This window comes from Microcaecilia unicolor, chromosome 4, assembly GCF_901765095.1.
Source record: "Microcaecilia unicolor chromosome 4, aMicUni1.1, whole genome shotgun sequence".
In the NCBI taxonomy this organism is placed as follows: Eukaryota; Metazoa; Chordata; class Amphibia; order Gymnophiona; family Siphonopidae; genus Microcaecilia; species Microcaecilia unicolor.
In genome coordinates, this window is record NC_044034.1 from 216,407,422 (window position 1) to 217,502,933 (window position 1,095,512).

The following is a 1,095,512-nucleotide window of genomic DNA, read 5'->3' on the forward strand; positions in this document are numbered from 1 at the left end:
AGCATTACATGCTACACCTGTAAATGAAGAACCCTCTGTCCTGCAGCAGATTCATGCTAATATCCTATAAAGACATATAAGCACCTATGTGTCTTTATCAAATAGGTTGCAAATAGGTTCCTTTTTTGCCTTCTCAATCTAAGCGACTTATCATAATTGGTTCTGTCCTACGGAGATTCCCTCACATACACACTTCTACTTTTTTGTATCATTCTTACAATGATTTCGGTTAAAGATGTGATAATGGTGTTCATGCTTCTAGTTACTTTGTGCTGCACTGAGGAAGTCCAAAAAAGTTTGAATTCCAGTATGAAAATTATAGGCAAGTGTGGGATAGTGTCTCTTGTCTCACCTAACTTCCATCATCCCCAGGTACCAGACCTGGTACAACAGGCTGAGAAACTGTCTCACCATTCATTTCATTGTTATTAAGTGCTCCCAAGCTTCAGCACTGATTATTTTCTGCTTGTCCTGTTCATGTTGCTTGGAATGTCATATCTATCTTTAGGCAGAAATAATTAAAACTGGACTGTTCTACTGCCAAAACTAAACAAGCTGTCACACAGCTGATCACAGACAGGTGACAATTTGTTCTATTTCTTTGTTGGGGGACAGGGTGAAACCTGTTATTTTTTCAAAATTAAAATAATCTAGCTCAACTTGCTACCCTATCTGATAAGAACTGGTAACAAAGGACAGTAAAATGCAAGAATATTTGAAGGAAAATGCATATTATGCTCCCTGACACAGGCAATGATAAAAGATCTACCCTTGACTTTATACCAACCTGTGCTCAACCCAGCAAATACACTTTTCCAAAGAAAACCAAGGATAGGGAGCATGTCATTAAATTACCTCCTCCTCCAATTAATAACTGTAAAAAAATAATAATAAAAAGAAGCAAGAAAGGTTTTGGGAGCATAAGAGACCTAACTGCAGCTCATTAATGCTAAAACTATGGGGCACTGGTGAAACACATATTAATAAAATAGTTTGGAGTGGGGAAAAACCTATATGAAAAGTTGTGGATTTTGTGCTGATCAGCATATATGGACGTGCAAGCATTAAACTGTGAGCACCATTTGCCTGTGGTGTACTATCAAGATGACTCAAAAGGATACAGGACACTATTCCACCCTGTAAGCCTAATATTAGACAATGCTTAAAGTACTGGGACAACTCAGCTGGGCTGGAGTTGTGGTGACCATTCATGCCAATAACAGATATTAGATCTTAAGCTAGCTATGATATGATTTAGAGCAGGCTTGTCAAAGTTAAGTTCTCAAAAAGGCTGCACTAGGTTTTCAGGATATCCCTAATGAATATGTATAAGATTTGCATGCCCACTACATCCACTGTATGCAGTTCTCATATGCATATTCATTAGGAATATCCTGAAAACCCGGTCTGCTTGCAGCCCTTGAGGACTTAATTTGGACTATTCTACTGATTTAGGGCTAACTTCAGGGCTGGCACAACCATTAGACCAGACTAGGCATCCATATAGGGCAGCAGCCTCTAGGGAGCAGCAAAGAGCAGCTGCAGCGGAAGCAAAACAATAGGTCATGATGTCCAAACAAACTCATTTAGCTGCACGAAGGGTGGGCAGTTTTCAAGTAGCCCATTTACCTGGGTAAATGACTTTTGAAAATTGCTTTCACTAAGGGCATGGAAGCTAATTGGGGAGAAGAGAGGTGTAAAACAGAAGGTTCACCTAGAGTATCCAATACCTTTGTTCTGACCCTGGCTATCTTTCAATTTTCAAATGCAGAAAATATATCTTGAGAAGGGCCACAGGTGCCTTTGTTACACCAGCAGTTAATTGGGTGATTTAAGCAGGCAGTTTCCAGAAAACGACATACTTCCAGAGTAGGTCGGAAATTCATCTAGGTGGATAGATGCATTAACCTCCAAGATATACCATGTTCCTGTTTATAAGCTTCTAACTACTAAATCAAAACCAGCACAGCTTCTTTATTGCAATAAAATACTCCAGAGTCAAATGTTGGTTAGCGAATTTCAGACACAGGTTAAATCAAGTAACTGCTTTAGTTCTGTAAACTGCTGAACAATTGCTCTGCATCACTGGATTTTGATCTTCCCAGTGGTACATGAAATTTATCTGTAGGGAAACTGATTTCCAGTGGTGGTATCACTATATAGAAGCTATGCTCGAACTGTGAGAACAAATGTTATTGGTGTGAAAAACTGAAAGGGGTGATAGTGCCATTATAGCACTCAGACTTGAAATATGAGAAATTTGAGAAATAATGGCTCATAATTGCTGCCCTGGTTAGAAAGGTCAGAATCATGTCTATCAAGCTTATTGGAACTACATCTTCAGAAATGAGGCCCATGAGATCAGAAGGGGCTTGGGAGGTCTGAAATGAAGTCAGTTGCTGTTCAATGGGAGGAGGCACTTAAGAAAGTTAAGCTAAACTTAAATTTGGAGGTAACTAGTACTGACTCTCATATCTTGTAAGCGCTGGGAGAAGCATTGACTTCTGTTGATTTAATAAGCTGTTTGTAGGAAAGATTTTTCTTCCCTTGGCTCCCAGACATACAAAGATAAAAACACACAGATACAAAAAAAATTAAGACACACATATGTCAGCTGGAAAATGTACACTGACCACAACACCATCTCTACCGGCTCTCTTGAAACTTTCTAAACAGTGTGAACTACACTGGGCAGTGGAGGAACAGATAATGAAAATTATAGATGCTGTTGCAAGAAAAACAGCCCAAACTCCAGAGGTCAAAGGCTGGCATCACCGGGTCCCTGCAGATCTTTTTATTTAAGGGCACAGGAAATGACATCTTTCTGATACTTTTATGTTTTTCTCCTTATTGTTAATTTGCTCAGTGACATGCTTGAGCTAGATTTCTACATATTAATAAAACTGTGGCATTTTTATGAATGGTTAATTAAGGGAACCTGAAAAACTGTTAGGTTACTAAGGGCTCAATGTAATAAACCATGCGTTAGAATGGTGCACTAAGCCTCTTTACACAGCATTCTAACTCATGTAAAAAAAAAAAAAAGTTACTCCCAATGCAATAAACTAATCCATGCTAATTACTGCAGAATTACAAATTGTATACTAACATGAAAAAACAGAGTACACTGCTGTGGTAATTTGTAGCAGTTGCTGCAACCAGAGTAAAATGTTTAAGTGCATGAGCAGGGATTAGCTCAAGTAATGAGAAAAGAGACATTTAAGGCAGTGGTTCCCAAACCTGGTCCTGGACGCACCCCAGCCAGTCAGGTTTTCAGGATATCCACCATGAATATTCATGAGAGAGATGTGGCTGCAGTGGAGGAGGTGAGAACCACTGACTTAAGGGGAAAAAAAAGCAGCTGGACTCCCTGTCTCCATCCCTCCCCACCCCCCAATTCCTCTCTTGAACCGGGCATCCCATGATCAGAGAAGGTCATGCTGTTAGACCCTCTTGAACCAACAATACTTACCTATTCCAGAGAGGCATCCAGCAATGTTTCTATCGCACCACCGTCATTTTGTACAATTTCTGCACCTGACCTTTATCAGTGCATCCAAATGTACCAATAGGAGTCAGTTTGCCAAATAAGACCTTGTTTGGCAGGCTGACTCCTAGCAATGCATCACAACTGCTGGGGATCAGGCACTGCCATTTTGCAAGATGGCAGTGGTGAAAGGAGAACATTGCTACATGTTTCTTTGGACCAGGTTAGTCTTAGTGGTTCGGAGGGTGGGGGAGGACCTTGGGGTGCCCTGGAGCAGATAGCTCAGGGTAGGGGTGGATTCTGGCTCCACTTGAGTTACAAATCCTCTGAGGTAATGTGCTGCACTTTACCTTAGATAACCCTGCTGCCAGGGGTAGATTGACAGTGATCTGGGTCCTCAGGCAATAAGTGTCATAGGCCCCTAACCATCTATCAAAAGTGATTAAATTAGATGGAAGCTGGGGGACAGTTGGCACCCTACTACTGTGGACCCTCAGGCACTGCCCTATTGTTCCAATGGTCAGTCTGCTCCTGCCTGCTTCAAACACACAGTTTCAGCCCCAAGCTGAAGTAAAGACTCTGCACTAAAAGGAAAGTTAAAAAAAAGAAAACCTGTTCCAAAATTCAGCATGTTTTTCACATTGGGAGCAAGTCCAGATTCAGTGTGTATATACAGGATCACATGCCAACCGCAGTACCCTTTAGCGTCATGGTTTTACTGCAGACTTTTACATGCTAAAACCTTTACTGCATTAGGAATAAGTGTTGAAAATCAAAAGTAAATCATCGCATGAAAGGATAGCACAGTTTATTACATTGGGCTGTAAGAGTGGTTTACATGAGAAAACCAGACTAAGGATTAGGCTTGCCAGATACATGCAAGTCAATTAGGAGAGGCTGATCTCATCTTGGTTTTGCTTCTACTCACAGGGGGACACATAATTCAGATTTACTTAAGATTAGTCTACCTTAGTTGAATTGGAGCTACTTGTAACCCTAGTAAGGGCTCAATTCATCCACTAAGGGCCCAATATTCAGTGCTAGTTAACCGGCAAGCAACGGCTCCTGGCAGGTTAAATAGCGCTTCGCTGGCTAAGTGCTAATATTCAGCATGAGATATAGCTGGTTGTTGAATATTAGCGCTTCTAACTGGCTATATCATGCATTATAACTGGCTATCTGCAAATATCCAAGTGCTGGCCAGCTAAGTTTAGCGGGCAAATCAGACTGCCTGAATAGCAATTCTATCTTTGCCCACTATTAACTCAACCGGCCAGCACTGAATATTCACATAGTTGGGTCAGAAAACCCCTGGATATTCAATGCCGGTCACTGGAAATGGCCCGGCATTGAATATCCGGGGTCAGCACTGGTGGCGACAGCTAACTGCGTTGCCTGTTGAATATCGGAGGGGAGGGGGGGAACCTTTTTTGCATAGAACAGGAAAAGCTTTAGTGAATAGTGTCCTAAGGGTTAGTATTACAAGACCCAGCACCAAGGTTAGTATAACCACTGGTACAATGAGACAGTGCCGAGGTAGGGTAACAGTGCTTCTACCTTGACTCATCAGCTCTTTCTTCTTTCTCTTTCCTTTGCTTCTGTGTTCACCAGAAATACCATATCATTCATGACTGCAGTAAAGCAATATAAAAGTGTTTGTATCCATATTTACTGTCTCTTCAAAGCCAAGTTCTCTGTGGCTATTCTGAAGTGATGCACAGAAGGCATATGCATGTATGAACACACGTTCACATACTTCAATATATAGTGATTACTTACCTGCAATTGTTCTCCAAAGACAGTATTTTCATGATTTCACAATAATGGTCCTTGTGACCTGTCTCATGGCACCCCAAGACATTTCTCTGTTTACAACCTAAACCTCAGCAGTGCGAGCGATGCCCAAGAATTGTTCATTCCCATCTGGACAAGTTCAGGCCAGCAGTGAACCAAATTCCCAAAATGGGAGGCAAGTGAACTGCTTGAACTTATTAAAATACTATCTTTAATAAACAGTTGTTATGGAAACATAATGACCTTTTCTTCAAAGTTAGATATATTTTTATGGTGTCATATTGATGCTCATGCTGAAAGATATCTCCAAACTTACAATAAAGGTGTTTGCCATGTGTGTTGCACACTTTAGATTTTGCAAAGTATCTGAAGGAGGAGTGTTAATGCTGGAAAAGAGATGGTAAGAGCCATCTTGAGGAGGAGGAAGAGGGAAAGTAGCAGGCAGTCCTCAGCTGGGGAGGTGGATAAGGCTGAACATTTATTTATTTTTATTTATTTTATGGCACTTGTATCCCACATTATCCCACCTCTTTGCAGGCTCAATATGGCTTACATTTCGTCATGGATACTGGAAGTAGCATTGAGTATACATTTGGTTTACAGAGGGTTTTGTGTTACATGGTAGTAAGATAGATGAGGGCGTTAGAGCAGAAAGACATTATAACACATTATAAGACAGTATAGAAATTTTAAGACTATACAGTTACACATGCTGATCTTTGTGATATATCTTGTCGAAAAGATAGGTTTTCAATAGTTTGCGGAAATTGGTCAATTCATAGACCGTTTTAAGGTTACGTGGCAGCGCGTTCCAAAGTTGCGTGCTCGTATAGGAAAAGGTAGATGCATGCATTGATTTGTATTTCAGACCCTTGCATTTGGGAGGATGTAAATTAAGGAATGTGAAGCAAGATCTACATAGATGGAATGCTTCTTGAGGTATCAAAGATCTTCACCAGAGAGGAAGATAAAACTGTACCACAACATGACAGCCAAACTCAGGTTATCAAAGCCAGTAAAATCAACATCCCAACTCCACTTTCAAGCTGAAGACTTGTATGCAGCCCTGGAACTGGAAAAGGAGAAACCATTCCAGAATGAGGAGGAACCAAATCTTGTACATCCAGAAGATGCAGGATCAGCAACCACTGTGCCTAGGAAGTGAAGGGTAGAGATAATTGACAACTTCCTCTAGACATGATGTCCCAGGAGATATACTGTCTACCAGGTACCAAAGTCAGGCATTTCAGAGACTGCTGAAACTCATCGAGCCTTCTTCTGATGCTGCTCATCCATGTTGGCATGAATGATACTGCTAGGTATCTTCCTCAACATACCAACAGCAACTTTGTAGCCCTTGTAGAGACAGTGAAGCAGACAGATTTACAGGAGGTGTTCGCCTCAATCCTCCTGTTCAAGAATAAAGTCCTAGGCAGAGAAGCCTAAATTCTGAAGATGGATGCATAACTATGTGGACTGTATCAACGAGGGTGTTTTAGCTTCCTGGACCATGGGATGATTTGAATTTCTGAGTGATGGTGTGACTTCTGGAAAAGACTGGTTATCTTTCTGAGAAGGGCTTTAAACTAGGATCAATGAAGATGGGAGAACAAAACCCTTAGGTAGGTGAAACATTAAAAACTTGTATAGAAATTAGAAAAAAGGACAATGTCTAGAAGGCTTTGGGACTCATTGTCAAAAGCACTTAGACTTACAAAGTTCCATGGGTTACTATGTAACTTTATAAGTCTAAGTGCTTTGAAAATATGCATCTATGTATACTAATATTCCTTGTATGGGAAACAAAGTCCCAGATCTTGAACTTGTAATGGAAGAGGCCAACTTCGATTTAGTAGCGGCCATGGAGATGTGGTATACAGAGAACCATGTTTAGGAAGGATAGGGAGGCCCAAAGAGGTGGAGGAGTGGCACTGTATGTGAAAAAAAATATAAGAGCAGCTGAAATAGAAGGAAACTGGGGAAAAGAAGAAGCGATATGGATCATCCTGGAAAGAGAAGATGGAACCTGTATGTACAAAGGTGTTATCTACAGACCTCTGCCACAAATGGAGAAGCTGGACAAGGATTTGATCGAAGATATCCATCAGCTTGGAATGAAAGGGGAGGTGCTTTTGCTGAGAGATTTCAACTTGCCTGATGTGGATTGGAATGTCCCTTTGACAGAATTGGACAGAAGCAGATAGATCATGGATGCCTGCCAAGGTATTTTGCTCAGACAAATGGTGATGGAACCCACAAGGGAAGGGGTGACACTGGATCTAGTGCTCACAAATGGAGGAAGTGTTTCCAACGTCCAGGTGGGTGCCCACCCAGGCAATGGTAATCAGCACACAATATGGTTTGATATAAGAGCGAAAGACGAGTGCAGATGCCCAAAACTCAAAGTATTAGACTTCAGATGTGATGATTTTGGTAAAATGGGGGAGTACCTGAAGGAGCTGACAGCTTGGGTAGGCATCAGAGAAGTGGAAGGGCAGTGGTCCAAGCTGAAAGCTGCTATAAATATGCAACACATTTTATATAAGGAAAGAAAAAAAAATCCAACAACAAGAAGAGAAACAGGAAGCTGATATGGTTCTTTAAACAAGTGCCTGAAAAAATAAGGGCAAAAAAAAGCTGAAGTTCAAGAAACACAGAAGAATGCAAGAGGATCACAGAAGAAATTGTGGATTAAAAACTGGTTAAAAGATAGAAAACAGAGAGTAGAGTTAAATGGTCAGTATTCTCAATGGAGAAAGGTAGATAGTAGGGTTCCCCAGGGGTCTGTGCTGGGACCACTGCTTTTTAACATATTTATAAATGATCTAGAGATGGGAGTAACTAGTGAGGTAATTAAATCTGCTGACGACACAAAATTATTCAAAGCTGTTAAATCGGAAGAGGATTGTGAAAAATGACAAAAGGATCTTACGAGACTGGGAGACTGGGCATCTAAATGGCAGATGACGTTTAATGTGCGCAAGTGCAAAGTGATGCATGTGGGAAAGAGGAACCAAAATTATAGTTACATAGTGCAATGTTCCACATTAGGGGTCACTGACCAGGAAAGGGATCTAGGCGTCATCGTTGATGATATGTTGAAACCATCTGCTCAGTGTGTGGCGGTGGCTAAGAAATCAAATAGAATGTTCGGTATTATTAGGAAACGAATGGAAAACAAAAATGTGGATATTATAATACCTTTGTATTGCTCTAAGATATAGTGGAATTAGAAAAGGTACAGAGAAAGGCGATGAAAATGATAAAGGGCATGGGACGACTTTCCTATGAGGAAAGGCTAAAGCGGCTAGTGCTCTTCAGCTTGGAGAAAAGACGGCTGAGGGGAGATATGATAGAGGCCTATAAAATAATGAGTGGAGTGGAACAGGTAGATGTGAATCTCTTGTTTACTCTTTCCAAAAAATACTAGGACTAGGGGGCATGCAATGAAGCTACAAAGTAGTAAATTTAAAATGAAACGGAGAAAATATTTCTTCACTCTACATGTAATTAAACTCTGGAATTTGTTGCCAAAGAATGTGGTAAAAGCAGTTTATTTTATTACATTTGTACCCCACATTTTCCCACCTATTTGCAGGCTCAATGTGGCTTACATAATATCGTAGTGGCATTTGCCAATTCGGTTGATAACAAATACAAAGTTATATTGTGGTCAGATGAGGTAGGTATGGATCAGACGTCATGGGGTCGAAGGAAGTGAAGATTATAAATTGTCCAGTACGATCATTAGTTATGCTGTGTTGCTGGGTGTGAAGATTTACGTTGGATCTGTGGGATAGGCCTTTTTGAAGAGGTGAGTTTTTAGTGATTTCCTGAAGTTTAAGTGGTCATGGATTGTTCCCACAGCATTTGGGAGGCCATTCCATAGTTGTGCGCTTATGCTGGAGAAGCTAGATGCGTAAGTTGTTTTGTATCTTAGGCCTTTACAATTTGGGTAATGTAGGTTTAGGTATGATCGTGATGATCTGATTCTGTTTCTAGTTGGTAGATCTATGAGGTCTGTCATGTAGCCTGGGACTACGCCGTAGATCATTTTGTGGACCAAAGTGCAGATTTTGAAGATGATCCGTTCTTTTATTGGGAGCCAGTGCAACTTTTCTCATAGGGGTTTGGCACTTTCGAATCATGTTTTACCATATATCAGTCTGGCTGCTGTATTTTGGGCAGTTTGGAGTTTTTTGGTGAGTTGTACTTTACATCCCGCGTAGATTCTGTTACAGTAGTCTGCATGGCTTAGGACCATTGATTGTATTAAGTTTCAAAAAGTTTCCCGCGGGAAGAAAGGTTTTATTCATTTGAGTTTCCACATCCTATATAATAATTCTCACCTCCAACGTTCTATGCTTGGGACTGTGGCTCCCTGGCTGCAAGTGGTCTGCGAGGCAGTCACGCATGGACGTCACTGACGTCAACACAGCTGATTCCAAGGCAAGGGGAGGAGTAGTTTCCCTACTCCTCCTACTGCCTCGGAATCAGCTGTCACCCCCCCGCGCTACAGCCCCCTCGAAACCCACCCCCTCCCGCGAACCTGTCGATCCCCCCCAGGAACGCCCAAAACCGCACCCCCCCCCCCTCCCGCCGCTGTTGTGCACTACCTTCGGGTGGGTTCCTCAATCATCTTCTCAGAAAGTTTAACTCCGTGCGTCTGACGTCAGACGCACGCAGAGGAACTTCCAGACAAGATGATTGAAGAACCTATGGGAAGGGAAGAACAACACGGCGGCGGTGGCGGCAGTTTTCGCTCGCACGGGGGGGGGGGGGGAATTGCCTGTCTAAGGCCCGTTTCCTTGCCTACAGAAACGGGCCTTTTTTACTAGTTGCATAGAACATTTTCTTTGTTACGGTATTTACTTGGTTCTCGAGAGTGAGGTTGCGATCGATTGTGACGCCGAATATTTTTAAGCTGTCTGAAGAACGGAGTATGTGTCCTAGGGTGCTTATGGTGGTGGGTTTGTAATTGTTATGTGGAGATGAGAGGATGAGGCAGTGTGTTTTTTCAGTGTTCAGTTTCAATTGGAATGAGTTTGCCCAAAAGTCCATGATGTTCAGGCCATCATTGATTTCATTGGTTATTTCTGTCAAGTCATGTCTGAAGGGAATGTAGATTGTAATGTCATCTGCATAGATGAATGGGTTGAGACCTCAATTAGACAAGGATTTTGCCAGTGGGATCATCATCACGTAACGTTGGTTTAGCGGGGTTTAAAAAGGTTTGGATATCTTCCTAAAAGAAAAGTCCATAAGCCATTATTCAGATGGACTTAGGAAAATCCACTGCTTATATCTAGGTTAACTACTACTACTAATACTTATCATTTCTAAAGTGCTCTAATTAGGACAAACAGGACAAACAAGAGATAAGGGAATATTAAAAGCAGCATAAAATGTATTGTACTGTTTTGGGATCTTGCCAGGTACTTGTGACCTGTATTGGCCACTGTTGGAAACAGGATGCTGGGCTTGATGGACTTTCAGTCTGTCCCAGTATGGCAATACTTATGTACTTATGTAAATTACTGGATTAAACTCAAATAAGCATAAAGGGAAATATAGCTAGTGAAAGCATAGGTGGAAGAAAAATGGCTAAAGATGTGAAGAGAGATGACAAAACCTTTTTCAGATATATTGGGGAAAGGAGAAAGGCTAGAAATAGAATTGTAAGACTGAAAGATACTGAGAACAGCTATGTGGAGGGTGAGGAGGATAAAGCAAATGTGCTAAACAAGTACCTCTTTTAGGTGTTTATCAAGGAAAATCCTGGAGAAGGACTGTGGTTGGCTGCCTAGGGTATATCTGGGAATGGAGTGGCTAGTGTTGCACCGTTCACAGAAAGAAAGCGTTTATAAACAACCTAGGGGACGACCAAAGTTCACGGGGGCATGTCAGAGGCGTAGCGAAGGCGGGACTGGGTGTGCCTAACACATGGAAGTCCTCGACCCATAATGGAAAAAAAAAGGGTGTCCCTGACGACTTTACCTGGTTCTGTTTTTCTTACAACCAAGGCACAAAAAGGTGCCCGAACTGACCAGATGACCACTGGAGAGAATCGGGGATCACCTCCCCTGTGGTCACTAACCCCCTCCCACCCTAAAAAAAAACAAACTTTAAAAATATTTTGTGCCAGCCTCAAATATCATACTCAGGTCCATCGCAGCAGTATGCAGGTCCCTGGAGCAGTTTTAGTGGGTACAGTGCACTTCAGGCAGGTGGACCCAAGACCATCCCCCCCTACCTGTTACACTTGTGGTGGTAAATGTGAGCCCTCCAAAACCCACCAGAAACCCACTGTACCCACATGTAGGTACCCCCCTTCACCCGTAAGGGCTATGGTAGTGGTGTACAGTTGTGGGTTTTGGCGAGCTCAGCACACAAGGTAAGGGAACTATGTACCTTGGAACAATTCCTGAAATCCACTGCAGTGCCCCCTAGGGTGCCCGGTTGGTGTCCTGGCATGTCAGAAGGACCAGTGCACTACAAATGCTGGCTCCTCCCACAACCAAAGGGCTTGCATTTGGTTGTTTCTGAGATAGGTGTCCTTAGTTTCCATTATCGCCGAAAATCAGAAATGACTTAGGTTTTACATGCCAAAATCCCATAGCGTGTCACCCAGAACTAGGCATGGTCATGTGTGGGTGAGGGGCATTCTGAACATTTGCAGACAGTACTACAGAATATCAGGGATGCACACAATTACAGCAGTTGTAAGTCCTGGTGCCAAAATTTGGCTGCAGGAATCAGCGCTATGCACTATTCCATAAAGGGCGCTCAGCCCGGAGCAACCTTTATAGAATAGCGCTGAGCAAAGGATATTTTTGAGCGCTATTTACTGAATGCGGCCTTAACTGGATAACACTGGGTTAACATGAGAACCCCTTAGTGCCTCCTACAGCAAAGTCTAGGGACGACCATCTCTAGGGACGATCTAAATGTCAAGATTTGGGCGTCCCCGACCGTATTATCAAAATGAAAGAAGGATTCCCATCTTGTTTCGATAATATGGGTTTTCCCCGCTCCTTCGCCAAGACGTTTTGCGAGGACGTCCTCAGCAAAACTTGGGCATCCCTTTCGATTATGCCCCTCTAGGTGACCAAAGAACTAGATAGAGGATATGAACTAGATGTAATCTACTTAGATTTCAACAAAGTCTTAAACATTGGACTCAAAGTGGTGAACTGGATTGGAAACTGATTGACCAACAGATGACAGAGGGTGGTAGTAAATCGAATTCACTTGGAGGAAAGGAAGGTGAGTAGTGGAATGCCTCAGGGATCAGTACTGGGGCTGTTTCTGTTTAATATATTTGTGAGAGATGTTGCTGAAGGGTTAGAAGAAGTTAGCCTTTTTGCGGATGACATGAAGATTGCCAACAGAGATTGACAACCTGGAGGGAGTAGAAACCATGAGAAGAGATCTCCAAATATTAGAAGAACCTGGCAGTTAAAATTTAATGTGAAGAAGTGCACAGTGATGCACTTAGGGTGCAGAAATCCAAAGGAGATGTGCCAGATGGGAGTAGACAGATTGAGCAGCACAGCCCAGGAGAAGGGCCTTGGGATGATGTTGTCAGAGGATCTCATGGTGACAAAGCAATGTGACAAGATTGTGGCCAAGGCAAAAGGATGCTAAGCTGCATAGAGAAAGGTACAACCAGCAGAAGAAAGGAAGTGTTGATGCCCCTGTACAAGTCATGAGCCCCAACTTGGAGTACTGTGATGTAAAAAAGACAAAGCAGCTCAGAGAAAAGCGACAATCATGGTATGGGATTTGTGCCACAAGACGCATGAGAAAACACTTGATGACCTGAAGATGTATACCCTGGAGGAAAGGAGAAATTGGGGTTATATGATACAGACATTCAAATATTTGAATGGTATAAATATACAAACAAACCTTTTTCAGAGACAGGATAGTAGAACTACAGGACATAAATTGAGGTTGCAGAGGGGCCGATTCAGGAATAGTGTCAGGAAGTAGTTTCTCATGAAGAGGATGGTAAATACCTTGAATGCCCACCCATGGGGGTGGTGGTGGTGGTGATGAAAATGGCAATGGAATTCCAAAATGCATGGGATAAAAACAAAGGAATCCTGTATACAAAGAGAATGAAACCAAGCAAACTTAGCAGTGTTGAGAATGCAACTTCAGTAACTGGGAAAGCAATACTGGGCAGGACTTCTATTGGTCTGTGCCTAGATCATGGCTGGACAGATCTGGATGGGGCCTCGATGACAGCGTCAGTAGCTGGGGAACAAGGCCAGTGCCAGGACTTCTATGGTCTGTGCTCTGAAAATAGCAAGGATAAATCAAGATCAAGTATACATATGTAGTATCGCATCATACCTTATGCTATGAGTTTATCTTGTTGGGCACTGAATGGACCGTCCAAGTCTTTACCTGCCATCATCTACTATGTTACTATATAGGGTCACATTAAAATCTATTCAGGAAGGACAGTGTGGAAAGTAAAGGTGGATGGGTGGCAATATATGTAAAAAAATATTAAAGCAACACAATTGTAGGGCTTATGAAATATTGAGGAGGTTCTGTGGGCTAATTTGGAGAAAGAATAAAACATTTGTACTGATGTGTTGCACAAACTTTCGAGATGGAAAAGACGGCTGAAGGGAGATATGATAGAGGTCTACAAAATCCTGAGTGGCGCAGAATGGGTAAAGGTGAATCAATTTATTACTCTTTTAAAAAGTACAAAGATTAGGGGACACTCAATGAAGTTATATGGTAATACTTTTAAAATGAATTCAAGGAAGTATACTTTTCACTTAATGAATAGTTATGCTAAGGAAATCATTACTGGAGAATGTAGTTACAATGGCTAGTGTATCTGGGTTTAAAAATGGTTTGGACAAGTTCCTGGAGGAAAACTCCATAGTCTGCTATTAAGATAGATATGGAGAAGCTGCTGTTTACCCTGGGATTGGTAGTATGGAATCTTGCTACTATTTGGGATTCTGCCAGGTACTTGTGATCTGGATTGTTCACTGTTGGAAGCAGGATACTGGGCTAAATGGACCACTGATCTGACCCAGTATGGCTATTCTTATGTTCCACGTACAGTGGAGGTGCGACGATTCCTAAGGAAAGTAGTCAGGTCAAGGAAAAGGAAGTAGGACAAGTGGGCTCTATCCAAACACGAGGAAGACGTATGAGTTTCCAAATCTTTATTGAGTAACAATCAAACGACTTGAAACAGCTGCTGTGTTTTGGCGTGATGCGGCTGCGTCAGGAGTCTTATAATGAGATAACCTGGCATTTCCTTGTTACACGATATAATTATAAGGAACAATGCACAGGAATAGCTGACAAGAAGTGCATTGGAAAAGGGCACCAGGGAAGGAGAGTCAGTAGTATAAGGTGAGACATCACGGAGGAGGTGGAAGCAGATGGTGTGTTGGAGGCGACTCCTGGTTGATGCCTTAGACCAAGACATTCTGTGCCGGTACCCAGATAAGGGCCAGCACTAAATATCCAGATAGAATTCAGTCAGAAGCAACCAGCATTTAAGGAAACGTTGATTGCCATTGGTTGAAAATTGCCCCCATTGTTTATATATACATATATATAGCTGCATACATGAGTACTTTACATACAAACATAAGCACCAATTTTTGAAAATGACTTAGTCCCAAACATTACAAATTATCCATCCTTGTACAATACTGGGGATGCTCAGCACCTACTGGCATCCAAACAATTGGCTCCTGTGCCCTTGGGACACCAGAGTAAACTTAAAGCATTGAGCCAGTCTGGAGACACTACCAATACAAATCTCCTTCCAAGGAACCACTGATGAGATGTCAGAGCAGAAATGTAAAACAGGTGCCTCATGAAAGAGAAAACCAAATGAAATTATAGGCTGCCTGAATACTCAAAGGTGTGCTGTCTCAAGAACTGAGTGGAGCAGGGGTAGTTTTCTATAAAGAAGGGATCAAGTCAGGCTGGTAGCAGCCTCCATCTTCCCTTTCAGCTACCATGAAGATAAGGAAGCAAGGTCAAAATGGCATGATGGCCTCAACCCCTTCATCTACGCTGATGATGTCACAATATTCATCCCTTTCCAATCCAAGCTTACAGAAATCTTGGAGAAAATAATCACTGCCATGAACATCCTGGCATCCTGGGCCAACGCCTTCAAGATGAAAATGAACAAAGAAAAAAATGTCTAATCCTTTCATCACAATATGCCACTCTGCTCCCAACCACTCTGATCACCCCCGACGTTACAATCCCAATATCTGATAATCTAAAAATCCTAGGAGTAACATTAGACAACCACCTAACTTTAGAAACTCATGCAAAAGCCACGACGAAGAAGATGTTCAACATGATGTGGGTACTGAAAAGAGTAAAACCATTCCTCCCACAGAAAACTTTCCGCAATCTAGTACATCCACAGTACTCACCCATGCCGACTACTGCAACAGCATCTTCATCGGTTGCAAAGCCCAAATCATGAAAAAAACTCCAAACCACCCAAAACACAGCAGCCAGACTCATTTTTGGCAAATCACAATTCGAAAGTGCAACACCACTACGTGAAAAACTTCACTGGCTCCCTATCAAGGAACGCATAAACTTCAAAGCCCACACAATGATCCACAAGATCCTTCATGGCGAATCTCCAAGCTACATGACCGACTTGATTGATCTACCAGCCAGGAACGGGTCCAGATCTTCTCGAACATATCTTAATCTCCATCTTCCCAATTGCAAAGGCCTCGAATACAAAACCTACTAGGCATCCAACTTCTCCGTTATAGGCAGCAAACTCTGGAATGCAATACCTCAACACATCCGAACAACCAATGAACATCTACCCTTTCGAAAGCTGCTGAAAACTTACTTCAAACAAGCATACCCAAACAACCCAACTTAATTCTTGAACCTAATCCACACCACTAACACTACCCATACGCCAATCCTCTCCCCCACATCTCTTCCTATTGTCCTACTCTCTATAACTGGGTTATCTTCGTGATATTTTGTACCATACTTTGTATTATCTCTGTGATACTTTGTACCATACCTTGTAAGCCGCACTGAACCTGCTATCGAGCGGGAAAGAGCGGGGTATAAATGCTATAAATAAATAAATAAATGATCTGGTAGAAAATTCCCGTGGAGAAAGGAAGATACATTCTTCTTGGTGCAAAGTAAGAAAATGCAGAAAATGCATCTTTCTGTTAAACAGAAACCAATGGTGGACATTTGGTGTGGTGCTTTGAGTACAGCTGGAGTTCTAAGATCTAGAACACTAAGCCTCAGGTGCCACGTAACATGTCATTTGACCTTAAGTGCACAATCCATGGAAAATACTGATATTTGGAGACTCCTTACCCACATTCAGAGCCAAGGTTTCCTTTCTATTCCATCCTCACACTCACCTGATAACTGTTGGACAGACGGCTGGTCATGCGTGCTTAACAACTGTGCCTGGATGGTTTCCACTACTCGTTTGAAGCGTCGACTTGGTCCTGTGAGAGGGAAGCATAGACAAACTGATTCCAAACTGGGCAGCGAACCATACAGGGTGTATATGATGTTGGGGACAACAAAAGTATTCTTATAATACAGTTAGAAATATAAACCCCTGAACAGCAGCCTCTCTTTTTGCGTCATGTGGTAAAGGTAAGTGATGCTGTTGTTATGATGATATAGTATGTTATTCTATCCACCTTCCTTTGACACCATCCAAAAGAAACACTTCCTTTTTCTATAACGTGTATTTGGATTTGCCCTTGCCCATTTCTTAACTTATATATTGATTGATTTTTGTATACCAGTCTCCTAATTAAAGATAATTCAAAATGGTTTACTCAAAGACATTAAACGATCGAAAAAGGGTTCAAGAATCAGCTAAGAACAACAAAATACAGTAATCATAGCATTTATAATCAATATATCTGTTGAGACACCAAAGACTAGATTCCAATCTTAGTTCAATAGCCAACTTATTTCACAAGGCTGGGCCAATAAGTCTCGCACTTTCCATATGCATTCAATGACTTTCAACAAATTCCCCAGAGAGGACCTTAAATATCGATTAGGAGTTTATTTCATTCTGCAATATCCTTTACCTTGGGTTCTAAAATTTCCTTGAAATAAAATGTAAATACCTCTATTACTTTTACAATTTCTTTTAAACTGGGGGACAGGGCCCAAATGGTTGTGTTTCCCCAGTGAGTGAAAGGGTGTTAACTTGTACCATATTGGGGGGGGGGGAGGAGGGAAGCTCTGAATAACTGGGCTGCATAACAAACATATTTGGTGCTGCTCAGTGGCGTACTAAGGGGGGGGGGGCAGTCTGCCCCGGGTGCACGCCGCATGCCTGTTGGTTGAGTCTGCTCGTTCCTTCCCTGCTGCTCCCTCTGTGGGGAACAGGTTTCTTCCTGTTCTGGGGCAGAGGGAGCAGCAGGGAGGGAACGAGCGGACTCAGCCAAAAGGCGCGCAGCACCCCCCCCCCCCCCAGCAGGTAAAAATGCACCCGGGCGGGGGGAGGGTGTAATTTCGCCGGTGGGGGGGGGGGGGGCACATATTTGGTTGGGCCACATATTTATTTATTTATAGCATTTATACCCCACATTATCCCAAAATTGGGGTTCAATGGGGCTTACATCAAACTTTAAAGCAAAGTATAAAAGGATTAAACAAAAGTAAAAGGCAGTAAGAGGTATAACATCATAGCAGCAGACTGACTTACTTGAAAATAAACTAGCTAAGAGAATTACAATGGTGAACAGTGGCAAAGAATTCACTAAATAACAATGCTTTCAACAATTGACAAAATTTTAGGTAATCAGAAACACACCTAATTGACTCTGGGAGGGAATTTATTTATTTGTTGCATTTGTACACCACATTTTCCCACCTATTTGCAGGCTCAATGTGGCTTACATAATACCGTGAGGCGGTATCTACCTCCGGTGATGAAACAAATCCAGAGTAATGTTATAGTCAGTGAAATAAATATGTTACAAACACAGTAGGGAATCATAGAGAAGAGGGGTTATAATGTGTTCATTATAAGTTTTTGTTTGTTGTATTGCTGAGTTAAGCATTTAAGTTCGATCAGAAGGGTATGCCTTTTCGAATAAGTTGGTCTTTAATGATTTCCGGAAGCTGAGGTGGTCGTACGTTGTCTTTACGGCTTTTGGTAGTGCATTCCAGAGTTGCTTACTTATATAGGAGAAGCTGGATCCAAAAATTGATTTGTACTTAAGACCTTTGAAGCGAGGGTGGTGAAGCTTTAAGTATGTTCGTGATGATCTAGTTGAGTTTCTGGTTGGCAGGTCTATGAGGTCATACATATATCCCGAGACATCGCTATAGATAATCTTGTGGACCAGGGGGCAGACTTTGAAAGTAATACGTTCTTTAATTGGGAGCCAATGTAGGTTTTCTCGAAGGTGTTTGAGGCTTTTGAATCGCGATTTTCCAAATATAAGTCTGGCTGCTGTATTTTGGGCGGTCTGTAACTTCCTTATGAGTTGGTCTTTACATCCCAAGTAAATTCCGTTGGTAGTCGGCATGGCTTAGTACCATTGATTGTATCAGGTTGCGAAATATTTCCCTTGGGAAGAATGGTTTTACGCGTTTGAGTTTCTACATTGTGTGGAACATTTTCTTGATTGTAGAGTTAACTTGGTTTTCGAGTGTAAGGTTCCTGTCGATAGTGACACCAAGGATTTTCAGGTTATCTGAGATAGGGAGGGTGTAATCTGGAGTGATTAAGTTTGTAGGTATGCTTTTGTAGCATTGGGATGAGAGGATAAGGCAATGTGTTTTTTCTGTATTGAGTTTTAGTAGGTTGCTTAGTAGGTTGGTATGAGAAACTGGCATCATATCTGCCCTTAAGATGATTTTCCTCCCCAAATTACTCTAACTATTCCACTATCTATTCCGAAATCCTTTTTCTTAGCCTCAAGGGAAAAAGCATTTGCTTATATTTGGAGATTGAAACCTCCCAGAGGGGACACCAAATTTTATACCAGCTAAAGCATAATAGAGGAATGGGGGTGCCTCATTTTGAACTTTATCACCAAGTTGCATTATTGCAAATTGTGGCAATTTCGCAGCAGGGTACCACAAATCCTTGGACTAGATTTGGTCAACATTCCCTGGGACGGACTCCCTTGTCAGCTCTTCTTTAGCTCCCTTTGCCAAATTTAAGACCGTTAGTAAATAAGATGGGTTGCCTAACGGGGACTCCATTATTAATTTGGGTTAAGATAAGATCTTGTTTTTTCACAGACTGTCAGTATCACCTTACACACCCATCCAGCATGGCCCCCCCTTTTTGTTCCTGGGTTGATAGATAAAACATATGCTCCCTGGGCTGCTAGATCTCTGAATACCTTGGGGCAGGTTTGGGTTGAGAGTGAGCTTCTTCCCTTCTCTGAACTCCAAGACGAATATGGATTTCTTGCTCTGTAGAGCTAAGGTGGATTTATCTCTGGCTGAAACTTCTATAGAATTAGCCATGAGATCAGGCATGGGGAAGGGAGTGTCTCTAGATTAGACAAAAATCTGTTAGAGGAGGATGCACCTGTCCAGAAATATATCGCTAGATGGGGAACACTCTTGTCTTATACTTATGACCCTAAACAATGAGAAAAAGTCTTCCAATATTTGTTCAAGATTCCTATTGTCCCTCCCCCCTATGATTGAAAATGGTTATGAGATCTTTGACCAGTGGTACTATACTCCACAAAGACTGGCCCAGATATACAAAACTGGCTCACCACTGTGTTGGTGTTACTGTGGGATGCAAGGGACCTTTTTTCCTATCTGGTGGGTATGCTTGGCAGAGCAAATGTTTTGGATAGCATTACTGAAGGAACTTAATACATTTTTGCCAGTCACCTACCCAATGCGTGCATTATAAAGTTGTGGGTATCCTGAAGGAAATACACATCCTGGTGATACATGTCTTCACAGCGGTAAGACAGTTTTGGTGCAACTCTGGAAACACTTAAGACTGTCTTTAAAAAAGTGGGTTATTATTGCTTGATGTCCCAACTCACAGCTTACAAATACAATCGTATAACATCCTACCATAAGACACAGGACATTTGTACGACTTGGAGGGCAGGTGCCATATCTTCCTAGGTTATGCTAATTTTTTCTATTGGCTTGTTTTGAACTGGTACACCCATGGCCCTTGTTCTATTGCAGACATTTGCACTCATCAGGGGAGGGGGGAATCGACATGTTTTGTTTATGTAAGACTAGTAAGAAAGGCCTATTTCTGAGGCCAATGAAACGGGTGCTAGCAAGGCCCTTTCCTTCCCATCCCCCTCCCCTTTTTCCTGGCCTTACCCTCCGTGCTTCAGAGTCGTGCCCCCCCCCCCCCGCAGTGCCACATGGAGACTGGCTGGCTGGCTCCCTCGCTGCCTCCGACCTTTAGGCTGCCTGCCTCACTCCCTCCGTTCGTCTGGGCTGGCTGGCTCCCTCGCTGCCTCCAACCTTCAGGCTGGCTGCCTCACGCCTTGCGTTCGTCCGATGTTTGTGGTTTCGGGCAAATAGCTGACTCCCCGTTGCCCGACAGCCCTGCAGGCGAAACGGCGCCCTCGCGTCAAACGTGATGACGTCGAGGGCGGAGCGATGCGATTGGTAGAGTGTCATTGCTCCGCCCTCAACATCATCACGTTTGATGCGAGGGTGGAGCAAAAGCAAACAGTCATGGGGAAAAATTCCGATCTCTGCCACCTCAGGAAAAATTCCGATCTCTGCCACCTCAAAAACCAGAAGTTGCAGCTTCATTAGAACGTTGAGGTAGCAAATTATTTGCGGAAGGGGCATGGCTGCGGGCGGGTCTATCAGTGAGAGTGAGTGGTGAATGAGTGACAGTGAGAGGTGAGTGGTGACAGCCTAAGGGCAGGGCTTCAGTGTTTCCATGCCACAGCTTCAGAATGTTTGCGGTGAGAATTATCTACATAGATAAGCATTCACAGACTGTACATTGTTGCATTGTTCTCTGTTTTACTGTATTGACTTATCATTTAAAAAAAAAAGATATGATGTATTGATAATTACAAAATTACTGACCTGTGTTCAGATACCATAGTATCTTATAGGTAACAACATTAACCAGATTTCTCCAGTACATTTATGCATTCTGTTTGCTTTCAGAAATCATGAAAATTAAGACTTAACTCCACAATACATTTTCTTGCTCAGTAATCTCTTGTTAGCAGCTTTTGGTGACTAGATGTGATTCTGGATAAACAGGAAAGTAATTGATAAAGGCAGAGGAGAGGAGAGGGGAGGGGAGGGAGGCAGGTTTTCTAAGAAGTACAGCTGTATATGTCACTGCAAAGTTGAAGCAAAAGAAATAAAGACTGCACAGGCCATGGGCAGCTCAAACCAGCTATGAAGAAGTGGTCACTGGCTGTGGGTTTGTGTGAGCTGTTTTCTGGTAACAGTCAGAGTGCACAAACTTTGCTAAATTAAGGATGCTGAATGCTTACAGTGTGAGTGAAACTGAGAATACAGGAGGTCCCGAGTCCATGCTTTGGTTACCTGACAGCAGTGTGAACGTGACAGAGTAGATGCCATTCTCTTTCTGGGCTTCACTCCCTTCCGTATACGTGATGTCCACCTGGAACTTTACCGGCTTCTGAAAGACAGCTGGGCCTCCTGTGGACTTATACTCGGCTCGGAAGCTTGTCTGGGATATAACGCTGTGGCTGAGACTAGGAATCTAAAAGAAGAGTGAAGGAAAAATAAAAGACAGGGAATAAGCAAAGCGGAAACTCCTCCTCACCTCAAATGCTGTAATCTACCTTGGTCAGAATTGTACTATAAACAAAGAAGCTTGAAATTACATTGAAGCTGAATATCAGTCTCCAGTGACATAAACCACTTTCCTTTTTTTGTCCAATTGTCTTTATGTGTAATAACCAGACATGCAAAAGTTTACAAACCAGCAAACACTTTTACAATGTATCCCACCACCAGCGAATATGCATCTGTATTCAAGCTTACATTCAAGCTAACCGAAACTGGCCTGAAATCCAGGTTAGGGTTTCAGTTGAAAACATCAGTGCAATTTCAGCTGAAACCAAAACTCTATCCCTCTCACCACCACCTGCAACCACTCTCTGTCCCCCCACTCTCCTCGGGTGCAAACCATCTGTAGGCCCTCCCTGGGCCTACATTAAGAAACCCTGATGGTCTAGTGGCCTCTTCGAGGGCAGAAATGAAGTCCATTTATTCCTGCCCAGTGCCACCTCTCAGTCAAAATGATAAAGTCTCAGCAGCCATATTGACTGAGCAGTAGCACTGGTCATGAACAACTGGGGTTCAATTCCTGCTCCCGAAGAGGTCATTAGACCACCAAGGCTTCTTAAGGTAGGCCTGGGGGAGGGCCTATGAGTGGTCAGGCAGCCAGGCCTCTACTAGGGGGTGTGTGGTATCAGCCTGGAGGGTCCCCATCTTTTGCGGGGTGGGGCCCCTGTGTTGTGCTGGGGAGGCAGGCGGGGCAGACACAACGGTTTTGGTACTGGCTGAAATTGAGTGGCGATCTTGGTAACTGATGAATTCCATCAGAACTCAAAGTTAAACACAAACAAGGAACAGTCATAAACCCCAATTCTTACCAACCAAAGTAATGCTTTGCTGTTTCTCTTATATATACTATCTGCTACCACATTTGCTTATTTCCGATCTGACGAAGAAGGGCAACCTTCGAAAGCTAATCAAGAAATGTATTAAGTTATGTCCAATAAAAAAGGTATCATCTTATTTTCTTTTCCATGTTTTATTTTGTCTGATTTCTATTGATAACCTAATCCATTACATAAACTACCTTCAATATAGTGCAAATATACAATAGACCTCAGCAGTGCCACTCACTTAATACTGATTTTGAACCAGTAAGAATTATGCAACCACCTCCTCATCGGTCCTTAGTATAAAGGGTTTTTTTTTCAATGTTTTTCAAATTTTTACAGCTCTGTTCTGACTTATTCATATTTCCTAACAATTCAATTATAATAACATTAAAATAGTTGGAATACTCATCTCAGGATGAATTATCAGTCAATCGGGGATTATTTAATTTGTAAAAATTTGAAAAAATGGGGGGGGAAACACTTTATACTAAGGACCGATGAGGAGGTGTGTGCATAATTTTTACTGGTTTAAAATCAATATTCAGTGAGTGGCACTGCCGAGGTCTATGGTATATCTGCTATTGGAGGTAGTTAAATGATATAGCATGTACGCATTTCTACTGGGGATACCTCGGCCTGCTCTTCATTAACATACATCTTTTTGGTTGGAGGAGCCAAGTAAAACAATCTCTGGTCCCACCCCTAAGCGCTCTAATTGCTGTTGATATATTGGGCAAAATAATGGTAGGGCTACGGCCCCAGTGGCTCCATTTTGCCACCAATGACACAGAAGTCCCTTCAAAGGGCAAGCATTAATTTTCTGAACTCCTGCTTGCCATAATCACAGGAAGCTCACAAAGGAGTCATAACACAGCAGTAAAGAGTGACTTCCAGGAGCTGCCTGGTAGAATGGGCCCTGAATAAAAGGCTGGAGGATTCAAGTCACCCAAATGGAAAAAGCAGTGCTCTTCCCTTATCCAGAAGCAAGTGTCCAGCAAAGCAATGACTATCATAAAGCAGCTCCTGTTTAATTTTACCCATATTTTACAGTGCTTCTCTATCTTGGAAATTATAGAGGTCAGCCCTGTCCCCGTACCCTGACTTCAACTATGCTAATAAATCTGCAAAAATCAGGGTTGCAAAGTCACTAAGATGATTCCATGAATAAAATAGTCAAACTCAATGCAGAAAAAACACAATGCCTTAAACGTACCTCACAACACAACACAAATAAATTCACTACCATAACAACACCTAACCCTTCCAGTCTCAAATACATTGAAAATTCTTGGAATAACCCTTGACCGAAATCTCATACTTGATAACCACGTGAAGAACAGAACCAAAAAGATGTTCCACTCCATGTGGAAACTTAAAAGAATAAAACCTTTCTTCCCGAGGTCCATCTTTTGCAACCTGGTACAATCAATGGTGCTAAGCCACCTGGACTATTGCAATGCACTTTACGCCGGCTGCACAGAACAGAACGTCAAGAAACTTCAAACAGCCCAAAACACCGCAGCCAGACTCATATTCGGTAAGACAAAATATGAAAGTGCAAAACCCTTAAGAGAGAAACTACACTGGCTCCCACTTAAAGAACGGACCACATTCAAGATCTGCACGATCGTTCATAGAATCATCTATGGAGAAGCTCCAACCTACATGGTAGACCTCATTGACTTACCTCCAAGAAATGCTATAAGATCTGCCCACACATCTCTTAACCTGCACTTCCCGAGCTGCAAAGGATTAAAATATAGACGAACACACGCCACCAGCTTTTCCTACAGTAGCATGCAGCTGTGGAATGCACTGCCAACAAACCTGAAAACAATTAACGAAATCACTACCTTTCGCAAATCCCTGAAAACCTATCTTTTGAATAAGGTCTACCACGAGAATCCATAGATTAACTGGGTACACTTCACCTTACTTTGAATGACGCCTCTCTATAACTGTCTGCTTAATGCCTCTTTGTTATCTTCAATCTCATTGTAATTCCAACTGTATTTCTATATTCTGACATGGCGCTGCCATAACAGGTCTTTGTAAGCCACATTGAGCCTGCAAATAGATGGGGAAATGTGGGATACAAGTGCAATAAATAAATAAATAAATAAATGTTTCCTTTGTTGTCCTGCCATTTAAAAATTGGGAAGCTGATGCTATGGTATGTTGTCTCACAATAAATACACTTCCAAAAAAACCCCAAAACCCACACCATATCCAACTGGAGCAGATTCTAGAGGTTTTATTACTTCTTCTTCAGTGTTCTGGCAAATTCCTAGTAAACCTGGGAACCCTCTGGATTTCACTCAGACTCCAAAGCTTTGCATAGATTGCAAGGTTTGAAATACCACAAAGCTCCAGGCAGGAAGCTTACTGTTCACTGCCTCCTGCTCTTCTACCCCTGGACACATAGGGGGAGCTGGAGAGGAGTTGCTGGAGAAGGGAGAAGGATGAAGGACAATTGTTTTTGCTTTCCTGTCATGTCCCTACCGTCCCTGTGCCAGTACACATCATAAGAGGAGAAACAGCACAGCCTGCAACAACCCTTTATACTCCAGGCCTGAGGTAAAATGGTGGAAAAGTTAGGAGACAACCCAGGGAGCATGTCAGGGAGCGGAGAGTGATTGGGGAGAGGGGCAGAAAGAGGAACTCAATGTTAGTGTGTGTCTGAAATTGATGGGGAGAGGAGGTTTGATATGAACCCTGGCATTCCCTCTCTTTAGAAATTTATGTAGATTTCCTTAATTTAACCAGTTTAAAGATGAATAACCCTATGCTTCCACATGTTTGCAGGAAGTGAAATTCAAGAGAGAGTGCTATAATATAAAGGGCAACAACACAATTCAGTTAAATTAGGTAAGGGGCCTATGCCTAAAGATTAGTGTGCACACCTAATAATGTCTTATGCACTAAGGCCACTGGGGTCAGAAGGCATTAGTACACACAAGATTACATAAATACATTGCTGCATATACATGAGAGAGCACCCTATGCAAATCTGACCTTAGCACATGCACCATAAAATAGGACTAAGTGTTAACAGCTGCCACGGACCAAGTCTTAACTTTTTTAGTACGTACAGGCTGCATCTACAAATCCTCTGTACTAACTGACTCAAACTTACTTCCCTCAACCCCAATCAAACCTATATATCTCTCACCTTTCCCCTCCCCCATCAAGGAGCGGCACATTCCAAGTAGCACATCTCCCTGCATTCTCCCCCCCCCCCCCCAAAACAAAAGAACAATATCCTTGACAGCCATAATTAACTTTTTTGGCATAGGTGAAGGAGCTAGCTAGCTCAGAAAGGGGACATACACTGGAACTGGGAGAGGGTGGAAAGAGAAAGGGGAAAGACACTGGAACCGAGAAGGGGAGGGAGGAGGAAAGGGGACAGATGCTAGAACTGGGAGGGGGAAGACCCTGGACCTGTGAGATGGAAGGGGAAGAGAGGTGCTGAACTGAGAGACAAGAGAGATGGACTTGCTGCTCTACTGGATCTGGGGATTAGGAAGGGACAGACAGGATGAGGTGCTGGACCCAAGAGTTGGAGGGGGAGGGAGAGGGTGAAGAAAAGATGCAGGACCAGAGGGGGAATAGAAGGATAAAAGGGCAGGAGACAGAGATTGACTGGAGAGGATAAGAGGGGGAAGGACAGTGGACCCAAGAGGGAGATATAGTGGACTGTGGAGGGGGGGGGGGGGGAGAGAGAAAAAGAGAGAGATACTGGCCCCAGGGTAGGGGGTGTGGAAGGGAAAACAGAGAAGAGGGACAGGGACAGGGATACAGAGAACAGATATTGGACATATAGGGACAGGGACACATGAGAAATACTGGGCAGAGGGACAATTACTGGACACAGGGGTGGGGGGATGCTGATCACAGGGGAGGGCATATGGACTCAGGGTGGAAATGTAGGACAGTTCAAGACAGGGACACAAAGGAGAGATGCTGCAAGGGGAGGATAAGGTCACTGAGAGAGCAGATGCTGAACATGCAGGGTGGGAGGGATAGAGACCTGGATTGGTCACTGTTGGAAGCAGGATACTGGGCTAGATGGGACATTAGTCTGACCCAGTATGGCTATGCTTATGTTCTTCGGGATACAGAGAAGAAATGCTGGCAGGACAGAGGAAAGATGGATGGTGGACATGGAGAGAGAAGAAAAGTCAAATGGACAGGAGAGACTACAAAGACAGGAAAAAACAAAACAGAAAAGCAGAAGAGACACCAGGATTAAAGCAAACAGAAAAATAAAATGCTCAGACAACAAAGGTAAAAAAAAAAGTATTGCATTCGGAATTTAAGTGGAATATGTCAGCTTTTGGAAAAGTACATCTCTGGTATTTTGCATTTCAGTTTCTATTTCTCCATTATTGTTGTGTGCAGAATCTGACTTCCTGAGGTTTCCAATTCACTTTCTTGCCTTCATACCTCTATTATTGATATGTGGTTTCTTTTTTCATATTTGTTGAGGGCCTATCTGGGGTTTGTTTGTGTGTGTAACTAAGGCAATGATTCCCAAACATTTTACTGTGACAAAAACCTTAAAATATTTTTTCATATAACGAGGAATTCTCAATTTATGTAAACATACATATGTTCATACAGATAGATTCTATAATCTAATTTCTCCCCCTGGAGAGAGTTTGAGGATCCCTAGGGTTCTGCAGAACTCAATGGGTATCACTGGAATAAAGTGTTGTATTCTGCTAGCATGTAGTGCCTATGTAAAGATCTTATAGTAGTCATGTTTGTTTTGTGTGTTTTTCACTAGGTAGTGTATTGGTGTTTTAGGGCCTGATGTAATATTTACAGTGTTGCCTTTTCATGTATAAGATTGTTGCTTTTCGAGTCTTGAGAGTTAGTGCAGTTAAGGCATGGTAAGGTTCTCAATGTCTTTTTGCACAAGTTTGTGCATAGTGTTTTGCAGTGGAGGGATTGTGTGTTGGCCTTACTCAGCTGCAGTGGTGTAGCTATGGGGGGGCCACGGGGGCTGCGTCCTCCAACCCCAACCAGCTGAAGTGTTTATCTGTTCCATTCTGGTCTTGCACTTGCCTCCTCTCCTGTTTCCAGTCGCACCATGCATGCTCAGTTTCATTAAAATGAACGTGCAGTGCATGGCGTGCTGAAAACAGGAGAGGAAGCAAGTGCAAGACCAGAATGGGACAGATAAACGCTTCGGCTGGCGGGGATTGGGGACTGCCACCAGCAAAGGTACCTTGTGTTAGCGGCAAGAGGGGGTGGAAGTGGCAGAGGGAGGGGCAGCCACTGGGGGAGGCGGGCTAAAATGTGCCCCCCTCCCGCCTATGTCTGGCTACGCCCCTGCTCAGGTGACATGCGGCTTACATGGGGCAATGGAGGGTTAAGTGACTTGCCCAGAGTCACAAGGAGCTCCTGAAGTGGGAATCGAACTCAGTTCCTCAAGACCAGAGTCCACCACCCTAACCACTAGGCCACTCCTCCACTCCATCAAAACTTTAATCTAATTTTTGTTTGTCTTAACATCAGACAGGGTTTTAGAAAATGTTGCTGAATGTTGTGTGTCGAGATGGTTGTCTTTATAACAGACATGTGTGATCAGGTTTAAATTATAAGTTACTGCCACTATTTCAGATTTATAGATTGAACGCACTGCGAGAAAAACCTCACTCACTGACCTTCAATTTCACTTCTGGATGGGCCACCCTTGACATCTCTGCACTCTGGTCCAGCATATTCCTTCACTATTCCCGTGTCCAGCAGTTTATTTACCCTTCCCCCTCTCTCCACCCCGACTACACTGTGCAGCCAAGGAGCTTTCAGACAGTTGAAGTAGAGAGTTGCACGGGGACAAAAATCCAACCCGTCCCCACTGAAATCCAACCCGTCCCTATTCGTCCCCGTGGGGAATCTAACCCATCCCCGCCCGTCCCCGTGGGGAATCTAACCCATCCCCGCCCGTCCCCATGGGGAATCTTACCCGTCCCTGCCCGTCCCCACAAGAATTTAACCTGTCCTCACCCACAAGAATTTAATGGTACATTAAAAAACATTCTTGTCAGCTCTCTCAGTCTCTGGATTTGAGCCGCAGCACTGCAGGCAAGGAAGGAAGGAACGGAAGTTGGAACACTCTGGTGCGCACATATAAGACTTCTCTGATTCACTGGCACTGTGTGCTAAGAGATCACCACATGCACATGCCAGTAGGTAAGGTGACATCTGATGCTCATGCTTATGTCAGAGCTGAGGTCTGCGCATCAGCCCGGAAGCAGAGAGGATTAATAGTAATAGTAAATGACAGCAGATAAAAACCGGATTGGTCATCCAGTCTGCCCAATAGTCACAATCATTATCAATTCATGATTAAATCAACAATGAATGTGATATTATATTTATTTATTTGTTACATTTGTATCCCACATTTTCCCACATATTTGCAGGCTCAATGTGGCTTACATATTACCGTGAAGGCATTCGCCAATTCCAGTATGGGATAAGTACAAAATGTTGTATTGGGATAGGGAAGATAAGATTCAATCAAGTTGGGTTGAGGTAAAAGAGTTTGTCAATGTCCAATACGATCTTTGATAGTGAAGTGTTGCAGGGTTGAGTCACTTAAGTTGGGTCATATATACTTGATTATGGTCTTTCTGTGGCGTTTCTGGGACATAGACCATAGAAGTTCGCCTGGCCCTATCCTTATGTTCCAACTGCTGGAGTTACTACTACTACTACTACTACTATTTAGCATTTCTATAGCGCTACAAGGCATACGCAGCGCTGCACAAACATAGAAGAAAGACAGTCCCTGCTCAAAGAGCTTACAATCTAATAGACAAAAAATAAATAAAGTAAGCAAATCAAATCAATTAATGTGACTGGGAAGGAAGAGAGGAGGGTAGGTGGAGGCGAGTTGCCCTCAAAGCCCACTCCAGCCTATTCATTTGTCCAGAACTGTCCTCATGTTCCAGCCACTAAAGTTGCTGTCTAAACCCTTTCCAGCCCATCCAAAACCAGATTGCCATATATGAGACACAGACTGTACAGGTCTCCCAGTATCGGCCCTCGTTCATCACAGCCAGAGTCACCATGTAAGTGTCACGCGGCACATCCACACACATGCAGCCATTTAAGTTTAGGTTTTTTATAATTTCCATTTTCTAAATAGAGATCCTGTGTTCATCCCATGCCTTTTTGAATTTTGTCACCATTTGTATCTCTACCACCCCCTTAGTGGAGGCTTTCAACATCTGTGCTGTTAAAGCAATGAGGAGGAGGAGGAGGAGGAGGAGACAGCACTCAAAGAACTTTGTACTCGGTAGGTGAGAGGCTGGCACACTGCAGCATACACTTCCACGGGAACCCCACAGGAACTGCTTCCGTCCCCACGGGAACCCCCACAGGAACTGCTCCCGTCCCCACGGGATCCCCGCAGAACTGCTTCCGTCCCTGCGGGAATCCCGCGGGTTCTGCGGGATTCCCGCAAACCCCATTCCCGTGCAAGTCTCTAAGTTGAAGCAACCTGAGATTCATGAAGAACCTGTTGACCTGTAGTTCCCAATTTCATGAGCCAGCAAAATCAACAAACTCTCTGAGGGACAGAGGGGAGAGGGAAAGATGTGTGTGTGAGAGAGAAAGAGAGGGGCAGATGGGCTGCAGGCAAGTGGGAATAGTGAGAGAGGAGGAGGTCGACTGGCTGCAGGCCACTATAGAGGCATAGGCATCATCTACTAACACTTTTTTTTAATCCAGTTTAATTCAGTTGCTTAACAATGTATATATTTACTGGTTTGCACTGATTAACATAGTAACATAGTAGATGACGGCAGAAAAAGACCTGCACGGTCCATCCAGTCTGCCCAACAAGATGAACTCATGTGTATACCTCACCTTGATTTGTACCTGTCTTTTTCAGGGCACAGACCGTACAAGTCTGTCCAGCACTATTCCTCACCTCCCAACCACCAGCCCTGCCTCCCACCACCGGCTCTGGCACAGACCGTATAAGTCTGCCCAGCACTATTCCTCACCTCCCAACCACCAGTCCCGCCTCCCACCATCGGATCTGGCACAGACCGTCTGCCCACCACTATCTTCGCCTCCCAACCACCAACCCCTCTTCCCCCCACCAGCATTTGATACCTTTTATTAAATTTAGATATTAAGATATGTACTGCCTACAACTATTTTGCTGATCTTTCTTCTGCATGTTGTCAGACAATTAAGGACTCTGGCCCTGCTGTCCCAGCCCTACCAAACTGCTGAGCCACTAACTGCCTATGTTGTATCCTATTTATATCTTTTTGAAAGTGTGATCCCCAGAACTGTACATAGTACTCTAAATGTGACTTCACCAGAAACTTATACAGAAACATTATCACCTTCTTTGCCTGTTATCTATTCCTCTCCCTCCCAAACATCCTTCTGGCTTTTGCTATTGCCTTTTCTACCCATTTAGCCATCCTTAAGATCATCAGATATGATCAGTCCCAGTGGTTCTAAAATCTAAACTGCAGAGTAAGCTGTCTAAACTACAAGCTTTGTCTTTGTGCTGGAAGAGGTTTACTTTATTTGATAGCTGAGAACAGGAGAAATTCCATTTTGTGCTTTTTTGTCAGGGCTCAGTGAAAGGTCAGAGTTTTCTCATCCATCCATTTTCACAGCATCTTACCTATTTTGAGGATATAATCAGACGGATGATAGACGTCATTCTTTCTTCTCTCATTTCCCCCTGTTTCATATAATCTCCTCCCCACTGTCCAGCATTAACAAATCCTGTTTATTTATTGCATGGTATTGACATCACTGCACAGCTGGGACTAACAGCTAGAGCACTAGCCATCAGTGAGAAAAGCTGTCTATGATTTGTTCCTTCATAGATTTTTCAGAACGAATATACAAGCTGTGGCCACTCTCTCTCACTATTGGGTTAATTGAAGTGTCCACCTCTGCTATTTGGAAATTTTGGTCCTTTCAATCTGTAACCCATAAATACATCTATCCAGTCAGCAGCTATGGTCATGGTGGAAAAGACAGCAGGGAAGATTTATAAGGGAATCTTTAGTATCTTTTTGCCTCATAAGCATTGGAATGGAGTGGGCCATATGGAACTTAGCCCAACTAAATTCTCAGCCGTTGAAGTGGCAAGAGCTTGTTCCTTCATTCCCACTGCTCTGCCTGTCTTCAGCTGGCTCTGCTGCCAGCATGGTAAGCAGGTTGAAATGTGAGAGCAGGTACTTCCTGTATTATGCAATATACAAGAAATATCTACTCTGCTCTCATGTTTCAGACTTACCCTCAGTATAATGCAGCAGGAGTGAAGAACAAGTGCCCACAGAGAATTGAGGCACTGCAGTAGGTGGGAGAAGAGGGCTGGTGCTGGAAGAAGGAAAATGCAGGCTAGAAGATGACAAAATGGCAGATACTAATGCAGGCAGGGGCATAGCTACCATTGAGTGAGCCTGGAAAAATGCCCAGGGCCACTCAATGATAGGGGCCACCTGTTGTTGCTCCCTCCTATCCACCCCCACAGGTCCTGGCATCTCACCCCTCACCTGCAGGTCCTGGAATTCCTCTCCCTTTATCTCTTTCCCCCTCCACAGGTCTGGTATCCCCCTGTGACCCTCAAAACCTGTGGTGAGAGACCAGCAGAGGCACATTGTGTTAACAGGGTACAAATTATAGCACAATGATAAAGTGGATCAAATTGGAGAGGGGTTTGCGCGATATGTTAAAGAGGGAACTGAGTCAAACAAAATAAACATTCTGCATGAAACAGATAGCAGTGTGGAATCATTATGGATAGAAATTTCATATGTGAAGGGAAGGAGAATACTGGTAGGGCTGTACTACCGTCCACCAAGACAGAATGGACAGATGAAGAAATGTTTACAGAAATTAGGAAAGCTAGCAAATTAGGCAACGGTATAATAATGGTTGATTTCAATTACTCCAATATTGACTGAATAAATGTTATATCAGGGTGCGCAAGGGAGGTAACATTCTTAGATATAAAAAAATTACTGCTTCGTGGAGTAACTGGTCCAGGAACAGATAAGAGAAGGAGCTATTTTTAGATCCAGTCCTTACTGAAATGCATGGCATAGTACGAGACCTAACAATGTTGGGCCCACTGGGAAACGGTGATCATAACGTGTTCAAATATGAACTAACACCTGGAGTGAAGTGACAAAGGAAATCTATTGTAGCAGCATTTAATTTTCTAAAGGGCAACTATGATAAAATGAGGAAAATGGTTAAAAAGAAGCTAAAAAGCATTGGCTGCAAAAGGTTAGGACATTAAATCAGGCACAGATGTTATACCATCTTGGAAACCCAGATGAGATGCATTCCACATAGTTACAAAGGGAAAGAAGAGCAAACGATAACCAGAAACACAGAAACATAACGGCATCCACTATCTCCTCCTCCCTAAGAGATCCCATGTGCCTGTCCCACGTTTTCTTTAATTCAGACACAGTCCACCAGGAGGCTATTCCACGCATCCACAACCCTTTCTATAAAAAAGTATTTCCTTAGATTACTACTGAGCCTATAACCTCTTAACTTCATCCTATGTCCTCTCATTCTGGAGTTTTCCTTCATTTCAAAGAAGCTCAACTCCTGTACTTTAATACCACAGAGGTATTTAAATATCTGTATTATATCCCCTCATTCCCATCTTTCTTCCAGAGTATACATATTAAGGTATATAAGTCTGTCCCCATACGCTTTATGACAGAGACCACTGGCTAATTTTGTGGCTGCCCTCTAGACCAACTCCATCCTGTTTATATCTTTTTATATGTGCAATCTCCAGAACTGCACACAATATTCTAAATGGGGCCTCACCAGAGATATCAATATCTCCCTATTCTGTAAATACACACATATGTTACACAGTGTGTACTCTGGGTGTACAAGATGGGTGGAGTCTGGGTGGGACTCACACTTGTGCAAATGACTTACTACTAAAGTTACATGTGAGCATTTACAACCTACACTCTATGACTAACCATACACATAACCATATAATACATATATACCCAATTACACCAATATTCTATAAAGTAAGGTAGGTGCCTACTTTCCTTTATAGAATAAGCTCCAAATAGGCCCTCTCTAGGCACCCAAATCTAGGTGCATCTTTAGTGAATTGCCCTCCACATGACTAGTAGGTAGAAAACAAATTGTAGAAAGATTCTTTCCACAAAGAGCATAATTAAGCTGTGGAATCTACTACTGGTGAAGATGACTAATATTTATGGACAAGTTCCTGGAGGAAAAGGCCACAGAGAGTTATAGATTTGCTTTCTATAGACTTTAAGCTTCTGACCTGAAGGCCACTGTCAGAAACAGGATGCTGGGCTTAATGGACCTTAGTCCAATTATGCATGGCGTTTTTTACGTTCTTATGACTATGATAACCTCCTCAGTATAGAATGAGCCATAAAATTCATGTAGTTTTTCTGCTATGACCTTATTCTCCCTGAGTACCCCTTTTACTCCTTCAATGGCTTTGTGTTTTAGATGTTTTTGAAAAAGGTTTTATTGCTAGTTCTTGGTTCTGCAGCAATATTCTTTTCAAAGGCTTTCTTGGCTTGCCATACAAGTTTTTTTTTTAAATCTAATTTACTAGTGCTTGTGGTAATCTCTATTTTCTTATGCTCTTTTGGCTTTTACTTCACCATTAAACCATTTGGCCTTCTTTCAACTTTTTTTAAGGCGTGGAATATATTTTAACTGGACTTCCAATACAGTCCTCTTAAATAATGTTCATACCCCATGTAAACCTTTGACCCTGGCAACTGTTCTTTTTAGTTTTTTTTTCTAATTTATTTATTATATCATAGTTGTCTTTTTTTAAAATTAAGTGCTACAACAGCAGTTTTTCTTTTTATCATCTTCCTTCCAGTGATGACAAATGTCAATACATTCTCATCACTGTTGCCTAGTGGCCCCATCCCCATTACAGTTTGCATCAAGTCTACTCCCCCATACTTTCTCTTTTCCTCAGTCCATCTCTGCCGAGCCTATTCTTCTCCCCGATACTCTTCCCTGGTACACATACTTCTACAACCTTATGTCCACCAGCAAGACAATCTCATTGCCCACTTGCTTCTCCCAGCATTTAGTCTCATAAGAATTGCCATACTGGGTCAGACTAAAAGTTCATCAAACCAAGCATTCTGCTGCAATAGTGGCCAATCCAGGTCACAAGCATGTGGTAAAATCTCAAAAAGAAGACATCCTCCTTGTTAACTTTTCCTCATGGGATAAGCAGTAGTGTTCCCCATTATCTATGTTAACAATTTATGGACTTTACCTCCATAAATTTGTCCAAACCTTTTTTAAATCCTGCTACTCTGCTTTTAGCACATCATCCAACAATAATTTTCTGAGCATAAATCCACCTGTCCGACTCCTATCCCCTCCATGATGGCTCTCCTCCCTCTGTTAATCTCTCTTTGTGTTTGCAAAGGCTTGCTTTCAGTGGGATCCTCAGTACAGCAGTTCTTGGTGGGGGGTCAGTACTATATTGCTCTCAGTGAGTTTGAACCACATGAATAGCTGTTCTGGAGACATTAGTTGCAAGCCTCCAGAGAAGATGAGAAAGAAGTAGTGTAGTGGGAAGAATCAGGGAGCCTAATTTAGGACTGACAGGAGCCACCACTGGATCCTGTGCCTTACAGTGAAGAACATGGTGCCTTGGAGGAGATAGAACCATAACATCTACAGATATAATAGGGGACAGTACTAGAACTGGCTCAGTTTGGCCCAGTGACAGATTTGTTATGCTATACTGCAAATGCTATTTCTATTGCTCTCCTATTGTGTGCCCAAGTGGTACAGACTCATACATTCTCTGCCTTTGCTTACCGAGAGGAAGGCATGGACAATATCTGCCTTGATGGAACTCAATGGTTTGTCCTTTATAACCACAAATATCTGCTCTTCTTTCTCCAGGTTAATAAAATTTCCAAACCACGATTTTTTGGCAAGCCTGGAAAAGACAACAGTGAGGGGGAGAAAGGAATAAAAGAAATTAGAGAGAGACATTTTAGAGTTGGTTTTGCAGTACTAAAGATTCCATAATGTGACATCCCCATTAGCAGAAGATGTTTCAGTACACTCTATAAACATTTTAAAAAGAAGATGATGAAATCCATATTGCAGATTATGCTATGAACTAGTTGCTTTAAATTGATTGTCTTAGTTTTGTTTTTTTTCCATTTTAAAATGGAAACGGCACCATCTCTTTGTAGCCTTATGACCCATATCCTGAGAACCGAAGACACAAAGTATCAGTGAGTGCTCTAACCACAAAGTTAGGTTATACCTTACCTGGATTTAGATTTAGCACTCACCTTTTCCAAATCCAAGTTCAATGAAAATTGCATATTCATATAAGTGACTAATTTCTCTGTCCAAACTGATTTACAATCCAGTTGTACCTTGAGCAATGGAAGGTGAAGTGCCTTGCTCAAGAACATAAGTGTCAAGAGAAGGGATTAGAACCCAGGCAACCCAATTCTCTAAGCATTGAGCTAGTCCTCCACTATCACATATAAATTACATGTTTTAAGATTGGTGACATATCTATATCTATTTATCTCTGTCTTATATAATAATTGGCCAATCTGCGTCCTTGGATGGCTGGCTGGGTTCGTAACCGTATTCTAATGAGCTTATGTCAGCTTGCCTCCAGTGTTCCCTTCCTTCTCAGTGTCCCGCCCTCACAGAAAGACGAAATGATGTCAGAGGAGGGCGGGACACTCAGAGGGAAGGCAAGGGATGGCTGGAGGCAATGCGAGCCGAGCCTGCCGCCGCTACGACCTCAGGTATGGAGGGGAGGGGAGGATTGCTGGACATGGATGAGATGGGTAGGGCAGAGGAGGGGAGGAGAAATTCGCTGGACATGGAGGGGAGGGGAGAATCGCTGGACATGGAGAGCAGGGCAGGGCAGAATTGCTGGACAGGGAGGGGAGGGCATGGCAGGGGAGAATCGCTGGACAGGGAGGGGAGGGCAGGGGAGAGAGACGAGAAAATGCTTAGACGACAGCCTTCCTAGGGCCCATTTCATTTGTTCCGAAACGGGTGTGTTTGCTTGTATAGATATAAATAAAACACAGCGCTAACTCTACTGACTGATGTAGTTCAAGACAAAATTTAAATGGGATCCCACTGTTCCCATCAGAATGGGTAGAAGAAACTGGAAAAGATGAAGTATATTTTCTTAGGCTCAAAAGAAAATTGGGACCTTTCTTTTCCCAATCTGAACTGATTTTAGAAACACTACAGAACAGGAAATGGGAACCAGATAAGCCCTCATATAAATACAAATTTCTAAATTGGAATAAAACAACTCTTCCTTATTCAGCAGATCTTCAAGATTTGGAAAGGGGGGGGGTGTCTCTTGACTTTTATATACAAGCTTGTATGTTCTTCCTTCAAAACCCCTCTGTGTCATAGGGGAATCCTTCTCCTCCTCTTAGCCTCTGATTCCTATCCCTTTCATGGCCCTGTCCTTAGCTTCTCATCTTTTTTGTTCCATGTGCTGCCCTTCTCTTAATTCTGTCTCATGAGGTATCTTATCTCAGCCTTTGTCTTTTGTAGTTTGTATGTCCTTAATCCCTTGATCCCCATCACTCTGATTCCTATCTGTTTCATGGTGTACACCCTCCAATCAGTTCATGGGCCTGTCCTGAGGGCTGTCCTCTTTCCTGCATTCCAGGTGTCTCATCCCCTATTCCCTCATCTTCCAGACTTACTCTGTCTTATAAAATGCCTCTGGTTTCTTGGACTTTGGATCTCTGCTGTCTTATAAGAGGTCCCTTTCTCTTATCCTCAGCCTCTACACCCCACCAGTCCCAGGAGGTGCCCACTCTCTTTCGGTCTCTGGATCTCCTTTCTCATAGAATGCACCCTTCTCTAGGCCTCCTCACCTCTTACTGAACAATGCCAAAAGCTCTTCTAGCATCACTTCCTGACCTGAAGAGACTGGGGAGGATGAAAAATGCTTGTGATATGATCCATCACCACAAATTTCATTTGGCCTAAGGAGGAGCAGCTCAGTCACAAATGGATAAACATGCTAGGCAATAAAGGGTCATTATTTAATCAAGATCACTAGTGACTGCCATCATCTCTCACCCATCACTCTTCTTTTCCATCCATCTCATTTTTGAAGCAGAACAAAAAAATGAGAAAGGATGCACATGAGCTTGGAATTCAATTCTGCCCCCAGATGGAAAACAAACTCCCTAAAATATTAATCAGCTTGTGCATGGTACCAGCCAGTGAGTGCTGAGCACAGGGAGCCATTAAGTGCAGAAGGTTCCAGGCTCCATTTACTGCATCATTAGGGGTTGCAGTGTAGCACTGTGAAAAGAAATGACTTGCTGATAAATGTGTGTGTCATATAAACCAGTGTATATCATAGCTGAGGCAACTGACACTTGTCTATTCTGCATCTGCTCCTAATGTTAATAAGCAGCTTCTCCCTGATGCAAGCTGCATTTTTATGATTTTGCTAGAGAGGTGTATACAGCTTATTGGACTGTACTTTAAACAAGCATTTTTTTTTTTTTTTAAGAATCTAGGTAGAGGGTCTGGTGATAGAGGATGGAAAGAGGAGATAAAGTGTGAATGCCTATAGGAAATAGCCTGCCTGCACTATGGGAAGTGATCCTGTACCAGTCACCTATACTCGTTCACCTCAAACACAATGCTTTACATGCCCTTGAATAAAGGATAGAAGAATATGGAGGAGATAACAGAGTGTGGAAAATCTGTGATGGTTCCGATACTCCGCACATTCTGGTGAACTTTGGGGTTCCCTAGAAGGCCTCATTATGGCAAGGATGCACATTACTGGCCATTTCATCACTAAGCAAATCTGGCTTTAAATCCTTTTAATGTTATAATGAAGACTACAAGGAATTGCTAATTTTTCTAATTAGTTTCAGAGAACCTTAAGAGTTCCAATAGGAAAATCTTTAAAAATACAACAATAAACTTATGCAAACATAAAATATGAGAAGCTGAGGAGGAGAGGATTGTTGTTGCATGTAGTGTCCTTGGGAGCAACTCAAAAGGTTAAAAGTGCTGTATTCTTAATTCTTCAATAACATGTGGAGATGCTCACCTATAATGAAAAGGTGTAGGAATGAAGCCTTGCCTAATATCTTGTAAAGGCAGGTTACAAAGATGGTGTTTAAAAAAATAATCATAGAATATCTAAGAGAACATTATAAGACAATGCAAAGTTAGTTCTTAAAAGAGGTCCCGATTTTTAAAAAAGGTTCCAGGGGAGATTCGGGAAATTATAGACCGGTGAGTCTGACGTCGGTGCCAGGGAAAATGGTAGAGGCTATTATCAAAAACAAAATTACACAGCACATCCAAGGACATGGATTACTGAGACCAAGTCAGCACAGCTTTTGTGTGGGGAAATCTTGCCTGACCAATTTACTTCAGTTCTTTGAAGGAGTAAACAAACATGTGGACAAAGGGGAGCCGGCTGATATTGTGTATCTGGATTTTCAAAAGGCGTTTGACAAGGTACCTCATGAAAGGCTACAGAGGAAATTGGAGGGTCATGGGATAGGAGGAAATGTCTTATTGTGGATTAAAAACTGGTTGAAGGATAGGAAACAGAGAGTGGGATTAAATGGGCAGTATTCACAATGGAGAAGGGTAGTTAGTGAGGTTCCTCAGGGGTCTGTGCTAGGACTGCTGCTTTTTAATATATTTATAAATGATTTAGAGATGGGAGTAACTAGCGAGGTAATTAAATTTGCTGATGACACAAAGTTATTCAAAGTTGTTAACTCACGACAGGATTGTGAAAAATTACAGAAGGACCTTATGAGACTGGGAGACTGGGCGGCTAAATTGCAGATGACGTTTAATGTGAGCAAGTGCAAGGTGATGCATGTGGGAAAAAAACAACCCAATTATAGCTACGTCATGCAAGGTTCCACGTTAGGAGTTACGGACCAAGAAAGGGATCTGGGTGTTGTCGTCGATAATACACTGAAACCTTCTGCTCAGTGTGCTGCTGCGGCTAGGAAAGCGAATAGAATGTTGGGTATTATTAGGAAAGTTATGGAAAATAGGTGTGAGGATGTTATAATGCCGTTGTATTACTCCATGGTGTGACCACACCTTGATTATTGTGTTCAATTCTGGTCACCGCATCTCAAGGAAGATATAGTAGAATTGGAAAAGGTGCAGCGAAGGGCGACTAAAATGATACCGGGATGGGACTACTTCCCTAGGAAGAAAGACTAAGGAGGCTAGGGCTTTTCAGCTTGGAGAAGAGACGGCTGAGGGGAGACATGATAGAGGTATATAAAATAATGAGTGGAGTGGAACAGGTGGATGTGAAGCATCTGTTCACGCTTTCCAAAAATCCTAGGACTAGGGGGCATGTGATGAAACTACAGTGTAGTACATTTAAAACAAATCTGAGAAACGTTTTCTTCACCCAACGCATAATTAAACTCTGGAATTCGTTGCCGGAGAATGTGGTGAAGGCGGTTAGCTTGGCAGAGTTTAAAAAGGGGTTATACGGTTTCCTAAAGGACAAGTCCACTACTAAATGGACTTGGGAAAAATCCACAATTCCAGGAATAACATGTAAAGAATGTTTGTAAGTTTGGGAAACTTGCCAGGTGCCCTTGGCCTGGATTGGCCGCTGTCGTGGACAGGATGCCGGGCTCGATGGACCCTTGGTCTTTTTCCAGTGTGGCATTACTTATGTACTTACGTAAAAGTGAGGGGACATATGATTGAGGTCTACAAAATCCTGAGTGGTGTAGAACAAGAAGTGAATCGATTCTTTACTCATTCCAAAGACTAGCAGGCTTATTTTCGAAAGAGAAGGGCGGCCATCTTCCGACACAAATCGGGAGATGGGTGTCCTTCTCTCAGGGTCTCCAAATCGGCATAATCGAAAGCCAATTTTGGGCACCCTCAACCGCTTTCCGTTGCGGGGACAACCAAAGTTCCTGGGGGCGTGTCGGAGGCGTAGCGAAGGCGGGACTTGGGCGCGCTTAACAGATGGGCATCCTCGGCCGATAATGGAAAAAGGAAAGGGCGTCCCTGACAGCACTTGGCTGACTTTACTTGGTCCATTTTTTTTCACAACCAAGCCTCAAAAAGGTGCCCAAACTGACTAGATGACTACCGGAGGGAATCGGGGAATACCTCCCCTTACTCCCCCAGTGGTCACCAACCCCCTCCCACCCTAAAAAAAAAATTAAAAATTTTTTTTTTGACAGCCTCTATGCCAGCCTCACATGTCATACCCAGCTCCCTGACAGCAGTATGCAGGTCTGTGGAGCAGTTTTAATGGGTACAGTGCACTTCAGCCAGGCGGACCCAGGCCCATCTCCCCCCCATCTGTTACACTTGTGGTGGTAAATGGGAGCCCTTCAAAACCCACCCGAAACCCACTGTACCCACATGTAGGTGCCCCCTTCACCCTTTAGGGTTATGGTAGAGTTGTACAGTTGTGGGGTGTGGGTTTGGGGGGGTTGGGGGGCTCAGTACCCAAGGTAAGGGAGCTATGCACCTGGGAGCAATTGTGAAGTCCACTGCAATGCCTCCTAGGGTGCCCGGTTGGTGTCCTGGCATGTGAGGGGGACCAGTGCACTACGAATGCTGGCTCCTCCCATGACCAAATGGGTTGGATTTGGCCGTTTCTGAGATGGGCGTCCTCGGTTTCCATTATCGCTGAAAACCGGGGATGACCATCTCTAAGGACGACCATCCCTAAGGTTGACCTAAATGTTGGGATTTGGGCGTCCCCGACCGTATTATCGAAATGAAAGATGGATGCCCATCTTGTTTCGATAATACGGGTTTCCCCGCCCCTTTGCTGGGACGTCCTTAGAGATGGTCATCCCCATTCGATTATGCCCCTCTAAGGGACACTCAAGGAATTTACACAGAAATACATTTAAAACAAATGGAAATATTTTTTCATTCAACGAATAGTCTTTACTATGTTGCTACTATTTGGGTTTCTGCCAGGTACTTGTGATCTGGCTTGGCTACTGCTGGAAACAGGATACTGGGCTAGATGGACCATTGGTCTGACCCAGTATGTCTATTCTTATGTTCTTAAGTGTGATATTTTGATTAACACAGTGAACTTGGAGTCACAGATGCTCAAGGTCAAGGTCGGAGGTGGGGTGGTCCTCATTTGAAACAGAAAGGAGGTAGCTTCAAAAGGAAACATAAGAATAGTCATACTGGGTCAGGCCAATAGTCCATCTAGCCCAGTATCCTGTTTCTCTCCACTCCCCTCCCAAAGATTTCATCCCTTTCCACAAACCCCTGCCACAGACCTCAGACTGCTTCTCTTCACTTTAGAAACCACACCCCTTCCTCCCCTACATGAGTTTGATCATTCCCTTTCGCCTCTCCTAGTTCCAAAACCTCAGATCACACCCAATGAACTTCTCATCAATCTTTCTATTTGCCCCATTTCCTGATAATTCACTGTAGTCAGATCGTATCCCAGTCCCAAGCTTGTCTCTTCATCCTGCATGAATCTTCAAACCGTCCTGTTACTTCTTCCTCTCTTCCCCCAAACTCCTGGCTCCAGTAGTAACAATATCAACACTAAGAAGAGCAATGAGGGGCAGTGATCTAGCCTATGTTCACAGGCCCCGCATTCTGTATGGAGCACTAGGGGGAGTGTGTGGTGGGGGGGAGGAGGATGTTGATGCTGCCAGAGGTAGAGGCAGGAAATGAGACGGGAAGCTCAGGAGCAGGACTTGTGACGTGATCAGAGGTCAGCAGGAAAATTTGTACCTAAAGAATATTATTGCCCTAGATGGGGTTCTCAACCCAGTCCTCAGGACACTCTCAGCTAGACAGGTTTTCAGTAAACTCACAATAAATATACATTAAATAGATTTGTATAAAGCAAAGGCAGTGCATGCAATTTTCTTTCATGATTAACCATGAAGAAATGGAACCTGTGAGGTGCACTGGATTCAACTCTGGCTACCTAGCTAGGCAGCCTGGATGGACTGTGCAGGTCTTTATCTGCCAACATGCACCATTGTTACTATATATATTCATTGTGGATATCTTGAGGACTGGGTTGAGAACTGCCCTAGACCCAGGTTTATTAAGACCTCTGCATAAATTCAGACCTGCCTTTTATGAGTCTCAGCCATTTTAGTACACTATTCAGCTGTTCATGCCTCATATATTGATTGCACAGCATTTTGATAGGAAACAGTAAAACGTATGAAAAATATCTGCAAACCTGAGTATGATCTTTCCCGTTTAGGTTTAACAATACTACAGAGCATGTGAGGTACTGCAGATAAAATTATATTCTTCTCAATTAAGACCTGCCATCCTTAACAAGTGCTTTATTAATAAGAAAAACAAACACTTTTGCTGCTGGCAATTGAAGAGTAGTTCTGCAACACCAGACCCCAGTCATGCATAAACACCAAGGTGAAGATCTGGGATCCTAGAGGGAGGAGTTTTGAGTTATTGTTCAACTGTGACACCTACTGGCTAGACTTAGGTCCCATGATGGTAGGTCTGTGGAAGATGCCCTGGTGCCTACTTCCCAGTATAAGCTTGTTGCAGCAATGGACTCGGCTAGGTGAATTAGGAAGGGATATAAAATAGGGGGGGGGGGGGGATCCCTGAGTACTTGTGAAGGTGTATCCCATAATAACATGCATCTTCAATGTCTAACGCACAAATGAGAAGTGGAGGTGACTGAGAAACTGCTGTAGCTGAAAGCAGAGGATCTGTGACCGGCGGATGCTACTGTTGAAAAGGAAATCAGAGAAAGCATAGAAGTGACAGTATCCAAATAAAACAAAGGAACAAAAGATGGTGGAAGACAAATGACATCCTGTGCCTTATATATCACATTTCCAGGGAGGGTGAGCATGGAGTGAAGAGTGTAGAGATATGATACAGCCAGGGGCCACTACCTGAATAGTGGAAGGCCAAACCTGACGGACCAGGCCATATAGAAACTTTGGCCAAGTTAAAAATTAGATGGCTTGTACGGCTGGAGGCCTGCTGGAAAAGTAAGGCTCAGCCTAAAGCCCAGACTGAGGCCTGAATGAGAAAAGATTGGTCAAGGAATCTGAAATCAAAATGGAATCTCAGCTATAAAATGGCTTCCTCTATATCTGTATCTGAGTTGGAGGAAGCTTGTTTTTGCAGTTGACTGGAAGGATTGTGAAATATCTTGACATCTTCAGGTGGCAACAGGGAAATAGGGAAGTCCCAAAATAAGATAGGGGTGGGACCAGCTGTCCGAAAGGGAAGGGGACTTCCTGAGGAGCATCTTGCGGTTAGGCATGAAAAGAAGTAAACAACTTTATCATGGAAAGGTATGGGGGCCCATTGATTTGAATGTAAGCAGAAGAATATAAAAGACTGACCAAATTTGGGTGGGGTTGGAGATCTCCAAGGCTGTCATACTGAGATGCTGTCAGACGGACCTCTACTCCTGCCTATGTACCTGATTGCCTTGTATTGCTTTGGTAAGAATAAAACCATATATCTTTGGAACCTATCTTCTCTCTTTCTTATACAACATTTATAGGTGTAACTAATCTCTTTGGTTGGAATGGGTAATAGGGAGCACTCATACTTTCACACACACACACAGAGTCAGATGATTAATAATAGCCTTCTAAGAGAAACCTCTCTGGTATATGGGCACCTGACCAGCATACCAGAGGGGACCCTTGGGACAGTTAGCCCCTCATAAAATTCAAGAGATACAGGAAGACTCCCCTGGCAATGAAATAACACACGTCCGAATTACCTGCTACCAAAAGAGGAGAGGATAAAAAACAACCCTCCCCCTCCAAGAAAAATTATATCTGTAGAAAAAAAATGGAAAAACTGTAAAACAGACAGACAGGAGTACAATTGGAATGAAGAAAATAAATTATGAAGGGAATAAACTAATCTTCAATAAAACAGTTAATTATTTTCAATAAAACAGTTAATTATTTTTTATGGTTATTTTTAAGTTTACCATGGGGCACAACCCAATTAAGCCATTAAGTCTAAGAATCTTAAAACCCCAGGAATCTTCTGACACCAAAGGAAAGCTATAAAAGCCCTTTTTCTCTCCCGTTCCCCACAGCCCAGCCTGCACTTATTCCATTTTCAATCTTTAACTAGGAGATTAACAAACAGAGGGAAAAAGATTTAGAACGAAAACTGAAGCAAGACAAAAGGAGTCAAGTGAAGATCGAGGGGCAGAAAATTATGTAAGGGAAGTACTGCATGTACTTCACATGAAGCAACACCTTAAAAAATACAGAATCTGCATACTAATTTGCATATTAACAATTCTTAATTATAGTGTTTGACAATACAAAAATAGAACTCAAATTAAAAGTGAGGTTCTAAGAATTATAGGAACGGGAGACAGAAAGACTGTTGTTTTGAGCGGTAAATACTCAGCATGAAGACTGGTCTCATTTCTCTGTGATTATTTCTAAAACTCACCATTGGGTCAGAGCATGGCTGAATACTTGCAGTGTGTGAACAGGACCAAGTCACAGGGTTGGATAGTGTGTACAGCCATGTTCCAGTGAGGCACATCCTTTGGTCAGTGTGTGGGTAGTTCTACAGCACGTTTTTGGGCAGTGTGCTGAGTAGTATGAGCAGGATGAAGACATCGCTGGGGAAATGTATGGTTGAGTGTGTACAGGAATGGGGGGTTGAGGAGGCATATCACCAAGATAGCGTGCATGGAGAAGCATGAACAGGGCTGAGACACTGTGGAGTAAAGACACTGTACTCAGGCATCATATGGATAATCATTTAGAGCAGGACTTAGAGGGGCATATTCAAAAGAAATGTCTAAGTTGGAATTTGGACATCTTTGTGAAACGTCCAAATTCAGAGGCGGGGAAAAGGTCATTTTTGAAAAAAGATGGATGTCCATCTGTGGCATAATGGTTAGTGCAGCAGGCCTTGATCCTGGCAACATGGGTTCAATTCTCACTGCTGCTCCTTGTAACTTTGGGCAAGTCAAATGCACAAAGGGCATTTTTGGATATGACATCTAAGTCTTTTGGACATTTTTTGTAAAATGTCCAAAATCAGAAGGAGGAAAGGTCATTTTCTACAAAAAAAAAATCTATCTTTTCCTTTTGACTTGCTGACCTGAACATGTATACCCTGGAGGAAAGGAGGAACAGAGGTGATATGATACAGACGTTCAAATATTTGAAAGGTATTAATCCGCAAACAAATCTTTTCCAGAGATGGGAAGGCGGTAGAACGAGAGGACATGAAATGAGGTTGAAGGGGGGCAGCCTCAGGAAAGATGTCAGGAAGTATTTTTTCACGGAGAGGGTGGTGGATGCTTGGAATGCCCTCCCGCTGGAGGTGGTGGAGATGAAAACGGTAATGGAATTCAAACATGCGTGGGATATGCATACAGGAATCCTGTGCAGAAGGAATGGATCCTCAGAAGCTTAGCCGAAATTGGGTGGCGGAGCAGGTGGGGGGAAGAGGGGTTGGTGGTTGGGAGGCGAGGATAGTGGAGGGCAGACTTATACGGTCTGTGCCAAAGCCGGTGATGGGAGGTGGGAAGTACTGTTGCGCAGACTTGTACAGTCTGTGCTCTGAATAAGGCAGGTACAAATCACGGTAAGGTTTACACATATGTTTGTCTTGTTGGGCAGACTGGATGGACCGTGCAGGTCTTTTTCTGCCGTCATCTACTATGTTACTATGTTTTGAAAGTGCTGTTTGGAAAAATGTTTTGTGATTTGGGGGTAGTAAGGGGAGGTAATCCCCGAGTCCCTCCAGTTGTCATCTGGTCATTTGGGACACCTCTTGTGTGGAGTAGAGGAATAGCCTAGTGGCTAGTGCAGCAGACTTTGATCCTGGGGAAGTGGGTTCAATTCCCACTGCAGCTATTCGCTATAAAAACAGATCTTGCTCAAAACGTCTTAAGTTTTAGTCTTGGACATCTTTGTTTTGTTCCATTATCGCTGAAAGACGTCCATGTCTTAAGAACGCCCAGATCCCACCTTGAATGCCCCCTTGAGATCTGGATATCCTTCTAACGTACTGGAGACGTCCAAAATTGGGTTTCGATTATACCTATTTGGACGCCCCTAGGAGATGGACGTCCATGTTCCGATTTATGTCGAAAGATGGACGTCCATCTTTTTCAAAAATGAGCCTGTTAATGACTATCTCGAACACTGGTACCTATCCACCAATTTGTTAGAAGATGAAATGTTTTAGTTCAGCAGTCAGCATATAATGGACCACATGAAGGTCAACACATCATCATCATCATCATCAAAAATTCAGTCAATGCTTTCAGAGAAAACAAGGGTGATTCCTCATTACTAATCACCATATAAAAAGAATTCTCAAATGACACTTCAATGATACAAACTCCTTCCACTGCCAGGTACGTAATGATTCAGGAATTCCCCCCTCCTCCACCAAAAAAAACACAAGCAACAAAACTCTGCAACTATGGTTCTTATTTTCAAAAGAGAAAAATGTCTCAAAGTGGCACAAAGTGGCAGATGGATATTTTTCTTGTAAAAACATCTAAGCCACGATTTTTGAAACTCAAAATTTGAACATTTAGCTCCGCAGTTCATCTAAATTGCATGGGGGTGTGTTGGAGGCATGATTTGGGCGGGCTTACAATTTGGACTTTTTTTTTTTTTTTTTGCAATAACAGAATAGAAAAAAAATAGGGCAACAAAAGCTTTTATCTAGACTTGTTTTAGTCAAGACTAAGTCAGAAAAGGTGCCCTAACTGACCAGCTGACTACTGGAGGGATTAAGGCATGACCCCCTCTTAAATCCCCCAGTGGTCATTGGCCCCCTCCCATTCCCCAAAGATGTGACAGTAGATACCGGCTCTAGATATTATGGCCATTCCTCAGAAAGCAGCAAGCAAGTTTATAAGTACATAAATATTGCTATGCTGGGACAGACCAAAGGTCCATCAAGCCCAGCATCCTGTTTCCAACAGTGGCCAATCCAGGTCACAAATACCTGGCAAGATCCCAAAAAAGTACTAAACATTTATGCTGCTCTTACCTTTTTTTAAACTCCACTAACTGCATTTACCACATTTTCTGGCAACGAATTCCAGAGTTGAATTACATGTTGAGTGAAGAAAAATTTTCTCCGATTCGTTTTAAATTTACTACTTTGTAGTTTCATCGCATTCCCCCTAGTCCTAGTATTTTTGGAAAGCGTAAACAGACACTTCACGTCTACCCGTTCAACTCCACTCATTATTTTATAGACCTCTATCATATCTCCAAGCTGAAGAGTCCCAGTCACTTTAGCCTTTCCTCATTGGGAAGTCGTCCCATCCCCTTTATCATTTTCGTTGCCCTTCTCTGCACTTTTTCTAATTCCACTATATGTTTTTTGAGATGCGACAACCAGAATTGAACACAATATTTGAGGTGCGGTCGCACCATGGAGCGATACAAAGGCATTATAACGTCCTCATATTTGTTTTCCATTCCTTTCCTAATACCTAACATTCTATTTGCTTTCTTAGCCGCCGCAGCACACTGAGTGGATGGAATAGCCTAGTAGTCAGTGCAGTGGACAGTGAACAATGGGGTTCAGTGACCTGCAAGCCTGAGGGTTATTGTTTCCCGTGTGCTGTGGCCATTTTAGTGTGGTGGAAAGATGGCCACATTTGTTTCTTTTTCTGTAATGGCCATGTGCTAATTTCTCAATTAGTGTGTGGCCATTACCATGGAAGCCCTTACTGACATCTATTTTGTAAGTGCAAAGGGCTCCTGCGCTAACTCTATGCTAATCGTGCAGTGCGCAGAAATGTGCCCATTGACTCACCTCCGGTACTAAAACACAAAACAATTTTTTAGCGTGGGATTATCATGTGCTGAATGGCACACTACCATGGGATGCCTCACCGTGGCTTAGTAAAAGGATCTCTAAGTTCTTGAGTTTACTTTGTAATACTAAATTCCCTTAAACCAAGGCAACAATATTTACTTCTAAAGCAACCAGTCTAGCCTGTTATTCCAAAATCATTGCATTACACTCCTATATTATTGTCCTGCCTTGAAAATCTGAAGGCTGTATCCGCAAAACATTTACAAAGCTGCATCAAACAATTTTATGAACTGAACTCCATCCAAGCCCATCAGACTTCAGTGTTCCAGAACAGACACCTCTCTTGAAGGGTAAAATGCAAATCTCCTCTGCCCTAGCCACCCATTCACCAAAACACACTGGGTGAAGCGGCTGCAGTACCAGAGATGACATAACTTTCTTCACATCTAACACAGCTCTTGACAGTAGAGGATTTACTCCATCCCCATACCTCTCTATATTCTCACCAAGTGTAGGAACTAATTAAAAACCTTTCATGTACAATCTTTCTAAATAAAATAAAAATGGCTTAAAGAGTTACGTGTAATATACATTGAAAAGTAAGATTATGGATCCATAGCAATCAAATCACTCCTCATAATTCCCAGCATCAGCTACTCAAATGTTCATAAACTACTACACCACAGTGTTTTTAAACAGCATTACTTGTAACAAGTCAGGTATTAAACATTCTCCTAAAGAATCGGCATTTGTAATCTCCAAAAGCAATTTCTTCCATTGTGATGGAACACCACAGCTAAGTAACCTATTTATTTTTTTAAATCTCCACTTCCCAACTAATGATACTTCTAGACAATTATCATAACAACATAAGGGTATGAACAAGTCTATAAGAACTCAGCCTGGATGACAAATAAGATGATTCATTATCTGCTGAATTTTGTGTCAGCACCAATGATTTAAAATAAATTGTTGACTGAATCCAAAGCCAATGAAAATCTTATAGACTTGGGGAAAACTCATCGCTCCAGCCAAAACCAAGCAGCAGCCGAGTTGCCACATTCCGCACTTTCTGCAATATCTTAATCGTATTCTTAAGACTTGAAAACAAAATTTTCAACTAGTGGTCCAGAGAGTTTAAAATAATCCAGTTGTGAGGCCAGTAATCTGTTTTATATTGGTAGTTCTAAACTACTGATGAAGCGACTGCAAACAGTACAAAATACTGCTGTTAGGTTTATTTTGATAGAGTTACTCCATTGTTGAGGTCTTATACTGGCTTTCAATAATGGCATGAGTTTAAAATCTGTATGCTGATATATAGAATATTGATATGTTTAGCACCATCTTATTTAAGCTGTATATGTTCTTTGGAGAACAGATATATAATTTCTGTATAATTCTGATCTGCTTATTAGCATATTATGTAATTCCTATTAATTGATCGCTTTTCTTGTATACTGTAATCCGCACTGAACCTTGCGGTATATGCAGACTATAAGACAATTTTGTATTTGTATCTTAATCATCTAAGCATAACATAATAGCATGGATTATAGATACAAAATTCTCTGTGAAAAGGAGGATGTAGAATCTTCAACTGTCAAATACAGAACAGCTATGTAGCACGCTGGACACCTGTGGAACCAAAGTGCATAGACTGTATCGATTGTCACCCATAAATTCATCACCTGATTTTTCACTTTCAATAAACGGTCCTCAGTAAATAACAAAGGACTCATACTGCATGTTGTCTTGTCTCACCCATAACATTTCCTTTTTTTATGGGCTGAGTTTCAATCTGTTCTCATATATATGTTTCACTTATATATTCTGCTATTTGCCAACATTTTCTCATTTCTGATCTGAAGAAGGGTTTTCTTCAAAAGCTAATCAAAAAATGTATTAAGTTAATCCAAAAAAAAAGACATCATCTTATTTTCTTTTCTATGTTTTATTTGTATTACTACCATTTTACTCAATTTATTCTTAGACATCTACCTCTGAATTTCCTGAAGACAATAATTCACCTTCCCTAAATTCATCTCTCTACTCTTACCCAAGGTATACACAATTGTACATCATCTGAAAAAAAAGCCTGCACTTCATGTTCTTCTCCTGGGCCTATTCCACCCCATTCCTATTCGGCTGCTATGCATATAGGGGCCCTTTTACTAAGGCGCAGGAGGGCTAACGCGTGGGTAACATGTACAAAATCGGTAATACCGCTAGGCTAGCGCATTCACCTGGCGGTAATTCTGAGTTTGGTGCGTGCCGAATCCCACAGTAGAAAATAATTTTCTACCGCGGGGGGCATTCCTGGCGGTAATCAGCAGTTAGCGTGCATGGGTGGCGGTAAGGGCTCAGGCCATAAATAGGTGTATGCTAGCTTTAATTTCAGCGCACGACCATTTCCCAGTTCATCAAAAATACCCCTTTTCCCAGCCACGGTAAAAAAAAAATGGCCCAGCGTGCGCCCACAACATGCACCCACACTACCGCAGGCCACTTTTTACCATGGTTTAGTAAATGGACCTCACAGTAAAGAGGTTTAAATTAGGACAGTGAAAAAGTTGTCCTAACAAACTGCTCGTTTATGTGGATAGCGGCTGTGGTTAGTGTTGTCTATGTATATTCTGTGCCGTCCCTTCTACTCTGTACTGCACTGCACTGCCGACTGCAGGACTTAAAATACTGACCAAAAAATTTCCCGAACCTGAGAGAAAGTTAAATAATTTTTGGATTAGCAGGTATAAATGGTTTTAAATAAACAATGTTAAAAGAAACATATGAAGATTTAAACTAAAATGAGAAAGATATGCATTTAGTCAAGTGTGACCTAGTATCATGGATTCTATATGACACAAATACATAGAAAAGGAAACTACCCAAATATGAACTTTGAAATTTTGCATGGAACATGTCTTGAATTTACTATAAAGAGTTAAGCGACAAATATATTAGACATACTAAATAAATTTTGTAAGCTGGAGAACAAATGTTTTTTCTTCATTTTCTGGCTACCAATTAGCAAGAGAATAAAATTCAAATTATGTATTACCACGTTTAAAATTCTTCAAGGGGATGCTCCTGAATACTTATCGAGTTTAGTATCTCTCTTACGACCTGATCCTTCTTCTAAGAGTAACACCCGCAACTCTCTCCAGAATAAATTTCCAATGTACAAGAACCTAAATTCAATCAGGCATCTCACTCTGTCCATTCAATACCAGCTAGCCAATCTATGGAACCAACTACCACTATCTTCAATTTAAAAAACTCCCAAAAAAACCTTCTTATTTTGCAAGGCAGATCTATCAAATGTTTAATCTATGTATTACCACCTTGATGTTTTTATGTTTTTAGCTGTACTATTTATCTGTAATTCCTGGTCTGATTAGCCCAGCTCTTTAACTAACTGTGAGCCGTCCTTGAACTGAACAGGTGCAGGCTTAATACAAGAACCTGGAAATAAATAAATAATTACTTAATTCAATGTTAGACCTTTGGAGCCTGGAGTTCAGTTTGATTTACCTGTAGAACACTGGGAACTCAGAAATTACAGGGTCGTAACCATGTCAGAGTTCTATTTGGAGCCCCAACATAGTTATGGCAGTACAAACACCGCTCTATAGGCTTATCTTTTTCCATCAGCGTTCAAGAATGTATTATACTACTTTATTTCTATATTAAGTACATATGTTGGGAACATAAAGACTGTGGGAATTACTTACTCTGGGGATGATTCTGGTGTCAGGTTGGACATCTCCTCTGGTGTGGGTACTGTATACACAGGGGAATGAAGAGAGACACAAACGGAAAATGGTAAATCTAATGTTCCCTGTCACTGTTCAACAAATGATGCAACAAGACTAATTTAGGTTTAGCTCAATAGTAGCTCAATGTGAGTTACATTCACGTACCGTAGGCATTACCTTGACTCAAGACAGCTCACAATCTAAGTCTGTACCTGAGGCAAAGGAGGGTCAAGTGATTTGTCCAAGAGCACAAATGAGATTTGAACCCTTTGATAGGACACTGACAGAGCTCAATGCATTTCTTTACCACTGTGGTACTGTCACACATGACTCTTTGTGAGAGCATCAAATGCTTTGATGGCACTTACTGTTGCTCTGGCTGCTACAGTATCTGTCCTTTTGGAACTAAAACTGTTACTGAGTCACACTCGTATATGTGAAACAACAGCGGTGACAATCAAATGATGAGATGAGCCAGTCAAGAAGTTCCAAACAGTCAAAATCAAAGTTTATTCTATGTACAAATGACCCAACATAGCTGTGTTTTGGCTTGTGTCGCCTGTGTCAGGGGTCAGTCATATTCAGCCAAGGTACACAAAGTCCAAACATTAAAATCCAAATGTCAGACCCCAGATTACACTGAGATTCTTCTTTTGAATCTCAAAATGCTATGCAGGTGACACAACCCAAAGCATGGCTGGGTCGGGTCAATCATACATAGAATAAACTAATTTAGACTGTTTGGAACTTCCTGGCTGGTTCACCTGTATTTTCTTCTGCAGAGACTTTCCTGCTGTCACACTTCTATATACCATTACGCAGCAGTCTGAAAATTGCCTGTACTGTATATGCAGGTAAAAGCATAAGTATAATGCAACAATATGTATACTTTCATCTGTATTTCACTATTGCAGACCTAGGGATAGCGTCAGGGCAAGGGCAAGAGCATATATAAGTACATAAGTATTGCCACACTGGGACAAACCAAAGCATCAAGCCCAGCATCCTGTTTCCAACAGTGGCCAATCCAGGTCACAAATATACATTTGCATTTTTAAAAATCTGCACTTTTCTTGAATCCATTCTACCACAAAATCGCCTCGGTAAGAATTAATCACCCAAACCTGCAGGAACACCTTAACGCAATCCTACTTTACAGACCACCTGGCAACTGGCAAGAGTCACAAACACACTTCATCTTACCTTAACAAGCACCCAAGAATGCAAAGAATTCCTACAACTATGGGATCTTCAAACACCAAACACACAACCAACTCACACTAAAGGACACACACTAGACATTATCACACACAAATTCGATACAGACTCAAACCTTATACTAACAGATACAAGATGGACACCCGCACTGTGGTCAGACCACTACAAAGCATACATCTCCTGCCAATGGCGAACGAAAGACACAATTAATAAACAAGAACGAAAAACCTACACCACGAGAGGAAAAATAGACCCGGTAATATTCTGGCAACTGATCTACCACAACGGATGGACAACAAAAGCAGACACAAACCAATTCCTCCTAGAATGGGACGATAGATGCAGATCAATATTAGACAATATTGCCCAAATTCAAACCAGAACCTCACACAGGAAGAACTCAACACCATGGTTCAATGAAGAGTTGAAAAAACTTAAAACACAAGTTAGAAGGTTAGAACGAGCGTGGAATAAAAAGAAAGATGACCCCACAATTAACGCCTGGAAACAACGTCAAAGAAAATATAAATATACCATAAAACAAACTAAAAGATTATTTTATAAAAATGAAATTGGACCAAACCACAAAGACACACACATAAACTCTTCCAACTCGTGAATAAACTAATAGATATCACACCAATCACAACCAACAACAAAGATATACCAGGAGCAGACAATCTCGTGAAATACTTCAATGAGAAAATCATACAACTGCGACTTAAAATACCAGTTAGCACCACCGATTACGCCGTACTCCTGGACTGCCTAGACCCAGACCCTGGTGTATGCCCAGCAGACAGAATCTGGACCAACTTTGAGACAATATCAGAGTATCTTATCTCCCAAACACTCAAAAGATTCGCCAAATCTCACTACAAATTATACATATGCCCAAACAACCTAATGACATCTGCCCCTCAACAATTTATAGCAGACCTCACGAATCACGTGAACTATATGTTACAAATTGGACTCTTCCCGAAGGAGAAAGAAAACATTCTACTTACCCCTATACCCAAAGACGCAAAGAAGAGTGCTAGTGAACTAACCAACTACAGGCCAGTAGCATCCATTCCCTTAATAACCAAACTAACGGAAGGGATGATAACCAAACAACTCGCAAATTATTTAAACAAATTCTCAATACTACATGACTCCCAGTCAGGATTCCAGTCTAACCACAGTACGGAAACGGTATTAGTTACTCTCATGAATAAATTTAAACAAATAATTGCAAATGGCAAAAACATACTACTTCTACAATTTGATATGTCTAGTGCCTTCGACATGGTTGATCATGGTATACTACTACATATCCTCGAGTACTTCGGAATTGGAGGCAACGTTCTCAATTGGTTCAAGGGGTTCCTAACCACATGATCATACCAAGTGACATCAAATTCGACTATATCAGCTACATGGATACCTGAATGCGGAGTTCCACAGGGATCCCCCCTCTCACCGACCTTATTCAACTTAATGATGATACCCTTGGCGAAACTACTATCAAACCAAAACCTCAACCCATACATATACGCAGACGACGTAACGATATACATCCCATATAAACAAGATTTAAAGGAAATCTCCAACGACATCAACCAAAGCCTACATATCATGCACACATGGGCGGACACATTTCAGCTGAAACTCAACGCAGAAAAAACCCAATGCCTAATACTCACCTCGCAACATAACATGACCAAATTCACCACCATTAACACACCAAAACTGAATCTTCCAATTTCGGACACCCTAAAAATTCTTGGAGTTACCATTGATCGACACCTAACACTTGAGAGTCACGCGAAAAACACAACCAAGAAGATGTTCCAATCAATGTGGAAATTAAAAAGAGTAAGACCTTTCTTCCCAAGGACCGTCTTCCGCAACCTGGTACAATCAATGGTACTTAGTCATCTAGATTACTGCAATGCACTCTACGCTGGCTGCAAAGAGCAAATAATCAAGAAACTTCAGACAGCGCAGAACACTGCAGCCAGACTCATATTCGGTAAAACAAAATATGAAAGTGCTAAACCCTTGCGAGAAAAGCTGCACTGGCTTCCATTCAAAGAACGCATTACGTTCAAAATATGCACCCTAGTTCACAAAATCATTCACGGAGACGCCCCAGCCTACATGTCAGACCTGATAGACTTACCACCCAGGAATTCTAAAAAATCATCCCGCACATTCCTAAATCTTCACTTCCCCAACTGTAAAGGTCTAAAATACAAACTAACGCACGCGTCAACATTTTCCTACCTGAGCACACAATTCTGGAACGCACTGCCGCGCAACCTAAAAATGATCTATGAACTAACTTCCGCAAACTACTGAAGACCCATCTCTTTACCCAGGCATACCACAAAGATCAACAAATATGAACTTCTACACATATATTCAGAACTGCCCTACAATATCTACTTGTTAAACAACTATCATGTTTTTTTTTCATTATCATGCTTTAACATGCTTTATTTTGCTCTATTATGCTTTATTATTACCTTGCCTATAACATTTGCTTTTTAAATTTACTATCATGTTTTATCATTACCATGCTACCCAAGATCCTTCTGTTATCCTAAATGTATATTTTCTTAAATACTTCCACTATTCATGATGTATTGTAAGCCACATTGAGCCTGCAAAAAGGTGGGAAAAGGTGGGATACACATGCAATAAATAAATAAAACAATAAAGTTATCTGCATAAAAAGGAGGTGGTGAGTGTGCATGAGCTATTTTTTGTAAGGCTGTTTTCAAAGTACAAGTACCTGGGTACTTTTAATTTTAAAATTTAGTGCAAAGTCTGCAGTTCAAAAATAATCTGTGTATTTTGCAGTCATGCCAGTAGTATGAAAATTTTATTTATTACAAGAATTTTGTACAGAACACAGCTATCAGTTTACTCTGTCAATGCTGTTCACTTCGATCACACATTCCCCTTACTCAAACACCAACACTGGCTTCACATGGAATTTCAAATTTATTAAAAAATCGACATGCTGACATTCAAGGCTTTTAGATTGGGTACACTAGACTATCTCTCACATCTTACTATTCCCTATTCCCCAGCAAAAGTCCTCCATTATTTAAACGATCACCATCTTGTCCTACCAGGTCCCAAATTTGCCCAGCTAGAAACAACCAGACACTGTGCCTTCTTTTTTCTTTCTCTTCGTATTTGGAACTAAGACTCTTTCCCTCCACGGAGACCTGCCATTAAAACCTTTAAGCCACTGGGTACTTGTTAAAGTGATATATGTTATAATATAACCCCGGCCAATGACAATAGGGCTTGAATGCTTGTGAAGTCCTTGGAGTAGATTTATCTTAAAACTTCTAAGGCAAACCTGAAAGCCTGGCTTTTCAGACAATCCTTTGGAGATCAAGATTAGCCAGAAGTTGCTGCCAGTTGTGTGCTTTATACTTTCCTTTGCATGAATGTATTTCTTTTCTATCTGATTAGGCTCTCCTCTGTTTTCTTCTGTGTGATTATGTCTCTTTCCTGTCAATAACTGGAGTTCCTTTCCTTTTTATTTATGTTTTAGTTATGTACACCACTCTGCTCTGCCCAGGCAGCTAGAGCAATCTAGCAAATCTAATAAAGTATAAGTAACCACCAGTCACACCACTGCCCATCAAGGTGGTTTACAACTTAAATCAACAAAAAGAGCCATGCACTCAGAATTTCTCAAAGTCTCCCTAAAAAGACCATAGTTCAAATGCTTGCTGAAAGAAGAAAGCCTTTTTTCATAAATCTGAGCAGAGAAGGCTCCTGGCATACATGAAAGGGGATCAATAAGGAGGGACAAGTAACAATATGGAATTTCCAAGCTGTATCCCAGAGGAACAGGGAACACAAAGCAAAGAAGCCTGTACTTTTTGGGATCTTGCCAGGTATTTGTGATCTGGATTGGCCACTGTTGGAAACAGGATGCTGGGCTTGATCGACCTTTGGTCTTTCCCAGTATGGCAATACTTATGTACTTAATTAGACGTGCAGACAAAAATTAAACTGGAACCAAGAAGCTGCACTCTTTATGCAATGCAACATCAGAGGAATAGAAATGGCGATACATTTCCTCCTTTATTGTGCAAAATCTAAAGATAGCAGATTCCATATGGCTTGATCATGTCTCCCTTCTGCTGGAGTCATAGCATTGGCTCCTAGTGGCTTATCACATTAAGTTCAAGATCCTTATATTGACACACTAATCATTGCGCCTTGACCAGCATTTTTATCTAGCAGACTCCGTTGATTCCTTATTGTCCTGCACCGAACCTCCACTCATCCCAGGCTTCTCTGCTTTGTGTTCCCTGTTCCTTTCATGTATGCCAGGAGCCTTCCCTGCTCAGATTTATGAAAAAAGGCTTTCTTCTTTCAGCAAGCATTTGAACTATGGTCTTTTTAGGGAGACTTTGAGAAATTCTGAGTGCATGGCTCTTTTTGTTGATTTAAGTTGTAAACCACCTTGATGGGCAGTGGTGTGACTGGTGGTTACTTATACTTTATTAGATTTGCTAGATTGCTCTAGCTGCCTGGGCAGAGCAGAGTGGTGTACATAACTAAAACATAAATAAAAAGGAAAGGAACTCCAGTTATTGACAGGAAAGAGACATAATCATGCAGAAGAAAACAGAGGAGAGCCTAATCAGATAGAAAAGAAATACATTCACACAAAGGAAAGTATAAAGCACAAAACTGGCAGCAACTTCTGGCTAATCTTGATCTCCAAAGGCTTGTCTGAAAAGCCAGGCTTTCAGGTTTGCCTTAGAAGTTTTAAGATAAATCTACTCCAAGGACTTCCAGAGTTGGGATCCTAGGTAGGGGAAGTTAGATGCATGATATGTTTTATACTTTAGTCCTTTGCAGTTGGGAAGGTGCAGGTTAAGGTATGTCCGTGAAGATGGTGACCTGTTTCTGAATGGAAGATCTAATAGATTGACCATGTAACTTGGTGATACTCCATGGATGATCTTGTGTATTAGTGTGATACATATATCACACTAATACACTAATACTAATAGATATATATTTAGGTTAATGATGCTACTGTAATTTTATGCTTTAAATGTTTACTTTGTAAACCACACTAGGTTGAAATTTGGTTTAAGGAAGGTGGTATATGAGCACAATATAACATATTTAAAAATGTCTGAACCACCTTCTCAACCCAAGGTCATCCAAAGCAATGTACAAAATAAAGATTTTAAAAAAATCCAAAACATATCAATATAAAATACACAAAACAGAATAATAGCATAAAGGAACAGTCAGAACCAGATAAACAAAATTGCCACCATGATGTTAACAGCTCCTAAGGAAAAAATCATGGGGTATATGTTTATGACTGAATAGTCAGTGAATGGTGCTGTCTGAGCTCTGGCATTGAATATTCAGACATACGCAGCCTGCTAAAATTTAGATGGTTACTTATCAAAATTTACTTATTTCTGATCCGATGAAGGGCTACCTTCGAAAGCTAATCAAAACATGTATTAAGTTAGTCCAATAAAAAAGGTATCATCTTATTTTCTTTTCTATGTTTTATTTTATTCTATTTCTAGTGACTGGCTTTTTTTCTTAGGACAACTGCTTAGCCAGTGTCCTGAATGAAGGAACTGCACCCTGCTCTCTTATCTTTTGGATGCCTTGGCATCACCATCTTATCTCTTGCCCCAAGCTGCAGATTGCCTTGAGCTGCCCCTTTGTGTGTGTGCGTGTGTGTATGGGGGGGGGGGGGGGGGCGGCAAACACAGAAGAAAGCGGACCTCTGCAAAGGAAAAACCAAGAAAAGAGCACAGCGAAGGTGACAAGATGGATGACGCCAAACAAACTTCTACTGGACTCAGAAATAAGTTCACAGCAAGAGTTTATTCTTAAAAAACTGGACTCAACACGAGTCGTGTTTCGGCCGTTCAGGCCTGCCTCAGGAGTCCCTAAAATGATATACAACAAATTATATTAACTCAAAACATTAATAAAAACGGATACATTACAAATAGTCTAAAAGCATAATCTCAAAAATGAATAGAAGCATAATCTCAAAATAATAATAATAATAACAGACACAAACCAAATACCCTAAAGAGATGTGTGTACCGATTTATAAAACATGGAAACAACATTAAAAAATGTATTAAAGAATAATATTACTAATACAATAAATTGTATTTTAAAATTATCTTAAACGTCTCTTCCATTCAATAAGTCTCATAAACACTTGATGAGGATCATAGATTTTGCAACAAGATGAATCAAAAACAGTGACAGAATTAAACCAGACCTGATCATGAACATGCAAATACATTAACAATGCAAGAATAATAATTTCTTATTAATATCTTAAAAAATAATAATTCCTTATTAATATTATAAAGAATAATAATTTCAAATTACACATTTTGCAACAATAAAAATCAAAAACAGTGACAGAATTAAACCAGACACAATCATGAACATGCAAATTCATTGACAATGCATAAATAATAATTTCTTATGTTATTAAAATAATAAAAAATAAATAATGATAATTTCAGGTTACATATTTACTCTTTTAAAACGTATGTAAACATATCTGTGACATACAAATACATTGACAATCATGAACATGTGAATACAATAACGATGTGAAATTAATTTCTTATTATTATTATAAAAAATGATAATTCCAAATTGCACATATGTTCTTTAAAAGGTATGTAAAAAATCCATATACGTGTTCATATCTTTGACATGCAAATACATCGACAATACAAAAATAATAATACTTATTGAACTGGATGTCTCTGTTTTGATTAAACCCTGTAATGTGTACCTGTATGGCAAAGTGCTATTGGTTCTCATAAGGAGAGTCTTGTGAAAACACTGGATTTCTCTAACAACACCTAGAGAAGGGAATGAAAGACGATTGTAAAATCAAACCGAATAAAGTTAAAAACAACTAAAGAAAAAATATACCTGAAAACAAACAATAGATTTTTAGGGTATTTGGTTTGTGTCTGTTATTATTATTATTATTTTTGAGGTTATGCTTCTATTCATTTTTGAGATTATGCTTTTAGACTATTTGTAATGTATCCATTTTTATTAATGTTTTGAGTTAATATAATTTATTGTACATCATTTTAGGGACTCCTGAGGCAGGCCTGAATGTCTGAAACACGACTCGTGTCGAGTCCAGTTTTTTAAGAATAAACTCTTGCTGTGAACTTTTTTTCTGAGTCCAGTAGAAGTTTGTTTGGCGTCATCCATCTTGTCACCTTCGCTGTGGGGGGGGGGGGGGGGGGGGGGGGGTCACATATATTTGAAGGTTTGCCTATGATGTCAGACATCCCTGGGCAGACCATGATTAAACTGGTTATTTGAAAACTGCTTCTTTACTCTCAACAGCTGCATTTAACAACACTGACTCTTTACATATATAAACCCTTAAGGCCATACTGTAGAGGATAATGTAAAAAATTCTAATCATGGGTGTAGAGAGTAAGAAGTGACTGCTACTTCTCATTCTCCTGTGGCTCCCTTTTCTCATAATCTATTTAGGAAATCTTCATTAGACACTAGAGGGAGACAACAACCTGTGAGGAGAAGTCAGTGTCAGCAAGCATGCTAGCCTGCTCTTTAGGAGTTTCCTGACTTCTAGCAGGAGAAATATCATTTTTCTTTTTCATACAGGCTTTGTGAGCCTGCCTGCTTTCCACAATGCCAATATGTTTGTGAGACTTGGAAAGTTTTTCCTGGTTCTTTTTGCCCAGAAAGGAGAATGTGATTCCTTTATTCTGTTTGAAATTCGGGTTAACTAATGAGTGCTTCTAAGCTGCAGCAGGGTACAGGTGCACAGGGTACTTTTGTATTTTACAAGCTCTGTGGGTGCTAACTTTGAAATGAATCTATCTCAGGAAGAGGAGAGGAAAGTATGCTCAGTGTGTGGCAGTGGCCAAAAACCCCAAACATATTAGGAATTATTAGGAAAGGAATAGAGAATAAAACAGAGAATATTATGATGCTACATGGTGAGACTGCACCTTGAGAATTTTTGTGCAATTCTGGTCACTGCATCTCAAAAAACTGGTAGTGGAACCGGAAAAGATACAAAGGAGGGTAACAAAAATTATTAAGGGGATGGAACAATTCTCATATGGAGGGAAGACTAAAGAGGTTAGTGCTCACTTGGAGAAGAGACAGCTGAGGAGGGATATGATGGAGGTCTATAAATCCTAAATGGAGTGGAATTGGTAAAGTGTGAATTGATTGTTTACGCTATCAAAAAGTACAAATACTAAGGGGTACTCTATGAAGTTACATAGAGGGGCATTTTCAATATGATGTCTCAGTCGGACTTTGAACGTTTTGCGCTAAACATCCCAAATCCGAATATGAAACATAGCCATTTTCGAAACAGTAAAACATCAATCCTTTTTTTTCAAACATGACTCCATGCTAGATGTTTTTGTGCTCTATGCATTTATCTTTTTGGTCCATTTTTGGCAAAAAAAAAAAAAAAAGTCCAAGGCAAAACTCACAAAATCAAGCCATTAGGATGTAGGAAGAGCCAGCATTCTTAGCAGACTGGCCACACAGGTATTCCCAGGATATCGATGGGGCAGCCTAGGTGGCACTGCTGAGGCCTTCATATAAGAGCTCCCAGGTACACATCTCACTCTTGCTCTCTTATCTTGTCTGCTGAGCCCTCCAAAACCCACCGCCCCCAACTGTAAACCAATACAATAGCCCTTATGGGTGAAGGTGTCACCTATATGTGGTACAGTAGGTTTTTGGTGAGTTTTGGAGGGCTGACACATTCTATCACATGTAACAGAGTGGGATATGGGGGTCCCCTTCTCCACAATGCACTGCACCGACAACTAGGCAACTCCAGGAACCTGTTTGCTGCTCTAATAGGACTGGCTATAACATCTAAGGCTGTCATAGAGGATAGTGTGTACTGTTTCTTTTACATCTTTTGGGGTGGGAGGGGGTCAGTGACCAATGGAGGAGTAAGGAGATGTCATTCCTTTATTCCTCCAGTGGTCATCTGGTCATTTAGGGCACCCTTTGTGCCTTATTCGTTCTAAAAACAGATCTAGCTCTAAAAGTCTTAGTTTTAGTCCTGGATGTTTTTCAGCCATAATGGAACAAAATGAAAACGTCCAGGTCTTAGGCATGCCCAAATCCCGCCCTTAACATGCCCCAAAAAGATTTGGATGTACTGCAGATGAACAACATGGATTTCAAAAATACCGATTTGGACATTTTGTAGAGAAAAACGTCCAAATGTTGCTTTATGACACTTTTTAGATATTTTTCTCTTTCGAAAATGAGCCCCATAGTGGCATATTTAAAACAAATAGGAGAAAATATGTTTTCACTCAACATATAGTTAAGTTCTCAAACTCATTGCTAGAGCAAGTGATAAAAGCAATTAATGTAGCTGGGTTACAAAAAAAAGGGTTGGACAAATTCCTGGAGGAAAAGCCCATAAACCATGATTAAGGTAGACCCGGGGGAAGTCACTGCTTATACCTGAGGTTCACTAGTATAGAATCTTGCTTCTTCTGCCAGGTACTTGTGACTGGTCACTGCAGAAAACAGGATACTGAGCTAGATGGACCCTTGGTGTAGCCCAGTACAGCAACTCTTATGAAGCATGTGTAGCTACCCAATTAAATCTAGGACTAGAACAGAAAAGCCTGCACTTATTTCGAGGAAGATCTTGGAAGCAAGGAAGACCATAAAGGACCTCAGGAATTACTATACTGCTGTGTTTTTGATTTTTGCTTGTTTTTTTAAAGTAATCATGAACTGTGTATTTTGGAGAATGTCAGAATTTGTAGTGGATCCTTTCGCTCTTGACATGTTGCTATATTTTTTTTTTAGAGAACTTTTCTATTTTGTCAAACCACTTCAAGGGAACATTCTTTGAGCGACTGCATCATTTCCCTGGGCATTGAAACTCATACCATTGGAAAAATCCTAATGCAGTTTTTCTTACTCTGAAGTGCTTGAAAGGGACTCTTTACTCAAAAAGGGCGTGCCCTGGGAAAAAGAGCTTTCACATAGTACCATTCGGCATCTGTCAGGGCCATGAGTATCTAGACATTCTTATGGCATTTCTGCTGATTTTCTTTGAAAGTGTGACCATTTTACTATTGACTCCTCACATTTACTCTCTGCTCATCCATGTAGGCATGGATAGTAGCTATATCCTCCCCCTAGAACATATCAAAATGCCTTAATAATTCTCAGATAGATGAATAACAGATAGGTGTGCAAGTGGTGGTCTCCTTAATCCTCCTAGTCAAGCATTAAGTTTGGGGCATGCATGCTGAAGATCAATGCATGGTTATGTAGATGATGTTGAAAGCTTTTTGCCTTCCAGGGAGGATATTACGAGAGCTGCTGCACAGAGGTTGCATTCACCTATCAAAGAAGGGGTGCTAAATGTCTACCAGAACAGACTAGGCAACCTGAGGAGGGCTTTAAACTGGGATCACTAGGGATGGGTTGACAATGTCCTCAGAAATAAGGGAACTATCTGGAAAGCTATAGGGCTTATTTTCAAAGCACTTAGACTTACAAAGTTCCATAGGTTACTATGGAACTTTGTAACCTATGGAACTTTGTAAGTCAAAGTGCTTTGAAAATACACCTCATTGTATACTAATGCCCACAGTATTGGAAATAAAGTTCCCGGTCTGACAGCTGTCATGGAAGAGGCCGATTTGGATTCAGTATGGTTTCAGGTACATGGTACACCCAGAGTGATGACTGGGATATAGTTATATCTACTACAGTCTTTTTCAGGAAGAACGGGGTGCTATAAATAAAAAATATTAAAGCAAGAGAACAGTATTGCTTAGAAGATAAAGTGGTGGGACTGTTAATCTGGAAAGATGAAATAGAACATCTATTTAAAATTGGTGCGATACACAGGCCCTCCTTCACAGGCAGAATAAATGTGGAGGGATTTAATGGAAGACATTCACAACAATTTCTACGAAAAGGAAGGTGCTATTGCTAGGTGATTTCAATCTGCCAGATGTTGACTGGATGATCCCAAGTGCAGTGTCATCTACAAGTAGGAAGTTCAGATTCAATTCAGAGAAAGTTGTTCTGGTAACAGATAATGCACCTGATGCTTATGAATGGTCAAACAAAACTCTGGCCAACGTTGGACTTTGGCTTTCAGCAGCCTGAATTGGGCATTAGAAAAAAAGATAAGTGGTTACTGGTCACGTATACACACCAATATTAGTACCAATGGGCAGTATAAAGCAATATATTCTACTAGAGGTTTTTATGCACAGTGGCAACATAGTTTTCACCTGGGTGTTCTGAGGCTTTTTCTCCTGTAATTACAAAAACAGTATCTGAATTCAAGAAAGTATGGAACAAGCATAGAATCTCTCCAAGGAAGAGGAAAGGATTGTAAAGATGAACAGTTAATGTGGATGGGCAGATTGGAGGACATTATCCTGCTTATAATCGAAAGAGAAAAATGCCTATATTGCTACCCAAATCGGGAGATGGGCGCCTTTCTCCCATGGGCGCCCAAATCGGTATAATCAAAAGCCGATTTTGGGCGTTTCCAACTGCAATCCGTTGCGGAAACGGGTAAAGTTGACGGGGGCGTGTCGGAGGCGTGGTGAAGGCGTAACTGGGGCGTGGTTATTGGCTGAGGATAGATGGGCGTCTTTAGCTGATAATCGAAAAAAAAAAGGCGTTTTAACCGCGATTTTGGGTCACTTTTTTTGGACCCTTTTTTTTCCACGAACAGGTCCCAAAAAAGTGCCCCAACTGACCAGATGACCACTGGAGGGAATCGAGGATGACGTCACCGGACTCCCCAAGTGGTCACTAACCCCCTCCCACCAAAAAAACCCCACTTTAAAAACTTTTTTTCCAGCCTCTATGCCAGCCTCAAATGCCGTACCCACCTCCATGACAGCAGAATGTGTTTATTTATTTTACAGTGCTTATATCCCACAATTTCCCACCTCTGGCAGGCTCAATGTGGCTTACAACATTGGAACAACAAAATAGACAGGGTACATTAAATGGAAAGGGGTAAGCAGGGCAGAGAGGTAAGGATAAATGAATGGGTCAGTCCATAATAGCAGTGTCAGTCCACCTTTCCCTGGTTCTGATGTGGCTCTCGGGTGAGTGTGACACCTTTTCTGTTATGCGCACTGTAGAGTCACATCAGCAATGCATTGTGGTGGGTGTAGGGTATTGGGCTCCGTGATTCCACTAGCTTGTGGCAAATGCTCACGATGTTGGTAGTTGGTAGGCTCCACTCCCATGGTGCTTTTCCCCCTGCTGACTGGGTCAGAGTGTGCCCTGTTTTGTTTCCGGTAGTCCATGAGGTAGTGGCCATTTTTGTAAGCCAGTTTTAGATCCCTTTCACGTGTTAGCCACGTTACAGAACTTAGTTCTTACCTTGAATGTGGCTGAAAGAGGGCATTGTACAGCATTCTGCCAGCTCGGACCTACTGCTAATCTCAGTACCAGGGAGACTCTTTGCCGGTGGGGCACAACCTCTGATCTGCAGTTAACTGTGAGTAAGCGTGCTTATTCCAATAAAGGACGTTTTCGGAGAGATTAGTTTTCAGGTGTCAACTGGTGTGCCAATGTTATATAGCAGCAACAAGTCCTAGAGGCCTGCGTGTATGCACGTCCCTGGAGCACTTTTAGTGGGTACCGCAGTGCACTTCAGCCAGGTGGACCCAGGCCCATCCCCCCTACCTGTAACACTTGTGCTGGTAAATGGGAGGTCTCCAAAACCCACTGTACCCACATGTAGGTGCCCTCTTCACCCCTAAGAGCTATGGTAGTGTTGTACATTTGTGGGTAGTGGGTTTGGGGGGTTGGGTGCTCAGCACCCGTGGTAAGGGAGCTATGCATGTGGGAGCGTTGTCTGAAGTCCACCGCACTGACCTCTAGGGTGCCCAGTTGGTGTCCTGGCATGTCAGGGGGGCAAGTGTACTATGAATCGTGGCCCCTCCCACGATCAAATGGCTCGGATTAGGACGTTTTTGAGCTGGGCGTCTTTAGTTTCCATTATCGCTAAAAAAAACCAAACGCCCAGCTGAAAAACGTCCATTTTTTCGAAAATACGGTCTGTCCTGCCTCTTCATGTACCTGATTTCGGACATAGACACCCATGGAGATAGGCGTTCGCGTTTATGCCCCTCATAGTCTTTTTCTGCCATTTAGTTCTGATTTTCAATTACTGTGATGGGGAGGCAGGTTACGGAAGGAGAAATGAAAGGTCTTCATCTTTGGAGGAGTAGCCTAGTTGTTAGTGTAGTGGAGTTTGATCCTGGGGAAATGGGTTCAATTCCCACTACAGCTCCTTGTGACTCTGGGCAAGTCATTTAACCCTCCATTGCTCCAGGTACAAATAAGTACCTGTATATACTATGTAAGTCCCTTTGAATGTAGTTGCAAAAGGCAGTATATCAAGTGCCATTCCCTTTCTGATTTCCAATGTTTATGTTGCTATGTTTATCATTTCATCTCCATGTTGTTTTACCCAAACTGCAACACACAATTTAACAAGGGAGACAAGCAAAGGGCTTTCTATGCTTAAAATAAGTGTAGGCATCAATTGTGGCTAGGCAGAAAGGGTAAGGAAGCAGAGACCATTTTATCTAACCCACAGACCAAAAATACTTAACAGTGTTTGGATAAGAGGCTTGGGGAGGCTAAGCCTCCCCAGCCCAGCTGTGACCTTCCACGCGGCCCCGCCTACCTCTTCTCTAAATGCAGCCTGAGACGACTCCCGAGTTCAAATCTTCTGCTGCCGCGTGCCGCCGCTTCTGTTGAGCAGCGCAGTGGCAGCCAGGAACAAGACATACAGCCAGCATAAAAGAAGAAGAAAAAGAAGCGCGGGGCCGCCCGCAGCAGCGTTCAGACATGCGCTGTCGGCTCTGCCGGTCTCTGCCCCGTGACGTCAATTTCCCGTTCCAGGGGGCAGAGGACCGGCAGAGCCGACAGCGCATGTCTGAACGCTGCTGCGGCCCCGTGCTTCTTTTTCTTCTTATGTCAGCGCTGCAGCAAAGAGGCCCGGGCCGGAGGGTGAGAAGAGAACGTGGTCACTGGCGGGAAATGGTAGGAGGAGAGAGAGGGAGAGCAGAGGAGAGCCAGGGGGCATGGATAAGAGCAGTGGAGAGCCAGAGAGCGATAGGGAGAGAAAGAGGGGCCATGGAAAAGAGCAGGGGAGAGCCAGGGGCATGGAAAAAAGCAGGGGAGAGCCAGAAAGAGATGGGGAGAGAAAGAGGGGCCATGGAAAAGAGCAGAAGAGAGCCAGGGACATGGAATAAAGCAGGGGAGAGCCAGAAAGAGATGGGGAGAGAAAGAGGGGCCATGGAAAGGAGCAGGGGAGAGCCAGGGACATGGAATAAAGCAGGGGAGAACCAGAAAGAGATGGGAAGAGAAAGAGGGGCCATGGAAAGGATCAGGGGAGAGCCAGGGACATGGAATAAAGCAGGAGAGAGCCAGAAAGAGATGGGGAGCGAAAGAGGGGACATGGGCAGGAGAGAGAGAGAAGCTGCTGGGGAGAAACTGGGGGAGACCCTAGCTGTCAGACTGAGAAATGCTGGCTGGATGAAAGGAGGGAGAAAGAGGAAAAATGCTGGAAGGAGGGGGCAGAATGAGGGAAGACGCTGGTAGGGAGGGAAAGAGGAAAGACACTGGAAGGATGGGGTGAGAGAGGACATGCTGAATGGAAAAGGGTCAAGAGAGAACTGTCTAGAAGGAAGGGGAGATAGAGGGAGACAATGGACGGAAGGATTGGGAGAGGGTAATGGGTGGAAGGATGGAGAGAGAAAGAGGGATGACACTGGATGGAATGGTAGGAGAGAAAGAGGGAAGGTGCTGGACATGGATGGAGGAGAGGGAAGTATATGCACATGGATGGAGGGGAGTGAGGAAAAATGCTGGATATGGATGGAGGAGAAACTGATGAATTTAAGAGCTGGATCAGGATACTGAAGGATAGGGACAGGGCTACATATGGTAGACAGGACGCATAAGGACACAGGAGGATGGTGGACATGGTGAGAGAAAAAAATATCAAATGGAAAGAAGACGCTGCATAAAACAGAAGACACTGGGACCAAAGCGAATAGAAAAACTAAATGCTCAGACAAGAAAGGTAGAAAAAAGTATTTTATTCAGAATTTATTAACTGGAATATGTCAGCTTTTGGAAATTTGCATCTGTGATGTTTTGCATGTATGTTTCAATTTTTCTAGTATTGCTGCATGCTGAGTCTGACTTCTTGAGGTAACTTTCCAGTTTAGTATTTTGTCTTCATATCTGTTGTGTCATGTGTTTTTCATGTGATCAAGGTGCAGTATTCTGCTAGCGTGTAGTATTTTCAGCCCTTTTGGGGTTTTTTTTGTTTCACTAGGTTGTGCACTGCTGTTTTAGAGCCCGGTGTAATTACAGTGCTGCCTTTCCATGCATAAAGTTGTAGCTTGTCCTGTCCTTGGAATTAGTACTGTTATGGTTTGGTAAGGTTATGAGTGTGCTTTTGCACAAGGTTGTGTATAGTGTTTTGCAGTGGAGAGATTGTGTATTGGCCTTACTGAGGTGGCACCAAATCATCAGAAAGGGTTTTGGAGCCAAAATCATGACACACTACCTCTTGAAGGATCTACATATAGTCATTCATAAAAGGAGCTAATTGTGAGCACTTTCCACCCTAAAAGGGTGTTTTGTGGCTCTACATGAGAATTGTGATATTATGATCCCTTGTTTCATATTGTTGACGGTCTGCATTTTCCGTATGGGTGGTATATTGGTTTATTAGGGTCTGCCCAGTGTTATGGTACAGTAAGGTTTCTGAGTGTGTTTTTGCACAAATTTGTGCATTGTGTTTTGCAGTTGAGCAATTGTGGTTAGTACATGCTTTGAGCAACCACTTTATTTTTTGACATACAATACATATTTAATATCTAAATTTAATAAAAGGTATTAATTGTGACTTATTTTTTACTTTTTTTTTCTATGTTGTCAGACAATTATGAGTGCAAGCCCCGCCCCTGGCCCCACCCTAACCCCGCCCCCTTTAGCCTCCCCAAACAGTTGGGCCACCGACCGCCTATGCCAGCAACACAAAAGACTGTGGTGGATACACATTAATATACCTATAATATGCAGGGTTATAGTGGATACAGGCTACCTACACCTACCAAGTTTCCCATGTATAAAAATTTAAAGGTCAGATTTCGTGCTTTTTCAACAGACACACTGGCCCTTGGGAATAAACGTCCAGAAGATACCACTTTGAGCAAAGCTACCTCTCACATTTTAAAAAAGGCTAAAAACATGGGGGTCAATATTAAAAGCAATTTAAACAGCCACAAATAGCTCCTGGCTATTTCAATCTCTTGTCCAGGGCTAACTGGGTATATATTAAGTAGCACTTATCAGATAGTGCCACTGAAAATGCCTAGTTAGCACCCAAGCCAAAATCAGCTATTTTGTGGAAAATCCAGGGACAGAATCAGTACTTAACTAGATGAAATAACTGTATAAACAGGACTACATAAAGCACAGTCCTATCTCTATATGGTTGTTCTTAGCTGGGTAAGTGCTGAATATTGCATTTAACCATCTAAATTTTAGCAGGCTGCGTATGTCTGGATATTCAATGCCAGAGCTCAGACAGCACCATTCATTGACTATTCAGTCATAAACATATACCCCATGATTTTTTCCTTAGGAACTGTTAACATCATGGTGGCAGTTTTGTTTGAAATCTGGTTCTGACTGTTCCTTTATGCTATTATTCTGTGTTGTGTATTTTATATTGATATGTTTTGGATTTTTTAAAATCTTTATTTTGTACATTGCTTTAGATGGCCTCGGGTTGAGAAGGTGGTACAGACATTTTTAAATATGTTATATTGTGCTCATATACCACCTTCCTTAAACCAAATTTCAACCTAGTGTGGTTTACAAAGTAAACATATAAAGAATAAAATTACAGTAACATCAATAACCTAAATATATATCTATTAAATACGATTATCTTTTCTGTTTTGAAAAATGTGACCTCTAGGTATAAAATAGAATGTGCAGCATTTAGCACATTCTAATTCTGTTAGTACGTGCTAAGCTTTAGTAAAAGGGCCTCTACGTTCACTACTACAACTCAGAGTGATGTAATAAGACTACATATACATCACCAGTAGAGTAAAACTAATCTGTCTTAGATGTTACTATGGGTGTCTTGTTAGAACAGTAATCCTACTCAGTATGAGAGGAAACAAAGGTTCAGACATTTAATCACATGATGAAACTGTGTCAAATCTAATAGAGGGCTGCGGTAAGTATAGACTCACCATACAACAAAGGGGGAAAGGGGATGGGATTCGATACGCTGCCTTTCTGTGGTTACAGTCAAAGCAGTGTCCTGTGGCAATGGACGGTTAAGTGACTTGCTCAGCATGACAAGGAACTGCAGTGGGACTCGAACCCTGGTTTTCAGGCCAATATATTAACCATTAGGTTACTCCTCCACCACAGGGTACACAAGCTCACTACAGGGCCCTTTTACAAAGACGCGCCAAAAAGTGGCCTGCGGTAGTGTGGGCACATGTGTTGGACACACACTGGACCATTTCTTCACCGTGTCTGGAAACAAAAGGGTGGGGGGGGGGGGGGTTCCCGGGAAATGGACGTGCGGCAAAATTAAAACCAGTGTGCGTCTATTTACAGCCTGAGCCCTTAACACCACCCATTGACTTAGCAGTAACTGCTCAAGTGTTACCCACACGGTAACCGTCCAGGCGGTAATGCCGATTTGACGCACAACCTTTGTAAAAGGGCCTCTATTTGCTTACAAAAATACTGAAAAGCACTTATGCAGTCAGTGGGGCCACATAAGGTTTTTTTTTTTTTTTTTAATTTGGGACACTTACATGGATAACTTGGCCCTTTAAGGTCATATAAGAGGACATTCTATAACTGGGTGCCACAATGCTGTGTTGGGACCATCTATTTATAATGCCATCTGGGTGCTCAGATTCCATCTTAATACTAGAGAGCCAAGCATCATCAACAACTAAGAAAACTCAAACGCGTGAAGCAATTCTTCCAAGGGAAACATTTGCAACCTGACACAATCAATGGTACTAAGCCATGTAGACTACTGCAATGGAATTTATGTGGGATGTAAAGAACAAACCTTAAAGAAACTTCAGACCGCTCAGAACATAACAGCGGCTCATCTTTGGAAAAAAAAACGATTTGATAGTACAAAACCCCTCCGTGAAAAACTACACTGGCTACCAATCAAAGAACGCATTGCTTTCAAAATCTGCACACTGGTTCACAAAATTATCTATGGTGAAGCCCCGGGATACATGACAGACTTGATCGACCTAGAAACACATCCGAATCAACACGAACATACCTAAACCTGCATTACCCAAGCTGCAAAGGACTCAAATACAAATCAACTTATGCATCCAGTTTTTCCTACATAAGCACACAATTGTGGAATGCATTACCAAAAGCCTTGAAAACTACGGACGACCACCTTCACTTCCAGAGAACACTAAAAACCTGTTTAAAAAGGCATACCCTAATAATCCACCATAAATGCCTGATCTCTGCAGCAGAACAAAACCAAAATACGTAATGAACATAACACAACTCTTCCGTTGTACGATTTCCTTATGTGGCTGTAACACATGAATTTTATCTTATCTCAACATCACTTTGTATTTGTTTACACCGGAGTCTGAAAACGCAATCTCCGGTACTATGTAAGCACATTGGGCCTGCAGATAGGTGGGAAAATGTGGGATACAAATGTAACAAATAAATAAATTATAGAATACTAGCGTAAACCCACACTAGCAGCAAAAGCTGGTGCAACCACGTACACCATGCAACAGCAGGTGTAAATAAGTACCCCTAAATGCAGGAGGCCACACTGCTAACTTACAGTATTTTGTAAGTGGTGTGTAGAAGTGGCAGGCCCCTCCCACATGTACGCCCCCTTCCAGTTACATGCTCTTTTAGACTAGCGTGTCTGCGCTTATGTGCACAAGTGTTGCTTTCTGTGCAGTTATGTGCCACCGTATGCACACAGTTATAGAATTGCCTTTTAAGATAGTAATTTTAATAACAGGGCACTAGGTTCAAAGGGCAGGACGGCACATATTTTATGGCAGCACGAAGGTGCTTTTATAAAATACCAGCACAAATCCTACAGAAATCATGCCTAGCTTAAAGAGCAGGGTATTTATTTATTTATTGCATTTGTATCCCACATTTTCCCACCTATTTGCGGGCTCAGTGTGGCTTACAATACATTGTGAATGATGGAAATACAATTTGTTACAGTGCGATTATGGGTTACATTGTGAGGAGTTTTGGGAAGACAAAGTCAAAACATCATTTGGTGAATAGAACAATGGAATGTAACAATGGGGAGATAAGGCGATAGAACAATAGCAAGAGAACATAGGGTATGATAATTATTATCTGTGGGTAGAGTTTTAAGTGTGGTGAAAATACGGGGGAAGAGAATTCTGAAGAGAGTGTATTGGTGCATTTCTATTAGTGTGTATGATCTTCATGTGTTTTGATTCTTGCAGTAAATTTTCACAAAGAGATGAGTTTTCAAAAGTTTGTGGAAGTCAGTTAATTCGTAGATTGTCCTCAGGTTCCGTGGCAGTGTATTCCAGAATTGCGTGCTCATATAAGAGAAGGTTGATGCATGTAGTACATGTTTGCACTAAGGGGTCCTTTTACTAAGGTGCTAACAGATTTAGCATGCACTAAATAAGATGCCCATAGGATATAACAGGCATCTTATCATTCAGCTTGTGCTAAATCTCTTAGTGCGGCTTAGTAAAAGGACCCCTAAGAGAGGTGTAAATGTACCTGTGTACAATACATGCAATGATTCATATTATACAAAATACGCTAAGTCATGACTCTGCCTGTGCTCTGCCCAAACTCTGCCCTGTGCATTTCTGCTGTAGAAGTATATACCAGTTAGCACCGTGCAAAAAAAGGTTTATAAGATTACCCTCTAAATGAGCTAATTATCTGTCTTGACTTGGGATGATCTGGGAAGGGTCTAAAAGTTATTCAGTGAGTGGCAATATTCAGTCACTCTCTAGATACTGAGTCCATCTAAGTCAGAATAGACAAGCAATATTTTCAGCAATTCTATTTGGATGGATAGGATTGCTGAAGTCAGCATAACATTCAATGGATAAGTTATTTAGTTAACTTTGTATAGCTGGCTTGCTGCTGAAAGCTGACCTCATAGCAGACAAGAGCCATGGTAGGCACAGATTCAACAGCAGGTACAGAATTATCATGCACTTGTAATACACAGGAATGTGCCGAGTACAGATTTACCTTGAGCTTGTAACAGACTCACCTTGTAATTTCCGGCGGTGGAAACGAGGTGATCCCAGGAAGCTGTTCTTGATTGAATTGAGGCGTGTCCTCCAGGGCATCCCTCCAATGCTGGGCTGGAAGGCGGTGTTGGATTGGGTGTTCCTGCTGGGCTCTCCTTGGGTGTGTGGACAGGTGTCCCCTTAGGGGTAGGGAGGGGGCTTCCCTTGGAGAGGGGTGAGGGGTAACCTGTATGATGGGGATAGATTGGTGTTTGGGTCAGTACTAGAAGGGAGTAATCTAGCAGGAGACATAATAGTGACTTGCATGGAAGGAACAACCAGTTTCCTTGCATGGTGCATTGGCAGATGAACGGCCCTTGGCATTCTGAACTTGAGAGTGCGGGGAAGGGGATGCACTGGTGTTGCTGGTTGCAGTGGATTTGATTTGGTTGATTGCAGTGGCTTCTCAGACAGTTTTGTCTTGGATGGTAGTGTCTGCGTCTGGGGATGGGCTGCTGCCCTGGGCTTAGGCTGGAGAGTGTGATCAGGCCTGGCTACATTCCTACAAGCATCTGGATCCAGGGTAACTTGGGGGCGGGGGGAGAAAGGGAAGGTTGGTGGCTTTGAGGGGGAATGAAAAACTTTCTAACAGGCTACAAGACAGACGCAGAAAGAGAGAGAGTTCATGCACATTAAGAGTAAGGGTAGGGGATTTTCACAGACACAACACAGGCCAATGCATGAGGGAGAATTGGAAACCATATCATTTAAGTGACAAAGATCCATCGACATTGACCAAGTACACACAAATAATGAGGGTAGGTGGGAAAGGGGATTTGCAAAGAAAGAAAACAGAACAACAACACAAAGAAGACATGCAATTAGCCAGAAGCACAGCGTGTTTCATCAACAGCAAACAGAGCAACAAGAGAATCAACAACATAACCTGGGCATATGTAACAAGGTCTGGCTCCCGTTAAACAACACAAAACTACAACTAAGTAAAAAGCAATCATCAAACAAAGCAAATTAAAATGAAGAGAAATCCTTAACTTGAGACTTCTCTGTAGCAGCTGCTGCAAGCAAGGCCTGATGAGAAGGAAGCACATACACCCTTGCAGAGAATGCACATGTTAATACAGGAAGATGGGAACACTTTGTTTCTTGATTCTATTATAATCTCTTCTTGATTCTATTATAATCTCCTACCCGGGTTATTACTAGAAACACCCCCTAAAACCATCATTTCAAAAAAAAAAAAAAAAAAACTAGCCCTCATGAAAAATTCAGCAACCAAATAAGCATAATGGTTTTCCCAAACTGTGCCAGTAATGCAACCCAGGCTTTCCTTGGAATATGTCACTAGAGAATGACATGGGGACCCGCAGTAACCGCGGGGATGGGGACAGAGTTTTTTCTTTCTTCATTTGAGAACTTGTTGGATACAAAGAATCGCAATGTCAAACATTTGCTACAATTATAAGAACTGGGTTTAGTGTGCCCTTGTGTTTTCTTATGGGCTCATTGACTGATCTTTATTGAGATTGTGCTCTGATGATACACCAGAGACTGAAGAAACTGCAATTTAGGGTTTATGTTTAATGTTCTTTGTGGGATTTACATATGTGAGGGCAGGTATAAGTTTGGTGTGGATGGCAGTGTGAGTGAGTTGCAGGGATATTATTAGTAATTCTTTTAAATGCACTGATTTGTTTCACTAATAAAGATTTTGTAATTTATATAGAACAGGAGTACTGTTTGTTGTTGAAGTTAAAATTTAAATGCCAAAGAAGTGTAGAGTGATGCACTTGGGGAGCAGAAACCCAAAGAGATACCGGATAGGAGGGGAGAGATTAGTAAGCTTGACTCAGGAGAGAGACATTGGGGTGTTGGTGTACGAGGATCTAAAGGTGAAGAAAATGTGACTAGGCAACGGCCGTGGCCAGAAGGATGCTAGGCTGCATAGAGAGGGGTATAACCAGCAGAAGAAAGGAGGTGTTGATGCCCCTCCACAAGTCATTGGTGAGGCCCCACTTGGAGTACTGTGTTCAGTTTTGGAGACTGTATCTTGCTAAAGATGTAAAAACTGGAAGTTTTGCAAAGAAAAGCTACAAAAATGGTATGGGATTTGCATTGCAAACCATACGAGGAGAGACTTGCCGACTGAATATGTATACCTTGGAGGACAGGAGAAACGGGATGACATGATACAGACGTTCAAATATTTGAATGGTATTAATCCACAAACCTTTTCCGGAGACAGGAAGGCAGTAGAACTAGAGGACATGAACTGAGGTTGAAGGGAGGCAGACTCAGGAGTAATCTCTGGAAGTATTTTTTCACAGAGAGGTTGGTGGATACGTGGAATGCCCTCCCGCGGGAGATGATGAAGATGAAAACGGTAATAGAATTCAAACATGCTTGGGACAAACACAAAGGAATCATGTTTACAAGGAATGGATCCATGGAATCTTAGTGGAGATTGGGTGGTGACGCCGATAATTGGGAAGCAAAACCGGAGGTGGGCAGACTTCTACAGTTTACGCCCTGATCATGACTGAATATGGAGGGCTTCAGTGTAAGTTTTAAGGGGCTTCGACATTAGCTTCAGAACTTTTAGTATAAGAAGAGTGCTGGGCAGACTTCAACGGTCTGTGCCTTGAGAATGGCAAGGACAAATCAAACTCAGGTATACATATAAAGTATCACATACCATGTAATTTGAGTTTATCTTGTTGGGCAGACTGGATGGACCGTACAGTTCTTTATCTGCCGCCATTTACTATGTTACAGAGATGGGACGGGGACAAACTATGAACTAGACTGTTATCTTTGAGTGATGCCTACAACATTTAGATTTTTTGGAAAAACAAGCAAACATGCTGGCCACAACTAGCAAAATCTGCATGGGGGATTCTGAACATCCTGCTACCAGCACACCTTCTAAGAAGACATCTTCTACTGTAGGAAAGACTGTGGAAGATAGGAGAGCTAGACTGAATCCTGAGATTGCTGATGATCATCCATAGATTAAAAAAATCTAAACAGTGCTTCATAGGACACATTTTTTCCCCTCTAGGGCATACAGAACGGGTTGTATTTTATACCCCTGGACATTTTAACAGGGTGGATTAGAATTCCTTTGGGTAACAGAAATCAGCTATTGTTGGGGTTGGAAGGGTAGAGGGTGGTGTTGGTAAGAGGGTTTATAGCTGCTTATTATTATTGTTTTCTATTTGTAATTTGTACACGTTGCATAGCATATTGTTCCTTTTTATACTTTAATAAAAAGATTTAAATATAAATCATAAGTGTTTGAGGCTTCCACATTTGAGGACAGAGCTCATGGGGCAGGGACAGAGACGGAACCTGTGGGGATGGGTGGGGATGGAGACAGAACCCACGGGGCCGGGATGGGGACAAACTTTGTTCCCATGTCATTCTCTAGATGCCACCTCTGGGACTGAGGATGTACCTGTTTCTAAGCTAAGACCATTATTGGATCTTTGCTCACAATGCATCCAAAGATGCAAAGTTAGTACCAAATTTGAGGATAGATGTGGCCATAGGTCTAATAGCAAGATAGACAGAAACCACTTCACAGAGGCCAGGAAACAGAAATGAGACAGATACGGCTCTGGTTAATACAGGGCTGTATTTTTCTAATATTACCCAAACTGTGACTGACTGGAGATTCTTTACAACTGACTGGGAGTTGACTGGAGGCCATTAATCATTAATCTTTTGAGTAACCGAATATTACCTATAATTCTTTTACCTGGGAATAATCAGAATGGTTTTATGTAGCACATCTCCAATACCTAATATTTATTTATTATTTCTTATATACCGCCTGCAAGCCCAAAGGCTATCAAAGCGGTTTACGTTCAGGTACTATAGGGCTCACAATTTAAGTTTGTACCTGAGGCAATGGAGGGTTAAGGGACTTTCCCAAGATTACAAAAAGCTGAAGTGGGATTTGAACCAGGATCTGCTGGTTTTCAGCTCATTGCTCTAACCAGGAGGCTACTCTGGATATCATCACTTTGGGGCAGTGTCTCCACATGGGTTACTTTTGTGCATACCATGTCAGTAATAAACGTCACTGCTAAGCCAGGGTTTCATAGGTTTACATCTTAGTCTCACAAGTTTAATACTTGCTCCCCTTAATATTTGTATTGTGCCAAGAGAGACACTCTTGATTATACATACTACTACTTTTATCCTATATTATCTCCTTTGTGTCATCAATAAACCGTAGTTAATCCTCTTAATTTTTGCTTCATTTCTGTGGTTCATCTCCTGTTGCAGTGGGTCCAGAAATCAGCTGACCATGGCCCTGTAATCACACCAGCAATGTTATCTTCTCCTGAAGATTTTGCTTAAGCTAAGGATGGGCACCTTTTTATCCTGGATGAAATATTACCAATATGTTTCTTCCCTTCCTACTTACTAATGTAACAATTGAAGCACTTATTTCCAAAATCTGCTAAGTTCATAATAGTTGCAATGGTCTTTGAGGATTTTGGAAATAAGCCCTTCAATTGTCTTGCTGAGATCTGGTATAGACTTTCTGAAATGTGGTCACTATGCGATGGTACTCAAGCAAGGGGATTTGATCTCTTCTTGCTCAGACATTAATCTCACCAGTGCCTAGATAACTGTTATTTTACTCAGTATCTCATCAATACTCATAGTGACTGGAGGTTATCATATACTTGACTGGCTGGGATTTGTAAGTAGCTGGACATTGCTACCTTTAGAATTTATGAACTGTTTGAGCTAATTTCTAATCCCTCTTTTCAGCAGACACTTGTGGGGCAAAGTTACAGAACTTCTAAGTCTTTTAGTCCTATTGCTATCCTGCACAGGTCAATGTATATGGCTCTGAGTAAGCACAGCAAAGGGAGGGGGCATGACCGTGAACAGATGAGCAAGATCATGCTGGTTTCCAAGGAGCGTGCAGGTATGCACAGAGCATTGCCAGTGGTAAACACACACACGCAACACACAGAGCAAAAACTAGGTGCAAAGTGCATGTACTCAGTCTCTCTCCAAGGAATATGTTTTAATCCACTGCAATTTATTAGACACCCCAAATTCATAAAGATGCATACAACAGAAGAAAGCTCATCACTTCATATTATTTAACAGTTTCTATGGCAACAAATGGCAAGAATTTTTATAGTATGCGACCTTAAATAAAATTCACTCCTAATCCTTCCAAACATCAATGTAATGCTATCATTTAGTGTAGAGTACCTCTACTCTGGGTTGCACATGTGTCTCATTTTCAGCCAAGGTTACATGCCCTTTGCTGAGAACACCCTGCTCTACTGTGTCACCCAAAGTAATCCAAAGTCACACAGCAAGCTCATAAACTCAGAGAGCTGAACTTCTAAAGTGCATCACTGCAGACTTCATCCAACTATTAAAAAAACAGTGGCTGAAAATTCCCTGCAAGTTTTGCAGCTTTTGATATGATCCAATGGCAGCCACAAGAAAGGTACAAATCCCATCCACAAAATAAATTAACATTAAACCTCAGTTCAATGTATGTTTTTTCAAAGGAGGAACAGATGCATTTGTAAAGATTTTTGATTTTGTAGCACACTCTTCAAGCCTGTTAGACAGTCTTTCTTTAACCAAGGCCTAAGTAGAGAGCATTACCAGTCACCTACTAACTGATCCCTTTGCTGTAAAGGCTCTCGTCTAATTCCACCTCTGAAAATTTTTTTAAAAACATATTTAGAGGTGTTCTAAGCAGAGCTGGATGATGTCATCATATTCCTTAGCAGCCCTGTGCTTTGAATTCTATGATGTCACACTGACACTATGATTCCCTATTATTCATGGCGTCTGTAAGACCAAAGTATACTACATAAGGAACTATATATTCAGCTCCTGTACCAGACTGGATTAAAGTGAACACTTTTACGGAATTAAACTCTATCACACTGGCATGCTACAAATATTGGTAACTGTATAATTTCTTTTTTAAAGAATTTAGTTCATAAAATAACAGCTTAATAAGAAATAAGCATGCAAAGAATCCAGTTGATGATGTGTCGGAAAACTCTTTCAGCTGTATTGGCATGTTGAATACAGGGGCCTGGGCCCCCACAGATTTCGCCCTGGACCCCCCTACTGCCGCCGTGGGTACCTTTGCTGGCGGGGAACCCCAACCCCCACCAGCCGAGGTCCGCTTCCTCCTGCCGCTGCGAGGTTTTTTAAGTTCATCGGATTCGTCCTCCGTCACTCTGTGCTGCTGTTCAAAGAAGCTGCTAGCTGAATGCAGTTTTCGGACTGAGTCTGACGTCGCTGCTGCACGTTGTACATGAGTTTGACGTCCTGCACGTACAACGTGCAGCAGCGACGTCAGACTCAGTCCGAAACTGCATTCAGCTAGCAGCTTCTTTGAACAGCAGCACAGAGTGACGGAGGATGAATCCCGATGAAGAACTTAAAAAACCTCGCAGCGGCAGGAGGAAGCGGACCTCGGCTGGTGGGGGTTGGGTCCCCCACCAGCAAAGGTACACATGGCGGGGGGGGGGGGGGTGGGGGGGGTCGGAAATGGCGGCGGTGGCAGCTGGGGGGGGGCTATAATGTGCCCCCTCACTCTGGCTTCGGCCCCCGCTACCGCCGACTTTCAGATACGCCCCTGGTTGAAAAAAAATCTTAAGATTCTGACTCCCTTTTTCTCTTCAAAGATAATGGAAAGGGGCCCAGGGAACACCTGCCAGATGTTGTTTAGCTAAAGCACAAGTTGATTTTATAATATGGGGGGCATGTGTCAACTTCCAGTGCAGGCTTACTTACAGTCTAGTTCCTGATGCATGATGGGATGACGCCCTGTGGAAAATGACCCTGCCTTGCAACAGGACCAGCCCTAGCAACTGCAAGCAAGCAGATTACTTGGAGCAAACACAAGTGCTGAGAGGCACTGAAATTAATCACAAGGGCTGGCAGTTGCTCCTCCAAGCTGCATGTTGCTTATTATTATTATTTTAGAGAGAGGAGGACTCCCCTTGATTGGGAAATATATATGCTTCAAAACAGAGGACCTGATACAGTATACAGAGGATTCAGGACTGCAACAGTTCCAGGAGACACATGTTTACGTTTATGAAGCCTATAACCAGAGAAGACACTTCTGTATTACAGTGCTTTTTCTCTTTAAACTTACAGGGTTTCAACGTCATTCACATTTGATTCCCATGACTTACTATCAAAAAGTGGTCATGTTCTTTAAAAAAAAGGTTTCAGGCTGGGAGCAGTGTCGGGGGAAGGGGGCTCCCCTTCCAATCCAGCTGCAACAGAGCCAAGGAAGCAAGTTCAAAAGGGTTCCAAGGTTAGCGGCCTGGCAGAAAATCGCCACTATTATAGAACTTTGTTAGACCCCTTTGGTGGCATTAGAGCTTGGCTAACACGATAGATTTTCTCATCTTTGCACTGTTTCAGGCTTTGCTTCTTGGTGTGAAGCTCAGCTGCAATATTGTGGAATACCTTGAAGGGAGTCCTTTGCTTAATCACCTGTCTGAGTGTTTTCAAGGCAGACTGCTGGGGTTTCAGTGAGGAAATGAATTCAGTCTCTAGAATGCAACACTATCAGTGGATTTGCTATAAAGGAGTCCTACTCACCTCAGGCATGTACTCGCAGAAAATGGAGAAAAATAAAGATTATATGGAGAGGGTTGGGACTTTGAAAAGGGAAAATATAGAAACTGAGAAAAACAATCTCCGGAAGACTGAAACTACTGCACTGAATATGGTTTAGACATGTGAATAGGGATATGTCATCACTTACCCGCGACTGCTGAGAGGGCTGGTGGAGAGACCTGATGAAGCTCCGCTTATGGATCGGGACCTAGGTGGATAAAATAGTGAAAATACAGGCCTGAGAAATTTGCACAGAACCTGAGATGAGAACAAACTGTGAATGATGGACAGCAAAGATGGAAGCAGCATACTCACCCCAAAAACTCTACCCTCCCCCCCCCCCACCCAATTTAAATTCTATGACCACTTCTTGGCAGATTTGGGATGCAGCAATACCTACTCTGAATCAAACTGAAGACTAGAAAAGAATGGAACTGGAAACATTCTTATCTCGCCTGTGTGCACAGAGAGCACTTCTGTCTCTGGTTCCCATGTATGTGCTGTACACCATTTCTACTTTTAGGAACACAGAAACAATAACTAGCTGGCGCCTGCTGAAATTCACCAGAGGGTGTTTACTATCTGCCCTTAGATCCCAGCATTCTTTCCCAACTCAACCATCCAACCCATCAGCTCCCTGCTGCCCATCTTTCACATTCTCTCCTGTAGGACAGCATGGCTCCTTGCCTCTGCTGAGCCATACTGCCCAGACTGTAGAACTGCTGCTTACAGCTTCCAAGTCCCCAGAGTCTTGTGGCACACCGCACCAGTATGTGTATCCACATCCCACCAGTCGCTAACAGACACCAAGTCTCTGGCTAAGCATATTTTATGCAGATATAGATTTACACAGAGGGTGCTTAACAGATCTCAGATCATTATTACACATATGGAGGATCCAGAATGAGAACCTTTCACTTCTGTGAAAAGGATGCAAGCTACCAACTACTGAACAACTGAAGTTGAAGATGGATGTATTTTTGAAATTTCAAGCCAAACTATAAACCTTTATCATCCTACCAGCTCCTTGTGACCTAACCCTCCATTGCCCCAGGTACAAATAAGTACCTGTATATACTATGTAAACCACTTTGAATGTAATTGCAAACACCACAGAAAGGTGGTATATCAAGTCCCATTCCCTTTCCCTACCTATTCTCAGTCAATGACCTCATAGTGGAGCTTTTAAACAAGAGTGGTCTTTGGTATCACCTCCTTACATATAGTGCTCAGCTTTGCATTGCATTACCTAGGACACTTCTCTACAGGTACATATAAAGAATGTACAAAAGTTCACGCGCATTGAAGAGTGTCTCAAAGCCACAAACTTTGTGAGACTTTAGGCTATGAGAACTATGAGCATGCCTGCACTGCTAGACTTGACAAACCAAGCCAGGTCGTCTCTGCTTAGCTGCTAAAAATAGCCTTGTCACAGATACTAGGGCTTGAAATTAAAAAAAACCCAAAACAAAAACAAAACCTGTACCCCACCCCCACCCCTGATCCAGCACAATGTGAGGAAGCCCCCACCCCCATATTTATTTTTGACATTTATATCCCACATTATCCTTGAACATACTTAAGTTCAATGTGGCTTACAATAAATAAAACAATAAGCAAAGTAACCACGAATGTAAATAAGAGACAGATAGGAACTAAATAGCAGCCCATTGTTTGCTAGTAACATATTACCATACTCTTTCAATGGGTAGGAATCTGTCAAAGAGGAAAGCTTTCAGTTTATTTGCAAAATACCAAATAATCTGATTGACATTTGATTGCAAAAAGCAGAGAGTTCCATCATTTAGCACCTAGATAGCGAAAGTCAGCATAATGAACTGACTCATAACGCACATTCTTGCAATTTGGGAGATGGTCTAAGATAGTCCCTGGATCCAAAAGCTGTATTACGTAGGGGAAGGTTTATTAAACCTTATTATTTTGAAAATAATCCTGCTTTGATGGGTAACCAATGCAGTTTACATAATCTAGCTGCAGTGGTGAGACTACTGCTAGGGGTCAGGAGACACCATTTCTAAAGAGAAAGGCTGGGGATCATGTCTGCCTCCCACTACTCACTAAGGAGACCCCAGTAGAGGCCAGGAGTATAACAGGATGTGAATGCAAGGGGGATTTCTTCACTCAATGTTGGATCAGAGAGTGGGAGAAGAGGGTTGGGTGCTGGGGACCTTTTCTTATTTAATATTGGATCAAAGGTGGGGAAGCAAGGGGAAGGGTGCCAGAGCCTTTTTAAGGATTGGGGATGCAGGAAGAATTATTTTAAACTTGCAGGTCCTTTTACAACCACCCTCATGGGCATCAGCTTTGCACATGCTCCTCCATGGAAAGTTGATATCACCTCCTGAGGTATTATTAACTGTCAATGAATAAACCAGTTTGCCAAACTTATGCAAGGGGTGTTATTTACATTGCACACTAACAGCACATTATGATTTAACTTGCAAAAAAACCAAACAAACAAAAACTCTTGAATTAAGCTGCGTTTCTGGCACTGATTTGTCATAATCCAGTTTAGTAAATAAGGGCCTGAGTCCACACACTACAGAAATTCCTAGCATATTAAGAACACTGCCACAGTTATGTAGCAAGGTTCAATGCAGTTTAGACAGCTCCTACAAGATTAATTTCTGCAAAATGTTGCCTAAATAACCGGCATAGCCCTAAAGCTCCAGCTAAATAGAATGCTTTTCTTATTAACAGAAGCACTACCATGCCACACCTCAATTAAACTCCTACAACCTCTGTACAAGAGGGCCCCTTGTTTTAGCAAAATTTATATTGTTCTGTCTCAGTTTTTCCTTCCTCAGAGTACTCTCTTATGCATGACTGTTTCTTCCTGCTTTCTTGGGCTTTCAGCTCATTCCAGCATTTTTCTCTATATTTATACTCTCTTCTACTCCAGCCCAGCCATTCCTGTGATAGTCCTTTGGGTGAAAGGTGTAAGTAAATCAAATAAATGTGTTGACCAAGAAAGTCAGATTACGTCAAATGGCTCATTTATACTGGATGCCAGTGACACCAGAAAACAGTGAATTGCCGCGTTCACACACAAAACTGGTGGTAGAGATCATGAGTTATGTTTAAAAACATATCCCAGGCCAGAACTCTTTCTAGTATCAGTTCCACAATCTAACCGAGCAATGCCCTCCTTAAAACCCAGCATAAGTGCACTCTTAAAAATAACTACTAGGCATCACTGTAGGTATAATCAACTCTCCTAAGGAAATGTAAAATAAATAAATAAAAAAATAAACAAACAAACCTTTCCTTCTCTTAATGAATTTCAAATATGTTAGTTCAACCATTTGTGTGTCTGTTATCAAGTGTCCAGGATACGTGCATGTATTTTTAAATGTAGATCTGCTGCCAAATCGTTCTCTCGACAGCAGTCAAATATTGGTTATGTGAAATAAAATCATACTGTAAGAACTGCAAGTCCTAGCCAGTAATGGAAAACACCCATTCCTTCTGCACTGGAAGCAACAGCTAATGGATGGACACAGTCTGCACACCACATTAAACCTCAGCTACCAAAGTCTGCTATAATAAAAACCACCAAAGACCTGACTGTGTGACTATATACACCTCCCACAAGGGGTTGTCCAGATCCCCACATCCAATATTCCCACAGTCCTATTCTGTAATAGAGAGGAACTGGGCCCAGAAAACACTTATAAGAACTGTCATACTGGATCAGACCAAGAGAACTTCTAGCCTAGGTGGTCTTCAAAAATGGCAAATATTAAGATCATAGAGGAAGTGTATAAAGAATAAGAAACACGTAGAGATGGTGATTCCCAAACTGGGTCCATATGAAACAGCAATAAAATATCTTATATTCAGAGGCATAGGAACGAGGAAGTTGACGACATCCCGTGCATGCTCAGTTCAGCAGCAGGAGACGCAAGAGTGTTGGTGTCAGTGGATGAAGCACCCGGCTGACTTCCTCACTGTAGGAGTGTCACTGGTGTATCACCCTGTGTGCAACTGAGGCCTATGTCTACATACAGGCCTGAACCTGAATCATCTGTGTGAGCAAGTCTAAAATGGCTGCTTGGACATTTCTTGTTTCCCCATGGACAATGCCTGTTGATCAAGGACACTGTTAGAACAGAGAACATCTGCACTTCATCTCAGTGGGTGAAGATGGTACTGGACAGATAAAGTATGTAATAACATTTGTGGGCTCCTTGGCTAAAGCGGGTTTAAAGGGGGTCCCTGGACACACTCCTAGAGGAAAAGTCCATAAACACAATGACTTGTGGAAAATCCATTGCTGATCACTGGGAGTGAACAACAAGAAATGGATATCATTTTTTTTTTTGCATTTACCAGGTTATTTCCTAATGACCTGGGCTGGTTGCTGTCAGAGGTCACTAGAGTGGAGTAGAAGTTTATGGTTTAGTGCAGTGGCCTGAGAACCTGGTTTGATTTCCCTGCAGCTGCTTGTGACTCTATGCAGGTCAATTAACCCTCCACTTGCCCCAGGTACAAAATAAGTACCTGTATATATAAACTGCTTTGATTGTAACCACAGAAAGGTGGTATATCAAATCCCATTCCCTTTCCCATTCATCAGAGGAAAAGACTGGATTTGCAGTGAGGTTCCCAAGAGGTGAGAAATATAATTGTAGGAAGAAAAATAACCAAACGACACACTAGCTGAACCTATAATTCATTGCGAAAATCCATTCATTGCTGCTCCAAAGGGCCCTTATTTCTAGGTTCTGTGAGGGGGGAAAAAAACTACTCCTCTAATTCCCTTCTACTTTTATGGCTTGTTTTTTTCTCTCTGTTATCCTATTTATCTAGTGAAGTGACTCAAAAGGAGAGCTCATTGAACAGCTCCCTCCTAAAAGTGCAGCAGGGCTGACTCAAAGTTATGACACAAGCAAGTGGTTACTGTTCTTCAGGTTATATAGCACTATATTTTAGGTACTTTTATAGACGTTTGACGGTTAGGCTGGTGTGATGGTTTTACCAAGAGGCATTTAAAACGTACTAGCCATATGCTTAGGACAACAAGGAAACTGTAATGAATTGTTGGCAGTGACCATCTGTAGGACCTGATGATTTTGTTATATCCAATCCCATCAACCCTTTGCTGAAGGTCAAATACCCAGCCTGATTTGTCTACATTATAATCCCATGTGGACTTCATATATGCACGAGAGAGAATGATTGACCTAGGGATCCTTATTTATCCGGTGACTTCCATATAATCTATATATTTTAAAAGGTTCACACAAGAGACTTTCAACAGGACATAGGACTATTCTATCACAGAGGAACTTGGTCGTACTGGGGCCTAATCACTGGAAAGAGTGATGCAAGGGCTCCCAGACTGTGTGTTGGCAGTCCTAATTTTGGATTGGAATCAGGATAGCAAAACATTGGAATATGAATGAACTATATCTGCATGCAACAGATTTGAATGAAGCTAAATTTGCTATTAACCACTTGAAACTCTAAACTTGTGTCTAGCAAAATATAATACTCTATATTTCGGCAGTACAGACCAGAATGTCTATTCAAGATACTTAAAAACAGCGAGGCCAACATTCAGTGATTTAGCAAAACGGTAAAGTTACCGGGATAAATAATAGCTATTCAGGTGGATTTAGCTGGATATGTAGGACTGAATATATCCATTAAAGTTATTGTGGTAGCTTTAGAATAGCTGTCTGCCATAACTAGATATGCCCACAGAATGCCTTCTTTGTCTAAATTTTGTGTGACAAAAATGAGCTGCTCAGTTGTGGGGGGGGGGGGGGGGGGGTAGTGAGGGAAGAGGCTCAGGTTTTGTACAACTACAACATAAAGTTAACTAAGCAAACTCCTCAACTATTGACTCCGGTCTTTCCCCTCTCCCTTTCTATACCATCTTTTGTACAATTACTGTGTATTTGAGTGACCTCTGTGAGCATTTACAATTAACCTGTACACTACCCTTAAAGAAGAGAACTTTTTGCAGAGCCTTGAATACCACCTACTCTTTCCTGATTTGCAAGACATTAGGAGGAGTGTTTCCATTAGACTACCAACTGATCTCATTTAAAGAATTTTACTAGCAGATAAAAACATAAACATGGGTTTGTCTCACCATTCAAACACCTATATTCTTCCAAGTGGTTACCATAACCCTGCCGTACTGCCAAACCCACCTGATAAGGAACTGGAGCAAGAAAAGGATCACTTCATTATATCAAAAGTATACTGTTCACATAGGACTGAGCTGAGATAGTGTTTTGCACAATACATTGCAGTGACAAGAAGGTCTCAAATGCCATTCGCTACTTTTAAGATGAATAGATAAATTGATCGTAAATTACAGCAGTAGCATGCAAATATATCCAATAGTCAGTGTGAATATCTTGAAAGCCACATCCCTCCATAACCTTCAAAGACTAGAGTTTAATAAAGATAGTTAGGTATGAAATGCAACTCAAAAACAAATGCAATAATAGTAGTCTATCAAACTGCCTCTGTCACCTTTTAGCACAAAGAACTATAAAAATAAATTACAATGCTAAAGTCGTTCTCCAAAAAGCTATAGTGCAGCTCTGACAACAGGAAGAATCCAAGACTGAAGCTTACCCAATTGTTTTCAGAACTTGCCATCCTCAGGGAGGGAGAGGGAGGAAAAAGAGGACCAGAAGAAGGGCAGCGGTAAGCAGGAAGAAGAGTATAGAAAAGTTGAGTGAGGTATTACACAGAGACTATTAATTTCTCAACACAACCATCATCCTTTAAAGGGTCACAAGTGCTTTTGATGACTGGAGGCAACAGGGTGTGCTGTATCACCAGATATCTGACTCTGACATGCCAAACTAATGGGCCTGATGGAGTTCTACTCGGCCAATATCCTCTGCAGGAAGACCCAAAAAATGGCCCACATTTATAATACTAAAATTTATACATGAGTAACAAAGGACCTGAGATTCAGCTGGAGGCTATCAGAATTTTTGCTACTATTGGCGTTATGTTTGGGCTCCAGCATTGAATTTCCAAGTCTACAGAAGCTGGCAAAAACATAGCTGGTTAAGTGCAGCATTCACCACTTAGCCAGCTATGAAGAACCGCATCTATTTATGTGGTTATCTTAGCAAGTTAAATGTTGAAACTCAGCACTTAATTGGCTAAATGCCACTCCACCCCTGGAACGTCATCAAATAGCTGGTTCAGTTTGGGTGCTAACCAGACATTTTCAGCAGCAATATCCAGGTTAAGTGCCACTGAAAAGGCCCTGGTTAGCCCCCGACAGGCTATTTAAATGGCCAGGAAATCTCATGGCCATTTAAATCATTTTGAATATCTGGCCCATAGATGCTACGTTATGTCATTAGTATCACTAAAGAAATCAATTGGTTATTTTTTGCAGATTGTCCCTATTCATTTCTCTCTCAATTCTGTCCAGGTAACATGGAACTCCCTCACCACTACAAAAGACAGCATATGACAAAATCGGATTTGTACAGTTTCCCCCCAGATTCTATATCTATCTATAATATATATATTATATATAATATATATATATATATATATATATATATATATACACAGTGGGGGAAATAAGTATTTGATCCCTTGCTGATTTTGTAAGTTTGCCCACTGACAAAGACATGAGCAGCCCCATAATTGAAGGGTAGGTTATTGGTAACAGTGAGAGATAGCACATCACAAATTAAATCCGGAAAATCACATTGTGGAAAGTATATGAATTTATTTGCATTCTGCAGAGGGGAAATAAGTATTGATCCCCCACCAACCAGTAAGAGATCTGGCCCCTACAGACCAGGTAGATGCTCCAAATCAACTCGTTACCTGCATGACAGACAGCTGTCGGCAATGGTCACCTGTATGAAAGACACTGTCCACAGACTCAGTGAATCAGTCAGACTCTAACCCTCTACAAAATGGCCAAGAGCAAGGAGCTGTCTAAGGCTGTCAGGGACAAGATCATACACCTGCACAAGGCTGGAATGGGCTACAAAACCATCAGTAGACGCTGGGCGAGAAGGAGACAACTGTTGGTGCCATAGTAAGAAAATGGAAGAAGTACAAAATGACTGTCAATCGACAAAGATCTGAGGCTCCACGCAAAATCTCACCTCGTGGGGTATCCTTGATCATGAGGAAGGTTAGAAATCAGCCTACAACTACAAGGGGGAACTTGTCAATGATCTCAAGGCAGCTGGGACCACTGTCACCACGAAAACCATTGGTAACACATTACGGACCATAACGGATTGCAATCCTGCAGTGCCCGCAAGGTCCCCCTGCTCCGGAAGGCACATGTGACGGCCCGTCTGAAGTTTGCCAGTGAACACCTGGATGATTGCCGAGAGTGATTGGGAGAAGGTTGCTGTGGTCAGATGAGACAAAATTGAGCTCTTTGGCATGAACTCAACTCGCCGTGTTTGGAGGAAGAGAAATGCTGCCTATGACCCAAAGAACACCGTCCCCACTGTCAAGCATGGAGGTGGAAATGTTATGTTTTGGGGGTGTTTCTCTGCTAAGGGCACAGGACTACTTCACCGCATCAATGGGAGAATGGATGGGGCCATGTACCGTACAATTCTGAGTGACAACCTCCTTCCCTCCGCCAGGGCCTTAAAAATGGGTCGTGGCTGGGTCTTCCAGCACGACAATGACCCAAAACATACAGCCAAGGCAACAAAGGAGTGGCTCAGGAAGAAGCACATTAGGGTCATGGAGTGGCCTAGCCAGTCACCAGACCTTAATCCCATTGAAAACTTATGGAGGGAGCTGAAGCTGCAAGTTGCCAAGCGACCAGCCCAGAACTCTTAATGATTTAGAGATGATCTGCAAAGAGGAGTAGACCAAAATTCCTCCTGACATGTGTGCAAACCTCATCATCAACTACAGAAGACGTCTGACCGCTGTGCTTGCCAACAAGGGTTTGCCACCAAGTATTAGGTCTTGTTTGCCAGAGGGATTAAATACTTATTTCCCTCTGCAGAATGCAAATAATTCATATACTTTCCACAATGTGATTTTCCGGATTTAATTTGTGATGTGCTATCTCTCACTGTTACCAATAACCTACCCTTCAATTATGGGCTGCTCATGTCTTTGTCAGTGGGCAAACTTACAAAATCAGCAAGGGATCAATACTTATTTCCCCCACTGTATATATATATACTGTATATATATATATATATATAACACCCAAACGTGGGCATCAATCCAAGATATGTGCCTAACTAAACTGGCTGAACTAATTAGTCAATAACTGGGTGCTAATTGGCACACACATCTTGCTATGTGCTATTTTAGTATAATGTGTACCCAAATTCCACAGTGTACATCTCAAAAAGGGGCATGGCCATGGGAAGTGCCCAAGCGGGTCAGGAAGCATTCCTAAAATTTGCATGCAGTGTTATAGAATGCTGGAGATGTGTGCCCAAATTGGGCGCCAGGAATTATACCTGGTTTCTGCAGGCATAAGTCCTGGCACCAAAATTGGCACTTTATGCTAGTCTATAATGAGTGCTCATCTTTGAGTGCCCACTATTGAACAGCACTGAGTGCCGATTTTTTTCAGTGTTGATTTTGACAGTCATTTAATGAATCTAGTCTTTTATGCCTGTGTTGACCAATGACTCCTAATAAGCGTTTCCAGGCAGAACATGGGCAGCCCTGAACTGGGCCTATTACACTTGCAAGGAATTTCTCATCTACAACAATGCAATTAAATATGTGCATAAAAATATAAACAAAGATGCTGTAAACTATCTACAGAGGTGCTTCTCAACTCTCCACTTAAGACAAGCATAGCCAGTGAGTTTTCCGAATGACCACAATAATATGCATGAGATCAATTTGCATAAACCTGGAGGCCATTGTATGTAAATTTGTTTCATAAATATTCACTGTGGTAATCCTGAAAACCAACTGGCTAGGCATACCTCCAGGAGAAGGTTGAAAGAACTTTGATTAGAAGAGAATATTGAAGGAGATTTAACCAGCTAAGATTGTGTTGGCTGAAAATTGTCCCCCATACAATGGCTGAAAGTACCCAACACATTTCACTATTCAGATACTTTATAGCTGGATTAAAAAAAAATAAGAGGGGAGAGGAAGGGGTGGGGGTTTAGGAGGGAGAAGAAAAAGCAGCAATGCATATGAGATTTCATACTCATTGTTTTACCGCTGATCAGCCACCCAGAAAGAACCGGTTCAAAGTATGAACACAGTTAATGTGATGTACTCTAATTGCCTGGAAGGAACTGCATGACATCTACCTAGTCCTTGGATCTTGACATTTAGTCCAGGTCCCTGTAGAACCTGCAGAATGCACACTCAACTTGTGGTTCAGTGCTGCTATGAAATACATTAAATGCTCCATTTTAGGTGCTGTGAACATGATCTCTCCAGTAGTTAGTCCTGGTTGATTGGGGAACTGGTGCTTAGGAATCAAGCCCAGGTAGCCAGCATGTAGATGCACAGTACTGCCGGGTGTGCATGTGTGTGTGTGTGTGTGGGGGGGGGGGGGGGTGGGGTGGGGGGGGGTCATCCTTTCTCGGGATCACAGAAAATAAATGAGCCAGTACCTATTCATCATGCTAAAGCACTGGCCAATCAATCATTCAAGTGGCAGAACATGACAAGCTCTGTCACCTGGGCAGGGAAAACCACTCACAATAGGGAGAAAGCAATGGATCATTCCATTTTAAGAAAAAAAATATATGATCTACATGAACCTTATAACCTCTCCTATACTTCCAACCCAACTGAACACTCAGTATATATAAGGGGCCAAGAAAGTATCTCCATTCATTTGTCTGGGGGAAAAAAACAACTCTCTGAAAACTTAACAGAAGGGGATTGAGTTGGGGAAACACACTGAGTTCGAAAATGAGCCAGACTGGACTGGGGGGGGGGGGGGGGTCCAGAGAAACAAAATTCTGTAACAGTAGCCCATTGCATTCTATAGGAGAGGCAGCTCTAGCTACTGCAGTGTAAAAATACTGATACACAGACAAAAGTCATTTGGAAATTGTTCCTTTCAAACTGACTCTCCCCTTTTTACAAACACACACAGAGCCAACACACATACAGAGTATTAGAAATCATATGAGGGGTGCTCTGCCTGCTTTCCCCAGCATGGCATCCCTATGCCTCCCTCCCTACCAAATGCTTCCCCCTATCCCTGCTGGGCAGGCTACTAGTGACTCAGATGTATACTTCATTCTTTTCATAAATTCTTGCTTTCTTAATGTTTGCTATGCACAGTGAACCTAGTGACGAACGTGTTGTGTGCTATGGATTGCTATGTGCATTGCCTTTGGTGATGGAGAAGTATGGTGATAACTTGTTGCCTCGGCACAGTGGTACTCTGTGGTTCCACTGTGTAAACCGTCCTTTGTAATCTCGGGCAATGACATTTAGGTTCGATTTTATAACAGTATATCTATGTGAAGTCCACAATGCACCCATTTTTTAAAAGGTAAACTAGGTGTCTATCTGTCTTTATGAAATAGGGAGCCAGAACTAGCACTGGTGGTGCACAAAGATTGATGTGCACGTTTACAATCCTCCAACTCGGAGAGAGAGAGGAGAGAATGAGAGAGAGATGAGATAGGAGAGAGAGAGAGAGAGAGAGAGAGAGAGAGTGTGTAAAATGTATGCATATACTCACACATTTTTTTAAAATATGATGAAAATTGCAACTTCTCCTGCTCCACCCAGCCTGCACCCCCAGGAATGTCTACACGTGGCACACATAAACTGAATGCTGTCTTGTTGCTGCACATACTTATATGTGCATATACTGCCATGCAATTTTATGAAAAGCATTTCCACACCTAAAATAGGCTTTACATATGGAAATGCTTTATAAAGTATCCTCTTAATGGTTATATATATCATCGTACTGAGGCCCAGTGTCTACTGTAATGTGTCTTTAGTAACTGTTTTTTAATTTATGAAATGTTAAATTGTGAACCACCTAGTACTGTGGATAGTGATGTACAGAAACTGTGGAAATAAATAAATATGCAAGGAATCTGTATTAAGCAGCTAGTGTGGGTTTTACTGTAAGGTAGTGGTTAGCACAGACCATAAGAACATATGAATAGCCATACTAGGTCAGACCATGTGGTCCATCTAGCAGTATCCTGCTTCCAACAGTGACCAATTCAGTCACAAGTAACTGCAAAAACTCAATTAGTAGCACAATTCTCATGCTACGGTCCCAGGGCAAGCAGTAGCTTCTCCCAAGCCCATCTCAATAACAGACTAAGACTATGGACTTTTCCTTCAGGAACTTGTCCAAGCTTTTTTTAAACCTAGATACACTAACTGCTGTTACCACTTTCCTTGGCATCAGTTCCAAGAGCTCAGGGCTGATGTTAAACATTCAGGGGCCCGGGCAGAAACCAGGAGGGGGCCCAAAAGCTGGACTTCAGCATATGCCTCCTTTAGCTTGAGGAAGGGTTGGAGACCCCTATGGTATGGGGGCTCAGGCAACTGCTCTGTTTGCCACCCCCTAATGCCGGCCCTGCCAGAGTGAAAAAAATATTTCCTCCTATTTGTTTTCAAATATTTCCAGTGCAAATGCCTAAAGTAAACCAGCCAGTGTGAGTGCCTACCTCAAGGTAAACCGACAGCTTGGGAGAAAACCTGTACTAGCTACTTTTACACAAGTAGGGGAAGGAACCACCAGGCATGACATTGGTGAGTCAGAGGAGTGGCTGGTGGTAACAGCTAGCATGTGGAGCAGTACCAAGTGATGGTGTCATGACTGGCAATAAGGCACTTGGACTAACTTTACCTCAAGAGATGGCAGTAAGTTCAGCCATGCTACCGCCAGTCTGGTGGCACATGCCAGAACCCTGACAATAAGGAGACCACCAACTACCCCACTGTACTCAAAATTCAATCCCTTGCACCTCCGATCTAATCCCCCGATATCCAAATGCAGACTGTCCCTAATACTAAGTCCTTCCAACAGGCTGACCCTCCCCCACCTCCTGGACCCTCCGAGAATCCCCAGAACTTATCCGGGTCATCCTTTGTGGACGAGTGGGACCAGTTGGGTGTGGTTCTTCCTCTGTTGCTGCCCTGGCCTGGCTCCAGGTTCCAAAATGGAAACTTATGACCTCCTAGTCATAACCTTGCAGTTACTACCACTAGGGATCAGCCTTTCATACAAAATGTCCTTATATGGGCTGAACCCCTAGCAGTAGAACTGTAGGGCTTCCGTTAGTGGTCACTGGTACCATTTTGGAACCCAGAGTCAGATGGAGGCAGCAGCAGAGAGGGACTGCTCCCACCTGGGATGGCCCCTGAGTAAGTTCCAATGGTTTTTGAGGGTTCAGGGCTGAGAACATTGGATTCAGACATTGACACATTGAGGGGCACCACTACAGCAGTTCTGTGGGATTTTTTTTTTTGAGTGCTGCATATGTGATGGCACGTACCACGGGTGCTCCGTGCTACACTGCCACTGCATGTAACACAATGACCATGTGGTATCTGCGCTATACGGTAAATGCAGGGCAGGTGCTAGGCAGACCCCTTGCATTTACTGTACAGTCTCTTGCACTTACCATGCTCTTGTTTTTGTAACTTAGTTTCATTCCTAGAAGAGTGATCTAGTTTCTTATTATTGTTGCAATCTGCCTAGAACAAGGTACTGGCGGAATATAAGACTTGGGAGTAATGTAATGTAATTTTATTACTCTTTCTAGTCCAATGGAATGCTTGGGGACCATTTCATTCAAACCACTCATCATCTTCCCCCCCCCCCCGGGTCAAAGACAAGTCTCACATACACACAGAGGCAAAAATACATACTCATACAGGCACATGGAGTGTTTGGAAAAAATCCCACAAGACATGTGCTGCATGCATTCCTTACTTGTTTACAAAGGGGGGAAAAAAAGCAGAGACAATGCTTTGTACTTAGCTTGAGAGAGCAGGAAATGAAATTTTATCGGGGTTCAGTCTGCATAGTTAGGATACAAGTTTGGGACATGATGATTATGTTTAGGTATTCCCTAAAACACAAAGCTGGCAGGGGAACTGAGCAATCAGCACGCTGTGATATTGCTCTTGCTCATGTTGGTCAAAAAGGCAAATTAAGGGTCCTATTTAGTAAATTGAGCTCTAAGGGGAGTGGAGGAGTGGCCTAGTGGTTAGGGTGGTGGACTTTGGTCCTGAGGAACTGAGTTCGATTCCCAGCACAGGCAGCTCCTTGTGACTCTGGGCAAGTCACTTAACCCTCCATTGCCCGCCGCATTGAGCCTGCCATGAGTGGGAAAGCACGGGGTACAAATGTAACAAAAAAAAGAAGTTATCAATGCTGGCTACTGTTAAGATGTGTCATTTTACCACTAACTCGTGCTATTTTAGCACAGATCCCATTTTATGCAATGAGGCCTAGTAACTAATAACTGGGGTCAACAGTAAAACAACATTATCTTAATGGTAGCCCACATGTTCCTCCTAAATCAGTAATTATGCTGCAAGTCTACCACTCCTGGTAGTGCTAGCATTCAATCAGATGTTTGTGACCTATCCAAATGCATTCTGGTCTATGTTAACCTGCTTGAAGCCTGGGAGACCAGATGCACAGAGGAGGATTAGAAAAGCAGGACTGGATTACAATATTGTGAATTCTTGGAGGTTTGGTTTGCAGTGCTGTCCTTCAGTTCTAGCCAGAGTGCAGCCTTCTTCCTGCATGGCCTACGATTTCTAACTCACCTGAGCAAGTGACAGAGATGTATGAGGCAGCATTCAGTCAAACTACTTTGTGTTTGAAGTAATTCTCCATATTTTATTTGCTTGATCATTTTGAAAGAGGAAGCAGAACTTTGCAGCTCATCATATCTATTCTCCATCTCCCTAGCACTCCCAAACCCTTAAATACAATATGCAAATAAAGGCATCACAAAATTTGACAAACAGTTATGTTTTAAGAGTGGTAAGGGAAGCAAGGAGGAGCGGTAAAACAAGGAAATAAGAGTGACTTCTAGCAAAAAGGACCCCAACCGCAGAAATATGCATACCCCTTACTAATACCAAAGCAGCGAGGGAGCAACGGAGCTGCAGAAGACTGGAAAAGGCAGTACAACAGAGAAAGGCATATTAAAAAAAAGAACAAAAATGGCACAAAGGAAGGAAAGGTAAAGAAGCAAAGACTGGGAAGAGAAAAAAGGGAGAGAGAATGACATAAAAGGAGAAAGTGACCCCGTGGGAAGCAAAGAACAACGAGCAACAGGTGGACAAAAGTGAGGATAAGAAAAAGAAGAGCCATTGGCCCCAGCTACCAAGACAACCATGTGCATCTACAAGGACCCGACTCTTAAAGATGCCGTATTCCTCTTCTCAGATAAAAATGTCTGTAAATAAACAACAGCTGAAAACATGGTGCATTGTATTGCTCTCTTGCTAATTGATGGAGGAACTACAGAACACTGCGGTGTGCCTTGTTGCATGTGCCAATCTCAGATACTGGGAACACTGATGATTTTGCATTAAACCTGCTGTTATTTCAAGTGATGTGACTGGTTAAAAGTCCAGACACATGGTATGTTCTATAAAAACCACTGTCTGTTTCAGCCAACAGCCCCCCATTAATGGTTTTTGTGGCAACAGTACACATTTGCCATGAGAACATAGGAGCTGCCCTATTGGGTCAGCCCAAGGGTCCATCTAGCTCAATATCCTGTTTCCATGTGCACAGTATTAATGTATTAGCGTGCTGTAATAAAGAAACGAAATGAAAAGTCTACTAGCCCAGCTCAGAATCAGTGTCCTATGGCACATAAAAACCAAACTTGTGTAACTACTGAAAAAGGCACATTGGGGTCAATGGAGAAACTACAGCAAATCAAACTGCATGGTTAACATGGGATGTTACTAGCAACCAATGCAGAGAGGGATTGAGCATGGGTATTGAGGAAAAACACAGTTGCACAGTGCATTGAAATGGATGTTAATGAGGCTATTAAAGCATCCACTGGAATCCTCCCCCCCAAAAGGAGGGAAAGATTCTAAGGTGGTGGCACCAGACATTGCTCCTTTCTCCTTTACATTATGAACTGGTTGGTAGGCACACTAGACACCAGGAAAAGGGGTGTTTTTTTTTGTTTTTAACAGTCACGATCTGGGGGAGGGAGATGTTAGGGTACACTAGGCACACCATTTTAAGTTGGGGGTTGGCTTGTTGGGGCATGGGGGGGGGGGGGGGGGTGATACAGACTGTCACGATTTTTTTTAGTGCCACTTTTTGTGTCAGTACCTGACCCAATCACTACTGAGGCACTGACAAGAAAGGTGACATTTTGCAATGAGCTGTAGATTACTGCTGCGTTTTTAATGTGGCAGGAATTTGCATGTTCTTTGCTTACAGCAAGGCAATGGAATTCTTTTCACATTAATTTCATAGTAGAACCAGCGCACTGAGCCAGCTTACTGCATATATTTCTGCATCGGCCCTTTGCAGGCATAGCCATCCATTTCCCCCATCTCTCCTCAATACTGGGAGGCTCTCCCAGCTGAACCCTTCCATTGTGCCTCTAATATCCCTTAGTGCTGTGCGAGACTTCCCCAGGCACAGCCCTCAAGCTCTTATCCCTTCCCTTTCAACACTAGAAAACTCCCTAAAATCTAGCCCTACTCGTCTCTCCTCAGTGCTGGGAAAATCCTCCAGGCACAGCCCTCCATATCTACTTCTGACATCTTAGAATGAGGAATGTCTCTCAGCTTCAGATTTTGAACAAGAGGAGAAAGGAGACAACTAATTTCTCTAATCAAACACTGCATGTCTCTATGTCTTATCAAGATGTGATTTTACTTGATAAATGAATATAAGTTTTAAAAAGTCCTCATTTCACCCCTCCGGGTATCCAAGCAGTTGTTTTGTTCCCATCCCCCACCCTCCCTGCTCTGACGCAGATAAGGTAAGTACGGCATCTTTAAGCTTTTAGCAGTGAGGAAGAGGGGACAGCATTAGACTTTCAGTGTTTTATACCTTTCTTCTTTGCTGAATTTGGGACTGGCGTCAGAGATATCCAGGCTTTTACTGAACATTGACTTACTATGGGCAGGAAGAGAGTAAGAAAACAAGGGTTACTGCTGTGAACAAAGGCACTTTCACACCCAGATTGCCATGAAAAAGGCCCATCCCATCCACCCTCTTTCCTTCCTTCCACTGCCTGCCACTCGGATCCAGGTAAACAAAGTGTGGCGAAACCTGCCTCGCAGGGTACAGTTGATCTTTGCCCATCCATACAGTAAGTCCAAAGTAGGCAGCACCTCTTAAGCAAATGTATTTACCATACAGCTCAGATATGGACCAAATCTTCATCTCAAAGGTGGTCATTATCATACTTAAGGTGAATAAAGGGAGACAGTTACCTAACACACTTCAATTGCACACTTTTGTGAACATGAGAACATTATGGTGAAACTGTACCTCTCCTCCTCCAAAGTTCTTTTCACTAGGGAGTAGCCTAATGGTTAGTGCAGTGGACTTTGATTCTGGCAACCTGGGATCAATCCCCACTGCAGCTCCTCGTGAAACTGGGAAATCAAAATGTGAGCGCTCTAAGGGACAGAGAAAGTACCTGCATATAATGTATACAGCACTGTGTACATCTAGTAGCGCTATAGAAATGATTCATAGTAGTAATTCACAGGTTAAAAGACATGGTAAGGGTGCAAGAGGTCTGGACTTCATACTGCAAGAATATTTTCTCTCATTCTGCATATGCATGCCCAGGAGGGGGTTGTACAGAACTCAAGCTGCACACACCCAGTAGCTGTAAACCCAGAGTTATAAATTATAGGCACTCTAAAAGGGCTTAGACTAGATCTTCCAGCGTCACCTCATCACATGGGGGCTACTTACATCTTCCCCACATCATTAACCTGTGCAGATATCCATCACCCTTATGAGTATTAGAATGAGTCCATTAAAATGACGACATTATGCTTCCGACACTAGTAACTGCAGTTGAAAGGGTTTGATTAAGAGGGAGCACAGACCTCAGGGCTCAAGGCATTTCCAGACTCCCCTCACCAGCACTGTAAAACTTAATATTCTAAAATACTCAGATGGAATTATCGATTCCTCTCACATGAATATTGAACAGTTACATACTGTGGCAAGTAACATAGAACTGGATACTAGGTAACTGCTAGTACAAAAAACAGAACAAGTTATACATGCTTATTCTTATCATTTCAATACTATCCGTACAATGTTGGGGGCATTCCCAATTAAGTCCTGGTATTTGGAACGTAACCGGTCAGGCTTAGTAGCCAGATAAAGCCACATAAAAAAGCAGGCCTATCTTTGCCCACCAAGCCATGGCCAGTTAAGTCTGAATATTGACTTAACCAGTCATGCGCTAGCCAGCGTTGAAAAACCTGGATATTCAATGCCAATTGGCGGACATGGCCAGACATCTAATATCCGGGTTGAACATCAGCAGTGGGTAGTCAATGTGCTGCACGCTGCTGGCTGTATAATGGGTAGCATATCCTTAACTAAGCCTAGGAATGTGCAGCACCAAAATGTTTCAGTTCATTTTCAGAATTTTCCACAATGTTTGAGTGTTTTACTCAGTTTGCTTCACACATTCTTTTTCATAACATTTGTAAGCATATTAAAACTTGCACAAATTGACTGTATATGTGGTAAACTGTAAGTGTACATGCATGCAATTTTGCATGCACTAAAAATTTTAAGGCACCCAAATGTGTGCTAATGAAGGCCTAACCCTATGAGTAATAATTCCTCTTATGTAAATATATGTAGTAAGGTACAAACTGTTTCCATATATAAATTTAACTACTAACACTACCATCATATAAACAGTTCCCAGTGCCTCTAAAGCAGTGGTTCCCAAACCTGGTCCTGGATGCACCCCAGCATCAGGTTTTCAGGATATCCACAGTGAATATTCATGAGAGAGAATTGCATGCAGTCGAGGCAGTGCATGCAAATATCTGTCATAAATATTTACCGTGGATATCCTGAAAACCTGACTGGCTGGGATGCCTCCAGGACCAGGTTTGGGAACCACTGCACTGAAAGAAAACTGAAGTAAGCAATTACTTTTAGCCAAACAGATGGGATTAATTAGTGATTTATTGCTGAAGACACAAAGTTATTCAAAGTTGTTAAACTGGAAAAGGATTGTGAAAAATTGCAAGAGGACCTTACAAGACTGGGAGACTGGGCATCTAAATGGCAGATGACTTTTAATGTGAGCAAGTGCAAAGTGATGCATGTGGGAAAGAAGAACCCAAACTATCGTTACATGATGCAAGGTTCCACATTAGAAGTCACCACCCGGGAAAAGGATCTAGGTGTCATCGTTGATGATATGTTGAAACTCTCTGCTCAATGTGCAGCGGCGGCTAAGAAAGCAAATAGGAATTATTAGGAAAGGAATGGAAAACAAAACTGAGAATGTTATAATGCCTTAGTATCGCTCTATGGTGTGACCACACCTTGAATACTGTGTGCAGTTCTTGTCACTGCATCTCAAAAAAGATATAGTGGAAATAGAAAGGTACAGAGAAGGGCGACAAAACGATAAAGGGGATGGGACGACTTCCCTATGAGAAAAGGCTACAGTGGCTAGGGCTCTTCAGCTTGGAGAAAAGATGGCTGACAGAGGTTATAAATACTGAGTGGAGTGGAACAGCTAGATGTGAATCACTTGTTTACTCTTTCCAAAAATACTAGGACTAGGGGGCACGCAAAGAAGCTACTAAGTAGTACATTGAAAACGAATCGTGGAAAATATTTCTTCACTCAATGAGTAATTAAACTCTGGAATTCGTTGCCAGAGAATGTGGTAAAAGCAGTTAGCTTAGCAGGGTTTAAAAAGAGGTTTGAATAATTTCCTAAGATACAAGTCCATAAGCCATTATTAAGATGGACTTGATAAAATCCACTGACTATTCTAGGATAAGCAGCATAAAATCTGTTTTGCTGTTCTGGGCTCTTGCCAGGTACTTGTGACATGGATTGGCCACTGTTGGAAACAGGATATTGGGCTTGATGGACCGTTGGTCTGTCTCAGTATGGCAACACTTACGTTCTTATGAGGTACATCAGCCCTAGGTGGGGAGGATAGAATGGGGACTCCCAGCAGAAAGGGGAGCCTGAAGATGGGAAAGTGGGGAGTCAGGAACTCTAGGACTGGGTTGGGGAGAAGCAGTTATTAGGGATTATGTAGCAGGTGAGCAGGAATAGATCTGGGGAGCAGAAGCAAATGAGGATTTAGGTATTGGATGGGAGTGAGAATAATGTGATTTAGGGATTGAGTTTGGGGAGAAAACAGCAAGGACTGGAGGACTGATTAAGTGGTGTACGAAGTGGGGGCTACTAAAGGAACAACTGCTTTAGGAGCAACACCATGGACCACTGTTACTGGGGTACTGTGGGGGGAGTAAATATAAAGGGGACTGAGGGAAGGGATATGTACTGTAAATACTAGGGTATGGTAAAGAGAAACAAAAGTAAAAATAGAAAATAAATGACATAAGAAGTGGGACCAGGGAATGGGATCAGCAAGAGAAAAAGGGGGCAGCAGAAAGGAAACATCTAAAATAAAGTCAGAGAGGGTAGGAGAATACAGAAATCAGAGGAGAGATGAGATGCAGCAAAACTGACAATGAACACAGCAAAGAGAATACACAAAAATATGAAGTATATATAGAAGAATGCAGTGGCATAGCCAGATCTGAATTTTTGGGTGGGCCCAGAGCTAATATGGGTGGGCACTATATATATAGGTGAGAGTACCAGGCATACTGTGAACAAAAGCGGAGCCAGGATGAGGCAGGTTGATGGCGTGGGGGAGCGAGAGCGCACGTCCACCGGTGCCGGCGCACATTTTCAGTGCAACAGGATGAAATAAAATAGGTGCCGGCGCTGGCAGAACTCCGTTTGTGGGCACAGCCGCTCCCCTGGCGCCCCACCTAGCTATGCCACTGACTGTGAAGTAATACAAAACCCAACAAAAATCACTTAGGACCTATAAAGCAATTCTACCATAACACAAAACCTTCAGGAGTCACTGTAAATTGCAGTGGGCAGAACATCATCAATATACCTATTGGAAAGCTAAACAAGTTGGATTAGTACAGATCAGTCCTACACAGACACTCAGTGCTAACAGAATACCCAGCCTTTTTCATACATGATCACAAGTAGACCCTCATCAAGTATAGAATAAGTAACCACAAACTAAAAATAGAAATACGTAAACAAAGATTAAACTGAACCCCAAGAAGCCAGAATCTGCATACAGTGCAAAACCAAACAAATAGGAACAGTGACACATCCCTTTGTACCATGAAAAATCTAGAAATCAGATGTAAATTTCAAAAAACTAAGATATTTCAAATGCTACATTAAAATGAGCAAATAAAACAAAACCAAAAAATAAGGTGATATCTTCTTATTCGACTAACATACATTTTTGGCTAGTTTTCAGAGACCAAAAACTCCTTAAGTCAGGACGAGCATACTGTTACAGCAGTATACTGTCCTGACCTGGAGAATTAGGTTTTGGTCTCTGAAAGCTAGTCACAACAATGTATTTAGTCCAATATAAAAGGTGTCACCTTATTTTTTTGTTGTTTTTTTTTTCTATTTATTAACTTTTAAAGTGGACTAACATGGCTGCTACATTACTTCATCCTAAATTAAAAATAAATTCTTTTTTCTACCTTTGCTGTCTGCCCATTTAATTTTTCTAATTGTGTTGGTCCTGGTCTCTGGTTACTGCTTCCTTGTTTTCTTATAACTCTCTTTCCATGGGTCTCCTGTCCATGTGTCATTTTTTCTTCTTCTTCTGTCTTCTTCACCTCTTCCATAACAAGTAACATCAACACTAATCTGTTCCTTTCAGCTTTCTTCCATTTTTTGTTACCTAGCCATTCAGATTTCATTCATATTATCCAGTCTTCCATCTCCCTCTTTTTACTGCACCTACCTACAGCTTTTCATCTCTTTTATCTTATTCTCCAGTCTTTCACTAGCTTTTTCCTCTCTCCCACTGCCATTCAGCATCTCCTTTCTCTCTACCTCTGCCATCCAGCATCTCCTCCTTTCTGTTTCTATCACTTGCCATCCAGTATCTTCTCTCTCTCTCCCACCACCATCCAGCATTACCTCTCATCTTTCTCTCCCACCTGCCATCCAGTGCATACAGTCTCCTGTCTCTCTCTTTCTCACCCCCCCCACCATCTAGCATCCCTTCTTGTCTTTCTGCCCTACCACCATAAAGTATCTCGTCTCTGTCTCTTTCCCTTACTCCCATCATCCAGCATTGCCCCTTCTCTCCCCCATGCAGTATTGCTTCTGCCTCTCTCACCTCCTGTTTCTCCCTGCAACCAGCATCTCCTCTATATTTCTCCACATACCCCATACCCCTGTCATCCAGCAGTGCCTGTCTCTATCCTCCAGTATGCAACAATGCCCATTGTGTCTCTCTCCCCTCTACTCCCCACACTATTCATCATTGTGCCTGCCTATCTCTCTTCCTATCATCCAACATTGCCCCTATCTCCATCTTACTCCCCCCTCCTATGCAGAATTTCCTCTATCCATTGCCTCAGATACTCTCCAACCCATAGCCTCTGTCCCCCCCCCCCCACTTTTATCCAGTATTGCACCACACTTTCTCTCTCTTCCCCACCCCCGCCCGTCCAGTCATGCTTCTTTTCTCTTTCCCTCCCCACCTATTCACCAACACCCTGCAGTACAGTTTCATTCTTCCCTCTTAAGTTGTACCTCTTGCCACCGGTTCCGCGCTAATAAGCAATGATAGAGCGCGGGACCAGACTCTCTACAGCGTCGATAGCGCTAGTGCTTCCTGTGACGGTTCTGCCTCTTCCATTCCGATATAACCTTCGGGACTGGCAGAACAATGGCACCAATGAGAATTGGCCCGTCGAAGAGCAGCAGAGCACAGCGTCGCAGCACTAGAGAGGCCGTTCCCAACCCGGACCCGCACTTAAAAAAATCAGGTAAAAAACGAGGCAGGTTACTGCATTTAGGCAGCCAGCTCAGGCTCACTCTAAAGCTGTTTTTGCTGCCGGCTGCCCTAAATGCACGCGACTGATCCGCAGAATATCTAAAACGTGCAGTGCACTCCCGTCCCAGACAGTGCATCAATTGGATAAGGACAACCAAATGGGTGGGCCTGAGCTCAGATTGGGTGGGCCTGGGCCCACCCAGGCCCACCCGTAGCTACGCCCCTGGAAGAATGAAGCATGAAAAAACCCCCAACCCAAAGTGGTCTCAGAAGAAAACAAGAAAGCAACAACAAAGAATAAATCATCAAGAAGCAAACACAAAGGTCTGAAAGTATTCTATTGAATATTATATTACATTACTTTACTGATTTGACTAGGTCAGCTTTTGGAATGTCAATATGTACCATCTGTGATTATGTTTTACACAGTAAAGGAGGAAATGCATTTCTGCTCTTGTGGTGCACTGCATGTGGAGTTTGGCTTTCTGGAGTTTCCAGTTCAGCTCTTCTTTGCTCATTTCTATGTGGTCATGCTCAGGTGAGTGGAGGAGTCTAATGGTTAGTGCAGAGGCCTGAGACACAGGGAACTGGGTTAAATTCCTATTGCAGCTGCTTATGACCTTGGGCAAGTATCAGTATAGAATATGTAAACCGTTTTGACTAACCACAGAAAGGCGGTATATCAAATCCTATCCCCTTTCCTTTCCTCCAAAGGTCCTTCAGACCTCCACCCCAATGGTCACAATTCAACCCCCCTCCAGCAAAGAATGACAACCAACTGTACTCAGTTTATAGCAACAATCCTTCCAGACCTCCTGGCCTAGTTTTAGTTTCAGCCCCCAAGGGATGGGGGGTGGTGAGAGATCCCACATCTGCTAACTGTCCTTTTTGGGGACTATTACATAATCAGGCCATAGTTGTCCTCTCCCACTTGTTCAGTTCTATAGGCATATCCAGTTTATCTTACTCTGTGCTCATCTTCTCATCACTCACATGCCCTCCCTGCTGAAGGGATGAGAGCAGGACCACAGAAGACGAACACAAACAGGAATGGAGGGGTGGTAGTCCCTGAACAATTTTCAGAGGACTGTGCTCATGAGGAGCTGGCTAAACTAAAGGTGGACAAAGTGAAGGGGACAGAGGGCATGCATCCGAGGGGTACTGAAGAAACTTAAAGAAGGTCTAGCGGCTTCGATGGCTGACCATTTTAATGCTTCTCTAGAATCAGGAGTAATCCTGGAGGACTGAAAAAAAGCAGATGTAAAAAGGAGGTTGGGAACTAAAGGCCGGTAAGTCTGACTTCTGTGGAAAGTAAATTAATGGAAACACTTTTAAAACAGAGAATAGTAAAGTTTTTGGAATTCAATGGATTACAGGACCCGAGGCAACACGGTTTCACTAGCGGCAGGTCTTGTTAGACAAATCTGATTAATTTCTTTGACTAGGTGACTAGAGAGATGGATTGAGGAAGAGAACTAGATGTGGTGTATTTAGATTTTACCTAAGCCTTTCACATGGTTCCACATAGATGACTAATAAACTGAACGCCCTCAGTATGGGCCCTAAAGTGACTGACTGGATTAGGAACTGGTTGCGTGAAAGGCAGAGTGTAGTGGTAAATGGAGCTCATTCTGAGGAAAAGGATGTTACCAGTGGTGTGCTGCAAGGTTCGGGTCTTGGGCCAGTTCTTTTTAACATTTTTGTAAGCGATATTGCTGAATGGTTGTCTGATAAGGTTTACCTCTTTGTGGATGATACCAAAATCTGCAAAAGGGTAGACACCCTGATGGTGTGGATAAAATTAAAAAGGACTTAGTGAAGCTAGAGGAATGGTCTGGAGTTTGGCAGCTTAGATTTAATGCAAAAAAATGCGGGACCATGCATTTGGCAGCAAAAAAAACAAAAAACAAAGAAAGGTACAGTTTAAGGAGTAGAGAACTTTTGTGCAAGGACGAGGAGCAGGACTTGGGTATGATCGTATGTGATGATCTTTAAGGTGGCCAAACAGGTAGAGAAGCGACAGCAAAAGCTATGGAGATGAATAGTCAATAGAAAAAAAAAAAGGAAGTGATGATGCTCCTGTATAAGGCTCTGGTGAGACCTCATTTAGAATACTGTGCACAATTCTGGAGACCATACCTTCAAAAAGGATCCTATAAACAGGATGGAGTAAATCCAGAGGGTGGCTACTAAAACGGTCAGTGGTCTTCGTCATAAAGCGTATTGAGACAGACTTAAATATCTCAATATGTACACTTTGAAAGAAAGGCATGAGAGGGGAGATATTACAGAAAAATGTAAACACTTATGCGACATAAATATACAGGAGATGGGTCTCTTTCCCCTGAACAACCTCCATCTACTCTTGCTTCCCTCATTTAGCAAACTCTTGAAGGAGACCCATAGTCCTCTCTGTGATTTGAATGTTCAGTGTGGCCCTTTATGTCAAAGGTTTGCAGACCCCTGTTATTATTATTATTATTTGTTGCATTTGTATCCCACATTTTCCCACCTATTTGCAGGCTCAATGTGGCTTTCATAATACCGTAGAGGCAATTCTCACTGAACCTGCATTTTCCCTTTGTGACACTATTGCCCCCCATGTCCGACTTCACCTCTCTGTGCTCCATTTCTGTCCCCCATGACCCCACCATGCTCAGAATATTTCACATACTTGGTCATTGGCAAGCAACTGCCTCATGTTCCAGGAACCTGCAGCAGCAACAACAATGAAGGCTCTGTCACTACTACTACTAATCATTTCTATAGTGCTACAAGGCATACGCAGCGCTGTACACCATGTCCCTCCGCCCAGAAACAGGAAGTGTTCACTAGGCCGCAGCTGATCTTCTAGTATGCACACAGGCCGAAAGCCCCATGCTTCCTTTATGTTGTATTGCTGCTGCTGCAGGTCCAGAGGTGATGAGGCAGCTACCAGCTCGCCACTGGGTGGGGAAAAGAAGATGCTGGACTGGGGATGGGGGCTGTGTACAGCACCACACTGAGCCACTTCTGACTTCTGTGGTCAGCAGAAAACCACCACTTAAGTTGGCTAGTTTGCTATCCTGCCAGCTGCTGGCCTTCCCTGCATAAAATTGACCAAGCTGGCCAAATACTGGTTGGCAACTCTTGACAGCTCCTGCAATGGCAGAAAAAGTGATGCATGAAAGGAAGCCAGTGCTGATCTGAGTATCACCACTGATTTATGGAGAGCCAGTGACCTGGCTTGGGAATGAACCAATAGCAGATTCATAAGGACCTAAACATATACTAGAGTTCAAAATGTAAACTGGGACTGCTGCACTTATGACAAACAATTTAAGAGAAAAGCATGTCTTGCCAAAATTTACTAAGAATCCCAAAGCATACAGAGGATAATCTACATAAGCAACCAGGTGGATAAATGGTAATTTACACTAGCAAATTGACTGACTGCAAACTGCCCTCCCCCAGTAGGGCTACAAGTACCTGAAGTATCCATGATAATCAAAATTTTAGACACAGCCAGGAAAATAATGCACACAGATTGTATTTCCAAATGTACATGTGTTATTTTCCATGTGACAAACACTACTAGTACTAAATATTCATGTAGTGCTATGAGAGGTGTGCAGCACCGAACATAAAGAGAAGAGACTGTAAGGTTCATAGGGCTGGGGCTATCCAGGTGGACACTAAGTACAGATGAACCAAGAAACAACACAGAGAGGGTCCGAAGTACAGAACAAAGTCCAAGAAACAGAAAAGGTAATAGGAGCCTTCAAAAGCGGGACAAGTCCTTTAATTATATGAACCTTGTATATCAATCTTTCATCACTGACCCAACAAGGGCTGTATTTTGGTGCACAGCACCTGCATCAGGGATGCACAACAACCGGGACCTTGTCCACAACAATAAAGTAAGAAGGCCCATTTTTGCTCCCAGTGCGGGAAGAAAGAATAGTTTGTTTTTATTGTGTGTGGAGAAGGTCGCGGTTGTTGTGCATTCAGCGTTTTTGCAGTTTTGGAGCATTGGGGCCTCAGCGATACCGTGAAAAATGCAGCAAACTGAATGACGGTAGAACCAGAAAGATTAAAGATGGGTTAAAAAAATAATAGTTAGTCCTATTCTGATTCACTTTGCTAACGATATGCTAATTAGAAGCTGCTCAGGAGACCTGGAGCCTTAGGCGGATTTTGCATGTGTAGTGAGAAGAGTCTCTTAACAGATCCAAGGAAATGGATCCCCTGGGCTACTGAGAACATCACTTGACTGAGTGTGCCAGAACATACCCTTAATTAAATCAGACAACGTAAAAGCCTAAACAGAATTAAACAAGCTTTGAAATGTATGTAGGATGACTATGGGGATCATGGCAGGACCACGGGCAATACAAGATTCTTGTTACCTCCGATTTCACCCTGAATTTGAGTCCACACTATTATTTTTAAAATGTGCCTCTTTCCTAGACCCTACCCTCCTTCCCCTTCCTAGATAATCACATCCCCCTACAAACGTGTTCCCTTATTGATATTTAAATTTCCTAAGGGCATCTGTTAATAGTTTGTAACCAAAATGCCCGGACCTGATCGACCCAAATAGGAGGTGAGTGAATGGGAGATGCACATTGACTTCAGATGATGGTTTGAAAATTTAAGATAACTGAATTACAACTGGATCTTAGTCAAAGCAGTCTTGACAACTGCAACTACTGCTCATACGTTTCAAAGTTGTGCCAATTCAACTCTTTTGTGTGTCAGATGATACATCAGAAATATCTAGCACTACTGGACTGGATACCTCAGGGTCACCAGAGTACCAACTTATGAATGATGGTTTGTGCCACTTTTTACAGTAATTAAACAGGTAATCAAAGTCTTATTAGCACATGAACTGTGTACTACTGGGTTGCGCTATACATTTGACAGTACAGTATATTGATCAAACATTTCTTCAAAAACTATTCTCTCCTGTTTGTTGCTGCTGTTTAAGCTACTAGATCAACCAATCAGAAAGCCACTGCAAACCAAGTGACCAACCAGAAAGCTGTCAGTATACCAGGCAACCAATCAGAAAGCTGACAGCATACCATCTGTTCCCTGATTATTATTTGCATTTACTGAGCAACCAGGAAAAAGGAAAAACAAGAAATAAAGTCATGCCTTCTGCAGTCTTGTCTCCTGCTTACAATAGCGATATCCGTTACCTACTAGTTCGCTTTGAGATTTTGTGACCAGGTTGTTACAGGATAATATGATTTAACATGGCCAGAAGTCACTGCTCCCTATGAGACTAGTTTCCACTTAATTTAATGCCAGGTGTCACAAAATTACCATACTGCATATCACATTAAATTGTCAATTAGTGCCTGCCCTTTTCCTCTTTCCTAGCTGAAGCGAGGAAAATTAACTTTTTGAAGTACACAGCACAATTTGTCAGCACTGCGGTACCTGCACTGGCAAAGACACAGCTGGATAAGACATGATTTGCTGCTTGAAGCCATAAACCAGCAAGTACCAGTGAGTGCCACTGCTCTCCCATCAAGTATAGAATGAGTGTCACAGATTCCCTCGACCAGACCACGAATGACAGTCTTGCCTGTTTCCGAGGGTCACCCACCTCTGCCCATGCTGGGCCATTTCGATGGCTCTGCGAGCTGGGACTGGGGAGCCCCCATCAGTCACACTAAGGACCTCCATGGACTTTCTCTCCGGCCGCCGTTTTCCATGTCTGTTCAGCATCGGTGAGTCCACTCGCTTCCTGGGAGGATCTTAAACACAGAGAAGGCAGACTAATCAGTATTGTTATCATGGAAATGCAGAAAACAAAAGATCTTCCCTCCCTGAGGTATTTCTAAAGGGTAATGTCTGGGGTTGTCTCTATCATGGACACAAGGTCAAAATAGCTTTGGTTCTGGGAGTGGTGTGCTTAGAGATTCACATGCCACTGCTGTTAAGAGAGAGAAAGATGAGGAGAGAAACCAAAGATGATACTGATATCATCAAAAAATTAAGAGAAATACACTTCTCTCACATGAATGTAACCCAGTCCAGCCGCTCTTATTAATATCTGCCAAATACTTGTGACTTCAATTTCCACTGTTAAAAAGAGATACTGGGCTTGATGGATCTTTGGGCTGACCCAGTATGGCAATTCTTATGTTCTTAATCAATTTATATCACATTAATTTCTCCCCTCACCTGCACAGCACCGACTCCACACACTCGCTCTGCCTTGCTGCCCTCTGCTAATTACCACTGATACACTCATCAGAGAAATGGTAACTTTTCATTAAATGCTGCAATGCTGTTTCACCATATACCATCTTAAGTAGAGGAGTGTGGTAGCCGTGTTAGTCCACTCTTAAGGTTATCAATAGAAATCAAACAAAATAAAACATGGAAAAGAAAATAAGATGATACCTTTTTTATTGGACATAACTGAATACATTTCTTGATTAGCTTTCGAAGGTTGCCCTTCTTCGTCAGATCGGAAATAAGCAAATGTCTTATTTGCTTATTTCCGATCTGACGAAGAAGGGCAACCTTCGAAAGCTAATCAAGAAATGTATTAAGTTATGTCCAATAAAAAAGGTATCATCTTATTTTCTTTTCCATGTTTTATTTTGTTTGATTTCTATTGATAACCATATACCACAACAGAGAGAGGGTGGCAAGACTCTCCAGAAAGCAGAGAACTGAAAAGGAAACAGTGACACTGGACTTGCTGCTCTTATTTGGCAGCAGGATTTTTCCTTGAAGATGGAGAGCTCAAGAGCAGTAACTGATTCTGAGTGGAAAGGAGAAGGTCCTCTGCATTTCATAACAGTGTGTCATAACCACTGATACAATTCTATTAGGGTATCTGGTTTCCGTATGTATGTGGCTATTATGAGTTTGCAGAGTGGTTATTAACTCAGGATCTGAAGGTTGACTAACAGGTCTGGTTTTCTTGATGTCCAGAGAGGTATGTACATTAAGTGGGTTCTACAACCAATCATTTGCAAATATCTGTGATGAATATTCATTGAAGACAGTCTAGAAACCAGATCTGTTGCTGAACTAGAAGACTGAAAATGAACATCCCTCTTAAATGGACCCATTTACTAAACAACAGTAAAACAGAACTACAGTGACATGGGGAGGCCTGGTGGCAACTGTTGCCATTCTGCAAGAGGGAGCTGGCAGGGAAGGAGTGAGGATTGCTCTTGCCCCCTCAAGACACCCCAGTCTTTTGAGGTAAGTGGGAAAATTCCAAGGGGCATTGTGGAGGAGGGTCAACATCAAGGAGAAGCATCCAGATGTTTGCAGAGGGGATGGGTTTAAAGGATGGAGGTGTGACTTAAACATGGCTATTATTTTTAAATATTTATGATTCTGGCAAGGGTGAGAGTGGGGGGAGGCTTCTACAGGCAGGGCCGTGCCAACACGGTAAGCGGGGTAAGCACCGCAGGGGGGCGCCTGCCTTCAAGGGCGCCGCTGCGGTGCTTCCCCGCCATACTGCTTGGTGGTTTAAATTGTGAAGCCGAGTTGCAACTTGCAGGCAGCGCCTCGCGTCTGCCCGGCTGCTTGTAAAACAAGTAAATCTATTCTATTCGTCGTCGGGCCTCACTGTGTCCCGCCCTCCTCTGAGGTAACTTCCTATTTCTGCGAGGGCGGGACATAGTGAGGCCCGACGACGAATAGAAGAGATTTACTTGTATCCACTTATAGTAATAGTAGTACCTTTTGCCAAGAGAGAGTACAGAAACGATGGTACTGCTGAGCCGAGGGAACAAGAGGAGCAACAGGACTACAGTTCCCAGGTTGCTATAGGGAGGGAGCGGGAGCTTTCTGTGTAGCTGCGAGGTGTCCGGACACGGCTCGGTTATAGCTGATTCTGGCGCTCCCAATCTTGTGCGCTGCCCTGTCTGCTTGCAGGAGCTGCCGACCGGCCGTATTAATTCGCACCTGGACTGCTGCTTGCAGCGGGGCGATCCCACCGCCCTTCAGGGCAGCAAGAGGATACCACCGCTTTCCCTCTCTTTTCCTAGCTTAAGACCGTGGTGGACAGTGCCTGCCCCTCTCCCCCCACCAGAGGCCGTGGGACCGAGAAGGATGATAGCCAGGGGCTGGCAACCGGGGCTACCACAATTTATCAACAGAAGAGCATGCCCAAGAAGCTGGATGGGATTGGAAGCCTCTAGCTGACAAGATGAGGCCGTGCAGTCTGGAAGATTACGTGGGGCAGAGTAAAGTGCTGGGGGAAAACACGCTGCTCAGGACTCTGCTGCACGCCCACGAGATTCCCTCCATCATCCTCTGGGGACCGCCCGGCTGTGGCAAGGTGAGTGCTGGCTGCGGTGCAACACCTTGAGGGCTGGCCTAGGGCTCAGGTCAATTTTTGTTCTCCACTGTTCTGTCTCCCTTTACATTTACGTGAGTCACTTCTACCCCTCAAAATCCCAGTGGAGGTCCTTGCTGTTTATAAAACATTGTGTCCCTGCTCTGTGATCTGAGACATTCGTCTGGCAAACTGTTTTAAGGTAATCAATCTCTCCCTGCCTCCTCCTGTGCTTCAACCTGGTGCTAGAGTTCTCCCTTGCCTGTCCTATGCTTGTAAAGTTTACACGCTCCCCCTTTCCTTGCCATCTGGTTGGTTTCATCTGTGTTTATTTGGACTTAGCTATGCCTTCAGTAGCAGTTTATGGCTTGTGTGACAGTAGAAATTACTGCTTATGGTATAGTAGAATTGCTCTTTAGGTCCTGAGTGTTTTGTATTCTCTGCATTCCTAGTACTAGATTATGGAGGGGGGTGTTAAAAAATGACCGGCCCCATGTTCCTCACCTGTAGGCACCATGTTATAGAAAGATAGGGTATGTGTCATTATGAGTCTTATTAGGCACCTAACTGCTTTCTAAAGCAGATGCCCTGTTAAAAGTTTATATTTATTTACTTATTTATGGTATTTTATGCTAGATGGGGGGGGGGGGGGGGGGGGCGCCAACTGATAGTCTGCAGGGGGGCACCAGAGACCCTAGGCACGGCCCTGTCTACAGGGCCTTATGTCCCTTTAAATAGCATTTATGAGCACTGTCAGCCACATTTGTCTGATGATGCTGCTGGGGGGAAGTTAACTACAAAAGTTAGGTGTATTTGTTTTCTTGCAAGCTAGCTACTGATAGATATACCAAAGTAGTCCACCATTAATGTTTTCAGTGCAACACAATTCATTGGCATCACTGCATTGCACCTGATTTAGAGGACAAAAATTAATACTCAAAAGTTTGAGATATTTGCTACTTCCATGTGCTCACTGAAAGTACTTTCACGTTAACTGGGTTTACCCTACACAAACATGTTAGCAAAGCCTAGTAAATAGGCACAGTAGAAAGGTCACGCAGAATAGTCTTCAGATCAAGAGAAAACATTTTACCAGCATGGTTCTCTGGATCACTGCATAATCAAAAATAAAATCATCCCAATAAAGATGATGCAGCGAAGATTGAAGGGAACGATGGATTCAAAGACTGGCCTGGAACCTGCAAGCTCTGTGCTCAACAAGGTCTACCAAGCTAACCTTAAGCAGTACATCCTGACAAACACTTTCAGACACATGTACATGTCAGTTCATGTTTGTATACACACAAATCCCTTCCTGGGCATACAAGAGGACATACATGGTTACATCCTGCACACAAATATTTTATTTATGGGTTTGTAACAGCACCAGTAAATACAGCTGTATCTGATTTTTGTGTATATTACATGCATACAACAGTATACGAGAGATATATCAATATTTGTAGCCTAATCACTTTGAATGTACACATATGCTACAGCAAATATATATATATAGTATATTTTTACTAAATCCACACCTACAACACATACAGATAACTATATACCCATAGAATATATACCCATGTCTCGCAGAGTGTTCGAGGGTATGATACCTATCTCATTCCTGGGTGGTAGATCTTCGTCCTCATGGCTAGGATACCTCTCTTTCCGATCCAGCAGAAGGAAATAAATCATTTTCTCTTGGTTTTCTCTGGCAAGGAAGGGGGTAGGAATAAAAAAAAGAGAAAGGAAAATTCTAACTGAAGAATCCAGGGTTAAAATTTTATGCCAAAGCAAAATGACAACATGGGTGGTAGCAGAAGAGCAGCTGGATTCTTCAAAACACCAACAGACCTCTTTCTTGGCTCAGCTGATTCTCACAAACACTTTATTTCTATACCTCCTTTATTTTATATTCTATTTCTTATACAGTTTATATATGTAGGGGCCCAATATTCAAAGGATTTATGCTTCTCAATTTGAGAATTATGTTCCTAAATTGGCTGATTGGCTACATTTATAATGAAAAATTCAGGAACAGAAATTTAGGAGCATAAAAAGTAGGTGGCAATAGGGGAGGATGTAAGGAGGGAAAACACACTCAGGGACTTAGCACTGATTTTCAGCACTAGAGTCATAAATTAGGCTCATACATCTAAGCAAATGAACGGCAGGCCTAAATTTATAAGATTACATTTTAAGCTCCTAAATTAAGGCTAATTTTCTGCTGAAAACTTAGGGCCCTAAATTTGGCTGAAAATGGGACATAAATTTAGGAGACCAGCTTTGTTTGAATACCGGGCCCGTACATATTTACACTGTCTTGGAAAAAGATGAAATGGCCCAATATTCAAAAGGACTTATATGTTTAGTGGCTTATTCATTGATCTTCTGAAAATCTCTCTAAACATCCCAGCAATAGCATGGGTGTACATATATTCAGCTACTATCTGCTCCATTACATGGTTTAAGTTAGGCCTGTAAAAAGCTGTCCTAAATTAAACTGCTTAATTACATATACAGGGGTGCAATTCTAAAAGTGGGCACCTTCTTTTAGGCGCCTCTATGTTATCTTGAGGGGGTATACAAAACACTGCCCCTCACCCTTAAGAAGGATCCCTCAGGTATCCTGAGCTACCTTAAGGGAGCTAGTCCTGCCCCGGAAGGAAGTGAGCTGGGAGGGGTAGAGTCAGAAAATATAAAAGGCAGGGCCAGACTGAGGTTAAGGAGGCCCAGTGAAGGAAAAACTGAAGCCCCAGTATACACTGCTACAACTTACGTTTAATGATTGTGACCTGGTTGAGGTAAGTAACCCTTTTCCCTGATTTGAGACTTGCAAGCCTTGCTCTGAGGTCTGGCCAGGGCCAGACCTGGAATTTGGAGGAGGACAGAGAAGAACTTACAGGCTGTGTTTGGGGCATGACAGTCCCACCAGCCACAGACTGTTTTGGGCCTGCAGCCAGAGGCCTGGTTAAGACTGTATTTACTGAACTACAGAGACGCTTTCCCCTTGTGTTCCTGGCCCTGTGACTTAACAGGCCTCAGGATTCAGTTAATAAAACACTTGTTTTTCATTTATATACCTTTGTCTGGCTGTGTTATTTCATAGGCCAAATCTCAACCCTCACTCGGGGTATCACGTGGTGTCAGGAGTCAGATTTGGATTCCAAGCTGTCTGCATTGCTATGGAAATGGAGAAAAGGGAGCTACACGAAACCATCAAGCGGCAGGAAGAGAAAATCAAGCAGTTGGGGCCCAAACCCTGTAAGGAGAGTCCCAGGAGAACCGTGCAACAGAAAGAGGACACCCAGTCACCGAACTGGGTTAATGAGCTGCTCCAGGAATTGCAGGAAGCAAAGGAGAATGCCTTGCAAATTGAGGAACAACATGAGAAGTCCAGGGGTGAGGTCAAACGGATGCAACAGGAGCTGGCAGAAATAGTACTTCTGTGGCAGTATTCTGAGCTGCAAGGGCAACTAAGAGGAACGTGTGGTGGAGCTAGAATGACTCCAAATGCTGGCCGGAAGGATACTGAACTGCAATTTCAAGTACAAGAACATCAGGGGGAAGTATAAGCCCTAGATCTTACCACCCACATTCTGCAAAACCAGCTGAAGAAAGTTCAAACTCAACTGTCAATGACTGGAGCGTGCCCTAAAGTACCTACAACAGACTTGCCAAAAAGCTTAGCCAACCAGATGATGGCTCACTTAGACTTGCAAGCAACTGTGAGAGATCCTTGCAGGTGTAAAAGCCCAGGTAGGGATGCTGCCATTACCCCAAGAGGGTGGCCACAGATTAGGCCACAGTCAGAACCTGTCTCTGCTGGATTACACGCCCAGAATGATTTGTGGGGAGTTTCCTGGATGTTCTAGAGGAGCAAGGCAACTGTGAACCCTAATGCCTCACAGGAGATGTAAAAGGTCCCTGGAGCTGAGTCTTCATGGGTTTGCCAGGTTTAGTCCTAGGATGAAGGAGTGTTCTGGAAGAAGAAGAGACTGATGAGGGGCCACTGATGATGGATTTGATGCGGATGATCTGGAAGCGGGCTCAGACCTGGGAAATGATTGTCTGACTGATGGATATGATGCAACGGAGGGTGGAACCGATGAAAGGGTGAAGCCTGTACCTCGCTGCTTACCACTGTGGCTGGTGTCACGTGTCCAAAATCCGGCCTCAGGATTCAGTTAATAAAACACTTATTTTTTGTTTACATACCTTTGTCTGGCTGTGTTATTTTGCACACCCACCCTCAAACCTTGCTTGGGGTATCACAGTCATGCAGTGAAAGTCTACTTGAGATTAGAATCTAGCTATAGAATTCTAGTGTACCTCGGCATCAGTGCACTTTACATTTCCACGCCCATAGTTATAGCATCCAGTGGTGCGTAAATGCAACTGCTTAGCTATAGAACTACCCTCATAGAGGGTAATTTTATAACCATTTTTGAGCAAGAAATATGAATTTACATGTGTAAATGGGCTTGTTTTACTTCTATAAGCACATACAGTGCAAGCCAGCATGTACTTGCACAATAAGTGTGCATGGGGCAGTCACAATTTGCATATATTTATTTTATAAATATGCGATATGTGCAAACATTTGCACATGCTTTCAAGCAGGCGCAATGCCCACACCTCCAATCTAGGCAAAATTTCTGCAGCATCGGCACTAGTAATTTATAAGGAGACAAGATACCTCTCTGTCTTTATAAACAGGGCAAAAGCAGGCAGCATTCTACCCTATTGACCTGCTGTGCTGTAAAATTACTCTCATGGTGGCTGAATATCGCCACTATACATATAGCTACTGGCAGTGAGCAATTTCCTCCTGCTCATGTTTGATCTATTCTTACTGTACACCGCCTTGAGTGAATTCCTTCAAAAAGGCGGTAAATAAATCCTAATAAATAAATAATTCCATGTTGACTATCCAGATAGAAGTGCTGAAAATGTGTTCTTTTAAGGCTCACTGCTGGCTCTGAATATTGATTCAGAAGGATATATATATATTTTTTTTAGGTCATGCTCCTAAAACTGTCCTTTCTGGGGGTCCTGTCTTCTATCAATCATGCATTACCATCTCTCAGTGTGACTTCTGCATAGTTTTCCAATAAAGAAGATGTAAAATGTGAAATCAATTTGTCATTGTGCAAACATTCAACCAAATGCACACATTTACATAAAAGAGCAAAGTTTGCCATTTGATTGGGGCTGGCCCAATCACTGGGCAGACTAATTGGTACATTTTTATGGGATCATTTTAGGAGGAATACTCGAGCGATCATAATTTCTAAAGGGGGGAAGGTTGAGATTCAAAACATTAAGGGGGGCGCACAGGGCTAAGGGTTTGCTTAGGGTGTCTAATATCCTTGCACCACCCTTCATATGGTCAAAACTGTGAAATTCAAGGAAACACTGAAAAACTAAAAAAATTAAAACTTTTTATGATTTTCTCAGCAAACATGAAAAGCTCAGTTTTCTCAACATTTCCTTCATATGTATTTATTTTTGCTAAAAGACAGATGTGCAAGTTTTATTGCATTCATAAAATTATGAAAAGAGCTTTGTATTTTCAACAATGAAAAAGATCTGAATGATTAAGAGAAATCTTAACTCTGTTTAAATACTAGGCAGCATAGAGAATGTTAATGACCTTGTACAGGTTGTTGATGAGCCCCACTTGGAGTATTGTGTTCAGTTTTGGAGGCCATATCTCACTGAGGACATTAAAAAATTTCAAGCGGTTCAGAGGAAGGTGACAACAATGGTATGAGGTATGTGCATATGATTAAAGCTGCCAGGCTTAATTTGTTAGTACTGCTGAATATCAGCACTAGCCACTAAAACTGTAGCCCAGTGGTTCCCAAACCTAGTCCTGAAGCCCCACCACCCCTCATCAGGTTTTCAGGATATCAACAATGAATATTCATGAGGAAGATCTGCATAGTTGAGGCAGTGTATGCAAATCTCTCTCATGAATATTCATTGTGGATATCCTGAAAACCTGACTAGCTGGGGGGGCCTCCAGGACCAGACTTTGGAAGCACTGCTGTAGCCAGATATTTTGTGGGTGAAGTCAGCACTTAATCAACTAGAACTCAGACCTTACTTTATCCGGTTTCGCTTAGGCGGTTAAGTGCTGAATAGCGCACTTAACTGCATACAAGATAGCCGGCCGCAGAAACCCAGATATTCAATGCCGATGCCACTGAATATTGAGGAATAAAGCTGGTGGCAGCTAAAAAAAAAAAATGCTCACCGCTGCCGGCTGAATATTTATCTTAATACTATTCCCTAGAGGAAAGCAAGGACGGGGGAGATACGATACAGATGTGTAAACACTGGAAAGGTATTAATATACAAACAGATCTTTTCCAGAGTTGAGGAAGCCTAAAATGAGAGAACATGAATTGAGGTTTCAGGGTGGCAGACTTAGGAGTAATATTAAGAAATACTTTTTCTTAATTAAGTTAATTTTTTTATTTATAGAAAGGAGAAATTAGGTCCTGCCTGTTAATTAGCTTTCCTTTAGTCCCACCAGGCTGACCCAAAATGACGAGTTGTGCACGCCTAGCAGCAGGTGGAGACTATGGAGACTGAGAAGACTAATTTTGAGCCGGCCAATAAGAGCCCCGTTCAGCCCCCTGGAAACCTTAGTATTCACCTATCAAAGCAATAGGAAAGACAGAAACCAGATATCTGTGTGCCAATCGGTTCACACAGCCATGTACAAAGAGACCCTGCTGGCACAAGTTCGACCACTGCAAACTGAGTCAGCAACATCAGTAAGGTACTTATGTGCAACCATGTATCTTTTTTTTTGTCTTGTATTTTCTGTTTTGTTTGAAAAATTGCTCGCCACAGAGACAAAAGCGATATAACCAGAAATACTGACCAGAACCACCTAGCGGCCAAAACCAATGAAATGGATGCCAAATAGGGAGCGATCTGGGCCGGTAGGGAGGGACTAAAGGAAAGCAAATTAGCAGGTAAAACCTAATTTCTCCTTCCTTAGCGTCCCTCTGGACTGGCCTAGAATGACTGTTGGGAAGTACCAGAGCAGTAAATCATGGGAGAGACCCAAAATAGAACCACTGACAGAGCCCCCTGACCAAAACAGAGGCTCGGCGCACCTGGACATCTATTCAACAATACCAAGCAACCAAAGATGCCCAGGAGACACTAGCGTAAGAACACCCAAGCCTAGAATAACTCCCACCAGAGACACCAGAGAATGATTGGAGGCCTACCTCCACAGAACAAGGAAAAAAAGAAAAATTGAGACAAGACTGAACCAAGGAACCTTTCAAATCACCAAACAAGGATCCCCTCAGATGTGCAGGTCTCGTCCCTCTCCCCCCTATCATGCAGAGGCAGCTACCACATAGTCCTAACTGCCAACTCACTCAAGTTGAAGCTTCTGGAAACCCCAGAAAAAGCCTAGAGCAAGAAGGACCATAGACTGGAAAAATGAAAGGACAACCACACTTTCTGAAGGAAGAAAGAAAGAAACCGGTACACCTTACCTTCGCATGGTCTCCTCACACAGACAGGAGGAGAACAGAGAGAGAGAGAGATCCCAACTGGGACCCCCAACTCGCCAAGGAAATGGCCCCAAAGCCAAAACAAAATACATGTGCATTGGAAAGTCCACTAGAGAAAGGAGTAAAGTAAAGTAAGGTCCTCTTGGTAGACATGAGACAAACCCATACAGAAATCTCACAACCTCAGAAAGATTCGCCGAGCCACCCAAGGGGTATCCCGAAAGAATACAGGACTAGGAAACCAAACCGAAAAAAAAAAGTGCCTCTCCAGCCACAAAAAAAATCTCACCTAAATAAGGCAAGTAACAGCAAACATACAGGAAGCTCTCTGGCCCACAGCCCCTCGAGTCAGCTGTCTGCCAAACAGAAGACAGGGATCCATGCCATCGGCAGGCAACTGATCCTGCTACTCCAACAGGTAAGAATAGAAACATAGCTGCATCAGTGACCAATCATTGTCGCAAAATTCGTATTGTCGCAGACGAAACACTCCAACCCTGGAACCTGAGCCGTCATCCCAGCTAAGACAAGAGCAGGTTCCCCAAGCCAATAGAGTGGCATCAGAGATAATGTCGACCACAAATTGTGGAGTGGAGGAGTGGCCTAGTGGTTAGGGTGGTGGACTTTGGTCCTGGGGAACTGAGGAACTGAGTTCGATTCCCACTTCAGGCACAGGCAGCTCCTTGTGACTCTGGGCAAGTCACTCAACTCTCCATTGCCCCATGTAAGCCGCATTGAGCCTGCCATGAGTGGAAAAGCGCGGGGTACAAATGTAACAAAAATAAAATTGGGCTGCAGAAGTGCCCACTGGAATTGTGAAGCCGAGCAGGCAAGATCAGAAGCATAGCAGTCTAAGAAAGACGACTGACTCGACCACTCCGAGAGGAGAGACTACAAGTGGGCTAGGTGGAAACACCTCAGTTCCGACAATCCCTATGTAGCGAAAGAACTGTTGGGAGAAAAGTAGCTAAGTTCCCAAGAGGAAAAGTAATTCCTTGACTACCAACTCTTGGGAAAAGAAAAAAATGCAGAAAGTCAACTGGACTCCAGAGACCAAGAAAACAAGGAACATGCAAATCCAACATGAGGAAAACTGTAGAAGACTCAAACACCTTATACTGGGAAGGTTCCAACTAATTTGGAAGCCACTAGGAACTTTGTAGCAAAAAACATTACTGACTGAAGGAATGAGAGATCGAACGGTTTCTTCTCCTGCGCCATTCCAGAGCTGTAGGTTCTCAGCTAGCCAGGCTTAAACAGATTAGGGGAAGGCAGTAAGAGCAAAGCTGCAGCTAGCATTGCCTCACAAGTCAGAGCCATGAGACGCAAACAACCCTCACAGAAGACTTCAGGGACTCACAATATCACATCGAAAGAATCACTGTCAAGTCTTTGTATAATTTAGACAGTGGATCTCGAAGAGAAAGAACAACAAGAAGGCAGCAAACTGCTCTAAATGCTGAAAGAAGTAAGGTCACAAACGATGAAGGAGATTCTGAAAAGATGATAAACAGGGAAGGAGAGAAAGTGATGATACGAGTCCACTGCAAATATTGGGGAATGACATGCTGCCTCTCTTGCCTGAAAGGGAGAAAAAAACCTATAAAGACATCATGACTTTCCATCTGGACCTGATGTACATACCTGTGTAATACATACAACTAAACCCCTGTCCAATGTTAACGTTCTGTACTTTTCTGTAGTAAAAAAGCCAAAAATAAGTGTATTGAAAAAGTATTCCAATCCTTAGAAGTTAATAAACCATTTACATTAGGATCTAATAAAAGAAAGCCATGTGACAACAGGATACCACCAGACAATTATCCTGTGGCAAGATACCTTGAGGACTGGAGGAAAGCCACCGAAACCCCTTCTATTGACCTTACAGGGATATTGGTGCTAAAAGTTGCCTTTACAAAGCAAGCATACCATATAAATTCCTTTACGGCCTAGGCACCCTGTTATCAAATAACCCTCTCAATAGGATTAAAGATTAATTCAGTTTTACACACTTTCCCTTCCTTTCCACCCCCAACACTGAGTCCAGCTGTATCCAGGTAGAAATAGCAAAGGAAATGCTGTCACTGCCTCATTTTCTAAAGTTCAGAACTTTGACTTATCCCTCAGAAAAGGATGGGTACCAGCCTCTAATTAGATTCTGCTTGTAGCAGACAAGCACTGAACCACCCCCTCCAGAATGTATGACTAAAGGAAAGAGGGAAATGCAGGGTTTAAATGCCATACCCCTAGGTGCCTTTATACAGTAGCCTTTCTAGAAAGCTGGTGCAGAAGCAGGCACAAATGGTCATCCTAAATTTATGTGCCTGGTTACAAAAGCACTGCTTTTTTTGTGCCGGTTTGCGCCGGTACGGCGTACCGGCACCTTTTTTGTGAGGTCCAGTGGTGTGCTAGAGCCCCCTCCCCAGCGATTCTCCTTGCTCCCCTGCCCCCCTCCCGAGCGGTTCTCCTCGCTCCCCTGCCCCCCCCCCCTCCAGCCACACAGGCTGTCCAGTGGATTCTTCGGGGCAGGCAGGAAAGATCCCCAGTCTTTCTTGCCTCCTGCCGGCGCTGACTCTCCCACGGCGCTACTGCATCGCTCTTTAAAAATGGCCACAGACTTCCAGCGGCAGCCTCGCGAGATTTCTGCTGAAGTCTTGGAGGCCGCCCTTGTAAGTCTCGGCGGCCATTTTGAAGAGCGATTCAGTAGCGCCGCGGGAGAGTCAGCGCCGGCAGAGGGCAGGAAAGACTGGGGATCTTTCCTGCCTGCCCTCGAAGAATCCACCTGACAACCTGGGTGGCTGGAGGAGGGGGGCAGGGGAGCGAGGAGAATCTCTGAGTATGGGTGGCTGGGGAGAGAGGAGAATCACTGGACATGGTGGCTGGAGGGGGGGCAGGAGAGAGAAGAGAGTCGCTGGACATAGTGGCTGGATGGGGGACAGGGGAGAGAAGAGAGTCTGTGGACATGGGTGGATGGAGGGGAAGGTAGGGGGAGAGGAGGGTTGCTGGACATGGGTGGATGGAGGGGAGGGCAGGGAGAGAGAAGAAATGCTGGACATGGGTGGATGGAGGGGAGGGCAGGGGGAGAGAAGAAATGCTGGACATGGGTGGATGGAAGGGAGGGCAGGGGAGAGGAGGGCTGCTGGACATGAGTGGATGGAGGAGAGGGAAGGGAGAGAGAAGAAATGCTGCACATGGATAGAGGGAAGGGAAGAGTAAGGAAGGAGATGAGATGAGGGAAAAGGAAGAGAGGAGAAAAACTGCACATGGATGAAGAAAACAGGCAGAAGATGGATCCACTGGACAGTCTCTGCGGAGGACCCAGCTTTTACTTACGGATGTAGGGCAAGAAATGAAGAAAGGCGGAAAGTAAAGAAATAAATGGAAAGGAAGCCCTGAAAACGGAGTTAAGAGGACAGATAGCAGCAGAATCAGATACTAGGCCAGCAAGATCAGAAAAAGAAAGTCACCAGACAACAAAGGTAGAAAAAAATCATTTTATTTTCATTTTAGTGTCTGGAATATGTCCAATTTGAGAATTTACATCTGCTGTTTTATTTTGCACTGGGTATACTGGAGCTGTAACAGCTTACAGAAATAATTTATAATGAAAAAAAATCATGTTATTTTTTTCTCCTATATTACTATAATATTTTCAATGATGTCTCTGTTTATATGCGCCATGGCTGGTATAAGGGGTGTGGCTATAATAGGAGTGGGGTCATATGTGGTGACCCCACCCACAATTAGTACCGGCACCTTTTTTTCTACAAAAAAAGCACTGTACAAAAGTATCCTGTGGCTCTGTGTTGGCACATCATCGACCAGCCCTCTGGAAAGCTCTGGACCACTCCCTTCATAAAATGGCATTAGAAAGATCTTTGTTAATCATATCAGTAAAGAGAGGAGATAAGAACTCCTATATATGAATGCAAGACAAGCTAAGCCCCGTACATAGCAAACCAGAAAACTTAAGGATCTTCCTACGTGTCTATCCATCTTATAATTGAAAAAGAAAAACGCCTAGATTTCGACCCAAATCGGGAGATAGACGTTTATCTCACAAAAACGAATAAATCGGTATAATGGAAAGCCGATTTTGGACGTTTTCAACTGCACTCCATCGCGGAAGCGTACAAAGTTGACGGGGGCGTGTCAGAGGCGTGGCGAAGGTGGAACTGGGGCGTGGTTATCGGCCGAGGAGAGATGGGCGCCTTTCGCCGATAATGGAAAAAAAGTATGCGTTTGTAGCTAGAATTTAGGGCACTTTTCCTGGACCCTGTTTTTTCACGAATAAGGCCCCAAAAAGTGCCCTAAATGACCAGATTACCACCAGAGGGAATCGGGGATGACCTCCCCTGACTCCCCCAGTGGTCACTAATCCCCTCCCACTACAAAACATGATGTTACACAACTTTTTATTTTCACCCTCAAATGTCATACCCACCTCCCTGGCAGCAGTATGCAGGTCCCTGGAGCAGTTGTTAGGGGGTGCAGTGGACTTCAGGCAGGTGGACCCAGGCCCATCCCCCCCCACCTGTTACAATTGTGCTGCTTAATGCTTATTAGTCGTCCAACCCCCCAAACCCACTGTACCCACATGTAGGTGCCCCCTTCACCCCTTAGGGCTATAGTAATGGTGTAGACTTGTGGGCAGTGGGTTTTGAGGGGGCTCAACACACAAGGGAAGGGTGCTATGCACCTGGGAGCTCTTTAACTTTTTTTTTTTTTTTTGTAAAAGTGCCCCCTAGGGTGCCCGGTTGGTGTCCTGGCATGTGAGTGGGACCAGTGCACTACGAATCCTGGCCCCTCCCATGAACAAATGCCTTGGATTTATTTGTTTTTGAGCTGGGCGCTTTCACTATCCATTATCGCTGAAAAACAAAACGCCCAGCTCACAAATTGTCAAATAAAACATGGACGTCTATTTTTTGCGAAAATACGGTTCGGTCCGCCCCTTCACGGACCCGTTCTCGGAGATAAACGCCCATGGAGATAGACGTTTTCGTTCAATTATGCCCCTCCACGTATGTTTTTTTTTAAAAATCATGCAGACAGTGCTCTGGAACAAAACCACAGGAGCAAAGCAGGAAGCATATGCTGAACTCTCAGGCACTACCAGTGCCGTCAACAGACCCAAACCTGAAATTCAGGAGCAAAATGTCAGAACTAATGGGCGAATACTAACACTATCCCAGAGTTTTCAAGACTGGCACATGCAAAGGTCCCTTAGAAGACTAGAGAGAAACTAGAGCAGTAGCTAGAAAGGTAAAACAGACCCTTAATGAATAAGTAAGACAATTGAAGCCAGCATTCAAAGGCCGTAAATTCCAGGTCTTACTCAAAAAGTAAACAAACATTAACTAGAAAAAAAAATAGATTTTGACCTTGCATCATTCAGAGTGTAGAGAAATATAAAATTTTGCCCTTGCCTCAAGCAGATTCTGGCAATCAAAAGAGACACAGTCAGAAAGTAACCATCACCAGAAAAAAATAGATTTTGTGCTTTTATCATTCAGAATCTAGAGAAAATATAGATTTTGTCTGCACCATTCAGATTCCAGCGCAAATACAGATTTTGTCTTTACACCATACAGAGTCTAGAGAAAATATAGATATTGTCTTTGCATCATTCAAATTCTGGCAGTCAGAAATGACACAATCAGAAAGAAATCATTACATACACATTCATATTATATATACATATATATATACACACACACACATACATAGACATATGGTGGAAAGACCGATTCTGAGCCGCACCAACAGAATACCAATGCTGGAACTGGAAAACTGTAAAATCTTTCTAGACTCGTACCAGAATCTGGATGACTCGATGCAAGGGAAGGGCTTGCCTGACTTGCAACTTTCTGCCACACAGGGAACCATAGGACACAGCACAGAAGCCACTCACTCCTGACCCAAACAAAAACCATGGAAGTATCTGCCTTGCATTGCCTCCACTACAAAACAGCTGAAAAAGAAATAAAGAGTCTGCCCCTGCACAAACTTACCCCTTGTTCTCCAAGGACTGTTCGTCCTTCACATCAATAGTGCAAAATGCAGAGAAAATCTCCCCCCTCCACCCTTGAGGAGTCCTCTCAACACTGTCAAAGAGCCAGACAGAAAATTAGCAGACTGCTGCTAAATTGGTCTGGTTCATTACTCTGCCATGATGAACAAACAAAATGGCGGAGTTTTCCCGCCAAAAATCAACCACTTCAGAAAACTGCTAACACCTCAAAATGGTACCGGAGAAACAAACTCAGGCAGCGGTAAAAAAACAAAGAACCTCACCGCCGTAAAAAAACAAACACCAGGACCACTATCCGACCAGAGCAAGAGGCACACAATATGAACCCGGAGTCCAAGACGCTGCAGGAAGAAATCCACGACAGCAGGCTACAATCATTGCACCGCCCTGCTGAAGAAACAGCACTTTACTGCTTGTTTTCCTTTTTTTTTTTTTTTTTAACATAGTGGCTCTTCCCCCACAGCTCTGTTTTTTTTTTTTTTTTTAACATAGTGGCTTTTCCCTGCGGCTCTACAAACACCCTTTCCTTCAAAGGGGTTGAGGCCAGCAATGGACCCAGAGTCCACCCTGAGCCCACAGGTATTTAGAGAAAGCTCGGGGATAGGAGGGGGGAGGGACTTGGCCACCCAAGTGTAGCAGCCCCAAGGGCCTCAGTTTCTGCCAGCAAACTAACCAAAACGGCACACAGATGTAAGAGAGAGAAAAGAAAACTTCCACTTGAGCTTCTAGAAATTAGAAAAAAAGCAAAATAGAAAGTTTAAGACCAAGGGACTCACCACATCTACCACCTGCTGGCGACTGAGAATACTGAGGTTGCCAGGGGCTAAGCAGGGCTCTTATTGGATGGCTCAAAATCAGTCTTCTCAGTCTCCACCTGCTGGTAGGCGTGCACAACTGAACAGTCATTCTGGGCTGGGCCGGAGGGACGCTAAGGAATTTCAAATTAACACGCCAAAGATAACGTTGTGAAGAAATTTGCCAGAGTAAGAAAAAAATAATTAAGGAACGTCCCCTTCAAAAAAAGAAAAAGGTCACAAAAGGGAACCTTCACAGCTTCCTTTCTTTTTAGATGCAAGAACTCCCAAGTGAGGTCTATGATGGTTAGTGGACATTATAGATATTAGGTGATGCTAGTACGCATTCTTGATTCTTAATTTCTTTTGTCTTTACTTCCTATTAGGTAATGGTGTATTGTTTATGGCACCCCCTCCTTTCTCTTTTGTTAGCAAATACTTTTTCATGGAGGGTGGTGGATGCCTGGAATGCCCTCCCAAGGGAAGCTGTGTGGCACAAAACATGACAGGATTCAAAAACATGTGGGATAAACACAAGGTGATCCCTACATAGAAAAATGATGGAATCAATGCAAAATTTTAATAGCCTTCACACTTGAAACAGGGCATAGAGAGATGTAACCTGCATGGATTGGTAAGGTAACTATGGCCACCTTGTTAGGCAGGGTGGATGGACCATACAGGTCTTTATCTGCCCTCATTTACTATGCTACTATTTATAGGTGGGGTACAGATCTAAATTTTTAAAAATTATTTTCAAATGGGTTTAAAGTATATATATTAGGGTTGGCAATTTAAAATCTGAAGTCAAATTTGTCATTGTAAAGTAAGATTACTCAAAAAACAAATGGGGGCCAGTGTAAAATTAGCTCTCAATTTTAGTCTTGTTCTATATAAGCTAATGGATTTTTCTTGACCTTCTGACCAACTCCAACCACATCAAACAAGAGAAAATAAATTGGGTAAAAATAAGCTCACACATGGATATTTCTGACACTGCTTGCTAGGCAAGTGAAAACTGATTCACGTTTTTTGTTTTGTAGAGAAAACAAGCAAATGCATCTAGAATATAATTAGAATTTGATCAAATCATCCCAATGGATAGTTATTGCTAATTAATCTCGGTGGTCATATTCACCATCAAACTGGGATATTGGGTCATGATTTATAAGCAGTACATAGGCCCTGCCCTGGTAAATTCTGTGATGCCCAAGTTCACCACCAGGAGGTACTCCCTTATCTAAGTTATGTGTACCGTTGTTCTAAATGAGTTTGCTGTAAGAAAGAAATTAACGCTTACTCTTCTGACAACAAATCCTGTAAGAGTTTGTTTCGGTCCCGGAAGCAGCCTAGTGAGTGCATGCTATCTAGCACATCTGGGTCAATGTCCTCTAGGGATGGGAGGGAACGGATCTGCACCTTACGAGGGACTGGCTGCTCAGGCTCGGGCTCATTCTTACCCCCTCTGCAAGGAAGAGCAAGAATATGGTTAGAACACATTACTCATGCCAACAGCCAACCTTGTCTAGGCTACTGCTCGGATATCACACCGTGGTGTCTCTCAATGCACAGAATAGCTTTTGTATGGCTGGAATGTCTAGCTGCACTGCCACAAGATCCCTTCTGCAGTAAGAAATCTGGAAAGAGTGGTGGACTCTAATGTACAGAGATGGCAGCAGCATTTTAGGACAATCGCTCCCTTTTGAATAGCTCAGCCATAAAATTCATCTCCACTGTCAGAAATTCCTGGAATTTATGGGCTGGTTCTTTCAACACAGATAAGTTACATGATAGGCTAAACATTCCAGAAGTTTGAACATTGAACAAAGGCACAATTAAATGCCCTCTGTCCAGTTGCCCCCAAGACCTCTCTCTCTATTCCATTCAACTATCACCAGAGAACCTATGCTTTCTCGATTCTTCCACTGCTGCAAAGCTTTGTCATGTAGTCCACACAACTTGGGAGATTACAGTCAAGTATGCCCCTTACCCACCAGCTTTGACACTGTCCCTGTGTAATTCTCTTCTCCCTCCCTAAAATAACACAGTACTTCAAACCTGCATTTACCTCCTCCACTGACCATCTTTAATCTATGGTTTGAATGCGCAATCCATATAGTTTTACTTGTTATACTGACATCACACACTCAAATCTCAGAGCAAAACTAGCAGGTGGAAAATGCAGATGCAAATAAGAAACACCACTCTCCTCCTGCCAGACAAAGCAAAGGTGAAAGGAAGAAGACTGATGTCAGAAGGAAAATGGCCGACCCCCAAAGCCTTAACACTACAACTGGTCCCTCCCTTATGAAGAAGCCAACAGCAAAAAATTTGTTAAACAGCAGTGACGTGACATTTTTTAAAAGAACATACAGTGATCATGACAGCCATTTTAATGTATTGTTTAGATTATTTATATTCAAGATATTTTCCATCTGATGATGTGACCCAAGTCTTACATTTGGATCCTCCTCACCCTATTTTTAGTTTCACAAGCCTACACTACGGATGGAGGGTGAATTCTTGAAAGTTATCAAGTGCATCTTTGCAGACTTAAGATGAAGTATGTTTGGGGTCTGTGTTAGTGGCTGAGTGGTATATATAGAACGTTTTGTGGAGGAAGGGTCTGGTAAGGCAACGTCTGGAGCTCTATGTACAAGACTGAAATGCTAGACAGTATATCTATCTGTGGAATATGTGGGGTCTAGAGATGTGCACTGTGGGCAAAGGGAGGTATGTGGGTGAGGAGGGTGCATGGTTCATGTGCATGTGTTGGGGAGGTTCTACATTTGGAGCTCAGTTTGTGTGTAGGGATGGCTTGGTTGGTGTACATTTGAGGTGATGGAAGAGTTTATGGTATGGGAGATAGTGGTGAGACTGAGAAGACAGAGGAGATGGTGTATGTTTTGGGGTGGTGAACATATTTGGGTGTTTGGGTGCACAAACAGGAGGGTAATGTGTGGTGGGAGTGCACATGCAGAACCATCAGGGGTAACCTAATGGTTAGTACAGTGGCCTGAGAACCAGGGGAACTTGGTTTGATTCCCACTGCAGCTCCTTGTGACTCTGGGCAAGTCACTTAACCCTCCATTGCTCCAGGTCCAAAATAAGTACCTGTATATAATATGTAAACCACTTTGATTGTAACAGAAAGGTAGTATATCAAATCCCTACCCCTTTCCCTGTTGCATTTGAAAATTGTGTGTGTGTGTTTTATGTGTGTCTCTGATAAAGGTCTATACTGCACACTTTCACTCTCTACTTCATGTTTTACCAACCACCCCTAGATTCCCCTTTTCTTCCCTCTGTTCTTCATCTCATTTCCCCATACTCTCCTTTCCCCTCCTACTCCTCCTTTTATCTCCTCATAGACCCCTTCCCTTTATCATGTCCTCTTAGCCTCCTCTACCTCTCCCCCTCTCATCTCCTCATTGCCTCTCCCCTCCCCATAGCCCTCTCATTTTTACATTGCCTCACTTCCCTTCCACATCCCTGCTGCAGCGTGTTTGTGAAGACTGCTTGGAGAGAGAGTGGCTACAGGGTGTGGCAGGAGAATTTGTACTGGGTCAAAGAGTGCTTGCAGTGTGGCTCTGCTGTGTGACCGCATTGTTTGTCGGTGGTGGGAGAGTGAGTGTCAGCTTCTGTTTGTTGCTGCTGTGTTTCATCAAGTTGGTAGGGAGAGGTGAGCACTGGTAGCAGTGCATTGCACCTGTAGTGTGGGAAAATGGAGGCACTAAGTGCACAGGTGGCTTACGTGTTTGAGGAAGAGGGGAGGCACTCATGCCCCAGAGTTTTCAGGCCCCGTAGCAGTTTCCTAGACCTCACTGACCTGTAGTGTCTCACTAGGTACTGCTTTGATAGGGCTGCCATTCAGCATCTTTGTGATCAGCTCAAACCCCTCCTGCAGCCCAGAACCCGTAGGAACAACCCCATCCCTGTGCACCTAAAGATCACTATCTTTTCTGGCTACTGGGAGTTTCCAGTCTGTCCTATCTGTGAACACGGGTCTCACCCAGGCTTCCATTTCTAACTGCCTCACCCAGTTCCTTGATGCCTTCCTTACCCACACCTCTGAGTACATCACCTTCCCCACCACCTCCCAGACCCTGCAGAACAACATGGCTGACTTCTACGCTGTAGCTCGCTTCCCCCTCAGTCATAGGTGCCATTGACTGCACACATGTCACACTCAGAACCCCCCTGGGCACGAGAGGCCACTTATAGGAACAGGAAAGCATTCCACTCACACAATATGCAAGTTGTGTGTGACGCCCAGGGGGAGAGATTCTAGATGTGTGTGCCTGATACCCAGGTTCCACCCATGATGCCTATATATGGCAGCACTCAGGAATCTTCCGCAGGTTTGAGCGAGGGGAGATCACCAGTGGATGGCTCCTAGGTAAGTGCAGCATGGATCTGCCCAAACTATACCTCCTCCACAACCCACTATTCCCTCCCACCACCTCCACAAGGTATCCGCTCCAAACAATACACACTCATCTTTCTCATCCTGCTTCTCCCCAAAGGTAATAGAGGCTACCCACAGCGGAGCTGGCTCATGACCCTCATAGTGCACTCACAAACAGGGTCAGAGGAGAACTACAACAGTAGACATCGGACCACCTGTGGCATCATTGAGTGCACCTTCGGACAACTTAAGAACAGGTTCCAATGTCTGGACGGTTCTGGAGGGGAGCTCCTGTACAGCCCCAAAAGGTGGCAAAGATATTCCTGGCCTGCTGCATACTACATAATTTGGCAATGCGCAGAGAACAGGCCCTCCCAGAAGAGCCACAGCCACCACAGCAGCAGGCCCCAGATGAACAGGATGAGAAGCCCCCTCCAACCTCCTGCCCACTATTGTTTTTCCGCATTCATGTACATAGCCCCACAGGCAAAGACCCAGCAAAGAGATGGTGAAGAATGGGATTGGCAGGCAAGCCACAGATGTCATTGTACATGGTACAGAGCTGGAGACAAGGAGCGCAGTGTACTACAGAGACTGATGTGGAAGAGAGCCACACAGGCAGGTGGGTAGACATAGAACTGTGGCAGGAGTGCAGAGAGCACAGTGGCTACAGCACAGAGGTGTGGGGAGGAGATATGCAGAGTTTGGTGATGGGAAAAGAGGAGGGAGTGGGGAAGGCCCCCAAAGCTGTGAAACAGTGGTAACCTACACACACATTGCTGGAAATCCTCCCCCCTCCTACTCCCTGTTTCATGGTCTGTAATGAATAGTGATTTGTATTGCATGTGGTGTTCTCACCCCTTCCCCTACTGAGGAGCACCACACTGTCCCCCACTTGTGTAAAACAGAGCATAGTGCAGCACAACAGATACCCCAGATTCCTAATGGTGAACCTACCTGAGCCCTCAGGCTGTGCTGATGTGTCAATGGATCCTCCTCCTGGGGCAAGAGCCCATGAATGATGCGCTCGATGGGGGTCAAGTTAGCGGTGTCATCTGATGGGGGGTTGGTACCAGCCTTCCTCCTGACATTACGCCTCAGCCGGCGCCACTTCCGTTTACAGTCTTCTACATCCCTGCCACAGTGGAAGACCACGTTGAGCCGGTCCCTTACTGCCTCCCATTCTCTCTGCTTCATTGTAGCAGCCAGCCTCTGGCCCATGGGAGCAAAGAGATGCGTGTACTTCCTCTGTATTTCCTGAACCAGCAGTTCAATTTCTGGGTCGCTGAAATTACCCTTGTGGGTGGGTGGTTGCTTTGGTGCCATTGTACCAATGCGATGCAAAGAATCGAAAATACAGAGAAGGGTGCTTAAATACTATCCCAGGGATGCCCATGTAAGAACGCGATGGGCGTCCCTGACATAGGCGTCCTAGTTTCGATTATTGAAAAAATCCCTAAACGTCCCCAGCTGCTCTGGTGATTTGGGCATCCTGATTTCGATTATAGGTAGGGAACTATGGACGTCCCCAGCTGCTGTGTTTTGGGCATCCTCATTTCGATTATGGGTGATAATGATAAACGTCCCCAGGTGCTCTTCCCATTTGGAAGTTTGCATTCCCTTTATTGGCGCCTCTTTAAAACAGCTTTCTCTGTGCTTGCACTTTAGAGGTTTTTCTTTAGATTATGGGGTGGTATTTCAAAGCATTTTAGCTTCAGTTATAGTAAACCTTGTTTTTGCCACTGTATGCTTTTGTATACCTGTTTGGTTTTTGGTTTTTTTTTTTTTTTTTTGGGGGGGGGGGGGGGGTGGGTGGGTACTTTTTGGCCAATTCTTGAAAGATAACCGGTGTGTGGGCTTTGCTTCAGACTGGGTGTTAGCTGGTAGCTTAGCATATACTCTACATTTTCTACATCTGACCAACTCTTCATTCTCTACCCTCCAGGAGCTCCTTGCTGTCTGTGATGTGCTCCCTCACTGTCCCCCATTCTCTCTCTCCTTTGTTGAAGCAGGCAGCTTCTGGTCCCTTGGCGCCAACAGATTCTTGCACCACAAGTTCAAGGTAAGCTCATACCTCTCAGCCACCTCTTCCCTTTCTGCTACGTAGGTGCTAAACAAACACTTCTTGCATCTTGCAGGACAGCTGGTCAAGAGGATTGCAAGAGACAGCTGTGGACTGTAATACACTGCACTCAGAGCCATGATTGTTTCTACCCAATTCATTATACAAATGTCTTGTTCTCTATCGGCCACACTCAGTTGTGGCTACCTGTGGGGTGGGGGAGGGGAAGAGGCCCTGAGAATGGATGGGTGCATCCCTTATGGTCAAGGGCGCCCCATTCTCTGTATGTTCTCTGCATTCAAATCTTACCTCTATTTTCACCAGGTTCACGGGTATCCACAGCAGGTAGTGTTTCTCCCGCTTTCCACCTCATGTGTCTCCCCGCTAGGTTCCATCCTTCTTTATATGGTGAACCCCAGTCCCCTTTTATGAAGTGCCCACCCATTCTCAAGGTTGTTGGGGGTGGGGAGGGGGGGAAGTATATATGCACTGAATGTCTTTTCCACATTTTTCAACAGTCCTACAATCCTCCATAGTTATAGAACAACATTTCTAAATTCTATCCCGCAAATTAATTTCAAGGTGGCCACAGGGGCGTGCCTACCACGGCCTTGAGCCCTTAAGTCATGGTGAGGAAGAGGGGTTCTGGTTACAGTTCCTATTCTAAATTACCTGCAGGTGGCTACAGCCCGGTGCCTATATAATTCCCCTAGTCTGTGCCCTTCTCTACTTGATGTATTATATTGCAATAGTGATGATGTAAACATCCATCTAATGCTTTTACTGTTGTTTTCCCTTTTCTCCTCAGCACTATATACCATTGCTGATACATTCAATGTGAAAAGATGACCCAGCTGTTTCCAGCTCCTTCCTCGCCCTCACCAATGTGGTTTGGTTGTGGGTAAGGGTGTCTGGTGATCAGAGAGCAAACAACATCTATGCGCTACCTATGGTTATCTCCAAGTTTCTACTTGGCAGATCACTAGTTCTAGTGATAATATGTAGTGCACAAAGTAGAGACATACACCCTGCTATATGAAAAAAATATCCAACGTGCATTTAACAAAAAAAATAGAACTATGTACAATTCCACCCCCCCCCCCCCCAAAGTCCTTCACGGGAGGCCACGTCCTCGTCCCTGCAAGGCGTTGTGCAGCAGGCTAATGAGCAGCACCAGGAGCAGCCTCTGTGCCCTGAATTGCTGCTCGTCAGCCTGCCGCATTGCCGACACCTCCAGCCTCATTGCTGACATCTCCAGCCTCAACACTGACACCTCCTGCAGCAACTGGTTTTGGCTATTCACCAGTTGCTGCAGGAGGCGCAGGGCTGGGGCTGGTGATGGGGCTGGTGCTGGTGTGGAGAGGGCTGGAGGTGTTGGGCCCTCCTCTTCGAGGGGTGGCATGTCCTGCCAGGGGTCGTTGTCCTCCTGCTCCACCATCGCTGCAGGCATTCCTGTCTTCTCCTCCTGCTCTGCCTCCTCCTCCTGCTGCTGGTGCCCTGTGTATGTAAAAGGATTCTCTTTGAGATCAGCACATTCAACATGGCTTGCATAGTGCAGGAGCTGGCTGGCTGGCATGAGGCAAGAATGGGGAAAGGTGGGGTCAGTGATGAGCCCTGGGCTAGACACATGGGGTGTGAGATGCATGAGATGATATGACAGGGAACCCTGGATGCTGGTCTGAAAAAGGGGTACACTATAAGATGTGTTGGCAGGGAACACTCATTCCTCAGCAGCATGTTAGCATTTTGAGTTGTGACTATGGTAGGATGACCATTTTTTTTTTGGGGGGGGGGGAGGAGGAGGGGGGGTGGAAGCACTATTTCTTTACATTACTTTCAAATCATGCTAAGACATCCACTAAGAGTAGGACATCAGGCAAGAATACCATGAAACAGTATCCACCCCAGAAAGGGGGATACAGAAGTGAGGCATGTCATCTCATTCATCTCAGAGGAGGTTAGTTGGAAGTTACAGCCACACTCATGGAAGGGTAGCTGCAACCTCAGGCCTTGATCTGGGATAGAGGTGTTATGACTTACTATATGCCTATTAGCCACGTGGAAACTGAACATGAAATTTGCATTATTAAATACATACATTTACAAAGGACTACAGGTGCCCTGTTTATAATACTTACGTCGAGCCCTGAGGCGCCATCGCATGCTCCTAATTATATCAAGGTGGTCCCGCCGTATGCGCCGGAACTGGCATCTCAGGGACTCCAGGTCCCTCCTGATGCCAAAACGTCTGTAAGATACAAGTTTGTACACCAGGAGTCAGGGGATGGTCCTTCTTGCCTTCTCAACATAAAATCATTTGGCAGCCACATTGTAGAGACACACAACACTGATGATGGGGGTGGGGGGGACATGATATTGGTACAGGTGATGTCATTGAGGTGGACATCAGGACAGAGAGTACCGTTTGTGTGCAGTATTGTTGGGAAGTGAGAATGTTTTTCCTTTCTAATACATTGATTCTATTAATGAATGTGGGTGTGCACATACTGATTACCCTTGAATGCAGACTACAGTTAGTGCTTACATTGCTGAGGGAGCTCTTATATGTGTAGCTACAGGAGGGGGACCTGATAGGCCAGAACCGGGGGGGGGGGGGGGGGGGGGGGACAGTTACCTTTGTAACCTGTCTCTCATATGACTCCAGTCTCTTATCGAGACAGTCCTGGGAGGCAGGTGGTGGTGGTGCATAAATAGTACCCGCCGGTGCCTTAGGCACAGCTCAATCAGGAAACGATTTTCTGCGAGGCTGAAATTAGGCTCCCGGTGCACAGACTTGTTTCTCAGTGAATAACCGTTGGAAAATGTGCATTGCCTTATATGGACACGCAGGCGTGATGGACATCCTTACACGCACACGTTCCATATATGGAGGACCATCCCATATATGGACGGGCCAGCACGTGGATGTCCTGGGACATATAATGGGTCCACACATGGACGTCCATGACGTAAATGTACCATCATCATGCGTGTGCAGTCTTATCTGGATGAGTACGTGTTCACATGTGCGGAACCTTCCTTATATGGATCATTATCAAGTGTGTGAACCTCTTCATATATACAAAATTAAATATGTCTGTTCCTTATTCCCATAGCTCCATGTTCCGCAAGTAGAGTGCATGTACTTGTGGACATCCAGGTACGGGAAATATAAAAAAAATTCATAGTAATAACGTTTCTCACAGAACTGCCTAAGGACGTCCCTCTTACAGGCCCACAGTCCTTCAGCGGGCCTAGTAAGATGGACGTCCGTCGGCGATTCAGCAAGAAACACATCCTTCTTACTGTACTTTGCACTTATGAATGTTCCTTATTTTTTCTGTACCTGGATGTCCGCAACTACATGTGGAACAACCAGGTACATCAGAGAACTCCAAAGTGTAGTAATAAGGACGTCTTTCTCGTAGAACCGCCGAAGGACATTGATATGACAAACTGGGCAAGTACAGTGAATGTTTTAGGGGTGTCCTTTCTCGGTTCTGGAAGATGGGCATCCTTTTTACTATACTTTGGGCATCCCTGATTTGGGCTTTTCGCACTGAGCTAATGGAATGTCTAAGGACGTCCATACTATTTTTCGATTATACCTATCTGATTTTGGCCGACTTCGCAAGGATGCCCTAATTCATACTTGGACCACCTTTTGAAAATGCCCCTCTTGGTGTCTACGTTTCAGGTGGCAGTACTGACATCATCCATGGCTGTACCTGTGGGAGCTGCTTTTCTTGTTCTCATCTAATCACTATGTTGCTATCATGGCTGCAGCATGAGGACTCCTTTTCTTGCAGCACATTGTTGACATGCCTGCTGAAACTCTCCTCTTCTTGTAATGCAGAGATTGGGATCCCTATTGCACACCACTAACATGGCTGCGGAAGCTCTTCTCTGCTTGTATCCTGGTGATTGGGACTATGACACAGCACTAACATGGTTGCCAGAGCTCTCCTCTTCTTGTGCCACTGGGATTGGGACTATGACACAGTACTAACATGGTTGCCAGAGCTCTCCTTTTCTTGTGCCACTGGGATTGGGACTATGACACAGTACTAACATGGTTGCCAGAGCTCTCCTTTTCTTGTGCCACTGGGATTGGGACTATGACACAGTACTAACATGGTTGCCAGAGCTCTCCTCCTCTTGTGCCAAGGGGATTGGAATTTATGGGCACACTGCTGACATGGTTGCCAGGGCTCTCTTCTTGTGATGAGAGGGTTGGGGGTGCTCGTCTTCTTGTGATGGAGTTGGGATCCCTGTGGCACATTTTGTTCATGCCTGCAGTCCTGGCTCATTTTCTGGTGGCAAGGAATGGCTTACTGCTTCATCCTTATCATATTTTTAAACTCTAATTTTAAACTCAAACAGATGCTTATGGACAGACAAACATATTGATCCTCAACACTTTTTCTTTATTGAGAAAACACCTAAAAATTCTCTCTTGTTCTATTTCAATGAAAAATGAAAGCTTTGATGAACTGGACCCACAGTATATATAAACCCATCAGGAGGTGCTTTATAAGGTTACAAAATGGCTCCAAGGTCATCAGAGACAAGTTGAACCAAGGTTAATGTCCCATTACCCCTACAGAATTTTAGTCCTGCTTTTCTTAAAAGACATTGGAACTACAAGCTCTTATGTGCAAAGAAGCAAAACCTGGACTGTTTTACTCTTGAAGACCTGAATCCATCTGGTAAGGCTACAGCAACTAACATCATTTCTTGACAGAAATAATTTTCTACATCTCTGCCAGACTGGCCTTCGTGATCACTTTAATATAGAACATTCTCTTATTGCGCTCTCTGACTTAATTCACAGTACACTTGACAATGGTAGGGAGGTTCTCCTTATTTAATTTGATGATCTCAGCATAGCATTTGACTTAGTTAACCATGAGGTGGTTCTTAGCTGTTTAGAATCTACAGGATTACTGATACTGCAATATCTTGTTTAAATCCTACTTATTTGGTAGGGAATTTCAGGTATAAATAGTAAAAGATCTCTTTCTGCAACTGCTTCTCTGTCCTGTGGTGTACCACGGGGGTCCTTTCTGGGGCCTGTCCTCTAATATTTTTCTCTCTCCACTCGCACTCCAATTACAGACTCTTGGAATTATTTTCTATATTTATGCAGACGATGTCCAACTGCTTTTTTCCCCTTGAATCTCGCTCCTCACGGGTTATTAAAGAAATTCAGATTGCAAATTGGCTGTGTTCGAATAAGTTGAAACTAAACATCTCTAAGACTCTTAGTGCCTTTTTCTCTGGTTGGTCCAGCCATTCAGTCATGCTTTCTTTTACTCTGTGGCCTATTCCTTTGAAAGTACCTGTATATACTATGTAAACCGCTTTGAATGTAGCTGCAAAAATCACAGAAAGGCGATATATCAAGTCCCATTCCCCTTTTGAAAGACGCTATTAAAATGCTCAGTGTAGTGGTGGATATTTTCTACCAGCACATTTCAACTGTTGTACAAAAACCTTTTTTCATCTTGAGGCAAATTAGAGCTGCTTGTTTTTTGACTTTCAGTCTCTTTGCTTGCTGATACATGCTTTAGTTATTTCCCATCTTGACTATTGTAATTTTTCTTTCATGGTCTTCCACACTACCAAATCTGTTCCTCTGATCAACATCTACTTATTGTTCCAACTCATCTACAAATTTATTCACACTGTGCCAGATCCACCTGTTTCTCTGTAATTGCCCTTACTCATTGGAACTCTGTGCCCTTAAATTTTCATCTAAAACTTTCCTTTAAGTACAAAGACTAGGGGAAACTCAAGGACGTTATATGGAAACACTTTTAAAACAAATAGGCCATATTTTTTCACTCAATGAATAGTTAAGCTCTGGAACTCTTTGCCAGAGATTGTAGTAACAGTGGTTAGCGTATCTGGGTTTAAACAAGGTTTGGAGGAGTTCTTGGAGGAAAAGTCCATAGTCTGTTATTGAGACAGACATGGGGAAGCAACTGCTTGCCTGGGATTTGTAGTATGGAATGTTGCTGCTAACTGGGTTTCTGCCAGGTTCTCGTGACCTGGATTGGCCATTGTTGGAAACAGGATACTGGGCTAGATGGAAGACTGATCTGACCCAGTATGACTATTCTTATGTTTTTTTTTTTTTTAATAAGAGATACTGCTTGAAGATTGTTCTTTAGGTTTTCCTTGATATTGCTTACAAAGCTTTCATCTGTAGGCCCTAGGCTGCACGTCACTTTTGTGTTGTCAGTTTACTGTCACTCCCTCCACTCTTCTTGTATTTTTGACGGTTAATTATCCCCTACCCTTCGAGATATTGTAACTTAGCTCCCTAGTGTATCTTTCCAGTCCCACTTTCTTTTTATATATTTTTATTTTAGCTTTGATTGTGTAAACCACTTTGATATTACTGATTTGTAGTATACCTTTAAAATACTACCGGTATATTGATGGCATTTTCATGATTTGGACTGAAGAGACTCAAACAATTTTACAGTTCTTTCAATACACACCATCCTACAATCAAATTCAAAATTCACTACTTCCCAGAAAAACTCAACTTTCTAGACACTACAGTTTCCATCAGCAATGGCTATACACAAACATCTATATATAAGAAACCTGCAGCTATCTCCACAACTCCAACTTCAACCCTTCACGTACAAAAAAATCCATTATACACAGAAAAGCCACCCGATACTATCGTATCTGCTCTGGCCCAAGTGACAGAAACACCTGAAAATCCTGACTGAATCCTGCAAACAAAAAGGCTACAATCCCAAAATAATCTTCAAGAATATTGCTTCTTCCTTTAAAATACCTACTGCAGTACAAAAAGATGAAAACCACAGAGAGAATCCCCCTTGTAGTGACATACAATCCAGAGCTAGAAAATTTGAGAAGAATCATAAAAGATCTACTGCCACTACTCCAGGAGGATGAATTACTGAAAGAGATATTCCAGCCCCAACCAGTGCTGGCCTTTCGACAGCCATCTAATTTGTAAAACAAATTAGTGAAAAGTAAACTCCCAATACAAGCTCAAAAAGAAGAGAATGGCACATGTCCCTGCAATACACCACCTAGCTGCAAACTGTGTCAACACATCCCACATGATCCCACAGTCACTCCCATGGGAAAAACATTCAGCATAAGGGGATCCTTCACATGCTCATCTTCAAACATGATATATACCATAACAATGCAAAAATTTGAAGAATGGTGCTATATTGGAGAAACAAGCCAGATGCTAAAGAGGAGATTCAATTTACATAGACATAATACTAAACATTCCAATGCCAACCAGGATGTCACCTCTGAGGGACAGTACTTTACAAAACCAGAACACTGTGTCAATGATCTTAAGTTCCTGGATTGTCTTAAAATTTCCTTTTAGTATTCTCAGCATAAGACCTTTGAAGTAAAAATGATGAAATATTTTGACACCCACCAGGCAGGGCTTAACAGGGATCTGGACTTTCTATTCCACTATAAACCATAAAATTATACTGCTTTGTCACTCTCTTATCAGCCATCCATCTCTCCTTGTCTCTCACCCACCCAACTCCCCTGTTTCCCACCTAACCTACCCAACCCTCGTCCTGTGAGACTGTCATTGGGATGCTTTTGTGTTCCACTTATATATTCTGATATTTGTCAACATTTGCTTATTTCTGATCTGAAGAAGGGTTAACTTCGACAGCTAATTGAAAAATGCAGTAAGTTAGTCCAGTAAAGAAGGTATCATCTTATTTTTTTTCTATGATTTGATTTATTTCTATTTATAACCTTAAAAAAGTTGAACCTTGTTTCATGCTTATTTATTATTTTATACGCTGCGCATAAATGAGACCTTCTAAGTGGTTTCCATAATAACATCTACCATATTGAAGTATTTATTTATTTATTTAGATTTTGCTCACACCTTTTTCAGTAGTAGCTCAAGGTGAGTTACATTCAGGTACACTGGATATTTCTCTGTCCCAGGAGGGCTCACAATCTAAGTTTGTACCTGAGGCAATGGAGGGTTAAGTGACTTGCCCAAGATCACAAGGAGCAGCAGCGGGATTTGAACCCGGCCACCTCTGGATTGCAAGACCGGTGCTCTAACCACTAGGCCACTCCTAGTGGATTGACTGATATGTTCTACCCTTCTTTAGCACAATTCAATTCGACTGTCTCACCACAGAGTGTGGGAACTTTTGTGGCATGCTGTTATATTTAAAGAACAACTTCACCCATTTTAAGGGACCTATGAATGTGAAATGTACAGTTGTCTTATAATCAGATAATGTATAATATGTGGAGTAACATTTATTATGTACAAATGAGGCTAAAGTAACTGAACCACAGAACCCTTTGTATCACTGTGATTGCCTTATGGTCCACTCACATGGACACAGAAACACGCTTATATGCAATAAAAAGTGACTTTCACAGCAAATGGAGAGCTGGCAGTGCAAGACAAGTACTCCAGCAATTGAGTGTGTTACTTCATCCATTTGCTGCTCTCTGGCTGGTGGCTGGCTAGTAGGTAGGTATGGGTGGGGGGTGGGGTTGACACTCCTTGATCAGGGAAGAAAACCAGGTTCCATATGTGCACTTTGGTGCCTTGATCTGAACCTCAGGCTGATCACAGAAAATAATTTTCCATGGCATGTGTGGTTCTTAAACCAGTTTGTGGATCTGATAGTGTGTGTTACTCCTCTTGTACACCTCATGTCCCTTTGGGCATCTCTGTCTCACAAGCTCATTTCTCCAAGCTGCCACTTTCATACACTCTCTTCTGCTCAAACTTGCTACAGCAACAGCCAGTGAATACCTGCTGAGACATACGGGCAACCAGGGTTCAGTTCAGGACAGTATGTGCTAGTATGCTGTACGAACAAATTTTCTGCCCTAGTTTGGTCAAAAGGAGGAAAACAAAAAGCTATTTGCTTTTTGCTCCTTGCCCAAGATAGTGACAACAGATACAAGGGACACAGGTCTGTGCTCCTGGTCACTACTGCTGTTCCTGTCCCTCACTATTTAAAAGAAAGTGCCGGAATGACAGAAAGGAGGATGGTCAGCAGCTATGAAGGGGGAAACCAGTTTCAAGTTTTATTTACATTTGATATACTGCTACGGGCAATTACCATCACAGCTGTTTACAATAAACTATACAAGGTCAGTGTGTCTTATGGTCAGAAGCCTCCCTCTGCATTGAAATATTCAAGAAAGGTAAACAGACAGAGTAAGATGAAGAGAGATATCTTAAAGACCGAAGGGGAAAGAAGGAAAGCAGAGAAACTAGAAACAGAAACATGGGAAGGGAGCGATTAAAAAAGGAAAGAAGAGGTGGGGCAATTCTGGTAAAAGAGGAAGGAGAGGTGGGGGAGAGAGGTGAAGAGGAAGCTTGGGAGAGAGAGAGGAAGGTGGAGGAGGTAAAAAAAAAGGGAAGAAATGAATGAAGATGGGGGAAGGGAATAGTGGCAAGGAGATAATAAAGAGTGAAAACCCCAAAGTTCTTTCTAGAAACTCCCCAAAGTTATTTCCAAGAAAACTTGGGAAAACAAGTCAGTGCCAGTGCTATCAGGATGATGCAACCCATGTGTAGACTGACTATAGAAAGAGGGTGCCAGGGAGACCAGGAGGGAGCTGCATATCAAGAAGCAATAGGTAAAGAAAAGGCAAGCACTACCCAGGAAATTTCTTATGCAGTTGTTCACTAAGTCAATTGCTGGCCAATCTGTTATAACATAAGCAAACAATACTTCTGGAACTGCACAAGACGGACACAGTAAATGAGATAGAAAACATAGTACTTACATATACCATATATGTTTCTGAATGTGTTCTAGCTACAAGGAAAGAGAGAATCAGGAGTTAACACAGAGTAGAAACAGAGGAAGCAAAACATATCATTTGAATATAAACCCTTAATGAGGCTGAGCCAAGTAGTAAAAGATGGTTGGAGACCAGACCTGGTGTTAGATACGCTGAAGCCCAAGGCAGAAACTGGGGAGGAAGCCTCAAAGCTGTGCTGAAGTGGCTCCTTCAACTTCAGGCAGGTCTGGGGCCCTAGTAACGGAGAAGGGGGAGGAGGGGGAAGGGCAGTTGTCCTGGCTGGCCCCCTGAATGGCGGTCTTGCTAGAGATGGACAGTTGCTGTTATAGAACTGAGGAGTATTTTTCACTGACTGCTTGTTGGAGCCATAACTATCTGAATTCAGGCAATGGAAGTTAGTCTCGTGGTTCAGGCTGTGGATGCAGGGAATCTAGGTTGAGAGTCCTTCTGTCGGGGGGCAGCTGACCATGGGTGCATCAAGAAAGGGAAGTGCACAGGCCAGGAGAGAGAAGGAAGGATTTTGCCACTGAGGCACTCTCTGCTGGCCAATGACTAGTATAAGTTTGGCTAAAATGGGGGGGGGGGGGCAGGCTAGATTTACAAGGGTGTAAAGGGGGGAGTGCACTCTGTAACAAAATTAGCTCAGGGTTTTCATATTTTTTTTTTGTTACATTTGTACCCCGCGCTTTCCCACTCATGGCAGGCTCAATGCGGCTTACATGGGGCAATGGAGGGTTAAGTGACTTGCCCAGAGTCACAAGGAGCTGCCTATGCCTGAAGTGGGAATCAAACTCAGTTCCTCAGGACCAAAGTCCACCACCCTAACCACTAGGCCACTTTTCTATTACACATCACTCCTCCCCCCCCCCCCCCCCCCCCAATACACAGTATTTAGACCCCGATTACCTATCTTCCTTTGCCCATAGCTCTGCGGTACCTCATCATATGCCTCCCTTCCCCTCACATGACTCAAACCAACTATTACATGCTTGCTTTCTTCCTCCCCCCCCTCCAATAGAGCTGCGAGAAATAGGAAGTATATACACAAAACGTAATTAACCAGAGTTTTGGTGATTTAAAATACTGTATTTTACAAATATTTTCACTCTAGCAGTTTGTTTCCATCATTTTTAATTACGTTTTTACTAATTTATCTATCACAGGTCTATGGAGCTCTGTGCAATTCTGGCTCCAACATTATATAATGTTGCGGCCTGCTAGGAGTAGTACCGACATTCACGCGGCCCTCTGTGTAGATTGCCCACCTCTGGCTTAGATCATTATACACTTCTTTTACTTTCAGAGCTCTTAAATACCTTGTCCATCACAGCACTCACACTCCCATTACGCTTTCTGCCATCTCACAGCTCTCAACCTTCAATTACGTATCTAATCCCCTCTACCTTTAAAACAAATAGAAGGAAATATTTTTACACTGACAGAATAGTTAAGCTCTGGAACTTGCTGCCGGAGGATGTGGTAACAGAAGTTAGTGTATCTGGGTTTAACCACTCCTTGTCCTGGAATTGGTAGCATGCTAGTAGCATTGCTACTATTTGGGTTTCTGGCAGGTACTTGTGACCTAGATTGGCCAATGCTGGAAGCAGGATACTGGGCTAGATGGACCATTGGTCTGACGCAGTATGGCTATTCTTATATGTCTCTGTCCTGCGGCTATACTGAGAACCCAATTACATACTTCCATTCCCTCTACAACTCTCGCACCCTTACGTCTGTACTACAAAAGTGAAGCCCCCCCCCCCCCCCCCCCCGGAGTACACTTTTCCTCATCCCTATAGTGCTGAGATCCCCCCATGGTGCAGGGATATTCCCTTACCTACGTTCTCTCCATGGTGCTAGTTTGCATAACTTCTTTAGAACTTTTTCACATATAAAAGCTGGTTTCATAAATCCCTGCTTTGCAGAGCTCAATCTCTAATCTTGTATGGAATGTAATTTATAACCTTCACACTATTCTTCTCTCACATGCTAAAAAGGAGCAAGTAGGCTTTGCAGAGGCCTGCAGACCTGTCATAGGCACCCTCATTCTAAGCATTTTTCTTTATAGTTTTTCAAAACTAAGAGCTTTAGTCAGATTATCTGCTCTGCAGAACTATCCTCGTGTGAGCCCCATTTAGTTTTGCTGGTCTTTCCTTCCTTTCTATTCCATTTAGCTGAAGCCCATTGATCTCAAGGGGCATCACTTGTCAAGGCCAGTGGAGAATGTCTCTCTGAGATAGACTCCCTCAGAACTGGTGTTCTTCCTGCAACAGCTAATTACTGTAGTGTCTCTGAACAATGCATAGCTGTACTATGCATGGTTTCATCAAAAAACGGATACAGTGGAATTAGTAAAGATTCAAAGAAGGACGACTAAAATGATAAAGGGGCTGGAACTCCTCTCATATGAGGAAAGGCTAAAGAGGTTAGGGTTCTTCAGCTTGGAAAAGAGACAGCTGGGGGGGGGGGGGGGAGGGATATGATTGAGGTCTACAAAATCCTGAATAACGGGTAAAAGTGAATCAATTTTTCACTCTTTCAGAAAGTACAAAGACTAAGGGACACTCAATGAAGTTACACAGAAATACTTTTAGGCCCTCATGATCAAAAGCAAACTCTGGCGCTAGAGGTTGTTAACGCCATACTAGCGCCAGAGTTTGCAGCCGACCCATGATCAGAGCCCTCGAGCGCCTGAAACAGCGCACTCGAGGGCTCTCAGCGCAAGTAGCATGCAAATGCATGCCAAACAGGGCTTCTAGCGCAATTAGTTTGCAAATGCATGCTAATTGGCGCTTAACGCATTCATCTCCAATGATCAGCGACCAGTGCGCCAAAGATTGGGTCGCTGGCCGCAGCAAAATCAACGCCAGCTCCGAGCTGGCGTTAAATTTTGCGGATCATTAGGGAGGAATGGTGAGCCCTGTCCAGCATGCAGTTGCATGCTGGCAGGCCCCCTTCCCCCCCCCCCCCCCCAAGGCAAATGCGAACAGGGGGCTGGAGGTCCGGTGGACCTCCGGTCCCCCCGACGACCCCCCCCCCCCCATGTTCACGGAGGGCTGGAGATCCGGTGGGTCTCCAGCCCCCGAAACCCCCCAGAAATCGTTGATTGCCCCCAAATCCTCCCCCCCCCCCGGCGTTGTCCTTAGATTCCCTGATGGTCCGTCGTGTGCTGTGGTGTCATCCCGGCCCTCCTACCTTTTGTTGGAGGAGGGACGCAGCCTGCCTGCCTCCCTCCTCTTCCAGTCAGTCGACGTCCAAAATGGCGGCGCCCAGCACCGCCCACTGCATCCTGGGATGCACTGGGCGGGGCTACAGACCATGTAAGGGAGCGATTCCCTTATATGGTCTGTAGCCTCGCCCAGCGCATCCCAGGATGCAATAGGCGGGGCTGGGCGCCGCCATTTTGGGCGTCGACTGACTGGAAGAGGAGGGAGGCAGGCAGGCTGCGTCCCTCCTCCAAAAAAAGGTAGGGGGCTGGCACGACACTACAGCACACCACGGACCACCAGGGAATCTAAGGACAACGCCGGGGGGGGGAGGATTTGGGGCCAATCAACGATTTCTGGGGGGTTTCGGGGGCCGGGAGGGGGCCAGGGGGGTGTCACGACACCACAGCACACCACGGACCACCAGGGAATCTAAGGACAACGCTGGGGGGAGGATTTGGGGTGGGCTGGAGGTCTACTGGACCTCCAGCCCCCACCCCCCCCTCGTCGATGGATCACAGTGGGAGATCCTTTGGCCGGAGGCGGCCAATCAACGATTTCTGGGGGTTTCGGGGGCTGGAGACCCACTGATTCTCCAGCCCCTCCCCCCCCCCCCCATCGGTGGGTGGGAGAGAGTTTGGCCGGCGGCGGCCACGACATTTTCTGGGGGTTTGGGGGGGGCCTCGTTGTTCGGGCCTCGGGGCAGGCTGTTTGACAGGTTTGAGCTTTTGACAGCCCAGACCTGACAAACAAGTGCGGGAGGATTGTGCTGAGCGCATGCTCGGCACAATTCTCCCGCACTTTAAACATGATAATCAAAGATAATAGCGCTGCTTAGATTGGCATGCATTATCTTTGATCATCGATGCAGAAAAGCCCTGCGCTGTCCCGGCGCTATTTTTAGGGCGCTGTTTGGAACAGCGCAGGGCTTTTGATCATCTGGGCCTTAATGAATAGTTAAACTGTAGAACTCATTGCCAGAGGATGTGGTAACAGCAGTTAGCATATCTGGGTTTAAAAAAGTTTTGGACAAATTCTTGGAGGAAAAGTCCATAGTCTGTTATTAAGATCGACATGGGGGAAGTCACTGCTTGCCCTGGGATTGGTATCATGGAATATTGCTACTATTTGAGATTCTGCCAGACACTTGTGACCTGGATTGGCAACTGTTGGAAGCAGGATACTGGTCTGGATGGACCACTGGTCTGACCCAGTATGGCTATTCTTATGTTCTTAGGTGTACAAAGGGGAGAGAGCTTGCTTACTGTGCCAGAGCACAGGCACCTATGCTTACTGTGCCAGAGCACAGGCACCTAGTGCTGTACATGGCACTTAGGAACTCTGTTTTTCTTCGTTACTTCTGAAAGTGTTTTTTTGGTTTTTGTTTTTTTTTTACAGTCATTAGCTTTAAAACTTCTTAAGCGTAGGCACTGAATTATTGATCTGTATCACCATTAGACCTGTACCGTTGCTTACTGGCCAAATGATTCAGGACAGACTGATGTTATTTTAATGCTGTAGTAGAATTGTTCTTTTAAAAAAAATGTTGTAGAGTCTGTGGTATTTTCTGTGAACAATAGAGCAGACCAACAATTAAGTTTATTGTGGCCAAACAGATTAGCAGAATTTGAAGAGGTGGCTGAGGCTGTGCCACACCAGAGGTGACTGCAGCAGTACCAAGAGCAACCAGAGCTGGAGGACACTGAAGACGTGACAGCTGCCACACAGAGAGCAACCAAAACTGAGCCAGGCTGCAGACGGAGCAGTCAAAATTGGAAGAGGCAGACGGGATAACTACAGCAGCACAGAGAAATCAGTCAAAGCCCAGAAAGGCTGAAGCAGTGACTGCCATAGCACAGACAGAGCAGTTATGTGATGAAATTCCTGAAGCAGGCTCATTTAACATATCTGCTGCAGCTTTTCACTTCATATCCTAGCATACTGCATAAGCTTACCCTTCACTGATCAAATCAAACCGTATTTTACAAAAAGAGGAAGTGATTGGTGTGTGTGTGTGGGGGGGGGGGGGTATGTTGAAAAAATAATAATAATTTAGGTGATAATACTGGGGGAGGAGAAGCAGGTCAGTGAAATGCTGAATCCTACAGCTTTGCTATGTGCCAAGGAAAATCTAATTGCCTTCAGCTTATTGCTGTTATGAAGTCAGCCTGTCACACTTGCAAATGTGAATGTTAAATGCCAATATTTTTACAAGGCTTTCCCCTCCAAGGCAATTAATTTGGCTTCTCTGCCTTACATTTTTTCTGAAGTCAAAGGTGGGGTTATGGGTTACAGAATGGCAATTAGTTTTAACAAAGAAAAGAGCATGGCCTTTATTATGTAGCTGATGGGGGCTGGTAGGGGGAGGATGTATGGGCTATTCTCATTGTGTCTCCTTTCAGTGTTCCCTGCAGGTGGAGAGCTCATTATCTGAGTTACAAAACAGGTCCCCTGAAGCAGCTTACTACCTTGTAATTTTGAGTTCTCAGCACTCAGTAGTGCCTCCAAACACTGCAAAAGCACAGTCCCAGAGAATCAGAAATCCAAACAGGGCTTAAAATGGCTATCAGACAGGGTTGCCAGATTTAAATAATTTTTCCGACCCAAACCAGCCTCTAAACCGGCCCAAAAACTGCACACCCCGCCCCTGCCGTCACCAACCCCGCCCCCGCCATCATCAGCTCCACCCCTGACGTCAACAGCTCCACCTGACGTTAACAGCTCCACCCCTGACATCAACAGCTCCGCCCCTGACGTCAACAGCTCCACCCCCGTCATTAACCACGCCCCCACAGGGCGAAAAACCACAGCCGGCGAGGAAAAAAACCCCGCCCAACGGAAAAGAAAGCTGCCCGAAAAAACGCGACCCGCAGCGGGCAAAAATTTCCCGCAGCGGTCGCGGAAAGCCGCCCAATTGGGCGGGAAAACCACCCATCTGGCATCTTTGCTATCAGAGAAGTTTCACATGTTCAGCAGCAACTGCTTCACTGACTGCAAGACTTCTTTCTTCCACCACTAGGGGCAGTATCATGACACTTAATTTGGGTGCTTACTGCGTACTATAGTACAAGGAAGGTAGCAGCATATGGACAGTACATCACTGCACATGCCACAGGTTGGCTTACTACACGTACAACCTGCTTGTGGAAGGTACAATAATGCCTAAAAATCAATTGAAAGGGCAGAAGGCTAAAGTTTTGCTTAAAGTACCAATACACTTGCACTGGCCCTGGTTGTGTGGTTCGTTTCTGGAAATCTTGCCCACTTATGGCTGGATTCAGAGTAGAACTCCAGAGAAAGTAGAGGATGACAGACAGCTCCAACATGATGGAAGAACAAATAGTCTTTATTACAAAGCACCAGATATTAACTAATGTTCTCCCAACACACTGGAGCTGTGTGTCATCCACTACTTTCTCTGGAGTTCTGTCTGGTTTGCGTAGAGGTTTTTCCTGTTTTCTTTTTGATACACTTGGATTCAGTGTAGCTCAAGTTTTCAATTTTCAATAAGAAAACAGGTTATCATCCAAGAGAGCAAGAAGCTTGGAGCATGCTCTCATTTTTCCTTCAGAAAATGATAGACAAGTGTTAAGGCATCTCATCACAAGTTATAACCCTGAAACTAAAGACAATGATAACACTCCTTGGAATCACTGTGGATTGAAATTCCATGTGCAAAGGGGAAAAGGATAGTGATAGGAGTGTACTACCGTCCGCCTGGCCAGGACGAACAGACGGATGCGGAAATGTTAAAGGAAATCAGGGACGCAAACAAACTGGGCAACACAATAATAATGGGGGATTTCAATTACCCGCATATAGACTGGGGTAATGTAACATCTGTACACGCAAGGGACATAAGATTTCTTGATGAAATCAAGGACAGCTTCATGGAACAGCTAGTTCAGGAGCCGACAAGAGAAGGAAAAATACTAGACTTAGTCCTTAGTGGTGCTCATGATCTAGTGCAGGGGGTAACGATACGAGGGCCGCTTGATAACAGTGATCATAATATGATCGGTTTTGATATTGGCATTGAAGGAAGTGAAACTAGGAAATCAAGTACGCTAGCGTTTAACTATAGAAAAGGTGATTACGACAAAATGAGAAAAATGGTGAAAAAAAGACTGAAAGGAGCAGCTCGCAGAGTAAAAAACTTGCATCAGGCGTGGATGCTGTTTAAAAACACCATCCTGGAGGTTCAGGACAAATATATTCCACGTATTAGAAAAAAGGGAAAAAAGACTAAACGTCAGCCGGCGTGGCTAAACAGTAAGATAAAGGAAATCATTAGAGCCAAAAAACAATCCTTCAGAAAGTGGAGAAGAGAACCAACTGAAAGTAACAGGATAGATCATAAGGAATGCCAAGCCAAATGCAAAGCGGAGATAAGGAGGGCAAAAAAGGACTTTGAGAAGAAATTAGCGTTGGAAGCAAAAATACATAGTAAAAACTTTTTTAGATACATTAAAAGCAGGAAACCGGCCAAAGAGTCGGTTGGGCCGCTGGACGAAAATGGTGTTAAAGGGGCGATCAAGGAGGACAAAGCCGTAGCGGAGAAATTAAATGAATTCTTTGCTTCGGTCTTCACCGAGGAGGATTTGGGGGGGACACCGGTGCCGGAAAGAATATTTGAAGCGGGGGAGTCGGAGAAACTAAACAAATTCTCTGTAACCTTGGAGGATGTAATGGGTCAGTTCAGCAAGCTGAAGAGTAGTAAATCACCGGGACCTGATGGTATTCATCCCAGAGTATTAATAGAACTAAAAAATGAACTTGCGGAGCTACTGTTAGAAATATGCAATCTGTCCCTAAAATCGAGTGTAATACCGGAAGACTGGAGGGTAGCCAATGTTACTCCGATTTTTAAGAAAGGTTCCAGAGGAGATCCGGGAAATTATAGACCGGTGAGTCTGACGTCGGTGCCGGGCAAGATGGTGGAGGCTATTATTAAGAATAAAATTGCAGAGCATATACAAAAACATGGACTGATGAGACAAAGTCAGCACGGATTTAGTGAAGGGAAGTCTTGCCTCACCAATCTAATGCATTTTTTTGAGGGGGTAAGCAAACATGTGGACAATGGGGAGCCGGTTGATATTGTATATCTGGATTTTCAGAAGGCGTTTGACAAAGTGCCGCACGAAAGACTCCTGAAGAAATTGCAGAGTCATGGAATCGGAGGTAGGGTATTATTATGGATTAAGAACTGGTTGAAAGATAGGAAGCAGAGAGTAGGATTGCGTGGCCAGTATTCTCAGTGGAGGAGGGTAGTTAGTGGGGTCCCGCAGGGGTCTGTGCTGGGTCCGTTGCTTTTTAATGTATTTATAAATGACCTAGAGATGGGAATAACTAGTGAGGTAATTAAATTCGCCGATGACACAAAATTATTCAGGGTCGTCAAGTCGCAGGAGGAATGTGAACGATTACAGGAGGACCTTGCGAGACTGGGAGAATGGGCGTGCAAGTGGCAGATGAAGTTCAATGTTGACAAGTGCAAAGTGATGCATGTGGGTAAGAGGAACCCGAATTATAGCTACGTCTTGCAAGGTTCCGCGTTAGGAGTTACGGATCAAGAATGGGATCTGGGTGTCGTCGTCGATGATACGCTGAAACCTTCTGCTCAGTGTGCTGCTGCGGCTAGGAAAGCGAATAGAATGTTGGGTGTTATTAGGAAGGGTATGGAGTCCAGGTGTGCGGATGTTATAATGCCGTTGTATCGCTCCATGGTGCGACCGCACCTGGAGTATTGTGTTCAGTACTGGTCTCCGTATCTCAAAAAAGATATAGTAGAATTGGAAAAGGTACAGCGAAGGGCGACGAAAATGATAGTGGGGATGGGACGACTTTCCTATGAAGAGAGGCTGAGAAGGCTAGGGCTTTTCAGCTTGGAGAAGAGACGGCTGAGGGGAGATATGATAGAAGTGTATAAAATAATGAGTGGAATGGATCGGGTGGATGTGAAGCGACTGTTCACGCTATCCAAAAATACTAGGACTAGAGGGCATGAGTTGAAGCTACAGTGTGGTAAATTTAAAACGAATCGGAGAAAATTTTTCTTCACCCAACGTGTAATTAGACTCTGGAATTCATTGCCGGAGAACGTGGTACGGGCGGTTAGCTTGACGGAGTTTAAAAAGGGGTTAGATAGATTCCTAAAGGACAAGTCCATAGACCGCTATTAAATGGACTGGAAAAATTCCTCATTTTTAGGTATAACTTGTCTGGAATGTTTTTACGTTTGGGGAGCGTGCCAGGTGCCCTTGACCTGGATTGGCCACTGTCGGTGACAGGATGCTGGGCTAGATGGACCTTTGGTCTTTCCCAGTATGGCACTACTTATGTACTTATGAAGCAGCAAGGAAACATTATAGAAGAGATTTTATAATGGCTCTAGTCCTGAAACAGCTCATGGAGCTAGTCTGAAGGAGCACAGAGACTCGGGAGAAAATGGCTTAAGTAAGGGCTTGTTTCCAAAAAAAGTAGGACTGTGGATATGCCAGGGTCTCTCTATATTCAGCAGTTTAAACCATGTTGGCAAGCTCTTTTAAGTTTTGCTCCAAACAGTGATGGGTCTTGGTCAGTTCTATCGAGAGGTCCACGATCTGATAAGAACCTGCAATAATACTGTACCTCCACGGCAGATGTTAAGCCAAGTCCTTATGTACAGGAACCATTAATGTCAGGGCTAAAAGGCTCCAATATACACAACTATGGAACGCACTACCAAAAGCAGTAAAAGCTACATTTGACCACTTGAACTTCCGGAAAGCACTAAAAACAGATCTGTTCAGAAGGGCACACCCCACCGACCCAACATAAAAATCCTGGACATTTGCAACACACCGTAACCAAAGACCGTAATGGACATATCCTAACTCTTCCTCTCCCTCTCTTTTCTTTCCTGTCCCCTATGAGACCTGACTTGCTCACACACCTCAGTCAGCTGTAACTGCTGGTCAGTTGTAGAGCCCTGTGCACTTTGGGTAGTCCCCTCCTCCCCCTCGACAGAGATCTTCCATCTTGGCTTCAGCAAAAGACAAGGCAAGGCTACAAATTTCCTTTCCCCTCTCCCCACCTGGTAAACACATTATCTTTTTACTGATTCAATATTCTTCAACTGAAGAATTCACCTTCATTCATTCCCTTGGAGGTTATTCTACCAATAGTTGCTGAACCAGAACAATTAATCCACACAGGCTCTGCTACACTCTGGTTTCAAATGATCTTCATGCAGCGAGTCCATTGTTTTACTTCTGTATTAAACTGTTGAAAACTAAAGGTTGAATTTAGAGGAATGTGGTATGAGGACGAAAAACATCATGTTTCAAAAGTTTCTATTTCAGGGAACTCAGAATTCTTGTGTTTAATGACACTGTATTATATCTCTGTTATTTAAATTTCAGTGCTGTTAAATGTGTATATTTTTGATATTGTTTCATGGTAGTCCTATTTGGTTTTAATTTGCTGTTTTTACTCATTTATTGTATTTATGTTTATATTTGGTCATAAAGAACAACACGTGTAACTCTACTTTCTTTAAGTTACACAGGAATGTTCTTTAATGTCTTCTGCTTTCACACTATCATGCGCCTAATGTCTATGGCTTTAACACTATCTTGTATTTTACCATCATGTAACCAAAACTCGCTGTAAAACCAAATGTACATTCCTTTCCATTTCCAGTATCCACGATGAATTGTAAGCCACATTGAGCCTCCAAAAAGGTGGGCTAATGTGGGATACAAATGTAATAATAATAATTTCTACTATTCTTATGCTGTTAATAAAATTGTAAGTTTTATGTTAAACTGTACGTGCTGTATACCGGCCTTGGGTGAATCCCTTCATAAAGGTGGTTAAACAATCTCAATAAATAAATAAATTTAATGAGGAATTCTTGTATTTCAATTGTCTATTCTTCTCATGAAGTATAAGAATTCTAAGATCCCCGAAGCACAAGTTTTCAAAAGATGATGCTATGTCAGAGTTGGGATCTCCCTCTATATACCTCCAGTGGGTTGCGACCTGGGGAGCCAGATTAAATTCCCACTGCTGCCTGACGACTGGCAGTGGGTTGAGATCCTGGGGAACCGGGTTCAATTCCCTCTGCAGCTCTGTGTGACCCTGGGCAAGTCACTTAACCCTCCACTGCCCCAGGTACAATATACTACTTAGATTGTGAGCCTATTCGGGACATTGAGTGCAAGTACCTGTAATAGAAATTGTAAACTGCATAGTTGCCTCATGGAACACATGCAGTATATCAAATGCTGAAAATAAATAAGGTCACCAAGGTCCTCTCAAGGAGTATTCCTAACCACACCCTCTTAAAAAGGACATCAAAAGCCTAGACCTGTCAAACAGGAGGTTCCCACCCCCCCCCCCCCCCCCGGACAAGTTTCTCTGGTGGCCCCAGTGGCCTTCTCCCTCCCCACAGCCCCCCCAATACACGGAAACAAGGAGGCTGGAGATCCAGTAGACATTTCCTCCCTGACACCATAAACTCCATCCCTGGTAGCCCAGTTGGCTACCCTACCCTCACCCCCCCCCCCCCCCCCGTGGCCTAGTGCCCCCCCCAAACTTCCCCTGTACCTTTAGAAGGGAGTAGCACTCTTTCTTCCTTGGGTACCGCTTTCAAAATGGTGGCGTCCTGCCCAATACAGCCTGGTATGCACTGGGCAGAACTTCAATACCATATAAGGAATTTTTCCCCTTATATAGTATTGAATCCCCACCCAGTGCATCCCGGGATGCTACTCCCTCATCCCTTCTAAAGGTATGGTGGGGGGGGGGGGGTTGCCACTGGGCCACCATGGATAGAGTTTTATGGTGTCGGGGGGGGGGGGGGAGAGAGATCCACTGGATCTCCAGACTCCTTGTGCCCTTTGTCAAAGGGGGGGGGGGGGTCAGGAAGGGAGAAGGCCAAAGGGCCACTAAGAAATCTTGCCCGGGAGGGTTGGGCGGACAGGGCTCACCCTCCCGAATGCTTTTCAAACCCTATCGCCACCTCTGAGCTGGCGTAGGGTTTGCAGCAGCAGCACACCCTTGTTTGGTACGCTGGCCGTGGGGAAGAATAGTTAATGCCCTGTTTAGCATGCATTTGCATGCTACTTGTAGTCTAAGCCAGCGCTGTTTCACATGCTCACCGGCTGTGATCATGGAGCGGAAGCAAACGCAGACACTAGTATGGCACTAATAGCCTCTAGTGCCCACATTTGCTTCTGATCATCGGCCCCCGACTGCACACACTGTAGCACGACTTGCTTATCCAATCTTACCCTAGTACCTTCCTGTCTCCATGTATAACTTTCTTTAAATTAGTCCCCTTGGGTAGATTTCAGAGGGGAGGGGGGATCAGGAGGGGGTAGGGGGAAATATTTGATTATTCTTCACCTAGGCACTATTAGGGGGCTCATCATATATATCAGGGTCTCATTGGTATATTATCAGCTGACTACTTTTCTTTCTTTTCATGTTTCACATCTGGAGGAGAAGTGTCTAGTAATCTTGTGTAGTTTCTGGAACTAACTGGTAGTAAGCATCATTTAGTGGGAGGGGTAAGGTGCTGGGTGTTCCATTCTTTAAAAAAGTTGATGATTGTGGACAATGAAGAAACAATATAACATTGTCCACAATCATCAACTTTTTTAAAGAAACAGGATTTCTGCTGTTTGTATTGTGGTCTGTTTCATCAATAAAAATTATTGGAACATAGTTTCCTTATTTTCTAACTCCTTTTATTCTATTTTATCTATGTGTTTCACCTTTGCGTACACCCTATGTTGTCTATTCAAATGTTTTGTTTATTGTGTTGACAGTCTGTAGAATACTATGTACTGTTACTTGCATATTTTTGTGGCTATAGTTGTCTATTGCCTATGTTTGACTTATTCTTGCTGTATACCACTATGGGGTGAATTTCTTCAAAAAGGTGGCAAATAAATCCTAAAAAATAAATTAAATATTTCAAGATAAGCGATGAAAAGAATTTTATGAAAGTTGGAAATTTATTTTTAAATTGGTGGACAGAATCATTGTGGACTAATGAGGAAACCTTTTGGCAAAGACTGTGAAAAGCAATATTTGCCTTTGTGGCCTCGGGGTCCATTCTTACACTAAGTGCACAGTTGAAAGCTTCAGATTTAATGTTATGTCAAGCTAAACTAATTTGAAGTGGAAAGGGCTAAAAGTATCATGTCTCTTGAAAACTCTATTAACTACATTATTTTTATTCAAGACATGTTTTTCTTGACCCAGCAGTTTCTTTCCTGTCCCTTTATACTTTCAGTTCAACTAGCAACAGGGCTGGGCTCTAGCGCCATGAACCTTCATATGCAACTGCTTGGGGAAGTCAACTAATTTATTGTGTAATTGTAGGGGGAAGTGATAGGGAGTTTTCAATGGGGTTTCTATTATTGGGATCCTATATGAACAGGACATTTCTCCTAGACAGGTGGAATATGATTTCTAAATTAAACATACCTCACTCTACCAGGAATAAGGTAAATGGTAACTATGCTCTCCCCACAAAAATGAGCTTCAAGCATGTATGATGCATGCCACGTACCATGAAAACTGTTCCAGGTTCAAATACTGTAACATTTGAGATGCTCTTCATATCCTAACACTGGGACATTCTTCATTCTCTAGAATATTGTTATCTATCTTGTACTTTTCACCAATTTTGTACCTCTCTCTGATTTTTAAATTGATGATGTGGTGATTAATTAAAACATCCTAAGCTCCTCCCTGCTGGTCTTTGTTTTTTTCTGTCCAATTTCATCACTTCCTTAGAGCTTTACTCCACAGCAGATTACTAGGCCACCTCCTGCTTTCTTCTCTACTGCTCTCTCATGCAGTTTCCATTGCTACTCATTTCTTTTTCATCATTCAGAAATGGAAAGTGAATTTTGAGTACAAGAAGTTCTAATATGAAGCATATTATTTACTGAAATAGCACTAGAAGAAAATATGAAATGTCTGTGTCTTTGCCCAGACAGCACCAGTGGCAATGGCATTCATTGGCTGCCGGCAGCCTGCACCATGGCTTTCTCTCTGAACCATCCTACCCCTTCTGATGCTACTTCCTGTTTTCTGAAGTGCGAGACAGTTCAGAAAGAAAACCCTGGTGCAGGTCGCAGGCAGGTGTACCTCAGGGATCTGTCCTGGGACCTTTTCTTTTCTCTATCTATACTTCTTCCCTTGGTACTCTGATCTCATCCCATGGTTTTCAGTATCATCTTTACGCTGATGACTCCCAGATCTACCTCTCCACACCAGAAATCTCAGCTGAAATCCAAGCCAAAGTATCAGCCTGCCTGTCTGACATTGCTGCCTGGATGTCTCAGCGCCATCTGAAACTAAACATGACCAAGACTGAGCTTCTTATCTTCCCCCATTCTCTATTTCTGTGGATAACACTCTCATCCTTCCTGTCTCATCAGCTCGTAATCTTGGGGTCATCTTCGACCCCTCTCTCTCCATCTCTGCACATATTCAGCAGACTGCTAAAACCTGCCACTTCTTTCTCTATAACCTCAGCAAAATTTGTCCTTTCATTTCTGAGCACACTACCAGAACCCTCATCCACACTCTTATCACCTCTCGCTTAGACTATTGCAACTTGCTTCTCACGGGTCCCCCACTTAGCCATCTCTCTCCTCTTCAATCTGTTCAAAATTCTGCTACACGACTAATATTCTGCCAGTGTCGTTATGCTCATATTAGCCCTCTCCTCAAGTCACTTCACTGGCTTCTTATCCGTTTCCGCATACAGTTCAAACTCCTCTTATTGACCTATAAGTGCATTCACTCTGCAGCTCCTCAGTACCTCTCCACTCTCATCTCTCCCTACATTCCTCCCCGGGAACTCCGTTCACTGGATAAATCTCTCTTATCTGCACCCTTCTCCTCCACCGCTAACTCCAGACTCCGTTCCTTTTATCTTGCTGCACCATATGCCTGGAATAGACTTCCTGAGCAGGTACGTCAAGCTCCATCTCTGCCGTCTTCAAATCTAAGCTAAAAGCCCACCTTTTTGATGCTGCTTTTAACTCCTAACTCTTATTCACTTGTTCAGAACCCTTATTTTATCATCCTCACTTTAATATTCCCTTATCTCTTTTTTGTACTGTTTGTCTGTCCTAATTAGATTGAAAGCTCTGTCGAGCAGGGACTGTCTCTTCATGTTCAAATGTACAGTGCTGTGTACGTCTAGTAGCGCTTTAGAAATGATAAGTAGTAGTAGCAGCTCTGCTGCTGCTGCTGGGGCGAAGACTGGAGGTGATTTTAAGGTATGAGGGGTGGAGGGAATTGCGATAGCTTTGGGGGACTGATAAGGGAGAAGGGAGGGAAATGCAGCAAGAGACGCTCCTCTGTTATAAATTCCTGGCTATAGCACTGTGCAATGTCAAACCTGGAGATGTCAGATGTGGCCACCAACATCAATGGCTTATTTCTTACCGTGAGTCTCTTTGGTGCATCCACTTCGATCATCCCTCGCAAGAGATTCTGGCAGTCTGGTGGGATGAAATGAGGCATGTGGAACACGCCGCGCTTCACTTTCTCCAGTAGTTGCCTCAAGTTATCATCATCAAATGGGAGAGCACCCTTCATACAAGAAGTAGGGGGTTGGTGCAAGGGCGGGGGAGGAAGGGGGAGAGAAAGAAAGGAAGAGAACAAACAAGATAGAAATATAGCAACTCAAAGGGATCAGGTGCGGTATAGAAGAAAACAGCATGAACGAAAGTAGCATGGAGAAAACAAGAAACGGAGCACCCTCACAAAGAGATGAAGGAAAGGAAGAGAGAATACAGAAACACACAGATAGGAAACATGGTCAAAGGAAAAACAGACCTCTTAGTAAACAAATTACAGCAAGGAAACAAATTACAGCAAGGACATACAAACGATAAACTTCTGCTTAATGATATATATCAAAATCCAAAAGTCCTTGCTCCATGTGAAAGAGCATCCTTTTGAGTAAGTGACAACATATGTTTATAACAGTAATGAGGGGTACAGTTCACTTGTTCTACAGGACAGATCCAAGCTGCAATTCATACCACAGCTTACTTTTCTGTCAAAGATTCTGCAGTGCTCAGTATGAACAGAACCCTGAAGGATAGCAAGATACAGAGAGGCCTTCTCGGTGAAAAATAACTGAGGTTTGGAGAGAGAGAACAACAGAGGCAGCCTTTCTAGTGTGAGGCCGAAAGGTATCCAGGGGATACAGAGATAGAAAATCAAAATCCCATTCCATCTAGAGTCACTCTGGGAGAGAGGAATGACAGGATGATTCTCTATGGGATGGATGGATTCTGAGAGACAAAAGGGTAAAGGACAGCATCACGTTAACTGGAAAAGAGGAAACAGAGCTCCTGAATAGAGAAATCTATTCACACTATTCAGCAGATATTTAAAAAATGAGGAATTTTAAACGTAGAAAAATAAATTAAAAAAAACGATAACATATGAAGAACTCACCACTAACAATGCAAATAAAATAACTCCACAGCTCCAGACATCAGCCTTCCTTCCATCATATTTCTCTCCCTGTTTGACAGGAAGTGAGAAGACAAAGTCAGAACACTGAACAAGTATTTGCTAGTAAGTGACACTCTGCTAACTACTTGGGATTACAAGCAAGGCAACCACAAAAGAATGGATGTATGAGGACCCATGCTTACCAGAAGCTTCAAAGTAATCAAGGAGAGGATTGCACCATCCTGTCTGCCTCTTTTGACATGTACCCTTGGCTTTTCTAAAGGGAGTTGCTGCTAAAGGGCATTCTCTACACACTATAAGGTAAAAACCATGCCAGGTTTACTCTGTTTATGACATAGGTGCCAGCACTATGAGTGCAATGGATGCTGAGCACTTCTAATATTGAGCAAGATCCTTCAATGTGTCCAGGGAAGGGTGATACACTATATGGCGCTCAAAATTCGGCACCAAAATATTTGGCGCTAAGCAGTATTCTATAAAGGGCACTCTGAGATGTGTGCCCTTTATAGAACAGCGCGTAGCACCGGGATCTGTGCTCAACTTTGGGCATCAGGATTTACACCAACTGAACCCAGGTGTAAATCCCGGAGAATAAGCTAGGCGCCAATTCATGGTATTCTGTAAAACTGCGTATTTTTAGTGAATGCCCCTGACCCGCCCATGCCCCCCCATGGCCATGCCCCTTTTCAATTGCACACTAAGGGGCCCTTTTACAAAGGTGTGCCAAAAAATGCCCTGCTGTAGTGTGGGCGCACGTTGGACCATTTCTCCACCGCGTCTGGAAAAATTTTTTTTTTTTTTGAGGGGGCTGGGAAATAAGTACATAAGTATTGCTGTAATGGGACAGAACGAAGGTCCATTAAGCCCAGCATCCTGTTTCCAACAGTGGCCAATCCAGGTCACAAGTACATGGCAAGATCCCAGAACAATACGTTTTATGCTGCTTATTCTAGAAATAAGCAGTGGATTTCCCCTAAGGCCATTTTAATAATGGCTTATGGACTTTTCTTTCAGGAAGCTATCCAAACTTTTTTTAAACCCAGCTAACTGCTTCTACTACATTCTCTGGCAACAAATTCCAGAGTTTAATTACTCGTTGAGTGAAGAAATATTTTCTCCAATTCGTTTTAAATTTACTACTCTCTAGCTTCATTGCGTGCCCCCTAGTCCTAGTATTTTTGGAAAGAGTAAACAAGCAATTCACATCTACCCATTCCACTCCACTCGTTATTTTATAGACCTGTATCATATCTCCCCTCAGCAGTCTTTCCTCAAAGCTGAAGAGCCCTAGCCATTTTAGCCTTTCCTCATAGGGAAGTCATCCCATCCCCTTTATCATTTTTGTCGCCCTTCTCTGTACTTTTTCTAATTCCACTATATCTTTTTTTGAGATGCGGTGACCAGAATTAAAACCAGTGCGCACCGATTTATGGCCTGAGCCCTTAATGCCACCCATTGACTTAGCGGTAAGGACTCACTTGTTACCTGCACGGTAACTGTCCAGCACATGCCAACTGCCAATTAATGCCGTGAACGCCCCTACGGAGAAATAGAAAATTATTTTCTACCACGGGTTTTCAGCGCATGCCAAACTCGGAATTACCGCCAGCTACATGCTCTAGCTAGGCAATAATACTGGTTTGATGCACGCGTGAAGGCCCTTACGCACCTTTGTAAAAGGGCCCCTAAAAGATTTGCGTGCATATCTTTACGGTATAGCACTTGGCAAGATGCATTGTGATTAACGCAATAATTGGTTGCTAGCACCCAATTGTTGTTAGTTAGTGACTCGTTACGCAATTAAGTTGCACAGGCCCAAATCAGGGTGCACAATTTTGGGCACCATATATAGAATCCAAGGGAATTTGTGTTGCATAGAGCACCTCTAATAATGTTGAAAAGTTGGCTCCTATGGTTTTTGATGACTTGGGACTGTGTAGTAGCTGCACGGTTATTGACCAAGGTGTGAGTGAGTGTGGCTAAAACAGAACACAACATTAATTTTGAGTGTGTATACTCTCGATTGAACTTGGGGTGCATCTTAGACAGGCAGATTATAAATTCCAATATTGCTAAATCAAATCACCCAATAACGATACTAAGTGGCTGGATTTAAGGCCTGTCTCTTCAGTGTCTTGGATAGTTCTGGTATGTGGCCTCTGGCTGAAGAATGTTGCTGCAATGACTGAACTAAGTTGGTAGAGGATATAAAAAGGCGGAAAAATCCCTGAGCAGTCATGAATGAAGGAATGAAGGCTCGAGACACCAGTTTTCAGATCTGATTCCAACTAAGCTGGAAGCTTCAATAATCAGGAGATAGATGGGCCAAAAAAAGAATTGTAGAAAAGATTAGAAGGGACCTCAAAAGTGTCATCTGGTTCATCCTCCTGCTTCTAAGTCAAAACCAGCATACCTAAACCATCCCAGACAGATGTTAACCTATGTTAAATAATCTGAGTATGTGTCTGTGCCAGCTTTAAATGGATTGGCTTCCCTGTAATCATTGATTTTATTAAGTTGAAGTTATATCTGTGTATTTACCATTCCAGCACAGACTAAAGCTCTCACTTAACTTACCCGGATCACTTCAGGGCAGGCATAATGTGGTGACCTGGAACACAAAAATGGGGTAATGTGAATATACAACCCTCTGCAGGAGGAGGAATACAGGAACATTTTATAGAATTTATACTTTAAATTTGGAAAAATGAAATCAAAGGGAGGAAAATTAAGATTAACAGTTCAATTAAACACAATAAGGATGGGAAATGCATAGTCATCATTGGATCTAACCTAGAAATGGGGACAATTTTAAAAGCCATTTCTATACATAAGCCATCTCTATATCATTTATAAATATGCTAAAAAGAAGAGGTCTCAACACAGACCCCTGGAGAACCCCACAATCTATCCTTCTCCACTGAGAATACTGACCATTTAACCCTACCCTCTGTTTTCTATCTTTTAACCAGTTTCTAAATCCACAATAAGACATTACCTCCTATCCCATGACTTTCTAATTTCCTCAGGAGTCTTTTATGAGGTACTTTGACAAATGTCTTTTGAAAATCCAGATACCCAATATTGACCAGCTCACCTTTACCCACATGTTTATTCACCACGTCAAAGAAATATAGTAGATTGATAAGGCAAGATTTCCCTTCACTAAATCCATGCTTATCCACCCATTTTGCCCAGGACTTTATACCAACATACAACAAATAAAAACACTGGAGTTGGTCTTCCAAGCTTTGGAAACTAGATCTCATACCCAGGATATTCCCATGGCTTTTTTGTGTGAGTTGACAGCTTTGACTCTTCAACATAATTTTATGTTTGAAGATTAATTTTTTTCAATTATTGATACGAATTGCCAAGGGTGCGTCTTTTGCCCAAGCCATAGTGAATTTATTTATGACTGATTTTGAAAGGAAATGGGTGTTTATTTCAGCTTGGCTCAATATACCTTTTTTTGGGCATTTCACAGATGATGAATTATAGACTGGTACAGTAACTCAGTTGCAGGAATTTATGGAATAGTTACATGACTGTCATTCCACCATTTGGTTTGTGTGTTTTATCAAACTCAAATTACTTTTTTGGACATACTTGTCAAGGTTCAAAATGGCATCCTTTTGACCTGTATATACCGAGTAATTTTTTTTTAATTGATCTTTATTACAACCACACAAAACAACAAAACACACCAAGAAGCAATATAACGTGGTGATTTTAATTTTTCACCCCTCCCATCACCCTCTTCCCCAACTAAATAATAAAAACCAAACAGGTCAGACTGCTCGTATAGGTTCTTCTTGGCGATCTGAACCCACAGTAATGAAAAGCACAAACACTGTTACCCCCAAAAAACCAAGTACTTCAAGTTATAAGTTCAACAGATAACTAAGAGGGAAGGGAAGGGAAATGGGACTTGATATATCGCCTTTCTGAGGTTTTTGCAACTACATTCAAAGCGGTTTACATATATTCAGGTACTTATTTTGTACCAGGGGCAATGGAGGGTTAAGTGACTTGCCCAGAGTCACAAGGAGCTGCAGTGGGAATCAAACTCAGTTCCCCAGGATCAAAGTCCACTGCACTAACCACTAGGTTACTCCTCCACTCCATGGAGCATGATGAGGCAAACAATCCCATACTGGGGACCAAATTTGTTGGAAGGTTTTTCCATGCCTTAGGAGACCTCCATCCAATATTTAATCTCTCCATTTTCATTAGATGAAAGCGTTCATTCCTCCAAGCAGTCACTGAAGGGGAGACATACATTAATATGCACTTTCTGGCCCCAAAAAAGCTTTGTGTAAAAGAAGAATAGGACCCGATCTAAGGGCCAAAGAGACAAAATTCCAGAACAATTGAACATCTGCTCGAAGCGGCTGATGTCTACCCAAGATCATGGACAGGTAATTCAGCACCTGCACCCACAAAAGGTTTATCAAGACTCATGTCCAGAACATATGCACCACTGTAGCCGGGCTCAGCTCTACATCGTGGGCATTTGGCCATGCTTGCCAAATAAGCCAAATACACCCAATGAGGAGAAATATACAGATGAAACAGAAATTTATACTGTTGTTCCTGAAAGGATACAGAGCGAGCAAGGCGCTTCAAGTGTTTCATTAACAACCAGAGCTCATCACCTGTAACCTTCTCCTCAGCTCATAAATTCATATTCTGAACTCCAGTGTCATAGTCCCAAGCAGGTGCCAAGCTACGCAAGCCGAGCTGGTAAAATAATAAGCCTGCCTTATTTGTTCGAGTCAAAAGTAAAATCTCAGAGATCAAATCCACGGCATCTTCATTCAAAGTAGATATATCCAGGACACTAACATAATGGTGCACTTGACAGTACTCTAGCCAGTCAGTAGGGCACAAGCTCCCCTCCTCCTGAAGCTGCGCATAGGATTTCATGCCCCCAGTGTCAGTCACAAGATCACAAACATAGGTCAACCCATGTTGGGACCTGCACTTTAAGTACATCTTTGTCTCATTAGGTCCAAATTTCTATTACCCCAAAGAGGAAGCAGCATATAGAAGTTGAGGGAAGTTTTAGCTGCTTACAAAGCCACTTCCAACCCTAGAACATAGTTTTTAAACTAGGATGTGCTGCAGCTGTTACCGCATGGGGTGCTTGATACGAAGCAAAAGCCGATGTAATGATCGACATGGGTGGGTGAAGATACATAGCACACCATTAGCAAAAGCCATACATTTGTCTACTTCCTCATCAATAGTGAGGCCACAGGAATACTTTAAGCTTGACAGTATGCATCCTATTCATTGAAAATGAGTTTACCTTTTTCCAGTTCCTTAGACATTGCAGAATCTGTCATACATTGGAATACAAACCTACCTCTAAGTTTAGCTAAGTTGATCATGCACGAAGATCCTGGGAAAGCAATTAGGAGAGCTAGAAAGAGTTCTATATAGTAATAGACATTTGTTACTGCAGCAACAAGATGGACGACAGAGAATTATGTGACTTGTGTTATGAAGTATACTTGGGCTTCAGATAAGAAAGATAAAAATTGGCATCTACTCCATGTGCACTTCTGTTTTCAATTTAGGATAGTATTTTGTAGAAATAAGAATCTGTGAGATTTTTTTTTATTTTAATGCAAATCAGATGTGTGGACAGTGCTAAGTTCAGATCCCCCACGTCATAGGATATGTGGACACTGCTTGATTTGCTCATTAATGATTGAGGACACACAGTTGAAGGATCTAAACACAGGCTGTGTTCTTCTCTTTTACACATGCAACTACTTATTCTTCTGCTTATGTAATACACCCGATTGTCCTTGTTCACTTTGGTATACTGGTAACTGGACAAACATCTCGGATGTTTAAAACCTGCATAATAGGTACAGACTCAACATTCAAAGAGCATTCGAAGATGGAGGAACCTTTGGTTCATCACTGTGTGGAACAACAAAATAATTTTCAACTTTTGCGCTAGATGATACTCAACAGCATTTTTTAATTTTCAAGGGGAAGAGATTTACATAAGCTCTAATGTCAGAGGTAGCAAAGAGGATTTATATACTTAATACCATAGAATTAGAGAATGTCACGGGGACGGGAACCCACAGTAACCGTGAGGATGGGGATAGAGCCCATGGGGATGGGGACAGAGTCCGTGAGGACGGTGACAAACTTTGTCCCCATGTCACTTCATACTTTGAAGTCTGTTAATGAACTGGACTGTTATTTATGTTTGATTGATGCAGAAAACAATATTTTTATTTTTTGGAAAAACAAGCAAACATGCTGGCCACAATTAGCAAAATTTGCATGGGGGATCCTGTACATCCTGCTACAAGCACATCTTCTAAGAAGACATCTTCTATTGTAGGAGGGACTGTGGAAGACAGGAGAGCTAGACTGAATCCTGAGATTGTTGATGAGTTCTTATTCATCCACAGATTGAAAAACCAAAACAGTGCTTCTTAGGGCATATTTCTCCCCTCTAGGGCATACAGAACGGGTCGTATTTTGTACCCCTGGACATTTTAAGAGGCTGGATTAGGATTCCTTGGGGTAGTAGACGTGAGCTATTGTTGAGGTTGGAAGGGTAGAGGATGGTGGTGGTGATGGCATGGTTTATTATAGCTGCTCATTGCTATTATTGTTTTCTATTTGTAATTTATACACAACAGTTGCACAGTATATTGTTCCTTTTTATACATTAAAAAAAAAGATTTGAATATAAAATCATAAGTGTTTGAGGCTTCTGCAGATGAGAACAGAGCCCACGGGGATTGGGGGGGGGGGGGGGGCAGGGACAGAGACAGGGCCGGAGACGGGGCCTGCGGGGACGGACACAGGGACATGTTTTATCCCAGTGTCATTCTCTACATAGAATCTAATGGTGCTCAGCATTTTTTTAATCATTCATATTTGTTGGAAAATACAATTATTTAAAAATCTATTGTTATTTTCAGCTATTGTGATTGGTTGATTGGAGTCTCGGTGTCTTAGATATAAATTGATAGCCACCTTGATACCACTAACGCCAGATGAAAGATGTTACAATTACCCTTATGCAGCTTTTTAGCACAACAGGGGCCCCTTGATGGGAATTCAACAGAGGATTGAAGAAGTACTTCTCAAAACGGACATTTGATGCTTTAATTTACTGAATATATAATTTACTGAATATATATGGTTGATGATTTAATTGATACTAGTAGCCTTTTTCTCATTGTTTTGTTAGCTAAAAAAAAAAAGATACCATCTGAGGTCTTTTTTTGCTTCTCTTTATTGTGTGAGTGGCTGACATACGTAATAATTCCACTACTGAGTGGTGAGAACAGATTTGGCAGAATTTGTTCTATTTGTGGTAACTGAAATCACCCGTTATTATAGTGTTGCCAAATTTGTTAGCTTCTTTAATTTCTGTTAACATTTTACCATCTGTCTGTTAATTCTGGCCAAGTAAGCAGTAGTATAGCCCCCACCAGTATTCCCTTTCCCTTCATACATAGACATTCTATCCATAAGGATTCCACACTGCATCGTTTCCTGCCAAATTTTAATTCTTTGATTGAATTCTCACTTTAACATATAGTGCAACCCTCCTTCATTTTGATCTATTATTTATCATCATTGCAATATAATTTGAAACCTAATATCACAGTATCCCATTGTTTATTTTCCTTCCACCAGGTCTCTGGGTTCTCTCTCTCTTCATTTAGTGCTATGCACGCTAACTCTCCCATTTTATTTTTTCAGGCTTCTAACATTCTTATAGACATTCCAAAGTATATTTGTTGTTTGCATCCAAAACCTGCTTAGCAGTTGCTAAGGATAACTTGACACCTTTACTTTGTCTGCTCTTCCTGTAAAGGCACCTGGCTTACTTTTGACTTTCTTGCAACCTATCAAGATGCCCTAATTTTCCTGTTTTGATAATATTCTTCATTCATACTTCAATCCAAAGCATGAGCTCCTGAGCAACTTATAGAATGCTTCAGTAAATCCTTTAAATAGATGTTGAGCAAGGATGGCAAAAACTGGGACTCTCTGCTGCCATATGTACAGTTTGCCATATGAGAAATACTCTAAAGTTCAATGGGCTTTTCCCCATTTGAACAACTTTATGGAAGAAAGCTCAGGAAAGGAACTACCAAACCCAGGAGGAATTTGACAGACTATATCCTACGGTTAATGGTTTATTCAGACATTATAAACCACCCTTTGCGACAATCATAACAGAAGGATGTACAATAAATAAAATAAAAAGGGAACGCCAATATAATAGTAAAGTAAAAAAGTAAATGATATTATATTAGTCTGATCCATGTTTCGCTTTATAAAACGCTGTTTCAAGGTAGTATCCACGCATATGTCAAACATATTAGATGGGGACTGTTTGACATATGCGTGGAGACTACTATAACGTGAAACATGGATCTGTGTCGGTTGACATCTGGTCTCCAGCTTTTGAATATAAGAAACAGCTAAATTGCTAACATTGAAAAATTGAGAAGCTAAGTACTTCAATACATTGTTACTATATAGAGGAAATATTGGATGTAATAATTGAAAAAAGATATAAGCTGTTTAAAACTAAAAAATGACATTGAAAAAAATATTTAAGGATCGATGAGGATTGCGCTACACCCCTTTTCAGACATATGCTAGGCTCATTTAGCCTTATTAGGGGAAGGTGCGCTGATCTGAGAGATCCATCTATATATATAAAAACACTGTGATTTCTGAACCCAGTGGACTGTTATTGATAAATGTATGTTGGAAAATGGATTGAAGCAGAGCATTTATTTAATGGTTATCCATTCTAAAAACAGGTCTAGATCACAGCATTGAAGTTTTAGCCCTAGACGTATTTGCCTTGTTCCATTATGGCTATAAAACCTCCAAGTGTTAGGAACGACCTATGCCCGTCCTAATCGAGCGTGGTCAATGTCATGCCGATATTTAAAAAAGGTTCCAGAGGAGACACGGGAAATTATAGACCGGTGAGTCTGATGTCGGTGCCGGGCAAAATGGTAGAGATTATAATCAAGAACAAAATTACAGAGCACGTTCAAAAGCATGGACTAATGGGACAAAGTCAACATGGATTTAGTGAAGGGAAGTCTTGCCTCACCAATCTGCTGCATTTCTTTGAAGAGGCAAACAAACATGTGGACAAAGGTGAGCCGGCTGATATTGTGTATCTAGATTTTCAGAAGGCGTTTGATAAGGTCCCTCATGAAAGATTACAGAGGAAATTAGAGGGACATGGGATCGGAGGTAGTGTCTTACTGTGGATTAAAAACTGGTTGAAAGATAGGAGACAGAGAGTAAGACTAAAAGGTCAATATTCGCAATGGAGAAGGGTAGTTAGCGGGGTCCCTCAGGGATCGGTGCTGGGACCTCTGCTTTTTAACATATTCAAAAATGATCTAGCGATGGAGGTAACTAGTGAGGTAATCAAATTTGCCGATGACACAAAGTTATTCAAAGTAGACGAATTGCGGGAAGATTGTGAAAAACTACAAGAGGACCTTACGAGACTGGGAGTCTAAATGACAGATGACGTTTAATGTGAACAAGTGCAAAGTGATGCATGTGGGAAAGAGGAACCCAAACTATAAATACATCATGCAAGGTTCAGCGTTGGAAGTCACGGACCGAGAAAGGGATCTAGGTGTCGTTGTTGATGATACGTTGAAAACTTCTGCTCAATGTGCTGCTGTGGATAGGAAAGCAAATAGAATGTTGGGTATCATTAGGAAAGGGATGGAAAACAAAAATATGGATATTATTCTGCCATTGTATCGCTCCATGGTGCGACTGCACCTCGAGAACTGTGTTCAATTCTGGTTGCCGCACCTCAAAAAAGACATAGTGGAATTGGAAAAGGTGCAGAGAAGGGCAACAAAGATGATACAGGGGATGGGACGGCTTCCCTATCAGGATAGGCTGAAGAGGCTGGGGCTCTTCAGCTTGGAGAAAAGGCGGCTGAGGGGAGATATGATAGAGGTCTATAAGATAATGAGTGGAATGGAACGGGTCGATGTGGAGCATCTGTTATGTTCTCCAAAAATACTAGGACAAGGGGGCATGCGATGAAGCTGCAGTGTGGTAAATTTAAAACGAATCGGAGGAAAGTTTTCTTCACTCAACGCATAGTTAAACTCTGAAATTCGCTGCCGGAAAAGGTGGTTAAGGCGGTTAAATTAGCGGACTTCAAAAAAGGGTTGGACGGCTTCCTAGAGGAAAAAGTCATAGAATGTTATTGAATGGACGAGGGAATACAGTATTTTTAGGATGGGTGGGACAAATTGCTTGTTCTTTTGGCTGCTGTCGGTGACAGGGTGCTGGGCTCAATGGACCCTTGGTCTGTCCCAGAATGGCGATGCTTATGTAATCCTGCACCCAAAAACATCCCCAACACGCCCCCCCTTGTGATTTGGTTGCACTGTAGACAAATTGCATAGATAAACATTTACATTTCAAAAATACTGATTTGGTTGTTTTGAGAAGAAATTTGTCTAAATGCTGATTTATGACACTTTTTGGACGTTTTTCTCTTTTGAAAATGAGCCCCGTGGAGGGGCATAATCGAAAGGGACGCCCAAGTTTTGTTGAGGACGTCCTCGCAAAACATCCCGATGGAGGGGCGGAGAAACCCGTATTATCGAAACAAGATGGACATCCATCTTTCGTTTTGATAATACGGTCGGGGACGCCCAAAACTTGAAATTTAGGTCGTCCTTAGAGATGGTCATCCCTAGACTTGGTCGTTTCTGATTTTCGACAATAATGGAAACCAAGGACGTCCATCTCAGAAACAACCAAATGCAAGCCCTTTGTTCATGGGAGGAGCCAGCATTTCTAGTGCACTGGTCCCCCTGACATGCCAGGACACCAACCGGGCACCATAGGAGGCACTGCAGTGGACTTCATAAAATGCATCCAGGAACATAGCTCCCTTACCTTGTGTGCTAAGCACCCCAAACCGCTCCTAAAACCCACTACCCACAACTGTACACCATTACCATAGCCCTAACAGGTGGGGGGCACCTAGATGTGGGTACATTGGGTTTCTGGTGAGTTTTGGAGGGCTCGCTGTTTCCTCCACAAAAGTAACAGGTAGGGAGGGGAATGGGCCTGCGTCCGCCTGCCTGAAGTGCACTGCACTTAATAAAACTGCTCCAGGTACCTGCATACTGCTGTGATGGACCTGAGTACGACATCTGAGGCTGGCATAGAGACTGGCAAAAAATATTTTGAAAGATGTTTTTTTGAGGGTGGGAGGGAGTTAGTGACCACTGGGGGAGGTCATCTGGTCATTTCGGCCACCTTTTTGTGCATAAGTACATAAGCACCACCATACTGGGAAAAGACCAAGGGTCCATCAAGCCCAGCACCCTGTTTCCGACAGCAGCCAATCCAGGCTTCAAGAACCCGGCAACCCCCCCCCCCCCCCCCCCCCCCACAAATTTTTAAAATAATGTTCAATGGACTTGTCCCTCAGGAATCTGTCCAAACCCCCTTTAAATTCCATAAGGCCAGCTGCTGTCACTACAATCTCCGGCAACAAGTTCCAGAGTTTAACTACACGCTGAGTAAAGAAAACCTTTCTCCTATTTGTTTTAAATCTACCATTCTAGCTTCATCTTGTGTCCCCTGGTTTTGTTGTTGTTTGAAAGTGTAAACAAACGCTTCACATCTGTCCTTTCTAATCCGCTCTAATCCTTGGTCGTAAGAAAAACAGGACCAGTTAAAGTCATCCAAGTGCTCGTCAGGGACGCCCTTTTTTCCATTATGGGTCGAGGACATCCATGTGTTAGGCATGCCCAAGTCCTGCCTTCATTACGCCTCCGATACACCCCCTTGAACTTCGGCCGTCCCTGCGACAGAAAGCAGTTGGGGACGTTCAAAATCGGCTTTTGCTTATACCGATTTGGACGACCCTGGGAGAAGGACGCCCATCTTCCAATTTGTGTTGAAAGATGGGCGTCCTTCTCTTTCGAAAATGAGCCTGATAGTAGACCAAACTGAAGTCCAAAATTTGTGTAAACAAGTACAACCAAAGATTAAACGTTTAAATGTACCTAAATGAGCTTTACAAGACAAACAATTTCTAAATATAGACGGATCAAAGTAGTGAATGTTTATAGGAATCCATAAGGACCTATGTGCGATGAAGTACATCAATTGGACTACAGAAGTTGATCTAGATGAGCGAAATACAGGTTTCCAAAATGACTCTCAATCATCATCAGTAAAAACATGTTTAATTTCTTCTTTCATGATAAGATTGTACCAACCCTTATTGGGCAAGGACATTCCAACCAACATGGAATGAGTAAAGGATCTGATAGAATAATCCAATTTGATCCCTGTCATAGAATAAAAGCTTTGTGATAAAGCAACAAATCTGGAAAGTTTACTCCTCCTTGAAATTTAGCCAGAAAGATTCTAGGGGGCTTATTCTGCCAAAGAAAAGCAGTTAATATTTTCACAATGGATTTATAGAAGACAGGAAATAAAATAGGTAACATGCTTAGAACATATGAAATTTTTGGGACAATCATCATTTTTAATGAGTTAAATCAACCCCACCAAGATAGCAGCAGAGGTGACCAAGGCATAATAGCCTCTTTTACTTTAATTAAAATCTTATCCATGTTAATTTTGGAGGCAGGTAATAAAACCCTGTCAAAATATACACCCAAACATTTAACTACAGATGAAACCCATTTTAAAGGGTAACCATCAATAATAATAAAAAAAGGTGTACACTGATTATTTAGTGGCATTAGTTCTGACTTATCCCAATTTACTTTATATCCAGAAAAGGTGAAGGTAGAAATTAAGGAAATAAGTTCTGTCATTGAAGATTGAGGGTTGGTTAAATAAAGTAGTACATCATTGGCATATGCCGAGAGTTTGAATTCATTGTCACCTATTGAAACTCCAGAGATGGATTTTGTTGAATTGCTGCCAAAAGAGGTTGAAGCGCCAAATTAAATAATAATGGTGAGATTGCACAGCCTTGACACATTGCTCTATTTAGGATGAATAATTCAGAAATATCTTTATTGGCAGCTATCCTGGCAGAAGGAAAAGTGTATAATAATCTTACCATATTAATAAAATTCTGAGGAAAGCCAAAAGAAATCAATGCATGAAATAAATAATTCCATTCTATCCGATTAAAGGCCTTCTCAGCATCTAGAGAAACAGAGAATAGGTAGGTCCTTTGATCAGAAAAGCAGAAGAACTAGAAAGAAAACAGAATGAACAGCAGAGGGCATTCTCATATACATTCCCTCATGATGGATTAAGTGACAAAATAATCTAGTATTGTTAGATCCAAATTGGTTCTTGATGAAGCCAGCTTGATCCTTGTGAATAAGTGTATGCACATATTTTTCAAGTCTAATACACATTAGAGTAGCATATATTTTATAGTCTATGTTCAAAAGTGAAATAGGACAGTAATTTTGTACTAGATATGGATCTCTGTTGGGCTTAGGTAATACTAGTAAAAAAGGCCCGTTTCTGGGAGAGATGAAATGGGCGCTAGCCAGGTTTTGGGGCAGGGGGAGATGGGGTTTGCAGCCTCTAGAGCCATGGTCAGCGACCCAGCTGTCCCCGAAGCCCCCTCCTGGCACAGAGAGATAGCGTTTGCAGGCTCGCCACCCACCGTCAGCGAGGCAGCTGTCCCCCAACCCTCCTTGAGGCACCTGGGCGCTCCGTGATGCTGTTTCCGCATTTGTTTCCTGCAATGTGGTCCGCCGGAGATCGTGTTTGTTTCCTGCAGTGCGGTCTGCCCTCATCGTCATGATGCTGTGACGCGAGGGCAGGGCACACGACACTTCACAGGTCATGCTGTTTCCGTGGGTAGATCGCGTTTGCAGCCTAGGCATCCAGCCGGGAGATCGCACGTTTGTTTCCTGCAGATGACCAAAACCGAGCTTCTCATTTTCCCCCCCAAACTACTACTACTACTACTCAAACCCACCTCCCCGCTCCCCCCATTTTCTATTTCTGTTGATGGCTCTCTCATTCTCCCCGTCTCCTCAGCTCGAAACCTTGGGGTCATCTTTGACTCTTCTCTCTCCTTTTCTGCTCATATCCAGCAGATTGCCAAGACCTGTCGTTTCTTTCTTTACAACATCCGTAAAATCCGCCCCTTTCTTTCCGAGCACTCTACCAAAACCCTCATCCACACCCTTGTCACCTCTCGTTTAGACTACTGCAATCTGCTTCTTGCTGGCCTCCCACTTAGTCACCTCTCCCCTCTCTAGTCAGTTCAAAACTCTGCTGCCCGTCTCATCTTCCGCCAGGGTCGCTTTACTCATACTACCCCTCTCCTTAAGACCCTTCACTGGCTCCCTATCAGTTTTCGCATCCTGTTCAAACTTCTTCTACTAACCTATAAATGTACTCACTCTGCTGCTCCCCAGTATCTCTCCACACTCGTCCTTCCCTACACCCCTTCCCGTGCACTCCGCTCCATGGATAAATCCTTCTTATCTGTTCCCTTCTCCACTACTGCCAACTCCAGACTTCGCGCCTTCTGTCTAGCTGCACCCTACGCCTGGAATAAACTTCCTGAGCCCCTACGTCTTGCCCCATCCTTGGACACCTTTAAATCTAGACTGAAAGCCCACCTCTTTAACATTGCTTTTGACTCGTAACCACTTGTAACCACTCGCCTCCACCTACCCTCCTCTCTTCCTTCCCGTTCACATTAATTGATTTGATTTGCTTACTTTATTTATTTTTTGTCTATTAGATTGTAAGCTCTTTGAGCAGGGACTGTCTTTCTTCTATGTTTGTGCAGCGCTGCGTACGCCTTGTAGCGCTATAGAAATGCTAAATAGTAGTAGTAGTAGTAGTGGTCCGCCGGAGATTGTGTTTGTTTCCTGCAGTGTGGTCCGCCCTCGTTGTCATGACGTTGTGACGTGAGGGCGGGGCACACGATGCGTCACAGTTCTGACTTCCGGTTTCCAGGCATGGACAAACAGGATATCTCTGGTGCCTCACAGTTCCGGTTTTGAGGGGGTTTTGAGGCTTCATTTAGAACGTTGGGGTTGCGAATTATGTCCAGAAGGGGCGTGGCTGAGGGCAGGTCCTGAGTGACAGTGAGTGGTGCATGAGTGAGAGAGTGTTCCTGACAGCTTAGCCTTCAGTGTTTCCCTCCCACAGAGTGAGCTTCAGAATGTTCCAGGTGAGAATTATTATATAGGATTATGACATTTGCTTGTAGAAATCGACCCATGTGATCAGGTTGAGATAAGTAGTCTTGAAAATATAGATGTAATTTGGAAAGTAGTGGGCTGGAGAATGATTTGTTAAAAAAATTCCACCAGCATGCCATCCAGTCATGGAGCTTTGGAAGATGCTAAAGATTTGATGGCCAATAAGATTTCCTCTTTTTTAATTAGTTGTTTTAATGCCTCAGCATGATGGGCAGACAAACGAGGTAAGTTAACCTCAGGCAATAAGATGGTAATTAACATCTTTAGTTGCAGTACATTCTGAAAAATTCCAGTAGTATGAATGTCTTAAAGATGTATGAGAGGTGTGGTAGTAAGAATGGTGTTTGAATCAGATTTAATGCTTGTAATACGGTGTTTAATTCGATGACCTTTCAAGTAAGAGGCTAGCAATTTTCCAGCTTTGTTAGTCTTATACCAAATTCTGATTGAAGGAGATAGTGGACGCCATATTAGACAAAAGGGAGTTGTATTTAAATTTATATGATTGCAAGTCTTGATAGACTTTCTGGTCACACTCAATGCATAATTTAGATTCCAAAGCACATATTTCATTTGCCAGCGATTCAGTGGAGGAGTTGAGTTTTTTGTGTTGAAAGGATGAAAAGCTAATAACTTTCCCTGAAGCCAAACTTTATAAGATTCCCAAATAGTAACCCAGGAAAGGCTGAGGTTCTGATTGCATCATCCTTTTAGAAGAGTAGAATTTAATCTCCACGTGCGAGAATTAGGATGTTCCTCTGATCAATTCAGAGTACAAGAGATGGTAGCATGGTCAGAAATAGATATTTCATGAATTTTGGCTGAATGAAGCATTGGAATCACATGTTTGGAACTAATAAAGTAGTCCGGTCTTGAATATATATGATGTACATTAGAATAGAAGGAATAGCCCCTTGCTGTTGGATGTAATAAGCCAGACCATCTATTCAGTTGTATAAGTGAAGATAAAGAGGTTGTCACTTTTAGTTTAGCTGGACGACACTTAGATGATCTGTCTAATATGGGATCAATGGGGAAACTGAAATCTCCCCTAAGCAGTGTGTGAGCTGAGAGAGAACTGCTTTCAGATATATTTAATTGCTGAAAGAAATTAGGGTCATCACTGTTAGGAGCATAAAACATTAATGAGAGTTATGGATTTGCCTTGTATATCACACCTTCAATAAAGGAACAGTGGCCCTCAGTCAAACAAATGAGAAGAAAGATGAAATGAGAGAGACATCCGTATGAGAGTGATAATACCATTTTTCGTTCCTTTAGCTGAAGCAGCATAACATTGATCAAACCATCCTCCATAGACTTTATTAGATTCCAGATGGTCCAGGTGGATTCTTGTAGGAAACAAATATTTGACAAGCTTTTTCAGATACAAGAGGATCTTCTTCTGCTTAATGGGGTGTGAGACGCCTTTTACATTTAAAGATGAGATGAATCTTCATCGATGCCAAAAGAACATCAATATAGATGAACAAAGAACAACATAATCATCAGCTTCTCATGCATCCAGCAGAAGCAGGCAGAAAAGTCTCCATCAGCAGCGATAAAATATTGAGGTGTTTAGTCAGCCAATCAGCTGAAAGTATGTCATAAAAATTGTACTGAAGACATCATGTCATGCGTCCAGAATGGTCATTTAGAAATGTTTGCAGTGCTGCAGGGTCATCATAATTCTTTGTGGTGTTGCAGTGTGTGACCCGCATTCTAGCAGGGTAGAACAGGCCATATTGAGCTACCAGTGTTTTTAGTTTAGGACACAGCTCTAACAAGAGCTTACATTTTTTTTGCTGTAGATTTAGATAAATCTGGAGCAAAGAACAAGTTACATCCATTGAATTGCAAAGATTTGTCTTAGCAGCTTGCAAAATTTGGAATGATTGTGGGTAGCAAAGCAGTTTCATACCAATCAGTCAAGTGTAATTTTTCCCTGTAATGGGCCTAGAGTGGACCCGATGAGATCATACTATTTCTAGAGTAGGATCAAATTTTTCACCCAACAGCTGGGGTAGAAAAGATTGTGGGAATGCAATCATATTCGCACCTTCTGACAGTTCTGGAAGGGCCAATAGGTGAATATTGTTCCTCCTCATTCTGTTTGCAATGTTTTCAGTCTCATTGTGTAACAAATCTAATTTGTTTAAGCAACGCTGGACATCTGTGGACTGTGAATCACCGATATGTGTTCTTCCAGCAATTCCATTCATGCATTTAAATAAGTCAAGCAGACCGCTAGAATTTCATATTTCATTTCTGTGGTGTTTTAAAGATTTTGTTGCATAATATCTTTTAGGTATCTTATATCTTCCGATATGGTATCATTTTTTTCTGGCAGGTGCAGAGACGTTAGGACCTTGTCTGGTGTAGGCAGCTCTTGTTTCAATCGTTTGTTTGCTCAGCGCAAGAGAGAAAGCAACATCATTCTTAGAAGATTTAGTAGACATTTATGCATATTTTCAAAGCACTTTGGGAGGCTAAGTTCCATAGGTTTCTATGGAACTTTGGGAGGCTAAGTGCTTTGAAAATGAGCAATGTAATAGAGACATGGTAGAATTAATTTGTTTTAAAAAAGTATAATTTAACGACTGACTTACAAGCATTTTACTAGTAGCTGATGGGAGAGTCTAAGCATTCATACCGAGATTGGTCATGTGACTTCTCACTAGTAAAACTACTCTTAATGCTATCTGATAGCATCATTCAATCAAATCTCCTATCTGAGGCTGAAATCTAGTGTCTAACAAGAACATAATACTAAATGGCTTGAGACAGAAACACAACACAACCTGACCACTAGTTCTGCAAACTAAACATTCCTTATATCCAGAAAGTCCCTTATGAGTGCAGAGCAAAGCTAAGACACTCCCCTTTACTACTCAACATACTAAAATATGGAATATTCAGATTTTATCATCAACTCAGTAACAGTGATAAACTCCCTCCCGCTTGGCACCAATACAGCAAACCTACCATACCAAACTTGCACTAATTCATAGTAACATAGTAGATGACGGCAGAAAAAGACCTGCACGGTCCATCCAGTCTGCCCAACAAGATAACTCATATTTGCTGCTTTTTGTGTATACCCTACTTTGATTTGTACCTGTGCTCTTCAGGGCACAGACCGGATAAGTCTACCCCGCACTATCCCCGCCTCCCAACCACCAGCCCCACCTCCTAACCACCAGCTCTGGCACAGGCACAGACCGTATAAGTCTGCCCAGCACTATCCTCACCTCCCCACCACCAGCCCTGCCTCCCAACCACCGGCTCTGGCACAGACCGTACAAGTCTGTCCAGCACTATCCCCGCCTCCCAACCACCAGTCCTGTTTCCCACCACCGGCTCTGGCACAGACCGTATAAGTCTGCCCAGCCCTATCCCCGCCTCCCAACCACCAGCCCTGCCTCCCGATCTTGACTAAGCTCCTGAGGATCCATTCCTTCTGCACAGGATTCCTTTATGCTTATCCCATGCATGTTTGAATTCCGTTACCGTTTTCATTTCCACCACCTCCCGCGGGAGGGCATTCCAAGCATCCACTACTCTCTCCGTGAAAAAATACTTCCTGACATTTTTCTTGAGTCTGCCCCCCTTCAATCTCATTTCATGTCCTCTCGTTCTACCACCTTCCCATCTCCGGAAAAAGTTCGTTTGCAGATTAGTTAAATATCAACAGAGGCATACCACAGCAATCTCTACACCACTAATACACTCCTATTGGAGAATGCAAATAAGAACACAAATGTGCGTTCTAGCAGCCATAACTTCATTAATGTACACCACCTTGAGTGAATTCCTTCAAAAAGGTGGTAAATAAATCTTAATAAATAAATATGGACAGAGAGAGGAAGCAGCAACTAAAACAATACAAGGGCTGAAACACAAACCTATATAGTAGACCAAAAACCTGACACCTGAATGGTTCACGAGAGATTCATCTTTACCACTCAAGATAACGGATTACAGGAAAGATGGATCATAACCACTACAGAACTGTGACAGAACAGTGTGTTGTAAGCCTGTAAATTGCCTAAATTAATTCTGAAGTGCATTTCTCTAGTTTGGCCAGCTGGTGGTGCATGTTTATGCTTAAAGTAGTTACAGAAGACTGACCTCTCTTTCTTTTAGTTAGCACACAGGAAATGCCTGTAGTGATGTAACCAGTTTTTTTTGTTTGTTTTTTTTTTACTTGACTGTTGATTGGCCCAGGAGCTCATTTTTTTTGGACTTTATTGGCTTTCCCCCCAGTTTCAGCTTGGGAGAAAAGAGAGAGGAAGCTCTTTGCTGAATCTCTGTAAAACAGTTATATTTGATAACTGGTGAGCAGCTATATGTCCTGATCTCCCCAGGTACTTTCTAGGAAGTAAACAAATGTTTAGTTAGTGTTATATTTGATCCATATTTCAGTTACCTGTTATTGTTTGCTGATTGCACATTTTTTGTTCATTCTTCAATATATTTTTAAGATAATAAACAATTGTTTATTGCCTCTGTCTGTCTGGACTGATAAGAAATCCTGGTGGTTTGTGTGTTGGGTCTGTGAGTGCTTTCTGGGAACTGTGAGACTATTGGGAGTGTGGCCGCAGTAACCTAGAAATCACTGGGGAGGAGGGTGCTAGTGTACAGCACAAGTGGCAGGTACAGGTGAACCTGAGCTATGCTGGGGATAGACCCTCTAAGTGGTCACGGGGTAACCCCAGGCGGGTGGCTAGGCATTTCGTGACAAGAACAAACAGTAAAACAGACATGCTGATTTTGCAACACTGATCTGGAAATGGTCATGCAGCTCATTGTAGGGTGTGAAGTGCTGCTGTCTGAATGCCTGTAGAAAGAACAGCTCAATAAAGTAATATGTCTCATCCACTGGAAGCTATATAAACAGTATAATATTGCAGTACTAGAAACACATTGGGAACACATCGCTGCTAGAACTCTAGAGAATGAAGAAGTTGTAATCACCTGGGGCACTGCGATTTTCATAGATAGCTCAATGCAAAAAAAAACCCAGATATTGTGGAAAAGGAGAAAAGCAGAACAGCGTTATTAATAAAGATGTGGGTGTCAAGTGACTATTCTGTACTACGTGTATAGAAAAAGAAAATCCTTGAGTGCCAAAAAATGTAATCAGACACTGAGAAAATGTGGTGGAAGCATACAGAAATTGTTCCATTTGTATTGTGTGTCACCAACTTGATTTAAAATAATCTCCAAGCTTGTATATATTACACCTTACTACTGTTACTTATTTCTACAGCATTATTAGAGGTATGCAGTGGTGTACACACAAGAGACCATCCCTGTGAGAGAGTTTACAATCTATTCAAAACAAACAGAGGTACTGAAGAGGTGAGTAGGGGTTAAGAGTTAAAAGCAGCCTTAGAAACATTTTAGAAACTCCAGGAGGCTAGTATCTCCAGCACACCCTGCCACAAGGGTGAGGTTTATTCCTGTCATTGAACTGCAAAATTACCCATTTGGAGTCATCACCCTGTGAGGAATATAAGTCATTTAGAAGAAATGTTTTTCAAAAACAAGTTTCAAGGATTTACTATTTCACCCATCAAAAATGTCTGATCAGCTTATAGTCTAGGAAAAAAAAAAGAGATAGTAGAGTGGCTTACAACCTAGATAGAGAGACAGATGGTAGAGAGGGGTAACATACAGGACTTGCAACATTAGGGGAGGAAGGGAGAACTATAATATTGATAAGGGAGGGGGGGGGGAATGACACAGTAGGCGGCTGTGCGGTCTAGTCATACTACCCAAGGACTCCTAATTCAAGTATATGCATCATTAAAAGAAAGTTTGGATTTAAATTGTGACAGAAACGAAGGTAGCCCGAGGTTGAGCGGTAACAGGTTCCAAACCTCAGAGCCCTGAACTGAAAAACTGGAACGCCTAGTGAATTCATAGATGATTTCGTGGAAGGAGGCGACAATAAGTCGATTTTGTTGTGAGGACCTCAGCATTCTTGAAGGGCAGTATGAGGTTAAGAATCTGAAAATATGATTCACCAGAGGAACAAATTTTATATATATAGTGGAGGAGTTTATAGATGATTTGATGAGAGACTGGTAGCCATTGGGCATCTTTTAATAGGGGAATGACATGGTCATATTTCCTGTGTCCGGTAATTAACTTGATGGCTGTGTTCTGTATTACCTGTAGGCATCTGAGTTCTTCGAAGCTTGCAAGCTAATCATCAAAGAAAAACTCAGAATATATGCATGTAGGAACTCAAAACTAACTCCTATATACTTTATCTCCTGCAGCTATCACCCCGCCCATTCTGTCTAGAAAGGGGAGGACAATTTTTAGACAGGTAAATTAAAGAGTAACACCTTAATTACCTGGGCAAATCCCTTTGAAAACTGTCCTCTCAAATTGCCTCACTAGAGAAATGAAGGGGATATGATAACACATTCAAATATTTAATAAGCTTTATAGAGAAGGAAAAATTTTCCAAAGGAGATCTGAGGTTACAGGGAGGAAGATTCTGACTGAAGATGAGAACATACCTCTTCACTGAATAGCCTAATGAACAGATATGGTGAAAGCCAGTACTGAGAAGAGTTCAAACATGCATGAGCAATGATGAGAACAAGATTAGGATGTTCTATTGCAAAACAATCCACTATTCAGAGATAAGTGGGGAGGTATTAAAAGAGAAAACAGGGCCTAAATAAAGGAAGCACAAACAGCTCATACTGCAAACCAGATGGGACCCCCACAGCTCACATAAATAGTCTGGTCTAAGCTGGCAGAGGAGCAGGAAATGACCCAATGTGCAGCGCTTTACTTTCGCCTCTTCCTGCTGCGCGATCTCTGTGGGGGAGGGGGAGAGAGACTCAATGCCAGCACTGAGCAGAATTCTGCACAACAGTTGCAGAATTCTGCATGTTCTGTATGGCGGAGAACTCTATGCTGCACAGTTGAGTACATTTCCCCCAGGAGTAACAAATTCTGGCATCACCTCAGTAACAGCAATACTAACTTACCATTATCAGCCACCTTGAAGGTAACATAAAACCCAACAATATATTCTAAAGCTATACAGCAACCCTCCCATACCAAAACAGCACTATCTCCCAGGATTCAAAGACCAAAAATCCAGTTTCACACCGGACCCTAAAATACCAACCCACCTCCTACCAGGAATATAGACCAAGTCAGACTACTTAAGATCTCTAATCAAAAAGTTCTAGTAAAATATCAAACATGCAAAATATAGACTAACCCTCACCAAATACGACTGCAAAGTGGCCCCAGACTTTCAGGACAGGTTGATCCAGTCCTGGTTTTACCCCATAGTAGCTGCAATTTCCCTATACATTCACTAAGGGGCTCTTTTACTAAGCAGCAGTAAGCTCACTGAGGGTTTACCGCACACCAATCCAGAACTACCGCCGGGCTACCGCAGGAGCCTAAGCAGTGTTTTCTACTGCTAGCACGTGCTCTCTCTTTTGCTACAAAAATATTTTCTATTTTTGTAGCACCAGAACTTAACCGCTATCTCAATGTGTGGCAGTAAGGGCTCAACACCAAAATGGTCATGCAGCAAGTGGTTCACTTACCACATGGCTATTTCTTTTTCCCCAAAAATGGACAGCCTTTTATCCACTGTGGTAAAAGAGGGCCTCAGCGCACATGAAACACACGCACAACGCTAGCACAACTTAGTAACAGGAGCCCTAAGAAAGGCAAGACAACAAGTCTGGACTGGATCACCTTATCCTCAAAATCTGAAGGCAGCTGGCAACCCTATCAGGAAAGAAATAAGGAACCATACATTAGGAAAAGAAACACCAAGAAGCCAGTCTCTGCGCATACTGCCACACTACAGAAAAGACAACAGAAATGTATTTCCTCCAGTACTATGCCAGATAAAAAGATATCAAAGAGGTGAACTCTCAAATTGTACATATTCCAATAGATTTTATGTACTCTGAACACTTTACTTTTCTAATCCCATTGATTTTGTCTTTTCTTCAGCTACCTGTGCTCTCTTCTTTTTCAGGTTCTTCTTTGCATTTTCTGTTGCTTTTCACTCCTGTTAGATTAATTTCATCTCCTAAATTTCTTCTCTGCTTTTTCCTATTCCCTCTTCCCCTCTCTCTCTCATCCCCAGTCCTTCTATTACCCATTCATTTATGTTTTGTCTCCAATATCTTTCACCTCCTCCATAGTTTCCCTGGACTCACCTCCTTCCCAGTGCGCCTATTTTCTTCTTCCAGTTATCCCCTCACTAGTCAAGCTTCTTTCCCGTCACTCATAAGAACACAAGAAAGGTCATGTGCAGTCAGAGCAAGGTCCATCGATTCCAACTTCCTGCTTCTGTCAACAGCCAGTCCAGATCACAATTCTTGGCAAATCTCAAAAAGTAGATTTTTGTTTCACAGTTTAATTAAAGAGGATAAGCAGTGGCTCTTCCAAGTCTACCTGGCTAACAATGTTTTAGTGGACTTTTGTACCACAAACTTGACTACATCCTCTGGCACAGATTCCACAGCCTCTTTTCAGGGATGACCAGGATATTGTGCACCCTAGTGAACCTACAGCCCCCCTCAATTAAATGTCAGGGCCCTAATCTGTTTTACACACACACAATTAGGGCAATTTCCAAAAGTCATTTACACAAGTAAATACGCTATTTGAACATTGCTCACATTTATAGCAGGCAAAAGTACACACTGATAGTTCTTTGAGTTTGTGTAGTTGTCAGGATCTGCTGTTTTGTTTGACTGCATCTGCTCTTTGCTGTCTGCAAGAAGTTGCTGCCCAAGGCGATCATCAGGTCTTGCCTAATGATTGGGCTTGCCTCTGGTTTTGTATGTTGTTTGAAAAGTTACACAAACATTCCCCATTTAATTGTTCCACCTCACTCATAAATTTTATAAACTTCTATATCGTATTCATTTTTCGATTGTCTTTTCTCCAAACTGAAGTGCCATTACCTGTTTAGCCTCTCTTTATAAGGGAGATGTTCCATCCCCTCTATCATTTTTGTAACCCTCGTCTCCTTTTTGAGATGGGATAACCAAAACTGCATACAATACTCAAGGTGTGGTTCCACTATGGACCTACAAAGAGGCATAATATTCTCCGGTTTGTTCTGTATCCATTTTTGATAATCCCCAACATTCTATTTTTTTTTTTTTTAGCAGTCACTGCATATTGGGCTGAAAATTTCAATATATTGTCCACAAAGAGGGGCATTTTCGAACGGCCATCTCTAAGGGCGCCCATCTCCAAGGACAGCGCCGCGAAGGGGCGGGGCCAACCATATTTTCGGACAAGATGGCCGGCCATCTTTCATTTCGATAATATGGTTAGGGCCGGCCAAATGTCAGAGATGGCCGGGTTTGAAATGGCTGGCCTCAGTTTTTGCCAATAATGGAAACCGAGGCTGGCCATCTCAAACCCGGCCAAATCCAAGGCATTTGGTCATGGGAGGAGCCAGCATTTGTAGTGCACTGGTCCCCCTGACATGCCAGGACACCAACCGGGCACCCTAGGGGGCACTTCTAAAAATTAAAAAAAAAAATTTAAAATAGCTCCCAGGTGCATAGCTCCCTTACCTTGGGTGCTGAGCCACCCAAATCCCCCCCCCCCAAACCCACTACCCACAACTGTACAACACTACCATAGCCCTTATATGGGTGAAGGGGGGCACCTACATGTGGGTACAGTGGGTTTTGTAGGGGAGGAGTTGGAGGGCTCCCATTTACCACCACAAATGTAACAGGTAGGGGAGGATGGGCCTGGGTCCACCTGCCTGAAGTGCACTGCACCCACTAAAAACTGCTCCAGGGACCTGCATACTGCTGTCAGGGAGCTGGGTATGACATTTCAGGCTGGCATAGAGGCTGGAAAAAAAGTTTTTAAAGTTGGTTTTTTAAGGGTGGGAGGGGGTTAGTGACCACTGGGGGAGTCAGGGGAGGTCATCCCCGATTCCCTCTGGTGGTCATCTGATCAGTTCAGGCACTTTTTTGGGACTTGGACCTGAAAAAAAGGGGACCAAATAAAGTGGACCAAATTCTTGTGAAGGCCGGCTTTCTTTTTTCCATTATTGGCCGAGGGCGCCCATCTCTTAAGCACGCCCTGGCACGCCCTTGTCCCGCCTTCGCTATCCTTCCAACATGCCCCTGGAAACTTTGGCCAGCTCTGCAACGGAAAGCAGTTGGAGCTGGCCAAAATCGGCTTTCAATTATACCGATTTGGCTGGCTTCAGGAGATGGCCGGCCATCTCCCGATTTATGTCGGAAGATGGCCGGCCATCTCCTTCGAAAATAAGCTGGATAGCCTCCAAGATCCTTTTCTTGAGTGGTGATTCCTAACTCAGAAAACAGCCTTTTGTACCTGTAGCTCAGATTTTTGTTCCCCATGTGCATCACTTTATACTAATCCAGATTAAATTCCATCTGCCATTTAGACACTTAACAACTTTGAATAATTCTGTGTAATCTGCACATTTCTGATCACCTCACTTGTGACTCTAATCTCCAGATCATGTATGAGTATGTTAAATGGCACTGGTCCCTGTACAGACCCTTGGCACATTACACTACTGATCTTTTCCATGTGGACAACTGACCATTTTTCCCTACTCTTTGTTTCTGGTCTTTTACCCAGTCTGCACTCCATAAAAGGGTATGGCTTCCTATCACATGACATTCTAATTTACCATGGATTCCCTCACAAGAAACTTTCTCAAATTTCTTCTGAAAATCCAAATACACTATATGAACTGGCTCACCATTATTCAATTCAATTCTTGTATACCACTAACATCCCCTTTACAGGGTTCAGTATGGTTTACATTCTAAGTAACACAAAAGTAGATAGTGTTAGTGTGAGGTATTAGAAACATTAGAGACCATTGGTATAATGCATGAAACTAAAAACATTAAAGGAAAGGATAATGGACGATGCTAGGAAGTAGAAGTCATGATGAATTATTATGAAGCAGTCTTTGGGAAGAGAAAGGTTTTTAACCTCTTCCTGAAGCTGAGGTAGCTGTTTTCTGTTCTGATGGGAATAGGTAGTTCCATATTTTGACTCCAAGTATGGGGAACAGAGAGCTGAAAATCTTTTGATTTCGAATTGTTATCCACCTGTTTCTTTACACCATAAAAAAAAAAAATCTATTAAACTGGTAAGGTCTTTTACTGAACCTATGCTGACTCATTCTCATTATGCTGTGTATCTACAGCAGGGCTACTCAATTCCGGTCCTCAAGATCCACAGGCAGACCACGTTTTCAGGATATCCACAATGAATATGCATGAGAGAGATCTGCATACCAAGGAGGCAGTGCATGCAAATCTCTCATATGCATATTCACTGTGGCCTGCCTGTGGACCTCAAGGACCGCATTTGAGTAGCCTTGATCTATAGTATAAGATCAGCTAAAAAAAAATGCTTTTTTAAAAAGTATAGCTTCAACCATTTTGCCTGGCACCAACACGAGAATCACCGGTCTGTAGTTTTACTACTACTGCTACTACTTATCATGTACAGTGGACATAAAGAAACAGTCCCTGCTCGAAAAAGCTTACAATCTAAGTAGGAAAACAGGAGGGATAAGGGAATTACAAAGGTGGGAATGGTAAAACAAGTGAGTAAAGGTTAAGAGTTAAAGGTTTTCTGGATCACATAGGAGTCCTTTCAAAAAATTGGTGTTACACTGGTCATCTTCAAAGTTTCTTCGCTGGCCTCTATCCTTATCTTCTGCTATCCTGGGCCTTACTTCATGGAGTGGAGAGTAGCCTAATAGCTAAAAAAAAAAAAAAACACCCAGCAGGCTGAGAACATGGAAAGCCAGGTTCAAATCCCACTGTTGTTCTTCGTGATACTGGGCAAGTCACTTTCACTTTGTCTTGAACTTTCTTGATAAAGTGGATTATACAAGAGAACTCATGTTAAAGTTAAACTGTACCTGAGGCAAAAATGGGTAGACTACAGTGGATGTAGATAAAATACTCCTTAACAAGAGCAACTACAATAAAATCAGTTGTAACAATATCAGTCTAGAAATGAACTATAGACCACTCTCATAGAAGAAAGGAAATATATTATTTGAGAAGATATTTTCTGAATAGCTTGGCTTTCAAGGCATGCCTGAATGATGTGCAATATGACAGAGTTCATATATCAGAAGGAAGGGGAAATTCACAATTATGCTCCTTATCTCAAGATAGACCTACTATATTCCATGTCTCCTGCAACCTTATTGATTTTGCAGATGGTAACTGCAAACAGATATTATCAATAGAATGAACATGTCAAGAAGGCACGTATATTAACACAAAAGGCCAGATTAGATAAATGGCACCCAAAATTAGTCGCCGATAAGATCCACGATAAGCTAGTATTCTGTAAAGGGTATTATGCAGAGCACTGTTAACAGAATACTAGCTTAGCAAATTTCCTATGTCTAACTTTGGGTGTGAGGACTTATGCCTGCTAAAAGCTGGTGTAAACCCTCATGCCCAACTGATGGCAGTTGGATGCGCAAATCCAAGTATTCTAAAACATTGCACCTAATTTCTGTGAACGCCCCTGATCTGCCCATGCCCTTCCATGGTCACTACTACTTTTGAATTGTACACTATGAAATTTAGGCACAGGTTATAGAATAGGGCAGAAGGCAGATTCATTCATAACTTCAAATGAGTGCCAATTAACACCAATTATTGAGGTTAACACCTCTAATTAGTTTACTCAAGTATCTGCGATTTGCACCCAAATTTGGGTGACCTATACAGAATCTGGGGGAAGTGCCTTCTCGACATTTAGGATTTTCCATTAGTGATTTTTTTCTCACGCCCACTACCAGCTGCTCCAGGGTAAATAACTCAATCATTTACAAGTGCCACTGTATAGTGAACAATACTTAACTATGCACCATCGACATCTAACTACTGAAGGGAGCTAACAGTTGCTAACAGAAGCTGAGCATAATTGTGACTGATGCAATTGTATAGTGAACGGCCCATCTGACACACTCCAATTCTTAAGAATGCATTTATGAGCTAGCAAAAATGGCTTCTTTAGAAAGCCTAGAGTTCCTCTTCCCACTTCAGGGGAACCCTTGAAACAGTCAAAAAGGAGGAGTTACTTTGATCTTAACTCCCCCAACATCCCTCAGCACGACAACTGTTCTTCCAATATAATTGGACAGATACACATCAACAAAACGTATGACCCAGATTTTACTGAGACATTTTATATTTAAGATATTATCTATTGCAATCAACTTAGCTCTAAAGGCCCTATATGGTCATTTAGGGTTCCTTTTACTAAAGGGCAATAAGCTCTAACATATGCTGAATGCACAAGAAAACGCTTCCCGCAAAACATGTCTTGGAAAAAGGGCCCTTTTATAAGGGGCCAGAAAATGGACGTGCGGCAAAATGAAAACCACCGCACGTCCATTTTCAGCCTGAGACCTTACTGCCACCCACTGACTTAGTGGTTAAGGTCTCACATGCTACCCGGGCGGTAAGCATGCAGCACACACCCACTGCCGTTTACCACCGGGTAAGTGCCCCTTGGTAGAAAATAGAAAATATTTTCTACCGTGTATTTTCAGCACGCGCCAAATTCAGAATTACCACCCAGGGCACATGGTAGCTGGGTGGTAATGCTGATTTGGTGTGCGCTGTACACTGTACACGGGTAGGCCCTTACTTGACTTTGTAAAAGGTCCCCTAAAAGCATCTTTAAATAAAGAAAAGTCTTCAAAGATACTTTAAATCTCTTAAAATTTTCTTCACAATGGATTTAACATGGGAGTTGGTTCCAGAAAAAAAGGTGCTAAATAAAAGAACACCCCCATTCTGGTGGAACATAGTCTAGTCCTATGAACAGATGGAACCACCAATCTATTATTCTGTAATGGTCTTAACACCCTACCTGAAGTATATGGGATAGTCATAGCATTCAAATATCCTGGTTGAAAAGAATAATTCACCTTATGAGTTAAAAGCTAATATTTTAAACTGAACCCTGTATGTCACTGGAAGCCAATAATATCTCAGAAATAACATGTTCATATTTTCTACTAAATCCCAACAATCTAATTGCAATATTCTGCAATGTTTGGAGACGTTTAAAATTGGCCCTTGAAATCCAATTTTGAGACAAAAACATGAATCACAGTATAAAATGCTTTTTCATCAAAAAGATGTCATATTGATCTCAATAATCTCAAGGTATAAAACCTTTTCTTTATTACTTTTTTGACTTGAGTATCAAAATTTAAATGGGAATCCACCAATACCCCTAAATAAAGTATTCATTGAGGGAGAACAGGTATGCCCCAAAGGATTGAAGTAATATTTAATGCTTCCTTATGACCTGTAGTGAGGTCCCTTAGGATTTTAAATCTACACAGGGCTAATTTAAAAGCAGTCAGTGCCTTCAATGATAGCCAATGTAGTTGAATCAAAAAAGGAGAGGTAAAATCAGCCCAACCACCCCCCAGAACCAGCTTTGCACCCACATTCTGTAAAAATTAAGTCTATGAATTTGCTGTTCTGGGAGAACTAAACAAAACAGTGATCCAAGTGAGACAGGATTAATGCCTGAGTGACTACTTAGATATTTAATTCCAAAAAAGGTTTATTTCTAAGGACTAATCTTAGACTACAAAACTTTTCTCACCATCCTACCGACGTGTGACTCCAGACTCAGCTTTGAATCTACTATCACTCCTAATATTCTGACTTCTGTTTAAAGGAGAACCCTTGTACCTGCCAAATGCACATTTTCTTGAGGTATTTCTACCTTTCAACATTCCACCCACAGGATATTAGGTTTTTTCAGGATTAATGTTCAAACCAAAACATTCTCCCGCATCCTGTTCTGAAACCGTTTTATAAACTCTGACCATCTTATCAAACTTCATAAATAGTTTTCAGGGGAAATATCAGTATCCCAATGCAGCTCCTTGTGAGTTAACCCTCTATCACCTCAGGTTCAACCTTAAGATTCTGAGCCCTCCATGAACAGAAAATTACCTATAGTACCTGAATGTACACTGCATTGATAGTCTTTTGGCTTGCAGGTGGAACATAAACTATGAATAAAATAATAAATAAAATATTGTTAGCATACTAATAATGTGGTACACACAAAATCAATCCCAATGGGTTTAAAATAGACATTAAATAAAACTGGAGATAGAGGTGATCCCTGGGTCATACCACCATACTGTGGATAGCTGGTTTTGCCAAAAGAACGTGAAATATCCTACTCTTTAAACATCTCCTGAACCATTTAAAAATGGCTCTTGTAAAACCAACTTGATATTTTCCTGACCCCGGAGGACTTACAATTAGAGCTATACCAAACAACATATTTTACTATTTGGCCTAATAAAATAATGAAAAATATTCTTCAGCCGAAAAGGAAGTGTTGATGCCCCTCTACAAGTCGTTGGTGAGATCCCATGGAGTATTGTGTTCAGTTTTGGAGGCCGTTTCTGGCTAAAGATATAAAAAGACTGGAAGCGGTGCAAAGAAAAGCTACGAAAATGGTATGGGATTTGCGTTCCAAACCGTACGAGGAGAGACTTGCCGACCTGAACATGTATACCTTGAAAGAAAGGAGAAGCATGGGTGACATGATACAGACGTTCAAATATTTGAGAGGTATTAATCCGCATATAAACGTTTTCCCGGAGATGGGAAGGTGGTAGAACTAGAGGACATGAATTGAGGTTGCAGGGGAGCAGACTCAGGAGTAATGTCAGAAAGTATTTTTTAATGGAGAGGGTGGTGGATACGTGGAATGCCCTCCTGCGGGAGGTGGTGGAGATGAAAACGGTAATGGAATTCAAACATGCATGGGATAAACACAAAGGAATCCTGTTTAGAAGGAATGGATCTATGGAATCTTAGTGGAGATTGGGTGGCGACGCCGGTATTTGGAGAGTAAAACCGGTGCAGGGCGGACTTCTATGGTTTGTGCCCTGATTGTGACTGAATAGATATGGATGGGGCTGGAGTGTAAATTTTAAGGGGCTTCAACGTTAGCTTCAGAACTTTTAGTACAGGAACAGTGCTGGGCAGACTTTTACGGTCTGTGCCCTGAGAAAGGCAGGGACAAATCAAACTCGGGTATACATATAAAGTATTACATACCATGTAAAATGAGTTTATCTTGTTGGGCAGACTGGATGGACCATTCAGGTCTTTATCTGCCATCATTTCCTATGCTACTATGAATAACGTGCATTGAGGTTTAACATAACAAACAATAAAAGAAGCAATGTGAAATCAGAGATCAAGTGTTTATTTCAGTAGGATTTAGCACAGTAGAGCCCCGAATTATTTGTATTTGAATTTAAATCACTATATGGTCGATGTATTAAGGGCACTATTTGGGGATGAATTGAATAGAACATGAATATTCGGTACAGTCCTATTTACAATCTCAGTTCACGAGACTTTTAAAAATGTTAATACTGTTTATGTGACTATTTGTCCATGTACGTTTCTTTGCATTGGCAAGACTAAAAGAACTTTCAAAATGTGGATTACAGAATACAAAAGAGGTTTGATAAGGTTAAGGGTAATGCATTTGATATACTACTATTCTATGGTACAACCAAAGCGGTTATATTTAGGTACCCTCTCTGTCCCTAGTGTGCTCACAATCTAAGTTTCTGAACCTGGAGCAATGGAGGGTTAAGTGACTTGCCTAGAATTCCCCAAGTTCTTATCCCACTGCACTAAACCATGAGGCTACTCCTGCACTGATAGGACCCTGTTCTTCAATGGCATTTAAACACCTGGGCCGGTCCAGATGTTTAAATACTGCCATTTAGACATCTGGATGCTTCTAAAATAAGGACCATAGAATACCTGGTTAGGGTGGTGGACTTTGGTCCTGGGGAACTGAGGAACTGAGTTTGATTCCCGGCACAGGCAGCTCCTTGTGACTCTGGGCAAGTCACTTAACCCTCCATTGCCTGCCGCATTGAGCCTGCCATGAGTGGGAAAACGCGGGGTATAAATGTAACAAAAATAAAAAAAAATAAAAAATAAATTCAGAAAGCATTTAACACAGGTCCCCATGAGAGACTCCTCAGAAAATTAAAAAGCTATGGGACAGGAGTTAATGCCTTATAGTGCATTCGAAATTGGTTAAACAACAGGAAACAGAGTAGGGCTAAATGGTCAGTTTTCCAAGTGAATAAAAGACAAAAGTAGAGCACACTAGGGGTATGTACTGGGATCTGCGCCAATGAGGAGCCACCACCCAAGAAAAAGATCTTGGAGTCATTGCAGGAAATATGTTTACATTTTCAGCTCAGAGTTCCATGCTTGCCAGAAATGCAAACAGAAAATAAGGGATTATTTGCAAAGAAATGGAGAACAAGATTGACATGATTATTATGCCTTTGCGAGCACACATTGAGTTATTTTAGTTGGCCTGATTGCCTGATTTCAAAATAGATATAGCAGAACCAGAAATGTTTCAGAGAAGTGCACCAAAAATGATAAAGGGGATAGAACACCTACCTTGTGAAGGTTAGAGTTCCCCAGTTTAGAAAAGAGATTGAGAGAAAATATGATAGAATTTTATAAGATCAGTTAAAGGCCTTTCTATTCCAGCAGGCTTTCACTACTGCATAATGTTTAGAGATAGTGATTTGATTACTGTGTAATGCTGGCAGTGATTTGTATGTCTATGCAGTTATTATGATGGTTTTATTATGAATGTAATGTTTTTATGTGGAAATGATTATGAATGCAACTATTGTGAACCGCCCAGAATAGTAGACGGTGTGGATTATATAAATTAATAAATAGGGGACAGTCATTTTCAAATGGATATTCCATGAAACTAACAACTTGCAAACTGAAAAAAAAGATGTAGAAAGTATTTTTCCATACAGTGCACAATTAATTGGTAGAACCTGTTGCCAAAGGACATGGCAAAAGCAACATGAGGTTAAAAATGGGTTGGACAGGTTCCTGGAAGAAACGTCCATTAAAATAATTAGCAGGTACACTTGGAACAGCCATTGCTTACCCACTGAAATCAGCAATGACAAATACAAGTCCTTTTTGGGATCTGTTGGGTATTTGTGACTCAGATTGGCCATTATTATAGACAAAACGCTGGACTTGATGGGCCTTGGTCTGACTCAGCTTGTGCTGTGTGTTTTAATACACATTTTTTAGTTGTGCTCTTAAGGAGGAGGATACAGGTAGCATATTAACATGCAACTGCATTAATTAGAAGAATAGAAGACTGCCTGACTCAGCCTAATTTGGGCCTCAAGCTATTATGAAGTATGACAGGCAATCCAAATTAATTTTTGCTCTCTTCCTATATTTGTCTCCTGTTGATAGCTTGTTTTGTGAAATTAGAGAGGTCTTGTGATTTGCAGAACCTCATGGTCATTGCCTTAACACAGAATAACAAAAGTTGTTCTGGGGCTATGATTTTCTGCATGTGATGGCGCAAGGCTTCAAGCATTTCCCTGTCTGTAATGGGGGCTTATGATTGTGTTTGCTGACATGCAGTCATTCTGTGATAAATTCTGACAATAAAAAAACAACTGTTCAAAGTCTCCCACCCCAAACAGGGATAACATCAATCCACATCATTTCCTAAGGAGGCCATTTTAAACTATCACCAATGACACTTCTCACAACATTTCTGAGACTAGTTTAATTATGTATAGCAATCACCCTCATTTCAGAAGTTGGGGAAGGAGCTGAGGCTTGTAGAACACTATAAGGGAACTCAGCAGTAACGGCCTATCGTTTAAAGGACAAAGAGAAAGTGTCTGAATTGACACACTATTGCTGCTTGGCAGAATTGTTAGATGACCCTTTCAATGCTGTTGTATTGGATTGTTCAGCTTCAGTGTATGTGCTTTACTGTTGTTGGCTGAGTTATAATTGACTCCTGAGGCAGGCACATTATGCGTCGAAACACAGACTGTGTCAAATCCTTTTTTGACTGCTTTTAATTGTTTTCTTACATTTGTACCCCACACTTTCCCACTCATAGCAGGTTCAATGCGGCTTACATATTATATACAGGTACTTATTTGTACCTGGGGCAATGGAGGGTTAAGTGACTGCCCAGAGTCACAAGGAGCTGCCTGTGCCTGCAGTGGGAATCAAACCCAGTCCCCCAGGTCCAAAGTCCACCACTCTAACCACTCCTCCCCTGGCTTGGAACTTCATTGTTCTACCATCTTCTTCTTTTTTTTTTTTTAATTTCTGTGTTGTGACTGTCGTTTGGGGGTTTCTTCTCCTTTTTCCCTGCAGAGAGAAAGTGTACCATGTATGTGGAGCAGGGGAATGAAGCTGGGATGACACTGCTTCCCCTCTCCCATCCCTTTTCTCAGTTAACCACATGGCATCTGTATCAGCAGCTCCCGAGACACATGGCAGCACAGTTAATAAACTGGGACAATAATTCCAAAGTACTTAAGTGACTGACACAGGGCTTAAAATGCATAAACAGAGCCAGAGTCTTCCAAGCTCCCTGGACACAAGCCATTTTGGACAGTTTTCCTCCCTCTTGTGCCCACTTATCCAGACAGCTTAACCACACAGTACCTAGGAAGACAAATAAGGACTGGCAGTAATGGACATCTTAATCTTTTCCAATATCCTCAATAGTAAAGCTTTGCAATATTCTCCTTCGTTAAAAGAAACATTGCCTCTGTATGCATTGTGTGCCTTCCTATGATTCAACAACATTACTATCCTTTGTATCAGGTCTAATCCAAGTGAGCTGAGCACAACAAGAAGAGCCGATGCAGACAGAGAAATAAGGAATCTGGAAAGGAACATCAGAATCAAGGTTGATAGGAGGAGGTTCAGAATAGAGTACAAGAAGGAAGGTTGAGATACAGATGGAGTCAGAATATCTGCAGATGCAAGACAGCAAGACAAATGAAACACAGGCTAAGAAGTCAACAGAAAAGAAAGACAAAATGCAGGAGAAAGATCCATTAGTAAAGCATAGCAGGGATATTTATTTATTTAACACATTTATACCCCACATTTTCCCACTAGTTGCAGGCTCAATGTCACTTACACAATAACATGGGTAGGCTATAGTTCAATATAATATCATTAAACATATAATTATACTGGGCTATAATCTGTTCAGGAAAGACAGGGTAGGAAGAGAGAGAGAGAGAGGGGAAATGACATTATATGTTAAAGATACTAAAGCCACACAGTTGCAGGACCTACAGAGTAAGGAAAAGGTACTGTGGGTCAATCTGGAAAGAGGAAATGGCAAATGTATTTACACTAGTATGATATACAGGTCTCTATCGCAGTCAGAAGAAGTGGACAGAGATTTAACCAAAGACATTCAAAATATAGCTGTGAAAGGGAAAGTACTACCTAATAGGTGATTTTAATATGCCAGATGTAGAATGGGGTATCCCTATTGTAAGGTCTTTTAGAAGCAGGATGATCCTGGATTCTCTACAGGGGGAACTATTCCAGCAGTTGGTAAAGACGCCCATGCAGGATGGGGTCATACTGGACTTAGTGCTTACTAATGGAGAGTGTTTCTGATTTTATAGTAGGTGATCATCTGGCATCCAGTGATCTGGTTTAATATTAAGATAGGTGTGGAGAGGATTCATTCAAAAGTGAAAGTTCTACACTACAAAAAATATTTAATTTTATTCAGATGGGGGATTACCTCAAGGAATTGCTGTATGGATGGGAACATCTGGAAGAAGATGGAAAGCAGTGGGCAAAACTGAAACCAGGGCTGGAGGGGAGGTAGGTGGATGGATGATGGATGGAGTTGTGGGAGGGATGGAGGGGGTTGTAAAAAAGGGTGGAGTGTGGAGGGAAGGGAAAAGCGGAACTAGAACACATGGAATAGAAGGGGATGGAGAGGACATGCTACTCATGGATGGGAGGGAAAGGAAAAGAAATGGAGATATGCTGCTCACGGATGTTTTCATTTTTAGAACTGTGTATCTTTTTTAATTTTGTATTTAGCAGAATACAGAAGAAAATGATTTAAGTTACTTTTACCAGTATTTTTACTGCTTATAAAATTTGGCTTTCAGGGGGGGGGGGGGGGGTGAGTCAAGGTGACTGCAGTGTGGTAGAGGCTGGGTGGACCTGGGGCTGAGATGGAGGAGATTACTTGTGGCAGAAACAGGTTAGATTCCCGGGGATTGGCAGGGATAGGTTAGATTCCAGCGGGGATGGGTGTCTTGTCCACAATGTCAGTGAGCCCTTAGGTCCCACAAGGCCCGAAGGACCTCAGAGGACAGCCACGCAACCCCGAATCTTCACCCGCGGCGACCGCCGTTCACCAGAGGTTGAGCCCCCAGCTGCAGGCAGTCAGCGGGACTGCTGTAACCGCGGGGTCGCGGACTGACCTGGCTAGAGTCAAGGAGTGTGGGTACTAACCCCAGTAGTCAGGGTCACGCAAGTCTCTGGATAGACGGCTAGCAAACAGTATTCAAGTTCCAAGCAAGTCTCTGGATTGGCGGCTAGCAATCAGTATTCAAGTTCCAAGCAAGTCTCTGGATTGGCGGCTAGCAATCAGTATTCAAGTTCCAAGCAAGTCTCTGGATTGGCGGCTAGCAATCAGTATTCAAGTTCCAAGCAAGTCTCTGGATAGGCGGCTAGCAAACAGTATTCAAGTTCCAAGCAAGTCTCTGAATAGGCGGCTAGCAAACAGTATCACACAAAACTACGGAGCGGCTTCGGTAAGGGAACCTGAAGCAACGTGCCAGCGTGAACTCAGTCTTTAAATATCGAGCCCCCTTAACCGCCCCGCCCATGAGGGAGCGATCCACCAATCCGATCTCGTGCCTCGACAGAGCTCTTCGGATTGGGGCGGCCCGGTCTCCCAGGCGGAGCTCCAGGACCTCCGCTCTGGAGCGAGGGAGACGCCGGCCCAAGCGTGCTAGCGCCGCCATCTTGGGCGGCGCGGCCCTCGCTCCCACCACCGGCGAGTGAGAACCTGGTGGTCGCCATCGCCGCCCGCCGGTCTCGGCCCGACCCGTAACTCCCGCGGCAGCGCCTGCCTCCACACCGGAGCCCTTGGCCCTCCATCCCGCGCCGCGGAGGACGCCGGAACTCGCCTCCCGCGACGGAGGAGCAGGTAGGATCGCGGGACGCGACAGTATCCCCCCCGGATGCCCCCCCTCCACCGGGGCCGGGTTTGCGAGGAAAATGTGCCTGGAAGGCTCTTACCAGGTCCGGAGCATGTATGTTAGTCGCTGGTTCACAGGAGTTGTCTTCGGGACCGAAATGCTTCCAAGATAGCAGGTAGTACAGCTTTCCCCGCCGTCTCTTGGAATCCAGAATGTCCTCAACTTCATATTCCGGATCGGGGTCCGCCTCTGGAACGACAGTCTCCTGATTCTGTGGATGCCACTTGGATCCCTGGAAATTTTTCAACAGAGAAACATGGAAAGCATTATGCACCCGTAACGTACTCGGTAGCCGCAACCGGTATGTCACTGCTCCAATCCGAGATTGGATGGTAAAGGGCCCAATGTACCGTGGCCCCAGTTTCCGAGAGGGGACCCGCAGTCTTAGGTATTTCGTACTTAACCACACCCTTTGTCCTGGCTGCAGCACCGGTGCAGGGCGTCGGTGGCGATCCGCGAAGGCCTTATACTTGGCGGCCACTCGTTGTAGTTGTACATGGGCTATCTCCCAGACCTTCTGTAGATCAGCTAAGGTCTGAGAAACCATGGGTGTAGACGTGTCAGCGGGAAACGGTGCCGGAAGCCGTGGATGTTGTCCATACACCAAGAAGAAAGGAGAGTGCCCAGAGGCAGAATGGTCACTGTGGTTGTAGGCAAACTCAGCCCACGGAAGCAGGGAGGCCCAGTTATCTTGCCGCTTATTGACAAAGGCCCGCAAGAACCCCTTCAATGTTTGGTTAATCCGTTCGACCATCCCATTGGTCTGGGGATGGTAGGCCGGCGAGAAGTGGGTCGCAACCCCCAGAGCCGCACACAAGGCTCTCCAGAATCGTGAAGTAAATTGGGTTCCACGATCGCTGATGATTCTGGTGGGCAGCCCATGAAGCCGGAAGATGTGCTGAATGAACTGTTGGGCTAAGGATGCCGCCGATGGAAGCCCCGGCAGGGGAACGAAATGCGCCATCCGGGAGAAACGGTCAACCACGACCCAGATCACGGTGTGTCCCTGGGAGCTGGGAAGATCGGTGATGAAATCCATCGACAACTCCCTCCAGGGAGCTGTCGGCACAGGCAACGGTTGCAGGTCTCCCACGGGGTGCCCGATTACTGACTTCGTCCGGGCGCAGACAGGGCAAGTCGTGACAAACTGAAGGATATCTCGCCTCATCTGAGGCCACCTGTACTGTCGAGAAATTAAACGGAGGGTCTTTCGGTACCCAAAATGTCCGGCCCACACAGAGGAATGTCCCCACTGCATTACTCTTCCCCGATCCGAGGGAGGTACCAGCTTCTTCACCGGGACGACCCCCCCCCCCCCCCCCCCCCGAGGCCGCACTAAGGCAGTTAGGGTCCAACATAGGATGAATCTCTTCAATCTCCTCCGGAACCTCAAAGGCAGGGGTATTTTGGGCTGCAGCCCGGAATACCAGTTGAAAATGAAACCTTGCAAAGAATAATGACCAACGAGCCTGTCGAGGATTGAGTCGTTGGGCTTCTTGTAGATACAAAAGATTCTTGTGATCAGTGATCACCGTAAACCGGTGCTCGGCCCCCTCCAGCAAATGTCTCCATTCTTGCAGGGCCAATTTCAATGCTAGACGTTCTCTATCCCCCACCGTATAATTGCGTTCCGCTGGGGAGAATTTACGGGAGAAAAAGGAGCAGGGTTGACGTCGGCCCTTGGCGTTAACTTGAGAGAGGACAGCTCCTGCGCCCAAGGCGGAAGCGTCCACCTCCACGATAAATGGTTTATCAGGATCCGGGGCCAACAGGATAGAGGCAGAGTCAAAAGCCTCCTTTACTTGACGGAATGCGGCTTGCGCCTCTGGTGGCCAGTCCCGGACATTCGCATGTTTCTTAGTGAGCGCAGTCAACGGAGCTGTCAGTTGCGAATAATGAGGAATAAACTGACGATAGTAATTCGCAAATCCCAGGAACCGTTGTAGCGCTTTCAGTCCCAGCGGTTGAGGCCACTCCCGGATAGCGCGGAGTTTATCGGGATCCATCTGCAACCCCCCAGGTAACAGAATGAGTCCCAAAAAGGGCAGAGACCGCTGATGAAATGAGCATTTACTGAGTTTGGCAAACAACCGGTATTGCCGTAGACGCTGCAGCACGGTACGAACATGGCTCACATGCTCCGTGGAATCCCTGGAGAAAATCAAGATGTCATCCAGGTAGACAATCACTGTGGAATTCAACAAGTCCTGGAGCGCGAAGTTGATGAATCTTTGGAACACTGCAGGGGCGTTGCATAGGCCAAAGGGCATCACTCGATATTCAAAATGTCCCTCATGAGTATTAAAGGCGGTCTTCCACTCGTCCCCCTCCCGGATACGGATCAAGTTGTAGGCCCCCCGCAGGTCCAACTTGGTGAAAATCTGGGCTCCCTGCAACCGGTCAAAGAGCTCTGGAATGAGAGGTAAGGGGTACCGATCCTTCACCGTGATGGCATTTAAACCCCGATAATCAACACAGGGCCTCGAGGAGCCATCCTTCTTGGTCACAAAAAAGAATCCAGCCCCGGCAGGGGACATAGAGGGACGGATGAACCCCTTCTGGAGATTCTCCCGGATATAGACTTGCATCACCTTGGATTCTTCTCGGGACAAGGTATAAAGACGGCCCCGGGGTGGCATGGTATCCGCCATCAACCTAATAATACAATCAAAGAATCGATGAGGCGGTAGGACATCCGCTTCCACGGGACTAAATACATCCGCAAAGTCCCGATATTCCACCGGCAGTGTGGCTGGATAAGCTAGCGCAGTTCCGGGGGTAACCGCCATCGCGGGACAACTAAATTTTCGGCCCTTCAAACAGGCTTCCAGACAGGCGTTATCCCAAGACCGGATCTTCCCCCCGGTCCAGTCTATTACGGGGGTATGGCGCCGTAGCCAGGGCAATCCCAGCACCACCGGATGAATGGTACGGGATAATACAAAAAATTGAACCTCCTCTCGGTGATCCTCCCCTACCTGAAGTTCCACAAAGGGGGTTATCTCCGTGATCGGCTGAGGTAATGTAGTACCTTGAATGGATGTTACTTGCAGCGCAGGTCGATGGGGTAGCGTAGGCCAACCCATCTGTTGCAGAAGTTCGTGACATATGAAGTTTCCCCCAGCTCCGGAGTCCACAAGAGCCCGGGTCTGGATCATAGTCTCGTGCCACCGCAGCATTACCGGCAGGGCTACCAGTGGATCTGGTAGGGGAGCGGAGTGCCCCAAGACCCCTCCCCTCAGGGCGCCTTGGGGGAAGCGTTTCCCGCTCGTGCGGGGCAAAAACGGAAAAAGTGTCCGGCCTCGCCACAATACAGACACAGCCCGCCCCGCAGGCGTTCTCTCCTCTCCGAGGGAGCCAATCGTTGACGGCCGATCACCATCGGTTCCTCACAATTCTCCTTAGGATCCCGGGTGCCACGGCGGGGGGACAGTCCCTTGCCAGTCTGGGACGCACCCCTCGACCACCTCTGCCGATCCGCCCGGGCTCTAGCTCTCTCTTGGAACCGGGTATCCACCCGAATACAGAGCGAGATCAGGGCGTCCAGCTGCCCCGGGACCTCCCGTCCCGCCAACTCGTCCTTGATTCGCTCTTGCAGTCCTTCCAGGAAGATTGCTGATAGGGACTCTTGATTCCAACGCAGTTCGGTTGCCAGGGTCCGAAAGCGAATGGCATAATCGGCCACAGTCCCCTCGCCCTGTTGAATCCGCAGTAGTTCAGACGCCACGGAGAACGGCCTGCCTGGGAGGTCGAACACCATGCGGAACATGGTTTCATATAAGAAATATCTATGGAGCCACAAAAAATATGATAATGCAAATATAATTAGAAAAGGCATTCAGAAATACTGAATATCTCTCTAGATATCATGTTTAAAAGGCATGCCAAATACAGAATCAGAGAGTAACAAACTACTTAATATATTCTGGTCACTGATTAGCAAGGTCATCATATCAGAATATGTGTAAAATGAGATATGAAGACTCTTATGACATATGAAAAACCTTAATTCATGGATTTATGAGAGGTTCCTTTCTCAGGGTTAATGATGGGGACAAGTACTGCTAAACATGGATGGTTTACTTTAGATAGAAAGGATTAAGATTTATTGATGAAGTGAAGAGTTTTAGGTTTGAAGATGTATTATATAAAGGTAAATGTATTTTTGAGTATAAGTTTCTATGATCGTTTAAATTATGAACAGAAAATTGTGATTGTAAAGCTGGAATTTTATTTCTAAACTGAGAATTATTGTATCTGCTTTGAACTTCTACAGGTTAAGGGCTCCTTTTACAAAGCAGCACTACCACGGGAACTGAATGGGCTTCTTTGCATTCAGTGCCCCACTAATCAGTAGCATCGCTTTGTAAAAGGAGCCCTAAAGCAAGTTACATATACCATATTAAATTAAATTTAAATTTTATGGTTAAATATTTTTTTATTCCATCATCAACAACCAATATACAAGATAGCGATTACTCAGTTAGTACAATAGTACGAAGATGGACAAATGATGACCAAAAGATCAGCTTTCTGTTTCATTCCCCCAACATCACCCCAAACATACACCAACCTGTCCTCCCCTATGCAAAGAGTGTGCTAAAATACATATCAAAGAATATTACAAGTCCTGGTCATGGTCACTCAACAGTTCCCCAAACCCATGTGCTCCCAACCACTAAGAAGAGCAGCTCCACCAAAAGCCTTCAGTTATGAAACATCCATTTAAGACTACTGGACGGACTCTCAGTAGCAAGGTCGCCAAACAGGAACCCCAAATCTTCAAACATCTATTCTTCACAGCCCATCCTCTAAGTATTGCGGTCATCTTCTCCATCTGAAGCAGCTCAAATATCTGATTGCGCCATTGAGCCACAGTGGGTGGGGCTGCATCAATCCATTCTAACAATATACAATGTTTCACCATCAAACAGGCTTTACACAAGAAGAGTACTAAAAATGCCATGTCCTCCACTATGCCATCCATCAAATTCAGGAGAGATCTATGGGGAAGCACCAGGCAATGACGACCACACATAGTACTCAAATGGGCCCAGAAAGTCATCCAAAAGGTCTGTATAAATTTTAAAATGCCATTTAGACTATAATTTGAGTATATCCCAGGCTTTCAAGTTACATATCCTGGGAAGACCAGAAAAATATCCTAATTTCCACATCAGATGTATAAAGTTAAAGTGCTTCCCTTCCCTAGCTCTGCTTCTACTCAATACCTCAACTATGGTATTAATGCAATGAAAATGAGTAAAAATGTGCATTAAATTCTACTGCACGTTTTCTTCATTCACATATATAAAAAGAATGTTAATTCCAATGCAACTCTCTCATTAAAAAAGCACACTGCTATAAAGTAGAGGGAAAACAACTGAGTGAACACAAAATAAATTGTAAAAACAAGCATAACGCAGAGAAGGGTGGAAAAAAAAAACAGGTTAAAGTTTCTTCCTTCTATCGAACTGCTATGTTGTTCCTTGCTGGCTCCCAAATATGGTCAGAAGAAACCTCTGCTGTGTTTTCTGGAACTCTGCTTCCCTTGGTTTTTGAACACACTTCTTAGAGAATAAATGCCTGCCTCACACAGGGCCATTCTATTAGTTCAAGTAAGCAGGGCTAACCCTTAAGCAAGGGTAATAGAAGTGACATTTGCAGAGGGCCCGGCACTCCTAGGGACCCCACTCTTAACCGAGTCAGTACCTCTGTTTCCCTTCCCTCCGACCCTGGGTCCAGCATCTCACCCCTCAATAAGAGCCCCCTTCCCAGTTCTGGCATTTCCCCCTCTCTGATAGTCCCCCCTGTTCTAGCATCTCCCCTTCTCCCCATTCTAGCATCTCCCCCTCATTCTGACTCCCCCTTCCCCCATTCTAGCATCTCCCCCCTCTTTCTGACTCCCCCTTCCCCCATTCTAGCATCTCCCCCTCTTTCTGACTCCCCCTTCCCCCATTCTAGCATCCCCCCCCTCTTTCTGACTCCCCCTTCCCCCATTCTAGCATCTCCCCCCTCTTTCTAACTCCCCCTCCTCAAGTCGTACCTTAAAACAGTATCTCTCCCTGAATCTACAACTTGCCAGTGGCAGCAGCAATTCGTCTGTACTGCTGGGGGCCAGTCCCAGAACCTTCCATCTGTGATGTCCTGCCCCTCAGAAATAACTTCCTGTTTCCACAGAGGCAATATGCCACAGACGGAAGGGTCAGAGACTGGCCCCCAGCTGAACAGGCGAATTGCTGCTGCTGTGGGCAAGCTGTAGACTCACGGAGAGACACCATTTAATGTACAACGTGGGGGGGGGGGGGCAGGAGTATTAGAGAGAGCAGGAAATGCTGGAATGTGGGTTGGGGGTTGGTTCAGAGAAAGGGTCAGATATCAGACTATGGTAATGGTTCATTTGAAATCTTATGTTGGGGGAGGACCCACCTAACTTGCCCAAACAGGGCCCTGCAATTGCTAAGGCTGGCCCTGCAGGTAAACTCTTTACCTAGGCACTGAAAGATTTTGGTTTTGAGAGAAGACATAGTTGAAATCTTGGTGTTTTTTTGCAATTGCTGATTGCTGTGTCTTTCTTCCTTATGTGCTACCTTCCGGTTTCTAACTTTGTTAGTGACTGAATCAGGTCAGGAAAGAGACCTCAGGGTGATAGTGTTTGAGAATCTCTAGGTGATGAAAGAATATGATGAGGTGGTGGCCAAGTCCTGACTGCAGTGAGAGGGGCACAACCAATGGAAAAAAGAAGGTGATAATACTCCTGTACAAGCAGTTTCAGAGACCGCTTTTAGAGTACTGTATTCAGCTTTGGAGTCCTCATCTTCCCAATAACTTAAGACTCTAAGTCATTCAGATAAAAGTGACCAAAATGGTTTGTACCATATGACGTATCAGAAGAGACTTGAAGATCTGAAAATGTGTATCCTGGAGGAGAGGGGGGACAGGGAGATATGATACAGACATTTAGATTCTTAAAAGATATTAAAGAATAAAATAACCTTCTCCAAAAACAGAACTAGAGGACATAAAATGAAATGGCAAGGACGGAAAATTAAAAGCAGCATCAGATAACAGTTTTTTCATGGAGAAAGTGGTGAATGCCTGAATAGTTTTCCACAGGAAGTGATGGGGTCAAAAATAATGACAGAATGCAAAAAGACATGGGATAAACACAGAGTTTCCCTGCATAACATGAAGATGGAAGAAAAATATTGAGCATTTTCACTCACAGTAAAACTGAAATAACTTCCATAATTTTCAAGAACAATAATAATTTTTTAAAGAGACAAGGGTAGGGGTAGACTATACTGGGTGTCAGTTTCAACCCTAAAGACATGGAGGTGGGGAGGAGTTAACCTACACAGAATCACAGGTACAACCCTGGTTGCTTTTCTGTGCAGACTGGATGGCCTTGCTGGTCTGTCATTTACTACGTTAGTTGTTTGGAATCATTTGTTAGTCTGTCCTGGTCAGTCAGTCTTTGCATTGTGCATTTTTGCATTTCAGTTCCGGAGAGCGCAGAGCAGGTGTTCAGGATGAAAGAATCTTTTATGGCCTCCTTCTATTCTCTGTGTCTCATGCCTACAATGATTCATGGTTGCTTGCCATTTACATAAAGTCCTCTAGCTTTTTGATCCTCTTCACCTGTTTCTCCCTTCACCTTACCTTAGCCTTCTTCTTCAAACTCAATCTGCAGTACCAATCTTTGCTCTCCCCCTTTCCCTCCCTTTGAACATCAACAAGTCAAAAGACATTCTGTATACAACAGAAGAAACTGGTACCCTGTGGACATTTCTGTAGTATTTCTCATAGACATTAACAAAGACTGAGTTTGTATGGAAGGTATGGAAGGTATCAGGACAGAAGGATCTGTGCTAGGATAGAAAATGTCCCTTCTCATAGTTCTATGGCCAGAAATTAATAGCAACACCTCTAAGGTTCTCATATACACCAATGACCCATTAGGGCAATGGTATTTATCATCAACAGCCTTTAAGAACCATCAATGGGTTAGTTTTTGGGACATCCCTCATAAATACACATGAGATAGATTTGCACACAGTAGGGGCGGTATGTATGCAACATTCATATGCATATTTACTGGGGATAACCTGAAAACCTGACCCATTTTTGGCCCAAGGCCTGGAAGTGAATACCACTGCAGTAGGGCAAGTACATTTACTTCAGGCTTGTTGTTAGTAACTAATTCCATTCCAAAGATTAGTCACTCCTGAATTATTTTGGAAGTAGTTAAAAACAGGTTAAATGTATGAATGGAGCCCCAAGTCTCCTCCAGGATTAAATATGAACATAAAAGGAAACTATACTACATTTTATACGAAACCCAGAACTGAATGCTGGTAACTAAGTTAGTAGCAGGCAGCCTTGTGGGTGAAAACAATATTATACTGATTACTATGTATTATGTTGCTCTGAATGTTCAGAGCTAGGAAGATTGCTTGTTTGGGGGTATGAACAGACAATAGAAAATCCTCCCCCCCCCCAAAAAAAAAAATTTTTTTTTGATATGATAATAATTTGTTCAGAGAAAGGAAGCCACTATTATGAAATCTAGTAATGGCTAGGAGGTGAAGCACTGTACTCACCCACAGCTGGTTTCTAACAAGCTGTCCCCAACCTGCAGCGATGCCATGCCAAAATCTGCTATCCGAATATTGTTCTTCTCATCCAGCAAAAGATTTTCTGGCTTTAAGTCCCTGTGACTGGAGAATGAGAAAAAGTGGGTTAAAATTAATTCACAATAATAATAATATACACATTGTATAGCCAGGGACCCCCAATATGTTTCCAAATATCCCAAAAAGAAATGTACTATTTAAAAAAATTACTATTATTGACAGATAAACTGCATGATCCCTGTTTTCAAAATGACATCATTCAGAAGAAGTGACCATTAAAGGCAGTTAGAGTAGAAGATAAAGTTGCACTTAAATTTTTGCGACAAAGTAAGGCATATGGCGCAAAAGGTTTGCTAAGGGGGTTTCCTAATAAAGGCTGGACTACTGTATTTTCAAAGGTCATACTAAGGACCCTGTTTACAAAGGTATGCTAGCGTTTTTAGAATGCTAAAAATTAGTGCATGCAAACATATAGATGCCCATAGGAATATTATGGGCATCTAAACAGCACGCGCTAATTTTTAGCTTGTACTAAAAATGCTAGTGTGCCTTTGTAAACAGGGCCCTAAATGTTTAAATAATTGCAAAGTATTTTGAAATTATTTAATGGGTCCCGTTTTTTTCCAGACACCATGTAGAATTTAGAGGAGGACCCTGATAAAGAGTAATAATGTAAGTTTTATCTGTGCTTTTATATAAACATTATTTTATATAATTTTATGGTATTTACCACATATTTACATTTGATTTAAGGACCTGGTAGCCAGTGGTGGTATATCAAATTGAATTTAACCCCCCCCCCCCCCCAATATATACTGTGGTATGATGTGGTATACTGTGAAGCATGGTATGTTAAGATGTCATCGTACAGTGAAATGCTATTGCACTGTCACATCTATGACAAGGGATTGCTCAGTGTTAATTTATTGATATGAATAAGGGGGGTTTCTCTATGGTAAAGCTTTACTATAGAAAACAAAAAAATTGGAAAATGACAGCAGATAAAAGGCCATATGACCCATCCAGTCTGCCCAACCATATCATCCACCATCTCTTCCTCCCCCTAAGAGATCCCACATGCCTGTCCCATGCTTTCTTGAATTCACATACAGTCCACATCTCCACCATATCCACTGGGAGCTCGTTCCACGCATCCACCATCCTTTCCATATAGAAGTATTTCTTAGATTACTTTTGAGCCTACCCCCCTTCAATTTCATCGTATGCCTTTGTTCCAGAGTTTCCTTTCAGTTCAGACACCTGACAGTAAGGTCTTAGTTAACCTTTGCTATGTACCAGACAGTAGTACAGAGTAGTTATAAATTTTACCCAAGAGTTTGGTAACTGTGCACCATAACTATAGCTTCTGGTTTTCATTGATTGTACTTTAGCCATCAACAGAGTCCGAGGGGAGCTCTGAGCTACAGGTATTGCTGACATTTTACAGCTGACATAATTGTAGCCACACAGCAGTGTTTGATTGTTACCACAAATGTTGGCAGCTAAAGGAAGCTGGCAGTGCTTGCAGTTTCTCTTGGGTTCTGCAAACTGCCAGATGAAAATCCTTGAATTACAGAAGCCATAAATATAAGGCAGTAGATCACCCCCCTTCCCTTTTCCCAGCTTGTCCTCACCTGTCAGGTCATTCCCCTTCTAGCAAGCTCTTCCTCCAGCTCATCCCTTCCAACACATCTTCCCCCACTTACACTCCCTCACTCCATTTTCCTTTTAAGTTCCATTCCCACTCTATCTGTCAATCTTCCCTTTATAGCCAATCCCTTTCAACAGCCATTTCTCATGTCCCTCCCTCTTCTGTTCACCTGACAATGGCATTTGTGGGTACTCTCTTCCCCGCTCTGGCATATTATGTTCCTGTGCCAGCCAGCTCTTTTCGTATGAGATGCATAGTGCTTGAACTCTTTCATTTTTCTTAAAATCTTGTGAGAACAGCACAGGATTTTGGGCACCATTCAGACACACTCTAGAAGCATTGTGTAGTGCAGAAAGTAGAAGCCACCAGCTCTTCTCCCCACAGACCTACAGTCTCAGATGCTGATGCTCAAACGTACAGTGCCATACTGGGACAGACTAAAGAACCATCAAGCCCAGCATTCTGTTTCCAACAGTGGCCAATCCAGGTCATAAGTACCTGGCAAGATCCCAAAACAGTACATTTTATGCTGCTTATCCTAGAAATAAGCAGTGGATTTTCCCCAAGTCATTTTAATAATGGCTTATGGACTTTTCTTTAAGAAAGCTATTCAAACTTTTTTTTTAAATCCGCTAAGCTTACTGCTTTTACTACATAATCTGGCTTCGAATTCCACAGTTTAATTAAGCACTGAGTAAAGAAATATTTTCTCCAATTCGTTTTAAGTTTACTACTTTGTAGCTGTATTGCATGCCCCCTAGTCCTAGTATTTGTGGCAAGAGTAAACAAGCATTTCACGTCTACCTGTTCCATTCCATTCATTATTTTCTAGACCTCTAGTCTGTAAAGAGGATTTAAAAGCATTCGGTTTTTAATTCGGGACTTTTGTGCACTGGGCTCTCACACAGTTACAATGCCTCCACCTCCTTCTGCTGGCTCACTGAACAGACTGTTTTGTTGCCATGTAGGTGGTGGCAGTGGTGTACCAAGGGGGGGGGGGGGGGCGGTCCGCCCCGGGTGCACGCTGCTGGGGGGTGCCGCAGCGCGCGCCTGTCGGCTGCGACTTCGAATCGCTACGCTAAATTCTCTCGTTCGCTGCAGCTCCCTCCCTCTGCCCCGGAACAGGTTACTTCCTGTTCCGGGGCAGAGGGAGGGAGCTGCAGCGAACGAGAGAATTTAGTGTAGCAATTCGAAATCGCAGCCGACAGGCGCGCGCCGCAGCACCCCCCCCTAGTGGCGTGCACCCGGGGGGGGGGGGTCATTTCGCTGGGGGGGGGGGCGCTGCACCCGGGGGGGGGGCGCATCAGTGATCCGCCCCGGGTGTCGTCAACGCTAGGAACGCCACTGGGTGGTGGGAAATTCTGTTCCCCAGGGAAATTCTGGGCAAATTGTGCCATCATGCAGTTGCACAGAGTTCTCCAGGGAGTAATATCATATAGTGGCACTACACCCACAGGGAGGCAAATTGTTTTGAAGTCCATTTCCACAGGTAACACATCATTTTTAATGGTTTATTAAGCATTTTTCCTTCAGGCACAGGACAGATCATTTTCTAAGACCGCTAAATGACCTCATAGCTAGATGGCAGCTCCAGAAGTTGGGAATTAAGACCAATGCCAGGCAGACTTCTATGATCTGGGTCCCATAAATGACAATGATATATCAGGATCAAGACTGGAGTGGGCTTTGACAACTCCAGGCAGATTTCTACGGTCTGTGCCTCAAAATTGGCAGGGAAAGATAGAGGAGGTTAAGTATGTTTAATCAAGAATTGGTACCTGTACAGTGTGCCAGATACTTCTCATCATCTTACTGGGCAGACTGGATGCTATGCAGATCTTTTTCTGCCGACATTTATTATTTTACTATGTTAGAGAATGAAAAGAAACCGAATGACAGTAGATAAAGATCACCAGGCCTAACTACCCTTGTCTATTTATTTCTGGCTTTACTTCTCCCAACTAGGATTCCTGTGTTTATTCCAGGCTGTCTTCAATTTTGTTACTTTTTTGATCCACCAGCACCAGGAGACTGTTTCATACATCTAGCACCCTTTCTATGATGAAATCTTTCCTTACGTTATTCCTGAATTTACCCTCTTTGAGCCTTATAACAACAACATGTTCAAAAATTTACTTGCCACTGAAAATGCTTACCTCTTCAGAATTATTTCTAACTTTCAGGTATTTGAATCTTATCATACCTCTCCTCCTTCCCCCCTCTCTGCTGGCTTGCTAGGGTATACAAAGGTGGTTGTATTTGAGGGGCTTTGTATCCTTATTTCCACTTGTATCTGCATTACAAAGCACTAACCAGACCAGTAGGACACTGGACAGGCCTCTTATGGTCTCAGATAATTTCTTCATTCACATGTCATAATTTAGGATATGATCCATGATTAACTGGGGTGTCCCAGTCCTGCTCTGCCAAAAGCTGAAGTCATTCCCTCCCTGAAGGTTCACTCCATAGTGCTCTGATCCTTAGAACAGTCCTGTGAGTTCTGATCAACTCTGACACGTAAATCACCTCCATAAAAATGCAAATTTCTCCTTATGATGTAGAGGGATTTGAATGGAATGCAGAACAAGAGTAAACTACCGTATATATGTTATCATAATTCCTTCTGCCAAAAGCACTTTCCCTAGAGGTTATCTCTGTTGTTCTATTCCAGAGCTCTGGCAAATAAAACTACCAATGTCATTTTTTTTTTTTTTTAAAGAATGAAAAAGAAACAGTACGAAGATTGTGCCATCGAGGGTCAGTATTAACTGAGGTGGAGAGGGAGGGGAAGTGAGGAAAGGTATCTTTGCAACTCTGCCCTGATGTGCAGCTTGTTTTTTTCCCATTGCAGAAACATGACTCTGCCGATACATTTCCATGTTAAACTTGAAGTACCCATCGCTTGCCCTCTCCTAGTTATTTCAGCAATATTTCTATTTATTTAGTTTGCTACATTTGATATTCATTTATTTATTTGTTACATTTATATCCCACATTTTCCCACCTGTTTGTAGGCTCAATGTGGCTTACATAGTACCGGAAAGGCATTACAGACTCTGGTGTAAACAAATACAAAGTGATGTTGTGGTAAGATAAAGTTCATGTGGCACACCCACACTAGGGAATCGTACAACGGAAGAGTTGTGTTATGTCCATTACGTTCTTTAGTTTTGTTGTGTTGCAAAGATCAGGCATTTATGTTGGATTGGTAGGGTATGCCTTTTTAAACAGGCTAGTTTTTAGTGTTTTACGGAAGTTTAGGTGGTTGTATGTCGTTTTCAAGGCTTTTGGTAATGCGTTCCACAGTTGTGTGCTTATGTAGGAAAAACTGGACGCGTAAGCTGATTTGTACTTGAGTCCTTTGCAGCTTGGGTAGTGCAGATTTAGGTACGTTCATGTTGATTCGGATGTGTTTCTAGTTGGTAGGTCGATCAAGTCTGTCACTTATCCCGGAGCTTCACCGTAGATTATTTTGTGAACCAGAGTGCAGATTTTGAAAGCAATGCGTTCTTTGATTGGGAGCCAGTGTAGTTTTTCGCGAAGGGGTTTTGCACTTTCAAATCGCGTTTTTCCGAAGATAAGCCTAGCTGCTGTGTTTTGAGTGGTCTGAAGTTTCTTTAAGGTTTGTTCTTTGCATCCCGCATAAATTCCATTGCAGTAGTCTACATGGCTTAGTACCACTGATTGTATCAGGTTGCGAAATGTTTCCCTCGGGAAGAATTGTCTCACGCGTTTGAGTTTCCACATTGAGTGGAACATTTTCTTTGTTGTGGATGTCACTTGGATCTCTAGTGTTAAGTTGTGGTCCATTGTAACGCCGAGGATATATCACAAGAGGGCCTAGTAAGCTATCCGTGCAGTTCAAATCACAATTAAAAAAAAAAGACATGACAAGAATGGAAAGAGAAGTGAGAGAGAAGGAATGGGGAGAAGGGAAGGTTAGAGTGTTGTGAAGGAGGCATTAGTCGGGGGAGTGACCAAAGGTCTCAGAAAAAAGATGGCTTTTGAACAGTTTTTAAATGTTCTTAAGGTGAAGAGGAAGCAAGTTACAAAGTTTGGGACCTAAAAAGCTGAATGCTGTTTTGCAGGAGCTAGCCAATTGGAGAGCTGAGGGACATGGAAGAGTGAGAAGATCAGATGAGGTCAAAATGATGGGAGTGGAGGAGTAACTTGACAGCAGTAGACTATATAAGCTATAAACATGTGAGGAAGTAGAGAGGAAGTCCTGCATAGAGGGAATCACAGTAGTCGAGGGGGGACATAACTAGTGCTAAGAGAAGATTGCAGATGAGGGAGGGGGGAAATAAGGACAAACAGAGCAAATACGGTACATGGCAAACAGCAGAATCAATTTGTGGTTTGAAAGTAAGTTTGGTGTCACATATAAAACCCATGATTTTGATTGAGTCTTTCAATGGGAAAGATCTATTGTCAACTAAAGGGCAGGGAAACAGTGAATTGTAGGAGTTAGGAAATATGATTTCACATTTGGATGTATTTAGAAAGAGAAGGTTATCTTTTAAACATTTGCAAATGTGGCTGAGGAAGTTATTCAGAGAAGCTGGCGATAAGGAGGGTTCGGGGACACGACAGAGGATTTGGATGCCAACAATATAACAATAGGGGGTGCAGCCCTGTTCTTGCATAATGGTCAACAGGGGAGCAAGAAAGATATTAAAAATGGCAGGTATGGAATTCTGGGAAACAACAGACTGAAGACGAAAGATGGGGATGGTAGATTGATTGCAAGAGAGTTGGAAAGTGCTTTCAGAAACATAGTTTGGAAAGCAGGAGGGAATGATTTATAGGTCAAATGCAGAGGAAAGGTTGATTCAAGAATTATGACATTGTGTTGTTCTGATGAGCAGAGAGAGTTGCAATGCTAGGAGTAGAGTTTTGGTGCTATGGTTGCAGCGGAAGCCTGCTTGAAGAGGGTGGAGGACATAGGTGTTTTCAGTGTACTGGTTGAGTTGGGAAAAGATAAGTTTTTCTAAGATTTTTGAGAAGGGGAGATTAGAGATGGGACGGAAGATAGAGGGAAGGGAAAGATGTAGGTGAAGTTTCTTAAGAAGATGGTGAATGATGGTGCAGAGCCTGCAGAGGGTAGTGTGAAAAAGATGAAGGAGGTCAAGGATCTAGAGAGGAGTAAGCAGTATTAAGTGAACTAATGGCCTGGAATAATGAGTGGGTAGTGGGGAGACTGAAAGAGGATTGCAGGCATTACCACATTGAAATCACAAATGAAGCTTCTAAAATAACTCAAAACAAAAGGGGGGTAGTATAACATAGTAGATTACAGCAGATAAACACCTGTACAGTCCATCCAGTCTGACCAACAAGGAACTCATAGCATGAGGTATGATACATAAGTATACTTGATCTTGATTTGTCCTTGCCATTTAAGCCAAGTTTAAACAGCAACTCTTACAAAAAATTAATTAAATAATTGTAAGAATGGGACCTCAGCATTCCTTATCCGAAAAAAGAAGTCGGAAAATAACCTCATCATGGAAAAAAAAAGTGTGCATGATTAGTTATAGATCACCCTTAATTTATGACCACATACAAAGTTGATTTTTATCAACTGGAGGTGCTATATTTAAGGGTCCAATATTCAGCCAGCGGCAGTGAAGTTTTGCTCATCACCAACAGAGTTATTCCCGGATATTCAAAGCCGGGACCTGTGCAGGCTTCAGCTTTGAATATCCAGTTATTTTTAACCAGTTAACATATAGCTGCTTAAGTTAATATTTGGCACTTGAGGCCATGGTCTAGTACAAAAAAATAGGACAGACATTTATGTAGTCCCATTTATGCACAAAACCTGGCCGCTTTAAGGCTATCAGCACTTAAGCAGCCAAGTGTTGACTCAATCCCCAAAGCATCCTCAACATAGCCAGTTTTGAGTTAGGCGCTAGTCGCGAATTTCAGCGGCACTTAGCTGGTTAAGTGCTGCTAAAAACGAGCAGGTAGCCTTGACCAAGTGATTAATCAGTCAGCAGCCGGCTAAACTGCTTTGAATATCGGCCCCAAGATTGATAAGCATTAATGCGCATACTGCGTGAGACACTGATTCAGGACAGTACAGCAGCACCCATTATGTTCTCAGCAGTAGGATGACAGATAAATAAACTATCCCCCGGATTCTATACAGAACGACTTAAGTTGCATCTGCAAATTCGGTTGTATTCTGGATTTGCACGTGCAACTTAGTTAACGAGTCAATCAGTGCTGATAATTGCCAATTCACAAGCAATTATCGACACTAATTGGCACTGAGAATTTACACACACAGCAGTCTAAGTGTATTCTGTAACGTGATGTATGTAAATTCAAAGTCACATAGTTGAAAAAGGGTGTGTGGCCATGGGTGTGGAATTGGCGGGTCATGGGCATTCTAAAATCTATGCATATTGTAGAATACACCTGGGCCGTGCCTAATTTAGGTGTTGGCAATTACACCAATTTTTACTTGGCGCAACAGCTTGCGACTAAATTTAGTTGTGCAGCGTATTCTATGAAGTATCTATAAAGTACGCCTAAATTGAGGTGTACGTCATAGAATATGTCTAAGCATATTTTTTTTCGGTGCTGATTTTTTAGATGTGATATATAGAATCTAGTCTTATATGGCCTATTCAAATGGGGGTCGATATTCAAAGCGATCTAACCATCCATAAATGGTTCTTCGCCAGTTAAATCGCCTGTTAAGGGCTAACTGCTAATTGTCAGCAGCAATGCCGCTGGAAATAACTGGTTAGCGCTGAACAGAAAACTGGCTATTTTAGGGCCTTCTGGGAGCAGGATCGGTACTTGGTCAGTTAAGTGCTGACATTCAGCCCTTAACTAGGCAGGTTAACCGCATAAAACTCAGTCCTATCTTCATACTGTAACCTACAGCCGGTTAAGTATTGAATATCACACTTAACCAGCTATGTGTTAGCTTGCTCCAGAAACCCAGAAATTCAATGCCAGTGCTTGGATACGGCCTGGCATTGAATTTCTGGGTTTACCGCTGATCGCTGCTGGCCAAATATTTGGCCTATGGTTTTTATCCATACTGACTACTAATCCATCCATACCAACTACTAATCTCTACTATCCCTTCATCTCCTTTAAAGATCCTCTTTGCTGGTCCCATGTTTTCTGTTCTTTTTGTCACAAAAATCTGTCAATGTCTCCTCCTCCTCTCACAACTGACTGGATTTGGTCAATAACTATATATGTTAGATCTGAAAATAAATGATATTGCTCCACATAATGGAACCAAAGGATCCTTTAGTTGACCATGAGTTATAAAAAGTCGACGTTCTGAGTCATAGATTTTTGCGACAAAAAGAACAGAAATTGATTTTTTCCATAAACACTGTGGAGCCTTCTGGACTAAATGGTCGAATCAAATAGAAAGTATTTTTTTTAGAATCATTATATGAAGTGCCAACTAGTTAATTACTGGTGTGCTATTCCTTTAAAAATCAGTCTTTTTGCCATTGGTCCATTTGACTGGGGGCGTCCTAGATAACATCGGTCCCATTCTGAAGTATATAATTTGATAACAGCACTACTGGAGAGTTTGTTCCTCTGATGAAGTTTGTGAAGTGCTACTAGCGAGTTAGTTTGTCTGATGAAGCCTTCTGGTGAAACAAGGGGCCTTTGTTAGGACACTTCGGATATTATATGATTGAAGTTTCAGAGCTGGCCATGATTGGTCATCTTTGGATTTAAATTATAAGATAAATGAATATATTGTCTTTAACCACTGTTTGTAGAAGATTAACACTGACTTTATATTTTGTGGGAGGTTAGAGACCAACAGACTGTGCATAAAATTTTTTCAGTTCTTTTGAACTTATTTTGCAATTTCTTAAAAGCTGAACTGGTTAAGTGTAGTGCAAACATCTATGGAGTTTTTATGGTTCCAATTTGGGATGGAATTGTTTCTCCATAATTATTTTTTTTCACATTTATTTAAATGTGAATTTTGTTTAAATATTTTTGGAGGTCAGGTTAGGGTACAGTTAAGATCTTGTGATTGTGTTGGATCCCTTAGGGCTACTATGTATGTGAAATAGAAGCCTGGAAATCCAGACCCTTTAAATTTGTATGCCAACCGCCCAAGAATCCGGACTCCCCCCCCCATGGTACAGCTTCTCTCCCTTGGTTCCCAGCCCAGCGCTTGTTTTCTGTCACTCTCCCAGGCCTCCAAAGCCCCCCCCCTCCCAATGGCTATGCCTGCCCCCTTCCTTCCCGTACTGTCTGGTGTCTTTCCCCCCACTCCAAGCCCTGTTCTGTCTTTCCCACCTTTCCCGAAGTCTTCAGTGCTGCAGCGCCGGTAGCAGCCTTAGTCACAGGCTGCCTCTGGCATGTACTGGGCCTTTCCCCTGTCCTGTCCCACCCTTACGACAAAAAGAAGTTGCATCAGAAGTTGTGGGATTGGTCAGAGGGGAAAATCAGTCCGGATTTTTGGACTTCTACTGTATGGAATTCTGAGGATCTGGCTCCCCCTTTTTTGACTTTTGCTTTTGTTACTGTCATCTTGTGTATTTTGCATAGCCACACTTACCCAGTTCTATTCATAACAGAGATTTATTTTTGTTGTTGCTCCCTATATTAGAAACGGATGATTTCAGTTACCCCAATATTGACTAGATAAATGTCACTTCAAGAAATGAAAGAAAGGAAAATTCCTAAAATGAAATAAATATCTGCTTCACAGAGCAGTTGATTCAGGAACCGAAAAGAGGGAGCTATTTTAGATCTGGTCCTTAGGGGAATGCAGGATTTGAAGTGAGAGGTTAACGGTGTTAGAATGGCTTGGAATTGTGACCATAACATGATCAAATTTAAGATAATAATGAATGACGCCCCACGGAAATCTACTGTGTTAGCATTTAACTTTCAAAAGAGCAGGGCAAATATAAAATGATGAAAATGAAAATGATGACAAGTGTGTTTGCTATGGGTATTGAGAACCTTTCATGCATTCACTTATATATACTGTCATCTACCAACACTTGCTTATTTCCGATCTGACGAAGAAGGGCAACCTTCAAAAGCTAATCAAGAAATGTATCAAGTTATGTCCCATAAAAAAGGTATCATCTTATTTTCTTTCCCATGTTTTATTTCTATTGATTACCCTTAAAAAGCTAAAAGGAGTAGCCACAAAGGTTAGGAGTTTACATCATGCATGGATGTTTAAAAATACCATCTTGGAAACCATATCAGATATATTCCACATATCAAAAAATGTGAAAGGAAAGCCAAATGACAGCCGGCACGAGTTTGGAAAGAGTTCTGGCAAAAGGTGGTACTTCTTATTTAAGATTTCCATGTATATATTTAGTTCCATTGAATGGTAATCAATCTGTATTCTTTGATCCAATTGTTAGAACAAGGTGCATGATTAATCCTTTTAAGAGATGGTATTGGGGGGGGGGGGGGTATTGAGTGACTGATGGGCTGTGATGAATTATGCAGTGAGTAATAGGGAGAATAGATTGCATGGATGGGTAGAGATTGGATAGGCCATACGGTCTTTATCTGCCTTCATTTTTCTATGCTTCTATGTACCTTAATATTCAGTAGGTTCTGAAGAATTGTTTCTTGTTCTTTTACTGTTTCCTTTCAAATCATCATCCTCCTCTCTTAATGTTAGTTAATGCATTATACATAATCTTCCGGGCTCTATATATTGCACCTTAATTTCCGCACGGAAATTGAAGCGTATTCTATAACAATGCAAATAACTTAATTGGTTAACTAACTAATCAGCCCTGTCAATTGGATGTTAACAAGCAATTATCAGAACCAATTGCCTTTAAAAATTGACATGCACAACTCGCTAAGCATATTCTGAAACATGGTGCACCTAAATTCTAAGTCACAGTTAAAAAGGGGGCGTTTCTAAAATCTATGTGCGCTGTTATAGAAAACACCCACTCTGCACCTAATTTAGGCACTTGGATTTACACTATCTAAAACGTGGCATAAATGGTCGTGACAATTTGGTCACATGGAGAGGCGCTTGGCGTATTCTATTTACCATGTGGAAATTTAAGCCTATTCTTTAAAATGTAGGCATATTTAAAAAAAATACACCTAGGCATATTATATATATACTAGCCGTTAAGCCCGTAAAAACAGGCGATTATTGCAGCCCTCCTCTCTCCCCTGGCCTCACCCCGTCCACCAATCCTCCCCCCCTTATCAGCAACCCTCCTCTTTCCCTTGCCCTCCCCTCCTGTCCAGCAACCCTCCTCTGCCGTGCTCTCACCCCATGTCCAGCCACCATGCCCTCTCCCCCCTGCCATGCCCTCCCCCCATGTCCAGCTACCCTCCTCGCCGCCGCTCCCTCCCCCCTCCGTGCCGGGCCCCCTGCAGTGACCTGACAGCGCCTCTCACCTCTGTGTGGAAGCGCTGCAGGCAGCAGCAGAGCGATCTGCTGCTGCCTGCAGCGCTTCCACAACAGAGGTGAGAGGCGCTGTCAGGTCACTGCAGGGGCCCAGCACGGAGGGGGATGGAGCGGCGGCGGGGATGGGGGGGAGGGTGGAGGTTGGGTCACGCGATGTTCGTTTTGCAGGCGGTAGCGGCGGCGTCCAACAGTCCGACTTCCGTTTTCCCTCTCTGTTCCACCCTCTGACGTCATGACGTGTTGACGTGAGGGCGGGACAGAGAGGGAAGTCCTGTACTGCGCATTTGTAGGTGAGTCGGTCATTTGCTGTTTATATGTTTGATATTTTTTTTTTTTTTTTGCTGCACAGAATTTTCATGCGCCATAGAATTTAGCCCAATGTGTTTATTTGTAAAGTTTAATTTGTTGATTGTAGTAGTATGCTTTTCCTCTAATCATATTTGAAATGAAGCTTTCCATAGAGGAAAAAAACTCACTGCAAAACCTTTTCAAGTACATTAGAAGCAGAAAGCCTGTGAAGGAGTCAGTTGGATTGATCATAGTAACATAGTAGATAACGGCAGACAAAGACCTGTATGGTCCATCCAGTCTGCCCACGAAGATAAACTCATTATGTAAGGTATGAGGTGATACAACATATGTATTACCTGATCTTGATTTGTCCATGCTATTTTTAGAACATAGACCGTAGAAGTCTGCCCAGCACTGTCCTTGTTCTAAAATTTTTGAAGTTGTCATCAAGCCTTTGAAAAGCTCCAGTCCAACCAATCCAAATCTATCCAGCCACGATCAGGGCACACAGAACATTAGAAGTCCACCCAGTACCCGGCTCCAGTGTTGCCACCTAGACTCCACTAAGCTTCTTTGGGCTCGATTCCTTCTAAACAGGATTTCTACGTGTTTATCCCAAGGAGCACTCAGGGAGGATAACTCATCATGGAAAGACTAAATTAATTCTTTGCTTCAGTCTTACTGAGGAGGATGTAAGGTACCAGAATGGTATTTAAGGGTGATGATACAGAGGAACTGAAAAATCTCAGTGAATCTGGAAGATGTTATAAGCCAAATTAACAAGTTAAAGAGCAGCAAATCACCTGGATCGGACAGTATTCACCCCAGGGTACTGAAAGAAGTAAAACAATGAAAATGCAGATCTGCTCTTGGTAGTCTATAACCTGTTATTAAAATGATCTATGCACCTGAAAACTGGAGGTGGCCCATATAACACCAATTTTTGAAAATGGTTTCAGGGGCAATATGGGAAATTACAGACCTTTAAGCCTGACGTCAGTGCCATGCAACATGGCAGAAGCTTTTATAAGAACAAAATTATTGAACATATAGACAAACATCATTTCATGGGACAGAGTCAACTTGGATTCAGTCAAGGGGAAGCCAAGTCTCACCAATTTGCTACATTATTTTGAAGGCATGAATAAACATGTGGATCAAGGTGAGACAGTTTAAGTAGTGTATCTAGATTTGCAGAAAGCTTTTGACAACGTCCTTCATGAGAGCTCCTCAGAAAATTAAGAAGCCATGGGATAGGAGGCAATGCTCTGTTTTGGACTACAAACTGGTTAAAAGATAGAAAACAGAGTAGGGATACATGGCCAGCTCTCTAAATGGAGAAAGGTGAAGTGCAGCAAAGGACTGGTGCTTTTTAACATTGTTTATAAATCATTTCCAAAATGGAAGGATGAGTGAGGTGATCAAATCTGCAGATGACACAAAATTATTCAAAGTTATTAAAATCACATTCAGATGGAAAGAAATTGCAGGACAACCTTGGGAGGCTGGAAATCTGGACATCCAAATGGCAGATGTTTGTTTGTTTTTTTTTTTTTAACTAGAAGTGTTTGTTGAAATGTAATGTGGATAAGTGCAAAATTATGCACATTGGGAAGAACAACCCAAATTTTAGCTACATAATGCTAGGTTCCACATTAGGAGTCACCACTGAGGATCAGAATTTAGATGTCACTGTGCACAATACATTGAAATCTTCTGCTCAGTGTGTGGCCAAAAAAGCAAACTGAATGTTAGGAAATATTTAAGAAAGGAATAGAAATAAAACAAAGAGTATTATGATGTCTCTGTATCACTCCATAATGAAACTGTCAAGCAAATAATTGGTTATGCAAGCTGACCCACAACCCACTCACAATATATTGACTATAATTAATGACAATTCTGTTATTTTGTATAAGTCACTTCAGCAGCTTATTATTACATCCTTCAAGGACAATTGACAATAGTTGCACAGTTTCTGGATCCAGGATGTTGCGCTGTGCCATAGTGATATTAAAGTCATTGAGGGCAGTGAAATGCCTTTTGCATGCAGCAGCCAAAGTAGGAATCACTCTTGTTCTCCAAGCAAAGTCAGGGAATGTATGGGAAATGTGTCACTCTGTTGCTCCCACCACTGAACTGGATCAAATTCTCCAGGAGTGATGGGACAGTGGTACAGAAGACTTTGCTTGTGCATCAGCAGCAGCCCTTTTGCTGTCGAGTTTAGTAGTTTGAAACCTGTCAAATGGATTGCTTCTCCTCGTCACAGGCGCATTAACCCCTCCTGACGTGAAAACAGAATTTGTAGTGTCACGTGTTGACAAACTTTCTGGTTCACGCTCTGATGCTTCACTCTGTAGTGACATTACACTTTCTCTGGCCTGTTTGAGAAAGCTATCACGGCTTTTAGCATTATTTGTACCACGTTGAATTATCTTTAATGAATCAGTACAAAGCTTGGGTGTGCAATTAGATTGTGAACCAACACTGGAGGTGCAAATTTTCATCGATATATTTCAGCATTTTACAGTTTGAGCCAGATCTGACAATTTTAGCCTTACCTGACATCTCATGACCTTAAAACAATGGCACAAGCATTAGTAATTACTAAAATTGATGATTGTAATTCATTATATTATAGCATATCCACAATCTTAATTGTATGCAGTTACCACAACACACTGCAACATGGCTGGTAGCTGCAGTGAGGAAATATGATCAAATTGCCCCCCCTCTTAAATTTTATTTATTTATTGCATTTGTATCCCACATTTTTCCACCTCTTTGCAGACTCAATGTGGCTTACAGAGTTATTGTATAAGTTACATTTTTAAAGTTTTAAAATGTATTTATGTTTATTCCACACTTGGTATCTCGCCTTTCTGCAGATACAGTCAAAGCGGTTTTACATATACTATTTTTGCAGGTACTTTTTTGACCCTAATGGGCTCACAATCTCAGGTTACTCTGTACTTGGGGCAAGGAGGGTTAAATGACTTGTCTAGTACTTTGGTTACTCTGTTTATTTAGCTGCTGGAGATAACTTCATTTATAATGCGACAGCTTTTAGTTATTTTGGTCCATGTGTTTGCAAGTAATTGCTTGGGGAAATGAAACATATTAGACTATCTTAACTCCAGGAAATTGACTTAAGGCCTGACTCTCTGAAAATGCCTTTCTGAACTTTTGTAGTTACAGAACTGTAGACCGGTTTGAACTGGGGAGAAAGGAGTTGGGATAATTATCAAGAATTATTTAGTTGATGTTTCAGTTAATGCATCTGCTTATTTTATTCCATTTTATAAATTTACTGCTTATATTGAGTATTATACTTATATTTGTCATATGAGTAATTTGTTAGCGCTATAGAAATGATAAGTAGTAGTAGTATGTTTAATTTATTGATATACACAGTTATGCCACTGTATCCCCCAGCAATCTCAATAATACATACAGTGCTACACCAGTGTGTTCACCAGTGCCTTCAATCAACCAGGAGAGGGCACAATTGTAGCTTCTTTTCTACCCACTATCTTTGAATCTTTCAATAGTTGTCTGCAAGGTTTTCCATCTCTAAGACTGATACACTGCATATTTACACGTACACAATTTGTTTTCAGTAGTATTATGCAGCTGCAATTTCATACAATGCTGCAGAAAAAAAGAATATCAGGAAAGGGAATATCAGGAAAGAGGGAGGGACAGCAATACAAGAGAATGTGAGAGTAGAAAAAAGACAACAAACCGTGGCCTATAACAAGATTCCTTTGGGTAGAAAGCACTCAGCAAGCATTACCCAGCCTTAGCAGAAACAAAATTAGCATAAAGTGACAGGTCTGCTGTTGTCACTGGCAGCCCCATGGCTCTTGGAAAAATGAGCACGGTCTGCATGTCTCTGTCCGATGAGGTGAGCAAAGTCTGCATAATTGGAGAAAAGCATATTGGGAGAAGGGGCTAGAATTCTCTGAACAAACTGAGAAAAGTGGGTGGGGTGGGGGGGGGAGGGAAGAGTGCTGGAAGCAAATTAACTCCATAGCTGCAAGATGGGACTAGGAGTTCAGTGAAACAGGACAATGGAGCCGCAACAATAGCAGAGGAAAATGGGCTGATGAGGCAAGTTTTCTGCATCAATTTGGGACTGCATAATATAGCACTGGAAGGATGGTTGGGAGAAAGACATGGATATGACTTGGCTATGATGACGCAGCACAGAAGACCCATAATAATATGCTAGAAGAGCTCTAATTACTCTGCATCTAATGGAACATCACTACTGAAATGATCATCTGGTCACTTTGCTGTTGCTTTCTGCACCTCCTGGTCATACAGTCCTGGGTATCTCAGTGAGGTCACCCCTACTCCGAATAGTTTAGAGGAGTCAATACCCTTCCTTCATTGAGGCTAGACTACATTTGGGAGGGGTTGAAATTTGGCTTACATGGGTGCCCCGTATAAAAGGCTTGGGGAAGCTAAGCCTCCCTAACCCCAACCATGATTTCCCCTCCCAACTGACAGGCAGCAGTGCTATTTATCCTGCCACTCTGACTTGAAGTTAGGGCTAAGGGATACCTAACCCCCTGCAAGTCCAGCATCTTCCTCTACCTTTCGTCAACCCCACCTCCAAACCACTTCCTGAGACCTGCGGTGCTGAAATAAAATGAGTATATGGGCACAGAACCCCTCTGTACTTGGCACTGCGGATGACTAGTGGCCCCACCCTCACTGATGTGCCTTCCTATTTCTGACAGGGCAGGACCAGTAGACCCATCAGCGGCGTGGAAGAGAGAGTAGCAGTGCATCTTTATTCTGGTTTTATTTGCGCTGCGGTTCCAGTGAAGCAGCACAAGAGTTGGAGGGAGGAAGGAAGATGCCTAACCCAGGAGAACCTGATAATGGGTTTCAAGAACAATAACTACATACCACAGCCCCTTGACAAAGAGCCATCTGCTCAAAATATTTTTGGGATGGCATTATATTTTTACATTACTTTTACAGAGACGCCAAGGGTAGCCCATCCCAATGCTGGAGATTTACCACTGCAATGCAGCGGACTGAAGGCCAAATGAGTGAGATTTTTCTCACAGGCCCCAGCCATGTCTAAAATTAGTTCTGACAGATGCACATTCCAAAAACATATAAGTTCCAATCAATAAATAGAGAATAAAAAATTGTCATAGATGCCAAGGTGGCCCATCCAGAAGAGTGACATGTACTACCCCAACAAATTAAACTGAAGGTCAATAAGTGAGGTTTTTCTTGCAGTGTATTCAATCTATAAATCTGAAATGGAAAAAAGGGTCTGAAGTCCAAGGAAGGGTTCCTGGCTACACTTATTGACAAGTAATGCTTTATTGTGCCTTCATGGATGATATTGTTACATATTTTAAACTCCTATTATTTCAAGCACTTATCACTAAACCACATACAAACCTATGGAAACAATTCAACTGTATTTAAAGATCCCCCATCATGCTGGAAACCTCTCTTAAAAATTAGTTCTGCACTATGAATGCCAGTTATCAAACAAGGAACTAGTCCAATAAACACTTTTTCAGGGTCCTGTTGTGAGATTACTTGTTTTTAATTCCATCTTTAATTTTATCCTCCTCTGTATTTTGGCATTTTCATTGTCCTGATTGCTTTTGCAAAAATATATATGGCTGCTAAAATAAATCTGAAAAAACTGGGAAAAAGCCAGAGACATTTCATTAAGCTAACAAATAAATTTAAGAAGCATTGGAGGCGGAACTCAATTACCGGCTAAATTTAAACCATACAGCCTGCGTGAGTTTTTAAATAACCCACATTTGCACAGTAAAGGTGAAGCGATCTTTTGCAGGACTTGTGTGTCACTTTTTCCCCTTGCTGCTGGTAGTGGCACAGCTGGCACTGCTTCAATTGAATTAGCCCGCCTCGGAGCTTTGGGCCTTCTCTGTAATGCAACCCACCCTCGAACAAGCAGAAAGTTGCGTCAGTAAAGGCGGGAAGCGTCATAGGGAAGGCCCGAAGCAGGCTGATTGAATTGAAGCAGTGCTGCTAGTGGCAGCAATGAGAAAAAGTGACAGGGAAAGCAGGGAGAGAGGGAGAAGGACAGACACTGGAACCGGGAAGGTGGGGGGGGGGGGGGGGGAAGAAAAGGGGACAGATACTGGAACAAGAGGTGCTGGTCTGGACGCAGGGAGATGCAGGCAGACGCTGAAGTCGCCACCTCTCAATGTGTGAGAGGAAGGGGCTTTGGTGTCTGGAGTCGGGGGCCCAATGCGTGTGTTACATGCCAAATGCGTGCGACTTGTATGTCTGCTTTTAAAATGAGTACTATATATTTTTAGCTCCAGTGTTCCAAGTCCTTTCCAGCAAAGCATGATCAGTTTATGTACATAGAAGCTGAATATTTTTCTATGTCTTGCTGGCATTTATAATGATACACTAATGCGTGTGCATGTACCTGTTAACAGAGATTGGCATGCATGAATGCATACAATCAAATCTCTGAATCTTGGCTTGCTCTCTTTGATCTATTAGCAGCTGATATTTCTGTACTTACCATATTGAATGACTATGGCAGAAATCTAATGCAGAGATGATTTGTCGAAAGAATTTTCTGGCTTCTTTTGGTGTTAATCTTCCCTTTTTTACAAGATAGTCAAAAAGTTCACCCCCTGAAACATGTTCTAGCACCAAATACCTGGAAAAGAATATAATCACACATTAAAACTTGGGTCCGCATTCTGTAGCTTTTCGTACCTCTAAAACCACCACCCCCCACTTTCAACCCTGTCACAGAACATTGGTTCCACTGAAATAAAGAGGCCATCCTTCCCTCTAGCCAACCAGTTTTACAGAATGACATGTCAAACACTTGGTTCTGCCTTTTTTTTCTTCATTCCAAGGATGTCTTTAATAGGTTGGTAAGATTTGCTTTACTTTCTTACACTTTATACTTAGAATAAAAAGGTGAGTACATACTGTGCCAGCTTTCTTCCATGTCCAACCTAGAAGCTGTTTTCTATAAAAAATTCATGTTTGATCGTGCAATTGGCGGCTTAGTGTTCTGATGAGAATCAGCCAGTAGCAGCCTTAATTATTTAGATTCATCATGGTAGAAGCAACTAATCAAGAGGATCAGTTATTGTGCCTCTGTCCATTTTTCAGAACCGCAGAATCATACTTTTTTTAGCTAGCTGGGGTGGAATTTGTGGGATCATCTTCCAGGTTACCTGAGACTTGCACTGACTAGCAACAATTAAGAAATTGTTAAAAGCTTTTTATGCGTTAAAAGCATTTCCTGCGTAAGGACAATTCTATTTCTTTAGCAGTTCTCCCTATTCTATTTTATTTTGATAATGGTTATTTTATGCTGCTTTGTGATTTTAATGTATGTTTCCATATTATATGTGTTTCTTTTGTAACCTGCCTTGATGTTAAAGCAGGAAATTTAAATTCAATTTTTTTTTAGTTTGAAATAATAATTTTAAAAATGTTTACCCCTTGCAACTTCAAAATGTTATTTCCCAACTCCTCCTTAGACACAGAAATTTCTTTACAAATACAGGGACCCTTTTACCAAACTGAAGTAAAAAGTGGCCTTAGAAAGTGCTTATGTGGTTCATTCCCGCACGTTATAGCCATTTTTATTGCATGAGTAAAATAGCCACTTTTTATTTTTTTAATTAATGGCCACACGTTAATTTTGCCATCACCGCGTGAGCCCCTACCACAACCTATTTTGTAGGCAGTAAGGGCTTACACACTAATCACAGGCTAATCAGTTAGCGTGTGGAAATGTAACTATGCTAACCAATTAGTGCAGAACGCACCTCCTCTCTGCCCTGACTTACCCCAGCACTAAAAAATAAAATCTGTTCTTTAGCGCATGGGAAGCACGCACCGATGCCATAATTACTGCAGTAAGACATTTTAAGTTGCAGTAAGTGTGCGTTAGAGCTTACTTCAGCTTACTAAAAGCACCCCACAGAATGCCATAAGATTATACTAAAATAATATATATGTGCCCATAAAGAATAGACACCCTATAATTTCTTGATCTACAAGACATTTCAATTCATGCCTCAAAATTTGTAATCATTTCATTTAATTTTTCAATAGGGTAGTACACTCAATAGAGCAAGGATTCCACCTCAATAATGCATTCTGAAGTGTGGGAGTGCATTATTGAGGTGGAATCCTTGCTCTATTCACAGTGTTATCTGTGCTTATTACAGCCTTAGTGGTTAAAAATCTATGCAGACAACACATACCAGATATACTGACTCCTAAGGCAGGTATTTTGATGCATCTGGGAGGCCCCCATGTGTGGACAGGAGCCTGACACAAGGGAACATCCACCAGATAACACCCTCCCCCCACCACCTTGCCACCTGGACATACTTGCATTCCCGACATCTGAAAGGGCTCAGTCTAAAATGGCATTTAAATGTCTAAGTCTCTCTAGGAATTTAAATATTGCCATGTGTGCATGTGTATATATATACACACATATATATATATACATATATACATGCCACAAGCAGTAGCTTAAACATAACTCAGCTTCTGCTGCTATGGGGCAAATCTTGGAATAAACCACAAGACTGTCCCCATAGCTATAGCAGATGACATACACAAACATTGCTTGTGCTGCATGCCTGAAGGTAGTGTGGGATGGGCAGTATGAGCTGGGAATACGTGGTGGTTGGCAGAAAACCAGCTAATTTTCTGTCCTGCCAGCCTCCCTTTCAGAAAAGGTGACAGGTTGGCCAAATATTGGCCCGTTAGCAACCCTAAAAAGTTTGTAACAGGGAGTTTATATGAAATGCCCAGAAAGGTACCTAAATTAATGAAAGCAATATAGGTGGCTATGGGATCCTTTTACTAAGGTGCATTGAAAAATGTCAGGCGATAGTGTAGACACGTGTTTTGGGTGCGCGCAGAATCATTTTTCAGCGCACCTGCAAAAAATGCCTTTTTTTATTCTTGCTGGAAATGGACGTGCTGCAAAATGAAAATTATTTTTCTGACGCGTGCCAAAAATAAAATTACAGCAAGAGCCACGCGGTAGCCAGGCGTTAACTCCATTTTGGTGCACGTAGACGCTTATGCGGCTTAGTAAAAGGGCCCCTATGTGCCTTATAAAACAGGCTCGCAGAACTATCCCTAGCAATTTCTCCAACATTTCTCCTGATACTGTACCATGCTATTAATCTTTTGATACTGCATACTCCCTCAGGCAGTTGGGTTTCAGCAGTGGATGCCTACTAATAAGCATGTTTAAATAAATATTCACTATACAGCTTTCAAAACCTGCTCTCGCTTTTACAGAGAATGCCTCTTCCTATTCCCAGCACAGCTAAGAGAATCTGCAGCAGGAATGACATTCCCTGACTTGTCCTCAGCTCAATCAAAAGGCAGCGCTGAAGCATGTATCTGGAACAGGTGGTGTTCACAGGCCCATAATGATTTCTACTCATTGTGATAAAGCTAAAATTTCTCCTAGAAGAACCTAGCCAAGTTCATGTGAATACAATACATACTTATGCTGGAACTCCTCGACTCAGCAGAATGTAAGTTGCTGAACCGTTCTAAACAGCTCATACAGCTGATTCCAGTGTGCAATCCTACCCCAAAACACCTTTGATGACTTTATTCCTCCAATGTATGCTATGAAGCATTACTTGTAGGGCAAAACGTTTCTCTGCTGTACTCAATTAATTTTGTCTAAGGGCAATGGCTAAAGGTTGTATCACTAAATTAAATAAAAAGGGTGGTGGGGGGGAATAAGAGGCAACCCTGTCATACCCCTGGATACAGAGAAGGCAGACAAGATTTTGGCTTGGGGGTTCAAATACAGGATCTTAATCATATTAATAAAATGAGTATCAAAACCAAACCAAGATAGTGCCTTAAATAAATATGAATATTCTACTTGATCAAATGCCTTCTCTGCATTCAGGGATAATGCAACCAAGGTTGTGAATAATGAGGCGCTAAGGGAAGGATATTACAAAGAAGTCTTGAGTTATCAGAACTGGATCTATCTGGAATTAATCCATCAAGTTCAGAATGGATTTATGACTAGAGAATGAAGGACAACCTTAAAGCTAACAGTTCAGCATATATTTTGCTGTCATGATTTATAAGTGAGAGAGGTCTGTAATTTCTTACATAAGCTGGACCTTTTCCTGGTTTAGGGAGAACAGCAATTTTGACTTCAACAAAGGAGCCAGAGACTTTTGATAGTAATATTATTGAACCTGACTTACCCTACAGCCCTGAATAAATGATTACCACTCTAACATCAATTCAAGAATAGGCTAAACACAACAAACTTTGCTTGAACCCAAGTAAAACCGAGCTTCTCTGGGTCCCTAACACATGTGGATACATACCAGACATCAAAATCTCTTTTGGAAAGAAGGAACACCCCCCTCAAATCACAAGTCAGGAACCTTGGAATACAGTTAGATTCAACACTTACTCTGATTCCCCAAATCTAAGTAACATTCAAGAGATGCTTCTACTATTTGCGACTGCTACGCTGCCTCTCTCCTTACATTGAGAAGGTAAATCTTATCCCATTTGTGCATGCCATGATAACATCAAGACTGGATTACTGTAATGCACTCTACAATGATCTGACTACAAAGAGCCTGCACCAGCTCCAATTGATTCAGAATGCTGCAGAAATACTCATAGAAGGTTGCAAGCGACATGACCACATCACACCATTTTTGCCAAAACTTCATTGGCTACCAGTACAATACAGAGCTAAATTTAAAACTCTATGTCTGGTCTTCAAGGCCCTTAAAGGAAATGGCTCTGAGTACCTGAAGAATAGGATGATCCTCTACACACCTCCAAGGACACTAAGGTTCTTTCAAGGACTATCACTAACCACATCCTCTCCGAAACACATAACACGATGTGATACCTGCAAGCAAGTCTTCTCCAGAGTAGTCCCATACTCTGGAATGCACTCCCTGAAAGGCTACACTTAACACAAGACCATCTCTACTTCAGGAAGCAGATTAAAGCTTGGCTCTTCAACCAGGCTTTTAATGAAAAAGTAACTAACTTGTTAGTCTCGCTCACACACACAAGGAGGGGCACGGGCTGCACATACTACAGCAGGACATGTTTATCCACTCCTACCCTAGCTGAGATAATATTTTACCATCACTCGAACCCCATGTGCACCTTTCTTTAAATTAGTCACCTTACTTTCTAACGCCTCTTACTCTCTTACCTATCTATATGTTTCATCTTTGCCTATACCATACAATGTCAATTAAAATGTTCTACTACATATTGTGTTGACATTGTAAGTAGTGTACTATGCCATACTTTGTAATGTTATCTGAATATTTTTACTGCTATAATTGTCTATTGCTCATGTTTGATTCTTACTTTACACCAGCTTGAGTGAATTCCTTCAAAAAGGTGGTAAATAAATCCAAATAAATAAACAAACAAATACATCTCTTGTGCCAAGCATGCACTGTTTGCCTTATGGCCCGTTTCAATACTTGCATCTCATCCATCAACCGAAGAGTCCTTTTACTCTGTTCTCTTTCCACTCGTTTCTGTGAGGCTGTTTCTCTAAAGCTCAGTATTCCATATATCTACTAAAGACTCCACATCCAACTCGTTATATCTCTGCCTCAATGGTCCCATCAAATCCTTTCCCATCTCAGTCTCAACCCCCCAAATCCCTGTTTCTTTGTAACCTCTCTCAACTTAATTGAAAATAAGGGCCAAGGATGTGGACCATAAAACCAAAGTAGCCTATAGTCCATTTAAAAATGTTTTGTATATATGTAATAATATCAATAAACATATCCCAAAGATATGTCCCAACAACTATATGTAACAAAAAGTGTGTAAAAAGGTGAGTGCATTTCAGTACATGACACATTGTATGTAGGGAAGATATTTTCTGCTACAAATACGATCAGGCAGAACTGGATCGATGGTTGTAATCACCACACACCTTAAAACACACACACACACACTGTAAGCTAGGATGCTCAGGAAACATAGATAACTAAATTGAAAACTGTTAATCCCAAATGCGCTTACAAAATATTCCAAAAAATAACTTCAAAAAGTATTTTATGTTATGATGCTACAGAAATTTAATGAAAACATTATTGTAAATGTCCAACATGTAACATATATGTCCAAATAAATATGTCAACCATTATATAGTACAATTAAATCTACTGAACTAGCCCAAAACATCAAGAGACTACTTATCTGATAAAGGGATTCATTAGAACAGTTCATAGTAACATAGTCTATGATGGCAGATGAAGACCTGTGTGGTCCATCCAGTCTGCCCAACATGATAAACTCATTACACGTGGAGGGGCATTTTCGATATGTTGTCTAAGTCCGACTTTGTACGTTTTGCAAAAAACATCCAAAATCTGAATAGAAAAGAAAGTAATTTTCAAAAAAGAAAAACATCTATCTTTTTTTTTCAAAAATACTATTTAGAACAAGGTTTTGTGATTTTTACATTTTGTTTTTTTGGTCCATTCTCAGAAAAAAAAAAAACATCCAAGTGCAAAATGCACAAAATCAAGCCATCGGGATGTAGGAGGCGCCAGCATTTTAGTAGACCGGTCCCCCAGACATCCAAGGAAAGCAGTAGGGCACCCTAGGGGGCACTGCAGTGGACTTCATAAAATGCTGCCAAGTACACATCTCACCATTGCTCCCTTGTCTGCTGAGCTCCCCCCCCCCCCCAACTGTACACCACTACCATAGCCCTTATGGATGAAGGGGGGAATCTATATGTGGTACAGTGGGTTTCTGGTGAATTTTGGAAGGCTCACAGTTTCCTCTAAAAGTGTAACAGGTAGGGGGAGGTATGGGCCTGGGTCCACCTGTCTGCAGTGCACTGCGACCATTACTACACTACTCCAAAGACCTGTATGCTGCTCTAATGGGCCTGAGTACTACATCTGAGGCTGGAATAGAGCCTGGCAAGTAATGTTTTAAATCACATTTGTGGGGGGTGGAAGGGAGTTAGTGACCACTGGAGGAGTAAGGAGAGGTCTTCTTCGATTCCCTCCTGTGGTAATCTGGTCATTCAGGGCACCTTTCTGTGCCTAAAAACAGGTCTAGCTCAAAACGTCTTGTTTTAGTCCTGTACGGTTTTGTTTTATTCCACTATGACTGAAAAACGTCTTACTTAACATGCCCCTGTCACGCCCCCTTGTAATTTGAACGCACTTCTGACGGACTTCATAGAAAAACGTCTAAAAATTGGTTTTGAAAATACCAATTTGGACTTTTTTTTTTTTTTAGAAAAACGTCCAAATGAAGATTTATGACACTTTTTGGACATTTGTGTCTTTTGAAAATGAGCTTCATAGTATGAGATACTTCATCTGTCTTGATCTGACTTGCCATTTTCAGGGCACAAACCGTAGAAGTCTGCCCAGCACTGTCTTGTTCTAATATTTCTGAAGTTCACTGTGTAAACAAATTGTAAAGACCACATTCACTCCTACACATGCTTAGTGGTCCTGTCCGTTCCTGGCAAAGTTCATGCTTCACATAAAAATACTTCTGCAGGGGGACTACTTTCAGTGCTGAAACAATCAATGTAATGAATCCAAATCTTAAATTGAAGAAAACAAATGTTCATAGAACGTGGGAAACAAATTTCAGTGCTATGGGTTCAGCATCCTTGTTTACTGCCAGCACATGAACAATTTTAACCAATTTTCTATCATCCTCTTTATGCTCTAGGCTTGCCATATTTGCAGAGATAAAAAAAAAAGACAATACAATAAAATGCCACCCTGACCCGCTCCAGCCACATAGTTACCTTGATCCCCCAAGGAAGCGAGATTCTATAAGCCTATCTTGCAGCCCTGGTGGTCTAGTAGCCTCTTTGGTTCAGGAAAGAACCCCACTCTTTCCTGCACGCTGCCAACGCTTCTTGAAAATGGCTGCCGAGACTTCAAGCGGTGGCCTTGCAAGACTTCCATAGCAGTCATTTGCAAGAAGTGGCAGTAACGGGGAGGTGAGCGTCAGTGGGCAGGAAAGAGTGGGGCTCTTTCCTCCCCTGAAGAGGCTACTAGACCATCGGTAGGCTGGGGGGGGGGGGGGGAGGCAAGCTTGTCCATCTGCCTGCTGCCCGCCAACCAACCCACCCGCTAGCCAGCCCGCCAGAGCAAAAATATGGACAGAGAGGCTGGCTGGAAAAATCCATCCGGACCCCTGACAGTTCCCTGAAAAAGAGAACATGTCCGGGGAAATCCGGACGTATGATAACCCTATCAAGATTTAAGGCAGGGATTCTCAACCCAGTCCCCGGGACACACCTAGTCAGTCAGGTTTTCAGGGTACCCACAAGAATATGCATGAGATAAATTTGCATACCACGGAGATAGGGCATGAAAATCTGTCTCATACATATTCAAATGTGTATATCCTGAAAATCTGACTGACTAGGTGTGTCCCGAGGACTGGGTTCAGAACCCCTGATCTAAGGTGCTTCCTTTATGAGTCATCTGTTCCAAATAAACTGTGTCAAATGCAACTTTTGTCTTACCTTAAAATATGTCTACTCCTCCCACCTTTTCCCTCTTCCGAAGGTACATTAAAATCCTCCAGTATCACTAACTCAGCAAACTGCATTGCTACTATCACAAGCCATTAAAAAGAGTCAAAGTATGGCACAGAAAGAGAGCTTGAGAGAAGAAAGACTGACTCTGCCACACCACGCTTCATGTGCGGTTCTCTTTTGTAGGTCAAGCAACAGTGTTTTACACACCAGACACCTTTTTCCTACCCAAGGCACACTGAACATTTTTCAAAAATATTGTTCAGCACAACCACTTCAGTACAGCAGTGAGCGTGGACATGGGGGAGGACTCATATAGACAAAAGAAAAGCTAAGGAAGCACTGAAAGTCCGACTGGAGGCTGAATGACTCAAAAGAGGCAGCTCTGAAGAGGGAGATGATGGGTGCCCTGAATGTAGCCTGTTAATTCCAGTGCTCTGGGAATTATGCTATATATAAAAAGGACAGTGGAATGTGTGACTGCTCATATACTCAAGTAAGAAGCTCCTGCATGCGTAAAGCCACTGCTGGTGTCTCTTGTTGCTGCACAGTGCTGCAATCAGAGCCCATGTGATGCACTGGACCTGAATTTTAAGCAATGACAAAAGTCCGCAACACTGGAAACACACAGGTTTGGAATCAAGGATATAAACAAACTTAGCCAAAGGGTGTTACTGAAAACTCATGCATCACCAATTTGCTTCATTTCTTTGAAGGCGTGAATAAACATGTGGATAAAGTGTGCCAGTTGATGTAGTGTATCTAGATTTTCTGAAAGCTTTTGGCAAAGTTCCTCATGAGAACCTCTTGAGAAAATTAAAGAGTCATGGGATAGGAGGCAATGGTCTGTTGTGGATTAGGGATTGGTTATTGGACAGAAAACAGAGGGTAGGAAATTGGGTCAAACAAAATAAACATGAAACAGACAGCAGCGTAGAATCCTTATGGATAGAAATTTCATGTGTGAAGGGAAAGGGTATATTAGCAGGGTTGTCCGCCAGGCCAGAAGAAATAGATGAAGAAATGTTTACAGAAATTAGTAAAGCTGGCAAATTGGGCAACAATAAAATAATTGGCAGGGCTGCCAAGAGACAAAAGCAGGCCCAGGGCACCAGTCTTAGGGGACCCGCCACACCGCCGCACCATCAGTAAGGAAACGCAGGGACACAGCCAGCAGCCCATGGGGAAGGGGACTCTGGGGCCACCCATTCCTTTCTGCTTGCTCCCTGACTCCATCCCCCCATTCCATTCTGCTCTCTCCCCAACTCCACCCCCCCATTTAAAATGTTACCTCTGTTGGCAGGGATGCCCAAGCCCCCTCCAGCCAAATAGCTCAGTGGCCCAAACCTTCTCTGGTGTAAGGAAGTCAGCAGCATGCTTTCCACCTGCCGACGCTGGAACTCCTCGCACATGGTCAGTTCAGAGTGTGCAGAGTGCTGGCCTCAGATGCTGATGACTTCCTTACACCAGGGGAGGTTCACGATTCAGAGACATTTGGCTATTGGGGGCTGAATATCCCCACCAGCGATTCAAGGTACTGCAGTTGGGTGGGCCTTGCTACTGGGTCAGCCGGATTCCCCTTCGAGGCCGGGCCCGGGGAATCTTTCCCCCCGCCCCTCCTCTCAGAGGGCCTGATAATGGGTGATTTCAATTACCTTCATCCAAGAAATACAACCACAAAACAATACATAATAACTCAAAACAAAATCAAAAAGTGATTATTCCAGTCATATCATGCCTTTACTAATATCAAATAATTCTCATAAAAAACCTGAAACCTCAAAGCTACTGAAGAGGAACACTTTCACCACCTCTTCTAAATGGGAGACTCTTTTACTATCATCAGTTTAACAAAGCTCATATACATATACAAGACAAATCATTAAACAAAAATCTATTGCCAATCTATGGAGAAAAACCAACAGGATTCCAATAATTCAAATATCAGTAATCTAATAACAAAAAGGCACAGTATGGATGGATAAAGAGTTCATAACATCATAAAAAATGTCAATGACCAAACACGTGTGAATAGTAAAAATTATAAAAACGTATCAGAATAGTTTCTTATGAGCACTGGAATCCCACACTTCAAGGTTCAATTAGATAGGATTGCCAATCCCAAAATATTGCAAACAGTATCCAACCAGCATCATTAAAGATATCCATAGTGTCTCAATCTTGAAACCTTCAACAAGGGCCTCATTTTGCAAAAGCTGCTTCAGGAAGAACTCACACCATCCTTACAGAGCACAAAATGGCATCAAGGATTTAAACAGATGCCTTTGACGTACTCAGCCAATTGGTAGAGGTCCTCAAATTAAAGAAGATCACTTTAATAAAACGCATTTTATCATTCACATGTGTTTGGTCATTGACGTTTTATATGATGCTCTGAACTCTTTTTATCCATCAGTGCTGAATATTTTATCACATTAGATTATTAATATTTGAATTATTGGAAGTCAATTGATTTTTCTCCGCAGATTGGCAAGGTGGAGTTTTTTTTTTACCAATCTTGCTTTTATATGTATATGTTTTTTTATTTTTTTGTGAAACTGATGATAGTAAACAAGTCCCCCATTTAGAGTAGTGAAAGGGAACCTCTTTGGGAGCTTTTAGGTTTCAGGTAATCACTTTTTGATTTTGTTTTGAGTGATTTCAATAACACCAATATTGACTGGATAAATGTTACATCAGGGAGTCTAGCGAGATAAAATTCCAAGACGTAATAAATGACTGCTTCTTGGAGCAACTGGTTTAGGAACCAACAAGAAGGGGAGCTATTTAAGATCTAGTTTTTAGTGGAATGCAGGGCATAGTATGGGAGGTAATGATGTTGAGTCTGCTGGGAAACAGTGATAATAATATGATCAAATTTGAGCTAATATCTGGAGTGATATCACAAACAGAATTTACTGTAGCCGCATTTAATGTTCGAAAGAATGACTATGATAAAATGAGGAAAATGGTTAAAAAGAAGCTAAAAGGCTCGGCTACAAAGGTTAGCACGTTAAATCAGGCATAGATGTTGTTTAAAAATTCCATCTTGAAAGCTCAAACCAGATGTATTTCGTGTATTTACAAAGGTGGACAGAAGAGCAAACAGCAGCAAGCATGGTTAAAAGGTGAGGTGAAAAAAGGCTATTAGAGCCATAAGAACATCCTTCAAAGAATGGAAAAAGGACCCAAATGAAGAAAATAAGAAGCAAAATAAGCACTTCCAAGTTAGATACAAAGCATTGATAAAGACGACTGAAAAAGAATATGAAGAGAAACTCACAGTAACAACTTTTCAGGGTACATCAGAAGCAGAAAGACCGTGAAGGAATCTGTGGGACCGTCAGATCATGGATGAGCAAAAGGGGGCACTTAGGGAGGACAAGGCCATAGCAGACAGATTGAATAAATTCTTTGCTTCGGTCTTTATGGAAGAAGATGTAAGAGATCTACATGTCCAAAATAAAAATAAAAACACGAGAATAAGGTGAAAATAACAATTCTTAGAAAAATCACCTTACTATCTTTAGATTGTCACTACATAAAGCAGTAGGGAGAAAAAGGGACCCTCAGCATATCATAAGAATCAGAACAAGTCTTGATTCTATACTTTTGACATCACAGGTCCTTTAAAAACCTCTTTAGTTCATACAATTCCACGATTTTCAAATTTTGACATTTTAAAAATTTACAGCACCTTTGCATCTTCTTAATGTATCAATGTTATCAATAAAAATGGCACTTAGCTTTTATCCAACAACACCCGGGCCAGTAGCACCCATCTGCCATCCAAAGAATTCTGTGAGAATCTAATGCTGTCAGGAAATGATGATGGAATGATAGGAGCCTTTCACCAAATCACCATGCGGCAACTCATTTGGGGGAGATCTATCTGTACCATTTTTCAAGGATGATGATGCAGAGAAACTGAAAGAAATCTCGGCGAACCTGGAAGATGTACTTAGCCAAATTGTCTAAACAGTAGAAAATCATCTGGACCGGATGGCATGCACCCTAGGATACTGAAAGAACTCAACATGAAATTGCTGATCTGCTGTTAGTGATCTGTAATGTTTCATTACAATTGTATGTAGTACCTGAAGATTGGAGGGAGGCCAATGTAACAGATTTTTTAAAGAGTCCCAGCGGTGATCTGGGAAATTACAGACCAGCAAGACTGACTTCAGTGCCAGGCAAAATAGTGGAAACTATTATAAAGCATAAAATTATAAAACACAGACAAACTTGGTGGGGGGGGGGGGGGGGGGGGGGAGGAAGGGGAGGATTAAATGGCCATTTTTCTCAACGGAGGAGGGTATCTAGTAGAGTGCTGCAGTGATCTGTAATGGGAGCAGTGCTAATGAACATATTTATAAATGATCTGGAAACTGGAATGACAAGTAAGGTGATTAAATTTGCAGATGAAACAAACAATTCAAAACTGTTAAAACACATGCAGACTGTGAAAAATTGCAGGAAGACCTTAGGAAATTGGAAGACTGGGCATCCAAAATGGCAGATGAAATTTATGTGGACAAATGCAAAGTGATGCACATTGGGAAGAATAATCCAAATCATAGCTACCTGAAGCTAGGGTCCACCTTGGGAGTCAGCACTCAAGAAAAATATCTAGTGTAATGTAGACAATGTACTGAACTCTTCTGCCCAGTGTGTGACAGCAGTCGAAAAAGCAAAACAGGATGCTAGGAATTATTAGGAAAGGGATGATAAATAAGACCAAGAATACTAAATGCCTCTATTACCTCCATGGTGCGACCTCACCTTGAGTATTACATTCAATTCTGGGTGCTGTATCTCAAAAAAGATATAGCAGAATTAGAAAAAGTTAAAAGAGAGCAACCAAATGATAAAGGGATGGAACTCTTCTCATATGAGGAAAGGCTAAAGCAGGTTAGAGCTTTTCAGCTTGGGAAACAGGCAGCTAAGGGAAAATATGATTAAAGTCTACAAAATCTTGAGTGGTGCAGAACGGGTGAAAATTAATCAATTTTCCACTCTTTCAAAAAGTATAAAGACTACAGGACACTCAACAAAGTTACCTGGAAATACTTTTAAAACAAATAGGAAATATTTTTTCATTCAACGAATAGTTACTGAGGACCTAGAGCAAAGGCATCACTAACTGATCACATATTTCCAGGTGGTATAGCAAATTTTAATAAGCAAATTTCCAAAACATGGACCTCTGTCCAAAAAGCAGAAGTGCCATAAATATTACAGTGGGCCCTAGATCATCAACACGTCTATTGGGAAAAACTGAACAAACTGCATTCTATAGATTGCTACAAATAATTTATGCTAACAGTATCTGGCCTCAGTCACACACATAGGACACAGAAACCAAATACAGAATAAGTGACCACAAACTGGAAGTAGAAATATTTATGCAGAACTTGCATGAAGTACACCAGAGAAATAGAAAATGATGCATTTTTCCCTGTGGTCTGCAAAATATAAATATTAAAAATTTAGACATACCTTTTTGAATTAGCTTTCACCTTGCCCTGATTCATGGTTGTATTTCTACAGCGGGATCTTATGGACCACCCGTCCTGCTCTCTCTTCCCTAGCCTTTGGCAGAGGTGCCGCCATATTGTGATGACAAATAAAGTCACTCTTATCCCTTTTTGCTTTTTCCTCGTTCTCCTTTGAGCTACAGATGGAGTTCCTTTCTTTTCTAGTTACTAAGAGGCCCTTTTACTAAGGTGTGCTAAAAGGGGCCCTGCGCTAGGTGGCAGTGGCCGTTTTTGCCACATGCCAGGGCCCTTTTACCACAGCGGGTAAAAAAGCCCAAAAAAGGCAATGGCCATGCGGTTAAGTTTGCACTTGCCATGCGGCCATTTCAGAGGGAGCCCTTACCGCCTGACCTGCCTTTCTTTCCCTGGCATCCAATGCAACAGGAGATTTGCAATATGGGGACAGGGGGAGAGAAGGCACAAGGCACTAGTGAAGTGATGGAAGCTCCTGCTCCACTCTTTGCAAACATTTGATTGAGGGGTGAGCGGTGGAAAAGAACTACAGACATAGCAAACTGGATGAGATTTTGCCAAGGCTGGATGTGGCTTAAGAATTGGAGGTTCCCCAATGAACTCTGCCAATTTACATTTCACAATGATGTGCGGAGGGGACTTACCTGGACCATTATCTTTATTGCACAGTACAGAAACAATCAGCAGGATTGTCTAGTAGCACTACAGAAACATACAGAGCTTCCAGGTCCAGGACAACAAAGTACACACAAACGCCAGCACCCTTGCTTTGGTCTGAACATTTGGAGGGCAATTTTCAAACCTGGTGGGGAGATTGTTAAATACTCACAAATTCTGTCGCAAGAACCCAAGTGTCAAAAATTGCGTCCCAGCACACTTGAACATCCACTCTGTAATGCTTAACAAACAAATGCAAGGAAGCCCAGGTGGCACTTTGCAAATATCACAGTTGCAAAGCATAAATAGGGATTTGTCTCAACATGACATCTCTTTACCTTCCCTGTCCCATTCTCCTGCGCTGAAATATGCATATGCCATTTAGCCTTGCAAACTTAACCAGGAAAATTCCTTTGAAAATTGTCCTCCTTGTAACTACATGACGCTGTTTTATGCTCTTCACACTAGAACAAAATCTCATGAGAATATAGCTCTTTACTTAATGGAAGTGTTTATTATGGAGATATTAGGTCGTACCTGCTTAATTTGCTTTCCTTTAGTCCCTCCGGACTGGTCCAGCAGAACTGATGGGTTGTGCACATCTTCCAGTAGGTGGAGACTGAGAACACTGATTTCTAGCATGAGCCAATGACAGCCCAGCACAGCCCCAGCTAGTTTCAGTATATCAGTAACAAAGCAAAGAAAGAGAGAAACATCTGTGCCCCACTGGGATCTACAGCCACTGAAAATTATATACAATGTACATCAATTGTGCTGACAATTGACCCAACGCAAAGGAGTTCAACCACTCCATCATCATTATTTATTTATTTTTTTACAATGTGCTAGTGTTTCCACAAAAAGAAGAGTAAGAAAAAAAAATATATAACACAACATAACCAACAGAATCTGTCTAGGGCAGGAACCGGGCTGGTCCGGAGGGACTAAAGGAAAGCAAATTAGCAGGTAGGACCTAATTTTTCCTTCCTTATCCCTCCGGACCGGCTCAGCAGAACTGATGGGAAGTATCAAAGCAGTCTTACCAGGGAGGGACCCTAACAGCCCCGTCACAAGAACCCAAGTGTCAAAAATTGCGTCCCAGCACACTTGAACATCCACTCTGTAATGCTTAAACAAATGCAAGGAACCCCAGGTGGCACTTTGCAAATATCAACTGGTAACACTAAAGAGACTTCTGCCCAAGACGCCACCTGTCCTCTGGTAGAATGAGCTTTAATTGTGTCTGGAACCTGTTTGCCTTTCAGAATGTACGACGAGGCAATCACCTCTTTATCTAGAGTAGCTTTAGACGCTGCCAAACCTCTGCGGTCACCTCCAAGCAAAACAAAAAGGTGGTCAGGACGACAAAACTCCTCTGGTCTCCATACGTATTCTTTCAAAACTCTTCTCACATCTAGCTTACATAAAGTTTTCTGTTCCTCTGAGCCCCTAGCAGATCCCAGGGACAGAAGAACCAGAGACTGATTGACATGAAAACTGCTGAGAACCTTTGGCAGAAAGGAAGGAACCATTCGTAAAACTACCTGATCCTGCAAAAATTCCAAAAGGGGAGGTCTGCACAACGCTTGCAATTCCGGCACCCGACAATTCCGGCCTAGCCGACAAGATAGCTACTAAAAACACCACTTTCAAAGTAACATCCTTCATAGAGATTGTTGCCAACGGCTCAAAAAGAGAGTGAGTAAGCGCTGAGAGGATCAAATTAAGATCCCACGAAGGAAAGGAGGAACGCCTAGGAGGATACAACACATTTACCCCTCTCAAAAATCGAGTCACATCTGGATGATTAGTCAAGGGCTTGCCCCTCACCTGACCTCAGAAGGAAACCAATGCTGCTAACTGAACTTTAAGCAAAGCTAATGCTAGCCCCTTGTCCAGCCCATTGCAGAAAATCCAGAACTTGAGACATAGTAACATAGTAAATGACAGCAGATAAAGACCTGTATGGTCCATCCAGTCTGCCCAACAAGATAAACTCATTTTATATGGTATGGGATACTTTATATGTATACCCGAGTTTGATTTGTCCTTGCCATTCTCAGGGCACAGACCGTAGAAGTCTGCCCAGCACTGATTTTGCTTCCCAATTACCGGTGTTGCCACCTAATCTCTGCTAAGATTCTGTGGATCCATTCCTTCTAAACAGGATTCCTTTCTGTTTATCCCACACATAAATTAATTCATTACTGTTTTTATCTCCACCACCTCCCGCGGGAGGGCATGCCATGTATCCTCCACCCCTTCCGTGAAAAAGTACTTTCTGACATTACTCCTGAGTCTGCCCCCCCCCCCCCCCCTTCAACCTCAATTCATGTCCTCTAGTTCTAACGCCTTCCCGTCTCCACAAAAGGTTTCTTTGCAGATTAATGCCTTTCAAATATTGAAACGTCTGTACCATGGCACCCCTGTTTCTCCTTTCCTCCAAGGTATACATGTTCAGGTTGGCAAGGTCTCTCCTCATATGGTTTGCACCGCAAATCCCATACCATTTTTGTAGCTTTTTTTTTTTTGCACCGTTTCCAGTCTTTTTACATCTTTAGCAAGATACGGCCTCCAAAACTGAACACAATACTCCAAGTGGGGCCTCACCAGTGACTTGTAGAGGGACATCAACATCTCCTTTCTTCTGCTGGTTATACCTCTCTCTATGCAGCCTAGCATCCTTCTAGCCATGGCCGTCACCTTGTCACATTGTTTCTTCACCTTCAGATCCTCACCAACACCCCAAGGTCTCTCTCCTGAGACAAGCTTACTAATCTCTCCCCTCCTATTCGGTATCTCTCTTTTGTGTTTCTGCAGCCTAAGTGCATCACTCTGCATTTCTTGGCATTAAATTTTAACTACTTACATAAAGTACTCCTTACTACATAAATTTCTTCAACTTATTTATTAAATCACATGTACCTATATCTTGCCCCAATCCTCGGAACTCACAGTCACACGCCGCTTTCACTCATAACACTCAATTCTCTTCGCTATCGTGATCACTTTATCACTTCTCATCAATTAATACAAAGACCTTCATTTGCTTATACAAAGAGCATAAAATCAAAGAACATGCTTCAATCATTGCTATACTATCTTCGTGATCGAATTATAGCTGTTCAGTCCAATGATCACTAGCTCAAACAGAGTCTTTGAATACAAATTCAAATGCTATGGAAAGGTTGTTCCCTTCTCTTGAGAACCGTGTCCTATGAGGAACATCGCAGCGAGGGAAAGGCTACCGAGGTGCCTTATACATAAACATTCACTCCAGCTGAAAGTCCTTTTAAATCCTGCAGATTTTCTATATCTTCTCCTGGTCCTCTATGCGAGACCGCATTTCGGAAGTTTCCTTCATCAGGAGGAACCAATGCCCGGAATCATCAGGACTTCATTCCAAGTCAGGGATTTTCTACTCGCCCAATAAACTCTGTTTGAGCTAGTGAACATTGGCCTGAACAGCTATAATACGATCATGAAGATAGTATAGCAATGATTGAAGCATGTTCTTTGATTTTATGCTCTTTGTATAAGCAAATGAAGGTCTTTGTATTAATTGACGAGAAGTGATAAAGTGATCATGATAGCGAAGAGAATTGAGTGTTATGAGTGAAAGCGGCGTGTGACTGAGTTCCGAGGATTGGGGCAAGATATAGGTATATGTGATTTAATAAATAAGGTGAAGAAATTTATGTAGTAAGGAGTACTTTATGTATGAATTTATCAAGTTTGTACTCTGGTAACAAATTGTGAACCTTAGTTTGTTATAATTAAATTTTAACTGTCAGATTCTTCTAATGTTTGAAGATCCTTTCTCATTGTTTCTACTCCCTCCAGGGTATCCACTCTATTGGCTATTTTCGTGTCATCCGCAAAAAGGCAAACCTTGCCGTCCAACACTTCAGCAATATCTCCCACAAATATATTAAACAGAATCGGCCCCAGCACCGACCCTACTACTACTATTTAGCATTTCTATAGCGCTACAAGGCGTACGCAGCGCTGCACAAACATAGAAGAAAGACAGTCCCTGCTCAAAGAGCTTACAATCTAATAAGGAACTCCACTGCTCACCTTCCTTTCCTCTTAGTGGATTCCATTTACCACCACCCTCAGCCACCTGTCGGTCAACCAGTTTCAAATCCAGTTCACCACTTTCGGTCCTAACTTCAGCCCTTTCAGCTTATTCACGAGTCTTCTGTTGGGGATCATATCAAAGGCTTTGCTGAAAGCCAAGTAGATTACATCAAGTGCACGTCCTTCACCCAGCTCTTTGGTCATCCAGTCAAAGAGCTCAGTAAGATTTGTTTGGCAGGATTGTTCTTCGGTAAAGCTATGTCGACTCAGGTCCTGTAGCCCGTTGGCTTCTAGAAAGTTAACTATCCTTTCTTTCAGCAGTGACTCCATTATTTTTCCTACTACTGATGTGAGACTTACTGGTGTGTAGTTTCCCACTTCTTCCCCATCTCCACTTTTGTGAAGAGGGACCACATCCACTCATCTCCAATCTCGCAGAACCTCTCCCGTCTCTAAAGACTGAAGAACTGTCACCAGCTTTAAAGCCCCAGTCTCAGTGACATTCTTTACTCAGTAGGATTCACTGCAGTAGTGGCAGCTGCCTTCCCTTCCACCTACCTCCCTAGTGTGGGATCTGCAAGCCTAGACTCTCTCAGTACCACTGAACAGGACAGTCTGACCATGTTGCCAGCCCCTCTCAACCACCTTTTCTTTGTTTTTGCTACAAAACAACCAAACTGGTAATTTTTGTAGACAGTTATTTATTCTCAGGAATTTGTTTCAGACAGGGCCCATGTAAAGGTATAGTTTCACTTCCATCCTCCTCCCCCTCCCATCTTGTTGTTAATCGGCAGGGTGCCTACCTTTGATTTATTACTGATGTAATGTGGAATGGAGCTTCCTTAGATGCAATTTACAATGTGAAGTCGTGCATGCTGAAACACACCACCATGACAATCTTCCACATGACTGTGATATACAGCACAGACCCAGGGAGATAGAAAGGGGGTGGGCAGGGAAAGGTAGATCCTGTTGCTTGTTTGGGACCTCAGTTATCTTTCTTCCTTTGCTGATGAACACAAGCTCCCAAATTCTATGTTATAGCATAATCAGCAAATATGAAGGGCACACTCCAGCTCAATTCTCTCCCTCTAAAGCAGTGTTTCTCAATAGTCCTCAGGGCACACACAGCCAGTCAGGTTTTCAGGACATCCACAATGAATAAGCATGATAAATTTGCATGCACAACCTCCAATGTATGCAAATCTATCTCACGTCTATTCATTGTGAATATCCTGAAAACCTGATTGGTTTGGTGTGTCCCGATGAATGGGGTTGAAAACCCCTACTCTACAACATACTACAAGGAAAACTGCCCTACATCAGTCCACATGGCTCCTTATATCTTAAGGCACTGTTCAATCTAAGCAATACGTAGTGTTCCAAAACTGAAAACTAGCCAGACAAGAGTACCTCATAACTGAAGAATGGTAAGCAAGCTAGGTGGCCTGCTGGCTGGAAGAAATGTAGTGTGTGAAAAGCAAGAATGAGCAGAGAAAGTGACCAGCTGGGTGCCGCAGTGATCAGTGTTGGGGGTTCAGTACTTCTAAGTCTTTTGTAAGTGACACTGCCAGGACTAGATGAGAAAGTGTGCCTGCTTTCAGCAGATTTACAAATCTATAACTGAAGAGACATGCCAGGGGGGATAGAGAAAAGATGAAAGATGCTTTGGAAAATTGGAAGGGTTTAGCAACTGTATTTTAATTCAAAATAACCTACAAAATCATACAGTTGGGGTTCAAAAATCCAGTGGCTAAATGGCAAATGTTTGTGGTTTGTGTGTGTCTTTACAGTTTTGTGCATTTGTGAGTGTAGCAAACAGCATTAAGTCCTATATGAGCTACAGTTTTGGCGGAAGCAGCAGTGAGTGATGGAACAGAACTCAGGAAACTCCACTTCAGCATGGTGGAGCATCATTAAACTGACTTCAAAGCTTACAAAGAAACATTAAACTTGATTATGCTCTTCTGCCTGCTGGATAAAGCCCTGTACTAGCTCACTTCTCCAAGTAAACAAATGAGAGTGATGCATATAGTAAGTGTTACATTTTGTAATTAATGTCCTCAGATTAGGAACAATCTTACTTCTAGATTATTTTTAATTTCTTTCAGGGCAGAACAGATGGGCCTTATGATTTTTATCTGCTGACACACTGCTTTGTATTGCTCATCAGGATCTCCTATTCTTCTGCTCCCTCCACCAGTTATGAATTTCATTCCTTAGACTTTTTAGCTCAATGACCTTACTATTCACGTCTTCTCGCCCAACTTGTGTCTCCATTAAAACTGTAAAGGGAGTGCTTGTTTTATATTGTACTACTCACATAATGCTAACAGCACAAAAACTTGGACTAGTAAAAGGGTCTCCAGCTGTTTTCTCTTAGCTTTAAAACAAACCAAAACTACACACAGACAATAAGCACATGCACACACACAGAGTTAAGCGGAGGAAAAAAACAATTCCATCCCAAGTAAATTACGGAGGGGGGGGGGGTTATATTTGATTCATGCAGCATTAGGAATCTACTCAACCAAGGTCCCTTTCACAAATTAATCACCCAAGCCAAAAAGTCAAACCTGATTTGTGAAATTAACATTTAGCAGGGAAATGTTTCCCAGTGCAGTGATGATTAGTCTTTGCCAGCCAAATACAACCGATATAATTTACCAAGTTGTGGCAGAAGACTACCTCACAATCCACAGAAAGCAATGAAAAGACATGTGAAGGAAAGATGGACAGAAAGGTGGACAAAGCCATTTGAGTTGGCCTAGAGCAGTGTTTCCCAAGTCCAGTCCTGGAGTACCCCTTGATAAAAAGGTTTTCAGGATATCCACAATGAATATGCATGAACTTGATTTGCATACACTGCCTCCATTATGGTAAAATTATGTATAATCATACCTGATAATTTCTTTCCATTAATCATAGCTGATCAATCCATAGACTGGTGGGTTGTGTCCATCTACCAGCAGGTGGAGATAGAGAGCAAACTTTGCCTCCCTATATGTGGTCATGTGCTGCCGGAAACTCCTCAGTATGTCGATATCAAAGCTCCATCCGCAGGACTCAGCACTTAGAGAATTACACCCACGAAGGGACACTCTGCCCAGCTCACCACCCGCCGAAACGGGGGAGGGGAATTAACCCAGCTCATCCCCACACAAGTGGGGAGGGGAATCCGTCCAGCTCATCCCCGCGGAGCGGGGGAGGGACACCACACCCGCCGATGCGGGGGGATCTGGCTTATCCTGCAACCGCAACCGCGGGAGGAGCTGACTGACCCTAACACCCGCCGAAGCGGGAGGGTACAAAGCTGCCCTACAGCCGCACGAAGCGGGAGGGAGTGCCGCAGAATTTATGTCTCAATCCAGCCACCGTAAAACGGGGGGGGAGAGGAATGCAGCAGCTCACTGTAACACAAACTCGTCTCAACTCTTGAAGAATCCAAGTGAAAAAACTTGAACACGAAGTCTTTCTGAAGTAACTGAAGACTAAACTTGAACCTGAAAATGCAACCAGAATAAAAACAGTACAGATATCTGGGAGGGGGCTATGGATTGATCAGCTATGATTAATGGAAAGAAAATTATCAGGTATGATTATACATAATTTTACCTTCCATATCATCAAGCTGATCAATCCATAGACTGGTGGGATGTACCGAAGCAGTACTCACCCAGGGCGGGACATTGAAATCCCTGACCTCAACACTGAAGCTCCAAACCGGGCCTCCGCCCGTGCAGCCACCGTCAAACGGTAATGCTTGGAGAATGTATGAGCCGAAGCCCAAGTTGCCGCCTTGCATATCTCTTCCAAGGAGACGGATCCGGCCTCTGCCATCGAGGCCGCCTGAGCTCTCGTGGAGTGAGCCTTCAGCTGGATAGGCGGCACCTTCCTTGCGGCCACATAAGCCGCTGCAATGGCTTCCTTGACCCATCTTGCCACTGTAGGCTTAGCAGCCTGCAGACCCTTACGAGGACCTGCAAACAGGACAAACAGATGATCCGATTTCCGGAAATCATTGGTCACTTCCAAGTATCTGATGATGACTCGCCTCACATCCAGATATTTAAGAGCAGAGTACTCCTCTGGGTAGTCCTCCCTACGAAAGGAAGGGAGACAGAGCTGCTGATTCACATGGAAGCGAGAAACAATCTTGGGCAGAAAGGAAGGCACTGTGCGAATAGTCACTCCTGCCTCAGTGAACAGCAGAAAAGGCTCTCGACATGAGAGCGCCTGGAGCTCGGAAACTCTTCTGGCTGAAGTGATAGCCACCAAAAAGACTGCTTTCCACGTCAGGTCTTTCAGAGATGCCCTTGACAAGGGTTCAAAAGGCGGCTTCTGCAACGCTCTTAGCACCAGGTTGAGATTCCACGCAGGCACCACTGAGTGCAGAGGAGGGCGCAGGTGATTAACTCCCTTGAGAAAGCACACCACATCTGGCTGCGAAGCCAGGGAAGCACCCTTCAGGCGGCCCCTGAAGCAAGCCAGAGCCGCTACCTGGACTTTAAGGGAACTGAGCGACAGGCCTTTCTCCAGACCTTCTTGCAGGAACGCCAACACTGAAGAAATTGGAGCAGTGAAGGGAGAAAGTGAGCCTGCTTCACACCACGCTGCAAAGATACGCCAAACCCTGGCGTAAGCAGTAGAAGTAGAGCGCTTCCTCGCTCTTAGCATAGTGGCGATGACCTTGTCTGAGAAGCCCTTCTTCCTCAGACGCTGCCGCTCAATAGCCAGGTCGCAAGACCAAAGGGGGAGGGATCCTCCATCACCACGGGACCCTGATGTAACAGGCCCTGCTCCACTGACAGCCGCAGAGGATCGTCGACTGAGAGCCTGATCAAGTCCGCATACCAGGGACGTCTGGGCCAATCCGGACCCACCCGGATTACCCTGCCGGGATGCTTTGCCACCCGGTCTAGCACCCTGCCCAACATGGGCCAGGGCGGGAACACATAGAGGAGCTCTTGTGTCGGCCACTGTTGGAGAAGAGCATCTACTCCCAGGGATCGAGGGTCCCGTCCTCTGCTGAAAAAGCGCGGCACTTGGCAATTGGCCGATGACGCCATCAGAACTAGGCTCGGCTGGCCCCAGCGCTTCGTGATGTCCAAGAACGCCTGAGCAGATAGTTGCCAGTCTCCGGGCTCCAAGGTATGGCGACTGAGAAAGACCGCCTTGACATTCATGACTCCGGCAATGTGGGCCGCTGAAAGCTGCTCCAGGTTCGCTTCCGCCCACTGGCAAAGATTCATAGCCTCCTTGGCTAGAGGGGCGCTCTTGGTACCTCCCTGGCGGTTGACATAGACCACAGCCGTGGCATTGTCTGACAGGACCCGTACAGGCTTCAACACCAGTACCGGGATGAACTCCAAAAGCGCCAACCGAATGGCTCTGAGTTCCAGGAGGTTGATAGACCACTTTGCCTCTGCAGGAGACCAGAGCCCCTGCGCTGTCCTTCCCAAGCAGTGGGCTCCCCAGCCCGACAAAGAGGCGTCCGTCGTGACGACAATCCACTCTGGGGTCACCAGAGGCATTCCCACAGACAACTTGTCTGTCTGCATCCACCAGCTCAGCGCCTTGCGCACTGCTGGGTCCAAGGGAAGGCGCACAGCATAATCCTCCGACATCGGAGTCCAGCGCCGCAGCAAAGATTGTTGAAGTGGTCTCATATGAGCCCTGGCCCAGGGCACTACTTCCATCATGGCCGTCATAGAGCCCAACAGCTGCACATAGTCCCAAGCCCGAGGAGGAGAGGCTACTAGGAACTGGTCCACTTGAGCCTGAAGTTTGACAATCCGATTGTCTGGCAGGAACACTCTGCCCACTTGGGTGTCGAATCGAACTCCCAGGTACTCCAGGGACTGAGTCGGGCGCAGCTGGCTCTTCTCCCAGTTGATGATCCATCCCAGGGAGCTCAAAAGAGCAACTACCCCGGTTCACAGCTTGCCGCACTCTGCATAAGAGGGGGCTCGGATCAACCAGTCGTCCAGATAAGGATGGACTTGTACCCCTTCCTTTCGTAGGAAGGCCGCGATGACCACCATTACTTTGGAAAAGGTCCGCGGAGCAGTAGCCAACCCGAAAGGGAGGGCTCTGAACTGGAAGTGTCGTCCCAGGACTGCAAAACGCAGAAAGCGTTAATGATGAGGCCAGATGGGAATATGCAGGTACGCTTCCTTGATGCCCAAGGATGCCAGGAACTCTCCTGCCTTCACTGCCGCTATAACAGAGCGGAGAGTCTCCATGCGAAAGTGCCGCACTTTCAAGGCCCGATTGACCCCTTTGAGGTCGAGGATAGGCCGGACAGAACCTCCTTTCTTTGGTACCACAAAGTAAATGGAGTAACGTCCCTTGCCAAGCTGACTTTCTGGCACCGGAACGACCGCGCCCAGGCGGATCAGATTGTCCAAGGTCTGCTGCACTGCCACAGCTTGACCGGAGACTTGCAGGGAGAGAGTACGAACCCGTCTTTTAAGGGTCGGCAGAACTCTAGCTTGTAGCCGTCTCTGATGACTTCCAGCACCCACGCGTCTGAAGTTATTGTGGTCCACTCGCCCAGAAACGAGGACAGCCGTCCTCCAATCTGCACTGGGGCGTGGACCAAGGCCCCGTCATTGGGTACGAGACCCTGGGGGAGGACCGGAGGGAGCACCTCCGGGACGGCGGTCTCTGCGAAAGGAATGCTGCTTGGGGGAGAAATTCCTCTTGAAGGAAGAAGGGGCAGAGGAGCCCGACTTGCCCGGGCGGTACCGACGGGCTTCCTGCAACCGTCCTCTGAAGGTACTGGGACGAGTACTAGCCCGAGCCCTGACCTCTGGTAATTTCTTGCCCTTAGACGTGCCGAGATCGGTCACGATTTTGTCCAGCTCGACCCCAAAGAGCAGCTTGCCTTTAAAAGGCAACCTAGCCAGGCGGGATTTAGAGGCGTGGTCAGCAGACCAATGTTTCAGCCAAAGTCACCGCCGCGCAGAGACTGTCTGAGCCATGCCTTTAGCTGAGGCTCAAGACATCATACAGCAAGTCTGCCAAATAGGCTAAGCCCGATTCCAGGGCCGGCCAATCAGCCCTCAAGGAATGATCCGAGGGGGAAGCCCGCTGCACCATAGTCAGGCACGCCCTGGCCACATAGGAACCGCAAACCGAGGCCTGCAAACTTAAAGCAGTCGCCTCAAAGGACGACCTTAAGGCCGCCTCCAATCTTCTGTCTTGGGCGTCCTTTAGGGCCGTGCCACCTTCCACCGGCAAAGCCGTTTTCTTAGTCACCGCAGTGATTAAAGAATCCACGGTAGGCCACAGATAGGCCTCACGTTCACTTTCAGGCAAAGGATAGAGGCGGGACATAGCCCTAGCCACTTTGAGGCTCGCTTCCGGGACATCCCATTGAGCCGAAATTAAGGAGTGCATGGCATCATGCACGTGGAAGGTTCTAGGCGGGCGCTTCGTCCCCAGCATAATGGCAGAGCCAACAGGGGCTGAGGGAGAGACGTCCTCCGGAGAGGAAATCTTCAAAGTGTCCATGGCCTGTAACAACAGGTTGGGCAAATCCTCTGGGCTAAAAAGCCGCGCTGCAGAGGGGTCATCCGCTCCATCCGAGCGGGGATCTATCTCCTCCAAGGAATCCGCAAAGGACCGTTGGGAGACCTCAGACACGCTGCCCTCATCTACATCGGAGGAGACAAAGTCCTCCAAGGCCTGGGAATCAACCCGAGGGCGTTACCTCTGGGAACCTCAACCTCTTTACCAGACGAGGGAGCAGGGGCAGCGGTTTGCATGAGGAAAGCCTGATGCAGCAGCAAAACAAACTCGGGGGAGAAACCCCCAAGACTGTGCACTTCCGCAGCCTGGGCAACAGCCCTAGACGCACCCTCAACCGGCGCTCGCAAGAGCGGGGGGAGAGACATGCTGCGCATGCCAAAATGGCGTCCGGCGCGACACTCCGCGAAGGAGCCGCGCGGGAAGAACGGCGCTTAACTTAGCCGCTTTTGCGCCGTCGCCCAAATTAAGGGCGTTCATGGCATTAATGTCTCCAACCTCAAGGACGGCCCACGAAGAAGCCGTCCGAGCCGCGTGGCCGGCCAAGATGGCGGAGGCGAGGAGCGGGGGATGGGCGTTTATGGCGGGAAAAACCGCCACGCAGGAGGAAGGACCGGGACATTCATCGATCACTAAACTGTCACCCATCAAGGGCGAATCAGGCTGTAAAACCCCCGCATCCCCTCTAGAAGCGCTCCAGCGATCTGGGGAGCGACCCTTTGCGCCCTCGCCCTCCGACGCCATATGCCACGAGGAGAAGAATCGGGGAACCCCCTGCCCGCTATAAAAAGGTAAAATTACCTGCTTGCCGCTCCGAGCTGTAACGAACTGGTGTCCCAGTGAGTAGCTGCAATGAACGTTTAAATAAACGTCGAAATAAACGCCTTTAAGGATGTTAAAAAAATTTTTTTTTTTTTTTTAACGGAGCCAGCGGGAGGGGGGAGAAAAGGAGGGACCTGGCACCACCAGGTTTGCACTTGCTCAAAAGAGCCCTCAACCCCAGGCCTCAACAAAACCTAAGGATTAGGCTTGGAGGCCTAGCCAGAGCTGCTGCTGTGTGTGACCACCACCTGCTGAGATAGAGAACATACTGAGGAGTTTCCGGCAGCACATGACCACATATAGGGAGGCAAAGTTTGCTCTCTATCTCCACCTGCTGGTAGATGGACACAACCCACCAGTCTATGGATTGATCAGCTTGATGATATGGAAATGCATATTCATTGCACACATTCTGAAAACCTGACTATCAAGGGGTACTCCAGGACAGGACTTGGGAAACACAGGCCTAGAGAACCCAGAACAGACTCTGCTGCTGACTGACTCTAATGTTTGGAACTAAAGAGTTCATCTTCAAAATAATAAATAGCCTCTGAACAAGGATTTCCTAAAGACAACCAGTTTTTGGAAATTAAGATCTCCTAACAGAAAAACAGTGTGTACATAACAAAAGAGGCATGATTCTTGGTATGCTCTGTTCTCCCTCCTGCTTCCCTGGATACAGCTCAGTTTGTCACTTCAGTGTCTAATACCATGTCAGTTTCCTATTTCCTCTCCCCTCCTTTAGAATACAGTGGAATCCTGGTCTAAAGCACCCCGCAATAACAGGAATCTGCATATAATGCGATCATGTCTTGGCTCCCTTTTTTTTTTTTTTAAATATGTACAGCTCCTTTTGCAGAAGATCAATTTTTGGTTCAATTGTGTTCATGCTGTATTGACCCCACTATAATGCCATATTTTATGGATCCTAATCATAGCATTATATCAGGGTTCCACTGTATTGTGTACAATTCTGGAGACTGTACCTTTATAAAGATATAAATAGGATGGATTCTGTCCAGAGGACAATTACTAAAATGGTCAGTGGTCTTTGTCTTCAAATCTAGGTTAAAAGCCCACCTTTTTGATACTGCTTTTAACTCCTAACCCTTACTCACTTGTTCAGTACCCATGATTTATCATTCCCACCTTAGTAATTCCCTTATCTCTTATTTGTCCTGTTTGTCTGTCCTAATTAGATTGTAAGCTCTGTTGAGCAGAGACTGTCTCTTTATGTCCAATGTACAGTGATGTGTACATCTAGAAATGCTACAAAAATGATAAGTAGTAGTAAAGAGTATGGGGACAGACTTAAATATCTAAATATGTAAAATTTGGAAGAAAAGCAGGAGAGAGGAGATATGATAGAGTCACTTAAATATCTATGTGACATAAATACACAGGAGACAAGTCTCTTTCACTTAAAAGGAAGCTTTGGAATGCGGGGGAATAGGATGAAGGTGAAAGGGATAGACTCATGAGTAACCTGAGGAAATACTTCTTCACAGAAAGGGTGGTGAATTTGTGAAATGGTGTCCCAGTGAAGATGATACAGACAAAAAATGTATTTGAATTCAAGAAAGCTTGGGACAAGTACATAGGATCTTTAAGGGAGTGATAGGGAGAGTAGATGGCATGGATGGACAGACTGGATTGGCCATATGGTCTTTTTCTGCCTTAATTTTTCTCTGTTTCTATTTATACTCCTACTTATCTCCCCCAACATTCATACACTCTCCGCCAGCTTTCACTTCCTTTCCTTTCAGCAGTCACCATCCTTTCCCCCTCCCTCCCACACACAAATGATTCTCATGTGATGGAAGCTTCAACTGACTCCCATCCTCTTTCAGCTAGAGCAGACATAGTACTTCAAAGAAAAGCACTGAAGTCCAGGTCAGGGGTTCCCAAACTTGTCCTGGAGGAGCCCCAGACAGTCAGGTTTTGAGTATATCCACAATAAATATGCAAGAGATGCAGATTTACATACCAAGGAGGTAGTGAATGCTAATCAATTGCATGAATATTCATTGTAAGATATACAGAAACCTTGATTGGCTAGGGTTCCCCTTAGACAGTGCTTCTCAACCCAGTCCTTGAGGCACACCTAGACAGTCAGATTTTCAGGATATCCATGATGCATATGCATGAGATATTTGCCTGTACTACCTCCATGGTATGCGAATCTGTCTCATACATATTCATTATGGATATCCTGAAAGGTCAACTGACTAGGTGTGCCCCGAGTACTAGGTTGAGAACTCCTGCCCTAGGACAGGTTTGGGAATCACTTCTCCAGGCAGTTGGTGTGGGTGGACAGGAGGGGAAGGGCTTTTCTCCAGAAAAGTTGTTACTGTGAGTTTTAGCCTCTGCTGCAAGTTTCTCTTCATATTCTCATGTAGTCTTCTTTATTAATGCTTTGCATCTGACTTGATGACTTGACTAGATCAGGCGACCCTCAGGGGGAGGAATGCTGGCTTTGGCCTAACCCTTGGTAAGCCTTTCCTTGGCTGAGAGGTGCCCAGCTCTACCACCGGCTGCCTTTCAGGTGCTGTGGAGGACTTGCAGCTCATCTGCATATCCTTTTAGCCTTCTCTGGGGTGACTCCCAGGTCCACTCTGATCCACTCAGGGCCTCCGCTCTAGGTGCCCGCGCCAGGGCATTTTCTCTTTACATTTATTTTTCTCCCAGTTACTACTTACGGCTCCGGTACACTTTTTCTTCTTGGTAATGTCCCTTCCTAATCTGTTTCTCCATCTGAAACCACTGTACACTGCAGGAACACATTGTCCACCCTCTATATTCATCTCACCATCTCTTTTCTTCCTCTTCCTTTTTCTCAGCTCTCAACCTTCAACATTTCTTTCCTTCCATTCATCCATCCATCTCCTTTCTATGTACATCTCGCCTTTGTCGCTGTCGTCATACCTCTCCATACTCTCTTGCTCCTTCTCCTGCTCTCCGCTGTGGACATTAATCCCAATCCTGGTCCTCCACATCAGCTCTCATCCTATTTGTGCAGGTCACACCGTGATATCTCCAATCTAATTTCTGTTCCTCTCCTCCCCCCTTCTTCCCTGCCTTTCTCTTGCGCTCTATGGAATGCCTGCTCTGTCTGTAACAAACTTTCCTACATCCATGACCTCTTTATCTCTCGTACTCTCCATCTGCTTGCCCTAAATGAAACTTGGCTTTACCCCGAAGACTCTGCTTCAGTCGCGGCCATATGCCATGGAGGTTATGTTTTCTCCCATACTCCTCGCCCGGTTGGCCGTGGAGGTGGTGTTGGGCTACTACTTTCACCCTCTTGTAGATTTCAACCTCTTCTTCCACCTCAGTCTCACTGTTTTTCTTCCTTCAAAGTCCACTCCATCCATCTATTTGCTCCTCTGCCTGTCCGAGTAGAAGTCATTTTTTGACCCCCTGATGTCCCTTTCTTGCTTTCTCACTGACTGATGCCTGGCTTTCCTTCTTTCTTGAACCTTCATCTCCTTCCCTCATTCTTGGGGATTTTAACATTCACGCTAATGATCCCTCTGACTCTTATGCTTCTCAGTTTCTTGCTTTAACATCCTCTTTCAATCTTAAACTGTGCTCCACTGCCCCCACTCACCAGAATGGCCACTGTCTTGATCTTATCCTCTTCTCAAACTGCTCACTCTCCAGTTTCTGTGCCTCAACTCTTCCCTCTCTGACCATCATCTGATAACTTTCGCACTTAAACACCCTCCTCCCCAGTCCCGTCCAATCTTAATCAATACATTTAGGAATCTTCAGGCTATTGACCCTTCTACTCTGACCTCCAGTGTTTCAAATCTCTTCTCTACCACTATGTTATCCGTCAATGAGGCTGTCTCTTCCTATAATACTATTCTCTCCTTTGCTCTGGATACTCTCGCTCCTCCCATTCCCCATTCTGTAAAACGTACCAAACCCCAGCCTTGGCTGACCTCTAGAATCCGCTACCTACGTTCCTGTGCCCGATCTGCCGAACGCCTTTGGCTGAAATCCCGTGCCCATGCTGACTTCATACATTTCAAATTCTTGCTGACCTCCTTCCAGTCTGCTCTTTTGCTTGCCAAACAGGACTATTACATCCAGTTGGCAAATTCTTTTGGCTCAAACCCTCAATGTCTCTTTGCCATACTGAACTCTCTCCTCAATGTGCCTTCACCTCCAACTCCCCCTTCACTTTCTCCCCAGACTCTGGCTGAGTACTTTCATGATAAGGTTCACAAGATTAAACTTGAATTCTCAACCAGGTCACCTCCACCTCTCCTTCCCTTCCCTTAGTCCATTCTCTCAACCCTCCAACCCCTGCCTCCTTTTCGTCCTTTTCTGAAATCACTGAAGAGGAAACTACATATCTTCTTTCCTCCTCGAAACTAACTACCTGTTCCTCTGATCCTACTCCCACCCAGCTACTTAACACTATCTCTCCTACTGTCATCCCTTTTATCTGTCACTAGTAAAAAAAAAAAGCCCATTTCTGACACAAATGAAACGGGCACTAGCAAAGTTTTCCTTGGAGTGTGTATGTTTGAGAGAGTGTGTGTGTGAGAGTGACTGTGTGAGAGAGAAAGAGAGAGAGAGAGAGTGAATGTGCGAGTGTGTGTGTGTGACAGAGAGAGTGAGACTGGGTGCGAGTGTATCTGTGAGAGAGAGAGAGTGTGTGTGACTGCATATCTGAGACAGTGAGTGTGAGAGAGAGAAAGTGTGTTTCACACAGATACAGTGTGTGTGAGAAAAAGAGTGTGAGAGAGTATGTGTGCGATACACAGACTCTCTGTGAGACAGTGGCATTCCTAGGCCCCCCCCCCGGCGAAATTACCCCCCCCCCCCCCAGTGCAGCGCGACCCCCCCCTTGGGATGCATTTTTACCTGTTGGGGGGGTGCCACGCGCCTGTCGGCTCCGAGTCCGCTCGTTCCCTGCTGCTCCCTCTGCCTGTTCCACGCAGAGGGAGCAGCAGGGAGGGAACGAGCGGACTCGGCCAACAGGTGCGCGGCACCCCCTCAGCGGCGTGCACCTGGGGCGGACTGCCCCCACTTGGTACGCCACTGCTGTGAGACCAAGAGAGTGTATGAGACCGAGAGAGTGTGTGAGAGGTCTCAGGACCCACTCTCCCCTCTCTGGTCTCAGGACCCCCTCCCCCTTGACCCCCTCCACCCCCCTCTCTGGTCTCAGGACCCCCTCCCCCACTGGTCTCAGGACCCCCTCCAACCCTCCTCTCTTTGGTCTCAGGACCCCCTCCCCCTCACCCCCCTTCTGGTCTCAGGGCCCCCTCCCCGTCCTGCCCTCCGTCGTCGACCGTCTGCATTGAAATCACAGTCTCACCTCCGTGAAAGCAGCAGTGCAGGCAGCATAATGCCTTCCTTCGGGCCTGCTTCCCTTCCTGTGTCCCGCCCTCGTCTGACGCAACTTCCGTGAGGGCGGGATGCAAGGAGGTAAGGAGGGCCGAAGGGAGGCGTTCTGTTGCCTGCAGCGCTGCTTTCACGGAGGTGAGACTGCGATTTCAATGCAGGGGGCCCGGCCGGGTGGCATCTGGGGGGGGGGGGGGGAGCAGCGGCTGCGGCAACCTCGGGAGGGGGAATGGTGGTGACCCTGAGGGTGGTGGAGGGGTGAGCGGTGGCGACTTTGGGGGGGTGTGGCGTGAGGGTGGCAGGGGCGGGGCCTCATGCTGCTATCGTGTGGTTGGTCAGTGCTGCGTGTGACGTCAACCTAGCAGACCGACTCCGAAGAAGTCACGATCACAGGCAGCAAGACCAATAGAACGTTGGAGGTGAGAATTATTATATAGGATATCCTCAATCTTTCACTTTCCACTGCGACTGTTCCTGATGCCTTCAAAAACATACCATAGTCGCACCACTCCTTAAAAAAACCTTCATTGGACCCTACCTGTCCTTCCAACTATCGCCCCATCTCCCTCTTCCCTTTCCTATCCATGCTGTTCACTGCCGTTGCCTTGACTTTCTTTCATCTCAAGCTATTCTTGATCCACTTCAATCTGGCTTTCGCCCCCTAACTTCCATCCAGCCTCATCGCTTTGTTCACCTTTAGTTTAGCCAGCTCCTCACGAACACAGTCCTCTGAAAATTGCAAGAGGATTGTGAAAAATTGCAAGAGGACCTTACAAAACACGGCATCCAAATGGCAGATGATGTTTAATATGAGCAAGTGCAAAGTGATGCATGTGGGAAAGCGGAACCCAAACTATAGGTATGTGATACAAGGTTCCATTTAGGAATCATTACCCAGAAAAAGGATCTAGGTGTCATCATTAATGATACATTGAAACCCTCTGGTCAATGTGCAGCGATGGCTAAGAAGGCAAACAGAATGTTAGGAATTATCAGGAAAGGAATGAAAAATGAGAATGTTATGATGACTTTGTCCTGCTCCATGGTGCGACTGCACCTCATATACCGTGCACAATTCTGGTCAATGAATCTCAAAGAAAATATAACATAACTGGAAAAGGTACAGAGAAGGGTGATGAAAACGATAAAGAGGATGAGAATTGGAAAAGGTGCAGTGAAGGGCGACTAAAATGATAGCGGGGATGGGACGACTTCTCTATGAAGAAAGACTAAGGAGGCTAGGGCTTTTCAGCTTGGAGAAGAGACGGCTGAGGGGAGACATTATAGAGGCATATAAAATAATGAGTGGAGTGGAATGGGTGGATGTGAAGCGTCTGTTCATGCTTTCCAAAAATACTAGGACTAGGGGGCATGCGATGAAACTACAGTGTAGTAAATTTAAAACAAATCGGAGAAAATGTTTCTTCACCCAACGCATAATTAATCTCTGGAATTCGTTGCCAAAGAACATGGTGAAGGCAGTTAGCTTTGCAGAGTTTAAAAAGGGGTTAGACGGTTTCCTAAAGGACAAGTCCATAAACCACTACTAAATGGACTTGGGAAAAATCCACAATTCCAGGAATAACATGTATAGAATGTTTGTACGTTTGGGAAGCTTGCCAGGTGCCCTTGGCCTGGATTGACCGCTGTCGTGGACAGGATGCTGAGTTCGATGGACCCTTGGTCTTTTCCCAGTGTGGTATTACTTATGTACTTATGTAGATGACTTCCCTATGAGGAAAGGCTAAAGTGGATAGTGCTCTTCAGCTGGGAGAAGAGACAGTCGAGGGGAGATACGAAATAGGTCTATTTGTTTACTCTTTCCAAAAATACTAGGACTAGGGTGCACGCAATGAAGATACTAAGTAGTACATTTTAAAACAAACTGGATATTGGTGGCATTGAATGTTGCTACTATTTGGGTTTCTGCTAGGTACCTGTGACCTGTTGGAAGCAGAATACTGGGCTAGATGGACCCATTCTTATGTTCTTAAAATATTTCTTCACTCAACGTGTAATTAAACTATCGCTAGAGAATGTGGTAAAAGCAGTTAGCCTAGCAGAGTTTAAAAAAGGTTTTGATAATTTCATAAAAGAAAAGCCAATAAGCCATTATTAAGATGGACTTGGGAAAGTCCACTGCTTATTTCTAGGATAACTGTCAAAATAAATACGGCTGTAGTTTACCAATATAACGATAATACTCACAACACTCAAGTAGCAGAACATAAAACTCTCGGTGCTGGTCTATATTGGATGGAATGGAGAAGTCTCATTCGGTCACTCAGACTGTTTAGGCTACTGTTTTTTATCACCGTTCAGGTGAGCCTTTATAGTGTGACAGTCTATAATCATCGACAACCTTCAACCATCCGTAATACCGTGAACCGTGCAACTGTGACTAGTAATCTCTTCTATTATCTAATTTACTAATATTTTTTTCTTTTAGTTAAATTTCACACTTCATTTATAACACGCACTTCTTCACAAATCAGCACTCATGTGATCTTTGCACTTTACATTTCCAAATGCCGGAGGCAATTTCAAACAATTATGGTCCCGGAGATGGCTTGCATGTCTATATACCTCTCATACATTCAGGTATTGTAAATTACACTCATTTCATGTTGGAGACATGGAGCTGAGTTAATACAACTTATCTTTACATGCTCCCAGGTATGGCTGTGATCCCGATAGGTGCCTTTTTCGCATTCGATGCTTTGTCAAGGGAATAACCAGGATGTACAGATTCATTCGATCCGCAGGATCGGCAGGAGATCAATGCAGATCGAATGAATCTGTACATGCGCCCTCTGTGCTTAAATCTATGCGCTGGTATTTATGCCAAGTTTCCCTTGGTGTAAATGGATGCACACAGTTCTAGGCACGGAGACATCAACTAAGCATATTCTATATACCATGCCTAAATCTAGGCACTGCTTACAGAATACGCTTAGGTGGAAATGCATTCTGCACGGATTTTTCCGGCACCAAATATAGAATCTAACCCTAGGCTGCTTCCTATGGGAACATGGAACAAAAGGGGACTGATGTCATATCAAAGCCAGCTGACTCACAAACACCAAAACAAACAAACAAAAAAAATCAGATCCTGAATGCAACATTCTTGTTTTGTTGAGTGGTCAGAGCCGGCTCAACCTATAGACCAGGGAGTCATCGATAATAAAAGAGCACCATAATCACTGTTCCCTCTAGGCCCTCACAGGCCGGCATTCCCACCTCCCCCCCCCCCCCCCCCCCAAGTCTAACTTCAAGCTCCTAGAGGGTGCCAACAGTGACAATGCATTGCCTGTGGCCGGCCTGGAGCATTCTCTCTACTGTGTCCCACCCTTTCTGATGTGGCTGCTTGTAGCTAAGGGAAGCTCTGGTGTTGGCCATAGGCAGTGTGTATGAATTGGTGCCGCTGCTGGTGCCCTCTAGGGATTTGAAGGTAGCAGTGACGATCCTAGGTTGGCTGCCACCCGGGGCAGATTGCCGACGCGCACCCCCCCCCCCCCCCGTGCAGCATGATCCCCCCCCCCCCCCCCCGGGGTGCATGCAGCCGCGCGGCTCTAGGCTCCGTTGGCTCCCTGCTCCCTCTGCCACGGAACAGGAAGTAACCTGTTCTGGGGCAGAGGGAGCAGGGAAACAGCGGAGCCGACAGGCGTGCGGCTGCTCTCTGCACCCCTCCAGCGGCGTGCACCCGCCCTTGCTACGCCACTGGAAGGTAGGATGGAGGGGGCTGAGAGAACAGGGATGCTGGACTGCAGATGGGGAGAAGGGAAGAGAGGAAGAGATGCTGGACCACAGGAAACTGTTTTACTTTCCCCCTCTTGGACCTCTTTCTGACTCCAGATCACACGGGGGACTAAAGATACCTATTTTACCTAACAGATTCTGTATGGTTTCTCCAACCTCCATTGTCACCCAATCACAAGGAGGTCTGCTCTGGGTTTGCATTAGGGGCTGTAATCGAATTCTAATTCCCATAACTACTGCTTTCTGTCTTCCTGGATCTAGGTATACTCTGGGCCATTTATGTTCCCAGATAATGCCTATTAAAATTCTGTCTAAGTTTCTCCAGAGAGTGAGTGTATGTGATTTGCCTTGTAAGCTAAATGTAAGGTGAAGAGAAGATAGAATAAAGACAGAGATAGGTTTAAATAGATAGATACATTTTATTTCTTACCCAAAGACAAGTCTTCAAGTTGATACAAATACAGACATCAGACTTTAATCAGGTACATTCAGCAGATAGATTCTGGGTACAACCGGACAGAGCTTCGCCGTCTGAGATAAGCGTTGGGGCGGATACCAAAGCTATGGCAAATTGTCCCCTCTTTTATACACAAACTCTCCATAGAAGTCTATGGTGAGGTACCTAGCTCTCGATTTCTGAGATGATACTTTCCCACACAGTCTTATCAGCATGTTTTGGGAAGCTTTGAGATAACAGTTCCACATCTGTCTGTGTCGCAATACTTTTCACACCATCTTAAGAACTCTGTATAACCTCTGTAGCCTTCTATACAAAACTAATAGACTCCATTTTGTTCATCTGATTTAAAGTGACAGTTGTACCAGTTTGTGTCAGGACTCTTTGTTCAGACCTGCTTTTTACAGATTCTGAAATATTAAATCATGTACTTGTTATTTGGCCTAGTCGGTACTTCTTCATTTATTTTAGGCTTCATAGCTTTGGCTCTCACTATTCCAGTGGTAGATCCAAAGCTAGGCCATATATTAACAAAACCTAGAGGGAACAGTGACTTTTGCACCCTTTATCATCAGTAGGAGGGGGTTTGAGATTGAGGGGGAGATACCAGATCACAGGTAGGGAGGGGGGTCAACACAAAAGTCTGCTCAGGGCCCAGGGTCCCTTGAACTGGCCCTCTATATATGTTAATATTTAAAAATAAATAGCCAACAATGAAAAGCAGGATAACAGTGAATCAAGGCTATTAAACCTGGGAGTAACCACCTGTATAAACTTCTCTTTTCACACAAAAGAACTTGTCAATCAAACATATAAACGGCAAGTGACCGTACTCATTTGCAAATGCGCAGTACAGACTTTCCTCTCTGTCCCGCTCTCGCGTCAAGACGTCATGATGTCAGAGGGCAGAACAGAGAGGGAAACGGAGTCGAATTGTCGGACGCCACCACTGCCACCTGGAAAGGAACATCGCGCGAAACAACCTCCACCCACCCTCCTCCTCCCCCCCCCCCCGCCACTCCCGCCCCCTCCGTATCTGCTGCTGCCTGTAGTGCTTTCACACGGAGGTGAGAGGCGCTGTCAGGTCAGTGCAGGGGGCCCGGCATGGAGGGGGGAGGGAGCGGCGGCGATGAGGGTAGCTGGACATGGGGGGAGGGCAGGGGGGAGAGGCCATGGTTGCTGGACTTGAGGTGACAGTAGGGCACAGAGGAGGGTTGCTGGACATGGGGGGAGGGGGGAGGCCAAGGGAAAGAGGAGGTTCGCTGGATATGGGGGGGGGGGGAGGATCGGTGGACGGGGTGAGGCCAGGGGAGAGAGGAGGGCTGCAATACTCGCCCGTTTTTATGGGCTTAACGGCTAGTACAACATATGCCAGAATATTCTTATTAATTTGTGAAATCACTCTGTCACCCACCCTTCCCTGAATGAAATGCCCTCAAAAGGGGAATACCTACAAATATTTTTTATTTTCATAGACGTCATGTAGCTTTAAGACGTGAGGATGTTCTATTAGCTTCAAGATGGCTATTTCCCGCTCCACCTGTAACAAAAACAAAAAGATAGATTATAGTCAACAACTTACAACCTCAACAGTTGAGTCTCAAAGGAGGGTGGTGTTAGGTAGGGAGTTGCTTTTATCAGAGGCATAGCCAGGTTTTCATGTCAGGGGGAGCAGACTTTTGTAAATTAGGCGCTAGTTGGTGTCGGATAGGCGGCAGTGCCAGTATTGTTACTCAGGTACAGTGACTATGGCCAGCAATGATTAATACAGGCTGCTTCTGCTGCATCCCACCTACAAGGAAACTGGAAGTTACATCAAGAAGCGGGAGGTAGCTGAGGTCCTGGGACCAATTAGAGCAGGCAGCCTGTCTTAACTACAAGTAAAATTATTCAAATTGTGACCAACACCTCAGAATACTCCTTCCACTGGTAGACACTGTTTAAATCAGATGGGCTTTTGTTTGTGTGGTGACTCTACAGGATGTACAGCCCATTAGTTCTGAGCATTTTTATTTTTGGTGACAAGGGCCACCAAAGGCAGCCCTTGCCCCAGAGCCTAATTTACTTTCAAAATAGAGCCAAACAATTTATGAAATAATACAAAACCCTGCAAAAAAACACTAAAACCTACACAGGGAACACTTGTGGGGCCAGCCAGAGGCAGTTTGCTTTACTTGTTGATGCTGCCGGCAGGCATAGAAACACTGGAGGTCTGCCAAGGAGAAAGGCTAAGAGAGATTTAGGACTACGCAGGACAGGGGAAAGAGGGAGAAATGCTGGATCAAGTACTGTGCAGCTCCCCGTGTGACCCCCATAGTGATGTCTAGGCCAGTGGTTCTAAACTTTTTATCAGTTAGGACACACATGATGGATGATGCTTGCATCCATTACACCCTGCACACATAATCCCCATGGACCTTGGTCTGAAACAGTATATCAGTTCTTATATATTAAAAGTATACATGCTCTGCATCTATAAAAACCTTATCTCCTCCACAACAACAACAACAGATGCAGATAACTAGCACATTTTCTCCATGGAATTTACCATACAAAAATGTAAAAAAAAATTATGACTCTCACATCATCTCAATAAATAAATCCACTACCAGGCACATTGTGAAATAACACAAAACTTGAAAAAAATCCTAACTCAGCACACATGAAGCAAATCTGCAATAGAACGGTAGCACTGATTTAAACAAGAATCCTACTTAACATGCAGCACTACAAATATTTTATGGGGCCCTAGAACACCAATACAACTACTACTGGTGAAACAGAAAAAGTGGGACTGCTACAGAGTTGTACGCAGAAACTACTTGCTCACAGAATACCACACCTTGGTCACACACCAAATACAAAACAAGGAATCACAAATTAGAAATATAAAGGTAAAAACTGAATTGGGAACCCTAAGAATTCAAACTAGGCATGTTCCACAACATAGGAGAAATGAAAAAACAAATGTATTTCCTCGTACTGAAAAAAAAAAAAATTACAAAGACATCGATCTGTGTTGCACATTTCCCAAAGCTAACATATTCCAACAAATAAACGCAGAATAAAACACTTTTTTCTTCCTTTGCTGTCTGGGTATTTTATTTTTTCAAGCATGTTGGTCCAAGTTTCTTCTTTTGTTTTCCTGACTTCTGCTCTCTTTCCAGTGGGTGCGGTCCATTTGTCCTTTCTCCACTTTCCTCTTCTATTCCCTCACTATATCTGTCTCTGACACATTTCCTCTTTCTCTGTTTTCTCTCTCCCCCTAGATTTCATCTTCTCACTCTTCAGTCCTCCACCTATATTTCACTTACCAGTACCTATCAACTTTCCATCTTCTCCTCTCACCTCTTCCTCTCCTGGCCTCATATTCCCTTCTCTTTCACCCACTCCCCATTATACAATTCTACCCTCTGTACTTACCATCCTCCTCTCACTCATCTCTCCTTGAGAACTGCCATGGTCTCTCCCCACATTGTTCCACCATGCCAATATCTCCCCTTATACCCTTGTAGCCCAGCATCTCAATGTCCCCCCAACCCCTCTCTCTCCTCCACCACTATGGTCCAGCATTTCCCTATCCCCTCTCCCTGTCCCCTCCACCAGTATGGTCCAGCAATTCCCTATTCCCCTCTCTCCCCCTTTCCTCCTTATTGTGCCAGGAGACATGGCTACACAAATCCCTAATGCCGTGAGTCTTCCAGTTTGTATAGGCAGCAAACCGCACACCAGAAGTGAAAGCCTGCTAAGTGTGGTTTATTGCGTACACAATTCAGGAAGGAACAAACCATCAGGGTTTGTATAGCTGCATCTGTGGGTCCAGCATGTCTCCCCTTCTATTATTCACTTTCCCTCCTTCTCCCATGGTCCACCATCTTCCTCCTTTAGTCCTGCTTTCCATCTTTATAAACACCAGGCTTCCCAAGGTAGATTGCAAAAGTTAACATGAACCCATCAGGAAACAGGATAGCCTCACAGAAATTTAGCCATCTGTATTATATAGAACAGTGTAGAAAAATGAGCACAAATTACAGCATTTATTACTGCTGTTTCTATCAGCTACAATAATTTTGAAGCTGTTTTAGTGATATTCAATTGTTATTTCATGATATTTATATCTACATATGGGAAGCTTTCAAATAAACTGAAAAGCTGTAAAAAAAAATAATTTTGTCCGCCACCTTTTAAGGCACTGCCTATCCAAATAGAATACCTCTAGACATTTTTACAGATGGACCACGCATAGGTGGTCCCTTATCTCTAATCTATTTGTTATTGTTTTCTATAGATTTTACTATTGTTTTGGGTCAAAACTCTTGAAAGCCTCCATCACCTGCTTTATCTAACCTCCTTGCCTTCAACCCACCCCCATCCCTAAGTCCAGCACCACTTTCTGTTTCCCCTCTCTCTCCCCTCTCCAAGTCCACCACCAATGTATACTCTCTCTCTCTCTCCATACCCCCCCCCCCCCCCAGTCCAGCACCGCTTTGTTCCCCCCACCATAAGTCCAGCACCGGTTTCTTTTCCCCCTCTCTCCCCTCCTAAGTACAGCACCAGTTTCTTCCTCTACCCTCCCGAGTCCAGCACCGGTTTCTTTCCATATATATAAAATGAGCACAAAATACAGCATTTATTACTGCTGTTTCTACTAGCTACAATAATTTTCAAGCTGTTTTAGTGATATTCAATTGTTATTCCATGATATTTATACCTATATATGGGAAGCATTCAAATAAATTGAAAAGCTGTAAAAAAAATAATAATAATTTTGTCCTCCACCTTTTAAGGCACTGCCTATCCAAATAGAACACTTCTTGACTTTTTACAGATGGAGTGGACCACGCATAGGTAGTCCCTTATCTCTAATAATCTATTTGTTATTGTTTTCTATAGATTTTACTATTGTTTTGGGTCAAAACTCTTGATAGCCTCCATCACCTGCTTTATCTAACCTCCTTGCCTTCAACCCACCCCCATCCCTAAGTCCAGCACCACTTTCTGTTTCCCCTCTCTCTCCCCTCTCCAAGTCCACCACCAATGTATACTCTCTCCATACCCCCCTCTCCCCAGTCCAGCACCGCTTTGTTCCCCCCACCATAAGTCCAGCACCGGTTTCTTTTCCCCCTCTCTCCCCTCCTAAGTACAGCACCAGTTTCTTCCTCTACCCTCCCGAGTCCAGCACTGGTTTCTTTCCATATATATAAAATGAGCACAAAATACAGCATTTATTACTGCTGTTTCTACTAGCTACAATAATTTTTAAGCTGTTTTAGTGATATTCAATTGTTATTCCATGATATTTATACCTATACTAGTAAAAAAGGCCCGTTTCTGACACAAATGAAACGGGCGCTAGCAAGGTTTTCCTCAGAGTGTGTATGTTTGGGAGAGTGTATGTGAGAGTGACTGTTTGAGAGTCAAAGTGAAAGTCTGAGTGTGTGAGAGAGAGTGAGTCTGGGTGTGAGTGTGTTTGTGAGAGAGTGTGTGTGTGAGAATGAGAGTGTGTGCAAGTGTGTATGTGAGACACAGTGTGAGAGAGAGTGTGTGTGTGTGGGCGAGAGAGAGAGTGTGTGTGAGACACAGATTCTCTGTGAGAGTGAGTGTATGAGACCAAGCGAGTGTGTGAGTGACTGTGTGGCACATAGAGAGTGAATGTGATACAGTGTAAGACAGAGTGTGTGAGAGTGAGAGTCAGAAAGACATTGTATATGAGAGAGAGTGTGTGAGCCCTGCCCTCCCAATCCATGCCCATCTGTCCCCTGCCTCCTCCATTCATCCTTTTCCAGCAATTCCCCTCTCTCCCTGAGCCCTGCCCTCCCAATCCATGCCCATCCATGCTCCTCTGTCACCTGTCCCCTGCATTCATCCCTATCCAGCAATTCCCCTCTCTCCCTGAGGCCTGCCCTGCAATCCATATCCATCCATGCCCATGTGTCCCCTCCATTCATCCCTATCCAGCAATTCCCCTCTCTCCCTGAGCCCTGCCCTCCCAATCCATGCCCATCCATGCTCCTCTGTCCCCTGCCCCCTCCATTCATCCCTTTCCAGCAATTCCCCTCTATCCCTGAGCCCTGCCCTCCCAATCCATGCCCATCCATGTTCCTCTGTCACTTGCCCCCTCCATTCATCCCTATCCAGCAATTCCCCTCTCTCCCTGAGCCCTGCCCTGCAATCCATATCCATCCATGCCCATCTGTCCCCTCCATTCATCCCTATCCAGCAATTCCCCTCTCCCTGAGTCCTGCCCTTCCAATCCATGCCCATCCATGCTCCTCTGTCACCTGGCCCCTCCATTCATCCCTATCCAGCAATTCCCCTCTCTCCCTGAGGCCTGCCCTGCAATCCATATCCATCCATGCCCATCTGTCCCCTCCATTCATCCCTATCCAGCAATTCCCCTCTCTCCCTGAGTCCTGCCCTCCCAATCCATGCCCATCCATGCTCCTCTGTCCCCAGCCCCCTCCATTCATCCCTTTCCAGCAATTCCCCTCTCTCCCTGAGCCCTGCCCTCCCAATCCATGGCCATCCATGCTCCTCTGTCCCCTGCCGCCTCCATTCATCCTTTTCCAGCAAGTCCCCTCTCTCCCTTCCATGACCCCCCCTCGCATCCATGCTCCTCTCTCTCCCATGTCCCAGCCTGGCCCGCCCTCTTCCCCCCTCCTTCGCATCCATGCCCCCCCCGCTTCGCATCCATGCTGTCGTTTCTCCCCTGCCCTCCCGCTCCCATTGTTCTACTTTACTGGCCACCCTCTTCTCTCCCCCCAACATCCCTTTTTGTTTTTTTTCTTCTATTTAAATTTACCTCCGTGGCGGTTCCGGCAGCGAAGCGTCAGGGAAGGAGGCGGTGCTCCCAACGTCTAGGTTTCCCTTCGCTGTGTTCCGCCTTCTTTTGACGTCATCCTTGACGTCAGAAGAAGGCGGGACACAGGGAAGGGAAGGCTAGACGTCGGGAGCGCCGCCTCCTTCCCTGACGCTTCGCTGCCGGATTTGTTTGGGTTTTTTTTTTCCGCCCTCGACGTCATGACGTTTGACGCGAGGGCGGGGCAGAGACGGCTGGCTGGCTTGAAGTCTTTGTTATTGTGGTCGCACGCTTCCTGCCTCCCTGGTAGTCGCCTCCCTGCTGGACAGTTACGTCAGGAGTTGTGTTATTCGAACATTGGAGGAGCATGACGTTGAGGGCGGAGCGATGCGATTGGTTGAGTGTCATTGCTCCGCCCTCGACGTAATCACGTTTGACGCATGGGCGGGGCAGACACAAAGCGATCTCACCCCCTTCACTTTTAGAATGTTGGGTAAGTGAGGCTTCATTAGAACGTTGGAGGTGCGTTTTATATAGAGAGATATGGGAAGCATTCAAATAAATTGAAAAGCTGTAAAAAAAAAATAATAATAATTTTGTCCTCCACCTTTTAAGGCACTGCCTATCCAAATAGAACACTTCTTGACTTTTTACAGATGGAGTGGACCACGCATAGGTAGTCCCTTATCTATATAAATAAAATCCCCCCTCAGAGTTCTGAAGCTCACTCCATCTGTGGCAGTGAAGCCCTGAACTCCTGTCCTCTTGGTAGGCTAGGCTACTATTGGGACTACTCACCCTCAGTACTCAGCCACGCCCATCTGCTCCCTATAAAACTCACCCTCAACGTTCTATTGGCTTCTGACGTCACTGAAGCCAAGATTCGTATGTTCGAAGCTCTGAAGCCTCGAAAAACACAGTCTCTGGGCCCCGCCCTCGCGTCAAACGTTATGACGCTGAGGGCGGAGGCGGAGCAATTCGCCGCCCTCGCGTCAAACGTTATGACATTGAGGGCGGAGGCGGACCAATTCACCAACATCGATGACGGGTGGCGGGGGCAGGGGGGCCACAGGAAAGCCTTGCTAGCGCCCGTTTCATTGGCTCCAGAAACGGGCCTTTTTTTACTAGTCTCTAATAATCTATTTGTTATTGTTTTCTATAGATTTTACTATTGTTTTGGGTCAAAACTCTTGATAGCCTCCATCACCTGCTTTATCTAACCTCCTTGCCTTCAACCCCACTCCACCCCCATCTCTGAGTCCAGCACCGCTTTCTGTTTCCCCTCTCTCTCCAAGTCCACCACCACTGTATATTCTCTATCACTCCACCCCCCCCCTAGTCCAGCAGTCTGGTACCGTTGCCTTCAGTTTGGTAATCTCTATCTCCACCTGCTGGTAGACGGACACAACCCATCAGTTTCTGGATTCATCTGTTGCAGAGGCTAAGGAAATCTTGATTTATTGTTTTCCTTGAATTTATACATTTTTGTTCTTTTGGATAGAGAATTTCATTTCAGGATGTATTATCTCTTGGATACTATAAAATCTAACACAGATAACCATAAAATACTAATAAACATACTAGAATACTATGGGATCAGTGGAAGCGTTCTCAGTTGGATCAATGGCTTCCTAACCACAAGAACATACCAACTGATAGCAAACTCGAACACATCACTACCATGGAAACCAGAATGTGGAGTACCCCAAGGATCACCGCTATCACCGACCCTTTTCAACCTAATGATGACCCCACTAGCCAAATCCCTATCCAACCAAGGCCTCAACCCCTACATCTACGCAGATGATGTTACAATATACATCCCGTTTAAACATGATCTAACAGAAATCACAAACGAAATCAAACTTAGCCTCCAAATCATGACCTCATGGGCGGATACATTTCTGCCTAATTCTCTCGTCACCACATAACACAAAAAAACCCACCCCAGACTACACCCTTCCTGTTTCAGACAGCCTGAAAATTATTGGAGTGACAATCGACCGAAATCTCACATGACAGCCAAGCGAAAAATACAACAAAGACAATGTTTCACTCAATGTGGAAACTTAAGCGAGGGAAATATTCCGCAGCCTGGTACAATCAATGGTTCTGAGTCACCTAGACTACTGCAATGCAATTTACGCTGGATGCAAAGAGCAAATCATGAAGAAACTCCAAACTGCCCAAAACACCGCAGCCAGACTCATATTTGGCAAAACGAAATACGAAAGTGCCAAGCCCTTACGAGAAAAACTACATTGGCTCCCAATCACAGAGCGAATTGCGTTCAAAATCTGCATCCTGGTTCATAAAATCATTCACGGCGAGGCCCCAGTCTACATGGCAGACCTTATAGACCTACCAACCAGAAACACAAAAAGGTCAGCACGCACATATCTAAATCTCCACTACCCCAGCTGCAAAGGACTAAAATATAAAACATATGCATCCAGCTTCTCTTATATAAGCACGCAAATATAGAATGCACTTCCAAACGTCATGAAAACAATGCACGACCTAACAAACTTCCGTAAAACGCTAAAAACCAACATGTTCACAAAGGCATACCAGAATGATCCAACCTAAACACCTGAACCCTCCAACATAATCGAAACTACTACCAGAACTGGACAAAACTTCACTCTCTCTCCTTGAATACTTATATACTCCGTCATCTATGATCATTAACACTTGACCACTCGGTATTTCTCTTACCGGAATTGGCGATTGCCATCACGGTACTATGTAAGCTACACTGAGCCTGCAAATAGGTGGGAAATGTGGGATACAAATGCAATAAATAAATAAATAAATAAATAAAATAAAAAAGGAAAAAAGGTCTAGCTATCATAGTGAGAGAATATGTTGAAATCTTGTTGTGGCAGCCAAAAAAGAACAGTGTTAGGAATTTTTAGGAAAGGAAAAGAAGATAAAACAAATATTATAATGACTCTGTATCATTCTGTAGCTTGAATATTGTGGACAACACTGGTCATCACATTTCAAAAAAGATATAGCAGAAAAGGTCCAAAGAAGGACAACCAAAATGACTAAGAGGATAGAATGCCACTCATATGAGGAAAGGCTCAAGAGGTTAGGGCTCTTCTACTTGGAGAGATATCTGAGGGAGGATACAATAGAGGTCTAGAAAATACTGAGGATTGGGTAAACTCAAATCAATTGTTATATCTTGTACAAGAAACACAGAGATATTATCTGAAATAACAAAAAAATATTCTAAAGTAAATATTCCTCTTTTCTTAGACCACTAATTTAGAGGGGGAGGTCAGTAAAGTTGAGGAGAACATATATCATATTAGTTCATAATAGGCAATAAGGCCTGGACCCAAACCACGGGCTATTTTACAATTACTTTACTCAACACTAGTCCCGAAAGTCATTTGGTAATTTTCTTTAAAGCAATAAAGCTTTTCAGCTAATCCGGTTCATAGAAAACATATTTGTTACCAACATATCTTATCATACCCCCAGTGCTTTAGTGTCTTCTCTTAATGCAAGAAACTTTCTCCGTTTTTCCTGAGTTGCTCTTGTAACATCCGGGTAAATCCAGATTCGTGCACCCAAGAATTCTTTTAAAGCATTTTCAAAATATAACTTCATTATTGAGTTCAAGTCTTGCTCGAAGACTAAAGAAACCAACAACGTAGAGCGAGTGTGGATTTCGGTTAAGGATTGCTCTAGGAATGCAGTCAAATTTTGTAATCTGGAAGCTTGTTGCATTTGATTCTCTGGTTTTCTCTTTTCCTCCTCTCTCCTTTTTTGCGGTATTGGAAGATAGTAGATTTTCTTTATTGGGGGAATATGGTCAGAGGAGTAATTGAGAATATCAGACAAATATTTTTTTAAACAATTCAAGAGCACTCAGTTCTACCATTTTAGGAAAATTCAATATTCGCAAATTGAGCCGCCTGTTAAAGTTTTCAAGCTGATCGATTTTGTTATGAATAATAACTTTATCCTTAATCAGGCACTCAGTTGTATTTTTTAATGAACTTAGTTATTGTTGGAAAAGTATTTTCTGGCTATCAGTATCTTGCTTGATTTTTTTCTACAGAGTCAGACAAAAGATCAACTTTAATCACCAAAGAGGCAGTGTCCGAAGCAGCTTTTGTAATTGTCTTATTCAAATGCTGTAACATTATCCAAATGCTTCCTAGGGTTACCTCTGTGGGAGCTAATAGCTCCTGCTGTAAATCATCTGCAGGCTTCTCGGGCGAGGCTCCGTCAATCGAGGATTCCTCAGCCCCCCCTTCGGAGGCTTCTGAAAACTCTGCCTCACCTCTTGTGCTTGCAGGACACAGAGGAGGGTTAAGATCTGGCGAAGAAAGAGTTGTTACTAGCCCCAGGGGAGTCGTCGCTCCTCCAGACGCTCCCACAGCAGGGCTCCTCGCCTCTTTCTCCCGTGGCGTGCTTGTAGCAAAACTATCGAGGGTCGACTGGACTAACTGGGTGGTTCCTGCCACGGATGGTAAGCTTTTTACCACCCCTTTCCTTTTTGTATGAGGCATCTTTCAGAGAAAACTATTATGTTTAAGATAGAAAAGGAAAAAAAATCCAGAGAGCATCGATGCATGCTAACAGGCAACATCCGCCATCTTGAAACGCCCCTCCTCCTCCGGAAATATTTTTTCACTCAACATATAGTTAAGCTCTAGAACTCGTTGCTAGAGGATATTAAAAGCACTTCATGTAGCTAGATTTATAAAAACTTTGGACAAATTCCTGGAGGTAAACTCCATAAACCGTTCTTAAGGCAGACCTGGGGAAAGCCAATGCTTATCTCTACAGGTTGGTAGAATGGAATCTTGCTGCTACTTGGGATTCCACCAGGTACTTCTATCTGGCTTGGTCACTGTTGGCAGCATGATACTGGGTCAAAGTGACCTTTGATCTTACTGGTATGGGCATTTTGATGTATAGTAAAGCAAAGTTGTGAATATAATGTACAATTGAAATCAGGCAGTACCCAGGAAGCAATCATATCTGATAATCTTAAGGTGGTCAAATCAGTAACATAGCTAGAAGTCAATTTCAAGGTGGGCCCAGGGGTGGAATGGCTGGGCCCATACAACTCCTTTCTGCTTCCTTCTTACTCCTCCCAGGCATTAAAAATTGATACCTTCTCTGAGAAAACATGACTAAAGTTACTAGACTTTAGTCATGTTTCTCCAGAGACAGTCACAATCAATACCTTGACTAGCAGGGAGCCCCAGCCCGGTCCAGATGATGAACTCTAAAGGAAACCCCTGGGCCATGCCATTTGCATCTAGCTACCGATGCCCATGCTCCACACACGACCAGCTCACGTACATGAATTAAGCGTGTGTGAGGAGTGCTAGCTTTAGTGGCTGGGAACATGCCACCAACTTCCACAGTGTTCAAATGGCCCAGGAGTTCCAGCAGAGGTGGTCTTCAGGTGATGGGGCTTGGGGATCCCCACCAGGCAATATTGCTTCTTTATGTGTCTCTGGATTCACCTTATTTAGAGTAATGGGTGTGGCTTGGATCTCTTTCAGGGAGAGAAAACTAACAACTTATAGCAGCAGCTTCAGAGAGCATTTTCCATCTCACAGATAGGCTGCAGAGAATACCTTCTCCTGCTTTAGACTTAGCCTGGCCTCAGAATGACATCCTATAGTATATCTCCTATCAAACTGAGCTCTCTTTTTCATCAAGCACTGCCATTTCCTCCCCTCACCCTCCCCACTGACAGTTTGAACTTCGTGGGTGTGGCTTGGATCTCTTTCAGGGAGAGAAAACTAACAACTTATAGCAGCAGCTTCAGAGAGCATTTTCCATCTCACAGATAGGCTGCAGAGAATACCTTCTCCTGCTTTAGACTTAGCCTGGCCTCAGAATGACATCCTATAGTATATCTCCTATCACCTTCTCCCACTACTCCAACCAGAGTTACACCTAATCACACTGACCACCCTTCAACATCTTCTGTCCTTCTGTGACTGTTCTCTTGTGCTTGACTGCTTAAATATTTTAAATTTAAATGCTTTACTTTTTGTCTATTAGATTGTAAGCTCTTTGAGCAGGGACTGTCTTTCTTCTGTGTTTGTACAGCGCTGCGTACACTTTGTAGCGCTCTAGAAATGTTAAATAGTAGTAGTAGTAATTCTGGATACCACACCTGCATAGAGACATAAACTGAATGGAGTCGGTCCAGAGGGCAGCCACTAAAATGGTCAATGGTCTTCATCATAAGGAATATGAGGAGAAAGAAAGATCTAAACATATATACCTTACAGGAGAGGCGGGAAACGTGAGGTGAGAGAGAGATTTAAAAACCTCTAAGGTATAAATTGTTTATTTTCTCCAAATCTGCCTTTGCTAATCAAGCAGCGGAAGCAGTGGCCCGTCTCATCTCTCTCTGGGCAAAGTTACATATGCCCTCCAAATATCTAGCTTTCCCAACTTTGAATCTGCTCATGACAGGCTTACACCGTCAGGTAGTATGGACTCTTGTAATTAGAAAGGAACCCAGTATGTAGTAGATATAATAAGATAGTTTATTACAATCTTACCAATGGTAATACAGGTAGGTTAAGCATTCACATAATGGAACCGCATATCATGGCATGTCCTCTCTCTCTAGCCTTCTGGAGTCTCCCTTCTCTGTTCGTCTTCTCCTCTCATCTCCTTCTTCTCATCTCGTCTCGTCTGAACTAATACTCCTCAAACTGCTGCTTATATACAATTTTGGCCCTATTCATTTCAATGGACCCCAGCTGTCTCAACAGGGCTCCTAGTCCTTATCAGTTGATCAGAATGACTTCACATGTACCCAAACCTTCCTGTAGCCCCCCCTTTGGATGTTCTCACCCGGGGTGCAGCTGACCCAGCACTATCTCTACGTAACCATAGCAACTCTTGCTTATGACGTCTTGCAGGTGCCAATCTCAGGATTGTTTATAGAGTAGATTGCCCCCACCCTTGCCAGTTCAGCACTTGCCACAGTGAAATGTAACTGTGTCAAAGGTGATCTCTGATTTTTACAAGCTAGCTCTCTTTTGTATCAGAGATGATTCTGATTTTAAGAAGCCTAGCTCTTATTATGAGCCATTGGCCTGTATTTTACTGAGAGCAAGGGCTAGCATAACTCTTCAAAATGCATAAGAGGAGCTGGAATGAGGGGGAGGGGTTAAAGGGGATGGTGAAAGGATACTCAGAGTAAACCAAGAAAATATATATATATATTTTTTTTTTTAAGAGAGAGGGTAGTGGGCCTGCAGAATAGTCCCCAATGGAAGTGATAGAAAAAGGATGCTAACAAAACTCACGAAAGCATAGGACTAGCACAGAGGATCTCTGATAGAGATCTGAACATTGTTTAGTGAATGCAGCTTTTTTTAATGTATGCATTTAATATAAATAGTACCAATCAGAAACAAAGAAAGCATAATATATATTCCTGAAAATAGAGAAAATAATTTCCCACAAAAAAATCATGAATATAAATTACCAAGAGAATCCACAAAGCAAACACAATCCAGAAATAACCAAGGAGCATATAAATCATCAAAAGAAATCACCCATCATGATACCCACCAGCAAACCTTCAGGAGCAGCCCCCACATTCTGAACTCTTTCCCAGAAGGGCCTAAATTAAGACCACCTCTACTTCAGGAACTCGGTAAAAGTTGGGCTCTTCTCCCAAGACGTCACATTTGGCAACTGACTATCTACACACTCCACATCACAACTAGCTTGATGTACATCCTTGTAGTTACTTAACCCTCCATTGCCTCAGGTACAAAATAAGTCATTGCATATATATAAAACTGGTTTGATTGTAACCACAGAAAGGCAGTATATCAAATCCTATCCCCTTTCCCTATAACTAAGACCAATTTCCTCATATCTTATTCAAATGTGTATTTAATTTGCCTTCAATTTAGCCACTCATCATCTATTTATCCCAATTACTTTGTCCTACCCAGCTTGTCTGTCTATCCAGCTTATAATCGAACGAGAAAAACGCCCAAGTTCCGACCTAAATCGGGAGATGGACGTTTATCTCACAAAAACGAATAAAGCGGTATAATCGAAAGCCGATTTTTGGGCGTTTTCAACTGCACTCCGTCGCGGATGCGGACAAAGTTTATGGGGGCGTGTCAGAGGTGTGGCGAAGGCGGAACTGGGGCGTGGTTATCTGCCGAACAGAGATGGGCGCATTTCACAGATAATGGGACAAAAGTATGCGTTTTTAGCTAGAATTTAGGGCACTTTTCCTGGACCCTGTTTTTTCACGAATAAGGCCCCAAAAAGTGCCCTAAATGACCAGATGACCACTGGAGGGAATCGGGGATGACCTCCCCTGACTCCCCCAGTGGTCATAAACCCCCTCCCACCTCAAAAAATGATGTTTCACAACTTTTTATTTTGACCCTCAAATGTCATACCCACCTCCCTGGCAGCAGTATGTAGGTCCCTGGAGCAGTTGTTAGGGGGTGCAGTGGACTTCAGGCAGGTGGACCCAGGCCCATCCCCCCCCTACCTGTTACAATTGTGCTGCTTAATGCTTAGTCGTCCAACCCCCCCCGAACCCACTGTACCCACATGTAGGTGCCCCCCTTCACTCCTTAGGGCTATAGTAATGGTGTAGACTTGTGGGCAGTGGGTTTTGAGGGGGATTTGGGGGGCTCTACACACAAGGGAAGGGTGCTATGCACCTGGGAGCTCTTTTACCTTTTGTTCTGTTTTTGTAAAAGTGCCCCCTAGGGTGCCTGGTTGGTGTCCTGGCATGTTAGGGGGACCAGTGCACTACGACTCCTGGCCCCTCCCACGAACAAATGCCTTGGATTTATTCGTTTTTGAGCTGGGCGATTTCATTGTCCATTATCGCTGAAAAGCAAAAACGCCCAGCTCATAACTTGGCGAATAAAACATGGACGTCTAATTTTTTCGAAAATACGCTTGGGTCCGCCCCTTCACGGACCCGTTCTCGGAGATAAACGCCCATGGAGATAGGCGTTTCTGTTCGATTATGCCCCTCTCTATGTCCTAACTGCATTTGCCTCTTTGGATGCCGATTAAGATGTTTTATTATCGTAATGACATTGTGGGCATCATATCTGTTATTTGATCATTGGAATGTGTGCCTATATCATTTGCACTATGCCGACATTGCGAATAGCATATCTAGGGAGTAGAAATCCATGGGAGACATATGAGTTAGGCGGTGAGAGTCTGATATGCACAGACAGGGAAAGGAAGAGATAGGATCTGAGGATCTGAAGGCGATGAAACAGTGTGACAAGGCAGTGGCCATAGCCAGAAGGATGCTAGGCTGTAGAGAGAGAGGTATAGCCAGCAGAAGAAAGGAGGTGTTGATGTCCCAGGTGATGCCCCACCTGGAGTATTGTGTTCAGCTTTGGAGGCTGTATCTTGCTAAGGATGTAAAAAGACTTGAAGCAGTGCAAAGAAAAGCTACAAAAATGGTATGGGTTTTGCATTACAAGACGTACGAGGAGAAACTTAGTGACCTGAACATGAATACCCTGGAGGAAAGAAGAAACAGGGGTGATATGATACAGATGTTCAAATATTTGAAAGGTATTAATCCACAAACAAACCTTTTTCGGAGACGGGAAGACAGTAGAACTAGAGGACATGAATTGAGGTTGAAGGGGGCAGACTCTGGAAAAATGGCAGGAAGTATTTTTGCACGGAGAGGGTGGTAGATACATGGAATGCCCTCTTGCGGGAGGTGGTGGAGATGAAAACTGTAATGGAATTAAAAAATGCATGGGATAAACACAAAGGAATCCTGTTCAGAAGGAATGGATCCACAGAAGCTTAATGGAGATTGGGTGTCAACATCGGTAATTGGGAAGCAAAGCTAGTGCTGTGCAGACTTCTACGGTCTGTGCCCTGAAAATGGCAAGGACAAATCAAGGTCAGGTATGCATATAAAGTATCACATACAATGAGTTTATCTTGTTGGGCAGACTGGATGGACCGTATCTGCTGTTATCTACTATATTACTGTTATACAAATGTGATTTTCATGCTGCCTATTAAGATATATCATTTGTACTCTGTTGCTATCATAAGTACCTGTAAGCCGCATTGAGCCTGCCATGAGTGGGAAAGCATGGGGTACAAATGTAACAAAAAAAATAATTCTACTGTGCTATTTATTTGTTTATATTCCTGATACTATAACATGTTACTCCTGTTTCTAGGATACCATTTGCCATCTCCAAGCTTTCCTCATTGATTGTATTTTTGCTTGTTTAAGTACAAACGTATTGCCATATTGGGAAAGACCAAAGGTCCATTGAGCCCAGCATCCTGTTTCCAACAGTGGCCAATCCAGGTCACAGATACCCGGCAAGATCCCAAAAATGTACAAAACATTTTACACTGCTTATCCCAGAAATAGTGGATTTTCCCCAAGTCCATTTAATAACGGTCTATGGACTTTTCCTTTAGGAAGCCGTCCAAACCTTTTTTTAAACTCCGCTAAGCTAACCGCCTTTACCACATTCTCTGGCAAAGAATTCCAGAGTTTAATTACATGTTGAGTGAAGAAACATTTTCTCCGATTCGTTTTAAATTTACTACATTGTAGCTTCATTACATGCCCCCAAGTCCTAGTATTTTTGGAAAGCGTGAACATACGCTTCACATCTACCCGTTCAACTCCACTCATTATTTAAAGACCTCTATCATATCTCCCCTCAGCCGCCTTTTCTCGAAGCTGAAGAGCCCTAGTCGCTTTAGCCTTTCCTCATAGGGAAGTCGTCCCATCCCCTTTATCATTTTCGTCGCCCTTCTCTAATTCCACTAAATCTTTTTTGAGATGCGGTGACCAGAATTGAACACAATATTCAAGGTGCGGTCGCATCATGGAGCGATACAAAGGCATTATAACATCCTCATTTTTGTTTTCCATTCCTTTCCTAATAATACCTAATATTCTATTTGCTTTCTTAGCCGCAGCAGCACACTGAGCAGAAGGTTTCAACGTATCATCAACGACACCTAGATCCAGTGGTGTGCTGGTAAATTTTTAACAACAGGCTCTCTCCCCGGTCCACCTCGGCGATTGGCTACTGCACGAACACGGCATCTATGTATGAGGGTTTCTTGGCTATTACTGAACCCCTCCTCGTTACAGTGAGCATGCTTGAAAAGAGAGTGGGGGCTGGGGGGTTCTCTGACATCAGTGGCGCGACGGAGACTCGCTGGACATGGATGGGAGTGGGAGGGGAGGTAAGCATGGCCTGTGATGGCACCCTCCTGACATGCTTGCCTCTTCACTGGAGCCGGCTCGTCCTGGAGAACAACCGGCTCGCAAGATCTTGCAAAATTTAACAAGCGGCTCTTGCGAGCTGGCTCCAGCACACCACTGCCTAGATCCCTTTTTGATCCGTGACTCCTAACGTGGAACCTTGCATGACATAGCTATAATTCGGGTTCCTCTTTCTCACATGAATCACTTTGCACTAGCTCACATTAAACATCATCTGCCATTTAGACGCCCAGTCTCGTAAGGTCCGCTTGTAATTTTTCACAATCCTCCCGCGATTTAATGACTTTGAATAACTTTGTGTTATCAGCAAATTTAATTACCTCACTAGTTACTCCCATCTCTAGGTCATTTATAAATGTTAAAAAAACAGGGGTCCCAGCATAGACCCCTGGGGAACCCCACTAACTACCCTTCTCCATTGAGAATACTGACCATTTAACCATACTCTCTGTTTTCTATCAATTCTAGTAGAATTTACAACTTATTAACTTGCCCCTTCTAGTCTTCAATTGTCAAATTACACTTAGAGAATGACATGAAGGCAAAGTTTGTCCCCATCCCCACAAGCTTTGACTCATCACTACCCTGTCCCTGCAAACTCAAACTCCATCAAAATAGTTCCATCACTTTTGATAAAAAGCAATCGCTTGCTTCTTGTACAAATGAGATTTTGTACTGTTGTGGGGATGTAGTGTGAGTTTACAGGGACAGGGATGGAGGCAAACTTTATCCCCATGTCATTCTCTAATTACACTTTCTAACTATTCACTTATCTCTGGAAGGTCAAGTCCTACATTGGAATCATGCAGTTAGGCAAGCTCTTGATGCCTCAGCTCCTTTCAAAATCTTACACTCATTCAGACAGTTATTCTTATCACTAGTATCACATGGCCTACTCATATGCAAGTCCTAAGTTTGTAGAGCTGAATGGATCTGGTAGAAGATGAAAACACCCAAGGCATTTGAACTCTGTAGGGAATGACAAAACAATTCTAATAGTATAAGGCAGGCAAAGGTCAATCATTCTTTTAGGGTCACTAAAACATATAATAAACCCATAAAAATATGTAATATCCTTTCTAATTTAGTAGCCCCTATTGATAGGCCTGTCTCTACTAGGCCTCACTGTCCACAAAAAAACAGGCAAAGGTGTCAGAGTTAATGTTTTAAAAATCAAATCCCCTAATAAAACAAAATTTTCTCCAGTTAATAACTCAGTTTGCTAGCCCCCACTTATAAGCTGTTTTCTCTGTCATGCAATAAGAATAATGAGCCTTTATGTCCTTCTGCTGCTTCTCTTCATTGGTCTTCATTCAATGTTATTTCTCTTTTCTACTTCACAAAGGTAATAAGTTCTATGTCTTCAGCCACTTCAATTTTGAAACCGATAGCTTCCTATCAAATGAAAAAAAAATCTGAGCTTGGCTTACAATATCTACTGAACTCCAACCTTGCAAAAGGGTAATTTCTTTAATTGTTCGAAAGATGCTATAATCCACACTCTACTTAAAAGAAAAAAAAAGTTTCTTTAGGTCTTCTAATTGTATCCAATTACTGTCCTATTTCTGTGTATAAACAGTTTTTATTGATGAGAATTGACATTGCAAACATGTTCAAGCATTTTGTACACATATAAACAGGTCATCGTTGTATATACACTGTATAACAGCATCATCAATGTTTTCTCCCACCCTTTTCTCCCCTCCCCTCCCATTAGTATCCTCACATTAAACTTTAACTTGTTGTATAGTGTCTAGTCCTTCTTTCCTAGTCCAACAATTGACACAAAAGAAAAGAGATCGCCTAACAGTGGTCGAACTTATAGCTATACTTAGTGAACTTTTATATTTAGTATGCAACAGTGAGCGTATACATTCCCCATATATTCCCTCCCCCCCCCCCCTATTTCCCCTCCCTCCACCTCCCCCTACTGGACCTATTAACAGTTTAGAATCCTGCTTCTACTGTCCTATTTCTAACACAATGTTTATTTCCAAAATACTGGAAAAGGTTGTACTACCCCAATTGTGTTCTTTCCTAATAAAGAGAACACCCACCCTCTATCCCTGCTAATTCAGGTTCTGAGAGCAACACAGTACAGAATAATACTTAGCAGCAATAAGGGAGTCCTTTACAAAGCTGTGCTAGCATTTTTAGCTCGTGGTAAAAAATCAGCTGGTGGTAAACGCTAGTGTGGCTTTGTAAAAGACCCCTTAAGTGAGGTTAGACAATGTACAGATTCAGTGTTGCTCATAGGTCATGCTTGCCAGAAGTATTATGGAAACTTTCCCACCTCTGTTATTCAAACTCCACACTCAGTCTGGGAATAAAGCAACACTGAATACAGGCAGTACCAGGATAACTTCAGACTCTGCCCCCCCCCCCCCCCCCCGAAAATGCTGCAGAAAATTCAAGCAAGGCCCCAATGAGCAACAATTAAAGAGGTGGGAACTGCTCTTACCCAGATGAGTGCTAATGAATGTCAGAGACTTTATTTTTGCAATTTGTCCTTCAGTAGGACAGGACTCTGAGCTGCCCTCGGAAAGTAACAAGCAGCAACCAGGGACAGAATGAAATTGAAAAACTAGAATATCGCCATTAGTACTACCAAATCTTGCTCAAGGTGAATCGGCAAAGTGAAACATGCTGGAAAAGATTTAGAGAAAAGCCCAAATATGCTTCTTATGGGAAGCAATATGCAGCAGCAGCTCTCACAGCTGTTGCCCATACAAGGTGACACTTATATTTAAAGGACAATCATACCACAGATCCATTACAGCTGTAGGTTTGGAGGCCTCAGGGTGTGCTCTTTGAAGCAGAGCATCTCTCGGCTGGTTATAAAGTGAGTTTGCTGGCAGCGGAATGGATGATTTAGTCATTTATCTCCTGGAAGCAGAGGACAAGCCGCCAAATACATCCCCGAAATTCCTAGAGAATTATTCACTGATGAAGACAGCATTTACCACTCAGAGGTCAGCGCTGAGGAGGACCAAGTGGAAAATTTGGGGAAAGGAAAATTCTTTCCTCCTCAGTTATGGGCACAGAGCTGGCTAGTGTTAGTAGCACACGAGAAGTGTCAGCAAAAATCAAAAACAATACCCAGCATTTACAAAGAGTCATTCAATTTATGTACTGTCTGAGCAAAGAATGACAAACTGGGTTTACTGTCATCACTGATCCAGAATAGCAGCAGAACCACAGACAGCATACAGAGGGAGAAAAGGGACCAATAATAGAACAAAAGATGTATTCAAACACACATGCATTTAAAAAAGGAGAGAACAGAAGACAATGACTCCCTCTCCTGATGAACATCTTGAATGGGCTTCCTCAGTGGAAGTGACACTATATTGTTTTGTTTTTTTAACCCATCCCTGCGTTTCAAGACCAAGATCCAGTCCATGGGAAAAAGTGATAAATAGAGATAGAACTGAAACTTGCTATAACCTCTGTAACAGAAGATACTATCCAATACAGAGGGCACAAGGGCTTGGAGTTGACCTTCTGTAAGCTCCAGGTCCAGCTCTGCGATAAAGTTTTGTAATTTAATTCAGGGGTGTAGCCACGGGTGGGCCTGGGCCCACCCAATTTCGAGTCAGGCCCGCCCAGCAGCAAAGTTCCTGACGGCGATTCCAGTTGCAGCGATTCCCACACGCTGCCTGCCAGTGCCGGCTGCCGCTCGATCTCCTTGCGCTACTAAGCGCTAACCCGGAAGTCTCTCCTCTGCAGGAGAGACTTCCGGGTTAGCGCTTAGTAGCGCGAGGAGATTGTTGAGCGGTAGCCGGCAGGCAGCGTGTGGGAATCGCTGCGACTGGAATCGCCGTCAGGAACTTTGCTGCTGGGCGGGCCTGCAAGGAGGGTGAGATGCTGCAGCTGCAGGGGGGGGGGGGGGAAGATGTCGCATGGGGGAGGGAAGACGGGGGGGGGGGGACACAGCAGCTGCACAGGGGGAAGGGAAGATGGAAAGAAAGATGCTGCACAGGGGGGAGGGAAGATGGAAAGATGAGGCTTGGTTGGTGGGTGAGGGAGATGCAGCAAAGGGGTGGAGGGGTGAGGAAGGAAGAAGTCTTGGCTGTGTATGAGGTGGAGGGGAGGGACACATGCTGCATACAGAGGGGATAGGTGGGGAGGGGGAGAAATGGTAGGCATAGGGGTGGAGAGGAGGGAGAAATGGTGGGTATATTGGTGGAGGGAGGACGGAGCAGAGAAAGTTTTGTGCCCACCCACTTTGGGCTCAGGCCCACCCAAAACTGGCTGTCTGGCTACGCCACTGATTTAATTACTTTTCATATTCAGATCATCCTTCCATAAAAATAAAATAAGAAGAAATATTTTCTCCAGTTAGTTTTAAATTTACTACTGAGTAGCTTCATTATGTGTCCCCAAATCCTAGTATTTTTAAAAACAATAAACAAGAAATTCACATCTACCCATTCCACTCCACTCAGTATTTTATAGACCTCTATCATATCACACCTCAGCTGTCTTTTCACCAAGCTGAAGAGCCCTAGTCGCTATAGCCTTTTCTCATAGAGAAGTCGTCACGTCCTCTATATCATTTTCGTCGCTCTTCTCTGTACCTTTTCTAATTCCACTATATCTTTTTTTGAGATGTGGTGACCAGAATTGCACACAGTATTTGAGGTACAGTTGCACCATGGAGCGATACAAAGGCATTATAACATTCTCCTTTTTGTTTTCCATTCCTCTCCTAATAATTCCTAACATTCTATTTGCTTTCTTAGATGCCACTGCACACTGAGCAGAGGGTTTCAATGTATCATCAATTATGACACCTAGATCCTTTTCATAATGTGGAACCTTGCATCATGTAGCTATAATTTGGGTTCCTCTTTCCCACATGCATCATTTTGCACTTGCTCACATTAAACGTCATCTGCCATTTGGATGCCCAGACTCCCAGTCTCGTAAGGTCCTTTTACAATTTTCACATTCCACTTTTGATTTAACAACTTTCAATAACTTTGTATCATCAGCAAATGTAATTACCAAATATATAAAGTCTATCTGAGTATAAGCTAACAGGTTCCCCCCCCCCAAAGGGGGGAAAACGTAACTTGAGTATAAGCTGGGGTGGGGGTGGGGGAATAGTGTTGGGGAACACTTTGTAAGGACAACATGCCTCGCCTCACTTTCTATCATGCCCCTTTTCCCAAGTTTCTCTATTCCTCCCTCTTCGTTTACCCCATACAGCAGAGTTTTCCTTCTTCCTCAGCACAGAGTAGCAACAAAGTCCTTGTCTTCCCCTGCATTGCCGGGCTCTGTAGATACTTGAGCCGTGCGGTGCAGGAAGTTTGGGAAGTTCCACGAGACTTCCCCACTTTATGATTCATACTCCCTGAGCAATCCTTTTGCCCCTAGGTTGTCTGTCCAACCAATACTCTCAAACGTTTTTGTTTTGCTGTGGATATAGCTGATAAAGTTTCTAGTGTATTAGTTCTTGCCTCTATAGCAAGATTCTTTTCAAAGTCTCTTTTGGTCTGTCTAATAAATTACTTTACATCTATCCAGTGCTTGTGCTCATTACTATTCATTATGGTTTGTTTTCCATTTTCTTAATTTTCTCTTTAGGTTTTCACTGCCTCTTCCACCTCACCATTGAGAGGACTATATATGCAGATGACATCACCATAATAATTCTAACATTCACTTCCGGTAGAGGCCAGAATTATTTTTGAACTCTGCTATTTTGTCTTTAAAATCTTTTAGGGAAGTGCTCCCCAATACATGTTCTCTCTAATCACAACTCTGCACTCAAACTACGGGACAAGAAAATATCTAAAATTATCCTTCCCATCCTTCAAGGAATTTCAACTCAAAAGACTTTTTTCAAGCCTATCCTCTTACCAAGCCGCCAAATTCTGGAACACCCTACCAACACCAATGCTCAACATCAACTGCTTCACTGAATTCCGTAAAGCCTTAAAATCCGTTCTATTCAAGAAATATGTCTTACCAAAGTCCTAGTAAATCTGGTTCCCCAACATGACTTTTTCAATACGTCTAAAGTCAAACTAAAGTTCTTTTGGCCGCTGTCGGTGACAGGGTGCTGGGCTCGATGAACTCTTGGTCTGTCCCAGCATGGCGATGCTTATGTACTTATGAAGTCCTTTTCACTGCATCTATGTATTAGACTGACTTATCTACCTGCTAACCCGCTCTGTAATCTGCTATGAAACTTGTCTTCCCAATGCGATCTTGTTGAATTCTCTTTACTCTGTAATCCGCTTCGAACCTCTCGAGGTGTAAGCAGAATATAAGCACCTAGTAAAGCAAAGTATTGTTTTAAATGGAGTATATTTTATCTTTGCTTCCAGAATGGTCTTTTTAAATAATGTCCATGCTTCATGAAAACTTTTGATCCCAGCAACTCTAATTTTAGGGGATTTTTTTGTTTATTTATCCATTCTTATACCCCACATTATCCAAAAGTAAATTTCAGTTCAATGTGGCTTACAGTGAAACAATGTTAAAACAGCTTACATGAAATAAACTGAGGTTTTCTATTTAACAATTAGTTAAACATTTTTATAAACATTTTTATTGCAGTCTTTCTTTTAAAATCAAACAGCAGTAGTGCTGTTTTTAGAGTTTTCCCTCCAGTGATAAACTTGATCATAAATGATTATCATTGCCTATTGGCCCTACCACCGTTACATCTTGCACCAGAGTCCTGTGCACCAGTAATGACTAGATTTCCCTTCTGTTTGGTTCCAGTATTAGCTCATTAGATCAGTCATTTATGGCATTTACACACTTTACTTCCTCAGTATGTCTTGGTGAGACATTTTCCCAAACAATATTGGGGTAACTGAAATCTCAAATTATTATTGTATTATCAAATTTGTTAAACCTTCCTAATTTATGTCAGCATTGTACTGTCTCTGCATTCCAACCAGGTGGATGGTACTAAACCTCCATTACGAAGTGTGCTCTGTCTCCCAGTTTCACTATGATGAGCTTGAATAAAATCTTACTCCAACATTATAAACACAATTCACGGTAGGATCCAAGGAACTTTCTGCCCAGAACCCACTCCCACACAGCAGAAACTTTTTATCTCCGATACATCCTACTGCATAGGTATAAGCCCGTCAATACACCTAGTAACTCTTATTGGTTGTATATATTTCAACTGGGGTATAAAACAGAACAGCAAAAAGAAACCACCCAGCCTACCTAGTGTCCCAATTTTCCTTTAATGCTGTACATCACAGACTACTCTTTCCCCTAGGAAGGTGTTTCCACCACGCTTTCTGAGAAGAAATGTTTCCTAATGTTGCTCCTGAGTCTGCCTCATTTAAGCCTTATAACTCCAATTTCCTTGCCACTGACAAATGTTTGCTTCTTCTGCATTACATATATCTTTGAAGTATTTGAACATCAATCATATCCTTCCTCTCAGAAGGTGCAACACTTACTAAAAAAGTGTTCTTTGTGGTAAGGCCTGAAGGGAGGGGGATGTGTCAGCTCTTCAGTTGACTCTAAGTGCAGTCCCTTGACTCTCCCCACCTTCTCTGGAGTACCTCTATAACTGCTGTCTTTTTCTTTCAGCATCATAGCACTCTCAGTTAATCTGAACTGTATGCTGCCCAAATTCCTACACTATTCTTGCAGCTTGGGAGTTCAGACACCATGCGATTCTATCTCGCAGAGAGATCAATGTGTAACACAAAAGTGGCTCCAGAAGGGTGTCCCCCAACAAACACCAGAGAAGGTATTTGGGGGGGGGGGGGAGCGCCAGATTAAAGGGACAGGATAGTGGATATTGTTGGGTATGGTGGGTGGGGACTGAGACTAGCTTGGATGGGGTTGGAGGAGCATGCATAGTTTGGAAGAGTATGGTGGAAGAAAAGCTGAAAAATAAGGAAGTGGGTGGGGGACAAATGGGAAACAACAGAATGTATTGGGGGAGATGAGCTTAGTAAAGACACTGTGGGGGAATACAATTTATTTTATTTACAAGAGTTGCTATGAATGTGCCTGAGCAGAGCAGCCAGATCACTGAAGGGGTAAACTGTCAGGTCAATTACCTTGCTTGGGCTACTGGGTAATTTGTCCATCAATGGTCTTGGCTCTTACATTGAAATTTTATTGCCAGAGTGACCCCTGATTGAAAAATAGTGATCACTGTTCAGTGGTGTGCTGGAGCAGGCTCTCACAGGCTCTCGAGAGCCGTTTGTTAAGTTTTTAAGAATTTTGGGAGCCGGTTCTCCATGGCTACTTTAACAAATGGATCCCAAAATGTGGGCTTGGGCCCCCTCCTGAATTCTCTTTTACTTTGCTGGCGAGAGAGAGCCCCCTGTTAACAATTTACCAGCACACCCCTGACTGTACTAAAGTATTTGATAACACCACAGCCTTAATTTAGTACTGGAAACCTTAGTCTGGCTCCTAAATCAACAAGTCTTATCACTTTGTCCTGTCTTTCTGCCAATAACTACCAGCTTCCCAGGAGACTAAAAATTTTTTAATCCTTGTATATTTTGTTTTCAGCTCAGTACTCCCCATTGCCAGATTATAAAGAGATTAAAGGCTTTTCTTTCTCTTTCTCCCAGTAAATCCCTTTTCCCTTGGAATACAGAAGGTTTCCACAAGAGTCTCTTTCTTAGGCTTTGCTCTCTACATGTGACTCTCTCTTCCAGTCTGCTAAATGATCACTAACTTTGCATAACAAAATATCTCAATGTCAAAATGACTAAGCTTCTCTGTCATATCCATCAGAAAGCTATGCTGGAAAAGGGAGGATTCCAGGGTTTGGTTACTGCAGACTGTCACTCAGCACAATGCTGGAAGACCTTACAAGGTGTTTACTGCAGAAATGTTTAATTTTCTTTATGTCACACCTACCTCCTGATTCTCTTTTCCCTGCCACATCACTGTAGCCCACCCCACCATTCAGTACCTGGATATTTCTCTGCCTCCTACACGGATAGGAAAATCTGCTGATTTCTGCAATCAGCAGGCACAGTTAGCGTGGGAGGCAGGGAGATACAGAGAAGAGAGATGGAATACGAGGGAAAAAAGACACTATCTGTTGATAGGGTGGAGGTCAGCTCAAGGCATGGACCAGGTAAGTGCTGGCTCGGGGTGATAAGTCTGAAGGATGCTGAAGGCCTGTCTCACCTTGTTCCTTGTAGCAGCCAACTCCGATCTCCCTCGGCGCCTCTCATCTCTCTTTGTCCCGGGACTGGAACTCCTCCCTCTCTTTCTCCTGGGACTAGCAACCCTCCCTATCTCTCAAATGCTTTCTCTTCCTACCCCCTTCATGATCCAACAGTTTACCCTGTGTAACTTTTCATGCTTTTCCCTCTGCGACCTGGCAGCATTTTACATAAAGCTGACTGGGCCACCTCTGGCATCTGTCCTCTGCCATGCCCCTGTGAAAACAGGAAGTTGCATCAAAATGGGAGGGGCATTGCAGAGGGGAGATGCCAGAGCTGGCTCAGGCAGCTTTATGTAAAACACTGCTGGGGGCAGAGGAAAATGCACAAAAAATTACATGGGGATCATGGGGGGGGGGGGGGGGGAGGAAGGGTTTGAGAGAGACAGAGAGAGAGAGAGAGAGAAGGGGGAGAAAAAGGAGGGCAAATGCTAGTCACAAGGAATATATATATATTTATATATATACATTCACACATATATACACATACATATACACACACACACACACACACACACAGAGGGGGGAAGGGAGACAGGGAGAATATATGGAGAGACAGAGAGAAACATTGTGGGGCACAGGGAGGAGAAAAGGGAGAGAGGGGGATACTGTACACAGGGAATGCTAGGCATGGGAGCAAGGGTATTAATAGGAGATTGCAAAACAGGGAAATTATTGATATGAGGCTACTGTTTAAGATGTGTTATTTTAGCACAGGATCACATCATATAAATGGGACCCCTGTGGTAAAATAGCACGACGTAGTAAAATATCCCATTTTAACAGCAGCCCACACTGACAACTTCCCCTTTAATGGAGGAGAGCGAGGGGGGGATTCTGGACAGAGGTGGAAAGATGCTGGACACTGGGGAGGAGAAAGTTGCTGAAAAGCGGAGGAAAAAAAAAGAGAAGGGGCATGGTAGCAAGGATGAGGGAAAGCTAAAAGCTGTAGGTAGATGCCATAAAAGGGAGACTGAGGAGTGGATGGTATGGAGGAGGAATGAAATCTTAGTGGAAAGAGAAAGAAAATTAAATGGAAGCAAGCTAAGAGGTACAGATCAATGTCCGAGATAGGGGAGAAAAGAAGTATAGACTGGAGACCCTGGAAGGAGAGTTAAAAGAAGACAGAGGACAGCAGAAACCAGAGACTGAGACCGATATGATTAGAAAAATGAAATTGTAAGACAAGTAGAAAAAAATTATTTTCAATTTGGTGATTGGAATATGTTGAATTTTGGAATTTAAATCTGATAATTTTATATTTTGTACAGTACAGAGAGAGATGCAGCTCCTATTTCTCTGGCGCTGAAATGCATGCAGGGTGTGGCTTCTTGGAAGTTCAGAATTTGTGTATATATATTTCTATTTTTAATTTGTGGTCACTTATTCTGTACTTTCTGATGGTATAATGTTCCGTTAGCATGGACATTCTATATAGGCATGTTCTCTTAGGCTTCCACAGCTGAGGTCATTATTGTTGCAGTGGTCTAGGTCTTATTGAGTCTAAGTGGAACCAACATTTTATCCATCATGCTATGGCTTTCTTCAGATAAAACAAGGAAGACTGAAGAAAGACACAGCACACGGTTCCACTTATTGAGATACGACAAGACCCATACAACAGTCCATGTAGGGATATTTAGTAATCTGACTTGTTTAATTTTCCCAGTAGGTGTACTGGTGGTGTAGAGCAGAGGTGGGCAACCACGGTCCTCGAGGGCCACAACCCAGTTGGGTTTTCAAGGTTTTCAGAATTAATATTCATGAGATTGATTTACATGTACTTTTTCTATTTTACGCAAATAGATCTCATGCATATTCGTTGTGGGTATCGAAAACCCAACTGGTTTGTGGCTACTACTACTACTACTATTTAGCATTTCTATAGCGCTACAAGGCGTACGCAGCGCTGCACAAACATAGAAGAAAGACAGTCCCTGCTCAAAGAGCTTACAATCTAATACAAAAAATAAAAAAATAAAGTAAGCAAGTCAAATCAATTAATGTGAACGGGAAGGAAGAGAGGAGGGTAGGTGGAGGCGAGTGGTTACAAGTGCTTACGAGTGAAAAGCAATGTTAAAGAGGTGGGCTTTCAGTCTAGATTTAAAAGTGGCCAAGGATGGGGCAAGACGTAGGGGCTCAGGAAGTTTATTCCAGGCGTAGGGTGCAGCGAGACAGAAGGCGCAAAGTCTGGAGTTGGCAGTAGTGGAGAAGGGAACAGATAAGAAGGATTTATCCATGGAGTGGAGTGCACGGGAAGGGGTGTAGGGAAGGACGAGTGTGGCTCTTGAGGACTGTGGTTGCCCACCACTGTTCTAGAGCCTTCTTCACAATGGTGCTGCTGACCCCGAGCAACAGTCTTGCAGTACTACTGCTGGGGTTTTCAAGCTGCCATAGAAGGACTTTTTTTCTTTTATATGGCAGCTTGAACCCCTTAACGGTGCCATCTTGAAGAAGGCAGCCACCGGGGCAAGAACACATGGGGATCAATCCTGCTCCATCACCCTTGGAACCCATGGGGTTAGTTGGGGTTATGCAGGTGAGCTGGCTGGCTAGAAGGGAACTGATGTGGGAGAGTACTGAGATTGGGAGGGGGGGGGAGACGCACCATATCAAAGTTGGCTCAGAGTACCGGCCCTGTCTATATGTTTTGATCCAGCAAATTTAGAGCTACCAAAATACAAAGGTTTCTCAAACAATGCCACAAAGCATCAAACCCTCCAGAGGTCTGGAAGGCTTTACCCAGCAAGCAAAGTCATCCCAAATGAATTGTTTCACATTTTCTGTGCAAGTAAAACAGACAGGAGGAATGGAACACAGCAAAAGAGAGAGAAGGCTGCAGAATGAGAAAAAGCAAAGGAATCTGACGATTGTCATGCATGCTTTGTACTTTTATTTTATTATTACTACTATTGCATATTACTTTGGCAACATATATACATAAATCTGAAGGACTGGGAAGGGGAGGTGCAGTAATTGATCTAACATTATGCACTTTTTATATGACCTAGAAGGCAGCATATCAGCAGTGTGATGAAACAAACTAAGGGCTGCCAAAATACAGGTCTGAACGAGCTAGTGAGCTGTGTAAATCCTGCAGTCCAGTAGTGAAGCAATGCCCCAACCAAAAAATACAAAAGCATATGGCTTAATGGCAAGAAAGTAGCATTTTAAAAATGCAAAGCCTCATATATTCAGCTTTTATTCCTCAAACACTGAAATTACACCCCAAACAGAACTGGGGGGGGGGGGGGGGGGGGAAGCAGTATTCCATAAAGCATCTCTCTATATACTGATTCACATATTATAACCTATAAATAGATCAGGAAACCTCATTTTCTACAGGTTTCAAGATCTATTTAAAATAAAGCATGCTGGGGTAAATTTATTCCACTGTGTGATAATATGGTACAGACTATTATTACTATGCACTGAATAATAAGCAAGAGGTGTACCACTAGCTGAGAAACTTGATTGGAGGAATGTCTTTCAATGTTTTACGATTCTGTGTACAGTGTATGCTCCTTCAAACACAGGATGGCAACAGACGGATCACATCACTCTGTTAAAAATAGCTCTCCCATTCATCCTCTCTGCTTGCCCTCTCTCTCTACTTATTATCAGGCTCTCATCAGGGAATGCTCAAACATAATCTCTCTCCTGATCTCCTCTCACCCCATCTTCAGTCAAGGAATCAATGAAGCACAACTTCTCTCTTTTCTCCCTGCACTTTGTCTCTTTTCTGGAAGTCAGTCATGCAAGAACCGTTTCTCTGCTTCCTCTCGTCTGGCTCTCATCAAGAGACAATTTCTTTCATTCCAGAATGAACTGCCCCAATAATCCTTTTCAGCCAAACAGTGACCCGGACTGCATTGGCCTCCCCAGTTATACAAACATACAAGTAACATATGGGTGGTGAATGCAAAAAACACATAAGGGGTTTTACGTAGGTCTTGTGCCTGTACCACAAGGGTTCCCCTCTGCACATTTTTTTTAAGAAGAAAGAAAACATTGGAATGCATTTATGGATTTACCTTGTACAGTCCAGGGTAGCTCAGCAATTTTAAACACCTGCATCTTGCTGCAGAGAAACTACCCTCCGGAAAGCCAATTAGTATGTACAGAAAGCAATTACTGTGCTGAGAGCCAGGTTAGTCCCTTGAAAGAGAACCAGAATCCGATTCAGTGGATACAGGTAAAACAGATCAAAACATTAGGATTTAAATGGCAGAAATCTGATTCAGTGGATGCAGGTAAAGAAGATCACAACATTAGGATTTAAATGGCAGGGGAAAAGAGCCAAGATGACATTTAAAAAGAGGACGAATGGTTTACAATCCTGTTTGAGAGAGCCATGTTTTGGTGCTTTTCAGGGTGACCCAACCTGTCCCTTTTTCATCTTGCCTATATCTTAATTATGTGGATTAAAATAAAACATGGTCAACAAATGTTTCATGCTTGGTTATGGACCCTTACTGATCTATGGCCCAGAGATCTGGATAAACCCAGCAACAGAAGCCTCCTGTATCAACATAAATAAAAGAATATGAATCTCGGAGCTGCCAAGTTATCAAGTTCCAGGAGAGAGACTTACCAGTCCTAGTTTAAATTTACATTCCAAAGCAGCATGGGATTTTTAGTCCCTGATTTCACCCATTCACATCAGTGCTGCAGGTTCCATAACCCATCAGAATGAGGTTGTCAGAAATCCAGGACTGGCTGTGTTCCGATGGTAAAACCTGGCGATATGTTGAAGAGATATTTGATGGAGAATTTATCTATACCAGAAACTAACTTACCACCGTTTTCAAAGGTTTTCTATCTTCCTCAAAAACCTTTAGATCAAAATGTACAACAAATATCGGATATTTCTGCTCTCTTGGAAACGTCGGATACTCAACAGGCCACACCAGCAACCTTGGTCGCTACAGTGGCCTTACTACCTGACAAGCAATGGCTCTTCCAGATGTTTTTCAGACATCGGGAGAAGCCATTTCTTGGTTTTCGGATTTTTCTAGGGAGACCCAGAAAAGAAGGAAACAATTTCTCATAATGAAAACACCAGTTATTCAAGCAGGGGGTACCTTTTTCTTGAGATATCCCTGCAAGTGTATTATTAAGCTTGAAAATGTAAAATATACTTTCACAGATCCGCTTCAGCTCTCCAAACTAATCGCTTCTAAGTCACCAACTGGACCGAAATGAGATTATCGCCATAATCCTGTGCGTTTAGCTATTTCTTTATTGATTTCCTGATACTGATTCCTCTGTTTTAAACCTTGGAATCCTTAATTGTAGGACTTGAGTGAAATTTGTAATACCTTTGGTATATTTTGATTTTTCTTTATTTCTATGTATTGAGGAATATGTTTCACTTTCTTTCAAGATGTCATGCTTGAAAATATATTGTAAAAGCAATTTATAAATAATAAAAAAAAAGAAATCCAGGACTGGCCTCCAATCTCCCTCCTGGAACTGGATAATTTGGAAGCTCTGGTATCTCGAGTCTTCTTTCACAGTTCTGCAGACAATATTGCTACATGTGCTTTTCATATATGCACCCCATGATAGAATAGTCTCTGGGTGTGTGATAACTCCCAAAGAACCCAGAACCATCCAGTATATAAAAAAAACACATCGAGTCAGAATCCCATCCCCCCTCCCCTATCACCACCAGCTATTTTATTTATTTAGTTAAAACAGAAAATGAGAAGCCCTATTTACATCAGAAGGGATTCTAGGTAGCTCTGGTATAGGATGAGCCTGTCTTAAGTAAAGAATTTGAAGTTCTGATTTCCCTTCGGTAAGCAAACTTTTCACGAGTAGGACAAAACCAAGACTTGCTTATCTGTCCCCAAAGATACCGAGACTAGTTACTCCTACTGGTCATAACTATATCTTATTTCATTCAGTGTAAGGAAGGTTCAGGCATCAAATATCATTTAAAGCCCTGGCATCCAAACTTCATGGTGTGCATGTCTCACTATGTAAGAGGCAAAGAAGCCTATACTAAAATGGAAGCAAAGATAAAACACACAATCAGGGGGAAAAAATCCAATATTTTCTCCCTTCCTCCCTGCAAATAGTATTCAGAGTGCCATAAATACTGCACTCAATCAGATTTGCAAATGAGATCTTTCTGTTGCATCTGGGGAGTGAATAAGCTGGTGATGAGGCACCTGGAGAGAGAGAAAATATCACACAGATTCTCACGCCAATGCAGCACTGCCAAAAATAACTCTTTTTATGAATAAGGGTTTATTTCTTCAGGCACTATATAAATATATTTACAAAATCTCAGGGATGATAAATAAAGAAAAATTCATGTCAGCAAGTGTTGCATACTATCTCTTGGGATAAAGACATACTGTGACAATTAGCACATTCGGCACTGAATCTCCCCTTCATCACACAGTAGCAAAAAAAAGGAAAACCTCTGAGGGCCCACCTCACTGCTAGATTATCATACCAAATGTTATCTCCCAGTCTGTGCACTAAGTGCGACTAAACATCCTTCCTCCTTATTCACAGACCTGCAGTATTACTGCCTTTTTAGTGAAAATTATTCCTTCAAAGCAGTTAATTCATTTCTCCAATACTGGCAAACATTAACAAATCAGCATTTCTCTGTCCAATTAACTGGCCTAGTCTCCCCTGTATTCATCTAACATACCATTACACCCTTTGATCCTCTAATACAGGGGTAGGCAACTCCAGTCCTTGAGAGCCGCAGGCAGGTCAGAATTTCAGGATATGCACAATGAATATGCAGGAAATAGAATTGCATACCATGGAGGCAGTGCTTGCAAATCTATCTCCTGCATATTCATTGTGGATATCCTGAAAACCTGACCTGCCTGCGGCTCTCGAGGACCGGAGTTGCCTACCCCTGCTCTAATAGACCTGCAAACATCTGATTTTGAATTTGGAACTAAATAAGACTGCGCTGCAGGACTTCCAAGTGAAATTTGACCTATGGCTCCATTATCATTAAGAGCAACGATGTATACGAATGTATCACAGGTCACGAACTCCTGCACTTCATCCAGTAATTGTTTTGGAAGTTTAAGAAAGGAACGAGTACAGAACCATACCTCTATGTGCAAGAAGCTTTGAGAAGACTTGGGGGGGGATCTTTTATCTCCCCACTGATGACCCCCATAAGCAAAGAAGTAATCCAATTTTCCACCATGCAATATTCCTTGAAGTTCATCCAGTTAAGGGAAGACAAACAATTATTGTTGATCATCAAGTGTCATCAAGTCAAGAATGATTGACTTTCTTCTGTGTGCACTATTTTCTGTTTGTCTCCGATGGCTACTCAATGGCATATTCATAGTCAATGTGATTAAACCATTCCATCTTGTTGCTGGTCTTCCAAAGCTTCTGTTGCCTTTAACCTTGCCAAGAATAATATTCTTCTCTAAGGAAATATGGTTGGCACATCATATGTCCAAAATAAAATAGTTTCAATAGAGTTATTCGAGCCTAAAGTGAGAGCTTGGGTCTGATCTGGTCCAGGACTCAGCTATTTATCTTTTTAGTTGTCCATGGTATTCACAAGATTTGGTGCCAACACCACATTTGAAATGCATCAATACTTTTTTTTTCCTGTCTCTTGATGGTCCGGCTCCTACATCCAAAAACATAATTGACCCCCCCCCCCCCCCCCCCCATGGTATGTACAATTTGGATATTTGTAAGACCCAGTTCTAGTTCTCATATATTTCCTCCAAGCCCTTCCTTGCAGTTCTGCCAATTGCTAGTCGCTGTTGTATTTGACTGCTGGAGCCCTTTTTATTTATAAGAAATTATCTATGACTTCTATGTCTGTTATCAGCTCAAACTGGTGATTGTACCTGTTATAACTTTTCTTTATATTTAGTCACAATCCCATTCTTTCACTTTCTTTTTTATTAAATTTGATTAGAAGCATTAAGGCCCAGATGCACAAAGCTTTAACGACCCTTTAACAAGGAAATTTTGAAACATAGCATGCATTAAAGGCCATTTTCCGACAACGCTAGCAGCTAACGAAAACGGAATGCAAACGAGAAACTACCATTGAAATGTGGACAATTCGGAATGCACTAACTATACCGAAGATTGCAATGAATCATTTTCCATGAGAAATTTAACGTCAGCTCAGACTTGTCGTTAAGGCCTGAGCTGTCATCTCCCCGTTTCCCCCTGCACCATGAAAATCCAAGCTGGCACGTTTAAAAACAAAAGTGAGATAAAAACACAAACACGAGCCACTTCCCTCTGCATTAAATAAAAAATGAACACAAAATCGAAAAAGGATCGGGAGGGGGCAAAGGCGCTCGTCAGAAGCGTCCAGTATGGATGGCCTTGCCCCCCCCCCCCGAGGTTGCCGCTGCTCCCCGCTTCCGCTCGTATAAAATAAAAAATTAAAACAAAACTAAAAAGTTTAGCAACCCCGGTCCCCCTCCCTTCCTGTCTCTCTCTGTACTCCTTCTCCCATAGCTCCGGCTCCCGGCATCCTCCGCCCCCGTGCCCCGCCCCCCTGAGGTCATCGCCGTCGCTCCCCCCCTCCACCAGACCCCCCTCCACCTTACTGGCCCGCGCAGTGCCTCTCACCTCTGTGAGAAGGCGCTGCACGGGATGGAACGGCTGATCGGTGATCACTGCTGCCTCCTCCGACATCTCTCTGTTCTTCCTGGGCCCGCCCTCCTCTGACAGAGGAAGCCGGGAGGCGGAGCTATGAGAGAAGGCGTACAGAGAGAGACAGGAAGGGAGGGGGACCGGGGCTGCTAAACTTTTTAGTTTGGTTTAATTTTTTATTTTATAAGAGCAGAAGCGGGGAGCAGCGGCGACCTCGGGGGGGGGGGGGGGGGCAAGGCCGTCCATACTGGACGCTCCTGACGAGCGCCTTTGCCCCCTCCAGATCCTTTTTTGATGTATGTTTATTTTTGAATTGATGCAGGGGGAAGCAGGGAGCCACGTGTTTGTGTTTTTTGTTGTTGCGGTTTTGGACGTTTGTGGCATGCGCAGAGCAGCCAGCATAATGCTTGGCTGCTCTGCGCATGCTTTAGGGGCCGATTACCGATGGGGATTACGAATTTTTGATACACTGTACTTTTCAATACCGCACCGAACATGTGCGACATTTTTTTTTGGTGCATGCTTCGTTTTTTCAAATTCGTTAAGGACTTTAATGTTTTAGATTTTTTTACGTATGGTTGATGCATCTGGGCCTAAGTCTTTTTCACTTTCTGCTATCAGCGTGGTGTCATCAGTTTATCGGAGGCTGTTGATGTTCTTTCCTCCTATTTTGAATCCACATTTGTTGCCTTGTAATCCAGCTTCTCTCTTGAGCATTACAAGTTAAACAGATCAAAGAATACATCCAAATCTTACTCCTTGGTCATTTGAAAACCAATCTTTTTCACCAGGCTTTGTCTTTACTGTTGCCCTTTGCCCAGAGTAAAGATTTCTTACAGTAATAAAGTGTTCTGGAACACTCATTCTCCTAAGACCTTTCTACATTTTAGTCTGATCAACATAATCAAAGCCTTGCTGTAGAGTTAAGGCAATAAAGGTCATCAAGACCTTGGCAAACGGTCAATGTAGCAGGGCCGGCTCAAGGCACTGTCGCACACTGAGTCAGGTTTTATTCTGGTGCCCCTTCCCCTCGCCCTTGGTGCTCCCTTACATCAGTCCCCTACTAGCCTGTCAGCCCACTTGAATAAACCCCAGCTCATCCTGGGGTCCTGAGGTGACAAGGGCAGGATCAGTCCCGCCTCGTTACTGCTTGGTGACTGCCTTCTTTCAAAATGGCACCACTGAAGGAAAGGTTCAAACTGCCATAAAAAAGAAAAAAGCTCTTATAGTGCCAGCTTGAATCCCCCAGCTGTAATACTGCAAGACTGTCCCTAGGTGTCAGTAGCACCATTTTGAAGGCGGCTCTAGAACACTAAATAAGTCAGGTTACTTAACACCCCTACACAGGATTTCCACGCCTTTGCTCACTTTATTGCCTTCCTCGCTATTCAGCCATACTTTACATCAACGGTCTTTTTAAAGACCTTTATAATCTATCGTTGCTACTTCTGGAGTTGCATTTCTAATCAAATATACAGACTCCTGATGTAGGCCTTTTGGCCGAAACACGTTGTGTCGAGTCATCTTGTTTTTAAATAAACTTTGTTTCATTATACTTCTACTGTGGCCCTATCTTAGTGCACATTGACCACAGCTTAAAATGGTTTACCGAGGGACGCGCTCAGGCATCCTGTAGTAAGTTCCAAATCTGCACACACTAACCATGCATACAAATTTTTTAAAATTTTTGTTGGAGTGGGTTTGTCTGGGGGGCCATGGAGTAAGCATTCCTGCTATACTCAATTAGTGCATCCACATTACCGTGTGCTAACTGGCTAGCATAGGATTATCGTGCAAGCAGCAAAGTGGTGTACAATCAAGTAATACTTAGAAAAGAAAGTAACTACAAAAAGACAGGAAAGATGAACACCAATAAGGGAAAAGGACAGAGAGGGAGAAAAGAGGCTGCAGAGGAGTGAATAACTACCTAGAGAATGGAATATGACTACAGATCAAAGGTGTCTTGAAACAGGTGGGTCTTAAGGCCAGTTTTAAATCTAGGATACGAGGATTCTAGATGCAGGGATTTTGGAAATGCTTTCCAAAGGGAAGATGCCAAGTAATAAAATGCAGAAGAGTGGATAGATTCTAAGTAAATAGATGAAAGATTGGACAAGCAGACAGCGGTTGTCTGAGGAACCTAAAGCACGGGAGGGAGTGTAGGGTATGATATTTGAGAAATGTTAGGAAGAGGTCTCGGTGTGCAGAGTCCTATGCGCAAAAATAAGCACCTTAATTTTTATCCTGTGGGAAACCAGTAGCCAATGGTATTTGTTTCAATAGAGGAGATACATGATCAAAGTGACTAGAGCCACAGATGGTCCTAATGACTAAATATTGTACTGACTGAAGTCTACGTAGGAGAGACTTATTTCATCTGTCTCTGACATATTGATCTTTCTGTTTTAGCTCTTTCCTCCTTTTCTTTTTCTGCATGTCAATTCAGATTTCATCCGCTTTCCCACCCCGCAGTCACCTATCTACTTCTTTTCACTTTTCAACTCCCTATCAACTTTCCATCTCCTACTCTCACCCCCTAGCTTTCTTGGTTCCTGTCTCATTCCTTCCCCTACCTCCTAATCCCTTCTATCTTTCCTCTACTCCCCATTATCACATTTTTACCCTATGTACATATTATCCTCTTCTCACTTATCTCCCTGATAACACTCATGACCTCTCCCTCATGGTTCCCCTATTCCCAGTTTCTCTCCCCCCTTTTCCTTTCTCCATTCCCCATTTCTTGGCCGCCCACTTCACCCTTCTTTGCTCCCTTGTAGCCCATCATCTGCATGTTTCTTCCCTCCACCACCCCACCCAGCATCTCCCTGTATTATTTCTCTCCCATCTCTCCCTTATTCTGTGGCCAAAATCTCTTCCTCTCTCTTCCCTTGCTCCCTGCCCCTGTAGTCCAACATCTATCTTCCTCCCCTTCCACCTTCAGGTCCATCATTTCTCTCTTTTGTCCTCTCCACCCCCAACCCTCTTGAGTACATCACTTCTCTCTTTCTCCCTCCCCCCCATACTTCTCCTCTCCTCTTCTTGGGTCCATCACTTCTCCCCCCACCCCTCTGGTCCACAGCTTTTCTCTTTCTACCCTAACTCCCGTCTACTCCACAGGCCCAGCATTTTTCTCTTTCTTCCCTCCCTTCCCTTCCTCGCGGTTCCACAATTTTTTTTCTTTCTTCCTTTCCCCCTCCACCCCCAGGTGCAATCTCTCGCGCTCTTTCTCTCCACCCCACTCATCTACCTTAAACCATGTCTTCAAGGAGGTTCCCTGCAGTGGCAGTAATTCACAGCCACTGTGTGCAGCCTGCTCAGAACCTCTCTTCTGTCCTGGTCTGTCCCCACACACAGGAAGTTGCAGAAGACAGGCTCCAAGCAGCGGATCTGAATTACTGCCACTGCCAGGGAACCTCCTTGGAAGACACAATTTAAGGTAGACTGGGGCAGGGGGAGAGATGAGACTGGGAGAAATAGTAGTTCAGAAAGGGGGAGGGCAGTGGGCCCCCTGGTGCTCTGGATCCTTGGGCAGTGCTTGGTTGCCTGAATGGTCAACGTCTGCCCCTGCCCGAAGCACACCTGAATAGCAACCACGGCACACACAAAAATGCTGCGCTAGTGTCTAAAATGTTTGTAGCACCACAGACAGGACCCATTCAAGAAGTTCCTTTAATAAATATTTTGATAGTGGTCACAGTGATGGGAACACTGGGTCAGGGTTTCAGGGCTGCCGAGAGACTGGGCTGGGCCCGAGACAAGGCCCCCCCCCCCCCCGAGGTCGCCGCTGCCCCCTCCACCTGCTCCCCTCCGTTCGCCACCGAGCCAGGCCCCTGCACTATATGTAGATCCTCCAAGAGGTAGTGTGTCATGATTTAGGCTCTACACCTTTTCTGATGTTTTGGTGCCACCTCAGTAAGGCCAAAACACAATCTCTCCACTGCAAAACACTATACACAAACTTGTGCAAAAACACACTCATAACCTTACAAAACCATAACAGCACTAATTCCAAGGACAGGACGAGCTACAACCTTATGCGTGGAAAGGCAGCACTGTAATTACACCGGACTCTAAAACACCAGTACACTACCTAATGAAAAACAAAACAAAAAGGGCTGCAAATACTACACACTAGCAGAATACTGCACCTTGATCAAAATGGAAATCAGATTTTCTATTTACCCTCATTGCAAACAAATTGCTTATAGGTGGTGACCTCACACTTTAGTTTTCAGGTGCTACCGACCACTGAATGCAGCATTAACATAATACTTTGATCACAGTGTTGCGGAAGAGTTCATATATAGCCTATTTCTAACAGTACACAAATCCCCTTATAAGCTTCTTAGATGGCCTGTGGATCAGATTTGAACTTTAGTATTATATGGCAACATACTATGAACAGGGTTCTAATGTGGGTCAAGGTAATTACCTGTATCAAATGGCCTATTGAACATTACCCCCTCTAGAAATTTGCAATCATTGATATGCATTCAGCTCATTAAGGCACCTTAAAATGTTTAGTACATGCATGCTGGACTTCACGTACTCATTCCCAGCACTATAGTTCTTGCATTCTTAGATTGGAAATTAGAAACAAACTTAAGATAACCTCTTACACTGTACTTTTCATTTTGCTGTAAGGAAATGTTTATTTTAAAATTTCATACACTGCTAAGCTATAAAGGTCACAGCAGTTTGCAAAAGGAAAATACATAAAATAGAAAGGATCTCCATTAAAAATATACTTTCAATCCAACAAATATGTCATAAGCACTCAGCACTCTTAAGATATTCCTTTGCTGACAGTAGCTAGTAGTTGTATAGGTAAACAAATCCATAAACTTGGTACAAGCAACAACAAAAAAGGCGTTTTCATGAGTATATCTCCCAAAGAGCCAAGAGGGAATTACCTTCTGGTGGTCTGTCAAAGATTGTAAAGTCGCCGACAGCGCTGCCATTCATTCTCACAGGCAGCTCCGCTCCCCTCTGCCGCATCCATCTGGCCCTACGTTGCGTAAACAGGAAGTGCATCAGAGGGCCAGATAGACGCGGCAGAGGGGAGCGGAGCTGCCTGTGAGAATGAATGGCAGCGCTGCCGTCGACGGAGGAAGAAACATAAAACAATAAAGCGGGGGGGGGGGGGGGGGTAGGAAGGAATGGCAAAGGGGCCCCCGGAAAGAATGGCGAGCGAGGAGGGTTGGGAGAATCGCTGGACAATGGATGGGAAGGCAGGGGGTGAGGAAATCGCTGGATGCAAGGGACGTGCGGTGCCGGGCCCCCCTGGAGGCCCGGGCCCGGGGAATTTTGTCCCCCCTGCCCCCCCCTCTTGGCAGCCCTGCAGGGTTTAAAGGCAGAGTCCTCTTTTTCTCCCCAAAACCCCAGGGCCTAGGTGGGAACAAGTCTAGGTAGTAGAGGCATGAGGAATAGCTACCCTTGTCAGCAGATAAGACCACTAGGTCCCTGGGAAGTAGAGAAGGAAGAAGATGGGTTTTGGAAGAGAGGCAGGAGGAGAAGTTCCTACCAGGGTTTACCTGTCCCAATGAAACAAGGAGCAAACAAAAAACCAACAAAAGTGGAGAAACTAGATCTGCCACGTGGAAAAAATAAAAGAACAGCAAAAAAGTAGTGAGATCAACATGACACTTCCAAGACACCGTAGAGGCGAATAATCAAAATGTTTTATTAAATAAAAGTTAAAAAGACTCAACATGGAGCCGTGTTTCGGCGAAAAACGCCTGCTTCAGGAGTCTACAAATCAAGAGAGGTATATAATTACAATACACATAAATGTATAAAACTTAGTACAATCATAAAAATAGTAATGACTGATAAAATAATACGTTTTTAAAAACAGAGATTAAAAAACATATGTTGAAAAAATAAATGATAAACATCCAAGAAGACTATCAGGGGCATTTTCGAAAGAGAAGGGTGCCCATCTTCTGACACAAATCGGGAGATGGGCGTCCTTCTCTCAGGGTCGCCCAAATCGGCATAATCGAAAGCCGATTTTGGGCTTCCTCGACTGCTTTCCGTCGCAGGGATGACCAAAGTTCATGGGGGCGTGTCGGATGCGTTGCAAAGGCGGGACTGGGGCGCGCCTAACACATGGGCATACTCGACCCATAATGGAAAAAAGAAGGGCGTCCCTGACTAGCATTTGGCTGACTTTACTTAGTCCATTTTTTTTCACGACCAAGCCTCAAAAATGTGCGCGAACTGACCAGATGACAACCAGAGGCCTCCCCTGACTCCCCCAGTGGTGAGTAACCCCCTCCCACCCTGAAAGAAACAACTTAAAAAACTTTTTTTGCCAGCCTGAAATGTCATACTCAGGTCCATCGCAACAGTATGCAGGTCCCTGGGAGGGGAGGTATGTGTGTGTCAGCGGAGGCATTGCGAAGGCGTGAACGTCCTTCTTTCAAACATTTTGGACATCCTGAACTGCCCCCCCCCCCCCACAGGGACAGCCAAATTTCAAAGGAGTAGAGTGGAGGAGTGGCCTAGTGATTAGAACACTGGTCTTGCAATCCAGAGGTGGCCGGTTCAAATCCCACTGCTGCTACTTGTGATCCAAAATCCAAATAAATAAAGGGGGTGTCAGACGCATAGCAGGCATGGACGTCCTTCTCACAGAAACATTACATTTTGGACGTCCTCAACTGCCATCACAGGGACGGAGGCATAGCGAAGGACGTCCTCAACTGCTGTTGCAGGGACGGAGGCATAGCAAAGGATGTCCTTCACCCATACTCTAATAAAAAAATTAAAAAAAAAGACGTCCCTGACGAGCACTTGGACATTTTCACCTGGACTTGTATTTTTCTAAGGTTGTAGATGGCAATTTATTTATGGTTGTAGACAGCTATTATACACACAGCTTATCTGCATGTATGAAGCCGTCTTTTGCACGTGCAGAGCAGCCACACATAATGCTTGGCTGCTCTGCACTGGCTTCCCCTCCTTAGGAAGGAAATCATGTGCAAATGAGCTAACAGTGAGCATCTCATTTGCATGCGATTTCCTTCATGCATGCCCGTTCCTTTCCAAATTGCTAAGGGATTGGTAAAGGAAGGGCTTTTTCCGTTCAGTAGTGCATCAGTTAGTCCACTGCAGTGCCCCCTAGGGTGCCCAGTTGGTGTCAGGGGGACCAGTGCACTACGAATGATGGCTCCTGCCAAATGAGTTGGATTTGGTCGTTTTTGAGATGTGCGTCCTCAGTTTCCATTATGGCCGAAAACCGGGGACGACCATCTCTAAGGTCAACCATCTCTAAGGTCGACCTAAATGTTGAGATTTGGGCGTCCCCGACCGTATTATCAAAACGAAAGATGGACGCCCATCTTGTTTCGAACGGGTTTCCCCGCCCTTTCGCGGGACATCCTGCGAGGACACCCTCAGGAAAACATGGGCGCCCCGTTTGATTATGCCCCTCCACAGATCACATGAGGCTAGTAAAATCAAATAAAAGAAACTGTAAATTGAACCATAAAATAAATAACAATATAAAAGTGTAAAAAGGAATTAAACCAAAGTTTTGTTCATCCTTTTACAGGATTGAAGCTAATGAATATGACAGACCAGGGAAGGGTAACCAATCAGAAGCAGCTAGAAGGGGGGGGACAGGGCTTTTAACCGACCCTTTCCCAGGGTGGAGAGATAGGAACTTCCAAATGAATCTGCAATGCTTACAGATTCTGAAGAAGGGAGGTGCCCATCGACACTGTAGAGCTGGAAAGTCAAAAGGAAGAGGGTCATGGACATTTAGACTTAAGAAACTGGAGGGTGAGCCCAACCTGGATAATATATAAGATAACTTCAAAGGGTTTTTTATTTTTTTTTTTGGGGGGGGGGGGGGGAGGGGAGGCTAGTTGGGAAGGCATTTGCTTGTGAAGAACGCGGGTGGCAGTCTTCCTGTTTTTCTTTTCTCTCCCTGAGAAGGAAAAGGTTTTAAGAAGGGGCAGTTTTCTTGGCCTCAATTAGACAAAGAAGGGTTTTTTTTTTTCTTTCTTTCCTTCTTTACTTTAAAATGTTTCAAACCCATGAAAGAGCAAGGAGTACAGTCCTGTTTTGTGGAAATATAGGCTGAACTGGAAAAGAGAGTCAATAGAATGACCAGACTGTCAATTATTTTTCTTCTGGTTTGGTGGGGATCTAGATTTGCATATGTTAGGGTGGCTGGGAAGTACTAAGCTAATTTGCATGTGCTGAGACTAAGTTAATTGGAATAGGCAAGGTTTGCTGATAAAGTGTTCTCCCTATAAAAAGAAGTAGAGGATACAAGTATTACAGGTTTTAGTTGTACAGTGAGGAACCCAGTAGGACTGGCCTTTGAAGAACTTGAATCAGTGGAAGAAAGTAAATTGTGATTCATCTTACACTGAGTGTACAAGGACCTGAGAAGACGGACCCAAAACCTCAGTATGGCTTGCTGACCTGAGTCTCTGCATTAATAAAGCATATGGTGGAGTTTTCTCGTGATTATTTTTGGTTGTTCCTGGAAGCCACAGCCTAACCCAGTCAACATCAACACTGCACTCAGCACCTTGCTGGAAACTTCAATGTGACATCACTTAGAAGAAAGAGATGTTACAGGGTATCATAACAACATAAAAATAGCTGTACTGGGTCAGAATGATGGTTCATCTAGCCTAGTATCCTACTTTCAACAGTGGCCAATCCAGGTCACAAGTACCTGGCTTTCCTAGGTCTATCTCAACAGCAGACTATGGACTTTTCCTCCAGGAACTTGTCCAAACCTTTTTTAAATCCAGATATGCTTATCACTGTTACCACATCCTGAAGCAATGAGTTCCAGATCTTTATTTGTTGAGTAAAAAAATATTTTCTAATCATTTTAAAAGTATTACCATATAGCTTCATTAAGTATCCCCTAGTCTTTGTACTTTTTGAAAGAGTAAAACATCGATTCATGTTTACTCATTCTACAATATTTCAGATTTGCTTTTGTGGAGGGGCATTTTTGAACGGGGATGACCATCTCTAAGGGCGCTCATCTCTAAGGATGGTGCCGCAAAGGGGTGGGGCATTCCGTATTATCGAAACAAGATGGGCGTCCATCTTTTGTTTCGATAATACAGTCGGGGATGCCCAAATCTCAACATTTAGGTCGACCTTAGAGATGGGCGACCTCGGTTATCGGGAAACCGAGGACGCCCATCTCAAAAATGACTAAATCCAAGCCCTTTGGTTGTGGGAGGAGCCAGCATTCGTAGTGTACTGGTCCCCCCTGACATGCTAGGACACCAACCGGGCACCCTAGGGGGCACTGCAGTGGACTTCAGAAATTGCTCCCAGGTGCATAGCTCCCTTACCGTGTGTGCTGAGCCCCCCCCAAAACCCACTCCCCACAACTGTACACCACCTTCCATAGCACTTACGGATGAAGGGGGGCACCTAGATGTGGGTACAGTGGGTTTGTGGTGGGTTTTGGAGGGCTCACATTTACCACCACAAGTGTAACAGGTGGGGGGGATGGGCATGGGTCCGCCTGCCTGAAGTGCACTGCACCCACTAAAAACTGCTCCAGGGACCTGCATACTGCTGTCAGGGAGCTGGGTATGACAGTTGAGGCTGGTATAGAGGCTGGAAAAAATGGTCATCTGGTCAGTTCGGGCACCTTTTCGAGGCTTGGTTGTGAAAAAAAATGGATCAAGTAAAGTTGGCCAAATGCTCCAGTCCCACCTTCGGTACGCTGCCGACACGCCCCCGGGAACTTTGGTCGACCCCGCGACGGAAAGCAGTTGAGGACGCCCAAAATCGGCTGTCAATTATGCCAATTTGGGTGACCCTGAGAGAAGGACGCCCATCTCCCGATTTGTGTCGAAAGATGGGCGCCCTTCTCTTTTGAAAATGTCCCTGATAGTAAGTTTGCAAAATTGTATGATTTCTGTTGAATCTCAAGTTACTTCTCTTCAAGCAGTCAGGTACCTCAGGGATTAATGATAGCCTTTATCTTCACTTTAAGATAGAAGCACTAGAAAATATTTTTTAAAGAAGGAACCTCTATTTTTAAAAATTCCTTTCTACATATCTGATATCCTCTTTATATATTGAGGAGTATAAATTCCAAATTATAATCAGATTGTTCCAAATAAATATTATATTTCTAAAAACAAAAAACTTAGGATGGCAAATGACATGGAGGGAGAGAGGGCTGACTTGGCTCCATCAGATCTCTTAGATTTGATAAAATTTCTTGAAGATTCTCAAAGATTTGATTTCTTAATGGGCTACTCTTTTTGACTCATTTGCCTCTGAGACATACATTTTCAAAATCAAATTTTTACGTCCACTGTAAAGAATTTCCTTTTTGTGGTATGAAACTTCATGTTTTCCCTGATGTTGCATGAGTAACTTAGTTGAGGAGGAAGTCTTACCTTACCCTTAAATTAAGTCCCAGGTTTTGGCTATGGGAGCTTCATTTTTCTTGAAGTTCTCTTGCAAAAGTCTTATTGACATTGCTAAATCATGAAAAAATATATTGAGTCTTTATAACTATAGAAGTTTTTGTTAGATAATAAAACTGGGAGAGGATTCTAAATTATAAAAAAGGGGGGTATAATTTGGAAAATTATTATATTGAGAATTTCTTTGTGTAAATGATTTCTTTACCGATCTGCTCTTTTCCTACTGATGTGGGCTACTGTAATATACAATAATAATTTCTTTCATGATGTGTTTTTGGTTTATTTTTCTTTGTGTGTTTTGTTTTGTTTTTATTTTGTTTGGCATGTAATTATTTTCAAACTTGAAAAAAAAGATGTATTCTGTTCAGTTTTTGGGTGGGTGGGCCAATACATAATTGGCTCATTTTGTTATGGGGAGGCCTTCAATAAAGTAGGAAGGGGGGGAGGGAGGGTGGAAGAGAAGGCTACAAAGCAGAGAAAGGTAGGAAGCGAGGTAAAGAAAGGTATGAGGAAAAGAGCAGAATAAGCCAATTAAGTTAAAAGACAGGATGAAAGGAGAGGGGCATTGATGGAAGGTAAATCAAAAGTACAGTGAAGGAATACAGCTGCACCATTTTAACAGCATACCAATGCAGTTCCCATCTTCATCCCTAATAGGCAGAGATGGTTAGATAGGGAGGCACACTAGTCACTGAAGCAGAGGGTAATAGGAGGTAAACAGATAAACATACATCATTGTAGGGGATATAAAGAAGGGAAGAATGGAGTGTTTGGTAAGATCAGCAGAAAAAAAACCAGCAGACCACACAAACTTTGGAGTAGAAGGAAAGCTTTAATTACCCCACAGAAATATTACAGAAGGACTGTCTGGTAAAGTTTGTCTCTTTGCGAATGATATTGTGTAATAGGGCAGACCCTCAGAGGGTCTGATAGCATGAGGGATCTAGCAAAGCTTGAAGAATGGTCCAGAAATTGGCAACTAAGATTCAATGCTAAAAAAAATGCAGGTTCATGCACTTGGGCTGCAAAAATCCAAAGGAACAGTATAGTATAGGGAGTGAAATACTTTTGTGGGACTTGGGGGTGATTAAGATCATCAGATACAAGGTGACCACATAGGTAGAAAAGGTGACAGTCAAAGCTAGAAGGATGATGCTTGGGTGCACAGGGAGAGGAATGACCAGCGAGGCCCCATTTAGACTACTGTGTGCAATTCTGGAAACTGCACTTTCAAAATTATATAAACAAGATAGAGTCAGTCCATAGGGCAGCTACCAAATTGGTTAATGGTCTCTGTCATAAAGAACATGGGGACAGACTTACAGACCTCAATATGTATACTCTGGAAGAAAGGCAGGAGAGATAGGATATGACAGAGATGATTAAATATCTCCATGGCATTTAATGAGGAGAGCCTTCTTCAAATGGAGGAAAACTCCGGAATGAGAGGGCTCAAGAGTAATCTAAGGAAATACTTTTTTATAGAATGGGTGGTGGATGTGTGGAATAGCCTTTTAGTGGAGGTGGTGAAGACAAGGACTGTATCTGAGTACAAGAATGAATGGACAGGCACATGAGATCGCTTAGGGAGAGGAGGAAATAGTGGATTCTGTGGATGGGTCATTTGGTCTTTATCTGCTGTCATGTTTCTCTGTTTCTAAGCCTGATGTGGCCATTTTTGCTTACAAAGACTGCAACAGGGGCACCTACTAGAGAGGTGTAAATCATTACACACTTCCTTCTAGAATTAGTTCTCACTGACAAATTGCCTTCATGCTGCTGCTGTGGATTCTCAGTGTACAGCTGCCAAGCTCACAGTTTTAGTAAGAGCCACAGTGGTGTGGCATCAAATGGAGAGGGTAGCCCCAGTCTTTTATGGAGGAGGTTGAACATGGTTAATGAAGGCAGAAATAATGCAAGCTGTTCCTTGCCCCAACTTTGACGGTTGGGAAGATTAGCAAGGTCATGTTCTGGAATAAGCTAGGCAAGCTTTGATGGCAGCCTAGGCAAAAACGACAGCGAGGGGTGCTGGCTTTTATGGCTAGCATTCATATGCAGTTACAATATGATCCATGTCAGAATGTATGAATTGTATAGAACAGGGCTGTCCCAACCTTGGTCCTCGAGGGCTGCAATGCAGTCATGTTTTCAGGATCTCTGCAATGATTAAGCATGAGATCTATTTGCATGCATTGCCTCCATTGTATGCAAATAGGTCTAATGCATATTTCATTGGGGAAATCCAGAAAACCTGACCTTGCAAGGGCCGAGGTTGGACAGCCCTGGTATAGAGCAAAAGGAAATGGATGGCCCAAGCTGTGTTTCTCTATGGTTGCCTCCCAGGATCAGGTACAACAGCTTTGTCAGCTAGGTTAATGTTCATGTAGTTATTTACACTAATGATGCTATTCTGTTCTGATTTGTTATGTAGTTGCAAATGACAATTATAACATTGTAATGTCCTTACTAATACATTTTATTTCTTTAACAGGAATGAACTATGTGTCAGTATATTTTTGGGTGAAGGGAGAATGGGGAAGGGGAGAGGAAGAGAAGCAATAGAAAAGAAGAAAGAATAAGCCAGAACCCCTCTTCTTTATCCAGGAATTTTTCTTCAGTTCTTTCTTTCCCTTTTTTCTCCTCATTCACTTTGATGTACCCAGAAGAGTAGCAAGAGCAGATAATTAGCAACCCTGACCTGCAGCAACTTTTAAGTCACATTCCAGAACAAAAAAAAATAATAAGAATAATCAAAAGCAAAAGAGCTAAGCAAGAGGTAGATTTCGAGCAGTTATTTATCTTCCTTCATTCTCCCCTCCTTGGCTCTATAGTGGGGGGGGGGGGGGGGGGGGTAGGTGCTCATAAGACAAAGGGAATGTTGCTGTTATGTCTGTCTGCAGTCACAGGATACAACATAGGTTTAGACAAGAGCAAGGACTCTCCTCCAAGTCCTATTACCCATCATGCCTGGCAATGTCGATGCTTCTTTGGCTTAGGACTATCATTGCAAAATGACTGAACTGAGTGGAGAGGGGATATAATATTGAGGACAAATCTTTGGCTAGTTGTGAAAGAAGGCTCATGATATCAAAGCCTAATATAAGTTGGTTCCAACTGAGCTGAAAGCCCAAGCAGCTGGAAAACACTGTCAAACCAAAAACAAAAAAAATCAGGGCAACATTGACAACATGCTCACTGCACAATATGGAGTCGGGAGCTTGCCTCCTCCTTTTGATCTCAGCTGCACTATTTTAATATTTACTTTTGCATAAGAATGTTTTTTACTTTGAGCCATGGCTTCTGCATACAGCATTCTTGGAAGAGCTGTATTAAGGATTTCTTTATATCCATTTTTATCACTTTGCTTCTGATCTCCTGTGCGAGCTGCAGTTTAAGGAAGCATAAAGTAACACATAAAAGTTGCCATAAATGTTGCCATCTCTCTTATATATTTCAACATAACCAATACTCTAGCCTTGCTTCATGAGACATATACAATTATTTTCAATATGTTAAAATGTTATAATTATCTGGCTATATTTTTGATGTTTTTCTTGAATGAAAGCCACATTAAACAAATGTAATAATAATAATAAACTGCTTCTGTCCGATCTACTATGCACAGTTCACCCAAGGAATCTGAAACTCAACCTCTCCAAGATCCAGTACTAGGCATGCTGAGAATACAAAATACTCAGGACCTATAGAGAAATTCTACCATACCATAAGCAGTCATTTCTACAAAATCACACAAGGAAAAGGAAAGCATCTTAAACACTACATTGAGCACTAGAACATCAATTCACCTATTGTAAAATGAAACCAGACAGAATAGTACATATCGGCGATCCTGCACAGTCAATGCCAACTGAAAGCCATGTCTTTTTCACAAGCACAGATACACCCTAATCCACTATAGAATAAGTAATCATAAAATTTCTATTTAGACAAAAATTAAACTGAACCCCCAAGATGCAACACCACAGAAACAGAAAATGTCCTAGTATTGTGTATTGTGCAAAATATAAAGACAGCAGATGTAAATTTAAAAAAACTAACAAGTACCAATCACCACTTTACAAATGAACAAATAGAAATAAAACAAATATAGAAAATAAAATAATACCATTTTATTGGACTAATACATTTAGCTTTCAGAAGCCAAAACATCCTTCCTCAGGTCAATACAGTGTAGTACTGTTACAGTATCCTAGCCTGACCTGAGTAAGGGGGTTTTGTTCTACGAAAGTTAGCCAAAATGTATTAAAATTAGTCCAATAAAAAGATTACCTTGTTTACATGTTCTATTATAAACATTTATTAACATAGCTACAATACTACTTTATCCTAAAGCAAAAAAATAAAAATATATATTTTATTTACAGTTTGTTGTCTCTGGTTTCTGCTTTCCTCATCTTCTTTTCACTGTCTTCCTTCCATCCAGCATCTGTCTTCATTCTCTCCCATCCATCCAGGGTCTGCCATCCCTCTCACTCCCCCTTCCATCCAGGATCTGTCCCCTCTCTCTGCCCCTTTTTTACAGCCCCCAGTTCCAGCCCCATTATCCCACCAGTCCCGAGCTTCAGCCCCCCAGCCACTTCTCCCTGTCCCCTTTTCAGCCCCGTTTCAACCCCAGCCCCAAAGCTTCACCCTCCCAGCCACTTCTCCGTGGCTCCTTTTCGGCCCCCAGTCCCCCCAGTTTCAGCCCCTGCCCCTTTTCAGACCCCAGTCCCGGTACTAGCCCCCTTATCCCACCTACCCTTCTTTTCAGCACCCAGTTCCAGCCCCCTTCATCCACATGCCTTGTATTAGGGCCCCCCTTTTCAGCCCCAGCCCCATTCTCCCACCTGACCCATGCATGCCCCATTTCCCCACCAGCCCCAGGCATGGCCCTTTCTCAGACCCCAGTTCCAGCCCCCTTCTCCCATCTGAGAACCCCCTCCCCACCCCAGTCCCCTTCTCCCATCTGAGAACTCCCTCCCTCGTGGAAATAGGAAGTTACCTCAGAGGAGGACGGGACCCAATGAGGGAAGGCCCGACGCCGACGAGGAGATTTACTTGTTTTACAAGCAGGGCAGACGCGAGGTGCTGCCTGCCTGCGACTCCGTTTCACAAATTTTTTTTTGAAGGCAGGGTGGGAGGGAGCAGCAGGAGCGGAGCACCCCCCAACCTGCTGACACCCGGGGCGGACCGCCCCCTCCGCCCCGCCCTTGCTACGCCACTGACAAAGGCACATTAGTAAATCAAAATACAAATAAATAGATAATAAAATTAAAAAATGACAAATCATTAAAAATCATAAATAGATTAATGTCTTTTATATCTGGTTAACAGTTGCCCCTGACGCAGATTTATTGTTATGGTGGTGCCCAGGTTCCTGGCTCTCAGCCCCCGATGGTCCTAGCTGGTAGCTGCTGTGAACTGATGGTTTACCGTTTCCCATGTTCCAGAAGATATGCTGGTCCGGTCCGGATCTTCCAGCCTTCCAGATTGTTTTGGGAGTTTTTTGGAACTAAGCAGCACCCGTACCTGGTGAACTCCCTTGTATGCTGCCTTTATTAAGCACCTGGGAAGGTCTCTAGTTTGCCTTGCAACAGAGGTCCTCAGAGGAGTTTCCTTTGGTGAGAGTTTGTTGCAGTGCTGCTGTGATATTTCCTGATTCTGGCTTTGACCCTGTTTGTCCCCTGGTTTATTCTTCTGTCTGCTGCCCGCCCTGACCCCGGCTTGTGTTCTGATTTATTCTGCTGCTTGCTGCCTGCCTGGTACCCCGGTGTGTTTTCTGGAAGTTTCCTGCTGTTCGCTAGTCGGCTGCTGTTTCCTGCAGTTCTGCCTTCCAGCCTGTCTGGTAAGCCCTGTCGACCACCTGCACTCAGGGGCTCAACTCCTGAGAAACGGTGGCTAAGCACAGGTGAAGTTTGGGCTGAATTCCTGTCCTGCCTGCTCCAGCTTGAGTTGTCTCGGCTGCAGTCTCCACCTGGTAGTTCCAGTCCTGGATTTGCTGATACGTCTGTTTTGCCTTGTCTGTGTTTGTGTGATTCTCCTGCCACTGCCGCCCCGCGGCAGTGGCCCAAGGGCTCACTAACCCTGAGGTTCCGCGAGAGACGTGACATTTATAGGTAAAACCTGATCACATCAGGCTTTGTTCTCTTATTGTACATTAAAACTTCCACTTCCATCATTGATTCACATTTGTTTACTGCTGTCATTGCTGACTATGCCAATGTGTACAGAGCTTCCACTGCCTCTTCATCTTCTGGGAATCACTTGCTGATATAAATCCAGACATATCAGTTTACTGCAATATTAGAATTAGATCTACAGTCATAACATATTATATTTTTTTTTTTACTTTTTTGTCAGAAACAACAACAACAAAAAAAAATGTTTTCTTGTGTAACCAGATAGATTTTTTTTGAATGGTAGTTTTTTCCGTTGGCGTCTACAATCAGCCACCACATTCAATCTGACTTATGGACCTATGAAAAATTTTAATTCTCCTCTTGGGGAACAGGAGACAAGGATGAATGGATATTTAAGATATAGAAGCCAATGCACCTTTGACAATGATAAGAATAACAGCATTGCCATACTGGGACAGACCAAAGCTCCATGAAGCCCAGTATCCTGTTTCCAATAGTGGCCAAGCCACGTCACAAGTACCTGGCAAGAGACCATAACAGTAAAACAGATTTTATGCTGCTTATCCTAGAAATAAGCTGTGAATTTTCCAAGTCCATCTTAATAATGTCTTACGGACTTTTTATTTAGGAAATGATTCAAACCTTTTTAAAACCCTGCTATACTAACTGCTTTTACCATATTCTGTGGCAATGAATTCCAGATCTTAATTACATGTTGAGTGAAGAAATATTTTCTCTGGCTAGTTCTAAATTTATTACTTAGTAGCTTCATTGCATGCCCTCTAGTTCTAGTATTTCTGGAACACGTAAACAAGTGATTTACCTCTACCTGTTCCACTCCACTCAGTATTTTATATACCTCTAACGTATCTTCTCTCAGCCATCTCTTCTCCAAGCTGAAGTGCCCTAGCCACTTTAGCCTTTCCTCATAGGGAAGTCGTCCGATCCCGTTTATCATTTTTGTTGCCCTTCTCTGTACAATTTCTAATTCCTCTATCTTTTTTGAGCTGCAGTGACTAGAATTGCACACAGTATTCAAGGAGTGGTCACACCATGAATTAATATAAAGGCATTATAACATGTTAATTTTTGTTTTACATTCCTTTCCTAATAATTCCTAACATTCTATTTGTTTTCTTAGCTGAGTTGCACACTGAGCAGAGGGTTTCAACTTATCATCAATGATGACAGCTAGATCCTTTTTCCTGGGTGGTGACTCCTAATGTGGAACCTTGCATCACACAGCTATAGTTTGGATTCCTCTTTCCCACATGCATCACTTTGCACTTGCTCACATTAAAAGTCATCTGCCGTTTGGATGCCCAGTCTCCCAATCTTGTAAGGTCCTCTTGCAATTATTCACAATCCTCTTGTGATTTAACAACTTTGAATAACTTTTTGTCATCAGCAAATTTAATTACCTCACTAGTTATTCCCATCTCTACATAATTTATAAATATGTTTAAAAGCAGTGGACCCAGCACAGACCCCACTATCTATCCATTTAACCTACTCTCTGTTTTCTATCTTTTAACCAGTTTTTAATCCACAACAGGACATTACCTCCTATTCCATGACTTTCTAATTTCATCAGGAGTCTTTCATGAGGTACTTTGTCAAATGCATTTTGAAAATCCAGATACACAATATCGACCGGCTCACCATTATCCACATGCTTATTCACCTCTTCAAAGAAATGTAGTAGATAGGTGAAGAAAGATTTCTTTTGACTAGATCCATGTTGGCTTTGTCTCATTAATCCATGCTTATGTATATGCTCTGTAATTTTGTTCTTTATAATAGTCTCTACCATTGTTACACTGCAGCACTTTGAATACTAGAGATTAGAGGTAACAAGGAGGCGCAGAGAATCATTAATCTTAGTCCCTCTTTATAACTAAATGGTTATGTTGCACAGTACTTGTTAGAGCACTATTAAAGGCTTACTTATCAAATTCCAACCTGATTACTATAAAAAGGGAACATTTACCATTATATAAGTTCAGCTTTGGTCTAATGTTACTATAGATTATCTCAACATGTAAGTGATGGTAACCAAAGCATTGAAGGATAGTGTAATTATTGTTCTGTACAAACCAAATGAGACAAGACACTAAGAACAAGTGCCAAAATGCAACTCAAAAGGAGTAGCCTAGTATTGAAGGAACAAGCCTAGAGATCAAATCTTTCCTACCAAACTGACCCTGAGATCTTGAACAAGTTAACTTGATTGTTAATTGCCCCAATTTACACCAATATACTTACTCGCCTACCAAGCTATTATGCTATGCAGGTATTAGGAAAGTGCTACCACGTCATTCACTCTGAAGGTGACCACATGTATGTTTTAAAGAATTAATCTTATAAAATAGGTTGAGATTCTGTTTATTTTTATTTATTTATGTATGCATTCAGTGTTGTGCAATGTTGAGAGAGCATCTATAGTTCAAGTGGTTATTCATAGAGTTTTTCAAGAGATAGTTTTGAAGTGGAAAATGTAGTGCTGGCTTCTGTGTTCAATTGTAGAGTTTTGGTGATATTTATTCATATAGGGGGTCCCTTTCACTAAGCAGTGGTAAGCCCAACATGGGCTTACTGCTCAATAAACAGGAAATACTACCAGGCTAGTGCAGCAGCCCAGCAGTACTTCTCACCCCTAGTTTACTGTCATATCTGGAACTAAAAAATATATTTATTTTTGTAGCACCAGAGTGTACCCTGCGGTAATCGGGCAGTGTTGCATGCTGCCTGGTTACCGCCAGGTTAGCACGGGAGCCCTTACTGCCACCTCAATGGGTGTCGGTAAGGGCTTCCCTTAAAATGTTCGTGCGGCAAGTGCTTTACTTGCTGCACAGCCATTTCCTGCAGGAAAGAAAGATTTCCCTTTTACCCGCTACGGTAAAAAAGGGGGGGGGGGGCCTCAGCACACATGAAAAACACACACCGATGCCAGCACAGGCTCCCTTTTGCCACAGCTTGGTAAAAGGGGTCCATAGTTTTTGAACAGGATTCTACAGCTAATCACTAAGGTATTGTTGCCTTCCTTTCAAATCTACCTTTGAAAGGAAGGCGACAATACCTTAGTGATTAGCTGTAGAATTGTTTTGAAGAGGTAGGTTTTCATTTCTGAATTGGAGGAGATTTGTGATGCTTCTTATGGTTTTTGGTACCGAGTTTCACCATTTAGAACCCAGGTAGCTAAATCCTGCTGTGTAGACAGTTTTGTAGATGGTGTTTTTGCAGTTGGGTAGATGTAGGAGTAGGTAGTTTCTATTTTCTGGGCTGGCATTTCTTCAGGATAGTTCAACAGTCTTAAGCATATATTCAGGTGCCATTCCGAAGAGTATCTTAAAAATTAGGGTGCTCGCTTTGAATATTCTTGCTTTGACTGATAGGCAATGTAGTGTTTCAAGCAGTGGGGTTGCTGTTTCATATTTTGACTTCTTGAAAACCAGTCTTGGCTGCCGTGTTTTCGACTGTTTGCAGCGATTTTAGTGTATTTTCCTTGCACCCTACATATGCTGCATTGCAGTAGACTAGTTGTGATAGTATCGTTGATTGGACCAGTATTCAGAAAGATTGTCTAGGAAAATAGTCTCTTATTCTTCTCAGTTTCCATAGTGTTCTGAAGCATTTTGATGTTACTACTGATATTTGATTGTCCAGTGTTAAGCGTTTGTCAAGAATGATTCCTAGTATTTGAAGTTGTATTTCGATGTAGTATGTTTGTTGGTTGATTGTGAATTTTTGGTAGGATATGGGGTTGTGTGGGCTGGATAGTACTAGGAATTTGGTTTTGTCTCTGTTCAGTTTGAGTTTGAAAGTTGTTGCCCATTCTTCCATGAGGTCCAATCCTTTTTTTATTTTGTCCTATATATTTATAATATTGTTTTGGAAAGGTATGAAGATTATGACATCATCTGCATATATAAATGGGTTGAAACCCATTAATTCCACTTTTTTTTCAAGTGGCACCATCATTACATTGAACAGTATTGGTGATCCTTGTGGTACCCTGCACTCAGAAATCCATGAGACTGATGTTTGGTTGGACATCTTTACAATGTAGGATCTGGTCTTTAGGAAGCCATTGAACCGTGTTGCCACTGCATCGTTGATTCCTATGTTGTCAAGCAGTGTCATTAGTGTGGTCTACTAGATCGAACGCACTTGATATGTCAAATTGTAGAAGTAATTCGTTTTGTCCTTGGCATATTATGCTTCTGAATTTTGTTATCAGGGTGGTTATGACTGTTTCAGTGCTGTGTTGTGGTGTGAAACCTGATTGGGAATTATGAAGAATTGAGAATTTTGTCAAGTATTCCATTAGTTGCTGTATTACTAGACTTTCCATTGTTTTGGTCAGTAGTGGTATTGAGCCTACTGGTCTGTAATTTGTGATATCGCTGATCTTGCTGGTAGTGTTTTTGGGAATAGGTGTGAGTACTATGTCGCCTTTGACTGTTAGAAATTGACCTCTTTCAAACATGTAGGTAAATGTGTTTGGTAAGGTACTCGATGAACCAATCTGGTGGGTTTTTCATCATATAGTTGGGGCATTTGTCAAGTAGGCAGTATGCATGCACGTATTTTGTCAATAGTGTCTTTACTGTGTCTAGCGGTTTGAACGTGGTCCATATTCTGTCTGCTGCAGTGTGGTTGTCATGTGTTTCACAGTCCTGTAGGTAGTCTGTTACATTTATTTTTGCTTTTGCAAGGTTTGATCTTGTGTTATTTTGTTTTTCAAGCATTGTGCAAGCTTGTCTGCAGTTGATGATGTTTCAGTTGTCGCCAATATGTTCTGGGTTTTCAGGAGTTTGTTCATGAGTTTGAATATATTTTTCATATTGGTCTGGTTGAGGTTCATGTATTGATTAAGGTGTTGTTTCTATTCAAATAAACATTACTCATTTTGTAGAAAGTCTTGAGGTTATGTTAGATCTGTTGAACACACAGAAGTTCCAGTAGATAATTTTGTATTGGACTAGCTCATAACATCTGTTATTAGCTTTTGAGAGCTAGGTACAAATGTATTTAGTCCAGTAAAAAGCTATTGTTATGACCTTTTTATTTCTATATGATTCTGTAAAGGAATCATTAACCCGTGATAAGAGTCTTTGTATATTATAACATCTTCTAAATGATCAACAAAGATGTCCTTTTATTAATGAAATAACTCTCCGTTATCAACAGTAATAATTAATCAACAAATAAAGTAATCACAGCAGGAACATACATGCAGCCACCTTGAGACTAGCACCATGATGGGTAACTTCATCACTCTAGCACTGCAGGGCAGAAAATTATATAGAAAATTCCATTTGTACATGTAATCTCTTTGCCTTGAAGTCCAGCTGGGATACCATCCACCCCCCTTAACAGGTCACAGTAACCTCAGATTCTTTCAAGGTGATCATTCTTGCCTTCTGGATACTTCCAAAGTACTAGAATGTTGCATAAAGGAAAAAAGAAAGGTATAAATCAGGGCAGTCCAACTTCAGTCCTTGAGGGCCACAGTCCAGTTGGGTTTTCAGGATTACCCCAACAAATATGCATGAGATATATCTGCATGCACTGCCACCATTGTATGCAAATAGATCTCATGCATATTCATTGGGGAAATCCTGCAAAACTCGACCTGGCGAGGGCCAAGGTTGGACACCCCTGGTATAGATAGTTCCATGTACAAAAGTATCAAACTGTGAATAACATATTAGGGCTGACATTTGTGTGATGGTTTCTTGGCAGACTACTGGTGGGGTGGGTTGGCATCGTCTTTTTCCCAGTTATCTAGAATGTTGCATACAGGACAAAACATCTGGTCTAGTCTTAAAAGAGAGATTGTCTTTACTGTAACATTTATCACAGAAAAAAGTTAATATAACATTTTCCTGTTATAGCTTCACTACATCAGAAGGATGGATTTTTAGAAGCAATTAAAAATGCACAAATCAAATAAAGAAGTCAATAAGGTATTTAATTTTTCACCACCCTGAGCCAAATGTGGCATCTGCTAGGGAAATAAATTAAAAATAACTGCTGATTAGATGTTACAGATAGACTTCCATTAAAAGCACTGCACAGCTCTTCAGCAGATGCCTGACCTATGAGGTGGCTGATATGATAGAATGGATCTGGAAGGAAGTTTCTGACAGGTAGTAAGGACTCTAATGGTTAGAACAGTAGACTGAGAATGAGGAAAGCCTGGTTCAAATCCCACTGCTGCTCCTTGTGATCTTTGAAAAGCCACTTAAATGCCTCAAGTACAAACAGACTGTAAATCCTCTCTGAGCACAGGGAAACACCTACAGTGTCTGAATATAATTTGTCTTCAGATAATAATGAAAAGGTATGAGTGAAATCCAATTCCCCCCTCCCCCCCCCGCCCCGTAAACATGAGATCCTTTTTCTGCCTATTCTTTAGGGTCTTCAAAGGAGGTGAGATTCAGCCTTTTAGAAAGTCAAATAATAAGTAAAACTTTAAGGCTCTCTTGATACTGTGACCATACCGTAACTCCATGATCTTCCCTCCCAGTCTTACAGGGTACAAATGAGTTACGTTTTCAGGATACCCCTAATGCTTGAAGAAGATCTGCATGCTGACTATCTCCACTGTATGCAAATGAAGCTAAAGATCTTTGGTTTGCAGATGACAAATCCATGACTTTAAGAGATTTCCAGTATACTTGGCTCCCTTTAATGTCCCAAGGCTATAATATAACTAAACTCCAAACATTTTGGGATCATAACACAACAGGCTACTTACTTGTCTGCTCTTAAAAGACCTCAGTCACACCACTCTGGGCTCAATCCTCTCATAGCCCTAAGCTTTATGTGCCATCGTCATCACTGGTCTTTCTGAAATACTACTACATATACATATACATATACATATATATATATATAATTATGTTTTTCAGGTATACCTGAATCAGCAGGGGAACAATTTTCCAACACAAACCATGTTTCACCTAACAGCTTTTTCAAGGAACTTCCCCCTTGAAAGTGATATGATCCCAAGATTTTTGGAGTTTAGTCACTTAAAAAAGTCATAGGATAAATATCTATCCCCAAAAATATGTAATGGGCACAAAGGATCCAAGGAATAGGGCAAATAAAAACCAGGCCAGAAGGCAGAAACCTCTTCTATTCACAGTTGCCCTGGATATATGTAAAATATATATGGTCACTTATGAATGAGAGGCAAGCAAATTACAATCCTCCCTAAGAGTCTATTTTTCTATCCAGGGAATCCTTAACTAAAATATGAGTCCACCATAGAATAGACAAACTCTGGAGTATGATGCAGTTACAGAACCAACTTAAAGTGAGGAAGGACATCTCTTTCATTTGGGTCAAATTTTAAAATATTTTTGGCCAGTGAAAAAAATGTCCACATTTATATATCAATTCTTTGTTGAAAGTGGATATTCTACTTTTTCACATCCTATAAAAAATACCAATTTGTCTCAGGGTCAGAAAGTTTTAAAGATTAAGCAACTTAGTTGATAAGGAGAATATATTCCACCTCCACTGGTGATTCTGCCACTCCCATTTTAGAATCGGAAATGTACAGAGTAACTCCTCTTTAAGGATCAGATAATGCTCCTTGAACAGATGTTTTAAGCTGCACTGGTTATTTACCTTGTGTCAGGTTCCCTCACCTGTTCTGTCAGACCTGTCCCAGGTGTCTTAAGAGGACTAAGTTAAGATTTCCACTTATAATGAGCAGTAGTGTCATCCAGGTGGCTAGTCTGCTTAGGGTTTTGTCCAGGAAGTCTAGGCAGCACCAGACGGAGCCCAGTTTGATTTCTACTGCTATTGCTCTGTCCTCCTCACCCTCCAGTATCTTGGGGTTATCCCTAAAAGTCACTTGTATAACATTATAAGTACTTTGGAATTGTTGAAGGAGCCAAAGGAGTGGAATGTGTATCCTATCTAGAGGACCTTCAGGTGTCCCTTGACTTTGGCTAGTTTGTAGCACATAGATATCAGATGACATCTGTTTAAGTTCTCGCAGGATTTTCTTATGTTTTTTAGTGCCCTACAACCCCTTGACATTATGGGGCCCTTTTACAAAGGTACACACAATGTTTTTTTTTTTTGGGGGGTGGTGGTGACGGGGGAGGCCAGGAAATGGACGTGCGGCAAAATTAAAACCAGTGTGCTTCTATTTACGGCCTGAGCCCTTAATGCCACCCATTGATTCGGCGGTAAGGGCTCACGTTACCCACGCGGTAACCGTCCAGCATGCACCAACTACTGATTACCGCCAGGAACGCCCCTGTGGTAGAAAATTATTTTCTACCATGTGTTTTGGGCGCATGCCAAACTCGGAATTACCACCGGGCGCACACACTAGCCAGGTGGTAATGCCGATTTGACGCATGCTGGACACGCGTAGATCCTTATGCACCTTTGTAAAAAGGCCCCTGTATGAGGTTATAGTGATGTTAGCTGTAATTTTCTTAGTAAGGTTAGTAGAGCCAGTTGAAACATAGCTGTCTTGGGAAACTGGGAGTGGGAAACAGGGAGTCAAAGACATGGTATGTAGGGAGGGGTTAGTTGTATACACAGGGGGCCAGTACAGAATGAATCAAACAACTTTTCCATAGGAGAAAGGGATGAGAACCAAGTGAGCAGTGTTGGGTGGCTCATAGGGGCAGCCGATAGAACAGGAGCCCTTGCTGCCTTGGTGTTTGTAGTAACTCCGACCTGCTCAAGCATTTGCTTCTCAGTATGCCTTGCAGAGGGGGTAGCGCCTGGCTACCCCAGGCCACCAGTGATAGAATAGGTAGGGATATTTCTGGGAAAAGGTCTGTTCTACAGTGTGGGGGGTGGGGGCGGCGATGTTAGGCGGGCTCCTTTGTGAGCATAATGGGGGAGCGACTGCATTGGGGTGAAATACGTCATATGATGTGGATTCCTTTGAGGCAACTTCATGGCGTGTCTCAAGAGTACAGAGGTAGGTCAGTTTGCTGAGGAATGAGGTAAACAGCAAGCAGCGTGTTGCTTATCCCATGAGTCTTATTGGTCCATCTCGCTGTCCGGTTGAGCAAAGGTGTCTGCCACTTTCTGTACCATCATCCTGTTTTGTCTTTTTAGTCTTGTGTTTGGTGCTGGGCCAAAAGCTCCCCGAGCAGTGTCTTCCTGTATGGTTGCTGGATGGGCATTGAAATAGCAGGTCTTTCAGGAAGTGCGTTAGTAGAAATTTCTCTGCTTCAGCACAGACTCTGAAGAGGATACGTTCCCCTTTCCACTGTATGCTGCGTCTCTCTGAGTAGAGCAAGGCCATTGGGATACCATGGGTGAATAGGCACTGCTTTTTCTCCTTGTACTCTATCCTCTTACAGCCCAGTTCAGGGCTGAAGTCCGGAAAAAGTAGGATACAAGAGCCCTGCCATTCGAGCTGCTTTTGTCTTCTTGCCCAGGATAGGATTAGTTCCCTGTGGCGGTAGTTAAGTATCTGTCAGGATGGGTCTTGGTGCTTGTTTGTTGGTTCTCGGTGTGGGCTGCATGGGCACTCAGTATGAGCACTCCACTGAGAAGTCCGCTGGGAAAGGGCTCATGTGTAAATAAAGTTTTTAGTAGTTTCCCTACAAATTCAGCCATGTTGCCTGAATCATAGCTTTCTGGAACTCCTATCACTCTTATGTTTGACCTGCAGCTGCAATTTTCCAAGTCTATGGTGGAGTCGTGTGTGTCTGTGTCCTTCCACAGCTCCACCATCTCATCCTCCACCATGCTCACTCATTGTTCCACCTTGTCTATGCAAACAGCCACAGCTTGCATTTTGGCTCGCACACCCACTAGGTCGGTCTGTATGACTGTGAGTTGTGCCGGTAGTCTGGTGTTGCCTTCTTTGATAGGCATCAAGACCAAGTCCAGCTGGCTTGTGGTGGGGTCTGCGTCATGGCTGCTCGAGGTCTTACTGGCAGCAGATGTGGAAGGTGATGCCGGCTGAGGCGGGAAGGCCTAGCACTGCAACATTGTCGCTTGTCACATGGCCTTTGACGTTTTCACTCCGGTTTCTGTGTTATTCATTGTTTTGTTTGTATCTATCCCTGGGGGCATCATGTCCCGGTGTGGAGGAGGTTGATGTGGTCTTAGGTGAGTGTAGAAAAATGTAGTTTTGTCTCTTCGTTGGTAGTGTTGGCCGAGAGCTCTCCCAACTCATATCTTTACTTCTTTGCTGCCATCATATGACCTGGGCCTTGAACAGATCTTTCAATAATAAAATAGGCTTTTTCTCTCTGAAAGCCTCTGTTCACAGTGGCACATAGAAATCTGCTTATTTTCTCTGAAGGAAAGTAGAGATTGCCCTGTTTTTCTATCCTGAAGGAGTAACATCTTGGTTTATATTGCAACAGCATTAGGTAAAAGGAAAAATAATCTTTTCTGGCAATTGCCTTGTTGTGGCTCTCTGACAAAATGCTGTCAGAGTAGAAGAAAAACAAATCCTATAGTTGCGACGTTCTGAACCTCAACATAAAGTTAACATTTCTCCCTGTTTCTCTTTTGTTATTTTGTCATTTTAAGAAAGGTCACTGAATAGCTGTTAAGACATTCACATGAGATGAAGGTACTGAGGCATAAGATGTACATGCTATCTGGTGGGGGGGGGGGGGGATTAGGGATAATGATTTTTTTTAAATGATTTTAGATTAGCTGACATCATTTCATTTGTAACTCAAGACAAATTTCATTAAGTAAAGAAAGCCTTTTGATATTACCAGTGGGCTCACAATGAGTTTGCATCTAAGGCAAAAACTTGTCCAAGGTCACAAGGAGTATCAGCAGGACAAGAATCCTTGTATGTCTGGTTCCAGCCTATTGCTGTTAATATAAGGCCACTTCTCCACTTATTAGCTTCTTGGATTTTAGCTCTAGGGATTCTTATGTGGTTATTCCCCTACCTGGGTTTTGTAGATCTTATGATATCTGACTTAGTAATTTCAAGGAATTAGTGAGTAGTTTGGGAGTTATATTAATAAAGTGAAAGTCAGTCAAAAACTGCAGGTGAAACAATTGGTTTTGGTGGCGATTGGGGGGGGGGGGGGGCAGAGCAGCGTTTCACACCTTTACCTCTCCAATTTCGTGGTACACAGTTGTTTAGCTGAATGAGTCAACATTGGGAATTATTCCTATTAATTATGGCTTTGACAGTATAGAGAGAGATTTGCTGTGAAGCAAGACTTTTATTCTTGTGCGACAACTTTGGCATGGAAGAAGTGAACACAAAGCATGTGGCTAAGGGTTGATTAGTACAACATGTTATTGACAGAATATGTGCGATTGTGTTTCAATGTACCTACATATATAAACACCTGCCTCTAGAGCATAATTCCATAGTAGACTCTTGTTTCAAATAGGATTCCTTCTACTGACTGACATCATAAGCATAAAAGGAAAGCATGCGTTCTGGAGCACCTGTGGGTCTTTAATTCCCATACTTGACAGATACAATCTAAACTATGTTACTAGATAGTGATAACAGGTCAGAGGTGGGAAAAGTAATAGAGACTCCTGAAGGAGAGATAGTGAACTTTCTAGAATCAAATGGTTTGCAAGACCCAAGGCAACAAGGTATTGCCAAAGGAAGATCATACCAAATGAACTTGACTGATTTTTTTGATCGTGTGACCAGAAAGTTAGATTGAGGGCAAGCATTGGATACTGTCTACTTGGATTTCAGCAAAGTGTTTGATACTAAGAACAAAAGAATAGGCATACTGGGTCAGACTGATGGTTTATGTAGCCCAGTATCCTGCTTCCAACAGTGGCCAATCTAGGTCACAAGTACCTGGCAGAATCTTTGCCTCCTGAGTAACAAGGCATGATTTACCATCTTGTAATGAATTGTCCACTGCAATTTTATTAAATAAAATTATTTTCTCCAGACAAGTCACAGCATCCCATATATAGTCTACAGCAGTGGTTCCCAAACCTGGTCCTGGAGGCACCCCGGCCAGTCAGGTTTTCTGGATATCCACAATGAATATTCATGAGAGAGACTTGCATACCAAGGAGGCAGTGTATGCAAATCTCTCTCATGAATATTCATTGTGGATATCCAGAAACTCTGACTGGTTGGGGTGCCTCTAGGACCAGGTTTGGGGACCACTGGTCTAGAGTAACACTGGCTGGTTTAATTAAATGAGTCCCTGACATGGTATACCACCATTTCATACACACAGCAATGTGGTCCACAATACTAAAAACACAGAAGCACTGCAAACAAACAATCTAAGAATCTACAAAGAAATAAAAAAAAAAAAAAAAACTCATCACTTTAAAAGTTAAAAGGATAGTAAAAACAAAACATAAAATTTCCACAGATTGCCATGCACCAAAAGTATTTTTGTACAGATGTTTTAATTTGGAAAAGCTAATTGAAACAAATGAGTCTTAAGAGCTACTTTAAACTTAGAAAAAGAAAGCTCTGTACAAAGAAAATGAGGTAATGAATTCCATAAAGCAAACACTACACAAAGAAATATACCCTTAACCAGGGTGGGACCAGGCATTTAAAAAGGAGATAGAGCACCTTTTAAACTATAACCTGGGGGAAGGCCAACAGCCATTCAAAAAAATGCATGGTTCGGAACAAGGTATCTTTCAAATATATCACTTTAACAGGATGCAATAGAGACCATAGTAGACCAGGTGTCTTTAAATAATAATCAGACAAATGATTGCAAATTAACACTGTCGACTGCTGAGCAAGATGTAAGTAGGAACAAACATAGTTTGAAATGTCTATATGCGAATGCCAGAAGCATAAGAAATAAGATGGGAGAGTTAGAATATATTGTATTAAATGAAAAATTAGATATAACAGTCATCTCTGAAACCTGGTGGAAGGAGGATAGCCAGTGGGAGATTGTCATAGCAGGGTACAAATTATATAGTAGTGATAGGATGGATTGAATTGGTGGAGGGGTAGCATTTATGTTAAGGAGGGCCTTGAATCAAATAGATTGAAAATTCTGCAACAAAACAAAACACATCCTTTTCCCTTTTACACATGGATTTAAATTCCATGTGTAAAAGGGAAAAGGATAGTGATAAAAGTGTACTACTGTCCACCTGGCCAGGATTAAAAGACAGATGCCGAAATATTATCAGAAATGAGGGAGGTTAACAAACTGGGAAACACAATAATAATGGGTGATTTCAATTACCCCGATATTGGCTGGGTAAATGTAACATCAGGGCATGCTGGGGAGATAACATTCCTTGATGAAATCATGGACTGCTTTATGGAGCAGCTGGTACAGGAGTCAACAAGAGAAAGAAAAATTCTACACCTAGTCCTTAGTGGAGCACATGATCTGGTGCAGGGGGTAATGGTGCTGGGGCTGCTTGATAACAGTGATCATAATATGATCAGATTTGATATCCGCTTTGGAGTAAGTACACACAGGAAATCCAATATGTTAGCATTTAATTTTAAAAAAGGAGACTATGATAAAATGAGAAGAACAGTGGAAAAAAAAAAGAACAACAGAGGAGCAGCTGTGAAGGTAAAAAATTTACATCAGGCATGGATGCTGTTCAAAAATACCATCCTGGAAGCCCATGACAAATATATTCCGTGTATTTAAAAAGAGGAAGGAAGACCAAATGACAGCCGGCATGGTTAAAAAGTGAGGTGAAGGAAGCTACTAGAGCTAAAAGAAAATCCTTCAGAAAATGGAAGAAGTATCCGACTGAAAATAAGAAATAGCATAAGGAATGTCAAGTCAAATGCAAAGCGCTGATAAGGAAGGCAAAGAGGGATTTTGAAAAAAAGACTGTGTTGGAGGCAAAAACACTTAGTAAAATTTTTTTTAAAGTATATTAAAAGCATGAAGCCAGAAAAAGAATAATTTGGACCGCTAGATGATCGAGGGGTAAAAGGGCACCCAGGGGCAAGCAATAGCAGAGAAATTAAATGAATTCTTTGCTTTGGTCTTCACCGAGGAATATTTGAGAGAGATACCGGTGACAGAAATGGTACTTGATGAGTCAGAGAAACTGAATGAAATCTCTATAAACCTGGAGAACATAATGGTGCAATATGACAAACTGAAGAGTAGCAATATCCTGGAACAGATGGTATTCATCCCAGAGTACCGACAGAACTGAAAAATGAACTTGCAGAAACACTGTTAGTAATATGTAATTTATCTTTAAAATCAAGCATGGTACCGAAAGACTGGAGGGTGGCCAATATAATGCCAATTTAAAAAAAAAGTTCCAGAGATGATCTTGGAAATTACAGACCGGTGAACCTGACGTTGGTGCCAGGCAAAATGGTAAAGAATATTATAAAGAACAAAATTTAAAGAACAAAATTACAGAGCATATTCAAAAGCATGAATTAATGAGACAAAGCCAACATGGATTTAGTGAATGGAAATCTTGTCTCACCAATCTACTACATTTCCTTGAAGGGGTGAACAAACGTGGATAAAGGTGAGTCGGTCGATATTGTGTACCTGGATTTTCAAAAGGCATTTGACAAAGCACCTCATCTCATGGTTACAGTTAGTTTATTCAGACTTCCTATACTGCCCATACTGATATGCAGAGCAGGGTGGTGTACAGTCATAAATTAAATTTGTAAAAGAAACAGGAAAGGAGTTACAAAAGGTATAGGATAGAGAAAAACATTCCTACCAGAAACATAGGTATTGATCGACAACCAAGCCATAGCCATGCCCCTTTTTGGCAGCCTGCAATAGAATTTATGTGCACCACTTTGCAGAATACACTTAGTGGGTAGTCCGCGTAAATTCTAATTAATCCCAATTAGTGGATAAAGGTGAGCCGGTCAGTATTGTGTATCTGGATTTTCAAAAGGCATTTAACAAAGTACCTCATGAAAGACTCCAGAGGAAACTGGAAAGTCATGGGATAGGAGGTAGTGTCCTATTCTGGATTAAAAACTGGTTAAAAGATAGAAAACAGAGAGTAGGATTAAATGGTCAGTATTCTCAATGGAGAAGGGTAGATATTGGGGTTCTCCAGGGGTTTGTGCTTGTTAACATATTTATAAATGATCTAGAAATGGGAGTAACTAGTGAGGTAATTAAATTTGCTGATGACACAAAGTTATTCAAAGTTGTTAAATCACAAGAGAATTGTGAAAAATTACAAGAGGATCTTACGAGACTGAGCATCTAAATGGCAGATTACATTTAATGTGAGCAAGTGATGCATGTGGGAAAGAGGAACCCAAATTATGGTTATGTAATGCATTGAGGGGGAAAGGGATCTAGCTGTCCTCGTTGATGATATGTTGAAACCCTCTGCTTAGTGTGTGGCGGCGGCTAATAAAGCAAATAGAATGTTAGGTATTATTAGGAAAGGAATGGAAAATAAAAATGAGGACGTTATGCCTTTGTATCGCTCCTTGGTGCGACCGCACCTCAAATATTGTGTGCAATTCTAGTCACCCCATCTCAAAAAAGATATAGTGGAATTAGAAAAGGTACAGGGAAGGGTGACAAAAATGATAAAGAGGATGGGATGACTTCCCTATGAGGAAAGGCTAAAGTGGCTAGGGCTCTTCACCTTGGAGAAAAGACGGCTGAGGGGAGATATGATAGCGGTCTATAAAATAATGAGTGGAGTGGAATGGGTAGACATGAATCGCTTGTTTACTCTTTCTAAAAATACTAGGCCTAGGGGGCATGCGATGAAGCTAGAAAGTAGTAAATTGAAAGCAAATCAGAGAAAATATTTCTTCACTCAACGTGTAATTAAACTTTGGAATTCGTTGCCAGAGAATGTAGTAAAAGTGGTTAGCTTAGCAGGGTTTAAAAAAAGGTTTGGATGGCTTCCTAAAGGAAAAGGCCATAGACCTTTATTAAAATGAACTTGGGGAAAATCCACTGCTTATTTCTAGAATAAGCAGCATAAAATGTATTGTACTATTTTGGGATCTTGACAGGTACTCGTGACCTGAATTGGCCACTGCTGGAAACAGGATTCTGGGCTTGATGGACCTTTGGTCTGTCCCAGTATGGCAATACTTATGTACTTATGGATATCCAACCCTTTGTAGAATACCAGGTCTAGTATGTGACCCTTTTCGTGGGTTGGAGAATTGATCACCTGTTTAAAACCTAGTGCTGTCATTGTGTCCAGAAAGGCAGCTGTGGTGGTATGTGGGGTGTCGATGAGTAGACTGAAATCTCCCATGATCACCAGCCTAGGGTAATTCAGGGTCACTTGAGTAATCAGGTCTAGGAGTTCTTGCACAGATAATGTATTGTTATGAGGTGCATGTTATACCATGAGCAGTCAGATTGGTTTCTCCTCTTCAAGTTGGATTAAAAGAGATTCTGATTCATGTAGCTGGGGGATGGATATTCTGCACAGTTTTATTGTATCCCAAATCAAGACTACTACCCCTCCACCTCGTCTTCCTGGTCTCGGTTGATGTTGGATTTTGAAACCTGTTGGGCAAAGTTTAGCCAGTTTTAAACCCCCACTTTCATCTAGCCAGGTTTCAGTTACTCCTAGGATGTCAAAATGCTATTCATGTATGGCAACATGGATCACCGAGGATTTCTTTGCAGCTGATCTGGCATTCACCAGTTCTATAGTTCCCAAGGGTGGTCTAGGGGTAGCTTTGGTGTGGCAGTGAGGTGATCTTTTAAGTATTGTTATGTAGGTGTTTGACGTCTTGCACTTTTGCCTTCTCTTTGGTTGGTGGGGATTATGGTTTCCTCTCCCACACACCACTGGGATGCTCAAAGTCTCATACTCTGTGGGTCCAAGGCACATTTTTTATGTTAGAAGCTAGATAGGCAAACTTTCACTGGGTGGCACTGAAGTCCATCCTGTGGCATTCACCCTGTGGATCAGCAATTTTACTAGTTGGCAATGCAGGGTTAAGGCTTTATATAATCTAAAAGAACAGACCTTTTTAACGTTGTAAGTTCAGACCAGGCCTGTGAGATGAAAGGCTTCCAGCAATAGAGAAAACAAATGTCTGTACTTAGCACTGTGTGAATTCCTTTGAAGACAATGCAAAGGGGTTGATGTTTGACTTTAGTTTTAAGGACTCTAACAGATTCAGAATTTTAGAAATAGTTATACAGTTAAAATAAATTTTTAACTCACAGATTGCAGGTATGAACTTTATAGTTTCTGGTTCTGATATCCTTGGATGGTTCAATTGATGCAGGTTGCTGTAGGCTTTTTCTTTGTTGTCCAGGAGGAGGGTTAGATGAAAATATAGATCCAGCTCCGATCACAGGGCATGAGGAGAGTTATTTGTAATATGAAGGGAAGATAAAATTTCCTTTCTCCAGCCAAAATAAATGAAAAACATTCAAAGTAAAATTGAGGACTGGTACCTCAACAGAGACTGAGCAGAAGTCAGTAGAAGTCTGGGTTGTAAATAAGCAGGAAATGTATTATTTAATTGAAGTTGCAGAGCCTGATGTGAACCCAGCCAGCCAGCCCCCCAGCCTAAGATACTTATATTGAGGTATTTAAGACATGAATTGGTATTGATATTACCTTTCACTTTTCATAATCCAGATTCAGAAGTGGATAAAGCATGAAAACAGTTTTGGGAAAGTTATCAGAAATTAGATCACACAGAGCATTTGGAAAGCAGGTCCTATTAATGCAATTCAATCTCTCAATCTCTGTAATACTCAATCCCTTCAGAGCTCCAGTAAACATTTTTTTATAGTATACTTTATTTTTGTGATGGACTATTTTAGTCAAGGGGCCTGATTTGTCAAGGGTTATTTTGTGGGAGGAGCAATTTTGACCTGGGCTATTTTGTTCAAGGCCATTTTGTCAAGGGCTATTTTGCTAGGGGTCGATTTGTCAAGGGCTATTTTGTTACAAGGTTATTTTGTCAGGGCAGTGGCGTAGGAAGGGGGTGGTGGGTGGTCTGTCCCGGGGGTACTCCGCTAGGGGGGTGTCGGCTCCACTGGTTCCCTGCTCCCTCTGCCCCGGATCAGGTTACTTCCTGTTCCGGGGCAGAGAGAGCAGGGAACCAGCGGAGCCGACGCAGGGAACCAGCGACATGCACTCGGGGCGGTTCGGCCCTCCTGCCCATCTCTCGCCGCTTTCCCTCGTAAGTACGCGCTCCGGGGGGGGGGGGGGGGTGTGCCGTGCTGCACCTGGGGGGGGGATGCGCAGCAGCGACCCGCCCCGGGTGTCAGCTGTCCTCGCTACGGCACTGTGTCAGGGCTATTATGACGGGGTGCCAGACTACTGTAATATAATCTTTGTGGCCTGTAAAGATACAATACTGAAAAAGCAGCAAACTTTACAGAATACAGTGTATTGACTTGTTTAGGGCATCAAAATTCAATAGAGTGACACCATTGCTTCGTAAATTGCATTGGCTTCCTATGCAGGTTAGAAACATTTTTAAACTATGATCCTTAACATTTTTGATATTGCAAGGCAGAACTCTGGATTACAGACTAAATTCTACTAAAAAATTTGCACCATAAAAACTAGTGCTTGGCGTTACTCTATAAACGGTACATAAAGTTAGGCACCATTCATAGAATACATTTAGAACTGGGAACCGCAACTACATTTAGGCATAAATTAGGCATGGATCCCCCCTTTGTTCTACAACTTGTATAAATTAAATGAATGCCCCTGATCCACTCATGACCCTCCCATGGCCGTGCCCCCTCTTTGGACCCACATGGGTCCTGTGCCTACACTTATGCATGTAAATTTATATTAAATCCAATTAACACCAATAATTACTTGTTAAATTCTCAATTATCGGCACTAACTGGATCATTATTCAATTAAATTGCATGCACAAATTGGGCATACACCCAAATTTGTGTTCAATTTTTAGCGACTTATAGAATTCAGGGGTATATGTCTAATCTTATTGAGAAAGTGTATAATAACTTCCAGATGTCATTAGACTTGTACTTTCCAAAGCCTAAAAGAACAATCTACAAATCTGTGTTTACATTACCATCAAGTTGCAAAATGGTGGAAGTTACTGCCCATCTCAGTAAGAGATTAAACACTGCAAACTATTTTGAAAAATGTTGTTTTATATCAGAATCATTAGGTTAAATATACTTTTGAAGTATTTATTATGGGCAGTGCTTTTTTTCATAGGAAAAAAGGTACCGGTACTCATTTGGGCGGGGGTCATCATCTATGGCTCTGCCCCTATGGTAGCCACACCCCTTATACCAGCCATGGTGCATATAAACAGGTATCATTGAAAATACTATACTAGTATAGGAGAATAAAATAACGTGATTTATTTCATTATAAATAATTTCTGTAAGCTGTTACAGCTCCTGTATACCCAGTGCAAAATAAGACAGCCGGTGTAAATTCTCAAATTGGACATATTCCAAACACTAAAATGAAAATAAAATGATTTTTTCTACCTTTATTGTCTGGTGACTTTATTTTTATGAACATGTTGGTCCCAGTCTCTGATTCTGCTGCTCTCTATCTGTTCCCTTAACTCAATTTTGAGGGCTTCCTTTCCATTTATTTCTTAACTTTTCTTTTTTCTTCTTCATTTCTTGCCCTACATCCATAGGTAAAAGCTGGGTCCTCCACGGACTTGACTGGAGGAGGTATTGAGTGAATCCAGCTTTTGCTTATTTTCTCCATTCATGTGCAGTTTTTCTCCTCTTTTCCCTTTCCCTCATCTCCGTCAGTATGCATCTCCTTCCTCTTTCTTCCGTTCCCTCCATCCATGTCCAGCACTTTTTCCTCTCTCTCTTCCCCTCCATCCATGTGCATCTCCTTCCTCTGTCTTTCCTTCCTTCCAACTCCATCCAACTCCAACATTTCTCCTCTCTCCCCGCCTCTCCAGCCATGTGCATCTCCTTCCTGTCTTCCCTCTCCTCCATCCATGTGCAGCATGTCTCCTGCTCTCCCCTCCATCTATCCATGTCCAGCAACTCTCCTCTCTCCCCCTGCCCTCCCCTCCATGTCCAGCAATTCTCCTTTGCCCCATCCTTCCCTCCCATCCATGTCCACTGATTCTCCTCACTCCCCTGCTCTCCATGTCCAGCGATTCTCTTCTGCCTTCCCCTAACCATCCATGTCCAGCGATTTCTCCTCTCAACCCTGCCTTCCCCTCCATGTCCAGCGATTCTCCTTTGTCCCCTATCCTCCCCTCCCATCCATGTCCAGTGACTCGCTCCAGCTTCTACCTGCCCCCCTTTTCAGCCATCGAGTTTCAGTTCCAACCCCAGCCCCACCTGCCCGCCCTCAGTTCTCCTTTCCTTCCTGCCACCCTGCATTTAAATCTTTTACTTTACCTCAAGTCGCAGTGGCGGCGGCAGTGAAAGCAGCAGGCTCACCTCCAGCCTTCCCTTCCATCTCCGTGTCCCGCCCTCGCGGAAACAGGAAATTACATCAGAGGAAGGCTGGAGGCGAGCCGCTGCGACTTGAGGTAAAGTAAAAGATTTAAATGCAGGGTGGCAGGAAGGAAAGGAGGGCTATCGGAGAGCTGAGGGCAGACAGGTGAGCCGGCCTTGGGAAAAAAGGTGCTGGTACAACATATGAGCGCATACCGGCACAAAGAAAGCACTGATTATGGGGATCCTGGGTATGCCCAGTTTTTTCTTCAATTGTTAATCACAGTGAACTTTACGAGGTATGTGCAGGATATAAATATCAGCAGAAAGAGTAGTGTTGGCAGTAGGGCTCTCCCATGAGAAAACAGAAGGATGAGAGATGTAATAAACAAAAAAATCTTTTATATCTCAAGACCCGACACAGCACTGTGTTTCAGCGTGAAGCCTACATCAGGGGTTTGTACACAGAGTTGTTGATGAATATTGGGTGTCAGGATAACAGTCTTTAAAAAGACGCAAACCAAGCAGGAGATTCAGCATAACATGCAGGAATGAGGTGCTTCTGTTTTCTTGTGAGAGAGCCCTGCTGCCTACCCTACTCTTTCTGCTGGTTTCTACCAACGTAGTAGTAATATACGGTCCTCGTCTTCTGCGGAGTCCTGCCAGGATATAAATATCCAATGTAATGTAATAAATAACCAACATGTCAAAATAACTATTTTAGAAAGCCTTTGAGCTCATTTTCAAAAAAGAAAAACACCCAAAAAGTGGCACAAATCTGCATTTAGACATTTTTCGCGCAAAAATGTCCAAATTGGTATTTTCAAAACCAACTTTTAGATGTTATTCTATGACGTCCGTCAGAAGTAAGTTCAAATCACAAGGGGGCGTGTCAGGGGCATGTTAAGCATGGGATCTGGGCATTCCTAACTCTTGGACATTTTTCAGCCATAATGGAATAAAACAAAACCGTCTAGGACTAAAACTAAAACGTTTTGAGCTAGACCTGTTTTTATAACAAATAAGGCACAAAAAGGTGCCCTGAATGCCCAGATGACCACTGGAGGGAATCAGGGATGACCTCTCCTTACTCCCCCAGTGGTCACTAACCTCCTCCCACCCCCCAAAAATGTGATTTAAAACATTACTTGCCAACCTCAGATGTAATACTCAGTCAGGTCCATTAGAGTGGCATGTAGGTCCCTGGAGTAGTCTAGTCATGGGTGCAGTGCACTGCAGACAGATGGTCCCAGGCCCATAACTCCCCCTACTTGTTGCACTTGTGCAGGGTGCCCCCTTCACCTGTAAGGGCTATGGTAACGGTGTACAGTTGGGGGTAGTGGGTTTGGGGGGGCTCAGCAGACAAGATAAGGGAGCAATGGTGAGATGTGCACCTAGAAGCATTTTATGAAGTCCACTGCAGTTCCCCCTAGGGTGCCCTATTGCTTTTCTGAGATGTCTGAGGGACCAGTCTACTACAAATTCTGGCTCCTCCTACATCCCAATGGCTTGATTTTGTGCATTTTGCATTTGGACGTTTTTTTTTTCTTTCAAAAATGGGCCCAAAAAATAAAACGTCCAAATCACAAAACCTTGTTCAAAACAATATTTCCCTCCAAAAAGGATACACGCTTTTTCTTTTTTGAAAATTACCTTCTTTCCTATTCAGATTTTGGACGTTGTTTTGCAAAAGTGGAGTGGAGGAGTGGCCTAGTGGTTAGGGTGGTGGACTTTGGTCCTGGGGAACTGAGGAACTGAGTTTGATTCCCACTTCAGGTACAGGCAGCTCCTTGTGACTCTGGGCAAGTCACTTAACCCTCCATTGCCCCATGTAAGCCGCATTGAGCCTGCCATGAGTGGGAAAGCGCGGGGTACAAATGTAAAAAAAAAAAAAAACATCCAAAGTCGGACTTAGACGTTATATCAAAAATACCCTTCCATAAGTATTAACATATGTAAATCCAGAGCACATAGAATTTCCAAAGAGGTATATTGAGGGTGTGCTTTGGGTAGTCTAGCAAAATATAGATGTTAAAAAAAAATTATTAGTTATTTACATCTACTCCAAGAAGACATGTCAACTAACTGCACACCTGGACTTTGGATTTGCAATTGTATTTGCATCTGCAGTGCTTGAAACTTCCTCAAACATTAATTAATTAAAAAAGCTTTTTTATTCAGCTTTTTAACTAGTTTTTCTTAGACGTCCAGGTTTGTAAAACTCGGCACTCAAACAAATCAGTGCTTGCACTTACAGGTTAAAACCTTGTGATGGCATTCTTGCTTGGAATGTGTTGCTTATACATATTTTATAAAATAATCCATATTTATTGAGACTTTTATAAAATATGTTGGAATTGTGCATGTCCTGAACCAGATGTCAGGATTCTATTTAGTTGCTCTATGCAAAATTGGCCTTCACGTCTTTAATGTTAAAAGTGAACTGTAGGCACTACTAGAGACAGGTAATCACTCAGGGGCTCTTCCACAAAGGGGCGGTAGGGCTACTGCATGCGCAGCATGTACCAAATCAACACTACTGCTCAGGTAGTGCACCCATTTGGCGGTAATTTCAAAGTTGGCACGCGCTGTTTCCTGTGGTAGAAAATATTTTTCTATCGTGGGGGGTTTCCCAGCAGTAATCAGCAGCGCACTCACATTGGTGTGCTTGAGTATCACACATGCAGCGTGTGAGCCCTAACCATTAGTTCAAAGGGTGGTGGCAAGGGCTCAGGCAGTAAATAACCACGCACTACCTTTAATTTTAGTGCACAGCCATTTACTGCCCAATTAAAAGAGCCTTTTTTCCTGCCTGCAGTAAAAAAAAAAAAAAAAAAGGCCCAGAATAAGCCAAAAAAACTCACGCCAACACTACCACAGGACACTTTTTACCACAGCTAAGTAAAAGGACCCCACAGATAGCAATTACTCTGGACACGTTAGGTAGTGATACGAGAGTACCTATACGTTGGCCCTTGGGTCCTAGCTAGGCTGTCCACAAAAGGAATAATGCCAAACTGGAAAAATATATATATATATATATATATATATATACACACAGCAATAAGGCAAAGTGATATACAAAAATATACTGATTATTACACCTTTATTTATGTGTGAGAGAGAGAGAGAGAGATTATTATTATTATCCTGAAGAGAGATTGCCAACTTAGCAGCTAAATTAGGCTAGACCATGTACCTGAGAAATAACCAATCCTTTGCTAGAAAAACCACAGGTCTCCAACTAAGGTTCCCTGACTGTGGGAGGAAGTCCCTTTTCTCTCACCCTCAGTGGTCTGCAGTGACAGTTCCATATGGGGTATAGACTTGGTTCCTCTTTAGGTCTCCAGCTAGCAACTGGCAGCGAGCCCCTCCGATCTTAGTCACATGTGATCCTGTCCAGCACAGATATATATACACTGAGTCTTTGGGAAGCCATAGAGCCACTTCTGAACTTAGCACAAAGAATTACAGTTCACAGGTGTTTGAGCAATTCAGTCTCCCTCCTCCGAGAGAGATGCATATACCATGAGATCATCTCTTCTCCTTTGTTCTTCTTTCGCTCTCCCTCAAGTCCAGGGTTGGCACTGTCCTCCAGGTCCAGGTGACACTCATGGACCAATCACAAACCGTGTACCTCTGGCCAGCAGGTTACCTATGCTCATTGCAATGAGGCCTTGGGCTTAAGTAGTAGACTTGATAAAGAGGTAAACAACTAGCATTACCTCATTCATATCTTGCAACACAAAGTCTCCTAAACAGTTTCACACAAGATACTGGAGACACTGTCTCTGTGAAGCTCTCTCTGACACAGCTTCCCAGGAGATAACTGGCACAAACACAAAAGAGGGTAAAACAGCATACAAAATAATACAGAAACAAGAAAAAAGCAACACTGGGCTTTCAGGATTGAGATAATCAATGTCCTCCTTTATTGAAAGATTGACCTGACACGGGCCATGTTTCGGCGCTCAAGCACCTGCCTCAGGGGTCAGAAAATCATGTTCATAACTTTCTCAGAGATGTATGTATAACCAAAAAAGTGGGATACAGTGCCTCTAATATAGGCAGTGCATTTTTGTTCAAAGAACGCTGTCGATACAAAAAACGCTGTCGGTAGAAAACAGTTTGGCGGGCTTTTTTGTACCAACAGCGTTTTTTGTATCGACAGCGTTCTTTGAACAAAAATACACTGCCTATATTAGAAGCACTGTACCCTGCTTTTTTGGTTATACATACATCTCTGAGAAAGTTACGAACAGGATTTTCTGACCTCTGAGGCAGGCGCTTGAGCGCTGAAACACGGCCCATATCAGGTCAATCTTTCAATAAAGGAAGACATTGATTATCTTAATCTTGAAAGCCCAGTGTTGCTCTTTTCTTGGTTCAGGCCAAAGCATGTAAACATCATGTCCTTGAAAGATGCCAGCCAGCACAATACTGCCAGGAAGAACTACAGAATCCACATTGATTTTCTTGCAGAAAAGATGGTTCATGTTGTAACCAGGTCACAGGTTACAGAATCCATATTGGTTCAGAAAAGATAGTTCAGGCTTAACCAGGCCTTTGACCAGCAAAGGTGAGATACAAGGGACCCCCCACCCCACCCTACAAAACCAGTATGATATATAAATCTGCTACAACTAAAAGGTGGGCCTGGGCTCATTTACTTTTGCCTTAGGGTTCACCTAGCAGCCAGGTGCACCAATCTCATAACTGGTGGGGAACCCTAAACGCCATCAGTTGAAGAAATATAAAGCGCATCCAAGTCTGGTGAAGCCTGGCAGTCAGCTGCAGTAGATTGAGCCACTGATACTGGCACAATGAGCATACTCAGTAGTAGACAATTTCAACCTGCTTTGTTAATAAAAAGCAAGCAGTCAAGAAATCCTACAAAGTATCACTCTAGACAGAACGGCTATGAAAGACTTAGAAAAGATCTTCACATGCAGAGATCTCATCTCTGTATACAAAGATTTGACTTGTCCAAGCTAAGGTATTTTAAATAATGTCATATGGATGTGAAAGATGGACGGTGAAAAGACAGGAATAAAGTCAATGCCTTTGAATTATGGTGCTGGTGAAGAATACTGCATATGAAGTGGACTGCCCAAAGAACAAATCAATCAGTATTAGAATTGATTGAACCTAAGCTTTCCTTGGAAACTCAAATGATGAGACTGACTTTCATACTTCAGACATATCATGTGAACAGAAGGATCATTAGAGAGCGACATCACACTTGGCAAGGTTGAAGGACTACACATAAGAGGAAGCCCAGTAACGTAATAGACTGAAACAGCAGCTATGGATTGCCCTTTATCAACAATTAGCTGCCTGACTGAAAACTGAACAAAGTTCAAGACAACTATCCATAGCGTTGCCACGAGTTGACACTAACTCAATGATACATAAGGATTAAATATAGAAAATAAGGAATATATAATAATAATATTGATTATATTTAAACAATGAGATGGACGATATATAGGAAGTAGGAAAAAGGAGCATAAAGCTCTCATAAGTAAGCATGGGGCATAAATAGAATGAATGAGTGCTTGTTGAAACCCTGATGCAGAGGTGTTACTAACTCGATTGCGTTGGTTGGTTCTGAAATATAATATGAGCAACTGGTATGATCAGATAAGTGCTAATATGATAAAGGTTTTTTGAACATGTTGTAAAAATTGTTTAAGAGATGTATTTAGGGATGTGCACGAGGAGTTTCTGGGTGTTATGATTGGGGTCTGAACCCCTCTCAAACTTACCTCTTTCCTGGGGATCAGCTTCTTAGCTGGCTTCTGTTTCTTTGTCTGTCCTTTCTGAGCTGGCTCTGTCTCTCTGTGCTGGCAGCTTCCAGCAGCAGGGTTCTGATTGTCTCTTCACTGCAGCTGTGGGTGTAGTCTGAGTTGCTCTAACACTCTTTGGGTGTACTGGCTTCAAGTGTTTCACGGTGTTGCATTGGTGTGGGTTGGGCCTCTATGGGTTTCAGTGTGCTCTCTGGGTCAGTGTGCTTTTGCCTAGGTCTAGGGAATGTGACATCATCAGGGAGGGCCTTGATAAGGAAGTGGTGTTGTTTCCTTCAGTGCCTTGGCAACAGTGGTGTTTGCTTTAGGTAGGGTGGTGCAGTGTGCACTTCTGACTTTGTGTCTAGTTTCCCTGCTTGCTTTTGCTAAAGGCCAGGTTAGTGTTAGTGCAGTGTGCACTGGTGACTGTGTGTTTAGCTTTCCTGCTTTTCCCTTATGGTTCCCCTGCTTTTCCCTCTTGGTTTTGGAAGCATTGCTGTGTGTAGGGCTTTGGAAGCTCTGTTGCTGATAGAAGTACTTCAGGATTTGGTGTTGTTAGGAACACTGCAGAGTTTGCTGTTAGAAGTACTTCTGGTGTTTGTGCTATTGGTAGCATTGCAGTCTTTGCTGTTGGTGTTTGGTGATTTAGAATCACTTTTGGCTTATGTGTTAGCTTCCCTTCTTTTTCCTTGTGGCTCCCCTGCCTTCCCTTTTAGTGCTAGGAGCTCTTCTGGTTGCTTGCCAGAGTAGTGCTTGGGAAGCACCTTGTTAGTTGTATCTAGCTTGCTAGAGCAGGGCTTAGGTAGCTGGTTAGTTCTGTGTTTAGCTTATTAGTGTAAAGCTCTGCTTGTAGCTTGGTGCTTAGTAGCACCTGTGTTAGCTTTGTGTTTAGTTCCCTGCTCTGTTAGTTTAGGGCTTAGAAAGTCCCTTTCTTGAGCAGGGCTTAGGAGCTCCTGTTTAGTATAGGGCTTAGGAAGTCCTTTTGTCAGTTTACTGTTAGGAACACTCCTGCTGGTTTAGGGCTTGGGAGCACGTAGATCAGTTTAGGTTTAGGAGTACTTCTGTTTCCAGTCCTGGTCCCTGTGTCATCCGGTATCCAGTAAGTCCTGCCGGCTACTCGAACCCAGGAGCTCAACTTCTGGGGGGCTTAGTAGCTAAGCGCAGGTGAAGCTGTGCGGACCAGTCCAGTGTGCTCCAGTCCAGTGTGTTCCGGTCCGGTGTGTGTTCCAGTCCTGTGTCCTCCAGTCCGGGGGATTCTAGTCCATGTGTTCCGGCTCGCTGGGCAGTGCCTGCAGTCCCTGCCAGTGTCGGTGTGCTTGCCCAGCGTCGGTTGGTGGGTTTTGTCTGCTGCTGTCGCTCCTCGTCAGCAGCCCAAGGGCTCACGTTTGCTCCAGAGCCCGGCCCCGCGGGCTCTGAACCTGAGAACCTGACAGATTGCAAAGGCCATGAGCCCGGCAAGAACCCCCACCCAGCTGACCCAGCTGGGGTCCAGCTCCATCGTTGTCCTTGATCCTTCTATGACTCTTCGTCAGTATCGGAATAAACTGTTGTCTCATTCTGTTTTGAAGAAGACCCCTGAAGCGGCAGCTGAGAGAAAACGTGTCCAGTGGCTTGGAATTGCTGAAAACCCAGTTTCAGATATGGACCCTTTTATCACGCTAGCTGAATATCGCCGCAGCCTGGTCTTGAATCCAGCTTTGTGGGATACTCCTGAAGCTGTCGCTGAGAGGAGACGTCTTGGGAATTCCACGCTCTGGGCCCAGCAGGGGTCCAGTCCCGTTCAAGCAGCGCGCCCAGACGAGCCTCTGAATCCAGTCCGAGCAGCACGTCCAGCCAAGCTTCAGAGTCCAGTCCGAGGGACGCTTCTGACCGAGCCTCCGATGCCAGTTCAAGGGGCGCTTCCACTCAAGCTTCAGAGTGCAGTCCGTGGGACGCTGCTGGCCGAGCCTCCGATTCCAGTCCGAGAGGGGCTTCTCACCGAGCCTCCGGTGCCAGTCCAGATGGCGCCTCCACGCAAGCCTCGGAGTCCAGTTCAAGTGGCGCTTCAAACCAAGCCTCCTAGTACAAGTTTGGATCCCAGTTCCAACCCCATTTTTGATCTGGATCCGTTTCTGACACTCCAGGATTACCGGGTTGCACTTTTGTCTGATCCAGCCTTGAAGAATACTCCTGAAGCTGCAGCAGAGAGAAGGCGTGTCTCCTGGCTTGGGTTCGAAGAGAACCCAGTTTCTGCTATTGACCCTGCTACCAAGCTCTTCTTTTACCGCTTCCGACTCCTCTCGGAGCCAACCCTGCGGGATACTCCTGAAACCCAAGCTGAAAGAAGGTGGCTTCCTGACTCTGCCCGCCAAGCTTCCGAGTCTGTTTTGAGTTCCAGCCCAGATGCTGAGTCCAAGCCGAGACCCAATTCCAGCCAGGTTCGGAGGCCTGTCCAAGCAGCGCTTCTAACCGAGCCTCCAATCTCAGTTCAAGTAGCGCCTTCAGTCAAGCCTCTGAGTCCAGTCCGTGGGACGCTTCTAATTCAGCCTCCGATTCCTGTTCAAGTGGCGCTTCTGGCTGAGCCTCCGGTCCCAGTTCAAGTGGCACGGCCAGTTAAGCCCCTGAGTCCAGTCCAAGGGACGTTTCTGACCGAGCCTCGGATGCCAGTTCGAGTGGCCCTGCTAGCCAAGCCGCTGCCAAGTTCCAGTGGCAGCCAAGATGCTGAGTCCGGATCGAGTGGCAGCAGTGGCAACCAAGATGCTGAGTCCGGAGCGAGTTGCAGCAGTGACAGCCAAGATGCTGAGTCCAGAACGAGTTGCAGTTCCAGTCAAGATGCTGAGTCTGGATCGAGTTGCAGTTCCAGTCAAGATGCTGAGTCTGGATCGAGTTGTAGTTCCAGTCAAGATGCTGAGTCTGGAGCGAGTGGTAGTTCCAGTCAAGATGCTGAGTCTGGATCGAGTTGCAGTTCCAGTCAAGATGCTGAGTCTGGAGCGAGTTGCAGTTCCAGTCAAGATGCTGAGTCTGGAGTGAGTTGTAGTTCCAGTCAAGATGCTGAGTCTGGATCGAGTTGTAGTTCCAGTCAAGATGCTGAGTCTGGAGTGAGTTGTAGTTCCAGTCAAGATGCTGAGTCTGGATCGAGTTGCAGTTCCAGTCAAGATGCTGAGTCTGGATCGAGTTGCAGTTCCAGTCAAGATGCTCTGGATCGAGTTGTAGTTCCAGTCAAGATGCTGAGTCTGGAGTGAGTTGTAGTTCCAGTCAAGATGCTGAGTCTGGATCAAGTTGCAGTTCCAGTCAAGATGCTGAGTCTGGAGCGAGTGGTAGTTCCAGTCAAGATGCTGAGTCTGGAGTGAGTTGCAGTTCCAGTCAAGATGCTGAGTCTGGAGTGAGTTGCAGTTCCAGTCAAGACGCTGAGTCTGGAGCAAGTTGTAGTTCCAGTCAAGATGCTGAGTCTGGATCGAGTTGCAGTCCCAGCCGGGATGCTGAGTCTACACCGACTGATGAGTCCATGATGAGTGCTGAGTCTGCACCGAGTGCAGAGGCCAGCCGAGATACTGAGTCCACGATGAGTGCTGAGTTTACACTGAGTGCGGAGCCCAGCCGGGATGCTGAGTCTACACAGAGTGATGAGTCCATGATGAGGGCTGAGTCTGCACCGAGTGCAGAGTCCAGCCGAGATGCCAAATCAGAATTGAGTTACAGTCCCGGGCAAGATGCTGAGTCCGGGTTAAGTTGCAGTCCCGGCCAAGATGCTGAGTCCAGGTCAAGTTGGAGTTCCAGTCCCAGGCAAGATGCTGAGTCCGGGTCGAGTTGGAGTTCCAGTTCCAGTCAAGATGCTGAGTCCGGTGAGAGTTACCGTCCCGGCCAAGATGCAGAGTCCGGGTCAAGTTGGAGTTCCAGTCTCAGGCAAGATGCTGAGTCTGGGTCAAGTTGCAGTCCCGGCCAAGATGCTGAGTACGGGCCAAGTTGGAGTTCCAGTTCCAGGCAAGATGCTGAGTCCGGGTCAAGTTGCAACTCCAGTCAAGATGTTGAGTCCGGTGAGAGTTGGAGTTCCAGATCCAGGCAAGATGCTGAGTCCGGGTCAAGTTGCAGTCCCGGCCAAGATGCTGAGTCCGGGTCAAGTTGGAGTTGCAGTCCCGGCCAAGATGCTGAGTCCGGGTCAAGTTGGAGTCCCGGCCAAGATGCTGAGGCCGGGTCAAGTTGGAGTTCCAGTTCCAGGCAAGATGCTGAGTCCGGGTCAAGTTGCAGTCCCGATCAAGATGCTGAGTCCGGAGCGAGTTCCAGTGCCAGCCGAGATGCTGAGTCTACGTTGAGTACAGAGTCCAGTCAAGATGCTGAGTCCGAGTTGAGTGGCAGTTCCGGCTCTGAACCTGAGAACCTGACACTGGGTAGATGATTATAATTTTGGAAGGCAATAGAGGAAATCTCTGACTACTGGGAGCTAGCCTTTTGCCTCATACAGGATTACACCAGAACTCGAAAGACACTTCTCGCCATTGGTTAAAGAATTTTTTTTTTAATGATATGAAAATATTTGTGGTATTTATTGGAAGTGCTTTTTGAAGAACATTGTTTCCAATATTGCTTCCTTTTGGACGTTTGGTGTGGCCTTTATAAAATAGGTACAAGCCAGAACCTTTTTTGACATGTATAAAATTACCCCCATAAGCAGTGGTAGTGCACTGTAACCAACAGTACTGTTGTGCAATGAATTGTTGTGAACAGCTTGATCATTTAGACAGAATATAAATACGATAAAAGAAATGAAATGTTCTCCTATGATAAGTGGTATATAAAGAAAACCAAATCAAATCAAAACCAAACTGTAAGAGGAACTCAGGTTTTTCTTGTAATGTGGTGTAGTTACACCGAGTTTGGTAGGTTTTCCTATTTGTGCCATGGTTGTTATACACTGTTACTGGTGTTTTCTGCCCTCTAATCATAGAAGCTAGGAATACTCTTGTCCCCTCCTCCATGCACACTGCATCTTATGGACAGACCCTCTCCTGGCTGCTTTATCTGCCACATAGATGCTAGCTAGCATCTCTCTATATGGAGCTGATAGACTGTTTTCTTTGCTGTTTACAGTCTATAAAGAGGTCAGGAAGATCAAAATAAATTCCAGCTAATAGGCCAATTGGAGATGACTTCCAATTGCACCCACTGGTCATAAGTCAGAGGTCGATACCACATGTGTAAGTTTGACCTTGTCATCCACTCCTGTCTGCTATAAAGACGAATGCGATTCTATGAAGGGAAAGCATTGATTTTGCTACTCTCCTACTGTAACTAGGAAAGAAGTGATTGATGGGATGTTTGAAATGCATGATGAAGTCCTCCTTCTGCCTCCTCAGCACAGAGCTGTCACATTTCCTCTCCAAGTCCCAATGCATAAGATAGCAGTCGGTGCCTTCAACAACAGCACTTCAGGGTTATGTTTTTGAATGCAGATCACTACCATCAACAGGCAGAGCTCAAATATGGTTTTCAGAAGAGGAAAAGCAGATGTGAGCTAGCAGAATTGCTTAATCAAGACTCACATTTGAATTCCCTCCCAAGTCACTCTATGATCTTGAGAAATTCTTAGTCCTGAACAGAAATTGTATTTCCATCATTCACAATGTATTGTAAGCCACACTGAGCCCGCAAATAGGTGGGAAAATGTGGGATACAAATGCAATAAAATAAATAAATAAATAAATATTGCACATCTATAGCATCCTATATAATAAAAAGCACCTCCAACATTCTGAAGCTGACTCTGTGGCACTGTAGGGTTCTTAAGTTTGTAGTTCAGCGTTTCATTGGCTCTCACTGTCCCCGCCCTCATGTCGAGGAAATGGAACGCTGCATAGTTGCCAAGCAAACAAACGCGACATCACAGGAATGAAGAACCAATCAGACAGAACGGAACTTGGAGGAGGTAAGTGGAGTGGATTCAGTGTTGCCAGGTGGGCGGTTTTACCGCCCAATTGGGCGGTTTTCCGCGACCCGCCGCGGGAAATTTTTGCCCGCGGCGGGTCGCGGTTTTTTGGGCTTCTTTTTTTTCTTTTCCGCGGTTTTTCGGGCGGTTTTTTCGGCTGCGGGGGCGGGGTTAGTGACATTTTGGGCGGGGTTAGTGACGTTCTGGGCGGGGCCGATGACGGGGAGGCGGGGTTGATGACGGCGGGGGCGGGGTTGATGACGGCGGGGGTGATGACGTGGGGGTGTGGATGTCAGGGGCGGGGTTTGAGTTTGGGCGGGTTTTGGGCTGTTTTTAGGCTAGATTGGGCGGGAAAAAAATTTTCCACCTGGCAACCCTGAGTGGATTGAATCTCTAACAAACAATCAGAACATCAGTGGAGGCAAGTGCACAGAACGGAAGGGAAGACAAACATTTAATCACTTTGTCACTCACACACATCACACACACACACTCAATCACTCTGTGTATCTCTCTCTTACACTGACTGTAAAACACACTGTCACTCTCAGTCTCTCACATGGGCAACTGTATGTTGCATTCTCATGAGTAAGGAGCTCTTCTGATGTGATTGTTAAACTGATTGAAGGGCCTGAACAAGGAAAACTTTTACCACATTGTAACACAGTTTACACAAAAAATATTGTTTATAAAGAAATCTTACACAAGTAATGAAAGGTATTAGCCTGACAACCACTAAAACCCGAAGTCCTCCATTTGTTGACATTCGACAATGGCAGTGTCTCAGTCCTGTTTCTCTTCAGGATTACTATCTTTATTATGCAAAGGATAACTCAGTTTATCAGGAATTTATTTTGGTATGTTCTAAGTTGTATGGGTTTTATATATGGCTAGTGCTTCTTTGTGCAGTTAATGGAAAAGTGAGAGAGAAATAAGCAAACGAGGCAGTTATTCAGCTTCTGTCTCTATTTAGTCTTTCATGTCTCTGCTGAGATTGCACGAGTTAGCATTCTTCATGGACAGATTTATTTTGTGTTGTGTACACTTAGAGCTACATAATTGAGAGGCACCATTGTTAACATAGGTTCAAAATAGCAAATGTAATACAGCAAAGGGTACTAAAGCAGAGGTGGATAAACTGTCTTTTAGGCCACATAAAGCTCCTATTTGCCCACCAGTAGCCATAGTTGCAAAGCAGAACCTCTTGATACCATTACTACAAACCCAAGACACTGCATGTGCCTCCCTCTACCCCAATACAACAGAAATGTTCTATGGGATAGTGTCCACCTGTCAGCTGCTCTCACTAAATGTTTATTCCCCAATGCTATGAACACATGAGCAATCCTCATGTTGACAGTTTCTTTGTTGGTATTCCATATATTTTCCTTCCATCTCATTTTCTCCCCATGTTACATTCAGCAGAGTCAGTACCTTCCATCCTGAATCCATACACCGTGTTCCAAATTGCTCTGCTACTGGCGTCATCCTCACCACATACTGCATCTGGCATGAACATGAAGATCAAAGGAAGCAACAGCAAGTGGGAAGCTTAGCTATATTTTGTGACACTTATTTATTTTATGTAAAAATATTTATATTCCGTCAATCCAAAACTCATTCTTGGCAGACGCAAGTCATAACAACAATACATACATGATCATACACAATACAAGCCATACTAAATTAAACACCTTTCTGAGGCCTGTTTTTGTTTATGAATGTGCTAGGGGCTGGGGCATGTTTTGTTTATGAATGTGATAAACAGAAGTTGGTTCCAATCCTCTAGCCAGTCTTACATCCAGCCAACAACCACCACCATAAAGCAAGCTCTTCCACTTAGTCACCCCCTAGCTTCAGGGTCGTGCCTAGGGTCTCTGGCGCCCCCCTACAGACTATCAGTTGGCGCCCCCCCTGCAGACTGCCAGTTGGCGGCAGCGGCGGCCCTCCCCCTCCCCCCGTGAAAATGATCGCTCACCACTTGCCACACTGACAGGAATTGTCAGCAATATTCTTAGAAACAAATTGCTATACATTGCAAAATAAGATAGCAGATATAAATTCTCAAAGTGGACATATTCCAAACACTAAAATGAAAATAAAATGATTTTTTTCTACCTTTGTTGTCTGGTGACTTTCTTTTTCTGATCATGCTGGCCCAGTATCTGATTCTGCTGCTATCTGTCCTCTTAACTCCGTTTCCAGGGCTTCCTTTCCATTTATTTCTTTCCTTTCCTCCTTTCTTCTTCATTTCTGGTCCTCAGCTTCTGCCTATTTTCTTCATCCATGTGCAGTTTTTCTCCTCTCTTCCTTTTCCCTCATTTCATCTCCTTCATCTCTCTTCCCTCCCCTCTATGTCCAGCAATTTCTCCTCTCTCCCTGAGCCCTGCCCTCCCATCCATGCTCCTCTGTCCCCTGCCCCCTCCATTCATCCTTTTCCAGCAATTCCCCTCTCTCCCTGAGCCCTGCCCTCCCAATCCATGCCCATCCATGCTCCTCTGTCCCCTGCCCCCTCCATTCATCCTTTTCCAGCAATTCCCCTCTCTCCCTGAGCCCTGCCCTCCCAATCCATGCCCATCCATGCTCCTCTGTCCCCTGCCCCCTCCATTCATCCTTTTCCAGCAATTCCCCTCTCTCCCTGAGCCCTGCCCTCCCAATCCATGCCCATCCATACTCCTCTGTCCCCTGCCCCCTCCATTCATCCTTTTCCAGCAATTCCCCCTCTCTCTCTGAGCCCTGCCCCTCCCATCCATGCTCCTCTGTCACCCTCCATTAAACCCTATCCAGCAATTCCCCTCTCTCCCTTCCATGACCCCCCCCTCGCATCCATGCTCCTCTCTCTCCTCTCGCTCCCATGTCCCATCATGTCCCAGTTGGCCTGGCCTGGCCCGCCCTCTTCTCCGCTCCCCCTTCGCATCCATGCTCTCGTCTCTCCCCTGCCCTCCCGCTCCCCATTGTTCAACTGCCCGCCCTCTTCTCTCCCCCCAACATCCCTTTTTTTTTCTTTTTAAATTTACCTCCGTGGCGGTTCCGGCAGCGCAGCGTCAGTGAAGGAGGCGGCGCTCCCGACGTCTCTAGCCTTCCCTTCGCTGTGTTCCGCCTTCTTCTGACGTCAAGGAAATGACGTCAGAAGAAGGTGGAACACAGCGAAGGGAAGGCTAGAGACGTTGGTAGCGCCACCTCCTTCACTGACGCTGCGCTGCCGGAACCGCCACGGAGGTAAATTTAAAAAGGAAAAAAAAAGAAAAGGGATGTTGGGGGGGGGGGGAGAAGAGGGCAGGCAGTTGAACAATGGGAGCGAGAGGGCGAGCGAGGTGAGCATGGTGCGGCGGCGCCCCCCCAGAGGGAAGCGCCCCCCTGCCATGCTTACCTCGCTTACCGTGTTGGCACGGCCCTGCCTAGCTTCCAGAAAGCCAGACAGCCTCATAGCCAAGATACTCTTTCCTCACCCAACCAGCCCAGTTTCCATCACTGGAGAACAGCAGAAGAGTTTGAACACAGTACAGGAAGGAAATAGATGTTTTTGCCAGTAATGCTGCCAGCAATTGAGCAATGGGATTCAGGCACTAACACAGACGTGGCACATGGACCTCAAATGTCAGTGTCCAGACTCCAGCGACATCCTTGAAGCAAAGTCCAGGATGGAGAAGCACCCATTTCTGTTATTACATGTTCTGTGTCCTATTTCATCTGTGATTGCCTTTATGGTTTAACCTTAAGCGGCTAATCAAATAAATAGACCCTTGAACCTTGGATCTCGATGTCCAACTCTCTCTGTAGCTCTGCATGTATTGTTAGAGAATACAGCCTACAAATTTACAAACAGTCAAGAACTAACTACGCTCATAAACCAGGTCTGTAAAACTATGAGCAATCATGCCACCCTGATTCTACGCAAACTCTACCGCCAGTGGTGTTAGATTTACAATTTTAAACCTGGTCTTTGAGTAAGCTAAAAAGGCATTTCTACAGGTAAAGCAGTGTTTCACATGCAGGAACAGGCTTTTGATATGCACATAAGATTGCCAAAATTGAGCAGAGACATTCCCAAAGACTAATGGTTTACACATATAATTTGTAAAAGATGCACATATACAAGTAAAGTAAGCTAGAAGGATAGTACATTAAGAGGCAGATGCACTAAAGCTTAATGAGCCTTTAATGACCCTCCAACAAAGAAATTTTGATCCGTTGCATGCATCAAAGGGCTTTTACCGAGGAAGCTAGCAGCTAATGAAAACGGAATGGAGATGAGCAATTAGTGTAAAAACCCCATTGAAACGAGATGCACTAACCTTTTCCGATTGCCTTTACGCAGGAAAAAGGCAGGAAATCTAACGAGAGGTCTGGACCTCTCGTTAGGACAGCTCTGTGCCAGGAAAAATCGTAAAGTGAAAAAATAAACAAACTTTGAGCCAATCCCAGCGCATTAGCAGAGCTAAAAGCACTGTGATTGGTCCAAAGGACGTAGCATTACATATGCCCAAAAGAGCTGTGTTTAAGCTTAAAGAAAACGTGTCAGAAAACACATCAAATAAAAAAAATAAAAAAAGGATCGGGAGGGGGCAAGGGCGCTCATCAGGAGCGTCCTGTATGGACGGCCATGCCCCCCCCCCCCCCCGCTGCTCCCCACTGTCCGCCACTTCCCCCCCCCCCCCCCACACGAGAAAGCGAAATTCTAGCAGCCCCGGTCCCCCTCCCTTCCTGTTCTTCTGCTTTGCAAAATCTAACTCCGCCTCCCGTCATTCTTCCGCCCCGTGCCCCCCCCACTGCTCCCCACTGTCCGCCACTCCCCCCCCACACACGAGAAAGCGAAATTCTAGCAGCCCCGGTCCCCCTCCCTTCCTGTTCTTCTGCTTTGCAAAATCTAACTCCGCCTCCCGTCATTCTTCCGTCCCCGCTGCCCCCCCCTGAGGTTGACTACGCCGCTCCCCCCCTCCACCGAGACCCCCCTCCCTATTACCGACCCGAGCAGCGCCTCTCACCTCTTTCTGAAGCGCTGCACGGGCAGGAAGATCTGTTGTGTTGGTCGCAGAGTCTCCATGACGTCTCTTCTTCCCTGGCCGAGGCCCCGCCTCCTTCTGACGTAAGTAACCTACGTCTTTTTTCTTTCCTCACCTCCATCCATGTCCAGCACTTCTCCTCTCTCATCCCCTCCATCCATGTTCAGCATTTCTCCTCTCCCGTCCCTCCCCTGAATCCATATAAAGCAATAATTCTCTCTCCCCTCTCCTCCATCCAAGACCAGCATTTCTCCTCTCTCACCGCCAACTCCTCCATCCATCCATGTCCAGAGAATCTCTCTTCCCTGCCCTCCCCTCTCATCCATGTCCAGCGATTCTCCTCTCTCCCCTGAACCACATAAAAGCCAGAAACTGTGCAATCTCTGCAGCACTGTTTCAGGCTTACGCAGACCCAAGTGGGCCTTACAGTCATTCCCTTCTGTCATTCTCCATATCTCTCTCACCCAAACTAAGCAATATATCATCTTTAACTACCAATATGGTGAGCAGATGCCTTTCTGCCAGGTCATAAAGAACAGAAGCTGGCGCTCCCCCACTGCCGGATCGCTGTTCAAAATTGCCACCGATACTTACAAGGGCGGCCTCCAAGACTTCAGCAGCCATTGGAAGTCTCGGCGGCCATTTTCAACAGCGATCCGGCAGCAGGGGAGCGTCAGTGCCAGCACCAGCACAACAACAACAACAACAACCATTTCTAAAGCGCTACTAGGGTTACGCAGCGCTGTACAATTCAAAGAGCTTACAATCTAAAAGACAAGCGAACAATCTAAAGACAAGTGAACAATCTAGAGGACGAGTGAACAGTTAATCTGATAGGGTGGATGGATTGGGGTATTTTATATTTCTCGAGCGGTTAGGCGCCAAAGGCAGCATTGAAGAGGTGAGTTTTAAGCAGAGATTTGAAGATGGGTAGGGAGGGGGCATGGCATATGGGTAAAGGAAGATTATTCCAGGCATAAGGTGAGGCAAGGCAGAATGAGCGGAGCCTGGAGTTGGCAGTGGTGGAGAAGGGTACTGAGAGAAGGGCCTTGTCCTGTGAGCGGAGGTTGCGGGCGGGAACATAGGGGGAGATGAGGGTGGAGAGGTAGTGAGGAGCCGCAGACTGAGTGCATTTGTAGGTAAGGAGGAGGAGCTTGAATTGTATGCGATATCTGATCAGAAGCCAATGAAGTGATTTAAGGAGAGGGGTGATATGAGTATATCGGTTTTGGCGGAGTATAAGACGTGCAGCAGCGTTCTGAACGGATTGAAGGGGGGATAGATGGCCGAGTGGGAGGCTGGTGAGGAGTAGGTTGCAGTAATCAAGGCGAGAGGTAATGAGAGCATGGACGAGAGTTCTGGTGGTATGCTCAGAGAGGAAAGGGCGAATTTTGCTGATGTTGAGGAGGAAGAAGCGACAGGTCTTGGCAGTCTGTTGGATATGCGCAGAGAAGGAGAGGGAGGAGTCGAAGATGACTCTGAGGTTGCGGGCAGATGGGACGGGGAGGATGAGGGTGTTATCAACAGAGATAGAGAGTGGAGGAAGAGGAGAAGTGGGTTTAGGAGGAAAGACGAGGAGCTCGGTCTTGGACATGTTCAGCTTCAGGTGGCGGTTGGACATCCATGCCGCAATGTCGGATAAACAGGCCGATACCTTGGCTTGAGTCTCCGCAGTGATGTCAGGTGTGGAGAGGTATAGCTGGGTGTCATCAGCATAAAGATGATACTGAAAACCATGAGACGAGATCAGCGAGCCCAGGGAAGAAGTGTAGATTGAGAAGAGAAGGGGTCCAAGGACAGATCCCTGGGGAACTCCAACAGATAGTGGGATGGGAGTGGAGGAAGATCCATGGGAGTGTACCCTGAAGGTGCGGTGGGAGAGATAAGAGGAGAACCAGGAGAGGACAGGGCCTTGGAACCCAAAAGAGGACAGCGTGGCAAGAAGTAAATCATGATTGACAGTGTCAAACGCGGCGGAAAGATCGAGGAGGATGAGGATGGAGTAGTGACCTCTGGATTTGGCCAGGAGCAGGTCATTGCAGACTTTAGAGAGTGCCGTTTCAGTCGAGTGCAGAGGGCGAAAACCGGATTGAAGTGGATCGAGGATGGCGTGAGAGGAGAGAAAATCAAGGCAGCGGCTATGAACGGCGCGCTCAAGTATTTTGGAAAGGAAGGGTAAAAGAGAAATGGGGCGGTAGTTGGAGGGGCAGGTAGGGTCAAGTGAAGGTTTTTTGAGGAGAGGTGTGACAACGGCATGCTTGAAGGTGTCAGGGACAGTTGCAGTGGAGAGAGAGAGAGGTTGAGGATGCGACAGATGGCGGGGGTGACCGTATGGGAGATGGTGTTGAGTAGGTTGGTGGGGATGGGATCAGAGGAACAGGTGGTGCATTTCGAGGAGGAAAGAAGGCGGGAAGTTTCATCCTCGGTGATCTCAGGGAAGGAGGAGAAAGAGACCTGGGTAGGTTGGATGAGGGAGAGGGTTAAAGGGTGAAGAGGAGGTGGTGGCTTGGTCGTGAACTCAAGGTTGATCTTTTGCACTTTGTCGCGGAAGTAGTTGGCCAGTGATTGAGGAGAGAGAGAAGGGGGAGTAGGAGCGGGGGGCACTTTTAGGAGGGAGTTAAGGGTGGTGAAGAGACGACGAGGGTTGGAGCTGAGAGAATTGGTCAATTGGGTGTAACAGACCTGTTTTGCACGGAATAGGGAGGAGTGGAGGGAGGATAGCATGAATTTGTAGTGGAGGAAGTCTGAAAGGGTACGAGATTTCCTCCAGAGGCGCTCAGCGGATTGGGTGCAGGAGCGAAGGTAACGGATGCAAGGAGTCAGCCAGGGCTGGGGATTGGTGCGTTTTGTGGGACGGGAGATTGATGGTGCGAGCGTATCCAATGCAGAGGAGAGAGCGGTATTGTAAGCGGAGACCGCTTTGTCGACAGTTGCGGAGGACGTGATGGAGGAGAGGAGATTAGAGATAGTAGATGATAAGGTGGAGGGGTCAATAGCCTGGAGGTTCCTGGAGGTGGTGGTTAAAGTTGGACGGGGTGAAGGGGGGGGGTGAAGAAGTGTGAATGTGATCAGGTGATGGTCGGAGAGAGGAAGAGCTGAGACGTGGAAATTGGAGGGTGAGCCGGAGGAGGAGAGGACGAGGTCAAGACAATGGCCGTCACGGTGAGTAGGGGTGGTGGAGCACAGCTGGAGGTTGAAGGAGGATGTTAGGGTGAGGAACTTAGAAGCATGGGGGTCGGATAGGTCATCAGCATGTACGTTAAAGTCTCCGAGAATGAGGGACGGAGATGAGGGGTCAAGAAAGACAGAGAGCCAAGCATCAAAGTCGGTAAGGAAGGAAGGGAAGGATTTATCAGGGGGGCGGTAAATGACTGCCACTCTGAGTGGTAGTGGGTAGAATAGTCGGATGGAATGGGCTTCAAAGGATGAGAAGCAGTGAGACTGCGGAAGGTGGAGGGGCTGGAAACTACAGGAGGGTGAGAGTAGTAGCCCAACGCCTCCGCCGCGGCCAACTGGGCGGGGCGTGTGGGAGAAGAGATAGCCTCCATGGCAGAGGGCTGCAACTGAGGCAGGCACCAGCCAGGCAGGACCGGGGATCTTTCCTGTCTGCCCCGAAGAATTGGTTACACAACCTGGGTGGATGAAGGAGGAGCAGGTGAGAGAGCAGGGTCGTTGGACATGGGTGGCTGTGGGGGGGCAGGGGGAGAGTAGGGTCGCTGGACATGGGTGGCTGCAGGGGGGGCCAGGGGGAAAGGAGGGTCGCAGGACATGGGTGGCTGCAGGGGGGCAGGGGAGAGGAGGGTCGTTGTTTGATGCGTCACTCCCTGCCACTTGCTCTGCATGTTTTCCTACTCCTCCCCCTGCCTGGGAATCAGCTGTGAGTGATGTCAGCCTGGGTGGCTGGAGGGGGGGGCAGGGGAGAGGAGGGTCGCTGGACATGGGTGGCTGCAGGGTGGGCAGGGGGAGAGGACGGTCACTGGACATGGGTGGCTGGAGGGAGGGGGTGAGGGGGTCCTGAGACCAGAGAGGTGGGGGTGGAAGGGGGGCCTCTAACCATAAAGGGAGGGGGCACACACTCACTCACTGTCTCTCACATACACTCTCTCTGACACACTCTCTGTCTATCACACTCTCCATCTCTCATACACACTCTCAAACATACACTCAGAGGAAAACCTTGCTAGAGCCCGTTTCATTTCTGACAGAAACGGGCCTTTTTTTTACTAATAAATAAATAACCTCCAGCCTATAGGCACACATACTGACACCTGCTTTTTGATCTATACACTTCAGCTTCCAGGTCTTGATATCATTAAGCTTTCAATGACTAGGAAAAAGAGCTTTTTCATATGCTGGACCCCCACTTTAGAACTCTTTGCATGAAGAACTTCATAATGCTTCTTTGTACCTTAGTTTTCATAAACTGTTAAAAACTTGGTTATTCCAACAATGCTTTAACTAATACGTTTTTTTTAGCTTTTTTATTATCATGAAATGGTTTACTGTATCTTATATTAACAACTGTCACTGTAAACCGCTTTGACACTAAGGTATAAATGCGGTATATTTAAAATGAATACATCCAATACATCCAAATCCACGTTTTTACTTGAGGCAATAAAAGGTGAACATGACTTTTCCAAGATCACGACCAGTGGGATTTGATCTCTGGCTTCCTTGATGCTAGCCTGCTGCTGTAACCAGTAGAGGGGCAATTCTATAAGTGTGCCTCTTTATTTAGGTGCTCCAATAGGTAGCAGCCTATTCTATAGAAGAAACTGGGCACCCGGTTTCCATTATAGAATACAGGCATAACTCGTATCACTGTACCCACCATTTAGTCGCCTGCAGTTATATCAGCCATTGAGCTGGCAATAAGTGGAGACACCTAAATTAAGTAGGGACATGTATAACTTACAGCTTTCTGTAAGTTATGAGCATAAGTGGGAGCCCTGACTATGTCAAACCCAGGATCCACCCCTGCACCTTGTGTACACTCCCCTTGAAAATACATGCTATGCAGGTTAAGCGGGCATTTGCAGAATAGAGCTTAGGCACCCTGCTACCATTTGCTCAAGTATAGAGGTTGTATAGAGAGAGGTGTGACCAGCAGAAGAAAGGGGATGTTGATGCCCCTGTAAAGTCGTTGGTGAGGCCCCACCTGGAGTATTGTGTTCAGTTTTGGAGGCCATATCTTGTGAAGGATGTAAAAAGAATTGAAGCGGTGCAAAGAAAAGCTACGAGAATGGTATGGGATTTGCGTTACAAGACGTATGAGGAGAGACTTTCTGAACTAAACATGTATACTCTGGAGGAAAGGAGAAGCAGGGGTGATATGATACAGACGTTCAAATATTTGAAAGGTATTAATCCGCAAACGAACCTTTTCCGGAGATGGGAAGGTGGTAGAACGAGAGGACATGAAATGAGATTGAAGGGGGCAGACTCAAGAAAAATGTTCGGAGAGAGTAGTGGATGCTTGGAATGCTCTCCCGCGGGAGGTGGTGGAAATGAAAACGGTAACGGAATTCAAACATGCGTGGGATAAGCATAAAGGAATCCTGTGCAGAAGGAATGGATCCTCAGGAGCTTAGTCAAGATCGGGAGGCGGGGCTGGTGGTTGGGAGGCGGGGATAGTGCTGGACAGACTTATACGGTCTGTGCCAGAGCCGGTGGGAGGCGGGGCTGGTGGTTGGGAGGTGGGGATAGTGCTGGGCAGACTTATACGGTCTGTGCCAGAGCCGGTGGTTGGGAGGCGGGGATAGTACTGGGCAGACTTATACGGTCTGTGCCCTGAAGAACACAGGTACAAATCAAAGTAGGGTATACACAAAATTAGCACATATGAGTTATCTTGTTGGGCAGACTGGATGGACCGTGCAGGTCTTTTTCTGCCGTCATCTACTATGACTATGTGTGCGCACATTGGTGCATAAGTGCTAACATTCTAGATGTTTCTGCATTTAACATGCATGTGTCTAGATTATAGAATTGCCCTCTTTAGATGACTATTCCACAGTCCCCATGCTCACAGCTGCTACTGCCACCGTTACACACTAGCCACTGCAGTTTCCTCCAAGTCATTTCAGAAAAGAAAGATGGGAGTTCCCAAAAGAGAGGAAGCAGGGAAAGAGTGAATTTGGCTCTACGAGGGCAAAATAATTCCTTGAGAGCCCACAGGAGAGGCCCAGAAATGTATATTTTCTTAAGGTCCAATATAGTGTTAATCTAGTTTGGGGTAAAGGCTTTTTGCCCCTCAACCTGTCTATTGAGTTGTACAGTTCCAGAGATAAGAGACTGCATGAAGACAGTTACACTAATTTGGGCTGTCTGGAGTGAAATGGGGGTTGAGACAGGCATGGATAAATTACAACTATAACCACACCAACAACAACAATCACCACAACCCAACCATACAGAGGAAAAATATAGCTAAACTATCATTAACTAGATTGAAGATATAGCTAACAGACTGTAGCTGTACCATTTATTGCAAAATTTAATTAAGATGTAATTACTGGTTTTGAAAATTTGTTACTTTTACTGACTATTAGATTCAATAAAGTTATTTAAAACAATAACAAAAAAATAAATATAATAACTGTACAATATATATCTGTTATACCATATATCCTGTAGGTCTCACATTTGCAGATGGAAATCTGCATGTGATCTACAGCCAACATTACTATGGTCCCTGAAGAGCACCATCTTATTTCACATAGGGCAGAGGAAAATCACAGAGTGGGATAGAGAGATAAGAGATGAGTGATGATGCTGAAGACAGAGTGGAAGGACTGGTGCATGAACAAATCAGGAGAGCAGGATGAGAGGATTCTATTGGGGGGGGGGGGGGAGCAAGGGAACAGTCAGGGGATAGAATGGAAGGAAGAGCCTCTCCTCACAAAAATGACTGCATGCATGCCCTTCCAAAGCCATCATATGTTGGAGCCAAATTTGGTTCAGTGTGCCAAAAACTTTGAGCAAACATTAAAGCATCCCATGAAATGAAAAAGATTGCTTTCTAAGTGTTCTAAACTTTGGTCCTGCCAGCTAATAGAAACATTAACATACCTGAATGAAAATCCCCAAGTAAATATGATTCAACTGCAAAATACATGCTTGCCACGCTTCTTGCTCTTACCAGGAGGTCAATGCAGAAAGCTACCGTCTGTTGCAGTGCGTGGTTAACAAGTGGTCTACTTGCTCATCATAGGCTACACAATGCAGAAGGTTCAGCAATCAAATTAACTTCTGCAGTAGACAATGCATAGCGTAATAAAATGAATAAGTAGGTTATTAGCTAGTCCACAGCAAGGCAGAGAAGCTTCTAACCTGCATGCTGATGTCTACAGCGTAAAAAATCTACCACTACGTCTGATGTGGAACAGAAGGGTTAGGTAGAGCCCCTGACCCACATTACCTGACCCCAATAGCTTTTTGCATGGTTCGCTGGTAGTCTAGAGGCTCCCTCCCTCCCTCCCTCCAACTGCTGAACTGATCTTACCTCTCCATCTCCTCCCCACCCCAACACAACCAAAAAGCGCTGGTGGTCTAGTGGCCCTCCCCCTCATGCCCAATCAAATCCTCCGACTTCCAAAAACATTCCCTGCTAGATCAATGGCTTTTGCCCCAACTTCCTCCACCACTGATTAAAAAAAACAAAAAACTAATGCCTGGTGTCTAGTGACATCTCCCAGTCATCTAACTCCTCCCCCAGATTACACTTTAACAAAGGCAGGAGTGATACCCACTTGGCTCCTGCCTCTGAGGCTGCTAATTTTTCCCTTATTTGGTAGTTTGGGTACAGAAAAATCCCTTATTTGGTAGACTGACCGTGCTCGGTGCATGGGATGTACCATGCAGGGTCAGGAGACACTATTTTTGAAGATGTTGGCGCTGGAGGCTGGATCGAGTGGGCATTACTTCTGACTCCTAAGATATGACGATATGACCTGGGGGAGGAGTGTCACTAGACTCCAGGGAATTTTTTTTTGTTTAGTTTGGGGGGGGAGTTATTGCTAGACACCAGGGATTGGGGGTTTGGTTCAGGTTTGGCATTGCTTTGTAATAAGCAACACCATGGGTGAAAGAGGGAATGTACCAAGTGACCAAGGCAAACCACAGAGTGAGTGTGTCTAAAAGTTTATTTGCTAAACGTAAACTGACCCAAAAGACCCAACATGGGCCATGTTTCAGCTAAAAAGCCTTCCTCAGGGGTCATAATGGTTCAAACCAATCAACTTCACAGAGTCATAAAAACATAAGAAACAAAAGGGCTCTTGAAGTGATGATGTTGCTGAGAAATCTGCACTTCTGCTGGCGTGACAAGCCATCAGTTGAGCATTGCTTTGCAATGGCATGTGCTTGGGGAGTGGCATTAAAGTGGCAGGCAATATCTCAGTAGCACCATCGTTGGCTTTTGAAAATAGAATAAGAAAGATAACACTATACACTCATGCAACATACTCCTGAGATGAAGACAACCGAATCTCAAAACATGTTACAGCCTCTCTGGCTGGCACCAGCTGTGAAAAATCCATATCATCAAGGTCATGCAGCCCGGCCGTTGACATTTTCCTCGGGTGTGATGCAAAGCCGGGCCTGCTGTTTAGCTTCCTGTAGATAAACCTTCGTGAGGGCTCAACCTTGATAAGACAGATGGGAGGACATTTATCATTGCCACTGTCTGACAGACCAGACAACAGAAATATCTTCTTCTAATTGGAATTAAGGCTAGTAGTCTGCAGCCCATCAGCACCTTAACGAGCACAGACAACTGGCACATGAATAAAAGAAGAACGATTTGCATATTCACAGTATGCCAGGTGTAGAGTATAAAACAAATATAAGAAACCACTGAAAGTGCAGCCATTACCAGCAGGGATGGATCACAAGTTTGTGGGCCCCTGGACCAACTAACGCATAGGGCCCCTCACCTCTTTCACAGGCCCAACTGCCCAGTACACAGTTTTACTATCCATCACACCAGGAACACAATACACATGCCACTTACTTATGATCCATTTAACAATAACAGTATTGACAACCACCGACAAAATGTCAATGACAAATGACATACGCGAAATGTAATCAATGAAATGTAGTCAATGTAGATATTTTGGAAGAAAAGAAAATATTTTGCCTGCTCCAGTTTCTGTTAGTGTTATAGGATATTGACACAAGCATTAATAAATGGTAAACTTCAGGGTTTCAGCAGTTTATAAAAAGATTTATCACTTTCCTGAAAAACACAACCACCAGACTGTGGTACAGGTAAGGTGCTACGCAAAGCCCGCCTTGATAATTAGTTAGGTCTTACCTGATAATTTACTTTCCATTAGCCCTTCCCACCATTCCAGAACCGGTGGGATAGTTGTGTCTATCAATTAGCCCTCCCAGACCTTTGGGGCCCTGGGCCTGGGCCCAGTAGGCACATGCTGGGATCCATCCCTAGTTACCAGGATAAAATATTACAGCCCCCATGAGCTCATCAGACACAGTTTATGCTCCTCAGGCATTAACTTCTGCATCAAAGTTTCGGTGTCTGAGGGGATCAGGGCCTAACATAACAATGGTTCCCAAGTTTAGTCCTGGTTTTCAGGACAGCTAAAGCAGATAAATTAACTTGGCTCTTAAAGAGCACATATACAGATCTCTCAAACACTGACTATGGATATCCTGCAAAGTAGACATAATGGAAAGCATTGTATTAGTGGAATGCACTCAGACATCCCACTGACAGCCTGAGATGGAGTGTATAAGGAAGTTGCCAGTTTCCTTTAACACTTCCTCACTGAGCCATCTTATAGGCTGAGGATGGGCTCTGGCAAGCTTAGCAGGGAGGGCATCGTGCACTCAGGGCAGTCAAAATCACAGAAGAGTAACAAGCCAGAGAGACCCAAGGAAAGAAGGAACCAAAGCATGCAGGGTAAAGTATCAGAAGACTGGCCAAGGTTAGCAGAGGTTCTTATTCGAACACTGGAACTCTGGATCTTGATGGCTTGGTAGAAGCCAAGCCTTTCGCCTGATTGTTACAGCTCCATTTAACTGTTATTTCCTGTGCACACTATGAACCCTCTGTGATATGGTAGGAACTAGACCCCTTTTGATCATTTGCACTGAACTTTCAAGTGCTTTTGGTGCAATATTGAGCTAGCTGCCTGTGAGAGAACAGGTTGCTATATGTTTTCTGTTTGAACTATACCATTTAAAATATTTTTCTATTCAGTTTGTGTTCTAGCTGTTTTTGTGGATGTCTCTCAGCCCGTGTCTGCTCACGCTATTACGTAACCAGTAAGTAATGATACTTAAGAAATGCTGCTACACTGAACAGAAATAGCTGGACTGATGTAAAGATCTGGAATGTGACTTAAAGACCTATTCATTTACATTTTTGAGAGGTGGGATAGAAGAGAGACATTCAAATGTATGAGGAGGAGTTCTTAGACTAATAAGTCATGGTTCTAAAAGAACAGACTCAAAAGCAACATTAGATCACCTCTCTTCACAGAAAAGGGTTGGACGCATGGGAATTGCCTCCCAGTTCATTTGGATTTTAGATTTCATTGATCACCTTTCTAAAGGTGAGTTGCAAAAGCTGCAGTAGGTATTAAGTCCAAGAGGGCTTAAGATTTAAGTTTTGTACCCGAGACAATAGAGGATTATGTGATTTTCCCAAGGTCACAAGGAACATCAGTGGGAGAAACAGGATTTTACCCTAGATTCCCTTGTTCCCAGGCCAGCCTGCTACTCTAATCACTAGACTATACTTCCAGTGGAGGTGGTGAAGCCAAAACACATACACGAAGGTCTGGCATAAAAAGAGAGGATCCTCTGTTTCAAAGACACAAAGAGAAAGCCAGAGAAGAAAACTGGGAAGATGGACCTTATGGTCCTATTCCACCATCACATCCTAAGTTTCTGTATTTATTGCATTTTGCTCCTCTTAGCCCAGTTTATAGGAAATGTTTCCCCTCAAACACCCACCAAGAACCTGCCTTGACATTGCAGAAGGGCTGAGTGCTATATTATGATATTATGATATATAGGCAGTGCATAGCAGGGCTGAGCAATCCCTAAAGGCACAGCAAGATGAATGTAGGAATAAATGGATACACAAATCCATTCATTAGATACAGATACAGCGGAGGTGAGGAAGCTCATCCAGACTCCTCCCAAAAGCATTTCTCCTCTTTTAAGTCTGACTGGCAGAAATGAACATGGAATCTGCTTCTTTTCTATTCTCTGAAACAGCCACACTCACCTTGTGGTTTCTCCAGTGCCCTCAGTGTGGCTCTGAGAGGCATATTTTCAAAGCACTTAGCCTTCCAAAGTTCCACAGGTTTCTATGGAACTTTGGAAGGCTAAGTGCTTTGAAAATGAGCCCCCAGTCTTTCATACTGTGGAGAATGTTTGGACAGCACAGGGTAGATTAGAGGCAGTTTCTTACATTGTTCAAATGGCCATTGCTGTCTAAGGCTAAGTTTGTTGCTGAAGTGGCTCTGAATGACAAAGACTGAGGGACACACATTTGTACTCCAGTGTTTCAAATCTCTTCTCAACCACTACGTTATCCAAGTCTGTCAATGAGGTTGTCTCTTCCTCTACTACTACTCTGCTCTGGATACTCTCACTCCTCCAATTCCCCCCGTTCTGTAAGGCGTACCAAACCCCAGCCTTCGCTGACCCCTAGAATCTGATACCTACGTTCCTGTGCCCAATCTGCCGAATGCCTTTGACTAAAATCCTGTGCCCATGCTGACTTCATGCATTTCAAATTCTTGATGACCTCCTTCCAGTCTGCTCTTTCACTTGCCAAACAGGACTACTACATCCAGTTGACAAATTCTCTTGTTTCAAACCCTCAACATCTCTTTCCCACACTGAACTCTCTCCTCAAAATGCCTCCACCTCCAACTCCCCCTTCACTTTCTACCCAGACTCTGGCTGAGTACTTTCATGATAAGGTTCACAAGATTAAACTTGAATTCCCAACCAAGTCACCTCCACCTCTCCTTCCTTAGTCCATTGTCTCAATCTCCTTCAACCCCTGCCTCCTTTTCTTCCTTTTCTGAATTCACTTAAGAGGAAACTGCACATTTTCTTTCCTCCTCAAAACTAACCCTGTTCCTCTGATCTTACTTCCACCCATCTACTTAGCACTATTTCTCCTGCTGTCATCCCTTTTATCTGTCATATCCTCAATCTTTCACTTTCCACTGCGACTATCCCTGATGCCTTCAAGCATGCCGTAGTCACACCACTCCTCAAAAAACCATCACTGGACCCTACCTGTCTTTCCAACTATCACCCCATCTCCCTCCTCCCTTTCCTACCTAAGACACTTGAACATACTGTTCATCGCTGTTGTCTTGACTTTCTTTCATCTCAAGCTGTTCTTGATCCACTTTAATCTGGCTTTTGCCCTCTTCATTCAAATGAAACAGAACTTGCTAAAGTCTCCAATGACTTGTTCTTGGCCAGATCCATAGGTCTCTATTCTTTCCTCATCCCTCTCGATCATCTGCTGCTTTTGACACTGTTGATCCCCGTCTACTCCGTGATACACTGTCCTCACTTGGATTTCAGGGCTCTGTTCTTTTCTGGTTTTCTTCTTATCTCTCCCATCATACTTTTAGTGTATACTCTGGTGGATCTTTCTTCACTTCTATCCCACTATCAGTTGATATACCTCAGGGATCTGTCTTGGGACCTATCTTTTCTCCATCTTTACTTCTTCACTTGGTACTCTGATCTCCCAGATCTGATCTCTCAGATTCAGCAGGAATCCAGACCAAAGTATCAGCCTGTCTGTCTGACATTGCTGCCTGGATGTCTCACCACCATCTGAAACTAAACACGACCAAGACTGGGCTTCTTATCTTTCCCCCTAAACCAACCTCTCCTCTTCTCTCATTCTCTATGACAATGGATAACACTCTCATCCTCCCTGTCTTATCAGCTCGTAACCTTGGGGTCATCTTCAATTCCTTTCTCTCCTTCTCTGCACATATTCAACAGACAGCTAAAATCTCGTTTCTTTCTCTATAATATCACCAAAATTCATCCACACTCTTATCACCTCTCATTTAGACTACTGCAAATTGCTTTTCACATGTCTCCCACTAAGCCATCTCTCTCCCCTTCAATCTGTTCAAAATATGTTGCACGACTTATATTCTGTCAGTGTCGCTATGCTATTAGCCCTATCGTCAAGTCACTTCATTGGTTCCCTATCCATTTCTGCATACAATTCAAACTCCTCTTGACTTACAAGTGCATTCACTCTGCAGCTCCTCAGTACCTCTCCACTCTGATCTCTCCCTACACTCCTCTCCGGGAACTCGGTTCACTGAGGAAATCTCTCTTATCTGCACCCTTCTCCTCTACCGCTAATTCCAGACTCTGTTTATCTTGCTGCACCATATGCCTGGAATAGACTTCCTGAGCTGGTACATCAAGCCCCATCTCTGGCTGTCTTTAAATCTAGACTAAAAGCCCACCTTTTTGATGCTGCTTTTAACTCCTAACCCTTAATTGTTCGGTACCCATGTTTTATCATTCCCACCTTAGTAATTTCCTCATCTCTTATTTGGCCTGTTTGTCCTAATTAGATTGTAAGCTCTGTTGAGCAGGGACTGTCTCTTCATGTCCAGTGTACAGCTCTGCGTACATCTAGTAGTGCTATAGAAATGATAAGTAGTAGTAGTAATAACGTACTTTATAAAATGCTTTCTTGGACCATGTGATGCTGCACAGCAGCAGTATTTTGCTTGTGCTCGCGGAGCCTTGCTCTTTATTCTCATTTTTTGGGGAGGATTCCCACTGTTGGGGCATAGCCTATTATTCTGGATGATCTATCTTAGCAAAAATCAGGAGAGGAGCTGACCAGTAAAGGAACAAAAAAGGATCGTGAGATGGTGAGACTCTGTAGAGAGTACAAAATGGTGGATATCGCACCATCCCGTCTCAGTGTTTACAGAAAACCAGTTGATGTTGCTCACCTCTTTGGTTGAGCGGACACTGGAGCCCAGAATAGGACAGCTTACCACCCAAACTGAACATTACCAGTAATTCTTGGACTCGGTCATAGCATGTACCAGTGAGTTGAAAATGAGGGTGTTAGTGCTTGAGGATGGTTCCCAACCTTTTGGCCATAAGTGGCGTGGCTAGAAGCAGAGCTACATAAGCATGATGCCAAACTGGACGATATTGAGAACTGTTCCTGTCACAACAATTTGAGTTACTGGTATGCCAGAGCACTTGTCAGAATGTGGCTGGGGTCACCTCTCCTGTGAAGCACAGTAAAATCTTATTGCCCTCAAGTGTCATAACACTGATGTGGTGTGTTTGCAGGAGACACAACTCATGGCCTTGAAACACCAGAAATTAAAACTGAACTTGATGGGCGATATTTATTACTCATCATCTGGTGGTAGACAGGGTGATGTAGTCATTCTGCTTCAGTAAAGTCTCCAATATAAGGCAGAATTACTATCCCAGGATCTTGAGGGGGCATTATGTTCTGCTAAAATTGTGGTTGCAAGGGTAAACTGATTTTGCTAGCGGTATACGGTCCTGTTCAAAGAGACACAGTCTTTTATCGCCATTCAGAATGACTATGTCTACCCTATCAGTCCCACAACCTTATAGTTCTTGGGAATATAAATCTGGTCTTAGACCGCACTATGGATTGCTCCCCCCCCCCCCAAAAAAAAAAGAATAAAGGGGAGAGCTGGGGTGAGGGCTGGAGACCTAGTGTAACTGTTGAGAGTGCTTGGCTTAGTGGATAATTGGCGCTCACGTCATCCATCGGAATGGAATGTCAAACACCTCTCCAGGGCCCATGGTACTTATTCGAGTCTTGATTATATCTTAGTCCATTGCTCGTTTTTTTTGTTTCTGTAGCATCTGCCACAGTTGGCCCTGAAGTGGTGTCCAATCATGTCATGGTCTGGATTGATGTGGAAGCGCCTGAGTTTTATAGGTCAGCCACTGGCTGGCATTTTCTAGCTTATCTTTAACAACATAGTGAGTTCTGAAAGTATTTGCTGGATAAGAGGAATTTTTTTGTACAGACTAATGCAGCCCACAACTGCTAAAGTGGTTCTCCAAGGGAACTTTTTGCCTATGTGAGTGCCCATAATAAAAGATTCTCTTCAATATTTTCAGCACCCTGATTAATTCAAACAGGAGGGGGTAAGCATATATCAGTACCAAAGCACCAAACTCCCTACATACTACATAATAAAAGATTGGCAGCAGGTATCTTATGCTTGGAGGGTCAGCTCCAGAACACTAAAGGCTTTTATTCACAACCCTCGTAAGACCACGAAAGATGGGTTGAACACTACCCAGATAGCATTAAATTTGCAGATACATGAACAGGCTACCAGATCCTTGTTCTTTAGATAATACCATCTTTAGATGATACCATTTCCATTGTTTTGGGAATAAGCCTGACAGGTTATTGGCACAAGTGGTTAAAGCCTGGGGCGGGTCCCAAGCTACAGTATCTCTCCAAGAAAGGCGAACATATTGCTCAGATATTTACTATTTTGCCAAGTTATATGGGCAAGGGAACACCCCAGAACCTTTACAATTGAAAGACTACTTGCAGGCTGCAGGATTGCCTAGATTTTCTGAGGGGAATTTCAATGCCTTGGATGGTCCTCCGACTGCTAAAGTATTACAGGGTGCTATTAAGACATAAAAATTGAATTCCACCCCAGGCCCCGATGGTTTTACTGAGGAATTTTATAAATTGCTGCCCTTAAAGTTTTTAGGTCCCTTGTCCATGTATTACTCGGATGTGGTGGACTGAGATTCCTCTCCCTGTCATGCTAACACTGCACTAATCACATTGATACCTAACCCTTTCCACCCTAAGGACCTGGCTGACCTTATACTTCTGACCTGGCTTAGCCACTGTTGGAAATAGGATACTGGGTTAGATGGACCATTGGTATGGCTACTCTTATGTTCTTATCGGCCCATATCACTAATCAACATTGATATTAAAATCTTTGCTAAAGTATTAGCAGACAGGTTAGCGGGTATTCTTCCTAGGTTGGTGGGTGATGAGCAGGTGGAATTTGTCCAAAAGCGATAAGCTGTATAATGTGCTCAGGCTTTTATTGGCCATGGCACATTGCCAGCACCATTGAGTGTTTTCTCTAGTGGTGAGTTTGGATGCGGAGAAGGCATTTTGACAGGGTAGGCTGGCAGTATTTGTTCACATGAATTTTGGGGGTTGGTTTTATCAAGCAATCCAAGCGCTCTCCATAGGCTTCCTTGGTTGTTAAAGGAGTCTGGGCAGCACCGTTTACTTTCTGTTGAGGCATGCGGCAGGAGTATCCGCTATCTCCTTTGCCTATGGAACCCTTGTTGCATGTCTTGAAGGATGCCCGGGTAGTCCCTCGTGTGAAAGTGCTATACCATCATGATTTGTTGGTGTTATTGACTTCTCGGCAGGAATCTTTGGGTCATTTGTTATAATTGATTTACCAGTATGGCCATTTATCTGGTTTTACATGGAAACTTCAAAAATTACAGGCTCTTCCAGTACTGGCGGATACATTGTGCCTCTTGGGACAGTGATTTTCCCTTAGCTTGGGTGGAGGGTGAATTCAAATATTTGGGTGTGTATATCCCCAGTAATCTATCTAAATTGTATGAAATTAATATTAATTGATTATTAAGGGATACTCGCGCCCGGCTGCAGGCTTGGCATGCATATCCTCTCTCACTTATAGGGTGGGTCTATTTGTATAACATGATGCTAGCCCCCGTTGGCTTTATGTTTTCCAGATATTGCCTTTATATGAGAGATACCTGCATGCACTGCCTCCACTGTATGCAAATCTATCTCATGAATATTCATTGTGGAAGTACTGAAAACCTGACTGGCTGGGGTGCCTCTAGGATCAGGTTTGGGAACCACTGGACTATGGACTTTTCCTCCAGGAACCTGTCCAAACCTTTTTTTAAACCCAGATACGCTAACTGCTGTTACCACACCCTCCGGCAACGAGTTCCAGAGCTTAACTATTCTTTGAGTGAAAAAATATTTCCTCCTATTTGTTTTAAAAGTATTTCCATGTGGTGGGGTCACGTGATGCAGTGAGCGGCAGAGGACGTGTTTCACTCTAGCTGCTCAAAGCCTCGCTCGAAAATCAACTTCCTCGGCGACCTCCACCCTTGAGAACACCTAAAACTGCACAAAAGCATCTTCTTATCATATGGACAAGTATATTACGAGATCTTTTATGGCTCAAACGGCGAAAAGTGGAAAGAAAAAGGAGGATAAAGTAAGAGCTAGCGAATCCAATATGGCGCCGGTTTCGCCGACGCCTTCTCCCCCCTGCCAGAATGCAGAAGCGCTCATTCCGGAACTCACAGAGGCGGTTGTGCGGGCATTAGCTCCACAATTTGACCAACTATCAACACAAATAGCGGGCAAAGCGGCGGTGACCTCAGAGCTTTCGCGACGCACGGGGGAGCTGGAGGCCCGAGTGGCTGAGGTGGAGGAGGGGCACCAGGAACATTCTGGTGAGCTGGAACGCCTGACCCGCATGGTGCACGAATACTCAGAAAGAATAGAGGATTTGGAGAACCGATCCAGGCGAGACAACCTTCGCTTTGTGGGCTTCGCAGAATCCTTGTCAGATGCCAATTTAAAACCTACGCTTGAAACTTGGCTACAGGCGACCTTTCCTGAAGCGGGAGAAGGGAGACCGATCCGACTGGAGCGAGTCCATCGAGTGGGGCCTAGACCAGTGAGAGAGCAACGCCCTAGGGTAGTCATAGCAAAATTTCATGACTACTCACAGAAGGCTGCCGTTTTACGAACATACAAAGGGAGCAGAGATACCACTAAATATGATGGCGCTTTAATTCGCGTTTTCCAGGATTACTCGGCGGCCCTGGCAGCGCAGCGACGGGCATTCTCGACAGTTTGCACAGGCCTGGTGGACAAGAAGTACAGATTTATGTTGCAGTACCCAGCTACTTTAAAAATAATGGAAAATGGGGTTTGGAAAGTCTTCACTAAACCAGAGGTAGCTGCGGAATGGCTGAATAAACAAGTTACAGGGCCAGCGGACTGATCAAAGCACCTTTGGCTGCGGGTCCGTATGGAGAGGTCAGAGGAATACGCAAGTATATGTGGGATTACACCATTCGAGAATGAAAAGTTATCTGTTGGAACTTTGTTGAGCAGTTGTAACACTGGTTTGAACAGACAAGTCTTTTTTGGAGAGAATTGGCACAATATGTAAGACTGGAAGCACTCAGATAATTGAGAGCCAAAACCAGGACTGGAACAATAAAAAGGTGTACATCAGAGACACCTAGCTCGCAGACACACAGAGCTAGGCAAGAGATGTGTTACCTGGTTGGTTGAGTGCTTGGAGTGGGTGGAGGGAAGTTCGGAAAGTTGTTAAAGTTAATTAGGTTTGACGGAGAGTGGGGCTTTACTGGCATCCATTGATCCCACACCAGGCGCGACTTGTTTCAGGTTGCGTCTGGTGAAGGAGGCCTAGGTACGATTAAATGGGGAATAATGTAGGGAAGAGGGTTGGGCTAGGGGGGGGGGGGGGGTTGGGAGAAGAAGGAGGGAAGGGACGAGCCGAGATAAGATCTGTATTATGGGATGGGGAGGGAATAGGGGAAAGAAACAAACTTAATTGCTCTTTATATTGGGTGATGGAGTTCAGTGGGAAGGAGCAGGTGCCATTTCCACAACGAGGCCCTGTGGGAGAGCAAACATTGGGTACACTCTGTTGCCATGCCAGGGTAGGTAAGAATGTGAGGCTAGGGAGAGCTAATCAAAGGCCATTGTTGTTACAGGCACAGGACTGCTGGGTGAAGGCTGGGCACCCGGGGGTCCTAAGAAAACATGAATTACACCATTTAAGTAACCGGGTTGATTTAGGTGATGGCTAAGCTACCAGCCCCCAGATTGATATCGTGGAATGTGTCTGGTATCTCTTCCCCCATAAAACGCACAAAAATCTTGACAGCGTTGCAGCGCCACCAGGCTGGAATAGCATGCCTTCAAGAAACCAAATTAACAGACGCAGAGCATCAAAAGCTTAAACAGCGCTGGGTGGGAGAGTGTCACTTTGCGTCCTCCGGTGGTAAAAGAGGAGGAGTGGCAATCCTAATACATAAACATTTACAATGCACATCAAAGCTAATTTGCAAAGATAAAGATGGCAGATACATACTCTTACAATTAAATATAATGGGGCAGGAAGTTTTTCTGCTTAATGTCTATGGCCCTAATGTATATGACCATTCTTTTTTCCAACACATGGTCCGGCTAGGAATCCAATACGGTCACGCCCCATGGATAGTTGCCGGGGATTTTAACCAAGTCATGGATGGGTCACAAGATCGCTCGGGGCCGCAGGTAAGCTCAGCGTATGGATCAGGAAAGGGATTGGGATATTTGACTACCGCCTTGGATCTCATAGACCCATGGAGGTTAACGCACCCTACATCTAAAGATTACACACACTTATCAAGAGCACATAGTTCATGGTCTAGAATAGACTACATACTGATATCCTCAACTCTGTTCCCCCAAATACCACGTGCAGAGATAGGAGTGATGGAGGTTTCAGATCATGCAATGATCTGGATTGAACTGGAGTTGGGAGTAACTAGGTTGCGCCATCATGTATGGAGGTTTCCCAGATATCTGATAGACGATACGGATTTTCAAGATTACCTGAAACAAAGGTGGTCCCACTTCTTAGACACTAATGGGGGTCATATGAACGAAGCGAGGTTGTTCTGGGAGACTTCCAAAGCGGTGATTCGAGGGGATATAATTGCCTATATGTGTGCCCGTTCGAAGCGACTGGCTCAGGGAGTGAAACACTTAGAATCCGCATATCAAGCAACGAAGCGGGCACACATAGCGCACCCCTCACAAGAGACCAGGGAGGTTATGCTAGCCTCCTTGGCAGCTCTGAATACAATGATCCATGAGAAAACAAAGAAACAATTTTTTCATAGGTCCTTCTCTTTTCATAAGCATGGTAATAAATCTGGGAAACTGTTGGCTCGCCTTAACAAAACCTGGGGAGGGAACAGGTTTATACCAACACTCCGAGACGTAGAAGGCAAACAGGTGAATAACCCGGAGGAGGTAGTGCGGTTACTGGAACAGTATTACACAAACCTATACGCAGCCCCAGAACCACTTTTGGGCCCACCCATAGAAGATTACTTGGCAGATTCCGGAATGCCACGCCTGAACCCTGAGATACTAGAGAAATTAAATATACCCATACAGGCCAAGGAGTTGCAAAAAGTAGTGAAATCACTAAAACGAGGATCGGCCCCGGGCGGGTTTGGGGCTGAATATTACCAGTTGCTATTTCCGCAAATGTGTGGCCCACTTCTGGATTTTTTTGATGAATCCATTGAATGTGGGGAATTTAGGCAAGAATCAAATGAAGCCTTGATAACCTTAATACCAAAAGAAGGCAAACCCCCAGAAAACCCAAGTTCATACAGGCCTATATCACTTATAAATGTGGATCTCAAGATTCTAGCGAAAGTCCTCTCTGAGCGTCTGTCCCCTTTGATGCCAAGTTTAGTGGGAGAGAGTCAGGTGGGGTTTGTACGGGGTAGGCACCCTTGCCACAATGTAAGGAAGGCATGTTTGGCTATCGCACAGAGTCTTACCCAGAATGAACCACTGTTGCTGGTTAGCCTTGACGCGGAAAAGGCTTTTGATAAGGTTCGATGGGATTATCTCTTTTCCGTTCTTAAATACATTGGCCTTCAAGGGTGGATACTCAATGCTATGGAAACTCTATACACAAACCCAAAGGCTTCCTTATTGGTCAATGGTTTGAGATCAAGCTCCTTTTCTATATCATGCGGCACGAGGCAGGGTTGCCCACTTTCACCAATCTTATTTTTGTTATACCTTGAACCCCTATTGTGCACTATTCAAAGGGATCCAGATATAAGGGGGGTTAGATTTCAACCACAAGAGCTTAAAACTTTAGCGTTTGCAGATGACATGCTGTTAACCTTGACAAGGCCTCAATCTTCTATATCCCACTTATTTGGCACTCTTGAAGAGTTTGGCTCATACTCGGGTCTTTCTCTGAATATGAGTAAATCCATGGCATTACCAGTTCAGATACAGACCCGCACTGCTTGGGAGGGTGAATTTCCGTTATCTTAGGCGGAGGGTAAACTGAAGTACCTAGGCATATGGCTAACAGCTGACGTGAACTCTTTATACAAATTGAACATAGAACCTCTTAAGCTGAAAACTAGACAGACGTTGCAGACGTGGTCAACTCTCCCCCTCTCCTTGATGGGGCGGATAGCCCTCTACAACATGATCCTAGTCCCAAAATGGGTTTATGTCTTGCAGGTGTTACCCTTGTTTTTGAAACATAAGGAAGACCTGATGTTGACGAGGGTGGTCACCAAATATATATGGAACGGGAAAAAACCAAGATTACCAATCTCTAAATTATATCTCCCCAGAGTTAAAGGGGGGTTGGGACTTTTAAACTTAAAGCTCTTCTCTGTGGCCAGTAACATGCGACACCTTTCAGATTGGTTTCGTAACACGAGTTACTTCTCGTGTACTAGCATGGAGACCAAAGTGTTTTTCCCTCGTCATTTCAGTTCTTGGTTACATGCTGCTCCAGGGACAGTAAATACACCCAGAAATTTCACATTAGTGGTGTCTCCGTTGAGACAGACTTGGCGTTGGCTGGGCCGCAAGTTTGGCTTTCTGGCGACTTGTACACCGCTACTACCGATACGAGGCAACAGTCAATTCCCCCCGGGAAACACAACCAGACTTTTCTCAGACTGGGAAACACGTGGTATAAGATACATTTACCAATTATACTCAGACGAAGGTATTTTAAAATCCATGGAGGAATTAGATAGAGAATATGGTCCCCTTAGTAGAGACTTCTTTGCCTCCTTTCAATTACGACACTATTTACGGTCACTTCCTCCCGCATATTTGAGTCCCCAAATATGGAGCCGACTGATGTCTCTTTTGGCTTTGGATGCTCAGGGGTCTGTCCCATTAAAATATTACCATTCGGAAATACGGGAACAACTAGGTGAGAACGATTATGAACACCTGGCTGCACAATGGAATAAAGAACTGACAGTGAACATTCAAGCTGAATATTTGAGGGCATGCTTTCTAGACATCTCCAGAATTTCGGAGAGTGTGGCGCTGCAGGAGACGGCATATAAATTCCTGTCTCGAATGTTTTTTTCCCCACATAGAGCATGGAGGGCTCACATGAGTCAGGATGACAGATGCCTGAAGTGTGGCCACTCCCCAGCAAGGATTGGACACATGTTCTGGACTTGCCCCAGAATAACCCGATTTTGGACACAGGTGGTTGAGCATGTGTCAGAAATGTGGAAGATCACTTGGCGGAAGAAGCCGCAACTGCTATTCCATAAATTTCATTTGGCCCAAAAACCACCTAAGGGGTTGCGCCCATTCCTTAAAAAAACGGTTTTACTGGGTAAGAAGGTCATCTTACACCTATGGATTACACCAGACTCGCCGAGTTTGTCTCAATGGCGAGCGAGAATGATCTTTTTATGCTCTTTAGAACGTAGAGCAGTGGGTGATCTGGCCTCACCTAGAGGGGAGTTATTTTGCCTGACCTGGGCCCCCTTTTGGGACTCCTTAACGGAGGTAGCTAGAAGTAGAATTTTGAATTCGTAATGGCTGAATGGATGGTTTTGCCCTGGTGCGGCGACGAGGAAAGGGGAGTTGATAGGGTCTCGTGATAAGCTGTAGGAGATAAACCAAAAGCCAATGAAGTATTGGCCTAAGTATCCTAGAGACCCAGGTGACTAGGAGTAGCAATATGAGATGATCAATGAAGGAGAACCGAAGTAGCTTGACTGGAAGACATGAACAGGTTTTCTGGCTGAGAAATGAGCTGAATGTTGTATAATTGCATAAGCTGCAGGGCTGATTAGTAACAATCTGACTTCACATCCATAATAAAACTTGGGGTAGGGAGGGGGGGGGGAGGGGGGTTGGTTGGGCGGGAGGGGGAACCTCAGCATAAAAGAAAATTGTTAAAACTTGTTAGAGGCTACTGACTGTATAGCAAAGTCCTTCAGTTGTATTTTTGGAAATAGCCCTGTAAATTGTATCGTTCTTTCTTTAATAAACAAATTCAAACATAAAAGTATTTCCATGTAATTTCACTGAGTATACCCTGGTCTTTGTACTTTTTGAAAGAGGGAAAAATTGATTCACTTTCACCTGCTCTACACCACTCAGGATTTTACAGACCTCAATCATATCCCTCCCTCAGCCATCTCTTTTCCAAGCTAAAGAGCTCTAACCATTGTAGTCTTTCCTCCTACGGGAGAAGTTCCATTCCCTTTATCATTTTGGTCGCTCTTCTTTGAACCATTTCTAATTCCGCTGTATCTTTTTTTTTTTTTTTTTTAGATATGGCGACCAGAGCTGAATGCAGTACTCAAGGTGAGGTCATACCATGGAGCGATCATCATTGGTCTTATTTACCAACCCTTTCATAATAATTCCAAGCATCCTGTCTCCCTCCCTTTTTTTGCTGCCACCACACACTGAGCAGATTTCAGCGCATTATCTACAATGACACCTAGATTTTTTTTCTTGAGTGCTGGCTCCTAAGATGGAACCTAGCAACAGGTAACTATGATTCGGATTATTCTTTCCAATGTGCATCACTTTACATTCATCCAGATTAATTTTCATCTGACATTTGGGGTCAGGTCCCCCCAGCAGCAGTGTTCCTGACAGCGATTCCAGTCGCAGGCTCCGCTTGCAGTCGCAGCGATTCCCACACGCTGCCTGCCGGCTGCCGCTCAACAATCTCCTTGTAGCTACTAAAGCGCTAACCCGGAAGCTTCTCCTCTGCAGAGGAGAGACTTCCGGGTTAGCACTTAGTAGTGCAGGAGATTGTTGAGCGGCAGCCGGCAGTGTGTGGGAATCGCTGCGACTGTGAGCAGAGCCTGCGACTGGAATCGCTGTCAGGAACACTGCTGCTGGGCGGGCCTGCAAGGAGGGTGAGGGAAGATGAGCTGAAAGTTGCTGCAGCTGCACGGTGGGAGGGATGATGGGGAAAAAATGTCGCATGGGGGAGGGAAGACGGGGGACAGCAGCTGCACAGGGGGAAGGGAAGATGGAAAGAAAGATGCTGCACAGGGGGGAGGGAAGATGGAAAGATGAGGCATGGTGGGTTGGTTGGTTGATTGGTTGGTTGGGTGGGTGGGAGGGAGGGAGAGATGCAAGGGGAAGAAGGGAGAGATGCAGCAAAGGGGTGGAGGGGTGAGGAAGGGAGAAGTCTTGGCTGTGTTTGAGGTGGAGGGGAGGGAGACATGCTGCATAGAGAGGGGATAGGTGCTGAGGGGGGAAATGGTGGGCATAGGGGTGGAGGGAAGGGAGATGCAGCTTCTGCATCTAGATTCCCTTTTAGTAAAACGTTTAATTAGCGCATGAGTAAAGTCTTACCGCAAAACACATGAAAGTGTTATGCATTAATTGCCCTGTTTCTGTGTGCTAAATTCACATTAACTATTAAGAATATATTGTTTTCTGAGGGTGGCACAGCATGTTCAGAGCATGGCCGAGCATGCCTCTTTAAATGGCTAGCGCATTCTGATTAGCGTGCCCTAACTGGTTAATACAGGGTTAACATGGGATCACTTAGAGGTCTTTTTACTAAGCTGCGGTAATGGTGCCCTTAACACGCCCTTACGCAGGTCTTTCCTGCTTGCAAAGGCCAGTTTTACTGCAGCCAGAAAATGGACAATTTTCTATTTCTTAAATTAATGGCTGTGTACTAATTATGCGACTAGGGCACAGCAGGTGAGCCCTTACTGCCACCTCTTTTGTAAGTGGTAAGGGCTCATCCGCTAAATCACGGGCCTCTAGATGCACCTACTTCCACATTTCCACTTATACGGTCTGTGCCCGGAAGAGTATATCAAAGTAGGGTATACACAAAAAGTAGCACATATGAGTTTATCTTGTTGGGCAGACTGGATGGACCGTGCAGGTCTTTTTCTGCCGTCATCTACTATGTTACTATGATGGTAGAGGGGAGGAAGGTAGAGATGCTGTATGGGAAGGGGAAGAGAGATGTTGGACCCAGAACATAAAGGAGAGGGAGAGAGAGATGGTGGACAGTGGGAATGAGAGGCGGAGATAGACATGGGGGTGGATGAGAGGGAGGGAGAGGTACATAGTAGGTGGTGAGGGGGGAAAATGGGCCATGGGGGAGAGGACAGGAATGAAGAGAGAAGGGGCAAGAAAATATAAGGCTACCAGGGTGGGGTGGGGAGGCGATCAGATGCTGGTTAGAAGGGTGGAGGGAGGAAGACGATGGGAATGGTGGAACCCTGTGAGAGAGGCCAAGAGGGGGAGGGGGGTGGCAAGGAAATGAATGAGAGATAGTGATTACAGAGGGTAGAAATATGGTAATGGGGAGTAGATTAAAGATAAAACAGAAAGTAGGGATGGGGAAGAGTAAGATGGGGGATAGGAGAGCTAGTGGTTGAAAGAAGAAGATGGAAATTTGATAGGTAGTTGAAAAGTAAAAAGGAGAAGAAGGGTGAGAGAGAGGCGGAAAAGAGCTAAAAAGGAATGATCAATATGTCAGAGGCAGGAATAATGTGGGAACAGATAGGAGAGAGGAGAAAAGACAAATGGACTGCAGCCGCTTGAAGAAGAATTAGCAGACGACAGAGAGGAAAGCAGAAAAGAGAAATTGGAACCAGCAAGATGGAAAAATAAAATGTCCAGACAAGAAAGGTAGAAACAAAGCATTTTACTTTGAATGTTTTAAATGGAATATGTTAGCTTTTGGAAGTGTGCATAGCAAATGTCTTTCTATTGTGTTCTGTAGAAAAGGAAATGCATTTCTGTTTTATGTCTCCAGTGTTGCAGTAATGCTATGTTTAACTTCTTAGGGTTCCCTTTCAATTTTTGTCTAAATATTTTTATTTCTAATTTGTGATCCCTTGTTCTGTATTTGGTGAGGGTCTGTTGGTGTGATAGTAATGGCAGGTGGGAGATTGGAGGGAAGGCAAAGAGGAGAGGGAATCGGGGAGGGGAGCCCTCCTTTATTTTCTGACCTGGGCCAAGTAGGTTTAACACCAGTCCTAACCCTTGCTGTATAGCTGGTGAGGATTCCCAGGCACCCCAGCTAAGGACCTCCTCCAAAGGTGGCCAGAACTCCCTTCTACCAAGCTCTGGCAACAGCATCCTTGAGCCATCGACAGCTAAGCATGTGGGGGGTGCTGGCATCAGTGGCTTAGGGTCATTGCCGCTGCCTGCCAAGCTTGGTAAAAGAGAGTTCTGGCCACCTTCAGAGAAAGTCTTCAGCTGACTGAGCTTGAGGATCCTCATTAGCTAAAGTATTTATATTTTGAGGTGGAGGTAGGGCGGAGCAGAGAAAATTTTGTGCCCACCCACTTTGGGCTTAGGCCCACCCAAAACTGGCTGTCTGGCTACGCCACAGTTATGCAGATCTAGAAAAGCCAGATATTTCTGATTTGCAGGTATGTCTGGATTCAATAGCACAATGGCTACAAGAACATTGTTTGATCCTAAACTCAGATAAGACTGTAGCTTGCTGGCTTACTGGTCATCAATCCCGACCAACTTCTGACCTATATCTGTTATGTACCCATATCACTCCAGTTGATTCATTTCGTTACCTTGGGATTATTTTTTTATTAGCAGTTGTCATTCTTACCTCAAGTGGCTTCTTTATATAAAACTGTTTGGGTTTTTTTTTTAATTCTCAGGCAACTCTAGCAGTCTGCTGTTTTTTCAAGATCAGCACACATGGATCTAGAGTCCTCATCCTTTCAGAGCTAGTGTTGTGTCCTGGGAATCTACAACCTTTCACCTGCTGATTACTATTTGGCTCAGGTCAATAGTGACAAAGTTGCTTGTGAAAACCACAGTGTCACCCAGTTAAGCATACCAGTTCAGGACAGAGAGTTCCTTGCATGACAAACACAAATCACCAATCAGTGGACATCTCAGTAGAGAAAAATAGAGAAAACATTAAAAACTGGATAGGAAAAGTAACTAATCCGCCATTACCCAGAAGTGCCAAAGAGGTTCCCATGAAAACAAAAATAAAGCATGTGCTGTATTGAATAAATAGAGAATTTCATTTTCCTGGGCTGTCAACCAAGCTCATTTCAGCAGCCCTAAATGCTGCAGGAAAAAAAAAAAAAAAACAGAACTAGAAGCAAAAAAGCAACCATCTTAGAAATATATGTAAATGAGACATCATAAGATTTTCTTTCTTCATATTATTATTAAAGCATTATTTGTTGAGTAAAGCGAGTTTCCTGTTTGAAGCAAAGCAATCACTAGAAAAGTCACTGCAAGCATTTTAAATAGAAATGACAGTTCATTAAGGATTCAGCAGCAGCAGGGAAGAGGGGTAAATGTTAAAATTAGCAAGAAGAAATCAGGGAAGAGGAAAAGAACCCAAGGCTCATGCTAATTAAAGCTCAGGTGGGTGTCAAATTCCTCAGGGGAGACTGAAGAATGCACATGATAACCCAAATTTTAAAGTCATGAGTAAATAGTGCAGATGCTACTATTAAAGTATTAACAAGGGAAGATTTTTAGCTAGCCATCCAGAGGATCATGAGGGAGTTACCATTAATCCTCAAGCATTATGGCAGGGTATTTTCCAAAGGAACATAAGATCCCCATAAAAAAAAAGGGGGGGGGGGATTTAGAGACATGTAAAGCAGAGGTTCTCAAACATGTCCTGGAAGACTCCCAGTCAGGATTTCAGGATATCCACAATGAATATTCATAGATAGATTTGCATGCACTGTCACTGCACATTAAATTTTCTCAGGAGTGGGAGGAAAGGTTGAAGAGCTTAATAAGAAGTTACGGAATACTTGCTGCACTGTTCTCAGCCCTCTTACATAAGACTGCGTTTACAATACCAACACAAATTAACTTGAATGAAGATCCTTTCCTATTTAAACTCTGGAGTTCTTCTCTTATGTTTTAGTATGCCAGGAGAAGCTGCTAGATAATGCTGAGAATAACTGCTGAAGTCATTTTGTTTTAGACTTTTTTCATGGCTTGTGAATTGTCTTATTTCTCTGCCTCACTGTAGAAAGCTGGGGACACCCACATTATTAACAGCTGAAAGGACCTTAAAAGACAGGTGAGAACTATGAAAAGCAGATATTGGAAATCATCTACTGAAATCTTACAAACTTTCATGAGCAAGGAATGACAAATGATCCCATTTTTGGGCAAAGAATCTAGCTCTAAAAGAGGAAACTAGGTGCAGAGAGAAAGAGATGATAAATTTTGTTTCAGCAAGTTTGTGGAAAAGGGAGAGTCTCAGGAAATAGTAGAGAAGTAATCTCCTCCTAACACAACTTTGAAAGCAAAGCTGTGGGAGGTATGCAGTAGCTTACATGAGCACACCCAGCAGGAAACATGCTCTGTGGACATGTCCCCCATCACTCCTGCCACAGCCAAGCAAGGGAGGCAATGAATGGGGCACAAATTTGGCTCTTCTGCTTCCTTTGCGCCCTTTGCAGTCGCACTACATGCACATAGCTCACTATGTCCCTGGTAGATTACACAGCAGTAACACTGGGATAGCAGCTCCACAACATGCTCGTATCATTCTGCTGTAGCTCCCTGTACTCTGTCTAGCCCTTCTACCCTTCCTTGTTGTTTCAGCTGCTTGGCACAGGGGCACTACAGGAAGGAGAAATTAGGTCTTACCTGATAATTTACTTTCCATTAGTCCTTCCCACCATACCAGAACCGGTGAGATAGTTGTGTCCATCAATTAGCAGGTGGGGATAGAAAACTGAAAACCGAGCTGAGACATCTCTCTCTTGGCAATCAGTACAGTTCCTCAATATTTACACAGACAAGCAGTAAGGATAAACTCAAAACAAACACAATAACCTTAAACAACTCGCTAACCTAACACTAACCAGACAAGCAAACATGTGTGGACCTCTCTTATCTTTGGACAACTTGTAGAGAACACGAGATATGCAGGAAGCACCATGCAAGGTGACATTCATTATTTGACCCATTATTTCGCACCAAGTATACATCTCAGAAACCTTGGGCAGGCCTCTGGAATAGTGGGAAGGGTTAATGGAAAAAAATATCAGTTAAGACCTAATTTCTCCTTCAATTACATAGCTTGCCACTATTCTAGAATCTGTGGGATATTCAAAAGCAATCCCTACAGTAGGTGGGATCCTGGCACCACCCTTAGGACTGAAGCCCCAAATCTGGCTTCTGAGCACACCACAACATCCATCCTGTAATGCTTGGCAAAGATATGCAGAGTTGACCATGTTGCCGTCTTGCAAATATCCACTGGAGACAGTAAGGTGGTCTCCACTCAGGATGTCACTGCACACCTAACAGAGACTGCGCCTGAGGAGCCTGCTTCCCCGCAAGTAAATAAGCTGATGTGATAGTCTCCTTCAGCCATCTAGCAATGGTGGGCTAGGAGGCCATGAGGCCAAGCCTCTGCTTACCAAAAAGCACAAACAGTCTGCCCAATTTACAAAACTCCATAATGTCTTCCAGATACCTAATGAGGATTCTACACACATCGAGAAGCTTCAAGGAAGAATACTGAGCCTCTTTGTTCTCTCTGTGAAAAGATGGAAGCTCCACAGATTGGTTAGATGAAATGCTGATACCACTTTCAGAAGAAAGGGAGGAACTGTGCGCAGGGAGACCCCCCCACCTCTGAAAAGTGATGAAAGGGATCCTGACCAGAGAAAGCCTGAAGCTCTGAAACCCTTCATGCCGACGCAACAGCCACTAAGAACACTGTCTTTAGCGTAAGATTTTTCAAGGAGGCCCTCCGGAGTGGCTCAACAGGAGACTTATGAAAAGCCCGAAGGACTAAATTAAATGTTCCACTCTGGACACATTGTACAAAAGGGAGGACACAAGTGGCCTGCTTCCTGCAAGAATTGAACGAAATCCGGGCAAGTCACAAGAGACATCTTCTGTATTTGGCCCTAGAAACAGGCAAAAGGCACAGCCTGAACTTTTAGAGAACCCAACGTCAATCCTTTCTGAAGACCTGCTTGGTGAAATTCTAGGATGTGTGCGATCTAAGCAGAGAAGGGAAAAAAATCCACTCTCAGAACACCAGCCTTCGCACATCTTCCACACCCTCAAATATGCCATGGATATAAAGTGTTTCTGATCCTGAAGCAAAGTAGCAATAATCAAATCAGAATAACCTTTTTGTCTCAACAGAGTCCTTTCAATGGCCAAGCCTTAAGACCAAAGGGGCATGGTTCCTCCATGAGCACTGAACCTTGCTTCAGTAGGACATGTACCTGCGGAGGATGGACAGCACTCCCATATAGCAGTCTAATCAGGTCCATGTACTATGGCCTCCACGGCCAGTTCGGCGTTAGGAGAATTATTTGACTCAGGTGCAATGCAATCCTTTTCAACCCGTGGCCTACCATGGGTCTAAGATGTGCCTCCAGGGCATCGATCCTGATTCTTTCCATTGGCTGAAAGCTTTGGCGTTCCTTTTTGTCGCCATCAAGTCCAGAAGTGGAGAACCCCATTGGTCCACTATCTGCCGAAACCCCTGACTGGATAGTTCCCATTCTCCCAAGTCCAAGGAGTGCCTGTGAGAAAGTCTGCCTCCACATTCAAGGACCCAGAGATGTGAGCTGCCTACAAGCAGAGGAGATTTTTCTCTGCCCAACTTATGAGGGAGGCCGTCTCCACTGCCATCAGACGACTGTGGGTCCCCACCTTGCTGGTTGATATAACCCACCACCGTCACATCGGCAAAGAAAATTTGGTCCGGGGCCCCCACCAGAAAGGGCGTAAAGCCACATATGGCATTCCCACTGCCCTGAGCTCCAAGTGCTTTATTGATCACAGATTCCTGTTCCATGACAGATGGAACTTGTAATGAGCTCCCCGACCTGACTTGCTGGCAACCATTGTCACCATCTCCCATTGTGTTATCGGAAAGAGCTTCGACGGTCAAATTCCTGTGCGACAACCACCACTGCATACTCTGTCCGCAACCAGCATCCAAGGAAGATGAAGTTCATACTTCTGCAATACTGGAGACCAGCAGCTGAGAAGTGATTCCCTGAACGGCTGCATATGAGCCCTTGCCCATAGAAACAATTTAATCGGGCCTCCCTTGACTGAGAAGATGAATCTGTTGAACCAGCTTCAACCTCCTGTGCTCTGTTAGGAAAATCCTCTCCCGTGCTGGGTCGAATAGAACACCCAAATACTCCAGCATCTGGGACGGAGTTAGTCTGTTCTTCTCAAAATCAATCACCCAACCCAGTGACTGCAGAAGGACAACTGTGTCCGTCGTCGCCATGCTGTCTGAATAGGATGTCGCATGAATGAGCCAGTCGTTGAGATATGGGTGAACTCTGATTTTCTGGTACCAATGAAAGGGTGCTGCCGCCACCACCACCATAACCTTGGTAAACATTCTTAGACTGTGGCAAGATCGAACGGCAAAGCCCTGAACTGGAAATGACAGCCCATCACTGCAAAACGCAGAAACCTCTGATGCAGCGGCCATATGGGTATATACAAGTATGCCTCCTTGAGATCAAGGGCGGTGAGAAATTCTCCTGCTTGAACCGAGGCTATGACAGTTCTTAGTGTCTCCATGCACAAGTGGGACCCTTGGAGGCAGTGGTTTAGACCTTTGAGTTCTAAGACTGGATGAAAGGTGCTTTCCATCTTTGGGACAATGAAGTAGATTTATTTATTTATTTATTTATTTATTTAACACATTTATACCCCACATTTTCCCACCTAGTTGCAGGTTCAATGTGGCTTACATAACACCGTAGAGGCAAGCTCTGGTTCGGTAAAATACAAATACACAAAATAGTAGTAAACCTATAAATAACATGAGTATAAGGCAACAAAGATATGATAAAAAGTCCAATAGGGTCCATAGATTTGCTGTATCACAGGAAGTAGAAAATTGGGTCTGAGGGGTAGGCCTTCTTAAACAAAGTGGTTTTCAGTGACTTCCTGAAGTTGAGATGGTTATGAATTGATCTCACGGTTTTAGGCAGGGCGTTCCACAGTTGTGTACTTATGTAAGAGAAGCAGGATGCATAAGTTGATTTGTATCTAAGACCATTGCAGTCTGGATAATGTATATTTAAGTAAGTTCGGGATAGACTGGTACTGTTTCTGGGTGGTAGATTTATTAGGTTCAACATGTATCCAGGAACTACGCCGTAGATAATCCTGTGGACCAGAATGCAAACCTTGAAGGCAATGCGCTCTTTGATGGTTAGCCAATGCAATTTTTCACAAAGGGGTTTGGCACTTTCAAATTTTGATTTTCCGAAGATCAGTCTAGCTGCTGTATTCTGGGCGGTCTGAAGTTTCTTAATTAGTTGTTCTTTACAACCTGCATAGATTCCGTTGCAGTAATCTAAATGGCTTAATACCATTGATTGTATTAGGCTGCAAAATACATGTTGCGGGAAGAAAGGTTTTATACGTTTAAGTTTCCAGATTAAGTTTCTAGATGGAGTACCTGCCTTGTCCTTATTTATTATTATTTATTGCATTTGTATCCCACATTCCCCCACCTATTTGCTGACTCAATGTGGCTTACATAGATTTGATAACATTGTCATAACAGGATATCAGATACAATTAGTAATGTGTAGCGCTTAGGAAGGGGTAAGGGAAGAGAGTTGTTAGGGTAATTATAGGAGGTATGCGCTCATAGTTGAGTGGACTTAGTGAGGTTATAAGTTCTCATTGTAGGCCTTGTTGAAGAAGAATGCTTTAAGAGATTTCCGAAAGATAGATGTTTCTTTGATTGCCTTCAGATCTGTAGGTAATGCATTCCATATCTGTGTGCTCTTGTAAGAGAAGGTAGTGGCGTGCATCATCTTGTATTTAAGTCCTTTGCAGCTGGGGTAGTGCAGGTTGAGAAATTTATGGGATGATCTTGTGGCGTTTCTGGGAGGTAGGTCTGTGAGGTTTAGCATGTAGATTGGGGCGTCTGCATGAATAATTTTGGCTTCGGGAACTTAAACAATGGCCTGGAGCGCCAGCAAAGAGTCTACGATGGCCTGAACCTTGAACGTCTTGGTTCCCTTTCAACAAGGAGACTTCAAGGAGCAACCGGGCGGGAGAACTCCAACTTGTAACCTTCTATAAGAATACCCAGAACCCACTGGTCTGACGTGATTTTGGCCCACTCCTTCCTAAACTCCTGAAGACATCCTCCCACCAGAGAAAGAGAAGAGTGGACCAGCCTCGCATCATTATGAAGCTCTGGAGAAATTGGCCGTTTTAGCTGACTGAGAGGACTTCTTGTCCACATAAAAGGAATAGTGGCGTGCCTTACAGTGGGGCTTCTGACCATATTGCTGACAACCAGGTCAGTACCGTCTGCTGTCTCGAAATCGACAGCCCCCTGAAGACGGATGGACCAGAAGCGTTTGGCTTATCCTCCAGAAACCACTGTGGTTTAGTTTCCCCCAGTTCTTTTACCAAGTTACTGAGATCTTCTTCAAATTTGCCCCAAAAGGGCAGTTTAACTAGACGTGACTTTGGCTGTCTCAGCAAGTCGGCAACTCTGGTTGCAGCATTCGGCAGCGAATGCAGCACCAAACATACTACTGGCCATAACATGTCATAAATAACATCTGCCAAGTAGGTCAACCTTCCTTCCAGCTGGGCATTATGGTGCACATCTTGTGTTGCCAACTGCTGATGCCACTTCAGGCATGCTCTTGCCAAGAACGAGCTGCACACTGTCGCTTGAAGACCCAAAGAGGCCACTTCGAAGGCTTGTTTCAGCGAGCCTTCTAGCTTCCTATCATGCACGTCTTTTAGGGCAAAGCCCCCTTCTACTGGTGGTTTTAGTCACTGCCATAACCAGGGAGTCCACCCTGGGAAGCTGCAATTTATTTTTCTTCTTCAGAACAGATAGAAGCAAGCTATGACTGTTCCCACTCTCAGCCCCGCGTACACCGAGACCCATTGTGCTGTAATCAGGTCCTGAATATCTGCATGCATCGAGAAGGCCTTAGAAGGACTTCTAAGCCCCCTCATGATCAACGAAGATGGAACTCCTGATGCCAAAGCAGAAGGCTCCATAATGGAAAGTACCGTCAGTGCCTCAGAAATAAAAGTACTGGGCTCCTCTTTATGAAATAACCTCAGTACTTTCAGATCATCTCACATCTCAAGAGGGAGCTCTCTCTCCTCTAATGGCTCCTTCAATGATTACTCATCTGAATAGACTGAGGCCACATCAGATAAGTAGGAAGAAGTAGCAATAGACCTTAGGAGCCGGAGGGGCAGAGAGGTGAGAAACTGAAGCACCTTGCAGTAACTCTGACTGTCCCTTCTTCAATAAATAGGCCTGGTGTAAGAACAATACAAACTCTGAAGAAAACAGAGATCCAGATCTGTCAGGCCCTGAGGCTATAAAATGATGGCTGTGCTCTATGCGTGATCAGCCAAAGGCTGCTCCTCAATGCCAGTCGGCCACAACCCAACAGCACTTGCTCCCGTGCTCTCCTACATCAACTTGCACACTGGCCCTGCCAGACAGCCCAAAGACCCTGGCAGACTTGTATGCTGTGCCAAATCTGAAGATGTGCTGCCGCCAATCATTTCCTCTGCATCCCATGGGATAACCAGCTTGCACATATTGGAACACCTCAATGCCAGTATGCGGGTGCCACAGTGGGAACACTGCTCAACTGCCTCCACGGTAGTCTGCATTCACCCCGACTGTCACAAGCAAAGCACAATGTGTCCCCAAGTGGGGAGTCAGGATCCCTCCCCTGCACCAAGGTGAACTTGCAGCTCTCCAAGTGGTTCTGTGTCAAACTTTAGTCAGACTTACCCAGTGCGTTTTTTCTAGCAAAAAAGGTGCCGGTACTCAAATGCCAGGCCACTCTACAAGGGTGGGGTGATCACTGAGGGACCCACCCCACAATAGCCAGGCCCCCTGCAACCAGTCACAGAATCTCTGACAAGGCAGAATTTGTGTGTAGAGCCTGAGCTTTTTCATTAAAACTTGGGGTTCATGGGTCAATTTTAGCAGACAATGGAAAAGGTGCCGGTATTCAGTACCCCCAAGTACCCCCTCAAAAACAGCCCTGGACTTACCACTCCTATCTGCTCCCCTCAATCTCTGAGTCTCTTCAAGTCTTAACACAGATGAGAGAGGCTCAGGACTGATGCTCTTTCCCACACTCTCCAGTGAACCTCTTTCCTTCTCATTTTTTGGGGGGTTAAAGTTGTGCTGGAAAAGGAGCGCTCCATAGGAAACAGGGGAGAGATGAACAGAAGGAAAAAGTAAATTTGCAGGGCACCACAAACAGGGGGATCTGAAGACCTCCAGATATAACTCTGCAGACTTAAGCCACCCTTAAAGCTCACCTGGGTGGCAGTTGAAAAACTGGACCAGGAGCAAAGCACTGAAGAAGACAGGTACAAATCAAGCTAGGGTATACAGAAAAAGGTAGCATATATGAGTTTGTCTTGTTGGGCAGACTGGATGGACCATGCAGGTCTTTTTCTGCCGTCATCTACTATGTTACTATGGTACTTAGAACCAGAAAATACTGAAGAGCTGGACTGGATGCCAAGAGAAATATGTCTTAGTTCAGTTTTCAATTCTCTATCTCCACCTGCTGGTTTATGGACACAACTATCCCACAGGTTCTGGAATAGTGGGAAGCTACATAATGGAAGAGGATTTCCTTCTTTAAAACAATAATGCATACTTTACAACCATGTTGACCCAAATACAGAATTTCCTATATGAAAGTCTGCTCTCTCTTCTTGGGTTTTAATTCAAAATGCTGCAGTGCAGGACTAAACTGTTACTGTCATACTGTGCTCCTATTTTGAAAACAAATATTTAATATTTATTGTGGATATCCTTTAAAAAAAAGATTGTAGAGGTGCAGCTTGAATGGAGTTTAAATAGCAACCTCTCTTTAGGAATAATATCCAAATCAAAACAAAAAGGGTTTATAAATGTGTTTGCTTCCCTTTTCAATCAACTATTTAAAGATTATTTTGGGGTACCACTGTTGTTTTAAGTTACAACAGCTATAGTATTGTCACAGGGAATATAATAGAGCTACCAAATGTGACCATCTCTGGGAAATGGTCACATTTGGTAGCTCTATTATATTCCCTCACTCTCCTTCCAAACTTGGCCTGCAGTGGCAATGGTAAAGACACACTGCCTCTGGCCAACCCAAGGCCTTCTGTCTTCCACATTCCACCTGCCCACGTTCAGTTGTGCTGGCAGACAAGTGCACCTTTCTTGATACTACAGCTTCTAGTAAGGGACCTCGAGACTACATGTGCATCCCACTGGCTTCAAACCCTAGATTTAGGGTTAAAGCGTCGATTCCCACAGTTTCATTTTGGTTCTTCCTTCCTTATCTACATCAAATAACCACCTGCTCAGCAAGAAGATATGCTGCTTTGGTTCAGTTATGGAGTCCCTGGGTTGCAGTCAGAAAGCCAAAGACTGACATCCTAAGATCCCCATGTGCAACATTAGGCTGCAGGGTATGCAGAGTACAGCTGCAAGTACAGAACCATTACAGAAGGATCAAGTTGACACCTGGTCTTTACAAATGTTATGTAAAATTTCAGAAAGTCAACATGAAACAAAGGAGACCAAGAGCACCGTATGGCACTTTGGATAAAACTGCATGACTGGCAAAAGCTGAGCCAAGCATGAGCAGCTGCACTGTGTGTTACTGACAGAGCATAAGGCATAGTGTAAACACAGGCACAATCCCATTGGTTTCACACTGGAGAAGAGGAACACATCCATGTGTTCCACGGTGACATGGTGTTTCAAATGTACAGCTAATATCATTGGCAAACAAGATGTCCAACTGTACTATTAATAATGAATGTAATATATGAATCCATGAGCAAAAAAACACAACCAGGACTTAACTTTGTATGTTCCTAAGTCCTCATTGTAATGCAGCTGTAGCAGCTTTCCTTAAATATAGTAACACTAGCCGTAGTGAGAGTGCAGGTGAAAGGGGATCCGGGAAGGCACGAAGAAAATGGGTACAGGGAGCCGGGGAATCCCAACGGGGCAGATTTCATGTGCACAACACCCACATTCAGAAAGCTGGGCTACCGGAGGCAGAGAGGTTGGCTGGGTTAAGGAAGAAGGGGAGGAACTACCAGTCCCAGAATCCTTCTCTTCCCCACCCGGCTGTGCAAGAGTTAGGGGAGGAGATAGAAGATTGGGAAATGGTCTCTGAGGAAGGTGATAAGGGCCAGCTGGAGAGATTGGGGGCAGGGGAAGTTGAAGAGGAGGATAAAATGGAGATTACTGAAGGACTAGGGGAGGAACAGATGGAGATTGGAGCCCTGGCTCAAACCCAAAAAGCTGCTGTAAGAGGGTGGCTAGCTGTACCTTGGAGAGACTGGTGGAAGACCGGAGGAGAGGCTGAGGCACTGGGGGAAATCTCTACTAAAGAGGAAACAGGTGCAGCCTGTGGGAGAGAAAGAGAGCTGGGCACAATTGAAACCCCAGCCTGAACCAGGTGGGAATAAAGCTGTGTAACCGTGCTGTAAGAAGGTGCAAGAAAGACTGTGTAAACTGTTTCATACTAAAAAGGTCTGGGCTGCAACCTACCAAGCTATTTGATTTTTCCCTCTGAGAATGTACTGGTCCCTAAGTTAATTAATCTGAGCTAAAGTGAAGTGAAGTTATATGGACTGTTTTTGAACCTGAGTTTGAAGTTATATGGACTGTGTTGAACCTGAATTGTGCTCTGGGCTGCTAGCCTAAACAACCTGGAGAGAAGGGTGTTTTGTTGATTTGAAGCAAGAAAATAAAAGCTCTTACTTATAAACATTGGGCTTTGAATGTGCCTCTGTGAAAGGAACGGAGGGAGGAGGAAGTCCTGGGAGTTCACAGAGCCTGGAGCCAAGGCTCAGAGGAGCCAGATTGCTGTGGAGTGAAGGCAACAGTCGTGTGGAGGAAGAGGCACCTAAGCTGGGTCAATACTGGCTGGGTCCTGGATGGGCGACCCAGCTACAAAGTAGTGGCAGTGGTGGGATTAATTGAAGACCTGCCAAGGAAGGCTTATATTTACCCTGATTCTGGTAAGCAGACTCAGAATTGGGGCAAGGATTGTGAAACGGGTGGGAGGAATCATTTACTCTTGAGTGGGGGTATTGTGTGAAGAGCAGCACTTGGGTCTTGTATTCTGTGTTTTCCAGGGACCAGCATGCATCTGAGATCAAGGAGCTGATGGCGTTCATGGCACACCAGTTCCAGAAGCAGCAAGAACTGGCACAGAAATTCATGGAGGACTCCCTGGCAGCGTCGAGAGCCCAGCAACAACCCTTGTTGGACCTAGTACAAGAGATGGTGCGGTCTGGGAGTGCATCAAAGAGAGTGGGTCTGAGTGGAGAAGAGACCGGAGCAGTGGGAGGACGAGCCTATGGGGAACCGGGCCATGTGAACTGGCTACCCTGGGGCAAGTTGGCACCCGGGGATGATATTGAGGACTACCTAGGGACGTTTGAACAGGTAGCCATGGCCGCTGCATGGCCCCAGGACCAGTGGACCATTTGTTTGGCCTCAGCATTTTTCGGAGAGGCTTTAGCGGCATTTCGGGGGCTGGCTCCATCAGAGGTAACGTACGTTTAGGGCTGGTCTTGGAGTTTGCGCTGCCTCCCTGGAGGATGTCTCTCTCTGGTATAACTCTAGCTTGCAGTCTGTTCACCTGCAGTCCCAAAAAGCTGAATGGTCTTGTAAAGGTATATGGCTGTTATCTCACCTTTATATTGCAGGTACGTTGTTGTCACCGGATGCTTTGGCTGCACTATATGGTGTTTCTTTGCTGGCCTCTCCCATATGGAAGGATATCTCTACCTTTCTCTCGACCTTTCAGGTCTCTAATTCTCTGCTCACTACTCCTTCAGATTTTGTTGCCCTCTGTCTCAGTATTGCAGATGGTAAGAAAAAAGCATCTGTCCTTTATAAAAAAACTTCAGGATTCGTGTGTTGATGCTGTTGCTCCATTACGGCTGTCTTGGGAAAGGGATCTCAGTCTTGATGCGTCTGATTTTGACTGGTACACTTTTTGGGTCCATTCGATGCGTCCAACTAAATCAGCAGCAATTTCCCAATCCTCCTATTTTCTTTTTCACAGGGCTTATTGGACACCTGCTAGAGTGGCCAGGATCACTAAAAGTCTTGATTACAAATGCTGGTCCTGTCAAGAATCAGATGGATCCCTTTCCCATATGGTTTTTTACTGTAAGAACGTAAGAGCATACTGGCGACTCATTTGGGCTAAGTTGCGCCTTATTTTTCAGTTGCCTGCATTAACCGTGATCTCTTATGGTATTGTGCTTTTAAGGGCCTCTTCTCCTAACCTCTCTCTTTTAGAATCCGATAAGAAATTGTTTAATATTTTGTTAGCGGTTGCTTTACATTTAATTGTTTTAAACTGGAAAAATAATGTACATCTCAATTATAATGAATAGTGGAGTAACGTGTGTGTGATTAGGAAATGTGAAACTATTCTAGCCCATAAGCACCGTTGTGTTCAATCTGTCTTGAAGACCTGGGCTCGTTTAGATTCATTTTGTCAGACTCCTAATAGCACTACCTCATAATTGTATAATTGCTGATTTGCTATGGGTATTGTCATGGTATGTTGTTCTGCCTTTTTATTTTTGTTATTAACTTTGCCATGGATTATTGTTACTGTTCCTTTTTGGTTGTTTTGTGTTATACTTGTAAAACCTTAATAAAAATATGAAAAAAAAAAAAAAGAGGTAACCAACTATGATTGCCTTAAACAGGCCATTCTGGACCGGTTTGGTGTAAGTAAACAGACCTATCGCCGGCGGTTCCGGAGTTGGAGGTGGTCGGAGGGGGAAACTCCGAGAGCCCTGGCCCAGAGACTAATGGACCTCGCCACGAGGTGGCTAGAGCCTGAGAAAAGGTCAGTGATGCAAATGTTACAGGAACTGGTATTGGAACAATTCTTAGAGTCTTTACCAGAAGTGGTAAGAGCGGATTTGGTGAGGAGGGGGTGTGAAACCTTAGAAACTGCTGTAAAAGGGATGGAATGTTATCTCGAGTCTCAATGCCTGGGGGGATCGAAGGGGTCTCCTTGCCAGCCTAAAGGCATGTTAGGGAAAGGTTCCCCGGGATATAAGGAAAAGGGCATGGGGGAAGACAGGCAGAGTTATCGGTGTGGGAAGGCTGGACATGTGAGACGGGATTGTGGGGTCCGACTGGGGTTAACCTCTCATGTGCCGGTCTCAGCTGGGCGCCAATTTACTCAGTGGGTGGAGTTCGGAGGGATTGAGGTAGAGGGGCTCCTGGATTCGAGGGCTGACCAGACAATGTGTTCCCAGAGGTTGTGGGACCAGGTGAAAGAAGGGAAAAAGGGAGAGGGCAGAAGGAGTAGGCTAATAAACATTCAGTGCATCCATGGGGCTACCTCAGGATACCCCGTTCATCGGGTGCAGATTAAGAGCTCGGCAGGGACCCATGAGGTGGAGGTACTACCCTGGCTGCCCCAAAATTTGATTTTAGGGCGGGATTGGGCTCCTTTTGGCCAGTACCTGGGGATTCGGACAGGGCTGGTGACGACACGGGCCCAGAGTAAGCAGGGGGAGGGGGATAGGCCCACAGTTTCTCAGGTATTCCCGTTCCAGATGGACATTTTTGGAGCCCCGGGCAGGGAGAAGCCTAGCTCTAGCCAGAAGAAGCGAGCCCAGCAGCGTAGGAGAGCTGATTTGAATAAGCATGGGGAATTTCCCCAAGACCTGGCGGGGGTGCAGGAGAAGTTTCCTTACTTCCATAAGAAGCTGGAAACGGATGCTAGCTTACGGTACGCCTGGGAGCGGGTGGGACAGGAGGGAGAGCAGGTTTTTCCACGATTCAGTGTGGACCAGGGGCTACTATTCCGTATAGCTCGGGCTCCGGGTGAAGAGGGTACCAGAAAGCAGTTAGTGGTGCCCCAGGGTTTCAGGGAGTTGGTTATGCGGCTAGCTCATGATCACCCTTTGGGGGGGCATAAGGGGGTCCAAGGGACACTTACGCAGGTGCTTCTCCGTTTCTATTGGCCTGGGGTGTACAAGGGTATTGAGCAGTTCTGCGCTGCATGTGCCCAGTGCCAAAAGGTGTCGGAGAAGGTGCCTGCCCGGCCACCCCTATGTCCTCTGCCCCGGATAGCTATCCTGATGGCCCGGGTGGCCATGGATATGATTGGCCCCATCACCAAGAGCAAGCGGGGTTTCTCATATATATTGGTGGTTGTGGATATGGCTACTAGGTATCCTTGGGCAATTCCGCTCCGTAACACCTCAGAAAAAGTCATAGCCTCCCATCTCATACGGATTTTCTGTGAGGTGGGGTTCCCCAGAGAGGTATTAACAGACAGGGGTACCAATTTTTTGTCACGTACTCTGAAACAGGTATGGGAGGCATTTGGGATCCAGCACATACGTACAGCGGCCTACCACCCCCAGACCAATGGGTTGGTGGAGCACTTCAATAAGACCCTGAAAATGCTGTTAAGAAAGGAACTTGGAATCCATCATGAACAGTGGGATTTGTTACTTCCTTTTGTGTTGTATGTGTGTCAGGAAAGTGTGCAAGCCTCCCTAAAGGTCTCTCCATTTGAGATGATGTATGGGAGAGTACCCAGGGGAGTGCTGGACATTCTAAAAGAGCATTGGGTGCCACCCGAGGAGCAGGATAAGGAAGTTAATAGGTATTTGGTTGATCTAAAGGAGCGCTTGAGGAGGGTACAGGAGGGGGCGCAGCAGCAGCTAGCCAGAAGCCAGGTCACCCAAAAGACCAATTATGATAGGAAGAGTGCTAATCGGACATTTCAGGTGGGGTAAAAAGTGCTGGTATTGATATCTGACTCACCACATAAATTCACAAGCCAGTGGAAAGGGCCTGTAACGATAGAGAAACAGTTAGGTCCCACCACCTATGCCGTGAGACATGAGCAAGGCCGGATACAAACGTATCATGTGAACGTTCTGAAGCCCTGGTGGGAGAGAAAGGGGTTATGGAGTCAGGGGATACAGGAAGGGGAAGAAGACCTGGGGCCCCAGATTACAGAGTTCTCACAGAGGAGGGAACCCCAGATAGATCCAGGCCTTAGTGAACCCCAGCAGCGGGATCTGCGGGCACTCCTAGATGAGTTTCGGGATGTGTTGACCGCTATTCCCGGGGAGACCACTCTCATAACTCATGATATTATATCAGAACCAGGGAGAGTAGTGAGGCAGCGGCCCTATCGTCTCTCACCTCCCAAGCGGCAAGAGGTGGTCCGGCAGGTTAAGGAGATGGTATCCTTTGGGGTAATCGAGGAGTCATTCAGTCCCTGGTCAAGCCCAGTGGTGCTCGTATCAAAAGCTGATGGTACCTGGCTTACCCAATGCCCCGCATTGAGGAATTACTGGATCGTCTGGGAACCGCCAGGTATCTGTCTACCCTGGACTTGACCAAGGGCTATTGGCAGATACAAAAATAGCAAAAAATTCCAGCCAATATTCATGTGTTGGTGCGATGTTTAGTGGGTAAAAAGGAGAAAAAGCCCTCAGAAACCTTTGGTGAAATACCAGCGGTTTAGTGCGAGGTTATGCAAGGTTTTTTATAGTATAACTCACGCAACAGTTCTATCATAGGGCAGAAAAAACTCCAATTTACACGGACCTGTACTTAAGTCTCAAAAATTTTTCAATATTCTTCTCAGACCGTTATGTGAGTCTAAGGGTTTTAATACACAATGCAAGCAACTGGGAACCGCCAGGTATCTGTCTACCCTGGACTTGACCAAGGGCTATTGGCAGATACCCCTGATGGAGGGAGCACGGCTAGTTGTACCTTGGAGAGACTGGTGGAAGACCGGAGGAGAGAGGCTGAGGCACTGGGGGAAATCTCTACTAAAGAGGAAACAGGTGCAGCCTGTGGGAGAGAAAGAGAGCTGGGCACAATTGAAACCCCAGCCTGAACCAGGTGGGAATAAAGCTGTGTAACCGTGCTGTAAGAAGGTGCAAGAAAGACTGTGTAAACTGTTTCATACTAAAAAGGTCTGGGCTACAACCTACCAAGCTATTTGGTTTTTCCCTCTGAGAATGTACTGGTCCCTAAGTGAAGTAATCTGAGCTAAAGTGAAGTGAAGTTATACGGACTGTTTTTGAACCTGAGTTTGAAGATATATGAACTGTTTTTGAACCTGAATTTGACTGTGTTGAACCTGAATTGTGCTCTGGGCTGCTAGCCTAAACAACCTGGAGAGAAGGGTGTTTTGTTGATTTGAAGCAAGAAAATAAAAGCTCTTACTTATAAACATTGGGCTTTGAATGTGCCTCTGTGAAAGGAACGGAGGGAGGAGGAAGTCCTGGGAGTTCACAGGGCCTGGAGCCAAGGCTCAGAGGAGCCAGATTGCTGTGGAGTGAAGGCAACAGTCGTGTGGAGGAAGAGGCAGCTAAGCAGGGTCGAGCCTGGCTGGGTCCTGGATGGGTGACCCAGCTACACCGTTCAGCCCGTAAAAACGGGCTAGTATAGGAAGGGGGGGTTGAAAGGCCCCCCACCCCACTGCCAAGTTCGCCGCTGCCGCTCCCCCTCCGAGTTCACCCCCCCCCCCCAGAGCCGTCACCACCCACCTTCCACCCGGTCGGGCCCTCGCTCCGCTATTGAAACAGCGAGGGCACGCAGCACACAGGTCAACTGCTGAGCTGCCGTGGCCTTCCTTCTTCTTCTCTGCCTGTGTCCCGCCCTCGTGTGGCGTAACGTCGTCGAGGGCGGGACACAGGAAGAGAAGAAGGAAGGCCGACGGCAGCTCAGCAGAGCTGTGTGCTGCGTGCCCTCGCTGTTTCAATAACGTAGCGAGTCCCTGACCGGGTGGAAGGTGGGTGGTGGCAGCGGCGGCGACTCCGGGTGGGGGGAGCGTTAGCGACGGCGGTGTCCCTCGCAAATGCGCAGTAGAGACCCTCTCTGTTCCGCCCCCGTCATCACGTATTGACGCGGGGGCGGGGCAGAGAGGGTCTCTACTGCGCATTTGCAAGTGAGTACGACACTCGCCATTTATATATATTGATAGTAGATGACAGCAGATAAAGACCTGTACACAGTTCATCCATTCTGCCCTATAAGATAAACTCTTTGTATGTGGCATTGTTGGGCAGACTGGATAGACCGTACAGGTCTTTATCTGCCGTCATTTACTATGTTACTTTATATGTATACCTGACCTTGATTTGTCCTTTCTATTTTCAGGGCACAGACCATAGAAGTCTGCCCAGCACTAGCTTTGCTTCCCAATTACTGGTGTTGCCACCCAATCTCTGCTAAGCTTCTGTGGATCCACTTCTTCTGAACAGGATTCCTTTGGGTTTATCCCACGCATTTTTTAATTCCGTTACCGTTTTCATCTCCACCACCTCCAAAGGGCGAGCATTCCAAGTATCCACCACCCTCTCCATGAAAAAATACTTCCTGACATTCCTGACATTCTTCCTGAGTCTGCCCCCCTTCAATTTCAATTCCTGTCCCATTCCTGTCCAGACCGAACTTGGACAAACTTCGCTCTTCTAACCGAAGAAACCGTCACTAAAGCAATCAACAAATTCGGCAAATCACACTGCAAGCTGGATATATGTCCCAACAACCTAATAAAATTTGCCCCCAAACGCTTCATAACGGATCTTACATCACATCTGAACTACATGCTACAACATGGACTCTTCCCCAAGGACAAAGAAAACATACTACTAACCCCTATACCCAAAGACTTAAAGAAAAAAAACAAATGACACAACCAACTACCGCCCAGTAGCATCCATCCCTCTGGCAGTCAAACTAATGGAAAGTATGGTAACCAAACAACTCACTGACTACTTAAACAAATTCTCAATATTACATGAATCACAATCAGGATTTCGATCCAACCACAGCACCGAAACAGTACTAATCACCCTCCTAACCAAATTCAAACAAACAATTGCAACTGGCAATAGTGTACTTCTCCTACAATTTGATATGTCCAGTGCATTCGACTTGGTCAGCCACCAAATACTATCGAACATCCTAGATTACTTCAGGATGGGAGGAAACGTACTTAGATGGATTAATGGCTTCCTAACCGCAAGAACATACCAAGTGATATCAAATTCAAAAACATCATTACCATGGAAACCTGAATGCGGAGTACCCCAAGGATCACCGCTCTCACTGACCCTTTTTAACTTAATGATGACACCTTTAGCCAAATCGCTATCCAACCAAGGACTTAACCTGTACATCTACGCAGACAATGTCACGATCTACATCCCGTTTAAACACGTTCTAACTGAGTGAGTGAGTGGCCTAGTGGTTAGGGTGGTGGACTTTGGTCCTGGGGAACTGAGGAACTGAGTTTGATTCCCACTTCAGGAACAGGCAGCTCCTTGTGACTCTGGGCAAGTCACTTAACCTTCCATTGCCCCAGGTACAAAATAAGTACCTAAGTCGCATTGAGCCTGCCATGAGTGGGAAAGCGCGGGGTACAAATGTAACAACAACAAAAATAAAAATCACAAATGAAATCAAACACAGCTTCCAAATAATGAATTCATGGGCAGATGCATTCCAACTAAAGCTCAACGCTAAAAACACACTATGTCTCATTCTCTCTTCACAATATAACACGAACAAACCCACCACTATAAACACTCCAGATTACACCCTTCCTGTTTCAGACAGTCTGAAAATTCTTGGAGTTACAATTGATCGAAATCTCACACTCGAAAGCCATGCGAAAAATACAGCAAAGAAAATGTTCCACTCAATGTGGAAACTCAAAAGAATAAAACCTTTCTTCCCAAGAGATATATTCCGCAGCCTGGTACAATCAATGGTGCTAAGCCACCTAGATTACTGAAATTCCATCTATGCTGGATGCAAAGAACAAATCATCAAGAAACTCCAAACTGCCCAAAGCACAGCAGCCAGACTCATATTTGGAAAAACAAAAGCGCCAAACCCCTAAGAGAAAAACTACACTGGCTCCCACTAAAAGAATGAATTGCGTTCAAAGTTTGCACCCTGGTCCACAAAATTGTGCATGGTGAAGCCCTGACCTATATGTCAGACCTCATAGACCTGCCAACTAGAAACACAAAAAGATCAGCACGCACATTCTTGAACCTTCACTACCCCAGCTACAAAGGACTTAAATATAAATCCACATATGCATCCAGCTTCTCCTACATAAGTGCGCAAATATGGAATGCGCTACCAAAGGCCATAAAAACAAGGCACGACCTAACAATCTTCCGAAAACCAACCTGTTCAAGAAGGCATACCACAATGACCAATCTTAAATAAAAGATAAATAGACGTTACATGAACTAGACAAAAACGAACTCTTTACATTAGATTGATAACCTTCGCTGCCACTAATGAAAGTTACACAATACACACTACCATTTTATCTCTCTTTCTATATTTCTAACTTTCTAACTTTCTATATTTGATTATCTAACTTATTTTATAATTCACTCTATCATTCTGGAATGTCAATGCAATACCTCTTTGTATTCTATTGTACCATTTACCTGCCTTAATGCAATACCACTTGTAATTCTCTATCCAGAAATGGCGATCACCATTACGGCATAATGTAAGCCACATTGAACTTGCAAATTGGTGGGAAAATGTGGGATACAAATGCAACAAATAAATTAATTCATGGTTCAATGATTTCCATGAATATGATTCCCATGAATGGGATGCAAACAAACCAGGCTATAATCAATATATAAAAGGCGAGTGTCGTACTCACTCGCAAATGCGCAGTAGAGACCTTCTCTGCCTCGCCCCCGCATCAATACGTGATGACAGGGGGCGGAACAGAGAGGGTCTGTACTGCGCATTTCTGAGGGAGGGACACCGCCGTCTAACGCTCCCCCCACCTTCTAGCCGGTCGGGCCCTCGCTCCACTATTGAAACAGCGAGGGTCCGGGAACGCAGCACTGAGCTCTGCTGAGCTGCCGACATCGCCCTTCCTTCTTCTTCTCTGCCTCTGTCCCGCCCTTGACGACGTTACATCACACGAGGGCGGGAAAGGCAGAGAAGAAGAACGCAGGCCGACGTCAGCAGCTCAGCAGAGCTCAGTGCTGCGTTCCCGGACCCTCGCTGTTTCAATAGCGGAGCGAGGGCCCGGCCGGGTGGAAGGTGGGTGGTGACGGCTCGGGGGGGGGGGGGCGCAAATTCGGAGGGGGAGGGGAAGCGGCGAACTCGGCGGCAGGGGCGGGCCTTTCAACCCCCCTTCCTATAATAGCCCGTTTTTACTGGCTCAAAGGCTAGTCTATTTAGAAAGGACACAGATGTTCGTAAAGGTGGAGGAATAGCTCTGTATGTAAGAAACAATATCGCAGTGACTGAAATGCCAGGGGCCTTGGGAAAGGAAGAAGCGATATAACAAATACTCTCAAACATCCTAGACTACTTTGGGATTGGAGGAAACGTACTAAGTTGGTTTAAAGGCTTCTTAACAGCAAGAACATATCAAGTGATTTCAAACTCAAAAATGTCAACACCATGGAAACCTGAATGCAGAGTACCACAAGGATCACCGCTCTCACCAACCCTTGTTAACTTAATGATGACACCATTAGCCAAATCACTATCCAACCAAGGACTCAACCCGTACATCTATGCAGACGATGTCACGATATACATCCCGTTCAAACATGATATAACCGAAATCACAAATGAAATCAAACACAGCCTCCAACTAATGAACTCATGGGCAGACGCATTCCAACTAAAGCTAAACACAGAAAAGACACAATGTCTCATCCTATCCTCAAAATATAACACAAACAAACCCATTACCATAAACACCCCAGACTACACCCTTCCGGTATCAGACAGTTTGAAAATTCTGGGAGTCACAATTGACCGAAATCTTACACTCGAAGACCATGTGAAAAATACTGCAAAGAAAATGTTTTACTGAATGTGGAAACTCAAAAGGATCAAACCTTTCTTCCCAAGGGAAGTATTCCGTAGCCTAGTACAATCGATGGTGCTAAGTCATCTAGACTACTGCAATGCCATTTATGCCGGATGCAAAGAACAAATCATTAAGAAGCTTCAAACCGCTCAAAACACAGCAGCCAGACTAATATTTGGGAAAGCGCCAAACCCCTAAGAGAAAAATTGCACTGGCTCCCATTAAAAGAACAAATTGCGTTTAAAGTTTGCACCCTGGTCCACAAAATCGTTCACGGGGAAGCCCCAACCTACATGTCAGACCTTATAGACTTATCTACTAGGAACGCAAAAAGATCAGCACGCACATTCCTCAACCTCCACTACCCCAACTGTAAAGGACTACAATATAAATCCACATACGCAATCAGTTTCTCCTACATTTGCACGCAACTATGGAACGCATTACTGAAGGCCATAAAAACAACGCAAGACCTAACTATCTTCCGAAGGTTACTGAAAACTGATCTGTTCAAGAAGGCATACCAATAACATTCGCCCTCAATACTAAATAATAAGACTGCACATGAACTAAAAACACCGAACTCCCATCACTTGACTAACCTCTTTGATATAAATGAACAAGCACCACCAATTTAATCCTTATGTCGAATATGATCTTTTTATAGTTGATGACCTAATGTATGTTACAATTTTGTTACAATCCCAATCTATTACTCAAGAACCAATATACAATACTATAACGTATTCTTCTTTTCCATGTATATATGCACCTTAATGCAATGCCTTTGTAATTCTGTTACCCGGAAATGGCAACCGCCATTACGGCAAATGTAAGCCACACTGAGCTTGCAAATCGGTGGGAAAATGTGGGATACAAATGCTACAAATAAATAAATAAATAAATAAATATGGATCACCTTAAAAAGAGATGATGGAACCTTTTTCCCCATGGGTGTTGTCTACAGAAATCCGACACAATCAGAGAAACTAGATAAAGATCTAGTTACAGATATCCAAGAGCTAGGAAAGAAAAGAGAGGTGCTGTTGCTGGGAGATTTCAACATGCTGAATGTGGATTGGAAAGTTCCATCTGCGGAATATGAAAGAAGGAGACAGATCGTGGATGCTTGTCAAAGTGCTCTGCTCAGACAAATGGTATCAGAACACGAGGGAGGAAGCGACGCTGGATCTGGTGCTCACAAATGGGGAAAATGTTTCTAATCTCCGAGTGGGTACCCACCTAGGCAGCAGTGACCACCAAACAGTTTGGTTTGATATAACAGCTGAAGTGGAGGGCAGCCACTCAAAACTGAATTTAAAAGAAGCTGACTTCAGTAAACAGTCCTGGATTTCAAAAGAAACTGACTTTAGTAAAATGGGGGGGGGGGGGGGGGGGGGATACCTGAAGAAAGAGCTGATGGGCTGGGATGACATACGAAAAGTGGAAAGGCTGTGGTCCAAGCTAAAAGAAGCTATAAATATGGCTACAAACATTTATGTAAGGAGAGTAAATAAAAATAGGATATATCTGTTCCTCATATTGCAGATGTGATATACATTTATCAAGAAACCACCATACAAAATCCACATTCCTTAACAATAATTGCTACCCAAGCATCCTAGTGCAAATGTTCCTTGATCTACAGACTCAACCCTCTTCATATATACATGGACAATAATGTGATTTGCAACAACAAAACAAATCACAAAGTGAGTTTCCATATTGCAAAAAAGTATTTCATACATAAAATGTCTGCAAATGGAAGTAGGCCCAGTATATGTCAGTTACAGTAATGTTATACTAGGCAAGTTAATCAGAAATGAATATTCTATTATTCTTAAGAACAAAGTAACTGGAGGAAGGAAAGGGGGAAAGCTCACTCCTTGGCTCTGTAGTATCATCTTAAGGTCTATTCTGAAATCTTTTCTTAGCCAGCCTGTGTTTCACATACCTTTTTTTTTTCCTTTTCACAGAAGAGGCAGCTGGATAGTCACACACTAAAGGACTAATATTGGCTACACATACTGCAGCAGAACGTCCTTATCACAGTTATTCTAGCTGAGATCAGCTACACACACGTTTTCTGAGTGCATGTGCAATTCTTCCACAAGTTAGTCACTCTTATCTACCAAACCTCCTGTGACTGTGTCTTATGTCTATATGTTTGACCTCTGCTTGTCCCCGCTGCTGTCTATTAAGCTGTTTTAAAGTCACTTTTAGTATGTTTGGATTTTGACCTTGTAGTAACAGTCTGTACTTTCCAGACACAAGCTGAACATTGCTTCTGTATTTAGGATCATCAGCACTGTGTGCCGAAGTCTGGGTCCTTCTTGACATGTGCACTGGGACTCCTGACACAGGCATTATTTCCGATAAACAGCCCATGTCAAGACATGTGTGCACACTGAGGAAGTGTTGATTGATTGGATGAACAATTTGCAATGAACAGACTTATTGACTTCCTTGGTTTCCTTTTCTTTTGGACCTAACTTATTTGGTTGAAAAATAGGCACTAGCATCTCAGTATTTACTGCTTCTGTAGTGGATGGCTATTGTTGGCGTCAGTGTGACGCTCACACTCACTTGCACAACCTTTTGCTCCTAGTTGGTTGTGGTTTCAAACAGTCCGGTCCTGTGCAGGACAAGACTGCGCTGGCCAGAGTTTGAAAAATCAGACTTGCGCCTTCAGAGACCACGGCCCCTCAGGTCTAGTCTGGGTTTAGACAGGTCACTTTCTCGTCACATGTGGACTGCAAGCTTCTGTATTTGTTGCACTTCTTTGAGAATGTCTGACAGTGCCTTTTTGTTCCTTTTGCACTTCTCTGGCTTGGTGAGAAAGTCTTGGGGTTTCTAGTTTCCATTCAGTCGTTTATCTTACCCTTGCCTACTGGCCTTATGACACAGTGTCAGCTCGCAGAGAGTTCACCTAGCTATGATGTCTCCTTGGGAACAGGGCTTCTGTGCTCTACAGGTGGTTTTCCTGCTCCAGCTTCTGATATAGCGCAGTATCACCATATCAACCCTGCCTTTCTCAATTTTATATCTGGTGGTGCAAACTCCCTTGTGTGGCTGGGGGAGGGGGGTATAGCATTGGTATCTTGGGCTCTGCATTCCTTATGTCCTTAGTTAGTTCTGCTGCTGATGGGGCCTTCTTTTTTGCTAGGAGTCTCAATTAAATGATGACTTCCTCTGGTAGTATCTGTCTGTTGTATTCAAGGTTACTGCAGTGGCTTGATTTTCTTCCATGCTTGGGTTCCTCAGCTGGAATTCAGTTAGTTCTCTATTCCTTCTATTCCCACTTATTTGGGCACTGCTTGGTTACTTCCCAATGGTCTGAACTGGTCTGGTATGGACGCAAAGGAAGGAAAAATTATGTCTTACCTGATAATTTTCTTCCCTGTAGTCCTACCAGACTAATATGTTTATTCTTCTCAGGGTTTATCTTCGGTAGTTGCCCATCTCTTCAATCTATTACGCCTATCTTGCCTCCTGACTCGGTGGTCAAAGTGCATGTCAGTGGAGAATATGCCTACTGGATTGCTGCAAGCTTCCCGAAGTACATTACATCATTTTAAATGTACACACTTGGTAGGCAAAGTACCACTGAGCACCATTGCTTGGCTTTACAACATACTGAACTTCCTGTGGCTGCATGATACCCTTAATGGGCGACTCACAAGGAACTTCACACTTTTCCCATCTCCATCTACTGGTTGATGGACACAACTATTCCCAACAGTCTGGACTGGTCTGGTAGGACTAAAGGAAAGAAAATGATCATGTAAGACATCATTTCTCCATTCACTTGCATTAATAAAATGACTTACAAATCTGGAGTCATCTTACTAGATGGAAGCAGGTCAGCCAGGTGTATATAGTTCAACAAACACTCTTAAGTAACCATACAATGCCCATCTTTACACGAATACTCTGTGAATTTATTCTGTAATTTAGTAAATGTCTAATTCCTGGATGGTGTAAAACGCAAGCACCCAGAAGCATCTCTGTGCACCTTGTCTGCCTGGATATTCTATGCTTATGAAGGCCATCTGTTGAATGTGGTCCCTATTGGGTCCAAGATGATTAATGTAATAGAAGGATGGACAGCCACTTTCAGACTTAAAATTAGTAAGGAAAAAAATGAAGTTCATAGTGTTTAGCAACAAATTTAACATGGGGAGTGAGAAAGGTTCATGTATTGATAATATTGATTTTCCATTGGAATCCTCCCTTAAAAATCTGGGAGTAATCTTCAACAAATATCTCTCGTTTAAAGAGCGGGTGAAAGCAATAGCCCATATGGGGCTTATAATATTGTGGAAGCTATGTCACATAAGATCAAATTTTATAGTTTAATTTCTTTTATTGATTTTTGATACAGATACAATCAAGAGCTCACAACATTTTAAAACAAAAGTGTTTAGACCAATTGTGCAAACAATGGTGCTGTCGCACATTGACTATTGCAACATCATTTACATAGACTGTAAAGATGTGGTGATTAAAAAAACTTCAAACTGTGCTAAACATAACTGCATGATTAATAGTTAGGGTAACCAAATTTTATAGTCTCTCCATTACTGTTGCAGTTACACTGGTTGCCAATACTAGCTCGTGTTGTTTTTAAGCTTTGTTGCCTCGTCTTTCTAAATGTGCATGGCGAAGCACCTATGTGTATTGTCATGTTTAATACGATTATCACTTAGGAATATCATTCCTGGATCTAGATGTTTTCAAATTCTACAATACCCAGACCCTAAACAAGTGGTGTATAAAAAGGTTCTTGCCAGTATACTTGCGTATTTAGCATCTAGCTACTGGAATGAATTACCAATTGATCTCAGATTGCAATCTACTTATACGGCTTTCCAAAAACTATTGTAAGAACATTTTAAAATGTGAATTAGTTGTTTTAATTGTAGTTGGTGGAGGAGTAGCCTAGTGGTTAGTGCAGTGGACTTTGATCCTGGGGAACTGGGTTCGATTCCCACTGCAGCTCCTTGTGACTGTGGGCAAGTCACTTAACCCTCCATTGCCCCAGGTACAAAATAAGTACCTGTATATATGTAAACCGCTTTGAATGTAGTTGCAAAATACCACAGAAAGGCGGTATATCAAGTCCCATTTCCATTTATATGTAATTTTCCTGGAGTTGGTCCAGTTTACTGTTTCGTGAGCCACACTGGGATATAAGTGTCATGTATTATTATTATCAAACATTCAACACCAAAACCATAACATTGTGAGCTAGCACCATGACAGCTTGTAGGGACATTCATTTCCCATCTTTATGCAGTCTTCCTCTCGCTCAGCAAGTGAAAGTAGACTCAGAGTGCAGGATTGCCAACTGGCCGTTTTTTTTTTTTTTGCTGGCCTGGCTGGTTTTTCAGAGGATAGAAAACTAGTCAATATAAGAGCCAGTTTTATGCCATCCAATCTCTCTCCCCACTCCTCCCACCCCACAACCCTCACACCACAGTCCAACATTTCTCCCTCTTCCTCCCTCTCAGGGTCCTAAAAACTAGCCTTCACTGTCAGGGGTCATCGCCAATGGCAGCTATTAACACACACTGCTTCCTGCCAGCCCCAGGGTCTTCCCTCTGCCATGTCTCACCTCCTTTGTCTCAACATCCTGTTTCCATATGGGCAGTATGCATCAGAGAGAAACCTCTGTGGCCAGCTAGAGACAAGTTTGAAAGACCCAGGGAGGGAGGAAGGAAGAAAGATCGATCCTGGCCCAGGTGGGGAAGGGGGATGGGGTAGTTGATAAGTACAGGAGGCAGGGGCGTAGCCAGACACCCAGTTTTGGGTGGGCCTGGGCCCAAGATGGGTGGGCAGAACTCCATCTTGTCCTACAATTTGGTCTCTCCCTCTCTCTCGCCTGCATACCATATGGTCTGTCAAACAACCCCCTCCCCCCCCCCCACATACCTTTTAAATAGCAGATTTTCACCAGCAGCAAGCAGCAACCGATACACACTGCTCATGTTGGCCCCATAGCATGTATCAGTTGGTGCTAGCTGCAGGCAAAGATCTGCTATTTACAAGGTATGCAGGAGGGACAGTTGTTGGGAGTTTTCTTCGGCTGGTAAGGCTTGGGAATCCCTGCCAGCCACATCATAGGTGTGCTGCTACTGGGTGGGCCTGAGCCACTCAGGCCCACCCTTGGCTACGCTACTGACAGGAGGAAGAAAAGATAGGGGCAATGCTGGACACAGTGGGGGTATATGGATTCCAAGGGGAATAAGGACACAGAAGGAAGAATATGGAAAGCAGGAAACATAGGACAGGGACACAGAAGGGTGATGCTAGACATGGGGTACCAACATAGAATTGTAGGCCCTCCTTGGACAGGGAAATAACTACTGTATCTGAATGCAACTTTCCTTGAACTACAACTGGAAAAAAAAAAAAAGAAAGACATGAACTAAAGTCAAATCCCTCACATGGCTCTTTGGAATTTGGAGATGAGAACTAGCAAATAAAATGCTTTTTCGCTACTTAAGCCAGTCAGATTGGTTAATATTTAGTATCAGAATCATGCAGTGGGCAATGGAGGGTTAAGTGACTTGCCCACAGTAACAAGGAGTTGCAGTGGGAATCAAACCCAGTTTCCCAGAACCAAAGTCCACTGCACTAACCACTAGGCTATCTTCCACTCTACCAAATGCATCCCCAGTACCTGTCTAGCACACTTTTCGAGTGGCTGCATAGTAAAAAAAGAAAAAAAAATTTTACACCACCTCGAGTGAATTCTTTCAAAAAGGCTGTAAATAAATCTTAATAAATACATTCATTCCAAAACAGTGCTTTAGGGTGAATATTAGTTTAAATTGAAATGAACAACCTAGAGGCCAAACAAATTTCAGTTTTGGTTACAAAATATCTTCTTATGGTTGGTTTGGGTTTTCCATAGTGGTTTATATGCTAAATAGAGTGCTCCAACTGAAAATTTTGTATCCATTTAGCAGGAATTTAAGTACATAAATTTGACATAAGTGCCTTAGGAATAAGGCTTGCGGTGGAGGTATGATGTCAACTGCTACTCAGAGTGTGGCGTCAGCCACTGAAAAGGCATATGGCTTTTAATTTCAGTTTTCAGTAGCTGTGGTTTGTATGTGTGGAGGCTATTTTGCTTGGAGGTAAAATATGGTCATTCATTATTTATTATATTCTGGCTTTGATACTCTGGGTTTAGCAGAGGGATGCAGACTACAAGTTCTGATAATCTCAGCGGCCCTCACTGTGATTCACGTTCATACACCAAACAATTTTTCGGTTTCAACTTTGGCTGAAACCATGTGATACATTTTGGTTACAGTTTTGGTTTCAGGCAAAAGCTTTCAGTTTTGGTGGCAGTTTCAATTTCGGCTGAAACTGAAAAAAGCAGTTTCAGTTTGCCTCTCGAATAACTAACTTCTAACACGCATACCTAGGGTTACTATTTTTTGTCCTCATAAAAAGATGACACTTGCCCCGCCCCTTTCATGTCCCCTGCCCCGCCCCTTTCACACACTCACCCCGCCCCTGATGCATATTCCCCTCCTCCGGTCACCCCCTCCTCCCCCATCACCTTCCCTCCCCCGTCATCTCCACTCCCTCCCCCGTCACCTCCCCTCCCCTTACTGTACTATCCGTGGTGGTCTAGAGGTACCTCTTTGGGGCAGGAAAGAGCCCCCTCTTTCCTGCTCGGAGCGCTGCTGCCAGCTGCCCTGCATCCTGTGTGAGTCCAGCTCTCGGCATTTCAAAATGGCCACCGAGAGTTTAAGTCTCGCGAGGCTGCTTCAACTCTCGGCGGCCATTTTGAAACGCCGAGAGCCGGACTCACAGTATGCAGGGCAGCTAGCAGCAGCGTTCCAGGCAGGAAAGAGGGGGCTCTTTCCTGCCCCGAAGACGAAGAGGTACCTCTAGACCACCAGGGATAGTAGAGTAAGGGGAGGGAGGGGAGGGGAGGGGAGTCCCGCCCCGCCAGCCAGCCCGTTTGTCCAGAAATCCGGACAAACGGGCAGGCTGGCCAAATCCGTCCAGACGCCCGGACATGTCCTCAAAAAGAGGGCATGTCCGGGTAAATCCGGATGTATGGTAACCCTATGCCGCATACCAAGTGGGTGCAGATGCAGTAATGCAGTAAACAGATGTACAGAAAACTTCCCCCCCACCTACCCCACTTCCATCTTTCTTACTTTCTGACCTTCAGCAAGTCATAGACCTTCTTGTGCTGAAGTTTTCGCTCTCTGTGATTTCTGTGATCAAGTTTATGCTTGAAGCTTTTTGGAGTAGGGAAAACCCTACCACCTGTCTCTGGTGCAAGACTCCATAGGGATGTCAGGGCCAAGGATATGAAGAATCTGTGTGTGGTACAGAAGGGCGAGGTGGGGTGGTACTAAAATGGGGGGGGGGGGGGGGGGAGAAAGACAGGAAAGCAAAACACAAACAAAAAGAAAAAGGAAAAATAGAGTAAGTAGTAAAAAAAAATATTCAGAAGAAAATTGAGAATACATTGCAATTTTTCTGAAACAGAAAGCACGGAGCGCACTGGACAGGAGTTAATTGCATTCTCCTTCCCATCAGCACAAAGTGAGCCAGGGTCAGTGCACAGGGCCACAATCAACTTCAGATAGTTGGGTGGCATGGCTTGCTGCAGCGAGATGGAAGTGCACCGTCTTCCACGCTCATGGCTCGGACACCTGCCTCCCTTAAAAGCCAGCATATAATACATGAAAACAAGCTCACAGAAAGAGAAAGACATTTTCTTCACAATGCTGAGCCACATCTGTGGTTTGCTCAAACAATATCCATGTAAAAATAACCGAAAGGAGGGACATCTGTCATCTTCCCACACATTACATTACATTCCCCCCCCCCCCCCTTCCGTCTGCTGGATAAAGCATTTACGCTTTGTAACAGCGAAAAAAGAGAAAGAATGCTGGGGGAAGGGTGAGGAGGAACTAATCAAATGGATTTGTAAAGGGTATGGACTTAATTCTTATAGGATTTATTGCCTCAACTAATGTGCTGTTTTCTCCTTGCTACTGCCACTGAAGAGATGGTGACCAGAATGTATCTACCCCTCCCACCTTCGTCTCTCTAGAATTGTTTAGATGGAGTTTAGAATTTTTGTTTTCAATATTATTAAAGTGACAGACCCATACAGTACAATGGTGGGCATCATGAGTCTGGGCAGATAATATTCAAGCATCACACACCTCTACAAATGTCACTGTCACCCCAGCTCTGTACTACACTCTCCCAAGTCCAGTAGAGACCCTCACACACAGCCCTGTCAACCCACCTCATTTCTGCCCTGTAGCACTCCTCCTAGTCCAGTAGTGAACTCCAGAGAGGGCAGTGTTCTTTGTTTCTGACCACACATCTTGGGAGCAGCCTTTCCAACTCCCCACAAATACTGACTAGATTTAGCTATGATTGGAAACTAAAGGGAAAGGGGATGAGACTTGATATACAGCCTTTCTGTGGTGTTTTGCAACTACATTCAAAGCAGTTTACATATTAAATGCAGGAACTGATTTTGTACCTGGAGCAATGGAAGGTTAAGTGACTTGACTTGCCCAGAGTCACAAGGAGTTGTAGTGGGAATCGAACCCAGTTCGCCAGGCTCAAAGTCCACTGCACTAACCACTAGACTACTCCTCCACTCTACCAAATGCATCCCCAGTACCAGTCTAGCACTCTTTTCGAGTGGCTGCATTGTACAAAAAAAACCCAAAAAGCATTTACTTTACATTTGAAAATGCTGCAACAGAGCTGGACAAGAGAAGAAAGAGTAATTTAACAGACAGAAATACAATAAACAAAAATATTTAGAAATATGTCATTAATATTATCAGAAAGCTAAATCCTAGAAATATTAGCTCTATCAAAACATATGGATCTCATATGCGGAACTACTGTAAATTTACATATCATCTATAAATAGATACAACAGAATGTACTCTATTTTGTAGATCACTTTTCTCATTTTCTGCATATGCCAAGGAATCTTTTCCAAATATGTACATATGGAGGCAGAGATGCCGAGGTGCTGTACATTTACACTTAGCAGATGGGAAAGAAGGGGCAAAAGAACTGGAATAATGAAGAGGTTTATACTTCCTCCCTAGTATGAAACAGCCACTGCTTACCCTTTCTTTATTATACATTTCCTATTACAGAGACACAGATCATTTACATGGAGGTTTATACAGCAATACATCTATTGCAGCAGGAGCAGGAGAAAGAGGAAGGATACAAGCCTAAGGGAAATCACTGTATATCTAACCAAGTGTACAGAAACTCATAGTTTAATAGTCAATCTGTAAATCAGCCATACCCAAGAGGGAGAAAGGAATGGGACAGGGAGTAAATGCAAATTAAAGGGAACCCATTACTGTTGTTGCCTAGTATGTAAAATAAACAATTATGCACCATGTCATTTGTTCATAAATTGGGTCAATATTTAGCCGCAGCAGTCAGTGTTTGGTTTTTTTTTTTGCTTTGTTTTTTAATGCTGGCTGCTGCACTAGAAAAAGAAATCTGAATATTCAGCACCTATATCCACATAGTGGCCAGTGCTGAATATATGAGTAATGTGGTAAAGTGCTCATGCTATCCCAAAAGTGGTGATATTGAGCCCACTGTCCAGACAGGTAACTGGATAAAGTTAGGATAGCAGGATAGTTATTCAATTAGTGCAATGAATATTGCCACTATCTGGATAACTCCAGGGGCCGCCTTTGCTCTGGCCTGGCACAATTCCTGTAGTGCTAAGGTGATCTGGAAGGATACTCATTGTCACTGAATATCTTGGGCACTTATTTGGTTTATTTATTTATTAGGATTTATTTACCACCTTTTTGAAGAAGTTCACTCAAGGTGGTGTACAGAAAGAATAAGTCAAACATAGACAATAGACAATTACAGCAGTAAAAGTATTTAACAATATGCTTATGTTTATTAGTATACTTGATATCCTGCTATTACTGTGAACAGGCCCTGCGGCTCACAATAAAATTTAAAGATAAAATCCAGAAAAATTAAAAGAACCCCAAATATCATAGGAAAGATACAGACCAGGCACACAAAAGATTAGTTGAGATGAACACCACAATGGACTTTTCCAACTGTTGAAAATGTACAGGTCCCCCTGGATTTAGGAGCAGTTTACAGAGGGCCAAAAAACCATTAAAAAAAATTTCAGGAGGGCCTTGAAAAGTGACATTTCAGACCTAAGAGGTAGAAGGCCATTCCAAAGGGAAGGTGATAGGAAGAAAAAGGCAGAAGAGAGGGTAGACTCATAGTGGGCAAATCTTTGAGAAGGAAGCACTAATCGGTGAGAATCAAGTGAACGTAACAGGCAGGAAGGAGTGTAGGGAATTACAAGACAGGACAGATAAGATGAAACACCGAAATGGAGAGCTTTGTGGTGAGACAAAGAACTTCAAACCAGCGCCTATATTGGATAGGTAGCCAATGCAAACGGATAAGAAGCAGAGTAATGTGATCAAATCTTTTTGCTTTACAAAGAAATCGGGAAGCAGAGTTCCCTCCTTCTGTCTCGCATTCTTCTGACATCATTTCCTCTTTCTGCAAGGGCGGAACTCTGAGGGAACAAACTCACAAAGGGAAGGTTAGAGACGGGCAGGGCTTTCAATGACGCAGCCGCTGCGATGGAGGTAAATAAAAAAAATTTAAACCACGCAGGGTGGCTCTGTGGCAGGAACAAAAAGGGGGGTGTTGGGGGGAGAAGAGAGTGGGCAGGTGGACACGAATGGGAGCGGGAGGGGAGGGCAGGAGAAAGAGGAGAATCACTGGGTATGGATGGATGGAGGGGGCAGGGGAAAGAAGAGAGTTGCTGGACATGGGTGGGTGGATGGATGGAGGGGAGGGCAGGGGAGAGAGGATAATCACTGGACATGGATGGCAGGGGAGGGCAGGGGGCAGAGAAGACTTGCTGGACATGGATGGGAGGAGAGGACAGGGGGCAGAGAGGAATCGCTGGACATGGATGGCAGGAGAGGACAGGGGCAGAGAGGAATCGCTGGACATGGATGGGAGGAGAGGACAGGGGGCAGAGAGGAATCGCTGGGCATGGATGGAAGGAGAGGACAGGGGGCAGAGAAGAATTGCTGGGCATGGATGGGAGGAGAGGGCATGGGAAGGAGGAGACATACTGGACATGGAGGGGAGGTCAGGGAAGAGAGATTCGCTGGACATGGATGGAAGGGGAGGGCAGGGGAGAGAAGAGAACCATTGACATGGATGAGAGGAGAGGGAAGGGGAGAGAGTAGAATTGCTGGACATGGATGGCAGGGGAGGACAGGGGATGAGGAGAATCGCTGGACATGGGAGGTGAGGGCAGGGGAGAGAGGAGACATGCTGGACATGGATGGAGAGGAGGAGAGAGGAAAAGTGCTGGACGTGGATGGAGGAGAGGAAAGAAAAAAGAAGAAGATGCACATGGATGGAGATGAGGGAAAGGGAAGAGAGGAGAAAAACTGCACATGGATGGAGATGAGGGAAAGGGAAGAGAGGAAAAAAACTGCACATGGATGGAAAAAATAGGCAAAAGCTGGATCCATGTTATACCTCCCTCCAGTCAATTCCATGGAGGAGGACACAACTTTTACTTACGGATGTAGGGCAAGAAATGAAGAAGAAAGGAGGAAAGTAAAGAAATAAATGGAAAGGAAGCCCTGGAAACGGTGTTAAGAGAACACATAGAGAGCAGCAGAATCAGAGACTGGGACCAATATGGATAGAAAAACAAAGTCACCAGACAACAAAGGTAGAAAAAATCATTTTATTTTCATTTTAGTGTTTGGAATATGTTCAATTTGAGAATTTACATCTGCTGTCTTATTTTGCATTGGGTATACTGGAGCTGTAGCAGTTTACAGAAATTATTTATAATGAAAAAAAAAATCACGTTATTTTTTTCTCCTATACTAGTATAATATTTTCAATGATGTCTGTTTATATGCGCCATAGCTAGAATAAGGGGTGTGGCTAATGTGGGTGTGGCTACAATGGGGGTGGAGCCACATGTGGTGACCCCGCCCATAATGAGTACCGACAACTTTTTTTCTACAAAAAAAGCACTGGCACACACTAAAACGAAGGTTAACAGACTTACCCATATACAAATAAGCAAGAAAATCTGTCTATTTCTAGGGTAAACAAAGGAAATAGCAGTAAATGATGCTGAATCCTTTTCCTTTCCTCCGCAGTTTTTTTTCTTGACCAGAAAGGGTGATATTAGACTTTGCTTTGCTGCTTCATGGGCCTTGTGCTTCTTGCCTGATTTTCTCTGCCATCTTTTGGCCAGAATACTGATGCTGACCCTGTCCCCATGGCGATATCACTGGGCTGCCATGTGAAGAAGCAATCCAAGGTCTCTGGCAGCGTGCAGTTAGGCATCACGCATCAAAGGAGTTCAAGAAAGGGGCATATTACTTTGCTGGACTTAGAGGGAGTGACTTTCCTTAGGGCTCTAAACAATCAACTAAACAGAGCCTATCCCAACATTGTCAAACAGTGATGCCGAGATAGCCTGAAAGAACTAATCTCATTAATGCCACAACCGAAGACAAAAACCGAGGGCTAGATGCACTGAACTTAACAAGCCAGTAACGTGGTTTTTAAACTGGTTCTAGCCAGTTTAGCACACAAGTAGTAAACCGGGACATGCATAAACGGGTTCTCCGAGACATTTTCCTGTCACAGTAGCAGCTAATGAAAACAATGCAAATGAGCTAATTACTATTATAATGTGAATGTGATGCTATAGTTTCCGACCCCATGCACTGTGGAAAACCTAACGGGAGGTCTGCACCGCTTGTTGGGGCTGCTGTGATCGGGACCCATGCAGATGCCCATCGCAAAAATTGGAAGAAAAAAAAAAAACATCCAAGTGCTCATCAGGGACGTCCTTCAATAAAAAAAAAAAAAAAAAAAAGGACGTCCCTGACGAACACTTGGACGTTTTTTTTCTTCAGATTTTGTGATGGGCATCCTTTTTGGATGTGTTTTTCTTCCGTGACCGAAATGACCACCGCTGGCGAGAATTGGGGATCGGGACATACAAGGACGTCCAAATCAAAACTATTTGGACGTCCCTATCAATTATGCCCCTCCATGTCTCTCTCAGCCAATCACAGCGCGTTTAGCTGTCACTGGTGTCAGCTAAACGCGCTGTGATTGGCTGAGAGAGACCTGGAGGGGCATAATCGAAAGGGACATCCAAATAGTTTTGATTTGGATGTCTTTGCACGTCCCGATCCCCTTCTCTCTGGTGGTGGTCATATCGGACACTTAAGAAAAACACGTTCAAAAAGGACGCCCATCACAAAATCTGAAGACAAAAACGTCCAAGTGCTCGTCAGGGTCGTCCTTTTTTTTTTTTTTTTTTTTTTTTTTTTGAGAGGGACGTGTATGAAGCCATCTTTGGCATGTGCAGAGCAGCCAGCATAACAACTGACTGCTCTGCGCATGCTCAGCTGGCCAACTGGCTTCCCCTCCTTAGGAAGGAAATCGCATGCAAATGCAGCTCATTTGCATGCGATTTCCTTCATGCTTGCCCGTTTTTTACCGATTCACTAAGGGATCGGTAAGTGAAGGGCTCTTTCCATGGAGTTAGTGCATCTAGCTGTGAGACTGAAGGCTGTTGAACACATAGATCTTATCTCCTGGAGTCTGACAATTTGTGCTTGATTTTACCCTTCTGGGTGGTATTTTGTAAAGGCTTCTCTGTATGCACAGACCCTTTACACATGGAAAAGGTATTTTTATTTAAAGTTGCTCTGCAGTATAGATAGATATTAAGTGCTGCATGGACGAGAGGGCATACTTTCGGCGGCGAAGAGCCAAAGTTGGAATGCGCCCATGTACTTTATATAATACTCAAGCATAAACACGCTAACACCTGGAGCAAGCATAAATGTATGTGTATCGCTATTTGTGTGCTGTTGGAGCTGGTTTTGGAAGCCTATTTTATAATGCCAAATAGACGCCTATGTTACCCTTATAAAATAAGATTAAAATAGCTGTTTTTATATGCTTCTCACATAGGTGTGTTTTTGTAAAATCTGGTTCTTTCTTGCCATTGTTTTATCATGTAATTGATTACGTCTCTGTCAGTTGAACTCATATTCTGGCTAAACAAGGGCACAGCAAGTACAACAGTTTGTGGCCTTTTCAAGCATAGATGGATCTTCAAGAGAATCACCTATGTTAATTATTCCCACTATACCTGCTTATACAGAGGCTCTAGTTAATGTATCGCTCTTAATTTGGCAATATGTTTAATATATCTCTTTTAAAAAATGAGTGAAGGTTTTCTATGATTCTTAGTTGAAGAGATCATGTTTTTTTTAGCATTAAAGAATTTTGGCTTACTATTACTGATTCAGTTATTTGAATATATTCTGCCTACCTGACTATGTGGTTGAACATCAGCTTTATTTGAATAAACGTAGTGTGGGGTGGTAGTTATTTTAAGAAGTCCCTATCATTTGATCATGTTAATGCTGATTCACAGTATGACACTACCTTATTTATTGGGATTTATTAACTGCCTTTATGAAGAGATTCACCCAAGGTTGTGTACAGCAGGTACGGTTTAACATAAAACTTACAATTTTGTTAACAGCATAACAACAGTAAAATAGCCAAGAATAAACATAAATACAATAAATGAAGTAAACTAAAAAACAGCAAATTGAAACCTAATAATAGGACTACAATGAAACACAATCAATAATATACACATTTAACAGCACTGGAATTCAAATACCAGAGATATAATACAATGTTAGCATAATACTAATGATACACCTACTAAGCATGCATTAGAACATTCAACTGCCTGGGAAGCTGCCGGACTGGGTGGCTGGGTTCACATGAGGCTCTGCAAATAATTCACTTTTTGCTCATTTACAACCCAAATTTTTAGTGACTTGTGCACAAGTCTGTATTGAGGCACCAGTCCTCAATTTTACTTTGAACTTCTTTCTTTTATTTTGGCTGGAGAAAGAACTTTTATCTTCCCTTCATATTACAAATAACTCTCCTCATGCCCTGTGATCGGAGCTGGATCTATATTTACATCTAACCCTCCTCCTGGACAACAAAGAAAAAGCCTACAGCAACCTGCTTCAACTGGACCATCCAAGGATATCAGAACCAGAAACTATAAAGTTCATACCTACAATCCACGAGTTAAAGTTTTATTTTAACCACATAACTATTTCTAAAACTCTGAATCTGTTAGATTTCTTAAAGTACAGCCATTTGTTTCTCTATTGTTGGAAGCCTTTGATCTTTGACTCTTTTTGCTTGTGAAATAAGCTGGATTTACAACTGAAAAGCCTCCAGAGATCTGCATCAATTGGAACAAAGGACACCAGAATCAGAAACTGCTAACTAAAACCACCACTACAACTTTTGAGTTAATGTTCATATCTATAACTTATACTACCTCTAAAGCTCTGTTATCTTGCTGAAGCTTCCTCAGCATTAAAACTTCCAAATAATTTCACAGGAGTGAAACACATCCATCTGATGGATGTCTTTGATGAACAGAAGTGTCTGTTAAATATTAGATACTGGACTTTAAAACCCAAATTACCAAGCATTTCCCCTGGCTACATTCCAAGGTATGGTTATGGTCAATGACGCCTCTTTCTCTTACAAATTCATGAACCTCTCAGATAATCTCCTCTTCCCCTCTCCACTGCCTGCAGTAATTCCAAGCCTGCACTTACCATCTAAGTAATTGCATAAACTTAAGCAAAACAGCTGCCCTAACTTGTGCTGAGTTAATTGGGTACCAGTCTGAATTGCCCCCCATGGGGAACAGCACGAGGCAGCAGACGGCGCTTGGGGAGCCCGTACGGGTCTGGTGAACAGCACCACTGTTGCCATTGGAGCAGGGAGAGGCATCTGAACCTCTCCTCACGGGGAACTGCACGAGGCTCGTGGGACAGCGACCGCGCGCCTGCCTCTTCACCCACCAGCCCACCCAGAGTAAGGAGAGACGATCGAGCCTCTCCCACGGGGGACAGCATGGGCTGTGTGGAAGTGCTCATGCGCCCGGCTTTGCCTCCTCACCCGCCTGCCGGTTCCTCAGACGGCAGCAGGAAAGGGGAAAACTGTCCGGTGGAGCTGCCCCAGGAGCATGGGAGTTATGGAGGCGTGAGGACGATCTCGGAGGGAACCGCCGAGGCTGCCGAGGGCTCAGTCGACAGCACCGAGACCAGAGAGCAGCAGCAGCGACAAGAGGAGAAGGGGCAACACAGTGGAGGCCCTGGAGACAGGCTCAGAGCAAAGCAGTAGCGGCAGCCTGAGGCTGATGCCCCCCCTCTGGTGTCTACCTCCAACATAGACACAGCTCCCAGGGTTGCGGAGTCTCTGTGCCCTGGGCAACATGTCCGATCACCAGATCGTGAGTAAAGTGCCTATTATATTTCAAGATATTGAGACTTTACAACTGACAAGGCTTGAAAGGCCTGACAGTAAAAACCAAAGTAAAAACTGAATGATTACTAGTGGACTGAAGACACCTTCAGCAGGACGGACGTGCCTGAGAAGGAGCCTTATGCACTGCATTTGATCAACCGGAGAAGGAAGGCTTGTGAGGAGAGCAGATTGGGGCAACACGGTCTTAATAGTAACCACAGGAAATATATACCATAATGAATACCCTCAAACCACTCCTAATAATCTACTCCTTAACATTGATCCACTTAACAGTAACCACCCCACTTGCAGAAAACAACATCATACCCATACTACACAATCATCATAGATTGATCAAATACATCACACCTCACCAAACTGATAAGAACACTTACATGCAAACAACCACAACAGAAGGGAAAGAAGGGCCCAAACAAACTCACCTCAACAAAGAAACGACAACTAACAAAAGTCCACTTAACACCAAATACAGAAGACCCATTCCAAACAATCCAAGTGGGCTACGTCAATGCCAGACCCGCTGTAAATAAAACAGCAATACTAACAGACTGGATCATGTCAGAAAACCTCGACCTACTCTACCTCACTGAAACTTGGATCCATGACCAAAAGGACCCTATAATCCTAGACCTGTGCCCTCCAGGATACAAAATCACACACTGGACCTGAAAAGAAAAGAGAGGCAGAGGCATAGCATTAATCTATCAGTCCCACTTTACCACCGAAACCACTGCCGAGTCCATAACACCTCAACTTGAAATTGCCTCAATTAGAATCCACAACAAAACCCTACGTGATCATTTGAATTGTGTCTTGTTTTACAGACCTCCAAGTAATTGGAACGAAGGCCAGATCAACTTAATGGACTTCACTTCAAACACATGTGTAACCAACGCCAATACACTAGTACTAGGAGACATCAACCTTCACTTAGAAGACCCGAACTCTATCAACACACGAGAATGTAAGGAATTTCTCCATTTATGCGATCTCAAATGGCCAAAAATGCAAGCAACCCACGTCAAAGGGCACACACTTGATCTCATCTCACACAAACTCTCAACAGACCAGAACCTAACAATAACAAACACGAAATGGACAGAGACACCCTGGACCGACCACTACAAACTAAACTTATCCCTATATTGGAGGAAGAAGGGTATACAACGAATACTAGAACACAAATCCTACAGCACAAGAGGTCAAGTAGACACGAAAACATTCTGGCAACTAATATACAATAACGAATGGGCAACACAGACTCCATATACTACCTCATAGAATGGGACAAAAGACGCAAAAGCATACTAGATGAAATCGCGCCCTTACGAACAAGAACCCCACGCAAGCATAACTTGACACCATGGTTCAACGATGAACTGAAAAAGTTAAAAACACAAACCAGGAAACTCGAACGAGCATGGAATAAAACAAAAGATGAACATACACTCAACACATGGAAACAAGTACAAAGAAAATACAAATATGCAATAAGACAGGCCAAAAGATCATACTATAAAACCAAAACAGGGAAAGATTACAAAGACATGAAGAAATTATACCAACTCGTGAACAAACTCCTAGACACGAACTCGGTCACTACCATGAATACAGACATCCCATCTGCAGATAAACTTGCGAAGTACTTCAATGAAAAAATTGTAAACTTATGCAACACGCTACCTCAGAACAACACCGACATTGAAAACTTCCTTAATGAATTGGACCTAACCATTGGACCAGATCGGATCTGGTTAAACTTCGCCCTCCTTACCGTCAAAACAATTACCCAGGCGATTAGTAGGTTTTCCATCACTCACTGTAAACTAGATACCTGTGCCAGCTACCTAATGAAATCCGCCCCTGACCGCTTCATAGCAGACCTCACATCCCACCTAAATTATATGCTTCAGCAAGGCCTCTTCCCTAAGGAAAATGGCAATATCCTACTCACCCCAATACCAAAAGATACCAAGAAAAAAAACAAACGAAATCACTAACTACCGTCCAGTAGCATCTATCCCGTTGGTGGTCAAACTGATGGAAAGCATGGTAACCAAACAACTTACAGATTGCATAAACAAATTCTCAATATTACACGAATCACAGTCAGACTTTCGCCCCCTCCACAGCACGGAAACAGTATTATTCACTCTTCTAGCCAAATACAAGCAGGAAATAGCAACAGGCAAAAACATCTTTCTTCTCCAATTCGACATGTCTAGTGCATTCGACATGGTAAACTATAATATATTAATAAGATTGCTAGATAAGTTTGGGATTGGTGGAAGCATACTTAACTGGATCAGGCTTCCTAACCACTAGAACATATCAAGTAAAATCAAATTCAAACATATCATCACCGTGGAAAGCAGACTGTGGAGTACCACAAGGATCACCACTATCACCGATCCTATTCAACTTAATGATGACCCCACTTGCCAAGTCCTTATCCAACCATGGCCTTAACCCTTTCATATATGCAGATAATATCACAATATACAGTCCTTACAAAACCAAACTGACAGAAATCACCAACGAAATCAAGCTTGGCCTGAACATCATGGATTCATGGGCAAATGCATTTCAACTAAAATTCAATAAAGAAAAAACTCATTGTCTCATCCTCTCATCCCCGCACAGCACGGACATCCCCACAAGTATCAACACCCCAGATCACACCCTTCTTATCTCAGACAGCTTGAAAATCCCCGGCGTTACAATGGACCATAACTTGACACTAGAGAGCCAAGTGGCATCCACAACAAAGAAAATGTTCCACTCAATGTGGAAACTCAAACGCGTGAAGCAATTCTTCCCGAGGGAAACATTTCGCAACCTGATACAATCAATGGTACTAAGCCACTTAGATTACTGCAATGGAATTTATGCGGGATGTAAAGAACAAACCTTAAAGAAACTTCAGACTGCTCAAAACACGGTAGCTAGGCTTATATTTGGTAAAACGCGATTTGAAAGCGCAAAACCCCTTCGCGAAAAACTACACTGGCTCCCAATCAAAGAACGCATCGCCTTCAAAATCTGCACCCTGGTTCACAAAATCATCTACGGAGAAGCCCCGAGTTACATGACAGACTTGATCGACTTACCAATTAGAAATACATCCAAATCAACACAATCTAAATCTGCACTACCCAAGCTGCAAAGGACTTAAATACAAAACAACTTACGCATCTAGTTTTTCCTACATAAGCACACAACTGTGGAACGCATTACCAAAAGTCTTGAAAATGACGTATGACCACCCAAACTTTCGGAAATCACTAAAAACCAACCTGTTTAAAAAGGCATACCCTACTGATCCAACTTAAATGCCTAATCTCTGCAACACAACCAAACTAAAGCACGTAATGGACATAACACAACTCTTCCATTCTCCGATTCCCTAATGTAGCTGTGCCACATGAACTTGATCTTACCACAACATCACCCTGTATTCATTCACACCGGAGCCTGCAAAGGCCTCTCCGGTACTATGTAAGCCACATTGAGCCTACAAATAGGTGGGAAAATGTGGGATACAAATGTAACAAATAAATACGATGCTAAATAGTTTCTACAATACGGTTTACAAGAGCAGATACATGATGGAAACAAGATGTGTAGTACAATTGGGATAATTTGATGGTTAATTAAAGTCAAGGCAAGTTCGTTGTATAGTTAAGAAAGAGATAGGGAACCAATCTAAGTTACAGTGTATTTAGCAAACTAGTCCAGATGCAGAATGAGTGTATAGTCCGTAAAAGCTTGGGAGAACACTTTGTCATTATCATTTTTTGTGTGTTTTAATTATATGAGAAAGAATTACTGTTCCCAAAAGAGCAAAAGCATCAGCAGCAAAACAAATCCAAGCTAACCAGGGTGGGAGCTAGGCCGGTCCAGAGGACTAAAGCAAATTAGCAGGAAGAACCTAATTTCTCCTTCCTTAGTGTCCCTTTGGACCGGCCCAGCTGAACTGATGGGAAGTACCAAAGCAATCCATTAAGGGAGACCCCCTACCAGCCCCGCCATCTAAAGATTGCATCCCGACATGCCTGAACATCTACTCTGTAATGTTTAACAAAGAAATGCAAAGAGGACCACGTGGCTGCCTTGAAAATATCCAGCGGAGCGACTAACGAACATTCTGCCCAAGACGCCGCCTCTCCCCTTGTAGATTGAGCTCTAATTCCATCTGGAATAGGTCTGTTCTTCAGAATGTAAGCCGAGCTAATTGCTTCCTTAATCTAATGTAGCTTTAGAAGCCGCAAAATCTCTACGACCACCGCCAAGTAGAACAAACGTGATCCGACCTGCAAAAGTCCTCCGTTCACCATACATATTGCTTCAACACCTGTCGGACATCAAGCTCACGGAGAGATCTCTGATCCTCCAGCCCTCTGGATATTCTCAGAGTCGGCAGAACCAAAGACTGATTGACATAAAAGGCTGTCAAGACTTTTAGCAGAAATGAGGGAACCGGTCTCAAGACTACTCCATCAGCCAGAAACTCTAAAAAGTGCGCCCTACAGGCCAAGGCGTGCAATTTGGACACTCACCTTGCCAACAAAATTGCCACAAGAAAAAACGCCTTCAAGGTAAGGCCCTTGGGAGAAATAGAGACGAACGGCTCAAACGGAGAACGAACCAGAATAAGATCCCAAGAAGCAAAAGAAGTATGCAGGGACGGACACAGCAAATTGACACCTCTTAGAAAGTGAAGGACATCCGGATGACTACCCAAGGATTTGCCCTTTTATATGCTCTCGAAAAGTGGCCAAAGCTGCCAGCTGAACTCCAAGTGAAGCCAACGCCAAACCTTTATCCAGGCCTCCCGGTATGACATCCAGAACCTGTGGCACCGAATCTTGCAAAGGAGAAACTCCCCAATCATCATACCAGGCCTTAAAAATCATCCAGACTCGGATATAAGCTGGAGAAATAGACTGACAGCAAGAACGAAGCATCGTCCTTATGCCTGACAAGAAACCGTGCCTCCTCTACCTAGCCCTCTCAAGAGCCATGCCATAAGACAAAATTTTGCTGGATTTGGCATGAACATTGGCCCTTGGGACAAGAGCCTGACCACTTCTGGAAGCCGAAGGCCGGGTTCTACGAGAAGGCGCCTTAGGATCTGAATCGGCCTTCTCGGCCAATTCAGAGCCACTAGAATCACCAGCCCCGTATGCCTATCTATCCGTTGAATGACTCATCCGAGTAATGGCCAAGGAGGAAACACATAGAGCAGGCCCGCTGGCCACCGGCGCAGTAATGCATCCAAGCTTTCCAACCTCTGTTCCCTTCAGTGGCTGAAGCAGCGCTGCGTATGCCTTGTAGCGCTATAGAAATGCTAAATAGTAGTAGTAGTAGTAAATGGCGACTCAGCAGAATGCCAAGGTCCCACATCAAATCCATCATCAGAGAATCCCACTTCTGAACTATCATTTCGAATGCCTCCGAACTTAATGACCATTTCTCCTGGAAGTAGTGATTGTTGACTAAGAAAATCTGCCTGCACATTGAGGACTCCCGCTACATGTGAGGCCGACAGATCCAGCAGGTGTGTCTCCGCCCACTGCAGGATCTTCATGATCTCCTGCGCTAGCCTGGGGGTCCTGGTACCGCCTTGCTGATTGATGTACGTCACTGCTGTCAATTTGTCCGAAAAGACTCGCACCGCCTTGACTTCAATGAGACTCTGAAAGTGCATCAGAGCTAGATGAATGACTGTAACAGTTTGATGGAGCAATTTGCCTCCTACACAGACTAGAGGCCCTGCACTGGATGACCTAAGCAAAGGGCTCCCCAGCCTCAAGGCTTGCATCTGTAGTCACCTCCATCCACTGTGGGGAATCCAGCAACTGTCCCTTGGACAAATTACTCGTCCAAAGCCACCAGCGAAGATCTTGATGCACTGCTAACGGTACTGGCAAGTTGACCTCTTGAGTCTCTCTGGGGGGCCCACCTGGACTCCTCATGTGGGCTCTGGCCCACTGCATTGCTTCTATGGTCGCCACCATAGATCCCAAAACCTGAAGATAACGCTACACAGACTGGAGCCGCCTGACAACGGAGATATCGGAACTGATGATGGATCTTTAAAATGCGCTGCAGTGGAAGAAAGGCCTTCCCCAAAGTGTGTCGAACGTGACTCCCAGATAGTCTAAGGTCTGTGATGGCACCAACTGGCTCTTGAGCAGATTGATTACCCAACCTAGAGATTCTAAGAACTGAACCACCTGATGATTCTCTTGATATGACTTAGCTCGAATCAACCCAATCCTCCAGGTACAGATGCACTAAGATGCCTTGCTGGCGAGAAGCCGCCGCTACCACAACCATGACCTTTGGTGGAGGTCCGCGGAGCTGTCGCAAGGCCGAACCGCATCACACAAAACTGAAAATGCTGGCCTAACACCGCGAAGCAGAAGGAGCAATGATATGCCTGTTGAATGGGAATGTGGAGATAGGCTTCGGTAAGGTTGAGTGCCGTGAGGAATTCTCCTGAGAGAACAGCCACGATAACCAACCTCAAGAGTTTCCATTTGGAACGCAGTCACCCAAAGAACTCGGTTGATCCAGAATAGGTCGAAAGGAACATTCTTTCTTTGGGACCACAAAATAGATGGAATATCTGTCCGTGTCCTGTTCCTGAACTGGCACCAGACCAACTGCTCCTAAAGCGACCAATCTGGCCAGAGTATCCCTTACTGCCCAAGCCTTTACCGAGACTGACAGGGTGATTCCAGAACAACATCTGGCATCACATGAGCGAATTCAAGAGCGTAACCATCCCGAACAATTTCAAGAACCCACTGATCTGAAGTAATCTGGGACCACTTCCAGTAAAGCTGTTTCAAGTGACCACCGACTGCTACTGGAGAATGGACCTGTAAACCTTCATTGGGCCATACGACAGGAAGGTTGGGAGAGAAAGGTACTACCCCTGCCTCCTTTCCGTCCGCCATGAAAAGGCTGAGTACGCTGAAAATACTGGGACCTTTGGAAGGGGGTACCTCTGTCCAGCCGGGACTGTCTAAATTCATGTCCTCAACCTCTAATCGAAGAAATACCCCGGCCAATGACCCTCGGATGGTCTTCAGGAAGTCGAGGGACTTTTGTATCACGTAAACTCTTGACCCGCTTATCTAAATCATCTCCAAAATGGAGTGACCCCCCCCCCCCCCCGAAAGGGAAACTAACTCAGTTTTGACTTTGAAGCTGCATCCGCAGACCAACCATTAAGTCAGAGTCCTCCTAGCAGTCACACCTAATGCCATGGACTTAGCAGACACCCTAAGCAAATCATAGAGGGCATCAGACAGAAAAGCTGACCCCATCTCAATCTTGGCAACTTCTTGATCAATTAGCACCCAATCATCTGCCTCTCTATCCAGCACTCTTTCCAACCACCTGAAACAAGCCCGGGCCACAAGAAGTGCTCGGGAAATTTCAGCCTGAACTGCCAAGGCAGAAACATCAAAGGCATTCTTCAGGAGTGTCTCCAGGCGATGGTCCTGGGGATCCTTTAGGGCCATATTTCCATCCACTAGAACACTGTTCTTTTTGGTCACTGCTGACACAACTGCATCCACCACTGAAGGCTTGAGTCAGTTGCTGTCTTGTTCCGGAACCGGATAGAGACGAAGCATGGAGTGAGACAGCCTAAAGGGAGCATCACGGACGTCCCACTGTGCCTGAACTATGTCCCTTATATCCTGATGCATAGGAAAAGATCTTCCAGACTTACAGACTCCCTTAACTAAAGGATCCACTTTGTGGTGGACTGCGGGTTCCTGTTCCTCTTCAAAATTTAACATAGTGGCCACCAGAGAAATTAACTCCTCTAAGTCCTCCTTGTGGAAGACTTGTGCCACTGAGGTATCCTCCCCTGGTGACAAATCCTCCACCGAAGGGAAGGAATCCTCCTCTTCCTCATAGTCTTCCATGACCAAAATATCATCATCGTCTCCCAGAGCTTCTGAATCATAGGCACCGCTGTCTCCTGATCCTCCTAAGACACTCTGGGACATTTAGCGCTAGGAAGTGGTGATGATATTAAGGATGTTCAGAAGGGAATATCAAGAGTTAAGCATTAAAAATGTGAAACTGAGATAATCTGAAGACAGAGCAGGACAGACGCATTTAACCTAGTTACAGATTGCTGACATTTGCTGAATTAACAGTTTCAGATCCTGGGAAGTGTCACTAAGAACACGCATGTCTGAAAGGGAATAGGGAAGTAAGAGAGAAAATTGTAAATGTCTGAGCATGCAGATGTAATATAGAATAATGTATTATGTTAGTTCCGTATTTCTATAAATGTTAATGATCTTTACCGAAATGATAATGATCTTTACCAAAATAGCTAATATCAGAATGCTGATAGAAGTTGAATATAATCTAGCCAGTGCATTTTTTCAAAGTTTGTGTCCCATGATTTGTGATATAACCAGTTAATTTATGACTTAATGCATAAAAGAGCAGAGGACCGGAGGGATTTTGAGACAGTTCTGGGTGGCCTCATTGTCATTATGTGAGACCCTCCCATTCTCTCTCCCAAAGGTCTTTGATCTGTATTTTTTGTATTGGTGGTGGTGGTGGTGTGTGTGTGTGTGTGTATTTCTTTTCCTTGGTCTCCCAGAGATTGAAGTAAAAGAACAGGGTATTTGTCCTGCCCTAATGGGGTCTTAGGCAAACAGTGGCCCCTGAACCTGTTCCACCGAGCAGGAGGGCTGATGAGAGGAATGCCGCATCAAATATGTGTTATACATAGCTAACACAAAATCCGGACGGAACCCCCCCCCCCCCCCCCCCTCAGAAGGCCCTCCCTGTCCTCCTGCTGGTTCAGCTGATAGCTGGGCCTGCGCCGCATCATGCGCTCCAAGCTGCCCCGATTCTGACTGAAATTCTAAAATGGCGGACGTTCCCACAAAAACTGGCAGTGCTGCAGTGTTCGGCCCCGTCTTCAAAGAAACCGCCAAATCGGAGGAAAGACCCGAGCCACTCTCACCTTCAGCCAATGAGACTGCCGCAAGTTCCGACTCCAAACCGGTACACACTTTACAAATCCTGTCCACCAAGACTCCCCGGCACTGACACACAGTGCAACACCGCAGCTTGGTTGACATAACTGCTACATGTTCAGCACTCTAATTTCCTAGGGAACAGCCAGCCCAAAAATAAGCAAGGAGAGAAATGCAAGCAGGTTCGCACTGGTCAAACATTTTTTTTTTTAAAGAACAGCTGAAGTGCTCTAAAATAAGAGTCTTCTAAAAGAGTTTTTGAACCCTTCCCTCGAAGGGGTGTAAATCAGTCTTTAAGCCTAGTGGTTAGTGCAGCAGACTTTGATCCTGGGGGCCTGGGTTCGATTCCCACTGCAGCTCCTTGTGACCTTGGGCATGTCACTTAACCCTCCATTGCCCCAGGTACCAAAACTTAGATTGTGAGCCCTCTAGGGACAGAGAAAATACCTGCATATAATGTGTACAGCACTGCGTACATCTAGTAGCGCTACAGAAATGATTAGTAGTAGTAGCAGTAGTAGTAGTAGTAGTAATAGCTCTGCCAGAGAAATGAAGGAAGGCTCAGGGTTAGACTAGGGAGGAGGGACCCAGCCACCAGAGTATGCATTCCTGAGGCAACAGAAACCCCCTCGGGTCTCAGCCTCTGCCAGAACTTATCCCCAGCGGTACCCAGAGAGAAAGAATAAAAGAGAAATATAGATTAACTAGTAAAAAAGGCCCATTTCTGACACAAATTTAACGGGCGCTAGCAAGGTTTTCCTCGGAGTGTGTATGTTTGAGAGAGTGTGTGTGACTGTGTGAGAGAGAGAGAGAGAGAGTGAATGTGCAAGTGTGTGTGTGTGACAGAGAGCGAGTTTGTGTGCGAGTGTGTCTGTGAGAGAGTGTGTGTGTGTGTGTGTGAGAATGAGAGTGTGTGTGTTTGAATGAGAATGTGTGTGAGTGCGTATGTGAGACACAGTGATTGTGTGAGAGAGAGTGTCTTTCACACAGATACACTGTGTGAGAGAGAGTGTGTGTAAGACAGAGAGAGTGTGAGAGAGTATGTGTGCGATACACAGACTCTCTGTGAGACCGAGTGTGTGGGAGTGACTGTGATACAGTGTGAGACAGAGTGTGTGAGAGACAGTGAGAGAAAGACACTGACTGTGAGAGAGAGTGTGTGTGTGTGAGAGAGAGAGAGAGAGTGTGTGTGACAGAGATACCTCCCCCCTACCTCTGTAGTCTCAGGACCCCCTGCTCCCTCCCTCTCTGTTATGAGGACCCCCTCCTGCGCTCCCCACCCTCTTAGGTCTCAGGCCCCTCTCCCCCCTCAGGTCTCAGGACCCCCTCCCCCTGCCCCCTCCCCCCTCTCAGGTCTCAGGACCCCCTCCTCTCCCCTCTGGTCTCAGGATCCCCTCCCCCACCCAACCACCCAGTAACCTTTTGTTACTTTATAGGGGAGTCTGTCTTTATGGTGGCACAGGTGCGTGCAGGACCTTGTTTTTCTCTCACTGGTATGTGTGGAGAGGGTGGTTGTGATGCTTGAGGGTTGTTGCGGCAGCGTGGAAGAGCGTCGTGGAAGTTGTTTTTGCGGCGTGGTTCTCGATCATTTCGTCATTATTTATTCTCTGTTGCTTTTCGCTCTCGTGTCTCATCACTCATTAACCGGGAGGGCGACTAATTCGCGAGGCAGGCAGGCTTGAGCCACAGCGGTAAGTCGGGAGGGCAGCTGTTGACCTTTTTTTTTCACAGGTTCTAGTGTTGACTTCATAATGGCTACGGTGACATCAGCTTGGGCTATGGAGCCTAGCAAACCAACTCCAAAGAAGTCACGAACACAGGCAGCCAGACTCATAGAACGTTGGAGGTGAGAATTATTATATAGGACTATTTAGAATATGTAATAGAAATGAGACTGAAGGGCTCACATCATCATCCACCTACTGGAGACTGAGAATACCGGGACTTTTTTTAGGGCTGAGCTGGGCTCTTATTGGCTCTCGCAAGAAACATTGCTCTCATTCTCCACCTGCTGGAAGGCATGCACAACCCATAAGTTCAGTTGGGCCGATCTGGAAGGATGCTAAGGAAGTTGATGTTATATTGGCAAAATTATCTCTCCCTCAGGATGCAGGTGAAAGTTTGCCTTCTCCCAAGCCTTTAATGGATGCAACTACAAAGTCAAAAACATACATAAGGACTAACACCAGCTGCACATACTGTAGCAGGACTTTCTTTTATTGACGCCTAACTTAGCTGAGATCATATTCATGTGCCTATCTGACATCACATGAACAATCTTTAAGTTAGTCCCCTTATTTTCTAACTCTTGCTGTTCTGGCTATAGGGACTTGGATTCCTGCAGAAAGTTCTGGTGTGGAGAGGTATATCTGGGGGGAGTCAGCATAAAAATGATCATGAAAACCATAGGAGATCAGAGCACTCTCGGACTGACTGACAGTAGGATAGCAGTAGTGGAAGATCCACCAGAGCATACACTAAAAGGATGACTGGAGAGATAAAAGAAAACCTAGACAGGACAGAGCCCTGAAATTAAAATGAGGACTGTGTATCAAGGAGCAGGTGATTCAGTGTCAAAAGCAGCAGATAGGTCAAGAAAAATGAGGATTGACTAAAGGTTCTTGGATCTGGTCAGGAACAGGTCACTGGAGACTTAGGCAAGGGCTGTTTCAGTTAAATGTAGAGGACAAAAGCCAAATTGTAGTTGATAAAGAATAACTTGAGATGACAAAGTCAAGACAATGTCAGTGAAAGCACATTCAAGTAGCTTGGATAAGAAGGGAAGGAGGGATGATAATTGGAATGGGGAGCTATGGTCTAGTGAAGATTTTTTGAGGTGTGATGTAACCACAGCATGTTTGAAGGCATCAGGAACAGTTGCAGTGGAAAGTGATAGACTGAGGATGTGACAAATAGAAGGAATGACAGTAGGAAAGATAGAGCTGAATAGATGGGGAGGAATGGAATCAGATGAACAAGTAGTGAGTTTGGAGGAGGAAAGAAGATTTGTAGTTTCCTCTTCAGTGATGTTATAGAATGAAGAAAAGGTGGCAGGGGTTGAAGGTTGATTGTGAGAATGAAGTGGAGGAAGGGGCGACAGAGGTGACTAGGTGGAGAACTCAAGGTTAATCTTGTGAACTTTGTCATGGAAGTATTCAGCCATAATCTGGGGAGGTGGAGGTACTTTGAGGAGGGAGTTCAGTATGGCAAACAGAAGGCATGGGTTGAAGCCAAGAGAATTTGACAAGTGGATGTAGTAGTCCTGTTTCACCAAGTGCAAGAGCAGACTGGAAGGAGGACAGCAAGAATATGAAATGTATGAAGCCATCATGGACATGGGATTTTAGCCAAAGGTGCTCAGTAGAGCAGGCACAGGAATGTAGGTAGAAGACTCTGAAAGTCAGCCAAGGCTGGAGTTTGGTATGACTTACATAAAGGGAGATGGGAGGAGTGAGTGTTCAGAGCAGAGGAGAGAATAGTATTATAGGAAGAGACAGCCTCATTGACAGACTTGGATAATATAATGGGTAAGAAGAGAGGTGAAACAGTGGTGGAGAGAGTGCAAGGGACACTAGCCTATAAGTGCATTCACTCTGCAGCTCCTCAGTACCTCTCCGCTCTCATCTCTCCCTACATTCCTCCACGGGAACTCCGCTCACTGGGTAAATCTCTCTTATCTGCACCCTTCTCCTCCACTGCTAACTCCAGACTGCGTTCCTTTTATCTTGCTGCACCATATGCCTAGAATAGACTTCCTGAGCTGGTACGTCAAGCTCCATCTCTGGCAGTCTTCAAATCTAAGCTAAAAGCACACCTTTTTGATGCTACTTTTACCTCCTAACCCTTATTAACTTGTTCAGAACCCTTATTTTATCATCCTCACTTTAATATTCCCTTATCTCTTGTTTGTCCTGTTTGTCTGTCCTAATTAGATTGTAAGCTCTGTCGAGCAGGGACTGTCTCTTCATGTTCAAGTGTACAGCGCTGCATACGTCTAGTATCGCTTCAGAAATGATAAGTAGTAGCCTGAAGATTCCTAAAAAATGCTGGAGATTGGAGGAGACTAACAAATATTTTCTGTACACAGTAGATTTATTAACAGACTTATGCACTTCCCATCTATTATTTTAGGCAGTTAACACTCATAAGAAATAGTATCCAATGAAACAAAGTCAAGGAATCAAATACAAAATGGGAATGAACATAATTCCATCAAGCCAGTTGTGTAAAAAAGAACAGTCAACGGACCCTGACCAGCTAATCAAAGGTTCTTAGTTGGCAAATAAAGCATCAAAGCAATTGTCAAAACAAATTGGATCAAGGCCCTTGAAAGTCTTAAAAAGTAATGACTCTAATTTAAAATAACTTTGCTACTGAACACACCAGTACAAGAGACATAAACAAGATGTAAATGTTAGAACTTCTTGCATTCAGACACAAGCTAAGCTACAGCCTTTTAGGCCAACTGCAAGGACTTAATCATAGTCCCAGGCAAACCACAGTATTTTAAATTATAATAATTAAGAAGTGGAAAAAATTCATTGATCATACAAAAGACTTAAAATCATATGACATGATAATAAAGGTTTCAAACAAGAAAACATGTAATTAAAAAATACTGCTTTAACAACTTTCTTAATGTGCATTTTCATTTATAAGTTAGACTCATGTTCAGAAGTAAGAAATCTAGGACATAGTCAGGTGACATTGTCAGATGGTGCCAAGATGGCACAGGTCTCCAAGAGCTCACAATGTGTAAAGCTCAGAACAAGAAAGCTCCTTCCCATTAGCAGTAGTCTCCTCAGTCTTCCAAGTTAATTCTAGTAGAATTAACCCTACTACTACTAATAATTTCTATAGCACTACTAGAAGTATGCAGCGCTGTACACATTTTATGCAGGTACTTTCTCTGTCCCTAGGCTCACATCTAAGTTTGGTACCTAGGGCAATGGAGGGTTAAGTGATTTGCCCCAGGTCACAAGGAGCTGCAGTGAGAATCAAACCCAGATTGCCAGGACCAAAGCCCACTGCACTAACCATTAGGCCACTCCTCCACTCCTGTCATAAGACCTGACACCCCGAAAGAGCAATAGATGACTTAGATGCCGCTTTTATGAGTATCACTGATTAAAACAACCAACCTATTCAGTTTCCAGAATATGCTAATTAGTTCCAAGTACCTGATTAGACCCCTACATAGAGGAAGGACCTTGTCCTTTCCCCTATATGGGTCAATGGAAGGGAAGGCCTGATGTTCTGAAATGTAATCAGCAGAATGAATAGCCACCACAACAAACCACCTTCAGGGTGAGGTCTTTCAAAGTGCTATGCTTCAGCCGCTCAAAACGAGTCAATTTGGTCCGTAGGGGCTTGAAAGGGCAACTTCTGGAGGCAGCAAACAAGAAGATGCCCTATCAGAGGCCATGGAGGAAAAGCATACACTAGACTGACTGGCCAAGGCTGAAGAAAAGCGTCCACGCCTTGCACTTTGGGGTCCTTGCGACGACTGAAAAAGAGACGACGCTTTGCATTGGTTGCTGAGGCAAACAGATCCATCAAGGGAGATCCTCAATGATCGACCAGCAGCTGAAACACCACGTCACTTAGCGACCACTTGCTGGGATCGAGCATGTGACGACTTAGAAAATCTGCTTGAACATTTAGGATCCCTGCTAAATGCCGCTGACAGAGCCACCAGATGGACTTCTGCCCATTGAAGCAATAACAACGCCTCCCGTTCCAACGGCAGACTCCTCGTCCCCCCTTGCAAATTGATATATGCTACCGCTGTGGCATTGTCCGACATTACTCGCACTGCTCGGCCTCTCAGAAGATGCAGAAAACTCTGGTCTCTAAGAGGTTGACTGAAAATAATGCCTCCTGAAGAGACCAGAGACCTTGAGCAAACTGTCCCTGACAGTGAGCTCCCCAGCTGCGGAGACTGGCATCTGTTGTCACTACAGTCCAGCTGGGTTGATCTAGAGGCATACCTTTTGTCAAATTGGCCTCTCGAAGCCACCATCGGAGACTGGTCTTCACTTGAAGCAAAAGTGGCAATCTTTGATGAAGGGAATCCTTCTGCGACGACCATCTTGACAGAAGCGACCTCTGAAGAGGACATATGTGCGCCCTGGCCCAGGGCACTGCCTCTATCGCCCCCGCCATGGAGCCTAAAACTTGTAGATAGTCCCTTGCCGATGGTGTCGAATTAGAAGAGACAGATCTGAGTCTGCAACTTGAGGACCCTGGCCGACGGCAGAAACACGCAACCCTGCCTCGTGCTGAACCGGACTTCCAGATACTCTATCAACTGGGAAGGCTGAAGACAGCTCTTCTGCACATTGACTACCCAACCTAGGGACTGCAAGAATTCGACCACCCGAGCTGTAACCTGAACACTCTTGTGGTAAGATTTTGCCCGGATCAACCAATCGTCTAGGTAAGGATGCACTAGAATGCCTTCCATTCTGAGAGCCACCGCTACAACGACCATGACCTTGGTAAATGTACGAGGAGCAGTCGCAAGACAGAAAGGAAGGGCCCGAAACTGAAAGTGCTGACCTAGCACCGCAAAGAACAGGAAACGTTGATGCGCAGGACGAATAGGAATGTGGAAATAGGCTTCTGTAAGATCAAGAGAAGTCAGGAATTCCCCAGGCCTGACTGCAACAATGACGGACCGCAAAATCTCCATCCAAAAAGAGGGCACCTTGAGGGCTCGACTGACTGTCTTGAGATCCAAAATCAGACGGAAAGAACCCTATTTCTTGGGCACTAGAAAATAAATGGAGTAACGGCCTTGACCCTCTTCCGCCGAAGGAACAGGACAAATAGCCCGAAGGAGCAGAAGTCTTCGGAGAGTATCTCTGACGGCTGTGGCCTTGATGCGAGAATGGCAAGGAGATACAAGGAAAGCATCTGTCAAAGGATGAGCAAATTCTAATGCGTACCCTTCTCGAATAACCTTTAACACCCACTAGTCTGAAGTAATCTGGGCCCACCTCTCTTGAAATTGCACCAACCGAGCACCCACCTGAAGTAGAGGCTGGGCCCGTACATCTTCATTGCTGAGGATGGGAGGAGGGGGACAGAGAATTCCCTGCCTCTGGACCTCCCCCTATGACCTCCTCGAAAGGACTGAGACCTTTGGAAAAATCTGGAGCGTTGCCCCTGAAAAACTCTGCCTGAACGAAAACAATGACAATGTCGGCCTCTACCACGAGCTGAGAAATTGCCACGACCAGACCCTCTCGGACAATCCTCCGGCAACCTAGGAACCTTAGCCTCACCCAAGCTATTCACCAGCTTGTCCAATTCTTCACAAAAAAGAAAAGATCCCTTAAAGGGAAATTTACTAAGTTTAGACTTAGAGGTTGCATCCGCCGACCAACCACGCAGCCAAAGCGTACACCGAGCCACAACCGAAAGAGCCATAGACTTAGAAGAAGACCAAAGCAAATCATACAGAGCATCTGCTAAAAAAAGCTGAACCCATTTCCAGCTTAGCTACTTCATTATCAATAACAGAAAGATCATCCAAAGAACGATCCAACACCTTCTCAGACCAGCGGAAACAAGCTCTTGCTACCAGGGAGCCACAAATTGCAGCCTGCACTGCCAGAGCCGACACATCAAAGGTATTCTTTAACAAGGAATCAATCCTGCGATCCTGGGGATCTCGCAGAGCCGTACCACCATCCACCGGGACAGTGTTGCGCTTGGTAACCGCGGAAACTACCGCGTCCACCACAGGAGAGCGTAAAAGGACTTTACCTGAATCAGGAACGGGTTAAAGCCTGCCCATGGACCTAGCCAGCCTAAAGGCAGAATCAGGAAACTCCCACTGAGCCTGAATAATATCCCTAATATCCTGATGCATAGGAAGTGACTTACCTACTCTGCGAATACCCTTGACCAGCAAATCGACCTTTCTGGGCTCCGATATTTGAAGATCCTGATCATCAAATCGCAAAGTAGAAGCAACCTGAGAAATAAGCTTCTGAAGATCATCCGTGTGGAAAATCCTTACTACTGAAGGATCCTCTCCCACAGGAAGAGATTCTTCACTTTCTGCGGACTGCTCAAACTCCTCCGCAAACTACTCATCAGGAAAATATGCCCCCTCCTCCTCCAAAGAGGGCATGTCCTCCTGGTCATGAGCATAAAACAGATCCTGCTCAGCTTCCTCCGAGAGCCTAACTCAATTCTGAGGCATAGAGACCCCACAAAGAGACCTCCTCCCAGGAGGGTCCACAGGCACAGTTTTATGTAATAGAAAAGCCCGGTACATCTGTACCACGAATTCCGGAGGAAACCCTCCTTCGCCCGCTGAGAAAAAAGAATTTTGCAAGACAGGGACAGGGCCAGCAGCAGGAGAGGCCTGAGGAGCAGGGGACGGCGTGGCATCTAAAATGGCGGCGTTTCCCGCCAAAATTGGCACCAGGGGAGTGGGAGAGACGACCGCCAGCAAAACGACGGAATCGCCCCCCCCCCCCCCCCCGCAACCGACGGACCAGCAACTGCTGCACTCTGATTTTCCACAGCAGTGCAGTAACAACAGACCCCCGCCGCACCTAGCCCCCACCGCTGACAGACAGCACAACGGCGAAATTTCTCCGACATCGGGAAGGAAGCAAAACCACAAAAAACAGCTGATTTCTAAACAGCTGATCGCTCTGACGTGAAGGAGCTGCCCTGCTTAATGAAAGTGCCCAAAGAAGGCTCTGCCGACCAGCAGACCGGGAGGCTTGAACCTTAGGTTTTGTTTTGTTTTTTAAACAGCAGCTGCCTCTCCCCACCTGCACAGTTTCCCCTTTGAGGAGCTTGAGGTCAATGTGTACTGCTTTTAAAAGCAGAAAAAAAAATGCTAGCAGCAAGTACTAACTAGCATCCACATCAATCGGGAAGTAAAGGGGGGAGGGACTCGGCCTTCCAAGTGTGGCACCCCCGAGGCTCACAGAGACCCCCACGGGCCTCAGCCTCCACAAAGCAGGGTTTTTTTTTCCTTTTAAAATGCATAGACAAGCAAACCAAAAGAGAGACAAAGTATACTTTAACCCAGTGACATACCTAGGGTAGTTGACACCCGGGGCTGGTCATTTTTTAACGCCCCCCCCCCCCCCCCAAAAAAAAAAAAAATCCAGTACTAGGCATACCGAGAATACAAAACACTCAGGACCTATAGAGCAATTCTAGCATACCATAAGCAGTAATTTCTACTAGTCACACAAGGAAAAGGAAAGCATCTTAAACACTACAGTGAGCACTAGAACATCAATTCACCTAGTGTAAAACAAAAACAGATTAGTACAGATTGTTGATCCTGCACAGTCAATGCCAACTGAAAGCCAGGGCCGCCGAGAGGGGGGGACAAAAGTCCCCGGGCCCGGGCCTCTGGAGGGGGCCCGGCGCCACCGCAGTCAGGCCCCGCCTGCCGTCGCTCCCGAACTAACTAACTAACCTTAAACGCCTCCTTCCTTTCCTTTCACCACCTTCGTGGCAAGCAGCAGCAGGGCAGGCCACTCCTTCCTTCCGTGTCCCGCCCTCACCTGACGTAACGTCCGCGAGAGTGGAGCACGGAAGGAAGGAGAGGTCTGCCCTGCTGCTGCCTGCTGCAAAGGTGGTGAAAGGAAAGGAAGGAGGCGTTTAAGGTTAGTTCAGGGCCCGGTAGCGGGTGGAGGGGAGGGCCCCGGCGGCGACGATGACCTCGAGTGGGGTGGGGTGGGGGGGCCCGGGGGCGGCCTTGTCCCGGGCCTGGCTCTGGCTCTCGGCGGTCCTGCTGAAAGCCATGTCTTTTTCACAAACACAGATACACCCTAATCCACTATAGAATAAGTAACCATAAACTTTCTATTTAGACAAAAATTAAACTGAACCCCCGATTCCAGACTCTGCATACAATGCAACACCACAGAAACAGAAAATGTCCCCTAGTACTATGCAAAATATATAGACAGAAGATGTAAATTTGAAAAAACTAACAAATACCAATCACCACTTTACAAATTAACAAACAGAAATAAAACAAATATAGAAAATAAAATAATACCATTTTATTGGACTAATACATTTAGCTTTCAGAGGCCAAAAATCTCCTTCCTCAGGACAATACAATATAGTGCTGTTACAGTATCCTATCCTGACCTGAGGAAGGGGGTTTTGTTCTCTGAAAGTTAAGTCAAAATGTATTAAAATTAGTCCACTAAAAAGATTACCTTATTTACATGTTCTATTTATAAACATTTATTAACACAGCTACAATACTATATCCTAAAGCAAAAAAATAAAAATATATATTTTATTTACAGTTTGTTGTCTCTGGTTTCTGCTTTCCTCATCTTCTTTTCACTGTCTCCCTTCCATCCAGCATCTGTCTTCACTCTCTCTCTGCCATCCACTGTCTGCCCTCTCTAATGTCCCTTCCATGCACTGTCTGCCCTCTCTCTCTGCCCCTTCCATGCACTGTCTGCCCTCTCTCTCCCTTCCATCCACATCTGCCCTCTTTCTGCCCCTTCGATCCACCATCTGCCCTCTCTCTCTTACATCCACATCTGCCCTCTATCTCTGTCCCTTCCATCCACCATTTGCCCCAGTCTGCCCTCTTTCTCTCTCCCCCTTTCACCCACCATCTGCCCTTTCTCTCTGCCCCTTCAATCCGTGTTCCCTCCCTCTCCCATCCATCCAGGGTCTGCCCTCCTTCATGCTCCCCCCTTCCATCCAGGGTCTGTCCCCTCTCTCTCTGCCCCCTCTTTTCAGCCCCCAGTTCCAGCCCTCTTCATCCACCACATGCCTTGCATCCCCCCTTTTCAGCCCCAGACCCATTCTCCCAACCTGCCCCAGGCATGGACCCATTTTCCCTCCTGCCCCCTTGTCAGACCCCAGTTCCAGCTTCAGACCCCTTCTCCCCTCTGAGCACCCCTCTGAGCTCCCCAATCCCCTTCTCCCCTCTGAGAACCCCTCTGAGCTCCCCACCCTCCCCAATCCCCTTCTCCCCTGTGAGCACCCCTCTCAGCTCCCCAATAGCTGGTACATCAATTTCAATCAAAGAAACCACTACTGCTGTGCTTGGAATTATTTTGGACACTCAGCTGTCCTTTAGTCTCAAAGCAACTCACTCTATGCAGGTCAGGAGCGGAGGAGCCAAACACCGAGAGACGTTACTGCACAACTGCAGCAGGAAGGCCAAGGTGCACTGGCGCACAGGGTGCCGCAGGGGGAGGAACGCGAACGAGGAAGGCGTCTGGCGTCATGACGTTAGATGGGCGGGACTCATTTTGGACTCAACTGAGATGGAGGGAGAGACTCGGGGCCGCTGGGAGGAGACAAGTCAGCCTGAGCCGGAGCCGCAGAGGTGTAAGACGCGCACCGGTGCAGCATTAGGGCCCAGGGGAAGTCGAAACTGACAGCGGAGCAGCGGAGCGCCGGAGTACAGAAGGTAGAAATTTTAGAACACCCCCCCATTGGTTAGCACCCGGGGCGGTCCGCCCCCACCCTCGGTACGCCAGTGCTTTAACCAACAGACAGAAATAGAAATACAGAGACTGAAGGGCTCACCACCTTCCACCTGCTGGAGACTGAGATTACTGGATCTTTCTCTAGCCGGCAAGTGCTCTTTTTGGCTCTCTAGAGTCACAGTTTTTTTTCTGAGTCTCCACCTGCTGGAAGGCGTACACAACCCATCAGTCACATTCTGAGCCGGTCCAGAGGGACGCTAAGAAAGTTAGCATTGCTCTCTTATAGAAGAACTCCCAATCTCTGAGTACTGAAAATACCACAGGATTGTCACTCCCTTATGTGCGCACAGCAGAATTCATGGATTAACAGAGCAGTTCTAAGATTTCCAATGGCCGGGAACACACTTGAGCTTTCCCAAAATGTGATGCCAGCAGTATGAGGGTAAAGTTATGTGTTGCATGTGTATAGGCTTCCCCAGACTGAGCTGAGGCATTTCCAACAGTGAAGTTAGAGGAGCTTTTGCACTTATGCATACATTTTTGAACATTTGAGTGCATAAACATACATTAACCCTAAAAATTCAGGTGTGCATGGTTTCCCTGGGGCAATTTTTAAAACAAAGCTTGTGAATACTTTTGCTTGGAAAATCTGGTCAAGGTTTGCACAGAAAAATCTGTGTGTAAAAGGTTTAGTTTCATAATTTGATGTACTGTACCACCATTCAAATACACACCAGAGAGACACATCAGAGGTTTACTAGAAAAACCTTACTTCAAAATAGAATGACAAAATCCTATAAATAATGAAGAAAAAGGGAGGTGTTAAAGCACTTGTACAAGTCATTGGTAAGGCCCCACTTGGAATATTGTGTTCTGGAGGCCATATCTTGCTAAGGACGTAACATGACTTGAAATGGTCCAGAGGAAGGTGACAAAAATGATATCACAATTATGCCAAGAGATGTATGAGAAAACTTGAATACCTGAATATGTACACCCTAGAAGAAAGAAGGGGTAGAGGAGATATGATACAGACCATAGGCGGTCGGTGGCCCAACTGTTTGGGGAGGCTAAAGGGGGCGGGGTTAGGGGGTGGGGCCAGGGGTGGAGCTTAAATCCATAATTGTCTGATAACACACAGAAAAATAAATAAATAAAAAAGTCACAATTAATACCTTTTTATTAAATTTACATATTAGATATGTATCATATGTCAAAGCATAAAGTGGTTGCTCAAAGCATATACTAACCACAATCGCTCAATAGCAAAACACTATGCACAACTTTGTGCAAAAACACACTCAGAACCTTACTGTACCATAAATTATACACTACCTGTGTATAAAACAGGATACAGGACCAAGTTATCACCCACAGTTAAATGTGAATCTTTCAGCATATAGAGTGGAGAAAAAAAAGGGGGGTTCAGTAACACCACCCAGCCAGCCCAAGATGATCAGACCCTAGAGCACCAATATACCTGCTACTGGAAAACTGCAACAAGCTGGACTGTTACACATTCCTACACAAACACTACATGCTAGCAGAATCCGTCACGTCAGTCACATATGCAGAACAGGGACAGACCCTCATGGGAGACTGGGCGGCTAAATGGCAGATGATGTTTAATGTGAGCAAGTGCAAGGTGATGCATGTGGGAAAAAAGAACCCGAATTATAGCTACGTCATGCAAGGTTCCACGTTAGGAGTTACGGACCAAGAAAGGGATCTGGGTGTCGTCGTCGATAACACACTGAAACCTTCTGCTCAGTGTGCTGCTGCGGCTAAGAAAGCGAATAGAATGTTGGGTATTATTAGGAAAGGTATGGAAAACAGGTGTGAGGATGTTATAATGCCGTTGTATCGCTCCATGGTGCGACCGCACCTTGAGTATTGTGTTCAATTCTGGTCGCCGCATCTCAAGAAAGATATAGTAGAATTGGAAAAGGTGCAGCGAAGGGCGACTAAAATGATAGCGGGGATGGGACGACTTCCCTATGAAGAAAGACTAAGGAGGCTAGGGCTATACAGCTTGGAGAAGAGACGGCTGAGGGGAGACATGATAGAGGTATATAAAATAATGAGTGGAGTGGAACAGGTGGATGTGAAGCGTCTGTTCACGCTTTCCAAAAATACTAGGACTAGGGGGCATGCGATGAAACTACAGTGTAGTAAATTTAAAACAAATCGGAGAAAATGTTTCTTCACCCAACGTGTAATTAAACTCTGGAATTCGTTGCCGGAGAAAGTAGTGAAGGCGGTTAGCTTAGCAGAGTTTAAAAAGGGGTTGGACGGTTTCCTAAAGGACAAGTCCATAAACCGCTACTAAACGGACTTGGAAAAATCCAAAATTCCAGGAATAACATGTATAGAATGTTTGTACGTTTGGGAAGCTTGCCAGGTGCCCTTGGCCTGGATTGGCCGCTGTCGTGGACAGGATGCTGGGCTCGATGGACCCTTGGTCTTTTCCCAGTATGGCATTACTTATGTACTTACGTAAAATAGGGAACCACAAAAAACATGCCCACAAAAACTGAAATACAGATCTCTTTAAGAAAGCCAGACTCTGTAAGTAGGGTTACCATTTTGTGTCCTCTGAAAAAGAGGACACATGTCACGCCCCCTACCCCACCCCGCCTCATGCCCCGCCCCTGCCACGCCCCCTTCAGGTCCGGGTTCCGCCCCTATTCCCCCCCCCCGTCACATAGTCCCCTCCCCCCCATCACATACCCCCCCCTCACTTACTGTCTAGCCCTGGTGGTCTAGTAGCGTCTTCTCTTCGGGGCAGGAAAGAGCCCCCTCTTTCCTGCCCGGAGCGCTGCCTGCCCTTGCCTGCTGCATCCTCCTCGGTATGGCTGGGGATTCAAAATGGCCACCGAGAGTTGAAGCGGCCTCGCGAGAGTTCAACTCTCGGCGGCCATTTTGAATCCCCAGCCAGACCGAGAAGGATGATAGACAGGGGAGGCAGCGCTCCGGGCAGGAAAGAGGGGGCTCTTTCCTGCCCCGAAGACGTCACTAGACCACCAGGGAACATGGTAAGGAAGGGGAGGGGAGGGGACGGGAGACCACGCGCCGATCGTCCGCCCACACGCCCACCGCACGCACGCGCCTGCCCGCACCCGCGCCCACGTTTGTCCAGAAATCCGGACAAACGTGGGCGGGGGCAAAATCCGACGGACGCCCCCCTCAAAAAGAGGACATGTCCGGGGAAATCCGGACGTATGGTAACCCTATCTGTAAGCAGTGCAAATACTGGTAAAAGAGAAACAGAAATTATTTTCTCCTGTACTCTGCAAAATACAATAGAAAAAACATGTACATTTCACAAAGCAGGCACATCTTAGTCCTTAAAAAGCATTAAATACAAAGAATGTTTTCTTTCCTACTTTTGTTGTCTGAGCATTCTATTTTTCTAGTTGGTCTGGTCCCAGTCTCCTTTCCACTTTCCATGTATCAATATTCTCCTAAATTCTTTTCCAGGTTGACTTTTCCATTTCTTCGCCCTTCTCTTGTCTTCTCACTGTCCTTCTCTGCATCTGTCTGGTACTGATCTTTCATTTTACGCCCCCCCCCCCCCCCCCTCCACACTCACCCACACACTTTTCTCTCACTCTTTAGTCCTTAGTATTCATCTACCTACTGGCTTTGACCATCTTCTGCTCCTTCCCTCTGCTGTGCCTGACCTCTCCCAGTCCCATCCATCTCCTGCTCCTTCCCTCTGCTCCCCACCCCTCCCAGTCCCATCTGTCAGGATTGCTGGAGGTCAAAATTATTGTTGGACATACTTATATTAATATGAAACCAGCTTGACATACTTAGATTATTATTAAACCAGCTTCTGACCTCTGAGAACTCCCCCCTCCCTCAGGAATCTGAGGATGACATGGACCAAATGGTGTTGAGCTGCCTTCTAGCCCTGTGTTTAATTACTCCTGATTGACATATCTTTTGTTCCATCTGGGAGCAGAGCTCTCTTTGAGAACAAAGGAGGCCAGACAGAGAGGCTCCCATAACTTGGGACTTCAAACAGGAGAAACTGTGAAATTGGTCACCTTTCCTGACTTCAGAGAAGGTACACTGGAGTTTGGCTGGGAAGGAAGATAAGTTTTTGATCTCTTTCTGTTCTGGAGGTATAAAGGAGAGCACATGGTGCTCGGGGCACTTCTCTCTGTCCAGGACACTATGTCTCTCTCTGTCTTTCTCTGGGCAGCAGAGCATAGAGCTCTGCTTGCACTTCTCTCTCTTTCTTTCCCTCTGCCCACCACCATCTTGAGCCCCAGAGCACAGGGCTCTGGGGGCTGGCAGCTTCTCTCACTTCCTTTCTCTCTGCACACATATATACCTCTTGCAGCCCAACCCCAAGGCTTCCTCTGAACAAACACCCTATTCTTTTTTTCTCTCCCTAAACACACACAGATACAGCCCTGTACCAGTTACCTGTACTAAGTGCTGTGAGCCTATACATATCTGCAAATATAATATACTTTATATATCCAAACTCGTGTGGATTGTGTATTCTTTGGGAACCTACTGTCTCTACGAACTCACTGCCTCTGTGAACTGGACCCCGGGAACAACCCTAGACAACGATTGCTGACACCATCCATCTCCTGCTCCTTCCTTCTGCTCCCCACCCTCTCAGTACCATCCATCTTTTGCTCCTTCCCTGTGCTCCCCACCCCTCCCAGTCCCATCCATCTCCTGCTCCTTCCCTCTGCTCACCTCCTCTCCCAGTCCCATCCATCTCTTGCTCCTTCCCTCTGCTCCCCACCCCTCCCAGTCCCATCCATCTCCTGCTCCTTCCCTCTGCTCCCCACCTCTCCCAGTCCCATCCATCTCCTGCTCCTTCCCTCTGCTCCCTCCTCTCCCAGTCCCATCCATCTCCTGCTCCTTCCCTCTGCTCCCCTCCTCTCCCAGTCCAATCCATCTCCTGCTCCTTCCCTCTGCTCCCCACCCCTCCCAGTCCCATCCATCTCATGCTCCTTCCCTCTGCTCCCCACCCCTCCCAGTCCCATCCATCTTCCCTCTGCTCCCCACCCCTCCCAGTCCCATCCATCTCCTGCTCCTTCCCTCTGCTCCCCTCCTCTCCCAGTCCAATCCATCTCCTGCTCCTTCCCTCTGCTCCCCACCCCTCCCAGTACCATCCATTTCTTGCTCCTTCCCTCTGCTATTGTAATGGACCCCCTGAATTTCAGCGAAGATGGGTGTGCTCAGAATATCTGTTGTTAGTAGTCATGACCGACATCTAAACTCACCCCGCTGAAACTTGAGGGAACCATTCACTCTACATTCACACAAAAGTCCCAAATCTCACTTTCTCAATCTCACTTTTACTATCACTCTCACCTCAATACTTTCACTGCCAGCCAAACTCACTTCTTAAAACCTTTAATTTCCTTCAATTCCACACTGCCTGTCCCACATCAAACAGCACATCCACTCTCTTCAGTTGCCAGAACCTCCCTGCAACTGCCAGCCAGCCCCGTCTCCCAGGTAACCCCTCCTTAGCTTCCCATTCCAAAACCCTTCTCAAAATTCTAAGCTACATTGCTGACTGGCGGAATGTTCACCAGCACAAGTAAATCCCCATTTTACCACTTTGTTTTTTTTCTTCTTTCCTTAACCCCATGTTACATTATGCCTGACCTCTCCCAGTCCCATCCATCTTCTGTTCCTTTCCTCTGCTCACCATCCCTCCCAGTCCCATCCATCTTCTGCTCCTTCCCTCTGCTCCCCACCCCTCCCGGTCCCATCCATCTCCTGCTCCTTCTCTCTGCTATGCCTGGCCTCTCCCAGTCCCATCCATCTTCTGTTCCTTCCCTCTGCTCACCATCCCTCCGTCCCATCCATCTTCTGTTCCTTCCCTCTGCTGTGCCTGACCTCTCCCAGTCCCATCCATCTCCTGCTCCTTCCATCTGCTCCCCACCCCTCTCAGTCCCATCCATCTCCTGCTCCTTCCCTCTGCTCCCCTCCTCTCCCAGTCCCATCCATCTCCTGCTCCTTCCCTCTGCTCCCCACCCCTCCCAGTCCCATCCATCTCCTGCTCCTTCCCTCTGCTCCCCACCCCTCCCAGTCCCATCCATCTCCTGCTCCTTCCCTCTGCTCCCCACCCTTCCCAGTCCCATCCATCTTCCCTCTGCTGCCTCCCGAGAGCCCCCGCCCCCACGAGGTCCAAGATCGTGCAAGCCCCCCAAACGGAGATCTTGACTCCGTTTACCCCCTCTCTTCCTCCCTCCAGTGCAGCAGTCTTCAGCCTTTCTGTGCTCCTGGCAGTGGTAGCGATGTCTACACGCTGCCTTCGTTCTGCCCCGGAAGCCTTCTCTTCAAGTTCCTGTTCCCACCTATGCGGGAACAGGAACTTGAAGCGAAGGCTTCCAGGGCAGAGCCGAAGGCAGCGTGTAAACGTCGCTACCGCTGCCAGGAGCACAGAAAGGCTGAAGACTGCTGTGCCGGAGGGAGGGAGGAAGAGAGGGGGTAGACAGAGTCATGACTTCCGGTGGGTGCAATATTGGGGTTGCTCGAGCACCCCCAGCACCCTTGGAGTCGACGCCAATGGCGGCAGCACTGTCTGCAAAGAAGACAAGTCAGACTCAGGACTGGTCTACTCTTGGGCTCCCGACTCGGAAAAAAACAGCTGATCCAACCATCCGCTGCGGCTGGGGAGGCTTAGCCTATGATACAGACATATGAATACCTGAAAGACTTTAATACAAAAACAAATCTTTCCCAGAGACAGAGAAGCAAGTAAAACTAGATGGCATAATTTGAGGTTGTGGGGTGGTAGACTTAGGAATAATTTAATTTAATTCAAATCTTTTATATTCTGCCCAACCAATCAGTTCAGAATGGATTATATATCAACTTTAGGAAACAGTTTTTCACAAAGAGGGTGGTGGATGCCTGGAATACCCTTCTGGGTGGTAAAGATAAAAACAGTGACAGAATTGTGGGAGAGATACAAATGATTCCTTAACAGAAAAAGTAGAGTATCAAAACAAAACAACAGCAGCTATAAGTTAATTTATGATGGGCAGGAGCAGTGCTTCAATGGCAGCTCCAGCAGCAGGGAGGTGAAGCCAATGCTGGATGGACTTATAGTCTGTGTCCCGTATTTGACAAGACAGATCTGGATGGGTGGGAGTTCGTTTCAACATCAACTTCAGTAGCTGGGAAGGATCGCCAGTGCAGGGCAGATTCTGAGCCCTGAAAATGGCAAGGACAGATCAGGAGCAAATATGTGTATTTTATACCACATTCAAACCGTATGAGTGCAGATCCTGTATATCTCAATGGGGGCTGGGAAGACATTGTTAAGTGGAACTTAACAAATAAAGTGTTATACTACTACTATTGGATGTTGGTTCAATAATGATTTGATAATGATTGAACAGACTCGATGGGCCATGCAGGTCTTTATCTGCCATCATGTACTATGTTACTATGCAATTGAACACATGTATTCTACATCCCTTTAATCCCAGTCCTCTTGAAATAATTATGCACAGCACTTTCCTTACACAGAGACATGCTTGTTAAACATAATTAAAGATATTAATTTTGCATTGAGCACAAGCCACAAGGCCAAGAACTTTCTCTATTCCTTTTTAATCTCCCATTAGAACATTACCTTCATTAGTACAGACTCACTGAGTTTCTCCCTGTTCACAATCTTGATTGCAACCTTTTGGCATGTTACACAGTGAACCCCCAACTTCACAAGCCCTGCAATGAAAAGGAGAAAGAACAAATCGTGTTAGAAGCAAAGCTGGAGATTTAAAGTCTAGTCCTACCTTCTGCAAGCTATTGAACCTTGGACACAAACATAGATTGCATAGAAGCATATTTTTAAGGCACTTAGACTCACAACTTTGTAAGTCTAAGTGCTTTGATAATGAGCCCCACAGCATCATAATATACTGCACAATGAAGATTTTCCATTGCCAGAAAATGCAGCATAAGTGCTCTGTTGACATTTTGTTGACTAAATATTGGCCTAACTGAAACCATGGCCACTGTCAACTAAAATAAATGTAAACCCCTGTTGTTTTTTATGTTTGCTCTTCTCAGGTCTTTGCGTTTTTGACAGGGGTGCCATTTTTGAGGCAGAGATACCAATACACTTCATTCTTATCAATCAAAACTGGAAATTTCCAGCATACTCTAAAAAGCCTGAGATGTCCTCACTCAGATCCAAGAAGAGAGACAACATTGATATCATCCATGCTTATTCCAATAATGCATGGTGGTAGACAATGGCACGATTGATTTGACAATGCCCGATGACATCATCATCTGCTATGTAGCTATTGTTAGAGCAGCATATGCCAGTACTGCTAAATCTTCATCTCTGCAACATGACAGCTTCTTTTCCTTCCCTACCATCCTACGTCACAGGTGCAAAGAGCTACAAGGAGTACCTAATGCAGCAATATCAGAAGGTCACTACAACATGGCGGACACCCACCACACTTCATTATTTTATTTTAATTTTTTTCAGGAACTTCAGTGATTAACAAGTCAGAAACAGGAGAAAATCAGTGGGAAAAATGACTTTTTCTGATTGTTCAGAAACTAGAAGCACCAAACACAGCCAAGGTGACATAAAATGGTGGCAGCTAAACGATGTTGGAAATGTGAGAGGTTTATTAAAACATCCAATGACTTGACACGAGCTGTGTTTCAGCCACAAAGGTCTGCTTCAGGAGTCTAAAAATAACAATATCATCTAACTGATATCAATAAAAATGAGTAAAATGAAACAGACAAGACACATACAAATATACATTTTCAATGTTAAAAAATTATATAAAACAACTAAAAAAGTTTAACTTTAATAAATGCATGCAAAGAACATATACACACTTAAAAACACTAAACATAAAAATAATATAGCCCAATAAAATGCTTCTCAATTGTCAAACAGTGGAGTAAATTATGAAATTAATATCCATAGAGGAATAACATAACTATCGAATACCCATAGCGAGTAAAACCAAAGGAAATTAAACCAAAAGATATATACATATATACTACCCTGGTTTGACACATACATCACTCGACACTTCGCCACATGACTTTTGCTGGTTTTAGGAGATGTCTCACCTCTGTAGGTCTTTGTTCAAATCCATTTTGCAGTAAATGTTAAAAAAAAAAAAAAAAAAAGAAAAAGGCAAGTCACCAGGCCAGAAACACAACCTGACTGGAGATAATATCCAACATATACCCACTGATTCTGTACTGGACTGCTACTTTTATTCTTTCATGTTCTAGCTTTTAATGTTTTAATGAATTATATAACATTTATATAAACAAAACATACATCTCAAGAACCCACAGCTGTCCCCAGCCCTCACCAGCATCATCAGCCCCTCAACTCAATAGGAATTACAATTCGACACATTTTTAACTAAAATAAAGGACTTGAGATTCCTTGGTTTCCCCCATAAAAAAGTGATGATGGTAACTGATATCAAGCTCTGTGACACCTTGGAGAAACAGACATGTAGGTTTTTAAAATCTAGACTGCCCCAACTTGACATTTTGTCCTTTAGATTGTAAGCTCCTTTGAGCAGGGACTGTCCTTCTCTGTTAAATTGTACAGCGCTGCGTAACCCTAGTAGCACTCTAGAAATGTTAAGTAGTAGTAGTAGTAAAATGGCAAACATATATGTGTGTGTGCCAGCACAAACACGTGTCTAGTTTCTGTGGTTCAGCTGTAAGTCTCTAGTCTCTGACACACCCAAACAAATCCTGAAACACTGCATTAGCTCTGATGATATTTTAGATGTTGACACTTGTAAAATGGGTGCTGTCATCGTATGTAGCCAGCATATAGTTGTCCATTCCCGCATATATTGTAGAAAAGGCTCTATGGGGCCCTTTTAATAAAGGGTTGTTGCGTGGCAACCCGGAACTACCACTGGCCCAATGTGGGTGACAGCAGTAGTTCTACCCCCAATGCACGCTATTTTGGCACTAGTGGAAATATTGTAAAGATATTTCCACAGAGGGTTACTGCCAGGTTAGCATGGAATCCCCTACTGCCCACCTCAATGGGTGGCAGTAAGTGATCCTCCCCGAAATGGCAGCTTGGCAAGTGTGAACTTACCACATGGACATTTCTAGTTTTGGCTTTTTTACCCACTGTGGTAAAAAGAGCCCTGGCGCAGGGCAAAAAATGGCCACTGCTGCTAGCGCAGTGCTCCTCTTACTGCAGCTTAGTAAAAAGGCCCCTATGTCAGCAGATCCTTTTCTAAAATACTACCTGAACTTAACATGTTCCAACCTGGATGTGTCTGTTCCAATTTGAATGTTCTTTCTAAAATATGCCTTCAAATATCATGAGAAGGCTTGACAAGGAAAACCAGGACAATATATGTATGTATAGAAAATGATAATATATCACAAAAGAGAAAGGAGCAATACTACCAAGTAATCAAAAAAAGAAAAAAGCTCTCAAAATAGCTATGGCACAGAAAAAAGTACTTGAATCTATCCCACTAAAGATTCTGTGGAGTGTATCTGTTCTAATTTTGAAAATACAACAAGGGAAAAGCCTCAGAATTCCCCAACCTCCAGCCTATATATACAGCTCTCAGTGTGAAGCCTTATATATATATATATATATATATATAGGCTGGAGGTTGGGGAATTCTGAGCTTTTCCCTTGTTGTATTTTCAAAATTAGAACAGATACACTCCACAGAATCTTTAGTGGGATAGATTCAAGTACTTTTTTCTGTGCCATAGCTATTTTGAGAGCTTTTTTCTTTTTTTGATTACTGTATAGAAAATGATGGCAGATACAGACCATATGATTTTGATGTAATTTTGATTGATACTGTTTTGAAGCTAATTTATACAAATACTGTCCCCTGAATTTTATAAAAGTTGCTAAAAATTGTGTGAGCAAATTTGGGCATGCAACCCATCTGCACGTGCTGTTTAATTGAATGAGCTAATTAGCAGTGATAATTGGCTTTTTAACCAATTATTGGCACCAATTAGATTTAATTGAAATATATTCATGTAAATTTATGAACAGGATCCATGCCTAAATTTTATGGGCAAGTTAAAAAAGGAGGCATGGAAATGGGAGGGTCATGGGTGGAACGGAGGTGTTATAGAATGAGAGGGGATATGTGCCTAATTTAGGCATGTACATTTGCACCACGTTTCAGTTGGTGCAAATAGGCCACACCAACAGTTAGCTGTGATTCTAAAAACCATGCCTAACTTTAGGTGCAATTTATAGAATTGTTCTTTTTTGGCGCCATATATAGAATTCATCCCTGTATGTATGTATATGTATGTTCATAGTAATTAATTGCCCCTGAAGTAGAACCTGGAAGCATAAAGTAATGCATAAAGTCTGTTATTATGTATGGTCAGCTCTTCTTTTTCATCCACATAAATGCACAAGAGGCAAGTCTTTTTCAACTGAAAGGTAGCTCTGGAATGAGGGGACATAAGATGAAGGTAAAAGTGGATTGACTCAGGAGTAATCTAAGGAAATATTTATATAAATACATATCTACAATGTTTGTGTAAATTATCTTAATAGTAGTATCAATCTACAGATACAAATTTTTAAAATATCTATACTAACATACAATAGCCACCAGACAAAGACCATTCATATTAAGACTCGAGAATAAATAAGAATGAAAACCTCCGCATGTTATATGCAACTAAAACAAACCAAAATCACTTATGAATATCACACAGCCCATTACATACTTATGGGCTGCAAGGCATTTAACGCACACTAATTTGTTAGTGCACACTAAATCTGTTAGCGCTCCTTAGTAAAAAGGGCTCCTAAAGTCTACCTACAAACAAATGCATCTCACTGAGTAGTTTCTCTGTAGCACCGGGGAGATGTCGGCGCTACGGAGGAACTACTCAGTGAGATGTATTTGATGGATGACTTCTAGCAACCTTGGCGAAGTCGCGATACCACCCGAGTGGAGAAGATGAGTAGTTTTTTTTCCTCATACATATGCAGCTATTTTTTGGCACTATTTCAGTTATTTGTTCGTTTTGAATCTAACACTAACCCTAGCGATCTTTTCCAAGTTGTTCACTCTGGTGTTTTGGTCTCAGCCGTTTTTTTCTCCTGTGGAGTTGTTTTCCGCTGAGGTTTGTTTCCAGAGTGTTTGATTAAAACCTATGATAACTGCCAATGCAGAGGAAAGCCAACTATGCAGGCTCTCTGGGCTACTGAGGTTTTCTTTTATTCTAATTTAAGAACTATTTATCCCTGGGGTTACTGTTAGTATTTTATAGCAAGATTTGCTAAATTGATTATATTGATGTTCTTTGCTCTACATTAATTTGGATTTTTGAGTTTTCCTGTGTATTTATGCCATGGAGGCATTAAAAGATATATCATATCTCCCCTCGCCTGTCTTTCTTTTAAAGAATGAGATCTTTAAGTCTGTCCCCATATGCTTTATGACAAAGAGCACTGATCATTTTATTAGCTGCACTCTGGACCAACTCCATCCTATTTATATCTTGAAATTCTGATCTCTAGAATTACACATAGTACTCTAAATGTGGTCTTTGACACTTATAAAGAGGCATTATCACCTTTTCTCTGCTGGCCATTCCTTTTTATGCACCCATCCTTCTGGCTTTTGTCAACACTTTTTCTACCTACTGGCCACTACAAAATCATCAGAAAGGATCACACCCAAGTCCCACTCTTCTTTCAAGCACAGATGTACTTCACCCCCTATACTGTACCACTTCCTTGGGTTTTTGCAGTAAAATTTAGTTGCCAAATTCCATACCATTCTTCAAGCCTCACTAAATATTTCCTTATCTTATCCACACCATCAGAGGTGTCTACCTTATTTCAGATTTTGATATCATCCATAAACAGGCAAACCTTACCAGAGAGCCCTCTGCGATATCACAAAAATGTTTAAAAGAACTGGACCAAGAACTGATCTTTGTGGCACACCACTGGTAAATGTTCCTTTCCTCAGAATTAATTCCATTTACCACTAAGCTCTGTCACCCTTCACTCAACCAGTATCTAACCCAGTCAGTCACCAGAGTCATAGCAAGAGCACTCAGTTTGTAAGTTACTTATGTGAAACTGTGTCAAAGGCTTTGCTAACATCTAAGAACAGCATATATTAGTGTTTCAAACTCATCTAAACAAACTGCACTGGCTTCCCATAGCAGAAAGACTCAGGTTCAAAGCTGCTTGCTTAGTTTTTCAAATAATACAGGGCTTTACCTCTGAACTGCTGACCAAGGCCACTTCACTATACCTGGTCCAGCCTAACAGACTGAAACAACAACTAATGCTAGCATCACCATTTCAAAAGACAATTCAAAATCAGAAGATTTTCAGCTCTCTATTCCCCGTACTTGCAGTCAAAATATGAAATTCTCTACCTATTCCCATCAGAACAGAAAACGCTAGGAGTTACAAAACAAGAAAGGGATCTGGGTGTCATCGTCGATAATACACTGAAACCTTCTGCTCAGTGTGCTGCTGCGGCTAGGAAAGCGAATAGAATGTTGGGTATTATTAGGAAAGGTATAGAAAACAGGTGTGAGGATGTTATAATGCTGTTGTATCGCTCCATGGTGCGACCGCACCTTGAGTATTGTGTTCAATTCTGGTCGTCGCATCTCAAGAAAGATATAATAGAATTAGAAAAAGTGCAGCAAATGGCGACTAAAATGATAGCGGAGATGGGACGACTTCCCTATGAAGAAAGACTAAGGAGGCTAGGGCTTTTCAGCTTGGAGAAGAGACGGCTGAGGGGAGACATGATAGAGGTATATAAAATAATGAGTGGAGTGGAACACGTGGATGTGGAGCGTCTGTTCACGCTTTCCAAAAATATTAGGACTAGGGGGCATGCGATGAAACTACAGTGTAGCACATTTAAAACAAATAGGAGAAAACCTTTCTTCACCCAACACGTAATTAAACTCTGGAATTCGTTGCCAGAGAATGTGGTTAAGGCAGTTAGCTTGGCAGAGTTTAAAAAGGGTTTGGACGGTTTCCTAAAGGACAAGTCCATAGACCGCACTAAATGGACTTGGAAAATTCCACAATTTCGGGAATAACATGTATAGAATGTTTGTACGTTTGGGAAGCTGCCAGGTGCCCTTGACCTGGATTGGCCGCTGTCGGGGACAGGATGCTGGGCTTGATGGGCCTTTGGTCTTTTCCCAATATGGCATTACTTATGTACTTATGTAGCTACCTCAACTTCAGGAAGAGGCTAAAAATCTCTCTCTTCCCAAAGACTGCTTCTTAATAATCCATCATGACTTCTACTTCTAGTATCATCCATTATCCTTTCCTTTAATGTTTTTAGTCTCATGCATTACACCAGTGCTCTCTAATGTTTCTCATACCTCACACTAACACTATCTGCTTTTGTCTCACCTAGAATGTAAACCGTACTGAACCCTGGAAAGGGGATATTAGCAGAATACAAGAATTGAATTGAATTCTCCCTCATTCCAACTGTCTTATCACCCAAAGAAAGTAGTCAGATTTGTCTGACAAGGCCTACTGCTAGCAAAACCATGTTGCCTCAGGTCCTGTAACCCAGGAGTCAAGAAACCTTAATATCCTCTGTCTTAGAAGTGTTTCCATTAATTTACTTACCACAGAGGTCAGGTTAACTGGCCTATAGTACCCAAAGGCCTCCTTACTTTCACTTTTGTGGAGAGGGACCATATTCATCCTTCTCCAGTTCTCCGGGACCACTGCAGACTCTAAAGAAGCATTGATACAGCCAGACAGTGGAGCTGCCAAAACTTAAGTTTCTTCAATATTCTCAGATTTATCATATCTGGCTCCATCTTTTTGTCTATCTTTAGTTTGCCTAGCTCATCACAGACATCTGAAAATTGTGCAAGGTCTGCCACACTTTCATTCCTATTTTCTGTTTGTCTTCTGCGGTCCTACTCTCGGGTCTTCATCTGTGAACACAGATTAGAAATATTTGTTAAGTAATTCCGCTTTATCCTTGTATCAGCTTCTACATATTCCTCCCCTTCATTCTTGAGAAGGACTTGAACCTTCTCCTCAGAGCAAGAGGTTTGTATAGATAGCAATTAGGATTGCCTGGCTGGTTCTATTTTTGCTTGACAGAGTGATGATGCCAGCCCTGGTTAAATCCCACAGCATGTAGAGTTGTAGCCATGCTTTTCTTAGGGAAATACATTAGACCTTCATCCATGTAGTGGAACAAAGCCAGGAATGGATCAGTTGACCATGAGCAAAATAACTGACCCAGTTGGCAATCCTACTGGCATTCCAAGAATAGTGGGGGAATAGTTCCAGAAATATTTTTTCCCATTTCAGAAGACAGAAAACATTAAGAAAAAAAAAAGAAGCATTTGAGGCCCAAGAGGAGCTTAGTTCCTTTTCATTTATAATTAAAAGCTCTGAACTAAAAACTGATAAGACATTGCAGCTCTCTCCCCATCTCTCCTTGCTTACACACACACAAAGCATGAATTGTCTCGGATGAGCCTGGCAAATGGAAAGATAAGTCTGTTACTAGCTTACTCAGAAAGCATCATTCCTGCTAGCATTTTTCTATTGTCATCAATTATTGTAGATGCTTAGAGAGAAAATAAACTGGCTCAAACTGTCTGACTAGTAGGGGCATGCATAGGCAAACAATTCAATTACTTAATTTTTTTTCTGAACTTTTCTTTTGGCATATTTTTCTAGTATCTCACACAATTTTTAATTAATATTATTGCAATTTAGTGTGCACTACTTTATTTAACGTATATTAATTCATTAGTGTGTCTTAAATCAACTTAACACGTACTAACATTTTAAGGCACACTAGAAAACTGAAGGCGTATCCCTGCTGACCAGACTTTTCAGAGCAAGCCTACATTGCACAGGAGGGTACAGACCTGAGAACCATTGCTTAGAAACATGAAGTTCACAACACTGTCAAACTTTGCAAAAATGTGTTCTACACAATCTATATAAATAATTCTCACCTCCAACGTTCTGAAGCTCACTCTGTGGCAGGGAAACACTGAAGCCCTGTACTGTTGGTAGGCTAGGCTGTCAGCACCACTCACTCTCACTCATGCACCACTCACTCATGAGCCTCCACAACTCCCAACGTTCTAACTGCATGGTGGTGAAACCCAAATTTGGGTTTCACCGATGAGTGTTGGCCCTGCCCTTGCGTCACAACGTGATGACATCGAGGGCGGAGCACTGACACTGAGCAAATCCCATCTCACCCCCCTGCTCACCACTGCTACCCCCCCTCCGTCCGATACAAAAACAAAACAAAAAAAAACCTGCAAAAATGCCCCCCCCCCCTCAGGTCACAACACCGAGTGCCGGTTCCCCTCTCCAACCGCCCACTCACCCAGCAGACCTGCACAAGTGCCTCCAGCCACCCCGCAATTCTCCTCTCTCCCCGCCCCTACTGCCACGCTCCCCCAGAGGCAGTCACCGCTCCACCCCCGCGATGACTCCACAGCCACTGCACCCCCCTTCCACACCCACCCAGGACGTCGCTGCCGCCGCTCCACCGTCTCCGAACGCCCACCCACCCAACAGACCTGCAGAAACAGAAACAGATGATTTTAAGAAGCAAGACGGCACCGCAGGCAGCCAGCAGGCATTCGCTGTACATTCTGAAGCCGCGCCCCCTCTAGCCTGACGTCAATGCCCCTGCTGTGTAACCCGGAGGAGCGCACCGACGTCACAGGTGAGAGGAGGAGCGGCTTCAGAGTGTACAGCCAACGCCTGCTGCCTGCCTGCGGTGCCGCCTTGCTTCTTAAAATCATCTCTTTCTGTTTCGGCAGGTCTGTTGGGTGGGTGGCCGGACGGAGAGAGGGGAGCTGCGGTGGCAGTGACGACCTGGGTGGGGTGGGTGACGGACTCTGGGGGGGCGTGGCACCAGGGGCAGGGGAGACAGGAGAATCGACGAAAACCTTGCTAGAGCCCGTTTCATTTTCTCGGAAACGGGCCTTTTTTTTTTTTTTTACTAGTGTGCAATATTACACAGTACTAGAAAATGGAAGCTAGCCAGTCAGACTTAGCTCCAGCTAAGTAGTGCTGCTCTAATGTTGATGCTATAGGGTGCTAGTTTCCCCACTAAGGTCTTGCTGTTTCAGGAAGAATAATGCTGACTCACAGAAATATGTACCCAGTACAGTTCTCAGCAATTGAAAAGCCATGACAGCACAGAAATAAACAGTGTGGAATTGGGTCTTTGTATTTTACTTAACTGTTATCCCAGATCCATGAAATAAACAAAAGTTACCTGCATCCACTGGCAAACAAAATGTAATCCCGCAGCCTTCACTGCATCTTTCTAGACAGGTCCTCTGCCTATATCAGATATGAACTTGATTATCAATTTAAAAATAATCTGATGTACTCAAGCAGTCAGTATTAACCTAGATTTAACTTTGTGTAGGATTGATTTAGGATGTTTTCAATGATTTGGTGGCTGATTTTTTTGGCATTTCAGTTATTTAATTATTTCTAAAATCTTTATGTCCCACCTTCCACTATTTCCAGTATGAAGGTGGCAATTTAATATACTACACATACAGCAAAAAAAGAAATAAATCTGTTAAAATCTTTAACCCAAAAGGTGACATTTGGAGTGCTCTAGCAGGATAAGGAAGGTGAAATTTGTTTTTACCTGCTAATTTCCTTTTCTTGAGTCCTGGTGCAGAAGTCCAGAAGAGTGGGTTATATACCCCAAGATAGAGAACTGTGACATTTCAGCGATGCCATCACTAGTATAAAGAGTGATGCAACGCTGGAACTTGCCAATATACTAGTGTCAGAGCACATGTGAACATTATGGATTAACACTGATGCAACAGTCTTGCTCAACATCCTGGCTCAAGATTCATGCCCAGTATTCTGAGAAATCTTGGAGGATCATCATGATGGATCACTATGACGGATCATCATTATGTATCAATATTATAGGTTATTTAATACTAAAGATACATCTTGTAGACCAACCATTTACTTAAGGACCCACATCTTATAGGGCAACCTTCTGGTTTCCAGCCGCCCCCCCCCCCCCCTCAGGACTGGGAAATTAAAAGCCCAGAACGACACCAGGATAAGCCTATGCAGCTCTCTCCAACAGCAGCCTATTGTGCAAGATGGATCTCCTTCCTGTTGCACGATTTCCATGATGGACCCTAGAGAGGTCTAGCAATGGGACATACAAAAGCTTCTAGCCCCAGGGTGGGAAGAAGACCAGAATTCCCACTTCCCCCAAAATCATGCCTCTTCATGCCACCATCCCCCAAAACCCAAAATGCAACACTTATGCCGAGGGGCGGTAATGCCAAGCTCCTTAGGACATAGACACTGGCACTGCCCTGCTCCTGTGCTGTTCACCAAAGCAGGGCAAGCACTAACCAACTCATCTGCCAGGGAGAAGAACAGGGAATCTTAAGGCTCCAGAACACCCTCTGAACCAGACTCGTCCAAGAGCTCTGAGTAAATCCAGGCTACCTATAAGAGTAACCACCACTTTAGACAAGGACAGATCTGTCTGCATCTCCCAGTCCCCACTGACAGAACCAAGCCATATGTTCACCAACTATTTTAGACCATCCCAGAGAGTCTCGAAAACCTTAACTCCCAGAGGAAAATGCCAGCATAAGGATACCCAAAAAAGGAGCAGAAAAACTGTAAACTGATAGGGCAAAAGCCTGATCCTTAGCTTAAAGCGCCTGGGGATTCTTCTCAAGTCACCCCATAAACCAATACCCTCACCTCAGTGGCTAGTGCTGCCACTGCTTTGCTCTGCATATGGTGGTCCCTCTCTGGCTGGCTGCCTCTCTCTCCCTCACACTCATGGGAGCCCCAGGACGTCCTCTCTACTAACCAAATGTGACATTTTGTTCTGAACCATTCAACAATCTGGAATAGTGATCACATATATAAACATTATTGGCGAACAGTATGGATCCTTGTGGAACTGCAGACTGGAGAATTTTTTCATCAAGTTATTTCTTCTCCCACTTCATGATATTATTTATTTTTTTATTTAAACTGATTTATTTTTTTTATTTAGTTACTTATAAAATCTTATATACAGTTCATCTACAAATCTGAGCGGATAATAAAATAGCATACATAATCCAAAAACACACTACATAAAATAGACAATACAACAAAACCAAACACACAATAATATAAAAATAAAATAAAAACATCAACTATAAAATCACATTCAAATTAACCTGCAGAAGCTAAACCTATTTATGTTGTCCACCATATGTTTTTCAATTAGGGATGCTTTTGTAATCTTCCTAGGACAACATCTACTTTTGTGAAATATAAATATTTTAAATAAAATAAGAGAGCCACATCAGAATCTGATTCATGCCTTATTCATGTTTCTTAACATTGGGAATAAAAATCCAATCTGCCAATTTGAGTTTTATTGTGCCAAGGCCTAACACAAGGGCAACAAGCACTAATATTAAATGATTTGGTCCACAGGCACCTAAAAAAAAACCTAGTAGAACTGCCTATGTAACAGAATGACTTCCCACAGCTTTGGTTTGGTGCCACTACCCAAACATCGACCTTCACCAACTTCAATTTAAATTACTGAAACTGAAATTTACCTATTTGGACAAATACATTGCAAATCACACTCCATACATTTTTATGCACCTCGACAGCACCATATTTATAATAAATATATTTACGTAATTATAATGAAGGCCAATGCATTGTGGTGCAAGCAATAACAATGCTGCAGCTGGAATATTTTAATTTGCTTTATTTGAGCTGTTCAACTTTACTTCAGAAAAGTTTATAGATTGCTCACAATACGGTTGCCAGGCGATGCAACATGGTTTGATAGGGTTACTCCTCTTCCCAGATCTTTACATTGACTTCTGGATCTGTACCAGGAACAAGTTCAGTTTAAACTATGTTCTGTGGTTTACAGAAATTTGTCATGGTCTGCACCTATCTGCTTGATTCCATTACTAAAATTCCCTCCCGTGTGGGAGAAATTTTGCGTGTCTACATTTTCCTTCTGCAAAGGTTATAAAGCTGAAGAAAATATTTCAGTCACAGTTCTCATATAAAGTAGCACTATCCTATATAATAATTTGCACCTCCGTCTGGAAGGCTGGATTCGTAACACACTTCCCATTGGTCTGCCCTGGTGATGACGTCAGAGGGCGGATAAGTGAGAGGCAAGGGAAGCCAGCACCAGCCAGCGGAGGTGAGTAGAGAATCGCCCCCCTCCCTCCGAGTTGCAGGCCCCCCTCTCTCGTCCTCCCCCTCTCCTCCGAGTTCCAGCCCCCTCCGCTCTGAGTTCCATGCCCCCCTACCTCCCTCCCTCCCTCTCCTCCCCTCCAAGTTACAGGCCCCCCTCCTCTTCGAGTTGCAGGATGTGACGCCCCCCCCTTCGAGTTGCAGGATGTCCCTCCCTCCCCTCCGAGTTGCAAGACATCCCTCCCTCCCCTCTGAGGTCCACGGCCCAGCGCCCCCCCTCCCTCTCCCCTCTGAGTGCAAGCACGACCTGTCCTCTGGCAGCCCCTCGCCTTCCTGAGTGCCGGCTGTAATTTAAAAATTCTTACCTCGGGGTCCGGCATCTGCAGTGAAGGCGAGCGGTGCTTCAGACTGCCTTCCCATGTGTCTCAGCTCTGCCTCTGAACTGAGACACATGGGAAGGCAGTCTGCAGCGCCGCTCGCCTTCACTGCAGACGCCAGACCCTGAGGTAAGAATTTTTAAATTACAGCCAGCACGCAGGAAGGCGAGGGGCTGCTGGAGGACAGGTTGTGCTTGCACTCGGAGGGGACAGAGAGAGAGAGAGGGAGGGAGGGAGGGAGGCGTGGGGGTGTGGAACTCAGAGGAGGAGGGGTGTGGAACTCAGAAGGGAGGGAGGGGCGTCCTGGAACTCGAAGGGGAAGGGGTCCTGGAACTCAAAGGGGAGGGGGCATGGAACTGGGAGGGGAGGGGGGCTGGAACTCGGAGGATTGGGAGGGAGGGAGGGGGCGTGGAACCTTGCTAGTGCCCATTTCATTTCTTTCGGAAATGGGCCTCTTTTACTAGTGTTGGAATAATTTGCCTACCAAGGTCAAAAAGCATAATTACTTAAGTTTTATAAAGTTCAAAACTATTTTAACAATTAGATAATAGATTTTATTTTTACAAATATATTATACAATTGGGATGGGAAGAAGGTATCAATGTGGGTTACTGTTAAAACAAGCTATTTTAACATGTCATGCTGTTTTAGTACAAGGTCGCTTTTTATGCAATGACAGCCTGTTCTAAAATAGCACGACGTGGTAAAATAACCTGTCTTAATGGTAGTCCACATTGATAACGTCCCCTCTGAATGTTAATCCTGAAAATGACCCATCTCTTGTAATTGTAATTCTCACTGAACTTCACAAGATAGTAGCAAAATATAAACATCTTCTTATATTATTTTGTAATGTGAAACCACCCTTTCTCAAAGAAAATATTTCAGTGCTTGATATGACTTCAGATATACTCGCCAGTCTTAAGTTATCTTAGAAAGCTCATTTACTTTGAGATTTAGCTCATACCTCTCTGCATTCTCTCAAGACAAGTTACTCGCTGTACCTGAATGTATTTCCCTATCCTTGGAAGAACTGCAATGTAAGTTCGTATCAGAGGCAAAGGAGGATTATGTGACTTACCCAAGGTCACAAGAAGTATCAGTGATAACTACAAAACATGATATACCACTAATCACAATATAATAATGGTGCTAAGTGGTTTACAATCAAATGGCAATTAAGTGTAGTCTCCTTGTTGAAAGTGCTTAGGCAGCTGCCTAGCACAAGCCCAGTGTAGCTGGGATGCGGGCATAATCTCTAATTTGTTGGTTGAGGGACAGAGCCAGGACTAAGGTTTTTACCTGACAGGCTGAACACTTCGCACTTCATTCAATAATGAATTTATTTATTAGGATTTAATTCAATCTATACCAAGCCTCCTTTTTTTTTTGTCTGACCCAAATGTATACTGTTCTTTCAAGTGACGAAGCAACAGAAGTATGTTGAACAAATAGCCAGCTATTTACATTCCTTCTGATGCTTCCATAGTAGCCATACAATTTAGTTATTGTACTTCTCTCTTCTCAGAGTTGATCAGTGGGTAGGTGAGGGTCCTACACACATTTCTCAGTTGCTATTCTTAAAAGTTGTTAGATATTCACAACCATCAGGACGGGGCACAGCGATATTGCACTTACAAGAGAGCAGGTAGTGTGATGACAAATTCTTTGGCTCCACTATAAGCTGTTTATCAGTTCACTTGCGATCCTGTTTGCACACACTCTCAACAAAATGTTGTACATTACACCCTCCTTCAGCTCTAGATAGTACCTACTCCCAAGATGATAATAGCAGGGCACCTGTAAGAAAAGCAGGGAACCTGAAGATTTTCCTTCACCCTCCTTAGGACTATGGGGCCCAATTATTAGTGCCAATTGTTCAATTAAATTGCACATTCAAATTGGGCACATGCCCAAATTTGCACAAGCAACTTAGAGTATCAAATATAGAATGAAGAATTAGGTCTTACATGATAATTTTGGTCCACATGTGAGCTCGTACCCACAGCACCACCTCTATCGCTGCCATCATGGATCCCAGTAGTTGGGCATAGTCCCACGTCTGAGGCCTGCTCTGACTCAGAAGAGCCAAAATTTGATGGACCAACTTCTCCCTCCTGTGCTAAGTGAGGAATATCTTCTCTCTTTTTGTGTTAAACATCACCCCCAGATATTCTAGAGATTGAGAAGGAACAAGCCTGCTTTTCTCAAAATTGATGACCCAGCCTAGGGTTTGAAGAAGACTGACCACAGTAGCTGTTGCAGACTCACTGGTGGCATAGGATGAGGCTCAAATGAGTCAATTGTCGAGTTATGGGTGAACTCCTATCCTGACGCCTCAAGTGGGCTGCCACCACCACCACAGTCTTGGAGAATGTCTGTGGGGCTGTGGCAAGACCAAGGGGCATTGCCTTGTATTGAAAGTGACAGCCCAGCACTGCAAACCTCAGAAATCATTGATGAGGGGGCCATATGGGGATGTGACAGCACACCTCCTTGAGGTTTAGAGATGTTAGGGATTCTCCCAGCTGCAGTGACACTATCACTGAGTGCAAGGTATCCATGCAAAAGTGTGAGACCCGCAGACAATTCAGGCCCTTGAGGTCTAACGCCAGACAAAAGGTGCCCCCCTCCTTTGAAATGGTGAAATAAGTAGAGAATCTTTCCTGTCCTTGCTGATCAGAAGGGACTGGTACAACAGCCTGTAATGCAAGCAAGGCATCCACGGTTGCAAGAACTGCCAATGTCTTTTCTCCTGACCGGCAGGGAGACTCCAAGAAGAGAGGTACGACCGGGTGGGATAATTCTAGTTTGTAGCCTTCTTTGATTATCTCCAAGATCTATTGGTCTGACATGATGATCAAGGCCCATTCCTCTACGAAACCTTGAAGATGCCCTCCCACCAAAAGGGGTGAGGCATGGGCCTACCTCGCCTCTTTTTGACTAGATTGTTGAGATCCTCCCATTTGACCCTGAAGTTTTGAGGCTGCATCCAATTGCCTAGCTACAGTTGCCTCCAAGCCACCTCCGCGAAGGATATACATCGAGCTAATACTCAGAGCATATTGTAGATCACACCTAAGTATGCCAGACTAGCCTCTAACTGGACAAACTGGTGTGTCTCCTGAGTCACCGATTGCTGGTGCCACTTCAAGTATGCTTGAGCGACAGAAGAGCTACAGACCATTGTCTGGAGACACAGGGAGGCTACCTCAAAGGATTGCTTCAAATTCTGTTCAATCTTTCTATCCTAGAGATCCTTTAGGGAATTATCCCCTTCTACCAGAAGGGTAGTTTTCTTCGTAACTGCTGACACCAGCGAGTCTACTCAGGATAGTTGGAATTTCTTTTTCTCCAGAAGCAAGGAGTACAACTGGGCCATGTCCTTACCCATCTTCAATCCCATATCTGGAACAAGCCGCTCTGCTGAAATTAAATCTTGTATATCTGAGTGCACAGGAAAGGCTTTAGAGGAGCCTTGAAGGCCTTTCATAGCCGAAAACCCCTGCACACCTGAGCTAGTAGCCGAAGAGTCTTCAATAAACAGGACAGCCAACATCTCTGTGATCAAAGTAGTCAATTCCTCCTTGCAAAATGGCCACAACATCTTGGGGCCATCTCCCTCCTCCAGAGGAAGCTCTCACTCCTTCAAAAGCCCCCTGCATTGAGGAGCCTAATTTGAAATAGGAGGAAGAGAATCCCTGTCAGCCCCATCTGAGGGATCAAAATGTGCTCTCTTGGGGGGCTGGAGGAGGAACAGGGCGCAGGGAGCCACACGGAGCCCTAGAAATGTCACTCTGACTCCCTCAAAAAATATGCCTGATACAGAACCAAAATCAACTCAGGAGAGAACATGCTCCCCAATTCCCCAGTCATGTGTGGCAGCCCCTGAGAAGGAGAAGTGGTAGCAAGAAACTGCATGGAAGACTCTAGGCCATTCCTGTGGAGTCTCCTTGTGTAAAATGGCCTCCATTCCCATGCTACTCTGAGAAGTGGTGCCAGTGGCTATATCGGGAATCTGACGTTCAGAGCAAACTTGGCATCGGCCCGAGTTTCCAAGCCTCAGTCTCTCCTTCTTGTGCCTTGATGATTTACAGTGGTCAGAAGACTCCCGGTGGGCTCCGCAGCAGGAGCACCTCTTAACCACTTCAGCAGGGTCTGCCACTGCACTGCTGAACAGCTGCATCCCTGACGCAGGTTTCTACAACAGCCCGGCAGGAGCCCCCCTGTTCACCGCTCCATGAAAATTCAGAAGAAAGACTTACCACTCATGTACTCTTCACCCCCCCTCCCGCCCCAAAAATAACCTTTGTAACAAGGTTTTGTGCTCTGTGTCTATCTTTTGAGGCCATTTTCAGAAAAACAAAAACGTACAACTGAAAAACAGAGAAAATCAAGCCACTGGGATGTAGGAGGGGCAGGCATTTTTAACAGACTAGTCCCCAAGACATTCCAGGAGAGCAATAGGGCACCCTTGGGGACACTGGTGTGGACTTCATATAAATGCTCCCAGGTTTACATCTCATCGTTGCTCCTTTATTTTGTTTCTGAGCCCTCCAAAACTCACCCAAAATCCACTACCCCCAAATGTACACCACTACAATAGCCCTTATGGGTGAAGGAGGCATCTATATGTGAGTACAGTAGATTTCGGGTGAGGTTTGGAGGGCTCACAATTTCCGCCACAAGTGTAACAGATAGGGGGAGGTATGAGCTTGGATCCACCTGTCTATAGTGAACTGCGCCCACCAATACACTACTCTGGGGACCGGCATGCTACTTTAATGGACTTGGCTATAACATTTGAGCCTGTCAGAGATACTGGTGAATACTATTGTTATTCACATTTTTGGGAAGTGGGAGGGGATCAGTGACCACTATGGGAATAAGGGGGGGCATCCCTGATTCCCTCCATTGGTCATCAAGTCAATTAGGGCACCTTTTTGTGCATTATTTGTTCTGAAAACAGGTCTAGACCAAAACGTTGACGTTTTTGCCCTGGACATTTTTGCTGTGCTCCATTATGGCTGTAAAATGTACAAGTGTTAAGCACACCCTAAGCCCACCCTAATTCCACCTTTGAAACAACCACGATACAACCCCTTGTGATTTGGATGCACTGAAGACAAAATGCATACATAGACATCTGCAAAACAAGCTTTGAAAATACCGATGTGGACGTTTAGAGAAGAAATCCATCCAAATGGTACTTTTATGGCATTTTTTTTTACATTTTTCTCTTTTGAAAATGAGCCCCCAAGGACAGGGCTGGTCCTAGGGTCTCTGGTGCCCCCCTGCAGACTATCAGTTTGCGCCCCCCCCCCCCCCCAGCATCTCCTTTCTCTCTTCTCCCACCCAGCCCCCTTTTCCAGCCCAGTTCCTTAAAAGGTGAAGAGCTGGGGGGGGGGGGGGGGGGCGCAATGCATTACTCTCTCCAGAAAAAAAATTTTTAATGCTCCCAGGTTCCAATCTAATTCATGTTTAATGTGGGATAAAATGCCATAAATAAGTAAATAAATATAAACTTTTAACGTTGAGCACCTGATTCTCAAAGTGGACATATTCCAAACACTATAATGAAAATACAATTATTTTTTCTACCTTCGTTGTCTGGTGACTTTGTTTTTCTGTTCATGCTGGCCCAGTACCTGATTCTGCTGCTATCTGTCCTCTTAACTCCGTTTCCAGGGCTTCCTTTCCATTTATTTCTTTACTTTCCTCCTTTCTTCTTCATTTCTTGCCTTACACCCGTAAGTAAAAGCTGGGTCCTCTGCAGACTTGACTGTCCAGTGGATCCAGCTTCTGCCTATTTTCTCCATCCATGTGCAGGTTTTCTCTCTTTTCCCTCATCTCATCTCCTTCCTCTCTCTTCCCTCCCCTCCATCCATGTCGAGCATTTCTTCTCTCTCCCTTCCCCCTCCATTCATGTGCATCTCCTCCTCTGTCTTCCCTCCCCTCCATGCATGTCCAGAATTTCTCCCCTTCATCCATATGCATCTCCTTCCTGGCTTTCCTGCCCTCACCTCCATCCATGTCCAACAATTCTGCTCTCGCCCTGCCCTCCCCTCCATCCATGTCCAGCACCCTCCTCTCTCTCCTGCCCTCCATCCACCCATGTCCAGCAACCCTCCTTTCTTCCCTGCCCTTCCCTCCATCCACCCATGCCCAGCAACACTCCTCTCTTACCTGCCCTCCCCTCCATCCACCCATGTCCAGCAACCCTCCTCTCCCCTCTATCCACCCATGTCCAGCAACTCTACTCTCCCCTCCATCCACCTATGTCCAGCAAATCTCCTCTCCCCTGACCTCTCCTCCATCCATGTCCAGCAACCCTCCTCTCTCCCCTGCCCTCCATGCATATCCAGAAATTCTCTTCTCTCCCCTGCCCCCCTTCATCCATCCATACCCAGCGATTCTCCTCTCCCCTGCACCCTCCATCCATTCATACCCAGCAATTCTCCTCTGTCCCCCTCCCCTGCCCTCCCGCTCCCATCCATATCCAGCGATTCTCCTTTGCCCCATCCCCCTCCCATTTATGGCCACCTGCCCGCCCTCTTCTCCCCCCAACATCCCCCTTTTTCTTCTTGCCACCCTGCATGGTTTAAGTCTTTTTTAATTTACCTCCGTCCCAGCGGCCGCGTCATTTCAAAGCCCTGCCTGTCTCTAGCCTTCCCTCCCTTCGTGAGTTCGTTCCCTCAGAGTCCCGCCCTCGAGGAAATGATGTCAGAAGGCGGGACTCTGCGGAACGAACTCACGAAGGGAGGAAAGGCTAGAGACGGGCAGGGTTTTGAAATGATGCGGCCACTGGGACGGAGGTAAATTAAAGATTTAAACCCCCAAGGGCAGTGAGGTATGGCAGCGCAGCGCCGCCCTTGAAGGCAGGCGCCCTCCTGCGGTGCTTACCCCGCTTACCGGGTTTGACCGGCCCTGTGTGAGGACACATGGGACCAGATGTTGACAGAGATAAGTGAGGATATCAAGAGGCCTTTAAAGACTAGAGTGAGGAGTTTGGTTACCTGTTTTCGCACTGGTACAGTTCAATGTTCAGTAACCAGTAGTGGAGTGATGTGATCATATCGACTGGCACTGAACAAAAATTGTAGCTGACTGAACAAACTGTTTCAGTACAGAAAGGGATAAGCTGTCACAGAGGACATTACAGTAGTCAACATGCGATATTACCAAGGACAGAATAAGAACTCTGCTGGATGAAAGAGGAAAAAAAACAGAGTTTAACTGTTCAAATATTTTGTAGGGGAAAGAAGGACGAATTACTAACAGTATTAAGTTACGTATAAACGTTCTATTCCATTGCATTCCTCGCTCTGCATCTTAACATCCCAACAATAGGTCAACCACCTGTTTGAGAAGGTACAGACTAGAAACATTTCCTATGGCCAATTACAGCTGACTTCCAGAAACTGTGGTGTAATTACAAGTGGTCTGTTTTGCAGGTGTGTGAGCTTTTCAAGGCACTCTTTCTGCTCAGCTGACTGGGAACAGACCTGGTGGCTATGTGCATACCAGCCAGGAAACTAATAATTCCCTTTAATTGCTCGTTCCTTCCAATTGAACAGATGCTTATTTTTTCCTATAGCAATTGTTACCCAAGTTCTCTCAATCATCCTTAATTATATTGTCCTTACAATAAATAGTTTTTGATTAAGTGATAAACAAAACAACATTATCACTTCCTAACTGCATACGTATTTAAGCAGAAGACGGACAGCCCTGCCATTCTTTACAACAAAACAATCTTGACCATTTTTTTTTTAAAGCAAAAAGTACAAGGGTGTTCAAGGAGTGAAGACACAAATATCTGATCGTTTTCTAAATCCTCCAGCCAATGCTGGTTCCATAATTTCAAGACTCTTAATTTTTAATTATTTAATATTTTTCCTAAAATGTATTTAGTGTTTATTACCTCAGTAAAAATGAGAGATGATCATTTTAATATGTAAAAAATCAGAATTTATTATTTGGGTGACTAGAAGTATGAAGCACTGTTCAACCTCTCTTTCTGTGCCAGAATGCTGATGAGGATCAAGGAGATATAGCGTGGATTTTTCAGTAATGGGCCAAAACAGTGCCTAGGCCAGTCATGAGTTTAGAAAGACCAAGAAATTTTCTTTATTGAAATTTAGGGTGAACAACAGTACAAACTGAATAATAGTGTTAGCAAAACCTGGCATTTTCTTCTGTTAGTAGAGGAAAAAGAAAGGAGCTGGGACTTGATATACCACCTTTTTGTAGTTTTAAACTGCTCATAGGGCTCACTACTATGATAGCCCACAAACTCCTCCAGTGTGTCTATATTATTTTGGAGGCATAGCTTCTGGAACTGAATTTAAAACTCCAACTTAACTCTCATCAATAACCTATACAATAGCATAGTTTCTTTTTGTTTTTATACTAGTTTATGCCTCCCTGTGCTCCCACATGATCTCTTTAGATCTGGCCAACATCTGATTGCAGTGATTTTCATCTCTCTCTCCTCTTTTGGCATCACTGTCTCAAACATGTTTCCTCCTTTCCCCTGCAGGTCTCGCATTCCTTTTACGTTTCCAGCCCTTCTAGAATTGTAGTACCAATGCCTGTGGATTTTTCCTTCATTTACAAATTTCTACACGGTACGCTCATAAGACAAAGGTTTATTGGCCATCCCATCCTTGCAGTTGGTAAGGAAAGGTAGCATATATAATAGAGCTGGTTCAATTATAGGTCCTTGGTTCTGGAATTAATTTTCATCGGATTTGAGATTTATGGTGGATGTGCAAGATTTTAATAAATCTCTGAAGACTTGATTGTCTAGATATTTTTACTTTGTACGAAGCTCTTTTGAGAAGTATGTGCTGTGTTGGGTAGCATTTCCTTAAGATAAATTTGATGTTTCATTGTTTTATAACTGTTCTAAAGGAAACATCTGAGAATGTTGTGATCTATGGTACAGAAAAGCTTTTAATAAATAAATAAATACAAGGAGAAGCAATGGTTTGAAACCACAGGGCCCTTAGCAGCTCTGCATTACGTGCACCCGGCTCAGTTGTGTGATGGCTGACACTTCCTTGTTCTTAAAGGAAGGGAAGTTAAGGGAAAGAAAGAAAAACGCAGAATTCTAAATTTAAGTTATGCCTTTTTCAGTAGTAACTCAAGGTGAATTGCAGATATGTTTCTGTCCCCAAAGGTCTTTAATACAGATGGCCTGGAATCAAACCTGAATTTCTTGCCTGGCACCACACAGCATTGCTACTGTGCCACCGAGTCGACTCACTTCTAGATCTTTCCATCTGATGCTGTATGACAAACAGGCTGCCTAGGTAAGACTGAAAAGATGCCTATTTTATAGAGGCAACACGGGCGCTTAAGTATCTTTATAAAATTAGGCTCCAGAATGAGCCCCAACAGTGCGCAAATCCTTAGGCACACATTTACACCTGCTCCGAAAAGATGCAAATGTGTGCATGTACTCAACTAATGCACCCACATATTTTATAAAATACTTGCATAAATCACAACTTCACTTTCACTCCAAACTATGCTCCTGGCAATGCAAACACACACAGATCACATAAAACTAGGCACACACTTTCTGTACACATATTTTATACAAGTGTATACAGCAGTGGTTCCCAAACGTTTTCAGTTCACAGCACCCTTCGTGTCTAAGCAAGTTTTGGCGGCACCCCCCCCCCCTGGATCTTCGCCCCCCGCCCCCACAGGTTTCCATCTTCTTCTTTGCACAAATATAAGTGCCAGGGTGTTCCTATAACCAGCCCCTCCAAATGACACACTGATTACAATTTATAACAAATTACTGTTCTATCTATGAAAAGTTATTTCATTATTATACGTCCTCTTTGTACATCTGTATGCTGCACAAGCCAGCATGTTTAAAAATATAAATGAGATTAAATAAAAAATGCTACCGACAATAAAGAAGGACAACTTGGATGCAGCAGCTCATGGGTTTGAATTTTTTTGAATGGGAAGGTAAACAGAGACTGACCTATTAACTTCAACTTCTTGACTTCATCCGGTCTCCTGTTTTCATTAGGCACACATTGAGGTGTATTTTCAAAGCAAGACTAAGCCTCCTTCACAGTCACCTCTGTGAGTCCTGTACACCTCCTGCTCCCCAGTGACCACAAAAAAAAAAAAGCACAGGGCCACAGCAGCCTTCAGGCATGTGCTGTCGGCTCTGCTGGTCCTCTGCCCCCCACTGATGTCAACTTCCTGTTCCGGGGGCAGAGCACCGGCAGAACTGACAGCACATGCTTGAATGCTGCTGCAGCCCTGCACTTGTTTTTTTTTTGTAATTGATTTTCTGCCGCTGCTGTCTTCAGTAACGGTTTGGGTGGGAGGGAGGTCGGGATTTGCTGTGACACCCCAGTGAGTATGCTGCGGCGCACCAGGGTGCCACAGAATACAGTTTGGGAAACGCTGGTATACAGGAACGCAATTTTTATAAATGTCCAATTCTACATGTGAAAAAGCCTTTAAGTGTGGAAAAAGCTTTTAAAAATGTCCAACATAATTCAGACTATGCACTGTTTTGGTAGCCCCATATCTGGATTTGAACACATTAGAACTTTTCCCTCCCATTTGTACCCTTGCTTTCCTCACAATCTTCCCTGTTTCTCTCTGCTTATCCAAATATAAGTCCAGAGGCAAATTTAAGATGTTGACATTTATAGGTAAGGCCAAAAAGAGATAGGGAGATTAGATTTCTCTCCTAAAAATCAAACACAGCCCTTCAGCAAGCAGAATGAGTTTCATTTTTGGTCTAGGTGTTTATTGTTCTAGACAGTTCCCTGTATTGCTTGTGCCTAAATCGGGCCTGTATACTTCTGAATCCTCTTTCTTCTATGATCTTTAGTGGATCATCTGAAAAGAGTCATATGGTCAAGAAATTCAGAGAAATAATATCTGTATTTTCTTCATTTACCAGTGTGGTAGCTCTTGGGTTATCCTGGATCTATTGGTTTATTGAACTCGCCTTACTGCTTTCATTGTGAATAAAAAAAAAAAGAAAATAATAAGTAACAGAAAAGAACACCAATTTTGGATAGAAAAGAATTATCTACCTAAACAAATCAACCCTAGCTCAGTCATAAATAGAAAAAATTAATTATCTAAATCAGTCAACCCTAGCTCAGTTATGCTTTCTGCTTCCTTAGCAGCCTCTCCCTACAGACACTTTGCTATCTCTAGGTAAATCTTTAATTAGCCTCACCTGGACCACCAAATAATGTGACCTCTCCCTGCTATCATTTTTTTCTGCTGACTGGGTTGAGGTTAGGTCTCTCCTGCACTACAAAAATTCCCAGATATGTCTTGTTCTCCACGCATCTCTTTCTTAAAGTAGCAGTGATCTCTGAACTTGACTGGCTAACTCATCCACCTCTTTGAAATGTTTTTGGTAACGCACAAGTGCCAACTGTATGACATTTAGGAAATCAGCAAAGGACTTTTTTCATGCAATAGTTTTTTTTTTTATAAACTTACCCCAGGTGTTACGTGTGTAGAAATATTGTGTGGTGACAAGAAAGTACCTACTTCTATGCGATCCACACGTATGTGTATTTTAGGGCAGAGTTTGGGTAGAGCATGAGCTGAGCCACAACATATATGCATATTTTATAAAATAAATGCTAGTGTCTATACCTGCCACCGAACAGGCATAAATGTCCATAGCTTCAATCTAACCACAATTTCTGCCAATTTACCCCTAGTATTTTTTAAAGACACATAGGTGCCTACTTGCCTTTCACACACAAGTGATCAGTTATAAAATTACCCTCTTAATCATTTATATTGTACTTTTGTATTCATTTAAGACCCTGTGACTTTTTTTTTTTTTGCTAGCCCTCATCACATTAACATCCCTATACTGCATCCTTTTAGATTCACTTATTCCAGAAAATTCTCCCCAATACTCCTTACCCACAGTACTACCCCACCACATCTCTTTAAAAAAATCTTTTTTATTGTTCACATGGAGGGAACCTGACTTTGGACGTTTTGCTGAAGACATCCAAAAATCAAGTGGTGAAAATGACCATCTTCGAACCTGAAAAATGTATATCCTTTTGTTTCAAAAAGGCCATGTCCCAGACATTTGTAAAAACCAAATCCAAGTGAAAAACACACAAAATCAAGCTACTGGGGTGTAGGAGGAGCCAGTATTCTTAGTAGACTGGCCACACAGACATCCCAGCAGAGCAGTGGGGCAACCCTAGGGGGGCACTGAAGTACACTTTGCATAAAAGGTCCCAGGTACACATCACACCCTTACCCCGTTATATTGTATGGTGAGCCCTCCAAAACCCACCAAATACATCACTACAATAGCCCTTATGGTTGCACGTCACCTATATGTGGGTACAGTAGGGGTTTTTTGCGGGTTTTGGGGGGGGCTGACACTTTCCACCATAAGTGTAACAAAGTGGATTATAGGTCTGGGTGCCCTTCTCCAAAGACCTGCTTGCTGCTCAAACAGGACTGACTATAACATCTGAAGCTGTCAGAGGCTGGTATGTACTGTTTCATTCACATCTTTAGGAGGTGGGAGGAGATAAGTGACCACTGGGGGAGTAAGCAGGTATCATTCCTTTATTCCTTCAGTGTTCATCTGGTCATTTAGGGCACTTTTTTGTGTCTAAATCATTATTAAAATAGGTCTAGACCTTTTTGTTTTGTTCCATTATGGCAGAAAAACATCCAAGTATTATGAACACCCAATTCTTATACTTAATACACCCCTGACACACCCCTTGTGATTTGGATGCACTGCAGATAAACAGCACAGAAAAAAACATCTAAGAAATGGGTTTCAAAAATAGCGATTTGGATGTTTTTGAAAGAAAAACGCCATTTGCCAGTTTATGCCACTTTTTGGATGCCTTTCTTTTTCAAAAAAACAGCCCATAATCATCCATATATAGCCAATCACAAGACCCTTAAGCAGTGGCGTAGCTAGGGTAGTTGACACCCGGGTCCGGTCATTTTTTAACACCCCCCCCCCCCCAAAAAAAAAATCCAGTACTAGGCATACCAAGAATACAAAACACTCAGGATCTCTAGAAAATATTTTACCATACCATAAGCAGTAATTTCTACGAGTCACACAAGGAAAAGGAAAGCATCTTAAACACTACAGTGAGCACTAGAACATCAATTCACCTATTGTAAAACGTAACCTGACAGAATAGTACAGATCGTCGATCCTGCACAGTCAATGCCAACTGAAAGCCGTGTCTTTTTCACAAACACTAAACCCTAAACCACTATAGAATAAGTAATCAAACTTTCTATTTAGACAAAAATTAAACTGAACCCCCAAGAGGCCAGACTGAGCATACAATGCAACACCACAGAAACAGAAAATAAAATAATACCATTTTATTGAATACATTTAGCTTTCAGAGGCCAAAACCTGCTTCCTCAGATCAGTACAGTATAGTGATTTTACAATATCCTATCCTGACCTAAGGGGGTTTTGTTCTCTGAAAGTTAGTCAAAATATATTAAAATTAGTCCAATAAAGGTTACCTTATTTCCATGTTCTATTTATAAGCATTTATTAACATAGCTACAATACTACTTTATCCTAAAGCAAAAAAAAATAAAAATATATATTTTACTTAGTTTGTTGTCTCTGGTTTCTGTTTTCCTCATCTTCTTTTCACTGTCTTCCTTCCATCCAGCATCTGCCTTCTCTCTCTCTCTCCCTGCCATCCAGTGTCTGCCCTCTCTCTCCTGTCCCCTCCATCCAAAGTCTGCCCTCTCTCCATGTGCATCTCCTTCCTTTGTCTTTCCTTCCCTCCATCCTTGTCCAACATTTCTCCTCTCTTCCATCCATGTGCATTTCCTTCCTGACTTTCCTCCCCTCCATCCATCCATGTCCAACAACTCTCCATTCTCCCCTGCACTCTCCTCCATCCACCCATATCAAGCAAATTTCCTCTCTCCCCTGCCCCCATTCATCCCTCCATATCCAGCAATTCTCCATTTATGTCCAGGAACTCTCCATTCTCCCCTGCCGTCTCCTCCATCCACCCATATCCTGCAAATTTCCTCTCTCCCCTGCCCCCATTCATTCATCCATGTCCAGCAATTCTCCTCTCTCCCCTGCCCTCCCCTCCCCTCCAGCAATCTCTTCTCTCCCCCATGCCCTCCCCTTCTCTCCTACATGCCCTCCCATTCTCTCCATGTCCTCCCCTTCTCTCCATGTTCAGCAATCTGTTCTCTCCCCCTGCTCTCCCCTCCCATCCATGTCCAGCATTCTCCTCTCTCCCCTGCCCTCTCCGTTCCTTTCTTCCTTCACCTGACTGCTGCCCCCACAAACACAGGAGGCTCTCTTTAACAGTCCTACTCCCTATCCCTCTGAGTCCTTCCTTCCCGCCCACGGCAGCCCTCCTCCTCCTCTCCGCCCCCCCCCCCGTATCATAACCCTTTACTTCCCGTGGTGGCAGCGGCGTCAGTTCCATTATGAAGAAGGCACTGCAGGCTCCCCTCCGGCTTCAGCTTCTCCCTTCGTTCTTCACACAGTGAGTGTCCCGCCTTCGCAGAAACAGGAAATGCATCATCGCGAAGGCGGGGCACTCTGTGTGAAGAGCGAAGGGAGAAGCTGAAGCTGGAGGGGAGCCTGCAGACAGTGCCTTCTTCGTAACGGAACTGACGCCGCTGCCACCACGGGAAGTAGAGGGTTATGACACGGGGGGGAGGGCAGAGAGGAGGAGGAGGAGGGCTGACGAGGGCAGGAAAGAAGCAGGAGGAGGGTTATACCGTCGAGGTGCCTATGGCGGGGGGGGGGGGGGAATTTTGGGTGCGGGGGGATGCCTGGAAGCAGTGGGAGCGGCGGAGCACCCCCCCCTTGTGCTGACACCCGGGGCGGACCGCCCCCTCCGCCCCCCCTTGCTACGCCACTGCCCTTAAGACAATCAACCATGCAGTAGCAATCAACTTGACTCAATCAAATCAAATCAACTCAGCAGGTATTTCCTGTAACACAAGGTTCTTCAGCATATCCTAGTACTGTTCTTATATTGAATCATACTGTATGGTAATTACTGCACCCCAGAGTACCACGGTATCAGCAGCAGTTGCCCCTACTTTACTAGGTTCAGTTCAATGGTTGAAATCCAAATTGCCAAAATTACTTTAACTAAAAACTGGAAACTTGGAAGGAGGTTGCCACAGTGAAATTAAATATTGTTTTATACTATTTTATATAAAGTAAGGTTTATTATATGCAAATCTCTTTCATGCATATTCATTGTGGATATCCTGAAAACCTGACTGGCAAGGGGGTACTCCAGGACCAGACTTGGGAAACACTGATATAGAGCAGCAAGTCCACAGAGGGTGTTTACATAACTAATTAAGTATAATCCATTATAAAACAACCAGAACAGGGAAACAAAATAGCAGTAAATCAATGATTCCCTGAGGTCTCAAGTCACTAAACTAAAAGCCTAATGAAGGGAAAGTGTCTTAAGAGGAACCTCTATCAACTCCCTCCATCCCAAAATAGAATTATCAACTTACAAATTTTAAACTTTTCATCTACAGTGTAATAAAAGAAAATAAAGAATAGTAAGGTGGTGACCAAAAGCTCAACTGAATATCTTTTAATCTGATATCAAAAATTCCACTCAAGGCATTTTAGAAGCTTTCATATATCAGAACTAAAAATAAATAAACCCACAAACATCTGCATTCTGAGATTCCATTTTCATTGCAGAAGCATAAAACAGAAATACTATGCACACATCATTGTGAGTCTAACTTGCATACTTTAAGCGCAACTGGATTATAATATTCTGTATTTCAAGGATAGGTGTATAAGCCACGGCTAACTCACAGCCTCTGACTGCATCAATATTCACATGCCAGCACATTTATGTCAAGACTTACAGTAGTGTCACGAAACGCCTTGCCACCTACATGGGGCTAACCCTGCGGTCATTTAGAGGGTCTAACCCCAGCACAGCTCAGGTCTGCCTGCACCTGGCCATGTGCTCTACACTAGCACCCTCTTCCCACCGACTGGGTCCCAACGGCCTCTGGGCGAGTCTCCCGCTCTCAAGTTATCCCTGGTGATTTCTAGGTTACTGGGGCCACCCTCTCAGTGGTCCCACAATTCTTAGAAAGAACTCACAGACCCAACACACAATCACCAGGATTCTTAGTTAGTCCAGACAAGCAGAGGCAATAAACTAACGAAGGTTCATTGTTATGAAAAATTGGAACAGTGAAACAAACGGTGCAATCAGCAAACAGGTAACTGAATATGGATCAATTATAAAACTAAACATTTTATCACTACCTGGATAGTGCCTGGGAAGTACAGGAAATATAGCTGCTCACAGGTTACAGCATATAACTGCTCACAGGGTCTCAGTAAAGAGATCTTTCTCTCTCTACTTCCAAACTGAGACTGGAGAAAAATCCAGTATTTCCAGACTGAATTTGAGCCCCTGGGCCAATCAGAGCCCAAAACAACATTTCGTTTTAAAGTAGCTGGCCACATCACTGCAAGTTACTTCTTTGTGTTAAACTAAAGAGGGAATAGCTTTAAACATAAAACATGCACCACCTGCTGGCCAAACTAGAGAAATACACTTCATGAAATGTTTTTATAATTCATATAATGGAAAATTCACCATTTCGCCACACAAACCAATTAGGGCAGTAAAGCATTGATTCCAACATTATTATTATTATTTCATCACACTTTTACACCACTAAAACCACAAGTTCTAAGCAGTTTACAAAATCAAGAAACCAAGGTATAGTCCTCAGGAATTACATATCATACATTCCTAATCTGAACATACGAGAGGACATACACATCCCAACATCTGAACGCAGCAATCACACAGTAGTATATTTTGGTCAGAATTTATACTTTCTGATGAATTTCTGCTGTAATGCAGTGGTGGCCCTATCATTAGGCCACCTGAGGTGAGGACCTCAGGCTACAGTTTTCTGGAAGGGGCATATCCCCCTACACCGGCCATGGTCTGGCATCTCTCCCCTTCCTTCTTCAATCTCCTTCCCTGAGCCCACCTTTGTTTATTAAAAGATGGTGGTGGCAGCGATTTCCATTGGCTGCCCTGTCTCTGGCACCAGCCTTTTCTCTCTAGTGCGGCCTGCCTCTGACATAACTTCCTGTTTCCTCAGAGGCAGGCCGCAGTAGAGAGAAGAGGCCGGAGGCGAAGGCAGGGCAGCCTATGGGAATCACTGCCGTGCCATCTTTTGGAAAACAAAGGTAGGCTCGGGGTAGGGGGTTGAAGAAGGAAGGGGGGAGATACCAGATCACAACGGGGGGGGGGGGGGGGTACGCCATCTCAGCCCTTACCTCAGGCAACAGATTGCCTTGGGCCACCCCTGCTGTAATGTTTTATGTTTCTGCTCATTAACTCATGTTATTGTATTTGATGTCAAATACTGCAGTATGTGTGAGGGAGTCTATAGGATGCTGCCACTTCCCCTTAAGGATACTCTCTCACAGTGTCAAAACCACCTTAAGATCAATGGTCCTACCCAACTGGAATGTGACACAAGAGGGGTGGAGCAAGGATAGCACGAACTAGGAAGTATAGAAGTTCAAGGTACAGCTAAGTTAAGGAAGCCCAGAGGGAAGCTGCGACGCCCAACTGCATATGCCTCCACCACCTATGTATGAACTGGAAACACAACCGTCAGGTAGGCAAAGTTTGACTTGGAACTTTGCAACTTGAACTTTTTGACCCAGATAGATGCAGACTGGTCTAGGTGAACTGCTAACAATTGTACTGGTAACTCTGGGGATCCAGACCAGAGCCCAGCAGTGTATGTTGCATGCTGTGGCCCTCAGGAGCAGGCCACAGAAGGGGACACTTGTTTGAAAAGACTAGTTTGTGTTTTCTTTTCTCCTCTACCTGTGAATTCAATAGGTCCTGTACCTGACACTTCAAAATGTTATTTTGATCACCTTAACCTGCTGTGTGGCTCCAGATTGTTCTAGCTCCAGGCCCGCCCTTGTTCACATTATCAAAGTAAGATGGTGAAATGTATTCATATTTATTTCCTTTCTTTGCCCCAAATCAGTCCAGATATATGAGTTGTGACCCTTCCCAAACAGTAGACAGAGGTAGAGATACTGAATCACTTCAGTGACAACAGTGGTATATGGACTGGTGCAGCCTGGAATTCTCCAGTATGTTACTCTCAAACCAGAAAAAAATGTCCAGGGTGCCACACACCAATAGTATGGACCCCATCCACACCACTGCAGCATATACAAACTCTTGACATGAAAACTTGCAAACTATATACATGTACTGAGAAGATAAGCCTCAAGGAAATCCTGAAGGCCTCAGCCTTCCAGATAAGGTCCTGGACCAGTCTAGCAAGACTCAAGGAAAGGAAATTAAGAAGTTCACCTTCCTTTTCACACCATAAGACCAGTCCAGACAAGCAAGATATACAAAAGTAATACCTTACGAAGACAAGGTTCCCTGAATCACTGTTCTGTCAAAGGCTGCATCACCCCTGGCTAGAACATCCTGTTTGTAGTGCTTCACAAAAGAAGTTAGCAATGATGATATCACTGCTTTGCAGATATTCCAGTGCCACTACTACTGCCTCCACCCAGGTCATCACCTGGGTACAGGTTAAAGGGGCCTTCAAGCCCTCTGGTACCATCGTCCCACAGACCAATAGCAGTACATTAAGTTATGGATGACTTAAATACCTGTCTGACCTTTATGCAGACCCTGAAAGAGTACAAAATGTCTATCCAAAAATCAGAATGAGATAGTGACCTCTAAGTACCATAACAAAGCCCTGCGGAGGTCCAGTTTATGTATCATCCTGGTCAGTCCCAAAGGGCTGCATTCCAAGAAGACTGGCAGGACCATGACCTGACTCACATGAAAAGGAGAAATCACCTTTGGTAAAAAGGAAGGCACGGTCCTGAGCGATACAGTTCCCTTCAAAAAGAATAAGTAAGGATTCCTACAAAAAACCTACCTGGCAAAAGAGATAGCTACTAGAAACACTGTCGTCAGGGTGGTTACCTTCATTAGATCAAACGGAGGTCTCGAAAGAACACTAAGGACTAAGCTGATATCCCATTCTCAAAGTATGGTCAAAAAGGATATTCCAAATATTCTGCCTTGAAAACCTGAGAGCTGCAACTTGTATCTTTAGGGTGCTAAGGAGTCAAACCTGCTCCTTATCTTGCTGCAAAAAATACAGGATCTCTAGAATCTGAGTCCACAACAGAGATCACAGGTGCTCTGCACAACAGTGCCCAAACACCCTCCAAGCTCACATCGGCTATAGAGGTGGACTTCCTGTGAGCCTTCAAGAGGGTGGAAATAACTGATGCCAAGTAGCCCCGTTTCTTTAGGCACCACCTCTCAAGGACCTGCCCATAAGCAAGAAGTGATTGGGATGTTCCAATTGTATTGTTCCCTATCTGATCAGTCATCGGTCCCTCAGAAGCAGAAGAGATCGACATACCAAAGCCAATAGGGCCATCATAAGAGACATAAATAAGAATATAAGAATATAAGAACATAAGCATTGCCATACTGGGACAGACTGAAGGTCCATCAAGCCCAGTATCCTGTTTCCAACAGTGGCCAATCCAGGTCACAAGTAGCTGGCAAGATCTCAAAACAGTAAAACAGATTTTATGCTGCTTATCCTTGAAATAAGTGTTTTATGGACTTTTTTGTAGTTAATTATCCAAACCTTTTAAAAATCCTGCTAAGCTAACTGCTTTTACCACATTCTCTGGCAACAAATTCCAGAATTTAATTACATGTTGAGTGAAGAAATATTTTCTCCAGTTTGTTTTATATTTACTACTTAGTAACTTTGTTGCGCGCGTCCTAGTATTTTTGGAAAGAGTAAACATGAGATTAATGTTTACCCAGCAGATCTGTGAAGGAACCTGTCTATCAACAGCCAGGGAAGAAACTCATAAAGGGGCTCCTGCTGAGGCTATGACTGAACTAGAGCATCTATTCCTTCTGTACCATCCTCCCTGTGATGGCTGAATTGTGAACACTTGGCATTCCAGTGAATCACCATCAGATTAAAGCACGACTATTCCTACTGCTTGACCAGGAAACTAAAGGTAGAGGGGCAGAGCTCACTCTCAGTTCCAACGTGTTTTGGCAGAGAAAGTCTTCTTGGAAATTCTTCACTCCTGAAGATATGAGACAATGAGATCACTGAAAGACGTGGCTTAGCCCAACAAGTCAACACCGACTCTAGGGCTACTCCTACATTGCAGGGTCCCCCTTGCTTGCTGAAGTATATTACCACAGTGGAATAGTCTGATATCACTCTTTTTACCTTCCCCTTTAAGGGTGTAAGGAACTCCTGTAGCATTAAGTAGATTTCTCTCACCTCTAGGTGATCGATGGGCCACCTCACTTCCTGAGACCACCACTCATCTTGCTCCCCTGCCATGGAGACTCACATCAGTGCTCACATCTACCCAGGCAGGGGCATCTAAAGTTACTTCCTTGAAGAGAGGGCAGAGATCATACCACCACAGTGGAGAAGACTCTTCAGCAGGATAGACAAACTTCAAACTGCGACCACAGGGCCCACCAAAACAGCAACACCCTCCGGAGAGGATGCATGTGTACCTTGCCCAGGAAACTACTTTAAGCTTAGCTGCCATTGAACCAAGCAGCTGCAAGTAGTCCCAGACTTGTGGAGCCCTTTGCTCCTCCTTCTGGTACTGTAGCTTATGCATGCACTCCTTGCAGAGGAAAACAACCCCTAGACTAGTGTTAACTCCACTCTGAGGTACTCCAGATCCTGAGTTGAAGTTAGGTGGCTCTTGGCAAAATTGACTACACTGCCCAGGCTCTCAATAAGGTGAATCGTTTCTACTGTGGCTACTCAAGGGGCCTTCTCCAAGATGGCCTAATAAGCCAATCTTACAGATAGGGATGTACACAGGTTCCTTGACTGAGGAGGTAGGAATCATCTACCTACAGCCTTCAGGAAGGTCTGTTGACAGGCCAAAGGGGGGATTCCTGAATTGGAAGCATCTACCCAAACACAGAAGTGGAGATACCGCTCGTGGGGATCCTGAATAGCAATGTGCAGGTATGCCTCTGACAGGTTCATGGCATTCAGAAACTCGCTTGGTCTCACCGAGGTGATGACTGAGTGAACTGTCTCCATTTGGAACTCGTCACATGAAGGGAGGCATTCACCCTTTTGAGATCCAAAATAGGCATGAAGGAACCTCCTTTTCTGGGCACCACAGAATAAATGGAACACCATCCCGTTCCTCCTCCTGTGCAGGAACTAGCTCCAAAGCCTCTAGCTGTAAAAACCTTCAGTAAGGTTACGTCTACCACCTTTCTTTTATAGTGGACTTGCAGGGAGAAATCGTAAAGATGTCAGAAACTGCTTTGCCAGACTCAAGGGCATAGACTAGGTGCACCACCTCCAGGACCCACCAGTCAAAGATGATGCGGGTCCACTCACGGAGAAACTGCAAGAGACTGCCTCCCACCAGCAGCACCAATGAGAGGCCAGCAGACCCTCACTGGAGCAGTTTACCAGTACCACTGGAAGTAAAGACTGATGAATCCCTTGAATTCTGGACCCCTGAAATGGCAAGGGCTTCTGACCCTTCAGGGGAGTGGAACCTGAAGAATGCCTGGGAAATGAAATGTTAACATTCCACCATGTTGCTCTTTGCCTGCGGGGAAGTGGAGAAGTGTAGAAATGGTCCTCAGGGAGCTGCTGTGGCCTGACCTCATCGAGTCCTTCAGAAATTGCTCAGTCTTTGCCTTAGAATCCACATTTGCCACCCAATGGCACAGGCACAGCCACAACCACAGAGGCCATCAACCGAGAGACTATACAGAAAAGATCACAGTGGACATATGCCAGGAAGGATACTACCAATTCTAAATATGCCAACTTAGATGGGTTCAGTAGTTCCTGGATTCCTAAAAATAGCTCTGGGTACATAGCCAGTAGAGGCAGATGCCTCAACTCCTAGTGCTCTAGGATAGGATTCCATCTAGGAGCTACGGCTGTACTGACGCTGCAATGTGGAGAGCCTTGATCACCAAATCAATGAGATCCCAGCTTCTCATGTCTAAAAATCCTCTAACAGGAGAGTCCTCCTCCTCCCACAAGGACAATTCCTTTGTGCCTAGGGGCTCCTGAGTCAAAGGGAGATCCTCAGATCCCTCATCAAAGTCCCAAGTATCCAGGGGAAGAGAAGGAAGAAGATGGCCCCTCTCGCCCTGGTTCCACACTCATGTGCTTGTGCATCTTGGCCAAAGGATAAAGAACAGGAGGAGGAGGGGACACAAGGCCTCCTGCAATGACACTGGGGAAAGGGCCACCCCTGGAAGCAGAACTGCCTAGCCAAAAGCCCGCTGAAATGTCTCCACAATCGACTAGTCAGTTGAGCTTTGGAGCCCCTGGGAGTCTCCCCCTCAAGTTGGGCCACTAAGCCTCTGCTGCATAATGCCCTCCTTGCACAACAGGACCCTGGAACTGTTCCAAAATGGCCACACAGCAAGAAGGCATCATTAAAATGGCTGCCCTTCCTGTTAAGTTTAGTAAAACTACAGTTGAAGCAGAGGGGACTGGCATATCGGGATCCCTTGCTGGAATGCTCCCGATGTCTGCGGCAGCATTGATGGGTCCATCCTATCACAAATAGAGCAAAGGTTGCTGGCATTGACACTAAGTTGCAGGCTCCCACAGCTGGTCCATGTGTGAGGCACCAGCATTCTGACCATGTGGCCTAACCCCAGAACACCCTCCTACTTCCCTGGAGGTCTCAACCAAGAAAGATTCTCCTGAGGTTCTTCCAGACTTAATGGCTCCTTGCGCACAACTCCCTGTAAGGTGTGTGGTGCGTCTCCCTTTTTTACTTTTACTTTATTCTCCTGTCAGAACAAGGGAATAAAGAAGCCATTAGAGATCCAAATTTGGTTGGATGCCCCCCCTCCCCCCAGCAGGAGCCCTGCAAAGACAACTACCAGAGCCTCACCAAGTTATGGCCCTGGAGCTGAAATCTGGGGCTGCAAACTACTACAGACTTCCATGCTCTTTCGGGATAAAGACCGTAGTCTGAACCCCAGGAGCAATCAGTCCACCAGAATGAACTGCACAGTATCCAGACATCAGATTGCATGGTGGGGAGTAAGGCTGGCGTTTGAGACCTGCTGAACCAGAACCATAGGAGCCAACTTTTCAAAATTATTGGGAGTGCTAAGCCCAGTGGAAATAACCCTTCCCTGGACAAATACAAGGAATTTTCTCAATATTAGGGGTGCTCAAGCACCCACAGCACCCACAGAGTTGGCTCCTATGACCAGAACAGAGCTGCAGAAAAATTCCAGATAACTCTAGGAAGCAGAAGTCCATATACTGGTGATGTCACTGGAATAATTCGGTATCTCTACCTCCATCTACTGGTCGGGACAAGACAGAACCTTCTTGTCTGGACTGGTTTTGGAGGATGAAAATAAATGTGTACTTTTTAAGGATGTAAAACAGATTTATTATTTGATGAACACCACTTTACTCTCTTAAAAATCTGAATTAAATTAACCAAATTATGAGGCAGATGCAAAAATGTGCTCTCTGGCTTGACATAGCTTTAGCACACAATTCTTTTGGTGCATGATACAGAAAGGGGTTTTGCCAAAAAGCTAACCCTGTGGAAAGCCTTGAACACACAACATATTTAAAATCAGGGTAATAAGGCTAATTCACTATTCAGCCCAATTGCAGAAATGCTTGCCAAGGAGTGAAAAGCCTGATCATGCCAGGGATTTAACACCAAGTGATATCTGGCATAAAAAAAAATCTTGTAACTTGGCTTCATTATCTGAGTGAAGAGCAGCACTTCACCTCAAAACACTGATACTCCTGGATTCCCATCTCAGACTGCACAGACAATCCCAATGATCCCCCCCCCCCCCCCATGTGCCCTGATCCCAAAGATTTTTTTGGTCTAGTGGATCTTCTGATCTCCCCTGACATCCTCAAAACAATCCATGTCAGTCTAGATCCCCCACCTCTGAAACACCTGGTGGTCTAGTGGACCCTAACCTAAGAAGTCATAACTGCTCGCTTCTCCCTCCACAGCACCATCTTTGAAAATGATAATGCCTGACCCTGTGCGGTGCTCAGTCTGCCAAAAAAAGAGCACTCTTGCCTTATTTGGCAGACCTTGCATGGTGTATCCCAGGATGCATCGTGTGAGGTCAACTGTCACCCTTTTGAAATGGAGGAAGGGGTGAGTGGGCATTGCTCCTAACTCATGACAATTATGCAGGGGGGTCTGAAGGGATCTGAGGGGGGCTTTTGCAGGATTGGGGTCCATGACCACCAGGGATAATTTGTTGAAGGGGCATTGAGGGTCATCTCTGGGGTTGAGATTATTCCACAAGACTTCAAGGAAAATGTTATTTTTTGGTTGGGGGGGGGGGGTAAGGGAGCAAGGGATAGAGGGATCTACCAGGGATTTTGTGTATTAGGGAGGTGTTGGAGACCCAGGAAGCGGTAGTGGGGTCATATTATGTCTCTCTGTCAGTGGATGAGCCAATCACGAAATGACAGGCAGGGAGATATTTCACTCTTTAATGCATAAAATGACTGCACATTACAGTGGCAGCTTGTGCTGTTTTCTCTGACAGCACACAATTTTTAACACACCAGTAATTTGCATGCTATTTGCTTATTGTGTTCAGGAGCCAACATTTTACATTAGGTTCATGTTAGGAAGCTGTGCTCTGTTTAACGCATGGCTCTAATGCACGCATACTGTGTCAGCCCTCCTATACACTATTCCTTATCATGTCTCATGCTAATATGTGCTAGTACACCAGTACAGATTTTACCACTGGGAGCTAAAGAGCTGTGCACACAGCTTGCCAATGCATATCCACATAAACCATGATAAGGTATCTTGTATCAGATAAACCTCTGTGAGGGCCTGAGATTAAAGCTTGTCTGTAGGCGATGTCATGTCTTCCGAACTCATTAGTTCATTGCCAGCAGGTGCCCGGGGACAGCTGCTGTCAGGTAGCGGGGGAGAAGTCGTGATGGAAATTATGTAGGTAAAAGGCACCAGGAAAAAGTAGGTCTTACTGTCTCTTGCTTGCAGGCTATATTTAGTCAACCTGTCAGTTTAATTAGCTGGCATCTGGGGAGAGTCATGCTTTCTCACTTTCTTCTAGTGATCTGTTGAGGACTGAAATTTATTGAAAAGAGAGGTCTTACTTAGACTCAAAGCCAGTCTATCCCCCTCTTTTTTTTTTCAACATTAGCCACAAACAAGATGACTAATCAAGACCTTTCCACTGTATCAAAACTGTTATTCTGCTTGCTCTCCACCATCTGATCTATTTCTAAGTTTGTAGCTATCATGGCAGTCCTAAAGCCAGATGCTAAAATTATTGGTCCTATATCCCAGAACTGGCAGATGTTAAACCTGCTGTCTAACAATTTAAAGACTATGTATTTAAGCCAAACTCTCCAGTCAAAGTATTTAATCTGTGCTATTTGTTTCATCAGATTAAAGAAGCTTTTAAAATGCTCACAACTTCTTTTCCTATAATGATAAACAGGATTTCCCCTAACCACTCTGCAGACATGAGCCACTGGAAATGTACATCATATACCATTAATCAATGTAAGTCAGTAACACAAATGCACAGCCAAGAGTGGAGGAGTAGCCTAATAGTTAATTCAGTTGGCTGAGAACCAAGGGAACTGGGTTCAATGTCCACTGCAGCTCCTAGCAACCCTGGGTATGTCACGCAACCCAGGTACAAAACAAGGGGGTCCTTTTACTAAGCTGCAGTAAGCACTAGCACATGCTTATCACAGGTTACAATGCACTACCGTGGAGTGCCCTTAGGCATCCCACGGAAGTTTCTGAATGTGCATGAGCTACCTACGCGCTAAAAAGTTTTTAAAAACCAACATTTTAGTGTTGGGGGCATGTTTGGGGGCGGAGAGTAGGCACGGCTATGTTAACAGGTCAGCATGTGGGCATTGCCGAGTGCTGATTAGTGCTGGGTTACCAGGTGAGCCCTTACTGCCTACAAAATAGGTGTCAGTAAGTAATCATGCGGTAATGGGCAAAATGGTAGAGACTATTATAAAGAACAAAATTGCAGGGCATATTCAAAAGCATGGATTAATGAGACAAAGCCACATGGATTTAGTGAAGGGAAATCTTGCCTCACCAATCTATTACATTTATTGGAAGGGGTGAACAAGCATGTAGATAAAGGCGAGCAGGTTGATATTGCGTAACTGGATTTTGAAAAGGCGTTTGACAAAGTATCTCATGAAAGACTCAAGAAGAAATTGGAGAGTCATGGGATAGAAGGTAGTATCCTATTGTGGATTAAAAACTGGTTAAAGGATAGAAAACCGAGAGTATGGTTAAATGGTCAGTATTCTCAATGGAGAAGGGTAGATAGTGGGGTTCCCTAGGGGTCTGTGCTGGGAATGCTGCTTTTTAACATATTTATAAATGGTCTAAAGATGGGAGTAACTAGTGAGGTAATTAAATTTGCTGATGACACAAAGTTATTCAAAGTTGTTAAATCGCAAGAGGATTCCGAAAAATTATAAGAGGACCTCACGAGACTGGGAAACTGGGCGTTTAAATGGCAGGTGATGTTTAATGTGAGCAAGTACAAAGTGATGCTTGTGGGAAAGAGGAACCCGAACTATAGCTATGTAAACGGAGTGGAGGAGTGGCCTAGTGGTTAGGGTGGTGGACTTTGGTCCTGGGGAACTGAGGAACTGAGTTCGATTCCCACTTCAGGCACAGGCAGCTCCTTGTGACTCTGGGCAAGTCACTTAACCCTCCATTGCCCCAGGTACAAATAAGTACCTGTATACAATATGTAAGCAGCGTTGAGCCTGCCATAAGTGGGAAAGCGCGGGGTACAAATGTAACAAAAAAAACAAAAAAAACTAAACTAAGGTTCCATGTTAGGAGTCACTGACCAAGAAAGGGATCTCAGATTGCTGATGATGCGCTGAAACCCTCTGCTCAGTGTGCAGCGGCAGGTATCAAACAGAAGTGACTTATGGAGATACGTTTGCCAGCTGAAGACTGGAGCTAGCCTGGAGTGATGGGAACCTGTGCTGCTAGGTTCCACCACTCTGCCTCTTCTCTGTCAGCACCATGAGTTTTCAACATATTTTCAGTGCCATGAGAGAGGCGGCAGGCTGGTGGGAAGCAGCAATGCATGCTCCCACTACTCAGGATGCAGGGGGGTAGAGAGAACACAAGGAAGGAAGAAGTAGGAAGATGGATGCAGGAAAGTGGGGGAAGGAGGTGGTTTTCAGTCTACTGCACTTAAGACTTAGGCTACTCCTCCATGTTTCTTCTTGTACATAAGAATATAGACTATGCCAAGGCCCACCAATGGCCCTTTGTCCAAGTGAGCAAGACTGGTTACTGTCAGACAGGATACTGAGATCAAAGCAGTGTGAGGTCCAGTGTTGTGCTGGAGCTGGCTCGCACCAGCTCGCAAGAGCCGGTTGTTCTTCAGGGCGAGCCGGCTCTCCTCCCTCCCTCCCTCCCCAGAGCTACAGGGTCCCAGTCATATCTGAAGAAGGCAACCACCCAGGTTGTCCAGTAGATTCTTTAGGGCAGGCAGGAAAGATCCCCAGTCTTCCCTGCCCGCTGCCGGCACTGACCCTCCCCCGCTGTGGATCGCTCTTTAAAAATGGCCACCAAGACATCCAGCGGCGGCCTCGCGAGACTTCTGCTGAAGTCTTGGAGGCCGCCCCTGTAAGTCTCAGCGGTCATTTTGAAATGCGATGCAGTAGCGCCGCAGGACAGGCAGCGGGCAGGAAAGACTGGGGATCTTTCCTGCCTGCCCCGAAGAATCCACTGGACAACCTGGGTGGCTGGAGGAGGGGGGCGAGGAGAATCACTGGGTATGGGTGGCTGGAGGGGGAGCAGGGGAGCGAGGAGAATCACTGGACATGGGTGGATGGAGGGGGGGGCAGGGGGGAGAAGAGAGTCGGTGGACATGGGTGGATGGAGGGGAGGGCAGGGGGAGAGGAGGGTCGCTGGATATGGGTGGATGGAGGGGAGGGCGGGGGGAGAGGAGGGTTGCTGGACATGGGTGGATGGAGGAGAGGGCAGGGGGGAGAGGAGGGTCGCTGACATGGGTGGATGGAGGGGAGGGCAGGGGGAGAGGAGGGTCGCTGGATATGGGTGGATGGAGGGGAGGGCGGGGGGAGAGGAGGGTTGCTGGACATGGGTGGATGGAGGAGAGGGAAGGGAGAGAAGAAATGCTGGACATGGGTGGATGGAGGGAAGGGGAGAGAGGGGGGTTGCTGGACATGGGTGGATGGAGGGGAAGGAAGTGGGGAAGAGGGCTGCTGGACATGGGTAGATGGAGAAGAGGGAAGGGAGAGAGAAGAAATGCTGGACACGGGTGGATGGAGGGGAGGGCAGGGGGGAGAGGAGGGTTGCTGGACATGGGTGGATGGAGGGGAGGGCAGGGGAGAGGAGGGCTGCTGGACCTGGGTGGATGGAGGAGAGGGAAGGAAGAGAGAAGAAATGCTGGACATGGATGGAGGGGAGGGAAGAGTGAGGAAGGAGATGAGATGAGGGAAAAGGAAGAGAGGAGAAAAACTGAACATGGATGAAGAAAACAGGCAGAAGCTGGATCCACTGGACAGTCAAGTCTGCAGAGGACCCAGCTTTTACTTAGGGATGTAGGGCAAGAAATAAAGAAGAAAGGCGGAAAGTAAAGAAAAAAATGGAAAGGAAGCCCTGGAAACGGAGTTAAGAGGACAGATAGCAGCAGAATCAGATACTGGGCCAGCATGATCAGAAAAACAAAGTCACCAGACAACAAAGGTAGAAAAAAATAATTTTATTTTCATTTTAGTGTTTGGAATATGTCCAATTTGAGAATTTACATCTGCTGTCTTATTTTGCACTGGGTATACTGGAGCTGTAACAGCTTACAGAAATTATTTATAATGAAAAAAAAGAACGTTATTTTTTTTCTCCTATACTAGTATAATATTTTCAATGATGTCTATTTATATGCGCCATGGCTGGTATAAGGGGTGTGGCTAATGTGGGTGTGGCTATAATAGGGGTGGAGTCCTATGTCTTGCCCCCGCCCACAGTGAGTACCAGCACCTTTTTTTCTACAAACAAAGCACTGAATCAAAGTAAGCAGGAAAGTCTATGTGTGGGTCCACACCTAAATTTTACGTGCAAACTGGAAAAAGGGGCATAGAAATGGGGTCACAGACATTTTGGAGCACAGCATGGATGTCAGTTACATGCGCAACTATAGAATAAGGGGGTTCTGTGAGTAAACTAAGGCGGGGGCACTGATACCACATTTTTGTTGGTGCAAATGGATGTGCCTAAAATATGCATGACCCCTGTACTTAAGTGCTGCCTAACAAGGCGTGGCTTATAGAATAGCACTTAAGCGGGGGGGTTTCCACACCAATTTTTTACGTGCGATTTATAGATTAACCCACTAATGTGCAGGTTTTCTGCAATATTAAGCAAATTCAAGCCTCCTCTAATCATCCTCCTTTTGTTTTAGTCTCCAATGTCACTGGAACGCAAAACTCCTGTGGCATTTGTTTTGCTATTTTTAAGCGTTTTTAAGGTGCCTAAATTATAAAACCAGTGTGCTTTTGCTAAATCTATTAAGTTTTCAGATTATGTAACCTGTATTTAATTTGAAAAGGTTTATGATTTTGCAGTTTTGAAGGATCCAGGGCATTCAGAGATTGCAAAAATGCAACTGTTTTAGCCATGCGTATACCCTTCTAATTTGTAAACTCAATGTGGCTTTTTTGTAAGATTTAATTTTCTCTAACCTATGACCCCTAATCAGCAGTTCAAATAACAAGCCTCAGCACAGCTGTGGCAGATTCACCACAAGTTGCTGCTGTATGGAGAGAAGGCTATGTGTGTTTTACCTTTTTGGTTCAGATGATTCAATCTTTTTAACCTGTTCTGCTGTTCAGTTGATTTTAAGGGTGATATTTTTAACAATATGTTTTCCATTCGCTTGTAGCTTTTGACCATTAGGTGATACAATAGGACTACACTTCTTGGGTACATGAGCATGGACTTTTAATTATTTATCTAGGTTTTATTGCACCTGTACTCATATGCATGTTTTTTAGTAGATGATATTATGACTCTGAGATTACTTTGTTTTACATATTCTTTGGTTGAAGTCTGCAGTTTATTGATTAACTACTTATCCACATTATTTTATTATTTGGATGTATTTATGATTTATAACAATATATTTTTTACAGTCTTAACAGCCCCTGATGCAGCCCTTGAGAGACCAAAACATGGCTGTGTCAGACTTTTAATTATTTTATCTCCTCACTTGTTTCTTCCTTTCCCAGATCCTTTGTGTGAAAGCACTGGCTCCGGCTCCGATTCCTGGGACATTCCACCATTCACTTCTATCTGCTGGGAAAATGGACTAATTCAACTCTCTCCCTCCTATCAGTTACCAGCCCATAATAGTACATTCCTGCTTATAATCGAAAGAGAAAAACGCCTATACTGCGACCCAAATCGGGAGATAGGCGTCTTTCTCCCGTGGGCGCCCAAATCGGTATAATCGAAAGCCGATTTTGGGCGTTTCCAACTGCAATCCATCACGGAAACGGGTAAAGTTGACGGGGTGTGTCGGAGGCATGGTGAAGGCGGAACTGGGGCGTGGTTATCGGCCGAGGAGAGATGGGCGTCTTTAGCTGATAATCGGAAAAAAAGGCGTTTTGACCGCGATTTTGGGTCACTTTTTTTGGACCCTTTTTTTTTTTCACGAACAAGTCCCAAAACAGTGCTCCAACTGCCCAGATGACCACGGGAGGGAATCGGGGATGACCTCCCCGGACTCCCCCAGTGGTCACTAACCCCCTCCCACCAAAAAAAAACCCACTTTAAAAACTTTTTTTCCAGCCTTTATGCCATACCCACCTCCATGACAGCAGAATGTGTTCTATCCTCTAACAGCCTTTCCCTGGTTCTGATGTGGCTCTCGGGTGAGTGTGACACCTTTTCTGTTAAGGGCACTGCAGAGTCACATCAGCAATGCATTGTGGTGGGTGTAGGGTATTGGGCTCCGTGATTCCACTAGCTTGTGTTACATGCTCACGATGTTGGTAGTTGGTAGGCTCTACTCCCATGGTGCTTTTCCCTCTGCTTACTGGGTCAGAGTGTGCCCTGTTTTGTTTTCGGTAGTCCATGAGGTAGTGGCCATTTTTGTAAGCCAGTTTTAGATCCCTTTCACGTGTTAGCCACGTTACAGAACTTAGTTCTTACCTTGAATGTGGCTGAAAGAGGGCATTGTACAGCATTCTGCCAGCTCTGACCTACTGCTCATCTCAGTACCAGGGAGACTCGTTGCCAGTGGGGCACAACCTCTGATCTGCAGTTAACTGTGAGTAAGCGTTCTTATTCCAATAAAGGACGTTTTTGGAGAGATTACTCTTCAGGTGTCAACTGGTGTGCCATTGTCATATAGCAGCAACAAGTCCTAAAGGCCTGTGTGTATGCAGGTCCCTGGAGCACTTTTAGTGGGTACTGCAGTACACTTCAGCCAGGTGGACCCAGGCCCATCCCCCCCTACCTGCAACACTTGTGCTGGTAAACGGGAGGTCTTCAAAACCCACTGTACCCACATGTAGGTGCCCCCTTCACCCCTAAGAGCTATGGTAGTGTTGTACATTTGTGGGTAGTGGGTTTTGGGGGAGAGGGGTTGGGGGCTCAGCACCCGTGGTAAGAGAGCTATGCATGTGGGAGCTTTTTTTGAAGTCCACCGCACTGACCTCTAGGGTGCCCAGTTGGTGTCCTGGCATATCAGGGGGGCCAGTGTACTACGAATCCTGGCCCCTCCAATGACCAAATGGCTCGAATTAGGACGTTTTTGAGCTGGGCGTTTTTAGTTTCCATTATCGCTAAAAAAAACAAATGCCCAGCTGAAAAACATCCATTTTTTTGATAATACGGTCTGTCCCGCCTCTTCACGTACCCGTTTTTGGACATAGACGCCCATGGAGATAGGCGTTCGCGTTCGATTATGCCCCTCATTGCCTCCTATCTCATGACTTTAATTTTATCAGGACTTTCTCATGAGGAAACGCTTTTCAAATGCCTACAATTTTTTTTTTTTGGCCTAGCAATTTCCTTCTGTTCCTTTGAGCTTCTAGCTAAAAATCAGAATCAACCTCTGCTTGCACTATGAGCCTTCAAAACTCAAAGGCGGCAGTGACCTCAGCATCTTCAGTGTATTGTGGCTGGATTTCATGCCTGATGTCATGCTGGAGAATTTGTGATTGTCAGGAGAGCAGTAACCATGACACAAAAATTTTTTGCTTGAGCTATTCTTACATAAATTTACAAGAAACGTTAACATTCCACAAGGAAAAAAGGATATTGCTGATCAGAAGAAAAACCCAAGAAAACAAATCACTGAGGTTTTAGCCCTATCTCCTACTTAAGGTAAAACAAAAAAACAAAAGAGATTTATATATGTACATATACATACGCACACAGAATGAGGCAAAAAAAATAAAAGCAATCTCCTAGAGTTTTGGGGCATTTTCTCAACAACCGCTTTGTTTCCATTAAACAACATTTAATTACCTCCAGCTATTTTGATGTTAAGCGATTTTTGCGCGTTAAAAATGTTCCAAGCTAAAACACACACACACTTAATGAGCACCTTGCACACACTGCTGTCACCAGAGATAGGAGATAGTAGAGATTTTATAGGAGTTTGTTGGAGACACTGGAACACTAGCACATGAAAATGGACATGGGTAACATTATAGGTACTGAGATTAAACTGTACAGATGGACCTAGTCAGGGCCAGATTTAAAATCATGACACCCACAGCACATGAGCCACTGGGTGCTGAGCACCCCAATATTGAACAAGCTCCTTCATTGTGTAATTTGTATTGGGTTTGGCACCCCCAATTATTTTGAACTGTTGGTATGTATGATCCATACAAAGAACCAGAAAACCAGGGAACTGGGAGATCCTTCTAAAGAATGAAAGAAGGAGGAGGACATAAATTGTGCATCCCGGAAGCACATTTTTCAAGGGGTGTCAGAACGCAGATTTAAAGTACGGTATGAGGAAGTCTGTAGGACACTGCCATTTCCCCTTAAGGATAGTTCCTCACAGAACCACCTTAGAACTCACATTCCAGCCCAAGCGGAAGTGATGAGTGGAGCCAGGAGGGCATGGTCCAGAAAGTATAAAAACCCATGGCACAGCCAGGTTCAGGAGGTCCAAAGGGAAGCAGTGACGGCCCATGACATATGCCACAACCACTTATGTGTGAACTGCAACTGCTACAGTCAGGTGGACCAAACTCAACTTGGAACCTTGCAGATTTTGTATTTTTGACTCAAGTAATTACTTGAGACTGCGCTGGTATCTCTGGGAATTCAGGCCAGAGACAAGTAAAGTGAACTGCTGTGCTGGGAGACAGTAATATATGCCACGGCCCTGCAGGAGGTGGCCACTGAAGAACACTGTTACATCAAAAGAACTATATTTTCTCTCAGCCTGTGACTTGAAAGGCTCCCCTGACACTTATTAATAAACATCATTTTTATTCCCTGGCTCTGTTTTATCTGGGCTCCGGTCCTGCCCTCATTCATATTAGCATATAAGAAGGGTAAGTGCAGTTCTCTTTGGTCCAGGTATTTGATTCCTTAGGAAGCTGCCTATATGAGAATCAGGGATTGGCACAGTGATTCTCAGTGTTCCACTGAAGCTCACTGTTTCTGATTGGTCTTATCCAGTGCTGTGGAAAGAGGTCAAACACAGTGCAGAGAAGAGTCCTGAAATCTGAGTCAATTTATTGGCACTTTCTAAGAGAGAGTGAAGGCCCTTATTAGAATGGTTATTGGTAGAATAACTGTGCACCTCTGTAATTTTAGCAACATGTTAGCAGTTAACAGCGACATATGTAGCAACTGGTAGTCACCAATGGACATGTGGGTTTAGGAAGAGGATGGGAGGGTTTCAGTCAGTAAAGGGGTGCAGGAACCAAAAAAATAAGAACCCCTGCTTTAGATTAGAAATTCTAGAAAGGAAGAAGGCCCAATAATTGAGGTTGCAGAGGGGCCGACTGAGAAATAATATCAGGAATTACTTTTTTTTTTTTAACGGAAAGAGTGGTAGATACCCAGAATGCCCTCCCACGAGAGGTGGTGGAGATGAAAACTAACAGAATTAAAAAATGAATGGGACAAACACAAAGGGATCCTGTATAGAAGGTGTGGAATCAAACAAGCTTATAGGTAATTAAATAGCAACAGCAGTAATTGAGAAGCAAAGCTAGTGCTGGGCAGACTTCTATGCTCTGTGACCTGAAAATGGCAAATACAAATAAAGATGAAGTATACGGTATATAGCATCTAGGACTGTACATTTAACATGATTAATGCATTAAAATTTTTTAATGAATATTAACAGCAGGTCTCACCCTTATTCAGCATTGCTCTATTTTCCTCCTCAATGTTCTAAAAATTATCTGCTGCTTCTCTCATCCACTATAGTGCTGAAGGCATGCTGCTTCTCTCATCACTCCAAGCCTCTCTCTGTAGCGTCCCGCCTCCTCTGATGGAGCTTCCTGTTTCTGAGCAGAGGCTGCAAAGAGAGGCTTCGAGCGGTAAGAGAAGCAGCATGCCTTCAGCACTGCAAGTCAGAGGGCCCAGAGGTCCTGAGAGAATGAAGGAGAGAGAGAGAAAGATGCAAACTACGCAGAAAAGGTGCTGGGAGAGATGTGGACCATGGTGGGGTGGGGATGGGGGGTTCAGGAATGCAGAAAGAGGTGCCCGGTGAGAGAGAGAGATGTGGATCATTGGGGGGGGGGGGGGGGGGGTCGGAATGCAGAAAGAGGTGCCCGGTGAAAGGAAAGAGAAATGTAGACCGTGGGGGGAAATGCAGAAAAATGTGTCAGCAGAGAGATGTGGAAGCAGAAGGGAGGGTTCACTGCCAGGCGAGAGAGAGAGAGAGAGAGAGAGAGAGAGAGAGAGAGGTATGTGGATGGGGGGGGGGGGGGTCTTTGTGAGGTACAGATGCTGGAAATAGAAGATGGAAAAAACAAAGAAGGGAGACTGTGACCGTGGAGTGGAAGGGAGAGAAGGGAAGAAATGGTGACTCATGGAGGGGAGGAGAGAGGAGATGGTGACCCTGGAGTGGAGGGCAAGGGGAGTGGAGAGAGACTGGAGGAGATGGTGCACATAGAGAGGAGGGAAAGGGGAGAGAAGAGATGGAAACTAGACAGATTTGAGAAAGAGAAAGAATAATGGAAGAAAATTGAATGTGAAAGAAGGAGGAACACAAATGGAAGAAAGTTGAAAATGAAAGACAGATATAGGACAGGAAGTGAAGGAGGAGAAAAAAAATAAATAAATAGTTTATAGACAGGGCCCTAGAAACAGTTCAGAGCACAGAGAAGAACCAGAAACAGGGAACAAGACGATTAGAAAGATAAAAATCAGCAGACAACAAAGGTAAGATAAATTATTCTATTTTTAGTTTAGTAATTGAAATATGTCAGTTTTGAGAATTTAAATCTGCTATCTATATATTGCACTGTACAGGAGGAAATGTGAGGGGGTGCTTTATGCCATTAACTGTGCAATTAAAATTTTTAATCGATGTACAGTCCTAGTAGTATCACATCATACCATATGCTGAGTTTACCTTGTTGGGCAGACTGGACAGACTGTACAGGTCTTTATCTGCCATCATCTACTATGTTACTATGTAATAAAGGGGGCAAATTAGGTACTGAAGGAGATAAGTTAAAGTGACATTCACAGATTATGCCTACTCTCCCAGTATGCTTTCCCTGCCTTTTCTGCATGCAGCGCTACCGTGCACATTTCATCATTGCTATGCAGGTTGCCAGGGGTCATAAGAAAGGATTTTGGAGCACAGGACAAGCTGTCAGTTTGATGTTCTCCTCTATCACCCCTGTAAGCTGTAAACTAAAGATAAACACCATGGAAACAGCTTCAGGCAGAAGCAAGGAATAGAGGGGCGTAGCAGCAGTCTTACCCTCTAACATTTGCATCCACAATCTCTGTTCCATTATAGCAATGCTTGTCAGTCTTTTCAAGTCTAAGACATATTTACATTTTAAAAAATGCTTTACGGCTAACCAATCTCTGTGAAACAGATAGTGTGGACGTGGGGAAGGACCCATATTGGACTCATAGTCAAAAGTAAACCTAGGGAAGCACTGAAAGGCCCATCAGAGGGTAAAAGGACTCAAAAGAGGGGGGCAGAGGGGGAGTGTGTGTGTGTGATATGTCTGTAGCACAAAGCAGGGCCCTACATGCTGCCTGTTAATTTCCACACTTCAGAGCTCATGGTATATTTACTGAGGTGTTACTGAGGTGACACTAGAACTCCCTCCACTATCAGGCATTTTGTGATGTAATAGAAATCCCTGAGAAAAAAAAAGTCAGAATTATATAACAAACCTGCTACACCAAGACAGCACTAACTCCCAGAACTCACACAGCCACAACCTTACTTATGAAAGGGAAAGCGCTACAGTATTAAACAGGCATGCATACTTTGATATTTTGCCTGTACCATATTAACCACTTAACACAAGATTATCTCTACTTCAGAAAACAGGTGAAAGCTTTGCTCTTCAACCAGGCCTTTTAAAGGAAGAAGTAACTAACTTGTTAGTCTCACTCACACAAGAAGTGACATGGGCTGCACATACTGCAGCAGGACATGTTTATCCACTCCTAGCCTAACTGAGATATGTAATCATCTCTCTGACCTCATGTGCAACTTTCTTTAACCCATTAGTGCCCAAAATTCCCATATAGGATTTTATTATGAGAACATTGGGCACTAATGGGTTAAATTAGTCACCTTACTTTCTAACTCTTCTTACTCTCTTACCTATCTATATGTTCCATTATACCCTTCACTATCAATTAAAATGTTCTATTACGTATTGTGTTGACATTGTTAGTATACTAAGCCATACTTTATATTGTTATTTGAATATTTTTACAGCTATAATTGCCTATTGCTCATGTTTGATCTTTTCTTACTGTATACCGCCTTGAGTGAATTTCTTCAAAAAGGCGGTAAATAAATGCTAATAAAATAAATATGAACACCAGAAAGTGGCTCTCTTTGCCAGAATGCAACTGTTGAAATGAGTATTAATAGTAAATCAGAGGTTGAGACCACATGCATAATAGCTTGCCTTAGGCGTGTGGTTCATTTCTCTCATGGTATTCACTAAACTAACCCATTTGGAGACATTACTCTGGAGGAACGTAGGGAAGTTCTAGTGGCTCTGCTGCCTGACCTTTTCAATGCTTCTCTGGAGTCAGGAGTGGTCCCGGAGGACTGGAGAAGAGCAGATGTGCTCCTTCTCCACAAAAGTGGAAGTTGGGAACTACAGGCTGGTAAGTCCAACTTTTGTGGTAAGTAAATTAATGGAAATGCTTTTAAAACAGGGAATCTCAAGTTTTTGGAATCCAGTGGTCTACAGAACCAAGACAACATGATTTCATTAGATGCAGATCTTGTCAGTCAAATCTGATAAATTTCTTTGCTGAAATCTAAGTACACCACATCTAGCACTCTCCTACTACTACTACTTAACATTTCTAGAGCGCTACTAGGGTTACGCAGCGCTGTACAATTTAACAAAGAGAGACAGTCCCTGCTCAAAGAGCTTACAATCTAATAGACAAGTGAACGGTCGGTCTGAGTCAAAGCCTTTGACATGGTTCCACCTACATGACTAATAAATAAACTGAGTGCCCTCAGTATGGGCCCTAATGTGACTGACTGGGTGGGTTGAATGGAAGGTGAAAGAGGGTAGTGATAAATGGAGTTTTCCAAGTCTTTCATACCATCTCTTGTCCACATCTCTACCCTTTGACATATTAACCACAATCTCACATCCTGAACATTCCCAAGCCCATCTTATGCCAGTATCTTGTTGTCTGCTCCAACAGTTTCACCCCCTGCCAACTTCCAATTTCACAACCCTATAACACACTCCCAGTCCCCAATCTCACTCTCCTAGGCTCACAACTCCCAATTACCAACTCGTGTCTCCCTGCTCATACATTCTAGCACACTACCCCACCCTCTAAAACCTATTCTTTAAGCATGAATGTGTCTACCAGTCATAACAGCATGAGGAGAGAAGTAGCAAACTATATGAGGTCAGACTGCACAGGAACTAACCTCCTCTGCAGAATTTTCTTACCAAAGTGTATTACAAGGCAAAGGCAGTAAGACAGAAGACAGTGACTCTATGAATGTTCTTTATTTTCAACACAAGAAGAATTGTCATACAGGAAGAGGAATGATTTATTAGAATATAATAGAGAAGATCCTGGTTTTGTGGGGATACCGTGCTTAGTATATAGAATTTAAGAACATAAGAGTAGCCATACTGGGTCAGACTAATGGTTCATCTAGCTCAATATTCTGTTTCCAACAGTGGCCAAGCCAGGTCACAAGTACCTGGCAGAAACCCAAATCGTGGCAACATTCCATGCTACAAATCCCAGGGCAAGCAGTTGCTTCCCCATGTCTGTCTCAATAGCAGACTATGGACTTTTCCTCCAGGAACTTGTCCAAACCTTTTTAAAACCCTGATACACTAACTGCTGTTACCACATCCTCCAGCAAAGACTTTCAGAGATTAACTATGCATTGAGTGAAAAAATAATTCCTCCTATTTGTTTTAAAAGTATTTCCATATAACTTCCTTGAGTGTCCCCTAGCCTTTGTACTTTTGGAACAAATAAAAAAAATCGATTTACTTCTACTCATCCTACACCACTCAGGATTTTGCAGACCTCAATCATATCTCCCCTCATCCGTCTCTTTTCCAAGCTGAAAAGACCTAACCTCTTTAGCCTTTCATCATACGAGAGCAGTTCCATCCCCTTTATCACCCCCTTTATCATTTATATCCCCTTTATCTTCTTTTAACCTTTTCTAATTACGCTATATCATTTTTGAGATACAACGGCCAGAACTGAATGCAATACTCAAGGTGCAGTCGCACCATGGAGTGATACAGAGGCATTCTAGTATTTTTGGTCTTATTCACCATCCCTTTCCTAATAATTTCTAGCATCCTGTTTGCTTTTTTGGCCACCGCCACGACACACTGAGCAGAAGATTTCAGCTGAGGTGGAGTACTGGGTTTGGCATATGGGAGAGGTTTTTTTTCACTTTTTATTTTAGGAATATATTGTGGATTTTGTTGATTGCATTTTATACCAAAGTATTAACTCAGAGGGTTTTTAATTTTAAGGAAATTTTATAAATGAAAGGAAATACATACAAGAACCTCATGGTAGATGCAATAGCCCTTCACAGATGGAGAAAAGACAGGGAGCAATGAGGTTGCAACCCCACCATTAAGGGAGACCCAAGTATCAATCCAGGAGGTGATGCAGCCAATACAAGGCTCACCAAGGAAATTGATGAGATGTGTTGTTGTTTTTTTGTTTTTAATATCCTATGTCTTCATTCTTTCCTATCACCACCACCAAATATACTACTACTACTACTACTTAACATTTCTAGAGCACTACTAGGGTTACGCAGCGCTGTACAAATTAACGAATAAGGACGGCCCCTGCTCAGAAGAGCTTACAATCTAAAGGACGAAATGTCAAGTTGGGGTAGATGAGATTTCCTGAGAAGAGATGTAGTGATTAGGTGCCGAAGGCGACATTGAAGAGGTGGGCTTTGAGCAATGATTTGAAGATGGGTAGGGAGGGGGCCCGGCGTATGGGCTCAGGGAGTTTGTTCCAAGCATGGGGAGAGGCGAGGCAGAAGGGGCGAAGCCTAGAGTTGGCGGTGGTGGAGAAGGGTACTGAAAGGAGGGATTTGTCTTGAGAGTGGAGGTTACGAGTAGGGACGTAAGGGGAGATGAGGGTAGAGAGGTAAGGAGGGGCTGCAGATCGAGTGCATGTGTAGGTGAGTAGGAGAAGCAAATATCTCAGTCCTTCCTCTATCTCTTCCCCAATTCCCAAGTCCATGCTCTGTGCCTCACCATCTACAAAACACTTTCTTCCACAGGAATCCACAAGTCTGAGCTTCCCCCCCCTCTTCTCAATACCCAAGTCCAAGCAGTCCCCCCCCAAATGTTATTTTATCATATTCTTATAATGGCAAGATGGGTTACAATAAAAACAAATATTTTCTACAGAAAATTAAACAATCAGCCCCAAAGTCATAAAACAAGACGATGTATGCATGACCCCTCTACCATTTCCAGCAGAAAACAAACAACCACTACATGTCAATAATAAGGACCAAAAGGCTATTTGATAGTTCAGCCCTGAATGATCCCCTTGTGATCATATGGAATAAGTAAGCAACACCGAGCCAACTATTTTTCAAGCATGCCCTTAAAGGCTAATGTCATTCCCCTAAATTTAACCCTTTGGATAATTAGACATCGATTAGCAAATATGCTTTCTAAACTTTATTTACACTCAACTGCTTAACTACAGCATTTTGCACAAGCTGCTAGTGTGTTTCAATAATAGGCCTTAATAAATGGAATTTAGATTTGACTCATACCTTTTACAGCCAGTACATCAAGGACAGTTACATTCCAGTACACTAGGTATTTCCTGTCCCTGGAGAGCTTACAATCTAAGCTCGTACCCAAGTGCTTTCATTACTTCTGTCAATTAAGATTCGACCTTTATTGCAAAAGAGTTTTCAACAAATACTATACGTTCTCATAATTTCACAACTGGATTATTTTAATGTTCTTTATTATCTTGGCGTGCAGGAATAGCCTAATAGAGCAGTGGGCTAAGAACCAGGGAAACCTGGTTAAAATCCTGCAGATTCCTTTTGTGATCTTGAGCAAGTTACTTAACCTTCCATTTTTATCACTGAAGAAACCCTGTGTTTCAGGGTAATAGCATAATTTCTCTGCATCCAGACTGTGCACTTGATCCTTCACAACAATCACTAGACTATTTAAATTTATGGATGGCCATGGCACTATAACTTCATCCCTACGCACCCACTGTCTTACTTCAAACTCCTACCTCTTCTCTTCTGGGCCAAGGCTTGAAAACCGACATCTCCCCAGGTTCAACACACGACCTCCCCTCTTCACCTCTGCCCCTTCCCTCTCCTCCACCAGAAGCCCAGCACCAGCTGGCAGAAGGTCAGAGCCGCCCACTGATTCTCTTGCCAACTCTCCTGCTGCAGGCACCGCTCCTTCCCACATGATCACTACCTCTGATCAGCTGTTTGAGCTGCATTATGCAGATTTCAATGGAACATCGTTTGATGCAAAGCAGCTGATCTGAGATTGTTCGCAGCGTAAGAAGAGGGGAAAGTGGTAGCAAAAACAACCATGAAGAGAACAATGTCTGGGCTGACAATTCTGCTATTTTGCCAGTTAGGAAGAGGAATTAGTGAGTTCAGGTGAGAGAGAAAGGCAGCTTTTTTAAAACTTTATTTTTATTGAAAATTATAACATTGAATAAGTGAATTCACTCAAACAGCAAAGCCCAAGCTATAAATAAGAAAGTAGTAATATTGTAAAGAAAACAGGTTAATAGATATTTAAATCTGAATATCAAGCCTGAACTTAAAGGTCACAATTTTGGAGGATAGAGCACTGTTATGGGACATATATTAAAGAACATAATAGCCATACTGGGCCAGACCAATGGTCCCATCTAGCCCAGTATCCTGTTCCCAACAGTGGTCAATCCAGGTCACAAGTATTTGGCAGAAACCCAATTAGTAGCAACATTCTATGCTACCAATCCCAGGACAAGCAGTGGGCTTCCCCCACGTTCATCTCAATAGTAGACTATGGACTTTTCCTCCAGGAACTTGTCTAAACCTTTTTAAAACCCAGATACAATAACCACTGTTACCATATCCTCTGGCAACAAGTTCCAGAGCTTAACTGTTCTTTGAATGAAAAAATACTTCCTCCTATCTTTTAAAAAGTATTTCCATGCAACTCCCATTGAATGTCCCCTAGTCTTTGTACTTTTTGAAAGAGTAAAAAAATCAATTCACTTTTACCAGTTCTACACCACTCAGGATTTTGTAGACCTGAATCACATCTCCCCATCAGCTGCATCTTATCAAAGCTGAAGAGGAAAAGACAGATCTATGAAGCAAAATAAAGGCTTTGAGGAGGTATCCCAGAATATCACCAGTGTGTTCCTGTTGAGTCAGATGTATCAAAAGGAGCTATATCTTTATTACTAAGAAAAGCAACCAATTGAGAAAGCTTAAAGAAAGCATATTTGAACTTATTAAACCACTAGGAAAAAATGCCCGTTTCTGAGCGTCCCTCGAAGCTACTTGCCTTGTTCGCTGTGGGCCGTTTCGGCCCTGGAGTGTCAATAGCTCCGCCCTCGACGTCATGACATTTTGACGCGAGGGCGGTGCAGACACTCCAGGGCACACCGGATATCTCGGGCGCCTCAACTTCCGTGGAGGCTTCAGAACGTTGGGGTTGCCTTTTATATATATAGATATGGAGCATTTTCAGGGAAAATTTAGAAGAAAAAGGGCTCCTAGTTGAAGCAAACTAGGTCTCAGTAACAAAAATTGCTTACACTTCCTTTGAGTTACCTTAGACATGTCTGGGAAAACCCAAATACATGGACCTAAAAATGTTTCAACCAATGTCAAACATTTTCAGAACATTCTCACTATCCATTTCTCACTTTAATGTAGCAATCAAAGTAAGGAAAGAAGTAGTTTCTGCATCAAGACCATTCAAAGTATCAACAAATAAATCAGTTACAAGCTCTGCACCTACAGAACGATCATTTCTTTTACTGCTCTAGGGAACCATTACATAATAAACTATATTTAGACTAAGACAAGAGTCCAAATAAATCTCCAGAACGCCATTCATACATCTCTTCAGCTTTGGAAAATTTAAAGAGAGTAGATTTTTCATCCTAGAATAATTCTCCATCATTTCCAACTTCTTCCGAGTTAAAATATTATCACTGGAGAGTACTGTGTTAATTTGTTAACCATCAGTTCCAACAAGTCTAGAGATTTTCCTTGATCTGTAATCACAGTGGTATGTTCAGTGAGAGTTCCGTAGCTTGATTCTCCATTATATTAAATTTGCCAGTAAGAATTTTACCTAAATTGTCTAAGGCAGACCAAAGAGAGTTTCCAAAGTGGCTACTTCAAGTTTTTCTATAGGCAACCGTAAACATTGAGAAGCCTGGTCTGAAGACTCTCTTAGGCATATCCAACAAAGATAAATTTCTGGATTTCAAAGTTTGCTCAATTACTTTTCCGTTGACATCTTTAATCAAAGGAAAAGCTCGGCAGGCTCAATACCTCGCCATTTTCCATCTTGCATATGCCCTGCAGTCTCAGGAACAGTAGCTCTGGGTTGTGCCTGGTCTGTGCATATCTTAGGCATGAGAGATGCTTCTGAAGCCAAGATAGAAGCTGATTCTCCAGTTCTCACAGCGTACTTCAGCAGCTCCATAGGATGGCTGCGGCAAACAAATTTATCAATGAGGCCAGCTGCTACAGCATTTGGAACTCCTTTCCTCTACTTACCCATTTGGGTAAACAGGTAATCAAGCAGGGAAAAACGTCATCACAACTACCATTTTGTCTTCATCCCCCCCCTTTTTTTCTTTGAAAAGTGGGAGTGCTTGTTCCCACCTCATCCTCCTACCCACCTCCTGTGGCACCATCTATGGTTTTGTGTAACATAATCCACAATTTTTAAGATCTCATTTTTTTTCATGAACCACAATAAATACGACCCTGGCAAAAGCTATAATCAAGAAAATAAATGACAATTACAGCCAAATGGATTATAAGATTGTAAACCCTCTGGGGACAAGGAAAAATCTATTGTACCTGTACTGCCTTGTTGTACTCAGCTCTGTACTTTGAGACTGAACAGCAAAAAATAAGCATGGATACTAAATTAAATAAAAATTAATTTTTGAATTGCTGCCCATGGAGAAACAAACTAATTCTATAATCTTGCACGCCCGTTTTCTCGCTTAGTGTGCAGATTATAGAATACTGCCAGCTATGCATGTAACTCAATTGCTAAAGTAAGTGCTAATTGGCACTAATTTGCAGTAACACGCATAACCACTTGATATTCTAGAACCTTACCATGTATTTTTTCAGCGCACATCTGCTTGGGAGTGGGGGTGTGAATACAACAGGGGCACAGGTGGGTCAGGGGAGCACCTAACACTTATGAACCAAAGTTATAGAATACTCCCAGTTACGCACCTCAAAGGAGTTAAGCATGAGCATTTACATTAGCCATTGAGCTAGGGTAAGTGCTGTTGCCTAAAAGTCAGGCATGCAACTGTGGACTTGCGCTAGTATACTGTAGGGATTCCAGTGGAATATCAGATCATTTACAAAGTCGCCCTGATGACTTTTAAGGCCTTTAGGCTAGGCTCCCCTGATTATCTCTCCCGCCTAAATATCCTCTACTCCCCCTGCCAGAGCCCTAAATTTGCCCAACTAGGGACAACTAGAGACCGTGCTTTCTTCTTCCTTTGTCCTCACATTTGGAACTCTTTGCCCCTTACCTCTTCGTAGTGATCTGTCTCTTAAGAGCTTCAAGGCCAACCTGAATGCTTGGCTTTTCAGACAAGCCTCTGGAGATGAGTGTTGACTAGAGGCTGCTGCTAGCCAGTCGGGTCATGTCACCTCTGCTTTTGACTATGTGCTCTAATACCTCTTTCTGAATGATGGTGTCTCTTTTCTCTCTTTGTGTGATACTTACTCTTTCCTATCATTTGTAGTTCTTTTCCTTTTTCCATATATATATATATTTTTTAGTTTTGTACACCGCTCTGCTCTGGCAGCTAGAGCAGTTAACCAAGTTCAATAAACTATAAACTATAACTAGGGACAAAGCATGTAGCACTACAGTGAAGCACTATGCTATATTGTGAACCTGACTTTTCATAGACTTAGCCCATGTCAGATTTCTTACAGAGGCTTATTCCTGTAAGAGCCTCAAGTACATTGCTGACACATCAAGGCTAACAGAAGCAAAACAACTGTTCACAACAACTTTTGTTTATTGTGCTGGAGACCTTCATGGACAAGAAGAAAACATCTACAGCGTCAAGCGCCAGGTCCTTGGACCCCCAAAGACACAACACTGGAAAACATCAGATTTTATTATTCCAGTCAGCATGGCACCAAACTAGAGAAAAGACTATAAGACACCCCTCTCATATGCTAATAGCTAGCTGGTTAACATCTCGGGCAGTTCTGCTATCAGCTGGCCTGAGCTAGCCACAAGATAAAGGCTCCTTAAAGATATGTGGTCCCTGCCTGCATGCTTACCTGGCTTGGTAGAGCTTCCATCTGTACCATCTGCTGACCTGCCTGAGTTCCCTGCTGCTGCCTTGTCTAATAGTGAGGTGAAACCCCTTATTAACCTCTGTCTTCAGTTCCTAACCTACTACAGATCCAGTGGTCATGAGTGTTATCATCTGTTAGTTTGAACTTTCTCCTTTATGCTTGGGATGTCAGGTGTCCTATAAATTTTAGGATTATGGGCTAGGGTGTGTTATCTTTGCCTTGACAGGTGCTTTGTACTTTACCATCAGTGTGGGTGATTCTGCATAAGTATTGTCTCTCATTACATTTGCTGCCATTATTCTTTAAAAAACAGTTTTTATTTTTCTAATACCTAAGTCTTGTGTCCCTTCCTCTCAGTGTTTATAATTTGGACTGTTCTGAATTTGCATTGCATGAGTAGGCAGTTTGTAATCTAATCCCAGAATGATAAAATTACCATTATTCGTCATATTTATACTTCTCTCTCTTTGCCGGTCTTCTAATGAGGCACAGTTATTGTGTTTAGTCCCCACAATTCTGTAATTGCGTTTTTGCAGATACTTGTCATTATAAAATTCACGCTTAGCTTACATACTAAAAGCACTAAATTTTAGTCAACCTTTTGAGAATTACCCCCACAACTTTTCTCTCTGAAAAAAAAATTGAAATGAGCAGTGCATTGACATCATTATGACTGTTATCCAGTGGGCTCAGGCTGAAACAAACTGCTGGTCTTAACCCATTTCCCAGTGTACTCTACTGCTAATTACAAACCAGAGGAAAAAAACACTGCAACTGATAGTAAGTAGTGCTGAAGATAGCAATCTCAACACAAGATTAAGAGATGAATAGGCACAACACCTGAATGATTGTCTCCCCACTACAATTTGAAGCACATTAGTGGAAATTAAGATTAGCACTACTGCCCACACTGAGCTGCATGCCTTTTTTTAAAATGTGAGAATCGTTAGCTATATCAGCATCCCAGCTGAACTTTTAAAGTGTCCTGTATCCAAATTATTCATATGAGACATCTACCAAGGTATCAGAAATCCTCATCACAAAATTAAAAAGATAAAACAAAAAAAGTGCTGAATTTGCATCTAAGCTACTCTGAACCGTTCTATTTTTAATGAGCACCACAAACCTCAATTCTCTGGATATAATAAAGGTATTGTAATGTATAAAGTATGATTACAGTAGATGTCACTGCATCACTATGCTAAAACATTCTGAGTAATTTAGACTACAATTACGGGATTGGAAGACCCTAACCTAGAGTCCTGTTTACTAAGGCGAGTTAGCATTTTTAACATGCCTACAATTAGCATGTGCACTAACTGTGTAGGTGCCCATAAGGATATTGTAGGTGCGAACACTGTTAACGCTTGCACATGGTTAACGCGCCTATAACACGGATTAGTAAACATGGCCCCTAGTGTTCCTCAACCCAGTGGCGTTCCGATGCTTGCTGACACCCGGGGCGGATCGCCGATGCGCCCCCCCCCCCCCCAGCAAAATGACACCCCCCGGGTGCACCCCGGGGGGGGGGGGGGGGGGGGTGCCGCGGCGCACACCTGTCGCCCTGTCGGCTCCCAGTTCGCATGTGTTCACTGCTCCCTCTGCCCCGGAACAGGAAGTAACCTGTTCCGGGGCAGAGGGAGCAGTGAACACATGCAAACTCGGAGACAGGGTGACAGGCGCGCCACGGCACCCCCCCCAGTGGCGTGCAACCGGGGCGGGCCGCCCCCCCCTTCGAACGCCACTGCCTCAACCTAGTCCTCCAGAAACTCTTCCCCCAGTGTCCCAGTTTTCAAGGGCCATTAACAAGTCAGCTTTTCAGAAAATCTCTAATGAATATGCATAAGATAGATTTACATGCCTACTCCTGCTATTTTATGAGGAAAAAATCAGTTAGCATAGCTCGGTTAAAAAAAAAAAGATTTTGACAAATTCTTGGAAGAAAAGTCCACATACTTATTAAGGTAGACCTGAGGAAAGCACTGCTTATCCCTGATGGTAGGTAGAATGGAATGTTGCTACTATTTGGGTTCTGCCAGGTACTTGTGACTTGTGGCTTGGCCACTGTTAGAAGCAGAACAATGGGCTAGGTGGACCTTTTGTCTGATTCAGTATGATAATTAAAACTATCCAAGCTGAAAACTTTTCTAAGAGGCACATAATAAGTAAAACATAAAATGCTATATACTGTTTAAAATAGGACTAACTAAAGGTTATGAAATTCTAAATAGCTCTTCTCATTTCTTAATTCTCAAGGCTTAGTATTTAACGGGGGGACTTGGCCTGGGGTAGCTCCCTCTTGAGTAAACTTTAGTCTTGCTGCCTTGTAGCAAGAAATGACTAAAAGAATGAAAATAATGAGATGGACTATATTTCTCAAAAAGACACACTGTATGGGCGCTAAAGTGACAGGATTAAAAACTGGTTAAGTGGAAGGAGACGGAGGGTAGTGGTAAATGGAGCCTGTTCCGAGGAAAAGGATGTTATCAGTGGTGTACTGCAGGGATCGTTCCCGGGGCCGGCTCTTTTTAACATCTTTGTGAGTGACATTGCAGAAGGACTGTCTGATAAGGTTTGTCTTTTTGCGGACGATACCAAACTTTGTAATAGAGTAGACACCGAGGAGAATGTGGAAAGTGTGCAGAGGGATTTGGTGAAGCTTGAAGAATGGTCCAGAAATTGGCAACTCAGATTTAATGCTAAAAAATGCACGATCATAAACTTAGGTTGCAAAAATCCATGGGAAAAGTATAATATAGGGAGTGAAGTACTTCTGTGTACTAAAGAAGAGCGAGACTTGGGGGTGATTGTGTCCAATGATCTCAAGGTGGCCAAGAAAAGGCAATGGTCAAAACCAGAAGGATGCCTGGGTGCATAGGGAGAGGGATGGCCACCAGGGAAAAAAGAGGCCTCTGGTGAAGCCCTATTTAGAATACTGTGTGCAATTCTGGAGATGGCACCTATGAAAAGATATAAACAGGATGGAGTCGGTCCATAGGGCGGCTACAAAATTGGTCAGTGGTCTCTTTCATAAAGTATATGGGGACAGATTTAAGGCTCTCAATATGTATACTTTGGAAGAAAGGCAGGAGAGAGAGGATATGATAGAGACGTTTAAATACTTCTGTGGTGTTAATGTACAGGAGGGGAGCCTCTGTCAAAAGAAGGAAAACTCTGGAATGAGAGGACATAGGATGAAGTTAAGAGGATACAAGCTCGCTCAGGAGTAATCTAAGGAAATACTTTTTCACGGAAAGGGTGATGGATGCATGGAATCACCTTCCGGTGGAGGTGGTGGAGACAAGGACTGTGTCTGAATTTAAGAAAGCGTGGGACAGACATGTGGGATCTCTTAGGGAAAGGAGGAGATAGTGGTTGCTGTGGATGGGCAGACTGGATGGACCATTTGGCTCTTATCTGCCATCATGTTTCTATGTTTCTAAATATTTAGGTCCTTCATCATTACATTACAACTGCAAAGATCATTGCAAGAATCTTGAACTAAAAACGTTGCTAAATAGAATCAATGGAGGTATACTGGCCCTCTGACTACAGCCTGTGGATCACATTGCTGCATTCGGCACCAAATGAAGCATTTTCAAAACCCTGCTGGATAGCTCCCAAAATGCAGCACTATAGTAATCTAATAAAAGGAATGACTGGTTACTGTATTACTATATTGTAAGTTGCTCAGCTACTTTATGATGAGTGATACATCAAATAAAGATGAACCATGAATGCAAATTTTGGAATGGGATCTATTTCCTTAATAAGGTCCACTAATGTTTCATGTGCCTTAAAAAGATAACTAGCCCCCTTTTACAAAGCTGCACTAGCGGCTGCCAGTGCGGTGTATGGGCTGTGTCAGCATTACTGTGCAGTCTTGTAAAAAAAGGGGGGGGGGGCAGAATAAAATTCAAACTCCTTCCAGACTTTTAACTTCTCCTTTGCATGAAAGCAACAAATGTTCATTCTGCCAGTGGGTCCACTCTACAGAATCTCATTTCCTACATGTTTTGCAGATTTAATAAAGTGATGTGATCACCGTTTTAGTTGATTTTTAAAGGTAATAAATAGAAATAAAATAAAACATAGAAAAGAAAATAAGATGATACTTTTTTTTATTGGACCAACTTAAATGTATTAAGTTAGTACAATAAAAAAGGTATCATCTTATTTTAATTTCTCTGTTTTATTCTTATTTTCTTTTCTATGTTTTGTTTTATTTCTATTTATTATCAGATTTAATAATAATTTATTAGAACATCACCAAGTTCTTATCACCTGAAAATATTTATAACATAGTAGATGACTGCAGAAAAAGACCTGCACGGTCCATCCAGTCTCCCAACAAATCAGCACTTCAGTCTGAGCAATACTATCCTGTATAGGCTGGACCAACAGAATACCATTTTGAACACTATTCCAATTTGTAATAATAAGAGTATAAATAAATATTAAAACAATGAGATAGGAATGGTCCTGGTATACCCCAATCTAGTTGAGAAATACTAAAAAGTTATGCTTGATAATTCTATACTAGCTATAATCGATATCCATAAAATTCTGATGTATCCAGATAATTTGATTTTTTTATGGAGGAAAAACCTCAAATCATAGAGGAACATGCCGTCCGTTCCTCTATAATTTGAGGTTTTTCCTCCATAAAAAATCAAATTATCTGGATACATCAGAATTTTATGGATATCGATTATGGAAAAATTAGGTTCTTACCGTGATAATTTTCTTTCCTTATAGCAGATGCAGCCATTACAGATGGGTTGTGTCCATCAACCAGCAGAGGGAGATAGAGAGCACACTCTTTTTAGTGCCTCATACCAGCTTGCTCCACTGCCTCTCTTCAGTATTTGAAGCTTCCAAAGCAGTATGGCAAACCGCAATGGGAATAACATGAGCTTTCCTCACAGCGAACGATGGCCCTACAACAAAGGGCATTAACTCAGAATGGAGGGAATGAAACATCCTCCCGGAGGGCATAAACTCATCCTCCACTGAAACATAACTGGAGGGAATAAACTCATTCTCCCGGAGGGAATAAACTCATCCTCCAAAACATGAAACTGGAGGGAATTAAGTCATCCTCCTTTAATTGAACAAAAATCCTGAAGACTGTTTTCCGACTTTCTCCCAAGGACGGAATCTCCAGGAAACACGAACAGAACCTGAAATAGATTTACAGCAGATAGCATCAGACAGGGAGGGATCATGGCTGCATCTGCTATGACTAAAGGAAAGAAAATTATCACGGTAAGAACCTAATTTTCACTTCCTTGTCATCAAGCAGATGCAGCCATTACAGATGGGATGTATCAAAGCAATCCCTAGATAGGGTGGGAACAAGCCACACCACGCGCCAGCACTTGCGCTCCAAAATGTGCGTCCCTCCTGGCAACCACATCCAGCCTGTAATGTCGGGCAAAAGAGAGCTTAGAAGCCCATGTTGCTACACTACAAATCTCTTGAAGAGAGAGTGCTCCAGTTTCAGCCCAAGAAGAGGAAATTCCTCTAGTGGAATGCGCCTTAAAGGCATCAGGCGGAGGCCGGCCGGCAAGCAAATAAGCTGAAAAGATAGATTCTTTAAGCCAGCGGGCAATAGTGGCTTTAGACGCTGGAGACCCTCTGCGAGGACCTGATAGCAAAACAAACAGATGATCAGAGGTCCTGAAAAAGTTAGTAACTCGCAGATACTGCAGCAGAGTCCTGCGCACATCCAACAGGTGCAATTGCCCAAAAGATTCTGGAAACTCCTCCTCGACAAAGGAGGGCAAGAAAATAGGTTGGTTTAGGTGAAACGCTGAAACCAAGGAAGGCACGGTCTGAACCGTGACCCTGGACTCTGAAAACTGCAGAAAAGGGTCTCTACAGGACAGCGCCTGGAGCTCTGACACCCATCTCGCCGAAGTAATGGCCACTAACAAGACGGCCTTCAATGTCAAATCTTTCTCTGAAGCATGCAGAAGCGGTTCAAAGGGAGCACCCAGAAGGGCCTTCAGCACTAGCCCCAGGTTCCAAGCTGGACAAGGTGCACGCACGGGAGGACGGAGCCGAAGCACCCCTCTAAGAAACCGTGCCACATCCGGATGAGCAGCTAAAGACACGCCTTCAACCTTGCCACGCAGGGAGGCCAACGCTGCCACTTGCACCCGCAGGGAATTATAGGCCAAGCCTTTTTGTACACCATCCTGCAAAAAGTCCAGAATCGGCGAGACAGGAGCCCACAGGGGTGTGATCTCTCTGGAAGCACATCAGACTTCAAACCGGCGCCAAATCCTGGCATAAGCCACGGAAGTGGAACGCTTGTGGGCTTGCAGGAGAGTGGTAATTACTTTATTGGAATAGCCTCTGCCTCTCAATTGCGCCCTCTCAATCGCCAGGCCATAAGACCAAATCGGCCGGCATCCTCCATGGTCACTGGACCCTGTGACAACAGGTTGGGAACCAGAGGTAACTGAAGGGGATCCTCTACGAGCATCTGTCGGAGGTCCGCATACCAAGGCCTCCTGGGCCAATCCGGGGCGACGAGAACCACTTCTCCTGGATGCAGCCGAATCCGCAGGAGCACTCGCCCTATCAAAAGCCACGGAGGGAACACATACAGTAGGCCTGGAGGCCAGGGTTGAGCCAAGGCATCCAACCCCTCCACGCGAGGATCTCTCCTTCTGCTGAAGAAGCACAGGACTTTGGCATTGGTGCTTGTCGCCATTAGATCGATCAAGGGCTTGCCCCACTTGGCACATATCTGCAGAAACCCTTCGTCTGCAAGTTCCCACTCCGCTGGAGCGATCTGATGCCTGCTTAGATAATCGGCTTGCACGTTGCTCTGACCTGCAATGTGAGCTGCTGACAGAAACTGTAGATGCAGCTCGGCCCAGTGGCAAATTTGTTCGGCCTGCGCGGCTAGAGCTCTGCACTGAGTGTCGCCTTGTCGATTTATGTAGGCCACTGCTGTCGTGCTGTCCGACATCACTCTGACAGCCAATCCTTCCAGGGTCACTTGAAAGGCCAGAAGCGCCTGAAACACCGCTTTCAACTCTAGGCGGTTGATGGACCACTCCGACTCCTCGGGTGTCCATAGACCCTGGACATGCTTCCCCTTGCAATGTGCGCCCCAGCCTTTCAGACTGGCATCTGTCACCACTAGGCACCAATCGGGGAGCGCCAGCGGCATTCCTCGCCACAGCATGCTGTCTGAGAGCCACCACTCCATGCTGAGTCGGGCCGCAGGGAGCCAAGAGAGTCTGCATTGGTAATCCTGAGATACTGGAGACCATCTTTGGAGTAGAGCATACTGTAGAGGTCTCAGGTGCGCTCCCGCCCAGGGCACCAGTTCCATGGTGGCCGTCATCGATCCAATGTCCCAAGCTCGCGGGCGGGGCATCCTCAGGAGCAGACGGACCTGATTCTGAAGCTTGCACCGCCTTTGCTCGGGTAGGTACACATACCCCGAGGCTGTGTCGAACCTGGCCCCCAAATATTCTAGAGACTGCGAGGGGATCAGGTGACTTTTGGCCAAATTGACGACCCAGCCCAGATATTGAAGTACTGAGACCACTCTGGCTGTTACATGCTGACTCTCTGCAGCAGAGTTTGCTCGAATGAGCCAGTCGTCCAGGTACGGGTGAACCCGAATACCCTCTCGCCTTAGAAAGGCAGCTACTACCACCATAACCTTCAAGGCCAAAAGGCAAGGCCCGGAACTGGAAATGCTTTCCCATCACCGCAAACCTCAGAAACTTCTGGTGCGGGGACCAAATTGGAATGTGCAAGTAAGCTTCTTTCAGGTCCAGAGACGTGAGAAACTCTCCTGGCTGTACCGCCGCAATGACAGAGCGCAGGGTTTCCATGTGAAAATGCCGCCCTCTCAGGGACTTGTTTAATTCTTTTAAGTCCAGAATAGGGCGAAAAGACCCTCCTTTTCGCGGCACCACAAAGTAGATGGAGTAGCGGCCGCAGCCATGTTCGGCGGGAGGTACCGGGGACACGGCCCCTATCTGAATCAGACCTTGTAAAGTGTCCTCTACCGCCACCCGTTTGGCGGCAGAACCGCATCGGGACTCCACAAACACGTCTCTTACAGGGGCGTCGAATTCTATTCTGTAACCGTCTCTGATCAGGTCCAAGACCCACTGATCTGAGGAAATGTTGGCCCACTCCTCGGCAAAGAGGGAAAGACGTCCTCCAATGACAGGACTTGAGGAGAGGGCCGGCGCACCATCATTGAGAGGGGCGCCCCTGAACTCCAGGCCTTGAGCCAGTGGCTGTGGAATGTTTGTCCAAGCGAAAGGAGTTCCTCTGCTGAAAACGGGCACGAGAAGTGAACCCAGCAGAACGCCCCGGGCGGTACCTTCGAGCTTCATGGAAGTGAGGTCTGTAAGAGGAGTGGACCGCCGCACCCTTAGAGGAAGGCCGAGGCCTATCTTCGGGCAAGCGCTGGGGTTTAGCCTCACCCAGGCCCTTCACAATTTTCTCCAACTCCTCACCAAACAGGAGAAGGCCTTGAAAGGGCAACTTCACCAACCTTTGCTTAGAGGCCATGTCCGCCACCCAATGCCTTAGCCAAAGAAGACGGCGAGCCGCCACTGCTACTGCCATGTGTTTAGCCGAAGCTCTGACAATATCATAAAAGGCGTCAGCAAGAAAGGACAAGGCCGACTCCATCCGCGGAGCCACATCTGAAAAGGGCTCCACTCCATCACCGGGCTGTTCCACTGCCTGTTGCAACCAAGCCAGGCAGGCTCTAACAGCATAACAACTGCATGCAGGCTCCCGAATAGTGAGACCTGCAATTGCAAATGACCGTTTCAGTGCTGATTCCAGTCTACGGTCTTGAATATCCTTCAGGGCAACACCTCCTTCAACAGGGAGGGTAGTTCTCTTTGTCACAGCTGTGACTAGGGCATCCAATTTAGGCATAGCAAAGCGAGCCATATGCTCCTCACTCAGAGGGTATAATTGCCCCATAGCCCTGGAAACTTTCAAAGGTCCCTCGGGGTCAGCCCACTGAGCCGAAATAAGTTCTTGGATGGAGTCATGCAAAGGAAAGGCTCTAGCAGGCTTTTTGGTACTAGCCATCCTAGGATTCACAGAGGAGGCTGTGCCACTGGCAGGGTCCTCAATAGAGAGAGCCTGCAGGGCATCAGAAATAAGCGCTGGCAGCTCATCACAGTGGAAAATCCTCACCGCGGAGGGATCGTCCAGATCCTGAGTCACTTCTGCACCAGACTCTGGCTCCTCAGACCATGAAGGCCTGCCAGAGTCCTCCGAATCCTCGCAGCCCGACCACGGGGGGGATAATGGAGGTGCAGCACTCTCTGAAGGGGAATGAGCCCTTCTGCGCTTCATATTCTGCCAATTATCAGGGAATAATGCCTCAGAGGGCATACCCAGGCTAGAATCCACCGGGGGGGGGGCATTAGAAGAGGCCTCTGCCGGGCTTTGTGGGAGAGCTCTTTTAAGCATGTATGCTTTATGCATTAATAAGACAAAATCAGGGGAGAAAACTCACCCTGGGCACCCGGATCTCTGCTGGGGCTAGTAGCTCCCATATCAGCCTCACTCCGAGGCCTCCCCCGGGCTCAGGACTCTCCATCTCAGTGGAGGTCGCGCCATGTGGTAAATTCAAAATGGCGCCCGCTGCCAGCTCAGAGCGCGAAGAATCGTCGCTCGCCATGCTCGGGCCAGCTCTAACGTCTGTACAGCACAATTTACAGAGCCCTGCTGCTGATCTGCACTTGCCACACTTGGAACAGCGCTTTACTGTATCCGCAGTCATCGCCGAAAACGGCGGTAAAATTCAAAATGGCGGTTCGCGCCAAAATCGCCCCGATCACGGGCCCACCCCGGAGTCAGAAAACACTCTTACCGAGTATCACAGCTCCAGTCCCACAGAAAATGGCAAAGAAAAACCTCTGTTCCAGCGTCTAAGCACCAAAGCGCGACGCTACTTTTTTTTTATTTAACGCTGTGAGGAAAGCAGAGGTAAATAGAACTCCGGAGGCTCAGGTGAGTGGGAAAGGCAGGGAAAGGGCGAACCTATGTGCCTGCATACACTGTTGGTGGGGAAGGACAGGGAAAGCTAAGCAATGTGTCCACATCCACGGAGGTATGGGTAAGGCAGGGAAAGGGCGAACCTATGTGCCTTTAAAGTGAAGCTGCTATAGCCTCCAACACCCCTGCTAACAACTGGCAAAAGCACAGGAGCAACCTCCAGGCAGATTTTAGATGGAGCTCGAAGAAGCTGCAGCCACTCTGCTAGGGGAGATAGAGAATACTGAAGAGAGGCAGTGGAGCAAGCTGGTATGAGGCACTGAAAAAAGTGTGCTCTCTATCTCCCTCTGCTGGTTGATGGACACAACCCATCTGTAATGGCTGCATCTGCTTGATGACAAGGAAAGCTAGATTTTCACTTTAATATTTAGCTATCCTAGAGAGCTCTTTTGTGGCTTGCTTTGATAATTCTATACAACATCCACAGCCTGATAAAAATGACCTGAACCACTCCAATAGTACCCCGCGCCACGCCCCCCTCCCCCCCACAACAGGGATTGTAGGCAAGACAGAAAAAACTCCTATTACTGAATGAGGGTAATTCCTAAGGTTTCCAAGCAACTATGGTGCCCCTTTTACTAAGAAGTGGTAAGCCCACCGCAGTCTTACTGTGCACCAATCTGGAACTACCGCAGCCTATCAGTAGTTCAGTGCCTATTTGTCTTTATGAAATTCTAGTGTAGGTAGCAGCATTTGTGCCTACGCTGCCGGTATGTACCACCTGCTCTGGAGTAGGTGCACGTGTCCATGTCTATCGTTTTTAAATACATGTGTAGATTAGTGCATTTTATAATCTACAGCAAACACAGGCTCTTCAGATCTGCAGCACTACTACTACTGCTTAACATTTCTAAAGCGCTACTAGGGTTACGCAGCGCTGTACAATTTAACATAGAGGGACAGTCCCTGCTCAATGAGCTTACAATCTAAAAGACAAGTGAACAGTCAGTCCGAAAGGGGCAGTCAAATTGGGGCAGTCTGGATTTACTGAGCAGTAAGAGTTAGGTGCCGAACACAGAATTGAAGAGGTGGGCTTTAAGCAAAGACTTGAAGATGGGCAGGGAGGGGGCTTGGCGTAAGGGCTCAGAAAGGTTGTTCCAAGCATAGGGTGAGGCGAGGCAGAAGGAGCGGAGCCTGGAGTTGGCGGTGGTGGAGAAGGGTACTGAGAGGAGGGATTTGTCCTGTGAACGGAGGGGAGATGAGGGTAAAGAGGTAGTGAGGGGCGGCAGACTGAGTGCATTTGTAGGTAAGAAGGAGAAGCTTGAATTGAATGCGGTATCTGATAGGAAGCCAGTGAAGTGACCTGAGGAGAGGGGTGATATGAGTATATCGGTTTTGGCGGAATATAAGACGTGCAGCAGAGTTCTGAAGGGGGGATAGATGGCTAAGTGGGAGGCCGGTGAGGAGTAAGTTGCAGTAGTCAAGGTGAGAGGTAATGAGAGCATGGACGAGAGTTCGGGTGGTGTGTTCAAAAGAAAACAGATCCCAGACAAACTCCTCCAAAACAAAAATCTCTTTATTAAAACAACCAATGGAAGCCGCATTGAGAACAGTCTGTGTCCATGCTGCTGTGAGCATTGTGTTGCTGAGCAGTTTCCATATTTGATTTGGGATTATGACTAACCTTCCCATTTTGCTGAATCAGCCCATGAGTGGGTGAAACGTGGCCCACGTCAGGTGATTGCTTTAATAAAGAGATTTTGTTTTGGAGCAGTTTGGGATCAGTTTCCTTTTGCATCTTTTTATAATCTATATGCACACATGCATCTTCTGCCCATGCTCCATCCAAACGCTGCCCTTGCACACACTTACTAGAAAAAAATACATGCTATGTCATAGTGCATAATTTTGTACCAGTCAGAACTTTCTAAGTGGCTATTTATATGTGCACGTGGCCACAAATGTCTATTAAATTATCTCCAAGGTGTCAAAGGCTGCAGTAATATCTAAACATTATAAGGTAATCAATGGAAATAGATTAAAATAAAACATAGAAAAGAAAATAAGATGATGCCTTTTTTATTGGACTAACTTAATACATTTTTTTTATTAGCTTTCAAAGGTAGCCCTTCTTCGTCAGATCAGAAATAAGCAAATTTTGATTAAGTAACAGCATATATAAGTGAAACATCAAAGTATTTCACTGACAGTCTGAAAGGATGAGGGAGGGGTGGGCTAGGTGAGAAACAGAGAGTGCTAAGAAGATGAGGGACAGGGAGATATGAATGGCAATCAGAGGGTGATAAAGCAGTGGAATTTCATGGTTTATAATAGGTAAGAAAACCCAGATCTTTGTTAAGTCCTGTCTGGTGGACACCACAGTTTCAATAAGCAATGGCTATATACAAACATCCATATACAAGAAACCCACAGACAAATGCAGCTACCTCCACAACTCCAGCTTCCACCCTTCACATACAAAAAAAATCCATTATTCAGAGCCAATCCACAAGATACCACCCTATCTGCTCTGACCCAGGGGATAGAGATAAGCACCTCAAACTCCTGACTGCATCATTCAAACAGAAAGGCTATAACCCCAAAATAATCTCCAAGAATATTGCCACCTCCCTGAAAACACCCAGTGAAAATCTGCTACAGAACAAGGAAAAGAAAGCCACAGACAGAACCCCCCTAGTAGTGACATACAACTCACAGCTGGAAAAACTGAGGAAAATCGTAAGAGATCTGCAGCCACTACTCCAGGAGGATGAATTACTGAAAGAGATATTCCCATCTCCACCAGTGCTGGCCTTCCGACAGCCACCCAATTTAAAACACAAGCTAGTGAGAAGCAAGCTCTCAACAGAGAATGGCACACATCCTTGCAATATATCCAGCTGCAAACTATGCCAAAACATTTTACAGGACCCCACAGTCATTCACAAAGGAAAAATGTTCAACATAAAGGAATCCTTCACATGCTCATCTTCCAATGTAGTATATGTCATCCAGTGTAAAAAAAAAATGTGACGAAGGGTGCTATATTGGAGAAACAAGCCAGATGCTGAAAAAGAGATTTAATTTGCATAGACATCATATGAAAAATGCCAGTGCCAACCAGGATGTTACCTCTGTGAAACAGAATTTTACAAAACCAGAACTCAGTACCAATGATTTTATTGTGAGAATACTAAAAGGAAACTTTAAAACAATACAGGAATGCAAGACCTTTGAAGTCAAAATGATTAAATATTTTGACACCCACCAGACAGGACTTAAAGATCTGGGTTTTCTTACCCATTATAAACCATGAAATTCCACTGCTTTGTCACCCTCCGATCGCAAAGCATAACTCCCTGTCCCTCATCTTCTCAGCTCTCTCTGTCACCTAGCCCACCCCTCCCTCATCTTTTCAGACTGTCACTGAAATACTTTGATGTTTCACTTATATATGTTGTTACTTATCAAAATTTGCTTATTTCTGATCTGACGAAGAAGGGCTACCTTTGAAAGCTAATAAAAATGTATTAAGTTAGTTCAATAAAAAAAGGTATCATCTTATTTTCTTTTCTATGTTTTATTTTATTCTATTTCTAAGATTACCTTTAAAAGTGGATGAACACAGCTACCACATCTCTCTAAACATTATAATAAACTACTTTTCACCATCCATACCCTTGTACAACCAATCCATTACTGACATCAAAAGGTTCTCAGTACCACAACTCTTTCTAAAACCCATTTGGAAAGGGTAAAGTGCACAGGCCAATAACTGCTACACTAGTTAATGTTAATTTCTCTCACTTTTAAAAAAAATACTAGCTAAACTATTGTTGATTTAACCACGATAGAAAATTGCCCTCTGATAAGCTTTTACTAATATAGTCAGTTTCTTTGCTATCCTGACCACAGCATTTTTTCAACTTCCATAGGCAAGGGTTCAAGCTGCAATATGTAACCCTGGGTGCTGGAATCAACTCCTTGGCTTTCTTTTCATCAACCCCATGCATCCACTTCTTATATGTTGTTATCTCATCTCTCCCTACATTCCTCCCCGGGAACTCCGTTCACTGGGTAAATCTCTCTTATCTGCACCCTTCTTCTCCACCGCTAACTCCAGACTCCGTTCCTTTTATCTTGCTGCACACCATATGCCTGGAATAGACTTCCTGAGCCGGTAGGTCAAGCTCCATCTCTGGCAGTCTTCAAATCTAAGCTAAAAGTCCACCTTTTTGATGCTGCTATTAACTCCTAACCCTTATTCACTTGTTCAGAACCCTTATTTTATCATCTTCACTTTAATATTCCCTTATCTCGTTTGTCCTATTTGTCTGTCCTAATTAGATTGTAAGCTCTGTCGAGCAGGGACTGTCTCTTCATGTTCAGGTGTACAGCGCTGCGTACGTCTAGTAGCACTATAGAAATAATGAGGAGTAGTAGTAGTATTATCTGCAAAAAAATATACACCCAGCTCCTGACATATTCCCCCCCCCCCGCCCCCTTTTGTAGATTGAGTTACTGCGTACGTCTAGTAGCACTATAGAAATAATGAGTAGTAGTAGTAGTATTATCTGCAAAAAAAAATACACCCAGCTCCTGACATATTCCCCCCCCCCGCCCCCTTTTGTAGATTGAGTTTCCTTTATACCACTGAAAATGCCCTCTAACTTTCACAAACTGCCCATAAAACATATTGACTTAGTTCCAAGCCTCCTTCTTTCCATTCTTCACAATATCTTCTTAAATTCCAATATCTCAGAAGGAAACTAGGCACCCAACAGTGAGGAAAATCCTTGTTCTGAGACACAGACACAGCACAGACATAAGCATCTAGTAGAGTAATATGCAACTCCTTAACTTGTTTATCCAGTCGTCGTCCCCCCCCCCCCCCCCACACACACAAAAAAATATCTCCGTTTACTTCTACAATTCCAACTATCCTTTCTCCTTGAGGGCCATTGAGATTAAATGTGTATAACTTGTCTGTGTGAAGAGTAAGGATAAAACCAAGTTTGTAAATAATTAAAGCACTGTAATTAGCTTCTATGACTACTAAATGTCTGCCCTTTAGTTTTGTGCTTATGCCCCCTCCCCAGAAAAATCTCAACACACAAGATGCTCCTAGGCTGTGCACTGATGGCTACAAAAGAACAATCCTATCACTGAGACTGTGGTACTAAAGTATTTCTCAAGCCAGTACTAAGGGAAGCGGTTTAGATTTAGTTCATGCCCTTTTTCAGTTGTAGCTCAAGGCAAGTTACATTCAGATACGGTAGTTTTTTTTCTATCCCCAGAGGGTTTACTATAAATTTGTACCTGAGCCAATGCAGGGTTAAGTGACTTACCAAAGATCAGGATGAACCTCAGTAGGATTTATAGCAGGCTCCCCTGGTTCTCAGTCCACTACTCTAACCATTAGGCTACTCCCAGCTAGTCTGGTTATCAGAATATCCTCAATGAATATGCATAAAATAAATTTGTATGAAATGAAGGTAATTCAGGCAAATCTGAGTCATGCATATTACGGATATCCTGAAAACCAAACTAGCTAGAGCTCTTCCAGTCCTTGAGGGCTACCAAGAGGCCAGGTTTTTAGAATATCCCCAACGAACATGCCTCAGAGAGATTTGCATTCAATCAAAGTAGTAGGCATGCAAATCCCTCTCATTTGTATTCATTAAGGAAATCCTGAAAACCTGAACTGTTGGTGGCCACTTGATAACTGGGAGTGACGACTAAGAGGCTAGAGTGTACCAGCTTGAGAAATATGGCTCTATATTGCACAGCATACACTGCAGACAGAATTCAACTACAATGGTGGTTAGTGAAGCGGACATTGATCCTCGGGAACTAAGTTTGATTCCCACTGCAGCTCCTTGCGACTCTGGGCAAGTCACTTAATCCTCCATTGCCCCAGGTACACATAAGTACTTGTATATCTAACTATATAAATGAGAGGTGACCGACTCACCCGCAAATGTGCAGTAGAGAGCAGCTGTTCTGCGCATGCGCGGCATGTCACAGGTCTCTCCCGACGTCAACTGATCATAACCACAACACCTACTACTACTTATCATTTCTAAAGCGCTATACTAAACGTACACAGCACTGTACAGTGACCCTCCTCTCTCCTCTGCCCCCTCCAGCCACCCATGTCCAGAGACTCTCCTCTCTACCCTGCCCCCTCCAGCCACCCATGTCCAGCAACTCTACTTTCTCCTGTGCCCCCCCTCCAGCCACCCATGTCCAGCGACCCTCCTCTGCCCCCCCAGCCACCCATGTCCAGCGATCCTCCTCCCCCCTGCCCCCCTCCAGCCACCCATGTCCAGCGACTCTCCTCTCTCCCCTGCCCCCCCTCCAGCCACCCAGGTTGTCCAGCGAATTCTTCAGGGCAGGCAGGAGGGGGCAGGAGAGAGAGGAGGGTCGCTGGACATGGGTGGCTGGAGGGGGGCAGGGGAGAGAGGAGGGTCGTAGTATAAAAAAGTGTACTGCAGACATCCACTCTCATTTCTTGCTTTGGCTATTTCATTACATTTTTCACAACAAAAATGTCACCTGTTTTAACGGGCTTTACGGCTTGTACTATATAAACCATATTGAATGTAGTTGCAAACACCACAGAAAGGTGGTATACCAAATCTCATTCCCTTTCCCTTTCATTCGATGTGTCCAAACAGCATTCCCTGCCTTATAGAGTCAGAATATAACTGTCTGTATTAAACATACAATGCATTCTACACAATATAAAGAACCACTAGGGGTGGACTGACAGTGATCTGGGCAACCTGGCACTAAAAGAACATAGGTCCCTGATCACATACCAAAAATGATTAAACTAGATCATCCATAGATGGATGCTAGGTTTAAGTGGGTCCCTGTACTGTTGTGGGCCCTCGGGCACTGCCCTATTGTCCCAATGATCAGTCCATTCTTTGGAATCACCCAGCCCTGCAGTAGTGTACCAAGGGTGGGGCGGTTCACCCCGGGTGCAGGCAGCAAAGGGGTGCACGGAGCAGTCACGAAACTGTCAGCTCTGCCAGTCCCCTGCCCCCCTGACATTACCTCCTGTTCCGGGGCAGGGGACCAGCAGAGCAGACAGCCACACGACTGCTCTGTGCACCCCTTGCTAGGAGGAAGGGTGGTGGGTGTAACGCACCTTGGGTGGGGGGGGGGGGCGCAGCATTGACCCACCCCAGGTGGCAAGCAAGCTAGGTACAGTACTGCATCCCTGGCACAAACAGTAGTAGGATTCTACTCTTTTTTCATTGCCACATCACTTATTAGGGACATGTACATTGATGCTGTTGCCTGTCCTACCCCTCCCTTTTCTCTACACCCACAGAGGTCAAGTTTATTTTTAGCCTTGTGGGAAAGGTCTTTGTTAAAAATCAATATCCACTTACCAAACGAGAAAGACAAATCCCTCCTCCTAAAAAAACTGCTCACACTATCCAGGGATAAGTGTGGCCATAAACATTTCAATTACATCAGAGGCTGCAACAACTGAAGCATTTTATTTATTTATTTGTTATACTGCAATGTCGCAGAGTATCAAAGCATCATCACTGGAGATCAATGCAGCATGAAACATGGTGGGGAGAACAGGGAGGAAAAGCAAATAGAAGGAAAAGGAAAACAGAATGGAGAGAACAAAAGAAAGTGAAAGAAAAACAAAAAAGATGAGAGGTAAAAGAATGATGAGAAAAACAGGAAAGAGTTATATGGGGATGATAAAAGGGCAAAGAAGCTGTTAAAAAAAACATGGAGGGAGAAAGGCAAAAGAGTTAAACTGTATAGCTCAGTTGGATTTCAGAATGTCCCAAATATATATGCATGAGATCTATTTACTTATAATGGAGGTAGTGTGTGCAAACAGATCTCATACGTATTCACTGTACCATAAAATAGTAACTAATTGCTATTTTATCTTTAAAAATTTCACTTTATTCAGAACACTTTTTAGAACAAATAAAATTTCTTCTCAAAAACTTAACCATGCACTCCTCTCATTCACACCTAAAATCAAAATTATTCAGAATATACTAGAGTTTTTACACACCACCTCCTGTGCCAAACACATATAGGCTTATAAAGTTCTATGAGAAAATTTAAACTATCATTTGTCCATATAGAAGATGATAATTGTGACTCTGGGCAAGTCACTTAACCCTCCATTGCCCCATGTAAGCCGCATTGAGCCTGCCATTAGTGGGAAAGCGCAGAGTACAAATATAACAAAAATAATTTAAAAAATAATCCAAGACGCCTCCTTTTAACATTTGTTGCCAAAAACATCCGATCAATATATTCTCATAGCGTCACTTTACAAACTCCAGCTGATGAGAACGTGCTATCTCACACTTGTAATGTCATCCACAGACTACTAAAAGCACCTCCAAATTATGTTGAGACATTCATCACAATCTCACTTAACCACACCAGATTCGATATTCTTGCTTAGCAGTTTCTCTTCTCTTCATTAAACCTGATACAAATATGTGGAATGCATCTGGACTGGGCTTCCAAGATGGTATTTTTGAATAACATCCACGCTTGATTTAGTGTCCTAACTTTTGCAGCCGATCCTTTTAGTTTCTTTTTAACCGTTTTCCTCATTTTATTATGATCGCCTTTTCAAAAATTAAATACAGCTATAGTAGACTTCCTTTGCGGGTTCATCCCAGGTAGTAACTCAAACTTGATCATGCTATGAGCACTGTTTTCCAGGGGACACAACACCACCACCTATTGCACTATGCCCTGAATGCCACCAAGGACCAGATCCAAAATGGCTCTCCCTCTTGTCGGTTCCTGGACCAGCTGCTCCAAGAAGCAGTCGTTTATTACATCTAGAAATGTTATCTCCCTGGCACTCCCTGATGTAACATTTATCTAGTCAATATTGGGGTAATTGAAATCACCCATTATTATAGCGTTGCCCAATTTGCCAGCTTTCCTAATCTCTGTAAACATTTCTTCATCCGTCTGTTCATTCTCTCCCGGCAGACGGTAGTACACATGGAATTTCTATCCTTAATGATTCCACGCTGCTATCCGTGTTATGTGAAATGTTTATTTTATTTGACTCTTCCCTCTTTAACATATAGCGCAACCCCCCCCCCCCAATTTGATCCTCCCTATCATTGCGATACAATTTGTACCCAGTTAACACAGTGTCCCATTGATTGTCCTCTTTCCACCAAGTTTCTCAGATGCCTAATATATCTACCTCTTCATTTAGTGCTATATATTCTAACTCTCCCATCTTAATTTTAGGCTTCTAGCATTTGTATACAATCACTTCAAATTGTGTTTTTTTCCTTTGATCTACAAGATGCTTAGAATTTGGAGGGGATAATACGTATCCTTTATCCTGCTCTCTCATTAAGCACACCTGGCTTACTTTCTGCATTGTTGAAACCTCTCTACTGGGATTCTCTAAATGTCCTGTTTCAATAGTATCCTTTAAGGATACTCCATACCAAACCATACGCTCCTGGGTGACTGTCGGCTTTCTCCCCCATTCTAGTTTAGTTTAAAAGCTGTGCTATCTCCTTTTTAAAAGTTAGCGCCAGCAGCCTGGTTCCATCCCGGTTAAGGTGGAGCCCATCCTTTCGGAACAGTCTCCCCCTTTCCCAGAATGTCACCCAGTTCCTAACAAATCTAAATCCCTCATCCCTGCACCATTGTCTCAATCATGAATTGAGACTTCAGAGCTCTGCCTGCATTTTGGGTCCTGCACATGGAATGGGGAGCATCTCTGAAAATGCGACCCTGGAGGATCTGGACGTCAGCTTTCTACTTAACAGCCTAAATTTAGATTCCATAACTTCCCTCCCACATTTTCCTATGTCACTGGTACCCACATGTACCAAGACAGCCGGCTCCTCCCCAGCACTATCTAAGATCCTGTCTAGGTGAAGCGTGAGGTCCACCGCCTTTGCTCCAGGCAGGCAAGTCACCAGGCGATCCTCATGTCCACCAGCCACCCAGCTATCTATATGCCTAATGATCGAATCACCAACTACAACAGCTGTTACAACCCTGGGCATTAGTTCTTCGAGACAATCCTTGGTGTGAGAGGATAGTACATCCCCTGGTGGGCAGGTCCTGGCTACAGGAGTACTTCCTACTTCACCAGGGTGATGCTCTCTTTATAAGAGACCCCCCTCCTCCAAGGCAGCACAGGGGCTGCCAGACTGGAGGTGGGACTTCTCTATAAAAACCCTGTAGGTCTCCTCTATGTACCTCTCTGTCTCCCTGAGCTCCACCAAGTCTGCTACTCTAGCCTCAAGAGAAAGGACCCATTCTCTGAGAGTTAGGAGCTCTTTGCATCAGGCACACACATACAACTGCTCACCAACTGGGAATTTATCAAATATCCTTAAGACCCTTTATATTAGTGTAGTAACCCTACTCCCTTTACAAATTTAAACAACTAAACTCACCAACATTAAGATGCAGACAGCAGTCCAGAAGTGAGATGGGCTGCTATCCAGGCTTTTGTACTGAGTGTTGCATATATGATTACTTCCCAATTGGTGAGAGTTAACATGGATGCAAAAAGCTCATTATCTGAGGCTAGCACAGCAGACTTAGAGGAACTATGGCAAACAGCAGCATATGTAGAGGAACCCTTCAGGGACATGATGGAGAAGTTCCACCTCCAGTCTGGCAGTACTGTCTTGGAGGACAGAGATTATTAACACGCAGAAAGTGGCCCTGTAGCCAGGATCTGTCCCCTCCAAGGGATTCAATATCCTCTATCTCCAGATGCTTCGTCCCAGGAGGGAAAGATTAGGATGACTGTTTTGGTTGAAGATTCGACTGGATGGGCCGTGCAGGCCTTAATCTGCCAACATTTACTATGTAAGATTTGATTATTAGGCATGTAAGTGAGTGGATGATGGATGTGAGGATCGCTTGGTCACTTGCCTGCCTGGCACAAAGGAAGCAGGCCTCCTGTGTCACCTGGAGAAGTAAGTTTTTAATACAGTCCTGGGGAGCAGCTAGCTATCTTGATACATATGGGGGAGGGAAGTTCTGAAAGCCCAATTTAGGCTCTTAGATAGAAAGTTGAAATCCAGAACCTCCAAGGTAGCTTTTTCAGAAATGCTCCCTGTTTCACACACATGACCCAAGAGGCAGGCAGAGCTCTGGAGTCTCAATATATGGGTGAGACTATAGTGCAGGGTAGAGGGATTTAGATTTGATAGGAACTGGGCAACACTTTAGGGAAGGGAGAGCCTATTCTGAAAGGATGGGTCTAGGGGCAGAACCAGGATGCAAGTGTTAATGGTTTAAAAGTAGATAAAGCAACTGTTAAACTAGAATCTGGGGAAAGCTGAAAGTTGTTCAGAAGCGTATGGTTCAGAGTGAGGTATCTTTGGAGGACACTACCAAAACAGGGAAGTTAGGGCATCCTGAGAGAGAGGTTGCAACAAAGGCACAAGTAAGCCAGGTGCCTTTAAGAGTAAAGACTGCAATTTATCTCTGTCAATTGTTAAGCAGCTTGTAGATAAAAACAAAACACACACTTTGGAATTGTCTGTATACAAATTCTAGAAGCCTAAAAAATAAGGTTGGAGAGTATAGAGCACCAAATGAAGAAGCAGATATGACAGCTATCTTAAAAACCTAGTGGAAGAAAGGCAACCAATCAGATACTGTGACACCAGGGTACAAATTATATCACAATGACAGAGTGGATCAGATTGGAGGGGGTGGTGCTATAGTTAAAGAGGGCATTGAGTCAATAAAACTTCAGCAGGAAACACTGCAATGTGGGATCCTGATAGCAGAAATTCCATATGTGAAGGGAAGATTTGGAATTTTTGCCAGAAAATGTAGTAAAAGCAGCTAGTGTAGCTGGGTTAAAAAGAAAAAAAAAAAAAAAAATGTTTAGACCAGTGGTTCCCAAACCTGATCCTGGAGGCAATTCATCCAGTCAGGTTTTCAATACATCCACAATGAATATTCATGACATAGATTTGCATGCAGTGGAGGCAGTGCATGCAAATCTCTCATATAAATATTCATTCTGGGTATCCTGAAAACCTGATTGGCTGGGGTGCCTCCAGGACCAGGTTTGGGAACCACTGGTTTAGAAAAATTCCTGGAGGCAAAGTCCATAAACTTTTATTAAGCTACACCTGGGGGACTATCCTTACTTTTTGGGATTCTGCTAGGTTTTTGTGACCTGGCATGGCCACTGTTAGAAACAAGATACAGAACTAGATAGACTTTTGGTCTGACCCAGTATAGCAATTCATAGTCACAGGGTTGGCACGGAAGGGTTGCCGGGGGGGGGGGGGGGGGGGGGGGGGGGGGGGGGGGGGGGAGTTTCTGCTTAAAAATTGTTTCCCCTTGGCATCTCTGCAGAAGTAGGACAAATGTAATGATGCAAAAATAAATCAAGTGTGATTTACTTGGGCTAGTAGAAAAGAAAAGTAGCATCAGCAAGGACTGTATTTTATGTTACAAGATTCTGTCAAATAAGAATTTGATTTGAAGTCAGCTAATCTTCACTGGCTCTTGGAAACAAATCAAAGTTTGTAGATAAGCCAATTGAGTTTTTCTAAAACAGAGAATTCATTGACAGCCAGTGAAAAAAAATGAATTAAAAAAAAAAAGAAGAAAAAAGCTATGTTCAGCCACAGAAAGGCCATGGAAGCATCTTATTGGGTGTTTTCACTCATAACAGACAAAGGAGACTTGCACAACTGGAGAATTAATCAACAGGAAAGGAAATGGTGCATACCATAATAGGAACTTTTTAATAAAACATTATGGGGTCCTTTAACTATGGTGCACTAACAGATTTAGCATGCACTTAACGATTAGCGTGCACTAAATAAGACCCCCATAAGAATATAATGGACATCTTATTTAGCACTAGTAAGAAAGGCCCACTTCCGAAACAAATGAAACGGGCGCTAGCAAGGTTTTCCTCGGAGTGTGTATTTTTGAGAGAGTGTGTGTGAGAGTGAGTGTGTGTGAGAGAGAGAGAGAGTGAATGTGCAAGTGTGTGTGTGTCTATGAGAGAGCGAGTGTGTGTGTGAGAATGAGTGTGTGCAAGTGCGTATGTGAGACACAGTGAGTGTGAGATATAGAGTGTGTTTCACACAGATACAGTGTTTTTGAGGGAGAGAGAATGAGACTGTTCGAGTGTCTGTGAGAGAGAGAGTGAGACTGTGTGCGAGTGTCTATGAGACAGAGAGTGTGTATGTATGGGAATGTGAGTGTATGTGAGAATGAGAGTGTGTGCCAGGGTGGCCCCCTCCCTCCCAGGTGCAAGTGTGTGTTTGTGACAGAGAGAGAGAGTGTGTGTGTGGGAATGACAGTGTGTGCCAGGGTGGGGCGCCTCCCTCCCCTTCCCCTCCCCCTCCCAGATGTAAGTGTGTGTTTGTGACTGTCACGTCTGTGGTTGTGACCACCCTCAGACTTACCTTGTTCCTGGGGGTCAGCTTCCTAGCGGCCTCCTGTTTCTTCTGTCTGTCCTTTCTGCGCTAGCTCTGGCTCCCTGTGCTGGCTGCATCCAGCAGCATGACACTAATTGCTTCACTATACTGCACCTGTGGGTGTTGCCTGGGTTAGCTCTCTCTCTCTGTGTGCTGGCTGCTTCCAGCATGACTCTAATTGCTTCACTACACTACACCTGGGTGTGGGAAGCCTCTCTGTGTTTCACTGTGCTTTCTGCCTGCTCCTTGGTTTGTGCCTGAACAGCATCCTTAGTTACTTAGAGATTGCTGCAGCTGCGCCTCAGGTGTTGAAGGGCTTTATTAAGCACTTAGAGATTGCAGCCTTTGCATCGTCTAAGGTCCCTGGTATGTTAGAGTGCTCTGTGCACTGCTACCTTGTCCAGTTCAGTGTGAGTTTTTAGCTTGTTACTAGTAGCTTGGGCATAGCTCTTCTTGTTGGCTTGTGTTCAGCTTTACTAGTTCTCCTGTGCTTTGCTTAGTGTGAGTTTCTAGCTTGTGACTAGTTAGCTTGGGCATAGCATTGCTTGTTAGCTTGTGTTCAGCTTTACTAGTTCTCCTGTGTTTTGCTTAGTGTGAGTTTCTAGCTTGTGACTAGTTAGCTTGGGCATAGCTTTCTTGTTAGCTTGTGTACAGCTTTACTAGTTTTCTTGTGTTTAGCTTTCCGGTTTTCCCGTGTGGGTTTTCCTTTGCTTCTGGAGCTTCAGCCCTAGTCCTGTCCGCTGCCAGTACTCCTTGCTACTGGAGCTCCAGCCATAGTCTTGCTACTTGACCTGACCCCCTTGCCTGAATCTGACTACTCTCTGCCCGCTGTCTGACCTGACTACTGCCTGTATCCAGATATTCTCTGCTTGCTGCTTGACCTGACCATTGCCTGAACCCAGATACTTGCTGCCTGCTGCCTGACCCGACTACTGCCTGAACCCCGATACTTGCTGCCTGCTGCCTGACCCGACTACTGCCTGAACCCTGATACTTGCTGCCTGACCCGACTACTCCCGGAACCAGGACATTCCCTGCCTGTCTGCCTTGCTTTCGCCTAGGTGCCTGGGGGCACTTCTGTATCCTGATTCCTGGTGTTCCTGCTTGCTAGTCCCAGTTTTCCTGTAAGCCCTGCCAGCTACCCGAACCTGAGGGCTCAACCCTCAGGGAACGGTGGCTAAGCGTAGGTGAAGCCTAGGTCCAGTGTGTTCCTGTCCAGCGGGTTCTAGTCCCGTGGGTTCCAGTCCAGTGGGCTCCACTCCAGTGTGTACCAATCCAGTGGGTTCCAGTCCAGTGCGCACCCGTCCGGTGCATTCCAGTCCTGTGTATTCCAGTGCAGAACTCCAGTCCGGAGTTCCAGTCCAGCCTTGCCTCGTCTCTGCTTTGGAGGTGACCTTGCCTGCCACTGCCGCTCCACAGTAGTGGTCCAAGGGCTCACAACCCATTGCTTCCGGGGAAGAAGCCTGACAGAATGCCAAGGCCCTCGAAAACGCGACAGTGACAGAGAGAGAGCGAGTGTGTTTGTGAGAGAGAGTGTGTGTGTGTGTGTGTGAAGGAGAGTGTGTGCCAGGGTGACCCCCCTCCCTCCCTCATTGCCTGCTAGCCTGCCAGGGGCCCTCTCTCCCCACCTCCTCCTCCTCCAGCCCTCCCTGCCACTTGATCCCGTTCTTTGCTACTCCTCCCCCTGCCTGTTAGCACTGACATGTTTTACCTCCTCCTCTTCTGTCCCTCCCTGCCTCTTGATCGGCAATCTTCATGACTCCTCCCTCTGCCTGGTACACACCCACCTTCTCCTCCTCCAGGCCGCCCTGCCACTTGATGTTGTATCTTCGGTACTCCTAGGGCCGGTGCTATAAAAAGAAGAAGTGCTCAGCTGACTGACCTGAGCGCTAACCACAAAAAATGTAAAAAAAAAAAAAATGCGGCACCGCAGGCAGCCTTGAGGCATTGGCTGCTGGCTGTGCAGGCTCCTCCCATCTCTTACGTCACTGCCCCTGGAGCGACGCAGGGGCAGTGACGTAAGAGACAGGCAGAGCCTGCACAGCCAGCAGCCAATGTCTCAAGGCTGCCTGCAGTGCCGCATTTTTTGTTTTTTACATTTTTTGTTGTTAGCGCTCAGGTCAGTTAGCTGAGTGCTTGTTTTTGTAGTGCCGGCCCTGCTGCTCAACATGAAAAGCAGCAGTGGCCGGCAATGGGAGCGGAGGCTGGCGCTGGCGGAAAAGTGGGCAGGCAGGGCTCGTCTAGGGCCAGCCGTGGCTACGCCCCTGGGCAGCAGTCTGGAGCGATTCTACTCCTCCCCCTGCCTGGGTTGGTGTTTGCTGGGGGGTGGTGTTCTGTGTGTTTGCGGTGGCAACCTGGAGCGATTCTACTCCTCCCCTGCCTGGGTTTGTGTTTGCTGGGGGGTGGTGTTCCGTGTGTTTGCGGTGGCAACCTTTGGGTGGGGGGGGTGTTTTGGTGACGGGCGGCGACTTTGGGGGGTGGGGGACGTTGGGATGGGCGGATAGTGCGTCTCCAACCTTCTAATGGGATGTCATTTTAGGTTGAGCAATGTTTTTTGCTGAGTGTCATTGCTCCGCCCTCGACATCATCACATTTGACGCGTGGGCGGGGCAGACACTCATGGAGCAAAAAAGTGGTTTCAGCCACCTCACTTTAGAACGTTGGGAACGTGAGGCTTCATTAGAACGTTGAAGGTGCATTTTATATAGAGAGATATGCTAATCATTAGCGTGTGCTAAATCTATTAGCATACCATAGTAAAAGGATCCCTATATATACTGCTTTATCCAGTTATCTGACACAGGGTGGTTTATAATAAAGCAAATAAAATATAGTTAATAAAATACATCATAATATCAATAAAACATTTTTAAAAAATTCAAAAATTAAACTCAAATAATAGAACAAGTTTAATTGAATTGAAGGAGGTTGGAATGGCTGGTTTAATGAGTATGTACTGTGAGGAGGAGACCTAGAGTGCCTGAAATCAACAGAATAAGCAAGGTGCAAGACGAATCCTGAGGTCAGCAGGTCTTTGTTTGGGGGCTACTTCAAGGACTTTTTAAAATGTTTGGTTTAGGTGAAATATTGTAAATCATATGTACTATTCCACAATAGGCTACACCCTATTCATGCATTGTACACACTCTTTCTGAAGAACGCACACTATGAACTAAACAGTTAAAAAAAAACCTTGAGACATAAAGAATGGCATGAAACAACGTGGAAAATGTGAATGCATATCCATAAATTCCCATCACACAGGAAATTAAAACAAAAATATTTGGACTACACACTCCTTGTTAAATTAGTGCTCCTGAATAAATTCTTCAAAACAGTTTTTTCATTTTTTGTTAAACTGTATATAATTGGTCTCTCAGTTTTAATGGCAGAGCATTTCAATTGATAGAGCAAGGCCCTGGGAAAAGGTCTTTGCATATGGTAACAAGCTTGATTTCTTCTACAGAAAACAGATACGTTTCAGCATTCTAAGATCAGGTTGTTTTTTTTAAATTTCTAATTTAATTTCTTATATACTGCCTCCAAGCCCAAAAGTTATTGAAGTGGTGAACATTCAGGAACAGTAGATATATTTCTATCCCTGGAGGGATCACAATCTGAGTTTGTACCTGAGATAATGAAGGGTTAAATGACTTGCCTCAGATTACAAGAAGCAGCTGTTGGATTTGAACTAAGTTCTCAGCCCACTGCTCTACTCTACTCTTCCATGCCACAAGGGTAAATGCAGAACAGAAGAAACGGCTGGACAGGAGAAGGAAAAACTGGAAGCAAGAATATGCAGAAATTTGTTACTGTGTTCCTCAAATCAATGCTACCATTGGCATTGCACAACTTTATTTTTTATTTTTCTATATTCATCAGTAAGAATATAAAGGAGAGATGCAAGAGCACTTTTAGCCCAAAACCCATACCAGTTTAGTCACTGTTCTCTGAACCACTTCAATTCTCTATATAAAACCGTTCTTCCCGAGATACATCTTCCGTACCCTGGTACAGTCAATAGTAATAAGTCATCTGGACTACTGCAACGCACTGTACGCTGGCTGCAAAGAACAGACTATAAAAAAACTCCAAACTACCCAAAATACTGCCGCCAGACTCATATTTGGAAAAACTAAATATGAAAGTACAAAACCCTTAAGAGAGAAACTTCACTGGCTCCCACTTAAGGAACGCATTGCGTTCAAGATCTGCACGATTGTACACAAAATCATTCAAACAGACGCCCCAATCTACATGCTAAACCTCGTGGACCTACCTCCCAGAAACGCCACAAGATCATCCCACAAATTTCTCAACTTACACTTCCCCAGCTGTAAAGGACTAAAATACAAGCTGATGCATGCCACTACCTTCTCTTACATGAGCACGCAGATATGGAATGCATTACCTACAGACCTGAAAACAATCGACAAAACAACTATCTTTCGCAAATCTCTGAAGACATACTTCTTCAACAAAGCCTACAATGAGAACCGATAACCTCACTAATCCACCTCAGCAACCCACTCAGTTATGAAAACCCACCTTCCATAACTACCCTAACCACTCCCTTACTTCTTCTCTCTTCCCTTACTTAATCTCTGCACAACACTAACTGTATCTGATATCCTGGAATGACAATGTTAACAAAACTATGTAAGCCACATTGAGCCTGCAAATAGGTGGGAAAATGGATACAAATGCAATAAAAAAATAAATTGTGAGCTACTGAGCTATGGCCTCTAAAATGGAACATAATACTGTCAAGTGGGTCCTCAATGATGGCATATACAGAGGAAATAATCCCTCCTTCCTTCTGCTGGTTGTGCCTCTCTCTATGTAGCCTAGAATCCTTCTTACTCTGCCAACGCCTTGTCATTGTTTCGCTACCTTTAGAAATCAAACAATATAAAACATGGAAAAGAAAATAAGATGATACCTTTTTTATTGGACATAACTTAATACATTTCTTGCCCTTCGTTAGATTGGAAATAAGCAAATGTGTTAGTTGATAGTATATATAAGTGAAGCTTCAAAGCATTTCAATGACAGTCTAGGAAGGTGGGGGTGGGTAGGAAGTATGCATGGGTACATCAAAGCATTTCATTTCATTGATAATCTAACAGGATGGGTGTGGGTAGTTGAGAGGAGAGTGATAAACAGAGAAATACAACTTTATGGTTTATAATGGGCTAGAAAACCCAGATCCTTGTTAAGTCCTGTCTGTTGGGTGTCAAAATATTCAATCATTCTGACTTCAAAGGTCTTACGTTCCTGTATTGTTTTAAAGTTACCTTTCAGGATTCTTACTGTGAAATCACTGGTGCAGTGTCCTGGTCCTGTAAAGTGTTGGCCCACAGGGGTGGGAATCTGACTGGCACCAGCTTTCTTCATGTTTTGTCTATGTAAATTCAATCTTGTCTTAAGCATCTGGCCTGTTTCTCCAATATAGCATCCTTCGTTACATTTTTTACACTGAATGATATATACCACATTGGAAGATGAGCATGTGAAAGATTCCTTTATGTTGAATGTTTCCTTTGTGAATGACTGTGGGGTCCTGTGAAATGTTTTGGCACAGCTTGCAGCTGGATGTTACAGGGAAGCGTGCCCTTTTCTTTTTCAGTCTGTGTTGGGAGTTTACTTCTGATTAGCTTGTGTTTTAAGTTGGGTGGCTGTCGGAAGGCCAGCACTGGTGGGGATGGGAATATCTCTTTCAGTAATTCATCCTCCTGGAGTAGGGGCTGTAGGTCTCTTATGATTTTCCTCAGTTTCTCCAGCTCTGGGTTGTACGTAACTACAAGGGGGATTCTGTCTGTGGCTTTCTTTTCTTTGAACTGTAGCAGATTCTCCCTGGGTGTTTTGAGGGAGGAGGCAATATTCCTGGAGATTATTTTGGGGTTTTGCTACCTTGAATTTCTCAGACCCTATCACTCAAGGCCCATCTCCTGGTCCATGCATATCAGCATAGCACTCTATAGCAAATAAAACCCTTTCAATTTCTACCCTCTGCACTTCTTTGCATTACATTTTAACTGCGAAACATTAGACTGTTCTAATTTTTGCAGACCACTGTTCTCCACTCCCTCCAGGCAAACTTTCTTTCTAACTCTTTGGCAACGTTTCACAAATTATTGACTTCAATAAGCACCAGTACCGATCCCTGATGAACTCCACTACTCACCTATCTTTCCTCTGAGTGAATTCCTTTAACCACCACCTTCTTGTCTTCTGTCAGTCAACCAGTTTCTAATCCAGTTCACCACTTTGGGTTCTATCTTTCGCTCACTTGGTTTCTGTCAAGCTATTCCTACTGTACACTACCTCTCTTCATAAAGGTGGTTAATAAATCCCAATAAATAGTAATAACCTGTAAAGTTTCTTACACAACTTCAAAATATATTGAAGAAATTTCAAGCACAGCTGTTATAAACTAGGCAAAATATAGGGGTTTCAAAAAGTTTTAGCACACCCTAATATGAAATTACCCCTTAACATTTAGAAGTAGGTAGCACAATTATATGTTTTTACAGGATTGGTCTGGGAGGGGTGGTACTGCTGTGATCATTATGGCTGAGTTTAATTAACAAAATCTCAAGGACTGGCCAAGGAGCTGAAAAGTTTGCCTGGGGTAACTAAATACTCTTTCACTTGTTCTGTTTTGAGTTGCTTTAATGGGCTTCAGTTCTGCATGCTGGGGAAGGCCCTGATCTCTTCAATGCTCAGGAGAACATGGCAGAAATGATCAAGAAATTACAACTGGGACCGCTCATATCCAAGATGGCCGCACCCTGCTAAGTTGCTGTGAGCCTCGATCTCCGTGCTTAAACAAAATGCCTAAACGAAGAGGGAGAACAACGGGTAGAGCTTCCCCGTTACCCCCCCCCCCCTCCTTTACTTGGTCCGATGGATCGCTTTTTGAGGCCGCAGAGAGCTACTTCTGACGACAGAACGCTGCCAGTAGAGAACACCGGCGAATTGGAGATTTTGGCTTCTCCTGGCTTTGAAGTCACTCTGAGCCCCGCCGCGCCCACCCCTCCTCCCCAGCCGATAGGCGCAAGTTCCTTCCTTACTGAATCGACGGGGTCCACTCTGGAAGGTGGTAAGGGCCCAGAAGAACGCTGATTGGAAGCTTCATTTACATCTCAGGTCAGAACGGAGGACAGCTTGCCCATGGAATCGCCGCGGATTGAGGGGAGAGGAGCTGAGGGACTGAGTGAGACCTGTGAGTGGCCCTCTGTAAGGTTTGAAATGCCTAAAGAGTTAGCAGCTAAACTGAAAGAAGTAACGTTAGATGCATTATGGGACTTAGTTTCTAACCTGGGACAAACTTTCCTACAACAGATTAATGAAGTGCTACCAAAAGTAAAATCCTTAGAAATTGACTTACAAAAAAAAGATGAGCAGTTTAAAGAGTTGAATGATAAAGTGGATAAAATGGATCAAAGAATTGCGAAGATTGAAACAATACAACCTGTTATGACAAAAGATTTGACAAACCTCAGACTGAAAACTGAAATTTTTGATAACTATACTAAAAGTCATAACCTGATATTTGTTAACTTTCCTAGAGTACAGAATGTTGCTCCTCTGGAGATGTTGAAACGTTATATGCGTGAAATCTTGATGATTCCTGACCCAAATTCACCACCATTAACTATGGCATATTATATTCCTGGGAAGGATTTGAACCAACCTGATAATCCGATTGATGTTTCTCTTTTGCTTCAGACTTCTGACTCTGAACTTGCAACTGCCGCTATGTTAGTGACGACAGTTGCATTACTACCAGACAAAAATTGGATCTTTCGTTTATTTTTCCGAAATAAAGATAAGCCTTTTTTAGGCTTTAAAGTATTACTATTTCCTGACGTCTCTAAGGAGACTAGAAGACGGAGGAAACAATTTTTGCTCCTTAGGCCTGAAATTTTGCACTTGGGGGGAACCTTTTTTTTTAAGATATCCCTGTAAGTGCATAGTAAGGCTTAAGGAGAAGAAATATGTATTTACAGAACCTGCTCACGTATCGGCACTCATAGCCTCAGTAAAAGTGGATAAGTGTTAAAGGATAAGTTAACTCCTCTTAGCAAGGTTTGCATTATCCTGTATACTTTCCTTTGTTATTTACTCCCGTAGATTTCCTAAATCTTGAATTTATGGACTTGAGTATTAGTTACCTTTGAAAATGTATATTTTCTTATTTTTCCTGATTATTATATATTTGTTTTTATTATTGGATACTTTCCTAAGCAAGATGTTTCTTGTAACAAGTTGAATACATGAATAAATATTAAAAATAAAAAAAGAAATTACAACTGTGGTCTGGTTATCAACTACAAACTTTCCCCAAGCCTTTGGATTTTTTCTTCAAACACCAGAAATAAAAAATTAAAGATGACATCAGGAGACATTTGTGCAAGTACCCTCCTTTCTGATTTTAAATAAAAATGAATTAGAAACACATTTGTGAATGATGACAGTCAAATATACATAAATTGGACATCAGAAGAGCAAGATATTCTAACAGTGATTTCATGCAACAACATTTTATAGTTGATCTTCACACAGCTCCACATGACTAACTTTTGTCTGTATATTCATTCCGAGTGTCCAGTTTTGACCGGCAAGAAAGCAAGGTACCTGATAGCTTTTGCTATGATGTAAAGTGTATGTTCTGCACCTATTTTACTGAAATCTAAGTAGCACATTAAGCTGAATGTGACACTAAATTACAGCAAAGGCTTCATCAATCCAATCAGATGCCCAGCTATCTTATCAGAAACAAGATGGAAGAAAAAGACAAGAGGACATTTGATAGTTTTGAACCTCCTGCTACAATGGACAAGACTACCTCAGCAGTGGTGCTGAACTTAATGTCCTTGTATTTTCTGAACTGTTTCGATGAAGAATTGCTTTATCTTTTTACTGCTGTCTCTGGAATGTGGATTCATAGCTGTGTGTTACTGCCAAAAGTAAAATTTTCCACTAAAGTCGCATAATAATCGCGATACAATGAGGATGGCATGCATCTTCTACATGCCTGGTCATAAAAGCGTAGGTCTCTCTCTATACCCCTCTGTAAGGGTAAAGGCTCTTTTGAATGCACATATGTGAATCAGGCTCTCTTGTGTGCAAGAATGCAGTCCATTTTTTGTGCATGTGTGTAAAATCATAGGGCATTCTATGTGCCCATTTTCAAAGTTGCAAGTACTTTTATTCTTATTTGTTTGTTTAGAAAATGTATAGCCCACACTACCTAAAAATCTAAGGAGGTTACAAAGAAATAGACAAAAACAAATAATAGGGGTCCTTTTACTAAGCTGCGGTAAAAAGGGTCCTGCACTAGTGGCAGGGGCAGTTTTTGTTGCCTGCTATAGCCCTTTTTATCACAGTGGGTAAAAATGCCTGAAAATGGCCAAGTCCATGTGGTAAGATTGCTCTTACCTTGTGGCCATGCAAGGGGGAGCACTTACCGCCACCTACTCATGTGATGGCATGGGCTGTTGCGCTAACTCAGCGGTAACTGGGTAGTGTTCAATGCTGCTCAACTACTGCTGGGTCTTTGCCATGCTAGAAAATAGCCAGCTATTTTCCCTACTGCGGCAAATGGCACACGCTAGGGCTGAAACTACTGCCGGCGCCCATGTTGGTTCCAGACTTGCGTGCGGTAAGCCTGTGTTGGGCCTTACTGCCACTTTGTAGAAGGGCCCCATAATGCACATGTATCAGTATATGCACTTCTGTGTAACAGTATGTAAAAGATAGTTGTGTATCTGTCTGGGGGAGTGTGTGTATGTGTAAGCCTTCTCTATTTTCTACTCAATTCCTTTTTATGTTGTTGTTTTGTTTTGGGCGCGTTCAGGGGAAGCCAGATTTGGTCAGAGAAAGGGTCGACGAGAGTGAAGTGACAAGCTGAGAAACACAGTGCACAACGCAAGAACGTTAAGAGATAAGTTCACGTTTTGAGTTATTTATTAGTTTAAGCACTATATTATTGGCTAAAGCACACACAAAAAAAATTTAAGAGTGGCCCGATGAAAGAAAGTGCTATACCACTTGGCAAAGAAATGTATTGCCTTGAATAGTGGTTTTATACTGAGGGCACTCTTTTATAAATTGCAAAGGAAAATGAAAAAAGTATAAAGAAAAGAAGATTTATTTTTTATAAGGTTGGTAGCCCAATTTATATCACAGCATATTTAGTCTTGGTTCTAGTATTACATGGTATCATTGTTTTCCAAAGACTGTGGGATTTGATTTGATATATTTCTGTTGTTTTTGTTTAACCATCTCAGCTAACAGAGAAGTTGCAAGGAGCGATGGGATCCACTGCAATCAGAATATAAAGCTAGTGAGAAGCTGCAGCAGAAACATGAATTAAAAGAAAAAAAAAAAAAGACGACCTTCTCCAGCGTAGAACAAGCCATTTGTTTCTTTACAACCTTGACAACATTCCGTCTTCAGATAATCCTTCTAACATACACTGACTGACCTGACCAATTCAAGGTCACTCTTCCTTCATGGCTGCCACATTGAATAAAGAGATGGACCCTGAGCACAGGAAACATTAATGTTAAAGACAATTAATGCACCCGTCGCAGAGAGAAGAGGAAAAGGAAGAATAAGCCTGTCCCTCATCATCCATATTACCACCTTATTCTCCCCAAAGATTAAAACCAAAGTAATTCTTCCTTCTAATAAGAGACATCAAATCTTTCTGGCACTGCATCCCCCACTCGGGGTTTAATTTATTTAAGACGACACCTACGTGAGGAGTCCAAAAAGATGCGTATTTTATAAATGCAATCTGGATGGCTCTGTGCATTTACAAAATAGGCTCCCAGATTCAAGCCCAATAGTGCACAATTTTCCATCTGAGAAGGTGTAAATATGTGAAAGTACTATATAAAGATACAGGTATATTTTAGATTGAAATCTTTTTTTTGTATTAAGGTATATAAGCATACAAAAGAACAATGAAGAAAATATACAATAGATAGTACACCCTCCCTCCCAAATCCCCTCCCCCACATATAAAATATAAAAATATAAAAATATAAAACAATCCATAGTGGAAAGGAATCAAAAGATCCTTCATTCACAGCTGTAAACCACTGAGATCCAAGCTACAAGCTCCAGAAGGAAGAGCCTGTATATATGACTCCCAAACGGACTAAAATCTTTTTTTTTTTTTTTTTTTAATTTGTATATATTTATTGATTTTGTATATTAACAAACATATTGCTTTTCAAACAGTCATTCACTGATACAATCCAAAATATTCCCCTCCCCTCCCTCTCCCCACCCCTCCCCCCAAGCAGGTTATACATTTAAGTTTTATGTCATATGAGTTAAACTCCGATATTGAGTCCATAACTCTGAGGATTCATTATAACGTCCCAATCTCTTGTCCGTAAATTTCTCCATTTCCCCGATCAAAGTTAGCTTCAAGAGCCAGTCCTCTTCCGAGGGTGCCTCTAGTTGCTTCCAATGCCTTGCTATAACAGTTTTTGCTGCTGCTAAACACATTCGTTTAAACCGGCTCTGCCATTTAGCTCCTCGTCTATTACTCAATCCAAGCAAACACCATTGAGGTTCACACGGGAATGGCTTCCCCGTGTGGGCTGCTATCTTTGTAGCAACATTTCCCCAGAAGACCTGTATTTTGGCACAGGACCACCAAATATGTAGATAGGTCCCCTCCTCGTCTCCACATCTCCAACACCATTGTGAAGTCCCTGGAAACATAACATGCAATCTGTGTGGGGTATAATACCATTGTGACAAGATTTTAAAAGCATTTTCCTTTATCAGCACACAGGTTGAGGCTTTAGTAACCTCAACCAGAATTGCCTTCCACTCGTGTGCTGTAAATTCCCTCTGCAAATCCCGTTCCCACTGAAGCATATAAGGACATTTCTCAAAGGTCCTACCCCTTAAAAATTTATACAATATAGAGATAGTACCTTTCATTTTCCCCAAGGAGCTCCACAAGTTCTCCAGTCCCTCATACTCCTCCGGGTCCGCCTTCAACCACCCTTGTGTTTGTATATAATGTTTGACTTGTATGTAGAAGAATTGTTCAGTGTCTAAAATCCCATTTTGCTCTTTAAGCTCTGCAAAGGGAACCATTTGTCCATCATCCAGTAGATCTCTAAAACAAATTATCCCCTTGTCTGCCCATCTCCTTGCCACCGGATGACCCATCCCTATCTGAAACCCTGGTTCCCCCCCAATATGTGCATAAGATGAAGTAAGCCTGGACTGCCACAATTTACTTCTAACCACTGCCCAAAATATTAAGAGGTGTTGCACGAATGGGTTGGAAGTCAATGTTGTGTACGTCCTACGTGGAAAGGAGGCCCAAAGTATTGATTTTAAACAATGGTTCGGCACCATAGATTGATCAAGTTGGGCCACCACTGAAAGCCTGTCTTGGCTCCATGCGGAGATAAACTTTAATTGAGCAGCCCAGTAATACCATTTGAGGTTTGGAACCCCTCGTCCCCCCAAATCCACTGACTTCCATAACAACTTTCTGCTTTGCCTAGGCGCTTTGCCCTCCCAAATAAATCTCAAAAGAGCTCTCTGCAATTTCTCCAACTCTCCCTTAGGCACCAATATTGGTAATGTCTGAAAGAAGAATAGCACTCGAGGTAAAATATTCATTCGGACAACTGCTATGCGCCCCCACCACGACAACCATTTCCCCGTCCATGCCTCCATGTCTGCTCGTACCTGTTGAAAAAGTGGTATATAGTTCAGGTTGAATAATTGTGAAATCTCTATAGGTATCCTGATCCCCAGATATTTAATCTTATCTTGCCGCACACGAAATGGGTATGTTCGCATGAGCTCTTGCATCCAGGCCTGTGTGATGGAAACCCCCAACAGCTCCGATTTGTCATAATTGATCTTAAAGCCTGACATGCGTCCATACTCTGCTAAAGCTACCATCAGGTTCGGAAGGGTCAATGCAGGGCTTCCCACAAAAAATAACACGTCATCCGCAAATAATGCTAATTTGTGTTCTACAGTCCCGATTACTATTCCTTTTACACCCTCAGATTCTCGAATCTTCTGCGCTAACGGCTCTATATGGAGCGCGAAAAGCAGCGGAGACAATGGGCAGCCCTGGCGAGTTCCACGTTCTATCTGAAATGTCGACGTGTACCCACTGTTGATTTTTAATCGAGCTGTTGGCCTTTCATATAACCTATGAAGCCATCCCATTAGCCCAGTCCCAACTCCCATATGTTCCATAACTTCCCAAAGATAACTTCCCAAAGATAACTTCCCTATCAAATGCTTTTTCTGCATCTGTACTTAGTAAGGTGACCGGTATATCCTGTCTCTTAGCCTCCCATATAACATGCAGTGTACGACGTACATTGTCCGCTACCTGTCGGCCCTTAACAAACCCAGATTGGTCAGTATGTACTAATTTTGGTAGAATTGCACCTAGCCGATCTGCCAATACTTTAGATAATATTTTTATATCTAAATTAATCAGCGAGATTGGTCTATAGGACCCACATATAGCCGGGTCCCTTCCTGGCTTTAAGAGCAGAGATATTCCCGCCTCGTGCATACTAATGGGCAATGACTGACCATCAAAACAAGCATTGCCCACTCTCATCAACAAAGGTCCCACTTCCCCCGCGAAAAGTTTGTAAAATTTGGCGGAGTAGCCATCCAATCCAGGGGCCTTTCCTCCCTTAAGATTCTTGATGACTCCAGTGATTTCATCAAGACGAAATGGAGCTTCCAGCTTACGGCTCTCATCGCTAGTCAGTTTGGACAGCCCAAGTCCCTCAAAACTCTGTCGGACCTCCGCAGCTTCCAACCTTAATTCTCTTTTATAGAGCTCTTTATAAAAAGTTAGGAATTGAGTTCTAATTTCATCATCCCTGTAATATAGCTGATCCCCTGGGCCTTTAATTTTTGTAATGGTATGATTTCTCTGCCTAGCCTTAAGGCAATTGGCCAGCATTTTCCCTGACTTATTACTACATTCATAAAATTTATGTTGGAGAAGCTCCTCATAAATTCCACCAGCACTATTTGTAACTTTTCTAGTTCCATCCGGCACCTCCTGAGCTCTTGCAGGTCTTTTGCCAAACCCCCCGCCTGATGTTGTCTTTCCAGATGAACCAGTCTAGATCTCAAATTGAGTTCCGCTGCTTCCCTGGCGCGCTTTCTACGAGCCCCCCACTTTATGAGATGCCCTCGTACCACCACCTTCAGTGCATCCCAGAGAGTCCCATCCGAAACCTCCCCCGTGTCATTGCTTGTACAGTAAGACTGGATCACTTTACGAATATCTGCACAAATTCTGTGATCCCCCAGTAATGACTCATTTAATCTCCAGAAGAGGAGCCGATCTTCCTCCCTCCACCCCTTCAGTTCAAGTTCTACTGGAGCATGGTCTGAAATACTAATGGAGCCAATCTCAGAATCTAGCACACTATCCCAGAGTGTGCGACTGCACCAGATCATATCTATTCTTGTATATGTAGTTTGTGAATGAGAAAAAAATGTATATGTCTTTTGGCCTGGGTGTCTGAGCCTCCAAACTTCAACTAAATCTAACTGTGAGGTCAATTGTTTTAGTTTTTTACTGTGGGTCACATTTATACTTCCTCCTCCTCTAGAATGGTCCATTGGTGACATATACGTATTAAAATCACCTCCTAGAATCATATGACCTTGTTGGAATTGGGAAAGTTCCTCTGTCATCTTATCAAAAAAGTCCCCCTGCCCCACATTCAGAGAATATACATTCACAATGGTCACAGGTTTGCCATATATAAGTCCCTTTACCGCCAAACATCTGCCTAGGTCATCTTTATAAATATCATCAATTATAAATGGTATACCTTTCCGAACATAGATTACAAGCCCTCCCACTTTTCCTCCTCTTTTATCAAAATGGGCTATACAATCAGCAAAATTTTTGTGTTTGAGCAAATGGGCGTCACCACTCCTAATATGTGTTTCCTGTAGCATTACTATGTCCCAATGAAGCCGTTGCACCTCCCGAAATACAAGACTGCGTTTTGATGGGGAATTCAACCCATTGACATTCCAAGTACCCACTCTTAACCCCTGACCCCCCCTCCCCTCCCCCCCCCTGAAGTAGCTGGTAGAAAACCTGCCAGCTGATGGTTCTGAGGAAGTAACTCCTCGCCAGAGCAGACTATTATTAGGCTGTATATGAAAAACCCCAACTGCTATAAACTGTTCCTATCTTTATCCCTCTCTCTTATCATGTCCTAATATTATTGCTAGCCAACATAAAACATATGTATTAACAGCATTTCAGGAGCGACATGAAACTGTCACCTAATATAAACATATTCAACCAACTGGTTATATAATTAACACTGTATGATATGCATCCAGTTCTCACGATCCTGTGCTCAAGTCCCACTCCTCTTTGGAGATCCTCGAGGACCTGATTCCTTTCGGGATCCCACTCTCTGCCATGTAGATGCCGTGCGTGACTGATTCATAATTGTAGAGGTTGATCCTGAAGCTTCTGGAGGCAAATCCTTACAACCCAGATCCTTCAATATAGTCCACGCTTCTCCTAGCCGCGATACCCTCCGAGATTGACCTCCAACTGTAAATTGTAATCCAAAGGGAAAAGTCCATCTATATCTAATGTTGGAGTGTTGAAGATATTGAGTAAGATCTTTGAATGTTCTTCTCCTTTGGAGGGTGCCTAATGCCAGATCTTGGAATATCGTGATTTTCTGATTTTCCCAGAGGACCTCACCCTTAGCTCTAGCTTTTCTCCAAATCATGTCCTTGATTGTATAACTTGAAAAACAGACGATTATATCTCGAGGTTGGGAGGACCGCCTGGGTCCCAGGCTTCTATGTACTCTGTCAAACTGGATTGCAGTATCTCCTTGTTCTTGCTGAGTCTCTGCAATCTCTCCCAGAATAAGAGCACATATTTCTCTAATGATTTTAGCACAATCCATATTTTGATCAGTATCTGGTATGCCTTTAAATCTGAGATTGCTTCGCCGTGAGCGATTTTCCAAGCCCTCCAGGTCCAGTTCCATTTTAGCCTTATCCTCTTTCAGGGATTGAATTTCTGACTTTAACTCTTGTACTTCGCTTCCCACGTGCTCCAGCTCACCCTCTGCCTGTTCCATTCTATGTCCGAATTCACGCATGTCTTTCTGTAAGTCAGTGACTGCCTCCTTAATCGTCTTGCGAACAGCTGACATCTCCGCTTTCAGGGCCTTAAACCATCGAGCGACTTCCTTCTTGGTAATCTCTGTATCGCTGTCATGTTCTTCTATGAGGACCTCCGTCTCCGATTCGGAGTCTGCCGCCGCCATTTTGGCGCGTGTCATGTGCGATATGCTGCCGGAGTTCGCTGCTCCGTCGCGCTTCTCCGCTGTGAATTTAAACTTGTCTAGTTTTTTTCGGGTCGCCATAAGCTTGTGCTGACCGCTGTGTTCCTTATCTGGAGGCCTGATTTTCAGGGTTTTTTTTCGCCGTTTTCACCGTCGCTTTAGCGGAGCTCCGGAATCATGCGTCCATCCCCGACGCTGACGTCACTTCCTCCGCACTAAAATCTTTTCTTATATGTGAGCATAAGACAGGCATCACGAGCCTCCAATATCATTAAAGTATGAAGAGCATTTCTCCATTGCCAAAAGGACGGTGCTTGAATTCAATTCTGCAATTTACATTTCTTGCCTTATATAAAAGAAAACGACCCACTTAAAATAGGGGACCACAATGTTCTAATTTCCCAAATAAAATTCCCAATGGAAAGGGTATTCAGATATAGGTAAATTTTATAAAATCACAACTCTGCTCAGCCCACCCAAACTATTCTCCAGGAATGCCTACAAGAGGATTGTAAAATTAGGAAGAAGTTGCTCTTTGGGCCCAGACCTTTCACGTGCAAATGCTGTGACAACTAGAGCGCAGCACTGCTTGATTACTGCCGGGTTAACGCCGCACTAGAAAATAGACAGCTATTTTCACTAGCACGGCAAATGGCACTGGCTGGGGCTGGAACTACCACTGGCATTGGGCCAGCGGTAGTTCCAGATTAGCATGCGGTAAGCCTGCGTTGGGCTTACCGCTGCTTTGTAAAAGGGCCCCTAAATTAGGCATGGATCAGGCATATTCTTAAAAAAATGTACATAACTCATAGAAATGCCCCAGAAACACTCCCTAAACATGCCCCTTTTAAACTACATGTTATAGGAATTATGTGTATATGGTTATAGAACATGATGTTCACATAACTCCCAATTAAGGCCAATTAACACCAATAATTGGTTGTTAGCAGCCAATTATTGGCAATGATTGATTCACTAATCAATTGAGTTGTGCATGCAAATTGGCTATGTGCACTGATTTGTGTACACAACTTTATTTGCCATATGCAGAATCTGGGGATAGTGGCTAAGGATGTCCCCATGCCATTATCCCTCCTAAATCCGATTTCTTTCTTCCTCTGTTTTAAAATCAATGATGGTAGTAGTCAGTGATAGTGGTCAGTATTTTGATTTAAAAGCTGGTTGCGATGTTTAATTCAAATACGCAATACCACTACAGTTATAGTCAACGGTGCTGAACATATGCAGTGACCTCAGACCATTGCCAATGCTTTCCATTTAGTTTAGGAACCACTGTCAGAGAATTAGATGTATTATATCTCTAGAACAGTGATTTTCAACCCAGTTCATGGGATACACCTTGCCAGTCAGGTTTTCTGCATACCCACAATGAATATGCATGAGATGGGTTTGCATACAATGGATGCAGTGCATTCATAATTCATGCATATTCATGGTGGATATCCTGAAACCAACTGGCTAGGAGTGTCCTGAGGACTGTGTTGAAACAACTGTTCTAGATACAATAATTATACATTCCAGGTGGAAGCTAGTTAAAACATTTTTTTTTAAATCAATCACTTAAGAAATTTTTATAAGAATTCACTCTTTGCTTTTGGGGCCTGAGAACATCCCCAGTTCCACATGCTCTGCTTCTGAGGCACACAATAAAATGGTAGCAAAAGACCTGTGATAAAATTTGATGCATATTTTCATCAGGACCACACTAAAAATATTCTTACTACTGAGGTAATAAGCTGACTATATGGAATTTGCTCAGTATTTTTTTGAAGTATGATAAAAATGGTAGAACATTATCAAGTACATTCTCTTTATCATGTCTAGAGATTAACATTTAGGGCCCTGTTTACTAAGCCAAGCTAGAGACATGCGCTAACCGTGTAGATGCTTATAATATTTCTATGGGTGTCTACACAGTTAGCGAACGCTAATTTTTAGCATGCACTAAAAACGCTAGTGCACCTTAGTAAACAAGGCCCTAAGTTTAACTCTCATCTCTAAACACTCAATGAAAAACAAAATAAAATAAAATAAAGCAGCAGGTTTTTCATCTAAGCTGGAACCTCCAACCAAGATGGACTCTATCCCATGTCCACGGGTCCTCAATTTAGAGATCCCTCTTCTGTGGGTGGTTGTAGTGTTGTGTAGAATTTTTTTTTTTTTTTTTTGTTTTTTGGTGCATTCATCTTCCATGTAAGTTAAACTTTACTTAATTTTTAGTGATGAGGCTTTACAAGAGTTATGAAGGTGAAGTAAATTAGTATGTTCATTATTACTACACTTCCCTACACCAGAAATAATTTTACTACCTCAGAGGTGATTTTAGCACACAAAAAGTGTTGACAAAATTGGTAATAATAGACTCATTACATCAACCTCTCTATGCCCCAGGGGAGCTAGGGAGGAGGATCCTGTAGACCAGTGCAACACAGTCCCATGAAAAAGATCTCTCAGCTCCTTCCGCTCTTTCCAATGTCCTTACACCCCCAAAAGGAATTTCCAGCCTTACACTTAATCTGAATTCATGGGACCCAAAGAGGCTATCCCTGACCACTTGCTCACTTCACCTCTGCTTTTCAGACCTTGAGAGGAGATCCCAGCCATCTCACAAGAAAGGGGGTACAAAATGCTTAGCAGCCATTTTTTACTAAAGTTGTTGTAATATCTGTTTGAGTACAAACACTTGTTTTGATCTTTTTTAGGTATATTCTCTTGGCAAAACCACCATTAATAGATTACTGGAGAGCATATGAACAGAGGTGAAAGTAGACAGAATTGACTTGTGTGTGATTATCTCCCCTGCAGAAACCCTTTCAGTGTGTTCAAGAGAAGAGCAAGGGAAAGGGTAGACCCAAGAGTTTGTGCTGTACCACCAGCAATGCGAGTAATGTGGCCGTACAGGGTGTAAATATGGAGGTGTGTAAAACTTGCTCCCGGCCCACCATCTCCTCTCATTGGCAGTGGTGAAACAGGTGGGGGGTGCCAGTGATCTGGTCATATAGGGCATAGCTATAGTAAGGTATAATCCTGTCAAAATTATCTGATATAATAGATGACCAGCCATGTGCCCACTCTTTTGGAGGGTAGGGGCTGCAAGGCAATCTGCTGTCTCAGACCACAGGATGAGTTGGCATCTACTGTCCCCCTCCCCAGAACCCAAAATGGAGGGTCTCCTTAGAGCTCTGCTTAGGAAGTTGAAAAACTGTGATCCTCTCACACCAGCCAGGTGGTTGCCCCAAGAAAAAAACAGTGATACTTATTCTACCAGGCTATATAATAAAAAATGAAAGCTTTGCTATCATTGGTTATATTCAACAACAACAAAAAAAATCGCAGCCTATGACACCACATAAAGCGAATGCTACATACCTGTAGAAGGTATTCTCCGAGGACAGCAGGCTGATTGTTCTCACTGATGGGTGACGTCCACGGCAGCCCCTCCAATCGGAATCTTCACTAGCAAAGTCCTTTGCTAGCCCTCGCGCGGCCGTCTTCCCGCCCGAAACCGGCTCGAGCTGGCCAGTCTCATATGTAGCAATACAAAAAGAAGGGAAGACACAACTCCAAAGGGGAGGCGGGCGGGTTTGTGAGAACAATCAGCCTGCTGTCCTCGGAGAATACCTTCTACAGGTATGTAGCATTCGCTTTCTCCGAGGACAAGCAGGCTGCTTGTTCTCACTGATGGGGTATCCCTAGCCCCCAGGCTCACTCAAAACAACAACCATGGTCAATTGGGCCTCGCAACGGCGAGGACATAACTGAGATTGACCTAAACAATTTACCAACTAACTGAGAGTGCAGCCTGGAACAGAACAAACAGGGCCCTCGGGGGGTGGAGTTGGATCCTAAAGCCCAAACAGGTTCTGAAGAACTGACTGCCCGAACAGACTGTCGCGTCGGGTATCCTGCTGCAGGCAGTAATGAGATGTGAATGTGTGGACAGATGACCACGTCGCAGCTTTGCAAATTTCTTCAATGGAGGCTGACTTCAAGTGGGCTACCGACACAGCCATGGCTCTAACATTATGAGCCGTGACATGACCCTCAAGAGCCAGCCCTGCCTGGGCGTAAGTGAAGGAAATGCAATCTGCTAGCCAATTGGATATGGTGCGTTTCCCCACAGCCACTCCCCTCCTATTGGGATCAAAAGAAACAAACAATTGGGCGGACTGTCTGTTGGGCTGTGTCCGCTCCAGATAGAAGGCCAATGCTCTCTTGCAGTCCAATGTGTGCAGCTGACGTTCAGCAGGGCAGGAATGAGGACAGGGAAAGAATGTTGGCAAGACAATTGACTGGTTCAGATGGAACTCCGACACAACCTTCGGCAAGAACTTAGGGTGAGTGCGGAGGACTACTCTGTTATGATGAAATTTGGTGTAAGGGGCCTGGGCTACCAGGGCCTGAAGCTCACTGACTCTACGAGCTGAAGTAACTGCAACCAAGAAAATGACCTTCCAGGTCAAGTACTTCAGATGGCAGGAATTCAGTGGCTCAAAAGGAGGTTTCATCAGCTGGGTGAGAACGACATTGAGATCCCATGACACTGTAGGAGGCTTGACAGGGGGCTTTGACAAAAGCAAACCTCTCATGAAGCGAACAACTAAAGGCTGTCCCGAGATCGGCTTACCTTCCACATGGTAATGGTATGCACTGATTGCACTAAGGTGAACCCTTACAGAGTTGGTCTTGAGGCCAGACTCAGACAAGTGCAGAAGGTATTCAAGCAGGGTCTGTGTAGGACAAGAGCGAGGATCTAGGGCCTTGCTGTCACACCAGACGGCAAACCTCCTCCATAGAAAGAAGTAACTCCTCTTAGTGGAATCTTTCCTGGAAGCAAGCAAGACGCGGGAGACACCCTCTGACAGACCCAAAGAGGCAAAGTCTACGCTCTCAACATCCAGGCCGTGAGAGCCAGGGACCGGAGGCTGGGATGCAGAAGAGCCCCTTCGTCCTGCATGATGAGGGTCGGAAAACACTCCAATCTCCACGGTTCTTCGGAGGATAACTGCAGAAGAAGAGGGAACCAGATCTGACGCGGCCAAAAAGGAGCAATCAGAATCATGGTGCCTCGGTCTTGCTTGAGTTTCAGCAAAGTCTTCCCCACCAGAGGAATGGGAGGATAAGCATACAGCAGACCCTCCCCCCAATTCAGGAGGAAGGCATCCGATGCCAGTCTGCCGTGGGCCTGAAGCCTGGAACAGAACTGAGGGACTTTGTGGTTGGCTCGAGATGCGAAGAGATCCACCAAGGGGGTGCCCCACGCTTGGAAGATCTGGCGCACCACTCGGGAGTTGAGCGACCACTCGTGAGGTTGCATAATCCTGCTCAATCTGTCGGCCAGACTGTTGTTTACGCCTGCCAGATATGTGGCTTGGAGCACCATGCCGTGACGGCGAGCCCAGAGCCACATGCTGACGGCTTCCTGACACAGGGGGCGAGATCCGGTGCCCCCCTGCTTGTTGACGTAGTACATGGCAACCTGGTTGTCTGTCTGAATTTGGATAATTTGGTGGGACAGCCGATCTCTGAAAGCCTTCAGAGCGTTCCAGATCGCTCGCAACTCCAGGAGATTGATCTGTAGACCGCGTTCCTGGAGGGACCAGCTTCCTTGGGTGTGAAGCCCATCGACATGAGCTCCCCATCCCAGGAGAGACGCATCCGTGGTCAGCACTTTTTGTGGCTGAGGAATTTGGAAAGGACGTCCCAGAGTCAAATTGGACCAAATCGTCCACCAATACAGGGATTTGAGAAAACTCGTGGACAGGTGGATCACGTCTTCTAGATCCCCAGCAGCCTGAAACCACTGGGAAGCTAGGGTCCATTGAGCAGATCTCATGTGAAGGCGGGCCATGGGAGTCACATGAACTGTGGAGGCCATGTGGCCCAGCAATCTCAACATCTGCCGAGCTGTGATCTGCTGCAACGCTCGTACCCGCGAGACGAGGGACAACAAGTTGCTGGCCCTCGCCTCTGGGAGGTAGGCGCGAGCCGTCTGAGAATCCAGCAGAGCTCCTATGAACTCGAGTTTCTGCACTGGGAGGAGATGGGACTTTGGGTAATTTATCACAAACCCCAGTAGCTCCAGGAGGCGAATAGTCATCTGCATGAACTGCAGGGCTCCTGCCTCGGATGTGTTCTTCACCAGCCAATCGTCGAGATATGGGAACACGTGCACTCCTAGCCTGCGAAGTGCCGCTGCTACTACAGCCAAGCACTTTGTGAACACCCTGGGCGCAGAGGCGAGCCCAAAGGGTAGCACACAGTACTGGAAGTGACGTGTGCCCAGCTGAAATCGCAGATACTGTCTGTGAGCTGGCAGTATCGGGATGTGTGTATAGGCATCCTTCAAGTCCAGAGAGCATAGCCAATCGTTTTCCTGAATCATGGGAAGGAGGGTGCCCAGGGAAAGCATCCTGAACTTTTCTTTTACGAGATATTTGTTCAGGGCCCTTAGGTCTAGGATGGGACGCATCCCCCCTGTTTTCTTTTCCACAAGGAAGTACCTGGAATAGAATCCCAGCCCCTCTTGCCCGGATGGCACGGGCTCGACCGCATTGGCGCTGAGAAGGGCGGAGAGTTCCTCTGCAAGTACCTGCTTGTGCTGGAAGCTGTAAGACTGAGCTCCCGGTGGACAATTTGGAGGTTTGGAGGTCAAATTGAGGGTGTATCCTTGCCGGACTATTTGCAGAACCCACTGATCGGAGGTTATGAGAGGCCACCTTTGGTGAAAAGCTTTCAACCTCCCCCCGACCGGCAGGTCGCCCGGCACTGACACTTGGATGTCGGCTATGCTCTGCTGGAGCCAGTCAAAAGCCCGTCCCTTGCTTTTGCTGGGGAGCCGAGGGGCCTTGCTGAGTCGCACGCTGCTGACGAGAGCGAGCGCGCTGGGGCTTAGCCTGGGCCACAGGCTGTCGAGAAGGAGGATTGTACCTACGCTTGCCAGAAGAGTAGGGACCAGTCTTCCTTCCCCCGAAAAATCTTCTACCTGTAGAGGTAGATGCTGAAGGCTGCCGGCGGGAGAACTTGTCGAATGCGGTATCCCGCTGGTGGAGATGCTCTACCACCTGTTCGACCTTCTCTCCAAAAATATTGTCCGCACGGCAAGGCGAGTCCGCAATCCGCTGCTGGAGTCTATTCTCCAGGTCGGAGGCACGCAGCCATGAAAGCCTGCGCATCACCACACCTTGAGCAGCGGCCCTGGACGCAACATCAAAGGTGTCATACACCCCTCTGGCCAGGAATTTTCTGCACGCCTTCAGCTGCCTGACCACCTCCTGAAAAGGCTTGGCTTGCTCAGGGGGGAGCGCATCAACCAAGCCCGCCAACTGCCGCACATTGTTCCGCATGTGTATGCTCGTGTAGAGCTGGTAAGACTGGATTTTGGCCACGAGCATAGAAGAATGGTAGGCCTTCCTCCCAAAGGAGTCTAAGGTTCTAGAGTCTTTGCCCGGGGGCGCCGAAGCATGCTCCCTAGAACTCTTAGCCTTCTTTAGGGCCAAATCCACAACTCCAGAGTCATGAGGCAACTGGGTGCGCATCAGCTCTGGGTCCCCATGGATCCGGTACTGGGACTCGATCTTCTTGGGAATGTGGGGATTACTTAGTGGCTTGGTCCAGTTCGCAAGCAATGTCTTTTTTAGGACATGGTGCAAGGGAACAGTGGACGCTTCCTTAGGTGGAGAAGGATAGTCCAGGAGCTCAAACATTTCAGCCCTGGGCTCGTCCTCCACAACCACCGGGAAGGGGATGGCCGTAGACATCTCCCGGACAAAGGAAGCGAAAGACAGACTCTCAGGAGGAGAAAGCTGTCTTTCAGGGGAGGGAGTGGGATCAGAAGGAAGACCCTCAGACTCCTCGTCAGAGAAATATCTGGGGTCTTCCTCTTCCTCCCACGAGGCCTCACCTTCGGTGTCAGACACAAGTTCACGAACCTGTGTCTGCAACCTCGCCCGGCTCGACTCCGTGGAGCCACGTCCACGATGGGGGCGTCGAGAGGTAGACTCCCTCGCCCGCATCGGCGAAGCTCCCTCCGCAGACGTAGTCGGGGAGCCCTCCTGGGAGGTGGCCGCAGTCGGCACCGCACGCGGTACCGACGTCGAGGACCTCACCCCGGGCGATGGGCCAGCCGGCGCCACGCTCGACGGTACTGGAGGCGCAAGCACCGCCGGTACCGGAGGGGTAGGGCGCAACAGCTCTCCCAGAATCTCTGGGAGAACGGCCCGGAGGCTCTCGTTCAGAGCGGCTGCAGAGAAAGGCAGAGAGGTCGATGCAGGCGTCGACGTCAGAACCTGTTCCGGGCATGGAGGCTGTTCCGGGCTGTCCAGAGTGGAGCGCATCGACACCTCCTGAACAGAGGGTGAGCGGTCCTCTCGGTGCCGATGCCTGCTGGGTGCCGACTCCCTCGGTGACCCAGAGCTCGCGGTGCCGACGCGGGGAGGAGACCGGTGTCGATGCTTCTTCGACTTCTTCCGAAGCATGTCACCGGAGCTCCCCGGCACCGACGAGGAGGACGTAGAATCCAGCCGTCGCTTCCTCGGGGCCGAGGCCGAAGGAGGTCGGTCTCGGGGGGGCTGTACCGCAGGAGCCCTCAGGGTAGGGGGAGACCCACCCGAAGGCTCACCGCCACCAGCAGGGGAATGGACAGCCCTCACCTGCACTCCAGACGATGCACCACCGTCCGACGACATCAGCAGACGAGGTCCTGGTACCACCGACGTCGATGCAGTCGCCTGATGCCTCAGCGCCGATGCAGAGACTCGATGCCTCGATGCACCCGATACACTAGCAGCCGAGGAAGAAGGTCTGGACGCTGACGACGTCGATGCACTCGATGCCCCCGGTGCCGATGCCGACGAAGAGCCCGAGAACAAAACGTTCCACTGGGCCAATCTCGCTACCTGAGTCCGCCTTTGTAACAAGGAGCACAGACTACAGTTCTGAGGACGGTGCTCGGCCCCCAGACACTGAAGACACGACGAGTGCCTATCAGTGAGCGAGATTACCCGGGCGCACTGGGTGCACTTCTTGAAGCCGCTGGAAGGCTTCGATGTCATGGGCGGAAAAATCACGCCGGCGAAATCAAAAGCCGAAATGGCGAAAATGAGCACCAAAACTTAGAGGGAGAAAAATCTCTACCGAGGCCGAAAAGAGGCCTACCCCGACGACGAAAGAAAACTTACCGGGGCAAAATCTGAAAAAATACGGGAAGGGGCAAACGAAACCCGAGAGGGCTTCCGGAGCACTTCTCAAACAGTTTTTGAGGATTTTCCGAAGAAAAAACACGTCGAAAAAAGGACGCGCGAGGTCGACTTTCCGGGGCTCGACACGGCGAAAACACGACCGTACCGAGTGCGGACGAAAGAAGACTGGCCGGCTCGAGCCGGTTTCGGGTGGGAAGACGGCCGCGCATGCGCGGTGCGCGCGGGCGCGCGAGGGCTAGCAAAGGACTTTGCTAGTGAAGATTCCGATTGGAGGGGCTGCCGTGGACGTCACCCATCAGTGAGAACAAGCAGCCTGCGTGTCCTCGGAGAATATATTTTAAAAAAAATACTGACTCCTGACTCTGAACATCATATTGACAACTGTGACCATATCAAAAACTGCATCCATAGAAATCCAGCTCGCTCACATTGGGTAGAAAGAAGAACTAAGATATTTGCCCACAGAACTCACCATTCCAGAAAAAGAAAAAAAAAAGTCTGATTCTGGTTTCATCTCAGTACCATACATATTAGAAGTATACAAAGCCCTACAAAAGTCACTCAGGGTTACAGTTCACACAAGGAGTCTACTCAGGAAAAGGAAGCAGCCTAAACACTACTTGGTTGTAGGAACATCGATACAGCTAATAAGAAAACTAAGCATGTTAGATTACTATAGAAATTCCGGGCAAGCAGAATACCTGAACTCAGTCACAGAATAAGTTACCATAAACATTAAAATGAACCCCCAAAAAGCCACATATTGCATGTGGTGCAACAACAGATAAAAATGGCTATGCATTTCGCCTTGTACTGTGCAAAATAGAGAAAGATATAAATTTCAATCATTAAATTGAAAATAAAAATTCTCTACTTCGCAGTCTGGCCATTTTATTTGTTTAAATCATCTCACTCCCAGTCTCTGGTTTCTGCATCTCACATTCATTTGACATTTCTTTTCTCTTCTCCTGCCTTCACTTCCTCTTCTACATTCATTATTGACATTGATCTTTCATTTTCAGCTTTCTTCCATTTATTTTGTTGTCTACTCCGATTTCACTCCTCCTTCTTACCAGGCTATCTCCCTCCTTTTAAAAATGTATTTATTACAAATACTTAGTTTCCTATCTCTCATCCTACCTTTCTCCTGTCCCATTTCTCTCCGCCCCCTACCCCATGTCCAATATCTCGCCTCTATTCCTTTCCCTCATGCCCATATCCCTCTCTCTTTCCTTAATCCTATGCCCCATGTCCAGACTCTCCCTTTTCCCCTTCCCTACTCTACTCACAGATCCAGCATAAACACTTCTCTCCCCCTTCCCTACTACCTGCATCCAGCATTTCACTTTCTCCTCCATTCCCCACTCCTCTCATTGATGCTGCCACCAAATTACATCCACCTGGCCTGCAACAGCACTAAAAGACAGTCCCCAACAGGGTCTTTGAACACATGTGCATGCTCACAACATCTGGCTCTCTCCAACACAAATCCCTGTTTTGTACAGGGTGAAATATAGCAGGCCCTCATCATGTGCGTGTCAAAGGCCCCACATTGGCTCTTTTAGTACCACTTTCCTACCCTGTACAAGATCCCATCAGCCTCAAGGAAATTTTGGGGGCACTTGCTTCAGTCCCCATAAATTTGTCACCTGAGGTAACCACTTCACTCTGCCAGTGTCACCCCTAACAGCTACCATTGCCACTACCCTCAAATTGTTCCACCCTTGGCAGATGCCTAATCAACTAGTTAGTGCTAGGGCTTGCCTGGCCCTAATAAGAAGAACATTTAAGGGAGTTGGCTTGGAGAGAGCGGAGGAAAGAGCTGTGCCCTCCTCTCAGAGGAATCCTAACTTGGAAGAAGGGAAATTCCTATTGACTTTAGAATCAGAGAAAGAAAAAACTGCCTCCTGTGTCTAAAGTCCTATGGAAGAGGCAAAGGACCATACCAAGAAGTTCCTATAGTAATGCATCTGGTGGCTAAAAGTACTGCTTCTGAGTGTTTGAAAAAGAGGCAAGGAAACAGCTGTCCAACTGATCCAACAGTCCACAGGAGTCCAAAGATGGAGAAAAGGACTGGCAAGAGAGAGATTCAAGCTTTAGAATATCAGGTACCAAAAAGTGTCCTTGGAAGTCAGGGGACTCAGTAAAGATCCAAAAGGAGTCCAACATCCAAAGGAATTGTGTTAGTCTAGAATGGTATCAGGCGAGTTCCCACCGGAAGGTTCCCATCCACCAATTCCCCTCAAGACAATTCCCACAAGGGGATAATTCCCACCAAGGACTTTCCCACCTTCCCTAGCATGTAGCTTCTTTCTTATATTGGGTCCCATAAGCCATGGCGGTAATTTTTTTTTTAACGGTGTTAAACAAGGAGATCAGAGTAGAATATGGATGTATACAGAAAATGTAAAACAACAAAATAATTTTTCATAGGTAGAGCAATAATTGGTTAAAAATCGTAACCAGTGTGTCATTTTGAGGGGCTGAATTAGGTTGAAAACTAGTTTGGGGTGTGCGGGGGAAGCATTGCTCCCCTCCACATGAACTGCACTTTGTATTTATCTATTTATTTATTTATTTATTTATGACATTTAGATCCCAGATTAAACATAAATTAGGTTGAAACCTAGTTTGGGGGATGTGGGGAGGCATTGTCTCCCCACATGAACTGAATGTCTGGAAGGGGACAGGGATGTGTAAAAGATAATATTGGGGGGGGGGGGATGAGGGGGTACTGTCCCCCCAAACAATGTGGAAGAGAAAAGGGAGGGAGATTATTTGTCCTACTGTGTTTTGTATTTTTTTGGGTTATGGGTGGGAATTGGTTCAGTGTGGTGTGGTGGGAATTGGTTCAGTGGGAATAGTCCTAGGTGGGAATTAGTGGGTGGGAACTGACCTAGAACACTATAGAATATGTGATGGATCAAATCAGCAAATTAAAGAACAACAAATTACTGAGACAAGATGGTATTCCTCCTCTCCCCCTCCCCCAAGCCCTAAGAGAGCTCAAACATGAAATCGCTAGCCTGTTACTAGTAATATGCAACCTCTCTCTTAAAATGGCCATGATACTTGAGGACTGGAGAGTAGCCCATTTTTAAAAAGAGCTCTAGGGTGAAGTGGAAAACTACAGAATAATGAGTTTGACGTCTGTGCTGGGCAAAATGGTTGAAGCTATACTAAAGAGATAAAATTATTGACCATATATACAGATGCAGCTTAATAGAAAAGAGTCAGCAAAGATGTTTTTGCCGGTGAAAACAAACAAGCAGATAATACTGAGCCAGTTGATAATAATGTACTGGGATTTTCAAAAGACATTTGACAAGTCTCTAAAGAGAGGCTTCTTAGGAAATTAGAGTCACGAGGTAAGAGGTAATGCTATTTTGTAGATTGCAAATTGTCTAAAAAAGATACGAAACAGAATAAGACAAAATCGTCAGTTATCCACATGGAAAAGGATCCATACTGCAGTGCTCCAAATGTCTTTACTAAGATCTATGCTATTTAACATATTGTTAAATGATCTTGAAATAGTTGTGACACGTGAGGTGAGCAAATTTGAAATTCAAATGGTAGAAAATTACAAGAATTTGTAGAAAAATTCTGAGACTAGAAAACTGGGCATCTTAATGGCAGGTAAAATTTAACATGGTCAACTACGAAGCAATAGGAAAATTAATCCCAACTACAGGTACAAAATTACTGGATTTCAGTTAGGAGTTGGTACCCAAGAAAAAAAATCATGGATAATAATGTATATTAATATTTTTAATCTGGGGATTATTTGAAAAGAGATGGAGAACAAAACTAAGAAAATCCTTATGCCTCTGTATAAGTCCCTGGTGTGACTACACCTTGAACACTGTGTGCAGTTCTAGCAGAAATGGACAAAGTTTATAGAAGGGTGGAAATGATACAAAGGATAGAACACCTCCCTCATGAAAAAAGACTAAACAGGTTTGGGTTCTTTAGCTTGGAGAAAAGACAAGAGAGAGGGAATATGACAGACATTTATAAAACCACGAGTGGGGTGAAACTGTTAAATAGGGAACAGCTGTTTAGCCTTTATAGCAGGGGTGTCCAACCTCGGTCCTCGAGGGCCGAAATCTGGCCTGGTTTTAAAGATCTCCCCGATGAATATGAATGAGATCTATTTGTGTGCACTGCCTCCACTGTATGCAAAAAGATCTCATGCATATTCATTGTGGAAATCCTGAAAACCCAACCTGGCAAGGGCAGAGGTTGGACATTCCTGCTTTAAAAGCAACATAAAAACAAGATTGTGCTGCTTGAAATTAAAGACCAGCAAACTGAAAACAAATCAGAGAAAGCTGTGGAATGTGTTGCCAAAGGATGTGATAAGCTAACAAAGTGGTTGTGAGGGAGTATACAGGACAATGCCCCTTCCCTTACAGTGTCAGAAACACCATAAGATTCCCAATCACAGTTGGTAGGTCCCTACCCCAAAGAATTTACAATTTATTAAAGTGAATTACTGCAGTAACGCACGTTACTTATCACATATCTTATTTTATGCAAAGGGACCTGTTTATTAATAATGCACATTAAACATTACTTATATATTTACTGGGATTTATTAACCACCTTTATGAACAGATTTGCCCAAGACAATGTACAGCAGGTCCAGTTTAACATAGAACTACAATTTTGTTAACAGTAGTAAAATGAACAAATATAAACATAAATACAATAAATGGAAATATGTCAGTACAATACAAATAATACCATAATAGAAAGCATGGAAGAATATTTAAATAAAAGATATAATACAATGTCAGCATAATACTAATGAAATACTTAAGCAAGCAAGCAATAGAACATAGATATAATGCTAACGCTTTTCTATGTAGGTGAAGGGCCAAGTGCAGATATGTAGATGGGGACAAGATGGATAATACAGAGTCAATTAGGATAAAAAAATGGGTGGATAACTCAATGCAAACTCTTTGTACAGTTAAAAGATATGAGGAACATATCTAAGTTACAGGGTGGGTGTGCAGCAAGCTAGTCCAGGTGTACAGTGCATAGTCAGTCACCACATGGGTTAAAGGCTTGTGAGAAGAACAAGGCTTACACCTGCTTCCTGAAGTAGAGGTAGTCTCAAGTTAGCATGGGGGCTACTCTGGAGAAGGATCACTGGTGGGTATCACATTGTACAATTTCTTTTGATGAGGGTACAGATAGTGATGCTCCTTGAGAGGACATCAGAGGTCTCAAAGGTATGTAGATGCACACATTGTATAGCATAGGCAAATTAACTCCAAACATGTATACCTATCACAACCTAGTTAAATCCCACTCAGCTGGGTAGAGAATGAGAGACTATGTATGGTATTTGTTGATCTACAAGCCATTTTTCATGGATGTCATTCTTGTATTCAAGGCATGATGCTCATTCTAGGCAGCCTGAATATACTGATTGGTATATTCAGGGCTTTTTTTGAGGGGGTACTTGGGAGTACTGAGTACCAGCACCTTTTTCATTGTCTGCTAAAATTGACCCATGGTCCCCAAGTTTTAATGAAAGAGCTCAAACCCTACACACCAATTCTGTCTTATCGTAGATTCTGTGACTGGTTACAGGGGGCCTGGCTATTGTGGGGTGGGTCCCTCAGTGATCACCCCACCCCTGAAGGGTGGCCTGGCATTTGAGTACTGGCACCTTTTACGCTAGAAAAAACACACTGGGTATATTCCACTGAATATTCCAGTTTCAAATTGCCACTGAGGTGCCTGTCACACATACGGAATCAGCTATACCTTCCATCCTAATACTTCAATGAAGAGGTGTGACATAGTGGTTAGCACCTGCTGTAGAACTTAAGTTCACATAGAGGCATATTTTCAAAGCACTTTGGGAGGCTAAGTTCCATAGGTTTCTATGGAACTTTGGGAGGCTAAGTGCTTTGAAAATGAGCTTGATACTCTACTACTGGCACTGTGTGACTCAGGATAATCTAATCTCTTTCCTAGGGATCAGTTTTCCTAGTTGGAATTCATGTAAGAACACAATTTCTTCTACTGTTTTCTCTGGAATAAGCTTCCTTTACACCTTCATCTGGAATCCTCTCTTTCACAATTTATGCATATAATTGTTAATACCATATATTAAAATATGAAACACTACGCAGTAGCTAGGAATCTGCTGTTCCTCCCTTAACCTTACCTATTCTATTTTTATTCCTATGCTGTCTCCCTCCTTATAGGGAACCAAAATAGTAAATAAATATAGCAAGAAAGGCCAGGAACACAAGGACCTTGTGCTCTAAAGGGAGCCTTTATTGCATAAAGTCCAAATATAATCCAACAAACTTCACACAAATATGCAAGTGAATGGCAACAAGGATCAGACTCGAAAAGACAGTGTTTCGGCAGTGATGTCTGTTTCAGGAGTCAAACTGGTAACCATCAGAGGCTGTGATCAGCTTCTGTTTACAATGCTGTAAACAGCAATCAACGATAGCATTTGTACTGACAGCTTCTATGTATGTTCCTGCCTCCCTCTTTACCACACTTTATTATTCCTCTGCCTTATTGGTTTTGTAGTTCTTTTTGAACTTTTATTAAAATTTCAAATTGTAAGCTGCTTAGATGGTTACCCATGTGCGGTATATCAAATTTTAATAAACCGTGGAAATCTGAATGCCAGAAATGTGCACTTAGTACATCTTCTAGCATAGGTAATTTCATACATGTCTGTGAAGCACAAAGGTGTATAAGTATGCCGGGATCCTGTCTGGATGAATGGAGCACTATAAAGCTAAAATTACGTAGAAAGTGACTTAAAATTAAAAAGTACTATGCCAGAATGATGTGTTATTTTCATCCCACAATTTCATGTCCCTAATGCAGGCCTGTATAATTTTCCGAACTAACCATTATCACAATTAAAAAAAAAAAAAAAAAAAATATATATATATATATATATATATATATATTGAAAGCAAGCACAGGACAAAGATAAACGACATTTAGAATTGTGCACAAATGCAAATAGTTATCTCATTATGAGGACATAATAGAATTTTCAATTAGCCGCATAGCAGTATGGTGCAACATGAGATACCATAATTATGAATTTCAGAGACATTTTTCAAAGGTGCTACTCCAATTTCACAATAATTAGTAGAGTCCACAGACACATAGAGGAATACAAAGGGGAAGGTTGCTCACTTCCTCTTCCGACTTCTTAATGGCATAAAGTGTTATTTCTAGGAACAGGGTGGAAAGAAGCATCATCAACTCTCTTTATCACAGGTAATGATCAGCTGTAGCTAACCACTGGGAGTTTAAGCAAGGTTCCAGGAGTCATCTGCATAGCGAGATCAGGGCCACTCTTTTTAGATCAGAGCTTACATGTTAAACTTGAAAGCAGAGGGAATCAATGAAACCCTAACTTGGAGACCTAAAGCAATCCTGTACCAGCAAGCCTGAAGGCCAATAACATTTGAAGCTGGGGAACAATCATCCCCGCTGCCCCCACCACCACCAACAACAAATCACAACTTACACTGATCGTTAGTGAAATATTTATAGGCTGCAGCTTATTATCATTAAGCAATAATTGTAGCAATTAAACAAAACTTCACCCAAGCTACAGTAACAAATTACAAACATAATTTACATATTTTACATCACACCACCCCACCATGCCAGCTAGGGCAATGTTACTAGCATGGTCCTCCATGACCAAACTTTCTGGGCCACCTGACCTTCCAGACATTCAGCTCGTAAAGCTCAATGTACTGCTGCTCATCACCGAAAGAGCTGTGGGTCATAGCTTTGGTGTCCTCCCACTGCGATACACCAATCACCACTAAAACCCCCAGTATATCCTAAGACATGTCCCCCCATATTAAAACCACAAGGAGGGAGGGCAGGTAAGCCGCCTCTAAGAAGCAGAGTGAAGACCCTGTGACCAGAACACCCCCTTTTAATAGACCTAGCTAAACCCTTCCCTTTCCACTTCCAGCATCCAATCCCCAACTGGAGCTTCGGCGGGAAGCAGCTTTAAATGTCAGCTGCCTGCTTCTCCGAAGCTCCCATGTCGCATTCTCCCCCTCCCCCCCAGCTGCCCCATCCCTTCCAGAACCTTCTCTCTCTCTCAGCCTGGGCTGCAGGATGGAGCATCCCAGCCCAAAGTTAAACTCGCCCTGCGAGACAGGGCTTTTGGTCTTAAACTTTCCAAAGGGTAACTCAAAGACCACTGCCACAATGTTTTTCCACCTATGCACTTTACAGATGCAAAGCACACATGGAGATTTCAAATTCCAGTACGTATATGTGTTTCCCAAACCTGTCCTGATCACCTAAGCCAGTTGGTCTGAGCAGAAGGTTACAGATAGCAAATATCAAAATTCAAGTAACCAGTTAACAACCAAGAACCACAATATTTTTGTCAAACAACCTCCTGCAAAAACCTGCAGAAACTGATGCGACTGCTCCACCACACAGCAAAGTACACAGTGAGGAATAATGAAGTCTCTACCCGCGAACAGCTACAGAAATAAAAGTCACCAGGTCGGCTTCTGAAAAAGTGTAAAGGACTAATGGAACAAAAATTATTGGCATCTTGGCATTGCTTCTGGAGACTATGTTAACAGACAAGAGACCCCAGTGACTCACAATGAGTTGGAAGGCTTCCTTGGACAACTCCCATTCCTCCAGTTCCAAAGCGTTCCTGCTGAGGAAGTCCTCTTGCACATATGCACATATAAAGACCCCACAATGTGCACCTCCAACAGCCAAAGCAGGTGCTCTGCTCAGTGCATCAACAGCATGGCCTGCGCCGCCAGCTGCAAGTGCGTCCCCTGCTTGTTGACTTAGGCCTCTGTAGTGGCATTGTCAGAAAATACTCGGATCAGGGATAACCTCAGGAAAGGAGCTAACGCCTCTAGAGCATAGCGAATCGCTCCGAGTTCGAGGAGATTGATGGGCCAAAATGCCTCTGATTGAGACCATGTGTCTCGAGCCACATGATTGAGGTAGTGCGCTCCCTGAGCTCCACATCCGGACAGACTGGTGTCCATTGTCACTACCTCCCACTACAGGACTGGAAATGGGATTCTAACAGTGTAGCCCTCAGAGACAGGAGACCAATGGCTGAGCAGTGATTGCTGAAATGGGCGCATAGGTGCCCTCGCCAACAGCACCACTTCCATTGCTGCCATCATAGACCACAACAGTTTGGCATAGTCTCAAGTCCAAGGCCTGCTCTGACGCAGAAGAACCGCACCTGGTGGATCAGTTTCTCCCATGTTGAAGAGCACCCCCAGATACTCTAGCTGTGAGAGAACCAGTCTGCTCTTCTCAAAACTGATCCAAGCCCAACGACTGAAGACAGACCACCATAGCTATTGCACACTGTCAGCAAAGGACGAGGCCCAAATGAGTCAATTGTCGATGTATGGATGAATTAATATCCCCTGCTGTTGCAGGTAGGCCATGACCCACCACCATAACCTCGGAAAATGTCCACAGAGATGTGGCAAGACCACAAGGGCACTGGCACGGCTAGATGGCAGATGACGTTTAATGTGAGCAAGTGCAAGGTGATGAATGTGGGAAAAAAGAACCCGAATTATAGCTACATCATGCAAGGTTCCACGTTAGGAGTTACGGACCAAGAAAGGGATCTGGGTGTCGTCGTCGATAATACACTGAAACCTTCTGCTCAGTGTGCTGCTGCGGCTCGGAAAGCGAATAGAATGTTGGGTATTATTAGGAAAGGTATGGAAAACAGGTGTGAGGATGTTATAATGCCGTTATATCGCTCCATGGTGCGACCGCACCTTGAGTATTGTGTTTAATTCTGGTCGCCGCATCTTGTAACCAGGCGCCTCTCTTGTGCAGCCAGGGATAGAACAATCTCCTCTAACCATAGGCTCCCGGTACAATGAAGAAACAAATATCCACCTGTAACTTCAAACTCAAGGACTTTATTCCATGCAGGTTTCTAGTACACAGTTCCAACAGCAGCATTCACCTTCAATCCTAAGCACCTATAAGCCACCTGAAAGTGTGTCGCCAGTAGTCCCCTTTAAGCAGAAGGCTCTTAGCACATGTCAGGATTCAATATAGGCTACAGTCGGCTTCAGTCCAGGCTCTTTATCCAGTGCACCATAAACATTAGTTCAATTCCAGCCAGCAGCAGCCCCTTCAATTCATCATCATAAGTAAATCACCAAGCAGCAGTTATACTATCTATTCTCTTCCCCCTCATGAGCTCCATATTTTAGGGACTTCTCACACCCAAGGGATTCCCCCTGCAACAGCTTCACTAGTAAGGTCAATACTTTAGGGACTTCTCACCTAAGGAATCTCAGCCTGCTTCAGTACTTTAGGGACCTCCCTGCCCAAGGACTTTCAGCCTGCAACTGCTTCTCTCCTTCAGCTTCTCTCTCCTGAACTGAATTGCTGAGACTCCTTCCCACCTGCCTAATTAATCCCTGGCTTCTGCCTTCACAACCAATCATTCTCCATTAGCTTCTCTACACACCCATACCAGCTGAGTTGAGCATGAGCCTAATGAGGAGCTCCTGCACACAGGGTTTCCTAGTTCTCTTTCCCCCTAGGGGCAGCCACTCTACACATCCTGTCAGCTTATTCCCTTGTCTTTCCCTATTGCAGCTAGAAGTCCAGTCCGGGTTCCTCATCTCACCCCCTGGCTCCTTGCTTGCAATGCCTTCTGGGACTTGTATTTCAGACTGAAACTGCCATAACCCAACTATCCTGGAGGTGACTTTATCACAATCTCAAGAAAGATATAGTAGAATTGGAAAAGGTGCAGCGAAGGGCGACTAAAATGATAGCGGGGATGGGACGACTTCCCTATGAAGAAAGACTAAGGAGGCTAGGGCTTTTCAGCTTGGAGAAGAGACAGCTGAGGGGAGACATGATAGAGGTATATAAAATAATGAGTGGAGTGGAACAGGTGGATGTGAAGCATCTGTTCACGCTTTCCAAAAATACTAGGACTAGGGGGCATGCGATGAAACTACAGTGTAATAAATTTAAAACAAATCGGAGAAAATCTTTCTTCACCCAACGCGTAATTAAACTCTGGAATTCGTTGCCGGAGAACATGGTGAAGGCGGTTAGCTTGGCAGAGTTTAAAAGGGGTTAGACGGTTTCCTAAAGGACAAGTCCATAAACCGCTATTAAATGGACTTGGGAAAAATCCACAATTCCAGGAATAACATGTATAGAATGTTTGTACGTTTGGGAAGCTTGCCAGGTGCCCTTGGCCTGGATTGGCTGCTGTCGAGGACAGGATGCTGGGATCGATGGACCCTTGGTCTTTTCCCAGTGTGGCATTACTTATGTACTTATGTAAAGTGGCAGCCCAGTACCACAAACCTTACAAACTATTAGTGAGAAGGTCAAATGTGGATATGAAAGTACGCCTCCTTGAGGTCCAGTACCCTCAGGAATTCCTCCGGTTGCACCGAAGCTATCACAGATTGCAAGATCTCCATGCGAAAGTACAGAACTCTCTGGCACCGAATCAGACTCTTGAAGTCCAACACTAGACAAAGGTACTCTCCTTCCCTGTCTCTGCTCCTCACAAAGGACCAAAACCACTGAATCCAGGGTGAGCAAGGACGCCAATGCTTTGTTCCCCTTTAGACAGGGAGATTCCAAGAAGAGCAGTGTGATCGGGTGGGCAAATTCTAGTTTGTAGCCTTGCTTGAGAATATCCAAGACCCACTGGTCTGACATAATGGAGGCCCACTCCTCCATGAAGCCTTGAAGACGACCTCCCACCTGCAGTTGGGAGGCACAGGTCTGCTTCGTCTCATTGGGTAGTTCGGGAGGCCCCCATAGACCTCCACAACTGGAGAGAGGACTTCCTGTTCAAAAGAAAGGAAGGCTGCATACCCTGAAACCACAACCTCTGCCCAAACTACTGGTGGCCTAGTCTGTAGCATGCTCGTACTACAAAAGGAACTGTAGGTAATCTCCAGGAGACCCAGGGAAGCCACATCAAAGGATTCTTTTAGAGTGTGCTCAATTTTCCTGTCCTGTAGATCCTTTAAAGCAATACCGCCTTTCACTGGAAGAGTGGTCGTCGTGACCGTCATCCAGCGTCACGTGGTAGCTGAATCTTTTCTTTTTCCTTGAGTAACAAGGGGTACAAGTGGGCCATGGTCCGCCCCACTTTCAACCTCATGTCCAGAATCATCAATTCCACTGAAATCAATCTAGATACATGAGGAAGGCCTTGGAGGGGGCCCCTAAGGTCCTTCATCATAGAAGGCCCTCTGCCCTCCTGAGGAAGAAGCCAAAGGGTCCTCAATAGAAAGCACTGCCAATGCCTCAGATATCAATGTGCTCAGCTGTTTCTTGCAAAATAGCCTTAGCACCTTGGGGGGTCATACCCTTCCTTAGCAGGAAACTCCCAAAGGCTCTCTAACTGAAGGTTCTTCCAAAAGGAGAAGCCTCATCCAAAATAGGTGAAGGAGGAGAATCCCTCTCAGCCACAGTAGAGGAATCCAAATGTGACCCTCTTGGGAGCTAGAGTAGTGGAGGGTAGTGAGCTAGATGTAGCCCGAGTACCCCATCTGATTCTGCTTCAGTAAGGATGCCAGATGTAGCACTAACACAGGGGAGAACACCTCCAGCCAAATCAGCCAACACAGAAGAAGGAGAAACAGTGCCCTGCAACTGCGCAGAAAGCTCTGAGGCATTCCCATGCTCGCTCCATGTGGTGATAAAATGGCTACCATTCCTGCATCATTCTGAAGCGAACTGCCAGCTTCTATAGTAGGGGAATCCACAGGCTATAGTACAACCAGTGCCACACCGCTCTGAGAATTGCTCACCTCCTCTCTCACCTTCCCCAACTTACAGGAGAAGCAGTGGCCAGACGATTTACTGCGGGAGCACCACTTGACCGACTCAGCAGGAGCTGTCATCACCCCTTGGGAAGACCACATGTCCACTGACCCAGCAGCTGCCCTCCTCTGAGAGGCTGCCAAACTACCCTGGGTACCACTCCAGATAAGAAAATAGATGGGAGACTTACCGGCTCCGAGCTGCACCAGCCCCTCTCCCTGCACTGCGCTGAAGACATAGCTGCTTCTACTAAAGGGCAAAATGGCTCTCTATTTTTGCCAGTTTCAGGAACTAGCTTCTTAGTCTTGCTTCCCGGAATAATGGGAGAAGAGGGAGGAGGACATGGGTTGAAGGAGAGAGAACTCTGAAACCTCCATAGATGACCTCCTGAAAGAAGACTGCCAGGTCAGCTCAACTGGTAAATAGTTGGCCAACTGGACCAGGAACAGCCTATCCAGAGCTCATGGCTGAGCTATGACCATCCACCTGCTGGAGATAGAAAATAATGAAGGACTCAGTTAGCAGGCTAGGGCTATATGCTTCAGCTCACTTCTCTGTTTTCTATCTCCATCTGTTGGTCGATGGACATGACTAACCCACAAGGGTATTCATTGTGGATATCCTGACTGGCTGGAATTCCCCCAAGACAGTTTGGGGAATCATTGCCTTAACTTCTTAGAAATACAAAACAAGTGTCATTTTACTGCTGTTTTGAACTGTATTGCACTTCTAAGATGACACAAGGAAGGAGGGGTGAAGTAACTAGAGCATGGAGTGGCAAACACACCCCTAAAAAAAAGGAATGGGAATTAACCTGCATAGATGGTAGTTATAATCCTGACCACCTTCCTTGGCAGACTAGATGGACTATTCTGGTCTTTAGCTGCCATCATTATACTGCTATGGATTTACAGCCTGCTTCACTAACACAGACTACTCAATAATTACTGTGGATTCCTTTGGATTCGTATAGGTAAATGAGACCTTTATTAGAGGTTCTAAAATCTACAATGATTAAGATACATACAATATTTAAATCATCTAACTAAAAGAAAGCTATAAGACAGATATATACATATTATACATACAACATCACTGGTCAGGAATTTCAGGCCCTTATCTCATCAGCCGGGAGGCCCATTGCAGTGAAAGCCCAAAGTCTCTTTATGACCAGAAACAGTCTTTTCTGTGCGATGCGTCCACCCACGGATGAGCCTCAGAGCTCTGCTGCAACACGCCCCCTTTTTATTAAGCTAAAGCTTATTTTCAGAGCCAAGGAAATTTACAGAATGCTTGAGAATAGGTAAACAAGCCATACTGTGGGAATGTGGTCACATGATTCCAAGTCCAGGTGGCCAATCTGAACTCAAAAACAAGCCCTATCTTTCCCTTCACATAACAAATTAATTAGAGCTGTGTCTTATCTTCTACATTTCAACTTGTTTCCACACAATCAAAGTTAAACAATCATTTTTAAACAGAATTACTTCTAATCACAAATACAGACCCCAAGTGCACTTGTTGGTCAAGGCAGATAGAGTTGAAAAGCAATCTCTAAAATTCTTTTTATTACAATCATCTACTACATTACTATGAAGCGATGTGTGTTGATGCCTTTAAGCCATTGGGTACTACTTGTGGGAAAAGGAAAATCTCTATGGCTTCTGTACACATTGCTGCCTTGCAGTTGATGACAGAGCAAAGAGTGTGTTAAAAAAAATAAAGTAAGGCCATAAATGCAGCCAGCAGGATAATTAATTGTAGAGGATTCCTCTGCATAGAGTATGACATCTTCTTCAAGAAGCAGTTAACTTTATACCAACTGTTCAATAACTCAATTATCTATGTCACTAGCACAGAGGCTCTGCCAGCCTCATCCCTTTACACTGTCTATGATTACAGCATACTAATGTCAGACATCTGAGGGAGGAGGGGGAAACAACCTGTCTGCGGTTGCTCAAGAAGGTGAAACCCATTACTTTGTTTTAAATTTATAGCAACGGTTCATATATAGTTGATGGAAATGTTTTTAAATCATTAAAGCCATTTACACGTCACCAGAAGTCACTTTCTGAAAATGGCTGGCTCAGGGTCTATGCACACTGCTGTTTCAAATAAATCTTATGCATACCAAATTTTCTAGGTAGAACCACACTTGTATAGGGGTGTAAAGGCACAAAATTTTCATTTAATTTTTCTTTTATTCCCTCCCACTCCCCCCCCCCCCCCAATTTGTTTCATTTTAGTGCATGCTATTTATGAAACGAAACAAAAATAGACATCCCTCCATTTTTACCCTTCTGTATGGCTTCTCAGTGAATATAGCTTGTAAGGCTAAAACTGAGTCTTTCCTGCCAGAGGCGACAGCCATCAGTTATGGAAAATATTTAGCCAAGATGATGTGAAAGGTATTCTGTGGTTACTGAGTATTTCTGAGTCTCTTTGGGAAGAACAGACGTGAGGAGAATAACCAAAAACATTGAACTTTACCTCCAAATAAATAGTATTAGCTCAAGGTCACAGAAGTTCATGTACTTCATCTCTGGATAATTATTATACAGGTCCAATAAACGTCTGAAGTTTTTTCCAACACCAATTATGGTTATTAGAGCCTAAATCCATATTTCTTCCAAAATAACCTATATGGACTCAAAATGTCAACCACCATCCGCCCAAAAATATAAAATAAAACTCAGTAATATCAAAGAACTAGAAGCAAACAAGACAAGCAAATCATCAAAAAGAACAAAATTCTTTCAAAAGCTGTTTCAACTGCTCAACTGTATCTACTGTACCGGAATATAATTTGCCTTATACTAGTATTGAACAAGTGTAATCTAAGTCCACAAAAAAAAAAATCACCACAAACAAAAACACAAAAAAACTGGGGATGTTTTCATATTTATAACTAGTAAAAAAAGCCCCGTGTCTGATGCAAATGAAACGGGGGCTAGCAATGTTTTCTTCTGTGTGCATGTGGGAGTGTATGTGTCCCTGCCCTCTGGCCTCTCTCCCCTCCCCCCTCTGAGTCCTTCACTGTTACAGAGCCAGCGATTTGATTTCGTGCTCTGCTGTTTTCCTTCACTGACTGTGTTACAGAGAGGGCGGGGCAGACACTCATAGGGAAACCGGATATCTCGCCCCCTTCACACTTCCGGCTGGAGGCTTCATAGAACGTTGGTTTTGCCTTTTATATAGAGAGATAGGTGGATAAGAATAAATCATACATCATTAAAACAGATCAAAACATAAATGGCCTATAAAAATAAGACAGAGAAACTGGATTACCTTGACCAAATTAAGTAAAGAAAAGTAGACCTATGAGCAAGAAAAAAAAATCAAGGGATGACCAATTCTGACATCAACTCTAAACACTTCTGCCCTCACATTACCTCTGTGAGCTGCAGCTCATCTAAGTAAATACTTTGCAGCCTGTGAACATTTTATTGTGTCAACATAAGGATTATCCAAAAAGGACTTTTCTTACCATCTGTTCTGTTTTATTAACTCCTATTCCTGGGGGAATTCTGCGCCATTGCAAGATGAAGAATTTAAGTAGAATTCTCCTGCAGAGGATGATTACACAACCCAACTGCTGAATCTGAACCACAGGGTTGTAAATATGTTCTGGCCAGTTCAAATTCACCCAGGTGCACCTACTCTCCTCCTCCTAATCTTGTGTCAATCAGGGTCAGGTGGTGCTGGGGAAAAATGCAAGTTTAGGCTCTGTGCTGTTGGGTGCTGTGGTAGATTCAGAAATAGAGCTATGGATTTATTAGAAGAAGAGTTTATCAAACACAGCTATGGGGTGTTTACCAGGAAGAGGGGAGGAGGGTGACAGCTATAGGTGTGTGTACCAAGAAGGGGGGGGGGGGGAGTTTAGAAAAAGCTATAGATGCTATGTACATGGAAGGAAAAGGTAGTTTTAGAGACCGTTATGGATGTGTATGCATCAGGGGAAAGAGAGAGAGCATGGAGGGGGGTGATGGGGAGAGGGAGAGTGGGGAATCAAGCCTAGGAAAAGTTCAAGCTAAGCTGGGGAATGAGACTGCTGAGGAAAGGAGATACATTGGTTAGGGGGGGCATGGTTATATCTGCCTGCCCTAGTGAGGAATTATGCCACAGTAATCTGGAGAAATTGAAGACACAGAGGGAAGACTGTTTTAAATCCACAATACAGTGAATTACAGAATTACTGAATGGTTGAGTAACAATGCTTGATCTCCTTGATCTCCTTTTTTGCCTTCGTTTCGTGAGTAACAATGCAACACTCAGGGTTCTAAAATCTTTGCAGTTAAAGAAGAATCTCTCCAAGCAAATTTGCCTGATGTCAAAGAATGGGAATCTTACAACTGCTGCCAGTAGTCATCAAAGAAGCAATATACTTAAAAAAAAAAAAAAAAAAAAAAGGAATACCTCTGTTTAGGCACCTGAATAATTTGAGTCGTGATCCTGTTCTATAAGGACACTTCTGTATGCAAATGCCCTTATAATACTAGTGTAAACCCTCCTCTGTACACAGAAACGTAGGCGTAAACATTTAAGACAGGTCTATGGCTCACATAAATAATTGCACCTAAATGTAACAGTTATGCATGCAACTAACAGTATTCTGTAAGCTGTCCACGGAAATGTCACCCATGCTCCACCCCTACGAATACCCCTCTATACCATTTGAGTGCCTAATTACAGAGTACCAATTAGTTGTGATGCTGCCATTTACTCATACCATCAGCAGGGCCACCGAGAGACTGGGCCGGGCCCAGTGCAAGGCTGCCCCCGGGATTCCGCCCCCTGAGGTCACCGCCGCCAACGGGCCAGGCCCCTTGCATTGAAATCACAGCGCCTCTCACCTCCGTGTGAAAGCGCTGCAGGCAGCAGATCGCCTCCCTTCGGCCCTCCTTCCCTCCTTGTGTCCCGCCCTCGCGGAAGTTACGTCATACAAGGGCGGGACACAGGGAGGGAAGGAGGCCCGAAGGGAGGCGACGTGCTGCCCTGTTGCCTGCAGCACTTTCACATGGAGGTGAGAGGCGCTGTGATTTCAATGCAGGAGGCCCAGCCCGGTGGCAGACGGTCGACGACTGAGGGCAGGTGGGACTGCGGCACCGGGCCCCCATTGGAGGCCCGGGGAATTTTGTCCCCCCTGCCCCCCCCCCCCTCTCGGCAGCTATGACCATCAGCATGCAAATTTAAGTGAACTGTTAATGGAATAGGGGAGCAAATGTTAAGAATTGATTCAGTCGGAAAGGGAAATGAGACTTGATATACTGCCTTTCTGTGGTTACATTCAAAGTGGTTTACATATTATATACATGTACTTATTTTGTACCTGGGAAATGGAGGGTTAAGTGACTTGCTCAGAGTCACAAGGAGCTGCAGTAGGAATCGGACCCAGTTCCCCAGGATCAAAGTCCTAGTAACATATTCCCAAAGGCAATGGCAATTCACTTAAAGGACAGGGTTGGTGCAGAAGTATGTTGATAGTGATGAGGTGGGAGAGGGAGGGGGCTTCTCGCTACCTAGATTGTTTCCAATTTGAAGGGATGCAATTTCAGGTCATTCTGTCACAACCAAATCAGCCATGATCTCAAGAGACAAGAAAGATGTTCATATGGCTAAGACTGAAGAAACTGGGTCTATAAATGCTTCTATTTGTACGCCGTTTGCATAAACATTAACAACTGAAAATCATACTCTGTATTAGGGTCACAAAGGCTACTAGAAACAGACTGAACAATACTGGTTGAAGCACTGACCCCAGGGAGACCCCACAAGGAAGCTGGAATTTCTTAGAAAATCTCCAACCCTGATGCGACAGAAAAGGAGTGGCCACTACGATATTAGCTAAAGAGAATCCATGTACGTGGAGAACTCAGTAGATCCCAAGGAGCAGACAATGAGAACAAAAGGCTTATCCAAAGAACTGGAACCAGACAAAACCATATAAAATTCAAACAAACAATATTTATTAATATTTCTTTAAAATGACTCGACACAACGTTGTGTTTTGCCTGTTGGCCTACATCAGGAGTCTTGTATCCGTAGTAAAAAATGAAACATATGAATTGATGATATGAAAGTATCTCAAACATCAATTGATGGTTAAAAATCTGGAGACAAAAATATATACCATAGAAATGGTCTTGAAAAAGACTGTTTGTAAATGTTCCGTGTCACTGGAATCTGCGTGAACACAATAGAAACGCTAAAGAAATAATAATAAATATTGTTTATATGGTTTTGTCTGGTTCCAGTTCTTTGGATAAACCTGGTTTATATTCCTTCTTCTTCCTTCCTTCTTCTTTTTGTTCTCACTACGATATTACTTGCTTCACCAAATACCCCAATCAAACATACATGATAAGAGAAATTTGGAGTCAACTAGGTCAAATGTTGCACTGAGATCTAATGAGGGCTATCTTACTGATCTCAGATTTGTATCTCATTCATTAAACACACAAGCAGGTTTCTGCTGCAGAAGCTATTGATAGTTGGGGTGATAAACTGTGAATGTGTTTATTAAGTTCTATGTTATAATATTTGTATTGTATAAGTTGTCCAAGATTTGTTCAAAGCTTCTAATCAAACATATAAACGGCGAGTGACTGTACTCACTCGCAAATGCGCAGTAGAGACTTCCCTCTCTGCCCCGCCCCCACTTCAATATGGGCGGGACAGAGAGGGAAGTCTCTACTGGCATGCTGCAGACGTCGGAACCGCTCCCCCTCCCCCCTCCCCCCTCCCCCTGGAGTCGCCGCCGCCCCTCCACCCGGCCCGAGCAGCACTGTAAACTTACATCAGCACGCAGCAGCAGGCACACGAGGGCGGGACACAGGCAGAGAAGGAAGCCCGCTCCGACGGCTTTGCTGATGTGCCTGCTGCTGCATGCTAATGTAAGTTTACAGTGCTGCTCGGGCCGGGTGGAGGGGCGGCGGCAGCGACTCCGGGGGGGGGAGGGCTCGGAAACCCCCCCATTCCAAAAGTAGCCCATTTTCACGGGCTCAACGGCTAGTAAAATGCGCAGCACAGACTTCCCTCTCTGCCCTGCCCCCACTTCAATACGGGCGGGACAGAGAGGGAAGTCTCTACTGGCATGCTGCAGACGTCGGAACCGCTCCCCCTCCCCCCCCTGAGTCGCCGCCGCCCCTCCATCCGAGCAGCACTGTAAACTTACATCAGCCCGCAGCAGCAGGCACACGAGGGCGGGACACAGGCAGAGAAGGAAGCCCGCCCCGACGGCTTTGCTGATGTGCCTGCTGCTGCGTGCTAATGTAAGTTTACAGTGCTGCTCGGGCCGGGTGGAGGGGCGGCGGCAGCGACTCCGGGGGAGGGGGGCTCGGAACCCCCCCCCCCATTCCAAAAGTAGCCCGTTTTCACGGGCTCAACGGCTAGTAAATAATAAAACACACATACAAAGCAGACATCCATACAGTGACCTAGGTGGAAGTTTGCTTGTGTTGGATGTGTCACACTTGTGTGCTCAAGGAAATTACACAGCTGCAAACCACAATTTTTTCCAGAACTTTGGAGACAAAAGGAAGATTTGATATTGGACAGAAACTACCAGCATTTAGGGGGGTTATGGATGTTTCTTTTAGGAGAGGCTGCACAATGGCATGTTCCCAAAATAAAGGAAAGATCTCAGAGGACAAGCTATTAATCATAACAAAACAAAACAAAACAAATAAATTTAAAAAAAAGAGAGAGAAATGACACCAAAGATGCTGATTTTGATTAGAAACAGAGGAAGACTTCTGCTCTCATGGTGACACACTTTACTGAGATCAATACCTTGCTGACAGGTGTGTCTTATAAGATAGACCATAATGAGTTAGACAAGGTCCATTTAGACCAGCATCTTGTCGTGACAGTTGTCAGTCCAGGACACAAGTTCCTGATAAGACCTAAAAAGTAGATCAAATGTCAAATAGCTCATTTCAAAGGCTAAACGATGGCCATCAAAAATCTACTTGGCTAATAAATTTTTACAGACATTTTCTCATGGAATTTGGTATTTGTCCAGATCTCTTTTGAGCCCACTATGTTAATCACCTGGACCATATCCCTCTGGCAACAGGCTCCATAGTTTAATTGTACACTGTGTGAAAAATACAAGACAAAACATAACTTTCTATTCTTGCACCCTCCATTACAAAGGATATGAACCTAAACTGCCATTTTCAGGTGTTCTCAGACACTCCTTACAGACCTTTCCAAAGAGATGATTTAATTTGGGAAATAGAAAGACTAGGGGACATACCATGAAGTTATTAAGTTGTACATAACATATTGGAGAAAGTAATTTTTCCCCTCAATGCATAGTTAAATTCTGGAACTTGCTGCCAGAGAGGATGTGGTAAAAGCAGTTAACATAGCTGGGTTAAAAAATGGTTTGGATAAATTCCTGGAGACGAATCTATAAACCATTAAGGTAAACCTGGGGAAAGCCACTGCTATCCCTGGGGATAAGTAGAATGGAATCTTGCTAACTTTGGGGATTCTGCCAGCTATTTACATAGTAACATAGTAGATGACGGCAGAAAAAGACCTGCACGGTCCATCCAGTCTGCCCAACAAGACAACTCATATGTGCTACTTTTTGTGTATACCCTACTTTGATTTGTACCTGTGCTCTTCAGGGCACAGACCGTATAAGTCTGCCCAGCACTATCTCCGCCTCCCAACCACCAGCCCCGCCTCCCAACCACCGGCTCTGGCACAGACCGTATAAGTCTGCCCAGCACTTTCCCCGCCTCCCAACCACTAGCCCCGCCTCCCACCACCGGCTCTGGCACAGACCGTATAAGTCTGCCCAGCACTATCCCTGCCTCCCACCACCGGCTCTGGCACAGACTGTATAAGTCTGCCCAGCACTATCCCCGCCTCCCAACCACCAGCCCCACCTCCCGATCTCGACTAAGCTCCTGAGGATCCATTCCTTCTGCACAGGATTCCTTTATGCTTATCCCACGCATGTCTGAATTCTATTACCGTTTTCATTTCCACCACCTCCCGCGGGAGGGCATTCCAAGCATCCACTACTCAAGACAAATCCCTCCTTTCAGTACCCTTCTCCACCACCGCCAACTCTAGGCTCCGCCCTTTCTGCCTCGCCTCACTCCATGCTTGGAACAAACTCCCTGAGCCCATACGCCAGGCCCCCTCCCTACCCATCTTCAAATCATTGCTCAAAGCCCACCTCTTCAATGTCGCTTTTGGCACCTAATCACAACACCTCTACTCAGGAAATCTGGACTACCCCAACTTGACATTTCGTCCTTTAGATTGTAAGCTCTTCTGAGCAGGGACCGTCCTTAGTTATTAATTTGTACAGCGCTGCGTAACCCTAGTAGTGCTCTAGAAATGTTAAGTAGTAGTAGTACTCTCTCCGTGAAAAAATACTTCCTGACATTTTTCTTGAGTCTGCCCCCCTTCAATCTCATTTCATGTCCTCTCGTTCTACCGCCTTCGCATCTCCGGAAAAGGTTCGTTTGCGGATTAATACCTTTCAAATATCTGAACGTCTGTATCATATCACCCCTGTTTCTCCTTTCATGGACTGGCCAGTGATGGAAAGAGGATGTGCAATTCTTATGTTCTTATGAAGTTTAAGATGCCAAGAGAGGTAGAAAACAAGCAAAGGTAGTGATGGCAAAGAGCTGGAAGGCAAAGGAAGGGAACATGGTGACACTAGATGGGTGGAAAGGCAATGGAAGGAGGGAAAGCGGACTGAAAAGCAAGGGGAAAGCGTTGGTGAAGTAGGGGAGAGGGAAGAAAGGGAAGGAAGAAAAGATGATGGCAAGGAAGGTACTGTGTAGATTGTGATAAAATGCCAGAAGGATCAGGATGGAGAAAGGAAAGATGATGGTATGTAATCAGTGCCAGTGTGCCATATCTTAAAGTTTGAGAACCACTGACTTAGGAATCCCCTTGGCCAAAACAGTGCCCCAAGATTTCTATGCTTGTCTGAGAAAGATACTCCAGATATTCTTTCTATGGAAAACACAAGTACATGGAGGCCAAACCACAGGTTAAGCCTTAATCAAGGAGTGATTCAGGAGACTCAGATTTAACAAAACTCGCAGAAAAAATAAAAGATGTCTTCTTTTAATTCTGTTGAGGAAATATTTGTCTTACATACTCACAAGAGTCCTGCAGTCCAAAACTAGATTCACAAATTTAGACCAGTTATTATGGGCTTCACCACTCAGGAAGAGGCCAAGGATTTAAAGCACCAATCACACTCCTTGAGCAGTAGTGCCCTCAGGTAATGCCTGCTGGGGACGGTAAGAGACAATGATATTGTACATGACCCTAGAGGTTTCCTCTTTATAAAAGGCTACCTGAAAGTAACCAGCAGAAGATGCTCTCTTTAAATGTAGAAAGGCGCTCTCCTGGAGCCTCTCCAGCTTACCAAACTATCCCCCCTCCTTTTACAAAGATGTGCAGCAATGCCAACACAGTCCATTCATTTTGAATGGGCTGTGTCGGCATTACCGCACCGGCAGCTGCAAGCACGGCTTTGTAAAAGGGAGAGCATGGTTACTGGGATAACATCCTCTGTATATCACACTGGATTTATTCAACAGTTTTCAATACAAACACTTACCAACATTAAAAAAAAAGAAAAGAAAAAAGCCCTGTGTATGAATTTCTCCAGAACACCAATACATTTCTAAGATGAGGTGAGCACAACCTGGCAGTCCAGAGCACCAATAAGAAAAGCCTCATTACCCTCTTATCTCATAAATGCCAGCAATGGTTAACAACAATGAAACAGTCATAAGATTGCACAGCAGACAAAATGTGTCTGCTCTGTTGGAAGAAATAAAAAGGTAAGTTAAAGACATCCTCGGTGATTTCTTGAAGCATTATTAATAATTATGTTTGGCATTTGTAGGGATACAGGTAGACAATCTTTTGCTAGTAGAAATATAATATAGACAGAACCCCTGTGGCTCTGCATCAGCTGAAGATATGGCAGTCTGTGGATAAAATTTTAAATGTTCTTTAGCAATTCTAAAATGTCACTCTGCATGATCCAAGAATTTAATCAAATGAATATTAAATATTAATTAAACTGTGGGTACTATAAGCAAGTTTTGGGGCCAGAGATACCCGGGGTTATTTAAATTCAAGTCCACAGTAAGAAAAGATAGTTTTGGCCTGTCAACATTCATTCTGTGTTAAAAGGGCAATAATGGTGGTGAATATAGACATTAAACACAGCATGGTTATTTGTGGTTGCTTATGGGTTGACAGAAGGTAGTGGGGGGGGGGGGGTGCTCTAATATATAAGAGAAAGAGGGAGATTGTGATAAAGAGCTGGAGAGATACGGGGATCCTACTTGTATTTTTTTTGTAAACTGTTTTGTAGCATTTTGAACAAATAGCATAAAAACAAATAAATAGATGACAGTTCTTAGTATCCTGTTTGCTAAGACACGCTAGTGTTTTTAGCGCGCTCTAATGCTACAGACACTCATATATTCCTATCAGTGTCTCTAGTGTTAGTGCATGCAAAGTTTTAGCACACGCTAAAGACGTTAGTGTGCCTATAGCGTGGCTTAGTAAACAGGGCCCTTAGTCTGCAGAAGAGAAAATTACTTTCTCACATTACTATAGATATCCAAGTTGGTCTAACTGATAAGGGTCTTTGTTTCTGTAGAAGAAAACCTATGATTCTAGATCTTTCTAACTCAACTCCTTTCTACATGATACATATGTTTTTTTAATGTACACCAGCAGTTTTGCTTAGAAACTTGCAAGTCATAGCAGAAAGCATATGCTGTGACCTTCCACATTTTCTGGTTTCCTGATAGCTGAGAGCCTTGACCAAAAAGTCATTTTCTACTAGAATACAACACCAGATCCAGGTACATCACTAACAACTCCTAAAGTTAAGACAACTGAGCAGAAAGAAATGCAGACATGTGCAATTATCTAGGCATCCCCTAGTCAAAATGCAGGTTTTCAATGAATCACTAAGTGAGCAGAAGTTGACAGTCTCTATATGGTACATGACATATTTCTTCAAATTTTAATGCAAAATTACTAATTGCAATTCTGAAGATTATACATAAGAAAACAGCGAGCATGCTTGGTGCAAAAAATTGGACACCCTTTCAGCAAAACTAACAGCTTCCAAATGTTGCCTGTAATCAGTTAAGCGCCTTATAATTCTTGCTTTTGGAAATTTTTCCCCACCCCATCTTAAAGCAGTGGCATAGCCAGACTGCCAATTTTGGATGGGCCTGAACCTAAAGTGGGTGGGCACAACATCTTCTCGGTACAAATTATATCGTAGTGATAGGGTGATAGGGTGAATCGGATTGGTGGAGGGGTAGCATTGTATATTAACGAGAGCCTTGAATCAAATAGATTGAAAATTCTGCAGGAAGCAAAACACTCCTTGGAATCACTGTGGATTGAAATTCCATGTGCAAAGGGGAAAAGGATAGTGATAGGAGTGTACTACCGTCCGCCTGGCCAGGACGAACAGACGGATGCGGAAATGTTAAAGGAAATCAGGGACGCAAACAAACTGGGCAACACAATAATAATGGGGGATTTCAATTACCCGCATATAGACTGGGTTAATGTAACATCTGTACACGCAAGGGACATAAGATTTCTTGATGAAATCAAGGACAGCTTCATGGAACAGCTAGTTCAGGAGCCGACAAGAGAAGGAAAAATACTAGACTTAGTCCTTAGTGGTGCTCATGATCTAGTGCAGGGGGTAACGATACGAGGGCCGCTTGATAACAGTGATCATAATATGATCGGTTTTGATATTGGCATTGAAGGAAGTGAAACTAGGAAATCAAGTACGCTAGCGTTTAACTATAGAAAAGGTGATTACGACAAAATGAGAAAAATGGTGAAAAAAAGACTGAAAGGAGCAGCTCGCAGAGTAAAAAACTTGCATCAGGCGTGGATGCTGTTTAAAAACACCATCCTGGAGGTTCAGGACAAATATATTCCACGTATTAGAAAAAAGGGAAAAAAGACTAAACGTCAGCCGGCGTGGCTAAACAGTAAGATAAAGGAAATCATTAGAGCCAAAAAACAATCCTTCAGAAAGTGGAGAAGAGAACCAACTGAAAGTAACAGGATAGATCATAAGGAATGCCAAGCCAAATGCAAAGCGGAGATAAGGAGGGCAAAAAAGGACTTTGAGAAGAAATTAGCGTTGGAAGCAAAAATACATAGTAAAAACTTTTTTAGATACATTAAAAGCAGGAAACCGGCCAAAGAGTCGGTTGGGCCGCTGGACGAAAATGGTGTTAAAGGGGCGATCAAGGAGGACAAAGCCGTAGCGGAGAAATTAAATGAATTCTTTGCTTCGGTCTTCACCGAGGAGGATTTGGGGGGGACACCGGTGCCGGAAAGAATATTTGAAGCGGGGGAGTCGGAGAAACTAAACAAATTCTCTGTAACCTTGGAGGATGTAATGGGTCAGTTCAGCAAGCTGAAGAGTAGTAAATCACCGGGACCTGATGGTATTCATCCCAGAGTATTAATAGAACTAAAAAATGAACTTGCGGAGCTACTGTTAGAAATATGCAATCTGTCCCTAAAATCGAGTGTAATACCGGAAGACTGGAGGGTAGCCAATGTTACTCCGATTTTTAAGAAAGGTTCCAGAGGAGATCCGGGAAATTATAGACCGGTGAGTCTGACGTCGGTGCCGGGCAAGATGGTGGAGGCTATTATTAAGAATAAAATTGCAGAGCATATACAAAAACATGGACTGATGAGACAAAGTCAGCACGGATTTAGTGAAGGGAAGTCTTGCCTCACCAATCTAATGCATTTTTTTGAGGGGGTAAGCAAACATGTGGACAATGGGGAGCCGGTTGATATTGTATATCTGGATTTTCAGAAGGCGTTTGACAAAGTGCCGCACGAAAGACTCCTGAAGAAATTGCAGAGTCATGGAATCGGAGGTAGGGTATTATTATGGATTAAGAACTGGTTGAAAGATAGGAAGCAGAGAGTAGGATTGCGTGGCCAGTATTCTCAGTGGAGGAGGGTAGTTAGTGGGGTCCCGCAGGGGTCTGTGCTGGGTCCGTTGCTTTTTAATGTATTTATAAATGACCTAGAGATGGGAATAACTAGTGAGGTAATTAAATTCGCCGATGACACAAAATTATTCAGGGTCGTCAAGTCGCAGGAGGAATGTGAACGATTACAGGAGGACCTTGCGAGACTGGGAGAATGGGCGTGCAAGTGGCAGATGAAGTTCAATGTTGACAAGTGCAAAGTGATGCATGTGGGTAAGAGGAACCCGAATTATAGCTACGTCTTGCAAGGTTCCGCGTTAGGAGTTACGGATCAAGAAAGGGATCTGGGTGTCGTCGTCGATGATACGCTGAAACCTTCTGCTCAGTGTGCTGCTGCGGCTAGGAAAGCGAATAGAATGTTGGGTGTTATTAGGAAGGGTATGGAGTCCAGGTGTGCGGATGTTATAATGCCGTTGTATCGCTCCATGGTGCGACCGCACCTGGAGTATTGTGTTCAGTACTGGTCTCCGTATCTCAAAAAAGATATAGTAGAATTGGAAAAGGTACAGCGAAGGGCGACGAAAATGATAGTGGGGATGGGACGACTTCCTATGAAGAGAGGCTGAGAAGGCTAGGGCTTTTCAGCTTGGAGAAGAGACGGCTGAGGGGAGATATGATAGAAGTGTATAAAATAATGAGTGGAATGGATCGGGTGGATGTGAAGCGACTGTTCACACTATCCAAAAATACTAGGACTAGAGGGCATGAGTTGAAGCTACAGTGTGGTAAATTTAAAACGAATCGGAGAAAATTTTTCTTCACCCAACGTGTAATTAGACTCTGGAATTCATTGCCGGAGAACGTGGTACGGGCGGTTAGCTTGACGGAGTTTAAAAAGGGGTTAGATAGATTCCTAAAGGACAAGTCCATAGACCGCTATTAAATGGACTGGAAAAATTCCTCATTTTTAGGTATAACTTGTCTGGAATGTTTTTACGTTTGGGGAGCGTGCCAGGTGCCCTTGACCTGGATTGGCCACTGTCGGTGACAGGATGCTGGGCTAGATGGACCTTTGGTCTTTCCCAGTATGGCACTACTTATGTACTTATGTACTTATGTACTTATCCCCCTTCCCCAGCAAAATTTAGTCACACTAATCAGATGCATTTGTCACATAGGGGTAAAGTGCTGCTTTTCAGTGCATCAGGTTTCAGAACATTTATTTAAAAGCCTTACACCCTTTTCAATGAGCTTTCAGAGGCCAAAACCTCCTGCCTCAGGTCAGCATAACGCTGTTATGGTATCCTCTCCTGACCTAAGGAAGGAAGTATTGGTCTCTGAAACTTTATTAACACAGGTACCATATTACTTTATCCTAAATTAAAATAAAATTATTTTATTTACCTTTGTATGGCCATTTACTTTTTCTCATTGTGTTGCTCCCAGTCTCTAGATTCTGCTTTCCTTCGTCTTTCTCTTGCCAGGGTTTCCTGTCCATTCATCACCTATGGCTTTTCATCTTTTCCTCACCCTTGTTCGCCACATGCCCCTTCCTCTTATTCTCCAGTCTTTCCCTACTCTGTCCTCTCCCTCTTTCCATCCAGCAGCTCCCCTCTTTCTTTTGCATCCAGCGTCTCCTTTTTCTCCCTACCCTTCCATTCAGTGTCTTCCCTCTTTCTCTCCTCATCCTTCCACCCATCTACCCTCTCTCCTGATCCTTCCATCTAGTGTCTCTATCTCTCTACCCTTTTCTGTTCAGTCTCCCCTCTCTCTCCACATCCTTCCAGTCTTTCCCCTTTCTCTCTGCATCCTTCCATCCATCTTCCCTCTTTCTCTCCCTATCCTCCCATGTCCAGCAGCTCTCCCTTCCCTCCAGTCCCTTCTTCCTCTCCCTCCCATGTCCCAGTGGCTCTCTCTCCCTTCCCTCCAGTCTCTTCTTCCTCTCCATCCCATGTCCCAGCAGCTCTCTCCCTTCTCTCCAGTCCCTTCTTCCTCTCCCTCCCATGTCCAGTAGCTCTCTCCCTTCCCTCCAGTCCCTTCTTCCTCTCCCTCCCATGTCCCAGTAACTCTCTCTCTCTTCCCTCCAGTCCCTTCTTCCTCTCCCTCCCATGTCCAGTAGCTCTCTCCCTTCCCTCCAGTCCCTTCTTCCTCTCCCTCCCATGTCCCAGCAGCTCTCTCCCTTCCCTCCAGTCCCTTCTTCCTCTCCCTCCCATGTCCCAGCAGCTCTCTCCCTTCCCTCCAGTCCCTTCTTCCTCTCCCTCCCATGTCCCAGCAGCTCTCCCCCTTCCCTCCAGCCCCTTCCTCCTCTCCCTCCCATGTCCCAGCAGCTCAGCCATTTTTCCTCCAGGTCCACCCATCCGCATCCTTCACACGCTGTCTCTATCCCTTTTGTCCCACAGAGGCAGTGCTTCCTTCCTGCCCTGTTTTCTCCCCAAGCTCCGCTGCATCGGTCCCTCCCTGCAAGTGGAATCCTCCTTCGCCGGTCGCACTGCACTGCCATGCACACGCAGCTACGCTCCTCCCCCTGCCGCGTTCATCCGGCCCTAAACAGGAAGTGCATCACAGAGGGCCAAGATAGACGTGGCAGGGGGAGGAGCGTAGCTGTGTGTGCATGGCAGCGCAGCGCGACTGGCGAAGGAGGATTCCACTTGCAGGGAGGGACCAATGCAGCGGAGCTTGGGGAGAAGACAGGGCAGGAAGGAAGTGCTGCCTCCATGGGACAAAAGGGATAGAGACAGCGTGCGAAAGATGCGGATGGGCGGGCCACCCGTGGCTACGCCCCTGTCTTAAAGAACTCTCTTATCTTAAATAGGCATTAAAAATTTTTTTTTTTTTTTTGGGGGGGGGGGGGGGGGGGAACTTAACCAAGTACCGCCCAGTAGCATCTATTCTGCTGACAACCAAATTAACGTAAGGACTGGTGACCAATCAACTCACCGACTACCTAGATAAATTCTCCATACTGCACAACTACCAATCAGGATTCCGATCTAACCACAGCACCGAAACAGTGTTAGTCACTCTCATGTCTAAGTTTAAACAATTTATCGCAACTGGCTACAACATACTTCTCCTACAATTCGATATGGCCAGCGCTTTCGATATGGTTGACCACGGAATACTACTACACATCCTTGAATACTTTGGAATTGGAGGCAACGTCCTCAAGTGTTTCACAGGCTTCCTAACCACACGATCTTACCAAGTGATATCTAACTCTGCCACCTCAGACACATGGACACCTGAATGTGGAGTCCCACAAGGATCCCCCCCCCCCCTCACCGACCCTCTTCAACCTAATGATGACACCCTTGGCCAAATTATTATCCAATCAAAACCTCAATCCATACATCTACGCAGATGATGTAACGATCTATATACCATTTAAACAAGATTTAATGGAAATTACCAACGACATCAACCAAGGTTTCCAAATCATGCATTCATGGGCGGATGCATTTCAGCTGAAACGTAATGCAGAAAAAACGCAATGCCTTATACTTACCTCACAACACAACACAAACAAATTCACCACCATAAACGCACCAAATTTGTCCCTTCCCTTATCGGATACATTGAAAATTCTTGGAGTTACCCTCGACCGGCATCTTACACTTGATGAAAAATACAACTAAAAAAATGTTTCATTCGAAGTGGAAACTAAAAAGGATAAGACCATTCTTCCCAAGGACCATCTTTCGCAACCTAGTACAATCACTAGTGCTTAGTCACTTAGACTACTGCAATGCACTTTACGCCGGCTGTAAAGAGCAAATCATCAAGAGACTGCAAACCGCCCAGAATATCGCAGCTAGACTTATATACGGAAAAACAAAATATGAAAGTGCTAACCCCCTGAGGGAGAAACTACACTGGCTTCCACTTAAAGAAAGCATCACGTTCAAGATATGTTCTCTAGTTCATAAAATCATCCACGGAAATGCCCCAGCCTACATGTCAGACCTGGTAGACCTGCCGCCCAGGAACGCTAAAAGGTCATCTCGAACATTCCTTAATCTGCACTTCCCCAATTGTAAAGGCCTAAAATACAAACTAATGCACGTGTCTAACTTCTCTTACCTGAGTACACAGTTGTGGAACGCATTGCCTCACAGCTTAAAAACTACTTATGAACTAACTAACTTTTGCAAATCCCTGAAGACCCACCTATTCAACAAAGCATACCAATAAGAGCAACAACTAGAAATGTAATACATAGCAACCTTACCTATTATCAACAATGTTCTTGCTTATACATACCTGTCTGAACCTTGACTACGCTATCTTCTATGACATATCCACCTTACCTATTATCAGTAATATTTTATACTTACATTAACTTGTCTGAACTTTGATCATGCTACTTTCCATGTAGCACTAACTGTTATCTCCTAATCTACTATCTACTAATAACTACACATTGTAAGCCACATTGAGCCTGCAAAGAGGTGGGAAAATGTGGGATACAAATGCAATAAATAAAATAAAATAAATAAAAATAAATGATTGAGCACTAAGCACCCCATTTCCTCTGCCATCATTTTCCTCTTCCCTCTTGCCCTCCCTCCAAAAATTTAAAAATGCCTTAGGTGCCAGATATCTCCAAGCCCTGCTAGCTGAACAAATATGGAGCTGCCCTGGGTCTGCTAAAGTGCTGTAGTCAGTGCAGAACAATGATTTGCTGATGCTGGCATTGCATTTATGCCCATGCTCAACCTGTGGCCACTGAGCACAGCGCGGTTCACCTAACTTAGGGAACTCCAGATTTCTTCAGTTGGTAGGATTTGAGGGGACCCCCCCCCACACACACACTATTGGTGTACCTGGTTGCTGGGCAGACCTGAGGCAAAATTGGATGTGTCCAGAACAACCAATGGCTATGCCCTGAGAGGCAATGAAGGTCATATAGTGTCCAACTAGATGTATGAGTTCCTTGGCCCCCAAAGCAAGTCTATCCTGCTAAAAACACCAGCAACAATCTGAGTAGCATCTGGCTACTTATTTGAGCTGACAACAAGTTCACTATGGATGTTTTAAGGATTCAGAGTAAGAACAAAAGGATTTTAATATTTTGCTTAATAGTTGAAAAATAATTTGGACTTTGTTTTCATATTATTAAATTACGGAAAGAGACATTTTTGATCACTAAAGGGTGAACAGCGGTAGAAATTTTCCTGAGGCAGATAACTGAAAATAGTGATGATGGACTGGAAGCTTACACTGAAAATGCTGTTTCAGGATGCCATCCCCTGGCTTGAGTTCCTTGTGATCTAATTGTGTAATATCAGCATATAAATATTACAATTGGAGCAATGTAAATGCAGTGTTTGTATTGATTGTTTTGGAGTGTTTGTCTTTGTCCCATGTAGAGGTTGTATCTATATATCCAAGAAAATGTACAGTTTGTATAGGAGTGTCTAAACCCAAGATGGGAAACCATTTTAAATTGGAAGGTCATATCCCATTTCAGAAGGATCTCATAAGGCCACATGTTGTGCTGCAGATTGCATACATGAGTACATTCAGCATGTGTACACAAAATATATACAAACATATTTAGATAGATGTCTATCGTTTGAAAAAAAAAAAAAAGAATAGAAAACATACTTTCACAACTCACAATTCATGACGCAAAATTAAACAGAGGAAGAAGATAAGTCATTAAACTACTTAAAGTGAAGACTATGTGAGAAAGTTACTTAAAGACATGACTAAGTGAGAAAATTATCAAAGTATGGTAAAAATGACATCTTAATTTACCATGGGAGTAACCAACCTGCAGTATCTCAGTATTGCAGGTTACTGACTCCCACGGTATATCCATAATGCAACTTCACAAACAGTAAGCCACCGTTCTGGGAGCATCAGGCTGCAAAGCCAAGACTGATGCACAAAGGCTGCATCATAAAAGGACAGGGTGTAGTTAACCTATGGTATTCCTGAGCCCTCCGCCCAGCACAAACACCTTATGAGGTTACCCTCTCAATACAAGCCTCCCAACCTAAAGGTCCCATGAAGTATAAATTCCCTCTCCCCCCCCCAAAGACCCCCAAGTCATGATTCAAACACCCACAGGGCCTCCCCACCCCCAGGCCTAGCTTCCCATATTCTTTATATGGAAACATTACCCCTAGTGAGACTACTGGCTAGGCAGGAACAACCCCTTTAGACACTAAGAATATTATTGTAAGGTAGGCCGGGAGGGGGGGACTTGCAGCTGTGGAAATCATGAATTTGGTGGGGGACTTCTGGATGGGGGATTGGGGGGGGGGGCTTCAATTGAGAGGGAGGCTCTCAAGGTAACTTTGCCCAGCACCTTTAAAATGCCACCCAGGAGCATCGGGCTATGACTTTGTGGCCCAATCCTATTAGGACAGTAAAATACCCCTTGTTTCTGGCAGAGGTTATTTTTCCACATATAAAGCAAATCAGGGTTGACCACAGCCACATTATGGAAATTCCCCAGTAATCCAGTAGATTGCATGCTTCGCAAGTTATTACTATTTACCTCATCATGACTTCACTTAACACTTTGTGGTAATCTAACTTGCGTTAGTGCCTTTTAACTTGTGTTAAAGGGCAAACACACAGAGATGTACCATAGCTTCATACCTTCCTCCCCTAAGAGTCCATTTACACAAGTCAAAATTAAGACCAGACTAAAAAGCACTCCATGACCAACTGAGCACACAAGTCCAATGATAAAATACACAAACACAACACAATAAAAATAATTTACAAAGAAGAAAAACATCTGGTGGATATCATTCTGAGGGATCATCAAAAGTACGCTTCTGTCTACAGGGATGACATGGAGGGGCATTTTGGACGTCCTTGCAAAATGGCAAAATCTAGGGGCGGGGAACCCGTATTTTCGAAACAAGATGGGCATCCATCTTTCGTTTTGAAAATACCATCAGGGATGTTCAAATCCTTAAATTTCGCCATTCCTAGACATGGACGTTTCTGATTTTCAGCGATTTTCGAAACCAAAGATGTCCATGTCAAAAACAACCAAATGCAAGCCATTTGGTTGTGGGAGGAGCTAGCATTTCTAGTGCACTGGTCCCCTTGACATGCCAGGATACTAACCGGGCACCCTAGGGGGCACTGCTGTGGACGTCATAAATTGCTCCCAGGTACATAGCTCCCTTACCTTGTGTGCTGAGCCCCCCAAAACCCACTACCTCCAACTGTACACCACTACCATAGCCCTTACAGGTGAAGGGGGCACCTAGATGTGGGTACAGTGGGTTTCTGGTGGGTTTTGGAGGGCTCGCTATTTCCTCCACAAACGTAACAGGTGGGGGGGATGGGGCTGGGTCCGCCTGTCTGAAATGCACTGCACCCACTAAAACTGCTCCAGGGATTTGCATTCTACTGTCACAGACCTGAGTATGACATCTGAGGCTGGCACAACATATTTTTAGAGTCACAAAAGAGAGGGAATACAGTATACAAGAACAACCAAACAAAGCAAACACTGGGCCTTCAGGATTGAGAAAAATGTAGTTCTTTATTTATAATGGAGACCCGACACGGTCCGTGTTTCGGCGTACAAACGCCTGCATCAGGGGTCAAGGGACTCCTATAGGTCAGCAAGATAATAAGTTGACAAAGATGTGGAATGAACGGTTATATTACCTGTCACCCTAGAAACCAGCTGCACAGGAGAAGGATCGCGTCACGCTTGTCTGCGATCTCACAAAGAAAAATGTTTTCAACAGAGCTCCTTATTTTCCAATAAGGAGCCCTGTTGAAAACATTTTTCTTTGTGAATCTTGATTTGTTTTATTACCGTTTCAGAGCTACTGGCGACACAGGTAGATCGCAGACAATCGTGACGCGGTCCTTCTCCTGTGCAGCTGGTTTCTAGGGTGACAGGTAATATAACCTGATTGTTCATTCCACATCTTTGTCAACTTATTATCTTGCTGACCTATAGGAGTCCCTTGACCCCTGATGCAGGCGTTTGTACGCCGAAACACGGACCGTGTCGGGTCTCCATTATAAATAAAGAACTACATTTTTCTCAATCCTGAAGGCCCAGTGTTGACAACATATTTTTAAACATGTTTTTTTGAGGGTGGGAGGTGGTTAGTGACCACTGGGAGAGTAACGGGAGATTATCCCTTATTTTCTCCAGTGGTCATCTGGTCATTTTGGGCACCTTTTTGTGCCTTAGTCGTAAGAAAAACAGATCCGGGTGAAAACGTCCAAGTGTTCATCATGGACGCCCTTGTTTTTTTCAATTATGGGTCAAGGATGACCAAGTGTTAGGCACACCCAAGTCCTGCCTTCGTTAAGCCTCCGACACGCCCCCTTGAACTTTGGCTGTCCTTGCGATGGAATGCAGTTGGGGACGTCCTAAATCGGGTTTCGATTATAGCAATTTGGATGTCCCTGGAAGGACGTCCATCTTCCGATTTATGTCGACGCCTTTCGAAAATGAGCCCAATAGTGATCTTTATAGAGAAGGGAAAGGTAAAACCTTTAATAAATAAAGTGGAGAAAATTCAAAAGTTTCCTTGACCCAAATCCAAAAACAGCTTAGAAGTTTTCTGGTCTTTGGCTGCGAGGGTCAAAAATTTACATCAGGCGTGGATGCTGTTCAAAAACACCATCCTGGAAGCCCAGGTCAAATATATTCCGCATATTAAATAAAGGAGTACGGAAGACCAAATGACGGCCGGAGTGGTTAAAAAGTGAGGTGAAGAAAGCTATTAGAGCTAAAAGAAAATCCTTCAGAAAATAGAAGGAACCGACTGAAAATAATAAGAAACAGCATAAGGAATGTCAAGTCAAATGCAAAGCACTGATAAGGAAGGCTAAGAGGGACTTCGAAAAAAAGATTGCGTTGGACGCAAAAACACATAGTAAAATTTTTTTTAGGTATATTAAAAGCAGGAAGCCGGCAAAAGAATCGGTTGGACCGCTAGAAGATCGAGGAGTAAAAGGGGCGATCAGGGAAGACAAAGCTGTAGCGGAGAGATTAAATTAATTCTTTGCTTCGGCCTTCACCGAGAAAGATTTAGGTGGGATACTGGTGCCGGAAATGGTATTCGAAGCTGACGAGTCGGAGATAGTTAATGAATTCTCTGTAAACCTCGAGGATGTAATGGGGCAGTTCTACAAACTGAAGAGTAGCAAATCTCCTGGACCGGATGGTATTCATCCCAGAGTACTGCTAGAACTGAAAAATGAGCTTGCGGAGCTATTGTTAGTACTATGTAATTTATCCTTAAAATCAAGCGTGGTATCGGAAGATTGGAGGATGAATGTAACGCCAATTTTTAAAAAAGGTTCCAGAGGAGATCTGGGAAATTATAGACCGGTGAGTCTGACGTCTGTGACGGGCAAAATGGTAAAGACTATTATTAAGAACAAAATTACAGAGCATATTCAAAAGCATGGATTAATAAAATAAAGTCAACATGGATTATAGTGAAGGAAAATCTTGCCTCACCAATCTACTACATTTCTTTGAAGGGGTGAACAAACATGTGGATAAAGGTGAGCCGGTTGATATTGTGTATCTGAATTTTCAGAAGGTGTCTGACAAAGTACCTCATGAAAGACTCCAGAGGAAATTGGAGAGTCATGGGATAGGAGGTAGTATTTCATTGTGGATTAAAATCTGGTTAAAAGATAGAAAACAAAGAGTAGGGTTAAATGGTCAGTATTCTCAATGGAGAAGGGTAGTTAGTGGCACTAGCGTACCAAGGGGGGGTGGTGGGGGCGGTCCGCACTGGGTGCACGCTGCTGGGGGGTGCCGCGGTGCGCGCCTGCTCCTCCGAGTTCGCTAAACTTCGCTCTTCGCTGCAGCTCCCTCTGCCCCCGAACAGGTTACTTCCTGTTCCGGGGCAGAGGGAGCTGCAGCGAACGAACGAAGTTTAGCAAACTCGGAGGAGCAGGCGTGCTCCGCGGCACCCCCCCCAGCGGCGTGCACCCGGGGGGAGGTGTCATTTCGCCGGAGGGGGGAAGGTGTCATCTAGCGGGGGGGGGGGGGGGCACATCGGCGCACCGCCCCGGGTGCCATCCAGGCCAGGAACGCCACTGGTTAGTGGGGTTCCTCAGGGGTCTGTGCTGGGACTGCTGCTTTTTAACATATTTATAAATGACCTAGAGATGGGAGTAACTAGTGAGGTAATTAAATTTGCTGATGACACAAAGTTATTTAAAGTCGTTAAATCGCGGGACCTTACAAGACTGGACATCTAAATGGCAGATGACATTTAATGTGAGCAACTGCAAAGTGATGCATGTGGGAAAGAGGAACCTGAATTATAGCTTCGTCATGCAAGGTTCCACGTTAGGAGTCACGGACCAAGAAAGGGACCTAGGTGTCGTCATTGATGATATGTTGAAACCTACTGCTCAGTGTGCTGCTGCAGCTAAGAAAGCAAATAGAATGTTAGGTATTATTAGGAAAGGAATGGAAAACAAAAATGAGGATGTTATAATGCCTTTGTATCACGCCATGGTGCGACCGCACCTCGAATACTGTGTACAGTTCTGGTCGCCGCATCTCAAAAAAAATATAATGGAATTAGAAAAGGTGCAGAGAAGGGCTATGAAAATGATAATGGGGATGGGACGACTTCCCTATGAGGAAAGGCTAAAGCAGCTAGGGCTCTTCAGCTTGGAAAAAAAAGCGGCTGAGGGGAGATATGACAGAGGTCTATAAAATAATGAGTGGCATTGAATGGGTAGATGTGAAGCGTCTGTTTACGCTTTCCAAAAATACTAGGACTAGGGGGCATGCAATGAAGTTACAATGTAGTACATTTAAAACGAATCAGAGAAACGTTTTCTTCACTCAACGTGTAATTAAACTCTGGAATTCGTTGCCAGAGAATGTGGTAAAGGCGGTTAGCTTAACAGAGTTTTAAAAAGGTTTGGACGGCTTCCTAAAGGAAAAGTCCATAGACTGTTATTAAATGGACTTAGGGAAAATCCACTATTTCTGAGATAAGCAGTATAAAATGTTTTGTACTTTTTTGGGATCTTGCCAGGTATTTGTGATCTGGATTGGCCACTGTTGGAAACAGGATGCTGGGCTTGATGGACCTTTGGAGGGGCATAATCGAACGCGAACGCCCATGTGTAAAAACGTCCATCTCCGGAGACGGCTCCGCGAAGAGGCGGAGCGAACCGTAAAATTGAAACGAGATGGCCGTCCATCCTCGGTTTCGATTATACGGTTCGGCCCGCTGAAATCCCATCATTGTGTCGACTCTAGAGATAGACGACACAAACGGTGAGATCGCTGGACCTAGAGATGGCCGTCCGCGGTTTTCAGCGATAATCGAAACCACTGCCAGCCATCTCAAAAACGGACCTAATCCAAGCCATTTGGTCGTGGGAGGGGCCAGCATTCGTAGTGCACTGGTCCCCCTGAGATGCCTCTATGCCAGCCTCAAATATCATACCTAGCTCCATGACAGCAGTATGCAGGTCCCCGGAGCAATTTTAGTTTAGTTGGTGCTGCGCGGGACCCATGCAGAGAGCAAAAATCGGAAGAAAAAAAAACATGCAAGTGCAGTCAGGGACGTCCAAATTAAAACAATAGTAATAGTGGGATTTGAACCAACCACCTTCTGATTACAAGACCTATGCTCTAACCACTGCACCACTTATTCAGCTGCCTAGACCTCCTTCCCTTTCCATTAAGTCCCTCCAAATTTCTGTCAGCCAATCACAGCTCGTATAGCTGACACCGATGTAAGGTAAATGAGCTATGATTGGCTGACAGAAACTTGGAGGGACTTAATGGAAAGGGAAGGAATATCTAAGCAACTGAATAAGTGGTGCAGTGGTTAGAGCACAAGTCTTGTAATCAGAAGGTGGCTGGTTCGAATCCCCCTCTTACTATTGTTTTAATTTGGACGTCCCTGACTGCACTTGCATGTTTTTTTTTTTGGATGTCCCTGATTGCACGTGCATGTTTTTTTTTTCTTCCGATTTTTGCTCTCTGCATGGGTCCTGCGCAGCACCAACTAAACTAAAATTGCTCCGGGGACCTGCATACTGCTGTCATGGAGCTAGGTATGGTATTTGAGGCTGACATAGAGGCTGGAAAAATATTTAAACAGTTTGTTTTTTAGGGTGGGAGGGGGTTAGTGACCACTGGGTGAGACAGGGGAGATCATCCCCGATTCCCTTCGGTGGTCATCTGGTCAGTTTGGGCACTTTTTGGAAGTTTGGTCGTGAAAAAAACAGGACCAACTTTGTGTGGACTAAATGCTCGTCGGGGACATCTTGCTTCTTTCCATTATCAGGTGCGGAGGTCCATCTGTTAACCACGCCCCGGAACGCCCCTATCCCACCTTCGCTACCGTTCAGCCACGCCCCCGAGAATTTCGCCCGTCCCCATGACGGAAAGCAGTTGGGGCCGTCCAAATTCAGCTTTCGATTATACCTGTTTTTGAGACGGACGTCCATCTCCCGATTTGTGTCGGAAGATGGGCGTCCGTTTCTTTCAAAAATAAGCTGGTTGGTCTTTCCCAGTATGGGAATACTTATGTACTATATGTACTTATATTATCAAAGGCTTATATGGGACTTTGCTAACAAGTCTTGTCTGCTGACTAAAATGTTAAAGTGTAATAAGCTCAATCAGTTGCTGGGGGGGGGGGGGGGGCAGAAAATAAAAGACTTTGGGATTTTACAAGATAGTATGAACCCATTCTCCAACGAATCAATTTTTCCAGGCAATTTATCATGCAGTCAGACACCTCCGAAACAGAGCTAGGGTCTGTACACTCAAAACATTGATGAGGAGGAACATCTGGTATTATATCTGAGCTGAAAATTATTTCCTCATGAGTACAATTATGACAGCATTAAAAAAGAATGTTTAGCCATATGCTGGACAATGGAGGCTTTACGTTATTACCTAGTGGGTAGACTTTTTTTTTCTATTGACAGATCATGCCTCTTTGATATGGTTGGGCCAGGTGAGACACAAACACAAGACTTACCTGAAGGAATACTGCCCTTCAATGTACAATTCTAAAGTACAGGACAAAGCAGGCATGAGGCATAGTAATGCATATGCTTTGTCTCACCTAGGGGAGAAAGAATAAGGGGAATGTAGCTTACTTAGATAGGGCAGCCAGTAACATAAGGGGCGGGGTATGTGAGGAAGGAAGGAAGGAAGGAAGGGGGGCTGTAAGGGATTGACCGCCTCAAGCCCAATATCCTCCTAAACATCCTACCCCTTTAAGAAACAAAACAAAAACAAACAAAAAAAAGCACAGGAAAACCTGCAGCAAGCAAACTGACGGCCACCAGGGGGTGTTAACAGTCTTGGGAAGAAAGCAGGGGTGTTCAACCTCAGCCCTTGCCAGGTCGGGTTTTCAGGCTTTCCCCCATGAATATGAGAAATGAGATCTATTTGCATACAATGGAGGTAGTGCATGCAAATAGATCTCATGCATATTCACTGGGGAAAACCTGAAAACCTGATTAGATTGCAGCCCTCGAGGACCAAGGTTGGACAATCCTGGTCAAGGGTAGCTGGGCACACAAGGAAAGATGAAGGTGGTTCAGGAAAAATCCTGGTTACCCAGGCAGGTTGGGAAAGCTTTAAAATGCGTACAACCTGGGACTGGGAGGAGGAAGGGGAGGAGTATTTTCCCCAATTCATGGAAGTTGAAGTCATTAATACTCCTGGAGAAGTATGAGAGCAACCCATGGAGTTAGAGAGCCCAGCAACTATAACTCGAGGATTATAAAGAAATGGAAATAGGAAACTGACCTCAGCATTCTTCACGCTGACATTTCAATTGTCTACGAACCCACTTCACATATCAATACATTGTGTCTCTCTCAATGTATGCATCAGCTGTTCTCCCGTGGCTGAGTCCGACTACACGGCAGGGGCATATCTGCGTGGGGCCACAGGGGCCTGGGCCCCCGCAGATTTCGCCCTGGCCCCCCTCCCGCTGCCAACCCTCCCCCGCTAATGTTGTTTACCTTTGCTGGCAGGGGACCCCAACCCCCGCCAGCCGAGGTCCGCTTCCGCCTGCTTTTAAAAATAATTCTTCAGCTGGCGGGGGACCCCAACCCCCGCGGTCTTCAAAGTTCTTGTTCGTCGTCCTCCGTGGCCATGCTGTACCCTGTTGATTCGGAGTCTGTCTGACGTCGCACCACATTGTGCGCGCGTACAACGTGGTGCGACGTCAGACAGACTCCGAATCAGCAGCGTACAGCATGGCCACGGAGGACGACGAACAAGAACTTTGAAGACCGCGGTGGTTGGGGTCCCCCGCCAGCTGAAGAATTATTTTTAAAAGCAGGCGGAAGCGGACCTCGGCTGGCGGGGGTTGGGGTCTCTGCCAGCAAAGGTAAACAACGTCAGCGGGGGAGGGTTGGCGGCGGGAGAGGAGGTGGAGAGAGTCGTTGGTGGCAGGAGGCTCTGGCAATGGCGGGGGTGCAGTCGTTGGTGGCAGGGGGGCTCTGGCAATGGCGGGGGGGGGGGTCGGTGGTGCCGCGGGGGGCTAAATGTGCCCCCTCCCTCTGGCCCTGGCCCCCCCTACTGCCAGAGTCCAGATACGCCCCTGCTACACGGAACACCTCGCCGCGTACAGTTCAGCGTGTTCACCAGATGGTCTCCATTGAGCGAGACTCCTGATGCAGGCCGAAACACAACAGTTGTGTCAAGTCTTTTTTCATCAATAAACAAATATTTTTAAGATCCATCTCTCCAGGCTTTGTATCTCTGTGGTCAAACATCCCACTTTCTCCTATACCTGTGTTCTCCCGTGGGGTGTTCGAGTTCTCCGCTTGCCTGCGGATCTGTCTGAACAAAAAGTCTGGTTAACATATAGATTTTGGCTATCCAAAAATCTACTCCATGTTCTTCAAGCCTTGAGTTGGCCACCCCTGGCCAAAATGGTCACCCAGTTGTGATCTAATCACACCCAATAGGCATAGGCATAGTTTGACTGTTTCATTTGGGGGGGCAAAGGATGGGGCGGAGCATATTAGCATATTCATTTGCACATATATATATATATATATATATATGCAAATGGATATGCTAATATGGAGGAAAGAGTAAAAACACAGCAAGAAAGATCTAATATACCTGGCATTCTGCTACTCCCTCCTATATAGGAAGGCCTTCTTTTGTTTGTTTTTTTTCTAGCCACCAAAAACTCCAGTATCCTCCATTATTCACCTGCCTCCTCCGCTCGCTAACGTCTGAGAATCTACTTACACCAGGGATTCGCTCGCATCACACATACTGAAGCAGTCCTCTAGGCGACAGCGCCCCGCCAGCCTCCTGACCACAAGCCATACCCCGATCAGCTCACAGCCCAGCAACACCATAAGCAGCTCTCGCAACGACGAACGGGCAGGCAGCGCTGTGGTAGTAAAAGCAACAAGGAGGCAGGTTCGACTCCGTCCGTCACTTCCCTGCCCTCTCAGCGTCCCGCCCGAAAGGAAATGACATCACAGGAAGGTGGGACGCAGAGGGCAGGGAAGTGACGGACGGAGTCGAACCTGCCTCCTTGTTGCTTTTACTACCGCAGTGCTGCCTGCCCGTTCGTCACTGCGACTTCGGGTAAAAGTCGCCATTCCAGTTGTCGTTTGGGGGGGGGCCTCCCCCCCAGTCTACGCCTATGCCAATAGGCCCAGTGATGGTCAGCAGTCTATCCTACTCCAACCCTCCACATCAAGGTGTTTTTCAGTTCCTTCATTATGCAGGTACCTCCAGGGTATTAGCACATGACAGTTTATCTAATGTATCAGTCTCCAGAAAAATCAGATTACTGAAAAATCTTCCTGTGAAGTTTGGAAGCCCTTAGAGATCATGTAAGTACCTGGCAGAAACTCAATTAGTAGCAACGTTCCATGTTACCAATCCCAGGGCAAGCAGTGGCTTCCCTCATGACCCTCTCAATAAAAGACTATGGACTTGTCCTCCAAGAACTTGTCAATACCTTGTTTAAACCCAGATATGCTAACTGCTGGTACTACATCTTCCGGCAGCGAGTTCCAGAGCATAACTATTCTTTGGGTGAAAAAATATTTCCACTTATGTTTTTTAAAGATATTTCCATGTAATTTCATTGAGTGTTCCCTGGTCTTTGTACTTTTGGAACATAGAAAATCAATTCACTTCTACTCATCCTACACCACTCAGGATTTTATAGACCATCTCCCCTCAGCTGTCTCTTTTCCAAGCTGAACAACCCTAACCTCATATTGGAGGAGTTTCATTCCCCTTTATCGTTTTGGTTGTTATTCTTTGAACCTTTTCTAATTTTGCTGTATCTTTTTTGAGATACAGCGACTAGAACTGAATGCAATACTCAAGGTGAGGTCGCACCATGGAGCAATAGAGGCATTATAATATTCTTGGTTTTATTTTGCATCCCTTTCCTAATAATTCCTAGCATCCTGTTTGCTTTTTTGGCCACCGCCACACACTGGGCAGAAAAGATTTCAGCATAAGTCTACAATGACACCTAGATCATTTTCTTGAGTGCTAACTCCTAAGGTGGACCCTTGCATAGTTTATTAAAAACTTACTATACTGCCCAAACTCACAGATCTGGGCAGTTTACAATCTAAGATAAAACAAAAGAAAAATTGAAAGGAACTACAACGTATGGATAGGCCAGAGTACAACAGTAAACCATCAGGTAATTATGATTCAGATTATTCTTCCCAATGTACATCACTTTGCATTTGTCCACATTAAATTTCATCTGCCTTTTGGTTGCCCAGTCTTCCAGTTTCCCAAGGTCTTCCTGCAACTTTTCACAATCTGCATGTATTTTGACAACTTTGAATATTTTTGTGTCATCTGCAAATTTAATCACCTTAGTCGTCCTGTTTTCCAGACCATTTACAAATATGTTAAATAGCACCGGTCCCAATACAGATCTCTGTGACACTCCACTATTCACCCTCCTCCATTGAGAAAAAATAGCCATTTAAACCTAGCTGCTTTCTGTCCAATAACCAATTCCTAATCCACAGAAGGATATTGCCTCCTATCCTATGATTTTTTTTTAATTCTCTCCTCATGAGAAACTTTGTCAAAAGCTTTCTGAAAATCCAGATACACTACATCAACCGGCTCATCTTTATCCATGTGTTTATTTACGCCTTCAAAGAAATGGAGCAGATTGGTGAGGCAAGACTTCCCTTGGCTGAACACATGCTAACTCTGTCCCATTAAACCATTTTTTGTCTATGTGTTCTGTATTTATACAATAGTTTCCACAATTTTCCCCGGCACCAAAGTCAGGCTTATCAGTCTAATTTCTGCTTCCAAAAACAGGAAAGCTTTTAAGCTCTCCTGTAAGATAAAAAATATATATTTGAAGTACAAATAACCCAAATAACTTACACGCATGTAACCTACAAAATGATATAAGGTATGAGCAGCTCTGCAGCATTAAGCATGATCACTTACAACAGCTCTGTGGCTGGTAAAAGTGCTGAAGCCTAAATTATAGGTATACGTATACCTCGTTATACTAGTATTCCTAAAGCAAAGTAGGCACCTAATTTGTTTTAGAGAACAAGAATCATAGTGCCCTATGGATACCATCACTATTATAGAATTATCCCCAGGATGCTTACCTGATGCCATTAAACATGTATGTCATGATCCACCTGTAGTGTTACAAAGGCTGTGACTGGCTTGTAGAAATAAGCAACTTATAGTGAGCGAGTGAAAGCATGGCCTTTATTGCACACACTTCACCATTTTTAACCAATACCAATCTGCATATCTGGTGAAAATATTGCTGTTGCCATGTTAATGCACTTGAAAGTATAGAAATAAAGGTTAACTAAAAAAAAAAAGAAGAGATCTTTTTATTGGACTAAGATAATAGTTTAGTTTAAAAACATGTTATGCTAGTCCAATAAAAGGTATTGTCACATTTTTTTTTAATTAATTAATCTTTTGCTTTTAAAATAGAAAACCTACTTATTTATATAAATTGGGGAGTTCTTTTGGTAGTTATTTATATATTTATCTATAACATTTGTATCCCACATTTTCCCACCTATTTGCAGGCTCAATTTGGCTTACATAGTTCCATAAGTGGTGATACCAGTTCCGGATAGTAGAAATACATAGTTGAGGTAGAGGGACAAATTGGGTTAGGTTACAGGAGGAAAGTTCGTCTTATGATAAGAGCTAAAGGTAATAGGTTAAATTTCATTCATGACAAAATTAGCTTGAACAATTAAGAAAATTAAACTGGAAATCAAGATAATTTAGCAAAAACAGTTGAGATATAGAGAATAGATGTTGTATAGATAAATTTTGTTAATTCGCATTTAGAATGAATTATTATTGTATGCTTTCTTAAATAAATAAGTTTTCAATAGTTTACGGAAGGTCACTATGTCGTGTGTTATTTTTATGGATTTTGGTAATTCATTCCAAATTTGCGTGCATATGTAGGAGAAGCTTGATGCCCTCTGTTGTCACTTGGTACTTTCAAAGCCTAAGACCAAATTGCTCCACTGAAGTCATTATAGCGGGCTATAACTACTGAAAAGACAGATACACAGGGCCAAACGGAGAAGGCAAAAAACTGGATAAGTTTGAACGCCATGTTAGAGATTAGCACTGGATAGAGAAGCAGTTTGCAGGAGTGAAGTGAGGTGCTAAGATTGGCGGTTTGGAAAGATTTTTGTGGAAGTTAGATATTTCTATTTCAGAATGTTTGTTATTGTTTGCAGACAGTCGAGTTAACCACGGACCCTGAAGCAGGACCCGAAACCCCGGTCAGTGCCAAAAGTGACTGTATAACTGCAAAGATAAGTGCCTGTTTATAATTGAGTATTTATAAACTGAGAAGGCTTCTTTTTCAAGATTAAAAGTTAATTATATGGAGGTTTTTATGCCAATAATAAGGGTGCATGCTCCATAAAGTTTGAAGCCGTTGAGCTACTGTGAATTGAGTTACTTATACATACTTGAGGCTTTTCATCCATTTTTTTTGGAAAATATACAGTATTAATACACCGATTAGAGATTATAGGATCTATATTTTGATAGGCTCAAAAAACAAAAGCCACCAAAGGTTTGTCATTCTGCAAAAACGGACAAATTACCATTTCCATCTTACAAACGACAACAGGTCTTACTTTTCAAACCAGATCAAAAAAGCTCCGAATCCAGTTAAGGAACTTTACTCAATCTTTCACAGTCTGACTTCAGTTCTCACTTCCAAATCCAATTCCTTATATAGCTCTGCAGAATCCCTTTCCCACTTTTATAATAAAGTTCACAAACTTCGTAGTTCTTTTTCAGTGTCCTTGCTTGGTGCTTCAAATACCTTTTCTTCGAAACCCTCCTTTGTCTCTTGGAAGGATAATAGTCTCCTTTCCTTCTCCTCTCTTCCTTGGTCAACCACTGTCTCTCTGCTAGGTACTTCTTTCTCACTTTCTAAAGTTCTCTCTAATATGAAAACCACCTTTTGTTCTCTTGACGCTTTTACAAAGTACAAATGAGATTGAAGTGGATAGAGCACCCTTCACGGAAGAGAGTGTGTATGAACTTGAAAAGCTAAAGGTGGACAAAGCCATGGGACCGGATGGGATCCACCCTAGGATATTGAGGGAGCTCAGAGAGGTTCTGGCGGGTCCTCTTAAAGGTTTGTTTAATATATCCTTGCAGACGGGAGAGGTTCCGAGGGATTGGAGAACGGCGGATGTGGTCCCTCTTCACAAAAGTGGTGATAGGGAAGAAGCTGGAAACTACAGGCCGGTAAGCCTCACTTCGGTTATTGGAAAAGTAATGGAAGCGATGCTGAAGGAAAGGATAGTGAATTTCCTGGAAGCCAATAAGTTGCAAGATCCGAGACAACATGGTTTTACCAAAGGGAAATTGTGCCAAACGAATCTCATTGAATTCTTTGATTGGGTGACAGGAGAACTGAATCAGGGACGAGCTATGGATGTAATCTACTTAGATTTCAGCAAAGCTTTTGACACGGTTCCCCACAGGAGGCTCTTAAATAAACTGGATGGGCTGAAGATAGGACCCGAAGTGGTGAACTGGATTAGGAACTGGTTGACGGACAGACGCCAGAGGGTGGTGGTGAAAGGAATCCGCTCGGAGGAGTGCCTCAAGGATCGGTGCTGGGGCCGATTCTGTTCAATATATTTGTGAGTGACATTGCCGAAGAGTTAGAAGGTAAAGTTTGCCTATTTGCGGATGATACTAAGATCTGTAACAGAGTGGATACCCCAGAGGGAGTGGAAAACATGAAAAAGGACCTAAGGAAGCTAGAAGAATGGTCTAAGGTTTGGCAATTAAAATTCAATGCGAAGAAATGCAAAGTGATGCACTTAGGGAGTAGAAATCCACGGGAGACGTATGTGTTAGGCGGGGATAGTCTGATAGGTACGGATGGGGAGAGGGATCTTGGGGTGATAGTATCTGAGGATTTGAAGGCGATGAAACAGTGTGACAAGGCAGTGGCCCTAGCTAGAAGGTTGTTAGGCTGTATAGAGAGAGGTGTGACCAGCAGAAGAAAGGGGGTGTTGATGCCCCTGTATAAGTCGTTGGTGAGGCCCCACCTGGAGTATTGTGTTCAGTTCTGGAGGCCGTATCTTGTTAAGGATGTAAAAAGAATTGAAGCGGTGCAAAGAAAAGCTACGAGAATGGTATGGTATGGGATTTGCGTTACAAGACGTATGAGGAGAGACTTGCGGACCTAAACATGTATACTCTGGAGGAAAGGAGAAACAGGGGTGATATGATACAGACGTTCAAATATTTGAAAGGTATTAATCTGCAAACTAACCTTTTCCGGAGATGCGAAGGAAGTAGAACGAGAGGACATGAAATGAGATTGAAGGGGAGCAGACAACAAAGGAATCCTGCTCAGAAGGAATGGATCCTAAAGAGCTTAGACGAGATTGGGTGGCAAAGCCGGTGGCGGGACACGGAGATGGTGCTGGGCAGACTTATACGGTCTGTGCCAGAGCCGGTGGTGGGAAGCGGGACTGGTGGTTTGGAGGCGGGGATAGTGCTGGGCAGACTTATACGGTCTGTGCCAGAACCGGTGGTGGGAGGCGGGGCTGGTGGTTGGGAGGCGGGGATAGTGCTGGGCAGACTTATACGGTCTGTGCCCTGAAAAGGACAGGTACAAATCAAGGTAAGGTATACACAAAAAGTAGCACATGTGAGTTTATCTTGTTGGGCAGACTGGATGGACTGTGCAGGTCTTTTTCTGCAGTCATCTACTATGTTACTATGCTGACGCATTTACTTATTTCTGGTTAAAGCTTCCTAACCTAGGGATTCTTCCTATAATCCTTGTACTAAATATAATTAATGCCTCGTAGAGGCCAAAATCATTACTATTTATAGTTCCAAAGTACTGAAAAACACACACGCAGATAGATTCCGTACCATGGAAAAAGAAATTGCCTATATACAGTGAGGCATAGTAAGGTAATATGGCCCATCCAGTGAACTCTACTTATACTGGATGGGCCATATTACCTTATTATGCCTCACTGTATATAGGCAATTTCTTTTTCCATGGTACGGAATCTATCTGAATGTGTGTTTTTCAGTACTTTGGAACTAAAGATGCCAACGTATGATGATGCTTGTGAAATATATGAGCCGCTAGCTCATTATTTTTAATCAGATTTGATTCTACTGACCCCCCCCCCCCCCCCCGATGCAGGCATATTTCATGCCAAAATATGGCCCGTGTCAGGTCTGCTAATAAAGGACTCTTGATTGCTCCATCTTGAGCAGCCTTTGGAGCTTTTTTGCATTTTCTGCATTCCTATTATCAATCTCTTACCTTCAAGTTTAAGTTCACATCTCTAAAACCATTTCTTTATTAGGTTTTTGATACAGCTGTTGAACTAATTCTTTGCATTTCCCCACCGTCTTTATGTTTGCCGGTCCTCCTCTTCTTTGATGTTCAGCCATTATTATCAAAAGTTTTCCTGGCAATTTTGGGACTTTTGAATTTTTGCAGTTATAGTTCTATATGAGTTTTATTCAGGTACAATAGTATTTTCATTTCCTCAGAGGGCTTACAATCTAAGTACTCGGGACAATGGAAAGTTAAGTGACTGCCCAAGATCACAAGAAACTGCAGTGGGATTTGAACACGGCTTCTCTGCTTCTCAGACCGCTATCTGTTAAGCTATTCCTCCATTCCACTGGACCATACTTTCTGCATTTTCACATTTCTCTCTGCCTCTTTCATTAGGATATATTTTATTTCCCCCAGTGACTAGAAGTACTCTGAGAATACATACAATTATTCAGTCTCACCCCTTTGCCAACAGGGACATTTTCTGCTCACACTTGGCTAGAAGCTGAAAGGACAAGTAGGGTTTCTGCACATATACCAGGCTCATGCACTGTTTTGATATAGAAAAGTGTATCTCCCTTTCTTCAAGGTTTCTTGAATGGAAGCATATAAAGTTTTATTCTCATGTCTTGTGGAGGAGAACAGAGGGAGGCACACAGAGAAGTTCATATATTTCACATAATTCATAAATAAGACATGTAATGGCTTATTTCTTTATGTTGTTGCATTGGTTGAACATCAAGAACTGCCTTTGTGACATCACAGACTATCAAATTGGTTACTATCCCGGTGTTCTTCAAGTTCACCGAGACTTATATTTTTGAAAATAATACAAAAACTTTATTTGCTGCTACCTGGAATTTTAGTTAATGATTACTCAAATAAAAATTGCTTATGGGAGTAGATGAATGATAAGTGTTATAAGAACGGAAAAATGCATTATTAAAAAAAAATGTAAATGCGCTAGAAAGAGTAGATGCTTTTCTTCTGTTTTTATCACTTGATATGTTCTATCACAAATATCAAAAATAAATGCATATATAGAGCAGTAGGCTGAGAACTAGAAATGCAAGGCTCCAAATCCTGCTGATTCACCTAATGCCCTTGGACAAGTCACTTCACCCTTCATTGCCTTGGGTACAAACTTAGATCCAGGGGTGGCCTAAGGAAGATGCAGGGCCATGTGAGGACTCAGTGTGGCATCTCATTCAAACCAATATTTGTTTATGTCAGTAAGGGCTAAAAAGCAGGTATGTCCATGCGTAGGGTCAGCCCCACTTAAATCTCCTCACTCCAAAGGGCCCAGCCAATACTGTTTGAAAATGTACTAAGACCTCCCTTTTGCATAGGCCGGTGCAGCTGCCCATTGTGCCCTTCAAGTACTTCTCTTCTGTCAGACTGTAAGCCATCTGAGGACATGGAAAAATCAACTGTTCATAAATGCAAGTTGCCTTGAGTCACCAATGACAATGCATAAGCTAAATCCAAAAATTATTATCAGTACCTGGATACCAGGAAGGACTGAATATCACCCAGATAAGTTAGGACAGCCTTTTTGCTGCCCTAGCTTTACCCAGAAGTTGCCTGGTTAGTGGACTGAACATCACTGTTAACAGGGTAAATGCCAACTCTGCCCAGGCCCTTTCCCTAGATTGCCCCAGTACTACCCAATAGCATCAAGGTGGTCTATCCAGATTTCCAATAACATTATCTGGATAAAACTGCTGAAAATCTAGGTATCGTCCCAATGAGTGGAACTTATCTGGGAAGAAGCCATTCCTACCTGGATGAGTCCTCAAAATGCTTGACTGCTGTTTTGTAAACCTATTGCTAAGCAATTGCTTAGTTGAATTAATCAAGCAAGTTTTCTTAAGAAAAAAAATTACAAAAAAGTACATAGAACACAACATAAGAGTAGCCATACTGGGTCAGAAGAATGGTCCATCTAGCCCAGTATCCTGTTTTCCAAACAGTTGCAAGCCAGATCACAAGTACCTACCAATTAGCAGCAACATTCCATGCTACCAATCCCAGGGCAAGCAGTTGCTGCTTCATGTCTGTCTAAATAGCAGACTATGGACTTTTCCTCCAGGAATTTGTCCAAACCTTTTTTTAAACCCAGATACACTAACCGCTGTTACCACATCCTCTGGCAATGAGTTCCAGAGCTTAACTATTCATTGTATTAAAAAATATTTCCTCCTATTTGTTTTAAAATTATTTCCATGTAACTTGCTTGAGTGTCCCCTAATCTTTGTACTTTTGGAAAAAGGAAAAAAAAAGTCAATTTATTTATTTATTAGGATTTATTTACTGCCTTTTTGAAGGAATTCATTCAAGGTGGTGTACAGTAATTTTCTACTCATTCTACACCAATCAGGATTTTGTAGATCTCAATCATATCTCCCCTCATCTTTCTCTTTCCCAAACTGAAGAGCCCTAACCTCTTTAGCCTCTCCTCATATGAGGAGTTCCATCCCCTTTACCTTGCAAATCCAAATATATATATTTATTTTAATCCCCATTTAAATAGAAATATTAAAGATTTAAAATTTTATAATATTCTAAAGTCAAATAGAAGCCTGATGTAACACTACATGTTTTCACTATACAAAGTTCACATAAGAACATAAGAGTAGCCAGTTCCACCCCCTTTATTCATTTTGGTCGCTGTTCTTTGAACCTATTCTAATTCTGCTATATCTTTTTTGAGATACAGTGTCTAGAACTGAACGCAATACTCTTACTTTTACCCTAGATAACGTGCAGAAATCCACAGCACAGCAGTCACTGGACAAAACAGTGATAGAGTGGTAGCTAATTCTGCTGCCTCTTACCTTTTGGGTTCTAATGCTGGCAGATTCAGAGACTGAAGCAATAGAGCACCCCCCCTCCCCAACCAGTTGCCCCAGCTGGTTTTGTGTTTGTACAGCGCTGCGTACACTTTGTAGCGCTCTAGAAATGTTAAATAGTAGTAGTAGTAGTAGTAGTTTTCCTTGTGACAGCCCTGACCCATATAACACTGTGCTCGATGTCAAGGCTGCAGGTCCACCTAAGCTGCACCATACCAAACTAAGTAGAACAGCTCAGGACACAGCATAAGCACTCTCAGGATAACACGGTGCGTATGACAGCAAACTAGCAGCATCTGTCTACAGTAATGGCTCCATGGCTAAATAATGACTCACCATGTTAAGAGGTGATTTTTTTAAACAAGACTGCTAATCTATTACAAAAGTGTATTTCTACTGTACTGTGATTAACTGTGAAGCAGGAATCTCTGATTGAAACAAAATAGATCAATGCCCATTCCAGTTTAAATGACAGAGTGAAGTGGCACCTTTAAAGACTAACCAAATTTAGGCACGAGTTTTCACGGACCAGAGTCCAAAAGCAGATTCCTGCTCTCGGGAGCTCATGACTCATACTGGTTAGTGTATAAGGTGCCACTTGTCATTTTTGCTATTCCACAATGTAGCTACTCCTCTGAAAGTTGATATATTCAAGTGTAGTTTCACACTATACTGTAGTGATGGCCAGCGGGGTGGCAGATGCAAACTGATTGCTTTGGGCTGTTACACTTGCTGAGCAAATAAAGATAGTGGCAAAAATCCCCAATAGTAAGAATCTTACAAGCATAACAAGGAGAAATAGCAGAAAGGCTAGTCATATTGAGGATGACCATATTGGCCCTAACCTAGTACTTCAGAACCCATACAACTGGCCATACTTCAAACTTAATTTTTCAGTCTCAGCCCACTTTCACATACTGGAAATAATGGTATAGACAAGTAGTTTGCATACCTGGTCCTGGATGCACCCCAGCCAATCAGTTTTTCAGGATATCCACAATGAATATTCATGAGAGATTTGCATGCATTGGAGGCAGTGCATGCAAATCTCACTCATTAATTCATTGTGGATATCCTGAAAACCTGATTGGCTGGGGTGCCTCCAAGACCAGGTTTGGGAACCACTGATTTATACCTTAAGGCCCTGTATCTTGGTTTAAGTATTTTTTTTCTGTCATCAGTTTTAAATAGAACTACACTGTTATCAGGTAGGAAAAAAACTCTATGATGCTTAGAAGAATACAGCCAAAGAGCAAACCAACCCCCATAAATTTTTATAACTGTTCAGGTAATTTTTCATCAAAAATGTTTTCAAGTAACTCAGTTCCTTTTTTGGTATAAGTTAGCGACACCTTTACCTAATAGTATCAGCTCTGTTACTCTATCTCCTGTCAAACATGCTCCTTGGTTCACTGAAGAACATGAAATAATAGTCAGAAATTAAGAAGATCCTGGAAGAAATTTCAAAAGTGATAAGCTACAATGTAAGAAATATCTCCTGGCTTATAAAAAAGCAGTCTTACTAGTCAAAATAAACAAAAAGAAATAGTTCTTTCACTATATTTTGTTCAACCCCCTTTGCTCTTTCTGGGGCCATGAGAAGGGGACAAGGGAGCATAGTAGGCTTCATAGTCCCCCAAATTATGGTCTAGACCAGTGGTTCTCAAAACTGTCCTGTGTGACCACAGCCAGTCAAGGTTTTCAGGATATCTGTAATGAATATGCATGAGGGTGATTTGCATATTATGATGATAGCATGCAAATCTGCCTCTTGCATATTCTTTAAGCATATCCTGCAAACCTGACTGGCTAGTGGTCCCCCAGGACAGATTTGAGAAGTACCAGATTTTCTAGATGACTGAAGTCCACTTCAGCAAAAGAAGAGGCCACTCAAGGCAAGATCATGGATTCTAAATGAGTTGAAGTAGAAGTATTTGAATTAGTGGTCTAAATCAGTGGCGTACCAAGGGCAGGGCGGTGGGGGTAGTCCGCCCCAGGTGTCTGCGGGTGGGGGGGGTGCTCTGCTGGCACCCCAGTCCCCACCTGCCTACCAGCTGTGTCGCCAGATGACCCTCTTCTCCTACCACCCGGCACCTGACCCAGCTTTTAAAAAAAATCTATGAAGCGGCGGCACGGTGCCTCGCGTCTGCTCTGCGTGTAAAGGAAGAAAAATCGCCTCATCGGCTGGCTGGCCTTCCCTCACTGTGTCCTGCCCTCGCGGAAATAGGACGTTGCATCAGAGAGCGGGACACAGTGAGGGAAGGACGGCCGAAGAGGTGATTTTTCTTCCTTTACACGCAGAGCAGATGCGAGGTGCCGCGCCGTCGCTGCATAGATTTTTTTTTAAGGCTGGGTCAGGTGCCAGGTGGCAGGAGAAGAGGGTCATCTGGCGACGGAGCTGGTAGGCAGGTGGAGCTGGGTCGAGGAGGGGATCTCAGATGGAAGGAGGAAACTGGGGTCTGAGAAGGGGGCAGAAGGGAGAATGGGGCTATGCCTGGGACAGGTGAGAGGATGGTTCTGGGGCTGAAAAGGGAGGTCATAATGCAGAGCATGTGGATGAAGGGGACTGGAACTGGGGGTTGAAAAGGAAGGTAGGTAGGATAAGGGGCCAAGTACTGGAACTGAGGGCTGGGGCTGAACTGTGGGGACTGGGGGCTGAAAAGGGGACAAGGAGAAGTGGCTGGGGCTGAAACTGGGGACTGGTATGGGGACAGGGGGCTAAAAAGGGGGGACAGGGAGAAGTGGCTGGGGCTGAAGCTCAGGACTGGTGGAAGTAAAGGGCTGGGGCTGAAACTGGGGACTGATGGGATAATGTGGCTACAACTGGGGGCCGAAAAGAGGGGGCAGAGAGGGGACATATCCTGGATTGAAGGGGAAAAGAGAGAGGGCAGACAGTGGATGGAAGGGGCAGAGAGAGAGGGCAGATGGAAGGGGCAGAGAGAGAGGGCAGATGGTGGATGGAAGGGGCAGAGAGAGAGGGCAGATGGTGGATGGAAGGGGCAGAGAGAGAGGGCAGATGGTGGATGGAAGGGGCAGGAAGAGAGGGCAGACACTGGATGGCAGAGAGAGAGAGAGAGAGAGCGAAGACAGATGCTGGATGGAAGGAAGACAGTGAAAAGAAGATGAGGAAAGCAGAAACCAGAGACAACAAACTGTAAATAAAATATATATTGTAGTTGGTGATTCGATCATTAGGCATATAGATAGCTGGGTGGCTGGTGGACGTGAGGATCGCCTGGTGACTTGCCTGCCTGGTGCGAAGGTGGCAAACCTCACGCGTCACCTAGATAGGATTTTAGATAGTGCTGTGGAGGAGTCGGCTGTCTTGGTACATGTGGGTACCAATGACATAGGAAAATGTGGTAGAGAGGTTCTGGAAGCCAAATTTAGGCTCTTAGATAAAAAGCTAAAAATCCAGATCCTCTGGGGTAGCATTTTCTCAAATGCTACCTGTTCCATGCGCAGGGCCAAAGAGACAGGCAGAGCTGCGGAGTCTCAATGCGTGGATGAGATGATGATGCAGGGAGGAGGGTTTTAGATTTGTTAGGAACTGGGCAACATTCTGGGCAAGGGGGAGCCTATTCCGAAAGGATGGGCTCCACCTTAACCAGGGTGAGACCAGGCTCCTGGCATCGGCATTTAAAAAGGAGATAGAGCAGCTTTTAAACTAGAAATGGGGGGAAGGCCGACAGTCGCTCAAAAGCACATGGTTCGGGATAAGGTATCTTGCAAGGATACCTCACAAACAGGGAAGATAGGGTTTCTGGATAGTGAGGTTGCACAACAGACCGTGGTAGGCCAGGTGCCCTTAAATACAACTAAAGATCTGACAAAAAATGGCAAATCAATAATGCCAAGTACTAAGCATCATGCAAATAGGAACAACAAACATACTCTGAAATGTCTATATGCAAATGCTAGGAGTCTAAGAAATAAGATGGGAGAGTTGGAATATATTGAAATAAAAATGAAAAACTGGATATAATAAGCATTACTGAGACCTGGTGGAAGGAGGATAACCAGTGGGACACTGTCATACTGGGGTACAAAGTATATCATAGTGATAGGGTGGACCGGACTGGTGGAGAGGTAGCATTGTATATTAACGAGAGATAGATTACAAATTCAGCAGGACACAAATCACACCTATGAATCATTGTGGGTTGAAATTCTATGTATAAAAGGGAAAAGGATGGTGATAGGAGTGTACTACCGTCCACCTCGCCAGGATGAGCAGGTAGACGCAGAAATGATAAAAGAAATCAGAGACACAAACAAAATGGGCAATGTGATAATAATGGGCGACTTCAATTATCCAAATATAGACTGGGTAAATGTAATATCGGGACACGCTAGAGAAGTACAATTCCTTGACGAAATCAAGGACAGCTTTATGGAGCAGCTGGTGCAGGAGCCGACGAGAGAAGGAAAAATTCTAGACTTGGTCCTTAGTGGAGCGCATGATCTGGTGAGGAACGTTATGGTACTGGGGTCGCTTGATAACAGTGATCATAATATAATCAGTTTTGATATCAACCTTGAAGTAACTATACACAGGAAGTCAAATACGTTAGTGTTTAACTTTAAAAAAGGAGGCTATGATAAAATGAGAAGAACGGTTTAAAAACAACTTAGGGGGGAAACTGAGAGGGTAAAAACTGTACAACAGGCATGGACGCTGTTGAAAAATACCATCCTGGAGGCCCAGGCCAAACATATTCCGCGAATTAGAAAAGAAGAACGGAAGTCCAAAAGACAGCCGGCATGGTTGAAAAGTGAGGTGAAGGAAGCTATTAGGGCTAAAAGAAACACCTTCAGAAAATGGAAGAAGGAACTGTCTGAAAATAACAAGAAGCAGCATAAGTAGTGTCAAAGCAAATGCAAGGCGCAGATAAAGAAGGCCAAGAGGGATTACAAAAAAAAAAGATAGCATTAGAGGCAAAAAAACATAGCAAAACGTTTTTCGGTATATTAAAAGCAGGAAGCTGGCAAAAGAATCAGTTGGGCCGCTGGATGACCGAGGGGTAAAAGGGGCGATCAAGGAAGATAAAGATGTAGCGGAGATATTGAATGAATTCTTTGGGTGGGATACTGGTGTCGGAAATGGTATTTCAAGCGGACGAGTCGGAGAAACTTACTGACTTCACGGTAAACCTGGAGGACGTAATGGCATTGACTGTGCAGGATCGACAATCTGTATTATTCTGTCTGGTTTTGTTTTACAATAGGTGAATTGATGTTCTAGTGCTCACTGTAGTGTTTAAGATGCTTTCCTTTTCCTTGTGTGACTCGTAGAAATTACTGCTTATGCTGACCTGAGCCACCTAGGAGGGCAATAGGGAATCATGAAAGATGAGAGATAGAGGCGGTCACCTGAGTGTAATATTTTATAAGTAGTAGAATATTATAGGTGTTGCGATGAGTGATCGCCAAAGAGTGAGCCTTTTAAGGTGTGGTGTAATATGATCATATTTCCTACTATTTGTTATTAGCCTAATAGCTGTATTTTGAATAATTTGAATACATTTAAGTTCTTTTATTCTAATTTCTTGATAAAGCGAATTGCAATAGTCCAGTTGAGAGATGACAGAGTGGACCAGAACGTTCAGAGCAGATGGAAGATAAGTGAACATATAGAACATATTAGACGGAGTTTTGTAAAAGTATCCCCACACAACTTTGGTACTCTGTAGTTTAAATGAAAGCTCTGAATCTAAAAGAACTCATAGAATACAAACAGAATTAGATTGCATTATAGCAGTGGCGTAGCTAGGGTAGTTGACACCCGGGGCCGGTCATTTTTAAACACCCCCCCAAATCCAGTACTAGGCATACTGAGAATACAAAACACTCAAGACCTATAGAGCAATTCTACCATACCATAAGCAGTAATTTGTATGAGTCACACAAGGAAAAGGAAAGCATCAAACACTAAAGTGAGCACTAGAACATCAATTCACCTATTGTAAAACGAAAACAGACAGATTAGTACAGATCGTCAATCCTGCACAGTCAATGCCAACCGAAAGCCATGTCTTTTTCACAAACACAGATACACCCTAATCCACTATAGAATAAGTAATCATAAACTTTCTATTTAGACAAAAATTAAACTGAACCCCCGATGCCAGACTCTGCATACAATGCAACACCAGAGAAACAGAAAATGTCCCCTAGTACTGTGCAAAATATAAAGACAGGAGATGTAAATTTGAAAAAACTAACAAATACCAATCACCACTTTACAAATTAACAAATAGAAAACAAATACAGAAAATAAAATAATACCATTTTATTGGACTAATACATTTAGCTTCCAGACGCCAAAATCTCCTTCCTCAGGTCAATACAGTATAGTGCTGTTACAGTATCCTATCCTAACCTGAGGAAGGGGGTTTTGTTCTCTGAAAGTTAAGTCAAAATGTATTAAAATTAGTCCCAATAAAAAGATTATCTTATTTACACGTTCTATTTATAAACATTTATTGACACAGCTACAATACTATATCCTAAAGCAAAAAAATAAAAATATATATTTTATTTATAGTTTGTCGTCTCTGGTTTCTGCTTTCCTCATCTTCTTTTCACTGTCTTCCTTTCATCCAGCATCTGTCTTCGCTCTCTCTCTGCCATCCAGTGTCTGCCCTCTCTAATGTCCCTTCCATCCACTGTCTGCCCTCTCTCTCCCTTCCATCCACATCTGCCCCTTCCATCCACCATCTGCCCCAGTCTGCCATCTCTCCCTCCCCCTTCCATCAACATCTGCCCTCTCTCTCTACCCGCCATCCACATCTGCCCTCTATCTCTGCCCCTTCCATCCACCATTTGCCCTAGTCTGCCCTCTCTCTCCCCCTTCCACCCACCATCTGCCCTTTCTCTCTGCCCCTTCAATCCGTCTACCCTCCCTCTCCCATCCATCCAGGGTCTGCCCTCCCTCACACTCCCCCTTTCCATCCAGGGTCTGTCCCCTCTCTCCCTGCCCCCTCTTTTCAGTCCCCAGTTCCAGCCCCCTTCATCCACCACATGCCTTGCATCCCCCCTTTTCAGCCCCAAACCCATTCTCCCACTGCCCCAGGCATGGACCCATTTTCCCTCCTGCCTCCTTGTCAGACCCCAGTTCCAGCTTCAGACCCCTTCTCCCCTCTGAGCACCCCCACCCCTCTTCTCCCCTCTGAGCTCCCCCACCCCTCCCCAATCCCCTTTTCCCCTCTGAGCACCCCTCTGAGCTCCCCACCCTCCCCAATTCCCTGCTCCCCTCTGAGCACCCCTGTGAGCTCCCCCACCCTCCCCAATCCCCTTCTCCCCTCTGAGCTCCCCCTCTCCCATCTGAGCCCCCCCCCCCCGAGCCAGTCCCGTCCCCGTCCTGTCCCCCCTCCATCAGGAGCCGACAGAGCCCTCTTCTCCTGCCACCATCCTGCCTTTTTTAAAATTCATGCAGTGACGTAGGCAGTGTTTCGCGTCTGCCCTGCGTGTGCTGTGAAAAGAGAAAATTGCATTGCTGGCGTCGGGCCTTCCCTCGCTGTGTCCTGCCCTCGAGGAAATAGAAAGTTAACTCAGAAGAGGGCGGGACACAGCGAGGGAAGGCCCGAAGCCAGCTACGTGATTTTCTCCTTCACAGCACACGCAGGGCAGACCTGAGGCGATGCCTGCGTCACTGCATGGATTTAAGAAAAAAAGCAGGGTGGTGGCAGGAGATGAGAGCTGTCGGCATGTGCTGTGAAAAGAGAAAATTGTGTTGCTGGCGTCGGGCCTTCCCTCGCTGTGTCCCGCCCTCAAGGAAATAGGAAGTTACTTCAGAAGAGGGTGGGACACAGCGAGGGAAGGCCCGACGCCAGCGACGCGATTTTCTCCTTCACAGCACACGCAGGGCAGACCCGAGGCAATGCCTGCGTCGCTGCATGGATTTAAAAAAAAAAAGGCAGGGTGGTGGCAGAAGACAAGAGCTGTCAGCTCTCGACAGAGCACCTCCCCCACCCGCTGACACGCGGGGCAGACCGCCCCCACCGCACCGCCCTTGCTACTCCACTGTATTATAGGAATATTAGAGAGACAGACAGGTTAAGGTAATACAGTCTGCCCTGCCTTAGAGAAACAAACAAGCTTGGATTTCTCGGGATTTTGCACAAGATTGTTTTTGTGAAGCCAAGCTGTAATAGAAGAGAGTTTAAGATTTAATGTAGCAATTTCAGCAAAAGAGCAGGTATCTAAAGTGTAGAGCATCTGGATATCATTGGCGTAAAGAGTTTGTGCTAATTCAAGGAGAGGGGCCAAAAAATGTTAAATAGAGTAGGTGACAGGAAAGCAAACATGAGAATGTTATAATGCCTTTGTATTGTTCCATGGTGCGACTGCACCTCAAACACACTGTGTGTAATTCTGGTCACTGCATCTCAAATAAGATATAGTGGAATTAGAAAACATACAGAGAAGGGCGACAAAAATGATAAAGGGGATGGGACGACTTTCCTATAAGGAAAGGCTAAAGCGGCTAGGGCTCTTCAGCTTGGAGAACAGATGGCTGAGGGGATAAAGGTCTATAAAATAATGAGTGGAGTGGAATGGGTAGAGGTGAATCGTTTGTTTACTCTTTCCAAAAATACTAGGACTAGGGGGCATACAATGAAGCTATTACGTAGTACATTTAAAACAAATCAGAGAAAATATTTCTTCACTCAACATGCAATTAAACTCTGGAATTCGTTGACAGAGAATATGGTAAAAGCAGTTAGCTTAGCAGAGTTTAAAAAAGATTTGGATAACTTCCTAAAAGAAAATTCCACAAACCATTATCAAGATGGACTTGGGGATAATCCACTGCTTATTTCTTGGATAAGCAGCATAAAATCTATTTTACTGTTTTGGGACCTTGCCAGGTACTTGTAGTCTATATTGGCCACTGTTGGAAACAGGATACTGAGCTTGATGGACCTTCAGTCTGTCCCAGTATGGCAACACTTATGTTCTTATCTGTTGCCCTGCTAAGGAATTGGTACATTACTGCTACTAATGGCCCAATCAACAGTTTAAGAGAGAAGTGGTCCACTGTATGCTATGTACAAAAATCATATAAAGTTAGTCCACGACAGCCAAAAGCATTGCTATTACAAGTTTACTGAAGTCTAACAGTGTTTTTTTCCAAAGGGAAGGGGTCTTCTGCCTCCTTCCTGCATTGCAGCTATCAATCACTGAGAGAGCCAAACCACTTGCTCCATCACCCAGCTATGATGTATGAAGCTGAAACAAAAGAGCTGGGCTCCAACAAAAAGGCAGACTAGACCTGCAGGGACTATGAGGAATGGGAAATGAGCTTTGGTAATTTTAGTCAAGTATGTGTGACAAAAAGTCTACACATACAATAATGCAGTGTCCCATTTTTTCTGGGTCAGACAACAAAGGGATAGCTTTCATATCCATAATTTTAGCTGCACCTAAAATTAAAAAAAAAACACACCTTTTTTCAATTGAATTGCACAACTAAGTATAATAAGTGTAGTTACCAAGAAGTATGGAAAGAGAAAATCTTCAAGTACCAAAAGATGCAGAGACCAAGACAGCGTGGCAGAATGATATTGAAATGCCTTCAATGATATTAAGTGCTACTGGCCTGGTTAAAAAAAGATTTTCCAAGTACATTTTAATATGTAAACTATATATATTGTACATTATAAACTCAAGAAAGCAGCTCTCTGGCACAATGCGAGTATGCCAAAAAGCAGACACAATAAACTCACAAAATTAACAACACACCCTGGCTTATAAGCAAAGTTCATTCCTCTCAAGGCACATGGAAACCAACTCCATTTCGAGACACTATTCCAACATTTTTTGGTTATATTTTCTTGACTACCTTACAATCCAGCTTATTTTCGAAAGAGAAAGACACCCATATTTCGACCCAAATCGGGAGATGGGCGTCTTTCTCCCATGGACGTCCAAATCGGTATAATCGAAAGCCAATTTTGGGCGTCTTCAACTGCAATCTGTCGTGGAAATGGCTAAAGTTGACGGGGGTGTGTTGGAGGTGTGGTGAAAGCGGGACTGGGGCGTGTTTATCGGCCGAGAGATGGGCGTCCTCGGCCGATAATCGAAAAAAGAAAGGCGTTTTTAGCGCGAATTTGGGTCACTTTTTTGGACCCTTTATTTTCACGAACAAGTCCCAAAAAAGTGCCCTAAATGACCACCGGAGGGAATCGGGGGTGACCACCCCTGACTCCCCCAGTGGTCACTAACCCCCCCTCCCACCCCAAAAAAACAACTTTAAAAACTTTTTTTTCCAGCCTGTATGCCAGCCTCAAATGTCATACCTAGCTCCATCACAGCAGTATGCAGGTCCCTGGAACAGTTGTTAGTGGATGCAGTGGACTTCAGCCAGGTGGACCCAGGCCCAGGCCCTCCCCCCCACCTGTCACACTTGTGGTGGTAAATGGGAGCGCTCCAAACCGCCCCCAAAACCCACTGTACCCACATCTAGGTGTCCCCCTTCAGCCATAAGTGCTATGGTAATGGTGTAGAGTTGTGGGCAGTGGGTTTTGGGGGGGATTTGGGGGGCTCAATACCCAAGGAGCTATGGACTTCAGAGGTAGTTAACTGTTTAAATTGTTACAAGTGCCCCCTAGGGTGCCCGGTTGGTGTCCTGGCATGTAAGGGGGACCAGTGCACTACGAACCCTGGCCCCTCCCACGAACCAATGCCTTGGATTTGGTCGTTTTTGAGCTGGACGACTTCGGTTTCCATTATCGTTGAAAAACAAAACCGCCCAGCTCAAATCCGCAGAAATCCGATGTATTTGCCGGGCACAAACCATATTATTGGAAAAAAGATGGACACCCATTTTTTTTCAAAAATACGGTTTGTCCCGCCCCTTCATGTACCCGTTCTCGGAGATAGACGCCCATGGAGATGGGTGTTCGCATTTGATTATGCCCCTCAGTGTCAACTAAAAAAGTGGTTTACAAAGGTTAACATTATATATACAGTCAAATTTATCCAATCAGCTTACTCTATTTTTAGGAACATCTATTTCCTTATTCTTCTTCTAGTCTAGAGATAGTGATTCACTGTGTCCACATTGTGATGTTATATTACTACTAGCCATTAAGCCCGTAACAACAGCATTCCAACTCTACTGCGCATTTGCAGGTGAGTCGGTCACTTGCCGTTTATATGTTTGATAGCTACAAAGCATCATAGTAATGAACTAAAGTGGGGTAAGAGGTGGTATGTGAGCACTCAGTACAAACTGAGTCTGGTTCTGAGAGAACAAGTCTGGAGACTAGAGTGGCAGACCTGGAGAAAATGAGGCAGAGAAGCATAAAGACAAGCCATTCAGGGTTATGGGAGAGTGATCTGGCAGCCACTGTGATGTTATGTAGGAGTCAGATCACCTGGTCACCTGTGGCAGAAAATACTGCCCTCCAGGTGATGCAATATTCTTTTACAATGTAGATGGAAGATCTGGAAACAAAATTCAGACTCTTGAGGTAGAAAATTGAAATCCAGAATCGTCAAAGGTAGCATTTTCAGAAATCCTCCCCATTCCATACACAGAACCCCCTAAGATTAAACATAATCATGAGGTATGAACGATCTAACAGTACCATCCTGGATGCCCAGACTTTTCTAATGCATATATTCCATGCATTAGAAAAGGTCATTGTTAAAGGGCGAAGAAAACAAAACAGAACAGAACATATTCACTGGCAAGTTAGGTGTAAAGTGTTAAAAAGGGAGGTCAAGATACTTTGAAAAGAAGCTTGCCACAGAGGCAAAACTCATAATTCTGATAAGGATTATGCAGAAATACCCATGCTGGAAACTGTCTGATATTGGTGATTTCGAGGAACCAAAACAAATTGAAGTGAACCTGAATATGTGATAGCCTTCTGTGACATTTCTTCAACAGTGCAAATGACAAACTAAAGAACAAATTATCTGGACCAGATAGTATACATGCTAGGTTCAAAAGACACAGAAAAGGACCTTGTAGTAGCGCAGTGGCGTACTCTTCGTTTTCATGCTCCCTTTGCCCCGGAACAGGTTACTTCCTGTTCCGGGGCAGAGGGAGCATGAAAACGAAGAGTCGGCAGGCACGTGGCACCCCCCCCCCCCCCAGCGGCGTGCACCTGGGGGGGGGGGTTCTTTCACCGGGGGGGGGGGGGACGTCGTGCTGTTCCGGGGGGCGCTGCACCCGGGGGGGGGGCGGGGCACATCAGCGATCCGCCCCGGGTGTCAGCCCCCCTAGGAACGCCACTGTAGTAGCGATCTGCAATCTATCATTAAATTTGACAATAGTATCCAAGAACTGGAGTGTGACCAATGTAATGCAATTTTCATAAAGGACTCTAGGGAGGATCAAGGAAACTATAGACCAGTGAGCCTGATGTTGGTGCCATGCAAAATAAACATTATGAGGCAGGTGGTACAGATAAATAGGGAATGGTTATTTTACCCTTTCAAACAATACTAATAGTATAGAGTATTTCATGAAGCTAATTTGTAGGACTCTTAAAACTCACTGGAAGAAATATTTTTTCACTCAGTGTACAAGTTAGCATTGGAAATGTTTGCTGAAATGTGGTAAAAGCAATTAACATAGCTGGGTTTAAAAAGGGGTTGGATAAGTTTTTGGAGCGAAGGTCAAACAATTATTAGCCCAGTAGACTTGGGAAAGTCCCTGCTGATTCCTAGGTGTTAATCAAGGAATGGATCTTTGAGATCCTACCAGATACTTGGGATTTGGATTGGACCCTATTGGGAACAGGTTGCTGGATTTAATAAACCAGTATGGTATTTATTTTTCTTATGTAAAGAAAACACAGGAAGTGTATCTTGAAACTATCCCACTAAACTCTTCCCTTATTGTTATTACTTCACACTGTCAGAATTAAAAGCAAGATTTTAAGACAGTACTGGAAATAATATAAAATCAAACTCTGCATTGTATTGTGCCCTGCACTAGTCCATACAGTTTTTCCTCCAAATAATGACAGACATGGAAGAAAGCTGCTGTTTTATCTACTTACTTATGGAGAAATTAGAACTTACCTGCTAATTTGCTTTCCTTTAGTCCCTCCAGACCGGCCCAGGATTGGACTGATGGGTGGTGCACTCCTTCCAGCAGGTGGAGACTGAGAAGTTCTGACCCTGGGAGCCAATAAGAGCCCTGGCCATGTGACCCTAGATTCGGTACATGTCTAACAAAGCAGGAGAGAAAGAAAAACACAGACCTATCTTCTACTGCACTGAGAATCTGAGCAGCCACTCAAGCACCAAAGTACCGTGCCTGAAGCAGAGCTAAACATGGTGTCTGTTACAGCAAACATCACACCCCCCTGTGGGGGAATCGCTTAAAGAAGTAACCTCTTTATTAATTTTTTTTTTGTAAAGACCCAAGAGAAACGCACAGAGCAACCCCACCTGGGAACAACCGGAATAACCCTAAGCACCAAACATATAGTAACATAGTAACATAGTAGATGACGGCAGAAAAAGACCTGCACGGTCCATCCAGTCTGCCCAACAAGATAACTCATATTTGCTGCTTTTTGTGTATACCCTACTTTGATTTGTACCTATGCTCTTCAGGGCACAGACCGTATAAGTCTGCCCCGCACTATCCCTGCCTCCCAACCACCAGCCCCACCTCCCAACCACCGGCTCTGGCACAGGCAGAGACCGTATAAGTCTGCCCAGCACTATCCTCACCTCTCCAGCCCTGCCTCCCAACCCCGGCTCTGGCCCAACAAGATAACTCATATTTGCTGCTTTTTGTGTATACCCTACTTTGATTTGTACCTATGCTCTTCAGGGCACAGACCGTATAAGTCTGCCCCGCACTATCCCCGCCTCCCAACCACCAGTCCCGCTTCCCACCACCGGCTCTGGCACAGACCGTATAAGTCTGCCCAGCCCTATCCCCGCCTCCCAACCTCCAGCCCCGCCTCCCGATCTTGACTAAGCTCCTGAGGATCCATTCCTTCGGCACAGGATTCCTTTATGCAACCAGAACAAAACCCAATCTGAGAGTATGGGAGGGACCTGGGCCAGTCCGGAGGGACTAAAGGAGAGCTAGGTAGCAGGTAAGATCTAATTTCTCCATCCTTAGCGTCTCTCCGGACTGGCCCAGGATTGGACTGATGGGAAGTAACAAAGCAGTACCCTAAGGGAGGGACCCCAGCAAATCCGCCGTGAGGACCCTAGCTCCAAACACCGTTGCTTGATGACACTGCACATCTAGACTGTAGTGCGTGGAAAAGGAATGCAAAGAAGACCAAGTCGCAGCCTTACAATTGTCCACGAGCGGTACAAGAAAACGCTTAGCCCAGGAAGCTGCCTGACTCCATGTACAATGGGCCCTAAGCTTCTCCGGGACCTGCTTCCCTGCCAAGTGGTAAGCAGAAGATATCATCTCCTTAAGCCATCTCGAAATAGTGGTTTGGAAACCGCCAATCCCTTGTGAGAATCTCCTAAAAGCAGGAACAGACGATCTGAGCGCCTGTCAAAAATGTGCCACATCCTGACATAGCTCAAGGATGTTGACCGGCAACGCGAGCGTAGCATGGTGGAGATGACTAGAGAAGAGTAACCCTTCTTCAGAAAGCGCGTTTGTTCGAGCCAGGCCGTAAGACAAAATCGAGCCGGGTCTCAATGAAGGATTGGGCCCTGGACCAGCAGGCCGACTTGGTCCGGGAGCTGTAGTGGAGGGGCGGACAGAAGGTGCTTTAGATCTGCGTACCACGGTCTGCAAGGCCAGTCCGGAGCCACCAACACCACCGTACTGCCATACACTTTGATCCTTTGAATGAGTCCCAGCAGAGGCCACGGGGAAATGCATAGAGAAGACCCTGAGACCAGTGCTGAAGAACTGCATCTATGCTCTCTGCCTTGACATCCTGACTGCGACTGAAGAAGCGAGGCACCTTTGCATTGAGACTTGTGGCGAAGCAGTCCATGAGTGGAATCCCCCACCGATCTGTTATCAAGCAAAATGCCTGCTGGCTGAGAGACCACTCAACCCAGATCCAGATGTGCCAACTGAGGAAATCCACCTGGACATTCTCCACCCCTGCTACATGCGAGGCCGATAGAGCCGACATTCTGCCCAGACCATAAGTTTTGCTGCTTCCTGCTTTAACAGGGGACTTCTCGTTCCTCCCTGACGATTGACATGAGCTACAAATTATAACACAGGGTAAGAGCAAATCCTGAGTGCTATATACAGGAAGTGTGCCGAGCATCTGCCTTGCATGTACCACACAGGGCATGTAATTCATCCACCCCATGCTCTGCAGTAATGCATTCCAAAATTCATGTCCCCCTTTCCTGTCCCCTCATTATAGTTCCAAAGCTCTGTTCCTCTCCTCCAAGCAGTCTGATCTCCCTCCCACTCACCCCCAAGTGAACCAATATGTCTTCCGACCTACCCCAACCTTTATGATTCTCCATTCAAAAAACTCTATCCCAAACAAAAATGCAGCTACCCTACCCTCTCTCACCTGAATCCCTTGGGACATACCCACGCTGTAGTACTGTTCCAGGAAGACAGCAATCCCTTCTCCCCTGCTGCCCAGGATGCTGACAGTTTCCAAGACTGTACTTCTGCCTTCTAGCATTTCCTGCTAGTACTTCTGGTACATGGATGGGTCCCACAGTATTGTGGGAAGGTTGGGGGTGGGAGAGGGTAGAGCTTGAAGGAGGGACCACAGTGCATTTGTTCAGGGCAGAGTTTGGTGAGTGGAGGATCTAACAGTCTGTGGGAATGGTTGGATGATAGCAATATAAATGTCTATGTTGCTATTACACAACATAGACATTCATGTGCTGTGAAATAGATGTCTCTTTGCCTGTTGTTTCCTTGTCCATATTTGGACTTGTCTGTTTCTAAAATGGATCGTCCTGTTGCATGTAGTGGCACATGGGCATCTATTTCACCATGCATTTTAGAACAGTATCTATATCAGGAAATCTGGTTCTAAAATAGAGGATCTTCCAACATCCTGACTTGGGCATCTGATTTTCTATTTGAATATTCTCTGTACAATGCCATGCCATGTAACTTCATGGAGTGACCCCTAGTCTTGTATTCTGTGAAAGAGTAAACAATTGATTCATATTAGTAAAACAGAATACTTTGAGTTTTTCAGCACTCCACTGTTTTGAGGCTGAGGAATATGCAATGGGGGAGATCTTTTAAGGTCTACAAAAAAACTAGAAGAACACAAAAGGCTATAAAAGGAAATAAAGTAAGTTACAACTAACAGAAGATCTAGAGGAGCCAGGCAAAAAATTAAGACCATTTAATAGGCAAAAAGAAAGTGCTGAAAGGGCCATAAAGAAAGAAGGAAAGACCTATTAATCTCAAGAAGGAACTTGTAAAAAGATAATGCAGATGCTTTTGACAAAATAATACTTTCATGTGGCATATGGTAATGAGACCACAATCACGCTTATGGGGCCTTCAGGCTTTCAACAGGGAAGGGGAAGAATGGAAGAACTAATTATATAGAATGTTAATGACTGTTGACAGAGCTTCAGTTGTCTGCATTGTGCTTTATTACTGACTTACAAATAAATAGCAAAAATATACCAAGCACAATTTTGGTAGGGTATAAAGGGGATGGGAAAAAAAGTAAGAAATAAGTGATATAGCTATCATGCAGCTGCTATTTTATGATATAGTACCCTTCAGATGTCCTCACCCTCTATATCTCAGGAATTTCCTGCGTGGCTTAAAATTGAATCAGAACTGTTATGTCCCATTCCCTTAATATTCCTTTCACTTCTAAACATAAACTGACGCATCATTCAGAATTCATTCAACCTACCATCTTTTCTTTACATGTCCTGATTTCTTCACTTACAAAACCAGGCAACCTCTTTACAGATACCCCCCTTTGGTTTAACTCCAAAATCTTAATTGACAAAGTTTATCAGAGGCATCACTAGCTTGTCTCATGTTTTAGAGGAAGGCATCTTGTCATCCTTTTCTCGGTTGTGTGAAAAATTTTCTTTGCCTCCCTCAGAATTCTTTCATTGGTATCAACTATGACACTCTACAAAATCTGCTTAAAAACAATATCTATAATACTGTGACTTCTGATTTTACCAAACTCTGTAGCTTAGCACTGATTCAGGGTCATACTACTACTTTATTCTATAAACTTTTAAAGATTTAAATCCTATCCCCTCTCCTCCTATACCAAAACCTTTTGGTCCTCAGACTCGACAGTCTGGTACTGATGCTGCTTGGGAAACCTTTTTCTCCTACACCAAATGCCCTACTGCTTTCTACAAGCTTGTCCCAATCATTGTACTTTCTAAGTCACAAAGTCTTTTGGACTCCTAGTAGGCTTTACTGGGCCAAGCTCAAAGATACTGCCTTATGCTGGCATTGTAATTCTCACCTTAGAGATCTAATACACATGATCTACTCTTGTCTCAATATTCAACATTTCTGGTCTTCTATCTGGGCTATCATAGGAAAAATTCTACCTAATTGCTCCTCCTTAAATATTGATATCGTACTTTTCCAATCTTTAGCCATTTCTGACCCTTTAGATAAATGGCAAAAAAAAGACTTTTAGATATATTGATTGCTATCACAATATAAACGATTCTCCACAGTTGGAAATCAGCTGATTTGCTAAATGTTACTTTCTGGTTGATGACCGTCTTAATGTTTCATAGATTTGAATGTAAAGCGGCTGCTTACTCTTAACAGACTAGCAAAACTGAATCAGGAATACTTGGGGAAACAGAGGGTCAATATTCAAAAACACTTACACAGCCAATGGCAGTGGCGGTGCCAGCTGACTAATTATATATTTTTTTAATTTTCAGCAGTTATATAAAATTTTGGCTACTTTATTTATACAACAGCCAAATATCTATGACTATAAAGGGGCATGATTTCAGGCAGAGCAGGGAAGACAAAAACTCCAGCCACTTGACATACAAACTGTTTGTCCAAGTGGTGATAAGTACATAGGTCTGTTTGGACTAAAAATGTTATACATGCATTCTAAAAGATGGCACTTTTATGGGTAATACTGCTAAACATACATACAACTTTAAACATACAAGTTACATCTAATCTGTAATAAGTCATTACAAACCTTACTTACTTGGGGGGGGGGGGGAGAGTTCTAGCTCCCAGAGAAGGTGGTCTTCAGCTGGTGGAGCTTGGGGATCCCTGCCAGCCGAAGCAAGGGTGTGCCAATTTTGGGTGAACCTGAGTCCAAAGTGGGTGGTGGGTCCTGGTCCACCCATGGCTACACCACTGTTGTGCTTACTTTTATCCAGAGTGACATTTCCTGGTGAAGAGGAAGGGGAGGGGCAGGACTTTCACCCATGGGCCTTCTCTATCCAAAGGTCTCATGAGTGTTGTAAAAAAGAAACAAATCTGCATAATGGTTATATCCAGTCACAGGATTTTATGAAAGAGGGAAACCATGTCCTTAACACACAGGAGTCTCACTATAGTTTTAGAAAGCATCTACAATGTTTCCTGCAAACTTGTTTGTCCTTTCCAAACCTTATAAGAAACAAATTCACAGGGAATGAATTACGAACACTGAGATCAATGAGAAAAGAATTCAACTGTCAGACTTTCCACTTTCAATCATTCACTCAGCAAAACTGTCTTGCCTTATACAACATCAGGGCATATCACATCAACTCAATAAAATATAAAGAGGAAATCAGTTTTTCACTGACAATTAGGCTGCAGGCTTGCAAGGATCTTCTCTGATTAACATACTGTCCATAGCTAAAGCACTCTGACTAAAAACACTAGCCCTGTTTACTACTACTATTACTTATAAACTACATTACAGCAGAATTTTTTTTTTATGGTATATTTGGTTATCAGCAGCTATTCGGGTATGCTTTGTTAATATATGGCCTGGTTTTAGATCTGCCACTGGAATTGTGATGGACAAAGCCACAGAGCCAAAAACATCTGAAAATGTACTGATTAGGCCAAACAAGTAACAAATGAATTAATATTTGAGAATCTGCAGAAAGCAGGTCTGAACAATGAGTCTTGACACAAACAGGTATAGGTAACAATATTCAAATAATATATAGCACCTGAAAAAAAATGGAAAAAAAATGTGGCTTTCAATATGGAGTCAATTGTTTATATTAATGTATAAAATGATACAGAGATCAGAAGATGTGATGAGAGGTGTTGCAAAAACATTATGTGAAACTGGTATCTCAACAGAAAAAATGTTAGTAACCGCAAAAACAGTTTGTTCCAAAAAAAACATGTTGATATTACCGGAAAATGTTGCAACCTTGTGAAATTGATGGAACGGAAGAGCTGGGTACAAACTGCACAGATGGCAAGATGCGACAGTTTAACCGCAGAAATTGAGAAATATTTGAAAAAAATAGGTCCCAAAATAGGTGCTGCCATAGACTTCTATAGAGAGAAAAGAGTATAAAAGAGGAGAGATTTTGGCTCAATTGAGAAGTCGTCCCCAACGCATCTCAGACGGCAGAGCGCTGTGCCATTGAACCCAGAATCTGTCCGATGTCTGTACAACTTTGAAAACTTTGGTAAGAATAAATGCTTTCTATCTGCAACCTATCTCTGTCTTCATTTTCAAGTATTCCTTACCTGTCACTTATTTTACAAACTAAACTAAACCCACACCTGACACTCATTTGGTGCATAAAATACTGATAGATTCTAACAGACTATATGTGGGAACATAAATGGCCCAGAATACACCTAGACCCAGAAAGGCAGAAAGCAGTGGTTATGGGAATTAGTTTCGAATTGCGGCTGTTGATGCCTGCCCAGACCAGACCCCCATGGGACTGGGTGACAATGGAAGTAAGAAAAACAATTCAGAACCTTCTGGATGAACTTAGTACGTTCAATCCTCCACATGGAATAGCCCAAGGAGGACGGAAACGAGGTAAAACAAATCAGTAGCAAAACAGCTTACAGGACAGCAAGTCAAACATCAGTTACAAAACATAGAAGCAACAATAGCCCTCTAGCCTCTGTTCTGACCTGATCAAGGTGGTCTTTGGCTCCCAAAATCTAGTCAAGAGATGTTTTACATTAATCTAATAAAAGTTATCTTATTTTTTAAAATGCCATCCCTTTGTGCTATTTAAAATAATATAGTGCAATACATAAGGATGCTAATAACATTAATTTAATTTCTCTTCTGTAGTTTGACATTTTTTTTTCCATTTAATACATAGTTCAATAACATAGTGCAAAAGATCATGACAATTTCTTGAATCTTAAGTATTTGCACCCACTACACCAATCAGTAAGGGCAGATTAAATCTGAAAACATCAGCAACAACTAACCATTTCTGTTTCAGAACCTCGGACAGCATACATTTGATGCTAAGATGATGCAGTGCCATTGTATTCAATAGAAGAAAATTTATGAACCTAACTTTTTGAAAATTGCCCCATTGCACATTTTTTCTGAAACACTAACCTTTGGAACTGCCAAGTGGTTTTCACCACTTGTGCAAAACAATGCATTTCTCAATGGCTATGATTCTAAACCTTTGCATCTCATTTATGATCTGATGATTTTACACTGCTGAAATGTTTCAAAAAAAATAAAAAAACTACAACAAAAAAAATCTGTATCCATCAAACCCGCTACAATTAACCATTTAAGCCTTGCCTCCTCCAAAAAGTAAATCAACATAAATTGTTCTGCAGTAATGCTGCATTTAGAGCAAACCAGTGTCGTCTCTGAGACTGGGTAAAGAGGGACATTTATATTACAATATCTAACTGGTAAGAATTTACTGTCAATAAGCCAGAATCAGGAAACCAGCTTGCTTAAATCTGAACATACAAAACCATCATTGCATTCATTCTGATAATTACACTTCTTCAATTATCTATATTATTAAACTTCTACTGAGGTACCCAATTAATAAGATTACTCTGACACAAGAAAAAGGACAGACACTTTTCTGAGATATGTTGGGTACCTGTGACCCAATCTGGCCATTGTCAGAGACAAGATGCAGGGCTTAATGAATGTTGTCAGCATGGTTCACCTTATGTTCTTATGATGTATGTGAGCTCTCTCTTAAAATGATAGATAACTCATTTAGAAACCTAAATATCATACAGATTATAAAATCGAACCCAAATATGCTGAAAGCCATGTTCTATATGTATAAAACAGGTACTTCCTTTATTGATAGATCTCCTTTCTATGAACTCTGACACCAGTCAGGCCAGGTCTGTAGTAGTGGTCTGGTCTAATCTGTTATGCACTTGCCCCAGAATCTTCATCTATACATCTTCTTTAGGGGCATCTATGTTAACAGTTGGATACACAATGTACTTAAATATATCTATATATATTTTTTTTGTGATGCGCAAGGTAGGTCTGATGGGGAAGACATGGGCATAAGGCTCCCGGAAGACAGATATTCATCTAGGCAAGTGGGGACTAGAACTCCCAGCCTCCTCAGGATAGACCTAGAGGAAGGAACTCTGGGAGGAGGAGTGAGAAGGGCAGGAATCTGCAGGGACAGTTGAGGGACTACAACTTCCAGCTCCCCTGGGATAGAGCACTTGATTCCTTTAGAGAAGGTAGTCCACACTGTGATTCCCAAGATGAGGCAGTCCCCAGACTCTTAATAGCAAGAAGCCTGACTACAAATCCCAGGTTCCCCAGGGCAGGAGGCCTCATCTTTCCCGACCAGCTGAGGGTAATGATTATCAGCTGCAGGAAAGTAGAGAGGAAGTTCCCATGGAATGGCTGCCCCCAGAGGAGATTGAAGAGGCTCCAAAGGCAGAGGGAGAGGCTGAACCAGAGCCGATGGATACCTCTGCCCCCGCCGAGGTAAACGGTAGGAATTCTAAAGGGATGCTGGCAACTTTAATGGGTAATCTGATTCAATACATGGAGAAGAAGTTTAAGGAGAGCATCTGAACTTGTTCTGATTGTAGCAACAGTGTGTCCCTGGACTCAAGTCTGACCCTGGGGTGGATACCAGGGAGTCCGATGCTAGCATGTTAAAGGGTGTGTCCCCTTCCCTCAGCCATTTCACTGAGGGGAGGGTATGGAAGCTTGAGTCTGAAGGAGGGCAATTATATTAAATGAATTGTCTCTAAAAGACTGCTTTGATTTAGAAAAGAGAATATTATATTGAATAAACTGTCTCTAAAAGACTGCTTTGACTTGGGAAAGAAAACCTTATATTTAATGAACTTTCTTTAAAGACTGCTCTGAACCTGGAGACAGCTGAGGGTGCGGAGGGTTTGGTTACTGCCGGAGGAAAGGGGTTTTTCCCCTCAGCTCTCTTTGATAAGGCTATGCTAGGAGCGGATAAACTCCTTGGACTAGGTGGTGGAAGGCAATAAAAGCTATTCCATGCCATAAGACTGTCCTATATAATAAAACGCACCTCCACCATTCTGAAGCTGACTGCATGGTTGAGGCATTCCTGCTCTCTGTATCCATCTCTTGAATTGACATCACGTACTTCCGGGTTCGTCACAAGCAGAAGTGACCAACCACACGAGGTTTCTCGGCTTCAGAATGTTGGAGGTGCAGTCTATTAAATAGGATTGGTCAGTTCCTTGAAGCACAGCCAGAGCTCAGCGTCCTGCACAGTAACGCTCAGACACCAGAGAGAGAGAGGGGGGGGGGGGGGGCTGACACCAGAGGGAGGGAGGGGGGCCTGACACCAGAGGGGGGGGGAGGTATCTCTGTCACACACACACTCTCTCTCTCTCTCACAGTCAATGTCTTTCTCTCTCTCACTCTCACACACTGTCTCTCACACACTCTATGTCTCACACTGTATCACATTCACTCTCTATGTGTCACACAGTCACTCACACACTCTCTTGGTCTCATACACTCAGTCTTCACAGAGAGTCTGTCTCACACACACACTGTGTCTGTGTGAAACACACTCTCTCTCACACTGCCTCACATACGCACTTGCACACACTCTCATTCTCACACACACACACACTCTCTCTCACAGACACACTCGCACCCAGAATCACTCTCTCTCACACACACACACACACACACTCGTACATTCACTCTCTCTCACACACATACACAGTCACTCTCACATACACTCTCTCAAACTCCGGGCGCTAGCAAGGAAAACCTTGCTAGCGCCCGTTTCATTTGTGTCAGAAACGGGCCTTTTTTTTACTAGTTACATAATAAAAGGGAAGGAAAAATTCCACATTTATCAGTTATACTTTTGAGTTGGTGAGAAGTTACCTGGAAAACCTGAAGTGAAGTGATGGCTGCATGTGCCTGGATCTGACAGAGGAAAGCACGACCAAGCAGGCGCTGGGCGTGACAATATCTATATATATCTATCAGATTTCACTCTGGATGCAGCTTTGGCAAAACAAGAAGCCCTTGTTGGGATTTTGGAACCATCAAAGATTTGATATTTTTGGAATTTCAGATAAGTGACTTTTTAAATTGATTTATATGCAAGATAATGATGAAACACTATGGTATTTTATCATATTATACTGATGCAAATTACTTGAATTTATACCTTTTTGAGAGAACTTACTGTTATGTTGCACAACATGGATTTTGATGAGAATTGCTCTGCCTTTTTCCTCCAAAAATATTTTTGAATACATGTAAAACACTATTTTTGAGATAGATCTTGATTCATGGGATTATTAATGATTCAACTTCTTCAGTTTAAAATAAAGGGTCTCTTATCAAGCCATACTAGAGGTTCCCTCGCGGCAATGCCGTCGAAGCCCATTCAGAGTGAATGGGGTTTCTTGGCATTGCTGCACCAGGGACCGCTAGCTCAGCTTGGTAAGAGAGGCCCTAAGCTGTCTGCTGTATTTTGAAGCAGTTAAAGTTCCTTCAGCAATTTAAAATGAAATCCCATCAAACTAAATTGCAATAATGCAGTTGCATCAGAATCACAATCTGAACTAGAAAGCAAAAATGTTCTTCCTTAAAAAAATTTGATGCACAGTTCTAAACTGTCTTGGCTTATAAAAAACTTTTTAAATACAAATTATGTATCTGAGATTACATAGACAAAGACGGGTCTAAAATTATACCTACAATTTTAGCTGTACAATTGACTGAAAGGTGCTCATTAGGTCCTATTAAACTTTTGTTGGGTATGTTCTCCTATAGTACTTGATAATCCTGTTCCATTGGAATCTGAATGAACTGTGTTATGAACAGCAAAATGTAGAAGCAATCTTTCTAGGGAAAAATTCTGAACAAATATTCTGATGGTGATTCTTTAGCAGTGGATTGGAACATTATACCACAAGCAGATGGCACCAACTTGTTACCTTTGAGGAGTAAAACAAAGTACAACAATTTTATTCACTTGAGTTGGTCTCAAATCCCAAGTAACCTCTCGCTGTTGGTTTACACTAGGATCATCGTACTGTAAAACTCACACCTGTGCCCATGTAGTCAAGTGGAAACCACCACTGACAGGTTTACTGACTTGTTTCTAGTTCATTAACACTTGAGAGACTGCCAAATAAAAAAAAAATAAAAAAGAACTACAAACAACAAATAGGAAAGCCTGACCACAGTCATACAAGATCAAAAGCACAGCAATAACACTCACTGTACAAATTCTACCATGCTCAATAGTGTTGCATTTCTAGTAGGACACATGCATATTGTAGTTAAAAAAAAATGTTACGGGGGAGGGGTAATAAACTTGATGAGCCCTTTGCAAATTTAACTTTATTCAATGCTATTTCAGTAGAGTCTACAGTATTTTGTCTAATGAGATTAAAACAAAGTGGATGTGTTCACCACAGAAAGCATTAAGTACTGCAAATGCTGTGAAAACACCAATGCAGCAAATGCCAAAAGATACATATAAGCCCTGGAGAACACAGATCTCACAATCTAACACTACAAGCCCACTTTTGATTGAGTCATCTGGGTTGGAAAAGGGACGTCCGTGTCTGGACATTCACAAATTTGTAGCACATTTTACAAGAGGCTTGCAGAACACAGACCAATTTGTAAAAATGTATATAAAACCACATGCATTAGGACTCGAACAGGCATAATTTGAAGAGAGCAAGTAGTCTGTGCTCCTCCAAATGCTCCAAGTACTAAAGATGACTTGGCCCTCCTGCTCCTACCACCAGAATGAACTCCTAATGTTGGCACTCGCACCGTCTTCATGCTCACACAAATTATTCAGAAACTAGTAAAAGAGGCCTGTTTCCAACAGAAAGGAAACTGGCACTACCAAGGTTCAAGGGCCCCCTCCCTCTCTCCCTCCGTCCTCTGAGCTCCACACCCCTCCCCCTCCTCCTCCCCTCCACACCTCTCTCCCCCACCCCCTTCCCCTCCCTCTGAGTTCCAGGATCCCCATCTCCCCTCCCCCTTCCCCCCACTCTTCGAGTTCCAGGACCCCCCTCCCACCCCTCCTATTCGAGTTCCAGGACCCCCTCCCCTTACAGTGGAGTTCCAGGACCTCCCCCCCTCTGTCATTTCAGGACCCCCCTCCCCCCCCGTCATTTCAGGACCCGAACCCCTCTGCCCCTCCCCTTCGTAAGAGCCGGCTGTTCAAAAGTTTTTACCTCCTGCGCGCATGGACGCCGCTTCAAACAGCCTTTGCTTTTGCTTCTGTTTCAGCTGTTTCTGTGGTCCCGCCCTCATTTCCTGTTTGCAGAAGGGCGGGATTACAGGAACAGCTGAAACAGAAGCAAAAGCAAAGGCAATGTGAAGCAGCATCCATGCGTGCAGGGCTTCACTATTGGCAGTGGACTGTGGAGCAGGAGGAAATCGGAGGGGGGGGGGCGTCGGACTGGAGCTTCCAGTGGCTGCTGCTGGGTTCTCTTCCCTCTCACTTCCCATTGGTCCGCCCTGTGACGTCATCCCTAGGGTGGACCAATGGGAACTGTGTTACGAACCCAGGTGTTACAAACTGAGGCATCCAGACGGATGTGCAGAGCTGCAAATTATTACATAGGATAAACACCATGACTATTATTTTTGGAACAAACTTGGGCATATCTTTATTAAACATTATTTAAAAAACTGACAAAACTGCAGCCATCTCTCTTTCAACTAACTATAGAGCAACCTTTCCCTTCAAACTATTTCCCCTCTTTTACTAGCTAGTTGGTGACAACCTAGCTGCCCATGCCTAATCATACATGTTCAATGTTCAACAACAAATTAATTTACCAGCCGGTCCTCCAGTGTTGCCAAGGTATCGCACACATACTGTCATCAATGGAGGAAATTAAATATACTTGTGTTTGGAAAAATCTAAATCTCACTTTTTTCATAAAAGTCCCAAAACCCATTACATCTTGTGAAATGGACTCTCCTAAAAGTGATGAAGGAAGTGCTGACACAGACCAAAAGATCTTAATGAAGTCTGTAAGGTCTAATCATAGCACTTCTTGATGTAAAAATGTACTGTAAATATTTTTTTCTTATATCAAATCAAATGTGATTCCACAGTGTCATCACACAGTATAATATTACGTTTTGAGCTTAGCTTAAATATAAAGTGTCCTGGTTCTCGATATGGACCATGTTTCATAACAAGCTTTATCAAGAGACCCAATTCTCAAAACAGCTGTTCAAATCCTTAAGAGTTCATTCTTCCACGTTTAAAGGAACACCAGAGGTCTTGTACTAATGCTGTCATTAATGCACAGTACCTGCATAGATTTAACTTGAGAGCACCTACCACCTCTTATTTACGAGGCATTAGGGTGCGTGCTAACTGGATAACACAATCATAATATACTAACCCCCAGATTTTATAAACAGTGACTAAAGTTGCATGTGCTACTTAATTGCTTAAAAAGCCAATCAGTGCCAATAATTGGTTGCTAACCAATTACTGGTGTTAATTGGCAGTAATTAGGATTTATGCACAGATTGTACTCTATAAGGAGACCCTACAGTTTAGACTGTTGGGGCAATAACATTGACTGAGCCAGAAGGAAAGGAGATAAATAGTGAATAGAGGTGAGGGTAGGGAAAAGATAGAATGATATGAAAGAAGGAGTTGACAGGGTTAATGTTTAAGTGTGGGTAGGGTAGTAACAGGAGAGGAAGGGTGACTGGATGATAAGGGGAGGTGAGGATTGGTGGTTGTCATAGGAACGGTTGTGGGTAAACAGAAGAGTTTTTGGCGGTTTAAAATCATTATTTGGGTGGGCAGGAGCGGGTGAGGGGTTAGGATTTTGTGCCCTTCCCAACCCACCCTATGTTGTGTGGTTTGTCTTTAATTACAATGGATAGTTGGTGACAAGTTGTGGGTTTATTGTATAATGATTTTGGTGAGATGGTTATGGTGGGTATGTGAGTTTGGGTGGGAAATGGGAGGTCGGTAGCAGCTTTTCAGTCAGCTGGATATGTGGTGATAAAGAGGCACCAGATGCGGTTAAGTGGATATTGGTTAAAAGATATTTTGATGGAAAAAGTAACTTGTGGGTGGAATCGCCACGAATGAGATGTGGCTTGACGGCACTGTGAGTCACATAGAATAAAGGGGGTAATTTTGGACAAGTCAGAGAGCCAGTTTCGTTACTGAATGGCTCTGAACTGTTAAACCACTCTGGGAATGCTAACATTGGTATGGAAGAATTTAATGCATTGGCTAAAGGTTAAGTTATAGAACTGAATTGTATATTTATATATGGTTAATAAAGCTGCGGCCAAAAATTTAATTCCAATGATGAGTTGTGGTATTATTATTTATAAAATAGATTGTAACATGAGGACTGAATGATATGCGAATGTCAATGTTATAATTCCCGTATAAATCCTAACTTGTGTAAATTTTGTGGGGCATGGCTAGGGGCATTCCGGGTGCATTCCAAAACTTTACGTGCATAAATATAGAATTCAACTGAACAGCACCTAATTTAGACGCCAATATTTACACCTGCTTATAGCAGGCATAATTGCCAGCGCCTAAAGTTAGGCGCAGTTTATGCCCTAAGCACTATTCTATAAAGGACATGTACCTTTTATAGAATAGTGCTCAATTCATAAAAGTTTCAATGTCGATTTTCAGGCGCCACATAGAATTTACCCCTAACTGGATAACAGAAGAATGACAACTCTGCCCCATGACACAGCCCCTCTAAAAATATTTTTTGAAAATAAAGCACTGATTAGCACATGCAAAATGCATTAATGCATTTCTGCACTAGCCTGTTCTCACAAGCTAACTGCACATTAAGGGCTTAACAGCTCAAAACACTGCAGCCAGGTGCATATACAAACTCTCTTGTTTTGGAAGTGCCTCCCCTTTATGGATCAAGTTTTACTGGCTTCCCATCAAAACGAGAATCAACTTCAAATTATGAGTCTTTAGCTTTCAAATCTTAAAATGGCATAGCTCCAGACTGTATGGTAAAATTATGTATAATCATACCTGATAATTTTCTTTCCATTAATCATAGCTGATCAATCCATAGACTGGTGGGTTGTGTCCATCTACCAGCAGGTGGAGATAGAGAGCAAACTTTTGCCTCCCTATATGTGGTCATGTGCTGCCGGAAACTCCTCAGTATGTCGATATCAAAGCTCCATCCGCAGGACTCAGCACTTAGAGAATTACACCCACGAAGGGACACTCTGCCCAGCTCACCACCGCCGAAACGGGGGAGGGGAATTAACCCAGCTCATCCCCACACAAGTGGGGGAGGGGAATCCGTCCAGCTCATCCCCGCGGAGCGGGGGAGGGACACCACACCCGCCGATGCGGGGGGATCTGGCTTATCCTGCAACCGCAACCGCGGGAGGAGCTGACTGACCCTAACACCGCCGAAGCGGGAGGGGTACAAAGCTACCCTACAGCCGCACGAAGCGGGAGGGAGTGCCGGCAGAATTTATGTCTCAATCCAGCCCCGTAAAACGGAGGGGAGAGGAATGCAGCAGCTCACTGTAACACAAACTCGTCTCAACTCTTGAAGAATCCAAGTGAAAGAAGAACTTGAACACGAAGTCCTCCTGAAGTAACTGAAGGCTAAACTTGAACCTAAAATTCAACCAGAATATAAACAGTACAGATATCTGGGAGGGGCTATGGATTGATCAGCTATGATTAATGGAAAGAAAATTATCAGGTATGATTATACATAATTTTACCTTCCATATCATCAAGCTGATCAATCCATAGACTGGTGGGATGTACCGAAGCAGTACTCACCCAGGGCGGGACATAGAAATCCCTGACCTCAACACTGAAGCTCCAAACCGGGCCTCCGCCCGTGCAGCCACAGTCAAACGGTAATGCTTGGAGAATGTATGAGCCGAAGCCCAAGTTGCCGCCTTGCATATCTCTTCCAAGGAGACGGATCCGGCCTCTGCCATCGAGGCCGCCTGAGCTCTCGTGGAGTGAGCCTTCAGCTGGATAGGCGGCACCTTCCCCGCGGCCACATAAGCCGCTGCAATGGCTTCCTTGACCCATCTTGCCACTGTAGGCTTAGCAGCCTGCAGACCCTTACGAGGACCTGCAAACAGGACAAACAGATGATCCGATTTCCGGAAATCATTGGTCACTTCCAAGTAACTGATGATGACTCGTCTCACATCCAGATATTTAAGAGCAGAGTACTCCTCTGGGTAGTCCTCCCTACGAAAGGAAGGGAGACAGAGCTGCTGATTCACATGGAAGCGAGAAACAATCTTGGGCAGGAAGGAAGGCACTGTGCGAATAGTCACTCCTGCCTCAGTGAACTGCAGAAAAGGCTCTCGACATGAGAGCGCCTGGAGCTCGGAAACTCTTCTGGCTGAAGTGATAGCCATCAAAAAGACTGCTTTCAACGTCAGGTCTTTCAGAGATGCCCTCGACAAGGGTTCCAAAGGCGGCTTCTGCAATGCTCTTAGCGCCAGGTTGAGATTCCACGCAGGCACCACTGAGTGCAGAGGAGGGCGCAGGTGATTAACTCCCTTGAGAAAGCGCACCACATCTGGCTGCGAAGCCAGGGAAACACCCTTCAGGCGGCCCCTGAAGCAAGCCAGAGCCGCTACCTGGACTTTAAGGGAACTGAGCGACAGGCCTTTCTCCAGACCTTCTTGCAGGAACGCCAACACTGAAGAAATTGGAGCAGTGAAGGGAGAAAGTGAGCCTGCTTCACACCATGCTGCAAAGATACGCCAAACCCTGGCGTAAGCAGTAGAAGTAGAGCGCTTCCTCGCTCTCAGCATAGTGGCGATGACCTTGTCTGAGAAGCCCTTCTTCCTCAGACGCTGCCGCTCAATAGCCAGGCCGTAAGACCAAAGGGAGAGGGATCCTCCATCACCACGGGACCCTGATGTAACAGGCCCTGCTCCACTGACAGCCGCAGAGGATCGTCGACTGAGAGCCTGAACAAGTCCGCATACCAGGGACGTCTGGGCCAATCCAGACCCACCAGGATTACCCTGCCGGGATGCTTTGCCACCCGGTCTAGCACCCTGCCCAACATGGGCCAGGGCGGGAACACATAGAGGAGCTCTTGTGTCGGCCACTGTTGGAGAAGAGCATCTACTCCCAGGGATCGAGGGTCCCGTCCTCTGCTGAAAAAGCGCGGCACTTGGCCATTGGCCGATGACGCCATCAGATCTAGGCTCGGCTGGCCCCAGCGCTTCGTGATGTCCAAGAACGCCTGAGCAGATAGTTGCCACTCTCCGGGCTCCAAGGTATGGCGACTGAGAAAGTCCGCCTTGACCTTCATGACTCCGGCAATGTGGGCCGCTGAAAGCTGCTCCAGGTTCGCTTCCGCCCACTGGCAAAGACTCATAGCCTCCTTGGCTAGAGGGGCGCTCTTGGTACCTCCCTGGCGGTTGATATAGGCCACAGCCGTGGCATTGTCCGACAGGACCCGTACAGGCTTCAACACCAGTACCGGGATGAACTCCAATAACACCAACCGAATGGCTCTGAGTTCCAGGAGGTTGATAGACCACTTGCCTCTGCAGGAGACTAGAGCCCCTGCGCTGTCCTTCCCAAGCAGTGGGCTCCCCAGCCCATCAAAGAGGCGTCTGTCGTGACGACAATCCACTCCGGGGTCACCAGAGGCAATCCTGCAGACAACTTGTCTGTCTGCGTCCACCAGCTCAGCGCCTTGCGCACTGCTGGGTCCACGGGAAGGCGCACAGCATAATCCTCCGACATCGGAGTCCAGCGCAGCAGCAGAGATAGCTGTAGTGGTCTCATATGAGCCCTGGCCCAGGGCACTACTTCCATCGTGGCCGTCATAGAGCCCAACAGCTGCACGTAGTCCCAAGCCCGAATAGGAGAGGCTACTAGGAACTAGTCCACCTGAGCCTGAAGCTTGACAATCCGATTGTCTGGCAGGAACACTCTGCCCACTTGGGTGTCGAATCGAACTTCCAGATACACCAGGGACTGAGTCGGGCGCAGCTGGCTCTTCTTCCAGTTGATGATCCATCCCAGGGAGCTCAAAAGAGCAATTACCCGGTCCATAGCTTTGCCGCACTCTGCATAAGAGGGGGCTCGGATCAACCAGTCGTCCAGATAAGGATGGACTTGTACTCCTTCCTTTAGCAGGAAGGCCGCTATGACCCCCATTACTTTGGAAAAGGTCCGCGGAGCAGTAGCCAACCCGAAAGGGAGGGCTCTGAACTGGAAGTGTCGTCTCAGGACTGTAAAACGCAGAAAGCGTTGGAGAGGAGGCCAGAAGGGAATATGCAGGTACGCTTCCTTGATGTCCAAGGAAGCCAAGAACTCTCCTGCCTTCACTGCCGCTATAACAGAGCGGAGAGTCTCCATGCGAAAGTGCCTCACTTTCCAGGCCCGATTGACCCCTTTGAGGTCGAGGATAGGCCGGACAGAACCTCCTTTCTTTGGAACCACAAAGTAAATGGAGTAATGTCCCTTGCCAATCTGATTTTTTGGCACCGGAACGACCGCACCCAGGCGGATCAGGTTGTCCAAGGTCTGCTGCACCACCACAGCTTGACCGGAGACTTGCAGGGAGAGAGTACAAACCCGTCTCTTAAGGGTTGGCAGAACTCTAGCTTGTAGCCGTCTCTGATGACTTCCAGCACCCACGCGTCTGAAGTTATAGTGGTCCACTCGCCCAGAAACGAGGACAGCCGTCCTCCAATCTGCACTGGGGCGTGGACCAAGGCCCCGTCATTGGGTACGAGACCCTGGGGGAGGACCGGAGGGAGCACCTCCGGGACGGCGGTCTCTGCGAAAGGAATGCTGCTTGGGGGAGAAATTCCTCTTGAAGGAAGAGGGGCAGAGGAACCCGACTTGCCCGGGCGGTACCGATGGGCTTCCTGCAACCGTCCTCTGGAGGTATCGGGATGAGTACTAACCCGAGCCCTGACCTCTGGTAATTTCTTGCCCTTAGACGTGCCGAGATCGATCACGATTTTGTCCAGCTCGACCCCAAAGAGCAGCTTGCCTTTAAAAGGCAATCTAGCCAGGCGGGATTTAGAGGCGTGGTCAGCAGACCAATGTTTCAGCCAAAGCCACCGCCGCGCAGAGACTGTCTGAGCCATGCCTTTAGCTGAGGCTCTCCAGACATCATACAGCAAGTCTGCCAAATAGGCTAAGCCCGATTCCAGGGCCGGCCAATCAGCCCTCAAGGAATGATCCGAGGGGGAAGCCCGCTGCACCATAGTCCGGCACGCCCTGGCCACATAGGAGCCGCAAACTGAGGCCTGCAAACTTAAAGCAGCTGCCTCAAAGGACGACCTTAAGGCCGCCTCCAATCTTCTGTCTTGGGCGTCCTTTAGGGCCGTGCCACCTTCCACCGGCAACGCCGTTTTCTTAGTCACCGCAGTGATTAAAGAATCCACGGTAGGCCACAGATAGGCCTCACGTTCACTCACAGCCAAAGGATAGAGGCGGGACATAGCCATAGCCACTTTAAGGCTCGTTTCCGGGACATCCCATTGAGCCGCAATTAAGGTGTGCATGGCATCATGCACGTGGAAGGTTCTAGGCGGGCGCTTCGTCCCCAGCATAATGGCAGAGCCAACAGGGGCTGAGGGAGAGACGTCCTCCGGAGAGGAAATCTTCAAAGTGTCCATGGCCTGTAACAACAGGTTGGGCAAATCCTCTGGGCTAAAAAGCCGCGCTGCAGAGGGGTCATCCGCTCCAGCCGAGCGGGGATCTATCTCCTCCAAGGAATCCGCAAAGGATCGTTGGGAGACCTCAGACACGCTGCCCTCATCTACATCGGAGGAGACAAAAGTCCTCCAAGGCCTGGAAATCAACCCGAGGGCGTTTACCTCTGGGAACCTCAACCTCTTTATCAGAAGAGGGAGCAGGGGCAGCGTTTTGCATGAGGAAAGCCTGATGCAGCAGCAAAACAAACTCGGGGGAGAAACCCCCCAGACTGTGCACTTCCGCAGCCTGGGCAACAGCCCTAGACGCACTCTCAACCGGCGCTCGCAATAGCGGGGGAGAGACATGCTGCGCATCCAAAATGGCGTCCGGCGCGAAACTCCGTGAAGGAGCCGCGCGGGAAGAACGGCGCTTAACTTTAGCCGCTTTTGTGCCGTCGCCCAAATCAAGGGCGTTCATGGCATTAATGTCTCCAACCTCAAGGGCGGCCCCGAAGAAGCCGTCCGAGCCGCGTGGCCGGCCAAGATGGCGGAGGCGAGGAGCGGGGGATGGGCGTTTATGGCGGGAAAAAACCGCCACGCCGGAGAAACGACCGGGACATTCATCGGTCACTAAACTATCACCCATCAAGGGCGAATCAGGTTGTAAAACCCCCGCATCCCCTCTAGAAGCGCTCCAGCGATCCGGGGAGCGACCCTTTGCGCCCTCGCCCTCCGACGCCATTGCCACGAGGAGAAGAATCGGGGAACCCCCTGCCCGCTATAAAAAGGTAAAATTACCTGCTTGCCGCTCCGAGCTGTAACGAACTGGTGTCCCAGTGAGTAGCTGCAATGAACGTTTAAAGAAACGTCGAATTAAACGCCTTTAAAGACGTTTAAAAATATTTTTTTTTTTTTTTTTTTTTTAAACGGAGCCAGCGGGAGGGGGGAGAAAGGAGGGACCTGGCACCACCAGGTTTGCACTTGCTCAAAAGAGCCCTCAACCCCAGGCCTCAACAAAACCTAAGGATTAGGCTTGGAGGCCTAGCCAGAGCTGCTGCTGTGTGTGACCACCACCTGCTGAGATAGAGAACATACTGGGGAGTTTCCGGCAGCACATGACCACATATAGGGAGGCAAAAGTTTGCTCTCTATCTCCACCTGCTGGTAGATGGACACAACCCACCAGTCTATGGATTGATCAGCTTGATGATATGGAAGGTACCATTAATAAACTTACTTCAAAGAAACACTACATATAATGTGAGAGACTATCTCAGACTACATCTCTCAAATTGCAAAAATGTGATCTACAAAACAGTTCATTCTGCAGACTTCACACACCTAGGAACCAAATGGTGGAACTCATTACCACCCAAAATAAGAAGTATACAGGAATATGCCAAATTCTGCAAAATCCTTAAATCGTTCCTCTTCAAGCAAACCCTCACAAAGAACAATCATATCTCAAAAAATTAATTGTTACCTGAATTGGTTATTACTTTATTTCCCATTAACCTTCTCAATGCTTCATGTACAATTTCTCATTCATAATAGATTCTCTTAATGTTAAATATCCATAACTATCCAGTATGTCTATGATATTGCAGTGTATAACTGGGTTTTTACAAAACATTACTTTCTTAAGCCTTAGTCTCTGTTATGTATCCTATACTGTTTACTGTAAGCCACAATGAACTCAAACTTGTTTGGGATAATGTGGGATATGTCACAAAAAATTATCCCCTTTATTAAAAGGGCCCCTTAAAGGCTTATATTACCTTTTGTGCAAACTGGCTCAAAGTGATTTATAAATAGTTAACATAAAACATAAGAAAATACGAAAAAAAGGATATATATTCATAAAAGCTTATGATTAGAAGCTAAATCGTTACTTTCTGCCCTTATTTACGGTTCTTTTAATTTGCAAAAGTTAGTTCCAGGTTGGTGCCCATGAGGCTCCTTTGTGCAACCCAACCCACCTTCAAAGATAGTGGCCACAGCAAGGTAGCCCATATGCATGAGCAGTTTGGAAGAGCTTCTGTTGAAGCTCATAAAATCGTGTCCCTAATGCAGACCATTTGAAATAGGTAAGCCACAATGATGATCTTCCTTGTTTTCACCGCGCTAAATTATTTTCTGATAGACAAAACTATTATGCTAAATTACACTGACTGAATTGAAATTTTACTCTATAAATGAGAAGTTTTGAAATATTTTATATATCGCAGCTCCTGGCTGGTTAAATGACACTCAACCAGCTATCCAGTGATATTCACAAGCAGATCACCAGTTATCTCCTGCTGAATATTGCCAGTTAGCACTTAGCGGCGAACCGGTTATATTGAGCAATATAACTGGCTATCCACTAATATTCAGAGCATCGCTGGCTAAATTTGGTGACTAAGTTCTGCCACCAAAATAGCAGAACAGCTCTTTGTTCGGTTTCAATTCAACTGGCTAATGCTGCATATCAGCTTCGCCGGTTAAGTTTGAACCAGCCAAAGATAAACTGGATATTCAATGCCAATCACTGGAAATGTTTAAGGACAGCTTCCAATGGTGTTACAGTTGTTGCTTTTAAACCTATTTGGAGAAGCAAGATCTTTAGGAAATGCAGGTTGTGGGAAGAAGGTTGAGAAGCGGGTTCCTTTCACAGTCGTCAGACTATAACATAGTGCCTAACTGCTTGGGCTACGGCAATTTTACAGTTCAGGATTTGTTCTGAGAAGATTCAACTGTAGAAATCGAAAAAGGTTTGATGCATTTTAATTACTAACACTAAGACAATACTGTATGAATAGTGTTGGCTGTATCCTAACAGATGAATTTATTTTATTTCGCTCAGATTCTATATGTAAAAATAAATAAAACTACCTTGAATTCAATATATATGACTATAAAAAATGAAGCCTGTAACCATGTGTAGCTGTAAGTGCCCAAAGGACAGGCTTATCTTGTCATCTTTGTTATATTACTTGCAATTTTTTCTGCTTGTCACCTAACAATACTATTTACAATCTAGTCTATATATCTGTTAAGAGGAACACTGCCAATTTCACGGTCTGGTTGCAGTGTTACCTTTTCAGATATTGAAATGCCCCTTTTTTAGAGCACCCACAGTACTTCTAACTATAGCAATCATACTGCCACAGGATTTTACTCCATTAGCATCTTTAACAACTAACACCCAGCCCTAATCACAATAACTTAACAATAAAAGAAAGGTGTCCTAAACTGTGAATCCTGGAAAACTTAGGTCAAGAAAAAGGATCTGAAATCCCATCACCAAAACCTCAGATCAAAGAAACACAAAGCACACTGCCAAAGGCTTTGAAATGTTTGGAAACCAGAAATAACATTTATTTACATTATATTGTTCGTACAATGTTATACATAAAGTAAAAGTTAAACAGTGCATTTCTTTCAAAGTATGTCTAGTTTTTGAGAAAATGTTTGCGCAGATAATGTAAGAATTTTCTCAGAAGACTAGCATATACATGTAGGTCAAGATATAAATCATTAATAGGCTCACTCAACCAGACAAACTTAAAATTCAAAGCAGACAACATGCAAATTACTTTAAAGAATCCCACAGTGCATTCCCAGACCAAATTCTGCTTTTAAATTTCAAGTTAGTTATATGTGCCATGGTGAGTCCTGTTATTTTGTTTTGGGTTAAACATCTCTCCAGAAAACTCTAAAACTATTAATTAGAGAAACATTAATTTTCCTGTGCATGGGGCAGCAGAATACTTTTTGTTTGTCTCCAGCCCTGGCTTAAACTCTCTGTTTGCAGATGCTTTGTTGAACTGTGGCCCACCCCGTTCCACTGCCTATGTTCCTGTGGCACTTTATCAACCAGACAAGAGAGATGTGTAGCCATGTTGGTCCACTTTTAAAGGTAATCAATAGAAATAAAACAAAATAAAACATGGAAAAGAAAATAAGATGATACCTTTTTTATTGGACATAATACATTTTTTGATTTGCTTTTGAAGGTGGCCCTTCTTCATCAGATCAGAAATAAGCAAATGTTGGTAGATGACAGTATATATAAGTGAAAATCAAAGCATTTCAGTGACAGTCTAACAGGACGAGGGTGGGTAGGTGAGACGGAGAGTCAGGTGGATGAGGGGCAGGGAGATATGCATGGAGATAGGAGGGTGACAAAGCAGTACAGTTTTATGGTTAACAATGGGCTAGAAAACCCAGATCTTTGTTAAGTCCTGTCTGGTGGGTGTCAAAATATTTAATCATTCTGACTTCAAAGGTCTTACGTTCCTGTATTGTTTAAAAGTTCCCTTTTAGGATTCTTACCATAAAATCACTGGTACAGTGTTCTGGGTTTGTAAAGTGTTGCCCCACAGAGGTGACGTCCTGGTTGGTACTAGCATTTTTCATATGGTGTGTATGTAAATTAAATCTCTTCTTTAGCATCTGACTTGTTTCTCCAATGTAGCACCCTTCACTACATTTTTTACACTGAATGTTATCTACCACATTGGAAAATAAGCATGTGAAAGATTCCTTAATATTGAATATTTTTCTTTTGTGAATGACTGTGGGGTCCTGTGAAATGTTTTGGCATAGTTTGCAGCTGGATATATTGCAAGGATGTGTGCCATTCTCTTCTTTTTGAGTCTGTGTTGGGAGCTTACTTCTAATTAGCTTGTGTTTTAAGTTGGGTGGCTGTCGGAAGGCCAGCACTGGTGGGGATGGGAATATCTTTTTCAGTAATTCATCCTCCTGCAGTAGAGGCTGTAGATCTCTTATGGTTTTTCTTAAAATTTCCAGCTCTGGTTTGTATGTCACTATAAGGGGATTCTGTCTGTGGCTTTCTTTTCTTTGTACTGTAGCAGAATTTCCCTGGGTGTTTTGAGGGAGGAGGCAATATTCTTGGAGATTATTTTGAGGTTGTAACCTTTCTGTTCGAAGGATGGAGTCATGATTCCAAGATGTCTGTCTGTGTCCCCTGGGTCAGAGCAGATATGGTAGTACCTTGTGGCTTAGCTGTAAGTAATGGATCTTTTTGTATGTGAAGGGTGGAAGATGGAATTGTGGAGGTAGCTGCATTTGTCCGTGCGTTTCTTGTATATGGATGTTTGTATATAGCCATCACTGATTGAGACTGTGGTGTCCAAAAAATTGACTTTTTTCTGGGGAGTAGTCAATTTTGAATCTGATTGTAGGATGGTATGTATTGAAGGAACTGTAAAATTGTTTCAGAGTTTCTTCCCCTTCAGTCCAAATCGGACAAAAAAGCGAGCTGACCTCAGCAAAATGGAATTGATATTTGGTTGCAATTAATATAATCGTGTGTGTGGCTTCAATCAGGGAGCCATCATCTGAATTACTTTATGGATCCAAAACTCAATCGCAAAAGGGGGTGGGGGGAAGAAAGAAAAACCAAACACCTAGATTTGACCTGGGTGTATCTATTCTCTCCTGCTCTTTCCTATTAACCCATTAACCCTGTTGATTGGTCCTCTTCAAGACTGCTTAAACCTTATTTCTAACTGGCCCTCTAAGCATAGAGCAATTCTAAACAAACAGAAAAACAGTGGCCTGTTTGTTCACTGGTGGTTTATGTACCCCTTCTATTCCCCTGCATCTTTTTGATAATACCATTTTACCTGTTGACTCTCTTCGCTATTTAGCAATTATCTTCGATTCACAACTCACCTTCTCTCCTCAGATTTCTTCGCTATATACAACTATTATTTTTTCATCCTTCAGCAGCTGTGCTCGATCAGAAGATATTTTGATCATTACACCTTTCACTCACTGATTCTGTCTCTACTGGTTACCAGGTTAGACTACTGCAACAAAGTCTACCTGGGTTGTTCTCATTCAAATATATTTTAAAAAATATACATAGAACACAGCTATTAGGTTACTGTGTCATGCACAAAGATTTGATCAAGTCTCCCCTTTACTTTAAAAACGCCAATGGCTTCCCATAAAAACAACGGATAATATTCAAACTGCTGATACTTACTTTTAAGGTCTTTAGAAATGGCCTTACACATTATTTAGCAAATCTTATTATTTCATACTGTCCGATCTGTCTCCTTTGCTCGATTAATGATCGCCATTTGGTCCTTCCTGGTTCCAAACTGGATCAGCTGGAATCTACCAGGCACTGTGTCTTCTATTTCACAGCCCCTTTCTATTGGAGCTCCCTTCCTCTTCAAACCCATGCTGAATGTTCATTTAAACAATTCAAGCCTGCCCTAAAAGCCTGGCTTCTATTAGATTGTAAGCTCTTTGAGCAGGGACTGTCTTTCTTCTATGTTTGTGCAGTGCTGCGTACGCCTTGTAGCGCTATAGCAATGCTAAATAGTAGTAGTAGTTCACCAAGCATAAAGTCCTGCTTAGGACTGTGGCTGCTACTACTTATCAGCACTCCATTGCCCTACCTCCTTGCCTACTTCTCAGTTCCACTACCAAATCCCCCCCTCCTTTCCTGCTTGAATCACAACCTCTCTAAGTTTTTGATTGTTCTTGAGTGAATGATATGCTCTTTCCTGTCCATACTTTGTAGATCCTTTCTTTCTTTGAATTCTCTGATTTTAGTCTGTAAACCGCCTAGATCTGCTAGTTAGTTTAAGGCAGCACAATAAATTCTAAACAAACTATAATCTATTTCCCCTCTTCAATTTGGTTTCAGCACCTAAAAATGCCAATGCAGGAAAGACAAGCTGGATGATAAGATAAAAATCTGAACTGCAAACAAACAATACTTTTATATCAGGTTTCACCAACTGGACTGCAATTAAAAAAAAAAAGAACAAAAAAAAAACTAACCTCAATTTTGAAAAACAGCCAATTCATTGGTGTTTCAACTAAATGGTACATGGCACAAGATAGAGGTCCAAAAATCAAAGAGCATCATCGTGCAGCCAAGAGCAGTGGCTCACAAGCATTTTCTCATCCTACAAACTCTTTGATGTACATTCAGAATGTGCTCAGCAGCACAAGCTAACACTTGCCCTCTGTATAAAGGAAATTTCCTACGATGATATCAATTACTACTGCACTCTACAACATCAGCAAAAACAACTACCAAGATAGTTCCATTAATCTGTATCACACACAAAAGCACCATCACCCTTTTTCATTCTGACTTGCATTTCAATCTTAAGACAACACTTGAGCTGGTCAATATTCAGACGATTTAACTGCCCAGAAACAGCCGCTGTCCGGTTAAACTATTTATTTGAGGATATCCACTAAAGTGGTTGCGCTGTTGAAAATTAGCAGTTAGTGCCTAAGTGAAAACAAGCTATATTTTTTTTTTTGGGGGGGGGGGGGGGGGAGGGGTGCGGAGTTGGTACTTGGCCGGTTACGTGCCGATTTTCAGCACTTAACCGGCCGGGGTAACCATATAAAACACAGTCCTACCTTTATGCAGCAACCAAGGGCCACTTAAGTCCTGAATATTGATTTATACAGCCATGTGTTAGCTGGCGCTGCATAAACTGGATATTCAATGCCAAAGCCCAGACATGGCTCGGCACTGCATTTGGGAATAACGTCGCCAGCGGTCAGTAAAATGCTCACTGCCAATAGCTTAATATTTACCTTATGACTTACAAAAGCACTTTCTTGCTACATTCAAAAAGATAGGAGTGGCAGACTGCAAGGGGTTCCTCATTACAACCCCACAGGAGCACCACACCAATGCATGTAACGTATTAATACAGCATGAACAGCTGGAGAAAGAAAATACAGAAACTGATTCATTTAAAGACTGGGAATTGACATAATTTGCATCTCAATTTGAGCTCAGATTTAGATATGGTAATTAAATCCAACATCTAAATCTAAAACATACACTATGGTGAAGCCCCTGCGTACATGGATGCCCTCGTCAGCTTACCACCTCGAAACTCTCATAGCTCAGCTCGTTTGTACCTGAATCTGCATTACCCAATCTACAATAGCCTCAAGTACAAAACCACTTATGCCTCCACCTTTTCCTATATTAGTGCACAACTGTGGAATGGCCTACCTAAATTCGTGAAAGTTATCTCTGACCATCCAGCCTTCAAAGGATACCTTAAAACCTACTTATTTGGAAAGGCTTACGCTCTTGACCCGCCCCGCACCGCTACCTATTGAACTCTATTTCTATCCTTATTTTCCCACCTCTGCTTTCCCTACATTGCCGTTGATTGATGAAGATTTAATGTATGCTTTTGTAATTTATTGTGAGCCACATTGGGCCTGCCCGTGGGTGGGAAAATGTGGGATATAAATGCTGTAAATAAATAAATAAATAGTGAGGTTGCTTCTTATTTTAATGAGGTTCTGAAGATCCAAGGTCACAATGTTATGGTATAAGCCAATTGTCAGAATTATTTTATCAATATAAAAAGACAGCTTTTAAAAGATGTACCTTCTTTCCCCTTTTCCTTGGGAATTTCTGGTAGTAGGACTAGTTAATTACAAAGACATTTAAGAGACCAAAAGGGTACTGTGCTTCAAAGAGAAATAAAACTCTCTCTCTGCCCTCCCACCTAAAAAGACTGAACAAAAGCTTGACTAAGGTGGGTACCTGGACGCTCATCAGGACATCTCTGAAAACCAAAGACCCAAGAGACAGAAAGTCTGGAGAAGCCATTGAAGACAAAGAACTCAGAGGAAAAGCATAAACAGGACATTTGCTTGTCAAAGGTATACCTGCCCCTCCCATCAGCTTTCAGACATCTGCAGAAAGAAGGACTTATAATGTGGTCATGTGAACAGACTACATTAACCATAATGCCTTGCAAAATATCCAGGACATGCACACACCATGCTTCTCTGCTAACATTATAAAAGCCCTGGAAACAGCCCAGCTCGCTCTCTTGGAACCTGCCTCCTCTTGGGACCTGCTGCTCTCTTTGGGGTCCGCTGATGCCTTGCTCCTGAACATGTGCTCATCAATCAGCTGGACCACAGCATGCTTGTAACAAGGACTTGTAAATTAACCTACCTGCTACTTTGTTCTATTTTATGCACAAATTCTCTGTTCTAAGATCCTTTTAAAAACCTACCTCTCGTGTGCAATTGTATATTAAATCAATCTTTTTGAAGCTAAAAATACGGTCTCTTTGTGTTCTAGAGTATATGGTATCTTTTATATATACTTAATTTATTTAATTTATTGCAATTATCACCTTTGGTGATTGGTGGAGAAATTAATATCCTAAAACTTATAAATACAGCGCCTGCTCTTAAATTATAAACAATAGCGAGTGCTCTAGAGCTCTTTCCCCCAAGATAAATCATTTCTTGTAACAACAACATTTACTGCAACCTATTGCTGGCCTGTTTGAATATAATTGCTTACCTAGAAAGGTGCAGATGATTAACACAGTGGTCATATTTTGGATATATGGCTTGTTGTTGGTTTGTGTGTGTGTGCATGTATTTATATTATGATGATTTTTTTAATGTATTACTATGAGCCACTGTAAAATGCTGATACAGAGGGACAGAAGTGTTTTAAACAGAGACATACAAAAGACCATCCATGCCATTTACTTTCCCTTTCACTCACTTAGAGATCCTATGTCAGCCATTTCCAACCCAGTCCTCGGAGTACACCTAGTCCTATCAGGTTTTCTGGATATCCGCAATGAATACACATTAAACAGATTTGCATCTGCTGCCTCAATTGCATGCAAATCTAACTTATGAATATTAATTGTGAATATCCTGAAATTCCACTGGGACTATGTGTGCCCCAAGAACTGGATTGGGAATGGCTGTCCTATGTACTTGTCTCAAACTCTCTTGAATTCAGATACAGTTCCATCTCCATCACCTCCACCGGGAAACCATTTCACGAACTCATCACCCTTTCTGTGAAGAAGTATTTCCTTAGGTTACTTCTGAGTCTACTCCCTTTCACCTTCATCTTGTGCCCCCTCTTTCCAGAGTTTCCTTTCAAATGAAAGAGATTCACCTCCTGTGCATTTATGCAATGGAGATATTTAAACGTCTCTATCATATGTCCCCTCTCCCGCCTTTCTTCCAAAGTACACATATTGAGATCTTCAAGTCTGTCCACATATCCTTTACATGCAAGCCATCTTTCTTTCCAGTGAACAGCATCTACACTGTTTTGTCGCCTTCAGATCCTCAGATACTATCACCCAAGATCCCTCTCCCTGTCTGTACATATCAGACTCTCACCGCCAAACACGACTCCCATGGATTTCTACTCCCTAGGTGCATCACTTTGCATTGAATTTTAATTGCCAAACATTAGACCATTCTTCTAGCTTCTGCAGATCCTTTTTCATGTTTTCCACTTCCTCCGGGATGTCCACTCTGTTACAAATCTTGGTGTCATCTGCAAAAAGGCAAACTACCTTCTAACCCTTCGGCAACGTCACTCAAAAATATATTGAACAGAATCGGCCCTAGCACCAATCCCTGAGGCACTCCACTACTCACCTTTCCCTCATCCGAGTGAATTCCATTAACCACCACCCTCTGGCGTCTGTCCATCAACCAGTTCCTAATCCAGTTCACCACGTTGGGTCCTATCTTCAGCCTGTCAAGTTTATTCAAGAGCCTCCTGTGGGGAACAGTGTCAAAAGCTTTGCTGAAATCTAAGTAGATTACATCTATAGCACGTTCCTGATTCAATTCTCCGGTTACCCAGTCAAAAAATTCAATGAGATTCGTTTGGCACCATGTTCTCTCAGATCTTGCAACTTATTGGCTTCCAGGAAATTCACTATTTGATGTTCAAATATTTGAATGGTATTAATCCACAAACAAACCTTTTCCAGAGACAGGAAGGCAGTAGAACTAGAGAACATGAAATGAGGTCAAAGGGGGGCAGACTCAAGAAAAATGTCAGGAAGTATTTTTTCATGGAGAGAGTGGTGAATACTTGGAATGCTCTCCCTCACAGAGGTGGTAGAGATGAAAACGGTAATGGAATTCAAAAATGTGTGGGATAAAATTAAAGGAATCCTGTTCAGAAGGAATGGATCCTCAGAAGGTTAGCAGAGACTGGGTGGCAGCGCTGGTGGTTGGGAGATGGGGCTAGTGCTGGGCAGACTTCTACAGTCTGTGCCCTGAAAATGACAGATATAAATCAAGGACAGGTATACATATAAAGTAGCACATGTAAGTTTATTTTGTTGGGCAGACTGGATGGACCGTACAGATCTTTCTCTGCCGTCATCTACTATGTTACTATGTAAATTCTTTTTGCCCAGTTTTCCTCTTGTCCCTGTTGGGCAGCCAGCTAAATCAGTATGGGCCTCTTTAGGCTAAGTCCTCATTGCAACTAACTCAGGGTTTCTGTTTAATTTCCTCTTCAAACTAGAGTTGTGAAACAGTAAGAGTTTAAGGACCTGATTTATGGAACATTTACACACAAAGAATAGCAGAAATACCTTCGTAAACTAGGACCTAAATGACTGGGAGGTGATTTAGGAAGGGTTGGGTATCATTGACACATGAAAAAGGCTGATTTAACATGAGTAAATGGGCATGCAAATATAAGTACAGATTTTAGGGGAAAAAACGCTACTTATACATAGAATTAGCAGTATGGAGAAATAAAGGAACCATGTTCTATGCATACTAGGTGTATTAGTATTTCATAATTTACAACAGCAATATACATATATCATGGAAAATTTCTACATTCATATTTAAATATGTTTTGTGTCACTGTGACAGGACGTATGTCTTGTCACAAGGCTGGAGGAGCTTCCAACTCCAAAAAGATACCATAACTAGACCATAGTGAAGGACAATTTGGGTATAGTACCATAACACACTCAGAGTTAGGGTGAAGGACTGGGACCCTGCGTGGGGCGGTTGTAGCTGGTCAGGGAAGGCTATGTGGGAGGTGACAGAGGGAACTAACCTACCCAGAATCTATTCTGATAATTCCCTGAGTGTTAGGAGAAAGAGACAAATACCCAGTAACTGAACTGAACTAAATTAGCATATAATGTGCATATGCAGATGGACTGAGAACTTTGGCTTGCCCACAAAATCTGAGAAGAGGGGAGCAGGATCAAATTAGACCCAACAGGGGCAAGGGTGGGGATATTGGTGTCCCCAGGACTGCACAGAGCCCAGAGGCAGGTGGAATATTCAGGGTCTGGGATTCACACTAAGAAAAGAGGGGTACTTAGATCAGGACCCAACAGCAGGGGAGTCCAGAGCATTGGAGACTGATCTGGAAGGTGAGAGGCCCTTTAGCTGGATTATTGTGGACTGACCATTTGTTGGATTATTTATATGGATGGACCTTTTGCTGGATTGCTGAGGATTACTGTGGACTAAGCTTTTGTTGGATTATTTGCATGGGTGGACCTTTTGCTAGATTACTGAGAACGGCTATGGACTGATCCTTGGCTGAAAGAACTGGTCTATTGTGCATGGTCAGTGGATACTTGGCCTTCACCTTCAGGTAGGCATTGGACAGTCAATGGATACTCGGCCTACACCTTCAGGTAGGCGGAAGCATCACAATCACATGTAACCAAGTACATGCTTTTTTGGATCTGAGGTTTCAAGGAGTGCTTGGGGATGGTAGAACAGTGCTTCTCTCTCAAATGTTTAAGATCACCTAAAAATATCAACAGCTTGGATCCTTATTTAGCTCCCCTCAGACATGCAATTTTACCAAATCAACCACTGTACACATACAAGTAGCAAAATCACTTCTTAAAAATAAAAAGAGCAGTATCACTCAGGGCTTTGCATCTGTAAGTACACATTTATTTTTCTAACATTTCCATTAGTAAAATAGCTTCTTCTGAGTGGGTACTGACAAACATATGTCTTCTGATGGTTCTACAAAAAGGCTCTGCATTCAGCAAGCCTTCTACAAAATACGAGGAGTTTTCTGAACATCTGTTTAGGCATGGAACTAAACATCTATTTTTTTTAACAAGACACCCTTTATAAAGTTATCCAACTAATGACAGCCCCTTCCAACCAGGGAACTAAGAAGAAGTATCATGCTGGGTCAGACAAAGTCTATCATCCTATCTCCAACAGCATGCAATCTGTGTCACTAGGAAATACCTGGCAGATTCCACAAGAATAGATCCATTTTCCACCTCTCCCTTCCACGGATAAGCAATAGTCTTCAGCGGTCTACTAAATAATTATTTTATGGACTTTTCCTCTAGGAAGTTGTTCAAATACCTTTTAAGCCTATCAGTGCTGGACACCTTCACCACATCCTCTGGCATTAAATTTCACAGATCAATTGCTGCAAAAGTTGACCTACAGCTAATATTTGGGTTCCCTTTTCTCGGCAAGTTGCACTGCTCCCCATGTTGGGTCAAGCTGGCCACTACTGGCCAATCCAGGGACTGTGTGAGAACATGGGATTGGGAGGGAAATGATGTTCCTCCCAAACTGCAGGCAAATCGGTTGTCAATGTATTTAGCATTTAATGGGCAAATTGTTAAATCTATCATTTGTGCGGCAATCCTCAGTTAGGCTAAGAGAGGGGAAGGATCCAGAGCCACTAGGTTTTGCCCTTGGCCCTCTTTCCTGCCACAGAACTGGGAACACTACCTGTGTAACATCCCCAAGCAGCAGAAATAAATCAAGGTTTCCTACTTGGTAGCACACAGCAATGGCACTAGGACTGGCCTTTTATGAGTTCAGTTATGCCAAACCTCACTAGAAAGTGCTTCAGTGATGGACATACAACATGGAAAGCTTTTCTAAAAGTGATGTATTCAAATAAGTACAAATATGTGTATGTACTATTATTAGTCTGTGTGTATATCCAATGAGATACTACACAGTACCAGGAGTGGCCACAAGGTGTCAGTCTAACTCAGTGGGCCTCAATCAGTGTGTTAGGTCACACTGGTATGTCACCAAAAGTTGGGAGGAGTGCCACCAAAAATTGATAAACCGCTTTCGTTTACAACATTGTTTCTTTAACTATAGTGTGGTAGGTGGGGGAGAGTTGAGAACCAGGAAGTCCAGGGTCAGAAGTCCAACTGATGCCCTAAGCACAGCCCAACAATGGTGCCCTTCAGCCCTTCTGTTGCTTGACTGGACTGACATGTAGTGTTCAATGAGTCACACATGAGAATACAGTCATCAGGTGTGTCATAACGAATGAAAGGCTAAGAACCAATGGTCTAACTAATCAGACTGTAATGCCTGTAACAGACTGTCAGTATCAGCATAAAGTTTTCATGTCTACTATTAAAGACATTTGCATACAATGCAAAATCTCTCTCATGTATGTTTGTTAAGGATATCCTGAAAACCTAGCCCATGAGGACTGAAATTGTACAAGCCTGTTCTAAACACTATTAGCATGTATCTGTGTTTTGATGAAGAATAGTACAAGGGAGCTGTGGGGATTCAAAATGAGACAGACATTTTACTCAGACATTAAAGGAAGAGGAGACTTGACCAGGTCTGACACTGGAATCTAGAACACCATCTATCTTCTATCTTACACTGTCAATGTCCCTACTTCCATATCAAAGCAGAAATGGCCTCACAGTTTTCCAAGTTGCATCTTATAACATGTGACCATATTTGCCTGGTCTGGGAGGAGCTATGTTTGTCTTCCATGCTGTTTCAGTTTGCTACTTTAAATTGAAAGTTAAATACACATTATTTGACTGGTAATGCAGACCTTACAGACATCATAGTATTGACAACTCAATATGCCATCTGTAAGTGGCAAAACAAGCAGAAACCTTGAAAAGTGCATTCTCATTCAGGACAATAAATTCCTACTTGAACATTTGGGAACAATTTAAGGCCTGGTTCTTTGAACAGATGTTTCCTAACGTAAAGCAATTCTAAATCAGTCTGGAATTTATCATCTTATATTATGATGATTTTATATCCTGAGGTTATATTAGTGGTTAAATGAACATTATTTTGCTCTATGCCGATGATTTAAAGCTTGGAATAGAAGAAAATAAGTTATCTATAAACAATCTGAATTTCATATAAAAGCAACCCTTATTCATTAACTTCTTCAAATAGACTAAAATCTTTCCCCCATAGTTTCAAAGTTAAATATTACAGTGTAGAGCATTAAGATAGCCTGTAGACAGCTGAGCAGCTTTTAATCTAAAACCTGGGGGAAAGTGGACAGTTGCTCAAGAGCACATGTTTCAGAATGGTATCTTTGAAGGATAATATCAAAACAACTTGAAATGTCTGTAAACCAATGCTAGAAGCCTAAAAAAATAAGATATGAGAGAGTGGGGGGGGGGGGGGGGAGTATGCAGCACTAAATGAAAAATATATATATATATATATATAAGAAGCATTTCAGAAACCTTAAAGGAGAACAACCAGTAGTACGCTGTTACAATGGCACAAATGACATCACAATGATAGGGTGGATTCAACTTCACGGGGTGGTGCTATATTTTAAAAAGGAAATTGAGTCAAACAAAATAAAAATTCATCAGGAAACAGATGAATCCCTATGGATGGAAATTATATGTGTGAGGGGAAAGAAAATACTGGCAGGGCTATACTTGTGACTCTGGGCAAGTCACTCAAAACTCCATTGCCCCTGAAACAAAATAAGTACCTAAATATATGTAAACCGCTTTGGATGTAGTTGCAAAATCCTCAGAAAGGCGGTATATCAAGTCCCATTTCCCGTCCCTACTACTGTCTGCCAGGCCAGAATGACAAGTCAGATGATGAACTGTTAATACAAGTTAGGGAAACTAGAAAGTTTGGCAATAGTAACATAGTAACATAGTAGATGACGGCAGAAAAAGACCTGCACGGTCCATCCAGTCTGCCCAACAAGATAAACTCACATGTGCTACTTTTTGTGTATACCTTACCTTGATTTGTATCTGTCCTTTTCAGGGCACAGACCGTGTAAGTCTGCCCAGCACTATCCCCGCCTCCCAACCACCAGCCCCGTCTCCCACCACCGGTTCTGGCACAGACCGTATAAGTCTACCCAGCACTATCCCCGCCTCCAAACCACCAGTCCCGCCTCCCACCACCGGCTCTGGCACAGACCGTATAAGTCTGCCCAGCACCATCTCCGTGTCCCGCCACCGGCTTTGCCACCCAATCTCGTCTAAGCTCTTTAGGATCCATTCCTTCTGAGCAGGATTCCTTTGTGTTTATCCCATGTAGTTTTGAAATCCGTTACAGTTTTCATATCTCCACCACCTCCCGCGGGAAGGCATTTCAGGTATCTACCACCCTCTCCGTGAAAAAATACTTCCTGACATTATTCCTGAGTCAGCCTCCTTCAACCTCAATTCATATCCTCTAGTTCTACCGTGAGTGAACATAAAAGCTGCATAACTCATGGTCAAGTTGAAGCTCCAAAGGTACAACATTGTTTGCAACAAAAGCATATCTTTTCAGTTTTGAAAAGCTGGATAATAGAACAACCTGAATCTTCGACCCAGGAAAGAGACTTTAGACTATATTTGGTGCAAAAGGAGCAACGGTGGATTTATACACTGCAATCATATGCAATTTCAATTACCCCAATAGTGACTAGATAAATGTCATGTGGCAGAAGAGAGAATGTACACACACAAAAACCAGAAAAAGCACCAAGGGCTGCCAAGTCTGGGACAATCAAGCGTCCTTGATTAATAGACCATATATGGGCCGTGTAACGGCAACAATACGCCTCTGTCAGGGGTCGAAGTAAACCAGACTCCTAACTAAGGTTTACAAAAAGAAGATTAAAAAAATTTGGACAATATTATTTGCCAATCTGGAGCATAAGGGAAAGAAATTAAACTACATGCTTGACAGCGTCTCTGTATTTGCGCCAAAAAGGGATGTCATGCCAGGAAATGCTAGGGAGGTAAAATTCCTAGACAAAATAAATAAGTGTTTCATGAAGCAACTGGTCCAGAACCCAGCAAGAGCGAGAGATATTTTAGATCTAGTCCTTACTAGAATGCAGGACATGGTGCAAAAGATAATGGTTTTGGGTCCACTGGGAAACCAGTGATCATAACACGATCAAATTTGAGTTCATAACTGGAGTGAAGATACTAGGGAAATCTATTGTGGCAGCATTAGATCATCAAGCAGTAAAGAAGACACTCAAGGAGGCCAAAGCCATATGAAAAAACTCCATTAATGCTTTGCTTTGGACTTTACTAAGGAGGATGTAAAAGAGATCTACCAGTTCCAGAAAAGGTATTCAAGGATGATGCAGAGGAACCAAAACCAAATCTCGGTGAACCTGGAAGATGTACTGAGCCAAATCGACAAGTTCAAGAGCAGTAAACTATCTGGACCAAGTGGTATAAACCCCAGGGTATTGAAAACTCAACAGTGAAATTGATGATCTACTATTAATGATCTGTAACCTGTCACTAATACCATACATATCATCTAAAATTGGAAGGTAGCCAATATAACACCAATATTTGGGTTGCAGGGGTGATCCAGGAAATTACAGGCCAGTAAGCCTGTCAGTACCGGGCAAAACTATCAAAGAATAAACTGCTATTAAGATAGACAGAGAAAAGCAAATACTTATTCCTGGGGTCAGTAGCATGAATCTTGCTACAATTTGGGATCTTGTCAAGTACTTGTGACCTGAATTGGCCACTGTTGGTCTGACCCAGTATGGCAATTCTTATATTCTAACCACCCAGAACCCATGTACACAGATGGGTGTAAATCAAACTCAAATGCCAAAATCTCTTGAACAGAAAACAGAACTGTCAACAGCAAACAGAATGCTGCCTAGAGAACATTTTTTGACATCTCTATGCTAATGCGATACATAAAATGAGCAGAAGACAGCATTATCCAATTCCTATGATCTTCCATGGGAGTAAACAAATATTTTATCAAATTTTCTTCTACAAAACATAATGGAAGCTGTACGCTAAAAAAGGCTCGACCAGATCCCGCTTTAGGCAAGAGTAAACATATTTGAGGGTGGAAACACCCAGTAAGCTTAGGCGGTCGGTGGCCCAACTGTTTGGGGAGGCTAAAGGGGGCGGGATTAGGGGTGGGGCCAGGGGTGGAGCTTAAATCCATAATTGTCTGACAAAACACAGAAAAAAATAAATAAAAATAAAAGTCACAATACCTTTTATTAAATTTAGATATTAGATATGTATCATATATCAAAGAATAAAGTGGTTGCTCAACTGCAAAACGCTATGCACAACTTTGTGCAAAAACACACTCAGAACCTTACTGTACCATAAATATTACACTGGGCAGAACCTAATACACCAATATACCACCCATACGGAAAATGCAGACCGTCAACAATATGAAACAAGGGATCATAATATCACAATTCTCATGTAGAGCCAAAAAACATCCTAATTCATGTTTAATGTGGGATAAAATGCCATACATAAGTAAATAAATATAAACTTTTAATGTTGAGCACCTGATTCTCAAAGTGGACAACAAACAATATAGGAAAAAAAAACTCAAAAGCATTAGGGGCTTGCTTGGCTTATATAGCCCAGGCATTTAGTTATGTTTAAACAAAGAGATCTGCATGAAACTTACAAAAATAACAAAATATTTATTTTTTTTTTACTTCTTTTGTTTTAAAACCTTCAGAGGCAGTCAGCAAAACAGCACCTTACCTCTGTCTCCTGAAATCCAAGCGGTGCAAATTTTTCTAGAAGGAAGTGGGAGGGAACATCAGACTGACTCTCTCTCTCAGTCTTTCTTCTTCTTGCCTCCTTCGTGCCTGTCCCGCGCGGAACAGTACACCACGAGACGGGAGCGAGCTGACTGGCTGCTGCGTGTGAGCTGAGGAGGGCGAGCCCAGCCGAGGGCGAGGGGCGAAGAAAGAAGAAGCTGCAGCAGCAGAAGCAGAAAGGCACACAGGACCGGCGCCGGTGAGAGCCCGAGTGGGCGGAACTCAACTGCCTGGGGCCTGGGTGGGCTGAATTTGGGATGGCGCGCGTGTCCGTGGTGTCGGCATTGTGGTTGCGCGTCGGCGACGGCGTCGTCGGTCTGAAAAAGTCTTGATGGGCCGAGCGGCGAGCCCCGCGGGCGGAACTAGGGGCTGATGCGGTGTGTGTCATGACGGCGTCGTCGTGGTCGGTCTCGGTCCGACCTGTCAATCAAATCCGACGGTCTTCTGGCTGGGGAGGCTTAGCCTCCCCAAGCCTCTTATACCAGGCGCCTATGCCAGTAAGTAAACAAACCCACATGCATGTGCAGGTGAATAGTCTTTTCAGAGATGGTTCAGCAGAAGTACAAAGGATAAGATGGGACTGTCTAGGATCAATCTGTTTCCTGCTCACACAAGATGTTTCTATTCAAGACATGCTGGATCTGTTCTTTTAAATAGGTCTTTCTACTACAACAGTGGCTAAATTGGGAAAATGTGAGTAGCTGCAGCTCTTCAATGCAGGGAGACTGAAAATATGTAGAGGGGGCAAGAATAGACCCATAATTTAGTAGTAGCAAATGCAGTAGTTCAAAGAGTATAGAAATACTAAAGAATAGAAGAGTGAAACATTTGTAGCAGAGGACAGACGCATTAGAAACTTCTTGAAACAGCACCGGTACACAGGATACCACGGTTTATGGTTGAGATGCAAAGCAGAACTGAGTACACCAACAACAAAAGCATGGATGAAAACCTCAGCAGACTAAGCCCTCAAACTATAAGCAATCATAAAACAGTCATTTCTTTAACTGAGCACAAAAACAAGAAACACTTTCCATAAAGCACACATTTCAAGAGGAGGGGAGGCGCATACAAGCCAAGCATGTACAGTATTACTGTAAAAATATTACTTCAATCTTACAGCCCATTGAGATTAATTCCTGTTTTACATCCATATCATTCATGCTGAAGTGGTGTTGAAACTGTTTCCGATCTAGTGTCGTTCTTATGGATAAAAGAATACAGGCTGGTCTCAAAGGGCTACCAGCTACCTAATGATCAAACACTTCTAAAAGGAACATTGCATTAGATGCCACAGTTTAACCAGCAGAGGAATAATCTCACTCTTCACACTCTATAAAAACTTCCTCTCTGCACTGGTCTACAAAAAAAACCCACAGGATGATCTCAGCCCAGGTCCGTATGGATTTTCCCTATAGCACCAGAAGTCAATTATGAAGGACCACTGTGCCTTAATGTGGGCCATCCAGAATGAAGTTGAGTCACACTGAATGCTCCTGCACTGTGTGTTCACTATTAGACAATGTTGGGCATTCTTTTCAACTGGCTCAAAGTTTGAGACATCCCAACCTTGTGACTTGGAACAATTTTTGACAACATATGTAATTAATGCCAAAGATAAAGGAAAATAACTGTATTTATACTTTGAAAAATACTGCTAACACCTATCAACTTTCAGCAACCCCCCCAAAAAACTCCTTTTATACCTATTCCTACTCTGTGCTTCATTACACCACAATGCTCATGTTATACCGCTTCAAAAAAAAAAAAAAATCAAAGTTTCACTGCTAATATTGTGTTCAATTCTGGTCACCGCATCTCAAAAAAGATATAGTGGAATTAGAAAAGGTACAGAGAAGGGCGACTAAAATGATAAAGGGGATGGGACGACTTCCCTACAAGGAAAGGCTGAAGTGGCTAGGGCTCTTCAGCTTGGAGAAAAGACGGCTGAGGCGAGATATGATACAGGTCTATAAAATAATGAGTGAAGTGGAATGGGTAGACGTGAATCATTTGTTTACTCTTTCCAAAAATACCAGGACTAGGAGGCATGCAATGAAGCTACAGAGTAGTAAATTTAAAAGGAATCAGAGGAAATGTTTCTTCATTCAACTTGTAATTAAACTCTGAAATTCTTTGCCAGAGAATGTGGTAAAGGCAGTTACCTTAGCAGGGTTTTAAAATGGCTTGGGCGGCTTCCTAAAGGAAAAGTCCATAGACCATTATTAAATTGACATGGGGAAAATCCACTGCTTATTTCTGAGATAAGCAGCACAAAATGTATTGAGCTTTTTTGAGATCTTGCCAGGTATTTGTGACCTGGATTGGCCACTGTTGGAAACGGGATGCTGGGCTTGATGGACCTTTGGGCCATACCAGTGTGGTAATAGGTATGTACTTAATATCGGAGAAAAAAATCCAGAAGGAAGCACAATTGTAGTATGGCAGCATGATCTAGGAACAAAAATACCAAAAATGCAGTCACACTTCAGCCATTTCTTGACCTCTTTTTGCTTTCATCAATCTGTTCCCATATGGCTTATTACGGGAACATTGGACACTAAAGGGTTAAAGCTGCATATAGCCCAGTAAGATATAAAAAAGCTGCCTTCTGCAAGAGTTATAAATAGAGAGGGGACCCAGTATCACCACAGTCCACAAAGTCAGTCAGAAGATGGCACACGAAGAGCATGGAGAGGACAATTTTCAAAGCCATTTGGTCAGATGACAGGCTTAAATATCCTCGCCTGGCCTGGCTAAAAACAAGAATGGGCTTTCATAGCATCCACACATTTAACTGGGTTAAAAGACATGGCACTACAGTTTAAGTTAGAGGATTAAAACAGCACAATTTGATATTTCAAATGTACTCGTGCTATTTTACCCTTTCCTGCCTGCTGGCAAAAAAAGAGCAGGTGCAAATTAAGCAGGTGCTTTTAGCATGTGTACTTCAGATGTTAATGCTTCCAGACAGTGGCATAGCTAGGACTGAATGGGCCCTGGGCAGAAAAATTAGGGCTGGGCCCCCTATAACACCATCTCTCCCAAGGTAGGAGGAACTAAGGGTGGGTGGAGCTCTTCAGAGCTCCAGTAAACTAACTGCAAAAAGCAAATATTCCAGAACTATATTGAAAACCTGTCATCCCAGGATCTCCAGTCTGCTTGATATTTCTTTTCCCTCTCTGTCCACCATCCATCTTTCCTCTGCATCCCTGTCTTTATCCTCCACACATATTTAGTATCTCTCCTCTGTGACCCTATCCCTCCCTGTGTGTCTAGCATCACTGCTCTGTGTTCCTGTCCATATACTCACTCCATGCCCAGCATCTCTTCTCTGCGCCACTTCACCTACCCATGGTCAATTTTCCCCTCTCCTCCCTTTCTCTTTCACTCCCCATTGTGGTGCCATCTCTCCCTCTCTCACCCTTACTCCCTCCGCTTCATGATCTGGCACCTCTCTTTCTATCTCCCTTCATTGGTCCAGTGTCTCCATACTCTTCTCTCCACCATCTTCTCCAAGTCCAGCAGCTCTCCCCCATTCCAGTCTCTCTTCTTCCCTCCCCCTCCTGGTCCAGCATCTCTCCATCTCCCTCCCATACCCCCATGCAAGTCCACCATCTTTCCTTTCTTCTCCCCCACCTCACGGGTCCAACATCTCACTCTAGCACACTTCACCCCAGTCCTACAAACTAACGCAGATTACCAGAAGCGGCAGCAATGAAAACAGGCTGCCTTCAACCAGCCCCGCCAGGGCCTTTCTTCCTCGGCTGTGACCCACCTTCACTGATGCAACTTCATGTGGCCAGGACACAGCAGAGGAAAGGTCCTGGGAGGGCCAGCTGGTGAAAGCCTAATTTTCATCACTACCGCTGTCAGCAATCCACCGCAAGTTTGGAGGACCACAGTGGAGAGGGTCAGTGTGTGACAGAAAGCTTGATCTGTGGAGGGGGAAGAAGGGAGAGATGGTGGACCCATGCCGGGAGCAGGGAGGAGAAGGAAGAGACAAAGAGATGCCAGATTAATAGGCAACCCTGGCCCTTTTGCTGGGCTCACTCAATGATAGTTACACCCCTGCTCCCAGAAAAAAAAAAACACGTCCTTTGAAAATAGGCTACAATGTGCTCAACTTCAGTATGTGTATTCATTGCATACACAACTTATTTAAAAATACCCCATTTTGCAGCATAACTGTATTAGACCTCAAAAGAAAAACAGAAGAAACAAACTGAGAAAATAATCATTAAGTAAAATGTAAATTACCTTATTTTCTCATATATATCCCACGGATAATATATAATTTTACAATTTTGAGCAGAGTTTGTGAGTTATACATGAGTGCAGATAATACAAGCTTTTACATGCAGAACAATGGTTCCAATAACAGATACTGCTCAACACATTTTTAAATGTTTAAAGTAGTTTAATTTAAGGAATAGCTTATGAGCTATGGAGTCCCAGAGACAACCGCAGAGTTGGGACAAGGACTATCTGTATCAAAGTTATCTTCATCATCAGTAGACAAACCCTCAACTTCCAAGCCGAGGTAAGAATCTGCAAAATGTTCCACTGCAAAAGCTCCCATTTCCTTGCTGGAGAATTCATATTCTTCATTATCTGCAGAGCTGTCATTGAGTGAGCAGCCATCTTTGGAATCCTTTGATAATCGTGGTGAATTTTAATGCTTTTCAGGTGGTTTTCCCCAGGAACACACTTCTGCCTATGTGGTGCAGCGTTGTTTCCCTACAGGAATGAATGAGTGCATGAATTTGTGCATCCACTTCTCCCATTGTTGACGAATGAGGTAATTGAATGCTTGATTTTATGGAAAGGTCCAATGGCTGTAGCTTACTGGTAAGTCCGTCAAGTATAATAGCAATATGTAGCCCTGCACTATTTAACAGCTTCTGCACAGACTCTTTTTATGTGAAGCTATTGCATTAAATATTTATAAAGATTTTGGTACAAAAATATCCTCCAGATCCTCTCTCAGAAGAATTTGTCAATCCATTGTTTCATAACCTCTTAGTTCATACATCCCTCTTTTTTTTTTTGCACATGACAACAGTGCCTTTTGGAAACTTTTCATGGGGCACCATTACACATTTGATTACCCAACAAAGACTTCAGCTTTTTACTGTCCACAGCACAGTACAATACCCCTGTGAAGTTGATCTTTTTGTGGCTTGTTATAGCCACAGTTTTGTTGCCACACTCAGCGACTATGTAGCAAGTATGTCAAATGCCACTGGCATATCATCCAAATTTATTATATTTCCAGGTTGAACATTGCCTTTCACTCCTCCATGACAAGTCCTGGAAACGTGCCACTTTCTCTTCTCAGTCATCCGATAGCTTTTGTCTTACAGTTGTTCTTGCTCTAACAGATAGCCCATTTCTCCTTATGAAACCGTAACTTTCATCTGCACAGCTAACTCTGTGGCCTGTCGTTTAATGCTTCAGGTTGAGTCAACGCTGCAACTTTTTCTTTGTGTAACTACTCATCCCTTGAGGTTCACCTCTGAATTCGTACATTTTGGAGGTCTATCTCACCAAGCAAGTTTTCGTGGGTGGAGTTTCACCAACATTTCTTCTTCCCTCTAGTTGTAGATTGATTTTTTCATCTGCAGAGAAAAAATGTACTGCCTCATGATTTCCACTAACGTTCGCATAATCAACTTCCGACAGCTTAAAGTCCTCAGTGTATGAGGTACGTTTCGGCATGATTGACTCTTTATATACAACCTCATAACAATGTACCGCTATGTGCGGGTAACTCACAGCTGCGGGCTATGCAAAGCTGAAGACTATCCATGAATTAACAAACCAAAGTCATGGGCTATATATAAGGGCCCAGGTTATGCACAGCTGCGGAGGATAAGATGCTGTAGCCAACAGAGTTCAGAAGCCTCAGTGAGCACCCCCTCCTCCCACCAAGGACAGGAGCAGGGGCGATGTAGCAGAAACCAGAAGTCCTAATGGGGGCTTGTAAAAGCTCCTAGTGCAGAAATGCTGCAGCAGGAGAAACTGAACACATAATGGCCACAGTTACCACCAAAAACATTAGAACCAACTGTCCTGGATGCCTCTGAGAAAAAAAGCCTTTACAGATCTGCCCCTTCACCCCCCCCCCCCCCCCGAACCATTTCCAATGTCAGAAATGGTCCATCACAGGAGGAGCAGAGGAATCTAGCAGCTGTACTGAGCCGCTAGCTCCCGCAGGTCTTACAGCTCTACCTCCTTTGCAGCAGAATGCCTTAGTTTGGCTATCTGTTTGCCTGGAGCTGCAGAGTAGCCTGAGGGATCACCCAAAAACATGCAAGGGTGGTGGTGGTGGGACCCACGCCCTCAGCAGCAGGGCCCAGCTGAGCCAAGCCATATGCCTCACCCAGTGGCTGCCCAGAGGAGATGGCAGAGACAGCGGAGACAAACTGTGTGCTGAACCACATATGGTTCATGAATCCAGAAACCTGGAAGCCAAGTGTTAGGCTTGACCAAGATGTGAAGCAAAGCCCCACACTGTTGGGAGTTAGGCCAGGGACCAGAAGCACTGGCCTGAACAACCTACCATCTGATAGAGGTAAAGAAAATGCTGGAATGTTCCACTGGGGAACAACAGGGTTTTCTGGTTATGTCACTGGGGAAGATCAGTTTTTCTACCTCCATCTACTGGCAGGAAGGGATAACACCTGCTTGTGCAGAATGATTCAGCCCAGATGCTAAAGAAATGCTTCTTATAAAATTACACCCCCCCCCCCCCCAACCATTAATATGTGCAATGACAAGAACATGCACATTTGTGTGACTCAGCATCATGATTTATGAGCAGAGTTTATAATCTACATGTTTTCATGCATATTTTATATGCATTTACTCTACATCATCTGTTCCTGAGAAGAGGTAAATGTACAGAGGTTCATTTTACTCATGATTTTTGCAGATTTGTGCTGGTATTTTATAAAAAATACAGACACCTATGTATCTTTATAAAATAGGGCCAAAACAGGTGCCTGCTTGGCCTCTCCATCTGGCTGACCCAATATAAAATAACCGGGATGATGCAGAACTGTTTTTTTTCTAGTGCATTGAAGGATACAATGCTATTCTGTGCTATAGCTTGCGCAAGAGCTATATTAATCTCCATCCAAAATATCAGATTCTTCCAAAACACTGTTAAATTAAACCAGGACAACCACTGGAAGATCAGATATAGTTTATTAAAAAGATTATAAGCACTTGTGGCAAAAAACCAGCAACTCAAGAGCAAGCTGCAAATCCCATTTCCCTCCAGTCCACAAGCCAAACAGTAGGAATTTGATCCTGAATGCATTGAGAAAGCTTCAAGGCACTGCTTGGTAATTCTATTCCACTGTTCTAAGTTTAAAGGTCACTTCTGACTCTTCACCAGTAGGAATTCAGGAAGTGATCCGGAAGGAAAGGGGAACTTGTTCAGCTTTGTGCTCCATCTCCCTAAAGTGCAGACGGCCCTTGGCAGCACTGCTGTTCATGGCTGAAATCTAAAATCAATGGGAAACAATTGTCAAGCTTCTGAGAGCTACTGTTTTACAGCTCCTGAGACTTAATAGAGGTACATGACCAAGGTCTCAGTTGCAAAGACTTCCTGCACATGCAATATTTGTGATTATTACAAAACCACTCTCTCACAGAGACTAAAAGACTCAGACCCCACAGTTGAAAGAATTTATTTCTTAACTTTCTGACAACTGACAAAGTAGTATGGTTGCTCTGTCTGTCCACTAGCATGCACATAAACAAAGTGAACAAAAAAGCTGTCGGTGATACCTATTTATTGGGCTTAGGGAGTCTTTTACCAAGGTGCACTAGCATTTTTAACTCACACTAGAAATCAGCTGGTGCTAAATGATGACATGCCTACAGGAATATAATGGGTGTCTCAGTGTTTAGTGCCAGTTGATTTCTAGCGCAAGCTAAAAATGCTAGCACACCTTAGTAAAAGACCCCTTAATATTTACTGGATCAGCATTTAGTTCTGGAAATACAGGCGCATGCAAATAAAAGGTGAATTTATATTGCTTTGATGCTGATGTTTCTTTGTATTTAGCGCATTTAAAAGTATATTTATTTTATTTTTGTTACATTTGTACCCCGCGCTTTCCCACTCATAGCAGGCTCAATGCGGCTTACATGGGGCAATGGAGGGTTAAGTGACTTGCCCAGAGTCACATATGAGTTTTTTTTTTTTTTTTTTTAAAGTAAATGCCAACTCATAATTGGGATGAAAAGGCCAGCTCTAGGCAGACTTCTAAGGTCTGTGCCCTGAAAATGGCAATAACAGAACACGATTATGTACATTTTATATCACTTTCATATCATATGTTGTGAGTGTGGGCACTGTACATCTCAATGGGGCAGGGGATGAAATTAGCAAGTAAAATGTTAGTTGACAATATGGTTGGATTGTTGGTGAGGTTGCTTACCTGTAACAAGAGTTCTCCATGGACAGCAGAATAAGCTAGCCATACATATGTGACATTGTATGACACTACCAGTTCAGACCTGTTCCTCAGAGCTCAAAGAAGTCTAGAAGACCTTTCTGAGCTTGTGCCAACCTGTGGTATTTAGAGCAGGTAGCAATTTTGTGCCAAGGGCCCTGACAATGGACACCCACATGGTGCTATATTTTTTGAGCATTGTGGGCATTTTTTGAACCCCGGTTTTGCTGGTTTGTCCTAGTTTGATTTTTAAATTTGCTTCTGCGGTTCATTGTCTATCATCACAATGTTGCACGAAAATGTAGGAGAGGAGTAGAAAATCCATCTAGCAGGCTGATAGTGGATAAAAAAGACTGACAAAACTGGCGGTTAACTCTAGGTGGCTACAGGTTGACACATGCTCAGAAAGGTCTTCTAGACTTCTGAGCTCTGAAGAACAGGTCCAAACTGGCAGCATCATGTGATGGAGTCACTTATGTGTAGCTGTCTTATCCTGCTTGTCAATGGAGAAATTAGGTTATCATGTATTGATAATTAATTTAACTATGCTGCAGCTATAGTAAGCCTTGTTAGGCAGACTGGATGAACTGTGAGGTCTTTATCTGCGATCATTTACCATGACTTCTATTTCTGCTTACACCTAGCAGAAAATTAGCTTCTATAGGTCACTCCTATGGCTCTGAAAGACACGACCATCAGCTGCACAAAGGCTGAAAAGTGGAAGGATGGATGGAAAAATCATCAGGTCAAAAAAGAAGATTCAGAAGATATTATAAAAATTAATTCTCCAACAGCTAAGCAAATTGTCTGCATTCTAACACACATGCCCTTAGAAAATAAATTTCCCATTGTCAACTGCAGCTCACGGAGTAACAATTGTCTTTATTCACATCTTTCAGGGGGCTTTGTAAACAATCAACAGATATACATTTTCTCCAATACCTTTTGGCTCTATTCGGCAACCTCTTACGTTTCTGTTAGCCTAATATTCTCTATTTGCATCACACTCAGACATTTGTACAAGGAGAGCAAGCCGTTGCTATGTCAACAGTAACTACCCAGGAGAGACGGGCAGGTTCCCCCCCCCCCCCCCCCCAAAAAAAAAGAAAGCCATAATTAGCTGCTTGTACATCTGAGCCTATGAAGGGAGATGAAGCGATTTACTTTATAGTTCTGAGAATAAAATGGCAAATCTTTAATTAGCATTCCCTACAGTAGAGGTCACAGACCATCACCTTCCACAAAACAATAGATGCACCTGCCTTAGAAGTGGAATAACTGGCAGCAAAGGGAAAGGTTAACAAACATTATTACCCCCTCAAAAATAAAAAAAAGATGAAAATAAGTAAAAGAAGCAGAGCTAAAAGGTATAAGACTGTGGGCTATAAATAATTCCTTGATCACAGAAATTTACAAAGAAAATTCCACAGGAATTCACATGTAACGTGACAGAATTCATGAATGGATGAGATCTGGATTTGTATTTTCCAAATCTGAGCTCAAGGTGAGCTATATTCAGGAACACAAGTTATTTCCCTGCCCAAATCGGCTTACAAGCCAAAGGAATAGTCACACAAGAAAATGCCTCTTTATTGCAGCAGTCACCCGTGGTTTGTTCAAGGTAGAAATGATTACCATATGGGTAACAGATGTGCCATGCTCTCTAAAGATTTAACCAGAACTCTTTCAGCTACACTTTTAGTAACAGCCCTGGTTGACTTCCAGGCACTGTGACCCACCACAGAACTCTGAAGAGGCAGGGCATGCAAATTTTGTACCATGCATATTCATTAAGAGTATCCTGAAAACTGGATCAGTTTGCAGCCCTTGCGGAGTGCACTTTCATACCTTTATCGTATCCACACCATCCCACCAGCAGTAGATGGGTCCAACACTGTTGCACTAATCAAAGCACATATTGGCCATAGCCCAGATATAAAATGAAAATATATACACAGTGGAACCTCACTGCAACAAAGCTGCTGACACAGAAAACCTCTTTATATCCTTAACTTGTTCTACCTAATGAGTCAAAGCTGGAACTGCAGCAAGTGCAACTTGCATTCCTCTTCAAATTTGGGGTTATTTTAATGGCTACATCCTTTTAAGCATGTTCATTTTCCATCTATTTCACAATGTCTACCCTACTGAAAAAAGATAATAGCTCACAATTTCATCAGAGAATCAGTAGGAAATGTTATAAATTCTTATCTATGGTCATTATTCCAAGAATATGCTTTATGTAGGTTTCTAGTCTTTGGGATTTGCTGGGTATTTCCCAGCGAGCTGGGCTAGCTGCTCTCAGAGACAGGATCCAGGTTATATTTTCTTATGATTTGGTAGCATGCAGCTTTCAAGAACATATAGGCATTCACTATAAAAATTGCACTACAGTTTATTTTTCAATATTCGCATCAAATATTTAGACCTTTTTTTGCATAGTTTCGCTGGAATATTTTAGTTTCAGGACTGTACTCACCAATCTGTTTTGAAATAGTTATAAGTAATACAAATCCCTGCGATCATGTACTCCTACTGTAGGCCATGCAACATTGGCTCCCACAGTTTATTTCTACATACAATTTATGATACTTACAGTAATTCTCAATGCACCATCCAGGCATTCCTGAATATCTCTCTAATTAACTTCCATGCTTTTCCCGATTATCGCATAACAATCTACTTACCATTTATTTATTTATAAAAATGTCCTAAATTGCTATTCAGGTTCAAAAGAAGCCTAACAAGGTAGTCTGAACATCAAGAACCGACAAAAAATAAATGGCTTACTGGTCTGTAATTTCCTGGATCACCCCTGGAAATCTTTTTAAAAATCAGCGACACATTGGCCACCAAAGGCGCCCGGAATAAGAGGCTTGATCCAGAAGTGCAGCAAGGGCAGGGCAGTGGGGGTGGACTGCCCCGGGTGCAGCTCGTGAGGGGGTGCTGCCTTGAACATCTCCCTCCCTTCGCGAGTGTGGACCGTGCGATCTTTACCCGCCCCCCCCCCCCCCCCCCCCCCCCGTCCCCCGACTAGTGCGGTATCGCTTCTCCCCCTCCGCTCCTGTCACGTCGTCTTTCAACTTCGAGGCTTCCTTCCGGTAGCAGCAGCAGCATCAGCAATGATGTAAGCGCTGCTTTCAGCCTGCCCCGGAAGCCTTCTCTGGACAGCGTCCCTCCTACACGGGAAGCTGTACAGAGAGTGCTTCCGGGGCAGGCTGAAAACCTAACTGGCTGAGGTTAACCAGTGCTCTGGGCAGATGTGAATTGAACTTCATGGTGCCAGATCCCAGCCCAAGTCCCAACTGGGCTGAAAGTACAAAAGGAACAGGTTGAGAGTGAAGGGGCAAAAAAAAACAAACAAACAAAAAAAAGCTGCCCAGAACAAAGCCCCCTCCCCACAGCCTACAATTTAAAAATCCAAGAGTTGTGCATTCAGAAACACTATGCCAAACATATAGACCATAAGTACGCCACATATTACGGAAAACCCTCCCTCTTTTTTTATTGTTTTGCTCTGATTCTACTCTTTATGTTCAATTTGTAACTTACATGAAAAAGAGACCGAATGGCTCATGAGTATTGCCACAGTCTCACCAAATTGCTCACCTCTAGGTCCCTAGTTCAAAGTAATACAATACAGGAGCCAACTTTTCAAAATGATTGGGAGGTGCTCAACTTGGCACAAATTACTAAGTTCATATAAAGGAAATGAAACAAGGTGCAGTGCCCCTCATCAACATGGCGCTGTGCATGCGATGAGCATGCACGAAGTGGGGCAGTGGGATGGGTGCTGGGTGGCCAGAGAGCTTTTTTCACTGTGCACTGGCATCCCGCTGACGGAGGAGGAAAGAGTGAAGGGGTATATAACCACAAGGGAGGTCCAGAGCACCATCTTTGGATGACTTTTCAGAAGAATGCATCCCTCCCTCCCTACCAAACTGATTGGATTTAACCTTCCACCCATGTCGCAGCTTTGGGCAGGTGTACCCAAAGCCTGATTTGAGATAAGGTTTGCAGCTGAGAGCAGTTGCGCCTGAAGTTGAACCCTCTTGCTGGGCGGCGGGGAGTTCTGGAGTTCTGCTATGTGACCTATCAGTCTAGCTAATGGTGGCAGCCTGGGATTTGTATGTTGAAGCTGAGAAGCTTTGGGTTTTGGCTTGGGTATCCTAACTTCATAAATAAGTTGGTTTGTTCCTTGTCTTGATTTAACTTAATTTACACTTTTAAATAAGCCGCCTGAATAGTTTTTTTTCAGTAGGCAGGATAGAAAGTTTTAAATAAACTTGAAACTATAAAGCTGCGGGCCAAGTTGTTGCCATTTCAATTGCATGAGTACTGTTTTTATTTATACGAGTTATAAAGGTTGTTGGGCAGGATCGAGGAGTCACAGTTGCCTATGTTATAAAGCTTGGTGGGTTGTGAATACAACTAGTCAGGCTGTCTTTAAAGGAAGAGCACAGTAGGTGGTATGCACACAGGGAGGGCTTGTGAGTAAAAGAAATGCTAAGGGTAGGACTACAAGTCCCACCAGTCTCTCTTCTTCCCCAACCACATCTCATCACCACAGTTTACCATCCTACTCCCAGTCCTCTACACCACACTCATGCTATACCTTCCAGTCTACCCTGGCCCATCTATACAACCCATATGCTCCCCCTCCCAGCCAGTCCTCAATAGTCCCGCTTTCCTACCTATCCTGTACACACCATACACTTTCTTTTCTCTCGGATCATCCCCACTTCTTCCTCAGTCCCTCCCCGTCTTAATATCTACATCCTCCTCTCATCATCGTATTCTATTTTTCCCTCACTTCTTTCTCCCAGAGCAGTTTCACTTTTGTTTTGGGGTAGGATACTTAATGCCCCCCACCCCCTTGGTGTTTACTCTACTCTCCCATTCTATACTTATCTGCTCTCTACCTCCTCCTGACCTACCTTGCCCCTACTAATTCATACCCCCCGTACTACCTCTGCTCCCCCATTCTATATTTCTCTGCTCTTTACCTCCTCCTGACCTACCTTGCCCCTAACTAATCCCTCCCCCAAAAAATTAGGTTCCCTCTCTACCTTAATCAGTGCCCCCCCCCCCCAAACTTTATTAGTGGTGACTCCAGCACAACATCCTTCTTACTCTCTCCTTTTACCAAACATCCTCTTCTTTCTCCTCCATTCTCTGCCCTGCACCATTATCCCCCAACTACCCTCTTTCCCTGGCCCACAAAATGTGGAAGGATATGGAATTGGCACACCACTATAGCACTGCCCACCTTATTCATGGTGCCCTGCACAGCCACACAGGTCACACATCCCAAAAGCTAGCCTGTGGCAGCACTGTGCAAGGAGTAAGAATGGAAAGCCAGGGCTTAGTAGCTGAGCCAAGAGGAAAACCAAACCAAACCCTTATCCCCCTTCCAAATTCCACCCATCTCCCCTGTAACCTCTTCCTGCTGCAGGTGCCATGCTATTTCTTTGAGACGATACAGCATAATGAGTCCACTTAGTCCAACACCACTGTCTCCCATAAGATTTAACAAGGGAATGACTTATTTTTGTGGAAAAGGGAGATGGTATTAATCTCTATTCCCCTTTCAATTTGAAACTCAATCATAAATCTCTACATTTCAGACCTGCCAAAGAGAAGTAACTTTAAAGATATCTTTGAGAGTATGGCATTAACTACTGGCACAATCCCCTTCCTGCTCCCCTGTGTCCTTCCAGTAAAATAATATATCAATTCTGGTGACACTACAGGGCTGGAGAAGGGCAAAATATAGCTATTGCCTACTCTTTATCCAGACCAGCTGACACAGAAATCTTTACTAAAACAATTTTCCAACCTTTGTGCTTGTAGTTTAACTTCTGTCTCTACTTGATCTGTTTTTTTTCTGTCCTCAAGTTCCTTCTATTTATTTATTTATTTATTTGTATCTCACATTTTCCCACCTATTTGCAGGCTCAATGTGGCTTACATAATGCTGGAGATGCGATTGCAGACTCCAGTGTAAACAAATACAGAGTGATGTAGAGATAAGGTTCATGTGGTATAGCCAAATGAGATAAGAAAGTTCATGTGGCATGGGAGAATTGTGTTGTGTCCATGATGTATTTTGTTATTATTGTGTCCATACTGTATTTTGGTTTTGTTGTGTTGCAGCGGTCAGGCTTTTATGTTGGGTTGGTAGGGTATGCCTTTTTGAACAAATAAGTTTTTAGTGTTCTCCGGAATTGTAGGTGGTCGTATGTAGTTTTTAAGGTTTTTGGAAGTGCATTCCACAGTTGTGTGCTCATGTAGGAAAGATTGGATGCGTAAGTTGATTTGTATTTGAGTCCTTTGCAGCTTGGGTAGTGCAGGTTTAAGTACGTTCGTGTTGCTTTTGAAGTGTTGGTAGGTCAATCAGGTCTGTCATGTATCCCGGGGCTTCACCGTAGATAATTTTATGAACCATTGTGCAGATTTTGAAGGCAATACGTTCTTTGATTGGGAGCGAGTGTAAATTTTGTGGAGAGGCTTTGTGCTATCAAATTGGGTTTTTCCTAAGATAAATCTGGCTGCAGTGTTCTGGGCGGTCTGGAGTTTCTTTAATATTTGTTCTTTGCATCCCGCATAAATTCCATTGAAGAAGTCCATGTGACTTAATACCATTGATTATATCAGGTTGCAAAATATTTCCCTCGGGAAGAATTGTTTCACGCATTTAAGTTTCCACATTGAGTAAAACATTTTCTTAGTTGTGGATGTTACTTGTTTCTCTAGTGTTAGGTTGCGGTCTATTATAACGCCAAGGATTTGCAGGCTGTCTGAGATAGGGAGGGTGTGATCTGGTGTGTTGATAATTGTAGGGTTGTCCGCCCTGTGTTGGGATGAGACAACAAGACAGTGTGTTTTTTCTTTGTTTAGTTTTAGTTGAAATGTGTTTGCCCAGGAGTCCATGGTGTTCAAGCTGCTCTTGATTTCATTGGTGATTTCTGTCAGAATGTATAGGAATGTATATTGTGACGTCGTCTGCATATATGAAAGGGTTCAGGCCTTGGTTGCATAGGGATCCTCTTCCAGTCTTCCTCTGATGCCATCACCATTTCTCTTTCGTCCATGTATATTGGACTCTCCATGGTTTCTCTCTACAGCTTCTCTCATCTCACTTTCTTCTAATCTTACTCCCGCACCCTTTTCTCATCTTCATGTCTGTTCTCTCCACCATGATCTCCCTTTCCCTCAGCCGCTCTTTCCTCAGTCCCACATAGCTACTCTATCTCTTTCAGCTCCTCTTCTGTCTGCAGCTGTGTCTCCTCTCCCTAGGGTTACCATACGTCCAGATTACCCCAGACATGTCCTCTTTATCAAGGGACTGTCAGGTGTCTAGACTGTTTTTACCAACCTGCCCATTTGTCCAGGTTTCTGAACACACAGGCTGGTGGGCTTTCTATCTTCCCATCTGAACCTACCGCAATGCGTCCTGGTGGTCTGGTGGCCTCTTCGGGGCAGGAAAGAACCCCACTCTTTTCTGCTCGCTGCTTCTTTAAAATGGCTACCAAGACTTCAAGCAGCAGCCTCGCAAGACTTCTGTGGAAAGGTAATGTACAATTCCTGCATTGCGTTTTGAAAAAGAATGTTTGAATTCAGTTAACATTTGCTCAGGAATGATATAAAAATCTGAAAAATACAAATTGGAAATCTTAATGCTGTAGTTTAGCTGTCAAATTTCTCTCTTACTGTGCTTTGATTATTTTGGGAGTGGAAGGCAGCATGAATGTGTTTGTGGCCAGAACTGCAAGAACTAAATCTTAGCAAAAGTACTATTATACTCTAGCACACATGGCTGTGATTAATCCAAAAATGAAGCTTCTTATGAGCCTTGCATGGAAGGTCTGGAAGGGAAAAAAAAAAAAAAGGTACTTTGCTGGATCAAGATTCTGATCCTTATACCAGCAAGGGCCAGTAGCACACAGCAGGGGTTCTCAACCCAGTCATCAAGACACATATAATAAATAGCCAGTCAAGTTTTCAAGATATCCACAAGGAATATGCATAAGATACCTATCTCCATTGTATTCAAATCTATCTCATGCATATTTATTGTGGCTATCCTGAAAAAATGACTGGTTGGGTGTGTCCTGAGGACCGAGTTGAAAATCCCTCTCTAGAGCAACCATGTGAAGAGTGACCAAATTTAGCATTTCCCTTGGGTAAAGGAATGCTACTGCGATGGTCAAATTGAAATAATTCCTCACCATCAGTCGTATATGAGAAAAATTACAGTGGGATAAAAGTCTAACCCGATGAAATACCAGGGATTGTATTACCTTCAGGATAGAACACACACATACTTATTAGCAATTGTTTTAAAAGCACAATTTCCTAAGCCTGATCAATCCAAGGTTGTGCACCAAGCTCTTTGCAAATAAACCTGCAACAAAACATAGTAAGCGTGAACAGCATTACTCTGTATTCAATAATTATCTCTGCACAGCAGTGCCCCCCACAGCACACTGCAAGCATGCATTCTCTATCACCAGTGCATAGCTTACCCATATAATGCAGATATTTCTGCTGAGACATGGGATCTGAGCTGCTGATTGCTACTTCCTAAGCTTCATGTTGTGCTTTGTCAGCCAGAATGCTTACCAGTGGATCCTTCCATTTACCTAACCACACTGACTACAAAGAGAATGAATGCTACTGAAATGTAAAAGGGGGAGGGGATTTTGAAGCTGAAAGGACTGCATCTACAGCCCTGATTCTCCCTTACTCTGCAGCCCACAACTAGGGCCTCACTCACAGAGCATGGCTACCTTTTCATTCATTTCATATCACCTGGTTGCCTCCCACTCTTCCACAAGATCAGCGCTCTGTTTTCCTTTTTTTAGCTCTTTTAAAGACAGCTAGCGATGAAAACAGACATTCCTCTTTCTGCCAAGCAGATGGTATCCAGCACAGGCTTTGAAGAAAGTGCCATGTGTTAGGGAATAAAGGGGCTCTCAATGATACTGTCCAAATACATAATTATATTGCTAAATCTAGTATTGTTATTATTATATCTTTTATATAGACATATAGATAAATTTATATACAGATATCCTGGGCAATATTCAAAAGCACTTACTTATATAGCAGCAGCTGCTATATGGATAAATCTCTTATCATCCACTTTCAGCAGCATTGTCCAGATAGCGCTGTTGAAAATTCTTTAAGCCCACCCCGGCACTCAGATAGTGGTGGTGAATATGCATAACATATTTAAATGCTGCAGCTATGGTTGAATATTGACCCTATATATATGCGCTTGCTAGTGAGTTTAGTATTAGTGGAAGACCTCACAGCACTGAAAACTAAAGTCTTCTATTAACATAGGCAGCTATGATACCCTGACCTAATCCTGGTAACCCTGCTCTCCTGGTGCACGGTCCCCCTTCCCCATCTGTCTTCCCATCAGATGCTGTCTGGGAAAGGACCCTGAACTGGGACAGATATACAAAGTCCACACAACACACTGGTTATGAAAGAGTAGCCTAGTGGTTAGTGCAGTGGCCTGAGAACCTGGGGAACCGGGTTCAATTCCCACTGCAACTCCTTGTGACTCTGGGCAAGTCAGTCACTTAACACTCCTACGTACAAAATAAGTATCTGTACATAATATGTAAACCGCTTTGCAAGCAACCACAGAAAAATGGGTATCAGGCGAGTTCCCACCCAGATAATTCCCAAGACAAGTGTGAATTGTCCTAGGTGGGAATTAAGGGAGACAATTCAACCCCAAGGACTTCCATCCTCCCTAGCCCTTTTTTTTTGTTTTTTTTACCGACCATAGCTTCTTTCTTGTATTGGGTCCCATAAGAGTAGAGCAGCATATGGATGTACACAAAGGATGTATAATAACAGAACAACTTTTCATAGGTAGAGTGGTAATTTATTATAAATCGTAATCAGTGGGACTTCCGGTAATGCGGTGAGAGGAGCAGCAGCATTTGAATTCGGCTCCGAGGCCCCCCGCTGCTAAGCGCCAATATAAATGAGAAAATAGAGCATCACAACCACCCAAAACGCTAGCGAACAGAGCACACACTATATGGACAAGTTCCTCCAAAAATCGCCAACTGCAACGACACAGAAATCAATGAGGAAAGAAAAAACTAAGACGGGGGGGGGGGAGGAGGTGATTCCAAGATGGCGGGTGTGGTCGCGGCGCTGGCCCCTGTCTTTACGGACGCGCAATTGGAGCAAATTACAGCGGCGGTAATAAAGGCTATGGATCCGCGCTGGACCACACTCTCAGAAAAATTGGAGTTTTTCCAAACAAACCTGGACAGCCTGGGAAATAGAACTGGAGACTTAGAACAGAGTTTCGACTCTTGAGAATGACGCCCGGTCGCGGGCCCCAGATGTGACTCTATTGAAAAAACAGATGGCAGCGCAAGCCCTAAAGCTGGAGGACCTGGAAAATCGATCCAGGCGTAACAACATAAGAATTGTGGGCGTACCGGAGCGGGTCCCGGAGAGAAATCTGGAAGCATGGCTGGAGTCATGGCTGGCAAAGGAGCTAGTGGTAACGGATTCTGGGGACCCACTAGTGGTGGAACGGGCGCACCGTGTGGGCCGCAAAGATGATTCTAAAAACCACCCAAGGGTGATCGTTGCGAAGATACTTAACTTCAAGCACAAAGTGAAGATAATGAACGGATTTCGCTTGAAGAGAAAGGAGCTTGATTATGAAGGACATAAAATTCTGATTTTTCAGGACTACTCTCAAGCTGTTCAAGAACAGCGGAGAGGTTGCCACCCGCTGTGCTCCTGGCTAATTAAAAAGAATATGAAGTTTGCCTTGATGTACCCAGCTCATCTTAAGATTTTGCTTCAGGAAAAGTGGCACCATTTCCAAACTGTAGCTGCAGCACAGGCTTTCCTTGCAGATAAAGGATATACAGTGGAAGGCTGAGTAGATACATGTTGGATGTGTACACTGTCATGTAAATTTTGGGGATATGTTATAGAGTGGTGGTTGTTAAACAGGATGTTGCATGAAGCACGGGTGAGCGGGGGCCTCTTGCCTCCAAAGGGAGTATGCATTCTGTGCACGTTGGCAGAATAACTGGGGTGCTAAATAGGGCAATGGGGCGACGGGATGGGTGGGGAGAGGGAGGCGAGGGGGGTTGGGAGTTGGGTAGAGGGGGACGGCTTAGGAACGGGAAGGGGCAGGTAGAGGTAATGAGGAGGATAAGGAGGGATGAAACGGGCTCTACAGAAGGGGAACAAGGTCTTTACTCCATAGGACGGGGAAAAGAGTCATTACTATTAGGATGAGGGGCAAGATCGCGCACACTCACTGGGGGGGGGGGGGGAGGCTGGGCTCCCTGGGGAGAACACTAAAGATATAAAAGGTTACTGGGGTAGGATACCATCAACGCATGGTGCACATTAAGAAAACACGTTTTATCACATGGAATGTGGGAGGGATCACGTCGCCAGTAAAACGAGCAAAAATCTTAGCGGCGTTACGCCGACATGGGGCAGATATAGCTTGTTTACAAGAAACTCGCTTATCAGAGGCAGAGCACGCGAAGTTAAAAAGGTCCTGGGTGGGAGAGGTTTTTTCAGCCTCGGCAGATGGGCGGAGAAGAGGGGTAGCGGTCCTCCTTAGAAGGAGTGTGGCTGCTAAGGCAGAATTAATATCAAGGGACGAGCAAGGAAGTTATATCTTAGTGAAATTGTGGTTGCAGGGGAAGGAAATGGCGCTGCTGGGTGTTTATGGCCCAAATACATATGATCATACTTTTTACCAAACATTAATACGTCAGTGTGCTAGGCTGAGCTGCCCGCTGATAGTAATGGGAGATTTCAACCTGGTAGCGGACCCAGCGCAAGACTGTTCAACACCTAATGGGGCTATACAGGGAGGATGCAGGGCAAAGGCGCTGAAGATGTTCATGCATACCTTGGGTGTGGTAGATACTTGGAGAGTGATGCACCTGGGTGAGAAGGATTTCACCCAACTGTCGCATGCGCACGGAACCCTGTCTAGAATAGACTACATTATGGTGAGCAGAGGGTTATTTCCGGAAGTCCCGCAGGTAGAAATAGGTCCTGAGGAGATATCGGATCACAGCCTGGTGTGGGTAGATGTGGCGGTGCCCAGTTACTTTCAATCTGACCGGGGATGGGAATAAGGACTTTGCACATTACATTACAAATAAATGGGAAGATTATGCTGAATTCAATAGCCAACACGTAGACAAACCTACTCTGTTTTGGATGACAGCGAAAGCTGTCCTCAGGGGAGATGTGAAAGCATATGTGTCGGCACGGAACAAAAAGATAGCTAGGGCTATAGTACAATTGGAAAAACAAGCACAGAGGGCAAAACGGCAATATGCGGCCAATCCAAACAAAAGGACATGGGAACATCTTAAGACAATACAAGTAGCACTCAACTCACATTTGCATGAGAAGGCCACGAGAGCGATGTTCTATCACAAATATAGACTGTATAGATACGGGAATAGGGCAGGTCCCCTACTAGCGAAGTTGGTAACGAATTGTAGACCTCATCGAGTGGTGACAGTGGTGAGAGATAGCCAGGGGGTGTTAAAGACTAAAAGTGAGGAGATCAGACAGATATTCATGCAATACTATTCCAAGTTATATCAGAAACAGCAGACGCCAAGAGAACAGTCTTTGGATACTTACCTGGGGGAGTTGGGCGTCCCGCGCCTGCTAGACCAGGAAATCAGACAGCTGAATGAACCCATACGGGGCCAAGAACATCAGAATGTAGTTGGAGGGTTGGCCTTGTCCTCTGCACCAGGCCCAGAAGGGTTCTCGGGGGAGTTTTACAAGTTGTTACCGGGGACTTCCCTGGGTGCTCTCGGGGCCTACTTTGACACTGTAGTGCAATCTCAGAGGTTTCCCCAGTATGTAAACACAGCGCTCATAACACTATTGCCGAAACCGGGTAAGCCAGAAGATCAGGCGGAGGGATATCGGCCAATATCATTACTTAACGTGGATAATAAAATTCTAGCGAAAATATTGGCCAACAGGTTAGCTAAAATCCTGCTGAGGCTGATCAGGGAGGAACAGTCCGGGTTTGTGCAACACAGACAGGCAGGTGGGAATGTCCAGAAGCTACTCTTAGGAATGGCCCGTAGCAAACATGATGAGGCACCAGCACTGCTCCTGAGCCTAGATGCGGAAAAAGCATTTGACAAAGTAGACTGGGAGTTCATGTTTGCTACAATGCGCTATATGGGATTTCAAGGATGGTTTTATGAAGCCATCACTGCCTTATACACAGAGCCCTCTGCAGCGATCCTCCTTAATGGAGTAAAAAGTGAAAACTTTCAGATAAATAGGGGGACACGCCAGGGATGCCCCTTATTGCCCTTACTATTCATCATAGCGTTGGAATGCCTTCTTAGAGCAATAAAATTGGAAAGGGCAATACAAGGGGCCAAGTTAGGAACCCACGAGATCAAAGCGTTAGCATTTGCTGATGATTTATTGATTTTGACTACTAACCCTGATAGGTCGCTCCCGATACTGTTAAAAATAATTGAGAGGTATAGTCTGCTCTTGGGGTTTACCCTAAACCTCCAAAAATCTACAGCCATGATGGTACATGGGGATGGGACCCAGCGCTCTAAACAACTTAAAGTGACTTGGGCGGAAAGCGAGTTCAGGTACTTGGGGGTCCGACCAAAGGATTTAACACAATTGTACTACTTAAATGTTTCCAAATTGATGGAGGACACGTACAGTGGGGGAAATAAGTATTTGATCCCTTGCTGATTTTGTAAGTTTGCCCACTGACAAAGACATGAGCAGCCCATAATTGAAGGGTAGGTTATTGGTAACAGTGAGAGATAGCACACCACAAATTAAATCCGGAAAATCACATTGTGGAAAGTATATGAATTTATTTGCATTCTGCAGAGGGAAATAAGTATTTGATCCCCCACCAACCAGTAAGAGATCTGGCCCCTACAGACCAGGTAGATGCTCCAAATCAACTCGTTACCTGCATGACAGACAGCTGTCGGCAATGGTCACCTGTATGAAAGACACCTGTCCACAGACTCAGTGAATCAGTCAGACTCTAACCTCTACAAAATGGCCAAGAGCAAGGAGCTGTCTAAGGATGTCAGGGACAAGATCATACACCTGCACAAGGCTGGAATGGGCTACAAAACCATCAGTAAGACGCTGGGCGAGAAGGAGACAACTGTTGGTGCCATAGTAAGAAAATGGAAGAAGTACAAAATGACTGTCAATCGACAAAGATCTGGGGCTCCACGCAAAATCTCACCTCGTGGGGTATCCTTGATCATGAGGAAGGTTAGAAATCAGCCTACAACTACAAGGGGGGAACTTGTCAATGATCTCAAGGCAGCTGGGACCACTGTCACCACGAAAACCATTGGTAACACATTACGACATAACGGATTGCAATCCTGCAGTGCCCGCAAGGTCCCCCTGCTCCGGAAGGCACATGTGACGGCCCGTCTGAAGTTTGCCAGTGAACACCTGGATGATGCCGAGAGTGATTGGGAGAAGGTGCTGTGGTCAGATGAGACAAAAATTGAGCTCTTTGGCATGAACTCAACTCGCCGTGTTTGGAGGAAGAGAAATGCTGCCTATGACCCAAAGAACACCGTCCCCACTGTCAAGCATGGAGGTGGAAATGTTATGTTTTGGGGGTGTTTCTCTGCTAAGGGCACAGGACTACTTCACCGCATCAATGGGAGAATGGATGGGGCCATGTACCGTACAATTCTGAGTGACAACCTCCTTCCCTCCGCCAGGGCCTTAAAAATGGGTCGTGGCTGGGTCTTCCAGCACGACAATGACCAAAACATACAGCCAAGGCAACAAAGGAGTGGCTCAGGAAGAAGCACATTAGGGTCATGGAGTGGCCTAGCCAGTCACCAGACCTTAATCCCATTGAAAACTTATGGAGGGAGCTGAAGATGCGAGTTGCCAAGCGACAGCCCAGAACTCTTAATGATTTAGAGATGATCTGCAAAGAGGAGTGGACCAAAATTCCTCCTGACATGTGTGCAAACCTCATCATCAACTACAGAAGACGTCTGACCGCTGTGCTTGCCAACAAGGGTTTTGCCACCAAGTATTAGGTCTTGTTTGCCAGAGGGATTAAATACTTATTTCCCTCTGCAGAATGCAAATAAATTCATATACTTTCCACAATGTGATTTTCCGGATTTAATTTGTGATGTGCTATCTCTCACTGTTACCAATAACCTACCCTTCAATTATGGGCTGCTCATGTCTTTGTCAGTGGGCAAACTTACAAAATCAGCAAGGGATCAAATACTTATTTCCCCCACTGTATACAAGATTACAATTGTGGCATGACTACCCACATGACTATCCCCAGATGGAGCATGCCCAAAATGCGGAGCAGCAGGAGCCACTCTTGGACACATGCTCTAGGTCTGCCCACAAATACGAGCCTTCTGGGATAAACTTTTGAAATGGATCTCAAATGTCTGGCATGCTGACTGGCAATCAAAGCCGGAGATGCTGTTTGAACAACTACAAATTCAAGGTCTAACTCCGCTGGGCATGCGAGAATTTGCGCATAATCGAGCCATAATTGTGGCCAAGTTAAATATACTAACAGCATGGCTGTCTATGAAAGCTCCCCCTCTTCAGTCTTGGAGAGGGGAGATGATACACCTTATGAGATTTGAAAGGCTGGAAGCAAAACAGCAACCCCCGCCAGAGAGTTACGATTCCACCGCAGGTGGAACCCGTTCTTGGACACAATGACCCCTATGGCACGAAGCCAAATACTGAATATGTAAAGAAATAGAATAGTAATGATAGGGTCAGTAGGAGTGAGAAAGGAATTACCTCTAAGGGGGGAGGGAGGGGTGGGGAGTAGGTTACAGGGGGGAAGGTGGGAGAGGGGAGAAGAGGACGGGAGGGAGGGGGTGAGGGGGTTGGATAGTTGTTAATGGTGGAGAGTGCATATGTTTTGAATTTGTTGCATAAAGCTGATATGTATATGCCTTATGGAAAATTAATAAAAATCATTCAAACATAAATCGTAATCAGTGTGTCGTTTTGAGGGTCTGAATTAGGTTGAAACCTAGTTTGGGAGGATGTGGGGGGGCACATGAACTGCAGTTTGTATTTATCTATTTATGTATGTACTTATTTATGACATTTAGATCCCAGATTAAACATGAATTAGGTTGAAACCTAGTTTGGGGGGGGGGGGGGGAAGTATGGGGGGGCATAGGTAGAGCAGTAATTTGTTATAAATCATAATCAGTGCATCATTTTGAGCGACTGAATTAGGTTCACCCCCCCCCCCCCCCACATGAACTGCAGTTTGTATTTATTTATTTATGCCATTTAGATCCTGGATTAAACATAAATTAGGTTGAAACCTAGTTTGGGGGACATGGGGGGCATTGCCCTCCCCCCCCCCCCCCCCCCACACACATGAACTGCATGTCTGAAAGAGGAAAGGGATGTGTAAAAGATAATGTTGTAGGGAGGAGTGAAGGGGTAATGTCCCCCCCCCCCCCCCCCCAAATGATCTGGAAGAGAAAAGGGAGGGAGATTACTTGCCTTGTGTGTTTTGTATTTTTTGAGTTATGGGTGAGAATTGTCCTCCCTGATGTGGTGGGAATTAGTTCAGTGGGAATGGTCCGGTGGGAACTGGCCTAGAACCGAAAAATAGTATATCAAGTCCCATCCCCTTTCCCCTTATAGTAGTAACAACTTTACTGCAGCCTTATTGTGTTCCTCAAATGACTGGCATTACAGACCATACCAATATGAGTATCTGAGCCAAACAGAAGCCAAATTGTGCATCCAAAAGCAGCCCCAGCCAGTGTCGCACCAGCAAGGCTGACTCTCACTTAAGCATCGCTTACAGGACTCCCCATCACAAAGAAAGAAGTCCAACCAAGGTACAGTTATCCCGCTACACCAAAACAGTCATACATAATCCTTATCACATCAATGATCCAGGCTCAGGTACTTCCACCACAAGCCTGGGGTAGTTACGCATAATTTGGTCCAGGCAAACCCCTATCAAACTGCAACTAGTTGTGCTGTACTAATAATGCAACAGGTGCTGTTCTAACATTTTTTCAAGTCATTGTTAAACCAATGATCACCAATGTCAGAACAGGTCACAAGTACGCCGCAAGATCCAACAATCTTTTCAACAGGCCCTTCACAACTATTGTCTGCCCTGCATTCCCCCTAACTACACCACCATCATTCCAATTAGTTCCTTTTTAATTATCTATTTCAGGGATGTGTGACCTGCATGTCCCCTACAGCATCATCTGAGTTGCTGTCTAATTCATTTCTTTATGACTATGACCCCCAAATTTTCTTATCCCTGTATGACACACAGGGATGATGCTGGAACAATGTGCACTTGAGTCAACTGTGACAATAATGGAGAAATTATAACATGTTCCTTGCATGAGCTCTATGCCTAACATAGCTCCCAAGCCGTTTTCCCCAAGATGGATAATAACCTGAGAGGGATCTGGCTTCCCCCTTCTCTGTAAGCAGGAAAGGGACAAGCTGTGATCATTTCATCCTTCCCCCCTCCCCACAAGGCCATCCAGTGTAAATATACACCTTTGTGAGCCAGGCCAATATGTCACCTATATCATCTCACTTCAGTATGCCCGATTAGAAAATTTGACAAATAAAATGTACAATCCCTTCTCTGGTTGGAGACACTAAACACATTCACCTGTGTAAATAATGAGATTACATGTGCCATGCTGAGGAGCAGTCACTAAACTGCAGAGCTCTCAAACCCACCTTTCTAATTGGGCTTCCAAACCCATCAATTACATTTAAACCATAACACACTTGCTTATTACCAACATGGGGAGCGAGCAGTGCCATGTGTAGCTGATTCCAGAGTGTGCTGATGGCTGCAAAACCTCCACGGAGAGACTAAGAGAAGCAATGGGGTCCAGATAGCAAGATGGCTGACTGATTTTGTCTGCCAAGCCCCTCTGTATGCTTGGGCCTGGACAGCAGAGGTCATGGTAGCGGTGGAGGCTGCTTCAGATAAAAAGCATCAAAGTCTATTTGATCAGATAGAGGAGGCCAACAAACTCCTGGACAACTATGGCCTAGAATTTGACCAGCAGAATCAATGCATATGTGATCTTGAGGATAGATAAACAGAAATAAAGCAACAGTGGGATCACCTGTTCAAGCATTTAACAGATATGGAGACCCACAAGCTGGACAATCTCAAGACTGACAGGTTTACCTGAGAAGTTGGCAAACTGGTGGGGTTTCTGCAGCCCTGGCTGGTACATGTGTGCATAAAATTCCCAGTACTCTTGGGTCAGATGGATAATTTGCACACCACAACAAACTACCTGCTGATTCTTTGTAGAACACCTAGCATCAATCTTTTGACAACAGCGCGAGGAGATTAACAGATTCAAAATGAGTATGTTCCGTAATGTGTCAGGTTGCACACAACCCCTCCCCCCTCCTTGCCAAGACACTTCCTGGGGACCATAGTGAATTGAAAAAAAGGTCAGGGGGTGCTAATCTACTAACCCTGTGTGCACAACAGAATGACAATGAAAATGCCAAACCACAGGCTTATCTTTATTTATTTTTTGTTATATGTGCTATCTCTATAGATTCATGACCGTAAAAATACGCTTTGCTATCCAACAGATAGTCATCATATCCAACAAGATGTTTCATCCAGAGATGGCAGTTTTGTACATCTCTGAAACATTATGACTCAGACCCCCAAATCATCTTTTATCTGTTCAACAGTAAGGTACTGTATGAAGTGCGACCAGCCTAGAACAGGTTAGCGTCAACACAAAAGAAAGTCTGGTAGACCACTTGTATTCCCCCCGCCCACAAGTCATTTCAGCCATAATGTATGATTATAACTCAGAAGTGGCTTATCATGCCCTCCTCTGATATGAGAGAAGAAAATCTGGACTTGCCTCACTCTGCCCCACATGGGGAATGAGTGTATAAAATACCCCCAAGCAACTATCCCCCAAAACTCCCTCCACTCACCTAGTGGTTTTGTGGCAATTCGAACTGTCTATCCTTGTACCATGGGCGCCTAACTGTGGATTGTTACAAGAAGATTGCAAAACGTCCCTAAATTCCCACAGATTGAAATATACCATTAGCAAGATGTTGAGCACCCAACACTATACCCTGAGTAGCACCACTGGTGAGCCCCTGGCCACAGCACCCGAGACTGTGTCAATTTAAAAACAAAAATGTGCTCCTAGGCCACTTAATATGGGGGATTGTAAATTGATAATAGTTCTCTGAGCTGATGTAAAACCCATTGGGAAATTTCTTGCCGCAAACATGAATTCTTTTATAAAATGGAGAATACACATGTAGATTTTTTTTCCTGCCCAAGGCATGCCCAAACCACACCTACTCAAAATCTTTGCAAGGTTGTGTATGTCCACACTTAAATAGTGGCTTTCTTAAAGCATCATTTATACCTGTATACAATCTACATGGGTAAATATCACTATTAGAATCAACTACAAATTTATAGATGGGATCATTAATGACTTCCAGCAGCCAAGTTCTGTGGCGCTATTTAAGAAATGTCCTGATCCTGAAGCAGCAGAGCGAAACACTGGCCATAGCTGGTCTGGGGACCTCCATATTTCATCGGAAGAGGCTTGACAGCATTCAGACTGTCAATAGATAAGTGCACTATAATTTTGCGAAAGCACTATTGAACATTCACTGATAAGATGGTGTGGTGGGAAGGTTTTTTCTGAAGATGGTGAAAAGTTATAGCTCCATAGGTTGTTGTACCTGAAGCTCTTTGAGGCTTTTTCCTTCCACAAGTTCATATATATATTTGCTGATTATATAAATTAAGCAACTTCTACAATATTGTGGATAGTTTTGCATTTTGATAAATATCACTATTTACACAGATGCTTCTGAGACAACCCCCTCTGTACATCTGGAAAAGGTTCCCCATAATCTGAAAAATTGTATAAAGCATTTTTTAAGTGAAAAGCATGTTTTTATTTATTTACTGCATTTGTATCCCACATTTTCCCACCTCTTTGCAGGCTCAATGTGGCTTACAATACATCATGAATAGTGGAAATATATAAGAAAATAGACATTTAGTGTTACAGGAGGATTTTGGTAGCATGATAAAGTTAAAGCATTATAGTAGTAAACAAGCAGATAGCATAATACAGTTCTGGATATATGTGGAGGAGTTCACATATGTTGATCTTTGTGGTATGCCTTGTTAAAGAGATGGGTCTTCAATAGTTTGCGGAAGTTGATTGATTCATAGGTCGTTTTTAAGTTACGCGGCAGCGCGTTCCAGAATTGTGTGCTCAAGTAGGAAAAGGTTGACACATGCATTAGTTTATATTTTAGACCTTTACAGTTGGGTAAGTGAAGATTGAGGAACGTGCAGGATGATTTTTTAGCATGCCTGGGTGGTAAGTCTATCAGGTCTGACATGTAGGCTGGAGCATCTCTGTGAATGATTTTGTGAACTAGGGTACATATTTTGAACGTGATGCGTTCTTTAAGTGGGAGCCAGTGTAGCTTTTCTCATAGGGGTTTAGCACTTTCATATTTTGTTTTAACCAAATATGTGTCTAGCTGCAGTGTTCTGGGCTGTCTGAAGTTTTTTGATTATTTGCTCTTTACAGCCTGCATAGAGTGCGTTGCAATATAGTCTAAATGACTGAGTACCATTGATTGTACCAGGCTCCAGAAGACGGTCCACGGGAAGAACAGTCTTTTTAATTTCCACATGGAATGGAACATCTTTTTTGTTGTGTTTTTCGCGTGATTTTCAAATGTTAGGTGTCGATTTTTAGGGTTTCCGAAATTGGAAGATTCAGTTTTGGTGTGTTAATGGTGGTAAATTTGTTCGTATTATGTTGAGAAGTGAGTATTAGGCATTGGGTTTTTTCCGCGTTGAGTTTCAGCTGAAATGCATCCGCCCATGAATTCATGATCTGTAGACTTTGGTTGATGTCATTGGAAATTTCCTTTAGATCTTGTTTAAATGGGATTTAGATCGTTACGTCGTCTGCGTATATGTATGGGTTGAGGTTTTGGTTTGATAGTAGTTTGGCCAAGGGCATCATCATTAGGTTGAATAAAGTCGGTGAGAGGGGGGATCCCTGTGGGACTCCATATTCAGGTATCCATGAGGCTGATGTAATCGAGTTAGATGTCACTTGGTATGATCACGTGGTCAGGAACCCCTTGAACCAATTGAGAACATTGCCTCCAATTCCGAAGCACTCGAGGATATGTAGTAGTATTCCATGATCAACCATATCGAAGGCGCTGGACATATCAAATTGTAGAAGTAGTATGTTCTTACCAGTTGCAATCATTTGCTTGAATTTTGTCATGAGAGTAACTAGTACTGTTTCAGTGCTATGGTTGGACCGAAATCCTGACTGGGAATCGTGTAATATTGAGAATTTGTTTAAGTAGTTTGTGAGTTGTTTGGTCACCATCCCTTCCGTTAGTTTGGTAATTAAGGGAATGGATGCTACTAGTCTGTAGTTGGTTAGTTCACTAGCACTTTTCTTTGCGTCTTTGGGTAAAGGAGTGAGTAGGATGTTTCCTTTCTCCTTCGGGAAGAGTCCATTTTGTAGCATATAGTTCAAGTGGTTCGTTAGGTCTGTTAGAAATTGTTGAGGGGCAGATGCCATAAGGTTGTTTGGGTATATGTCTAATTTGCAATGGGATTTGGCGAATCTTTTGAGCGTTTGGGAGATGAGATCCTCCGATAATATCTCGAAGTTGGTCCAGGTTCTGTCTGCTGGGTAAACGGCAAAAATTACCATTAGAAGATTGTGCTTAGGAATATACCCAGAGAAAGCCATCACATCACAAAATTACACCTACTTATGTTATTTGCACATAGCAGGAACTGCCATGGATATTCATATTTTATAAAACACACTGGGGGTAAGTAATTATATAAACTTTTTCTATGTATAAAAGCTCATACCTGCAGAAAAAGGTTTTTCTAAAATTGCACAATTGTATAAAGTACACACATGGAAATAATGTCCTTACTTTTTACACAGTGTTCCTGGGGGCACAGTTTGGGCTGAATGAAGGTAGACTTGTAATGTATTTGCTCATTTTATTTTAATGAATGCATACATGTACAATGCGTACACACATGTATTTATTTATTAGGATTTATTTACCACCCTTTTGAAGGAATTCACTCAAGATGGTGTACAGCAAGAATAAGTCAAACATAAGAAACAATTACAGTAGTAAAAATATTCAAACAACAATGCAAAGTATGGCATAGTATACAACTTACAATGTCAACACAATGCTCAATAAAACATTTTAATAGGCAGCATAGGGTGTAAGCAAAGATGGAACATATAGATACATAAGACAGAGTAACGGGAGTAAGAAAATATGGGACTAGTTAAAGAGAGTTGCAAATGAGGTCAGAAAAGTGCTTGAACATTATCTTGGCTAGGGTAGGAGTGGATAAATATGTCCTGCCATAATGTGCAGCCGGTGTCATTTACTTCTTCCGTTAAAGGCCTGGATGAAGAGCCAAGCTTTCACCTGCTTCCTGAAGTGGAGAAAGTCTTGTGTTAGGCAAAGCCTTTCAAGGAGTTTTTTTGAGCAAGTGTAAAATGTGTGCATTGGAACTTGGGCACTATTGGAGCTGATCTCAGAGCCTACATGAAGGCACCTTTTTGGACTTCTAATATAGGTGTACTGTCATATCATCAAGCCCACAAGAGTACACATACACATTTACACCTTCTTCAAAGCAGAAGTAACTTTTGGCAAGAATACGTATGTGTTACAAGGGTTAATGGAGTGGAGGAGTAGCTTAATGGTTAGTGCAGTGGGCTGAGAACTTGGGGAAACTGGGTTCAATTTCCACTGCAGTTCCTTGTGACCCTGTGCAAGTCAATTAACCCTCCATTGCCCCAGGTACAAAACTCTAGATTGTGAGCCCACTATGAACAGAGAAAGTATCTGCATATAATAAATGTAAGTTGCTTGGTAGTACCATGGAAAGGTGGTATATCAAATCTACCCTTTACCCTAATTGTATGAGGCTGCTTTATATATAAAAACATATAGGCACCTGCGTTGCCTTTATAAAACAGCACCCAGTAATTTCAGTCATTAATCACTCCCTTTGTCAAAGGCATGGTTGTGCAACCTGCAGAAGTGTGCAAGTTAAAAAACAAAAACAAAAAAAACTAAATAAAAGAAAGTTTCATTGCCATTAGGGAGAGCGTTGGTGCTATTTACCTTCAACCATCCCTCAAAACTTGAAACTGTGGTTAAGTTTTCAACAGTGCAACAAGCATATTGTTTCATGCCTTCAGTCTGTTTCTCTTCAGGGTATATTCTTTTGAAAGCTGTCTTATTAACTGCCTTCACTCCATCTAGAAAGTTTCAATAAATTGATCAGATTTCAAGGCCCTTCTCTACAGCTCGTTTGACTTTTAGAGCAGGCATCACTAGTTCAGAACCCCTGCTCTAGAGCATCTATTTACTACCAGTAGTTTCCAACTGCAACATATCTCTGTCCTCACACATTAGACATCCATATTGTTAGCGCTATAGTTTTTGCCAGGTTGCAAATGCAATAAGTAGTTTACATAATACAGCACCATTTCTTCACAAACTAGCAATATGTGTGAATATGTAAATGAAGATGGGCTGACCTGCCAGATGGGTGGCTTTCTCTTGCCACTCTCCCTCCCAGTTCTTGCACCCCAACAGCAGCAGCGGCATAATATCCAAGACAAGTCTCTATCTCAGCTGTCACCTGCCAGCCATAAATTACAAGTAATAAGCAGTAGGGAATTGCATTAAGGATACTGCGTTGAAATAATTTGCTTTTCTCTGATAGAAAGGTTACCAAGTATGCTTTCAAATACTGGAGGAGGCACGGAATGGGAGGGCATGACAGAGGCTCAGACCTAGGTTGTGCTGCATTTCAGAGTCACTAAACCAGAATCAGCCTTTATAAAGCTATAAGACTGAAAATAAAGGAGCTTATGCAAATTGTGTTCAGGGAAAACCTATACCCTAGTATATTGGCTCAATGGAACAACTCAAGGAAAGTCAAGGTCAAGTTTATTTGATATACAGCAGAACATCTTAGCGGTTTACAATTTTAAGGGGTCCTTTCACTAAGCCACGGTAGGCTCTACATGCGTGCAGGGCATGCCCAAATGAGACTACCACCAGGCCAGCAAGCCCCTCCCCTCCCTCCCCCCCCCCGGCAGTAATTTCAGATTTGGCACACACCCATAATGCTGGGATAAATTTATTTATTTCCTCCCAAGTGTGCCGTTTCCAGCGGTAATCGGCAAGTTGACACACACCAACCGGTCACCACGTGTGTAGCATGTGAGCCTTTACCGCTAGATCAATAGGTGCCATTAAGGGCTCAGGCCGGTTTTAGACATGCACTGGTTTCAGTTTTACCACATGCCCTTTTCCCGTCACATTAAAAAAAAAACACCTTTTTTTTTCTTTTCTTTTTTTTTTTTTTTACAGACGCAGTGAAAACTGGCCCAGAACTAACCTAATACACATGCCTACACTGCCGCAGGCCACTTTTTACTGCAGCTTAGTAAAAGGGCCCCTAAATGATGATGAGAGCAATGTTCTTAATATTCACCACAAGCTTAAAAAAAAACTGCACAGCTGGAATCTTTTCTCTACTCACTTTATCCTTATGCAGGTAAGTGGATCAGTGGATATTTCACTTGCAAAGCTTGCTTTTCTGGCTTTTTCTCCTACCTTGTCAAAAGCACATGGGACAATACAGCCATCTAGCAAGCTTAGAGTCCAATGTACTAAAATATGTTTGTGTTTGAAACTGTGATTATGCAAGTTATTGGCACACAACGTAAAATACAAAACAAGTTGATCAATCAAGTAAATTAGCTCATTACTCATGTTCACAAAGTTAAATATTCTGCAAAAATATGCACAAGTCTATGTTTTTGCATGAAAGCTACAGTTTTGGCAATATGGGAATAGGCAATAAAGTCCATGTGGCATATTAACTTTACTGCAAACACATATAAATACAACATATAAATACACGATTGTGAGAAAAATCCCTTGCATTATTAGAGAATTTCCAAGGAACTGTGCTCATAACCTCAGGGTTATCTTTGATCTCTCTTGCACGATTTACCTTCTGCTAGTGTTAAACTCGCATATTCTCCAAGTTACTTCACGGGTCCCTATCTGTTTCCATATCGAGTTCAAACTCCTCTTACTGACTCATAAGTGCATTCATTCTGCAGCTCCTCAGTATCGCTCCTCTATGATCTCTGCCCTACACCCTCCCCAGGAATTCTGTTCCTCTGTTCATCACATAAATCACTTATCTATACCCCTTCTCCTCCACTGCCAACTCCAGACTCTGTTCCTTCCTTCTTGCCACACTGTATGCCTGGAATAGACATCCCAATTAAATTCAGGCTAAAAGACGACCTTTTTTGAGGCTGCTTTTAACTCTTAACCCCTCATTCACCTGTTCAATACCCATGTTTTAATCATTCCCATACTCCCTAATCCCTTATTTTTCCTGTCTTCAATAGATGTTTGCTTTATCAAGCCAGAACTGTGCCTTACATTTTGTGTACATCTAGTAGCGCAATAGAAATGTTAAGTAGTGTAAAAATATTAATAGTTTCTCTTATAAGTTATGAACTCAGAAGCATTCAGTGCTGGATGAAGCAGCTGAGAAGCCGGGTCTTCTGTCTCCCAGGCAGGCCTCTCCAGTTATTGTCTTGATTTTTGGCCAACCAAAAGACAGTATAATTGTTTTTGCAGGAGTTCCTGATTAAGGTTCTCCTTCAACTTACTAAGTCTGTCATCCCCTAACTCAGTGGTTCCCAAACCTAGTCCTGGAGGCACCCCAGCTAGTCAGGTTTTCAGGATGCCCACAATGAATATTCATGAGAGATTTACATGCAAATCTCTCTCATGAATATTCATTATAGGTATCTTGAAAACCTGACTGGCTGGGGTGCCTCCAGGACCAGGTTTGGGAACCACTGCCCTAACTCATTGCAAATGTCTATTCTGCAGACTTAAGATATGCAGTAAATGTTCACTGTTTTCAGAATCACTCGCTTGCAAATCATTCTGTTTCTCTCCCCCCCACACCTCCCTGTACCCTTACAGGAAACAATTTGTTAGAAAAGAAAAAATAGTCAAATTAAATCTAGCCATGTCTAAGGAAAAAGGAACATTTTACCAATCCAACCATGAAATTAATTTTGCTTTTCCTGCCACTGATGTGTCAGAAACCACACTTCGCTTTTAATAAACTTCTCCAATTGGGAACGCAGACAGCTATACGAAGTGACATTTCAAAGAAGGACCAATTCTACTAGATATCGGCTAAAACTAAATGGAGATTCCTTCTTCTACTGAGAAAAATAAAGCATCACATACCATGCTTTCAGGTCTCCAGAGAATCTCCTTGCTCCAGTTAGTAGCCAAGATTCCAACCTTCCTCAAACCTGCATTCTGATACACAAACAAGCATATCCCCCTTAGAGGGATGCTGATAGAGCCAGGAAATATTTTAACATGACTGCTGGGTACACTAGGTGCAGAACACACACATTTACTGACAGTGGAAACTTGTAATGGTCTTGATTATGTGTATGGTAGGAGAGGATAATTACTAAAACAAAATATTCCTCAGCTGGGCAAGCAGACCTATGTAGAGGTCTGCAGAGATGACATATTACTGCCTCCGAGAATATTTTACTCCATAATTTTCTGCATACCTTCATATTTCACAGAGCAGATTCCAAAGTCTAATTTCATTATGGTCCAGGATAAGACTAGTAGGGGGAAGACATGATGAAATAAATGGCACAACACAAAGAACATATAACAGGGACAGAGAGCAAAGATAGGAAAAAAAAAACACAAAAGCAGATGAAGTATTTCCCATTTTCAGAAAAAGGCTATATCATAAAAGACGTACAAAGTTCCACAGTAACCTATGGAACACTGTAAGTTAAAGTGCTTTGAAAATGAGCCCCACAGTCAACTTAGGAGTCTGAGGAGATATATAGAACAGGATAACTAAGGGCTCCTTCTACTAAACTGTGTTAGACACTAATATGAATCTAAAGCAACAAAAAACGGTCTAACACGGAACACGCTAAAGCATCATATGTTAGTTTTTGCATTGCAGCACACTAATTGCACAGTAAATATATTTGTGGAATTATGGGCCCTGTTTACAAAGGTGCATAAACGTTTTTCATCAAGTGCTGTGTAGACACCCATTATAGACATCTATACAGTTAGAACGTGCACTAAAAATGCTAGTGTGCCTTTGTAAAAAGGGCCCTACATTTTTAGGGGTGGGGAAGCACTTGGAATAGACAGTGGCATTCCTGTGCTAACCAGCTTGTACATCTATGTTACCCATGTGCTAATTTTTAAACATGGCTGCATGCTAATGGCAACATTAGCACATGGCCATTAATTAAAAACATTTTTTAAATAAGGCATTTTTACAACTGTAGTGAAAATAGCTTTCGCATATGGGAAAAACCTGCCTAAGGGCGTGCTAAGGCTATTTTTTACTGCAGCTTGGTAAAAGGACCTCAAGTTACTTACATGTGGCAGATGTTCTCCATGGACAACACAACAGTCTTCACATCCTGGGTGATGTCACTAATGGAGCTTGCAGAGGAAGCTTCTCCAGCTTAGAATACACTCAAAGCTTTTGAGTCATTCCACCAAACATGAGCACCACTTCCCACCTGCCACTGTCACTTGGGACCATCTCAGTCTATTGGCTTAGCCTTCAGCAGAATACAACTCCTTAAGGAGGAGGTTGGGTATGTGAGGACTTGTATCCTGCTAGCCACACCTACACCAAAGCAAGTGTAAATATACATGAATATATACCAAGGAATGCATAGTTTTATTCTGTATATTAGTATGTGAAGGATTTCTGCCTGAACATACTTTTACATGTTTATCTAGTCCAGCATTTTTTTTAAACAAATTCTCTTTACTGAATCACTGCAACATAGAACACTGCTGACGCAGGAGACATGCACAGTTCTTACAACGCAACTTTAATATAATTTTTTCCTTTAACACACCAAATATAAAAACCCTTCCCCAACTTCCCCCTCCCCCTTGCTACTTCAGGAAAGTTCCACAGTAACCCATCTACCTTCCACCTAAGTAACATGTGCGTGCTCTTGTCATGCATCACCCCAGCCAAACATTTAGCAATGCTCCCATAGACAGCAAAGCAATCTTTCCTTGTTTAAGAATCCACCTCCCTTTTCAATTTCCCAAGGTACATCCAATATCCCAGCCTCTCCTTTATATCACAAGTCACACATTCAATAGCGTGCTTTTTAACTCAGAGTAAGCTCCAAAAAGGTTCTCACACTTCTTGAAAGGCACTCTCAACTTTTCTACTGTCCTGCATCCACCGCCATTTTGTCTGTCTTCACCATTTGAAACAGCTGCATTTGCCACTGAGCCAACTTTGAGGCTACTTATCTACAACATACTTGCAGTCTAGTACACATGCTTTACAAAGGAATAAGCCCTTCCCTTCTACCACCTCCAGGACTAATGCTGAGTCTTCAAAAAAACAACAGTCCCACTGACATAGACAGATCCATTCCAAAAAGTCTCCTAGATACAGGGCCAGTTTTAGACATGGTAGGGGCCCCTGATCCCTGCTCTCTCCTCCCGCATTGCTACTATGTGGGCCGGGCATCTCTTTCTCCCCACCACAGTCTGTCTCCCTCCCTTCCCCTCACCTTTTATCTTGCTGCACCATATGCCTGGAATAGACTTCCTGAGCCTGTACATCAAGCTCCATCTCTGGCCGTCTTCAAATCTAAGCTAAAAGTCCACCTTTTTGATGCTGCTTTTAACTCCTAACCCTTATTCACTTGTTCAGAACCCTTATTTTATCATCCTCACTTTAATATTCCCTTATCTCTTCTTTGTCCTATTTGTCTGTCCTAATTAGATTGTAAGCTCTGTCGAGCAGGGACTGTCTCTTCATGTTCAAGTGTACAGCGCTGCGTACGACTAGTAGCGCTTTAGAAATAAGTAGTAGAGGTATAAAATTATCCTCTTAGTCACCTGTTTTGTTTAGTATAGAAAGCAAGATAGCCAACTTTAATTCAAACTGTTCAACTTCTGCTTCGGATGCTGCATTTAGCAAAAGTGGATTGAGAGACAGCATTGCCTAAATTAGAGCTTTGTTATTGGGCTGTGAGATGGAAGTACATAAGGGGCTAGTTTGATTTTAACATTTGTGTATTGCATCTTTCCCTTGAAAGTAGCCAGGTCAATAATAGCTTAGCTTTGCTATTTTTTAATCACAGTTTTATACACCACCAAATCCAAAACTCTCACAGTAATGGATAACAACTATAACAACTTTGAGAAATTATAAGGCTATTCCTACACATATTTCACAGCTCAAACAATCAAGGTTTAGAGAACTGCATGCAAACTTTTGGGCAAGTCCATAAATACAGTGTTTGCTCTTACACTACTCTACTGTGAAAATCTTGCACTATTCCCAGCTATCTACTGCCTAGATTCTAAAATAAGGCACAATCATGGTTTCCATTATGTGGCTTCCCACTATTCCAGAACCTGTGGAATAGCCGTGTCCATCAAACAGCAGGAGGAGATAGAGAACTGAAAACTGAGCTGAAACATCTCTCTCTTGGAATCTAGTCCAGCTCCTCAGTATTTTCTATCTCCAGGAGTTGGATGGACACAATTTTCAGCCTCTGGTTCTAAGTGATTTGCTTCTGATCCAGCCGGTCAACTGGTCCCCAGGTGAACTTTGTGGATGGCTTGAGTATGCAGTCTCATATCTGAAGGTCCTCAGATCCATGACTCTGGTGCCATGCAAATGTACTTTTTCCCTCTCATCGCCTCTCTCCTGTTTCCTGTGAAGCTCTCCTTTTCCAGCACAACCATCTTAAAAAAAAAAAAAGAAAAAGGAGAAGGAAAGAGGTTTACTGGAGACGGAGGGACAGAGTATCAGTCCTGATCCTCTCTCACTGGGGGTTACACCTGTGGAGATTGTGAGCTTGAAGGGAGCAGCAAGCAGTGGTAAGTCCGACTAAAGTTTGATTCAGAACCACTTGTGGGTGGGGGGGCTGCAAGATCTACTTGGTGAAGGGGAGGGATCCTTAATCACCACTTGGGACTACGTTGTGCTGCATTTATGACAGGGTGACTCCAACGGAGGCAGTTAAGTAGCTTTCCTGCTGTGGGGCCTACCAGCCGGCATCAAGATGCTACAGTGCATGCAAGACGAGATGCAGAAGAAACGGTCAGCGGCAGCACATCTTCAGATTTGGCACAGCATCTGAATATGCCAGGAACTTTGGGCTCTCCGGCAGGGCTGGTGCGCAGTTTGAAGCAGGAGAGCGTGGGAACGAGCCTTTTTGTCGAGGTCAACTGGCAGAGAGAAATAGTCTCTGTCTAATCACAGGCAGAGCCTCAGGGCCCGACAAAGCATTCAGCTGCATAGAGATCTTTTGTTTTCTCTGGAGTTTATATTGCTCTTACACCAGGCCTATTTACTGAAGCAGGACAGTAAGAGTTGCTACAAAGTGCTTCAGTTTCTCACCCCACTGCCTCTCTGGCTCCTAAGAGATCTCATTTAGACCTCTAGAAGTAGGCAGATGAGGCTATCTTTGCTTCTCCCTTATCATCTGATGTGGCTTGGGATTGTTTAGAGGAGCCATTAGAGGAGGGAGAGCTCCCTTCTGAGGGGGATGATTCAAAAGTACTGAAGTGGTTTCATAAGGAGGAGTGCAATCTTCGTCACTCAAGAAGGGGTTTAGAGGTCCTTCTTCTAAGGCCTTCTTGATGCATCCAGACATTCAGGACCTGATTACAGCAGAATGGGTCTCACTAAGTGGGGTCGAGAGTGGGAAGAGCCATGACTTGCCCTTACCGATTGGTTCTGGAGGAGAAAGATAAACTGCAGCTTCCCAGTGTGGACCCCTTTGTTTCGGCAGTGACTAAGAAGACCACCTTGCTGGTGGAAGGGGGAACTACCCTAGAAGACCTAGAGGATAGAAAGCTAGAAGGCTCAATGAAACAAGCCTTTGAAATGGCCTTTTTGGGCCTTCAAGTGATAGTGTGCAGCTTATTCGTGGCAAGAGAATGGCTGACGTGGCATCAGCAGTCTGTAACATAAGATGGGTGCCATACTGCCCAGCTAGATATGGGGCCAGCCTACTTGACAGATGCTTTTTGGGTTATGGCCCACAGTATGTCTTTGGCTGTCATGGCACGTTGGCAACTCTGAATGAAAGCAATTGGTCCTAAATATGTAAAGCGGCCCATAAAACTTCTTTCTCTACAACATCAGCAAAATTCGCCCTTTCCTCACTGAGCAAACCACCCAAACTCTCATCCACTCTCTCATCACCTCGCGCCTTGACTATTGCAACCTACTCCTCACTGGCCTCCCACTTAACCATCTATCCCCCCTTCAATCTGTTCAGAACTCGTCTGAGCGTCTTATCTTCCGCCAAGACCGATATGCTCACATCACCCCTCTCCTCAAGTCTCTTCACTGGCTTCCGATCAGGTACCGCATACAATTCAAGCTTCTCCTACTAACTTACAAATTCACTCAATCTGCAGTCCCTCACTACCTCTCTACCCTCATCTCCCTTTACGCCCCTACCCGTAACCTCCGATCACAGGACAAATCCCTCCTCTCAATACCCTTCTCCACCACCGCCAACTCCAGGCTCCGCCCTTTCTGCCTCGCCTCACCCTATGCCTGGAATAAACTCCCTGAGCCCATACGCCAAGCCCCCTCCCTATCCATCTTCAAATCCTTACTCAAAGCCCACCTCTTCAATGTCGCTTTCGGCACCTAACCATTGTACCTCTACCCAAGAAATCTAGACTGTCCCAATTTTTGATTGACTGCACTTTTTGTCCTTGTCCTTTAGATTGTAAGCTCCTTTGAGCAGGGACTGTCCTTCTTTGTTTTTTGTACAGCGCTGCGTAACTCTGGTAGCGCTCTAGAAATGTTAAATAGTAGTAGTAATAGTATTCTTAATCACAACAGATTTCTATTGGTATTTTCCAAATTTAGCAGTGCTAGCCCATCGACCAGGAGAGGATGTGGCTATATTCATTTATATTTATGACTTTTTTTTTTAACATATATGGTGACTTTATAAGCCTATACAGACTGTTTCATTCTCAGTAGAGATGGGCTCTGCAATGACGATTTATGCACCGATTAACTTCACTCTTCCGGAAATTACTGAAAACTAAATTATTCAACGAGACTTACAACAAGAATCCTTCATAAAGGCTCACTATCACATCCATATTAGAACTAATCAACACTGATCTCTTAATTTGGTTAATCACATTGTTATTATCTAACACTATATTCTACCTACATTTTACATATCCGATATGTATTAATTATTTCCTTCATTTCTAATTTTCTTGATATCCAAAATACCTTATTGTAACAGTACTTTGTTCTTCTCTTACCGTTTATGACGATTGTCATTGCGGCATAATGTAAGCCACACTGAGCCTGCAAAGAGGTGGGAAAATGTGGGATACAAATGCAGCAAATAAACTCCATCATGTCTCGGGAAGGAGACTGCGGATTTAGTTAACATGGAAAAAGAAGAAAAAAAAAACATTGTCGCTCAGTTTATTCGTGCCACAAGGCACACTGTAGCTTATGTTGTGAAATCTGAACCCCAATTTCAATATTCTAGAAAAAGCCATTAGCAGAAACTACTAAAGCTGAGAAACTAATGTACATGATTAAAAGTGATTTAGATGTATAAAGCACCATTTAGAAACCATGCTGGTGCTGATGCGGGAAGCATGCTAAAATATAGTACCTAATTATTTTAATTTCTGTCCTTTATTGTATTGCACTCATTTATTGTAATTAATCTATTTTTGTTATGTTGCTGCTGTGTTCTATAATAATCAAAATAAAGGGTGATGGTCTGTTTTCTTCCATAGAATACAAATACTTTAATATGCCATACTCAAGTACCTCCAAACTTGCTTCCTCGTGTGATGTATCCTATTTTAAATGTTTAGAATATTCTCCCATACTGAAATCCAAGACCCCACTCTAAAAACAAAGGAGGTTACCATACACTGAGGACATTATTAATGTGACAAGCAATGCAGAACAATATGTTCTAATATAATTTTGCAAGATTATCAACTTTAAGGTCACATATATCCAATTGCCAGATGGAAATGAAATTCCTGCTCCACTGCCATTTCTGCACATGCAGAACACAGAACAAGGCAACTATTTAAAACCTGCATCCTGGTCTGGGAATAAGAAGCAATATTTTCATTTCAAAACACCATGATCTGTAACAGATAACCCATGATGGATGGCCACTATAAAAACTGGATTTTTACTCTCACAGTGCATGCATGATCTAGGTTCTCTTCAGGTTAGGATATCTCCTGTTAGACCAAGAACTATCCACAGACAATATTGTGCTTGATCTATGCAGCCCACACTGATTCCCTTTTTCAGGATTACATGTCACAAAGACACCATTTTAAGATATCAAAGTTTATTTCATACTTAACATACCGCCCATAAGAAAACTGTCATCGCTGTATACAATTCCATAATAATGACATAAAAAAGGCAGAAAGAAAAAGAACTACAATATGATAGGAAAGGAGAAATAGAAAGAACATAGAACTACACTGCTGTAGATCAAACTTCCCCCCTCCCTCCCCCACCACTATCAGGCCTCAGTCAGGCACCTAAATCACCAAATGCCTGATAAAATAAATGTCTTAAGTTTAACTTTAAAATCATCCAAAGACTGTGTAAAACGCAGGTCCACTGGGAAAGCATTCCATAGAATGGGGCCTTGCACACTAAACAATTTCTTCCGAACAGTAGAGGAACGAATGATAGCAATAGAAAGGACCTGGAGTAGCCGACCCTGAGAAGAGCAGAGTGTCTGTGAGGGATTATATGGCTGCAAGAAATGAGTCAGATAGAGCGGGGCATGCAGACGAGTCTTAAAAATGAGGAACAGTAATTTATAAGTCACACGATAGGAGACAGGGAGCCAATGTTCATCTCATGAGAGTGATGTGCTCAAAATGGCCTGCACCTGTAAGTAAATGCAAGGTTGCGTTCTGCACTACCTGCAGGCATTTCATCTATTGTCAAGTGATTCCACATAGTAGAGTATTACAGTAATTTAATGTAGAGATCACCAATCAATGCACAAGTACCCAGAAAGCAGAAAAGCTAATTCTGGAAAAGTGGTCAGAGATATTTTGTATTCTCAAAGATGTCCTTTGAAAGAGGTCCCCCCAGAGGTCAGATGTCAGCCTGCGGCTTTGTCTGGTTCTGAGTTCCTTTCCTTGGTCCCAGATTCACTCTTTTTCAGCTGCAGAGATAAATGACTTTCCAAGGAGCAATTAAACAGAAATGCTTGTGCATATTTCTGTTTATGGGATGGTATCCCATGTATAATCTGTACATATAGTTTGCTAATTTGTGCGCAAAAGTAGTATTTCTAGCTTTATGAAACTGTATCGGTAATCCAATTACATACCAGATATGACTTTTTTTTTTAATAGTGTGGTGTTTTGCAGGTTAAGGTCTTGAATAGACCTACCTGTTATATATATATATATATATATATATATATATATTGTCACGCTCAGCCGCCAGATCCGCACCACTCTTTCTCAGTCTCTTCCTTTCTTTACCAAGCACGCCCTTCACTCCCGAGTCGACAGTCTGCAATCAGGGTCTCCGGACAACAGGCAAATCACCAGAAATGCTTTATTATCTCCTGAGTACATTTACTCTGCTTTAAGGCTTCACAGGCCTTTCCCTCTCCTCAGTGTAGCTCCACTTTTAAACACAGTTCATTGGAGCCCTGCTTGCAATATAGTTCAGCTTGGGCCTGCTTTCCACACAGTTCACTTTGGCCCTGCTTTCAATATGGTTTTCCCCAGCACTGCTTCTAATCCAGTACTTAGTAGCACTGCTCTTTCCCACAGTTAATGAGCACTGCTCACAATTCAGTTCAGTTAGCAATGTTTTCCTCCTCAATTCAGTTTTAGCACTGCTTTCAAACACAGTTTAGTTTAGCATTGCCTTCAAACACAGTTCATCTTAGAAGTGAAATTAAACAGTTCAATTCAATGGCAATATGGTCTAAGTCACTTTCTCACTCTTAGACCTAATGACCCACCACCCTCATTCGTCAGCACAAAACCACCTGACATCCACCCACCGGGTCAATTCACCAAGGCTTCATTCACTCTCTCCAGTTCAGTTCATAACTCACTTTAAGAGCCCTCCACCAGCACTTCCATTTCCTCCTCATTCTCCCCTCCTTTCTCCTCCTCCAGTTCCATTCTCTCCTCCCCTTCCTCCCGGTCTAGGGGCTCCTCCCTTCCCCCATCTGATTCCATCTCCCAATCACACCCCGGCTCCTCCCTCCCTTGCATAGATTCTTCTCCCTTCACCTGATCTGTCTGCTGGTGCTGCACTGCCTTCTGGGGCTTGTAGTTTCTTAGCTCCTGGCTTCTCTGACGTTGCCCTGCCTTCTGGGCTTTGTAGTTCCTTGGTTCTGAATCTCTCTGGTGCTGCACTGCCTTCTGGGGCTTATAGTTTCTTTGCTCTTCACAATATATATATATATATATATATATATATATATATATATATATATATATATATATATATATATATATATATATATATATAATGTATTTGATATTCTTCTATACCTTATTTGTAATTCTTTTCTATATTATCATTCCGTTAATGGTCATCGCCATTGCGGCAAAATGTAAGCCACATTGAGCCTGCAAATATGTGGGAAAATGTGGGATACAAATGCAATAAATAAATAAATAAATAAATAAAGGCCTACTGGAACTCGGTTGTGTTTTGTTTTCTCACATGGTCTTTATTGTGTCTGTCTGCTTTGTTATTTGGGATACCCAGGAAACTATAACACTACAGACATTCCTAGACCTTCCCACACTGGGCCCTTTTATTAGTCCAAATTGTGCCATGCCCTCTTCCAAAACATATTCTCACTGGCAATAAATCTATAGAAAAAAATGTTCACAATTATTTAAGCTGTGGTTTATACACTCTGATTATAGCTCAGCTAAGGGTTATCTTATAAGATGGTGTAAAATATACCATCTTATATTTATTAAATTGTACAAATTGTTATTTAAATGTCGTGCCTCTCTTTATATGACCTATCAGATACAATTAGTATAGTGAATGTTTCTGACTTTTTCATTTATTCTGTAGTACAGTCAGTACGCACAGATGGTCTCTCTCCTGAATGACATATTAGTTGTGTGAAGAACATAAAAATATATTTCTTCTGAATGCCCTAAGCAGCACATTAAATACATGATTATGGTCTCTTTTTGATCAAAGCATTTACTCGGACTGTTGTGGCAGACACCAGAAGGACATTGAGCTTTTTAGTGTTTCAACATTAGCTTTAATTTCTTGCATTAAACCACCAGAAACAGAAAATACCATCTGATCATACTATCATTCTTCAGAGGCAGGTGCCTCCGGTGCCGAAACACAGCAGCTGTATTGAGACATTTTGGTATTTCTCAATAAAGATTTGGAATCATATATACGTCTCCTTTAGTGACTGGAAAAGCCAGCTTGCCCTACTCCTGTTTCCTGCCTTCCGAGCAATAAAACAGACCAGAATCTGCACAGAAAAACAACAGAAATATACTACTGTGCTAGTTCACAGGAATTCACACTTCCTTGGTGAATCAGGAGACATGGGATCAAAGCAAATCAAATTATATCATGTGCGGGGTGGGGGGGGGATTCAGTTTTTAAAACCCCAGAGGGAGACAGAGGAATGAATTAACACACCACCTCCCACCTGCATCCATTCCACATCCACATGGATTCTCTTTCACTGAAAGGCATCTGGCAGACCCTGAGAAACACTGAAGCACTGCTGATTTATCTTTCTACCCTAACTGCTATAAGCTCACTTCTAGATAAACTACCTTTTGTCAAGCCACACTTGTGTGTTGTATTATTGTGCTACAAACCTTCCTGCCCCTAAGAAGTGAACTTGGGACCAAGGAAGGAACTCAGAACCAGACAGACAAAGGCAAGGCTGACATCTGACCTCTGAGAGGACCTCTTACATCCTTCTCAGCCAATTTGCTGGAGAATGGCTGTAAAGTCATTATATATATATATACATATATATATATATATATATATATATATATACATACATACATACATATATACACACACATAAAACATTGGAACAGCTGCATAAGATAATATTGAAGGCAGGATGCATTTTGCTGGCAACAGTGTGGGACAAATGGCACGTTGCTTCCATATGGGGTGGGAATGTCCAATAGTCCATAGATATTAGGAGGGAACAATTCAATTCATTAAGCATGCAATAGGACTGGGATTGAATAAAGACCACAAATGTTTCTTGTTAAGCCATTTGCCAGACAAGTTGACCCTCAAGCAGAGAAACTTATTCTCTTATATAGCCCTCAGGTACGAGATTGCCCTATTATGGAAGCAGCAGTTCTTACTGAAAAGTCTTTAGGGGATTTATGCGAGAAGATACAAGTATAATTCACCAGAAAAGGGTATCTCAGTTCCAGCAGATTTGGGTCCTTTCACATACAGATCTTCTAAGTGGAGTAACGGACGCTTAAACCTCTGTAAGTAGACACCTGGATTCTCCGCTGTATAATTTTGCTGTAGTTTGGGCTGAGTCAGACTTAAGAAAGCAAGAGGGGAAACATGGGGGAAATAGTTATTTTGGACCTCTGGAGGAGATGCCTTTAAAGGTTAAATTGTTTAAATGGTGTTGAATCACAACTCTGCACAGTGTATCCAGTAAATCATTTTAAATTAAAATTTAAAAGAAACGAACCCCCTAATTGCTACCTAGTATAGAGATCTCTATTTGACTACGTGGCAGTGTGCACTTGTGTTGTTGCCAAACAGTATGGGCTTTGTCAGCTCTGCACTGCAGCATCACATCTATCACACCTGACTGATCAAACAGGCTGCTGCATCACAGCACCAAAGCGCATTCAAATGAAATTTATATATTTTAATATGTGCTAAAAGTTTACATACTGGCCAATATTCAGTTGGCAGTGATCAGCGTTTTTTAAAGCCTCCCCTGCTTACTTGAATTACTTTAAATAGTGGGCCCATATTTTTTATTCCCTGATATATATGGAATAAATATATACATAAGAGGAAAGAAAAATAGCCTTACTAGTATTTATGGCTCCAGGCAATAAGTGTTAATGTGGCTGCAGGGTTATCACTATCCCTGCTGGCCAGTCATCCAAAAATAGGAGTGAATATGTAAATTATTTTTTTTCTTTAGGAGTTTAAGAGGAGAAAATCTAATGTACCAATGATATTAACTTGAGAATATGGCTAAAGGAGCACCACTTGGTTCTCAACCCTAAAAAGACAGAGGCTTGTTAGATCACGGGTTCCTCTTCTTTTTCTTCTGTAGTGCCTCTGATTTTTGACAGAAAAGATAACCCTTTCAGATATTTTGGAATAATTCTTGATTCTGTTCTTTATACCGCATATATCTCAGGTTATGAAAACTGGTTTCTCCATCGTCTCAGGTCTATTCGTAGTTTGGTAGTTACAGCTGTTCTTTATTCTACACATATATTAATTCTTGCTATGATTACTACAGCTCTATCTATGTAGGTATTGCTAAGGCTAATTTAAAACGTCTTCAAACTCTTCAAAACACTGTGGCACGTATAATCTGTCATGCAAAACATTACAATCATGTTTCTCCACTATTGCAGTGTCTTCATTGGTTTCTTACAGAGTTTAGAAAAAAAAAATAAGATTCTTGCAATGACATAAAATCATGCACACTGCTACCCCATCCTATCTGGCCTCTTTGATTATTCCCCACACTCCCTCGTACCCTCCGTTCACTTATGGATAATAGGCTTGTTGCACCTCACCCTTCTAAGGCACAATGGGAGTCTATTCATTCACCTGCTTTTTTCTTTCTTGCACCTGGGCCTCAAACTCACTTCCCCAAAATTTAAGGTTAGATGAATTCACCACTAAACCTTCCCCTCCTCTTCATCCTATCACCCACTCCCTCAACCAACCAACCCAGGCCTCCTTCTCCTCTTTTCCTGATATCACCGAAGAGGAAACCGCCCATCTTCTCTCCTCCTCGAAATGCACCACCTGTTCCTCAGACCCCATCCCCACCAACTTACTTAACACAATCTCTCCTACTATCACACCCCCCAACTGTCATATCCTCAACCTCTCTCTCTCCACTGCAACTGTCCCTGACACCTTCAAGCATGCTGTAGTCACACCTCTCCTCAAAAAACCTTCACTTGACCCTACCTGTCCCTCCAACTACCGCCCCATTTCCCTCCTACCCTTCCTCTCCAAAATACTTGAACGCGCCATTCACAACCGTTGCCTTGATTTTCTCGCCTCTCATGCCATCCTCGATCCGCTTCAATCTGGCTTTCGCCCATTACACTCGACAGAAACGGCATTATCCACAGTCTGAATGACCTGTTCCTCGCCAAATCCAAAGGTCATTACTCATCCTCATTCTCCTCCACCTATCCGCCGCTTTTGACACTGTCAATCACAACTTACTTCTCGACACACTGTCCTCTTTTGGGTTCCAGGGCTCTGTCCTCTCCTGGTTCTCCTCTTATCTCTCCCATCTTACCTTCAGAGTACACTCTCATGGTTCTTCCTCCACCCCTATCCCGCTCTCTGTTGGTGTCCCTCAGGGTTCTGTCCTTGGACCCCTTCTTTTCTCAATCTACACCTCTTCCCTGGGCTCGCTGATCTCGTCTCATGGCTTCCACTATCATCTTTATGCTGACGACACCCAGCTTTATCTCTCCACACCTGACATCACTGTGGAAACCCAGGCCAAAGTATCGGCCTGCTTATCCGACATTGCTGCCTGGATGTCCAACCGCCACCTGAAACTGAACATGGCCAAGACCGAACTTCTTGTCTTCCCACCCTAACCCACTTCTCCTCTACCTCCACTCTCTATCTCGGTTGATAACACCCTCATCGTCCCCGTCTCATCTGCCCATAACCTCGGTGTCATCTTCAACTCCTCCCTCTCCTTCTCTGCGCATATCCAGCAGATAGCCAAGACCTGTCGCTTCTTCCTCTATAACATTAGCAAAATTCGCCCTTTCCTCTCTGAACACACCACCCGAACTCTCATCCACTCTCTCATTACCTCTCACCTTGACTACTGTAACCTACTCCTCACTGGTCTCCCACTTAGCCACCTATCTCCCCTTCAGTCCGTTCAGAACTCTGCTGCACATCTTATCTTCCGCCTGAACCGATTCACTCATATCACTCCTCTCCTCAAGTCACTTCATTGGCTTCCGATCAGGTACCGCATTCAGTTCAAGCTTCTGCTACTAACCTACAAATGCACTCGATCTGCAGCCCCTCCTTACCTCTCAACCCTCATCTCCCCTTACGTTCCTACCCGTAACCTCCGCTCTCAAGACAAATCCCTCCTTTCAGTACCCTTCTCCACCACTGCCAACTCCAGGCTCCGCCCTTTCTGCCTCGCCTCACCCCATGCGTGGAACAAACTCCCCGAGCCCATACGCCAGGCCCCCTCCCTGCCCATCTTCAAATCACTGCTTAAAGCCCACCTCTTCAATGTCGCCTGCGGCACCTAACCACTACACCTCTACTCAGGAAATCCTGACTGCCCCAACTTGACATTTCGTTCTTTAGATTGTAAGCTCCTTTGAGCAGGGACTGTCCTTCTTTGTTAATTTGTACAGCGCTGCTTAACCCTCGTAGCGCTCTAGAAATGTTAAGTAGTAGTAGTATGATTCCAAAACCTCTTTTTGAGTCTCATTGAAAACCTATTATTTCAAGCTGGCTTTGGACTGTAATGTCCTTTCTGGTTGGATTTCTGTGACAAGGGGAGGACATGCAAAACAACTGATAAATAACTGTTGTATGCAAATTGTTTTTTTGATTTTAAGTTGGGTGCCTGTGTACTATTTGACTGGTCTTGAGTGATTGTGCTTTCTAATTTATTTTATGGTGGTTCCTTTTAATCTTGTTCGTTTTATGTTTATTTTTATGTATTGCAAACCGTTTCAATTTGTCTGCAAAAGAAGCAGCATAGTAAACAAACAATAAATGATCCCTTGTGTGGAAAGGGCTCATCTTTTTAGGGGACTCATTCTGCCTTCCTTGCAGAGTACAGCTCAAGAGGTGTTTCTTAGATTATGAGGCAGTGGCCCCCCTTCCATGTAAGCAGCAGGGGCTCATGGTGCGAGTTACTGGACACTCAAACATATGGTTCTTGGGGTCTGAGAATCAGATGAAGGTGACCATGATATTTTTGAAGATTTCCTACCTCTGAACACCTCCCTCTGAAGAGTTGAGGTCATAGGGCCCAGAGTCTGTTTTAAATGTTTTCAAGAAATTGCAATACTGAAACACAGGACCTCACCTCCTTGCACCCCAAACAAAGGAGGTTGGCATATATAATGATCCTAAGATGTAAGGAATGTATTTTTTATATCTGTCCACATAGATTCCCAAGCAAGTCAATGAGTCTAAGAACTGGGGAGATTCTATGCTGGGGACCAGGACCTGGATTGTGTGTCAATTGAGAGTGGTACTGAGTTTACGTGAATGTGCATGGAAGGCAGGGCCTTGGAGATTTCTTTTTTCCCTCCCTGGTTATCTCACGCCCAGACACTGAGGAAGATGCCCACATCATACCCCGAGTATACAGAGTAAAATTTTTACAGAGTATGTATATAGTCTAAACATATATTTAAGGGAGATGTGTTAATTATCTAACACCTTAATTAATAGAGCTTAACAACACTACTGAAATAAGTGACATCTTCTCCAATCCAGAATCATCTGCTTCTGAAGATGCATCACAACAAATCATCTACATTAACTTGGGGATGATATTGCTGATCTCTGCTGCGCAGACACACATATATAAAAAACAGAGTGTCTACTTTCACACAAAAAGGAGAGAGATCTGGGAGCAAAGACAGGTTAACCAAATATTTCTCTTCTAGTTCACGCTGATGCAATTTACTTTCCCAGCATGGTCCCCTCAGCTTTAATAGTCCAATGGTTCTCAGCTTTTATTTTGGCACCACAGGTGTCGCCTGGAGCCAAGGGGTAAATTTGTGCCAGGCCACCACAGCACCTTCGCACAACACAAAACCTTTGAAAATTGAAAATTCAGAACCGCGAGCCACAGAGGGAAACTGTTAAATATGCACAGATTTATACCACATGCTAGATACAGGCACTTTATCATCTATTAAAAAAAAACTTTTAGACGAGAAGTCCTTCTGCATACAGATTCCCCACCACCATTACTGTTATTGAGAATGCTGTCACCAGTCAAACTGTGGGCTTTCCATAGAATATAATTCTCCAATTCAAAATAAAAAGAAGGAAAATGTTTATATTACAACACCAATAAACCAGGGAAAACAAGAACTTCATTAAATTTAGAAATAAAAGGTGAAATCCGGCAAAATGCAATGCAGTGGTAATCTTTAAATATTTTTAAAATTAATTACTGTATGTATGCAATAACTATTTTGTGTAAGCTAACCAACTGTATTCATGTGAATGCACAAGTATACAAGCATACAAGCTATTTGCATACTAAGGGGGAGATTCTATATATGGCGCCTAAAAAAAAATCACCACTGACCAACCATATTCTATAATTGGTGTCTAGATATAGGCGCCATTCTATAATTAGGTATGTAAATTTCAGAACACTCACGAAATGCCCATTTCCCGCCCATAACTACACCCCTTTTTGCCTGCGCAGGTTTAAGTTCAGCACACATTGTTACAGAATACACTTAGCGATTTGTGCGTGTAAATTCTAATCAGTGCCAAATAGTGCTCATTAATTCTTGTTAAGTGCTATTAAGCCAATTAAGTTGCATGCATTTTTATAGAATCCACGACGAATTTGGCGAGGATCTCTAGGAGCGTCTTAAAGAATCCGAGGGTAAATGTTTAGATGATGGGTCGTCTTTGGTTTATAATTGATGAATTTTAATTTAACATTTTATCTGGTTTTATGTAATTATCTATATTTGCTCCTCAGAACTATGGATGGTTCTAGTTAAAACATTTTAAATAAAAATAAATATCTAATAATAATCATTAATATACAGTGGTCTTTTTTGTTTGTTTTTCTTAAAAATTCTTTCTGACCCAATGAAAGTGATAGCGTGGCTAGTGGACAAGCTGGGAACCCTCACAGAGGGTCAGGGTGTCGTGTAAATCAAAATGAAACTTTACTGCTTAACACAGAACCAAAAAGAAGTCTTTTCTCTCACAGACTCAAGGCTTAGCATAACAATAATCACATTAACAGTGGTTCCTCCACTCTTAAGCTTCTATAGCATAAACCTGGGCCTGGCTGTAGTTTGGACACTCGGGTCTGAGTCTTCACAAATAAAGAAATGCACTCTTTACCTTGGCAGTCTTCTATTTCTTCTCTTGTGACCAGTTTAAAGCAGGGGTGTAGCCAGACTTCGGCGGGAGGGAGGTCCAGAGCCCGAGGTAGGGGGCCACAGTTTAGCTCTCCTTCCCCAGCCGCTGACCCCCCCCCCCCCCATCGCCGCCTCCAGGTACCTTTTCTGGCAGGGGTCCCCAACCCCCACCAGCCGAAGTCTTCTTCAGCGCCAATCTCCAGCGCCTTCGCTGATTTGTTTTTGTGAGTCCTGACTCCTGACGTCCTGCATTCACATCCTGCAAGTTACATGCACGCAGGATGTCAGGACTCACAGAAACAGATCAGCAAAGGCGCCGGAGAAGACTTCGGCTGGTGGCGGTGGGGTAGGGGCAGCGGGGGGGGGGGGGTCAAAAGTAGAGGGGGCCAGGGCTAAATATGTGGAGGCCCATGCCCCCACCTAGCTACGCCCCTGGTTTAAAGATAGCCGGCTATGTTTGAATATTGATCTAGATGGTTATTTTCAAACCGACTGAAAAAAAAACTTGGATATTCAATGTCGGTCACCGGAAAAAGCCTGGCATTGAATACCTGTGTTCAGCGCTGCCCAGCTATCTCCCCCGGTCTGAATATCGGCACCTATGTAGTTAAATATTCTAAGCAGTTTCAAAACAAAGACAAAGCTACTGATAGTGTTTTTGCAGCAAGGGATTATTTAATCAAAGTGTTTCCCCTTAGAACTAGAAAAAATGATTGGTAAAAATAATGGCTACACTTTGTTAATGGATGATCCCTACTGAACAATGCTACTTAATTCTCAAATTGCAATCTACAATTAAGCTTGAAGAGAGTGAGACAAATGAGTCATGAACATAAGATTTTTCTCCATAAACTGAAGTTTATGGTCAAATCAAATAAAATCATCTACAACTTATTTATTCATTATTTCAATTCTGCATTAATTTTCTCAAATGAATGCTTTTTAAAATGGAAGATTTCCTTAGTATGGTTTTTCAGTTGGTCTAAAGAGATCATTTAACCTTGCAGACTCATCTGAGAAGAATCTGTATTGCACTCAACCTGCTGACTCTAACATATGGGGGGAAAAAAAAAGAATCCCACAGAATTAGGTGATAAGCTTCCTATCCTTGCAGATTTCAGTGATTAGACATAGAAAGACTGCCAGATGGATAGGCAAAGGGATTTGAAAGAGGTTACCATGCCTGGCTAACTCTACAACAGAAAGAGGAGGGGGGAATAAAGGGCTAAGACAGTACCAGCTGTCCCTATGCACACAGAGATTACCATCTTTCACCTGATTAATTCTCTCCCAGGACACATTAACACTTATCTGCTCGATATCCATCTGCTTTGTGATTTCTATAAACTGTAATCAACCCTGAGGCCTTATCTAAGCCTCCTCCCCATCAGTAAACTGGGAAAAGACCAAGTCCTTATGTCCAGTTAAGACACTGTGCAAGCATGGTCCCTTCTAGCAGCCATACATTCTACCTGCCCTCCCATGCATTTCGGATAAGAGCATGAGCATGTATGAAAACAGCTGCATTCTCCCACACTCAACCTGCCCTGTTGTGCCATCTATAGCACATGGCTTCTTCAGACAATCCACAAAAGAACCTCATCAAAAGGCCCAACAATAATATTCAAGCATCAAATAACAATAATGAAGGTGATAATATTTATAATCATGTGCAAACGGTGCCATGTTTACTGAGCCAGCCAATGGCAGCCTCTTCAGCTGTATGAACCATATTACAATAAACTGTTTTAAATGGTTTTAATCTTGGTGTCTGAAGTGCTTGTGCTGACAAGCAGCACACAATGACTAAGCTTGGTGACGTAAGCCTGAGTTCGTGCAACATTACAGTTGTTTTAGCTACATCCAGTGACGAGCACTACCCATCTTAGAACATCCTGAATGGGAAGTCAAACTTTCTGGACAACTGCAGACATGCCAAGTCACACACATTAGATGTGTGACACATGTAATTGGTCCCTTCTCCAGTAAAGAATTGCACGGGGACAGAAATCTAACCTGTCCCTGCCCGTCTCAAGTAATCTCCTTCATCCCAGCCCCTGGCCTACCCTGCCCTTGCTGTGCTGCTGTCACGGATTCTGGGATGGTGAACCCCTGGACTGCAGCAAGGGCTGCAGCAGACAAGTCCTCTAGAATGGCCTAGGGCATATTAGACAAAGCAGAGACAGGACACAAGCTGGATCCAGACAAAACAAGGATGCGAAGCAAAGGGCAAGAACTGAACCCAGACAGGAACCCTGCAGGATACAAGACAAGACTACAACTGGGTTCAGACACAGCAAGACAAGGCACAAAACACAGCAAACAAAGCAATGCAAACTAAATACAAAGCAGGAACGGAGCTTGGCAGCAGCAGGAACCAGGAACGGAGCTTGGCAGCAGCAGGAACCAGGAACGGAGCTTGGTTGTAGCAGGAACCAGGAACAAAAGGTAGAACACTCATATGGGCCGCAAGGCTGAACTAGAACTCACATGTAACTGAGTCCAAGCACACGAACCACAAGGCCGAACTGGAACCCAAACAAACAGAAAGAAAGAGGAAAGGAACAGAACGATCACCTAAGAAAATACTAACCAAGCAGTGCACGCTGCGCAAAACACAGACACAAACAAAAGGCCCAAAGACCCTACACACAGGCACAAACAGTAACTGAAGGGCAAAAGACAACCCCACACAAAGAAACAGCTCACTATGCTTGGAAGCACAGTCAGATGAAAGAGCAACTCACACAGGTTCACACAATAGAATCAACAAGTAAAAGGTTATAGGGAAACCTCCCTTTTAGGCAGTCTGAAGGGCAGCAACTCAGGGGCAGAGCAAGTTTCTGTAGTTCCTAATCCAACTCCCTTTCTCCTTTTCCTCCTGACCTTTGCCTGCACATCTGTTGCTCCTCCCCCAACTTCACAGTTCAACTTCCTTTTCGAATACAAATTAAACCCTGCCTGAGACAATCCTCTTGAAGACACATATGTTGCTCAACTGCAGTACTTCCCTTCCGTTGAAAAAGGTTTTACTTCCTGTGCAGAGATCCCCTTTCTCTACTCAATCGTATATATCTATGTCTAAATCCTATGTTTAATCTCACAGGGCTTTATCTTAAAATCTTTATATTTCACTGGTCTATTAATCTTCCTTAACAAATCACAAAACATAGATGACATAAGATAAGATCATCATTATTGAAACAGATCAAGCAACAAATAGTAAACAATGACTCAATATAATTAAAAACAGATAAAAGCAAAAACCACCCTGCAAAACATACTGACCTCATCACAATTACCAAATAACAATCACATAAACTAAGAGAAAGACTCTTACATCTATGTGAAAAAATAGGCCAACATCTTTGCAGAAGCTCTGGGGACACAGCTTTGGTAGCTTCTCTCCAGGTCACCTGCACTTTGTCTATATCTTTTCATAGATATGGAACGTAAAACTAGAAAACTGTACCAAGTGATGGACTTGGTGACAAGCTGTTCAACAGCTCGTCCAACCTTTTTCTACCAGGTGCCACATTTTATAATTTTGTAACATTTGGAGGGCCAAAACATGCACCAACATATTTGTACGTTTCATCAAACAGTGGCAAAATATAACAGTGTGTTGTACAATCCCCCCCCCCCCCCCCCCACACACACACACACACTGGCCTTCACCCAGTCTCTTGCTCTCTCTCTCATGTACCCCACTTGCCTTCACCCAGTCTCTCTTGTTCTCGCACTCTCTCATGTACCTTCTCCCCCCAGTCTTCACCCATTCTCATTCCCTTAACCTGGCTTCAGGTGCATAAGAAACAGCAAGATTTCCCTACTCCTCCCCCTGCCTGGGAATCAGCTGTCAGTGCGCCGCTCCCTGCCACTTCGGAGCAAGTGGCAGGGAGCGACGCATCAAAAAAACAAGTGCAGCACCACAGAACCCCCCCCCCCTTGACGCATCACCCAATCCCCCCGGCACATCAAACCCCCCCCCCCCCCCCGGCGCATCAAACCCCATCACCACGCACAGATGCCAGTAGTAACACTGTCCGGCCTCTGCTGCTTCTCCTGTTGAGCAGCAGCGGCCGCTACAAAAAGAAAAGAAGTGATAAATGTTTTTAAACCCAGCCCAAATCATTCGCAAATGCCCGAGTCTTACAACGCAGTCTCTGCAGCTGCTCCTCCTCTCGCCTCCAGGTCACTGCCCCTGGAATAAGACCCTGGAAGAGCGCAGTGACGTGACAGGCGAGAGGAGGAGCGGCTGCAGAGACTGCATTGTAAGACTCGGGCATTTGCGAATGATTTGGGCTGGGTTTAAAAACATTTATCACTTCTTTTCTTTTTGTAGCGGCCGCTGCTGCTCAACAGGAAAAGCAGCAGCAGCCAGACACCGTTACCACTGGCAGCTGCGGGTGGCGAGGGGATTTGATGCGCCGGGGGGGAGGGGAGGGTCGCTTGACATGGGTAGCTGGACATGGATGGCTGAAGGCGGGGCAGGGGAGAGGGAGGTGGGGAGGGGGGCCCTGCGAGAGGGGGGGTGGGGCACACACTCACTGTCTCTCACATACTCTCTCTCTGACACACTCCCTGTCTATCACACACATACACTCTCACACACACAGACACTGTCTCTCACACACTCATGCTGTCTCTGTCTCTCTCTCATTCTCTCTATGACACACACACTGCATCTCACACACTCTCTCTCTCTCTCTCTCTCAAACATACATATTCCGAGGAAAACCTTGCTAGCGCCCGTTTCATTTGTGTCAGAAACGGGCCTTTTTTTACTAGTAAAATATAAAACTCAAGAGTACATTCAAATTGGTTCCACAAAAGTCATTCTTTCAAGTTTTATTTTACTAATTCTACTTAGCATTAAAATTAATCAATTTTCTAAAATGTCTTCGTTGATGGGAAGAAGGTAATGATATGCCTTAATAAAAAAGTTTCAGCTAACCTTGATAAAGCAAGCAGTACTGCATCGAAACATGCAAATTCAGAAAAGTATTATCAGCATACAATGCGTGAATTATGTCCTTTAACTTCTACTATTCCACCTCTCAAGGGCAACTGGTAGGCTTTATATTCAGGATATCTAGAATGAATATTCATATTTGCATAGTGGTTAATGGTTAATTTTCCAATATTCTTAATTGATGAACACCTGATCTAAAGTATGCTATGGACTTTGAGAACTGAAGTCTGAACACCCTGACTAAGGCAGGTTCCATCTTTGGCTGAGAATCAAACACTCTTACTGCTCTTTCAGGTAATGGAGTGGCTGAAAATGGGGATCTCTTTAAAAAAAAAAAAAAAAAAACAGCACGTAGGAGCAGAAGGGTACAGCTAGAGCTAAGATCACCATGAAGTGCTCATCTAGTGCTCTCCTTCTCCCTCTTTCATATTCATATTCCTCATCTTGCTAATCATGGTAACAATGCAGAAATTAAGCTTTACAGCACTACTAGCAATAGGAGGAAACAAAAATGGAGTCGGCTTAAGGGGCACAACAGGGAAACCCCCCCCCACAAGCTTTCAGGCAAAATCAGTGCAAACCATGCTAAAAATGCTGTCCAATATCACTGGTTCCCAACATTTGAAGTGCTGCACACTCATAAGGTTTATCAAATCCATAAAATTAATACGCAGGGATCTATTTATAAAATGTATTATTTTAAAATGTTACTTTTTTAAACTGTGAAAAACATAAATAAATGATATGGCTTCTGCTGCTTACCCCAGTGTGCCCCATTGACATGTGCAATACATGTCAGGGAATGAAGGGTCTCTCTTTTTATCCAGTTTTTAGTTTAGTTTTTGTTTTTTACTCATGCAAAACGTTATTGTACTGCTGCTTAAACCCCCTACAGGCTTCCACCCCCAAAACCTCTCAAAAATATTTTATTCAAAAAAGCATGAAAAGAAAATGTTAATGCTCACCTTGCAAACATAATAAGAACTGCTTTAAAAATTAGTACTGTGAACTGGAAATCCCATGGTGTGAAATTATACCTTCATTTCAGATGTCCTAAGCCCTGCACATTGTAGGGAAGTTTTAGAAAAGTACACACAAGAACAGATTACTGCACTAGACGACCACACAGGTGCAGGTATAAAGAATGCTTCATTCACAGTCACTGAACAGGTTAAAAACTGAACAGCAAAGAAAAATGCTGTGGACCACATTTTACTTTTACAATTTAAACATTTCCACCATATGCTGGTTCAGCTTTACTATACAATGTACTTTTTGCTGCAGTCTGCTGGTCACCTCTAATTCATTTAAAGGGTGCCTGGCTACAACAGACACAGGTAGACAGTGGTAAAACAACAAAATAGTGGGTAGTGTGGATATGTAGATCAAAGAGTTCAGACAGACCTGAAGAATTTACAAACCTAAATGATACTGCATCACCATCAACAATGCACAATGTCCTGTATTGAGAATTGCCTCAAATTTGCTATGAATACTAACCTCACCAATGCTCTGCGGTAGTCCAATTCCTCTCTCCTACACCACTTCCATTTTGGGTGCCATCTTTATATAGTAACATAGTAGATGTTTTTCAATGGACCATACTCCATTTTCCACGGAGAAGAGATTGAAGGAGGCATTGCATTGCTTAATAATTGAGCATAAATTCTCATTGGTGTATTTCTTCACACTGCTACACCTGAGATTAAGACCCCTGAGGCAGTGGCGTTCCTAGGGGGGCTGACACCCGGGGCAGATCGCCGATGCGCCCCCCCCCCCCTCCGGGTGCAGCATAACCCCCCCCCCCCCGGCGAAACGACAGACACAAACGTGGGGGCAGGGGCGGGACAAACCCTCCTCCCCTTACTCTGCTATCCCTGGTGGTCTAGAGGTACCTCTTCAGGGCAGGAAAGAGCCCCCTCTTTCCTGCCCGGAGCTGCTAGCTGCCCTGCATCTTGTCCTGTGGTGATTCCAGCTCTCGGCGTTTCAAAATGGCCGCCGAGAGTTGAAGTCTCGCGAGGCTGCTTCAACTCTCGGCGGCCATTTTGAAACGCCGAGAGCTAGACTCACCACAGGACAGGATGCAGGACAGCTAGCAGCTCCGGGCAGGAAAGAGGGGGCTCTTTCATGCCCCGAAGAGGTACCTCTAGACCACCAGGGATAGCAGAGTAAGGGGAGGGGAGGGGAGATGACAGGAGGGAGGTGAGGGCGTGGAAGGGGCGGGACAGGGGATGTGAAAGGGGCAGCTCTCCCCAGTGAAACGACACCCCCCCCAGTGCATCTTTACCTGCTGGGGGGGGGGGGCGCGCGTCTGTCAGCAACGCTTGTTCCCTGCTCCCTCTGCCCCATTACAGGAAATAACCTGTTCGGGGCCAGAGGAAGCAGAGAACGAGCGTTGCCGACAGACGCGCCCCCCCCCCCCACCAGCGGCGTGCACCCGGGGCGGACCGCCCCCCCCTTAGTACGCCACTGCCCTGAGGCAGGTCTTTGCGCCAAAACACGGCAGTGTCGGGTCGTTTCTTGAAAACCCTTAATAAAGTTTTGGTATTCCTCCTTGGTTTATCCTCACTTTTTTTCTATACCTGATAAACTCATTACAACATATGTATACCTGATCTTGATTTGTCCATGCTTTTTTTTTACCTTTATTGTAAACTGGTTTGATCTGTACATGAGTGTAGGCAGTATATCAAGTGCAAACAAGTGCAGTCAAAGATATACTCTGGAGGAAAGGAGAGAGAGGGGAGATATGATGCAGATGTTCAAATACTTGAAAGGTATTAATCCACAAACAAATCTCTTCCAGAGACAGGAAGGTGGTAGAACTAGAGGACATGAATTGAGGTTGAAGGGGGGCAAGACTCGGGAATAATGTCAGGAAGTATTTTTTCACTGAGAGGGTGGTAGGTACCTGGAATGTAATCCCGCAGCTGGTGGTAGAAATAAAAACCATAATGGAGTTCAAAAATGTGTGGGACAAACACACAGGAATCATATTTAGAAGGAATCAATCCAAAGAAGCTAAGTGGAAACTAGGTGGCAACACTGGTAATTGGGAAGCAAAACCAGTGCTAGGCGAACTTCTATGGCCTGTGCCCTGATTGTGGCTGGATAGATTTGGATAGGCTGGAATGGAGCTTTTCAAGGGTTTCGATGACATCTTCAGAAATTTTAGAACAAGAACAGTGCCAGGCACACTTCTATGGTCTATGCCCTGAAAATAGCATGGACAAATCAAGATCAGATCTACATATGTTGTATCACCTCATGCCTTTAGGTAATGAGTTTATCTACTCAGGCAGATTGAATGGACTATACAGGTCTTTATCTGCCATCATCCACTATGTTACTATGCTTTGGTTTTGTGACCAAAGTATCCTTGGTGAATGGTAAGGAATAAGTAGATTTGCCAGGTATTGGTGTTTACCGCGGTATAATGCCTTATGTGTTAGAATCAGTAATTTGTATTTCACACGGGATGTACAGGGCAACCAGTGAGCTTCTTTCAAGAGTGGTGGAATGTGACTGAACCATCTATTGCCAACAATTCGTTTTATAACAAACATTTTGAATGATTTGTAGTCAATTTAAGGAATATTTTGGTACTCCATTAAAAACGGCATTCCCATAATACAGTCTGCTTAGAACTAAAACATGAACTAAATTCCAGTAGAGGTGGTTTATTTAAGTAAGGACGTAGGGCTCAAACAGATCACAAGGCAGCAAAACATGATTTGGTGAATGATGCAAAATGAGGTTCAAAACATCATTTAGAGTCTATGGTGGATCCCTAGTATTTTCACAGTTTCAACTATAGAGAATGACCTAAGAAATGAGGACCTATGTTTGGCCTTGATAAATAGTCAGATATCTAAATGGCCTTACACTTAGTTGGATTTAACTTTATGCAATGTTGTGAGAACCAATGTGCAATTTTATTCAATCCAGTATTGAATGAGGTAGGGTTAGGGTGTGATGGGTTAACATATAAGTTGAGTATCATCAGCATAGAAATGTGCTGCAATGCCATGTTCTTGCATCAGAAGTGCTGAAAGGCTCAAGAATAAATTTAAAAAGTACCAGTGAGAATACTGAACCCTGTGGAACTCTGCACTCCAATGGATAAGAATTATACTTCAAGGCACTATGTGAGATACAGAATGAGCGTTCTGTCAAGAAAGAATTGAATCAGATTGTCTTGTCGAACCCTATTTCTCTAAGATGGATAACATATACAGAGTGGTCAACGAAGTCAAATGATGCAGATAGGTCTAGTGAGACCACTAAAGCAACCAGACCTTTATCTAATTACTTGTATATATCACTGAAAAGTTATTTCCGTGCTATGCGTTTCTCGGAACCCTGATTGTTGTGAATGGATCAGATTCCTTTTGCCAACAAAATCTTTCAGTTGTACCTAAACTGATTTTTCTATCAAGTTTGAGACAAATACTAGATTAGAAACTGGCCTGTAATTATCAGTTGTAGAAGGTCTAACAAAAGATTTTCTTTTTTACATAATTGGTCAAACCACAGCTTTTTTCCAACAAGTTGCCAGTTCTCCTAAGGTAAAACTGGTGTTTATCATTATTAGTTCTTGGTTTTGTTTCATGATGAATGCTATTTTCCTTGACAAATCCAGAATATATTTAAAGGTATGCAATATCCTCATACGCAGACACAATTATGAACTGCAGAGGTAAAGAGATGATAGGCAAGTCCTCCTCTGTTTATCTTGCAAACTCTATATTGACAAAAAAACAAGTCTACATCAAATGCCTGGGAAAACAAGTAGGAGACATCTCCTGAGTCAGAGCAACCAACAGACAGCACAGAATTACTCTTGATGCAGAGTAACTCTCATGATCTTCGAGGTGCAGTGGTCTGAAGTGAAATAAAGGAAAAACTTCTCTATGGCAGACTTACTTACCTTGTACCTGGTTTTGGAGGATTTTTGAAAATTCTGGAAATAGAGGTCATGCTACTTTGAGCAGATACAGCCATATGAGTAGGAAGAAATGTGGAAGGCGATGGTTCATCTTCAGTGAATAAAATCTTTGGTGAAGTCTTCCTTTGCTTTTTCACTTCTGACTGAATGACCAAATGCATTCTACAATGGACGTCCGAGTTCTTTGAGAAGAGGAAGTTCATCTATTAAATATCATCCTGATTTTTCTAAAATTTGCACCCATATCCTTGATGCAACCCTGGGCAATTGGTTTATATGGCATCTATATAGAAAGCCATCAAGAGTCGGCACTATAACCTTCTGCACCAAGGCAAAGAACCTCCATGCTGATGTCAAGAGGCTTGCGCAGTGACAACACTGAAATGTTTATCCACTGTTGCAATGAGAGTTCAATGTCAATGTTGGTGACATGGGTTCAGAAACGACTGGCTTCCCACAGATCAACTGAAATACCAAGAAATGCAGTCCAAGACCAAGAAAATGTGGCAGAAAAATAAAGAAATAGTTCCCGTCATTTTGGGTGTCAACAGGCTTGAACCTAAATAAATAAATAAATAAAAAAACACACCATCCAAGCACATCTGGATAAGTTTCCTATACATGTTACATCTTACGAACTCCTGAAAGAAGCTCTTTGGCACAATGCAAGTACTATGGTTAGCACTAAATTTGAGAGACTCAGATCATACTCCATATGCCCTGGCTTAGGAGTGAGGTTCATTCCTGATATGCACAAAACTAATCCATTTGGAGAAATTGTACCCCAAATCAACTCCTTTGCTTTGGAGCCTTGAAGCCATGATGTGGTGCTAACCTTGTGGCACTGCACTGAAGAATGTCAGACTCTATCATACCTCAATTACACAGGACAATGCCTGGACTAGAAAAGCCACCATATGCTACTGTAGGGGTATAAGCCTCTGCCACAACATGACTTGTGTATTACAGAGCTTGATTATATCAAGCCTGTGGTATAGCTTATACAGTGTGTATTCAGCTCATTAGTGTGCCTTACAAATTTTAGTATGCACTAAATTGATTTAGAATGCATTAACCTCTAAATGATGAGTATGTGTAATAAATTAAAAAATGCATTAAAATTTTTTTTTAATGAATATGCAAAATAAATAGAAACTCTGAGGCACCCAAAGATCAGAGGGGAAAAAAGGTCAAATAAACCAAAATGTTTGCCCTTTGCACAGTGCCTATGAAAAGCCTATTAGCCAAAATTGAACTCGGCTCAGAAAGACAAAGAGAAAAAGGAAAAGGGGCTACCTTTCAAAAGAATAAAAATAAAAAGGATAATGAAGAAATACAAATAAGAAAAACCTTTGCCAGTAACACCGCTGGTGTGTAAAGAGCCACCTGAACACATTCACCCACACAAAAAAAAACCCCAACATGCTTCCACAGGGATGTGATGTGCAGGAAGTTACACACATACTCTACATACTCTAGCTGTTTCTCAGCTCAGAGAGTTACTACAGTCTTGTGCTGTTAGATGACATCATTTACTTGTGCAGCAGATTCATCCTGCTTGTTGGAGAAAATCTGCCTGCCAAAATTTATCTTGTAGCCAACACAGAATAAAAATAAAAGATGATTATGTGGTTAGCATCTGATGTAGACTGCATAAGTGCTTTTCAATATTGACCTGACAATAATGCCTTGTTGGCATTGGAGAAGGAAAGAGATATGAAACAAAAAATTCCATCCTCTAGAAATAAAAATCTTAAAGAATAAAATTAAACTGAATATCATGTCCCATTCTCAAATAGGTACAGAAAAAGGCAAGAATGATAATGACAACTGCGGTGTGGATGATCTGGAAAGTAGTGTTAAACTATGAATGACACAATGCTTTATCTTCACAAAATTAAGTGCCCCTTCATCCCCACAAGGCAATCAGGGGTCCTTTTATTAAACTGCAGTAAAAAGGGGTCTGTGCTAGTGTCAGCGCGAGGCCCCCTTTTACACAGCAGGTAAAAGGCTGTCTTGTGTTCTCAAAAAGAAATGGCCGTGTGGTAAGTGAATCACTTGCCATGCGGCCATTTTGGGGGTGGAGTGGGGGTGCACTTACCACCACTCATTGAGGTGGGCTCTCGCGCTAACTTGGCAGTAACCAAGCAGCAGTTAGCACTGGCGCTACAACAATAGAAAATATTTTTGTAGTGCCGGAAATAGCGCACGCTGAGGGTGGGAACTACAGCCACACTCCTGCGGTAACCCAGCGGCAAACCAGTTGCCAAAATGCCAATCCTTTAGTAAAAGGCCTCTCAATGTGCAGCTGTCTTTCAGAAAACCAGCAGCCAACACCAAGAACAGCAAGAGGTGTGCAAGCACACACTTAGCTGCTGTACTGAACATGTCACCACACATGCATTCAGCACCTCTCCCCCCCTTCACCTGCTTCCAAAGTCACTGGCTCCTGTCTGGGAATAAACAAGGGGGAAAACAGGCCCTCAGGTTAAACAGTGAATGTCAAAACGAGACTTAGATTTTTGCTATTAAGTGTATACATAATTTAAGTCTGCCATAAATGGGAATGCTTTTAGAAAATAGCCAGAATGAAAATAAGTATAAAAATCATATATAAAGACTTATAAAATGGTGTGTTTCTCCTTCCTCCATTTGCAAACCCATGTATACCCATATGTGTAGGAAAAGACATGGCAAAGTGTGTCTGGTTAGAGTGGCAGGGACTGCAGAAATATGAAAGTGGATGGCTGTGGTTTTGTGACGAGTGTCTGAGTGGCATTATGGGTGTATATTTGTACCTATCTTGAGTGTATAGATGATGTGTGTGATGGGAAGGAGGAATACCTGTGAGGAGTATGCACTTCTTGCCATTTATGCATTCCTTTCCTTCAACCTCCCACCCCCTTGCACACACTCCCCTCCCCTTCCGTTCCACCCAGTGGTGTAGGAAGGGGGGGGGGGCGGTGGGGCGGTGGGGCGGTCCGCCCCGGGTGCACGCCGCTGGGGGGTGTCGGCGCCTCGCTGGTTCCTTGCTCTCTCTGCCCCGGAACAGGTTACTTCCAGTTCCGGGGCAGAGCGAGCAGGGAACCAGCGAGGCGCCGACACCGCCGCAGCGGCGTGCACTCGGTGGATTGGATCTCCTGCCCGCCCCTCACCGCCTTCCAGGTATGTTCTCGGGGGGGGGGGGGTTGCGCTCCGGAGGGGGGAGGGCGCAGCGGCGACCCGCCCCGGGTGTCAGCTGCCCTTGCGACGCCACTGCTTCCATCCCCTCCCCCTGCTGCCCCTTCAAACCAAGGAGGTTTGATTGACAGGAGACAACACCACATAACAAGGCTGAAGCCATCTACACCCAAGGAGGTTTAATTGGGAAGGAGGGTTTGGGCCTGGGGCTGGCGCAACAGGAAAAAAGGGCCTGGATTAGGAAGAAAAGTGACTGTTTGGTGTTCTACCCCCCCCCCCCCCCCCGCAGCATGCTTGGAAGAAAAAGAGAGGGGGGCTGGGGCAGAACACCCCCTTCTTTATTTCAGGCAGAAATTAAGACCTTGCCCCTCCCCCTTTCCTTCACCCCCTCCCCCCAACTTTGCACTTTTCACCTCCTAGGCGGACACTGCACTTAAAACTGTGGCTCTTCCTTCTTCTACCAGCAGGGGGCAAAGTCCCCACCAGCAGACATGCAGTGCTTTGGCCTTGGTTCTTCTTTTCTTCTAGCATTGTGGCACATGGGATCTCTGTGGTACGCTAAGCTACTCTTTGCCGCTGCAACGGCATGCCAGCTGCATCTAGTGATTCCCGAGGCGCACACTGCATACCATGGCTGGTCCGGCTCCAACCACCATTTTTCATACATAGATTTGTGAGAGTGTAAACAATACTTTGCATGCAAATGAATGGACTGACAAATAGGCCCTGCTTAATGGGTGCTGTTGCTCCAGAGAAAGATGCATAAAAAACGCCAAAGAAAAAATAGAGAATTTATGAAAGCTAACTGGCTGCAAACTCCAGAAAGGTATGGAATGCAGCAGCTTGCCAAACCTTCTTACAATAAGAGGAAGATTAAAAACATATTTTTGAAGCATTTACAGATACTTTACACTTGTATTTTCTTCTTTAATAACCTTTTAAAGCAAGGAGGAAAAAATAAAACCTTGGCTTCTTGGCAAGGTGATTGATAAAAGAGCTTTAATTGTCTCTCTGACCTGGTTATAAGTCCTTGCCCTCTGTGTACAGGCAGATAGTTCTCTGGCAAGAGCTCCCTCCATCAACCAGACAATTGTGTACACAGCTGCTGGTCCTCAGCTGGAACTTCTGCCAGGTTAAAAGGAAACATGTTTTGTAATACTCTATCTCTGCCCCTGGAATAAGCAAAGCTCTCTCTTTCACCACAAGATATTTAAAGAACTGCTGTCTAATCAAGCTGCAATCAAGGGTGCGCTGTAAAACAAGTGCAGAATAATTATGCAAACAAGTTAAAATCATGTTATAGTTTTCAGAGATTTCATGCAATGCTACTAAGTTCAGTAAAAAAAAAAAAAAAAAGGGGGTCATTTTGTTTACTATGGTAGTGATTGATTGCATCCATTGTGTTTCTCTTCAATATAAGACCACTGAAACAGCAGCTAATGCTTTGCCTTTTTTTTTAAGCACTCAGCTGCTTTCAGCTGGAAATGCTGCAGGCATGCAAATATGAATGAGAATGAAATGTGAACACAGATTATAATGGTCTTATCCTGAGCTAAGACATGATGCATGTCATTAATGACATCACTAATAAACAAAGTGGCCTTGATTGTATAGTACGGCATTACAGAGAGTCTTGAGAATGGAAATATTTTTAGAAGGACTGTGTAATTATACTGCTATTACCTTCCAAAGCTCACATGATTACAAGTCTCCAGCAAGGCTCTTCCGTTCTGTGCGGCTTCATTCCTCAGATATTTTTTTCCCTTTTATTCCTGTAAACCTTTTTAACCATTATGAATAATTGAAGAGTCAAGACTATAGACCATTACAGGAGTAAAATCAAGTCGATAGTTTCCTGAAGCTTCTGCTCTTATCTGTTCCCCATCTACAACCTCTCATAAGTCCTTCCTCTTGGATGAATGTACCCAACATTTTATAGCTTAAGGTACTATCTTCATTAAGCTTGGTAGTGGAGGTGGGGGAGGAGGAAACGTCTGAACGAAAATGCAGCCAGGATGATTTTTCATAGATCTGAAGCTCTCTGGCCAATTTTAGCTAAAGTACCTAGACTACTGCTACTATGTATATACCACACTGTACAGATACATATAAGAGACACAGCCCCTGCTGTACAAACCCATCTTTTTTTTAAGCCTACTTTTAAAACTTAAACCTTGGGCCTGCAAATCACAGCACTACTGGTTTTAATGATTTTATATAAGGAAACTCCTGAAGTCTCTTATTTACCCTGTTATGTGTCATGAATAAATGGTAGCTTCTCAGGCTGTATTTGAATACGGCCACCAGGGAGCAAATGCACCAGCAGAACAGAGATACATTCTAAAAAAACAGGATGCAAAAGTTCCAGCCATGTCACTGCTCTGTGACTCTTGTATGATAGCTCACAAAACTTAAAATATCTATATATTCATTAAAGTACAAAAAACTCAAGGGGGAAAAAGCCTCACAACACTTCCTCCACTTCCGAACAATGGAAGAAACTATGGTAGGATTAACAGGGTAAAGTTACTTCACAGGCATAAAAAAACCCCAAAGTAAAAATTTGTTAAAAGCTTCAGTGAAAATAATTAAACTTTCATGAATTCAATATACTGAGTGATGCAATAAAAAGTCACAAATGCAAAACTTAAGCAATCATGTGGCTCTCTTATTCCTCTTGCGCCGACTGTGGCCAGAGTTGACAGGCAGGCTGTGTCAAGGTGCGCTGACAGTACTTTAGCTTCTAGTTGCATTATTTGCTTGCAGTGTCATTGGAGAAAGAGTTTTGTAAAGATTGTGCATATATTATCTCTTTTGTCCTCTAAGAACATTTGAAACTTTGAGTAACTGCTATGTGACTTCCAAGACACGTATGCTTACTGTTTCAACCAGCATCTTCTTTACAGTCTTATGTACCAGGTAAACTGCTTAAGTTTCAGCAGTACTCCAACTACTCATGATATCAGATATGGTTTAGTCAGTTTGATGTCATAGGTGGGATAGACAGCACCTCAGCCTGAAAAGCTATAACCAGACCAGACTGGAACTTTGAGCTATCATGATATCTGACCTTTCTGCCTCTCAGAATTCTAACTCCTCAATTTATTTGCATTTACATTCACCTTTAAAGAAACTGCAGTCACTCCAAAACATAGCTATTAAACTGTTATGTCACACAAGGAAATTTAATCATGTGTCCTCTTTATTTATCAAACTTCATTGGCTGCCTGTTGAGAAACAAATAATTTTCAAAACCCCCACACTTGCTTTTAAGGCCCTTTGATTGGGCCTTCCCCTTCATATATCCGATCTCACTATTCCATACTCCCCGGTTAGATTACTTCGTTCTATCAATGATCACCATTTGTGTATCCCTAGTCCTATGTCTGCCCAACTAGAATCCACTAGACACCATGCCTTCTTTGTTGCTGATCTCTCTCTCTGGAATTCTTTACCTCTTCATATCCGAGCTGAATTAAACTTCAAGAAATTTAAATCTGCCTTAAAGACCTAGCTGTTTCACCAAGCATGTAACTCCGCTTAGGGTTATTCTCCCTATCTGCCATCATTTATTTATTTATTTATTACATTTGTACCCCGCGCTTTCCCACAAACGGCAGGCTCAATGCGGCTTACAAAGGACATGTAAGAAGAATATTATAAACTGTGATAAAACATAGTGGCAACATCATTGCTCCTACTACCCAGCTTTAAGTATTTGAATGAGTCTAATTGAATGTATCGTTTATCACATTTGATATACCATTTCTCTTGTGGTCAAACCAAAATGGTTTACAATGAAAATAAAAAAAAAATTAAAAACATTGGCCTGGATCCAAGATGGCAGACTGAACCTGAGCAGAACCTCCACGCTATCTTTGTTTCTAATTCCGAGTGCAATGCCGAAACGCAGGGGTAAACCAGCAGCCATGGGGACCCCAGGCCGGTCTCCCGCTTTAACGGCTGGTTCTATTCAGTCTTATTTGAGGAGGCCTGGAATTTCAGAGGGTTCAGTGGGGAGCACGTTAGAGATGCCTAGTGCAAGTGGAGGCCCTGGAGCAATGCCTGTGCTGGATGTGACCTTAAGCTCCGACCCGAGAGCTCCTCCCCCACAGCCCCGCAGTGCAAGTTCTCCAGTCTTGGCAGCGTCTTCCCAGCAGCAAGTATTGGAAGCCGAGGTGGAACGTGTGGGGCCTTCAGAACAACCATCGGAGAACAAGGGAGCTAAAAGTTCGTTTGGTTCCCAAGAAGAAGCGGAGACGATATCTCAAACTGTGGGTGATCAGCAGGCAACAGATGAAGAAATATCTGTTTTGAATCTATTGACTGATACGGTACAAATTTCATTTTTTCCAAGCTTTTTGGAGGAAAAAACCATCTGAGGTAACTCTTGATAATTTGTGGGTTTTAATTGCAAATTTGGGAAAAACTTTGTGTCCTCGAGTTATGGACCTTGAAACTCGGATAATGAAGTTAGAAGAGAAATCGGAAATAGTAGAAACTGGAATGAAGCAAATGCTAGAGAAAGTTGAGACTCAAGGGAAAGATCTGGTTAGAATTCAAGAAATACAAACAATTACAATGAAAGATACAACAAATATGTGAAGGAAAATTGAATCTCTAGAAAACTCCCTGAGAATTAATAATTTAAGATTTCTGAATTTCCCTAGGGTTTCATCAATAATACCTAGAGAAATGTTGAGAAGATACATAAAAGAGGTATTCAGCGCTTCAGATGAAGCTATTCCCCCTTTCACCCAGGTCTACTATTTGCCAACTAGGCCCTCTGGATCCTCAATGGCCGTTGAACAAGCTGACTCACCTCTTGATGTGTCAGCACTTTTGGAGTCTTCAGACACATAGTTGGTTTCTGCATCTACTTTATTGGCTACTGTGGCTTTAACATTGGACAAAATATGGATAATGAAAATGTTCTTTAAAAATAAAGATAAGGAATTTATGGGACATAAAATATGTATTTTCCCCGGACGTAGCAAAAGAAACTCAAAAAAGACGGCGTCAACTTTTATTGCTTAAATTAGGAGTTCTTCAGATTGGTGCAACCTTCTACCTGCGTTACCCATGTAAATGTGTTGTACGTTACCAGTCGATAAAATATGTATTCTTCGAACCATTACATTTAACAGAATTTCTTGTAGCCAAAAGATCATAGGAGTGATGTTAATGTATATTGTGTGTATATATATATATATATATATATATATATATATATATATAATATTATATTATACTGTCATTTATATAGATACTAATGAGCTCTGTTAAAAGACAAATATTCCTTAGTTAACATCATGAACAGCTTCTTTCTCTTGCGATTGTTTTATATTTCTTATCTAATTATTCCAATTATGTTAATCTAGAATCAAAGGTTGGGGACTTGAGAGTATCTATTATATTTTGTTTTCTTCATTATTTTTATTACTTGTTTATGTATCAATCAATCACAAACATTACTAATAAGAACATAAAACATTACATAAAATACAACTAAGCTGTCATCAGCGTTGAATCGTCAGCTATTTCTTTTTCTTTTCTTTTCTCCCGTTGCAGAGATCGGTCAAAAAAAAAAACCAAGACATACTCTAAGGCCAGATCAAAGCACCAATTCATTATCCGAAGGTCAAATTAAAATGATCCACTCCATGACCCTAATGTGCTTCTTCCTGAGCCACTCCTTTGTTGCCTTGGCTGTATGTTTTGGGTCATTGTCGTGCTGGAAGACCCAGCCACGACCCATTTTTAAGGCCCTGGCGGAGGGAAGGAGGTTGTCACTCAGAATTGTACGGTACATGGCCCCATCCATTCTCCCATTGATGCGGTGTGAAGTAGTCCTGTGCCCTTAGCAGAGAAACACCCCCAAAACATAACATTTCCACCTCCATGCTTGACAGTGGGGACGGTGTTCTTTGGGTCATAGGCAGCATTTCTCTTCCTCCAAACACGGCGAGTTGAGTTCATGCCAAAGAGCTCAATTTTTGTCTCATCTGACCACAGCACCTTCTCCCAATCACTCTCGGCATCATCCAGGTGTTCACTGGCAAACTTCAGACGGGCCGTCACATGTGCCTTCCGGAGCAGGGGGACCTTGCGGGCACTGCAGGATTGCAATCCGTTATGTCGTAATGTGTTACCAATGGTTTTAAGAGTGCTTTCCTATCAGGAATTGTAATTCTTTTCATCTTTATTCCTATTTGTTTGGTTTTCCTTTTTTTGAATTACATTTTAATAAAAATGTCACAAAAGAAAACAAAGGAATATGAACTCCTCACAATACAGTAAAGGTGACCAACTTTTTGATGAAACCCTTCCCCCTAACCCCTGCAACCACTCAAACCAAAAGCTACCACCATATCTGAAGAAGAAATACCATCCCAACTTGAGTCAACCGCGTTATTCCTTCACAATGACCCAAAGGGCTAGACAGCTGGTGCACAAATTTATTTATTACATTTGTACCCCGCTCTTTCCCACATACAGCAGGTCCAGTGCGGCTTACATAGTAAAAGAAAACATCTTACATGGTAAAGAATACAGTACAACAAGGAAATGTAGGAACAGTATTATAAACTGTGATGATCATAACTACTTACATTATGAAAGGCATTACAAAGGACGTGAAAAGAACGTAATGAACTAGAATAGGGAAGGTAGACAAGGATATGACAGGTGAAAGGGAAGGAGAATAGGAGGGAAATGGTAAAGGATGGAGGGAAGAAGATGAGGGATTGAATTTAACCCACCCCTTCAGAAAATATGCTCTAATTCACAGATTCAATAAAGAATTTGTTTGGTTGGTTTTTAGACTGTGAACTGCTGTGATCTGCTAGTTAGCTAATGGCAGCATAGCAAATTTTAATAAACTATAACCTCTCTCAGTAGTAGCTCAGAGTGAGTTACATCCAGGTACAGTAGGTATTTCCCAGTCCCTGGAGTGCTCACAATCTTTAAATTTGTACCCCAGGCAATGCAGGGTTAAGTGACTTTCACAAGGAGCAACAGCAAGATTTGAACCAGACTTCTCTGCTTCTTGGTTCACTGCTCTAATCATTAGTCTACACATGTCCCCACCTGGTACTACTACTACTACTTACTAGACGTACGCAGCGCTGTACATTTGAACATGAAGAGACAGTCCCTGCTTGACAGAGCTTACAATCTAATTAGAACAGACAAACAGGGCAATCAAGAGATAAGGGAATATTAAAGTGAGGATGATACAATAAGGGTTCTGAACAAGTGAATAAGGGTTAGGAGTTAAAAGCAGCATCAAAAAGGTGGGCTTTTAGCTTAGATTTGAAGACGGCCAGAGATGGAGATTGACGTACTGGCTCAGGAAGTCTATTCCAGGCATATGGTGCAGCAAGATAAAAGGAACGGAGTCTGGAGTTAGCAGTGGAGGAGAAGGGTGCAGATAAGACAGATTCACCCAGTGAATGGAGTTCCCGGGGAGGAATGTAGGGAGAGATGAGAATGAAGAGGTACTGAGGAGCTGCAGAGTGAATGCACTTATAGGTCAATAAGAGGAGTTTGAACTGTATTCGGAAATTGATAGGGAACGAGTGAAGTGACTTGAGGAGAGGGCTAATATGAGCATAGCGACACTGGCGGAATATTAGTCATGCAGCAGAATTTTGAACAGATTGAAGAGGAGAGAGATGGCTAAGTGGGAGACCTGTGAGAAGCAAGTTGCAATAGTCTAAGTGAGAGGTGATAAGAGTGTGGATGAGGGTTCTGTTAGTGTGCTCAGAAAGGAAAGGGCGAATTTTGGTGATATTATAGAGAAAGAAACGACAGGTTTTAGCAGTCTGCTGAATATGTGCAGAGAAGGAGAGGGAGGAGTCGAAGATGACCCCAAGGTTACGAGCTGATGAGACAGGAAGGATGAGAGTGTTATCCACAGAAATAGAGAATGGGGGAAGAGGAGAGGTTTGTTTAGGGGGAAAGATAAGTAGCTCAGTCTTGGTCATGTTTAGTTTCAGATGGTGGTGAGATGGTAACATGCAACGCTAAGACTAACCTGTACTATCCTGGTAGATTGGGGGTTGTAGCTAGGCAGATAGCAGCAATTAGTTAAGAAAAAGGATAGATATGGCCTAGAGGCTATAGTCTCTTATTTACCATTCTCCTCAGCTCACTCTCAGCTGCTTCTTTCTTGGAAAACACTTCAACAGTGAAAGACACAAGTCAAACTAAAGCTGACCATCTGAAAGCAGATTATTTCCCATCGCCCTGCCCCACAAGTGCTGTTACTGAACTGCATGTCTAATACGATACCCACATGTATCCTAGAACTGCTACCTCTTCAAGCAAGAGAAAAAGGAAGCCACTATTTGTAATGAAGCTTTAAAAGCACAACTGCCAAGGAACATGGCCTGCAAAGCAGTATTGCCTCTAGGGAAACAGCACAGATGACACTATTATTATGTCCTCAGAGTGCCAACAAGCAAGCTATTATTAGTGTTCTCCTCAGGTGTGAAAGTTGGGCTAGTGGACATGAGGTGTAACAAACGTTCACATACAAATGATCGCATTCTCAACAGATGAGGTCAATGCTGCATCGACCATAAGGCACTGGTTCCAGCTGCCACCTTTCTGTCTATAAAAGGGTTTGTAAAAATTATGGCTCAAAATCACTCTTCAGGCATAAGATTTGTTGAGAAATAATCAAAGTCTTCTTTTTCATAGTAACAAAAAAACAAACACACACACACACACACAAAAAGACAAAAATGCAGTATCACACAGTATGACAAGATTTTCCCCCCCTGAATTAGTCAGACTAGTATTTTACAGCTCCTCTTTGCTCCTAGTGGGGCTATAACATGAATCTTCAATCAGAGTTACTTGGTAATTTTCCGCCATTTTTATGACTCTCGCCTCATTTCCAAATAGCCCAGTTATCCCAGTGAGAATCCCTGGCCAGGGATAAGAGAGTTCAGCTCCTTCCAGAACATGTATTGTACTGTTTTGAAATCTTGCCAGGTACTTGTGACCTGGATTGGCCACTATTGGAAACAGGTTGCTGGACTTGATGGACCTTTAGTCTGTCTCAGTATGGCAATACTTATTTACTTATAATATGTAAGCAACTTGAACTTGGTCTGTAGTTCTGCTGTTTCATAGTGGCTTTGACTGGTTCCTGGATGTTGTAAATCCTGCATGTGAAAATGCATTGTTTTTTTTGTTTTTTGTTTTTTTTTTTTTTGGGGGGGGGGGGGGGTTGTAATCACCAAAAAGTATGTACTCCTCGATTTTTCCCCCCTGAATTTAGCAAGCATTCAAAAACTTGATTTTCCCCTAACTTACTACATATGGGAACTGTTTGCTTTTTCAGTCAAGTAGCTCTTTTTCTCTTCTTTTTCCTTTCACTTGTGGTCCAGGGTTAGATAGAAAGCTTTGCTAAGTTCCACACAGGACCTTTGACATGTGATTTTAGGTTTCTAATGTGTTTGCCTTTTAGGAAATACTAAGATTGTATCAGGAATAATAATTAGTTGTACTGCTATTGCTACCTCATTGTTGTGATTAGTACAGCAGTAATTTTTGCTGCTAAGTTTCGCCAACTGCTTTGCCATACCAATATACTTATATTTTTACATTGTCAATAAATTGTAACATACTGCCAGCAAATTTTCTTAAGCACCTTATTTTTGTTTTGGGGCCACATTACAGCAAAATCATACTCCAAACATATATGTCACAAACTCTAACTTGAGTAATCAGCAGCTAATTAGCATATCAGCTAATTTCCCTAATTGCCCTACCCCACTCAGGATTTTATTGACCTCTACTATATCTCCTCTTACCCATCTCTTCTTCAAGCTGGAGTCCACCTGGTTAGCCCTCTTCAGAGGGGGTGGGGCATTCCACTCATGATTTTGGTAATCTGACGGAGCTCTGGCTACCCTATCTGGTACTCAAGGTGTTTACTCTCCCAAGGATGAATATATAAGCATTATATTTGTCAGTTTTATTCTCCACTCCCTTCCAAATAATTTTTAACATTCTATTTTCTTTTGTGTCCACCACTGTATTCTTCCCTTTCTCCCTTGCACTCACACTACTGTGGATTTCAATGTATTGTCTACAATATGAAAACAAGTTCTATGCAAGAAAAGTGAAGATTATTTTTCTAGAGATTCATCATGTTCCACTTGTCCACATTAAATTTCATTTACCATTTGGCTACCTAGTCCTCCAGTCTTGCTAGATCCTTCTGAAGCTTCTAAACATCTACTTCTGATTCAGGGGCGGTAGAATGCCATTTTGTTTAGGGAGCCTAAGCTCCACCCCAACCCCGGTATCTCTCCTTCCATGCCTCCCCTCCCCCTCCTTCCTCTGGTGGTCTCTAGCATTTCTCTTCTCCCTCCCCCCGCCCCCATCTCCGTGGTCTGCCAGCATCTTTCTTCTTCCTCCCGAGTGAAGTGTTAATTTATTTCCTCTTTCTCCCAAGCAGCAATGCTGAAATCTGCTTACTGAAACAGCATCGTGGCCAACCAACATGGGTCCTTGAGCATCTGCACATGTTCAAGGCGTGCCAGCTTCTGCCCTTTCCAAAGTTCCTGTTTTGAATGAGGTGGAAGCAGGCAGGCTCTGAGCATATGCAGTTGCTAAAGGACCTGCGCCAGCTACTCACAATGCTGTTTTGTTATGTAGACAGCAGCACCACCGTCCAGGGTAGAAAGGTAATAAATTAACACTTTCCAGGGGACCAAGAAGATTCTGGCAGTTCACGGAGGGGAGGAGAAAAGTGCTGGAGATGATGAGAGGGTGGGGGAAGAGAGGGAAGAAAGGAAAAGTTTGGGAGTGCCACGACGCCTATGTTGTGATTTAACAACTTCAAATTTGCAGACAAAATTATTCAATTATCTCACTCATTGCTCCTTTATCTAAGTTTATACATATAAGAATAAATTCTACAAATAGTGGCAAAAATCAGAGCAAAAAAGAAGCGCTATGCACTTACGCCGGGATCTGCCAAAGAAAGCATATCTAGTAGATGATAAAACAACCACACATTTACATGGATATCAAAGTTGAAAAGTGCCCCCTAAGGACTGAGAGCCAGATGCACAAAGGTCCCGTTAAGAATCCGTCTGCATTTCCAAATCGGTAAAAATTTACCGATGTAGAAACACAGAGGGATTCACAAAGAGAATCGCATACAAATGAGCTGCTAAACCAATTGGACAGCGTCAGCCTGGGATGTCCCGTCCATTCACTACTGGAGGGGGACAGGAAGTTCGGATCCAATCAGTTCACGGCTCTAAAGTGATGTCATCAGGGAAGCCTTGCAAGGAGGAGGAGTTGGAACAGCTGCCACCCAGCCAATGAGAAGTCTATCTTCAGGGAGATGGGCATTCTAGGATGTCAACCAGCCACTAGAAGGAAGCAGCAGGAACATTTGGGGGTGGAACCAAGCCCTGAGTGTTTCCCACAGACGCTGTTTGATGAACCCTTGTCTTCCTTGCATTTTTGGTAAGACACCTTTACTTTTATGCGTTACATTGTGGTACTGCCCCCCCCCCCCCCCCAATTTCTTGCCACTAAAATGTCATTTGAAAAAGAAGCATGGCACGGCTTTCATACATACAAAGAAGCTGCGTGTAAGCTGGTGTACTACTTTTTTTTTTGTGCTCCATCTTCCCTGCCTTGTTTCTCCCCTTCTCCTACTTGCGATAATGAAGAATCGGCAGGTCCAAACCTCCCGTTAAAATTTCCACAGTAAAGGTAGGGACTGCTTTTGTGCATGGGGTCGGAAACGGTAGTGCATCGCATTACATGCACATTATAATAGTAATTATATCATTATAATTACTTTGCATTCCGTTTTCGTTAGCTGCTACCGTGTCAGGAAAATGGCTCAGAGAACCCTTTTGTACATGTCCTGGTTTACTACCTGTGTGCTAAACCGGCAAGAGCTAGTTTAAAAACACATTGCTGGCTCGTTAAGTTTAGTGCATCTGGACCTGAATCCATTGCCTATAAATAAAAACTTCTTCCTTCTCTCTTGAGTTGACCTAGTAAGGTCAGGGAAAACTCAGACCTTTTGTCCCATATAATTCTGACTTTTTTTGCTTGAAAAATAATCTCAGAATGTGGTCACGGTCTTTAGAAAATATAAATGTAGCAATAAGGGTGACACAACTGACTACTTCAGATTCATAATTCTTCAAATACCCTGTTAAATCCAAACTATCTTGTGTTAAATTAGTACCAACTTGAAGCGTCCTTTCTAGTCTAAGGTAACGTTTTAGAAGAAGTTTTAGCAAAAGGAGGTGATGCTTCTTTAGGAACATGCAAAATTTTTTTTACATATATTTTTTTAAGAATGTCTCCAGGTGACAATATGGGATGCTTTCAGAAGTTCAGAAAACATAAATGTAAATACCGAATGGAATTTTCCAAAATCTCCTAATGTCTATCCGTAAGCATTTTCTCTTTTATAATAGCTGATTGAACTTTCTGTAGATCAGTAGCCTGACCCTGTAGTTTATTCAGCCTTACTTGAGCACTCTTCAAATATTCTGTTGTAGTCTTAGATATACCTTGATTAGACAAAACCACTGCAGTCAAGGTAGTAATAATTATGCATTGCCACTAACACATCCCATAATGATCCCAAGGTAACAGTCTGTGGTTTCTTTAATGGAGGCACATGCAGTGACACTGCTAGCCTCTGAGCTTCCAGTACCTGGCACGTTGAGATGTACCTGTCACAATAGATAATCTTGGCATCTCAGAGGCCTTTCTTCCACCTGTAAGTAGAAAACCACTCCAAAACAGAGAAAAAACTGCTGTTCCAAACTATACACAAATCTGCAATGATTGAATCCACCCCAGTGGACCAAAAAAACTTTTAAAGTCTTACAAGGTAATATATCAAAAAGTGAGCCAACAAGCTAGAAAACATCTATGCACATCATGTAAAACAGACACTCAACTGTATACAGAGCTTCACGCTAAAATAAAATAGAGACTTGAAACACTTGGGGAGAAGATTGCACTTTATTTTAGCGTGAAGCTCTGTATACAGTTGAGTGTCTGTTTTACATGATGTGCATAGATGTTTTCTAGCTTGTTGGCTCACTTTTTGATATATTACCTTGTAAGACTTTAAAAGTTTTTTTGGTCCACTGGGGTGGATTCAATCATTGCAAATTTGTGTATAGTTTGGAACAGCAGTTTTTTCTCCATTTTGGAGTGGTTTTCTATTGTCTCTTTCCATCAGAGTAAAAACCAGAGAGAGAAGCCCTTGGAGGGGATTTAAGGGTTGCTTCTAAACCGCCCCTTAGCAGTTGAGATTTTATTTGTTTATATATCATTTCACTTGCGACGAAGGGATCCCTTCCGTTTGGCCATTTCTAGCAAAATATTTTGACATTTTCATTTTTGTACATTTTGCTTTCCACATGTTTGATATTGATACCTTTTATTTCAATATCACACTCATCTGCAGCCCCCCAAGGCAAGTTCTTCCAGCTGTGACATTTCTATTGTAAAAATGGAAAAGTTGTTCCTCCACTCACCTACAACTTCAGTTTTACATTTTAACTTTTTGGAACCTGAAAGTTTCAATTTGGAAATATTCTTACATTTATAGAAGCATAATAATAAATAGTAAGAATCCAAATTTAGATTTAAAAAAATCTGGAAGCCATATATTTCTACTCTTTGATCTTTGGTGGTTTATACATACTCTTGTAAATAAAAAACTTCCAAAAGAAGGTTAATTGAACCCTTATCTCAACAGAAAAGGATCTTGCAGAGATATGATACATTAAAAACTAAGGGCCTCTTATCAAGCAGCGTTAGTGGCTCATGGTGCCATAATGCTGACAAAGCCCATTAATTTTGAATAGGCTTCGTCAGCATTGCCATGCAGGAACTACTAGTATGACTTGATAACAAAGAGGCCCTAAGGGTATTAAATAAATGCAAAACATGCTTTCAGAGGTCAACATCTAGTGTTTGTAACTTTCGAGTGATCTTACAAATATAATAGAGTCTCTTGATCAAGGTAATGGAGGTATATAGACTGGTTGATGCCTGTAGCAAAAGTTGAAAAAGACTTGAAAAGGCAATCTCATTTTACCTCCAGTCTTTAAACTAAAGCATCCTAGGTCCCTTGTTCTATCCTCAACCACTCTCTACATCCTGCAGGCTGCCTTTAGAGCGACAGAAATATTACTCATAAAAGAAAGGAATGGTTCACTTTCAGAAGAGTCAGGGCTATGTTTAATGGAAATCGATGCAAGCACGAGTCTGAAGGAATTAGTCAATTAATCAATAGGCTACCGGATGGTGCAATCTTCTGAATGAAATATCCAATGCCTCCGGCTTAATAATGTAAGCAGACTGGATTTCCAATTTACAACAAAAATGGGACAGCACTGACAGTAATGAGGGTAGTAGGTACTGAAGGAAGAGGAGAGAAAGAGGAATAGACTCAAGGGGAGATACTGACCAACCTCCCAGGCTCCAACTTATTGATCCAAAAAGCAAAAACATAAAAAATAAAGCCTCAGATATAATTTAAAAAAAAAAAAGAGAACCTCTCAGTTTAATGCATCTCTTCCATGCATTATATATTTCAACAATATGGAACACATTCTTTCTAAACTCCTCACATATTTAGGAAGCACAATTAAAGGGTATGGGTGCATCAAACTTCCAGTTGCACCTTGGAATAAAATTGGTAAATAAAGGACATTATTTTAAATCAGGAGAGTTTAAAAGACTTGCACTGCTAATGTTCCCAACCTACTTCCTCAAACTCTACAAGATAATAAATTCCAATGGAGCCAATCAGGCAAATCAAACGATTCCTCTTTCAAGCATTTAATGTAGTCTTGTATACATAAGTGTACATACATCACTTGCTAGGTCCAAAAACACAATCAGAAAACACAAACGTTGGTATTTAATACAAAAAAAGGTTTTTAAATGGCATTCTGTTCCTGGTTGTTCTTGCATACTTAACCCCGCTCCTTTTAAGTAGCATCATGACCTTTGTAAGGGTCCCAGATGGCAAGGCAAATACTGCTTAGTCACCAGTTTAAATCAGGCCAAGGTCATTAGTGACCCAAAGTCATTATCATTCAAGGTCATTTGGATACCCATATGAAATAACTATATGGACTCATTCCCCCTCTCAACTTACATCTACATCACTAAAAACTATTATCAGAGGAAATTGAACGTATAGCATGGGAAACAATTGTCCTTCTACCTACGAGACAGCTCATACAAAACTGAATTGAGGCATCTGGCAAGATAAGTGTTTGGGTGCGGGTTGAAGGAGAGGAGAAAGCTTTATATATATTTCCCCCCCTTGAAAATTCCTGATCTCTGCATCAACATCTTCTATCAATCTGGTACTCTTCATAAGCACAAAACAATGACTGCAAAAAATGTTTTAGATAAAGGAAAAAGTAGCTTTGCAACTTAAGGGATTCACCCTCATGGTTTAGCAAATTGTTGTTACATTTTGCCCCAGAGATTCTGAAACAATCATCTCATGGCTCATACACCACACCTGGATCGCACCCAAAAGGAGGCCAGGAGTGATATTATTGGTTTATTCTACTGGAAAACAAATCAGATCTCTCTTAATTTAAACTAATTTACCCACCTTTTTAAGTAGTAGTTTAAGGTGACTTACATTCAGTGTAATAGATATTTCCCTGTTCCTAGATGGCTTACAATCTAAGGTTTTTTTTTTTTTTTACAAAGCCGTACTAGCGAGTCCCATGCTGCAAATGAAAGAAAGACCATAATAATTGAATTGGCTTCCTCTCATTTGCCATACTGAGAATTGGCAGCTTGGCTTTGTAAAGAGGCCCCAAGTTTGTACCCAAGGATTAAGTAGCTTGCCGAAAGGTCAGAAGGAGTCACAGTAGAATTTGAACAGGGCTTTCCTGTGAGCACAGTGCTGTCTAGCCACTAGATCAGTGGTCATCCCTAATGTTTAAGATGGGTTCACTTTGCATCCAAAATTCCAAATGAGCAGAAGGAGAGCCACCAAATATTTCCATGCAAGGCAATCACACTGCTGACCAATGTGTGTCAATGATATCTATCCCACTAGCCCACCTTCAAACTTTTTACTGAGGGTATCTCCAAGGAGGTGGGCATTTCCAAATGCATTCTCTTTTGTCTATTGAGAAATTAACTGTCCTTCAAGCATGCAGCTTTTCCACCCATGCACTTTCCCATTTCAGTCATGAGATTAGGTAGAGAAGTAAAGAGAAGCAGAAATAAAGCCAGAATAAGATGAGGGCCATCCCAGAGGTCTCCAGGGGCTACCACTGGCCCCGGGCCTTGCATTTAACCTGTACTAGGGTATTCCTATACACGCACACACAAACACCATTGTACATTTTTCAGATTCTGCCTTCTAAAAACAATTCAAATTGCATTAAAGTGGAGAGTTTCATTGAGCTACACAACATACACTACACTCAACGCAAGAATTACAGAAATATTTTTAAGATGATGAAATAAAGTCTTGATTGCATAAGTTTTCACACCCTTTGACTCAGCACATGCTAATGGCCCTTTTACAGCAACTATATATAAAACGTTAATGCATATCAGTTCAGTTGGAAGTAGATAAGTGGAGCTAGGTTTTTGGAATAACGGTTCTCATTCCACTATTAGTGTATATGATATATTTATATACACTTTTGATAGTTTGTACCTCTGACGCAGCCTGAGGGCAAAACGTGGCCACGTCGGGTATTGTTCCAATAAATGCATTTGATTCCACTGCTTTGATGTTTTTTATATACTGTTTTGTAAGCAGTTGTGTGCCTTTTTGTTTTGCCTTTTACAGCAACAACAGCCATGAATCATTTAGGATAAGTGTTTACCAACTTTGAATAATGGGATGATGTAGTTCTTGCCCACTCTTCTTGGCAAAATATGTCAAGCTCTTTTCAAGTTGCCATGGGATCATCTGTGGACTGCAGTCCTCAACTCTTGCAACAGATTTTCTACTGGATTGAGGTCTAGGCTTTAAGGGCTCCGTTTACTAAGCTGTGGTGAAAAATGGCTTGTGGTAGTGTAGGTGCGGGTTTTCAGCATGTGCCGATCCATTTTTTAGCGCGACTGTAAAAAAAAAAAAAAAAAGGCCTTTTTTAAATTTTTTGTGAAAATGGACATGCGGCAAAATCAAAATTGCCACGCGTCCATTTTACGTCTGTGACTTTACCACCAGCCATTGACCTAGCGGTAGTCTCACGCGGTAACCGGGTGGCAATGACCTACATGCGTGTCCAATACATGTGTCCAAAAATAAAAATTCTTTTTCGGACATGCGGTAAAAATTAAATTACCGCAAGAGCCATGAGGTAAATCCATTTTGGCGCACACTAGGCATGTGTAGACGCTTACGCAGCTTAGTAAAAGGGCCCCTAACTGAGCCAATCAATGACATTCACTTCCTTGTTGCTGAGATACTCTGAGATACTCCATAGTTGCTTTTGCTCTGTACTTAAGATCGTCTCTCCAGTCCCAGGTCTGTGCCAGATGAACAGGTTTTTCTCCAAGATTTGCCTGCACTGTGTACCATGAGTTTAAAGGCCTCTGTACTTCTTTTAACATTAACCTTACGACTCATGATGATCCTTCTCATCAGTTTCTTAAACCTAGGGCTACTGACTTTGGAGGAACAGCCTGAACAAGGTTGTGGTGTCAAAATGTTTCTACTTCACAAATGATAGACCTGACTGTGCACCAAGGGATATTCAGACAGAACTTTTCTTATAACCTTCCTCAAACTGTAACTTTGAATATTAATATCTTTATCCCAGAGTGCTTTCAGCAGTTCTCTGTTTAGCACATTTAAAGCTTTGCTTCAGATTCCCTTTATACAAAAGAAACAGCATGAGTCTTCATCCAGGAATATTCAAATCAGCTCAGCTACACTGACTGGACTCAGATGCGCTCTATTTAATATATTACAGGAGAAACAGAGCTAATTTAGGTTTGCTACGTCAAAAGTTGTTATGACTTATGTAATCATGAATTGTAGGTTTCTTATCCTTAATTACTTTTTGAATATTTCTATAATTGTTCTTTTAAGGTTAAAGTGTAGTATATGAGAGACACTCTTCAGTGCATTTTGAATTGTATTTTTTAGATAACAGAATTTGAAAATGTACCACAATATGAATACTTCTACAAAGCTTTGTATACTTTTATGTGTGGCAGATGCACGAACAGCCTCTTACTAAAAGTGGTGGAGATATAGATGGTAACTAAATTCAAGAAAGCACAGGACAGGAACAGAGGATTTCAAAGGGAAAGAAAGGGATTGTACAGCTCAATAGCTACCATGGATGGGCAGACTGAATAGGCCATATGGTCCTTATCTACCATCATTTTCTACGACAACGCATGGGGCTGTTTTGATAACAAGGCCTCAATTATGAAATAAAATTTGACCATCTGTGCAGGAAAACAGAGATTTTGCATCTAGGAAAGGTTATATGCACACTCGTCCAGGCAAGCTTTTGGGTCAGATTAAATAGCAGCTGGGAGGGAGATGCATTTGAGTGATATTTTAGCCATGTTAAAATTGCTGTTTTAAGCACAAATCTGTATAATCGGCACAGATTAGCCATGACAAATTTGCAGAATATAAACATTCATCTGTGTAGAGGCAAGCCACTATATATACTGCTGTAACATTAAATGACAACATCTCTGGATAAGCTTGAAACGTTACCAAACTACCCTGCCTTGACTTAGCTGCTATTTATAGCACACTGGATTTGTTTCAGATTCCATGGGTGTTTTTCCTTTGTTCCCTGCAGCTGACACAAAAGGAAGAAGGAACCTCCACGCTCAGTTGCTATGGCTGCATTTCAAGCCTTCTAGTCACTCTGTGTGATGCAATCAGCCAAAATGATTGGAGGACAGATGCTGATTTTATGCTTCCAAGGAAGTTGCTCAGTGCTGCAATGAAAAGAACGTGCGCTTGTTTATGGAAGAACTGAAATTTTTAAATTCTTTTTTCTTTTATTAGTACTGTTATAAATTTTGACTTTCTGAAATATATAGAAAAGATGAATTGTGAAATGTGTCAATAATGGCTGAACACTGACTTAGCAAAGACTATGAGGGAGAAACACTCCAAGCTACAACAAGAATCTCTTACTCCTGTGGGATTTCTGCACAAAACAAAAAGTAAATCCTGTACAAAAACAATCACTGCCCTGTCCCTCCCCTCTCCCACCCTCAAAAAAAAGCCGTCCAATGCATTTCTATGGAAAAGGTGCATAATATTTTAAATTCTTTCCAACTCAAAGTTAGACATTCTTGACCCCTTTTGTATAATTCTATCTGTGGGCAGAATAACTTTTGCAAAATGAAAGGAATGGGATGTTTATGTTTAATAAAAATTTGATATACCACGTATTCCAGATACAAGGATCTAGGCGGTGTACATTAAAATCAAAATACAAAAGGAAAGGAACGCCATCAATGATAGGACAGAAGAAAAGCAATCCTACAATATTAGATCACTACATTGCCCAGAGCCGACTCACAGCTGCTATAGTCTTTAGCCAAAAGCTTCTTCGTAATAATAGATCTTGAGGAGAAATTTGAAGCTGGAGAATGTTTCTTCACTGTGAATGTGCCCAGGTAAGTTATTCCAAAGTTTAGAAGCCAGATAATAGAAAGCAGTAAGGCAAATAAACTCATAATGTGTCTTTTTAGGATTAGGAAAAACTAATCAGTTAGTGTGGAGAGACTGAAGGTTATACGATGGTGTATAGGGAGTGATTAAGATAGACACATGGAGGAGGGGGTCCCCGGTGTAGTAAGCCTTATTTGCAAGCATGAGGATTTTAAAAGAAATACAATCTTTAACAGGACGCCAGTATAGACGGAACAGTAGAGGGGTTGTGTACTCAAACCTAGAAGCTTTACAAAGGAAATGAGCTGCGCAATTTTGTAAAGTTTGAAACCACTTAATTTGTGTAGAGGGAAGACCGACATAGATCGCATGTGAGAAAAACAGGTAAAAAAGCACGAGAGTTTGAAAATGAGTGTTCTAAGGAGTAAGTCCCCTCTCCCCCAATAAAGTCCAAAACATTAGCACAGAAACTTTAATAAAATGAATTGTAGTAGTTAGAGAACAGGGCAGGGAATTCTAAAAGGTGGAATTCCCTCCTCTTCCAAACTTCTCCTACCCTACCCCCCCCCAGCCATTTCTCCGCACCACTGGACTACAGGAGGACAAATATAATTAGGATCTTAAAAAAAAGGGGGGGGGGAGGAGGTTTTACAAAGCAGTAGACAGACTACATGAGAGCTTTGCCACCAGTGGACACAAAGGCAGAAGGAGAATCCAATATGTCATTTAATTATATGAGGAAATGCTTTAACAACGAAACAGGCTTTAAGAATTGCCTTATATTTCAGCAAAGTCTGAGTTTGGTAGGGTTAGTATCCAGAGGGATGGGGCTACCACAGTAAAATGAACTGTGAGCTAAATGTGATCTAGTTTGAAGATGGGATGGTACAACAAGTACATTTTGTTGAGCTGAGCGCAGAGATCATGTCAGCGAGTAATGGGATAAGGGACCTAATAAGAAACTGAAGCAATTGTGTTTGAAGAATCTGAAATATATGCATTAGAATCTTTTAGTTTATCCGGTGGGATGAGACTAGTAAGCAGTACACTACAAAACAAGAGGATTGGTAAAATTCTGACCCAGTTTTACACTAAATTACATAAGGGACAAGCATTAGGGGAAAAGCTTTTTTTTTTTTTTGCAGGTTTGGAATTGTTTTCTTTCACATCTGATCATGTAGCTATGTACAGACCGGGATAGCTCTTTACTTTATAACTAAGTAGATCTACCAGTTCAAAAACTGGTCCCAGCGCAGAAAGGCTAAGAGCTGAATTTTTCAAGATTATGGAAGAGCAAATTGTGTAACCCCTCAAGATGTTTTAGGAGTCTCTTCATTCTGGCTCCTTTCCAGGCATGGTGAATCGAACCCTTATTACAATTTAACAAAAAGAGTAGACGCCGGTTAAATGTGTATATAAAGATGTATGCTAAACTTCTGGCTGATAGATTAAGTGGAGTCTTACTGGATTTGCTTGCTGAACAAGTGAATTTTATTGTGAGAAGACAGAGTAAACAATATTTGATGGGTCTTTGGGATGGATGCTGTGCAAAGGAGAAGGCAAAAGGCACTAATGAGCCCTGATGTTGAGAAAACAAAGTGGATTTGAACTACTTACAGTATGTTCTGGGACGGTTTTGGTTTTGAAAGAAAGTAATTGGAGGAACAAAGATTCTATATTGAGAGCACAAGGTGTGGGTATTTGTCAATGATAATTTATCTCTGGAGTTTCAACTGGTGGGTGACACATTGCTGGAATTTGCACTGTGATTGTGTACTGAGTCCCTGGCTAGGAGAGTTTGTTTATTTATTTATTGCATTTGTATCCCACATTATCCCACCTATTTGCAGGCTCAAAGTGGCTTACATAGTTTTGTTAACATAGTCATTGCGGGTTCAATGTGGCTTACATATTTTGCTAGCAAAGTCATTGTAGGGTGACAGATACATTTAATATTGTGTCGAGGTTAGGTAAGGGTAGAAGGAAGAAGAAAGGGGTGATTAGGTAGTTATAGTGATTAGGTAGTTATAGTAGGTGAGTGATGCTATATAAAAGGATGGGGGAGAAGGCTCTCCTTTGCAGATGACTTGATGGTAGTAGTGGCAAGTCTTCTGGAGCAATATGGTGGGTCTCAGGTCAACATATAAATTGGGGAAAGTCAATGGCTATAACTGGAAGGGTCTGGGGAATGGTAATGTGGCCCTATTCCCTTGTTATAGGTGAATGGCTCCCTGAGTTATCTGGAGGCTACTCTGCCTGGGAATTTAGCCAAGCTTAACTACAGGGCTTTTTTCGAGAGCTGCTGTTCTCATTGTGGGGCAAAGTTCACCTTGTAAAATGGTTATTACCCAAATGGTTATACGTTCTTCAAAAAACAAATGAGGATATATTTATGGAGAGGGCAGCGATAGATGGGGAAATGGGCTTGCCAGATCTTAGGCTCTATAATGTCGGAAGTTTTCTCTAGTTTGTAAGGGACTAATTAGGTGCCTTTTCAGGATCTGATGATGTGCAGTTAAGGCTCAGTTGGTTAAACCTTATTTACTGTCTGTTGCTTTATATAGTAAGGCTTTGTGCCCATTTCAGGGCAGGGACCAGAATGTTCTAGTAACTTCCACCCGATAAGCCTGAAGGTGAGTGCATCCGAGGATGGGGCTTCCTCCTAGGGTGTCGATTTATTTACTGTTTTAAGAGATTGGGAAATTCTCTCCAAGGATGGAAAACTCAGTTTTTCAGGAATGGGAGCATAGAGGGCTTGTTAGAATGGGTCAGTTTTTAGAGCTGGAAGGAACAGTTTTCAAGGGTTTTGCCACTCTTCAAAAGAGAACATACATTTAGGGAATAAGGAATGGTTTGGGGGTGTTTACAGCTGTGGCATTATATAGAACAGAGACTAAGGGAGGAAAGAAAAACCTTAGAAGGGGGGAAATTCAATAGTGTTGTGATGAAGAGCAAATCCCCAAGTTGGATCTATTAATGGCTTTATAAAAACTTCATTAGGGATAGCATGAAGGGAATTTCTGAGTCCACAGTCCAAAAATGGAAACAGAAGCTGAATGTGATTATGAATGCAGCTGACGTCTATGTGATTGTGTTTGGTGTGAGAGGTGGCAGACAAGTTGGTATGGTGGGAGATGCATTTCATTGAATAGATATGTACCCTAAATAGGCATTAAAGAGGGGTGATTGGTTCTTCTTCTTCTTTTGCATTTCAATTACACCTTTTCAGTAGTAGCTCGAATGAGTTACATTCAGGTACAATAGGTATTTCCCTGTCCCTGGAAGGCTTACAATCTAATTTTGTACCTGAAGCAATGGAAAATTAAATGACTTGCCTTAGATCACAAGGAGCCACAGCAGGATTTGAGCCAGGCTTCCACGGTTCTCAGCCAGGTGATCTAACCACTAGGCTACTCGTCCACTCTAGAGCATGCCCTAGGTGTGCTGAGACAGGTGTTCGGGCATGTCCTGGTGTGATGTCTCTTTGATAATGAGTATTTCAGTTTCTCTCTGTTAGGAATATACATCCCCAGCATGGAGGTGTGTTTATTGGATATGCAAAACAGGCTCCCACTTTAGAGTTGCACTGATGTTTTACTGGTTCAAAAGGCATGTTTGGCAGTGAAGCGATGCTTAATGATTAAAAGGATGGGAACTAAGCCACCTATGTTTAAAATCTGGAAGATGCAAATGCCTGTGTTGCTAAGATGGAGCAGTTGACGGCTATGACAGAGTTTAGTCCAGAAACAACTGTTTTTAGCTGTACAGGACCTCTCTCTCTAATGTCACTGACCCCACGATGTATAAGTGAACTAGTGAATGCTGTGGCTTTTTGAAAATAAGTTTGCACTGGGTTAGGGAGGGGAAGAGGGAAGTTTAAGGGTGCAGGAAATCGTTTGTCATGGAATCAAGTGCTGTTTGTTGACATTAAAAAATAGTCTGTTATTGAGATAAACACGAGGGAAGCCGCTGCTTGTCCTGGGATTGGTAGCATGGAATGTTGCCACTACTTGGAATTCTGTCAGATAATTGTGACTGGATTGACCACTGTTGGAAGCAAGATACTGGGCTAGATGGAGCATTGGTCTGACCTAGGCTCCAGAAAAAGGAGGACACATTGATCAAGTCCGGGTTTTGCTTCCATTGAAAGCAATGGAAGTAAAACCCAGACTGGCTCAATCTATCCTCCTTTTTCCGGAGCCATATGGTAACCCTAGGCCCTCTGACCCAATATAACTATTCTTATGTTCTTAATACAAAAACTGAACCATATTTAAAAACTTCCCGCTAAGCTGTAGATTCTTGAGTGAAAGTGACTATGTAGAACTCCATGAAATTTATCAGTGCAAATTATTTCTGTACATTAACACCTCATTATAAAATAAATCATATAGCAAATTTGTCACAACACATTACAATATAATTGCTGCTGCTTTCTAATACAATAGGTCATAGAACATTGTACAGCATCAACTGTTAAACTGTTATTTAAAGAGCAATTCTATGAACTAGATGTCCACATTTACAGGCACTTGACATGTAAATATATAAAAGTGACATACACACATATGTGCACACATAAATACCAATATTCTGCAAACATGTGCTAAAAAACACAGCGCATATTTGCAAAGAGAACAACAGAGGCTGGGCGCAGACGCGTCACAGGCAGAGCTCCCACTTGTGCTAGTTACTCTTCAAAAGTAATTACAGTTACTAGTTACTTCTCAGCTTAGTTACAGTAGTTAAATTCCTCACTTAGAAAAGTGATTACCCATTAGTTGCTTGCTTAGAGTATCTAATTGATTTTCCTTTACTAATACTACATCCAAGAATACTTATCCCCTATACACCTAATAGGATTTTGCAATCTCTGAACGAGTAAATTTTGATACTTCCAGGACCCAAATCTGCACAGCTTGAAGTCACCATAGTGCTATTTTTTTTATCACCAGACATACTGCCTTCTATTTTTTATCCCCTTCTACCTGGAACAACCTTCCCTTGTCTATTCATGGTGAACTCTCCTTTAAAACCTTCAAATCTGTAGTCAAGACCTGGTTATTCCACCAAGCATTTAATATTGGTTAGTGTCAGGTACTCCCAATATGGTCACTATACCCTTCCTTATTTCTTCCTCCTTTCTTTCTCCCTTCCTCTCCTTTTTTCGAGGTCTGTTTTGTGCTATGAGTGATTAAACTTTCCTATCATATAAACTGGCGTTCTTTACATTGCTCCCTTTTAGTCTGTACACTGCTTGGTTCTGCAAGTCACTCTCTAGTCTCTTTCACTTCAATGTCGTTGACTGTTTGTTGTAGAATTGATGTATTATTTCTGTAGATTACTGTAAGCCACATTGAGCCTGCCCGTGGGTGGGAAAATGTGGGATATAAATGCTCTAAAATAAATAAATAAAGTCAGTTTGAGCGGTATAGTAAATCTTTTTAATAAACTATGGTAAAAGCCTTATGGTATGTGAAGAGGTAAAATATCCATCTTATACACAACCGCAATGTGAAGATTACATAACTTCATCTCTTGATGCTTATTTCAAGGAGGTTTGACCAACTCATGCCAACCACATCCTCTGTCATGTCATGTGCTAGTTACTCTTCAAAAGTAATTAATTATAGTTACTGGGATAGTGAAGGAGAAATTAGACCTTACCTGCTAATTTGCTTTCCTTTAATCCCTCCGGACCGGCCCAGGATTGGACTGATGGGTTGTGCTCGCCTACCAGCAGGTGGAGACTGAGAAAAAAACTCTGACTCTAGAGAGCCAATAAGAGCCCTGGTCATGTGACCCTAGCCTCAGTATTTGAATAACAAAGCAGAAAGGAAAAGAAGAACCTATATTCTGTGCCATGAGGAATCCAAGCAGCCAGGAAGCACCAGATAAACGTGCTTACAACTACGGCTTAGCCGTGACAAAGGACTCACCAACAACTCGTTTCAGAGCTGAGGTATGGCCAATTATGTACAGCTTTTTGTACTTGTTTAAATTGTTCAACTTGCATAACATAAAACTATGAAATTCTTGAAACTGTTCAACTTGCATAACATAATGAAGTATATAACCATTTAACTTGGAGAACAGAATGCAAATCCTTTAACTGTCTAACTTGCAGAACAGCTCTGAAGACGACAGTTGAATATCTGTACACAGCAATGTAGAATGAAAAATAGCACTCGGGAGGGGCCTGGGCCGGTCCGGAGGGATTAAAGGAAAGCAAATTAGCAGGTAAGGTCTAATTTCTCCTTCCTTAGCATCCCTCCGGACCGGCCCAGGATTGGACTGATGGGACGTAACAAAGCAGTAGTCCTACGGGAGGGACCCCAGCAAACCCGCTGTGAGCACTCGGGATGCAAAGACCGCCTCTTGACGACACTGAACATCAAGTCTGTAATGCTTAGAGAAGGAATGAAGAGAAGACCAAGTCGCCGCCTTACAGATCTCCTCTGGAGGCACCAAGGAGCACTCCGCCCATGAGGCTGCCTGCCCTCGTGTTGAATGAGCCTTAAGCGCCTCAGGAACCGTTTTGCCTGCTAAAAGATAAGCAGACGCTATCATCTCCTTAATCCACCGAGATAAAGAGGGCTTAGAAGCTGACAAGCCCTTGCGGTGCCCAGCGAAAAGGAGAAAAAGATGGTCCGAGCGACGGAAATCGTCCGTAACTGCGATATATCGTTTAAGAACTCTCTTAACATCCAGAGCACGCAAGTTCTGCTGCTCCCTCGTGCCTGAGGCCGATCCTAGCACAGGAAGGAAAACCGACTGGGACATATGAAACCGAGACACGACCTTGGGTAAAAAAGAAGGAACAGGTCGAAGTACCACTCGCTCTTTAGAAAATTCCAGAAATGGAGATCTACAGGAAAAGGCTTGCAACTCTGAGACTCTCCTGGCCGATGCAATAGCCACCAAAAACACTGTCTTAAGCGTCAAATCCTTCAGAGAACACGCTAGTAACGGCTCAAAAGGCGGCTTCGTTAGAGCCGAAAGGACCAGATTAAGGTCCCAAGATGGAAAGATTGGCCTGACCGAAGGACGAAGAAGACTAACTCCCTTCAAAAACCGGGCCACCTCGGGAATACTGGCCAAAGACTTACCACGAATCCTTCCTCTGAAACAGGACAGAGCTGCCGTCTGCACTCTTAGAGAAGAAAGCGAAAGTCCTTTATCAAAGCCTCGCTGCAGAAAATCTAACATCTGAGGTACCGACGCACGAAAAGGAACAATGCCAGCATCTGTACACCAAGCCTCAAAAATTCTCCAGGTGCGAATATAGCTCAGAGAGGTGGAACGCCGACGAGAGCGAAGCATAGTGGAAATTACTGGAGCTGAGAAACCCTTCTTAGCTAAGCGGGCCCGTTCAAGAGCCAGGCCGTAAGACAAAATCGAGCCGGGTCTGGATGAGGAACAGGCCCTTGTACCAGCAAGGTCTTGTGCACTGGAAGTCGGAGAGGAGTCGTCCCCAACAGACGTTGCAGATCCGCATACCAAGGACGCCGAGGCCAGTCCGGTGCTACCAACACTACCGGCTCCCCGTGTTCCTCGATCCTCTGCAGGACACGACCTATTAGTGGCCATGGAGGAAACGCGTAAAGAAGACCGGAGGGCCACCTCTGCAAGAGGGCGTCGACCCCTTCCGCTTTTGCATCTCTTCGGTGACTGAAGAAGCGAGGAGCTTTGGAATTGAGACTTGAGGCGAAAAGATCTAACACTGGAAGACCCCAGTGGAGTACTATCAACTGAAACGCCTGATCGCTGAGAGCCCATTCCCCTGGATCGAGAGTGTGACGACTGAGAAAGTCTGCCTGGACGTTGTCCACTCCTGCTACATGGGAAGGTGAGAGGCTTGTGAGGTGCAACTCTGCCCAGGCGAGAAGACTTTCCGCTTCTCGACACAGCAGACGGCACCTCGTTCCTCCCTGGCGGTTGATGTAAGCCACCGCTGAGGCGTTGTCCGAGAGCACTCGTACTGCTTTGCCCACCAGGAGAAACTTGAAGTGCTGAAGAGCCAACCGAATCGCCCTGGTCTCCAAAAAATTGATGGACTGAGCTGCTTCCAGCGGAGACCAGAGACCCTGGGTCCACTGACCTAGGCAATGAGCCCCCCAGCCTCGGAGACTGGCGTCTGTCGTCAACGGAATCCACCGAGGAGACTCCAATGGCATCCCTACCGTGAGATTCTGCATCTTTAACCACCAAAATAGCGAGACGCGTTCCCGGTTGCGCAGAGGCAACTTTTTCAGAAGCGAATCCGTTTGCGCCGACCACCGAGACAGAAGAGACCACTGAAGAGACCTCATGTGAGCTCTGGCCCAAGGCACCACCTCTATCGTGGCTGCCATGGATCCGAGAACCTGAAGATAATCCCGAGCACAAGGGACCTTGTGATGTATCAAATTCAGAATCTGCGACCGGAGCTTCAGAATCCTGCCCTGCGGAAGCAAACCTTGACCCCTCGCCGTATCGAAGATAACTCCCAGATACTCGAGAGACTGCGAGGGAGCCAAACTGCTCTTGGATAGATTCACCACCCAACCTAGGGACTGTAAGAACGCTACCACTCGTTCCGTGACCTGGCAACTTTCTTGATAAGATTTCGCCCTTATCAACCAGTCGTCCAAGTAAGGATGGACGAGAATGCCCTCTTTCCGGAGGGCCGCTGCCACCACCACCATAATCTTGGTAAATGTGCGCGGTGTTGTCGCAAGACCGAAAGGCAGCGCTCGAAACTGGAAATGATGACCTAGAACCGCAAATCGCAAGAACTTGTGGTGAGCCGGACGAATGGGAACATGCAAATACGCCTCTGTAAGATCTAATGCAGTGAGATATTCCCCTTTGCGCACCGCTACTATTACTGACCGAAGAGTCTCCATACGAAAACTTGTCACCTTGAGCGCCCGGTTGACAGCTTTGAGGTCTAGAATAGGACGAAAGGAATCTTCTTTCTTTGGGACCACGAAATAAATGGAATAACGACCCCGCTTGCGCTCCGCCGGCGGGACAGGGCAAATGGCCTGAAGGTCCAAGAGCCTCTGTAGAGTCTTCTGAATCGCCTCCGCCTTGAGACGAGAGCGACAGGGAGACTCCAGAAAGGCGTCTGAAATGGGCCTTGCGAATTCTAAGGCATAACCGTCTCGAATAACTTCCAAGACCCATTGATCCGAAGTAATTTGGGCCCACCTCTGATAGAACTGAGCCAGCCGAGCTCCAACGGGAATCAGAGGAGAGCCCTTCGCACCTTCATTGGGAAGCCCGCGAAGGGGAGCGAAAACTCGCAGCTGAGAATCTACCTCCTCTGCGGAAACCGCGAAAGGACTGAGTCCTGTTGAAAAAACGAGGTTTCTGAGACTGAGGACCCCTATCAGATTGAAATCTACGGAAAGAACGCATGCGACCACGACCAAAGAAAGCCCCGCGACTAGACTGCCGAGGTCTATCCTCCGGAAGACGCGGGACCTTAGAATCCCCCAGGGACTGAACCAACTTATCCAACTCTTCACCAAATAAAAAGGAGCCTCTAAAAGGGAATTTACTTAATTTAGACTTGGACGCCCCATCCGCCGACCAACCTTTCAACCAAAGAGAGCGACGGGCAGCGACCCCCAAGGCCAAGGACTTAGAAGAAGCCCTCAACAGATCATACAGAGCATCAGCTAAAAACGCAGAGCCCGTCTCAATCTTAGCCACTTCCACATCAATGGCTCCTAAATCATCAGAAGAGCGGTCCAAAACTCTTTCCGCCCAACGAAAACAAGCTCTGGCCACCAGAGAACCACAAATAGCCGCTTGAACCGCCAGAGAAGAAACATGAAAACTATTCTTAAGAAGAGTGTCAAGTCTCCTGTCCTGAGCATCGCGCAACGCGGTTCCGCCATCCACTGGAACCGTGTTGCGCTTGGTAACAGCCGAGACCACAGCATCTACCACCGGAAGCTTAAGTAAGGCTCTATCAGCCTCTGGCAGAGGATAAAGAAACTGCATCGATTTAGAGGGGCGAAAGGCCGCATCCGGGACTTCCCATTGAGGTTTAATAACCTCCCAAATATCTTGATGCATAGGGAAAGTTTTTGTGGAGGCTCTGGAACCCTTAACCAAAATATCCACCTTTCGGACCCCTGAGTCAGGAAGGGGATCCTCAAAATGCAAAGTAGAGGATACCATAGAAATGAGATCCTGCAAATCCTCTCTATGGAACACTCTAGCCACCGCAGGATCCTCCCCCTGAGCCAAAGGTACAGCGTCTGGATCTAAAGAAGAATCTTCCCAAGAATTGTCCACTAATTCCTCTTCCTCCTCTAAAAGGGGCATATCATGATCCTGATTTGAAAGAGATTCCAATTGCATGTCCCAAACCCTAGGTCTCTTTGGAGGGAGGGTAGTAGTGACAGGTTCTTGTGACACTGCTGTACCAGAATTGCCCCTCTGCATTAAAAACGCCTGATACATCTGTAGAACAAACTCAGGAGGAAACCCCCCTGCCTGAGAGCTGGCAGCCTGTAAAATAACTCCCGATTCTGTATCAGCTAAGGTCGCAGAGCTGCGCAAAGCAGACGGACCCCCTGCAGTAAGAACCGGAGCTGGGCTCAAAATGGCCGCCGTTCGCGCCAAAACTCCAGCGCTACCCCCCGAATCTGAGGCCTCCACTGTCGACGCTAACACCGTCGCGGGAGAAGAAGGGCCAACCGCCAAAACGGACCCCGAAGTCGACGGAGGGAGAGGGGCAGAAGAAACATCAATCGCCGTGCAGTATTTACAAGCGCCTGAGGCATTAACGCCTCGCCGCTGACATACAGCGCACCTCTTCAACTTCTCCGACATTTCGGAGGGAAAACCCGTGCACGCGCCGACGCGGTTCGCGCAAGTTCCCGGCGAGGTATTGCTAAATAAATAAATAACGGCACTACAAACGGCACTGCTAAAGCAAAAACAGCACTACTCTGAAAGAGGGCTGAAACACAATGCTGCAGCTTTACTTTTCAGCTTTTCCCCTTTTTTTTTTTTTTTTTACACAGCTGAATCACAGCCAACAAGGCATTCCCCTGCAATCAAACGGAGCTGTCTGCTCATTCAGTCAGTGGGGCAAGTTCTCTCAATTTTTTTTTTTTTTTTTTTACAACCTGGCTGCCTCTCCCAAAGGCAAAACACCTTTCCTCAGAAAGGGTGGCCCTTCCCTTTTAATAATTTTGAGAGAACATTAGGGAGATGGGGAGGATTGGGGGAGGGACCCGGAAACATCCGAGTGTGACACCCCAGAGGCTGACAACAGCAGAGAAAAGCACCAAAAAGCCTCTAATAAACTTCCCCAGGCACAGAAATAAATGAGAGAGAAAAAACCAGAATACCAATCTACATAGATATAAATCCTATAAAGAGAGACTAATGGGCTCGCTTCCTACCTGCTGGGAGACTGAGAAAATACTGAGGCTAGGGTCACATGACCAGGGCTCTTATTGGCTCTCTAGAGTCAGAGTTTTTTTCTCAGTCTCCACCTGCTGGTAGGCGAGCACAACCCATCAGTCCAATCCTGAGCCGGTCCGGAGGGATGCTAAGGAATGAGTAGTTAATTACTTTGATTTCTGCAAGAAAATAATTAACTACAGTAACTACTTACTAGTAACTCAATATCACATAAGACTGCTTACAGAATACGGTAAATAATGTGCACCCCTGCTGCATTTAAGTGTGAGTGCTCCAAGTTAGGCACACCAATACTGCCCTGCAATGACAAAAGGAAGCAAGTTTATTCTGGCTGATTTGGGGGAAAATGGAAACAATGTGTTTTGCTTGGTATCTCTGCAATGAACTTACTGCCTTTTGTCTCTGAAATACAGGGGATCCTGAAAGGGATATGAAGAAATCTGATACATATTATGATAGGACATACTTCCTAGATTACAGATAAGCATTAACTTACTTCCTTCTGCCACTGCAGAGCAGATACTGGGTTACACTAGAGTTCTATAATGGAACCTACGCTCTTTGGTTCCATTGGAGAAGAGGTTCCTATCAGGCGGCCTCAGGACACCTAAATTGAGGTGCCCTGTTATACAATTCCCCCTTAATGCACATCCTTATTATGCTGTACATCTGCATACTTTAAGGCACACGAAAGAGCAGCTGATGGCAAGGAATGAAAGGAGTCATGTCCATTCTCTGAACTACATAGAGGCAACAGTCAAACTACTTACTATGAAAACACAATCCAATTTTATTTTTAAAATAGAATGTAGTCTGACTGGATGGTTCAATGGAAGTGCTCTCTGCTGCCCATGTGAAAGGTCTCCGGTTTTATCCTAGAGTGAACTCCTCTGCTCCTCGGGTTATTATTCCCAGCTCTTACTCCTTAGCAGCAGTTTTTATTCAACTTTCAAGGGTTACACCCAGTGGATTCAGGGCTTGTGATTGCCGGGTTCCATGGGGAGCTCTGATGTATGGCTTCCAGCTGTGAGTCATCACTTCCACGATAATCACCTGAACTGCCAAAAAACTGAATTTTGATTTGACCACATTTTTTCCTGAATTGGTATACTATAATTTTTTGCCAAATAAAGTATATGTGTGGGGGAGGGGAAAATTTCTGCATAGATGCAAATGAATGCTCATCGCATGATTCTACTCCTGCTTTTAAATGAAAAAGACCAAAATAAAAGAAAACTGTGGGATTAAAAACAAAAAAGAGCAGGCTGTGCTATATACCATTACGAGGTATACATGCATCTTAGAAAACCATTAATGAGGATTATTACCACTTTTTGCAAATGAGCCTAGGAATCCCCAGTCCCACAAAGTGAGGTAGATTTTTCCCAAAAGAGCAGCACAATGTAGCATCCTGCCACCAGGTCAGAAAAAGATATGGTCAGGGACAATATGGCACATACTCAAAAAACAGGAACTGCCTTCATTTTTGTTCTTTTTGCACTTTGTAATTTTATTAGGGCTGCATTTTGATTAAAATTTTAATCACGATTAATTGCACATTCTTCCCCTTGTATCTTACCAGAATTGTAGTTCATTCCCCTTTTTCCTATTCATCATGTCGACTCCCACTTCATCTCATTCTTTCCTCTCTCTCTAGACAGTAACCCACTCAGATGTACTTGTATATTGGGCAGGATAGTAAATTCTAATAAAACTTAAAGGTGTGTTATACATTTATTTTTGTCCCCACTACAGCTCCTTTGTGACTCCGAAAAAAGAAACTTAACCCTCCACTGCCCAAAGAGCTGCAGTGGGAAAATAAACAAACAACATACCTTTCATCTTGAGATTAATCACAATTACAAATTTTATTCAAAAAAAGACCTAAAAAATTAAAGAATAAAACATAATGAAAAGGTAAGAAATGCAAAATACAAATTGACAGATTACAAATTAAAGAATCTAAACCAGAATGCAGAATAGCTATAAACAGCCTTACAGTTTTCAGAGCCTACTTCAGAAAAGCAAGCCTCCTTTTTAAAATTACTGTTACTCCTAATCATATTATTTTTATGTTTATATTTCAACCACAGTATTAAACACATCTACAAAACATTTAGCCAATAAAAATGTTCAGATCTGAGAGTGAGAGAGCACATGCAACATGCAAGCAATACAGAGACTAATGAGAGAGAGGGAGATATAAAAAGCCTTCTTTGTGTTTTACATAGCCATCCCTAGATCTCACAGCAGGGTACTGATACCCTGGCTGATCTGTGCATCTGCTCTCTTTTCTTACACAAGCTAGCTAGCAGGAAGCACAGGGTGAGCAGCAGCAGGAGCGGCCAGTGCCCTTTACTGCTCTACATGTTTCATTGTTACTCTGAAGAGTGAAAAAGGGACTCCCATCTGTAGCCTGGTCTTTATCCATGGAACAGTACTGCAACCAGGACTGGAGTTCAAAACGCATCATCTTTGGAGCCTCGGAGGCATCTGTCTGAAGGGCTAAAACTGGCAGAATTCAGCTACATATTTTGCAATAAAGAGAATTTAAGTAAATATTATTTGTTTTCTTTTGTTTTGTTTTTTTAATTAACGATGCCAGTCCCCACTATTATGGAGCAAGGTATTTGTGGTTACTTTGTCAGTCCACTTAAAAGCTCTGTTTGAGGTGTGCACAGTGCCCCTCTCACAGTAAAAAGGCTAAATTGGTCCCTCTCCCCCACTATCAACAGGATTTCCTTACCCTCGTGCCCCTCCCCTCCTCCCAAAAATGAGCAGAGTAAATATACCTATGATTTTGGGCTATACCTTTTCACATGTGCTTCTAACCTTATCATGAAAGAAGCTGAAAGCAGCCTCTCTAGAAAGAAAAGGACATGTTTTCTTCTTTGCAATCGCTCTAAAGAAAGAACTACAGTACTAAACAGTAAAAGTAAGAGGAAAAAAAATCAATGGTGGAACACAGGTGGCTCCACAGAAATCAATGAATATGTAGCAGAGTTCACACGAGAGACCACCACAAATGTGGTTTTTGCCATGGAATTTCATAATGCAGCACTAAATCTGAATACACAATACAAAGAGCCAGAGCAGTCATAGGAAACTTTCAGGACATCAGATTTTTAAACTAAAAATAAATTTTTGTAGAACGATTCCACAAATAGGACACTATGGGGCCCTTTTACTAAGGTGCCGAAAAATGGCCTGCGATGGTGTAGGCGCATGTATTGGACATACGCAGGTCCATTTTTCAGGGCACCAGCAAAAAAGGCCTTTTTTGTGTGGCTGAAAATGGACGTGCGACATTAAAATGAGTACACGTCCATTTTGGGTCTCAGACCTTACCGCCAACCATTGACTTAGCAGTAAGGTCTCAGGCGGTAATAGTCAGCGCACGTACACTGCTGATTACTGCCCAGTTAGCGCCACGTGGTAGAAAATAGAAAGTATTTTCTGCTGTACATTTTGGATGCACGTCAAAAATAAAATTACCGCCCGGGGCACGCAGTAGCTCGGCGGTAGTTCTAATTTGATGCTCATAAGCACCTACACGCCTTAGCAAAAGAGCCCCTATCATTTTAAAAATATTTATCAAGTAGGCAAGGCTCAGCTTTACTGAATCTGTAAGATACCCGGTAATTCTTATTCCTGAGCAAATGTTACTTATAGATATGCTGTAAAACCCAGTATTACCATTCATTGTACAACCAAAATAGAAAGTAGGAACAAAAATGAGATGAGAGAGAAAAGTCATTGAGGGCAATTCCATAACTGGGCGCCTCAAGGTAGACACACTGATGCTGAACACAGAGCACCAATTCTAAAACAACCTCTGTGCACAAGATGCCATTATAGAATTCTAGCATTAGTTGGCAATGATGCACCTAAAGTTAGGTGTGATCATTTATGTCAGGTCAATGACAGGCATAAATGCTCCATGATATGTGAATAACTTACAGCATTCTATAAGACGTAGACACCCATGTCTTTCCCATTCTCCGCCCACATTTGCCTCCCCCCCTGCAGATATGCACTAATGCACTATAAGGCCCTTTCACAAAGCAGAGGTAAGCCCAACGCGAGCTAACCCGTAACTACTACCGGCCCAACACAGCTGCTGGTGGTAGTTCCATCTTAAGTATTCGCCATTTCCAGCATGCCGTAAAATATTTTTTTATTTTATAGTGTGGCGCTAACCCGGTGGTAATCAGACATCATCTTGCACTGCCTGATTACCATGGAAGCCCTTACAGCCACTTCAGTGGGTGGCGTTAAGTTGTGCCCCTGTATGGTCATGCGGTAAGAGTAATCTTACTGCATGGCCATTTTTTTAGGGACTTTTTATCGGCTGCGATAAAAAGGGCCCTGGCATGCAGGAAATACAGCCCTCGCCACTACCGCAGGGCCCTTTTTTCCTACAGCTTGGTAAAAGGACCCCTATTTTAATAAATAGCACATAGCGCACATTCGCATAAGTGCCAATTATCCTGGCACTTACGTGCTTACTGCATGCACAAGTTCATGTGCACAGTTATCGAATTGCCCTTAACATATTCTGCAAGACGGTGTACATAACCTAATGTCTGCCAGCCTCCAACACTCATTCCAATGGAATCGAATTCAGGTGCACTCAGCTCCTGTATACAGCCTTTCACACAACAGCTGTCAGTGGTTACTGGCGACACAAAATGCCAATACTGAACAGCAGCATATGGCAAGACATTAACAAAATCAGTTTCAATTGTTGAGCAAAAATTCCACCAAGAACCTGCGAGAGTATTTTTTTTTCTCTTTTGGAAACGCGAGACACAAATCTGAGCAAAAAGAAAATTATTTCTCATTTGAAGGAGAATGCCATGTGGTGCGATACTAAGGCTTCACAAAACAGGAAACTGAGCGTGTACCCTTCCACACCCATATGCAATCTGCTCAGTTTAGCTTGAGTGATAGGAGAGCAAGAGTAGGAGCAGTGTTGGTAAAGACCAACTATCCTTTCTCTAGGCAGCTTTTGAAACTCACAAAGAAATTAGGAAAGTCATTTATTTACAGGACCTCTTTCTTTGACTTGAAAATTGAACCACTTTGCCTTTAATAGAACCAATTATTGGTGGTCTAGAAAGCACCTAGAAAAGAGATCTGTATCTAAATATATGGAGATCGATATCTTTAGTTAGCACAGACAAAAGCTGTGATGTATGAATTCTGGGGTATAGAAAGCTTTCTGCTGGAACACAAGCACCAGCCCCCAAAACAGAGCTTAAGCAAGATTATTATGTCTGCAGAGCTCCCAGGTTCTATATATTTTGTATTATACTGTCATCCTAAAGTGTAGGAGTGCCTTGTTTGTCCCAGACAGCTGATGACCTTTGATTCAACAGACCACGAATTCAATTTCTCTTTGAGGTGGTCTATATATTCAATTCATTTCCTGTCTCTTGATGTAATCCCTTTCTTGGTTGGTCATCCTGGGAAAGTAGTTGTTAGTTCTCCACTGCAGGCAGGGGGCTTGAACTGTCTTTGCAGCAAGGATCTTGCTAGGACCACATTTCCTTTTCACAATGAATTTCAAATCAACCAAGCATCCAGAGAATGCCTGAACATAGACTCCACCAGCCCGGGGTAGCAAAGTGGAGTGGCCCAGTGGTGGACTTTGGTCCTGGGGAACTGAGGAACTGAGTTTGATTCCCGGCACAGGCAGCTCCTTGTGACTCTGGGCAAGTCACTTAACCCTCCATTGCCTGCCGCATTGAGCCTGCCATGAGTGGGAAAGCGCGGGGTACAAATGTAACAAAACTAAAATAAAAAATAAAATAAATATATAACTACCCCTTAATTCCACATAATTATTCATTTATGTTTCTGTTTGTTCAGCTGTTAACAGATCTTTTGAAAGTTAATAAATGAAAGACTAGATCTTTCCTATACTGGAATTTCCTGTTAGCTATCTGCCAAATTGTCCAGTGACATGCTGCTAGGGCAAACTAAAGACCCATGGCTTGAAACAAAGTCTCAAATATCAAAAACAGCAATATCTCTGAATTAACAGTGACCTGAACATGCAGCAAAAATGCACATTTGAGAGTATCCACACAGAGAACTGGGTCTAATCACTTTCAATACGCCACATCTTCTCTAAATATTCTGTAGCATTTGCAATTACCGTATATACTCAACTAAGTCGAGAGTTTGTCCAAAAAATGTTTAAAAACAAACACTCAGGATTGTCTTATCTATGAGGCTCTCACCTCAGCCGGCACCTCTTTCTCCCTCCCTTCCACCTCTGGGGTCCAAAATTGCTCTTTCCCTCCCGTCCTTCTAGCAGCCTGTGGGTTCAGCCCGTCAATCCCCACCACCCTCTCTGCGCACCTCCAAAAGTAGTTTCCGTAGAAGCTTGGCAGTACAATGATACTCCTAGGCTGCCTCTGAGCTCCTTCTTTGATCTGTCCCACCAAGCAGGAAGTTGGAGTCAGAGGGGGCGGAGAGTGTGTCTGTCCCAAGCCACATCAAGGTTTGCATTCTGCCAAAATTAGACTTAGTATTGGGTTAGACGTCACAGCCGACATTCACTACATCAGACGCCAATCCGATGTCTTGAACTTATAACTGGTTTCCTGTGGTTTAGCAATATTCCGACTATTTGCTGACATTTTAAATTATACTTTATGAACTATTATATTTCTTATAGGGAATACTTTTTCCCTGTAGCCATTCCTTGCACTATGAATGGTTAACATCATCGTCATTTTCCTGCCTTGTGGCATATCGCAGTCCTTTCTAACCTTCATTTTATTGCACTGTTCATATTCTATTCATTCAAAATTTTTATTTATTTTCCTCTTAGTTTCTATGATGAGTTGAAGATTATTTATGTTTGCCATTCAAATATATAGCTCTTGATTCTTGTGGTGTTTTGACTTTAAAAAAAATTCCTATTGATAAAATTCATCGATTTAATCGCACAGCATTGTGCTTTTTTATTAGTTAAGTTTTATTGCATGGTCCATACAGTTTATGTTTTTACTTTAGGTTTATTCATGTTTTATTATGCTTTCTATTTTTAGCCATTTACGATACTTTCTACTGTGCTTAATCTTGATTGCGTTTTATAAGCCCTCTGCACTGGCTTGTTTGTTTGCTTATGCACTTATTCTTATAGATGAGTAGATATTATACATATCCACTGTGATTTAATAATGCTATATTAGTATTTCACATAATATATTATAATTTGTTTTATTATTTTATAATTCTTTGCATTTTTTTCAGCTTCATATTTGGTCGATATTAGTTCGCTTAGAATGCTGATACATCATGTTCACCTCCACTAGAGTTACATTATGATGTGTTTAGACACTTTTCCTCTATTTTTCTCCTTCCTGTACTGTGACTGTGCTGTTTGTTTTCTCACAGTTTTTTTTTAAAGTTTTCTCTCTGTTTTTTTTAGTTTCTTTTGTTCATAAGTTTTATTGTTTTTATAATTTCGCTCCCAGGTTTCATCACAGTCTTCAGTCTCGTGCCTTTTTGCCCTTTTGTTCACATTCTCAGTTTTCGGTTTGCCCATGTGTTTCACACACAGTATTTTCACTTTTTATTTTTCATTCCACTTTCAAGCATTTCATCTCTTTGGGTTTCTTCTACAAAGCCGCACTAGCAATTTCCACATGGCAAGTGGGACAAAGCCCATATGAACTAAATGGGCTTTGTCGCATTTGCTGCGCCAGAATCACTAGCACTGCTTTGTAAAAGGAACCCTATGGCACTTAATTGGCATGCATTTTATATACTATGCACAATTGGAGAGGAGGAGTGGCCTAATGGTTAGTACAGTGGGTTGTGGACCTGGGGAACTAGGTTTGATTCCCGCTGCTGCCTGATTGTCTGCAGTGGTTGGGTTGAGATCCTGGGGGAACCAGGTTCAATTCCCTCTGCAGCTCCGTGTGACCCCTGGGCAGGACACTTAACCCTCCGTTGACCCAGGTACAACATTAAAACAATATACTACTTAGACTGTGAGCCCAGTAGGGACAGACCCAGTACCTCTAAAATGAAAACTGTAAACCGCTTAGGTCTAAGCAGTATATAAATACTTGAATGAATGAATGAAATGAAATATATTCATATTGTTCATAGCATTTTAAGTATTTATATTGTATAAATTTATAGCTCTTCTCTTTGTGCACAAGATATTGTGAACAGTGTTTCCATAGTATTTTCTTTATACTGTGCTCATAGTAGTTTGTATGTTCACACTGTATTAATTTATGGCTTCTTTTTAGTGTTTTATACATTTTGCATTTTGTTTATGAGATACTGAGGCATATTTTCAAAGCACTTAATCTTACAAAGTTACATGAAGGGGCATTTTCGATATGACATCTAAGCCCGAATTTGGACGCTTTGAATAAAACACCCAAAATATGAAAAGGTCATTTTCAAAAAAGAAAAAAAAAATTCTTTTTTTTTTTTTATACTGTTTCGAACAAGGTTTTATGCTTTAGACGTCTTGGTTTTTGGTCCATTTTGGTGCAAAATGTAGAGATTCATGCCACTGGGATGTAGGAGGAGCCAGCATTTTTAGTAGACTGGTCCCACAGACATCCCAGGTTCACATCTCACCTTTGCTCCTTTATCCTGTCCCCTGAGCCCTCCAAATCCCAACCCAATACCCAACTCCCCACTGTACTGCACTACAATAGCCCTTATGGGTGAAAGGTGCACCTAATATGTGGGTACAGTAGGTTTTCGGTGACTTTTAGAGGGGTCACAGTTTCCACCACAAGTGTGACAAGTAGAGGGAGATAGGGACCTGAGTTCCCCACTCCATAGTGCATTGCACTGGCCACTACACTACTCCAAGGACCTGCTTTAGTAGACTTGACTAACATCTGAGGCTGTCACAGAGACTGCTAAGTCATATTTTTCTTCATATTTTTGCGGATAGGGGGTCAGTGACCACTGAGGAGTATTGGGGGGGGGGGTCACCCTTGATTCCCATCAGTGGTCAACTGGTCATTAAGGGCACATTTTTGGGCCTTACTCATTATAAAAACAGGTCTAGCTCAAAATGTCTTAGTTTTAGTCCTGGAAGGTTTTGTTTTGTTCCATTATGGCTGAAAAATATTTAAGGAATACCCACATCCCGTCCTTAACATGCCCCCGACATGCCCCCTTTAGATTTGGATGCACTGCAGAAGAACAGCATAGAAAAATGTCTAAAAATAGGTTTTGAAAATACTGATTTAGATCTTTTTGTGAGAAAAATGGCCATATGCTGCTTTATGCCACTTTTTAGATGTTTTTCTCTTTTGAAAATGAGCCTCATTGTGAACAGTGTTTTCATTTCTGTCCATTCTGGTATGTTTTCATTTGTTGGTGCTTTTCTTCTTTGTCTTATTTTTACATTGTACAGTTTGTATTAAGACAAATTTTTTATATATTTACATGTGTTTTATGATTTTAGATTTGTCGACTCCTGAGGAAAGCACCTTTATGACGGAATGCAGGCCTACATCAAGTCTGTTTAATAAAACTTTGCCTACAGTTTTTCCCTTGTGTTGGATCTGTAATGGTTCTTCCCTACTTCTTTCCTTGCTCTTTTATTATAAGAACACCATAGAATCACATTTCATTAATACCACAGCTAATTGTTTTATTTTATCAGTATCTTATTAACTGGTTTTCTGAATTCACTATTTAAAATAATTTGATTCAGCATTTAGTCTAAATTTAATAATGCAGTTTCATGCAGCACTGTTAATAAATTGGACCATACTTAATATCCAGATGTAATAGCATGCACATTTAGACCTTCTCTAGATGAATGACTCTTATTTTGGTCATATTTAATCATTACAGTGTTAGAGAAGCACATTCTGGTATTACGGTTCAGGTATGTTCATTTTACTTCATTCAGAGAAGGCATTAGTTTGTTGGGCTCCATCAAGTTTCCTCTGAGCATTTTATCATCCAACACAGTCTAAATTTAGATGAGCTGAAACCACTAATTACAAGCTCCCATAATGGATAGAGTTATGTAGGATCCTGCATTTCTTGTTCCTTTTTTGTAGCTTCCTCCTGGGTTTCTGGTGCAATTAGAACCTGCCCCATCTGCCTGCATTCACAGCAACTTAGTGCTCCCTCCCCATTCGCTGCCTTCTCCACTTGTCTATTCCACTCACTAATTTATATATAGATTGCCCTTAAAGTACTATTACTACTTGTTTCTAAAAGGAAAAATTAATTCTTACCTGATAATTTTCTTTCCGTTAGTCCCAACACATCAATCCAGAGACTTGTGGGTTGTGTGTCCCTCTACCAGCAGGTGGAGATAGAGAGAAGCTCCGAGGTTTCCTATATGTGGACCCGCGCAGCCAGCAGAACCTCAGTATGAACGAAATCAAAGTAGTGGAACGGAAACAATAGAAAACTCTCCTGACATTGTCAGACTAATTGCTCAACATACTTCCACCACTTCTATCTTTATTTTATTTTTTAATCAAACAACGGAACATTCAGAACAACAGAACACAAAAAAAACTAACCAACCGCAACAAAACCGCAGACAGTAAACCCAGGGGGGCCTCTGGATTGTTCTGTTGGGACTTAGGGAAGAAAATTATCAGGTAAGAATTAATTTTTCCTTCCATGGCGTCCCACAGATCAATACAGAGACTTGTGGGATGTACCCAAGCAGTCCTCAAGTAGGGCGGGACACCCTCAACCCGGCAGAAATCACTGACGAGCCAAACACTGCATCTTGACGAGCTGCCACATCCACCCGATAATGACGAGTGAATGTATGGAACAAAGCCCATGTAGCTGCCCTGCAGATATCTTCCAGAGAAACCAAATGGGACTCTGCATAGGAGGAAGCTTGAGCTCACGTAGAATGAGCACGAACTTGCTCAATGCCACGTATGCCGAAGAGATGGCCTCCCGCAACCAACGGGCTATGGTGGCCTTGGACGCCATATGACCCTTCTTACTGCCTCCAAAAAGGACGAAGAGCTGGTCAGAAAGACGAAATTCATTCGTCACCTCCAGATACCTGAGAAGAGCCCATCTCACGTCGAGGCAGCAAAGAGCTGGCAAATGCAGGGACTGCCCCAAGTGGAAACGAAAAACCACCTTGGGCAAAAATGAAGGAACTGTCCTAATCGAAACCCCCGCAAAACGCAGGAAGGGGTCTCTGCAAGAAAGGGCCTGCAACTCTGAAATTCTCCGAGTGGAAGTAATGGCTACTAGGAAAATCACCTTCAAGGTGAGATCCTCAATCGTAATCCCCGATAAGGGTTCAAAAGGAGGACGCTGAAACGCTTTGAGAACTAGATTAAGGTTCCAGGATGGCAGAACTGGCACGTGAGGAGGACATAAATGATTTACGCCCTTCAAGATACGAACCACATCCGGGTGGGATGGACGCCTCCTGAAGCCGGCCTCTAAATAATACCAGAGCTGCCACCTGCACCTTAAGAGAACTCAACAAGAGTGATTTTTGTACAGCCTTCTGAAGAAACGTGAGGATAACAGATACTGAAGCCGAAGCCGCTGACAATCCCAAACTTGCACACCACGAATCGAAGGTACGCCACACTCTAGCATAAGCTATCGAGGTGGATCTTTTCTGAGCCCACAGCATCGTAGCGATAACCACGTCCGGATACCCTTTTCTTCTCAACTTCGACCTTTCAAGGGCCAGGCCGTAAGGCCAAAGGTGGAGGGATCCTCCATCGTGACTGGCCACTGCAGCAGGAGACCGTTGTAAGTTGAGGAGGGTGTGTCGAACCCGCACCTTGGCGGGACATTTGCAAAGAGATTCCAGAAAATAGTCTACTATCAGACGAGCCAATTCTAACTTGTAGCCGTCTCTGATAACCTCCAAGACCCATTCGTCGGATGTTACCCTGGTCCACTCCACCAGGAATAGGGACAGTCTGCCCCCAATAACCGGCTGGATAGGGACCAGGGCCCCAACATTGGGCAGACCTGGCTGCAGCCTGGTTTCTGTTACCGGAAAGGAAGGCTCGCCTGTCACCTCGAAAGGGCTGAGGCCTCTGAGAAGACCTTGCTCTCTGAAACGAGACCCCGCAACCTGGACGGTAACGCTGTGTATCCCTAAACTTGTCTAGGTCCCACTGATCATACAAACTTGGATCTGTTGCGCCTGAGAGGAAAAAATGGCGCCCGCCAACGCACGCTGCACTAACTGTCCCAAGGAAACCGCCAAAACTATCCCCTGCGCTTCTGACTCACTGGATACCTGAGAGGAACCGCTGTCACGCTGAACACCCGCTGCGGGCTGACGGAGGCAGGACTCACACTCCCCCGATGCTGCTCTCCGGCCCCCACACCGGGAGCAGCGCTTAGCTGCCTCAGAAGGCACTGACATGCTCCACAAACACCTGCCCCAAAACATGACTCGGCAGAACGTCTAGTTCCTCCGTATGATTAAACAAAGTCTCTTACCTTTTTTTTTTTTTTTTTTTTTTTTAAGTCAGGAGAGAAAGGAAACACCCTATCAGGCCAACAGCCCCGGGTGACGGAGGAAAGGTAGGGGGAAATCGGGAGGGTCCTGGCACCACCAGGTGTACACCACAAGCTGCAAACAGCCACTCAACCCCTGTCTGTGCTAAACTAGGCCCAGAGGACACCAGTAGACAGATCAAACCAGAGCTGCACAGAGATGTCCCTCCACCTGCTAGATACAGAGAATACTGAGGTTCAGCTGGCTGCACAGGTCCACATATAGGAAAACCTCTGAGGTTCTCTCTATCTCCACCTGGTAGAGGGACACAACCCACAAGTCTCTGGATTGATCTGTGGGGCACCATGGCACACAAGATGTACACAGAACATAGTGCTGTACACAACAACATGCAAGACAGTTCTTCCTGGCAGAGCTTACAATCTATTCAGGCCATTTGGGAAGCTCGCCAGGTACCTGTTTGGGAAGCTCGCTAGGTGCCCTTGGCCTGGATTGGCCGCTGTCATGGACAGGATGCTGGGCTTGATGGACCCTTGGTCTTTTCCCAATGTGGCATTACACTTATGTACTTATGGGTATATACAAACAACCAATTGTAAAATAAAATCCAGTCACCTGCTTAGCAGCAGGGGATACTGCCATTGAGATGTCCCATATCCTAGGTTTTTAAAAGCAAGATAAACTGCACACCACTGACTAAGGGGGCAACTGAATAACACTTTCCCATAACCACACTTGGCTGCAGTTTGCCACCTTTTTCTCCATCAAGTTTATTCTTTTAGCCATATCCTACAGACTTCTGTAAAAAGTTATTGCAGCCCACCTATTAATGGGAGTTACCCAATTTGAGCATATATCACCAGTTTAGAAAGGTTACATTGACTTCCTGTTTTCTGGAGGACTCAGTTCAAAGTATTGATATTGATTCATAAGGGACCGAGTAGTGAATTATCTCCCCCTCTCTTACCTGGACTTTATTGTCCAGCTGTCATTGCGCTCATCATAGAAAGGTCTACTTGAAGTGCTGACCTTCAAGTAAATATGACTTGAGGAGTTTTGGTCTTTGATTTTTCAGGTAGCTGGTCCTAACTTACGGAACTTTATACTGTTATAGCGGAGAACATTGGCCAATCATTTGACTTTTAAAAAAATCACTGAAAGCATTTTTATATCAGAAGGCTTTCCATGATATTCTGTAATTAAGATTGTGAATACAGTTTGGTAAATATTTTGGTTTTCGATTTGTCATCTTGTTAGTACTGTTTTATAGGTTTTTGATTTATATTATGTACGTTTTAATTGAAAACCACCTAGAATGTAAAGATAGAACAAGTTATAAATTAAATATTGTACACCAAAACTGCAATTTAAGCACAAGTATTTTTCTTTCTAATATGCCAACATTTTATTAACAGCCTAATGCCATTTAAAGAAATACTTCTTTACAAAAAGGGTGGTCTACAAATGGAATGGCATTCTCTGTGGAGGTGGTGGAGATGAGGACTATCTGAATAGAAGAAAGTGTGGGACAAGCATGTAGGATCTCTAAGGGAGAAGAAGGACTCGTAGATAGTACGGATGGCCTGACCACACACAGAAACAGAGAAAATGAATATCATTGCTAACTGGTTATCAGATAACAGCTTGAAACTAAATGCTTGCAAGACAGTTGCTATTTTTTCCACTCTGTGGCCCATCAACACTTCCCTGTCTACCATCCATATAAGATGGCCAGATCCCTTTAAGGGATTCTGTTAAAATTTTGGGAGTAACTATAGAGAACTGTCTTACAATTTCAAATCATATTTTTGCAGTTGTTCAAAAATTATTCTTCATCAGTCAGGGCTGTTTGTTCCTCATTTGGTCATCAAGCAATCAGACTGTTAAGCCATACTTTACTTATGACTAGACTTGATTATTTTAATTCCCTACTGCAGGAACTACCACAGTATCAACTGAGGAGGCTACAACTTGTCCAAAACACAGCAGTCAAACTACCGTATGGAGCTAAGTTTGACAGTGCATCAGAACCTTTGATTAAAGAGCAATGGCTCCCTATCTCATATCAAATTACGTTTAAGACCTTAGCCCTTGGCTCATCGAATAATTCACTCTGAGATACCATCGTTCCTTTTCAGCCTTCTCATACCCTATGTTCCCTTAAGGTTCCTTCATTCCCTAAATCAGCACTTACTTGTAATTCCTACTCACCTACAGATACACTCCCATCAAGCCAGGACTACTTGTTTCAGTGTCATGGCTCCTACTTTGTGGAATACCCTACCACTTGAACTTGAGAAAGAAAAATTCTTTAAACAATTTTAAGGCAATCCTTAAGACTTACTATTTTAGGCGGGCCTATCCAAGTGCAGCTAGGACTGCACTTGTCCCAGTTCTTTATCACCGAAGTCTTTGGAGACCTTTAGCACATCCTACTCTCTTTTTTGTAAAATGTTTCTACCTTACCCTCATACCCTTATAATGCTTAAATTTGTACTATAAGGCTTCTCTTGTTTCTGTTTCCAGTTTCCTCTTCCCTTAACAACCTATTTAGAACTGTACACTGCTTAGATATTTTTTAACTACTTGTGGTATAACTAAGCGAACTGTGACCATACAACCTTAGATATTTTTAAACTACTTGTGGTATAACTAAGCAAGCTGTGACCATACGACCTATGTTGACATGCAAATTAGAACCCGACAGACAATGCATAAAAACCCTGGATCACCCAAAGTAAAAAGGTTCATCTTAAGTTTTCCTTTCTTTATAAAGCATATCTTTTAAGAGAGGGAGAACTCAGATGAAGCAGCCAATAGGGGCTGGAGAAGTTGTAGAAACAGTGTTCACAGATTATAGGAGAGTCCTTGTCTTTGTGCAATGGTGACACTTATTGGTCAAACACAGGGTCCATGACTACAAGGAGATTCTCAGGACACATCCAGCCAGTCGTATTTTCACAATATCCACAATAAATATTAACAAATTTACATGAATTGCTTTATATGCACATCTTTCTCGTGTGTTCCGAGGACTGGGTTAAAAACTATTGCTCTGAAAGGAGCCTTGGTGGTGCAACTACTGGGTTAATTGAGTTTGAAGGGTTCTGCATACTTCTAGTTGTGCTACAGAAATAAGAAATCATAGTAGTTGAAAAAAAACCCTGGTAGTTGCAAATGAAGGCTTATGACACTGTACACATAATACAGGCTAATTCCAACTGAAATGAAAACTCCCAAAACTGAAAAAAACTGCTGTAACACAAAAACAACCCCAAGTCAAAGATGGCCAGCTGCAGCCCATTTACAAAAATAAAAATAAAAGCTCAAACTGCATCATACAGTAAGAAAGATCATTATAAGATTCATGAGTCATTTTATTGTCTTTGCAATATCAGCCTCAACAGATAAAGTACTTTGGTTGCAGTGCTAGCTGAATGCACCGGACGTTTAGGTAAGTCCATTAAAAAAAGGTATCACTTTATATTTGTTTTGTTATGCTAACCTTTATTTCTCTGTATGAACCTGAACAAATATAATTTCTTTTAGAAATTAGAAGCTACATGACCCAGATAAGTGTCTGACCCTAACCCCCTTCCACTCCCCCATCCCCCAGAATAAATAGCAGTGAAGCAGCCTCAACAAATAATTTTTTAACCTTCCCACAGTAAGGTAAGAGAAGGGGGTTATGGTGAGAAGTATTTGTCAAAAAACAATAAGAGAGAACAATCAGAGCTAACCATTGTCCTCTTCTCATACTTAGATAACATCTTTGCGCAAGCCCTGATAAATCAAGGCAACATGTATATTAAAGTGAGAAGAAAGAAATGAGAGCTCTGGCAATATCCAAATCCCTCAGCAGTTTTTCCTTCCTCAGTCACTCACCATGAAATAGGCCTGTTAATTGCTCCCTGACCTAAACTCCCATCTTCCCTCTCCGACTGATAACGAAGACCATACTCCCACTGAGGGATTACAGTCCTTTGGCGACTGCTTTAATTCTGGGGCCAGAACTGGCGTCTGAGCGGAAGTCAATAAATCATTCCTGGCTGCGGTCATTACTGGCCCTGAATGAGCCCAAGGAGATGACAGGCAATCTGCATCTCCTACAGAGCAAAACAAACAAAAGAAACAAAGAGAAAGTCAAGATGTGCAAGATTCTGGGAATGCATATAGGGCTAGATTCTATATATGGCGACTGAAAAATCCATGTAGAATAAATTTCTGCCTAAGCGTATTCTATAAGCGGTTCCTAGAATAGTTGATATCCCAGCACCTAGAACTACGTGCATCCATTTACACCAAGGAAAATGTGGCGTAAATACAGGCACGTACATTTAGGCACAGAGGGTCATATTCTGTAACAATGCACGTAAATTTTAGGAACACCCACAAAACACCCATTTTCACACCCACAACCATGCCCCTTTTTGGCTCCACGTATTAGAATTTAGGTGCTTGTGTGTTACAGAATACACTTAGCAAGTTGTGTAAGTAAATTCTAATTCTTATTAGTGCTCATTATTGCTTGTTAAATGTTGTTAAAAACTCTGATTGGCCAGAGATGAGATGGGAGAGAGGTGAATATGATAAATGGAACAGACATACATTGTATTAATATGACAGCTTATAAGTTAGATGGCGACGGTTACAGGTTATGAGATGTTGGATTATGTTTACAAATGTTATCTTTTCAAGGGGATGTCTACAGTTAAAAAAGGGGGGAATGGGAAAACAAAAAAAGGTTTTGGATATTGTTTTATGAGGTATCAGGTGTATATTGCCTGATTTGCTGGGGCGCTATGCTCAGTTAAATGTATTGATATGGTCAATATGCTGAAATTTCAATAAAAATCGTTTAAACATAAAACTCTGATTGGCTTGTTAAGCCGATTAAGTTACGCGGCACGGAACACTATAGAATCTTGCGGAAAATGTATATACCTGAATCAGATCTAGGAAACTTTATTGGCAAGACAAAATGTACAGATGCTGCCAACATAAAAGATAGCAAAGGCAGTTTTCACATTTTCTTTGCAGGAAACAGTATTTAGAGACCCCACTGAAAACTATCTACCAATAGTCCCAATAGTGCACTAAAGTAGATATATAAACTTACACCAGCTCCAAAGGTGGCGTAAATGTTTGCATGTACTCTATGTGTGCACACATATATTTAAAAAAATATGCACTTATATCAGCTGCACTGCACCTCCAATCTACCCAAACTATGCCCCAGAAATGCCTAAGCACAGATTGTTTAAAAACAGGCACATATACTTTCTTTGCATGTACTTTTAATGCATTATGTGGTCACACAAGGTCATTAAAGCCCTTTTTTGCATGTGAAGCAGATTTTATATTTAAGAAAAAAGCTTTATTAAAGATTGCTCCCATTATGCATTTTTAATGATAATCTTGCATATCTTTATGGATTTACCCCCAAATTCTATAAATGGTGCCCAAAGTTAGGAGCACAGTTGGGTGTGCAGTTATAGAATAAGATCATTTGTGTGTATAACTTAAGGGCCCTGTTTACTAAGCCACGCTCTAGGTATTCTAGCGTTTTTAGTGCGCGCTAATGCTACAGACACCCATAGATGTTTCTAGAGTTAACACACACTAATTTTTAGCACACAATAAAAATGGTAGCACAGTGTTTCCCCAAGTCCAATCCTAGAGTACCCCCTTGCTAGTCAGGTTTTCAGGATATTCATAATGAATATCCATGAACTTGATTTGCATACACTGCCTCCATTATATGCAGATCTATTTCATGCATATTCATTGTGGATATCCTGAAATCCTGGCTGGCAAGGGGTACTCCAGGAGTGGACTTGGGAAACACTGCGTCAGCGCACCTTAGTAAACAGGGCCCTTAATTTGTTAATCAATGCTAAATTGGCACTTAATTGGCAATTAGTACCAATCATTGGCCTTAACAAGCACTAACTGGCAACAATTTGTAGTTACACATGTAACTGACTTACACTGTTATTCTATAAACTGAGCACCTCACAACACCATAGGGGACGCGGACCTGGGAGGGTCATGGAAAGGTCAGGAGTGTGTCAAGCAATTTGGTGTGATATTATAGAATACAACAGCCAGAATAAGCACAAAAGAACAGACCTCCTCAGTCCAAAGACAGATGCAAACATAGCGAAGGGGTCTCACAAAATAGGCAGACAATGCTCTTAAGGTTCAAATATTTAGCAGCACCCAAAACTCAACATGGTCTGTGTTTAGGCATCTAAGCCTGCATCAGGGATCTCAAAGGGATGTACTACTTAACATTTCTAGAGCGCTACTAGGGTTACGCAGCGCTGTACAGTTTAAACAAAAAGGACAGTCCCTGTAGATACCCCCATATTAGTAACGTGTAGAACAGGGTCTCTACAAGGTAAGGCTTGAAGCTCTGAGATCCTTCTAGCTGAAGACATAGCTGCTAAGAAAACTGTTTTCCATGTAAGATCTTTAAGAGTAGCTTTAAGTAGAAGTTCAGAAGGGACTTTGTGAAGGTCCGTAAGGACATCATTAAGGCTTCATTCAGGACACCTTTCTAGACATCGTACACATGGCGAGCCTAAAACTTTGGGTTAGCAGTACCTGGGTAAGTCCTGCAGTCAGTCAATACAATTCAGGCTGAGCTGGAGAAGTTATTGCAGGCTATACGAAGGATTTTAAAGTGGTAAGGACCAAGCAGGGCTAACGAGCCTCCATTCACCTGGACAGCATCACATGACCCCCCCCCCCCCCCCCTTGTATTGTTCTAATACCTTGCCTGCCTTATGATTTAAGTTATAGAAATGATACTTTCCATGTCAGGAAATTCAGATTTGACAAAGGCAAGAGTTCAAACAAGGGATTCATGAACTGAGTGAACTACATTCAAGTTTCAGGTAACTAAGGACTTTGGGGTGAGAGAGGCTCTTCACAAATCTGAATACAATTGAGTGCAGTGATGTTCAACACCCTGCCCCTCCCCAATTATGTAAGTGAACACACACAGAGTAAGTAATAAGACCAGAAGACAGGTGTAAAAGGTACTGTAATAATGTCCCAGAGTACTGTGGAATTTATCTAGCTTCCTTTAGCTATACCATAATGAGAATCTTTTCTATTGAAACTATATGATTTCCTGGTGAAGACATTTTCAGAAGCTATCTGGTTATAGAGAGATGCATAGTACAAGCCATTTACTGCTGCAATGGAAGACCTGAACAAGAGGGGGATTAAAGCATGGGGAATATCCCAAGGTAGCTGTGAATGAAGGCTCATGGCTCTACAGCCCTTTAAAAGACAAGTTCTAACTGAGTTAAGAATGCAACAGAGCAGAAAGATGCAAAGACCCTACAGGCACAAACAAAAAGTAATCACAAACTAATAAAATTCTGTTTCAATATAGACCAGGAAACAGTTAAGCTATTTATAATACATATCCTGTTGTATAGCTTCAGTTCATCATGAACTCTTCTTATATGCAAAAATCAATAAAAAAAAGACCACACACAAATACAATCAGCCTTAATAAAATAGATGCTATACATATGTCAAACCCTAATAAGTCTGCTTAAACACAGAAAATGGAGGAGTGGAGGAATGGCCTAGTGGTTAGGGTGGTGGACTTTGGTCCTGGGGAACTGAGGAACTGAGTTCGATTCCCACTTCAGGCACAGGCAGCTCCTTGTGACTCTGGGCAAGTCACTTAACCCTCCATTGCCCTATGTAAGCCACATTGAGCCTGCCATGAGTGGGAAAGCATGGGGTATAAATGTAACAAAAAAAAAACATGAAACACTGACTGTTGGTAGAAAAGAGGAGGCGACAGGTGGAGAAAAAAGAAGCACAGCAAAACAAACAGCTTAAGAGCACAATTGAAGCGGTGCAAAGAAAAGCTACAAGAATGGTATGGGATTTGTGTTACAAGACGTACGAGGAGAGAGTTGCTGACCTGAACATGTATACCCTGGAGGAAAGGAGAAACAGGGGTGATATGATACAGACATTCAAATAGTTGAAAGGTATTAATCGGCAAACGAACCTTTTCCGGAAATGGGAAGGTGGTAGAACTAGAGGACATGAAATGAGATTGAAGGGAGGCAGACTCAAGAAAAATGTCAGGATGTATTTTTTCACAGAGAGAGTTGGTGGATACTTGGAATGCCCTCCCGCGGGAGGTGGTGATGATGAAAACGGTAACGGAATTCAAAATGCGTGGGATAAACATAAAGGAATCCTATTCAGAAGGAAGGTATCCTCAGAAGCTTAGCGGAGATTGGGTGACAGAGCCGGTGGTGGGAGGCGGGACTAGTGGTTAGGAGGCGGGGCTAGTGCTGGGCAGACTTCTACGGTCTGTGCCCTGAAAATGACAGATACAAATCAAGGTCAGGTATACACAAAGTAGCAGATATGAGTTTATCTTGTTGGGCAGACTGGATGGACCGTGCAGGTCTTTCTCTGCCGTCATCTACTATGTTACAACAATGTATGAAACAAAGTATGATATGGAGTGGAGGAGTAGCCTAACGGTTAGTGCAATGGGATGAGAACCAGGGGAAATGGATTTGATTCCCACTGTGTCTCCCTGTGACCAACCAGTGGAACTAGATTCGATTCCCACTCCCTCTGTAACCCTGGGCAAATCATTTAACCCTCTACTGACCCACGTACATAAAAAAAATAACAATAATCTTAGATTGTGAACCCACTAGGGACAGAAAACAAGTATCTGTATATAATATGCAAACCGCTTTAGTTGTACCACAGAAAGGTGCATGACCCATACCAATATTCTACCTTTCCTATTACTCATTTTATTACAGATATGAATCACTGTACTGCTTTTAATTACTGGAATGTGCCAAGTATGACACCTCCCCCACCAAAAAGGTGCTCAGAGGGTAATTCTATAACAAGGTGCCTAGGAAAAGAGGGTAAGTAGGTGCTATCTCAAGTCTGTATTACAGTACAGTCCCGATTATCTGACAAACAGGACTGCTCCGTTGTCAGATAAGTGAAAAGTCTAGAAAACACTGCATAATGTAATGCTCTTAATTGCTAGGTGTAAGCCACATTTTTTTTATTACATTTGTACCCTGCGCTTTCCCACCCATGGCAGGCTCAATGCGGCGGGCAATGGAGGGTTAAGTGACTTGCCCAGAGTCACAAGGAGCTGCCTGTGCTGGGAATTGAACTCAGTTCCTCAGTTCCCCAGGACCAAAGTCCACCACCCTAACCACTAGGCCACTCCTCCACTCCCAAAAACTTGATTTTTGATAATGTGGGAACTAATAAAAATAAGTAAATAAACCACTCAAACAATGCATAAACAATGGCATAGAGTTCCCGATTTTCAAAAATTGCTCTAAAACAAAGATTTTTAATAAAAATAAAGGAGATGACATCACCAGGAGGAGGGTGGTCTGTGAGATATGCTGGATGGTCGGATCACCGAAGGTCGGAAAATTGAGACTGTACTGTATAATGAAAAGCAGACACCTTCTTTCTTTAAAGAATACTAGCGCAACTTTCAGAAAAATGTTCATACATTATCATATAATCGCTTACACCAGCTCTACAAGCTAGGCATTAAGCCACAACACTAGAATACTATGATCAGTGCTTTTTTTGTAGAAAAAAAGGTGCCGGTACTCATTATGGGCGGGGTCACCACATATGGCTCCACCCCTGATAGCCACACCCACATTAACCACACCCCCCGATACCAGCCATGGCGCATATAAACAGACATCATTGAAAATATTACAGTACTATAGGAGAAAAAAATAACGTGATTTGCTAAGTAGTAGTAGTAGTATACCCAGTGCAAAATAAGACAGCCAATGTAAATTCTCAAATTGGACATATTACAAACACTAAATGAAATAAAATGATTTTTTTCTACCTTTGTTGTCTGGTGACTGTTTTTCTTTCCATATTGGTCCCAGTCTGTGATTCTGCTTTCCTTTGTTTTCGCTTAACTCTTCTGTGCCATTTGTCATTTTTGTCTCCTTTTTCTTTGCTTTCTTCAATATTTTTCAGGCTCTCTCTCTGTCCAGATTTAATTCATTCTTACTATCCATTCTTTAATTTCCTTCATCTACCTGTGGCTTTTCATCTTTTCCTCACCCTTGTTCTCCCCATGCCCTTCCTTTTATTCTCCAGTCTTTCTCTATTCCCCTTTTTCATCCAACAGCTCTGCTTTCTCTCCCATCCTTCCAGTGTCTCCCCTATTTCTTCTGCATTCTTCCATCCAGCGTCTTCCCTCTTTCTTTCTGCATTCTTCCATCCAGCGTCTTCCCTCTTTCTCTCCCTATCCTTCCGTTTTCCCTCTCTCTCCCCATCCTTCCATCTGTTTTTCCCTCTCTCTCTCCCCCATCCTTCCATCTGTTTTTCCCTCTCTCGCCAATCCTTCCATCTGTGTTTTCCCTCTCTCTCCCCATCCTTCCATCTGTTTTTTCCCCTCTCCCCAATCCTTCCATCTGTTTTTCTCCTCTCTCCCCAATCCTTCCATCTGTTTTTCCCTCTCTCTCCCCATCCTTCCATCTGTTTTCCCTCTCTCTCCCCAATGGCCATCTGTTTTTCTCCTCTCTCCCCATCCTTCCATCTGTTTTTCCCTCTCTCTCCCCAATCCTTCCCTCTGTTATTTTCCCTCTTTCTCCCCAATCCTTCCCTCTGTTGTTTTCCCTCTCCCCCAATCCTTCCCTCTGTTGTTTTCCCTCTCTCTTCTCTCTCCTCCCCAATCCTTCCCTCTGTTGTTTTCCCTCTCTCTCTCCCCAATCCTTCCCTCTGTTGGTTTCTCTCTCTCCCCAATCCTTCCCTCTGTTGGTTTCCCTCTTTCTCTTTCTCCCCAATGCTTCCCTCTCTGTTGTTTTCCCTCTTTCTCTCTCTCCTCATCCTTCCATCTGTTTTCCCTCTCTCTCCCCATCCTTCCATCTGTTTTTCCCTCTCTCTCCCCATCCTTCCATCTGTTTTCCCCTCTCTCCCCAATCCTTCCCTCTGTTGGTTTCCCTCTTTCTCTCTCTCCCCAATCCTTCCCTCTGTTGGTTTCCCTCTTTCTCCAATCCTTCCTCTGTTGTTTTCCCTCTTTCTCTCTCTCCCCAATCTTCCCTCTGTTGGTTTCCCTCTTTCTCTCTCTCCCCAATCCTTCCCTCTGTTGTTTTCCCTCTTTCTCTCTCCCCCAATCCTTCCCTCTGTTGTTTTCCCTCTTTCTCTCTCCCCAATCCTTCCCTCTGTTGGTTTCCCTCTTCCTCTCTCTCCCCAATCCTCCCTCTGTTGGTTTCCCTCTTTCTTTCTCTCTCTCCCCCTCCCAATCCTTCCCTCTGTTGTTTTCCCTCTTTCTCTCCCCCCCCCCAATCCTTCCCTCTGTTGTTTTCCCTCTTTCTCTCTCGCTCCAATCCTTCCCTCTGTGGTTTCCCTCTTTCTCTCTCTCCCCCAATCCTTCCCTCTGTTGGTTTCCCTCTTTCTCTCTCCCCAATCCTTCCCTCTGTTGGTTCCCTCTTTCTCTCTCTCCCCAATCCTTCCCTCTTTCTCTCTCTCCCCAATCCTTCCCTCTGTTGGTTTCCCTCTTTTTCCCTCTCCCAATCCTTCCCTCTGTTGGTTTCCCTCTTTCTCTCTCTCCCCCCCCCAATCCTTCCCTCTGTTGGTTTCCCTCTTTCTCCAATCCTTCCCTCTGTTGTTTTCCCTCTTTCTCTCTCTCCCCAATCCTTCCCTCTGTTGGTTTCCCTCTTTCTCTCTCCCCCCCCCCCCAATCCTTCCCTCTGTTGGTTTCCCTCTTTCTCTCTCCCCCCCCCCAATCCTTCCCTCTGTTGGTTTCCCTCTTTCTCCTCTCTCCCCCAATCCTCCCCTCTGTTGGTTTCCCTCTTTCTCTCTCCCCCCAATCCTTCCCTCTGTTGTTTTCCATCTTTCTCTCTCTCCCAATCCTTCCCTCTTTCTCTCTCTCCCCAATCCTTCCCTCTGTTGGTTTCCCTCTTTTCTCTCTCCCCAATCCTTCCCTCTGTTGTTTTCCCTCTTTCTCTCTCTCCCCAATCCTTCCCTCTTTCTCTCTCTCCCCAATCCTTCCTCTGTTGGTTTCCCTCTTTTTCTCTCTCCCCAATCCTTCCCTCTGTTGGTTTCCCTCTTTCTCTCTCTCCCCAATCCTTCCCTCTGTTGTTTTTCCCTCTCCCTGCCAAGTTTCCCGGCGAACGGCGCGAAGTCGCGATGCACACGGCACCAGCCCCTATTTCCGGCCGCTGCTGCTTCTCCTGTTGAGCAGCAGCGGCCGCTACACAAAGAAAAGAAGATTAAAAAAAAAACTTCAAACCTGGCTGAAACGCGGCACCCCGGCACTGTAGACAGCCATTAGGCATTGGCTGTTGCCCGCCCCCGCAGCCGCTCCTCCTCTTGCCTCTACGTCATGCCCCTGGAGGAAGACCCCGGAGGAGCGCAGTGACGTAAGGCAAGAGGAGGAGCGGCTGCGGGGCAACAGCCAATGCCTAATGGCTGTCTACAGTGCCGGGGTGCCGCGTTTCAGCCAGGTTTGAAGTTTTTTTTAATCTTTTTCTTTGTGTAGCGGCCGCTGCTGCTCAACAGGAGAAGCAGCAGTGGCCGGAAATGGGGGCTGGCACTGCGTCCGTCACGGGGCGGGGGAGCAAATAAAAAAGGTGCCGGTACGCCGTACCGTTGCGTACCGGCACAAAAAAAGCACTGACTATGATATATGGAGTAGAGGAGTGGCCTAATGGTTAGAGCAGTGGGCTGCGGACCTGGGGAACCAGGTTCAATTCCCACTGCTGACAGTCTGCAGTAGGTTGAGATCCTGGGGAATCAGGTACAAATATCTCTGCAGTTTCGTGTGACCCTGGGCAAGTCACTTAGCCCTCCACTGCCCCAAGTACAATATACAATTTAGATGGTGAGCCCATTAGGGACAGTGCAAAGTACATGTAATAGAAATTGTAAACCGCATTGTCGCCTCAGGGATCACTTGTGGTATATCAAGTGCTGAAAATAAAATAAAGTTAAAATTAAAGAAGTTATAAAATTTTAAAAAGCTCCATCCATAGGCACGCCTACTGGGAAAGTACGCATCATCTAAACATGGCGTTTCTTATTTGGTAGTTGATATTCTTTAAGAGGCCACTTATGCATGTAAATGACAAGAATACCAACATTCATACACATTTCTGCCACCTAGAACTAGCCAGCTCCCTTTTGAACTCCTCTCTAAGGCCCTCATGATCAAAAGCAAACTCCAGCGCTAGAGGCTGTTAACGCCATACTAGCGCCGGAGTTTGCTGCCGACCCATGATCAGAGCCCTCGAGCGCATGAAACAATGCACTCGAGGGCTCGTAGCGCAAGTAGCATGCAAATGCATGCTAATCAGCGCTTAACACATTCATCCCCAATAATCAGCGTCCAGCACACCAAAGATTGGGTTGCTGGCCGTGGCAAACTCTACGCCAGCTCCGAGCTGGCATTAGGGTTTGCGCTGATCATTGGGGAGGAATGGTGAGCCCTGTCCAGCATGCAGTTGCATGCTGGCAGGCCCACATTCCCCCCAAAAAGCAAACGCGAACAGGGGGCTGGAGGTCAGGTGGACCTCCGGTCCCCCCGACAATCCCCCCCCCCCCCATATTCAGGGAGGACTGGAGATCCGGTGGGTCTCCAGCCCCCCCCAAACCCCCAGGAAAATGTCAAGTGGCCGCCGCCGCCGGCGAAACCCTCTGCCACCCTCCCACCCAGCGAGTGACTGGGGGGGGGGGCTGGAGGTCCACCCCAACTCCCCGCGTTGTCGTACCAATCCCTGGTGGTCCAGCATAAGTAGGAGTAGTGACAACCCCCTTCCCGGCCCCCCTACCCTCTCCCACCCTCCCACCCAGCGAGCGAAGCCACCCCAATCCCCCCCCCCCCCCCCCCAGCGCTGTCATACCAGTCCCTGGTGGTCCAGCGTGAGTTGAAGTAGTGACAACCCCCCTCTGCTCCCTTACATGGTCTGTAGCCCCGCCCAGTGCATCGCTTCTTCCTCTTCAACATCAACAAAATTCGCCCTTTCCTCACTGAGCACACCACCTGAACCCTCGTCCACGCCCTCATTACCTCTCGCCTCAACTACTGCAACCTACTCCTCACTGGCCTCCCACTCAGCCATCTATCCCCCCTTCAATCCATTCAGAACTCTGCCGCACGTCTTATATTCCGCCAAAACCGTTATTCTCATATCACCCCTCTCCTCAGGTCACTTCACTGGCTTCCGATCAGATACCGCATACAATTCAAGGTTCTCCTCCTTACTTACAAATGCACTCACTCTGCTGCTCCTCACTACCTCTCTACCCTCATCTCCCCCTACATTCCTGTCCGTAACCTCCGCTCACATGACAAATCCCTCCTCTCAGTACCCTTCTCCACCACTGCCAACTCCAGGCTCCGCCCATTTTACCTTGCCTCACCCTATGCCTGGAACAATCTTCCTGAACCCCTACGCCAAGCCCCCTCCCTACCCATCTTCAAATCCTTGCTTAAAGCTCCTCTTCAATGCTGCTTTCAGAACCTAACCTTTTGAACATATAGACTGCCCCAATCTGCCTGACCTATCAGATTGACTGTACATTTGTCTCTTAGATTGTAAGCTCCTTGAGCAGGGACTGTCCTTCCATGTTAAATTGTACAGCGCTGCGTAACCCTAGTAGCGCTTTAGAAATGTTAAGTAGTAGTAGTAGGTTTGGCCGGCGGCGGCAGCCACTTGACATTTTCTGGGGGTTTCGGGGGCTGGAGACCCACCGGATCTCCAGCCCTCCCTGAACCTGGGGGGGGGGGGGGTCAGATCGTCGGGGGGACCATTTTGCCTTGCTCGGGACAGGGGTAGTCAGGACCTGGTGGTCCCATGGACCTCCACAGCCCCTGTGTTTGACAAGTTTGGGCTTTTGACAGCCCAGACCTGTCAAACAAGTGCGGGAGAATTGTGCTGAGCGCATGCTCAGCTACAATTCTCCCGCACTTCTACCCCTTGATCAGAGATAACTGCGCTGCTTAAATTTGCATGCATTATCTCTGATCATCGATGCAGTAAAGCCCTGCGCTGTTCCAGCACTATTTTTAGAGCGCTGTTTGGAACAGCGCGGGGCTTTGGATCATGAAGGCCTATGTCCATTAGAGTTAACTTCACAAATTTCTATCCAATATGACACCAGTTTAGCATTTGAAAATTTACATAACACCAAAAAACAGTTACAGTTTATTGAACTTGCTATATAGTTTAACTGTATAATATTAAATTCACATAAAACACCAACAAAGAACTACAATAGTCCAACAGAAAAGACAGACGCACACATACTATTCATATGCTTCAGTTCCATCATCCTTCTGGGAGGCATATGCCAAAAAGTACAAATAAAATAAGCTTTCAACAGTCAACTTCCAAAGGCAGAGCATTCCATTAAAACAGTGCCAAATAGACACTTTTCCTAGTTTTCTCAAGACGGGTCCGAGTCAAGGAAGGTATTTTCAGCAGCAATCCATTTTGTGACAGTAAAGACCTAACTGGAATATAAGGTTGGATAAGACTTGCAAGTGGCCAAGGAACCTTTTCATAGTAGGTCCTAAGAGTAAGAATCATCAACTTAAATATGACCCTAAAAGACACAGGCAGCCAATGATACTGGACATATAATGGCTTAACATGATGAAATTTCTGAACTCTGACCAACAAACGTAAAACTATATTCTGCAGGGTCTCCAGTTTCGCAAACTAGATTGCACAGTAACAGCCAGAATTTATTTGCATAATCGAGCTGAGACATAAACAATGCATGTAAAAATTTCCAAATGTCCACTTATCCAAATAAGAATGAAAACAAAAAATGAGACACTTTTAGTCCCCTCCCTCAACCGTATCCCTCCTCCCACTCTTAACCAAAGGAGGAAGGTGGCAGCAGCAGCAGTGAGCACAGGGTCTTGTGTGTCAGTGTTGCACTTACAGACACCAGCTCTCTGATGCGTTTCCAGTCTAACAGAAAAACCACATGGAAGAAGGGGTAGAGAGAAGGGACTGTACAGGTCTTTATTTGCCATTATCTACTATGTTACTATATGGGGTAGGGCCTAGAGCACACACTGCCAGGCCCAAATACGAACTGCCATTACTTGGTATATGTCACAGCAGAGGATCAGAGGAAGGATGAGCAGCATCCCTTTTTCTTTGACCCTATAAGCTGATCATATGACATTATTTGGGGTCTGATCCCCCAGTCTGTGAACCAATGAAATCAGGATCTCTATTTAATAGACAGAAAGGAGACGTGATGTGCAGAGCCAGTACACCAAGGTATATGAAATACGCATGGAAGGTGGATTTAGCTCATATCTTTTTCAGCAGTAGCCACAGTGGGATTTGAACCAGGCTTCCACAGGTCATAGCCCCTGCTCTGATCATGAGATTGCTCTTCTACTCCTTAAGGCAGGAACTTTTCAACCTGTACTATATAGCATTGGAAGTGGAAGTGCCTTAAACAATACAACAATCACGATTCACAGTACACTTGCTCACTACAGTGTGATGGTGTGAAAGGATTTATTCAGGGTCCCATAAAAATAATTTCTTTACTACTTTATTATCCTATATAATAAAACTCACCCTCAACGTTCTGAAGACACTGATGTCAGTGAAGCCAAGCCACTGACGTCACTACCTTCAAGACGGGTTCGTGGTGGTGAAGCCACCGAAATCGCCAAGTCTCAGGGCCCCGCCCTCGCGTCCAACATGATGACGTTGAGGGCGGAGCAATGGCGTCACACACCGAGGGCGGAGCAATGGCGTCAGAACGACGAAGGGGTTGGCAGGTAGGTAGGTAGGGAGGGAGGGAGAAGGGGGAGGGGTTGTTGGGGAGGAAAACCTTGCTAGCGCCCATTTCATTTGCTCCAGAAACGAGCCTCTTTTACTAGTCTCATATATATCACTGGAACACTCTGCATTCATTAACTTACCAAGCAGGTAAGTTTAAAAATGGCTTAAGGCAATAATGATCATCATCAGGTGCTCCTTATATCATGCAACTACTAGAGATTTACCAAAAAAATTCATGAAAGGACTCAATTGTCTAGCAGTGTGCTGTATTTATTTTCTATTTCAAGACAAGCAGCCCTATCTCTTCTTTCCTTAAAGTTAAACCATTCTCTCTCCATCATCCAAATTCCTCAGCAGGGGTTCCTTTTCTATTTTAAAACTTTTAAACACCAAAGAAGTCCGTGCATACAAATGTGAAAACATTTTCATATTGTGGAAATCAAAATAGTAATAATGCCCTTCTTTTTAAATAAGAATTTAAGAGCAACACTTAATTCTCTCTCTTGCTCCCTCCCCCTACAGTTAGCCAAAATAGGGCCCTATATACTAAAGTGTGGCAATTGGAGGAGTGGCCTAGTGGTTAAAGCACTGGTCTTGACATTCAGAGGTGCCCGGTTCAGTTCCCACTGCTGCTCCTCCTGATCTTGGGCAAGTCACCCAACCCTCCATTGCCTCAGGTGCAAACTTAGATTGTGAGCCCTCCAGGGACAGGGAAAAATACCCAGTGTACCTGAATGTAACTCACTTTGAGCTACTGCTGAAAAAAATGTGAGCAAAATCTAAATAATAATAAAATATGATATTGAAGTTACAATGCAGCAATTAATGCATAGTAACTGCAACCTTCTGAATTAACCACTGGCAATGGTCCCAATATTTTCCCATTCAGTTAACACAGAGGAAATATCATGAATGTGTGTTACATGCTTTGCATAAAACATGATGCAGTTAGCTAGAGTGATTAGGGGGTGTTAATTGTCACATTATCTGCCACACTAAAAGCTGATGTGTGGTTAACTACCTCTATGTTAGATTTATGGCACTGTCTCTGACCATTAGCTGTTAATGGGGTAGCTAACATGCATTATGGTACTAAGGTACCATATCAACTGTTAAGTCAGTGTCCATAAGAACTGCCACACTGGGTCAGACTGAGGGCTAGCTGCACTAAACCTTACCGACCCTCTAACAACCCTTTAAGGAAGGAAATTCCTAACCGTTGCATGCATTAAAGGCCTTTTTCCTACGAAGCAAGCAGCTAACGAAAACGGAATGCAAAGGAGAAACTACCATTGAAATGTGGACAATTCGGAATGCACTAACCATACCAATGATTGCAACGAATCATTTACCATCAGAAATTTTACGTGTGCTCAGACCTGTCGTTAAGGCCCCCTGCACCATAAAAATCCAAGCCAGCATGTTTAAAAAGAAAAGTGAGATACAAACACAAACACGTGGCTCTCCGCTTTCCCCTGCATCATTACAAAAGAAAACATACTGCTTCTCCCAGAAGCTTAAAAATCCTGTCTCTCCCCTTCTACTACTACTACTACTTAGCATCTCTATAGCTCCAACAGCTTTGAAAATTAACACCCTAAAGCCAATTTTCCCAGTACTGTAAACAAACTGCGAAGAGGTCTTTTGTTTCAAAAGGGGATTTACGAGGGTCGGTTGTTCTTTTTAGAGTTATCTTCAACTGCACTCTTCTGCTAGATCAGACAGCTAAAAGGCTTGCAGGTCGGGATCCCCCCCTCACACACCCCAGTCTGACCTAAGCAACCTACGTAGGTTTAATACGTTTGTGGCTGCTCTGCGCATGCTTAAGGAGCAAATTAAGGACGGGTATAACGTACGCTTGATACACTGTACTTTTCAATACCGCACCGAACATTTCTGAACTGTTTTTTTTTTTGTGCATTCTTCGTTGTTTCAAATTCGTTAAGCACTTTTACGATTTAGATTTTTTAACGTTTGGTTGATGCATCTAGCCCTGAATGTACAATTAATCCAGTATCCCTCTTCTAACAGTAGCCAATCCAGGTGATGCATGTGGGAAAAAATAACCCAAATTATAGCTACGTCATGCAAGGTTCCACGTTAGGAGTTACGGACCAAGAAAGGGATCTGGGTGTCGTCGTCGATAACACACTGAAACCTTCTGCTCAGTGTGCTGCTGCGGCTAAGAAAGCGAATAGAATGTTGGGTATTATCAGGAAAGGTATGGAAAACAGGTGTGAGGATGTTATAATGCCGTTGTATCGCTCCATGGTGCGACCGCACCTTGAGTATTGTGTTCAATTCTGGTCGCCACATCTCAAGAAAGATATAGTAGAACTGGAAAAGGTGCAGCGAAGGGCGACTAAAATGATAGCGGGGATGGGACGACTTCCCTATGAAGAAAGACTAAGGAGGCTAGGGCTATACAGCTTGGAGAAGAGACGGCTAAGGGGAGACATGATAGAGGTATATAAAATAATGAGTGGAGTGGAACAGGTGGATGTGAAGCGTCTGTTCACGCTTTCCAAAAATACTAGGACTAGGGGGCATGCGATGAAACTACAGTGTAGTAAATTTAAAACAAATCGGAGAAAATTTTTCTTCACCCAACGTGTAATTAAACTCTGGAATTCGTTGCCGGAGAAAGTGGTGAAGGCGGTTAGCTTAGCAGAGTTTAAAAAGGGGTTGGACGGTTTCCTAAAGGACAAGTCCATAAACCGCTACTAAACGGACTTGGAAAACTCCAAAATTCCAGGAATAACATGTATAGAATGTTTGTACGTTTGGGAAGCTTGCCAGGTGCCCTTGGCCTGGATTGGCCGCTGTCGTGGACAGGATGCTGGGCTCGATGGACCCGTGGTCTTTTCCCAGTATGGCATTACTTATGTCAAAAGGACCTGGCAGAAACCCAAAAAGAGTAGCAAAATTCCATGCTACCAATCCCAGGGTTAAGTAGCACTTTCCTCATGTCTACTTTAGCAGTTTATAGCCATCTCCTTCAGGAACTCGTCCAAACCTTTTTTCAAACCAGATATGCTAACTGCTTTTACCACATCCTCCGGCAACGAATTCCAGAGCTTAACTATTTATTGACCTCCAAATTCTATATATGGCGCCTTGTGTGTGATAATTTAGCCACACAACTTAATTAACAAGCCAATCAGCACTGATAATTGGTAACCAATTAGCAGCACTAATCATCTTTAAAATGTACATGCACAACTTTCTAGACATATTCTACAACACGGTGCATGTAAATTCTAATACGTGCACTCAAAAGGGGGCATAGCCATGGCATGAAATGGGCGGGTTGTGGGCATTTCAAAAAACTATTTACACTATTATGGAATACACCCCATCTGTGCCTAAATTAAGCACAGGTATTTAGGCCTGGTTTTAGGTGGCCTAAATGGGTGCGCCTAGTTTACTCGCAAGAATGCGTAATTTACAGAATTATGCTAACCGCATGGTTTTTCAGCTACAGGTAGGACTTCTGAATGTTATAAGTAAATGTTTAAATTTCCGATGATTATACTTACTGTCTGTAAATGAAATGTGGCTTATAAAAAGAGACATTTTGCATCTCATTCAAGCCTGCCCTGACAATTTTTCTTATTTATTTAACTGCTCAAGGCACAGTGGTGGAGCTGCCTCTCTTGTTCCTAATAAATTTTGCCATTCATTTTCCTTTTTAGATGCTCTCTTAGTTCTTATTGAGAGTCCTTCTCCTCTGTTTTGTTTATTTATCAAGCTTCCCTTACTTCTTCAGCCTCATTCAAGGACTAAGCTCCATGATAGCTGAGTTTAGCATAATTTTGGAGTCTTTTATTAGTGTTTGGTGATCTGAATGTACATGCTGACAATCCCAATTTAAGAGCAGAGATTTTTTTTTCTCCCTTCTGGAGTACTTAGTTTCTCTTAATTTTCTTCTACACCTAATCATTATAGGTGGTCATTATTTAAATCTTGCCACAGGGAGGGATTGTAAAATTTTCAGCATGCCCCTCCCTCATTATTCCTGTGTCCTGGGCAGACCATTTCTGGTTAATTTTGGTATTTCAGACTCCCATTTTACTGTTACCTCTTAGACACATACCCTTTTTACAAGAAGGCTGCAGTCTTTAGATAAAGATTCTTTGCTGCTAAATGTCAACTACTTCCAGCCAACTTCTCTGACTTATCTTTAGATGAAAAAAACGCATGCCTGGCCCTCTCTTCTTTAGGATAAACTGTACAAACTTAACTATTTTGATAAAAAGAATACACAACCTCAAATAATCTTCAGTATACAGTACTTCTGAGTTATAAGACTTATAACTTTAGGAAATGAATACGTCAAGCTAAGTGTCAATGGAGAAAAGATCACTCTAGTTTAAATATAGATTTGTGTAGGAGACTTCATTCTAAATATAAAACCATGTTTAAGCATGAAAACCCCTCTCATATTTTTCCGAACTCATTCATTCATAGGCAAACTATCCCTAACAGTTATTTCACATTCGGGGAAGACTCTGTTCCTCAGAAATTCCTTGACGTGTACCCTAGGGATTAGCTCTGACCAATTTACTACCTTTTTAATCAAAAAGGCTACCATGGTAAAGCTGCAACTAAAACTAATGATTTCCCTCCACACAGTGATTTCCCAACAGGGTTTACCTGGTTCCCACTCTCCATGTATCCAGAGTTTGTTAACTAGTTTTTCTATATTATCTCATTTTAGACTTGGAAAGATCATTCGCTCAATGAATTCTTCCAACTTTCTTGCCAAAGAGAGAGAGAGAGATGTACCTCTTTCAATTTATTTCTCTAAGATTTTATCTACTCCAGTCTCAGTTAGGGATAGTATCAGCAAAATGGAAGCAGTTGATTTGCTGTCCTATGTAATTATAGACCACCCTCTATTTGTTGCAAAAATTAGTGAGAAGGTTGTGGTCCAGCAGATAATCAGCTTTCATAATACTACTAATTATTTTCACTCACACCAACCAGGTTTCCATAGTGGTCATAGCACTGACATAGCCTTTGTAGCTGAACTTAAGACAGTGTGTGATCTAGATAGTCTTAAGGATGTCCCTGCAAATCCAACTTGATCTCCATGCAGCATTTGATGTTACTGGCCATTCTTTCCTATTGGCTTCTCTAGAGAAAGCTGGTCTTGGAAGGATCTCTCTCAATTAGTTTTGATCATACTTATTCACGCATTTTTTTTTAGTGTTCTTAAATGATTGTCTCTGCTATTTACTCTTTATCTTATGGTATTCCACCATAGGGGTCGATTTTGGTCCCAAAATTGTTCAGTGTTTTTACAGCACCACTTGCTTCTTTAATACTACTAATTCTTTTTTGAAGGCGACGAAACAGTGTGACAAGGCGGTGGCCGTAGCTAGAAGGTTGTTAGGCTGTATAGAGAGAGGTGTGACCAGCAGAAGAAAGGGGGTGTTGATGCCCCTGTATAAGTCGTTGGTGAGGCCCCACCTGGAGTATTGTGTTCAGTTCTGGAGGCCATATCTTGTTAAGGATGTAAAAAGAATTGAAGCGGTGCAAAGAAAAGCTACGAGAATGGTATGGGATTTGCGTTACAAGACGTATGAGGAGAGACTTGCAGACCTGAACATGTATACTCTGGAGGAAAGGAGAAACAGGGGTGATATGATACAGACGTTCAAATATTTGAAAAGTATTAATCTGCAAACTAACCTTTTCCGGAGATGCGAAGGCAGTAGAACGAGAGGACATGAAATGAGATTGAAGGGGGGCAGACTCAAGAAAAATGTCAGGAAGTATTTTTTCACGGAGAGAGTAGTGGATGCTTGGAATGCCCTCCCGCGGGAGGTGATGGAAACGAAAACGGTAACGGAATTCAAACATGCGTGGGATAAACATAAAGGAATCCGGCTCAGAAGGAATGGATCCTAAAGAGCTTAGACGAGATTGGGTGGCAAAGCCGGTGGCGGGAGACGGAGATGGTGCTGGGCAGACTTATACGGTCTGTGCCAGAGCCGGTGGTGGGAGACGGGACTGGTGGTTTGGAGGTGGGGATAGTGCTGGGCAGACTTATACGGTCTGTGCCCTGAAAAGGACAGGTACAAATCAAGGTAAGGTATACACAAAAAGTAGCACATGTGAGCTTATCTTGTTGGGCAGACTGGATGGACCGTGCAGGTCTTTTTCTGCCGTCATCTACTATGTTACTACGTAAAGAACAAATTAGAGAGCTTGTAGGTTGGAATGACTTTCATAAATTGGTCCTTATTCCCCAGAAATCTGAAGTAATATGAATTTTAAGGAATAACTGTCCACTTCTATTTCATCTATGTATTGTGCACACCCAGATTCCTATTAAGGAATCAGTACTTTAAGGGGGCAGAAATTAGCTGGCAGTAAACACGGAATATAATGGACATCTCAGCATTTACCACCAGCTGATTTCTACTGCGAGCTAAAAATGCTACCGCAGCTTAGTAAAAGACCACCTAAGAGTTTGGTTGCATAACAAACTTTTCCTTCAGCTCATAGTTATTCAGTGGTCAAAAAACATCCTTCTTGGCTCTTAGAAAGATTTGATTCTTGAAACCATATCCAGATTCTAGAGCACCAAACAACAAGCACATGGCCATTTTTGAAACAAAAAGTTGGACTTTTTCTAGTTTGAAAATGGCCATAGTCACTACTGGTTTTTCCTAAAATGTCCAAAATCAGATTTAGACGTCACATCGAAAATGCCTCTCCACATTTCTTCATTTCCCAATTATTTGTTAAATATGATGCTCATTATCTGCTGCCCAATGAATACAAGCCCATACTACTACTGCACACACGAAAGTACTCAAGCTGCAGCATTAACTTTTTTATACAGGTCTTTTTTATACAACTTTTATATTAACTTTTTTATACAGGAGTGGAGGAGTAGCCTAGTGGTTAGTGCAGCTGACTTTAATCCTGGGGAACTGGGTTCGATTCCCACTACAGCTCCTTGTGACTGTGGGCAAGTCACTTAACCCTCCATTGCCCCAGGTACAAAATAAGTACCTATATATATGTAAACCGCTTTGAAAGGTGGTATATCAAGTCCCATTTCCCCTTTCCCTTAAACAGTTCAAAGATGTCTCAAAGCAAGAGAAAAAAAGAAGCTGCTCAGTTTTATTGGTTTTACTCATCCTAAACCAGAAATGCATGAAGCTGACTAGCTCAAGGGACTGCTGTAAGGAAAAAATCAATCATTTGCCATTATTGTAGATGGCCAGTTAGAGTACAGATATGAGTATTTACAGAAAAAAGTGTTGGTTATCAATTAATCTTAAAACTTAAATACATCATATGAGTTGGCGGTCTCAGTTCAGTTTTTCAACTTCCTGCATTTATGAAGGAGAAATTAGGACTTACCTGATAATTTTCTTTCCATTAGTTCTTCACACTTTCCAGGACGAGTGGGTAGTTATGTCCATCGACCAGCAGGTGGAGATAGAAAATACAGAACTGAGCACCACTACGAAGCTCCCTGGTAGCAGCTCAGCTCCTCAGTATCAGTCCTCAAGCAAGGAAAAAAGAACGCCCAATCAGGCGCATAGTCAGCAACCAATACATCCAGCCCCAAGAACCACCCGAAGACAAGATCCCTAGAAAACAGGATACAAAGACCATGCATAGAGCCACCAATCAGGGCGTCGAACCATGGGAGGGCTCTTGAAATAGTGTGAAGAACTAATGGAAAGAAAATTATCAGGTAAGTCCTAATTTCTCCTTCCATTACATTCATTCCCACTATTCCAGGACGAGTGGGATGTTCAAAAGCTATCCCTACGAGGGTGGGAAGCCGAACCTGCCACAAGCAGAATTGACACCCCAAACGCACCCGCTGCCTGTGTGGCCCCCGCTATACCATCATGCTACTGAAGGAAAGCAGAGAAGCCCATGCCTCTGCCCTACAAATATCCATCAGAGAAGACAACGAAGCCTTTGCCCGAGATGTAGTCATACGCCCAGGAAAGTGTGCCTTCCAACATGAGGAGGAGAAGAGCATCCCAGAATACAAGCCGAGACCACGGCCACCTTCACCCACCGAGCAAAGGAAGCCTTGGAAGCCATGAGACCTAACTGCTGTTTACCAAACTGCACAAAAGGTCTATACGAAAGGCGGAAGACATCGGGAACCTCGAAAAAACACAAGAGAGCCCTGTGAAAGTTCAGAAGCCTGCAAGAGGCATATAGACAACTAAATAAAAAGAAAACAACAAGCACTAGGGCAAGAAGGATGGTACTGCCCAAAACGAGACCCCGCCTCCAAAACAAAGATGGAGAAAGGGTCCTAAGAAGGAGCCTGAAGTTGCAAGAAGCAACAGGTCAATGGAAGCGCCCTAATAACACCGAGTTCTACGTGAGAACTATCAAGATCACCTAGCGACGGGGCACAAATGGAAAGTGCTGCAGCACCCGAAGGACCAGCATAAAATCCCATTCGAAAAAGGCATGCGAAGGGCAGCGTAAGCGACCCATCCTTGTAGGCCCGGAGGGACCATCCAGCCTGGCTATATTGGGATTGCCGAGAGACAGCAGCCACTCACTCTGAGTGCCCTGCTGGCTCTCCGTCCCCCGGAAAGAAGATTGCCAGGCCCGAAACTGAGCCCTCTGGCCAAAGGTCTGACGACCAGACCTACAGAAGGAGCTGTCATGAAACAGGGCACCTGCTGAGCCCACAAGGCAAGCAGAGGAACAAGGAACGTCTTCTGGAGGACGCTAGGGCCCGCTCAACCAGCTCCTGAACCAAATTGCTGAGGTCATTCCCAAAAAGAAATGCGTCTCAAAAGGGTAACCAGACCACGCAGGCCTTTGAAGTGGCAGCGGCCACCCACGCCCGCAGCCAAAACTTGACGCCTCGCGGAGAGCGTCAAAGACATGCCTGTGGCTGAGAAACTGACATGCACAGTGGCCATCAGATAGGCTAAGCCCGCCTACATCCAGGCAGCCCAGGACTGCCCCGAGAAAAAGGACTGCAGATGTCACTGCAAACAGGCCTGTGTCACCAAAGGGCTACAAACAAAAGCCTGCGCAGTCACCTCAAGGTGTGCTGGAAAACCCGTTTCGGCTTCCTATCTAGCAGATCCCTCAAGACAAGGCCGCCAACCACCGGGAGGGTAGTCTCTAGGTGACTGCAGACACCGAATCCAACTTAGGTAAAGGAACATCTCCTCCTTTTGGCACCAGAGAAAAAGGACGGGCCACGGTCCTCCCAACCTGTAGAAGGCGTAGCCAGACTTCGGTGGGAGGAGGGTCCAGAGCCCAAGTGAGGGGGCACATTTTAGCCCCCCCCCCCCCCCCGCCGCTGACCCCCACCTCCCACCATTGCCGACCCCCCACACCACCACCACCACCACCAACTTTGCCCCCCCCCCCCCGCCGACGAACCTCTCGACCCCCCCTCCCGCCGCCTACCTTTGCTGGCGAGGCACCCCAATCCCTGCCAGCCGAGGTCCTCTTGCTTCCCGCGCAAGGCTTCATTTTGTTTCTGATGTCCTGCACGTTGTACGTGCAGGACATCAGACTCACTGAAACAGAACAAAGCCTTGATCTGCAAGGTTTTGTTCTGTTTCTGTGAGTCTGATGTCCTGTAAGTACAACATGCAGGACGTCAGAAACAGAACAAAGCCTTCTGCGGGAAGTAAGAGGACCTTGGATGGCAAGGGGGGGGCCAAAGGTAGCCCACGGCGACGTCGGGGGAGGGTTGGCAGCGGGAGGGGGGACGGGAGGGTCGTCGGCAGGGGGGTCCAGGACCATCTAAGGGGACCCAGGCCCCCGTAGCCCCACGTAGCTACGCCCCTGACCTGTAGGCCTGTGTCAGACGCACTCCACCTTGCGGCAAGCAGGACCCGAATGTCCAGGTGAATGGAGAAATAACCTGGACTGTCCTCTGAGGTTCTTCATAAGGCTAGCCACCTACCTTCCGGAAACTCCCCAAAGAAGCGCTGCAAGTGCATCTGAAATCAGGGGGCCGCCTCCTGGGAGCCCAACTGCAGCAAAATCTGAGACTAAGTCTCCACGAGGCAGCTGTCGCAATCCCCTGGGAACAGGCAGGGAGATCCCCTTCTCCTCTCTCTCCCCAGAGCTGCCAGGCCTGCTGGAGAAAAGGCTCCTAGCACCAGCCCAAGGCCCAGTGGAGCAGACGAAGGGTTGGCCGTGACCCAGGGACACCCCCCCCCAAGGGACCCCCACCTACACAGCTGTCTGCGCAAGGGCTTCGCTTCTACCAAAAAAAAATGGCCACCATTCCCACCTCCTTCTTAGGCAAAGCACCAAGGCCCTGTACTGGGGACCAAAGCCGAAATAAACGTGCTGCTGTGACTGAGCGCGCCCTGTATGTGTGAGCCCCAAATCAGCTCCTCCACTTGGGAACCAGACTGCACACCATGCAGTGGCTCAAGGAGGAACACTGCTCAGTGCAAGACGGGCAGCAGGTCACTCACTAAGCAAGGGCTGCCATGGCCAGAGACTGCCGCTGCGCGGGAAAACATGTGGCACACCGCACTACACACCCGCTATTTTTTTTAAAACTGGAGCACAACACAAACAAGCAAAAATATGTCCTTTTTTTTTTTTTTTACATTCAGGTAAATTAGGCAGTTTTCTGCCTTCGGAGGAATCACAGTCTGTTTGTATCTGCCAAAGACCTCAAGGAGCAGTTGTGAGATTTCAACCAGGCTCCCCTGGTTCTCAGTCCACTGATCTAATCATTAACCTGCTCCTCCACTTCCTCCATGTTTTTTTTTTGTTGTAGCACCAACACACAGTGCTCCCATCGATGTCCCAAGGCCTGAAGCACAGCAGAAAGGGCCCACCACCCTGGGTCCATGCTACCCGGGGACACAGTCACCCCCCCCCCCCTTTCAGAGCAGGGCACGGCAGCACCACCAGCCTACCAGGCTCACTGTGTTGCCTGCAACTCCTCATCTTTTGAGCAAACTGGTTGCTCAGCAGGCTCTCACACAGAGGGAAAACAGGGAAAAGGCGCAGAACACCCCAGGGGGAAGGCACGACAGGGACCCAGCACCACCAGGTATGTCTGCTCAACTGCTGACTCTGCTCAACTGGGAGCCAGTTGACCAACTGGATCAGGAGCAAGGCCTCAGAACCAGAGACAGCGGAAGTCTGTCCATCCACCTGCTGGAGGTAGAAGATACTGAGGAGCTGAGCTGCTAGCAGGGAGCTATGTAGTGGTGCTCAGTTCTGTATTATCTATCTCAACCTGCTGGTCGATGGACATAACTACCCACTCGTCCTTGAATAGTGGGAATGAACGTAATGGAAATGCTCTTTGAAAGTGCTGTGAGCAGAGCATAAAATGTGCGCAAAGTTTTAAAAACATATGCAAGCTCCAGTTCAGGAAATGAGTTAAGATAGCTACCGCTAAGGCAGCCCCTCCCAGAAAAAACAGCAGTACCAAAGGATAACCTTACGAAAAATGCTTCTCTCTGGTCCACTGAGAAAGCAAGGGCACCCAAGCTATCTGGACATGTTGGCAGGGTTAGCTGTATCAAAAGAAAAATACACAAATTGAATGGAGATCTCCCAATTCAATTTTTATCCATAACCCTTTCTTTCATATAATCGGCTACTTGAATTGGATACCATGAATATAACCTTTTCCAAAACAATCTTAACATGATGTTAATATAACAAAAAAGTGGAGGAGTTGCCCAATGGTTACAGCCCCAGGCTGACAACCAGGAAACCCCAGTTCAAATCCCACTGCTGCTTTTCCTTGTGCTCTTGGGCGTCACTTAACCCTCCACTGCCTCAGGTACAGGCTTATTTATATTTATGTTTATTAATTAAAGATTCTTGATAGACCAACTTTCAGTGGTACAACCGAAGCAGTTTATATATTACATATAGGTATTTTCTCTCTCCTTAGAGAAAGCCTGTTGAAAAAGGTGTGTTTTCAAAGAACACGGAAAGAGGTGTAAGATGGTTTTAAGTCAGGGCTGCTGATGTAGGGAATGTCAAAGTGCTGGGGACAAGAAGTAAAAATGTACTTGATCTAGTAGATTCCCATTTCGCTTTAGAGGGGTGAGGAAGAACCAATTATTTAAAGAACGTAGAGTACGAGACGGAATGTAAGGAATCACCATGGAAGCAAGATAAGCTGGAGAGCCACTGTGAAGAACCTTATGGGTTAGTGTCAGAATTTTGAACTTAATCCTAAGCTCAATAGGTAACTAGTGAAGCTAGAGGTGAAATATGATCACAACCGGAAGCTCGGCAGAGTATGTATGCTGCGGTATTTTGCAAAGTTTGCAATCTCTTCAGATTCTGTTTAGAAATCCCAATATAAACAACATTACAACAATCGTATCTAGAGTGAAGAAAAGCATAGGATCACTAGCAGCCAGATCAAGGGGATTCATAAGATGCTCCCTTACCTCCCCGTCTAACAAAATTCTTCTGAGAAAATAAACATTGGAATCATTGAATTTGGGCAGTCGAAACATTCATACATTTCCTTCTTATTCACTGCCTTCTTGGGGAGAAAAAAAAAGCTGAAATACTTTTGATACTGACAAAAAAGATATATGCATTTATACTGTTTAACATGTTATAATGTAGCCTCAACAGTGTAGTAAAGGCTCATTTTTCTTTGTGCACCGCTTATATTCCTTACCCTTCCATCCAGAGGTATGTTGATTCATTTTACATCTTAGATATATTTATTTTTCAGTTCATTCCTTAGCGGTTTTTAGAAAAGATAGATAGATAGATAGATAGATAGATAGATAGATAGATAGATAGATAGATAGATAGATAGATAGATAGATAGATAGAGTTTAGTGCCCTCCAAAGTTTTCCGAAATGGGAATTTTTCATTCCTTGTCATCAAGCAGATGAATCCATTATGAGTGGGTTGTGTCCATCAACCAGCAGGGGGAGATAGATAGCACTGAAAAACCAAAGTGCCTCATGGCCAGCTAGCTCCATCTGCCTCTTCAGTATTCTCTATCTCCCCAGCAGGGTGGTAGCAGCTTGTTCAAGCTCCTTCAGAAAATCTGCCTGGGGTAGCTCCTGTGCTTTTGCCAGTTGTAGCAGGGGTGTTGTGGCTGATGGTGCCCACTTTAAAGGCAAATAGGTTAGCCCTTTCCCTGCCTTACCAGGCCCCCGATGTGGAAGCAGACAAATAGGCAAGCCCTGTCCCTGTCTTTGCCCACGCTGTGGATGCAGGCACATAGGTTTGCCCTTTCCCTGCCTTTCCCATGCTACTAATCCTCCGGAGTTGGAAATTTGCCTCTTTCACTGTTGCCTTAAACTTTCCTCACAGCGTTTAAAAACAAAAAAAGTTGTGTCGCGCTTTGGTGCTGCGATCCCAGAAAAGAGGTTTTCTTCTGATTGTGCAACGTGACCGGAGCTCAGAGACTCGGTCTGGTGAGGTAAGAGCATTTTCTAGCTCCTCCGGGAAGGGCCCGCGTTCGGGACAATTTTGGCGTGAATCCGCCATTTTGAATTTCTGCCGTTTTTCGGCGATGGTTGCTGAGAAAGTTAAGCGCTGTTCTCTTTGTGGCAAGCGCAAATCTGCAGCGGGGCTCTGTAAGGCGTGCTTTTCAGACGGTAGAGCCGGCCCAAGCATGGCGAGCGATGTTTCTTCCCGCTCCGTGGAGCTGGCAGTAGGCGCCATTTTGGAACATGGCGTGACCCCCGCTGAGGCAGAGGGCTTTGAACCTGGAAGGGCACCTCGTGTGGAGGCTAATAAAAGAGCTGTTTCCCCCGGACTGGAACCGGGAAACCAGGGTGATCCATTTTCCCCTGAATTTGTTTTATTGCTGCATAATTCATACATGTTAAAAAGAGCTCTTCCACAGGGCTTGGATTACCGTCAGGCGCGTTTTCCCCTGACAGATGGCCGCAAGACAAGCACAGAAGGGTGGATTCCCCTTCAGAGAGTGGCGCACCCCCCCACCCCCCCCACCCCCATGGTCGGGATGTGAGGATTCTGAGGGGTTTGGCAGGCCTTCGTGGTCTGGAGAGCCAGAAGAAGGTGCAGGATTGCTACCAGATTCAGATGATCCTTCCGCAGTGAGGATTTTCCACCGCGATGAGCTGCCAGCGCTTATTACTGATGCCTTGCAGGTCCTCTCTCTAGAAGATCCTGGGAGTACTGAGACCTCCTCCGGTAATCCGAGGATGGCAAGTACTAAGAAGCCTGCTCGAGCCTTTCCTTTGCATGACTCCATCCAAGAGCTTATCACGGCTCAATAGGCTGACCCCGAGGGGCCTTTGAAAGTCGCCAGGGCTATGGGGCAATTATACCCTCTAAGTGAGAAGCATTTGGTGCCGTGAGGCTGTGACAAAGAAAACTACCCTCCCAGTGGAAGGAGGAGTTGCCCTGAAGGACATGCAGGACCGTCGCCTGGAGGCAGCTATGAAACGGTCCTCTGAAATTTCATGCCTATCCTTACGGGCGTCTGCATGCAGCTGCTACGCTGCCCGAGCCTGCCTCGCTTGGTTAACCTAATAATGTTAACATTTGAATGACTATCTCACTTCTCCTGCAGAACGTGTGCCCTTTCACTCCTCTCTTTCATTTTTGTTTAACCTGTTTGACCTGACCTGAGTTTCAGTCGAAGAACTTGAAATTAAATATTGACTGACAACTCAGAATAATACAATTTCATTCTGTAATGTCATTCTTTGCTTTCTTATCTCCAGCTCCCAAATATATCAGGATTTCTAATTAAGAAGTTCTCCCCAGTTCAGTCTACTGAGACATTAAAGATGCCACAGTCCATACTCAGTTCTGCTTCAGTTTTTCTCCATTTTATGAATATGCCTACAGCTACTGGAATCCGGGTACAACACAAAACAAAGGGGGCAATTCCACAAAGGGTAAGTTAGAGGCCCCAAAATCTAGGAGCAAAGTTAGTATTCTATTAGGGCAAATTTGTGCATATGTGTTATAAAATATTAGCATAATTCAGCAATTAGGAACCTGACAGTATTCAGCAAAGCACGCTCTTAAATAGTCGGAACATCCATGACCCACCGAAGCCCTTCTCATGTGAACACCCCCTTTGCAGTTATGCACTAGAACAGGCGTCAAGTTATAGAATCATACCCAAGTGCACTTAGGTTTCACCCCTCTTTGGTACCTAACTTTCATTTAATTCTGTGTGAGTATCAAAATTTAGGCATAAAAGGCACCTAACTTTGGTGCATTATATAGAACTAGGGGGTTTATACATCTCACTATAAATATATATGCACATAGATATATAAGGGTCCTTTTACTAAGGTGCGCTAACGGATTTAACGCTCTAATAATTAGCATGCACTAAACAATAAGAAGCCCCTTATATTCCTATGAGCTTCTTATTTAGCATGTGCTAAATCTGTTAGCGCACCGGACCCCATAAGATTGTTATTTCATTATGCACACAGCAACAGGGTAATTCAAAATGGCAAACACTCTGTTATAATGTGACGGGGATACTTGCTAAGATTCAGGTACTCTCTCCTCGCCCCCCCCCCCCCCCCCACCTCCAGTTCTCAGGGTAGGGTTTAAAATTTTAGGCACTTTCCCCCAAATTCTATAAAGGTCGCCTTAAGTTGTTAATAACAAACCAATTTGCACCGATAATTGGTACTTAATATATCACTAAGATAAAACAGACTGCTTTAACTTCCATATTTCAAAACTGGTCAAATGCAGTGCTAGGTATCACATGAGGCTTCAGGTTGAATGTCTCAAACACCTGAGCATGCCCTAGAGTGACAATGGCATTATATATATATATATTTTTTTTTTTTTTTTTAAGTGTGAATAAAATCTGTAATTTTTCATTTAAATCTGATTTTAAAATCTTGTAAAGCATTTTCTTCAAAAAAATAAAAACAAAAACCTTGCTCAAGGATATAATTATTAATATTAATCATTAACTTTTTAAAAGCTTCAGGATGATAGGCAGTTAATAAATGCAAAAAGTTAAATTATATTCTATGAACACAGTATATGGAAATGAGATAACAGATCTGTTAAGCTCTTAAAGTTCTCACACACACATCTACAAAAGTGTTCAATGAAAAGAGAATGTTGGGAGACTGAATAAATCAGGGCAAATAATTCTAGATAAGAATGTAAGAGACAACGGAATAGAAAATAAAAATGAATAAAGCCACAAAACATATTCCTAGAATTTGATCCTGAATGTACCTGTCATTTTTTTGTTTGTTTTAAATTTATGGGGAAGGCTGTAGAAAGGGAAGCTATCAGGCAACAGGCCACAAAATATATTTGGGAGTATTTTTTTTATTTTATTTATGCTTTTAAATACAATTGTCAAGGTTTACCTTGTTCAGAAATGCAGGTAGAAATGAAAACTTATTATTTTAGATTTGAAATTTTCACATAACATTAAATTAAATATTCATAAAGAATGTAATATTTTAAACATTTATACATACAATATAATTTGAGACCTTCCTTAGACCCCAATAAAAAAGAAAAAGAAAAAAAAAGGGGGGGGGGAAAGAGTTAGAGAAGTAATTACAAGGAAATAAACAATTTTAAGTAAAGCTGCATTAACTCCAGACAAATCATTTCACTTGTTTCATTTCTACAAACGATTTTAGCTGTTCCGGTGAAAAGAATGTATATTTAGTTTGGCCCAGTTTCACTATACACTTACACTGGTATGCAAGAAAAAAGGATGCACCTATATCAATTGTCCTTTTTTTAAAAGCAAGAAATATCTTCCTTTTTTGTTGTGTAGACTTGGTGACGTCTGGATAAATCCATACTTTGGAACCATGGAATTGAGCTTTCAAATTTCGAAAATAAAGTTTCAGGATATTATTATAGTCTTGCTCAAACACTAAGGATACCACCATTGTAGCTCTGTAAATTATAGTATCTGAAGATTGTTCCAAAATATCTGAAATATTTTGGAAATCAACATTATCTTTTTCAGGGCCTTGTGCTCCTTCTCTAATTTTGGGGATGTAATATATTTTGTTCAGCGGGGGTATAGCCTCTGGAGGAAAATTGGGGGAGTATTTTTTAAATTAAATTTCTATACCTCAGAGTAAGACAGGAATATATGCAAAGTAGTCCAGCAAAAAAAAAATAAAAAAAAAAGGTCAACTCCAACTCCCTCGCACCCTTCCAAAAAAATCAGTAAACATGCAATACTGAAGGTAGCATGTCTGAACATGAAATAAATTCTTATAATATACTAATGTTTTTCCTTAAAGACTAAAATGTCAGACTAAAAGGTCCATGAAGTCTAGCATCCTGCCTCTGACAACCACCAGACCTGAACGCTAGAAATGTGGAGGAATTCTTAATCTATTTCTTGTTGATCACTCCCATCTCTCAAGGTAAGCAGTAGTTTTTCCCAAGTCTACCTGAATAAATTGTTATAGATTTTTAAATAATTGATCTTAACTCCTTTTAAACCTAGCTACAATAGATGACTTGACCACGTTTCTCAGCAACAAATTCCAACTGTGCAATCATATGTTAAATAAGAAAATACAAATTACTGAGTGTTGTAGAACAGGTTGACTTAAATCTATATTTTCTTCTTCCAAAAAGTACAAAGACTTGGGGATGCTCAAGGAAGTTGCATGGTACTACTTTTAGAATGAACAGGAGGAAAGAATTTTAAAAAGCTCCCCCATCAGTGCCACAACCTTCCACAAACTCTTCAACAGCATCCTTAGTCGAGCAGGAGGAGAAGGTCTTGAAAATTTAGCTGAACGGAAGGATTAAGTGACATTGCTGTCGGCTATGTTTTATTAAACGTGATGTACCACTTAACTAATAAAAGACCAAAGCAGCTCACAATAAAAATACAATAAAAAGGAAATAGAAAATAACTATCAAATAAGAAAGAGCACTCCACCAGTCATTCCAAAGAAAGGTACCCAATAAGAACCACTCTCACCTAACACTAAGCTTTCTTTTGTTCACTGCATATTCAGTGTAGGGAACCAATCAATACCTGTAAAGATCTGGCATCCTGAAGACCCTCACAGTAGGCCATCAAATCTCTCAACCCCTCTTTCTCAACAGGTCTACCAACAGCCCTAAGAGCCATAGTGCTCCCCCCCTATAATTATATTTATGTGATGTATCATAAGCAAATACCAATGCCTACATGTAAGAATATTTTAACCTATGTTCCATCTGTACGGCACGGACTACATGGACTTTCCTGCTGTTCTAGCTTATTTCAAGTTGTACTCCCATCTTGGGTGAATTGTCTTTCAAACAACAGGCAGAGAAACCAACAATATAGCCCTATGTTAAAATAGACAATGCTGGGTTTCTGCCCAATTACAAAATTTCAGTTATAGTTTCTCATTATAAACTAATATACCATGGACCTCAGCGGTGCTGCTCATAAACCTTGAAAGTTTTAATGTTAATGAGTCTCACGCATCCACTTCCTCATCGGTCCAGTACATATAATTTATATTTCCTTAAAAGGCCATTTCGGAGCCACAGTTATATGAAAGCTTCAAGATGCCAGCAGCATTATTGGGGGATTTGCCTAGAACAGTATAATAGCGAAACATAGCCCATGTCAGATTGATTACCCCCTGGCTACTAGTAACATGAGTTATCCAAAAGATGAGTAATTTTTATATATGCTAAAATAAATTAAAAGGACATTCATATTCTTAAATGTTGATAAAATAAAAGCATTACGAGAATATAAATTATACCCACTGGACCGATAAGGAGGTGGATGCGTGAGACACATTAACATAAAACTCTCAAGGTTGATGAGCAGCACTACCGAGGTCTATCATATATTAGTTTATAAAAGGACACTATAATTGAAATTTAATGATTGTCATCACATTTCCAGAGGTCCTTTTTGGCCACTCTACTATTGTTGAGGTTTCTGCCCAATGCATCTAAGGCAGTGGTTTTCAACCCAGTCCTCAGGGACCACTTAACCAGTCAGGTTTTCAGGATACCCACAATAAATATGCGTGAGAGATATTTGCATGCACTGAAGTGTATGCTACTACATGTCATGATTATTCATTGGGGATATCCTGAAAACCTGCATGGCCAAGTGGTTCCCAAGGACTGGGTTGAAAACCACTGATCTAGGCGATCCTAAGCATTTTCAGGTTGCTGGAACGGGATCAAGAAGCCTATTTTATTTTTTAACACATAGACGCCTATGTTGCCTTTATAAAATACACACTTTGGATATCAAATGCTCTCCAATATGTCCATGAATCCAGAGAAAAATTAAAACTAATATCAGCCACCATTCATCCTGCTGACATTTGCTAAACGTACTGCAGGAGATATTAGGGGACATCCTTGAAAAAGCATTCCAGTGAAACACGTGCTGTTTCGGAGAAGAGTGCACCTAAGTCAACTACATCAAGTGTTACATAAAAAATATAGTACCAAGTAACATAAAACAGCATAAAGTAGTTTATCAAGGCTATTTGCTTGTAAAAACATTCATTTAAAAACTAAAAAGTGTGTAGGACGGTGGCGGCTATTGAACCGATGACGATCTGAGTACGTACGTCGCTGGTCATAAGTCTATAATAGCACAGTGCATTACTACTGAGGTTCATTAACATATTGAGTTTTCATTTTCTCTGGATTCATGGGTATCTTGGAGAGCATTTGATATTCAAAGTACGTATTGAATAATTCCAGGGTTTTGAGTGAAGCCATATTTAATTGCCGTTATAAAATAGACACCTTTTTTGGACTTCTCACATAGGTGAGCTGTTATAAAACCAAAACTTTAAAGGAAATTAAAAGCAAAGGCAAAAAAATCCAGTAAGGCAATACCAGGGCTGAACAATGCACTAGAATAAAGAGTTTAACCAATTCCACAGCAGGAAGCATAGATGGAAGTTGCTGAAAGAGATAATTTCACACACTCACTCTCTCAGGAAATGCTCTGTCATGTATTTTTCTCCTCCTCCCCCCATTTTTGCCTTCTAAAGTAACACAAACAATTATTACTATTCTCCTTTCAGGATTATATCAACTGTGCCAATGTTTGAAAACAAACAAGCATGAATAATAAGTATTTCTGGTATCTCATTTTAAGTGATAATTGCATGGTAACATGCACTGATGCAGGCAGTAGAGACTCTCAAGTACAAAACCCACACTAGATGCCTGAAAATTTGGTCACGATGATCCCTTCTCAGCCTCTTATTAAGATCCAAGGGTTGAGTCTGAGCAATGAGCAAAGTATGGCCCTCTTCTTGGCCTTTTGACCGAAACTTTTACTATACAGGGGATTAATGTTCTGCCACAAAATAAAAGTTTTAGCAGTACGGACAGACACTGTATTATTGTGATGAATATTCAGGTACAATAAATCTCTTCACCAAAAATTTTGCAATTTAAAGTGGGTACAAGTCACAAGGGGAAACAAAACACATTGCAGGATTACACAAGGTATATCAGTTGGAGAAGCAAGATTTGAACGTCGGTTTAATCCACTTGCCCATGTGTCCTACTGGGGGCATGATTACATTATTATTACTAAAGTGGGAGGATTAAACCTCCTACTTAATATAATACAAAACAGAAACTCAAGATGAATTTTGCTTCTGCCTTCTGCACTCCTTTGAGATAAAACAATATTAGACTTATTAGCAAACTGATATACCACAATCAAAGCAGTTTACAAAATTGAAACCATGAAAAAGTACTCCATTGCTTACATTCCCTGAATCCAGATTGATTGCTAGGCGCAACCATCTTGTCCCCTGCAGCAAGAACAGTCTATGAAATTGATTTGCTACTTCTATTTTGCCTGGGAGTAGATATGCTGAAATTAGCTGCAACAACCCACAAGGCATTCATGGAAAAATGTGGCCTACCTGCTAGTTTTCTTTTCTTATGTCCTAACTGGCCAGTCCAGATGAACATGTTATGCCCCTCTACCAGCAGATGGAGACAGACATTTCTGAGCAGTAATGTATACAGGGGCACCATGCAGCCAGCCTTTCATCAGTTTTAGTCTGTTACCAAACAAATGTAGACCTGCTGCCAAACTATATCCAACATCAAAGGGAGGAGGGTCCAACTCTCTCTGCTACAAATGCCTCCATACACCCAGAATAGCTCAGTATCTTGTGTATCAACTGCTCAATACCAGGCCAAACAGACCAACAGCAACCATAAAACACCAGAGTAGGTCAGTGGACTTGTCTGGTAGGACTCCATGATAGAAAATTAGCAGATAAGACCAAATGTTTCCTTCCTTATATCATCCACTAGACCAGTCCAGATGAATAGGATGTAACAAAGCAGTCTCTATATGAAGCAGGGTCCTGAACAAACACATTCCGAGCCCGACAGCTACAAAGGAAGCTTCTTCTACAATGTAAAAAACTGCCACCTGCACCTACCCTAAAAGAAGCAAAACAGACCAAAGAGCAACCAAACACTCTGCAGGGTCATCAAAAGACCTGCACTCACAGGATTACTTAACATGTGGCAGAAAAGCTACTTGAACACTGCCTGTCATCAGATACCTAGGTTGAACTGAATAATTTACCAGCAAACTAATTCTCTTATGTGACATCACCTTACTTTGCTTATCCAAGCTAGAGAAGCAGACAGGCAGGCTTCTGACACTCCTTGACTGTTTCTAGACCATGCCAACATGCCCCAAGCACAGGCCAACAGAAAAAGGGATTTGTACCCTATCTTCAGTTCTCCACTGAAGGAAGGCAGCATGACTACCTGATTCAGCTGTAAGGCAATACCATTTTCAGCCAAAGAATGGTCCATCTGAAGAGAGACCTGGATCAGAGAAAGAATAAGATCTCAGCAGGAAAAATCTCCAAAAGATACATGACAAAAAGATTTGGGCAAAATCCATGAAAGAGTCAACTGAGGCTCTAACCTGAAAAAATAAACAAAGAACAAGATGCACCAAATGCATGGAATGTAGGCTCAGTAGGAAGTTCTCTCCACACCATCCTAACAAACTCTGTTGCTCCAAAACTCTAATGATTCACATGCAGAAGATTGGGAGAAAAGAGTCAGGCAAGATAAGGTTATACTTAAAAGGAAGCCTCCTTTCAAGTCTCCAGAAACTAACCAACTGTGACTTGTGGCCTCCCAGGTCAATTTGGAGGCCCCAGACTAATAGTCCCTCATGATCCATGAGTAAGGCAAGCATCTGCTTCAGCTGTCTTATCTACCAGGCTCCAAAGAAACTCACTGCCTGATGGATGACTTTAAAGGCCCAAAAACCAGGAAATGACTTCCACAGCCTCCACAGCACTACTACAATAGAGTCCACAGAGGTCGCCGCCTCTCTCACTGGTTTTATGTCAGTCCTCCATGCAGTGGTATACGTAGGGTATTTGACACCCAGAGTGGACTTGAACCAGGGAGCCAAGATTCAAATCCCACCACTGCACCTTGAGATTTTAGGCAAGCCACTTAACCCTCCACTGCTTCAGGTACAAAATTTAAACTGTAAGCCCTCAAGAACAGATAAATACCTACTGTACCCAAATTTAACTTGTCCTTGAGTTATTACTGAGAAAGCTGTGATCTAAATCCAAATCCAAAGTCCAGTACCTGGCATACTATGAACACAAAACAATACAAATGTCATTCAGGACCTGTACAACAAGTCTAGCATACCATAATAGTAATAGCTTCCATGAGTAACACAACAAGGACCTACCTAGGAAAAGGCAGCGCTATAAATATTGCAGGGGGCACTAGAACATCAATACACCTATTAGAAAAATAAACAAGCCAGATTAATACAAATCAATTCAACACAGTCAATCCTAACAGAAAACCATGTCTCTTTCACACACAGAGAACACAGAGATATTCTATACTAAGTGAAGGTCTAACTAAATAACCACAAACTAAAAAAATAGGAATTTGTAGAAAAAAATTAAACTGAACCCCCAAGAAGCCAGACCCTCAGAAGCAGCAGTGGCAAAACAAGCTACGGCTATCATGGAGCCATACTGTACATAGACGCAGGTTTAGTACTGTACCTCTGATATCATCTTGTTCCAGGGTAGGACCAAAAGCCATGTCTATGCACAGTGCAGGGGCAGGGCAATCTTGATACTTGCACCCCCTAATTCTCAGCAACCAGGGCAGGCTATCTTGCCCTTAGTACACACTGCTGCCATGCCTCCTGGGCCTAGAATAACCCAGAGAAGCACCTCCCACCAGGCAACTGATTGACCAAGGGCGTATCACCTTCCCTATGGCTAGATGCAATTTCATTACCAGAACCTACTGTCCAGAGTTTCTGGTTGGCTAGCTGCCCCAGATGGATGCTTCACCAATGTTACCTCAACTGGATCCACACTATAGTGAAGCACCCAACTGCAGAGAAACCTGAAGGAACCATTCTCTAGAGGCATGACTTTGGAGAATTAAAGATTGAGATGGGGCTTCTGTGATTACAACAGCTATATACCTCTCACTTTTTGGCTCGACTGTGGGACTCTTACAAAAACACCCTCAACAGTGAGAAGGCACAGAAAAGAGAGCCTTCTGAGAGGCTGACCTGCATAAAATGGGAGCAGTTCCCATATTGCCCTAGATAATAAAAGCAGGCCTGTAAAGAAAAATAAATAAACAGCTCCTCAGACTCAACTTCAATAAATGCTACCACCAATTGCAGCTTTTAGCACTCTGGCACAAACAACATTGTAATGCCCGGTCACCAGCTAAATTTGTGGCTGATGAAAGAAGTGCACTTTCCTCAGTTCCGTAAGATTGCGAGTTCCCTCCTATGCTCTCATAGTGCTAACGTGGCATAACTCCAGTACGCTTACTGGTGCGCTACCACTCCACACAGATGTAATCCTTCTCCCCTCTGATCAGTTAGCCAGTGCTAACCTCGTTGATCCAGTGAACGTGTCAATGTCTCCCCCACTGTTGAGCACTTTCTCCCTCTTTATTTTTGCTGCTGGGTGCTGCTTCCAAAGCCTCTCTCGGTGCTAAACTCGTCCAACTTTGTTGTGAGTGCCAGTGCTCCTCAATTGCACTTTTTATCCAGCTGCTCCTATGACTAATCCATTCTGGCTCTCTTCTGCCTCCTCACTGACTCAAATGGGCCTGCAGCTGCCTCTGAAACCAGCTCAGCACTGCTCTTCATGGGGCTTTTATACAATGCCTCCTCCTACACATATTACTTCTGGTCACTCTTCTTATTTAAGAAGAGTACCTGTGAATGAGAAGGGACAAAGGAGGCAGCCACCACGAAGATACCTTCAGAGCTGGGAGAGCTTAGGAGGCACAGGGGGATGGACTTGGACTACTCCAGGTATCTCCCCAGAGTTTTATAGGCAGAACAAAGGGCCTGGACCCCTCCCAACTACCTAAGCTCAACCAAATGCCCAGCTCTTCCATTGGGAAGAACAATCCAAATCATGGGTTACCTGATACTAGGGTCCACCTTGGGGGTCAGAACCCAAGAAAAAGATCTAGGTGTCATCATAGATAATCCACTGAGATCTTCTGCCCAGAGTGTGGCAGCGGCCAAAAAATAGCAAACAGGATGCTAGGAATTAATAGAAAAGAGATGGTAAATAAGAATACTATAATGCCTCTGTGTCACTCCATGGTGCGACCTCACCTTCAGTACTGTGTTCAATTCTGGTCATCGTATTTAAAAAAAAAAAAAAAAAAAAAAGATACAGCAACTTCTTGCCCTGGGATTGGTAGCATGGAATGTTGCTACTATTTGGGTTTCTGCCAGGTGCTTGTGACCTGAATTGGCCATTGTTGGAAACAGGATACTAGGCTAGATGGACCACTAGGCCCGGAAAAAACTCTGAGAGCAATCCAACTCTATCAGCAGCTGGAAATAGAAGAAAAGTTGACTGCACATTGCCCTATATAGCAGTATTTTTCAATCGATGTACCACAGTAGTCCACAGGTGTGTCGCAGGAGTTGAGAATCATTTATTAGTAGAGCTAGCTTAATTTGTGCTGGAACAGAGTGTACCTTTTAAAAGTTTTTTTGTCTCTAGCGGTCGGCAGCAGAGAGCAGCAATTCATACAGCCCGCTTGTGCCAGCCACAGAGACTTCTCTTTGATTTTTCTACTTATGCAGAAGCAGGAAGTTACATCATGGACAGATCCTCAACTGAGAATCCAGTTTGCTGTCCCCACAGTTCCTCTTGTTTCTGCAGGTGCTGCAAACAAGCTGAAAACTCCAGCCTCTTTTACTGTAAGCTGATGTCAGTGCAAAGAAAAGCTACAAAAATGGTTTGGGATTTGCATTGCAAACCGTACGAGGAGAGACTTGCTGACCTGAACATGTATACCTTGGAGGAAAGGAGAAACAGGGATGACATGATACAGATGTTCAAATATCTGAACGGTATTAATCTGCAAACAAATCTTTTCCGGAGTTGGGAAGGTGGTAGAACTAGAGGACATGAATTGAGGTTGGGGGGGCAGACTCAGGAGTAATGGTCAGGAAGTATTTTTTCACAGAAAGGGTAGTAGATACGTGCAATGCCCTCCCACGGGAAGTGGTGGAGATGAAAATGGTAATGGAATTCAAACATGCGTGGGACAAACTCAAAGGAATCCTGTTTAGAAGGAATGGATCTATGGAATCTTAGCAAAGACTGGGTGGCAACACCGGTAATTGGGAAGCAAAACCAGTGCTGGGCAGACTTCTATGGTCTACGCCTTGATCGTAACTGAATAGATATGAATGGGCTGGAGTGATAAGCGGCTTCGACGATAGCTTCAGAACTTTTAGTACAAGAACAGTGCTGGGCAGACTTCTACGGTCTATGCCCTGAGAACAGCAAGGACAAATCAAACTCGGGTATACATATAAAGTACCACATACCATGTAAAATGAGTTTATCTTGTTGGGCATACTGAATGGACCGTTCAGGTCTTTATCTGCCGTCATTTACTATGCTATATCGGGGACAGCAGACTTGATTTGCAGGTGCAGATCTGTCTATGTTTTACTTTTGTGGCCAAGATTTCATACAAGGGGATCTTCTGATACTTCAGAAGTTTCACAGAAGTCCCTTTTGGCTTGATTTTACTTAAGAATTTCTAACCCATTATTGGTGTTTACAGATACTTTGGACTCCTGAGGCAGGCCTTTATGGCCAAAACATGGCTCGGGTCAGGTCCTTTACTGCTTTAATAAAAGAACTCTAATTTTTGAAGTGTACAGCACAGTTTGTGTGTGTGTGTGTGTGTGTGTGGGGGGGGGGGTTCTCCACTGTGTGTTTTTTCTGGAATGTCTTGTGGAGTTTGGACTTCCTGTTTTTTTGTTTTTTTACTTAGGAGATAGGAATGCCACTTCAATGTGTTTCAGTCTACAGAAAGACATGCCTGCCCTGCCTCAACAGCAATTTGTCCAGCTAGGGTTGCTCACTGGCTGGTATTCAACTGGACTGGCCAGCTTTTCTGTAGCCTGGCTGTTGACAGAGGTAGAATAAAAGCCAGTAATTTAGATGACTGGGCTCACATGAGTTGGGACAGGTTGAGTGATGCAATCAACAACACGGAGGTCACAGCTGCCTGTCAGCCTGTATCATCCCTTAGAAAAAAAACCTACCCACTTCTGAACTGCATGCAGCCTCCCAGGAGGTCTGTCAATCAGCAGTAATGAGTGTGTGCATATGTATCAATCACATCTGTATGCACAATTCACACACAAAGGCAGAACATGAGGACTTCAGAAGACTGGACTCAAGTCTGGAGCCAATTTCTTCATGTTTGTAGAATCATGAGCACAGGTCAGCACCCCAGCACAGGTCAAAAAGGGCAGAGGCTGACAAGCCAGTGCGACTCTAGAATCTATCAGAGATTGAGAAGCCTGTAATTTATTAAAGAACATGTGCCTGTGTAAACTCAGGAATTTATGATCTATTATGATACCCTTACAGGCAAGCTGGCTGGCGTGGGAAAGGTGCAATTGTGGATGGACAGAAAAATGTGATTTAGCAACTTAAGGGAAAATATATTGTGAGAACAGAGAACAGAATGATCTCTCAGGAAGATAAGTGCTGAAGTAATGGGAAGCCTTGCTTAACACAAAAGGTATATAAACAATTGAATCAGAGCATTACATTGGAGGAGCAGACCACATGTTTGTGTCCCCTGCTCTCCACATGAGAAACTAGCTTTGTAATTGTAAATTTCTCTTGGTAAGAAATTAAAGAATTGCTTTTCTCATAAAAACGTGGTCTTCCTAGTCTTTTATCTCTCTAAATTGCGGGTGGTTGGTGAGTACTAATTTGGCAAGATGATAAAAAGACTAGTACTTTAAGAACATGTTCCCTCAGTTGACATTTTTATGGAAAGCTTGAAGGGAAGGTTGACCTGGTGGTACAATGGTCTCTGAGGAATGGGGAATCATGTCATGTATTCAGGTGCGGCAGTTAGTAGGTAATGGATTTACATATGTGGACCCTAGGCGAATACTTCTGAACTCAGTCCTCTGGGCACATAAACTAGGCAGGTTTTCAGGATACCCACAATAAATATGCACATGTTAAGATTTCAAGATAACAAGGAGGCAGTGAACTCAAATTTAACTGGTTGGGTGTGCCCCATGGACTGAGTTGAGAAGCACTGTCCTTAGGTATGGTTCTGGGGGAAGATATATATATATATATGGGGAAGGGATCTGAAGAATGGGGATACATGTGTGTAGTTATGTTTGGGCTAAGGCACAGGAGAGTGAATCATTTTTAGAGGGTGTTTTTTTTTTAATGTCGAATCATGTCATGTGTATGGGATCCTCTGGGAAGTATATCATGTAAAAAATGGAGAGAAGAGATATAAGCACAAAGAGAATTTTGGAGGATGTATTGAAGGCTCTGCTGACTGGGGTATATTGGGGATGGGCTTCTGAGGGATAAGATCAAGGACTGAAAATGTGTTTGGAGACCGAGTTCTGGATGTAACGTGTATAGGAAGGAAAGGGGAACTATAGGGGTTAATATGCATGCTGAACTAGTTTAGGCCTTTCAAGATGCCACTGCTGTGGGTGGGGGAGTGACTGGCGTACTTTTCTTATTTTATTTGGTTTGATTTTAGTATTGTAAACCACCTCAAAAAATATAAAATTTAACGTGTGCAGAAGGTGGAATCATTACAGTGCAAGCCATAAAATGCCCTCCGCTTCACCTATGGACTGACCTAGCAAGGTTTTAAGATAAGCCAATATCAAAATGATTTGTCAGGTTACTTCAGTCATTAAATGGAGACATCATAGCTTTTAAAATCCCCCACCCTTTTAGCATTTGTTTGGACAACCCATCATCTACAAAACTTAATCAGTTAAGAGGAGATGATACTGGCAACTAAGAATGGCTCTAGCCCTGGCATTCAGACATCAGGAAACCCACATAAGTATTCAAGTTGATGGAGCTTCTCTCTCCAATGAAGCACAGCTACTAGAAAAGGAGGAACAAAGCCATATGAGAAAAAAAATATATATATATACAGTAAAGAGAACAGCAATCTCCATCTTTAAGCATAAAATGGAACACAAGAATAGCCATAATGGGTGAGACCAAAGGTCCATCTAGCCCCTAGCCCAGTATCCTGCTTCCAACAGTGCCCAATCCAGGTCACAAGTACCTGACATAAACCCAAAGAGTAGCAACATTCCGTGCTACCAATCCCAGGGCAAGCAGTGGCTTACCCCTTGTCCATCTCAATAGCAGACTATGGACTTTTCCTCCAGGGATATAGGAGATGTCATATGCTAGTGTAGCCGAATGCCTCACTTAAGGTCCACCTCTCTCTTACCATAATAGTGGTTAACTCTTTGCAACCCCTGGACAATTTCCTTAAAAAATCAAGGGTATGGGGCAATAACCAGCCTACATCAACATATGTAGTATCTCATCATACTTTATACTATGAGTTTATATTGTTGGGCAGGCTGGATGGACAGTACAGGTCTTTATCTGCTATTATCTTCTATGTTACTATACAAATGTCCTTGCTATTGCAAGCAACAGTCTATTGTTAAAAGGTCAAGGTTGTTGCAATCTACTTAGCCTCTTCCAGAAATGTTAGCTATGGTGCTTCTATACTGCAGGAAGGAATGGTGCAGGGTGTGTTGAGGTATCTCTTATATAAAGTCTTCATACTGCTAAGTGCTGGAAGATGATAGTTTTTTCATGACATTCAAATGCTAGGGTGAACACTTGCATACTGGGCATCTAAGTTTAACCATGGAATATTAATTCTCAGGTCTTCCAGGAAATCCTTCTAATGTTGTGACTCAAAGATGCTGAATTACTTTCACACTCTAGGGTGGCAATTAGTAAAACAAGTTGCTATTTGTGAGTTTTGCTCTTTCCTTTATATTTGTAACGAAGTCTGTTGATATCAATGACTTAATATTTCTGGTACTACACTTTGGCCCTGCTCATTTATAATTTCACTCAGACTGTGCTTTTTCCTTGTGGAAACTGGCCACGTAATATAGTTTGAGAGCATATTTAAATAAAGCTGCAAGCCAACAGTGTGAGCAAGCATTTTTGGCTTCATGCCCTAAGAATGTGGAAATCACATTGAGTATACTCTGTCCAAGTCCGCCGCTAAATTCCAAACATTGTCAACGTCAGAAAAGCATTTTTTCATGTCTGGAGAGGGATAAGTGCCTCGTATATACTGCAGTAGAAGAAATTAGGTATTACCTGAGAATTTTCTTTCCATTAGTCCTTTACACTATTATAGAACTTGTGGGTTAGTCACATCCACCGACCAGCAGATGGAGATAAAGAACACAGAAGTGAGCTGAAGCATATAACCCTAGCCTGCTAGCTAAACTCTTCAGTATGTATCCAAACAAGCAGTGAGACAGTTAGACAACACCACACAAGCAGCCAGTTAACAAGCAAGAACTAACTTTTTTTTTTTTTTGCATCAATCTGCAAAAACCTGTAGAAACTGGCACTATTGCTCCACCGCAGAATAAAGAGCAAGGTAGGCAGCGCACAATAATGAAGTCTCTACCTGCACACAGCTGCAAAAATAAAAATCACTGGGCAGGCTTCTGGAATAATGTAAAGTACTAATGGAAAAAGAATTATCAGGTAAGACCTAATTTCTCCTTCTATATTGTCCTTACATTATTTCCAGAACTTGTGGGATGTACCAAAGCAGTCCCTGTTGAGAGTTGGCCCCTAGCACAACTGCCTGAACGCGGCCTTAGACCAAGCTGTCACATCCACCCTGTAATGCATGACAAAGGAATGGAGAGATGACCAGGTCGCCACCCTGCAAATCTTGGTCGGCAAAAGAGACACCGTCACATGGCAATCTCGTAGAATATGCCCTCAGTGCAGCTGGTGGCTGCCTTCATGCCAGAATATAGGCAGAAGAAATGGTCTTCATCACCCATCATGTGATCGAGGGTTTAGACGCCACTAGACCTTGTTTCTCCTTACTGAAGAGCACGAAGAGGTGATCTACTCTCAGCTCATTAGTGAACTCAAAATAAACGGAGAAGAGATCTCATGGACAAAGACTGATCCCCACAATCCTCCCTTCAAAACGAGGGAAAATCCACTGACTGGTTAATGTGAAATACCAAGAATACCTTAGGCAGAAAGGATGGAACTGCCCATAAAGAAACCCCCACCTCTGAAAAATAGAGAAAAGGATCCCAGCACAACAGGGCCTACAACTACAGAACGCAGCACACCGAAGTAATGGCCATCAGAAAAAAAACATTTCCAATGTAAGATCCATTAGGGAAACTCACTTAAGAGGTTCAAAGGAAGCCTTCTACAATGCCTGAAGAACCAGAATGAGGTTCCAGTCTGGGCAAACCAGATGAAAGGGAGGCCGAAGACAACCTACCCCTTTCCAGGAAGAATGTTGCAATCTGGCCTGGAAACAAGCCACAGCCACCACCTGCACCTTCAGCAACCCCAGCACAAAACCCTTCTCAAACCTGACTGAAGAAAGGCAAATATGTGAACCAGCATGGCAGAAATGGGAAAAATCGCTCTGTCTACAAACCAACTCTCAAACGTCCTCCAAATCCTAGCACAGGCTGCAGAAGTACAGCGCTTCCTAGCCTGCAGAAGAATTCATAATTACAGGATCCACATAGCCTCAAGCTTCAAATGTGCCCTTTCAATGGCCAAGCCATAAGACCAAAACTGTCCCCTGACTCTGTAACCCTCGACTGCGAGGAAGGGGAAGAGATCATCCGTCCAGCAGCCAAATGTGATCTGCATACCATGGGCACCTTAGCCAGTCCAGAGCCACCAGGATGACCCGGCTGGAATGAGATGCGATTCTCCAGACAACACGGCTCGTCATCGACCAAGGAGGAAAGAAAAAGCAGGCTGTCAAATCAGCTATGTCAAGAGAACAGCATCGAGTCCCTGCGAACCCCGACTCTCTCCTATGACTGAAGAAGGTGGCCACCTTGGCATCACTCCTGGAGGCCATTCGGTCGCGAAACCTCAGTAATTCAAAATGAGCTGGAAGGTTTCCTCGGCAACTCTCATTCCCCCAGTTCCAAAGAGCTCCTGCTGAGAAAGTCCGCGTGCACATTTATTTATTACATTTGAATCCCACATTTTCCCACCTACAGTATTTGCAGGCTCAATGCGGCTTACATAGTACTGTAAGGCAAGATCATGTGTTACATACACAGTATCGTAAGGAGGAAGAGTTAAATTATGTCCAGTACAAGCTTTGGATCTGTTGTGTTGCAGGGTTCGGGCATTTAAGTTGGGTCGGTAGGATATGCCTTTTTGAACAGGTAAGTTTTTAGTGATTTCCGAAAGTTTAGGTGGTCAAACGTTTTCACTGCATTAAAAGACAAAGTAGGTGTTGTTATACCCAGTGCATCAATAGCACAGCCTTAGCCGCCATCTGCCTGCAGTGAGTGGCTCCCTGCTTCTCAATATAGGCCACCACTGTGACACTGTCAGAAAACATTCTGACTAGAAATGACTTCAGGAAAGGGTGTATGCCTCCAGGCATATGCAAACAAATCACTCTGAGTTTGAGGAGACTAATGGGCCAAGACAATGTGCCCTAAGCCAGATGACTGAGGTAATACACTCCCCATCCAGACAGCCTGGCATCCATCGTCACTATCTCCCAATGCAGGATTGGAAACAGGAAGCCTTTGGCCAGGTTCTTCTCCGACAACCACCACTGCATGCTTCAGCAGGTTGCCAGCATCCAAGGAAGTCAAACAATGTAGTCCTCGGAGACCAACGGCTGAGCAGCGATTGCTGAAGTGGCCAGATGCGAGCCCTCTCCCATGGCACAACGTCCATGGCTGCCATCATAGACCCCAACACCTAGGCATCATCTTAAGCCTGAGACCTGCTCCAACACAGAAGAACCTACACCTAGTGGATGTTTCTTCCATATGTGCTGGGTGAGGAATATCTTCTCCTGCCTCATGTCAGAGACCACCCCCAGATATTCCAACAACTGAAAGGGAACCAGTCTGCTCGTCTCGAAATTGATCACTCAGCCCAATGACTGAAGAGGCCCAAATGAGACAATCATTAAGGTATGGGTGAACTTGTATCCCCTGACGTGGCAGGTAGGCCATGAGTACCACCATAACCTTGGAAAATCTCCACAGAGCTGTGGCAAGACCAAAGGGCGCTGCCTTGAACTGAAAGTGGCGGCCCAGCACCTTAAACTTCAGAAACAGCTGGTGAGGACAAATGGAGATATGAGAAGTATGTCTCCTTGATGTCCAGAACCGTCAGGGACTCCCACGGTTGCACCGAAGTTATCACAGATCACAAGGTCTCCATACAAAAGTGCAAAACTCTCAGGCATCAATTCAGACTCTTAAGGTCAAACACCAGACAAAAAGTACCCTCCTTTTTTGGAGCTACAAAGTAAAAAATAGAGTACCTTCCCCATTTCCGCTCCTCATGAGGGACCAGAACCACTGCATCCAAAGCAAGAAGGTCTCGGTTGTCTGAACTGCTAATGCTGTTGTCGCCCTTTTGACAAGGAGAATCCAAGAAGAAAGTGTTGTGACTGGATGGGAGAATTCTAGTTTATAGCCTTCCCTGAGAATATCCAAGACCCACTGGTCTGACATAATAGAGGCTCACTCCTCCACAAACCTTTGAAGATGATCTTCCATTAGCAGTGGGGAATGCATGGGAATGCCTCACCTCCTTGGGTAGTACAGAGGCCCCCACAGACCTCCCCAACTGGGGAGTGGACTTCCCGTTCAAATGAAAGGAAGACTGTCTACTCAAACTGTGACCGCTGCCCAAACTGAAGGCCTGCTCTGTAGCGCCTGCTTCCCCAAAATCTAGATCTGGAGGCCCTGCAGTCACACGAGCAAAACGTCTCGCTTTGCCCTCAGGCAAGCACTACAGATCAGCCTCTCCCAGCTGCTTGAATAAGTTACTCAGGTCCTCTCCAAAGAGACATTTGCCCCTGAAAGGGAGTACCACCAACCAAAACTCAGAGGCCACATCCGCAGCTCAATTCCACTACCACAGTTGCCTCCAAGCCATAACTGCCAAGGACATACGCTGAGCCAAGGCCCAGAGCATAACATATATCGCATCTGCTAAGTATGCCAGCTTGGCATCCAACTGGACAGACTGGCTCATCTCCTACACCACCGATAGCTGGTGCCACTTCAAGCATGCTCATGCTACAAAGGTGCTGCAGATATTCACCTGGAGACAGACAGACCACCTCAAAGGATTGCTTTAGAGCATGCTCAATTTTCCTGTCCTGTAGATCTTTTACAGCAATAACTCCTTCCACTTGAATGGTGGCCTTTGTGATTGCCATCACAGGTGAATTCACATGTGGTAGCTAGAGTTTTTTTTTTCCCCTTGGGCAACAAGTGGGCCATGGCCCACCCCAGTTTCAACCCCATGTCCAGTCATTCATTCTGCTGAAATCAATTCCTGTATATCTGGCTGCATAGGGAAGGCCTTAGAGGGGCCCCTAAGGCCCTTCATCATAAAAGAACTCTGCCCTCCCAAGGCAGAAGCTGAAGGGTCCTCGATAGAAAGCCCTGTTAATGCCTGAGAAATCAAACTGCTTGGCTCCTCCTTGTTAAATGGCCTCAGCACCTTGGGGTCAACCTCCTCCTCAGTAGGAAGCTCTCCATCCTCCAAAGGCTCTCTAACTGAAGGTTCCTGCGAAAGGACCGAAATAGGTGAAGGAGGACAATCCCTCTCAACTACAGTGCAGTGATCCAAACAGGAACTTGGGAGCAGAAGGAGTTAGAGGGAGCCCAAGGTACCCCTACCTGACTCTGCCTCAGCAAGTATGCCCGATGCAGAACTAACACAAATTCAGGGAAAAACATGCCCCTCAGCCCTCCAAATAAAATTGAGCAACACAGGAAAAAGAGAAACAGTGCCCTGCAATTGCACAGGAAGGCCTGAGGCTGCTTCCATGCTCTCTCCATGTGGCACTAAAATGGCCACTGTCCTTGCGACATTCTGAAGCCAACTGCCAGCTGCTGTAACAGGGGAATCCAGAGGCTGCTGTACAGCTGGCATCAGCACACCACTCTGAGAAGCGCTCACCTCCTCTCTCATCTTCCCTGATGTACAGGAGGAGAAGTGGCCAGAATTTCCAGAGACTTAACGAGATCCACCATCACCCCCGGTCCAACATGGAAATCCCCACTGACCTGGCAAGAACCCCCCCTCCCCCACCACCTTTTGAACGATTGCTGAAACTGTCCTGGAAACCCTTCCGGACAGGAAAATAGAAGGCAGACTTACTGGCTCTGAGCTGCACCAGCCCTTCTCCCTGCACTGTGATAAACACACAGCTGCTTCTATTAAAGGGCAAAATGGCTTTTTGTATTTTGTTTTCTGGTTTGTTTGGGTTTTTTTTTGTCTGTTAAGCCTTGCTTCTGAATCCCAGACCAAAAGGAGGAGAGGGAGGAGGACATGGACTGAAGGAGACAGGATTCTGGAACCTCCAGAGATAACTTCCTGAAAGGAGGCTACCCGGTAAGCTCTACTGGGAGCCAGTAGACCAACTGGACCAGGAGCAGCCTATCCAGAAATCAGGGCTGAGCTATGACCATCCACTTGCCAGAGATAGAAAATACTGAAGAGCTCAGCTAGCAGGCTAGAGTTATATACTTCAGCTCACTTCTGCGTTCTCTACTTCCACCTGCTAACCGAAGGACATGACTAACCCACAAGTTCTGGAATACTGTAAAGGATGATACGGAAGAGCCAATAATAGAACACACACCAGAGAAATGTAGCTGCCTTAAAACCAATCATACAGGGTGTTCCAGATGGAAAGGTCTTATAAACACTTTTTGAACCTAGGATACGATATTTTGTCTTTCACCCATCAAGGCAAATACAGTGGATGTCCTTGAATGAGAGAAACAATGGCTACCATCAGATTTATTTGTTGGACTTTCACTAACCCTTTAGTTAACAAAATAGGTGCTGAAATATGGAAGGGTGATGTTCACACTAACAGTTTACACAGAAAATAAAAACTGGGAATTAAGGATGTTTATGACCCTTGAAGATTTGGTTTCACGTCTATACCTAATGCTGGACAAGTTCTGAGATCATTTTCCTCTGGTTCAATTCCCACTGCAGCGTCACTTAACCCTTCATTGCCCCAGTTACAAAATACCTATAATATATATGACGGTATACTGCTCTGTCGAGAAGCCACCATCATGCTACGACAGCTTCTGACCTCCTGTAAAAAATTGCTTGTTAAAGGAAGGCTCTCCTTTCTGTGAATCGCTCAGGATGCTCATTTTATTATTAATCAGCTCACTGGAATACATGTGCATATGATTTTCATTGGCTGCTACCACGAACTGTAAAAATCACGCAGGACCCCTATGTGCATTACTCGCTGAATAATGTGTACACTAAACTGGATTGAACCAGTGAAAATCAGATGTCCTATCTCTGTAAGCATTGTGGATTGGGACCTTAATGAACAAAACCAAATCTAGACTCAGTTTACCACAATGGAACAAAAAAAATCTCCGTTGAATAAATTAGTGCATACCACTTATTAACCCTCTCATTTAGAAAAAAAGGGAAATGGGATGAGATTTGATATATTGTCTTTCTGTGGCTTTCTGCAGTTTACATATTATAGGTATTATAGGTATTTTATAACTGGGGCAATGAAGGGTTAAGTGACGCTGCAGTGGGAATTGAACCAGAGGAAAATGATCTCAGAACTTGTCCAGCATTAGGTATAGACGTGTATGTGTCCCACCTATAACAGCACTGTGAAGAAGTTGTCTGGAAACAAAGGGCATTATGGAGGCGTGCCCAAGGCTCCCACAGTTTTGAAAGAAAAGTTACACACAGCTTTCATACATGTGCATATAAACAATAAACCCCCTGAAGCATGAAAGTTGGCGTGAAACCCCATAAAAAGACATTTTCACACCCTGGGTGGTTTATTGCTTAATATGCATATATGAAAGCCATGCAGAAGTGGAATGCTGTGGAGGTGTGTCCATAGCACATGCTGTTCTGGGCATGCGCATAGCATCGACACTTAGCGAGTGACTAACCTATAAATGCACTGCTTAGCAGGTGGCTGTTTTACGCATGGGCTGGCACATTCCGTACCAAGCTGGTTGCTGTAATTGTGAGCTCATTTGCATGCAATTTCCTTCTAGCATCTATTGATTTTAGCTGGGATATTTGTGCATCAACGCCTAAGTGCTGTATGTTTGACTGCTGTTGCAGGAGTAGGTAGATAGCAGTGCTGGTCTGCAAGTTCATATTAGGAAGAGTAACCATATTAATCTGAACCTACAGCAAGTTTCCAATTTTTGTAGTTGCATTAGGAGTGACTGAAAGAGGTTGGCACTGCCCTACAGACATGAACAAACAAAAAGCACCTGAAACACAGGTTCTGTTGTGGAGTAGCACATACATATTCACTCACTACAATGACTTGATTCAGAATCAGTAGTTTTTTTTTAATGGGAAACCATAATGGGTTTAAAATTCAATTGATGACTTCCAACTAGGTCATTAATTGTCTAGAAATTTCTATTCGGCTGACTAAATAATAAAGTGTGTAAAGCATTTCCTATGCTGTATTGGAAACCTCTGATGAGAATTATATCTCCACTCTCCATTTCTATATAATTTTACTAACTTCAGGCTAGGTTTATAACAAATTCACAAGCATTAATGCAATTTGACATATTTAATGCAGACCCCAGTATTTTCAATGGAGCCTGTTCATTAAGGAGTCCTTTTACTAAGGCATATTAGGTGGCCTGTGCTACCCGTGCTGGTGCCACCTCTAGTGCGCTAGTAAAATGAGTGCTTTTTTTGGGGGGGGGGGGGGGGGGGGGGGGGGTTATAATGGTCACGCGCTAATTTCTCCATTAGCGCATGGCCATTATCACGGGAACCCTTACTGCCATCTATTTAGGAAGCAGTAAGGGCTCTTGTGCTACTCCCACACTAATCAGGTAGCACGAAGTAATGTGTTTGTGCTACCTGATTAGCGCAGGCACACCTACTCTCTGCCCGTGGGCACGCCTCCCATGCTGGAAAAAAAATGTGTGTGTGGAATTAACGCACACTAAGTGGAACACTACCAAGAGACACCTCAGCACGTCCCACGGTAGTGCTCTTTCAGCACATGGTAGGCCCACTGCACCTTAGTAAAAGGACCCTTAAGTGTTGCCGTGAGAGGGGTTTATAGAACACTGTCCCTTTACCCTGAAGAAAAGTCCCTCTCTAACTAGCTTGGGCCACCTTAACAGCATTGATCCCGCCTCGGGAAGAAGTGAGCTGGGAGGGGCAGAGTCAATACCTGGGAGTTTAAAAGACAGGGCCAAGCTAAGGTTATGGGGGCCCATGGAAGGAAGAACTGAAGCACAAGTCTATGCCTTTACTGAATGTGCTTAGCTGCTGTGACCTGGCTTGGCTTGCTAGCCAAAGGTCTATTCGAGACTGTTACTACATAAGAAAAACTGTTGCATCTGAGTTTCCATCCCTATGAGGTAACAGGTCCCAGGGCTCAGGTGAATAAGATCATTTACTTTCACCTTTATATAACTTGTCTGGCTGAGTTATTTCGAGGGACACCCTATAACCCTCGCCCAGGGTATTACACTTGCATTAATGGGTATTAATGCACATTAGCTAATCTAGCCCTTAATTTACTTAGTGTGATACTGGTACAGATTTTTCCTGTTTTATTGTTGTTTTAATATGTAAAATGTCGACACAAGAGAGCACACATTAGGAAGTTTAAGATTTTGTTATGAACAAGTTTTGATACTCTGCACTGCTTTGTTAAATTGGGAGGCTGAGGTATAAATTTTGTAAATATACTGTATAACTAAACTAAATGGCCATTACCTTTCACTCTGCTTCTCTATTTTCCCAACCCCTTTTCATCAGTTTTTGAAAGGAACCCTACCTTCCTGCTGTGCACTCCTTTACAGTCCCTCCTCTTGCAGTACTTCCAGAAATTGTGCAAGACCCCACTTCAGACTCAAAACTTGGAACAATTTTAAACCCAGCATGAAATGTGGAGGACAATTAAACCACTTAGACCACAATTTCCACAGCTGACTGTATGTTCTGGCCTGCAGTGTACTCTTGTAATTATGACCTCAAGCAAATTAGAAAGTAGAAAATGGGAAGTGCACTTCACAGCTGTTGTCAAGGGGAGGAAAGTTTTTTTTTTGCTTCCTGTGGATATCAGTATAAAATCAAATATGTTCAGACAGCAGAGAAATGTGTGTGCGCTGCTGCCTTACACAAATCATAGACCATGTTTCAATAAACAGATATAAGAATCAGTGAGCTCCAACTCAGAGCTGACATTTAGAACTGATATAATACATTTAATAGAATACAAGTATTGAAATAATGTCTCCATATTAGGTAGTAAAGGAACTAAAGGATAGGACTCAGGTTGAGCCTTGGAAGCAAAATTTACAATGAACAACCAGATGATCCCAGGAGTTCCATCTTATTTACTATAAGAAAATATTACATTTTTTCTTCCCTAATCATTTCCTTTCCACTCCTTATACTATAATGTCATCACTGGAAAAGCCAGTGGCCCTGCCTCTGCCTCCATCTACTGGGAGGGTGACATAGCCCATCAGTTTAGAGTCAGGAGTGGTCCTGGAGGACTAAAGAGTGAAGGCTGCGCCTCTCCACAACAGCTGAAGCAAGCAGGAGGTTGAGAACTACAGGCCAGTTAGCCTGACCTCTGTGTCAGTGTCAGTGGGAGCAAGAGAGAGCACTGGACATGGTTAAATTTTAGAACAGCCTTTGACATGATTTAACATAGGTAACATAAATAAACTGAATGCCCTCTGTATATAAGAATATAAGCACTGCCATACTGGGTCAGACCGAAGATCCATCAAGTCCATTATCCTGTTTCCAGTAGTGGCCAATCTAGATCACAAGGACCTGATAAGATCCCAAAAGACTAAAAACAGATTTTATGCTGCTTATCTTTGACATAAGCAATGGATTTTCCCAAGTCCATCTTAATAATGGCTTATGGACTTTCTTGTATGAACCTTTGCAAACCTTTTTTAAAACTCTGCTAAGCCAAATGCTTTACCACAATCTCTGTCAACGAATTCCAAAAGTTAGTTTTACAGGCTGAGTGAAGAAATATGTTTCCCCCAAAATGTACTAACTAGTAGCTTCATTGCATGCTCCCTAGTCCTTATATTTCTGGAAAGAGTAAACAAGTGATTCACATATACAGTTCAATCACTTTTGAACCCATGGCAATGACACACAGTATATTTATTAGCCACCTAATGTAAGCCTCCCCATTTTCAGGAACAGTGTCTGCCTTACCTTTACCTGAATATTAGTAAGAAATGCCACTAGTGTCCAAATAAAATTACCTCTTTTAAAAAATAAGGGAAATGCTTGATTAAAAACACTAACCCCATGTCAAATTCACTGAAAAATTTGAGAGAAAAAGAAATCATTACAATTGTTCTCTCAAAGAGAAAAGATGTTCCAATTTTTATATATAATTGTAAGACTTCAGATAAGCCAAAAGGAGTGCTTTAAAGAATATTTTTATTCTAATTAAAATGTTTTAATTTTTAGAACTAGTTTAAGATGCTAAATAACCATAAATTCGGAGTTAAATTTGTGCACATATGATAAACCTAGGAACAGATTCTTTTTCCTAGAACTATGGTTCATCAAGGAGAGTGTACTTCTTTTCGTATTTCTTTTCTCTAGTCTTTCTTTTCCTTTCACTCTCTTAATGTCAGAATCTCATTAGAGCTCAGACAAAATATAGACAGAATTAATTTAGTTTTTGGGTGTTGTATATGCAGTTTGAAATGACTTCTGAAGATCTTTAAGCTCTAAATCTTCTATCTTCTTCTTTCTTGAAAAGTGGGGCACTGCTTTTTCTTCAAAGTTGTCTAATGAAGAACAGCTGTAGTTTAACCTACTACCTAAGGCTAAAACCAAAACAAGATGGAGAGAAACTACCTCCTTATCAATCTGGTATGTGCAACCTGTCACTCGGGATGTTAAAAGAAATTCTTTGAAGAATCTAAGGGGCCCTTTTACTAAGCCACGTAGGTGCCTACCAATGTGTGTCAATTTTGAGTTACCGCATGGCCCTTGACGTAATTTCATTTTTTACACACTTCTGCTAGGTGCACGGGAAAATAATTTTAACTTTCTTGCCCGCGGCAGAAACCGGATGGTAATAGTCATTCTATGCGCGTAGATGATTACCACCCGGTTACCGAATGAGACCTTACCACTAAGTCAACGGCTGGCGGTAAAGTTTCAGACCCAAATTGGATGCACACCAATTTTTATTTTGCAGCCCATTTTTCAGTGCACCTTAGTAAAAGGGCCCCTAAATACTGTATTTTGTCTATTTTTAAATAAAAATAATGTATTTTCTTGTCTGGTGTTATTTAACTATCTCAGACCTTATTTCTCCTCACTGTCTGGTATCTTCTTGTTTGACTCCTGTTTAAAAATCTCTTTCTTCACACACAGTCATATTAAAAATTATTTTCCTTTCTCAAAATGGTTATTATAGTTTTCACCATTATCATCAGCACCAGCGGCAATGTAGTCACTGACAAAACAATTCTATTTATAAATTTCAGAACTCTTCTCAGAAAATTCAAACACTTTCTGAATTAAAAAAAAAAACTCACTGTGGAATACATCACATCCTTCACAGTTCAGAGTTATTTCTGTATTAAATTAATATATAAGTTAAATAACTCTTCTTTTTCAAATTAAGAAATCATCTCTCTCTAGCTGTCACACTTCTGGTTTCTCACAGAAAATCTAAATTATTTTGGTTCCAATACATTTCCTTTTGATTTAAATCACAACTTGTTTAAATCTAATAATAATTCAAAAGACTTCTCACTTTTACTCCAGTATAAAAGTTTCTCTCAGACACAAAATTAGTTTTAAAATTATCTCAAATAAGTCACACTAACTCTCACTGTCGCGCATCAAAATTCTTTTTTAGTCAAATAAATTCGCTCTTTTTACATCACACTTTACTCACATAGAATCACAAACCCTGCCTGTTCAGTGTTCAATCATTTTCTCCCCAAAGCACTTCTATGATATCCCTAGAAACAGGTTCCTTACAGATTAGTGCAGCCAATCAGGATCATGTACTGAAATTCTATGGGAACAACTTGCCTGCACACAGCCCTGCACGTTCCCAAAGTTTTTAAAACTATAAAATTTCTACCATTAAAAAAACCTTTGTTTTTGCTTTTTAACCTCATACAACACCTTACAGCCATGCTTTCTAACAAGGTATGTTTAAATTTTGCATTCTTAGGTCACATTTAAACCCCAAACTGAAAAGTGACTTTTTTAGCATTGTAAATTAAATCATCACAAAGAAGCACATCTACACTACCTCTACACACCTCTATTCTTACATTTTTAACCCTGTCCAAGCTTTTAAAATAGTTTAAATATTTTAAATAATGGTGCAAGTGCCAGTTTCCTTCTGGAGTACTGGACAAGCTTGATAATTCACCATTTTCAGACATCCAAGGGCTCTCCTAAGCCCCCTTGTCCTCCCAGCACATCCCGGGCTATAACTGACTAAAATGCATACTACCACGCATGCACAATTGCGCAATTTGCATTTTTGCTGATTTCCGATCTGAGGAAGAAGGGCAACCTTTGAAAGCTAATCAAGAAATGTATTATGTCCAATAAAAAAGGTATCATCTTATTTTCTTTTCCATGATCGCAATAAAATTGAGATACCCTCAAACACCTCTTAATGTGGGCTCCTCCTGCCCCCATGGCTACTTTATTAAATTTAAAATTTCTTCTCTAGACCCCCAAAATATTAAATTTAGACCTCCCAGTTCCCAGGCCAACAACAGGTTCCCACGAATGTGAACAGTGGCATCATCACTTGCGTAATGCATAATGATGTCACCACGCATGTGCAGGGATTGACCAGCCCAGCCCTGAGACTCCACAAAGCCAGAGTCTTTACTGCCCAGCCTGAAATGAGCTTCCTGCAACTTGGGAAGATGTCCTCAGAGCCCAAATCAACACCCGCAGCAGAACCATGATGGAACCCAAATCACACGGGACCCACCTGCAGGTGGCCACTGGTTGGCTCCTCTCATCTCCCGACCCCTCCCAAGTTAATAGCTACATAGATAAGACAGATAGTACTATCTTTTGTTTTTAACAACTCAATTTACTCACCACTGAGGTCAGAATAACTAGCCTCTTCCTTTCTTCCACATTTGTAGAGAGGAATCACTTCCATCTATTTCCAGTCCTTCAAAATACTCATAATGGCAAGGGAACATTGAAAAGATCAGACAATGAAGCCACCAGAACTTCCCTTAAAACCCTCAGATGTATGCTGTCTAGCCTCATCACTCCGTCTCCTTTTAGTTTAGCTAGCTCCTTGCAAGCAGTCTTCTGAAACTGGCTCAATCTACTTCACCTTCATTCTTGTTTGTGTCCATTCTCTGTTGTCCTACTCCTGGCCCAATACTGCTCCCAAAAGCCACAAACCATTATTAGCCACATAGCTAATCCTCTACTTATCCCCGAGCATAAAAAATAAAGAATGGATCTACTCCTTGGAATTTCACCGATTATTTGTGAATGGAATTGTTCACCGAGAGAGACTGGATGCTGAGCCTGATGGACATTTAGACTAAACTAGTAAGACACATTATATGTTCTCACAGCAAAGGAGAACAGGAACCCTCCCCCCAAATATGATAGATGAACACGGCAGGGATGGCCCAAAAAGGAGAGGTCTTAAAAAGGTCCTTTACTGAAAGCAATCAGCTTTCAAAGAAACAAATTCTATAAGACCTTATGGCAGGTCATTTTACAAGCACTATTTGCACTTTAAATGTCTCAGTTCTGATGCTTATTATGTCTTTGTGACCAAAATGAATAAGCCAGTATTTTACAAAAGGGCAGGACAAAACCTTTAAGCCACTAAAATGTTAGGACCACTGGAGGCATGAAGGGAGCAGCTGTGGGGGAGTGTCAAGGGCAGCACTGTGTCCGATGTCCATCCCTGATTCTGGATAGCATGCCAACCCACATCCAACTGCAGATAAACATCGAGACTTAAACCAGCTTTAAATCACAAATAAGTGCTGCCACAGAATGTTCCTTGACTGTGTTGGTGCTGACTGTGAAAGAGCTGCGAGACAGTCTGTGAACCTGATGCTGTTTTTTGACCCAAGTCTGTTATCTGAAACCCCTCCATCTCCCACACTTGCTACCTACCTCCACCTTCCAATACCATGTCAAATCCTCTTGCCCTCTATCTCCTTCCCCCCCCCCCCCCCCCCCCCCTCTGGGGTGCAATGGGTCCCTTCTGTGATCCTTGTTGGTTCTCAGCATGTTCATCATTCTGCCTCTTGTACCATCTGAGGTGAAGTTTCACTTGTGGGACAAGAACTGCTGATTTGGACCTAGTACAAACCTTCCCATGCAGCCTCTGCAAGCATGAAGTTTACATATGCCTTTAAAAAAACATATAAGTAGGAGGGCTATAAATGTTGCTATTTAGTGTGTCCAAGTTTCTGAAACTCTAAATGTCTAAGGTTGCAAAATGTCTATGCCTGCCATTTTACAAAGTCAGTAATTCCTCTGGCTCAGTGAGTCCGAGTTGTTTTTGTAATAGAAGATTTGGGTGGTACAATATTACTGCAATGCTTTTGTGATTTGATGCTCTTTATATTTTATTTGCTGATGGTGTATGTACCTTGTTCTGTTTCTGAGTAGTGCTGAGTAAGTAAAAGATTAAAGATAAAAATAAAGAGAAAAAGCCCACTGCTAAATGTTTTGCACTGCTTCAAGGGGGATTTTAACCAGAGACCCCAGAACGTCAAGCCCAGGGCTCTAACCACTCAACTTCACAGTGCAAAACATATTGCACCCCAGAGCAGAGCAAAATGTTTTGAAGTGCAGAATGGAGTGGAGGAGTAACTTAGTGGTTACATCACCAGGCTTGACATCCAGGGGTGCCTAGTTCAAATTCCACTGCTGTTCCTGGTGATCTTGAGTACATCACCTAATCCTCCATTGTCTCAGTTACAAAATTAGATTGTGAGTCTTCCAGGGACAAGGAAATACCTTGATATCTACTAATGAAAAAGATATGAGCAAAATATAAATAAAAATTTTGCATCCCAGGGCACTGAAAAATATATTGCACCTCAGAGCATGGCAAAACATTTTGCAATGCAGAATTGAGTGGAGAAGTTGCTTCGTGATTAGAGTACTGGCCTTGATATCAAGGGGTGCCCGGTTCAAATCCCATTGCTGTTCCTTTTGATATTGTGCATGTATAAAGTAGACTGAGAGCCCAACAGGGGTTGAGCTACTGCTAAAAAAGGTATGAGGAAAATAAAAACATTTTGCACAAATGATATGTTTTGTAAAGTTACTACAGGGGGTACTAGATATTTTCCCCTGCAAGCACTGAATGGACATCAGTATAGCGGGGACCTCGAGGACCCTATATATTTAATCTTTGGGGGGTAGGACATGATGGTGTGAGCTTGTGTGGACCATTTTCAGTTTCATAGGCACCCTTGAGTACACACCCCCCCCCCCCCACAGATGATTTACATTACCACATTTTGAGACATTACCACTGATGTGTCATACATTTTTGAATGCCTTTACGACACCTTGATCAAGGAGCAGAGGTATGTAAATTTTACACTAGGCATCTACATTTAGTCCTACATTTGTAAAATACATCAAAGGCTCTAGATAGTTTGCTAAAACATCTATATACTGACGTTCACAACTTCTCTATAATGGCGCTACAAGTGTTCTTACATGTGTTAATAAATGGATAATAAAGTGATTGAAAAAAATATAAGAAAAAAAAAGTTATATGCTCAAAAGAGGCACTCATTCCTAAAACCTCTCTGAAGAGAAAGTAAATTGCTTTTGCTAAGAGGATTCATATAAAGCAGTAATGAAATTCTGCATATGAAGAGGGATGTGGAAGAAATGGACACTCATTTCCATAGTACTTCCTGTAGATAAATACATTCCACAGGGAGATTAATGGATGAGTCAGTGCTGAAAGATCCCAGCTAAGCAATCTGCTGAATCTGATCTCCCTTGCCTTTTTATAATCTACAAACCAGCTTTTGTTAGGCAAACCCCTCCAAAAATGCTATTCTTAAAAGGCAAGAAATGTATGTGTTGGTCAGTAATGAGCAGGATACAGAGCTGAAACAGAGAGGATGTTGATTCTAATGCTTACAGCAGTGGTGCCATAAATTCCAAAGGGGGAGGGGAGAGAAAAAATAGTGACTAAATTTCAGAACTGTTAGAATCGGACATGACACTTATTGATTGTTAATTTATGGTACCAAGTGACCATGTCGTTTTCTGAGCTGGCTCTTACTTTCCTCTATCCACCTGCTTTTTGAGTTTCATCTGGTTTAAACCTGTAAACCGGTATAATTCAATGGGGAAATCTCGAAAACCCCAACTGGCTGGATGTGCCCCAAGGACCGAGTTGAAAACCTCTGTAGCTCCAAGGTTCCCTGCTGTTCCTTCTGCAGACTGACCAAACCAGGTACAAATCAAATCTTATCAGAGCTCTGAAAGAACATTTTCCAGCCTCTACGTTTAGGTAGCAAAAGTGAAAGATTAGGTTTGAATGTATACAGAAGTCAAAATAAATGTAGGGTAATGTCTCATTCCACCTAGACAGGTGTTCTGGATAGTCATATTTGCAAGGTTCTGTATATCTTCTGCTAATATATTCATGCCTCTTTAAATAGTCACTGTGCTGTTTACAACAAAATACAATTCAAAATGTATTTAAATAGTAGAAGCTTGTTACACTTATCTATATATGTACTTCCACTTTGAAAGTGTAGAATTACACAAATATTAAATAAAATAATTAAGAACAAGAAATTTAAAGATCTTGGCTGCCTAAGTCTTTATACCCCTTGACTACTTGATGGAAGCCCTTTAGCAGCAATAGGAACCATAAGTCATTTAGGATAAGCAGCTACTAACTCAAACTCTTAAGCTTTCAAGCTGTGCAGTCTTCAACTGTTGCCACAGACTTTGTTGGACTGAGGTCTGGGCCACTCGAGGACATTCACTTTCTTCATGTGGAGTCACTCCATTGTAGCTTTTTTTTTTTTTTTACTGTTACTAGATGCATATGGGCTCTAATTTATTATGGGCCTAGTTAAGACAATTTTTGCAACATAAGCTAATTTAGGTTTACTATGACAAACCATTTGAAGGCTTATGCAATCAAGACTAATTCTCTATTCTAATTACCGTTTGAATATTTCTACAATTGTTCTTTCTTGATGGATATAGAGAGTATGTTGTGTAGGTCTAATGCATTTTGAAATGTATTTTGCTAGATAGCAAAACATGAAAAACAAAAGGGAAGTGAACACTTTTGCTAGACACTCTGGCATACAATGGAGACACTGTACGTACATAGTCTCAAGTATTCTCATTGTAGCTATCCTGAAAACCAGATAGTCTGGGCAGATGGATTGGTAGACTCTTAATACTACCAGGGGTTCAGGACAAAGATTAACACCCCCAACCAAAGATTTTGATAATTAAAACAACTCAACCACAATTAGCATCTCTCTCCCAAAGATCATGTAAAAAAAAAAAAAAAACAATAAATAATCTCTGTTAGAACTGTACTGAATAGCATATTTTATTATTCAGCCAAATATGAATAATGGGCACAAATAATAAACGAAGCAATGTGAATCAGAGATCACGTTTATTTCCATTGGATTTAGCACAGTAGCCCCAGATTATTCATAATCAAATTTAAATTACTATTCAGCTGAATATGAATAATGTATTCAGGGCACTATTCAGAGCCAAATCAAATATGAATATTCGGTACAGCCCTAATCTGTCCTATGTTCATGTTGCAAAGCCTATGGTGAGAGTATGTCCCTGTTTCCTAAGTTGCTGTGGGGATCCCATGTCTCTCTGCTTCTTACAAAGCTCTGGCTGAGAACTGTGCAGGACCATGACATCCCTGTTCATAAAGCATAAGCACTGTCTTGAAATGCCAGAGTATGCATGCCACTGGTGTTTCAAGGCCAGTGATGCTGTTGATTTACGGAATATAGATCAATGTCTTCTGTATTGGATCAGATTGCGCCTTTGAAGGAATTTAAATTTACCTGAGACAATTTTAGAGCTTGGTGTGTCAAACAGATAGAGCAAGGAGAAAAATTAAAATGAGATCTAAAGGAATCATTTCTAATGAGGTCGAAGAATATAAATCTGCAGTAAACCAAGCGAGGGAGAAATATCATCAGAAATTACAAGATGTTTTAAATAAGCCAGAGGATCTTTACAGAATAGTAAGATATCTTACTAAAGAACAAAATTCAGTTAATTTATCTTGTCCTATCTTCCCTGATAAATTTGGTGATTACTTTTAAGAAAACTGTGAAGGTGGTGCAGGCTTTTGATTCACAATTAGAAGAACTAGTCTTACAAAATGACTTTGAATGAAAGTCATTTGATACAGCGAGTCAGAAATTTAGTCAATTTTGAAACAGTTGAAGCCAACCAATTCATCAAGAGAGATTTATGTTCTCCTCATGTCCTTTGTAGAAGTAGTTCTAATATAAAAACAGCCTTGGATGCTATAGTCAACTCCTTGCTAAAATCTGGGAAAATTACCGGATTCATAGAAGATTACAACAGTGAGACCTTTGTTGAAAAAGTCCTCTCTGGATTTATTGAATCCATCTAATTACAGACAGAAAATTATTGAGAAAATTGTTTTGTTTCAGTTAACTGATTTCACAGAAAGATACAAATTCTTGACATATTCCGATACAGTTTTTGTATGGCCCATAGCACTGAATCCTTATTACTCTACAATTGGTGTTATGAGACAAGGCATGGATCCTTGTTATATCTATTTTCTGTCATGCTTGGATATTTCAGCTACTTTTGATACTGTCAACCAAATTATATTTCATCGTTTGAGGGTATGTACCTTCAGAGACAGTATAGGAGTGGTTTAACTCATTTCTGGAAGCTAGAAAACAAGAGGATAGTATGGGAGATCAGTGCTCTTATTTGACTGCAGGATTTTCAGCAGGGATCTGCATTATCTGCATATTGGTTAATATCTTTGTGATCCCTCTGTTGTAAGTTAAAATTGTAAAATATACATGATATTTTTTCCTTTTGAAAATTCAATCAATCAAGCCATTAGAAGACCAAGATATTTTTGCTCCTATTACCAACAGGCTAGAGTTGAACAGATTAACTTTGAATGCTGGAAAAAGAAAGAGTTATCAGGGGAAATATATGATCAGTAAGATTCCTTTAAAAGACATTCAATTGTGCAGTAAAATGATTTCTCAGCATACTTGAAGTCTGGGAGTTGTTTTGATTCTTAACTGTCCTTTAGAGAAAAAATATGTATGTCATTTAAAATTCTCTTTTTAACTTGCATATGTTAAGTAGATTGAAAGGTTGTATTCCCATCAGATGATTTTAGATCTGATGTACAATCTCTTGTCTTGAGTGGATTAGATTATTGTAATTTACTGCATCTAAAATTGCCAGTCTCGAGCATAATGTTATAGCATTTATTGTACTTTATAATCTGTTTATATAATTTTTAATGTATCATTCGTTATGTAAGCCACATTGCACCTGACTCAAACTCAGGCTAATGTGGGGTAAAAATGTCATAAATAAATAAATAAAATCTTTACAGATTATTCAGAATGCTGCTGATAGGTTACTCTCATTTTAAGTCTACCTACTCCTGTTCTCTATCAATTTAATGGCTGCCAACTAATGAGAATTACATTTGCTTATGCCTCATTCATAAAGCTTAAAAAAAAAAAAAAGAATCAGCATCTTATCTTTGTACTGTTCTTATGTTCACCCAGTCAATAGCTGTGATCGTCAATTTATCTATTCCAGGTTTGAGAAACATTCATTCATTTTGAAAAACCTCAAAACAGGTCTTTTTTGATTCTACAAAACTGGGTCAGCAATCAGCTGCCTGTCCGTATTAGGACAACCGTATAACTGTATTAAAAACTGCTGAAGGGTGTTCTATTTTCCAAAGCATGTTTTATTCGGTTGTTGTGTTATTTATTTTTTTTAAGTCTAAAGGGGTCCTTTTACAAAGGCACGCTGAAAATGGCTTGCAGTAGTGTAGGCGCGGGTTTTGGGTGTGCACCGATCCATTTTTTTAGTGCGACTGTAAAAAAAGGCCTTCTTTTTTTGCCAAAAATGGACGTGCAGCAAAATCAAAATTGCCATGTGTCCATTTTGGGTCTGAGACCTTATCACCAGCCATTGACCTAGTGGTAAAGAATCCAGGCGGTAATAACTTGCGCGCATCTGTTCCACACACCAAAAAAACTAAAAAATATTTTTCAGACACGCGCCAAAATTGAAATTACCCCAAGGGCCACGCAGTAACCGGGCAGTAACTCCACTTTGGCACGCGTTCGGCGTGCGTAGGTGTCTACGTGGCTTAGTAAAAGGGCCCCTAAGTCTTTTATTATATTATTGTTTTTTTTACTTAAATTATGTATATAATATGATCCGCCTAGGCCTAAGTGGAATACAAATTAATAAACTAAACCTTAACCCATTCCTCAGGACACTTGCATCCAGTCAGGGTTTTCAAGAAATCTAAAATGAATATACAGATCAGGCATATCTTCATGCACTACCTCCATTCCATGCAAATCTATGCCACCCATATTTGATGTGGATATCCTTGTAAACAAGACTGGCTGCACATCTTTCAAAAACTGAGTTGAAAACAACTGCTCCAGACAGAAGTATTTGCAGTGGGGGGGGGGGGGGGGGGAGAGCAAATTAAGTATGAAGGGGTAAACCAAAACAACTGTTTTCATGGATTGTGCCCATGCCCACAATATGGCCTTCTGCCTTTCTTGGTGTACACCTTTATGTGTCAGTGCTAGAACAAGGTATTCTAGAGCAAGAGACAAGCTGCTTGCTCATGTAAGCATATATGAAAGAGAAAACACATGGAGACGCATTCAACAAAAGCCAGGTATACAGGAATGTGGTGTAAGTCCTACCTTCTTAACACCTAGCTCCAGAGATTTTTCTCTGCCACACCTTTTTATTTCCCTGCAGCAGCCCCTAGGACAGTGATGGGCAACCTTTTGAGCTTGGTGTGTCAAATTCGCCAAAAAACCGAGCATAACTCGGGTGGTGTGTCACTTCGAGAAAAAAACCATAATTTCGCGATATTTATAGTTTAAATAACAAAAATGTATAATTGTAATATAAAACTGTATTTAATAAACCAAAAACTAATTATTTAACTTACCTACTTAGTGACTTCTTTGTTCATCTGTCAGTCGGTTTCTTTTGTTGGTCTTGATATTATTTAACTTGTGTGGGGTGCCATGAACTAAGATAAGTGAGGGGGAGGAGGAATTCTTTAACTAATCTGCCTATTAGTGACTTTTTTGTTGCTGAATTTTCATTGGCTAAATCTTCAATTGAAGGTTGGTATTTTGTACACTTCAAGCCCAAGCAAGCGCTACTAACTTCATCTGTCAATCTGTTTCTTTTGTTGGTTTTGATATTATTTAACGCTGAGAATAAGGTTTCACAAAAGTACGTAGAGGGAAAATTGTGAGTAAAGCCATTGCTATATTTTTCAGGGTGCTAAAAGTGTCTGGTAATCGGATCCAGGCACTCCAAATTTCCTGGTAACTCAGATATTCTCTTAATAATTGCATCTTTATTCTGCATATCGTGAAATAGAACTGGTGCACATCTTAGGAGAGTTTCTTTAATAAATTCTCCCTCACTGAGTGCTTTTCCATGCTGAGCTATGGAGTGAGCAATGCTCAAACTTGCAGATGTTAAATTTGTAGAACCTTTTACAAATTTAAGGATGGACTTAGATTGGCTCTTATAAAAGTGTAGCTGCCTGGAAATGTATTCCTTCCGTTCATCCTCACTTTTTTTCAAGAGCTGGGAATGATTAGTTTCAAAATGTCTATTTATATTCCACGTTCTGCTTACTACCGTTTCAGTACATAGAACGCAAATGATTTGCCATTTTTTTCTATAATGCCATACATCTCGGTCCATGTCTCTTGAAAGGGTCGGCTACTGCTACTACCACTTCCTTTACTTAACCTTGGTTTTTTTATTTTTTGAGTTCTCCATCAGGGGGGCAGAGACAGAAGATAGAATTATAGATAGCCTGTTAGCCCTAACTAGCCTAACTGACCACCTTATGTAAATTAAGATGGCTGCCGCTATTTCTAATGGCGGGAAACGGCACCCATAGCACATGCCCTCGCCTCTCCCAGCCTCCCCCTCACCTATCTCAGTAATGGTGGTCAATTACAAATCCACGACACCCCAGAACAGTAGATTGGATGATGGTTGCTGGTAATGGTGATCACAGGGCCCTCAGAGATGCGTCCCCCACGGCATTCCGCTGCTCTCTGCTCCGCCGGCCGGAAGTGAGGAGCCGGGGCAGAGGGAGCAGCAGGGAGGGAGCCAATAGGAGCGCACACGGCACACCCCCAGCGGGTAAACATGCACCGGGTGATTTCGCCGGGGGGGGGAGGTCGCGCTGCACCGGGGGGGAGGGGGGGCGCATCGGCGATCCGCCCCGGGTGTCAGCAAGGAACTCCGCTGCTTCTCTGTATGCGGCCACATGCGGCCGCGTGTCACTGAAAATGGCTACGCGTGTCAGTACTGACACGCGTGTCATAGGTTCGCCATCAGGGCCCTAGGAAATGACAGGAGGGTTGTCATCTTCTTTTGTTGCTCCACTGAAGCAGTGACTAAAAACCAACAATAGAGTTCTGGAACCAGCTCGCAAAAATAGCATACTTCCTCCTCCTCTGCAATAACCCTGATACATTTGCATGGAAAACTGACCCAGAGTAAGACTTAGTGATCATTTCTTCTGCTGTTGCCAGCACCTGCCAACAAGTGTTCCCCATCTATTCCTCCCTCCCAAAGAATTTTATTGGCAGAATTCTCATTTTTTTCTATTCTAACCTGCCAAATTGACGACATATTGTCGGTGAGGTACAGAAATTATCACCACAGTTAGACTAATATATGATTCACAATGTTAAGAATGTACTAATGCATCCAACACAAATCACCATTCAACCCACTAAGCCCTTTAAACCTGTTCAAATCACTATGGTTTACGCTTATGACAAAAAGCTAACAGGTTGTGTAGTGCTTGAAAACCCCAGGCCAGGTGATTCCATAGAACAAGTACAACGCAACAGAAGGCCCTCTTATGAATACAAGGTAACCTATAATCTAACAGCAGGGAACTTCAGCAACTCCAAAAGCAAGCATTTTGTGACCACTACTAGACCCATAGGTATAACCAGAACTGCAAATATACCAGCCATTTTAATCAAGCTTATACATTTTACTATGTTAAATGCTAAACATAAATCTTATACTTTGTTCTGTACTCTACTCGTAACCTATGGAAAGCTTTCCTAATCGGTTTAATATAGTCCTTTGCCTTGGAATAACTACTGCTCGCTCCTCCTCTTAATGGACCCCCCCCCCCCCCCACACCAGCCTTTTAAAAAGAAATGTCCGACGCGGTGGCGAGGCGCAGCACCTCGTATCTGCAAGTAAAAGAAGCGGATCATCTCATTGGGCCTTCCCTCACTCTGTCCCGCCCTCCTCTGACGCAACTTCCTATTTCCACAAGGGCGGGACAGTGAGGGAAGGCCCGATGAGACGATCCACTTCTTTTATGTGCAAATGCGAGGCGCTGCGCCTTGCCACCGCGTCGGACATTTCTTTTTAAAGACCGGGTGGCAGAGAGAAGACGAGGCACTGAGGTTCTGGCTCGCGGGGGGGAGAAGGGAGGGAGCGAGGGACAGATTTGCTGCATCGAGAGGCAGGGAGGGGAAGTGGTATTGCAAGGGGAGGGGGGCAAGGAGGGAGACAGGTGCTGCATGGGGTGGCAAGACGGGATATTTGTGCTGCATGATGGGGGTCAAGGAAGAAGAGAAGTGATGCATTGGGGCAGTGGGCAACAACACAGGGGAGACATATTTTGCATGGGAGGGCAAGGAGGGAGAGAGGTGCAGTATCAAGAGGGGTAGGGAGGGACAGAGTGCTGTGGGGTGGGGGCAAGGAGGGACAGAGGTGCTGCATCAGGAAGGGCAGGGAGGGACAGTGGTACTGCATTGGGGGGGTAGAAATGAGGAAGAGAGGTGCTGGATAGGAAGAAAGATTCATTGGGGGAAATATGGAAGGGGGAGGGCACGGAGAGAGAAAGTGGTGCTGGATTTGGGAGAGAAGATGGATGGCGGACTTGAAGAGAAAAGATGTGCCAAATGTACAAGGAGCAGAGTCTGGAATTAGCAATGGAGAAGAAGGATGCAATTAGGAGAGATTTGCCTAGTGAACGGAGTTCTAGGGAAGGAGTGTAGGGAGAGATGAGGGTGGAGAGGTAGTGAGGGGCTGCAGAGTGAATGCACTTATAGGTCAACAAGAGGAGCTTGAATTGTTTACGGAAATGGATAGGGAGCCAGTGAAGTGGCAAAATATTAGTCGTGCGGCTGAGTTTTGAACAGATTGAAGAGGAGAGAGATTGCTGAGTGGAAGACCTGAGAGAAGCAAGTTGCAGTAGTCTCAGCGAGAGGTGATGAGAGTGTGGATGAGGGTTCTGGTAGCGTGTTCAGAAAGGAAAGGGCGAATTCTGGCGATGTTATAAAGGAAGAAACGACAGGTTTTAGCAATCTGTTGAATATGGGCAGAGAAGGAGAGGGAGAAGTCGAAGATGACCCCAAGGTTGCAAGCAGACGAGATAGGAAGAATGAGCATGTTGTCGACAGAAATAGAGAATGGGGGAAGGGGAGAGGTTGGTTTAGGAGGGAAGATAAGGAGTTCAGTTTTGGACATATTGAGTTTCAGGTGGTGGTGAAACATCCAGGTAGCAATGTCAGAGAGGCAGGCAGATACCTTGAACTGGATTTCTGCAGAGATTACTGGTGTGGAGAGGTAGATCTGGGAGTCATCAGCGTAAAGGTGATACTGAAAGCCATGTGATGAGATCAAAGCACCACAAGGGAGGAAGTATAGATGGAGAAAAGGAGAGGTCCTAGAACAGATTCTTGAGGTACATCCACTGACAGAGGGATAGAGGAAGAGGAGGAACCACCAGAGTATACACTAAAAGTACGCTGTGAGAGATAAGAAAAGAACCAGGAGAGAGCAGAATTCCGAAATCCAAGTGAGGGCAGCGTGTCAAGGAGTAGGCTGTGATCAACAGTATCAAAGACAGCAGAAAGATCGAGAAGGAGGAGGATAGAATATAGCCCTTTGGATTTAGCCAGGAATAGATCATTGGAGACTTTAGTAAGTGCTGTTTCAGTTGAATGAAGGGGACGAAAGCCAGATTGGAGTGGATCAAGAATAGGATGAGTGCAGGTCTTTGGTATATAAATACAGAGTTTATTTTATTTTGCTGGCAGTTGTTTTAATGGCATGTCTAGTGGGCATATTTTGTTTTATGTTCATTGTGTTTGTTTTTACTGTATTCTCCATAGGTTGTACACGGATAATAAATGACAAAACAAAACAACAGCAATTCTACTTATGAAAAGGCAGCACAGCAAATACTCTAATAGGTTCTAGAAGACAAATACACCACTTACTGGAAAAATTACATATCAAACTGCTCTCAATTCCAACAAGAAAGCTACACTAGCAAAAATACCTTATCTGCCAGCAAGGTGGCTCACTTTGAAAATAGTGTGTGCTACAAATGGAAATCCGCTTGCTCAGTCCTCAATTCTGACACAGGCAGTATTTCCAGGCCTCAGCAGTGGTCACCATTTAAGGACAATACCTCGATATCAGGTCCACCACTGGAGTAAGCCACCTAGGTATGTTAGGAGGGAGAAAATCTCTAGGCAGTTGCAAGTGAAAGCTCAAGGTACCAGATCCCATCCCTGGTTCTGCAGGAGAAAACTAATAAGGGCTCCTTTTACAAAGCTGTGCTACCATTAGTGGCACGCTGCATGTGAAAAAGCCCATGGGCTCAGGATAGGCTTCTTTGCATTTAGCGCACGACTAATCAGTAGCGCAGTTTTGTAAAAGGAGCCATTAACTATAAAACTCAGCTGTTATCACACAAATGCTCAAATACAAAAGAACAGACAGAAACATGCAGACAAAAAACTGAAAAGGAAACCCTTAGAAGCAAAATTCTACATGCAGTAGTAACTTGGAAAAAAAAAACAAAGCAGAAATGCATTTCATCCTATATTGAACTAAAGTCAAAAACAAAAAAAAGATCCATTCCGATCATTAAATAAAAATGTTTTGCTTTATTTTTATCAGTCAAAAATGTGGTTTCCTCAGTTGTAGGAAACATTTTAAGAGCCACACAAATTATCCCCCTCAACAAATATTACTTAACATATGGTAGATATCAGAAGGTGTGTAGAAAAGGACCCTCACAACATCCAATACCAACACCTTATTTCCTCATCAGTCCTTCCAGGTTTACAGATATTTGTTTCAGTTTCTCTGACTCATCCGCATTGAATACCATTTCTGGCACATCTTCCTCGGTGAACACCGAAGCAAATAACATTAGTTTCTCCACTATGTCCTTGTCTTCCCTGACTGCCCCCTTTACCCCTCGGTCATCTAGAGATCGAACTGATTCTTTTGTCGACTTCTTGATTCTAAATATACCTTAAAATGTTTTACTGTATGTTTTTGCCTCCAACGCAATCTTCTTTTCAGAGTCTCTTTTTGCCCTCCTCATCAGCCCTTTGCATTTGACTTGCCATTCTTATGGTATCTGGAATGACAGCAATGCCAAAATATTTCAAAAGAAGGAATTGAATAGGAAGACCCTCTCCTACACCTTCCAATGACTCAGAATGAGCTCTAGTGGCTCCAAGGGGTTATCTGACCTTTATGATTTATTTGCATCCCCACCAAAGAAACTTAGATCATGAATCATCTCCAATTCATAAAATGTGTCTTTATACATCAAAGATACACACACAAGGCAGGAAAACACAGGGATATTCTGCCTCTTATGGTTGTCTCTTTCTCCCACTCTCCTGACGTGAGTCATGAACTGTTCTAATTTCCTTCAATAACACAAGCAATCTCAGTCTCTCACTATTAAGCTATGTTGCACTACAGTGCAGACACTATGTCTGGTAAAACACATTTATCTTCCTCTCCCCCTTTGCCATCCGGTTCTCTTGGTCCCCTCAGCTGTTGTCTGCACATGAATCCCCATTGTCAGGGACAGTGGTAATTCCGAGGAACAAGGAACCAGCAAAGTGAAGAGGTGGCAGGGAGGAGGAGGAGGAGAAAGGAAGATGTCTGCTCAAGGATACCCTCAAAACTAGACCAAAAGAAAACTGCATCAGACTATGTGTACCTTGGCAAAATAACGTTTCTAATGCAGTTATAACCTCCACATGCTACATGTTGCTTCACTATATATAATGCAGCAGCTGAATGGTCAGCATAGAATCCAAAATGGGCAAATCTTTGCCAATCACAGCAGTAGCTCCTATTGGCTCAACTGTAATCAAATTTTGCTTGGACAATTGTCCCGTTTCCCCCCCCCCCCCCCCCCCCACACACACACAGTTTGATACACACCACTTAGAAAATTAGAATGTATCAGGAGATAGTTTTCAAACTTGAATCTAAAATGTACGAGAATCACTGCAGTTCATCACTCGATCTCTCTCTGCTCTCAGATTCCAGAGCTCATCTAAGGCCTCCTGTTCTCCAGAAGCAGCAAGGGATGGTAGAAGAGAGGTACATTTTGTTATTATATTCATTTTAAAATAATTCTTAATTTGCTTTTTATAGTGTTCCTTCCTATTCTAGCAAAGAGATTCCTCTAGAGAATTCCACCTGCAGCACCTTCAATTATTTTATTACCTAACAGCCCCCACATCATGATTATTGTATATTAACAATGCAAAGTATCTGCAATATTTTACTGAAAGCGTACAGCTACTAATTTTCCCAAGATGACTTTCTACCCTCCTATATAAAAGGTAAATCTATAAGAATATATTTTAAATACATTTGTGTACACTTTATATCTATATATAATACTGCCACAGTGCATTTTATCTATTCCACTTTATGATTAACTGTAAATCCCTGAGGATGTTTTAAATTTAAAAGCCAATGCACCATAGGTCTGTGCAAGGGCCCTCAGACTTTCTACAGATAAATCTGCCTCTAACAGTCCTTTCCCCCTACTCCCTTAACTGCCCGACACTGCAACCTTGGCCAACCTCCATCACAAATCATGAAATAATATTTTCTATCTACAAGAAGTGAAGAATTTGACCACCTCTACCTCTTTCAAATGTCACCATCATTCCAGTCACTGCTTTATCAGATATTTCGGCCATATTATTATTATTGTTGTTGTTCTTTTTCCCTTCACCTTTCCACTTGCAGAGGAAATCCATTCCTTTCACGGACAGAAACTGAAGGGCATGTTTAAAATTGAGTTTTCACTAATGTTTTTGTTCCTTTCTGCTTTATTCCTCAACATTACCTCCCTCCTCCATGCCTCTCGCAACCCTGTCCCTCATCAACAGAAAAGGCTACTGCATAAACAAAAAAATACCCAGAGACAAATATTTTTCTAGTGTTTCCAGAGTACAAACTTTACAACTCATTCACTGTATATGAACAGGAAGCTCTATTCTAGTAACATTCACGCTGTCCTTGAGGGCCACTAACGAACCACACAATGGATTCTATAATATCAATAGCTTAAAATTTTTTTTAAATACCTTCACACAACTGAAACCAATAAGTAAATACTTAACACAATTATTTTTATTACTACTTAAACTTTTAAAATCTTAAATTATCAAATCAATTGTCCGTCACAGTCCTAAATGCTGCAGCCCACTCTGCAAAAATATCAAAATTGCACTTATCTTCAGTGCAAACCCACTATAGATGATAGCCTCTTCAATCTGTAAATAATAATGCTCTTGGCGCTCGACTCCACACTTCTGACTGTTCCTATAGCAATCCTTCAGTTCCACTACACTTGGTGAGTTACATCATCAAGCGCAAGTTCAACTCTTGTAACTCTAAAGCACCGTTCTCTGCATTTACTGTTTCCAACGATTTCTTCCATCAATCCAAATTCACAAAAAATTCACACTTGTAACAGTGATTTTAATTCCAAGTTGTCATTAGGACATCAGCAAAAGCTAGCAAAGAGCTGTGCTAGTCCAACCTTCACTCCTATGAGTCCAATTCTATATGGGTCCATGTTTCGCCAAAAAAAGGCATATTCAGGAGTCCGAACTAGAATTAAAAACACAATAGAATACTAACTAATACCCCCCTAAAATATTCAGATAGATAGAATTTCAAACAATTACAAAATAACATACCTTATAATCCACTTACGGACACTACACAAGGAACGAACACAGGTGTTAGACTCCGCCAAAAGCTGGCTAACCCCGGAAACCAAAATCTGTCAGCAGATTCTCACTGTCGGCATACATACAATCTTCGTAGCCCAGACCCTAATTCCATTCCATCTTTTTTTTCGTTCCAAATGTTCATTTTATTGTATATATTACATAATACAAACAAGCAAATACAGAATAGCGTCAAATAGAAGCACATATAAAAAGTAAATACATAATTAATTATTGATATCTAGCCCACATCATTGAGAGAAAGAAGAAATAAGTCAAAAAATAAAAACACTAACAATCAAAAACAGTGTTCTATATAGATTAACCCCTCAAAATATCCAGAGCCTTACTGCTTAGAGTGATCAAACAAGAAATTCTCTGAGTAGGTTCATAAAACACATATTGGGTACTCTGCAACACTTGCAGGGAAACAGAAGGAAAAAAGTAGCACTCAAAGCAAAGACCCTAGACTTCAATAAAAGTAAAACTTTCCTTCGAGCCTGTGTCACACAACACACATCAGGAAATAGTTGTACTCTAGCTCCACAAAAAGGGAATATTTTTTTCTTAAAGTAAGATCTCATCACCAAACTTATCTTTACCTGTAGAAAACACCACCATTCCACCTCTATAATCTACCCAAAAGGTTTCACCATACCCCAAGAATAGGTTGTTCATTGCTCTGCATTTATAAGCATTAAAGAGACATCCTCTCACCTTCAAGTGGTTCAATTTGTTTTAACACTAAGAATCACAATTCATCAGTCTCATGTTTACATCTAAACCAATGATCCACCATGGAGGGGTGTATCAACTTTACCTAAATTTAAATTACTAAGGTGATGTGCCATATGGTGTTTAATGGGTCTTTTAGTTTGACTAAATTACCACTTTGAACATGGACACTGTATGCCATCAACAACTTGTTTAGAATCACGATTTGTCTGGTATTCAAGAAACTATCATGTATATTGGGTTTTCACTGAAAATAAGTAACCTTTTGATATTTTCGCAGAGTTGGACTGCAGCATGTAGGACTGTGACCTCTATCATATCATACTTTCAAGTACCCTAATACATGAAGAATGAGAGATGGAAAAAAATATCATCAAAAGCAGTCATGAAAAGAGAGAGAACATATGACAAACTGATCTACTGAAGCTTCAATGGATGGACCACAAACAGAAGCAGAGATAAAAAAAAAAGACCTCTGAAGTACTGTAGAGGATCTCTTACAAAACGGGATGAGGGTGTCCCCCAAAGACCAAACAGAAAACGGCCACTGATACCCTAGTAAAACAAAGTGGGGGGGGGGGGGGGGGGGGGGGGGGACACAGTAAAATGACTAAAGGGTCCCAAAGGAATGGAAAAGGCATAAATTCAAGATACACGCTGGAGTAAAAACAACATCAAGAAGGTCTCAAGATAGACACTTGACACCAAAGGCATCTTTAGATAAAACGGGAGTTGCAAAAGCCCAGCCTGATTCAAGTTCAGTCTGAAATAGTTTACATACCTTCGATTAGGAGCTTGTGAGGCACCCTAGTGTAGTGTGCCTGAGCTAACAAGAAATGACAAAGCTTTTTCTTAATCACTCTTTTACACTCAAATGATGAAAATCAACAGCAAAAGGCCAATCAGGTTTTATGCACCGTCAAGCCTGAACATGAAATTAATTTATACATAGGTGCCAAAGAAATACCTTTTTATAGTTTGCATGGAAACAATGGAAATGTTCAGTCATTCAAGCAGCTTCATCACAATGTTCTGTTCCCTTGTGGCGTTGCCTTGTTTCCATTTAACTCTGATCATCAGAGACCTGCTCTGTTAGATCTGAAACTGTGACAGGATATGCATGAGCGTACAGCTTACATTTTCACAGATTCTTCATTTAGGACAAGCCTAGTAACTCAAAGAATGCCTACACACAGATAGCATAAAAAAATTATGTGCTATATTGCTGTGTGCGTACTTTTTTTATGCATGTACCCCCTCACACAACTTTATAGTTTACACACAGAAAAGCCCCTTTTGGGGCAATTCTATGAAACAGGCATTAAACACATTTTATGCATATAAGTGTTTAAATACAAGTACATATGTGTATGTGCATGTATATATTTGCAAACATATCCGAGAGTGCTATTTTGCAAATACCCACTTAAATTACATCCTGCAGACCTGTAGGGTGCATGTACACACCCGGCAGCATATGGATGGGACCCACACCTAATATGATAATTTCTATTCCGCTCAAGACAGATTACTGATAAAAAAAGAAAAGGGACAAAACCCCATTTAATTACAATAATTTTTAAAGAACAGAGACATTTTAATTTGTACCTGTAAAGTATTGAACAAATAAGTAAGTTTTAACAGCTTTCCTAAATGTATTGTAAACCGGTGATTTCTCAAATATCATGTGGTAATTTATTCAAGAAATCAGAACCTCTGCCTATCAAAGATTTCTGTCTAGTCATGGTGGCGTGCAGGGCATACTGCAAAAGGTGGCGGTGTTGGGTCCCCTGGGAAACAGTGATCATAACTATCTGGGATGAACCCACAAAGGAAATCTACTGTAGCCACATTTAACTTTCGAAAGGGCAACTACAATAAAATGAGGAAAACAGTTAAAAAGGATTGGCTGCAAACGATAGGACACTAAATCAGGCGAGGATGTTATTCAAAAATACCATCTTGGAAGCACAGACCAGATTCATTCCATGTATTTGCAAAGGTGGAAAGAAGAGAAAACAGCCAGCATGGTTAAAAGGTGAAGAGAAAGAGGCTATTAGAATCAAAAGAATGTCCTTCAAAGAACAGAAAAAGGACCCAAATGAAGAAAATAAGAAGCAACATAAGCAATGGCAAGTCAGATGCAAAACATGAATAAAGAAGACTAAAAGAATATGAAGAGAAACTTGCCACACAGGCTAAAACTCACAGTAACAACTTTTTCAGGAACATCAGAAGCAGAAAGCCTGTGAAAGAATTCATGGGACCATTAGATCATGAAGGAGCAAAAAAGCCCCCCTAGGTAGGACAAGGCCATAACGGAGAAATTGAATGAATTCTTTCCTTTGGTCTTTACAGAAGATGTAAGAGATCTGCCTTTTACCAGAAATGGTTTCCAAGGGTGATGATGCAGAGGAACTGAAACAAATCTCAGTGAACATGCTTTGATGTCCCCATGCATACCTCCTACCCACCCCCATCCTCCCACCCTGTCAGACTGTCATAGTAATGCTTAAATGTGTTCACTTATATACACTGTCAGCTAGCACATTTGCTATTTCCGATCTGACGAAGAAGGCAACCTTCGAAAGCTAATCAAGAAATGTATTAAGTTATGTCCAATAAAAAAGGTATCATCTTATTTTCTTTTCCACACTCCTCTACTTAAGATAAAAATTCTCTAAACCAGTTTAGGACAGGGTCAACCAAACCAATTTCACTCAACTTCCTCAACATCAGACCATGATCAATGGAATCGAAAGCAGCAGAAAGTATCTGTCTGCCTTTACTTAGATAACTTTTTGGAAACAGTAAACAAGCGATTTACTTCTATCCGTTCCACTCCTCTCAGTATTTTATAGACCTCTATCATATCTCCCCAGTCATCTCTTCTCTAAGCTCAGAGCCCTAGCGCCATAGTCTTTCCTTATAGGAAAGTTGTTCCATCCCCTTTATCATTTTCGTCAACCTTCTCTGTACCTTTTCTAATTCTGCTATATCTTTTCTGAGATGCGATGATCAGAAAAGCACACAGTATTTGAGGTGCGGATGCATCACTGTGCAATAAACACTCTCATTTTTGTTCTCTATCCTTTTTCTAATAATTCTGATGCCAGCCAGCAGGTCCCACAGTAGAACACCACTTAACTGCCTCTGCGGAAGTCGCCATTCATCCCGACTGTCACAAATACCACATTGCATGGTCCCAAGTAAGTCAGGATCCCTCCCCTGCACCAAGTAGAACCTGCAGCCCACTAAGTGGTTCCAAGTCAAACTTCAGTCAGCCTTACCACTGCTGGCTTCTCCCTCCAAGCTCACAGCCTCCACAGGACTGATACTCTGTCCCATGCTCTCCAGTAAGGATTGTTGAGCTGGAAAACAGCTCCACAGAAAAAAGGGGAGAGATGAAGGGAGAGAAGAAGACAATTCATGGGGCACCTCAGACAGAGATCTGAAGACCTCCACCCACATGCAAAGCTCAGCTGAGGACCAGCTGACCAACTAGACCAGGAGCAAATCACTCAGAACCAGAGGCTGAAAAGTGTGTCCATCCACCTGCCAGAGATACAAAATATTGAGAAGCTGGACTGGATGCCAAGAGAGATGTCTCAGCTCAATTTTCAGTTCTTTTACCTCCATCTGCTGGTTGTTGGGCACAAACTATCCCACAGATTCTGGAATAGTGGGAAGCTACATAATGAAAACCATGATTATGCCTTATTTTAGAATCTAGGCAATAGGTAGCTGGGGATAGTGCAAGATTATCACAGAGTGGTGTAAGAGAAGACTATTTATGGGCAGGGCCCACCGTGTGCAGCTTGCAGCGCTAGGGGTGTGTCCCAGGTGAAGAGCGTCTGGAGCCACCTTGGGACACATGTTTTGGCTCTGCCCACGAGTGGGGGCATTATGGACTACCTTTTTGACATTTCTACATACTTTATGTGGTCATACAGGATACCTCATAGTCCACATCTGTTATTTGATGGTGAGCCATTGAAAACTGTCCTTCCTGGCTGTAAATGGTTTCTATATTACATCGTCCTGTCTTGGAGGAGTGATGGACTTTGGTCCTGGGGAACTGGGTTCGATTCTCACTGCAGGCACAGGCAGCTCCTTGTGACTCTGGGCAAGTCACTTAACCCTCCATTGCGCCAGGTACAAATAAGTACCTGTATATAATATGTAAGCTGCACTGAACCTGCTATGAGTGGGAAAGCGCGGGGTACAAATGTAACAAAAATAAAACTATTCTAATCACATGGATGGATCCCTTGGGGCCCTCCCTGCAGTGGAGGGGCCTCATGATTATTCAAATGAGATTGGAGCACATAGAGGTAAAGGACTTTGCCCATACTTCAAGGACTCAGGTTCAAGCAGTCTGGGAAACATTTTGAGCTACTCTTACTAACAGCCCAGAATTACCTATTGAATATTTAAGTCTTTTATAGCCCTTCTTTGCTACCTGTAGTTGCAGTTATGGTGAGGTGGGAGAGGGAGGGGGTGGAGTTGGAGTGGGGGTAGGGGGTAGGTTTATGGTGGGATTCTTTTGTGTATAATGGTTGGCTGCTTTGGTGTACTGTTAAAGACATACCTTATTTTTGCCATCTCAAGCCAATAAAAATGATTTAAACAAAATCCTAATACAAAAACAAAATGATTAAGCCAAAATAATTATACACCTATTAACAGTCTAGTCTGCATCATGATCAAAAAAATCAATACTTCATTCTACATCACCACCTAGGGCTGGTTTCAGACAGGTTGGGGCAAAGGGCAGAAATTAAGGAGGTGGGGCTCTTTCCCAATCTCACTACCCACCATTACTGCCACATATAAAACAACTTTAAATGAATTCTTCACACACGAAATACAGACAAACCCTTCACCAAATACATAACAAGGGATCAGAAATTAGAAACAGAAATATGAACATCAAAACTGAAAGTTGGCAAGTACTGCAACACTGAAGAAAAAAACAAAAATGCACTTCCTTTTGTACTGGACACAATCGGTACCATCACCATATGGGGCATGGGTCCCCCCCAGTTTTGGGCTCAGACCCTCCCAAAATTACTGGCAGGGATCCACAAGTTGTGCCAGCTGAAGATCACCTCATCTAGTCTGTCAGACAGAGCTCACTAAGCTCTGCAGCTGGTAGCTGTGTCTTCAAATTGCTGCCACCATTGCTGCCCCCTTCCCCAATGCATGCTCGGTTTTAATGTTTGCAAAAAAACCAAGCATTCAGAGAGGTGGGTCAGCAGTGGCAGCAGCACCACTGATTTTCACACTAGGTCTCAAACATGAGCCAAACACAAACATAGTCTACCAAAGTACAGACCCTGAGTGTCTTCAGGAAAGTGGTCAACACAGACGATGAATAACATTTTCCTGTCACTCTACCTTTCAAAGGCCAAGCCAAGGGGTCTGGGTCCTCCAAGAAAACCAGACCTTGACTAAGAAATCCCAACCTTTGAGGGGTCCAGAAGCCTGACCAGGCCGTTAGAATCACCAGAGAAAGGGATAACTCCCTATCCTGTATAAGAAGGCAGCGGATGTGAGCAGCCCCTCTAGAGGCCACTTGTGGACCAATGCATCAATGCTTTAGGCACCAGAATCTCTTCTGTGACTGAAAAGCTCTGCAATTTTGGAGTTCCTGTATAATGTCATCAGGTCATAGACAAGCAACTCCCAGCAATCCACCAGCAACTGGAATGCACCAAAGCTTAGCTCCCACTTGCCTGGATCCAAGATGTTGCAGCTGAGGAAGTCTACCCATACGCTTTCCATTCCAGCAATGTGTGCTGCAGATATAGTCCCCAGATATTTTCCCACCAACACAGGAACATGATTTCCGACACCATTACTGCACACGGTGCTCCACTTGTCTGTTCATATAGGCCACCACTGTTGCACTATCTGACAGGACTCGCATTGCTGACCCCTGCAACAGGGGAGAAAATTTATTGTGAGCTAGTCCACTAGCTTGTTGATCAGTCAGGCTGCTTCCTGACCCTAACAATAGGCTCCCCAACCTAAAAAAAAAAAAACAGCATTGGTCTTGACAACTACCAAACTGGAGGCCTTCTTCAACATGTGAGCTGGACTATGCTGCCAGGAGGAACACTGCACAGGAGACATATGGCCAGCCACCAAGATGGTCATGGTACCCCGCTAGAGTGAAAAAAATGAGGGAGTCATGAAAATCTAAGTGCTGCAGTCATATCCACTTCCAATTTTTCCCCACATGCTGCCAAGACACAAATTTCCTCTGTGTATTTCCCCACCACATTTCTATCATAGATTGGGTATAAAGAGCTGGATATGGTACTGACACAGTACACGCCAGGCCAAGTACCTCCAATTACTTTGGGGGCTCCCAGGGTTTCCCTGCTGCTCCTGCAACTCCTGAGCATGGCCCCAAAATAAAACTTGCAACTATCCTCTCTTTTTTTAATTTTTTTTATTTTTTTTAAATACAAACTGTATGCTGCAGAGGCTGACAGAAACTGCAAGAAACCACAGTGGATATAGAGAAACAGATGGAGGGGCCAAAGAGAAAGAAAGAGAGGGACAGGAAACACAACCAACAGTGACCACAACCCTTACTTATTGCTGCTGCCCCATCCCCCAGGGCCCCCACTGCCTCAACTCTATTTTCCCAGGCCAGAGACCCACAGGTCTTTAAGAACTCCAACTAAGGCTCTGGGCTCAATATCAGACCACAGAAATCAAGCTGTGTATTGGGGAGCCAGGCAGCAAACAAGAGATCCTGCTGCAATCCAAACTGCAACCATCTGCAGGAGACAGAATACTGGCAAGTTCCATGACTACACCAATCCTTATAACTGATAATGATGTCAGTGAAAAAACGTCAGTATTGTCTGCCTCCATCTGCTGGTTGGGGGAGCACAACCCACTTGTCTGGACTGGTCTAGAAGGATAAAGAAAGTTACATAAAGGAATCCTGTTCAGAAGGAATGGATCCTCAGAAGCTTCGCAGAGATTAGGTGGCAGTGCTGGTGGTTGGGAGGCGGGGCTAGTGCTGGGCAGACTTCTACGGTCTATGCCCTGAAAATGGCAGATAAAAATCAAGGTCAGGTATACATATAAAGTAGCACATATATTTATCTTGTTGGGAAGACAGGATGGACCTTACAGGTCTTTCTCTGCCGTCATCTACTATGTTACATTTATTTTGATGTTCTAGGACATATGCCACACATGGGGGCTCTATCCATAACTAGGCACTCATACACCCCAAGTTTAGTCAGCAGCTTTTCACTTTAAAATGATGACTGGCACTTCTCTCCTAGAGTTGTGAAAACTTTGTTACAAACCAGCCTTGGCCATCCTGTAGAGCATAAACCAGGCTCAGGAGTGAAATCCAATTTCACATAGCAGTGTACAGCACTGCCACAAATTCATGGAGTGTAGACCTCAATTTCTTATACCACTGAACTAAATATAAATCAATAAAAATCAATACTCCTAAAGGTGTAAAGCACTCCATTTTAAATATCACAAATCAGCTGGTCAGCAAATAATAAAGATACATACTTAAAATTTCAAGCTTAAGAAATGAACTCTGGAAAATACCGCTATAGTACACTAGTCATGCTGACCACAGAATAATCAAAGCTAAGTCTAGCTACACTAGCATGATGCATTGTAGAAGAGGTGGGCCTTCACACATTGCTTCGAAAGCTCTTCAATGGGCAGTGTAATATCTAGTAGAAGATTGCTTATAAGACCCTGATTATCACATTGATAATGTTGCTAATGCACCATCCACAGCCTAAGGAAGGACAAAACCCAATAAATTCTGATGTGATCATCTAGCAGTTGGCATGTTGAGCATCCTTCAAAAATAGCTCGAAGGACTTGTAAGTCACAGTTAAGAGCATTTGAGAGTTGAGATGTTTGTTATTTAGAAGCATACTGTATAACTTGCTCAAAAATTGCTCAAATTGAGTTCGTTATAGAAGCAAGACCATACACTGGAGAAAATCTTAGAGGCAATGCATGACTAAGCACAGAAGTGAGCCAGACAGTAAGGAGGGATATAAAAACAATCATAAGTAACAGATTGACCCTATCCATCCCCACCTCCTCCGAGAGTGACAGCAGGTTCAGATGCAGGCTGCAGACTCAGTCATGCAGACGCTCCTCTTACTGCTGCTCTATTACTTGTCATTCTAAGGGATGAGAACACGGGAGTAAAGACCTTCAACAAGGCAAGGGCAGCTCTGAAACAGCACAATTCATTTTTATTACTGCTATTTGAAATCCTGATGGAACACCAGACTCGTACCTGATTATATCAGTAACCTATTAACGGAAGCCAGCTTTTTTTAATTTTTATTTTTTTTACTTGATTTCAAGGTTTTTTCCCCCCAACAATTTGACAGTTATAATTTTTTTTAAAAAGAGTAATAAATAAGACTGGATAGAAACAAGTAGTCAGTTATCCTCAACTCAAGCCTATTCTCATCATACGGTCCTCATCTCATGAGGTCAATGAATGACAGGGAAAAAAAGAAACAGCAACAGAGACACAAAGAAAACAAGGGAGGGCATAGGACTACACCTCACCAGGGTTTTTTGGGTGGGAAAGGCTGGGTTTTTTCTTTATACATTTTTTTAAAAACAGTAAGTCATGTCTTTACTGCCAAATCTGAAGTAAAAGAATGGTGAAACACGTATACTGAACACTACTAGCAAGGTAGATGCAAAGTACTGAAAGAATGTTAAAAGAAAATATGAAGAGAAACTTGCCACAGAGGCAGAAACTCACAGTAACAACTTTTTCAGGTACATCAGAAGCAGAAAGCCTGCAAGAGACTCTGTGGGACTGTTAGATCACGAAGGAGCGAGAGGAGCACAAGGCCATAGCAGAGAGACTGAATGAATTCTTTGCTTCGGTCTTTACGAAAGACTATCTAAGAGATCTACCTGTAGCAGAAATGGTTTTCAAGGGTGATAATGCTGAGAAACTGAAAAATCTCAGTGAACCTGGAAGACATACCAAGTCAAATTGACAAAGAATAGTAAATCATCTGGCCAGGACAGCAAGAACCCTAGGGTACTGAAAGAATTCAAACATGAAGTTGCTGATCTACTGTTAGTGATGTGTAACCTGTAGTTAAAATCAGAAGTGAATCAATTTTTTTACGCTTTCAGAAAGTACAAAGACTAGGGGACACTAAATGAAATTATATGGAAATACTTTGAAAACAAATAGGTGAAAATATTTTTTCACTCAATGAATAGTTAAGCTCTGGAACTCGCTGTCAAAGGATACGGTAACAGCGGTTAAAATATCTGGATTTAAAAAAGGTTTGGACAAGTTCCTAGAGGAAAAGTCCATAGTATGCTATTCAGATAGACCTAGGGACGCCACTCCTTGCCCCAGGATTGGTAGCATGGAATGTTGCTACTATTCAGGTTTTTGCCAGGTACTTACGACCTGGATTGGCCACTGTTGGAAGCAGGATACGGGGCTAGATGGACCATTGGTCTGACCTGGTATGGTTATTCCTATGTTCTTATATATGCAATAAGGACTCTCTTCATGGTTAGTGATAGATACCCCCAGGATGGAAGGCATAAAGTTGGGCTTGGCCAGTGACTGGCATCCTAAAATTCTGTCTCAATACCACCACTCAGCTTTTCCAAGGAGATCACTTATGCACTGCAGCCCCAGACAACCACACTGCTCATCTGTCCTTAAACCCAGAATATTAATGTTTCTTATTGATAAAACTGCCACACTGGATATGGAAAGGTCCTCAAGGGTAACCATACGTCACCAGAAAGCAGCAGATACATCTACACACATAGCACACAGAAAATGGCACCCATGCCCAATCTCATCCTGTGCAGGAGCCATCAGAAAGACATTCTTTAAATCTTATATTTCAGATATAGTAGGATTAACTTTTCTTGTATAAAACTAGATATCAATTAATAAAGTCATAAAATAGAGACAAATATATGAGTGGCTGAGCAGATTCATTATTATTCCATTTTAATCTTTGCTTTTTGCTTCTTATGAAATGAGAAAAAGGCTCATTTAACTTTCATCTGCAGCACTGCCTGCCATGCTCTTTCACTGCCTCATCTGAGGTAAGATAGTAGTGACCAGCTAACCTTATCTACAATCTGTCAATCAAGGCTGCCTTCAAATACTTGTGCTGCTCCAGGGCCCCTACAATGGCTTTGAGAATTTTTATGGAGATATATATAACATTTATACACATAGGCAGGAAGATTTATAATTATTAGTCTGTGCATTAATGCATTTGACTCACAAGGACTATTGATACTGAGCACCTGGCATCCTGATTTGAGGGGTGGAGGGGAAGGGAAGGTTCCAGGGGGATAACAAAGGACTCTTGTAATAATGTTTGTCACTGGTATATATGGGATTTCAGGGTGGAAAGTAGGGATGGGTTTAACTACCCTATTTAACGTGGAGTTCTTTTCTTTTCCTATCTTATTTTATGTTTAGATTGTACATAGCTTTGCTCATCAGAGTAGTCTAGCAAATGTCAATAAACTATAATTTATTATGACTGGACTTTTGATGGTTGCATAAAAATATTGGCTTGTTTGGTGTACCTTTGGTATATAACAACATTGTTCAAACAATTTTGGGGGAAATATATATATTTAAATCTTTTTATTGTAACATAAAGCAGCCACATAGAAAAGAACAGCAAGATTACGGAACCCCATATGACAATCTTCAAACAGGTTCTTATTAAGTCTTAATATAAAAACTGAAATTATTCCAATCTCTCGTATTTATTTACCAGATGTCTTTGCAGCTGCGCAACAGGTTTATTACAAGTCTCATTTGGCATATGCAATCTGGATGCGACACTTGATACTAGGGATACAAATGTTACAAATAAATTATCCAGGAAAGCTCATACTAGAATTCTAACCCAAATAATCTTTCAAACTGCAGTTGTTGGAATGGCTAAAACCTTTACTACTGCTGGATGACTTCACAGCAGTGTTATAGTCAATGGTATTGTCTAGGGGAAAATTAGGTTCTTACCTTGGTAATTTTCTTTCCTTTAGTCATAGCAGATGAATCCATTACGAATGGGTTGTGTCCACCTACCAGCAGGGGAGAAAGAGAGCACTAAAAACCATAATGCCTCTTGGCCAGCTAGCTCCATCTGCCTCTCAGTATTTGAAGCTTCCAAAGCAGTGTTACACCGCAAAGTAGAATAACATGAACTTTCCTCACAGCAAACGAATGCCCCAGAACCGGAGCAGTAATTCAAAGGAGGGACGAACTCAACCTCCTGTAACAGAACAGAAATCCTGAAGACTGTTTTCCAACTTCTCCCAATGAGGGAACATATCTATAGGAAAAACTGAACCCAAAACAGCATTAATCAATCAATCAATCAGGGCAGGCTCATGGATTCATTTGCTATGACTAAAGGAAAGAAAATTACCACGGTAAGAACCTAATTTCCCTTCCTTGTCATCAAGCAGATGAATCCATTACAAATGGGATGTATCAAAGCAATCCCTAGATAGGGTGGGAACAGGCCACACCACGCGCCAGCACTTGTGCTCCAAAATGCGCATCCCTACTGGCAGCCACATCCAGCCTGTAATGTCGGCCAAATGAGAGCTTAGAAGCCCATGTCGCGGCACTGCATATCTCTTGAAGAGAGAGTGCTCCACTTTCAGCCCAAGAAGAGGAAATCGCTCTTGTGGAATGTGCCTTAAAGGCTTCAGGCGGAGGCCGGCCAGACAGCAGATATGCTGAAAAAAATAGCTTCTTTGAGCCAATGAGCCACAGTAGCTTTAGACGCTGGAGACCCTCTGCGAGGACCTGACAACAAAACAAAAAGGTGATCAGAGGTCCTGAAAGCATTTTCCGTACCCTGGTACAGTCTATGGTAATAAGTCACTTGGACTACTGTAATGCTCTGTACGCCGGCTGCAAAGAACAGACTATTAAGAAACTCCAAACAGCCCAAAATACCGCAGCCAGACTCATATTTGGAAAAACCAAATACGAAGGTGCGAAACCCTTAAGAGAGAACCTTCACTGGCTACCACTCAAGGAATACATCGAATTCAAGATATGCACGATCGTACACAAGATCATTCACGCAGATGCCCCACTTTATATGTCTAACCTAGTGGACCTACCGTCCAGAAACGCCAAGAGATCAGCCCGCAAATTCCTCAATTTGAACTTCCCCAGCTGTAAAGGACTTAAATACAAGCAAGCATACGCCACCACCTTCTCGTACAGAAGCACACAGCTATGGAATGCGTTACCCCCAACCTTAAAAACAATGGACAATCTAAGCAACTTTCGCAAATCCTTGAAGACACATCTGTTCAACAGAGCCTACAAAAAGAACCTCTAAAGACACAAATCACCACACAACCTACCTACACAACTAATTACACCTCCTACATCACCCTTTTTAACACCCCCTTCTCTTTCTTCAAATATCTTCGTCCTACAACCGATTATATCTAATATCCTCTCATGAATATGTCATAATAACACTCTGTAAGCCACATTGAGCCTGCAAATAGGTGGGATAATGTGGGGTACAAATGTAATAAATAAATAAATAAAATTTGACATGCATACATACTGCAACAGAGCCCTTCGCACATCTAGAAGGTGCAAATGCAGAAATGGGTCTCGACAGGACAGCGCCTGGAGCTCAGACACCCGTCTCGCCGAAGTAATGGCCAACAAAAAGACCGTCTTTAGGGTCACATCCTTCTCCGAAGCTCGCCTAAGCAGCTCGAAGGGCGAACACTGAAGGGCCTTTAAAACTAACCCCAGCTTCCAGGCCGGACACGGAGCCCGCACGGGAGGACGGAGCCGAAGCACCCCTCTAAGAAACCGTGCCACCTCTGGATAAGCAACCAGGGAGAGGCCAGCCACCTTCCCCCGTAACATGCTAAGGCTGCAACTTGAACACGCAGGGAATTATAGGCTAAGCCTTTTTGTAAACCATCCTGCAAAAAGTCAAGTATCGGCGAGACAGAAGCCCGCATGGGTGTAATCGCTTTAGCAGCACACCCAGCCTCAAACTGGCGCCAAATCCGAGCATAGTCAACGGAAGTGTAACGCTTGCGGACCTGAAGGAGAGTGGAGATGACCTTTTTGGAATAGCCCTTGTCTCTCAATTGCGCCCTCTCAAGAGCCATGCCGTAAGACCAAAGCGGCAGGCGTCCTCCATGGTTACTGGCCCCTGTGACAACAGGTTCGGTACCAGAGGCAAAGGAAGAGGAGCCTCCACCAGCATCTGCTGGAGATCCGCATACCACAGCCGCCTGGGCCAATCCGTGGCAATGAGAACCACCTCTCCTTGATGTAGCCGAATCCGCAGGAGTACTCGCCCTATCAAGGGCCACGGAGGGAACACACACAGGAGGCCCTGAGGCCAGGGTTGAGCCAAGGCATCCAACCCCGCCGAGCGAGGATCTCTCCCTCTGCTGTAAAGCACGGCACTTTGGCATTTGCGCTTCACGCCATAAGATCCGCTACGGGCGTCCCCCATTTGGCACAGATCTGAAGGAACACTGCCAGTTCCCACTCCGCTGGGTCGATTTGATGCCTGCTTAGATAATCGGCTTGCACGTTGCTCTGACCTGCAATGTGAGCTGCTGACAGAAACTGCAGATGTAGCTCGGCCCATTGGCAAATCTACATGGCCAGTGCCCTTCACTGAGTGCCGCCTTGTCGATTTATGTAGGCCACTGCTGTCGTATTGTCCGACAGAACTCTGATAGCCAGTCCCTCCAGGGTTGAGTGAAAGGCCAGAAGCGCCTGGAATATCACATTCAACTCCAAGCGATTGATGGACCACTGCGACTCCTCGGGTGTCCAGAGACCCTGGGCATGCTTTCCCTGGCAATGTGCCCCCAGCCCTGCAGGCTGGCATCTGTTACCACCAGGCACCAATCGGGAAGTGCTAGTGGCATTCCTCACCATAGCATTCTGTCTGAGAGCCACCATTCCATACTGAGCCGGGCCGCAGGGAGCCACGCGAGTCTGCGCTGGTAATCCTGAGATACTGGAGACCATCGTTGAAGCAGAGGTCTCAGGTGCGCTCTCGCCCATGGCACCACTTCTAAGGTGGCCGTCATCGACCCCAACAGCTGGACTATGTCCCAAGCTCGCGGGCGAGGCATCCTCAGGAGCAGACGGACCTGGTTCTGAAGCTTGCACCGCCTTTGCTCGGGTAGAAAGACAAACCCCGAGGCTGTGTCGAACTGGACCCCCAAACATTCTAGAGATTGAGGGAGGGTCAGGTGACTTTTGGGTATATTGACGACCCAGCCCAGAGATTGAAGTACTGAGACCACTCTGGCTGTTACATGATGACTCTCTTCTGCAGAGTCTGCTCTGATGAGCCAGTCGTCGAGGTACAGGTGAACCTGGATACCCTCTCGCCTGAGAAAGGCAGCTACTACCACCATTACCTTGGAAAAGGTTCGGGGAGCTGTGGCAAGGCCAAAAGGCAAGGCCAGAAACTGGAAATGTTTTCCCATCACCGCAAACTGCAGTAACCTCTGGTGTGGGGGCCAAATAGGAATGTGCAAGTAAGCTTCTTTCAGGTCCAGAGACGTCAGAAACTCTTCTAGCTGTACTGCCGCAATGACGGAGCGCAGGGTTTCCATGTGAAAATGCCGCATTCTTAGTGACTTGTTGACTTCCTTTAAGTCGAGTATGGGCCGAAGAGACCCTCCTTTTTGCGGCACCACAAAGTAAATGGAGTAACGACCGTAGCCGATCTCGGCAGGAGGCACAAGGACCACCGCCCCGAGGTGCAACAAGCCTTGCAAGGTCTCCTCTACCGCCACCCGGAACTACACAAACACGTCTCTCACCGGGGCATTGAATTCTAATCTGTAGCCATCTCTGATCAGGTTCAAAACCCACTGATCTGAAGTAATCTTGACCCATTCCTCGAGAAAGAGGGAAAGATGTCCTCCAACTGCAGGTATCGAGGAGTGGGCCGGCGCACCATCATTGAGAGGGTCGCCCATGAACTCCAGGCCTTGAGCCGGCCGCTGCGGAATGTTTGTTCTAGCAAAAGGAGTTCCTCTGCTGAAAGCGGGCACGTGAAGTAAACCCAGCAGAACGCCCCAGGCAGTACCTTCTAGCTTCACGGAAGCGAGGTCTGGAAGAGAAGGGAACCGCCTGACCCTTGGAAGAAGCCCACGGCCTATCCTCGGGTAAGCGCTGGGGTTCAGTTTCCCCCAGGCCTTTAACAATTTTCTCCAATTCCTCACCAAATAGGAGAAGGCCCTGGAAGGGCAACTCTACCAACCTTTGCTTAGAGGCCATGTCAGCCGCCCAATGCCTTAGCCATAGAAGGAGGCGAGCGGCCACCGCCACAGCCATCTGTTTAGCCGAAGCTCTGACCAGATCATAGAGGGCATCAGACAAAAATGACAAGGCCAACTCCATCCACGGTGCCACCTCCGCAAGGGGCTCCGCTCCATCCCCTGGCTGTTCCACTGCCTGTTGCAACCAAGCGAGGCAGGCTCGAGCAGCATAACAACTGCACACAGATACCCATAAGGCTAGGCCTGAAATCTCAAAGGACCGTTTGATTGCTGATTCCAGACGTCGGTCTTGCATGTCCTTCAGGGCGACCCCTCCCTCTACTAGGAGGGTAGTCTTTTTCGTCACAGCCATGACTAGGGCATCCACTTTAGGCACGGCCAAGCGTGCCAAGTGCTCCTCACTGAGAGGGTATAAGTGCCCCATTGCCCTGGCAATTTTCAAAGGCCCCTCAGGGTCAGCCCATTGAGCCAAAATATGCTCTTGGATGGAGTCATGCAAAGGAAAGGCTCGAGCAGGCTTCTTAGTATTTGCCATCCTCAGATTACCAGAGGAGGCTTCGCCCATCACAGGATCTTCAATAGAGAGAGCCTATAAGGCATCAGAAATAAGCGCTGGCAGCTCCTCGCGGTGGAAAATCCTAACCGCAGTGGGATCATCCGGATTCAGTGGCAATCCTACACCTTCCTCTGGCTCTTTGGACCACGAAGCCCTGCCAGATCCCTCAGAATCCCCACAGCCCGACCACTGGGGGGGAGGGGAAAGGGGGGTGCGCCACTCTCTGAAGGGGAATTTACCCTTCTGCGCTTGTCTTGCGGCCAACTGTCTGGGGAAAAAACCCTGACGGCAATCCTGGGCTGGTCTCCACCGGAGGGGAACCAGGTAGCAACGCAGAGTCAGACATCTGTGGCAGACCTCTTTTTAACATGAATGCTTTATGTAAAAGCAACACAAACTCAGGGGAGAAAGGCTCACCCTGGCCTCCCGGTTCCAATCCAGGGTAAGCAGCTCCTCTGGTAGCCTCCATCTGAGGCTCCCCTCCGGCCTCAGACGCCTCCGCTCCTGCGGGGGTCGAGCCATGTGCCGCATCCAAGATGGCGCCCGCTGCCAGCTCCACCGAGTGGGAAGAAACCTCGCTCGCCATGCTCAGGCCGGCCCTGACGTCTGAAGAGCACGATTTACAGAGCCCTGCTGTGGATCTGCGCTTGCCACAACATGAACAGCGCTTAACAACCTCCGCAGCCATCGCTGAAAACAGCAGAAAATTTCTAAATGGCGGATTCGCACCAAAACGTCCCAATCGCGGGCCCTCCCCGGAGGAGCTACAAGACTCTCTTACCTCACCAGACCGAGTCACAGAGCTCCGGTCACACTGCACAGACAGAAGGAAGCTTCAGAATCGCAGCGCTTCGCGAGGTTTTTTTTTGTTGTTGTTTTTTTTTTTTTACGCTCTGAGGAAAGTTAGAGGCAACAGCTACAAAGGCTCTCCGGAGGTCCAGGAGAGTGGGAAAGGCAATGACAGGACGAACCAATGTGCCTACATCCACATAGAAGAGTGTGGGAAAGGCAGGGACAGGGCAAACCTATATGCCTGCATCCACAAAGGGGTAAGGCAGGGAAAGGGCTAACCTATGTGCCTTTAAAGTGAAGCTGCAATAGCCACAACACCCCTGCTACAACTGGCAAAAGCCCAGGAGCCACCCCAGGCAGATTTTTGAAGGAGCTGAATAAGCTGTGTCCAACCCTGCTGGGGAGACAGAGAATACTGAGAGGCAGATGGAGCTAGCTGGCCAAGAGGCACTATGATTTTTCAGTGCTCTCTATCTCCCCCTGCTGGTAGGTGGACACAACCCATTCGTAATGGATTCATCTGCTTGATGACAAGGAACAGAATATTTAAAATCATGATATCCCAGGGGCGGCAGTATATTGGTCTTAAAGTTAATGGGTGGGGGGAGACTGAAGGTTCATATAGGGTTTGTGTCATGGGGATCTTTACAACATTGTACAGTCAAACATGTACAGTGGTGGAAATAAGTATTTGATCCCTTGCTGATTTTGTAAGTTTGCCCACTGACAAAGACATGAGCAGCCCATAATTGAAGGGTAGGTTATTGGTAACAGTGAGAGATAGCACATCACAAATTAAATCCGGAAAATCACATTGTGGAAAGTATATGAATTTATTTGCATTCTGCAGAGGGAAATAAGTATTTAATCCCTCTGGCAAACAAGACCTAATACTTGGTGGCAAAACCCTTGTTGGCAAGCACAGCGGTCAGACGTCTTCTGTAGTTGATGATGAGGTTTGCACACATGTCAGGAGGAATTTTGGTCCACTCCTCTTTGCAGATCATCTCTAAATCATTAAGAGTTCTGGGCTGTCGCTTGGCAACTCGCAGCTTCAGCTCCCTCCATAAGTTTTCAATGGGATTAAGGTCTGGTGACTGGCTAGGCCACTCCATGACCCTAATGTGCTTCTTCCTGAGCCACTCCTTTGTTGCCTTGGCTGTATGTTTTGGGTCATTGTCGTGCTGGAAGACCCAGCCACGACCCATTTTTAAGGCCCTGGCGGAGGGAAGGAGGTTGTCACTCAGAATTGTACGGTACATGGCCCCATCCATTCTCCCATTGATGCGGTGAAGTAGTCCTGTGCCCTTAGCAGAGAAACACCCCCAAAACATAACATTTCCACCTCCATGCTTGACAGTGGGGACGGTGTTCTTTGGGTCATAGGCAGCATTTCTCTTCCTCCAAACACGGCGAGTTGAGTTCATGCCAAAGAGCTCAATTTTTGTCTCATCTGATCACAGCACCTTCTCCCAATCACTCTCGGCATCATCCAGGTGTTCACTGGCAAACTTCAGACGGGCCGTCACATGTGCCTTCCGGAGCAGGGGGACCTTGCGGGCACTGCAGGATTGCAATCCGTTATGTCGTAATGTGTTACCAATGGTTTTCGTGGTGACAGTGGTCCCAGCTGCCTTGAGATCATTGACAAGTTCCCCCCTTGTAGTTGTAGGCTGATTTCTAACCTTCCTCATGATCAAGGATACCCCACGAGGTGAGATTTTGCGTGGAGCCCCAGATCTTTGTCGATTGACAGTCATTTTGTACTTCTTCCATTTTCTTACTATGGCACCAACAGTTGTCTCCTTCTCGCCCAGCGTCTTACTGATGGTTTTGTAGCCCATTCCAGCCTTGTGCAGGTGTATGATCTTGTCCCTGACATCCTTAGACAGCTCCTTGCTCTTGGCCATTTTGTAGAGGTTAGAGTCTGACTGATTCACTGAGTCTGTGGACAGGTGTCTTTCATACAGGTGACCATTGCCGACAGCTGTCTGTCATGCAGGTAACGAGTTGATTTGGAGCATCTACCTGGTCTGTAGGGGCCAGATCTCTTACTGGTTGGTGGGGGATCAAATACTTATTTCCCTCTGCAGAATGCAAATAAATTCATATACTTTCCACAATGTGATTTTCCGGATTTAATTTGTGATGTGCTATCTCTCACTGTTACCAATAACCTACCCTTCAATTATGGGCTGCTCATGTCTTTGTCAGTGGGCAAACTTACAAAATCAGCAAGGGATCAAATACTTATTTCCACCACTGTATATATCTTAGAGGCATTTACACACACCCCTCCCTCAATTTAGAGCAGCCTAACAATTCTGTTTCCTGACCTACACATTTAAATTTATAAAACAGATAATTCAAATAGGTGTTGGGAAAAACCTACTAAAAAAGCTTTCCTTTCATAAACCCTTGCTGCACTGTGTTGTATGTGTAGGGAATGTTAATGATTTCATCTACTCAAACCTGCTGGGGGCTATTGCTTAAGAGTTCACCTATCCATCAAATACCTAGTACTGTAATTACAGAAATAATAGTACCATTCCAATTTGCTTGTGTGTTAAGGAGGCAGGGCATGAAATGTAAAGATGTATGGTGGACAAATAACAATTAAACAGCTCTACAGTCCATGCAAGAGAAGGTATATGAGCAAAACTTTAATATCTGTGGTGCACTACCCAACAGTTTACAGCATTCTCTGATACTAACAGCTCAAAAGCAACCAGAAGACACAAGAAGGGGGTCAGTGGCCCCTTCAGATTTTGCACTACTCATCTGTTTCACTCGTTTACAAGTATGAAATAAAAGCAGGCTGTTCCTTGGTGATAAGCTTCAAAAACAAGACTGAAATGAAATGGTTATGCAGCAGGCATAATCTACTACTACAGATTAGTGAGGCAGTTTCTATAGAGGCTTTAACATTCAACAACATACATAAAATTACTTGAAGGACAAAAAGTGAAGGGAGCCAGGGAGTCACATCCAACCCAAAGCAAATCAGAACAGAAACTGAACTCTGCTGAACTGAAACCTGAACAAAACCACAAAATAAAAATATTCAGGTAAATGATTCATAATAAAAAGGACCTTAATGTGGCATAACTAATTTTTGTAATTTTTGTAAAGTGTCATACGGTCCTATATACAAGATTTACTCAACATTTTCCCTTTATCAGAAAATTTATAATATATGATGTACTAAATTGTCTGGACTGTAAGACAAACTGAACCTGAACTCTGTTTGGGACAATGTGGGATACAAGTGTCATTGAAAGAGGTTAGAAAACGAGAAGGCAACTCAGTCCACAATATCCACCATGAAACAAAGGACAAAATGCAGTTTTTAATAAGCTGTATTGATGCTCCTAGGGTTCACGCTCAAGATGCCAGACATGCCATGTTTCACCAAAAGTTCATACTGAATCAGGGGCATACAGTACCAGCTGGTGCAAACCTTAACACTCCAACATAGGTCAATGTGTATCTTTCTCACACAAGAGAAATTAAGAGTAGTTCTCTAGTGAATTGTGCATGTGCAAATTAGTGCCAGTAATTGACTGTTAACCAATTAAGTGTTAATGGCTTATTAATTTAGTTGTGCATGCATCTCAGGATCATCCCGAAATTTGGGCGACCTTTATAGACTCTGGGGGATGATTCTTAGAGGTATTTCATTTCATTTATTAACAATTGTATCCCAGATTATCCAAAATGGTTTTTAGTTCAATGTGGCTTACATTCAGCATAAAAAAGGTATTAAAAACAAAACAGCATTAAAAAAAAAAAAAAGAGTACAATCAAAATTGCATATCAATATATATTGTAGATATATATTGGGATTATTATGTCCAATAAAAAAGGTATTATCTTATTTTCTTTTCCATGTTTTATTTTGTTTGATTTCTATTGATAACCTTTAAGAATGGACTAACACGGCTACCACACCTCTCTATTGTAGAAGCAAAAGGCATAAAAGTTAAATCAAAATAATAAAAGCTATCTGAAATCTAGATCAACTAGTCAACCATTGACCATTGATAGAAATTTTCTAAACAAATGTTTTCAATAATATGTAAATAGAGCAAGTTATCCAGATTGGAAGGCTTGAGGAGGCATGGCTTCTGGTAACCTACATGAAGTCTAGTTAATGTTCCATACAGGCAGGTGTGATAGGTGCTGCAATAAAGGAAGCTATAGAAGCCAGTAGATTATAGCTGATTGCCACAGCTGGAGACATTTAGAGAGTTGAGGTTGAATGACATAAGTAGCTTCAGTAAGTGGCACCATACAGGAGGCTACTGTGTCCGATGCAGAAGTGAGAAGGCTGCAACTGAAGCCACTCCTGTAAACACCGTAGTCTTCACTACAACTGAGGCCACTGCGCAAGTCACACCCGTAGTCTCTGCACATGAAACCAGACATGCGGCTACTGTATTTGAAGTCATGCCTGCCTATGTCACCCTCCAAACCATTCATAAGAATGCAAACTTTAAAATCATGCCTGTGAATGTAAATCGAAATCCATTTCTGCAGATGCTGCCTCGAAAGTTAAGCTTGTGTAAAAAAATATATTCACTAAAGGACCTCTTTTACCAAGATGCACTACCGATCCCTATGTGGCAACACCGACAAGCCCATTCACTTGGAATGGCTTCACCAACACTGTTGCGTGGCTTCATAAAAGAGGCCTGAAGGACTTGGGAAAATCCACTGTTTATTTCTGGATAAGCAGAATAAAATGTATTGTATACTGTTTTGGGATTTTGTCAGGTACTTTGTGACCTGGTTTGGCCACTGTTGGAAACAAGATACTGGGCTTGATGGACCTCCGGTCTGTCCCGGTATGGCAACACTTATGTATTTAAGTGTGCTAAGCAGTTAGCATGTGAATTAGCACATGCTGCCAGCATACAAGCATGTTACTTACCATGCTGGTATGACAGCACATGCTAAATGCATAGCACATTATGGGGTGAGAAATGTGTAGGTTACAGATGGAAAATGGGCATGGACTGCACAGTGCTGTCAGTGCACCATCATTCGTGCAGTTAGAACAGATCATTTGTAAATAGGTGGCGGCAAGTTTAATACATATTAATAAAAACTTTTCTGTGAGGTAATTGCATGGGGATATGCTGGGCATGCCTTCAACATTTATCAAATAGCCTCTGCACCTACCATGTGTTAATTTTTGTGTTTAACACAAAGTAAGTGCAAAACTTTACAGCACTTTAGTAAACAGGCCTATTAGTGACAGTAACACTACTATACTGGCAAATCCATTTTCATGATCACCCCAAGAAAACATTCTAGGCATGGCAGTCTAATATGGACATCTTGTTTTCCTCCTACTCCGAGTACAGGACAGTGGTATTCCAGTCCTCAAGGGCTGCAAACAGATCAAGTGTTCAGGATATCCTGAATGAATATATATGAGATAGCATGTGTAACAAATCTATCTCATATTGAAAAAAAAGCTAGTGTAACCTGGGTCTCACCCATATCACCACCAGCTCAGTTCCAATGGGCAACCCAGGTCAAAAATCCTATAAAGATTTTATTTATTCTTCTCACACTGCTGTACTCTCTCACTCCACACACTGCACAGTCTCTCCTCTTCAAGCTTGGGTGCGGTTCAAGGTCAGGAATAGAGATCCGGTAGCAATGGGAAATGAAGTTGGGTTACTAAGAGGTTCTCTGCCAATCGGGGAGCAAGCATCCTCACTCCCATTCCAAAGAACCACGCAGCACTCCAAGGATTCTTTGTCTTTTTGCAAATTCAACTTTACTGAATTTTATGCAACCATTTTATAACTTCATTACAACTATCTGTTTCAACTTCTCCTGTTCACTCAAGATTGTGGATCTCTCTTTCCAACTCGTTTCCATCAGCAAACCCTGAGGTATTTACATAAATACAGTTCCTCCTGTCAATTTCCCCATCCCTTTTGGCTACCAATAATCCAAGGCTGTTCCTGATACTCCTGATCATAATCCAGTTCTCCCTCAGGCACAGACCCACTGAGCTCTCCTTTTTCCAGCGATGCACTTCTCAGAGCTGCACCCTGGTCTTGAACAGGCTTCCCCCTGCTCTGGTTCCTGCTCCCGGGCTGGCTTCCCCTTACCTACCCAGACCTCTTCAGTTGCCGCTGTTAGGGGCAGCAACTCTCCTTAATTCAGCCTGTTTATTCTGTCACTCCAGGACCCCCCCTCCTCCAAGGTTCCTAGTGGGAGTACAGGCAACCAACGACCCTCTGTTCCCCTCTGAAATCCCCTTTATCAACTCTAACTCCTCCTGAATTATCAATTGTTACTCAGCAATACTTTTTTCTGCAATTAATCCAGAACCCACCCCCTTGGGCTGGATCCCCCACCCCTCTCACATATCTAATCCTCCCCTCCACCCAGTGATTCTAGAGAGTTCTACTCCTACCTCTCAGCAATCCCCATTGTAATAATACTATGAAAACAAAAAAAGGTTTGCCTGTGCACCCCCTCACTATCCAGAGTGCATATTCAGTATGTTATTATTTCCACTTAGCTACCTACTTTTTGAACTTCATGTCACAACCCCTTGCCCACGAGCTTCATTTTCTAAGGAAAATTAAACAATTAGTTCAATCCAACTTTTTACCATCTATTCACTCCTCCTACATCCAGACTGCCGGGTACAAGTGGCCTTTAGTTTCTTGGGTCCATTACTGTTGGCACACTGATGTTCATATGAAAAGCTCAAATCATAAATTTAACAAAGGAGCAAAACCTTGGTTAGTCTAGTGTGGTCACCAGTCCTTAGTTCCTCAGCAGATTAACTACTCTCCTTACTATCTTGATGGCATAAAGCAAACGTTCTTCATAATGACAAGGGCACAACTCATCTCTCTTCCCTCCTGAGTCTGTTAAGACAATTATTTAAAAACCTGGGACAATGATCAAGTATTGATGTGACGCAAGCCCCTTTTGAACTTTTTGTTTTGTCTGCAGATCTAGTTTGTGTCTTCCATAGTCTTTGGCCTTATAGAGAATCACTTTAAACCAGTGCTGGGCAAGACTTCTACAGTCTGTGCACTGATCATGGCTGGATAGATTTGGATGGGCTGCAATGGAGCTTTTCAGGGGCTCTGACAACTTCAGAAGTTTGGAACAAGGACAGTGCTGAGCAGACTTCTACGGTCTGTGCCCTGAACATGGGCAAGGACAAATCAAGATCAGATATACATATCTAGTATCACATCACACCATATCGGGCAGACTGGATGGACCGGCAGGTCTTTATCTGCTGCTTTTACTATGTTACTATGTTATTATGTAATTCCATTCATTATTGAAAACCGCAATGTCAATTTTATTATTTGATTGAATGGTGGTATACCAAAACTCAGATACTTATAGGACTATTCCTATTATAAATTGTAAAGTTACAGCATTAAAGTAACCAATTTGTTTTCAACTGTCCTAAATTTAACTACAGTACAAAACAGGACCAACCCATGGTCAGTGAAAAAGTCAGAAAATATAGAAAACACTGCATATACCCCTCAAACAATGCATAAACAAAGGCACTGAGGTCCCAATTTTTATAAAATTTATTAGGATTTATTTACCGCCTTTTTGAAGGAATTCACTCAAGGCAGTGTACAGTAAGAATACATCAAACATGAGCAATAGGCAATTACAGCAGTAAAAATATTCACATAACAATACAAAGTATGGCATGGTATACTACTTACAATTTCAACACAATACGTAATAGAACATTTTAATTGAAAGTGAAGCATAAAGATGGAACATATAGGTAGGTAAGAGAGTAAGAAAGCTGCACATTATTCTAAAACAAAGATTTTTAATAGAAATAAATGTGATGATGTCACAGGCGGAGGTCTGTTGGATATGCTGGATGGTCAGATAACTGAGAATGTACTGTAGTTGAATTTGTGGAGCATGTGAATTTATGCTCAAGTGGCCTGGGCTAATCCTGAGTCACATTTCTTTCTGGATTTCTGAGTGAACCAGTAATTAATTTTAAACCAAACTGCTCAGGGCGTAATATTGAGCCACTGTAGTCGGCATTTTTTCTAAACACTGGCTGCTGCAGTTAAATATAAACTAGATATCAGCTGGCAATGAAAATCTGGTGAGTGTCAACATACTGCTAACCAGATAAAAGTTAAGTCAGCCTTTTTGCAGTACAGTTCTGGGAGGGGGAGGGGGGTTATAGCGAATGCTACATACCTGTAGAAGGTATTCTCCGAGGACAGCAGGCTGATTGTTCTCACTGATGGGTGACGTCCACGGCACCCCCTCCAAATCGGCATCTTCACTAGCAAAGACGTTTGCTAGTCCTCGCGCGCCGATGCGCACCGCGCATGCGTGGTCGTCTTCCCGCCCGAACCGGCTCGTGTTCGTCAGTCCCGTATGTAGCAAAACAAAGACAAGGGAAGACACAACTCCAAAGGGGAGGCGGGCGAGTTTGTGAGAACAATCAGCCTGCTGTCCTCGGAGAATACCTTCTACAGGTATGTAGCATTCGCTTTCTCCAAGGACAAGCAGGCTGCTTGTTCTCACTGATGGGGTATCCCTAGCCCCCAGGCTCACTCAAAACAACAAACAAGGTCAATTGGGCCTCGCAACAGCGAGGACATAACTGAGATTGACCTAACATCTTATTCAAGTAACTGAGAGTGCAGCCTGGAACAGAATAAAAAATGGGCCTAGGGGGGTGGAGTTGGATTCAAACCCCAAACAGATTCTGAAGCACTGACTGCCCGAACCGACTGTCACGTCGGGTATCCTGCTGCAGGCAGTAATGAGATGTGAATGTGTGGACAGATGACCACGTCGCAGCTTTACAGATCTCTTCAATAGTGGCTGACTTCAAGTGGGCCACTGACGCTGCCATGGCTCTAACATTGTGAGCCGTGACATGACCCTCAAGAGCCAGCCCAGCCTGGGCGTAAGTGAAGGAAATGCAATCTGCTAGCCAATTGGATATGGTGCGTTTCCCCACAGCCACTCCCCTCCTGTTGGGATCAAAAGAAACAAACATTTGGGCGGACTGTCTGTTGGGCTGTGTCCGCTTCAGATAGAAGGCCAATGCTCTTTTGCAGTCCAGTGTGTGCAGCTGACTTTCAGCAGGGCAGGAATGAGGACGGGGAAAGAATGTTGGCAAGACAATTGACTGGTTCAGATGGAACTCCGACACCACCTTCAGCAAGAACTTAGGGTGAGTGCGGAGGACTACTCTATTATGATGAAATTTGGTATAAGGAGCATGAGCTACTAGGGCTTGAAGCTCACTGACTCTACGAGCTGAAGTTACTGCCACCAAGAAAATGACCTTCCAGGTCAAGTACTTCTGATGGCATGAATTCAGTGGCTCAAAAGGAGGTTTCATCAGCTGGGTGAGAACGACATTGAGATCCCATGACACAGTAGGAGGTTTGATGGGGGGCTTTGACAGAAGCAAACCTCTCATAAAGCGAACAACTAAAGGCTGTCCCGAGATCGGCTTACCTTCCACACGGTAATGGTATGCACTGATTGCGCTAAGGTGAACCCTTACAGAGTTGGTCTTGAGACCAGACTCAGACAAGTGCAGAAGGTAGTCAAGCAGGGTCTGTGTAGGACAAGAGCGAGGATCTAAGGCCTTGCTGTCACACCAGACGGCAAACCTCCATAAAAAGAAGTAACTCCTCTTAGTGGAATCTTTCCTGGAAGCAAGCAAGACACGGGAGACACCCTCTGACAGACCCAAAGAGGCAAAGTCTACGCTCTCAACGTCCAGGCCGTGAGAGCCAAAGACCGGAGGTTGGGATGCAGAAGCGCCCCTTCGTTCTGGGTGATGAGGGTCGGAAAACACTCCAATCTCCACGATTCTTCGGAGGACAACTCCAGAAGAAGAGGGAACCAGATCTGACGCGGCCAAAAAGGAGCAATCAGAATCATGGTGCCTCGGTCTTGCTTGAGTTTCAACAAAGTCCTCCCCACCAGAGGTATGGGAGGATAAGCATACAGCAGGCCTTCCCCCCAATCCAGGAGGAAGGCATCCGATGCCAGTCGGCCGTGGGCCTGAAACTGGAACAGAATTGAGGGACCATGTGGTTGGCTCGAGATGCGAAGAGATCTACCAAGTGGGTGCCCCACACTTGGAAGATCCGGCGCACTACTCTGGAGTTGAGCGACCACTCGTGAGGTTGCATTATCCTGCTCAACCTGTCGGCCAGACTGTTGTTTACACCTGCCAGATATGTGGCTTGGAGAAACATGCCGTGACGGCGAGCCCACAGCCACATGCTGACGGCTTCCTGACACAAGGGGCGAGATCCGGTGCTCCCCTTCTTGTTGATGTAATACATGGCAACCTGGTTGTCTGTCTGAATTTGGATAACTTGTTGGGACAGCCGATCTCTGAAAGCCTTCAGAGCGTTCCAGACTGCTCGTAACTCCAGGAGATTGATCTGTAGACCTTGTTCCTGGAGGGAGCAGCTTCCCTGGGTGTGAAGCCCATCGACATGAGCTCCCCACCCCAGGAAAGACGCATCCGTAGTCAGCACTTTTTGCGGCTGAGGAATTTGGAAAGGGCGTCCCAGAGTCAAATTGGACCAAATCGTCCACCAGTGCAGGGATTCGAGAAAACTCGTGGACAGGTGGATCACGTCCTCTAGGTCCCCAGCAGCCTGAAACCACTGGGAAGCTAGGGTCCACTGAGCAGATCGCATGCGAAGAGAGCCATGGGAGTCACATGTATTGTGGAGGCCATGTGGCCAAGCAATCTCAACATCTGCCAAGCTGTGATCTGCTGGGACGCTCGCACCCGGGAGACGAGGGACAACAGATTGTTGGCCCTTGTCTCCAGGAGATAAGCACGAGCCGTCCGAGAATCCAGCAGAGCTCCTATGAATTTGAGTCTCTGTACTGGGAGAAGATGGGACTTTGGATAATTTATCACAAACCCCAGTAGCTCCAGGAGTCGAATAGTCATCTGCATGGACTGTAGAGCTCCTGCCTCGGATGTGTTCTTCACCAGCCAATTGTCGAGATAAGGACACACGTGCACTCCCAGTCTGCGAAGCGTTGCTGCTACTACAGCCAGGCACTTCGTGAACACCCTGGGCGCAGAGGCGAGCCCAAAGGGTAGCACACAGTACTGGAAGTGATGCATTCCCAGACGGAATCGGAGATACTGTCTGTGAGCTGGCAGTATTGGGATATGCATGTAAGCATCCTTTAAGTCCAGAGAGCATAGCCAATCTTTTTCCTGAATCATGGGAAGAAGGGTGCCCAGGGAAAGCATCCTGAACTTCTCTTTGACCAGATATTTGTTCAGGGCCCTTAGGTCTAGGATAGGACGCATCCCCCCTGTTTTCTTTTCCACAAGGAAGTACCTGGAATAGAATCCCAGCCCTTCTTGCCCGGGTGGCACGGGCTCGACCGCATTGGCGCTGAGAAGGGCGGAGAGTTCCTCTGCAAGTACCTGCTTGTGCTGGAAGCTGAAAGACTGAGCTCCCGGTGGGCAATTTGGAGGCATGGAGGCCAAATTGAGGGCGTATCCTTGCCGGACTATTTGGAGAACCCACTGGTCGGAGGTTAAGAGAGGCCACCTTTGGTGAAAAGCTTTCAACCTCCCCCCGACCGGCAGATCGTCCGGCACAGACACTTTGATCTCGGCTCTGCTCTGCTGGAGCCAGTCAAAAGCTCGCCCCCTGCTTTTGCTGGGGAGCTGTGGGGCCTTGCTGAGGCGCACACTGCTGACGAGAGCGAGACCGCTGGGGCTTAGCCTGGGCCGCAGGCTGTCGAGAGGGAGGATTGTACCTACGCTTACCAGAAGAGTAGAAAACAGCCCTCCTTCCCCCATAAAAACGTCTACCTGAAGAGGTAGATGCTGAAGGCTGCCGGCGGGAGAATTTGTCTAAAGCGTTATCCCGCTGGTGGAGCTGTTCTACCACCTGTTCGACTTTCTCTCCAAAAATGTTATCCGCACGGCAAGGGGAGTCCGCAATCTGCTGCTGGATCCTATTCTCCAGGTCGGAGTTACACAGCCATGAGAGTCTGCGCATCACCACACCTTGAGCAGCGGCCCTGGACGCAACATCAAAGGTATCAAATACCCCTCTGGCAAGGAATTTCTTACAAGCCTTCAGCTGCCTGACCACCTCCTGAAACGGCTTCGCTTGCTCAGAAGGGAGCTGGTCCACCAAGTCCGCCAGCTTCCGCACATTATTCCGCATATGGATGCTCGTGTAGAGCTGGTAAGATTGAATCTTGACCACGAGCATGGAAGAATGGTAGGCCTTCCTCCCAAAGGAGTCTAAGGTTCTAGGGTCTTTGCCCGGGGGTGCCGAAGCATGCTCCCTAGAACTCTTAGCCTTCTTCAGGGCCAGATCCACCACACCAGAGTCGTGAGGCAACTGAGTGCGCATCAGCTCTGGGTCCCCATGGATCCGATATTGGGATTCTATCTTTTTGGGAATGTGGGGATTAGTTAAAGGCTTGGTCCAGTTCGCCAGCAATGTCTTTTTCAGGACATGATGCATGGGTACTGTGGACGCTTCCTTAGGTGGAGAAGGATAGACCAAGAGCTCAAACAGTTCAGCCCTTGGCTCATTCTCCACAACCACCAGGAAGGGGATGGCCGTAGACATCTCCCGGACAAAGGCCGAGAAAGACAGACTCTCAGGAGGAGAAAGCTGCCTTTCAGGGGAGGGAGTGGGGTCAGAAGGAAGACCATCAGACTCCTCGTCAGAGAAATATCTGATGTCCTCCTCTGCCTCCCACGAGGCCTCATCATCGGTATCAGACACAAGTTCACGGACCTGTGTCTGAAGCCGTGTCCGTCTCGACTCCGTGGAACCACGGCCACGGTGGGAGCGTCGAGAGGTGGACTCCCTGGCCGGCAGCGGCGAAGCTCCCTCCCCCGATGTTGTCGGGGAGTCCACCTGGGAGGCAGCCGAAACCGGTACCGCAAGCGGCACCGGTACCGGGGACCTCACCCCGGGCAAAGGGCCAGCTTTCGCCTCACTCGACGGCACCGGTGGCGCAAGCACCCCCGGTACATAAGTACATAAGTACATAAGTAGTGCCATACTGGGAAAGACCAAAGGTCCATCTAGCCCAGCATCCTGTCACCGACAGTGGCCAATCCAGGTCAAGGGCACCTGGCACGCTCTCCAAACGTAAAAACATTCCAGACAAGTTATACCTAAAAATGCGGAATTTTTCCAAGTCCATTTAATAGCGGTCTATGGACGTCCTTTAGGAATCTATCTAACCCCTTTTTAAACTCCGTCAAGCTAACCGCCCGTACCACGTTCTCCGGCAACGAATTCCAGAGTCTAATTACACGTTGGGTGAAGAAAAATTTTCTCCGATTCGTTTTAAATTTACCACACTGTAGCTTCAACTCATGCCCTCTAGTCCTAGTATTTTTGGATAGCGTGAACAGTCGCTTCACATCCACCCGATCCATTCCACTCATTATTTTATACACTTCTATCATATCTCCCCTCAGCCGTCTCTTCTCCAAGCTGAAAAGCCCTAGCCTTCTCAGCCTCTCTTCATAGGAAAGTCGTCCCATCCCCACTATCATTTTCGTCGCCCTTCGCTGTACCTTTTCCAATTCTACTATATCTTTTTTGAGATACGGAGACCAGTACTGAACACAATACTCCAGGTGCGGTCGCACCATGGAGCGATACAACGGCATTATAACATCCGCACACCTAGACTCCATACCCTTCCTAATAACACCCAACATTCTATTCGCTTTCCTAGCCGCAGCAGCACACTGACCAGAAGGTTTCAGCGTATCATCGACGACGACACCCAGATCCCTTTCTTGATCCGTAACTCCTAACGCGGAACCTTGCAAGACGTAGCTATAATTCGGGTTCCTCTTACCCACATGCATCACTTTGCACTTGTCAACATTGAACTTCATCTGCCACTTGCACGCCCATTCTCCCAGTCTCGCAAGGTCCTCCTGTAATCGTTCACATTCCTCCTGCGACTTGACGACCCTGAATAATTTTGTGTCATCGGCGAATTTAATTACCTCAGTTATTCCCATCTCTAGGTCATTTATAAATACATTAAAAAGCAACGGACCCAGCACAGACCCCTGCGGGACCCCACTAACTACCCTCCTCCACTGAGAATACTGGCCACGCAATCCTACTCTCTGCTTCCTATCTTTCAACCAGTTCTTAATCCATAATAATACCCTACCTCCGATTCCATGACTCTGCAATTTCTTCAGGAGTCTTTCGTGCGGCACTTTGTCAAACGCCTTCTGAAAATCCAGATATACAATATCAACCGGCTCCCCATTGTCCATTGTACCGGAGAAGGGCGCAACAGGTCTTCCAGAATGCCAGGAAGAATGGCCCGGAGACTCTCGTGCGGAGCGGCTGTAGAGAAAGACTGGGAAACCGGTGCAGGCGTCGAGGTCAGAATCTGTTCCGGGCATGGAGGCGGTACCGGGCTGTCCGAGGTAGAGCGCACCGACACCTCCTGGATGGAGGATGAGCGGTCCTCCCGGTGCCGATGCCTGCTGGGTGCTGACTCCCTCGGCGACCCAGAGCTCCCGGTACCCAGTCGGGAAGGTGACCGGTGACGATGCTTCTTCGACTTCTTCGAGCGAAGCATGTCACCGGAACTCCCCGGTACCGATGAGGACGACGTTAAATCCAGACGTCACTTCCTCGGGGCTGGGGCCGAAGATGGTCGATCCCGGGGGGGGGCTGTACCGCAGGAGCCCTCAGGGCAGGAGGAGACCTACCTGAAGGCTCACCGCCACCAGCAGGGGAATGTACAGCCCTCACCTGCACTCCAGACGAAGCACCACCGTCCGACGACATCAGCACCAGAGGGGGTCCCGGTACCGCCGACGCACTCTTCCGAAGCCTCGGTACCGACGATGCAGGAGGAGGACGCCTCGATGCAGTCGATGCCGATGCTGTCTCCGAAGACTTCGGTGCTGCCGACGCCGATGCACCCAACGAATCTCTTGATGCCAATGCCGTCGAAGCGCCGGAGAACAGAACGTTCCACTGGGCCAATCTCGCTACCAGAGTCCTCTTTTGCAAAAGAGCACAAAGACTACAGGCCTGCGGGCGGTGCCCAGCCCCCAGACACTGAAGACACGAGGCGTGCCTATCAGTGAGCGAGATTACCCGGGCGCACTGGGTGCATTTCTTGAAGCCGCTGGAAGGCTTCGATGTCATGGGTGGAAAAATCGCGCCGGCGAAATCAAAATTCGCGAAGATGACACGAAGCACCGAGACAAAAAGGGGGGAAAAAACCCGTACGGGCGGCCAACAAGGCCGCTGCCGAAAACGAAAGAAAACTTACGCTGGGAAAAAGCTAGAAATACGGGAAAAGGTATCTTTTTCTTTTTTTGTGAAAACACGAAAGACGCGCGAGGGTCCTCTGAGGGGCACGAAACGGCGGCAAAAACACGACCGTCCCGAACGCGGACAAAAGAAGACTGACGGACATGAGCCGGTTCAGGCGGGAAGACGACCGCGCATGCGCGGTGCGCATCGGCGCGCGAGGACTAGCAAACATCTTTGCTAGTGAAGATTCCGATTGGAGGGGGTGCCGTGGACGTCACCCATCACTGAGAACAAGCAGCCTGCTTGTCCTCGGAGAATGTTGTTGTCAATTGGATCTGTCCTTCTTGTGTGAATGTTTTCACTAGATACTGTACCTCCTTTTCTGTTTTGTTTTTTACTATTAGATTGTACACCGCCCAGTGCTGTGTGTCAGTATGGGTGAATAGAAAAGTGTGAATAAACTGTAAACTGTTTTAGCCTGGCATGTGGCACTGCCCCTACCTGTAGAATGGAGCTGGGACCCAAACAAAAACAAAAGGAAAGTTACTTTCTCTTTGGGCTCAGAGCCTTACACCAATTTAATAAATGGATTGACAGCACAACATTGGTTACCTATTGCTTATAGGATTTAAATTTTTTTTTAAGTTTTAACACTTGTACATGTGTGGTTTTCTGGCATTCCGATTTATTTATCCTCATTACTGGAAAGGCGATATATCAAATCCCATCCTCTTTTCCTTTCCTTATTATCCCATCTGCCAACTGAGATTTGCTTATACCTTTCACTGAAACGCTTTTGGCTTTTTCCCATTCTACAGCTTTTTGCTGTGCATCTCCTATTCTTTGGAATTCTCGTCCTTCATCTCTGCGTTCTGAATCTTCCAAATACAAGTTTAAAAGTAACTTTGTAGACCTGGCCTCTCTCTCAGGCTTTCCCACAGTCATTGAATTTTAACTGTATGAGTTTTTAACAATTTTCAGCTTTTCAGCATCAATATCTCCTCACTTTCCTTATGTGTCCAGTTTATATGTTTGATGGACATCTTTAGGATAATTATCGTACTGTGCTATTCGATTTCCCCACCTTTTTCTCTTTTTATTGTCCTGGTTTATTGGTCTACTTGATGTTTCGTATTATTAGTGCTGCTCTGTTTTGGTACTTTTGTAAAACTACCATGTTTCATCGAATAGCTGTATAACAAATGTTCAAATAAATAGAGTGGACTGCATAAAATGAGACCTATTGTAAATAACATTTGTTAACATTAGCACATCTCTAGACAAGTACATTTCATGACTATTCACCATGGATTTGAAATCCAGATTTCTTTATGAACCCTTGATATGATGGTTTGGGTTTGCAGCTGGTCCTTTATTTTTTTATTTTTTTTTAATTTTAACCAGCAGCCTCATCCATTGCTGGTTTTACATCACTGCCTCATGGGCTTGTACAACTTGCTTTTCAGAACCAGAACTAAAAGCCCATGCATTACATGCAATGGGTTTCAAACCGAGACTGGCTCAGGCTCCGGGTAAAATTAAAATGCAAACCAGCTGCAATGCTATTAAACACTGCCAAAGGCATTTTTCAACACTCACAGCCAGCCCACTCAGAAATGCCTCCATTCCCAATGAGGTAGCCCATTCACAAAGAGCGCCTGTCCCTCCAGTTCAGGCTTCCCAGAGTAATGAATGATGCAGCTCTGCTCTAAGACATATTACTATAGACATCTGTTTATGTTTTCAAAGAGCAAGAAAGAGTTAGACTTCTGCCATATGCCCTTCTACACGCTCGGGCATGAAGAACAAGTTAGCCAGATTACTAGATGCAGGCTCTCAAAAAAAAAAAAAAACCTCATTCTAATTAGTATTTTGTTTTAAATACAAGAAAAACTTGGAATACTAACAAAATATTGTTTATTTTACCTCTTACACTCTACAGAACCTTTATTGCACTGAAACAGGAACAGGCAAACTGTCACACATTACCCAAGAAAGCTCTCTCTTTCATAATGCCTCCCAATTTGACTGTACGAGACTGCCACTGTGGCGTCTTGAACAGTTTTTTCTGCTGACTAACACTGGGTTGTTTATTACTGGGTATTCTTCTAAGCAGTATACCTGATATGATCTTGTAATGACCCCTGACACAGGCACCCTGCGGAAACAGGGCCATGTCTTGTCTCTCAAAATTTGCTTCTCATTGTCCCTTCTTGTATTCGGCTAAAGATTTGCTACATTAGAATTGCAGATCACTCAAACTCACTAGCGTTTTGAAAGTGTTTCTATTGCACAATATATTGAGATATTGTTTAGATAAACCACCACTTAATAGAAAGTCACAATGAACGCATCTTTCAGCGATGCTTCAGAAGTAAAGACATGTAGGATACGTTACTTTCAGCCGAGTGGTATGCCTGGAACCCCCTAGTCCTCCCACTCTATTCATCTGGCTGTCACATTGCCTGAAGGATGCAAAGAGATTCATTTTGTTTTTATAGTAAGAAACTGTGTTCAGCTCTTATCATCTATGATGAAGGAGCAGAAGACTTTGGCCACGATCTTACCTTCTTCACTTTTCTGGCAGCACACACTCTGGTACCTTGTTTGGGTGATCTGTACCAAGTCTGTTCTCTGAAGGGCAGAGTAAGATTAGTTTGAAGTCCTAGGCATGGTTCCGAGTCTGTGTCAGTGTTAACAGTGTGTTCCGGAGACAAAGGAGACCACTGTCTCGGGGCTTGGCAATGACTCACACACAGACTGTTCAAAGCAGCAATACTAGCTACTTTCTTCAAATTAGAAACTTGCCCGATCCATGGTGAACTGTTTCCTCTTACTCTTCAGTCCCATTTTATACTTTTTTTTTTGTTTAATTGCACTAGTTACTCTCTATTGGAATAAAAAGATTAGTAATCTAAGTTTTATAATAAGACTTTGTAAAGAAATACACAATGAAATATAGTTATAATATGCCAGATTCTGTATAGGTCGCCCAAAACTGGGTACGTAATTTTGGGCATAGGTCCACATGTAAACTAGTCAATTAGGTGAGATCAATTAATGACATTAACATGTACTTATGTGCACCTAAATTTCATAGTGCCCAACTCAAAAGGGTGTGTGGCCAGGTCATGGACATTCCCAGAAATTAGGTGCGATGTTATAAAGGGAAAAGAGAAAGGGAATGGGAATTTCTGTGGTCACAATCAAAATGGTTTACATATTATATACAGATATTTATTTTATACCTGGGGCAATGGAAGGTTAAGTGACTTGCCCAGAGTCACAAGGACTTGCAGTGGGAATCAAACCCAGTTCCCCAGGATCAAAATCCACTGCACTAACCACTAGACTACTCCTCCACGCCAGGATTTGTGTGCCTAACTGCCATCAGTTGGGCACCAGCATTTACACCAACTTTTGGCAAACTTAAATGTTCATACCCAAAGTTAAGCTTAAAATGCACACTAAGCTAGTATTCTATAAAAGGTGGTACCACACAATTCATAGATTCAACATTTAAAGAACAGAAAATACTGTAACAAATACAAAAAGGATGAAAATGAAAAGAGGGGAGCTGGAGGAAAATAAAAAAAAGGCACACAGACACCTCATCCATGCTTCCTTCTGAAAAAAAATCTCCTTCCTCTAGTCCAGTGTTTCCCAAGTCCAGTCCTGGAGTACCTCTTGCCAGTCAGATTTTCAGGATATCCACAATGAATATGCATGAAAGAGATTTGCATATAATGGAGGCAGTGTATGCAAATCAAGTTCATGCATATTCATTGTGCATATCCTGAAAACCTGACTGGCAAGAGGTACTCCAGGATTGGACTTGGGAAACACTGTTCTAGTCCATTACTCAGCCATGGGTGAAGTAGTCATACTTGTAATAGCACATGACCACAAAAACAAAACCACACACACAAAAAAAAAAACATCAAGGAAGAAAAATATTGGCATGCAGAAGTTAACAAAAAAAAAAGGATCCGATCACACCATACAAGAACATGGAAAAGCTTGATCATAAAGCAGCGAAGCACCTTTCCCACAAAGGATTATGGAAAGAACAAGATGTATTTATGAGAATATAAGCTTAAGATCACTTGGGAAAAAGAGTTCCTTATACTAAGAAGTTGGGAATGGAGGTAGGAAAGAGAATCACAACTCTAGCACCTCAAGGATAGCAAGCAGGTCTGCTATCCAAGCAAGTCAAAGTATGCTAATTATTTAGATCTGAGACCAGATGTTTATACAGAACGTGAAAATCCTGACAATCAGATTCATGTACAGCCTTAAGCACTGAAGTAAAGTACCCCACCTCCTTTATAGAACACTAGCCGTGAAGCCCATAAAAACAGGCAAGATTTCCAGCTACCCTCCTCGCAGTCGCTCCCTCCCCCCTCCATGCCGGGCCCCCTGCACTGACCTGACAGCCTCTCACCTCCGTGTGAAAGCTCTGCTGCTGCCTGCAGCGCTTCCACACGGAGGTGAGAGGCGCTGTCAGGTCAGTGCAGTGGGCCCGATGCGGAGGAGGGCGGGAGCGGCGGCGGGGATGGGGGATGGAGGTTTGTGCGCACGATGTTTGTTTCCAGGCGGCAACGTCCGACAGTGACTCCGACTCCGTTTCCCTCTCTGTTCCGCCCTCTGACGTCATCACGTCTTGACGCGAGGGGAGGACGGAGAGGGAAGTCTCTACTGCGCATTTGCAGGTGAGTCGGTCACTTGCCGTTTACATGTTTGATACTGCAGGCAGCAACTTCAGCTAATTTGTGTTTCAAATGAACTTAGACAAGTTAATAAAAGATAATGCTATTATTGGGCATTTTGATCAATACAGTATTAAGTGATCTGTGAATATTTTCACAAGTGATGTGAAAATATTCACAGACCACCACCTAGTAGTACCTTCTTCAAGCTGGTGGGGGGTATCCTAGAAACAAATATAAAGAAAAAAATAAGCAGCCCTGTGTAATTTCAAATACCACAAAGTAATGATTTGCTTGAAAAGCATTACTCCCAGCAGATTGATGTTTTCTTTCAATCACAACCATTTAAGGCATGAGGTCGAAGCCATATTACTAACATTAAATAATTCTACCATCTTTCACATTCCTTCATTGACCATTTTACATGACAGCCATGAAACAACAGGAACAGTCAGCAGAATCTCCAAAAAAGCATTTTTCTTCATGACTTGCTCTTAAATATCTTCATTTAGAAATATTTCTGTTTCATTTAACAGAAAGAAAGAGGAAAAACAATGGTTCAAACAGATTTAACATTTCCATGTCATTAATTCATTGACTTTAAAGTAAAGGGCTTCTAAGAAGCATACTGTAAAAACCATGTCATCCACTTTCTGGGAGTGAAATTTCAGACAAGTGGACATTCACCAGACTCCTCATACATTCTGAAAATCCACACTTAAAATACCGAACTAGAAAAAGCAAGACTACAAATATAATAATATACTTGCATTACAACTACAAGTGATCAAAAACCAAACTCTCAAAACAGACCCATTTATAATGAACATGCTGACTGCAAGGCTGTGGCATGTTCTCTTTTCTGTTCAAGTCTATTGGGTGGAACAAAAAGAGGAAGACACACCAAGGGCACAGAAATTTGAAAGGAACATGAAGTTTGTGCTTAAGATTTCCACAGATGCCACAGTAAACCCACAAAATTAGACCATCACTCCTGAATTTAGGCATAAACATACAGCCCTCACATGCAGGATCTTCTTGGTTTGCTTTAAAAAAAAAAAACCCATAAAAATCCAGATTAAATCTTGGTAAAATGGAGAAATTAGTTCCTACCTGCTAATTTGCTTTCCTGTAGTCCCTCCAGACCAGCAGGCGGAGACTGAGAAGACTGATATTGAGCTTGCCAATAAAAGCCCTGCTCAGCCAGCCCCCTGGAGACCTCAGTATTCACATATCAAAGCAATACGAAAGACAGAAACCGAAAGTCAAAGACGTCCAAATCCAAGGACGTTCGTCCATCTTTTTTCGAAAATACGGTTTTCCCTGCCCCCGGATTTGGACGTTTTACAAAGATGTCCAAATCCCAACTTGGACGTTTCTTTCAAAAATGCCCCTCCAAGTGTATTTATAGAATACTTGCATAAAACCATCAGCATGTCTACATTTAGATGCCCCCTATTTACATCTGGCATAAAATAGGACCATCTAAATGTAGCGAGCATGGAACTTGGCCGTCTAAATGTTAGCCCCACTGCCCCTCTTACAAATACATACTATGCCATTTGAGCGCGTACAATTAATATACGCATGAAGAGATTTGCATGCACTAGCTCCATTGTATGCAAATCTCTCATATGCATATTTTATTGCGGATATCCTAAAAACCTTGCCTGGCTTGGTGTGTCCCAAGGGCTGGGTTGAGAACCCCTGCTCTAGTCCTTAGAGACCCTTGCAATTCTCTTTAACGTATCTTAGGCCTCACAGTGACCTTTTTCCAGTGGCTTCCTTAATACATATCTACTCTAGAGGAATGGCTTGATCGAGGCAGTACCAAACTGTTTTCATTTTACAGCAATGGACTTGATAAGGCAGCAAGGAATACTCAAAACTCCAATTTCTTATAGCCTTCCCCAGATCTGTATCTTTGATTAACTTTATCCTCGAGTTCTTTCAACAGCTCTGCATTTGGCATGTTCAGGCCTCTGTTTCAAATTCACCCCATAAAAGAAATGCCTTGACCCTTCGGTAACTGTAGGCAAGCTGATTCCAAAAGTCCTGAACACAGATGAGCTCTAACTAACTTATTATGTGCCTTGAAAAGGCAATTTTTGGAACCAGAGCTCATTTGGGTTTGCTATGACAAAAAAGAAAAGCAAGAAGAATTATGCATTTAAAATAGTTTCTTAATTTTAATTGCTTTTTCAATATTTTTACAACTGTTCTTACACCTTAAGTGTTTCATTGATCTTCAAAATGTATTGAACAAATTTCTGCTTTAATACATTTGTGAATCACAGTTTTTAGACAGCAGAATGGGAAAAATGTACAAGGACATGAAGACTTTTGCCAGGAACTGTACCTCCGTCCCTAGCATGCAATTGTCAAAGGCCTGAAGCTAAACACAGCACAAGCTAACATCCAAATTTTGCCAATGATGAATTCTGATTTCTAAGATTCAGTAGCTTTATGAGACTTGATTTTCAGTTGTTACTGACTGGATGCAGCAAAACAGACTAAAATTAAATACACAAAAAGCAGAAATAGTTGAGTGGGTATGTCATTCCCACTGGAGGACCTTTCAACCTTTTCTTACATAGCACCCGAAGGTCTAAAAGCTATCAAAGTATTGTACATTCAGGTATAGTGGGAGTTTTTCTGCTCCTGGAGGGCTCACAATTTAAACCCCTTGTTTACTAAGACGCGCGGCAATGCAGACATAGTCCATTCAAAATGAATGGGCTGTGTTGGCATTAGCATGCAGCTTTGCAAACGGGAGGGGGGGTAAGTTTATAGCCGAGACACTGGAGAATTAAGTGACTTACCCAACATCACAAACAGCAGAAGTGGGATTTGAACCAAGCTCCCCTGGTTCTCAGCCTGCTGCTCTAACCATTAGCCTTCTCCTCTATTCCATGTTAACTTTCCATTTTAATTTGAAGTTGAAACATTTGATGGCCGATATTGAATTTGTTTCTTTGGCGATTTGTATTTGATGATTCAGGCTGTAGTTTTAAGTCATTTAAATTAATGTAACTCAGTGTATATAGATCTCCCAGGTCAAACAATACATAGGCTGCAAGCTCTATAGAACAAAGTCATGCAATTGCCGATTGGTCAGGTACAGGAATAACCTAGAGGTTAGTACAGTGGGCTGAGAACTAGTGGAACCAGGTTGGATTCCTGCTGTGGCTCCTTGTGACCTTGGGTAAGTCCAGGGCTCTTTGTGTGTGGGTATGATGTACCGGGACCTTTTTTTTCCCCTTCTGCACATATCCTCCCCCATCTCCCGCCTCTCTCCTGCGGCCACAGCTGCTTTTCCCAATAAGCAGCAGCAGTGGGCAAAGCAAGGAGTAGCAAGCGCAGGGCTGCAGTGATAGGACACCAGTATAAGATAAGAAAAATTAGCACAGGCACACTATTTTTTTATTTTTTTATTTGTAGTTGTTAATTTGTAACCTAGTGAATGGAATATGTCAGTTTTTCGGAGAATAAAACAATGATGCAAATCACATTAAACCAAAAAATATGTTTTACTTAATGAATTGATGTAGAGTTATTTACGGAAGGGGGATGGAACTTAATATACTGCCTTTCTGGGTTTACAATCAAAGCGGTTTACATATTATATACACATGTATTTATTTTGTACCTGGGGAAAGGAGAAATTAGGTCTTACCTGATAATTTTCTTTCCATTAGTTCTGCACACTATTCCAGGATAAGTGGGTAGTTATGTCCATCGACCAGCAGGTGGAGATAGAGAATACAGAACTGAGCACCACTACATAGCTCCCTGCTAGCAGCTCAACTCCTCAATATCCATCCTCAAGCAAGGTAGAAAGCACACCCAATCAACAGCATGGTCAGCAATCAACATATCCAGCCCCAAGAACCATTCAAAGCTAAGGCCCCTGGAAAACAGGATACAAAGACAGAACATAGAGCCACCAACAAAGGCGTCGCACCACAGGAGGGCTCCTGGAATAGTGTGAAGAACTAATGGAAAGAAAGTGATCAGGTAAGACAATTTATCCTTCCATTACGTTCATTCCCACTATTCCAGGACAAGTGGGATGTTCAAAAGCTATCCCTACGAGGGTGGGAAGCCGAATCTGCCATATGCAGAACAGACGCCCCAAATGTAGCCGCTGCCTGAGCAGCACCAGCCATTCTACCATACTTACAGAAGGTATGCAGCAAAGCGTACACCGCTGACCTACAGATAGCCATCAGAGAAGATAACGAAGCCTCCGCCCAAGATGTAGCCGCATGTCAAGGACAGAGAGCCTTCAACTTGAGAAGCGCCTCCCAGGATACAGGCTGAGACCACAGTCATCTTCACCCACTGGGCAAGAAAACCTTGGGCAACATAAGACCCCCTGCTGTTTACCAAACAGCCCAATAGGACCAAACAAATGGCGAAAAACATCGGGAACCATGAAATGCAAGAATGCCCTGCTAAGACCAGAAGCTTCCAAAAAACAGACTGCTGACTACGGAAAAAGACTAACGAACACTAAGGCAAGAAGCATGGTACTGCCCCAAGTGAGAACCCTGCCTCCGAAAAACAGATAAAGGGACCTTCCAAGAGAAAAAGAGACTGAAGTTGCGAGAAGCAACAGGTTGACAGAAACACCTCAAAGAACACCGTGGACAAAGAAAGAACTAGACAGGTGCTTTAGCCAACTAAGCCATGGTGCCATAGAACGACGGCCACCTATCAACAGGCTCAAACGGGGAGTGCTGAAGCACCCGAAGGACCAGAAAAAGAACTCCGTCCAGAAGAAGCAGCTAAAGAAGACTCCTGCAAGCAGCCCTGAAAGCAAGCCAGGACCCCCCACTGGACCTACAGCACTAGCCCCACAAATTTCCCTCCTGCCAAAAAGCCAGAAAATGGCCCAGAGAGGATGCAATGGCGACCCAAAACCTCACAGCACGCCAGACTTAGAAACACACTCTGGCAGACACTGATGAGGAAGAGTGCTTCCCGGCCCGAAGCAGGGAAGCCACCACTGAAAGCGAATAACCTTTCTTCCTCAGCCGAGCCCTCTCCAGGGCCAGGCCGCAGGACCAAAGGAAAGGGGGGAGGGAACCTCCATGGCCACTAGACCCCGACAGAAAGACCTTGACACTGAGGAAATCACAATGGCTCCCTAACCAGGAGCCTCACGAGATCTGCATACCATGGAAGCCATGGCCAGGCTGGAGACCAGGATCATCCTGCCCCAAAGGTCTGCCACTCTCCCCCACAGCCGGCCTAAAATCGGCATGGGGGAAGGCATATGGAGGTCTCTCACTCAGACACAACCGTCGCAGGGCGACTAGATCCCTAGAGTCCTATGCCCGGCGGTGGCTCAACCAACCGCTCCCTCTGCTGGAAACCAGAGCGTACCGACTGAGCAAGTCTGTCTCCGTATTGAGGGACCCCACAAACCAGCCGAAGGCACAACCGAAGTCTCACTGCCCCATCCATTAACAAGCTGGACTCCCCCGCCAGCAGACTGCTACGAGTCCCCCCCTGCAAGGCAAAAAAAGGCAACCGCCAAATGCAAGACCGAAAGTCCCAAACGGCAGCATTCCCAACAGTGGGGCAAAGGCCTCCAGAGCTCGGCTCACTGCACGCAGCTCCAGAGGATAGAGGGCCAATGCCTGGAGACCAAGAGCCCTGCACCAACAAACCCCAGCAAAAAGCACTCCCCAGCCCAAGAAGCTGGTATCCATAGACACCACCTCCAAAAGCAGGCTCGAGGAGGACCTTCCCAGGGTCAACGACTGGGGAAGCAGCAACCCCCTCATGCACTGACAGCCAGACAGCAAGAGAGTCAGATGCCGCTGCCCTCTGAAACCTGAGATCAGCGGATGAGCAGGGCCCTCTAAAGCGGCTGCATGAGAGAATAAGGAACCCATTCCATGGCTGCTGCCATAGATCTAAGGACCTGTATGAAATACCAGGCCTGTGGCTGGTGACAAAGCAGGAGCGAGAAACTTTGAAGCTAACTTAAAGCATTGTCCCTCTGATGAAACACTCAAGCTCATCAGGAATAAAAGTTGGCGCCAGCCTGCTCCTGTTAAAATTAAACACCCAAACCAGACAAAAAACTGGGGGTGAACAGCACGGAAGGGGTCTCTACTCAGGCTAGGCAAGAAGAGACCCGGAGTCATCCAGGTACAGGAGAACACAAAAACCTTTGTCTCCGCAGAAAGTCCTCCACTATGAGAATGTCCTCAAAAAGGGTCCTCGGGTCCGATGGAACCAACTGGCAGGGTCCAGAACAGAAATGAACTGCCAAGACAGCTCGTAGCGGGGAAGAGAAGTATGCCTCCCTGAGATCAAGAGCAGAGAGAAACTTTTTCTCCCAAATGGAGGCGATCAGAGACCTCATGGCCGCCATCCGAAAACGGATACCTGTGCATCCCTTGAGATCCAGAATGGGTTGCACTGTTCCCGTCTTCCTGGGAACCCCAAAAAGGATGAAGTACCGACCCAAACAGCACTCGGCAGGAAGGACAAGAACAATGGCCCAAAAGGATAGCAGCACCTCCACTGCTCTGAGCAGACAGTGGCCCCCTCTGACAATGAAACTGCAAGAAGAGAGGGGCTACCAGAGGGGAGAACACCAGCCAGATGCCAGTACCCCGAAAATCCAGCACCTAAGCTGAGGAGAAGGTAGTCCACACATCCCAAAATGCCCGAAAGCGGCTCCATATCGGCCCAGACGGGGCAGCCAGCCAGGCCACCCAAGGATGGCCGGGAAACAGCAGCCACTCACCCCGTGCCCTGCTGGTTCCCCATCCCCCAGAAGGGAGAATGCCAGGCTCGAAACCGAGCCCTCTGGCCAAAATTCTGAGGACCAGGCCTATCCTTAGTGCTGACACGAAACAGGGCACTTGCCGAGCCCACAGGGTGGTCCAAGAACGAGGAACGTCCCCTGGCAAACACTGGAGCCCGACTGACCGAGCTCCTGAACCAAATCGCTCAGGGTGTACCGAAAGAGAAAGGTGCCCCAAAGTGGAAACCTGACCACGCAGGCCTTGGAGGTGGCAGCTTGTGGTGAATGCCAAAGACATACCCTAGGCCGAAGCCTGAAGAATGTCACACACAGCATCCACCAGACAGGCAAAACGTGCCTCCAACCAGGCAGCCTGGGGACTACCCCGGGAAACAGACTGCTGCTGCCACTGCAAACAGGCCCACGCCGCAGCCCTTGACTCAAGACAGCCCGCAGCGGGAAAGACAAAGGGCTACCAATAGAAGCCTGCAGCTCCTAATGCAAACACCTCCAAGACGGGCTACAAGGTCTGATTCAGCTTCCCATCTAGCAGATTCTGCGAGGCAATGCCACCAGCAACCAGGAAGGGAAAATTCAAGGTGACTGCAGATACTGAGTCCAATGTAGGGAACGGAGAATCTCCTTGCACTAGAGAAAAGAAGTGGGCCATAGTTCTCCCAACCTGCAGGCCTGAGTCGTGCACTGTACATTGTGGTAAACAGGCCCCGAATGACCATTACATGGGGAACACCTTGGACAAGCCCCTGAAGCCCTATACAAGGCTAGCTGGCCGATTCTCCTCCAGAGAACCCCAAGGGTTTCGCTATGGGAAGCGCTGCTAACGCCACCGAAAACAGGGAGCCGAACTCCCCCTGCTGAAAGACCGAGCACCCAAGGGTCATCCCCCTCCCCCAGAGGGAGCTCACCCTCCATCTAGGGCTCTGACAGAGGAGACCCCATAGAGCAGCCCAACTGCAGCAAAACAAAACAAAGACTCCACGTGTTATCCACTGCAAACTCCTGGGAGCCGGCAGGGAAAACCCCGTCCCCTGTCCCCCAGGAGATGCTAGGGCAGCTGGAGAAGGGACTACTTGCACCAACCCAAAGTCTGGCAGAGCAAGAGAACAAGGCCAGAAGGGCAGGCTCTGACTCAGGGGGAGATCCCCACTGCTACAGCTGTCTGCACAGGCCCTTGCGCTGGCAGAGAACAAAATGGCTGCCATTCCTGCCTCCCTCTGAAGCGAAGCACCAAGATGCTGCACTGGGGACCAAAGCTGCAAGAAACGCATTGCTGCGACAGGGCGCTCTGTGTGCGTGAGCCCCAACTCAACTCCTCCACTTGGGAACCGGACTGCAGACCGTGCAGCAGCCCGTGGAGGAACCCTGCCCGCTGCGAGATGGGCAGCTCCTCGCACTCCAAGTGGGGGCTGCCATGAACAAAGATTGTCACAGCGCTACACACTCGCTTGTCTTTCATGCGCTTTTTTTTTTTTTTAACCAGAGCACAGCACAACTCAATCAGAAAGCTCTTTTTTTTTTTTTGTGAGCACAGACACAAATCGCTCCCAAGGACATCCTGGGGCCCTAAGTACAGCCCAGGATGTCCTTGGGAGCAATTTGTGTCTGTGCTCACATTTAAAAAAAAAAAGAGCTTTCTGGTTGAGTTACGCTACTCAAGCGAGTGTGTAGCGCAGTGCGCCACATGCTTTCCCGCGCTGTGACAATCTTCATTCATGGCAGCCCCCAGGGACACAGCCTCCCTCGTCACAGCAGGGCACAGCACCACCGGCCCGCCAAACTCACTGCGCTGCCTGCACTGTTCCTTATCTTCTGTAGCAGACTGGTTGCTGAGCAGGCTCCCATGAGAATGCAGAACACTCCAGGGGGGAAAGCACGACAGGGACCCAGCACCACCAGGTATGTCTGCCCACTATGCTCAACCGGGAACCAGTTGACCAGGAGCAAGGCCTCAGAACCAGAGACAGAGGAAGTCTGTCCATCCACCTGCTGGAGACAGCAGCTCAGCTCCTCAGTATCTTCTAGCAGGGAGCTAAGTGGTGGTGCTCAGTTCTATATTCTCTACCTCCACCTGCTGGTCGATGGACATAACTACCCACCTGTCCTGGAATAGTGGGAATGAATGTAATGGAAAGGGAGGGTTAGGTGACTTGCCCCGAGTCACAAGGAGCTGCAGTGGGAACTGAACTCAGTTCTCCAGGATCAAAGTCCACTGCACTACCCACTAAGCTACTCCTCCACTCCATACACTTGCTATAACTACAAACGCAGTTTATATGTCAATTTTTGACATTTATGTCTACTATCTTTATAGTAGTACAAGGGGAAATATTTTTAGTTTTCTGGTGTTGTCCTGCTTGCCAGAGTCTGGTTTTGGGGAGTTTCAGCTGATTTCTTTGTCTACATATTTTATTACTTTATGGTCACTCAAGGGTTCTTCTGTTGGACCTAGGGACTTATGTACTATTTTCAATGATGCTTTTTTATACATTCCATGGTTGGTATGGGTGTGGTTACTATAGGGTGGAGCCATATTGAACCCTACCTTAAGGCTGGTCCTGTATTTATTTATGGTACCTTGTGTTCCAACAAAAAAGGCACTGGGTAAGTCACTTAGAGGTCCTTTTAATAAGCAACAGTAAAAACTGGCCTTAGCGTACCCTTACACGGGTCTTTCCCGCATGCTAAGGCCATTTGAATCGGCTGGGTCAGCATTGCCATGCGGTTCAGTAAACAAAGGGGGCACATTATTAGTGCAGGAATGCCCTCTCTCCATCCAATTTTTTAGCGTGCACAGATTTCAAAATTCCCGCAGGACATCTGAGCACGCCCTGTGGTACTCCATTTTTTGCTGTGCTAGTCAATGTTTCCTCTAAGGAGTGGCCTGGTGTGGGCAATTTTTGTGTGTGTGTGAGAGCAACAACTTTTAAAATCCAACTATTTTTGAGTGCCAGTATTAGCTTACAGGGAACATTGGTGTTAGTGTCTAACTGGTTCCCAAACCTGGTCCTGAAAGCACCCCAGCCAGTCAGGTTTTCAGGATATCCACAATCAATATTCATGAGAGAGATTTGTATGCACACCTCTCTCATGAATATTCGTTGTGGATACACTGAAAACCCAACAGCTGGAGTGCCTCCAGGACCAGGCTTCGGAACCACTAGCCTAACACATTAATAAAAGGATCCCTTAACCCTCCATTTCCCCAGGTACAAAAACAGATTGTGAGCTCACTAGAGTCAGGGAAGAGGCCTCCTGTACTTAAACCGCTTTCATTGTATCACAGAAAGGTGGTATACCAAGAATCTCAAACATAAAACTGGAGAGAGTTTCACCATTTATTTTTTTACTAGTAAAAGAGGCCCGTTTCTGAGCAAATGAAACGGGCGCTAGCAAGGTTTTCGTCGTCAACACCCCCCTCCCTCCCTCCCAACCCCTTCGTTGTTCCAGGGCCGTGCCTAGGGTCTCTGGCGCCCCCCTGCAGACTATCAGTTGCCCCCCCCCCCCCCCCCCCCCCCCGCAGACTATCAGTTGGCGGCGGCGGCGGCACCCCCCCACCCCCCGTGAAAATGATCGCTCACCACTTGCCACACTGACAGGAATTGTCAGCAATATTCTTAGAAACAGATTGCTATACATTGCAAAATAAGATAGCAGATGTAAATTCTCAAAGTGGACATATTCCAAACACTAAAATGAAAATAAAATGATTTTTTTCTACCTTTGTTGTCTGGTGACTTTCTTTTTCTGATCATGCTGGCCCAGTATCTGATTCCGCTGCTATCTGTCCTCTTAACTCCGTTTCCAGGGCTTCCTTTCCATTTATTTCTTTCCTTTCCTCCTTTTCTTCTTCATTTCTGGTCCTATTTCTGGTTCTTCATTTCTGCCTATTTTCTTCATCCATGTGCAGTTTTTCTCCTCTCTTCCTTTTCCCTCATTTCATCTCCTTCATCTTTCTTCCCTCCCCTCTATGTCCAGCAATTTCTCCTCTCTCCCTGAGCCCTGCCCTCCCAATCCATGCCCATCCATGCTCCTCTGTCCCCTGCCCCTTCCATTCATCCTTTTCTAGCAATTCCCCTCTCTCCCTGAGCCCTGCCCTCCCAATCCATGCTCCTCTGTCCCCTGCCCCCTCCATTCATCCTTTTCCAGCAATTCCCCTCTCTCCCTGAGCCCTGCCCTCCCAATCCATGCTCCTCTGTCCCCTGCCCCCTCCATTCATCCCTTTCCAGCAATTCCCCTCTCTCCCTGAGCCCTGCCCTCCCAATCCATGCAACTCTGTCCCCTGCCCCCTCCATTCATCCTTTTCCAGCAATTTCCCTCTCTCCCTTCCATGACCGCCCCCCCCTCGCATCCATGCTCTCGTCTCTCCCCTGCCCTCCCGCTCCCATTGTTCAATTCAACTGCCCGCCCTCTTCTCTCCCCCCAACATCCCTTTTCTTTTTTTTTCTTTTTAAATTTACCTCCGTAGTGGTTGCGGCAGCGTCAGTGAAGGAGGCGGCGCTAGCCTTCCCTTCGCTGTGTTCCGCCTTCTTCTGACATCATTTCCTTGACGTCAGAAGGCAGAACACACCGAAGGGAAGGCTAGCGACGTCGTGAGCGCCGCCTCCTTCACTGACGCTGCGCTGCCGGAACCGCTACGGAGGTACATTTAAAAAGGAAAAAAAAAGAAAAGGGATGTTGGGGGGAGGGCGAGCGAGGTGAGCATGGTGCGGCAGCGTCCCCCAGAGGGAAGCGCCCCCCTGCCATGCTTACCTCGCTTACCGTGTTGGCACGGCCCTGCGTTGTTCTGCCATTGCTCCGCCCCCGTCATGACGTTTGACGCGAGGGCGGGGCCCGGAGCGATTTCGCACCCCCCCCACCCCCGCCTCCCTCCCTGCCAACCCCTTCATTGTTCTGCCATAGCTCCGCCCTTGAGGGCGGGGCCCGGAGCGATTTTGGTGGCTTCACCACCACGAACCTTCGAACCTTTTTGAAGGAAGTCAGGGCTTGGTTTCACTGACGTCAGTGTCCTCAGAACGTTGAGGGTGAGTTTTATTATAGTAGATATTGGCTTCCCATTATACAGGTAAAATTTAAATCCACTGTCTAATCTTTAGCCTGCTTTTGGAATACCTAAATGGAGGAACCAAGCTACCCCTTTGTAAATAAACTTTAAGTTTAACATAAGAACATAAGCATTGCCATACTGGGACAGACCAAAGGACCATCAAGTCCAGTATCCTGTTTCCAGCAGAGGCCAATCCAGGTTACAAGTATCTGGCAAGGTCCGAAAACAGTAAAACAGATTTTATGCTGCTTATCCTAAGAATAAGTAGTGGATATCCGCTAAGTATTTTAATAATGGCTTATGACTTTTTTCAGGAAATTATCCAAACCTTTTTTAAACCATGCTAAGCTGTTTTACCACATTCTCTGGCAACAAATTCTAGAGTTTAATTCACGCTCAGTGAAGAAATATTTTCTCTGGTTTGTTTTAAATTTACTACTTAGCAGCTTTATTAGTCCTAGTATTTTTGGAAACAGTAAACAAGAGATTCACATCTACCCATTCTACTCCACTCAGTATTTTATAGACATCTATCTTTCCTCTCAGACGTCTCTTCTCCAAACTGAAGAGCCCTATCGCTTTAGCCTTTTCTCACAAGGAAGTCATCCCATCCCCTTTCTCATTTTTGGCACCTTTCTTTGTACCCCTTGTCTATCATTAATGTCTAGCCAGACTTGGTACTTAATATTCCCTGTATGATTTACTAGGATCAGAAACAGGACTTCACAGGGGAGGCCCCCACTCTATGGAATTCTTTTCCACTGGAGTTGAAGTCATGTGAGAATTATCAGTAGTTTCAAGGTAGATTGAAGACTTGGCTATTTACTTCTGTGAGTTATACCATTTACAGATTCACTTACAAGGGGACTGGTTGATTATTTTCAGTATATTTTTATGTTATATGGTAACTTGGGATGTTGCTTTATATTTTGATAATGTAATTATTTGAAAAAAGGCAAAACACAGCATATAACCTGTGTTGGAATTGTGTCAATGCATTGGGATTAACAACCCTAAACACTATGTGACACGCACCCCTGCTTAATTTCATTTCCGATAGGTATACTCCAAGCAGCTCAATGTCACCCATTGATCACATTCAAAAAATGCCCACTAGTTATAGCGTTTTATCAGTAATCCAATATAATTGTAAAGTACACAGCTTAGCAAATGATTACTGTATTTTGTTTTTCTTCAGACCATTAGAGGTAGACCCAAAGTCACTTATAAATCACCATAACATTATTTTTCTATGGTGATGGGGTTCTAACCCTTTTCGTCATAGGTCTCAAATATTTACTCAAGTATTGATGTTTTCCTATAGTTTTTTCTTCTTTCTTTCTTACAAAATCTTTAAACACAATTATCCATGAGAAAATGAAATAAACTGCTTTTACTTAGCTTATATAGATTCGTGTCAAGCTGAAGAATGGGGCAGCATGAATACTTGAATATATAAATATTTCAGACCTATGACAAAAATAATGTTATGGTGATTTATAAGTGACTTCGGGTCTACCTCTGATGGTCTGAAGAAAAACAAAATATAGTAATCATTTGCTAAGCTGTGTACCCATTGATCAGAACCAGCTTAGGGGATCAACTATTAAGGCAATGGCTCAGGTAGCAAAAAGCTTGCCTTGCTCCTTTCAATGGCAGGAGCTTGTTCCTTTGTTCCTACCTCTGCTCTTTTAAACCCCTTTGCTGCTGCTAGCATCATGGCACTTTTGAAATGCGAGAAGCAGCATTTCCATAAAAATTGTACCCTTGCCACAGAACCAACTAGTCCTCATGGATTTTCTATGGGAAAGAAAGGGCCAGGTCAAACAGAGCCAGTGGTGGTAGTAAAGACAATGTTATTTAATTTGTTTTTATTGAACGAATAAACAAGTGTTACACTGCCTGTCCTTGACTGAGCCAATCACTGATCAGGCACCAACAGGAAAGATTATATTTAGCAATGAGCCATAATTTTAATCCTGCAAACTCACTGATTATAGCATGGAATGGTATTTTTGTAACACTAATAAGAAAATAAGTGTTGCCATACTGGGACAGACTGAAGGTCCATCAAGCCCAGCATTTTGTTTCCAACAGTGGCCAATCTATATTACAAGATTCCAAAACAGTACATGCATTTTATGCTGCTTATCCTAGAAATAAGCAGTGGGTTTGCCCCAAGTCCATCTTAATAATGGCTTATGGAATTTTCTTTTAGGAAATTATCCAAACTTTTTTTAAAACCCGCCAAGCTAACTGCTTTTATGACATTCTTTGGCTCTATTACAAGGCTTTTTGCATGGGACCCTCGGTCCCTCTTCTGTTGCCTTTGCCCTGTACCCACCCCAGCTCCACTTTCTTTTTATCTACAGAAGCACTGTTCCCCTCAATACCTATGTTCTCTAATCCCCCTTCTCTCTTCCTAGATCCTTCACCTTCCACAAGAAGAACCACCTATATTAACAAGACACAGAAGAAACAAACATAAAACACCATTTTATAATATCTATTTAAATGCTTCTTTAATATGTAGGTCTCTTGTAAGTTATACACATGGTTGATATTGAAACATCTGCAACAAGTCATCAGAAGCTCTGTACCTCAGCATCCTTCTGACTCTGGCTACACCTTACCACATGGTTTTACTACCTTGAGATCCGACACCATGGCAGTGCTTCCCAAACTTTTATCTGATATGACCACTGACAATAATGAAGATTAACTTCCTCTCCCCTCTCCTCAACTCCCTCCACTTATCCAAAGCATGAAAACAGTGGCAGCCAGCAGTAGAACCAGTGGTAACAGCAGTAGAGCCAGCATGCAATTATGGATCTCCAGTCTAACAGGAAACCCACATAGCAGAGGGAAGGGCCTGTGAATGTTTATTAACTCACAGGTCCCATGGTGAGAGTCTCCACTAGCATAGGACACGACTAATGCGTTCAGTCACTTTTATCATTCTGCTCTGACAATTTTGGCACATTCACGAGTCATATTTCAAATCGATTATTGTAACTGTCTCTATAAAGGCCTTCGACCTAAAGATCTACATTGTCTACAACTCGTCCAAAATACTGCTGTTTGATTAACACACAATATGAAGAAATTTGATCACATCACTCCACTTTTGAAGAATTCCCATTGGCTTCCCGTGTCTCACCACATCACATATAAACTTACTTATAGTGTATAAAATTCTAGCCTCAAAAGAACCCCTCTACAGTCTACTCCTTCCCCATACCCACTTCCACCCCCTCTGCTCTTGACCAAAATTTGATCACTGTTCCATCTTACAGCTTCAACATGAACACACTCATGCCTCCATTTTCTCCATACAGGGACCTTGCACATGAAACCTCCTACCTGTTTCTTTAAGGAATCAGACTTCTCTATTAACCCTTAAATCTGACCTCAATTTCGTTAATTTTCTTCTTTAGCAGAGTGTCCCATTACGCTTTGAAAGAACAGGAGCATACCTAATGTTTTTTTCCTCCCCCTCTTTCTTTTCCTTAATCATATGGATTTTCTGACTTCTTACCTCATTCTCTATTGTCTGCTTGTATGCACTACTGCTTTCTTTATATTTGATTATATTGTAAGCTGTCTACATGGTTTGTCCAGCAGGCGGATAAGTAAACTAAAATAAACTTGAAACTTAAAGGTCCAGAGGGAGGGGGGAGCAACCCTATTTCTGTGACCCTAGCGGGGTCTCCATACACACTTTGGGAACAACTAACCTAAGGTCTTTTCCTCTGTTCTTCATCCTCCAACTACCTCAAATTCCTGTGCAAAAAAAAAAAAAAAATAGAGGTTTGTGCAACTGCCAAGTGTTTGTTCACTCCCAAATGTATTAATTACCTCTCATCTCCTCTCTGAAGGTGTCCGTTCTGTTGTGGATTTTTCCGTCATCCATAATTAGTTAAAAAGTCTTTTTTGGCTGCCCAGCCATGCCTCCTCCCTCCCCCCCCCCATTTAGTCTCTGGCTGTTTAACAAAGAGTTGTAATCCATACACAGCTTTCTCCTAAAATACACAGCAGACAGCAATGCCAGGATGCCTCCCCTGTTGACAAAAATGTAAACAAATTTAAGGGCAGGAATAGAAGAACAAGCCAAATAGTAAAAAGGACTTATTTAAAATTTTTAAAAGAAGTAAACATCGGTGTCCCATGCTGGCAAAGTTTCTCTTTCAGGAAGAGAAATCTAGGCTTTTCAATTGTGCCTCTAGTAATAGACATCCCTGTGCAAAAATTAATTCTGCCTGCTTGTGCCAGGCCATTCTAGAACTTTTGTTTCATAGTTGTCCGGGGTGCTACTCAAATCTTTTTTAATTAAGTATAAGAAATAATCTTATGCTTTTATGCAATTTCCATTTTCCATTTGCAGAGTGAACCTTATTTTAAGTCTATTGGTAGGCCTTTTGATTTCAATCACGTTTTATAGTTTAATATTCTTTGGTTCAAACTGGATTTATTGAACGTGTTTAATATCCTATTCTGTATCTTATATTTTGTTATTTTAGAGGTCTTTTAATAAAGTGCAGTAAATTATGGGCTTAATGCATTTTAATGTGAGACTTTCCCACATATTATGCCCAGATTTAAAACAGCACCTGTGTGTGTGTGGGGGGGTGGGAGGTAAAATATTTCATTCCAGGCAACGTGCTAATGTTGTCCACACTGGGAATCGCTAGTGCGGTTTAATCGCTAGTTCAGTTTAGTAAGAGGACCTAAATGTCATTAGTACATGACACCTGCATAGAGTTAAAATGGGAATATTTAACACTTCCTATCTAGGAGCGCTAGGTGCTCCCATGTTAACTGTGCATTATCCAGTTAGTGCAAGCTAATCATAATGCGCTTGCTGGATAACACGGAACACCCATTATCCACCCACAACACACACCTTCTGAAAAATAATCTTTAAAATAGCTAATACACTGGTTAGCATGTGCAACACACAAATCTGAGGCAGCCCGTTCCCATGCGCTAACCTCACTTTAAGGGCTTAAAGCCCCTCAGTAAAAGAGCCCCTAAATTTACTGTAGTTTTTATGTAAGTATTTATTGTTTTTGGTATATTTTTTCAGGATGGTTAAGTTCCTTGTATTTTACAATTTGATACTATTACCTATTTTGTGGTCCGAGGGTCCTGTTTACTAAGGCGGGCTAGTGTTTTTAGCGCACACTAAAAATTAATGCTCACTAATGCAAGAGACACCCATATATTCCTATGGGTGTCTCTACTGTTAGCGAGCGTGGCTTAGTAAACAGAGCTCTAAGTTTGCTTTCAGCGTATATTTTAATGTATTTATGTATTGTTTTGTAAATCCACCTCAAGTATCTTTTTGGAATGAAAGATCTATACAAATAAAATAAAGTTTTAATTTATATGTTGGTCTAACGTGCAAAGATGAAGCTTGATTAACATTAGCCTCCATTAAAAGGTAGGAACTGGTGCAGCAAGCTGTGCTACCTATAAGTGCAATAGTTTATGCTGGATATTCCTATGATAACCCTACTCTCTGATGCAGGAAAAAGATTAGCATGGGGGAAATCAGCATACAAATCGCTGTGCTGAGGAACAGAACACATGCAAACTACCGATTAAGAAACTGCTCCTTGAAGTTAAAAAATTTTTTTTAACCCTGTGCCAAGATCTAGCAGTTTTTATGCCTTTTGCAGGGCTGATTTTTATGCCAGCTCAAGGCTGGCAAAAGGATGCAGAAGGGTGATCTGGGATTTAGCGCAGTACTTCACCTTAACTGACCAAAGTAGATACCCTTAACCTCACAATCCCCCAAATGATGGTGCATGCCTACTCGTGCTCCCCTCCCCACCCAAAACAATGGTGGTGGCAGCAGCCCACAGGTTGTCAATAGGAGGAATGAGTAAACATAAAATGGAGTCAGGTACCGTCATTTTGCAAGGTGGTGGCATGGAGGAGGAGCAAGCAAGCATCAATCCTAGCTCCTAACTTGTAAGCTGGGTTGGAGGGAGTGAGCCATGGGCCACTTGTGGTGTGCCGCCACAATTTTAGGGGGGGGGGGGGGTGGTTGTCAAGGGGTGTTGTGTGCATCCAGAGGGAACAAAGGAGTTGCTGCAGTTGGAAATATCAGGTTCTGGGTTTATGCTAGTATCAGCCGGAGCAGTGTTTCCCCAAGTATGGTCCGCAATGAATATGCATGAAATAGATTTACATATAATGGAGGCAGTGTATGCAAATCAAGTTCTTCCATATTCATTGTAGATATCCTGAAAAGCTGACTGGCAAGGGGTATTCCAGGACTGGACTTGGGAAACACTGAACTGAAGGTCTTGCATAACACCTCTAGTTGACACTAGCACAGACTAATGTGCTGTAACATGGAAGAGCACTCTGGAAGCATATGCACATTTTTTGTACTAGGCCCATTTTACACACTATTTTTGCATTAGCTAGAGAACACAGAACCCCGCCTCCACCTCCCCCCCCCCCCCCCCCCCCGGTGATTTATTTCCTACTCCTCTTATCGCTCCTTCTCCTAGACTGCCTCACCCAATCAATATATGATTTCCAACTTTCAAAATTTCCCCACAGCCTCCCTCTGTGTTGCTATGAGCTAAGCTAAAAGCCACATATCTCAAACGCTCTTCCACAAAACGATGAAAAGTTGTTGCATTGCTATCACTACAAGAACATAAGAATAGCCATACTGGGTCAAATCAATCAATCCATTTATTTATTTATTTATTTATTTTTGTCATTTGTACCCCACATTTTCCAAGTTAATGGTCGGTTCAATGTGGCTAACAGATTAATTTAAGATTAATGGTCCATCTAGCCCAGTATCCTGCTTCCAACAGTGGCCAACCCAGGTCACAAGTGCCTGACAGAAACCCACATAGTAGCAACATTCCATGCTACCAATCCCAGACCAAGCAGTGGCTTCTTCCATGTCTATCTCAATAGCAGACTAAAAGCTCAATTAATAACAACCTTCTACCCAGCTCTCCCCAGGACAGACAGGGAGAGAAGAGGGCTCATCTGGGAATTGAACCCAAGACCTCTTGTATCCTAAGCGAGACTCATACCCCTAGACCAATGAGCCACTAAATACTAGGGCTGCTTCTATAGCGCTACTAAATGAAGGCAGTGTTGCACGCATTAGATGCAGGTACTTTATCACTAGAGGGCTTACAATCTAAGGTTTGTATCTTGGGCAATGAAGCATTAAGTGCCTTGCCCAAGGTCACAAGGAGCTGCAATGGGAATTGAAACCAGTTCTTCAGGATCTCAGCTCACTGCATTAACCATTAGGCTACTATGCCACTGACTAAGTTTATGCTGCAAGTCACTCAATAAAAACTTGCAAGGTTAATGCAATTAATCAATAAATAATAATTCATTAGAAAACTGTACACCGAGTTTTAGCACAGAGCTTAACACAAATTTACTGCATTAGCCCCTTTAGTGCTTTATGGTTTTTAAATTCTTCATTCAGATGTCTTACTATATTATGTTCACAATAATAAACCAAGCCAGAACCACCATGTATCTCATCAGCTGCTAGTAAAGACAAGTTTTTATGCACTAGAAGACACACTGATTTTGTTTTCTAAAGAGGGTTTCACAATTCTCCATCTAAAAAAGGATAAGCACACTTAAGAATATAGGTCCTGATGAAGAAAAATTCTGAGTCTATGTGGAGCAGGGTAGTGGTAGCCAAATAGTTCACAGATAATAAACTTGTATTAAATCCTGACAAATCAAAGCTCCTCCTCTTCTCAAATCAGCCTGCTTCCTCATTAGATATTCTTATCCAGTTATATTCCATCTCAGTCCCCCTAGTACAGGATGTCATATTAGAATTTATTTACCGCCTTTTTGAAGGAATTCACTCAAGGTGGTGCACATTAAGAATATGAGCAATAAGCAATTACAGTGGTAAAAATATTCAACTAACAATACAAAGTATGGCATAATATAGTACTTACAATGTCAAAAAAATTCCTAATAGATTTTTTAAGTTACATCAAATCAAAACACATAAGAAAATACACAACAAAATACACAAAGCTGAGTTCAAGTCACAAAGTTAGACCGTAGTTGAAAGAAAAAGGTCCAAAGATTTCCAATTTTGAGAAACAGGCTTTGGACCAAGCATTGAAATTACTGCAGACTGTTCATACTTTTTGTATAGCAGAATCCAATTCTACCATACCACCACATTTACTTGAGAGTTGTCTTTCCAGTGTGTGATGATCAATTTCAATGCAACTGAGACCAGAAAGTCAAACAACAACTTATTTTCTGTAAAGAGAAATGAGATACAAGCAGATTTCCATATCACATACTTAGGCGAAAAAGATTCCTGAAATACAAAAATCTCTTTCAATTTATCCCAGACATCTGACCAAAATAGTACAAGATGAGGACATTCCAACAATAAATGCACAAGAGTTCCAATATTGTTTTTACATGACCAACACAAATCACACCCAGAGGACATTTTAATTGACAGTGAAGGGTAAAGCAAAGATGGAGCATATAGGGCCCCTTTTACCAAGCTGGTGTCGGCGCATGTTTTACACATGCGCCAAGGCCCCCTTTTACCACAGCTGGCAAAAGGGAAGGTCTTGCTTTCCTGTAGGAAATGGCCGGGTTGCAAGTAAAGCACTTGCTGCATGGCCACTGAGGTGGCGGGAAGGGCTCCCGTGCTAACCCGGTGGTAACCGGGCAGCGCGCAGCACTGCCTGATTACCGGTAGTAAGGGTTTCCACACTAACCGGGCAGTGATTACTGCTGAGTACAGTCCGGCACTACAAAAACAAATAAATTTTTGTAGCGCCAGAAATGACGACGCGTTAGGGGTGGGAAGTACTGCTGGGCTGCTGCGGTAGCCTGGCGGTATGACCGCATTGGGCTTACCGTCGCTTAGTAAAAGGAGCCCATAAATAGGTAACAGAATAAGGAGTTAGAAAGTAAGGTGACTAATTTAAACAAAGTTGGACATGAGGTCAGAGAGATGGTTAAATATTATCTCAGCTAGAAGTGGATAAGCATGTCCTGCTGCAGTATGTGCAGCCCATGTCACTCCTTATGTGTGTGAGTGAGACTAATTAGAAAAGTTACTTCTTCCATTAAAGGCCTGGTTGAAGAGCCATGCATTCACCTGCTTTGTGAAGTAGAGATAGTCGTGTGTTAAGCAAAGCCTTTGAGGCAGTGCATTCCAGAGTGTGAGGGCTACTCTGGAAAAGGCTGGCTTGCAAGTATCACATCCTGTAATGTCTTTTGGAGGAGGGTGGGGTTAGTGATAGTCCTTGAGAGAACCTTAGTGTCCTTGGCAGTGTGTAGAGGATCATCCTATTCTTCACGTACTCAGGGCCATTTCCTTTAAGGAAATGTAATTTAGCCCTGTATTAGTAGCCAATGAAGTTTTTGCAAAAATGGTGTGGTGTGGTCACGTCGCTTGCAACCTTCTATGAATCTTGCTGGTGCATTCTGAATCAGGTGCAGACCTTTTGTAATCAGACCATTGTATAGTGCATTGCAGTAAGCCAGTCTTGATGTTATCATGGCATGCACAACAGGGATAAGATTTACCTTCTCGATGGTAAGGAGAGAGGCAGCGTAGCTGTTGCAAATAGTAGAAGCAGCTCTTGAAGGTTGCTTGGATTTGGGGAATCAGACCTTTCCTTTGTTCCTCAAATCTCTGCAGTAGTTAAACGTTTTGGGTTTTTTTTTAAACTTCGCATTAAACCATTCCATTAAACCTCTCTTACATCCGACTGCTGTTAACATTTTGGTACATTCATTGGTAATCAGTCAACTCGATTACTGCAATTCTCTATATAAATGACTACGTATTATGGATCTCCGCTGTCTGCAACTAATACAAAACACAGCCATTAAAGTCATCACTGGAAACAGCTTTTCATTTACTATTATTGTATTTCTCCTCCCATCCTCACAGTTTGTCTTGTCAACACACTCCTTCCTTTAACATTTTATTGTAAGTCGCTCAGATATTATTTGAGGGGCGGGGTATAAGCCCCTAATAAACTTGAAATGGAGCAGGATACATAGCTGCAAACACCACCAGATTGCTAACCTGTCCTTTGGGAATGGGTTAGGCAGGTGTTCAGTGGCCACGTTCCACTAAACACCATACTTTTCTCACTAAGGGCCTCTTTTACCAAACCGCGCTGGCGGTTCCTGCACGGCAATGCCAAAGCCCATTCAAAGTGAATGGGCTTTGTCGGCATTGGCATGCCAGGAATCACTAGTGTGGTTTAGTGAAAGAGGCCCTAAATGTTGGAGCTCCACAAGTAACTGACAATATTCTAGACTCTTAGCCCATAAGCGCCGGTCACGCCCCTTGCCCCTGCCACACGCATACTCCCCTGCAGTTACACACTATCCCCCAGATTCTATATAGTGCAACTTAGTTGCGCACACAATTCAGGTCATATTCTGTACTGCACGTGAAACTTAATTATCTGAAGCCAAACAGCACTAATTGCCAATTAACAAGCAACTGACACTAATTGGCTTTAATTAGAATTTATGCGCACAACTTGCTAAACGTATTCTATAAAGTGATCCACGTAAATTCTAATGCGCGCTGCTGAAAAGAGGGTGTGGCCATGGGCATCTCTATGAATTATGTGTGCTGTTATAGAAAACACATGCTCCACGCCTAGCTTAGTGACCAAGTTTGACTTGGCATAAATTCCCGTGACTAGATTTTGTTAAGCAAACGGGCCCTAGGCATATTCTATAAACTGCGCCTAACTTTAGGTATAGTTTATAGAATATACCAAAGTGTTTTTTTTTTTTTGCTCCGAGGATGTTTTTCTAAAAAAAAAAAAAAAAAGTCCAAGTTGCGAACTTCAACACCCCGATTTTAGACGTTTTACTCTACAGTTCATCCAAATTTCAAGGGGGCATGTTGGGGATATATTTTGGACGGGTCATGGGCAACACCAAAAGATAGGTGTTTTTCTGCAATAACGGAACAAAATTAAAAAGACCAGTTTCAAATCGCAACTAAGGGCCCCTTTTATCAAGCTACAGCAAAAGGGGGCCTGCACTGGCTTTGGCGCATGTTTTTGACGTGCGCAGAGGCCCCCTTTTACAGCAGTGAGTAAAAGGATAGTCTTTCCTGCAGAAAATGGACGTGCGGCAAGTAAAGCACTTGCTGCATGACCATTTGGGGGGGGGGCGCCCTTAACATCACCCACTGAGGTGGCGGGGCGGTAAGGGCTCCTGCGCTAACCCGGCAGTATCCAGGCAGTGCACGGCACTGCCCAATTACCGCCGGATACACCCCGGCACTACAAAACTAAATATTTTTTTGTAGCCTGGATATGACGATGCACCGGGGGTGGGAAATAGTGCCAGGCTGCTGCTGTGGTAGCCCGGTGGTACTTCCTGTTTAGTGAGCGGAAGGTCTGCGTTGGGCTTACCGCCGCTTTGTGAAAAGGGCCCTAAGTGTCCAAAAGGTGCCCTAAATGACCAAATGACTAATGAAGGAATAAGCTATAACAACCCATTACTCCTCCAGTGGTCACAGACCCCCTCCCACCCCCTTAAGATGCAACAGATATAGAACATACCAGGCTCTACGACAGCTTCAGATATGATGGCCATTCTTGTTAAAGCAGCAGCAGCAGGCAGGTCCCAAGAGTAACCTAGTAGACTGTAGAGAAGGGACCAAGGCCCATATCCCACTGTAACTGGTACTCTTGTGGTACAATGTGTAAGACCTCCAAAATACACTAAATATCTACTGTACCTACATTTGAGTGACACCTGAAAGCTTGAGTGCTATTGTGGTGTACAGTAGGTACTTTTCTGCTCCTGGAGGGCTCTCCATACAATATAATTGGGTTATGGCGAGATGTGTATTTGGGACCTTTTATGTGAAGTGCAATGCAGTGTTCCCTAGGGTGACCCACTGCTCTGCTTGGATGTCTGTGTGGCCAGTCTATTAAATGATGGACCCCAAACATCCCAATGGCTGTTTTTTGGGTGTTTTATTTTCCAAAATGGTCCCAACAGAAAATGTCTAGGAAGAAGGTGATTTTCGAACCAAAAACACAGACATTTTTCAGGTTCGAAAACGGCTATGTTCACCACTCGATTTCTGGATGTTTCTAGCAAAACATCAAAGATCAGGCTTAGACGTTGTATTGAAAATGCCCCTCTAAAGCTTTTGCACATGAAGTTTCTAAAATAGCAACTAAGTTACCTGCATAAGTACACATTAATGCTAATTAACTTATTTATTTACACAAACGTCATATACCGCAGGGGGCCTGGCACAGGCTTCAAAGTGGTTTACAAATTAAAAAAAAAAAAAAAAAAGAAAATGTGAAAAGAGAGAAAGGAGATAAACAGAAGTAAGGGGAGGCGGGGTCAGGAGGGGGGAAATGGGGAGACCAAGCAGAAAAAAAGCAAGCACACAGGGAAACTATGGTACAACTGAGTAGAAGGCAACAAAGAAATGAGTCTTTAAACCCTGTCTAAAAGTAGAAATGATGGGTTCGTCATAGACATGGTAAGGGAGGTCATTCCAGAAACATGGGCCCAGGTAACTAAAGGCAGCGTCAGGGTGTTGTCCAGGTGGATGAGGAACGATGGCGGTAATGTAAGAAGATTGTTGTCAGCAGACCCAAGGCAATGGAGGAGAGAGTATGGGATAAGCAGTCTATTGAGATAGAGGGGCAAAGAGAGGGATCTTGATTTATAGACCATAAGAAGTATTTTGAATTTAATACGTGCAGAGATTGGGAGCCAATGTTCAGACTGCAAAAGTGTTATGACATGATCAAAGTAATGGGCAGAATAAAGAAGTTTAACTGCAGTAGATTGCACTAACTGTAAGCATTTAATGGAGTAAAGAGGTAGGCCAGCAAGATGAGACTTACAGTAGTCTAGGTGTGATATAACCAGGACATAAAGGACAAAAAAGAACAACCAGAAGGAGAAAACGGACTGAATTTTTAGCAATTATATATTGTTAACACCTGATTTTCCAATTAACTTGCTTGCAAAATTAGCACTAATCTCTAACCTGCATGCACAATTTTGCAAGTTAAGCACCAAAATGTACAAGCAAGATTAGAGTGAGGGCAAAAAGCTTTCCTGCACAGCCCAACCACACAGAACTACAGCCTATAAACTCAATTAGTGCATTAAAAAAAAGCCAGGACTGGGGAAGAGGGAGGGGAAGCGGGGGAAAAAAAATTAGAAGCTACAACTGTACCTTAGAGAATAACCCTCAATAAGTTTTTGCACTCACAATTCATCCAAAGTAAAGAGGAACAAGAGAAACAGGCCTCCATCCTTCACTGAGAAACAGGAGAGGCAGGTACTAACATTAACTATCCCTAAACCAGGCACCTCATGTGAACACCACATTGTGTAGCATTTCCCTGCTTTAATTTGTTTCACTGATGAAATGAGCATGCAGATTTCTTCCACTACACCAATTTAGCTATAGATCTACATGAACACATTCTTTCCTTCATTCACAAACTCTCTAATCATGCAACAAAAGACAGGAAGATTAGCAAGGGGGGGGGGGAGGAACCCCTCTGAAGCCACAGATAAGCCTTTCCAACTGCAGTATTATTGATATGCCTCTCCTAGCTACAAGGTTACTGCCATTACACTTGCTATGCTAATAAAGTACAATTATTCACAGATATGCAGTTCTCTTCACAAATGACAACATTGCATTCTACACTTACATCTCCATTGGAGGCTGTTTTTGCGAGCCAGAAGACATGTATAGTCGGGGCCTATGTATTGTTTTCTCTCAAAGTGGGCAACAGACCCACAGTAAAATGATGTCATTGTGGAATTAATAAAGAGCCAAAGTACAAATATACCAGAGCAAGCCTTATAGGGAGGATCCAAAACAACTAATCTCCTTCAGTATCCATTTCACTAGGTCCTTAAAAAAAAGAATGTAAGCTCTGCAGTGTCTCACTAGAGTTAAAGAGGTCGCTTATTTTTGTACTAGATCAGAACCCGCAAAGCTGACACGTGTGATTAAACATATGCTGCCATAATCACTTCCAGTAAAAAAATTTTATAACAACGATATGGACTACTTGAATTTGCAAGTCAAATGTTGATAGGCACCTTCACACTGCAGAACTGTGCTACCCCCCCCCCCCCCCCCCCCCCCCCCCCCCGCTTAGAATTCTATGATAAGGTACGCGGCTCTGTAAGCGCAGGTCACATAGAATTCTAATAGTAATCACAAAATGGGGAAAGCAGCAGGTCTGGAGAAAACGCAGAACGCTGCCTGCCATACGCCTATATCACAATCTCAATTGAGAGCAGTACTCCTAGCACAGAATGATCTGGATTTGGACTCGGTCTCTAAGAAACTGCAAGACTGCAGAGATGCTGCTGCTACTGCTGCTGCCACACAGGATAGACACACACACAAAAAGCAGCAGCTGGGGATGGAAACGCCTATTAAAAGCTTCACACAACAGACGGGCCAAGCCACGGCTTTTTTCTTAACACACAATGCCACATCTCACCTGCAAATAAGGATTATGGGGTGGAAAAAAATCTTTGGCTAATTAGGATTTTTTTTTAAACATAATCCTTAAATATACAAGTGACATACATGAATGACTATCTCTGTGTCTTTATGAAGATTCCTAGTTTAGTGCACCTGTTACTATCAGAAAGAAAGGGGGGGAAGGCAACGATTTTTTTCAGTCAGAAAACACCTCCATAATATCTCTCTCTCTCTCCCTCCCTCCCCTGCCTCTGAACAGGGTTTCCCATTCAACTCACCAATGAGCCGAAATCCTGAATACATTTGACGAATCTAATTACATCACACTGGACAGACCACCTGCTCTCCAATACCACCTACCCCTTTCCAAGACACATAAACTGCTTTTACCTTAAAACATTTTTCACCCATTGCTCAGATCCTAAAGTCTGCAGATGCCACCCTCTTGCTGAATTATTTTAAACAACCAAGCTGACCGTTATTTTATTCAACGCTACCCAGCCAATTCATGAGTGCACGTTTACTTAAAAACACACACACTGTGAAGACTGCAATCTCATTATATCCTTCTCTTCCCCCAGCGCCCACCAGTTAGGGTTGCATCCTGAAGCCTGCACCCTCTCTACAGTCATGATGTCATACAATATAACCACTGGGAAGTTTGTTCCCTGGGCGACATCCACAACCTCCTCCTCTATTTATTCAATGATGCTCAGCAATAATGATCAGGGGCGGAAACATAACAGCCATACACAATAAAACCAGATACAAAATGATGATATGACATCAATCCCAGCAGCAAAGAACCCTTCCCTGACATGCACTTTTCTGTGTTAAAATCACACACCCCTGGTAGCAGAAAAAAGCGCACACAGATACAGCCAAGCTTTTCCAGAAGAGGATACACCAACCCGGCCGCGTAGGTGCTGCCGGAACCCACCTGTCTGCCCTTTGCCCAGGGTCTTCTCCAGCCGGTAGGGTCCCACGTACTGCGCGTGTTGTGCTCCACTGCCTTCTTTCCCTGTCGAACTCATGGCTATTCCCCCCCTTTTTTTTTTTTTTGTTTGCTGTTGTTGCTTCTTTGGAAATTATTCTCTTCAACAGCCGGCTGCTGCTCACAGTCTCTCGCCCGTTATTTCAGTGCAGCCGTATTAATCCCACTTTGCAGCTCCTAGGCAAGCAGTGTTCTCCCTCTCTCACATACAATCCCTGTGGGTTTCCCTTCCACCACTGTTAGTTTGGGGTAAAAAAAAAATTTTTTTTAAGGTGGAAAATGTTTAAACTAAAAAAAAAATAGAAAAAGAAAAGAAAATATAAGCAAGCTCTAAGTCGGGGAGAGCATGCTGCTTGAGCGCAGCTGTCTCGCGCTCTGGAACAGCGCAACCAGCGCGAGGAGGTGCTATTTCTTTTCCTCTCCCACTTTCCTACCAGGACAGATGCAAGCCGGTCCCTGAAGTCGTGATGTAAGCAATCTTCTGATTCGCCGCTGGACAGAACCCCCCTCTTTCTTCACCCTGATTGGTCCCTAGAGCTTGTTCTCTGATTGGCCGGAGCAGGTCTTTGCCTCAGAATTCTCTGTAATCCGGGTTTCAGGTGCAGGGGCGGAGTGATGGGTGGTGGGCAGCTGGTGCTTGGCTGGCCCTAGGGCGCATCTTCGGCACTAGGCTCGACTCTTTTAAGGTCTCCTGCCTGTCGTCTCATCTGAATACTGTGGGGTCGTTTTGAAGAGGAGGAGGAGGTCATGCTTTATTCATTGCATTCCCTGGTTTATAAGTGAATAGCTTTTTTTTAGAGAATTAGTAATGCTACGTATTTCAGAAATGCACTTAGAACAATTCTAATTAGTTATGTATATTTTGTGTAGATCTGGAATGGACAAATTTCATTGATATGTTTATGTTTGTATCTCTTAAAGAAGCAGTGTTGTAATTAGATTTTTAAACAGTTTTTCTAGTAAACCGACTTTAAAATCCCAGTCATTAGCAAATATCCTTTTTGTACTCAGCAGCAAGAAGAATAATGGGGGATGTGCTGCGGTGTCACTAGGGAGGGAGCTATTCATGCTATTTTCTTTTATGGCACATGATGAAGGAGCAGGAACTAGAGAAGACTCAGAGGCCAAGCAAAGAGGGGGAGATCAAGAGAGCTGAATAAGAGCAGGTGGTGTATGGAGAATAAAGTGAAATCATGATCAGTGATATGTACCTTAAAAAATAACCTCATGCAAGCCTACCAAATTCTTTTTGTATGTCCAAAAATGATGCTACTGAAAGGGTTAGAATCCATAGACATCATAAAAGGGGTGGGGGGGGTGCAAATGTCATCCTCCATTGTCCTCCCACACCAAGTACAGTTTTATCTCTTCCTCCACCGTATAAACTTTTTTTCTTCTATTTTAGACAGGATTTTCTCTGTTTGTTATCCCTCAATTCTAATTCTCGCTCTTAAACTGAAGGCAAAGGGAGGTACGTGCCTGGTGCATTCACACAAAAGTTTTACGGTAAGTGCAGCTCTTGTGCAAATATCCAGCCAAAACTGGAAGTGCAAACACGCATTGGTGCCATTCTGTACTTTTAAATATGAACATTTCAAAAATTGTTTACACTAAAATTTAAGCACACAAAACCAGGATCTGATGTGTGCTTTCACTTTTCGGTTTGCTCAGCCTCACACATGTTTGTTTCTTACTATCAGCACATAGAAGCTGAATGGGCTTCCTATCGTTTCCAAAAGAAGACAAAACCTGCAGTTTAAAGTCAGATTGGCAATAAATCCTCTCACCAAACTCCTCTATGCTGCCCCTGAGCTGATGGTAAGTTTTCAGTGTTATAGACCATCATTTGCTTTGGTAATTGCAGCTCTGCCATCTGAGCACTGGGAAGGAATTCTATTCTATTCCCTGCATTTATAACTCACTATTATCCCACAGAAATCAACGCAAGTAACAAAAAATATCATTAATAAATACAATATCAAACATTATAAATATTCTCAAATAACTCAGTTTTCAGAGTCTTCCTAAAAGATGTATAATCCATAATTTCATGGTTGTAAGGATAGTAAATTCCATAATTTGACTGATAAATAACTGAATGAACTAGCAACATAACGCTTGAATCAATTCTTACCAACTGCAGGAAAAGCCAAATTTAGGGCCCCTTTTACCAAGCTGCGGCAAAAGGGGGCCGTGCTGGTGTCAGCGCGTGATTTTGATGCGTTCCGAGGCCCCCTTTTACCGCAGTGGGTAAAAGGTAAGTCTGTCTTTTTTTTTTTAAGAAATGGCTGTGCGGCAAGTGAAGCACTTGCTGTGTGGCAAATTCGGGGGGAAGCCCTTACCGCCACCCAGTGAGGTGCTGCGGTAGCTCTGCAGTACTTCCTTTTTAGTGAGCGGTAAGCCCACATTGGGCTTACTGCCGCTGTGTAAAAGGGGCCCATAATGCTTAATATTTACGAATAGACAGTGATAAATGAGACCAGTGAAATATGATCAGCTGGGTAGCTACCATAAAAAGATCTGATGAACCATACAGATTAGCTTAAAATTAACTCTTGCATTTACTAACTTACCTCATTTGCATCCATTTAAATGCATTTCAATACAATTTACGGCAATATTTAGCACACATGTTAACACAACTGCTCCAGGCCTATGAGCATTGTGCACACAATAACGTGCATGCAAATCAGGCGCTAACTGCTTATTGCTGGTGTTAGTGTTGAGCATTGGTCCCGCAGTATTTTAATTTAACAGTGGACTATTTTTCTTTCTTTTTACACTTCCTCACCCCCATCCCAGGAAAACACCATCAACATTTTCAAAATTAGACATAATTCCCTGGGGTATACCTACTCTCCCCAGGTGCTGTCTCTTTCCCCTCCCAAGCACATCTCTCTCCTCTTTCCCCCACAAGGTGCAGCATCTCTCCCTCTGCACCAGGTCCAGCAGCTCTCCCTCCCCTTCCTCTGCACCAGGTCCAGCATCATCCTTCTCCCTCCCTTTATCTCACCCCCACCAGGTCCAGCATCTCTCTTTCCTTCCACTTCCTCCCTCTTAAGCATGGCATTTCTCTCTCCTCCCCTTCAGCTCCCCACCCCCCAGTCTGGCAACATTGTCATTCTCTCTCTCTCCTCTTCACCCACCCCCCCCCCACCTCTTTTTCTTATTCCAGTTCCCCACATCAGATCCAGCATTTGTCTCTATATATATCTCTATCTCTATCTTTCACCAACCACACACAACATCTCTCTCTCTCTCTCTCTCTCTCTCTCTCTCTCTCTGACTTTGGGCAAGTCACTTAACCCTCCATTGTCCCAGATACAAAATTCAGATTGTGAGCCCACTAGGGACAGAGAAAGTAACTGCACATAATATATGTAAACTGCTTTGGTTGTACCACAGAAAGGTGGTATATCAATCCATGACCCTTTACCCTCCTCCTCTCCCCTTCCCCCCATTCCCCAAACACCTCCCCCCCAGCAAGTCCAGAATCTCTCCCTCCCCTTCCCTCCACCAGACCCAGCATCTCTCTCCCCCTTCTTGGTTCCCCTTTTTCCCAGGCAACCCCCCCAGACACCTTCCCAGCTTTCTTGACCCCTCCAAGACACCCCTTACTCCACCTGGACTTCCTGACTCTCCATCCATCTCTATAGGCAGGAGCAATGTCCACTTGCTCCTGCCTCTGGTACCACCATCTTTCAAAATGGCAGTGCCCAACTCCTAGTGTGTTAGGTTTTCAAGGCAGAAACTAGGTTTGTGAGCCCTTGGGCCACTGCCGAGGAGCGGCAGTGGCAGGCAAAACCACCCTACACCAGGGACAAGACAGAACTCTGACAGGAACAGCTAGACTTCACCTGCACTTGGCCGCCCTTCCCCAGGAGTTGAGCCCCTGGTTGCAGGCAGCCGGTAGGAGTTACTGGACAAGGCAGGACATGGATACCCACTAGGCTGAACAGGGACTGAGGGTCAGAGGGGAAAGGAATATACATGGACAGCAAGGCAGGAAACTGGGCTAGGACTCACAGACAGACAACACCACACAAGGCAGGAAATGGACAAGCTAAAGACAAGAACTGAAAGCTGCAAGCAGCCACTAAGAAAGAAACACAGACAGGAAAGAATCAGGACTGAAAGCTGCCAAGCAGCCACTAATCAAGAACACAGACAAACCAAGAACTACACACAGAAATACAAACAAGAACCAAGACTAGGAAACAAGCAATGAACCTAAGCTAAACTACACATAGACTAACTAGAATCAGACAAGAAACTAATACAAGAAACCAGACTAGGCAGAAGTGCAACAAAGGGACCTTAGACAACGCAAAGGCAAACACAGAAGCTTCCAGGTGGCTAATAAAGGCCACATACAAGGGAGTTCACCAGGTAAGGGTGCTGCTAAGTTCCAAAAATCCCAAGACAGTCTGGGAGGCTGGAAGATCCGGACTGGCATGATTTCTGGAACATGGGAAACAGCACACAGACAGTCCAATGCAGCCACCAGGTCTGGCCACCAGGTGGCGAGATGACCGAGAGCCTGAAACATGGGCACGATCGTGACAGTACCTCCCACTCAAAGCCCTCCTGACTTCCACGGGGAATTCAGGTCTTTATGGGTAACAATGGTGAAACCTACAGAGGAGCTTCAAACCATGACCAGGAGTAGCTGGGCTGGAGCTTGAACCCGGCTGGGACTGAGCAACTTGGCTGGAACTGGAACTCAACTTGGACTCAGCATCTTGGCTGGAACTGGAACTCGGCTTAGGCTCAGCATCTAGGCTGGAACTGTGACTCGGTCTGGACTCAGCATTTTGGATGGAACTGCAACTCGGTCTGGACTCAGCATCTTGGCTGGGACTGCAACTCGATCCAGACTCAGCATCTTGGCCAGAACTGCAACTCGATCTGGACTCAGCATCTCGACTGGCACTGGAACTCGGAGTGGACTCAGCAGCTTGGCTGGAACTGGAACTCGGAGTAGACTCAGCATCTTGGCTGGAACTGGAACTCGGCTTGGACTCAGCTGGAGCTGGAACTCGGCTTGGACTCAGTCTCTTGGCTGGAACTGGAAGCGTAAAAGGACTGCAGGAAAGCCGTGCACTAGGGACTAGTAACTCGCCTTCTCTCAGCGTCGGCTTCAGGAGTGTCCCGCAGGGCTGGATCCGAGAGAAATCTGAAGCGGTACGAGAAGAGCTCGGTAGAAAGATCAATAGAAGAGATTGGGTTTCCCAAGTCAATAGGACCCCAGAAACGCTTTCGGCCACAGCTTCAGGAGTCTTCTCCAGGGTTGGGTCAGACAAAAGTTTAAGACGGTAATCCAGGAACGTCATACAAGGATCAAGAGCAAACATTAAGTTGGAACTAGGAACTAGGAGCGGAATCCAGGCTGAGACCCAAATTGCCAACAGAGAAAAAAGTCATGGGCTGAAAACCCAGCTGAAAGGATGATTCTGCCGAGCTCATGGCCTGTGCATTCTGTTAGGTTTTCAAGGCAGAAACTAGGTTCGTGAGCCCTTGGGCCACTGCCGAGGAGCGGCAGTGGCAGGCAAAACCACCCCACACCAGGGACAAGACAGAACTCTAACAGGAACAGTTATACTTCACCTGCACTTGACTGCCCTTCCCCAGGAGTTGAGCCCCTGGTTGCAGGCTGCTGGCAGGACTTACTGGACAGGGCAGGAACTGGATACCCACTAGGCTGAACAGGGACTGAGGGTCAGAGGGGAAAGGAATATAAATGAACAGCAAGGCAGGAAACTGGGCTAGGACTCACAGACAAACAATACCACACAAGGCAGGAAATGGACAAGAACTGAAAGCTGCAAGCAGCCACTAAGAAAGAAACACAGACAGGAAAGAATCAGGACTGAAAGCTGCCAAGCAGCCACTAAGCAAGAACACAGACAAACCAAGAACTACACACAGAAATACAAACAAGAACCAAGATTAGGAAACAAGCAATGAACCTAAGCTACACTACACGCAGACTAACTAGAATCAGACAAGAAACTAATACAAGAAACCAGACTAGGCAGAAGTGCAACAAAGCACTCAAACATACCAGGGACCTTAGACAATGCAAAGGCAAACACAGAAGCTTCCAGGTGGCTAATAAAGGCCACATACAAGGGAGTTCACCAGGTAAGGGTGCTGCTAAGTTCCAAAAATCCCAAGACAGTCTGGGAGGCTGGAAGATCCGGACCGGCATGATTTCTGGAACATGGGAAACAGCACACAGACAGTCCAATGCAGCCACCAGGTCTGGCCACCAGGTGGCGAGATGACTGAGAGCCTGAAACATGGGCACGATCGTGACATAATAGTATATTCTCATGCTGCTATTTTGAAAGATAGTGGCCTTAGAGAGCAATTGATCATCCCTCCTATGTTTAGGGTTACCATATGGCTCCAGAAAAAAGAGTAATAATCTCTCAAATACTCACTACTTACTCAATAATTCATATCGTTACCATAAGACTTTTATTTACTTAACATCAAAGGATATTACCCCCTTCCTTCATGTACATACCCCAACACGTACTTAATGTAGCCCCAGTACTCCTTGTCTACTGGCCCCGCATACGCTCACAATCACTACCCCATCCACATCACACGCATTACAGCACTTCTTATCTAGTACAACAAAATACAATCCAACATTACATAACGTAAGCTAAATTCTCAAATAATGCAGAGGATGGAATAAACCACTCATTAGTCCAAATTCAACTCCTTCCGAGTTTGTTAGTAGTCCATTCAAACAATGATTATGGACATATTGCTGTTGCCAAGTCCATTATAACCACCTCCTCTTTCTCTGCCACTTAGTTGCTTCTTCACAAAATTGTAGTGCGGGGCTAGAGACAGGCTGCCGGGGATACCACCAACACGTCAATTAGAATGATCTTAACACATCAGGGTTCTCTATGTGAGACCGCATTTCAATATCATCTTCCTCAGGAGAACCAAAACCCACATTCTGTAAATACATATATAACCTCTTCAGGGCCGTGCCAAGGGTCTGTGGCGCCCCCCTGCAGGAGATCAGTTGGCGCCCACGTGCGCGTCCCCCCCTCCCCTCCCCCCCCGTGACAATGATCGCTGCCCTCCCGCTCCCATGTTCCAACTGCCCACCCTCTTCTCTCCCCAAGATCCCTTTTAAATTTACCTCCGTCCAGCAGCTAAGGCGCGCCACAGCGTCAGTGAAGGAGGCGGCGCTCCTGACGTCTCTACTAGTCTTCCCTTCGCTCAAAGTCCCGCCTTCTTCTGACGTCATTTCCTTGACGTCAGAAGAAGGTGGAACACTGAGCGAAGGGAAGACTAGTAGAGACGTCGGGAGCGCCGCCTCCTTCACTGACGCTGCGGCGCGCCTTCGCTGCCGGACGGAGGTAAATTTAAAAGGGATCTTGTTGGTGGGGAGAAGAGGGCGGGCAGTTGGGATGTGGGAGGGCGCCCCCAGAGGACGGTGCCCTCCTGCCGTGCTTACCTCGCTTACTGTGTTGGCACAGCCCTGAACCTCTTATTACTATATTGCTCTGAACTCCTTGACGCATTTATCAAGTCCATTATACAAATAGTAAATACTTTCAAAAATCACTAGGCAGCTTACCCGTGGGACTACCTTCCAAGACCCGGACTTGGTAACAGCAATATGTCCGTAACCATGGCTTGAATGGACTACAAACAAACTCGGAAGGAGTTGAATTTGGACTAATAAGTGGTTTATACCATCTTCTGCATTATTTGAGAACTTATGTTACGTTATGTAATGTTGGATTGTATTTTGTTGCATTAGATGATAGATGACTGAATGTGGTTGGTGTAGTGATTGTGAGCGTATGCGGGGCCAGTAGGTAAGGAGTACTGGGGCTACTTTATGTACTTGTTGGGGTATGTATGTGAAGGAAAGGGGGTAATATCCTCTGATGTTAAGCAAATAAAAGTTTTATGGTAATGATATGAATTATTGAGTAAGTAGTGAGTACTTAAGTGATTGTTATGAATAGAACCTGCTGACATAGAACCTGTCCTAAAATTAATGGTGAAATGGACATCTGTGTGCTGCTATGTGCATCAGGAACATCTATTTTAGAAACAAACCCATCCAAAATATAAACGGAAAAACAGCCAGCACAGAGACATCTACTTCTATTCCCTTATCTCTTATTTGTCCTGTTTGTCTGTCCTATTTAGATCGTAGCTCTGTTTAGCAGGGACTGTCTCTTCATGTTCAAGTGTACAGCGTTGCATACGTCTAGTAGTGGTATAGAAATGATAAGTAGTAGTAGTACTAGTAGTAACAGCACTTAAAGATCTATGTGGTACAATAGCAACATAGGTGTTCTTATTGCTGTCATCCGACTCTCCTCCTTTCTGATCTCTTTTCTGACCCCTCTTTCATGTCCAATCCCCTACTGACACCCCCAACCTTATGCCTTACCATCCATGCTACAAAAGAACCCATCCCAGGCAAGAGAGCCCCGGCATCCCCAAGCCCTACCCTCACCCTAAATCCCACCCATTCACCTAAGATATAGATGTCCCATTACAGTGGTACCAGGCAGCAGCAGTCCCTCACTGGTGCTGCTTGGGAGGGTACCAGGATCCTGGCATCTCTGATTTCTAGCAGTACATGAAGGCAGAGGTGCCATCTTTGATCTTGGTGCCTTCCTGGGTAGCAGTGGAGAGGGATCGCTGCCTACCAGGACCACTCTAATGGGACAGCCACATCCTGGGTAGGTTCCAGGTGAGTGGCTGGGAGTTTGGAGGGGTGGGTGAGGGTAGGGCTCGGGGTTGCTGCTGCTGTCTCATCTGGGGTGGGATTTTGTGTAGGAGATATCGTAAGGCATAAAGCGGGGTCAGGAGGGGATTGGAGATAATGAGGAGGTCAGAAAGGGAATCAAAACTGCTGGTGGGGGGTGATATGGGCTTTGGACCTGCCAAACAGGGACTGGGAGGGGAGACATAGGTTTGGGGGCGCCACTACAGAATAAGGAGTTATAGGGGCTCTACACGCCCTCTGCAGTACATGCAAGGCAAATGTTGGGCACACTTCCTTTATGTATCATACAGGCTTTGCATGTGTGTTATGTTTTGCAGTGAACAGTTACTGACCCTTCCAATAAGGGCCCCCTTGACATTCCAGATAGCAAGTCTAATTCCTGACATCAGCCTTTATGGACATTGACATTCCTTCCCCTTCTACAATGGGGAATGTCCATCCATATTTTTGGTCCACCCAAGTTTCACCCAGTCCATGGGATACATATTCTTCAGTTATAGGCATTCATATCCTGGCTTTATAAAATCTGGATTTGGACATCTATGCAATGTGGATGTCTAAGAGCCAATTTATGAACTTCTAAAACACAAACAGTGTTTCTAAAATGAGCAGCATATTTGATTACACTGGAAAAGGTATTCATCACTACTACCTGTAGCATGAATATGATGATAAATACCAATCTTATGTACCCTCAAACAACCTCTACTTAACTGGAAAATAAACACCTGTCTGGCTTTCAAGGCAGAAACTAGGTTCTTGAGCCCTTGGGCCACTGCCGTGGAGCAGCAGTGGGCAGGCAAAACCACCCCACACCAGAGACAAGGCAGAACTCTGACAGAAACAGCTAGACTTCACCTGCGCTTGTCCGCCCTTCCCCAGGAGTTGAGCCCCAGGGTGCAGGTGGCCGGCAGGATTTACCGGACAGGGCAGGCACTGGATACCAGCTAGGCTGAACAGGGACTGAGGGTCAGAGGGGAAAGGAATATACATGGGCAGCAAGGAAGGAAACTGGGCTAGGATTCACAGACAGACAATACTACACAAAGCAGGAAATGGACAAGCTAAAGGACAGGAACTGAAAGCTGCCACGCAGCCACTGAAACAGGGTCCAAATACTGACAGACCAGAGACAGGACTGAAAGCTGCAGAGCAGCCACTAAAATAGGGTACAAATACTGACAGACAAGAGACAGGACTGAAAGCTGCAGAGCAGCCACTAAGCAAGAGACACAGACAAACAGAAACTAGACAAGGAATACAGACCAGAAACAAGACTAGGGAAGTAAGCAAATAAACCTAAGCTAAACTACACACAAATAACTAGAAACAGACATGGAACTAAACAAGAAACCAGACTAGGCAGAAGTGCAACAAAGCACCAACAGACCAGGGACCTTAGACGATGCAAAGGCCAACTCAGAAGGTTTCCAGGTGGTAATAAACCCATCAGCAGCTGAAACTCAGCTGCAGCAATCATGAGGCAGCTACGGGTGAGGCTAGCTACCAAACTTCAAACCAAGTCTGGAGGGCTGGAATATCTGGACCGGACCGGACCAAAAAGAAAGTCTGGAAAGTCTATGGCAGCCACCGGTTCTGGCCACCAGAGGGCAAGAGGAACACAAACCAAGACACAGGCAGAAAGCATACTGAAGCACAGAGAGGCTTAACACACACAGGTGCAGTATAATGGAGTAATCAGAGCCATGCTGGAAGCAGCCAGCACACAGAGACAGAACTAACTCAGGAAGAACAGACAGAAGCCAGCTCAGAAGCTGACCGCCGGAAATAAGGTGAGTCTGAGAGGGGTCATGCCCACAATCGTGACAACACCAAAATTTACTGAGTAGAGTAGAATTGGTAAACATAAATTGATAAATACTTTTTCAAAAAATACAAAGAGTAGGGGACATGCAGCCCCAGTAATACAGAAATGTATAGCATTGATAAGTTCCTAGATCTTACAATACAAGTTGAAGTTGAATACCAATAAAACTAAGTTTTTATTATTTGATAATAATCCGGATTCATAATTGGATCATATGATAATAGATCAGACCGGGTATTCACTCTCTTTCTGAGTGTTTATTTAGAGCAAACTTTGTCATTTGAATCTCATCTTTTATCAGAGACACTACCCATATGATTGATATACTTGAGCAATATCATGGAAATCTAGACAACACCTTACTAGTGACTTTAAATACAGAATCGCTGTACACTAACATACCACACCTTGAAGCACTGATTATCGTAGAAAAAGTATTACGAGGCCGCACCACACATAGATGCATATCTAATCACCTAATTCTCACATGCACCACCATAGCTCTCACAAGAAACTACTTTAGGTTCCAAGACACATACTACCAACAAGTGAAAGGGACCGCCATGGACGCAAGTATGGCTCCCGACCTAGCGAATCTATATGTTGCCGACTTCGAAAATAAGTTCCTCTCCGACCACCCATATAAAACCAACATCAAGATATACAAGAGATACATAGATGACATTTTTATCCTTTGGCAAGGAACACGTGACCTACTACAAGACTTTGTGGATTAGCTCAACATCCAAGACCGCAGTTTTAAATTCAAGATGAACTACGACGCCAACACCATTTCATTTTTGGATCTCTCTATCTCTAAACACAACAATGAATTCAAGACAACCATATACAGGAAGCCTACAGATAGAAACACTTTATTTCATTACACCAGTGAACATAACAAGGGCCTCAAGAAAAATTTACCTTTATCACAATTCCTTATACTTCAAAGAATCTGTTCTAATTTAGCAGATTTCCATACACAATCCAGCACTATGACACAGAGATTCATCCAGAGAAGATATCCTTGTCATGTCCCTTACAGCAACGCAAGCCGCATCCTCAGGCTGTGCAGGGTCCTGTCGACACGCACACTTGAGTGGCACAGCCCTGAGCCATGTGTGTGTAGTTCTTTTCTGGCTGCAGGCTCCTTGATTGCTTCCATGCACCTGCTCTGCTGTCTCTCTGCCTGGCTTCCAGGCTCCTTGATTGCTTTGCTTCCACCCACCTGGGTCTGCTCTTCCTCTGCCTGGCTTCCCTTGCTTCTCTTCTATTGGTATTCCGGTTCCTCCTTCCCCTGCTCTTGTCCTATGGCTGTGCCCCTTCTCCCTGCTGATGTCAGACGCCAGCACTTTATCAGCTGAGCTCTCCCTAGACTCCTTGCTTTGGCTTCTACTTTGGTAGGTGGTACAAAGTTTTTAAGACTAAGTGGAAAAGACTATGGAGATTAGTTGATAAAATTTGCTTTCTATATTTTTATTTTGCCTAACACAAACCTACAAGTCCTCCTTTAAACCCCAATCTTTAAGTTCCCAAAGCACAAAGGCTTAAAATAGCGTTCACTTACCAGAGAAATGTTCTCTTCTCTCGGAACTTCTCAGAAAGCAAGTTCCGAGAGAAGGTGTATGCTAACGGAATTGCCTCGGACTGGTTCCCGATTAGAAGAGGGACTCGGCAAGGTTGCCCTCTGTCTCCGTTACTTTTTGTTTTGACATTGGACCCTTTGTTGAGGGAGATCCAACTCAACCTTAATATAAAAGATGTGCACATAGGGAATTTCATCTTTAAGTCCGCTGTTTTTGCAGATGATTTACTGATGCTCATAACAGAGCCTAGATACTCTTTGCCACATCTCATGGAAAGCTTGGTGGAATTCAGAGACTTCTCCGGTTTTCAGCTGAACCTTCTGAAATCGGAAACATTGGCAAGTTCGGATGCTTTGAGACGGTCCAGGGGGGAAGGGTTTCCCTTGAGATGGGCTGGAGGCACTGCAGGATCTAGTTTAGTATTAAGGGGGAATACAAAGAGAGAGAGAGAGGGAAAAGCAAGCAGGACCTAATTTAGTATTAAGGGGGGATAAAAAGAGAGAGAGAGAGAGAGAGAAAATCAAGCATCATTAACTAGTTGCCATAGAGCGGCATAATCGAACACGAACGCCCATCTCCATGGGCGTCTATGTCCGAAAACGGGTATGTGAAGAGGCGGGACAGACTGTATTATCGAAAAAGATGGGCGTCCATCTTTCGTTTCAAAAATACGGTTTGGACGGACCAAATGCCATGGATTTGGTCCCTTCTGAGATGGGCAGGTTTTTTTTTGTGATAATGGAAACTAAAAACGCCCAGCTCAGAAACATCCCAATGCAAGCCATTTGGTCGTGGGAGGGACAAATGTACAACACTACCGTAGCTCTTAGGGGTGAAGGGGGCAACTACATGTGGGTACAGTGGGTTTTAGAGGCCTCCCATTTACCACCACAAGTGTTACGGGTGAGGGGGGGGGGGGGGTTGGGCCTGGGTCTGCCTGCCAGAAGTGCACTGCAGTACCCACTAACGAGTACTCCAGGGACAGGACTTATTGCTGGTGTATAACCTTGGCACAGCAGTTGACACCTGAAGACTAATCTCGCTGAAAACGTCCTTTATTTAAATAAGCACCTTTACTCACAGTTAGCTGCAGATCAGAGGTTGTGCCCCACTGGCAACGAGTCTCGCTGGTACTGAGATTAGCAGTAGGTCCAAGCTGGCAGAATGGTGTACAATGCCCTCTTTCAGCAACATTCAAGGTAAGAACTAAGTGCTGTAACGTGGCTAACACATGAAAGGGATCTAAAAGTGTCTTACACAAATGGCCACTACCTCATGGACTACCAGAAACAAAACAGAGCACACTCTGACCCAGTAAGCAGAGGGAAAAGCACCATGGGAGTAGAGCCTACCAACTACCAACATCATGAGCATTTAACACAAGCTAGTGGAATCACAGAGCCCAATACCCTACACCCACCACAATGCATTGCTGATGTGACTCTGCAGTGCCCTTAACAGAAAAGGTGTCACACTCACCCGAGATCCACATCAGAACCATGGAAAGGCTGTCAGAGGATAGAACACATTCTGCTGTCATGGAGGTGGGTACGGCAGTTGAGGCTGGCATACAGGCTGGGAAAAAAAGTTTGTAAAGTGGGGGTTTTTTGGTGGGAGGGGGTTAGTGACCACTGGGGGAGTCAGGGGAGGTCATCCCCGATTCCCTCCAGTGGTCATCTGGTCACTTGGGCACTTTTTTTGGACTTGGACCTGAAAAAAAAGGGTCCAAATAAAGTGGACTAAATTCTCGTCAAAAACGCCCTTCTTTCGATTATCAGCTAAAGACGCCCATCTCTCCTCGGCCGATAACTGCGCCCCAGTCCCGCCTTCACCACGCCTCCAACATGCCCCCGTGATCTTTGTCCATCTCCGTGACGGACTGCAGTTGAGGACGCCCAAAATCGGATTTCGATTATACTGATTTGGGCGCCCACAGGAAATGGACACCCATCTCCCGATTTGGGTCGAAATATGGGCGTCTTTAACTTTTGATTATGAGGCGGATAGTGAACAAATCCTTTTCCCACAGTTTTAAACTGAAATTTTCTCTAGAAATAGGCATTTTTTCCCATAGTTTTAAACTGAAACCTTTTCTAGAGGTAGAAATTAAACAGCCAAAAACTTTTGTTCTAAAAGGCAGTTATTTTCTGTTCCTTGGCTGCTGGAGAGGTAGCTCATCCAGCGACCTCAATTAAGTGTTAATTAAGGTGTGGGGAAGTAGAATACTTGCATAGGTTGCTGAGTCAGCTTCAAAGAGCCTGTTTAAAAGAGGCCCCTTAGATTCAAAACTATATAAAGAGGAAAGGTCCCACTGAACTTTCTTTCTGAGAAGTTCCGAGAGAAGAGAACATTTCTCTGGTAAGTGAACGCTATTTTACTTTGTGCTTTGGGAACTTAAGATTGGGGTTTAAAGGAGGAATTGTAGGTTAGTGTTAGGCAAAATAAAAATATAAAAAAGCAAATTTTATCAACAAATCTCCATAATCTTTTCCACTTAGTTTTAAAAACTTTGTACCACAGCATTAACAGATAGGCACTGCAGGATCTAGTTTAGTCTTCCCACCCCAAGGACAACTCTTCATTTATAGTCTGTTATTGTAATTAGGGTAACAAGCAAGGAGTGCTCTTACAGAGGTTTAAATACATTTCATTATCATCTAAGAAGGAAACACTAACTACATCATACAATATACTGTATAAACTAAAAGACACTTTTATATTAGGATAATATCCTTAATACTGTAGCAAGTTTTAAATTATTGAAAAACTCAAAAACACTAAGATAGAGTCAGCAGTCCAGCAACGAGAGGGGTGCTATCCAGTCTTTTGCATTGAGTGTCACATGTATGATTATCTCCCAGTTGGTGAGATGTCATATGTGTGTGCCCGATGCAAAGAGCTCCTAGCTCTCAGAGAACATGTCCATTCTCTTGAGGCCAGAGTAGCAGACTTGGTGGAGCTGAGGGAGACAGAGAGGTACAAAGAGGAGACCTACAGGGATGTTGTCGAGAAGTCCCACCTCCAGTCTGGTAGCCCTTGTGCTACCTTGGAGGAGGGAGGTCTCCTAGAAGGAGAGCATCACCCTGGTGAAGTAGGAAGTACTCCTGTAGCCAGGACCTGCCCACCAGGGGATGTACTATCCTCTTGCACCGAGGATATGTCTCCAAGTGCTGCCCGGGAGGGAAAGGTTAGGACAGCTGTTGTTGGTGATTTGATCATTAGGCATATAGATAGCTGGGTGGCTAGTGGACGTGAGGATTGCCTGGTGACTTGCCTGCCTGGCGCAAATGTGGCGGACCTCACGCGTCACCTAGATAGGATTTTAGATAGTGCTGGGGAGGAGTCGGCTGTCTTGGTACATGTGGGTACCAATGACATAGGAAAATGTGGGAGAGAGGTTCTGGAAGCCAAATTTAGGCTCAGGTAGAAAGCTCAAATCCAGATCCTCTAGGGTAGCATTTTCTGAAATGCTACCTGTTCCATGCGCAGGGCCCAAGAGACAGGCAGAGCTCTGGAGTCTCAATGCGTGGATGAGACGATGGTGCAGGGAGGAGGGTTTTAGATTTGTTAGGAACTGGGCAACATTCTGGGGAAGGGGGAGCCTATTCCGAAAGGATGGGCTCCACCTTAACCAGGGTGAGACCAGGCTGCTGGCATCGGCATTTAAAAAGGAGATAGAGCAGCTTTTAAACTAGAAATGGAGGGAAGGCCAACAGTCGCTCAAAAGCGCATGGTTCGGGATAAGTTATCTTTCAAAGATATCACCAAAACAGGGAGGATAGGGTATCCTGATAGTGAGGTTGCAAAAGACACCATAGTAGATCAGGTGTCCCTAAATAAAAATTAGACAAAAGATTGCAAATCAGTACTGTCAAGTACTAAGCATGATGTAAATAGGAGCAACAAACACAGTTTGAAATGTATGCGAATGCCAGGAGCCTAAGAAATAAGATGGGAGAGTTAGAATATATTGCACTAAATGAAAAATTAGATATAATACGCATCTCTGAGACCTGGTGGAAGGAGGCTAACCAGTGGGACACTGTCATACCGGGGTACAAATTATATCGTAGTGAAAGGGTGGATCGAATTGGTGGAGGGGTGGCATTGTATATTAACGAGAACCTTGAATCAAATAGATTGAAAATTCTGCAGGAAACAAAACACTTATTGGAATCACTGTGGATTGAAATTCCATGTGTAAAGGGGAAAAGGATAATGATAGGAGTGTACTACCGTCCACCTGGCCAGGATGAACAGACGGATGCAGAAATGTTAAAGGAAATTAGGGACGCAAACAAACTGGGCAACACAATAATAATGGGTGATTTCAATTACCCTGATATTGACTGGGTAAATGTAACATCGGGACACACTAGGGAGGTAAAATTCCTTGATGAAATCGAGGACAGCTTTATGGAGCAGCTGGTACAGGAACCGACGAGCGAAGGAAAAATTCTAGACCTAGTCCTTAGTGGAGCGCATGATCTGGTGCAAGAGTTAATGGTGCTGGGGCCGCTTGATAACAGTGATCATAATATGATCGGATTTGATATTAGCTTTGAAGTAAGTATACATAGGAAATCAAATACGTTAGCGTTTAACTTTAAAAAAGAAAAATTAGAGGAGCGACTGCAAGGGTCAAAAATTTACATCAGGCGTGGATGCTGTTCAAAAACACCATCCTGGAAGCCCAGGCCAAATATATTCCGTGTATTAAAAAAGGAGGACGGAAGACCAAACGACAGCCGGCGTGGTTAAATAGTGAGGTAAAGGAAGCTATTAGAGATAAAAGAAAATCCTTCAGAAAATGAAAGAAGGAACTGACTGAAAATAATAAGAAATGGCATAAGGAATGTCAAGTCAAATGCAAAGCGCTGATAAGGAATGCTAAGAGGGATCTCGAAAAAAAGATTGCGTTGGAGGCAAAAACACATAGTAAAAAATTTTTTAGGTATATTAAAAGCAAAAGAATCGGTTGGACTGCTAGATGACCGAGGAGTAAAAGGGGCGATCAGTGAAGACAAGGCTGTAGCGGAGAGATTAAATGTATTCTTTGCTTCGGACTTCACCGAGGAAGATTTGGGTGGGATACCGGTGCCGGAAATGGTATTCGAAGCTGACGAGTCGGAGAAACTTAATGAATTCTCTGTAAACCTGGAGGATGTAATGGGGCAGTTCTACAAACTGAAGAGTAGCAAATCTCCTGGACAGGATGGTATTCATCCCAGAGTACTGATAGAACTGAAATATGAACTTGCGTAGCTTTTGTTAGAAATATGTAATTTATCCTTAAAATTTAGTGTGGTACCGGAAGATTGGAGGGTGGCCAATGTAACGCCGATTTTTAAAAAAGGTTCCAGAGGAGATCCGGAAAATTATAGACCGGTGAGTCTGATGTCAGTGCCGGGCAAAATGGTAGAGACTATTATTAAGAACAAAATTACAGAGCATATTCAAAATCATGGATTAATGAGACAAAGAGGCATATTTTCAAAGCACTTTGGGAGGCTAAGTTCCATAGGTTTCTATGGAACTTTGGGAGGCTAAGTGCTTTGAAAATGAGCCTCAAAGTCAACATGGATTTAGTGAAGGGAAATCTTGCCTCACCAATCTACTACATTTCTTTGAAGGGGTGAACAAACATGTGGATAAAGGGGAGCCGGTTGATATTGTGTATCTGGATTTTCAGAAGGTGCTTAACAAAGTACCTCATGAAAGACTCCAGAGGAAATAGGAGAGTCATGGGATAGGAGGTAGTGTTCTATTGTGGATTAAAACTGGTTAAAAGATTGAAAACAGAGCGTAGGGTTAAATGTTCAGTATTCTCAATGGAGAAGGGTAGTTAGTGCGGTTCCCCAGGGCTCTGTGCTGGGACCGCTGCTTTTGAACGTATTTATAAATGACCTAGAAATGGGAGTAACTAGTGAGGTAATTAAATTTGCTGATGACACAAAGTTATTCAAAGTCGTTAAATCGCGGGAGGATTGTGAAAAATTACAAGCGGACCTTAAGAGACTGGGAGACTGGGCGTCTAAATGGCAGATGACGTTTAATGTGAGCAAGTGCAAAGTGATGCACGTGGGAAAGAGGAACCCGAATTATAGCTGTGTCATGCAAGGTTCCACGTTAGGAGTCACGGACCAAGAAAGGGATCTAGGTGTCGTTGTTGATGATACGTTGAAACCTTCTGCTCTGTGTGCTGCTGCGGCTAAGAAAGCAAATAGAATGTTAGGTATTATTAGGAAAGGAATGGAAAACAAAAATGAAGATGTTATAATGCCTTTGTATCGCTCCATGGTGCAACCACACCTCGAATATTATGTTCAATTCTGGTCGCTGCATCTCAAAAAAGATGTAGTGGAATTAGAAAAGGTGCAGAGAAGGGCAATGAAAATGATAAAGAGGATGGGACGACTTCCCTATGAGGAAAGGCTAAAGTGGCTAGGGCTCTTCAGCTTGGAGAAAAGACGGCTGAGGGGAGATATGATAGGGGTCTATAAAATAATGAGTGGAGTTGAACGGGTAGATGTGAAGCATCTGTTCACGCTTTCCAAAAATACTAAGACTAGGGGGCATGCGATGAAGCTACAATGTAGTAAATTTAAAATGAATCGGAGAAAAATGTTCTTCACTCAACGTGTAATTAAACTCTGGAATTAATTGCCAGATAAGGTGGTAAAGGTGGTTAGCTTAGCGGAGTTTAAAAAAGGTTTGGACAGTTTCCTAAAGGAAAAATCCACAGACCGTTATTAAATGGACTTGGGGAAAATCCACTATTTTTGGGATAAGCAGTATAAAATGTTTTGTACATATTTGGGATCTTGCCGGGTATTTGTGACCTGGATTGGCTACTGTTAGAAACTGGATGCTGGGCTCGATGAACCTTTGGTCTTTCCCAGTATGGCAATACTTATGTACTTATGTCTGAAGTTAAATGTCAACAAAACAAAGATTTTATTATTATCATATATTTCTACTGATATACCAGATTCATTTAGATTTGAAGGAGTAGAAATAACCATTGATAATATTCTGTGAGATCTAGGTGTGATGGTAGATTCTAAGTTGAGTATGAAAACACATGCAAAAAATTGTGACAGATGTGTTCTACAAACTGTGTTTAACCATACGCTTAAAAAAATTACTAACTCCACCAAATTTTAGAACTATAGCTCAAAGCTTTATAACATCAAGATTTATTACTGTAACAGTTTGTTACTTGGTATTTTAAACTCGCGGTTGAAGGCATTACAGATAGCACAAAATGCTGTGTCTAGAGTTCTGGGAAATGTTGGCAGATATGAGCATATTACACCAGTGTTGAAATCTTTACATTGGTTACCTATCAAGTACCGAATTAAGGACCCTGTTTACTAAGGTGTGCTAGCATTTTTAGCATGTGCCTAAACTGGTGCCTACACAGTTAGCACGTGCTAAAGGTTAGCATGCGCTAAAAACGCTAACACGCCTCTAGCGCGGCTTAGTAAACAGGGGCCTAAGTTTAAACTTTTGCTTTTATTTTACAAGATTTTAACTGGATCAGTGTGTATCAACCTTCTCAAACTTTGAGATAGTAACATAGTAGATGACGGCAGAAAAAGACCTGCACGATCCATCCAGTCTGCCCAACAAGATAAACTCATATGTGCTACTTTTTGTGTATACCCTACCTTGATTTGTACCTGTCCTCTTCAGGGCACAGACCGTATAAATCTGCCCAGCACTATCCCCGCCTCCCAACCACCAGCCCCGCCTCTCACCACCGGCTGTGGCACAGACCGTATAAGTCTGCCCAGCATTATCCCCGCCTCCCAACCACCAGCCCCGGCACAGACCGTATAAGTCTGCCCAGCACTATCCCCGCCTCCCAACCACCAGCCCCGCCTCCCACCACCGGCTCTGCCACCCAATCTCGGCTAAGCTCCTGAGGATCCATTCCTTCTGAACAGGATTTCTTTATGTTTATCCTACGCATGTTTGAATTCCGTTACCATTTTCATTTCCACCACCTTCCACGGGAGGGCATTCCAAGCATCCACTACTCTCTCCGTGAAGAAATACTTCCTGACATTTTTCTTGAGTCTGCCCCCCTTCAATCTCATTTCATGTCCTCTAGTTCTACCGCCTTCCCCTCTCCTGAAAAGGTTCATTTGCGGATTAATACCTTTCAAATATTTGAACGTCTGTATCATATCACCCCTGTTTCTCCTTTCCTCCAGGGTATGCATGTTCAGGTCAACATGTCTCTCCTCATATGTCTTGTAACGCAAATCCCATAAAATTCTTGTAGCTTTTCTTTGCACCGCTTCCATTTTTTTAACATCCTTCGCAAGATACAGCCTCCAAAACTGAACACAATGCTCCAGGTGGGGCCTCACCAACGTCTTATACAGGGGTATTAAAACCTCTTTTCTTCTGCTGGTCACACCTCTCTCTATACAGCCTAGCAATCTTCTAGCTATGGCCACCGCTTTGTCACACTGTTTCATCGCCTTAAGGTCCTCAGATACTATCACCCCAAGATCCCTCTCCCCATCCGTACCTATCAGACTCTCCCCGCCTAACACATACGTCTCCTTTGGATTTCTACTCCCTAAATGCATCACTTTGCATTTCTTCACATTGAATTTTAATTGCCAAACATTAGACCATTCTTCTAGCTTCCGCAGATCTTTATTCATGTTTTCCACTCCCTCCGGAGTGTCCACTCTGTTCAAATCTTGGTGTCATCCGCAAAAAGGCAAACTTTACCTTGTAATCCTTCGGCAATGTCACTCACAAATATATTGAATAGAATCGGCCCCAGCACCAATCCCTGAGGCACTCCACTACTCACCTTTCCCTCCTCTGAGCGAACTCCATTTACCACCACCCTCTGGCGTCTGCCCGATAACCAGTTCCTAATCCAGTTCACCACTTCGGGTCCTATCTTTAACCTGTCTAGTTTATTCAAGAGCCTCCTGTGGGGAGCCGTGTCAAAAGCTTTGCTGAAATCTAAGTAGAGTACGTCCATAGCACGTCCTTGATTTAATTCTCCAGTCACCCAGTCAAAGAATTCAATGAGATTCGTTTGGCACGATTTCCCTTTGGTGAAACCATGTTGTCTCGGATCTTGCAACTTATTTGCTTCTAGGAAATTCACTATCCTTTCCTTCAGCATCGCTTCCATTACTGTTCCAATAATCGAAGTGAGGCTTACCGGCCTGTAGTTTCCGGCTTCTTCCCTATCACCACTTTTGTTAAGAGGGACCACCTCTGCCGTTCTCCAATCCCACGGAACCTGTCCCATCTCCAAGGATTTATTAAACAATCTTTAAGAGGACCCGCCAGAACCTCTCTGAGCTCCCTCAATATCCTGGGGTGGATCCCGTCCGGTCCCACTGCTTTGTCCACCTTTAGATTTTTAAGTTGTTCATATACACTCTCTTCTGTGAACAGTGCTATATCCACTCCATTCTCACATGTACTTTTGCCAGTCCATCGCGGTCCTGCTCCAGGACTTTCTTCTGTGAAAACAGAAGAAAAGTATCTATTTAGCAAATTTGCTTTTTCTTCATCATTACCTACATAGCGGTTCGCAGCGTCTTTCTGTCTCACAATTCCCTTTTTAGTCTTTCTCCTTTCACTAATATACCTGAAGAAATTTTTGTCACCCCTCCTTACATTTCTAGCCATTTATTCTTCCGCATGCGCTTTTGCCAGACGTATCTCTCTCTTGGCTTCTTTCAGTTTCATCTGGTATTCCTTTCCGTGTTTCTCTTCTTGAGTTTTTCTGTATTTCAGGAACGCCAACTCTTTAGCCTTTATTTTCCCAGCCACTTGTTTGGAGAACCATATCGGTTTCCTTTTTCTTTTGCTTTTATTTACTCTCCTTACATAAAGGTTCGTGGCACTATTTATAGCTTCTTTGAGCTTGGACCACTGTCCTTCCACTTCGCGTTCATCCTCCCATCCCATCAGCTCCTTCCTCAGGTATTTCCCCATTTTACTAAAGTCAGCATGCTTGAAATCCAGGACTTTGATTTTTGAGTGGCCGCCCTCCACTTTAGCCGTCATATCAAACCAAACCGTTTGATGGTCACTGCTGCCCAGGTGGGCACCCACTCAGACATTTGACACACTATCCCCATTTGTGAGCACCAGATCCAGCGTTGCTCCCGCCCTCGTGGGTTCCGTCACCATTTGTCTGAGCAGAGCACTTTGAAAAGCATCCACGATCTCTCTACTTCTTTCTGATTCCGCAAACGGAACTTTCCAATCTACATCCAGAAGATTGAAATCTCCCAGCAACAGCACCTCTCTCTTCTTTCCCATCTTATAGATATCTGTGACCAGATCTTTATCTAGATCATCCAATTGTGTCGGAGGTCTGTAGACAACACCCATGTGTACAGAGGTTTTATCATCTCTTTTTAAGGTGATCCATATCACTTCTTCCTTTCCCCAGGTCCCTGACATTTCAGTTGCCTCAATGTCATTTCTCACTTACAGAGCTACTCCTCCACCTTTTTGACCCTCTCTATCCTTCCTAAATAGATTATAGCCTGGTATGTTTGCATCCCATTCATGAGAACCATTTAGCCACGTCTCCGTGATTGCAACAATGTCTAAGTCTGCCTCCAACATCAGGGCTTGAAGGTCATGAACTTTATTGCTTAGACTGCGAGCATTTGTGGTCATCGCTTTCCATCTACATTTTCTGGTATGTGTTTCAACATTTGTGATTTGGGGGTGTTTTTTTGTCTTTGGGTACCTTCATATCTTTTTGTTCCACCTCCATTGCTTTTTCTTCCGCCTCAGTTCTATTTTGAGGAACATCACAGTGCTGTAATGGAGCAAAAGAATTCTGTAGGGGCAACAGTTGTGAGGGTGGATGTCTCTGTGTCACATAACGAAGTCTGCCTGAGCCTACGGTGAACCATCTATTCTTAGGTGGTTTTATCCTTTGAGGCAGTGGTGTGAATTTGGCTTGATTCTGTGCATTATGATGTTGTGCAGTCTTAGAAGTTGTTTTAAGTGCATCTAATTCCTGCTTTACTTTACTGAGCTCCTGTTTTAAATTAGTGAGCTGATGACAGGACAAGCCTTAAGGCTCCAGATGATTGGCCTTGAAACTAAAGCACCACAATTATTACAGAGAATAAAAGTCATCCTGATTTGTTGGAATGGGCATGAACAGATATGCTATGATGGGGTTTAACTGTGTGCAAGATTAATTTTACTCCTCACAAACTGAGACAGTTGTAATTAGGGTGGAGTTAATTTGTGATAAGTAGTGTATTTAGAAAAGCTAGTTAGGAAGTGTCAGTCTTGGGGTGGGCTTAAACTTAAAACCTTTGGAATGTGTTTGCTGTAAAACCTATCTCTAGGACTGTGTTAAGCCACTTTTCTACACAGCTGGTTGGGACAAGGGGAAGACAAGGTTAAGAAATGGACCAGAAATGTGCAAAACCACAGCTGTAGGGTAGTGAAAGCTAGGAATAAAGCCAGCACAATTCTTATCTGTTTGAGTTTCCTTCAGGCAGCAGACAAGCAAAGAGCTCCAGGCTGCCCAGCTCTCTCCACAGAAACAGGAACCACCACACCTAAGTGTTTAAAATGTCTGCTGAAAACCAGGTGGGTGGGGGAGGGGGAACAACTCAGCACACTTTTAGTAAAAGAAAGGGATTTCTAACACTTCCTGGCAGTTTTGAAATCTGAAAATCTAGTTTTCAAATTTACAGATATCAATAAACCAGTTAGAAACACAACAATCAGATCACAACAGTTAGATCACAGTTAGACCTGTGCAACAACTGTACCTATATATTCCCTCATTTTGAGTGATAAGATTGAATGAATATAGAGCAGCTATATTTTATTTAGCAAGGCCTACATTATGAAATAGTCTACCATTCTCTGAAGAAAATTCAGGATATTAAACAGTTTGAAGGAGAACTGAAGACCTACCTCTTTGTAAAACCATATGGGTCAGATGATAAAATGATTTGAAAAGGTGGAAGAGATCAGGTTGAATACTGTGATTGAAGCCAAGATTTTATGTTGTTTGCGGCTTTGTCATTGTGTTTTATGGTAGTATGAAGATATATATTTCAATTTTATGTATGTATATTTGTACACTACTGAGAACATTTGGATTGTGCAGTATATAAAATTTTGCAATAAATAAATTGCCAAAACCCTTATCCATACTCTCATCATCTCCTGCTTAGATTTATGCAAGTTGCACATCACAGGTCTCCCAGTAAACCATCTCTCTTCCCTTCAGTCTGTTCAAAATTATGTTTTTGACTTGTCTTCCACCAGTGTCGCTATACTCGCATAATCCTTTTCCTCAAGTTGGCTCCCTATCATTTTCCAACATGTACACCTTTCTTTAAATTAGTCCTCTTATTTTCTAACTCCTCTTACCTATCTATGGGGCCCTTTTCCAGTTCAGATTTTTGCCTTTGTATCTCTGTTACTGGTCTGTGATTCCTTGTTTCATATTTGTTGATACTCTATCTGTGTTTCGCATGTGTAAGGTGTGTTATTCTGCTAGGCTAGCATGTACTTTTTGTGTAGAGATCTGTAGCAGTCCCGTTTGTTCTTTTTTTCTCACTAGTGTATTGGGTTTTAGGGTATTGTGTAATATTTACAATGCTGCCTTTTCACAGATAAGGTTGTTTCTCTTTACGTCCTGGGAGTTAGTGCTGTTATGGTACAGTAAGGTTCTGAATGTGTTTCTGCACGAGTTTGTGCTTAGTGTTTTGCAGTGGAGGGAATGTGTGTTGGCCTTACTGAGGTGACTTCAAAAACTTTATTTCACAAAACCTGTCTGGTGTTATGACAAACTAAAATTAAATTAATCATCAAATGTACATACATGTGTCAATTTTTACAGTAATGGGGGCATTTTAAAGTACTTTGCCCACATACCTGGATCTTTTCTTAGTTAATGAACATTTTCTTTATATTCTCTTCTGTGTTATGAGAATTGGAACTCCTAATTATAATGGACTTGAACTGAATAATTTCTGATTATTTTCATTGCTTAATGCTAGGTTTCCTATGATAGCATTGTGCTTATTTGAATTAGTTTTTCTGTACAAGTTTTGCTTGATTTGTCTTTATTTTAAAACACACTTTGTCAACAAGGGGTGGGGTTAGGTGGGGTGTGGGGCCCCCACCAAACTGGTCTGTATAGGGCCCTGCAGTTGCTAAGACCGGCCCTGACATCACCCACTTGTATGTCTGATTATTCCTTCTGTGTGGAAAACATCTGTTACAGGTGAGTGACTACTAACAATGCTTTTCCTACCTGTGGGGAAAAGGGAAGTGCGATCGATGTAAGACATTATGTTTGGGAATATCTCTGTGGACAGTTTAGCTGGAGAAGATGAAGTTAAGAGAGCTACTCTTTCAGTATCTATTATTTTCCTTCAGGACAGAGATAATATCTCAAGACTGGTTCTTCAGAAGTGACTTGTCTTTTCTAAAGACAGAAATTTTTGATTTTCCTTGATCTGTGTAGAGTTTCACAAGGTTGATATAAAAATGTATTGCTGTATGCCAGGAGGCTGTTCCTCTTGGCCCTTCTTTCCTTCTTAGATTAATTTGTAAATGTATACTTTAAATTGCTTAATGTTAAATATGTGTTTTATGAGGCCTCACAATTTGTTTTCTTATTTGTCCTGAGACAGAATGCTGGCATTGGACAATAAAGTTATGTGGGAACATCTGTTATGCAAAGATCAGGAGTTGCTCTTTCTTAATTTAGTCTTCTATCAACCCAATAATTAACAGGACCTATCTGGGTGGCAGTGTTCCCTCTAAGCTGAGTGAGAGTCCTCCCTCTACAGTCCTGCCAATGGGGGGTGCTGTTTCACTATCACATTTTCAGTAGTGAGGGACAGACAAGTTCTGCAGAAGTCCAGGGAACCTGCCTTTCCCTAGAGATTGAAAACAAAATATTGAAGCACCACCCCCTACTGGTAGCAATGCAGTTGAAGGAGGACACCCACTGAGCTTTGAGGGAACAGTGGCTACAAGGAGGCAAACTCAGAAGCAACAACAGTATATATTTATCCATGCAAAGGATGGTGGATTCCTAGAATGTGCTCTTGGAAGGGACAGTGAAGACAAACGATGGAATTTAAAACGGAGTGAGATATATACAAAGGATCTGTCGCGTTCTTGAGGGCCTTGGCATGCTGTCAGGTCCTCAAGGCAGCACTGGGAATTGTGAGCCCTTGGGCCCCTAGGCAGGCAAGACCGTCTTGGAACTGGACGTCCGGAAGGACCGGACCGGAACTCTGGACTGGAAGTAGGCAACTGAACCGGCAGAACAGGAACCGCTTCGCCTGTACTTAGCCACCTTTCCGCTAGAGTTGAGCTCTAGCGTGCGGGCGGCCGACAGGACTTGTAGGGCAAGGCCGGAACTGAAGATCCAGAGGACCCACCTTGGGTCTAGGAAACACGAGGGAACAATACTAGACTGCACTAAGCGCTGCATGCAGCCGCTAAGCCAGACACACCTGACAGACTAGACAGAAGCTTATCAGGAGCAGGGACTAGGGCAGACATGCAAGCAAGGAAGAAGGGGAGACAGGGAATACCCACAGGGCAAACCCACTAGTTAGGTCGAGGCAGGTAATAGGGTAAATCCCACAGAAGATACACGCTAGCTAGACAGATACAGGAATCAGGATACATAAGCAGGGATCCGGATAAGCACACCGGATATACAAGCAAGGTACAAGGTAGACACACGGGACAGAAGGTAGCTAGGCAGAGCGGAAAGCCGGATAACACTAGCTAGCCAAAACCAGGACTGAGGACGAACAAGCAGGGACCAGGATGTGCACACAGGATATACAAGGTTCAGGATGTGCACACAGGGAAGATGGCAGCTAGGCAGAGCGGAAAGCCGGATACTACTACTACTATTTAGCATTTCTATAGCACTACAAAGCATACGCAGCGCTGCACAAACATAGAAGAAAGACAGTCCCTGCTCAAAGAGCTTACAATCTAATAGACAAAAAATAAATAAAGTAAGCAAATCAAATCAATTAATGTGAACGGGAAGGAAGAGAGAAAGGTAGGTGGAGGCGAGTGGTTACGAGTCAAAAGCAATGTTAAAGAGGTGGGCTTTCAGTCTAGATTTAAAGGTGGCCAAGGATGGGGCAAGACGTAGGGGCTCAGGAAGTTTATTCCAGGCGTAGGGTGCAGCGAGACAAAAGGCGCGAAGTCTGGAGTTGGCAGTAGTGGAGAAGGGAACAGATAAGAAGGATTTATCCATGGAGCGGAGTGCACGGGAAGGGGTGTAGGGATGGACGAGTGTGGAGAGATACTGGGGAGCAGCAGAGTGAGTACATTTATAGGTTAGTAGAAGAAATTTGAACAGGATGCGAAAACGGATAGGGAGCCAGTGAAGGGTCTTGAGGAGAGGGGTAGTATGAGTAAAGCGACCCTGGCGGAAGATGAGACGGGCAGCAGAGTTTTGAACCGACTGGAGAGGGGAGAGGTGACTAAGTGGGAGGCCAGCAAGCTAGCTAGCCAAAACCAGGACTCAGGATGAACAAGCAAGGACCAGGATGTGCACACAGGATATACAAGGATCAGGATGTGCACACAGGGAAGATGGCAGCTAGGCAGAGCGGAAAGCCGGATAACACTAGCTAGCCAAAACCAGGAATCAGGATGAACAAGCAGGGACCAGGATGTGCACACAGGATATACAAAGTTCAGGATGAGCACACAGAATATACAAGCAAGGAGTAGGGCAGGCTGCAAACACAGACGGGGAAACCAGGGCTGAACAGCAGGCTCTAAACACAGACTAAAGGCAGAAGGCAAGCAGCCCACAGGTACTGGGAACCGAAGGGCACTAGCCCACACAGAAGGGCAAGCAGCCCACAAGTACTGGGAACCGAAGGGCACTAGCCCACACAGAAGACAGGCTTAGAAGCAGCGCAGCAACACACTAACTAACCTGTCGGCCTCTGGGCATGACACCAGACAATGACACCATGCAAAGGTCCTGACTGCAAGCACAGGCCTTCCTTATAAAGGAACTCACTGATGAGTCACCACCAGCAGGACAGAAGCAGGAAGTTCCTTGCCTCCAAACAGAGGCTTGACACACAGAGGAAGTGAGCCCACAGGAAGGACAAGCAAGAGCCATCTTGGATACTGGCATAGAGGAGGCGGCAGCCATCTTGGAAGAGGCATAGCCCAGACAGGTGAGGTCCAGTAAGGCAATCAGCACACAGAGCCAGAGAGAAACTAAGACAGAGACAGACACAGAGACAAGCAGAAGCCAGCACAGCCACTGACTCCCAGAAACAGGGTAAGTCTGAGGGTGGTCACGGCCACAGACGTGACAGGATCTCTAAATGGCAGGAGGATGGAAACCAAGCAGTGAGTGCTTTGGCTCCAAACAGCAATGAAATGACATTTTGCACTTTTAAGAAGACATAGAGGTAATCTGCATAGGGTCGCTGTTACATCCCTTACCACCTTACCAGGCAGACTAGATGGCCCGCTTTGGTTTTGAATCTGCCGTCATTTACTGTTGCTGCATTAAGGTAGAAGTTTGCTTGAGTTGATGATCAAGTCTATTGCACTTGATTTCCTTGCAGGAGATAATTTTGATGGCAATTCAGCTGTTCTGCTCTTGGCATTCATTGTTTAAACCCTGAGAAGACTGCTTGATTTCAGCTGGGCAGTACATAGATACTGGGTCTCTGCTGTGCTCTTTAGTCTCCTATTTGGATAGGGCCTTGTGTGTCTGAAAAGTCAGACACCTAAAACAGCTCCCTCTCCACAACCCCACTAGAATCCCCCATAGTGTGAGGCTGATTAGTCATGGAGGGTAGTTGAGGACAGAGGGTATGTCCCAGGGGTGTGCTGGTAAATTTTTAACAACAGGCTCTTTCTCCGGACGTAGCCAGCTCTGCAGTTGGAAGGGCCAGGGGTGGCCGGGGGGGGGAGGGGGAGCAACACTTGCCTCTCTCTCCTCCCTCCCTTCGTGCAGGCACGCAAGGCATACCTTTGCTGGCAGCCAATAAATGGACTGCCACCACTCCCAAAGTCTTGCTCTGAACAGCATGCTGAAACTTCTCACACAAAGCTGGGGAAGTCCTAGCCTGCTGTTCAGAGCTGGAAACAAGGAGTGGGGAGCAGCAGCAGTCTATTTACTTGGCTGGCAGGGCTCAGCATCCCCACCAGCAAAGTAAAAGAGAATTCAGCAGGGGGCCCAAGCCCACATTTTGGGAGCCAGTTATTAAAGTAGCCATGGAGGGCCCTACTTAACAACCGACTCCAAAAATTCTTAAAAACTTAACAACCGGCTCTTGCGAGCCTGTGAGAGCCTGCTCCAGCACACCACTGGTATGTCCTGAAGTGCTACTCTGGCAGACCAAGGGTAAGTTTCCACACCATTTGGTCCTCTGTCAGAGGGGATTTAGGAGGCTGGGGATTTCTGTCCACTTACCTCTATGCATCTGGTCTTGCATATCGTCCTTAACTCACTTGAATATCTTTCTTTGCAGTCTCCAAAGGGAAAGGCCTCCAAAATGACTCTGCCCTGTATCTGCTGATGCTCCATTCCTTGCACTTCTTAGGGAGAAAGGGTTTGGAATTAGCTCACGCCGTTCTCAGCAGGTCAAGGCAAGTTACATTCAGGTACAATAGAGCAGAGGTCATGGTAGTCATGTTGAATCTAGAGCCATGGTGGTCAGATGTGAGTGGGGGAAATTCCTGCCTCTAGAGCACCAGGGTTTCTAAAAGAAGGCCTGGAGGGGGGCCTAGTGGTGATGGGAGAGAAAGGATTCAATTTTGGGTGGAACAGTTCTCTTGAGGGGAGAGAGGGAGAGGGATTGAAATGGAGGGGGGCTAATGATCTTGCTCTATGTGCACCTGTTCTGGGTATTCTTGCCAGGGCTTTGCACCCTGTGGGCAATGAATGTTTTTGCTTGGCCTTATGCTGTAAGGGAAAGAAGGAAGGGGGATTGCAGTGAAAGGAGGACAAATACTCTTTGGGAGGGGGAAGGAGGATCACAATGGGGGAGCCAATGCTCCTAGAGAGAGTGTGAAAGGGGAACTCTATGGGGAACCAATGCTCTTGGGGAGGGGGTAGGGAGGAAGGGGGCAAATAGGAGTTTTCATATCACCACCTGGAAGTTTATTTGGGTACTAGTTGATATTCAGTGCTGGTGCCCCAATAGCTAACAGGACAAAGATAAGACGAATATCACTGATGTCTGGATAAGTGCCAGCTCCACTCAGACTCTGCCCCTGGACCACTCTGGCACCATCCACATAATGCAGGGGCAATCAGTGCGGATATTCGGCAGCACTATCCAGTTAAGTGCCACTGAATATCAGCGGATAGCCAGGCACAAGTGATTTAACTAGGCAGGAGCCCCTCCCACCCGAAATAAGAGCCAACTTCTCAAAATTATTGAGAGTGTTAAACCCAGCAGAATTTACTTCTCCCTGGACACAATCAAGGAGTTAGTTCAATATTGGGGGTTCTCAAGCACCACAGCACCCAAAGAGCTGGCTCCTATGTTGCCCGGTTAAATCGTTTTGAATACCGACTCCTTAGATTTTTCTCCGCACCTTTTCATTTATGGGTACACTGTATCCAGGGCCCCTAGAACACAACATGAAGACCATCTTGTCAGCTTCCTCCTTGGCCCGGCAAAGGGCATTGTAAGCTGGTTCAGGAAGGAAAAGTTAGCCCAGGTAACTTGATGGAGTATGGGGACCTGTCAGGGCTTTGCACCCTGTGGGCAATGTTTGTTTTGTTTGGACCTATCCTCCTTAGGTTTCCATTGTTTTTTTACATTGTTGTCATGCTGTAGCAAGGGCATTTAAAAGACTCTTTACAAAAGCATTTGGACTGGTCTATTTATAGTTCAGAAGTATTTGGACTGGATTATTTTAAAGCCTGGACTGTTTATGATTGTGGTTCTAATAAACTTGTTATTTGCATACTCCTGCTGGTGATAACATTTTGACCTGTCCCTCTACTCTATTTTCCTGTACTATGGCTGGTGCCATCTTTTGGTACAGCAAAAATTTGGCCGAGGTCTAATAGAGCTATTTTGAACAACAGGACTGGTGAGTGGTTCAATCAACAGCTGTTAAACTTCTGTACCATGCACATCATTTTGATCATGTTTCGCCTCTCCTCTGAACTGAAAACTGACTCCATTTCTGCTCACATTAAGGTCCTTCTCCTTATTTTCACAGTCTGTCTACCCTCATCCCCCTCCTATATCAACAATCTTCTTATCCTATACACTCCTTCCCATTCCCTTTGCTCTGCTAACTGCAGTCTGCTGACTCTCCCCTCCCCTACTTGTCTTTGTTTGACTATCTCCAGAGAAACTGTCTTTAGTTATCTTGGGCCCAAACTATGGAATAGCCTCCCTCCTCATCTCCGGACCGGACCCAGCCATTTGTTAAAGCATTGAAATCACTGCTCAAGGCAGATCTCTTTATTGAGACCTTTGGTCACATTGTTCCATAACCACTCTTTACTATAGTATTCATATTTTCTATGCTCTGTGTTTCTTAAAATTATTATGATTACATTTGTTAACTACATAGATGTCATTACTGGTAAACTTGATGTGTCAAGCTTGTCAAGCTGTGTAAATAATCAATCAATAGATCAACTGGTGATTACTGTTGCCCTCGAAGACCCCAAAGAGGTGGTAATGCTTGGGGTGAGGGGGTTTTCAGGGTGTTTGGGGGGGCTGCTTAAGTGATTGGCTTTATTTGAGCATGGACAAATAGCTTAAAATCCTGGCTTCTGGGGGGGGGGGGGGAGTAAGAAATTTTGTTATTTTGTGTTTTCTTTCTATAATAAGTACAAAATCATTGCCATACTGAGACAGACTGAAGGTTATTCAAGCCCAGTATCCTGTTCCTAGCAGTGGCTAATGCAGGTCAGAAGTACCTGGCAGAAATGAAATGAAAAGAAATAGGACATGTAGATGAAATTTCCAGCTTCATTTCAAAAGAAAGTGCATCCCTATTAACATACTAGTGAGGAGATTAAGAAAGTTATTCAGGAGGGCCAGGCAAATATTTGCTATCCCGAGAATGAAAAGTGGCTCTTCGAGAACCTGAATATATGCAGATAAGTCAATAAGGAAGGATTTTATGCAGGACAGAATGCATTATCTGCCTCATTAAATTATGCATGAGGCACATTCCTTCTGGGACATACAAAGTCACCCTTATTTATTTATTTAATTAGATTGTAACTGCCTTTCCAGCAAGCTCAAGACGAATGTTTGCATCTTCTGTTATTTGGTGGAGCAACTGCAAGCAGAATGCTGAAAGCATGAAGTCAACACTCTGAGGTCAAGAAGCCAAAGGAGCTTGCCCACACTTCAATAACAACACTGCTTCATTTAAACATTCCCTCAAAGCTTTTCATGACTTGGGTCTGTAGGACATAATAGGGAAACTGCCAGCACCAAAGATACACATGGAAAATGTCTTATTAGAGTTCAAAAATGTTAGAAATAGCTAAAGAGCCCTTTTACAGAGTGGTGGTAAACCCAACGCGGGCATACCGCTCACTCTTCTGGAACTACTGCTGCCCCGAGCGTGCACCATTTCTGGAGGAAAAAGACCCCCCCCCCCCTCCCAGAAATGGTTTGCGTGGCGATAACCCAGCGGTAATCTGCTCCCTGCCACATGGCCATGTGGTAAGAGTTCTCTCAGCGCATGGCCATGTGTGTTGGGGACTTCTTTAGCCGCTGCAGTAAAAAGGACCCTGGCATGCAGGAAAAACAGCCCCCGCTGCTAGTGCAGGGCCCTTTTACCTGCAGCTTGGTGAAAGAACCCCTAAGCAAACTAGAAAGCATAAAGAACTCCTGCCATGGAAGGACAGTGTGTGAAAACAATTCAAATACTTTTCCTAATCCATCAATTTTTATATTTCACTCCTTGAACAATTGCCTTGTCTGTATGGGTAGATCATTAGCCTTTTTAGCAGCTGAAAGAGATGTTTCTTTTATAATTCCTTTACTTACTGCTGTTGCTATATATATTATGCACTGACTCACAGCAAGCATTATAAGTCTCTCAATCTCCTTCAGTGATGCCCTTCTCCTGTAATCCAGCTTTGGCTTCCTCTGGTGATTTAAATGGCTCTGGGATTAATAAAATAATCCCTATTTGGATATATAGATTTAAATGTATGCCATTGTCCTTGTAGCAAAACTTTCAGTGAGGCTGGGTATTGGAGTCTGAAGCGAACTTGCTTCTGTGCTAATACTGAACATATCTGATGGAATTTTTTCCGTTGCTCTTGGACGCCAAAGGAGTAGTCCTGGAACATCAAAACTGGGCGTCCCTCATGTGTTAGGTCTCCCCTCCTGATCTTAAATCCATTCAGTATTTCCATTTTAAAGTGGTAATTGAGCACTCGCGCCACTATAACACGAGGCCTCGCTTGACTGTCGGTTTTGCATCCTACGCGATGTGCGCGCTCAATTACTAAAGGCCCGAGGGAATCCGATAAAGCCAATTCTTTAGATAACCAGTCCGTGAGCCAAGACACTAAATTTCTGTCCGATTCATTTTCCGAGATGCCCACTATTCGCACGTTGTTCCTCCTGGAACAGTTTTCTAGGTCCTCTAGTTTATCAAAATGCTCCTGGAGCTGTTGCTTAATTTCGCGGATGTCTACATTATACAGTAGGTCTGTGAGTCATCTTCTAGGGCCGAAACCCGTGTTGAAAGATCTTCTGTGCGGGTCTCAAGTCCCTCCAACTTAGTGTGGAAAGCATCGATTTTTTGTTCAAGAGCGTCCCATTTAGGCTGCCAGGCTCTCACCACCGTGGCTGTTAATTGCTCTAGTTGCGACGTCGAGAATGCTTGCTCGAATTGCTGTGGTTCGCCCGCCATTTTAGAATCGGAGGTAGGCAACTTGACCTTCTCTTTCTCTTTTTTCCCGGTCCGTAGTGCCATTCCGATCGGGGTTTTGTTCACGTATTTGTCCATAAAGTTGTGCTGTAGCCAGCAGATATTCTGTTAATGCTTTTTGAGCAGTATTTTTATGAGTACGGGGTTGGGGCCCACGAGCTGCAGCACTGCACGTCTGCTCAGCTCATCGCATCATGTGGACTCCTCAGATGTTTCTTTTATATAGATCATTCCATATGCATCCCCTGCATTGCTTTCCTTCCCCCCCCCCCCCCCCCCCCAGTATTTACAAATATACTTCATGAGACTAGCTGAAGGAGAGAAAGTATACAAAATAAGAGAAAACAGATAAATGTCAGAAAAAGACATTAAACAAGCAGAAAACCTTCACTAGTTATCTCATATCCATAGCCCACAAAGGGAGAAGTGAGAGAGCCAATAGGGAATAAAAATTAGAAACAAAACCATAATTGTGTTAATATAAATAATCAAAAAAGCAGCTTAAATCCATTATCTACCAAGTGTTAAATAGAAAGGGGCCCTTTTATAAAGCTGTGATAAGCACTAACGTGTGCTTACTGCAGGAAACAGTGTCGTACGCTGAGGCGTCCTCCAGTAATTTGGGGATGTGCACACGCTACTCACATACTAAAACGTAAAATTTATTTTAATTGCTGGGGTGGATCTGGGGACAGAGAGTGGGCGTGTTCTATGCTAATCAGCAGATGGGCATTGCAGCACACTAACTGGTTAGCGCAGGTTTAGCGCATGAGTCCCTACTGCCTACAAATTTGGTGGTGGTAGAGGCTCATGTGCTAATGGCCACATGCTAATAGGAAAATTAGCACGTGGCCATTAATATGAAAAATAGGAAAGCTGACCATTTTACCCCAGCGGTAAACATGACCTTAGTGAAGGAATGACCCACATAAGGGCGTGCTAAGGCCACTTTTTACCACCATTTGAGATAAGGGGCACAAAAAGTATAGAGAGGGTGTGCTAGCGAACAAGCCAGAAGCTTGAGGAATCACTGTAATGTGTATGTGTGATTTGCGGTGAGCGGCTAGCACCATTACCCAAAACCAGGGAGCGTAGACTCTTTGAGAGCAGGGGGAGGGAAATTCTTAAACAGACTCCTAGGCTGTCATCATGTATCCTCCTCATTCCCTGCCCTATTGTGATTCCAGTGCACAGACGGAACATGGAGAAAGCTTCCTCTCTAAACCAGACACTGGTGGGTGACATGCGATGAAGCTGGAGTGCAGTAAGTTTAAAACAAGAGAAAATTTTTCTTTACTCAGCGCGTAATTTGACTCTGGAATTCTATGCTGGAGAATGTGGTTAAGGCGGTTAGCTTAGCAGAGTTTAAGAAAGGTTTGGACGGCCTCCTGAAGGAAAAGGCCATAGAATGCTATTAAATGGACGAAGGGAAAAATTCACTATTCCTTGGACAAGCAGTACAAAATGCTTTGCTCCGTGGATCTTGTCGGGTGATTGTGACCTGGATTGGCCACTGTCGGAGACAGGGTGCTGGGCTAGATGGACCTTTGGTCTCTCCCAGTGTAGCGATGCTTATGTCTTATGACATCATTAACTGTATTATTTAAATGTGTGCTGCCTCCTCAGTTCTCCATCTGATCCAAGTCCTCTGTCTGCCATACAGTAATGTAAACCTTTTTCAAAATGAATCACTGGTTACCATTCATTATTGTGGTAATTTGGCTAATAGGTTTTAGATCTCATGCCTGTGAACTATTCTATAACATCCCAATACTTTTCAGTCCCAGACAACATAGCAACTGGACCCCAAGCAGAGTTAAAAACTACTCTAACAGTCCAGCCATACTCAACTTCTCCCACAATGTTAACATAGTACATCACACTTCCCACACAGTATATAGGAAACTGCCACAACACAGACAGCATCTAATATATATTGCAACTTCCCATATCAAACTAGATTCCTACTTACCACTACCAATAGGATACTTAAATGCAAGATCGGTTGTTAATAAGGCTGACATCAGAAATTGGATAGAAGAGTCAAAATTTGATAAAGTCTTGATAATTGAGACATGGTTACATTCTCCAGATGACCTGACTCTTCACAGCATCTGTCCTCCAGGCTACAAAATTCAACATCTTTCTAGAAACAACAAAAAAGGAGGCGGAATAGCCATTATCTACAAATCCTTCTTTAATGTCAATCCAATTCTAAGACTGCAATCTCCCAATCTAGAAGCAATCTCATGTAACATTTTAGACGAATCATTATCCAAACATATCAACTTACTGCTACTATATCGCCTACCAGGAAACTGGAATAAAATGGAAGAGGATATCACTGAATTCATATCCAACACGTGTCAATTCAGACAAGTCATACTAGCGGGAGACATTAACTTACATCTGGACAAACAGAATGATTCTAACCAGTGGCGTTCCTAAGGTGGCCGACACCCGGGGCGGATTGCCGATGCGCCCCCCCCCCCGGGTGCAGCGCGACCCCCCCATCCCAGTGAAAGGACACCTCCCCCAGTGAAACGACACCCCCGGGTGCATTTTTACCTGCTGGGGGGGTGCCGCGCGCCTGTCGGCTTCGCTCGTTCCCTGCTCCCTCTGCCCCGGAACAGGAAGTAACCTGTTCTGGGGCAGAGGGAGCAGGGAACGAGCATTGCCGACATACGCACAGCACCCCCCCAGCGGCGTGCACCCGGGGCGGACCGCCCCCCCTTGGTACGCCACTGATTCCAACACCAAAAGTTTCTTACATTTCCTTAGTACCTGGAATTTTTACATTCATTACTTACCAACTCCCAATCACATAACAAAAGTCACCAACTTGACATTCTAGCTCATAGATTCACAGACTCCACCAACTTTCAAATATCTGAAATCTCATGGTTGCCAACACCTTGGTCAGACCATTTTAAATTAAATTTCACACTTAATTTGAAGGAAAATAACCTGAATAAAAAGCAAAAAGTCTACTTTCAAAACAAGAGGCAAAATTAACTTAGAAGAACTTTGGTTCAATATCCCGTTTGACACACTCCTCTTGTCGGACCCACCAAGAAAATCTCACCCTGGTTCTCAGAGGACATCCTTAATGCAAAAAGAAACTGCAGACACCTAGAAAGATTATGGTCAATATCCAAAACCAAAATGAATTGGGAAAATTGGAGGGAATCATTAAGAAAGTAAAAAAATAAAATAAAAAAAGCCAAAACATCTCACTATGCCAAATATATTGTCCAATTCTCTCTAAATACTAGGAAACTCTATGGCCTAGTTAACAATCTACTAAACACACAACCCCTAACTATTGGCAATGAATCAGCTCCTTCTGTTGACCACCTAGCAAATTATTTCGAACAGAAAATTATCAAAATCAGGAGCGACCTGAAAGGTTCTATAAGTCCATCCAGTCACAAATCTGTTCAATATACCTGCCACATCTCCCAGTTGCCTTCCTGCAGACAAAATATGGATTTCCTTCTCAGTCAAGCACTACTTATGCATCCACCCATGTCCCAGCTACCTCTTAAATCAGCTCCTGAACAGTTTCTACAATGCTTACAATCAAATATAATAATTATGCTATCTCATGGAATTTTTCCTTCAAAAAATGGAAAAGTAATCCTAACCCTCTGTTGCTCAGGTTGTGAGCCCTTGAGCCCAGGCTGAAGCCTAGTATAGGTGTTAGGCCGAGGTTGGGCCGAACAGGCACTACACACTACCCCAGCTACCAAGCCCTGCACACACACACTGCAACCAACTTGCACCTCCAGAAAAGGGAAGATAGGGCATACAGGCGGGCCTCACGGCCTATTGGGAACCCATTTACTCAGAATTCAAGCATGCGGGCCTCACGGCCGAACCGGAACCAACTCATACTTAGGAAGGGGAGAAAGGGAAGCATACACAGAAACACGTCAAGCAGAACCCCATGGCACACAAAGGAAATGAGGGACTGCGAAATAAAGATACTGTAGGCGGAGACCCTCAGCCGGCAGGGAAAGAAAAGCCAGCAAAAATGGAGTGCGGAGCCTAACACACACACCCAGCACAGAAAGGGAATAGTGCTCAGCAATACATTTTACTATTGTTATGCTGTTAACAAAATTGTAAATTTGATGTTAAATTGTACCTATTGTCAGTGGCATAGCTACGTGAGGCCACGGGGGCCTGGACCCCCTCAAATTTTCTGTGGGTCCCTAGTTTTGCTGGCAGGGGTCCCCACCCCCACCAGCTGAAGCGTTGTCCAGTGCCAGTCTTTGGCACCACCTTGTTGCCTGCCCTGTTCTGTCTTCCCCTCACGTCCGGCACACTCCTTTTAGTGAAACTGAGCATGCCATATGTGATTATATTGTCACTGCAGGTCCTCAATCAGCCGGTATATGATGTAGCAGCAGTGGAAGAAGGTTGAGAGGGAGCTCCATTTGTATCTGGCAATCAACAGAAAACCAGTACTTACAGTGGCTGGTTTTCTGTTCTGCTGGCCTCCCCGTGCAATAACTGGACAGGCTGGCCGCTGCTGGGTAGTCTTGAGGCAAACATGGATAGGCCTAGGCCCACCCATGGCTATGCCCCTGGATGTGACAACATTAAAGAGCTGTGTCTCAGAAGGAAGTTTGGAGAAACTTGCTATGCAAGTTTTCTTTAGTAAGACCTGTTGCTGTGAATGAACAGAGAGGCAGAATTGTGAGAGTTATTAGAACATTAACTGCCAAAAGTTCAATAAATGGTAAGCTGAGATGGCCAATATAACTAATTTTAATAAGTGCTTACCTATTCCAATCTGCCTTGTTTTGTATTCCTATTTATGAGAAAAAAAGAGACATTGGAAGTTACTAAGAACTGAGAAATATTAGAATCATCTCAGCAGTTACTTTCCTGTTCCACATTTGATTGATTTTGAACTGAATTTCATCCTGAAATTTAAAGAGAATGAAATTAGAGACTACTGCAAATGAGGTAGCAGTGGATTCTTGTGATGTTGTTGTTGTTTTTTTTTTTATGTGGGTTGAGTCTGTAATCCATCTGTTCTGCTGTATCAGTGGCTGCTACACATGTTTCCATGTATGTATGTATCTAGCTAGCTAGCAAATTTATATTTTGCTTAAATGTCTAGTTAGATTATGAGTATACATTACATAAATAATAACACTGGGCAAAATCAACATCAGTTAAAAACAAATAAAACATGAAGATAACAAAAACTGCCATTTAGATCAAAATTTAGGCTTAGGTTAAAAATATGCTTTGGTAGTTATTCCATTCTTGTGGACTTGTTATCGAAAAAGCTCCTGTCCCAGTCTCAACAAAATGGATCTTGTGTAATGCTGGAATCAATAAATGCAGTTTTTCCTCAGATAAAAGGGCTCTAGTGGGCCGATAGATACTTAGGACCTGCGATAAATAAGATAGAGTCTCATTCTGCAATGCTGTATAGATCAGGAGGAGCATTTTACTTTCTTTTTTCAGAAAAAAAAAAACAGCCAGTGCAGCTCCCTCAAACTACAGAAATATGATGATTTTTTTTTTTTTTGGAGTACCAGCAATAAGTCTGGCAGCAGCATTATGGACCAATTGCAGTACTTGAAACAGATTTTGAGAAAGAAGGCCCAAGTACATGGTATTGCTAAGATTATTGCCTGTACAATAGCCTGAAAGTCAACGGTACTTAGCAATGGCTTCAATTGACTAAGCAGCCACAGATGAAAAAAGGCATCCCATATCACAGATTGCATTTGCAGCTGCTTGGTACGCTCTGCATCCAAGATCACACCCAGACTAATAACTTATTGTGACAGTACATTTGGAATGCCATCAATAATCAGACAAGATGGAATATCATAAAAAGAGGAATGAATGAGCACAATAAACTCTAATTTCACAATGTTCAGTGCTAGATTGTTCAATGCCATTCAAGATGACCCCACACGAAGGCATCAGTGCAACTTGAGACAGGAATCTGAAAAATTTGAAAAATCTACAGTGCACATCTGGTTCATGAAACTGTTAACACAAGAGGGCCATATATAAGTTGAACATAAGCATTTGCCATACTGGATTAGACTGATGGTCTATCTCCTCCAGTATCCTGTTTCCAACAGTGGCCAATCCAAGTCACAAGTACCTGGAAGAATCAGATTTCATACTACTGACCTCAGTGATAACTAGTGGATTTCCTCATGTTTTCCTGTCAACTGTTGTCTTCTGGCTTCACTTCTCCTAGTCAGAAGTCGTTCCACGCTCCACTGTAGTAGTCCACAAATGCTGTAGCAATCTACTGTAGTTCCCCAACAAAAGATATTCACTCCAATACTTCTCTGATTGGTAAGCTCAAAGATAACCTTGAAGACTTGGTGAATAGCACTGGTACACAACCTGGCTGAAAAACATAACTATGGGGCTGAAATTTAGCCCGTGGGAGTTAGACTGGCTAACTCCCGAGGTCTGCGCTAAGACCGGATATTCAATGCCAGGCCATTTCTGGTGACTGCAATTGAATATCCTGGTTATTTTTGGCCAGTTTGAAGAAAAAAATCGATATAGCTGGTTATATCACGTGATATAACCGGCTATCCGCTAGCCACTAACTGGGCCTATTCAGCAGGGGATAGCTGGTTATTCCCTGCTGAATATCGGAGGACAGCTGGTTAAGTGCTATTTCTGACTGGTTAAATAGCACTGAATATCGGGTGTCTGATCCTTGACCCATCATTCACTTGAGTATTTTATTTGGACTCTGTTCAATAAAGGCTCTCCTTTAAGTACAAGGCCCTTGTGTGTTTCTTGTGGATTTTGTGACACCATAATGTCTTGGCACATGCACCACTGAACACCAACAGGTCCATATTCATCTAAAGTGACCAAATAATATCTGGATAATCAGTGCCACTATCTGGATACTGTGTGGTGCTGAATGTATTTTTATTATTTTATTTTGGATTTTGCTCACACCTTTTTCAGTAGTAGCTCAAGGTGAGTTACATTCAGGTACACTGGGTATTTCCCTGTCCCTGGAGGACTTACAATCTAAGTTTGTACCTGAAGCAATGGAGGGTTAAGTGATTTGCCCAAGATCACAAGGAATAGCAGTGGGATTTGAACTGGCCACCTCTGGATATCAAGACCAATGCTCTAATCACTAGGCCACTCCTCCACTCCATGGTTAATGCAGTTATCAAAAGAACTTATCCAGACAGTAGTCATAGTGTATCCGTTGTCTGGATAATTTATTTGGATAACGTTTTGCTGTCTTAAGTTATTTGGATAAATTATCCACATAGTGGACTGAATATATCTCCACTATCTGGAAAAGATCTGGGACTGCCCATGCTCCGCCCTGGAACTATCCAGATAGTGCCAAGGCGGTTTCTAAGGATATCCTGGTCAGCAGCACTTACTGTATCTGGATAGTAAATATTGGCCCTAAGATTAAGAAACAATTAAGAATACGATTTAGGAGCTTCACTTGCCTGAATGCACCTGTTTTATATATCAACTGTTTAATGCTACTTTCAAGATAAGATAGTATTCAGATATTCCTACCCTTGATAGTACTAGGATATTGATTAGATTTCATTATCTAAGGGGAGCTTTTCCATCAATTGATTCTCACAGCTTCGTGTTGAGTCCTTACTGTCTGTTATTAATAGTACTGTGAGAATTTTAAAATGACCAGAGGTATCTTTAAATTACATGGACTTTATTAGCTTCACTAGGTTCACAAATATCGAGAAGGAAATCTGTATTGGCACTGCATATAGCGACACAACAAATCATATCAGCTTGACTGGCACTCAGATAAGTACAATCCTTGTTGTTTTTGAGATATATTAAGTAGGTTTGAACTATCTATAAAGATGTTCTTATCATTGCTTTGTGCTGTTTCAATCAGTTGCCTTCTCAATTTATTGATATGTGGTACTTTGAGTTACTGAGCACATCACTATAAATTTTATTATAAATTTACTGTGTCATTGATATGATTTATCTGTATTTGATTAGTAGCACTCACATGTGTAGGTTTGCAAAATTGCTGACATACATGTGTAAGTTGCTGAATTTTCTCCCTGATTTTTCATACATGTATATGGGTAGAATGGATGTTCCACTGCACATACCAGCAAATACATGTGCATTCCTGCAGGTATTTTAAAAGAGGCTCTACATGGTAGATCCTTTTCTAAAATACCACTGGAACTGGATATGTCCCAATTTGGATGTCTCAATTTTGATCTCTACATTCTGTGTAAAATGTGGCTCCACATGTTTAGGAGATAATATCTATAGTTATTTTTGCTTTTCTTATGCAATGTAATGGATTTGTGGGACTAAATCTTGGAATTTGCCTTCCTTGGACTGTCATCAATGTAACTTCTTCTAGGCCATTAGTTGGATTCTTGCTATATTTCATAACTGTAGTTACTAAGGGCAGTAGTTATCAACATGGGCTTGTAGGCATGACCAGCAAAGGTGAGACAGCAGGAAAAGACCCCTACATGTTGCTGTTAAGACATATTACTTTACCACTGACTGGTGCTATTTTAGCACAGGTCTCATCTTATGCAATGAGACCTAGTTACTAATAATTGGGGTTAACAGTAAAATAATACATCTTAACGGTAACCCATGCTGATAAATTCCCTTCAGAGCCTTTTGTAAAATATTCGGAGAAATGTGATCATCCCAACCTGGGTGTCTTATCTCTCATGTAGATCCCCTATGCCAAGTGAAGCTTAAGATGTGCCATATTGGGTCAGACCAAGGATCCATCAAGTCCAACATTCTGTCAAATCCAGGTCACAGTACCTAGCATGATCCCAAGGAATAGATCCCTTCCATATTTGCTCATACCCAGAGATAAGAAGTGGCTTTCCCAAAACCACATGGCTAATAATAGTTTATAGACTGTTAAAGCCAGCTCTGCTAACTACCTTGGCTTAATTGTATTTGAAGTAAAAAAATATTTTTCTCTGATTTGTTTTAAATATGCTACTTATCAGTTTCATTGAGTAGATCCTTAGAAACTATTGCACCTTGCTTACATTTTATATATAATTCACCACCACATCAAACATACACCAGACTAGATTAATTTCTTATTTCCAAAAGTCTAATGCCTAGTGATTATTTATGATCATGCAGACAATTATTTGTCCCTGCTTTAGGGATCACTGTCTACTTCTTCATTAATTTGGAAGCTTAATGTAGGCTTGTTTGAGGATGAGATTTTCAGGAATATGATTACATAAGCAATGATTTCCTCTTCAGTGAGAAGGGTGGGGTTACAATGACAATCTTATGGAATGCCTATAAGAACATGATTAGAGGTAAATAATTAGCTATGTCACTACTAGGAACAAATTCAGGAATGGAGAGTTAATCTGGAGTCTGAATTAAACTCTTAGATGCACAATATATTAAAAAGAAAGCTGTTTCTTTATTAATGGTTTGATCCAGGACTTTCTAAAGCCCTGGCAGATTTTGTGACATGCTTGTCAGAGGTGAGATGGTCCTGGAAGCAGCATAGGGATGTGAGCCCTTAGGATTGTTCCAGCTGGGATCCTTAATAGGATGTCGCAAAGGGAAGAGCTAGGGAGTTCCTTAGGTTTTTTAAAGCCCAGTTTTTTGTGGGAATGGGTCTTTGAAAATTAATGACTGATCTCTTTTCTGCCAGCTAAATACAGACTTAAGTCCTGTTGGCAGGTTCCAGATGCATCATCATCAAGATAAAAGAAAAAGCGAGCAACCCCTAGAAGAGTGGAACAGGGAATACCCTGAGCAAGGAGCTACAGGGGTGTACTTCCTAATAAATACTTTCTATGATTTGTTTTCAGTCTGCTAGTTAATTTCATGAAGTGTCCTCTTGTGATATTGTCTGAAATGTTAAACTAATGGCGTAGCCAGACAGACATGCCATTTTGGGTGGGCTCTTCCAAACCCTGCCCTTCCTACCCCCTCCCCCTGCTAGATATATCTAATACAGGGCTTTAAAAAAACAATTCCCTCCACCTCCTCATTCTTTCATTCTGCATCCAACATCTCTCTATTCCCTTCCACCCCTTCTGCTCCTGGTCTCATGTTTGCATTTCTTTCCACTCCCCCCTACCCCCACCCATGGCCTGGCAACTCGTTAGCAGAGGATGTGGTAACAGCAGTTAGCGTATCTGTGTTTAAAAAAAGGTTTGGACAAGTTCCTGGAGGAAAAGTCCATAGTCTGAGATAGAAATGGGGAATGCTACTGCTGTCCTGGGATTGGTAGCATGGAATCTTGCTACTATTTGGGATTCTGTATGGATTGTTACTCTTGGGATTCTGCATGGAATCTTGCTACTCTTTGGGATTCTGCCAGGTACTTGTGACCTGGATTGGCCACTGCTGGAAGCAGGATACTGGGCTAGATGCACCATCGATCTGCCCCAGTATGGTTATTCTTATTTTCTTTTTTTTTTTTTAATTTTTATTTATAAGTTTTAACATTTATATCAACAAACATAAATGCATTGAAATATCAGAAATATAATAGAGTATGTGATATAATACTTTATATCATTCAAATAAAATAAGGAAAAATTTGTTATATAATTTGTCCACAATTGTTTGGTCAAGATACTAAGAAATAGTTCAAGTGGAAAGTTATAGTAAATTTACAATTTACAAACGGATGGGAGCAACGAATGTACACAGCCGATATTCAGCATATTTAAACTAAGGGAGTACCTCCACGGTAGGAACAGCCTTTTCCCTTGATTCAATAAACTCCAATAACTTCTTGGGAGTAAAGAAGACATAGTTCACCAGATCAATTGAAATACAACATTTACAGGGAAATCTCAGCACCAATGTGCCTCCTAATTTTAACACCCTAGATTTATACAAAAGAAATTCTTTTCTCCTCTTCTATGTAATCCTTGCTAAATCTGGGAACACTTGAATCTTTTGTCCCATGAAAGAGTCGTTGATATGTTGGAAATATAACCGAAGAATATTGTTTCGGTCAAACTTGAGGGCAAAAGTTACCAACAATGTAGTTCTTTCAGATATCAGTTCGAGAGAGTTCTCCAAAAATTCTGTTAAGTTTAATGTAGTGCCAGGAGCTGTTTGAGGTTGTTTGTTTAATTGAATAGGTCTACCAGTTATGTATTGGGTTCTCGTTATGGGGGGAAACCCCTCCACTGGAATCCCCAATACCTCAATACAATATTTCTTAAGCATATCTGTAGGATTTATCAATGGTGATTTCGGAAAGTTCAAAAATCTCAAATTGTTCCTGCGCAGATTATTATCAAGATATTCCATTTTTCTATCTTGGATTTCTCTTTCTTTAATCAAAACTGAGGAAATATTCTGTAGTTTTTCAACCTCTCCTTCTATTTTCGTAATTTTAACTTGCTGCTCCTGAGTTTGAGCTAACAATGTTTGATTGGCCTGTTTCAGGTCCGTTATATCACTTTTAACTGAATTATTCATCAAGAGTAAAGTATTGTTCATTGCCTGAATGGCATCCCAAAGTGTATTCATAGTTACCACTGCTGGTCTCTTTAAGGCTCCGATAGACGTGGCTGCAATCTCCCGAGGAACAGGAGCAGCGACCTGCACTGAATCCTGTAGTGATGTTTCCTTTCCCGGGGTTGAAAGTGCTCATAGGTCCTCCCTCTACGAGTACCACCGGTCTGGGTAACTCCAGAACCTCAGGTTGTCATGACCCCACTTAGCGTCACTCCTTCTATGCTGTGCTCGGTACCCTGAGAAGCCGAGCCAATCGAAGTGGGCATTCGGTCTCCAAGAGGCACCACTCGAAAGCTCTCCAAAGTCATCTGGCGAGTGGCGGGGGTTGGTGGCGGAACGGCGGAGGAAGGAACCGTCGTTTTCCCCTTTCTCTTCCCCATAATGAAATCGGGAAGATCAATCCTCGCGCCAGAGCGTTTTCGAGTCTCAGGAGCTAAGGTGCCTCACTTCCGTTCCTAACGCCATCTTGACCTAAGGTCCCAAGCCTATTCTTATTTTATTTAACATTAAGAATGGCATTTTACACTTCTTCTGAAGTATGTATATCGTATATTAGAGAGGAAATGGAGAAAACACCCCTCCAAGGCTAATAGGAATGACTGGAGAATTACAACTAAAAACTATAGTTTAAAAGTGGTTCTTACTAGAATATGTTTTTCAATTTCTTAATAGATCCTTTTATACTAATTGGTATTTGCTCAAGGGATGTTAAAAATTGCAAGGGTGAAGAGACTCCCTATGAAAATTAGGTAATGGAAGTATCTCAAGCATTTTGCAAGTTAAGCTGATCTAGTCTCAGGGATTTCTACTTGTTGGCATCCAGATCCAGATCTGCTCTTCACTAATGCTTGGTGACCACACAATGAGGGGTAACCCCTGTGGTCTTCTTGGCATGATATAGGAGAGGGTTGCCATTGTCTTTGCTTGTGGGCATACTTTATTTTTCCTGGAAGTTTCCTTTTGGGCTCCTGTCTCAATCAGAACCAGCCTCTTATGGGCTACAGTACCCTGAGCCTTCACTTACAACTATCTGGGTTTTCTTCTTTACACTGCTCTCCCAATCCACATGCCCAAGTCATTGCAGCAAGTGCCAGTTTACATCTGGGAGCTATATACCATGGCTTTCTCTAGAACCCTGATTTTAAAATTAAGAGACTAGGTGTCACCATTGTGCAATTCTTTACCCCACAGACAGATGCATCCTCAGCCCCAGATGACCCAGACTACAGGAGACCTGATCTTGGAATTAAATTGTGTGGCAATATGCAATACTGCCACAGAGCCAGAGCAAATATGGCATTGCTTTAACCAATTTTTGAATGCCACTTGAAATTGGAGATCTTAAAAGACTCAGGTTGTTGGGTCAAGATGGTGTCAGGAACGGAAGTGAGGCACCTTAGCTCCTGAGACTCGAAAACGCTCTGGCGCGAGGACTGATCTTCCCGATTTTATTATGGGGAAGAGAAAGGGGAAAATGACGGCTCCTTCCTCCGCGGTTCCGCCGTCAACCCCCGCCACTCGCCAGATGACCTTGGAGAGCTTTCGAGTGGTGCCTCTTGGAGAACAAATGCCCACTTCGATTGGCTCGGTCTCTCACGGTACCGAGCACAGCATAGAAGGAGTGACGCTAAGTCCTCCTTCCTTCACTGCACCTCCGCGACCCGGAGGCGATTCTTTGCTCGTGGGGTCACGACAACCTGAGGTTCTGGATTTACCCAGACCGCTGGCACTCGTAGAGGGAGGACCTATGAGCACTTCAACCCCGGGAAAGGAAACAACATTACAGGACTCAGTGCAGGCCGCTGTTCCTGTCTCTCGGGAGATTGCAGCCGCGTCTATCGGAGCTCTAAAGAGACCAGCAGTGGTAACTATGAATACACTTTGGGATGCCATTCAGGCAATGAACAATACTTTACTCTTGATGAATAACTCAGTTAAAAGTGATATAACGGACCTGAAACAGGTCAATCAAACATTGTTAGCTCAAACTCAGGAGCAGCAAGTTAAAATTATGAAAATAGAAGGAGAGGTTGAAAAACGACAAAATATTTCCTCAGTTTTGATTAAAGAAAGAGAAATCCAAGATAGAAAAATGGAATATCTTGATAACAATGCGCGCAGGAACAATTTGAGACTTTTGAACTTTCCGAAATCACCATTGATAAATCCTACAGATATGCTTAAGAAATATTGTACTGAGGTATTGGGGATTCCAGTGGAGGGGTTTCCCCCCATAACGAGAACCCAATACATAACTGGTAGATTTGCTCAATTAAACGAACAACCTCAAACAGCTCCTGGCACTACATTAAATTTAACAGAATTCTTGGAGAACTCTCTCGAACTGATATCTGAAAGAACTACATTGTTGGTAACTTTTGCCCTAGAGTTTGACCGAAACAATATTCTTCGGCTATATTTTCGACATATTAATGATTCTTTCATGGGACAAAAGATTCAAGTGTTCCCAGATTTAGCAAGGGTCACACAGAAGAGGAGAAAAGAATTTCTTTTGTATAAATCTAGGGTGTTAAAATTAGGAGGCACACTGGTGCTGAGATTTCCTTGTAAATGTTGTATTTCAATTGATCTGGTGAACTATGTCTTCTTTACTCCCAAGAAGTTATTGGAGTTTATTGAATCAAGGGAAAAGGCTGTTCCTACCGTGGAGGCACTCCCTTAGTTTAAATATGCTGAATATCGGCTGTGTACATTTGTTGCTCCCATCTGTTAGTAAATTGTTAATTTACCATAATTTTCCATTTGAACTATTTCTTAGTATCTTGACCAAATAATTGTGGACAAATTATATAACATTTTTTTTCCTTATTTTGTTGAATGATATAAAGTATTATGTCATACATTTTATTATATTTCTGATATTTCAATGCATGTATGTTTGATGATATAAATGTTAAAACTTATAAATAAAGAATTAAAAAAAAAAAAATAAGACTCAGGTTAGTATTCAGCCGAATCGGTTCATATTTTTTAAAATGTATTTATGTGTTTGGGTGGTTAGTATTTTTTTTAACCTATTTATATGTCTGGGGTGGTTAGTATTTTTTTAGTGTATTTATGTGTTTGGGATGGTTAGTATTTTCTTTTAAATGCTAGCTGCTATGGCTGAAATATATCCACATTTTCAGTGTTGGTATCCAGATATGGGGCAGTTCCATAATTGGGAGTCTCCAGTTAGGCATGCCGATGCCATGCACTGAGAGTCAGTTCTATAAAGGCATCTCATTATAGAATACTAACACAAGTTGGCATTGAGGTGCCTAAAGTTAGGTGTGATCATTTATGGCTGGTATAAATGGGTGCGCCCTAAGAGTTCCATGCTATGCAGGTAACTGACAGTGTTCTATAAGTTACGTGCATCAGTTGGAGACATACCCATGCCCCTTCCACATGTATACCTCCTTGCAGTTATGCACTAAAGAACTCACATGCTGTCTTATAGAATGGTGCATAGTGTTCTTACACATATAAATGTCATTATTCTGTGCACGTATGGGCACAAGGCACATGTAACTACATGCACTCAGTTATAGAGTTGCTCTTCTCATGCCCTGTGCTGCACATATGGACAGGGCAGCCATTTTGCTGTCCTAACTTGATCCAGATAAGTATGTGGTCAGCAGACTGATTGTTGCCACTAACCAGCTCTGTCAAAGGACTGCCCTGATGCTATCCAGATAGCACTGGGGAAGTCTGCAGCAATTTTCAGTGGCATTATCTGGATAATGCCACTGAAAATTAATGACTGGCCGAGACAGGGTCAGTTTTCTCGATAGCAAGTACTGCTACCTTGACAAGGGCTTTGAATACTGGGTTGACTCTCATTTTGTGTACTGATGGAGACTTTCACATTACTTAACAAAGCTCTAACAACTTGATGAAGTATATGAAGCTGTTTATTGTGCACAGCACAAAATGGAGTCAATACTGCAGGAGATGTACATACCACAACCCCACCAGTCAGCTGAATATGGCAGACTTTTTTTCCCCAAATCCCTACCTATCCATAAATGGCTAGTGAGCTTATTTACATGGTTTATTTATTTATTTATTTGCTGATTTTACATAACAGTATGGAGCGGAGGAGTAGCCTAGCAGTTAGCACACTGACAACCAAAGAAACCTGGTTCAAATCCCTCTACTGTACCTTGTGAAATTGGGTAAGTCATTCAATCCTCTATTGCCTTAGGTAGAAACTTAGGTGAGACCTCATTTAGAATATTATATATGTCACTGCGTGTGAGCCCGTGCGCTGGTCTGGAAGACCAACAGTCAACAAGCCAGGTGCTTCACCTGCAGCGACCACCGTTCCCCAGCAGTTGAACCCCTGCATCAGGACTTAGAGAGAGTCTAGGGGCTAAGCGACAAACCAGGGAAACACAGGTGACAGACTGAATGCTGAGGACAGGCAGCAGACAGAAAGGTGTCAGGTCCAGGCGAAGAGTCAGCGGCAGGCAGTAGTCAGAGCGGCGTCTGGTCTGGGCTAGTAGTCAATGGTAGGCAACAGACAGAGCGGCATCCAGTCCAGGCAAGGAGTCAGTGGCAGACAGCAGAAAGAGAAGCATCAGGTCGAGGAGTCAGTGGCAGGCAGCATACAGAGAAGCGTCAGGTCCAGGCTAAGAGTCAGGCGCGGACTAGAGTAAACAGCAAATACCAAAGCTCTCCTAGACGGGTCGTAGCTGAGGCTCCAAACTCAGGAGAAATCTCCCTGAAGAAGGAGAAGGTGACTGATGTCAGAGAGAAAGGTGGGATCTCCAGAAGGCGTGAACCCTGAGAGGAAAGAGGCAGCAACCACTGACACCCACAGGAGAAAGTGGCGAGCCCAAACTCCCCAGAGTGCAAGAGACTGCAGGGAAACAGTCTGGGCATGGAGACAAAGTGGCGCGCAAGCAGCAGGTAGGGGCGGAGCAGCACTAAGTCCTCCCGTGGCTCCTGTGTCTGCTCCTGCAATTGCGGCTCCCGCACCTATTCCTGCGATCGCAGCTTCCACACCCGCATTGCAACAATATATAATTCTGAAGACCACACCTTCAAAAAGATATAAACAGGATGGAGTTAGTCCAGAGAGGGTCAGTGGTCTTTATCATAAAGAGTATGGGAACAGACTTAAAGATCTCAATACACATACTTTTGAAGAAAGGTGGGAGAGGGGAGATATAATAAATACCTATGTGGCATAAATGCATAGGTGGTGATTCTCTTTCAATTGAAAGGAACGAGAAGGCATAGGGTGAAGGTGAAAGGGGATAGATTCAGAAGTAACCTGAGGAAATATTTCTTCAAAGAACGGGTGGTGAATTTGTGGAATGGCCGCCTAGTGGAAGTGGAGATCAAAACAGCATCTGAATTCAAGGGAACTTAGGACAAGTACATAGGATCTCTAAGGGAGTGAAAGGGAGAGTGGATGGCATGGATGGGCAGACTGGATAGGCCATATGGTCTTTTTCTTCCTACATTTTTCTATGTTTCAAACTTACCCTCTCATTCTATAATCATGCTAAAATGATAGAATACTGGCATTTGCATGTGTAATGTCCACTTACGCTTATAAACGCTATGAGCATGCTTAGTACTAATCTATAATTTATCACATTTGCTTAGCACATAAATGCAAGTGGGTATACAAATGAGCATAACGTGGTTGGGGCTCCCACTTACAACTGTACCTTACAGATACTGTAAATTAAGCTCTAAAGGGCTATATTTAGGTGTGCACATTTTCCCCTGTTCTTGACCTGGCATAAGTGGGCGTGTCTAATTGCAGGTGCATAAATGCTGATTTACACTAGTATTCTATAATGGAATCTTGGTGCCCAGATGCCATTATAGAATTAGCACTGAGTATTCTCCATCTAGGTGCCTAACATTTATTGCACACTTAAACCGTGAGCCCTCTGGGGACAGAGAAATACCTACTGTGCATGAATATAATTCACCTTCAGCTTCTACTGAAAAGGTGTGAGATAAATCCAAATAAAGAAATATAATTTGTGTACCTGAACTTGAAAGGTTTCAAAGTTTATTCAGAATTTCCTATTCCACCCTCTGGGAAAACCATCAGGGCATCTTACAATCTAATAATGTTAAAACTACAGAGAGAAAAAAAATACCGGACAGAAGAAGACAGGGAAAGGAGGGAGGAACTACAAAAGGGAAAGAGGGGATTTATTTGGTTTAAACTGTGTTATGGGTAGGCTCTTGACAAAGTTTCTCATGAGACACTCCTAAGAAAAAAAGTCACAGCATAGGAGGCTATGTCCTTTTGTGGATTAGGAATTGGTTATTGGACAGAAAGCAGAGGGTAGGGTTAAATGGCCATTTTTCTCAATGGAGGAGGGTAAATAGTCTCTTTATGAGAAAAAGACTAACCTACATGCTGTACTAGGCGCTTTCATTCTATTGGAATACTTAGCGCTATATTGCATTAGCATTTTGCAGAGTGCATCATTCACGTTTGCACGGTCTATTTCAAGACCATTGAATTTATTCTCAACTCAGCTGTATATATTCTCTTTTACATCATATCATCAGATTCCTGAGGCAGGCACATTGGTGCCGAAATGCAGTGCCGTGTCGAGTCTTGTGCATTGATGAGTTTTGTACATCAAATTTTATACATTGCAGCAATAAATTTGGCTTGTTCATCCTGCCCTTTGTCTAGTCTTCCTTCATTTCCCACTTGGTATGCATTCTTTGTCAGGTTCTCAGGTTCAGAGCCCGCGGGGCTGGGCTCTGGAGCAAACGTGAGCCCTTGGGCTGCTGACGAGGAGCGACAGCAGCAGGCAAAACCCACCAACCAACGCTGGGCAAGCACACCGGCACCGGCAGGGACTGCAGGCACCGCCCAGTGAGCCAGAACACACGGACTGGAATCCCCCGGACTGGAGGACACAGGACTGGAACACTGGACTGCAATCCCCCGGACTGGAGGACACAGGACTGGAACACACACCGGACGGGCACACACTGGACTGGAGCGCACCAGACTGGAACACACACTGGACCGGAACACACTGGACTGGTCCGAATAGCTTCACCTGCGCTTGGCCACTACCCCCCCAAGGGTTGAGCTCTTGGGTTCGAGTGGCCGGCAGGACTTACCGGATACCAGATATCACAGGGACCAGGATCCTTGAACAAGCTTGCAACAGAAGTGCTCCAAGTACTAAACCTAAACTGATCTAAGTGCTCCCAAGCCCTAAACCAGCAGGAGTGTTCCTAACAGTAAACTGACAAAAGGACTTCCTAAGCCCTATACTAAACAGGAGCTCCTAAGCCCTGCTCAACAAAGGGACTTCCTAAGCCCTAAACTAACAGAGCAGGGAACTAAATACACAAGCTAGCAAAGGAGCTTCGTAAGCCCCCACGCTACAGCAGTGCACCACCCCACTAACCTAACCCAGGTGCCACTAAGCACCAAGCTACAGGAGTACTTCTCACAGTGAACTGAAGTGCCTCTAACAGCACCAAACCCAGAAGTACTTCTAACAGCAACTGAAGTGCTTCCTACAGCACCAAAACCAGAAGTACTTCTAACAGCAAACTGAAGTGCCTCCTACAGCACCAAAACCAGAAGTACTTCTAACAGCAAACTAGCAGTGCTTCTAACCACACCCAAAGGGAAAGCAGGGGAGCTACAAGGGAAAGGCAGGGAAGCTAAACACTTAAACACAGGACAAATGTGCACACAGCACCTACACTAACCTGGACCTAAAGCAAACGCAAGCAGGGAAGCCAAACACATCAGAAGAAGTGCCCACTGCACTAACCCTACCTCAAGCACGCGCTGCAAAGGCCTCGAAGGAAAGAACACCACTTCCTTATCAAGGCCCTCCCAGATGATGTCACACTCCCTAGCCCCAGGCAACAGCACACTGACCCAGAGAGCACACTGAAACCCATAGAGGCCCAACCCACACCAATGCAGCACTGTGAAGCACTTGAAGCCAGTACACCCAAAGAGAGGTAGAGCTAACTCAGTCCACCCACACAGCTGTGGTAATGTGAACCAATTAGAGTCATGCTGCTGGAAGCTGCCAGCACAGAGAGAGAGAACTAGCTCAGAAAGGACAGACAAAAGAAACAGAAGCCAGCTAAGAAGCTGACCACCAGGAAAAAGGTAAGTTTGAGAGGGGTTCTGACCACGATCATAACATTCTTTCCCCGTGAGACTTCTGTGTCCAATTTTGTTCTGGTTCCTGTGTTTGCAAAATAGGAGCTGACATATTCTGTGGATTTCCTCATTTATATTTATATATATTATTTGCACTGTGTGGAGGTAATCCTGCATTTTCAAAACCATATGTTGTATTTGATTAGCACAATGTGAATGACACAGCTTAATAGACATACATTTGGCTTGAGTATTCAAATAGCATAGAAATGATACACTGCCTTGGGTATGTCATTTCTAAAGATGGTAAATAAATCCCAATAAATAAAAAAATAAATACAAAGTAAAAAAAAAAAAAAGTGAACAGGATTGCCTGCCCTAGTATGGCTATTCTGAGTGGTGTAGCAAGGGCGGGCGTTGGGGTCGGTCCGCCCCGGGTGCACACTGCTGGAGGGTGCAGAGAGCAGCCGCACGCCTGTTGGCTCCGCTGGTTCCCTGCTCCCTCTGCCCCAGAAAAGGTTACTTTCTGTTCCGGGGCAGAGGGAGCAAGGAGCCAGCGGAGCCGACAGGCACGCGGCTGCTCTCTGCACCTTCCAGCAGCCTAGAATGCACCGGGGGGGTGGGGTGCTTGATGCGCCGGGGAGGGGGGTGTCATTGCGCCGGGGGTGTGTGTGTCGTGCTGCACTCTGGGGGGGACGGATGCTGCTGCACCCAGGGGGGGGGGGGTGCGCAGCGACGATCCACCCCGGGTGGCAGCCACCTAGGATCGCCACTGGCTATTCTTATGTTCTTATGTACTCAAGCGTAATTAGGAATGAGAAATTAAAAAGTATAAAGTCTTGACATCCCTTTAATTACACCCATCTTGATTTGATGGAAGTCTATTTTAAACAGAGGCGTTGCTAGGTGGGGCGCCAGGGGAGCGGCTGCTCCCCCAAAATGGAGATCTGCTGGCACCAGCGCCTATTTTTTTCTCTTCGTGTTGCATTGAAAATGTGCGCCAGCGGAAGTCTGCTAACGCGCCGCTTTTCCTCCCCCCGCACCGTCAACCTTGCTCCGCTTCTGATTTCAAAGCATATAGGATAAATGTCTACCAATTCTGCACAGTGAGGTTATATTTTATCCCAACTTTATCCCATTTTGTGTTTGTAATTGCCAGTTTGAGGGTGCTGGGACAAACTCAGCCATAGAAATGTTGAGTTGGTCAGAGAGAGTGTGAAAACTATGAGCTATCTAAAGATTACCAGTGAACTTTAACTGACAGTTTTTGTTTATGTTTTTCTGTTTTTGTGTATCTCTTGTGCTGGACAGAACTGTGCTGGTGGGGGTGGGGGGGGGGAGAGAAGGTTTAAACTTTCCCTGGCTTGCCTGAGTGGTTAAGCAGAAAGATTAAGAGAAACTGAGTTAAGGAGGGGTGAAAAAAATGTTAAAGTTTGATGACTGTACATCATGTTGTATATCTGTTAGGTTGTCTTCTTAAGTGTTGCAATACTGTACTATAGCCAACATGATGAGCTGAGTCTTGCTGTGTTTTCAATAAAAACCGTTGAAACATAAGAGAAACTGAGTTAAAAAGAACTTTATTGAATGGGGGAGGGGTAAGGAGCAGTTGTCCCTGTTTCTTTTGGGTGCCTTGTGAACATTACTACTAACAAGCACTGTGAATTACAGAAAGACTATATCTGCCAGGGGCGGACTGACCATTCGGGCAACCGGGCAGTGTCTGAGGTAGGTACAGTAGATTTCTGGTGAGTTTGGGAGGGCTCACAGTTTCCACCACAAGCCTAGAGGCTCCAGGGGGCCCAAAGTCTCTGCCCGGTTGCCCGTGCCTACCACTGCCTGTGTCCTCTGCCAGCTCTGCAGTTTAAAATGGTGGCCCCGAACTCTCGTGAGACTACCGTGAGAGGTCGCCGATGCCATTTTAAACTGTGGAGCCGCTGCGGTTCAGCAGCAGAGGCACACAGCAGCAGCAGGGATGGAAGAAGGTGGGAAAGGGGAGATCAGAGGACATGCTGCTGGGCATGAAGGTAAGGGCTGTGGGGATGACGGTAGAGTGTGGGGGGCAGAGGTGACAGGGGCAGTGGTGGTGGGGAAGGGGCCCAGAGTACTTTTGGTGCCTGGGGGCCCAGAGTACTCTCAGTCCACCCCGATATCTGCTAAAGATTTAACAAGGTTGCATCAGGACAACACGACCAAGAAGCCCATTACAGTGGCCAGTCTCATAAGAATAATGGCTCAACCTACATCCCAATGGCTTGATTATGTGAGTTTTTCACTTGGATGGTTTTGTTTTTTGTTTTTTAAAATGGAGGACCAAAAAGATAAACATTTTGAGCACAAAACATCTAGAAAATAACCATTTTTGAAAAATAAAAATAGATGTTTTTCTGCTTCAAAAAAGGCTATAATCCCCACTTGAATTTTGGATGTTTTGAGCAAAACATTCAAAGTTGGACTTAGATGTCATATCCAAAATGCCCCTCTGTGTAACTAGAGTTCCTGATGAAGGAAGGACCAAACTGTTGATTATCTTCCACTTTTCTCCCATTGCTGTTCCGATAAGTCTGATATTTGGCATCCAGATTTATGGATGGTGACACTAGATTTACAGCAGTGCATCTTTCACCGATAAGCAAAAGAAAATGGATGAAGTATGTAACCTACCATTACAAGATAAACACCAGAGCAGCAAAGGAAATGAAGTGCCTTGCTGGGGTAATTAAAACACTCTGATTACAATGCAAATAATTGTGTTTTTTATTAATCACCAGCATTCAAGCTTGGAACTGGAGAGATACTAAAGATAATTATGTTTCTAGTGTTGAGTGTGGTGCCTTAATAATTACACAGTAGTTAATACAGAATGCTACCCTTGGACTGAGAAGTTCTGCCTCACAATTATGTTATCTGAAGCTGCTAATTATTACTGTTAATTTGAAATTCCTTTGGTTGCTGGGGCAGACTGATTTGTCCCTTAGTGCTGTGTCTGTCAGATCCAATCTAATCCAGTGCTTTCTGTTAATTCCTGCCTTCAAAGGGAAACTCATTCACTGCAAGGAGGCTATTTCCCTATCCTTGAGCCTGGTTTGTCCTCTGTCTTTCCCAATATGGCCTAGTGATTAGAGCATCAGATTATGAACTGGGAAAGCCTGGGTTCATATCTTGCTTTTCCTACTCATGTTTCTTGTGATCATGGTCAAATCACTCCACTCTCCATTACTTTAGATACAAACGTAAGGAGCTTATTTATTAAAGATTTTCTCCCATTTTGAGTCTATAGGAAAAATGCTTAGTAGATAGGGCCAGGGGCATACCCAGAACTGAATTTTTGGAGGGGCACGGGGGGGGGGGGGGGGGGGGGGGGAATCATATCCTCTTAGTTCTCCCCCTCTTCCACATAATACCCTTGTTGGCAGGATGCTCAAGCCCCGCCAGCTGAAGAGATTCTCTGTCGGAGCCCCCTCCCGTGCAAGATAGCTGGCATGGTGCCCTAGCCTCCAATGCATGCACTTCCATGTATGCTTAGTTCAATGCATGTACTGAGCATGCATGGAAGTGCTGGCTTCGGTGGCTGGAGCACCCTGCCAACTTTCTGCTGCTCAGGCAGCATGGGCAGGGCTCAGGTGATGAACCTCTTTTCCAGGCAGGGTTTGAGCATCCCACAGCCAGGCATCTGGTACAATTTTGGAGGGGGCATGAGCCCAAAGTGGGAAGGGCCAACCTGGATAGTGCCATTAGACTGTAAGTCCTCTGGAGCAGGAACAGCTACCATAACTGAAGGCCACTCAACTTAAATTGGCCCCTGAGGTGTGTTATGTTTTGAAAAATATTAATGTTTTGTATGTGTTATTAAAATGCAATGTTTGTTTTGGTTAATCAGCTAACACTTCCAGAAGTACCTCAGGGCATGATACATGGCATGGTATTAAAGGGAATTTCCCAGTTTCTATTTATGGGATAAATGCTAAGTAGATTTGACAAGCCATCTGACCTTTCAAAGGGACCCCCCCCCCCCCCCCCCAATTGTTAACAGTGGATATTTTCCTTTTTTTTTTTTTTTTTTTTAATTCTGCATCCCTCTTTTGTTGCATATGTTGGTTGCTCTGGCAGCTCTGCAAAGTGGTGCAGTTATGATGTTTTAAGAGCTGTAGTTATCAACGTGGGCTACTGTGTTATTTTACCACTACCTTGTGCTGTTTTAGCACAGGTCCTATTTTATGCAATGCGATCTACATAGTTACTAACAACTGGAGTTAACAGTAAAATAGCATGCCTTAATGGTAGCCCATATTGATAACTTCCCCCTAAATGAATTCTTTGCTTAGGTCTTTATTGAGAAAGAGATGTAAGTGAGGTACCCTGGTTGGAAATGGCATTTTGTAGTGATCATCAGAGGAATCTCAGGGGTTCGTTTACAAATGCGTGCGCCGATCCATTTTTTAGCGCACCTATAAAAAAGGCCTCTTTTATTTGCCGAAAATGGATATGCGGCAAAATCAAAATTGCCGCATGTCCATTTTGGGTCTGAGAACTTATCGCCAGCCATTGACCTAGCGGTAAAGAATCTGGGCAGTAATGACCTACATGTGTCAAATGCCACTTGGCGTGCGTCCGTTACATGCACCAGAAAATAAAAAATATTTTTCAGACACGCGTAGCGGACGCGCGCCAAAATTGAAATTACTGCAAGGACCATGCGGTAACTCCAATTTGGTGCGTGTTCAGCGCGCATAGGTGCCTACGTAGCTTAGTAAAAGGGCCCCTCAGTGAACCTGGAAGATAGGGCAAGTTGAAAAAAATAAGAAGAAGCAGTCACCATGACCAGTAGTATGCACCCTAGAGTACTGAAAGAACTCAAAAATGAAATTGAAGATCTACTATTATTAATTTTGGATTATATCGTATATTGCTGTTTTATCATTAAAATTATGGTACCTGAAGCATTGAGGGTGGCCAACATAATGCCAATTTTTAAAAAGGGTTCCAGTGATGATCTGGAAAACCGCATACCAATGAATCTGAGGTCAGTTCCAGGCAAAATGACAGAAATGATTATAAAGAACAAAATTAATGAACACATAGGGCCCTGTTTACTAAGATGTACTAGCGTTTTTAGCATGTGTTAACCATGTAGACACCCATAGGAATATTATGGACTTCTACACGGTTAGCACATACTAATGATTAGAACACACTAAAAATGCTAATGTGCCTCTAGTGTAGCTTAGTAAATTCGAACTACTATCAGAAGACCACATCTCTGAAACACTCAAAAGATTTGCCAAATCCTACTGCAAACTAGACATATGCCCAAACAACCTCATGAAATCAGCCCCTCAACAATTCATAACAGACCTAACGAACCATGTAAACTCCATGCTACAAAACGGACTTTTCCCAAAAGAAAAAGGAAAAATTTTACTCACCCCAATACCCAAAGACGCAAAGACAAATGCAAGTGAAATAACTAATTACAGACCAGTAGCATCCATACCACTAATAACCAAAATAACCGAAGGGATGGTAACAAAACAACTTACAAACTACCTAGACAAGTTCTCAATACTGCATGATGCCCAATCAGGATTCCGATCGAATCACAGCACCGAAACAGTACTAATCACATTAATGACCAAATTTAAACAAATGATTGCAACCGGCAACAATATACTCCTCCTACAATTTGACATGTCAAGTGCCTTTGATATGGTTGACCACGGAATCCTATTACACATACTTGAATACTTTGGCATCGGAGGCAATGTCCTAAAGTGGTTCAAGGGGTTCCTAACCCTGCGCTCCTACCAGGTTACATCAAATTCATCCACGTCTGCAGCATAGACACCAGAATGTGGAGTACCGCAAGGATCACCCCTATCACCAACCATTTTCAACCTAATGATGATTGCTTTGGCAAAACTTTTATCAAGCCATAACCTCAACCCATATATATACGCCGACGATGTAACAATATATAACCCTTTCAAACAAGACATTAAAGAAATCTTCAACGAAATCAACCAAAGCTTACACATCATGAACACCTGGGCAGATGCATTTCGATTGAAACTCAATGCAGAAAAAACTCAATGTCTGATACTCACCTCCCAATACAAGAATGAATTCACCGCTATAAATACACCAAAACTAAATCTTTCTATTTCAAATACTTTAAAAATCCTTGGAGTCACTGTTGACCGCCACCTAACACTCGAAACTCACGCAAACAACACAACCAAAAAGATGTTCTACAGCATGTGGAAACTGAAAAGAATAAGACCATTCTTCCCAAGATCCGTCTTCCATAGCCTAGTGCAATCACTCGTACTCAGCCATCTGGATTACTGCAACTCACTGTACGCAGGTTGTAAAGAGCAAATACTGAGGAAACTTCAAACAGCCCAGAACACAGCTGCCAGACTCATCTTCGGGAAACCAAAATACGAAAGTGCGAAGCCCTTACGAGAGAAGCTACACTGGCTCCCACTCAAGGAATGAATAACTTTTAAATTATGCACACTAGTTCACAAAATTATTCACGGTGAAGCCCCAACCTACATGTCTGACTTAATAGACTTACCACCCAGAAACGCTAAAAGATCATCCCGAACTTTCCTCAACCTCCACTTCCCAAATTGCAAAGGCATAAAATACAAAGTGGTACATGCATCAACCTTCTCTTATATGAGCACGCAATTCTGGAATAAACTACCACTTAACCTGAAGACGACTTACGAGCTGACCGACTTCCGCAAGTCATTGAAGACTTATCTCTTCGAAAAAATCTATCGAAAGGATTAAAACACATGAAGTCCACACACACTGTTAGTACTGCATCAATACATACTCATTTATTCTTTCATCCCCCGATATTATAACACACTCAAACCTTAATCTACAGGTAAAAATGTTATAACCAAACATTCTTTACCTATTGTTCTGTAATCCTATTAGTATCCGTTGTTTCTTCACTATTCCATTGTTCTGTTCCATTGTTCTATTTCCCTTGCGATACGTAGACTTTGTTTTTACTTTACTCCTCACAATGTAACCATAATCGAGTTGTAACAAATTGTACTTCCATCAATACAATGTATTGTAAGCCACACTGAGCCCGCAAATAGGTGGGAAAATGTGGGATACAAATGCAATAAATAAATAATAATAATAATAATAAACAGGGCCTGTCATGAAATGCCTAGCCACCAGCCTGGGGTTATCCCGTGGCCACTTAGAAGGTCTATCCCCAGCTGTCACGTTCTCAAAGCAGGAACTGGGTTTTGTGAGCCCTTGGGCCACTGCCGAGGAGCAGCAGCGGCAGGCAAATCACCCAAGCAGAAAGCAGTGCTGAACACAACAGGCAGGAACCACAGAATATAACTAGAAGAGGCTTTAATAGTAGACAGTAACAATATCCAGTAGCACAGCAAAGTCAAAGGGCAGGCAGCAAACACGGGTAATCCATAAACTAACCAGAGTCTTTTAGGCAGGCAGAAAGCAAAATCAAAGGCCAGATCCAGGCAAAGGGTCAAACACACAGGAAACTTACAGAGCAGGAACTCCAACAAACCAACAGGAACTCAGGATGACCTTTGATATCAAGGCAAGGCAAGCAAGGCTCACAGAAGCTAATAAGCCCCTCAGCAGCTGACCCACAGCTGCAGTAAATCACCAGCCAAGTAAGGTTGCTGTTCCAGTACAAACCAGCAGAGCAAGTCTGGCAACCTGGAAAATCCGGACCGGACTCACTGAAGTCTGGAACATGGAAGACAGCAGAAAACAGTCCATAGCAGCCACCAGTTCTGGCCACCAGAGGGCAAGGAGAGCACCCACATGGAAAACAGTCACAAACGTGACACCAGCACAGCTCAGGTCCGCCTTCACCTGCCACTTGTGGTCTACACTTGCACCGTCCTCCCACCAACTGAGTCACAACTGCCTCTGGGCATGTCTCCCGCTCTCCAATTATCCCCAGTGATTTCTAGGTTACTAGCGTCACACTCCCAGTGGTCCCACAGTTACCAGAAAACACTCACAGACTCAACACACAAACCACCAGGATTCTTTATGAGTCCAGGGCAATCAATTATGTTTATTCTCTTAAAAAATATTGAACAGTGGAACAAAATAGTGCAATTATCAAACATTAACAGGTAACTCAAATATGGATCAATTATAACACTAACTAAACACTTGCGTACTTCCTAGAAAGTACCTGGGGAGATCATGGCATATATCTGTTCACATAGTGTAACAGCTTTAAGCATCTGCTAGCTTCAGACATATATAAGACTGGAAAATATCCAATACATTTTACAGGTTTAAAACACACTGTTTCTTCATAGGGCCATAGATAGTTATGGTTTAATGGAACAAAGTCAATGTGGATTTAGCCGCATGGCCATTTTTTGTGGGGGCTTTTACCGGCTGCAGAAAAAAAGGTTCTGGTGCATGGGATGAATGGCCCCTTTTGCTACCACAGGGCCCTTTTTCCTGCAGCTTAGTAAAAGGACCCCTGTGTGAATAAATGTGGATAAAGGTGAGTCAGTTGATGACAGTGTATCACTGTGTAACTATAGTTTGGATTATTCTTGCCTAAGGGCAGAACGTTCCATTTGCAACATTAAAATTCATCTGCAATGTGGATGCTGTCTCCCAAGAGCCTCCTGCAATTTTCTCACAATGCAGTTGTGATTTAATAACTTTGGAAAGTTTTGTGTTACCTGCAAATTTGATCACATCATTCATTGCTCCTATTTCTAGATTGTTTATAAAAATGTTAAAAAGCACCAGTCCCAGTACAGATTCCTGGGACACTTCACTGCTTATCTTCATTCACTGAGAAAATTGACCATTTAGTTCTACTCTCTTGTCTATTTTTCAACCTCCTATTCTATGACTTTAACATTTTCTCAGGAGTCTCCCTTGAGGCACTTTGTCAAATGCTTTCTGAAGATCCAGAGGCACTATATTAACCATCTCACCTTTATTTACATGTTCATTCATGCCTTCAAAAAAAGTAGCAGACTGGTTATCTTGGCTAAATCCAAGTTGGCTTGGCCCCATTAAACCATTAAGCATGATTACAGTCCAAGATTGTTGGAAGGAGAAGGTAAGGACAACTACTTGGGACTCAAGGCATGGGGGTACCAATGCACCTTGTCAGTGGCCAGTGCACCAGTGCTCCATGCCACCACTTCAAGGAGAACCCTCTCTCCTGGATTCAGATCTGCCAAGTTACCCATTCCAGCAGGGAGACATTTTGGCCAGTCCTGATTTTAAACTTACATCCCAAAGCAGTGTAGTAATTGTAGTCCATGATTCTAGCCACTGAAATCAGTGCTGCATGTCCCATAATGCACCATGATGAAGTTGGAAGAAATCCAGGACCAGCCCAAAAGTCTCCCTCCTAGAATGAGTAACTTGGCAGCTCTGTGGTTATCCAGGGTGGTGGTTAGCCTAGTGAATAGTCTACACACAGCATGAGGTAAGAGCAATAAGTCAAAAAGTCATATCTGCTCTGTAATCACCCCTTAAATCTCTTTCAAGTATGCTCTCAAATGCTTATATGTCTGTGGTCCATGTGAACAAATAGGGAAAAAGAAGCAGGAAAACACATACATAAAATTTATTTTATTAGAGGCTAGTCCTGGTTTTGAACTTACATCCCAAAGCAGTGTAGGATTTGTAGTGCCTGATCCTGCCCATTGAACTCAGTGCTACAAGTTCCATAATGCACCAAGATGGGGTGATCAGAAATCCAAGACTGTCCCAAAATCTCCAGCCTGGAACTGGATAACTTGGCATATCTGTAGATTTGTTTTTTATAGCATTAATTTGATCCCAGCTGGGCTCCTTGTCAGGTTGTAACAGCAAGTGGCATGTCTTGTAATTTTTTTTTAAACTTCTGGTGTATATTGCTGTTTTAAGTCTGCGTAACATTCTTAAAACTTTATTTCTAGCCTGCTTTATCTAAAATATTCTAAGCGGGGGAAAAAAAGAGCATACTTAATAAAATCCAGTTTAACAAACAAATAATTTTTTTTTTAAATCATACATAACTGCAAACTAAAACAGACTTACACAGTACTATAAAATGGAACACTATAATTCATTTAATGATCCATACACATGAGTAAACAAGTAGGTCTTTAAATCTCTCTTAAATTGAGCAATTTCTTGCATAAAATATAGATGATCTATATTCATCTAAATGAATCTGCTTGAAAGAAGGAACCTCAAGTAATTGTTTTTGAGAAGATCTCAGAGCGCATGTAGGTTGATAATGTCTTAGAGTGGCACTAAGTGTCGGAGAAATACAACCATTCAATATTTTAAAAAATAACAAAACTTTAAACTCAATTCGAAATTTTACAGGAAGCTATTGTAGAGATTTCAAAATGGGAGTCACGCGATCATGTTCTGTGTATATGTGACCAAGGTGAGGTATTCTGTTGATATGTAGTCACTATATGGAAAATTCTGTTTGTTCTGTTTTTCCAGTAAGAGATATATTGGTATTCTAGGGATTGGTATAATATTTACAATGCGCAGCTGGTAACAGGTGATGTGACTAATGTAAAGACAGAGCTATGTATATTCATCCTGCCCCCTAAAGCTGGCCCTGTATGAGTACTGGCATGGTTTTTTTTTTTCATAGAAAAAAAAGCTTTGGACTGAGAAAATGGCTAGGGCTGCCAATTACTGCCAGATTTAAGTCTACATTGTATAGAGATTTTTCACATATAGGTACAAAATGGTGAAATTCCATACCGGGTTAAATAGATTGTACTTTGAATTACTTAACATTTGGCAAATTTCTAAAGGCCTTCCTTTAAAAAATGTTCTTGTATTAATTGTACTATTCACTGATTAGAAAAATTGTTATGAACTTTAATCAATCCGTTAATCTGAATTGTCCCTGCATCATTATTGTCATATATATTGTATGAATGTATTTCTTTGTTATTGTAAGCCACATTGAACTGAATAATAGGAATTCGGATTATATGCGATATAAGTACCAATAAATAAAATAAATTAATTAAACTGGTCAGATTGATCTTGTACCAGCTCTGCTCCATTATATACATTCATTAACAAAAGCAAAACTACATACAAGGAACAGATGTAAAAGCCAGCAATGGAATAATCCTTTCAGGCAAATCTGGAGCCAGCATGCATCCCTAGGAGGGGTAATTAATTGTACGCATAGTTAAGAAAGTACTTTGCGTACCTGCTGCTTTCTCTCCTGACCTAAACACACTCCTGTGATCACTTCCTCACAATCTGACAACAAAGTGAACACTTTTGGTTTAATTCTTTAAGTGGAGGAGCGGGCTAGTGGTTCGAGCACGGTTCAGATCCCACTACTGCTCCTTGTGATCTTGAGCAAGTCACTTAACCATCCATTGCTTCTGGTACAAATTTAGGGCCCCTTTTACCAAGCTGCAGCAAAAGGGGGCCTGCGCTGGCATCAGCATGTGTTTTGGGTGCTCACCGAGGCCCCCTTTTACCACAGCGGGTAAAATGTAGATCTTTCTATTTTTACAGAAATGGTCATGTGACAAGTGACACACTTGCCATGCAGCTATTTGGGGGGGGGGGGGGGGGGCCTTACTGCCACCCACTGAGGTAGCAGTAAAGGCTCCTGAGCTAACCCGGTGGTAACTGGGCAGGAAGTGGCATTACCCGATTACCACTGGGTACACACCGGCACTACAAAAATAAATATATTTTTGTAGTGCTGGATATGATGGTGCACTGGGGGTGGGAACTACTGCTGGGCTGCTGCGGTAGCCTAGCGGTGCTTCCTTTTTAGTGAGCCCTTAGGACCCTGTTTACTAAGCTGCGCTATAGGCACCTAGCGCATAACACCCATAGAAATATATGGATGTTTCTAGCATTTAGTGCATGCTAAAAACGCTAGCATGCCTTAATAAACATGGCCCTTAGATTGTGAGCCTGACAGGAAAATACCCACTGTACCTGAATGTAACTCACCTTGAGCTACTACTGAACAAGGGGTGAGCAAAATCTAAATAATAAATAAATAATAATAAACTAGAGACAAACATTTAGACATCAACCCCCAAATTCTATATATGGTGCTCAAAATTGTGCACACAAATTGCAATTTAATTGAATAATTAGCCAATTAGCACCAACAATTGGGTACTAACAATCGATTGGCGCTAATTGGCAACAATTTGAATTTACATGCACATCTCAGTAGTCAGTGTTCTTATAAAAATGCACACGTAAATTTTAAAGTGCAGATCTGAAAAGGGGGTTTGGCCATGGGAGGGACAGGTCAGCGGTGTTCCTAGAATTTGTGGGCAGTGGAAGATTTGCTCCTATTTTAGGCACAAGGATTTATACCAGGTTTCAGTTGGTGTAAATCCTCGCACCCAAAATTGGGTGTGGATCCTGGTGCTAAGCGCTATTCTATAAACAATGCCCAACATGGTACATCGTTTATAGAATAGCATTTGGGGCTTTTTGGGGGGGGGCATCCATTTAACCCCAAATACAAACATAAATGATTAGAATAATGGGTAAGTGCTTACTCCTAAATTATAGACTTGTATTTTGCCTGTTACATAACTATTCATTTTTTTAAATGTTTATCAAACAGTCTTGGCATTAAAAAAATGGAATCGCAAACAACTTGAATTTTGACAAATGACAAGATGGATTCAGATAGGCTGGTGTGGGCTTTGATTGTAACTCGAGTAGTTGGAACATAAGGACAGAGCTGGGCAGATTTCTACAGTCTATGTCCCAGAAATAATAAGAAAGACCATGATCAAGTATATAATATGACGTTCATTGTTGATTTAATCTTGAAATGGGAATGAATATGACTGTTGGGCAGACTGGATGGACCATTGAGGTCTTTATCTGCCGTCATTTACTATGTTACTATGTGCAGAATACAAATAACTCCACCCCCCACACCCGGTGTGCTCTGATCCACAGAGAGCCAGCATGAAACTCAACACTGTGCATTTTTACTACCATGAAAATGCACATAATCAACAGTCACACAACCACTCATACAACCCCCCTCCACCAATCATACACCCTACCTATCCTATCAACTCTTCCACTCATTGTAGGATCCACTGCAGTATAGCTGAAAGAGGTAAAACACATGTGAATAAAGTATGATGGTGCATCAGAGCCATAGTGCTGCAAAAAATATTTCCAATACTTGACATAGCGAAGTAATCACAAATTATTAGTTCCCATACAAAGTTGTAGCTCAGGATGGGCTAATGTTGTCATGCAGCTTAGCCACATTTGATTATTCTATAAAGGAATGTGGCACCTACTTCCCTTTCTAGAATAAGTGCTACATAGGTGCCTTCTAGGTTTCTAAATAAAGGCATACTGTTCTAGAAATTGCAGTCTTTGAGGAAGCTCACCCCCTCCTCTACTTCCTATAAGGATGTCCTTATAGCTTGTCTTCCCCCCCTCTCTTCCACTTCCTATAAGGATTCCCTTATAGCTTGCCTTGCTCCTTGATTCCTTACAGTTTGTTTCAGCTTCTGATGTTTCTGGTTCAGACCTCCAGGTGACATCTGCTGGTGATAAATATGATACAGCAGCTTTCTGAAAAGACTTAAGGCAATTTTTTTAGTGGAGGGCTGACTGAGTAAAGTGAAACAGGTATCTCATCTGCTTCACTTTATGTGGATTTTCTGCAGCACGATCCATTTATTGAAAAGTCATCTTTAGTAAAATTATAAAGTTTACAGCCATAGTACACAATATTACAATATTCACAAGTTGAAATCCAATTGGCCATAACAAGCAAACCATCAGCAATAATTTTTAAAAGGTAAACTCCCATTTGACCATACCCACCCCACTACCTCAACATCCTTCCCTCCCTCCCCTCCGCCTCTATGAATATTCACATCTCAATCCGATCCCATTCAAAGAGAATTCAAAAGTGTGCTCTGCAATCGCATTGTCAGAGAACTAAAAAATGGGTCTCAGATTTTTAAAAATTTGTTAATTACCTTCTCCCCAGCCTGAGACACAGAAAGATTTTCCATTCTCAATAACTCATGCATTTGATTTCTCCATAATGGGACTCTTGGTGTATTTTTCTTAGCTATCAAACAAGCCTTGCATAGAAATAATTCATGTTCAACTGTTTTGTAGTTCAAGATCAACCACATTATCCAATAGTCACATCTCTACCATTCTGGGTATATTTTCTCCTAATAAATGCTCTAAATGGGTCTGTAACTCCTCCCAAAAATTCTTATAAGACAATGCATATAACATAGGCGTTCGGTGGCCCAAATGTTTGGGGAGGCTAAAGGGGGCGGGGTTAGGGGTGGAGCTTAAATCCATAATTGTCTGATAACACACAGAAAAAATAAATAAAAAAAAATAAAAGTTCCAATTAATACCTTTTATTAAATTTAGATATTAGCTATGTATCATATGTCAAAGAATAAAGTGGTTGCTCAAAGCATATACTAACCACAATCGCTCAACTGCAAAACACTATGCACAACTTTGTGCAAAAACACACTCAGAACCTTACTGTACCATAAATATTACACTGGGCAGAACCTAATACACCAATATACCACCCATACGGAAAATGCAGACCGTCAACAATATGAAACAAGGGATCATAAAATCACAATTCTTATGTAGAGCCACAAAACACCCTAATTCATGTTTAATGTGGGATAAAATGCCATAAATAAGTAAATAAATATAAACTTTTAATGTTGAGCACCTGATTCTCAAAGTGGACATATTCCAAACACTATAATGAAAATAAAATAATCTTTTCTACCTTTGTTGTCTGGTGACTTTGTTTTTCTGATCATGCTGGCCCAGTATCCGATTCTGCTGCTATCTGTCCTCTTAACTCCGGTTCCAGGGCTTCCTTTCCATTTATTTCTTTACTTTCTGCCTTTCTTCTTCATTTCTTGCCTTACATCCGTAAGTAAAAGCTGGGTCCTCTGCAGACTTGACTGTCCAGTGGATCCAGCTTCTGCCTATTTTCTCCATCGATGTGCAGGTTTTCCCCCTTTTCCCTCATCTCATCTCCTTCCTCTGTCTTCCCTCCCCTCCATGCATGTCCAGAATTTCTCCCCTTCATTCATGTGCATCTCCTTCCTGTCTTCCCGTCTCGCCATCCATGTCCAGCAACTCTCTTCTCCCCTCTAGCCACCCATGTCCAGCAACCCTCCTCTCCCCTCTAGCCACCCACCCATGTCCAGCAAATCTCCTCTCCCCTGACCTCCCCTCCACCCATGTCCAGCAACCCTCCTCTCTCCCCTGCCATCCCCTCTATCCACCCATTCCAGCAATCCTCCTCTTTTCTCTGCCATCCCCTCTATCCACCCATTCCAGCAACCCTCCTCTTTCCCCTGCCATCCCCTCTATCCACCCATTCCAGCAACCCTCCTCTCTCCCCTGCCATCCCCTCTATCCACCCATTCCAGCAATCCTCCTCTTTCCTCTGCCATCCCCTCTATCCACCCATTCCAGCAACCCTCCTCTCCCCTGCCCTCCATGCATACCCAGCGCCAGCGCGATTCTCCTCTCCCCTTCCCCTCCCCTCGTTTACTATCTGCACCACACCATCTTTAATTTACCTGCGTCCCATCGTCGGCCCGCCGCATCATTTCAAAGCCCGCCCTGCTGCCTGTCTCTATTCTTCCCTCCGTTCGCAATGTGATTCGTTCGGCAGAGTCCCGCCTTCTGACATCATTTCCTCGAGGGCGGGACTCTGCCGAACGAACACGTCGTGAAGGGAGGGAAGAATAGAGACAGGCAGCAGGGCGGGCTTTGAAATGATGCAGCGGGCCGACGCTGGGACGCAGGTAAATTAAAGATGGCGCGGGGCAGTTAGTAAACAAGGGGAGGGAACAGGGAGACTCACAGCACTGCTCGCCCGCCTGCCGCCTAACTCTTTCCTGCTGTGGCTGGGGAGGCTTAGCCTCCCCAAGCCTCTTATACCGGGCGCCTATGGCATATAAGTCTCTTTTCTAGTGGCACATTTCACACAAGTTAACACTGTACGCCGCCACACCTTAGCTACCCAGGTTGGTGACATATCTAAGGGAGGAGTGGCCTAGTGGTTAGAGTGGTGGGCTTTGGTCCTGGGGAACTGGGTTTGATTCCCACTGCTGGCACAGGCAGCTCCTTGTGACTCTGGGCAAGTCACTTAACCCTCCATTGCTCCAGGTACAAATAAGTACCTGTGTATAATATGTAAGCCGCAATGAACCTGCTATGAGTGGGAAAGCGCGGGGTACAAATGTAAGAAAAATAAAAATAAAATAAATAATATAATAATTTGCTCCTCCAACGTTCCAATGAGGCTATCTGTGTTTGTAACCATCTCCTGATGTCACTCTCCCACAGTAGAAGCCTGCGTGCCTGACGTCAGGAGATGTTACTTTGGTCGCCTCTGTCTCGCTGTCTTTGGACTCTGCATCGCTGCTGCTTTCCTTCGCAACCCCATGTCCCTCTCGCTTCCCGCTCAGGTATCGGTGCCGGTCGTTCCATCTTCACTTACCAAGTCAGGGTTACGGCGGCCGCCAGCAGCGGTAAAAGGTGTGCAGCCTAGGCCCTTTTCTCTCTCTCAGCTGTGGTCCCGCCCTTGCAGAAACAGGAAATGAGGGCGGGACCACAGCTGAGAGACAGAAAAGGGCCTAGGCTGCACGCCTTTTACCGTAACCCCAACGAGGTAAGTCAAGATGACTTTCAAACTTCGTAGGGAGGGGGGACCCTGGAACTGGGAGGGAGAAAGGAGGAGGAAGGAGGGAGGGAGGGAGGGAGGGAAGGGGGACCCTGGAACTCGGAGGGAGGGGACGACCCTGGAACTCAGAGGGAGGGAGGGAGGGGACGACCCTGGAACTCGAAGGGAGGGAGGGAGGAAGGGAAGGGGGGGTGGCACACACTCTCAATCTCACACACACACTCTCTCTCTCACAGACACACTTGCACCCAGTCTCACTCTCTCTCTGTCACACACACACACACACTCGCACAGTCACTCTCTCGCTCTCTCACACAGGCACTCTCACATATACTCTCTCAAACATACACACTCTGAGGAAAACCTTGCTAGCGCCCGTTTCATTTCTTTCGGAAACAGACCTTTTTTTACTAGTATAGTATATTCATTAATTTAAAAAAGTGTCTCTCATAACTCTGCAGACTCCACCAAATATAGACCCTCCCAAGAGGTCATCTAGAAAGTCTTCATCTGCGTATTCTTTTCCCTAACCCATGTTCATTTATTTATTGTCTTGAAAAGGGGATCTACTAACTTTAGTAATCTACTGCCCAATATTTAGCACTATGTAACCAGCCAGGAATGGCTCCTGGCTGGTTAAATAGCATTTAACCGGATACCCGCAAATATTCAGCAGAAGATAGCCGGCTATCTCCTGCTGAGTATTTACGGTTAGCACAGAGCTGCTAACCAGCTATATCGTGCGATACGGCCGGCTTGCCATGAATATTGAAATGCTAAGTTTTGAGGCCAAATGGGGCTGTGTAAATAGCAGGCCTATTTGTGGCCACTATGAAATTTGCTGGCCAGAGCTGAATATTGTTAGCGGTTCCCAAGCAGCAATGCAGACAGAGCCCATTCAAAGTGAGTGGTCTTTGTTGGCATTACTGCACCGGGAGCCACCAGCATGGCTTGATAAGATGCCCTTAACCGGCTAAGTTTATAGCTGCCAAAAATAAACCTGATCTTCAATGGAAACAGCCCGGCATTGAATATCTGGCTATGCCAATATTCAGTGCGAATTGGATAACTCTATTTATTTTATTTATTTATTTGTTGCATTTGTATCTCACATTTTCCCACCTATTTGCAGGCTCAATGTGGCTTACATAGTACTGTTAGGCGTTTGCCCAGTCGATTGATAACAAATACAAGGTTGTATAGTGATCGAATGAGGTATATTTGGAGGGTTGGAAGTGATGAAGGTTGTGTGTTGTCCAGTGCGATCATTAGGCATGCTGTGCTTTGGGTGAAGAGGTTTATGTAGGGTCGTTGGGGTAGGCCTTTTTGAAGAGGTTGGTTTTTAGTGATCTCCTGAAGTTCAGGTGGTCATGGATTGTTTTCACAGCTTTTGGGAGGCCATTCCATAGTTGTGCGCTTATGTAGGAGAATCCGGATGCGTAGGTTGTTTTGTATTTCAGTCCTTTGCAATTTTGGTAGTGTAGGTTTAGGTATGATCTTGCAGACCCGACTCTTTAACTTGTTTTATGCAACGCAAGGCATACTTCAGTGTTGCTAGTGTGTTGGATTTGCCTTTGGCCCTTTTTTCAGGCGGGAGTATCATTTTTAGTTCTTTCAAAGTCTTCATCAATTCTTTTTGATTTTTGGCCTTAGCAGGTTGTTCACTGCTACATCCACTAGTAGAAGGATTATAGCGATTAAGGATAGGACAGCTATTTATGTGGCCCTATTTGACTGCTAAACTTATCTGGTTAGGCACGGAATATCAGCACCTAACTGGATAAGTCACGTAGTATAGCTGGTTATGCCCTAAGGGCTAACCGGCAATATTCAGCAGAAATAACTGGCTATCTCCTGCAGAATATTAACCGGTCAATGGCTGTGTCTGGCTGGTTAACTAGCTTTGAAAATCGGGGAGAAAGATCTCAATATGTATACTTTTGAAGAAAGCAAACCACAAAAGAACAGGTCTCTACAGATATTGCAAAGCACACAACCACAGTAGAGAAGGCAAAGGCAATAAATGGTCGATATCTGCTGATATCCACCATTTATTGTCTTTGTGTACTTTTGAAGAAAGTGGGAAGACGGGAGATATGATAGAGATATTTAAATACCTCTGTGGCATAAACACACAGGAGGTGAGTCTCTTTCAATGGAAAGGAAGCTCTGGAATGAGGGGCATAGGATGAAGGTGACAGACTCAGGAGAAACCTAAGGGTATAATACTTCACAGAAAGGGTGGTGAATTCATGGAATGGCCTCCTGGTGGAAGTGGTGTAGATGAAGATTGTATGTGGAATCAAGAAAGCTTGGGACAAGTACATAGGATCTCTAAGGGAGCGGAAAAGATAGTAGATGGCATGAATGGGCAGACTGGATAGGTCATATGGAGGGGCATAATCGAATGCGAACGCCCATCTCCATGGGCGCCTATCTCCGAGGACGGATAAGCGAAGGGGCGGGACAGATCGTATTTTCGAAAAAGATGGGCGTCCATCTTTTGTTTCGATAATACGGTTTGTGCCGGGCAAATGCATTGCATTTGGGCAGATTTGAGCTGGGCGGTATTGGTTTTCAGCGATAATGGAAACCGAAGGCATCCAGCTCAAAAACGAACAAATCCAAGGCATTTGGTCATGGGAGGGACCAGGATTCGTAGTGCACTGGTCCCTCTGACATGCCAGGACACCAACCGGGCACCCTAGGGGGCACTTGTAAAAAAACAAAAACAAAAACAAAATAGCTCCCAGGTGCATAGCTCCCTTCCCTTGGGTGCTGAGCCTCCCAAATCCCTCCCAAAACCCACTGCCCACAACTCTACACCATTACCTTAGCACTTATGGCTGAAGGGGGCACCTACATGTGGGTACAGTGAGTTCTGGGGGCGGTTTGGAGGGCTCCCATTTAGCATCACAAGTGTAACAGGTAGGGGGGGATGGGCCTGGGTCCACCTGCCTGAAGTCCACTGCACCCACTAACAACTGATCCAGGGACCTGCATACTGCTGTGATGGAGCTGGGTATGTCATTTGAGGCTGGCATACAGGCTGGGAAAAAAAGTTTTTAAAGTTCTTTTTTTTTGGTGGGAGGGGGTTAGTGACCACTGGGGGAGTCAGGGGAGGTCATCCATGATTCCCTCCGGTGGGGCACTTTTTGGGGACTTGTTTGTGACAAAAAAGGGTCCAAAAAAGTGACCCAAATTCTTGCTTCTGGCGCCCCTTTTTTTTCCATTATCGTCCGAGCGCGCCCATCTCTCCTCGGCCGATAAACACGCCCCAGTCCTGCCTTCACCACGCCTCTGACATGCCCCCCCATCAACTTTGTTCGTTCCTGCGACAGAGAGCAGTTGGAGGCGCCCAAAATCGTCTTTCGATTATACCGATTTGGGTGCCCACGAGAGAAAGGCGCCCATCTCCCGATTTGGGTCGAAATATGGGCGTCTTTCTCTTTTGAAAATAAGCTGGATGGTCTTTTTTTTCTGTCTTCATTTTTCTCTGTTTCTATTATTTCTTTTCTATAGATCCTACCTACTGTATATCTTATCTTCAGCCAAATTCTTTCTGCATACCAATGTTTCACATAAAATTTCTGTATACTGTGGTGCTGTCTCTTTGCTCTGGCATGCCATTTTAGCAGCTAACAAATCCAGTGTCTTTTTAAATTTATCATTCCATTTGGGCACAAAAAAAGTGAATTCCCTCTAGCCAGGTTTAATCCTGTCCAAGAAAAGACACAAATCTATCTTCAAAATCTTTTTAAATACCTAGTTCTTTTTTCATAATAAATTCCTGTGAAAAGAAACAGCCAAACATTTCAGAAAGTGATCAGTCCAAGAAACTGACAACTGATTGTGAAAATGAGAAATAAAGGGTTGGTGAAGGTAAGGGATGTGAAATGGAAAGCCATAGGGACAAGGGATAATCTTCAGATAGAGGAATACACAGAGGAGACAGAGAGGTGCAAGATAAAGAAAAGGTAGGAGAAAAAAAATGAAAGGGAGAGGTAAATGTGAGAAGAAATGCCAGTGAAAGGTGGAGTAAGATAGGGAGAATGAGGGAGAAACATGAAGAAAGATGGAATAGGTTCCTAGTGATGGCAGGGGTAGAAAGAAGAAATGATCTGTTCCTCTTCAACCCTCCAGACCGGTCAAGACGCTTGGGTTATGCTCGCCTACCAGCAGAGGGAGACTGAGAACACTAACTTCAAACTATGTACATATAACCTGTGCCTAGCCACCTGTCGTCAGTATCTTCTCAGTCTCAGCAGAGGGTAGACAGGCAACCTGTGCAGCTTGTCCGGTCTGGTAGGATTCAGAGATTATTTAGGAGCTTCTTTTGGTCTGTTTTTCAGTTTTATCCCTGTGCCTGGAAGACTTTAGTGTGCTGGGGGTTGGTGGGGCCGGTGGGGCCTGCCATTGTCCCCTTTGGGGTGTCACACCCGGGTGGCCGGGTCCCTCCCCCTAACTGGCTCTCCCGTTTGGGCAGCTTTGTGCCTCGGCTGCAGTTCTGTGCTGCAGCCTTGAGTGCCGTTTAGTTTTAGCAGCAGCAGGGCTCAATTTCAGGCTGCAATAAAGTTTTGATAAAAAAAAAAAAAACTCTCTCAGAGATCGAAGGCCCAAGCGGTGTGGAGAGCTGAGTGAGCTGCAATCTGGGGTTCCGGAGTTGTTCAGCTGCTTTGGGGCGCTGTTTTGCAGGCTTCTGGTGAGTGGGCTGTCAGCTGTTTGTTTAGGCGCGATGGCGGGAAAGCCGCTGCGATGTAGATTTTGTGCGCGCCGGGGGGTTGAAGTGGTTGGCGGTTCCTGCCGTTTCTGTGGCGAACCGAAGTCTTCTTCCTCCGCTCCGCCGGTGTTAGCGGCGGAGGTTCCCGCATCGGGCCCTCCAGAGCTGGCAGTGTCTCAGTCTGGCAGCGTGGCGGCGGTCCCGATTTTGGCGGGAACCGCCGCCATTTTGGAATCGGCACCGCAAGGCCCGGAGTTGGTCGGAGGACCTTTGGGCAGTCAGTTGTCCGGTTTTTCTGGGGGGGACGGTCCTGGTCGGATGGGTTTCCCGCCGGATTTTATTTGGAGTTTGTTCCAGGCCTGGCAGGCGGGGCCGACGCGAGCAGAGCCCCCTAGTCTTGGGACGGGGGGTGCCAGTGTTAAGAGACCACGTTTGGAGTGGTCAGAGGACATGGAAAGTTTTTCCCCTCCGGAGTCAGAGGGCGATTTTAGTTCCCTGGAGGAGGATGAGGGGCCGTTGGTTGGTTATGAGAAGGAGCTTGCTGTGCCTGGAGAGGACCCTTCGGTGGTCCGCATTTTTCACCGCGATGAGTTGGCAGAACTTATTGAGCAGGTGTCATCGACTCTCAAGTTTGAGGCGTCAGCTCCAGTGACAGCCGGGTCGCAGGATCCTTTGGTGAAGGGGATTCGGCAGGTATCTCGCACTTTCCCTATGAACGCGGATCTGAGGGAAATGATTACCCAAGAGTGGCGTTCTCCAGAAGATCAGTGTAAGGTGGCTCGGGCCATGGCTAAGTTGTACCCGCTTCCGCAGGAGGATAGAGATTCCCTCCGGCCTCCGACCGTGGATGCCGTGGTGACGGCTGTGACTAAGGCTACGGCCATTCCTGTGGATGGGGAGGCCGCGTTGCGGGACCCGCAGGACAGGAAATTGGAGACGTTTCTCAAGCGGAGTTTTGATTTGTCTGCTTTGGCGCTGCAGGCGTCGGTTTGTGGAGGCCTGGTGGCCCGGGCGTGTTTCCGCTGGGCGGAGCGGCTGCTGGATAGCCCGCCGGCTGATAGGGCCTCCTTAGTTCAAGATTTGGCAAGGTTGGAGATGGGGTCGTCCTTCATGGCTGATGCACTGTATGATTTGTTACGGGCTTCGGCTAAGAACATAACCCTGGCGGTGGCTGCTCGTCGGGCCCTGTGGTTGCGGGGCTGGATGGCTGATGCTGCTTCTAAGGCAAAGCTGTGTTCGCTGCCGTTTAAAGGTTCTTTGCTTTTTGGGGAAGAGTTGGATAAGTTGGTGAGGGGTCTTGGTGATACTAAGGTTCCTCGTCTTCCGGAGCTTCGTCCTAAGGCTGCTAGGGGGTCCACGGTGCGCGGACGGTTTCAGGAAGCTCGACGATATCGGCCTGGCAGGTCCTCCGGGGGGACTAGGGGTCATTTTTTCCAAAGAACTCAGTCCTTTCGCGGTGGTCGCCGTGGAGGGCGAGGTTCCTCGTCGGGAACGCCCGGAGCGTCCCGTCCTTCGCAATGATGGTGTGGGGACCCAACCTCTGGTTCGCGTGGGGGCTCGTTTGCGCTTGTTTTACCAGAGGTGGGTCCAGATCACCTCAGATCAGTGGGTTCTGCAGATTGTGCGAGACGGCTATGCGTTAGAGTTCGACGGTCCTCTTCCCGATTTCTTTCTCGTGTCTCCTTGTCATTCCAGGCGCAAGGCGAGAGCAGTGCGAGAGACCTTGGCGTGTCTGGTCGAGTTAGGAGCAGTAGTTCCGGTTCCTCCAGGAGAGCGAGGTACGGGTTGTTATTCCATCTACTTTGTAGTTCCCAAAAAGGAGGATGCTTTTCGGCCCATTTTGGACCTCAAGAAGGTCAATGCGGCTCTGAAGGTTCCTTCCTTTCGAATGGAGACGCTGCGCTCGGTCATTGTAGCGGTTCAGGAAGGAGAGTTTCTGACGTCTTTAGATCTGACGGAGGCTTACTTGCACATCCCCATCCTAGAGGCACAGCAGCGTTTTCTTCGCTTTGTGGTGTTGGGGAGACATTTTCAATTTTGTGCTCTTCCGTTCGGCCTGGCGACAGCGCCTTGCACCTTTTCCAAGGTCATGGTAGTGGTGGCGGCAGCGCTGCGTTTGCAGGGCATTTTGGTCCATCCGTACCTAGACGACTGGTTGATTCGAGCCAAATCAAAATCAGAGAGCGAGGAGGTCTCCGGTCGGGTGGTGTCCTTTCTGCAGTCGCTCGGTTGGGTTGTCAATCTGGCCAAGAGTCACCTCGTTCCGTCGCAGTCCCTAGAGTATTTGGGAGTCCGTTTCGACACGAAGAGAGGCCGTGTGTTTTTGACAGCGCCTCGCATCTCCAAGCTACAGTCTCAGATCCGGCAGCTCCGAGCTCAGAGGGCGCCGTCGGCGCGGGAGTATCTTCGGGTGCTGGGTCTGATGGCGGCATCAATAGAGGTGGTACCCTGGGCCAGGGCCCACATGAGACCGTTACAGGTAGCGTTGTTGTCTCGCTGGTCTCCTCAGTTTCAGAGTTTGGAGGAGAGGCTCTTACTGCCGGAGGTGGCTCGGTGCAGTCTTCGCTGGTGGCTCCACTCTCCGAATCTAGCGAAGGGCATGCCGTTGGACACTCCAGATTGGGTGGTGCTGACCATGGATGCGAGTCTGTCAGGATGGGGGGCGCATTGTCTGGGTCAGGTGGCCCAAGGGCGTTGGACGTTGGAGGAGGCGAGTTGGTCCATCAATCGCCTGGAGACGCGAGCTATTCGGTTGGCTCTTCGGGCATTTCAGAGTCTTCTGGACGGCAAGGCAGTCAGGGTTCTTTCAGACAATGCCACGGCCGTCGCTTATGTAAATCGACAGGGGGGAACAAAGAGTCCCGGGTTAGCGGTAGAGGCGACGGAGTTGCTGTCATGGGCAGAAGTTCATCTGCAGAGTCTGTCAGCGGGACACGTGGCAGGGGTGGACAACGTGAGTGCAGATTATCTGAGCAGGCATACGTTGGATCCCGGAGAGTGGGCTCTCCATCCCTCCGTGTTCGAGCAGATAGTGTTGCAGTGGGGTCGGCCAGTGTTGGATCTTATGGCGTCGGCCGACAATGCACAGGTCTCTCGGTTCTTCAGTCGTCGAAGGGATGCTCGAGCCGAGGGCATCGACGCGTTGGTGCTTCCGTGGCCACCTCAGCAGCTGCTCTACGTGTTCCCGCCGTGGCCGCTGGTGGGCCGCGTGGTACAGCGGATCGGTCGTCACTCGGGGTTAGTGGTTCTGATAGCGCCCAATTGGCCCCGGCGTCCTTGGTACGGAGATCTGATGCGGTTACTGGTGCAGGATCCGATTCCCTTGGGGCCTCGGGTGCGACTGGTTCAGGGGCCGATAGAGATGGCAGATCCCTCTCCGTTCTTGCTTACGGCTTGGCTCTTGAGAGGCACCGGTTGAGAAAGAAAGGGTTTTCGCCCAGAGTGGTTGATACGATGTTGCGGTCTCGCAAGAGGTCTACTTCTTTGGCGTATGTGCGAGTGTGGCGCACCTTCGAGAATTGGTGTCAAGAGCGGGCTTATGTCCCTTTGCATGCTTCGGAAGTTTTGGATTTTCTGCAGGATGGCTTGGAGAGGGGACTGTCGCTCTCTTCCCTGAAAGTGCAGGTTTCTGCCTTGTCTTGTTTTAGAGGTAAGATTCGGGGAGTTTCCTTGGCGGCTTCTCCTGATGTGGGGCGGTTCCTGAAGGCAGTGAAGTTGATTCGGCCGCCTCGTCGTCCGTTGGTTCCGCCTTGGGATTTAAATTTGGTTCTGGAGGCGTTGGTGGCACCTCCGTTTGAACCCGTGGCATCCATTACATGTAAGGATCTTACTTTGAAGGCGGTTTTTCTGGTGGCCATTTCTTCGGCGCGTAGGATTTCAGAGCTCCAGGCTCTGTCTTGCAGGGAGCCTTTTCTGTCATTTGCTAAGGAGAAAGTGACTTTACGGACGGTTCCTTCCTTTGTGCCTAAGGTGGTGTCAGCTTTTCATGTCAACCAGGTGATTTCCTTGCCTGTGTTGGGGGATCGCGCTGGGGATCTTACGCAACGTCGGCTGGCTAAGTTGGATGTACGGCGGTTTTACGGTCTTATTTGCGCAGAACGCAGGATTTTCGAGCATCGGATAGGTTGTTTGTGTTGTTTGGAGGTCCCAAAAAAGGGGCAGCAGCTTCCAAGGCTACTCTGGCTAGGTGGTTGAAGGAGACCATTGCGTCGGCGTACTTGTTGAAACGCCGTGCCGTGCCCTCGGTGCTTAAGGCTCATTCTACTCGGGGGGGTAGCTGCTTCTTGGGCGGAAAGTAGTTTTATTCCTCCGCAGGATATTTGTAAGGCAGCGGCGTGGTCTTCCATCCATTCCTTTGTGAAGCATTACAGACTTGATGTTCAGGCAAAAGAGGATGCTCGGTTTGGAGCGGCTGTGTTGTCTTCTGCTTTTCGAGGGTCCCACCCTTAAGTTTCTACTGCTTTGGTACTTCCCAAGCGTCTTGACCGGTCTGGAGGGTTGAAGAGGAAGGTGAAATTAGGCCTTACCTGCTAATTTTCTTTCCTCTAGACCCTCCAGACCGGTCAAGAGCCCGCCCTGTGTATTATCAGAAGTGATTTTGAGCCGTGTTCTGCTATGACTATTCTTTCAAGTTTAGTGTGGTCGGAGAGAATTTCTTTGACTCTAAAACAGTACAGAGCGGGACGTTTGGACGTTCCGTCTGTGGAGGCACACTGTTGGTGTTTGACTATTGGTTTTCCAGGTACAGGGGTTTTGTTTATCGTTTTCAGGTTTTTTGGTTTTCTGCTTTGCTAAGCGGATACTGACAACAGGTGGCTAGGCACAGGTTATATGTACATAGTTTGAAGTTAGTGTTCTCAGTCTCCCTCTGCTGGTAGGCGAGCATAACCCAAGCGTCTTGACCGGTCTGGAGGGTCTAGAGGAAAGAAAATTAGCAGGTAAGGCCTAATTTCACCATCTGACCTGACCTTTGTTCCACCATTCCTGTGAAAACATATGTATCTCTTAAAAGCCTTAGAACTACTGTAATATTCATTTGAAGCTGTAGTATTGATCTTTACAAACTGTTATAAACCCATATGCATCAGAAATCAAACTTTTCCTGACCTATTTCCTTCCAAAATTTAATTTTTTTCCCAAGGAAAAATGGGATTTGGAAGCATAGTGAAGGCGGCACTGGGGCGTGCCTGACACAGGAGTATCCTTGACCCATAATGGAAAAAAGGGCATTCCTGACGAGCGACTTTACTTGGTCCATTTTTTCTTACGACCAAGCCTCAAAAAGGTGCGCAAACTGACCAGATGACCACCAGAGGAAATCGGGGATGACCTCCCCTTACTCCCCCAGTGGTCACTAACCCCCTCCCACCCTAAAAAAAAACTTTAAAAATATTTTTTGCCAGCCTCAAATGTCATACCCAGCTCCCTGACAGCAGTATATGCAGGTCCCTGGAGCAGTTTTAGTGGGTGCAGTGCACTTCAGGCAGGCGGACCAGGGCTCATCCCCCCTCACCTGTTACACTTGTGGTGGTAAATGTGAGCCCTTCAAAACCCACCAGAAACCCACTGTACCCACATGTAGGTGCCCCCCTTCACCCCTTAGGGCTATGGTAGTGTTGTACAGTTGTGGGTAGTGGGTTTTGGGGGCGGGGTTGGTGGGGCTCAGCACCCAAGGTAAGGGAACTATGCACCTGGGAGCAATTTCTGAAGTCCACTGCAGTGCCCCCTAGGGTGCCCGGTTGGTGTCTTAGCATGTCAGGGGGACCAGTGCACTATGAATGCTGGCTCCTCCCACAATCAAATGGCTTGCATTTGGTCATTTCTGAGATGGGCGTCCTCGGTTTCCATTATCGCCGAAAATTGGGGACGACCATCTCTAAGGTCGACCTAAATTTCCCGAGTTGGGTGTCCCCGACCGTATTATCAAAATGAAAGATGGATGCCCATCTTGTTTCAATAATACGGGTTTCTTCCCCTTTACCGGGATGTCCTGCGAGGACGTCCTCAGGAAAACTTGGGCACCCCTTTTGATTATGCACATAAACCATGCCTAACTTTAGGCATGGCTTATAGAATAGTGCTTTTTTCAGTGATAACTGTACACAAAATTTCCGTTATAGAATAGAGCATAAGTCAGCATGCGCACGCCTAATTTTAGGCACGAGCACTTACACCATGTCAAAGGCTGGTCACACCTAAAATTGGCAGTTGTGCACATAAGTGATATTATTCTATAACTAACACATGCAACTGTAAGACATGTCCATATTCACACCCCTTTGTAGCTGAGCACTGTAGCATTTAGGTATCAAGTTTATAGAATAGCGCCTATGCAGTGGCATACTTAACTTGCTTGCCACCCAGGGTGGGTCACTACTGCGCCCCCCCCCCCCCCCCGAGGTGTGTCACACCCCCATCCCTCAAAGTGCCGTCACCCCACCACCCTTCCTTCTAGCAAGAGGGTGCACAGAGCAGTCGCGTGGCTGTTGGCTCTGCCCCAGAACAGGAAGTAACATCAGAGGGGGCAGAGGACCAATGGAACTGACAGACGCTCGACTGCTCTGTGCACCCCTTACTGCCTGCACTTGGGGCGGACATCCTCCATCGCCCCGCCTTTGGTACGCTACTGCGCTTAAGTGTAGTTATGTGCGTAACTACATATTGGGTGGTTGGGATGCGGGGATAGTGCTGGGCAGACTTATACGGTCTGTGCCCTGAAGAGGACAGGTACAAATCAAGGTAGGGTATACACAAAAGTAGTACATATGAGTTTATCTTGTTGGGCAGACTAGATGGACAGTGCAGGTCTTTTTCTGCCGTCATCTACTATGTTACTATATTACCAATTAACACCAATTATCCAAGAAAATTACACATTTACAGGGATATCTCAACTGAAATTTGGCCCCACTTACTGATGATATGTAAAGAACTTGTTTCTCCTAATTTGTGTCCATCTAAAATGCCTTTTTTTCAAGGTAAAAGTGGCCTAGGGACTCTTCAGAAGTCTTCAAAAACCTGGGGACACACATGAAAAACAACTTAGGGAGAGGAACCAAAGACATAACCAGACAAAGCTGGATTCAAGGAAAAACATAATCAAAAGGAAAAACAGTAAATTGTTTGTCCCAGCTCCTCAGTTGCACCTACCCATTGACCCAGAGGAACTACCAGGCCCACAGAGCTGAGTAATACCTCACTCCAGAGGTCAGGGCACTTCTTCGCACCCACATCTGCCAGATCTGCCCAAGATACAGCATACACATAGCTATGATTCTCTGCCTGGAACTGACTTGGTTTTATGTGTGTTCCCAGGTTTTGAATGCCTTTTGAAGAGTCCTTAAGGCAAAGGCATTTTAGATGCTGAGATGCTGGTGTTTGCCTCAAGGAGCTTAGGTAAATGTACTCAATTTATTTTTTTGTGACATGATTGAGAAGGAATTTCTTGGAGTAAATGATTAAATTCATCCCTTTGCATTAAAAGCAAAATCTTTTGAGTGGTTCATGGTGTGATAACCCTTCATGCTTTAATTTTTAAGGGGGTCTTTTACTATGCCGCGGTACTGTTTTTAGCTCACGGTAGAAATCGGCTGGCGGTAAACATGAGCTAAAAATGCCACCGCGGCTTATAAAATACCCCCTAAATGTTTTGAATGAGCATTTATAATTTTATTAGTGAGATAAAATATATATGATTTGGTCACCTTTTTTGTATATGGTTTTTGCTTTTGGTAATTGTCATAATCACTGTTTTATCACTTGAGGGTAATTTTGCCTGGTTTAAGGGGAAAAGTTGGCACCTACTTATTCATTATTTGATATGTGTCTATAAAATACTAGAGTAAGCAGCAGAAATCACTCCTACCGTGCAGATGAAGACACTTATACCTGTTCCCAAGCAGGTGTAAATGCCCAGGCCTAGATTATTTTCATATATGCATAGATTACCATCCTATATAATAAAAAGCACCTCCAACGTTCTGAAGCTGACTCCGTGGCACTTAAACCTTGAGGCATTCGTGCTCTCCATCTCATGAATTGACGTCAGTATTTCCTGGTACGTCACCAGCGACACTGACCAACCACATGAAAGCAACACGACCCAAACAGCGTGCCTGAACGTTGACGACACACAACCGCCGCGAATAACACTGCCGGTAAAGCCGAGAAACCCACCTCACTGACACACTCGACAACACCCCCCCCCCCCCACCCGGTGCTCTGTCACTCGCCCCTCCCAAGATGCCACTGGACCACGTCCCCCGGCCACAGCCCCCCTCAACCGACTTTGGACCCCGGCCCTCTCATCTCTGACTTCTGACCTCCCCCTCCTCCCCGACAGACTCCCTCCTGAATCGCAGTTCAATTCCTCCATACTCTCCGCCCTCCCGTCACGACACGCCTCTGGACGTAGAGGACCCCACCCTCTCCCCCCGCGTTCAAGGGTCGTCCTCCCTCCTTAACACCCTACCTCCCTTACACTTGCAGGCACCATCCCTCCATCGTTGGTGTTCCTCAGTAACACCCTACCTCCCTTACACTTGCAGGCACCATCCCTCCATCGTCGGTGTTGCAGCGAAAGGCAGCAGCTAAACAAAGCGTCCAGGCATGGCAGTTCTCTCTCTCACACAGCTCAGGTCCCACCCATGTGGAAACAGGACATGAGAGAGAAAAGGGCCAAGTCTACACGCTTTGGACTGCTGCTGCCGGCCACCGTAACACCGACAATGAAGACGAAAAAACATATGCTGACCCACCTACAAACCCCCTGCTAAACCCTCTCAGTTCACCACCACCCTCAAAGACAGCAAACACTTCCTCCAATTTTGCCAGCACAACATATCCCCAACCCCCCCCCCAAAAAAACACAACAACTAATACGAGCCAGCAACAACACAGTCACAACCCACTCCACCCTTCAACAAATGCTGACCCCCCTCCAACCACCCTCACATTTCACCACCCCACGGCCCCCCCTGTCATTGTCAGACACAAACACACACACACACATACACACACACACACACACACACACACACACACAATATCACAAAAACACACACATTCCCCCACAAACACCCTGACCGCCCCACCCTCTCTCACACACACACAAACTGGGACACTCACACAGACACACTCTCTCACACACACAAGACACACTCTCTCTCGCGCGCACACACACACAAACTAACTGTGTGACACACATGGTCTTTCACTCTCACACACAGACACACAACCACCGCCCCCCTCCACCCCAAAACCCCACTAAAAAAGAATAACACAAACATACACTGATGCGCAACACAGTGGCGTAGCCAAGGGTGGGCCTAGGTGGGCCCAGGCCCACCCACTTTGGGCTCAGGCCCACTCAGTATTAGCACACTTATGATGTGGCTGGCAGAGATTCCCAAGTCCCACTAGCTGAAAACTCCCAACAACTGTTCCTTTTGCATACCTTGTAAATAGCAGATCTTTGCCTGCAGCAAGCAGTGACTGATACATACTGCTTGCACCGCCCCCACAGCCTTCCATCTGATGTACTCCCGCCTACGCGGAAACAGGAAGTTGCATCACTGGGAAGGCTGTGGAGCCAACATGAGCAGCGTGCATTAATTGCTGCTCGCCGCTGGTGAAAATCTGCTATTTAAAAGATGCAAGAGAGGGGGGATGTTTGAGAGACCATATGGCATGCAGGAGAGACCAAATCACCTGTGGGATGGTGCAGGGTTCTGCCCACCCATCTTGGGCCCAGGCCCACCCAAAATTGGGTGTCTGGCTACGCCCCTGGCGCAACATGCACACTCACTCACTCTCTCTATATATATATATCACCCCTTCAACAATAAGCACACTCAAAGCCAAACATCACTTCAATACACACACTATGAGACACACACACAATATCACAAAACACAGACCCTCACTCCCAACCTCCGAATCCACCCCACCCTCAGTCACTTACACACACACACACACACACACACACACACACACAAACTGTCTCTGTGACACAGACACACAAAATGTCAATTATTAATTACCAACACAACACAATTATCCTAAAAATCCCTTTCAAAACATTCATTGCAGAAAACAAATACCTTGCTAGTGCCTGTTTCATTGCTCTCAGAAACGGGCCTTTTTTACTAGTATTTTATAATCTACGCATGCAGTTGTGAACTCTTCTCATGTACTTGTACAACAGCTGGTATTTTATGAGGCCATACATGTGAAAATGATTTTTAAAAAGTACCCCGTCAGTTTTTGACACTTGCTTTTAGAAGTTTAAGGGGTTTAGCCCACTCCCGCAGTTGAGTCATGGCATTGCTACCACTTAGAATCTCTTTCATGCAGAATTCTGTTTCTTTGGAATACCATTCCTGTTGATTTGACAATGGAGCAAAACAATGAGACCCTTTTACTAAAGGTTAACATGTCCTAATGGACATTGGCATATGCTAAGTGGTACATGGCCCATAGGTATGAAATAGGACATGCAGCACTTAGCATGTGCTAATTCCATTACTGTGCATTAAGCTTTAGTAAAAGGGCCCATATGTGACTTTTTATTTAAAAAAATAAAAAAAAAACACTTTAAAACCGAGTTGTTGAGCTAGTTGCCAGAGGACTAATCTGGAGCTCTTATGCTAAGAACTAGAGAATAACACGGGGACAAAGTTTGTCCCCACCCCGTTCCTACAAGTTCTGTTTCCATCCCTGCCCTGTCCCTGCAGGCCCTGTCTCTGTCCCCATCCCATCCCTGCAGGCCCTGTCTCTGTCCCCATCCCATCCAGGTGGGCTCTGCCTTCATCTGCAGAAGCCTTAACACTTTTGTATGGAGGAGTAGCCTTCTTTTTAGTGTAGTGGACTTTGATCCTGGGGAACTGAGTTCAATTCCCACTGCAGCTCCTTGTGACTCTGGGCAAGTCACTTAACCCTCCATTGCCCCTGGTACAAAATAATACCTGAATATATGTGAACCGCTTTAAATGTAGCTGCAAAAACCTCAGAAAGGCAGTATATCAAGTCCCATTTCCCATTTAAATCTTTTTTATTAAAGTATAAAAAGGAACAATATGCTGTGCAACTGTTGTTTATCAATCACAAATAGAAAATAATAATAACAATGAGCAACTATAATAACCTCCCCACACCAACCTCTATCTTTCCAACCCCAACAATAGCTGACTTCTGCTACCCCAAGAAATCATAATCCACCCTGTTAAAATGTCTAGGGGTACAAAATACAACCCATTCTGTATGGCCTTGTGAGGGAGAAATATACCCTATGAAGCACTGTTATAATTTTTTAATCTGTGGATGAATAAATCATCAACAATCTCAGGATTCAGTCTAGCTCTCCTGTCTTCCACAGTCCTTCCTGCAATAGAAGATGTCTTCTTAGAAAATGTGCTGGTAGCAGGAATGTGCAGGATCCCCCATGGAAAGTTTGCTAGTTGTGGCCAGCATGTTTGCTTGTTTTTCCAAAAAAATCAAAATATCGTCTGCATCACTCAAACATAAAAAACGATCCAATTCATTAACAGGCTTCAAAGTAGAGAATGACATGGGGACAAAATTTGTCCCCGTCCCAGTCCTCATGGTTACCGTGGGTCCCAGTCCCCATGTCATTCTCTCTAAGAACCTAAGAGTTGCAATACGGGGTCAGACCAAGGTCCATCTAGCCCAGTATCCTGTTTCCAACATTGTCCAATCCAGGTCATAAGTATTTTGGTTGGAGTTTTTAAAATTTTGAATTAAGCTTTTTTAGTGTGTGGGTTTTTAGAATATGTTTAATTATTGCTCATTTTGTTGATATTGCTTTATGAGAATACTGTACTTTTTATTGTTGTGAAATGCTTTGGGCTTAACTGACCCCTTGGAAAGTGGCATATAAATGTAAATACTCAAGTCAGTAATAATACTCAATCAGTAAATTATGTTCTTTGGAAAGTAGTTTAAAAGACTGGGCTGCTTCCTCTTTGTGATGGACTATATAGGAAGTTACCGGTTCCTCTTAACAACACTCTCACACAGTTACCTTAAATCCTGCAGTACAGAGCAGAGATGGTGTGGATCAGTTAAGGCAAAGCAGGGAGAGCATGGTTCAGGAAGCCAAATAAAAACTTTGAGGAGGCCCAGGAAGAAAAAAACAGTCCTCCAGTAGATGCCTTCACCACACATTTGTAAGCAGCAGAAGCTTAATTCATGTAGGCCAAATTATATTTTGGAGTCTTGAGAACAGCTAATCCTTGAGGCCAGGCCAGAGTCAGACTTGGCTTTTGTCCTGCATGACTTAGTATACCGGCACTCAACTGCTTCCTGTCTCTGTCTTGTATCAAATGGAGTTCCTTTCCTTTTTTCCCTACCTTTCTTGAACCTTATTGTATTCTAAAATTTTCTGAATGCCTCTGCTCTAGGGCAGTATATCAAATTGTAATAACCTGAAACCTGATTAACCTTTAAGAAAAGAGTAGTGCACACTGATACTGTGGAGCCCTGTCAGGGACAGGGCTGCAGGAAAATTTCTACATGAACTTAAAGAGACGTGTGTTCCTAGTTTATCCAGCATGAGAAGTGAACAGGCTTTTACATATTTGCAGTGCTTTTTTTGAAGGAAAAAAAGGTACCAGTGCTCATAATGGGAGGGGGTCACCATCTATGGCTCTGCCCCTATGGTAGCCACACCCACAGTAGCCACACCCCTTATACCAGCCTTGGCGCATATAAGCAGTATCATTGAAAATACTATACCAGTATAGGAGAAAAAAATAACTTGTGATTTTTTTTCATTATAAATACTTTTGATAAGCTGTTACAGCTCTAGTATACCCAATGCAAAATAAGACAGCAGATATAAATTCTCAAATTGGACATCTTCCAAACACTAAAATGAAAATAAAATGATTTTTTTCTACCTTTGCTGTCTGGTGACTTTGTTTTTCTGATCATGTTGGTCCCAGTCTCTGACTCTGCTGCTCTCTATCTGTTCCCTTAATTCCGTTTCCAGGGCTTCTTTTCCATTTATTTCTTTGCTTTCCTCCTTTCTCCTTCATTTCTTGCCCTACATCCATAGGTAATAGCTGGGTCGTCCACGGCAGTGGCGTAGCCAGAAGTCAATTTTTGGGTGGGCCAACAGGTTGGATAGGTGGGCACTAGACAGTGGTGTACTGGTAAATGTTTAACAACAGGCTCTCTCCCCGGTCCACCTCTGCACCCCCCCCCCCCCCCCGTCCACCTGTGCACCTCCCCTCAAAATTGCAGACCTGGCTATAGCTGGGGAGAGAGCCTGGGGGGGGGAGGGGAGGCAATGCAATACTCTCTCCAGGAAAAAAAAAATTAAATGATCCCAGGTTCCAATCTAATTCATGTTTATTGTGGGATAAAATGCCATAAATAAGTAAATAAATATAAACTTTTAATGTTGAGCACCTGATTCTCAAAGTGGACATATTCCAAACACTAAAATGAAAATAAAATGATTTTTTTTCTACCTTTGTTGTCTGGTGACTGTTTTTCTGATCATGCTGGCCCAGTATCCGATTCTGCTGCTATCTGTCCTCTTAACTCCATTTCCAGGGCTTCCTTTCCATTTATTTCTTTACTTTCCGCCTTTCTTCTTCATTTCTTGCCCTACATCTGTAAGTAAAAGCTGGGTCCTCTGCAGACTTGACTGTCCAGTGGATCCAGCTTCTGCCTATTTTCTTCATCCATGTGCAGTTTTTCTCCTCTCTTCCTTTTCCCTCATCTCATCTATTCTCCTTCCTCACTCTTCCATCCCCTCCATCCATGTCCAGCATTTCTTCTCTCTCCCTTCCCTCTCCTCCATCCATGTCCAGCAACCCTCCTCTCCCCTGCCATTCCCTCCATCCATCTGTGCCAGCAACCCTCCTCTCCTCTCCCCTGCCCTCCATCCACCCATGTCCAGCAACCTTCCTATCTCCTCTTTCCTCCCCTCCATCCACCCATGTCCAGCAACTCTCCTCTCCCCTCCATCCACCCATACCCAACAATTCTCATCTCTGCCCTGCCCCTATCCATTCATACCCAGCATTTCTGTTCTTGCCCCTGCCCCCTTCTATCCATCCATACCAAGCAATTCTGTTCTTGCCCCTGCCCCCCTCTATCCATCCATACCCAGCAATTCTATTTTCTCCCCTGTCCCCCCCTCCAGCCATCAGCGATTCTCCTCTCTCCCCTGCAATTCCCTCCCGCCCCCATCCTTCCCTCCCATTCCATCTGCCCGCCCTCTTCTCCCCCCAAAAATGTACAGTGAAAGCAGGCTGAGCTCCGTTCCTGCATCTGCCTCCCTCTCCCAGACGCTGCCTACCGCCACCACGATCGCAGGTCTACTTCCCTTCGTCTCTCAGCATTCATCAGCAGCAGTGCCGGTAGCGAATCATACACACTGCCTCCTTCTAACCTGGAAACGTCTTCTCTGCCGCATTCCGCCCCCATTATCAGAACTTCCTGTTTCTGCTGGGGCTGGATGTGGCAGAGAAGACACTTCCGGGTTAGAAGGAGGCAGCGTGTATGATTCGCTACTGACGCTGCTGCTGCTGATGAGTGCTGAGATGGAGGGAGGTAGATCCTGCGATCGTGGCGGCGGTAGGTAGCGTCTGGGAGAGGGAGGCAGATGCAGGAACGGAGCTCAGCCTGCGCCCTCTGGTCCGCTGCCTCCACTGCTGGGTGGGCCTGAACCCAAACTGGGTGGGCCTAGGCCCACCCGTGGCTACGCCCCTGCTCCACAGACTTGACTGGAGGAGGTATAGAGTGAATCCAGCTTTTGCCTATTTTATTCATCCATGTGCAGTTTTTCTCCTCTTTTCCCTTTTCCTCATCTGTCAGTATGCATCTCCTTCCTCTTTCCATCCATGTCCAGCATTTCTCCTCTCTCCTCCCCTCCATCCATGTGAATCATCTCACTTCCTCTCTCTCTCTTTTTTTTATTTGTACCCCGCGCTTTCCCACTCATGGCAGGCTCAATGCGGCTTAGGTACTTATTTGTACCAGGGGCAATGGAGGGTTAAGTGACTTGCCCAGAGTCACAAGGAGCTGCCTGTGCCTGCAGTGGGAATCAAACCCAGTTCCCCCGGACCAAAGTCCACCGCTCTAACCACCAGGCCACTCCTCCACTCCCTCCCCTCCATCCATGTCCAGCATTTCAACTGTCTCCCTTCCCCTTCATCCATGTCCAGAATTTCCCCTCTGTCCCCTAAATCCATGTGCATCTCCTCCTTTGTCTTCTCTCCCCTCCATCCATGTCCAGCATTTCTCCTCTCCCCCTCCACTCCATCCATGTGCATCCATTTCCTCTGGCTGTCTTTTCTCCCCTCCATCCATGTCCAGTATTTCTCCTCTCTCCCTTCCCCTCCAACCGTATTTCCTTCCTCTGTCTTTCCTTCCCTCCAACACCATGTCCAGTATTTCTCCTCTCTCCCTTCCCCTCCAACCGTATTTCCTTCCTCTGTCTTTCCTTCCCTCCAACATTTCTCCTCTCTTCCCTGCCCTCCACTCCATCCATGTCCAGCATTTCTCCTCTCTCCCCTTCCCTCCATCCATGTGAAGCTCCTTCCTGTCTTCCCTCTCCTCCATCCATGTCCAGAATTTCTCCTGCCTTTCCCTCCATCATGTCCAACAACTCTGCTCTCTTCCCTGCCCTCCCTTCCCATCCATGTCCAGCGATTCTCCTCTGCCCCTATCCTCCCATCTATGTCCAGTGATTTCTCCTCTCTCCCCTGCCCTCCCAATCCATGTCCAGCGATTCTCCTCTGTCCTTCCCTCCATGTTCAGCGATTCTCCTTTGCCCCTTTTCTCCCCTCCATTTCCAGTAACTCACCCCAGCTGCCTCTGTTGAGCTCCAGTACCAACCCCAGCCCTACTTGCCCTCCCTTAGCTCCCCGACAGCCCTGCTTTCTGTTCCTGCCGCCCTGTTACGCGTTTAAATCTTTTATTTTTTTTTTACCTGAAGTTGCAGCGCTGGTGGCGGTGTTAGTGAAAGGACCAGGCTCACCACCTCCAGCCTTCCCTTCGTTCCCTCTCAGTGTCCCACTCTACCGGAAACAGGAAACAACGTCAGAGGAAGGCGGGACACTGAGAGGGAATGAAGCGAAGGCTGGAGGAGGTGAGGGGGGTTATCATTGATAATTGCATAAATGCTTTTGTGCCAACCAGTTTGTGTATATCTATCTGTCATTTTGGAGATTATGGACCTTATTAACTTTTTTTCCATTCTGTGGACATCATCTTTAGGACCCAATGTTCAGAGAATGCTGAGCTCCTAAATTTGTACTCATACTCCTACATTTGTGCCTTATATTCAGGCAAACTTAGGAGTATAACTTTTCATCTGAAAATTCAGCTCAATTTAGAAACCAAAAGTTAGGCTTATAAATTTAGGACTGCCATTCATTTGTCTAGATTTATGAGTTTAGTACTAAAAATTAGTTCTAAGCTCCTATTTTCCCCCACCCTAAATCTGCCCCTGTTGCAACCCACTTTTTATGCTCTTAAATTTTGAGTAAAAATGTAGGCACTCAGCCCTAGTAAATTTTCAAAGAGGCTAATTTATGAGCCTAACTCTCAAAGGGGCCCTTTTACCAAACGGCGGTACAAGGTGGCCCGCTGTGGCATTCGCATATGGGATTGCCGTGTGCTGAGGATACCTTTTACTGCCACCGGTAAAAAGACCTTTTTTTTTAAAGGGCCATTAAATGGCTGTGTGATAATTAAAAAACTGTGACGGACATTTATTGCTGAAGCCCTTACTGCCTCCTATTTAAGAGGCGGTGAGGACTCCAGCAGTAACCCAGTGGTAATTTGGCAGCACGCAGTGCTGTCCAATTACTGCCAGCCCCCCCCCCCCCCCCCCCCCCCCCGCTAGAAATGGCATGTGGGAAAATTAGAACTACTGCCAGGTTCCTGAGTGAGCCTGGTGGTAGGGCCAATTTGCTGCATGCCAAGCCAGCGGTAGGTAGCCCTACCTTGGCAAAAGGGTCGCAAAGGTAGAAACATAAATCCTTTGAATATTGCGTCCTTACTGACTGCAGCTCTATGATTCTGTCCTTTGTTCTGGCTCTGTCTTGTTTCTCTTGCTGTGGCCTTTTTTTTCTAGGTTCCCCCCCTTCCCCTGCCTTTTTTCCACATCTTCCCTCCTCCATGCATCAAGTGTCAGTGTCCTTCTTGCAGTAAAAATGAAATGCATAATTTCTTCATGCCATAATGGCAAGCTACATGCTGACATAAGAGTTGAGAGTAAGATTTCTTTGCAGTAATATTAGGTATAGCACATTACAGTGTGCAGGACTGGATTTCAAGTTTGGAATGCTCTCTTTTAAATAGCTGATCTCTCCCTGTGTCCCAGGCAGAATTGGAAAAGGAAAGCTGGATCTCTAACCATTTTGCTTTATTTTATTTCAGCAAGGTATGGGCTGTAGGACCAGAGCTTTTCAGAGGTAGCAAATGGGCACATCGGAACTAAGGTGGCTTTGTGTTTGTCAAAGTTAAAAATAAAAAAAAGAAAGAAAAAAAAACCTCTTAGGGTTTTCCTTGTTACACTCCAATGGGAAATAAATGGATTGCTTGAGGCACTTAAAGTAAATTAATTTAATAAAAAATGAGGAAAACGAGGAGAGGGATGGAAGGGCTAGATCAAGGAAATGTCTCAATTCCATGGCCAAAAGGCAACATCAGCTCAAAAACCCTTTTCTCTACGCCCTGCTATAATTACAAAAATCTAATAGCTATGAAATGGAAGTAGCCAGTGGGGAAAGTGGATGACATTTAGCTGGCCTAGTCCCCTTCTGTCTCTGCAGCCTCCCACTCCCTCTGACTAACATTTTCATACATGAAATTGGTCCTTGTTTGGAAATGACTGGTATGATTAGCAAGAAAGTCTTGTGAAAATTATGAGGGGATAGATTAACTGAGTTACAAAACACTAATTCGCTCTGGAAAAAGCAAATCACAGCATAATGAACTGTAGAAAAGGGAGTAATGATGTAGCCTGTTTGCAATAACAGTCACTATATGCACCACAAAGATATCGGGGAAATGTCACCGAGCTCTGCATTTTCTTTCTTCATTTCTCACCACAAAGCCTTTCTTTCAGAACTCTTTCCACATAGCTTTCATGAGAGAGGCGGCATACAGGATCTTTGCTAGGTCTTCATATCTCAGTGTTTGTCAGCTTTTGGATAAAAAGGAAGTACCGCCAGGCTACCACAGCAGCCCAGTAGTACTTCCCACCCCCAGCGCGCCGTCATAACAAGCACTACAAAAAATATATGTTTTATTTTAGTACCGCCGGTGTGTACCCAGCGGTAATTGGGTAGTGCTGCACTCTGCCCGGTTACAGCCGGGTTAGCGCAGGAGCCCTTATCACCACCTCAATTGGTGGCGGTAAGAGCTGCCCCCCAAAATGGCCCCGCTGCGGTAAAAGGGGACCTTGGTGCATGTCAAAAACATGTGCCGATGCCGGCGCAGGCCCCCTTTTGCCGCAGCTTGGTAAAAGGGGCCCTAAGTTCCTCTTCTGTCAGGATGTTTGGTAGGAGACGCCGCTCTCTCTCTCTCTCATACTTTTCAGAGTTGAACTGAACTCAGAATGGAAGCAGTTCTTTCAGGTTGCCTGGCCCTCTGTGCTCAGATCCAGGGGACATCCACTTTATCCCCTTCTTTTCCAGGATCAGTGACTACCTGCTGCTCACTTGCACATTAGAGATGCTTAATTTCTCTATTCTTCTCCTTAAGAGCAGGGGTATGTTGGTGTAGCTCACTAGGGCACATGTTCAAGGAAGTATATAGCGGCCTAAGCAACCCCTGTATCATGTCCCGTACCTCAGTGGCGTCCTCAAGCGGTGTGGGGCTCCTTGATCAGTGCGATGCGCTGCCAGTCTCCTTGGGCGGCGCTGTCTCTGCCTGCTGGGAGCCTCTGCACAGCAATTTGCCGTGCGTCTGCTTGGCTGTGCCCCCTATCACCCCGTGTGTCCAATCTAGGTGCTCCTTTCCCTGGTCCATTCCCTGATGCCTGCCTTGACCCAGCGTGTCCTCTGACAACTCTCCGTGCCTGCTGTCTATTTGACCCAAACGTGTACCCTGACTACTCTCTGTGCCTGCTGCTTAAGTCCTGTTGGCCGCCTGCACCTAGGGGCTCAACCTCTGGGGAACGGCGGTCATCGCAGGTGAAGCCTCAGGGTTGCCCGACCGCCGAGTCAGGATCTGGGTCCTCCTTTTCCTCAGGACATGTCGGTGTTCTACTCAGCACAAGGACTCACAAATCTGACACCCTGTCACTTCTCAACACTTTTCAAATTCTTGTGGTATAACTAGGCTAGCCAAGACACTTTCCCCCCTTGCTATACAGTACAAAGGTCAGGGAACCAAACACAGGCAACACCCATAGAGCTTTGATTTTATACCTGTTCAAGTTTCCTCCCAAAAGGGTCCTTCTCCTACCATTGCTTTGCTGATCAGGAGAGCCTACCCCTATGGTTTGGAAACTGCAGGGATGTACACAGGTCACAACACAACACTTTAGTACAGCCACTAGAATTTGGAAGAGAAGATGAAAGAGAAATCTAACTGCTGTGAATCAATTTTGGTATGCTTCAGCTGCTATAGTACCCTTTTTTGGGGGAGACTTTACCTGGAACTCCCAGTCCAATATGGACCATTTTTGAACTTGATGTGTCTTTTTGCTGATTTTTCTCCAGCTCTAAATTTGGTCATGTTCTGCAAAATTTTTGAAGAGTTATTTTCCCCCAGACAGATGGACAGACACCCTCAGCTTCATACATTTAACCACTAAATTTCAGCAGTGATAACTGTGAAGTGCCACTAAAAATTAGCGGATTGCCCTGAATAAGTGATTTAAGAGCTGTTTCTGGCCAGTTAAATCATTTTGAATATCAACCAATAGGTAGCTGTCCGGATAAATTTAGGACAGCAAAAAGGCTCCGTTAACTTTATCTGATTACTTATTTGAGTACCAATCTGAATATTGCTGGTACCTGGTTAAGTATTGAGTGCCAGCCAGTATCTGAATTCCAGTGCTGAATATCAAGGGTATTAAAAATACTCACAGATGCTGGTGTTTAAGAAGGAGTAGTGAGGGGGGAGGTAGTGGTGACATCGATGCCCATACAGAATAATTTACTGTTTTCTCCAGGGAAAGATTCAAACACTTGTACTGAACCAATTTAAAGACGGTAACTCAATTGTCTCTTTTTAACAACATTCTTGTGTGCAACTGAAACATGCTTACAATACAAAGAAATCAAGGAAAGTCTCTTCGCCTCCAGCTCACAATAGACGACATCTGTATCAAATGTATTTCTACAAAAGATTAGTGTTGAAACTATATAATCTACTGAGAGATATGCTTCTACAGAAATGTATTCATAGAACTGCCTGGGAAAAGAAATTGAATGTTAGCTGTGCTATGGAAACAATGGGACTCCATGGAACAAAATCTAAATAAATCCTTGATTTCCTCGAATGTGACAGAAATGGATACAAAATATTGCTTATAGCTCCAATGAGCATGCAAATGTTTTTTCCCTCCATAATTTCCAATTAAGTCAATTCTTGTATACTGCTAATATTCCTTTTCCAGGGTTCAGTGCGGTTTACATTCTAGGTGAGACAAAAGCTAATAATGTTAGTGTGAGGTATGAGAACAATTAGAGACCATTGGTGTAATGCATGAGACCAGAAGCATTATAGGAAAGGATAATGGATGATACTAGAAGGTAGAAGTTAATGGATTGTTATTAAGCAGTTTTTTGGGGAAGAGAGGTTTTTAGCCTCTTCCTGAAGCTAAGGTAGTTGTTTGTTTTCTGTTCTGATGGTAATAGATAGAGTTCAATATTTTAACTCCAAGTACAGGGACTAGAGAGCTGAAAATCTGATTTCGAATTGTCTGATTGTCGAATTGATGCTAGCATCAATTGTTCGTTCAGTCTGTTAGACTGGACCAAACATAGCAAAGCAGTCTTAGTCAGTAGTTCAGAGGTGAAACACTGTAAGATTTGAAAAACTAAACAAGCTGCTTTGAACCTGAGTCTTTCTGCTATGGGAAGCCAGTGTGGTATGTTAAGATGAGTTGAAACACTAGTATATCTATTCAATCTGTGTATTAGTCTAGCAACTGTATTCTGTATTACTTGCAGTTTTTTTCTGATATTGACATTTAATACCAAGAAATAGAACATTACAGTAATCCAGATGAGGTAGGACTAATATTTGGACCAGTAGTGCAAAGGCTAATGCATGAGAAATTGTAGACATGAGGGCTGTTACACCAGCCCTGGATTAACTATTAAGCAGAATAAGCATGGGTTTAGGGCACCAAGAGAAGGAGGACACCACAAAGTTTTTTTTACCCTAGCTATCATACCCTTAACTCTTTCACTGCCATCTGTTACACCCATTATCCAACATGAATTTGTGTTTTTTTCTAATTATTATAAATATATATGATGTTTTCTTTCGTACAACAAAGAATCTCAAAATTGAATACAATGGAACGAGTTTTCTTTCGTACAACAAAGATATTTCTTAGTATTTATTTATATATTTATTTGTTGCCTTTGTATCTCACATTTTCCCACCAATTTGCAGGCTCAATGTGGCTTACGTTATGCCTTAATGGTGATTGCTATTTCCGGATAGAGAATTACAAGTGGTATTGCATTAAGGCAGATAAATGGTACAATAGAATATTTGAATCTTAATATGTTGTCAGGTAAGCAATTGAAGGGCCGAGGGGCACAATTGTTCAGCTGTGCTTAGGGTATCAGTTAAAATTGGGGCGTGTTATTTTACCACTCATTAATTTTATGCAATGAGACGTGGAGGGGCATAATCGAACGTCACTGGCCAAATAGATCGCCGGCGATCTATGTTGGCGGCGGCGCTACAGCTGGCTGGAACCGTATTATCGAAAAAGATGTCCGGCCATCTTTTTTTTCCGATAATACGGTTTAGCCCAGCCAAATGCATTGGAGTTCGCTAGGTTTGAGATGGCCGGGTTTGTTTTTCAGTGATAATGGAAAGTTATGTCGGCCATCTCAAACCCCGGCCAAATTCAAGGCATTTGGCCATGGGAGGAGCCAGCATTTTTTGTGCACTAGCCCCCCTGACATGCTAGGACACCAACCAGCCACCCTAGGGGTCACTGCGGTGGACTTCAGAAAAGCTCCCACATGCATAGCTCCCTTACTTTGAGAACTGAGCCCCCCAACCCCCCCCCCCAAACCCACTACCCACAAATGTACTGCACCCACTAAAATTGCTCCAGGGACCTGCATACAGCCTCTAGGATTTATTGCTGCTGTATAACTTTGGCACACCAGTTCACACCTGAAGACTAATCTCTCTGAAAAAGTCCTTTCTTGAAATAACCATGTTTACTCACAGTTAACTGCAGATCAGAGGTTGTGCCCCACTGGCAAAGAGTCCCCTGGTACTAAGATTAGCAGTAGGTTAGAGCTGGGACAATGGTGTACAATGCCCTCTTTCAGCACCATTCAAGGTAAGAACTACGTTCTCTAACGTGGGTAACACAGGAAAGGGAACTAAAACTGGCTCACAAAAATGGCCACTACCGCATGGACTACAACAGGAAACAAAACAGGGCACACTCTGACCCAGTTAGCAGGGGGGAAAAGCACCATGGGAGTACAGCCCAGTACCCTACACCCACCACAATGCATTGCTAATGTGACTCTGCAGGGCACCTAACAGAAAAGGTGTCACACTCATCCAAGAGCCACATCGCAACCAGGGAAAGGCTGTCGGAGGATACAACACATTCTGCTGCCATGGAGGAGGGTATGGCATTTGAGGCTGGCATACAGGCTGGCAAAAAAGGTTTTTAGTTTTATTTTTTTAGTATGGAAGGGGGTTGGTGACCACTGGGGGAGTATGGGGTGGTCATCCCCCATTCCCTCCAGTGGTCATCTGGTCAGTTGGGGCACCTTTTTGAGGCTTGGTCGTGAAAATAAAAGGACCAAGTAAACCCGGCGAAATACTGCTTAACGCCGCTTTTTTTTTCATTATCGACAAAAGCCGGCCATCTGGTAGCTACGCCCGTGCCCGCCCATATCCCGCCTTCGCTAATCTACTGACACGCCCACTTGAACTTTCGCTGGCGAAGCGAGGGAAAGCGGCGATGCTGTCTAAAATGGCGCTTTCGATTATACCGATTTCGCCGCTTTTAAGAAATCGCCAGCCATCTCCCAATTTGTGTTGGAAGATAGCCGGCGAGCACTTTCGATTATAAGCTGGCTAGTTACTAATAACTGGAGACAACAGTAAAATAACACGTTAACAGTAGCCCACCTTGATAACTCAAAGACAAAAGAAATATCTCTAGAAATTGAAATCACTGCTAAATGTAATAAAAGTGAGCCCAGTATAGGAGAATCAAGCTATTGTGACATCACTGATGAGGTTGGCTCTTAGGCATTGGTGGAATGAGGCATTATAACATAACAATATCAGCTCTGGTTATCAGAGACTGAATGGGGGAAAGTTATCAACAAGATGTGTTATTTTACCATTAATTCCTGCTCTTTTAGCACAGGTGCCATTTTATGCAATGGGACCTAGTTACTAATAACTGGGGATAACAGTACAATAGCACATCTTAATGGAAGCCCACATTGACCAAAACCACTTATTATTCCCTTGCTGCACATAACTTCCCCTCTTAGAATTTACTATTTAAATGCATTAAATGCTATTCTTTGCAATTTTTTGAGTAAGGCACCACTGCTGCATTTCTTGTTAGCCTTTCCTCCTCCACCCCAAACCCTTTCCCTTGCCATATAAATCTTATTCTCTGTAAAGCACATACTCTCCCTGTGCTTTCTCTCTGTAAAAATCTCTCTCCAGGAACCTGAGCCATTAGGGTTTGCAGAATTGGTCACTAGCTGAGACAGAAAATCAGCATTTTGTTCCTGACTGTGCAAAATACAACCCTCATTGTGCCTTCACTTTCTCCAGCATATCATCAATTCACAGTTAAGAGGGAAAGCAGTTAAATGGAGACCCTGCTCCCTTCAGCACTCCCCCCCCCCACACACAAACAATAATAGATATCTGTAGAATTAATCTAATATAACCACAGTCTAAAATTTTAAATGCAAAAGCCAGGAGGTCTACAGCAGGCCCTGAGCCTGGAGGAAGGCATCATTTTCATCGCGGCAATCGCATATGATGTAGGTTCCTAAAATAACTAGCATTCAGTCTCCACCTTAGCATTTTATTCCTCATGTTTTCTTGTTACCAGGAAGATGCTTTTCTGAAGTGCAGCGGGATTCCAGGACAGGTGTGCATTAGGCACTCAGAAGCTTTTTCCATTCACCCATCAGCCTAACATTTTTGGTCCGTAGAGTGCAGCCCTGAGGTGAACTAATGTGTCAGGCATGGGACCTGCAGTGGCACCCCGTGTCTGTCTGGTGAGCCCTGAAGTACTTCTGCAACCATAACATACCTCGAATTTATACATTTATTAAAAATTTCAATACACTGCCCTTCCTGCACATATCACAGGGCGGATTACATCACAATAACATAAGACATCCTCAAATTTAAATAGAAAGGAATGTCAGTTTGGATAGAAATGAACCATTCATACAATACAAGAGGTTAGAAGAGAACATGGACAAATAAAACTCATGGTAAAAAAATATATTAATATAGGGGTCAGTGAATTCATGCAGTGTCACCACTGTTTGCTACTATAACTCCAAAGGCTTTCTGGAATAAATGTATCTTGTTTAGGGCCAAGTGAAATTTGGGATATGACATTTCCAAGTGAACTTGGGCAGGGAAGGAGCTCCAGAGGGATGGAGCAGCACAATAAAATGCACTATTTCTAGTGGATTTAAAGGTGGTGATTAAACAGAAAGTTACACACAGTTTCTGAAATGTAACGTGAGAATAAAAGCTAGGTCCTATGCTTACAAACTTCTGATTTTAGTGCTGTCAGATGCAGGCTTATATGATGTGTCCCCTTCAGGCAAATAAGACCATTCCCACACCTATCAATCATGCTGTCTGCTCTTCTCACTTGAGGAATAACAAGGCATGGGGGGGGGGGGGGGGAGGAAGGAAAGGAAGGAAGGCAAGACCTACTCCCTTTCTCTCAATCTTACCCCGCTGTTAGGTAACTGCAGCAAAAGCTGATTGTACTTGGCTACAATACAGTAGGACAAAAAGATTGGGCTGGAAACAAAAACAATAAAATTCATTTGCAATTTTTTCAAACGGAACAGAAAAGTGGACTGTGTTTAAAGAATGATAAATGTACAATCATAAAAAAGAATTTTACACTGTTAATGTATTTGCTCACTTTTATCTTGCTAGATTAACAAGTAAATCATTTCTCATAGAAATTGTGGATCCATCTAAGGACCTCTGAATTCCAAGGAACTGTGTTCAGTAAGTACAGACTTTCTGCTGCAACTTTTAAACCCAAGTGGGGAAAGCATGTAGAGCACAACTCAAGGACTGCTTTCCAAACTCTCTTTGTGAATTTATGTGTAACTATCAGGCTTATTTTCGAAAGTGATCGCCGGCGATCTTCCGACATAAATCGGGAGATGGCCGGCGATCTTGGAAAAGCGGCGAAATCGGTATAATTGAAAGCTGCTTTTTTGACACCATCGCCGCTTTCCCGTCGCTGTGCCGGCGAAAGTTCAAGGGGACGTGTCGGTGGCGAAGCGAAGGCGGGACATGGGCAGGCATGGGCGTGGCTACCAGATGGCCGGCTTTTGCGGATAATGGAAAAAAAAACCCGGCGTTAATCAGTATTTAGCTGGGTTTACTTGGTCCTTTAATTTTCACGACTAAGCCTCAAAAAGGTGCCCCAATTGACCAGATGACCACCGGAGAGAATGGGGGATGACCTCCCCATACTCCCCCAGTGGTCACTAACCCCCTCCCACACTAAAAAAATAACATTCAAAAACTTTTTTGCCAGCCTCAAATGTCATACCCAGCTCCCTGACAGCAGTATGCAAGTCCCTGGAGCAGTTTTTAATGGGTGCAGTGCACGTCAGGCAGGCAGACCCACGTCCATCCCCCCCTACCTGTTACACTTGTGGTGGTAAATGTTAAGCCCTCCAAACCCCCCAAAACCCACTGTACCCACATGTAGATGCCCCCCTTCACCCATAAGGGCTATGGTAATGGTGTAGAGTTGTGAGGAGTGGGTTTGGGGGGCTCAGCACACAAGGTAAGGGAGCTATGCACCTGGGAGCTTTTTTTTGTATTTTTAAAACATTTTTAGAAGTGCCCCCTAGGGTGCCCGATTGGTGTCCTGGCATGTCAGGGGGACCAGTGCACTACAAATGCTGGCTCCTCCCATGACCAAATGCCTTGGATTTCGCCGGGTTTGAGATGGCCGGCATTTTTTTCCATTATCGCTGAAAAACAAAACCGGCGATCTCAAACCCCGCGAACTCTGGCATTTGGCCGGGCTAAACCGTATTATCGGGAAAAAAAGATGGCTGGCCATCTTTTTCGATAATACGGTTCTAGCCAGCTGTAGCGCTGCCACCAAAATAGATCGCTGGCAATCTATTTCGCCGGCGACGTTCGATTATGCCCCTCTATGTTGCCTCTGTGTGTATCTCTTATCTGGAGAAGAGAGGGGTGAGTGGTTTGAATGGAGCAGTATCCCCAACATTTTGTGTTGGAAAGAATATTAAAATGAAACCAGTGTGATGATATAGTACATATCACCATTAGACGCCACTTTCCACATATTTCACATGATGGATTGTATATTTAAGCTTCAGTGCCAATAGAAGGCAGTACAATAGGGCTTCCCAAATTGTGGGGCATAACTGCAAATGGGGTTGCAAAACCTACATTTGAGGTCACAACCTGAGTGGGCCAAAAAAAAAAATCATCAACCTGCTCCTGTTGTCAAGCCCATGCTATAATTAAGCCTGTGTGGGCCCCATGGAAAGCGGGAGTTGACAGCATAAAAGGGCTGGGAACAGTAGCATGGATGGAAAGCTAGGCCTCCGGGGGTCACATGCTTTCTATGGCTGCAATAATGAGATCACATCCACAGAAATTTTGAAAAGCATTGCATTACACATAGGGGCTCATTTTCAAAAGTGAAAAACATCCAAAAAGTGGCAAAAATCTGTATTTGGATGTTTTTCCTCACAAAAATGTCCACATCAGTATTTTTGAAACCAAGTTTTAGACGTTTTTCAAGTCTGTCAAAACTGTGCTCAAATCACAAGGGGGCGTGTTAAGGGCGGGATCTGGGTATGCCTAACACTTGGTCATTTTTCTGCCATAAAGGAAAAAAACAAAAACATACAGGGCTACAAGTTGGATGTTTTGGTCTAGACCTGTTTTATTAATGAATAAGCTACAAAAAGTGACCTAAATGACCAGACGACCACTGGAGGGAATCAGGGATGACCTCCCACTCCTCATTGATTAAAAACACTACTTGCCAGCCCCAGATATTATACTCAGGTCCATTAGAGCAGCATGCAAGTCCCTGGAGTAATCTAGTGGTAGGTGCAGTGCACTGCAGACAGGTAGACCCAGGCCCATACCACCCCCTACCTATTACACTTGTAGTGGAAACTGTGAGCCCTTTAAAACTCACCAGAAACCCACTGTACCCATATATAGGTGCCCCCTTCACCCATAAGGGCTATTGTAATGGTGTACAGTTGAGGGTAGTGGGATTTGGGTGGTTTGGGGAGGCTCAGCTGACAAGATTAGGGAGCAATGGTGAGATGTGTAGCTGGGAGCATTTATTTGATGTCCAGTGCAGTCCCCTTTAGGGTGCCCCATTGCTCTCCTGAGATGTCAGTGTGACCAGTCTACTAAGAATTTTGGCTCCTCCTACATCCCAATGGCTTGATTTTGTGTATTTTTCACTTGGACATTTTTTTTTTTTCAAAAATGGACCAAAAAGATAAATGCACATAGCACAAAAACATCTAGCAACTAGCCATTACAAAAAAAAAGAAGACCTTTTTTTTTGTTTGAAAATGGTTATATTCCCCACTTGAATTTTGATCGTTTTTAGCAAAACATCCAAAGCTGAACTTAGACGTCATATTGAAAATACCCCTCCACATAACTTAGTAAGTCTAAGTGCTTTGAAAATATGCCTCACAGCAACCAATAGCAAACCACACAGTAGCAAACTACACTAGGTGACACCATACATAGCAACCATTCAGAAAACTATACATCTACAATCTACAGCAGAAAAATGAAATACCCATTACAATCATTATTCTCTAGGTATATGGTGTATGTGCATGCACAAACATGTGTGTATGTATTTGTATTTGTGTTTGCTTTGTGAGTCTCTATGACCAGCAGAGGAGCGGGACAGTGTGAAAGGCACAATTCCCTTATCACTATGTTACAGTGAATCAATACTTCTCTGCAGGGCTGGTCCTAGGGTCTCTGGTGCCCCCCTGCAGACTGTCAGTTGGCGCCCCCCCCCCCCCCCCCCCGTCTAGCATCTTCTTTCTCTGTTCTCCCTCCCTCTCCCCTCTCCCTCTCCTCCGAGTTCCAGGCCCCCCTCCCTCTCCTCTGAATTCCAGGTCCCTCTCATCCGAGTTCCAGGCCCCCCGCCCTCTCCTCTGAGTTCCAGGCCTCCCTCTCCTCTGAGTTCCAGGCCCCCCTCCCTCTCCCTCCCTTCTCCATTCCAGACCCCCTCCCTTCCACCCTCCTCCGTTCCAGGACCCCCTCCCTCTCCTCCAAGTTCCAGGTCTCTCTTCCTCTCCTCCGAGTTCCAGGCCCCCTCCCTCTCCCTCCCACCCTCCTCCGTTCAAGACCCCCCTCGCTCCCTCCCAGTTCCAGGCCCGGTGGCCCCCCTCACTCCCTCTCAGTTCCAGGTCCGGTGGCCCGCCCTCCCTCCGACTCGAGTTCCAGCCCGACCTCTTCTCCCACTCCCACAACAGTGCTTCGCCTGCCCCTCGCCTTCCTGCATGCTGCCCAGAATTTAAAAGTCATCTTACCGGGGTTCTGGTGGCAGCAGTGTAAGGCGAGTAGGCTCAGCGAGTCAGTGCTTCAGTGGGCTGCCTTCTCTTCTCTTTGCTCTCAGCTCTGCCTCTGGTCCCGCCCTCATTTCTTGTTTCCGCTCGCCTTTCACTGCTGCTGCCGGGACCCCGGTAAGATGAATTTTAAATTCTGGGCGGCATGCAGGAAGGCGAGGGGCAGGCGGACTCTGTTGAGGGAGATGGGAGAAGAGATCGGGCAGCAGGCTGGCTCCTGGCTGGGAGCTTCCGGCTTCCAGTTCCGGCGGGGAAAATTGCATGATGCGGTGTCCTTGAAGGCAGGCGCCCCCCTGCGGTGCTTACCCCACTTACTGGGTTGGGTCAGCCCTGCTTCTCTGCTGTGCCTGCTAGTACTACCTATCCCATAGAAATGCATTGTACTATTTTGGGAGGACCCTTGGACCTTCCAGTCTGATCTGGCTCATTTTTTAACTCAATGCGTCTTTCTCCTGATTTTTCCCCCATGCAGATTTAGTCCTGTTCTGTTAATTGTGGGGGACTTATTTTGGCTCCCACACAGACCTCATAGGTATAATTTCTTTCCAACATTCCGTTGGGTTGAAAAGAATAAAAACCTGCGACCTTTCCACCCCCTACCTCTCCCTGAATGTGACTAAAAGTGTTTAGTGCACAACAAGTATACTTGTACCTCCACTGTGGTGGGCATGCTTCCAGGGTAGTGTTAGGACAGGGAAGAAAACTATACAATACATGTGCACGTAGAAAGCAGGTGCAAATCTGTGTGGCTACTTTTATTTCCTTGGAGTGATTTTCCTTCTGGAGGCTAAAAGTACTTGCAGACTTTGCACATCTGCACAAATTTCATATATGGTGCCTTAAGTTGTGCAAGCTAATTGCGTGCACAACTTAATTGATTAACAAGCTAACCAATTAGCACTAATTGGCATTAATTAGAATTTATGCACACAACTTTTTAGGCGTATTCTATAACGTGGTGCATCTAAGTTCTAATGTACACAGTCGAAAAGGGGGCATGGCTCTGCTCCTAACTTAGTGGCAGGTATTTAGGCCTGATTTTAAGTTGCCTAAATGGGTGCACCTAAATTTTAGGTACAAGAATGGCATGTGAGCTTACTCTATAAACTACGCCTAACTTTAGGCTGGGATTGAGGCCAGGGCCAAAGAAGCATGAGGCCTATGCTTTGTGGATTTATATGCAGCAACTTGTGGGGTAGCAGAGGACAAAAGCATGCAGCTTATCTGTAGTCATGGCTGGCTCTCTTAGCAGCAGGCAGAAACAACTGCAAGTTGTCACGGGCAGGGGAGGGTGAGCCCTTGGGCCGCAGCTAAGTTTATGCTGCCTAGTTAACCTGGAGGGTACGTAGGCTCTGACTGGTAGCAGGTGAGTCAAACCCGGGCTAAGATCAGGGCTGACCAAGGCTTGAGGTTCATCAGGAGAGTAGGGAGTGCTGTAACAGAGGCTAACAGCAGGCGAGCTGATACAGATACCAACAATGGTACTGAAAAGGCCCAAGAAAGTCCAAACAATCCCAGAGGTCAGGGCAGGCTGCGATCAAGGCATGGTTGGACAAGCAGCAGTCAGGGCAGGCAGAAATCCAGAGGAACTAAGGAGACAAGCCAGGGTCTGAGCCAAGAAATCCAATCCAAAGAAGGGAGCAGGAATGAGGACAGGCTGGCTGGAGACATGGACAGGAACAAGGGCAGGCCAACGCCGAAGGAAACAGTGAGAGAGCAGCCTTGAGCCCCAAAACAGCTGTGGAATGTGCCCCTGATGCTCCCAACTGGTGGCAGGTAAGCTGGGACGCTGGGCACAGCCATGACTGTGACACAAGCATTACTGTCACTGCACCTCAAGTAAAACTGAAGTGTCATTAACCCACAGCAGCATAACTTCAGCAGACATTTTGTGGCATCATTGTGGCCAAAATGGACATCCCTGAATCTTGCAAAGCCAAAAGGTTGCAGCATACTATATGACTGCCATGACTAGCCCATTGAAACATGTCTGAAGCCCCAATGGGCTGATAGACTTCACTTGCAAGTTGCAATGGAATAACAGGCTTTCTCTTTCTCTCTCCCCCACCCCTTCCCATCCCATCTCATCAACAGCTAGGTTGAACATAAGAAAACTAGTCAGGCCAGCTGACCAATTAGCAATCTTATGGACACCCAGCAGTCCCTCTCTTACTCCCCCAAACCGGATCTGCCAGCCTCTCTACCTCGTCTTCTCCTATAAACCAATCCTACCATTTTTTTCTCTCCCTGACAGTCTCAACTCTCCTCAGCAGTCTCTCTATCCTTCCACTAACTAGGTCTTACCCATCAGTTTCTCTCCCTTCCCTCAAGCCAGCCTAGCTCTACACTCTTTCTCCTTCCTCACCTTATTACTGCAGCTATCACTGAACTTCCGGCCTTGCTCATCTTTGAGTCCTAACCATCACTGGACTCCCAGCCTGCCGCTTCTCTGGTCCCAGCTCCTCATTTTGTCTTCAGCTGATAGGTCCTAGGAACCTTGATAACTCCACTGCTCAAGTCCCGCTTCACTGTGGGAGGAGATTGTCACTCTTTGTGAGCCTGAGAGACTCTCCTATTGAGTGATAATTTGCACATTTGAGTTATTTAGAAGGTCTGTGGAACAGCCATGGTAGAGTTACATATGAGCAGGACTGGCAGCCGGTCCAAAGACCTCAAGGAAATGTACAGACTAATGAACTGCAGCTGCAAGTCAGTTCTTCCTGGATATATTAGAGGTTGCATATGAGTGTAAGAAACGCCCAGTTAATCCCATTTGATGACAGTGGATTCTGGGGTTATAATGTAGAGACCCTTAAATTTCTGCACCCTTAAGGAATGCAGAAATATCTAGTGACTCTGCCTGAGTAATGGGTTTTGACTGCAACAAACATTCCTATATCCATGACCTCTTTAACTCTCGTACTCTCCATCTGCTTGACCTGAGATTTAGCTTTGCCCTGAAGACTCTGCTTCAGCTGCAGCCCTGTCATGGAGGTTACCTTTTCTCCCATACTCCTCATCCGGTCTGTCATGGAGGTGGTGTCATGCTACTACTCTCACCCTCTTGTAGATTTCTGTCACGGTTGTGCCCATGTTTCGTGCTCTCTTTCTTCTCGTCACCTGGTGGCCAGACCTGGTGGCTGCAATGGACTGTCTGGTTACTGTCACCCGTTCCAGATTTCAGCCCAGTCCAGTCCGGATCTTCCAGACTGCCAGACTTGCTCTTTCTGTTTGAACCTACACAGCACCCGTAGTTTCCTGGTGATTGCTGCAGCTTGAGCCTCAGCTGCTGCTGGGCTTATTAGCTAGTTTGAAACCTTTCTGCTTTGCCTTTGCATCGCCTTAGGCCCTGGTTTGTTGGTGCTTGCTGCACTTCTGTTTAGTTTAGGTTCTTGCTTGTGATTCTTGTTTGTTTCTAGTTAGTTTCTGTGTAGTTTAGTTTAGGGTTGTTTGTTTCTTAGTCTTGTTCATTGTTTGTAGTTCTTTGTGTAGTTCTTAGGTTGTCTGTGTCTCCTGTCTTTAGTGGTTGCTTGCAGCTTTCAGTTCTGTCTTTGTCTGTCAGTATTTGTTCCCTTTTTCAGTGGCTGCTTGCAGTTTTCAGTCCTGTCCTTTCGCTTATCCTTTCCCTGCCTTGCTGCCCCTGTATATTCCTTTCCCCTCTGACCCTCAGTCCCTGTTCTGCCTAGTTGGGATCCTGTTCCTGCCCTGTCCTATAAGTCCTGCCGGCCGCCTGCAGCCAGGGGCTCAACTCCTGGTGAAAGGTGGCCATGTGCAGGTGAAGCCTAACTGTTTGTCAGAGTCCTGCCTTGCCTCTGGTGTGGGGTGGTTTTGCCTGCCACTGCCGCTCCTCAGCAGTGGTCCAAGGGCTCAGAAACCTAGTTCCTGTTTTGGAAAATGTGACAGAATGCAAAGACCATGAGCTCAGCAAGATCACCCTACCTGCTGGGCCTCCAGCCTAGAACTTCTGCTCTTGTTTCCCTTGTGAAGTTTGGTTCTGGCCGTATGATTGTTCCCGACCTTTTCATGACCCTGGAGGAGTATCGTGGAAAACTTTTGTCTGATCCACTCTTGAAGAAGCAGCCTGAAGCTTCAGTGGAGAGGAAGCGTATCTGGCAGCTTGGGCTCGTGGAGAACCCTGTTTTGGCCATTGATCCTAGGACCCCGCTCTGGGAATATCGCCACCTACTTGTCTCCGACCCTGCTCTGCGAGATACTCAGGAAGCAGCCATCGAAAGAAAGCATAATGCGAATCCCGAAGTCCAAGAGTACCATCAGTCCATCCTGAGGGACGCTCTCAGCCGAATTGTTCCAGAGGCCAAGCTGAGTTCCAGCTCCAGTCAAGCCGCTGAGCCCATGCCAAGTACCACTTCCAGCCAAGCTCTGATTCCTGTCCGAGCAGCGCTTCTAACCGAGCCTCCAATCCCAGTTCAAGTGGCACTCCCACTCAAGCCTCTGAGTCCCGTCCAAGTCGCACTTGGAACCGAGCCTCCAATTCCAGTCCGAGTGAGGCTTCCAGTCAAGCCTTTGAATCCAGTTTGAGTGGCGCTTCTAACGGAGCATTCGATTCCTGTTCAAGTGGCACTTCTATCCGAGCCTTTGCCGAGTTTCAGTGCCAGCCAGGATGATGCTGAGTCCCAGCCGAGTTCCAGGTCCAGCCTAGATGCGGAGTCCGAGCTGAGTTCCAGCTCCAGCCAAGTTACTGAGTCCATGCCGAGTTGCAGTTCTGGCCAAGAAGCTGAATCCACTCCAAGGTCCAGTGCCAGCCGAGATGCTGAGTCTACGCCAGGTGCTGAGTCCAGCCAAGCTACTCCTGGTCATGTTTGGAAGCCCCTCCATAGGTTTCACCATTGTTACCCATGGAGACCTGAATTCGCCGTGGAGGTCGGGGGGGGGGGGCTTGAGGGGGAGGTACTGTCACGGTTGTGCTCATGTTTCGTGCTCTCCTTCTTCTCGCCACCTGGTGGCCAGACCTGGTGGCTGCAATGGACTGTCTGGTTACTGTCACCCATTCCAGATTTCAGCCCAGTCCGGTCCAGATCTTCCAGATTGCCAGACTTGCTCTTTCTGTTTGAACCTACACAGCACCCGTAGTTTCCTGGTGATTGCTGCAGCTTGAGCCTCAGCTGCTGCTGGGCTTATTAGCTAGTTTGAAACCTTTCTGCTTTGCCTTTGCATCGCCTTAGGCCCTGGTTTGTTGGTGCTTGCTGCACTTCTGTTTAGTTTAGGTTCTTGCTTGTGATTCTTGTTTGTTTCTAGTTAGTCTCTGTGTAGTTTAGTTTAGGGTTGTTTGTTTCTTAGTCTTGTTCATTGTTTGTAGTTCTTTGTGTAGTTCTTAGGTTGTCTGTGTCTCCTGTCTTTAGTGGTTGCTTGCAGCTTTCAGTTCTGTCTTTGTCTGTCAGTATTTGTTCCATAGTAACATAGTAGATGATGGCAGAAAAAGACCTGCACGGTCCATCTAGTCTGCCCACGATAAACTCATATGTGTATACCTTACCTTGATTTGTACCTGTCTTTTTCAGGCACAGACCGTATAAATCTGTGCAGCAGTATTTCCCGCCTCCCAACCACCAGTCCCGCCTCCCATCACCGGCTCCGGCACAGACCCCGTATAAAAATCTGCCCTCCCCCATCCTAGCCTCTCAACCACCAACCCCTCTTCCCCCTGCCACCCAATTTCAGCTAAGCTTCTGTGGATCCATTCCTTCTGCACAGGATTCCTTTATGCCTGTCCCATGCATGCTTGAATTCCGTTACCGTTTTCATCTCCACCACCTCCTGCGGGAGGGCATTCCAAGCGTTCACCACCCTCTCCGTGAAGAAATACTTCCTGACATCTTTCCTGAGTCTGCCCCCCTTCAATCTCATTTCATGTCCTCTCGTTCTACCGCCTTCCCATCTCCGGAAAAGATTCGTTTGCGGATTAATACCTTTCAAATATTTGAACGTCTGTATCATATCACCCCTGTTCCTCCTTTCCTCCAGAGTATACATGTTCAGGTCAGCAAGTCTCTCTTCATATGTCTTAGAACGCAACTCCCATACCATCCTCGTAGCTTTTCTTTGCACCGCTTCCATTTTTTTAACATCCTTCGCAAGGTACGGCCTCCAAAACTGAACACAATACTCCAGGTGGGGCCTCACCAACGTCTTATACAGGGGCATTAAAACCTCCTTTTTTCTGCTGGTCACACCTCTCTCTATACAGCCTAGCAACCTTCTCGCTACGGCCACCGCCTTGTCGCACTGTTTCATCGCCTTCAGGTCCTCAGATACTATCACCCCAAGATCCCTCTCCCCGTCCGTGCCTATCAGGCTCTCCCCACCTAACACATACGCCTCCCTTGGATTTCTACTCCCTAAGTGCATCACTTTGCATTTCTTCGCATTGAATTTTAATTGCCAAACGTTAGACCATTCTTCCAGCTTCTTCAGATCTTTTTTCATGCTTTCCACTCCCTCCGGGGTGTCCACTCTGTTGCAAATCTTGGTGTCATCCGCAAAAAGGCAAACTTTACCTTGTAACTCTTCTGCAATGTCACTCACAAATATATTGAACAGAATGGGCCCCAGCACCGATCCCTGAGGCACTCCACTACTCACCTTTCCCTCCTCCGAGCGAACTCCATTCACTACCACCCTCTGGCGTCTGCCCGTCAACCAGTTCCTAATCCAGTTCACCACTTCGGGTCCTATCTTCAGCCCTTCTAGTTTATTCAAGAGCCTCCTGTGGGGAACCGTGTCAAAAGCCTTGCTGAAATCTAAGTAGATGACGTCCATAGCATGTCCTTGATTTAATTCTCCCGTCACCCAGTCAAAGAATTCAATGAGATTCGTTTGGCACGACTTCCCTTTGGTGAAACCATGTTGTCTCGGATCTTGCAACTTATTGGCTTCCAGGAAATTCACTATCCTTTCCTTCAGCATGGCTTCCATTACTTTTCCAATAACCGAAGTGAGGCTTACTGGCCTGTAGTTTCCAGCTTCTTCCCTATCACCACTTTTGTGAAGAGGGACCACCTCCGCCGTTCTCCAATCCCTCGGAACCTCTCCCGTCTCCAAGGATTTATTAAACAAATCTTTAAGAGGACCCGCCAGAACCTCTCTGAGTTCCCTCAGTATTCTGGGGTGGATCCCGTCCGGCCCCATGGCTTTATCCACCTTTAGCTTTCCAAGTTGTTCATAGACACTTTCTTCCGTGAACGGTGCTCTATCCAGTTCGTTTTCAGGTGTACTTTTGCCAGTCCCTCTCGGTCCTTCCCCAGGATTTTCTTCAGTAAAAACAGTGGCTGCTTGCAGTTTTCAGTCCTGTCCTTTCGCTTATCCTTTCCCTGCCTTGCTGCCCCTGTATATTCCTTTCCCCTCTGACCCTCAGTCCCTGTTCTGCCTAGTTGGGATCCTGTTCCTGCTGGCCGCCTGCAGCCAGGGGCTCAACTCCTGGTGAAAGGTGGCCATGTGCAGGTGAAGCCTAACTGTTTGTCAGAGTCCTGCCTTGCCTCTGGTGTGGGGTGGTTTTGCCTGCTGCTGCCGCTCCTCAGCAGTGGTCCAAGGGCTCACAAACCTAGTTCCTGTTTTGGAAAACGTGACAATTTCAACCTCTTCTTCCACCTCAGTCTCACTGCTTTTCTTCCTTTGAAGTCCACTCTATTCGTTTATTCACTCCTCTATCTTTCCGAGCAGCAGTCATTTATCGATAAGTCCCTTTCTTCCTTTCTCACTGACTTTGACTCCTGGCTTCCCTTTTTTTCTTCAACCTTCATCTCCTTCCCCCATTCTTGGGGATTTTAACATTCATGCTAATGATCTCTCTGACTCTTATGCTTCTCAGTTTCTCGCTCTAACATCCTCTTTTGATCTTCAACTGTGCTCCACTACCCCTAATCAACAGAAAGACCACTGTCTTGATCTTATCTTCTTCTCCAACTGCTCACTCTCCAGTTTCTGTGCCTCAACTCATCCCTTCTCTGACCATCATCTTATAACTTTCATACTTAAACACCCTCCTCCCCTGTCTCATCCAATTTCCACCAATACATTTAGGAATATTCAGGTTATTGACTCTGCTACTCTGCCCTCCAGTGTTTCAAACTTCTTCTCAACCACTGTGTTATGTTAATGAGGCTAACTCTTCCTATAATACTATTCTCTCCTCTGCTCTGGATACTCTCGCTTCTCCCATTCCCCATTCAGTAAGGCATACCAAACCCCAGCCTTGGCTGACCACTAGAATCCACTACCTGTGTTCCTGTGCCTGATCTGCTGAATACCTTTGGCTGAAATCCTGTGCTCATGCTGACTTTGTACATTTCAGATTCTTGTTGACCTCCTTCCAGTCTGCTATTTCACTTGCCAAACAGGACTACTACATCCAGTGGACAAATTCTCTTGGCTCAAACCCTTGACGTCTCTTTGCCACACTGAACTCTCTCCTCAAAGTGCCTTCACCTTCAACTCCCCCTTCACTTTCTCCCCAGACTCTGGCTGAGTACTTTCATGATAAGGTTCACAAGATTAACCTTGAATTCTCATCCAAGTCACCTCCACCTTTCCTTTCCTTAGTCCATTCTCTCAACCCTCCTTTAACCCCTTCCTCCTTTTCTTCTTTTTCTGAAATCACTGAAGAGGAAACTGCACATTTTCTTTCCTCCTTGAAACTAACCACCTGCTCCTTTGATCCTATTCCCACCCATCTACTTAGCACTATCTCTTCTACTGTCATCCTGTTCCTCTGATCCTATTCCCACCTATCTACTTAGCACTATCTCTTCTACTGTTATCCCTTCTATCTATCATATCCTCAATCTTTCACTTTCCACTGCGACTGTTCCTGATGCCTTCAAACATGCCATAGTCACACCACTCCTCAAAAAACTTTCATTGGACCCTACCTTCCTTCCAACTATCGCCCCATCTCCCTCTTCTCTTTCTTATCCAAGATACTCGAATGTGCTGTTCACCACCGTTGTCTTGACTTTCTTTCATCTCAAGCTATTCTTGATCCACTTCAATATGGCTTTTGCCCTCTTCATTCAACTGAAACAGCACTTGCTAAAGTCTCGAATGACCTGTTCCTGGCCAGATCCAAAGATCTATATTCTATCCTCATCCTTCTTGATCTATGTGCTGCTTTTGACACTGTTGATCATCGCCTATTCCTTGATATGCTGCCCTCACTTGGATTTCAGGGCTCTGTTCTTTCCTGGTTTTCTTCTTATCTCTCTCATCGCACTTTTAGTGTATACTCTGGTGGATCCTCCTCCACTTCTATCCCACTATTGGTTGGTGTACCTCGGGGCTTTGTCTTGGGATCTCTTCTTTTCTCCATCTATACGTTTTCCCTTAGTGCTCTGATCTCATCCCATGGTTTTTAGTATCACCTTTACACTGATGACTCCCAGGTCTACCTCTCCACACCAGAAATTTCAGCAGGAATCCATGCCCAAGTATCAGCCTGCCTGTCTGACATTGCTGCCTGGATGTCTCACCGCCACCTGAAACTAAACATGACCAAAACTGAGCTTCTTATCTTTCGCCTAAACCCACCTCTCCTCTTCCCCCATTCTCTATCTCTGTGGATAGCACTCTCATCATCCTCTCTCTCTCATCAGCTCATAACCTTGAGTTCATCTTTGACTCCTTTCTCTCTTTCTCTGCACATATCCAACAGACTGCTAAAACCTTTCATTCCTTTCTCTATAATATCACCAAAATTTGTCCTTTTCTTTCTGAGCATACTACCAAAACCCTTATCCACACTGTTATCACCTCTCGCTTAGACTACTGCAACTTGCTTCTTACAGGTCTCCCACTAAGCCATCTCTCGCCCCTTCAATCTGTTCAAAATTCTGTTGCATGACTTGTATTCCGCCAGAGTTGATATGCTTATATTAGCCATCTCCTCAAGTCACTTCATTGACTCCCTATCCATTTTTGCATACAGTTCAAACTCCTCATACTGACTTACAAGTGTATTCACTCTGCAGCTCCTCAGTACCTCTCCACTCTTATCTCTCCCTACACTCCTCCCTGGGAACTCTATTCTTTGGATAAATCTCTCTTATCTGTACCCTTCTCCTCCACTGCCAACTCCAGACTCTGTTCATTTATCTTGTTGAGCAATATGCCTGGAATAGACTTCCTGTGCCAAATGTCAAGCTACATCTCTGTCCGTCTTCAAATCTAGGCTAAAAGCCCACCTTTTTGTTGCTGCTTTTAACTCTTAACCCCTATTCACTTGTTCAGTACCCATGTCTGTTTTATCATTCCCACCTTAGTATTTCCCTTATCCCTTATATGTCCTGTTTGTCTGTCCTGAGCTGTATTGAGGAGACCCTGTCTCTTCATGCTCAAGTGTACAGTGCTGCATACATCTAGTAGCGCTATAAAAATAAGTAGTTAGTAGTAGTAGTAGTAGTAGTACAATAACTTAACAGCCTCTGGAACAAGAGGCTTCTTCTCCTGCCAGTAATTGATGATGGTAGTAGGAAACACCTCTTGGAGGGAACATACTGGTAAAAAAAGTAAATGGGGGCAGCAGAACATCTTTTTAGTTAGAGGGGCCAAATAAACCATTCACTGGCTCCACACTCACGCTCTCTAGGTACTGATGCATGGTGGGAAAAATATTGATAGGGCCCTGGCCCCCATAGACCACCCCATTCTGCTGCTTATCAACCCCCCCCCCCCCCAGTTCAGTCTCAATATATGACTACTACTACTGCTGCTTGTTATTTCTAGAGCACTACTAGATGTATCTATTCAAGACATAGAGAGATGGTTTTAGAGGGAGACCTGTGAGAAGCAAGTTGCAAATCCAAGTGGGAGGTGATGAGAATATGGATAAGGGTTTTGGTAGTATGTTCAGAAAGGAAGTGATGAATTTTGATGATCTTATAGAGGAAGAAATGATAAGTTTTAGCAGTCTATTCAATGCGCATAGAGAAAGAGAGAGAGGAGTCAAAGATGACCCCAATATTATGAGCTGAGGAAACAGGGAGGATGAGAGTGTTATCTACAGAAATAGAAAATGGGTCTAGGGGGAAAGATAAAAACCTCAGTCTTGTTTTTGGCTCCTGCTTTCCTGGCCACTGCACAATTACACTAAGACAAGGTGGCCTTTGACTAGCCCAGCCAGTGCACCTGTAGAATGAAGGAGTGGGAGTAGTAACAGAGACTATTAATTTACTGCACTTGCCACAGGTGGTAACTGGAATGGGGAACCAATGCATCACCACGTCCTTCCAAGGAGAAAGAGAGAGAAGTGCTGAAAGATCAAGCCTTGAAGAACAGGAGGGGACCAGAGGACAGTCCATGAAGATCTATAAGGATAAAGAACCCCAGAAGCACAAATCCGATCTGGGAAGGAAACTCAAACTAATGCTCTAACTAAAGACTTATGGAGCCAAAAGGAAGATACTAATAAGAAACTGTAAGTACTAAAAAACACTTTTTCTGCTTTAACTCTGCCTGTGCAGTTACTGTAAGTGTTGTTGGCTTAAAGACTCCAAGTTAAAGTAAACCCTTTTTGATTTAGAGCAAACTCTTTAGCCTGTACTGAGTCAGATTTTGTATGCCAATTTCCAGCCATTTATGGGGAGGTCCTAGCCTTGACCTCCCCATATATGTACGTATTTTCCTGAAAAAATAACTTATCCTAGCTATCCGGGCACAAAGGGGTTTCAAATAAATAATAATTATATATTTGTGTGTCCCAAGCCCTATACCGCTACATGCTCAGCAAAGTATGTTTTTTCCCAAGCAATCCACTCAGAAGGTCCCTGTGTGGGCTCCTTTTTTGTAAGAGTGACTGATCAGGTGTCAGTAAGGTATACTGGGAAATCCAACTTTAGATTCAGGGCAATTCAGCTCGCTACAGTACAACAGCAGTAAAAAAAAGATGAGGGAAGGAAATAAATATTCCTAAATATTTTCAAAGGGAGTAAAGAAAATGAGGAAATTATACCAAGAACTAATAGATGCTCAAATGTAGCCGGGAGACTGTAGTATGCACAAGAGTAACTGAAACTGCTGTGTAAAGGAAAAAAATACCTTTTGCAACTGTAATAAAGCTACCAATATCAAATAAACTTATGTATACAGTGCCAAAGGGGCAATCCAACCATAAAAATTAAAGAACATTACTTTTACCATGTAGAACAGTAGTTTTTTTTTTTTAAACTGCAGAATAGAATGCAGCTTCTATGCACATGGGCAGCTTCTTCAACAATACTCCTCCATTTCCCCAGGAATCTCCCTTTCAGGCAGGACTCTCTCTCTGGCACTCTTGTTCCCATCTCTTCTTACCCCTCTACCTCTATGGTTCTAAGGGCACTATCTCCAAACAGAGCTCAATCTGCTTCTTGGGTAGCAAGAATCTCAGATTCAAAAACCTCATCACCTGGGATTTAACCTTATTTTTATACCAAGACTTACCTACAGCCTTGAATAAACTGATTACCTGTCTAACATCAATTCAAGAATAGGCTATGTATGTGTTAGGCGGTGAGAGTCTGATAGGTACGGACGGGGAGAGGGATCTTGGGGTGATAGTATCTGAGGACCTGAAGGCGACGAAACAGTGTGACAAGGCGGTGGCCGTAGCTAGAAGATTGCTAGGCTGTATAGAGAGAGGTGTGACCAGCAGAAGAAAAGAGGTTTTAATACCCCTGTATAAGACGTTGGTGAGGCCCCACCTGGAGTATTGTGTTCAGTTTTGGAGGCCGTATCTTGTGAAGGATCTTTAAAAAATGGAAGCGGTGCAAAGAAAAGCTACGAGAATGGTATGGGATTTGTGTTACAAGACGTATGAGGAGAGACTTGTTGACCTGAACATTGTAGCCAGGGCCGTGCCTAGGGTCTCTGGCGCCCCCCTGCAGACTATCAATTGGCGCCCCCCCCCCCATGAAAATGATCGCTCACCACTTGCCACACTGAAAGGAATTGTCAGCAATATTCTTAGAAACAAATTGGTATACATTGCAAAATAAGATAGCAGATGTAAATTCTCAAAGTGGACATATTCCAAATGCTAAAATGAAAATAAAATGATTTTTTTTCTACCTTTGTTGTCTGGTGACTTTCTTTTTTCAATCATGCTGGTCCAGTATCTGATTCTGCTGCTATCTGTCCTCTTAACTCCATTTCCAGGGCTTCCTTTCCATTTATTTCTTTACTTTTCTCCTTTCTTCTTCATTTCTTGCTCTATATCCATTTCCAGCAATTTCTCCTCTCTCCCTGGGTCCTGCCCTCCCATCCATGTCCATTCTTGTCCCTCTCTGCCCTTCCCTCCTCCATCCATAGCCAGCAATCCTCCTCTCTCCCCTCCCCTCCATTTCCAGCAATTTGTCCTCTCCCTGGGCCCCCATGTCCATCCTTGTCCCTCTCTGCCCTTCCCTCCTCCATCCATAGCCAGCAATCCTCTCTCCCCTCCCCTTCCAGCAATTTGTCCTCTCCCTGGGCCCTGCCCTCCCATCGATGCCTCTCTGCCCTCCCATCCATGCCTCTCTGCCCTTCCCTCCGCGCCCTGGGGCCTTTAAATCTTTTACTTCCGGTCGCAGCAGCGTCAGTGAAAGCGGAGCGCTGCCGACGTCTCCCTTCCCTTTGCGCTCTTGGTTCCCTCAGTGTCCGCCTTCTTCTGACGTCAGAAGAAGGCGGGACACTGAGGGAACCAACGAGTGCAAGGGAAGGGAGACGTTGGCAGCAGTGGCGTAGCTAGGGTAGTTGACACCCGGGGCCGGTCATTTTTTTTAACACCCCCCCCCCCCCCCAAATCCAGTACTAGGCATACCGAGAATACAAAACACGACCTATAGAGCAATTTTACCATACCATAAGCAGTCATTTCTATGAGTCACACAAGGAAAAGGAAAGCATCTTAAGCACTACAGTGAGCACTAGAACATCAATTCACCTATTGTAAAACGAAACCAGACAGAATAGTACAGATCGTCGATCCTGCACAGTCAATGCCAACTGAAAGCCGTCTTTTTCACAAACACAGATACACCCTAATCCACTATAGAATAAGTAATCATAAACTTTCTATTTAGACAAAAATTAAACTGAACCCCCGATGCCAGACTCTGCATACAATGCAACGCCAAAGAAACAAAAAATGTCTCCTAGTACTGTGCAAAATATAAAGACAGCAGATGTAAATTTGAAAAAACTAACAAATACCAATCACCACTTTACAAATTAACAAATAGAAATAAAACAAATACAGAAAATAAAATAATACCATTTTATTGGACTAATACATTTAACTTCCAGAGGCCAAAATCTCCTTCCTCAGGTCAATACAGTATAGTGCTGTTACAGTATCCTATCCTGATCTGAGGAAGGGGGTTTTGTTCTCTGAAAGTTAAGTCAAAATGTATTAAAATTAGTCCAATAAAAAGATTACCTTATTTACATGTTCTATTTATAAACATTTATTAACACAGCTAAAATACTATATCCTAAAGCAAAATAATAAAAATATATATTTACAGTTTGTTGTCTTTGGTTTCTGCTTTCCTCATCTTCTTTTCACCGTCTTCCTTCCATCCAGCATCTGTCTTCGCTCTCTCTCTGCCATCCAGTGTCTGCCCTCTCTAATGTGCCTTCCATCCACATCTGCCCTCTATTTCTGCCCCTTCCATCCACCATCTGCCCCAGTCTGCCATCTCTCTCTCCCCCTTCCATCCACCATCTGCCCTCTCTCTCTCCTTTCCCTCCAGCATTTGCCCTCTATCTCTGCCCCTTCCATCCACTGTCTGCTCTTTCACTCCCTTCTATCCACTGTCTGCCCTTTCTCTCTGCTCCTTCGATTCACCATTTGCCCTCTCTCTTTCCCCCTCCCATCCATTCAGGGTCTGCCCTCCCTCTCACTCCCCATTCCATCCAGGATCTATCCCCCCTCTCTCAATGCCCCCTCTTTTCAGCTCCCAGTTCCCACCTGCGGCTGCCCCTAGTTCCAGATCCATTGATTCTCCCATCCACCCCTGCCCCAGGCATGACCCCATTCTCCCTCCTGCTCACTTTTCAGACCCCAGTTCCAGATCCATGCCCCTTCTCCCATCTGTCTCCCACCCAGTCCCTTCTGCCCATCCGAGTCCCCCTCACCCCATCTGTCTCCCACCCAGTCCCTTCTGCTATCCAAGTGCCCCCACCCTCACCCCATCTGTCTCCCACCCAGTCCCTTCTGCCCATCCGAGTCCCCCTCACCCCATCTGTCTCCCACCCAGTCCCTTCTGCTATCCAAGTGCCCCCACCCTCACCCCATTTGTCTCCCACCCAGTCCCTTCTGCTATCCATGTGCCCCCCCACCCTCACCCCATCTGTCTCCCACCCAGTCCCTTCTGCCCATCCGAGTCCCCCTCACCCCATCTGGCTCCCACCCAGTCCCTTCTGCTATCCAAGTGCCCCCCACCCTCACCCCATCTGTCTCCCACCCAGTCCCTTCTGCCCATCCGAGTCCCCCTCACCCCATCTGTCTCCCACCCAGTCCCTTCTGCTATCCAAGTGCCCCCACCCTCACCCCATCTGTCTCCCACCCAGTCCCTTCTGCCCATCCGAGTCCCCCTCACCCCATCTGTCTCCCACCCAGTCCCTTCTGCCCATCTGAGTCCCCCTCACCCCATCTGGCTCCCACCCAGTCCCTTCTGCTATCCAAGTGCCCCCCACCCTCACCCTGTCTCCCACCCAGTCCCTTCTGCCCATCCGAGTCCCCCTCACCTGTCTCCCACCCAGTCCCTTCTGCTATCCAAGTGCCCCCCACCCTCACCCCATCTGTCTCCCACCCAGTCCCTTCTGCCCATCCGAGTCCCCCTCACCCCATCTGTCTCCCACCCAGTCCCTTCTGCTATCCATGTGCCCCCCCACCCTCACCCCATCTGTCTCCCACCCAGTCCCTTCTGCCCATCCGAGTCCCCCTCACCCCATCTGGCTCCCACCCAGTCCCTTCTGCTATCCAAGTGCCCCCCACCCTCACCCCATCTGTCTCCCACCCAGTCCCTTCTGCCCATCCGAGTCCCCCTCACCCCATCTGTCTCCCACCCAGTCCCTTCTGCCCATCCGAGTCCCCCTCACCCCATCTGGCTCCCACCCAGTCCCTTCTGCTATCCAAGTGCCCCCCACCCTCACCCTGTCTCCCACCCAGTCCCTTCTGCCCATCCGAGTCCCCCTCACCTGTCTCCCACCCAGTCCCTTCTGCTATCCAAGTGCCCCCCACCCTCACCCCATCTGTCTCCCACCCAGTCCCTTCTGCCCATCCGAGTCCCCCTCACCCCATCTGTCTCCCACCCAGTCCCTTCTGCTATCCATGTGCCCCCCCCACCCTCACCCCATCTGTCTCCCACCCAGTCCCTTCTGCCCATCCGAGTCCCCCTCACCCCATCTGTCTCCCACCCAGTCCCTTCTGCTATCCATGTGCCCCCCCCCCACCCTCACCCCATCTGTCTCCCACCCAGTCCCTTCTGCCCATCCGAGTCCCCCTCACCCCATCTGGCTCCCACCCAGTCCCTTCTGCTATCCAAGTGCCCCCCACCCTCACCCCATCTGTCTCCCACCCAGTCCCTTCTGCCCATCCGAGTCCCCCTCACCCCATCTGTCTCCCACCCAGTCCCTTCTGCTATCCGAGTCCCCCCCACCTTCACCCCATCTGTCCCCCACCCTCACCCTGCCTCGTCTTCTCCCTGCCACCCGGTCTTTAAAAATAAATTGCCGACGCGATAGGGAGCGCAGCACCTCGTGTGCAAGTAAAAGAAGCGGATCCGATCATCTCATTGGGCCTTCCTTCACTGTCCCGCCCTAGAGGAAATAGGAAGTTGCGTCAGAGGAGGGCGGGACAGTGAGGGAAGGCCCAATGAGATGATCGGATCCGCTTCTTTTACTTGCACACAAGGTGCTGCGCTCGCTATTCGCGTCGGCAATTTATTTTTAAAGGGCTGGTGCGGGGGAGGGGCTGCCAGGAAGAAGAGCAGCGGGAGCGGCGGCACCCCCCTTTCTGATGACACTCGGGGCGGACCGCCCCCACCGCCCCGCCCTTGCTGGTCGGCAGCGCTTTCACTGACGCTGCTGCGACCCAGGTAAAAGATTTAAAGGCCTTTGCGGCGCGGGGCGAGGGTAAGCACCGCGGCGGCGCTCTCCAGAGGTGGGCGCCCCCCTGCGGCGCTTACCTCGCTTACCGCATCGGCACGGCCCTGATTGTAGCTGGGTCCCCCTTCCAGGACCCAGCCAGGCTTGACCCTGCTTAGCTTCCTTCTTCACTCGACTGTTGCCTCGCTCCACACCACCTTGGCCGGTTCTGGGAACTCAGCGCCAGACCCCCTGAGAGCTTGCAGGACTTCCTCCTCTCTCTATTGTTTCCACAGAGGCTCAATCAAGGCAAAACGTTTATAGAAAAAAATACTTTATTTTCTTGCTTCCATTCAGCATAGACACAAAAGGAAAACACCTTACTCGTAGGTTGTTAAGGTTTGCTGCCAAAGTCTCATTCAGGGTTTAAACAGTCCATGTAACTTCACTCCTTTTAACCAAAATTACTTCTCTTGGGAACAGAGCATATCCAGAAAGGAAACCCAGCAGCTCTGTCTTGTGTAACCCCAGCACTTTTCAGTATCAAACAGTTTATACAGCTTTTCCTGCTTCATTTAACAGCACAGATAAACAGCACTTCTCCCACCTTGTTCATGCTGGGGTTTGAATTGTACTCAGCTCCTGTCTCTTCCTGAGGCCAGCACCTGTCCCCTCTTTAGCAGAGCTCCTCCAGTGCCTCAGCCTCTCTCCTCCGGTCTTCCACCACTGTCTGCAAGGAGCTGCCAGCCACTCTCTCACAATACCTTTCCTCATTTGGGCCAAAGCCCCAATCTCCATCGGCTCCTCCCCTAGTCCTCCAGCAACCTCCATTTTAACCTCATCCCCAGCTTCCCCCGCCCACAACCTCTCCAGCTGGCCCTCATTACCTTCCTCAGAAACCATTTCCCAATCTCCTCCCCTAACTCCTGCACAGCCGGGTGGGGATTCTGGGAATGGTAGTTCCTCCCCTTCTTCCTTAACCCTGCTAGCCTTTCAGCCTCTGGTAGTCCGGCTTTCTGAATGCCGGAGTGGTGAGTATGAAATCTGCCCTGCTGGGGTTCCCCTGCTCTCTGCACCCCCTTTCCTCGTGACTTCCGTGATCCCTTCTCACCTGCCTGCTCACAACATGTATACCCTGGAGGAAAGGAGAAACAGGGGTGATATGATACAGACGTTCAAATATTTGAAAGGCATGAATCCGCAAACGAACCTTTTCCGGAGATGGGAAGGCGGTAGAACGAGAGGACATGAAATGAGATTGAAGGGGGGCAGACTCAAGAAAAATGTCAGGAAGTATTTTTTCACGGAGAGAGTGGTGGATGTTTGGAATTCCCTCCCGCGGGAGGTGGTGGAGAGGAAAACGGTAACGGAATTCAAACATGCGTGGGATAAACATAAAGGAATCCTGCTCAGAAGGAAGGGATCCCCAGAAGCTTAGCCGGTGGTGGGAGGCAGGGCTGGTGGTTGGGAGGCAGGGATAGTGCTGGGCAGACTTATACGGTCTGTGCCCTGAAAAAGACAGGTACAAATCAAGGTAAGGTATACACAAAAAATGGCACAGAGTTTATCTTGTTGGGCAGACTGGGTGGACCGTGCAGGTCTTTTTCTGCCGTCATCTACTATGTTACTATCCGCCTTATTTTCGAAAGAGAAAGACGCCCATATTTCGACCCAAATCGGGAGATGGGCCTTTTTCTCGCAAAGGCGCCCAAATCAGTATAATCGAAAGCCGATTTTGGGTGTTTCCAACTGCACTCCGTCGCGGAAACGAATAAAGTTGATGGGGGCGTGTCAGAGGCGGGACTGGGGCGTGGTTATCAGCCGAGCAGAGATGGGCGTCTGTAGCTGATAATCGGGGAAAAAAAAGGCGTTTAGACCGCGATTTTGGGTCACTTTTTTTGGACCCTTTTTTCTCACGAACAAGTCTCAAAAAAGTGCCCCAACTGCTCAGATGACCACTGGAAGGAATCGGGGATGACCTCCCTGGACTCCCCCAGTGGTCACTAACCCCCTCCCACCAAAAAAACCCCACTTTAAAAACTTTTTTTCCAGCCTGTATGCCAGCCTCAAATGCCGTACCCACCTCCATGACAGCAGAATGTGTTTGATCCTGTCACAGCCTTTCCCTGGGTCAGATGTGGCTCTCGGGTGCAGTACAGGGTCACATCAGCATTGCATTGTGGTGGGTGTAGGGTATTGGGCTCCGTGATTTCATTAGCTTGTGTTACAGTCTCACGATGTTGGTAGTTGGTAGGCTCTTCTCCCATGGTGCTTTTCCCCCTGCCTACTGGGTCAGAGTGTGCCCTGTTGTGTTTCCTGTTGTAGTCCATGCGGTAGTGGCCATTTTTGTAAGCCAGTTTTAGTTCCCTTTCTTGTGTTAGCCATGTTAGAGAACTTAGTTCTTACCTTGAATGTGGCTGAAAGAGGGCATTGTACAGCATTCTGCCAGCTCTGACCTATTGCTAATCTCAGTACCAGGGAGACTCGTTGCCAGTGGGGCACAACCTCTGATCTGCAGTTAACTGTGAGTAAACGCGGTTATTCCAATAAAGGACGTTTTTGGAGAGATTAGTCTTCAGGTGTCAACTGGTGTGCCAATGTTATACAGCAGCAACAAGTCCTAGAGGCCTGCATGCATGCAGGTCCCTGGAGCACTTTTAGTGGGTACCGCAGTGCACTTCAGCCAGGTGGCCCAAGGCCCATCCCCCCACCTGTAACACTTGTGCTGGTAAATGGGAGGCCTCCAAAACCCACTGTACCCACATGTAGGTGCCCCCTTCACCCCTAAGAGCTATGGTAGTGTTGTACATTTGTGGGTAGTGGGTTTTGGGGGAGGGGGGTTGGGTGCTCAGCACTCTTGGTAAGGGAGCTATGCATGTGGGAGCGTTGTCTGAAGTCCACCGCACTGACCTCTAAGGTGCCCAGTTAGTATCCTGGCATATCAGGGGGGGCAGTGTACTACTAATCCTGGCCCCTCCCACGACCAAATGGCTCGGATTAGGACGTTTTTGAGCTGGGCGTTTTTAGTTTCCATTATCGCTAAAAAAACCAAACGCCCAGCTCAAAAACGTCCATTTTTTCGAAAATACAGTTCAGCCCGCCCCTTCACGGACCCGTTCTCGGAGATAAACGCCCATGGAAATAGGCGTTTCCGTTCAATTATGCCCCTCCACGTATGTAATTCAAGAATGGGCTAAACACAACAAACTTTGCCTGAACCCAAGTAAAACCGTGCTTCTCTGGGTCCCTAACAAAAGTGGATACACACCTGACATCAAAATCCCTTTTGGGAAGTATGAACTCCCCCTCAAATCACAAGTCAGAAACCTTGGAATACAGTTAGATTCAACACTTACTCTGATTCCCCAAATCCAAGCAACCTTCAAGAGCTGCTTCCACTATTTGCTACAGCTACGCTGCCTCTCTCCTTACATCGAGAAGGTAAATCTTATCCCAATTGTACATGCCATGATAAGATCAATACTGGATTACTGCAATGCACTATACAGTGGTCTGACTACAAAGGTCCTGCACCAGCTCCAATTGATTCAGAATGCAGCAGCAATACTCATAGAAGGTTGCAAGCGACGTGACCATATCACACCATTTTTGCAAAAACTTCATTGGCTACCAGTACAATACAGGGCTAAATTTAAACCTCTGTCTGATCTTTAAGGCCCTGAAAGGAAATGGCCCCGAGTACCTGAAAAGTAGGATGATCCTCCACACACCGCCAAGGACACTAAGGTCCTCCCAAGGGATTTCACTAACCACACCCTCTCCAAAAGACATTACACGATGTGATACCCACAAGCGAGCTTTCTCTGGAGTAGCCCCCACACTCTGGAATGCACTGCCTGAAAGGCTGCGCTTAACACAAGACTATCTGTACTTCAGGAAGCAGGTGAAAGCTTGGCTCTTTAACCAGGCCTTTAATGGAAGAAGTAACTAACTCGCTAGTCTCACTCACACACACAAGGAGTACTCAGGCTGCATATACTGTAGCAGGACATGTTTATCCAGTCCACTCTAGCTGAGATAATATTTAACCATTTCTCTGACCTAATGTTCAACTTTCTTTAAATCAATCACCTTACTTTCTAACTCTTCCTACTTTCTTACCCTTCTATATATTACATCTTTGCTTTACCCTTCGCTATCACCTATAATGTTCTATCACGTATTGTGTTGACATTGTAAATAGTATACTGTGCCATACTTTGTATTGTTTTTGAATATTTTTACTGCTGTAATTGTCTATTGCTCATGCTTGATCTATTCTTACTGTACACCGCCTTGAGTGAATTCCTTCAAAAAGGCGGTAAATAAATCCTAATAAATAAATACATTTTTGTTCTGTTCAGAGATCTGTGTTTGTCAAGTTCCAGTGCTACCAGGCTTTAGCTTGCTGGGTAAGGTATTGTACTTGCTACTGGGAAGCAGAAAAGAGGCAGAGAAAATATACTTTCCCTCCACAACTGTGTCCTTAAGTAATCTAAGGGAGCAACCTGACTTCTTCCCTGGAAACATCCCAGTTGGGTAGCCAGGTAGAATAATCTCAGTTGTATATTCTCCTGGGTAACAGGGGCATTCAATTGTTGGATGTATTTTGGGCTCAGTGATCTAGAGTTTCTGTACTTTATGTAGATGGCAGGAATTGTTTTGCCTAGTTCCTTGGTCCTCATATTGTCTCAAATTAAGAGGTCTGTTTTTGGAGCTGTATGTATATAGGTCTAACAATGAGGATTAATTTGTGTAGGGCCCTATTGTCCAAACCCTCACCCGATACTTAGCCATGGCACCACGATGAAATAATACCCAGCTATTCAGTGCCAGTATTTGGATATTCACCACACTGAATATTTGGATGTAATGGGCAATGCTGGGAGTTACTTGAATAATAGTGATATTCAGCACCGTTACTCACATAAGCATCCAGATAACATGGGACAACTTTTTTGCTGTCCTAAATTGACATTTATCCGAACATTGGCACTGAATATTGCTAATCTCTTGTTAACTTCTGCCTCTGCCTTTGGACCACCCTAAAACTATCCAAATAGCACTGTGGGGGTCTGTAGCTTTCAATACAAGGAGTTGATTATGTTTAACAATGTAAGATTTCATATTGCTTTTACCAGAGAAATCAATTGAAGATGGTATACACACAATAAAAAATAAGTGCAATGTTAGAGCCTTACTGCAAAATACTCAGGGGTCCTTTTACTAAGGTGCGCTGAAAAACGGCATGTGGTAGTGTAAGCGCAGATTTTGGGCGCGCGCAGGTCCATTTTTTAATGCGCTTGTAAAAAAGGCCTTTTTAAAATTTTTGCCGAAAATGGATGTGCGGCAAAATCAAAATTGGCATGCGTCCATTTTGGGTCTGAGACCTTACCACCAGCCATTGACCTAGCGGTAAAGTCTCACACGGTAACCGTGCAGTAATGACCTAGGTGCGTCAAATGCTACTTGGCTTGCGTCTGATACGCACATCTGAAAATAAAAATTCTTTTTCGGATGTGCGGATCGGACGCGCCAAAATTGTAATTACTCTAAGAGCCATGTGGTAGCCGGGCAGTAATTCCATTTTGGCGTGCATTGGGCGCTCATAGACGCTTACGTGGCTTAGTAAAAGGGCCCCTCAAACATTACACCTAACATATAACTGGAAAGTTCCTAGATTTAATAAATATCAACACCTTTACCTGGTAGAGCCCCAAAAGTCTCTGTACTCACAAGTACTCTTTGCAGGGAATTTTATTTATTATTAGGATTTATTTACCTCCTTTCACTCGAGGTGGTGTACAGCAAGAATAAGTTGAACATAGGCAATAGACAAAGCAGTAAAAATATTCAAATAACAATACAAAGTATGGCATACTATGCTACATTACATTACATTGTCAACACAATCTACTATAATAAAACTCACCCTCAACGTTCTGAGGACACTGACGTCAGTGAAGCCAAGCCACTGACTTTAGTTCCTTCAGGTTCGAAGGTTCGTGGTGGTGAAGCCACCGGGCCACGCCCTCGCGTCAAACGTCATGACATCGAGGGCGGAGGAAACATTGAGGGTGAGTTTTATTACTGTACCTGTGCTCCGCCCTCGCATCAAAACGCAATGATGTCGAGGGCGGCCCAGGAAAATTGCCACCCACACAGAGCTACAAAAACGCTAACAGTGGCATCGCACAAACTAGCTACAACCGCGACGAGTAACGGGGCGGCCCAGGAAAATCGCCACTGTTCTCCATATGTGATGTGAGTCACCGCCCCCCCAAAAGCTAGCGCCCGTTTCATTGCTCTGAGAAACGGGCCTTCTTTCCTAGTATGCAATAAAACATTATAATAGACAGCATAGCGTGTATGCAAAGATGGAACATAGGGATAGATAAGATAGAGTAACAGAAAATAAGGGGACTAATTTAAAGAAAGTTATAAGTGAAGTTAGAAAGGTGCTTGAAATGTGCCAGGGTAGGAGTGGATAAGCAAATCCTGCTACAGTATGTGCAGCCAGTGTTACTTATTGTGTGTGTGTGTGTGTGAGGGGGGGGGGGGGGGTTAGTGCTGCAATAGTTTGGAATGCCATACCAGAGGAGATTAGATCTGAGCTAAACTCTTTTAGGAAAAGACTAATTCAAATTTGGTCTTTTATATTCCTCTAAGGGGTCCTTTTATCAAGCTGCAGTAAAAGGACCCCTGCAGTGGTGTCAGCACACAGGTTTGCTGTGCACCGAGGCCCCCTTTTTCTGCAGAGGGTAAACGTTTTTTGTGTTTTTTAAAGAAGGAAATGGCCGTGTGGTAAGTTAAGCACTTGCTTTGTGGCCATTTCTTGGGGGAGGCAATAGGGGAGCCCTTACTCTTTCCTATTTAGGAGGCGGTAAGGGCTCCAGCACTAACCCACTGGTAACCAGGCTGCGCATGGCGCTGCCTGATTAGCACTGGGCAAGCCTCTGGTGCTAAGTTTTTTTTTTCTGAGCACGGGAAATGGAGCATGGCACACACTGGAACTACCGCCAGTCTCCTGCGGTAGCCTGGCGGTAGGGCCAATTTTCCGCACACTATTGCACTGGTATCCCTACCGTGGCTTTGTAAAAGGGCCCCTAAATCCCCTAGATGTTCAAAATGGTGTAAACAATTTTAACTAGTTATTACTAGGAATTCAATATTGTTAAATGTCCAATCCAGTGTTAACTCAAGTAAATTAACATTACAAAACTTGCAGATCAAAATTATAAAAAATAATAAAACTCACCCTCAACGTTCTGAGGACACTGACGTCAGTGAAGCCAAGCCCTGACTTCCTTCAAAAAGGTTCGAAGGTTCGTGGTGGTGAAGCCACCAAAATCGCTCTGGGCCCCGCCCTTGAGGGCGGAGCAATGGCAGAACAACGAAGGGGTTGACAGGGAGGGAGGCGGAGGGGGGGAATCGCTCTGGGCCCCGCCCTCGCATCAAACGTCATGATGTTGGGGGCGGAGCAATGGCAGAACAACGAAGGGGTTGGCCAGGGAGGGAGGGGGGGTGTTGGTGACGAAAACCTTGCTAGCGCCCGTTTCATTTGCTCTGAAACGGGCCTCTTTTACTATTAAAAAATAATATTTGGGAAAGAGCTACCTCTGTGGTGCACAGACACAATCCTCCTTCACTTCCAGCTCACAGGAGAGAGGAGTCTCTTGGTTAGGAGTGTTTGTGGATGATTCCACGAGGCACCAGTAGACCACCTGTTGATGTCATTGGGGTCTTGATTTTGCCTTTAAGAGCTGGAGCAGCTCGTGGCGTGCGGCCACAGGGCGTGGCCAAAGCCCATTGGAATCACAGATCTGTGTGAGTTTATTATCTTTTATTGTCTTAATGGGGAAGCAAAATGTCAAACTGAAGATTTCCACACCTAAATCGCTGGGCCCAATGGACAAACATGGTTTCTGGGATGCCATCTGAACAGGTACTGTAGCAAACTTTGTCACCACTTGGCACTTCCTTGAGCTCTCATGAGCGTACCCCCCTCTTCCACCTTTATCCTCCCAGACTGTTTTTTTTAAAGGAAATCTTAAGAAATGTGGTACATGTGTACACATTTCCGACCTGGATTTCCATGAACATGAATCTTTCTGAAAATGGAACTTGTGTTCACAGATTTAGTCTTGAAAATTTTCCCCATCTCTAGTTGCTCAATTGAAGAAAAAAATCTATGCTTTCTTTTGATTTCTGTTCAATTTCTAAAGTGAGGTAGGTATTTGGATTATTCTTTTGTTCATTCTATGGTACCAACATAATGAAGCTACTAAAGGGGTGCTGCAGTACTGTTTGTTATCAGAAGCCTGTACTGGCATCTCATTATATACTATCAGGCTCATTTTCAAAAGAGATAGACGCTCAAAAAGTGATATAAGTCAGCATTTGGATGTTTATGTCATAGAAATGTCCAAATCAATATTATCGAACCCTCTTTTTGGACATCTTTTTCTGAAGTCCGTCAGAAGGATGTTCAAATCTCAAGGGGGCGTGCAAGAGGTGTGTTCAAGGCGGGACTTGGGCATACCTAAGACATGGACGTCTTTCAGCTATAATGGAACAAAAAAAAAAGAGTCCAAGACTAAAATAGATGTTTTGAGCTAGACCTGTTTTTATAGCTAATAAGCTGGAGTGGGAATTGAACCCATTTTCCCAGGATCAAGGTCTGCTGCACTAACCATTAGGCTACTCCTCTACTCCACACAAGAGGTAACATAGTAAACATAGTAGATGACGGCAGAAAAAGACCTGCACGGTCCATCCAGTCTGCCCAACAAGATAACTCATATGTGCTACTTTTTGTGTATACCCTTCTTTGATTTGTACCTGTGCTCTTCAGGGCACAGACCGTATAAATCTGCCCAGCACTATCCCCGCCTCCCAACCACCAGCCCCGCCTCCCAACCGCTGGCTCTGGCACAGACCGTATAAGTCTGCCCAGCTCTATCCTCGCCTCCCAACCACCAGCCCCGCCTCCCAACCACCGGCTCTGGCACAGACCGTACAAGTCTTCCCAGCACTATCCCCCCTCCCTACCACGAGCCCCACCTCCCGATCTTGACTAAGCTCCTGAGGATCCATTCCTTCGGCACAGGATTCCTTTATGCTTATCCCACGCATGTTTGAATTCCGTTACCGTTTTCATTTCCACCACCTCCCGCGGGAGGGCATTCCAAGCATCCACTACTCTCTCCGTGAAAAAATACTTCCTGACATTTTTCTTGAGTCTGCCCCCCTTCAATCTCATTTCATGTCCTCTCGTTCTACCATCTTCCCATCTCCGGAAAAGGTTCGTTTGCGGATTAATACCTTTCAAATATTTGAATGTCTGTATCATATCACCCCTGTTTCTCCTTTCCTCCAGAGTATACATGTTTAGTTCAGCAAGTCTCTCCTCATACGTCTTCTAACGCAAATCCCATACCATTCTCGTAGCTTTTCTTTGCACCGCTTCAATTCTTTTTACATCCTTAACAAGATACGGCCTCCAAAACTGAACACAATACTCCAGGTGGGGCCTCACCAACGACTTATACAGGGGCATCAACACCCCCTTTCTTCTGCTGGTCACACCTCTCTCTATACAGCCTAACAACCTTCTAGCTACGGCCACCGCCTTGTCATGTCACACTGTTTCGTCACCTTCAAATCCTCAGATACTATCACCCCAAGATCCCTCTCTCCGCCCGTACCTATCAGACTCTCCCCGCCTAACACATACGTCTCCCGTGGATTTCTATTCCCTAAGTGCATCACTTTGCATTTCTTCGCATTGAATTTTAATTGCCAAACCTTAGACCATTCTTCTAGCTTCCTCAAATCCTTTTTCATGTTTTCCACTCCCTCCCGGGTGTCCACTCTGTTACAGCCCCAAATGACCATATGACCATTGGAGGGATTTGGGGATCACCTCTCCTTACTCTCCCAGTGGTCACTATCCCCCTCCCACCCCCCAAAAATGTGATTAAAAATATTACTTGTCAGCCTCAGATGTTATACTCAGGTCCATTAGAATAACATGCAGGTCCCTGGAGTAGTCTAGTAGTGGTGCAGTGCACTGCAGACAGGTGGACCCAGGCTTCTACCTCCCCCTACTTGTTACACTTGTGGAGGAAACTGTGAGCCCTCCAAAACCCACCAGAAACCCACTGTACCCACATATGGGTGCTCCCTTCACCTGTAAGGGCTATGATAATGGTGTACAGTTGGGGGTAGTGGGTTTTGGGGGGCTCAGCAGACAAGGTAAGGGGGCAATGGTGAGATGTGTACCTGGGAGCATTTTATAAAGTCCACTGCAGTACCCCCAAGGATGCCCTATTGCTTTCCTGGGATGTCACTTTTCCACTATTCTACCTGATGCCAAGCTTTCCATTTTTTAATAACATCTGAGCCATAAGTCTATTGTTTATCATTTGATTTGGGCTTTGAATTCAGATGTATAGATGAAAAGGAGGTCTAATTACATATATATATATATATTTTTTTTTTTTTGTTACATTTGTACCCCACGCTTTCCCACTCATGGCAGGCTCAATGCGGCTTACATGGGGCAATGGAGGGTTAAGTGACTTGCCCAGAGTCACAAGGAGCTGCCTGTGCCTGAAGTGGGAATTGAACTCAGGTCCTCAGTTCCCCAGGACCAGGGGCGTAGCTACGGGTGGGCCTGGGTGGGCCTAGGCCCACCCAGTCTTGGTTCAGGCCCACCCAGAAGCGCTACACCCAAACCAATTCCCTCCCTTCCCTCCACCCTCGCATGTCCGGCGCCTCTCTCTCCCCTCCCACAGTTCCGGCACCGCTACCTCCGTGTCTTCCTTACCCACCCGCCATCCTTGCCGTAGAACTTCTCTCTCTATGATCGCCGCCCAGCAGGAACTTCAAACAGCGCGTCAGCGCTGTGTCAGAGCCTTCCTCTCTGACGCATCTCACGCAACTTCCTGTTTACGCAGGCTGGGTGGGACGCGGCAGAGAGGAAGGCTCTGACACAGCGCTGACGCGCTGTTTGAATTTCCTGCTGGGCGGCGATCATAGAGAGAGAAGTTCCGCGGCAAGGATGGCGGGTGGGTAAGGAAGACACGGAGGTAGCGCCCTGGCAGTGCCGGAACTGTGGGAGGGGAGAGAGGCGCTGGACATGGGGGTTGGAGGGGAGGGAAGGGGAGGGAAGGGATGGATTGGATATTGTTGTAATGTTGCAAGGGGGAGGGTGGGAAGGGGGAGTGGGGAGAAAATGTTTGATATGGGAACTTTTGAGTGAGCAAGCGCCGCGCGGCAAGGGTGGGGGGTGGGTGGGTAAGGAAGACATGGAGGTGGCGGTGCCTGAACTGTGGGAGGGGAGAGAGGTGCTGGACATGGGGGTTGGAGGGGAGGGAAGGGGCCCTGGACATGTATGCTTGTGGGTGGGAGGTTGGAGAGAAGGGAGAGAGGTGCTGGGCATGTAAGGAGGTGCTGGAGGGAAGGGATAGAGTTGCTGGGTATGTGGGTGGGAGGGAAGGGAGAGAGGTGCTGGATATGTGGGTGGGAGGGAAGGGAGAGAGGTGCTGGATATGTGGGTGGGAGGGAAGGGAGAGAGATGCTAGGTATGTAGGAGGGAGAGAAGGGAGAGAGATGCTAGGTATGTAGGAGGGAGAGAAGGGAGAGATGTGCTGGGTGAGGGTGTGGGAGGGAAGGGAGAGAGCTGCTGGATTTGTGGGGGAGGGCAGGCGGGAAGGGGGAGGGGTGCTGGGCATGCAAGGGAGGCTGCAGCAAAGGGAGAGAGGTGCTGGATATGCAGGGGAGGACTGGAGGGAAGAGGGAGAGATGTGGACCTGCAAGGGGGGCGAGAACGAAGGGAGAGAAGTACTGGACCTATGAGAGGGGGAAGGGTTAGTGTTAGAGGAAAGGGAGAAGGATGTTGGATCAAGGAGATAAAGGAATGGGGGGGGGGGGGGTCAAATGCTGAACCCACAGTGGAGAATGAACCAGATGCATAAGGGGGAGGGAAGAGAGAAGGAAAGTTGCTGGTTAGAGAGGAAAGGTGTGTGGGAGGGAGAAAGGGGACATAGAGAGGTACAAAGAAACAGAAGGGATGAGCATTGGATGGGAGCATGGGGACAGAGACACAGATGAGATGCTGTATTGGGATGACATATGGGCACATAGGGGCAATGCCTGACATGGGGGTGGGGAGGGAGATATGGGAATAGAGATACAATGGACATGGGGGGGGGGGGTATGGGAATAGAGATATAATGGACACAGAGGGGAGATACCACACAAGAGGGAGAATAGGAACACAGATGGGAGATGCTGGGCATGGGGTACATGGGTGCACAAAGGAATGATGATGGATGCGGGGATAGGAACACGGGAGATTCTGAATAAGGAAATATATGGACACAGAGATGGGAGATGGATGGTGGACATGGAGACAGAAGAAATGTCAAATGGACAGGAAAGACACAGGGAAACAGAAACCAGAGACAGGGACCAATATGATATGAAAAATAAAATGACCAGACAGCAAAAAGGTACAAACATTATTTTTATTTCTATTTTGTGATTAGATTATGTCAGAGTTGGCATATGTCAGACATGGCTGGGGCCCAGGGAAGAAATCTAGGAGAGGACCCCAAAGCCCATTACCAGGCTGCACCTTCTTCAGCTTCTGGCAGGCTTGGGGCTCTCTCTGGCCAGAAAGCCAAGCACAATTGCCCTATTTGCACCCCCCCCCCCCCCCAAAAAAAAAACCATCATCCCTGGCACGTGATCCCTTTAAATTTTGCACAGGAGGAAATGCCTTTCTTTTTTGTTTCTCTAGTGTTGTACTACATGCAAGGTCTGGTTTCTTGGGGTTTCAGTTTATATTTATAGAGTTTGTGGTCACTTATTCTGTATTTGGCTCTTGTGTTCTGTGTGCGTGGCCCCGAGGTATTCTGTCACCATGAAGTTTCTATGTAGCATTCTGTAGTAATTTGGCTTGTTCAGTTTTCTTGATAGATGTATCAATATTTTAGAGCCGCTTTTCATAGGTAGAGGATCCTTGCTTTGGAAGTTAGTGCTGGCATGGTAGATTTGCTCTAGATTCTGAGTGACTTTTTGTTTGTATATTTTTTAAAATTACTTTACAACATGTCTATTATTGAGATTACCAGAATTTCTTTGTATGGTGAGTTTTATGGGGAAATGTCCTTGCTGTGCTCTGCATCCATTATTGATGGAAGGCCAGGAGGTGCTCTGGATGCAGAATGTGTTTGGCGTTCAGTGTTTGGCTTTCAATACCATATGTGTGTTGGAGGACCTTGGCTCAATGGGGGCTGAAGAGTGCAGTTCCTTGTACTTCCTTTAGCTCTCAATTAATTGGCCACTGAAGCCTGCACTGCTACCCTCATTGAAGTAATGGGGAGTGAGGTAGAGGTGCAGCATGGGGTGAGGTAGGGGTAAAGCATTGGTGTATTAGGTGGCTGGGTTTTTTTTCTCTTTCAAAAAGTTGGCAACTCTAGTGCCCACCCATCCAACTTGTTGGCCCACCCAAAAATTGCCTTCTGGCTACGCCACTGCCCAGGACCAAAGTCTACCACCCTAACCACTAGGCCACTCCTATCTAAATACTAGAGTGCTATTTTTCCATACTTCATAGCAAGAGTGTACATTCCCTAAAAACCTGTCCCAATGCAACTGAAGCTTTTACCTCCTCAGTGCATGTAAATGGTTTCATCCCTGTGTGGATTCTCTGATGCTATGTGAGGCTTTCTTTCCAACCAAAGCTTTTACCACACTCAGGACATGTAAATGGTTTCATTCCTGTGTGTATTCACTTGTGCATTGTGAGGTTTACCTTCTGATCAAATACCGTGACAGAAGTAAAGAATATTCTCAAGAAAGAGGTAAATGGTAAGAGACAACACATTAAGGGATCCTTTTACTAAGGTGTGCTAATACATTTAGTGAACGCTAACCAATTAGTGTGCATTAAGTGCCATGAAACCCATAAGTATACAATGGGCTGCATGGCTTTTAGCACACCTTAGTAATAGAATCCCTAAAAGAGAGAAGAGGTAAAATAGAAAGTATTTCTGTGTTCAAGAAAGTACACAGAGAGGAAATGAACTGCAGAAGAATGAATACGAGTGAAAGAGTCAGACATAGAAAAGATGAGAGGGATGGGTGTAAGCAGTATTAAAAAATAAATAGGTGTGAAAGAAGAGGCAGGGAGTGCCCAGTAGAGACAGGTAAAAAGGAAAATATAGAAGGGATAAGAGAATGGTACAAGACTGGGAAGAGAGAAACAGAAAATATAGTATGAAGGAGAGAGAATAGGTAAAGGAAATAAAGAATATGCTTAAAGAATGTAAGTTAGATGGATGAATAGAAAGAAGTCAAGTTTCAAGTTTATTAGGTACTTGCTATCCCACCTATCAGCAATGCCAACTAAGCGGCTTATAGACTAAAAAAGGAATAACAGAAAATGAAGGAACAAAGACACAGCAAGCAGTGGTGGGGGGGGGGGGGGGGGGTGCAGGGAAGGGGAGAGAACTACAATAATCACAATAGAAAAGCAAGGGAGAAAAACATAACCGGGGAAAAGGGAGCACTCGCAGAGGAAACAGTGCTGTGGAGGCTTAAGCTTCGGATAATTAAAGACAGTGGAAGGCCTCTAGGAAGAGGTGGCTCTTCAGGTCAGTTTTAAATTGCTGTAGGGCGGATTGAGACCCGAGATGTTCTGGAAGCTGGTTCCAGAGCTCTGGGCCTTGTACAGAGAAAATGGCATTCCTGATTCTAGCATGTGCAATATCATGGAAAGTAGAATCAAGCAAGCGATGGATATGATACAGTGAGGTGGGGGAGGGGGGAAAGAAAGCAGAAGAGAACTAACAGCTAGAATACAAACAGACAAAGGAAACTAGGGCATTTGCAGTTTTTATTAGCATATGAATTTAATTTATTGTCATCTCAGCTTCTTTAATCACTTTTCAACCTTTTTTTAATGATGCCCATATGCTGCCAGGAACAGGCTTTTATGACTTTTGTTCTCTCACCTGCCCCAGAGCTTCCATTTCCTGTTTAATTACAGTGCAGGTCTCACACAGCATTCATCAGAGCACCACCTCACGTCTTTGCACTGATGTATCTTATCTCCAATGATATTCCACTTGGGGAAATATTAACACCTGCCACTTCACTAATCAAAGGCCACTTGCTATTTCCTCCCTTGTCCACCTGATGGCAGTGGTGACATTTCTTGCAGTGCTTCCTGAAATTGTGCCATGCCTGCACATTAATATCTGGCATTAAACAAACAGGGTAACGGTTACTTTACAGCGACTTATTTATAGACCTTCAAACGTCCTTTTATTTTGACAGTGATGTGGTCTGTCTCAAGTAATCTACTGTTACCTGATCAGATCAGAATTAGCTTTGAAATAGCTCTGAAATTTCATTTTTCAGCACTGTAAAGTCATCTTCACTAGTTAATCAGTCAGCTGTGAAAACTCCTTAGAGTCTGGGAACTGTATTACCAAGGTTAGACTAGTTCAGGCCATTGCAGAGCTGCCAAGTTACCCACTTCCAGGAGGGAGATTTTAAGCCAGTCCTGGTTTTCTGACAACCATATTCTGATACATATGGGATCTGCAGAACTGATTTCAGTGGGTAGAATCAGACAACAAATCCCATGTTGCTTTGGGATGTAAGTTCAAAACCAGGACTGGCCAAAGAGTATCCCTCTTGGAATTGGGTAACCTGGCAGATCTGTCTTTGTTATGATTTTTTAACAAACCTTCCAAATCAATGATTTCCAAACCTGGAGCTGTCAAAGATCTGGAGCATGGGTGGGCAACCATGGCCCTCAAGGGCCACAACTAGAGAGTTGCATGGGGTCAGAAATTTCACCCAACTCCACCCATCGCCACCCAATTAATTTCTTCCATCCTCATCCGTATCTGCATGAGTAGACACTATTATTTACTTGTTCACAGCCACCTAAATAAGTACATAAGTATATAAGTATTGCCATACTGGGAAAGACCAAAGGTCCATCAAGCCCAGCATCTTGTTTCCAATAGTGGCCAATCCAGGTCACAAATACCTGGCAAGATCCCCAAAAAAGTACAAAACATTTTATACTGCTTATCCCAGAAATAGTGGATTTTCCCCAAGTCCATTTAATAATGGTCTATGGACTTTTCCTTTAGGAAGCTGTCCAAACCTTTTTTATACTCCGCTAAGCTAACTTCCTTTACCACATTCTCTGGCAATGAATTCCAGAGTTTAATTACACCCCAACAGCCTCCCATGGTTTTTTGGATGACATTCACTATTTAATCAACGAGTGTTACTTGCCTCAAATCTGTTATTCCAGCTGCCTCTCTGGCAATCCACAATCCTTCTGCATATCCTCACAGCCTTCTCCGGGGTGACTCCCAGGTCCACTCTGATCCACTCAGGGCCTCCGCTCAAGGTGCCCAGCGCTCCCACCAAGTGCTGTGGAGGACTTGCAGCCTTCTGCATAGCCTCACAGCCTTCTCTGGGGTGATTCCCAGGTCCACTCCGATCCTCTCAGGGCCTCTGCTCAAGGTGCCGCACGCCGTCAGGCACGTGGGGTATTTTATCTATACATTTATATTTTCTCCCAGTTACTACTTATGACTCCAGTACACTTTCTCTTCTTGTTAGTGTCGCTTCCTAATCTGTTTCTCCATCTGAAACCACTGAGCACTGCAGGAACACATTGCCCACCTTCTGCTTTCATCATCTTTTTTGTCCTCTTCCTTCTTCTCAGCTCTCAACCTTAAACATTTCCTTCCTTCCATTCGGCCACCTCCTATCTATCTGAGTACATCTTGCCTTTGTCGCTGTCGTCTTACCTCTCCTACTGTTCTCCGTACTCTCTTGCTCCTTCTCCTGCTCTACGCTGGGGACATCAATCCCAATCCTGGTCCTCCACATCAGCTCTCATCCTATTTGTGCAGGTCACACCATGATGCCTCCAATCTAATTTCTGTTCCTCTCCTCCTCCCTTCTTCCCTGCCTTTCTCGTGTGCTCTGTGGAATGCCCGCTCTGTCTGTAACAAACTTTCCTACATCCATAACCTCTTTATCTTTCGTAATCTCCATATGCTTGCCCTGTAACTTGGCTGTGCCCTGAAGACTCTGCTTCAGTCATGGCCCTGTGCCATGGAGGTTATCTTTTCTCCCACACTCCTTGCCCGGTTGGCCGCGGAGGTGGTGTCAGGCTACTACTTTCACCCTCTTCTCTTGTAGATTTCAACCTCTTCTTCCACCTCAGTCTCACTGCTTTTCTTCCTTCGAAGTCCACTTCATCCGTCTATTCACTCCTCTGCTTCTCAGAGTAGCAGTCATTTGTCGACCCCCTGATAAGTTCCTTTCTTCCTTTCTCACTGACTTTGACATCTGGCTTTCCTTGTTTCTGGAACCTTCATCTCCTTCCCTCATTCTTGGGGATTTTAACATTCATGTTAATGATCCCTCAGTTTCTTCATTTAACATCATCTTTCAATCTTCAACTGTGCTCCACTACCCCCACTCACCAGAACGGCCACTGTCTTGATCTTATCCTCTTAAACTCTCCAGTTTTTGTGCCTCAGCTCTTCCCCTCTCTGACCATCATCTGATAACTTTCACACTTAAACACCCTCCTCTCCAGTCCTGACCAATCTTAACTAATACATTTAGGAATGTTCAGGCTATTGATCCTTCTACCAGAGCTACCAGGTACTTCTTAGCCAGGATCAGGTGACCCTCAGGGGGAGGAATGCTGGCTTCGGCCTAACCCCTGGTAAGCCTTTTCTTGGTTGAGAGGTGCCCAGCTCTCCCACCGGTTGCCTTCTCAGGTGCCGTGGAGGACTTGCAGCTCATCTGCATATCCTCGGAGCCTTCGCCAGAGTGACTCCCAGGTCCGTTCCGATCCACTCGGGGCCTCTGCTCAAGGTGCCGCGCACCTAACGGCGTGCGAAAGCTTTCCTTCTAATAAGTTCTGGGAGAAGAGGATATTTCTCTGGTAAGTGAACAAATTTTGCTTGTGCTTTCGGAACTTGAAGATTGGGGTTTAAAGGAGGAACTGTAAGTTAGTGATAGGCTGATATCCTTAATACTTTAGCAAGTTTTAAATTACGGAAAAACTCAAAAAACACTAAGATGGAGTCAGCAGTCCAGCAGCGAGAGGGGTGCTATCCAGTCTTTTGCATTGAGTGTCACATGTATGATTATCTCCCAATTGGTGAGGTGTCATATGTGTGTGCCCGATGCAAAGAGCTCCTAGCTCTCAGAGAACATGTCCGTTCTCTTGAGGCTAGAGTAGCAGACTTGATGGAGCTGAGGGAGACAGAGAGGTACATAGAGGAGACCTACAGGGATGTTGTAGAGAAGTCCCACCTCCAGTCAGGTAGCCCCTGTGCTACCTTGGAGGAGGGAGGTCTCCTAGAAGGAGAGCATCACCCTGGTGAAGTAGGAAGTACTCCTGTAGCCAGGACCTGCCCACCAGGGGATGTATTATCCTTTCGCACCGAGGATATATCTCCAAATGTTGCCCGGGAGGGAAAGGTTAGGACAGCTGTTGTACTTGGTGATTCGATCATTAGGCATATAGATAGCTGGGTGGCTGGTGGACGTGAGGATCGCCTGGTGACTTGCCTGCCTGGTGCGAAGGTGGCGGACCTCACGCGTCACCTAGATAGGATTTTATATAGTGCTGGGGAGGAGACGGCTGTCTTGGTACATGTGGGTACTAATGACATAGGAAAATGTGGGAGAGAGGTTCTGGAATCAAAATTTAGGCTCTTAGGTAGAAAGCTGAAATCCAGATCCTCCAGGGTAGCATTTTCTGAAATGCTACCTGTGCCACGCGCAGGGCCCAAGAGACAGGCAGAGCTCCAGAGTCTCAATGCGTGGATGAGACGATGGTGCAGGGAGGAGGGCTTTAGATTTGTTAGGAACTGGGCAACATTCTGGGGAAGGGGGAGCCTATTCCGAAAGGATGGGCTCCATCTTAACCAGAGTGGGACCAGGCTGCTGGCATCGGCGTTTAAGAAGGAGATAGAGCAGCTTTTAAACTAGAAATGGGGGGAAGGCCGACAGTCGCTCAAAAGAGCATGGTTCGGGATAAGGTATCTTTCAAAGATATCACCATAACAGGGAAGATAGAGTATCCTGATAGTGAGGTTGCAAAAGAGATTGTAGTAGATCGGGTATCTTTAAATAACAATAAAAATCAGACAAAAGATTGCCAATTAATACTGTCAAGTACTAAGCATGATGTACTTAGGAACAACAAACATAGTTTGAAATGTCTATATGCGAATGCCAGGAGCCTAAGAAATAAGATGGGGGAGTTGGAATATATTGCACTAAATGAAAAATTAGATATAATAGGCATCTCTGAGACCTGGTGGAAGGAGGATAACCAGTGGGACACTGTCATACCGGGGTACAAATTATATCGTAGTGATAGGGTGAATCGGATTGGTGGAGGGGTAGCATTGTATATTAACGAGAGCCTTGAATCAAATAGATTGAAAATTCTGCAGGAAACAAAACACTCCTTGGAATCACTGTGGATTGAAATTCCATGTGCAAAGGGGAAAAGGATAGTGATAGGAGTGTACTACCGTCCGCCTGGCCAGGACGAACAGACGGATGCGGAAATGTTAAAGGAAATCAGGGTCGCAAACAAACTGGGCAACACAATAATAATGGGGGATTTCAATTACCCGCATATAGACTGGGTTAATGTAACATCTGTACACGCAAGGGACATAAGATTTCTTGATGAAATCAAGGACAGCTTCATGGAACAGCTAGTTCAGGAGCCGACAAGAGAAGGAAAAATACTAGACTTAGTCCTTAGTGGTGCTCATGATCTAGTGCAGGGGGTAACGATACGAGGGCCGCTTGATAACAGTGATCATAATATGATCGGTTTTGATATTGGCATTGAAGGAAGTGAAACTAGGAAATCAAGTACGCTAGCGTTTAACTATAGAAAAGGTGATTACGACAAAATGAGAAAAATGGTGAAAAAAAGACTGAAAGGAGCAGCTCGCAGAGTAAAAAACTTGCATCAGGCGTGGATGCTGTTTAAAAACACCATCCTGGAGGTTCAGGACAAATATATTCCACGTATTAGAAAAAAGGGAAAAAAGACTAAACGTCAGCCGGCGTGGCTAAACAGTAAGATAAAGGAAATCATTAGAGCCAAAAAACAATCCTTCAGAAAGTGGAGAAGAGAACCAACTGAAAGTAACAGGATAGATCATAAGGAATGCCAAGCCAAATGCAAAGCGGAGATAAGGAGGGCAAAAAAGGACTTTGAGAAGAAATTAGCGTTGGAAGCAAAAATACATAGTAAAAATTTTTTTAGATACATTAAAAGCAGGAAACCGGCCAAAGAGTCGGTTGGGCCGCTGGACGAAAATGGTGTTAAAGGGGCGATCAAGGAGGACAAAGCCGTAGCGGAGAAATTAAATGAATTCTTTGCTTCGGTCTTCACCGAGGAGGATTTGGGGGGGACACCGGTGCCGGAAAGAATATTTGAAGCGGGGGAGTTGGAGAAACTAAACAAATTCTCTGTAACCTTGGAGGATGTAATGGGTCAGTTCAGCAAGCTGAAGAGTAGTAAATCACCGGGACCTGATGGTATTCATCCCAGAGTATTAATAGAACTAAAAAAAGAACTTGCGGAGCTACTGTTAGAAATATGCAATCTGTCCCTAAAATCGAGTGTAGTACCGGAAGACTGGAGGGTAGCCAATGTTACTCCGATTTTTAAGAAGGGTTCCAGAGGAGATCCGGGAAATTATAGACCGGTGAGTCTGACGTCGGTGCCGGGCAAGATGGTGGAGGCTATTATTAAGAATAAAATTGCAGAGCATATACAAAAACATGGACTGATGACACAAAGTCAGCACGGATTTAGTGAAGGGAAGTCTTGCCTCACCAATCTAATGCATTTTTTTGAGGGGGTAAGCAAACATGTGGACAATGGGGAGCCGGTTGATATTGTATATCTGGATTTTCAGAAGGCGTTTGACAAAGTGCCGCACGAAAGACTCCTGAAGAAATTGCAGAGTCATGGAATCGGAGGTAGGGTATTATTATGGATTAAGAACTGGTTGAAAGATAGGAAGCAGAGAGTAGGATTGCGTGGCCAGTATTCTCAGTGGAGGAGGGTAGTTAGTGGGGTCCCGCAGGGGTCTGTGCTGGGTCCGTTGCTTTTTAATGTATTTATAAATGACCTAGAGATGGGAATAACTAGTGAGGTAATTAAATTCGCCGATGACACAAAATTATTCAGGGTCGTCAAGTCGCAGGAGGAATGTGAACGATTACAGGAGGACCTTGCGAGACTGGGAGAATGGGCGTGCAAGTGGCAGATGAAGTTCAATGTTGACAAGTGCAAAGTGATGCATGTGGGTAAGAGGAACCCGAATTATAGCTACGTCTTGCAAGGTTCCGCGTTAGGAGTTACGGATCAAGAAAGGGATCTGGGTGTCGTCGTCGATGATACGCTGAAACCTTCTGCTCAGTGTGCTGCTGCGGCTAGGAAAGCGAATAGAATGTTGGGTGTTATTAGGAAGGGTATGGAGTCCAGGTGTGCGGATGTTATAATGCCGTTGTATCGCTCCATGGTGCGACCGCACCTGGAGTATTGTGTTCAGTACTGGTCTCCGTATCTCAAAAAAGATATAGTAGAATTGGAAAAGGTACAGCGAAGGGCGACGAAAATGATAGTGGGGATGGGACGACTTTCCTATGAAGAGAGGCTGAGAAGGCTAGGGCTTTTCAGCTTGGAGAAGAGACGGCTGAGGGGAGATATGATAGAAGTGTATAAAATAATGAGTGGAATGGATCGGGTGGATGTGAAGCGACTGTTCACGCTATCCAAAAATACTAGGACTAGAGGGCATGAGTTGAAGCTACAGTGTGGTAAATTTAAAACGAATCGGAGAAAATTTTTCTTCACCCAACGTGTAATTAGACTCTGGAATTCGTTTCCGGAGAACGTGGTACGGGCGGTTAGCTTGACGGAGTTTAAAAAGGGGTTAGATAGATTCCTAAAGGACAAGTCCATAGACCGCTATTAAATGGACTTGGAAAAATTCCGCATTTTTAGGTATAACTTGTCTGGAATGTTTTTACGTTTGGGGAGCGTGCCAGGTGCCCTTGACCTGGATTGGCCACTGTCGGTGACAGGATGCTGGGCTAGATGGACCTTTGGTCTTTCCCAGTATGGCACTACTTATGTACTTATGTACTTATGTACTCTGTCCTCCAGTGTTTCAAATCTCTTCTCTACCACAATGTTATCCAAGTCTGTCAATGAGGCTGTATCTTTCTATAATACTATTCTCTCCTCTGCTCTGGATACTCTCGCTCCTCCCATTCCCCGTTCTGTAAGACGTACCAAACCCCAGCCTTGGCTGACCTCTAGATCCACTACCTATGTTCCTGTGCCCGCTCTGCTGAACGCCTTTGGCTGAAATCCCGTGCCCATGCTGACTTCATACATTTCAAATTCTTGCTGACCTCCTTCCAGTCTGCTCTTTTACTTGCCAAACAGGACTATTACATCCAGTTGACAAATTCTCTTGGCTCAAATCCTCGATGTCTCTTTGTGTCGCGTTCTCGAGGGCCTTGGCATTCTATCAGGTTCTCGAGGCAGAACTGAGGCAGGCCTGGAACTCTGGATTGGAAGTAGGCAACTGGAACCGGCAGGACAGGATCCGCTTCACCTGCGCTTGGCCACCGTTCCGCTAGAGTTGAGCTCCAGCGTGCAGGTGGCCGGCAGGACTTGCAGGACAGGGCCGGAACTGGAGAACCAGAGGACCCACCCTGGGTCTAGGAAACACGAGGAAGACTAGACTAGGAACTACACTCAGACAGTGTGCTGCTGCACAGCCACTAGCAAGACCCAGAAGACAGACCAAGGAACACAAGACGTACAGCAGGAGCAAGGACTAGGGCAGCATACACACTAGGCAGAACGGGGATCTGGGAATACCCACAGGGTAAACCCTCTAGCTAGGTGGAGACAGGATACAGGAATAATCACCCAGGAAATACACACTAGCCAGACAGATACAGGATTCAGGATATACAAGCAGGGTAGGCACACAGGCTAGGCAAGGCAGGGTTCATGGTAAAGAGAGCAAACCAGGAATAACAGGCCAAGGGTCTTGGGCAGGCAGCACAGCAAACAGAGTAACCAGGAAGAACAGTCCAAGGGTCTTGGGCAGGCAGCACAGCAAACAGAGTAACCAGGAAGAACAGTCCAAGGGTCTTGGGCAGGCAGCAGAGCAAACAGAGTAACCAGGAATAACAGGCCAAGGGTCTTGGGCAGGCAGCAGAGCAGAGTAACCAGGAATATCAGGCCAAGGGTCTTTGACAGGCAGCAGAGCAAACAGAGTAACCAGGAATACAGCCAAGAGTGTGAAGCCACAGCCGTTCCACACACTGACTGGGGAACTCACAAAGGCTGAGGCTTCGCATACAGACAGAGAACAAACCCGGACAAAGGCTTCACCCCAACCCAGGGTAAGCCAGGGACAGAGGCTCCACCCCAACACAGGGTAAGCCTGGAGCAGAGGCTTCACCCCCAAACACAGGGTAAGCCAGGAAGGACCCGCAGTCTACAGACAGAGGCTTCACCCCAACTCAAGGTAAGCCCGGAAGGACCCGCAGTCCACAGACAGACAGTGGCAGGGAAGACCCCCCCACGGAAGGACAACAGACACAGAAAGAAGCTGGGCAGGAACCCAGAGAGAGGCTAAGCAGTAGTGCAGCAGACACTTACTAACCTGACCTGGCCCAAGAGCATAACACTTATGCAAAGGCCATGACTGCAAGCACAGCACTTCCTTATGAAGGCTCTCACTGATGAGTCACCAGCAGCAGGACAGAAGCAGGAAGTACACTGACCCCAAAGAGAGGCTTGACACACATAGGAAGTGAGCCCACAGGAAAGACAAGCAGGTGCCATCTTGGAAGCTGGCACAGAACAGATGGAAGCCATCTTGGAAACTGGCCAGGCAGGGAGGCATAGCCCACACAGGTGTGGTCTAGTGAGATAATCAGCGCAGAGACTAGAGACAAGACTAACACAAACACAGACAGAAGCCAGCAGAGCTGCTGACCCCCAGAAAGAAGGTAAGGCTGAGGGTGGTCACGGCCACAGATGTGACACTTTGCCACACTGAACTCTCTCCTCAAAGTGCCTTCATCTTCAACTCCCCCTTCACTTTCTTCCCAGACTCTGGCTGAGTACTTTCATGTACTCACCTCCACCTCTCTTTCCCTTAGTCCATTCTCTCAACCCTCCAACCCCTGCCTCCTTTTCTGAAATCACTGACGAGGAAACTGCACATCTTCTTTCCTCCTCGAAACTAACTACCTGTTCTTCTGATCCTATTCCCACTCATCCACTTAACACTATCTCTCCTACTGTCATCCCTTTTATCTGTCATATCCTCAATCTTTCACTTTCCACTGCGACTGTTCCTGATGCCTTCAAACATGCTATAGTCACACCACTCCTTAAAAAACCTTCATTGGACCCTACCTTCCTTCCAACTATCGCCCCATCTCCCTCTTCCCTTTCATATCCAAGATACTTGAACAGTGCTGTTCACCGCTGTTGTCTTGACTTTCTTTCCTCTCATGCTATTCTTGATCCACTTCAGTCTGGCTTTTGCCCTCTTCATTCAACTGAAACAGCGCTTGCTAAAGTCTTCAATGACCTGTTCCTGGCTAGATCCAAAGGTCTCTATTCTATCCTCATCCTTCTCGAGCTATCTGCTGCTTTTGACACTGTTGATCACAGCCTACTCCTAGATACACTGTCCTTACTTGGATTTCAGGGCTCTGTTCTTTCCCAATTTTCTTCTTATCCCTCCCATCGTACTTTTAGTGTATACTCTGGTGGATCCTTCTCCACTTCTATCCCTCTGTCAGTTGGTGTACCTCAGGGATCTGTCCTGGGACCTCTTCTTTTCTCCATCTATACGTCTTGCCTTGGTACTCTGATCTCATCTGATGGTTTTCAGTATCATCTTTATGCTGATGACTCCCAGATCTACCTCTCCACAGCAGAAATCTCAGCAGGAATCCATGCCCAAGTATCAGCCTGCCTGTCTGACATTGCTGCCTGGATGTCTCACCACCATCTGAAACTAAACATGACCAAGACTGAGCTTCTTATCTTTCCCCCTAAACCAACCTCTCCTCTTCCCCCATTCTCTATTTCTGTGGATAACACTCTTATCCTCCCTGTCTCATCAGCTCGTAACCTTGGGGTCATCTTCGACTTTTCTCTCTCCTTCTCTGCACATATTCAGCAGACTGCTAAAACCTGTCATTTCTTTCCCTAATAATATCACCAAAATTCGCTGTTTCCTTTATGAGCACACTAACAGAACCCTTATCCACACTCTTATCACCTCTCGCTTAGACTATTGCAACTTGCTTCTCACAGGTCTCCCACTTAGCCATCTTTCTCCTCTTCAATCTGTTCAAAATTCTGCTGCACGACTAATATTCCGCCAGTGTCGTTATGCTCATATTAGCCCTCTCCTCAAGTCACTTCACTGGCTCCCTATCCGTTTCCACATACAGTTCAAACTCCTCTTATTGACTTATAAGTGCATTCACTGTGCAGCTCCTCAGTACCTCTGCACTCTCATCTCTCCCTACACTCCTCCCTGGGAACTGTGTTCACTGGGTAAATCTCTGTTATCTGCACCCTTCTCCTCCACTGCTAACTCCAGACTCCATTCCTTTTATCTTTCTGCACCATATGCCTGGAATAAACGTCCTGAGCTGTTACGTCAAGCTCCATCTCTGGCCGTCTCCAAATCTAGGCTAAAAGCCCACCTTTTAGAAGCTGCTTTTAACTCCTAACCCTTACTCACTTGTTCAGTACCATTATTCCCTTATTTTTCCTGTTTGTCTGTCCTAATTAGATTGTAAGCTCTGTCAAGCAGGGACTGTCTCTTCATGTTCAAGTGTACAGCACTGCGTACGTCTAGTAGCACTATAGAAATGCTAAGTAGTAGAAGTAGTTATTCCCATGCAGCTCTCTAGCCACAATCCTGTTGGGTTTTGAAGATTTGCTGCTTCTTTGGTAATCCGCAATTCTTATTCCCACACAGGTCTCTAGCCACAACTCTGCTGGGTTTTCAAGATTTCCATAATGAATATGGATGGGATTGATGTGCATATAATAAAAGCAGTACATGCAAATCAATCCCATGCATATTCATTATGGAAATCTTGATAACCTGATTGGGTTGTGGCCCTTGAGGACTGTGGTTGCCCACCTCTACTCTGGAGCAGGGGCGTAGCCAGACACCCAGTTTTGGGTGGGCCTGGGCCCAAGATGGGTGGGCAGAAGAACTCCGCCTTGTCCCACAAGTGATATGGTCTCGCCCTCTCTCGCCTGCATGCCATATGGTTTCTCAAACATCCCCCTTCCCCCGCATACCTTTTAAATAGCAGTAACTAATACACACTGCTCATATTGGCCCCAGTCTTCCCTCTGATGCAACTTCCTGTTTCCGCATAGGTGGGGGAATACATCAGAGGGAAGGCTGTGGGTCCGGAGCGAGCAGTATGTATCAGTCACTGCTCACTGGAGGCGAAGATCTGCTATTTACAAGGTACGCAGGAGGGACAGTTGTTGGCAGTTTTCGGCTGGTGGGGCTTGGGGATCCCTGCCAGTCACATCATAGGTGTGCTGCTACTGGGTGGGCCTGAGCCCAAAGTGGTTGGGCCTGGGCCCATCCCGGCCCACCCTTGGCTACGCCACTGCCATGAGGTCCCTGCGGCGTGGCAGCTGTCTGGTCAGCGGCTGCAGGGAAATATGTCTAGCATGGTCTCCGGCAGTGGCACAAAACATAGTGCTATCTGTATAACGATGGCACAAAACATTTTCAGCTTGGAGAAGAGACAGCTGAAGGGAGACATGATAGAGGTATATAAAATAATGAGTGGAGTGGAACAGGTGGATGTGAAGCGTCTGTTCACACTTTCCAAAAATACTAGGACTAGGGGGCATGCGATGAAACTACAGTGTAGTAAATTTAAAACAAATAAGAGAAAATCTTTCTTCACCCAACGCGTAATTAAACTCTAGAATTTGTTGCCGGAGAACGTAGTGAAGGCGGTTAGCTTGGCAGAGTTTAAAAAGGGGTTGGACGGTTTCCTAAAGGACAACTCCATAGACCGCTACTAAATGGACTTGGGAAAAATCCACAATTTTGGGAATAACATGTATAGAATGTTTGTACGTTTGGGTAGCTTGCCAGGTGCCCTTGGCCTGGATTGGCTGCTGTCAGGGACAGGATGCTAGGCTTGATGGACCTTTGGTCTTTTCCCAGTATGGCATTACTTATGTACTTATCATCTAGCGCTATGTATAGCAGCAGCATAAACTGCATAATGATAAATGCAGAGCAGCAGAACGCAATGTATAGCACTGCATGTACAGTAGCACAAAATGTTAAGCGCTAGATGATTAGCACTAGATATGTAGTGCTAAAGGTCTAGCTCCATATGTTTAGCACTATACCAACAGGCCTGGTTGGCAACAGAAAATGACTAGGTCCATGCATATACAGGGCCCTTCCCAGCAACGATTTGGCCAGCCCTGTGGACCTCATTACCAATATATATAGGGTTCCCTACCAAGCCCTCAAAAGCACATGGAAGGCCAGGAGGGAGAGGAACTTCTCCAGCAAATCCTCTAAAATCCTCTAAAATGAGGATCCAGGAGGAGGTGATCCACCAAGGTGGATGAACACTAACTCCCACAAAAGCACAACAGTTAAAGGGAAGTGGGAAGTGGACCAATGACTCCAGGGAAACGGAATACTGATGTATAAGGTACCACTTTATTCACAGACTCGACACAGTACTGTGTTTCGGTCACATGCCTTGGAGTTGTTCGTTTTTTAGCTGGGCGGCTTCGGTTTCCATTATTGCTGAAAACCGATACCGCCCAGCTCAAATCCGATGCATTTGCCCGGCACCAACCGTATTATCGAAACTAAAGATGGACGCCCATCTTTTTCGAAAATACGGTCTGTCCCGCCCCTGTAGCATCTCTGTGTAGTCTATATTAGACAGAAACTACACAGATATAGACACTACAGTATCTGTAATACATCACAAAGGTCTTTCTCGAGACCATTCAACATCTAGACTGATTTCTAAGTACCAAGGATCATTTAAGACTCCTGAGGCAGGCCTGTGGTCGAAACACAGTACTGTGTCGAGTCTGTGAATAAAGTGGTACCTTATACATCAGTATCCCTCTAAAATGAGGGCAATCTGTACAGGGAGGGCAGGTGCAGGGTGCCTCAGGCCATAGTTTTGAGGTCATGGTGGAAGATCTGGATGACCCTGGCAAAGTGAGCAAACACAGTCTGCTGAAGCCCACACAAGTCTCAGAACCGCATAAGCTATTACACTGGAGCACACACATGTACCCTGCTGCTCAGAGTACTGGTCACAGCACAGTGCAAGGGTACAACATCCCAAAGCATACATGCTGCCCAGCACAGCTACCATGTCCAAGAATATAACCCCTTAAGCCCCCCCTCCCTTGCCCACACTCATGCAGTTCAGGTACCTGTCACACTAGCAGGAAAGATAATAATACACAGGTCAATCAGTCATAATACCATCCTCTCCCCCCCCCCCCCCCCCCCAATTCGTTATTATGGGCTTTCAGATGGGTGAGCCATTCTGATGACAGTGTTTTCACTATTTATTTATTAGGATTTATTTACCGCCTTTTTGAAGGAGTTCACTCAAGGCAGTGTACAGTAAGAATAGATCAAACATGAGCAATAGGCAATTACAGCAGTAAAAATATTCAAAAACAATACAAAGTATGGCATGGAGGGGGATAATCGAACGCAGACGACCGTCTCCATGGGCGACTATCTCCGAGGACAGGTCCGCGAAGGGGCGGGACAGACCGTATTTTCAAAAAAGATGGGCGTCCATCTTTTGTTTCGATAATACGGTTGGTGCCGGGCAAATGCATCGGATTTGGGCGGATTTGAGTTGGGCGGTATCGGTTTTCAGCGATAATGGAAACCAAAGCCGCCCAGCTAAAAAACGAACAACTCCAAGGCATTTGGTCATGGGAGGGGCCAGGATTCATAGTGCACTGGTCCCGGGCCAGGATTCATAGTGCACTGGTCCCCCTCACATGCCAGGACACCAACCGGGCACCCTAGGGGGCACTTGTAAAAAGTAAAAAGAAAAATTTTAAATATCTCCCAAGTCCATAGCTCCCTTTACCTTGGGTGCTGAGCCCCCCAAATCTTCCCCAAAACCCACTGCCCACAACTCTACACCATTACCATAGCACTTATGGGTGAAGGGGGGCACCTAGATGTGGGTACAGTGGGTTTTGGGGGCATTGAATCCAGACTGCCCCAATTTGACTGCCCCTATCGGACCGACCATTCACTTGTCTATTAGATTGTAAGCTCTTTGAGCAGGGACTGTCTCTCTTTGTTAAATTGTACAGCGCTGCGTAACCCTAGTAGCGCTCTAGCAATGTTAAGTAGTAGTAGTAGTTTGGAGGGCTCCCATTTACCACCACAAGTGTAACAGGTAGGGGGGGATGGGCCTGGGTCCACCTGTCTGAAGTCCACTGCACCCACTAACAACTGCTCCAAGGACCTGCATACTGCTATGATGGAGCTGGGTATGACATTTGAGGCTGGCATACAGGCTGGCAAAAAAAAGTTTTTAAAGTTCTTTTTTTTGGTGGGAGGGGGTTAGTGACCACTGGGGGAGTCAGGGGAGGTGAACCCCGATTCCCTCCGGTGGTCATCTGGGCGGTTGGGACACTTTTTTGGGACTTGTTCGTGAAAAAAAGGGTCCCAAAAAAGCGGCCCAAATTCTCACTACTGCCGCCCTTCTTTTTTCCATTATTGGCCGAGGGCGCCCAGCTCTCCTCGGCCAATAAACACGCCCCAGTCCCACCTTCAACACGCCTCCGACATGCCCCCATCAACTTTGTTCGTTCCCGTGACAGAGTGCAGTTGGAGGCGCCCAAAATTGGCTTTCGATTATACCGATTTGGGCGCCTATGAGAGAAAGGCGCCCATCTCCCGATTTGGGTCAAAATATGGGCGTCTTTCTCTTTTCGAAAATAAGCTGGCTGGTATACTAGCACTGTCAACACAATACGTAATAGAACATTATAATTGCTAGTGAAGGGTAAGGCAAAGTTGTAACATATAGATGGGTAAGAAAGTAGGACGAATTAGAAAGTAAGGTGACTGACTATCACTGCTTATTCTGGGAAGGGATCACAGCAATTGGATTTGTTGCCATTGGATTTGTCCATAATTTCCTACGTGCTTGATTTTCACAAAAAGAGTTAATTTGGTAAATTACCTAGGTCTCTGGAGGTTGATTGGAGGGGTTGAGTGGTCTAGGCTGTTTTTTTATTTTATCTCTACTACTGTATTTTGAGATAAGTTTTATATCTTGTTATTGTTGGTGATACTGATACTGTTGTCCATATGAGTTATAAATCATTTAGACTTATTATTTGTGACATATTAATGAAATGAAATTCTGGTAAATGAAATCTAGTCCTGTAAGGCAGCACTCCTAGGGCTAAGGTTAGCCTTTCTTTGCACCACCTGAGCGGTACTTAGAGTTGCTATGTATTGTACTACACTTGCATACCATCTAGCTGCCTTCTGTAGTCATGGAGGCAGATTCTAGATAGGATGTGAAGAGGTGAATTCACATGTCCAGATCGGGATGTAGATAATTTACCTGATATCTTACAAAAGGCTCTCCCAAATGCAGTGTCTCTTGTAAAATAGATAAAGTACCATATGTGGATGCAACTTTTTGAAATTGCTGCTCTCTATCTGCCAGCACACCCTGATACTGCAGCCTTAACCCCCTGACTGCCCCCACAAATTGTTTCTCCTACCACCCATCAGCAGTTCCGAGGCAGAGAGCTCCCAGGGGTCCCCTCCTTCCTCTGGCCAGCTCTATCTCCTGGCTTCCTCCCACTTGACCCCGTCGCTCTCTGGCTCCTCCACAATAGCCACTGCCATCCCTTGTTTACCCAAACCCTGCATCAAGCGGTTACCTGCTGTCTGAACCTTTTACTTGTGGATCTTGCCAGAGCTGCAATCTCCATCAGCTCCTCTTGCCTTACTTCTCCCTCTTTTTCTTCCCCCTTTCATTCCATGGGCTCCTCGCCCCACCCATTCCCCAGCTGATCCTCCTCCCCCTGATTAGCTCTGCTTAGAGGCTCCCCCTCCATTCCTGGCCTCCCCTCCATGTCTTGGGTTTCACCTTTACCTGCCTTTCCCTTGGGCTCCACTGGGGGCTGGGATAGGAAGTCTTTGATTCTGTTGTAAGACTTCCTCAAGGGCTGCTGGGAATCATAGTTTTTACCCTGCCTCCAGCCCTCTGGGGAAAATGAACTATGCTTTCTCCTGACATGTGGAACTCCCTGAGCTAAGAATCTGGGTTTTCCCCTCCTCTGGGCCTTATCGTCTCCTCCACTGGTACCCCCCCTCTCTGTTCCCTTATCCCCTTCTTCACACCCCCCACTCAATCATCTGATTTTCTCCCCAACAAGGCAACCCCCCCCAGTGCAAGATGACCCTTGACCCCATCCCCCCAATCCAAATGCTGGCCTTTCCGGGGGTCCTTAGTGTCTAGAGTGAATGGGAGCGATCCCCAGTCACTCTTGCTGTTCATGGTCCTAATTTCAAAATGGCGGTCGATCTCCTAGCTGTAATCTCGTGGCATTACTGCTAGGGGTCAGGTTGCCACATATTTGCCTGCTATGCTGGAACTGCATGATGGTGTCATAAGAGGGGGGCCACTGCCAAACATTTGTTGCTTGATCCCTAGAGATGCCACAAGATTACAGCTAAAGATCATGGCTGCCAATTTGAAACTGAGACCATGGAAAACAGGAACAACTGGGCAACACTCTTGCACATCCTTGACAGCCAGGACTGGGGTTGGGATTACGGCTACCATGTTGATACCAGGACCATGGCGAGCAGAAGATGGCTCCTGCTCACCTTAGACACTAGGGACCAGGGTTGGGATCAGGGGTAGGAAGGGGGAGGAGTCCTCTTGCATCAAGGAATGTTGGAGGGCTGCCTTGTTGGGGAGAATTAGATGATTGGGTGTTTCTTGTGTGTGTAGGGGTGAACAGATAATCAGGTTTTTTTGGGGAGGGATCAGATAATTTTTTTTTTTGGGGGGGGGGGGGGATTGGAAGAACAATGTTGGAAGGGGCAGACTTTACACCTGCCCCTGGTGGCAGAGGTAAATGCTATAGTCCAGATTTTTTCAAATCAATCTAGATTCCCCTTGTAAGATACGGAGTCCACATCGATGTGCTTGCCCACCTAAACTCCTCTCTCTCCCAACCCCTACCAAATCTCCTGGCATACTAAATGTAGTGAGCATCATCATGTGTTCTAAAATATTATTTACTATTCTACATATGTAAATACTGCTATTTAGAATTATGCATGTAAACTCAATTTCAGAATATTAGTGTTCCAAAAACTAAAAGCTCTGTTTCATTAACAAACAACAATACTAATTATCAGACAAACCATGTTGTGTCAAAGGAGAGACCACTGAATAAGTTGAACACTGACAGTTAAGTGACACTATAATGTTTAAATTGTAATTTGGGTAGTTTTTGCTTTGCTTTTTTAAAATATACTCAAGGTGGAGTAAGCACTACTTTAAAAGTGCCAGACGTCTATCTGAGGCTTTTCCTTTTTGTTTTTGGAACACTAAGAGCACGTTAACATTTTTAGAACGCACAAAAATTAGCACGTGCTAACCGTGTAGGTGCTCATAGGAATAATATGGGCATCTACACGGTTAGTGAGTGCTAAAAATGCTAGCACGCCTTTGTAAACAAGGCCCTAAATATTTCCATACATTGAATGTTGAAAAGCTTCACTCCTCACAGTATTGGTTTGTAGGAATGCTGCTGTTTACACATGTGGACACTTCTAAAATAAGGGCCATAGGATTGCTGGAGATGGAACTTTGTAAGCTTAATGCTTTCATTTTTTGCTGTTGACTCCATTTGCATTCTTAGGACTCAACAGTGTAACAATGAACAAACTATTAAACTTGTGCACTGTAGAAAAGTATGTAGAGAGTGAAGGAAGCAATAAAGACCTTGAGGCCCAGGGTTGAATGCTTAGTGGGAAACGGAGAATGAATGATTACATGCCTGTATTGATAAACGTGTAAGAGTTGCCTGCAGAGTAGCAATTTTCTAACTTCTGGTATTTAAGAAGATTGGGGCCAGGAAGGAACGAGAGAAAGAGAGAGAATGTGCAACTACACCATATGGGTACCTGCTTTTCTTCATGGGGTTAAATGTTTATCTCTTCCTTTTTTAACATAGCAACAGAATATATAAGCTTGTTGACCACATTGAAGTGAAGCCAGCAGTGGCAGTGTGTTAATGTACTCCCCTGCAAATTTTGCAATAAATAAATGTGAAACCAAAGAGCAGGATTATACATTTATTTCAGATACTTGGGTGTTACAGTGCAGTGTTTCCCAACTCAATCCTGGACTGCCCCCTTGCCAGTCAGGTTTTCAGGATATCCACAATGAATATAACTTGGAGGGGCATTTTCGAAAGAAATGTCCAAGTTGCAACTTGGACGTCTTTGTAAAACGTCCAAATCCAGGGGCAGGGAAAACCGTATTTTTGAAACAAGATGGACATCCATCTTTTGTTTCGAAAATACCGTCAAAGACGTCCAAATCCAAGGACGTCCTTAAATTTAGATGTCCCTAGATTTGGACGTCCTTGGATTTGGTCATCTTTGACTTTCGGCAATTTTCAAAATCAAAGATGTCCAAGTCAAAAACGTCCAAATGCAAACCATTTGGACATGGGAGGAGCCAGTGTTTCTAGTACACTGGTCCCCCTGACATAAAATCCCAGGAACATAGCTCCCTTACTTTGTGTGCTGAGACCCCCAAAACCCACTACCCACAACTGTACATCGCTACCATAGCCCTTACGGGCACTTATATGTGGGTACAGTGGGTTTGTGGTGGGTTTTGGAGAGCTCACTGTTTCCTCCACAAATGTAACAGGTGGGGGGGGGGGGGGGGGGTATGGGCCTAGGTCCCCCTGTCTGAAGTGCACTGCAGTACCCACTAAAACTGCTCCTGGGACCTTCATGCGCTGTCATGGACCTGAGTATGACATCTGAGGCTGGCATAGAGGCTGGCACAAAATATTTTAAAGATGTTTTTGAGGATGGGAAGTGGTTAGTGACCACTGGGGGAGTAATGGGGGAGGTCATCCCTGATTCCCTCCGGTGGTCATCTGGTCATTTCAGTCACCTTTTTGTGCCTTATTCGTTAAAAAAAAAAAACGTCCAGGTGAAAACATCCAAGTGTTCGTCATGGACATCCTTGCTTTTTTCGATTATGGGCCAAATATGTCCAAGTGTTAGGTATGCCCAAGTCCCGCATTCACTACGCTTCCAAATGCCCCCTTGAAATTTGGACATCCTTGCGACAAACTGCAATTGGAGACATCCAAAATTGGGTTTCGATTATATCGATTTGGACGTCTCTGGGAGATGGACATCCATGTTCTGATTTATGTTGAAAGATGGACATCCTTCTCTTTCGAAAATGAGCCTGATAGTAACTTGGTAGATTATGGACAGACTTCTACGGTCGTTCCAGTCTGATCAACAAAATAAACTCATTGTATGTAATACTATATACCTGTCCTTGATTTGTCCTTGCCATTTTCAGGGCACAGACCATAGAAGTCTTCCCACTGGATTTGCGTCCCAATTACCAATTGCCACCCAATCTCTACTAAGCTTCTGTGGATCTGTTTCTTCTAAACAGGATTCCTTTGTGTTTATCCCACACATTTTTGAATTCCGTTACAATTTTCATCACCACCCCCTGCGGGAGAACATTCCAAGCATCCACCACCCTCTCCATGAAGAAGTACTTCCTGGCATTATTCCTCAGCCTGCGCCCTTTCAACCTTAATTCATGTTCTGCAGTTCTACCATGGTCATGGTGTGGTGGTTATGAGATTGATTTGTACACTGCCTCCATTGTATACAAATCTTTCACGCATATTCATTGTAGATTTCCTGAAAACCTGACTGACAAGGGGATACTCCAGGACCAACTTGAGAAAAACTCTTATAGCGCCCATAAACGATTTTCATAGGTTTTGGAAGGAGGAGATGTTTCTAGGGCATTTGAATCAAATGTCTTATGTAATATGATAGTAATATGCAAAAATTGTGAATTTGCTGTAACCAGTGGCTATGATTCATATTACACTGTCTTCTAATCCTGAAAAAAGCACTCTTTGTGAAGTTGCCATTATCTTGTGTCACTTTGGCATGAAGGAAGAGGGCTTCATTGATAGGAAAATGTAATGGACATAGGTGATAGTAGGCAAAGGAAGCATATTGCCACAATGGAGCGAGCGTTGAAGTAGGTTTACTAATAGAAACCTGGATTCTTATGAGTTAGATGAGGGCCTAGAGCTCCTACTAAGACAAACAGTTGCCTGTTGAATAGTATACATTAAAAAGAGCCATCTGGTGCTGCTTTGACCCAAACCCCTGCACATGTGGTTAACATATCAGTGTAGGAATGTTTTGAGAGAGCATTGCACATCTCTGCTAACTGTAGAAAGATGCAACAGGACAAGATTGCTCAGGGGCTTCCTTAGCTGTTCAGACCCCCCAGTTAGCATTATCCCAGGTGCATAACCCTCTACATAGATCTGTGTGGAAAATCCGTGAGGTGCACCTAAGGAAAACCTTAGCATGGAAGGGGGGGGGGGGGAGTGTGGTTATCAGAAGGCTCTAACTAAATAAGAAGACACATATGAATCTCATCACCCATTGGGTCTCTCCCTCTGCCCTTCAATTAATGTAATTTATTCCTTCCTAGCACTGACTTATGACTAGGATGATGTGGGCCCTCATCTTGGTGATGGAAAACCATGTAAAAAATATAAACAATTTTTAATTTATGAAAAGGGAAAGGGAATGGGACTTTATATCGCGTTTCTGTGGTTTTTTTCAAATACATTCAAAACAGTTTACCTGGGGCACTGGAGGGTTAAGTGATTTGCCCAGAGTCACAAGGAGCTGCACTAACCACTAGGCTACTCCCCCACTTCATTTTCAAACTGTGAGGGGAAAGGGTGGTAGAAACAGGCCCAAATGAGAAAAACAGTGAAAGCAAAAATGACCCCTGAGAGAGGAGGGGGTCCAAGGAAGTGAAAGCAAACCTACAGGGACTGGGATAAATGCATGGAGAGGAGGTCTTATAGCACTACAGAAATGATAAGGAGGAGGAGGTCCTCATGTTCACAGATGCCATGGTTTACGTGACTAGATAAACTGCCCTTCCTGACAAGCATACTAGAGCGAAGTACAAAACATTTTTTTTAAATAGTAGAGCGCAAAGCCATTTCAATTCTAGGATAAGAGATCAAGGAGAGAATGAAGTATAGGCTATGCCAGTCTTCTCCGAGTCTCTTCCCCAAGCCATCATAAGTCACTATAAGCATTCTGAAATAGGTAAGTCTTAAAAGCTGACCTAAATTTTGAGAAGGCTCATTCTATAGGCAGAATCTTGGCAATGAGTTCCAGAGCAAGGGGGTAGAACAAAAGAAAACGCCGTGACAGGTTAATTCGAAGTGAGTGTCATGCATAAGGATCATCGGACATCATCCCTTCCTGACCACCCAAGATCCTCTGTATGCCCTTCCCAAGTCCATCAAGCTGCCCTTCTATGACACTAATTTGCTGCTGCATCACAACAGCCACTGTACCACCTCTGTGGGATCAGGGAAAGAACCAAACCTTTTCCCAAAGGGCCAGCAGGGAATGGTGTAGTGGCTGCATCTAGTACAGTATCCGGATAGTTGCCAGGTGCCAAAGATGCAGATATTTAGTGTCAGGAACAGCCTAGTACTGAACATCCGGGTCTAAGCTAGCTGGTGGTAGTCAGCATGTGAAGAAAAACTGATCACTGCTGGCTGAATATGGACTGACAAAAATGTAAGAATTTTGATTGGATATTAAATTGATCATGTGCACTCAGTTCGGGCACCGGTGAAGTCTGCTTTCTTTAAGCTGCAACTGGTTCATCGCTTGAAGTTCATTTCACCTGTTGCACAGTATTGCAGGCATTTGTCTTGGTAAATTTTAACTCATTGCATTTTGGAGCTCTGTGGAATCTTGCAGTTAGTTCAAAATGCTGCAGCACAGCTACTGTCCAGTTCTGCGTATCATGAGCCAAGGTTCCCTCAAAGGATTGATGGCTTCTGTGCAAAACTTTCCACTGACCAAATTTGCAAGTGATTTTGTGCAGCAGCAGCTTTTGTTTAAAAATTGTAATCATAACAACAAAGTGTGCAATTTTGGAAAATATTACACTTTTATTATTAATCGAATAGTAAAATAATAATATAGGGGCCCTTAAGCCTTTAACACATGGTGCACAAACATAATAAAGCTGCACATTATCAATTAAAAAAACAAAATTTGTGAGGGGGCATGTCATAGGAGGAGGATGGGTCTGGAAGTGTTAAACAGCTAGCGTGCACTAACTGGTTAACACAGGGCTAACTTGGGAGCACTTGGAGAGGCATTTTCAATATGACATCTAAGTCCGATTTTGAACATGTTGCACAACAACAGATCAGCAAGTGCATGTTTTATTTCTTTCAATAACCTAGGGTGTATGCCATCTGGTCCAGGTGATTTATCACTCTTTAACTTGTCAATTTGGATCAGTGCATCTTCCAGGTTCACTGATGCTTTCAGGGTAAGGATCTCCTTCATCTGCAGTCTGTGTATCCTTTGTTCTGCCTGCTTTTATTCTAGGGAGCTCTTTTATGGGTCTTTAGTTTCTAAACCCTGTCTCTTCTACTTAACTCCCCAGCTATAGGTGAGCTTATCTCCTCCCCATCCCAATTAAGAAAGAGGCCTTACTTCTCTTAGCCTTTTTCAAACATGGAAAGTATTTCCTGCTGGGCTTGGAGGCTTCCCTGTCCTTCATCCTTATAGGATATTCTTCTCATCTATTTTCCAGCTGGGGTCAAAACGTTATTAGTTTCTCTCCCCAACTGCCATTTCTCACCATGACAGGTCCTGTACCTGTCACACCTTAAAGGAGAAACACCATTTCTTTTAGATTTTAACTTTCACCAGTAATCAGGAAGCCCCAGGGAGCCAGAGCTCCCCCTTGCGGCATCTTCATGATAGGGCACCAGCTGTACCTGTCACAATGGTTAACAGAAGAATGGCTTTTAGTGTGTTATTCCAACTGCTCTGACCTCAGTTGCACTGGAGTATCTGCTTGCACTGTATCTGAGCCAGTGTAATGCGTGAGCCAGATAAAGCACTGGCCAGGGCACCAAAAGCCTGCTTCAGTGGCTCACACTTCATAGCAGTGAGAATATGCACTGAATTATCTTATCTTACTTTTAAGAAAATTGAAGCTGTGGTTAACTTTGATGCATTTAGATCTGTGCCTGTGTCTGGTATATGACTATTACCTAATGTTAGTTTATTTTACTTTTGTGACGATTGTGTTTATTATTTCACTTTTACTATAATGCTACCTGAACCATTTGGGTAAAGTGAAAATATCAAATATGTGAATAAATTCAACAATTTGTACACAGAGACAACAGATTAAAAAGTTAATGATATCCTGATTTCTTGTTTAGGATCTAGATCTGCAGTGAATGTATCCCCAAGTAAAGATGTGTAAAACACTCAGGATTGAAATAAAACCCATCAAATTTCAGCCCATCTGGAATTCATGAAGTTTTAATATGGAAAATTCAACCAGATACACCATAGACTAGTTGATCTGTGAGAATCTGAATCTTATTTTTTTTTCCTTTTTTAATCTGGCCATTGCTTACAGCTCAGTCAGAGCCAAAGTGCTATGAAACTTCATTACCAACCACTTAGGGATATTTCCTCTATTTTATACCCCCAAACAACTTACTTTAGCCCAAAAATTGTGATAACAGTACTTAGCCAGGGCTATAAACCAATGTACCTACCAGAACACTTTAATAGTTCCTATCTCTAACCACTAGGTGTCATCATTGTACAATGACTCACAACCTTTAGAGAGAGTAAATGTGGCTCTGTAGAATTCCCAGCCAACCCAGGGGCTGAAAAGAGCCAAGCTGGCAATCGAACCCAGGTCCTTCCCCGTGGCTTGAAACAGTTCCCTCTAACTGCTCAGTACTATCTTGACAGTTTCAGATGTTTTGTGGGCAGAGCTTGGGCAGATAAAGTTAGGACAACTCAAAAAGGTTTGTTATCCAGTTAGTCTGAATAAGGGGCTAACCCGAAAACCCTTCCATCTGGTACCAAGGTACTGGTGCTAAATATCTTTCTTTCTTTCTTTCTTTTCTTTTTTAACTGCAGGTCCTTTCTCGCTTTTAATGAAGTTGTTCTGGAGCGCAACAGAGGTATAGCTAAAGTGATTCTGAAATGCTTCTCAATAGTGAAAAGATCATCATCCAAACACATCTAAGGAAAGAGAGCTAATGCACCTGAAGCCCCAAATTATGGATTATGTTTAGCACCAATGTATGTTCTCTTGAAGAACAATTTTCAAAAGCTGATGATCTGAAAATTGTCCAGCCCGTATCCAGTTAAAAGTAGGTGCAGCATCAACAATGTAACCTGTAGCTGAATGTAACTCACCCTGAGCCACTACTGAACAGGTGTGAGCTAAATTCAAATAAATAAATGCAGATATTTTTAAAGCTGGGGATGTAGCAGCCATTCCCCAAGGTGTATTTAGGGCAAGGAATGAAAACATATATAGATTACATTTGCAAATCTGTGTTTTATTATCAAATGATAAAGTACTCAGAGAAAAAGCTGGTACAAATGCTTGGGGGACCTTTTCTTGGGCTAATTTTCAGGGTTATCCTCTAGTCCTAGTTTGGTCAATGACCTTACAAGCTAAGGAAGCTTTGTTGAATATGGGAGTGGGGGAGGGGGAGGGGGAGGGAGGAAATCTATGAGTTGCCTGGGGGAGGGGGGGGATCAGCTGAAGAATTGCTTAGATCAGGCTTGTCCAACTTATAGCCACAGGCCACAACCCGGCCCACCATGTGCTTTTTTTCTTGCCCTTGGAAGCTTGGTAATTCTTGTGCATATAGAAGGATTTCTGCTTCTCCGCTGCAACTCGGCTCTCTGTAAGCATGAGGCACGTGGTGCTGGAAGTTCGCATTGATCTTGTAGTTTAAGGTCTCATGAGACTTGAAACCACAAGGCCAACCTGAACTTCTGGCACTGTGTGGCTCAAGCTTGCAGAAGCCAAGTCATGGCGGGGAAACAGAAATCCCACTAATTTTTCTGCAGATAAAGCCAGGTAAGGGAAAAGAAACTGGGTGAAGGCTGGGGGGTGGTGGTTACATGGGAGAGAGAGACTGGGTGAAGGCTGAGGAGGGGATAGTACACTATTTGTCAAATGTGGCAAAATACAATGGTGTGTTTTGGCCCTCCAAATGTTACAAAAGATTAAATGTGACCCCCCCCCCCCCCCCCCAGAAAAAGGTTGGATAAATCTGGCCTAGACTGTCTGATACCCTTAGGTTAGCCTGAAAAAACACCATGCTGCATTAGTGATATATGTTTTCAACAGCCTGGCTCCAGTATCTCCACTTCTGTATCCAGTAGTCAGTAAAACCCATAAATCCACAGTTAGGAGTCACAACCTTATGAAACAACTCGCAACAGTGAATTAACCATGCAGCTGGGAAAAACAATACAGAAAGCCACATATCACACTGCAGAACCCAATACAGAGCTGGATTTACTAAAGTGTTCTACTGCACTACTGTGCACTAACACTGTTAGGGCTTTGTTTACTAAGAAGCGTTATAGGCGTGTTAATGATTTTAACGTGCGTTAACCATGTACGTGCCTACAATATCCCTATAGGTAGGGTTACCATATTTTGTCCCCCCCAAAAGGAAGACATGTCCTGCCCCCTTTCACACCCCACCCCACCCCCTTTCACGCCCTCGCTCCGCCCCCTGTCACATTTTCCCCTTCCACCCTGTCACACAACCCGTCACTCCCCCTCCCCGCCACCCCCCTCCCCTTACCTTATTACTGCCCTGGTGGTCTAGTGACCTCTTTGGGGCAGGAAAGAGCCCCCTCTTTCCTGCCAGGAGCACTGCCCTGCATGCATCCTTCCTGTTCGTGATCTCCGCGCCAAAATGGCCACCGAGAGTTGAAGTCTCACGAGGTCACTTCAACTCTCGGCAGCCATTTTGAATTGGCATCAAGATCATGAATAGGAAGGATGCATGCAGGGCAGCGCTCCGGGCAGGAAAGAGGGGGCTCTTTCCTGCCCCGAAGGTGGAAGAGGTCACTAGACCACCAGGGCAGTAGTAAGTAAGGGGAGGGGAGGCTAGCAATCTGCCCGTTTGTCCAGATTTCTGGACAAACGGGCAGATTGGCAAAACCTGCCCGGTTGCCCAGACATGTCCTCAAAAGAGAATATGTCTGGGTAAATCCGGACATATGGTAACCCCACCTATAGGTACCTACATGGTTAGCACATGCACTAAGTGTAGGCACGCTAATAAACACTAATGCACCTTATTAAACAGGGCTTTTAATGTGTTTTATTTACTTAATAGATCCCATTGCATAAAATGAGTCCTGTAGTAAATACTGCATGCCAACTCCTGTTCACATGTGCTAACTCGGTGGTGCACTGTAATAAATCTATCCCAAAATATCATCAAGCAATGATAAAATGAAATACATGAATTTGTTGAATTTTAGGTGGAAATCCCTTCTCTTGTTTTCCCCTAAGTATGTCCACAAAAAGAATATTGAAAAGGATTGCGGCAATCCATATAGAAAAGACGCTGAAAGCAGAAGCAGATGTGTCTGTTATGTATTTAAAACCATTCAAGTTTATGAATTGTATCTCATATACAATAATACAGAATAAAATAGATATACATGAATTCTGAACAAAATAAGGGAACAGTCTATAAATGGTGCTCAAAATTCAGCATGGAAAAAAAAATCAGCGCTGAACGGTATTCTATAACGAATATTCTAGGATCAGCCCCCTTTACAGAAAAGCACGTAGCACAGGGATTCACACTCAACTGAAACCATCCCGTCGTGCAAGTTGGGCATGGATCCCTCAAATTCTATAACAAACATGTATTCCCCTCCCATGGCCATGCCCCTTTGCAGATCTGCACAGAAACACTTACTTGCTATTCTAGAAATGGGCAAGTAAGTGTGTTTGTTTATTTATTTATTTAATTTATACCCCACATTATCCCAATAGACTAGGTTCAATGTGGCTAACAACCTATTGGAGTGGAGGAGTAGCCTAATGGTTAGTTCATCAGACTTTGAGCCTAGCAACCTGGGTTCAATTCCCACTGCAGCTCCTTGTGACCTTGGGCAAGTCACCTAACTCTCCATTGCCCCAGGTACAAAAACATAGGTTGTGAGCTCTCTAGGGACAGAGAGAGTACCTGCATATAAAGTGTACAGCACTGCATACATCAAGTAGCACTATAGAAATGATTAGTAGTAGTAATTAACAGTACAAAAAGTGATGTGAGATAGTATACATTAAGTAGTAATAACAAAGTAAATGAGGATTGAGTATTGTAATACGGAAACAAATGCTAGATGCAAAAAGGTAACAATTTATAATCATCCATGTATAACAACAACTAGAATGGAACTGAGATATTAGGGGTTTAAATTAATTATGATCATCCATGAGAAATTGCTTAAACAGAGAGGCTTTAAGGCAGGGCTTTTATTGCACCAGTACAGCGTACTGGCACCTCCACCCCCCCACCCCCCTGGTGAGTCCTGCACCCTTCCTCTCACTCCCCTACTTACTACTACATCAGACTTGGCAGCACGAACGGTGCAGACAGCAATTGAGAGAGGCTGGCAGCATCGGAGCTTCCCTCTGCGAGTCCCGCCTACGTTGTTTCAACTTCCTGTTTCCGCATAGGCAGGACTCGCAGAGGGAAGCTCCGACGCTGTCTGCCTCTCTCAATTGCTGCACCGTTCGCACTGCTGAGTCCGACGCTGGTAGCCTGTCGCTTCGCTGGCAGGCAGTGGAGAGAAGGAGCTGGGGGAAGAAGAATCGCTGGACATGGGAGAGGGGAGGGCAGGAGAGAGAGGAGACTCGCTGGACATTGATGGGAGGGAGGGCAGGGGAGAAAGGATAATCGCTGGACATCATGGGAGGGGAGGGCAGGAGAGAGAATTGCTGGACATCGATGGGAAAGGAGGGCAGGGATGAGAGAATTGCTGGACATGGAGGGGAGAGAGAAGAATCACTGGAGATGGAGGGGAGGGCAGGGAAGAGAGAATTGCTGGACATGGAGGGGAGGGCAGGGAAAAGAGAACTGCTGGACATGGAGGGGAGGGCAGGGGAGAGAGGAGAATCGCTGGACATGGATGGCAGGGGAGGACAGGGGACAGAGGAGAATCGCTAGACATGGGAGGGGAGGGCAGGGGAGAGAGGAGAGGAAGGAGATGCACATGGATGGGAGGGCAGGGAAGAGAGGAGAAATGCTGGAAATGGATGGAGAGGAGAGCAGAAGATAGAGGAGAATTGCTGTAAATGGATGGACAGGAGAGCAGGAGATAAAGGAGAATTGTTGGACATGGATGGATGAAGGGGTTGGCAGGGAGAGAGGAGAAATGCTGGACTTGGATGGAGGAGAGGGGAGAGGTGAATTATTGCTTTATATGGATACAGGGGAGGGAAGAGAGGAGAAATGCTGGACATGGATGGAGGGGAGGAGAGAGGAGAAGTGCTGGACATGGATGCAGGGGAGGAAAGAAAAAAGAAGATGCACATGGATGGGAATGAGGGAAAGGGAAGAGAGGAGAAAAACTGCACAGGGATGGAGAAAATAGGCAAAAGCTGGATCCACGTTATACCTCCACCAGTCAATTCCACAGACGAGGACCCAGCTTTTACTTATGGATGTATGGCAAGAAATGAAGAAGAAAGGAGGAAAGTAAAGAAATAAATGGAAAGGAAACCCTGGAAACGGAGTTAAGGGAACAGATAGAGAGCAGCAGAATCAGAGACTGGGACCAATATGGATAGAAAAACAAAGTCACCAGACAACAAAGGTAGAAAAAAATCATTTTATTTTAATTTTAGTGTTTGGAATATGTCCAATTTGAGAATTTACATCTGCTGTCTTATTTTGCACTGGGTATACTGGAGCTGTAACAGCTTTCAGAAATTATTCATAATGAAAAAAAATCACGTTATTTTTTTCTCCTATACTACTATAATATTTTCAATGATGTCTGTTTATATATGCCATGGCTGGTATAAGGGGTGTGGCTAATATGGGTGTGGCTACCATAGGGGTGGAGCCATATGTGGTGACCCCACCCATAATGAGTACCTGCACCTTTTTTCTACAAAAAAAGCACTGCTTTAAGGTATTTCCATAATATCAAATAATTAGGTTCCCATCTGATGAATTTCAGGATGGAATTCCACCATTTGGAACAGAAGTAAGGGAATCCTGCCATGTAGATTGGCTTGAAATCACATTTTTGCAACTGGGATAGTGGAGGGTTAGATAATCTCTTGAACCAGGGAAAGCGTTGCAAAGGAGGAGTTCAATTAAAGGTTGCATATAATCAGGGGTTAAGCCATATAGAGTTTGGAAAACAAATGTACATAGTTTGAATGATATTCTGGCTTTGATTGGGAGTGTCACAACTGTCAGGAATGGTGAGCCCTTGGACCAAAGCTGGAGCTTTGGCAGACAAATCTCCTGGGCTGGCACAGGCAGGCATCAGAACAGACTGGACTAGGATAAACTAACAGACTCAACAAGGCAGGACAGAGGTAACTAAACACAATGGACAACACAAGAACCGGATCCAGACGAGGCAAGGAAAAGAAGGCAAGGGCCAGAACTGGAACTGGATTAAAACTGGGACCCAGAAATGCAAAACACAGAAGTATATTAAAACTGGGTCCAGAAAAGGGCAAGACAAGGACATGGCAAGGACTGGATCCGGACAGGACTAGACTGAAAGAGACAAGACAAAGCACACCTAGACAGGCAAGACAGGGTAGGAGCTAGGCAACAAGAATAACAGAAGCAACACAATAAACAAGGCAGGAACAGGATTCAGGATTCTCAAACAGGCTTCAGGATTCTCAAACAGGCTTGGCTGGAACCGGATTCTGGAACGGGCTTGGCTTAGCTGGAACCGGATTCTGGAATGGGCTTGGCTTGGCTGGAACCGGATTCTGGAACGGGCTTGGCTTAGCTGGAACCGGATTCTGGAATGGGCTTGGCTTGGCTGGAACTAGATTCTGGAAGGGACTTGGCTGGAACAGGGTACTGAAAGGGCTTGGCTGGAACAGGATACTGAAAGGGACTTGGCTTGGCTGGAACAGGATACTGAAAGGGTCTTGGCTTAGCAGGGAACTGGGACAGAACTAGCTCAAACACAGATCAGGAGCAGAACCTGGCTCAAACACACACAGGAACAGAACTTGGCAGAAACAGAGCTCAAGAGCCAGGAAGCAAACATGGCAGGCAAAGGATTAAGCAGACTAAGGGAACACAAACAAACAAAGAAGCAATGTGCTTACCAGCACCCACAGCTGGATAGCAGTGAAGTAATCAGGTATGATGCTGGCTTCTACAGACTCAGAATAAACAGACAAGAACCACACACACAGGAAATAGAACAGGGAATACAGAAACAGAGGTTGGCTTAAACACAGAGCTTAACTATATCAAGAGTCAAAAGCAGGGCTAGACTAAAAGCAGGAGCCAAGGGTAGAATCAAACAGATACAGATACCAAGGGCAGGGTGTGGCTGTACAGCCAGGCTTTCAGGAAACAAGATTCAAAAGCAAACTCACAGAAACAAAGGAAAGCACTGAAACACAAGACTCAGAGAAACACAGCACAGACCTTCAGAAGCAAAACACTCAGAAACAAAGCCAAGCATGGATATGATCTAAACAGGTAACACAAGATTAAGAGAACTCTTGCAAAGGCAAGTAGGAAAGCTCCCTGGGTCCTTATAAAGGAGTAGGCTGATGATATCACAAGTAGGAAATGAAGCAGGGAGACCAAAGTGAGGCTTGGCTTACAGGAAGAACAACAATAGGAAAAAAGGCAGACTGGAGAGGTCACAGAGAAACAGTAGGTCTGAACATAAGGGCACGGCCACAACCATGACAGGGATACTGTCCCGTCTGTGGCCGTGACAACCCTCAGACTTACCCTGTTTCTGGGAGTCAGTGTCTGTGCTGGCTTCTGCTTGTCTCTGTGTCTGTGTCTGTCTTAGGTTCTCTCTGGCTCTGTGTGCTGATTGCCCTACTGAACCTCACCTGTGTGGGCTATGCCTCTTCCAAGATGGCTGCCGCCTCTTCCTCTTTGCCAGTATCCAAGATGGCTCCCGCTGTTCCTTCCTATGGGCTGACTGCTCTGTGTGTCAAGCCTCTGTTTGGTGGCAAGGTGATTGCTGCAGCTGTGGCTCTGGTGTTGAAGGGCTTTATTAATCACTTGAAGACTACAGTGCTGGCCTTTGCATCTCATCTAAAGGTCCTGGTGTATAGAGTGCTCTGTACACAGTTTCAGTGTTTGCTCTGTGTGAGTTTCTATGTTTGTTTAGACTAGCTAGCTTAGGCACCGTGTGGCTTGTAGCCTGTGCATAGCTCTGCTAGTTCTCTGTGGTTGTTTCCAGTGCATGACTAGCTAGCTTAGGCACCGTGTGGCTTGTAGCCTGTGCATAGCTCTGCTAGTTCTCTGTGTTTGTTTCCAGAGCATGACTAGCCAGCTTAGGCACCGTCTGGCTTGTAGCCTGTGCGTAGCTCTGCTAGTTCTCTGCAGTTGTTCCTAGGGTTAGACTAGCCGCCCTTGCTAGCCACTATCCCAAGACTGTGTTTGTTCCTAGTGTTAGACTAGCCGCCCTTGCTAGCCTCTATCCCAAGTCTGTGTTTGTTTCCAGTGCATGACTAGCTAGCTTAGGCACCGTGTGGCTTGTAGCCTGTGCATAGCTCTGCTAGTTCTCTGTGTTTGTTCCAGAGCATGACTAGTTAGCTTAGGCACCGTCTGGCTTGTAGCCTGTGCATAGCTCTGCTAGTTCTCTGCGTTTGTTCCTAGTGTTAGACTAGCCGCCCTTGCTAGCCACTATCCCAAGACTGTGTTTGTTCCTAGTGTTAGACTAGCCGCCCTTGCTAGCCACTATCCCAAGACTGTGTTTGTTCCTAGTGTTAGACTAGCCGCCCTTGCTAGCCACTATCCCAAGACTGTGTTTGTTCCTAGTGTTAGACTAGCCGCCCTTGCTAGCCACTATCCCAAGACTGTGTTTGTTCCTAGTGTTAGACTAGCCGCCCTTGCTAGCCACTATCCCAAGACTGTGTTTGTTCCTAGTGTTAGACTAGCCGCCCTTGCTAGCCACTATCCCAAGACTGTGTTTGTTCCTAGTGTTAGACTAGCCGCCCTTGCTAGCCACTATCCCAAGACTGTGATTGGTCCTAGTGTAGACTAGCCAGTTTAGGCACCGTCTGGCTTGTAGCCTGTGCATAGCTCTGCTAGTTCTCTGTGTTTGTTCCTAGTGTAGACTAGCCAGTTTAGGCACCGTCTGGCTTGTAGCCTGTGCATAGCTCTGCTAGTTCTCTGTGTTTGTTCCTAGTGTAGACTAGCCAGCTTAGGCACCGTCTGGCTTGTAGCCTGTGCATAGCTCTGCTAGTTCTCTGTGTTGGTTCCTAGTGACAGACTAGCCAGCTTAGGCACCGTCTGGCTTGTAGGCTGTGTAAAGCTTTGCTAGTGTTCTGCGTTTGTTTCCAGTGCATGACTTGTTAGCTTGGGCACAGCTTAGTTGTTAGCTGGTGTATAGCCTTCCAAGTCTCCTGAGTTTGCTCTGTGTATGTTCCTGTGTATGACTGGTTTGCCTGGGTATAGCGTTCCTATTAGCCTGGGTACAGTTTACTAGTCATTGTGTTGAATCCTGCCGACTGCCAGAACCCGGACAGTCCCTGCTTGTCTGCCTTGCCTTCGCCTAGGTGCCAGGGGGCACTCCTGGATCTTCATTCCTGCTGTTCCTGTAAGTCCTACCGGCTGCCAGAACCTGAGGGCTCAACCCTCGGGGAAAGGCAGTCAAGTGTAGGTGAAGCCTAGGTCCAGGGTGTTCCAGTTCCGCGGGTTCCGCTCCAGTGTGTTCCAGTCCAGCGGGTTTCACTCCTGTCTGTTCCAGTCCAGTGGGGCCACTCCAGTGTGTCCAGTCCAGCGGGCCCCACTCCAGTGCGCACCCGTCCGGTGCGTTCCAGTTCCGAGTGTTCCGGCGTAGAACTCCAGTCCGGGGTTCCGGGCCAGTCTTGTTTCATCTCTACCTGGAAGGTGATTTTGCCTGCCACTGCCGCTCCACGGTAGTGGCCTATGGACTCACAAACCCCGTGCTCCCGGGGAAGAAGCCTGAAGGTATGCCAAGGTCCTCGAGAGCGCGGCAAGCGCGAGAGAGGCGACAGAGCCAGTGTAACTTTATAAGCAAAGGGGCTGCACTTTCAAATCTCATAGCCTGGCTGCTGTATTGTGAGCTGTCTGCATTTTTTCAAGGAAGATTCCTTACAGCCAGAATAATGGTTTTGGCATGGATCTGCCATTTTAGCCCTGTTTCAGTGCCTTGTATCCATTTGAATACTTTTTTTTGTGGAGATAATTCACTACGAAAGTAGCACCAAACATTTGGTGCTGCTTATAGAATTTCTCCCTAAAAGATGATGAACGTCATAGATCCAATTAAGGACTGTTATTAAGATAAATCCTAGTTCCTGTCTTCACCCTAATCAGATCATTTTGGCAGCTCCAGTCTCCTGCCAACTAATCCAATGCACCCCTGACCCCTGACCCCTACTATTTCCACTAACAAAAAGGATAATAGGGAAAAAATAAAACTAAGGGGCCCTTTTACTAAGCCGCGTAGGCGCCTACGCACACCCAATGCACATCAGTTTTGAGTTACCACTCAGTTACCGCGTTGCCCTTGTGGTAATTTCATTTTTGATGCGCATCCGCTATGCGCGCTGGAAAATATTTGTATGTTTTGGCGTGCAGGCGGTAATCAGCATTTTACATGCGTAGACCATTACCACCCAGTTACCACGTGAGACCTTACTGTTAGGTCAATGGCTGGCGGTAAGGTCACAGATCCAAAATGGACTTGCGGCAATTTTCATTTTGCTGCATGGCCATTTTCAGCAAAAATTTTAAAAAGGCATTTTTTATAGGTGCGCTGAAAAATGATTCTGCGTGCACCCAAAACACGCATCTACACTACCTCAGGCCATTTTTGTAAAAGGGCCCCTAAACTAGATGAAAGGTCCACCACAACATCCACCCACCACTTTTCACCTAGTTTGTTTTAATGGTCTTTATCTTCCAATTTAGTAATAAAAATAACAGTCAACCCTTGGTCTACAGTGTTCAGAACCTTTGACCTCCTCCCCTCCCTCTGCTATTTGGTGCACAGCAAAAAGAAACCTGACTGGGACCTCAGTGAAGATTTTCACCTGTGCTGCCAAGGTGAGGGAGAAGGATGCTATCTGAGCTGGGACCCATGCTTGGGAATGAGAGAGAAAGCACAGTGACATCAAAAAGAGAATAAATGCAGAAAGGATTTGGAGAGCAAGAGTAGGGCACCTTCCACTGCCGTGGTGTGAGTGAAGGAAGAACTGCAGTGCTGCGCTGATGCTGAGGAGGGGTAACAGTCAGCAGTGGTGCAGGGGAAGAGCCACTGGGGCCCTGAAGAAAGAAGGAAGGAGAAAGAGCACGAGCTGAGCCAAGAGAGATGAAGGTGGACAAGTAAGGAGGAGAGATCTGATACAAATATTTTATTTGTTACATTTGTATCCCACATTTCCCCACTTATTTGTAGGCTCAATGTGGCTTACATAGTACCGGAGAGGCCTTTGCAGGCGCCGGTGTGAACAAATACAGGGTGATGTTGTGGTAAGATCAAGTTCATGTGGCACAGCCACATTACGAAATCGGAGAACGGAAGAGTTGTGTTATGTCCATTATGTGCTTTAGTTTGGTTGTGTTGCAGAGATTAGGCATTTAAGTTGGATCGGTAGAGTATGCCTTTTTAAACAGGTTGGTTTTTAGTGATTTCCGGAAGTTTAGGTGGTCGTATGTCGTTTTCAAGGCTTTTGGTAATGCGTTCCACAGTTGTGTGCTTATGTAGGAAAAACTAGATGCTTAAGTTGTTTTGTATTTAAGTCCTTTGCAGCTTGGGTAGTGCAGATTTAGATAAGATCGTGTTGATTCGGATGTATTTCTAATTGGTAAGTTGATCAAGTCTGTCATGTAACTCGGGGCTTCTCCGTAGATGATGTGGAGGAGCATAATCGAACGGAAACGCCTATCTCCATGGGCGTTTATCTCTGAGAACAGGTCCGTGAAGGGGCAGGCCGAACTGTAGTTTTGAAAAAATGGACGTTTTTGAGCTGGGCGTTTGTTTTTCTTTAGCGATAATGGAAACTAAAAACGCCCAGCTCAAAAACGTCCTAATCCGAGCCATTTGGTCGTGGGAGGGGCCAGGATTCGTAGTACACTGGCCCCCCCCTGATATGCCAGGACACCAACTGGGCAGCCTAGGTCAGTGCGGTGGACTTCAGAAAAAGCTCCCACATGCATAGCTCCCTTACCACGGTTGCTGAGCTCCCAACCCCCTCCCCCAAAACCCACTACCCACAAATGTACAACACTACCATAGCTCTTAGGGGTGAAGGGGGCATCTACATGTGGGTACAGTGGGTTTTGGAGGCCTCCCATTTACCAGCACAAGTGTTACAGGTAGGGGGGGATGGGCCTGGGTCCACCTGGCTGAAGTGCACTGCGGTACCCACTAAAAGTGCTCCAGGGACCTGCATACACGCAGGCCTCTAGGACTTGTTACTGCTGTATAACATTAGCACACCAGTTTACACCTGAAGACAAATCTCTCCGAAAACGTCCTTTATTGGAATAAGCACGCTTACTCACAGTTAACTGCAGATCAGAGCAGGGCCGGTCTTAAGCAGAGGCGACCGAGGCGTTCGCATAGGGCCCCACGCGGCGTGCCTCACCTCTGCCTCTCCGACCCGACCCCCGCCTCCCGTGGCGCCACCGGTGCCCCTCCCCCGCTGAGCCCATTTTTCGCTTTTAAATTAACCTCCGTCCAGCAGCCCAGTCAGTGAAGGAAGCGGCGCTCCGACGTCTCTACTCTCTAGCCTTCCTTTGCTCAGTGTCCCGCCTTCTTTTGACGTCAAGGAAATGACGTCAGAAGAAGGCGGGGCACTGAGCGAAGGGAAGGCTAGAGAGTAGAGACATAGGGACTGGAGCACCACCTCTTTCACTGATGCTGCACTGCCAGAGGAGCGGAGGTAAATTTAAAAGGGAAAAAAAAGGAAAGGGATCTTGGTGCCGGACTGCCGGTGGAGAGAAGAGGGCGGGGGAGGATGGAACATGGATGGGAGGGCAGGGTTCATGGAAGGGAGAGAGGGGAATTGTTGGATAGGGCTGAATGGAGGGGGCAGGGGACAGGTGGGCATGGATGGATGGGAGGGCAGTGCCCAGGGAGAGGAGAAATTGCTGGAAATGGAGGGGAGGGGAGAGAGGAGAAATGCTGGATATGGATGGAGGGAAAATTGCTGAATTTAAGGGCTGGATCGGAACACTTTGAAGGCAGATGCTGAAACTGTAGAAAGGATAGGGACAGGGCTACAGATGGTAGACAGGACACATAAGGACACAGGAGGATGGTGGACATGGTGAGAGAAAAAATATCAAATGGAAAGAAGACTGCATAAAACAGAAGACACTGGGACCAAAGCGAATAGAAAAACTAAATGATCAGACAACAAAGGTAGAAAAAAAGTATTTTATTCAGAATTTATTAATTGGAATATGTCAGCTTTTAGAAATGTGCATCTGTGATATTTTGCATGTGAGTTTCAATTTTTCTAGTATTGCTGCATGCTGAGTCTGACTTCTTGAGGTAACTTTCCAGTTCAGTATTTTGCCTACATATTTGTTGTGTCATGTATTTTTAATGTGTGATCAAGGTGCAGTATCCTGCTAGTGTGTAGAATTTGCAGCCCTTTTTGTTTTGTTTTTTCACGAGGTAGTGTATTGGTGTTTTAGACCCTGGTGTAATTACAGTTCTGCCTTTCCAAGCATAAGGTTGTAGCTTGTCCTGTCCATGGAATTAGTGCTGTTATGGTTTGGTAAGGTTATGAGTGTGTTTTTGCACACGTTTGTGTATAGTGTTTTGCAGTGGAGAGATTGTGTGTCCGCACCTCTGACCCCCCTGGGGTTATGAGAATTGGAACTACTAATTGAAGTGGACTTGAACTGAATAATTTCTGGGGGGGGGGGGGGGGAGTTTCATGATAGCATTGTGCTTATTATTTCAATCAGTTTTTCTGTACAAGTTTAGCGTCATTTGTCTTTATTTGAAATTTCATAAATAAAAATTTTCTAAAAATTGAATAATCTTATCAATGGGGTGGAGCGGGGCTAGGATGGGGCCCCACAAAATTGGTCTGCATAGGGCCCCACACTTGCCTAAGACCGGCCCTGGATCAGAGGTTGTGCCCCACTGGCACGAGTCTCCCTGGTACTGAGATTAGCAGTAGGTCAGAGCTGGCAGAATGCTGTCCAATGCCCTCTTTCAGCCACATTCAAGGTAAGAACTAAGTTCTCTAACGTGGCTAACATGTGGAAGGGATCTAAAACTGGCTTACAAAAATGGCCACTACCTCATGGACTACCGGAAACAAAACTGGACACACTCTGACCCAGTAGGCAGGGGGAAAAGCACCATGGGAGAACAGCCTACCAACTACCAACATCGTGAGACTGTAACCAAGCTAATGAAATCACGGAGCCCAATACCCTACACCCACCACAATGCAATGCTGATGTGACCCTGTAGTGCACCCGAGAGCCACATCTGACCCAGGGAAAGGCTGTGACAGGATCAAACATATTCTGCTGTCATGGAGGTGGGTACGGGCATTTGAGGCTGGCATAGAGGCCTGGAAAAAAGTTTTAAAGTGGGGGTTTTTTGGTGGGAGGGGGTTAGTGACCACTGGGGGAGTCTGGGGAGGTCATCCTCGATTCCCTCCAGTAGTCATCTGGGCAGTTGGGGCACTTTTTTGGGACTTGTTCGTGAAAAAAAAGGGTCTAAATAAAGTGACCCAAAATCGCGGTAAAAACGCCTTTTTTCGATTATCAGCTAAAGACACCCATCTCTCCTCAGCTGATAACCACGCCCCAGTCCCGCCTCCACCACACCTCCGACACGCCCCTGTCAACTTTATTCGTTTCCGCGACGGAGTGCAGTGGAAAACGCCCAAAATTGGCTTTCGATTATACCGATTTGGGCGCCTTTGTGAGAAAACGCCCATCTCCCGATTTGGGTCGAAATATAGGTGTTTTTCTCTTTCGATTATAAGCAGGTTTGTGAACCAGGGTGCAGATTTTGAAGGCGATGTGTTCTTTGATTGGGAGCCAGTGTAGTTTTCGCGGAGGGGTTTTGCGCTTTCAAATCGCGTTTTACCAAATATAAGCATAGCTGCCGTGTTTTGAGCGGTCTGAAGTTTCTTTAAGGTTTGTTCTTTACATCCCGCATAAATTCCATTGCAGTAATCTAAGTGGCTTAGTATCATTGATTGTATCAGGTTGCAAAATGTTTCCCTTGGGAAGAATTGCTTCACAGCGTTTGAGTTTCCCGTTGAGTGGAACATTTCTTTGTTGTGGATGCCACTTGGCTCTCTAGTGTTAACTTATGGTCCATTGTAACGCCGAGGATTTTCAAGGTGTCTGAGATAGGAAGGGTGTGATCTGGGGTGTGATACTTGTGGGGATGTCCGCGCTGTGTTGGGATGAGAGGATGAGACAATGAGTTTTTTCTTATTGAGTTTTAGTTAAAATGCATTTGCCCGTGAATCCATGATATTCAGGCCAAGCTTGATTTCGGTTGATGATTTCTGTCAGTTTGGTTTTATAAGGAATTATATTGTGACATCATCTGCATATATGAAGGGGTTAAGGCCATGGTTGGATAAGGACTTTGGCAAGTGGGGTCATCATTAAGTTGAATAGGATCGGTGATAGCGGTGATCCTTGCGGTACTCTACAGTCTGCCTTCCACGGTGACGATATGTTTGAATTTGATTTACTTGATATGTTATTGTGGTTAGGAAGCCCTTGATACCCGTTAAGTATGTTTCCACCAATCCTGAACTTATCTAGTAATCTTATAATATATTATGGTTTACCATGTCGAACGCACTAGACATGTCGAATCGGAGAAGGATGTTTTTGCCTGTTGCTATTTCCTGCTTGAATTTGGCTAGAAGCAGGGCTGGTCTTAGCAAGTGCGGGGGCCCCTATGCAGACCAATTTGGTGGGGCCCCAACCTAGCCCTGCCCCACCCTAGCCCCGCTCCCACCCTAGCTCCACCCATTGAGAAGATTATTCCATTTTTAGAAAATTTTATTTATGACATTTCAATAAAGACAAATGAAGCTAACTTGTACAAAAAAACTGATTGAAATAATAAGCACAATGCTATCATGAAACCTCCCCTCCTCAGAAATTATTCCAGTTCAAGTCCACTACAATTAGTAGTTCCAATTCTCATAACAAAGGAGAATAAAGGAAAAATATTAAGAAAAGATCCAGTACTTTCAAATTCCCCTATAACTCTGTAACCCATCAAACCAGAGAGGCAAGTAGCCACATCAGTTACTAAATAGTTTGAACTGATTGTACCTACTTTATATCAGATTTTGCTACTTCATGATTTCCATTCTCAGATTTTAGCTTAGTAATCTTTTCTTCCTGTGATTGCACTCTAGCTTCCAAATGATTAATTTGAGATGTCATACCATTAATTCCTGGAAGCAGTGTCATCCAAATTTTTATCAGGAGAAATATCTGCAGATCTATGTGAAAATAACCCAGATATGTTAGAAACAGCCTCTTCCAAGCCAGAAGATCTTACTTGCTCAGCTTCTCCAGCAACTAATGTTGTTGGGCCAAATTCCTCTCAGGGAGGCAGACATTTACAACCCTTGCACCGTCCGCAAGCGTTGTTAGATGAGAGAGGCAGTTTTCCTGATCTCCTGCCTGCATGGAATCCGATTTCGATTTGGCATAAGTACACAACTGTTGGCGTCAGCAACGATGGCTCACCTCACGTCCTCACCACCTCCGACCAGGCTCCAGCTTTTCCCGCTCAGTGACTCCCGCCCTTGCGTCCGGAAACAGGAAATACATCAGAAGGCGGGACATTGAGCGGGAAGCTGGAGCCTGGAGGTGAGCCGTCGCGCTGCAACTGTCTGTCGTCGCTGTCGGGGGCAGGGCCATCGCTGCCTGGGCTGGCTCGCTGGCATCGTTCAGTTAGTCGCCGGGGTCCGGGGACTCGGGAGCTGACGGAGGGCTCAGCGGGCCCAAGCCGAGGGTGGGCGACACGCCAGTGGTGGCGGGAGCGGAGTGGCTGAGCCGCGGGAATGGGGTTCATCTCAGGCAACTAAGGCGAGCAGTGGCGGAGGTCAGAGCAGAGGCACGAGCGAGGCAGAGTTGAGGCGCGGGGCCCCCTTAGGCACGGGGTCCTATGCGGCCGCCTTGGTCGCCTCTGCCTAAGACCGGCCCTGGCTAGAAGAGTGAGTAATACTGTTTCCGTGCTGTGGAGGGGGCGAAAGCCTGACTGTGATTTGTGTAATATTGAGAATTTGTTTATGTAATCTGTAAGTTGTTTGGTTACCATGCTTTCCATCAGTTTGACCACCAACGGGATAGATGCTACTGGACGGTAGTTAGTGATTTCGTTTGTTTTTTTCTTGGTATCTTTTGGTATTGGGGTGAGTAGGCTATTGCCATTTTCCTTAGGGAAGAGGCCTTGCTTAAACATGTAATTTAGGTGGGATGTGAGGTCTGCTATGAAGCGGTCAGGGGCGGATTTCATTAGGTAGCTGGGACAGGTATCTAGTTTACAATGAGTGTTGGAAAACCTACTAATCGCCTGGGTAACTGTTTCGACGGTAAGGAGAGCGAAGTTTAACCAGATCCGATCTGCCGGGTATTCTCCAATGGTTGGGTCCAATTCATTAAGGAAGTTTTTAATGCTGGTGTTGTTCTGAGGTAGCGTGTTGCGTAGGTTTACAATTTTTTCATTGAAGTACTTTGCAAGTTTACCTGCAGATGGGATGTCTGTATTCGTGGTAGTGACCGAGTTGGTGTCTAGGTGTTTGTTCACGAGTTGGTATAATTTCTTCATGTCTTTGTAATCTGTCCCTATTTTGGTTTTATATTATGCTGTTTTGGCCTGTCTTATTGCGTATTTGTATTTTCTTTGTATTTGTTTCCATGTGTTGAGTGTATGTTCATTGTGTATGTTCATCTTTTGTTTTATTCCATGCTCGTTCGAGTTTCCTGGTTTGTGTTTTTAACTTTTTCAGTTCATCGTTGAACCATGGTGTCGAGTTATGCTTGTGTGGGGTTCTGGTTCGAAGGGCACAATTTCATCTAGTATGATTTTGCATTTTTGTCCCATTCTATGAGGTAGTATATGGAGTCTGTTTGTGTTGTTCATTCGTTATTGTATATTAGTTGCCAGAATGTTTCGTGTCTAGTTGACCTCTTGTGCTGTAGGATGTGTGCTCTAGTATTCATTGTATACCCTTCTTCTGCCAATGTAGGGATAAGTTTAGTTTGTAGTGGTCGGTCCAGGGTGTCTCTGTCCATTTCATATCTGTTATTGTTAGGTTCTGGTCTGTTGAGAGTTTGTGTGAGATGAGATCAAGTGTGTGCCCTTTGACGTGGGTTGCTTGCATTTGTGGCCATTTGAGATCGCATAAACAGAGAAATGTATTTATTTATTTGTTACATTTGTTCCCCACATTTTTCCACCTATTTGCAGGCTCAATGTGACTTACATAGTACCGTAGAAGCGTTTGCCAATTCGGTTGATAGCAGATACAAAATTATATTGTGGTCAGATGAGGTAGGTGTGGATCAGGCATCATGGGGTCAAGGAAGTGAAGATTATAAATGTCCAGTTGAGATTAGCATATATACCCAACTGGGCATTTAAAAGTCTGTCCTTTAATGGTGCCACATGTTCAGAAATCATAGCCATAAGTATAGACAGTTATTCAAATACTATCACATGCATACAGCAGAACAGCATCCATACACACACCACAAAAGTTAACAACAACTTCTACAGTGTACATCCAAAACTTAATTTATATTTTCTAATTTCCATCTTCCAAAATTCCAGACAGCAGATGTACAGATCAGCAGGACCCAAAGCAGTCCACAACAAATAAAGTCAGAAACAACAGTTTATACCTAACTAGCCGTTAAGCCTGTAAAAATGGGCGAGATTTCCAGCTACCCCTCCTCGCCGCCGCTCCCTCCCCCCTCCGTGCCGGGCCCCCTGCACTGACCTGACAGCGCCTCTCACCTCCGTGTGAAAGCGCTGCAGGCAGCAGCAGATCGCTCTGCTGCTGCCTGCAGTGCTTCCAGACGGAGGTGAGAGGCGCTGTCAGGTCAGTGCAGGGGGCCTGATGCGGGGAGGGCGGGAGCAGTGGCGGGGGTTGGAGGGTGGTGCGCACGATGTTCGTTTCCAGGCGGCAGCGTCCGACAGTGACTCCGACTGTTTCTCTCTCAGTTCCGCCCTCTGACTGAGGCAGCATGGCATAATTATATATAAGAAATTATATTAATTGTTAATTCTGTTTAAAGTTTGGTGGTTAAATTCTGTTTTAACTCTTCAGTTCTGTAAAGTAAAGTGAAGAATGCCAGCTGGATTTAATTACTTAGAAAGTCTAGCTTTGGCTAAGCTAAAGGTTAGAAAGGTCAGGGAGAAATTAAACACTTTCTGTCCCTTTTTGGGGTTAAGGCTAGTTCATAGATATTACCTTACCACATACATCTGTATACCATTAGGCATACTGAACGGCTCTGTAGGCAGATTAAAGGATTAGTTTAAAGTGTTTAGAAAGAGGCAATAGTTAGATTTTAGAAGTTCTTGATATTTAGAATATGTCTTATAAGGAATACTGATTTTGCTTATTTTAGAATATGTGTATTCTGTGTAGTTAATATGTAGAATACCTTTTTAAATCTAATGTCTGTCCAACTCTTTGTCTGACTTTCTAAGTAAGATTGTAGTTGAAAAGGTCAGCATATGGTTTGAGTTAGCTGCAGTCCTGGCTAGATGAAAGAGAAGTCAACTCTCTTCTCCTTGATTAATTATAGGTAAATGTAGGAATGGTCCTGAAAGTAATAACAAACTATAGCTGTATGCTATTAAGTAAGACTGGCCCTTGACCCCTTAATGAATGCCAGAGTTCAGTTAGCAGTTAGTATGAAGTTGACTAGGAATATGAGAATAATAAATGTCAGATTGGCCCATTAGCCCCTAAATGAACCCAGTTTAAGCTATAGTTGAGAAATTGATCATAATAAGAACATGCAGGAGTTCTGGAGCCAAAATGTCTGGTGTGAGAGGCCCCAGGTCATAGGTCAGTTTAGGACATCTCAAACCTATGTAACTGATATTTGGAAATATATGTATAGAGATGATTGGTTCAGACAAGGTGATCAATCTATTCTTTACCATCTGGAAAGTAAGGGGGGCTAGAGAGGGGGATAGCACTGTATATAAGTGGGAGTAGAAGCAGCTTACGTCAGAAGGAACAGACAGAAGAAAGAGAGCTGAAGGAAGACAGACAGCAGAAGAAGAGAAGCAGCCGAGACAGAAGCCATAACATCCAGAGAGCTGAGAGAGAGAGAAGAGAGCTAGAACTGATGTCCTACTTTGTTTGCTGGCAAATAAAGAAGATTTCTCCCTCATTCTGGTGTGTGCTGTTTGACTCCTGAAGTACCACAGATTCTGCTAACAATAGGGGTAATTCATGCATCAATTCCTGCAACAATTCTTGGTGGCAGCGGTGGGATCCCGGACCCTGCATCAATTTCTGGCACCCAACTGACTGAGGAACATTCGCCGGGTATGTATTCTGTATTCTGTATTGTAATCCTAGCTAGGAAACTGTAAACCAGCCCCTCACAAATTGAGGGAAGGGGAGTCTGATCAACTCTCAGCGAAGGCCTTAGTAGCTTTTAGTCTAGTGGAGATTAGAAGCGAAACCGCTTGAGCTTATCTGTATCTGAGAAATTTGAAATTGTTGGGTGGGATTTTCTGTATGGAATGTGTGTGATGCTTGAATGTTAAACAGTGCGGACTTCTTATAGCTGCGTTTCCAATTAACGCGAGTTCAATTGGCCAGCGACAGAAGGAAGCGATTGTTGTTTGTGTTACCTTGTGTCTCGGATCTGTGGACCCCTTACCACAAATCCAAAAACTCCCTCCCTTTTGTGTGTTGTAACTGTAAGCATTATGGAGGGACATCATCTAGACAAATTGATACTCCCCTAGATTGTATGCTTAAGAATTTCAAGAAAAGGATTTTTAATTAATGATTATGGACAGACTTTAAGCTCAAGTACTCTAAGAACCTTGTGTGAAGTTGAGTGGCCATCTATGGAGTGGGGTGGCCCCCTAGTGGCAGCTTAGATATTGAAGTAATCCGGAAGGTCTACAGCATAGTTGTAGGAGAACCAGAATATCTTGAACAACTCCCCTATATAGATTCCTGGGACAGCCTTGTGACTGACCTCCCTCTGGTTGAAAATTTATATGGGATCCCCAGTAAAGTTTATGTTGGGCCGCGTTCAAAGAAAGATTAGAAAATCTAAACTGGAAGAGGGAAAGAGCCCTAGGAAGCCTACCACCCAATCGGTGGCTTCCGCCCCTACCCTGTCCGAAAAACCATACTCTCTGATGACCCCTCAGATCTTGAGCCACCACCTTATGGCCCATTGTTGGGGTTCCGTGCCACCCCAGAGATCCACGCCGCCCAGCCCAAGCCTCTCCAGCACAGGCTTCTCCGGATAGTTCCTCCCCTTCTGTGCAAACCCGCCACATCCTAGGTTGGACTTTCATCCGGCCTCTACCCTTCTGTGCCACATCCTTCCCTGCTAACCTCCGAAGACCCGCTTTGGGCTTCCACTCCCTGACTCCTCAACTCCTGACAGCCCAGCCTTTCCCTCTAGTACCCCTACCCACTCATCAGGGGCCCGGCATCCTTTTCAATGGACTGAATCACCTGTGACCACCTCTCAGTCTATGAGTACCCCTCCCCATCCTTCAGGGGTTCAATACACCTCCCCTGAATGGGTTAGACCTGCTGCAATCACCTTTGAGCATGATAGGAGGGTAGCTCCTAGCTCTACCTCAGGTTCCATTCCCACCTCCTCGAGAGTTCTGCCCCTGCGCCAGGTAACCACCACTCGACCGGATCCTAATAATGAGGGTCAGGTTATACAGGCACAGGCCTACCAGTATGTACCCTTCACAACTACCGATCTCCTGAATTGGAAGACGCATTACCCCTCTTATACTGAAAAGCCTCAGGCAGTGGTGGACCTAGTGGCTAGCATTATGGCCACCCATAACCCAACCTGGACTGATTGTCAACAACTTCTCCTGACCCTCTTCACAACTGAGGAGAGGCGGAAGATTTTACAAAATGCTGAGGCCATCACGCGAGCGTGTGCCCCCGAGAGGACACCGGACCTAGAGGAATGGGTTAGAACTCGGTTCCCTCGCGCAGCTCCAGCTTGGGATCCAAATAATGAGCAGCACTATGAACTGTTGTCTGGCTATTGCCGGGGACTTGCTGGAAGGTATGAGGAAAGGCATAAAGAGGCCCATTAATCTGGCAAAGGTCTCTGAAATTCTCCAAGGGGCAACTGAATCCCCTGGGGCCTTTTTAGAGCGACTAATTGAAGCCTACAGAACATACACCCCCTTTGACCCTGAAGCACTAGAAAACCAGAGAATGGTGAATAGCGCATTGGTGGCCCAGAGTATGCCAGATATCCGGAAGAAGTTGCAGCGTCAGGAGGGATTCGCAGGGATGAATACCACCCAGCTAATTGAGATCGCAACCAAGGTTTCATTAATAGGGATCAGGAGGTGCGCCGAGAGGCTGACCGGAAGATGCAGAAGAAGGCCGACCTTTTAGCGGCAGCCATTACTAATTCCACCCTTAACCGAGGTCGACCTCTAGTTAATGGAAAGCCAAAGTGGGACCCTGGACCACCAGCCAGGCCCCGAGATTCCTTTAATCAATCCCGGCCACGGGGGGAGAATCCCAGACCAAGATTGGAGAGGGACCAGTGTGCCTACTGCAAGGAAAGAGGGCACTGGAAAGATGAATGCCCCCAGAGGCGCCAGGGACTGAGAAGGGGACCAGGAGATCGAGGAAGCCGAGGCCGAGTTCGAGAGGGAAGGTATGAGCCTCCTGAATCTGACATCATCGGGATAGCCGAGATGGCAGAATGGGACGAATAGGACAGACCGGGTTCCTACAAACTGGGCTCCCAGGAACCTATGGTCAAGTTAACTATAGGGAGCCGCTCAATTCCATTCATGATTGATACAGGAGCTGAACATTCTGTTGTGACGGAGCGATTAGCGCCTGTGTCTGGAAAAACTGTCCGAGTGGTGGGAGCCACGGGGGTGCAGAACTGGAGGCCCTTCCTGATGACCCGTAGATGCCAATTAGGCTCACACACAGTCACTCATGAATCCTGTATATGCCAGACTGTCCAATCCCTTTGTTAGGTCGAGACCTGCTGTCCAAGCTTAGGGCCCAAATTTCCTTTGACTCTGATGGCCAGACTTCAGTCTCCTTTCGGCCCCCGACATCCAGCCCTAAGGGTATATTGAGTTTCTGCTGCCCCCTTGAAGAAGAATGGCGGCTGCATCAGTCGCATGGCCAAGTTGACCTACCCCTGGCAGACAGCTTTCAGGTCAGTGGGGTATGGGCAGAAGATAATCCCCCAGGGTTGGCCCGAAATATTCCTCCTGTCCATGTAGATTTACTTCCAAGTGCCCGGCCAATCCATCTTCGCCAATACCCAATTCCCCGAAAGGCTCTGGAAGGGATTCAAGCACATCTGAATCGTTTGTTATCCCATGGGATTATTCGTCCTTGCCAGTCTCCATGGAATACGCCACTGTTGCCAGTTCAGAAGCCAGGGACTGAGGACTACCGGCCAGTCCAAGACTTACGAGTGGTCAACAAATCCACTATTTCATTACACCCTGTAGTGCCTAATCCATATGTCCTGTTGGGATTGATACCTTCTGGAGCTACCCATTTCACGACACTAGACTTAAAAGATGCCTTCTTTGTATTCGGGTGGCCCCCCGCCAGTCAACTGCTTTTCGCCTTTCAATGGGAAAACCCAGTAACAGGAAGGAAGCTTCAGTATACATGGACCCGCCTGCCACAGGGGTTCAAAAACTCCCCCACCATTTTTGGGACTGCCCTAGGGCAAGACCTTAAGACTTTTAAATCTGAGCCTTCCAGGCGAGTTTTACTCCAGTATGTAGATGACCTCCTGATTGCAGCAGTGACCCAGGAAGAGTGTTTTGAGGCTACCAGAGAATTGCTGGAGCTACTCTTGGATGCAGGCTATAAGGTCTCACGCTCAAAGGCCCAACTCTGTCAGTCAGAAGTGAAGTATCTGGGCTTCTGCATTTCCCAGGGAAGTCGGAGACTGGATGTTAGTAGGAAGCAAGCGGTTGCTGCAATTCCCCAACCCAAGTCCAGAAGGGAAGTTAGGGAATTTCTGGGAGCAGCCGGATTCTGCAGAATTTGGATTCCAAATTTTGCATTGATGGCGAAACCCCTTTACCAGGCCACAAAGGGGGGTGAAAAGGAACCATTTGAATGGGGATCTACTGCTCAACAATCCTTCATTGCCATAAAGAAAGCCCTACTCCAAGCCCCTGCGTTAGGCCTTCCTGATGTGGAGAAACCTTTCTCATTGTATGTCCATGAGCGACAGGGGGTTGCTCTGGGTGTGCTGACCCAGATGATGGGATCCTGGCAGAGGCCTGTTGCATACCTGTCTAAACAGCTGGATGGAGTGGCTAAAGGATGGCCAGCCTGCATGAGGGCCATTGCAGCAACAGCCTTATTGGTCCAGGAAGCTGATAAGCTGACCTTGGGGCAAGAACTGGTTGTTAAAGTCCCCCACGCAGTTCTCACCCTCATGGAGTATAAGGGCAATCATTGGTTTACAAATAACCGTATGGTTAAGTACCAAGCTAGCTTGTGTGAGAATCCACGGATACACCTGGAAACAGTGGCTACATTCAATCCCGCTACTCTTTTGCCAGCATCTGAGGGACCACCGGATCATGACTGTATCCAAACCATGGATGAAGTGTACTCCAGTCGACCAGATCTCAAAGATGTTCCTTGGAGGGACCCAGATGTAATTTATTTCACAGATGGAAGCAGTTACGTGGAGAACTCCAAGCGATTGGCAGGCTATGCTGTGGTGACAGAGGATAAGGTGATAGAAGCAAGAGCCCTGCCCCAAGGAACTTCAGCCCAGAAAGCAGAACTTGTGGCCCTCATACGAGCTCTGGAGCTAGCAGCAGGACTGGTAACCAACATTTATACTGATTCCAAGTATGCCTTCACAACTCTACATGCTCATGGAGCTTTGTATAAGGAAAAGGGACTCATAAATGCTGCAGGCCAACCTGTTACGTATGGACCTGAAATACTGCAGTTGTTAGAGGCTGATTGGGCCCCTAAGAAGGTAGCTGTCATTCACTGCAGGGGACACCAAAGGATAGATACTCCAGTGGCCCGAGGGAATCGCCATGCTGATCGGGTGGCCAAGGAAGCTGCTCGAGGACCCCCAGCAAGTACTGTGACTCCCCTGTTCCAAATCCGATTGCAAGAATGGACGCCTATGTACACCCAAATGGAAGAGAAATGGGCTCAAGAGGAAGGTGCAGTAAGGAGACCTGATGGCTGGTTACATCTCCCTGATACCAGAGTTCTGGTGCCACGCCACCTAGCTTGGCCTGTAGTGTCTCAAGCTCATGACCTATCACACTTAGGGAAAACAGCACTAGCCCGCCTACTCAGTCGAGTAGTGGTCTTGGAAGGATTGGATAGTCTGGTTGCCACTGCCTCTGCCCGATGTACTCTCTGTGCCCAGAATAATGCTCGTCAGGGACCCCGTATTCCACCAGGAGTTCAGTCTAGAGGACTAACACCCTTTGAGTCTCTAGTTATAGACTTCACAGAAATGCCCAGGAGCGGTAGGCTCCGATACCTTTTGGTCATGGTCTGTACCTTTTCTGGGTGGGTGGAAGCATATCCTACAGTCACTGAGAAAGCCACAGAAGTAGCTCGAGCCCTCCTTAGGGATGTCATCCCCAGGTATGGACTGCCCCTTGCCATAGGTTCAGATAATGGTCCCGCCTTTGTTGAAGCCACACTTCAGGCCCTGTCCCGCGCATTGCGCATTACCTGGAAATTGCATTGTGCCTACCGTCCCCAGAGTTCAGGGCAGGTTGAGCGGGCAAACAGAACCTTGAAAAATAGCCTAGCAAAGATTTGTCAGGAAACCCAACTGAAATGGCCACAGGCACTGCCATTAGCCCTCTTCCGCCTCCGATGCACCCCAACTAAAGGAACAGCCCTCTCTCCCTTTGAAATTGTGTATGGGAAGCCCCCAGCCATTTTGCAGGGAATTAAGGGAGACATAGGGATTTTAGGGTCTGCCCAGGTGCAGGAGCAGGTAGCCCTCTTGGGCAGGATAATTTCTGAGCTTCAGTCTTACGTGAGAGAAATAAACCCTGTCCCCTTCCAGGCTCAGGTACATTCCTTCCTGCCAGGGGATAGAGTTTGGGTGAAAGACTGGAGGCTCCAGCCTTTGGGGCCCCGGTGGAAAGGACCTTTTACTGTTTTGCTTTCTACCCCTACAGCTGTGAAGGTCGCAGGGATAACTCCATGGGTCCATTGGTCTCGAATCAAGTCTGCTGACCAGACTGAGCCCAGCACGGATCAGACGGAGCCTAAACAGTGGAGAGCTGAAAGTGATCCAACGGAGCCACTGAAGTTGCGCTTGACCCGAACCAAAGAATCTACTAGCTGAAAAGAAGGGTCAACTGCATACTGCAGGAGCTGCTGAACTTCGGCTTCACACTGAGACTCTTTCTTGCCCTGATTCTGGCTTTCCTGGAATTTGAGAGCTTGATCCTTGTCAGTTGAGGGTCTATCCCAACTGGTATAAGAACTCAAAGACTGAGAACATTATATTAGAGTAATCTGTGATTAGCACAGACTGTTGAAATATTATTGCTTAATTAGTTTGCTGTATTTGTTCTAGATTAGGAAGAAAGAAAATGTTAGTAGTTTGGATGCTTTTGTTGTTTTCTACTCCTTGCCTCCTTTTTCCTAATATCCCAACTCGCTCCAACCTTTGGCTACACTCCGTCCAGGAACTAATTAGCCAGGCAAAGATTACTTCCCCTTGTATTGTGTGTTCCCGATTTTCTCCTTATACTACAGATGTCCCAGCTGTTCCTGTCCCTGTGCAGCTCCCAGCTCTTATACCTCCCTACTTTTCGAGTTCAGGCCCTTGGAGCCAGGATTATACTTGGTGGTCCTTTTATAATGCCACTTCCCCCTCTGAATCTTCCCTAAGGCCAGTCTTTACATCTCCCTATCCAGCTTCTGGAGTGTTTTGTTTAACAAGAAACATTTCAACTGTTCTTCCCATTCCCTGTAACTATACTAATGTTCTCCCAGAAAAAGGGGAATCTGTGTGGGTAGTTCTCCAGGTACTCCTATGTGCCCTACTACCATACCTGCAGATTATGACCAAGGTGATTATCTGGCTCCTAACCGTACTACTGAGAAGGACTATAGTGTCCTGGCCTATTTTCTACTTTCATAAGTCCCCGGGGTATGAAAGGTTTACAACTATGAGCAGCTTGTCACAATTGGGGATTGGCACCTATGGTGTACAAAGTCTCCATTTCTTCTTCGTTCCCCCTGGGATAGGGGCTCGCATTATGGGCATCCTAATGTCCATCCGGTGCCAACATTTATTGGGAACTTTCCTCGCCCTCTCCTTGGTCATTACTGGCTCTGTGATAATGTCCTCCACATGATTCTTCCCCCCACATATGATTTTGTGTATTGGTAACCTTGAATTATTTTCCTAAAGTTATTCCTCTTCTCAGGCCACCATCCCGCACCGCTCTAAGCGAGAGGCTTTGTCCTTACCTTCCTCCGTTGCCACAGAGGATGAGGCGATTGAATTAGCCCTCCAGTATATTAACTCTACTTATCCTCTGACTAAAAAGAGACTTGTAGCCCTTTCTGCCACGGCCTGGATTCCAATTGGGGGCCCGGTAGCGGGTATTACTGAACTAGGCATGGCTACCCGGAGACTTCAGTCTCTACTCCATGTTTTAGTTCATGAGCTGAACGTGGTAGTCAATGCATTGCAGGATCAAATTAATGAATTAAGTATAGTTTCTCGGTATAACCGTATGGGTCTTGACTATCTCTTTGCAGCCCAGGGTGGCCTCTGCACAGTGCTAAATTCTTCAGAGTGCTGTACTATTGTCATAAATAGGACGCATGTAGTTAGGCATGCCATGGATAAAGTCCTACAGTTGGCCAGCCTTAATGTGGAGGATTACAGAGGAGGATTAGACCTTACCTCCTGGTGGTGGTCATTGACCTCATGGATACGTCCTTTGTTCATTTCCCTAATAGTTTTAGTTTTAGCAGGGTTGTTGTTTTGTTTTCTGGCCTCATGTGCTTCGGCAGTATGCCGTCGGACCTTAACAAGTAAGGTAATGGTGATTCACAAGTCTATTCCTAGTTAGGATCACTATAATCTCCAGAGTTTGAGTTGTGAGACTTATCTCTGCATAAGCTGATTTTAGTCTCAAAGGGGGGAATGAGGCAGCATGGGCATAATTATATATAAGAAATTATATTAATTGTTAATTCTGTTTAAAGTTTGGTGGTTAAATTCTGTTTTAACTCTTCAGTTCTGTAAAGTAAAGTGAAGGAATGCCAGCTGGATTTAATTACTTAGAAAGTCTAGCTTTGGCTAAGCTAAAGGTTAGAAAGGTCAGGGAGAAATTAAACACTTTCTGTCCCTTTTTGGGGTTAAGGCTAGTTCATAGATATTACCTTACCACATACATCTGTATACCATTAGGCATACTGAACGGCTCTGTAGGCAGATTAAAGGATTAGTTTAAAGTGTTTAGAAAGAGGCAATAGTTAGATTTTAGAAGTTCTTGATATTTAGAATATGTCTTATAAGGAATACTGATTTTGCTTATTTTAGAATATGTGTATTCTGTGTAGTTAATATGTAGAATACCTTTTTAAATCTAATGTCTGTCCAACTCTTTGTCTGACTTTCTAAGTAAGATTGTAGTTGAAAAGGTCAGCATATGGTTTGAGTTAGCTGCAGTCCTGGCTAGGTGAAAGAGAAGTCAACTCTCTTCTCCTTGATTAATTATAGGTAAATGTAGGAATGGTCCTGAAAGTAATAACAAACTATAGCTGCATGCTATTAAGTAAGACTGGTCCTTGACCCCTTAATGAATGCCAGAGTTCAGTTAGCAGTTAGAATGAAGTTGACTAGGAATATGAGAATAATAAATGTCAGATTGGCCCATTAGCCCCTAAATGAACCCAGTTTAAGCTATAGTTGAGAAATTGATCATAATAAGAACATGCAGGAGTTCTGGAGCCAAAATGTCTGGTGTGAGAGGCCCCAGGTCATAGGTCAGTTTAGGACATCTCAAACCTATGTAACTGATATTTTGGAAATATATGTATAGAGATGATTGGTTCAGACAAGGTGATCAATCTATTCTTTACCATCTGGAAAGTAAGGGGGGCTAGAGAGGGGGATAGCACTGTATATAAGTGGGAGTAGAAGCAGCTTACGTCAGAAGGAACAGACAGAAGAAAGAGAGCTGAAGGAAGACAGACAGCAGAAGAAGAGAAGCAGCTGAGACAGAAGCCATAACATCCAGAGAGCTGAGAGAGAGAGAGAAGAGAGCTAGAACTGATGTCCTACTTTGTTTGCTGGCAAATAAAGAAGATTTCTCCCTCATTCTGGTGTGTGCTGTTTGACTCCTGAAGTACCACAGATTCTGCTAACAATAGGGGTAATTCATGCATCAATTCCTGCAACATGACGTCATCATGTCATGACGCGAGGAAGGGACAGAGAGGGAAGTGTCTACTGCGCATTTGCAGGTGAGTCGGTGACTTGCCGTTTATATGTTTGATTGTTCAACCACCCTTGATTCACCTTTGGGTTTTGAAAGCAAAACTATGTGCATGTAAGGATTGGATAAATGAATTAAAACAAAGTTTAAAGCAAATGCCCTTAATATGTAATGCTTAGTAGCAATAATGAAACAGTGATTGAATATTCACGTAGCAAGCAGCCTGAGCCAACAAATTTATTTTTCATTGAACATAATTAACTTTGTATGAATTTGGCAGCTAATAGTGTGCGGAACTGGACATTGTTGGCTCATTTAAACTGACTCTGGACTTCTGCATGAAGGTAGCTCTGCCTTCATTCAATATCTGTTTTTTAAATAGTGGCAATAAAAAAAATATCAAGTTCATTTTTATAATATACCACTGCAATCCACAAAACAAAAGGAGCAAGTTCCCACATGCCATCTTTTTCTTTTGATCTAGGCACAGGAAAAAAAAAATCTCTACATGATTATAACATGTGCTAGGGTGTTTCTATAATCAGC

General features: G+C 44.0%; 1 protein-coding gene across 1 annotated transcript; it reads right to left on the reverse strand.

Moving 5' to 3' along the window:
• Positions 1–5,053: 5,053 nt before the first annotated feature.
• Positions 5,054–905,323, reverse strand: BRSK2 (BR serine/threonine kinase 2). Its single transcript, XM_030202457.1, is given in 23 exon segments — positions 5,054–5,118; positions 16,705–16,794; positions 21,842–22,022; positions 35,809–35,932; positions 52,545–52,593; positions 74,218–74,307; positions 74,310–74,402; positions 74,405–74,423; positions 74,594–74,696; positions 74,743–74,829; positions 81,984–82,043; positions 110,492–110,642; positions 114,808–114,905; positions 128,870–129,034; positions 143,844–143,875; positions 159,533–159,679; positions 160,556–160,624; positions 163,154–163,187; positions 206,623–206,739; positions 225,556–225,696; positions 263,223–263,308; positions 444,944–445,038; positions 905,218–905,323. Coding segments are annotated over 23 exon segments (2,190 nt in total). The 5' UTR covers positions 905,312–905,323.
• Positions 905,324–1,095,512: the final 190,189 nt, after the last annotated feature.